The following is an 882,707-nucleotide window of genomic DNA, read 5'->3' as shown; positions in this document are numbered from 1 at the left end:
CGAGTTGTAATTATTTACTAATGTAAATGGTAATCATGACATTGTTCATGCCAACAAGATTAAATTATAAATGAAATTTTTGACAATTATGATGTACGTGAAATTAGTGTAAACTAAATTAATATAGTCCTCAAAATATTCGTTGAGCTGAGAATCAAAGTATCAAGTGATTCTAAACTCTGGAAATAAGATTACTTTCTTCATTTCATGATACGAATGCTAATATAATTAAAATAATTGCTTCAATTAAACCGTAAATTTAAAAAAACAGGTTGCGAATTTTACGCGCACACAAGTCTGTAGTAATATAATCCTAGAAATATGCTTTGTATCGCATGCATATTTTAACAAAAGACTCCACTTAAAAAAGAGATATTTTGCTCTTCCGTTGTTTTCTGCATTTCGAATATGCCTAAAGTGATGTTAAATTCTTCTACTCAAGAAAATTTTATGTATTAATAATCAGAAGATTAAATCTCTATTCCAGAATCCTTTGATGAATCTTCCGTTTAATGTATATTGTATTTATTAACTATGATTTACTAAAATTTGATTCTTTATAAACAACTAGCTGATGATTAAATCGTGTAATGTGCATAAATAAGATCTAATTTGACATTTACGTTTTCATTTATTAGTATAAATTAACATTCATTACGAATCTTAATCATTTGCTGTTGCAGAATTTTTATATTTCCTGAAAATTATATCTAGATGTATATAATAGTAAGAAGACTGCAGTAGTTCACTTATCAATTTATAGAAATTCCCTTAAAAACTGAAATAAATTTTTATTCGATTCTTATCGTGTTAAATATTTAGTTCTTTTTTAAAACATTATAGAGTTGAGTCTGGTAATTTAGAACGAGTTGTAATTATTTACTAATGTAAATGGTAATCATGACATTGTTCATGCCAACAAGATTAAATTATAAATGAAATTTTTGACAATTATGATGTACGTGAAATTAGTGTAAACTAAATTAATATAGTCCTCAAAATATTCGTTGAGCTGAGAATCAAAGTATCAAGTGATTCTAAACTCTGGAGATAAGATTACTTTCTTCATTTCATGATACGAATGCTAATATAATTAAAATGGATGCTTCAATTAAACCGTAAATTTAAAAAAAAAGGTTGCGAATTTTACGCGCACACAAGTCTGTAGTAATATAGTCCTAGAAATATGCTTTGTATCGCATGCATAATTTAACTAAAGACTCCACTTAAAGAAGAGATATTTTGCTCTTCCGTTGTTTTCTGCATTTCGAATATGCATAAAGTGATGTTAAATTCTTCAACTCAAGAAAATTTTATGTATTAATAATCAGAAGATTAAATCTCTATTCCAGAATCCTTTGATGAATCTTCCGTTTAATGTATATTGTATTTATTAACTATGATTTACTAAAATTTGATTCTTTATAAACAACTAGCTAATGATTAAATCGTGTAATGTGCATAAATAAGATCTAATTTGACATTTCGGTTTTCATTTATTAGTATAAATTAACATTCATTACGAATCTTAATCATTTGCTGTAGCAGAATTTTTATATTTCCTGAAAATTATATCTAGATGTATATAATAGTAAGAAGACTGCAGTAGTTCACTTATCAATTTATAGAAATTCCTTTAGAAACTGAAATAAATTTTTATTCGATTCTTATCGTGTTAAATATTTAGTTCTTTTTTAAAACATTATAGAGTTGAGTCTGGTAATTTAGAACGAGTTGTAATTATTTACTAATGTAAACGGTAATCATGACATTGTTCATGCCAACAAGATTAAATTATAAATGAAATTTTTGACAATTATGATGTACGTTAAATTAGTGAAAACTAAATTAATATAGTCCTCAAAATATTCGTTGAGCTGAGAATCAAAGTATCAAGTGATTCTAAACTCTGGAGATAAGATTACTTTCTTCATTTCATGATACGAATGCTAATATAATTAAAATGGTTGCTTCAATTAAACAGTCAATTTAAAAAAAAAGGTTGCGAATTTTACGCGCACACAAGTCTGTAGTAATATAGTCCTAGAAATATGCTTTGTATCGCATGCATAATTTAACTAAAGACTCCACTTAAAGAAGAGATATTTTGCTCTTCCGTTGTTTTCTGCTTTTCGAATATGCCTAAAGTGATGTTAAATTCTTCAACTCAAGAAAATTTTATGTATTAATAATAGAAGATTAACTCTCTATTCCAGAATCCTTTGATGAATCTTCCGTTTAATGTATATTGTATTTATTAACTAAGATTTACTAAAATTTGATTCTTTATAAACAACTAGCTAATGATTAAATCGTGTAATGTGCATAAATAAGATCTAATTGGACATTTACGTTTTCATTTATTAGTATAAATTAACATTCATTTCGAATCTTAATCATTTGCTGTTGCAGAATTTTTATATTTCCTGAAAATTTTATCTAGATGTATATAATAGTAAGAAGACTGCAGTAGTTCACTTATCAATTTATAGAAATTCCCTTAAAAACTAAAATAAATTTTTATTCGATTCTTATCGTGTTAAATATTTAGTTCTTTTTTAAAACATTATAGAGTTGAGTCTGGTAATTTAGAACGAGTTGTAATTATTTACTAATGTAAATGGTAATCATGACATTGTTCATGCCAACAAGATTAAATTATAAATGAAATTTTTGACAATTATGATGTACGTGAAATTAGTGTAAACTAAATTAATATAGTCCTCAAAATATTCGTTGAGCTGAGAATCAAAGTATCAAGTGATTCTAAACTATGGAAATAAGATTACTTTCTTCATTTCATGATACGAATGATAATATAATTAAAATGGTTGCTTCAATTAAAACGTAAATTTAAAAAAAAAAGTTGCGAATTTTACGCGCACACAAGTCTGTAGTAATATAGTCCTAGAAATATGCTTTGTATCGCATGCATAATTTAACTAAAGACTCCACTTAAAAAAGAGATATTTTGCTCTTCCGTTGTTTTCTGCATTTCGAATATGCCTAAAGTGATGTTAAATTCTTCAACTCAAGAAAATTTTATATATTAATAATCAGAAGATTAAATCTCTATTCCAGAATCCTTTGATCAATCTACCGTTTAATGTATATTGTATTTATTAACTATGATTTACTACAATTTGATTCTTTATAAACAACTAGCTGATGATTAAATCGTGTAATGTGCATAAATAAGATCTAATTTGACATTTACTTTTTCATTTATTAGTATAAATTAACATTCATTACGAATATTAATCATTTGCAGTTGCAGAATTTTTATATTTCCTGAAAATTATATCTAGATGTATATAATAGTAAGAAGACTGCAGTAGTTCACTCATCAATTTATAGAAATTCCCTTAAAAAACTGAAATAAATTTTTATTCGATTCTTATCGTGTTAAATATTTAGTTCTTTTTTAAAACATTATAGAGTTGAGTCTGGTAATTTAGAACGAGTTGTAATTATTTACTAATGTAAATGGTAATCATGACATTGTTCATGCCAACAAGATTAAATTATAAATGAAATTTTTGACAATTATGATGTACGTGAAATTAGTGTAAACTAAATTAATATAGTCCTCAAAATATTCGTTGAGCTGAGAATCAAAGTATCAAGTGATTCTAAACTCTGGAGATAAGATTACTTTCTTCATTTCATGATACGAATGCTAATATAATTAAAATGGATGCTTCAATTAAACCGTAAATTTAAAAAAAAAGGTTGCGAATTTTACGCGCACACAAGTCTGTAGTAATATAGTCCTAGAAATATGCTTTGTATCGCATGCATAATTTAACTAAAGACTCCACTTAAAAAAGAGATATTTTGCTCTTCCGTTGTTTTCTGCTTTTCGAATATGCCTAAAGTGATGTTAAATTCTTCAACTCAAGAAAATTTTATGTATTAATAATCAGAAGATTAAATCTCTATTCCAGAATCCTTTGATGAATCTTCCGTTTAATGTATATTGTATTTATTAACTATGATTTACTAAAATTTGATTCTTTATAAACAACTAGCTAATGATTAAATCGTGTAATGTGCATAAATAAGATCTAATTTGACATTTCGGTTTTCATTTATTAGTATAAATTAACATTCATTACGAATCTTAATCATTTGCTGTTGCAGAATTTTTATATTTCCTGAAAATTATATCTAGATGTATATAATAGTAAGAAGACTGCAGTAGTTCACTTATCAATTTATAGAAATTCCTTTAGAAACTGAAATAAATTTTTATTCGATTCTTATCGTGTTAAATATTTAGTTCTTTTTTAAAACATTATAGAGTTGAGTCTGGTAATTTAGAACGAGTTGTAATTATTTACTAATGTAAACGGTAATCATGACATTGTTCATGCCAAGAAGATTAAATTATAAATGAAATTTTTGACAATTATGATGTACGTTAAATTAGTGAAAACTAAATTAATATAGTCCTCAAAATATTCGTTGAGCTGAGAATCAAAGTATCAAGTGATTCTAAACTCTGGAGATAAGATTACTTTCTTCATTTCATGATACGAATGCTAATATAATTAAAATGGTTGCTTCAATTAAACAGTCAATTTAAAAAAAAAGGTTGCGAATTTTACGCGCACACAAGTCTGTAGTAATATAGTCCTAGAAATATGCTTTGTATCGCATGCATAATTTAACTAAAGACTCCACTTAAAGAAGAGATATTTTGCTCTTCCGTTGTTTTCTGCTTTTCGAATATGCCTAAAGTGATGTTAAATTCTTCAACTCAAGAAAATTTTATGTATTAATAATAGAAGATTAACTCTCTATTCCAGAATCCTTTGATGAATCTTCCGTTTAATGTATATTGTATTTATTAACTAAGATTTACTAAAATTTGATTCTTTATAAACAACTAGCTAATGATTAAATCGTGTAATGTGCATAAATAAGATCTAATTGGACATTTACGTTTTCATTTATTAGTATAAATTAACATTCATTTCGAATCTTAATCATTTGCTGTTGCAGAATTTTTATATTTCCTGAAAATTTTATCTAGATGTATATAATAGTAAGAAGACTGCAGTAGTTCACTTATCAATTTATAGAAATTCCCTTAAAAACTAAAATAAATTTTTATTCGATTCTTATCGTGTTAAATATTTAGTTCTTTTTTAAAACATTATAGAGTTGAGTCTGGTAATTTAGAACGAGTTGTAATTATTTACTAATGTAAATGGTAATCATGACATTGTTCATGCCAACAAGATTAAATTATAAATGAAATTTTTGACAATTATGATGTACGTGAAATTAGTGTAAACTAAATTAATATAGTCCTCAAAATATTCGTTGAGCTGAGAATCAAAGTATCAAGTGATTCTAAACTATGGAAATAAGATTACTTTCTTCATTTCATGATACGAATGATAATATAATTAAAATGGTTGCTTCAATTAAAACGTAAATTTAAAAAAAAAAGTTGCGAATTTTACGCGCACACAAGTCTGTAGTAATATAGTCCTAGAAATATGCTTTGTATCGCATGCATAATTTAACTAAAGACTCCACTTAAAAAAGAGATATTTTGCTCTTCCGTTGTTTTCTGCATTTCGAATATGCCTAAAGTGATGTTAAATTCTTCAACTCAAGAAAATTTTATATATTAATAATCAGAAGATTAAATCTCTATTCCAGAATCCTTTGATCAATCTACCGTTTAATGTATATTGTATTTATTAACTATGATTTACTACAATTTGATTCTTTATAAACAACTAGCTGATGATTAAATCGTGTAATGTGCATAAATAAGATCTAATTTGACATTTACTTTTTCATTTATTAGTATAAATTAACATTCATTACGAATATTAATCATTTGCAGTTGCAGAATTTTTATATTTCCTGAAAATTATATCTAGATGTATATAATAGTAAGAAGACTGCAGTAGTTCACTCATCAATTTATAGAAATTCCCTTAAAAAACTGAAATAAATTTTTATTCGATTCTTATCGTGTTAAATATTTAGTTCTTTTTTAAAACATTATAGAGTTGAGTCTGGTAATTTAGAACGAGTTGTAATTATTTACTAATGTAAATGGTAATCATGACATTGTTCATGCCAACAAGATTAAATTATAAATGAAATTTTTGACAATTATGATGTACGTGAAATTACTGTAAACTAAATTAATATAGTCCTCAAAATATTCGTTGAGCTGAGAATCAAAGTATCAAGTGATTCTAAACTCTGGAGATAAGATTACTTTCTTCATTTCATGATACGAATGATAATATAATTAAAATGGTTGCTTCAATTAAAACGTAAATTTAAAAAAAAAGTTGCGAATTTTACGCGCACACAAGTCTGTAGTAATATAGTCCTAGAAATATGCTTTGTATCGCATGCATAATTTAACTAAAGACTCCACTTAAAAAAGAGATATTTTGCTCTTCCGTTGTTTTCTGCATTTCGAATATGCCTAAAGTGATGTTAAATTCTTCTACTCAAGAAAATTTTATGTATTAATAATCAGAAGATTAAATCTCTATTCCAGAATCCTTTGATGAATCTTCCGTTTAATGTATATTGTATTTATTAACTATGATTTACTAAAATTTGATTCTTTATAAACAACTAGCTAATGATTAAATCGTGTAATGTGCATAAATAAGATCTAATTTGACATTTCGGTTTTCATTTATTAGTATAAATTAACATTCATTACGAATCTTAATCATTTGCTGTTGCAGAATTTTTATATTTCCTGAAAATTATATCTAGATGTATATAATAGTAAGAAGACTGCAGTAGTTCACTTATCAATTTATAGAAATTCCTTTAGAAACTGAAATAAATTTTTATTCGATTCTTATCGTGTTAAATATTTAGTTCTTTTTTAAAACATTATAGAGTTGAGTCTGGTAATTTAGAACGAGTTGTAATTATTTACTAATGTAAACGGTAATCATGACATTGTTCATGCCAAGAAGATTAAATTATAAATGAAATTTTTGACAATTATGATGTACGTTAAATTAGTGAAAACTAAATTAATATAGTCCTCAAAATATTCGTTGAGCTGAGAATCAAAGTATCAAGTGATTCTAAACTCTGGAGATAAGATTACTTTCTTCATTTCATGATACGAATGCTAATATAATTAAAATGGTTGCTTCAATTAAACAGTCAATTTAAAAAAAAAGGTTGCGAATTTTACGCGCACACAAGTCTGTAGTAATATAGTCCTAGAAATATGCTTTGTATCGCATGCATAATTTAACTAAAGACTCCACTTAAAGAAGAGATATTTTGCTCTTCCGTTGTTTTCTGCTTTTCGAATATGCCTAAAGTGATGTTAAATTCTTCAACTCAAGAAAATTTTATGTATTAATAATAGAAGATTAACTCTCTATTCCAGAATCCTTTGATGAATCTTCCGTTTAATGTATATTGTATTTATTAACTAAGATTTACTAAAATTTGATTCTTTATAAACAACTAGCTAATGATTAAATCGTGTAATGTGCATAAATAAGATCTAATTGGACATTTACGTTTTCATTTATTAGTATAAATTAACATTCATTTCGAATCTTAATCATTTGCTGTTGCAGAATTTTTATATTTCCTGAAAATTTTATCTAGATGTATATAATAGTAAGAAGACTGCAGTAGTTCACTTATCAATTTATAGAAATTCCCTTAAAAACTAAAATAAATTTTTATTCGATTCTTATCGTGTTAAATATTTAGTTCTTTTTTAAAACATTATAGAGTTGAGTCTGGTAATTTAGAACGAGTTGTAATTATTTACTAATGTAAATGGTAATCATGACATTGTTCATGCCAACAAGATTAAATTATAAATGAAATTTTTGACAATTATGATGTACGTGAAATTAGTGTAAACTAAATTAATATAGTCCTCAAAATATTCGTTGAGCTGAGAATCAAAGTATCAAGTGATTCTAAACTATGGAGATAAGATTACTTTCTTCATTTCATGATACGAATGATAATATAATTAAAATGGTTGCTTCAATTAAAACGTAAATTTAAAAAAAAAAGTTGCGAATTTTACGCGCACACAAGTCTGTAGTAATATAGTCCTAGAAATATGCTTTGTATCGCATGCATAATTTAACTAAAGACTCCACTTAAAAAAGAGTTATTTTGCTCTTCCGTTGTTTTCTGCATTTCGAATATGCCTAAAGTGATGTTAAATTCTTCAACTCAAGAAAATTTTATATATTAATAATCAGAAGATTAAATCTCTATTCCAGAATCCTTTGATCAATCTACCGTTTAATGTATATTGTATTTATTAACTATGATTTACTACAATTTGATTCTTTATAAACAACTAGCTGATGATTAAATCGTGTAATGTGCATAAATAAGATCTAATTTGACATTTACTTTTTCATTTATTAGTATAAATTAACATTCATTACGAATATTAATCATTTGCAGTTGCAGAATTTTTATATTTCCTGAAAATTATATCTAGATGTATATAATAGTAAGAAGACTGCAGTAGTTCACTCATCAATTTATAGAAATTCCCTTAAAAAACTGAAATAAATTTTTATTCGATTCTTATCGTGTTAAATATTTAGTTCTTTTTTAAAACATTATAGAGTTGAGTCTGGTAATTTAGAACGAGTTGTAATTATTTACTAATGTAAATGGTAATCATGACATTGTTCATGCCAACAAGATTAAATTATAAATGAAATTTTTGACAATTATGATGTACGTGAAATTACTGTAAACTAAATTAATATAGTCCTCAAAATATTCGTTGAGCTGAGAATCAAAGTATCAAGTGATTCTAAACTCTGGAGATAAGATTACTTTCTTCATTTCATGATACGAATGCTAATATAATTAAAATGGTTGCTTCAATTAAACCGTAAATTTAAAAAAAAAGGTTGCGAATTTTACGCGCACACAAGTCTGTAGTAATATAGTCCTAGAAATATGCTTTGTATCGCATGCATATTTTAACTAAAGACTCCACTTAAAAAAGAGATATTTTGCTCTTCCGTTGTTTTCTGCATTTCGAATATGCCTAAAGTGATGTTAAATTCTTCTACTCAAGAAAATTTTATGTATTAATAATCAGAAGATTAAATCTCTATTCCAGAATCCTTTGATGAATCTTCCGTTTAATGTATATTGTATTTATTAACTATGATTTACTAAAATTTGATTCTTTATAAACAACTAGCTGATGATTAAATCGTGTAATGTGCATAAATAAGATCTAATTTGACATTTACGTTTTCATTTATTAGTATAAATTAACATTCATTACGAATCTTAATCATTTGCTGTTGCAGAGTTTTTATATTTCCTGAAAATTATATCTAGATGTATACAATAGTAAGAAGACTGCAGTAGTTCACTTATCAATTTATAGAAATTCCCTTAAAAACTAAAATAAATTTTTATTCGATTCTTATCGTGTTAAATATTTAGTTCTTTTTTAAAACATTATAGAGTTGAGTCTGGTAATTTAGAACGAGTTGTAATTATTTACTAATGTAAATGGTAATCATGACATTGTTCATGCCAACAAGATTAAATTATAAATGAAATTTTTGACAATTATGATGTACGTGAAATTAGTGTAAACTAAATTAATATAGTCCTCAAAATATTCGTTGAGCTGAGAATCAAAGTATCAAGTGATTCTAAACTCTGGAGATAAGATTACTTTCTTCATTTCATGATACGAATGCTAATATAATTAAAATGGTTGCTTCAATTAAACCGTAAATTTAAAAAAAAAGTTGCGAATTTTACGCGCACACAAGTCTGTAGTAATATAGTCCTAGAAATATGCTTTGTATCGCATGCATAATTTAACTAAAGACTCCACTTAAAAAAGAGATATTTTGCTCTTCCGTTGTTTTCTGCTTTTCGAATATGCCTAAAGTGATGTTAAATTCTTCAACTCAAGAAAATTTTATGTATTAATAATCAGAAGATTAACTCTCTATTCCAGAATCCTTTGATGAATCTTCCGTTTAATGTATATTGTATTTATTAACTAAGATTTACTAAAATTTGATTCTTTATAAACAACTAGCTGATGATTAAATCGTGTAATGTGCATAAATAAGATCTAATTGGACATTTACGTTTTCATTTATTAGTATAAATTAACATTCATTACGAATCTTAATCATTTGCTGTTGCAGAATTTTTATATTTCCTGAAAATTTTATCTAGATGTATATAATAGTAAGAAGACTGCAGTAGTTCACTTATCAATTTATAGAAATCCCTTAAAAACTAAAATAAATTTTTATTCGATTCTTATCGTGTTAAATATTTAGTTCTTTTTTAAAACATTATAGAGTTGAGTCTGGTAATTTAGAACGAGTTGTAATTATTTACTAATGTAAATGGTAATCATGACATTGTTCATGCCAACAAGATTAAATTATAAATGAAATTTTTGACAATTATGATGTACGTGAAATTAGTGTAAACTAAATTAATATAGTCCTCAAAATATTCGTTGAGCTGAGAATCAAAGTATCAAGTGATTCTAAACTATGGAAATAAGATTACTTTCTTCATTTCATGATACGAATGATAATATAATTAAAATGGTTGCTTCAATTAAAACGTAAATTTAAAAAAAAAAGTTGCGAATTTTACGCGCACACAAGTCTGTAGTAATATAGTCCTAGAAATATGCTTTGTATCGCATGCATAATTTAACTAAAGACTCCACTTAAAAAAGAGATATTTTGCTCTTCCGTTGTTTTCTGCATTTCGAATATGCCTAAAGTGATGTTAAATTCTTCAACTCAAGAAAATTTTATATATTAATAATCAGAAGATTAAATCTCTATTCCAGAATCCTTTGATCAATCTACCGTTTAATGTATATTGTATTTATTAACTATGATTTACTACAATTTGATTCTTTATAAACAACTAGCTGATGATTAAATCGTGTAATGTGCATAAATAAGATCTAATTTGACATTTACTTTTTCATTTATTAGTATAAATTAACATTCATTACGAATATTAATCATTTGCAGTTGCAGAATTTTTATATTTCCTGAAAATTATATCTAGATGTATATAATAGTAAGAAGACTGCAGTAGTTCACTCATCAATTTATAGAAATTCCCTTAAAAAACTGAAATAAATTTTTATTCGATTCTTATCGTGTTAAATATTTAGTTCTTTTTTAAAACATTATAGAGTTGAGTCTGGTAATTTAGAACGAGTTGTAATTATTTACTAATGTAAATGGTAATCATGACATTGTTCATGCCAACAAGATTAAATTATAAATGAAATTTTTGACAATTATGATGTACGTGAAATTACTGTAAACTAAATTAATATAGTCCTCAAAATATTCGTTAAGCTGAGAATCAAAGTATCAAGTGATTCTAAACTATGGAGATAAGATTACTTTCTTCATTTCATGATACGAATGATAATATAATTAAAATGGTTGCTTCAATTAAAACGTAAATTTAAAAAAAAAAGTTGCGAATTTTACGCGCACACAAGCCTGTAGTAATATAGTCCTAGAAATATGCTTTGTATCGCATGCATAATTTAACTAAAGACTCCACTTAAAAAAGAGTTATTTTGCTCTTCCGTTGTTTTCTGCATTTCGAATATGCCTAAAGTGATGTTAAATTCTTCAACTCAAGAAAATTTTATATATTAATAATCAGAAGATTAAATCTCTATTCCAGAATCCTTTGATGAATCTTCCGTTTAATGTATATTGTATTTATTAACTATGATTTACTAAAATTTGATTCTTTATAAACAACTAGCTAATGATTAAATCGTGTAATGTGCATAAATAAGATCTAATTTGACATTTCGGTTTTCATTTATTAGTATAAATTAACATTCATTACGAATCTTAATCATTTGCTGTTGCAGAATTTTTATATTTCCTGAAAATTATATCTAGATGTATATAATAGTAAGAAGACTGCAGTAGTTCACTTATCAATTTATAGAAATTCCTTTAGAAACTGAAATAAATTTTTATTCGATTCTTATCGTGTTAAATATTTAGTTCTTTTTTAAAACATTATAGAGTTGAGTCTGGTAATTTAGAACGAGTTGTAATTATTTACTAATGTAAACGGTAATCATGACATTGTTCATGCCAACAAGATTAAATTATAAATGAAATTTTTGACAATTATGATGTACGTTAAATTAGTGAAAACTAAATTAATATAGTCCTCAAAATATTCGTTGAGCTGAGAATCAAAGTATCAAGTGATTCTAAACTCTGGAGATAAGATTACTTTCTTCATTTCATGATACGAATGCTAATATAATTAAAATGGTTGCTTCAATTAAACAGTCAATTTAAAAAAAAAGGTTGCGAATTTTACGCGCACACAAGTCTGTAGTAATATAGTCCTAGAAATATGCTTTGTATCGCATGCATAATTTAACTAAAGACTCCACTTAAAGAAGAGATATTTTGCTCTTCCGTTGTTTTCTGCTTTTCGAATATGCCTAAAGTGATGTTAAATTCTTCAACTCAAGAAAATTTTATGTATTAATAATCAGAAGATTAACTCTCTATTCCAGAATCCTTTGATGAATCTTCCGTTTAATGTATATTGTATTTATTAACTAAGATTTACTAAAATTTGATTCTTTATAAACAACTAGCTAATGATTAAATCGTGTAATGTGCATAAATAAGATCTAATTGGACATTTACGTTTTCATTTATTAGTATAAATTAACATTCATTTCGAATCTTAATCATTTGCTGTTGCAGAATTTTTATATTTCCTGAAAATTTTATCTAGATGTATATAATAGTAAGAAGACTGCAGTAGTTCACTTATCAATTTATAGAAATTCCCTTAAAAACTAAAATAAATTTTTATTCGATTCTTATCGTGTTAAATATTTAGTTCTTTTTTAAAACATTATAGAGTTGAGTCTGGTAATTTAGAACGAGTTGTAATTATTTACTAATGTAAATGGTAATCATGACATTGTTCATGCCAACAAGATTAAATTATAAATGAAATTTTTGACAATTATGATGTACGTGAAATTAGTGTAAACTAAATTAATATAGTCCTCAAAATATTCGTTGAGCTGAGAATCAAAGTATCAAGTGATTCTAAACTATGGAGATAAGATTACTTTCTTCATTTCATGATACGAATGATAATATAATTAAAATGGTTGCTTCAATTAAAACGTAAATTTAAAAAAAAAAGTTGCGAATTTTACGCGCACACAAGTCTGTAGTAATATAGTCCTAGAAATATGCTTTGTATCGCATGCATAATTTAACTAAAGACTCCACTTAAAAAAGAGTTATTTTGCTCTTCCGTTGTTTTCTGCATTTCGAATATGCCTAAAGTGATGTTAAATTCTTCAACTCAAGAAAATTTTATATATTAATAATCAGAAGATTAAATCTCTATTCCAGAATCCTTTGATCAATCTACCGTTTAATGTATATTGTATTTATTAACTATGATTTACTACAATTTGATTCTTTATAAACAACTAGCTGATGATTAAATCGTGTAATGTGCATAAATAAGATCTAATTTGACATTTACTTTTTCATTTATTAGTATAAATTAACATTCATTACGAATATTAATCATTTGCAGTTGCAGAATTTTTATATTTCCTGAAAATTATATCTAGATGTATATAATAGTAAGAAGACTGCAGTAGTTCACTCATCAATTTATAGAAATTCCCTTAAAAAACTGAAATAAATTTTTATTCGATTCTTATCGTGTTAAATATTTAGTTCTTTTTTAAAACATTATAGAGTTGAGTCTGGTAATTTAGAACGAGTTGTAATTATTTACTAATGTAAATGGTAATCATGACATTGTTCATGCCAACAAGATTAAATTATAAATGAAATTTTTGACAATTATGATGTACGTGAAATTACTGTAAACTAAATTAATATAGTCCTCAAAATATTCGTTGAGCTGAGAATCAAAGTATCAAGTGATTCTAAACTCTGGAGATAAGATTACTTTCTTCATTTCATGATACGAATGCTAATATAATTAAAATGGTTGCTTCAATTAAACCGTAAATTTAAAAAAAAAGGTTGCGAATTTTACGCGCACACAAGTCTGTAGTAATATAGTCCTAGAAATATGCTTTGTATCGCATGCATATTTTAACTAAAGACTCCACTTAAAAAAGAGATATTTTGCTCTTCCGTTGTTTTCTGCATTTCGAATATGCCTAAAGTGATGTTAAATTCTTCTACTCAAGAAAATTTTATGTATTAATAATCAGAAGATTAAATCTCTATTCCAGAATCCTTTGATGAATCTTCCGTTTAATGTATATTGTATTTATTAACTATGATTTACTAAAATTTGATTCTTTATAAACAACTAGCTGATGATTAAATCGTGTAATGTGCATAAATAAGATCTAATTTGACATTTACGTTTTCATTTATTAGTATAAATTAACATTCATTACGAATCTTAATCATTTGCTGTTGCAGAGTTTTTATATTTCCTGAAAATTATATCTAGATGTATACAATAGTAAGAAGACTGCAGTAGTTCACTTATCAATTTATAGAAATTCCCTTAAAAACTAAAATAAATTTTTATTCGATTCTTATCGTGTTAAATATTTAGTTCTTTTTTAAAACATTATAGAGTTGAGTCTGGTAATTTAGAACGAGTTGTAATTAATTACTAATGTAAATGGTAATCATGACATTGTTCATGCCAACAAGATTAAATTATAAATGAAATTTTTGACAATTATGATGTACGTGAAATTAGTGTAAACTAAATTAATATAGTCCTCAAAATATTCGTTGAGCTGAGAATCAAAGTATCAAGTGATTCTAAACTCTGGAGATAAGATTACTTTCTTCATTTCATGATACGAATGCTAATATAATTAAAATGGTTGCTTCAATTAAAACGTAAATTTAAAAAAAAAAGTTGCGAATTTTACGCGCACACAAGTCTGTAGTAATATAGTCCTAGAAATATGCTTTGTATCGCATGCATAATTTAACTAAAGACTCCACTTAAAAAAGAGATATTTTGCTCTTCCGTTGTTTTCTGCTTTTCGAATATGCCTAAAGTGATGTTAAATTCTTCAACTAAAGAAAATTTTATGTATTAATAATCAGAAGATTAACTCTCTATTCCAGAATCCTTTGATGAATCTTCCGTTTAATGTATATTGTATTTATTAACTAAGATTTACTAAAATTTGATTCTTTATAAACAACTAGCTGATGATTAAATCGTGTAATGTGCATAAATAAGATCTAATTGGACATTTACGTTTTCATTTATTAGTATAAATTAACATTCATTACGAATCTTAATCATTTGCTGTTGCAGAATTTTTATATTTCCTGAAAATTTTATCTAGATGTATATAATAGTAAGAAGACTGCAGTAGTTCACTTATCAATTTATAGAAATCCCTTAAAAACTAAAATAAATTTTTATTCGATTCTTATCGTGTTAAATATTTAGTTCTTTTTTAAAACATTATAGAGTTGAGTCTGGTAATTTAGAACGAGTCGTAATTATTTACTAATGTAAATGGTAATCATGACATTGTTCATGCCAACAAGATTAAATTATAAATGAAATTTTTGACAATTATGATGTACGTTAAATTAGTGTAAACTAAATTAATATAGTCCTCAAAATATTCGTTGAGCTGAGAATCAAAGTATCAAGTGATTCTAAACTCTGGAGATAAGATTACTTTCTTCATTTCATGATACGAATGCTAATATAATTAAAATGGTTGCTTCAATTAAAACGTAAATTTAAAAAAAAAGTTGCGAATTTTACGCGCACACAAGTCTGTAGTAATATAGTCCTAGAAATATGCTTTGTATCGCATGCATAATTTAACTAAAGACTCCACTTAAAAAAGAGATATTTTGCTCTTCCGTTGTTTTCTGCTTTTCGAATATTCCTAAAGTGATGTTAAATTCTTCAACTAAAGAAAATTTTATGTATTAATAATCAGAAGATTAACTCTCTATTCCAGAATCCTTTGATGAATCTTCCGTTTAATGTATATTGTATTTATTAACTAAGATTTACTAAAATTTGATTCTTTATAAACAACTAGCTGATGATTAAATCGTGTAATGTGCATAAATAAGATCTAATTGGACATTTACGTTTTCATTTATTAGTATAAATTAACATTCATTACGAATCTTAATCATTTGCTGTTGCAGAATTTTTATATTTCCTGAAAATTTTATCTAGATGTATATAATAGTAAGAAGACTGCAGTAGTTCACTTATCAATTTATAGAAATTCCCTTAACTAAAATAAATTTTTATTCGATTCTTATCGTGTTAAATATTTAGTTCTTTTTTAAAACATTATAGAGTTGAGTCTGGTAATTTAGAACGAGTCGTAATTATTTACTAATGTAAATGGTAATCATGACATTGTTCATGCCAACAAGATTAAATTATAAATGAAATTTTTGACAATTATGATGTACGTTAAATTAGTGTAAACTAATTTAATATAGTCCTCAAAATATTCGTTGAGCTGAGAATCAATGTATCAAGTGATTCTAAACTCTGGAGATAAGATTACTTTCTTCATTTCATGATACGAATGCTAATATAATTAAAATGGTTGCTTCAATTAAAACGTAAATTTAAAAAAAAAAGTTGCGAATTTTACGCGCACACAAGTCTGTAGTAATATAGTCCTAGAAATATGCTTTGTATCCCATGCATAATTTAACTAAAGACTCCACTTAAAAAAGAGATATTTTGCTCTTCCGTTTTTTTCTCCTTTTCGAATATGCCTAAAGTGATGTTAAATTCTTCAACTCAAGAAAATTTTATGTATTAATAATCAGAAGATTAACTCTCTATTCCAGAATCCTGTGATGAATCTTCCGTTTAATGTATATTGTATTTATTAACTAAGATTTACTAAAATTTGATTCTTTATAAACAACTAGCTGATGATTAAATCGTGTAATGTGCATAAATAAGATCTAATTGGACATTTACGTTTTCATTTATTAGTATAAATTAACATTCATTTCGAATCTTAATCATTTGCTGTTGCAGAATTTTTATATTTCCTGAAAATTTTATCTAGATGTATATAATAGTAAGAAGACTGCAGTAGTTCACTTATCAATTCATAGAAATTCCCTTAAAAACTAAAATAAATTTTTATTCGATTCTTATCGTGTTAAATATTTAGTTCTTTTTTAAAACATTATAGAGTTGAGTCTGGTAATTTAGAACGAGTTGTAATTATTTACTAATGTAAATGGTAATCATGACATTGTTCATGCCAACAAGATTAAATTATAAATGAAATTTTTGACAATTATGATGTACGTTAAATTAGTGTAAACTAAATTAATATAGTCCTCAAAATATTCGTTGAGCTGAGAATCAAAGTATCAAGTGATTCTAAACTCTGGAGATAAGATTACTTTCTTCATTTCATGATACGAATGCTAATATAATTAAAATGGTTGCTTCAATTAAACAGTCAATTTAAAAAAAAAGGTTGCGAATTTTACGCGCACACAAGTCTGTAGTAATATAGTCCTAGAAATATGCTTTGTATCGCATGCATAATTTAACTAAAGACTCCACTTAAAAAAGAGATATTTTGCTCTTCCGTTGTTTTCTGCTTTTCGAATATGCCTAAAGTGATGTTAAATTCTTCAACTCAAGAAAATTTTATGTATTAATAATCAGAAGATTAACTCTCTATTCCAGAATCCTGTGATGAATCTTCCGTTTAATGAATATTGTATATATTAACTAAGATTTACTAAAATTTGATTCTTTATAAACAACTAGCTGATGATTAAATCGTGTAATGTGCATAAATAAGATCTAATTGGACATTTACGTTTTCATTTATTAGTATAAATTAACATTCATTTCGAATCTTAATCATTTGCTGTTGCAGAATTTTTATATTTCCTGAAAATTTTATCTAGATGTGTATAATAGTAAGAAGACTGCATTAGTTCACTTATCAATTCATAGAAATTCCCTTAAAAACTAAAATAAATTTTTATTCGATTCTTATCGTGTTAAATATTTAGTTCTTTTTTAAAACATTATAGAGTTGAGTCTGGTAATTTAGAACGAGTTGTAATTATTTACTAATGTAGGGTCAACTGGGGTAAATCCGAACGCTTTTAGTAAGTTTCAACAATAACATAAGTTTTTTCTTTAAAAAAAAAATACTTCCGGTATTCTGGTGCATGAAGTTGTTACTTTACTTCCATAGAACAATTTTATGGGGTAGAAAAAATTTTTGATAAATTACAATCGCAGGAAACTTAGCGTTCGTATTTACCTCGATACTTTGCAACTTTCCTAAAATATGGGGGTAAATACGAACGCCACTGTATTTCAGAAAAATCTTAGGGAAAATAAATTTAAAGTATTGCAATTGTTAAACTTATATAAAAACTCAAAAAAAATACGATAATAAACCTATTATGTAATAATGCATCATATATAAATACAAAAATCAAACAGGTTCAAAATTAAAATGCATTACACAATTAAAACCTTCAATAACTTTATCAAATCATAACGGATTTTTGCAAAACTTGCTACAGAAAGTATTTTGGAGTGATTGAATGTAAATACAAAAATAAAAGTCAAATTTTTTAAATTCAAAATGGCGGACTTTCCTAAAACTTATTTTTAAAAGTGATCAAATTTGCTAACCCTGAAACCCCCCGAGTAACAATTTTCGAGGGAATCCAATGAATTTTTTAATTCTCGTCCGCCATTTTGAATTTTGAAAAACTGACTTCAAATTGGTAATTAGCGACCCCAAAAACCGTAGAATACCAAATTTTATTAAGATCCTGAAAAACTTTTTTCAACAAACCATTTGGCAAAAAAATTGAAACACTCCTTCGAGAGAACAGAGATTAAGTTTCTGCTTATTAATTACTAACGAGGATACGTATAGAAAGAAAAACTTTTTTCTATGTACTTTTATAATGTTAAAATAATAGTGTAATCAAATAAAAACAATTTTGTGTGGCTTTGATGTAAAGAAAAATTATTAAAAATACCGTTCGGATTTACCCCAGTTTTCCAATTTTTTTGGGTAAATACGAACGGTCTGATATTATTAATAAAATTTTACAGAAGGCAAAAATCAAATATAGTTTCTGTTCTAGTATTCATAACAAACAATTATAAATAATAAAATAAATTTTTAGCTTCTTTTTCTTCAAATACGAGACAAAATACTGAAAGAGTGTCATCTTTGATTTTCAATCTTTTTTGCAATACTTGTTATCTTTGTTTATGCTGTTGCTAATTAACAAACAAAAAATGGGATAATACTTAGAATCTCTTCAAGAGGATCTGCGGTAAAAATTCTCATATCGAACTTATTTTTAAAAATTTTAATTAAGCTGAAATAATTAGCGTTCGGATTTACCCCCCGTTCGGATTTACCCCGACTGACCCTAAATGGTAATCATGACATTGTTCATGCCAACAAGATTAAATTATAAATGAAATTTTTGACAATTATGATGTACGTTAAATTAGTGTAAACTAAATTAATATAGTCCTCAAAATATTCGTTGAGCTGAGAATCAAAGTATCAAGTGATTCTAAACTCTGGAGATAAGATTACTTTCTTCATTTCATGATACGAATGCTAATATAATTAAAATGGTTGCTTCAATTAAACAGTCAATTTAAAAAAAAAGGTTGCGAATTTTACGCGCACACAAGTCTGTAGTAATATAGTCCTAGAAATATGCTTTGTATCGCATGCATAATTTAACTAAAGACTCCACTTAAAAAAGAGATATTTTGCTCTTCCGTTTTTTTCTCCTTTTCGAATATGCCTAAAGTGATGTTAAATACTTCAACTCAAGAAAATTTTATGTATTAATAATCAGAAGATTAACTCTCTATTCCAGAATCCTTTGATGAATCTTCCGTTTAATGTATATTGTATTTATTAACTATGATTTACTAAAATTTGATTCTTTATAAACAACTAGCTGATGATTAAATCGTGTAATGTGCATAAATAAGATCTAATTTGACATTTACGTTTTCATTTATTAGTATAAATTAACATTCATTACGAATCTTAATCATTTGCTGTTGCAGAATTTTTATATTTCCTAAAAATTATATCTAGATGTATATAATAGTAAGAAGACTGCAGTAGTTCACTTATCAATTTATAAAAATTCCCTTAAAAACTGAAATAAATTTTTATTCGATTCTTATCGTGTTAAATATTTAGTTCTTTTTAAAACATTATAGAGTTGAGTCTGGTAATTTAGAACGAGTTGTAATTATTTACTAATGTAAATGTTAATCATGACATTGTTCATGTCAACAAGATTAAATTATAAATGAAATTTTTGACAATTATGATGTACGTGAAATTAGTGTAAACTAAATTAATATAGTCCTCAAAATATTCGTTGAGCTGAGAATCAAAGTATCAAGTGATTCTAAACTCTGGAGATAAGATTACTTTCTTCATTTCATGATACGAATGCTAATATAATTAAAATGGTTGCTTCAATTAAACCGTAAATTTAAAAAAAAGGTTGCGAATTTTACGCGCACACAAGTCTGTAGTAATATAGTCCTAGAAATATGCTTTGTATCGCATGCATAATTTAACTAAAGACTCCACTTAAAAAAGAGATATTTTGCTCTTCCGTTGTTTTCTGCATTTCGAATATGCCTAAAGTGATGTTAAATTCTTCTACTCAAGAAAATTTTATGTATTAATAATCAGAAGATTAAATCTCTATTCCAGAATCCTTTGATGAATCTTCCATTTAAGGGGGGAACACCAGTTGTAACTTTCGAAAAATCAATTTTTTTTTTGTGCATTTTCTTAAAGTATACATATTTAGAAATGTGTCTGTAAATTTCAAAGTTGATCCGGTGAAAAATAAATGAGATATACAGAATACTGCATCGGCGCGTCCCGTGGCTTCATACAAGGTGGCCAGCCATAACTGACCCTAACGACAGATGGCCTTTTCCTATGATTTAGAAACGGCAACCACTGCGGAAGAGTTATTATATGGTTCAGGAATCGATGACTCTTTGTTACTTGGAAACAAAATTTCTTCTGAACAAAAAAAAGTAAGTTGAAACTTTGAATGCGTTTTTCTCAAAATGACATTTTCCAAGTCGGTGACCACGATTACTCGATTACCATTAAACCGATTTTTTTAAAATTTAGTGTGCTTCATTTACACATATAAGTCTAGTTCGTGATTGAAGGATTTTTTTTTATGCAAAACTTTTTTTTATATAGCTGAAAATCGACCGTATTTTTTTAACGAAAATCATACTTTTGACTTTGACAGGTCGCCATTTTGTCAAATTTTTTTTTTTTTTTAAATCCTTCGATCACGAACTAGATAATCTTATAATAAATGTAAATCAATTTCATTTTTGTATTTCAGACGAAGTATACTTGCAGAATGCTGGTCACCGCAATTCGCCTTTTTTCTTAAGACGCCACTTCAATGGCTCATATCTCCAAAAGTTTTTGTTAAAAAAATTTTTTTTTTCTTTTAAATTACAGCTTTTTACATGTACTTTTAACTACTAAATAGTATTCATTAAAAAGATTCATTGTTCTTTTGGAAAATATTCTTGAAAAAAGCATTATTTTTTGAGTTACAACTGGTGTTCCCCCCTTAATGTATATTGTATTTATTAACTATGATTTACTAAAATTTGATTCTTTATAAACAACTAGCTGATGATTAAATCGTGTAATGTGCATAAATAAGATCTAATTGGACATTTACGTTTTCATTTATTAGTATAAATTAACATTCATTACGAATCTTAATCATTTGCTGTTGCAGAATTTTTATATTTCCTGAAAATTTTATCTAGATGTATATAATAGTAAGAAGACTGCAGTAGTTCACTTATCAATTTATAGAAATTCCCTTAAAAACTAAAATAAATTTTTATTCGATTCTTATCGTGTTAAATATTTAGTTCTTTTTTAAAACATTATAGAGTTGAGTCTGGTAATTTAGAACGAGTCGTAATTATTTACTAATGTAAATGGTAATCATGACATTGTTCATGCCAACAAGATTAAATTATAAATGAAATTTTTGACAATTATGATGTACGTTAAATTAGTGTAAACTAAATTAATATAGTCCTCAAAATATTCGTTGAGCTGAGAATCAAAGTATCAAGTGATTCTAAACTCTGGAGATAAGATTACTTTCTTCATTTCATGATACGAATGCTAATATAATTAAAATGGTTGCTTTAATTAAACAGTAAATTTAAAAAAAAGGTTGCAAATTTTACGCGCACACAAGTCTGTAGTAATATAGTCCTAGAAATATGCTTTGTATCGCATGCATAATTTAACTAAAGACTCCACTTTAAAAAGAGATATTTTGCTCTTCCGTTGTTTTCTGCATTTCGAATATGCCTTAAGTGATGTTAAATTCTTCAACTCAAGAAAATTTTATGTATTAATAATCAGAAGATTAAATCTCTATTCCAGAATCCTTTGATGAATCTTCCGTTTAATGTATATTGTATTTATTAACTACGATTTACTAAAATTTGATTCTTTATAAACAACTAGCTGATGATTAAATCGTGAAATGTGCATAAATAAGATCTAATTTGACATTTACGTTTTCATTTATTAGTATAAATTAACATTTATTACGAATCTTAATCATTTGCTGTTGCAGAATTTTTATATTTCCTGAAAATTATATCTAGATGTATATAATAGTAAGAAGACTGCAGTAGTTCACTCATCAATTTATAGAAATTCCCTTAAAAAACTGAAATAAATTTTTATTCGATTATTATCGTGGTAAATATTTAGTTCTTTTTTAAAACATTATAGAGTTGAGTCTGGTAATTTAGAACGAGTTGTAATTATTTATTAATGTAAATGGTAATCATGACATTGTTCATGCCAACAAGATTAAATTATAAATGAAATTTTTGACAATTATGATGTACGTGAAATTAGTGTAAACTAAATTAATATAGTCTTCAAAATATTCGTTGAGCTGAGAATCAAAGTATCAAGTGATTCTAAACTCTGGAGATAAGATTACTTTCTTCATTTCATGATACGAATGCTAATATAATTAAAATGGTTGCTTCAATTAAACCGTAAATTTAAAAAAAAGTTTGCGAATTTTACGCGCACACAAGTCTGTAGTAATACAGTCCTAGAAATATGCTTTGTATCGCATGCATAATTTAACTAAAGACTCCACTTAAAAAAGAGATATTTTGCTCTTCCGTTGTTTTCTGCATTTCGAATATGCCTAAAGTGATGTTAAATTCTTCAACTCAAGAAAATTTTATACATTAATAATCAGAAGATTAAATCTCTAATCCAGAATCCTTTGATCAATCTTCCGTTAAATGTATATTGTATTTACTGACTATGATTTACTAAAATTTGATTTTTTATAAACTAGCTGATGATTAAATCGTGTAATGTGCATAAATAAGATCTAATTTGACATTTACTTTTTCATTTATTAGTATAAATTAACATTCATTACGAATATTAACCATTTGCAGTTGCAGAATTTTTATATTTCTTGAAAATTATATCTAGATATATATAATAGTAAGAAGACTGCAGTAGTTCACTTATCAATTTATAGAAATTCCCTTAAAAAACTGAAATAAAATTTTATTCGATTCTTATCGTGGTAAATATTTAGTTCTTTTTTAAAACATTATAGAGTTGAGTCTGGTAATTTAGAACGAGTTGTAATTATTTACTAATGTAAATGGTAATCATGACATTGTTCATGCCAACAAGATTAAATTATAAATGAAATTTTTGACAATTATGATGTACGTGAAATTAGTGTAAACTAAATTAATATAGTCCTCAAAATATTCGTTGAGCTGAGAATCAAAGTATCAAGTGATTCTAAACTCTGGAGATAAGATTACTTTCTTCATTTCATGATACGAATGCTAATATAATTAAAATGGTTGCTTCAATTAAACCGTAAATTTAAAAAAAAGTTTGCGAATTTTACGCGCACACAAGTCTGTAGTAATACAGTCCTAGAAATATGCTTTGTATCGCATGCATAATTTAACTAAAGACTCCACTTAAAAAAGAGATATTTTGCTCTTCCGTTGTTTTCTGCATTTCGAATATGCCTAAAGTGATGTTAAATTCTTCAACTCAAGAAAATTTTATACATTAATAATCAGAAGATTAAATCTCTAATCCAGAATCCTTTGATCAATCTTCCGTTAAATGTATATTGTATTTACTGACTATGATTTACTAAAATTTGATTTTTTATAAACTAGCTGATGATTAAATCGTGTAATGTGCATAAATAAGATCTAATTTGACATTTACTTTTTCATTTATTAGTATAAATTAACATTCATTACGAATATTAACCATTTGCAGTTGCAGAATTTTTATATTTCTTGAAAATTATATCTAGATATATATAATAGTAAGAAGACTGCAGTAGTTCACTTATCAATTTATAGAAATTCCCTTAAAAAACTGAAATAAAATTTTATTCGATTCTTATCGTGGTAAATATTTAGTTCTTTTTTAAAACATTATAGAGTTGAGTCTGGTAATTTAGAACGAGTTGTAATTATTTACTAATGTAAATGGTAATCATGACATTGTTCATGCCAACAAGATTAAATTATAAATGAAATTTTTGACAATTATGATGTACGTGAAATTAGTGTAAACTAAATTAATATAGTCCTCAAAATATTCGTTGAGCTGAGAATCAAAGTATCAAGTGATTCTAAACTCTGGAGATAAGATTACTTTCTTCATTTCATGATACGAATGCTAATATAATTAAAATGGTTGCTTCAATTAAACCGTAAATTTAAAAAAAAGTTTGCGAATTTTACGCGCACACAAGTCTGTAGTAATACAGTCCTAGAAATATGCTTTGTATCGCATGCATAATTTAACTAAAGACTCCACTTAAAAAAGAGATATTTTGCTCTTCCGTTGTTTTCTGCATTTCGAATATGCTTAAGGGGGGCGCCTACTTTAGAATGTAAAAAACTGCGTACATTTCAGGAATTTTTTTCTCAAACACATTTAAATAAATCGATGCGAGATTTAGTGTATGTTTTCTTATATATTTAAATCTTTGAAATATAATTTTTTGATTAAATGAAAATAGAATTTAATAATAAAATAAACGCCATATATGTAACGTCTCGCTGCTGAAATTTTCCCATTGCGTACAACCTAGGGTCCACAATTCTTATCCAAAACAAAAAAACAAAATTTTTTCTTTAAATATACATTATTGCCTTCTGTATGAATTAAAAGATTTCAATAGAAAGTAAAAACTGACATTTTTACATGACTTTTTAAAAAAAAATTTAATTTTCGCCAAAAAAAATCTCATTTTTTCTTTAAAAAAAAGCACTAAATTTAACTCTATCAAAAACAAATTTAATTCATACAGAAGAGACACTTTTTATCTTCAAAACAAGCCCAGGTAGACCTTAATCGGTTGAATAGATTTTTGTCTATCGTGTACGCAAACTACAAAAACAGTGTTTTGAGAAAAACGAGTTTAAAGATTGAAAAACATATAAGTGCTGTTTTTTAAAAACTTACGGCAGTCACAGGCTTCGATGAACGACTATTTTTTTTATGGGTAGCTTTTAGATAAAACGACATTTTACTGATAAATGGTAATTTTAATGGTAGATGTAATAGTAGATAAGCGCAACAAATTATGAAAAGTATTAGAGACCGCGAGTGGATTCGCGCGCCAGGCCACGCGCTTTATTGCGTTCTACAAGCTGTAACTCGAAAAATACTTTGTATTTTGACATAATATTTTAAGAGCATATTCTCTGATAGTTGTACTTTCAGTTAAGACAACTTTTAAAAAATCGATTTTTTTGACCCGATAAAGTAGGCGCCCCCCTTAAAGTGATGTTAAATTCTTCAACTCAAGAAAATTTTATGTATTAATAATCAGAAGATTAAATCTCTATTCCAGAATCCTTTGATCAATCTTCCGTTAAATTTATATTGTATTTACTAACTGTGATTTACTAAAATTTGATTTTTTCTAAACAACTAGCTGATGATTAAATCGTGTAATGTGCATAAATAAGATCTAATTGGACCTTTACTTGTTGATTTATCAGTATAAATTAACTTTTATTATGAATATTAACCATTTGCAGTTGCAGAATTTTTATATTTCTTGAAAATTTTATCTAGATATATATAATAGTAAGAAGACTGCAGTAGTTCACTTATCAATTTATAGAAATTCCCTTAAAAAACTGAAATAAAATTTTATTCGATTCTTATCGTGGTAAATATTTAGTTCTTTTTTAAAACATTATAGAGTTGAGTCTGGTAATTTAGAACGAGTTGTAATTATTTACTAATGTAAATGGTAATCATGACATTGTTCATGCCAACAAGATTAAATTATAAATGAAATTTTTGACAATTATGATGTACGTGAAATTAGTGTAAACTAAATTAATATAGTCCTTAAAATATTCGTTGAGCTGAGAATCAAAGTATCAAGTGATTCTAAACTCTGGAGATAAGATTACTTTCTTCATTTCATGATACGAATGCTAATATAATTAAAATGGTTGCTTCAATTAAACCGTAAATTTAAAAAAAAGGTTGCGAATTTTACGCGCATACAAGTCTGTAGTAATATAGTCCTAGAAATATGCTTTGTATCGCATGCATAATTTAACTAAAGACTCCACTTAAAAAAGAGATATTTTGCTCTTCCGTTGTTTTCTGCATTTCGAATATGCTTAAAGTGATGTTAAATTCTTCAACTCAAGAAAATTTTATGTATTAATAATCAGAAGATTAAATCTCTATTCCAGAATCCTTTGATCAATCTTCCGTTAAATTTATATTGTATTTACTAACTATGATTTACTAAAATTTGATTTTTTCTAAACAACTAGCTGATGATTAAATCGTGTAATGTGCATAAATAAGATCTAATTGGACCTTTACTTGTTGATTTATCAGTATAAATTAACTTTTATTATGAATATTAATCATTTGCAGATAGAGTTAAGTCTGGTAATTTAGATTGAATTATAATTATTTACTAATATAAATGCTTTTCATGACATTATTCATGCCAACAAGAATAAATTATGTTAAATTATAGTAAATTAATTTAAAATAATCCTCATAATATTCGTTGAGCTCAGAATCAAAGCATCAAGTAATTCTAAACAATGGAATTAAGATTAATTTTTTCATTTCATGAAACGAATGATAATATAATGAAAATGGTTGTTTCTATTAACCCGTAAAATTAACCCTATTGAAAATCCCTGTACAAGATCTTGTACAAGAAAATGTACATGTTCAGCTGCTGAACTTGTACCTGTTCTGGTAGGAACATGTACAAGATCTTGTTCAATTTTCGCACCAGAATTTGGAACAAGTTCTTGTATTAGAACTTGTGCAAAAACATGTACAAGAAAATGTACATTTTCTTGTATACAAATATTAAATATATTTACTTGACCAAGATCTTGTACAAGTTCTCGTACAAAAACTTGTTCCAAATTCTGGTGCCGAAATTGTATAAGATCTTGTATATGTTCTTACCAAAAAAGGTACAAGTTCAGCTGCTGAGCATGTACATTTTCTTGTACAAGATATTGTACAGGGTTTGTCAATAATAATAAAACAAGGTTGCATTTATTTATTCTGATTTACTAAAATTGGATACTTTATAAACTATTAGCTGCTGATTGAATCGTGTAATGTGCCGAAATAAGTGCTATTTGGACCGTTACCTTTTCATTTATCAATATAAATTAACTTTCGTTACGAATATTAATCATTTACAGTTGCAGAATTTGCATATTTCCTAAAACTTATTTTGTATAAATGAGTATATAACTATATATAATAGTGCAAGAATCCTTTGATAAATCTTTTTTTTAAATTTTTTTGAATTTATTTATTCTGATTTAAAAAATTGTTTTTTAAAAATTACTAGCTGCTGATTGCATCGTGTAATGTGCCTAAATGAGTGCTATTTAAACTTTCAGTTTAATTTTTACTGTTTTTATTCATTCTTATTCTTTAAAATGGATTATTTATAAACTAAGGGAATAAATTATGAATAAAATCTTTAACAATTATCTTGTACCTGAAATTAATGTACATTTAATTAATATAGTCCTCAGAATATGCGTTGAGTTAAGAATTAAAAAGTCCAGGCATTCTAAACGGTGTTATTAAAATTATATTGTTCTTTTATGAAACGAATGATACTATAATTAAATTATGTTTTAAATGAAACGAAAATATAAAAGGAAATTGTGCAAATTTTGATTCTGCACTGATATGTCGCAATATCTTGTGACATTACTGCGCATAAGTTGGGATTATGTTCCAAAAGTGCGCATGTTTTATTTTTTTAAAACTTTACGGTTTATATGTAGATAACATTCTACCTTACTACGCATGTTTTGATACCTTAGGAATTTATTGTGCAGAGGTAGGTTTTATAAAACACTATTGCGCATGTTTTAATTCTTTATGACATTACAGCGCATAAGTTGGGATTATATTACATATGTGCGCATTTTTTATTATTTGAAAACGTCACGGTTGATATGTATATAACATTTGACATTTCTGCGCATGTTTTAATACCTTAGGAATTTGTTGCGCAGAGGTAGGTTTCATAAAACACTAATGCGCATATTTTAAAGCCTTATGATATTACTGCGCATAGGTTGGGGTTATATTACATTACTGCGCATGTTTTAAATCCTTATGCTATTACTGCGCATAGGTTGGGGTTATATTACATTAGTGCGCATGTTTTAATACCTTAGGAATTTGTTGCGCAGAGGTAGGTTTCATAAAACACTACTGCGCATGTTTTAAAGCCTTATGATATTACTGCGCATAGGTTGGGGTTATATTACATTACTGCGCATGTTTTAAAGCCTTATGATATTACTGCGCATAGGTTGGGGTTATATTACATTAGTGCGCATGTTTTAATACCTTAGGAATTTATTGCGCAGAGGTAGGTTTTATAAAACACTATTGCGCATGTTTTAATTCTTTATGATATTACTGCGCATAAGTTGGGATTATATTACATATGTGCGCATTTTTTATTATTTGAAAACGTCACGGTTGATATGTAGATAACATTTGACATTTCTGCGCATGTTTTAATACCTTAGGAATTTGTTGCACAGAGGTAGGTTTCATAAAACACTACTGCGCATGTTTTAAAGCCTTATGATATTACTGCGCATAGGTTGGGGTTATATTACATTACTGCGCATGTTTAAAGCCTTATGATATTACTGCGCATAGGTTGGAGTTATATTACATTAGTGCGCATGTTTTAATACCTTAGGAATTTATTGCGCAGAGGTAGGTTTTATAAAACACTATTGCGCATGTTTTAATTCTTTATGATATTACTGCGCATAAGTTGGGATTATATTACATATGTGCGCATTTTTTATTATTTGAAAACTTCACGGTTGATATGTAGATAACATTTTACATTTCTGCGCATGTTTTGATACCTTAGGAATTTGTTGCGCAGAGGTAGGTTTCATAAAACACTACTGCGCATGTTTTAAAGCCTTATGATATTACTGCGCATATGTTGGGGTTATATTACATTACTGCGCATGTTTTAATACCTTAGGAATTTACTGCGCAGATGTTTGAGTTATATAACACTATTGCGCATGCGTGGGTATGATAGTTTGTTATTGCTCATGGGTAATTAACATGGAGTATGTGCTTTCTGTTAATGACTTTAATTCGACTTTAATATGCTCAAGGCATTTTTTGGGGACTTTCAGTCCAAATCAAAATCTTCTTCGAAATTGACATTGACCCGCCATCTGTTAGACACGCCAAATCTAGAAAAGTCCCAAAACTATGCTTCTTACGTAAAACCGATGAATAGTCCCCAAACTATGCTTTGGAGTCGTAGATACTTTCGGGCCGTCCCGAAAGTAACAAAAAATCCCTAAAGTATGCTTTGTATAAATGAAAAGTCCCTAAAGTATGCGATGTACATACATATACGTACATATATATTTTATTATACATTAGTCATACTATATTCATGACAAAAAGGAAGAGTTCTTTATCTTATTGCTTTCTATTATATCGATATTTCAATTATAATCTTATGTCCATTAATTATCATACCTTATGATAATAAGTTGAGGCTATTTTAATTAATGTTATTGATGTTATTTTCTTGTTGCCAGAATGTTTTCAATCACAAATAATGTCATTATAATTTTATTTTATGAATAATAATCATGTTATTCAATCTATTTTTGTACCATTATTAATATTATGAAATTACTTGTGCTTGACCACTCTGTTAATCATGTATGCATAACGGTTAATCTGCATTAAGGGGCCTGTAACTTGTAAAATGCACATAAAGTGTAAGAATAATATTAAATTTATTAATTTAAATAAAAGAAAAATTTTAAATGTCGGGATGTAACATTTTTTATTTGATAATTTTTTTTTTCGTTTGAATATCGCGCACCTGCTCCGAGTTCGATAAAAATACCAATCTTGGCCAGTAGAGTGCGCAACGGAGACAAACAGGCTGTTGCAACTCATCTCTGTCGACTCGCAACAAGCTTCATAGTAGACCTACTTCATACTATTTTGATTTTTCTCGTGACCTTTTCGTTTTGTAGCTCGAATTATTTTATTTCGTTTTTAAAACAAATGGGACAAATTATTGTAAAGTGAATTTAAAATCGAATAACCTGATTACTCAAATTGATATTCGATTTTTAGCGTGATAAATTTTGTTGTCTTAATTGTTAAATACTTTGAAAACTATAATGATGATGATGACTCAAATTTATTGGTTATGTTTGCATAACCTGCATCAATCACCAGTAAGTAGTTTATTATTTTGAATAATTATAATTAATAAGTAAATATGAAATTGAAAAAATAAGATTTTAAGAATTTTAAGATATATAAAGTTTTATAAACTTTTAAATTAGGTATATTTTTATGTTGCAGTTATTTAATTAAGTAATAATTTAAAGAATTTTTAACGGGACGTAACAATGTCACAAAAAAAGGGAGTTAAATTTCAAGATAGCTGGCTATCGTTAACCGATTCGAATGGAACTTTAATATCAAAATAGGTTAAGAAAGACTCGTGTGATCAATACTTCTGTATTTGTACTGTTTGCGCAAACACTCGTTTCAGCATTGATAGAGGAGTTGATAGACTCAAACAACATGCCAAAACGAAATAGCTCATTAAGAATTTGAGTATTTTAAATTCGGGACAATTATTATTGTTAAAATCGTTACCAATTGAAGCATCGACGCAATCACCTTCAGAAATAATTTCTAATTCGTCAGCTACAATATCGCCAGATTCATTGCCCCCAGGAACCAACAGCTTGGATGTAGTTAAAAACTCGGTTAAAACTGTTAGACTGTTTGATTCAAGACAAACTGCAATGAGAGCAGAGCTTTTGTGGTGTTTAGAAAATGTTGCAACTTGCAGCTCTGTTGCTTCGTGTCAAGGAAAGAAAGAATTTTTTAGTGCAATGTTTCCAGGTTGTGAACCCGAAACCTTTTCTTTGTCCCCTAGCAAAGCTCAATATTTAATCACTGAAGCTTTAGGGACATATTTTTAAAAACCTTTTGCTTAATGATTTAGATTTGCCTGACGTATTATTTTCTTTACTTTTCGACAAAACTAGTAATGTAAAAAGTAAAAAGGAATTGAAACGTTTTTCATTGGATCTGCAACCGGGGAAATTTTAGTTGAACGATTGATGAAAGCTTTGGATTCTAATAACTTACTATTGGAAAAAATATTGGCTTTAGGTTGTGATGGACCAAATGTAAATAAAAAGGTCATGAATTTAATTGAGGAAAAATTTAAAAAGTCAAAATTGAAGCCTCTAGTCAACTTGGGAACATGCGAGTTGCATATGGTTCATACTTCCTTTCTGAAAGGTTGTGAATGTTTAGATGTGGACATCTCGGATTTCATTATCAAAGTGTACTATTTTTTTCACCACCGGGATGTACGCTGTAAAACTTTTGAATCAATTCAGAAAAAAATGAACCTTCCACAACATGTTTTCATCAAACACGTCAAGCAAAGATGGCTTACTCTCGGCGCATGAGCAGAAAGAATAGAGGAACAGCTTCTTGCATTAGAATATTATTTTCTAAAACACATTCCTCAAAAGGAAAGCTCAACTTTACAAAAGCAAAATTACCAGTATGTGAAATTGCATCTAAAAGATGATCTCCTAAAAATCTCTTTGCAGTTCGCAATTTACACTGCGAAAATTTTCACCACAGAATTCACGTTAGTTATGCAAAAAGAAGAACTGCTAATTCATCTTTTACATTCACAATTGAAGACATTAATTTTGATTTTGCTTTCAAGCATGATCAAGCAATCTGCTTTGGAGTCGATTCGATTTCAGACCAAAGATATTCTGAAGTTATTAGAAGAATCGAAAAATTTTTTGGATCTTGATGAAATCAACGTCGGAGAAAAGGCAAGAAAATCGCTAGCGAAATTGTCAAAACTATTACAGCTCTCGTTCTTAAATCAAGCAAAAAAATTTTACATTGCTACTGTAAAACATCTACTAAGTAGAATTCACTGTTTCAAAACTCTAAAGTATTTTCAGTGCCTTGGTCAGGAAAACATTAAAAATCCTGAAAGTGTAAGATATATTGTAGAAATTGCCAAGTTATTGCCTCTTCGAAATGTGGATACTGATAGACTGGAATGCGAATGCAGACTACTGAGGGTGGATCAGCAGGTCAGATTCACAAAGAATAAAGATGAAAGAATCGATGTTTACTGGAATCACATCTTTAGTCTTCAAAATCATGCAAATAATCCGAAGTACCCGGAAATTAAACGAGTTGTACAGAACGCTCTTGCTTTAAGTCACGGAAATGCCGATTTCGAACGAGGCTTCTCGTTATCTTCAAGGATCTTAACGGAAGACAAAAGTAATATGTCTGAAAGAATTCTGAATTCAAAATTATATATCATTGATGCACTGAAAAAGTATGATAAAATGGTATATAAAGTGCCTATAACACCTGATTTACTTCAACTCGGTAAAGGTGCTTATAAATCTTACCAATTGTATTTGAATGAGCAAAAGATCCTATCTCAACAAGAAGATGAGAAACAACGTTTGAATGCAGAAACAAAAGGGAAAGAAGAAAAACATTTAAAAACACTCGAGAAAGATAAACGGACAATCAAGAAACTAGAAAACGATTTGAAATCTGCAGAAAAAGATTATAAAGCTGCTCTTGAGAATTCCGAATCAATGCAAGAGGCTTTAAAAGAAGCAGTTTAAAAAAATGCTAAAGATGTCGTCATAAAAAAAATGGTAATTAGTCTCGAAAAGTTACGTGAAGCAGAAAAAAACAGTGCTACGAAGAAAAAGAAGCATTAAGAATGGTTCAACTTAACTTTAAATTAAATTCAGATTTTATATATTAAATATTAAGAAACGACACTAAGAAACGATTTTATGTATTTTATAAACATTAAATTTATAATTATATGTTTTGATATTTGAAAATATTTACTTTCTATTAACAAATAAATTGTTAATAAACCTTAAAATGCATGTTTATTCACATTTTACAGTAATCTTTTTGGTACCTATTTGGTACCTATTTTCGAGAAAAATGGTACCTATTCACCTTTTTTGATGATAATAGGTACTGTGATCCCTGTTAACCTAATAATTAAATTTCTAGTGCTTTTGCAAATATCAATCTTTTTTATTACAACTCTTTCTCCATATTTTTTTTTGCTTTGTTTTTGTTGTTTTTAACAGTTGTATATTTTATTTGGCATTTATTATAAATGAAGTATTGTTTAAGGAAGAACTTTGTGTCTTTTATTGTGATTGAGTTAAACTTTAAGAAAGGTCAGTATTTTTATTTTACTAAATTTAAATTTAACTTGTTTTCGCGCGGAATTTTTGGGAGCGTGTCACAGCTCCGCCTGCACGCGCGTCTGTATAGGCCTAATGCTGATTCTACACTCACCTGAAACTAAGTGAGTGGTCCGCTTTTCTGTGACGCTTCCCACATTAAATTATATCTATATATATATATCTATATATAAAAACGTTACGCAAATGCGGACCGCTCGCACAGTTTTAGGTGAGTGTAGAATCAGCATTCAGTCCTAAGCAAAATAGATGCTTGAACGGGAACCCAATCGTAAACGGAAACGTAAGAATGTGTAAGAGAAGGATAGCAAATATCTTTATTCTTCTTTCACCCATTCTTACGTTTTCGTTCACGATTGCGTTCCCGTTCAAGAATCTATTCTGCTTAGGCCTTATTGAGGTTTCCATTGTAATGCTGATTCTACACTCACCTAAAAAGGCGCGAGCGGTCCGCATTTGCGTTACGTAACTTATGGCCTAAGCACAATAGAAACGTAACCGGAATCGTATTCGCAATCGCAAACGGAAGAATTAGTAAGAGAAGAACAACAATATATGACTATTTTTACTCATTCTTTCGTTTACGATTGCGATTACGGTTACGTTTATATTCTGCTCAGGCCTTATCACATTCGTTCGCAAGCACAGTAACGTCATCACAGCATTGATACCAAATAAACAAGAAGTTTGGTTTATGTTCCTCTTATCCCTATTTTTTAACTTTATAATTTTAAATGCAAATGAGAGATTCTTTTTCAATCGCCCCAGCCCAAAAAGTCAATGCTCTGGGATTGGCTTCATACTTTGGTAAATTGTAGTCCTATATGAAAGTAATAAATCCCTAAAATATAAACTCATTAAAAAAATATTTGTAGAAAGTAGAGGGGGTTGAAGTTTTGACGTTAAGGGTAACATTGTCATTTTCAAATCCGTATAACTATGACAAAAGTTAATGGATTTTAATTTATCTATAACGAATTTTAATGCAATTTTCACGTACTTTTCAAAAATGTATACAAAATTTAAAAAAAAAAATTTTTGACCCCTTTTTTATCAAAATCAACCCTTATTTTTCGATTTTCACCCCTTCGGGTTTTTTTTTATTTTTTTTTTATTTTCATTGGAAAGCTGAGGTTTTTTCCCATGAGCTATGTAAATAAGAAAATAGGACAACAATAATTTTGTGAGAAACATAATATTAAATTAGGCGGTGCCTACCTAAATCCTCAAAGATGATCTCCAGGTATACCCCTTATCGGCACCGCCTACTTTAATATTCTGTTTCTCACAAAATTATTGTTGTCCTATTTTCTTATTTACATAGCTCATGGGAAAAAACCTCAGCTTTCCAATGAAAATAAAAAAAAAATAAAAAAAAACCCGAAGGGGTGAAAATCGAAAAATAAGGGTTGATTTTGATAAAAAAGGGGTCAAAAATTTTTTTTTTTAAATTTTGTATACATTTTTGAAAAGTACGTGAAAATTGCATTAAAATTCGTTATAGATAAATTAAAATCCATTAACTTTTGTCATAGTTATACGGATTTGAAAATGACAATGTTACCCTTAACGTCAAAACTTCAACCCCCTCTACTTTCTACAAATATTTTTTTAATGAGTTTATATTTTAGGGATTTATTACTTTCATATAGGACTACAATTTACCAAAGTATGAAGCCAATCCCAGAGCATTGACTTTTTGGGCTGGGGCGATTGAAAAAGAATCTCTCATTTGCATTTAAAATTATAAAGTTAAAAAATAGGGATAAGAGGAACATAAACCAAACTTCTTGTTTATTTGGTATCAATGCTGTGATGACGTCACTGTGCTTGCGAACGAATGTGATAAGGCCTGAGCAGAATATAAACGTAACCGTAATCGCAATCGTAAACGAAAGAATGAGTAAAAATAGTCATATATTGTTGTTCTTCTCTTACTAATTCTTCCGTTTGCGATTGCGAATACGATTCCGGTTACGTTTCTATTGTGCTTAGGCCATAAGTTACGTAACGCAAATGCGGACCGCTCGCGCCTTTTTAGGTGAGTGTAGAATCAGCATTACAATGGAAACCTCAATAAGGCCTAAGCAGAATAGATTCTTGAACGGGAACGCAATCGTGAACGAAAACGTAAGAATGGGTGAAAGAAGAATAAAGATATTTGCTATCCTTCTCTTACACATTCTTACGTTTCCGTTTACGATTGGGTTCCCGTTCAAGCATCTATTTTGCTTAGGACTGAATGCTGATTCTACACTCACCTAAAACTGTGCGAGCGGTCCGCATTTGCGTAACGTTTTTATATATAGATATATATATATATAGATATAATTTAATGTGGGAAGCGTCACAGAAAAGCGGACCACTCACTTAGTTTCAGGTGAGTGTAGAATCAGCATTAGGCCTATACAGACGCGCGTGCAGGCGGAGCTGTGACACGCTCCCAAAAATTCCGCGCGAAAACAAGTTAAATTTAAATTTAGTAAAATAAAAATACTGACCTTTCTTAAAGTTTAACTCAATCACAATAAAAGACACAAAGTTCTTCCTTAAACAATACTTCATTTATAATAAATGCCAAATAAAATATACAACTGTTAAAAACAACAAAAACAAAGCAAAAAAAAATATGGAGAAAGAGTTGTAATAAAAAAGATTGATATTTGCAAAAGCACTAGAAATTTAATTATTAGGTTAACAGGGATCACAGTACCTATTATCATCAAAAAAGGTGAATAGGTACCATTTTTCTCGAAAATAGGTACCAAATAGGTACCAAAAAGATTACTGTAAAATGTGAATAAACATGCATTTTAAGGTTTATTAACAATTTATTTGTTAATAGAAAGTAAATATTTTCAAATATCAAAACATATAATTATAAATTTAATGTTTATAAAATACATAAAATCGTTTCTTAGTGTCGTTTCTTAATATTTAATATATAAAATCTGAATTGATATTCTTCACGATAAATAGGAACACACATGGGATCTTATCCGAGATCTTGTATGAGTTCTTACATAGGTTCTCACATATAAGAAGATTAATAGCAGCTTAATAAGATTTTATATGAAATCTTATTAAGCTGCTATTAATCTTCTTATATGTGAGAACCTATGTAAGAACTCATACAAGATCTCGGATAAGATCCCATGTGTGTTCCTATTTATCGTGTTGTTCATATAGGAACCTACACAGGAAACCTCATGGGATCCTGTTTTATTGCTTTTACAGAGACATAAGATCATGCGCTTGATCTCACGCAAGTTCATCCCAGGAACCTTTTCATACAGGATCTTATGTGTGAACCTGTATGGGAACCCACATAAGAACTCACAAGAGATCCTGGATGGGATCCCATATGTGTTCTCACATAGGAATTTTCAACAGGGCCTCCATTTTGTTTTTTCTACTCTTTCTAATCTATTCATTGAAGAGAGACAAAGAAAGAAAATGGAGGGAGAGAATGGGTCCCCACCAGATGGCGTATTGCAGTTTAGCCGATCCCAATAACGATAAATCAATAGTACACTACAATCATATGATTACACCTTGAATATCTTAAAACAATTATGTGTTCAGCCGAGACTACTTTTAATATTTTTGGAATCCATTATTTTGTGTTTTTTAATTTTAATGATTGAACGAAGTTTATGTTTTTTCTTGCATCATTTGGGTCTCAAAAAGCATACTGACTGTTCAAAAGAAGAAAATTTGTAAATTTAACGGTTTAATAATTTTTTATTTTTAAAAAATTTATGGAATTTTTTAATTTGGTCAAAAGTTAATATTTATTTAATATTTATTTATATTTTTTAATGACTATTTCCATCATTACAAATTGTAATGCCTACCACATTTTTTTGCATTAAAAATTATTTTTTTGTTTATTATTAAAAAACTGATATGTCTTCAAACAAATTTTATAAATACAAAAATTGGATAATAATGAGTTTGCAAAAAAATGAAAAAAACGTGGTAAAAAATTGGTTTCTTATATTTTCTCACAATCCTATTATTATTGTCCAATACTTATAATTATATAGTTTTGCTGGAAAAAGTCACAGCTTTCAAATATAAAATTTTTTTAAGAATATAAAGGTTAAAAATGAAAAATTAGGATTAATTTTGAATAAAAAGGGTGAAAAATAATTTTTTAAAAACAAATTTTAAGCAGAGGAAACCACATGAAAAATTCTGTGAAAAAACCCTGTCTCTAAATGAACATAAGTTTTAGACATGACATTATATGTTCAAAAATACTTGCATTCATGCTTTGGCCTCTTTCCTTTCTTAATGATCCTGTTGCTAGGACCTCTGTCGATTTCGACGCCTCTTTTTCATCACGGATACTTTGATCATCATGCTGCAAAATTAATTATTATAGGAGTGATAATAATTTTAGAGAGTAACATTAGATTACATTAATCTTCAAATTTGCATAACTTCTTAATGTATTTTTGTTGTAGTTTTATATTCAGAAAAAATTAGGGTTAATTTTGAAAAAGTATAGACAAAAATTTTTTTGAAAAAAACTTTTTAGCATAGGAAACTATATGAAAAATTCTTCAAGAATTTTATATTTTTTTGTTGGAAATGCTTTTTTCTGGTTGTTCTGATGATGAATTATCTTGGGCGTTAGTTGATCCTAATGCCTCTTCGGTCTCACGAACAGTTTGATCAGTAATCTGAAAAATTATTTTTAGGATTAATAATAATTGTGAAGAATAACATTTGATTTAAATTACTTACATTCTTCGGGTCTTTCTTGAATTCATAATGTCTGTTAAGAAATTTTCTGGACCAGTATTTTTCTCTGAAATCAATTTTTAGGATTAGTATAAAATTAATTTTGAAATAAACATTCTGCGTTTTTAATTAAAATATACAGAACAATTTTTTTACATGAACTTTTTGCATAAAATTGTTTTTTTAGCTTTATAAATCATTCTATATCCATCCGCTATATTAATTTTTGTTCAAAATATTTGTTTAATAACTTTTGAACAGGGTGTCTACTGTTTTTCAGTCTTTCAATTCCCGGTTTTTTCCCGGATTAAGATATTAAAGTTTTTTTCCACTAAAATATATTATGAAGCAAATAATACCTTTAATATTATTTGAAGTTAGTGACCGTTAAGTATATTTTGGTGATTTAAAAGGCTTTTCGGTCATGTTAAGTATTAAATTTTTATTATTTTCAAAATTATAAAAATTATAAAAATTATAAAAATGTCTTTTTCTTTTTTTCTTTTTCTAAATTTTAAAATTAAAATTTTTTTTTTTCCTTTGTTTTTAGTCTTGAAAATGGGTCGGTGCCGACCCGAAACGTCGACATTTTTATAATTTTTATAATTTTTATAATTTTTATAATTTTTATAATTTTTATAATTTTTATAATTTTTATAATTTTGAAAATAATAAAAATTTAATACTTAACATGACCGAAAAGCCTTTTAATACCTTTAATATTAATATAGAACTGATTTTTCTTTCGTTTCCCGGATTTTTCCCGTTTTTTTCGTTTCCCGGCTATTTCCCGGTTTGTAGACACCCTGTTGAACAAAATATTTTGTTTATATACGCGGTTGGCGAGAACCCACCTAGGATGGGTCAAATGTTTTCTTCTTTTTATATAGCAATAAAAATTTTGAATCATCCATTTTGTTGGATCAATTAGATTTTGATTCTGAAAATAATTTACTCTGAGTAAGTAATCTAAACTTTTGAAAAAGGTTATTTAAATACTGTATAATGATTCAAAGTATAAATATTTTTTTTGTAAACATGAAAGTTTTTAATATTTATAGAGCAATATATAAATTAATGTATTTGTTTATTTCGAATGATCTTATCTAGTAAGACTTATCAGATTAATTATTGATTTTTATTTCGTCGTTACTCGTATGAAATGTTTTTTTTATAAAATTCATAAAAAGTTATTGAAAAAAACGTAAAAAATATAGATCTAGATTAGCTGTCATATGATTAATTGTTAGAGTTTTTATTCAAAGTAAACTTTGAATGAGCTAATTGCATTTATTTCTTAAGTATATTTAATTGAATTCCTATATAGTCGTATTTTTTAATGACTTATTGAATATTATTTTTAAACGTTATAAAATTTAAATTTAATATTATTGTTATTACTAGTTTAATTAGTTTTCGAGTGATATTATATATTTTTTATTTATATTTTTATGAGATGATTTAATAAATTAGTACACCGAAAAAAATATTTATTTGACTCAAATAATCAGTTACCTGACTATTATCAAATAAATATTTACTTGAAACAAATAAGATTTATTTGAATTAAATAATCTGTATTTGAACCAATAATTTCTGTAATTGATATAAATACCATTTAATTGACTCAAATAATAATTATTTGATATAAATAAATATTTATTTGATGATAGTCGAGTAAACGATTATTTGAATCAAAAAAATTTTTTTCAGTATAACATTTGTATTTTATTGAATGTTTATTTGTTTTTTAGCAGTATGCGGCTACCAGTAATAAATTCCATGTTTTGGCAAGTAAAGATGGTCTTATAAGTGAGGACAATCTTTTACAATCGTATCCGACAATCGATATTGAAAGTATTGAAGAGAGCCCGAAATAAATTACAAACTACAGAGATGACGAGGTATCCGAATCTCCTGAAAAACGTTTGAAATCTTTTGAAAATTTTCCAAATTCATTGTTTCCTGGCGTAAGTCTTTCGAATTTGTAAAATTAAAAAGTTAATTCCAATTTATCTATAAATAATTTGTATTTTTAAATTTTTGCACTAAACAAAAAAAACAAAGAACACGTAATTACAGTATTTTTTAATTTAAAATATTTACTTGATCAGGGAACATTGAATTTAAAGTGCTATCTTTTTTGCAGGATTCCCAAAGAAATTTTTCTTCAAGCTAGAGAAGAAATTGTATATACGTTTCCAGGAGAAAATAAAGAAACATACTTTATTCCGTATAAACCTGCAACTAAAATAACTCCACGAACTTTAAATAATGGCAAACTTTGGTGCAGATTTAATAATTGCAAAAAATTTTTAGGTCAAAAGACTGTAAAAGAAGTGGACCAAACGAATGTTATTTCTGAAAATGTAAATATTTCTAATGTAGATAATACAACACTGTTGCAGTTTTTGAAAAGTAATTTGGATTTCTCGTGGGAATGAATGCTGATAGGCTGAATGTGCACCAGCCATCATCCATCTTGGCTTTCCCCCACCCAACTTGAATAACCTTATTGTGGATCTTTTGTAACTCGGGCGAGACTCACCATGTAGACGAAGCGCGACGAACGGACGCGATGACGCGGACGAACAGCCATTTTTGATCACTCTCGTTTTGGCGTTTGACAGGAGTGTCATTGTGAATTTTGTGCTTAAGATTAAATTTGTTTTTTTATAAACGTAGAATGAGACGAGGACTTCTACGTGGACGACGGCGTATATCTGGTGAGTCTCTCATCATTTAAAGTGTCTCAAAGTGAACTTTCGGCGGAGTTGATCGCCAAAATTATTAATAAATAAAAACATTGTTCTACGAAAACTTGTGGTTTGCACAGGTCCCTTCAGGACCTGTTTCAAAATATTAACTTAATTTCTGTGTTTTCACAGGTCCCTTTTGGGCCTGTTTCTTATTATAATTAAAGCGTGGTGTTTAAATTATATTGGTGATTTTCCTTACCCACCCGCTCTCCTTGTTTACAGCTGGGCTAGCATATTAAATTTATTGAATAAATGGTTTGGTTATTTTCCACAAAATAACCTGGCGTCTCGGGCATTAAATTAAAATAAACCAAATATAACGGGTATTTTACTCAAATCCACATTATAAATTAATTAATTAACATTAACAATTGCAGTAAATTCAATTAAATAAATTAATTAATTAAAATACACGTTATAAATGGCGCACAACAGGTTGGGCAAGAAAATCACCATGATTTTCGTAGATCAAAGTTTGAAAAATATATAATAAAGTGAAAATTGTGTAAAATTTAAAATAAAAATAATAAAATTAAATTTTCAAATAGTTGAACCAAGAATTGATAATTCAGTGAAAATAAATTGTGAAAAATATTTTTTGATTTGAGCGTGATTTCGAAAAATAAGAACTCGATCCATAAGGACGAATCAAGTAAACATAAATTGATAAAGTCACAAGGCCAAGTACCTGGCCCTGTGTTATGATTGTGAATTCTTGGTAAAATACTGAATAAGCACAAAATTGAGAATCAATAGTGAAAATTAAATGACTTTTGAAAAAAAAAATTAAATTCATGATTATAAATAAATCTTTAAAAATAATAAATTTTCGAAATTATTAAAAAAAAAAAATAAAATAAATAAATTTTGATAAAATAAAATGGTAACAATATTAGTATAATAATATGACATGAATTTAATTATTATTATGTTTTCTATTGTGGTGGAATAATTATTCAACTGACTTATTTTTTTTATAATATTTTTTTTCAATTCCTTGAAATATTTTCCCGGAATAGTTCAAAAGCTTCGCAGTGTCGGACGAGTTTATTATCAATAAAATTTTATTTTTTTTTGGTTATTTTCATTGTAAAGGAAAAATAATTAAATTATCGATTGTATTATTGTATTTATTCAAAAATACAAAATCACTTAAGAGTAAAATTTTGTGAAAATTCAGCAATGAAAATTGACTAAAATTTTGTTGATTTGGGACATTTAAATTTTAAAAGTGTGGTCCAAACTTTCTGACAGAGCGTCGCGAACGATCATCCTTTCTTGAATCCTTACCGAACAATAAAGAATAATTCCATAAATCATTTGTTAAAATTTTCTAAAATGGCTTCACCGATTAACCATGGGTCAAATTTATTTGACAATTGGTCTCGCGACCAATTAATAATCCATTTAGATTCTCATAAAATTAATTCACATGGAACCCTTGAGATACTCCGAGATCGCGCATCGCGCTATATGCGCCTTTCTGCTGGAGATAATTTAGTCGAGTGGTTACCCTCTGATGAAATCCAAATTCAATTAAGCCCCCCGGGAATTAGTTCAGAGGTAAATATGAATTCAAATTCAGTTGAAAACAGAAGCGAGGTCCCGATTTCTGATAATAATGCAGTAGGTTTTTTAGCTGCATTGCCGTGTTCGCAAAATACACTTTTTCCGACAGTATCAACGACCAGTTCAATTCACTCTTACGTAACAGTTGGATCGTCAGTAGCGAACTCGGTCACTTTTTCGCGAGTTTCGGAAACACCGGGCCCATTGGGACTAACACACCAGGTGACACCCCCATTCGAATTATTTCAATTCTATAAACCGGGGATAATGACGGCAACGATTGAAAAACCAAAATTTGATTTTTCATTGCCAAAATATTCTGACAGTATAATCGCGAAAATAGATAACGCTACAAGGAATATTTCTGAAAATCAATCAGGCGTGAACCTGTTAACCCCTAGTCGACCGGATATAATCAAACCCCCAACCAGTAAATTCTTAGAAGGCAATTCGGCCTTTTCTAAAGTAGGGATATTAGACCCATCGACTGGGACTATAAAAAAAAGGTTGACCAGTGACAGGCCCAATCCTGGCAAATTATCTTGCCAGTATTTAGACGACCTCAAACCTGGCCCAATCAAGGCGCTAGACAGGCCCGGTCAAGGGCCAAGTCTGGCCCAGTTTTCTAACAGGGCTCTATCTAGTTCGAGTCTAATTGAACTAGATTCAGAAAGTCTAATTGATCAAACGATGAACCAGGGCTCATCCAACCTAGATGTTGACTCGCCCATGGATCAATTTAGACTAAAATATAAAGATCACGAAAAATCTAACCTTTTTAGACCGATTCGTTGTCAACGCGCAACAAACGCGGAGTTTAACGCTGAACATGCGCATTTGAAAGAAAATCGGCTCTCAACCAATCGAAATGAGCGAAATGAAATCCGTTGTCAGTTGTCCCCAAACCTCGATCGCGAGCAGGTCGCAGCTTCCTCTAGAAAACCCCTAGATTCAATTGTTCGCAAATGGAATATAAAATTTGCGGGGGATAGTTCGGTTAGTGTTGAGGAGTTTTTGGAACGCGTGGACGATATGTTAGAAATCTCGTCAATCACAAGTGGAGAGGTCCTTCGCGCCGCAGTTCTTTTGCTTGACGGTATAGCACTCCACTGGTACAGGCAGAATAAACATAACTGGTCCACATGGGACCAATTTAAATCAGCATGTCGTGCTAGGTTTGGTGACGTAAATTATCAATGGCGACTTGAAGATCAGGTGACTAATAGAATTCAAGGCGCGGGTGAATCCACTGCCAATTACATTACCTGTATGCGTGGTTTGTATCGAAAATTCAACCGTGCCGTGACGAATACTGATATGTTAGATAGAGTTTACATGAATATGCAACCTGAACTTAAGAAATGCATTAAACGTCGAGAATTTATGAACTTAGAAGAGTTATCTCTCATTGCGGCGGACGTTGAGCGAATGTTATGTTCTCTCACGGTCGAGAGAAAACCACAAAAACCGGAAGACTCGTTTTTCCCCGAATTCGCTTTTGCGGGTAAAATTAAAGAAAAACCGGTGGCTCCAAATAATATTAAGAAAGATTCAGACCCAGCCATCGATAAATTAATTCACATGTTTAGTGCATTGTCCGAAAAGATTGAGAAAATCTCAATAGGTCAACAAAATTCCCCTTCGGATTCAAATACAAAGAGACAAAATAACTCGGGTAAAAAGAATCAAGAGAATAGAAATCCGAATAAAAATAACGGTAAACCTAAGCGTACAGAATTTCGCGAGGAAGTTAAACAACCCCCTTGTTTTAATTGTCAAGGAAAGGACCATTCGTGGAAAGAATGTAATATAACTTGGAAGAAATTCTGCCACATTTGCGGTAAAGCTGGATTTACGAAATTTAACTGCGACTCTGACTATTGTCAGGGAAACTAGTGGAGGAGAGCAGACTTAGGGTCAATGCCCCTTCTTATCCTACACTTTTGACCCTCACTGATCATAAACTAGAAGAAAATTTAAATCTTGACCTAAATTCAACATCATTATCGCCCAATTCAAGTAATTCTCTAATGGAACATGAAAATAACATTTTTAATAATGACTCAAGTAAGAGATTGGTCGAGCCACCAGTAAATCACTCTGAATCGAGCTTAACTGATTCAGAAATAACTTGTAAACTTTTGACTGAAACGGCAGGTGTTTAGGAAAAAGATACAAATAACTTGACCTAAGATTCGGCACACGTAACGTGTCGCGAATCTGGTATTAACCTTGATGAATTGTGTGGAATCGGGCCTCACTCGAGACCATACAGTAAATTGTTAATTGGTGGTGCTGAAGTTCAGGCACTGATTGACAATGGCTCTTCTAAAACTTACTTGAATTCTATTGGTAAATCAATCGTCGAGTTAAATGGTAATAAAATAAAGGAACTTGAATCGGGTCACGTGATGTTGGCTAATGGTCCATAGCAAATTCATAAGGTTAGATTCTGTAAATAATTCAAAAATAAATCTTTAATAATCTGTGAACAAGTTACCGTTATTTTTCTCAAAATGACGGTTATTTATCTTAAATCAATGTAAATTTAGAAAAATGGTCGATAAATTGACCTGATTTACTTAAAGATTAAAAACAATTCAGATTCTGTAAAGATGCTGTGTGGACCAAAGAATTGACCCTGGTCCATAGCCTTCAGGATAACAGGGATTTACTGTTGAGATAAATTAATCCTAAATTATAAGTTAAAGTCTAACTTTCAAATTAATTATAAAACATCCATTCAGATTCTAGACCATAAGCTTAAAAATTTAATAATTCTAAAATAAATTATTAAAATAATCAACTTAACAATAATTTTGATAAAATTTCACATAATTAACTTTCGAATTGGGTAATTCGAGTTTGGTGTAGTTATTGTAAATTAATAAACTATTCTCAAATCGAACTTAACTGATTTGAGAATGGATAACCATCATCCAGATGCCGTAACCACTCGGTAAGGGATGGTACTATGACCAATTGATAATAAACACATTACTTAACCAATTTGGAATTGTAAAATGACATGACAAATTATTAATTAATTCGATTCAATGAGGAGTCACTTCAAAGTATTCTCAAATCGAACTTAACTGATTTGAGAATGGTTAACCATCAACCTGATGCCGTAACCACTCGGTAGGGGATGGTACTTTAACCATCATCCTGATGCCGTAACCACTCGGTAGGGGATGGTACTTTAACCATCATCCTGATGCCGTAACCACTCGGTAGGAGATGGTACTTTGACTGGTCATCCTGGTGCCGTAACCACTCGGTAAAGGATGGCAGTCAAACTTGTATTTCAGATGCCGTAACCACTCGGTAATGGATGACAAGTAATTTTAAGAGGCAAATCATTTTATCCAATTAAACTTAACTATGAAAATTAATTCCCTTTAATTCATAAATAAATATAACTTAAATAACTAAATCATTATTAATAAATAGGCCCAAACCGAATACCACTCGAATCTAAATTCCATTTCATCATTAAAATAAATAATAAACTCTCAAATTAATAAACTAAATTAAACCATCTCATGGTAAAATAAATCTTCAAATAAAATCTAAATTTCAATAATACACACTTCTTGAAGGTAAAATTTAAATTGATTCTCGTATATTGTATCAGTCATAATAATTTTGACTATTCTATTAAAAATAATAGTAATTTGAACTAAATAATGAGCATTGATCAGACGAAGGGTGTGACCCTTGTAAATGGGGCTCACCTATTCGGCCCCTTGGGCCGCATCTTGGCAAGGGGGAGTTGTAACGCGGCATTTTGTCGCGTACAAACGACCTAAAAATAATAAATTTCGGGAGGCCGATAAGGCCCGTCATGGAATCTGTGGAAGTTGTGGCCAGAGTGGTCATGGTTTTCTCTCTTGCCCCGTCACTTTAAATAAATTTACACTTAACAATAATTTAAACAATAAGTAAACTTGACCATTTTCTTTGACCGCGATATTAAACCAAATCCTGCTCCTTTCCTAATTTATACTTTACTTTCAGGTTTTGAACAGTTGAATAATTTAGGAAACTACATCTTGTTCAATTCTAAATAACTTATTTTCGAAGTTCTTATTCGGTCATTTGAAAATTTTTAATTGAACATAAAATTTAAAAACTTAAATGAATATAAAATTTATTCAGAAACAATTTTGGGTGATCAATTATCTGACGGAAGTCTCCTTGAGGAGAGCTCATCGGTTCGCCAGGTCTGTTCCCCCTTGGCTCACTCTTGGCAGGAGGGAGTTGTAACGCGGCATTTTATTGCCTGCGTTCCATATAAATAAAAATAATTAATTTATCGTCAATTGAACGCCAGAGCGGGAATCATACTGTGCTTCACTTCAATTTTGTCACTTTTATTTTACATTTATTTCAATAAATTCCCTAATTTCATTATGGGCGAATCGTCAGATGATTGTTCACCGATTATATAAAAATTAAGAATAACACTAACACTTTTCTGTCTCTTACTTTACATGAAAATAACACTCGGGGTTAAGTTCCCCAATTCCACAATTGTCGGGTTGATCATCGACTTAAATATCCTTGAGGGAGGACATCAAGGGAGGTGTTTTCTGGCATGTATAATTGGATGTGAGTCCCAATTATTCTTCATTGCCAGGAAAACGAAGATTCACTTTCAATAACAGAGACCTGTCAAAACACTGGTCGTCGCCATCTTCCAGACACATGTTATTGTGCAGCGCCCCTATCGGTCATTTATCGAACTTTCTTTCGACCGTCGATAATTAATGAAATTACCATCTGACGCGCATCGATTACCAATTGTGGATCTTTTGTAACTCGGGCGAGACTCACCATGTAGACGAAGCGCGACGAACGGACGCGATGACGCGGACGAACAGCCATTTTTGATCACTCTCGTTTTGGCGTTTGACAGGAGTGTCATTGTGAATTTTGTGCTTAAGATTAAATTTGTTTTTTTATAAACGTAGAATGAGACGAGGACTTCTACGTGGACGACGGCGTATATCTGGTGAGTCTCTCATCATTTAAAGTGTCTCAAAGTGAACTTTCGGCGGAGTTGATCGCCAAAATTATTAATAAATAAAAACATTGTTCTACGAAAACTTGTGGTTTGCACAGGTCCCTTCAGGACCTGTTTCAAAATATTAACTTAATTTCTGTGTTTTCACAGGTCCCTTTTGGGCCTGTTTCTTATTATAATTAAAGTGTGGTGTTTAAATTATATTGGTGATTTTCCTTACCCACCCGCTCTCCTTGTTTACAGCTGGGCTAGCATATTAAATTTATTGAATAAAAGGTTTGGTTATTTTCCACAAAATAACCTGGCGTCTCGGGCATTAAATTAAAATAAACCAAATATAACGGGTATTTTACTCAAATCCACATTATAAATTAATTAATTAACATTAACAATTGCAGTAAATTCAATTAAATAAATAAATTAATTAAAATACACGTTATAGTACTTTCAGATTTAAAACAAGCCGGATTTAATTGGGAGTGTTAAAGACAATTTTTGCTACGCACACAAAGGAAAAGTGATATTAGATTTTATTTTTGTTTAACATAATATATAATAAGATTATGAGAAAAAATATGTATTTATTTATAAAACTAATTAATAATGTTGTGTTTTAAATGGATTTTAAAAATGTATTTTTATGAGTAGAAAACTTCTTCAACAGAATTATCTTTATATTTTATGAGCAGAATTTTAAGTTTGAAAATAATGTGTTCCTTAGTTTGTGATATTAGATTGTTATTTTTATATTCTGCTTAATAAGTATTGAAGAAAAAATAATTTAATCCATGAAAATTATTATTAAAGTTTTTCAAATGCGTTATGAAAATATGTATTTCTATAAGTAGAAAACTTGTGTAAAAGAAGTGCTTTCCTATATACTTTATGTAATTTATAATATTTTCTAAGCGGAATTCTGTTCAAACGTTTAAGCGAACTTATCAAAGTTGACTCAAACAAATAGTTTGGTTGCTTAAACCAAATTTTGGTTGCTCTGACTAAACATTTTTCTCAGCCGTGGCGGATTGGTTCAAGCGTATTTTGAGCGATTTCGCTTAGAAATCGCTTAACATCGCTTAAATTCGCTTAGAGTGAAAATTTATCGATAAATTGTTAAAAAAATGATATAAAAGTGAAAAATAAAGATAAATTAGTGTTTTTGTAGATGATTTGTGGAAAAATTGTTATAAATGTTATAATTACAAAATTAATTTATTAGTTTTCAACAGAAGCTTTTATTGAAAATTAATAAATTAATTTTATAATTTTAAAAAATGATTATTTACTAAAAAAAATTTATCATTTATTCACGTATAATCTAATGAAATGCTGATATCAATAAAGCTATAGGACTAAATTGTGGCCCGACATCTATCGGAACTTTCGCGCGGCAATTGTGTTGCAGATAATATCGATCCCCATTTCACAACACAGCTACATAACCGGTAAAATCACACATTGTAAAATACATTATTTTTAACACTAAATAAGGGCGAAAATTACTACAATTAATATTATAAGTAATAATTTATTTACAAAAATTATCATTTTTATCACATTTCACATATTTTTCTTCAAAATTAATAAAAGAAAACACACTTAAACTGACACTTTATCGACATCACTTTAAACATTAATAACTCTTTATTTAATGTTTAATTTATAACAATTTTTCCACAAATCATCTACAAAAACACTAATTTATCTTTATTTTTCACTTTTATATCATTTTTTGAACAATATATCGATAAATTTTCACTCTATTTCTAAGCGAAATCGCTCAAAATACGCTTGAACCAATCCGCCAGGGAGTGTAGTTAACGATCGAAAGTTTTGCTAACTTCTTTTTTCCGTGTATTCACGGAGAAAAAAGGATAATTAAAATTACCCTGAGGAGTGTAAAACTTGACATATTTTCAGTGTCAACTATAGGACAACACTCTATTATTTTAAAGTTACTATCTTCGCAGGGTCAAAACAAAGAGGATCAATTTTACACTCCAGGAAGGTATAGGGCAATATCTTTTCGATTTATTTGTAGGAAAATTAATTTAATTAGTTACAAATAGTTGTGTAATCAAAATAATAAAGCACAGTAATTTCTCGTATTTAAATATATAAAATATAAAACTCAATTCTCGCTATATATATTTTTGTGGTCAACACTGAAAACATTTTTCAATTATACATCTCAATTCTTAATAATCTTTTAAATAATTAAAATAGTTGCAAAAATTTTCAAGTTTTAATTTTTAATTTTTATCTTTCAACAAATTTTGAAATAAAATTTATAATTCAATAGAATTTATTCAAAATTGTAGAAATAATCAATTGTAAAAATAAAAATAATTGTTCATAAATTACGATTTTTTAAATAAAATATATAATACTTACGAATATTATAAATATTGTAATATTCTAAAAAAAATAAAAAGATTGAATTAAAAAAATTTTTTAAATCATTTATACATTTTTTTAATTTTTCTAAATAAAATAACCTATGATTTATGAAAACTCTTAAAATTATTCTTTTAAAGCATTATTTTATTTAACAATTTAAATACAATTTTCTTTTAGTACAGTGTATTTTTGTAATAAACAAATTGCAATTATATTAATTGTATTCATTCATTTAACAACGAGGTTTTAATTCTACAATTCGCTTTTCGTAACAACAAACTTTTTCTCTGAATATTCACAAAATAACACAGGTGAATAATAAATTAGTTGCGACTGGTTGATTAATGCCAATCTTGAAGTTTTAGTTACTTCATATGCAAAGAAGTGCTCATTAAATGTTGTAGTTCGATAAATATTACAAAAAAACAAAATTTCTATCTTTTCTGGACAAATTAAAATTTCTTGAATTTGCCCAAATACTGGGAATTCATCATTTCTATTAACTTCAATGAAAAAACCAGGACGGTATTGTGTACTCAATTTAAGCAATAATTTCCAATACTTATTCTCCTCAGGAATAATACGACCAAACATAACAGGCAAGTATGTGAAGAACGTTAGCATCTCAGCTGACGACATTTTAATGTGTCTACTCTTTAATTGTTTAAGCGTTATTGGTGGTGGTTTGTTCGACTCAAACTGATAATTAAAATTTTGAATTATAGAATTAAATTTATTGAACTTAATTACTTTATCTACAAGAATTAGACGATGAAATACTACGCCCGCTTCATTTGGTAAAACACCCTCTGGGAGATCATGCATGAGGTCGCCGATAATATTTTGCCAACAATTGTAAAAAGGAATTTTGTTGAAAACACAATTCTCTTTTATACCACTGTCATGAAAATTATTATCTTCTACCAGTGGTGCCAGGCTGCACACCAATTCCACTCCCACCATGCCGCCCGTGCGCCTCCCTCCATACGGCCACCGACACAAGTATAAACCGTGCGCTTACTCTTGTAGGTGTGCCTATTTTTCGTTTTCCTCATATTCGCCCGCTTCAGCTGAGCGATTATGCCTGTTTTTACCGACAGCCGGTTAATTTCACGCGCGAATTTTTGAATTCTTTATAATATAAATATACTTTTATTAATGTTTTTATAGATATTTATTAACAAAAAATTAATAAATATACTATATACTATATATATATATAATGTAATATATAAATAGTACTGAAAATTAAAATTAATGGTAATAATAATTAATATTAAATTAATTATACCTAATTATAATCACTATAAGTAAAAGTATTTCAAATAATATAATATATTAAATTTATCATTTTTCTTCAAAAATTTAATAAAAACTGATCATCAACTCCAATCGCGCTTACATTTTTTCCCTGTATTTTTCACGCAAAAATACAGTTTTACAGCAAATGTGAACAATTTGGGTTGAATATTGTGTGCGCTAGGGAGAATAAATCATTTTTTTCGAAATTTTTGATTTTTCCTTGACAACGCTATGTAAATTGATCGGAATCAAGTTCGCTATATTTTTCCTGTAATTTTCACGTAAAAATACGTAAGTGTACCAAATTTGAGCTCTTTATGTCAAAAGATGTGGCCGCTAGGGGGGGGGGTACACGATTTAAAAAAAAACCGATATTAATAGGGTTCCGAACCGAGTACGGAACCCTAAAAAGATATTTTTTTAAATCATGTAGTAAAAAGACGATTATTATTATTAGTAACTGAAGAATTTTTAACTTCTTTTATAAAATAATTATAAAAATTTATTTTTTAACATTTAAACATATAATTAAATTACACTAAAAAAACAAATTTATTGTTTCAAATAATTGACTACTTGTTTATTATAATGAAAGTGTTTATTTGTATTAAATAATAAATATTATTTTAGCGAATTAAATTGTATTTCTTTCAAACACGGAAATTATTGGCTCAAATACAATTTATTTTATTCTAACAATAATTATAATTATTTTATAAAAAAAGTTAAAAAATTTTTCAGTTACTAATAATAATAACAATCGTCTATTTACTACATTATTATAATCTTATGATTTTAAAAAATATCTTTTTTACTTATAGTGATTATAATTAGGTATAATTAATTTAATATTAATTATTATCACCATTAATTTTAATTTTCAGTACTATTTATATATTACATTATATATATAGTATATAGTATATTTATTAATTTTTTGTTAATAAATATCTATAAAAACATTAATAAAAGTATATTTATATTATAAAGAATTCAAAAATTCGCGCGTGAAATGAACCGGCTGTCGGTAAAAACAGGCATAATCGCTCAGCTGAAGCGGGCGAATATGAGGAAAACGAAAAATAGGCACACCTACAAGCATGGAGAATAGACTACAGGAGACCAATCTCCCATGCATGCGCTTGACTAAAATGGGGCTGGGAGTTGTTGCAAGTTCAGCGGTAGTACTCTGTACGTTCCGACAGGTGGCGAAAGAAACGCATAGTTTCTTTCCACAGTTTATTTAAGTTTATTATCTATCAGTTGTTTGATGAGTGAAACATAACCTGAATTAAATGTATTTTTAAGTTAAGATTTAAAAAGAAAACAAGAGAAAATGCATATATAAAATATATATTGAAATCTTAAATCATATAAAATGTAATTGTGTAAAAATAATTTTCTCTAAATAATCATTGTATGAAAATCTTTATTATTTAAATATATATTTTTAACATTGTAAAGTAATACCTAAAATTTTAATGATTTTGGTATATTTAGTTACTTTTTAAGCTTAAGCTTAAACTTTACCGGGAAATATATTTTTGAACCAAGAAGCATTATTATTTAATAAAATTTTATATTTATTTACCTTGTCATATAAAATTTTAAGATGAGTTGCACGGGGAAAAGGTTAATTTAATAATTAATAATAGATAATAAAAATTAACGATAAATAGTTAACTACATTTGTAAATAAATTTTTATTAATTACATCTTAATATTGAGTAATAATAAATTTTAAAAATAAAATGAAAATTTTAATTTTTAATGTACTTGTATCTTATATCTACTTTTTAATTTTATATATTATAGAAATATGAAAAAAAAATTTACACAAAATATTAAGATTGAGAATTTTTGCTGATTTTAAAGATTAAAAACTTCTTTCGAGAAAAACGAAAAAATTAATTCTTTGTTTTAAAATAATTAAATTAAATCTTCTTTTGCATCCAATATCAAAATTTGTCGTTTAGAAATGAGGTAATTTTTCTATCAATAATTTAATTTAAAAAATCTTATTTAAAAAACAAATTTAAAGGTTAAAATTAAAGTAGAATTGTAAAACTGAAGTTATAATTGTATTTAACAAAGAAATTTATAATTAGACACCAAACTTCAATTTTTACAAAACTATACTTGCAATTTAATAATTAAATTCGTTTTTTTAATCAAATTTTTTAAATTCAATAAACATAAAAAAATTCAGAGGTAAGTTAAAAAATTAATTTTCTCCTTTTTTTTATAAAATAAACAATTTATGTAAATTAGACTATCATTGAGAAATTTTTATCTGTATGTTATTTCCCTACTTTTTTATTAAATTATTACAGCTCAAATTATTTTTTTCGGTGCAACTCATCTTTAAAAATTTATTTCCATATATGAAATTTTATTAAATAATAATTGTCAAAAAAATGAATTTGTACGAATATATAAAAAATAATTATTACGAATAATAAAATTTTTCTAAAACAAAAATAGAGCACAACCATGTGTTGACTCTAATTTAGAGTATAAATTATTATATTTTTCATACAAATGAAAATATGGAAAAAATATTATATTTTCTAAAATAGCACATTGTGAATGTGTTAAAATTTTTCCCGAAGTCGTATTTTTTTATTTATTAATGTATAACATAAATAAAATTTTAGTTCTTTTTTAAAATTGACGTTTATTTTATTTTTTTAATTTTTTTTTGCGAAGCAACTTGAACATACTCGTATTGACGCTATACTATATGCCGATCGAACCAAAGCGTATAGAGTAAAATAAAAAATAAAATAAAAAAAAATGTGAGAGAGAGGGAGAAAACAAGAGAAAATGCATATATAAAATATATATACCTATATATATATATATATTGAAATCTTAAATCATATAAAATGTAATTGTGTAAAAATAATTTTCTCTAAATAATCATTGTATGAAAATCTTTATTATTTAAATATATATTTTTAACATTGTAAAGTAATACCTAAAATTTTAATGATTTTGGTATATTTAGTTACTTTTTAAGCTTAAGCTTAAACTTTACCGGGAAATATATTTTTGAACCAAGAAGCACTTTCATTTTCAAATTAGAAGAAACTATGCGAACGCTGCGCCGCGCGCGACATGTTTCAGAACTAATAGCTTACAACAAGAAAACGCTCATTTCACATACACGAGATTGGTCTCCTGAAGTCTATTCTCCATGCCTACAAGAGTAAGCGCACGGTTTATACTTGTGTGTGTGGCCGTATGGAGGGAGGCGCACGGGCGGCATGGTGGGAGTGGAATTGGTGTGCAGCCTGGCACCACTGTCTTCTACATCTTTTTTGTAATTCATTTCTGTTCTCAAATCGGAATCCTTAATCTCGGTAGCATACCTTGATTCAATTTTATCTAATTCACAAATTCTGCAAAAATAATTAGCTGAAAAACTTCCGCTGAAACCCAAAATTGTATTTAAACCAAGGTTGTCTCCTAAAATTGCTGCAAGAATAAATTTTAAATTAACTTTTTCATTTTTAGTTTCAACATCGATACCTTTTTCAGCTAAATATGTAAATTCTGCAATTAGTTTTTCAAATGCCATTTCATTACCTACATTCTTATGATCGTTATGATTAATTAACATTGCTAGAAACATATTTTCTAATTTTGCTCGAAACTGAGGTGGAATGCAAAGTAGAATAAGATAACATGCACCGAGTTTTTGGATTCCATTATGAGAACCAAGGGCATTCCCCGTTTCGTATTCATCAAAATAAAGTGCCAAAGGGAGATATATGTCTCCTTTAAAAAGCTCTTCATTACGTTTCCAAGCTTCGCCTTGCACGATATTGGAAATAATACTATCCTCACTTTTTAAGGTGGACATGTAATCTAATACTGTATCCAATACACCATCAATTTTCAAAAAAAGATTTTAAAACATCCCTTAATGGAACCGTTACAACATATCTCTGTTTAGGCACTTCTTTTCCACGAATTACTTCAAAATCTTCACAAATTGTATGAGAAGTAGGATCAATGTAGATTCCCTTTTATCTGAGATTTTTGAAACGTAAATGTTCAGTTTTATTTTTTTCTAAAACTTTAGGCAAAATTTTAAACATGAAATCAATTTCATTTTGTTCATTTTGAGGAACACAATTTTTTTCTAGAATCTGCTTAGTTTTTTGATGAATTGCTTTCAATGGAATTGTCACAACATTATTGACTTCATCAACTACACACTGAACAATATTTCTGGGTATTGCTGGTTTGCTGTAAATTCAATTTGCGAAACACTGTCTATGTCACTTGCAGTAAATATTTTGTAAATGTAGCGTTGTATAAAATTCCATACGTGTACACCAGTACTGGGACATTGACCATTTAAAGATTGGTAAATTTTGAAACATACATCTAATGCTTGAGGCAAACTTTCCATGACATATTTCATAGTATCAACCCCCACAGCACCGAAAATTTCCTGAAAATTTCCTAAAGATTTATTTACAAACTTCGGAAACTTTAATTGCAAAGTTTAGAGAAAATTGTATAAAGATTTAAATGTACAAAATGAATAAATGTTTGGCGTAAAACTTGACGGAAGATTTAAGGGGTTTCCTAAATTTTTTTGGTCAAAAAAATCGAATTTTTTTTTTCTTCATTTTTTGATAGGAAAGTATGTTAAGAATGTGTGGTTAAATCATTAGATCGTAATTCGCTCAAAATCTTAAGTTATTTAACAAAATACATATATATATATATATATATGCGTCCACAGATCGTATAATTAACCCTTTCGTGTCCACGATAAACCGAGCGAATGGATTTGCTTGAAATTCGTTACTCGGGGTGTTATTGGGGTCTCTGATTACGAATTTAATGTCAGATTTTAAAAATTCAAAATGGCGGATCCAATATGGCTGACGAGTTTTTAAAAAATGCTTGGATTTGCTTGAAATTTACTACTTGGGGGTTTTTGAGGTCGATGATTACAAATCTGAAGTCATATTTTAAAAATTCAAAATGGCGGATCCAAGATGACGGACAAATTTAAAAAATGCTTGGATTGAATATGATGACAGAATTCGAAAATTCAAATATAAAAAAGGTTTTTTGGTTTGCTGATAATAAACCCGACATGGTCATGGACCCAGTACGGACAATTCATCATATTCATATCATTTCATCATTTTCGAGCAAATCCGATTAGTTTTAAAATTTTTCGTCCGCCATATTGGATCCGCCATTTTGAATTTTTAAATTCTGACATCATATTCGTAATCAGTGACCCCAAAAACCCCCGAGTACCAAGTTTCGAGTAAATGCAATTGATTTTTAACTTTCATGTCCGCCATATTGGATCCGCCATTTTGAATTTTTAAAATCTGACATCATATTCGTAATCAGCGACCAAAAAACCCCTGAGTAAGAATTTTCAAGCTGATTTAGTTACTTCTGCTTGACTAATTATAACCTTTTGATATCAAAACTTTAAACGCTTTTTTCTCAAAACACTATATTTAAAAATGGTAACCAGTAGAACTCAAAAACCGTTTGACCGATTTCAAAAATTCAAGTTGCATTCGATTCAGTGGAAGTTTTTGCAGGCCCTAAACCTCTAATATATTTAAAATATTCAATAATCAGGTTTTTGTGAGTGATTGATTGTCAAAAAATGGTGTTTTTTCAGTTTTTTGGGTTCCAAAGCTTGCCATTTTTTTAATTTTTGATTTTTTTTTAATATCTCGAGGTTTAGGACCTGTATTAGGTCTTAAACTTTAAAATCACGTTTGATTTTTTTATTTTAGATGATTCTGCGATGAGCTACAGTGGTTACCGTAAAGGACTTTGATTTTGACCAGTGTACATAGCGACCTCTGTAGAAGGAGCATAATAATATTTTTTAAGATCACAATTTTTTTTTAAATAGTTCTTGACGTATATAGTAACATGTAAAAACTTTTGATCAATTATATTTTAAAACTTATGAGTACACGATCTTTTAAAAACCTTCTATTTTAGGGCAAAAAAATTTAGGAAACCCCTTAAATTAAATTTTCCAGAAATTTTCGACGCGAAAATTGAGTGAAGATTTAAATTAAAGTTTCGTGAAATGTTTGGCGTAAAAGTTGACTAAAAATTTAAATTACATATTTATTAAAAATTTATACCGAAAGTTGAGTGAAAATGTAATTTAAATATACAGTTAATTTTTGTGACGAACATTTCCTAAAAATTTAAATTAAATTTTCAGAAAATGTTGGACGAAAATATTTGTAAAAAATACAAAAATAATATTTAAGAAATATTAATATTATTATTAATATTAATAATAATAATACATAGATAGATAGATAGATAGATCTTTATTATTATTATTATTATTATCAATAAAAAAAATTTACTATCTAGGATTAAAAATAAAATAAATAATAAACAAACATTGTTGCTCTGCTTTGATTCACATTGAATCAAGCACTGCATGCTTGTTGAGCAAGAACTTTTGAAAACAAATTATGGGGTGCTTGGGATTGAACCTACATTCGCCGCGCGCTAGCTAAAGACCCTAACCACTACACTACAGATATCTGGCTGAAAAAAAAATCTTCCACACACTCTACAACTTACTGATAGACAAGTGATCCTACTTATAGACTCAAAAGTCGATAATATAAAGTTGTAGAGTGTGTGGAAGATTTTTTTTCAGCCAGATATCTGTAGTGTAGTGGTTAGGGTCTTTAGCTAGCGCGCGGCGAATGTAGGTTCAATCCCAAGCACCCCATAATTTGTTTTCAAAAGTTCTTGCTCAACAAGCATGCAGTGCTTGATTCAATGTGAATCAAAGCAGAGCAACAATGTTTGTTTATTATTTATTTTATTTTTAATCCTAGATAGTAAATTTTTTTTATTGATAATAATAATAATAAAGATCTATCTATGTATTATTATTATTAATATTAATAATAATATTAATATTTCTTAAATATTATTTTTGTATATTTTACAAATATTATCGTCCAACATTTTCTGAAAATTTAATTTAAATTTTTAGGAAATGTTCGTCACAAAAATTGACTGAATATTTAAATTACATTTTCACTCAACTTTCGGTATAAATTTTTAATAAATATTTAATTTAAATTTTTAGTCAACTTTTACGCCAAACATTTCACGAAACTTTAATTTAAATCTTCACTCAATTTTCGCGTCGAAAATTTCTGGAAAATTTAATTTAAATCTTCCGTCAAGTTCTATGCCAAACATTTATTCATTTTGGACATTTAAATCTTTATACAATTTTCTCTAAACTTTGCAATTAAAGTTTCCGAAGTTTGCAAATAAATCTTTAGGAAATTTTCAGGAAATTTTCGGTGCTGTGGGGGAACATAAACGTAAATTGAGTGAATATTATCAAGTGTGTTCCCAATAACCAAAATGAAAGGTTGCACAGTATCATTTCTTTCAGCGGCTCTTCGATTAATACGATTGAGTTCTGATTCTAAATCTGTCAAATCCTATATAATAAAGAATTTGAATTTAAATTAAATTATAATAAAATTTTATTTCAAAAAATATAAATTTTTTTACTAAATTAATTTTTTAGTTGTTTCAACTTTTTTAAATTTAAATATTTGAATTTTAATAATAATAATAATAATAATAATATATATTCATATTTAATTATTTACATTCACATGCAGGAAAAAAGTTTCTACCAATTCTGTATTTGATGGCCTGAAGTTTTTTCTAGTTTTCTTGTTACGAATTGTTCCAGCATTGAATTGTTGAGGGAAATAATTTAGTACTACAGCGTCTAAAATCAATATGTCTTTTAAAACAAATTTAATTAAAATAAAACATTTTTTAACTTGATAGAATTTACTATAAATTAATTTAAATTTTATGATAAATTAAACATTTTAATTTTTATAAAAAGTTAAAAAATAAAAAAAATTAAATTAAATTGTCATTTAATATATTGAGGTAAAACTTATTGTGGAAATAGTTTTAACTTTATATTATTTTTAAAAATGTTTAATCCTAATGATTTATCATTTATTTCTTTTAAACCTGTTTCTTCAGACAAGTAATTGTTCTTAATTCCCAATTTTATAATTCCACGTGAAAGGCATTCCCATGCAGAATACAATACAGTTTTGTGTTTAGGATACTTGTCATTAAAATCCTCCAGTAATAGTTGGTAACTGAATTGTACTCGCAAAGCCGGAAATAAGCGAAAATATTCAAAAATGGTATTTGATTCTAGAAATGCTTTTCGTTTGAAAATGCATTCTTGCCAAAAATGTTTAATTTCCTCGAAATTGTCGATATTGCATTTTAAATACTGAAATGCCGCTTCAGAATTTTCTGATGTTTCATTGACAGGTGTAGTTTTTACATTTTCAATTTGAATATCAGTATTATCAGAGGAGCCGCCCAAAGATTTCTGTACATTGTGATACCCATGCCACAATTTTCCAACGTGGAACGTTTTTACGTCATTTTTTGTTTTTGGTTTAGCAGGAACGAAATAGATAGCTGACTTTTCAGTCGGATATGCCTGGATTATTTCTTCTGTGGCTTTTATAAATATTTCTTTTGAAATACTAAAAAAGTTATGAAGTTAAAATATTATTGAACTATAAACTTTTTTATTATATAAAAGTATACTTTTATATATTTATATAAAATTACAATGGAACTGACACATTATTTTTGGAATAATTTCGAAATAAATGTTCGACTACGGAGTGCACTAAATGTTTTCTTGAAGCGAAGTTTAGTGTATTTCCAGATTTTAAAGCAAGACGACCTTCAATTTTAGTTGAAAGATATGCTTTCAGACCCTAAAACATTTGTTAAATTTAATATTTAAACATTTTTAATTTAATTTAATTTTTTATTAATTAATTTTTAATAATTTAATTTAATTGATTACTTAAAATTAATTAATTAATCAAAAATTATTATTTTAATTATTGAATAATTATTTTTCAAAAATTCCAAATGAACACTCTATTGCAAGAAACAATTTTATAATTTTAATACAAACGTTTTCAAACAATGGCTTGTTTTGTTCTGGAGAAATGTTCTCAAAAAATGGGTTGGATTTTCGAGCAACTGCTTCAGAAAGAATTAAATTTGCAGCATTACTGCTTTCATCTACACGAAAATCTATGATGTCATCTCTATTGTCTTGCACAGAAGGTTCAATTCGTTCATTACTTTTTGAATTATTTGTCGCGGGTTCAATTGACTCTGTGATGTTACTTCCAGTTTCGTCAAAATCTATTGTTACAGATCCATCAGATGCGATTGTTGCTCCAACCCCTGTGTACATATAACCAAAAAAGTTAAAAAACTAAATAAATTTAAAATTAAGAACAAGTAATAATTTATTTTAGAGTAACTTACATTTGTCAACTTCTTGTCTTAAATTTTCGCTAACAGGATCTTTGTTTTTATCCTTTAAAAAATAATTAAATTTATTTAATTAATTAATTAATATAAATAATAAATAAATATATAAAGCTTATATAAAAACTACCGAGTCCAAAAATATATTGTAATATTTCAAGAATTTGCTTCTTGGACCAACGAGTTTAATCATATTATTAATATCTTCATGACTTAAAAGAATAAATGATTCATCGTCAATTTCATTTTCTGGAAAATTATTTATTATATATATGAGAGATTCTTTTTCAATCGCCCCAGCCCAAAAAGTCAATGTTCTGGGATTGGCTTTATACTTTGGTAAATTGTTGTCCTATATGATAGTAATAAATCCCTAAAATATAAACTAATTAAAAAAATATTTGTAGAAAGTAGAGGGGGTTGAAGTTTTGACGTTAAGGGTAACATTGTCATATTCAAATCCGTTTAACTATGACAAAAGTTAATGGATTTTAATTTATCTATAATGAATTTTATTGCATTTTTCACGTACTTTTCAAAAATGTTCACGAAATTTAAAAAAAAAAATTTTTAACCCCTTTTTTTCAAAAACAACCCTTATTTTTCGATTTTCACCCCTTCGGGTATTTTTTTTTTTTTTTTTATTTTCATTGGAAAGCTGAGGTTTTTTTCGATGAGCTGTGTAAATATGAAAATGGGACAACAATAATTTTGTGTGAAACAGAATATTAAAGTAGGCGGTGCCGATAAGGGTGCCGTTAAGGGTAACATTGTCATTTTCAAATCTGTATAACTATGACAAAAGTTAATGGATTTTAATTTACCTATAATGAATTTTATTGCATTTTTCACGTACTTTTCAAAAATGTACATGAAATTTAAAAAAAAAATTTTTAACCTCTTTTTTTTCAAAATCAACCCTTATTTTTCGATTTTCACCCCTTCGGGTATTTTTTTTTTTTTTTTTTTATTTTCATTGGAAAGCTGAGGTTTTTTCCCATGAGCTATGTAAATATGAAAATGGGACAACAATAATTTTGTGAGTAACAGAATATTAAAGTAGGCGGTGCCGATAAGGGGTGTACCTGGAGATCATCTTTGAGGATTTAGATAGGCACCGCCTAATTTAATATTATGTTTCTCACAAAATTATTGTTGTCCCATTTTCATATTTACATAGCTCATGGGAAAAAACCTCAGCTTTCCAATGAAAATTAAAAAAAAACAAAAAAAAATTCCCGAAGGGGTGAAAATCGAAAAATAAGGGTTGATTTTGAAAAAAAAGGGGTCAAAAAATTTTTTTTTTAAATTTTGTATACATTTTTGAAAAGTACGTGAAAAATGCAATAAAATTCATTATAGATAAATTAAAATCCATTAATTTTTGTCATAGTTATACAGATTTGAAAATGACAATGTTACCCTTAACGGCACCCTTATCGGCACCGCCTACTTTAATATTCTGTTACTCACAAAATTATTGTTGTCCCATTTTCATATTTACATAGCTCATCGGAAAAAACCTCAGCTTTCCAATGAAAATAAAAAAAAAAAAAAAAAAAATACCCGTGTTACGAACCGAAAAATATTAATTATAAAAATTATTATTCTTTATGTCCTGGAGGCACCAAGCTGCCGAAATTAAAAATTCCGTTTATTTTTATGGGATCGTGTATCCTATTTTAAAAGAAACTGCCAAGTTACGTTATTCGAAAATTGAATTTAAGGGATAAGACACAATGAAACAATTAAGACCCTTTTATACATTTATTTTATAAAAGAAATCTCGACTTTAAAATGTTGAAATAATACAATAAGATAAGAAGATGGAACGATACATGTTTAAAAACTTACTCTACTGCTTATTATACCATCGCAAGCTAACGAGGGCGAGGCTTCGAGCTGCTTTCCGACGGGCGAAAAAAAATACACACACTTATCAAAGCGCGAAAATGTCATTTGGTAGCGCACAAGAATGCACTTACGGGTCCACCGAATTTAAACAGCGCAGGCACCACACGTGCGGACTGGCCGGTCAAAAAGACAAAAATTCAATAATTTGATTTTATTCAAATTATTGGATTTTTATTAAAGACGACTTCCGTTGGACTTCGTCGGCGTGAAGTATTCATTTTAACTTTACGTCCGTCCAATTTTAATCACTATCTATGTAGTGGATTGTAAAAATTGGAAATCCGACTCACGGACGGGCTTAGTCCCGGCGTCTCAAAATCGTTTTTACGCCTCTGAAGAATTTCAGAGCTGACTCGCGAATGAGAGTTGTACAGCAATTAATTGACTTCCGCGATGCTCTTTTATATGAACGTTTAGAGACTTCAGGTGGGAAAATTTTGTGGACTAAGGGTTTTTAACACGTGAATAAGGCGTGAGCTCTGGGCCTGTTACTATGCCAATAATGCTGAGTTTTCGTTTTCTGTTAACAGTTATAGCCAAATATAATAATATGCACTTAATAAAAATCAAGCATAAATTATTATTGAAAGACTTGTTTTTTTTTTCTTTCATTTTTTTTTTGGATTTATATTATGAATTTTCTTTGTTGGAAAATGTTTTGATTTTGGGTATTTTTACCCCTTTTTCATTAGCGACAATTACAATTTGGATGTTGTGTTGTCGTGGGCATGTAAGATTGTTAGGCCCAGAATACGTAATAAAAAGGGGTGAAGTAAGAAAGGATCGGAAACTGAAGAATTACGTTCATGGAAAAAGCTCATCGCGCAGATTTGTTTTAAATATAATTTCCCATAATTCGTGAGAAGTCCAATTTCTAATGTGGTTTCTACGCCTATCTATATTCATTTAAGACCCGCAAGCAATAATAGTGAACCGTACATGAGTAAAACACTTATTGTCGTTATTTGTAATCATTAGCTTCCATATTTTTATCTTGAGAACGTTAGTCTAAGAGAAAAAGATTCGCTGGTACAATGTATCTCCTTTTCTCTTAGAACGGCTGCTAGGTGGAAAGAGACGCACGCTCTATAGTGAATACAAGCGAGAACACTATGCGGTTGAGAGAGAACGCATCAATAATGTATCAGAGAGAGAAAGATTCCTATGTATAGCATATCTTCTTTCTCTCTCGCGCAATGCCGAAGGATGCGCGGGGAGCTGCCACTGAACGCGTTCAGCGGTGGCCCCCACCCGTCGATGCGAAGACATTATTTTAATTTCGAATACTTTAATTTTTTTTTTTTAATTCTCTCAATAATTTTTTTTTTAATTAGGTACTTCTGTATAACAATAATTATACTAGCAGAATATATTTATCTACACACAGATAGCAGCAATAATAATAATAATGCATACATACATACAATTGAGAGAGGAGAAAATGATATAAATTATAATTAAAATATATGTTGAGCATTTCCTGAAAATCATTGAAATCATAATAAAATAATTTTAGGTTGCTGGAATTATATTTTCAGGCAGAAAAAAAATAATTTACTGTCGAGGCCCGAGTTCATTTTCGCGCGATAATCAGCTGCTGACGTACTCATTTTACAGCAGTTTTTTGGTGCCTTTATAATTATAAATATTATAAAAATAAAATGAATGGTATTAATTAATTTTGAATTTCATTTTAGGACTAAAATTTTTTTAAAAAATATGTTACGTACTTGCGTAACAAACCACCGTGGAAATTCCTGTTTTCGTCCCCGAAAACTTGTCGCAATGGAAATGAACTTGGGGTATGACTGAAAATTTCATGTTTTTCAAGAATGCAGAAAAGAATATTATATGTCAAACATTTAATTTGAATTTTAGAAATTATGTTTCGCAGTTTACATATGTATACATTGATTCTTCATAATGATCGGGTTAAATTAAATAAAATAATTATCGTTATATTTGACATATAATTATCTTTATATTTACTATTGAGTCTATAATAATAATATATTTTGTAAATATTTACCATTATACAACCAGTTGGAACTATTAAGTATTCTTGTTTTGAAAGATTTGTCTAAGTATATTTAAAAGTTATTATTATTATTTTAAAGTTTTGGAAAATTTAAAAAAAAGAATTTTTTTTTTTTTTTTTTTTAACAAAATTTTAGAGAAAATGATCAAATCATCCTGTGTCAAGAACTATTTGTGACCAGAATGTTAACCATGCGAGTGCACCTGCACATATGCAATTCGATTCGATACACATATACGCATACATTATAACGTTTAAAAATATAATCGAAATTGAGGGGCTATAAAAGAAGAAAAACGCACTCTAGAATAATTGAGATTAAATAGGCGGTGTTAGTAAGTAGTCGATAATATAAATCGGAAGTAACATTCTGATTATAATCTCATTTTATTTGTAAAATAAATGAGATCATGAATGACTAAAGTTGATCTGCTTGAGGAGCATTGTCAAGTCCTATGAGCTAGTACAAACAATACTCTATTATGTTGATTTAATTTTCTGAGGTTTTCAAATGGGATTAATTTTTGACAGCGGTGACAAACGAATGTTAAGAGAGAGTAATGAGGTTACAACTCATCGGTGTCGATCGCAGTTATTAGTAGATGGAAGTTGACATCAAATTTCCGACGTGGATCTTCTATGGAGCGGTACGTTAACGATTTCGGATATCACAATCGTCCTTGTCGATTTCTGAAATTTGATGATGGCTTTCTGACGGAAGACAAGATGTAGCAGTTTAATGACTTTGATATCTCTTAAAGTCCAATTGCAGGGTATTCCAAAATTGTTGATAACTAGGACCGGTTGCACAAATTTCTGGTTGCTCGATAACTCGTATCGTGGTATGAATGACATTCCACTACAGGCTTCAGAAAAATGGACCATAAGAATGACCCTCGGCTAACCAAATTGGCTGGGTAAGAACGCCATGGCTACGATAGTTAACTCCTCCCTTCAACCTTATTTTATCGGTGAGATGACAGTTGTCTTCAGAAGATCCAGATGTTGGTTGACGTTGAAATTTTGGATGGAGTTCTACTAGTGGTGACATCGTTGTAACATGAGTCCAAAATAACTCTTGCCGTTATGATGTGGCAGGATTGTAGGCTCGCCTAATCAAGGCCGATTTGCGGTTGACTGACCTTGATTTTGGTCGAGGTTAGGTTTGATGACAGTTTAACCTCGATTACCGTATAGGATCGTATAGGATCTAAAATGCAGTTGGTGGCATTTTAGATTATGATGTTGACCCAACAACTTCCTGGAGCCAAGCGAGCCCTTTTCTGAAGACAGAAAACATTCTGCCAGGCTTAACCCTAAGTGTGGCACCCTCAGTCCGACATCATGAGAATTAGCTCCTGGTTCTAAGGTAAAGCATAGGAAATTGGGGGTCATCTCTCAGTGATCTAAAAACAAAGGTATGTTAATTTCAATTTGGTTGAAGACAATGGCTAGGTGCTTAACCATTATCTCATTTTCATGGTGGTAGCGTTACAAACCTTGTATCGCCACCATGGAATATTCCTGCTCATGTTCGGGAATATTGAAATAAAAATTTTGTTTTCAAACAGTAATACATAAATAAATAAAACAATTTAATAATCGAAAAGATCCATTTTATTCAATTGAATACGATAAAATTTTGAAGATAAAATTTTTTTTTTTTTAGTTATAATCTTACTTAACAAAATAAATTTCACACAAAAAAAATGTTTGAATAAACGAGTATTAAGGAAGTTCTCTCGCAAACAGAAATGACGAAGAGTTAATTATCAAACTTGATAAACTGATAGATAATGGTTTAAAGAAGATGTAGTTAAATTTTTAGAGGTCTAGGTGGATTTTGACAAAAGATATAAATAATTTTCTCTTTTCACATTTAACACGGGTTCTTATGGGAAATTGAATTTTTTTGGTCTGAAATCTCAAATTGTGAAAAATCTGACGAAAAGATATTACTGGAACTTTATATACATAAAGTTTAATAGCCAATGTTCACTTACTTTTAATAAAATTGATCAGACCTGGCTTAGGAGACTCACAATTAATTATTTTGTCTAAAAAAACACCGTATTTTGACAATCAGAAATTACTTAGCACAACGCTTGGCAACGTTGCGTCTTGTAGGTTAGGTATAGAAAAAGCGCGAAATTTGAAAGTAATATAAGTAGTATATACATATAATAGTATATTCTTCAAAGATTCATAATAATGAATAATAATTTGAATTTGCTTATAAAAAATTAAGATTTTTAAAATAATAAATTATTATTATTATTATTTAACGAAAATAAATCAAACAATAGCAGACGACACGAAACGGAACGGGGGAAGTATATTCCAACGTTGCCAAGCGTTGAGCTAGTACTACGTGATACAAATGAAAACTTAAATGGGCATTGATTTGACTGACGTTGGAGGGAGAGAACTTTCTTAAAGAATTTTGATATTTCTATTTTTTTTTTTTTTTTTTTTTTTTTTTTTTTTTTTTTTTTTTTTTGAAGAAAATATCTTTATTTATTGATTCATTTATTTATGTTAGGTTGGTAGTCGAAGGAGAAGAAATTAAAATATAGGTTTTAATTTAGTGGATAGGAAGATTGAGAATTCTTAATAAGTGGGACAATCTCAATATAAAAAAAAAATTCCATCCTTCTTAACAATAAAATAAAATTAAACGAAAATAAAAGATTCTGAAAACAATTAGTTAGCAAAAGAACCCTTTCATGTTTGCAAGTTCACAGGAATGATTCATGGTATTCATCGGAGAAACAAAAAATAATTTTGAAACAACAGTTTTGTTTTTATGAAAAATAGTCATTTTATACTTTGCTTTCCACCATACAAAAGGAAACAAAAAGAGGACAGTCTTTTCCTAGAGTCACTCATCCTCCTGTAGGCACACTTGTATTTACGGTACTTTGTGCGGGGATGATTATGATGCAACACCACGTAACCTTTACCTGCCTTCCCGTAAACGTCGCCCAGTTATCAAAATGACCGTCAGGGTGACTGATCCTCGATTGTCCCAACTGCATGATAAATCACAATGCATTTAAAATGAGTAAAATATATACTACTTTTTACGTATGAAAAGTATTGAATTGAAGAGGAAAATTATACGGGAAAAATTTAGAAATTTTGTATTAACAGATTTTAAATTTCTATATAAAAATTTAAAAAAAAGGAAACGAAAGAAATGTCATTATTTTTAATGAATTATTTAAAATTCAAACTGCATAAAACATCTTAAATAATTTTTCCATTTATTCTGCCGCCCTGTGCGATGCTTTACGCAGGGGCGCAGCAAGGAGAAAAAATATTTCGAATGAAAATATTATCTTTATTCAGAGTTCCTCTGTTTTTCTTGCTCAAATTTAAAAATTATATTTTTTTTTTGAATTATTACGCAAAAATAAAATGGTTTGGTTGCTGTAATCAAATAAGTTCGATTGGGATTTTTTTTTTTTTTTTTTTTTTTTTTTTTTTAGACTTAGTAAAAATCTCAGTTCAAATCTTAAATTATGTTTTACTATAGCATATTATAGTAACAAATATTATTACAATAAAATGTAGAGATTAGTTAATATAAAAATTTTACAAATAACCTATAAATAATTCGTTACTAATATTAGTGAATTATAGTAAATTATAATTATAATTCTAATAATATAATAATAATATAAATAAATATATAAATTAATACTATTATTATTAGAATCTAATTAATATGTAATTATATACATTAATAGTAATAGATTATAAATTAATTAAAATTATTAATTTAATTTAATTAATTAAAACAATAGTAATAATAAAGTAATAACATAAAAAAATAAAGTAAAATTAATTTAATTAAGTAAAGGAAATTAATTTACTAATAAACAAATTAAACAATTGTTTATTGATTATTAATTGATAAATTAGATTAGATACATTAATAAATAGGTTTATTAAAATTAACTAATTACAAATACTCATTAGTTTTCTAATTTCTAATTCTAAGTTATTTTATGGAATAAAATAATGGGATAATTTTTGACCGAACCTTTCGATTAAAACAACCAAATCAGCCTAGTTAAAGTTACTAAACTAAATGTAACAATGTTAGAATTTATTGGTAAAAATAAATTTTAATTTTGAAAATAAAGAGTTTAATTATTAATACAAGGTAGTTCAGATACACAAAAGCATTGTCAACAAGACGTCTCTTGAGGAATGCGGAAAGACTCTAATTTCGAAGACATTGACCGTGATTTCATAAACTCGCATTTAATGAGTCAAGGCCACTGATCGTAACCTAATATGCAAGGAAATAACAGAAGACACTCTGAGACAATTTTGCACATATAATTTATGTTCTATTTTAATGTATAAATGCCAGGTGAGAAATTCTTGCATTTCTCTTTAAATAAAAGCATATTGAATTAAATTAAATTATATTATATATTATATCCGCTTTTGAATTTAAGGGAAAACAAAGAAAACGGAGTATTAGATTTTCTTAATTTTGGAAAAGATTGGAAAATTTGAAAAATTATTTCAGAATAAAAATTATTAAAAAGATCTTTAACTTTCAGAATTTAGAAAACAAAGAAAATAGGAAAAAATTTTAGAAAGAAAATTATTTTCTTTACCTTAGAAAAACAAAATTCATTTTAGAAATGATTTTCGCCACCATGGAATATTCCTGCTAACTTGCATGCGAATTTTCCGATGTACAAAATTATGAAGGCGAATGGGGAATAATTTTGGATACAAACTTTTCAGATTCTACACCTAAAACATTGCGCCAATTGTAACGTTCCATAACTAGGGCTCTGTACTAAAAGCTGCGCAACTAGTGTAAAAAAAAATTCGGAAAGATAAGCGATAAAGCTTTCTTTTAAAATTCGAAATTTTCCTCGAGTTTTTCCACTGACAATGAGGAAAATTCCTGTTTGAAAGATATTTTCTTCGATCTTCCACCCTTTTTTTTTTTTTTTTTTTTTTTTTAAATTATTTACGATGATGATGATATGATAACATAAGGATGCACATAAAAATTAGAAAAATGCAATTTTAATTATGAGAAAATAGTCCGCAAAAGTATTACCTTTACATTTTCATTTTAATTCAAAATATTTATTCATTGAACCGAAACTGGGTTTTCTATTGTCTGTCATGTGAATATTTTTGGCGCTCTTCTGCGCGAAGGGCATGTTCGCAGGCCTCTTCTAAGTCCACGGGGTTTCTAGTGTCAACAAAAATTGACATTTCTTCTGGTAGTCCGCGAATGAAAGATTCGAGGGCACAATCTATAATCGGTTGTATCAGGAGTTCACTTTCAGGAAGCACACGAGTACGCGCGTTGGGGACATCGGCTTCGCGAAATCGTCTATTGTACTTTGCTTCGAGGGCATGTTTTGCACCACTTAGAAGTCCGCGCAACCTATCGTTATAGTCCCGCACAGTTTCGGTTTGTTTCATCCTTATTGTCATTATATTTTCGAAATACCATTGGTATTTTTTTGTAGATGCAAATCGTTTATGCAAATGAGCGACAAGCTCGTCCACTCTATTAAAATGTTTATCTCTAACACTTTCCCTAGCTGCGCCCTTTAACTTACTAAGGACTGCTTTAAGGAAACCCGGTTCTGTGGCATCGGTGGTGAATACGACACCATTTGCTACATCTTGTAGAAATTCTCTTAAGGGTGGATTCTTTCCATCAAAGAAAGGGATGTGGTATGTACTCTGTTGTAGGGTCATACATTCGAGGACAGAAGCCATGGCGGCCGTAGTGTCCTGGTTAATTTGTCGAAGTGTTATGTTGGCATGTTCTGTCTCTAATAAAGAGTGATTATTCCCGCCCCTTGCGCCGGGGTTGTCTTCGGGAGGGTCCGGCATTTTTGCCAAAAGGGTCTTAATTGACAAAAGGAATTAAAAAAATTGAATTGTTACAAGGGGTGATGATATGCGTGTTTAAATATACATGCATATATTATATATATATATATACATACATATATATATGCCCACGAACACATACACATATACTTATGTGCCCTTTTTTTTATACGCAAACTTGGCAGTCTCTTCTTTTCGAGAGGGGAACAAACTATCTCTCTTATTTTCTTTTCTCTTACGCCACCGCGGAATATTCCTGCAAACTTGCTTCAAGGAAATTGAGCATGCGGAAAATTATAATCTATCGCGTTGGCTGATTTTGTTTGTGTCGCTAATGATGGTACTTGAGTTGAAATTTTTTTGTTTAATTGAGCATAGTCGATGTAGAATCGGTTATTCGCTTTCTTAAAAAAAAAACCAGTACTGAGGGAATGTTACAAGGCAACGTCGGCGTAGGTGTTAAATCTTTGAGTGTTTTGTCAGTCAGAATAGGTGAAACCATTTTAGAAAAATTATTAATTATTTTCAATCCAAAATCATTACGTCACTGTCATATGCCGTAGTCTCGTCAGAGTCGTTTGAACTATCGTCTAAGTGTTGTTGTAAGAGTTCTATTCTGCGACGAGCCAATTGGACTTGGACTTGGACCTGCTATGGGGAGGACAACTGGGGACAAAGGTTTCACTTTATTAATGGGTTTGATTTTTAATGTCGGTTCGGTAAGGTTATAATAAATTTCCGAACTCGGAACTCTTGTCGCTGGTTGTTTTTCTGTAATTGTGGGTGCACTCTTTTTTCCTGCAATTTTTCCCCACCTTTTTCCTGCTCTTTTTCCTCTAGGGTTTTTATTGAGCAAAAATCCGTTTATACTGGACATTTTAAAGTATTCATTATCGAAAATTTTCCTTTCTTTTCACTGATTTTCATTAATTCCACGTCAGGAATTCGTTACATTTATATCAACTCAGCAAGAAGCTTTCCTCACGGGGAGATCGTACTGAAACCAGCGCTTTTGAATATTACGAGATGCGAAAGAGAATTTGATTTTCTTCCTGTCTCGCTTTTCTTTTCGGAAAATTATTCAAATGCAGCATAGGAATTTCCGATCTCGCGGTGTCGTACTGGCAACAGCGATGGAGAGTAACTGGTTTTATAATCAATTTAATGATTCTAAAACTTCGTTTTGTAACGGTTTTTCTGCATGGATATTAAGGAAATTCTCAGGATTCAGATTTTCTTTTAAGTTTTTCCGTATTAGAGAATTTTCGCAGTGTAACAACTCAGCAAGAAGCTTTCCTCACGGGGAGATCGTACTGAAACCAGCGCTTTTGAATATTACGAGATGCGAAAGAGAATTTGATTTTCTTCCTATCTCGCTTTTCTTTTCGGAAAAGTATTCAAATGCAGCATAGGAATTTCCGATCTCGCGGTGTCGTACCGGCAATAGCGATGTAGAGTAACTAGTTTTATAATTAATTTAATGATTACAAAACTTCGTTTTGCTACAATTCTTTTAAAGGGAAAACCTTAAGTGAAAATTTTTTTTTTTTTTTTAAAGAAAATTTTAAACAGTATTTATAAATTTTGGGATGATAGTAATCCCAATTCAATGGCGCTTTGTCTGCCAATTATTCCCGTTGTAATGTGACAATCTTGTGAGAAGAAAGAGTCCACTACACAAAAACAGATCTCGATTCCATTTACTGGTAGAAAAACAATGCCTAAGATTTCTGCATATTCGTCGTTTATGCAGTCTCCGGACGGGAACCAAGAATCGCGCAGTCTGTCTTAAGTTGTGTCTCACAAATATAATTAAGTTTGGTATCGTTATTGACAAGGATTTCTAACTATTCCAGAGATGTTCCGAATATACTGTCACACTCAAAAAAAAAATTTGTTTGATACAACAAAAACTTGGTTGAATACTTTTATTTGAATCAACCAAATGGGTTATTTCATTTGAAAAAAAAAAGTTTGTTCTTCACAAGAAAAGAAATATGTTTGATTCAAAAAAAAATTGTTTTGTTAAACTTATTTGTTTGGTTTGAATAAATATTTTGGTTGAATTAATTTCTATTCAATGTGATCTATAATATTAAATGTTCTTAATGTATAATAACTGTCATTATGAATTACAAAAATTTTCGTTTGCTGATAATCAAATGAAATCCAAGTATTTATTACAATCAACCAAATATTTATTTGAATCAACAAAACTTTTTTTTTTCTTGATTCAAACAAATTAGGTTAAATATATTGTACTCGAATAGTCATGGTAACTTAATCATGAAAAAAAATATTTGTTTATGATAAAATTATTTTTCCGTTCAGTCTTTTAAACGAGAAACTGACTGATTCTATTCTTCAAACTCTAAGGTCTTGTTTAGTCGTATTAGGCCACGGGGCCTAATTTTATTTGGCCTAATTTGAATAATTCATAACAAAAAAAAATCAATAGTTTTCAATTACTTCTTTAACAGAGTAAAGTGGCCCTTAAACAGAAAAGTTGAAATAAGATTCCTAATAATTCCGTAATTAGAGAGAGCGAAAAGGTGACGATAAGTAACACGAAAGTAAATAAAAGAAAAATTTCTATTAAAGACATGTTAAGTATAGAAGAAAAAAAATAGGTTTCTTTCTTTTGCAATGAGAATTTTTCTTATTTCAAAATGAAACAAATTTTTAGGATTCGCTGTTATGAATTTTGATTAGTCATCATCAACGACATAGTCGGAGAGCCAGAATCAAAAATTGGGAATGAGTCATCATCAATGACCAAGGTCAGAGAGCCAAATTCACAATTTTTCGCAATTCAAACAGGTTGTCACTTAAATCTTTGAATACATTAGGAAATTGAAAATTTTCCTTTTGAAAATTTTTCTCTTCTGAATTCTCAAAGTAAAGTATAAAAAATGGAGGAAAATATTAGGCAGTTAAAGAAAATATCACTTCTTTCTGTTTTTCTCGATGAGAATTTTTTTTTTTTTTTTTTCAAAAGATACAAATTTCCAGAGTTACTGTTATGAATTTCGATTAGTCATCATCAACGACATAGTCGGAGAGCCAAAATCAAAATTGTGAATGAGTCATCATCAACGACCAAGGTCGGAGAGCCAAAATCACAATTTTTCGCAATTCAAACAGGTCGTCATGTACTTTTTGAATGCATTAAGAAATTGAAAATTTTCCTTTCAAAAATTTTCTCTTCTGAATTTTCAAAATAAAGTATAAAGAATGGAGGAAAATATTAGACAGTTAAAGAAAATATTACTTCTTTTGGTTTTCTCGATGAGAATTTTGTCTTTATTTCAAAAGATACAAATTTCCAGAGTTACTGTTATGAATTTCGATTAGTCATCATCAACGACATAGTCGGAGAGCCAAAATCAAAATTGTGAATGAGTCATCATCAACGACCAAGGTCGGAGAGCCAAAATCACAATTTTTCGCAATTCAAACAGGTCGTCATGTACTTTTTGAATGCATTAGAAATTGAAAGGTTTTTCCTCGGAAAAATCCTCCCTTACACAATTCTCAAAAAGAAGTTTGAAATTAGTTGATTAAAGTTTTTAACTATTCTTTTCTTTTAATTGAAAGAATTTTCGGAACCAATGTCTCAGATAATGTCATCATCAACGACCAAGGTCGGAGAGCCAAAATCATAAATTAGGATTGCGTCATCATCAACAACATAAGTTGGAGAGCCATAATCCAGAATTTATTTTTAAGACAAAGTCATTATGTACTTTTCTTTCAATACAAGGAAAAGAAAATCAATCACTCAATAAATTAGAATGATTGATTTTTAGTTTTGAAATGTTAGTAAGGTATAAGTATAAGAATTTTAAATTAAAAGTAGACGTGAAATTTTTTTGTCAAAATTAAATTTTTTGAAAAACTATAAAGTGACAATTGATGAAAATTAATTGTTCCGATAACGTAGCTGGCAGCAACGTAAGGAAAAATCCCACCGCTGCCACCATCAGCTTGTTACGAACCGAAAAATATTAATTATAAAAATTATTATTCTTTATGTCCTGGAGGCACCAAGCTGCCGAAATTAAAAATTCCGTTTATTTTTATGGGATCGTGTATCCTATTTTAAAAGAAACTGCCAAGTTACGTTATTCGAAAATTGAATTTAAGGGATAAGACACAATGAAACAATTAAGACCCTTTTATACATTTATTTTATAAAAGAAATCTCGACTTTAAAATGTTGAAATAATACAATAAGATAAGAAGATGGAACGATACATGTTTAAAAACTTACTCTACTGCTTATTATACCATCGCAAGCTAACGAGGGCGAGGCTTCGAGCTGCTTTCCGACGGGCGAAAAAAAATACACACACTTATCAAAGCGCGAAAATGTCATTTGGTAGCGCACAAGAATGCACTTACGGGTCCACCGAATTTAAACAGCGCAGGCACCACACGTGCGGACTGGCCGGTCAAAAAGACAAAAATTCAATAATTTGATTTTATTCAAATTATTGGATTTTTATTAAAGACGACTTCCGTTGGACTTCGTCGGCGTGAAGTATTCATTTTAACTTTACGTCCGTCCAATTTTAATCACTATCTATGTAGTGGATTGTAAAAATTGGAAATCCGACTCACGGACGGGCTTAGTCCCGGCGTCTCAAAATCGTTTTTACGCCTCTGAAGAATTTCAGAGCTGACTCGCGAATGAGAGTTGTACAGCAATTAATTGACTTCCGCGATGCTCTTTTATATGAACGTTTAGAGACTTCAGGTGGGAAAATTTTGTGGACTAAGGGTTTTTAACACGTGAATAAGGCGTGAGCTCTGGGCCTGTTACTATGCCAATAATGCTGAGTTTTCGTTTTCTGTTAACAGTTATAGCCAAATATAATAATATGCACTTAATAAAAATCAAGCATAAATTATTATTGAAAGACTTGTTTTTTTTTTCTTTCATTTTTTTTTTGGATTTATATTATGAATTTTCTTTGTTGGAAAATGTTTTGATTTTGGGTATTTTTACCCCTTTTTCATTAGCGACAATTACAATTTGGATGTTGTGTTGTCGTGGGCATGTAAGATTGTTAGGCCCAGAATACGTAATAAAAAGGGGTGAAGTAAGAAAGGATCGGAAACTGAAGAATTACGTTCATGGAAAAAGCTCATCGCGCAGATTTGTTTTAAATATAATTTCCCATAATTCGTGAGAAGTCCAATTTCTAATGTGGTTTCTACGCCTATCTATATTCATTTAAGACCCGCAAGCAATAATAGTGAACCGTACATGAGTAAAACACTTATTGTCGTTATTTGTAATCATTAGCTTCCATATTTTTATCTTGAGAACGTTAGTCTAAGAGAAAAAGATTCGCTGGTACAATGTATCTCCTTTTCTCTTAGAACGGCTGCTAGGTGGAAAGAGACGCACGCTCTATAGTGAATACAAGCGAGAACACTATGCGGTTGAGAGAGAACGCATCAATAATGTATCAGAGAGAGAAAGATTCCTATGTATAGCATATCTTCTTTCTCTCTCGCGCAATGCCGAAGGATGCGCGGGGAGCTGCCACTGAACGCGTTCAGCGGTGGCCCCCACCCGTCGATGCGAAGACATTATTTTAATTTCGAATACTTTAATTTTTTTTTTTTAATTCTCTCAATAATTTTTTTTTTAATTAGGTACTTCTGTATAACAATAATTATACTAGCAGAATATATTTATCTACACACAGATAGCAGCAATAATAATAATAATGCATACATACATACAATTGAGAGAGGAGAAAATGATATAAATTATAATTAAAATATATGTTGAGCATTTCCTGAAAATCATTGAAATCATAATAAAATAATTTTAGGTTGCTGGAATTATATTTTCAGGCAGAAAAAAAATAATTTACTGTCGAGGCCCGAGTTCATTTTCGCGCGATAATCAGCTGCTGACGTACTCATTTTACAGCAGTTTTTTGGTGCCTTTATAATTATAAATATTATAAAAATAAAATGAATGGTATTAATTAATTTTGAATTTCATTTTAGGACTAAAATTTTTTTAAAAAATATGTTACGTACTTGCGTAACAACCCGAAGGGGTGAAAATCGAAAAATAAGGGTTGATTTTGAAAAAAAAGGGGTTAAAAATTTTTTTTTTTAAATTTCGTATACATTTTTGAAAAGTACGTGAAAAATGCAATAAAATTCATTATAGATAAATTAAAATCCATTAACTGTTGTCATAGTTATACGGATTTGAAAATGACAATGTTACCCTTAACGTCAAAACTTCAACCCCCTCTACTTTCTACAAATATTTTTTTAATGAGTTTATATTTTAGGGATTTATTTCTATCATATAGGACAACAATTTACCAAAGTATGAAGCCAATCCCAGAACATTGACTTTTTGGGCTGGGGCGATTGAAAAAGAATCTCTCATATTCAAATGATATTTTGATTTTAAAGTTAGCATTTTTTTATTAAAAGGGGCAAAAAGTTGTTGCATAAATTAATTATTGAAAATATTTAAAACATTATTACTAACCTTGAAATATTTTAATAATGGTTTCGCTGACGTTCCAGCTCCTCATGCGATTAATATAAGTGTTGTTACAATTTTCTTCCATTTTACTTAAAAATAATCACAATAACCACAAATAAATGTCACTTTTATTTATCGATTTTCATTTTTCTCTTGCACTCGCGTATAACACAACTGACTATCGAATTAATTAGTTTAAATATCCTGGAGTGTAAAATTAACTATAAAATGTATGTAACATTTACAGAGGGAAAAATATAGTAGAGTGTAAATAATATTATATGGAAGGTCAGATTAACTATAAAAATTTTTAACATTGAAAATTTAACACTCCAGTTTTCTCCGTGTTCCTAGTAGAGGGACCAGTTATCGGACACGTCCCGATTATCGGTCATAATAATATTTTTCATAATTTAAAAATAATGGAACTTACTGTAATATCAGTAATATATGTTCTTGAAAGATTATGACTTTCTTTATAGGCTTCAGAAAAGATATCAAATAAATTTTTTGAAAATTAATTATTTTTTAGAAATTTTTTTTAAATTGTTAGATTTTTATGGAATTTGTTACTTGAGAGTTTTAGGGGCCGCTCATTACGAATTTAAAGTTAGCTTTTCAAAATTCAAAATGGCGGATCGACTTGAAAATTTTTACTCGGGAGTTTTTGAGGTCGCTGATTAAGAATCTGAAGTCAGTTTTTCAAAATTCAAAATGGCGAATCCAATATGGAGGACGAATTTTTAAAAAATTGTTGGATTTTTATGAAACTTGATACCGATTTTTATAATTATAAAAATCTGACTTCAAATTCTCAATCAGCGACCACAATAAACCCTCTGTATCAAGTTTCATAAAAATCTAACAATTTTTTAAAAATTCGTCCTCCATATTGGATCCGGCATTTTGAGTTTTGAAAAACTGACTTCAGATTCTTAATCAGCGACCTCAAAACCCCTAAATACCCAGTATCATGTAAATCCATCAATTTTTAAAAAAATCGTATTCCACCAAAAATGTGAAATGTTTTTTGAGGTTAGGAAGAAACGTACACGTGCAGGAGCAAAACGGACTTCAGATTCGTTTTCAGCGGCCCAAAATACATGGGGATAAGGTACTGTGATCTTCCAACCCCGGCACTTTTTTTGTGTGGCTGTGTAATTCATGCTATTGTAAATATTGTTTTATATCAGATTTGTGAAATTCGAAACAACAGATCCAATACGAAAGACTAGAAAAATAAAATTATTCGGATTTGCATAAAAACTGAGGCGCATGATTCTTCTTCAAATATATATCGATATATATATATATATACTAAATGATCGACATTTAAAATGCTCGAAATTGCAAATAGTCGATACTCTGAATGTTCGAAATTTTAAACGGTTGAAACTTCAAATGGTTGACATTTTAAAGGATTGAAAATTCAAATGGCAAAAACTTCAAATGGTGGAAATATCAAATGGCCGAAATTTAAAGTGGTCGAAATTCTAAATAGTCGACATTTTAAATAATCGACTTTCGAAAAAGTAGAAACTCCAAGTGATAGAAATTCCAAATGGTCTCTTTTACTCCAATGGTATCCCGAGTATACTCGGGATCGGTGAGATATACAAGCGCCTTAACACGTTTAGTTGTAAAGTATTTTAAACCTGTGAAAAATGTTTAATTGTATTGAAAATTTTATATAAAATAAAAATTATGAATATACCCAGATAACAAAGGTCTCCGGTCCGCCCGGCACGCTGCGGCCGAGACACCGAGTGTAAGCTGTGACGCTGCGATTTAACTAGCACTTGCTGGCGCACTTGTTGTAGATCAAGCGGGCTAGCAATGGGCTAGAGAATTCGCTTACACATTATCTAGACCGTGAGCTCGCTGAGAGCCAGCAAATGGCTAGATTTTATTAATCCCAATTTATTAATTAAATTATATGTACTTCCAAATAAAATAAATATATAATAGGAAATAAAGTTAAAATAATAAAATTTCAATGTTCACATAAAAAAGCGTTAGTCAAAGAAATGTTTTGTATTTGTTCTAGCATTTTTATTATAAAAGAATTTTTATCGTTATGTTAATATAAAATTATATTCCTTATGTCCCATCAAAAATTAAAACTTTGTTTTATATTTCACGTACATTTTTAAGTATAAAACACCCAAGAAAAAATCTCACTGAATAAGAAATAGATTATTAACAAAAATTATTTATCTCTAAAATTTTATAATTATTATTAATATTAATAAGTACGCAAATTAGAGGTTTAAGGTTAAACGCTATAATTATGCACAATTTTAAAAAATAAAATTAATTATTATTTTATATTCAAATGTTATTGTATATAATTAAATAATTAATATTGCTATTAAATTTCTTTCTTATTCAGTGGAATTTTTTTTCTCAACGGTTTTATACTTAGAAATGTATGTGAAATATAAAACATTTTTTAAATTTTTGATTGGACATAAAAAACAATTTTTTTTAGTAACATTTTATGAATATAATTTCAAAAATTATTAGAAATAAAAAAATGTTAAAACAAATATTATTTTTGTAAAGTACGTTTTAAGACCAAGAAATTTTTTATTTTCAAATTGATCAACTGGGTTTTGAAATTTTTTTTATTTACGACTGCTAAAAAATTTAAATTGTTATAATAACTTTAATAAAAAAAAATTTTTGGTTCAAAAATTTCAGAAATTTATTCTAATCGCAACAGGATTAAAACAAGGAGGGGGTCCTTTATGTTTATTTCATAAACATTATGCTTCCTCATTGTGTGAAGCAAAAAATTCGCTTCCTCGTGAAGGAAGCAATGAATTTGTCCAATTCAATTGATTGATTTAAAAAATTTCGAGTTAAAAATGTTTTAAATTAATTAAATTTTTTGAAAAATAAAGAAAATTTTAATTAATTTTGAGTGAACATAAACTTTATATATACGAATCGATTCGTTTTAATGCAAGGAATACAATTATTTTATTCATCAACTTGAATTTAAAAAAAACACAAAATTTTTTAGCTAAAATATGAATTTTCGATTTTTCAATTTTTATTAATTCTCAAATTTTAAATCAAATCTATACTTTATATATACCAACCAATTCGTTTCAATGCAGGGAATAAAATTATTTCATATATAAACATGAATTTAAATAAACACATCATTTTTTAGCTAAAATGAGAATTTTTGATTTTTTAACTTTCTTTAATTCTTTAAATTTCAATCAAATCTATACTTTATATATATGAATCGATTCATCTTGACATAAAGAAGACGATTATATTATATATTACCTTAAATTTTTCGATTTAAAAAATTTTTCAATTAAAAAAAAATTTTTGGAAAAAAGACGATAAAATTTTTTTTTTGGGGTATTTTTAAAAATCCTCTCGTCATTTTTGAGAGATTAATGTGTTAAATAAGCCTACCAAATTTTATCCAAATCCATTAAAACCTGTTAAAGATATCGTGTTCACAAAAACGATCCACACACACATACACACACACACACACATACACACACACATACATACATCCGGACAATTGATCAGGATCTCATATAACATGTTTCTATATAGAGGAAAATTTGTTTTCACCATTTTTAAAAAGTTTATAAACGAAAGGACTACATAGCTTCCTCCACGAGGAAGCAAAAAGATTTGACTTTTAAAATTAAAGTATTTTTTTAGGTTATATCCATATTTGAGAAATTTTGATCCAAGAAAAATAAAAATTGAAATCGTGCTGATGGATCGGCCAATCATAGCATTATAATGTCAGTGATTGTCAGGAACTCCCGAAAACGTCCTACAGGTAACTGAAAATAAGTCTGTTTTAAACGGAATTTTTGAAAATTCATAACTCGAAAATATGAGCACTCGCACAGAAATAAAAGAAAAAAAGGAAAACGAATGCATGAAAATGTACGTTGCTAATATAAACATAAACATTTTATAAAAATTAAATTGGTAATCGTTCTCAGTTTTCCGAATGTATTGTGCGTTAACCTTAGGAAGTGTGAATTGGAAAATATTGTGTGCTGACCTTTATTCGTTTTCACGACACGCGCACGCGCCATTGTTCATGGTGTACAAACGGCTCGATGCTTCATCTCCCCTCAGCATTAGTTGAGGGGAGATGGAGCGGTGCTCTTCCTGGTCGTGGTGCGAGGAGCGATTGCCTGTTACTTTCAGACGCCAGTATACTACAATTGGACTCAGATCATGGCAGTATGTACAAACCTTTACGGCTAGTACGTTGCCAACGAGCTCGTGAACCTCACTTCACGACGAATAAGAAGAAGAAGAAGAAACGGCTCGATCAGGTGAAACGCGACCATTGACCAATATCATTGATTGTATCCATTGCTTGCAATGAATGTTTCTGGCCTCGTGGTGGAGTAAAGGTGATAAATATGTGTGTGGATATGTGTGTGTGTCACCAATTCCTTCTTATCAAAATATCTCAAACACGTTTTGAGGGATCAGCCTGAAATTTTGTAGGGTTATTGCACTCACCAATATCTAAAATCAGACACAAGGATTTCCAAAAATATCCATGCAATTTTTTTTATGCCTTTTTCGAAAATCGAAAAATAAATTTTTTTCTTTTGTGCAATCAATTTTTTTTACTGAAAAACGTATTCCTTGCATTGAAACGAATTGATTAACTTATAAAAAGTCCATATTTTACCTAAATCTAGAGATTAAATAATTTTTTTTAATTTTTGAAAAAAATCATTTTTCATATTTTTAAAAATAACTTCTTTCTCGATTAAAATTTTGAGAAATTTTTGTGAAAATTGTATTCCTTGCAGGAAAACGAATCGATTCATGTATAAAAAGTATGTATTTTATCAGAATTTATGAAATTATTTGCTACTTTAATTTTTTTAAAAATCGTTTTTCTTATTTTTTGGAATAAGTTTTTCTTTATAAAATTTTTAATATAATGTTGTCAGAATTGTATTTCTTGCATGAAGTAAAAAATGTTTATGAAATAAACATAATTTTCTGCTTTTTTAATTTTTGAAAAAAATTGTTTTCGTATTTTTCAAAATATTTCTATTGAGATTATTATTTCCATTTATGAATAACGAATTTACGACTGATCAGTGTTTTCTTTGAAACTTTCTTTGAAAAAGAAATAAATTCTTTTGATTACAGATGATAAATATTGTTTTTTTCTCATTTTACCTATTTTCATTTAAAAGAATTATATTTTAATACGTTCGAATAATGTCGACATCAAGGGTGTGCAGCCTGCCGGCACGCGGGTGCCTGTCACACGGGGCGAGCCATATGGCTGACAATGGCGCGCACAAAACGCTGCGTTTTGGCCTACACCCCGGTCCTATCAATCGGACCCCGGGCTAGAGCAGGGCTAGGCATTAGCCTTACATTTTGTTATCTGGGTAGTGTAAGTCCGGGGGAGTTGGCGATAGTTTTTTTTAAAGGCCTGTAAAAATAAAAAGAAAGTGATTTATGTATAAACTTTTATTACTAATTAAACATTTAATATTTAACTTACAAATAATAATAAAAATAAGAAATTTTTTTAATGCAAACAATCTTAAAATTAATATTTCTTGAAAAACGTGTTTGGCCATCTCTCCCGGAATGTACGGGGAATATGACCATAGACGGACGGGAGAGATGACCAATACTTTAAAATCAATCTTTCGCTTTATAAAAATTCTTAATTTAAAGTGATTAATGTCTTCTATTCTTCTTCTGACCACATTTCGAACATTTAAAAAAAGAACTTTAAAGTAAATGAACTTTTAAAGCAGGGTAAGAATTCCTGAAGTGGTCCCCTAAATTTTTTGGGTTGATGGATTTTTTTCATTCTTATATGTTTTGATAGCCTATGATGGTATAATAAAATCCTGTAAATAGTTTTCCGAAATTCAAATATTTGCAAAAGTTATTAAGGGTCGAAGTTTTTTGTAGCGTTTTAGTAAATAGCCATTTACTCGTAATCGGATGAACAGATTTTAATAAAAATTAAATAAGAGCTTAATCAGGAGTCATACTTGAGATAAATGATAAAAAATTTAATTAAAAACTATAATTTGTTTAAATAAATTAATTTTTTAATTTTTGAGGTTAAAAATAATATGTTCTCCATCTATTTCGCAAAATTTTTTTTAAAAATCGAATAGAGAAAACTTTTAAGCTTTTATTTCAACAATAAAAAAGTGGGATTCTCAATAACTTAATGAAATACAATATTTTATAATAAAGTTTGCACATCACTTTTATGTAGCGTTTCAAGCTCTCGTGCGTCTTTTGTTTTTCTGTGTATTGTAACAGGTTTTTACAACATAGTTTGAGTCTTCGGAGTACAACATGCAAATCATTTCATTCTTGTTTAGTGGCGCGTAGAAATGATATTTTCTTGTATTTGTAATCGCTTGCGCATTCGAGTAACTTAGTTTTAAATTATTTTCGTGGAATATATGCTCTTCTTTAGAATAATACACGAATTTATACTGTGCACTACAATTGTCAGACAAATATATAAGTTTTTTAACGTTTTCGCTGCCCATTTTTCGTTTTAAAAATTCAATCAATTTTTTATTAAATAAATGTACAGAGCAATGATCATGCTTCAGATGCTCAGAAACCGTAACGAAACTTAGATGTTTTAATTTATTATTTTTTCTGTAATAAATTACGTAAGGATGTAGAGTAACTTGTGTGTTTGACCAATAACTCGATTGAATTGAATCTTGAATTTTACAAGTAAAGTTTTCAGCAAAATCTAAGCACACAATAAGTTCTCCTTCCTCAATAGTTTCCTTCATTGTTGTTAAATACGAAGTTTGAACTTGGGCTAGAAAATCATGTGTCACCAAACTTTCTAAATCACCAGCTAAATTCTTTGCAAACTCATGTGCTCTTTTCTTTTCAACAGTTAACTGACACCTTCCCCCACAGCAGCAAAATCTTTACTAAAAATTTCGTAAAGATTTCCTTGAAATCTTGGGGATATTTAATTGCAAAGTTTAATAAAAATTGCATAAAGATTTAAATGTCCCACTAAAATAAATGTTTGGCGTAAAAGTTGACTAAAAATTTAAATGAAATTTTCGTCGCAAAAATTAAGTAAAAATTTAAATTAAATTTTCAGGAAATGTTTGGCGTAAACGTTGACTAAAAATTTAAATTAAATATTTATTAAAAATTTATACCGAAAGTTGAGTGAAAATGTAATTTAAATATTCAGTCAAATTTTGTGACGAACATTTCCTAAAAATTTAAATTAAATTTTCAGAAAAGTTTGGACGAAAATATTTGTAAAAAATACAAAAATAATATTTAAGAAGTATTAAAAATATTATTATTAATATTAATAATAATAATATAGATAGATAGATAGATAGATAGATAGATAGATCTTTATTTTTATTATTATTATTATCAATAAAAAAAATTTACTATCTGGGATTAAAAATAAAATAAATAATATACAAACATTGTTGCTCTGCTTTGATTCACATTGAATCAAGCACTGCATGCTTGTTGAGAAAGAACTTTTGAAAACAAATTATGGGGTGCTGGGGATTGAACCTACATTTGTCGCGCGCTAGCTACAGACCCTAACCACTACACTACAGATATCTGGCTGAGAAAAAAAAATCTTCCACAGGCTCTACAACTTGCTGATAGACAAGTAATCCTACTTATCGACCTAAAAGGGCGGGCTCATTTGAAAATGTTTTTCACGGAGATATTTGAATATTTTGAATATTCACATTGCAGGTGAATATAAAAATTAAAAGTGTATCGAAATAATGCTGTAAAACCATGACTGAAGGTCATGTGAAAAGGTTATTATAAAATTAATTATTTTTTAAAATATTATCTATTAATTAAAAATTCACAAATTTGCGAAAATTAATTTTAAAGTTTTTTATTTATTAATAAACAATTATATTAGTATTGTTAAAGACAAGAAAAAGCGTTTTAAAAATAATTAAGAAAATAATTTCAATATATTAAAATAAAAAAAGAAAATGAACATAAAAATTCTTTCTTTTAAACATTTAAATCAAAATTAATATTCAAAAATTATTTATTATAATTAAAAATGTATTAATTAATAAAAAATTAATAATAAGAATAAATTCTGTTGTAAAATTTTTTTTTTAAACGCTTAGATGTGGTAGTGCCCCACATTTATTTCTGTCAAACAGAATTATGTATATTATATGGGCAAATCCACAGAACCGGCCGATTTTTACTTATCAAGATGAAAATTTTCCAAATAGCAAGCACACCTTTTATTTCTTTGTTTTTTTTATATATATTATTTGAAATATGTGCAAAACATTTTAAATAATAAAATATGATAAAATACAAATAATTAATTTTTTAATTATCAAAAATAAATTATTTATATTTTATCATATTTTATTATATATTTTATTTATTAGCATTTAATTTTTTATTTCTGTAAATTCTATTGTTTACTTAATAATTTTGATATTAACTATTTTAACCAACAAACTGACATTATTGACATCGATTTTGATATAACTTTGAAAATAAAACAAATGAAAGGATAATTCATTTTTCACGATTAACTAGTTAAATTTCGATAAATTTTTTTTTATTTTTAATTTTTAGACGTTATAAATTGAAAATATAATTTGGCGTTTGCATACAAGAATTATAATAATGTCTTTATATAATCACACATGTTTTCAACTCATCATATTTTATCCTGTAGTTGTGCTACTGAAAAAAGGCTATGTTGAAAATTGTTCACGCTTAAACATAGAGTGATAATTATTGGAATATTTTCTTTAATTCTGATTGCACTCTATTCTATGATACATACATTTGTTCGTCTGTTCACAAGCAATAAGCTCCAATTTGAAAAATTCAAATCGAATAATCGCCGCAAAATATATTTACAAAAATGTATAGACATTTCATTATTATAAAATAATGAGTAACGCTACTTTCAACGACTATCATTTCTTTTTATTTAAGAGCACATATTTTTTATTACTTCCAAAACATTCTTCAATAAGTAAACTATAATTCACCACAGTTTGGAATTGTTCGGATCTATGCCGAACAAGTTATACCTATAAGAATTAAAATTTATACCTGGAGTAACACCGTAAATTTCATTTTTTAAGTTACTTAATTCGATTTTATTTTTTATAAAAGACTAGAAGGTTCACATTTATTCAATTTTCTTATTTCAATAGGTTCTCAGAGATATTACAAAATGGTTGAAGTATGAAAATAATTAATATAATACTTCTAAAATAGAAAAATATGTGAGTAACATGAAATCGGCCGGTTCTGTGGATTTGCCCATATGTATTTGTTTTTAATTAAATCTTGTAATAAATGTGATTATATTAATTGTTTAATTTACTTATCCTATTTTTAAGTAATATAATTTTTTTGTATTTATTAAATATTTTTTTATTTAAAGTAGGTATTTAAAAAAATTAGATTTTTTTTTAAATAACTGAATTTTCAAAAATAATTAATTTTTGTACAATTTTTAAAAAACGAATTTTTAAAAAATTGTAATTCTACATTTTGAAAATACTTGAATTTTACAAATTGTCACAAATAAATATATTACAAGAATTTTTTTCTGTCTATTTAATCAATTTTATTTTGCATCGAAATATTAATTTTTTAAAAATTTTATTTCAACTTTAAAAACCATTTTGTAAAGGCTATATATTATTATTATTATTATTATTAATAATAATATTTTTAATACTTCTTAAATATTATTTTTGTATTTTTTACAAATATTTTGGTCCAAACTTTTCTGAAAATTTAATTTAAATTTTTAGGAAATGTTCGTCACAAAAATTGACTGAATATTTAAATTACATTTTCACTCAACTTTTGGTATAAATTTTTAATAAATATTTAATTTAAATTGTTAGTCAACTTTTACGCCACCCGGACAGCACCAAAACTTCCCTGAACCTTGACTGAACCTCGCTTGACGAGGTTCGGGAACTTGAGTCGCGAGGTCCAAACGAGGTTGAGTTGATGTTTAAATGTCCGCGCATAATAAAGGTGAGTCACAGAGGTTGGCTGAATATTGGATTTGAAATTCTGTTAAATATTAAAATTAAAGATTTTTGGCATATTGTGAGGGGATATTTAAGGAAATTAAAAATTCAAGATTTGTTAAATGTAATCATTAAATATTCTGGAAATTTAGAAGGAGCATAAATGCGGAAAAATAAAAAGAAAGCAAATGAATTTAAAAACCCAATGGGAAAAATTAATAATTAAATTAAAATAAAAAAATGGTTATCAAAGTATTAGTGAAACTATTTCTTCCAAAAAAGAATTTGTCTCAAATCCAATAAATAGGAGAGACATCGGGCAGAAAAAAAAATTTCGACAAGAAAAAAATTTTCGATCACTGCTTATATACCAATCTAATGGCACCTCAAATGCGAGAAACAACTATGATGTTCGCAGTGCCGGCCCTAGCCTTCCTTGCGCCCTTGGGCAAATTTTTCCAGGCGCCCCTTGTATGGAAAGGAAATTCAGAAAAGTGAACCAATATTTGTTGTTATTAATAGTCCAAAATTTAGCCATTAGTGTATATATTTGATAACGATTTGACAATTATTTTCAGTATAAATTTTAACGAATCATTTGCTATTTCTTATGGGATTTAGAAGCTTTTGTCAATGATTAATTTCCTATTGTATTTCAAAATGAGAAATTAATAAAAGCACTTATGTATTTTTGTAAGAATTCTATTTAAAAAGCATATGGATAATATTAAGTAAGATTCAAAGATTAAATATAACCTCACAGTACAAATTAATTTTTATGTAAAAATTTACATTACGACGAATGTTTAAACAGAAATGGAAAATTTATAAAAATATTGAACTCAGTTTAATTCCTAAAATCAACTTTTCGAGCCTTTTTCTCAGCGAAAGTTTGAATTAGAACAGAGGTATCTAGATTTTCGGCGATATCGTGTTCAATAGATAAAGTTGCTAAATTTGAAAGTTTATTCTGTGACATTGTCGATCTTAGGTACGTTTTAATTAACTTTAATTTCGAGAAACTGCGTTCACCACTTGCTACAGTTACCGGTATTGTTAATAAAATACGCATGGCTATCCATATATTTGGATACAAATCTTGCAAATCATGTTTTTTTATGAAGTTTAATATGATTAGTGGAGTAATTTTGACTTTAGATTTATCGACAAGAAATCCTTTGACACTCAACAATTCATCACAAAGTTGTCCACCTTCAATATCTGATTTTGAATTTATTGTTAATTTAATTTGAAGACTATTACACATTTCTAAAAGTTCGTCTCGATCTGGCAGATTATCAACATTATACAAAAAACCCCAAATTTTTGAAAATTCATTAAGATGTTGAAATCTCTCTTTTATTGATGATAAAACTGTATCCAACAAGGGGTTAAAAAATTCAACTTCTAATTTCTTCTCTGGGCAAGTGATTGGTTCGTCTTTGTTTTTTTCATCAAAGATCCGCTTAACACGTCGTACCCTTTTTATTTCTTTAAAAATTGGTTCAATTTCAAGCTCATCTGCTAGTTCTCTTGCTGTAACAATGGCCTTTTTAAAACCTTCTTTTCTATAGTCTTCTAAAAAGTTGCAGCAGTTCTTTAACATTTCTACGCATTCGGTGATGTCCATATCCTTTGCTTGAAGCGATTTACTGACTATGTTTATTTGGAAAAGAATATCATACCACACAATCAGTGAGACAAGAAAGCTAAAGTCTTTTAATTGTTCGGCTAAAGTAATAGCTTCATGTGCTGTATGACTATCGCCACCTGGAATTTCAGATAAAGCCACTAAAGCGTCATGAATTCCACCGATTTGGTATCGAACTGCTTTCACACTACTGATTTTAGCTTCCCAACGTGTGTCAGATAGTTTTTTTAACGTGTATAGTTCAACGTGATCAGTCAAAATTTTCCACCGATTGACTGAAGCAGAGAATAATGTGAACAATCTCTGAAGTACACCGAAAAGAGTTACTGACTTGACTGAAGATTGTGCAGCATCAGAAATTACGAGGTTTAAATTATGGGATCCACAAGATACAAAATCAGCCAACGGATTTTCATCTAATATTCTTCTTTGCACGCCAACAATTTTTCTTTTCATATTAGATCCGTTATCATATGCTTGACCTCTGCAGTTTTCCGGTTAAAGTCCGAATGTCTCCAACATTTGAAGTATTGATTCAGTAAGACCTGCACCAGTCGTATCATTGACATTAATAAATCCCACAAAATGTTTTTTTATTTCTACCGTATCGACAGTTACATCTACAAATCTAATAGTAAGGGAAAGTTGGTTCTTTTCGCGAAACGTCTGGCGTACAATCAGCAATGATTGAATAATATTTGGCTGATAGAGCATTATTTTTAATTACAACATTTACATTTTCAGCAATTAAATCTATTAATTCATTTTGTATCTTTGGCCCACAATAATGATCAACAATTTTGCCATCCACAGCAAGATTCAAATGATTTTCCATGACAGGATCAAACTTTGCAATCGTTTGCACTAATCCCAGAAATTTACCATTATTAGGCGTAAAAAGTTTATCTGAATTACCTCGGAAAGCCATATTATTTACACCTAAATATAAAACAATATTCAACAGCCGAAACAAAACACTTTGTCATCGCAAACTCTCTTTTTTAATAATTTTTAATTCCTCTTTATCGATAGTTTCTCCTGTTTTTAGCCTCATCTCTGTTTCTATCCACATTCGGTAAGCTTTTTTATGAGAAAGACTGTTCTCATGAATTGAAAGATATTCTGATAAATTTTTCCATTTATTGAATCCATCACCAACGAATTTTGAAATAGATTTGTTGTCAAAAAGTCGACAGCAAAAGCAAAATACGCAATCTCGCGAAAGAGAGTACACTAACCATCGTCTGCAAAGTACTTCGCCATTTGAAAGTTTTCTAGTATAATATGAGTTTGAAAAATGTCGACCTTCTCCATTTTGAGGGTAATTGTCAATTTTAATTTGATTTGGACCTCCTTTAATCAACTCATCGATAAGACTATTATTTCGAATGGTAGGCCAATTTCCACAATCAGACAACTGTAAAATCTCTTGTGAATTGTCAATAATATCCTCGTTTTTCGTATCTTGTACACTATTTAAATCTATTTCTTTATTTTCAATTTCATGTATGTCATTCACTAATTCCGTGGAAACACTTTCGGAAATACTTGATTCAGAAGGAACTTTTATACAGTCTTCAGGGATTACGTCTTTTCCTTTTTGAATTATATATTTTTTAATATCCATAAACTTTTTATCATGTTCTAATTGCTGAATTTTCTCCGCTTTTCGTTTTCTAAATTCAAAACCAGACGGTTTCTTTTTATCACTTGACATCTTGCTAATTTATTAAATCAAAATTATTGCGAATATCCTGTACGTAAAAAAATAAAAAATTATCATTATAAACTATTTCTAGAGTGGCCGACTCGACCCTTTGAACAACAAAATAATTCCTCATTTCTTTCAACTCAATTTTTTTTGCTATTGAGGAGTTTTTATACCAGTGTGACAGTGTGAAATATTTCTGTTAATATAATATATGTAAATAAATATAAAACACGAATAATACTAAGATTTAAATATATAATTGCATATCATGCATAATCGTTATTTTTTACAAATATTAAGCATAAACAAAATAAAAAGTTTTACAACAAAGACAAAACACAAACATAAATATACATTTTCTCGATAAAGATCTTACCAGTGAATAATTTCAGTTAGGGAACTGGAATTTATAGGTTAGAAACTTTATGTTCATTCTTATTTCCTTCTTAACTTTTTGAATACAATTTTTTATCAGCATGTGCATTTGTTTCACTTTAAAACTTTCCTTGGTTTAGTTATTTAATTCTACAAATTAACCATAAATTTATAAAAAGCAATAATTGTGATGTTTATATCACTGAAAATACTTGAATCTATTATTTGCTACCTATTGATAAATAATCAGGGATGGGTGCGTAATATATTTCATATCAGCGTTGGGCAATAACGTGTCTGTGTGCAACTCTGGGACTAACGTTAGGGTGCGGTCACAGCATTTAAAATAGTTCGATATATCGAACTTTTGCATAACTTGATTCGTTGGATCTAACGGAATACTTATCTTACTATTAGATCCAACCGATCATGTTCTGCAAAAGTTCGATATATCGAACTATTTCAATGCTGTGACCGCACCCTTAGTTACTTATTGTCAGGTTGAGTTCACAATAGACGATATTGCTTTTTTATATAATAAATAAGATATATATTTTTAATAATCCTAAAATATTTAAATTAAAATTTCGGAAAGTTATTTTTAAGTTATTGAAAAAAATTTATTTAAGTCAAAATATACATATAAGCAACTTTTTTGGGCGCCCCAAATTACTAGGCGCCCTTGGGCGGCGCCCGACCTTGCGCCCCCCTAAGACCGGCACTGGATGTTCGCCCTGCCTGTGGCATTGAGCGAACTAAAGTCCAGAGCTGAGCCATCAGCGCAGCGCGGGAACATTTGAAAAATTTGATTTTATTAGATATTTTATTTTATTTTAAATATGACAAATAATTAACTTAATAAATAATTAATGTCATAAATAATTATTAATAACATAATGTCATACTTAATAATTCGTTAATTAATTATTTTTAACGAAAATTTGACAAAAAAAAAATTTGCGGTAAAAAAAATATTACCATTAAAAAATAATTTTTTTGTTAAGTATTCGTAATAAAAAAAAATAATTAACTAATTATTAAGCTAATTATTTAATTAATTTTTTTTACAGAGAAATTTTGAAAAAAAAATTATTTTCTCATCGTGATATTTTTTTGGGCCACAAATAATTTTTTTACTGAGAAAATTTAAAAATAAGTTTTGGTAGACCGAACAAAATGATTCAACGAAAAAATTTAGTAGCCCGAACCAAACGGATTAGTTGCACATATATCAAATAAAAAATTTGGTTTGGACAACCAAACTTCAGTAGATGATACCAAACAGTTTTCTCAGTGTGTAGATCATCATAGTTCCACTCTTACGCCGCCAGATGGTGATAATTTTTTTTCTCACAGTTGAGATATATCATGGACATATCAGGGATATGTCAAGAAACTTTAAACAGTGGTTTCTTTTTGTATGGAATAAAAATTGTAATAAGGGGCATCTAAAGTTTTCAGCACTGAGTTTTTCATCACTCAGGCATTCACGCCTTAGAGAGTTTTCGCCTCAGAGGAGTTTCACTGTACTGGGCCACTAATCCCCCACAGCACCGAAACTTTCCTAAAGATTTCCTAAAAATTTATTTGAAATGTTCGGAATATTTAATTGCAATATTTAGTGAAAATTGAGTAAAGATTTAAATGTCACGATTAAATAAATGTTCAGGAAAGTTTCGCGCTAAACATTTATTCAATTAATCTTTACACAATTTTCACTAAACATTGCAATTAAATATTCCGAACATTTCAAATAAATCTTTAGGAAATCTTTAGGAAAGTTTCGGTGCTGTGGGGGGTGGCAGCCAAGATTGGCCCAGTAATTAGCGTCTGATTCTTGGCTGCCGACGTCCAACCGCAGTTAGCACCACAAGATTCGGCCCAGTATTGTCTACCAAGACTTGGTGCCCGATTTGACAATGCTGGGACAATATTGGCCCATGTTGGTTTTCGCACTTTTTCACGAGTTGATATGTTTTAAAACGATTTTTTGAAATGGTATGTTCTTCCACTAACCCGACGATTCCTTTATTACTTATTTAGTTATTGCTATTATTTATTAATTTTTTTTACAATTGAACAAAAGTTAAATTACAATCTTCAGGGTTAGTGCTAAGCTAGTAATAATATTTTAATTTACTAGTAGTGACCAAAACATTTTGTCACATTTTGTGTAACTCTAACCGTTTTTGAGATATAAAAAATGTATTTTTCAAAACGTAAAATTTTTTAATCCTATATGAAATTCCATGTATGATCCCACATGGAAACCCATACGGGATTAAATATGGCTTCTTACACTAAATCCTGTCCGAAATTACGATGTGCTTTTATACATATAAAAAATTTGATGGATTCCCATATAGAATGCAATATAAGTTTTTCCAGAAGTGTATAATTTTTATCACACGTTTTTAAGACCGTTGGTCAAAAGTCAAGATAACGGGAATAATTATTTTATTCATAAAACAAAGCTGACATTTATGTATGAATGAATGGACAGTCTTATCGATTAAAGTAAATTTAAATAAGGATGTATATAAGTATAGTTATGTTAAATTATTTGAATGTGAATACTAAAAAAAATGTTTGGTGAGTACAACCAAAATTTGATTGGGCCAACTGAATTATTTGGTTGGCCTAACCGAAGTTTGGCTGTACTCACCAAACATTTGATTGCTCGGACCACACAATTTTTTCAGTGAAGAGAGGAGAAATAAAAATTTCAAATTTCGAACATAAACAATAGTTTAACCACTTCGCTACAGCTGGCAAGGTATTATATAAAATAATATATATATATATATATATATATATATGGGCGATTCCACGTGAAATTTACCTATGACATTTTAAATTCGGTAAATATATATTATTTCGATCTTTAGAGAAAAAAAAGATTTACGAATTTTTTTATTTTTTTATAAGTGCCCAGATTTTCGAGTTATGAATTTTTAAAAATCTGATTTTTTCGAGTTTTTACAAATACACCTAATTTCAATTACATCCAACTCTAAAAGTATTGAATGTAGAAATTATGACCAACATACAAAAAAGTTTAAATTTTTCATCGACTTTCAAATTATGTTATTGAAAAAAAAATTTGAATTTGTGTAGAAAAAATAAGTTTTTTAAAAACAAATTAAATGTTTTTAAATTTGGGCTCGATTTTAAAAAAAATTTTTTTTATTTTTACACACATTAAAATAATAAGAAAATTTTGTAATAAGTTTTGAAGTAATCCTGATGATCCTTTTGTTTATATAATTTGTTTAAAAAAAATTTTTTCGTTTTTTTTTTATTTTTTGAAATGAAAAGTGTTTTGGGCACTAGGAGCATTTAGTAAACTCATGGAAAAGTAAATTAAAATACATTTTACTTTTAAAAAATAAAAAAAGCGAAAAAAAAGTTAAAATTTTTTTAATACAAATTATATAAACAAAAGGATCATCAGGCCCACTTCAAAACTTATTACAAAATTTTCTTATTATTTTAATGTGTGTAAAAATAAAAAAAAATTTTTTAAAAACCGTGCCCAAATTTAAAAACATTTAATTTGTTTTTAAAAAACCGTTATTTTTTCTACACAAATTCAAAAATTTTTTTCGTTAACATATTTTGAAAGTCAATGAAAAACTTAAACTTTTTTGTCTTGGTAGGCGAGTAATAATGAGTTCCTAGCGTTCATTCTCGAAACAGCGGCGGCGGAGTTGGCGGCGATATCTTTTTGTAATATAGGTAGATATAAAATATTACGATGATATTGATGTTAAAAATCTATCTCTGCAAACGCCCAGAAACTACCATTTTTAAATATTATTATAACACTATATAAATTACCAAAAATTGATCACAAAAATTCTCCATGAGGAAGCAAAATGTTCATGAAATGAACACAAAAAGTTCATACTTCAATTTGGCAGCGGCTTTTATTCGCTTCAATGAACTTTGTTTCGAGTGTACTTCTGACGACGTTAAATTTTGAAAAATTATTACTTCTGTAACTTTTATCAAATAAAGAAATAAAAAATATTTATTTTCTCATTTTTCATAAATATTTCGAAAAAAAGTATCCCAGTAAAAAAATTTGAATTAAAATGTCACATGGAATGCCTCATACACAGCTTTGTATAGAAGGGGTTCGATTATTCAAAATAATTCTTAACAACCAATTTAATAGCAAGGAATACGTGAACACTTTTGTGCACACTGAAAAAAATGTTTGCGTAATAAACAAAAAATAAGTTAAAAAAACATTTTTTTTCTAGCAAAAAATTGTTTTATCTAGAGAAAAATAATTTCAATTTTATAAAAACAAATCTTAAATTAAAAAGATGAATGATTAAATATTATTTTTTAATCTGAATATTCTCAACAAAAGAAAAAAATGGTCTGTTTTTAGATGAATATCCTTAAATTGAAAATGAAATGTAAAATTAATTTTTGAACAGAATATTTTTCTCATTTCGAGATTTTATTTTTTTCAGTGCATATATGTGTATAGCAATAATATACATCTCATGAGGATTACTCATTTCAATTTTAATTACCCCCTCTTTTCCTGGAGCCTCTAAACCATGATACTGTTATAAGTATGATTATTTATGTTTAAATCTCAGATGAAGAAGTTTGTTCGACGCTTATTATTTTTTGAATAAATCTTTAAATATAACTAAGTATATCCTTACAATGGCAGTAGTTTTATTTTTCGTATTATTTTTTATTCATCTATTAGCATCAGAAGGATTTAAAATTTTAGGAATTTGCCCTAGTACAAGTTACAGCCATCAACAACCATTTCAAGCCGTAATGAAGGCCCTTGCAAATAAAGGTCATCAAGTTACTGTTATTTCTCCAATTACACAAAAGGTTAGTTTAAATTATTTAAAATTTCACTGAAAAAAAGTTTAATCAATCTGACTACGACGCAATTAGTCTGTTGCATTTTATAAAAAACATTATTTATAAATCTCCAATTAACTATTCTTTTTTCTCAATTAGTACATTTGTTAATATTCTTGTTAACCTCACCATTCTTTTAAAACCATTTTTTGACTTCTTTAAAAAACTATTTTTTTATGGTTACTAATAAATATTCAACACAATAAAAAATAATTACTTAATTATTTTTTTGTAATTAAATTTTTTTCATTATTAAATTTATTCTCATAAGTATAAATAATAATTTTTAATTAACCACATAAATTATTTGAAATAATATATATTTTAATTTACCCGGCATTTTTTCTGTGAATTTTTATTGATGAAAACATCAAGATTTTATTTATTTTTATGAAAAAATATATATATTCTATAATTTATTGCGTTAACTAAAACCATTATACAATTAAGAATTATTATACAAAATTTTTCGTCCTCATAATGATAATATTACTAAATGCCCACAAATACGAAAATGTGCACAATATTAAAATCCAAAAGTTAGGGACATTAGGGTGGCCCAAAAAAAGCCATGTTGTTGCCCCCTAGAATTGCTCCAAATGTAAAAAAAGCCCTATTTTTTTATTTTACAATCGGTTAATATTTAATGGTGCCACCAGGCCCTTGAAGTTTCCTATGTATTTTATATGGGGATAAGCTGCTTTTTCGTAAAATTGCAATAATTTCGTTAAAACTTAATATTTTTTAATTGGCCAACGATATTTCTCGTCAGGAATGTTCAAATTATGAAGTTCTAATAATTATTTAAAAAAAATTAAATTAACTATTTTTTACAAGGCAGCAAAAAACCCCATAAATGCAAAAAAAGGTAAAATACATGTTTATAAGTGTTTTAAATGATTTTATCGATATTTTTCGCATAAGTTATATTTTTTACTGAGAAAAAATTTGTTAAAACAAAAGTTGTTAAAAAAATTGTTGAAACAAATTATTCTTATTTTTTCAAAATAATGATATAAAGTTGCAGTTTTTTCTGAATATTACAACTTACCTTGTTTACTTCACCATAAAACCAGTAGAAAGTGCACACAAAAAACTAGCATTGGTAAAAATGACTAAAAATGTGTAGTTAAAAAAAGCAGTTAAAAGTACCATATTCAGAACCATTTTAACTAAACTCAGACAGTTGGTGGTACTAAATATTAGTAGTTAATTTCACCTAGTTAAAATTACTAATATTTGTAGTTGAAAAAACTGTCATGTGGTTTTAAATGGCTTTACAACATTTTAATAGTTAAAACTACTGTTAGAAATTGTTATTTTTAGGATTTGTGTAGATGAAAGAAACATTTCTTATTAGTTGCAAAAAAAATTTGATTTACTGTTTTCATGTCTTTAAAATAAGTGTTGAAAATAGTTATTTTTATGATTTATGTAGTTAAAGAAACCATTTTTTCCTAAATGCAGTAAAACCATTAAACTGACTGTTTTATGTAATTAAAATAAGTGTTAAAAATAGTTATTTTTGTAATTTGTATAGTTGAAAGAACCAATTTTTTTATAGTTGCAGAAAAACAACTAGCCTTACTGTTTTTATGTAGTTAAAATAAGTGTTGAAAATAGTTGTTTTTATGTTTTTTATATTTGAAAGAACCATTTCTTCCTAAATCCAGAAAAACAATTAGACTTAATGTTTTCATGTAGTCACTATTAATGTAAAGACTGTCGTCTTTAGTAGTAAATTTGACTACATTGGATAGTAAAATTAACTGCATAGTGACAAGAATGTTCTCAAATATCATGCAAGCCATCTGAAAAAATGGATGTCAATACTAATATTAATTATTAATAATAATAATTTTACTCCTTTGAATAATTTTTTTTATTAAATTTTGCAGTTAATTTTACCGTTTTTTCACAGTTGTCTCAACTACTTTTTGTTAATAGGCGCCTCCTAGAACCATGAAAATTAGTTACTGCAACCTAATGAAACAGTTAATATGACTGACAAAAAATCATTGAAATAACTTCTTCATTTGGTTAAATTTACTGTAAAAGTGGTAATTTTTACTATACTTTACAGTTAATCTGACAATTTTTACATAGTTGTTTCACCTACTGTTTGTTCATAGGCGCCTCCTGGAACTAGGAGAAATAGTTCAAATGTAGTCAAATTTGTCATGAATTTTTGAGTGGGATTGGCAAAAATTAACAATGAGATTTGTTTAAACAAAATATTATTGTTATTTATTAATTTTTTAAAAATAAACTTATGAAATTGGAATTAATTTGTTTTGGTCATGGTAGTCAGCAAAGATTTAACTTTTAGAAAAAACAACTAGTTTTTTAAGTGTTATTTTAGATAATAAATAAATGAAAACAATAATTTGTTTAAACAAATCTTAATGTTAATTTTTGACAATCACTTTTTACTGGTCGTATGGTGAAGTCAACAAGGTAAGTTGTAATATTCAGAAAAAACTGCAACTTTATATCATTATTTTGAAAAAATAAGAATAATTTGTTTCAACAATTTTTTTAACAACTTTTGTTTTAACAAATTTTTTCTCAGTAAAAAATATAACTTATGCGAAAAATATCGATAAAATCATTTAAAACACTTATAAACATGTATTTTACCTTTTTTTGCATTTATGGGGTTTTTTGCTGCCTTGTAAAAAATAGTTAATTTAATTTTTTTTAAATAATTATTAGAACTTCATAATTTGAACATTCCTGACGAGAAATATCGTTGGCCAATTAAAAAGTATTAAGTTTTAACGAAATTATTGCAATTTTATGAAAAAGCAAATTTTCCCCATATAAAATACACGGGTAACTTCAAAGGTCTGGCGGCACCATTAAATATTAACCGATTTTAAAATAAAAAAATAGGGCTTTTTTTCCATTTGGAACAATTCTAGGGGGCGGCACCAAGAAAATTTCTAAAAAATTAATTTTCTTGGGTATTTTTTGGCCACCCTAAGGGACACGGCATATTTTTTATTTTCTGGACATTGTATATAGAATAAATTCTGATTACTAACAGTTAAATTTTCTTTAATATGAAAGTAGTAGTTCAAGAAATTTTTTTTAACTTGTTTCAATAAACTTTTGACATTCTATTCATTTGAACATTGAAAATGGCTTTGAAGACGCATTAAATTTTTGACATTTTTCCTGCATTTTGATCTGTCATAAATCATTTTTGTGTTCTTGCAAGTTGAATAATTATTATTAAAAACTGTTTTTTACGACTTAAGCTTATAAAAATTAAAAATATTTTACTACGAAAGCTGATATTTTGTCCTATAAAATATGTAATTTTCAGGAAGGCGTTTTTTTGTTCTCGAGTAATTAAAAAAAAGATTAAAAAAATGCACCCACTCGGTCGCAAAACTGATGTGGTATCCACTCTTTAAATCTGAATTAGTAGTTTTCTACTAATTAAAGAGTGCGTATTCATTTACCAATTGAATTAGTAACAGTTTTGACTAATTTTTAGTAAAAAAATCTACCAATTTCTTGTAGGAAACTACTAATTCATTAGTAAGTCGTATTTTTTACTATTTCAAATTAATAAGCCGATTTACTCCATGAATTAGTAGTTTTCTACTATCAGTTAGTAGTTTTTTACTAAAAATGAGTCAAAACTGTTACTAATTCCATTGATAAACGAATATGCACTCTTTCATTAGTAGAAAACTACTAATTCAGATTTAGAGAGTACTGTATTTAAGATAAGTTGGGCATTTTTATGAAATATTTGACTATAAAATTTGATTGTTTAACATTCTATATCAGTTTCAAATACTTAAATTTATTTTCTAATAAAGTGTTGTTTTTCGCAAAAAGTCGTATGCGCACTAATTTATATTAAACATGTACATGTGACAGTAAACTTCTTATTCTTCCTCACAGCAGCGAACACATTTTTTTCAATGTGAATAAGCTAAGGCTAAAATTACTGCCAAACAAATTACCTTTGAAAGGTTGATACATTTAATCTAATTACTACTGTCTGTTTCAGGAACCTATTAAAAATTATAGTCATATTGATGTGTCATTCACTTATCGGACGAAAGATTGCACAAAGTTAAGGTTACTACAATAAGTCTAACTACGCTTTCAATTTTAATCAGTCATGGTGGTTCAAGCCAATTTTTAATTTTCTTAGTTCATATAATGTTAATTCTTTAATTAATAGAACATCTTTAAAAAAAGTTTCAAAACTTTCATTTTTAAAAGATTTGGTCTCATGAAGATAAGAGTAATGTAATTAAGGGGTTAGACCACTGTAAAATTTTTAAAAAATCAAAAATTATTTTTGCTAAAAAGGTGCCTTCGGGTGTTAGAAATGAGAAACAATAATCATTATAGACGTAAAATATTTTTAGAAAATTAAATTTTACATCTGGGCAGTGCACTGTTGAAAAAACTTGTACAGGATCGTGTACACGAACTTGCACATGTTCATTCACTAGGTCATGTACAAGAGCAGCAAGTGCACATGTAAAAAGAATTGGAACAACAATCTTGTACAAGAACATGCATACCCACGTGAAAAGGTTCCCGGAATTTTTGCAGAGTGACTCTGGGAGTAGTTCCCAGAACATTCTGAGAACATTCCCGGAATTTTTTTGGTTTTTTCCCAGAATTCATGGAATTTTCGTTTCAATCAAATAATTGATACTCCGGGATGACTCCAACGTACATCCAGATATCCAGGAGTCAATTCGACAACTTCTCCAGGGAATTTTAACTGTAATCAAATAATCGATACTCCAGGATGACTCCAACGTACATCATGATGACTAGGAATCAATTGGAACACTTCTCCAGGGAATTTTAGCTGTAATCAAACAATCGATACTCCAGGATGACTCCAACGTACATCATGATGACTAGGAGTCAATTGGACAATTTCTTCAGGGAATTTTCGTTTTAACCAAATAATCGAGTTTCTATGACAACTCCAACGTACATCCAGATACCCAGGTGTCAATTGGGCAACTTCTCCAGGGAATTTTAACTGTAATCAAACAATCGATAGTCCAGGATCACTCCAAAGTACATTATAATGACTAGGAGTCAGTTGGACAACTTCTTCAGGGAATTTTAGCTGTAATCAAACAATCGATACTCCAGGATGACTCCAACGTACATCATGATGACTAGGAGTCAATTGGACAACTTCTTCAGGGAATTTTCGTTTTAACCAAATAATCGAGTTTCTATGACAACTCCAACGTACATCCAGATACCCAGGTGTCAATTGGGCAACTTCTCCAGGGAATTTTAACTGTAATCAAATAATCGATACTCCAGGATGACTCCAACGTACATCATGATGACTAGGAGTCAATTGGACAACTTCTTCAGGGAATTTTCGTTTTAACCAAATAATCGAGTTTCTATGACAACTCCAACGTACATCCAGATACCCAGGTGTCAATTGGGCAACTTCTCCAGGGAATTTTAACTGTAATCAAACAATCGATAGTCCAGGATCACTCCAAAGTACATTATAATGACTAGGAGTCAGTTGGACAACTTCTTCAGGGAATTTTAGGTGTAATCAAACAATCGATACTCCAGGATGACTCCAACGTACATCATGATGACTAGGAGTCAATTGGACAACTTCTTCAGGGAATTTTCGTTTTAACCAAATAATCGAGTTTCTATGACAACTCCAACGTACATCCAGATACCCAGGTGTCAATTGGGCAACTTCTCCAGGGAATTTTAACTGTAATCAAATAATCGATACTCCAGGATGACTCCAACGTACATCATGATGACTAGGAGTCAATTGGACAACTTCTTCAGGGAATTTTCGTTTTAACCAAATAATCGAGTTTCTATGACAACTCCAACGTACATCCAGATACCCAGGTGTCAATTGGGCAACTTCTCCAGGGAATTTTAACTGTAATCAAACAATCGATAGTCCAGGATCACTCCAAAGTACATTATAATGACTAGGAGTCAGTTGGACAACTTCTTCAGGGAATTTTAGGTGTAATCAAACAATCGATACTCCAGGATGACTCCAACGTACATCATGATGACTAGGAGTCAATTGGACAACTTCTTCAGGGAATTTTCGTTTTAACCAAATAATCGAGTTTCTATGACAACTCCAACGTACATCCAGATACCCAGGTGTCAATTGGGCAACTTCTCCAGGGAATTTTAACTGTAATCAAATAATCGATACTCCAGGATGACTCCAACGTACATTATAATGACTAGGAGTCAGTTGGACAACTTCTTCAGGGAATTTTAGCTGTAATCAAACAATCGATACTCCAGGATGACTCCAACGTACATCATGATGACTAGGAGTCAATTGGACAACTTCTTCAGGGAATTTTCGTTTTAACCAAATAATCGAGTTTCTATGACAACTCCAACGTACATCCAGATACCCAGGTGTCAATTGGGCAACTTCTCCAGGGTATTTTAACTGTAATCAAATAATCGATACTCCAGGATGACTCCAACGTACATCATGATGACTAGGAGTCAATTGGACAACTTTTTCAGGGAATTTTCGTTTCAACCAAATAATCGAGTTTTTAAGACAACTCCAACGTACATCCGGATACCCAGGAGTGTATTGGTCAACTTCTTCAGAGAATTTTACACGGAGAAAATTTAAGTATCACTTTTTGTTAAACTCATATGTATTTTTAGTAAATTGACTACTAAAGTGGGGAAAAAACGAGAAGAAGACTAAATTTCTTATTTAATAGAAGTCTCTTTAACAATATATGACCTCTTTTTTTCAATATTTAGTAGTCAAGTTAAGAAAAATTCGACGTGGACAGTGTCGTAATTTAAAAGGGTTAGATGAAGCCCCGACTTAATCGCAACAATTATTCATTAACTTTTAATTATATCATAAATAATATTAATGAGGCTTTAATGTATAGGTTATTTTTCTTTTTCTGTGTTTAAAATTTCACAATCCTGTTAGATTATACATTGAAAATACATTTTTTATGAAGTTAGGGGCGCTTAAAACATCAAGTACTCTTCTGAGCACATGTGAGCTTGTCTATGAAACCCCCCCAAAAAAATATATCATGTCATGTACATCTCTTATATGAGAGATTCTTTTTCAATCGCCCTAGCCCAAAAAGTCAATGTTCTGGGATTGGCTTCATACTTTGGTAAATTGTTGTCCGATATGATAGTAATAAATCCCTAAAATATAAACACAGTTTTCCTAAAAGTATCAAATTGAGACCAAAAATTGCATCAAATCTTTGCAACGTTTTGATGCACATAAGTTATATCAAAAAGAGATCGTTTTGTGTATCATTTTTAGAAATGCTACACGAAACGGTCTCATTTTTTGATGCAAAAAATTTAATCAATTTATATCAATCATGGCCGAATTGAATCGACTCAAAATTAAAGGAATTTTTTTCAGATATTTTGGTAATAGTACAATTGCGGAGACCATTTCACTATTTAATTTGAAAATGAAAATAACAGAAAATCAAAGACAATGTGCAATTCGATAATTAAAAAGTGACAGCTTATAAACATATAACCTAAAATGCATGAGAAAAAATTTGTCGATAAAATCAATATAGCCGAGCTTTTTAGAAGGTAGATGGCAGCACTCATCTATTTTCTTTTTTTAAATTTTTTCTGAATCGTTTTTATAAAAAGCAAAACTGCCATCTACCTTCTAAAAAGCTTGGCTATATTGATTTTATCGACAAATTTTTTCTCATGCATTTTAGGTTATGTTTATAAGCTGTCACTTTTTAATTATCGAATTGCAAATTGTCTTTGATTTTCTGTTATTTTCATTTTCAAATTAAATAGTGAAATGGTCTCCGCAATTGTACTATTACCAAAATATCTGAAAAAAATTCCTTTAATTTTGAGTCGATTCAATTCGGCCATGATTGATATAAATTGATTAAATTTTTTGCATCAAAAAATGAGACCGTTTCGTGTAGCATTTCTAAAAATGATACACAAAACGATCTCTTTTTGATATAACTTATGTGCATCAAAACGTTGCAAAGATTTGATGCAATTTTTGGTCTCAATTTGATACCTAATATTAAAAAATCATAAATATTAAATCCAAGTTTATAATTCTTTTAATTATTGAGAATCAGTTTGAAACGAAAATTCCCTTAAGAAGTTGTCTAATTGATTCCTAGTCATCATGATGTACGTTGGAGTCATCCTGGAGTATCGATTGTTATATTACAGCTAAAATTTCCTGAAGAAGTTGCCCAATTGACTCCTAGTCATTATGATGTACGTTAGAGTCATCCTGGAGTATTGATTATTTGGTTAAAATGAAAATTCCCTGAAGAAGTTGTCCAAATGACTCCTAGTCATCATGATGTACGTTGGAGTCATCCTGGAGTATCGATTGTTTTATTACAGCTAAAATTCCCTGAAAAAGTTGCCCAATTGACTCCTAGTCATTATGATGTACGTTAGAGTCATCCTGGAGTATTGATTATTTGGTTAAAATGAAAATTCCCTGAAGAAGTAGTCCAAATGACTCCTAGTCATCATGATGTACGTTGGAGTCATCCTGGAGTATCGATTGTTTTATTACAGCTAAAATTCCCTGAAGAAGTTGCCCAATTGACTCCTAGTAATTATGATGTACGTTAGAGTCATCCTGGAGTATTGATTATTTGGTTAAAACGAAAATTCCCTGAAGAAGTTGTCCAATTGACTCCTAGTCATTATGATGTACGTTGGAGTCATCCTAGAGTATCGATTATTTGATTACAGTTAAAATTCCCTGGAGAAGTTGCCCAATTGACACCTGGGTATCTGGATGTACGTTGGAGTTGTCATAGAAACTCGATTATTTGGTTAAAACGAAAATTCCCTGAAGAAGTTGTCCAATTGACTCCTAGTCATCATGATGTACTTTGGAGTCATCCTGGAGTATCGATTGTTTAATTACAGCTAAAATTCTTTGGAGAAGTTGTCCAATTGACTCCTAGTCATCATGATGTTCGTTGGAGTCATCCTGGAGTATCGATTGTTTAATTACAGCTAAAATTCTTTGGAGAAGTTGTCCAATTGACTCCTAGTCATCATGATGTTCGTTGGAGTCATCCTGGAGTATCGATTGTTTTATTACAGCTAAAATTCTTTGGAGAAGTTGTCCAATTGACTCCTAGTCATCATGATGTTCGTTGGAGTCATCCTGGAGTATCGATTGTTTGATTACAGCTAAAATTCCCTGAAGAAGTTGTCCAACTGACTCCTAGTCATTATGATGTACTTTGGAGTGATCCTGGACTATCGATTGTTTGATTAGAGCTAAAATTCCCTGGAGAAGTTGCCTAATTGACATCTGGGTATCTGGATGTACGTTGGAGTTGTCATAGAAACTCGATTATTTGGTTGAAACGAAAATTCCCTGAAGAAGTTGTCCAATTGACTCCTAGTCATCATGATGTACGTTGGAGTCATCCTGGAGTATCGATTATTTGATTACAGTTAAAATTCCCTGGAGAAGTTGCCCAATTGACACCTGGGTATCTGGATGTACGTTGGAGTTGTCATAGAAACTCGATTATTTGGTTAAAACGAAAATTCCCTGAAGAAGTTGTCCAATTGACTCCTAGTCATCATGATGTACGTTGGAGTCATCCTGGAGTATCGATTATTTGATTACAGTTAAAATTCCCTGGAGAAGTTGCCCAATTGACACCTGGGTATCTGGATGTACGTTGGAGTTGTCATAGAAACTCGATTATTTGGTTAAAACGAAAATTCCCTGAAGAAGTTGTCCAATTGACTCCTAGTCATCATGATGTACGTTGGAGTCATCCTGGAGTATCGATTGTTTGATAACAGCTAAAATTCTCTGGAGAAGTGTTCCAATTGATTCCTAGTCATCATGATGAACGTTTGAGTCATCCTGGAGTATTGATGGTTTGATTACAGCTAAACTTTCCTGAAGAAGTTGTCCAATTGACTCCTGGATATCTGGATGTACGTTGGAGTCATCCCGGAGTATCAATTATTTGATTGAAACGAAAATTCCATGAATTCTGGGAAAAAACCAAAAAAATTCCGGGAATGTTCTCAGAATATTCTGGGAACTACTCCCAGAGTCACTCTGCAAAAATTCCGGGAACCTTTTCACGTGGGTATGTTTAATCATGGTAACTAAAGAATAAATCAAGTTCTCGAGTCCATGCTCGTGTACTTGTATAAGATCACTCATCGTGCGTAAGTTCATGAACATGATCTTGTGTTAATTTTTTTATTTTTGAAAAATTTGTGGAAATTTTTAACATTGGTCTTAAAGACACTTTATTCATACATGCGAATAACAACTGCGTAGCTATATACTCCATAGAAAACTACTGCGCAACCATTAAAGATTTTAATAATGAACTGTAAGGGAAAATTCAAGATCTTGTACATGAACTTAAACACGATCTTGTTCGAGTACACCAGCACGGACTCGTATATTGGATTGCATTAGTTGACATAAATATGAACATATGCATGTTCTTGTACAACATCGTTGTTCCAATTTTTTTTTACATGTTTACTTGCTGCTCTTGTACATGACCCGGTGAATGAACATGTGCAAGATCGTGTACACGATCCTGTACAAGTTTTTCGACCGGGTGTATATCACAAAAACGTACCCTTTTTTCTCAAAACCAAGTTTTGCAAACTGGCCGGTAACTTTTCTTGTATAATTTTTAACTAAATTAGTTAAAAATTGGTTTACAGTTTCAAGATAACATTCTTTATAGAAGTAGGTAGGGGTTTTTTTTATCAAAAATTTTTTTTTTATTAACAATTTTGTACCGATTTTTTACCAAAAAACTCCAAATTTTGATTAAAACACGTACCTCGGATTCGTAATCAGCGACCCCGAAAACCCCCGAATAATAAATTTTGGATAAATCCATCAATTATTTTTTGTGTTAATGTGAATTTTCTATACACGATCTTAATTTCCTGGATAAATTGTTTATAAACAACCATAAATTTTGTTATTCTTAATATTTTGTCTGGCCACTTTCAGATATCTTTTTTAATGTCATTAACCTGAAGTTAATGTACTTTTCAGACTTTAAATGAGAAAAAAATGTTGTGTCCATATTTTCTTCATTTTCGTCCTTCGTTTGTAGAATCACCTATACAAATATATCTCATACAAAAATAAATATTTTTAAATATTTTAAATTGCAAATTGTTTAGGAAGATATGAGATTTAAATGCATATCACGAAAACTTCATAAAAAATTTTTGTTCCTTTATAAAACATCAAAAAGTACCCTAAAAATGACATTTTTTTTTATTTTCAAGGTCAATTTTCTTGAAAACCTAGGGTGATAGAGCAATTTTGAGTTTCGATTCGTATTCAGCGTCAAAAAACCTGTAAGAATCACTATATGCGATCGCAGAAATAAAAAAATTTTTAATTCTGTTGCATATATTGTTATGTTCTTGACGAAAAGAATTTGATTGTGAGTTTAAGGCGCTTTCACACCTAACAAATTCTCAGTATACTCAGAATTTGTCAGAGGTTTTACTAATTTTGATTGGCTTTAGGTACTCATAAAGGATTTTGAAATCTTCTAATCTACTGGAAATTTTTTATGAGCAAAGCCATTTAAACAAAGGCCAAATAAAACCATAAACTTGGAAGTCAATCATTTTTTTGTAATTGATTGAAAACTTGTTTGATTTTAAATGAATTAATTGATTTATAAGACAGGAACATATAAATTTTTTTTTCGAATCAGTGAACCGGACCTCAAGTAGAAATGTGCCACTGGCATAGTACTGACCCAACACTATCAGTCAGTATAACATTACTGACTGCCGTACTGGTCTTTCCATTGCAAATTTCATCCTTATAAGCTTATTACTCCCATTTTTACCACGAAAAGGTAATGTGTGGATAATAATAGTTAATTTAATTTAGAATATATAAACTATTATTAATAATAAATAATTAAAATAATAATTATCATTTATGTTAATTAAATTATATTATTTTTAATAAATTAATTTACAAAAAATATTTTTGTGCTGTCATTTTTTTTTTATTCATACTCTTTAATTTTTTTTACTTTGCACTTATAGTTAATTAATTAATTAATTATTTAATAATTAATATTACAGATAAACAAATATTGTACTTATAACACTTAAAACTAAGAATGAAAAATCTCGCACGCATGAGGGATCGAACCCTAAGAACGCAAGTCGGATATGCATACCGCACAGCCGCGCTGGCTTGAAGTGCTGGTTTGAAGTAGTTTACCCTAATGCAAAGGTTTTGATTTTGAAGACCGTATAATCTATTGATCACGGAAATAAAATAAATTTATTCTTGAGTTTTTTTCTCACAAAATTTTTTAATTTTTAGAAAGATTTTATGAAATAAAACTGGATATCAATTTCAGTTAAATATTTTTAATAAATTATTCTTACCGTAAATAATAATATTAAAACAGAAAAAAATAATTGATGAATTACATAATTAAAAATAAGTTAATAAAAGACGACTGTAAAATATGAATGGTAAAAAAATTACATTTGCTTTATTTTTAATTAAACTATTACAAAAAACCCTCAACTTATTGTTATTGAATGCATGATAAATAACTTACTGCACATATTTCAAAGAGTATTAAAATAACTAATAAAAACATAAATATATTTTATATGTATATATAATAATATTAGATTTATTTATATATAGATATACTATATTTTTTGAAAATTACGATAATGAAGTATACTACTTTATCAGCAAAGTGACATCTGTTAGATGTCATTTAAACTCCTTGGTTTAGAGTTAGATGTTTCATTTGATAATTATATCGATATGGTTTGTCGACAAATAATTATCAATTTTTTAAATTAATTTTGATCTGAAAAATTAAGCTGCGTGCTCGAGTACACTGTGCATCTGCGAGGACTCGAACCTTCTTAGTTGCTGCCTAACGCGGGACTTCTGCCGACTAATGCACCAAGCCAACACAGCCTGAACGACCAAAAATTTTGAGAGAAAGTATTGGAAAGAAATTAATAAACATATTTTTTAATAAAAAACCATCGTTTTCTACCTATTGGAATAATTTAAAAACTTTTTCATTTAATGAATAAGAGTTAAATCCTTCCATGTTAAATTGTTGTTGATAAAATTAAATGATCGTGGGAAGGTAAAAAAAAAAATTTTTTTTTTTGAATAAATTCAAAAGTGTATCGTCAATATAGCGACGTTTCGTTGGCTCAAGTTTGCCAACCTCATCAGGCTAGATTTATTAAACACAAAAAAACCTTAATATTTATACATGTCTAAAGCGCTATTTTTAAATATCGATTAAAAATTAAATTAAATAATCCTACCTAATTCGTTAAAAATTAATACACATTTCAACATGTCATTATTAAAAAAATTCCACACATTTTAAAAAAAATTCACAAATATGATTAAAACTTCGATTGAAAATAATTAAAAGTAAGGAAGACATTTCTACACGACAGTTTAGTGTCAACTGAATTAAATTTGAAATTTACTCAAATATACAAGTCAAAAATTATATAAGAGAAAAGTCAATGACCTGGGATGTCAACACCGTTTAACCAAAGGTGCAAAAGGTCTGTTTTTCTTTATAGACACGAGTCCAAACGTCTGAGAAGAGGAAAGAAAGTTTTATTTAGAGTGAATATGTCTTCCTTTCTATTAATTGTGAAATGGTTTGTTTTTATATGAATCATTTCAGATATACGTCTTTTTTTATAATTAGACTCATTGTCCAAAACCCTTGCATTTTCCCAATCAAATTCATGATTATATTCGATGCGATGTCGGTAAACAACAGAATTTTCATTCACTTTTTTGTGTTCTTTTATGCGAGTTATCAAAGATCGTTTTGTCTCGCCTATATATGTCACAGGACAATCCTTACAATTAAACTTATACACGACATTAGTTCTATCCCATTTTTTAGTCACATCCTTACCTAATCGAATGATGGAATTACAGTTTTTATTTATAAGGGGAATTGAAGCAAAATGAAATTCGTTCAGAATACTTGACAATTTAAAAAAAGATTTTTCATTAAACGGTAAAGAAACCTTCGGAATTTGACGATAAATATTAACACTATTTTGATTGTTGTTGTTGTTATTATTTGAAATTTTTGATTTATTCATTCGAATTTTAATATGTTTATTGATAAAGTCTGGAGTATAATTATTGTTTTTTAAGATAGTTTTTATCTTCTTTAAATTGTCAAAATGAAATTTTTTATTGGACAATGAAATCGCCCTGTCAACCAAATTATACACAATATTCTTTTTTTGTTGAATTGGGTGATCTGAAAAATAATTGATGAGTCTATCAGAAGAAGTCGGTTTTTGATACCAGTCTGTGATGATTTTATTATTATATTTAATTAGTTTGAGATCAAGGAATTTTATAGAATTATTTTGTTCTTTCTCTAAAGTAAACTGTAATTTTTTATTATAAGAGTTAAAAGTATCAAAAACGAGTGCGACATGTTCTTTTTTAACAGCTAAAACTGTGTCATCCACATATCGATAATAGAATAGTGGGACACAATTGTGTTCTTCCTTTAAGATTTTTAAAAAATCAGTTTCCAGATCATCCATAACAATATCCGAAACAAAAGCCGAAATTGGAGAACCCATCGGAGTTCCATAGATCTGTCTATAAAATTTGCCATCATGAGAAAAAAACGTGTTTTCAAAAACGAATTTTACACAGTCGATGATATCACAAAAAGGAATCTTACTCTTTTGGTTTATAGAGCGCATACGACGGTCCAAACTCTGAATAACTAAATCGCAAGAGACATTAGTGAACATGGAAGTTACATCAAGTGAAAGAAAAGTATAGCTATCATCCATGGTAACATTACTTAATTTATTTTTTAATTCCAAACTATTAATAATGTGTGAATGTGGTAGAGAAACACAATCTTTTAATGAATTATATAATATTTTGGCGAGAATATGAGTCGGACTATTTATTAAGGAAATAATTGTAAGGAATAAATAATAGAAAGGAAGACATATTCACTCTAAATAAAACTTTCTTTCCTCTTCTCAGACGTTTGGACTCGTGTCTATAAAGAAAAACAGACCTTTTGCACCTTTGGTTAAACGGTGTTGACATCCCAGGTCATTGACTTTTCTCTTATATAATTTTTGACTTGTATATTTGAGTAAATTTCAAATTTAATTCAGTTGACACTAAACTGTCGTGTAGAAATGTCTTCCTTACTTTTAATTATTTTCAATCGAAGTTTTAATCATATTTGTGAATTTTTTTTAAAATGTGTGGAATTTTTTTAATAATGACATGTTGAAATGTGTATTAATTTTTAACGAATTAGGTAGGATTATTTAATTTAATTTTTAATCGATATTTAAAAATAGCGCTTTAGACATGTATAAATATTAAGGTTTTTTTGTGTTTAATAAATCTAGCCTGATGAGGTTGGCAAACTTGAGCCAACGAAACGTCGCTATATTAACGATAAACTTTTGAATTTATTCAAAAAAAATTTTTTTACCTTCCCACGATCATTTAATTTTATCAACAACAAATTTTCATTTAATGTTTTTTTACCATCGACATAGTACTGATTTGGTGTGAATGACAGTGTACTGCCAGTACTGGTTTTAATATTTTTTCACCTCCGATATAGTACTGATTCGGTGTATTAGTCAGTACACTGCCAATACTGAAAGTCAATACCGACGGCCAGTATTGGATCAGTACCATACCGGTGTTTAATTACGGCGAGCTACGGATATTTCTACTTGGGACTATACATTCTCAAAGCATTTTTGGTCGCTAAATCCGAATCCGTTTTTTTCTATCACGATTAGGGTTTTTTTAATAACAATTTTTTAAAAATTTAAACAATTTATCTAAAATTATATAAACAGACCGATTTTTTTATGTTTTACTAATCAGAACACAAATTTGTAGTTTATACACCTCTCAAAAATACACAAGAAATTACTGACAATGACCCAATAACAGATGAATGAAGCATTCAAAGAGCTAAGTCTGAAATGGAAAAATATCTTTTTACTCAGGATGAGTTAAACGACTTAGTTCGAGACTTGGGACTTCCAAAAGAAAGCTTAGAGCTTCTAGCTTCTAGACTGAAAGAAAAAAATTGTTTAACTGCGAAAACAAAAGTCTCATTTTATCGAGATAGAGAGGTTTTATTTAGAAATTTCTTTACTAAAGAAAATGATTTGGTTTTCTGTAGTAATGTTGAGGGGTTAATAAATGAGATTGGAAACATAAGTTATAATGCTTCAGGCTGCAGTCCCATGGCAGCGTTTTGCGTTGCGTTTTGTCACTAGACCCTGAGTGTAAACATAGCAAACATATATCTGCATCTCTTTTACACTCATGGTCTAGTGACAAAACGCAACGCAAAACGCTGCCATGGGACTGCAGCCTCAGACTGGCATCTCTTTATAGATTCGTCCGAGAGAAACTTAAAAGCGGTGTTACTACACAATGGAAACATCTATGCTTCTGTTCCTGTTGCGCATTCAATTCATTTGAAGGAAGAGTAAGTGAACCTGGACTTAGTTTTGAAAAGTTTACAGTTTGATGTTTACAAATGGAAACTATGCGGTGATCTGAAAATTATGACAAATTAATTAGGTCAACAAGCAGATTTTACTAAGTTTCCATGCTTTTAATGCGAATGGGACAGTCGCGCACGTCAGGAGCACTATATTAGAAAAGAGTGGCCTCGCAGAACTTCTTTGGTACCAGATCAAAAAAATGTGATCCGTAAAAGCTTGATACCACCTGAACAAGTTTTACCTCCTCCATTGCATTTAAAACTTGGACCGATAAAGCAGTTTGTAAAAGCATTGAAAGTTAGAGAAAGTGAAGCTTTTACCCCCACAGCACCGAAACTTTCCTAAAGATTTCCTAAAGATTTATTTAAAATGTTCGGAATATTTAATTGCAAAGATTAGTAAAAATTGTGTAAAGATTTAAATGTTCTGATTAAATCAAGAAAGTTTCGCGCTAAAAATTTATTCAAGTCGGCATTTTACTTGCTTTTGTTTTTTTGGTTATTAATGCAATTACAGATACGTCAATCAGTCCTTTTCAGGACTTTTTCTGAGGTTGGTAATTAGATTGAAGCTTTATATAAATATATATATATATATATATATATATATATCTATATGGGGCATTCTTTCTCAACGGGAGACCCCTATCCCCCCAAAATTGGTTTTGACCTAGAGAGTTCTAATAGGGATCAAAATTTAGCTCTTTAAGTCTACTTTTTAATGCAAAGTGGCCAAAAACGAAATTCAAGATGGTCGATTTAATATGGTCGAAAATGTGCTCAGAATTCATTAAATTCATTCTAATTTCGTATGCCAAAGAAATTCCTTTTGACAGAAATTGTTCTATGAGGTCTTAAATTTTAGCTATTTATGTCTACTTTAAAATGCAAAATAAAATATTTAAAAATCCAAAATGGCGGCTCCAATATGGCGGATGATTTTTCAAAACTGCTTAAATTCACTTGAAATTTATTACTCGGGGGTTTTTTGGGTCGCTGATTACGAATTTGGTGCTACTTTTTAAAAATTAAAAATGGCGGATCCAATATGTCAAACAAATTAAAAAAAAACTGATGAATTTTCTTAAAACTCATTATTTATGACTTGTTTCGTTCTAACCACTAAAGATAAGACTAAATTAAAGACCGGACAGTTAAGCCAAGACTAGTTTTGGTCCAACCACTAAACCTAAGACTAGATTAAAGACCGGACAGTTTAGCCAAGACGAGTTTTGGTCCAACCACTAAAGATAAGACTAGATAATAGACCGGATAGTTAAGCCAAGACTAGTTTTGGTCCAACCACTAAACCTAAGACTAGATTAAAGACCGGACAGTTAAGCCAAGACGAGTTTTGGTCCAACCACTAAAGATAAGACTAGATAATAGACCGGACAGTTAAGCCAAGACTAGTTTTGGTCCAACCCCTAAAGATAAGACTAGATTAAAGACCGGACAGTTAAGCCAAGACGAGTTTTTGTCCAACCACTAAAGATAAAACAAGATAATAGACCGGATAGTTAAGCCAAGCCTAGTTTTGGTCCAACCACTAAAGATAAGACTAGATTAAAGACCGGACAGTTAAGCCAAGACTAGTTTTGGACCAACCACTAAAGATAAGACTAGATTAAAGACCGGACAGTTAAGCCAAGACTAGTTTTAGTCCAACCACTAAAGATAAGACTAGATAATAGACCGGATAGTTAAGCCAAGACTAGTTTTGGTCCAACCACTAAAGATAAGACTAGATTAAAGACCGGATAGTTAAGCCAAGACGAGTTTTGGTCCAACCACTAAAGATAAGACAAGATAATAGACCGGATAGTTAAGCCAAGCCTAGTTTTGGTCCAACCATTAAAGATAAGACTAGATTAAAGACCGGACAGTTAAGCCAAGCCTAGTTTTGGTCCAACCACTAAAGATAAGACTAGATAATAGACCGGACAGTTAAGCCAAGACTAGTTTTGGACCAACCACTAAAGATAAGACTAGATTAAAGACCGGACAGTTACGCCAAGACTAGTTTTGGTCCAACCACTAAAGATAAGACTAGATAATAGACCGGACAGTTAAGCCAAGACGAGTTTTGGTCCAACCACTAAAGATAAGACATGATAATAGACCGGATAGTTAAGCCAAGACTAGTTTTGGTCCAACCCCTAAAGATAAGACTAGATAATAGACCGGACAGTTATGCCAAGACTAGTTTTGGTCCAACCCCTAAAGATAAGACTAGATTAAAGACCGGACAGTTATGCCAAGACGAGTTTTTGTCCAACCACTAAAGATAAGACAAGATAATGGACCGGACAGTTATGCCAAGACGAGTTTTGTCCAACCACTAAAGATAAGACTAGATAATTGACCGGACAGTTATGCCAAGACTAGTTTTGGTCCAACCACTAAAGATAAGACTAGATATAAGACCGGACAGTTAAGCCAAGACTAGTTTTGGTCCAACCACTAAAGATAAGACTAGATAATAGACCGGACAGTTATGCCAAGACTAGTTTTGGTCCAACCACTAAAGATAAGACTAGATATAAGTCCGGACAGTTAAGCCAAGACTAGTTTTGGTCCAACCACTAAAGATAAGACTAGATAATAGACCGGACAGTTAAGCCAAGACTAGTTGTGGTCCAACCATCAGTTTACTAAACCTTATAGTTTAGTATAGTGCCAGTCGGAGCATTAGAATATCTTTTTATTAATAATTGCTTATTTTCGCGGACAATAAAACTGTGATTTTTTAATATTTCTGGTACTGCTGGTGCGTCGTTGAATCTTTTTTTGAGAAACCTGTCTACACTCTCATGCATTTTACGACTGTAATAAAATACTTTAATACTTGTAAAATAGTTCTCTCCCCATTTTACAAGTTTTTCATGAGATAAAATTGCTTCGGACGGTTTACATAGAAGACTATTTCGTGCAGCTTCTCTTTTGAATGTCGCTCCAATGCCATCTGAAGCTCCTTTCCCGTGCGCAGTTGCATGGACATGCCATTCAGCTCTAATTCCGAAATCTTCTTCATGATGGACCAAGTTATTCATTTGATATTTGTTTTTAAAATGTTGCTTGGCCCCATCGCTGTAATAAATAACTTTTTTTACATTTATACTTTTCTTTAAATATGGAATTAACATTTTCTGAATTGTGTATACAGCTGCAGTATCATGTCGAGTACTTTCTGATAAAAATACAAGACTCTTGTGTTTAATTTCGTTACCTTCCTTGTAATAAACTACGACGGAAAAGACTGTACATTGCGTGTTGTTAAAATGGAACGCTTGAGAGGCATCTTGAACAATATATTTGTAGTTTTCAGTAAAGTCTAAAATAATTAAAACTTTACCATCATCTAAATTGTTCTTTCTATCAGAAAAGAACTGCGACTGTTGCTTTGCCAAAAATGAGTGTGGTTTTAGAAGTTAAAGCTTATTACTAAATTCTTCTATATATTCTGCTGTAGCGACAATGCGTGTTTGCAAAGTTGATCTGTCTGTGCTAGTCCATACACTAAATTGTACATGTTTAATATTCTGTTCATCCAATAATTGCTGTAAGGATTTTCGCAAGTTATTTGCTTTAAACAATCCTTATAGTTTTTTATTGGACTTTCAGAATGTTGAGTTAGTTTTTCAATATCAATTGCATCTAATAGTAACTTAACATTTTGATGAATGATACATACACAGACAGAATGTGTTCCACTGCCTCTAGCAAGAATTCATTCTTTTGGACAAAGTAGGGCAAATTTGCTAAAACTTACAGGAAAATTTTTATTGGTTTCTTTGTATACACAAAAAGACCCTTTAAATTCAAAAGCAAAAGACGTTTTTGTTTTAGAGAACTTCCGTTTTCATCTTTTACGGAGACTACGTCTTTTTTACCAGCCATTACCCTACTGTTTTCGTCACTAGTATAAAACTTTACTACATTTTCAACAGTTGATGCTGGTAATGCTTTACCAGCCTTCGCTGTAGTTTCTGACAAAATTCCATTAGAAATTCTGAAGTCTATAGCCTTCTTAGCAAACTTCCAACTGCAGCCAAATTCTTCTGAAATTTTGTTAGCAGTCCATTTTTTGGAAGTATAGTAAGAATGCGTAATTTCAATGGATCATTAATTGGCAAACTTACAAATTTTTCTTTTAAATCGGATATCATTTCTTCCAATTCAACTTCTCTTTGGGAACGAAGAATCACTGGATTTTCAGTATCATTCTCCACATCAGTGCTCAAATCCATTGTATTTAATTCATGCACTGACGCTTCAGAGTCTTTTACATGGATTGCAGGCTCATGACTTTTACGTCTGCACTCCCAATAAACCTTACCTGAATCAGGAAGCTCTGGAAATTTTCGCTTCATACTTACCGGTATTTTCCGCAAATCTTTACCTTTGTGGTTAGAAACACCAAAGGCTTCAAAAGGATTGCAACATCGGTCTCTATGAACGATGTTCTTATTTGAGATTTCGATGTTTATTAATATTCAAAGAAAAAAAGAACTAAAAAAACAAAATAAAAAAAAAGTAAAATAATTAAATTAAAATAAATAATAATGTTATTATATTAAAATATTCAGTGTAGACAAGGTGGGAAAAGATAGGAAGAATTTCAGAAACTTCAAAAGTTTACAGAAATTCTTTATGGAAATGTAAGAAGGATATAAAAGGATAGAAACAGTAAGGATGATATTAATAAAAAAGTATAACTTTACTATAATAAAAAGGTTTTCAATTAATAGGAAAGGTTAATTTTGGATAGTTGTCAATGACAAAGTTCGGCTGCTCTAGTTTGCTGTTAGACAAAGAATACACGAAATGAAGATGGATGAAAGCGTATGCCGCTTAGTGGGGTAGTGGGGGTTTGCTGCTTGGTAGGACGAAGCAACTCGCTGATTGGCTCACCTGAATCCATCACCAGACGCAACTGCGCTTGCGCCGTTATAATCCTCATTGGTAAAAATTAGCGGGCTTATCTGAAATGCTATAATATAATAAAATATTTAAAGTATAATAAAAAAAAATAATAGTGTCAAATTTATTGTTCTTATATTTAGTTAAAAGATTTTTTAATCAACATTACTTTTTATAAATTATTTTGAATTTAATTTTCAGTAGGGATATTTATTGTTGACAGTTACAATGGACTTTTCATAAAACTCAACTTTTAAATTAAAATATTTTAATTAATGAATTATAAAAGAATTTTAATTAATTTTATAAATACTAGTAGTAAAAATAATAGTAAATAAACTTATACTTGCATTTATTAAATCTTTTACAATTATTTACACTTAATAATAATAATCTTAAAATAATTGCTAAAACTAAATAATGATTGACAAAACGTTACAAGTAAACATAAAAACAATAAGTGTGTAAATAATTTTAAAAGTCTTAATAATGCAAGTAATAGTTTATTTATTAAGAGTGCAAGAATTATTTATAAATTTAAATTAAATACATTTCCTGGATAATTAATTAATTGACCTACTTTAATTTAAAAGTTAATTTTTAAAAAACGACCATTTTAACTAATAACGAAAGTTATTTAAGAAATTTAATTTTGATTATAAAACACTTCAGTTAAACATAAAACTATAAATTTAGCAATTATTATATTTTTTGGTGTATTCTAAATATTTTATTACATTTGCAATTGCGTCTGTTAACGGTCATTGATACCTTTGTATAATAGCGAACGAAATATGGAAACGACTGTTTTGTTATGTGTCACACAAAATATATTAATTAAAAATTGTTTCAAATTTTTATGGTTTTCTTAGTAGGTCTGAAAATAGTCTTAACTAAACAAGCCCCAAATGATGAGTTTTAAGAAAATTCATAAGTTTTTTTTTTAATTTGTTCGCCATATTGGATCCGCCATTTTTAATTTTTAAAAAGTAGCACCAAATTCGTAATCAGCGACCCAAAAAACCCCCGAGTAATAAATTTCAAGTGAATTTAAGCAGTTTTGAAAAATCATCCGCCATATTGAAGCCGCCATTTTGGATTTTTAAATATTTCATTTTGCATTTTAAAGTAGACATAAATAGCTAAAATTTAAGTCCTCATAGAACAATTTCTGTCAAAAGGAATTTGTTTGGCATACGAAATTAGAATGAATTTAATGAATTCTGAACACATTTTCGGTCATATTAAATCGGCCATCTTGAATTTCGTTTTTGGCCACTTTGCATTAAAAAGTAGACTTAAAGAGCTAAATTTTGATCCCTATTAGAACTCTCTAGGTCAAAACCAATTTTGGGGGGATAGGGGTCTCCCGTTGCAAAAGAATGCCCATATATCATTACTATATTAAAGCATTAAAACTCGCGTACCGACTCGAAAATTTCATATCCCTTTAAGGACCAAATGTACAAAAATTTTACCTGAATTTTGGCAATTTTTTTAACTAACAAAACGCATTAAGAAAAAATTCGCAATATACATTTCTTATGGTCCATGAACCGCTTTTTCAGATGGTGCATCTGAAAAAACCGTAAATTGAAAATTAAACAAATTACAGATAATTGTTTATAAAAAAACACGAATTTTCAAGGTTTTTTTTTTACTTTAGAATTTTTTTGGACCATGTACCATTTTAGAATATCTTCGCCAGGTACAAATAACGCGTCAAAAATGTTCGCCCTTTGACATGGTGGCATAGATTTTAATAAAAAACTAAATGTCAAAAAAATATTGTTAATTAAAGTTGACATTTTAATAACAAAAAGGCAGCTATTGTCAAACAATTTAAAAACTCATCGGATCCTCTCGAAAATTGTTACTCGGGGGTTTTCGGGCTCGCTGATTACGAATCTGAAGTCGATTTTCAAAAATTCAAAATGGCGGATCCAATATGGCGGACGTCAAAATGAAAAACTCATCGGATTCACTCGAAAATTGTTACTCGGGGGTTTTCGGGGTCGCTGATTACGAATCTGAAGTCGATTTTCAAAAATTCAAAATGGCGGATCCAATATGGCGGACGTCAAAATGAAAAACTCATCGGATTCACTCGAAAATTGTTACACGGGGGTTTTCGGTGTCGCTGATTACGAATCTGAAGTCGTTTTTCGAAAATTCAAAATGGCGGATCCAATATGGCGGATGTCAAAACAAAAAACTCATCGGATTCACTCGAAAATCGTTACTCGGGGGTTTTCGGGGTCGCTGAGTACGAATTTGAAGTCAGATTTTCAAAATTTTTATAATTCAAAATGGCGGATCAAATATGGTGGACGAAAAATTAAAAATTCATTGGATTCACTCGAAAATCGTTACTCGGGGGTTTTTGGGGTCGCTGATTACGAATCTGAAGTCGTTTTTCGAAAATTCAAAATGGCGGATCCAATGTGGCTGTAAAATGTTCAAGAATTCATCGCAGACGATTGAATTATTTGTATTTAGTTATTTTTTATTATTTTTTATTTAGTTAATTTTTTTTTAATTTTTTGATTCCCAAAGGGTGTGCTGCAGTTTTCTGAAAAGATTGACTATATTTTTATAAGTTTAAAGAATATTTACTACGTTCTTCAGCCGTCAAATTGTCTAAACGTTATCCGACTCTCACCGCGTGGAGGTAAACGTAGATTGGAGAGCCTTTTTTTAATTTTTTTTTAGATTTTTTAATTTTTTAGATTTTTTTTAGATTTTTTATTTTAAAAATTTTTTTTTATATTTTTTGATTTTTTTTAGATATTTTAATTTTTTAAAAATTTTTAAAAATTGTTTTTTATATATTATTGTCTTTTTTCATTGCAGTCTTTCATTGCTTAGTCTTTGACATTTATTTATTATGCGTTGAAGAAAAGCATTCTTTGCAAAAGTAACCTGTGCACAATTTGCAATATAGAAATGTTCTGATCTCGCAGGTGTCTTGAGAACAATACTTTCTTTTTTGAGTTGTTTCCAGCGAATGGTTTTTGAAATCACCTGATTTTTTTGTTGACAAATAATGTTTGGCAATACTTAGTGCGAAATCTTTCACTGACATTTTTTTTTCTTCTTTGACAACAGCATTCCTTAATAATATAGCATTTGTAAGAGAAGATTGAATCATTCTCAAAAACACTGGCCAGGTCCACCTCTTACTTCGAAAAGTTGGTAACGCTTTACTACAATATTGGTCTTGTAGGTCAACACCTCCCATATATTTATTGTAGTCTTTAAAGGCCTTGGGCATTTTGAAATTGTCCCTAGCTTTTTTTTCTTTAGAATAGCGTTCCACGTCTTTCATTGGTTGAACTCCAGCTGCTGTTGAAAGCAAAGAAACTTCTTTGGAATCCATGATAGCGATGTAGTTTAAACCACTATTTTCTTCGTGCTTAACTATAAATTCACCTCTGGAAGCATTTTTATTTAAAGAAAATTTTTCTTTCACTCGATCTTTTCTAACAACTCCAGTTGCTTTCAAACCGCATTTTTTTAAATGGACAAGCAAATCGGGATTTGTGAAGTAATTATCAAAATAAATGTGATATTCACCTAGCTTCTTTCTGGTAGTTGTTAAAAGCAATTTTTCAGTCATGTTTAAAATCACGCGACTTCCCAAAGCACATTTCGATAATATACCTTCATTGTTTTTCGAATTTTTTCCACAATAAATATCAGATTCGAACAGAAACCCATCGGCACCACACAGTGCCCACATTTTGACGCCGAAACGCACTGGCTTATTACGAATGAATTGCTTAAATTTTAAACGACCATAAAACTTGATCATCATTTCGTCTGCTGAAATCGCTGTTTGAAAAAAACCAAAGCGCTTTATATTAGTTTTAAACAATTCAAAAATTTTTCGTACTCTCCATGCTGGGTCACTTGAATTTTCATCATCCTTTTTCGAGAATTTTAAATTAGTTTTGATTTTTAAAAATCGATTTCGGCTCATAGCTGACTTGACAACGGTACATTCTAAAAAAGGATCCGTTGACCAATAATCTTTTTCAGCTGTTCGTTTATTAAATATTGTTAAAATAATTATGGCGATGAAAGTTTCTAACTCTTGTAATGAAATCTCTAAACCATTTTCGAAAGATGCTTCTATAATATATTCCTTCATTGAAAGTGAAAAAAACATGTCGAAAATTTCAACAGGCGTACTGTTACGAATTGTATTTTTATCTTTATCAGTCAAAAGATATTCATTCAATAACTTATCATTGTATCGCTTTTCGCCGTCAACCCAACTATACTCATGATCTTTTTCTAAATACTTCTGATTTTCAGTATAATTTTCAAAAACTTCTCTGTATGCCTTGTTATTGGTACAGAAAATTTCTTCACCTTCATAATCATCATTTTGACTTTTATAATCATCATTTTCATATTCAGAATCATCTTCAGCATCTGAGGTGTTTGAATTAGGCAGTATAGCGATATCAATTGTTTCGTCATTTTCAAATAATTCTGTACGTGCCACTTCAGATGCTGAATAAGTAGATTGAGCCGATTTTCGACGAGGCATACTACTCACTTCCAAGGAGAAAAAAGTATTTATATTGTAAAAGTTATACAAACCTGCTGTGACGGTCGAAAATAAATTTCGTAATACAAAAAATTTACACTACTACAAGGTACTTATAATATTTGATGTCCGTGTTTCTTGTGAGAAAGTCATCCATCTATCGGAGCTTTTGGGAATTAATTTTAACGGGTTATTTCAAATGCAGTTGTACACTTTCATATAATTTCTTTGATTTTCGGCTGCTAATAATAATAAAGCTAAAATATTATATATCAAAAATAGAGAAAAAATATAAAAAATTATAAAATTTAGAAAATTTTTATCGGATATTCTGAAAATCAACATCAGATTCGTAATCAGCGACCCCGAAAACCCCCGAGTAACAATTTTCGAGTGAATCCGATGAGTTTTTCATTTTGACGTCCGCCATATTGGATCCGCCATTTTGAATTTTTGAAAATCGACTTCAGATTCGTAATCAGCGAGCCCGAAAACCCCCGAGTAACAATTTTCGAGAGGATCCGATGAGTTTTTAAATTGTTTGACAATAGCTGCCTTTTTGTTATTAAAATGTCAACTTTAATTAACAATATTTTTTTGACATTTAGTTTTTTATTAAAATCTATGCCACCATGTCAAAGGGCGAACATTTTTGACGCGTTATTTGTACCTGGCGAAGATATTCTAAAATGGTACATGGTCCAAAAAAATTCTAAAGTAAAAAAAAACCTTGAAAATTCGTGTTTTTTTATAAACAATTATCTGTAATTTGTTTAATTTTCAATTTACGGTTTTTTCAGATGCACCATCTGAAAGAGCGGTTCATGGACCATAAGAAATGTATATTGCGAATTTTTTCTTAATGCGTTTTGTTAGTTAAAAAAATTGCCAAAATTCAGGTAAAATTTTTGTACATTTGGTCCTTAAAGGGATATAATGGACTATCTATATCAAAAACATAGGTTAAAAATTAACATAACATCAATACTCAAGGTCAAATGACAGAATCATAGATTAAAACGAACATAACTTCAAAAATCAAGGACATATATCAAAAACCAGAGTTTTTGATGGATAGAGACGGACATAACCTCAAAATTGTTATCATAGGTCAAGATATGACCCTCCCTTTAAAATTTTAAAGGTCATAGTTCAAAGGACCTCAAAATTTGGTCAAAGTCATAGAAAAAATCTGACATTTTCTCAAAATTAGGGTCATAGATGAGAAAAGGACGTCATCTGTGGTGCATCTTAGAAACAAATTCTTTAAAATGAAATAATATATTTTATTTAAAGAATTTGGGTAAAATTAATCTTTGAAAACATATAAAAACTTATTCCGTTCCTAAATAATTTTTCAATTGCAGAATAGATGAAAATTTAGTTTGCGGATGCAAGTTAAAATATAGTTTATGTTCATATTAAAATATAAATAAATTTCTGCTGTTCAAATTTTAAAACTTTTTATTAAATATAAATTTAATCAAAATAATATTTAATATTTTTAGTAAATGTAAATATGGGTTGGCGTGCGAGGCGCGCAGGGGGGCGAAGCCCCCCTTGAATTTATATCTACACGGAGATTAAATGCGACTGCTCAGTCTCCCCACTTCTTACCAGTTTTTATGTTATGAAAATAGCGGACACTTATATTGTTTGCGACATTTTGACACAAGTGAGTTGATTTTATTCAAAAGATAACTGATGAATATAGAAGATTTATTGTCTAACTGGAACTTTTCCAGTTATGAGAAAAAATTCAAAGGTAAGTTTATTCCATTCTATTAGTAAATTTAAAACATTATACATCATTTAAATATGATCGCCCGCCCAAAGAATCGCTGCATCTCTCTTTTATTTTTAATGTTCTTATTAATTAACTATAATAATTTCCGTATTCATGAATTCATTCCGTCTGTCCACACTTGAAGTTAGTCGTATTTTGTTCCTTTTGTTTTTCTAAAATTTTGACAATTCTTGATTTCGTAATATTTTATGGTTAACACGACGGATATTTTTATTCATCGTCATTAATTAAGTCATATACTAAGTGACAGTTTAAAGTAAAAAAAAATATTGTTCATTGTGTGCAGCACCAGTATATTTCCTACTTGGTATTTATAGAAAAAAAAGTTTCAATTATAATATAATTTTTATTATTATTTATAAATTTATTATATTATATATACATTTTTACATTCTCATCATAAATGAGAAAGTATTCGTTTTGGTTGATTTTGACCAACTTCTAATTCATGTAAATCTCCACGTTTTGAGACCTCCTGATGCCAAAAAAATAGGTTTTGAAAACCTGTCTGTCGTCTGTCGTCTGTAGTCTGTCTGTAGACACTTTTTTGTCCCCACGATAACTTTAACAAATCTTAACGAATCGCTTTGAAATTTGGTATACTCTTTCAACATGTAAAAATGAAGCCTGAGTTCGTCGGACAGACTTATCCGCCCAAAAATTCAAAAATTATTCAAATTTTGAATTTTCAAAAAATTTAATTTTTCTCAAATTTAAAAAAAAAATTTTTTTCTTAATTTTCCATAAAAAAACTACCAAAAATAAACATTTTTTTCCTTCAACACTTTTCGATAGAGATTAAAACAAAAAAGTTATTCAAATTTTGAATTTTGAAAAAATTCAAATTTTTCAATTTTTCTTTTTTTAAATTTTCTACTATTTTTCCCTAAAAATACTCCTAAAAAGACACATTTTTTTTCTTTAACACTTTTCAATAGAGGCTACAATAAAAAAGTTACGAATTTTTTAAGATCAAAAAATACAAAAAATTGAATTTATAGTGAATGAAGCAATGGCAAATAGAAGAAAACATTCAAAAATACAAATCGAATATATTTTTTTCTGACTTAGATACTTATTAGAATAACATCTAAATAACATAAAATAATAAAAATCAACTCAAAATTTTTTTTTTTTAACATTTTTGAAAATTTGTTTTTACATTCTCATCATAAATGAGAAAGTATTCGTTTTGGTTGATTTTGACCAACTTCTAATTCATGTAAATCTCCACGTTTTGAGACCTCCTGATGCCAAAAAAATAGGTTTTGAAAACCTGTCTGTCGTCTGTCGTCTGTCGTCTGTCGTCTGTAGTCTGTCTGTAGACACTTTTTTGTCCCCACGATAACTTTAACAAATCTTAACGAATCGCTTTGAAATTTGGTATACTCTTTCAACATGTAAAAATGAAGCCTGAGTTCGTCGGACAGACTTATCCGCCCAAAAATTCAAAAATTATTCAAATTTTGAATTTTCAAAAAATTTAATTTTTCTCAAATTTAAAAAAAAAAAATTTTTCTTAATTTTCCATAAAAAAACTACCAAAAATAAACATTTTTTTCCTTCAACACTTTTCGATAGAGATTAAAACAAAAAAGTTATTCAAATTTTGAATTTTGAAAAAATTCAAATTTTTCAATTTTTCTTTTTTTAAATTTTCTACTATTTTTCCCTAAAAATACTCCTAAAAAGACACATTTTTTTTCTTTAACACTTTTCAATAGAGGCTACAATAAAAAAGTTACGAATTTTTTAAGATCAAAAAATACAAAAAATTGAATTTATAGTGAATGAAGCAATGGCAAATAGAAGAAAACATTCAAAAATACAAATCGAATATATTTTTTTCTGACTTAGATACTTATTAGAATAACATCTAAATAACATAAAATAATAAAAATCAACTCAAATTTTTTTTTTTTTTATAAGTCTTGACATTTCTTTCCATTTCTTGACGTAAAATGAATTTTGATTTACTTCATTAAATTTTTTGATTGTAGGTAGTTTTTTTTATGTATCATTTGGGTTTTATAACATTGAAAGTAACAATAGTTTTAAATTATTTTCATTCTGTCAGTTCCGTAAAAAACGAAATTAAAGTGTCAGAAATCCCTTTTTTAGCACTTTTTGAAGCACTGTAAATTGGAAACTTTATATAATAAAAATCTCTATGCGGGCTTGAATGAAAGCTTAAATCTTTATCTTTAATTTTTATTGCTGAATGATAATTGCGCGGAAACTTATTTTTCATGTAATCGCTATTTCAAACAGTCAAAATAGCTAGGATAGAGAGCACTTGGTAAAAATCGATTTCTGTAACCGGATATATTTGGATTTTGTCACTTGGAAGTTTATTACGTTTTTATTGACGTATCGAAAGTTGGATTAAAAAAAAATCAAAATGGTGTTCTAAATATTCGAAATTAGATTGAATTTTTTTGCTTCTTGTCCTCAGGAGTTTTCGGTAACACTAGAATTTTTCAGATACGTCAATAGATACGTTATGAACTTCCAAGTGTCAAGTTCCAAATAAATCCAGTTACGGAAAGCGGTTTGTACCAAGTGCTCTCTATCCCAGCTATTTTGACTATTTGAGATAGCGAATACATGATAAACAAGTTTCCGCGCGATTATCATTTCGTTTTCAGTTTTGGATCTTAAAGTTAAATGTTTAAGCTTTCATTTAAGCCCTCGTGAAGATTTTTATCATGTTGCGATTCCATTTTACAGTTCTTCAAAATATGCTGAAAAAGATATTTTTTGACACTTTAATCTCGTTTTTTACGGAACTGACCGAATGAAATTTTTTTTTCGTATATTCTTGTTCAGTTACACCTTAACTTTCAATAAGCACAAAAAATTTAAATAAACGCGACTTGACCATTTTTTGTAACCCAGTGTTATCCATGCAACATTTTTTCTACAATAAAGAAATCATTGCGAAGTGAAACAAAAATGGATTAAATAATAGATATGATGATGATTATAAATGTTTCAGGCAAAATTATAAACAATTATAAATTAACAAAGTATAAAATTTGATATTTTTTTGGACAAAATTCATTTTTGAACAAACTTTTTAGCAAATGAATATTTCTACATTTTGGGTTTTTAAAATTCTTATTACTATTCTTAAGTCAGTTATTAAAAATTCAAAATGGCGGATTTAATAGGGCAGATGAGTTTTTTAAAAATTCATCGGAAACACTTGAAACTCGTTACTCGGCGGTTTTTGAGACATTATACCCAGCAAACACGTTCTATAAATGTTCTATAACAGTGATGTCACAGTTTTACAGAACAGTTGTTACAAAAGAGTGACAGAACTGTTCTATATTATGATAACGTCACAGTTCTATAACAATGTTATGTAACATGTCTATAACACGAAAGTCACAAATGATCTGTAACTGACGTTCCAAGGTAGTTCTAGAACTGTGCTAGAAGAATGTTATGTATCTGTTCTGAAATTTTGTTGCAGTTAAGTTCTAGAAAACATTTGTTATTACAAAATGGAACAATTCTGTAACTATGTTACGTCACAGTTCTATAACACAATAGTCACAAGTGACCTGTAACTGACGTTCTAACGTAGTTCTAGAACTGTGCCAGAACAATGTTATGTAGCTGTTCTGAAATTCTGTTGCTGTTAAGTTCTGGAAGACATTTGTTACTACAATTCGGAACAATTCTGTAACAATGTTACGTAACATTTCTGTAACACGTTAGTCACAAATAATCTGCAAGTGATGTTCCAACGTAGTTCTAGAACTGTGTCGGAACAATGTTATGTAGCTGTCCTTTGTCTTAAATATAAAGTTAAATTTGAACAGTTTAAATTTGACAGTGCCGTATATGTGGTTTTATATCCAAGATAGTAGTTGCTTATCTTAGGTTTTTTCTTTTTCTATTAATTTACATTGAAAATTCTGAAACACTTTCTCCGAACCAAATAATTCATGTTAATGCCATTAAAAGAAAGTGACTCAAAATTAATCAAAATAATAGCTTCATTGTTATTCCACTTCTGCACGTAAATAATTAATTTGATGTTGAATGTGTGATGCATATTTTATACTTGTAAATATATGTGACACAGACAGTTAAAAGAGACCTACGGTCCGAAAAAATCGATTTTCATTTTTTTTATTGATTCTTATAGTAAATAAGCCGCTCTTTCCAACGCATTAAACCGCAGCTTTCTAGCTGCATTAGTTTTTTAACAATTTCACTTCAAAGTTAGGTACCTTGACAAAAAAAAGTACAACAAAATCAAATTTGACAAACTTTTCTAAAATTAGTCAAATTCGCTTGAAACTCGTTACTCAGAGGTTTTCGGGGTCGCTGATTACGAATCCGCTGTTAGTTTTTGAAAATTCAAAATGGCGGATTCAGTATGGCGGATGGCTTTTTTAAAAATTGATCGGATTCGCTTGAAATTCGTTACTCGGGGGTTTTTGGACTCGCTGATTACGAATACGATGTTAGTTTTTAAAAGTTCAAAATGGCGGATCCAATATGGCGGATGATGTTTTTAAAAATTGATCTGATTCGCTTGAAATTCGTTACTCGGGGGTTTTTGGGGTCGCTGATTACGAATCCGATGTTAGTTTTTAAAAATTCAAAATGGCAGATCCAACGAAATCTTTGACTTTTACACAAATTCGAACAAATTTTAAATGTTGTCCTCCATATTGGATCCGCCATTTAAAATTTTTAAAAACTAACATCATATTTGTAATCAGCGACCCCAAAAACCCCTGAGTAACGATTTTCAAGCAAATCCGATCAATTTTTAAAAAAGTCATACGCCATATTGGATCCGCCATTTTGAATTTTTAAAAACTAACATCATATTCGTAATCACTGACCCCAAAAACCCCCGAGTAACGAATTTCAAGCGAATCAGATCAATTTTTAAAAAAGTCATCCGCCATATTGAATCCGCCATTTTGAATTTTCAAAAAATAACATCATAATCGTCATCAGCGACCCCCAAAGCCTCCGAGTAACAAGTTTTAATTCATTAAAACGTTCACAAGCATCAAAACCAACTTGCTAAACTTCAAAGTCGTTTTTCTCGAAATCTTTTTTTCGGATCGTAAGTCCCTTTTAACTGTCCGTGTCACATATATATTTCGCCCTGATGTAAATTTGTAATAAAAAAAATTATTAATTTCATAATAAGACATGTTTTGTGTATTTGATATATAGTTATTTGAATATTAACTTTGTGAGTAACAATAGTAATAAAATTCTATTATATTAACAAGCATAAAGCATTTGTGCATACATTTGTAAGAAAAAAGCAGTATGTCAAATCAAATTAACTCGATATAAACATTTACATTTAATTTTTTAATGACATAAGAATGTGTTAAATATAAATTATATAACCTAATAACAACTTTATTATGCACCACAATAGTACAGGGTGTCCTAAAATTTTAGGGATGTCTGGATATCGCGTAATAATAGCCTTTTTGACAAAAAATTTAAAAATTTGTTCAGAATAGCAAAATATGTTAAAATATGCAATTTGATTTTGTTATTCTGAACAATCTTTCATTTAAGTTTCTTTTTCTCAAAAATAAGATCGTTACAAAATACCCAAATGTCTTGGAAATTTCGGGACAACATGTATAACAACACTAGATCGTTGTTACATTCACAGAAAACTAAAAGGTATTAAAATAAGCTGCAACACTTCTTATTTTAATCAAATGTTTCTTATTTTAATCCATTTTGGTATTAAAATAAGTAAAAATGGATTAAAATAAGAAGCGTTGCAGCTTATTTTAATACCTTTCAATTTTCTGTGTTACTGTTCTTCTCATTTAAAGAACTATGATACATATTCATACTGAAACAATGTTATGTCACAAATATAGATTTTTGTTCCTACACTGTGATACGTTTACGTAACACATATATAATATTTTTTATCCTTGTTACGTAATTTAGTTACGTAACAAATACAGAACTCTGTTCCTTACTGGTTACATTCCTCTTTTCATAGTTGTTACAACACAGTTCTAGAACTGTTACAAATGACTTTGTAACCGCGTTCTAGATTTGTTACATATCTGAACATACCTGCTGAGTACGACGTTTTGCGTAACCAGTGACTCACACGTTCTTAACCAGTTACAGAACATGTTCTCAAGAAATTTGTAACAGTTCTAGAACAGATATATAACAGTGTTTGCTGGGTATATATTTAGACATTATATTTACATTGTTAAGTTATACCATACGAGGCCAAATTAAAAACGCCTTTAAGACGTCCAAAAGACGTCTTTAATCAAAGTCTAAAAGACATCCTTAATCAAAGTCTAAAAGACATCCTTAAAAAGACATCTTCAAGACGTCTTTGGAACAAGTGTGCCCACTGAGAGGTGATCCAATTTATGATAAATTGTATAAAATACAACCTTTTCTAAATCTACTAAATGAAAAATTTAAGAAATACTGGAAACAAAGCAAGTTCCAAAGCATAGACGAATCTATGATTGAATTTAAAGATCGTAGTAGCATAAAGCAATACATGCCAGCAAAACCTATAAAATGCGAGTATAAATGCTGGTATCATAGTTCCACTCTTACGCCGCCAGATGGTGATAATTTTTTTTCTCACAGTTGAGATCAGTCTTGAATACTATAAAAGCTGAGACTCTAACTCAGAAGGTGTATTGCAAAGCACATTTTTTTTCTTTTTTAATGAATTGCAGTAATATTATTTGATTTTTAATTTTTATAAACTGCCGTCTGTCAACTGAAATTCCTATATGAAATCTTATATTGTTTCCTTTATATAATTCTATGTAAAATCTTAAATATAGATATTTCGGAATCTACATGAATATGATTTCTTACGTTCAAATCAGTCCGTGAGGATTTTTAATATGATTTCATGTCAGATTTTTTGTAATAATTATTTATTCAAAAATCAAAAAAAGGTTTGATGTATGGTTTGATATAGGAAAATTTCTGGTTAAGGATTGAGCAATAAATTTTGGTATGTTTTTCAATGAGAAAACACGAAGGAAATTGACATAAGAAATTGAAGGAAAAAATAGGACCAGAAAAAATTGTAGGATTTCACATAGGAATTTACATAATTTATTACCTAAGAATACGTTTATAAGATTTTACAATGAATCCCACTTCAAATTATGTCTCAAGTTCCTATATGATTTTTCATAATATCCTATATTGTTTCTTACATGACACATAGGATTTTATGTGGATTTTAATATATGAATTTATGTGAGATCCAATATAAGATTCTACATGAGAATTTTCAGTAGGGTAGTCCAATCATATACTCCAACCAATCGCTTGACAAAGAAGATGTGCTCATTGCAGCACAAAACAAAATAAAAAACAAAGTTCTTGGGCCTATGAGCCAAAGCAGAATATATTCTTGAACGGGAACGCAATCGTGAATGGAAACGTAAGAATGGGTGAGAGAAGAATAAATATATTTGCTATCCTTCTCTTACTCATTCTTACGTTTCTGTTTACGATTGCGTTCCCGTTCAAGAATCTATTCTGTTTGGCCTTATACCATTTGCTCAGTACTGTTATACCTATTACCTAACCAAAATCACTTCGTCTTATATCATGCATAAAAGATATTTAAAATTCCGCAAATTGACTAATTAATTTATATAACATTATATGTATATTATAGTTACTAAAATTAATAAATTTTAAAAATTAAAAAAAAGGAAAACGAACTAGTAAACGATTTTATGATTGTTATTATGACAACGTGGTTTTGATTTTCATAATTTGAATCATAGATTTGTAATCAGTGATCTTAAAAACCCATAGATACCAAGTTTTAAAATATTCGAGCACTTTTTAAAAAATGTTCCCGCCATATTAGATCTGCCAATATGAAATTTTGAAAACTTACTGATTGTATTCTTTTACTATTTCTGAATCCGCCTTTTTTATTTTTTTAAATACAACTTTAGATTCGTCAATAGAAAAGTTTAAAAGTTAGAAGTTTGAAATAAATCCAGTTATAAAAATCGATTTTTACTAAGTGCTTTCTATCCTATTTTAAATTTTTGAAATAGCGATTACATGATACATAATATCATTCACATTTCAATTTAGAAACAAAAAGTTTCAAGCCTTTCTAATGCCAAAAAATAGGTTTTAAACAAATGTATGTATGTATGTATGTATGTATGTATGTATGTATGTATGTATGTATGTATGTATGTATGTATGTATGTATGTATGTATGTATGTATGTATGTATGTATGTATGTCTGTCTGTAGACAAAAAAGTTTGCTCGACGATAACTCGAACAAATTTTAATGAATCGACTTCAAATTTGGTATACACTTTAAGTGTATCAAAATCTCGCTTGAGTTCGTTGGCCAGATGATTTCGTTGAAAAACAACAAAATTATTCAAATTTGTAGTTTTTAAAAATTTCCAAACGTCGCATTTTTAAAAAAAAAATTTTTTCAATTTTTTTTCGAAAATTGCGAGTAAAAATAAACACTTTTTTCCTTTGAAAATTTTCAATAGCTATTAAAACAAAAAAGTTATATCACTTTTCTTAAAAAAGGACAAAATCGGATGAAAAATGGGTAAAATGCAGAGCAAAATTACTTCATTTTGAAAAACTATGTTCATCTATGTATTATTTCTGTTTAAACCACCTTAAATTAACACAAATAACAGTGACTTACTCATAAAGTTCCGATTCTTTTTTTTTTTTTTTATAAGTCCAACTATTGTTTTCCATTTCCAAACATTGCTATTGTTTTCAAAAAATCCTCTATTTTAGAATACTTTATATTGCGCTGTTTATACTATAATTTCGTATTTTTTCGATTATTTACTTTTGAATTAGTTAAAATTCATGTATTTGTAGATTTGTAAACTTTTTTTTCTTTAACACTTTTCGATACAGATTAAAACAAAAAAGTTAAAAAAGTTATGTTCTATAACGATTAAGGTAACAAAAATTTTAAAATATTTTCGATGTGTTATTTTACTCATTAATTTTTTGCGGACCAGTTTTAACCTATTTTGCCACCTTTTCTTTTAGCAACTTTCCTCTCTAGATTTAAAGTTTTTGAAGCAGTATTCCTAAAACATTTTTTTCACTATAACGAAAGCATTGTGAAGTGAAACAAAAATAATAAGTGTAGCAGGCGAAATTATAAAGAATTATAAATTAACTAAGTATAAACATTGCTATTTTTTAAGAGAAAATTCATTTTCCAACAATCTTTTTAACAAATTTAAATAAATCTTTCTACTCCTTGGTTTTTTAGGTCGCTCATTACGATTCTGAAGTCAGTTTTTAAAAATTCAAAATGGCGTATTGAAACATTTTTGACGCGAGATTTTTAGCATTTAAAGGTATTCTAAAGGGATAAGATTTGAAAAAATTATAAAAACTGAACAAAATTTCTAAAAAAATCTTTTTTTTAATGCTTGTAAATTGTTTATTTAAAATTTTTCGGTTCTTTTAGTACACTATTTGATAGAGCCTCAACGTACCTGTAAAAATTCCGTTAATGGGTTAATGCACGCCTCCTTTTCCTATTGTATCTTTCTAATTTTCGAGCGTGAAACGCGAGTGCCGTGATGAGAATGTTATCCTTAAAGTCAAAGTACTTTAAGAAGATGAAATTTAATTTATAAAAACCAAAAATTTCACTTATATAAATTGTACAAAAAAATTTTTATGAATATGAATAAAAACATGAAAGCGGAACCTCATATAATAAATTTGTTGCTTTAAAAAATGTATTTACTTTAAAGTTCTTTTTTTAGTGTTTTTAAATTTTCAATTAATTTTTTCTTTTACTCAATTGAAATTAGCTCAAAGCGGAATGTCTTATTTTAGTAAATAATTTGGTTTGTCGATTTTCGTTAACTACAAAGACCTGGTCAATCCACGGCGCAATATTAAGGAACTAAGTTTGAACAGCTACAGTGCCGTCATTCTCTTTTTTTTGCCCGATAAAAAATTTATTCTAATACCTTTAAACCTTACCTATTTCTATAATTTAATTTAACGTATTTTAATAAAGACTATGAGTTGTTTCTAATAAATTTTTCAAAACAAGTCGATTATATGAAGATCCCCTTTTAAAATAACTACTTTTTTACTTATTTTAACTCTGTGTGTAATTAATTTTACTCTTTTTAATAAAATTAATAAAGATAATTTCTTTCTTCTTGACATTTTACTTCAAAATTAATTAAATCAACCACAAAGTCTGAAACAACTACAAAATCTCATTCTACCGAATAGATTCTTGGGTCATTCAACTACTTTCTGGTAGTATAATAATTAATACAATTTTTAAATTTAATAGGAAAATTTTTGTATTACAGAGTGTAGTTAAAAAGTAATTAATGCTAATAGGTTTTGAATTGTAATAAACAAACAAAGCGCGCGAAGCGCGTAATAATATCGGACCGCGAAGCGGGACGATCATCCTTCGCGCGCCCCGGGGCGCGCTCAAACTAGCGAGCGAAGCGAGCCCCTACGCGCGAAGCGCGTGATGAGAATGTGGCCGCCCCCGCAGGGGGCTGCCAGATTTTTTTAAATATAATGATTATTACAGATAATTAGAACATTTTAACTTATAATTATTATTTATCTTTCATTATTTTTTCATTATTCATTATTATTTATTATATATTATTATTCATAAATTTATTATTATTAATTATTAAATTGTTATATTTTTTTATCTATAAACAATATAAAAATAGTTTGCTTTTTTAAAAAATTTTCTATTTGATTTTAATTTTTAATTTAAGTTTAAAGTTTAAAACATTACAAATTTTTTTTAGGTTTTATTTTTTCAAAATTTTTAAATATTTTTTAATTGCTTAATACTTTTTAAAATATAATTAATAATTTTCAGTTAATTTAAACTTCTTTTTGATTACATAATTTTTTAATATTTATTAATTATCAGTTAATTAAATTTTTTGAAAAAAAACATAAATTTAAGATTTTCATTTGCAACGAAATATTTAAAGAAAATACAAAAAAATATTTAGCATAATTAATTTTTTGTAATTTAAAAGATTATAAAAAATTCATCGAACATTGACTTTATCAAAAATATTTATTTCTAAAATTTTAATATTTATATTTTAAAATTTTTACTTAAATTTATTTATTTATATAACATCAAACTCATTTTTTTCTGTGTATAAATAAATGATAACGTGAAAATTAGAAATATACCTATTATTAATTTAATACTCCACTGATGCAGAATTATTATTATTATTATTATTAATATTATTATTTTAAAATAACCATTGCAATTAAAGTTGGACGCGCGCTTGCGCGCGTGTAATTTTGCTAGTTAATATAATAATTAATATAATAATAATTAATTAATTATTTTTAAAAATCTTTAAATTTTGATTTCTATAATATTCAATTTAAATCTTAACTGTTCAAAAAATGTTATCAAATAACTATTTTTTATTATCCTTGAAAAACAGTATACATATATTTTAAGTTTATATTCTTAATTAAATTGTTTCAAATTATTTATTAAATTAATTAAAATAAATTATTATACTTCCTTTAATTAATAAAATATTAATTTTATTTATATTAACATTTTTTAATTATAATTAGAAAATAGTGTAATTAATAAATAAATACGATATATACTGAGATTATTCAAATTTACTTATTTCCACAATATAATTCCAATTTCACAAACTGAATTAAATTTTTAGAAATTATTGATACAAGAACTTGTACAAGATCCTGGACCAGAAAACATACCTGTACAAGAAAATGTACATGTTCTTGTACATATTTTTTGTGCAGGTTTCGTGTACAAGTACTTTTACATGAACACATATATGTTCTTGTACAAGAACATTTGTTTAAAAATGTTTTTGAAATAAATTTGAAATTTTAATAAGTTATAATTATTAAGACTTTTCACTTAGGCATGCTATTAATTATTGCGCAGCTGTAAAGGCTTCAGAAAACTACTACGCAGCCTTTAAAGTTTTTAATTTTTACTAAACGAAGACATAAATGAACATGTACGAGAACATGTTCTACATCTTGTAGAAGAAAATGTACATGAAACCTGCACAAAAAAATATGTACAAGAACATGTACATTTTCTTGTTCAAGATCTTGTACAAGTTCTGGTACAAGAACATGTCTCAATTCCGGATGCTGAACTTGTTCAAGAACATTACTTGAATATGTACAAGGAAATGTACAAGTTCATAATGAACATCTACAAGATCATTAATGAACATGTACAAGAACTTGTACATTTTCTTCTACAAGTTTTTTCAGTCAAGAGTAACATCTACTAATTACATTATTTGTAATTGATTTATAAAGCGTAAAACAGAATATTCCCTGGCGGATTGTATGATGCGAATGCTCCACGAAATTTGCGGAGCATTCGTGGAACACGAGATTAAGATTGAAATTCTGTCTAAAATGTATTAAAAAATGATGAAATTGGTAGATTATTTATTAAAATCAATAAATTTATGCATTTTAAGATGATTATTGTTAAATAAGTATAAAAATTTAATGTTGTTATTAATTTTAATCTATTACAGTTTATTATCAACATTTGTTGATAAAATCAAGGAGAGGCTGTTCACTGAAAATCCAATTGAACAATGTTTGAGAATTCATTAAAGATTTTTAAGGATTGCTAGTCATTTGCGTAATTCCTATTTTGAAATTAAGGGAAACAGTGCTTTCATTTTATTTGAAGTAATTGAGAGTTACTTGCAAGAAATATAGATTAATTGTATAATTCGCCGCCGAATTCGCTCGTATGTCTCCGTAACCATTCGTGACTCGCAACAATTCTTACTGCATGACTTAGGATTTTACTGGAATCGACGAGATTCGTTCGGATTTGCATAGTATTCGACAAATTCGAACATCCTTTTCAATAATTGTCGGTAATCTCCACTTAAAATACAATATATTCAGAATCACGAAATTTACATTTTCTTATGTTAATTGATGAATATTCGGAAGATACCTAGTATATTTTCTACATTACAAATCGGGTATTCAAGAGCGAACAGCCCCTTGAAAATCAATACAGCCGCGCTTTTTTTCTCTTTAAATAAATTTCTTTTTTTTTATTAAAAGAAAAACTCTTATTTTTTAACCGGAAATATTGGTAAAAATGTATTATTTTATCAAAAAAATTAAAAAAAAATTTTTTATCAACAAAAGTTAAAAAAATTAATTTTAAACGAAATTATTAGTGAAAAAATGTAAATTATTCTATCAAAAATATTGCTGAAAACGATTAATTTTTTAATCAAAACTATTGCAACAGAAATTAATTTTTTTATCAAAAATATCGTTAATAAAATAAATCATTTTTTCAAAAATATGGCTAAGATTAATTGTTATTCATTTTTTAATACAGTAGTGAATTTTTAAAGGAAATATTCATGAAAAAAAATAATTGTTTTATCAAAAATATTAATTTGTTTAATAAAATAATACATTTTTTTACCAATAATTCCGTTTAAAATTAATTTTCTGCAACTTTTTTTTTGATAAAAAATAGTATATTTCGATACAAGGGGCCAAACGAGCGTTTTGCTCATTACAAATGTAACGGCGTGGCAAGAACTCAATGCGAGGCAAAGCCGAGCTTTGAGTTTGAGCCACGTCGTTACACGAGTAATGGGTATACGCTCGTGAGGCAACGAGTATCGAACCATATTTTTCTTTATAAGTGCAGGCATAACCTCGTTTGACAGCTACTTGCAGCTATTCAAAATGGCCGACTCCCTCATTGTGCGCGCGGACGATGAGCAAAATGTTTTGGCCACCGCTTAACGGTGAGCAAAATACTTTGCTCATCGTCCGCGCGTACAGTGAGGGATTCGACTATTTTGGATAGCTGAAAGTGGTTGCCAAACGAGGTTTTTGCATGCACGTATAAAGAAAATAAATTTTTCGTCACATATTTTTGCCAAAAAAAAATTTTCATCAATTTTTTTGATTAAGGGTATGTCCAACATGTGAAATGTAAACAAACCATGCACATTTTTTCGCACTTCTCATTTGCGTAGAAAATAAAAATTTGTCGTTTTCTTTATGAAAATGGTAAATTAATGTATTAAAGTTGGTTACTATACTTTATTTAACTAATTATATGAAAAAATAAGTACAATTATAATGAAATGAAAAGTACACTGAATTAGCAATTTTTTCAAGAACCCGTGTTCGATCCCCGGTCCCTCAAATTTATTTTCAAAATTAATTTCGTTATTTAATGTCTCTAAAAAATTACTTAATCAAGTATGAGTCCCTAAATTTAAGAAATTATTTTTTTTTCATTTTCGAAAACTAAAATTTCTTAAATCAATTTATTTATTAAACTGATTCAAATTAAAGATATAATTATTTTAATTATATTATTATTATTAATTCAATTAATACTTTAATTAATTTTTAAATCCAGCTATCTGGGTGAACATTTAACGAATATTTTTTTCAAGCTTCAATCAAGGCTCGAGCTGAACCTTTAACGAATATTTAATTTAAAGTTTCACTCAAGTTTCGAGCCGAACCTTTAACGAATATTTAATTTCAAGCTTCACTTAAGGTTCGCGCTAAACATTTGCTCAAGTGCTGACATTTAAATATTTACAGAAGCTTTACTTAACCTTTATTCTAAATACTGCGAACATTGAAAATAAAAATTTAATAAATATTTATTAAATCTTCGGTGCTATATGGGTTATAATCTATGACCCTAATTTTGAGGTAATGTCAGATTTTTAGGGTTTCGTCGCCCATGGCCGAAAGCCTTATAGTTTCACTTTGGCGTCCGTCTGTCTGTCCGTAGTATAAACACCCCCTATAATCCCCACAGATCCCAAATTCGAATTTTGGGCAAACATAGCTTCCAAATTCGAATTTTGGGGCACCACAGATCCCAAATTCAAATTTTGGGGCAACATAGCTCCCAAATCCAAATTTTGGGGCCCCACAGATCCCAAATCTCCATTTACTGAATGGACATTTTCCCGAATGGACATTACATGAATGGACATTACATGTCCCATTAGTTAACATGCCCCTATAATTGACATGTCCCAGTATTTGACCTGTCTCAGTAATTGACATGTCCAAATAGTTGACATATCCCAATAGTTGACATGTCCCTATAGTTGACATGTCCCAGTAGTTGACATGTCCCTATAGTTGACATGTCTCTATAGTTGACATGTCCAAGAGTTGACATGTCTTAATAGTGGACATTATCGAATGGACATTTTACCTAATGTTTTTGTTTGTGAATCAAAAAAGATAAATGATAGAAGAAAGACCTCCACTCCACAGCCACTCTTTCTTTTTTCTTGACATGTCTTAGTTGACATGTCTTAATAGTGGACATTATCGAATGGACATTTTACCTAATGTTTTTGTTTATGAATCAAAAAAGATAAATGATAGAAGAAAGACCTCCACTCCACAGCCACTCTTTCTTTTTTCTTTCATTTACCTTTTTGAATTTTGATTTTGCCAATTTTTGATTTTCTTCGAATGACATTTTTTTAAAATTTTGCGGTAAAGTTTTTGTTTGTCAATCAAAAGATATTAATGGTAGAAGAAAGACCTCCACTCCACAGCCACTCTTTCTTTTTTCTTTCATTTTTTAATTTTTCTTTTCTTTTTTTTTAATTAAAATTTAAAGCGCCACGAAACCCTAGATGTAGGCGCAATTGCGCCTAGTTCTTTTCCTATTTTTTCTATGAATTTGACTAAATTTTGAGGTTATGTTCGCCTCCACGCCTATGACCTTTAACGTAAATTTAAGGTTATGTTCTTCTTTGACCTATGACCTTTAAAATTTTAAAGGGAGGGTCATATCTTGACCTCTGTAACAATTTTGAGGTTATGTCCGTCTCTACTCCATCAAAAACTCTGGTTTTTGATATATGTCCTTGATTTTTGAAGTTATGTTCGTTTTAATCTATGATTCTGTCATTTGACTTTGAGTATTGATGTGATGTTAATTTTTAACCTGTGTTTTTAATAAAGATAGTACAATATCTGAAATTTTCGAGACAAATTCTGAACGGTACGCGAGTTATTAATGCTTCGCGAGTTGAATGGTAGGCGAGTACTCTGAGCTCCCGCGTAGCGTCGAAATTTTCGCCTAGCGTTCATTCGAGACAAATTCTGAATGGTACGCGACTTTGAATGCTATGCGAGTTGAATGGTAGGCGAGTAGTGTGAGCTCACGCGTAGCGTCGAAATTCTCGCCTAGCGTTGATTCTTGAATCAGCGGCAGCGGCGGCAATATCTTTTTATAATATATTAATGATATATATATATAAAAATAAAAAAAAGTTATTGATTAAAAATAAATAAATAAAAATTAATTATTATAATTTCAGTTCTACCCTATTGAAAAACCCCATATAGGATCCTATATAGGATCCGTTAAAACTTCCCAGAAAAAAACTAGATAAAATCCTTGAATTTTATAGGAATTTTTATAGGATCCCATATAAATTCGTGTAGGAAAGTGAAACAGGATTTAATGTAGAAAATGACATAGGAGTTATCATATAAACTTCCATTTGAAAAACCACGTAAATTTCTATGTGATTTCCTCTAAATTTTCTCTTACATTATCTTATGTCAATTCCCCTATGTACATTCCTTATAAATTTCCTATGTAATTTCCTGTATGAAAACATGAAAGTTTATAATAGTAACCTTAATTAAAATATTCTTATGTCAAATCCAATATTGTATCCTAGGTGAAATCTTATTTTCTTTATATGTATATAGATAAAAAATTTCTTTGAAAAATCCTATGTCGAATCTCATATGAAAACCCGTGTAAACATATCACATGGATTTATATAAAGGAAACAATATAGGATTTCATATGGGAATTTTTAGTTGAATACTTTATGCAGACGGCAGTTTTCAAAAATTAAAAATTATTGAATTAAAAATTTAATAATATTACTGCAACTCACCTGCAAAGAAAAAAATCGGTGATTTGCAATACACTGTTTGAGTTAGTCTCAGCTTTTATAGTATTCAAGACTGATCTCAACTGTGAGAGACAAAATATTATCACTATCTGGTAACGTAAATGTGGAACTATAATGATCTGCACCTATATTGAAATTACTCATATAATTTTCTATATATTCATAGGAAATTGTATGGGAAATTATATAGGAAATTATATGGGAAATTAAATAGGTAAATAATTTTAGGTGTAGATCATATTGCCATATAATTTCTTATATAATTTCCTTTATAATTTCTAATATAAATGCTTTAGAAATGTATAGTCCGGTTCACTGAGACAAAAAAAATTTTGTGGTCCTGTGTAATTGATATTTTATAACAGATTAAACAGGACATCATACATCCCAAATAGCACATTATCTTGCTGTATGCTAGCTTGATCAGACATAAAAGATTCGTGAACTTCACAGGTAACTTAAAGAAAAGCTAACAGTAAGAAATAAATGCCGGCATGTGTTCACTTTGTAACGTTGTAAAATTTATAATTTTACAATTCCCTATTGAAAATTCTTGTACAAGATCTTGTAGAAGATAATGTACATGTTCAGCAGCTGAACTCGTACCAGTTCTGATGCGGAAAATGTACATTTTCTTGCACCAGTATTGGGAAATTCTTTTATCAGAACTTGTACAAGATGTTGCACAAGATCTTGTACAAGAAAATTTATTTAATATTTGTATACAAAAAAATGTATGTGTTTTTTACATATTCTTGTGCAGGTTCATGTATATTTTCTTGCACCAGATTTGGTATATCTTTTTGTACATGTTTATTTATGTCTACGTTTAGTAAAAATTAAAAACTTTAAAAGCTACGCAGTAGTTTTATTAAGCTGCGCAATAATTTTTAACATGCATAAGTGAAGAGTTTTAATGATTATAAATTTTTAAAATTGCAAATTTTTTTCTCAAATGTACTTGTACAAGAACAAGAATGATTTCATGTGTGAGTACTTGTATATGAATCTGCACAAGAATATGTACAAGAACATTTACATTTTCTTGTAGAAGTATGTTTTCTTGTACAAGATCTTGTACAACATTTGATACAAGAACTTGTTCCAAATTCTGGTGCAAGAAAATGTACATTTTCCGCACCAGAACTGGTACAAGTTCAGTTAATAAACATGTACATTTTCTTGTACAGGGATTTTCAATAGAGAATTCTATACTCAGATTTGTTTCGATTTTAATTATTTTGTTTAGTTTTTATTTTTTGTTGTCTAAATTGGTTAAATTTAGTTATTAATTCAAAATACAATTTGTCATCATTTTTTTGTTGATTCTATGGTCTGTTGCAATGTAGATATCCAAAATTGTAATTTGTCATCATGATTTCACAAAAATTTGAGATAATATAGATAATTGAAATTAATTTCCAATAATTAACTTATATAAACCCTTTATTATTTCATGTAATGATTTCTGAGTCAACGTTCAGAAAATTTGAAGATTTTTTGAAGATGAAATTATATTTCAATTTTAAGTGAAGACCTATATTATTCACTTTAATTTTCCATATTATGTAAATATAAGATTCAAGTATGATTTTTTGGCTAATCTTGCATCAAAATAACGAAAAACGTTGATTAATTAAAAAAAATAACAATCAAGGACAATAATTTGAAGAATATTAGTTATAGAATATTAATTTCTGACAACCATTATCTTCAAAAATTTAAAGAAGAATTAGATATTTTATCGACCAATCAAAATTATTTAAATTGGGTAAAATTCCTGTAGCGTACTGAGTGAAAAAAAAGTTGATCGGATCAGGTTGTATCTTGCACATAGTTTGGGGTGATTACTTTAACCACGAAGTATTGTTAGGTTTTTTCAAAACTGTAGGAGAGGGAGGGGGTTGAATTTTTTTGAAAAATTAAACAGTGAATTTTTGAAGACTTGTAACTTTTAAACAGAAAGATTAAAAAAATTTTGACCTATATGGTTTCGAAAGGTTTTTTCCTGCTCTTTCGAATGGTGCAAATTTTTTTTTAAATTCAAAATTTGACCCTTTATTTTAAAAATCAAAAATGTTGTTGACTTTTTTTTAAGTTTGGTCATTTTTTGTTTATTTATTTTTTGTTTGAAAGTGAAAAATATTTATTTTCACCACAAAAAATATTGAGATGTCCTTTTTTGTTATTTTCGAGATATTAATTAATTAATTAGGTAATAAAAAAATATATTTCACAAATAAATAAAGTTATTGCAATTCTGAAGCTACCAATTGAAAGCTGATGTAATTCCGCATTCAACGAGCCCTATATGAACTATTTTGGATTAGAGGATTTTTTATAAACAATTACAATGTACTTCATATAGGGCTAGTTAGTTGCGGAATTATGACAACTTTTATTTAGTAACGTCAGAATTACGATTTAAAAAAAAAATAAAAAAAGTCAAAAAATTTTGGGGTCATTTTTTGAAGTTACATCTCCAATTTTTTTTAAAAAAGTACCTTATAATGCCCCCTTTAACGGCTTTTGCATACTTAACTTTCTATGCCTTTAGTGAAATATTTTTTGACTGATTCAAACTGATCAATATCAATGTGTAAAAATGGCTTAGTTCGCAAAACCTAATAAATATTTCAGACACATGAATGCATTTTCAATTCTTCAAATGAATATGGCTGAGTCTAATAAATTATGTGAGGACCAAATAAAGAGTGTGGCAGTGCAAAATCTAATGTAAAGTTGGAAATTATAAAACTCTTGAGACTATAAAATGAGGTGTTGATAGTAATAATTATGGGTTATAATATGAAACTAAAATAAAAGTGTGTTTAAAAATTGTATGCACAGACGAGTTAAAATGTTCTGTTTAATTTATTTATATAGAAAAGACGCAAATACTTTTTTGTAATAATTTTAGGTTTAAAAACTTATATAAATACTAATTTTCGAAAGAGAAGTCTTAAAAAATTATTAAAATTAATGTTTTAATTATTTGAAAGCCGTTATGTCAGTAATTAAAAAAAAACTTTAATCTATAACAGTATAAATAAATCAATACAATATTTTAAATTTTTTAGGTTTTAAATGTGTAAAACCCATTTTTACTACCAACTCCTTAAAAATATAAAAACTTTTCTTACCAATAGGGTAACTAACACTCTCCATAATTGTTTAAAATGACAAATGAATACTAAATGTAAAATTAAAATCCTAAAAAATGAACACTAACTTTACAGTGACAATAAACTATTATGTTAAATTATTTTATAATATTATAAAAATCTTAAAAAATTTTGTAACTTGAAGCAATTACGGATGAGAGCCCATTTGGCTAAGAAATTCTAATAAATACTTCACAATTAAATCATAGACAAATATATTTTTATAGAAACAGCAATAAAACATTTGATGCTATAATCATAGAACAGTTGTGGTTTCAATGTTATTATGCTTTAGTTAAGCGATATAACTTTCCTCTTCTAATCGGTTTCTTGAGTGTTGGAAATTTACCATATGCTATGGATTCTGTGGGTAAGTTAAATATTATACCTGTATAAACCAAAGATGATAAATACATGGACAGAAGTTATAATATTTAATACAATTATCCTTGCGATTAATCATATAAATGATGATTTTAAAGTATTTTTAATTCTCTAGACCCTATTAAAGGTCAGCAAAATCTTAACATACAAAATTTAGATTATTTCATCTGGTTAAAGTTTAAAGATATCCGACTTATGTAAACATATATATGTTTAAATTTTTATCAGAAATTTATTTACTTTCTTAAAACTTATCAAAAGCATGGGATGAAGTAGTTGATATATTAAATGTTGAAAGTCTGTATTTATGAGTTATACGACTAAAATTATAATCACACATATACAATTATTGCAAAGGATACTTGTATTTAAAATCTTTTTAATGAATATTCAAAAGGTAATCCAGATAATCCACTACTGAATGCTGACATGGCATTTGCATTTAATGATAAAATGACATTAAATGAACGTTTATGGAATGTACTATACACTACGTGGACCAGGATATATTTTAAATTTATTCATTTACCACAAGCTCAGATAATAGCAAATAAATATATTCCTGGGACTTCTGTTTTTGAAGTTGAGAACAATTTTAGTTTAGTCATTCTTGGAAACAATCACATATTTGGTTATCCTAAGCCATTGTTACCTAATGTTGTCGAAGTACACAGTCTGCATATAAATGACAATCCTGCTCATTTACCTCAGGTGAATATTTTTACTTATCTTTATATTTAAGTTTTTACCTACACTGTTTATTTAGCATATTATATAATTAATGTACGGGAAAGGGAGAATAATGAGTGGTGACCAATAAACGTGCCGCGATAACTATTTTTACCTATAAATAGTCAATTGCATTGTATTAATTATTTTATCAATTATTATTTAAATATAAAAATTTATTGCAGGACATTCAAGAATTCCTAGATAATGCACCTGATGGAGTAATTTATTTCTCTTTGGGTTCAAATTTGCAATCAGATCAATTATCAAACAATTCATTAACTGCACTTTATGGTGCTTTCAGAACATTAAAGCAAAAAATTTTATGGAAGCATACAGGAATTCCAACAATTGAAATCAAAAACATAAAATTTATAAAATGGGCACCACAGCAAACTGTTTTGGGTATAACTTATTTAATATTTAACCATAGAGTACTCATTATAAATTGCTGAAGTACTGACTCAGTACTAGAAGCACACTGGCATGTCAATTTATTTCACACCTGCATTTGTAAATTATCAAAGGAAGTTAGAGAAAAATTAACCTCAAAAAGTACTTACTATCGAAAAGTTATTAAACGAGACACAAAAACTTATTCGAATGATTTTGGCGAACAATACCCTATTGAAAATCCCCACATGGGAAACCACATGGAATCCTATGTCTAAAACTATGTAAAATCCTACTTCCATTAAGGGGGTGTCCTGAATTAGAAAGCATAAAAAAGCTGTTTTTTGATAATTTTTTTTTAAAGGGAAAAGAAAATCTCAACCTAGTTAAACCTAAGGTACATTTTTATGGATGTTTGAAGAGTGTTAAAAAAATTTTAACCACATGATTCGATGAAATGTTAAGGAGTTAGCAGCCTATTCCGAGAGCGCCTTGAAAATTCAGTATCCAATTGGCGGGAAAGATACAGATCGCAATTCTTGACCAAAAAAAAGAAAAAAATTTTTTTCCAATTTTTACATATGTAGTTTCTAGTTGAACCTATAAAAACACGTAAAAGTCGTGAAATAATAATTTTTATTGAAGTTTGAAAAAAATGTATTTTTTAGAAAAAAAAATCACTTTAAAGTGTTATAAAATCTTCTGAAAAAGGATTTTGAACCATGTTTTAGGTTCAACTAGAAGAGAATATTATACTGAAGAGAATAAGCCTTGAACCGATCCAATCTGTCGATAAATTTTTTTGCTATCTTTCCCGCCAATTAGATACTGCATTTTCAAGGCGCTCTCGGATAACTCTTTAACAGTTCATCGAATCATGTAGTTAAAATTTTTTTTATACTTTTCAAACATCTACAAAAATGCACCTTACCTTTAACTAGGCTGACAGTTTTTATCCCCTTCGAAAAAAAATTCTCAAAAAACAGCTTTTTTATGCTTTCTAATTCAGGACACCCCCTTAAGGAAACCATATGGTTCCCATGTAAATCCCCATGGAAAATTGAGAAAGGATTTCAGGTAGAAAGAAATTCAAAACGATTTCCTATGTCAAATCCAATGTTAAATCCTTTTTCAATTATTAAGTATAATTTTCCCATATCAATCCCCAAATGAAATCCTTTTTCATTTTTTTGAAAAATTTTCCCATATCAAATCCTATATCATTCCAGTGTCAAATCCTCTTTCGCCTTATTGAAAATCCCCATATAGGAAACCTAATAGGAATCCACATGGGAAGTGGAACACGATTTCATGTGCATTCTTACATACGATTACACATAGAATTTTATATGTGAAAATTTTTCAAAAAAATGAAAAGTGGTATTCCTTAGGGATTGATTTAGGAAAATTATAATAAATAATTGAAAAAGGATTCGACATGAGATTTGACATGACATTTGATATGGGATTTGATATGGGTAAAGTTTTCAAAAAAATGATAAAGGGTTTCACTTGAGGATTGATTTGGGAAAATTATGTTGGAAAAGGATTTGACATGGGATTTGATGATATGGAAATATTTTTTAAAAAAATGAAAAAGGATTTCACTTGGGGATTGATATTAAAAAATTATACTAAATAATTGAAAAATGATTAAACATGCGATTTGATATGGAAAATTTTCTCAGAAAAATGAAACAGGATTTCACTTGGGGATTGATTTGAGAAAATTATACTAAATAATTGAGAAAGGATTTCACTTAGGGATTGATTTTGGGAAAATTATACTAAATAATTGAAAAAGGATTTGACATGGGATTTGATATGGGGGTCAGTCCAGCGAAAATCATCTAGAGCCGGTTGCTCGATGATTTTAGAAATGCCTGAAATTGATATATAATATTCTTTTATGCAATTTAATGATCATTTGAGGTTTTATATTGCTAAAGACGTCTTAGTATTTTTTAAAATAGTTTTTAAAAAGATTTGATAAGCTGCACGGGTTTGAATCATCCATTTTACAACGATGCTGTAAAAGTCGTTGTAAAATGAAAAACATCCCTGGCGGATTTGATTAATCTAAATTCGACCCAGCTAGGGCGAATTTAGGTAAATAAAATCCGCCAAAGATATCTAATATGTATTTTTTATAATACATATTCATATAAAATACCTAAATAAATGCCAAGTGCTTGAAAATTACTCACCTAAATACTTAAATCTTGATTTTTCAAACCTTGCAAATTAGGTAAAATTAACCTGTTTTTGACAAGATTTTTGTTTTTTATTATCAGAGTTGAAGTTAACCACTTAAAATTTCCTATTATTACGATTTAATTCAAAAATGTATATGAAAATTAAATTCAAAATTATTAATTTTTTTCAACATTTTATATAATTATATAATTATAATTATTTATATTATTTTTTTATTATTTTTATTATATCATTAATTGTAATTATAATATATAAAAACCAACGTACTTCATTTTGTGATTTGTACATTTTTGTGCTTTGGTGATTCTGATACACGTTTCGTTTTAATATATATTATAATATATTTTATATATTAGGGGAGGATGGGGCAAGGATAGTTAAGGGGTAAGGATAGTTAATTGCTGTTATGTTTAAACGGCTTGTTCAAAATTCGCGTCAGTCATGGTATATTTGCGTCTTAACACCAATAGATGATAGTAAAAATTGGAAGTCAATCTGCCACCATTTGCGAAGTCAGGAGTATATTTTTGTAAAAAGTCTGTTTTGCTAAAATGTCAACATAGTGTTTATCATACTGTTTTCTATATTAGTGCTTCAGAATATTTATTTTCGTAAATGTTTTCCGCAGTGGAATTTCCTGCTGAACACGAATATCGTATTTATTTTTAAATTAATTAACGTCGTTCCTTAAAATTTATAAAAAACTGAAATATGGGCTTATGGGGCAAGGATAGTTAGAGCTATTACGTCTCGATAAAATCCTGCTAATGCGACTGCAAATTATAAAAAAATGTTTAATTGTTCTTTTTATGTTGATATACATAATGGTACGTAATTATATACGGAAAACGAAGCTTATTGACCAAGAAATTGGTGATCATCTGAAGAAAATTGGTTAAACCTCAGACTCTAGTTCAGACGAATTTTGATGCAATAATTGATATTATAAAATGTTTAAAACATGTTGTTAATACTTGATATATCAATATTGAATAGTCTAAATCCAATAAAATAAAGAAACCGAAAATTTACTGATTTTCTATGACAATTTTAGCATTTGGATTCTTCTAACTATCCTTGCCCCGGTACTGGGGCAAGGATAGTTGAGATTTTTTTTTACTTTTTCATTCGTATCTCGTAGGGATTGCACTCTACAGCAAAATAATGTATAGCAAAATTATAGCCAAATAACCAGGCTTTCCAAAAATACTACTCGTTTGCAGATACAAATTCAGGTTTGGTCGCTAGATTCGAAAACGTCTTACCTAACTATTCATGCCCCATCCTCCCCTACAATTACAATTAATGATATAATAAAAATAATAAAAAAATAATATAAATAATTATAATTATATAATTATAAAAAATGTTGAAAAAAATTAATAATTTTGAATTTAATTTTCATATACATTTTTGAATTAAATCGTAATAATAGGAAATTTTAAGTGATTAACTTCAACCCTGATTATAAAAAACAAAAATCTTGTCAAAAACCGGTTAATTTTACCTAATTTTCAAGGTTTAAAAAATTAATAACGGGACAAAACCCCACAAAAATTCCTATTGGTATGTCTTCCTAGTGTTAATATACACTAAATTCAAAAGGTTTTAAAAGTTTTTATTTTTCTCCATAGAAGATATGCGTAAACGAAAACGATGAATATAGCACTGTGCAAACTCGAAAAAATCAAGATTTAAGTATTTAGGTGAGTAATTTTCAAGCACTTGGCATTTATTTAGGTATTTTATATGAATATGTATTATGAAAAATACATATTAGATATGTTTTTCATTTTACAACGACTTTTACAGCATCGTTGTAAAATGGATGATTCATAACCCTGCAGCTTATCAAATCTTTTTAAAAACTATTTTAAAAAAAACTAAGACGTCTTTAGCAATATAAAACCTCAAATGATCATTAAATTGCATAAAAGAATATTATATATCAATTTCAGGCATTTCTAAAATAATCGAGCAACCGGCTCTAGATGATTTTCGCTGGACTGACCCATGGGAAAATTTAAAAAAAAATGAAAAAGAATTTCACTTAGGGATTGATATGGGAAAATTATACTAAATAATTGAAGAGGGATTTAACATTGGATTTGACATAGGAAAACGTTTTGAATTTTTTTCTACCTCAAATCCTTTCTCAATTTTCCATGGGGATTTACATAGGAAGCCATATGCTTTCCTTAATGGAAGTGGGGTTTTACATAGTTTTTGACATAGGATCTCATGCGGTTTCCCATGTGGGGATTTTCAATAGGGTATACTCTATATTAATATTTCATTTATATTTTTAGAAAATGAAACAAAACTATAAAATGTTACAATCATTTTTTAAAAATAATATACTTATTAATTTCAATTTAAATTGTTGAATTAAATCACAGAAAATTAAAAGGCATTAAAATAAGTTGCAACGCTTCTTATTTTAATCCAATTTTGCTTATTTTAATCCATTTTGGTATTAAAATAAGCAAAATTGGATTAAATTAATAAGCGTTGCAGCTTATTTTAATGCCTTTTAATTTTCTGTGATAGTGTCTCACAGATCCCCGGTGTGCTTTTTGCTAGAAAAAATAGGTGTATTCTTCGAGGGCTAATGGTTTAGGTAACATTTTTAAGTCATTTTTATTTATAATACCTTTTTTACAGCACATAAGAATACAAAAGTTTTTATGATGCAAGGTGGACTCCAGTCGTTGCAAGAAGCTGTGTATTACGGGGTTCCCTTAATATCGATACCATTTTTTGGTGATCAGTTGTTTAATACACGAAAAATTATAGATTCAAAAATTGGTCTATCATTGGAAGTTGATGGTATGACCAGCAAATCTATAGTGGAGGTTGTAGAAAAAGTTTTACAAAACTCACAGTAAGTTATAATGTCAGATATTTTGAACCCACAAACTTCAAATGTCTCACCTATGGCACGCTTACTCGGTAATCTTACTGCGCAAGGTTGTAATAACTTTGCAGCGCAAGTTTGCGAAACCCAACATGATGATAATAATTATTCAGTTTTTAGTCGCGCGTGGCGCTGTAGTATACCTCGAAGCGCCGTGTATATAATAAATATGGCTCCCCCCTTGTCGACAGGACGAAAACAATACTGGTCTTCGTCTCCCTGTCACTCTTGAATAATCAGGAATCACTTCCAATTATATGTGTCAGAAAGCTCTTCCCTTTTCTAATTAAAGTCGTCTTAATTGATCCGAACCCCCAAAGCACCGAAACTTTCTTTAAAGATTTCTTGAAGATTTATTTGAAATGTTCAAAATATTTAATTGCAATGTTTAGTGAAAAATTGTGTAAAGATTTAAATGTCCCGATTAAATAAATGTTTAGTGTGAAACTTTGTGAAAATTTCCTGAACATTTATTCAAGTGGGACATTTAAATCTTTACACAATTTTTACTAAACATTGCAATTAAATATTTCGAACATTTCAAATAAATCTTTATGAAATCTTTAGGAAAGTTTCGCTGCTGTAGGGGAATAGTGTACGCAGTTTTGAACATTTGAAACAAAAATTAAACCGAGAGTATTTAAACTTATCAAATAAACAAATTTGTTGTCGATAATCTGAAGAATTAATAACTTTGACCTGCAAGTTAATAAAAAATTACGATTGTAAATCCGGTTTCAAATTCACAGTCGTATTTTGGACCGTATAATTATAATGTATATTTAAAAAAATACAGTACAGCTCAAAAAAAGGTTAATATCTCCTATTACATTAAAATGTTTGTTTTGACGTCTTCGTGAGGTCACTTGGACAAAAATTTTCATTTTTCACATTCTTTTTCAACAATTCATGTACAGATATGATTTAAAATTAAAATTTACACATACATTAAACATATGTTTTAAGAAAAAATTCCTATTTTAATTTTTTGCAACTTTTTTATATTTTTTAGCGATTAAGATGTAAAATGCGTCTTAATTTCAAATCTCACTAACAAATATTTATTTCTTAAAAAGTTATAGTGGTTTCAACAATTTTTTCAAATATCTATTATTATATAAACAAGTTGTAAATTCAGATGTTTATTACATGAACATTTTGCTTCCTCTTTACAATCAGCAAAAAAATTTGCTTCCTCGTGGAGAAAGCATTAACATTGAAATAAACATACAAAAATAATATAATAATATAAACATTTGAGTACCTATAGATTTGGGTTAAATATTTAAAGAATTAATGGAAGTTAAAAAATCAAAAATTCACATTTTAGCTGAAATTTCTGAAAAATAAAGAAAAATAATATATAATTTATAATTATTTACAATTATATCAGTTTGTTTCAATGCAAGGAACACAATTATTTTATATTTAAACTTGAATTTAAATAAATACAAAATTTATCATCTAAAATGGGAATTTTTTTTTTAACTTTCATTAATTTATTAAATTTACCTCAAATGTATACTTTATATATACCAATCGATTCGTTCTCATTCAAGAAATACAATTATTTCATATATAAACTTCAATTTAAAAAATCACAAAATTTCATTGCCAAAATGTGAAATTTTTATTTTTTAACTTTCATAAATTCTTTAAATTTAAATTGAAACTATACTTTATATATTTTATTATATATAACCTTAAATTTTTCTGTTTAAAAATTTTTTCGATTAAAAAAAAATTTTGGAAAAAAGACGATAAAATTTGTTTTTTGTGTATTTTTTAAAATCTTTTGGTCAGATTTGAGATATTAATATGATAAATAAGCCTACCAAATTTTATCTAAATCCATTAAAACCTGTTAAAGTTATCGTCTAAACAAAAAAGGGATCCGCACACACACACATACATACATCCGGACAATTGATCAGGATCTCATATAACATTGTTATATTTGTTGATTTTAATATTAATAAAACACAAATACTATTTTAATTTATTTATTTATGAAAAGTAAGTAGGAATACATTTTAACAGTGGGATCTGTACCAAGGCTGTACATAGACTGCCGTTCCCTAAGTCAACGTAGAAACGCAACAAGTTACGCAATTTATGCAAGTTGACAATAGTGACATCTCGACATCTCCCTTTTTTTTATTAATTATTTAAAAATTAAGAACAATTTATAAAATGATTAAGTTTAGAGAAAATGAAAATATTCAAGTTACAACGAAGTCATTCAGTTGATTCGGAGGTTTAACAATTCTACCGCTTCTCGTAGTTCTATTTTCGTAAGTAACTTTTTTTCTATTATAATTTCGCCTTTGATTGTCTGGATTGACATTTACTTCAGGTGGAGGCATTGGGTTGTTTGGAACGATTTCTGCTCTTTCTCTAACAATTTCTCGAGGAGTTACATTATTCGGAACTGGACTGTCATAATAAACTTCGGGATTAATTACAAAGTTTTGTTTGCGATCAAGTTTTAAAAATCTTCTATTCCTAATAAAAATCCTTCCAGTTTCAGTTACAATTTTATACGATCTCGGATTGTTCGTAAAATCTATAACTTTAGCCTTTTGCCAAGTTTTGTCTTGAAGTTGCAATCTAACATTATCGTTTATTTTCAATTTTGAAAGATTTTTCGATTTTTTATCGTAGTACGCTTTTCCATATTTCTGCCGCTTTTTGAGTTCTTCACTCAATTTTTCGTTTCTTTCAACCGGTTTTTCTAAAAATTCAGGAAATATTCCGCGAACATTTTTTCCGATTAATATTTTATTTGGTGATTGTATTTTGTTTGATATTGGAGTGTTTCTCAACTCTAAAAGCGCCAGGAATGGATCTTTTCCGTTGAACATTGCTTTTTTCATAATTTTCTTGCCCGTTTGGACTTGACGTTCTACAAAACCGTTACTCTGTGGATATCTCGGACTAGATGTGACATGTTCAAAATTCCACTCTTTCGCAAATTCTTTGAACTTTTTGCTACTAAACTGCGGACCATTGTCTGATCGTACTATTTTCGGAATTCCAAATCTCGCAAAAAATGATTTTAGTAAATTTATTGTTGTTTCGCTTGATTCGTCGGTTAACAAATTAAATTCAATATATTTCGAATGATAGTCTACGACGATTATAAAAACTTTTTTATTTATATAAAATAAATCTGTGCCTACTATTTGACACGATGAAGTAGGAATTTCGCTTGACATTAATTCTTCTCTCGTATTGCTTTTCTGATATTTTTGGCAAGTTTCGCAGTTAACAATTTTATCCTCTATTTGTTTTGTCATACCTGGCCAATACAGAATTTCTCGCGCTCTGTTTTTTGTTTTTTCGATGCCTAAATAATAATAGTGTAATTTTTCGAGCATAACTTTTCGGAGTGATCGAGGAACAACTACTCGATTATTGTTATATAGCAATCCTTCGTTTTCGAACATGTTTTCTTTAATCGCGTGATAAGGTTTGGCTTCGTCGGGTACATTTTTTCGATTTTCAGGCCAACCTTCTCTGATCAATTTAACAATTAATTGTAATTCCGCATCTTTTTTCGTTTCCTCAATAAATTCTAACTTTCTTTGTCGCTCATGTAATCGTTTAAATTTTAAATTTAATATTGTCGTGTTAATATCTGGATCTTCGGTTTTTTCATTCAAATGTGCACGCGATAACGTATCAGCTATTAACAATTCTTTTCCCGGTTTGTATTCTAAATTAATATCAAAAGGCTGCAATCTAATTCGCATTTTCTGTAATCGAAGCGGAATGTCATTTAGAGGTTTTTTTATGATCGAAACTAATGGTTTGTGATCGGTTTCTACTTTAATCTCTCTACCGATGATAAATTGTCGATATTTTTCACACCCTGTGACAATTGCATAAAATTCTTTTTCGATTTGTGCCCACGCCTGTTGCGTTGTTGTAAATGCTTTCGATGCATACGCGATTGGATTATCATTTTGCAGAAGAACCGCACCCACCCCTGACTTGCTAGCATCAACACTCAAAGTACAAGGTAAATTCGGATCATAATAATTCAAAATCGGAGCATTTGTTAAACATTCTTTGATTTTTTCGAAAGATTCAGAATGTTTTTCTGACCACGTAAATTCGACATTTTTTTTTCGTGAGTTCGCGTAGGGGTGCTGTGATTTCTGATAAATTCGGGATATACTTTGCTCGGTAGGTTATTACCCCTAATAATCGTTCGTTCTGGCATTTTCAAAATTGCTTCGATACTATCTTTCGTAATGGATATTCCTTCGCTCGAAAATTCATGACCTAGGAATTTCACTTTTGATAAACCGATTTTACTTTTGTCTAAATTAAATTTGACACCCTTTTCTTGCGCGATTTTAAATACCCTTATCAGTGTTTGTTCCATTTCAGATTCATCTTTCGCCCAGAGAAGCATGTCATCAATAAAAATTTCTATGTTCGGAATGTCTTTGAAAATTTCCTTGTAAACCCTATGAAAAATTTCGGGACCCGTTTTAATACCGTGTGGCATTCTAAGAAATCTGAAACGACCGAAAGGTGTTTGAAACGTAGTGCATTTAGAGCTTTCTTCCAAAAATTAGATTTGCCAAAATGCTCTTGAAGCGTCAAGAATTGCAAAGATTTTTGCATTACTTACTTTGCTCGCAATTTCCTCGAAAGATGGAAGTGAAAAATGTTCTCTCATAAGACACGTGTTAAGATGCTGCGGATCTAAAACAATTACCAAATCTTTATTTTCTTTTTTAACAATTGTAAAAGCGTTTACAAATTCTGTCGGCTCCTCAATTTTAGCAATAATTTTATTTTTCTCCATTTTGTCTAACGTATTTTTGAAATCATCCATAATTTTAAATGGAACTTTTCTGCAAGGTTCAATTTTACCGGTATAATCGGGTTTCATTTTGAAGTTATAAACATAGTCGAGTTTACCTATTCCTTCAAACAAAGTTTTATTTTCGTTGATTAACCTTTTTGTTATTTTTGGATCAAAAAATATTTTACTTACTGGTACTTTCACTAATGAAACGCGATGCAAGAGTTGGAGATTTTCGATACTTTTAAGACCTAAAATTGCACTCGTAGTTTCGCACTCGGCTACGAATATTTCAAGATCAATTTTATTTTCGAGAATTTTACATAAAACTTTCATTTTACCCAAAATCGGAATTCTCGAACCATTGTAATTTGTCAATGTCGCGTTTGTTTTTTCAATTTGAATTTGCGGGCACACAATTTTATAATCTCGACAATTCATCACGTTACATCCGGCACCAGTATCTAATTTAAATGAAATTGTTTTATTTGTTTCTAGAAAAGTAACTTTCTCAACCCAACCTACATTCAAATTCGCAATTCCAATTGTTCCCAGAAAATAATTTTCACCACTATTTGAATTGGTACATACCTGTTCTTCGTCGACTAAATTTACGTTTTGTTTGTTTCTACAAACCTGAGCGAAGTGATTCGGTTTTTTACAAATTTTACACATTTTTCCATACGCTGGACAATTCCAGTGGTTTGTGTTGATATCCGCGTCTGCTACACTGCTTTACATTTTCTCTACTTGATTTCTGTTCCTGCCACTGCAACTGTTGGCGCTGATTCGAAGTTCCCTGCTTTACCGATGATTGATGCACTTTTCTCGATTCTGCGTTTCCTCGATTCGCAGCTTTCTGTTGAACTTGATAATTCCTTTGGTTTCTATTTTGAAATTCGTTTTTGTTTCTGTTTTGGAATTTTACTGCTTCCACGTTTCTGCTGTTTGAATCCTTCAGTTTTTGTACTTGTTGGTTTGCAAGTTCTGATGCTCTGCATAGACGCATACATTTCTCCAAATTAAGATTTTCTTCTCTTAGCAGACGATCCTTGAGTACAGTACTTTGGATACCACTGATTATTCTATCTCTTATGAGACTGTCTTTAAGATCCCCGAACGAGGAATCGACACTTAAACGTTTTAAATTTAGGACGAATTCTTCTATGCTTTCGCCATCTTTTTGGACACGCTGGAAAAATACATGTCTACTCACACTCTCGTTCTTCTTCGGTACACAGTAAGTTTCGAATGCTTCTAAAACTGCTGCATATTTGTCTTCTTGATCTTCTGGAATGTCAAAAGTTTCATACACCTCCTGGGCTTCTTCTCTAATGGAATAAAGGAGGATGGCAATCTTTGCTTCGTCGGATTTTCCGAGGTTTTCTGTGGCTTCCATGTAGATTTTGAGTTTCTTTTTCCATTTTTTCCAGTTTTCTGATAAGTTTCCTTCTAGAGAAAGTGGCGGCGGTGGATTCAAGTTTAGTGGATTATTGGAATGCACTAAAACGACATTTTGGTTTTCTGCTTCGTCACCCATCTTGTATTATGTGGCAACACTGTTTGGCGTCTCCTCGTGGCTTACAATTTTATTTTCAATCTTTTATAGATTCTAAAAACACTTCACCGCACTTTTCATAGGCTCATACGACTGCGCCATGTTATATTTGTTGATTTTAATATTAATAAAACACAAATACTATTTTAATTCATTTATTTATGAAAAGTAAGTAGGAATACATTTTAACAGTGGGATCTGTACCAAGGCTGTACATAGACTGCCGTTCCCTAAGTCAACGTAGAAACGCAACAAGTTACGCAATTTATGCAAGTTGACAATAGTGACATCTCGACAAACATGTTTCTATATAGAAAAAAATTTGTTTCCGCCACTTTAAAAATTTTTATAAACGAAAGGACTACAAAGCTTCCTCCAAGAGGAAGCAAAATGTTTGTTATGTCGTCTTCGTGACGTCACTTGGCCAAGAATTTTCATTTTTCACATTTTTTTCAACAATTTATTTACAGATATGATTTAAAATTAAAATTTACAAATACATTAAACATATATTTTAAAAAATTCCTATTTTAATTTTTTGCAATTTTTCAAACTTTTTTATATTTTTGATATCTAAAAATTTTGATTTTGCGATATTCGAGTCACTTGATTCATCATATAAATTATAAGCACCCATCTGATTCATAAATATAAATGTTCGAAATATGTTCAGAAACACCGACGGAATAGCTCAGTTGTTTGGTGCTCCAGGCTTTGCGGCTTTTAATTTAATTTGTTTGTTTTATGTCAGTTGCGTAAATGTTTTTAAAAAAAATGTTTGTAAGGAGTTTAGAGATTTAATCATTTATTGTTAATGGACTCGTATTAATATTATTAAATATTTGTGTTACATTGTAAACTTTTGTAACATATTTATTGTTTGTACCTTATTTTAAAAATAAAATGTTATATAAAACAATTTTTTAAATATTTGTATAAAGTATTAAAAAATATTATTAAAAGTCTAAAATTTAAACAAAATAATGAATTATTTTGTAAAAAATCTCAATTATATTAATAATTAAAAAATTTTTTAAAAATATACATTACATATGAATAACTTTATATATAATACAATTAAATTAAACTATGTGAAGTTAGCCTATATTGATAAATAATTCATGAATTACCCATAAAAAGAATTTTGATTGAAATATTTATGATATCTGTTTCTAAAAATTCAAAATAATTTGCATGAATTAACATGTTTTAAATTTATAGATATTTAAACCGTTTTATAATCATCAAAAAATAAGCCCAAGTAGCACGATATATCAACCAGATGTCACGGTGATATCACCGGGGAATTTCACCGTGACATCAGGAAAATGTCAAAATGTCCGCCTTACGGTGATATCACACGGTGACATCGAGGTGATATCATGGTGACATCCAGGTGATATCACAGTCATATCACGGTGATATCATGGTGATATCACCGTGATATCATGTTGATATTTTACAGGGATTTAAAATTTTTAAAAAATTATTATTTTTTATTATTTATTTCATTTATTATTATTTTTTAAATTATTAAAAATTTTAAATCCCTGTAAAATATCAACATATCACCTTGATGTCACCATGATATCACCTCGATGTCACCGTGTGATATCACCGTAAGGCGGACATTTTGACATTTTCCTGATGTCACGGTGACATTCCCCGGTGATATCACCGTGACATCTCGTTGATATATCGTGCTACTTGGGAGAAGTAACATAATTTCCGAAGATAGTTTAGTGAAAACTAAAATAAATTAATTCTTTGAAACAACTAAAAACATTTGTTAGAATAAATTATTTATTTAGTCAAGAAGTTAGTTGTTTTTGGTAAAAATCCACATTTTATTTTTAAAATTCTTAATTAAATGAACTATCGCCCGTCAACGTCGGGCCTTATCTGATTTAAATACTGAAATTAAATTTATATTTTTTGAGTTTGTTGTAAAATTTTATTAAATTGATAAACATAACCTCAAACTCACCAATATGGATTTCCACTCTCATTTAATAATTTTAAACAAAAAAATAATAAAAAATTGTATTAGAAAAATAATTTTCCCAAAAAGGGAATGCTTCCGTGAAACCAAACATAATTCAAATTATGTGGTATGATGTTTATGTGTCGATATGTGTTCTACCAGACAAGTGTTTCAACGGATACTAATATAAGTTTAAAAGAAATTAAATTTGTTATGAAATTAAATACCTACTTTATCATTTATGGGTATGATTAATGATGTAAAATCTATAATGTTCATATGAGTTGATAACTGAGGGATCTACTATATCACTTTAGTGCGTGTGATTCAAAATTAACTTAAAATAACAATAATAACAATATAAGTAATAATAATTAAACATCAATATTAGCAGCATTAACATTAATTATATTATTAATTATAATACAATCAATGTTGAAATACCATACAACTATATTATCATCATATTATTATATTATAGCTAATATTAATTAGTATTTACAATAATAGAGTGGTATATTTGATTTAAAAATGTGAAGTCAGTATTTTTATTAATTGAATTACAATTTCTTAAAATGTGAAACATCTCTTTAAATAATCTTTTTTTGTGATTCAATTCAGTGCAAATAATTTCAGTATTTTCAAACCGGAAGTTGTGATCTTGGTCATGTGCGTGAATGACCAAAGCAGTACTTCTGTTATCAAGTCCGCAGTCTCTTTTTTGTTCATAGATTCTGTCTTTAATGTAATTATTTGTTTCACCAATATAACAGGCTCCACATTGACATGGAATATTATAAACAACGTGATTCCTGTATTAAAAATTTGTAATATCTTTATTTTTTGAAAAAAATTTAAAGGGATCTTTGTAATAAGAGAAAACGACTTTAACATCATAGTCTCTGTAAATACTTTCAAAAAAAGATTGTTTCTTTGTGAACTCGCGTTCTCTAATTCGAAACCTCCGACTCTTTCGAGTCACTCAATGATTAATATTCTGTTACAATCCTCCGGAGGTAGCGGGGTTGTCACGGGTGTGCAACCGATCCGGTTTCGTATACTCTCGAGATCGCCTCTTCTTGTCAGCGCCTTCAGTAAGGTCCTGATTCGATTGTTGTCGGAGAAGCCTCTGATTGTTCCGAATTCATGATATTATTTGATATGATAGCTAGTGGGCTAGGGATTAAATCGATTTAGAAGATCTCTAACAGAATATAAATCATTGAGTGACTCGAAAGAGTCGGAGGTTTCGAATTAGAGAACGCGACTTCACAAAGAAACAATCTTTTTTTGAAAATATTTACAGAGACTATGATGTTAAAGTCGTTTTCTCTTATTACAAAGATCCCTTTAAAGTTTTTTCAAAAAATAAAGATATTACAAATTTTTAATACAGGAATCACGTTGTTTATAATATTCCATGTCAATGTGGAGCCTGTTATATTGGTGAAACAAGTAATTACATTAAAGACAGAATCTATGAACAAAAAAGAGACTGCAGACTTGATAACAAAAGTACTGCTTTGGTCATTCACGCACATGACCAAGATCACAACTTCCGTTTGGTTTCACGGCAGCATTCCCTTTTTGGGAAAATTATTTTTCTAATACAATTTTTTATTATTTTTTTGTTAAAATTATTAAATGAGAGTGGAAATCCATATTGGTGAGTTTGAGGTTATGTTTATCAATTTAATTAAATTTTATTTTTATAACAATTTCAAAAAATGTAAATTTAATTTCAGTATTTAATTCTGATGAGGCCCGACGTTGACGTGCGAAAGTTCATTTAATTAAAAATTTTAAAAATAAAATGTGGATTTTTACCAAAAACAACTAACATCTTAACTAAATTATGTAAATCCAAAAAAAATTATCATCTTTACTAATTATTTATTTACAAAAAGTATTAAAAATTTTCTTAAAAATATGTTTACTATTACAATGTTCTTTATTATTATAATTTGAACATGTTTTTTATAACGTAGTTTACAGAAAAAGTCAATCATTTTTATATGTTAGAAACATAAGTTATTGGCTATTAGTGTTATAATATAATTTTTTGTAATATAGTTATTATTCGTACTTTATTTACAAACACTAAAATTATATTATTATAAAAATTTAATAATTATAATTATATTATATTTAAAACAATAAAATCAATGAAATTAAACCATGGAAAGTTAGCCTATATTGATAAATAATTCTGTTTGGTTGAATGAGCTCGAGGTAAGAGTGTGTCAGGTGAAGGGCGAATAATCAAAACGTATGAAAATGATGATAACACGAAACTATTTTATTTCAACAATTGAACAATTAAATTGGTAGAAAATACCTAAAATGTGTCCACGTGGTGAGAAAGTACTGGTGTACGTACGTCCTTTTCGTACTAGTGACGAGGCGGAGCAGGAACCAGGTGCAGGTAATGGGTTAGAGCGTCCGTTGGTGCTGCCGGCAGCCGCCCCACAGCAGCAGTCTGACGCCTCCAGAGAGAAGTGTGAGAGAGTGAGTTCGTCCACTGTCAGAAAGAAACTGTGCTCATAAGGCCGCTCTCCCTTCTCCTCGTGAAACACTCCCAGGCCTGTCGGAAACCGAAAAGAGCCGAAGATCCGACTCGGCACCAGGTCCCCCACGAGCACCACAAGCCACGCAAATCAGAAAAAGGAAACAACAAAAAGGATAGAATCAAACAAACAAATTCATTAATTACCCATAAAATGAGTTGTGATTGGAATTGCTCGAATGTTGTTACTTGGGGGTTTTCAGGATCACTAATTTGGAATATGATGTTTGCTTCTAAAAATCCAAAACAGTTTTTAGGAAATAACATTTTTAACATGCTTAGGTGAAGTTCTGAAAGCGTCTCACCTCCGATCTTAATGAAACTTGGTAAACTAACGTATTTTTGTGCCCTGATTACGAAAATGGTAGTGAAAAATGGCGCAAATGTTATTATCATGGAAAAAACCATAAAAAACACCATAAAATCATGGTTTTTTGCAATTATCTCGTAAAAAACGCAAAATTTTGAAAAATGTTTCAAATATAAGTTGTATGTCTCAAAAAACACACATTTTATGTTTTTATACATTTTTTACCAAAAGTCGTTATTTTTCGAGAAAATTCCAAAAAACCATAAACATCATGAAAAATGACGGAAAATACCATGCACATCATAACTAGAGGAAAAATTAAGACTTGTAAGTAAATAACCGCTTCATCAAATTGCGTAAACTGTTACTGTGGATCCCACCGACTTTGTCCGTAGAATACTTTCGGCCATATCCTGCCCCCCTCGCCAAGGTGTTTTTAAAATACGCAAGAAAAGTTTTGTTTTTTTGAATTTTTCTTGAAAAATAACCACATTTGGTAAAAAATGCTTACAACATAAAATGTGTTTTTTGAGACCTACAACTTTTATATGAATCATTTTTCGAAATTTTGCTTTTTTTACGAGATAATCGCAAAACCATGATTTTATGGTGTTTTTTTATGGTTTTCACCATGATAATAAATTTACCGCCAATTTTTACTATCATTTTCGTAATCAGCGCATCAAAATACGTTAATATACTTACAAGTACTAAATTTTCCTCTAGTTATGATGTGCACTGTTTTTTCCATTATTTTTCATGATGTTTTATGGTTTTTTGGTATTTTCTTGAAAAATATCCACTTTTGGTAAAAAAATGCATAGAACATAAAATGTGTGTTTTTACTAAATTAAATTAATTATTTGACACAACTCATTATATTCGTTACAATAAATTATTTATTTATGAAAAGTATTAAAGATTTCTTAAAAATATAAAATTGAAAGATAATAATAAATTTAATATAATAATTTAAAAAATAAAGTAAATACACATGAATCAACTAAAATAAGTAAACAATAATTAATACAATTTCAACCGAGCGAGCGTTAGCGAGAGAGGATATGACGCTAGTTATATATTAAAATACTTAATTATATTTATTATTATTTATATTTATTGTATATATTGTGACGTGGCATTTTGCCACACACAATAATTAATATTATTTAATTATTACCCATCAAAATGGGAATCTTCCTTTTTCCTAAAAATAAATAAAATATAAAATTAGACAAAATATATAATTATTTGAATGTATTAATAAAATTAAAATAAAATAATAGATTAAACCTGCCAACTCTTCGAATCACTCTCGTATAATTTTGATTAATAAAATTTTGTATACTCGCGTCCAAAATGTTTTATGTTATCACGAGGTATTTTCGACATCCATTCCTGGTCGCTCATCCTTATGAAGTCAGCAGGGGAAGTACTTCCTGGTGCATATATTTGGATGAGATTCCTGAATATTCAAGAGCACCAGGAAGTAGAAAGAATATTATTTGTTTTGATCCTGTCAATAATGGGGGCAACCATTTTGGATTAGAGGACACCACTACGCCCTCTGGTCGAGTTGCGATCTACTTTACCAGCAACATCGATGAAATTTATCGACGCGCGATATATTGATTATCGACACATAGAAAGTAATTAATTACTTTCACTGGGACTCACCACCAAAAAGAAAGCGTGAAAGGTGACGCCGACTGAAGTCAAAGTTCAGCCATTTTAATTTATTCATTCTCGTTTTGATGGTGATTCAGGCAGCAGGCCACAAAATTTTGTGTAAAGTAAAAATTAATTTAAAAATCCATGTCTGGACGAGGCGGTATACGGGGTCGGCGTCGTATTAACGGTGAGTCCCAGTAATCTAAAAATTTCATTTCTCGCCAGATTGGCAAAATATAAAAGAAAATAATTAGTGAAAAATAAAATGATGTTTGCTTCTCCGCATGGTAGGCGGAATAATTTTGTAAATTCGGCCTTAGGCCGAATACTTTAACTAAATTTTCAATTGTTTTGTTTGCAGAAAAGTGATAAATTAATATTAATAGAGAAAAGATTAAATTTGAAATTAATAAATTATAGTCAATGTAAAATCAGTGAAGTGATTAATGTGTTTTTCTCCTTACCTCCCCCTCTCCGCGGTTTGCTAGGAAACTTTTCTAGCATTTTCTGAACTAGTCCGGTAAAATTTAAAATAAATCAATAATTAATTTTTGTATATTTTTTATATAAAATATTCTGGCGCTAAAAATTATCCCTTTATAAAATAAAAATTACTTAAAAATATATATTAACCTCAAAGTGTAGATAACATTTTTTTCTAAATAATTTTTAATTATAAATAATTAAAATTATAATAATAATTATTAATAAATTAATAATAAATAAAAATAAAAATAGGCAAAAATGTTATAAATGGCACTCCAACAATAGGGCCCGAGAAAAATACATTAATTTTAAAGCAAACATCATTTTCAAAGATAAGTGAATTAAAATATTGAAGTTTTGTGGTGAGAACTCGTGTTATATTACGCACGACCATATAGTACAATAAATACATGATAATAATCATTTCAATGAGTCAAGGTCGCACACATAAAGAAACACTATTTCTCACAACATCAAGGTTTATTACCATTATCGAGAATCAAAATTATGAAAGTAAATTCGGTGAAAAATAAAATTGATTTTTATTTGAATAAAAATCAGTTTCATTTATTATAAATAATTTAAAGAAGGATTTGGCTGAGTCATCGCCGCCTTCTATTGAATTGAAGTTAATGAATGAAAATAATTGAATTGTGTATTGAGTTCTTAATTGCGAAAAAAAAAAAAATATATTTCAATTGTCTCTTCTCAATATTTTTTTTAGCAACTGATGAAAAAAATAAATAAAATTTTTTTATAATTAAATCAGGAGAGGATATTCTCCCTGATAGATACAAAATAGTAATTTCTCAAATAACAAAATTATTTTTTTTAATTGTTTCAAAATTAATAATAATTAACTTAATTATTTCCTGTCATTATTCCTCCAATGGACATTGAACCGTGATTATTTTTTTTTGTACAAAATCTTTTTTTTTTGACTATATTGTGGACAACAATTTTTCATTTTTTTATACAACAAAATTTTTTTTTTGTAATTGAGGACTGATAGTGTACTTGTTTATTTTGTTTGGTTGACCTTACTCTGACAGTTCGCTATTTTTCCATTGATCCGGTTCCTATTTAAATAAAAGAAAAAGTCCAAAATAAATTTTAAAAATGTCGGAAATTGAAAATTGGTTTGAAAACCCTTTTGTGGATTGGCCCTTGCCAAATCTAAAAATTCACTTGGCTTCGCACAAGGTTAATACTGTCGGGTCACTAGAGGTCCTTCGCGATCGGGCCTATCGCTTTCTTAAATTTTCACAAGGAGATAGACAAATAAAATGGACCCCAACGGATGAATTGCAAATCGCATCATACGTATCTGATTTAGAATCAGTGGTAGATTCACGCGAAGAAAACCCTCCTTCACTGGGAAAAATATCGAATACTCCCACATCAGAAATTTCAATACCTTTTTCGAGTACAGTATACTGTACTCAAAATTCGAATATCCCTGCTATCACAACTAGTAGTTCGACTTATTCATTTGTAACAGTGGGAAATACATTAGCGAATACGGTCTATTATCCTAGAATGAGTTATACAAATGAGTTTAATAAAAATTCGGGTCGTTGTACTCCCTTAAGTGAAAAATTTGAAACTCATAAACCAGGTAAAATGTCAGCGACTATTCAACAGTCAAATCAGGAATTCTCATTACTTGCTTATTATGAGCATTTATCAATTCAAGCTAGTAAGCCCTTAATAGATTTCGATAAAGAAATTTTTGGTAATAATTTTTATGGTTTGGAGTCAACAGAGCAAAATGATTGTCTATTGACACCTAATCGACCGGAACTTGAAAAACCGGTAGCTAGAAAAAGTAATGAGGTTAACTCAGCATTTAAACCAATAAACAACGATAGTTTTGATCGGATAGATACTAGGCAAGACTGTTTTAACCCGAAAACTAAAGAAATTCGGAAAAATTATCCTAATAATAAATTATTTTCGGAAAAACATAAATTCAGTCAACCGTCGGTTAATTCGAGAAAACCATTAGATACAATAGTTCGAAAATGGGGTATTAAATTTTTTGGCGACAAAACCTCGAGCGTTGAGGATTTTTTATCACGAGTAGAGGATGCCATGGAAATCTCATCACTTCCGGGTGAAGATGTCCTTCGTGCAGCACCGTTGCTCTTAGATGGAATTGCGCTCCAGTGGTTTAGGTTAAATAAAAATAATTGGTCCTCATGGGACCAATTCAAAGGGGCGTGTCGAGCTAATTTCGGGGATAAAAATTATCAGTGGAGACTTGAAGAACAAGTTCTAAATCGAGTGCAAGGTCCGGATGAGTGCACTACAAATTATATCATTAGTATGCAAGGACTCTACTCTAAATTCACTCGGCCTGTATCATTAATTGAAGCTTTAGATAGAATATACTTCAATCTCCGCCCTGAAATGAAACGTTCAATAAGTAGGCGCGAATTTAATACCGTAAATGAATTATCGGTTATAGCTGCCGAAGTTGAGCGAATGTTAGAGTCGCTTAAAATTGAAAGAACTCCGGTGAAGCCAGAAAATTCATTTTTTCCAGAATTCGCTTATTCGGGAAATTTTGAATCTAAATCAACCTTAGCTTCGGAAAATAAAGAATCGGTTGTAGTAATGGAAAAGATGACTAAAGTTTTAGATATTTTAGTTAATAAATTAAATTCAAGTTCCGCGAATAAGAAAGAAGCGAAAGTTTCAGGTAATACAAAAAATGCGGATGTTAAGAAAGAAAATAGCGAGAAGTCTTTTGCAAATAAATCAAATTCAAATAAATCACCAAGTAAACAGTCTTCGCAGATAAAGAAAAAGTTCCGTGAACCTAAGCCTGAGCCTCCTTGCTTTAATTGTGGTAAGGATGATCATGCGTGGAGGAAATGCCCAGTAGTGTGGGAAAGATTCTGCCACATATGCGGAGAAAAAGGCGCTACGAAGTATAAATGTGAATCGGCTTATTGTAAGGAAAACTAAAGAAGGAGATCAACCTTAGGGTCGATGATCCTCCTAATTTAGTTTTACAGACCCTTGCTAACAAAATAAAAGATCAATCGGATAAAACTAAAATAACCGCGATTAACGAGGCTCGTGAAAATTACATAGTAGAATCTAGTTCGAAGTTAGAAAATCTAGTTGATAAAAATTTGGATAACAAATTAACGAACCTGATTAGTGCATCGATCATTACGGATCATAAATCGAATAAAGTTTTTGAACAACCTATTAATTGTAAAATTGAATCGGTTGATACTATTCCGCATAATATTAATACTCCCGACTTAGCTTGTCATAGCGGACAAGAGGGAAATGAAATTAATAAATTAGGCGGTGACGGTACCCATTCAAGACCTTATATTAATATTATGATAAGGAATTCAGAAATTAAAGCACTAATAGATACGGGTTCAACTAGAACATATTTAGGTTCGATAGGAGAATCTATAATTAATTCGAATAATTATAAAATTCGTAATAATAAACAAAGCAGCGTTTTATTAGCCAACGGTGCTATAGAGCCAATTATTGGTGAAAGTAGATTACCAATAAGTTTCGCGGATTTAACAAATGAACTTAACGTCCGAATCGTTCCAAAACTAACGGAATCTTGCATATTAGGTATGGATTTTTTGCGAACATTTGGAATAATAATTGATATTAATGATCAAAAATTGTGGGCATCAGATAAACCGATTGTAAGGGTAGATTTTTGTCAAGTCGAATCGAATAATGAGGATTTGTGTGCAGGATTAGTTGAATTAACAAATGAAGAAAGAAATCATCTCGAAAAACTTCTAAGAAACATTATTCCTCCGTTTCCAGAAAAACTACCTCCTGCTAAACTTGTAGAACATGTAATAAATACCGGTGATAGTGCCCCAATTCGTCAGAAAAATTATCGAATGTCGCCTAAAGTATGCGAAGAGTTCATTAAATTAGTTAAAGAACTCATAAAAATAGGAGTTTTAGAAGCATCAAATAGTGATTGGTGTAATGCGGTTGTAATGGCTCGTAAGCCGGATGGTACCTACCGCCTCTGCATTGATTTCAGGAAAGTTAACGCGGTAACAGTTAAAGACTCATATGCGTTACCTTTCATGGCAGAGATTTTGGATAAGCTTAGCTCGGCTAAATATATTTCCAAATTAGATTTGAAATTAGGATACCATCAAATACCGTTGAGCGAAGAGAGTAAAGCAAAAACTGCTTTCTTCGTTCCGGGATTAGGCCTAATGCAGTATAAAAGAATGCCTTTTGGTCTCTGTGGTGCACCAGCCACTTTCCAAAGGCTAATTGATAAAATAATAACTCCTGATATGAAACCTTTTGTATTCGCATACTTAGATGACTTGATAATAGCTACTGAAACATATGAGGAACATCTTATATGGCTCGAACGAGTTATAAATAAATTATCAGAATCAGGCCTTACGCTTAATCCAGATAAATGTAACTTTTGTGTGCCTGAGGCAAAATACTTAGGATTTGTAGTAAATCATAAAGGCTTATCAGTCGATAATGAAAAGGTTCGTCCCATATTAGATTATCCTCGACCGAAAACGTTACGTCAACTTCGTCGGTTCATTGGAATTACCTCGTGGTATAGGAGATTCATTAAAAATTACGCACAAATTTGTGAGCCGTTAACACGTTTAACGAAGAAGAATCAACCGTTTAAATGGACAGACGAGCAAGAGGTCGCGTTTAATGAATTAAAAAAGATCTTAGCTTCTCCCCCTATTATGGGATATCCGGATTTTAAAATCCCTTTTTGCATTCAGACAGATGCTAGTAATTTCGGGATAGGAGCTGTAGTCACTCAAATTCAAGATGGCCAAGAGCGTGTAATCGCTTATGCCAGTCGCATTCTTTCTGATGCGGAGCGTAATTACTCTACAACTGAAAAAGAATGCCTGGCAGTCATCTGGGCAATTAAAAAATTCCGATTCTATTTGGAAGGTTATCACTTTACAGTGATAACCGACCATAGTAGTCTAAGATGGTTAAAAAATCTTAAAAATCCGACCGGAAGATTGGCCCGTTGGTCACTCGAGTTATTAGAGTATGACTTTGAGATATTTCATAGGAAAGGATCGATGCATGATATCCCCGACGCGCTTTCCCGAATGTACGAGGATTCGGAAGAAAATAAAGTCGCGGCTATTGAAGCTATTGACGATGAATGGTATAATAGGCGTCGCGAATCGGTAATTAATGAACCTCACAAATATCACGGGTGGAAAGTAATAAATGATAGGTTATATCGTTACCGACATAATCCTCTGCTCGAAGACCTCATGGATGACCTTAATGCATGGAAGTTGGTAGTTCCGAAGGAAGACCAACTTTTGATTATGCGGGAGGCACATGAAAATCCTCAGGCAGGGCATTTAAGGTGGTCAAAAGACCTATGATAGACTTGCGATAAGATATTTCTGGCCGGGTATGTTCAAAGATGTAGAAAAATTCGTGCGTACTTGCATTACTTGCCAATTAAATAAAACGGAACAATCAAAACCGCGTGGTATAATGGGACAAAGAATAGTACAAGAACCCTGGAGTGTTGTAGCGACTGATATAATGGGTCCGTTCCCCAAGAGTACACGAGGTTTCGAATATTTAATTGTTTTTCAAGATCTATTCACGAAGTGGATAGAAGTAGCACCGCTTCGTACAGCAAATGCTACCACGGTAATAAATTCATTTCGTGAACTGGTAATAAATCGCTGGGGTACACCGCAAGTATTGCATTCGGACAGTGGTACCGAATATCATAATAATGCTATTAAAAGCCTAACTATGGCTTATCAAATACATCATTCATTTAATCCCTTATACCACCCACAGGCGAACCCTGTAGAGAGAACCAATAGGGTTCTCAAAACAATGATACGGTCATTTATCGGCGAAAATCATAGGAACTGGGATATTTTTGTTGGTGATTTTCGTTTCGCTTACAACACGGCGCTGCATAGTACTAATCGCGTAACGCCGGCGTTTCTAAACCTTGGCCGAGAGCCAGTCCCTGTGCGGTCTATGCGTCGTCTTGTGGAGGGGGAAAACGAGTTGCCAGTCGCTGATGTCGCAGAATGGACAACTCGTATGACCAGACTTAATGACTTAAGAGAGAAAATCTGTCAAAATCAGGATCAGGCATTCCTTAAACAAGCGAAATATTATAATCGTAGGCGTCGGGATCTACAGTTCAAAATAGGCGATCTAGTCAAGAAACCTCTACACGTGTTATCTCGGGGGCAGGATAGGTTTGCTAGTAAATTAGCTCCAGCTTTTCATGGTCCGTTTATGATAGTAAAAGTAGTCTCGCTAAATGTATATGAATTGTCCTCGACAGAAGGCAGGTTAGCTGGAAGGTATCATGTTTCCCATCTTCAGCCCTATTATGTGCTTGAGGAGGACATTGAATCGTCTGATTCGGAAGAGGGGCGAATATTAGATCGGGAACTAAACGAAATAATTTGGTCTGATCCTGAACCGGAAATAGAGAATACTGATCAGGAAAATGATCTAGAAGTAGGAAGAGGTCCTGATAGTTCAGGCGAACCCCATCGGCGCAGAAAATTGCGCAATCGTTCATTTTCGTATTAAGTGAAATGAAATTGGCGACCTGTCAGAGGGGTCCATGAGTTAATTCCAGAGAGGATTATAAAATAAATAAAAATGTAAGATGGAGAGAGTTATCAAAAGTTTGACCTTCTAAAACCAAATCTTTGTTGAAATTAGAAAAACTCATAAAAAGATTCTGTAAATAATTTTGTAAATAAAAAAAATATAAATCTTTAATTAAATAACCGTTAATCATCTTAAAAAGACCACTTTTGACCGTTATTTATCTTAATACAATAGAATTGGGAAAACTAGGTCATATTTTTGCTCTACATTACATTGAGATTTTAATCCAGTTAGATTTTGTATAGATGCTGCATGGACCAACTAATTTAATTGGTCCATGACCGCAAAAAAAAATTTAAATGATTAGATGAATTTGTTTTGACATAAATTGAGAATATTAAGTTAACCTCTCTGGATGACTCATGGAAGTTCCATAGTTATAGATGATAAGTGATAATTTGGTCCTTTTTGACAGCTCAAGTAATTCGCCAAGTTATGGGCGAAAGCGAGGAAAATGAGGAGGTGGAATGCCTGGTGGTAGCCAGAAGCTTGTGGCTCAGGGGAAGGGCCCCGTCGGAAGCTTCCGATTTTACGGAGGGAAATTTGGACCAGATGATCCGGCGAATAGCCAGTTCCCCATCGGAGCCATTGTCTTTAGAGGAGGAGGGTCTTCTTCCTAGGCCCGAAAGTCCCCATCAGGCGGAACAGCCTGTACAGGCGGAGCACATTGCTCCTAGTCAAGAAGTTCGGGAGGTTCGGCCCCAGAGATCCAGGGAGTGGTGTATGGAGCAAGTGCGGCAGCAAATTGCTTCAAAAGCCAGGACTCCTGGATACTGGGGCAAGACGGCAGCAAAAGCTGGTCGCTGCGGCTATTGTGTAGGGGAGGGCCATAATTATTTTAATTGCCCGATCCGCATTAACAAAAACAAAAAAAAATAATAATTAATTAAATTGTATAAATTCTTTTTTTTTGTATCACTCTAAACCCTTGTGAGGGAGGGTAAATTACCCCTCACTATTAAATTAATTTTTTTTATAATCCTTTTGTCTTGACGTTATCAACCCGACAAACTGACCAACTCCTCTCCTTCACAATTAAATTATTAAATTAGTTAAACCTAAATCCAAAAAAAAAAAAAAAAAAAAAAAAAAAAAAAAAAAAAAAAAAAAAAAAAAAAAAAAATAGAGAGAAGAAGTAAAAATAATTAATTATTATTAAAATCATTCCATGCCCTCTAAAGTTTGATTCAATGGTTAAAATAGTCGTTCGATGAAAGTTAAATAAAATTTTTTTTTTATTCTCGATGATTAAAACGAACCAAAATTTGAATAATAACAAGTAATACTAGTGAAATTAAAATAAAATAAGAATAAATGATTTTTTTTGAGAGCTGATCTGGCGAGGGGTGGTTCCGAGATCTGGGGCTTACCTGCTCGACCCCATTGGGCCGAGTCTTGGCAGGGGAGAGTTGTGACGTGGCATTTTGCCACACACAATAATTAATATTATTTAATTATTACCCATCAAAATGGGAATCTTCCTTTTTCCTAAAAATAAATAAAATATAAAATTAGACAAAATATATAATTATTTGAATGTATTAATAAAATTAAAATAAAATAATAGATTAAACCTGCCAACTCTTCGAATCACTCTCGTATAATTTTGATTAATAAAATTTTGTATACTCGCGTCCAAAATGTTTTATGTTATCACGAGGTATTTTCGACATCCATTCCTGGTCGCTCATCCTTATGAAGTCAGCAGGGGAAGTACTTCCTGGTGCATATATTTGGATGAGATTCCTGAATATTCAAGAGCACCAGGAAGTCGAAAGAATATTATTTGTTTTGATCCTGTCAATAATGGGGGCAACCATTTTGGATTAGAGGACACCACTACGCCCTCTGGTCGAGTTGCGATCTACTTTACCAGCAACATCGATGAAATTTATCGACGCGCGATATATTGATTATCGACACATAGAAAGTAATTAATTACTTTCACTGGGACTCACCACCAAAAAGAAAGCGTGAAAGGTGACGCCGACTGAAGTCAAAGTTCAGCCATTTTAATTTATTCATTCTCGTTTTGATGGTGATTCAGGCAGCAGGCCACAAAATTTTGTGTAAAGTAAAAATTAATTTAAAAATCCATGTCTGGACGAGGCGGTATACGGGGTCGGCGTCGTATTAACGGTGAGTCCCAGTAATCTAAAAATTTCATTTCTCGCCAGATTGGCAAAATATAAAAGAAAATAATTAGTGAAAAATAAAATGATGTTTGCTTCTCCGCATGGTAGGCGGAATAATTTTGTAAATTCGGCCTTAGGCCGAATACTTTAACTAAATTTTCAATTGTTTTGTTTGCAGAAAAGTGATAAATTAATATTAATAGAGAAAAGATTAAATTTGAAATTAATAAATTATAGTCAATGTAAAATCAGTGAAGTGATTAATGTGTTTTTCTCCTTACCTCCCCCTCTCCGCGGTTTGCTAGGAAACTTTTCTAGCATTTTCTGAACTAGTCCGGTAAAATTTAAAATAAATCAATAATTAATTTTTGTATATTTTTTATATAAAATATTCTGGCGCTAAAAATTATCCCTTTATAAAATAAAAATTACTTAAAAATATATATTAACCTCAAAGTGTAGATAACATTTTTTTCTAAATAATTTTTAATTATAAATAATTAAAATTATAATAATAATTATTAATAAATTAATAATAAATAAAAATAAAAATAGGCAAAAATGTTATAATATATATATATCTTGCAGTAAGCTTACCAGATGATTGCTGCAATGTTAAAAAAAGTTGGCCTAGAAAGTTTGGTGCAAACTTGCAGCAAAGTTACTTGCCATAAGTGAGACATTAGAAGCTTGTGACAATCATGCACGACAAGCTGGAACAGCAAAACATGTGAATATTGCCACCAGCTTGTCGAAAAATTACGTGCTATTTAGGAAGTAAGCTTACATGAGCTCAAAATGAAAAGAAATTTATTTAAATGTTATAATTTTCAACATTTTGTTCTTTTTCAGATATGTTATCAACATAAAGGAGATGTCTGCTATGATAAAGGATGAAATGACTAAACCAATAGATAAAGTAGTATGGAACATAGAACACTTACTTAAATTTCCAAAAGCTCCTTATTTTTCTTATCGAGCAAAAAATATAACTTGGTTAGAATACTATGGCACTATTATAATTATTATTTTCATTACTTTGTCATTATTAACTGTTACATCGTTTGTTAGTGTGAAAATATGCAGACATGTTTTTGCAAAAAAGTTATTGAAGAACATGTTTAAAAAAAAAGTTTTGTAAATCAAATACATATTATGGTACTTTTAATAAGTTATAGGTACTTCATAAATCAATTAACAAATTTTATTTAATCTTTTAATTAAAACGATTAAATATACACTTAAAAATAAAATTTTAACATTGCACTAAAAAATTAAAGAAATCTATTTTATTCAATTATGCATTACCTGTTTATTACATAAAAATTGTTTTTCTCAATTTTAAAAATATTTTAAAAGAACCTTTTTTATGGTATCCACTCATTTTCCCGAAAATATTTACCCGAAAGACATTTTCAGGAAGAGTAAATTTCACGAAAGTCAAAAATCCCTAGCGGATGGGTCCAACGCGTTTTGAACGGAATAGCGTTAGAACACCGTTGGGCACACAACGGTCACTAAAAATGTTAATTAAACAATAAAATATGATAAAGTATTTATTCGTATTTGTAGAAAAAGTGTTTATGAGTAATTTAAGACCTTATTTGTATCAATTTAATACGAAATAAGTGAAATAAAAGATGAAATACAGAGCACTGTTATATTAGGGTATTTTGTCAAATTTTTATGTAATTCAATGAAAAGTGTTTGATATGATTTTTTAATAATAGAAAAACATTGAAAAAGTATTAATTTATTATTTTAAAGCATTTGAAAGGGTTATAAATCACAAAAAAAGATTATTTAAAGAGATGTTTTAAATTTAAGAAATAGTAATTCAATTAATAAAAAAACTGACTTCTAATCTTTAAATCAAATATACCACTCTCTTATTGTAAACACTAATTAATATTGGCTATAATATATTAATATGATGATAATATAGTAGTATGGTATTTCAACATTGATTGTATTATAATTAATAATATAATTGATGTTAATGCTGCTATTATTGATGTTTAATTATTATTATTGATATTGTTATTATTGTTATTTTAATTTAATTTTTAATCACACGCACTGAAGTGATATAGTAGATCCATCAGTTATCAACTCATATGAGCATTATAGATTTTACATCATTAATCATAGCCAGAAATGATAAGGTAGGTTTTTAATTTCTTAACAAATTTAATTTCTATTAAACTTATATTAGTATCCGTTGAAACACTTGACTGGTAGAACACATATCGACACATAAACATCATAACACATAATTTGAATTATGTTTGGTTTCACGGAAGCATTCCCTTTTTGGGAAAATTATTTTTCTAATACAATTTTTTATTATTTTTGCTTCCTCGTGGAGGAAGCTTTGTAGTCCTTTCGTTTATAAAACTTTTCAAAGTGGTGGAAACAAATTTTTTTCTTTATAGAAACATGTTATATGAGATCCTGATCAATTGTCCGGATGTATGTATGTGTGTGTGTATGTGTGTGTGTGTGTATGGATCCCTTTTTTGTTTAGAAGATAACTTTAACAGGTTTTAATGGATTTAGATAAAATTTGGTAGGCTCATTTATCATATTAATATCTCAAATCTGACCACAGGATTTTGAAAAATACCCAAAAAAAAAAATTTTATCGTCTTTTTTCAAAAAATTTTTTTTTAATCGAAAAAATTTTTAAATAGGAAAATTTAAGGTTATATATAATAAAATCGTATTCCTTACGTCAAGACGAATCGATCGATATATATAAAGTATATATTTGAGGTAAATTTAAAGAATTAATGAAAGTTAAAAAATCAAAAATTCACATTTTGGCTATAAAATTTTGTGATTTTTTAAATTGAAGTTTATATATGAAATAATTGTATTTCTTACGTCAAGACGAATCGATCGATATATATAAAGTATACATTTGAGGTAAATTTAAAGAATTAATGAAAGTTAAAAAATCAAAAATTCACATTTTGGCTATAAAATTTTGTGATTTTTTAAATTGAAGTTTATATATGAAATAATTGTATTCCTTACGTCAAGACGAATCGATCGATATATATAAAGTATACATTTGAGGTAAATTTAAAGAATTAATGAAAGTTAAAAAATCAAAAATTCACATTTTGGCAATAAAATTTTGCTTTCTCCACGAGGAAGCAAATTTTTTTGCTGATCGTAAAGAGGAAGCAAAATGTTCATGAAATGAACATCTGAATTTACAACTTGTTTTGTTTAAAATTATTAAATGAGGGTGGAAATCCATATTGGTGAGTTTGAGGTTATGTTTATCAATTTAATAAAATTTTATTTTTATAACAAACTCAAAAAATGTAAATTTAATTTCAGTATTTAATTCTGATGACGCCCGACGTTGACGGGCGAAAGCTCATTTAATTAAGAATTTTAAAAATAAAATGTGGATTTTTACCAAAAACAACTAACATCTTGACTAAATTATGTAAATCCAAAAAAATTATCATCTATACTAATTATTTCTTTATAAAAAGTATTAAAAATTTTCTTAAAAATATGTTTACTATTATAATGTTCTTCATTATTATAATTTAAACATGTTCTTTATAACGTAGTTTACAGAAAAAGTCAATCATTTTTATATGTTAGAAACAGAAGTTACTGGCTATTAGTGTTATATTATAATTTTTTGTAATATAGCTATTATTTGTACTTTATTTACAAACACTAAAACTATATTATTATAATAATTTAATAATTATATTATATTTAAAACAATAAAATCAATGAAATTAAACCATGGAAAGTTAGCCTATATTGATAAATAATTCATTAATTACCCATGAAATGAGTTGTGATTAGAATTGCTCGAATGTTGTTACTTGGGGGTTTTCAGGATCACTGATTAGGAATATGATATTTGCTTCTAAAAATCCAAAACAGTTTTTAGTAAATAACATTTTTAACATGTTTAGGTGAAGTTCTGAAAGCGCTTCACCTCCGATCTTAATGAAACTTGGTACACTAACGTATTTTTGTGCCCTGATTACGAAAATGGTAGTGAAAATTGGCGCAAATGTTATTATCATGGAAAAAAACCATAAAATCATGGTTTTTGCGATTATCTCGTAAAAAACGCAAAATTTCGAAAAATGTTTCAAATAAGAGTTGTATGTCTCAAAAAACACACATTTTATGTTTTTATACATTTTTTACCAAAAGTCGTTATTTTTCGAGAAAATTCCAAAAAACCATAAACATCATGAAAAATTACGGAAAATACCGTGCACATCATAACTAGAGGGAAAATTAAGACTTGTAAGTAAATAACCGCGTCATCAAATTGCGTAAACTACTACTGTGGATCCCACCGACTTTGTCCGCAGAATACTTTCGGCCATATCCTTCCCCCCTCGCTAAGGTGTTTTTAAAATATGCTGACAAGTGAATTCTATTATCAAAGTATGTTATTAAAATTTACGAGAAGTAAATTTCACTACAATACAAGAATAATTAAATTTTTAGGTACAACCGTGACAATAATAATAAATGTTTGATGAAATTATTATCGGAAATTGAGATTTTACTTACAATTAGAGAGATTAATTCATATGCTAAAGCTTTTAAAATGTTGCGAGATTTTGAGATTAAAGAAGAAGAACAAGCTAAATAATCAAATAACTCTGTAAGAAATATTGAAATGTGGATTAAACGCGACCGGTTATTAGATCACAACAAGTTTAATGTTCCATCTTGTAATAAAGTAGCAATTGTATTTGTTAGCAAAGATGGTGAACCTGCTATTGAACGCGATATATGTACACATCCTAAAGATTCCAAAAGTATTCCAATTTCCAGCCTCAGTGCGAATCTTGACACTATGACTTATCCTTTAATGTTTGCTTCAGGTGATCAAGGAGGGACTGTAAACATAAAACAAACTCAAGGCATTCGCAATATTACTGCCTTACAATATTACATGTTTCGTCTTTCATATAGAGGAGCATTTAATCCATGTTTAGCATTAGGGACATTAACTCAGCAATATGTAGTTGATGTCTGGTCGAAAGTAGAGGGCGAGCGTTTAAAATATATTCGTTTACAACAAAAAAAACTTCGAACAGAATTGTATTGTGGATTAATGGATTTTATTAATAATAAATCAAAAGAAGAGAATGTTAGACCAGGAAAAATGATCATTTTACCTTCAACATTTAATGGAAAAATTAAGCAAAATTGGAATATTTCCATCGGCCTTCACACTTCCAACGCCACAAATTTTAAGTTTAGGGGTACGGAACCGTCGGTTTTAATGCGGGTGTAACTCGAACTTATCCGAATTTTTTACTCTAATATACATAAATGTTAATCTTACCCCAATTCCAATGAGTATGTTTGATCTTGCTCCAAAGATCGACGTTACTAACATCATTACATCACAAGGTAAAATGTCTAACAAATTAAGAAATTGCTATAACTCGTATAAAATCAAGCTGCTCAATAAGAAAGTAGCAGCTCGCTTTCATACAAGTACTATACATCCCAATATACTGCTTTTCTTTCTCATTCATAAAATATGCGCGCTGTAGAGCGCATATTTTGCTAGTTATAAATAGAAAATAATAAATATATTCTTTATTCAAAACAGAAAATAATACTTTTCTTTTATATTATAAAATAATTAAAACATTATTAATAACAACTTAATATTTAAAGATAAAAAACAATTAATAATTGAAAATTTTATTAAAATTATTAAATTATTTTAAGATATGGGAAAGGTTTAGAGATGCACGACGAGCGAGACGAGCGAGAAATGTCTATAAACGAGAATAATTCTCGGCTCCTGATAACGATTCTCGTTCGCGACCTAAAAGACGAGATTGTAATATGTCGAGAATCTCGTATTTTCTCGTTCAATTCTCGTTTTTAAAAACTTTATTCTAGTTCTTTAAAAGAGAAAAATTCAAAAACCATAATGAGAAAAATATGCTATTAACTCAATAGCCTTTTCGTCAAAAATACAAAAACTATTGATTCAAATGCATTATATTATTGAAATGGTAAAATATGATATAACTTCTATAGCTTATGCTTTTGAATTAATTATTTTTATAGTTTTAATGGAAGTGCTTTTGATTCAATATCATATTTTTCACTGCAGTAATTAATAAGATTTAGGGTTGAATAGTAAATCCTCAGTAAGAATATTATGAATTTAACAATTAGAAAAAATATTTTTAAATTATGGAACAGTTATTTATATATATCCAGATATTTATTCAATAAAAATATTAAACAAGAAACCAATAAATTACAACTGATCATTCTATATTTTTTTCTTGAATTGAAGCAGCAAGGGAACAAGTAGCCATTAAAAATCTGATAGAGTCATCATGTAATCGATTGCGCCATTTTGTAACAGTTAACGCACTTTGCGAAAATAAACGTTCACAAGACACAGAAGTTGCTTGTATCGATAAATAATCATTTGCCATCTTGGAGAGAATCGGGTAAGTCTTTTGGTGGTTTTTCCACCATTCCAAAATGTCTGTTGTACTGTCAGCTCGTTTCTCCGAAGAATAAATACTAAACTCTGGTTACCAGTCGTTTGTTAGATTTTTATCAGGAGTGTTTTTTTCAAAAAATGCATTTGGATCAATAATATCATCATTTTCATCACTATCCATTGTATTTTCTGACTGATTACTGGATTTGTTAGATTCATCAGTACTTTACAAAGAAATACGTTTAATTAAGAAATTTGTTTTCAAACATTGAAATTGCACTTTAAATTGTAATGCTGTAATTTGTCTGGCGCCCTTCCATACCGGGGATCGTCCATAAGAATAAAAGTTAAATCGCACAGTAACGTTTTGCTTATTTTGTTATTTGATTTTTCTAAGATTTAAAGTAACATAAATTAGGTTTCAGAATCGAGTCATTTTACATTAAAGTTTGAATCCAATTTCGTCCAAGTTAGTAATTTTGATAATTAGAATTATTTGTTGTTTGTTATAATAAAATTTAAACATCAAGTTTGAGAGTAATTTTAGAATCGAGAAAAATACGTTACAATATATTGTAACGCGGCATTTTATTGCCTGCGTTCAAAATAAATAAAAATAATTAATTTAACGTCAATTTAACGCCAGAGCGGGAATCACACTTAATTTCACTTTCAATTCTATCACTTTTACTTTATCTTTATTTACATAAAATTCCATAATTTCGCTAATGGGCGAACCGTCAGATTATTGTTCACCAGTCAGAATAAACTAAGAGTTAAACTAACCCTATTGAAAAAAAACACGTATAATTGTACGTATAATAATACGTATAATTATACGTATTATTATACGTATAATTATACGTATAATTATACGCATAATTATACGTATTATTATACGTATAATTATACGTATTATTATATGTACAATTATACGTATAATAAGACATACGAATTTGAAACAAGAATTATACGTATAATTATACGTATAATAATACGTATAATTAATTATACGTATAATAATACGTATAATTATACGTATTATTATACGTATAATTATAATTCTATTAAAAATAGAATAATAGAATAGAATAATTAGTAGCAAAATTGCGCTGGAAATTTTTAGAAATTTTAAAATGCAAATTAAATTTCACGAAAAAAAATATCGTCGAATGTCAATTCAAGCAGTCACCCATCCAAGTACTAACCGCGTCCAACGTTGCTTAACTTCCGTGATCTGATGAGAACTTGTTCTTTCGCCTTGGTGTTTCCGCTGTCTTGTCTTGATTAATAACTTTGTCGTATAAGTATTGTATCGCACCTCACTTTTAGTGATACTTATACGACAAAGTTATTAATCAAGACAAGACAGCGGAAACACCAAGGCGAAAGAACAAGTTCTCATCAGATCACGGAAGTTAAGCAACGTTGGACGCGGTTAGTACTTGGATGGGTGACTGCTTGAATTGACATTAGACGATATTTTTTTTCGTGAAATTTAATTTGCATTTTAAAATTTCTAAAAATTTTCAGCGCAATTTTGCTACTAATTATTCTATTATTATTCTATTCTATTATTCTATTTTTAATAGAATTATAATTATACGTATAATAATACGTATAATTATACGTATTATTATACGTATTATTATACGTATAATTAATTATACGTATTATTATACGTATAATTAATTATACGTATTATTATACGTATAATTATACGTATAATTCTTGTTTCAAATTCGTATGTCTTATTATACGTATAATTATACGTATAATAATACGTATAATTATACGTATAATAATACGTATAATTATGCGTATAATTATACGTATAATTATACGTATAATAATACGTATAATTATACGTATAATAATACGTATTATTATACGTACAATTATACGTGTTTTTTTTCAATAGGGAACACTTTTCTTTTCTTTACTTTACATAAAATGGCACTCGGGGTTAAGTCCCCGATTTCACAATTCTCGGGTCGATCATCGACTTAAACATCCTTGAAGGAAGACATCAAGGGAAGTATTTTCTGGCATATATAATTGGATGTGAGTCCCAATTATTCAACATTGCCAGGAAAACGAAGATCCACTTTTAATAACAGAGACCTGTCAAAACACTGATCATCGCCATCTTCCAGACACATGTTATTGTGCAGCGCCCCTATCGGTGATTTATCGAACTTTCTTTCGACCGTCGATAATTAATGAAGTTACCATCTGACGCGCATCGATTACCAATTGTGAATATTTTCTAACTCGGGCGAGACTCACCATGGAGACGAAGCGCGACGAACGGACGCGTTGACGCGGACGAACAGCCATTTTTAATCATTCTCCTTTTGGCGTTTGCAACAGAGACAGTAGTCGGTCAATTAATAGTGCAATTAAATTATAAAACAAGTAAAGAAATGAGACGCGGACTGTTACGAGGACGTCGGCGTATCTCCGGTGAGTCTCTCGTCATTTAAAGTGAACTTTCGGCTGATTTGATCGCCTAAAAGATTAAAATAATCAAAACTCTGTTCTACGAAAATTTGTGTGTTTTCACAGGTCCCTTCAGGACCTGTTTCAAATTATGACTAAATTTCTGTGTTTTCACAGGTTCCTTCTGGACCTGTTTCATATTATAATTAAAGTGTGGTTTAAAAATGATATGGGTGATTTTCCTTACCCACCGGCTCTCCTTGATAACAGCTGGGCTAGCATATTAAATTCATTAAATAAATGGTTTGGTTATTTTCCACAAAATAACCTGGCGTCTCTGGCATTAAATTAAAATAAACCAAATATAACGGGTATTTTACTCAAATCCACATTTAAATTAATTAATTAACATTAAAAATTTCAGTAAATTAAATTAAATAAATAAATTAATAAAAATACACGTTATAAATGGCGCACAACTGGTTGGGCAAGAAAATCACCATGATTTTCGTGGAACAAAGTTTGAAAAATATATAATAAAGTGAAAATTGTGACAAAGGCCGTAGCCGGAAATGCAGGGTCCTGCGGCCCCCGCTCAAATTTCGTCGATATTTACAGGATCAATTAGTCTCAGTATGAAACTTTTTTTCGCCAAGTTTCAACTTCTAAAAATAATTTTGAAAAAAGATATGGCATTTTTAAAAAAAAATTAAAAATTGGATTTTCTCTTAAGCGTTTATAGTTTTTTAATCGGGTAAAAAATATGTTATAGGGGAAGCAAAAATGCATCTAACAGAAATTTGGCGACCATTTTTGTGTAGTGGAAGGGGTAAAAAAAAATTTTTTTTTTATTTACTTTTTATATTTTTTAAAAATATTAATTGACTTGGCACAATCACCATATTTTTTTCCTACATTCTTTAACATCCAAGAAGCAACATATTTTTTTGGCAGCTCGATCTGAGGGGTACTTGCCCGTTAAAATTTAAAAAAAACTTATTTTTGGCCCCTAAAATGTATGGTATCTCTTGAAAATGGGAGGCCAACATCACCGGGCAAAGAAAATGTTAAGAAGGAAGCAAAAATCCATCTAACAAAAATTGGGCGACCATTTTTGTGCAGTGGAAGAGGTAAAAAAAATATTTTTTTTAATGTTTATATTTTTTAAAAATATTAATTGACTTGGCACAATCACCATATTTTTTTCCTACATTTTTTAACATCCAAGAAGCAACATATTTTTTTGGCGCCACGATCAGAAAGGTACTTGCCCGTTAAAAATTAATAAAACTGATTTTTGGCCCCTAAAATGCATGGTATCTCATGAAAATGGGGGGCCAACATAACCGAGCAAAAAATATGTTAGAAGGAAAGTGTGACGAAACTATATATAGATATATATTGAACACTGTTAGTATATCTGCTATATATAAGAAACAATAAGTCTTGACTTATACGTCCAATGAATGCACAAAGGGTGTAAAGAGTCAGTAATGACGTAGACATATGTTTTACACCTAGATTAGATATGCTAGATTTATGTATAATGAATGCTCAAGGAGTGTGAATAAAGTAAACAAAATGAAGAGAATCACATAATTTATTTGATATATTATACCTTGCATAATTTCATATACATAGTAATATAAATCCTCCACTGCTAAAACTGTTATAATTGAATCGGATAGATTGGCGGAATACTGTGCATATGGTTGTGCACTAAGAGTGTTGCAGAACTAGTAATAGTAACGAAAAGTACACGAATAATAAATGTTATTGCATTTATGATAAGTTAGATATACTAAACTTATGTTAATATAGTTTTATATAATTATAATATTAATGAAAAAAGTGCCGTGCACTAAAAATACACTTGACTTTTAATAATTGCCTGTTATTTTACTTAATGTTTCACAGTAAAAAGTAAATCTTATATTAAGGTTAATCTTAAATTAAATGATTCTTGGAAATCAACATAGTCTTAATTTAAAGTGAGCATTGTATGAATTTAAGGTACTCATAAATCTGAATTTACAGAGTGTTTGAAATTCAACTTCCTTTGAGCCTTAATTTATAAAAGCTAAGTCTTAAATTCAGCTTGGGGCTGCTGCTTTGACCAAAAAATTGCCTTCAATATAGCACATAAAAAGTTCTGAAAATCAGCTTACATACTCCCTTTTTAAAATCAACAATGCCTGTCTTAAAAATGTTGCGTCTTAAAATAAGACTTAATTCCGCCCTTAAAATAAGATTCTCTTTTTACTGTGTTCAGTTTCACTCATAAAGCTGCCAAAAGAAGGCACACATTTGCATGCAAAAAAGAAGGGAAGAAAAAATAGGGCGATTGTGCCAAGTCAATTAAAAATTTTAAAAGAAAGTAAGAAGTAAAATATATTCTTACACCTCCCACTGCAGAAAATTGAACACCAAATTTTTTTTAAATGCATTTTTGCTGTCCTTTTAACATATTGTTTGCTCGATTATGTTGGCCCCCATTTTCATGAGATACCATGCATTTTAGGGGCCAAAAATCAGTTTTATTAAATTTTAACGGGCAAGTACCTTTCAGATCGTGGCGCCAAAAAAATATGTTGCTTCTTGGATGTTAAAAAATGTAGGAAAAAAATATGGTAATTGTGCCAAGTCAATTAATATTTTAAAAAAATATAAACATTAAAAAAAATATTTTTTTTACCTCTTCCACTCCACAAAAATGGTCGCCCAATTTTTGTTAGATGGATTTTTGCTTCCTTTTAAACATTTTCTTTGCCCGGTGATGTTGGCCTCCCATTTTCAAGAGACACCATACATTTTAGGGGCCAAAAATAAGTTTTTTTAAATTTTAACGGGCAAGTACCCCTCAGATCGAGCTGCCAAAAAAATATGTTGCTTCTTGGATGTTAAAGAATGTAGAAAAAAAATATGGTGATTGTGCCAAGTCAATTAATATTTTTAAAAAATATAAAAAGTAAAAAAAAAATTTTTTTTACCCCTTCCACTACACAAAAATGGTCGCCAAATTTTTGTTAGATGCATTTTTGCTTCCCCTATAACATATTTTTTACCCGATTAAAAAACTATAAACGCTTAAGAGAAAATCCAATTTTTAATTTTTTTTAAAAAATGCCATTTCTTTTTTCAAAATTATTTTTAGAAGTTGAAACTTGGCGAAAAAAAGTTTCATACTGAGACTAATTGATCCTGTAAATATCGACGAAATTTGAGCGGGGGCCGCAGGACCCTGCTTATCCGGCTACGGCCTTTAAAATAAAAATAATAAATTAAAATTTTCAAATATTTGAACCAAGAATTGACAATTCAGTGAAAATAGATTGTGAAAAATATTCTTTGATTTGAGCGTGAGTTCGGAAAATAAGAATTCGATCCATAAGGCCAAGTACCTGGCCCTGTGTTATGATTGTGAATTCTTAGTAAAATACTGAATAAGCACAAAATTGAGAATCAATAGTGAAAAATAGATGACTTTTAAAAAAAAATAAATAATTAATTAAATTCATGATTATAAATAAATCTTCAAAAATAATAAAATTCATGAAAATATTAACCGAAAAAAAATAAAACAAAATAAATAAATTTTGATAAAATAAAATAATAACAATAATAGTATAATAATATGACATGAATTTAATTATTATTATTATGTTTTCTATTGTTGTGAAATAATTATTCAACTGACTTAATTTTTTTTTTCATAATAATAATATTTTTTACCTTAAAATTTATGTCATTTTTGGCGGGAAATACAGAGAAAGATGAGGAAAGGGAGAAGGAGTTTCTGCTTTATTAGGGTCTTAAAACAAACATAACCTCAAAATTTAGGTCATTTTTGGCTGAGGAGGGGAAGTGAGAGGAGGGAGGGGGGACTTGCGGCTATATTCAGAGCCTTGAAACGAACATAACCTCAAAATTTAGGAGGGGGGACCCCCCCTTCCTCTCACGGTATATATATATATTATATTGGAATTATTAAATTATAAATATTCTGTGTGCATTAAGGTTTAGTACAAAATTATCTAATATCAAGAATATTACATAAAATTTATTTTTATAACATTTAAATTATATATGTTTATATTTACTCGGAGAGAATTTCTTCTTCTTGAGTTTGACTATTTTCAGTTTCCTGAACTGTACTCTCATCTAAATTATCAATAGATTCTGTGCTTTTTCTTTTTCTTATCATTTTGCTGTAATAATATTTTATAGCTTAAAATTGTCAATCTATATTGACACTTCAACGAGAATAATTCATTTGAATGAAGTTGAGAAAAGACGAGTATGAACAAATGACTGGAGATGTTCTCGTCCTGAATATATTCTCGTTTATCAGGTAAACCAAAAAAAAACGAGAATTTCTCGCTCGTCGTGCATCTCTAGAAAGGTTATAGAATAAAAAACGTAAAATTTAATATACGCACACTTCATTTTTATTTTATATTTTGAATCGAAGAAGAAACGCTCGCTTAAAAAAAAATTAAAAATAAGTAAATAAATATAGTTTCATTATATATATTCAGAGAGAGAGAGAGAGAGGGGGGGAGAAAAATTGACCAAACGACGTCTCGTAAAATTAAATCTAAAATAAAAAAGGATTAATATAAAGTATAATACTGCCAGCCTCCAAGTCGAAACAAAAGACACAATGACGACGTGAAATGCGATAAATTTTCCAATATACATACAAGCATACACATGAAATATACGTTTAAGAATTTTATTTAATATTACGTGCTGTGCAGGTTTGTACACAATTTTCCAGGTGATTTTCTGTGTTTCGGCCAAGATAATAGAATGCACCTTGAAAACTGTGTAATTTACCATGCCATTTAAAAAAAGATTTTCATCTTTTTTATATTTTTTTTACATTTTTCATAAAGCTGATTAGCAATATAATCGTTTTTCACTAAGTCTTTAGTAAAAAGTTCAGGAAATCAGCAAGGAACCATTATGACACATAAAATACAAAAACATAACACAATACTGACCACACACTTCTGAAGAGACACTTAGTAATTGTGTTGGATTTCATCTGTAGTAGGTACAGTTTAAGCGCAGACAAGTAAGATGTTGAGGAACAAAAGGCGGTAATCCATAGCTGTCAAAGTATGTTCCTGTGCCATTTCGATCGATATGTATGGCGATTCAGTGAGTTCCTGGTTTTGTGTGACCATCTGTATTAACAACAATAGCGCAAGGGAGCATCAATACTGTCGGTATCCGATCCGCTGGGAAAACTCCAATAACGTGTTTTGGAATTTTTGTTGTAAACAAGTCAGAATCTGTAGGCTGTCCATCTTTTGCAGAATCAACCTTCTCTCCAGGAGTAATATCTTTCGATTTTACCTGGGTTGATATGGGTGTTGATGTTTCTTTCTCGAAAACTTCATCAATTCTATCCACCTCATCTAATCGTTGCACAGTGGGGTATTTCGTTAATTTAGCTGGCCAAAATTAATAGATATATTTTTCTTGTAAAAAAATGTTTTAAAATTACTATTATACAATTTTAAATAAAAATAATTGAGAAAAATGGAAAAATTCATCAAAATTTTACATTTATTGAAAAATTAACGCAAATTTTTACACTTAATGCTACTTTCTATTGAATACCTTACTTAATCTAGCATAGTTACTACAAATCTTTATTCTAATCTTCATTCTCGATTAAGTCTGCTAACTCATTATCATGATCATCCGGATATTTATCATCATCATTTGATGAATTGCTGGTAAAAGGTTCAGCAGAAAGCAGCATCTCTTGAGTCTCCTTCGAAAATGGTAATGATTTTTTTTTTGGACATGGTCTCATCCCTGTCAGAAGAGGATCTGAAGTTAGAAGTAATCTATTCATCACGTCTAAGTTGCAGGCAGTTCTAGAGAATTTTCTGGCAAAATTATCACGGTACAGACGGAAATGTTTATTTCTTGCTTCGCCTGCTTCTTCGGATAGTTGACCAATTGGCAATAAAGCCTTTTCGATTACAATTGCACCGTGAATAAGAATCTTATGTACTGTTGGAGACATCGGATACCAGTCATACAGGCCTACATACAGTTGAGCAGTTTCCATAGTGTAATCAGAGAATTTTTTGCAGTCAATTTTATGTCCAGAACATATAGTTTGTAATATAATCTTGAAACGATAGATGAGGTTTTGATCAATAATTAGTATCTCGGACGCAATGACTGGTTCACTAAAAAACCTTCGACTGGTGTTTCCATCATTGGTATTACCAAATCCGTGCTTAGGTACATCAACTAAAAGACCTAGCTTCTTTTTAAAGTCATATTGAATCTGTTGTTTTCTTTGCTTTATAAGTTCTTTTTCCCTTAAAGAAAGTACTGCGTGCCACTTTTTAACAGGCAGTTTATAAGCCACATGTAATAAGTGCTCAAACATACGAATCCTTGCATGTAAAGTCGATAGGCCGAATGACAACGAATCCGAATTAGGCTGTTTTGTTACATTTAACTTATTAAAATCTTTCGAAGTGACACCACAAATATAGCAACGCGAGGTAGAAGCTGTTTCTGTGGCAGCATTACAGACCTTTCCATCAACCATAGTTAGCATTAGCGTGTGTTTCACCGAAAAATCTTGATCAACCAATTTAATTTTTGTTTCCTTTAATATTGCTGCAGAATTCTGAACATGAGATATTTCCGCGGTAATAATATCAACACTTTCTTTAACAAATCTTATTCTTATAGGACGGCAGTACCGAGGTGAGGAGGGAGTTGGATTTTGCCATATTATTTTATTGTTGTGATCACAAATTAATTGTAGTGGGACAAAGGAACTCTGAAATATATTTGCATCGGAATCTTCATCGTTAACAAATGATTGCTTATATTTCTTTTGTTGTGAGCCGTCACAACCCCACTTATAAATCAACCTCAACGTGTTACACTCCTCTTGCTTCAGACCTTGTAGAACGTCTTTTAAATAAATTAAGAAGCGCTTTACCGTGAGGTCCATTAAATCTTGTAATTTAATTTCTGCACACGTTTCGGTCACCAGATAAGACGATTCGTCAGGATATGCTTCTCTTTTTTCTCTTTGTATTATAGTGTAACATGGGTAGTAAGATTTATTAGTACTCCTGACGACTTCATGTTGATTTCTAGTCAGATTGCCTTCAACTATCATAGATAGACTATGCAAGGGTGACAACTGTTTCACATTTGGTTCCATCATTTTTGAGTATGCAATCCTACATTGATTAGCTTTACTAGGAGAACTGGTTAAATCCTTAACTACTTTAGACGCATTTCTTTGACCTTCTTCGTGTAGTTTCATTTTTGTAGCATAAGTCAAAACGTCAAGATCAGTGTTTTTCCTCAAATCTTCTGTTTTTCTTCTTTTACTTCTGTCACTTGACTCACTAAAACTTATAGTAGGTCGACCTGAACGATTTTTACAATTAGCAATTGGTAATGTAAACGATCCCAGAAGCCATTGCTCATTTTTCTTAACAAATAAATCACTTTTCTTTTGTGCCGCTAGCCATCTTCGTTTAAATTCTGACTTCTGATATGAAAACTGGTGTTTTAATTTTTCATTTCTTCTTCTTTATAAATGTCATATTTTAATAAATAATTCTCGGTAAATTCTAACTTTTCGGCAAAACTGGACAAATCTTGTCGTTGCATTATAGTAAATAATTCCAAGCGAGTAAATATCTTCACGCTTGATGAATCTAGAAGAAATAAAATAAAATAGGACCAAAAATAAAAAATTTTCAAATTTTTACAATATCACAGAAACCTTATCAAAACTTCTAAAATCGCGGGTATGCGCGGATATTTGTTATTCAAGAGTCAAGGGTAAATAAAAATCTGTATAGTAGAGTGAAAAAAATTACAGGGAACCACCCTGAAGTATAACAAAAACCTTCGAATTGTCAAAGTTGGTTAAAAATAATATGATATAACCTGACAATTTCAAATGTAGTTCAATTCACTTAAAAACTATCATATTAAAAGATTAAAATATGAATTAAATGCACATTTACCTGATCTAGAACTAGCCATAATTCGTTTTTATAGAAATTAAACAGTTAGGCAAATATATCAGTCCATTATAACTATAACTTATCATAGATAAAAAAACAGCGAATCACCTTTATTTTGTTAATAACTTTTGTTTCTATGTTTTCCTTGGGTGTTGTTTAAGAGGGGTACAGGGGGCTGCATATTGTTTGTGGAACACCTAGAAATACCTGTGCATATTTATTTTAAAAAGTAATAAGTTTTACAAAATCGACTTTTGGCCAGCTAAATTAACGAAATACCTCACTGTGCGTTGGGAATAAAGATCTTCGTAGTTAACTGTACGTGAACTTTCATCCGGTGAATAAATTTGACTGTTCTCTTGATTTATTTGAGAGAACCATTTTTTGATTTTGAATACATTATTCAATGCGCACGAAAAATTCTAATGTTGTTGTAGACCATGATGTAGAGCATATTCTGTGCATGCATCTATTTTATTGAAACTCGGACATGATAGATTTTCCAGATTAACAATCTGACGACTTATAACATCTTGCAGAAGGGAAGATTTTTCTCAACTTCGTGTAAAAATTTGTCCAGCGTTTCTTGCCGATACCACGAAAATAACAAGTCAAATAATTGTTTGTTTTGTAGATGATGTCAAGTCATTAAGGGGTACCGGTGGTGCGATTATCCCATGTCCAATGAAGTTTCCATCTCGACTTAAAACATATACTTCTTTTTCAATGAATGGATCATACACTCCTCGAAATCCTTGGATATCAATTATATAATTCTTTTTTTTGCTTGTATTAATGAAAATTCAGAGTTATAAAATATAGAGAGTAAACGTTTAACGTCCTCACCTTGTGAATGCTATTGGAAAACTGAATGCAATCTTATCCATACACGTATAAATGAAATTAGAATTTCTAACACAATCTTCTCTTATTATGTTTTGATTTTAAAATTAGATAATATTTGATGATTTGAGTGCGAGTAATAAAAAGATTCCAAGAAAAAATGAAAAAAAGTTATCTCAAACTTGATAGATATTGTGCCGATCTATCCTCCAAAATCAACAATGACCTGCCTTGTCGAGTCTATTTCAAGAACATTATCGTATTCTGCGTAAACGATACAGTTTACAGTCTCTGTTAAAGCATTATTAAAGCGTACTTCAATTCTAAGGCTACCGCTTCTTATCAAATTCCAGTGAAATAACAGTTTGCCGACAGATCTGGTGTTAGGTTAAAAGTAAACACAAAATCCATTAGGGTAGCTAGCTCTGTCTTTATCATTTTCATCGTTGAGAAAATGTATTCAGGTTTCAGAAAATAAAGTTTGATAACAATCAATATAAAGAACTTCTTTATTAAAATCAGGTTGTAGAGGTTTACAAGGAATCTGCATACCATCAATATAAAGGGATGAGAAATGAATGTAATAATTTTTTAAATTAAACGGGTTCAAACCTGTATTTTCATTGTATGCTTTATTATCAACAAAGCCAATTATTTACTCTTTTCAGTAGTTGTCCTAAAATGACATTATCTAAAGTTACAGCGTGAACACCCTTATGTAAAGTGAATGTTTTAACCTCAACTCTTGTAATGGGATATGTAACAGCGGTTCCATATGGGAGCAAAATTGCTACGACTGCCTTACCCCTACTGCGCCATCTGACTAATACTTTCCCCTTCTGACGTCACGGAGGGGAAAGCATTAGTTAGATGGCGCAGTAGGGTAAGGCAGTCGCCTCGTCGAGGCGATTTTGCTCCCATGTGGAACCGCTGTAAGGAACACTGGTTTGTAGGATCTAAAAGTGTAAAAGTATTTTTTGAACGTACAAGTCGGAGTCGCATTTCAACACCATTCAAAAGAAATTTGTTTTGATTAAACACATCACAATGTAAATAACCAATCAAATCTACAACCCCATCAGGTTGTAAAAGAGCTCGTCGTGCTCCAAATACTGTTGAATCTCGATTTACATCTTCCATATTTTTATGGTCATCTGTGTACCATAGTGCTGTACTTAAATGACTTCTTTTTACAGCAGGACCGTAATTAAGTATAGTTTCAAGATAAGCTCTATATGCATAGGGGAGATTCCACGTGAGATTTACATATGACATTTTAAATTTGGTAAATATATATTTTTCGATCTTTATAGAAAAGAAAGGTTTACGTATTTTTTCATTTCTTTATAAGTGCTCAAATTTTCGAGTTATGAATTTTTAAACATTTGATTTTTTCGAGTATTTTAAAAATACACCTAATTTCAATGATATCTAACTCTAAAAGCATTGAATTTAGGAATTATGACCAAGATACAAAAAGTTTCAGTTTTTCATCGACTTTCAAAATATGTTAACGAAAAAAAAATTTTAATTTGTTTATAAAAAACAGCGATTTTTTATAAACAAATTAAATTTTTTCGAATTTAGGGGCGATTTAAAATTTTTTTTTTTTATTTTTACACACATGAAAATAAGAGGAAAATTTTGTAATAAGTTTTAGAGTGGGCCTGATGATCCTTTTGTTTATATAATTTGTTTAAAACAAATTTTTTTCGTTTTTTTTTATTTTTCGAAATGAAAAGTGTTTTGGGCACTAGGATCATTTAGTAAACTGATAGAAAACCAAATTAAAATACATTTTATTTTGAAAAATAAAAAAAAGAAACAAAGTGTTTTTTTAAAACAAATTACATAAACAAAAAGATTATTAAGCCCACTCCAAAAGTTATCACAAAATTTTCCTCTTATTTTCATGTGTGCAAAAATAAAAATAATTGACTCTAAATTGAAAAAAATTTAATTTGTTTCATTTAATTCAATTTCATCAATTGAATTTATCATCAACTCAGTTGAATCTTTATTATCATTGTCGTAATCATAGTTATCACTATTGTTATCATCTTTATTACGTAAAGCATAAAAGTATTTCATCGGCATTGCATATTTGTCAAGTAACTGTTTTCCATCATCAATATAATAATCTTCTTTGCTGCGGTTTCTTCCATCTGTATCATTATTTTGTATAATTGACATTAAAGCAATACGATTTTCAAATTTATTAGACTTAAAATTTCTTATGTGTAAAAATGTGCAAGGAAACTGTATTTCTGTTAATGCAACAGCCCAACGACCATGTAAACGAATTTCATGTGGTAGTTGAGTAGTAAAGTGAGTTTTAGTATTTTTTGGAAAATATTTTATACAATATGTTGTTCTTGTTCAAATTTAATAAATTATGACAGAAAGAAAGATCATACGTGTGGCATTTCTTACTGCAAAATTTGTAAAAGTGATCAAAAATTCAATCATGATTGTTATATGTCGAAGGTACGAGATCATGTACCGAGTAAAAATAATAGCGATGCAAGTAATTCTTTTTGCAAAACTCACAATTTTTATTTTTTATGACTTTGAGGCACAGCAAGATGAAATTATCAAAAGTGATAGTAGAATAAATATTCATAAACTAAATCTCTGTGTTGCTCAACAAGTTTGCTCTTGGTACATTAATGAACCAGACATCACAAAACCTTGCAATTAATGTGGGTTGGTTAGAGAATTTGTTTTCACCCTATTGAAAAAAAACACGTATAATTGTACGTATAATAATACGTATAATTATACGTATTATTATACGTATAATTATACGTATAATTATACGCATAATTATACGTATTATTATACGTATTATTATACGTATAATTATACGTATAATAAGACATACGAATTTGAAACAAGAATTATACGTATAATTATACGTATAATAATACGTATAATTATACGTATAATAATACGTATAATTAATTATACGTATAATAATACGTATAATAATACGTATAATTATACGTATTATTATACGTATAATTATAATTCTATTAAAAATAGAATAATAGAATAGAATAATAATAGAATAATTAGTAGCAAAATTGCGCTGAAAATTTTTAGAAATTTTAAAATGCAAATTAAATTTCACGAAAAAAAATATCGTCTAATGTCAATTCAAGCAGTCACCCATCCAAGTACTAACCGCGTCCAACGTTGCTTAACTTCCGTGATCTGATGAGAACTTGTTCTTTCGCCTTGGTGTTTCCGCTGTCTTGTCTTGATTAATAACTTTGTCGTATAAGTATTGTATCGCACCTCACTTTTAGTGATACTTATACGACAAAGTTATTAATCAAGACAAGACAGCGGAAACACCAAGGCGAAGGAACAAGTTCTCATCAGATCACGGAAGTTAAGCAACGTTGGACGCGGTTAGTACTTGGATGGGTGACTGCTTGAATTGACATTAGACGATATTTTTTTTCGTGAAATTTAATTTGCATTTTAAAATTTCTAAAAATTTTCAGCGCAATTTTGCTACTAATTATTCTATTATTATTCTATTCTATTATTCTATTTTTAATAGAATTATAATTATACGTATAATAATACGTATAATTATACGTATTATTATACGTATTATTATACGTATAATTAATTATACGTATTATTATACGTATAATTATACGTATTATTATACGTATAATTATACGTATAATTCTTGTTTCAAATTCGTATGTCTTATTATACGTATAATTATACGTATAATAATACGTATAATAATACGTATAATTGTACGTATAATTATGCGTATAATTATACGTATAATTATACGTATAATAATACGTATTATTATACGTACAATTATACGTGTTTTTTTTCAATAGGGCAAAGGTAGTGATTCAATTCACCAATTTGTCTATTTTACATTACGTCGTACCAAAAAATTTATAAAAATTATTTGCATCGCCCACAAATTACGTAGTTATGATGCTCAATTTATTTTAAATAACCTTGTGAATCATGAAGCTTGTAGGAAAAAAAACCCGAGCTTATTTAAACACAGACAAAAAGCATTTCTATGACTGTAGCTCACACTACTTTCATAGTAAGTCTCAATTACTTCCACTTACCCTTATCAGCTTTACCGGCGTCTTTTGGTATAGTGGGAGTAGGAGAAAAAAGGATACATTTCCTTATTTATTTAATACACCTGAAAATGAAAGCTATTCACGTCCTTTACCAGATATTAAATTTTATTCGCCTAATACAATGTTAGAAAGTAAGCAAAAAGAATTTTGTAAATGGTACAATGATAAAAAAATCAAACCCTGCATATGTTTTTAATTTTTAGGATGAATTAATTTCTTACTGTAAAAACAATGTGGATATTTTACGATGTGCATGTGTTGCATTTCTTAAAATGTTAATTGAGTATGGAAATGTATGTCCTTTTTGTGAGGCTTAAACTACAGCCTCTGCTTGTAATAGATACTACAGAAAAATGTGTTCACAAGAAAACACAATAGGTATTATTCCAAGAAGAGGTTATACTATCGCAATTCGAGATAAAATTAAACGTAACGGGTATAAGGTCATTGAGATTTGGGATTGTCAGTTTGATAGGGAAAAATCAAATAATGCAGTGTTAGAAAATTTTTTTAAAAATCACCCTACTTTAAAAAATAATAAAGTACTAAACCCTCGAGATGCTTTCTACGGAGGTCGTACAGGAAATACCAAATCTTTTTATGAGATTAAAGAAGATGAAAAAATTGAATATAAAGACGTTTGTTCTTTATATCCGTATATGTGTAAAACAGGTAAATTTTCTGTTGGACATCCAAAGTTATACATTGGTGAAGAAGAATGTAAACAACTCACTGGAGCTGAGTATGACATTACCAATGTAGAAGGTTTAGTACTCTGTCAACTTTTACCTCCGCGTGATTTTTACCATCCACTTCTTCCAGATCGACAACATCAAAAACTAATCTTCCCTCTTTGTCGTACATGCTGTGAAACTCTTCAATCGAGTGATTGCACTCATGAAGATGAGTCATCACGTGTACTTGAAGGAACTTTGGTTTCTGAAGAATTAAAAGCATCAGTAAATCTTGGTTACAAAATAGTAAAAAATTATGAAATTTAGCAATACAATATTGTACAATATGATCCAACTACTCGTGAAAGAGATTTGTTTGTTTCTTATATAAATAACTTTTTAAAGATTAAACAAGAAGCCGTCATATTGTACAGATAAACAATCTATACTTGATTATATTCAAAAATATGAACAGGAAGAAGGGATAAAATTGGACTCTATTAAAATTCATAAAAATGCAGGGTTACGTTCTGCTTCAAAACTTTGTCTTAATTCTTTCTGGGGTAAATTCGGTCAACGTGATAATTTACCACAAAATACAATTGTAGAAACACAGGATGAATTATTACGTTTGCTTCATAACCTTGAGGTTGAGATCAATGACATTGTACCTGTAAATGATGATATTGTCTACGTCTGTTGGGTCAAAAGGTCCGAAGCAATAACACCTGCTCCAAACACAAGTGTTTGTTATTGCAGCATACACAGCTGCACAAGCTCGTCTAAAGTTATATAATTACCTGTATAAGTTCCCACATAGCACAATACTATGAAGTAAGGTTATGTTGTGGGCTAATGGTATAGCTTGTAAGATGGACTTAAGGTGAACTCAAAACTTCCGCCATGAAGGTGAGGTTACATGTAAGGGATGTGGTAAGTATATATGATAAGGCCATGGTAACCTTACATGTAAAGGTCATGATAACCTTACACGTAAAGGTTGAGATAACCTTACATGTAAAGGTCATGATAACCTTACACGTAAAGGTTGAGATAACCTTACATGTAAAGGTCATGGTAACCTTACACGTAAAGGTTGAGATAACCTTACATGTACAACTTGAGGTAAGCTTACCTGTAAAACTTAAAATAAGCTTACACGTAAAGGCTGAGGTAAGCTATTTTTTAAATCTGGTAGCGAATAATGCAGCATATTTTAGAAATATTGCAATAAATTATGTTATGATAAAATAATATTATAAGTAAGACAGAGAACTAATTGTAAATATCTTTATTTAAATTAAAACAATTTTATAAAACATAAAATCATTAATAACATGCTAAGTGTAAGATATTCTTGATCTAATAATATATATATATATATATATATTTATATTGCAAGAATTTAATTTAGGAAATCCTTTCAATTATTTTATGTTGTAATTTAAAATTTCAAGAAATTTCAAATTAAATTATTTTTCTAAATTTAGATTAATTTAGATTTATTTTTTAATTATAAGTTAATTAAATAAACGACACTTTTAAATATTTATTAGTGCAATGGAGGTTTCGTCTCTAACTTCAAATTCTAATTCCAAATTTCAAATAAAGATTTAAAAATAATTTGCAAATTCTGAGAATTGATATAATATGCCATTCCTTTCTTCGTATAATGTTTAATATCAGAAAATTTATAAATAACATGTGATTAATGTTTCTAAATTTAGAAAAATGATTTAATTTGAAATTTCTTGAAATTTAAAAATATTTTTCAAAAATATAAAATTTTTAATATAATATTATATATATATATATATATATATATATATATATATATATATATATATATATGGGACGTTTCACGTCAACCGGCCCAAAGTTATGTCCAAAATTCTATGCAATAAAAATAAACATGTAATACATGAAAATACTCGTAAACTCATCCCCTTTCAATTGCAAAGTGGCAGAATTGAAAATTCAAAATGGCGTCCTTACTATGTCAAGTGGAAGCGGCTAACTTCAGAAATAAGTAAATATATTTATTAATTTCTTTTAGAAAATTATGCAAAAATTTTAGGTCACCACATATTTTAATGTTTTCGAGGTCGCTGATTACGAATCTGAAGTCAGTTTTTCAAAATTCAAAATGGCGCATCCAATATGGCGGCTTATTTTTTTAAAATAATTGAATTTGCTTGAAACTTGTTACTCGGAGGTTTTCGAGGTGGCTGATTACGAATCTGAAGTCAGTTTTTCAAAATTCAAAATGGCGGATCCAATATGGCGGATTATTTTTTAAAAATTAATTAAATTTGTTTGAAACTTGTTACTCGGGGATTTTCGAGGTCACTGATTACGAATCTGAAGTCAGTTTTTCAAAATTAAAAATGTCGGATCCAATATGGCGAATTTTTTTTTTAAATTCATTGAATTTGATTGAAACTTGTTACTCGGGGGTTTCCGAGGTCGCTGATTACGAATCTGAAGTCAGTTTTTCAAAATTAAAAATGGCACATCCAATATAATTACTTTGTGGCCTTTAAAAAGGACGATTGTTATAATTATGAACTGTAAGAATGTGGTAGCCTTGAAAAAGGCTGATTGTTGTAATTTTTAAACCATAATTTTTTGGTGGCCTTAAAAAAGGCCGTTTGAATTAAATTTTCAAAATACATCCAAACCAATGTAATTATATTTGAATATTGCATAACTGCAATAGGATGAGGTGTATTTGAATATTTTTAATTGTTTTTGTGATGTTGCAATAAAAGAATGAGCAGATTGAATTTTTGTAACACTAGATGCTCTAGAAAGTCTACTAGCAAGTTTTCGTTTCACTCTCTCGTGTTGTTGCTTGTTGTAAAAGAAAATCTGCGAAGTCTTGATATTTTGCTTAGCCCATTGGTAAAGAGTCTCTGCATTTAAAATGGCTTTGTCTGGTGAGGATTGCAAGCTAGCACGAGTGGCTTCTCTCTTTAAAATAGCTCCTATGCCATCACATGATCCTTTACAGTTGACACACTGAGGGTTTAATAAAAACATTTGAACATCGTGAAAAAAATGACAATCGCTAAAACATATCTTACGAAGTCTGAATAAGCTCTTTTATAATTTAGATATCGTCCATGTTTTTACGATGCTCAAATGTTGTTACTACTTACATGAACATTCATGAAAATAAATTATTATTACAGCCGCATTTAAAAAGTTACTAAAACTCAGTTAATCAGTTAATAATGAAATGTACTGAATCAGCCACATTATTTGATTATTCGTTTTCTTCGTTTCGATTTATACAGTTTCTTTGACTCGCAACAAGGTGAATAATTTTATCTACAAATATTGTACCTAATATCCTTCTAAATCATAGCAGGGAGTAAAGAAAAATTAAGGAAAAGTTGTGTTTGAGGAAGACCTCAGGCATCTCAGAACGCTAGGACTTCAGATTCATAATCAGCGACTTCCAAAACTCCCAAGTAAAAAGTTTCAAGCAAATTCAATCAATTTTTAAAGATTCGTCCGCCATATTAATTCCGCCATTCTGAATTTTGAAAAACTGACTTCAGATTCGTAATCAGCGACCTCGAAAACCCCCAAGTAACAAGTTTCAAGCAAATTCAATGATTTTTTAAAAAATTCGTCCGCCACATTGGATCCGCCATTTTTAATTTTGAAAAACTGACTTCAGATTCGTAATCAGCCACCTCGAAAACTTTCGAGTAACAAGTTTCAAGCAAATTCAATTATTTTAAAAAAATAAGCCGCCATATTGGATGCGCCATTTTGAATTTTGAAAAACTGACTTCAGATTCGTAATCAGCGACCTCGAAAACATTAAAATATGTGGTGACCTAAAATTTTTGCATAATTTTCTAAAAGAAATTAATAAATATATTTACTTATTTCTGAAGTTAGCCGCTTCCACTTGACATAGTAAGGACGCCATTTTGAATTTTCAATTCTGCCACTTTGCAATTGAAAGGGGATGAGTTTACGAGTATTTTCATGTATTACATGTTTATTTTTATTGCATAGAATTTTGGACATAACTTTGGGCCGGTTGACGTGAAACGTCCCATATATATATATATATATATATATATAATATTATAATACAATAATAGAAATATAGAATTAGAATTTAAAGCTGGCGACGAAACTTCCATTGCCTCGATAAATATTTAAAATTGTTGTTCACTTATAATTGGATTCGCACAGGTGCTGACTTTCTGCTGTAAGAAAAAATATATGTAAATAAGTTTTCTGAAATAATAAGTTTTAATATTATGATTATTATTATTATTATTAATATGTCAATTACTTTTCCTTTTCTTTTCTCAAAATACGGCCTTTACAATTTGAAAGCCATGTTCCAATCAAATCATCTCTATTCTTCGTGGTCTCCTCTGGTAAAATATGCAAGAGAGATTCTAAAAATGAAAATAATTTAGAAACATTTTTTAAACAATAATGAAGATGATATCTATAACTTCGAGTCTCGTTAAATAAAACATATGTAATTAGCTTTAAAAATTACAACAGTAACTCAACCAGAATTTAATTATTTTCTACAATATTTAAAAAAATTTCTTCTTTAAATAAATTACTTTTGATAATTTTCTGAAAAATCTTTAAAAATTTAATTTTTTAGAATAATTGTAACTAAATGTTATTTTTTTTAATTATTTCTTTTTTGAGAAGTTATTAAGGTAAATTATTGAACATTTCTAACCAAAAATATTAAAATAATTTATTTTACAAAAATTCTTAAAATTATGTTTTTAAAAATATTTAAAAATAATTTTTTGAAGATAATAGATTTTTTAATTATATTTTAATAGAAAAATTTCCAAATAATAGAAAGATAGTAAAATCTTGTAAAAATAATTTACTTTTTGTAAAATATAAAAAATATAATTATCTTTTTGCATAATAATTTTAATCACAAATGTAAAAGTATATGATTTCTTTAACATTTTAATGATGAATCTAAAACTGTAAATTTTAAAAGAAATTCAATTTACTTTGTTTGAAAATAATTAAATCTTGAAAAAATATATTAAAATAGGTCTGAGAATGAGTATTTTAGAAATATTGCATTGTAAATTATGGAAAATAATTGTATTCATTAAAAGAATTTTTTGACAATTTGAAAGCATATCCATTTTTGAAAAATCATTTTAAAAATTTGGAAAAATTCTAAGAAATTTTAATTAAATTTAAAAAAAAAATAATGAGAGGATTCAAGGAATTACTTTTTCAAAAAAATATTCTAAAACAATTTTATGAAACTAATTTTCAAAATTTGCAATTGAAAATTTCCAAAACTTGTTTTTTATAAATTTTAATGAAATACTTGTAATATATATTCATTTCAATTTTAGAAAATTCAAATTAATCAAAATTTTTCCAATTATATATTTCAAAAATTTAATTGAAACACTGAAGAAATCTGTTATTTTTATTAAAATTTTACGAAATTTAAATTATTTTAAAATTTTTGAATTAAGTATATACATATAGTTATTTAAAAAATTTAATTATCTAAAGAAAATCATACGAAAATAATTTTTGAATGATTTGACTATACTTATAAATCGTATATACGGTAGTTATATAATGTAGAAATCAAAATGTATCAGTTTTCGAAAATATGTCGAAAACAGTCACGTTATCCGAGGCCTGATAAAATCTTTATTAATCGAAATTTAGAAAAATGATTTAATTTGAAATTTCTTAAAATTTTAAATTACAAAATAAAATAATTGAAATACTACTTACGTGAAACAACTTTGTATATAATCGTGTCTCTAAAAACGAACTGATTTTTATTTTTGCCGGTTAAGCAAAATTTATCGCCCATGTTCAGAGTAAAAATTTCCTTCATTACAGCGTTGACAGTTAGACTGGAATTTGAATATTTTCCAACAGCTTTTAAGGCAGTGAACTGCAAAAAGTTAAGAACTTTATTAGTGGTAATAATGGCAAAGTCAAAATATATTTATATTTCAAGTACTTAAAATGAAATTTTAATACACTTTTGTCAATTACGCTGTTAAAGATTTTTTATGCTTTTATTTAGCTTTGCATTCCAAAGGTTTGTTTTTTTATACTTAACATTTATAAACAATATTCTTAATTTTAAAAATGAATTTATAATTTAAAAGTTTTTTTGTGATCATTGTAACAACCTCTCTAATTTTAGATAACACATTGAAAAGGTACAAACATGTACAGAATAAAATAAATTTAATTGGCTTAAATTTTTAAAAAGATAAATGTTACTTTTTGTTAATGCTTACAAAATTGACTAGTTTTTATAAATAAAACTGGCAAACAATTAAATACAAAATTATACTTTAGAATCATATCGCATATTGCAAATATTATTGTTAAAAATAATTCTTAATGAGAATTCTGACATTAGACAACATTTTTTAAATAAAAAATATATTATACCTACCACTTTTGTGAAATACTCTGTTTCTGGAGCAAGTTTTCTATCGACTTTTTTGAAAGTTTCTTCGTCGTCAATTGGAAATATTTGCAAGTCCTTATTTTTATGAGAAAATGAATGAATTGGAAAACCGTTGGCGTTAATTTGAGGTATATTTTGTAATTGGCGACTCATAAGTTCTGTTGTCGTTCCTATTCTATTTAGTTTATTTAATATGACATCTTCATATGGGGTTACTGAAAGTAAGAAAGTTTATTTTTAAGGTCCTCCAGTTTGTTTATTTACTTTGTTATATTTATTATATTTATATGAAAATTTGTGAAAATGAGTTTTTTTTTATTTATAAAACTTTCTGTATCTATTTTGTGATAAAAACATTTTCGTTACATTCATAGAAATATATTATGCTTTCTTTACAACTGATAAAATTTAGCTAACTGACTACCTACTGATAACAATGGTTGAACGAATAAATTAATACCATTCCCTTGAGTTTTCCCTACAAATTTTAATTTTTCTAATTGTCCTGATTTCTCTCAATCCATAATGATAATAAAAATTGCAATATCAACTATTAAGAACGTTTCCCATACAGAGAAAATGAAAAACTTTCCAAATACCTTAGTAATAAAAATATTTCGAAATAAATTTAGTTGAAAAATCAAGTATTAAAGTGTGAAATTCAATCTTTTCAAAATTGTCTAATTATAAAAAATTATAATTGCAACTAATTCGTATTTAAAATATTTTACATATAATTTAGAACCTTTAGTGCTGCTTTTTACATGTTATTGTTACTTTCTGTAAAACCCTATTCAATTTATTAACAGTTATAAAATTAATAACAATATATCAATTAATTTGATAATTTTTTAATAAATTGTAATAAAATTTCAATTAATTTGGTAATTTTTTTCTTAATTTTAACAAATAAATGGAAATTTCTTAGAATCTCAATTTTTTCAGATTTATGAATAGAATTACTTGAAATTTGAATAATTTTTGAAATGAATATATAATAATTATCAATTTCTTCACAGCGATTTAAATTATTAAGAATTTTAGTTTAAAATAAAATTAATTCGATTTAAAAATATTATTTTTCTGACCAATTTAATTTTCTCTTACGTAAATTCCCTGATTCCCCCGACTTGCGGTAACCCTGAAAAAATCTTTGAGCCTAACGCATATGATATATATCAACTTACGTTCTCCTAAATTTTGGTCTAGAGTCGAAAATGCAGTTGCATATGATCTTTTCTGTGTTTTAGTTTTCCCGCTGTTAGATTCCATGTCGCTACCAGGAATTACTTGCTGTTGAGCATTTGATTTACAATTCGTTAATGTCGAGTCATCTGTAGCACTCTCAGGAATAATCGGAACAGTCTTGCCAATTGATTTGTTTGTAACTAATGATGAGTCATCCGTTGATTTGTTAAAATCTGTAACTATATTTTAAACTGTATTCAATAATCAATTAAATCAATACATGAGTATATAAATAACAATTATTACCTTTGTTATTGATTTCTCCATCATTTAATGTAGAGTGAACCACTTCTTCATTATAATCTGTAAATATATTTTATTAAATAAGAAATAAAGAATAGTAATAAAGTAATAAGAAAATTATTACTATTATTTCCACATTTTACTGGAATCGAAGAATTAAATTTTTGTTTAAAAATATAATTCTTTTTTTCTGTGTCTTCTGAATCACTGGTCTCCTTTTTAATATTTCTGCTGTGCCTGGATTTTTTCAATGTTTCCTGATTTTTTTCGTTGTCGATTTCAACATTCGACATTTCATAATGATAGAATTCTAATTTTTCTTCCGCCTCCTGTAGGGTCTCTGAAAATCGGTCTGTAAATAATATTTATGCCAAAACATATTTCGACTTAAGTCTTTGCAGCCAAATTTGACAAAAATAATACTTTTAGAAATTATTCTTGGTGATATCTGGGTAATGAAATAAAATGAATTAAGGATGTTTGACATAAATATAAAAAATTTAAAATTTAATATAAGAATGTTGGAGTGGAAACTCAATGTAATTTGAAGAAAATATTCACAATAAAAATTAGTATTGCAGAATTGCAAAGAATGTCGTACAAAGCAGAATAAGCTATTGTTTAAAAAAAAAAGACAAAGATATCAGATTATTTCGATAATTTCAAGAAAAAATATAAAATGATATTTGATGAATTTGACATTAAATTTTTAACATTTATTTTTTAAATAATGGACAACATTGTATTTTATGATATAAATTTTCTTCTTATTTCATTTCATTATCAAATATAATAATTTATGGAAGTATTAATATCGGACTGGAAGGACTAAGTCGAAGAGTAATGATTATATTATTATATTATATTATAAAAAACTGCCGTACTATGTATTTTCGCCAACAAATTATTAATTTCACTGGCAATGAGAAAACCAAATCACAAGCTAATTGGACTGAAAATAATATTAAACATTTCTTTTGTAATATTAAATATCTTAAAAATACATCGGAATGAAGAAGAAATTAATTGTAAAGATACAATTAGAGTTTAGAAATGCTTATTCTGGCAAAGAAACAAGAAAATTTGCCCGAATCACTAAATTTTGAAAACCGAATTTTATGGAAAGTGTCATTTTAAAATTCTTATTAATTTTAATAAAAATAATACGAACTTTTTGAAAATTAATTTTTTAATTTTACACAAAACATTAATTATTATCATAATATTTTTATCATATTAATTAAATTTTTAAAAAGCAACCAATAATTTTAATTGGATGAAAAATTCTAAAAATTTTATTTGGAAATAAATAACTTGAAAATTTTGGATCAATTTCGAGATAGAAGAAATATTAAAATAAATAAACAAGTCGAATTCTCGAAAAATAGTAAGAAAATGTCAAGAAAGTTATTTAATTGAAAAATTTAAGATTCTGAAACGAATTAACAAAACGTTTTATTGCTTAAGGTGGGATGTACTGTTATACTTAATATTCATAACGAAAAATAATAATTTTATTAAAATTGTTTTCAGATATCAACATTTTATTTCTTAAAATCATTAATTACTGTAAAATTTTCTTGACTACATTTTTATATAATTATAGAAAAAAATTATATTACATATTTATTCTAAAACAAAATTTGTACAAATTAAAATCAGAATATAAAATAATTAAGATATAATTAAAGAAATTTTGTACTGATGCAGATTTAAAGTTTATATGTTAATTAATAGATAAAATTGAGATTAAAACCAACACGTGTTAAACACGCTTCTCGCCGGCCGGCGTTTCTAGATTCCATTATATATAATCATATACTTACACAATTAAATATATAATATAATACACAACTTAAATTATACTTACAAACCAAATAAAAGCTTCATTAACCGTCAATGAACAACTAAAACAGACACTATAAAACAAACACGAGAGCACGAGGCAAAAGCATATTGGAAACATACAACAACAGGAGTCAAATTCCTTTGGCATTTTTCTCTGCCTATTGCGCAACTTTGTCGCGCAGCTATATCGTCTTTGAATTCTATGATATTTAAATTGTTCACTTCATTTATTTTATGTTTCAACGATTAGTTCTCGAAAAATAGAAAATATATTTCCAATCCACGGAGATTTTGCACTTTTATTTGTATAGGGGTTTACAAAATCTTGTTAGTCAGTGCTGTTATTCATACTGCGAAAATCACGTCATTCAATGTGGAAAAATTTTGACGTAATTTCCGCAGTATAAATAGTAGCACTCACTAACAAGATTTAGCTAATCCCTTTACAAATAAAAGTGTAAAATCAGCCTGGATTAGAAATATATTTTCTATTTCTCTTGAATTAACCATTAACACGTAAAATAAATAAAGTGAAAAATTTAAATATTGTAAAATTCCAAGACGATGTAGCTGCGCGTCATAGTTGCGCAACAGACAGAGAAAGATGCAAAAAATTTTCTTTCATATCGCTCATGTGCTATTGCCTCGTGCTCCCATGATTGTTTTATAGTGCCTTTTATCGTTGTTCATTGATAGTTAATGCAGGTGTATTAAGTGAAGTAAAAATATTCGTGATTTCCAAGACAGTATATTATATGAATTATGATGATACTTATGAATCTTCAATTTTGAAAAGTCGGACAGAAAAACAGGCTCATCTGGGTGTTTCTAACCTCAATTTCATCTATTTAAAATTTGTGATTTTTAAAATTTGCAACATTTCATAAGTAAGTATCATCTTTGATTTATGCAGAAAAAATCTTTTGGCCCATTTGATTTACAAAATTATTATTTAATAATACACAAATCTTATTTTCGATTAAAGAATGCATGTTTAGAAATCTATTACATTCATACAATTTTTTGAGAACCAGATAAAAAAATTAATTACAAAATTCCTAAAAGAAAGAAATATTTTTGAATGTAAATCAGTTTAAAAAAAAATATTTATCATGTCTCATCCGGCTGGTCAATTAAACAACATGTATATATTTTATTCTTTGGAATTGTTAAGATTATTAAACATAGACTGAGTAGACACAATTCATCAAGAATTTTTAATTAGATATTCTTTATCAGAAACAGTTGAAATTCAGATTTATAATTATTAAAAAGAATTTCACGAAAGTCGAGTTTTGATTCTGTTACGATATGTGTAAACAAAACAGAATTACTGCGAATATATTTTGATTCTTATTCGATAACGAAACAAGTGTTTCGATTTCCTTACAGAAGCAAAGGTCAAATATAATTTTAATTCTGATTTGGTAACAAATAACGAATAAGTCTAATACAAATTACATTCAATTACCCTTATTTAAATAAAAATGTTAAACAAAAAGTTAAGTTAATCTCATTTTTAATTACACTAATTATAAAATGCGAGTCTTTACTTGATTCAAAATTGATTCTAATCAAATACATAATGGAATAAAATAAGTTTTCATAATAACTTTTAAATTTAATGTTTGAATTACAATAATAATTGAACCAATAGTGGACTTTGCATTCTAACATTATTAGAATAAAAATTAAACAAAATTGACTTTCGAATCTGATAATGAATTTTCAATTTAATTTAACTAAATATTTAAGAGGCCGTCCACAAATTACTTAAAAATTTTTTTTAAATTTCTGACCCCACCCCTCCATCTCTGTAAGATATTTTACATAAATTAGCGCCATTTTATCTATTGAAAGTAAGAAATACTGTATTCCTCCTCAAAGTTTTACGTACTTTATGGACGCCCCCTAACTATAATAATAATAATTATTATTATTATTATATAAAATTCTTTCATTCATTCTGTCTATATTTTGAAGTTAGTCTTTCGTGAATGACTTTTGTTTTTGCTTTCTCGTGGAGAAATTTTGTTGTTTTTTCATTTATAAAATATTTGACAAACTTGTTAAAACAAATTCTTTTCTATATAGAAATATGTTTTATGAGATCCTGATACTTTTCAACATCTCTAAATATGTAATAAGTCCTCACCTGAATTTAAAAGATTGACTATTGAAAATTAGTCGAAAGAACTGAGAACGAAGTTAGTGCAAGATTTTTTAGTTGTTTTTGAAATTTAACTAGGTATTTCAATCAACTGAACTATTATTTTAGTAGTATATAAGAAGTAGTAAAAAAAATTTCGACTAACATTTTTTCAGTGCAAAAAATTTATATTTTTAAATCACAATTTTTTAATAAAATATTAGGTATTTTTTTGAACAATTGAAAATTTTGCATTGTTTTTATTTTTCAATCACGATTCTCTAAAAAATTCTATTTTCCGTAAATAAATGAAAAACTGACAAATTTTGTTTCGGTTTTATAATAAAATTAAAATGTTAATAATGATAATAAAATATCTATTGACATAAAAAATATATAAGCAAAACGCGTAAGATATTTTTGCTTATTGTTTTATTATTTTTCAAAGATATATTTTTTGCTTGAGAGAAAACGTATTAATATTACCACCCTTTATTTTTACATTTTATTTTATTATTTTATTAAATATGTACAGTAGAACCTCGATTATCCGGACCAATGGATGCAGGCATGTGTTCGGATAATCAAAAATCCGGTTAATCGGATAAATGATAAAATAAACGAATTTTCGATTCATAAAGTAATTATTTAAGTATTTATTTACATAAAACTGACTTATACAAAATTAAAACTCTTAAAGTCAATATAAATAAATTTTTTGTTTAAAAATAATTAAAATGATTCACATAAACATTTTTTAAAAATCTTCAAATACATAAAACGACAATATTTCTTATGAATGTAAAATATGAAATTACGTCAATTTATCGTATTGAATGCCTCAAATCTAAAAAAAAAATAACGAAAAATTTGTTCGGATAATCGAAAATCCGGATAATCAAGGTTCTACTGTATTAAGATTACCATTTTTTTTCATTTTATCGAAACATCAATGAAATTCCGATATCTGAATCAAAACTGAATAAAGTTGAATTTTGTTTAAATATCCAAATAAAAACGAAACAATATACAGTTCAGTTTTGCATATCTCAATATTGATTAAAACAAAAGTTTTTTAGCATTTCATTCTCATTCAGTGACGTTTTTTTATTAGACAATAATTTTTAAATCGATGGTGTATAATAAACTTTCATTCTATTCCCTTCTAGAAAAAATCTATTGAAAACAATTGGACAAAAATTTATATTGTCACCAATCGTGTTTCTTAATCGTACTCTTACAATTGGCAACGAGTGACTTTTTAATTTATGCAATCGTTCTCAATCGTGTTCTATCTGTTGCATTGCATACACAATTGTTTGGCGGGAATTTTGAAAATTTCAAATGGTATCAATCGGATTAACTAATTTATCGGTCTAGATAAAAAAATGTTTAAAAGATTATTTTACAGACTGAAAGGAAAACATTATTCAAAGTATTTGTCACTCAGGAAGAAAATTAAATATTTTACCAACAAATTTATTAAATAGCATTTTTTAATTTTTCTATAAGTAAAGCTGCAGAAAACAAAATGTTTATCATTTATAGAAAAAAATTTGGAACGTAATTTTTGACAAATGCATCAATTTTAATTATAGTATGTATTTGAAAATAACCTTGAAAACAAAATTAATTAGGTATATATTATTAGGTTCATATATTACGGGTGTCGTTATACCCATATATAAAGTATTGTGGTAAAAAATTGAAAATTAAAAAAAAATTTTACTTTTTCTGGAAACTCACACAATTATATGTAAATACATATACGATTCACCAGTCGAATGTGACATGATGTGCTCGTAATAAATAAAAAAAATTAATATTGTCTCAAACGCATTTCAGTAATTATGGGGAAAATTACAAAGAAGAGAACAACAATAGGTAACATAACAACTCGCCGTGTGCGACAAATTGTTCAACAACGCTCGCTAAAAGATCGAAAGTTTTTACAATCTAAAATTGATTCATTAAGAGTCCTCGAAAACAGTGATGCAGGAGTCTCAGATGTATCACTGATTCCGTCCAATATGGATTCACATAATTTCAACCATGACCGACCTTCATTAAACATAGTTGGCTTAAGCATCTTCCTCTATGTTCACGTGCAACGAAGAAAATTCAAAGACTTCACATCCTGAAAACAAATCTGTCGAAATCGAGACCAATGCAACTGATAATTACATTCTAAGTGACAATTATTTTGATGATAAATCTTTCAAAATGGAGACTAAAGCAACTAAGGATTACATTTTAACTAACAATTCTTATGATGATGATTCATCTGAATCGGATTTTGAAATTACTTGGAATGAGGACGCGAGAAAGTTGAATGATTTTTTTGATAACGAAGATACGGAGGAAGATGACACTGTAGAAGAAGACACTGAAAGTGCTGATTTCTATTATAACGATAAAACGAATAAAAACAAAAATCAATTTTCAATAAACCTACGTAAATGGGCATTACGATTTCATATAACCTTAATTGCCATTTCTGCTTTATTACTTCTACTCAGAACATATTTCGATGCCACCTTGCCAATGGATGCACGAACTCTACTGGGGACGCTTAGGAAAACTGAAATTGTCGAAATGTGTGGTGGATCATACTATCACTTTGGATTTGAGAGAGCAATTAGCAACATTCTTCTTGAAAAAAGGCGTGAAGGAATTATTGATGATAATTTGAGGTTAGTGTTAAATGTGGATGGCCTTCCAATTTAAAAAAGTGGAACTAACTCTTTTTGGCTGCTTCTTCTTTCTGAAATAAATTCAAAAACTGTTTACCCTGTTGGTGCCTTCTATGGAATGAAGAAACCATTGGATGCTAACGAATTTATTAACCCACTTTTACAAGAAGCAATCGCTATTTGTAATAATGGATTTAAGAATATTAAGGTAACAATAGATGCTGTAGTTTGCGACGCTCCTGCAAAATCCTTCATTTTATATCTAAAAGGTCATACTGGATATAACTGCTGTTCTAAGTGTCAAATAGAGGGAGAATGCTACAGACCACCAGTTTCAAAAACAGGGAAAAAGAAGAAAGGGAAAGTTTGCTTCCCTGGAAAGGGACCTTTTGTGTTAAAAAACGACAAAGACTTTTTGGCAAAAAAATATCAAGATTCTGAATCGTCTAAAGAAACAGTCCATATTAGTAAGTGACAACCACCTTCGTGACCTAAACAACATTGATGCTGCCCATGAAATGTTGCAATTCTTTGTACAAGACTTTGGAACAATTTATGGAATAGAGTTCATTACGTACAATGTACACAATTTGTTGCACATCTGTGACGATGTAAAGCGATACGGGAATTTAGGGAAATTCAGCGCTTTTCGCTTCGAGAATTATATGTCTACGGTGAAAAGAATGCTCAGAAAAGGTGACAAGCCATTGCAACAGATTGCACGTCGATACGCGGAAATGGAGAAACTACAGAATAAATGTTCTTCAGTCAATAATTTCAGTTTAAAGCAGCCTCACAGTGATGGACCCTTGACAGAAAATAATTTATTTGAAGTTCCCGAACAATACTCAGTATTTGAAGATAAAGGATTTTTTATAAACTCTAAGGATGACAAAAATAGATGTGTCTTGCTAAAAGATGGATCGTTCCTAACAATTGAAAATATTATTAAATATGGTGTTGATGACATTAGATTCATAGGTTATAAGCTTTTCTTTAAGAGCAGCTTATACAGCAGTCCCGATTCAAGGCTTATAAATATATATATATATTACACATTCCAGTAACGAAGGTGAACGATATTGTGTACCATTGATTGAAGTTTTATCGAAGGCATGGAGAATTCCTGTTTCTGAAGGTGATGTGGTGATCCCATTACTGCATGCAAAAGAAGAAAAATGAATAGATTGTTTATAGAAAAATTCCCCATTGAGGCATCTAATACATAGTTCTCATTGGCAAAGTTTTGTTCATACAAAAATCAAATTTAAAAAAAAACTAGAAATCTCATCCGTGTGAAGAAACTCATTTCCTGTGATATTAAGAAGGACATAACAGGAATCCTATTCTAATAAATCATGTTAAATAAGATTTGTCCGTTAAAGCTGGAGCTTTATTAAAGTATATGTCAAGACTGGTCGAGCAATGATTGTGTAATAGACCTTCTACAAAAAGAAATTTTACCATAATTTCGATTTAATTATTCCGCTGATTTTTGGGACTTCTCGGCGGAGGTGTTTGACAGAAGTGCGCATAATTGCATTCCCTGATGAGATGACATTAATAAAAGTGACGACAATATATCAAATCTACGATCTCGAGGCAGATTTGGAAAAACTTGCAATCGATGAGAATAATTGAGATAATTTTACTCTTTAACATTCAAAGTATTCGAAAGGACTTCAAAAAATCTTTCTATTCAGCTTGAATTTGCACCAGTATCGAACGAGAGAAGAGTGATAGTGGTTCCGAATTGGTCTCTGTGAGATTTCATATTGGCGCCAAATACTGCGACGCTTTCTACGACTTTTCTGTCAATTTGGAAGGAGATCACCTTCTTTTGCCACAAGGTATTATTTATTTTCATCAATTAATGCAAATTATCAACTTTTGGTTAAAAGTTTTAAATTAAAGTTTTATCAATTTATTTTACAGAAATTTAAATAATTCTTGGGGACTGGATAAGATCGTTGCTTCTGTTGTGGACCGATTTGGAATTAATATTTTGCTCGAAGTGTATCGAATGAAAGTTTTTGTGGTAAGTGTTAGATTTGATAACAAAACCCTTCTTCAACAAAGTATTTCCCAACCCACATTTAAAAACATTAAATTCTTGAGAACCGAAAATATGACGTAAATTTAGTTATGCCTTGATAACCATGAATTAATCATAAACATTTCATGTACCCTTCTACTTGAAGAATTTTTAAAAAATTTATATTATATTCTCAGAGATCAGATTGTGCAATTTTTTCAACTTTTTTTAGTATAAAATTACTTATTTCAAATTTTATAAAGTACAAAAATAATTCATGAATTTCTTTATCATTCAATGTGATTTATAATTATTAATAATTATTTCAAACATCCTTTATTCATTTTATTTCATTACACATATATCACAAAGAATAATTTCTAAAAGCATTATTTTTTTCAAATTCGGCTGCAAAGACTTCAGTCGAAATAGGTTTTGGCATAAATATTATTTAGAGACTGATTTTCAGAGACCCTACAAGAGGTAGCAGAAAAATTAGATTTCTATCATTATGAAATGTCGAATGTTGAAACCGAGAACGAAAAAAATCAAGAAACATTGAATAAATCCAGGCACCCTGGCGGATTCGATTTACCTAAAATCGACCCAGCTGGGTCGAATCTAAGTCGAATCTAAGTCGAATTTAGGTAATTATCAAAAAAAAGCTTTAAATTGATGAAAATTTATAAAAATTAGTATTGTGAGGTAAAATGAACATTCATAGAGTTAATTTTTGTAAGAATTTTAATTATTAACGTGATAAATAATAAATAATTACTTGATATGTGCAAGTGGTAACTGTAGATTTTAACTCGTTGTCAGTTTTCATAATATTTTCAGAAATTAGTGTAAAATGTGTGAAAAAATAATTTATATTTAATAGAAATTGCAAATTTTATTAAATTATTTTATTATTTAACAATCACATTTCATAATAATTGCAATTTAATTAAAAAATAACAGTTTTCTTAAAAGTGACAAGAACTCTATTATACCGACCACACACGGAACAGCGGAACGCGCGCCAAGATTTGAAAAGAGTTACAAATTTTAAACATTCATTAAATAGAAAATATGCAATTTTTTTCTTTATTTATAAAAAAAACTTTAGAATTTTGTTAAAATAATAAAAATTAAGCTGATATATTTTTCTTAAATTTTTACTTATAGGGTCAAACCATTATATTTCAACTAAAGTGGTCGCTGACTAATTTTTAAAAATTATAATACTTTGCAGGAATGATTTTGAAGTTATCAAGATCACGAAATGAAAAGAATTTTATTAAAAATTTAAATATTTATTGTAAAATATGAATTTAAAGTATATGAGGTGCTAAAAACTGTCAATTTTTTAGCCATTAGAAAATATGCAAAAAAACATAGAATTTACCATAAAAATAAAAAAAAATTATTGGAATTTACTAAGAATGAATAAATTTATCATTATCAATTGATATAATTATTTAAAGATGTGCAGTAATATATAAAATATGATTTCCAAGAGCACCTGTCAAATAACCTAATTTTGCGATTTTTATTCATTAATTATAAAAAATAGAAAACATTAAATTAAATAAAAACTTACCAAATATGAAGTTCTTGCCATAAACTTTTAGAATTTCTTTGCACTTTTCTTCTTTTCTATTCATAAGTATGAAAAATTTAAAAAATAAAATAGCTACTTTGTCTATTTTCACTATTTTTGAAAGTCAATAACTTTCTTGGAGAAAAATGAAAAAATATGGGGTTTCGAAAATTATTTAAATACACACTACATATACATTCACTGAAAATTTCGCATTGGTCCCGAAGCTATTTTCGAAGATAAAGTAAATTAAAAATTTCGTATTTTTTAGGCTATATTGACATGGGTTTTAAAGGTATTAAATCAATGTGAAGTTTGTCGTCACCAGTGAACCACCTTCACATTGATTTAAAATCCATGTCAATATCTAAAAAATACGAAATTTTTAATTTACTTTATCTTCGAAAATAGCTTCGGGACCAATGCGAAATTTTCAGTGAATGTATATGTAGTGTGTATTTAAATAATTTTCGAAACCCCATATTTTTTCATTTTTCTCCAACCCTTATGAAAAAAGAGTATTGGAACGAGTATTGGAATTAGTATAGCAAAAAGTATTAGAATAAGTATTAGGATAAGTATAAGGGTAAGTATTAGGATAAGTATTGGAACAAGTATTGACATAAGTATTGGCATAAGTATTCGATAAAGTATTCGATAAAGTATTGGAAATCAAATACTAAATTCGCGATTAGAAGGAAAAAAAATTTTAATATTATTTTTTATTTATATTTAAAAATAATTTATAAATTATTAATGAAATAGATAAATCAATATGATTGAAAAAAATAAATTATTTATTTTGACAAGACCAAGAACAAATAATATACATAATATTTATAAAACTGGCAGAAATTTTTCGGACTAACTTTTACAAAATAATTGTTTTTAATTTTGTACATTTTAAATATCATACCTGAGCTTTGTGAGTATTTTATACGTAAATTTTATTGTTCTAATTAATCAGTCTCAAAGTTGTTCACTAGCGGTACAATATAAAGTTCGTTTTCATTATAACGAATGTTAACGCACTTATTTTTAATTGAAAGAATGGAACAGGCAAACATGTTATCGGTTTCCTTTACAATGTGAGAAAAGTCATTAGAAGAAAGGTTACCTACTTTACACAATATTTTATCTTGTTTTTCTAATTCCTTGCCAAGCAAAACGTGTTTATATTCTTCACTTTCAGTTAATTTTACAATTAAAAGATTAGAAATGCTCATAAAACGACCGTCTACTGTCTCAATAGTTATATTGTTTCTCTTCATTACTCTGGTATCAGCAGACGTGTGGTACAGTATATTTTTACATATAAAACGTGTAAATGATTGAGCTTTAACATCGATTGTTCCTTGAAGTAATTCTTCTATTACAAATTTTTGTGTTAAAGTTAAGTTAACATCTCGCGGAGTTCCAAAAATTCTCAGGAAATCCTCGTAATAAATGCATCTTTTAATTCCACATTCTTTCATCAACTTGCGGAATAATTGTTTCCCCCTCTCGCTACAATTTTCTTTAGAAAATATTTCGGAAGCAGATTTTATATAACTTAAACGGGAATAAAACTTGCAAATTTGCTCGGGTATGTATTGCGTTCCGTGAAATAATTTTTTTAAAATGCCGTTGTAGTGTTCAAAAGGAAAGGTTGACCAAGACCAAAGAGCACCGAAACTGAGAATTGCTTTTGCAATGTGTAACAAAATATGAACATTAAATTTCATATATTCTTTGCCGTAAAGGATTTCAATGTTGCAAACAAACGTCCGAAGTGCTTCTTTAGCTTTAATAAATTCAGCTTCAGTTATTTTTTCCATTATACTGTTTGACATTTTGTATAACGGGACGTGCAACTGAATCTACGGGAGCACATAGACTGTGAACTTTAATTAATATAGGTTCGTTATGAAGAAAAGTTGTTGATATAAAACCATTAACATGTAAATGAGTCAATTCATTTTTAAAAGGGACAAGAAAAAGATTCATTGGTGGTTTCTTATTGCTGAACCACAAACCACATAGAAGCATATTATCTTTTCTTGATCGATAGGGCAATTCGTTTACCATTACTAAAATTGGCCATATAGATCGAATGGACGAATTGGATACACTTACACCATCAGTGTTCCACTGAATCGTTATATCATTTCCGGAAATAACATTTTTTTCGACCAAACGTTTATATTCTTTACTGTTTACAATATCATTTTCGTCGCAATGGTTTCTAAATTGCAAGTAATTTTTACTATTAACTAATTGTTGTAACTGAGGCTCTAATGGTAAATAGAAAAAGTGGTTCCTGTCTTTCTTTAATTTTGACTTTTTGTATTGTTTTTTGCAACTATTACATTCTGCTCGGTTTATATTTGAAAAATCAATAGTAATCTGACATGTTGGACAAAAATAATAAGTTATAACGTTTTGTTCTGGACAAGACTTTAAGAAATTGTATTTGCTCCCATGAACAACATACGGAAGGTGCAAATCTACTAAATTTATAGAGGATTCTAAAGCAACATCTGGTAAATTGTGACGAAGAGCCTGACATAAAATTAGGAGATGAGATTCTTCTTTTGTAAGGTCATTGCCATCGAATATTGGAGATCTGTCCTATAAAAAATATATTATTTATTTATAAAATTTTGTGATATTTTGCAAATACTATAAAGTCTAATTTTATTTATTTAATTTTATTTATGAGTCAGACCATAATGTTTTGAATGAATTCATTGCGGCCTAATTGAAAAAAAGTGATACATTCAGAATGATAATAGTAGAACGAAATAAAATAATTGTTTAATATTTATTATTATTTACTTAAAAATATGAGTAAGAAAGAAGAAGGTAAATAATTAAATGAGTTTTCTGTAATTTTTTGCATTAAATTTTTGAAAAATTCATCTAAAAAATGAAAATTTTCATATAAGCAACATTACAATTGATCAATTTTTATAAAAGTTGTGAGCAATCAAATAAAATTTTCTTTTTAAAAAAGTAAATTTTGAAAAATTCATATCTCGTAAAGGGCTGGATAAAAAAATTTGAAAAAATCATTGAGCCCTTTTTCGTAGAGTACAAAAAGACAGTAAAATTTGAGCCAATGCAATTTAAATGCCGCATTATTCAATTATTAAAAAATTTTTTTTCTCATCTGTAAAATCTCGAACGTAGAAGTACAACTGGGGCAGTTTTTACACCCAACAATTTTTAATTATACACTGCAAGTTAAATTTGACGTAAATAATTGCCGCAATAGTCAAAATCAAGTTAGTTAAATCATTTGAATTACGGTAAGGGCGCTGCGCCTATCACCTGATCAACTTACAAATATAGGGCCGCAGTTTGAATTTCCCTTGGTGTGGTTTATGACCCCAGTTGTACTGTCTAGAGTTAATGAAAGATTTCGCAACAATACTTAGAAATGAATAACATTTTATAACAATAACAATTTTCAACTTTTTTTTAAGTTATGAGAATTAATTTTAATTAAAAAGCACATACCTCGTTATCTGTAGTAAAACTATTAGATGCAGACTGTTGGTAGTTGTTAAAATCATTTTCAGTATTATAAACTTGAAATACTTCATCATCTTCATGGTCACTGCTTTCATGATCAGTTTCTGTTTCCGTATCCGTGTCAAATTCACTTGTACTATGGTCAGTAGACCAATCCTCATCTGATTCTTCAGAAAAGTCAGTACTGGTGTCACATTCTTCACTGGAATTTGTTTCATGTTCCTCTTGTTGACAAATATCTGCTTCCGTAGAATTTTCGGTTTCCATGGCTTCCATATTTTCATCAAAAGTTTTTCCTCTCGTGTCATTGTACTCTTTTGTTTGTGATTCAAAACTGTTATTTAACATAGCAATTCTATCGTCCATTTGCGATTCCAAAATATCTTCTGTTCCGTGCTCTTCCATATTTTCTATACTAGAATTTACATCTTCCTCAATTTGTAAATCTGTAATACTTTCAGTCCCAGAATTTCTATCCTCTTCCATATTTTCTGATGTACCATTTCCATTATTAATTTCCTCCACCTAATTTGAAAATTTAGATTTTCTATATATTAATTTTTTTTAATTTAATTAAATAAAATTGATTTATTTTTTTTATGAATACTTAAAAATAACAAGTATTTAATATTTATTAGGACAAATAATTTTTAACTTATCACAGTGAGAATTAAAAGTCACTTGTATATTTAGAAATGTGTTGGAAATGGTTTTTCAAAGCAATGTTAAAAAGGAAGGTAAAAAAAATTTTTTATATTTACCTTTTCTTGAAAACATATTTCTAGAATGTGTTTAGTAATACAAAATTATATTGGAAACAATTTCATTTTTTTAATAAAAATAAAAAGTACAAAATTTCGAAATGTGTGAAAGGTGATAATTAAAACATAATTTTGAAAAAATTTTTTTAACTTTTTTCGATTATAGATATAGTTATAAGGTAAATAAAAAATGCTTCAAATTTTATAACTTTACAACCCTTTTTATCTAATTTTCTTAATAAGCTAATATTTAAGAGATTTTATAAAGAAATGGTATTTGAATTTTGAAAACTTATAAAAATTGTATAAATATAATACTGATAGTTAATAGAAACGTGATACACTTTAAGAATGCTTTAATAAGTGTAAATATGAAAGTAAAAAATAAATTAACGTATACAACAGTTTATTTTTTAAATGTACTTTTTTGAAATAATGTTGTAGAGCAGAAATTTTATACGTATTTTAAAAATTATTTTTTAAAAATGCAACTAACCTCACTTTCATCAGAATTTACTTGGAATCGTTCTCGTAAAATACGTGTAGACTCTTCACGTGCATAATTCTTCTCTTCTCTGGAGCGTAGAGTAGATTTTGGAATCGTCCCCAAATCTTGATACAAATATTGTTTGTAACCACCTTTATCTTCTTCCATTGTTAATTGAACAACAGTAAAAACACGATGCTGAAAATATCGCAAAGTATTAAGATAATTTTTCGCTTCAAAAACCATTCTTAAATTTTAGTATAATTTTTTAAAGCAAAAACAGACGACCTAAAAATTAAACTGTGTATAAGTAAGGTTATGTTTTTTCCGAAAATGTATTAACTTGAATATTTTAAGAATTTTTACCCTAAATAAAAAAAATTTTCAACAAAAATTAAATTAAGATTTTTAAACAGAAATAATTAACTGAATAGTTGAATACTTACTGTGAATAGTGTCGAAAACTGGAAAACAAATATAAAAACGAACAAAACATTCAACAACAACTTGCTGCCGAAAGCATGGAACTTTCCTGTCCGTTATGGACATTTAACCAGAGTTAATCTTCGATCAATTTTGATTCGTTGGTACTAACCAATCAAAAACAACCACTGTATATAAGCTGTATCGCGCACAAGATCGCGCACATCAGCCTTCTATCTCTTTTTCCCTGGGTGCAAGATATTGCTGCGAGAAAGAAGGTAAGTCGTCCTGCGCACAAAGAAACTTAGGAATTCAAAATTTTACTTTGCGTGCACGTGTTGACAAGTCAAGATAAAATCATGGACGACTCGCAGTGCTTATTATTTGATTTTCCCAATGAAAATCATTTAATCGCAGTTGGGTTTCGTGACTGGCTCCTTACACCTTTAACTGATGATAATTTAATTAATGTAATTGAAAAAAAGGAAGCAGTGGTGATTAAGTGGCCTGGCTGTAATGTGGAACCGGCGTCGAAAATGATAAAAAAAGCTGAAAATTTCCAATGGAAAAAATGTGTTGCTACAATTCTTGCTGCGGGCGGTAAATATATCTATTATTCCTTGCCTTTTTTAAGCATTGTTTGTTAAATGTAGAGTGCGTATTTACTGTCAAATTATTAAGTATTTTTATCTTTTAATAGAACCACGTGGCGAGATATCTCCATAAAATAACTTGTTTGTTTTCTAATAATATTTTGATAGTTATTTTTGAGAAATTTCAATATCATTTGTTTTGAAACAATTATTTATTTCTGTGTTTATTTACTGAAACCGAAATTCAACTATATTGAAAATATAAAATTTTTATTGTCTCTATACTAATAATGAGTACTTGATTAATTAATAATATTTGAGTAATTAATTTACTTTCATTCCAATGATTTGCGTATTAACGATTTAAAATAAAAACTTCTCAATTAGAAACTTGGATTTATAGTAAAAATGTTATTTTGATTATGTACTTTTATAATTATCGTATAATAATTTGATAATATACCAATTTGATAATGTAAAATATTTTTGAAAAATAATTGCAATCGTAATTCAAATCTACTTTACCAAAAAAAGTAATTAGTTAATAAGTTATAGGAGGTTATGAATCAAAATAAAAGTAATTTATAAAGTAATTGGACGTAAGACGATGTCCATGTATCTCAAGTAGAACATATTATTAATTAATATTAATATATTTTATAGATAATATTTAGTTGTATTAAAAAAATTAAAAAAGGTTTTTTAATTAATAAAGACTGTAAATAAACTGCTTACAATACTTATAATTAAAAATAATTTTAAGATTTTTTATATTTTCAAATTCAGAATTAAAAAATACAATTATAATTACATTAATAATTATTTATAAATTATTTTTTCAATGAAATTGTACTTATTCAAATTTAGGCTGGGTTGAACTGAATGAAAAAGCAAGCAATTTGATTAATCTAAATGTTCTCGAGTCAACCAAAAGCACAAGGAAATTGTTGAAAAAGAAAGAAATAAATGATGATTTTCATTCTGGAAAAGAAAATAAAAAAAAAAGGAACAGAAATGAAAAAGGTATGTCAATATAATTTTAAAAAAATAATTATTTATAAAAATTATTTTTTAATTGTTTACGCTTTTCATTTCAGAACTTGCAGAAAGACAAGAGGACTGCGTGTAAACAAATTGAAACTAATAGGCAAATCGATTTTCTTAAAGAATTACAAAAAATACAAGAAAGACACAAAGTATGTACATAATATAAAAATCTTTTTCTTAAAAATAAAATTGACTTATTTGTACGTATTTGAATTTCAAGTGTTACTTCTAAAAAATATTTTTTACTATTTTACTATTTTTACTATCAATACAAGGTGTATGTAATATTAATCATTTTAATAGATAAGTGATGACGAAATCTCCGATTCATCTGACACGTCTGAAACGAGTTTCCAAGAAGATAGGCTTGATTTAATCATGACAAAAATGCGGAAACTAGAAGAAGAGAATGAAAAAATGAAAAAACTTTTAAATAAGGACGATAGTAAGAAATAAAATTCTAGAATTTTTTTCCAATACAAATTGATATCTTCTGATCCAAAAAATAAATAAATTCTTTTTATGCAGATCGAAAAGCAAACAGAAATCCCGAAATTATAGTGTCTCCTTCTACCAGTAACATTTTCGAGTCATGAATTTTTGAAAGTTCGATTTTTTGAAATCAAACCTATTTTCAATGACCTATAACTCGAAAATTATTCATTTTTTCTAAGAGAAAAACAATTGGGTTTTCCTCAAATTTTAATAAAAGTTCTCAGAAAATTTTTTTTTTAAATTTCTGTTTAAAAAATCATAATTTTTTATAAAGAAATTCATTTTTTTCCGATTTTGTCATTTAAATAAATTTTTTTTTATAATTTCTTAGCTTGGAATAATAAGAAAAGTTTGCACATAGTTTAAGAGAGGGCCTGGTAAATCGTACTGTTTAAATAATATGTTTATAAAAAAATTTTTGTTTAATTTTATAGAAAATTTTATAGAAAATTATTATTTTCGAAAATTCAGAACTCGAAAATTTAACCACAAAAAAAAGTTAAAAAATACGTATACTTTTTTTCTTTGATGAAAGGAAATCATAGGTTTGCCTGAATTTAAAATGTGAATTGAAATCTAAAGTGGAATCGCTCATATACGTTTTTAGTTATGTTTAACAAAGTATTTTTTTTCATCATGGGCACACGTTTCAATCTTTTGTTATGAAAATAAATTTTTTAGACGCAATCGATGAATAGTATCTCTAGTAACGACACATTACTATTAGATGAAATTGCTGAGTTGGATGACATTATTGAAAATCATAGAGGGGTATGTATTCGTAATAATGTTATAAATATTCCTTTTAACACAAATTAGAAGGATTAAGTGATATCCAGTTACATTGTAATTTTAATTATTTCATATTAATATTTTACTAGACACAGATTAACAATGGGCCTGGGGAACAAATATTTATTGATCAGAATTTGCCTGTGGTAAATCCACATCAAATTAGACCTGAGGAAATAAGAGTGATTGCTCATAATGCACTTCCTAAACCTCCAGGAAAACGCAAAGTAAATAACGTGCAATTAATATAGAAAATATTTCGTACTTTTTATAATTCTTAAATATGTTTTTATAATTAATTTATTATTAAATTTATTTCGTCCTTACTATAAACTTATAAATATTTTATATTCGCAGGGAAAAATGATAATGATTGGCGGAAAAGAATACAGCTATAGCAGAGTATCTTCTTGCAATCGAAGCAGTGTGTCAAAATGCACCATGGAGCTTGCAGCTATTGTTTTCGACACAAATGAGTTGTCGACAAGCAGCATTTCTGGCAAGGTTTCAAATTTTCACAAGAAGAATCCAAATATTGTTGCAAAAAAGAAACTTTGTCCTGAGAAAGTTCAAGGCATGCTAGGTAAATTCTCTTTTATTTTATATAATTTTGCTTCTTTTCAAATTAAGTTAACATTGTCAATATTGAATGATTATTATAATAATAATTATTATTATTATATTATATATATTATATATTAATAATAATAAAAATAATAATAATTCCATTTGCATAATAAATTATATTCATAATTGATTTTCATTTCCAGATTATATTCTTTCAATATTTGGCGATACAAATGATAATCTGATTTTATTCCATAACGCATTAAGAAAAAAATTAAATAATTCATCTTATCAAGGCAAAAAGCAATCTTCAAAATAAATTTAAATTTGTAATCCTAATATCAGTATACTATTTGTTTTTATGGTCTGTTCAAAATAAAGAATTCATTTTTTTCAATTATATTGATTTATCTATTTCATTAATAATACGTATTTAAAGCTTCCTTATTATTTTAAACAGCTTAAAATTTTTTTTCTTCTAATTGCGAATTTAGTATTGGATTTCGAATACTTTATCGAATACTTATGCCAATACTTATGTCAATACTTGTTCCAATACTTATCCTAATACTTACCCTTATACTTATCCTAATACTTATTCTAATACTTTTTGCTATACTAACTCCAATACTCGTTCCAATACTCTTTTTTCATAAGGGAAGAAAGTTATTGACTTTCAAAAATAGTGAAAATAGACAAAGTAGCTATTTTATTTTTTAAATTTTTCATACTTATGAATAGAAAAGAAGAAAAGTGCAAAGAAATTCTAAAAGTTTATGGCAAGAACTTCATATTTGGTAAGTTTTTATTTAATTTAATGTTTTCTATTTTTTATAATTAATGAATAAAAATCGCAAAATTAGGTTATTTGACAGGTGCACTTGGAAATCATATTTTATATATTACTGCACATCTTTAAATAATTATATCAATTGATAATGATAAATTTATTCATTCTTAGTAAATTCCAATAATTTTTTTTTATTTTTATGGTAAATTCTATGTTTTTTTGCATATTTTCTAATGGCTAAAAAATTGACACTTTTTAGCACCTCATATACTTTAAATTCATATTTTACAATAAATATTTAAATTTTTAATAAAATTCTTTTCATTTCGTGATCTTGATAACTTCAAAATCATTCCTGCAAAGTATTATAATTTTTAAAAATTAGTCAGCGACCACTTTAGTTGAAATATAATGGTTTGACCCTATAACTTTTTAAAAAATTAACTATAATAATCTTTGAATTCATTCCTTCATTCATTCATTCATTCCGTCCGGACCCCTGCTGGGTTTTCGGTGACAGAGAAAAGAACAATTTATGGAGAGAGAAAGATATATCTTTATTTTGCAAATGAGGGTTCCGCTTGACCTGCAATCTTTTAAAGAGGATTAATTAATAACTCTGAGGACCCAGGTAATAATTTCTTTCTCCCTTTATCACGTGAAAAAACTATAAAGAAAGTCTAAAACTGAATAGGTAACGCATACCTTTCTTTTTTACACCAAGGAATATAACATAAGTACTTCTTCGTTTAACATTGCGTTTCTCTATCTAGACAATTCAAAATGGCATAAGATCACTTTTTTTCAATTTTATATATTTTTGTCCACTTTTTGGTATTACCATAAAGTTTGAACTCTTTTCCACATAATGCATATATTCTATTTAAATTATATTGTGATTAAATAGAAAAATTTCAAGTTTTTGGAACTTGATACATTTTTCTTGTTTTCAAGGTTTGTGTTAAACAGTGGGACACCTATTATTAAATAATGAATATTTGTTTCAATAATAATATTCTGCTTCATACTTTATAAATATATATGTTTTGCATTAAATAACGTTAACAAATGTTGCAAAACACTTATATTTTAATAATATTTTACATTTTTATAATACGATGTCAAGTTTCATATAAACAATTGTTATTATTTTTTTTTACGTTTACAGTACTGCTGATCATACGTCATAATTTGGTCATAACATAAAAACAATTTGGAGGAAAATTTGAATAGTCGTTCTCTTATCAAGTGTTATTTTTCAAATGTTGCCGAACAATAATTGTAATAATTATAAATTTTAAATTTTTTAATGTTTTTTAGCATAAAAAAATCACATTTTTAGTCGCTGTGTAAGTATAAATGCGCATGCGTATAGATAGTGTGTTGTCATAAACATGGTTTACATTTAAATTTTGGTCGAGTTTCTTTAGTAGTTTTTCAGAAAATTAAAGTGACCTACTGTTTAAACTGTCCCACTGTTTATCACTCTCCCCTACCTGTATTAGAGCCCCAGAAAATTTTAATAAAAAAATTTAAAAATTATTACCTGGCCCCTCAGAATTAATCTTCATTAACAAAGGCTCTATTGTCCAAGGATTGCTATTGTTTGTGGTAATTGTTCTGAGAGTCTAATACTGGTATATACATATTTTTTTTATTTTGAAAACAGAAAGAAAGAAGAGTAAGATTTTTAGGCGAAGATATTCTTATGTTATTTTGAATCCTCTAGATAGAGAAATGCAATATTAAATGAAAATTATATGTTATATTCCTTGATGTGAGAAAGAAAGATATACATTACCTCTTCAGTTTTTGACTTTTATCTTTATATTTCCTTGTGATAATACACGGAAAAAATTTCGAGACGTCGGACGTGCCGATGTCAATGTAAACCTACTGTACATTTCATTATGTACTCAGAGTTAATCTTCATTAACAAAGGTTCTGTTGGCCAAGGGTTGGTACATCTTTATTTTTCTATATAATAAATGTGAAAAAAGAAATTATTACCTGGGTCCTCAGAGTTAATCCCCATTAACAAAGGTTCTATTGTCCAATGGTTGGTTTTTTGTGGTATTTGTTCCGGGGTTTTAATACAGGTATAAATACGTATATATGTTATTTGTAATGAACTACTGATTACTCATATAAGAGTGTCCTCTTTGCACTTATTGGCTGATCAGTAGTTACTGATTCATAGTTACTCATAGTTCTCTCATTCTTTTGAATATTTGGTAGTTTTATTGGATAAAAGGCAAAATTGGTTATATTGGATTAAAGTAAAAATTGGTTATATTGGATTAAAGGAAAAATTGGTTATATTTAGTAAAAGGTAAAATTAATTGTATTGAATTAAAGGAAAAATTGCTTATTTTTAATAAAAGGTAAAATTGGTTGTATTGAATTAAAGACAAAATTGGTTATATTAGAGAGAGTGAGCAAAAGGGTTAAAGATATTTAGATTTTCATCAATCAAAAATAAAATTAAACGAAGTATACTATGGCCAACATAAAAGAGTATGTTATTTTAAGTGATAAAGATTTAAAAATTATTGAAAATAGAAATAAATTGTTAAATTACATGCATATGTACAAATTTGAAGAATTATTAAGAAAAGATTCCAATTCATTTTTCAATGTGCAAAGTACTTTGCATGTACAAATGCTTGATTTTATTGTCCCAATTAGAGAAGGTGATAAACATATTCAAATACTTTTTAGCGGTAATAACAATTATGGTCACTGAATTTATGTTTATTACGATAGAGTAAGGCTTTATATTTTTGATAGCCTTAATGAGGGGTGTTTAAATGTGCATCAAATAAAATGTTTAATTAGATTGTTCCCTTTTAAACCAACAGTAGTTTTTGAAGCTGTTAATCAACAACTTTTTGGTAGTGTTTAGTGTGGAGTATATGCAATAGCATTTGCAACATCTGTATTATTTAACGTAATGCCAAACCGTGTAAATTATGAAACTGATAATAACAAAATGAGAAACCATTTTAAGTCAATGTTTGAAAATAATCGCTTAAATCATTTTCTGGCAGTAAGAACGTCTCACAATAGGAATTCGATAATAGAGAATAATTAGAACCGTCTTTTCATAAATTGAACTTAGGAACATAAATATTATATTTTAAACTCTTGTTCTGTTTTTAATACTTTGCACAGTAATAATATTAACAGAGTTCTATTAACACAATATTTAAAAATTAAACATTCTCTAAATGACACTAGTGAAAAGAAAATAATTCGTACAACTGATAATAATGTGAACAAAATTTCACCACATGAATATTTAAAAATGAAGAATTTTCTGAGTAAAGAAAATGATAAAAAGATAATTCGACCAATTAAAGAGAAGGGAAGAAAAAGGAAGGCAAGGCGCGAAGTTACATATGAGCAGAAAATAATAAGACAAGAGAATGAGAGATTGAGAAAACGTAATCGTAATAAAACAGAAATAAAAAAGAAAGAGCGCAAAAAAAATTTGACATGCAAAAAAAAAGAAATTATCTATAAAAACTGAAGATGAAAAGAAAATACGCAAGGATAAAAATTTGGCATGTAGGAAAAGCAAAATATCAATGGAAACTCAAGATGAAAAGAAAGTGCGTCAAGAAAATAATTTGTCATGTAAGAAGAAAAAATTTTCTACGGAAACGGAAGATGAAAAGAAAGTGCGTCAAGAAAAGAATTTGGCATGTAAAAACGATAATTGGAATAAAAAAACTGCAGGAGTTGCAATAATGTCTTTTAAAGATTTCAATGAAAGTAAAGTTCCACAGAATTATTTAGGTTTAATAAATGTAGAATGTAAGTTTTGTAATGCGTTACATTTTTTGTGTGAAAGGCCGTCACATAGATCATATAGATACATCACCGAGGAATGTCCCCGTGAAGAGGACATTATGATATCGCCTGAATGTCACAAAAATATTGCCGCTTGATATCAGCTTGACATTCGAGCAATATTCCTTGCTACTTGGGTGGTAGATCCAATATAAAGAAATTTTTTTTACATTTCTAATATTAAATTTTTTTGAAAAAAAATGAATAAAAAATATGGTTAATGCACACTAGTAACGTAGTCGGCCGCTTGCGGACGACAAAGTTGCTAGTTCTTAAATAAAAGATCAAAAAATTTAGTTAAATTTGTATTTTGCCATCATAATTTTTTAACAAAAATATAATTTTTTAGACATAAAAATAAGAAAAATTTACATTAAAACTTATTTAACAATTACATTTTTTTAACAAAATTCTTTTTTTTTTTTTAAAAAAAGTTGCAGATTTTTTATTTCATATTCACAATTCTTTAATGAAATTGTTTTTTAATACAAGTTATAAAAAAATTAATCATTTATTTATACTAATGCTAATAATCACTAATTTTAAGTAATAGGATAGCTGGAAATTTGTGCTCCCTGCATGCTGCTGCCATCTAACGGCGTCTGCAACTAATATAGTTCTTGTCACTTTTAAGAAAACTGTTATTTTTTAATTAAATTGCAATTATTATGAAATGTGATTGTTAAATAATAAAATAATTTAATAAAATTTGCAATTTCTATTAAATATAATTTATTTTTTCACACATTTTACACTAATTTCTGAAAATATTATGAAAACTGACAACGAGTTAAAATCTACAGTTACCACTTGCACATATCAAGTAATTATTTATTATTTATCACGTTAATAATTAAAATTCTTACAAAAATTAACTCTATGAATGTTCATTTAACCTCACAATACTAATTTTTATAAATTTTCATCAATTTAAAGCTTTTTTTTGATAATTACCTAAATTCGACTTAGATTCGACTTAGATTCGACCCAGCTGGGTCGATTTTAGGTAAATCGAATCCGCCAGGGCACAACAGAAATATTAAAGCGGAGACCAGTGATTCAGAAAACACAGAAAAAAAGAATTATATTTTTAAACAAAAATTTAATCCTTCGATTGCAGTAAAATGTGGAGATAATGGCAATAATTTTCTTATTACTTTATTTATTATTATTTATTTCTTATTTAATAAAATACATTTACAGATCCTAATGAAGAAGTGGTTAACTCTACATTATAAACAAATCAATTGGCAAGACTGTTCCGATTATTCCTGTGAGTGCTACAGATGACTCGACATTAACGAATTGTAAATCAAATGCTCAACAGCAAGTAATTCCTGGTAGCGACACGGAATCTAACAGCGGGAAAACTAAAACACAGAAAAGATCATATGCAACTGCATTTTCGACTCTAGACCAAAATTTAGGAGAACGTAAGTTGATATATATCATATGCGTTAGGCTCAAAGATTTTTTCAGGGTTACCGCAAGTCGGGGGAATCAGGGAATTTGCGTAAGAGAAAATTAAATTGGTCAGAAAAATAATATTTTTAAATCGAATTAATTTTATTTTAAACTAAAATTCTTAATAATTTAAATCGCTGTGAAGAAATTGATAATTATTATATATTCATTTCAAAAATTATTCAAATTTCAAGTAATTCTATTCATAAATCTGAAAAAATTGAGATTCTAAGAAATTTCCATTTATTTGTTAAAATTAAGAAAAAAATTACCAAATTAATTGAAATTTTATTACAATTTATTAAAAAATTATCAAATTAATTGATATATTGTTATTAATTTTATAACTGTTAATAAATTGAATAGGGTTTTACAGAAAGTAACAATAACATGTAAAAAGCAGCACTAAAGGTTCTAAATTATATGTAAAATATTTTAAATACGAATTAGTTGCAATTATAATTTTTTATAATTAGACAATTTTGAAAAGATTCAATTTCACACTTTAATACTTGATTTTTCAACTAAATTTATTTCGAAATATTTTTATTACTAAGGTATTTGGAAAGTTTTTCATTTTCTCTGTATGGGAAACGTTCTTAATAGTTGATATTGCAATTTTTATTATCATTATGGATTGAGAGAAATCAGGACAATTAGAAAAATTAAAATTTGTAGGGAAAACTCAAGGGAATGGTATTAATTTATTCGTTCAACCATTGTTATCAGTAGGTAGTCAGTTAGCTAAATTTTATCAGTTGTAAAGAAAGCATAATATATTTCTATGAATGTAACGAAAATGTTTTTATCACAAAATAGATACAGAAAGTTTTATAAATAAAAAAAAACTCATTTTCACAAATTTTCATATAAATATAATAAATATAACAAAGTAAATAAACAAACTGGAGGACCTTAAAAATAAACTTTCTTACTTTCAGTAACCCCATATGAAGATGTCATATTAAATAAACTAAATAGAATAGGAACGACAACAGAACTTATGAGTCGCCAATTACAAAATATACCTCAAATTAACGCCAACGGTTTTCCAATTCATTCATTTTCTCATAAAGATAAGGACTTGCAAATATTTCCAATTGACGACGAAGAAACTTTCAAAAAAGTCGATAGAAAACTTGCTCCAGAAACAGAGTATTTCACAAAAGTGGTAGGTATAATATATTTTTTATTTAAAAAATGTTGTCTAATGTCAGAATTCTCATTAAGAATTATTTTTAACAATAATATTTGCAATATGCGATATGATTCTAAAGTATAATTTTGTATTTAATTGTTTGCCAGTTTTATTTATAAAAACTAGTCAATTTTGTAAGCATTAACAAAAAGTAACATTTATCTTTTTAAAAATTTAAGCCAATTAAATTTATTTTATTCTGTACATGTTTGTACCTTTTCAATGTGTTATCTAAAATTAGAGAGGTTGTTACAATGATCACAAAAAAACTTTTAAATTATAAATTCATTTTTAAAATTAAGAATATTGTTTATAAATGTTATGTATAAAAAAACAAACCTTTGGAATGCAAAGCTAAATAAAAGCATAAAAAATCTTTAACAGCGTAATTGACAAAAGTGTATTAAAATTTCATTTTAAGTACTTGAAATATAAATATATTTTGAATTTGCCATTATTACCACTAATAAAGTTCTTAACTTTTTGCAGTTCACTGCCTTAAAAGCTGTTGGAAAATATTCAAATTCCAGTCTAACTGTCAATGCTGTAATGAAGGAAATTTTTACTCTGAACATGGGCGATAAATTTTGCTTAACCGGCAAAAATAAAAATAAGTTCGTTTTTAGAGACACGATTATATACAAAGTTGTTTCACGTAAGTAGTATTTCAATTATTTTATTTTGTAATTTAAAATTTTAAGAAATTTCAAATTAAATCATTTTTCTAAATTTCGATTAATAAAGATTTTTTCAGGCCTCGGATAACGTGACTGTTTTCGACATATTTTCGAAAACTGATACATTTTGATTTCTATATTATATAACTACCGTATATACGATTTATAAGTATAGTCAAATCATTCAAAAATTATTTTCGTATGATTTTCTTTAGATAATTAAATTTTTTAAATAACTATATGTATATACTTAATTCAAAAATTTTAAAATAATTTAAATTTCGTAAAATTTTAATAAAAATAACAGATTTCTTCAGTGTTTCAATTAAATTTTTGAAATATATAATTGGAAAAATTTTGATTAATTTGAATTTTCTAAAATTGAAATGAATATATATTCCCTCACAACAAAAGGATATTCAGGATATCCTTGGGACGTCCTGGGGATATCGATTTGTTTTCGGCGGTTTGGATTTCCCTGGGATATCTTAGAGATGTCCATGGATATCCAGAGGATATCTTAGGGATATCCGAATCGCCAAAAGCAAATGGATATCCCCAGGACGTCCCAGGGATATCCTGAATATCCTTGTGTTGTGAGGGTTACAAGTATTTCATTAAAATTTATAAAAAACAAGTTTTGGAAATTTTCAATTGCAAATTTTGAAAATTAGTTTCATAAAATTGTTTTAGAATATTTTTTTGAAAAAGTAATTCCTTGAATCCTCTCATTATTTTTTTTTTAAATTTAATTAAAATTTCTTAGAATTTTTCCAAATTTTTAAAATGATTTTTCAAAAATGGATATGCTTTCAAATTGTCAAAAAATTCTTTTAATGAATACAATTATTTTCCATAATTTACAATGCAATATTTCTAAAATACTCATTCTCAGACCTATTTTATTATATTTTTTCAAGATTCAATTATTTTCAAACAAAGTAAATTGAATTTCTTTCAAAATTTACAGTTTTAGATTCATCATTAAAATGTTAAAGAAATCATATACTTTTACATTTGTGATTAAAATTATTATGCAAAAAGATAATTATATTTTTTATATTTTACAAAAAGTAAATTATTTTTACAAGATTTTACTATCTTTCTATTATTTGGAAATTTTTATATTAAAATATAATTAAAAAATCTATTATCTTCAAAAAATTATTTTTAAATATTTTTAAAAAAATAATTTTAAGAATTCTTGTAAAATAAATTATTTTAATATTTTTGGTTAGAAATGTTCAATAATTTACCTTAATAACTTCTCAAAAAAGAAATAATTAAAAAAAAAAACATTTAGTTACAATTATTCTAAAAAATTGAATTTTTAAAGATTTTTCAGAAAATTATCAAAAGTAATTTATTTAAAGAAGAAATTTTTTTAAATATTGTAGAAAATAATTAAATTCTGGTTGAGTTACTGTTGTAATTTTTAAAGCTAATCAAATTTCAGTAGGTTTGGAAAGGAATATTAAATTAAAATGTATTTAAGAAAATTAGTGAAGATTCGAATAATTGAATTTAGAAATCAGTGAATGATCAGAGAAATATTTATAATGAAGGTTTTGACAATACTGAATAAAATAAACGACTTTTCGACTCTTTTGTATCTTTAAACGACTAAAGCGATTATTTTTGTGCCTTAAAGTCGATCCGAGGCCTATTTTTTATAAAATTGAGACAATAAATGTGTTTTAGAGTATTTTTAATTGAAAAAGTATTTTAAAAAATTGAAAACAAAATAAAATTTGTGTGAAAACCCTGTGAAAGTGCTAATACAAAAAATGTAGTAAATAATAATTAAATTTATTAGAAATTTGAGTTAATAAAAATTTAAAAGTTAATTGCCAAAAACGTTAAAAGAGATTATATTTTGATTTCATTACACTGCTGTATTTAATATATATAAAATAATATTATCGATCACTTGAATATGTGATTCAAACAAGAAGAATGGTTTTTTAACATATGTTTTATTTAACGAGACTCGAAGTTATAGATATCATCTTCATTATTGTTTAAAAAATGTTTCTAAATTATTTTCATTTTTAGAATCTCTCTTGCATATTTTACCAGAGGAGACAACGAAGAATAGAGATGATTTGATTGGAACATGGCTTTCAAATTGTAAAGGCCATATTTTGAGAAAAGAAAAGGAAAAGTAATTGACATATTATTAATAATAATAATAATCCTAATATTAAAACTTATCCCGTGTGGGGTTGCTGGTCCCCCATCGGGCGCCTCCCTAGGTGGTGGATAAGGGAAGCCTTCTGTGAGGGGATGTTGCCAAGTGATTGTCTCAGCCCCTCACAGAAGGTGCCGGTTTATCCGGGGTGAACCAAAACCAGCAAAACACGAGTATCATGAGCGAAAGTAAAACCATGGAACACGACCTGGGGGGTAACCAGTCCCTCACTGGTTCCGACCGTCAAGCGCATGGCGTGGGGGCGGTGACCAGTGGCCCTTGGATACAGGCGGGCAACAACGCTTTGTTAGTTCCACGGATCATCGTGGAGAGAATCGATGGAGTACCCCAGACCATCGGGGGTGGAAGTTTGCAGAGAAGAGGAAGTTCTTCTAGCCTCTTGAGTGTGAGCAGTACTGTTAGTGCTGCCAGCATGATCACTTCGGAGATTGACGCGGAGGCCATCGACGAAGAACGCGACAAATGCGTGAAGTCGAGAGCTGAGGAAGCACAAATTCTCAAAAAGATGGGAGAAGAAGTCCAGAAGATGATTCGCTGTTTGGACGTTCAAAAGAACGTCAACCGCACAATAAAGGATGGGTTGAAAAACCTTGAATCCTTTGTTGCGGAGGCAAAAAAGAAGCATCTGGAAGGGGACAAGTGTGACGATAGCCTCAGAGGTTGTCTGGAAAATGCGGAGGAGAACTGTAGGATCAGGAATGAGAAGAGAGTTCGCTTGCAGGATCGCGTAATTAGACGAGCAATCGTGGCGACCAAAAAACGCGAACAAAGCCCAAGTAGTCCAGAGGATACGAAAAGGCAGGAAGAAAAGAAGAAGAAGGAGAGTACTCCTCCGGGAAAGACGGACGTGAAGGCAGAGGAAGCGCCGAAGCTGTCACGTCCTAAGTACCGAAATGCGACAAGGGGATCCACAATGGTGATCCGAGTCGCCAAAGGAAAGACGTATGCTGACGTTCTGGGTAAGCTCCGTATGGAGGTCGACCCGGACGTCAGCCACACGACGGTGGTGGGAGCGAGGCCTACCAAGAGGGACCTTCTGATTAAAATCAGAGGCGACTCCGACAAGGGGGCATTCACCGCCGATGTTGCTAAGGCGGTAGGAAGCATGGGTAAGGTGCAGTCGTCGGATCGAAGGGTTACACTGGAGATCCGCGATTTGGATTGCCTTACCCAGGAAGCAGAAGTCCAGCAAGTGCTGGAAAAGGAGCTCGGGAAGCCAGGAAGCAGGAAGGTGACGGTCCTGGGACCCAACCAGCGAGGGATGAAGCTTGCGGTTGTAGTCACCAACCAAGAAGAGGCGGACAGGCTGGAAGAATTGGGGCGCATAAAGGTGGGTTTTATGTGTTGCCCAATCAGGAAGAGAGTTATGGTCGTGAGGTGCCATCGCTGCCTCGGGTACGGCCATATAGGAAGCAGCTGTAAGGCGACGGACAGATCGGCTGCGTGCTTTAAGTGCGGAGAAGCCGGTCACAAGTTCGGAAATTGCAAAGGAAGCCCAAGTTGTTTCCTATGCAAGGAAAAGTTTGGCGACAAGGCGTCCATCAGCCACATCGCCGGAAGCGGAGCATGCGGAGTCTTCCGAACGGCCCTAGAGGAAGCGAAGAAGGCTCTCGCAAGGACCAAAAATAAACGGGTCAGTAAGTATTGGCACGTCAGGTTCGCGTAAGCGACAATACGGCGACCCCATCCACGAAGACTAAAGCCTGACGGTAGTTCCGTGGGTGGAAAACAACATCATTGGTCGCAGAAATAGGGTTCTTTTAGTGCGGTAACACCTATGGTGAGTCCCACACTACCCAACTTGTAACAGACGAGTTGGGTGTCTATAAAGGATTTTTTGACCCTGTCGTTGGAATTATACGCATAACCTTTATTTTTTATAATCGTTATGTTGATAATTACAATGATGGGGGCCCTGCAGTAAGCAAAAAAAAAAAAAAAAAATATTAAAACTTATTATTTCAGAAAACTTATTTACATATATTTTTTCTTACAGCAGAAAGTCAGCACCTGTGCGAATCCAATTATAAGTGAACAACAATTTTAAATATTTATCGAGGCAATGGAAGTTTCGTCGCCAGCTTCAAATTCTAATTATATATTTCTATTATTGTATTATTATATTATATATATATAGTCAATAGGCCCACGCCCATAACGGCGGGCAATACGCACCATATACTACTGACGGATCCAATATTGAGGACTTTTTAAATTTGGACTTTTTCAAAATTTAAAATGTAGGACAAGAAAAATTAAAAATTTCTCGGATTCGTTTGAAACTGGTTTTAAGTGAATTTAATCAATGGGTTGCAGACATTTATCTCAAAATGAAAACTGCGAAAGATTATTAGGTCGAATTCACAAGTGTCGAATTGACAAATGATCTAACCTCTATTTGCATGAATTGTAAATTGAACGAAATGTTATTGTTTCGAATATTAATATGATCAACTTTCATGCGAAAAAAATTATATTTTGATCTAGTTTATATTTTACATAATTTTAAATTTCTCTAATTTTTATTTATCCTAATCTTTATTTTATCTAATTTTCATGATGTCGAAATATGAAATCTTATAATGTTGATTTAACGTAAATGTAATTTATAATAAATGTAATTTGACATAATTATTATTTATGGTAATGATTTAATGTACGAATTAAAAAGATATCAATTTTTCAAATGTTTGAATTATATTGAAAGCGAAATATTATTTGTTGGAATTATATTTTTACATAATTTTTATTTACACTAATGGATTAATGACAGAATTAAATAATGTCAAATTTGTAATAGACTCTACTCTTAAAGTTGACGAATTTTTATTTCATCAAAATTATTATTTTCCTAATTGTCATTTAATATAATGTGTTTCTTTACGAAATACAAAGTTCTCTAATTGTTATTTATCCGATTTATAAGATAACCTAAATGTCATTTTTCATATTCCTTATTCGTTATAAATAAGATGTGTTCTAATTATTATTTATCATAATTTCTTCATTTTCGAATTGAATGGTGAATTTCGAAAAGGGCACAACTCGAAAAAGCGTAAGTGTCATTTTTGCATAACAATTGATAGTGAAAATGACTCTTAGCCTTTTTAGAGTTGAGCCCTTTTCGAAATTCACCATTCAATTTAATTCTAACCTAAGTGTTAAAAACACTAATTGTAATTTAAAGTAAATAAAATTTCGTCGAATATGTATTTTAACTAATCTTCATAGCATCAAATTATTATTTAAAATAAATTTTACTTGATCGAATTTCAATAACTTATAATTTACATTACATCTAATTTTTATTTAATCGAATTATCGCGCCACATAATTGTCACGTATCCGAATCGTTTATCGTCGAATTATAAAAGTGCGATAATTTGTAGCTCATTGAGTTTCCTATCTATTACATTTATATTTAATATTAGTATAGCCGATAATGTAGATTTAGATGGCGCTTTAGTCATTTTCTTATCTCTAGTTTTCTTGAGCGTCAGTTTTAAATATCGTTTTAAAAAATTTTTCATTTGAAGGCTATTAATTTAAAAAAACTGTTTATAATAACGATGATTTTATAACATTTATAAAGCGTCATATAGTAATTAAATTAATATACATATAAAGTGTAAAATATAAAATATGCTATATATATATAAAGTGTAAACAGTGTGAGTTAGTATTTTCCTCTATAACCCATCCATAATGTGCTGTTATCTGATGGCCATTTTTGATATTCAAATTTTTTTTTTTGAAAATTAAATAATTTCAAATATAGGTATGTACTTTTGGTTTTTAAAAAATTCAGTTTTTTTTATTTAAGGCATTTTGTTTTTCATTAAATTTTATCATATAATTTGGAGAATTTAAAGATTTTTGTAATTTGTTCTAGCAAAGAAAGTAATTAAAATTATAAATAATCTTGGTTAAGTTCAGGTGCTTTTTTAAATTGAAATTTCTTTGTCAACAAATTTTTTTTCTTAAATTCAACAATGACAGTTCGTTTAGTAAAGTTTTAATATGTTATGTTATATCTAAATAATGATAAAATTTGAATTTTTATTAATATTAAATATTTTTTCCTTCCATTATTTTGATATTAGTAATTAAATTTTTTCGATTATTGGAAGAGAGAAATAAAACACCAAATCACTTGTTTAGCAACGTTTCGGTGTTTTGGTTTGACACCATCATCAGGCCACTTTATTAAACAAAATTAAAGTGAGTGATTAATTTATTTTAATTTTGTTTAATAAAGTGGCCTGATGATGGTGTCAAACCAAGATACCGTAATGTTGCCAAGTAAGTGATTTTGTGTTTTATTTCTCATTTCCAATATTCGAAAAAAACTCAATTTCTAATATGAGAATTTTTATTTTTGGTTATTTCTTATTCTTAATAAAAAAACAAGAGTATTATACAATTCTATAGAAAAATATATTTTAGAAATAGTTATACACACGTTATTCGTTGGTATATAATTTTTCTATTATTACAATTTGAAATAGTAAAAATTGGTAGGAATAGAAATTTTTTTATAGAATATTTGCTGTTAATTTTAAATAAACAAGAAGAGCATCGAACTCAAATGTTTAGTGTTTAATATAAATTTTTTTTATAGAACTTAATTTATAATAAATTGTATATGTTTTTGTATATGTTTGTTCATACAAAATGTAAAGTTCTCCCTCTCTTGTAGTAAAACAAAACTATTTTTTAAGATGACAACTTAATATTTTTATTGTCTTAAATATACATAAAACTATTTTAAAAGATTTAATTTAATGTTTTGAAACTTTTGAGAACAAAATATCTTTAAAAAACCTTTTTATTTATGGTTTCAAAAATTTAAACGACCACTTACACAGGCACACAAAAAAAAAGTTGTCTGTTTCTTGAACTAGACATATATTTCCTATAGTATTTTGGGCCGCTGAAACCGAATCTGAGCTCAGAATTGCTCCATCACCCTCAGTTATTTTTTAAATCGACCAAAACCACCCTTAAACGGACAAATTCACACTTCGGAGATAAAAAATAAATCAACTTATTTTTTAAAAAAACCTAATTTTACATCTACGAAACATTGCTCCACTAACTCAAAAACAAAGCCAGCATTGATCCAGCACCCCCTGAATTTTTTTAATCGAAAAAACTACCCCTAATCTGAAGAACCAAATTCAGGAGATAAAACAATAAAATAACTGATTGACAAATTTTATAACCAGATATTTTTACTTCAGCAATGCAGAAACAAAGCCAGAAATGCTCCCTCACCCTCTAAAATTTTTTGAAATCGAAAAACCACCCTTAAATAGACAAATTCAAATTTAAGAAGTAAAACCATATTATATTACCGGCTTTTTTTAAAAACAGAACCTTACATGTATGTAGTTTTGCTCTACTAACTCAAAAAAATAAAGCCAGCATTGATCCATCACCCTCTGAATTTTTTTAAATCGAAAAAACTACCCCTAATCTGAAGAATCAAATTCAGGAGATAAAACAACAAAATAACTGATTGACAAATTTTATAACCAGATATTTTTACTCCAGTAATGCAGAAACGAAGCCAGAAATGCTCCCTCACACTCTAAATTTTTTTTAAATCGAAAAAACCACCCTTAAATAGAAAAATTCAGAGTGTGATGGATCAATGCTGGCTTTTTTTGAGTTAGTAGAGAAAAACTACATACATATAAGGTTCTGTTTTTAAAGAAACCGGTAATTTAATATTTTTTACTTATTAAATTTTAATTTTTCTATTTAAGGGTGTTTCTTTCGATTTAAAAAAAATTTAGAGGGTGAGGGAGTATTTCTGGCTTTGTTTCTGCCTTGCTGGAGTAAAAATACCTAATTATAAAATTTTTTAATCAGTTATTTTATTGTTTTACCTCCTGAATTTTATTCTTCAGATTAGGGGTAGTTTTTTAAATTTAAAAAAATTCAGAGGGTGATGGATCAATGCTGGCTTTATTTTTTTGAGTTAGTAGAGCGAAACTACATACATATAAGGTTCTGTTTTTAAAAAAAGCCGGTAATATAATATGGTTTTACTTCTTAAATTTGAATTTGTCTATTTAAGGGTGGTTTTTCGATTTCAAAAAATTTTAGAGGGTGAGGGAGCATTTCTGGCTTTGTTTCTGCATTGCTGAAGTAAAAATATCTGGTTATAAAATTTGTCAATCAGTTATTTTATTGTTTTATCTCCTGAATTTGGTTCTTCAGATTAGGGGTAGTTTTTTCGATTAAAAAAATTCAGGGGGTGCTGGATCAATGCTGGCTTTGTTTTTGAGTTAGTGGAGCAATGTTTCGTAGATGTAAAATTAGGTTTTTTTAAAAAATAAGTTGATTTATTTTTTATCTCCGAAGTATGAATTTGTCCGTTTAAGGGTGGTTTTGGTCGATTTAAAAAAAACTGAGGGTGATGGAGGAATTCTGAGCTCAGGTTCAGTTTCAGCGGTCTAAAATACTATAAGAAATATATGTCTAGTTCAAGAAACAGACAACTTTTTTTTGTGTGCCTGTGTTATAAAGGGAAAAAATTGAAAAATCATTATTTAAAGTATTTTACTTTTTTTATATGTACTTCTTTTTTAAATAATGGATTAAAGAGAAACAAAGAGTCCAATTATTATGACCAAAGGAATTAAATCGGTTATTGAAAGAAGAAATTTGAGATTGTAATTTTACGCTGTATTAACCGCAACTTCTTTGTATGAACAATTGGTTCTTGAACAAATAAACATATATATATTATATTATATTATATTTTTTTTTTTGCTTAGGGACTATTGGGAAATCTGTATACAGATACCTTGGCTTCCGCATGCTAAGGTTATGTGGGGTTGGTAAAAAAAGGGAACACTAAACAAAATAAGCTGGCGAACTACTACCAGCCCCGACCCACTAAAAACCCGTCAACCCTTCTTGGGAGCCCTTTTATCCACCTTCGGTACTGTCGTGAAAACTTTTGCCTTCGAGGGTTATTAATTTTAAAATAAAACAAAATCAATGTCAAGCGGAATCAACAGCACACCAGAAAAGAAACCAATAAAAAGTAAAATAAACAAAGTCAAAAATAAAATTGTAAAAAGACAGATGAACACACAAAATATAACATAAAACTGTAAAAAGACTAAAATAAATAAACAGAAAATTGTAAAAAGACAATAAAAGACAAACTAAATAATAAAATGAACAAATAAATATAAAATGGAGACTGTCAATTTCGCCTATCGGCGGCCATCGAGATCCTTTCTCATCATAACAGAGATGATAAAGGTCTCGATGAGCCGCCAGTTTTCCAGGGACTGGATCATCAGCGCTACCATGTTCTCCGGTGTAACTGTAGCGTTTACACCGGTGAACATGGCCTGCCTCTCCAAGTCCCATCGACTGCAGGCGAAGAGGGTGTGCTCTGCGTTGTCCACAGGGAACTGGCAATAAGCACACTCCTCGCTATCTATCTTTTTAATGCGCTGCAGGTACGAATTAAAACATCCGTGACCTGTCAGCACTTGTGTCAAATAGTAGGAGACCTCTCCATGGTTCCTACTTAACCAAGTGGCGACTGTCGGTATAGGGCGATAAGTCCATCGACCTTTTACCTCCCCGTCCCATCTTTCTTGCCATTTTTTGACGAGCCTGTGCCTCGCTTCGAAGCGGATGCGGTCCTTGCTAGGTCGATCTTCCTCTTCAGAGGAATTCGCCTTTTTGAGAAAGAGAATAATTTCCTCCCTCTCAAGCGCCAAAAGATCTGCTGACGGGACACTTGCAAGGACCTGCACAGCGCTCGTAGATACTGTCCGATAAGCAGAGGCGATACGTGAAGTAATGCATCTGTGCGCGGACAGCATCTTTTTACAGATGGTTGAACATCTGTTTGTTCTCAGGGAGGGGGCCCACGCTGGTGCTGTGTAAAGCAGTTTAGCGTGGGCGATACTCGCCACCAGTCTCCTTTTCTTCTCACGGAGGCCTCCAACATTTGGCATCACCCGTGCTAAGTTAGCCGCACATTCGATCGCCTTGTTTGACGCCGTAGCCATGTGGTGATGGAAATTTAACCTTCCATCCAGTTCCACACCAAGGTACTTTATCTGTTTCCTCCACTTGACCTCGAATTCGTCTATCACGATTCATGGGGATTTATAACCACGTCTGTCCGTGACCAGCAATGCTTCGGTCTTTTCCAGGGCCATTTGAAGACCTCTGGTTTCCAGCCAGCATTTTGCTAGCCGCAGACATTCGTTCACCAATGTCCCCAGAGCTTCCGCCGAGTCGGCAGCGCACACGATCAACGCGTCGTCCGCAAAGCCGATGACCACCACACCTTCGGGCAGGTCCATTCTCAGGAAGTCATCATAAGAAACTTATCCCATTATCCCATCGATTCCAGGCGCCTTGCCTGTCTTCAATCTTCTGCCTGCTGCTTCCAATTCCAAGAGCCAGACCCCATGGGTCCTTCTCGACGTCCTCGATTAGGTCCTTCCAGCTACGGCGTCGCGACGCGCGGATCTCTTTGCTGAGGTTCTTTTTGGCCTCCTTGTATGCTTCCTTGAGCAATGAATCTCCCTTAGATCGGGTATATGTCCTTCTTGCTCTGAAACATGCCTTTCGCAAGGAGGCCAACCTTTCTGACCACCGGTGCAAGAATCTCTTCTTGGGGAATGTGCCATTGCGACGCGGCATTGACGCATCGCAGGCGGTGATGATTATATTTCTCACCGCTCGCACTTCCCCATCAAGACTGTTCGGCCTCCTTACCCAGCCCAACTCTTGAATTAAGCGGGCTTCTAGAAGCGACTGCCCGAACTTCTCCTTGTCGAGTCTCTTAGTGTTCCACGAGGGGCTTTTTCGACTAGGAGTCTTCTGCCTCCTCGTGTGTCTCCCACTGAGACTGAGAACTCGATGTACTGGTGGTCACTTGCGGTATAACCCTCAGAGACCCGCCAGTCGCATATGAGGCAAAATTCCTGAAATGTCCGAACAAAAAATTGAAAGTTCTCGAATTTAATCCATACTTTTGTAAAATGTTGTTATTGTTGGTGAAAGTCTAAAAATCAATTATTATTGAATTTAATAAAATAGTTTTTGAATTACAACGTTTTTAATTTTTGACTTTTGAAAAAAAAATTTTTTTTCAATGTACAATATTTATAAGTAGAATGCATAAAAGTTAACATATATATAATGATTTTTAAAGCTTTTTTGACGAGCTACACGCTGTTAATAAATTTTTTTTTTTTTAAATAACATTTGACCTTGAAATTCAAGGTCAAATTGTTAATTTACGTTTATCTCAAAATCGGATTTTTTAAAATTATTTTTAACTATCTCAATGGAAAGCTTGACTAATTTTCTACAAAACATGTAATTTTCAGAGTGGGATCTTTTAAAGTTTTTGAGATATTAATTAATTAATTAATTAATGTTTATAACAAATGAAATATTTTACAAACGAATAAAGTTACCGTAATTCTGAAGTTAGTAATTGAAAGTTAACGTAATTCCGCATCCAACGAGCCCTATATGAAGTATTTTGGATAAGTAGATTGTTAATAAACAATTAGTTAACATTGCAATTGTTTATTAACAATCTACTTATCTAAAATACTTCATATAGGGCTCGTTGGATGCGGAATTAGCTTAACTTTCAATTGGTTTGTTTAGATTTACGATAACTTTATTTGTTTGTAAGATATTTCATTTTTTATTGTTATTTAACTAAAATTGAACAAAAATACTTCATATAGGGCTTTTGGATGCTTGTTGTTAGTAAAAAATAAAATATTTTACAAACAAATAAAGTTATCGTAAATCTAAACTAACCAATTGAAAGTTAAGCTAATTCCGCATCCAACGAGCCCTATATGAAGTATTTTAGATAAGTAGATTGTTAATAAACAATTGCAATGTTAACTAATTGTTTATTAACAATCTACTTATCCAAAATACTTCATATAGGGCTCGTTGGATGCGGAATTACGTTAACTTTCAATTACTAACTTCAGAATTACGGTAACTTTATTCGTTTGTAAAATATTTCATTTGTTATAAACAATAATTAATTAATTAATTAATATCTCAAAAACTTTAAAAGATCCCACTCTGAAAATTACATGTTTTGTAGGAAATTAGTCAAGCTTTCCATTGAGATAGTTAAAAATAATTTTAAAAAATCCGATTTTGAGATAAACGTAAATTAACATTTTGACCTTGAATTTCAAGGTCAAATGTTATTTAAAAAAAAAAATTTTTATTAACAGCGTGTAGCTCGTCAAAAAAGCTTTAAAAATCATTATATACATGTTAACTTTTATGCATTCTACTTATAAATATTGTACATTGAAAAAAATTTTTTTTTTCAAAAGTCAAAAATTAAAAACGTTGTAATTCAAAAACTATTTTATTAAATTCAATAATAATTGATTTTTAGACTTTCACCAACAATAACAACATTTTAGAAAAGTATGGATTAAATTCGAGAACTTTTAATTTTTTGTTTGGACATTTCAGGAATTTTGCCTCATATGCGGCTAAATATTTTGGAGGATGCGATCGTTAGATCTATAATGGATCCGATCGCATCTCTCCTAAACGTCCATGTTCTTCCCTAGTTCACAACTACTAGGTCGTTCCTGGAGATCATTTCACCGGTCAGAATTCCTCTTTTATCGAGCCTTGTCTCGCCCCATTCTACACGTGTAATTACACGTGTAGATTTGCCCACATGTAATTACACGTGTAATTTTTACGATAATGTCTCGCGACTACCGACATAAAATATCGTCCGTAGTGGCGAGACACTATCTTAAAATCAGAGTCTTCATCGTTTAAACGTAACAAAAACAAAGGAATCAAAGAGAAAGAGTATAATAATTGATGCCTTTAAATCATAATATTGTTTCATTCAATCATAAAAATACAGGTAAATATTTTTCTGATTGTGAGCCGCTAATCCACGTCACATTTACTAAAAACAAATAAGCTTTTCTTCCTGTTCATCTTTTTCAATTTAAACTATAGTTATGAAAAATATTGTCGACAAAACGTACAAAAATTATATCAAATTCATTAGGACATGTACAATATTATTAGATATAAAAAAGCCACTGCCGACAACAAGTGTCTCGCCAATGCGGAAACAGCATTTTTCGGTAATGACGATGTACAATCCTATGCATCGAACAATAATTCATAGTGCTCTGGAAATTTTGAAGGAAACTTAAATACTAAAGACTCAAAACATTTAACCCTTCTGAAAATTTCGGAAATTTTTATATATTATCACTTATACCGATGGGAAATAAAACTTTCAAAATATCTTGAAACTGTTATTAACAGTATAGCGATATTTCGTACATCAAAAACGTATGTATCATATTGCCAGCACAGTCAGTTCAGCTGTCTGAGATATCCTAATGTCTCGCCACACCGGCTGTCTCGCCACTGCGGACAACGCCCTACTTTGATATTTTTCGAATATTTTTTAAACTTTTACACGTGTAATTTTTTGAAAAATATTCGAAAAATAACAAAGTATAAATTACACGTGTAATTTTTTGAAAAATATTTGAAAAATATCAACGTAGGGGAGGATGGGGCAAGGATAGTTAAGGGGTAAGGATAGTTAGTTGCTGTTATGTTTAGACGGCTTGTTTAAAATTCGCGTCATTCATGGTATATTTGCATCTTAACACCAATAGATGATAGGAAAAATTGGAATTCAATCTGCCACCATTTGCGAAGTCAGGAGTATATTTTTGTAAAAAGTCTGTTTTGCTAAAATGGCAGCGTAGTGTTTATCATACTGTTTTCTATATTAGTGCTTCCGAAAAGTTATTTTCGTAAGTGTTTTCCGGAGTGAAATTTCCTGCTAAACACGAATATCGTATTTATTTTCAAATTAATTAACGTCGTTCCTTAAAATTTAGAAAAAACTGAAATATGGGCTCATGGGGCAAGGATAGTTAGAGCTATTACGGCTCGATAAAATCCTGCTAATGCGACTGCAAATTATTAAAAAATGTTTAATTGTTCTTTTTATGTTGATATACATAATGGTACGTAATTATATACGAAAAAAGAAGCTTATTGACCAAGAAATTGGTTATCATCTGAAGAAAATTGGTTAAACCTCAGATTCTAGTTCAGACGAATTTTAATGCAATAATTGATATTTAGAAAATGTTTAAAACATGTTGTTAATACTTGATATATCAATATTGAATAGTCTAAATCCAATATAATAAAGAAACCGAAAATTTACTGATTTTCTATGACAATTTTAGCATTTGGATTCTTTTAAATATCCTTGCCCCGGTACTGGGGCAAGGATAGTTGAAATTTTTTTTTTACTTTTTCATTCGTATCTCGTAGGGATTGCACTCTACAGCAAAATAATGTATAGCAAAATTATAGCCAAATTACCAGGCTTTCCAAAAATACTACTCGTTTGCAGATACAAATTCAGGTTTGGTCGCTAGATTCGAAAATGTCTTACCTAACTATTCATGCCCCATCCTCCCCTATAAATTACACGTGTAATTTTTTGAAAAATATTTGAATTAAATTATAGCCAAATAACCAGGCTTTCCAAAAATACTACTCGTTTGCAGATACAAATTCAGGTTTGGTCGCTAGATTCGAAAATGTCTTACCTAACTATTCATGCCCCATCCTCCCCTATAAATTACACGTGTAATTTTTTGAAAAATATTTGAATTAAATTATAGCCAAATAACCAGGCTTTCCAAAAATACTACTCGTTTGCAGATACAAATTCAGGTTTGGTCGCTAAATTCGAAAACGTCTTACCTAACTATTCATGACCCATCCTCCCCTATAAATTACACGTGTAATTTTTTGAAAAATATTTGAAATAAATTATTGCCAAATAACCAGGCTTTCCAAAAATACTACTCGTTTGCAGATAAAAATTCAGGTTTGGTCGCTAAATTCGAAAACGTCTTACCTAACTATTCATGACCCATCCTCCCCTATAAATTACACGTGTAATTACACGTGTAATTTTTTTCTAGGGCAGCTTACAATAGAATTAGACATTGACGTAGTTCTCATCAGTGAACAGTATACAAATAATAAAAGCAACTGGTTTACTGATAATTTATCAACAGCAGCAATCTGGATCTCCAACCGAAAAGATATTTTTATCAAAAGCCACGGAGCGGAAAATGGATTTGCCTGGATAAACAACGGAGACATCACAATTGTGAGCTGCTATCTTACACCGAATAAAAGCCTTTCCGAGTTCATGAAGAAATTGAACACTATGAAAGACTTTATTAGAAAAATGGGGGGATCTTTTGTAATAGGCGGAGATTTTGATGCTAAAGCACCGGATTGGGGCATGGACAAATTAGATGCGAGAGGCCTCTGCATTCTGGAAATGGCAGCTAGGACGGGCTTGGTGATCGCAAACCAAGGAAACACTTCGACTTTCCGAAGACCAGGCTATGCTGAAACAATCCCCGATATCACGCTAATAAGTGAAAAACTCTCTGGGGATGTTAAGAACTGGAGTGTAATCGAAAACTATACTGGTAGCGATCACCAGTACATCACCTTCGATGTCAGCAAAATAAAGAACTCTCCGACAAAGGAAGACAATCGAGCCCCTAGATGGAATATTGATAAGCTAAATGAAGAGAAATTCAGGAAAGCCATTATTGATGGCAGTAACGAAATTGCTATCATGGGAAATACAAAAAATTTACAAAAACTGACAAAGGATACAATACATGTTTTACAAAAAGCTTGTAACATTTCTATGCCCAATAAACACGGAAACAAGAGAAGACGCCCAGTATATTGGTGGACTAAGGAGATCACCGATATTAGGAAGAATTGTCTTCGACTCCGCTGCCAGGCAACTCGACAACAAAAGAGAAAACCCGGAGAAACAAGCTTAGAAAAAGCAGAATATAAGAAAGCCAAAAGGCGCTTGTCAAAAGCTATAAAAAGAAGCAAGAAAGACCGGTGGGAAGAGCTTACGCAGGATATAAATAACAATCCTTGAGTGCTAGGCTACAAGATTGTAATGAAGAAACTAAGAATCTTATCGAATAAAGTTGACTTAGACTCAGAAGAGACAAAAAAAATAGTGGACACACTATTTCCAACTCATACAGACAGAGAACAAGATCCGGTCCTGGATGTACCTGAAGATGAGACTCCGATCTCTGACCTGGAGGAGCTAAAGAAGACTGTTACTACGCTGCAAAATAAAAAAGTGCCGGGACCAGATGGAATCCCTGCGGAAGCTTTAAAACTTGCGACCAAAATATGCCCGGAAATATTGTTGAACATGTACAACCACTGTCTAACCAAGGGTATCTTCCCTAACAGATGGAAAATGCAGCGGCTGATTCTAGTCAGTAAGGATAAAGGAGATCCAAAGCTTCCTTCAGCTTATCGACCGCTGTGTATGCTCGACACCGCGGGAAAACTACTGGAAAAACTAATCAAAACGCGATTATCGCGAGCCGTGTAAGACTTAGGCGGTCTGTCAGAGAGACAATACGGCTTCCGAAAAGGACGGTCGACGATCGGCGCAGTCGCAGAAGTTGTTAGAAGATTCGAAGCAGAACAACAAAAGAATCACTATTCCCGCAAGATAATCATGTTAGTCACATTAGACGTTAAGAACGCGTTTAACTCAGCAAGATGGTCTGATATATTAGACGCCCTGAGAAGCAGGTTCATGATCCCACGCTATTTGTAGAGATTAATTCAAAACTATTTCAAAGGTAGAGAACTCTTATATGACACCACAGCTGGACAAGAGATAAAAAAGATAACAGCCGGAGTGACACCAGGCTCTATACTAGGCCCAGACCTATGGAACATCGCCTACGATGACTTCCTTTGTAAGAAGATGCCAAAACACGCTGTCCTGGTTGGATATGCAAAAAGTGGAGGACGAATTAGGCCCTTTAACGCCGGAAAACATGGGCGCCAAAATGATTTCAAATAGTAGAGTTTGGAGCATTATATCTGCATTCGCAGAAGAAGTCCTAAAAAAGAAAAAAGCCGAAGAAACAACATTGAACGATATTTTTATTGTACCTTGATATTTTTTTTTATCCTGTATCGACAATTGTTTATAATAACAAGTAGAATATTTTAAATAATTACAAAAAAAATTTGTTTTTAATGTGTTGTATAGTATTATTTATTTATTTATTCTGTTGGTTACCAAAACGAGAGAAGACATCCAAGCTGGATTTATAGTAATAAGGCCGAGGCACGGCTAAACAAGTCGCCAAAGATCATAATCCCTGACGAAATGCGAAAAGCGGATACCGGTGGCTCATGTTAGGCGAAGAATAGGAGGTTTTTTCACGGGAAGAGTTGTAACGTCCCTATGGTTTTTAGTGGGTATGGGGCCTTTGGAAAAACCAGGATAGCCCGAGTGCCACACCGCGTGCGTAACAGCATTTTCCACGTCTCCTCCTAACCCCCAAAAAGAAAAAAAATTATTATTATTATTATTATAACTTCAATAAAACAAGATTATGTATATCAATTAATTAATCATAATTAACAATAATTAAAAATACAACCTTACATTAATAATTCAGTTAAATTAAAAGTTTATAATAAATTCTAAAAGCTATGTGTACATACAAACATTTCATTAATCACTGAATTTGTGAATTATTTAAATTTTAATGTATTATAGTAAAACAACATACTGTTAAAATCACAATAAAATAAGAATTTCAAAAATAAAATTTTTAATTTTGTAAGAACAAAATTAAAAAACTTTGTCTTCTTTATTAAGTCATTACCATTTGAATGTCCCTTTTAGGTATAAAGGTCATAAATTACCCTTTGACTCGTGAGGGCCTAAGACCGTGTGGAAAGGTAGGAGACGGAAGCGATTGTCATTGGCTATTTTTCCGATAAAAAAATTACGGAAACGCCATTTTTAAGTTTTTTAACGCCCTCAGAGAAAAAAACTGCGCGACCGAGGGCAAACTCTCGATGGACAGATAATATATCTATAATAATGAATAAAAGGGAAACAAAGACTTAAATTAAAACCAAAGAAATTATATTATTCTTATAAATGAAAATGATGAAGAAGGTAAGAATTCTTCATCATTTTCAGGCTCATTGTAGAGGTCTTCGTCGTCGAGATATTCTTCTTCGATTTCATCTGCAATAACATCATCCATATTTTCATTAATATTAAATATTTGATTGTAATCGACAATTCAAAACGTCTACACTCAAAATGATCGAAAGTTTCGATCATTCGAGAGTCAAAATGGAAGAAACATAAAAAAACATAAAAATTCTAACAAGTCTTATTTTTTTTTTATTTTTGTTTACTGCAGGGCCCCCATCATTGTAATTATCAACATAACGATTTTAAAAAAATAAAGGTTATGCGTATAGTTCCAACGACAGGGTCAAAAAATCCTTTATGGACACCCAACTCATCTGTTACAAGTTGGGTAGTGTGGGACTCACCATAGGTGTTACCGCACTAAAAGAACCCTATTTCTGCGACCAATGATGTTGTTTTCCATCCACGGAACTACCGTCAGGCTTTAGTCTTCGTGGATGGGGTCGCCGTATTGTCGCTTACGCGAACCTGACGTGCCTCTACTTACTGACCCGTTTATTTTTGGTCCTTGCGAGAGTCTTCTTCGCTTCCTCTAGGGCCGTTCGGAAGACTCCGCATGCTCCGCTTCCGGCGATGTGGCTGATGGACGCCTTGTCGCCAAACTTTTCCTTGCATAGGAAACAACTTGGGCTTCCTTTGCAATTTCCGAACTTGTGACCGGCTACTCCGCACTTAAAGCACGCAGCCGATCTGTCCGTCGCCTTTCAGCTGCTTCCTATATGGCCGTACCCGAGGCAGCGATGGCACCTCACGACCATAACTCTCTTCCTGATTGGGCAACACATAAAACCCACCTTTATGCGCCCCAATTCTTCCAGCCTGTCCGCCTCTTCTTGGTTGGTGACTACAACCGCAAGCTTCATCCCTCGCTGGTTGGGTCCCAGGACCGTCACCTTCCTGCTTCCTGGCTTCCCGAGCTCCTTTTCCAGCACTTGCTGGACTTCTGCTTCCTGGGTAAGGCAATCCAAATCGCGGATCTCAAGTGTAACCCTTCGATCCGACGACTGCACCTTACCCATGCTTCCTACCGCCTTAGCAACATCGGCGGTGAATGCCCCCTTGTCGGAGTCGCCTCTGATTTTAATCAGAAGGTCCCCCCTCTTGGTAGGCCTCGCTCCCACAACCGTCGTGTGGCTGACGTCCGGGTCGACCTCCATACGGAGCTTACCCAGAACGTCAGCATACGTCATTCCTTTGGCGACTCGGATCACCATTGTGGATCCCCTTGTCGCATTTCGGTACTTAGGACGTGACAGCTTCGGCGCTTCTTCTGCCTTCACGTCCGTCATTCCCGGAGGAGTACTCTCCTTCTTCTTCTTTTCTTCCTGCCTTTTCGTATCCTCTGGACTACTTGGGCTTCGTTCGCGTTTTTTGGTCGCCACGATTGCTCGTCTAATTACGCGATCCTGCACGCGAACTCTCTTCACAATCCTGATCCTACGGTTCTCTTCCGCATTTTCCAGACAACCTCTGAGGCTATCGTCACACTTGTCCCCTTCCAGATGCTTCTTTTTTGCCTCCGCAACAAAGGATTCAAGGTTTTTCAACCCATCCTTTATTGTGCGGTTGACGTTCTTTTGAACGTCCAAACAGCGAATCATCTTCTGGACTTCTTCTCCCATCTTTTCGAGAATTTGTGCTTCCTCAGCTCTCGACTTCACGCATTTGTCGCGTTCTTCGTCGATGGCCTCCGCGTCAGTCTCCGAAGTGATCATGCTGGCAGCACTAACAGTACTGCTCACACTCAAGAGGCTAGAAGAACTTCCTCTTCTCTGCAAACTTCCACCCCCGATGGTCGGGGGTACTCCATCGATTCTCTCCACGATGATCCGTGGAACTAACAAAGCGTTGTTGCCCGCCTGTATCCAAGGGCCACTGGTCACTGCCCCCACGCCATGCGCTTGACGGTCGGAACCAGTGAGGGACTGGTTACCCCCCAGGTCGTGTTCCATGGTTTTACTTTCGCTCATGATACTCGTGTTTTGCTGGTTTTGGTTCATCCCGGATAAACCGGCACCTTCTGTGAGGGGCTGAGACAATCACTTGGCAACATCCCCTCACAGAAGGCTTCCCTTATCCACCACCTAGGGAGGCGCCCGATGGGGGACCAGCAACCCCACACGGGCTAACAAGTCTTATTTGGAAAATATTTATGCACTCTAATAAGTAGTATAAATACCTGTTTCTTCATCATTCACGCTGTTTATATATACATTAAAATATTCAGCAATTGGTTCTCCACTAACATATGAAGTAATGGTTAGGAATTCTTCGACCGTTATTTTATATTTTCCTAATTTCTCCCATAACTTCTTTATTTTGGAGGCAATAGACCCCTTTCCATTTAGTCTCGGTGTTTGTATACCTCTGAAATTATATTCATCAATTTTTTTATGGTCTAAAAGTAAAGTTGTTTGCAAAGAGCGCAATTTACCTGTTTCAATGAAAAACAAATTTGTTTAAATGAAAATGAAAATAAATAATTTAATTAAATAAAAAATTTTGTTTAAAATGTATATTTGGGGACTTATGAATAAACTCTAAAACAAATTTTTTAGAATTCTGATTTGATAGAACCTTATTTAGTAGAATATTAGATTGTTGAATTTTTAATTTTGCAAAGTTTTAATTACACTGATTATTAATGTTGCAGGAATTTTATTGCTTGAAATGAATTGAAAATTAATTTGCCAGAAATTAAATTTTATCGAACCTCAATTTGTGTGACACATTGTCTCACAGAATACAAATTTGTTTAAAATATTTCAGATAATTTAAATGATCGAAAATTAATTTGACAGCAATTATCAGGTGCTCAGTTTAAATTTGAGCAATCAAATTATAAAGAAAATTGTTATTGGTCAAATTTGAACTTCGCACTAAATTATTTCAGTCAAATAATTTTTGGCCATTTTGATTTTTTAAAACATTAATATTCGAACAAATAAATATCTTGCAAAATTAAGATTAAATCTAATTTTTTCAAAAAATGGAGATTCTTTTAAATTAATATTCTACACGATATTCGATAAAATTTAATTTATGGAATATTAATTTTCATTTAAATTAAATTTCTGCAACAATGATAATCGGTTTAATAAAAACTATGCAACATTAATATTTTACAGAATAAGATTAAAGTGTGGTGTAATCAAAATTAAGTTTAATAATATTATGATGAAAATAAAACTTTGTAAAATAACAATTCAGTTTAATGAAAATTTTGTTAAATAACATTCCAATTAAACGTAAGTAATTTTTTTTCAATGTTATTAAAAAATTTTTTTAAAACATATACACAAATCAAATTTTTTTGTTTTAATAATTTTTAATCTGTGTAAATTTTGTCCATAAATACATTGTGTTTTGCATGCTTTCAAATGGAATGCTAATAGTGGACCTTCCATGGCTAAAATTTTTTTTTCATAATTTATGTATAAATTATGTTAAATTTATGAAACTGAAGTACGCAACGTTTATGATAAATGATTTTTAAAAAAATAATTTTCTAAAACTAAAAATTATAATTTTTTGCTAAAAAAATATTTCTTGTAGTTTTCATTAATCAACAAATTATAAAAAAAATATTTTTTGGGCAAAAAATTACAGAATTGTTCGTTTTAAAAAAATATTTCTTTAAAAATCGTTTATCATAAACGATTGCGTACTTCAGCTTCGTTTAAATCTGAATTTTCAGTTATATGAAAATATTATTAGTTAAGCGGATATTAGATTTAGTAAAAATGTACTTAATAAACAATTTTGTTACTTTAAAATTATTATATTATTAAACTTCAGCCACTCGGCGTTTACCAAAATCCAACAAGAAATCTTAAATTTAGGCTTTCTGGCAGTCTACAGGTTTATGGGAATTTTATAAAATTTAAATCCTGCTCAATGTAAATTGTGTTGAAAGAAAATTCGATTAACTATATACACAATTTATATTATATAAAAGTTCAGAAAAATAGAAATTCTAATGTTAAATAAGAATTCACTTAAATAAAAATTCTTCGATTTACAAATTCAATTTTAACGTAAATTTTTCTTTATATAATAAAGTTAATAAAAATAACTCTACTAACTTTATTTATATTATTATTTTATTAATAAAGTTAATTTTATTAATGTTATTTATGTTATTGCTAACATAAATTTTTTCATAATTAACTGGGACTGATAACATTTCAGTTTCATTTTATATAATAAACTGAATTTGTTATTACGAAATCGACGCTGCGAAAATATATCAAACTTGTTTGTGGGTGACCTTCATGCATCCCAATAATTTTTGTAAATGTTTAAAAAAAATTTCTTAATAGTTTGTTTCTGTTCTTCCAGCATATATTATTAATAATATTTTAATATCTTAAATGTGAAATTAATATTTTTTCTAGAGATCTACATTTGTTTTTGTTATATTACCTAAAAATTTCAAGTATTAAAAAAATCAGTTTGTCTATTTGGAAGATGTGGAATTTTTTAAAATGAGAAAAAGAATCCTTCAAGACATATTTTCCGCACGAACATGAATCTTAAACCAATTCACGTGAAACAAGGTTTTGACGATCGGGATAGCGAGTGAGCTCACATAGCTTCCCACACAGCACCAAAATTCTCTGAATCTTGACAGAACCTCAAATGGCGAGGTTAGGAAACTTTAGTGGCAAGGTTCATACAAGTTTGTGTCGATGTTTAAATGTCCACATGAAAAGAATATTCACACAAAACTTTGAGAAAATATTACACATAAATATTCACGTGCAATGTTCAGTCAATGTTGTGTCAATATTGAAATTTCGTTTTCGCCTAGTTATAAAAATTTCATTTATTAATATAATAAGCATAGGTGAATATTGACACAACATTAACTGAACATTGCACGTGAATATTTACAGTGTAATATTCCTTCAAAGTTTCGTGTAAAAATTCTTTTCATGTGGACATTTAAACATCGACACAAACTTGTATGAACCTTGCCACTGAAGTTTTCTAACCTCGCCGTGTGAGGCTCTGTCAAGTTTCAGGGAATTTTGGGTGCTGTGTGGGTTATTCCCGGGACCTTATGTCCTGGTAGTGTAGTTTATTAGCAAATAACAGAAAAATAAATAACAAGTGTCTTCAATTAAATTATAATAGCCGTATTATTCGGCGTTAATCACTGTAAGTAATTAATATTATTTAGAGTAGTAGTCAAGTTTTTGGCTAGTCGATTTTTGTATTTTTCTGGAAATAAAGTGATAGATGTGTTAATATAATCTTGGTTGGTACCGTCCTTCATACCGAGCTATCGCACCCAACATATTCTCCTCTGCCGCTCGAGGAACATAAGAAAAGTAAAATATATCAAAAGGTTTCAATACTTTTTTTCAATTAAGAGCAATATTTCTCTAAATAACTATACCTGATACGTAACAATGTTAAGGGTAAGCCCAAAAGTTGTAAACTGTAATCAAACATGAGGTTGTAAACAATTATTGACAAGCTTATGCATGACTGAACTTTTTTAAATAGAAAATATTTTTTTTCTTTAAAAAATAATTTACCTTACAAAAATTTAATGTAAAAAATAGAGTAATTAAAAATTATCGAAATATAAATTGAATTAAATTTTTAAAAGGGTTGGATAGTTTAAATACTCATTCATAATGAGTATTAAAAAAAATCTCAAAAAACCAGAATGCACATAAGAATGGGTAAATTAATTCTTCTTACTGAAAAGAGAAATGAGAAAATTGCGACTTTTGTCTTTAATTTATCATATCAAAATCGATACTTACAATTCACTGACTCTCTTATAAATTATTCTATTCTTGAATGGCTGCGATATGCGAGCCCGAAATAATGCTTCTCTCAATGCCAGTTCCTCCCCATACCTCTGGTCTACAGCATGGATGTGATTGTTAAATAATATAAATTGTCCAGTTCTGATATTCAAAGTGTCAGTAGACTTACAATTTTTCGAGTTTTTAAATTTGCAGTAATAATACCTGAAAAGATTTTAAATAATAGAAATGATTAAAAACATAAATATTTAATTTATTTTCTCCCTTTGTTTTAACTCAAAAAAGTGGAACTTCCATGGCATATCCCCTAGGGAGTTGAAATTCAACTCCTTTTTTATGTATACGTATTATAGCTAAAAGAGGATTCACAGCACAAAATTTGTTAAAAAAAGGAGAATAGGGGTAATTTTGTTTGAAAAAAGAAAAAAAAATAGGGTCAAATCTAAATGTATATTTCCCAGTATAGTAATTAATTTTTTTTTAAATGTCATTTTCAATATTTTATAAAAATGTAAATTGCATACATCTACTAAATAAACGCTTTTTAATTTTTTAAACTTATTTTTAAAATTATAATTTTTCACAGAATGAAAATTACTTCTAAACTAATTTTTTTCTTGAAAAATCAAATCGAAACCCGTCTTGTAAAATATACAAAACTTGATTTTATTCATATTTTTCAAACTGAAATTTTTAATTTCTTTAATTTAATGTTAAAAATTAATTCTCATTCCAAAAAAACTACAATTTTCCTAATTCAGGTCTCGGATTGACTTCAGAAAGAAAAAGAAGTCATTTTCATTACAAGTCGATATTTTTTATTTTTAATAAATTTTATTAGTTAATAAATATTTTATTATCATTAGCATTAATTATTACAAATTAAATAATTTTTTTTAATTCTATAATAAGAATGTTTCCCAGGAACATTTTCATTAACATTTTTTTAAACTTCAAAATTAAACTATGACAAATTTTGATAAATAATAATTCATAGTAACTTTGAAAGAAGAAAAAATTCCAAGTTATTGTACAAATTATTCAAATTCAAAATTTTGGCAAATGTTTTAAATAATTAAATTTTCAAAGAAATTTTAAACAGTAATTGTATTTTAAACAATTTTTAATAAAAATAATTTGAATTTTTGAAAAATTGAATTAAAATGATTGAAATAATTAAATTAGCCAAAAATTTCAAAGAAAAATTTTGGATGTAATCGAATTTAGAAGATATATAAGTCTGTTTTCTTTGAAATGCAAGATAAAAAAAAAGAAACAGTTTGAGTTTGATTTTCAAGTAAGTAAGTAAGCCAGCCCTATTAAAGAAAGGGGCGGTAAGAAATAGTGATATTCCCTGCCCTCATCTACTGAAAGTCGTTTTCAACAGGTACAAAGAGCAGTCTATTCAATTGAGGGATTAGTCCGAAATTAAAAAAAGAAGGAAAATAACAACTGTACAAGTATGTACTTTATTAAAATTGTTCATGTGTCAAACACTGGATTTAGTAATTATAATTATCCAAATATTTATTGGTGATACAAATGTTATTGACTTTTTCTAATTAACAAATAAATCAATAAGATTTTTTAATTAAATATTCCTTGACCTTTTTAGAAAACATTAAAAAAAGACAACAAATTTTAAAGACATGCCTTAATTCTGAAAAAATTGCTTTCAGAAAATGTTATCTTTGGTTAAAAAATATTTCAGGTATTTTATTTATTATTTAAAACTATATTACACAATTATCATTTTTTTTAGAAAATATTATTTGCTGTTATAAAAAGATTTTTTTAATCATAAAAAATAAGATACCTACAAGACAATGTTTGAAAATGAGATATAAGAAGGTTATTACGTTTTATACACTACAAAAATTATTTCATATATATTTATATTCTATTGATAAATGTTTAGAGAAAATGAACTTACTTATCAGTTACTTTACGAATTAGGAGGGTGTCCTTTATGTTTATTTCATAAACATTTTGCTTCCTCATTGTGTGAAGCAAAAAATTTGCTTCCTCGTGGAGGAAGCTATGAATTTCTCCAATTTGATTGATTGATTTAAAAAATTTCGAGTTGAAAACTGTTTTAAATTAATAAAATTTTTTGAAAAATTAAGAAAATTTTAATTCTTTTTGTGTGTAACATATACTTTATATATACTTATATAGAAGGCGTGGCAACGAGTTTTAGCTAACGATTCCAGTGTAGGTGAAAAAGCTGCTGCTTTAGCTATATCTGGTACAATGAAGGTCAAATCAAAATTAGGTATGGGAATGAGAAGAAAAAAGACATCTAAAAATAAGAAGAAGCAGAAACAAACAGTATTAAGAAAAATTGTTGATGCTTCTAGACATTCCATTATTCTGGGAAATAATACTCAATCTACAATCAAACTGAAGTAGAAAATGCTCGAAAAGCTATTAGAAGAGCAGGTGGTAGAAGTAAAATTTTAACACCTCGCATTCTACCAGTACCTTCAAAAGTTGGTGGTCTCTTACCATTAATTCCAATTTTTGCTGGACTCAGTGCTCTTGAAGCTCTTGCTGGTGGAACAGGAAATATAGCGAAAGCAGTAAACAACGCAAATGCAGCAAAAGAGCAGTTGAAAGAAGCTCATCGTCACAATAGAGTAATGGACGATGTTTCTTTACGTAAAGGTCTTTTCTTGAAACCCTATCGACAGGGATTAGGACTTTATTTGAAACCTTACTCTAAAGGATTAGGTATGAGGCAAAAAAAAGATGTTTAAAAAAAAGTTCTAATAAAACTTCCTTAACGAGCATTAACTAACTATTATTTGCTCAAATACGCTAAAGAGTTAAAAATTCCTCATTTTCGAGGAGTATTCATGCGAAATGAGTTGCCAATAGGAGGACCTCAGAAAAATGAATCTGCCATTATTAATCTCGATAATAAGGATGGTCCCGGAACACATTGGGTTGCTTATAAAAAGCTTCAAGATAGAGCATTGTACTTTGACAGCTTTGGTGACCTTCAACCACCTTTTGAGCTTATTAGTTATTTAGGCTATAATACCATGATACAATATAATCATGACAGTTGTCAAAGTTATGATACTTTTCATTGTGGACACTTTTGTCTTAAATTTCTAAGCGATCAACTTAAATTCTCTAACAAATATAACCTATATAAATACATGTAATCATATGTGAGCAATCAGTCTATAAAAAGTCATCATCATGGATAAATCATTTACACTAACTATTTCAGTTAAATCATCTATACTTGAAGCAGAATATTTTCCACCAATAGAATAATTGCCAAATAAAAATTAGGCTCTTGGTCTTGTTCAACTTCTAACTTTTAATTCAATTTCTAATTTTGATATAGGAAAAAATAAATTTTATCTTGGTAATGATGTGATTACTATACCTACTGGCAGCTATGAAATTGAAGATATTGAAAAATATATTCAAAATTCCATTCAACAAGGATCGCAAATTGTAAGCATTAAATCAAATAATAATACCTTACGTTGTGAAATTATGACTAGATGTGAAATTGATTTTACACATAAAGATTCAATTGGTGAATTATTGGGATTCACAACTGGTGCATATATTAACAATAAAAAGGTACATACACTTCATGAATTTTTTTTAATTGTTCCAGCTGGATATAAGATCGTGGAAGTACTATCTCAAGTCATTTATCTTCCAATCGCCGTGAAGACAATACATAATATTCAAGTGCGAATCGTTGATCAAGAAGGAAATTTAATAAATTTTCGTGGTGAAACTATAACAATTAGATTACACGTAATGGGTATAGTATTTCATAGAAAAACTGGTGGAAGCTATATAAACGAGCTACTATGTCAAAACGCAATCAGTCTTTAATCAGTTCGCAAGAGGCTAACACCTAAGAACATACGTTTCCTAAAGCAGCTCGGTCTACGAGTTTATCAAGAAAACAAACAAAGAAAAGAAAAGCAATCATTAAAATATTTTTCATTTGCTGTTGTTTCTATAAAAGAAATGGAAGATATTCTAAAAATTTTTAGACCATTTAAATATGATGATTCTCTAGCACACTATGAGATTTATTCTCACCAACCTTACAATTCATCAGCATTTAATAATAGTGATGAAATTCGAATTCCAGTTCAAAATCAAGATCAATACATTCTACCCTCAAAAAGTACATTACACGTAACAGGAAGATTAGTAAAAGCTAATAATACTAATGTGACTAACACAAAGTTAATTAGTAATAGCGTTAGTTTTTTATTCAACGAGATTCGTTATGAATTGAGTGGAGTGGAAATTGATCGCTGTAAAAATGTTGGTCTCACAACCACTATGAAAGCCTATGTTTCTCACATACCCAATCAATTAATTTATGATGAAAATGCTTGCTATCTGGAATTCGATGAAAATCTTAGAATAAACAAAGTGAATGGTTATTTTGATGTAAACATACCATTAAACATGATTTTTGGATTTGCCGAAGACTATCGAAAGATTGTTGTTAATGCAAAACATGAACTTATCCTGACAAGATCTCGTACAGACCTTAATGCTATAGTTGATATTACGGCAACTGAAGAGCATGAGCAATTTAAGATTATAATTAATAAAGTGGAATGGTTGATACCATATCTATTCCTTGGAGATTATCTTCCTGAAAGATATCCAAATATTTTTTATAGCTGTAATCTCATAAATGTAAAACTTTTCTTAGATTCACAATACTATCCTTATAGTAATTTAAATTTTAATCAAAATCAATTTTCAATTCTCTATGAAATGTATTGTAATTTTCAATCATCATACTATGGTAAAGATCCTGAGCCTTTACTGTCCAGGAACGAATTTAAAGATTATGCATTATTAGCTGTCGTATATTGTTCCAAGCAAAATGAATTTCTTAAACAAGCTTCTGTGGATGTGAAACTAAAATTTGAATCTAGTGAAAATATCCCAGATAATACAGCAGCTTATTGTTTAATTATTCATGATCGAATTATTCAATACACACCCATCAGTAATGTTGTGAAGAAAGTATCGTAAAGGGTAGGGGTAAAAGTGAGTAGTGGGGGTAATGGTAAGAAAGTGGGGATAAGAGTATAAATACAGCAACTCGTAGAGGCTAAAGTCATTCATCTGTTATAGATACCATGGCGTACGTCGTAGATTTTCAGTGCTTCAAAAGACCTTATAACGAGTTTATCATAAAAGAGCTAGCAATCATCCCACTTCATGAAGATGCTCATCCATTGGTTATTGTAAATAAATGTTTTTTTAAAATAATTAAAATTGTTTATATTTATTTATAAAAATCCTAAAAATTGAACAAAATTTTTCATTTACACACGTCTGGACATGTTTAAACTTGTCTAGACATGTATTCGTGACGTCATAGAATCAAAATTAAACGCGCATGCGTACTATGAAAGTAGGCTTGGTTATTCAAATGATCATGCGCAATTGGATAGAATAGGGTGGGGGCTTTAAGCAATTGCGCATGCGTGAGTAAAATTTTAGGTATAAATGTAGCGTGCATATGGAGTTTTGCTTATTCTGTTTCTATTTTCTCAGATATCGTCTAGTCTGTATAGATGGATCTAACAAGTAACACTACCCAAGTGCCAATCGCCGATTGACTTGAGTCTTTGCGCATTTTTTAGAGGAGCTAAAAATATTTGATACGTACATTTTTATATCGGCAATGAAGATGTTTTAAGGGTTGAAAACAGGGGTTGAAAAGTCATATTTTGAGTGGCAAAATATACATATCATGATCATTAAAGAAAGTTTAATTAAAATCATTATTTCATTATTTAAAAAATGTTTGACACTTCTTTCTTGATTTCCTAAAAGATACTGCTCGGTAGAAATTACCGTTATAAACCTTTTTGAATGGGGTGAGTGAAACCTTTAACCCTTTAAGAACCAAATATACAAAATTTTTGCATGATTTCACAACCAATTTTTCAAAGTGATTTGAATCGCTTGAAACTTGTTACTCGGGGGTTTTCGGGGTCGCTGATTACGAATTCGATGTCAGTTTTTCAAAATTCAAAATGGCGGATCCAATATGGCGGAAGACATTTTGAAAATCAACTGCAATTTGATTGAAACTTGTTACTCGGGGGTTTTCGGGGTCGCTGATTACGAATTCGATTAAAAATTGGAAAATTGAAAATGTCGGATTTAATATGGTGTGCGAAAAATTGGGAAAGGGGTGATTAAAATTTCGTAACGAAACTCATGTAGAATAGATAAAAAATAAATTATCTGTGAATTTTTAAGGTTCCTAATTAGGATTTTAAAACCAATTTTCAAAATTGCAAAATATTCGTAATCAGCGACCCCGAAAACCCCCGAGTAACAAGTTTCAATCAAATTGCAGTTGATTTTCAAAATGTCTTCCGCCATATTGGATCCGCCATTTTGAATTTTGAAAAACTGACATCGAATTCGTAATCAGCAACCCCGAAAACCCCCGAGTAACAAGTTTCAATCAAATTGCAGTTGATTTTCAAAATGTCTTCCGCCATATTAGATCCTCCATTTTGAATTTTGAAAAACTGACATCGAATTCGTAATCAGCGACCCCGAAAACCCCCGAGTAACAAGTTTCAAGCGATTCAAATCACTTTGAAAAATTGGTTGTGAAATCATGCAAAAATTTTGTATATTTGGTTCTTAAAGGGTTAAAGGTTTTACTCACCCCATTCAAAAAGGTTTATAACGGTAATTTCTACCGAGCAGTATCTTTTAGGAAATCAAGAAAGAAGTGTCAAACATTTTTTAAATAATGAAATAAGGATTTTAATTAAACTTTCTTTAATGATCATGATATGTATATTTTGCCACTCAAAATATGACTTTTCAACCCCTGTTTTCAACCCTTACAACATCTTCATTGCCGATATAAAAATGTACGTATCGAATATTTTTAGCTCCTCTAAAAAATGCGCAAAGACTCAAGTCAATCGGCGATTGGCACTTGGGTAGTGTTACTTGTAAGTAAAATAAATGCTGTTGGTCGTATGGAGGGTTTCCTGCCCACGAAACCGCTTTCAGAGTTGACTCCTGGACATAAGTATCCTATTACCAAAATCTAGTTTGTCAACACAAAATATGGAGAAAAGGTAGTCGTTGAAGTGTATGGAAAATTTAATAATTTCTTACCTTCACGATTTGTACCTATGTTTGCTGACAACTCCATATGCTTCGATCAAATACAAGAAGCTATTGATGCTGGACAATTACGCCTCAAGTATATTGGTGGTCCATATAATCATATTGAATTTAAATTAAAACAAGTTTAATTTTGTATAAATTTATGTAATAAAATTTTTCTATAATAAAGAAAATAATCTAATATTTCTGTTATTATTTTTGGTTAAGTTTAGATTTAAGATTACTTTTAGTTTGTAATTTAAGATTAACTATAAAGTTAAGAATAATTGTAATTTTATATTTGAGGTTAGGTTACAATTAATTTTAAAAAACATTTTATGATTAGTTTGAGTTAATTTTTAAGAATATATATATTTTAAAGAAATAAATAAAAACAACTGACTTTAAACATTTTTTATAAAAAAATTAATTTAAAAATACAACAGCTTTAAATAAAAAACTTGTAACTTATATTATAATGACGTGAGCGCCATCTCTTTGGTGGTTAGGGAACTATCTTTAATGTTCGGTCAGTTAAACAGTTTCCTACCTAATCACTCGAGGTAAAATTTATGTCAGATTTCTACATTACCCACTGCTGATAAAGTAGAAATCTTAATTACCGACCAGACAGTTACCATACACGGCTACATGTTATATATTTAAAATAAACAAATATTTAAGAAAATTATTAAAATTATACTGATTGATGAGAACGCCATCTATTGGGTTGTTGGTAAACTAGGTCAATAAAAAAGTTTTAAATTATTTTGAAAAAATATATAATAAAAACAAAGTCGGGGACACAGAAAATGGGTGGAAGGCAAACTAACTTCAGTGTTTGGTCGGTAAAAGAGATTAAGTATCATTGCACATGCGCAGTATACTCTATCTACCTCATTAAGATATTTTCATTATATGACGTCACAAAAACAAGTCTCGACACGTTTAAATAGGTAGGAACATGTTTTTTTCAAAATTTTAAAAATATAATTCTTAAAATATTTTAAATACGCAATCATCCATAGATTACTCTTACTACTCACTTGATTACAACTACACATATTACCATTATTACCTTAGTATTACACTTTTTACAAGTATTACATACTACTACCAAAATATTACTGTATTACAAAGTATTACACATGTATTACTGAGTATTACCCTTTATTACAAAAAATATTACACGTCAAATAGCACTTTCTTATACGTAGAAGAGCAGTATATTGGGATCTGTAGTACTTGTATGAAAGCGAGCTGCTGCTTTCTTATTGAGCAGCTTGATTTTATACGAGTCATAGACACTTCTTAATTTGTTAGACATTTTACCTTGTGATGTAATGATGTTAGTAACGTCGATTTTTGGAGCAAGATCAAACAAACTCATTGGTATTGGGATAAGATTAACATTTATGTATATTAGAGTAAAAAAATCGGACAAATTTGAGTTACACTCGCATTATAACGGAGGGTTCTGTACCCCTAAACCTATAATATGTGGCGTTGAAAGTGTGATGGCCGATGGAAAAATTCCAATTTTGCTTAATTTTTCCAGTAAATGTTGAAGGTAAAATGATCATTTTTCCTGGTCTAACATTCTCTTCTTTTGATTTATTATTAAAAAAATCCATGAATCCATATACAACTTTGCTCGAAGCTTTTTTTGTTGTAAACGAATATATTTTAAAAGCTCGCCCTCTACTTTCGACCAGACATCAACTACATATTGCTGAGTTAATTTCCGTAATGCTAAACATGGATTAAATGCTCCTCTATATGAAAGACGAAACATGTAATATTGAAAGGCAGTAATATTGAGAATGCCTTCCCTGTGGGCAAAAAACCATGTTCGTTCTAAAAACGTTTTAAAAACGTTTTTAGAACGTTTCATGTCCACCAAATAATGTTCTGGAACATTATTTGAACATCCATGTTCTTAAAATGTTCCAGAACATTATTTGGCAGACATGAAACGTCCTTAAAACGTTTTTAGAACGAACATGGTTTTTTGCCCACAGGGTTGAGTTTGTTTTATGTTTACAGTGCATCCTTGATCATCTGAAGGAAACATTAAAGGATAAGTCATAGGGTCAACATTCGCACTGAGTCTGGAAATTGGAATACTTTTGGAATCTTTAGGATGTATACATATATCGCGTTCAATAGGAGATTCACCATCTTCGCTAACAAATACAATTGATACTTCATTACAAGATGGAACATTAAACTTTGTTTGATCTAATAACCTATCGCGTTTAATCCACATTTCAATATTTCTTACAGACTTAGTTGATGATTTAGCTTGTTCTTCTTCTTTAATCTAAAAATCTCGCATCATTTTAAATGCTTTAGCATATGGATTAATATCCCTAAGTAAAATATCAATTTCCAATAATAATTTCATCAAACATATTCGTTATTTAATCTTTCTTTTACAGCTGCATTTGAATCAATTATATACAATTGACCATATTTTCGACTATCGTCATCATTTGGATGAATAGAGTATGTACAATGATATACTTGTCCATGAATGCAGAAAACATACGGACCTTTTCCTTTTGGAACTTCTAATTTCGCTCCCATGCTAGCAAAAGCAAATGAACTGTTATACGAACGAATATTTTCTTTATAATTTTTACCCACAGAGGTAGAGTCACATAATAAATTGGTTAAATACTCAGGATAAGGAGTTAAGTCATTTAACTTTACTTTCTCTTTGTGACGACAGCTATTAAAATTATTATCTAAAGACCTTTCACCCAAATAATTTTAGAAATATTTTTTTCATCAAATTCATTTAAAGATATAATTGCAGTTCCTAATGTTTCTAACTGTTTAGTATTCTTTTTATTTATTTATTGGTTAAATCTTTTTCTTGACGCTCTTTTTTATTAACCTTCGTTTCCAATAAAAATTTAATATTCTTACATACTACATTCCTTTGTTGGCGCTCTTTTTTTTAAACCTCTGTTTCTGTCAAAATTTTTACATTTTTACGCAGTAACTCATTTTCTAGACGCTGCTTTTTTTCGATTTCTGTTTCTAAACGCAATTTTTTATTCTTACTTTCTAATTTTCTTCGTTGGCGCTCTTTTTTTCCACTTTCTGTTTCTGTTATAATTTTATCATATTTTCATTTTAAATCGTTTTCTAGACGCTGCTTTTTTCAATTTCTGTTTCTAATAATTTTTCTTACATAGCAAATTTCTGTTTTGACGCTTTTTCTTTTCTATTTCTGTTTCTTGTCGATTACGTTTTCTCTGCCTATCCTTTTCTTGTGTTTCTTTTTTTTGTTCTATTGTTTCCTGAAACCTAGCCTTTTTTTCTTTCTTTATCTTTGAAAGTATAAGATCTTTTTTGTTTATTTTCTATGTACCGTGGAAATTTTAAAGCTAATTGCTCCATCGTTTTAGGAAAAAGGGTAAAATTCGGATTTTTGATCTTCAATTCTTCGCTGTGGACAATACAAAATCGCTTTCAATAATTAAGTTTCTAGTTTCAGACGTTATTTTTGTAGGAAAAGGAAATAAACAATTCTTTTTAAACATTAAGCTTAAATGCTGCCTCATTCTGCTGTGAACGTAATCAAGAGTATTCGGCATTATATTAAAATATAAAGATGTTGCAAACGCTATTGCAAATATTCCACAATCAACACCATTCGGTTGTTGATGAACTTTTGCAAAAACTACGGTTGGTTTAAAGCGATATAATCTTTCTAAATATTTTATTTGATCCTCATTTAAACAACCTTCATTAAGACTATCATAAATATAAAGTCTTAATCCATCATAATAAGTGCAAATCCAATGACCAAGACTACAAGAGCCACTAAAAAGTATTCAAATATGCTTTTGATTTCTGTTAATCGGAATAACTAAATCAAGAATTTTCAAATAGAAAGAGTTTTGCATATCAAAAACTGATTGTGGTACTCTTTGCAATAGTTGTGCAAATTCATTTTGATTATCACTTAACATTTCTCCTTCAGTATCTATAATGCTAAAATCTAAAGCACTTAAGCAACCTTTTCTTTCTGAATTTGACATTTTTCTTTTATTAAAATAACTTGCATAAAAAATCTTTTCTTAAACCCTGGCGGATTGTGTGGACTGTGTTTGGACCGAGTTCAGTCCCAACTCGGTCTAGTGCGGTCCGAGGCCAAATATAATAAATTAATGAAATATGATGAAATAAATTATTGAAATTGATAAATAAGTATTTAAAAAGTTAATTTGTGGAAAAATTTATTTAAATTAAGCTTTTAATAAACTTTAATTAATAATTATAGAGTGAGTTGTTTGCCTGTCAATGTAGGTGTTATTTTTTTTAATATTGCGATTGTAATAATATTAATAGTTGTAATATAATTATTATTCATAATATTATTATTTATATTAAGTATAGTCATAATTCGTAAACTCAATTATTGCTTAATTACTACTGAAACTAATCAATTGTTATTGTGTTGTATTTCGGGAGTTGTTGTTCGAATTAAAAATGTCAATATTTAAAAATTTTATAATTTTCGTGAAAAACTCATTAAGGGCCAAGAACGCCGCTCAGGATCCCTCGGTGCTTGCGTCCCTCAAGCTCCGAATTTATGTTCCGGCCGGTAGAGTAGGGGTATACAACTTCCCTATAAGGACGCAATCAATGATCGCCCGAAACAACATAAAACGTACCTTGGCTCCTCCCTAAACCAATAGCAAATTCTTACTGTCGAACTGTAACGCCTTTTTTCTTTCTATCTAAGAGTTTAAAGTTTAAATAATACACTTATTCAATGATCTTTATGAAGTAAAACATTGTTAAGTCGACAATTTAATTTTTATTTTAAACGGATGTTTTTAAAAAAATTTTGATTTTTTAAGCGTTGGAAAAAATATGTCATCATAATGAGTAGTTTAGCCATGATATTACACTTCAGAATAGTCCAATTTTTTCTAACTCATTTTTTATATTAATTGGTGTTTGTATGTAGGCGTTTTCTTTATACGGATCTGAACGTGCAAACTGAAACAACAATAGAAACCAAAACGTTAAAAATTAAAATAATGTAATAAATAATGTTGAAAAAAGGATTGAAACTATGCATTACACAGGCACACAAAAAAAGTTGTCTGTTTCTTGAACAATACATACCATTTCTATAGTATTTTGGCACGCAGAAAACGAATTAGAAGCCAGAATTGCTCCATCACCCTCTGATTTTAATTAAGTCGAAAAAAACCACCCTTCACCGGACAATTTCAAACTTGGAAGATAAAAAACTAAATAACAAATTTTTTTATTAAACAGAACATTACACCTACTTATTTTGGCTCCACTAACTCAAAACCAAAGCCAGAACTGATCCAGCACCATCTAAACTTTTTTTAAATAAAATAAACCACCCTTAATAGGACAAATTCAAACTAAGGGGATAAAAAAATTAAATAACAGATTTTATAATAAAAAGAAACTTACACCCACGTATTTTTGCTAGAATAACACAAAAAGAAAACCAGAACTGATACAGCACCCTTTTGATTTTTTTTAATTGGAAAAAGCACCCTTAATCGGACAAATTCAAAATTAAGAGGTAAAAAAATTATATAACAGAATTTTTTAATAAACAGAAGCATACAAATTACTTTAGTTTTGCTCCACTAAATTAAAAATAAAACCAGAACTGATCTTCCACCCTCTGATTTTTATTAAATCGAAAAAACCACCCGTCACCAAACAAATTCAAACTTGGAAGATAAAAAAATAAATAACAGATTTTTTTATCAAACAGAACATTACACCTGCGTATTTTTGCTCCACTAACACAAAAACAAAGCTAGAACTGATCCAGCACCATGTGAATTTTTCTTAAATCGAAAAAACCACCCTTAATGGGACAAATTCAAACTTAGGAAATGAAATTAAATAATAGATTTTTTTAATAAAGAGAACCTTACACATTACCTTATTTTTGCTCCACTAACTCAAAAACAAAGCCAGAACTGATCCAGCACCATCTAAACTTTTTTGAAATAAAATAAACCACCCTTAATCGGACAAATTCAAACTTAGGAGATAAAAAATTAAATAACAAATTTTTTCAATAAACAGAACCTTACACTTACGTATTTTTGCTCCACAAACTCAAAAACAAAATCAGAACTGATCCAGCACCGTAATATTTAAAAAAAACCACCCTTAATCGGTCAAATTCAAACTTTGCTATTTCGTTGGGAAAAAAATCGAAAGCAAGTACAATTTTAAAATTTTTCTGTACCTCTGATATGGAAGAAACTATCATGTTAAAAAGACTGCTATTTTTGTAATACTCCTAAGTTTGAATTTGTTTGGTTACGGGTGGTTTTTTCGATTTAATAAAAATCAGAGGGTGGAAGATGAGCTCTGGTTTCATTTTTAATTTAGTGGAGCAAAACTAAGGTAATTTGTAAGGTTCTGTTTATTAAAAAAATCTGTTATATAATTTTTTAACCCCTTAAGGTTTAAATTGTCCGATTAAGGGTGCTTTTTCCAATTAAAAAAAATCAAAAGGGTTCTGGATCAGTTCTGTCTTTCTTTTTGTGTTATTATAGCAAAAATACGTAGGTGTAAGTTTCTTTTTATTAAAAAATCTGTTATTTAATTTTTTTATCTCCTTAGTTTGAATTTGTCCGGTTAAGGGTGGTTTTTTTCAATTTAAAAAAAATCAGAAAGTGATTGAGCAATTCTGGATTCATATTCGTTTTCAGCGGGCCAAAATACTATAAAAATAGTGTATTTAGTTCAAGAAACATACAACTTTTTTTTGTGTGCCTGTGTTATTGAGGGGGGTACACCAGTTTTAACTTTCGAAAAATCGATTATTTTGGTTTAAATTTTCTTAAACCAAATGTAAATATGAAGTGTGCCTATATATTTTTATGTTGATACAGTAAAAAATGAATGAGTTATACAGCACAATACGGACGTGCGCTAGACAGCAACAGATCAGACGGCAGAAACACATTGCGACAATGACAATAGGGGTTCCTTATTTATCCTCCTCTTCGGAAAAGGAGAATTGAAAAAACCATTAATCCGATTTACTTGAAATTTAATATGCATCATTTACACAAAAAAATCTAATTCCCAATCAAAGAATTTCTTTTTGCATGCAAAACTTTTTTTCTAGAGCTGAAAATCGACTTTGTTTTTCAACAAAAATCATACTCTTATCTTTGACACACCTATCTTTAACGAAGAAAAAGTTGGTCCCCGATGCCGAAAAAAACTCATATATTTTGAATCTCTGAACACTAAATGAACAAAATTTCAAAGATTCAAAATCGTAACCGATCCTCCTACATGAATTTTTATGTATTTATTGTTTTTTTATGCATTATAATAAAAAATATAAAATTTTGAATTATTTAAAGAAAAATTTCTATTCTCATAAGTTTTGATCAGCTTTACTTGCTTTACTGTGATGAAAAAAGTTTCTAAATTACCGTCTTTGCAAAAAATTTTTCTACCACACAAGGCACAAATTTTTTTATATTTCAATCATGACAACAGGCGTGATTTAACTTGTAGTAATAAGTCATTTTTAAATAGATTAAAAATAAATCAACTACATCTACAAAACTTTTAACTAATTTTAGCCAACTTGTTATCATTTATTTTCTTACACGATACAAAAACAAATTCCAATAGCAGTAACTAATGTTGCGTATATTAATAACAATAAGAAGTGATAGAAAATTTGGAAAATCTAATGTTTGCATCTGCGGTGTTCTAGGGAAAATACTCTCTTATTATTTCTGTTGACAGTGCGGATTTAAAATTACAATATTGATCATCCAACCTTTATTCCCAAAAATTATAGTTATGTATTATTATTATTTTTACATTTAATAAGTATAAAAAAATTGCACTAGTAATTTCAACTGATCTGCACATCGTAATGAAGCAATTTTTCATTATAATGCATAAAAAAAACAATAAATACATAAAAAGTCATGCAGGAGGATCGGTTACGATTTTGAATCTTTGAAATTTTGTTCATTTAGTGTCCACAGATTCAAAATATATAAGAGTTTTTTTTCGGCATCGGGGACCAACTTTTTCTTCATTTAAGACAGGTGTGTTGAAGGGTCGACATTTTGTTAAATATGTATATTTTTTTTAATCCTTCGATTGGAAACTAGACAATCTTATAAGAAATGTAAATCAATTTAATTTTTGCATTTTAGATAAATTATACTTGCGGAATTCTGGTCACCGGACTTCATGTTTTACCCGCAGGCGTCACTTCGATGGCTCATCACACATAATGCTGATGATAAACAAAATTTTTTAGTTGTTAATTAAAGTTCTACACATGTACTTTTAGGTAATAAAAAAATTTCTTTTTTACTTTAAGATAACTTTAATAATATCATTATATAATATTATTTTTTTTCCTTCTTCACAACTTTATCTTTAATACCAACACGGACTCGTTTTTTCCAAAATCTTGAAGATCATCCTATATAGCAAAATGCGCTCACAGTGTTAGACATGTATCTCGCACGCGTGTTCTCACAGGACCGAACAGATGCGTTCTCATATGCGATACATGTGAGTTGCACGCGTAAGGGTCGCATGCATGGTGGTAAAATGAGTTTAGATCATATTCAATTTCTAATTTAATTTAAAGCGAATAACAGGCATCTAAGGAAGAGGGAGGGGTGTCTCAGTTGCTTACGCACCATACAAAATTTATATTTTTTCCCATTACAATACACGGTGCGCCAGAAAGAGGTTTAAATAAAAATAACTTGGCTTTTATTGGAGTTGATTATCATAGCGTTTTCAGGGAAAAACTGATAATTTTCTATCTGTGTTTTCATGCTCACATTACAGGAAGAATGAAGCGAAATTGGAATTTTTCCATTGGCCTTCACAGTTTAACCCCCTTAAATTTTAGGTTTAAGGGTACGGAACCCTCGGTTTTAATGCAAGTGTAACTCGTACTTGTCCGATTTTTATATTTATGCATTAAGATGTCGAACGTTATCTAAAATTCTTTGTCAAGAAGAGAGTTTTAATTATCGCTCTGAACGTTAAATAATATTGATTTTAAAATACTTTTATCTCTCTGGTATCGTGAGTAGCCATAAGTTGGCGTTCTAAATGTGAGAACAATGCAGATGATAAGCAGAGCTTCAATCTCGTTCGTATCTTGAATGTATTAACATATAATAAATATTATTTAATTAAATTCATACAAAGCGTATATCTTTTATTTTATATTTTTGTGTCAGAGGTATAACAATTGGCGACGAGGATACAAGATGTAAAGTGTTAAATTTAGCACGGAGCTAGAATCTAAAAAAAGTAAAAATCTAACGAGTTTTCAAAAGCGTGGTCGCGAACAATCATATAATTTCAAAATGTGAATTAGCGTTATTGAAGCTTTTGTGAATTTATCGACTTTTGGACGTATTTATATGGAACAGTGAGTTTTTGAGCAAATTGTTATTTAGAGGCAGTGAGTGTACCTTAAAGAATCGGGAAACATGAAAATACAAAGTTAATGAAAGGACGATTTTTTCTGATCTAAATGCAACCATATTGAATTAAAGCTTTCGTTGAGTTCAATAAAGGGCGTATTTTTAGGTTCCTGTTTCTAAATTAAGGGAATTGTGGAATAGGAACAGTCACAAGAAAACAACATGGCTAACGAAGTTGAAGCAAACGGACAAGGGGGTGCCATGCAGGTAACGATGCATGCACACGTTGATGTATTACCAGAATACAAACTTGGGGAATATTGTCAAATTTACGAAAAACGGATGGACCAGTACTTGACATCAAATTATATCGAGGAAGATAGAAAAGTGTCAATATTGTTAACGGTTATGGGTTCAGATGCGTACAAAATAATTAGGGATTTAACGAATCCAACTTTGCCTAAATATAAAACTTATATGCAGCTGTGTGCAATTTTAAAAGATCAGTTCTCACCGCGTGTATCAACTTTTTGAAAACGAATTGAGTTCTATGAAGCAAAACAGAAACAGAATGAAACGGTTAGTGTCTGGTACGCTCGTATGAAGCTTTCAGCAGATTGTAAGTTTGGTGCACAGTTGAACGAAATTTTAAAGAACAAGTTTGTTTCTAGAATGTATAAAGGAAAAATAAGAGAACGTATGTGTGAAGAAGAAGTTACAAAAAACGGTAGAACAATTGAAAGAAATTGCCTTAAACAGAGAGCTGTCATTGCAAGAAGTACAGGTTAACAAATTTGACATTCATCCAAAATAAACAAGGAGGATCAGCTGCTAACAGAACTCAAAATCGAAATAGAGGGCAGCATAGTCAGGACAAGTCACCAAGAATGTCACAAAAGAACAATCTCAACAAAAAAGAAGCAATGTGTGTGGCTTGTGGTAAAGGAAAGCATGTATTCGCAACATGTAAATATAAAAAATACAAATCCTAGTAGAAACTTATATTATTGACATACAGCCAACGGATGAGGATTTATTTAAATTGTTAGAGAAATACAATGAGATTTTTAGACAGGAACTGTGAAATTATAGATATGAGAGAATCAAGTTAGAAACTAAATCCAATATCAGAACAATTTTTATTAAACCAAAACCGGTAGCGTACGCGTTTAGAGAAAAAGTTGACGAAATAATCGACAAATTAGGAAATAACGGTATGTTAACAAAAGTAAATAACGCAAAATTTGGTACACCATTAGTACCAATTATAAAATCTGATGGTTCAATTCGTTTACGTGCAAATTATAAAATTACGATAAATAAGTACCTAGAAGATGTCAATTATCCGTTACCTAGAGTCGAAGATCTTTTTGCAGCACTTCAGGGTGGAGAGGAATTCACTAAGCTAGACTTTCTTAACGCATTTAATAAGTTAGAATTAGATAAGGAAACGAGTGAATTACTCTCATGGAGTACCTGTAGGGGCATTTACCGCGTCAATAGATTGCCATTTGGCACAAAACCTGCTTCATCGATTTTTCAGAGAATAATTGAAAAAGTTTTACAATGCATAAAAGGGGTAGTACTGTTTATCGATGATGTAGTGATCACGGTAAAAACTCAAAAAGAGCATTTTAAAAATTTGAATGAGGTTTTCAAAAGAATACAAAAAGCAGGGTTTAAATTAAATAAAAAAAATTGTATATTTTTTCCAAAAGAGATTCGATTTTTGGGTCGCATAATTAATAGAGATGGTTTAAAAATTGATAAGGACAAGGTAGAAACTATTATAAAAATGCCCAGGCCAACGAACAAAGCGAAATCAAAACATGCGTGGGTACTGTAAATTATTATGCGAAATTTATTCCGAATGCGGATGAAATATTGTCATCGATGTATGAAATGTGGAAAGAAGGAGTAGACTTTGAATGGAAAAAAATGTGAAATTGCATTTAATACAACGAGACGAAAGATTATATCGAATAGGATATTAGTTCATTTTGATAGAGAAAAACCACACTGTAAAAAATTTTTCTTGTAACATTACTACTTTCTACGTAGGTCCAAAATCTTACCTACTGTGAAAGTGGCATAAGTACATAAAACAGTATAACAGCATCTAGAATGGGGAATTTTACTTTTAGAATTAGTAAATTAACATCACGTAGTGTAAAAGTACACCACATGATAATTTTTAATTTATAATCGTATTAAAAATATTTTAATTAAAATTTATTTTTATATTATAAAATTTTTCCTTTAGATTGCAATAGAAAATATGTGATACAAATAATCAAATTTATATAAACATTTATTTGACACAAATTATTATTACTTGAGTTGCAATATATAATAATAAATTAATATGTGTGTAACAAGATATAAATAAAGGAATAAAATGAGCAAAAAATTTTACGTTACATAACTATTATTTTTAAAGTGACAAATGAGGTAAATTTACTTTTGTATGCAAAAGTGAGAAAAATTGTATCTGTTTCATTTTCAAAGTTGAAAAACTACTATGTTTTTTAAATTTACTATTTTGAGTGCGTTTATTTAATTTTCAAAAATGTAAATTTGCACAAAAAATATAACATCACAATTTTGTGTAGTTGTACATTATAGAGTACTTTTGTCGCTTTCAAAGAGGGTCCATTTTCTGACCTACATAGCAACTCACACAAAAGCAATTTAATCTTGTACTATTACAACGTTTTGTTCTTTAACCTCTGTGAAAGTTATAAAATTACAAGTTCGATTCCATTTCTAAATTTAAAAAGTGTATTAAAATCTCATTAAAAATAGTTAAATTACATAAATTCTAAAGTGTTAATTCACTATTTCATAATGCAAATTTTTTTGTTTTTTACAATGCAAAAATTAACTTGTATTGTGATGCGTCTCAACTAGGTATAGCAGCAGTGTTGACACATGTATTTCCTGATCGAACTGAGAGACCAATTGTGTTTGCGTCGAGAGTCTTGCAAACTGCTGAAAAGAATTATGCAGTGATTCAAAAGGAAACATTGGCAATATATTTTGGAACAAAAAAATTTTATCAGTACTTAATCGGGAATAAGTTTAATTTATTTTCGGATCATAAACCCCTGGAAGCACTTTTTGGCGAAAATAAAAGTTTGCCTGAAATGGAAGCGGGGCGTTTGCAGAGGTGAGCAGTATATGTGTCTGGTTTCAATTTGTGAGACATTAAAATTTTTACAATGGCGTGGATAGGATTTAAAAATGTTCAGACATAAATATTTATCGAAATTTAAGATTGTCTAAAAAATTAATCAAAATGATGTAAAATCTTTCATTATCGCGATTCTTTGGCCAATAAGAATTTCAATGCGATCACCATCGGAATGAATATTCAAGTTCAATAATAAAATACAAAATTCTCAAACTAATAAATAAATTTGTTGGGCGCCAGGTTCATGATAGAACCAACATCAGCATCATCAACAAAAAGAAATTCAAAATCGTTATTTCAATATTCTAATGCCACCTGGCTGAAATAATAAGAATAACTAATAACGTCAAAATTCGTCCAAAGATCGGAAGTTTAAACTCGAAACTCCATTTACCGGAAAAAGTCACAAGTCAAAACTTCAATAAGCTAGCTCCAGATTTCAGAAACATTTAGGTGTGGATTTTTTTGAGAGAGTATTTTCAGCAATAATAAAAAAAAGAACATCCTAAATTTTCATATGAACAATGGGATATATTATATAAATTTCTCTATTCGAATTTACATTGTATGAGAAATATTCCCTAATTCAAAAAGAAAAAAAATATAACATAATAAGATCAGATACTGCGCGACATTTTACGCTATAATTAGTAACGCAAAAAAAAATATATATTTACTATCTCACAATGAAACGCTCCATATTCGTATTTATATTCATTAAAAAAATAAATAACGCAAAATATAATTAGATCAATTTACTCGACTCATTTTATTAAACTATAAAATTTGAAAATTTATAGATTGAAAATGAATTTTAATTAAACCGAAGAATAGAAAAGCGCGACATTTTAATTTTCTCAAATGGGGGGGATCGACACTTTGACACATATTTATTTTAATCTTGAATTTGATCAAGTTCAGTATAATCAAATAATCACAATTAATACATCTTAAAGTTCATAATGAACACCTTTACGCTAATACTCGAAAATTTACATAATGAATTTTATATTATCAATGAAAACACGCGAAGTATTTACTCAATGACCATGCGGTCGATAGTCGCTTCATTATGAATTGAATACAAAAGATTCATATTCTCTACGCTAAAAGATTTCAAACTTCGAGAATATGCATCTTTATGAGATAAGTATCGACTTACCAATAAATGAATCAATAAACAGGAGAGTTTGTCAGTAATGGCTCTCGAGACGGGACAGAACCGCTTCCCTCGTCTTGGGTACAACACACAATATTTGATTTTATTTAAAAGAAAAGAAAATTCGCTATATGAGTCGTTACGCTAATCGGATATATTAGTAGTGAGACAACGTTTTCAGCAAAAGTGCCGGTAGCCTCGAGGCTTCTAAAACTAACCTAATGTGATACGGTCGCGCTCGCCATAGTTTCACGCAAGCGCCGTAGGCCGGCAAAATCATTTAAATTCAAAATTCACAAATCTTTAACGAAATACAAAATAAATTATTAATAAAATATCTAATATCGTAAACGCAATATTTATAATTAAATATAAATTTTAAATTAATTGGTTACTCAGATTAAAGCAAAGTAATAAAATTTAAGTATTAACGCAAAATTCAAAAATATAAAAAAAATTAATAAACTAAAAAAAGATCTCAAACAATTGTAACGCACAAGATGGTCGGGAAAATAACAGGGTATTTTGATGATAAGTAATGAGACGAATTAAAGTTAATTTTAATTAGAACGAAGATTATTGATTTAGAATCGACAAAATTTATGAACAAAAATTTATTATGATTTGATAATGATTAACAAAAATTAACACTGATTAATACAAATCCGTATTTAATATTCTACGTCACCATGTGACATCTAAAGAAAATCTCTGAAAAGGAGCACACTTTGCTCGAAAACAATCCCCAACAAAAGTATCACTGATATGAGCACACTTTGCTCTGAATATTCATCAAAATAAATATATCTCCGAAATGAGCACACTTTGCTCTAAATAATTACAGATATATAAAAAAAACTCTCGATAAAATTCGGAACCTTCTACTCAGGTCATTGAACCCAGACTGGCGTTTTGTAAGGGACGCTCCCCACTTTTCTCTTTCCTTCGCTCGGGCATCTATTCCCCTTCCCTCAACTACGCACACCTTCCTTCTCTTAATATTGTTAGCAACATCCTCCTTCTTTAGTAAGGATGGTCACTAACAATCTTACTACTATTCCTTGGCAGCCAACACAATAACTTTAGCAACCCCACGCGTGAGTATGTTTCCACCCTTTGTTCGAATTCTCACTACCCGAACTCTTCCGTCACTCCCAATGATTGTTTCAACGATGATCCCCTTTTGCCAAGTATTTCTAGGAGGTAGTGGATCCACAATTAACACCACATCACCTGCCTGAAAAGACCTTACATCTAGATGCCATTTTTTTCTGCTTATTAAGTTGAGCAAATATTCTTTCACCCAACGACTCCAGAACATATATGTTAAACGTTGGGCGATCCTCCACTGCTTCTTTGAGTACAGATCATTGACGGTAAATCGTCCTGGTACTGGAAGTGCTGATGAGGTTCCAATCAACAGGGTTAAACTTTCTTCATCGATGTGATTAACTGAGACGTGAGTAAGTGGAGGACTATTCACGATGTGTTCTACTTAGGTTAGCAGCGTCAATAACGTTTCTTTTGTGGGATATCTATTGTTGAGGATAGCTTTCAACGCAACTTTTACACTCCGCACTAAATGTTCCCAACTACCACCCATATGGGGAGTATCAGGAGGTATAAACTTCCACTTTATTCCGCGATTTACAATAAACGTGTTAATGGAACTGAAGTTGATTTCTTTAATACCGTTTTTCAATTCGTTCTTGGCTCCACTAAAATTGGTACCATTATCAGAATATATTTCCAATGGTGACCCACGTCTAGCCATCATTCGTCTTATGCCTATTATTGCGGAATCAGTACTCAAACTCGGAGCCAATTCAAGGTGTATTGCACGCGTGGTTAAAGATGTTGTTAATACTCCCATCGTTTTTCATGTTTTCAGCCCACAGTGACATTCATAAGACTAAAGTAATCGATTCCACTTAAGGTAAAGGGTCGCTTATGGTGAGAAATTCTTGCACGAGGTAAATCTCCCATTTCCGGTATTTCCGGTTCAGCTTTCCTCACTCGGTAATGTTGGCACCTTAACGTCACTGATTTAATAACTGGTCTAATTTTTATTATCCAGTATTTTTGACGTAACTCATTTATAATTACTTCAGATGAACCATGAGATAATCTTTCGTGAAACTGTTTGATCAATAATTTGGTGTAACGATGACTTCCTTCCAGTATGATAGGGGTTTTAGTATCTTGTGGTATGCCTTCTGCTTCCGATATACCTTTTATTCTGAGGATACCATCTTCTCCCAGGAATACTGATAATTTAGATAATTTACTACTCTTCAGCGGTTCTCCTTTCATTAATGACACTATTTCCGATCCGAAAAGTTCTTGTTGTAACTTTATTATCCATAATCGTTCCGCTTGTTCCATTAATTCTGCTGTCAGTTCTACATCGTCTTTATGAAACCATATTTTGTGTACGAGCATCATCCAAACTGTGCTTTTTTATCAATCGCAACCACTTTGAAAATCTTTCAACATCGGGTAAAGGTATTTCTTCATTTTCAGTAATTACCGTTACAAATTCTTTTTTCTTTTCTTCCTCTGGTTCAGGAGACTTGTTTGTTAAAGATTGATCAGGCCAGTCCATCGGATCATCATGGAGGAAGGTTGGTCCCCGTGTCCAATCACTCAATTGATCGCTAAGATTTCTGTTGTCTCGTGTAGCATTATCCGCTGGGTTCAATGTGGATAGGATCCACCTCCATTCATCGACATTCGTTAGCTCATCAATTTCGCCAATTCGATGTGCTACGAATTTTTGGTATTTCCTGGGGTCGTTCTTTATCCATCCTAAGACATTCGTTGAGTCAGTCCCGAAAACTCTTCTATTAACTGAAATTTTGTGCTCGTCCATTATAGTCTTCGCAAGTCTGGAAGCCAGTAGTGCTCCTTACAATTCCATCCTTGGAATAGAAACAGGCTTTAATAAAGCCACTCGACTTTTTCCAACTATAAACGAAAATTCAACTGACTTGTCTTCGTACTCCATTCTCCAATACGCGACAGTTGAATAAGCCCTTTCACTTGCGTCACAGAAGAGGTAGCTCAATCTTGGAGGGGTCTTCTGATCGCGATCTGTACCACCTGGGTATTTGACATTTTTCAGCTTCGAGCATTCCGGGTAACCATGTGAGCCACTTTGATTTTTCCTTCTCCTTCATCCCATCCGATATTGGTCTTCCAAAATTCCTGGAGTAGTATTTTTCTTTTTATGGTATATGGCGATAACATGCCTAGAGGATCATACACGGACATAATTACTCGTAACAATTCTGGCTTGGTAGGATTAACTGAGCCGTCCTTAACGTCTTCCGGTATTTTTTCATTTTCAAATTAAATTGAAATACGTTCTTAACTAGATCCCAGATGAGTCCCAGGGTGCGTTCCACATGTGGTTGGTCCTTATTGAGGTTGAGCTTTTCATTAGTTGCCTTTGCGTTTCGTAGAATATTCATTAATTCTTTACTATTGCTCACCCATCCTGTAATTTCGAATCCTCCGCGAGAGTGTACAAGCGAGGCGTCATTTATCCTTTACCAGGCTTCTTCTTCATCGTCTGCACTGTCTAAATAATCATGATTTTTTCATGATAATTAATCATCATTTACGTAATGATTTTCTAGAATCGCTTGGACTGCATCTGGTTACTGGTCCTTGAATTCTTCTGCGTTTCTGTTTTTTATATATTGAGCAATATGTATAGATGTATAGATATCATAGATGTCATTGCGTACACTTTAGGTTCCGTGTCTCTACTCCATCCTGGCCCAAGAAACAATTGAGAATTTTGATCACGTTCGTTGATCTTAACTTGCGGAAACATTTTATTAATATCTCATGTGAATGCGATTTTGCGAATTCGAAATTTCATGAGAACACCTAGTAATGGTTGAACAAGATCAGACCCGCTCAATATTTGGTCGTTTAGTGATATACCAGAGGTCCTGGCAGCGGCGTCAAACACAAGTCTCATTTTTTCTGGTTTATTAGGAGTTATTACTCCGAAATGAGGCAGGTACCATGTTTTATCACTCTCTTCTAAATGTGTTACTTTTCTTGCATATTACGATTTTAACAGTATCTCCACTTCTTGAATGTATTTTATTCCATAATTAGGATCTTTATCCATTTTCTAGATCTTAATCTCTGGAAAGCATATTTTTTAATATAAAGCATTTTTACATTATCTTTTTCCCACAGCTATCTGGTCTCCCATCTTTGTCCAATTCTCAGAGTATTCTTTGATAATAATTGGTTAACACGTTCATCTTCTGCGTTCCGTTTACGCGTCATTGATACTCTTAAGGCCCCAATATCGAAACTTCCTTTTACCAACGAATTCAATTCCTTGTCTCTTGCTTCCTTTTCGTAGATATAAAGTGTTTCTGTTTGCGCGATGACCGCAGCGCAGTTTGATTGTTTTTTCCTCGTCGAGAAGGAATTCCCATGAATGACCCATCCAAGAGGTGTAAGTGAAGCGACTGGTTCTTTTATGGTAGATGCGCGACTTTCACGTGGAGTAATTATGTGTGAATGATCTTGTCCTATCAAAAGTCTAGGTACTGAGTTTTTATAGAATTTTATATCCAAATCTCGTAAATGTTCGTGATCTTTTATTTGATTTTCACCTAGGCTTTGTGATGAGAGAGTTAGACCTTTTGTTCTTGCTCCCCTTATTTCAAATCTTTCACTTTCAGTCACTTGGATAATCCTGAAATCAACCATTTGACTCGTATTCTCATTGATTTCCAACCCTTTGATTGCTTGTAAGCGTAAAGAAGTTTGAACTCCAAGCGCACCGATTTTGTCAGCAATGTTTTGTTCGATCAACGTCACTGCAGCACCATAATCCAATATTGCAGGAATAATCACACTTCCTTTGCGTCCGAATATTTTTACAGGTGTGATTTTTAACAGAGTCTGTCAAGATCTATAGCTGCCTTCTTCCTGTCCACCCGCACGTATAGCTTCGGTTGCATTCTGTTGACTAATCGAGCGAAAGGCTTCATGAAGCAAATTATGATGGCTTCTTTTACACCCACGATATCCACAGATTACAGTTTTACAATTTCGATTGAAATGATTGGAGTGCAAACACCTGAAGCATAACTTTTCGGACATCACCCACTCTATTTGTTTATCGGCTGGAATTCGAGTTAGTCCTTCACAATCGTTGGTTTTGTGTTCGATGCTACTATTTTGGTTAAAATAGCCATCACGTATGGCTGTATCTATTCCAATTATTTTGTATGGTAAACATACAAATAATTCTAGAAGTATTGAACAGTTATTTCTATTAGTGTATGTGAAATTGAATACAAGTAATTATTTTATCATTTATTACAGTATTCTTTTCCTTACTATGAAACGAGTAGATATGCAAATTATGAAAGAGCAAGGCATTCCTATGTTATTTTCATGGACAAAGGAGATAAGGTTGATTGCGTTAAACTTTTAGACGAAAAGGGACTCATGTTATTTTTTTGATAGAAGAGGAAAAATGTTTTTAAACAAAGACATACTTATGCTATTTTCTTGTGGAAGATAAAGAAAGAAAAGTGTTAATTTTTTGCGTTCGATGACAAAGAGTATCTTATGTATTTTTTCTTAAAATAAAGTGAGGTAGGCAATCCTATTTATCTCTACCTGAGTAAAGAGAGAAAGAGACGGACTTCAGCTTCACTTTCTTTTCCGACAGTAGTATCGTGTAATAATAGAAATATTATTTTAGAGTATAAATGGGAGTGCCTTTTTTTAACCTGAAATGAAAATCTGATATGTACAAGTTTAAACCCTTCTCCTCAATACTGTAAAATAGATAATCATTGTGCGATAAAAGTTATTTGTCAAATGTAAAAGAATTTTTTATTATAGACGGTTAATTAAACTGCAAATGATTTTGATATTATTAACAAAAAAGGAGAAATGCTAAATGATAAACATATTTATGAATTGGCTAAAATCCTTCTTATGAAAAGAGTTGATATGCAAATGAGATGAGAAAAGGAAATTCTACCTGTTTTTCTATAGAGAGATCGAGAAAAAAGCGTTTTCAAAGCAAGACGGATAAACTTTTTTAACAGTTTATAGATAGGGTGAAATAGAAAAGCGTAAACGATAAATATAGCTAGAATAAGAAAAATCTTACCTGTTTGTATATAGAGGGAGCAAGAAGGGAAAACGTTACCGAATTAAAAAGGATAAACTTATTGAAGCAGATTATAGATAGAGTCAAATAAAAAAGTGTAAACGATAGCTATAGCTAGAAAACGAAAAATATTACCTGTTTGTCTATAGAGATTGCGAGAAGATAAAGCGTTACCAAAGCAAAAAGGATAGACTTATTGTAACAGTCTATAGATAGAGTGAAACAGAAAAGCGTAAACTATCAATGTCTTTCCCTTTGGGTAAGTAAAGGAAATTCTAATGAAATTGTTTATAGATAGATTAAGAAGGAAAAGCGTTGTTATTTCAGTAGAGAAGACGAAATTGATTTGTTTCTTCTTCATCAGTGCGAGAAGAAAACTTTTTCTTGATATATATTATTTGAAAAGTCAAATTTTCTCCAAAACAAACCCTCTTTAATACAGTCCTTATTGTTGTAAAGGGTCAATACGGGTGGTGCATGAGAGCTATTGTTAAATTTAATTATATTTAACATTGTGAATTGACGTTTAGGCTGTAATGGTTAGTTGATGTGAATGGAACTTCATGCTCTTGCGTCTGTATGTGTAAACTTTTCTATATCTGCATCTACCATGATTGTGTCGAAATGATTGAAATTTTGTTAAATGCAAAAGTTGTCAGTCGAATCGTACAAAAGGCGCCTTTTTGTACGGGACTTTAATTCTTTTATAACTTGCACATTCTAACCGCAAATAAAATTTTCATAATGAAAATCTATTTTTCGTTCTTTATGCTCACGTACTGCTAAAATTATCATCAGCTATTCCTTACATCTTGGACATCGCTTTTTCAGAATCTGTACTCAAAATTAAACAAAAATAAAAACCAAAAAGTTACTGCCAATTTTTTTGGAAAAAAACGACGTTTTTTGAAATCTTTTTTTCGAAAATGAATTTTTTTCGAATGTATTGAATCCGAAGAAGTTCGTAAAACCTTCAAATATCGCGTCCAAAATGTTCAAGCTTTCAGATAGTGAAGTTTATTTGATTAAAATTCAAGACGGCGGATGAAAAATGTCGACTAAACATCAATTTTTTTATAATATAACAATCTCGTGTAAAAAATTTAAAAAAATGCTCAAATTCAGTTAAAACTATTTATTTGGGGGTTTTTGGGGTCGCTGATTACGAATCTGAAGATAGTTTTCAGAAATTCAAAATGATGTATACGGTTTGAATGCAAAAAATCCACTTAGCTGGGAAAATGCACGAAAATTCGTAATATTTCTATCTCAAAAATTATCTATTCTTATGTACTCTGCAACGCGTCTTGTTAGTGAGAGAAGCGAAATTTTGCCACCTTGCGGACAAACATTAAATTCTAAACTAAGACGCGTGAATTTTTTAAAATGATGAAATCTTTGCAATGAATAGAAGAACGAATTACGTTTAATTAATATAATATAAAATCATTAATTCAACATAATATAAATATTTTCAATTAATTAATTTCCCTCCCAACTGAAAATTGGTCAAATGATCGTTTACATCATAACTTAAAGAAATAAAAATATCAGCTGGGTGTAGCATGGTGGATTATACGTCAGCTGGCCATCCGAACATGTAAAAAAATTGTGTTTTCAGTGATTTGGACATTTATTAATTTTAACGTACTTCAGTAGTGGGATTACGAATAGCAACAGTTCTATGAAGATTTCGCTACGTAGCGATTTAAAGCTACATTCGCTTAAAAAATGTGTTGTTACTGGGTAACTCAAAAAAATTGTATCAGTTTCACAAATTTAGGTTAGCACAACTGTTTCGTTGGTAAAATTCAAAGATAGAAATTATATTATGAGTAGTTTTTGAATCAAGTTAAATTTATTCGAATAATCAAAATGTTTAATCAAATAATTTTTTGTAATTGCTACATAGATAAATTTTTTTAGAAAATTGACATGATTTCTATGTCAAAGGTCTTATTCAGTGGGGTTATGTTTATATTCTCTTTGGAATTACGATCTTGCAGTTTAAGTTTTGAAGAAACTGATAACGCTATTTTATTTTGGACATCATTTAGAACAAATTTTACTAAAAATATGTAAGTTTTGAGAACCCTAAATAGCAAAAGCAATACATAGCGACTATCGATATTCGTAATCCCACTGCAGTTCTTACAAATGAAAATATATTATTTGCTTATAATATTTATTTCAGAACAAATTATCTTTAAAACAACATATTTATCCAAACATATATACACTACCGTCCGAAATTGTGCGAACTCTGCTTTTTCAACAACTATAAAACTGTTCAAATCTTCAAAAATATTTCCAATTTTTATAAAATATCTACAATTTTTTCCTCTTTATTTTATTAAAGTTAATAAAATTCTGAAAGAAATGACACCTTGACAAAGAGAATATGTTAATTTTTAATTAGATATCTAAGAAAAACCCAATTTTCAATGTTTTTACTATTTTTTTTATTTCTCTGGCAAAAATTAATATTTTTAAACGTTCTTAGGCTCATTGAAATCGTATTTTGTTATGCAATTCAAATTATATAAAACAATTCATGTACACATTCTTCCCTAGCGTATGCAAACCGTGAAAGTTGGCTCATAAAATGTCAAAAAATTTAAATTTAATTCTACAATAAAATATAATGTTTAAAAATCAAGTAAATATATCATTCTAAACTTCTCTGATTTATGTAATTAAATTTAAGATTTATACATTTTACTGATCATTTTTTGTCATATAAATATTAATCACAATTTTTTGACATTTTATGAGCCAACTTTCACGGTTTGCATACGCTAGGGAAGAATGTGTACATGAATTGATTTATATAATTTGAATTGCATAACAAAATACGATTTCAATGAGCCTAAGAACGTTTAAAAATATTAATTTTTGCCAGAGAAATAAAAAAAATAGTAAAAACATTGAAAATTGGGTTTTTCTTAGATATCTAATTAAAAATTAACATATTCTCTTTGTCAAGGTGTCATTTCTTTTAGAATTTTATTAACTTTAATAAAATAAAGAGGAAAAAATTTTAGTTTTAATATTTTTGAAGATTTGAACAGTTTTATAGTTGTTGAAAAAGCAAAGTTCGCACAATTTCGGACGGTAGTGTACGCTAAATGCATTTTGAATTAATGAATTAAATAAAACATGATGTTTTATTATTATTTTATGCTCCATTCATATATAACAAACAATTAAGAATGATTTAATGTAAATAGAAAAATCAAGTTATAACCTCCTGCACGTACAAGGAGTTGGATTTCAAACAAATTTGGAGGCGTTATGTTTATCATATAAAAATTCCTGTAATGTTTGTTGATTTATTATATTATTATACATCATATATTATATACTTTATTATATAGACATCATTATCTGCTATTTGTCAGGGAGAAATTTTGTCAATTAACTTCTATGAATAAGCGATAACTGCTTATGCGCGGCTCTTGAAATGCAATGTTCACTGACCCAGCTGACGATGTATCCACCCACTTACAGCCAGCTGACGTTTTTATTTCTTTAAATTGGGATGTAAACAATCATCTATCTAAGTTTCGATTGAGAGGAAATCACTAAAAACATAATTTTTTTTACATGTTCGGATGGTCAGCTGACGTATAATCCTCCTTGCTACACCAAGCTGACGTTTTTATTTCTTTAAGTTATTATGTAAACTATCATCTGACTAATTTTCAGTTGGGAGGAAATGACTGAAAAAATTTTTTTTACGTCATTGGGGGGGTGTAACTTCTTAACCCACCGCCGGTAGGGCAGCTAACGATCACGAGGCTTCACGACACAACTGCCTTAATTATTTCAGAAATTATCTGTCGAGAGGAAATGACCGACCAAAATCTGTCGTGGCTCCCGGGCTATAAGTTGTATGTAGGGTCAGTTAGGATAAATAGGGACAAGAGGTGTTGGAGCATAATTTACAGTTTTAAAATTATGTTAAACGTCTATATTTTAACCTCAGATCACCTACAAGCGGTTCTGAGTATTTTGTATGATTTTTAAGTCTGTTTTTTTTCAAATGCAAGACAAAATACTGAAATAAAAAAAATAAGAAAAATTCAATTGGTTCAACTAATACATATCTACTACAAATTTTTTTCAAGTTTTTTCATCTCTTAATACAGTAATAAACATAAGGAAACTTTTTTCTTAATCCTTTCTTAGAAACTATGCTGTCCCCATTTACCCCAAATTTTAGCAAATTTTCTAAATCTTGGGGTAAATGGGGACAGCCAGTTTCATGAGTTTAAAGCTTATCTAAATTATTTTTCTGCTGCATAAAATTAATCCTGGGAATGTACATAAAAATTTAAAAAAACCGCAAATATTACCTTTTAAAGGAAGAAAATTATGTAATTGTAAAAAATAGGGTATTTGTCCCCATTTACCCCAAATGATCCTAAATACTTTAAGGGGTCTACCCACTTTAGACGCGCTAAAATGAAGGCTGTTTTTAAGAATTTTTCTAATTGGTTTATATTATAAATATTGACATATAAGTTGTTAGACTAAAGAAATACACTTCCGAAATACATGAAAAAATTTTTGTTATTTGTTTTTTTTAAATTTTATATGCATGCAAATGGTAGTTGAAAAAAAATCCCCCAAAAACGATGGGTCCACGCTGTTGATGAAATCTCTGACATGGATTGTCCGAAACCAAAAAATCAAAAAGTTTTGGATTCAGTGTGGTAATAGCTATAGCGCATATCAAGGGATTTTTTATTTTTGCAAAATTGACAAAATGGCGGACATTTTTCGAAAAATTAAAGAAAACCGTGTGTTAGTTTTTTCGAAAAATGTCCGCCATTTTGTCAATTTTGCAAAAATAAAAAATCCCTTGATATGCGCTATAGCTATTACCACACTGAATCCAAAACTTTTTGATTTTTTGGTTTCGGACAATCCATGTCAGAGATTTCATCAACAGCGTGGACCCATCGTTTTTGGGGGATTTTTTTTCAACTACCATTTGCATGCATATAAAATTTAAAAAAAACAAATAACAAAAATTTTTTCATGTATTTCGGAAGTGTATTTCTTTAGTCTAACAACTTATATGTCAATATTTATAATATAAACCAATTAGAAAAATTCTTAAAAACAGCCTTCATTTTAGCGCGTCTAAAGTGGGTAGATCCCTTAAAGTAAGTAAATTAAGTTTTTTGTTTAAATATTTTACGAAATATTTTATACAAAAAAAAATCGGACAAGTGCGAGTTACACTCGCATTAAAACCGAGGGTTCCGTACCCTTAAACCTAAAATTTAAGGGGTTAAAGTGTGAAGGCATGTGGAAAAATTCCAATTTTGCTTAATTTTCCCTGTAATGTGAGCATAAAAACACATAGATAGACACATAGTCACATATAACGAAAATTAGCAGTTTTTCCTTAGAAACGCTATGATTATCAACTCCAATCATGCTCACTATATTTTTCTTGTAATCTACACGTAAAAATGGATAAATTTGAAGCCCTTTAGATAAAATTTTCTTCGTTTTTCGAAGACAATTCATGATTCTAATCGAAAATTATTAGTTTTTCCTTGAAAACGCTATGATAATCAACTCCAATCGTTCACGATATATTTTTTTTGTAATCTTCACGTAAAAATACGTAAAAATTTATAAATTTGAATCCCTTGAGATAAAATTTTCTTCTTTCTTTATTCGAAAAATCCGTGATTTTTTCTAAAAATATCAGTTTTCCTTAAAAACAATATGATCATCAATTCCAATCGTGCTCGCTATATTTTTCCTGTAATCTACACGCAAAAATACGCATGTATACTAAATATGAACTGTCTTGGTCAAATAGTGTCATTAATAGGTTTCCTCCTTTGGGTACAGAACCCTAAAAACGCTATATTGAATCCGCCATTTTCAATTTTTAAAAATTAACTTCAGATTCGTAATTAGCGATCCCAAGAACCCACGAGTAAGAATTATTAGCCGAGACCGATAAAATTCTAAAAAACATTCCGACATTTTCAATTTTTAAAAACTAACTTCAGATTCGTAATCAGCGACCCCAAAAACTCACAGGTAAATAGTTGTAACAGGGTTGCCACAGGTCTGGAAAACCGGGAAAAGTCAGGGAAAACGATGAAAAAACCGGGAATGTTGTGCGTCTTTAGTTAAATTTATTTTTAAATGTAAAAAAATGAGTTTTGAAAATAATTGATATATTTTTAGATCAAATTATACTCAATTTTTCAAATATACTTTTATTTTTAACAACTTTTATTTTAAAATGCCGCGCCATACGATTTCGAGAAATCGATATTACACTATTACGCGTAGAATCGATACATTCGACATCGATTCTCTTTTAACTTCATGATGATGTTGAAGTGATGTTTATTTGATGAGTTACAAGTTAGTTGACAATGTTTATTGCAATTTTTATGTTCGGTGTATACATCTTGTGGTGAGTACAGTTATACATTATTTTAAATGATTACCTAAAGTTATCTGATACATTAATGGAGAACTACATATCAGTCAGCGTTTATTAAATACTTATACTTTTCAGTAAAAATTTTAAGGTTATACTTGTTGACATGTTATTTTGGACTGTTAAAATTTTGTGTTAGTACAGAAAATATAATAAAATTACACAATGTTTTTAGTGTATTAGAGTGATTCTCCAAAAAAATTCATTTCCCACGTATTCAAGATTCACAACCTGAAGTGTCATTCCTCTCATTCACAATAAAAACAATATTATTAGATATAAATTGATCGCAACTTTTTTAGCATAAAGTTATCCTCTACAAACATGACAAGGCATTATAAGTTTGAGAAAAATTATTGATAAATAAATAAAATTAAAAAATCTTAAAATCGTCCTTCCTCTGAATAAAAATTAAAAGTTCATACTCATTGTCGATTGTTTGCAAATTGTCAGTGAAAGTTAACCTAAAAGTTTAAAAAGTAATCATTAATGATTAAAAAAAAATTATTTTGTTAAGTGTTTCAAAATAATAAAAATGAATTATTTATTAATTTAAAGTAACTTGATTTTTTAAATTAAAAAAACTTGACTATTTTGATATTTAAGTCAAATTCGAATCACCGCGAAGTTGTCCTTTATTTGAAAAAAGCACGAGCTATCATTTTAAACCTGTTTTTTTTCTGTTAATTTTAATTTAAAAAATTTAAAAATTAGTATGATCAAATTATAGAGACGTTAAATTTTTCAAAGCTTAATATTATTTAGTGTTTTCAAGTCCAAGTAATTAATTTTCCTTTTTTATCCTAACAAAAATGAGTTTTTCTGGAGAATCACACATTAATAAAAATTTATTATTTAAATATAATATTTGATAAACTTTCTTTTTAAATTCTAAATTTATTTTTTATTTTAAGATTGGAACAATTATGACAAGTTCAAAAAAGACGACATTTAAAGCCGAATGGCTAACAAATCCACAATTTAAGTTTCTGGAATCAGTACCAGAGAATCCCTTTGTTGCTTTCTGCAAATTATGTTTTAAACAAATTGACTTGAGTAGTATGGGTCGTAGAGCTCTCACAAGTCATGTTGAAGGAAAAAAGCATTCTTCAAAAATTCAAGAATCACAGAAATCAAGCTTACTACAGTCCATTCCAAAAGCTCAACATCAGGTAGGTACCAAAATTTTAGAATTAATTTAATTTACATATTACTTAGTAAATCTAATATTCATGTCATTTAAGGAAGAGATAATAGATAATGAGAAGGAAAACTCAGCAGTAAATCCAGACGATTCACTGGTTCCAGATATTGTAATCACTTCAACGCCAACCACAAGTCAATTTGCAAAACAATCAGAAAAATCCTCATTAAATATTACTTCAGTATCAACATCTCAAAGTAAAATGAGTAAACATCTAGAAGATGATCGAATTACTGAAGCGGAAATAATCTGGTGCCTTCAAACAGTGGTTTGTCATTTGTCTTTGTCTGCTGCAGGAAAATGTTCGACATTGTTTTCACGTATGTTTGCGGACAGTGAAGTAGCGGCTCGTTTTAAACTTGGGAGAACGAAAATCTCATATAACATTGTCTATGGTTTAGCTCCTCACTTCCATGATATTCTTTTAAAAGCTGTTACCAATAACGACTGCTTCGTAATTTCATTTGACGAGAGTTTGAACAAGTCTTCTCAAAAGCAGCAGATGGATATCTCTATACGATATTGGGATGACAACAAAAAATCTGTTTGCACTAGATATTTTAGTTCCGCATTTCTGGGTCACGCAAAAGCTAGTGACTTACTGGAAGCATTTTTAGATGCAACTAGAGGTTTAATTCTGAAACGCTTGTTGCAAATATCGATGGATGGGCCGAACGTTAATTTTAAATTTCTGAGAGATCTTGAAAATCATTTACTCTTTGAACAACCGCCTGATACTAGAATATTTTTAGATATGGGTTCATGTGGGCTGCATTCAGCTCATAATAGTTTCAAATTTGGCGAAAAAGGAACAAATTGGAATATTGTACCTTTTATGAGAGTTTGTTACAACGTCTTCAAAGACGTTCCAGCAAGAAGAAGCGATTATCTTCGATATTCCGGTTCCAGTGATATGCCTCTGAAGTTTTGTGCAGTTCGATGGCTTCAAAATGCGGCAGTAGCCGAGAGATGTCTTAAAATTTTGTCAAATTTAAAAAAGTTTGTTGAAGGAGCTAAAAAAGATAAATTGGACATTAAATCAGCCAGTTACAAAACTGTGTGTGAAACGCTAAAAGACAAATTTTTGCCGGCTAAATTAACTTTTTTTGCTAATATTGCTCAAAAAACTGAAGTATTTCTAACTGAATACCAGTCTGATGCACCTTTGGCACCATTTCTTTATTCAGATCTGACAAAATTGATGACGCAATTGATGGAACTCTTTGTAAAACAGGATGTTTTAAATAATGCAACCAGTGTAGAGAAGATTGACTTAAGCAATGAGCAGAATTTAGTTTCGTTGAAAAATGTAAAATTGGGGCACGCAGTTCGTTATGAGCTCAGAAAAATTAAACCTACAAATGCTGAAACGTTAGCGTTCAAACAAGACTGTCGAATAATGTTACAAAGAATGTGCATCAAATTATTAGAAAGAAGTCCGATTAAGTATGGACTTTGCAAAGCAATAACATTTGCTGATCCGGCTCTTATCTTGCCATTTAAAAGGGAAATTTTAGCACGACTTGACTCGACATTGACAATATTTTTGGAAAAAAATTGGCTAACGGGAATTGAGTGTGACAACATTTGTCAAGAATTTAAACTTCTGATTGATAAACCTGTTATACAGTCTCAAATAAAAACGTATAACAGAAAGAAGGACCGTCTTGATACATTTTGGATGACAGCGCTAACCGATTTTTCGTCGTCAAATCTGCTCCAATCTTTTATGAAAAAAATCCTTATTTTGAGTCATGGGAATGCTTTTGTTGAGCGAGGTTTCTCAATTAATAAGGAATTAATAATCGAAAATCAACTTGGTAAATCGCTTGTTGCTCAAAGACAGGTGTATGATAGAGTCCTGTCAGCTGGAGGTTTAAAAAACGAGCAGGTTTGCAAAAACATGATTTCAAGTGTACGCCGATCTCGTTCTGCATACTCTAAGGCGCTTACCGCAGAGAAAAAAGAAAAAAAGAAAAAGAAAAGGAAAATTCTTCAAGAGTCAGAAGCTATTGAGGAAGAAATAGTAAAAGTCAAGTTCAATTAAACGCTGCTGATAGTTAAACTCTTTTAGTATTTAGTCTTTTAGTCTTAAAAACTCCAAAGACTGAACTTTTTTTGATAAAACTTTCATATAAATTATATACTAATATAAATTATTATTAAAGGTTTGTGATACAGAAAATTATTCTCTTTTAAGTATGTGTTACAAAGGTACCAAATACGTTGTCTAAGAAGTGCTTTATAAGTGTTTACCAAAGTTAATATAATTTACTATATTTAATAATTTTTAAGAAAACTTTCAAGTGGTTTAAAATATATTTAAAACTTAGTGAAAATGTATTTTATTCAAAATTATAATAAAATTGATTCAAGCAACATATTTTTTCTTATTTTGTCATGATTTAAAATTCAAACGAACTTGGTTATATTTGTAAGTTCATATTATATAGTTTTTAGTAAAAATAATACAAAATCTTAACGCATTTTCTTTTTTAAAAACATGGGAAATTTTTTTTCTTATTTTCTGATAAAATTATGATTTTTAATAGTAAAATTTCAATAAATTTTTTACTTTATTTTCTGTAATAGAGATTATTAATGTTTGCTATAACGTTTAAAAAGCCTAAATGTTCTACATCTGTTTTATTTTATCTGGAATTTAATATTCTTCTGGTCAGGGAAAAAGTCAATTTTTGACCTGGAAAACCGAGAAAAGTCAGGGAATTTCAAAATCAAAATACTGTGGCAACCCTGTGTAATTAAATTTGAGCATTTTTTTTAAATTTCGTACACGAGATTGTTATAGTATAAAAAAATTGACTTTTGGTCGTCATTTTTCATCCGCCGTCTTGAATTTTAAGCAAATAAACTTCACCATCTGAAAGCTTGAACATTTTGGACGCGATATTTGAAGGTTTTACGAACTTCTTCGTACTCAATACCTTTTGTGGGGATTAGCCCTAAAAATGTGTGAGTTGCCTAGTGTGAAACGGACTGAAGTTCGCCCCTCTTCCCCTTAAAGGAAGAGGAACGAGAATGCGTAGACTATTGCCGGCAGATTCTCTCCCGGCTTGAGCGAGATTGGTAGTACTTGTGTCAGATATAATATAAACTGTGATAAACCATAAATATTAAGATGCAAAATATAATTTATATCAGTGTTAAATAAAACGGGTTTGTGAGTTGGCCCGAAATAAAATATAAAGTATGCAACATTTAATCGCATGATACAAGAACGACTACACTGGTGACCCCGACACACCTCATGATGATAATCAAATTTTAAACGCACATAATTCAAGGGATCCTTGATCATCAAGCAACAAAACCACTAGATATAACACGCAAACAAATCAACAAAGAAATTTTAAGAAATATCAGTAAACAGTTTATAACTACCATAAATATATATGCGCACCTAATAATAAATCGGAGCAGCCAGAGATCTCAACTTCAAGTAAGGACCGCAAAGGAATTGTAAGTCTTTACACAAAAAACTGTGACGTCTTAACATTTTTTTTAATGTTTTGTATTAAAAAAAATAATATTTCTATATTCCTTTTAAAATAATTTGACAAATGAAATATTTTTACTTTATCACAAAAAAAGAAATAATTTATATAGAATAAATTCTCTTTTCGATTGCATAAGAATTGTTTAGCATAATAGTCTGTGTTGTTCTTCCTTTTTTTCTCTGGTCAAAGGATAAAATAAATAATAAATGTCAAATGAGAATGAATGGATTGAGTATGCAATAATAATAACGCGTATCTTTAGGCGAACTATCAGCATATAAAATAACACCAGCAGTGACGATCCCTAATCTTCTTGAAATAATAATTTCATTTTGTATCGCGTGTGTTATAGACGATCAAGAAACAACAAGAAATACTACAACAAATATAAGCATATAAATAAAGTTGTTAATAAATAATGTTAACCCTACATCCTGAATCCAACAAAATCGTACGATGAATTGAGAATTTTCCAAATTAAATAAAAAAAAGAAAACTATATATTCACACATATAATAATAATTCAGAAAATATAACATTTAAAACATATAATAAATTCATCATTCGAAAACAGGCTATCGTCATTGTTGGTCCTAGGTGGATAGATACAACGTTTATATAAACTTGTGAGTGTAAATTTGTCATTAACATTAATCGATATCTTAACCGCACAAATTTATTAACATATACATAGTAGCATAACACGCATATAAATGCCTAAATAACAACAATTGGGGAATTCTCGCTATCATGATCAGATAAATATATACATATAAATATTTCAGAGTTGCCAGTAAAACTTGAAACTCAGGCGCCACTTGGCGTAAAAAAATCGCCAAAAGTCGCCAAAATTTGAATGTCTATAAGAATATAATAAAAAAATTGTAATAACATAAACTAAAAATTTGATACATTAAATCATTTGTTTAATTTGTTATTTAATTATTACATAATAATAAATAATTTTTTTAAATGTGTAAATATACAAATATTTTAAAATTATTAATTACAACCATTTTTATATTTAATTTTGGAAATAGAAATATATGGACTGTAAATTTAGATATTTGGAATTTAACTTACATATGAAATTGTTTTAAACAAGGAGTTTATTATTATAAAATAGAATTTATATTTTTACATTTTTAAACAGTCTTTATAATTAATCGTTTTAAACGCAACGAGGGAACAGAAGTTATTATATATTTTAAAAACGTTTCGTAATATTTTTTTCTGTACAAAACAGAGCTTAACATCCAATAAAACATTTTTGGACTAGATGTATACTTATATACATATTATCTAGGTACGATCTTTCTAAAAATTAAAATTCGGGAATCGAGATGGTTGCATGCTCAATTTCATCGAGCAATTCGAAGATTTCGTTATTGATGGACCATTCATCGTTATTATTTTTGACAGCATAGACCACTTTATAATTAAATTTCTCAAGCATTTTCTTAGTAGGCGAAAATTCAGAGCAACAAGTCTTCGTGGCGTGAAATCTACATCTAACACGTAGTAAAGAATCTAACATTGGAACACCCATTTTATTTCTCAACTTACTTTTTACTGAATTCATCACCGAAAATACTCTTTCAACTACAGCATTGGTAGATGGAAGCGACAATAATGTCAGAGCATACGAAGCTAGATCTCGAAAAATGGATGTGCCACCGGCATCTTCAAATGAATAAACTTTTGGCCAAAATGTTTGAGCTTTCGTCAAAAGTGATTTATCGAAATGATTGCTCCATTGAATAGTTACAAGCTTGTTCCACTGATTTTCCACGAGGCCGAGTTTGTTTTTGTCAATGAATGTATCTATTAATGGTAGATCTTTAAATCGCGGTCGAGTTTGACTCATACAAACATTTGGTGAAAAAGCTTTAAGACCTTCAAAAAGTTGTAAATTTTCGGGTAATCGCTCTCCCATTTCGTGAAATAAACGTTTTAGAAATGTTAATGCTCGATTTTCCAGGTCAATTTTTTGCTCAATTGAAATGGTGCACCTCCCTAAACCTTGATAATATTCAATTCCAAAATCTACTTGATCGCGATTCAAAAATGCTAACTCGTTATCATGAACAGCAAGTAAATCTTTGATTTCGCGATTTAGAAATGTCGGTTTTACAATTTTTCTCGCTATGAATAAGACTAACGCATGGAGATCTTCGACAGCACGTCCCAAATCGACATTGTCAGCTTGAAAAATCTTGTTCAAACGATTCACTTCATACAAAATAGGCCTTAGAAAAACTAAATACAGGAAATTTAAATCATCGTGCAACATTTGGGCAAGCAAGCGAGCAGTGTAACACTTTTCTTTTTCAACGACTGTGCGAAAATGTGTCTGCAGTTCAAACCAGTGCTCGAGAAGGTTGTTGACAACAAAATATTGAACCAAACACCGAGTGCCTGATAATTTCACAAACTCGTGAAAAGGTTTTGGTTTGCCATTTTCATCAAAATTCGTATTCAAGAGTTCATACGTTCTTCGATATTCGATTTTACGAAGAGAATGAGAAAACCATTTGTAAACTTCTCTACACAAAAAATCAATGTTAGCTGGAAATTCGGTGGCTTATTTCGAGGCTACGTTGTCAATTGCATGATTAATGCATTTCAGCAATTGCACTCTATTATATTTTTTTTTCAATAACGCATACAACGAATGATTTTTGCCGCAAAGGTTTGAACCGCCATCTGTGCCAATACCAACCAGGTTTTCTAATTTTAATTTTATATCATCGCAGTAATCTACTACAGCGTTGTACAATGCATCAGCAGTTGCTCTTTCTAAAACAATAATTCCTAAATAATCTGTGATGATCCTGCCTATTTTTTCACTGAAATATTTCACGCATAAACATAAATATTTAAATGTGGACACATCGGTTGACTCATCTACAATCAGTGAAAATGACTTGTCACCAATATCGTCAATTAAATCTGTCAGCATGCAAGGTGAAATTACATTTTTTATCAAGTTACCGCACTTGGTCCGATGCATTTTAAAATTATCAAACAATGTATTTTTGCCTAAATGCACCAAGAGATCGCAAAGGTGATCAACACTATTTATCGAAGTGTGAGTTGCTATGAACGCAGAAATTTTCAAATCTCTAACTTTGTCGAATTCACTGAAGGTGACCTGGACTGTCGATGTCAGTTTACTCTGTTTTCCTTCTGTAATGCTCGCCATTTTACGGACATGAGTTACTGATTTCGTATGTTTTTCCAAGTCCGCTCGATGCGCTCTCAAATCTTTTTCGCATATTTTGCAGTAAGCTTCATTGTAAAATTTTTCGTCTGCTTTGGTTAACCAGCCTGTAAAAAAAACCTAATTTTATAAATTCCAAAAAGCAGAATGACGAAACACTAAGAATAATAACATTAACCTAAAAATATGTATATTAACTAAATGTATAATCCTCTACTTCACTGTTTGGTCCCACGTTCGAATTATTTTGTTCTATATTAACAAAGACTAATCTCTGGATATCAATAATAAAATCAAACAAACCTTTTGCCCAAGGCATGGATTCCCAGTCCCTTCTATAAGTCCGAAGTTTTTCCGCGACTTTTCCCATTTTTCTAAATTTATTCTTCAGTTTTCTTGAACACAACAAATAAATGTTTATTTTGGTAAATCTAAACTGTTTATTATTTTAGTCGCAAATTATTAACAAATACACTTACCATTACAAAAGTTTTCAAATTTAAAATCGTGAATTTTCCCCCGCTGTGTAAACTTTAGAATTCTGTAACAATTCAGTGACTGCAAAAAATGTACGAGGTGATAAAATTTACTTCTGCTGTAGTTAGATGCACAAGACAGGTTAGGCATGAAACGCTTTCAACATTAGGGTTCTAACTCCTTCTTCACTGTGGATGACGCAGACAGGCAAATCATTATAAAGGTGTGACCATAAGTCGCCGGCAGTCAGGCTACATAAGAATGCCAGGCTTATGTCAAGAAATTTGATTGGCTCTGCTTGCACGAAATTCCAAACTACAGCCAATCAAAATGCTAAACAAATGTGTGGAAAAAGGAATAAAAGTAGATAATATTTCTTTTTATCGCCTGTCGCCACAATAGCCAACTGGAATTTAAAAATCGCCAAAAAAAATCGCCACTCGCCAACCCGAAAATCAGTCGCCTTTTACAAAAAAAAATCGCCAGTTTGGCGCCAAATCGCCAATACTGGCAACTCTGAAATATTTTTGTTGTGATACTTAGTCAGTGACACGCTCTGGAGCACAACGCCATGTAATTGGAACAAGAAAACGAATCCGGAAAACTAGAAAAGCCATACCAAACCGACGCAATCGGCAAAAATGGCGAATCTAGACGTCTACATATTCAGGATAAATTGTCACGGTTAAATTTCCTAATAGACACAGGGTCAGATATATCTTTAATTCCAAATACGGAAAAAGATCGATCTCCTTCAGAATTCTCATTGTTCGCAGCAAACAATTCTCGAATTCGGACTTACGGCATAAATTCGCGTGGCAGCGTAAGCACGATCGATCCGTCAATGGAATTCGCAAACATTTTAAATGCATTCCCGGAAGTGACTAACTTGCACGGGCCGATAACATTGCCGAACTGCAACACAGTCCATCATATAGAAACTCGCGGACCACCGTTAGCTCAACCTGCGCGTAGATTATCGCCGGAAAAATTATGCGCCGCGAAGGACCAATTCCACGAAATGGTAAAAACAGGCAGATGCAGACTCTCAAAAGGCGCATGGGCTTCGCCAATATTGATGCGAATGAAAAAGGATGGCACATGGAGAATTGGCAGGGACTACAGGCGTGTAAATTCCGTCACGGAACCAGATAGATATCCAGTGCCTAATTTGCACGACTTCACCACAAACCTCCATGGGAAAACCATTTTTTCAAAAATCGATCTATATAAAGCATATAATCAAATTGTACGAATTACATTTATGCCTTTCGGACTGAAAAACTCAGGAGAAACTTTACAGAGACACATATACAGCGCGTTAGGTGACCTCAAGCACGTTTTTGTTTACATAGACGACATATTAATAGCGTCGAATTCACGAAAAGAACATGAGGATCACATTAGAGAAGTATGTGAACGTTTAAAAAAATACGGTTTGCGTATTAATTCATCAAAATGTCAATTTGGGAAAACGGAAAAAGAATTTCTCGGATATTTAATTACCAGTCAGGGAATTAAACCGATGCCGGAAAAAATAAAGGCAATCACCGAATATCCCAAACCGATAACTCGTGATGAATTGTGTAGATGGCCCAGCATGGAAAATTTTTTACCGCCATAGCCTACCACACGCCACTCATATGCAAACCCCATTGCACGAACATCTTTGTGACTCGCGAAGAAAATACAAAAGAAAGGTCGAATGGAATGAAATATCAAATCAGGCTTTTGAAAAAATTAAAAACGATCTCACGGATTTCATCATTATAGCTTATCCATGTTATGCCTTATCACAAAAAACGGATAAAATATCCGCGAGACAACAAGAACAAATTAACATCATATCGCAGTTCATAAATAAGATACAGTACATAACCGACGAAGAAAACGTGGTCGCGGATGCATTGTTGCGAGTTAATTTCATAGTTTTACCTACTATAATTACCCCAGACGAAATAGCGAAGGAACAAAGCATTGATGACGAAATAGAAATTATTAAAAAATATCAAAAATCATCATCATTGACGATGGCATATGACACGTCTGGATATGTCATACGGCACATCATTCCAAAAAAAATGAGGATGCAAATTTTTCAATTATTTCATCAACCTGCTCATCCTAGCGCTAGAAAAACTTCCGAGTTAATACGAAAATGATACGTTTGGCCAAGCATGAATCGCGACATTAAACAATGGGCAAGGGGTTGTCTTCAATGTCAACGCGCGAAAGTTAGTAGACATATACACCCCGAACCGGCACATTTTCCGACACCCGCAGCACGATTCAGTCATGTCCATATGGATATTATAGGGCCACTCTCCATAGTGGACGGGTACCGCTATTGTCTGACTATGGTGGACCGATTTTCACGTTGGCCGGAAGCCATACCATTAACAAACATTTCCGCACACACAGTTTGTCGAGCTTTTGTGGATGGTTGGGTTACACGTTTTGGTTTCCCTGAAACTTTAACCACTGACCAAGGCTCTCAATTTGAATCGAAATTATTTTCAGAACTAAGACGAGTAATCGGATAGTTGACCACATATATTGTCAACAGTACTACTAGGGCTCAGAATAAATGTAATGGACAACGGGACATCCCCTGCGGAATACCTTTTTGGCATGACATTCAGAATTCCGGGTGAAATGTTGATGCCGGAGAGTGGGGAGACTAAACCGCAAGATTTTTTATCCGAGTTTCGTCGTCATATGAATGAAATAAAAGCCGCACCCGTCAAACACAAAGCGAGGGGAAAAATGTTTGTACATAAAGAAATAGACGATTGCACGCACATATTTTTACGAGCACCACCAAACAAAAGTGTGCTCCAGTGCCCGTATACTGGACCTCATCAAATTGTAAAACGAATATCCAAAAAGATCTTTTAAATTGAAATAAATGGAAAAACAAAAAATGTGTCGGTTGAAAACATTAAACCAGTTCATTTTATTCAATATGAGGAAACAAGTACGATTCGCAAGGGCGGAAGCGAGAATAGAAATGGCGGGAAATTCAATATAAAATACCAAAAAATGTAGAAAAAGAAATCAATAATCCACCGATTTATAACATTGAAAAATATGCATCTAAAAAGAAAACACAACTCGTACATTACACATAAACCGGGATATTGTTAATAACTTCGAAAAAAATTCACAAGATGAAAACAATATGACAACAGGAAATTATATTTTTATGAAAGACAAGACGAATACGCGAACCTTATTCCGAACCTAATAACACAATAAGAAAAATAGGAAATAATGAAAATAAAGTTAAACGTGTATCCTTTCAACAACGAAAGCAACACATAAAAAACAATATTAATGTTAAAGAGAAATCAGGAATTTTTAAAACGACATCAAAGATCGCAGATGACAAAACAAAACGTAAAAAACACATACCGTCGATTCTACGTCATTCACGCAAAAGCAAATAAAAATGACACACACCTAATAAATCACTCGCAACTCGAGCATCGTTTTTTCGTTGTCACTGGGGGGAGTACTGTGGGGATCAGCCCTAAAAATGTGTGAGTAACCTAGTGTGAAAAGGACTGAAGTTCGCCCCTCCTCCCCTTCAGAAAAGAGGAACGAGAATGCGTGAACTATTGCCGGCAGATTCTCTCCAGGCTTGAGCGAGATTGGTAGTACTTGTGTCAGATATAATATAAACTGTAATAAACCATAAATATTAAGATACAAAATATAATTTATATCAGTGTTAAATAAAACAGTGTTATCAATTATTCATCTGATCCCACATCAATGCGTACGGATTTGTGAGTCGGCCTGCAATAAAATATAAAGTATGCAACATTTAATCGCATGATACAAAAACGACTACACTTTCAAAAAAATTCATTTTCGAAAAAAAATCCAAAAAGCATTGTTTTTTTTAAATTGGCGGTAACTTTTTAGTCTTTTTTTAAATTTTAAGTACAGATTCTGAAAGAGCGATGTCCAAGACGTAAAGAACAGCTCTCATGGATTTTTTAAACCCCTGGTCGACGAGAAAATTGCGATTAAAAATTGTCTTTAAAATGTGTCCGTCCCGACCTTAAAGGGTAAATTCGGGTCCTATTGTTGTGAATGATTTGATAAGGGTAGTTTATTGCATTGTTATTTAAAAAAATTTTAGTTACCTTCACTTAAAAATTATTATTTTCAACTATAAACTATATCTATCACCAACCATACATATGGGTCAATCCAATATATTTCGAATGAAGTCGTCGCTGACTAATTTTTAAAAATTATAATACTTTGCAGGAATGATTTTGAAGTTATCAAGATCACGAAATGAAAGGAATTTTATTAAAATTTTAATTATTTATTGCAAAATATGAATTTAAAGTATATGAGGTGATGAAAACTGTCAATTTTTTAGCCATTAGAAAATATGCAAAAAAAAAACAGAATTTACCATAAAAATAAAAAAAAATTGTTGTAATTTACTAAGAATGAATAAATTTATCATTATCAATTGATGTAATTATTTAAATATGTGAAATAATATATAAAATATGATTTTCAAGTTCGCCTGTCAAATAACCTAAATTTGCAAATTTCATCTATTAAATGTGAGAAAGAGAAGTCATTAAATTGAAAAAAACCTTACCAAATATAAAGTACCTGTGACTAACTTTTAGTTTTTCTTAGCACTTTTTTCCTTTTTTCTTCATAAATGTGAAATAAAAAGCAATAAAAATTGGCACTTTGCTTATTTTCACTATTTTCAAATGTAAATAACTTTCTTGGAGAAAACTGAAACATTACAAAACTTGGGCAATATCTAATTGATCACTAAATACACACACTGGAAAAAAATTCGCTTTGGTCCCGACGATACTTTTTGAGATAATTATGTTTAAATTTTTCACAATTTTTATCAGGTTAATACATGTAGTTTTTTAAGGACGAAGTTAGGTTTTATTGGTTAAACATTTTGAACTAACTTCAATTTTATAAAAATCACATGCATTAACCTGATAAAAATTGTGAAAAATTTAAACATAATTATCTCAAAAAGTATCTTCGGGACCAAAGCGAATTTTTTTCCAGTGTGTGTATTTAGTGATCAATTAGATATTGCCCAAGTTTTGTAATTTTTCAGTTTTCTCCAAGAAAGTTATTTACATTTGAAAATAGTGAAAATAAGCAAAGTGCCAATTTTTATTGCTTTTTATTTCACATTTATGAAGAAAAAAGGAAAAAAGTGCTAAGAAAAACTAAAAGTTAGTCACAGGTACTTTATATTTGGTAAGGTTTTTTTCAATTTAATGACTTCTCTTTCTCACATTTAATAGATGAAATTTGCAAATTTAGGTTATTTGACAGGCGAACTTGAAAATCATATTTTATATATTATTTCACATATTTAAATAATTACATCAATTGATAATGATAAATTTATTCATTCTTAGTAAATTACAACAATTTTTTTTTATTTTTATGGTAAATTCTACGTATTTTTACATATTTTCTAATGGCTAAAAAATTGACAGTTTTCAGCACCTCATAAACTTTAAATTCATATTTTGCAATAAATAATTAAAATTTTAATAAAATTCTTTTCATTTCGTGATCTTGATAACTTCAAAATCATTCCTGTAAAGTATTATAATTTTTAAAAATTAGTCAGCGACGACTTCAGTCGAAATATAATGGATTGACCCATATATTTAAATATTTTAATATTTATATATAATCAAAACGGTAAATTTTTTAGAAATGAACATTTTTTAAATAGAAAAAGATATGCTCCTAATCGTGAAATTCTGAAGAATACAAATAGATTAACAATAATTAAAAAATTTTATATTAAAAATTTTAGATTTTTGGTGAAAAACTCATTAATGAGAATAATAAAATTTATTAAACCCGCGAAGGTCAGTCAGGCATCCTGTCTTACTTGAGGTAAGACTATTAGGTCCTTTCACAACATTAAAACGGCTGCTGACTGAGGGCTGATTATTATTTTAGACACAATTAATCACTTTTTTAGACAAAAAAATTACATTTATTGTGTAAAAAATTTTGTGGTTAAAAAACGTATTTTCGAATTTTTGAAAAAGTGACAAAAAAATTATGTGGAAATTTTTCGAAACTCTTGTGTCTGATTTCAGATATTGATAACTGCAATAAGATTATAAAATTTCAGGGCAATCTTATTAGCGTGTTTGAGATCATTTGTACACAAAAATTTGTGACTTTCACACACACGTACACACATACGTACACACGCCACAAATACAAAGTTTAAACTCGAGGCATTTGTAATATTCAAAGATGTTAATCTTTAGCGAGGGGCCGTTCACTCTCGAATCACCTCAATAGTTATTTAGTGATTTCAAAAAAATACTAGCTATTTCAAGTGATTTCTGTTATAAATAAGTTTATTTAACAATCCATACTTTAGTTTGATGATTCCAGAATAAATGTGTATCGAAGAGCGTTTCTACTCTCTGCTTAACACTAATCGCCATAAGTAGCAGTGATTCATATTGATTCGTAGTGATTCACATTGATTCGTAGTGATTCACATTGATTCGCAGTGATTCACTTTTATTCTCAAAGATTCACATTGATTCGCAGTGATTTAAATTGATTCTCAGTAATTCATATCGATTCAGAGTCATTTTATAATAACTTGTGTAGGAATAAATTTTCTTATTTCTTTATTATAATTACCTTATATATTATAACAAACATTATTAATATGTAAATAATTGTTATATTTTATTTATTTATATTTACATATTAGTAACTGTATTATTTATATCAATTTATACATTTTTTTATAATTCCACACATTAATTTTTTAATGTAAAATAAAACTATAAATTAAGGGCAATTTCGCGATTTTATATTATAATTTGAAAAATTTATTAATTTTAGTTAATGATTTTTCTAAATTAAAAATATTACCCAATTGTAAATAATCTTTTAATTTTTTATATTCTGTTAAATTTTATTTATAATTTTCAATTTAAACCAGCAGTCAAAATCTACTTTTTAGTTTGTTTTTCATTTCAAATATTTTAATTGAATAATTATTCCTGTCTTTTAATTCACATAATGAAATAGGAGGATATTAAACAAACACGTTTATATTTATTTAGATATAAATAAAGCATGCTATGTAAGGCTAAGTCCACAATAGATTTCATTGTCGTTTAAGGGTGCAGTCGCATGTGAGCAGAATTACTAAAAGCAGAAAACGCTTTTCTTGAGAGTGTGAAGGATAGCGCTATCTTCTGTCCTTTACACTCTCATGAAAAGCGTTTTCTGCTCACATGGGACTGCACTCTAACGCGTCTATATCTTACATTGGCGATGTGATTACTTTTTGCTTGCCTTGACTCGCTTCGTAAATAAACTGATTCGCTTCAAAACGTGGTGACTCGCACCTTAGTGGCTTGATTCCCAGATTAAACAGCTTGATTCACTTCTTAAGCATACTTAAATTTTCTTCACACAGTGATTCCTTTTTAATCTAAATGATTCTAATATATAAAAATGATTCGCAATCAATTATTCTTATTTCAGAAATAAGAACATGATTTCATTAAAATGTGAATTATGTAGTTATCTAAATGTTGATTTCAAGCATTAAAAACTACTGATTCGAGAGTGAACGGCCCCTCGATCTTTAGTAAAAATATTTTTTTATTTAGTCTAATGTCCTCCGAGGGCAAGGGGGTGAAAGTTTTGGGGTACCAAGAGATTACGGGTTTCTTCTCTGGTGTTAATTCCAAGGTAGGAGAGGGTGCGATGTAAGGAGCACTCTCTAAATCTCGTAAGCGATCCTCCATTGACTGAGTCCAGACGTTGGTGGAGATTGTCCGTGGCGTATAACGTTCCGTACGGACGTACGATGGACTGTACGGCTCGTCTGTCACGGGAAGCTTTGGTTGACTGGCTTCTTGGTTAGCCAATCGTTTTGCTTTCCTTTGTAAAATGAATTTTTCCTTTCAACGTCGTCGGTACTCAAGTCCGGCTTGACTTTTTTGACTTGCAGTGCGACGTTGGCTCATCTACGGAAGGAAATGACATGGTGAAACCTTTGGAGATCACAGGTTACGGTATCCGTTACCAAATTTGCGGAAGTGTATACTTTGTATCGCAGGTCCTGAGTTGGCTGCACCTGGTGGCCACGTCCCGCATCTAAAACGTTAGAAGAGATAACGTCTTTGCGGTAATGGCGCTTTGCGGCTCTTGCACAAAACGTAAACGATCGTAAAGAGGGACTCCCCGTACGTTTACGTTGGCGAGGCGGCACCTGGTGGTCACGTCATGTGACGGCGACGTGGAAGAAAGTACTCGCCGTATTACGGATTAGAGTGAAGGATGGCTCTAGAGGCCTAACGACTCGATAAGAGTGGCTCTCCGTATCGTTAGGCGGGAAGTGAGGTGACGTCACTAGGTGGTCTGTGTCCGTACCCTAGTCCGACTCGTAAAGAATGACTCCACGTATCGGATTAGTGGGCCAGAGGCTCTTTGCGGCTCTACACGTAACGTAAACGCTCGTAAAGAGAGACTCCCTGTATGTTTACGCCAGTGAGGCGGCACCTGGTGGTCACTACACACACCGAAACGACTCGATAAGAGTGGTTCCCCGTATGGTTCGGTGAGGGAAGTTCAAAGATTCAAAAACTTACCGTGGTAAGTCAAGTACTGCTCTGGTCGAGGATGCGTGGCGAACACGTTGTCCCGGGTAGAGGCAGGTTTGAATGAATACTCTGTTGAATATAGTAAAAAGACTTTATTCGATAGAGGAACGAAATGATACAAAGTGCAAGGTATCGATCGACTGATGAGTGCTCTCGCGACTTAGCTTATATATACTTATCACGTCATCTTGACTGGGAGAGAATTAATTCTAACATACATTTTGTTTAAAAAGCACTCGTAGCGTTAAAATTATAAACTAAAATTAATTTTAGAACTTAGAAATAAACGTTCATACTGCTAGTAGTATTCTAATGAAGAATCGCATGCATACATAATTTTATTCTAATTTAATTAACAAATTTTAGTGAAAAATATCACGCGAAAGTAACCGGGGAATAAGATGCGCTAGAAGGTTAGTGATGGGCCTTAGAGGCTTTGACTATGAGGAAAGAGTAGTGGGGTAAAAGGAAAATGGAGGATACTATGCGTGTATTTGAAAACTGAAAAACACAAAGTTGATTTAAGATTTTAGAATTAATATGAACTAAACTGTAATTAAACCGAAAGATATTACAATATCGCATTATTAATCTTATATATACATATTTATAGTATTAGTATTATATTATGTAATATTATTATACTATATACATATATGTAAATAATAATTATTAATAATGTATATTAATAATTTTCATATAAAGGAAAAACTATCATAGGAAATAATTCATTCATAAACTTCATGCACATATACATGTATAAAACCTACATAAAGATAGGATGGAACTTCGAACTATTTAATTAAATGTTTTTTTAATACAAAAATTGCATCAGTTTTTGATGCGGGTCGCAGAAATTGAGAGTAGTGGCATCGGGCCTTGTCGCGTAGGAGAGAAGTAGTGAGAGAAGAGTGGGAGGTGCAAGAATGAAAGAAATGGCCCGCTCGGAGAGAGAGTAGCCAGCGAATAGAAAAGCAGGGAAAAACTGAAAGTGAAAGGGAGGAGCGAGAAAAGGAAAATGGAGGAAAATATACAGCCAGCGCGTGGCCACCCTACCGGAAGGGTGGTACTAGGAAATCGGAACTGAGGGCTCAGTACCAGCTCAGTACGAATTTGGTGCATTTTGGTACTGAAATGGAACTGGGAAATTTACCTGCGAAAAGGGTCGAGTTACCGTTAATACCCTCATAAAAGTGAAAATGACTAGCTTTTTCAATATGTTTAAACTAATACTTTATATTTATTTCAATATTATATTTGTTTTTCATGGATTTATATTATTTGCATACATTATTATGCATATGATATGACCTTTGGCAGCTAAATTCAAAAATGATGTCCATTTTTTTATCAAACTTAAGGTATACGAGATAAATTATAACTTTTTGAAATGTAATTATTTTTTGATAAATTTTAGATATTCATAATCTGAAATTATCAAAGAATCTCAATATATATTTTTTAAAGTTGAGTTATTAAAATTACAAATTTTTCAAGTCATAAAACTCGGGTTAAAATTATAATCCTTCTACAAAGGACGTAGGGGTCTATTGTTCAAGGAGGGATTGCAATATAATTTCTAAACTTAACGGAAATTTTCTACAAACTATTATGTTTTTTTTGCTGTTTTACACGCATATCGTGAGAGAAGTTTTGTTGATCTAATATACCTTTAAAACTATTGTTGAAATATTTTAAAAATGTCTTCTTATGGGTAATCAGGTAGTGGTACTGAAGTGGAACTCAAGCCAAGTCCAATTCAGTACCATACCAGTACCACTCTTTCGGTAGGGCAATGGCTCGACTAAGGACAGGAAAATATAAGTGCAAGCAATACTAAACTTTTATAAAAGTCTAGGTTTGCCGACACCATACTTTTCCGTCACCACTAACAGTGACGTGTATCAAATTAAACCATAGAAATATAAGAATAGAGTGCGTAAGCCTGTACAATTTCCATGTTACGCTGCGATAAACCAATAGAAGAAGACAAATGCAACTAGTGGGCCCTGCCTTCCTTCTTGTTTTACTAACTCGGAAACATCAGTGAAACAAGGATGGGAAAGGGGCCTACAAATTGCATCTGTCTCTTTCTGTCCAACGCATATAATCTGTCGTTTTTTCGAACCTCTTGCGTACTCTATTCTTATATCTCTATGAATTAAACTCCTATTTTTAAATAATTAACTTATTTAAAATGTAGTGTATTTACCTGTCATGGTTTATTCTTTTTTGTGATTTAAAAAAGGAAAATGATAGAAGGGTGTACTTCCGAAAAGGTCCCCCCTTTAAATTTAATAAAACATAGGTATTCTTACGTATTTTGGTGCGTAGATTACGAAAATGATAGTGAAAATTGGCGCAAATTTGATTATCATGGTAAAAACCATAAAAAAACACCATAAAAAAATTGTTTTTTTGCGATTATCTCGTAAAAAACGCAAAATTCGGAAAAAAGTTTTAGACAAAAGTTGTAGATCTCAAAAAAACACACATTTTATGTGGTATACATTTTTTCTCAAAAGTGATTATTTTTCGAGAAAAATCCCAAAAACCAAAAACACCATGATAATGAAAACATATACAACAGTCATGGTTAGACATATTATTTGACTCGTATATAGTATCATATTCACCATTACTCAGCATCCAACGAATTCCGCAAAACACTTTCGGCCATATCCACCCCCTCTTGCCAAGGTTTTTTTAAAAAAAAAAGCAAGCAGTACCTTACGCGGCCGAAGGCCGTGTTTACTATTCTGCGTTTACCGCTGCTGTATAGACTCCACCCCACAATTTCCGCTAATTACATTCGGACCATTTTTCTTGAAAAATAATGACTTTTGGTAAAAAATTCATAAAACATAAAATGTGTGTTTTTTTGAGATCTACAACTTTTGTCTAAAACTTTTTTCGAAATGTTTTGTTTTTTACGAGATAATCGCAAAAAATCATGATTTTATGGTGTCTTTTACGGTTTTTACCATGATAATCAAATTTGCGCCAATTTTCACTACGATTTTCGTAATCTACGCACCAAAATACGTAAGAATACCTATGTTTTATTAAATTTAAAGGGGGGACCTTTTCGGAAGTATATCCAATAATTAAGTATATTATTAATAAAAAATTTTGTTTTTATCTTTATATATGCATATTACCGATGTAATACACGTGTTTATCTATAGATAGCGCTCAAAAACAGTTTGAATTTTTTTCTGTCGTTTTGCGGTTTAAAAAAATGTCAAGGATTCCCTAAATATTTTATAAAATAATTTCTTTAAGACTACAAAAATAATTTTGCTTAAATAAAAAAAAAATTTCTAACAAAAAAAAGTCACGTTTACGTCGTTTTTCAGTTTTTCAATATTTTAAGATTTCTTAGTACAAATGGTACAAATTTTTGAAAAATTTCATTTAGGTAAATAGGGGAGAGTAGTCAGGGTTGGACATTGGTAAGGGTTGAGCCATCGCGTTTATTTTGTTTTATCACACTAGATTCATCTGTCTTTGTATGTAAGTATTTGTTAGCAATGTCAGCGAACTTTTCACATACGTTGTATTGAAGTGTGCGATAATTTTTTTTCACTTTTTAGACCAGCTTCGCGATACAAGCGAAAATCTGAAAATTACATAATAAGAGCTTTATATTTCAATTTCGTGTTTCCTTTACACATTTCTAAGTGTATTTGAATGCCATTCTATCATTTGAAGGTCATTATTTATCATTTATCTGCATATTTCATTGATTTTCTACAGTGGCTCAACCTTGACTACCTAGTTCAACCCTGACTACTTTTTTTTTAATTGACTATAACTCCGAAACTTTTGGTAAAATATTTTTACAATGTTCAGCAAAAACATTACATTTTAGTAGATCTTTCGAACCATATGCAAGAAATCTTAAAATTCGGCTTACAGGGGAAGTTATAGAGAAAAGTCAAAACTATGTCCAACCCCCTACTACACTCCCCTACATAATTATTTTACAAAAGTGTTATTTTTTAATTAAAAAATTAAATTATTAAAATTATAAAGAAAATTAAAAAATATAAAATAAAAATTATATATACCCGTGTGGAAAAATAATGTGGGCCCCCAGTGGGGGCCCTTATGGATTGTTCTCATGCCATGAGGGGTGCATATGGGTAATCGATAGGGGCGCCCTCACGTTTGCCTTAATGTTTTTTAATAAACAATATTGATCCATATGGGCCCCTACGTTAGCCCTCATGGATTCGCCATATGCATCAGCCCTCATGCGCCCCCGCCGGGAGCCCTAAAGTCTTAGGGGCAAGATCGTTTCTTTTTCCACAAGGGAAACTATTAGTTTAAATTATTAGAAATAAATGAATTTCAAAAAATTTTGTTAATTTTCAGAAAATAATAAATTAAATTTTACAGAATTGCAAATAATTCATCAAATAATTTTAAATTAAAAAGTTTTTTAAAAGTAATTGAATTTTCAGTGATTTATAATTCCGATTTTTGAAAGTAATTGAACTTCTAATGATTTTTAATTAAAATTTTTGGCGATTTTTTTAAATGAAAAATTTATTAGAAACTACAAACAAAAATTGAATGTAATAGTTTTTAATTGAAAAATAATTTTAGATAATTGAATTCAATATTTATAGAATATTATATAAAATTCATTAAATAACTTGTGTGAAAGAAAAAATTGTAAAACTTTGTAAAAAGTACACAATGCATGGAGAAATAAATCTTAATCTAAATCTATAAAATTTATTAAAAATAATTGAATTTAGAAAAAATTTCCATCTAAAACTATCTGAAAGCATTTTTCAATTAAAAAATTTTAAAATTCAATTTTTTTATGTGATTACTAATTAATTCTTCATCAACAGAAATCACTAAAAAATTTCTCTTATTATAATTAATGTATGAAATTTAACACAATCTTTTGAAATTTAATTATTTTCCAAAATTTCAATTGAAATTCAATTATATTAAAAAATTTTCATTCAAAATCAACTAAAATTCAATTATTTTTAAAAATTCAATTAAAAAGCTTCTAAAATTTAAATATTTTTAAAATTTTTCATCTAAAATTTTTTGAAAAATAATGTTAATTATAACTCTCCTGCAATTCAATTATTTTAAATGATTTTTATAATATTCTTCGAAAATTCAACTATCTGAAACTATTTTTCACTTAAAAATGGTTTTCAAATTATTGTATTTTTGTCTGCAATTTCTAATAAATATTTTAGTGAAATCATTAAAAATTAAATATCAGTTGAAGTTCAATTAATTTCAAAAATCAAAATTGTAAATCTTTGAAAATTCAATTACTTTTAAAAAATGTTATCTAAAATTATTTGATAAATTATTTTTAGTTCTGGTAAAATTTAATTATTGTCTGAAAATTAACAAAATCTATGTGGGCCCCTACGTTGCCCCTCATTTATCTTGCCATATGTGAGTGTGTTTTTTTCGAAAAAGTGTAAATATATATTTATTAAATACGCGTTTTTCGTTGTTCTGAATCATTGTAAACATTAATTTTTTTGTTGATGAAAAAATATTTGACTTTTGGATTTAGAAAATTTTGCTAAACGATCATGTGGGTGATCCATGCGAGGCCCCTACGTTGGCCATCATGGATTCGCCATATGGATCAGCATTCATGCGCCCCCGCCGGGGGCCCCGAAGTCTTGGGGGCAAGATCGTGGCTTTTTCCACACGAGTAGGTAATTCATTTTTATTTATTTAAAGTAATATACAGGCTTACAAAAAAATGCTTTTCTCAAATTGAGCTGAAAATCTCATGTGTGAAATTGATTGCGTGATAAATTTAACGAATATAATAGAAACGAATCCTTCATTAAACATTATTATTAAAAATAAAGTACAAGTTCTAGAAAATTGTAAACATTTAAAACGTAAAATTAATAATGTTAATCATTATAATGAAAGGGATTATCGATTTAAAATTTTTTTAAAAGTCCTGTTCAAAAAGAATATCGTGAAAAACAGAAGTTGAAAAATATTAACAATAACTTAAACTCTTTGCCTAAAGCATGTTGTGCACTATATCAAAAGGAATATCGTACTAGTCAAAAATTGAAACATCTAAGTACATAATAAATTTAATTCATTGCCTACAAAAACTAATGTAAAATATCAAAAAGAATGCCGAGAAAGATTATTAAAATATAAAAATTTCAATTTATTATCATGATAATATTATACAAAAATATAATTATCCTGAAAATTATCTAGGTGCAATTAATTATTATTGCACACATTGCCGGGAAAAGCATTTTAAACATGAAAAAGTTCAGAATAAAAACAATACTTTTAATGATTGTTGTGATCATGGTGGTGTTGTTATGCCTTCAGTACAGTATCCAGATGAATTAAAAAGGTTGTTGGGTGGGTATCATCTTAAATCAGAAAATTTTCTAAGGAACATAAGAACTTACATTAATTCTTTTTCTTTTGCATCATTGAATGCAAATGCAATGAATGTCATATTCACAATAAATTGAATAACGCTTTATATCCTGAGAAAGGTTAAGATCCATGTTTTGGCTAATTATTTCTTTATGGTCCAGAAGAAGCTATCAATTATAGATTAAAATGTAATGAAAAATTAGATACAGATATTTTACATGCAATAGAAAGACTGATGCCTACAATGAATTTTTTTGATGATGTTTGAAGTAATTTGTATAGAAACTGAATTAGCAAGACAAAATAATGAACAAATTCCAGAGTTACAGTTATTATTTATATTTGAAAAAAGGTTTCGATAAAAGAAGGAATAATATTCAAAGATGTAATGAAGTTTCTGCAATCTTCAATACAAACTCAGAAGGTGAAATACCAGAATCTTATGTTACGGTTTATAATAATTCAAATAAAAAACTAAAATTAGTCAGTGATAGTGAAGATATAAGTAGGAATCATATTATTTCTAGATCTGCTTATGTAAATTACAAAATAGTTATGAGATAATGAATATAATGCATTGTTATACGGACGTAGATTGTTTCAACATTGGATAGTTGATAATTATGCAAAGGCTGAGAAAGGTAGAATAATGTTTTGTATATGAAATCTGATGCAGCTGAGGAGTGAAACATTATTAATCTGCTTCTAATAGGCCTCGTATAGTAACAAATGTTTTTGCTTTAAAAGTTAAACATTTTTTGAAAATTAATGTTGATGATAAGTTATTTGGAAAAACAAAATCTTTTATTTATGTTATTGAATTTAAAAAAAGAGGATTGCCCCATATTCATTTGTTGGTTATATTAAAAGAAAATTTTAACATATTAACATCAGAAAGTGTTAATAATTTTATTTTAGCAGAAATTCCATACAAAAATGTTAATTCAGTATGACATAAAATTGTAATGCAAAATAATATTCATGGTCCATGTGGAGACGAGTGGCTGTTTAGTTGATGGAAAATTTTCAAGAAGAAACGACATTTAAAGATAACTGCTTTGTTCAGTATTGTAGAAGAGATACAGGGAAATCATATGTACGACGAAATGGATATGTTGTTCCTTCTTGTCCTATACTTTTACATATGTTTAATTGACCGTTTACCTATGGGTGATTTCACGTGAGGTTTTAGTCGACCCTTTAAATTCGGCTGAATATATTTCTTTCATGTTTTGTAGTAAAGAAAAAGAGAGACGTACTTTTTTGACAAATTTTGGAGTTATGAATTTTCAAAATTTCAGTTTTGTAAATGTAGACCTATTTTCAATGGTTAATAACACGCAAAAAATGGATTTTTACCATTTTTGCCAAGAGAAGAAAAGTTTCAGTTTTTCTTTCATTTTTCAATAATTCAAACGAAAATTTTGTTTTATTTTTTATTAAAAAAATAACAATTTTTTATAAACAAATTAGGTTTGTTTAAATTTGGATATGATTTTTTTATATTTTTTTTAAAACATGCCTGGAAATACAAAGATGATTTTGCAAACAAATTTAGAGTGGGTCGATAAGTTTTAAAGGTTTAAATAAACATATAAACACCGCGCGCAGCATTGTGCACATTTCTGAAAAGTAAAAAAAAATTGTTAAAAATTATTTTTATTCATTTTTCATGGTAAAATATGATTTCAGGTTCCAAAAAAATTAAAAAAATAATTTTTAACAATTTAACATTTTTTTTTACTTTTCAGAAATGTGCACAATGCTGCGCGCGGTGTTTATATGTTTATTTAAACCTTTAAAACTTATCGACCCACTCTAAATTTGTTTGCAAAATCATCTTAGTATTTCCAGGTATGTTTTAAAAAAAATAGAAAAAATCATATCCAAATTAAAAAAAACTTAATTTGTTTATAAAAAATTGTTATTTTTTTAATAAAAAATGAAAAAATAATTTTTCGTTAAAATGATTGAAAAGTAAAAAAAACTGGAATTTTTCTTCTCTTAGCAAAAATTGAAAAAATCTATTTTTTTCGAGTTATCAGCCATTAAAAATAGGTCTACATTTACAAAAATAAAAGTATATATTTAACCGCATTTAAAGGGTCGACTGAAATCTCACGTCAAATCACCCCTATACATTTACCAAATGAAAAAAAATGTTCTTATTTGCGAAGAAAAAGATTGTTGCTCTCAGTGAAAGGAGCAACTTCATTTGAAAGTTTAAAAATAGTGAATGGTGTAATTCATAAATCTTTTGCATCTGCTTTCTTGTCAATGGGACTTATATGATAATGAGTGGATTAGAAGAATGGAGGAAGCTGTTGGGATGATGCACTATTCACTTCGTCAATTGTTAATAAGAATTTTAATTGATTTTCGTCCTGCAGAGCATGATAAAATATGGGGGCAGTTTAAACAACAAATATCAGAAGATTATAGACAAATGGGAATTACTGAACCAGAGAAAGAGCATATAGAAGTATAAAATTAATACTATTTTTATAACACCTTGCGTCCAAAACTCGACTAAATCGCCGTCTTTTACGCACTAGTGCTTAAAAGGAGGGGAAATCGTACTTTTACGCACACTTTCCCCTTTCATCACAGCAATTTAGTCGAGTTTTTGACGCAAAATGTTATAAAAATTTATGTATGGGACATTGGGCGCAAATAGGGGAATCGAGACTCGCGTGAGTTTGACGCACGAGCGAAGCGAGTGCGACAATCACGCGAGTCTCGATTCCCCTATTTGCGCCCTTACCACATAAATAACTATTCTGCTGTCCAAATTTAAAAAAATGTGTAACTTTTTTGTTCTTACGCTAATCAAAAAATGTTAAATGAAAAAATTTGTTTAATTTTCTCACATTTTTCATAAAAAAATTTTTTTTGGAAAAATAATATTTTTTGAGAATTTAAAATTTGAATAATTTTTTTGTTTTTTGACGAAATTGTCTGCCCAACGAATTCAGGCGAAATTTCGGTACACTTAAAGAGTATACCAAATTTGAGGTCGATTAGTTGAAATTTGCTCAAGTTATCGTTGAGCAACCTTTTTTGTCAACAGACGGACAGACATTTGTTTAAAACCATTTTTTTGGCATCAGGAAGTCTTGAAACGTGAGGATTCACAAGAATTAGAGATTGGTCAAAATCAGGCAAATGTAATACTTTCTCATCCCCCACAGCATCGAAATTTTTCTAATGATTTATTTAAAATGTTTGGAATATTTAATTTCAAAGTTTACTGAAAATTGTGTAAAGATTTAAATGTTCTGATTAAATAAATGTTTAGTGTGAAACTTTCCTGAACATTTATTCAAGTCGGACATTTAAATCTTTACACAATTTTCACTAAACATTGCAATTAAATAATTCGAACATTTCAAATAAATCTTTAGGAAAGTTTCGGTGCTGTGGGGGATTATGATGAGAATGTAAAAAGGTCTAAAACAAAAAAATTACTTTTTTTAATACTCTCGCATCTCTGTACTTTGAGATCTTGCTAGCGTTTTCACGTGAGTTCTTATTTTCGACATAAACATAGATCGTATACGTACGTCTTTCCAGTAGGGATATGCCTTACAAGATGTGCAAATTACGCGGTAATCTTACAGCATGCTTGTCAAATAAACTTGAACCAATAGGACATTTTGTTACTAGCCACATACTTTCCACAACATTGACGTGCAAATTTGCACAGTTTGCAAGGCAAGCTTGCTGCAAGGATGTTGCATGTTTACTGCGTGCTGATCTGGCTACGTGCAATCACGCAAATACATCTATGTCTCAAAACATTCGTGAGATGTTTTGGAATGGTTTTACCTATTAAAATCTAAAAATTTTCACTAAATAAAAACAGATTTCGTTCTAGATTTAGTACAAAACTATTAGAAGTAGACTTCAATAATTTCAAAAGCTTAAAAAAATGATTAAACATATTTACCTCTATTACAATATCCTTGAGAAATTCTGAACGTTTAATTAAATCAGTTACCTTCGAGCTCAGTCTTGTTACATCGGCAGTTATCATAAATTCTGCATCAACATCATCGTGAATCTATAGAATTATTGAATTAAATAAGAGGCAAAATTCGAGAACTTCTAGAAGAAGTATTAAAGTAACACAAAAGGTCCAGCTTCTGGGATAAATTTTTTTTTTAGTTTTGCATTGTCAAATAGTGGTACAATAAGATAAAAATTAGTCATAGGTAGCGATTATGTATTTTGATTTACCTTTGACGTCAAAGTCATTTTCATTTTGACTTCGTAGCCAAATGTCATTTTACATAGTTTTACGTAAAATGATTGTTTTGATTTGTTAAATTGTAATAACCACAATTTTGAAGTATAATTACCTTTTTCCCTTTATTAAAAATTTAAGAATAAAAGTAAGGCATTATTCAAAACAATTATAATATATCCCTGGTTTCAAGATTAAAAAAATACTTACCGTTGACAGATGAAATAATTTTTTATTAAATAATTTTAACCTAATTATTAATCTTTTAAAAATTTCTTAACTATACCGCTTTTTTAACTGTTTGAAATTACTTACTTTACTTTTTTATAATTTAATTCCTAAATAAATTGTGGATATTACAATTTGAAAAATCAAAACAATCATTTTACGTAAAACTACGAAAAATGACATTTGACAAGTTTCCATTTTGGTCAATATCTAGTTGTTATTATAAATAATGATATTAAAGTTATAAATAATTGTTATTATAAATCTGGAAGTATTATTTGCTGGTATCAAGATCACAATTTTCAAAAAATTTGTAAAAGTTATTCAAGATTAAACTTGAGAGCAGGATCACACAGACCTAGTTTGTGCTTCGAGGGTTAAGGTGCCAACTGTAGATGGCTCTTTTGGCAGAGACAAGTGACCAATATCACAAAGAAAATCAGAAATTGTTATTTTTGATTCAAGTGCACGGTGGTCAGGAAGGCGAGAAAAGTTTGCAGACGATAACAACGGAATCGAAATATGTAACACTTTATATGTCCAGGAAACCGAAAATCGCATAAACAAAATCGTAATGGTTCATGTGAATGAAATATTTGCAATTTTGTCATTTTTTATGGGTAATTTTCCATTTATTGCATATTATTAAAAGCTTAACCCTTCGAAATCACACTTTGTTTTTAGATTGCGGAAATGTTTAATTTAATAAATTTAATTTAATTTTTAATAAAAAATTCGTAAATTCACTTTGTGAATCAATGTACATATTGAGCAACAAAATTGCTGAATACAAGGAGTAGCGCATTCAAGTTGGATCCCGCTACTCCCAAAAATTGCAAGTTTGCAAGGGACATATTCATTACAATTTTTCCACCCTTTTCATGAATTAACAAAATCAATTTTAAAGGTGGAAGACACGCAGTTCAGGTGTGGTGTCATGTGAAGACGGTGTGTACAACCCCCAGTTTAAGGTTGGTTGGAGTCTTCATTTTGAAAAAGTTTTCTCAGTAGAGAAATTTTTTTTAGTTTGATTTGAATATTGATTTCATTGATCGAATATTGACTCATTATTGTTTGTTTAATTCAATTTATAAAAATTGGTAAGTCTTATTTGCCTATTTGCCATGGGCAACACCGTCCAAAGTTTGATGACTGTGATGTTAGCAGGCAAAGTGGTCGCTCGGCGAAGATTTTGATCGCCTGCCAGGAAAATATGTATAATATGTAGAATAACATTGAATTATAATCAATTATTAATAAATTATCAATTAAAAAAGTATGTATAAATTATATAAAACATTAATTCATTAATTTCAACAATTGTAATTTTTATGTCGATTTGAAAAAGTTAACAATATATGTGCATATATACTATAGAATATATTTAAATATTTATAAAAAATTTCGTCTTAAATGTTATTTAGTTGAAATATTTTAAATAAAGTTATTTATTATTATTAAATAATAATAATAATTATATAATAATTATTTAATTAAAAATAAAATTAAAAAAAGAAGACTTTTGGAAGGATTTGCAGAAATGAGATGTGGTGATGTTAAGCGAGATATGGGTAAATGGAAAGGAATACGAGGGGGTGAAAAGAAAATTGCCGAGGCGTTTTAAATGATAATTATAGGAAGCAAAACGGATCATATTAAAGGTAAGAGTGCAGGAATAAGTTTTATGGAGGAAATGAAGTAGAATAGATGGAAAGAAAAAGGTGCCATGATGAGAAGAATAAAGATAACAAAGAAAGGGATAGGGATAGTAGGATTATACAGCAGAAGAGGAGAGAATAAAGGATGGAAAATATTGTAAGAGTGGGTGGAGAAAGACAGAAATGAAAAGGTTATAATAGGAGGGGATTTTAATGCTTGGACTGGAGAATTGGGGGGAGGGGAATGAAGTGATGAAGACGAAAAATATGTAAGGACATCAAGGCACAAAAAAGTAAATACAGAAGGAAGAAAACTGTTGAGTATGATTGGGGAAAGAGGATAAGCGATCTGCAATAGCAACATGGAAGGAGATAAGAGGGGGAGTTGACGTTTGCAGGAAAAGGTGACACAGTTATAGATTACCTAATAGCGGATGAAAATTCAAGGGAGGTAATCAAAAGATTGCAGGTAGGGAGGGAATCGGACACGGATTCCACTAATTTTCGAATTAAAAGGGGGAAAAAGAATGCAAGAAGGGAAGTAGGGAGGCACGTGATAAAAGAAAAATATATTAAGATGGGAAAATGGGAGGTGGGTAGGCTAAAGGAATTTAGAAAGCAGATGCAGGAGAGAATGAAATAAAGGAAGAGAAAAGGGGTACTAAAGACAGATTAATAAGTTTAAAAAAGGAAATGGAGGAGGTGATAAAAGAGTTAGGAGAAAAAGAACAAATGCAGTCAAAGAAAGGATGGTGGGACAAGGAATGCGAGAAAAGCAGAGAGAAACTAAGGGATTTTGCGAGAGAATGTCAAAATCTGGTTATAATAAGAGACATAAAGAACATGGGAAACTGGTAAGAAAGAAAAGGGTAGAAGGAAAAGAGAGATTTTTAAAAGAGGTGGAAACAGCAATTAAGTAAGGATGAGAATGGGAGGTAATAAATAGAGAAAGAAAAAGAAAGAAGGGAGTAAGCCAGGACATTTAAATGGAGGAATGGACAAAAGAGTGAAAGGAAAAGAGGAATAGAGATGGAGCAACAAGAAATAAGCAAGGAAGAAGTTAACATGGTAATAGGAAGACTCAAGAGAGTAAAGGTGGCAGGGGCGGATGAAACACAAGAGGAGTGTTTAAAATTTGGGGGTGAGGGGGTGGCAGAAGAATTATCGAAAATTATTAATATGGTATGGAAGGCAGAGGGATGTCCGGACGAATGGAGAACAGGAATGATTTTACCTATTCGCTACGGACATGGCCTTGAACATATACCGGATATGACTATCAGCGCTCCATGTGGCGAAATTAGTCAATTTTCGTTGGACAACGATAATGACAGATCAATAGTAATCAATGTAAATAATATGAATGTTATAATAAAAACGGGGTTTCCTGCAATAAACCATGAAATTGAATTTCGCCCAGAAACAATTAAAAAAGGGAAGGCTTTAGCGATGATTCAGGTTGTCAGGGTGGAAGAATTTAGAGTTGATGGAATCAATGAAGCAATTAAAGCAAGTGTGATTCGTCAAACGTCTGTCAATAATTCTCCTCCTTATTCAGTTAATTTAATGGTAGTTTTTTATTTTAAAAGATAAATATATTGATTTTTAAAATTCCATTTACACATATAAACCAAAATAATTTATTTAAACAAATAATTAACGAGAATGTAGGATATAACATAACCTCAAAATTAAAAAATAATTTTTAGAGCAAACAAAACCTAAATATAACCTATTTTTATAGATTTAGTTATAAAAATTTCGGATAAAATTATGTTAAGTAATTATTTTTTAACATTTGCCATTTTTTCAGAATAAACAAAAGTCGAATTTTTTATCTATTTTTTATAAAGGATTAGTTTAAATTTAGAGAAACTTTCTTTACAATCGGAATATTTTTTTAATTATTAAAAAATTGTAAACAGTTCTAATTTTATTTCATAATTAATATTTTTTACAACATATTTTGAACACTTTAAAAAAATTACGATTGAAGAGAATTGTTTCACTAAATAACAAAAACTTTTATTTCTAAAGTTTGGTTAACACTGCAATTTTTTCAGTTCAGAAAAAAGTTCAAAGTAAATCTTTCAAAATTACCTTAAATTAATTTTAAATAATTTTTTGTTTATGTTAATAGCCATTTTTACCACCCTCCATAAAAAATACAAAATAAAATATTTTTTCCAGATTGACTCAAATCGAAAAGTTACTTTTGTTTCATGTACATCTTAATAGTTTATAAATTTGGTCGCCGTAGTATATCACAAATAGATTTAATCGTCAGAAACAATTTAATGTCACTTTTTTCTAATGTAAACATTTGACAAGTATCCAACGAAAAATGCGCCACATTGCCACTAGAGGCGTCACCGTGTTTCCGTGTCCGCAGCGAATAAGGAAAAAGAGGAAAAGAGAAAAAGTAGAGGAGTACAAGGTAGTATCGTTGTTGTCGGTAGCGTCGCCGCGGCGCTCCCAGCTTCAAAATAGGCCGCCTGTAGCCCACGGCATGTCGTAAAAGGCGACTAAAAGTGGTGCAGAGAGTTGTAACCATCTAGCTAAGTACCGCTTCGATGGAGACGTTGAGATGGGACATTACCGATGATGTACGAACGCTCTACGCCTGCCAGGTGTCCACCATGGGAAATGGGTCCCACACCGTGCAAGGTGGCCGTGGAAGACCAATCTGAGAATTTGTCTTCCCGTATCCCATCGCGTGTCGTACGGGGCGACTAAAGAGGGATTTGAACTCACTACGCCTCCTTGTCTGGAGGCAGGGTGAGATCGGGGTGGTTTCAAACTGCGGTCCGACACTTCGATCTGAGAGCGAAACCTCCGCGTGGTTCCTGCTGGAAGTACAGGATTCTGGTTCTCGCTAACTCACTCCCACTCCTGTTGGAGTGTTATCGGGGCCAAGATGAATGTAACTAACCTCTCCGCCATTTCATTGTGTACCCTCTTCTTGCACTCTAGACATCGTTTATCTTGTGTTCGCAAGAGCACAAGGAATTCTATGTCGTGAGAGGCGTTTTTCCATCCCCGCAGTACCTTGAGGTGAAAGTAGCGTAAAGTGAGTTTTCATGAACATCTGAGATTATAGCCCTCCATGGGCCCAAGCATCCCCAAAGGACTCTGTCCTTTTTCTCGTTAAGAGCATGAGCAACGCTGTTGCCGGTAGCGTACAAAGTGTATGCGGAATAAGTGAGAAGAAGACTGGAGGAGAGAGTGGAGGCTTTAGGCTGCAAACCACACAATGAAACGGGATTCAGAAGAGGAATGGGGACAATTGATAACATTTATGTAATCAATTATGTAATTAATAGAAATTTGAGAAGGAAAAACGGGAAGTTGACTGCTACGTTCGTAATTTTAAGGCTGCTTTTCCTTCGGTACATAGAGAGGTTTTATGAAGGGTCTTATGGGAGAAGGGAATAGAGCAAGAGTTGGTGGAAAGGATAAAGAAGTTCTACGAGGATACAAGAGAAAAAGTTAGGGTAGGGAAAGGGAGGGGTGATTTTAGGAAAGGGAAAGATTTAAAATGTGGCATTTGCGGATGATGTGGCATTGATAGCTGAAAAAGAAAGTGGTATGAGATTGTTGATGAAAGAATTTGAAAAGTATGTGAGAGAGAAAGGTTTATGCGTGAACGTAGAGAAAACGAAAGTGTTAAGATTCAGAAAGAAAGAAATAAAGGATGAGCAGGCATGACAGATAAATGGAAAGAATGTTGAACAAGTTAGTGAATTTAGTTATTTGGAGTATTGGTTTAATTATAATGGAGAGCAGAGTATGAATGTCAGTAGAAGAATAGAGAGAGCTGCAAGAATGATGGGACAGGTTTGGATGATTGGGGAAAGGAGATTCAAGGATGATTGGAAGAAATGAGTGTGGTTGTTTGATGCGTTGGTATGGTCGGTATTAAGTTATGTAGTGGAAGTGTGGGGATGAAGAGAAATAGGAAAATTGGAAAGAATGCATGAAAGGTTGCTGAGATGGGCGGTAGGGAGGGGGGATCTGTCCGGGTTATATGTTATATGTTATAAGGGAGGTGGGGATTTATCCAAATATGAGAAAGGGAGGAAGGAAGCGTTAAGAGAGGGATTGGAATGGGCAAGTAAACGAAGGGATTTACTGGAAGATTGGGGTAAAAAACATAAAGAGAAAAGGTGAAGAAAATAGTTAATTCAAAATATAATTAATGGTATAGGGCGGTGAAGGGGGACGGAAAGCCAAGATATCTGGAGAAAATAAAAAAGTATGCAAGATGGAATAGAGTATGTAAGTTTAGAATGGGCGAGGGGATGAGAGAATGCAGGTATTGGATGGGAGAGGAAGAAAAGGTATGTAGATTGTGTGGATTTGAGAGAGAGGACTGGGAGCATGTGTTAGAGAGGTGTTGGCAAGGAATAGATGAATAGCAAAAAGGAATACAGGAGAGAGTGAGATAGCTTTTAGATGATAGCGGGCAAGGTGAAAGATGGATGAATGAATTAGAGAAAAAGTGACAGAAAAGAATAGAGGGTTTAAAGTAATAAGTAATTAGAGGGTGGGATAGTTTTTATTCGTATTAGTTTTAATGACGAAGCCAAAAAAGGCATAAGAAACTGAAAGCGGAAGCCTGGCACTAGCAGATAGGTAGTTGTTAGTTAGTTTTAAGTTGCGTTTAGTCATAAGGATTTTTTGTAAATATGAGTTTGTAAGGATAATGTATTTGAATCCTCGAACCCTGCGTAAGGCAGGGAGAGTAAATAAAGTTAATAAATAAATAGATATAATAATAGTTTTTTGTATAAAAAATTAATAAATTGTCTTATTGTTTACGAAAATCTAAATTAAATTAGAAATATATGGAATAAGAAACTAATATCCATACATCAATGTTTGAAGTTAAGTCATTTTATTTTATATGACAAAAATTTCTTTTTTATGTGTCACAGAGTTTAGCCATATTTTTCTTCATGGCACTCCTTTTATTTTTTACATTAATCACACTGAAAAACTTTTGGTTCAGCAGCTGTCCCAAACGAAAAATTTCTACATTCAGTTAACTTCACTCATATAAAAACACATGGCAAATATTAAGTATGAAGTTAATTGAATATAGAAATTTTTCATTTGGAGCATCTGCTGCACCAAAATTATTTCAGTGCAGTTGATTTTTGATAAATTCTTTGGATCTAATTTGAAAGAAGTATGTAACTATAAAAGTTATAATTTCCCCTACAATTTCAGGATGTTCCTTACAAGTAAAAGATAATTTTATTTCTATACTTGATAGTTCGGTTGTAAATAATTCGAATGCATGTTGAAAATGACCGAACCGAATGTAAAGAGAAAACTGCCTAAACAATTTGTACACTTTATCCGTTTTTGAATATAATTGCACACATACTCGGTAGTGTAGTAAAATAGATAATCCATAATTTCAGGAATTGCTTAATCATGTTCTACGGCATTAACAAAATCACTGAAGTCTGTATCTTCGTCAACTACAGCAATATTTAATTTTTCTTTAATTTCTAAAAATCTGTTTTTTTCTTTATGTTCATAAATCTCTTTTAATTTAGATATAGGGGAGGATGGGGCCAGGGCCGGGATTACGACAAGCAATACTGCTAAGTTAGCAAACTGCCAGTTGGCAATGTCAGTTATATTCACGCTGGAAAAAAATATTGCTACCGGGTGTTTGATAAAATTCTAATCATTTGACAGATTTAGGTTAACCTATGAATTATTTACAGAAAAATACAGACTTAAAAACTATATTAATTGATAAGAATAGAAACATTTGATTTCATATTAATTAAAAAAAAAAATTTTAAACATTTCATTTCATAAATTTTGTTAATATGATAGTATTAATATAATTATTTTTATTTAATAAATAATCATAATATTTTCGAGAAACATTTCATTATTTATAATTTACTTTTTATTATGGTTTAATATATTTAATTGAATAATTATTTCATTTTGATTCTTTTACGTTTTCATTTAATTATTTATTATTTAATCCTCTATTTTATTGTACATATAATAATTAATATCTTATAAATGATTAACATTGTTCTTGCTACCCTGTATATGATTAAGCAATTGAAATGGCTATGTTGCATGAAATCTTTCAATTGTTTTCGTGCTCACTGCTATCAATCCGAACAATTTGACAAAAATTTGGTGTCAATTTGCTCGTTTTTTAGGTTAACTTGATTTTAATTTCTATTGTATAAGCTTGTACTTAATATTTTTTACCAAATAGCAATAAAATGTGATTGTGGGATAAATTTCCTACAAATCTCATGAAATTTTGTTAAGTTATATTTGCTAATTAGCAATAATTGCTAACTTAGCAGCATTGCTAGTCGTAATCCCGGCCCAGGATAGTTAAGGGGTAAGGATAGTTAGTTGCTGTTATGTTTAGACGGCTTGTTCAAAATTCGCGTCATTCATGGTATATTTGCGTCTTAACACCAATAGATGATAGTAAAAATTGGAAGTCAATCTGCCACCATTTGCGAATTCAGGAGTATATTTTTGTAAAAAGTTTGCTTTGCCAAAATGTCAACGTAGTGTTTAGCATACTGTTTTCTATATTAGTGCTTCCGAATATTTATTTTCGTAAGTGTTTTCCGGAGTGGAATTTCCTGCTGAACACGAATATCGTATTTATTTTCAAATTAATTAACGTCGTTCCTTAAAATTTAGAAAAAACTGAAATATGGGCTCATGGGGCAAGGACAGTTAGAGCTATTACGGCTCGATAAAATCCTGCTAATGCGACTGCAAATTATAAAAAAATGTTTAATTGTTCTTTTTATGTTGATATACATAATGGTACGTAATTACATACGAAAAAAGAAGCTTATTGACCAAGAAATTGGTTATCATCTGAAGAAAATTGGTTAAATGTCAGATTCTAGTTCAGACGAATTTTAATGCAATAATTGATATTTAGAAAATGTTCAAAACATGTTGTTAATACTTGATATATCAATATTGAATAGTCTAAATCCAATAAAATAAAGAAACCGAAAATTTACTGATTTTCTATGACAATTTTAGCATTTGGATTCTTTTAACTATCCTTGCCCCTGTACTGGGGCAAGAATAGTTGAAATTTTTTTTTTACTTTTTCATTCGTATCTCGTAGGGATTGCACTCTACAGCAAAATAATGTATAGCAAAATTATAGCCAAATAACCAGGCTTTCCAAAAATACTACTCGTTTGCAGATACAAATTCATGTTTGGTCACTAGATTCGAAAACGTCTTACCTAACTATTCATGCCCTATCCTCCCCTAGTAATTAGGGGTTTCATACACTCGTCATTTACATTTGACCAATTTCCCAGTTTAGGAGGCTTTAGGAAACTGTACAAAGTCAAAATTTTGTACAGTTGTAAGAAGGTAGGAGTACAGGGATAATCATTCGCACCACCAGCCAAATGCATCGTTCCCAAAAAAACGCTAAATAAAAACAATTAGAATTAGTAAAATAAAATTGATTAAAAATCGAATAAACGTAAGTTGTTAATAAAAAAATAATAATTATTAAATAATTTAAGTGTTACAACTGAAAAATTTTATATTTTTATGTAGATTTAAAATACCAAAATAAAAAAATCAACTAATATTTCTCGATAGTAAACACAATTTTTTTCATGCAGGACAGACACACAGTATTGACATGTAATAAATTTCTTCTCCTTTTTAAAAATCTATATAGGATTCATTCATTTACACCTGTAGAGGAAAAAAATAATTTCATGTTGATTTTTTCTGTCTTCAATGACACGATGACTCGCTTTTATTTTAAAATTGATATATAGGATCTACTTATCACAATTTTCCAGTTAGAAAGTGTAATGATACATATTTTAATATTGGAATTGGATATTGCATACTCCAGTGGCTGTAGGATTTGGTAAAAAGTCACTTTCTAAAATTTCTTAGCTTATAACTCTTCGTTCCCAGTTGTCAAGCCACTGTAGAAATTTACGAAGTACCTATTAAATATATATAACTTTTTACTGTACGTATATGTTGTTCTTATTAAAAATTAAAATGGATTTAATTTTAATTTAATAACTATAATTTGTAGATCCCAGTTGAAGACCTTTTTAAGGTGTAATTTCATTTAAAATATCAAATAAATTGTTTATCCTTCTCACAACCATAAATTAAATCAGAAAAATAAATTTTCATTTGAAGAAGAGCTGTTTACTGATCTGTTTAACCCTCTAAGTTCGGGTGAGACTTGAGCGTCCCATAGATTTAAAAATATTTTTTAACAATTTTAATAAAAAAACAAATATCTAATACTTACAGTAGGTTTTTGTAGGTAAAGAAGAGTGTTTTTGTACCATCAAAAATCGGTATTCAATAGTTTTAACATTAAAAATATTATAATTGTCAATAAATTTCAAGATTAAGTGAATTTTTCAAGTTTGATGCGATAATTTTCGAAAGCAAGTGTTAGTAGTTTTTATGGTAAAATAATTACATATATTTTAAATTGATGATATTACAAATTAAATTTGAGCTTAGTAACTTTTGCTTGATTTTATTTTAAATAATTTATATAATACATAAAGTCCTGATGGCATTTTTAAGTCCTATAACAAAAAACAGTGAATTTACCGTTTTTTTCAATTCCAACAGTTTTCCTCCAAATCCGAAGCATAAATTAGATAAACTAAAGCCTTGAAAAAATTTAATTTAAAATTTAATGTGTTACGGCGTTAATTTGGGACATAATCTTGCATTTATTTTCTTACTGTTACACTCGTACAGAAGTTCTATGTGTTTCCAAGGAATTTGCTTATCCTTGGAAGAAACCTAAAATGTAAAGAAAACGTCCATTTTTACGGAAATATGTATAATTCCATTGTCTCAATAATTGACACAGTTTTTTTAATTACCTGTAAAACTTTGCGGCCCTCAAGAATCAGATGAGGGAACCAGCACTGGACCCTATTCAGTTCTCCGCTTACACCCACCATTGTCCAAAATTTGCGATTTGTGGTCGTTCTATCTGTGACAACTCCTTGTATATGAGATCCTGCTTTTTCCAAAACATAAATGGCTTGAATAATTAATTTTTTTTTATTTACATGAAGTAACAATCCCACGGTAAAAAACAATCAAAGGGCACTACATTGAGAAAATTACAATAAAAATCATAAAACAAATCGTGTACACAACTAACTAAAAAAAAATTATAATTTTGAAAAGAAAAACGGAAAAATATATCTATAACTTAGTATATTAGTATAGATGATATAAATTAGTGAAATATTGAGATTTTTATAAACATTATAAACTTAATTTTGATAAATTTTCGCCAGATATTGTGCCTTTTGAAGTGCATACTGCAATTGACTGAGCGAACGACTTCATTAATGGGTGAACATTAAAACAAGGCTGTGGTCGGCCTGCTCGTTTAAAGTGGTCGTTGAATTATTGTCATGAAAATCAGTTAACCCTAAAAATTCTATCGACTTGGTATTCAATCCAACATTTTTCCGTGTCGATATTTCATCTAAGAGTAAGATTCCATGTCGTAATAATTCAGGTAGTTTTGCTAAGTGCTCCGAAAACCGTGGCAAAAAGTTTGAATCAAATCCACAAGGAGTGTCAACCAAAGATAAATATCTATTTTAAAAAGAAAACGAATTAGTAGAATAAAGTATATAATATTTAAAATAAAATAAATACTAAAATTATAATATCAATTAATTTAATTACTTAAAATTTTAATATATTATAATATTAATTAATTTAATTAATAATTAACATTAATATTAAATAAAATTAAATAATTAATTACTTACGTCCGAATATTACTCGTACAAGGAAAAGGTAATAATTTAGAGTCTCTTAAGATTCTATATGCAGCCGGCGATCGCATATGGAATAAGAGACACTGCAAAATCCATTTTTTTGAGTACCGGTTAGCCTTTTTGTTATCATGTTTTGAAGTTTTTAAAATTTATTTTATGACTAGTCTCTCATTGTCACTTATATTGTGATTTAATAATTTTTCCTCTACTTTTTTATTCGTAAATGAAGACATTTCTTTTTGACATTGACTTAATTCTTATACACAAGCATGATATTTATTGCGATAAATTTTTTTCTTTTGTTGAGCTATATTATACAATTTTCGCATTTTCATACGTTTCTCTTGTTCAGCAGGATTTGACAATTTTAAGTTTAATTGTTTTTGTTGTTTTATTTTTTTCAATCTTATGTATTTATTTGAAAGAACTTTTTGTGTACTTGTACAAAATTTGCAACGCGATGTTTTTTTGCTGTCAGTGATACTCAAAGGGCATTTACAATAACGTAAAACTCCCATACAATCACAAATTGCAACAGACGTCTCAACATTTCTCGTTGTATTTGAATCTGCGCAACACGTGCAAGTTTTCATATTATCTAATTTTCAATATCTTTCACGCTAGAAATATTGTTACTTTCGAGTCCAATTTTATCTATTGAAATGAAACAGGCATTCCGGAAATTTCAATTTGAATTTCTAAGTCAGAAAGTACTATGACATTTTTGGAACTGACAAATTTAATTTTGTCTTCCACTTGGCGACAAATACATTTTGAAATTTCGATGCACTTAAAATTTTGCTTAACTTGTTGGCGATTCCACCCTGTTATATTAATGCTGTTTTTATTAGTAAATATTTAATTAAAAATCCTTTTTCGCTCTATTAATGTTACATCAAGTTTTTAAAAAGTTTCTCAATTTTCGCTTAATTCTGGGTCTCAATTTATTTCAATATCTTCAAATGTTTTTTTAAAATGTTGACAGTTTGAATTGTCTACTTTAACGGCACTATCACAATTTTCCTCAATACAAATGCTGACATTGTCCTCTTCGTTATTTTTTTGTTTCTTCGAGTTTCCACTTAAAGCCGGTCGGTTTTTCAGTATTCTTTTTCCAATAGGTTTTGAAGTTTAAAAAATTTTGATATTAAGAAAACAATGTATGTATAAATGACATATATTTATAAAAAATATTAAAAAAATAATGTAAATAATATAATATTAATTATAATAAATAAATAAATATAATATAAATAAAAAATATACAAATATAAATATGGGGTAAAATTCCTGTAGCGTACTAAGTAAAAAAAAGTTAATTAGATCAGGCTGTAACATGCACATAGTTTAGCCCTAGGGGTGAGTACTTTAACCACGAAGTATTGTTAGGTTTTTTCAAAAACTGGCCGAGAGAGTAGGGATTGACTTTTTTTGAAAAAATAAACAGTGAATTTTTTAAGGCTTGTAACTTTTAAACAGAAAGATTAAAAAAATTTAACCTATATGTTTTCAAAAGGTTTTTTCCTGCTTTTTCGAATAGTGCAAAAATTTTTTAAAAAAATTTACATTTCGAACCTTTTTTTGAAAATTAAAATTTTTATTGTATTTTTTTAAGTTTGGTCTTTTTTATTTTTTTTATTTATTTTTTCTTTGAAAGCTAAAAATTTGTATTTTCAGAACAAAAAATATTGAGATGTCCTTTTTGGTTATTTTCGAGATATTAATTAATTAATTAATTAATGTTAATAAAAAATGAAATATTTCACAAATAAATAAAGTTATTGCAATCCTGAAACTACCAATTGAAACCTGACGTAATTCCCCATCCAACGAGCCCTATATGAACTATTTTGGATTAGAGGATTTTTTAGAAACAATTCCAATGTTAGCCAATTGTTTATTTACAATCCAGTAATCCAAAGTACTTCTTATAGGGCTCGTTGTATGCGGAATTATGTCAACTTTCATTTAGAAACGTTAGAATTGCAATAACTTTATTTGTTTATAAAAAATGATATGTTCCTTTATTTCTACAGAATGAAAGCCCACAAACAATTTTTCAAAATTTTCAAAATTTTTTGAGACATCTCTAATTAAAAATTTATGTCACTTTTTTAAAAAAAACATGTAACTTTTTTTCTTGTTATTCAAATGAGATCAATTTTTTTTCAAATTTCTCACAAAAAATTGCTATTTTAAGAAAAAAATAGTTTATGAAAAAAATTTTTTTTTGCCCGGAAAAAATGCAAAAACAATTTTGAATTCATTTTTTGAACAAACTACCTCTTTGATTTCAAAAATTTTATTTTCTACTTATTGCTTATGATGTTAAGAATAATGAACTTCTCTAATTTTCATAATGGGACAGCAAGAACTTTGCGAGAAAAAAATTATAACTTCCCGTGCGGCGCGACGGGACGCGCGCATCTTAGTTTTCACGTTCATTATATAGTATGGAAACTTGCAAATATCTCGAAAAGTACGAATTTTCGTAAAAAATGTTCAAGACAAAAGTTTTTCCAAACAAAAAGATCTACATCTTTGAAACCAAAAAATTGGGCTCTGTGCCCAATTTGAAAATTAACTTCAAATTTATAATCTTGTGACACCAAAAACCCCCCAAGATAGAATTTTTTAAAATTTATTTATTTTTTGTCAAAAAATGTTGGGCCCAATCCCAGACATCGAAGAGGTAGTTTTTTTAAAAAATGAATTCAAAATTTTTTTTTGCATTTTTTGCGGGCAAAAAAAATTTTTTTTTCATGAACTATTTTTTTCTTAAAACAGCATCTTTTTGTGAGAAATTTGAAAAAAAATTGATCTCATTTCGATAGCAAGAAAAAAAGTTACATGTTTTTTTTTTAAAAAGTGACATAAATTTTTAATTAGAGATATCTCAAAAAATTTTGAAAATTTTGAAAAATTGTTTGTGGGCTTTCATTCTGTACAAATAAAGGAACATATTCACAAGGTTTCAATAAAATTGCTCCAATCATCAAAAATCCTTGTGATCAGATCTCATGGAATTGCTCATTTTCCTTAGCATCTTTAACCTCAGGTTTATAAATTATTTTGTCTTGTAAACAATGTATATAACACACCACTAATACACTTTTTAAAATAAAATATTTTCGAGAAATAGGCTTCTCTCACTTTTTTCTTAATTCTTCGTCCTTTGGGACTGAAAAAAGATTTACAGTCTCTTTACAGGAATCATATCTCGAATTACAGTTCAGAAAAACACATATGTGGCCTTTATATCCTGCAGATAGTGCCATGGATCACTTTATATTTTAAAATACTTAAAACACTTCTAAATATCAACTTATTTAATTTGAGCAACTTTTTCTCGATCTATTAGGATAGTTTACCGCCAAAAAAATATACAGCCATATTATTGTCAAGCATACGAATCGCAGCGCCGCCCTATCGGTCTGATAAGACGCTACACAGCCTTCATCAAACTTTAGTCGGTGATTTTAAACACAGAAATATATGAGTGATGGATTGATTACCTTTGTAATTACTTTTTTACAAAGATAATGAACTGTAATTGCAATAAATTTATTGTTTAATATGACTTCCATAGCACAGAAAAGTAAATTTGAACTTGCGTTTAAAAGTTTTTTTAGTAATAAAGATGTATTGTTGTTCGCTATCTAGTAAAATCTCTGAAAATAAGGAAAACGTTACCACAATACTTAGTTAGCTGATAAGTAATATTCTGAAGTCTTTTCCATGAACTGTTTGATTAAATCAAAAAAACTTTTCTCCTAAATAATAGGCGTTTGACAAAATATGTTAATATAGCTTTACAATTTGTAAAAATAAATTACAGAGGAAAATAAAATTCATTTCAAAAATGTGTCTTTAAAAAATTAAGTTTTGTAATAAAGTTTAATGATTCTAGAGATATGTCACATACATTAACTACATTAATTTATTTACCGCTAATAATACATTAATTATGTGTTTACCTGTTTTGCAGTTTCTTTTACGTTGAGGCGAATAAAATTGAGCGTTTGATACGATTTGTTAATCTAAGAAAAATAAATATTATAGTAAGTCATTAGTTGATATTTTTAATTTTACTTTAGAGTTTTATTGTATATTATGTAGTGTACATAAAAGTTTAAAAAATAAAATTAATCCTAAGAGAATTTTTTAGGAAATCCTTATTTTTATGTGAACATTTTTACGCCATTGAAAATATATTTAAAAAGAAAGGGCCGTCATAAATAGATGTGAATAAAATATGAGTCCAAGTAAATCAAATATGTAACACTCCACGAGAAAGGAGACCTTATATGCCGCGCATGCCGGCGAGAGTCAGTATAAAGAACCAGCCCTACTATTTCCTCTACCACTATACTTCCCGTGTCTGTTAGCCTTATAAACAAACGCAACCATGTAGTAGTTTAGTAGAAAGGAAACTTTTCATAAGCTCCGCCTACGTTCTCAATTTCTCTATTTCTGGCTTTGCTTTAAACACTTCTCCCGTAATATTTGTTTTTCGAGTAAAAGGTCCTGTTTCTTGTGGGCGTCACATATAATATTTAAATAAATAAAAATTATATTTTAAACATTTGACAAAAAGGTACTCGATCTTATATTTTACGTTGAATAGGCTATAAACGTAACATTATTACAAGTTAAAGTTGAATACCGACTTGGGTACTATTTCAGAAAATTCCGTTTTTTGGTTAGGTTTTTGGTATGTGGAATTAATATGCATTTTATGATTAAGGAATTCAGAATATGTGCTGTCTAAACCAAAGTCTAACTTTCGATTAAACTTGACTATTTTAGGGTTTACTTGATTTTATACAGCTTCTGGAGTCAACTAAATTGCGGTTGATAATAACACACACTGTAAAAAATTTTGGTAGATTTTCCTATTATTTCTTGTGTAGAATTACCAATTTTTGTAGGTAAAGTAATTTTCCCCAAGTATTTTTGTAACTTTACCAAATTTGTTCATTTTTACCCAAATTATTTGGAAAATTTTCCAAAACTTTGGGTAATTACTTAGGAAATTTTTCAATTTTTGTTGGTAAAAGAGTTTTCCTAAAAGTTTTGGAAATTCTACAAAAATTGTGTATTATTACCCGAATTATTTCCAATTTTTTTTTTGGTAATTTCTTAGGAAATTTTTCAATTTTACAAGCTAAAGAATTTTTACCAAAATTTTGGTAATTCTACGAAACTTGTGTATTATTACTCCAATAATTACAAACATTTTTTTGGTAATTTCTTAGGAAATTTTTCAATTCTTATAGGTAATGCAATTTTCACAAAAGTTTTAGTAATTGTTCCAAACTTGTGCATTACCACTCTATTTGGAAAACTTTTTTTTTTAAATTTGTTACCCAAAACCTTTAAGAAATTTTTCGAAGAATGCGTATATTTTTATAAACATTTATGGAAAATATATTTAAAAAAATTTTATTATTAATTTAAGTAATGTTCTCTTGTGTTTTTTTATTGCTAAAGTTTTTAGTTGTTAATTTTTCAATTAATTAATGCACTTTTAAAATCTTAATAAATAATTATTGAAGTTTAAAATATACTTATACATCTAAGATAATTAATTAACTAATTATTAAATTTTAAAATATACTTATATACATATTAATATAATATATTTTATATTATTTTTTTCATTTTAAAATTTAACTTAAAAAATATATTTCGAAATAAATATAAAGAATTTATTTATTTCTACAGCAAAGATTTATGATCTTTTAAATATTTTATTTTTTTCTGACAGGATTGTCACATCTGGTTTGGCTTAGGCCGGCCGGCTCTCAGAGTTTCTCGATACGAACGGGTCTATTTTATGCGTTTTAGGTACTCGTTTTTTTCATATAGATTTGTTGATACTGAAACTTTGTGAAAATTTTTGGATAGTACAAAATACAGACTATTCGAAATATTTTCCAGGACATTTTCACAGGAAGGCTTCTCAAGTGTCAGTTGCTCTCTAGCATTTGCGAGAGACGATCTTGAAGGATCTTGAACCGCGCGTGATACGCAAGTGAATTCGGTGACAGTGTAGAAGTGATATTGAAGTTTTTAACATTCCAGGATAATATACACATATTTAGGTAAGTTTTATCAATAAAAATGTCACATTAATAATTAATTAAATAATAGATAAAAAATTAATGAAGAAATTAAGTTTTAAATTAAATTTTAAATTAAGTTTAAATATATATCCCGTATATATCAGTCCTAATACTCATTTATATTATTTATTTTTTTTAGGATCCAGTTTCAACAGAAGATGAAATTAAAAATGCTGCTACAGATTCAAGTCGACCAGCGTTAATTGTGACAGGTACCTTAAATTTATTAATTTTTAGTTAAAAAATACTTATTTCATTTATTCCTTGACTTTAATTTACTTTAATAATATTTTAGGATCATCCTTATATGATGAAGCGTGCACTTGCGACGTCGTAATTGAGGGAAGTATTGTTTTGAAAAGCAATAATGTACTGAAAGGTGTCCTTCTTTTTCTTCTCAGCTACTATGTATAAGGGTACAACTACCCGACTAGGATGGCTGTGTCTTTAGATTTTGTTCAATGGTAAATTATTCATTTTATTATTTTAAAATTCATTATTTACTAAATTACTTTCCTAAATTTTATTACATTAACAATGTTTTTTACAGCATGTTGCTGGATGTTAATCCTCAGAAGGGGCATTAAGGAAAAAAAATTTCAAAGAAGGCACAATTGGTGCACCATCAATAACTGGAATACTTACCCTATATTATTAAATATAAGTTTTACAACAATGTATATAATAATTTTATAATAATATATATATATTAAAAATAAATGTAAAAATTTTATATTCTAACTGCAAAAAGATTTTCAAATAATTTTTAATGAAAAATAAAATATATTTTACATGTATACTCATAAATTTCTATTTTTTTCTAATATTCTATTCATAAATCACATTATTAATAAAGAAAAAAAATTATTTTTCTAAATTTTTGCATGGCAACAATTAAAAAGTTGTGTATCTTTTTTAAACACTTTACTTAAAATTCTTTACAAACTAGAAAATTTTGGGTATTTTTTCAAAATAATTTGGGTACAAATACGAAAAAATAGTGCATTTTTACTTAAAAATTCTTGGGTACTTTTTCAAAATAATTTGGGTAAAAATTCGAAAAAGTTTGTCCATTTTCACATAAAAATTCTTGGGTATATTTTCCAAATAATTTAGGTAGAAACACGAAAAAGTTTGTGCATTTTTACACAAAAATTCTTAGGTATATTTTCCAAATACATTTTGTAAAAATACTAAGAAGATTGTGTATTTTTACCTAAAAATTCTTGGGTTTTTTTACCAAATATATTGTGTAAAAATACCATGAAGATTGTGTATTTTTACCTAAAAATTCTTGGGTTTTTTTGCTTCCAGAATATTTTTGGTAAAATTACCCAAGAAATTTTTTACAGTGCAGGCACACAAAAAAAAAAGTTGTCTGTTTCTTGAACTAGACATATATTTCCTATAGTATTTTGGGCCGCTGAAACCGAATCTGAATTCAGAATTGCTCCATCACCCTCAGTTTTTTTTAAATCGACCAAAACCACCCTTAAACGGACAAATTCACACTTCGGAGATAAAAAATAAATCAACTTATTTTTTAAAAAAACTGAATTTTACATCTACGAAACTTTGCTCCACTAACTCAAAAACAAAGCCAGCATTGATCCAGCACCCCCTGAATTTTTTTAATTGAAAAAACTACCCCTAATCTGAAGAATAAAATTCAGGAGATAAAACAATAAAATAACTGATTGACAAATTTTATAACCAGAAATTTTTACTCCAGCAAGGCAGAAACAAAGCCAGAAATACTCCCTCACCCCTTAAATTTTTTTTAAATCGAAAAACCACCCTTAAATAGTAAAATTCAAATTTAAGAAGTAAAAAAATATTATATTACCAGCTTTTTTTAAATACAGAACCTTACATGTATGTAGTTTTGCTCTACTAACTCAAAAAATAAAGCCAGCATTGATCCATCACCCTCTGAATTTTTTTAAATGGAAAAAACTACCCCTAATCTGAAGAATCAAATTCAGGAGATAAAACAATAAAATAACTGATTGACAAATTTTATAACCAGAAATTTTTACTCCAGCAAGGCAGAAACAAAGCCAGAAATACTCCCTCACCCTCTAAATTTTTTTTAAATCGAAAAAACACCCTTAAATAGTAAAATTCAAATTTAAGAAGTAAAAAAATATTATATTACCGGCTTTTTTTAAATACAGAACCTTACATGTATGTAGTTTTGCTCTACTAACTCAAAAAATAAAGCCAGCATTGATCCATCACCCTCTGAATTTTTTTAAATGGAAAAAACTACCCCTAATCTGAAGAATCAAATTCAGGAGGTAAAACAATAAAATAACTGATTAAAAAAGTTTATAACCAGGTATTTTTACTCCAGCAATGCGAAAACAAAGCCAGAAATGCTCATTGCTGGAGTAAAAATACCTGGTTATAAACTTTTTTAATCAGTTACTTTATTGTTTTACCTCCTAAGTTTGATTCTTCAGATTAAGGGTAGTTTTTTTTATTAAAAAAATTCAGATTGTGATAGATCAATGCTGGCTTTTTTTTGAGTATTTCTGGCTTTGTTTCTGCCTTGCTGGAGTAAAAATACCTTGTTATAAAATTTGTTAATCAGTTATTTTATTGTTTTACCTCCTGAATTTGATTCTTCAGATTTTAGGGGTAGTTTTTTCCATTTAAAAAAATTCAGAGGGTAATGAATCAATGCTGGCTTTATTTTTTGAGTTAGTAGAGCAAAACTACATACATGTTAGGTTCTGTATTTAAAAAAAGCCGGTAATATAATATTTTTTTACTTCTTAAATTTGAATTTTACTATTTAAGGTTGGTTTTTCGATTTAAAAAAAATTTAGAGGGTGAGGGAGCATTTCTGGCTTTGTTTCTGCATTGCTGGAGTAAAAATTTCTGGTTATAAAATTTGTCAATCAGTTATTTTATTGTTTTATCTCCTGAATTTTATTCTTCAGATTAGGGGTAGTTTTTTCAATTAAAAAAATTCAGGGGGTGCTGGATCAATGCTGGCTTTGTTTTTGAGTTAGTGGAGCAAAGTTTCGTAGATGTAAAATTCAGTTTTTTTAAAAAATAAGTTGATTTATTTTTTATCTCCGAAGTGTGAATTTGTCCGTTTAAGGGTGGTTTTGGTCAATTTAAAAAAAAACTGAGGGTGATGGAGCAATTCTGAGCTCAGATTCGGTTTCAGCGGTCCAAAATACTATAGGAAATATATGTCTAGTTCAAGAAACAGACAACTTTTTTTTTTTGTGTGCCTGTGTAATGTGACTAAACCGGAATATTTCTGAATTAATCAGGAAATTTAACTATAGCATTGTCCACTAATAGTAAAAGAAATTTAAATTAAATATTATTTAATTAACTTAATAAAATAATAAATATAAAAAATAATGTAGTTCATTACGAGAAAAAAGAATTCTGTTTTTAGTTGTAGCGTTGTATTCATAAATTTAATTAACATTATATAAGTTTGTAGTCATTGTTAGTATTGAATTTCATAGCTGAAAGAAATTCTTATTCAAGTGATTTATATAAATGTAATAATTCAAAAAATATAAAAAGAAATTAATTTTGGATATATTTCTCATTAACTGTTGTAAGCATAAAACAACAAATTGAAAATTTCCACGATTGAAAAAATTTGGTAGCGCAAGCTTTACTTGGCAGTTTTACTGCTGTGCTGAACCGAGTGTAGCTCCTCTACACGTTTTGTCAGCTAGCAGCAATTCGACGGCAATTCGGATCGCTACTTTCCCTTTTGTCAAAGCAACGCTTCCACAACTAGATAGCAACCTACCTATAGCAGAGAGTTGAAGCGATACGAGATCTGAGAATGCCTCGTGACATAAGAATCCACTATGGCGTGGGCAATACCAAAGAATGTCAATCGGTCTTATGAATGCGCTGATGACATTCCAGCGTTAATTCGACGCTCTTTTTGGGCCAGAGTTTGAGCTATTCGTGTTGGCATACCTGGACGAAACTGAAACCGAAAGCTGGTATAATATGAGGGAATATCAACAAGTTTCTTGCGTAAAAGTCAACTACACATCTAACTTCCTCTCTCCCCACCTACCCGGTTTCCTTCGGTTTAAATTTCATGCGCTCTTCCTTCCGTTCATTGAAATATTAATGCAACGAAAGCTGAAGTATTTCTTATATGGGAACTTTTTCCTGATTTTATCAATATTTAAAATACTTCGCATAGAAATATTTCAAATGTTTCAATGTAATATTTCAGATATATTTAAGAAATATCATGTGCTGTGTCAGTTGGGTGTCTTCGACAACACCATTTGTAGAGACCTTTGTAGAGCCTTGACAACAAAGAGGTATGAAAACTGCTACTTTTAATACAATTTTTTTTGTTAACTGTCCTACTATAAGTGTAATTCCAGTCACGGTGAAGGAATTGTGACGAAGTGAATTTTCACGCCATCTGTTAACAGTTCCTAAACCACCGCCAATACTTGACTGCTCACCAGTAAGGGAGAGAGAGAAGGACCGATGCGGAGAGAGCGGATGGTAGAGAGAAAAAGCGATGTGACAAAGCTGGTGGAACGAGTTAGCCGGCGGGCTTGCAATATATTGACCGACATTATTATATTACATCGATAGTGCGCCTTGTGCATCAGGTCTTGTAATTTAGTAGTTTAGTATGTGGATTATTAAGAGAATGTTTATTAACTAAAATGTTACAGTTCAGTGAAGTTTTAATTATTTCTGTTATCTTAAATTTTTCTCAGAACAAAGCGAAGTATCTCCAGCACAAGAATGGCGATTAAACATCCAGTTCGGAGAAATCAGCACAATCAGGGACAATCGACAACGACGAAGAAAAAATAATCGATTTAAGGGAGATCGCCGACAGGCTTAAAAAAATTTTACACGAATGGAAAAAATTATACAGAACGTATTTATATTAAATACTTTAAAAGGTTACAAAATTCCTGTCACATTGACTCCTCGTCAAGATCACTTATCTGAAAAAATTGCATGCTCCCCCGAGGAAACTGAGTCCTTGAACGAGGAAATTAGTATTCTTTCATCCAAAAAGGTAATTGAAAAATGCAAAAATTGCAAATTTTAATCTTTATCTTCATTTTTCTTAAGAGAAAAATTTGATGGCTCGGATAAATTCATTTTAAACTTGAAATAACTCAATGAATTTATCGACCCAAAACATTTTTAAATGGAGAACATTCGAGTCACAAAAAGTTTGTAAACTCAGTAATCCTTCATTTTTTCAACAGATCTACAATAGGTAATAAAGGTAATAAAAATTACCAAAAATTTTTGAGATTTCATTTTCAGTGTACTTTATAGCAATTCACGTGCTTCCCTTTTCGGTTGTGTCTTTGCCCTTCTATCGTTAGAAAATTAAAGAAACCTATCGTGGATTATAATTATCTTAGATCACGGGGATTTGTATCAGTTATTTATTTAGAAAATATATTGTGTATTGGTAACTCCTACAACATGTGTAAAAAGAAAACTTGCACAGCAGAATTATTGAATGAATTTAAGGTTGGTTCCATGTATAAAATTCAAAGATTCGCTCAATTATTAGGAGTATTAAATGCCTGTTCCTTCGCTATTGCATACAGCCTGATATACTGCGAAAAACTTGAAAGGAAAGAATATCTAGCTCATTTGCTAAATGGTAACGATTATGAAGGCTCAATGATTATCAAAGAGACTCTTAGAGATGACATAGAGTAGATCATCTGCGCAAGAATTCTAAAATGTAGATGAAAAAGTTAATCATATTAACTACTTGGAGCTTCTGGCTGTTTAATTCGTCCTGAAAAATTTTGCAAGCCAATCATTTAACTGCGAAATTTTGTTGAGAATAGACAATACCACTGCCATAGCCTACATTAACCAGGTAGGCGGTCAAAACAAAAAATAGAAGTCAATAAAGCTTTAAGAAACATAAATATTGATATAAAGTGGGAATTGTGCGATGTAGCGTTTAAATAAATTACGCGTAAATAAGGTTCTCTACAAATAGATTTATTCGCAACACGCATTAATACTAATTGTGACATTTTTTGTTCTTGTTTTCCAGACCCTAAAGCTTGCTTGGTCAATACATTCACAATTCAGTGGTGTAATCACTTTTTCTATGCATTTCCGCCCTTCACTCTAATTTTATCTACGCTTAGAAAAATTATTCAAGATCGGGCTAGGGGGATTGCGGTCGTGCCTTTTTGGCCAAAGCCCCTATGGTTTCCTCCATTCCTATCGCTTGTAATAGAACCACTTTGATTCACATCCTGATTACTAATATCTCTTTGCAGGAAAAAACACCCAGAGTCAAATAATCTCTGTCTGATGGCAGCGATATTATGCAAACAGTGTTCTTAAAGAAGGAGATTCCTAAATCAGCGTTAAACTGATTTTTACCATCAATATCTAAAAATACAATATAACGATTATTGAAAAAAATATGTATTCAAATTATTAAGTGAATATGACATGTTTTCAATATTACGCGTGATATTTAAAGACTAAGGTCTTACTTTTAACCTCTGTATAGAAATTTGCAGATTAAGGGGTTAAACTATTGTGCATATTGTATATATTAGTAATTAATAAAATCTAGTTGAAATAATTTGAAGGCGACATATTTGATTTATCCTACGCACTTTTGATTTGGTTTTATAATTATTAACTCATGCTGAGATACCCGGTGAACGGGAATAAGAAAGTCAAATTCTACACATTGGTGACCCTGAATAAGACCCTTTTGTAAATTCCCCTATGAGATCCCGTATAAGATCACTTATGGTTTCTCATATCAGATACTATATGAGATCTTACGAGAATCGTATATGGAAACTCATGAGAAAAATCTCATGAGTGTCCATACCCAATGGGCACAGACATACACTGGATGTCCCAAGGACATCCTTTTTCCAATGTTCTTGGCACATTGTTAAAAAGTCGTTCTAAAGATGTCCTTAGGACAGCTCAAAAATGTATCTTAAAAGGCATCCTATATATGTCAAAAAGAATGAAATAAAGACATTCTAAAGAAGTTCTTTGTCTGGCCTAGAGCAGTTATAAAAATATCTTTAAGAAACCTTATGGATATTTTTGAAAATTATGAAAAAAATTTAATTCTTTTCGGTACATTTATTAGACATGTTGAAGATATTACAAAGTAGTTTGTTGGACAATTTTAGGACCTGTTTAGTACATTCTCAGAACATAATCCTTTTACGGCGAATAAGCCCATAAAGATCAATATATATGACCATTAATCGAGATATACTTTTTTTGTCTATTTGGATCTTCAAGAGCACATCGGTGTTGTGGGTCGTTTGGAGTTTAAGACTTAATTCCCTTTAGATTACGCACTCTTTGGGCTATGGTTTATACATAATTTCAAGGTAATATTCATTTTGGTTATCAAAGATTTTGAAACTTTTTATAGTACATTCATTGGACATTCTCATGATATGGTTGGAACCTTTTTAAGATACTATGAGAAAAATTTAGGAACATTTTTTGACATTTCGGGGATATTTTTAGCACATTCTATGGGGATCTTGTGAAGTCGTATTTAACACATTTTGGGGACAATTTCAGGACGTTCTTAAGACTGTTCAGGGACAGACATAGAATATACTTTGGGCGTCTTTATGTCGTTTTTTTATGTCTTTGGAACATTGATGCAATGTCCTAGGACACTTTGGAATGTTCTAAAATCATCCTAAGATATCTTGGTGCCCACTGGGTATAGAATTCTATATGTGATCTCACATAGGATCCCACATGGGAATATGTAGTGGTTTTTTTTAAATATGAGACATATTTTAGATTTTAAACATAAAATATTTTTGCTTAAAATAAAATGAATTCAAAATTTTGTCCGATTTTGCGTATCTCTTACTGTTTTTGAGATATTCACAAATTTTATTTTTCAAATTTCGACCCCATATGGTATCCCATATGGACACTGATGAGATTCTTCTTACGAGATGTCCTTATAAGATTTCGTATAGAATCTCATAAGAAACCATAAGCGATCTTATAATAAATCTTGTATGGGAATTAACAGTAGGAAAAAAACTTCAAGTAAGAACCACAACAATTTTTGACACCATTTACTACAAAAAGTTTTGTTTTAAAGAAATCACCACGTAAAAAACATAATTTAAAATTTATAAATTCAAGTAATTTACACGTCTTCACTAACCTGGTTAATCAAAATTCTAGGAGGCTCAATAGTAATAATATAGAATACATTATTTCACTCGGAGCTTATCCAGGAAATAATTTAATTAAATAATTGATCTTCGTTGGAGCAGCACCGGAAGTGAATTCCGGCACATTAACTCTTGAGGATGAAAAACAGCATATGTAATAGTTTATTGAGAAGGACCTGTTAAAGTTTTTTTGTTCGATTTCCGTATCCAGACGAGGAAGTACAATTAGTATCGGTAAAAATTTTTCCGAATTATCATCGAGGCAATTTCAACGAGGATTATTGTAATATATGTATCAATATCATCATGAAAGAGGTGTTCATTACGAGTACGAGTAATAATTCTTCTACAGTTCTCTTCAAAATCAACAAAGGTACATTTTAATACAATTTTTAAAAAGAAATATATCATCATCATCTATGGGCAATTTATTCGACGGTGAATGCAAACTTTTATATATGTCAGGGAATTTAACCCAGACCACAAACAAACAATAGAAGTAATATTCCTGTAGCGAACTAAGTGAAAAAAAAGTTGATCGGATCGGGCTGCAACTTGCACATAGTTTAGCCCTAAGGGTGAGTAATTTAACCACGAAGTATTGTTCGGTTTCTTCAAAAACTGTTGGAGAGGGAGGGGGTTAAATTTTTTTAAAAAATTTAAACAGTGAATTTTTGAAAACTTGTAACTTTTAAACAAAAAGAAGAAAAAAATTTGTCCTATATGTTTTTGAAAGGGTTTTTCCTGCTTTTTCGAATGATGCAAAAAAATTCAATTTTTAACCTTTTTTTGAAAATTAAACATTTTTTCGAATACTTTTTTAAATTTGGTTCTTTTTTTTATTATTATTTTTTCAAAGCTACACCCAAAAAAAAGTAATCTTATACTTAGAGGAAAATTCCTCTTCTAATATCCTCTAAATATTTCCTCTTAAAACAAGATTATTCAATTGAAATGTAGAATATTTTTATTCTTCATTTTAATGGAAGAATGACAAAAGGATTCCTTTTGTATTTTCCTCTTTAATTAAGATTTTCCGTTTTAAATTTAGAAGATTTAAAAAAAGGAAACGGAAAAAAATAATGTAATCGTTTGATCCCTTTCCCTGGGTATGATAGTTGTGAAGTTGTTTTTTAACCTTTCAGTTTTAATATTTCTGGTAAAATGTCAACAAAAAGGACAAAAAAATGGATTTGCTTTATTAAAAATACAGAAAATATAGTTAAATTCAAATTAAATGAATATTTTTAACGCTATTTTTAGATTTAAAAAAATTTGGATATTTCTTGTGAAATTTTACTACTCAGGTAAATAGAAATACTATAACCCCATTTTTGAATCTTTCGAATTTTTTAAATCTTTTTATTTACTTTTTTAAAAAAGTTTTAAAACGTTAAATAATTTCATATATGAAATTTTTTTCTGTCCTATAAAAAATGTTAACTTTTAAACATATCATCATGTTTTAAAATTAAAAAATAATTAAAAAACAATTTTTATTATTATATTGAAATGAACTATTATAATTTTACTTAATTTTAATTTAAAAATGTATTTTCTGCAAAGATTTTATTATTTGATTGAAATTATAAATATTTTATTGATGGCTTTGACATTAAAAACAATTTTACGAGGTTTGGATGTCGACATTTAATTTAAGAGGAAAATCCTCTTAAATGAAGAATAATAATTTTGATACCAAAATTAAGAGGAAAATATGCATTTATTTTAGAGGAATCCTCTAGATTGAAAATTACTTTTTTTAGGGTGTAAAACTGTATTTTTACAACAAAAAATATTGAGATATCCTTTCTTGTTATTTTCGAGATATTAATTAATTAATTCATGTTAATAAAAAATGAAATATTTCATAAGTAAATAAATTTATTGCAATCCTGAAGGTACCAATTTAAAGCTCACGTAATTCCGCATCCACACCCAAAAAAAAGTAATCTTAAATTTAGAAAAAAATTCCTCTTCTAAAATCCTCTGAATATTTCCTCTTAAAATACGAATATTCCATTTGACTGTAGAATATTTTTATTCTTTGTTGTAATGGAACAATGACAAAAGGAGTACTTTTGCATTTTCCTCTTCAATTACGATTTTCCTGTTTAAATTTAGTATATTTGAAAAAAGGAAAAGTAAATACATGATATCGATTACATTTTTTTCCTGTTTGACATTTGCGCTTTTGTTTTTCGAAACTGTCAATTTTCGTATTTTATCATAATAGTGTTGTGTTATAAATCGAAAGACCAAAATGGAAAAGAGACTCGAAGATTTACTAAATGATTTAAATCTGGGTGGATATATTGAATGGAGGTATAAATACAGAAAATATAACCTCTCAATGAATCTTCATTTCTTACTAATTTTCTTAAATATTTGCGTCGAACTTCTTTGATATTTGCAACTGGCTATAGCATTTTTTATTATTATTGTAATTAAATCTAATGTATTGATGCTCAGCAAAAAGCAAGAAATTTTTTTCAGAAATGTTTAATTAAAAACCAATTTTTGATTCTTTATTCCAGGAATCTATTATAATTTACCTTTTTTGAATGTAAATAATTAAATCTTATTAAATATTTATTATATTATTCAAATTTAAAAAAATTATTGGTTCTCTTGACATTAATAACACTAGGAATTTTTTTTGTTGAGGTTTTGATATCAACATTTAATTCAATGTGTCAAAACTGTACTTTATTATCAATACATAACCATTATTGTCTAATAATTTATTCAAAACCTGTGTATTACGGTTATTTTCAACTTGTCAAAATATTAGAATATTATTCTTCTTTTAAGAGGATTTTTTCGAGAGGAAATTCCTTCTAAATTAAGATTATTACTTTTGATACCAAAATTAAGAGGAAAATATGCATTACATTTAGAGGAATCCTCTAGAATGAAGATTACTTTTTTTAAGGTGCAACTAGCCCTATATGGACTTTTTTGGATTAGAAGATTTTTTATAAACAATTGCCATGTTAGCCAATTGTTTCTTAAGAATCCACTAACCCAAAGTACTTCTTATAGGGCTCGTTGTATGCGGAATAACGTCAGCTTTCAATTGGTACCTTCAGGATTGCAATAACTTTATTTATTTGTAAAATATTTCAATTTTTATTAACATTAATTAATTAATTAAAAAAAAATTACAATTTCGAGTAAAATTTTACTTCGTTAAATTTTATACTATCAATTTTCTTTTATATGTGTATGTGCGTATGTATGTCTCTTCACGTGGATGCATTTAACATTTTGATTTAATTTCTAATTGATTCGAATCACAATTCTTTTAAATATATTTTATCAATTTACATTCGTTGAATTTTTTGTTAAAATAGTCATAAAAAAAGAGAATTTGTTACAAAAGTGTCAAATAATTTACGATGAGTAAGTAGTGAACTGAAAGATAACGCGACCAGCAAACAGAAATTATAAAATTATATCTTCATTATTACATAATCATAATGTAAATAAATGGAAATCTTAAATTAATTATCAATTAGTCACATTATTTTTCTTTATTCTCTTTTTATGTTTCTTTAAAGTTTATTTAATGTAAGAAGAAATAGTGCCAAACGCACAGCAACAAGTCCCCCTCTACAACCTGATGAAAAGAAAAATGGGGATGAAACAGAATGGAATAAAGTCACTAGCAAACGGATCAAGCACACAACTAGACAGAATGAAGAAGAGAGAAAGGAATCTCAAACTAAGAAAGAGAGCTCTAGAAACGAGGTACCCAAAAGAAAAGGATGAGCCTAATGTCAAAATGTGATCATAAGCTATTTTACTGAGACCTGCAGAAAGCAAATCTTATGCTGAAATTCTTGAAGTAATCAGAAAAACTGTAGATCCAGGAAAGTTTGGTGCAGAGTTTAAAACTATCTGTAGAACAAGAACTGGGGATGTACTCTTAGAACTGAAGAATACATCTGAAGAGTGCAGGAGTAACCTTATAGTGCGGAGATAGGATTTGCTATAGGTAAAGATGGTAGCATTCGAAATCTAGTTCCAAAAGTGACACTAGAGATAAGGGGTATGGATAGCTACACAACAAAAGAGGAAGTTGAAAGCGCTATTAGAGAAAACTTACATGGATATTCAGGAATAGTGGGCATAAGAATGACGAAACCCAACACAATGGAACAATGCATGGCTATTATCACTCTCGAGCAAGAACTAGCATTAAAGATGTTACAAAACAGCCACATAAAGATAGGATGGGTAAACTGTAGAATAAGGCAGCGAACATATGTTCAACGCTGCTTCAAATGTCTAAGCTTCAGGCATGATAAAACGAGCTGTGAAGGGCCGGATAGAAGCAAAATGTGCTACGTGTGGAAGAGAAGATCACAAGGCAGCGGAATGTACATTCGATTCATATTGCTTTCTTTGGGAGTGCTGAACCGGCGGAAAAAAACATATTGCAGGCACTTACTCGTGTAAAATATATAGAAGTTTTATAGAGAAAAAAAAAGCACAGTAAACATCCTACAGAGTAATGTCAACAGTAGCAAAATTTCTCACAACCTTCTAGATCAAATTTGCTACGAAAAGAAAATTGATATAATGATTATCAGTGAGTAGTATCGAAGTAAAAACAAAGGATGGTACTCTGATGTATTGGGCACAGCAGCTATATAGATCTTATATGGATCAACGTATGTCAGTTGCTATTTTACTCCAAACGAAAAGATTGATCAATTTCAGGCAAAGTTGGATGAACTAAAGGATACTATACGAGAGCTGGAGGGAGAGATACTAATAGCAGGAGATTTTAACGCCAGTGCTATGGAATAAGGTGAGAACAGAATCAACTCTAGAGGAAAACGCACGATGAAAATTATTTCCAGAATAGACTTAGTAGTAATGAACAGAGGATCTACACCTACATTTAGAAGACCTGGATACAGACAGACGATTGTTGATATCACAAAACCTTGCTGCACAAGTGAAAAGTTGGACGGAGGCTGAATGGGTTACAGCTAGTAATCATCAATATATAATCCTGAGAATAGAAAAAACAAAAGATATCCATACGGTGATAACGAGAATACCACAAAAAATTAAGTGGAATACCAATCAAATATGCAGAGAAACACTAACTGAATCACTTGAAAAAGGAATATCAACATTAAAACTGGATGTAAAGAAGGTGACAACATCGATAAATGCTGAAGCCATGATAAGGAAAATTATAAAAATGATTCGCACGGCTTGTGAAAAAGCTATTTCAAGAAAAATCGCCAGGACTAGAAGAAAACCTGCATACTGGTGGAGCAGTAACATTGCTTATCTAAGAAAAAACTACTTGCAGTTAAGGAGAATAGCGCAGAGAGCAAAAAAAACAAAATTCAAGAAAAAAAGCGAGAACTATAAGAGAGCAAAGAAGGAACTCAATGGGAGGTTTTTTAGTCCGGTATGAGCGGTTGCAAGAGCACGTCTGACTCAGTCCCACACTCTGTGCTTAAAACATTTCTACCTCCTCCTCTCAAAAAAAATTATTATTATTATTATAATTTTTTAATTTGGTTTACTTTTTTCCCCTTTTTTTTATGATTTTTTGATCAATTCTCCTTATTTCTCATTTCACAAATATCTTCAATTTTTCTTTTTTTTTGTTTTAAATATAACCTGATTGATTTGTCAAGGAAAATTCATAATCTTATAGATTACAATTGTGAATTGAAATTTAATTGAAATTAAAAATGGGTAAATATTAAACAATTATTTATAAAAATTTAAATTAAAAAATTAATAATTAAAAAAATAAAAAAGTATAATAATATATATTTAATTTCAGTTTTTAAATTTATTAAGAAATTTTTTATAATGATAAAAAGAATAAAAATGATGATAAAACTAAAAAAGAGCAAGAAGAATTGAGAATAAATTCAGAGAGAGATGAAAAAAAGATTGAGGATAAAAAAATGCAAAAATATTCTGGGAACAATAAAAACAAAAATTTGAAAAAAGGAAAATAAAAGTTAATTTTTAAGAATTAATTTGTTAATTACAGTAGGACTCCGGTTATCCGAGCTAATGTGGACCGGACCTACCTCGGATAAGGCGAAAACTCGGATAATCCGAATTGTTATTACAATTTAACATTATTATTGTTTAAACAATTATTATTTATTACAAACGGGAAAATAATATTGTATATGTTCTATAATAATTTAAGCAATTTGAATTTACTAAAAATAAACTCATATTTATAAAAAACTAAAATTAAAAATAACTCAGATGACGTAGACTACACTCAGAGATAATACAGAATTTCCTACTGGGACACCACCTCAGATAAAGCGAGCTCGGATAAACGGGGTTTGCTGTAATAATTTTAATTTTTCATTTTAGTATTTTATTTAGAAATGTTAGTTTTAAAATATTTTTTAATTCGGTAATTAATTGCTTTTTTTAAAATTAATTTGCTGTTCTTTTTCTTTATTCTTTTTTCATCTATCTCTGTATTTATGCTAGGTTCTTCTTTCTCTTTTTTAGTTTTAGAATCATTTTCATTTTTTTTAAATATACGTTATTATATTTTTTCTTTTTTTAATTATTAATTTTTTAATTCAAACTTTTATAAATAATTGTTTAATATTTACCCATTTTCAATATTATATCATTATTTTATTTTTAAATAATATTGTTTTATAGATTTTTTAATAATAATTTTTATGGAATTTTTTTTTAAAAAGAATTTTTAATAATTAATTTTTTATTAAAATTTTTTTTTATTTTTTTATATTATTATTCTATTTATGAATATTAATTGTATTAAAATTTATGTAAAAGTAAATTAACAATAATTGGAGCTTTCGTTTCCGGTACCGTTACAGTACAGAAGTGTGTTTTTCGGTTGCTAGCATTTTCGCAAATTTTTAGTGCTTTGTGAGTGAAGGGTGGGTAGAGTGTATGTGGAAAGTGTGTAGTGAATATTCAGGTATAAAGAGAAAGATAGTGTGTGTGTTTAAAAAGAGTAAATAAGGTGGAATAAAAGTTTTAAAAAGTGTGTGGGCTGTGTGTAGGTTAGGTGAGTGAGAGTGCTGTGAGGAGAGATTGAAGGAGAAGTATTTCAAACGCCAAGCAGGGAAACAAGTGATATTATACATTCAAGAACAGACAGCGTACAATTTAAAAAATCACATAATAAAGTCGGAAGGCCGTCGAATTTTGAAAAACTTCAGAGAACGCTGAGCAGTGGCTCATCGGAGATGATGGAGAATTTTACAAAATTTACAGGAGGAAAGGGGGGTGAAGAAAAAAAAGAACTAGGAAAAAAGGAAGACAAAGATAAGGGAAAAGTACAGAAAAGAGGAGGCGAGGGTTTTGACGAGATAATGAAAATGTTAAAGAAAATGGGAGATGAGTCGAATCGTAAATTGGATGGATTAAAAAGGGAGATAAACGAGCATAGGAAGAAGCAGGAGAAGGGATGTAGGAATACGCAAAAGAAAATTGAAGGAGTATGTGCAGAGATGAAAAAAGGGAGGGAGATGTGGACAAAATAAGAAGGGGAATGGAGAAAAGAGAAAGATAACGTATGGGAAAAGTTGAATAGTTTGGAGGAAGGTTTTAAAGAGAGAGAAGAAGAGAGAAAAGAGGATTTTAAAAGGCTGGAAGAAAAAGTGAAAAAGATGAGTTTACTAGAAGATAGGTTAGAGAATTTAGAGAGGCAAAGCGAAGAAAAAAGTAGGGAGGAGGAAGTGGCAGGGGAGAAAGTAGAACTGAAAAAGGAGGTGAAGGAATTGAGAAGATAGGTTGAGAATATGGAGAAGATGAAAGGGAAAAAGAATATAGTGGTAAAAGGTATAAAGGTGGAGAGAAAGGAAGGAAGGAGATTGAGAATTTGACGAAGGAATTGGGTGCGAAGGTGGAATAAGAAGAGTTGGAGGAGAAGAAAATGGAAAACTGAGAGTGTGGGTAGCAGAATTTGCGAGTCACGATGAGAAATGGGAAGTGATGAGGGTTGAAAATAAGTTGAAAAGGAAACAAGTGTGGATCGAGGAAGACAAGACTTATAGAGAGAGAAGAGTACGCCAAGTGCTATTGGATAAATGTTTTAAAGTAAGAAGAGATGGAGGAATAGTGAAATGGGGAAGAGAGTGCCTTTGGATTGATGGAAAAGGTGGGTAGTGGATGAAGAATCTGGTGGAGTGATAGAGGTAGGAGAACAGGTTTTTGCAGAAGAGAAAGAAGAGACAAGGGGGGGAGGGGAAACATAAAGATAGCGTTCTGGAACGTGTCAGGACTCGCAAAAAAAGATGCAGGCTTCTGGAAATCGGTAATGGCATGGGCTGTAATTTTTCTAATGGAAACATGGATAGGTCCTGGAAGAAGATGAAAGTGAAATAAGTATGAAGGAAATAGATAGGGCGATAGGTAGGTTGAAAAGAGGTAAGGTGGAGGGATAGGATGGGATTGAAGCAGAAGGATTAAAATATGGTGGAATGACGCTAAGGAAGGAATTACGGGAAATTATAAACATGGTGTTGAATTTCCAACGTAGCGTTGTTGTTGAAATAGCTCATTTAATTTTAGTGTTCCTGACCTGGGTTAGTTTCCCTAGGATATAAATGTATATTGTACTATGCACTTAAAGGGTCCTGGGTTTTTCCTCAGTATTTTGGATGTTAGTTTATTGGTTTATTGATAAATCTGGTAAGCATCTGCTCAGCTTTCACTTTGACGGTTACTGTCCTTAGTCCTTAATTTAATTGCACTTAGGTACTCGCACCTCTCCGTAATAGTGTGGGTATGCGTCTGTGTGTACCTAGGTATGGTATGGGCTATTGCCAAAACTCGAAATCAGTTAGTTGTCTACGAACCTTCAGCGAGAGGACTGCGTTCCTCAACTATTGTATTTTCTTTTAAATAATAAATATTTTACATTGCATTAAAAACAATCTGCTTGAAATCATTTTGATTTCCAACAGGTTATGGGCCCAGCACGCTTCCACTGCGCCACGTATTATTTTATTAAAGAAAATTAACGTCGATAAATAAAGCATCGACGTCGGTCTCGTACAATTCGCGCGTTACAGTTTTCGCGAGTTATTGCGTTTTTTGTTAAGTGTGTTAAAAGCAACATACAACAGTCTCTCAACATGGATAAAGAAATTGTGGATTTAACAAAACTTGATGGCAAAAATTATCAGATATGGAAATTTGGTGTGAGTTTCGTGCTAAGACCAAAAAAATCTTACCGGTTACATCAATGGCACGGAACAGCAGCCTGACAAAGTAACCAAACCCAACGATTGGGCGAAGTGGGATACAGCAACATCGCAAGCTGCGGTGATTCTACTTAGTTCGGTTGAAAAGTCAATACACCCAAATTTAATAATCTGTACAAATCCAGAACAGATGTGGAATAAATTGAAAGCTTTGTATGGTGATTCCAGCGAAGATGCCAAACATAGTGCCTGGCAACAATTCTACGACTTTCGTGTCAAGGATGGTGAATCAGTGTCCCTACAAATTGAACAGTTCGAGTGCATTTGCAAAAAGCTTGAAAATGCAGATGAAGCCCCCTCGGATTCAGCGAAGGAAACTAAATTGCTAAATAGTTTGCCTCAAAAATTTTCGGCTTTCCGCATGGCATGGGAATGCACTCCCAAAGCAGAGCGGAAATTGGAAACTCTAATTATGAGAATCATACGAGAAGATAAGCGACTTTCTGAAACAGAAGATCATTTAACCTCCCTCGCTCTTCAAATCAATTCTTTTAATTTGAAGAAAAACAATCAAAAGCCTACCAAGAAGGATGATCAAGAAAAAGGCAACGCTCGTACCAGAAGGATAGAAAACCTGAAGAAGAGGACCAGATGCGGTATTTGCAAAGAAAAAGGACATTGGGCGAAGGAATGTCCAACAAAGGATGTCAGTGTAAAAAGTGATAGTGCTCAAATAAGTGAAAGCTTTGTAACAGATTCGTTGTGCTTCAGTGATGTTATTGCATTTTACTCTAACACTACTGACAGTGACGGGGATGTGTGGCTGGCAGATTCGGAAGAGATTTCTTTACCACCCTGGAAACTTTGGATAAAGATCACTTAGTGAGAATTGCTGATGATAAAATTCTGCCTGCAATCGGTGTAGGAACAGTGATCATACAAGAAAAAGTTAATGGTGTACTTCTTGAAAGAGAAATGCAAAATGTTCTCTTTGTGCCGGGTTTAAAACGAAATTTGTTTTCGGTTGGAACTATCAATGATAAAAAATTCTCATATCAGTCGTATAATGATAAATGTGAAATTAGAGATCAAAGCGGTAACATAACAGCGCGTGGAGTACGTCATGGAAAATTATTCAAAATGTTGTTTAAAGTTAAAGTGTTAGCAGAATGTAATGTCGCGAATTCCGAAATTAACAGTACCAATTCTTTAAAGTTATGGCATGAAAGAATGGGTCACGTTAATATTCAGACTTTGAAAAACATGAGTGAAGTGTTAAGTGACAAGAATTTCGAACTTCGCAAAGATGACACGTTATTCTGTGAACCGTGTGTGTTGGGTAAGCAAACCCGAAAGCAGCATGCACCTGTGAAACATGTGAGCAATTTTAAACCAGGAGAGAAAATCCACACCCATGTCTGTGGTCCCATCAGCATTGAATCTCCACGAGGGTCGAAATATTTTATTGTTTTTAAAGATGACTGTACCAGTTTCCGCAAAGTCTATTTTTTGAAACAAAAATCTGAAGCACTTGAAAAATTTAAGGAATTTGAGAATTTGAGAATTTGATAACAAATCAGACAGGAAATAAAATCAAATACCTGAGGTCTGATAATGGAACTGAATATACCTCTGCGGAATTTTGCAAATTTACGAGAGAAAAGGGTATAATTCATGAATTCTCATCTCCTTATATTCACGAGCAAAATGGAAAAGCCGAGCGAGAAATAAGAACCATTACAGAAAGTGCCAGAACAATGCTATTGTGTAGAAATGTAGATAAAAATCTATGGTCAGAAGCAATCAACACAGCATGCTATATATTGAATCGAGTTGTACAACACGGAGAATCAATGTCACAGTTCGAGAAATGGTTTACAAGGAAACCAGACATCAAGCATCTACGTGTATTCGGCTCAACAGCATATTTAAACATCCCAAAAGAAAAGCGCAAGAAATTTGATCCAAAAAGCAAAAAGGTCATTGTCGTAGGCTACGATGGTGATTCGACAAATTACAGACTTTGGGATAAAAGTGTTAATAAAATTTACATCAGCAGCGATGTAGATTTTAACGAAAATGATAACTCGCTCACGGAAACCAGCACAGAGGAATATTATCAACCAATATTAATTTTTGAAAATGATGAACGTCATGAAGCAGAAAATCAACGAAATATTGAAGGAGCAGTTCCTGAGCAAGCAGCAGTTCCTGAGCAAGTAGCTGTTCCTGAACAAGCAGCCGTTCCTGATCCAGCAGCAGTTCCTGACCCAGCAGCAGTACCTCCAGGTAGAGTGTTACGTAATCGAGAACAACTCAAAGCCCCGAATTACTTTGGAAACCCCGTGGCGTACATGGTAGATAATGTACCTATGAGTTTCAATGAAGCAGTGTCCGGTCCAAATTCTGAACAATGGAAAGTTGCCATTCAAGATGAAATGCAAGCCCTGGATAATAATCAAACTTGGAGTTTGGCAAAACTCCCACCAGGCAGAAAAGTTGTAGGTTGCAAATGGATTTTTGCAATTAAAACGGATGCTAGTGGAAAAAGCAACAAATACAAAGCAAGACTAGTGGCGAGAGGTTTTTCACAACGTCACGGTATTGACTATTTTGAAACTTTTTCACCAGTGGTACGTTACGAATCCATTAGAATCTTGCTATCAATCGCAGCAAAAGAAGACTATGAACTTGCACAATTCGACGTCAAGACAGCATTCTTGTATGGTGAACTTGAAGAGGAAATTTACCTGGAGCTACCAGCGGGATATATCAATGAAGACAACAAGGATTTAGTGTGCAAGCTGCACAAAAGTCTTTATGGTTTGAAGCAGTCTCCTCCATGTTGGAACAGAAAATTCGTGCAGTTCTTGGTAAGTTTCAACTTCAAAGCAACGGAGAGTGATAAGTGCGTTTTCGTTGGTGTAGTGAATAATCACACAGTGTACTTGGCATTATATGTCGATGATGGCCTTTTGATATGTGAAAGCCGTGATGCCATCAATAAAGTGCTAAATTATTTGAAAAATAATTTTCAAATAACAATGGGAAGTGCAAGTGATTTCGTCGGAATGGAGATCAAGCGTGATCGTGTAAAAGGAACAATAAAAATTTGTCAGACTGCGAATGTTGATAAAATACTTGACAATTTTGGTATGGTAAATGCAAAAGCATCCAGTGTTCCCGCTGAGCCTGGATTGTATTTACGTAAAAGTGAGAAGAATGAAAAGAATGTTTCTTTCCCTTACAGAGAGGCTGTAGGTTCACTTTTATTTTTGTCTAGAGTATCTCGCCCCGATATCGAATATGCGGTTAATTACGCGAGTCAATTTTTAGAATTCTGTGATCATGAGCATTGGCAAGCTGTCAAGAAAATTCTAAGATATTTAATTGATACTCGTGATTACGGAATTGTGTTTTTGTTAAACAATGGACCACTAACGTGGTCCAGTCAACGTCAAACTTTAGTTTCCTTGTCAACAGCAGAAGCTGAGTACATTGCCTTAGCTCATGGCGCAAAAGAAGCTGTTTAGTTGAAACGTATTTTAAATGAATTAAAAATCAATTGTAATGCAGTTCCGATATACGTTGACAACCAATCAGTAATAAAGCTTGCAAACAATTCTGAATTTCACAAACGCTCGAAACACATCGATGTGAAATTTCATTATGTTCGAGATAATTTAAACCGTCGGGAAATAGTAATAAATTATGTTCCTTCCGAAGAGCAACTCGCAGATGTTTTCACAAAGCCTTTGTCAAAACAGCAGTTTTACAAGTTGAGAAATAAGTTGCAGATAGGGTACAATTAAAATTAAGTGGGAGTGTTGAATTTCCAACGTAGCGTTGTTGTTGAAATAGCTCATTTAATTTTAGTGTTCCTGACCTGGGTTAGTTTCCCTAGGATATAAATGTATATTGTACTATGCACTTAAAGGGTCCTGGGTTTTTCCTCAGTATTTTGGATGTTAGTTTATTGGTTTATTGATTAATCTGGTCAGCATCTGCTCAGCTTTCACTTCGACGGTTACTGTCCTTAGTCCTTAATTTAATTGCACCTAGGTACTCGCACCTCTCTGTAATATTGTGGGTATGCGTCTGTGTGTACCTAGGTATGGTATAGGCTATTGCCAAAACTCGAAATCAGTTAGTTGTCTACGAACCTTCAGCGAGAGGACTGCGTTCCTCAACTATTGTATTTTCTTTTAAATAATAAATATTTTACATTCCATTAAAAACAATCTGCTTGAAATCATTTCGATTTCCAACACATGGTTTGTAAGGGTGAGGGATTTCCAGAGGACTGGAAGACAGGGTTAATTGTTTTAATAGTCAAGAAAGGAGAAGGAAGAAGGTTAGAGGAGTAGATGGGAATTACCTTGATGGCGGTTGGTTATAAGGTGTATGCGGAGATTTTAAGGAACAGGTTAGAGAAAATAGTGGAGGAAACAATGCATACCTCATAACCAAACAAGATTTAGGAGAGATGGGAACGATAGACAACATCTATACGCTGAATTATCTGTCGAACCGGAAGTTAAGAGAGAAAGGAGGAAAGATGGTGTCAACTTTTATTGACTTCAAGGCAGCTTTCCCGTCAGTGAATAGGGGACTTTTATGGAGAGTCCTAAAGGAGAGGGAAGTAGGGAATGGTCTCATTGAGCGGATTAAGGAGTGTTATGCTGATACGAGGGAAAGAGTAAAAGTGGGCGATAAGATGGGAAAGTTTTTTGGTTAGGAAGGGGATTGAAGCAACGATGTCCGCTAAGCCCCATTCTATTCAATTTGCATATAGCTGATTTGGAGGAAAGGTTGAAGAAAAGAGGAAAGGGTGCGGTAATTTTGGGAAAGAGAAGAGTCTACTCACTTGCGTATGTGGATGATGTGGTATTATTGGCTGATGATGAATGTGGAATGGAATTGTTATTAAAGGAGTTTAAGAAATATGTGCGTGAGAAAGATTTGTGTATAAATGTGGAAAAGTCTAATGTGATGCGTGTTAGAAAGAGGAGAAGAAAGAATGAAAAGAAGGAAATTTGGAATTTGATGGGAAGAGTGATGGAAGAAGTAAATGAGTTCTGTTATCTGGGTTTTTGGTTTAAATATAATGGAAGTATGAATCTGAATGTTAAGAGAAGGATTGAAAGAGCTGGGAGAGTGATGAGGAAATTGTGGGGGATTGGTAAAAGGAGATTTGGGAATGATTGGAGAAGGAGAATTTGGTTGTTTGATTTGTTAGTGTAGTCAGTTTTAAGCTATGGAGTGGAAGTATGGGGATGGAAGGAAATTGTGTGTATGGAAAGAATGCGCGAAAGATACTTGAGATGGTCAATGGGAGTGAGTAGACTATGTCCGGGGTATATGTTAAGAGAAGAATTGGGAAGGGAAAAATTGGTATTCAGACAGAGGAAAGGGGCGTTGGGTTTAGAGGAGAAGTTAAAGGAAGGAAGATGCAGTAAATTGGCACAGGAGTGCTGGAGACTGATAAGGAAGGATGAGAAGAAGGGGTTGAGTCAGCTAAAAGGGTGGCAAAAGGAGAGGTTCGTGTGGGTTCAGGAGGAGCCGGTGAAAAATTGTTTGATAAGGAAAGGGTGGAAAAGTGGATAAAGGAGGACATAGAGCAGAGGTGGGAGAAGATAAATGATTCGAAATACAACCCATGGTATAAAATTACTAGAGGTACAGAGTTGCCTGTGTACTTGAGATAAATGAAAAAAGAGAAAAGATGGAATAAGTGTATAAGGTTAAGAATGGGTGAAGGGATGAAAGCATGCAGACATTGGATGAATGGGGAAGAGAATAGTTGCAGAGTGTGTGGTTTTGAGCGAGAGGACTGGAATCATGTGTTGGATAGATGTGAAAGAGGGTCAGAGGAGAGCAAAAGTTTGGGAGACAGAGTGAGTTGGATTTTGAGTGGAAATGGGCAAGGAGAGATATGGATGAAAGAGTTGGAAAGAATGAGAGTGGGAAATATGTAATTGGGTAGGGTTTATTTTTTCGCTGGAGACAATATATGTTATTACTTTTTAATTAAATTTTCTTTGAATTTGACGAAGCCGAAAGGGCTGGAAGGAACAGGAAACGGAAGCCCGGGCACTGTCGGATTTTATTTGATATGGTAGTTTAAGTATAGTTTATAAGCAAGCGGTAGTTTTTTAAAATTTTTGTATTTAGGTTAAGATTGTATGTATTAATTAGGAGTCTCGAACCCTGTTCTGCAGGGAGAGTAAATGAAGAATGAAGAATATTGACAATAATTTTTAATTTCAGAAAATTTTACAATGCTTCTTCCAAAGAAGAATTTCTAAAAAAAAATTTAAGAAGACCTTTGACACCATACGCACATTCAAACAGATACAAACGAGCAGCACAATACCCAACACAATCACCATATACACCTGGTAGAAACTTCACACGTTCACGACCCACACAATACATACCAGACCCATCACAGACACCATTCTTACCACAATCGATCCCATATCCACCACCACCCATGTCATATATACCAATACCGAGACCATATCAATCACTACCTCCACATATACCATACCAACCATTGTATAATCAATATCCAATTAATTTACAGTTTTGAAATTAAGTTCAACGTCAATATTTTAACCTCAGATCACCTGCAAGAGGTTTTGAATATTGTCAAGCTTTTATCTTGACAATTGGCAGCAAGATAATTCAAGTTATCGTTCATTGCATAAAAACTTGAAAATCAAAGTCAAACTGTTGAAACTGTCTCGCATTTGTACAAAAATTTTTTCTTATACCTTATGACTCCTATAACCCTTTCGTGCCTCCGGTACATATATGTACCACTTACAAAATTTGATGTAACTCTTACAAATTTAACCCAATCAGTAATTCCAATGGATAGTTTTATTGAAAATCGTTATTACTATATATTAAAAAATAGAAAACAGTATAATACAGTTATAATTATTTTAAACAATAGGTACAACATTGATAAAAAATTAAAAAAAGTTATATATCAATAATGTTAAGTCATTCATTTAGGCTTCATCCGTTTTTAACAACACATTGACTTTTAATATTAAACAATTTTTTGTATTTTGTTATATGTAAAGCTTACATCGATTTTGAAAATTCGCGAGACTCACATGATAATGAAATTCATCCACCTTGTTAAAATAGGGTTCTTGGCGAAGGTTCAGTGTAAAAAAAACCTAACGCGCCTTATTCGGAACCTCTTAGGTGGTGTGGAAGACCGTCACCGCTGCAAACAATTGATTTGAAAGTGAGAAAAATTTAAAAATTTCTAAAAATTTTTTGAACAAACTCGATCCGTCATTTAGAATTTTGAAAATCTGACTGCAGATTCATAATCAGCGACCCCAAAAACCCCCGAGTGATAAGTTTTAAGTGAAACCGGTGAAATTTTGAAAATTAGTCCGCCATATTAGATCGGCCATTTTGAATTTTGAAAATCTGACTTCAGATTCGTAATCAGCGACCCCAAAAACCCCCGAGTGATGAGTTTTAAGGGGAACAGATAAAATTTTGAAAATTTGTCCGCCATATTGGATCCGCCATTTTGAATTTTGAAAATCTGACTTCAAATTCGAAATCAGCGACCCCAAAAACCCCAGAGTGATGACTTTTAAGGGGAACAGATAAAATTTTGAAAATTTGTCCGCCATATTGGATCCGCCATTTTGAATTTTCAAAATCTGACTTCAGATTCGTAATCAGCGACCCCAAAAACCCCCAAGTGATGAGTTTTAAGGGGAACAGATAAAATTTTGAAAATATGTCCGCCATATTGGATCCGCCATTTTGAATTTTGAAAATCTGACTTCAGATTCGTAATCAGCGACCCCAAAAACCCCCGAGTGATGAGTTTTAAGGGGAACAGATAAAATTTTGAAAATTTGTCCGCCATATTGGATTCGCCATTTTGAATTTTCAAAATCTGACTTCAATTTCGAAATCAGCGACCCCAAAAACCCCCGAGTGACCAGTTTCAACAAAATCTATAAGCTAGGTTGCCCGGGGGCACGAAAGGGATAACAGAAATTCACTTGAATTTTTTATTTTTGTTAATTTGGTTAATAATTACAAGCTGTCCCCATTTACCCTGATTTTTCAATTGGTTTAACTATTATATATCTAATACAAATTTTTTTTAAAGTTTTTTCATCCCACTTTCTTAGAAATTATGCTAAGGAAATATGACAGTTTATTGTTAAATTACACAGGTCTACAATGTATTTTTTTGAGATATCAGAGTGGTTCCCAATGTATTTTTGTGTCCTGAACACGATCCTTGGTTTCAAAATTGCATATCACGTCAGGCTTTTTAGTAAAGTGAAGGTAAAGTCTCCAAAAACCATTTTTTGAGGGTTTTCAGTTTTTTTTCTTTAACCTGACGTGATAGAGACTTCTATATAGGCTTAAATTAAAGCTTATATCTAACACTTTATGACACATAATTATACGCAAGATAAATAAAATTTCAATTTAGAACAAAAATTAGGTTCATGTCACCCAAAAAGATTATTGGGGTCATTACCTCAATTTTTTTTAAATTTTAAAAAAATTTTCATTATGCATCTATGGGACTTAAAATGTACGTTTTAAACATTAATTTAAATTTATATAGGGGCTTTTCATAAACCACGTGGTCTCCATTTTCCAACTTTTTGACCTCTCCCACCCCCCAAGTGGACAAGAGTGGTTTTCCACTGAACCCCCCCTCTTTCCCCTATTGTGACACATGGCTTAAACGTTTAATTTTATTTTATCGCGTCGAGGCACTATACATATACGAATATCAGTATTTAATTTTTTTTATTATAAGGGAAGAGTGCCGGTTGTGTGCACCCCTACGTAATTTTTGACAGCAAATAGATATTGCTGATTTAAATATGTTCAAACTTCTATGTTGACAGTACACTGTTTTTGTATTCATACCGAAGCGATACGCGCATTTTTTTAGAAACAGTGAGCATAATGAAACTATCTTGAAAAAAATGAAGGAAAAAGTGATTTCTACTTTTTTCCAAGTGTGTTAAGTAGATGTAAATTATTGAAAAAAGGTGAATGCATATTTTTTTGTTCACTGTTTACATTATATTTTGTGGTTTAATTTTGAATTTGACCACAAAATCAAAACTACATTTTATAAATTTATAATCGCTGATTATAAATTTTATGTCGAATTGACAATTTGACAGTTGATAGATGTTAATGCAACAGTCGAAGTTTCTAAACAATAATTATAATATAATTATTTTTTAGAAACTTCGACTGTTAAACTTTCGATACAAACTTTCGATTATAAACTTTCAACCCCGAAAATCCATATAACGCCAATTTTGTTAAATATTATTTAACAACATTGATGTTATATGGATTTTCGGGGTCGCTCATTACGATTATGATGTCAAATTGACCGTTGTCAGCTGTCAATTAAACTGTCAACTTTTCTAAAAAGTAATTATTTTTAACGAAAATGTCAATAACAGGGTTTTTAGAGTCGCTGATTACGAATATGATGTCAAATTGACAATTATTTGTCATTTATATTTCATGTTCTAATGTTGGAATATTCTTGTAAGTTCAAAAAATATGATGTAATTAATTTTTTTTTTTCAATAATATTGATGCATTATTCATATTATGATATTTTTATAATTTTTTATTTGCATATTTCCAAAATATTTCAATGGAATATTCTCACAATATTCCAAAGAAATATTCCTGAAGTAATCCTATGAAATATCCAAATATTCTTGCAACATTTCAAAAGAATATTTCAAAAAGTGGTTATTTTTATGCTCCTGGAATGTAAATAGAATATTATTTTTAAATATTTCCAATATTTTAATGAAATATTTCAGGAATGTGATTGGAATATCCCGTGTTATTCAGCAATTATAATTTTTCATTTCAATTACGTTGGTTTTCCTTTATTTTTTTCATTTTTTTTGCGGATTCTCCTAGGGTGCCCACAACCAGGTATTACTTTTTTTCACTAAAAGTGATCACTTCACTAAATTCGTAATAAAATCTTTCCAATTGATGGAATCAATTTAGTTTTTTTACAGTTACCTAAGGCCACTGATACACACAAGTCTCATAATATGCATTTGGTTAAAAGTTATGAGCCATAAACAAAAGGGTGCCCACAACCGGAACTATTCCCTTACTATAGTGAAAAAGAAGGTACTAAAAATTAGATTTCATACAGCTTAAAAGACTGTTTTTTAAATTTTATATTTACTAGCGATATATTCCTCGCTCGCTAACGCTCGCTCGGTTGAAGTTTTACTTTTTTTCCTTTACGTATTGTTGTTTATTCATATGTATATTTATTTTTTGTTTTAAATTATTATTTCATTATAAATTATAATAATTCAATTTTTTTAATTTTCAAATTACTTTTTAAAAAAAATTTAATTTAATGTAATAAAACAAATTTTATATGTCTGTTGACTTAAATTCTGATTTTATTCTACAATATTGATTGTAAATTGTTTCTCTTTTTTTCAATTGCTACTAAATGCTATGTAAGGAAAACTGGTAAGGGCCTTACCACTTTTCCTAACGAATACCCTACTTTTTAATATTATATAGTATTCAAATTTGTAAATCTAAAAATATATTTTTAATTCAATATAATTAATTAGTACTATTAATTGATTATTTAATTAAATATATAATCGAACTGATCTTCGTATTTATCAAAGCCAAAACGCATGTTAAATCGTTTTAGCTATCTCCGTAATCAATGATTTAAAAATCTAAAAGGGTTATATCTTCGGAAGTGTGCATTGATTGAGTGCATTTGTGTAAAATTGGGAGTGACATGAGATGCTTTATTCTTTGTTTTTTAGAAAAATTGTCAAGAATTTATAATTTAAAATTCAAATTTTATAAATATTTTTAAAAAAATTTTATGGTGTTGCTGTTAATGAAAAATTATAATACAATGTAATGAATATAAACATGAAACATCAATTCAAAAAACAAGATTTATTGATTCATTATATTGAAAAAAATAAACATATATCAAATTTTAAATTATTATTGTTAAATAATAATTAAATTCTTAAACCATAAGAAGTCTTATTTGTGTCAAAGTCATTTGCGACGCCATAATTACAGTCATGCATGAAATTATTAACATTTTTTCATTTTCCATTTCCATTTTTTAATATTATATAATAAAGGAACCCAAGCAGCACGGTGTATCCCCTCAACATCCCTTGAATATCACAGTGGAATATTCCAATGATTTTCTAAGAAAACCAAAAAATATATATATATCCAAGCAATATTGAGGGAATATTCCAGTGATATGGATGAAATATTCCACGGTTATATTAAATTAAATTTTTTTTAATCTTCCTGATTATTTAAATAACAATTTATAACACAATTCCATGATTTCAACACATTAATAAAGTGTTTCATTTAATGAAAATATTTAGCTTCTTCATCTTGATTAACAGAACTTATACTATTAGTTTTAAAAAATTAAAAATTTTCATTTTTTGTGAAAAATAATGCCAATTATATTCTGACAAAAATCAATTAAAATGTTTATATAGGAAAAAGTTATTTAAAAAATTCAATTAAAAAATAAGGAGAAATGTAAAAGATATCGAAAAATGAAAAAAAAATTAAGAATGAAGAAATAAAATTACAAAATATTGAAAAATGTAAAGAATATCGAGAAAATTGTAGAAAAAGAAAATTAGAAGCCAATAATAATATTAATTTAAAATGTTTGAAGTTAGCAAATAATATAGTAATTTGGATGTTTTTTGTTAATTTTGTCCAGCTAAGCATTTTCTTTCAGAAATGCCAGAGGATAAAAAGTTTAGTACATGTTGTCATAAAGGCAAAGTTTTGTTAACTGAATATCCATTACCCCCGGTAGAATTAAAGGAAATTGTTTGTGGTCAAACTGCAATTAGTAATCATTATAAAAAATGTATAAGAAGCTACAACAATACAATAGCGTTTGCAAGATTTGGTGCAACATATGCTTCTCTACAAAATAAAGGTCCTCAAGTCTTTAAAATGTGTGGTCAAATTTACCATAACACATATTCATTACATCCCAAAGAAAATGAATTCAGAAAGTATGGTCAACTGTATATAATTGACAATGAATTAGCTACACAAAGTCGTAAAGATATTAATAATAACTGCAGAAATGATATTTTATCTAATTTAGATAAGTTGATCAGAAAAATTAACTATTTGCAAAAAATCGCGCAAAAAAAATTTGGCATTTTTTTTTGAATAGACATGTATGTAAGGCATGTGATTTCAAATTTTGAAGGAAAACTGTAAATAACTTCAAAAAGAAAACGAAAAATTTGTTTTTGGTGTCGGTCGGTGTCGGTCGTTTTAGAACTTAATATAATAAGAAGGATATCATATCAATGCGCATGAGCGCGATTAGTCCGCGTAAATTTGAAAAGATATGTAAAATCTCAAAGGCACGTGTCCCGAAGTGAAACACCTCCCCCCTCTCTCGTGGTCAAGAGTAGCATTTTACTGACACCCCCCTCCCCCTAAATGGTCTATGGAAGACCCCATAGAAGTCTCTTGCACGTCTGGTTAAGAAAGAAAAAATACTGACAACCCTAAAACATTCATTTTTGGGAGTCTTTACCCCAATTTTTTTCAAAAATTTGTTTGACTTGCGTATATAGGTTATAAAGTGTAAGAAATAAGCTTTAATTTAACCCTATATAGAAGTTTATAGCACGTCAGGTTAAGGAGAAAAAAATACTTAAAATACTTACCTTAAAAACACGGTTTTTGGGGTATTAACCCCCAGTTTTTTTAAGTCTATATAGAAGTGTCTATCAAGTCGGGTTAAGAAGAATAAAATTAAAAACACTCAAACACACTGTTTTCGGAGACTTTGCCCACTCTTTACTCAAAATCCTGACGTGATACGCAATTTTGGAACCCGGGATTGTGTTTAGCACATAAAAATACATTGGAAACCACTCTGACAACTAAAAAAAGTCTTCAATCGTAGACCTGTGTTATTTTTGACTTCTTAGTTACTTGCGTAAAGTCAGGTGTACACTAAGCTATAATTAATTATTACGTTGATTTTTATTTTTATCATTATTATATTAATTTACAATTTAAAAATTTAATCTCATTTGGAGTAATTTTTTGGACAACTGAGAGCACTTGCCCTAGAGACATTCCATTGTTATAAATTTATCAACATAAACAATTTATTTAAAAATCAATTTAGAAATTAATTTATACAGATTTTACTAATTTCTATTATTTTTATCAATTTGTTTTTAATTTTTTATATAAAAACTGACTATCACAAGAGATCAAACGCGACGTGTTATGCCACCAAATGAGGGTGAATCTAGGCCTAATCTTGAAGGTGCATTAAATATGAATGCAAATAATAAACATGAGGCTTTAAAAGAACGCGAGCGCATGCTTAATCAACGTATTGCCGATGTTGCTCAACGCGAAAGAGATTTAAGACGCTTGTATACCCCACCGATCCCGAGTATACTTCTGTCGTGTACCATTGGAGTAAAAGAGACAAAAGATATTTCTGTCTCTTTTACTCTAATGGTACACGACAGAAGTAAACTCGGGATTGATGAGGAATACAAGCGGCCTTAGAAACACGTTTAAGAGAACGCTCTATTCAGGTTGCCGCAAATGCATCGACGGAAAATGCGGGTATTTCTAGTGATAGAGAAATATATTCGGAAAACAACCATACAATTAGACTACCAAAATTTTGTGAGAACGATCCCGAGTTACGGTTTATTCAAATTGAATCGATATGTGATAAATTAAGAATTATAACCGAAGAAGCAAGATCACAGATTATAATGTTCCAAGTTGATGTAGAAGTGTTAAACTACGTTAGGCATTTAATCATGGGGAATCCTAGACCTAATGATCCATTTTCGCAAATTAAAAAGAGTTTAACTTCACAGTATTATATATCAAATGAAACGCGTCTGTTTCAATTGATTCAGGGGGATATAGTAAATAGTGGAAGACCATCTCAAATCATTAATAGACTTAGATGCTTAAATGCAGGCAATTGCAATGACGAAGTTTTACGAACAATATTTTTATCAAAGTCGCCTTATCAACATTAGTTGTTATTAACTGACACTATTGATTTATCATTAAATGAAATAGCTGCTAGGGCTGATAAATTGGCAGAGGTTGATAAGATTGCAATTGCGTCAAATGCTGCGGTGTCAAGTGAACCACCCCCAACCCCGAGTCAAGATAAAATCAAGATTTTAGCTACAGAAGTAGCACTTTTAAAAACAAAAATTGAAAAGTCAAACTGTCGCAAATCACGCGATCCACACCGACGTGAACTGGGAAATTTTAATCGTGGAAGAGGTAGAAGCCATCTTTTTAACCGTGGTAGTAATAATTATAGAGGGCGTGGACGCGGTACAAATTTTTATCGTAACAACAGTAATGGAAGAAATTTTAACACGCGTAATAGTGTGCCGTCAAAGTACAGAGACGAACTTTGTCCGGATACAAGATCTGATTTATCAATATTACCCGCAAAATACCTTCGAGGTCGGAAAAAACTGAAGCGTGTTTATACGCAGCCAACAAAACAAGAATATAAACTTTTGACAAACGAATACATTTAAATCTTGGCCTTAGGAGAGATTTATTTTGCTCATTTTGCCTCGCAAATGTCCCCCGACCTATAATTGGTGCAGATTTTCTAACCAATTTTGGATTGATAGTTGATTTGAAGAATCGAAGACTTTTAGATCTGGTATCTGGAATTTTTATCAAGGGTGAATTAGGAGTTCCTTCTATTAGTTATGTTAGCACGATAGATAGGTCTATGCGTTTTAGTAAGTTATTGACAGAGTTTCCGGAAATAACGAGATTGGAACAGGCAATTATTCCACCATCAACGGAGGTATTTCACCATATTCAGACTACAAGACCTCTTGTTGCACAACATGGACGTAGACTTCCACCTGATAAACTGAAGATAGCTAAAAAATAATTTAGTGAAATGGTTAGGTTAGGAATATGTAGACCCTCTGGTAGTCATTGCGTTTCACCTATCATAATAAAGCTAAAAAAAGATGGTTCGTGGCATATTTGCGGTGATTATCAAAGATTGAACGCACAAACCGTTCCAGATAGATACCCAGTACCTGATCTCCATAATTTTTTAGTAAATTTACACAATAAAAATATATTTTCTAAATTAGATTTATATAAAGCGTATCATCATATCCCAATATCACCTGACAATATACCCAAAACAGCTGTTATTACACCGTTTGGTTTATTGGAATATGCAGCGACAACATTTCGATTAAGAAATGCCGAACAAACGTTTCAGCAATATCTACATCAAGCATGAATAAATTAACTTTTTCTATGAGATTGCTGAATAATTGACTCATGTAGAGGAGGTTTTGTCACACGTGCATATTGACATAGTAGGTCACTTGCCCGCGAGCGAAGGTTATTCTTATCTTCTTACAATGAAGGTCGTATCATGAAGAGTTTGGTGGGATTACTTGGTTGCAAAAGGATACGAACCACCGCCTATCACTCCGCATCCAACGGTATAATAGAGCAGTGGCATAGTTCTTTAAAAGCAGCATTGATGTGTCGCACAAACGAATCCTGGTCCCAGAGCTTATCAACAGTCCTATTAGGTTTAAGGACTAATATTATGAAATGTGGTTATTCTCCAGCTGAATACTTCTATGGTACGATGTTTTTATGAAAAATTACATTAAATATATGAATGAATTGAGATCGGTACCAGTTTACCATAACGACAAACGAAAAGTGTTTATTCATCGCGATATGAATGAGTGTACACACGTGTTTATGCCAGAAGGTGGGGTAAAAAAATCGTTGCAAAAACCGTATACCGAACCTTTTAGAATTGTAAACAGAGTTACCGATAAGGCGTTTGAAATCGAAATAAATAGACAAAAATCCATGTTTATTGAAAATCTGAAACCAGTGTATTTTTTGCCTTTAGTTTGTGTTTAACGTTTTGCGGACATTTCTGAATGTTATCTGATGTCGTTGATGTGTATGTATAAGTTTCGGGGTCGCTGATTACGAATCTGAAGTCAGATTTCAAAAATTGTCAAAATTTAAAATTGTGTTTTTCTCGAAATGACATTTTGAAGTCCGTGTTCACGATATCTCAAAATCTACTGAACCAATCGTTCTGAAATTTGGCACAGTTTTTCTTAATTAAATTCCCCAGGTAATTACGAGAGCTTTTTTTAATAATTATTTATTATACAGTAAAAAATAGATCGATTTTTTTTAGCGAAAATCGAGTTTTTGGGTTTCAAGTGCTGCGAAAAATAAAAAAAAAACCTCTCATAGTTACCTCGAAAAACATCTCATTTAACAAAAATTTTTTTTTATTTAGATGGTTCTGTTGCGAGTTATGTTTAACACCGCAAATCCATTTTTTTACGAGGTGACTGAAGAGATTTACTGCCACTCGTTCAATTTACAATATTTTTCAATGAGAATTTAGGAAAATATACTTCAAATATTGTATTAATATGTGGACATTAAGTTAATAAAGTAACACACTTTATATCACCTAAAAATTTTTTAAAAAAGTGCCTTTTTTACACCGAATTAGAAAAACCTTAAGAAAAAATAAATTATTCTTAATTCGTTGACATTCGGAGAGGAGTGTGTGCCCTATTAAAAATCCGCACATGAGAAACCACATGGGATTCTATGTCAAAAACTATGTAAAATCCCACTTTCATTAAGGAAACTATATGGTTTCCCATGTAAATCCCATGTCAAATCCTTTTTCAATTATTTAGTATAATTTTCCCATATCAATCCTTAAGTATAATCCTTTATCATCTTTTTGAAAAATTTTCCCATGTCAAATAACATGTGTAATTATATGTAAGAATGCACATGAAATCGTGTACTATTTCCCATGTGAATTCCCATGTGGGGATTTTCAATAGGGCAAAAGAGGATTTGACATGGGATTTGATATAGGAAAATTTTTCAAAAAAATAATAAAGGATTTCACTTGGGAATTGAGTTGAAAAAAATATTAAATAATTGAAAAAGGATTTGACATGGGAAAATTTTTCAAAATAATGATAAAGGCTTTCACTTGGAGATTGATATAGGAAAACTATACTAAATAATTGAAAAAGGGTTTGACATGGGAAAACATTTTGAATTTTTTCCTTCCTCAAATCCTGTCTTAATTTCCCATGGGGATTTACATGGGAAACCATATGGTTTCTTTAATGGAAGTGGAGTTTTACATAGTTTTTGACATAGGATCCCATGTGGTTTCCTATGTGGTGATTTTCAATAGGGTAGGGATGCGCCTTTACGCCCCCCTCTCTCTCCTCCTTAAGAGTAGTGAGAATGGTCATGTGCTGGTATATGAGAATGATTGTGTATTAGAACTTGTTCAACTGTCGAGCGGTGAGGACGTGTGGTGGTAGCGGGATATCATGGCGGGCTGCCTGCTAATCTATGCATATTTGTGATGAGTAAAATTTTGTTGAAATAAGGTGGAGGCGTGATATTTTATTTATATTACGCACTTCTGGTTTGGTTTCACAATTATTATCTCATGCTGAGATTCCCGGTGAACAGGAATAAGAAAGTCGAATTCTACACACTATTCTAGAATTTTCAAAAAATCAAAAAAAAAACAATTTTCTTTAAAAGATTTAAAAGAAACACTTTTTAAGTGCTTGAATTTGATTCCGATCGTGGTCCCTTGCATCATATATGTATAATAAATAATAAAAGAAATACATATAACCCCAAATTCCAATATCGCCAAATCAATATTCGTAGATGCAAAAAGGATATTTTAATTTTAATCACCCATGTATTATTAAATGTTGAAGTTATATGAAAAATTTGAAATCAAGAAAAGTATATGTATGGATATTAATTGACTTACTATGTTACTCTAATAAATAAATAAATTTACCAAATAGTTTTCTTTTGTTATTTCCTTTAGTAATGTAAAATGAACTCTCATCAATCTATAAAACTGCAAAAAATTTAAAAACATTAATATTAGCACTAAAACGAATTTCACTAAAATATTTATCGTTTATAAATTTAAATAATTTTTGACAGTTATTGAACTTTCTTGAATCTATATATTTATAGGGTTGAAATTTAAATTTATTATGGTTACTGTATTATTATATAATACAAATTAATAACAATATTTTTCTAAAATGTAAGGTTATAATACGTAAAATTTATAAGAGTCTACTTTATGAACCGTTCTCACTTTTTATTATAATTTATAAATAAGGATTGCATATATAATGTAGAAAGTTAAAATTATAATTTAAAACTTAAGTGATAATTATTTAAAACTACTTACTTTTAAAAAAACAGAAAAAGTAAGCACAATATTTGCAAGACCTAATACAATGCTGTTCATCATATCGAATCAATTTTTTTAAATTCTAGTGTATATAAATTTTATATTTCCTAAATATTAATATGGTTTTTTATTTAATTCTTTAAATTATTTTTTTAAATTTAATGTTATATTATTTTTAATAATTTTGTTCGTACTCGTATAAACAAATTTAATACAAACTTCAATTATTGTAGAAATTCAAAAAGCATCCTATAAAACTAACCCATTAGGATGTTCAAGTTGAGTAGGAGAAAATTCAAAATGGCCGATAGCCGTCTAAAAAATTTACATTGGAAGTATATGGGAGAAAATATTTTTTTTAAAATATTTTGATTAAATAAAATTTTTGAACGCATGTACATTGGGATTTTATTTTCTATTTAAAGCAATAAATATTAATAAAAAAATGTAAAACGGGCCATTAATATAAATGTAAAGATAACAATTTAAAACTGGTTTATAATTTTAAAATTGCATTAACCTGAACCTACCATGCCAAATAACCTCCAACTATCTTCGCTTCGAGAGTCTGTTTTTAACCTTTATGGGACTGAGGAAAAAAACACCTTCTATGGGCGGACGAGGTACCCGGGTACCTATATTTAATTTATTGAAGATTTTATATTAAAATAAGCAGTTCAATTAACTTTAAGTTAAGTGGACGTTTCAATGAAAGAAATAATCACATAATATGAACACACTGTAAAAGTAATAATTTTTTCATTAGAAAAAATAAAATTTAATAAAAAAATAAATGTCAAATATAACGCCTTGTTGCTAAAATTTTCCCATTGCGTCCAATCTAGGGTCCACAATTCTTATCAAAAACAAAAATTTTTCTTCGATCGTACATTATTACCTTCTATATGAATTAAAAGATTTCGATAGAACGTAAAAATTAAAAATTTTACATGACTTTAAAAAAAATTTTTTATTTTCGCCAAAAAAACTTACTTTTTCTTAAACCAAAATGTTAATTTTTACTTTAAAAAAAAATTTATTCATACAGAAAGCACTAATGTTTTATTGAAGAAAAAATTTTGTTTTTTTGTTTTTGATAAGAATTGTGGACCCTAAATTGGACCCAATGGGGAAATTTCAGCAGCGAGTATATGACGTTTATTTTATTATTAAACTAGCAACTTTGTCGTCCGCAAGCGGCCGACTACGTTGCTAGTATGCATTAACTATATTTTTTATTCATTTTTTTTCAAAAAAATTTAATATTAGAAATGTAAAAAAAAATTTCTTTATATTGGATCTACCACCCAAGTAGCACGGAATATTCCTTGAATGTCAAGCTGATATCAACCGGGAATATTCTTGTGACATTCAGGCGATATCATGTTGAAAAAGATGCAATTTAGTATTTTGTCATTTGTTTGAATCAGTTTACTGAACAGCCAATGGCGCTGTCGTCGCTAAGTAGTTTCTGTACTACGATTGTTTTATCTATAAAACTGTTTTGTCTCGTGACGAGTGCGCACGGAGAGTATTTTTTTGCTTTTGTACTATTTTTAATGTTTCTAATAATAAACAAGTTTCTTTTCATTTCATTAAAGTGTTTTAATATCTTTTATCAGAATCGCGCTGTCATTATTGGCTCAGATAATTAACATATCATAATGTCCTTTTCACGGGGACATTCCTCCGTGATGTATCTATGTTACGGTCTTTCACACAAAAAATGTAACGCGTTACAAAACTTACATTCTACATTTATTAAACCTAAATAATTCTGTGGTACTTTACTTTCATCTAAATCTTCAAAAGACATTATTGCAACTCCTGCACATTTTTTATTCCGATTATCGTTTTTACATGTCAAATTCTTTTCTTCACACATTCTTTTCATCTTCCGTTGCCGTAGAAAATTTTTTCTTCTTACATGACAAATTATTTTCTTGACGCACTTTCTTTTCATCTTGAGTTTCCATTGATATTTTTCTTTTCCTACATGCCAAATTTTTATCCTTGCGTATTTTCTTTCCATCTTCAGTTTTTATAGATAATTTCTTTTTTTTGCATGTCAAATTTTTTTTGCGCTCTTTCTTTTTTATTTCTGTTTTATTACGATTACGTTTTCTCAATCTCTCATTCTCCTGTCTTATTATTTACTGCTCATATGCAACTTCGCGCCTTGCCTTCCTTTTTCTTCCCTTCTCTTTAATTGCTCGATTTATCTTTTTATCATTTTCTTTACTCAGAAAAGTTTTCATTGTTAAATATTCATGTGGTAAAATTTTGTTCACAGTATTATAAGTTGTACGAATTATTTTCTTTTCACTAGTGTCATTTAAAGAATGTTTAATTTTTAACTCTTGTGTTAATAGAAATCTGTTAATATTATTACTGGGAAAAATATTAAAAACAGAACAATAGTTTAAAATATAATTTTTATGTTCCTGAGTTCAATTTATGAAAAGACGGTTCTAATCATTCTCTATTATCGAATTCCTATTGTGAGACGTTCTTACTGTCGGAAAATGATTTAAGCAATTATTTTCAAACATTGACTTAAAATGGTTTCTCATTTTGTTATTATCAGTTTCATAATTTACACGGTTGGCATTACGTTAAATAATATAGATGTTGCAAATGCTATTGCATGTACTCCACACTCAACACTACCAAAAGGTTGTTGATCAACAGCTTCAAAAACTACTGTTGGTTTAAAAGGGAACAATCTAATTAAATATTTTATTTGCTGCACATTTAAACACCCCTTATTAAGGCTATCAAAAATATAAAGCCTTACTCTATAGTAATAGACATAAATTCAGTGACCATAATTGTTATTACCGCTAAAAAGTATTTAAATATGTTTATCACCGTCTCTAATTGGGACAATAAAATCAAGCATTTGTACATACAAAGCACTTTGCATATTAAAAAAAGAATTGGAATCTTTTCTTAATAAATCTTCAAATTTGTACATATGCATGTAATTTAACAATTTATTTCTATTTTCAATAATTTTTAAATCTTTATCACTTAAAATAACATACTCTTTTATGTTGGCCATATTATACTTCGTTTAATTTTTTTTTTGATGCATGAAAATCTAAATATCTTTAACCGTTTTGCTCACTTTCTCTAATATAACCAATTTTGCCTTTTATTAAATATAACCAATTTTTTGTTTAATTCAATACAACTAATTTTACCTTTTACTAAATATAACTAATTTTTCCTTTAATTCAATATAACCAATTTTTACTTTAATCCAATATAATTAATTTTGCCTTTTATCCAATAAAACTACCAAATATCCAAAAGAATGAGAGAACTATGAGTAACTATGAATCAGTAACTACTGATCAGCCACTAAGTGCAAAAAGGACACTCTTATATGAGTAATCAGTAGTTCATTATAAATGACATATATACGTATTTATACCTGTATTAAAACCCCGGAACAAATACCACAAAAGAACCAACCATTGGACAATAGAACCTTTGTTAATGAGGATTAACTCTGAGGACCCAGGTAATAATTTCTTTTTTCACATTTATTATATACAAAAATAAAGATGTACCAACCCTTGGCCAATAGAACCTTTGTTAATGAAGATTAACTCGGAGTACATAATGAAATGTAATAAAAAATTATAAAAATTTAAAATATTATTAAATTATGAGTGTTTTAAACCATTTGTTAACGTTATTTAATGCAAAACATATATATGTATTTACAAAGTATGAAGCAGAATATTATTATTGAAACAATTATTCATTATTTAATAATTAATAATAGGTGTCCCACTGTTTAACACAAACCTTAAAAACAAGAAAAATGTATCAAGTTCCAAAAACTTGAAATTTTATGGTAGTACCAAAAAGTGTCCAAAAATATATAAAATTGACATATTAATATCTCTTTGAAAAAAAGTGTTCCACTGTTTGTCACTCTCCCCTACATACATATATACATATAAATGAATATTTTTTTTTATTTTTAAAACAAAAATGGAAGAAGATTAAGATTTTAGACGATGATGTTCTTATGCCATTTTCAATCGTCTAGATAGAGAAACGCAATGTTAAACAAAGAAGTACTTATGTTATATTTCTTGGTGTAAGAAAGAAAGGTATGCGTTACCTATTCAGTTTTACACTTTCTTTATAGCTTTTTCACGTGATAAAGGGAGAAAGAAATAATTACCTGGGTCCTCAGAGTTATTAATTAATCCTTCTTAACAGATTGCAGGTCAAGCTAACCCTCATTTGCAAAATAAAGATATACCTTTTTCTCTCCATAACTTGTTCTTTTCTCTGTCACCGAAAACCCAGCAGGGGTCCGGACGGAATGAATGAATGAATGAATGAATGAATACCAAGATTATTATAGTTAATAACTAGCAACTTTGTCGTCCGCAAGCGGCCGACTACGTTGCTAGTGTGCATTAACCATATTTTTTATTCATTTTTTTTTCAAAAAAATTTAATATTAGAAATGTAAAAAAAATTTCTTTATATTGGATCTACCACCCAAGTAGCAAGGAATATTGCTCGAATGTCAAGCTGATATCAAGCGGCAATATTTTTGTGACATTCAGGCGATATCATAATGTCCTCTTCACGGGGACATTCCTCGGTGATGTATCTATATGATCTATGTGACGGCCTTTCACACAAAAAATGTAACGCATTACAAAACTTACATTCTACATTTATTAAACCTAAATAATTCTGTGGAACTTTACTTTCATTGAAATCTTTAAAAGACATTATTGCAACTCCTGCAGTTTTTTTATTCCAATTATCGTTTTTACATGCCAAATTCTTTTCTTGACGCACTTTCTTTTCATCTTCCGTTTCCGTAGAAAATTTTTTCTTCTTACATGACAAATTATTTTCTTGACGCACTTTCTTTTCATCTTGAGTTTCCATTGATATTTTGCTTTTCCTACATGCCAAATTTTTATCCTTGCGTATTTTCTTTTCATCTTCAGTTTTTATAGATAATTTCTTTTTTTTTGCATGTCAAATTTTTTTTGCGCTCTTTCTTTTTTATTTCTGTTTTATTACGATTACGTTTTCTCAATCTCTCATTCTCTTGTCTTATTATTTTCTGCTCATATGTAACTTCGCGCCTTGCCTTCCTTTTTCTTCCTTCTCTTTAATTGGTCGAATTATCTTTTTATCATTTTCTTTACTCAGAAAATTCTTCATTTTTAAATATTCATGTGGTGAAATTTTGTTCACATTATTATCAGTTGTACGAATTATTTTCTTTTCACTAGTGTCATTTAGAGAATGTTTAATTTTTAAATATTGTGTTAATAGAACTCTGTTAATATTATTACTGTGCAAAGTATTAAAAACAGAACAAGAGTTTAAAATATAATATTTATGTTCCTAAGTTCAATTTATGAAAAGACGGTTCTAATTATTCTCTATTATCGAATTCCTATTGTGAGACGTTCTTACTGCCAGAAAATGATTTAAGCGATTATTTTCAAACATTGACTTAAAATGGTTTCTCATTTTGTTATTATCAGTTTCATAATTTACACGGTTTGGCATTACGTTAAATAATACAGATGTTGCAAATGCTATTGCATATACTCCACACTAAACACTACCAAAAAGTTGTTGATTAACAGCTTCAAAAACTACTGTTGGTTTAAAAGGGAACAATCTAATTAAACATTTTATTTGATGCACATTTAAACACCCCTCATTAAGGCTATCAAAAATATAAAGCCTTACTCTATCGTAATAAACATAAATTCAGTGACCATAATTGTTATTACCGCTAAAAAGTATTTGAATATGTTTATCACCTTCTCTAATTGGGACAATAAAATCAAGCATTTGTACATACAAAGTACTTTGCACATTGAAAAATCAATTGGAATCTTTTCTTAATAATTCTTCAAATTTGTACATATGCATGTAATTTAACAATTTATTTCTATTTTCAATAATTTTTAAATCTTTATCACTTAAAATAACATACTCTTTTATGTTGGCCATAGTATACTTCGTTTAATTTTATTTTTGATTGATGAAAATCTAAATATCTTTAACCCTTTTGCTCACTCTCTCTAATATAACCAATTTTGTCTTTAATTCAATACAACCAATTTTACCTTTTATTAAAAATAAGCAATTTTTCCTTTAATTCAATACAATTAATTTTACCTTTTACTAAATATAACCAATTTTTCCTTTAATCCAATATAACCAATTTTTACTTTAATCCAATATAACCAATTTTTCCTTTTATCCAATAAAACTACCAAATATCCAAAAGAATGAGAGAACTATGAGTAACTATGAATCAGTAACTACTGATCAGCCAATAAGTGCAAAGAGGACACTCTTATATGAGTAATCAGTAGTTCATTACAAATAACATATATACGTATTTATACCTGTATTAAAACCCCGGAACAAATACCACAAAAAAACCAACCATTGGACAATAGAACCTTTGTTAATGGGGATTAACTCTGAGGACCCAGGTAATAATTTCTTTTTTCACATTTATTATATAGAAAAATAAAGATGTACCAACCCTTGGCCAATAGAACCTTTGTTAATGAAGATTAACTCTGAGTACATAATGAAATGTACAGTAGGTTTACATTGACATCGGCACGTCCGACGTCTCGAAATTTTTTCCGTGTATTATCACAAGGAAATATAAAGATAAAAGTCAAAAACTGAAGAGGTAATGTATATCTTTCTTTCTCACATCAAGGAATATAACATATAATTTTCATTTAATATTGCATTTCTCTATCTAGAGGATTCAAAATAACATAAGAATATCTTCGCCTAAAAATCTTACTCTTCTTTCTTTCTGTTTTCAAAATAAAAAAAATATGTATATACCAGTATTAGACTCTCAGAACAATTACCACAAACAATACCAATCCTTGGACAATAGAGCCTTTGTTAATGAAGATTAATTCTGAGGGGCCAGGTAATAATTTTTAAATTTTTTTATTAAAATTTTCTGGGGCTCTAATACAGGTAGGGGAGAGTGATAAACAGTGGGACAGTTTAAACAGTAGGTCACTTTAATTTTCTGAAAAACTACTAAAAAAACTCGACCAAAATTTAAATGTGAACCATGTTTATGACAACACACTATCTATACGCATGCGCATTTATACTTACACAGCGACTAGAAATGTGATTTTTTATGCTAAAAAACATTAAAAAATTCAAAATTTATAATTATTACAATTATTGTTCGGCAACATTTGAAAAATAACACTTGATAAGAGAACGACTATTCAAATTTTCCTCCAAATTGTTTTTATGTTATGACGAAATTATGGCGTATGATCAGCAGTACTGTAAACGTAAAAAAAAATAATAACAATTTTTTATATAAAACTTGACATCGTATTATAAAAATGTAAAATATTATTAAAATATAAGTGTTTTGCAACATTTGTTAACGTTATTTAATGCAAAACATATATATTTATAAAGTATGAAGCAGAATATTATTATTGAAACAAATATTCATTATTTAATAATAGGTGTCCCACTGTTTAACACAAACCTTGAAAACAAGAAAAATGTATCAAGTTCCAAAAACTTGAAATTTTTCTATTTAATCACAATATAATTTAAATAGAATATATGCATTATGTGGAAAAGAGTTCAAACTTTATGGTAATACCAAAAAGTGGACAAAAATATATAAAATTGAAAAAAGTGATCTTATGCCATTTTGAATTGTCTAGATAGAGAAACGCAATGTTAAACGAAGAAGTACTTATGTTATATTCCTTGGTGTAAGAAAGAAAGGTATGCGTTACCTATTCAGTTTTAGACTTTCTTTATAGTTTTTTCACGTGATAAAGGGAGAAAGAAATTATTACCTGGGTCCTCAGAGTTATTAATTAATCCTCTTTAAAAGATTGCAGGTCAAGCGAACCCTCATTTGCAAAATAAAGATATATCTTTCTCTCTCCATAACTTGTTCTTTTCTCTGTCACCGAAAACCCAGCAGGGGTCCGGACGGAATGAATGAATGAATGAATGAATGAATACCAAGATTATTATAGTTAATTTTATTTGTTTTCAATAAAAAAAAATTATATTTTGAAGGTTTAAATATATAAGAAAACATCCACAAAAACTCATATCAATTTATTTCAATGCGTTTGAGAAAAAAATTACTGAAATTTACACATTTTTTTACTTTCTATAAAGTAGGCGCCCCCCTTAAGATGCAACATTTTTAAGGCAGTTTTGCTGAATTTACGCAATGCAATTTCCATTACAACTACTAGCGCTGAGTTTAAGACTCATCTTAAAATAAGATTTTCTTTCTGCTAATAAAATTATTATCATTATTAGTTGATTATTAAAAAACTGTCCATTACGTATTAAGTATTTTGTATATATTCAAAACTTCATTGATTTTTCATTGAATAGTATCCGTGTATATAATATTTGCTAGATTGCAAAACAGGTACATATTTAGGCAGATTATTTATGAAATCAAATGTAAAACTGTAAGAAATTTATTTTTTATTATTTAAAATTCATTTTTAACACAAATTAATTCTATTCAAACTTTATTTTTACGGTAATTTTTAAGTTAAGAACTGATGATTTTGTATGAATATTATTATTTAACTATAGTGACTAAATTACATATTTTATAAAAAAAATAATATCCATTACTATAAAAATTACAAAAAATTGTTTAATGTAATTTTTCATAATTTTTTAATAGAAATTTCTACATTTATCTGCATGAAATGTACATAGGTACCCGGGTACCTTGTCCGCCTTTTAAGGGTGAAGAAACTTTGTTTATTATTTCCGAATAAATAAATAAAAAAGGTACATTATAAATAATATTAAAACACTTTATATGGATAAATTTGAAATGTCAAAAAACCTTAAGTCGGTACGATTTTAAAAATTACGAAAAAAACCAATTTGAAAATGCAAAAGGTACCCGGATACCTCGTCAGTCCCATAAAGGTTAAATTTTTTATTAAAATTCGTAAATTGATTTTAAAAAATTTGGACAAGTCCATCTGAAACCGAGGGTTACGTACACCAATTAAATTTTTTTTGTACAGTAGGATGCAAATATGCCTTCCCAGTTGGATCGTGTCGCACTCATATATTTCCATGGAAACATATGAGTGCGACACGATCTAACTAGGAAGGCATATATGCATCCTACTGTACATAAAAAATCATTTTTTCTAAAAAAATTTGATTTCTTTCAATTATAACTCATAACAATGACCTCAAATAGAATTCACTGTATTTTTAGAATTTCATCATATGAGCCGCCGGATATTATATCGACACAAAACATTTCTACTGCGGCATTCGTTGGCCCCTGGCATCTTACAAATAAATTTTATCAAATTACTATTTTCTAGAAAATTTCTTGGCGCATCTTTTTTCTTCTTATAAATTTTTTTGTATTTGTAAACGTTTTTGAGAAAAAAATTTTTTTTTCTTACTCTCTAAATTTAAATCATCGGAATCTCGCTGATTCTCAGCAATAAGTATACCACTGATTCCAATCAGCTTATATGCACTGATGAATTAGTGGAATTTCACTGATTTTTCAGCGTATATCCGCTGATTGGTACCAATGGTTTACTTATCGCTGATTCAAATTTAGAGAGTAAAATAACTCTGAATTAAAATTTTCAATTTAATTTATTCTAAAATGAAAAGTTCTGAATATTTTTGTATACAATTTACAGGATTTATAGTTTAAACTATCCTTTAAATATTCCTTATTAATAATTATTCCTTAAATAAATTATTATGAAAGATTAAAACAACCAAAATTTTCTTTCAGGATTGTATTCTAGGACAAAAAAGAAGATATTCCGAGCAAAAATCAAAATCATTCATCGAGACCTTTTTGAGAAATTTAATATTTTTTACATCGCGTAATTTATCGATTTAAAATAGTTTAATGCAAATAATTATAATAAAAATGCAAGGAGAGGTGTATATATGGTCAAATCCACGAAACTTTTAACTTTTATGATTCTCGAATCAAATACTTAAAAATCTGAATTATTTTAAATTAAAACTGTAAGTATCATTTTTTTTGCTAAATTATACACAAGGGAACATTTATGTACAGTATTAGAACAAAATATTTATTTGACAATTAGTTTTATAAGTTAAAAAGTGAAAAAATGCTTAAATTTCATTTGAATTTCTTAAAAAAGTTTATATTCTTAACGTTTTTATTTTTGCGGCGTGCAAAATATCACTTTAGCTACTACGGAAATATCTAACAGACATATTTTGTCAAAAAATTTTCACTATCCCATTAGTGTGCCACCACTAAAACTAAAAATACAAAGGTTTGATTGAGTGATAGCACTTTTTAAAAAAATTCAATTGAACGTCTTCTTATGAAAATATCTATTACGGCGTTGGATAAAAATAAAAGTTCAATGCATTTCTTAAAAGGTGATGAAAAAAGAAAAATTTTAAGACCTTCTTCAATGATGTGCCTCTAATGAGTAGCTGCGTGCAATAACTCGCCGAGCGCTTGGCCGATCGCTCTAACGCAAGTCAAACGTTCAAAAACGTGAAAAAAATGAAAAATCAAAATTTTGATTGTTGAAAAGTGCAATCTTGTAGGACATAAGATGGCGCATCTTTTTTTCCTTTGAGTTTTTTTTGTAGATCAATAAATTGAGTTAATATATGCAAAACACTTAAAAATTTTATTTCACAAATTTCATTCAATTTTTAAACATAAATCATAGTATCTTTGACAAATTTCAATGAATCTAATTGAAAATAATTATACATACGTATTTAGCTCCATAGAAGACGACAACATAATCAAAAATATTAAAATCATCAATTGTTTATTTATAATTAATTGAAGGGTAGAATGACAAAAGGGGTCAAGCGCCAATTTATCGAAAATGAGGTTTTTGCATAAAAAAATCAAGAAAATTCATTTACACATTTCTGTAGAAGGATTTCCTTTTTTATTGCGTATTAAAATCAGTTTTTAATAAAAATTAAATTAATAAAATAGCATCAAATTTACTTTATTGCAACCTGATTGAAAAACAAAAGAAAGTGGTGAGTCAATAATATTATCAAAATAAAAAAAAATATTATTTTTTTAGGTTTTATTTTAATATTTTATTTTAATTTTATTTTAATTTTATTTTAATAATATTTTAATTAATAAAATTAATAATAATAATAATGTATTTTCAATTTTAAACAATTTTAAAATCATTTTGTTATTAATTTTTAAATATTTTTATGGTTATACTAAATGAACAATTGAATTTAAAGATGAAAGTATTGCTCAATTCCAAAGCAAGCAATTAATTCGTGATTTTCTTGAAAACAAACAATTTTTTAAAGGAATTTTTTTTTCTATTCATTTCGTCGATTCCATAGAAAGAAACTAATTTTCCAGTTTTCCTTTAAACTGTATATTTTTTTTATAATTAATGCTTAAAGAAAATGTGCGCAGTTGATATAACCTCAAGGAACCACAGTTTTTTAATTTTATCGTTAATATGTAGGTTTATTTCAACAAATTGTTGTTTATTTATTAAAACATACTAATATATCGAAACGGTTTTTTCAGTTTTTTTTTAAATGACCTGCAAAATTTTTAAAAATGTTTTTTTTACTCCCTGTAAAAACAGTGAATTGGCGCTTGACCCCTTTTGTCATTCTACCCTTCAATTAATTATAAATAAACAATTGATGATTTTAATATTTTTGATTATGTTGTCGTCTTCTATGGACCTAAATACGTATGTATAATTATTTTCAATTAGATTCATTGAAATTTGTCAAAGATACTATGATTTATGTTTAAAAATTGAATGAAATTTGTGAAATAAAATTTTTAAGTGTTTTGCATATATTAACTCAATTTATTGATCTACAAAAAAACTCAAAGGAAAAAAAGATGCGCCATCTTATGTCCTACAAGATTGCACTTTTCAAAAATCAAAATTTTGATTTTTCATTTTTTTCACGTTTTTGAACGTCTGACTGGCGTTAGAGCGATCGGCCAAGCGCTCGGCGAGTTATTGCCGGTTGCTCGTTTTGATACAGTAAGGATGATAATAAGTGTTGCTGCGCGTGAAGAGTTAAAATTGGCACAATTTGATGTAAAAACTGCGTTTTTATATGGGGTTTTAAAAGAAAACATTTTTATGAAACAGCCTGAAGGATTTAATGATGGAACTTTACGTGTGTGTAAATTAAACAGAAGTTTATACGGGTTGAAACAGGCACCGAGATGTTGGACAGAACGTTTTTCCACGTTTGTGAAAGTTTTTGGTTCAGTTCAGCAGATCCGTGTCTGTACATTTATAAACGTGATGAAAAAAAATGTTTTTGGTAATCTATGTGGATGATGGACTCTTGGCTACCACACATGAAAATCTGATTGATGATTTCTTTCGCGAATTAAATAAAGAATTCAAAACAACGACAACGAAAAATGTCAAGTATTTTCTTGGTCTAGATATTTGTAATTTAGAGAATGGTTCAATTTTTGTGAATCAAGGGAAATACATTAAAAGTATGTTAGACAGGTTTAACATGAAGGATGCGAACAGTGTTTCTACACCCATTGAGACTAGTTGGAACTTGGTAATTTTGAAAAAGAAAAGTGTAATGCGCCTTATAGAGAAGCGGTAGGTAGTCTCATGTATCTGCAGGTAGTGAGTAGACCCGACATCAGTTTTGCTGTTAATATTGTATCCAGAGTTTTAGAACAGCCAACAGCCGCACATTGGCAACTTGTTAAACAAATTTTTCGTTACCTGTAAGGCACAATTGATGTTGGGATACTCTACTGTGGTAAGGATGATGTTTTTGAAGCGTATAGCGATGCAGATTATGCCGGTGACACCGAAACCAGGAAATCGACGACTGGCATTGTTTGTAAGCATGCGGGTGCAGCTATTACTTGGCAGAGTCAAAAACAACAGTGTGTCTCTTTATCGACGACAGAAGCTGAGTATGTTAGTGCAGCTTCTTGTGCAAAAGAAATTGTTTGGTTAAAAAAGGTCTTCTCTGAATGTGAGTTGAGTGTCGAGAGCTTCGATTTGTTTGTTGATAATATGAGTGCCGTGAGATTAATTAAGAATCCAGAATTTCACAAAAGAAGAAAACACATCGATGTAAAATATCATTTTATTCGTGATTTGTATTTGAAAGCGGAAATCGATGTGAAGTATGTAAGAAGCGAAGAACAGGTCGCAGATATTTTTACGAAAGCCTTGCCGAAACCGACATTCATGTATTTAAGAAAAAAATTGGGACTTCGAAGTAAGGGTGAACTCATAAATTTAATTTTAGATAATTAAGACGTCGAGTTTTAGGGTGGGTGTTGAGAAATATTTTTAGAATATTCTAGATTTATTGAAAACTCTTCGTTTCTTAAGCTTAACGTTTCGCACAACCCAGGTACAAACTTTCCCTTTTTATGGAGGGTTGAATATTAGTAATAGTAACTGGCGTCTCTGCGTAGACAAGTCTAGGTGTAGATTTGTATGTACAGGATGAGTCATTGCGATACCTAGGGTAATTAAGGATCGGCTCCGGACCTTCAGTCAGAACTTGTAACTTGAAGAGTAAAGTTGTATTCAAAGATATTTTTCCACTAAATTTTTGTATGTTACAATAAATTGTTTTTACTTTCAATTTTCGTTTTCCGATTATTTCCATATAACCTCAACACAAACAAATAAGAGATCATAAGTATACCGTGAATGAATAAAGTGACATTTTTCATTTTAAAGCAGTGGCAATTATTCTACAAATTTTCATCGGGCCTTAAAAGCATAGAAAATATTCTTACAGAAAATTCATTTAAGTATTTTTTATAATAGCAATTCTTTGAAAAAATTACAGAAAAAACAGATTTTTCTTGACTGCAGTCTATTGTTTATAAGAATTAAAATTGTTATAAAAATTTTTCTGTCTCAGTTACTAGTACTAAGTAACATTACACAGTGTTACAGTGAAAAATTACTTTGAATCAGACCTACCCTAACTTGTTCGTCTTGAAAAACTGAAAAAAATGGTGTATACTAAATCTCTCAAACACCCCCAAAATTAAATTTCAGAGCAAAAAAACCGTTTTTTTTTGTAGTTGTTGTATAAACTAGCTTGTAACTTTAACATTTTTGGTCAAAATTTAATATTTTTTTTTCATTTTAAAGCTGAAGAAAAGAGCTTTTTAACCCTAACAAGTGTTTTTTGTTATATTTAAAAATAAGGTCCAAAAATTTAAAAAAAAGATCAAAAATTCTAAATTTTTAAGTAATTTTTTAACTTAAACACTAATTTACTGTCACAATTTCGTTTAGAATAATTTTTTTCTGTTCATGCTTTTATGGAGTATTTAATTCTGCGTCGAATGAGATTTTTTTGAACAGGATTCGTTAAAAATTATCTGAGTTATTGCAGTTTTTATTTTCATAGTCACACTATTAGGTTTAATCTAGAATTAAATTCTCTTATTTTCTGCTTTCAATTATTACAGGTGTAATTTTGATTTATTTTTAACGACTTTTTTTGTATTTTAGCTATGTAGTGAATTGTTTCTTAGTTTTGCTTGTAGTCCTTTCGTTTATAAAACTTTTCAAAGTGGCGGAAACAAATTTTATTTTCTTTATAGAAACATGTTACATGAGATCCTGATCAATTGTCCGGATGTATGTGTGTGTGGATCCCTTTTTTGTTTAGAAGATAACTTTAACAGGTTTTAATGGATCTGTCAGACCGACATTTTTGAAAAAAAATAAATACCCTACTGTATTTTAATTTTCTTAAAAAAGTTTCTATTCTTCAATGAAAATTATTGAAAAAGCGTATTTTTTGGTCGGGTCAAAGTGGTGTAACCCTTTAACTTCTGAATGTTTATTATTTCTATTTATTTTAATTTTAAAAACTTAAAATTAAAAGTAATTTCTTTTAACTTTGGTCTTTACTTTTTATTTGTAAGATTGATTTTAAAATTTTTTATAAAAGTCTAGAATTAAGGAATTTAAATTTAAATGTATACTTAAATGAAAACATTAATATTTTACGGGAAATGATTTTTGTATATTTTTAATAATGAAAACTTTTAAAAGAAAAGTTCACATAACGGAAAAGTCGTTGAAAATAAATCAAAATTACACCAGTAATAATTGAAAGCAGAAAATAAAAGAATTTAATTCTAGATTAAACCTAATAGTGTGACTATGAAAATAAAAACTGCAATAACTCAGTTAATTTTTAACGAATCCTTTTCAAAAAAATCTCATTCGACGCAGAATTAAATACTCCATAAAAGCATGAACAGAAAAAAATTATTCTAAACGAAATTGTGACAGTAAATTAGTGTTTAAGTTGAAAAATTACTTAAAAATTTAGAATTTTTGATCTTTTTTTTAAATTTTTGGACCTTATTTTTAACTATAACAAAAAACACTTGTTAGGGTTAAAAAGCTCTTTTCTTCAGCTTTAAAATGAAAAAAAAATATTAAATTTTGACCAAAAATGTTAAAGTTACAAGCTAGTTTATACAACAACTACAAAAAAAACGGTTTTTTTACTCTGAAATTAAATTTTGGTGGTGTTTGAGAGATTTAGTATACACCATTTTTTTCAGTTTTTCAAGACGAACAAGTTAGGGTAGATCCGATTTGAAGTAATTTAATTTTTAAATTTTTTGTAACACTGTGTTATCTACTCAGTAACAATCACTGAGTAGAATTATGCAAGACTTGTCCTTCTCTACCCCCCTAGATTTTTTTATAATCGCATTATTTTAAAAAAAGCACTAATTTCTCGCATTTTCCTCAACTGCTAAATATTGTTTATAAGTTTTTAATTAGTTTATATTTTTTTCCTACTTAGAAGCAATCAATGAGGAGAAATATTCAAGACCTGTCGTTTTCTACCACCCTCCATTTTTTAATAACCTTATTTTTTTAAAAAAAGCCCTAATTTCTCGCATTTTCTTCAACTGCTGAATATTGTTTATAATTTTTATATTAGTGTATATTTTTTTCCTACTCAGAAACAATCACTAAGTAGAAATATGCAAAAACTGTTGTTTTCTACCCCCCTAGAATTGTTTATAATCTCAGTTTTTTAAAAAAGCCCAAAATTTCTCGGATTTTGTTTAACTGCTAAGAATTGTTTATAACTTTTTAATTAGTTTTATTTTTTTTCCTACTCAGTAACAAACACTAAGTAGAAATATGCAAAAGCTGTTGTTTTCTACCCCCCTAGATTTTTTGTAAACTCAGATTTTTTAAAAAAGCCCAAATTTCTCAGATTTTGTTTAACTGCTAAGAATTGTTTATAATTTTTTAATTAGTTTTAATTTTTTTCCTACTCAGTAACAAACACTAAGCAGAAATATGCTAAAGCTGTTGTTTTCTACCCCTCTAGATTTTTTGTAAACTCAGATTTTCAAAAAAATGCCCTAATTTCTCGCATTTTCTTAAACTGCTAAATATTGTTTAAAACTTTTAGATTACTTTATATTTTTTGTACTCAGTAAGAATCACTGAGTAGAAATATGCAAGAACTGTTGTCTTCTACTCGCCAAGATTTTTTATAAACTCAGATTTTTAAAAAAGCCCTGATTTGTCGCATTTTCTTCAACTGCTAAATATTGTTTATAACTTTTTTATTACTGTATATTTTTTTTCTACTCAGTAACAATCACTGAGTACAAATATGCAAAAACTGTTGTTTTCTACCTCCCTAGAATTGTTTATAATCTCAGTTTTTTTAAAAAAAGCTCTAATTTCTTGCATTTTCTTTAACTGCTAAATATTGTTTATAACTATTTAAATAGTTTATATTTTTTTCCTACTCAGTAAGAAAGATGTTCCATTTGTTTATACCTACTCTTAATTTCACTCGGTTATTAAAGGGTTAACAAACCTCTCCAAAAAATCACTGACTGCACTTTTCTATTGAAAATTATTTTCTGCATTGTACCAATTTATTGCACAATCTTCTCACGACTGTATTTAGTCATGAAATAATTACCAATTAATACACTCTACTATTTTCTTAGTCCGTATTTGAGACGGTTTAATTTATCAAATTCGATGTTTACATTTTGAAATAATAAAACGTACAGCAACCACTCCACGTTAGGTGCTCTACTGGAGGATGTGTTTTGTTTTTGTTTCGTTTCGCATTATTTTAGAGTGTACGCAGATACATTCAATGCCCTAAATTATTCCAAGAAGTAAGTGTACATATGTAGAAAGAAAAGTGGGAAAAGCGATTAGAAAATTAGTCTATTGCGATCCACTCTTGTGGTAAGATCGCACATGGAAGACAAATGTCTTCAAAATGACTGTAAAAAAGTATAAAAAAATTTGTGATACCTGAACTTAAAGTGCAATTGTTTAATTTATTATTAATTTTTCAATTATTAATTTGTGTCATCATGACTTTTACCGATGAAGAATACATTGAAATGTTTGTTATTTTTTGTAAAAATGGACAAAACGCAAGATTAGCGGTACAAAGTTACGCTCAAATCCATAGGAGTGGTGGCAGAAGATTACCAACCTTTAATACGTTTTTAAGACTGAATTAGCGATTTAGGGAAACTGGATCAGTACTTCTTCGTCCAGTAGAACGCTTTGATCAAAACGAAAGAAGAAATTTACGTATTGAAGATCGAATTCTAGCCAGAGTCAGGCAAGATCCGGGAATCAGTAGTCGGAAGCTTGGAGCCGAAATTAATGTTTCTAAAAGTGCTGTTAATCGGGTGACAAGACGCAACAAGTTGCACCCGTATCATTTTACTAAAGTCCAATTTATTAAAGACGACTACTCCAAAAGAAGAAAATTTTCGCGATGGCTTTTGGACAACGAGGAACAAGTACCATTTATTTTATGGACGGACGAATGCTTCTTCACAAGAGAGGGAATGTTCAATATCCATAATGAACACCATTACAGCGAAGAAAATTCATATGTTTATAGGGAAGGAAAAATTCAAAGGCGCTTTAAAATCAACATTTGGGCTGGTATGATTGGCGACCAAATAATCGGTCCATACATTTTTCCAGAAACACTCAATGCAAGTAGCAAAGAATTTTAGATAATAATTCTGTAAATAATTTAAATTTTGATAGTTTAAATTTTAAAAAATAAGTGAATTACAATATTCTTTAAAAGTGGTATTTTCGTAAGGTTTAATTCTCAAAAATTTAAAAAAAAATTTTGACTATAATTAAATTTTAAAAGATTTTTATTTGAAAATATTAATAATGTTTGAATGTGTAAAAAACTTTAGATAAATTTTAAAAAAAAATTATTTTACTTTTTTTAAAACCATTAACTAATAGTTCATTAAAATTTAAAGGATATTCTAATAAAAATTTTTTTTTAGATAAATGAAATTTTTTAAGAACTTTATTAAAATAACTATAAATAATTAATTTCAGCAAAAAATTTTAGGAAAAATGTTATCGAACATATGTATAGATTCTAAAAATAGATGCAGTCAAAAGTTTTAAAAATAATTATACGTACTTCAGAAAATTAAAAATTTTAATTTTTGTACATTTAAATAGCTAAAGATGCTTGTATGTCTTTGACAGTAGTTGACTTTTAACGACTCTTTAATTGAAGATTTTTTAAAATAGTTTAATTTCTTAAAATCATTATTAAAATTATTAAAAATTATTAATTTGTCAAAATACATAAAATAGTAAGTATATAAAATAAGTAGATAAAATTTGTAAAAATAATTTAATTTAAAAACAGATGTTGTTAGTGTCTTTTAATCAATTGAAATGTTGAGAATTTTTATAATGTATAATTACAATTTTTGGCAAATAATTCTATTTATTTATTTATAATAATTTATAATAATTTATATTTATAATTAAAAAAATTTTCAAATGTCTTTATAATTTATTTTTTACGTTTAACCTTAATGTTTGTAAACAGGGAAACAATTATTTGATTTTTTTGCGCGAATTATTGCCTACACTTATAGAAGATGTTCCTATAGCAATTAGAAGACGGATTGTTTTTATGCACGACGGTTGTCCGGTTCATCGCACGCGACTTGTGGTGAAATATTTAAATGATGTTTTTGTAAGAAATTGGATCGGCTTTAAAGCAGTTACCCGAAACCCCCGAAATCGCCGAAACCGCGCCCGTCACATTCAATGGCCACCGAGGTAGATGTTATTTTTAATCAAATATGCGTAAATTCGTGTACCACTGTAGGATCAACGAAAAAAGTGTTTTTTTTAGAGAAAATTTTCAGGGTTGCTACAGTTCAGGGAAATGTCAGGGAATGTCAAATTGGTCAGAGAAATGAGGGAAAAGTCAGGGAATTTTATCACAAGTACTTGAAAAATTTCAATTCTTTAGAAATGCTAAGAAAATCTTAATTTTTAGTGTTGAGCGACCTTCAAAAATCTTCAAAACATTAAATTCACCTTGAATTATTTTTCACTTTGAAAACTTTAAAATCACCATGAATTTTCAAGCAAAACTTAGAATTTTTTCTTATTTCTGACAATAATTTAATTTTATACGTATTTTAATTGATTTTTTTGAGTAGTTGAATACTCGGAAGAACTTTCTCGAAATTATTAAAAATAATTTATTTAACGAAGAAATTTAGTTCAAAATAGTAAGTAATTAAATTTCGGAAGAGTCAATTACAATTTTGAGAAATAATTAATTTTCAGAATGTTTTAAAATGAATTTTTGTTTTAAAATTTCAATTTCTGTAGAAAAACAATAATATTTTTATAACACCTTGGGTCAAAAACTCTACTAAAGTGCAGTTTTTTAATCACTAGTGAGTAAAAAGTTCTTTTTACGCACGCTAGTGCATAAAAAACTTAACTTTAATCGAGTTTTTGGCGCAAAATGTTATAAAAAATTATGTATGGGGCACGGGCGCAAATAACTCGCGTGATAAACTCACGCGAGTCTCCATTCCCCTACTTTTTGCGCCCTTGCCACATATATAACATTGTTAATTATTTATACAACTGTTGGAAAACTAATGAAAGTATAAATAAACGAAAATACAATTTATACCACTCTTTCCGTTGTTAAATCATTATTATTGAAATAATACATAAGCAAATTTCCACGCCTTTAAATTATAAATTATAAATTATAAATTATAAATACTTTGTACACATTTTGAAAAAGTGATCAAAAGAAGTAGATAAAATTTAAATCCATTTGAACTGATATAGATACGTACTTTTTAGCCAAATGTATGTTTCTAACCATAAACCATAAATTTCCAAGCCATTTCCTATATAAAAATTGTTAGAGCCATAAAGCGAGAACTTTTTTCGGAAAACTTCAATTTTTCAATTTATCGACAGGACCACAATTCACTTATTAAACGAAGTAATTTTCAGCCAAATCAAATTCTTTGCTTGAATCTTATTATAGGAACAAATCTCTTCTAAAAATTTCAGACCCTGGCCACGTAAAAAAAAATTGTGAGAGACAAAAATCGACTACATTTCTCAAAAAACGTCAAGTTTTCCATTTTTTTGGATAGGGTGTCAGAATTCACTTATCGAACGAAGTTTTTTTCGACTTAATCAAATTCTTTACTCTATTTTTATAAGGAAAACAAACCTCTTTTAGAATTTTTAAGGCTTCCCACCTAAATAAAAAAGGTAATAGCAAATAACGACAACTTTTCTAGAAAAGCGTCAATTTTTCAAATTTTTAACAGGGTGTCAGAAATCACTTATCGAAAGAAGTATTTTTCAGCTTAATCAATTTCTTTGCTCGTATCTTCTCAGGAAAACAAACCTCTTTTGGAATTTCTCAGCCTTTTCCAGGTAAATGAAAATTGAGAGAGACAAAAATCGACTTCATCTCTCGAAAAACGTCAAGATTTCCATTTTTCGACAGGGTGTCAGAATTCACTTATAGAACGAAGTATTTTTATCAAATTCTTTCCTATATTCTTTTTTGGAAAACAAACCTTCTTAGGAATTTCCAAGCCTTTTCTACCTAAATAAAAATTGTGCGAAAAGAAATCGACTACATTTATCTAGAATTGTTAAGTTTTCCATTTTTTCGAAAGCGTGTCAGAATTCACTTATCGAACGAATTATTTTTCAGCCAAATCAAATTCTTTCTTTTTCTAGCTCACTTCTTTTTTATTAATTCCTAAATTTAAATGCACTAATTGTTACGTCTTTGAATATTCTGGTAATTGTTAGTAACAAGTAAAACTGTTAATAGTTTTTACAATTCTTGGTAAATTGATGCAAGTGAAATTGTACTAAGAATTTTTTATGCTTTCTAGTATGAAAAAAATTTAGAATGCCTAAAGCTGCTCGAAAATAAAACTTTTTGCTTGTATCATACCTGGGTTTTTTTACGGTGTATCGTGGTAACCATAAGCACCGTAAATAGGCTTAGAATGTATGTGAGAATGTTTTCTAAGCTCCCAATATCCAAAAAAAAATTTAGAATCCTTGCTACTACTCGAAAATAAAATTTGTCACTTTTATCATACTTGAGATATTTTATGGTGTATAGTGATAACAATTTACACCATTAACTTTCTAAGCATGTATCTAGGATTATTTTCTGTGTTTCCTTGACCAAAAAAAATTCAGAATACTTAAAACTACTCAAAAATAAAATTTGACAGTTTTATCATACTTGCAATATTTTATTGATGTATAGTGATAACCACAAACATTATAAGTGTAATAAAAATGTATTTACGAATAATTTCTATGATTTCAGGACCCAAAAATAAATTTGGAATGCTTGAATTTACTCAAAAATTACATTTGTCATTTTTATCATACATGGCGTTTTTCACCGTGTATGGTGATAACCATAAGCACCGGAAATAAACTCAAGATGTATGTAAGAAATTTTTCTATGCTTCCATAAAAAATATTAGAAAACTTTTTACTACTTTAAATTGAAATTTGTCAATTTTATCATACATGGGTTCTGTTACGGTGCATGGTGGTAATCATAAACAACATAAACTTTCCAGAATTTTAATTAAGAATACTTTTATGCTTACTGGACCCCAAAAAAATGTAGATTACTTGAAATTACTCGAAAATAAATTTTGTCTCTTTTATCATACATGAGTTCTTTTATGGTGTATGGTGATAACCGTAAACATCATAAACATCCTTGAATTGTACATACAATCGAAATATGAAACCACCCTATCGAGGGAAATCATCGAATTGAAGTCAGTACCAAACGAATTCCAAAATGAACAATTAAGGGTAAAAATATTTGCAGGTCGTTTAATTTATTTTATATTAGAATGGGTCAAAATAACTTCTGATATAACTATTTTAGATTGGGTTTCGGGTTATAAAATGCCTTTTTCAGAAAAAATGGAACAACTTATTCCTCCAACTGCTCAAATTGAAATCCTATTAGGGGAAGGAGCGATAAAATAGCGCAAACCGCATCCAAAACAATTTTTATCACGAATTTTCATTATTCCAAGATTAGATGGATCAGATAGAGTAATCTTAAATTTAAAAAATTTAAATATGTTTATTAAGACGGTACATTTTAAATTAGAAGACGGACAAACTGTGAGGCAGTTGTTAAATCCAGGCTCTTTTTTAGCTTCATTTGATTTAAATGACGCTTAGCATCTGATTTCAGTCGATTCAGCAGATAGAATTTATTTAAGCTTCAAATTGAAGGTATTTTGTATCAATACACTTGTATCCCTTTTGTGTTTCGTACGGCTCCTTTTGTATTTACTAAATTAATGAAACCAGTTATAACTAAGCTCAGGGAATTAGGTATTATGTTGATTATCTATTTAGATGACATTTTACTCTATCGAAGCTCCTTTTTAGATTGTCAAGATAACGATTTCCGGTTAGGGTATATTTTGTAATAGTAAAAAAATACACGGTTATTGGAGTGAAAAAGCCAATCTAGACGTTTTCTCTCCATTTGTAATAATTTTGCGTGTGCTTAGAAAAATTATTGGTGATTCAGTCAGAGGAATAGTTCTTGTACCACTCTGTCAATTAGTGTTGATCAGAATTTAATTGTCAGGGCCGTACCTATAAATATTGGCACTTCTATTTCAAGAGTTCCAGATAATAAGTAAGAAATTTTCCTTTGTGACTGCTCGAACACGGGCCCACAAAAAATAAATTTTCATAAAAGAAGAATTAAATTTTGCTATGGTTTGAGTTATTTTTTTTGTGTTTTTCGACAATTAAATTTTTCGGACGTTCAAGATGACAGAGGCTATTCTGACATGTTAAACAAAAACTAACTTAAGTAACATTGTCGCTTAGGCTAATTTTGGTGCATTTTACTACTGAAATACCGACTAAAACAACAATGTCACTTACGTAAGTTTTTGATTAACACGGCAGTATTGAACGAATGCACTGTTACAAGGAAAGGATGCGTCACTTGTTCACCATGCTACAAGCGAAAGGATTATGCCAGGTAAACATAGGGATGCCAGTAGGACAAGTGTTAACGAGCCTGTTAGCTAATCAATTATGAATTAGTGGTTCGTTACAAGTTTTGCGAGAGCGACTTTTTCGGGCCGAATTCAAACTCAAGTTTCCCCAGAAGTTATCGTACCCTTTTGCGACGAGTACTATAAAGGAAACTCAGATAAAGATTTTCGGTTTGAGGCTTTCACGGAATCAAATGAAGAGTTATTGACCAATGTTAATCTTAAAAGCGGCGGGAACAGAAATGTTACTTAACAGAAATTTTATCTGACAGAATTTCCATTTAACAGAACATAAGTATAGCAGAACTCTAAGTGGTCATAATTTAACTTTTGCACCATACATTCTCATCCCTGCTATATTTTTAACTTGTCGGTAAAATAGACGTAGAGGTCGGTAGTTGCTATTTCTTTCTCGCGCCAAAGTTTGAATATTAAATAATAAAACTAATATTTTATTTTTTATAATTATTAGGTATTCATTATCAATAATAATGAAATAAAATATTAGTTTTTTTATTTAATATTCAAACTTTGGCGCGAGAAAGAAATATCAACTACTGACCTCTACGTCTACTTTACCGACAAGTTAAAAATATAGCAGGGATGAGAATGTATGATGCAAAAGTTAAATTATGACCAATTAGAGTTCTGCTATACTTATGTTCTGTTGAATGGAAATTCTGTCAGATAAAATTTCTGTTAAGTAACATTTCTGTTCGATAAAAATTCTGTCCAATCAAACGTCTGCCCAATGAAAAGTCTGTTATATGAATCGTCTGCCGTGTAAATATTCTATCCAATGAGAGTTCTGCTATACTTATGTTCTGTTGAATGGAAATTCTGTATGATAAAATTTCTGTTAAGTGACATTTCTGTTCGATAAAAATTAGGTCCAATCAAACGTCTGTCCAATGAAAAGTCTGTTATATGAATTGTCTGCCATGTAAATATTCTGTCTAATAAAATTTCTGTTATATAAATTTTTGTCAAATGGCATTTCTGTTATATGAAGTTTAGGGGATTTTCATGCGTCTCCTTGCGACAATTTATAGCCAGATTTACTTTGAGTCCGGAAATGCAACAGCTGATCCGTATTAACAACCGTTTAATGGCTGCTAGTGTAGGACAGGATGCGGGGGTAATAGCAATTTTCACTGGCCATTCAAAACCCAGTAGAGTTCGCGCCAGGGGAAAGAAAGGGGTTGAGGAGTAAAGAGTGAACCCAGCTAGATACATACCGACAGTAGAGTGAGATCGGAAGTTAGTGACGGATTCTCGATTAGGGAAGGGAATCGTCAAGAACGTAGGGAATCTAGCTGAAGGCATACTTCCCAGGATATTCAACGGATTTATACTAGGAGGACACTCTTCGATAACTCTTCCACTGATAATGAGGCTGACGTTAGCGACAGGACTCAGAGGCGAAGAGATTACCGTGAAGCTTCTCAACGAACTAAAGTCAATATGACCTTAAAAGATTGGGATATTAAATTCTCTGGTGAAGAGCGAGAAGATCACGAAGAATTCCTAGATATAAGTGAAGACTCCTGAGATTGCGCCATGATAAGCGGCGAAGATCTTCTCCAAACACTTCCTGGTATTTTCAAGAGCAGTGCGAGTAGGTGGTTCCGTACAATCCGCCAAGAGATCAGGTCGTGGAGGTCGTTCCAAAAAAACTTTTTGATGGGAGTATTTAACGACCATTGATGACGACGAAGTGATAGATGAGATGAGGAGTAGGACTGAAGTGAAACGAGAGAAAATATCCTCCTACATAACCAGCTTCCGACATATAATGGAGCATCTTAGGAAACCATTTTTGACAAGGGAGCAGGTTAAAATCGCGTATAAGGAACTTGCCCCCACTTATCGGAAACAAGTTGATTCATCGGGGTTAGAAATACTCTCGAAATTAGAGAGAAATTTTCGACATTTCAAAAAGGTTCAAGAACTCGACGACAGGTACGTTCCCTCTTCCCCTAAAAAGAAAATGTGCTTTTCCGCCGCGGCTTATAAAGGTGCGAAAAAGCCATCTTCCTCAAAGGAGATCAAGGAAATAGCTGCCTTAGAGGATGAGACTGCGACGGGGAGCAAGTTAGAGAAGGTGACCGACAAAAAAGAAAAAGGAAAAAAGTCGAAAAAGACCAAGAAGACTGATTCCGAGAAGGGACCACAGAGGTGAATGCAATTAAGCAATCAACACCTCAGATATCCGCGATTCCGGTACAAGCTCCCAACCCAACCCCTACTCTTGCGACAGTGGCCGCTTGAAATCGCAAGCGTCAGTTTTCACCAAAACAAGGAGCTGGAATTGCTGGACAACCAACAGCACAAATTGCGAAGGATGGGCCGAATCCATTTGTGGGGGCATGTTTCACATGTCAGATGGTCGGACATTTCCTTAATTGTCCGAATTGCTTCCAAGTGAGAGCCACATTGGGAAACGGACAATGGACTAGGTCTAGGTGGAAAGAAGTGTAAACCAGGAGGGTTAAATTCATTTCCCGTCAACCAGAGTGCGTCCTGTAGTGAGGAACAGAGTGAGAAGAAACCACTCAAACGGAGTGAAGAGAGAGTAAGTGCCGACGAACTAAATGACGAGAACTCATTTAAATTTGTCACACGGGTATCAAAGAGACAGACGAGTGAAGAGCATTCACTCAAAAACTTGTTGGTGACAGATAGGAATAAAGATACATAAATTGAATCAGTAGAAATAGCCCAGGGAAGGGGAGAGGCTGTGACGGAAACAGCTGACGCAGAACCTTTATTTGACAAAGATGTAGACGGCAGTCGTATGGAAAATCGTTATTTTTTTTTGAATGACCATTGACAAGAAAATCTTATGAGGCACTTTTCGACCCTGGAGCAATGAGTAGCTGAGTCTTATAAAAGCCATATCCAGCCTTGCAATACATCGATCAGAAGTAAGACAAGGTCCTTAGCTCAGTAGTACAAGATATAATTTTGGGTGTAGATTTTTGTAAAGCCTGGAATATGGAGGTACACTTGGGACTGGGGTTATGGAAAGTTTTCAATGGCGACTGGCATGTTTTTGGCATCAAGGATGGGATTGAGGGTGATGAGTCGATCTATGCGGAATACGCTGGAATCTCTGCGTTGACGGACGAACAAAGAGAAATCCTTCAAGAAATCGGAAACCGATTGGTTGTTCCAGAATATGACGTTCTGGGGGTGACAAATCTGACAGAACATCATATAAGAGTAACAGACGAGACACCATTACAGCATCGCCAGAGATACATGTCATCTACCATGATCACGTGGGCTCAAGGAAACGTGGTCCAACTACATGGACAGGGTGTTGAGGAAGGCGCGATCCTTGTCGAAAATCGACTTAAAATTGGCATATCACCAAATTCCAATGGCGAAAGAGAGCAGAAAGTACACGGCCTTTGTCATCCCCGGCTCAGGTGAACAACCGGTGATGTATATCAGCCGTGTTCTGGCAGGGGCAGTACGGAATTATAGCGTCACAATTCCCGGAGCGTTTTCCTGGATGGAAAATCGAGAACGACTATCTTTACCGACATAGGAGTGACCCGTTACTCCTTTTGATTGTTGGCGACGAGGACGGTTGGAAACTGGTGGTACCTGAGGAGTACAGAAAGAGGGTTCTCCAGAACGGCCACGAATTTGCGTTGACAGGTCATTTGGGAGTGGAAAAAACATAGAATCGTGTGGCGAAAAATATTACTGACAAGGAATGTCGAATGATGTCCACCAGTATGTCACTCAATGCTCCCAGTGCAGGTTCAAAAGGCATCACAAGCAGGACCGGCAGGACTAATGGGACAGAGGATATTTGTTTGCGACGGGAGGTAGAAAAACGAGATCAGGTGAAGAGAATTACGCCAGAAGATTTGGTAGACAGGGTTAAGAGGTTAGACGCGTTGCGAAACCTGGTAGCGAAATTCATCGATAAAGAACGTGATCGAAAGACCGAATACTATAACCGTAATCGTCGTGAGGGATTGTTCAACGTGGGTGATTTAGTGTTCCGTAAATCAAACAAATTGTCGAGTAGTACACGGAATTTCGCGACAAAACTCGCACCGAAATATGATGGCACTTTCGAGATCGTGGAGAAACTATCGCCTACAGTTTTGTCTTGTGTGATAACGAGAATCGTCGTATCCCTAAAATTCATATCTCAGGCCTTAAACGATATCTTCCTCCACGAGCTCAGTAATTTTTGCTACTGATAATTTAATTTTAGATTCAAGGAGGAGATTCAAAAAGGGTAATATGAGACAGAGAGACCGAGATCAACCACAATGGCTTTATCGAAAGAGAGACAGAATGTCAGGACTGGGTTTTGGTAGGCGTCAGTAATTCTGCCTCAAAATGGTTACTCGAGGGTTTTCGGGTTCGCTGATTACGAATCTGAAGTCAGTTTTTCAAAATTCAAAATGGCGGATCCAATATGGCGGATTATTTTTTAAAAATTCATTGAATTTGCTTGAAACTTATTACTCGAGGGTTTTCGAGGTCGCTGATTACGAATCCGACGTCAGTTTTTCAAAATTCAAAATGGCGGACGACTTTTGAAAAACTTATTAATTTAAATTAACCTGTTTATCAAAATTATACGTGCAAAAAATTTTTCATTCCATACTTTTTCTTTTTAGAATTACCATATTACGAGTTACAAGCCAGATTTTCAGAATTTGACTATTTTAAAGAAATATCTTAAAAATTGTGGAATTTTAAAAATTTGACTTTAGATTAGTTTTCAATAATTCAAAAACTTCTGGATTTAAAATTTAATAAAAATCTAACACTTTTTTATAAATTCGTTTAATAGATTGAATTCGCACATTTTAAATATGAAAAACTGACGTCGGAATCGTTATCAGCGACCTACAAAGTTACCAAGTAAGTAGTTTCCAGTGATTTTAAATATTTGTCCGCCATATTGGATCCGCCATTTTGAAATTTGAAAAATGGACTTTAGATTCGTAATCAGCGACCTCGATAACCCCCGAGTAATAAGTTTCAAGCAAATTCAATAAATTTTTAAAAAATTTGTCCGCCATATTGGATCCGCCATTATGAATTTTGAAAAACTGACTTCAGATTCGTAATCAGCGACCTCGGAAACCCCCGAGTAATAAGTTTCAAGCAAATTCAATGAATTTTTAAAAAATAATCCGCCATATTGGATCTGCCATTTTGAATTTTGAAAAACTGACTTCAGATTCGTAATCAGCGACCTCGGAAACCCCCGAGTAATAAGTTTCAAGCAAATTCAATGAATTTTCAAAAAATAATCCGCCATATTGGATCCGCCATTTTGAATTTTGAAAAACTGACTTCAGATTTGTAATCAGCCACCCCGAAAACCCCCGAGTAACCATTTTGAGGCAGAATTAATGACTTTTTAACTGTTAGTTCAATATTCTGTTCATATCTACTAAATTGCATTTACTTTTCCGACATTTTGAGTCCTCCATCTTGAAATTAAAGGTTCTCATGAACATAGTTTAAAAGTACAACTATTTTATCCACCAATAGGATAGGTTAGATGTCTTAGAAAAAATGTTTTCGGCTTCAAAAAAAATGTTTAAAAAAAACAATGATTTTTTGGGTTTTTTTTTTATTTTATTCGCCATATTGGATTTTCTGGTCGACCAATCTCTATTTTGACCTCAAAATCTGAAAGAGCGATACCCAATACCCCCTAGAACCCATGGGCATTAAAATATCTGGTCTTTTAATGTTTTAATTCTTTCATTGAAGTTAAGTTAAAAATTATGGACATTTGGGCGTTAATGGGTTAAGATAGCATCGAGGCAAACTTTGAGTCGATGGATTATGAAAGTCCTGAAGGAAAGTGGAATAAATACAGTAGAATAAAATGGTTACAGCACTCGTCATGCCGCGACGTCAGGAGTAAAACGTAAAGGTATTTCTGTGGATTTAATCAAGAAAACGGCTGATTGAACGGAGAAGACGAATATGTTCGCGAGATTTTATAAAAAACCAGTAATTCCAAGAACGGAAGCATTTGGAAATGTTCTTTTGAGTAAAAATTAATTTTTTTGGGGTGTGACGGAAAAATATTTCTTGACATTATTTTGAGAAATAAATAATCAAATATAAGGGTAAGGGAAAAAGGTCATTAGCTCGCCCCTGTGACGTTACATCGATCTAAGCACCAATAGTTCAATATATTTGCGCATTGCAGAAAATCGTCGAGTCCGTTCCTCACACTTTGTACGTACGTCATATGTGTGAAATATTGCCCTTGGCGTAAAATATTATTTCATTATATTATTCGCTCAACATTTTATTGATTAAATTATAGATCTGATATTGTATAAAAGAAAGATATTGGATATTGGAAATTATTGTCGATCTCATTATTGGAAAAGAGTCGATATTTGATCATTATTGATCTTCAAGCAAGTGATTAATGTATATTTGATTTGACCTTTTATAATAAATTTTATATTCCTGGAAGTCGCTCAATATTTTATTTTTATATTTTGTATTTAGGTTCACCAACTTCCTTCCCTGTGATCTAAGTCTTTTGTTAATTTCAATTAATAAATTAACTGGCGTCCGCGTGCAACTTAACTTCTATTATTTTTTATTGTCAAATGGAGCCTCAGCAACTCTAAACCCGGTCGCGCTGGGTGAGGAATAATTTTATAATTCTAACTTTAATTATTTTTTCTCATTTTATTATATTTTCTCTTAATAACAAATTATTCCGTCTCATTTGGCGCCCAACGTGGGGCAACTTTGGATTTTTGTTGTTGTAAATTTTGCCAATAATTTTATCTTAAAATGTGAAAAGTAAAACTATAATTTATTGTGTAAAAATTTTTGAAACTTAGATAGTGCGAGTTTGAACGGGAAGCGATCAGAGTGTTTACATTTCTTTTGTGTGAGCGATCTTTACAGTCTCAGGTCTAAATTTGCCTTATGTATACAACGACATACCAGGAATAACGACGATTTATTTTTATAATTTTTTCTCTTCGATTTTAATTTTATATATCATTTTGTGTAAATTATATTTTTGAATTGTCGAAATATTTTAATTGTGTTTAGTTGGTAATTCTGTTGACAGCTGGACTGAACAATATATTGAACAAATTAATGATTTTGTCGAAATTTTTTTATGAATATTTATTTATTTGAAAGTTTACTTTCTAGGAATTTTGAATATTTTTTTTACAATTGTTTATAACAAAATTTTTATGTGAATTGACAAAAATTTCGTGAATTTTTTTTATTTTTTGAAATTTTATTATTGTGACGTATATTTTAAAGTGTCGGACATAGAGTCATATTTTATTTGTTTTGTTTTGAGTAGATCTTGCTCTGTCGAAATAATATTTTTGATTTGACAGAAATATTCGTTAAATTAACTTTGTGTATGATTTTTTTCGCGATTGTATCTTGCTACGTCAAGAAAATATTTTAATTTAGCAAGAATCTTTGTCTTGTAATTTTTTTAAAAAAAGAGAGAATTTTTTTCATTGTTTGAATTTTCTCGATCCAATATCTTGCTATTGTCGATATATTTGCAAGTTTTTCTCAAAATTGTTAGAATTTCAGCGTCGATCGCGAACTAACTTTTTGAAAATTTTTTTGTGCTTGTCTGAATTGTTGGAAATTTTACGTTGACCGTGAGCCAGCTTTTCGAAATTTTTTTTGAATTGTCAAAGTGTCGGAATTTTACGGCGATCGTGAACCAGCCTTTGAAAATTTTTATGTGTAATATTCAATAGAACTTTGCCGATTCAAGATCTTGCTCTTGTCAATGTTTGTCAGTTTTTTGAATATTGCCATTGGTTTATGTTTTGCAAAGTATTTCTTCTACTTTACATATATGTATTTTGATCAAAATTAATTGTTGGTTTTAATTTTTTGTGTGTTTCCTAAAATATATCTTCTGCTTAACATACATATATTTTGATCAAATATTTTACTTGTCAATAAGATCTTGCTCTGCTGTCAAGTTATCTTTTTAATAAATTTGAAGGACTTTTTTTTCTCTCGCGTTCGGTGCTATTAATTCAAGATCCTGCTCTTGTTAACAATTTTACCGATCGCTTGAAGGAAGATTAAAAAAAAACTAAATGTCAATAATAACATTTTTTTTAAAAATACTATAACTTTAAATTTTTTTTTCGTATTTGGTTCTCCTCATTTTTATTTTAACAGTTCAAGATGTTGTTCATGCTCTCAGACTGATTGTTGAGACAGAATATTTAGATGTTTATAATTTATTTATTTTGCTTTTAATAATTGTTGTTTATAACTTAGAAAATTTTTTTTTGTTAATTGTTAAGTGATTGATTTTACATACATGACAATTATTATTTAGTCAAAGTTCTATTTTTATTGTTTTGAGTGTATTATTGAATATTTATTATTGAACAAAATTCTCTTGTTTATTATTTTTTAACAGGATTGGATAATATACCTCGAAATTTTGTGGAACTTGTCTTTAAAAGCTTTTATAACAGAAATTTTGAATTAAAGCATTATTTTTTTAAAGCTTTTATTTATTTATTAACGAAAAATTTTTTTTTCTTGTTCGGTCATCGACTTGGCATAACATAATTTTTGCTTATAATGACGTCAATGTTTATTTCCCCCCCAAAACGAAATCCAAATAGAAATCAGTTGTTAAGGGAACAAAATAATATAACTGATCATTTAAGATCAACTGAACAAATTTCGAGTGGACATTCGTCAAATCAGGAAATGCAAAATCCTCCTTTAGAGACCCTTACAAACGCAGGCGCGATAAATTTGGGAGAATTATTTGATCCAAATCCGGGAACTTCAAGGCCGTCATCGCAGAATAGTGTAGGGAGTTTTTATGGTTTTTCGATGAAATCGTCCATTGGAAGGGGAAGGGGTAAAACGCCACCTTTTTATATTACGTCAATAATGCATCGAAGAATGGATTCATTGGAACAGGCCTTAGATACGTTGACTGTCAAGTGTAACACCGTAATTGATCTCGCAAATCATCAGGGTAACTTACGCTCCAAAGGGGGAGGGGCGCGAATAAATCAACAATCCTTTTCTTCTGATGCAGAACTGAACGAGTTAAATTCGCGTCAAAATAAACCTCTAGTTACCTCTGAGGTTTTCGATGATCAAAACATAGGTCAAAATCGCGAGAACGGAACTTTGCCTTCTCATGAGACTCAAGTCGGGGATGAGTCCAGACGCGTTCGTTTCAATAGCGATCCTGGTTTGTCGAATGAGATTCAATAATCAGCGGGCAATGAAATTAATAACGGTCGGAATATTCCTTCACGAGCAGGAATAAATAACAATAATAATATCGTTCCTACGCGATTAATAAAAATAATAATCGGCAAACCTCTGGCTGACGGGTCATTGATAGACGAAGAAGTTTAAGTGACTGAAAAAAAGTATTGACAAATGTTAGCATCTTCTCCTGGAGATGTCATGCGGGTCGGTGGTGGCAATTTTAATTCAGGTTACCCACGTAATTTGTATCTGTCCCGAGATAGAGAAAACACAGTAGATCGTGATTAAACTTAGTTTGTTTGATAGTGACTCGGTTAGTTCTTCTGAGTCAGAGAATGAGTTTGATGACTTGGTTTGCGAAGAGTTAGAAAATGAAATTGAGAATTATATTAATCTGTCAACTATTTATTGTGATCAAATAGAAGGTGTTTCTTCAGATGAGATTGATCACGAGGCGATAAGAAATTGGAATCTTTTTGGATTGCCGTCTCACGTGGTGCATCGTCTTGCCCAGAGGAGGGTATATTGCCCTTGCGATTCTCTTTCAGAACCAGTGAAAACTGTCAGGATCCCGGTTGCGGTTTCCATTTTTTGGGAAATAATCTCGGGTATTATAGACAGTTGTAGCGTAAGCTTATTTCTGAACGAAACAGTTTATAATCGCGTGAAGCATTATCAGGTACAGGACTTGACTCCTGATTCTTTTTCTGCGAGGGGAGTTAGGTAAGGTGTTAGATCGGTGGTCAAAACTAAAGGTGGGACATTATTTGTGATTGAAATAGGCGATGTTTATGGACCTCAGTGGTTCAGTATCTTGCCGGGGTTATCAAGTGATTTGATTCTTGGAATAGACCTTTGGTTGAATTTCAAAGGGAAACTTGATCCTTTTGACAAAAGTTGGAGCTTAGCAGGTGGTAAACATGTCTATTCATTATCGCATTGTCGCACAGGTTCCAATTTTCTTCAGAGTCTTTCGACAGATGAATCTGGGAGATTAAAGAATTTTCTTGATGAGGAATTTATAAAATTTGACAAAAAGGATCATAAAAGGAAAGTTTTATTTTTGTTACCTTAATTGTATTTTACGGCGTAAGTTCTTTTCAATAAATAAAGAAAATTTAAAATTGACAAACAATTATTAGGAAACTTCCAGGAATTGTTCTTTTAAAAAAAATAAATTTAGAATCAAACATGACAACTAATCATTTGACAATTTATAATAAATTTTATATTAATTAATTTATTTAAATTAATATTATTTAACATTAATTACGTTAATATACTCTCATTCCTGCCATATTTAAATTTAAACATCTACAAGTTGATCTAGAGGAAGAGGCGCGAAATACAAATAACTGATTAAATGAATTTACCTGAAAGTGAAGTTCTATCAGAATTGTATGTAGCGCCTCTTCCGGATAGATCATTCTCATACGTTATAAACATAATTAAAAAAAATTTATTTTAAAATATGCAGGGGAGGTGTATGCAGGTTGAGACAGATATTATTTTGTATATAACTAGTAATACCAAATTGCCTATTGGCCTTTTTTTTCATTAGTAGCAAACTATTTATATATGACAAAAGCTGTAACTCGTGTTATATGTGTTCGAGCCAGAGCACATCAAAAATGTTCAAGAAAAAAGTCTTTTGAATCATTTTCGTGCCGTGAATAAAGTGTATATTTTATAGTGATAGAAAAAAGTTCCCCACAGCACCGAAACTTTCCTGAAAATTTAGTAAATATTAATTGCAATATTTGGAATATTTAATTGCAATGTTTATTAAAAATTATGTAAAGATTTAAATGTCCCACATGAATAAATGTTTAGCGCGAAACTTTCTTGAACATTTATTTAATCGGGACATTTAAATCTTTCCACAATTTTCACAAAAATTTGCAATTAAATATTGCAAGTAAATATTTACTAAATTTTCAGGAAATTTTCGGTGCTCTGGGGGTGAATATAATATTTATATAGTGGTCTTTAATCTATTTTAACATTCCAATGGAATTTCAAAAATATCTTATCACCGATAAAAAAATTTTTGTCATCAAAATATAGCTGTGACATTTTATGTAGCTGTGACACGTTCGGACATGCAGATTGAGTAGCCGAAAGTCACTCTTCGATAACTTAAAAGTTATTCTAAAACAAAATGTTTTAATAAATTATATAAATACTAGAAATCTCGTAGAATGTATTCCAATTATTATAAATCCCAAAAGCATCAAAATCAACCCTTAACGATCATCCCTTACTAAATATTTCAATAAATTGGCAGTAACTGTGAGACCAATAAAATAAAAAATTTTGTAAGCTCCGAGGACATTAAAAATTTTCAAGAATACTTTCCAATTACTATCAACCCCTAAACGATCAAAATTAACCACTAAGAATCATCCGCTAATGAACATTTAGATAAAATATTAGTAATTTTTAAACTTTTTTATTCTTCAATACCTTCAATACAAATCAATAATAAGAAACTTTCAAAAAAAGACGTTGTTATTAATTTTCTTTTAATCATTTCACAATTACTAGATGTGTCTTAACCTGCATGTCAAATTAATTTTTGAACAAAAATACCATATTCGGAAAATCAGACAAAAAAATTACTACTTTCTTAGGCAATGTTGAAGCTCTAGACTGTACTTTTTGAACGGCATATAAAACCTTTTGTTAAATGTTTTTTTTTTAAATTTCACAAAAAACAAAACCCGTCTCAACCTTCATACATCTCCCCTATAGAAATGAATTTTATTTGGGCAATAAGTCAATCTGGATTAATTGCAAGGTTTTTCATAAAAATTTTTTTAAATAAGAAGTACAAAAACAAGTAAATTAAATTTAAAAAGAAGTATTAACAATTTGCATCTATGTTCAAAGGATAACATAAAAAAAAATATTTCACAAAAACATCCTGAATAGGAAAAATTAAATTTTTTCTTTAAAAGTAGTTAATTGAATTTTCAGATACAAAGTTACATAACATAGAAGTTTTACTTCGCTTTTAAATAAAAAGATTATAAATTATTGTTATATTTATAAGAAATTCATACATATTTATAAAATATAATTCATTTAAACCTTTTGAGATCTTTTCTGATAGTAGAAACATTTTCTAAAACAAAATTATTTTCTTTTACACTCGTGACAAATAAAACATGTATTTTGATCTTTTATATAACATATGTATAACATAAAATATTACTTCATTTTTAATCAAATTAATGATATTTTTAATAATTTTAACAATTATTTTTGAAAAAATTATAAATTTTTGAAATACATACGAGAAATTTTTAAGAATCATTAAAATACTGTGAAAAAAATTTGTCAATGACAATTTATTTAATGTAAATCAAAAAAATTTTTGATTCTTATTAACAAATGTTCAGAGCTTAAAACTTGATATTTGAACTGTTAATATATATCAAAAAAAAAATTTAATTCTTATTAAGAAATTTTTGAGAGCTCAAAACCTGATATTTGAGCTTTTCCAAAAATATTTTTTTAAAGAGATATCACAAAAAACAAAGAGGTTAAAAATTTACTTTGGTGTAACAAAATCAGTTACTTTAATCTATATCATAGAGATATAAGAATAGAGTGCGCAAGAGGCTCGAAAAAACGATAGATTATATGCGTTGGACAGAAAGAGACAGATGCGATTTGTAGGCCCCTTTCCCATCTTTGTTTCACTGATGTTTCAGAGTTAGTAAGACAAGAAGGAAGGCAGGGCCCACTAGTTGCATCTGTCTTCTTCTATTGGTTTGTCGCAGCGTAACATGGAAATTGTACAGGCTTGCGCACTCTATTCTTATATCTCTTTGATCTATATTCCACAATAATGAATGAATATTAATGAAATTTTGTACAAACTTAAAGTTTATCAAGTAAACTTTAACTTCAGTGGAGAGAAAAATTAATTCAACTTACACGGAGAGAAATAGATGGTAAGAAATTATGATCTTAAGATGGTAAAAAGTAGATGGTATCCGGTACAATCTATATGCTACTCGGTACCATCTAGATGTTAAAAAAGTGAGGTTATGTTACCAACTTTACAATCAAGATGGTACTCCGTACAATATGTATAGTATCCCGTACAATCTAGATTCCTGTCCGTATATGTAAGATCAAATATGATACTTGCTACTATCTAGATATTACCCCGTATCATCTATTTCTCTCCGTGTAGAACATATAAGGGGTAAAATTCCTGTAGCGTACAAAGTGAAAAAAAGCTGATCGGATCGGGCTGTAACTTTTAACTTTCAAAAAAAATTAAATAAATAAATAAAAAGAACTATAAAAAAATGTTTTAAAAAATTTTAATTTTCAAAAGAAGTATCAAATTTTGCATTTTTTAAAAAAAAATTTGCACCATTCGAAAGAGCAGGAAAAACCTTTCAAAGACATATAGATCAAATTTTTTCATCTTTCTGTTTAAAAGTTACAAGTTTTCAAAAATTCACTGTTCAAATTTTTCAAAAAATCTACCTCCTTCCTCTCTTACAGTTTTCGAAAAAACCTAACAATACTTCGTGGTTAAAGTACTCACCCCTAGGGCTAAACTATGTGCATGTTACAGCCCGATCCGATCAACTTTTTTTTCACTTAGTACGCTACAGGAATTTTACCCCATATACATATTTGACAATAATTAATTTTTATAATACTTTTTTATAGTTTTTAAAGAGATTTTAATGTAATTGAACAAAGAAATTTGAAATTTACAAAATTTAAATAGTCAAAATTACTTTTCTATAAATGCGCCCAGCGGATAATTATGTTTTTGGTTGTAAAATTTGTATAGGGTGTGAGGCAACAATAAACCACAAAAAAATCTTATATACAAAACACTGTTAATTAAAGTTGCATCTGGGACACCGTGATAGTGCTTCTTTTTTGGTCGATGAGATGATCCAAAATCTTTGGTGTCAGCTCTGTAAAATAATAAAGTTATAAAAAAATATTTTTCCTCAATTTGAGCTTAGTCAATCAACATGAATAAATATTTAAATCTTTATTGATGTTTTGTCCCAATTAATAACACAGGCCAGCATCATTTCGGGAAAATGAATGCGTCTAGGTGTTTCCGAAGGAAATTTTCGCGCTGAACACGAATCGGTGTCCAAAATGCTCCATCAGGTCAAATTTTTGAGAAAAATTTGGTTGAAACCCCTAAAAATAGCATTTTTGGCACTTTTTGAAAAATCGTGGGGCACTCAAAAACACAACCCTTAAATTCAAAATTCTTCCATTACATTTATAGGCAACTAAAAAAAATTAAAACCTTTTTTCTCAAACATTAAGTACCCATAAAATATGTTGGAATATCTTCTTGATTAAAAAGTAACTTTTTATTACCCCCAAAAACAACCCTTAAATTCGAAATTCATCCATTAAGTTTATTATCAATTAAAAAAATTGAAAAATTATTCTTAAACTTTGAGTAACCATAATACAATCTAGAACGACTCTTTGCTCAAAAATAACTGTTAGCCACCCCCCAAAAAAACCCTTAAATTCAACATTTTTTTTATTAAATATGTTTGCAACTAAGCAAAAATTGAATCCTCATCCTCAAACATTGAGCAACCGAAAAACATTTTGGAACATCTTCCTGATTGAAAATAAATATTAACACCCCTGAAAACAACCCTTAATTTTAAAATTCTTCTATAAAAGTTATTCGCAAATGAAAAACATTTAGTCACTGTCAAACACTTGTCAAACGAAATGTTTGAGAAAAAATGTTTAAAATTTTTTTTAGTTGCCTATAAATGTAATGGAAGAATTTTGAATTTAAGGGTTGTTTTTTTGAGGGAGGGGTTAAAAGTTGTTTTCGAAAAATGAGATATTTTATATTGTTTTATGGTTACTCAGTTTACGAGTATTATTAATATAATATTTTTATTGTTTTCTGCAGATGTTCAGTTTTATAAAAAAAATTATTTAAGGGTTGTTAATGAGGAAAATTTTGTGTAGCATGAGATTAAAAGACAATCTTTTTTTTATTTGGATAATAATTTTTTTCATCCACTAGAAGTCAAATACTTACTATTTTGAAGTTGTTTCACCCCTGGATATAAACTTACCCCCTGCTTAAAAGGATTCAGGCTTTAATTTCTGATATTAGCGAAGTTTTTATCACGTCAGGATTTTGCCCCACGATTTTTCAAAAAGTGCCAAAAACGCTGTTTTTAGGGGTTTCAACCCTATTTTGCTAAAAAATTTGACATGATGGAGCATTTTGGACACCGGATTCATGTTCAGCGCGAAAATTCCCTTCGGAAACACCTAGTGGCATTCATTTTTCCGAAAAAAAGTTTAAATTTGCAGGCCTGTGTAATAAATTATAATTTCTTTTAAAATTTTGGCAATTTTTTAGGTCAGGAAAGATATATCAAAAAATACCCTCAACGTTTCGAAACCAATACCGGTTTCGTCATCATACCATCAAACGCTGACAATTTATAAATACAAATTTTCGAGTATGATTGTGCCTAAATCAAATGGAGCAATATAACCTATAACATATGTTTAAAAAAAAACAAATAATTTATAATACTTTAATTTTTAATAATTATTGATTAATAAACTCTGATGATGTAACCGGTACCGGTTTTGAAACGTTAAAGATGTTTTTTAATATACCTTTCCTGTCCTAAAAAATTGCCAAAAATTTAAAAGAAATTATAATTTAATGAATATTGTAAATAATATTTTTAAGTATCTTTAGTTGCAGAGAATAACTCGAGGAATGACTCATAAATGTAATTTTTATTTTTTTCGAGTTTTTACATGGAATTGATGTGGAGAAGTATTACGATAGTAATACAAAGTGACATGTGTTAAAATAAAGTAAAATTTATTTATTATTTAGGCTTAAAAAGAAACTTACTGAATATTTTCCATTTTTTGTACAATAATACCAGAAAAAAATTTTCGCTTTCCTTTATATTATTGCGCAGAAAGTACACTACCGTCGGAAATATTGTGCGACCTGTGCTTTTTCGACGAGTATAAAGTGATTTAAATCCACAAAAATATTAAAACTAAATTTTTTCTTTTTTATTTTATAAAGCCATTGGCACCCAATAATGGACCATTATTGGTAAAGTCATGGGCTGTCCACGCCGATGCCAATGATTGGCAACCATCATTGGCAAATTATTGGCAACCAATAATTATCCAATATTAAAAATTTTAATAATAATTTAAAAAATAGGAAAAGAACTAGGCGCAATTGCGCCTACATCTAGGGTTTCGTGGCGCTTTAAATTTTAATTAAAAAAAAAATAAATCAAAAATAAATAATTTAAAAATAAATAATAAAATTTATTTTATAAATTTTATGTACTATTAAATTTTATTTATTCAGCAAAATTTTTATTATAAATTAATTATAAATTATAAAATATTAATTTCTATAAATTAATTCTCCCCCAGACAGTAAATTATTCAACGTCATCAGAGCTTCATTAATAATTGTGATTTGCTTTTCATTTTGCAACCGGAGTCCAATACTAAAATCATCTGGATATAAAATAATATTTAATTTAATTATCAAATACTAATTGTAAATAAATTATTATATAAATTATTTAATTATTTATGTATATAATAATTTATATAAATAAATAAATAATTTATTAAAATTTAATAATATTTTGAAAGATTTAAAGAACCATTATCTTTTTTGATTCACAAACAAAAACATTAGGTAAAATGTCCATTCGATAATGTCCACTATTAAGACATGTCAACTCTTGGACATGTCAACTATAGAGACATGTCAACTATAGGGACATGTCAACTATTGGGACATGTCAACTATTGGGACATGTCAACTATTGGGACATGTCAATTACTGAGACAGGTCAACTACTGGGACATGTCAATTATAGGGGCATGTTAACTAATGGGACATGTAATGTCCATTCATGTAATGTCCATTCGGGAAAATGTCCACTCAGTAAATGGAGATTTGGGATCTGTGGGGCCCCAAAATTTGAATTTGGGAGCTATGGTGCCCCAAAATTTGAATTTGGGATCTGTGGTGCCCCAAAATTCGAATTTGGAAGCTATGTTTGCCCAAAACTCGAATTTGGGATCTGTGGGGATTATAGGGGGTGTTTATACTACGGACAGACAGACGGACGCCAAAGTGAAACTATAAGGCTTTCGGCCATGGGCCACGAAACCCTAAAAAATCAATAATTTAAAACAAAATTTATTATTTTTTAATAGTTATTATTATTATTTTATTTTTAATAATTAAATTAAAATAAAAAAAATGGTCATCAAGTATTAGTGAAACCATTTCTTCCAAAAAAGAATTTATCTCAAATCCAATAAATAGGAGAGTCATCGGGCAGAAAAAAATTTCGACAAGAAAAAAATTTTCGATCACTGCTTATATACCAATCTAATGGCACCTCAACTGCGAGAAACAGTTATGATGTTCGCCCTCCCTGTGGCGTTGAGCGAACTAAAGTCCAGAGCTGAGCCATCAGCGCAGCGCGGGAACATTTGAAAAATTTGATTTTATTAGATATTTTATTTTAAATATGACAAATAATTAACTTAATAAATAATTAATGTCATAAATAATTATTAATAACATAATGTCATACTTAATAATTCGTTAATTAATTATTTTTAATGAAAATTTGACAAAAAAAAATTTGTGGTCAAAAAAAATATTACGATAAAGAAAATAATTTTTTTGTTAAATTTTCGTTGTAGAAAAAATTAATTAGCTAATTATTAAGCTAATTATTTAATTAATTTTTTTTCAGAGAAAATTTGACAAAAAAATTATTTTCTTATCGTCATAATTTTTTTAGGCCACAAAATATTTTTTTACAGATAAAATTTAAAAATAATTAAATTTCTCATCTTGATATTATTTTTGTGCTACAAATATTTTTTTCTTTCATTTTCGTAGTAAAAAAATTAAGTAACTAATAATTACGTTATTTAGTTAATGAATTTATTTACAAAGAAAATTTAAAAAAAATTATTTTCTCATGGTGAAATTTTTTTTGTGCTACGAGTAATTTTTTTTGTTAATTATATTCTCATCGTAATATTTTTTTTGGCCACAAATTTTTTTTTGTCAAATTTTCATTAAAAATAATTAATTAACGAATTATTAAGTATGACATTATGTTATTAATAATTATTTATGACATTAATTATTTATTAAGTTAATTATTTGTCATATTTAAAATAAAATAAAATATCTAATAAAATCAAATTTTTCAAATGTTCCCGCGCTGCGCTGATGGCTCAGCTCTGAACTTTAGTTCGATCAACGCCACAGGGAGGGCGAACATCGTAACTGTTTCTTGCAGTTGAGGTGCCATTAGATTGGTATATAAGCAGTGATCGAAAATTTTTTTCTGCCCGATGTCTCTCCTATTTATTGGATTTGAGACAAATTCTTTTTTGGAAGAAATGGTTTCACTAATACTTTGATGACCATTTTTTTATTTTAATTTAATTATCTATATTAATAAAATCAAACTTTTGTCTGTACATTGCTCCAAATTAATTTTTTCTTGCATAGTTTATCATTTTAAGAAGTAAAGATAACAAATATGTTATAAATAAAAATTCTGTCTGTCTGTCTATCTGTCTGTCTGTCGTCAATATTTTGTACCGGCACAACTTTAAAACGGCTCAACCGATTGAGGTGAAACTTGGCAGTGCATTCAGTCTTAACGTAACTTAAAATCTTAGCCATATTTGATTAAAAAATATTAACATGAACGAAAGTTATGACATTTTTTCAAAAAATTTAAAAAAATCAAAAAAATGCAAATTTTTTATTTTTTGTCAGATTGATTTGAAACTATTTGTATCTAATTTTTTCACATAAATGCAATCAATTTTTTTATTAAATTAAGTAAATAGTCTGAATTTAAAAGTCTAAATCAAATTTTTGAATTTCCAATTTTTTTAATAACATTGTAATATAAGAATTCGTCATGTTCAACTTTTTATAAGTAAAACAATAATGTTTTTAGTCTGTTGGGTATTAAACGCAATCTTAGCTGCACAAAAATGAAAAATATTAATTTAAACAAAAATATGACACTTTCAAAAAATTTAAAATATTTAACATTTTTTATTTTTTGATAATTCTTTACTAAACGTTCTTTATTTAAAATTTTGTGACCAATTAAGTATGCTTTTAACAAGAAATTTTAAGAATTTTAATTTAAGAATTTTATCAGAATTTTAAAATTAATAATTGCAAATCTGAATATGAAATCAGATATTGTAAAAATAAAAAATCGAAAATTACTTTTTTACTCTTTGAAATTAACAATTATTATATTTAAATTATTATTATTATTATTGAATATTATTATTATTATTATTATTATTATTATTATTATTATTATTATTATAGATACAAATTATTTTTAAATATAATAAAACTAAATAAACTAAATAAACTTAAATATAATATAATAAATATAATAAAATTAAATTATTTTCATTTTATTTAAAAGAAATTTTTCTATTAAAAATTTATTCTTCAAATAATTTTTAAAGTTTTTTAAAATTTTAATTTAAATTGTATTGATTAAAATAATTTTTATTTTCAATACTATAAAATTAAATACAATTTTAAATTATTTTAATTTTATTAAAAGCAGTGAAAAAATTAAATTGAATTGAATAAATAATAATTAAAAATTTATAAAAAGATATTTTAATACAGGAGAACACGCATAGTTGGATGTAATTATAAATTTCAAAATTTATTAAATCTAAATATTATAACCGTCGAAGACGGGTGCGACAGCTAGTTAAATATAAAATAATAATAATAATAACTATTAAAAAATAATAAATTTTTTTTTAAATTATTGATTTTTTAAATTATTATTAAAATTTTTAATATTGGGTAACAAGAACCGAATTTTCAACGTTTTTACTATTTTTTCTATTTCTCTATCAGAAATTAATATTTTTAAACGTTCTTGGGGTTATTGGTATCGTATTTTGTTATACAATTCAAATTATTTAAAACAAATCATGTCCACATTCTTCCCTAGCGTACCTATGCAAACCGTGAGAGTTGGATCAAAAAAAGTCAAAAAATTAAAGTACAGTTTTACAACATAATGTAATGTTTGAAAATCAAGTATATAGAGCATCTTAAACTTCTCTGATTTATGTAAGTAAATTTAAGATTTACATATTTTACTCATCATTTTTTGTCATTTAAATATTAATCATAATTTCTTGACTTTTTTTGAGCCATCTCTCAAGGTTTGCATACGCTAGGGAAGAATGTGGACATGAATTGTTTTAAATAATTTAAATTGTATAACCAAATTCGATTGCAATAAGCCCACGAACGTTTAAAAATATTAATTTTTGCCAGAGAAATAAAAAAAATATTAAAAACATTCAAAATTCGGTTTTTCTTAGATATCTAATTGAAAAATTAACATATTTTCTTTGCCAAGGTGTCATTTCTTTCAGAATTTTATTAGCTTTTATAAAATAAAAAATTTTAGTTTTAATCTTTTTGTAGACTTAAATCACTTTATATTTGTCGAAAAAGCAGAGGTCGCACAATTTCCGACGGTAGTGTACATATATATATATGAGGCAAAATTCCTGAAGTGATCCAACTTTAAAATTGAAGGTTTTTATATCGGGCTGAAATTTGCACAAACTTTAGTACTATGGGTGACTACTTCACCCATAAATTATTATTTAGTTTTATGCGAAACTGTAGAGGGGGAAGTAATTCAAGTTTCTCGTCAAATGTGAACAGTGGATTTTTTAAAAAAATCGTTACTTCTATATAAATAAATGAAAAAAATTTTAACCTCTATGTTTTCGAAAGGTTTTTTTCTGCTCTTTCGAATAGTGAAATTTTTTTTTTAAATTTAAAATTTACCCCATTTTATGAAAATCAAAAATATTTTTGATTTTTTTTCAAAAGGGTACTATTTTTTTCTATTTCTTTACCTTTAAAAGGAAGCTGAAGATGTATATCTTCAGCTTCATTTTACTTTCAATTCCAAAAAAAGTAGATTGACTTTTTTTGTTTTCCAGATATTAATTAATAAATTATATAATGTTTATAACTAATGAAATATTTTACAAACAACTAAAGTTACCGTAATTCTGAAGTGAGCAATTGAAAGTTAACGTAATTCCGCATCCAACGAGCTCTATATAAAGTTATTTGGATAAGTAGATTGTTAATAAACAATTGCAATGTTAACTTCATGTTTATTAACAATCTACTTATCCAAAATACTTCATATAGGGCTCGTTGGATGCGAAATTACGTTAACTTTCAATTGCTCACTTTAGAATTACGGTAACTTTAGTTGTTTGTAAAATATTTCATTTGTTATAAACAATAATTAATTTATTAATTAATATCTTAAAAAAAACATCATTCTAGTTTTCTTGGTATTGAAAGTATATAACTTCAGCTTCATTTAAAGGGTAAAAAAAGAAAAAAAAGTTCCCTTTTGAAAAAAAAATCAAAAAATTTTTGATTTTCGAAAAAGGGGTAAATTTTAAATTAAAAAAAAAATTTCACCATTCGAAAGAGCAGAAAAAAACCTTTCGAAAAAAAATAGGTCAAAATTTTTTTCATTTATTCATATAGAAGTAACGATTTTTTTTAAAAAATCCACTGTTCACATTTGACGAGAAACTTGAATTACTTCCCCCTCTACAGTTTTGCATAAAACTTAATAATAATTTATGGGTGAAGTACACACCCATAGTACTATAGTTTGTGCAAATTTCAGCCCGATATGAAAACCTTAAATTTTAAAGTTGGATCACTTCAGGAATTTTGCCTCATATATATAATATGTATTGAAAAGGTTGAATATAAAACATTTGTTTCTTAATTATTTGTTATTTTATTAACATATAAGTACAAATTTATATTTTATAGTACTGTTCAATTATGTCGGCCTTCAGATGTTTGCATCATCATTACTCCTCAATTATTTTTTACATTATTCATGAAGTATTTTTAATTTATATTTTATTAGTTTTCAAAAAAGGAACTTGTTAATGAAGATCAGTAAATCCATCGCAAATTGGAATTCCAGAGTTTTTTTGCTTCTAAAACAAAAAAGTGATTAAAATTTTTTAATTTTCTTCAGATTAATTAGTTGCGGTTTCATGAAATTTATCACATATACATATTATACAGAAATATAATAATTTTGCATACATGTAAATACGGAATAAATAATTAATTAAAGTGATGAGTTATATGGACTTGAGCAAGAAAATCGAGATATGGGCAAGTCTCTGAAACTTTTAACATTCGTGTCCCTGGTACTTTTTATTTTATAAAATGATAAAAATCATAACTAATGATTATTAAATATTTTTATACTATTAAATAAGGATCACAGATTTTTGTTTGAACCCTGGTATTTATTAATTTGGTGATTTTATCCATATTTTGCTTTAATAAAGCTTACATTACCATGCTTTAGCACGTGTCCCCACACAGCACCGAAAGTTTCCTAAACCTGTATTAAAGCTGTGCGTGCCAAGTTGGAAAAATTTACCGTAAAGCTTAGCACAGGTTGTGTAAATATGTAAATGTCCGCAATTGAGTAAATGTTTAGCGTAAAACTGTACTGAATCTTTAAATTACGTATTTAGTACAGGTTTAGCGTAAAACTGTACTGAATCTTTAAATTACGTATTTAGTACAGGTTTAGCGTAAAACTGTACTGAATCTTTAAATTACATATTTAGTACAGGTTTAGCGCAAAACTGTACTGAATCTTTAAATTACATATTTGGTACCCCTATCGAAAATTCCGATATCGAAACCTATATAGGAAACTATATATAGCTATATATAGCGTCAATAATATAAAAAAAAAAAATTCTTCCGACGTGTTGACTCTGAGACGCGAACCCTCGACCATCATAGCTCTCAACCGCACTGGGAGCGCCTTAACGGGCTCGACCAGGGGAGGCTATGAAATATCTTGAGAAAATGTCTCTTATAACGAAAATACTTTAAACAGATACTTAGGGGAGGATGGGGCAAGGATAGTTAGGTAAGATATTTTTGGATCTAGCGGTGAAATTTAAACTGGCATCGGAAAAAGAATAGTATCGTTCGAAAGCCTGTTTATTTAGCTACAATTTTGCTATACATTGTTTTCTTGTAGATTGCAATGCCTTCGAGATAATATTGGAAAAGTAAAAAAAAAATTTTAACTATCCTTGCCCCACTAGTGGGGCAAAGATAGTTGAAAATTTGTTTTTACTAAGAATGATAAAAAAATCATAAAATTTGATTTTCCATTGTTTCTAGGTATCGAATTATATTTGTCAAGACTTAACAATAAAAATTATTGTTCTAATTAAATCGAATCATGTTTAATACAACTTAACAGTTAAGGATGATAATTTTTATCAAAAAAACATGTTTTTTGTGAATTTTTTGAAAAACAAAAAAATTATTAAATCCTGATCCATAAAAAGCAATTAGCATTTCGTTTGCAATTAAAAAATTGTGTTAGCCAGATATTACCTAGTCATAAGTATTACAACAAGGCACTAACTAGTTTTGCCCCGTGAGCGCTTTTTTCGAATTATCACAAATTTTTAGTACAAAAAAATTTTTTTTTTAAAAAACGAATATGATATTCGTTTTCAGCACAAAATTTTACACAAGAAAACATTTACGCAACCAAATATATTTAATAAATTATATCCGCAAAAATAAGATTGAATAATAAAAATAAGGTGAAAATATTTTAGCAAAACTGAGAATTAACACAAATGGGCACGTAGCTTCTACAAATAGTGTCCCCGCAAGCTCAAATTTTTACTGTCGTCTTTTGGTGTTAAGACGAGTGTACATGATAAATGACCCGTTTTTTTGACGAGCCGTTTCGGTATTAGAGCCACTAACTATCCTTGCCCCTTAACTATCCTTGCCCCACCCTCCCCTATATTATTTTGTAAAGTCATCAAACAGTTTTTCAGATGTTTATTATTACAAAGAGTATATTATTGTATACATATATTTTTTTCCAATGGTATATGCGTTTTAATACCCAATTTTATATTCGGAGTTTATTAACTTCAACATTTTAATTTAGAATGACATGAATTTAAATTTTAATCAAGTGAACTCTGCATAAATTTCAATTTTTTTGGAAATAAATTAAGTAACAATGTTCGTATAGCAAATTTTTTTTAATAAACTAATGTAATTTGTATAATGCTAATACTTAATTACAACTCACTTTAAACCAGAATTTTCTTATATGAAATTAATGTGATCAAACATAAATTATTACATAACTACAATTCAATAATTATTTTTTTTAAACAAGGAAAATAAGTTACATTGACAGAATTCTCAAGTTTTTAAAAGTTCCAAAAAAAAGTTATCAAGCAACAAAAATTTACGCACAATTTTATTATTTTTAAACACTATAATATTAGGGGTACCTCCAATTTTAATAAAACTTGGTATACTAACGTATTTTGGTGCGTTAATTATGAAAATGTTAATGAAAATTGAAGCAAATTTGATTATTATGGTAAAAACCGACGAAATGTTTAATAAAATTGTCATCTGAAAAACTGTTTGATGACTTTACAAAATAATAGAAGTATCTGTTTAAAGTATTTTCGTTATAAGAGACATTTTCTCAAGATATTTCATAGCCTCCCCTGGTCGAGCCCGTTAAGGCGCTCCCAGTGCGGTTGAGAGCTATGATGGTCGAGGGTTCGCGTCTCAGAGTCAACACGTCGGAAGAATTTTTTTTTTTTATATTATTGACGCTATATGGGCAAATCCACAGAACCGGCCGATTTCATGTTACTCACATATTTTTCTATTTTAGAAGTATTATATTAATTATTTTCATACTTCAACCATTTTGTAATATCTCTGAGAACCTATTGAAATAAGAAAATTGAATAAATGTGAACCTTCTAGTCTTTTATAAAAAATAAAATCGAATTAAGTAACTTAAAAAATGAAATTTACGGTGTTACTCCAGGTATAAATTTTAATTCTTATAGGTATAACTTGTTCGGCATAGATCCGAACAATTCCAAACTGTGGTGAATTATAGTTTACTTATTGAAGAATGTTTTGGAAGTAATAAAAAATATGTGCTCTTAAATAAAAAGAAATGATAGTCGTTGAAAGTAGCGTTACTCATTATTTTATAATAATGAAATGTCTATACATTTTTGTAAATATATTTTGCGGCGATTATTCGATTTGAATTTTTCAAATTGGAGCTTATTGCTTGTGAACAGACGAACAAATGTATGTATCATAGAATAGAGTGCAATCAGAATTAAAGAAAATATTCCAATAATTATCACTCTATGTTTAAGCGTGAACAATTTTCAACATAGCCTTTTTTCAGTAGCACAACTACAGGATAAAATATGATGAGTTGAAAACATGTGTGATTATATAAAGACATTATTATAATTCTTGTATGCAAACGCCAAATTATATTTTCAATTTATAACGTCTAAAAATTAAAAATAAAAAAAAATTTATCGAAATTTAACTAGTTAATCGTGAAAAATGAATTATCCTTTCATTTGTTTTATTTTCAAAGTTATATCAAAATCGATGTCAATAATGTCAGTTTGTTGGTTAAAATAGTTAATATCAAAATTATTAAGTAAACAATAGAATTTACAGAAATAAAAAATTAAATGCTAATAAATAAAATATATAATAAAATATGATAAAATATAAATAATTTATTTTTGATAATTAAAAAATTAATTATTTGTATTTTATCATATTTTATTATTTAAAATGTTTTGCACATATTTCAAATAATATATATAAAAAAAACAAAGAAATGCCATTTTTAATTATAATTTCCAGAAGAAAAATAATATTTTCGTTTTTGGCTTTTAACTCAAACGGCATTAAAATAAAATGAATCACGCAAGAAGATAATTGTTCTTGAATATATTTTAAAGAAAGTAAACCATAAATAAAAGGTGTGCTTGCTATTTGGAAAATTTTCATCTTGATAAGTAAAAATCGGCCGGTTCTGTGGATTTGCCCATATATAGCTATATATAGCTTCCTATATAGGAAACTATATGGGAAACAATATAGTTTCCCATATAGTTTCCTATATAGGTTTCGATATCGGAATTTTCGATAGGGGTACCAAATATGTAATTTAAAGATTCAGTACAGTTTTGCGCTAAACCTGTACTAAATATGTAATTTAAAGATTCAGTACAGTTTTACGCTAAACCTGTACTAAATACGTAATTTAAAGATTAAGTACAGTTTTACGCTAAACATTTACTCAATTGCGGACATTTACATATTTACATAACCTGTGCTAAGCTTTACGGTAAATTTTTCCAACTTGGCACGCACAGCTTTAATACAGGTTTAGGAAACTTTCGGTGCTGTGTGGGTCACTTTCGATGTTTTTTAAGTATTTTAATTTTTTTAATTTAGTTTCTTTAAAAAAAATTTTTTATCACTATTATAAACTATTTAAAAATATCTAAACAATTTTATAAACAAAGTAAAAAAGTGTATATTATTGCAATGTAAAAGATATAATGCTTTTAAAAGTGTCCCTCACTTTTTGTGTCGCTAGTCAAATCACCTGGTTTTCTATAAAATAATCATTGAAATACTGAACAAAAAATTTCGAAACTAGAGGCACAGTTAAATTGTACCTCAATTTTCATTACACTGTGTTTTATTTTTATTTTTTCACACATTTTAAAGAAAATATATTGTTTGATATCTGTGTTAATCGAGAAGTACTATAAAAATGTCGCTGGTCAAATCAGCTAGTTTTACGAAGTTTCTTATCGAATCAGCACCAAAATTGTGGCCCATATACTTTTTGATGTACCTAAAACGATGCATATGTTTTTATTTATTTTTATTTTTATTTAATTATTAATTTAACGTGGATATTCAATTTGTCGCTCGTCAAATTGTCTCTTGGTCAAATCAATCTTTTTCTGATCAACCTGAATTTGCGCATTTTTTTGTTTCATGTTTTTTTAACTTTAATGATAAACCAAAACATTGACAAAAATGGATGAAGCAAAAGTAATTAAACGTGAAAAGATGAGAGAAAAGCTAAAAAAGGAAGCAGAAAAACGTGAAAAAAGGAACGAGGGAAGAAGAGAACATCGACTCAAGACACTTAAGTAATATTTATTTATTATTCGTGCGAATTAGTTAAGTAAATGAAAATGTTATTATTTGAGGTTGTGTTGAAAATCTCAGTTTATTTTCTCAAAACAATCGATTTTGTAAAAAGATTTTTTTACTGATTTAAACAATTATATGCAATAAATTTTTTATTATTATTTACAGAAATACAGTTCACAACAGTACCATATTAGTTCCTAATTCTTTTCCTAATCCTGATTCATCAAATATTCAATCAGCAATGGATAAAATCAAAATGTTGGTAACTTAACATTACTACTATTATTATAACTGATTAATTAATTTTATTTTAATTTCTTTATGATTATTATTTTAATATTTATTATATTATTTAATTTTAATTTATTTTATTGTAATTTTGATTACTCATTTTTATTATATAATTAAATATTTATTTTTGTTATTTAAATTCAAAATTTTTTTAGAATTGTAATGATCATAAAATTTAAAAAAAGCGATACTATAATGCGACATATTTTTCACATTTTTTTGCAGAAATCCTGTTCTTGACACTACTGAATTAGATCCTCATTCTCTTCTCAATCCTGATCAATCAATAGATAAAATCAACGCATGCTTGTACCTTAACATTCTTATGTTCATTGCTACTGATTAATTAATTTAATTTTAATTTAATTATTATTTTTTTATTTTCTACAATTTTATGTAAAATTATCGATCCACTAGAAAAAAATTCAATATTTTCATTTTCTGATAATGTATTCAAGCAGGTGACTGAAAAATATAAATTGTATAAAAAGTTTATAATTATTGTTTTCTTATTTCCTTTAATTATATTTATATTATTTTATTAAATCATTTATATAATAAATATATATTTATTGAATTATATGATATTTGTATCATTTTGCTTCCTCGTGGAGGAAGCTTTGTAGTCCTTTCGTTTATAAAACTTTTCAAAGTGGCGGAAACAAATTTTTTTCTTTATAGAAACATGTTATATGAGATCCTGATCAATTGTCCGGATGTATGTATGTGTGTGTGTATGTGTGTGTGTGTGTGGATCCCTTTTTTGTTTAGAAGATAACTTTAACAGGTTTTAATGGATTTAGATAAAATTTGGTAGGCTCATTTATCATATTAATATCTCAAATCTGACCAAAGGATTTTAAAAAATACCCCAAAAAAAAATTTTTATGGTCTTTTTTCCAAAAATTTTTTTTTAATCGAAAAAATTTTTAAATAGAAAAATTTAAGGTTATATATAATAAAATCGTATTCCTTACGTCAAGACGATTCGATCGATATATATGAAGTATACATTTGAGGTAAATTTAAAGAATTAATGAAAGTTAAAAAATCAAAAATTCACATTTTGGCAATAAAATTTTGCTTTCTCCACGAGAAAGCAAATTTTTTTGCTGATCGTAAAGAGGAAGCAAAATATTCATGTAATGAACATCTGAATTTACAACTTGTTTATAATATTTTATAAAACATTTTATGATATTTTATTATATATTTTATATTAATTTATTATATTTATCATATTATATTATACTCCACAATTTATTATAATTTTATCATGTAAAAATACAATTTTTTATATTAATTTCAAATTTCCTATTACATTGGAAATTTAGATAACCTCACAATTTTTCATTTCAGAAAAGTGATATTTTTAAATAGGGGGCAACTGAAAAATGATTGTACTATAATAAAAATGAAATCTATTTCGGTTAAAGATGCAGTACAATAAATATCAAATGTGTGCTCACAAAAAATATTTTTTAAAATTTTAATTCAAATGTAAAAGGTTTTAGAGATTTGCCCATATAAGAACAAACGATCCTATATTCTTTTTGTTTTATAATCTCTTATAGTCTCAAATAATTGACATCATTTTTTCAGTTCTGTGGTTATAATATTGTGACTGTAATTTATTTTTCTTACATGAAGAATAATTAATTAAAAATAGGAGATTCAGCATTTTGTTTTGTAACCTCAATTTTTTGTACTTTTTAAAAAACATTATTATTATTTTAAAAGAGTATATAGGGAGGATGGGGCAAGGATAGTTAAGACGTAAGCATAGTTAGTTGCTGTTATGCTTAGATGGCTTGCTCAAAAATCGCGTCATTTATGGTATATTTTCGTCTTAACACCAATAGATAATAGTAAAAATTGGAAGTCAATCGTCCACCATTTGCGAAGTCAGGAGTTTATTTTTGTAAAAAGTGACACCGGTCACTGTAGAGGGAGCCACCGGGCCAAAGGCCAAATCTCTTTCGCCTTATAACCAATGGGGGGTTTTCAAAAGGTACCAGCGAAATAGTGGCAGAATAACTTTAGTATCATTAAAGTTTAAAAAAAAGAGAGAGAAGAAGAAGCGATTGTTGATAGTTTAATTAGCAAAAGAGAAAAAGTGTATAGATACTCTTATAACGAGAGGAAGACCAGTTCTAAATTAGATTGTTGATAATGCAACCACTCAACAATAAGGTTAGAAGTTGAGTATCGAAAAGGCAACCAAGTCGATACTGTAGTGTTGTATTGGACAGCAACTTGTCCAAAAGGTCAGATAGGTGTAAGTCGTTGGAGTCGGGGGAGAGTGGTGAATGGAAACGACCCACATAGCACCGAAGATTTAATAAATATTTATAAAATATTTATTTTTAATGTTCGCAGTATTTAGAATAAAGGTTAAGTAAAGCTTCTGTAAATATTTAAATGTCCGCACTTCAGTAAAAGTTTAGCGCAAACCTTGAGTGAAGCTTGAAATTAAATATTCGTAAAAGGTTTAATCAGTTTAATGAATAAATTGATTTAAGAAATTTTAGTTTTCAAAAATGAAAGAAAAAATAATAATTTTTTAAATTTAGGGACTCATACTTAATTAAGCAATTTTTTAGAGATTTTAAATAACGAAATTAATTTTAAAAATAAATTTGGGGGACCGGGGATCGAACACGGGTTCGACGAACGCAAACGCAATACCTAACCAACCGAGCCATAAGAGCAACTATGATTGGAAAAAAAATCTTGCTTTTCAGCTACAAGTGATTTTATTGGTTTGCGGAAAACGGCGAGATAATTTAAAACTGGCTTTTTGTTTTGACAGTATATCACCAAACAAAAATTATCTTAACCATCGAAACAATTCGTGCCGTTTTCCGCAACCAATAAAATCACTTGTAGCTTAAGAGCAATATTTTTTTTTCCAATCATAGTTGCTCGTGTAGCTCGGTTGGTTAGGTATTGCGTTTGCGTTCGTCGAACTCGTGTTCGATCCTCGATCCCCCAAATTTATTTTCAAAATTAATTTCTTATTTAAAGTCTCTAAACAATTGCTGAATCAAGTATGAGTCCCTAAATTTAAGAAATTATTGTTTTTTTTCATTTTTGAAGAATAAAATTTCTTAAATCAATTTATTCATTAAACTGATTCAAATTAAAGATATAATTATTTTAATTACATTATTATTATTAATACAATTAATACTTTATGATTAGATAATTTTAAAATCCAGCTATCTGGGCGAACATTTAACGAATATTTTTTTCAAGCTTCAATCAAGGTTCGAGCTGAACCTTTAACGAATATTTAATTTAAAGCTTCACTCAAGTTTCGAGCCGAACCTTTAACGAATATTTAATTTCAAGCTTCACTCAAGGTTCGCGCTAAACATTTGAACACCCGGATCAAATAAGTCGACCGACGCTCGGACGAACGCTCTATTACCAGTCAAGTAGCAGTGACAGCCTGTGGGCGGCTCACTGCTACCCGACTACCATTAGAGCGTGCGTCCGAGCGTCGGTCGAGTTATTTGATCCGGGTATTCATTTGCTCAAGTGCGGACATTTAAATATTTACAGAAGCTTTACTTAACCTTTATTCTAAATACTGCGAACATTGAAAATAAATATTTTATAAATATTTGTTAAATCTTCGGTGCTATGTGGGGAGTCAATGTACAAGTGATCGTATATTTTTCGATAAAGTACAGTTTGTTGAAAAAAAGTCCCACAAGGATAAAATTTTCTAAGTTCATAAATCGAAGAAAAATTCAAAGTCGAATATTCGGAAAAATTACTAAGTATGAATAAATAGAAATTTTTCTAATCCACTAACTCGGAATTTTTCTAAGTAGGAAGCTGTTGCGCAATATAGGGTAGGCTAGGCAGGGAAGGCAGCCAATCCTGAGTGAGCTCTGCAAGAGAACTAATGTTTTGGTCCAGCGCATCATATAATTATCATTCGCGACTTTCCAAACATTGAAGTTGGAGACATCTTCAGAGAGAGGGCAAAAAATCAGCGTCTGCGCTTCTTACTCTTGACGCGAGCTAAATGCACGCACGGTTCACGCGGTTGGCTTGAACCAAGGGCCAAGTCGAGCGTCTTTTCGCGAGATTTGCTCTATCTTAAAAGATTCTCTCACATCCCTGCTTAACCTTTCCTAATTAATCTAATTAATAACTAATTTAACTCATAAGATTGAAAATAATGACAACATTATTATACTAAAATATAGCGTATTAATATAATATACTACAAATATATATATGTATATGCAATATATTACATACCCGCTATATAATAATAATAATATAAAATTATACATATTAATCATTAATTAATAACATTAGAAATTATAGTATAGATGATAATTTTTTAGATTTAAATAATTTAGTCAAGATGTTAGTTGTTTTTGGTGAAAATCCACATTTTATTTTTAAAATTCTTATTAAATGAGCTTTCGCCCGTCAACGTCGGGCCTCATCAGATTTAAATACTGAAATTAAATTTACATTTTTTGAGTTTGTTATAAAATAAAATTTAATTAAATTGTTAATCATAACCTCAAACTCACCAATATGGATTTCCACTCTCATTTAATAATTTTAAATAAAAAAATAATTAAAAATTGTAATAGAAAAATAATTTTTCCAAAAAGGGAGGTGCTTCCGTAAAACCAAACATAATTCAAGTTATGTTGTGTGATGTTTATGTGTTGATATGTGTTCTACAGGACACGTGTTTCAACGGATACTAATATAAGTTTAAAAGAAATTAAATTTGTTAAAAAATTAAAAATCTATTTTATCATTTATGGGTATGATTAATGATGTAAAATCTATAATGTTCACATGAGTTGATAACTGAGTGATCTACTATATCACTTTAGAGCGTGTGATTCAAAATTAAATTAAAATAACAATAATAACAATTTCAATAATAATAATTAAAAATCAATAACAGCAGCATTAACATCAATTATATTATTAATTATAATACAATCAATGTTGAAATAACATACTGTTATATTATGATCATATTATTATATTATAACCAATATTAATTAGTATTTACAATAAGAGAGTGGTATATTTGATTTAAAGATGTTAAGTCAGTTTTTTATTAATTGAATTACTTTAAAGCGATCTTTTTCATAAGAGAAAACGACTTTAACATCATAGTCTCTGTAAATGTTTTCAAAAAAAGATTTTAATTCATTTACAGAAGGTAAAGCAATAATATTACTTGTGACGAACGGTGTTTTTTGTAGTTCAATCGTAAAGAGTTTTTAAAATGTAATATTTATATGTTTTGATAAAAAAGATGAGGGATAATTGTTTTCTTTAACAGTATTAAAAACAAAATTTAAATTTTGTTCGTATCTGGCCGTTTTGCTAGATCAAGTCGTTTGTGGTTTTTAGGGGTGAAAACAACCCCTAAATGAAAAGTGACAAGATATCTTTTAAAAATTATTAATATTTTATAAAACCTGGTACCTGGGGGTTTTCGGGGTCACTGATTACACAGCCCCACAAAAAAAAAAGTGTCGTGCGCGGCAGACCAGACTAGTCATTTCCTATGTATTTTGACGCGCTGAACACGAATCCGAAGTCCGTTTTGCTCCATCACGTCAGGATTTTTTTCTAACCTCCAAAAACCTGTCGGATTTTGAGAGGTAGGCTATTTTTTTAAAAATTGATGGATTTACTTCAAAATTGGTATCTAGGGGTTTTTTGGGTCGCTGATGACGAATTTGAAGTTAGATTTTCAAAATTCAAAATGTCGGCTCCAATATGGCGGACGAATTTTGTAAAAATTGATGGATTTACTTCAAACTTGGTATCTAGGGGTTTTTTGGGTCGCTGATTACGAATCTAAAGTTAGATTTTCAAAACTAGAAATGGAATTTCTTATATACATAAGTAAGGTATTCACGTTTTTTTATGATAGCGCACACTTTTGTCCTCAAAGGATCTGTGTAATGGTTTTCTTTTCAAATTGGTGCCTCCAGGTACAATATCCCTTTTCAGCATCCAACAGTAGTCGGCCATCATATTTATATCCCATCTTCCTTGATAACGACGCTCAAATTCTTTCAGATCTTGATGGAATCGTTCTCCTTGTTCTTCACTGTAATCTCCAAAATTTTCAGGGAATTGATCCCGATGCGTGTCTAAGTAATGCAACTTTATGCTCATTAAGCATCCTAACTTACCAAAGTTTTTAATCATATCACTAACTATTTGCTCCCAATTTTCACTCTTGTGATTACCCAGAAAATTTTTGACAACTGCTTTGAAACTAAGCCTTGCGGCTTTCTCCTTTTTATTCATCTTGGTGATAAATTGCTCATCTTTTAACAATTTGCGAATACGTGGTCCGTCGAAAACACCTTCTTTTAGTTTCGCATCAGAGATTTCTGGAAACTTTTGTTCCAGGTATTTGAAACAGTTTCCTTTTTTATCTAAGGCTTTGACAAACTGTTTAATTGCTCCTAGTTTCGTGTGTAAGGGCGGAATTATCACCTTTGAAGGGTCGATATAATCCGCCATATTGGAGCCGCCATTTTAAATTTTGAAAATCTAACTTTAGATTCGTAATCAACGACCCAAAAAACCCCTAGATACCAAGTTTGAAGTAAATCCATCAATTTTTACAAAATTCGTCCGCCATATTGGAGCCGACATTTTGAATTTTGAAAATCTAACTTCAAATTCGTCATCAGCGACCCAAAAAACCCCTAGATACCAATTTTGAAGTAAATCCATCAATTTTTAAAAAAATAGCCTACCTCTCAAAATCCGACAGGTTTTTGGAGGTTAGAAAAAAATCCTGACGTGATGGAGCAAAACGGACTTCGGATTCGTGTTCAGCGCGTCAAAATACATAGGAAATGACTAGTCTGGTCTGCCGCGCACGACACTTTTTTTTTTTTTGTGGGGCTGTGTTATTATATCATAAATATAACGCAGACAGGAATTAACACTCGTGCCAAACGCCAGTCAGCCTAACAGCCCAGCGCTGAAACATAATTTTTGTTTTATCAATAATTATATGAGCAATTCCACGTGAGATTGAGGGGTCTATCCTCCGATTCCTTCTATACTACGTTTTTGGGTGGAAGTTATGGGTCTAAATAGGTAAAAAAAATTTTGAAAAAAAATATTTATTATTTTTCGTGATATTTGCATTAAAAAATTAGTGCAACTTTTTTTCAATTACTCATAACGGGGTATAATTTAATAATTAATTATAAAAATTATTTAAATAATTAATAACATTTAAAAAAAATGAAGATAAATCGTCAATTCTTTTTTTATTTGGAAGATCATCTAATTCTGTGTCAAAAAAAGAATATTAAGTATTATTAGGGGAGAATGGGGCATGAATAGTTAGGTAAGACGTTTTCGAATCTAGCGGCCAAACCTGAATTTGTATCTGCAAACGAGTAGTATTTTTAGAAAACCTGGTTATTTGGCTATAATTTTGCTATACATTATTTTGCTGTAGAGTGCAATCCCTACGAGATACGAATGAAAAAGTAAAAAAAAAAATTTCAACTATCCTTGCCCCAGTACCGGGGCAAGGATAGTTAAAAGAATCCAAATGCTAAAATTGTCATAGAAAATCAGTAAATTTTCGGTTTCTTTATTTTATTGGATTTAGACTATTCAATATTGATATATCAAGTATTAACAACATGTTTTGAACATTTTCTAAATATCAATTATTGCATTAAAATTCGTCTGAACTAAAATCTGAGGTTTAACCAATTTTCTTCAGATGATCACCAATTTCTTGGTCAATAAGCTTCTTTTTTCGTATATAATTACGTACCATTATGTATATCAACAGAAAAAGAACAATTAAACATTTTTTGTAATTTGCAGTCGCATTAGCAGGATTTTATCGAGCCGTAATAGCTCTAACTATCCTTGCCCTATGAGCCCATATTTCAGTTTTTTCTAAATTTTAAAGAACGACGTTAATTAATTTGAAAATAAATACGATATTCGTGTTCAGCAGGAAATTGCACTCCGGAAAACACTTACGAAAATAAATATTCGGAAGAACTAATATAGAAAACAGTATGATAAACACTACGTTGACATTTTAGCAAAACAGACTTTTTACAAAAATAAACTCCTGACTTCGCAAATGGTGGCAGATTGACTTCCAATTTTTACTATCATCTATTGGTGTTAAGACGCAAATATACCATGAATGACGCGAATTTTGAGCAAGCCGTCTAAACATAACAGCAACTAACTATCCTTACCCCTTAACTATCCTTGCCCCATCCTCCCCTAAGAATCGAAAATGAATTATAAAATGTTATTTAGAGAATGACCGAAAAATACCGTGCCAAGATGGTAGGGAACCTACACCAAGTTGTGGCGTGGGGTGTTTAAAAAGCGATTTTGAATAATCTTCTGTTAATAATTTATATTGTTAAAAATGCCATTTGCAATGGTCTTATTTGACAAATAATTAAAGGATCTTCCAAATAAAAAAAGAATTGACGATTTATCTTTATTTCTTCAAATCTTATTAATTATTTAAATAATAATAATTATTAATTATTCAAATAATAATTATTATTAATTATTTAAATAATAATAATTATTAATTATTAATTTAAAATACGTTCATCCGAAATAGTTCATATAGGGCTCGTTGGATGCGGATTTTGATAAGCATTCTAATGGTGTTTTTAAAATTACTCTAATTTTATTTGCTCGTAAAGTATTTCATTTTTTATTAACTTTTGTTAGTTAATTAATTAATATCTCGAAAACAAAAAACAGGGTATTCGCCAAATTTGGCACATGTCTTTGGCTCATATTAAGGAATGTTCATGAATTTTTTTTAGCTTAAACGGAGCCCGATAACAAGTTTAAAAATTAAAAATAAATTTTATTTTTTAAATAAATAAATTTAAAAAATTTAATTTTTTAAAATTAATTTTTGTTTCTTATACTTTAATATTTTCTGAACAAAAAACGTTTAAGAAACTTTTTGCTAAGACTATAAGTCAAAAAGTTATTAGTAATTAAAAAAAAGTTGCACTAATTTTTTAATGCAAATATCATGAAAAATAATAAATATTTTTTTTCAAATTTTTTTTACTCAATTAGACCCATAACCTCTACCCAAAAACGTAGTATAGAAGGAATCAGAGGATAGACCCCTGAATCTCACGTTGAATTGCTCATATAACAGTTACTAAAGCTTTTTGGAAGGTTAACTAATATTAATGAAAATTATAAGTAAAGTAGGTGATTGAATGTATTACTACCCCAGTTAAAAATGCAACGTTGTTGAAATTGCATGAAAATAAGGAGATGTTAGTTGCAAAATAAACTCTCCCACTACATGAAACGGGTGTAATCATTGTCACCAATTTCATTGCTTAAAGAAGTTTAAATAGATAGATGGTGCTCACTTCAGAGTGTGTTTATAAACTTTTTTACCAAATTAGTTTACCCGCCACCCAATAGATGGCGCTCACTTTAGTCTGTGTTTATTTAGAAATTATTTTTTAATTAAAACTGTTTTACCGACCGAATTAGTTTACCGACCACCCAATATATAGTGCTCACTTCAGTCTGTGGTTTTAAGGGGTTTCCTAAATTTTTTTGCCCTAAAATAGAAGGTTTTTAAAAGATCGTGTACTCATAAGTTTTAAAATATAATTGATCAAAAGTTTTTACATGTTACTATATACGTCAAGAACTATTTAAAAAAAATTGCGATCTTAAAAAATATTATTATGCTCCTTCTACAGAGGTCGCTATGTACACTGGTCAAAATCAAAGTCCTTTACGGTAACCACTGTAGCTCATCGCAGAATCATCTAAAATAAAAAAATCAAACGTGATTTTAAAGTTTAAGACCTAATACAGGTCCGAAACCTCGAGATATTAAAAAAAATCAAAAATTAAAAAAATGGCAAGCTTTGGAACCCAAAAAACTGAAAAAACACCATTTTTTGACAATCAATCACTCACAAAAACCTGATTATTGAATATTTTAAATATATTAGAGGTTTAGGGCCTGCAAAAACTTCCACTGAATCGAATGCAACTTGAATTTTTGAAATCGGTCAAACGGTTTTTGAGTTCTACTGGTTACCATTTTTAAATATAGTGTTTTGAGAAAAAAGCGTTTAAAGTTTTGATATCAAAAGGTTATAATTAGTCAAGCAGAAGTAACTAAATCAGCTTGAAAATTCTTACTCAGGGGTTTTTGGGGTCGCTGATTACGAATATGATGTCAGATTTTAAAAATTCAAAATGGCGGATCCAATATGGCGGACATGAAAGTTAAAAATCAATTGCATTTACTCGAAACTTGGTACTCGGGGGTTTTTGGGGTCACTGATTACGAATATGATGTCAGAATTTAAAAATTCAAAATGGCGGATCCAATATGGCGGACGAAAAATTTTAAAACTAATCGGATTTGCTCGAAAATGATGAAATGATATGAATATGATGAATTGTCCGTACTGGGTCCATGACCATGTCGGGTTTATTATCAGCAAACCAAAAAACCTTTTTTATATTTGAATTTTCGAATTCTGTCATCATATTCAATCCAAGCATTTTTTAAATTTGTCCGTCATCTTGGATCCGCCATTTTGAATTTTTAAAATATGACTTCAGATTTGTAATCATCGACCTCAAAAACCCCCAAGTAGTAAATTTCAAGCAAATCCAAGCATTTTTTAAAAACTCGTCAGCCATATTGGATCCGCCATTTTGAATTTTTAAAATCTGACATTAAATTCGTAATCAGAGACCCCCAATAACACCCCGAGTAACGAATTTCAAGCAAATCCATTCCCTCGGTTTATCGTGGACACGAAAGGGTTAATTATACGATCTGTAGACGCATATATATATATATGTATTTTGTTAAATAACTTAAGATTTTGAGCGAATTACGATATAATGATTTAACCACACATTCTTAACATACTTTCCTATCAAAAAATGAAGAAAAAAAAATTCGATTTTTTTGACCAAAAAAATTTAGGAAACCCCTTAAACCTTTTTACCGAATTAGTTTACCAGACACCCAATAGATGGCGCTCACTTCAGTCTGTGGTTATAAACTTTTTTACCGAATTAGTTTACCAGTCACTCAATAAATGGCGCTCACTTCAGTCTGTGGTTTTAAACTTTTTTACCGAATTAGTTTACCAGTCACTCAATAAATGGCGCTCACTTCAGTCTGTGGTTTTAAACTTTTTTACCGAATTAGTTTACCGACCATTCAATAGATGGCGCTCACTTCAGTCTTTTTTTTTAGAAATTATTTTTTAATTAAAACTGTTTTACCGACCGAGTTAGTTTATCCGATAGGTGGCGCTCACCTTTCTCATCGTCTTTGTATTTTTAGATATTACTTTTTCTTAAAATAATTATTTTAAATTTATTTCCGCGTAACAGTGCTGCGCTCTTTACATCATGGTAAAATTCTCGCTCGGTTGATAATAGGTAACTAGTCTACCGAGCGTGCGAGCTAGTTGTGTACGGTGCCGCGCGAGTAGTACCCCCACCTGGCGGCGGCGCGCGCCTCTCCGTGCCTGCCGTAGGGTACTGCCTATAAGAGTCGGACTGCTTTCGTGGATCCTCATAATCTGTTTTGGATGAACCACGAGAGCAGTCCTATAATGGAAGGTTGCCACTGCTGGCAGTGCCTTGAGAGGCAGTTGAGAAACGTAACTAAATAATAATTACTTATTAAATACAATATTTTATATTATAATCTAATAAGATATAATATAAAATATTATAATATATAATATATAATATAATAGTTTATATAATATAAAATATAATATATTTTTTCAGAGAGAAGAATAGCTTCCAGAAACTCCCCCCAATTCCCCCGCAGAAGGGGGTCTAGAGGTGGATGAAGACCCCGGCTCCTATGAGCTGTCTGCGGGGGAAGATAATGAGGAGCCACCACCGGCAGTAAGTATTATTAATTTTTAAATTTTAAAATTAACTCTTTTTCTTTTTAGTTCGAAACTCCACCTCCAGGGGAAGGGGGAACTCCCATTCCAGAGTCACCTAAGTCCTGGGTGACTCAAATGGAGTTGCCGGTGGTGGTAATTCCGAGGCATCGTCGCCGCCATCGTCGTAGCTTCCTCTACATGCACACTCATCGCCACCACCATCACCTTTCCACCGGTAGGTATATTCTTACCACCAGGACGGTGGTGTTGAGGGTGACGGCGGTCGTGACTACGACGATGGCTTCATAGTTTTTTTGGAAGAAAAAAAAAATTTACTCGACTCATCTTTTTGCGCATGCGCAGTAAGAGTTAGTCCCTATCTACGCATGCGTGAAAAGTTCAGAATATTAAATATATATATGTATATGGGACGTTTCACGTCAACCGGCCCAGAGCTCCATCCAAAATTCTAATCAACGAAAATCAACTTATTACGGCTCAAAATAATCGTCAGCTCATACTGCTTCGAATAAAAAGTGGCGAATTAAAAAATTCAAAATGGCGTCCTTACTGTACCATGTTTTGCAAATTTTTTTACTAACTCAGCAAACAAATGTATTAATTACCTTGAGAAAATAATTGCAACTTGTTGGATAATGGGTCACTCTTATGTTTTTGGGGTCGCTGATTACGAATCTGAAGTCAGATTTTAAAAATTTTCAAAATTCAAGATGGCTGACCGAATATGGCGGCCATTTTTATTAAAAATTGATCAGATTGCCTTGAAACTTGCTACTCGGGGGTTTTTGGGGTCGCTGCTTACGAATATAAAGTCAGATTTTAAAAATTCAAAATGGCGTATCCAATATGGAGACCAAAATTTTTCAAAAATTATCAGATTTGCTTGAAACTTGTTACACGGGGGTTTTTGGGGTCGCTGATTACGAATCTAAAGTCAGATTTTAAAAATTTTCAAAATTCAAAATGGCGGATCCAATATGTCGACCAAATTTTTTTTAAATTATTCAGATTTGCTTGAAACTTGTTACTCGGGGGTTTTTGGAGTCGCTCATTACGAATCTAAAGTCATATTTTAAAAATGTTCAAAATTCAAAATGGTGGATCCAATATGTCGACCAAATTTTTTTTAAAAATTATCAGATTTCCCAGCAAACACTGTTATATATCTGTTCTAGAACTGTTACAAATTTCTTGAGAACATGTTCTGTAACTGGTTAAGAACGTGTGAGTCACTGGTTACGCAAAACGTCGTACTCAGCAGGTATGTTCAGATATGTAACAAATCTAGAACGCGGTTACAAAGTCATTTGTAACAGTTCTAGAACTGTGTTGTAACAACTATGAAAAGTGGTATGTAACCAGTAAGGAACAGAGTTCTGTATTTGTTACATAACTAAATTACGTAACAGGGATAAAAAAATATTATGAGGCATTTTTTGTCAACGCGAACACCCCCCTCTCGCTCAAATTCTTTTCATTTTAAATTCATGTTTAATGGCTTAAATTTTAGCTAAAGGAATATACTTTTGAAATCTGAGTGGCATATTTTCAAATACAAAGGGCTAAAAAGGCCTCAAGCATTACTTTTTGGATTGTTCAAAATGAATTAGAGTAACTTTTTATTGGTAAATTTAAAGAATAACCTTTATATTGGATCCTATATTTTGTTTTTGGATATTTGCCACTCAGATTTCAAAAGTATATTCCTTTAACTAAAATTTAAGCCATTAAACATGAATTTAAAATGAAAAGAATTTGGGCGAGAGGGGTGTCCGCGTTGACAAAGAATGCCTCTATATATGTGTTACGTAAACGTATCACAGTGTAGGAACAAAAATCTATATTTGTGACATAACATTGTTTCAGTATGAATATGTATCATAGTTCTTTAAATGAGAAGAACAGTAACACAGAAAATTAAAAGGTATTAAAATAAGCTGCAACGCTTCTTATTTTAATCCATTTTTACTTATTTTAATACCTTTTGGTTTTCTGTGAATGTAACAACGATCTATTGTTGTTATACATGTTGTCCCGAAATTTCCAAGACATTTGGGTATTTTGTAACGATCTTATTTTTGAGAAAAAGAAACTTAAATGAAAGATTGTTCAGAATAACAAAATCAAATTGCACATTTTAACATATTTTGCTATTCTGAACAAATTTTTAAATTTTTTGTCAAAAAGGCTATTATTACGTGATATCCAGACATCCCTAAAATTTTAGGACACCCTGTACTATTGTGGTGCATAATAAAGTTGTTATTAAGTTATATAATTTATATTTAACACATTCTTATGTCATTAAAAAATTAAATGTAAATGTTTATATCGAGTTAATTTGATTTGACTTTATATATTATTATTATTATTATATTATATACTTTATATATATTTAAGACAAAGGACAGCTACATAACATTGTTCTGACACAGTTCTAGAACTACGTTGGAACATCACTTGCAGATCATTTATGACTGTCGTGTTATAGACATGTTACATAACATTGTTATAGAACTGTGACGTTATCATAATATAGAACAGTTCTGTCACTCTTTTGTAACAATGTTCTAGAATTCAATGACAATGAGGTTATATAACAGATTCGTAACCAACTTGTAACAACTGTTCTGTAAAACTGTGACATCACTGTTATAGAACATTTATAGAACGTGTTTGCTGGGTTGCTTGAAACTTGTTACTCGGGGATTTTTGGGGTCGGTGATTACGAATCTTATGTCTAACTTTTAAAAATCAGGTCACAGAAAAATCAGAAAAATTGGATGGATTCGCTCAAACCTTGTTATTTGGTTTTGAGCTAGTCTACACTCGAGCCCTACTTAAGAAGTCCAAGTTAAGCGGACTCGTTTATTGTTCGCTTCTTATTTTTTGGGAATTTTCGTAGTCCGCTTGAGCGGACGACGCACCAGAACAGTTTGCTTAATAAGCGCTCGAGTGTATGTGTATCATTTGTTTACAATTTAAGCACAACTGAAACTTTCAAATATTCTCAAATTGAATTTCAAAAACTGTCCTTAACTCTAAAAACCTTAACCTCAAAAATCAGCCTCATTTTATGGGACGTTTCACGTCAACCGGCCCAGAGCTCTGTCCAAAAATCTACTAAACGGAAATTGACTTATTATGGCTTAAAATAACCGTTAGCTCATACTCTTTCAAATAAAAAGTGGCGAATTCAAAAATTCAACATGGCGTCCTTACTGTGACAACTTTTTCCAATTTTTTTACTGACTCAGCAAACAAATGTATTAATTATCTTGAACAAATCATTGCTATTAGTTAGAGAATAGGTCACTCTTATGTTTTTGGGGTCGCCGAAAATGAATCTGATGTCAGATTAAAAAAATTTTCAAAATTCAAAATGGCGGATCCAATATGGCAGAAATTTTTTGAAAAATTCAATAAATTTGCTTGAAACTTGTTACTCGGGGGTTTTTGGGGACGCTGATTACGAATCTGAAGTCAGATTTTGAAAATATTAAATTAATTAATTAATTTGACACTTCTAACTCAGGAGTTTTTAGGATGTCTGTTTATAAATCTGCAGTAAATATTAAGGTTTTACTGTTGGGGTTAAGGTTCTCATTAAATGTAAAAACAGAGTTGAATTTCAACTCTCTTGGGGACGCTATAAACGTACACCCTTATGGAATTAAAGCAAAAGGATAGTTAATAATATACGAATTAATTTCATTACTAGGGCGTTAGTTTTAAGGACCCGATAAGAAGCGAATAATTGAAAAGAGTTCAGAGTTCCAATTCTTTTGAATTAGCCAATTTACGCTTTTATTCAATTCCTCGATAAAGCAAAAAAAGTAGAAAAATCTATTCTTCTTAATTGACTTGGTCAAAATTTATACTCTAAATTATACATATAACCTGACGCAGTCAATTGTAAAATATAGAAATGCCTCATTTATTCTCCACATTTTCTATTCCTCTAAATGTGCTCCAAATGTCCTGAGTTATAGTCAATTTATAGAAATAACCACATGTACTTGACTTTTCAAATTTCTTATTCCTTTCATGTAAATTTTGAAGCTGGCGATTGAAAGGAATATACATTTAGAATTTACTCTCTAAACATTTAATTTTTTTCTATTCGCTGCCAAAATGTTTGAAAATAAAGAACTTTGCGCATTTAGATAAATAGAAAGTTTGAATTCTTTTCTATTGACTCATCTGTACTGAGAATAGAAAAGAATTCATTTTTTTGATATTTAGATGTTCACTGGGGAATTGGGTGAAAACGTAAATTCGCCTATTCAGAATTATTGAAAATGATCAAGTTTTGCTTAATATATGCAAAATTTCAATCTTTCTCTATTTCTCGCTTCTTACCGAGGAGTTAATATAATTATTAACTCTCTTTTTGAGTTGATTTTTAACTTGAAAAGTTTAACTTCCACTTTTTATTTGAAAGAGTATGAGCTGACGGTTATTTTAAGCCATAATAAGTCAATTTTCGTTCAGTAGATTTTTGGACAGAGCTCTGGGCCGGTTGACGTGAAACGTCTCATATATATATTTTAAAATGATTGAGTTTACAATGTCTGCTGATGCGTGAATAGTATTCTGGGGGGAGGCCCATGCTATTGCGCGTGCGCGGTTATATTTAGCTATAAATACAAGAATTTCGAGCAGTGAAACTCATTCTATTCTGTGAGCTAGTGCAGCTTAGTCGCAGCAAAGCAAACTGTAATAGAGCGATCTTTTATTTATTGTATTTTTTCTTGCGTTTTGACATTTAATTTTATTTTATAAGTTTTTTTTGTGTGAGATTAGTTATTGTTTATTATGAGATTTAGAGTTTTGTTCGAATCTCAAGCGGTAGAGGGCGGTGGTCTACAAGACCCTAATATTAATAATCGCGTGCGTTGGGCTATGTGTAAGTCAGCGTTTGAGTGCCGATTGTACACATATGTCATTAAATATTGTTAATTAATGTTAATAAATGTAACCCCATGTGTGCGAGTTCATATATCGGTTTACCCCCAAAAATAAGAGCCAAACATGCGTGTATTAATGTAGAAAATGAAAAAGATAATAAGTGTTTTAAATGGGCTATACTTTCCGCTTTACATGACGTGTCACATCCCGAACGTGTATCTAGTTACACTGATATTGTAAATGAATTAAATTTTGATGGTATTGAATTCCCTGTAGCGCTGAAAAGTATACCTAAATTTGAAATGCTCAACAATATCTCGATAAATGTATACGGTCTTACCAAAAGATATGCTAATTTCTCTGTTCACCCTCTTCATCTAACCGCAGAGAAGAGGGATCATCATGTAAACCTGTTACATGTAGTAGATTATTATATAGATGAAAGTGTAAATGAAGATAATGTAAACAATGATTCTAACGATATTGATTTTATGAATTTCCACTATGTACGATGCACACTTTATAATTCATGCTGTATCGACGAGCTTTGAAGGTCGAGTTGACCTCCTCCCCTTGATCAAGGAGAAATATATCTCCTTTACGAAAAATATCAAGGGGAGTGTGGTTAAATTACGCTTCATTGACTCGTTTAGATTCATGGCAGCATCTCTAGAAAAATTAGCGTCATATCTTGACGAATATAAAATTGTTGCATCCGTATTTGCTAGTACGGTGATAGATAGCGAAAAAATTAAATTATTAACGAGAAAAGGTGTCTTCCCTTACGAGTATTTAGACTCGCGAAGTAAGTTGGATGACACCGAATTACCAGCCAAAGAGAGATTCTATAGTACTCTCTATGATGCTGGTATATCCGATGGTGAATATGAGCAGGCGCAAAAAGTCTGGTCTGAATTTAATTGTCAAACCTTTACCGATTACGTTCACCTTTATATGAAAACAGACGTGTTATTACTTGCCGATGTCTTTGAGAACTTTCGCGAACAATGTTTAAACGCGTACAGGTTAGATCCAGCACACTATTATACTACCCCCGGTTTAACTTGGGATGCTATGCTCAAATATACGGGCATAACATTGCAACTTATAACCGATATAGACATGATGATGTTTGAGTCGGGAATCAGAGGTGGTATTAGCAAGTGTTGTAACCGTTACGCTAAAGCGAACAATCCCTATATGGATCAGTTCGATCCTACGCAAGACACCCAATATATTACCCAAGTAGCACGATATATCAACCAGATGTCACGGTGATATCACCGGGGAATGTCACCGTGACATCAGGAAAATGTCAAAATGTCCGCCTTACGGTGATATCACACGGTGACATCGAGGTGATATCATGGTGACATCAAGGTGATATCACAGTCATATCACGGTGATATCATGGTGATATCACCGTGATATCATGTTGATATTTTACAGGGATTTAAAATTTTTTAAAAATTATTATTTTTTACTATTTTTATTATTTTTTTTATTATTTTTATTATTTTTTTTATTTATTATTATTTTTTAAATTATTAAAAATTTTAAGTCCCTGTAAAATATCAACATGATATCACCTTGATGTCACCGTGTGATATCACCGTAAGGCGGTCATTTTGACATTTTCCTGATGTCACGGTGACATTCCCCGGTGATATCACCGTGACATCTGGTTGATATATCGTGCTACTTGGGTATGTATTTTGACGCCAATAATTTATATGGTTGGGCAATGGCACAAGCGCTACCAATTGGTAATTTCGAGTGGATTGCCAACCAAGACGAGACCTTTGACTTCTGTACCTACCTGACGACTCTTCAGTTGGGTACATGTTGGAAGTCGATCTCGAATTTCCTGAGAGCTTTCACGATTCTCATAAAGACATGCCGTTTTGCGCAGTTGATGCAAAACCTCCTATGTCTAAGCAGGAGAAATTACTCACAACTCTCCTGCCTAAAGAGAAGTACGTGATGCATTATCGTGCATTGAAACAGGCTCTCGGGAACAGTCTCAAACTAGTCAAAATACATCGGGTGCTCCAATTCAACCAATCACAATGGTTGAAACCCTATATAGACTATAATACTGCCATGCGAACAACTGCGAAAAATGAATTTGAAAAGAATTTATTTAAATTAATGAATAACGCAGTATATGGTAAGACCATGGAAAATGTTCGCAAGCATGTAGACATTAAATTGGTGGTCACACTGGTTCGGCATATATGGTGCCGAAGCCCTCATCTCTCGGCCCAATTTCCACAGTCGTGCAGTATTCGATGAAGACCTTGTGGCCATCGAATTACGAAACACTGAGGTTCTACTAAATAAACCGATTTATGTGGGTTTAAGTGTGTTGGATGTCTCGAAAACGCTTGTCTATGACTTTCACTACAGTTACATGCTTCCGAAATATGGTGAAGCATGTAAACTGTTGTACACAGACACTGACAGTCTAGTTTACGTAGTGAAATGTCAAGACATATATAAAGATATGAAAGAAGACATCCACAAGTTCGACACATCTGACTATCCGGTAAGCAATGCGTATGGCATTCCGCAAGTCAACAAAAAAGTACTCGGCCTAATGAAGGACGAGTGCAACGGTAAAATTGTTACGGAGTTTGTTGGCTTGCGGAGTAAAATGTATAGCATACGCGTTGAAGGTGAAGATTTCGTTAAGAAAGCTAAATGCATTAAAGCGGGAGTCGTCAAAAAGTCTATTCTTTTTGACGATTACGTTGAATGCTTCCGCGATTTTAAGATTCAGACTAGAACTCAATATAACATTAGGTCACGGTTACATAATATAGAAACAGTTAAACAAGTTAAAGTAGCATTAAGTCCGTATGATGATAAAAGGTACTTGCTTCCGAGAGTACCGGTACTCTACCCTGGGGTCACTACAGGATCCCAGAAATCGAAGAATTGTAAATATTTTTGTAAAATAAAATGTAAGGATTTTCATGTTAAATAAATGTAACAAAAATATAAATTTAATGTATTTTTTTATTAATAAAAACCTTGTATATACATAACGTATAATTAAAATTGATTTAATTTAAATATTAATAAAAAAGTATAAAAATCTGCTTTTTATAATTTTGTTCTAATAATAAACATTGACAATGCCAAATTTTATCAAGAAAACAAACGAAGAAAAGAAAACTAATCATTAAAATATTTTTCATTTGCTATTGTTTCTGTAAAAGAAATGGAAGATATTCTAAACATTCTTAGACCAGTTAATTTTGATGATTCTCTAGCACACTATGAGATTCATTCTCACCAACCCTACAATTCATCAGCATTTAATAATAGTGATGAAATTCGAATTCCAGTTCAAAATCAAGATCAATACTTTCTACCCTCAAAAAGTACATTACACGTAACAGGAAGATTAGTAAAAGCTAATAATACTAATGTGACTAACACAAAGTTCATTAGTAATAGCGTTAGTTTTTTATTCAACGAGATTCGTTATGAATTAAGTGGAGTGGAAATTGATCGCTGTAAAAATATTGGTCTAACAACCACTATGAAAGCCTCTGTTTCTCACACACCTAATCAATTCATTTATGCTGAAAATCTTGAATTGGATGAAGATTTTAGAATAACCAATGCGAATGGTTATTTTGATGTAAACATACCATTAAACAGGATTTTTGGATTTGGCGAAGACTATCGAAAGATTGTTGTTAATGCAAAACATGAACTTATCCTCACAAGATCTCGTACTGACCTTAATGCTATAGTTGATATTATGGCAACTGAAGAGCATGAGCAATTTAAGATTATAATTAATAAAGTGGAATGGTTGATACCATATATATTCTTTGGAGATCGTCAAAAAATTAATTTATTAAATTTATTGTACCCATTGTTACCTACCACTCAAAAACATGTTTGGACTGTAAAAACTTCAACGCAGGTTGAGAAACCTCGATATGTAATCCTTGGATTACAAATAAATCGAAAAGATCATCCTGGAAGATATGCAAATATTTTTCATAGCTGTAATCTCATAAACGTAAAACTTTTCTTAAATTCACAATACTATCCTTATAGTAATTTAAATTTGAATTTTAATCAAAATCAATTTTCAATTCTCTATGAGATGTATTGTAATTTTCAATCATCATACTATTGTAAAGATCCTGAGCCTATACTGTCCAGGAATGAATTTAAAGATTATGCACCATTAGCTGTCATAGATTGCTCCAAGGAAAATGAATTTCTTAAACAATCTTCTGTGGATGTGAAACTAGAATTTAAATCTAGTGATCGAATTATTCAATACACACCCATCAGTAATGTTGTGAAGAAAGTATCGTAAAGAGTGGGGGTAAAAGTGAGTAGTGGAGGTAATGGTAAAAAGTGGGGATAAGAGTATAAATACAGCAACTTTTAGAGGCTAAAGTCATTCATCTGTTATAGACACCATGGCGTACGTCGTAGATTTCCAGTGCTTCAAAAGACCGTATAACGAGTTTATCATAAAAGAGCTAGCAATCATCCCACTTCAAGAAGATGCTCATCCATTGGTGTTCCTCTTCGAGCCGCCATATGCCAGGAGCCGCCTACCGAGAAGATACAAGAGTCAAAATCGATGGACTGCATTTAATTATCATGGTATTGATTGAAATGCTGGTGACAAACCTTATGAAGAATTACAACCAATTCTGAAAGAAATATTAATAGGTACACCTACAGTTTATGTAAAAGGTTTAGAGAAACAAAAATGGTTAGAAAGCTATACACAAAATGTATTAAATTTAGATGATTTGAATTGTCCGTCGTTGAAAAAATTAGCCTTAGATCAATATACTCCATGTACAAATTACACACACAATAATTTCCATTGTTTTGTAAAAAATGTATATAATATTCGAAAATGGTTACTACAACCATTTAATGTACCGACAAATATTCCTTTAGGTCACGCTGAAGTTGATAATAATTCAACATTACAAAATTCTTATAATATAATTGTGACCACTTTTTATTAAGTCCATAAATGTATATTGTCATTGTAAATAACTGTTTTTTAAAAATAATTAAAATTGTTTATATTTATTTATGAAAAATTTGAACAAAATTTTTCATTTACACACGTCTTGACATGTTTAAACTTGTCTAGACATATATTTGTGACGTCATAGAATCAAAATTAAACGCGCATGCGTACTATGAATGTGGGCGTGGTTATTCAAATAATCTTGCGCAATTGGATAGAATAGGGTGGGGGCTTTAAGCAATTGCGCATGCGCTAGTAAAATTTTAGGTACAAATTTAGCATGCATGAGCAGTTTTGCTCATTCTGTTTCTATTTTCTCATATATCGTCCAGTCTCTAAAGATGGATCTAAGTAAAATAAATGCTGTTGGTCGTATGGAGGGTTTCCTGCCGACGAAACCGCTTTCAGAGTTGACTCCTGGACATAAGTATCCTATTACCAAAATCTAGTTTGTCAACACAAAATATGGAAAAAAGGTAGTCGTTGAAGTGTATGGAAAATTTAATAATTTCTTACCTTCACGATTTGTACCTATGTTTGCTGATAACTCCGTATGCTTCGATCAAATGCAAGAAGCTATTGATGCTGAACAATTACGCTTCAAGTATATTGGTGGTCTATATAATCATATTGAATTTAAATTAAAACAAGTTTAATTTTGTATAAATTTTTGTAATTATATTATAATGACGTGAACGCCATCTCTTGGGTGGTTAGTGAACTATCTTTAATGTTTGGTCAGTTAAACAGTTTCCTACCTAATCACTCGAGTTAAAATTTATGTCAGATTCCTACATTACCCACTGCTGATAAAGTAGAAATCTGCATTACCGACCGAGCAGTTACCGACTGCAGGTACTTAGCCGAGATCAGAACCTGGGCCAAAACCCCCCTTGCTCTACTACTCATGTATTAAAGTAAATATATTGGGAATATATTGCAATAAACTGAGTATCAATTAAATTTGACTCCATTTATTTAATTCACTTTGAAATACTTTTGTCTCATGTTTCTTTTTGAAATTTTCTCATTAATACCGTCTATCTGGGTAAATTGAATAAATAATTTACTGAGAGGCAGTCCACTACCTTATCCTAAACATTGTTTAGCGAAGAGCATTTACGCTTTATCTATAAGCGGAATTGCTAATAATAACATTTAAATTTGTAATTTCAATATTATTATTTTTCTAAAATTTTCTTTTGTTAATTAACTTCCGTCTTTAACAGTCACATTACATTGTAGAATATTTTCGATTAAAAAATACAGTTTTACAGTGAATTAATTTTCAATCCACTGAATTAGAATATAAATTTACTCACTATTGTAAGAATGTATGTATGACGAATAATGACGAAGGTGTCCGATTATATTTGTCGAAAATGTACGAAACTGATTGAGGCTGAGTCTTACGCGAACCACGAAAATGAGAAGTCAACTAATAAACTTATATATTGTTAATTAAGTGTTTTAATTAATAATCCTTACACTCATGTGTATATAAAGAGAACTTGGTAGTGAATATTGGTAGTTGTATTGGATAAAATGCAATATTGGTTATATTGGATTAAAGGCCAAATTGGTTACGTTGGATAAAATTAGTTATATTGAATTAAAGGCAAAATTGGTTATATTTAATAACAGGTAAAATTGGTTATATTGAATTAAAGGCAAAATTGGTTATATTTAATAAAAGGCAAAATTGGTTATATTGGAGAGAGTGAGCGAGAGGGTTAAGGATCAAATACTTTTTAGAGGTAATAACAATTATGGTCATAGGATTTGTGTCTATTTCGATGGAGTAAGGCTTTATATTTTTAATAATCTTAATAAGGGGTGTTTAAATGTGCATTAAATGACATATTTAATTAGATTGTTCCCTTTTAAACCAACAATAGTTTTTGTAGCTGTTGATCAACAACCTTTTGGTAGTGTTGAGTGTGGAGTATATGCAATAGCATTTGTAACATCTATATTTTTTAACGTAATGCCAAACAGCGGTAATTATGAAACTGATAGTAACAGAATTATAAACTATTTAAAGTCAATATTTGAAAATAATGGCTTGAATCATTTTCCAGCAGTAAGAACGTCTCACAATTAGAATTCGATAATAGAGAATGATTGGAACCGTCTTTTTATAAATCGAGCTCAGGAACTTAAAAAAATATTTTAAACCCTTGTTCTGTTTTTAATACTTTTGCCAGTAATAATATTAACAGAGTTCTATTAACACAAGATTTAGAAATTAAACATTCTCTGAATGACACTAGTGAAAAGAAAATAATTCGTACAACTAATAATAATGTGAACAAAATTTCACCACTTGAATATTCAGAAATGAAGACTTTTCTGCGTGAAGAAAATGAAAAAAATATAGATTGAGCAATTATGAGAAGGAAAGAAAAAGAAAGGCAAGGCGCGAAGTTACATATGAGCAAAAAATTATTAGACAGGAATATTCCGCTAAATATAACAGGTATATCCCCTCAATATTACGTAATTTTTACGGGAATATTTCCTCAGTATCATACAAATATCACTCGAATTTTACAAGAATATCACAGTTGAATGTCACCATGAAGCGGAAATTAAGTTATCGCCTGAATGTCACAAAAATATTCCCGCTTGATATCACCTTGACTTTCAAGCTATATTCCATGCTACTTAGGTGGTAGATCCAATATAAAAAATTTTTTTTTAAATTTCTAATATTAAATTTTTTTGTTAAAAAAGAAATGAATAAAAGATATGGTTAATGCATACGAGCAACGTATTTGGCCGCTTGCGGACGACAAAGTTGCTACTTTGAGAAATAACTATTATATGTGTCTTCATGAAAAATTAAGTTATTGTTTTATTATTACCACTTGTATACCTCAGCCTTCATAGTTTTATATACAGTACCGTCCAGAAGTATCAGGACGATTACACGCGACTCTCTGATAAAATATGCCATCACTTTGTCAATCATATTTCTGTAACAAAAGGAGATACAAAAAAAACTCAAAAACGGTTAGAAAGCTTATTAAATTTTGAATAAAATAAGCCATGTTTGAAGCCATTCCGTTAATAATTTTCTGAGTTGTAGAGTGAGAAAGATGAAAAAAATATTATCAAATTTTCTAATTTTGGTCTCTTGACTTCAACATTTTCAAAAATCTAGAAAAATTTAGATAAAAAGTTTTTAAAAACACAGAAATCTTCGCTAGAATTTTAGCTTTAAAATAAATTTTAGAAAATTAAAAAATATTAATCCGTCATCGAATTATCATTAAAAATGTGAAGCCGTGTTGCGCCCGATCGATGCTTTGAAAATCAACTGTGACGACTCGATTCCGGCTTCGCGCGGGAGCAAGCGGGAGTGAAAGCAGGGTCGGATTTATGCGGGAACGATGAAATTTCGAGTTTCTTTACATATTCGTCGTGAAACGTCATTATTTATTATTAGATATTTAATACTAATTAATTATTAATTATAATAATTAATCATTCTTCATAAGTATAATAATTATTATACTATACTATAATTATATAGCATTAATTATAATTAATGCTAATATAATTAATAATAATAATTATAATAATAATAATAATGATCAGTAATAATGATTAATTACTAATAATATTTACATATTAATTATTAATATTAATTAATTAAATGCCTAATATATACTGGCCTCAAGCCGAATAATTTATCAATTTACATTATTTATTATTATTATTCAAGATTTTTAAGAACCCTTCTATAAATAAATTAATTAATAAAAGTTAATAAATAAGGAAATATTTTACGCTATAATTAATATTTTTTGTGTTTAATCACCTAACAAATTTCATCCATATATATTTTTCTTATAATAAGTTGTAAAATTATATTTTAAACAAGTTGTAAATTCAGATGTTCATTACATGAACATTTTGCTTTCTCTTTACGATCAGCAAAAAAATTTGCTTCCTCGTGGAGAAAGCAAAATTTTATTGCCAAAATGTGAATTTTTTATTTTTTAACTTTCATTAATTCTTTAAATTTATCTCAAATGTATACTTTATATATATCGATCGATTCGTCTTGACGTAAGGAATACGATTTTATTATATATAACCTTAAATTTTTCTATTTAAAAATTTTTTTGATTAAAAAAAATTTTTTGGAAGAAAGACGATAAAAATTTTTTTTTGGGGTATTTTTTAAAATCCTTTGGTCAGATTTGAGATATTAATTTGATAAATAAGCATACCAAATTTTGTCTAAATCCATTAAAACCTGTTAAAGTTATCTTCTAAACAAAAAAGGGATCCACACACACACACATACATACATCTGGACAATTGATCAGGATCTCATATAACATGTTTCTATGAAGAAAAAAATTTGTTTCCGCCACTTTGAAAAGTTTTATAAACGAAAGGACTACAAAGCTTCCTCCACGAGGAAGCCAAAGTAATATTTTTTTTCAATATTCTTTTTACAGTGGTAACTAATATTGTATCTTCTTTCTTATTTATTTCAGCAGTAATATCTGAAGTCGTCTATTTTATTTTTGCTTAAAAGGACAATATATATTTCTCCTTGTGTAGAAATACACTTCATTCTTCCACTTCTTTTACGATTAAGAAAAATTCAACTTTTTTACAACTTTTTAAAAAAGAGTGGACATTATTTTTAGTAAGATTTCATTTTTTAAGATTTTTACGAATTCTGGAAATAATCAATAAATCAAGTTTCTATATTTCCTTGCAGTTAATAAGCATCAACAACCTTGACATGACCTCAAGGTCGTTAATGTTTACTAACTGCAACCTGGTGCAGTAGCCTGATTTGTTTTGACTGGAAATTCTGTTAACATTAATAATCATTTTGAAATCGTCCGTGTAAGGGTGTAGTAGTTTGCTCTAATAACGTAATTTTTTCACATTTAAAAAAATCTCCAAATTATGTATGTATAATTTCACTTGGTTTTAAAAACAATGGCGCCACGGAAAGAAATTGACATTCAAAAGCGGATAAAAATTGTTACTTTAAAAGAAGAAGGGTATTCGTGTAATGATATTGCGGAAAAATTAAACCTTAGTAAAAGTGGTGTTCATTATATTTTACAAAGACACAAAGAAAGTGGTGATTTTTTTAACCGAAAAGGACGTGGAAGAAGGAAATGTACTTCTGAACGTGAAGAGAAGTATGTTGTCCTTTTAAGCAAAAAAAATAGAAAATAGCATGTTTTTCGCGTGTAATCGTCCTGATACTTCTGGACGGTACTGTATGTATACTTAAAAAAATAAAAAACATTCAAATGTTTATAACTTTAAAAAAAAATAAAACAATGTGCTAATATGGGTTTTAAAGCTTAAGAATAGTTTTATACGATACAATTTCGGAAAATAAAACGTTAGCCACAAAAACTTTTTGAAAATGGCCATTTTTGGCCTTTTAATCTAATGTTACAAAAAATCCTAATGTAATGGGCCATTTTGCATGTCATATTCGGATTCTGCGTAAAAAACTAAAAAATCACATTCACCTTTTTTTAGTAAGAGACTAAAGTGAATTTTTGCAGGCTTGTGAAATTCATAAGATTGATATTTTAGGATTTACAAGGAATTATTTCACGACTTTTATATAATATAATTACGATTTAAAAAGCGTTATTTTAAATCTACAGTTTTTACAATGTTTTTCAGTTTATTTCTGAAATATTTTTTTTACTATGATATTTTAATAATATTTTAAACGAAACCTTTTATTTCTTGTTAATTAAAATGTTAATAGTAGTAGAAAGTGTTAATTTTTATAATTTAATGTTAATATTGATAAAAAATGTAAGTTAATCTAATTAATCAATGTTTTGTTAATTGTGTGTTATCCTTTATTTATTTAAATAATATAAATTTTTATCAGCCCTTATTTTTATTCGATTTGTATTAAATCTGTTTTATACTTGCAAAATTAAGTTTGGTAATTTCGTTTGTATAAAAGATTTACTTATAATATAGGGGAGAGTAGTCAGGGTTGGACAGTGGTCAGGGTTGAGCCATCGCGTTTATTTTGTTTTATCACACTAGATCCATCTGTTTTTGTATGTAAGGATTTGTTAGCAATGTCAGCGAAGTTTTCACATACGTTGCAGTGAAGTGTGCGAAAAATAAAGACGTATTATGCGAGTCACTGCTGTACGATCAACAAAAAACTTTTTTCTTGTTTCAAAAGAAGACAATTAAGTGCATAAAAAATATGCCAAAGGCAAAGTAACTTGACGAAACTTGTTCATTAAGATGTTATATGAAAATGTGGAACGTAATATGGTGTTTGGATCACGCGCTTATTTTTGTGTGTGATATGACGCAGGGCCGTGGAGAGCTGACACGGGCCCTGGGAAAATCAACATTGGCGGGCCCCATAGTAGGATGAGAAATGCTTAAATTATTTTTTTAATAAAGATCGGTATATATTTGAATTTCTTCAGACTTTCATTTTGCAATATAACTCTTTTATTTAGACATTTTAATCAACAAATATAATTCTTTGCTATAAGTATACAAAAAAACTTTAATCATTCTTTAATACACATTTTTTAACTATAAATAAAATAATTTTGCATAAAATAGTTGATTATATTCTTTCAGCTAGAGTAATACTTTCCTGGCTTTAATGCTAGCAAAATGATCAATTACGGCATCAAAATTTATTTGCCTAGCCAAATCGCATTCCATTGTCAATGTACCCAATCCAGATAATCTTATTTGCGTCATTGTTGATCTCATATTGTTTTTAATACGTTTAAGTGTACTAAAAGATCTTTCGGCTTGAGCTACTGTCACTGGTAATGTACAAAATATTCTTAGACTAATACATATGTTTGGAAAAACAGAGCTACGCTTCAGATCGTTAATTTTATTCAAGAGCAAAATAGGACTTAAGTCATTTTTTATATTAGCGTCATGGATAGCTTTCAAATGTAGAACTTCTTCTATAAGATTCTTGGCTTTGTATTTTTCTACAAAATCTTGACCCTTTTTACGTAATTCTTCTTCTTTGTATACGTTATACTTCCAGAGGAAATTAAAAGTGCTATCAATTTCGTTTGCAGCTTCATATCGTCTATTAATGTTTTCTATAACGCTATCGAAAAGCAAATAGTAAACATCTGTTTTAAAAACGTTTTCAGAATTAGAGTCCAATACTTCACCAGAAGTTTCATCAAAAAATCGCTTTCTTATTTTTCGCCTAGTTATGGAAAACTCCTGAGAAATATTAAGGGATTTGGCCACTAACTTACTTTCTTTTAAAATTGATTCCCAATTGTTACGCAGAATCTTTAAGTCATCAACTAAATGTTTGATGTTTGAAACTTCGATATCTAACGTTGCATCTCTTGCTTGCAAAACAACATTGACATAATCAATAGCTGTTAAGACTTTTATCCATGTAGTGAAAATAACAACACATTCAAATGTGTTAATATATGAGACGATTCCATTTATATCAGCACGGCTTTCTGCGGTTAAATTAAAATCTTTTATAGCATCTAATGCTTCTGATATACCAACAAGACATATCGTAAAATAAAAACGTTTTGTTCAATATGGGCGGTATCGGGTGTTGCGTCAACAATTATTGAGAAATATTTACAATCTTTACGCTCATCTAAAATAACTTTTATAACTTCGTTTGCACAACATTGAATAAATTCATTTTGGATATCATTTGACAAATAGTGTGCTTGCATTCGCGTTTGATTTTCTTGTGAAACTTTTACATTTTTAAGATGATTTTTTAGAACAGGATCGTAGTGACTAATGAGTTCGAGAATTCCCAAAAAATTTCCATTCCTTGAGTCACCAATAAGGTGTGTTTCACCTCGAAATGAGAGACCTCGCTCACCCAAAAATAAAATGACGTCTAATATCCTTTTAAGCATTTGTCGCCATGTGTGCATTTCAGTCTGGATGTTTTTTTCAAGAAGCAAATCAATCGAAGTTTCGTTTTTAAGAGATGCTTCCAATTCTCTCCATGATATATAACACTTTTTATGGCTGGTACTAGATTCACGTTGAGGTACTTTGTCATACAGTTTTTTCCAGTTATTTTCTTTAGAATAGCCAGTGGGCAAAGTTAATGAAGACCGTTGAGCATCTGGTAGTTTAGAAAAACGTCGACAGGGTAAACAGTAGAGTGAATCGTTGGTCTCACTCCATACTAGTCAATCTCGTGAAATTTTTTCCCTATTTGCCATTGAGATGTGAAATACAGATTCCGGAAATTTTTGAGAAAATACATCTTTTGGGAAGTTTAAAGGCCTGGGCATATGTCCATAACGAATAAATTTTTCAACTTCGTCAGTAGAACAGAATAACTTTTTGATCAATCCAATGTCATTTACTTCTAAATTATCTGCTTTATTTTGGGATAAATTGGTTGAAACAGAATGATTCATTGCATTAGTCTCATTTTGTATTTTCTCTTTAACAATATCTGCTTTGTCTGGACATAAAATGTAAGGAATTGGTACGAAATTGGTTGTTGCGTCAGTCAGTTTCAATTGGAGACTTTACTTGAACAATGTCTGGTCTATTTTGACTCGAAGCGGATGGAATAGAATTATTTCTGTCAATCAAATTCACCAACTCATCTTCAACCAGAACTTCACCTGCCACTTTATCATGTAATAATTTGTTACCACCTTCCTCATTTAAATTTATAAAAAACCCTAAAGATTCAAATGTTCTTTGACCCTGCTCATCCAATTTTTCTCTTTCAGCTTTCTCTTTTATTCTTTGAGCACCAGATTTGTGACGGTAATCCATAGCTATAATATTATTTGTATTAAAACGTTACCAAATTTTAAATTTAAAAATATATTTTTTTAAAACTTACCTTTTATATGAATTTTTAATAAAAACTAATATTAAAACACAATGACAAAGAATTCCAATTTAAGTTGCGCTCAATGTAAAACTGTAATGTTAAAATTAAACTTTCACAACAACAATGAGGAACATGCATAAATCTGCTCCTGCAAAAATATCAATTAACCTTTAAACACAATTATCATGTTTCCACATAAATAGTATTTTCTCAATTGAAGTACATTATAATTAAATTATAATGCTTTAAGTTCAATAAGAGACTTTTCCTTTTAAGTGCAACATTTTTATTATTAACATATGTGGAACGATATAAAGAAAAGCACTTAAAAAACAAAAAATTTTAGGTTATGTTTGTAATTTTTATATTGAAAATACACAAAAAGTAAAACTAACACAAACATAAAATTAAAATGATTTGATTCTTAGGTCCCTTTCTTTATATCGCGGCAATTATTCTAAATTTCAATCGTTGATCACATTAAATAGGAAATTACACAGGCCTACAAAATTTTGGATTTTGTCAGACCCAGAAATTACTCTATCACGTCAGCATTTTGAGATATTCTAACCTAAAAGCGTGAAAAATGAAGTTTTTGGTAATATTTGACACTCTATAAAATCGACAAAAATTTTTTTAATCATTGGTCCAAATTTCAAAAGAAAGTATTATATTTCTCCTTTCAAAATTTTCTAGGTTCGATCTGATCCAATTTTTTTCTCTGAGATACAACCATTTAAGTTTTACATTACATGAACTAAAATCCCTTTCAAAAAGAAAAATAAATTGCAAAGTACTCATATCACTGAAACTTATTTCACGGGTATTTTTGAGGTCGCTAATTACGAATCTGACGTCAGATTTTTGAATTTCAAAATGTCGAATCCCATATGGCGGACACTTTTTAAAAAATTTACCGAATTCACTTGTCATTAATTACTTGGGGGTTTTTAGGGTCGCTGATTACGAATTAAATGTCAGATTTTTGAATCTGATATCACATTCGTAATTAGCGATTTTAAAACCCCCTGAGTAACAATTTTCAGTGCCATGAGTACTTCGCAATTTATTTTTCTTTTTTAAAGGGATTTTAGTTCATGCAATGTAAAACGCAAATGTTTGTATCTCAGAGAAAAAAAATTGGATCAGATCGAGCCAAGAAAATTTTGAAAGGGGAAATATAATACTTTCTTTTGAAATTTGGACGAATGATTAAACAAAAATTTTGTCGATTTTATAGAGTATCAAATATTGCCAAAAACGGCATTTTTTACACTTTTAGGTTAGAATATCTCAAAATGCTGACGTGATAGAGCAATTTGCTTGTCATTTTTGGATTTAGCGTGATAAATTACATCGGAAATGACTATTCCGGTTTCTGGGTCTAAAATTTGTAGGCCTGTGTTATTTAAGTACACAAGTTACTGTGTTCAAAGATTAATTATTTCTTGTTGTTTCCGCATGAATACATTTCATCAGATGTAACATTAAAAACAGGTGATATCGTTACCAGACTGACAGCAAGCAAGGTTGGATGACTACACTTCGAACCAGAGATGGGTAGTAACGCGTCACTGGTGGATTTTCATGTAAATTGCATGCACGTATTTTACGTAAATTACCTGTCTCGATCAAAATATATTATTGTAAAAATCTCAGGTTATAAAATGGACGATAACTTACTGTTAATAACTATGTAAATTACGTGAGGTAAATTACTTACTCATCTCTTGTTGCGAACCCATTAAAAACGCAGGAAAATACTTATATTTAAACAATAATAATATAATATTAATCCGTATACAGTTAATTTAAATAAAATTTGGTTTTTTTAAATTTTTTCAAACCCGGAGCGGCCGGGCCCCTAAGACTCCAGGATCCGGGGCATTTACCCCTCCTGTCCCCCCCTCTTGTCGGGCCTATTGACGCTAAACGACGCGTGAGTCAGGGTTGAGTCACCCTAAAATTTTGCAATTCTGAAGGATTCTTGCAATGGAAATTTATTTGTCGACTTAAAGAGGTGCCAAAAAATTCATTTTCATTAGACAGAAAGGAAATACAAATATTTGATAATTTTTTTTTCACTTGTCAAACCAGCTTCGCAATGCAAGCGAAAATTTAAAAATTACATAATAAGGGCTTTTTACTTCAATTTCGTAGTTCCTTTACACATTTCCAACACGGTGGTCCTTAACACACTTCAACCCAAAAGTTCTATCACTGTAAAATTTCTTTCATATCTTGAATGTGGACACTTTTCTGAGTATTTTGCAAAAAAATTTAAAATCTGCTCTAGAACCGTTTTTGAGAATATCGATTTTTTAGGTTAAAACATTCAATTTTTCGTTTTCTTTAAGAAACATTATGTAATCTCCCAGTATAAATTTACATAAAACCTAACTTTATAAAGAATAAGTTTTATTCAAGCTGTTCTGATATTTTTTAATTGGGATAATAGTGGTATTGTTTTTTTAATTGTTAGTTCATGAATGGAGTCGTTAGTTAGTAAAGAGAGAACGAAATTCAGCTCCTATTACCACACATCTCTTCCCCTACCATACGCCGCCCTCGCACTAGTCATCGGCGAGTGATTATACCTCGCTCGCTCAGAGTTATTTGTCAGAACGTTCTCCGCTTGTTCTCGAGGCACTTTTCGGAGCTAGTGGATACATCACGCCTGGAATACTCTATTTTCAGTAGACGTACTTCTCTTTGAATACAAGTATACATAAGAGGGCGTACACTGGACTATAGGTACTTCTGTGTGCAGTGAACTTCTCTGTACCAGAGAACCACCTTTCTTAGGTTGTATATTGTAGAGGTATTTCCTCGCCTTCTCAGACTCTTCTACAGGTACTTTTGTTAAAAAGTCATCTTTCATATTCCTTTCCTTGCGACTCGATTACGGATGAGTGCAAGTATCTCCTGTTTAATCTGAACCACAAGATTGATCCTCTATCTCAGGATATTTCCTGGATAGAGGTGAGATCTTATGGAAACATTATTCTCAGTATTTCGTGTCGGGCATGAACTTCAGGTAGCCTCATAATGACTAGTCCTCTGATTGATCCTTGATCAATCTATAGTGTGCACGAAATCTAGATTCGTTCGACGACGTAAAGCCGGAAGTAAATTTTTAGAATAGCTTCGGGGAATAGTCGGAAAAATAAGGCAAAAGGGAATTGAATTATTTTCAAACTAGACTAGGCCTAAAAAAATTAACAAAAAATTGTTAATTTCATTTCACATTTTAAATTCTAGATTCTGTAATATTTTATTGTTTGATCTGCACAGACAGTTTAAAAACGAAAACTACGATAACTTTATTTGTACTCTTTTTACTTTTGTATTGCTTTATTTTATTATTACAATACAAGTTTCTTTCGAAGGTTCAAATAATGTTTTAATATTGACTTTTCCTCTCCTATCAAAATCACAGATAAAAGTAAGGTTCCTAAATAAAATAATGTTTTGATTACTTCAAAATCTAGTAAAATACTTTATTGGAATACTCTGGCTCCATCCGGCGAGCAAATCCTGTGGGCAAAAAATTGTAACAACCCAAGTCGTCTTTTTTTTCTTTCCAATTATATTGGTCATTACTCCCTGACTTCGTTCCTTATGCGAATCATCGCAATTTAAACTTATGCCACTACTCGCGTTAGATGGCGTACCGATCGCTGCTTGTAGCAGACGATTCTCCCATGAATCTGGCGCCTACTCGCCAGATTGATGCGAACCACGGCGTGCTGCGACACGTGACTTTTTCTTTTTGTATATTAACGTGCTACGCGTGTACTTTAATTAAGACCAAAGTAATTAATTATAACACTTTAGTGTGATTGTTTAGTTACTACTTTCTGCGATACCTTGCCTCCAACCCATCTTCCTCGTGGACGATTGAAATTGTTGAGTCGAAGGTCAACCAACCGGTAAGTTCGCACTGTGGCTAACTCTTTTTTTTCACTGGTCCGGAGGACAATGGCTGATTGCTAAGGTGACTGGATTTCTCACTCATTATCATTTGTGTCCTTATCGCGAGTCGTACCCACGTTTTATAAAATATTTAATCTCGCGGTCAGGGTTGTCACAATTTTGGCACCCAACGTGGTATTAATATTTGTATTAACAAAGCCAAAATTGTTTATCACAATTTTGGTGTCCGATTTGTATTAATATTTTTACTAACCTTTTTTTTAAAGTTATAGTGATTTCCGTGCGTGAAACCCCGGCTTAGTCATAAAAATGGCGTCGCCATGTGGTCTCTAAACGCACTGAAAATCGAGTTTCTTTCGGTATTTTCACGATAAAATTATCATTCGCGCTTTACTAAAAATTCCTATTAATTTTTTCCTAATTAAGACGCGGTAAATACCCGAAATTTTTGAGTGAGTATCCATGATCCATGATATTGCATTGCTTTGCATGATTTAGTATAAAATTCTCTTTTCAAAATTATTCTGTCTGCTTTTGGCGCATAAAAACGCTTTTCACTTAATGGCTAATTATATTATACTACGATATTAAAAATTTAAGGGGGGGTATAGTTAATTCGGTGAAAATAATGCATACATTTAAGAATTTTTTTTGGCGATACAAAGAAAGTTAATATATTTATTAAATTTTTATATAATAGTACAACATTTGAACAGTATTTCACCAAATTTTCATTGCAAAATATTGCGAATTGAGCGAGTAAGAGCAAATCTCCTCAGGCGCTTGCAAAAAAAGTTATTTTAGGGTGTACACTCTAACTCGCAACAGAATCATCTAAAACAAAAAAACCAAGATGCATTAGTCAAAGGAGATGTTTCTCGAGGTAACGCTGGGAGGATTTTTTTTTCATTTTTCGATTTTTCGTAACACAAAAAAGCCAAAAAACCGATTTTTTCTATAAAAAATCGACGAATTTGTTATTGTAAAATGAGTAATTTTTTAAAAAACAAAGAAAGCTCCCAGGGTTACCTCGAGAAACATCTCCTTTGACTAATGCATCTTGGTTTTTTTGTTTTAGATGATTCTGTTGCGAGTTAGAGTGTACACCGTAAAATAACTTTTTTTGCAAGCGCCTGAGGAGATTTGCTCTTACTCACTCAATTCGCAATATTTTGCAATGAAAATTTGGTGAAATACTGTTCAAATGTTGTACTATTATATAAAAATTTAATAAATATATTAACTTTCTTTGTATCGCCAAAAAAAATTCTTAAAAGTATGCATTATTTTCACCGAATTAACTATACCCCCCCCTTAAATCTAGTGACTACCAAAGGAGATTGCCAAAAAAAATCGATAATTTTCATACATCTTTGCCTTCTATGCACTCACATAACAGGTGTCCGTTCTCGAGTCGCGACAACGTAAACACAGCTGTGTTACCAATGAGACACCAAATGGTTCTCCCACCCAATCCATTTCCGATAGTCAAAATGATAAACAAATTACACCCATTAACGAAAATACACCTCCACAATTTTCAAATTTACAACGAGGAGAAAGATACACGGGATCGATAAGAAAACAAACAAACCCCTTGCGCCGAAAAACAACTTCTCAGTCACGCGAAAAACAACCAGAATATATATCTCGATTTGAACATGTTACGAACCGAAGAAATTCTTAGTTTTTATAATTAATCATTTAGAACAATTAATTAAATAAACCATGGGCTTTTGAGATCGCCCGAATTTCAGCAGTCCTCGGAGGACCAACTGCCAAGATCCGAAGATCTTGTTTATTCTGTGAGACCGATTTATTCCCTGTTGCTGAGATTTTTAGAAATTAAAAATCTACCTCGTTGACTTGAATTATAGAATTTTGAAAAAGGATAAAGAAAAGGAGAAAAGTAAAGAGAAAAATAGTTAAGTTTAAGTTACAGTTTATTACATTAAATTAAAACAAATACAAAAGAGAAAATCCGCCTCTCTCACGCAATCTCGGTGGAAGGAGGATTTAAAAAAAGGATAAGGTATCAGTCGAAAAGTTCGAAAGGTTCGATACAACCTTACCTTATCGTTGTCTTAAACTACCGTCTGCACACTTGTAGACGGGCGTAATCTCTTCTTACAAACTTCACTTTAAATATTGTCTTTGTTAATTATGCTAGATTTTTCTTGGGACCGTCGCATCGAAAACGGACGCGGGCTCTACACGATTCCGGCCGGTGTCACCACAAAATTATTATCACTGCAAAAAGATCCATTTTGACGATAATATTTTAATTCGACACGATTCCAAGCGGCCCCGTGGACTACGGGTATATAGAATTTTAGTTTACGTCCGACCAACAGTTCTTGGGTAAGCACGCAAGAAAAGTTGTGTCCCTTTTACCGGACGGGCCCGTCTGGATTTTTAATCGATATATCGCGACTAATCTTCGCGATCGCCGAAACCGAACTGAACGTGGAATTATGGGCTGGAAACCCCTTATAGGTATGCTTATGGAAAATAAGTGGGAAAGTTTTGCTGAATTTGAAAAATTGGTTCATTGGTGGAAGAAGCTCAGGTCAAAGACTTGTGTTGCTACGCTAATTTTGTCGATTCTGCATTTGAGAGACAATTGCTCAATGCAGTTATATAGAAAATTAAATTCCGAAATAAAACAGTTTTGTTTTATTTTTAAAACAATGTTAATTTATAATTTTGTTGAATTTTATAGATTGTGAATTTATTGGAAAATGAGTTTTCCTTTAGAGGGAAATTCCAATGGTCACACAATATAAAATAATATGCCATTATATTCTCGTTGCAATTCCGGTATTGGGTTGAAATGATTTTGATTTTAATTCATTCCCAAAATTGGTCCGGAATTGATAAGTTGAAATGAAAATAAATAAACGCATGTGCTTTGATTCCAACAGCACATGTAGCGTAGCTTTTAGACCTGAGAGGAAAGTAGGGAGGCAAGGAAAAGGAACTATGGTCAAGAGAATAAGAATGTAGAGGTGAGGTTGGATATGGCATACAGTGTAGCCGTCTCCAGTCCATGTTGGTATTGGTTCTCGTAGCCTATGTCTTACACGAGCGCGAGAGAGCCAACGTCCAATTTCATTGCGACAGCCATTAAATAGAAAAAGACGCGTAATGGTAGCGAATCTAAGAGAGAACGTCATACGGCTGAGTGAGAGCGCAATCGTAACGAGGTTGAGAGAGAAAGATTCGCAAGTAAAAAGAATCTTGTTTCTCTCTCGCGCAACTCCCAGGGATGCGCGGGGGAGCCTTCACTGAACGCGTTCAGTGGGACCCCCACTCATCGGTGTGGAAAATATTATTTTAATTTCGATGCCGTAATTTTTAATTTCCAAATTTTCGCTCGATTAATTCCAAATTTTGTACCTGTTCTAATTTAGTATACTTATTTGTATATCTAAAATTATAATAATAAAATAGTTAATACAAAGACATATTTTTACAATTTCATGTTCTTGTATTAACTTTATATCCATTCCGCGAGGATGTCTATGGATATCCGATGACCCGCGACGCTGCGTAAGTTATCCGGATTTACTCCGATGTTTATTATTTGGGAACATCGTGACAAGGCTTATTGGATTTTAAATAATTAGTAGAATTAAGATTTCAAAACGGCAATCTTCTCAAAAATGCCGTTCACTAGTTATTCGCTAGTCATTCGCTAGTTTATAGGTTGGGAACCTTACGAAATGGTAATTTGAGCTCGGGAGGACCTTTGGAGTATGAATATTATAATTACATAATTTAATTTTGATTAGTTTCTGAATTATTTATAAAAATTGATAATGAGCTCGCCGCAAGGTTCCTATGGTACTGCGATATTCGGGAGCCTCGTATCAATGTTCCTTTTTAGCAAACAGGTCATTGAATATCAAATATAATTTTAATAATAATAATAATAATGCAGGGTAATGTCAATGACCCATGTTTTTAATTCAAGGGTTAAAAGAAAGAATTTTATTTCGAAATAGAGTTTACTGAATGTTTCGCAATTATAAAAGAACAATAGGTATATAATTCGTTATACCGGGGATGCTGACGCATGAAATTCCATGGCGATAGCGCGGGTCTTGGACTTGCTGTCGGAAATAAAGCGAGTCCAAGACAATTGGAATTTAAAAATAAAAAAAAAGATTAATTTAATATTAATTTAATATTAATAAATTAATTGTAAAGTTACGACGTTACAAACAAACGGTCGAAAAATTGTTTGAACGTTATATGCAACAAACGAATAATTTTATCGAATCCCTCCACGTTCAAAATCGAATTGAAATTAAAGATTTCGAATCGCAGACCAAAGAAATGCTAAATAAATTTCGCGCAGAGACTTCTAAGTCAATTCTTTCGCTCCAATCAGAAATTTCACTTTCAATCCAATCCTCTCGAATAGAAACACAGAAGGCCATCGACGCCCTCTCCCAAAAAGTCACAGCCTTGCAAATTTCTCATGTGCAATCACCCTGGCGCGACTCAAGGTGGGCCTTTGACACAAGCGGGGAACATCTTCCCCCAACAACTGGTCAGCAAGCCTCCCCCCTCGACGACCAAGGCATCCACAGCTATCACAAACGATAGCACTTCGAGACACACGGTAACATCGCCCTCACTCGGCAACATCGCCCTCACACGGCCTTCCCCCACTCGCTCACGCTACCCCTTCAGTGAGAAGCCTCCTTCCCCCGCGCAATTTGCAATTCAACGACATTTATGTTCCTCCCCTCATCTCCTTTTCTGACGGACGGTCGGCAGACGCATCGGTACAAACCACGGTACCCCAACAGGTACCACATCCAGTACTAAGCCCTGCATCCACTGCCCAACCGCAGCCATCTCCCCGCACAGCGGTTCCCAATATTCATAAAATTATTTCTTCTTGGGGACTCAAATTTCCTGGAAAACTCGATGCAAATGATTTCCTCGTCGAATTCGAAAAGAAAATGCTAGCCACTTCGATTAATCCCGATGACGCGGTTAATGCTCTATCTCAAATTCTCAAAGACCATGTGTTTGATTGGTACACTACATTTGACGAAACTTTTACAACCTGGAACCAATTCGCGACAAAATTCCGTCTCGCATTCGGCGAACCGATCGACGACGAATATATTATAAACAAAATTCAACATTTAGTTCAAAAAATCGACGAAACGGGTATCCAATTTGTGATAAGAGTCAGCAAACTCTACAAAAAATTAGAGGAAAAAGTTTCTGAAAAGAAACAATTAGATAGAATTTACAGAGCGCTCCATTCGGAATTAACTAACTTTTTTGATCGCGATTCATTCACAACCTACGACGGCTTAATCAGCAATATTCATAAATATGAAAAGAAAATCGCGACAAACAAACAAACCACTAAAATTCGAGAACAGGAATTCAAGCAACCTCGCCAACAACGCTGGAAAAATCAATTAAATGCAATTGAAAATCAATCACACGCACTCGACGAGACGCAAAACCTAACCACTACAGCAGACAGTAAAACAGAAAATTCACAAAAGCAATCGAAGCAAACTAAAAAGACAAATAAAACAGAAGCGACAGTAGACTTAAATAAAATTGAAATTTACAAACAGCAAATAAAAAAATTACAGGCGAAACTGCCCCAAGAAAGCAAGTCTACAACTGATGCAGAGAAAGCCCCACGGCCTCTCTCTTCTTCCCACGATTCGCGCCACCGCTCTTCTTCTCGTTCTCGCCGCTCCTCACGCTCGCGTTCGTCGCACGGAAAGGGGGGGAGGAACAGATCGTCTTCGCGAAATGATCTTGACAAGAACGACAAACGAGACGGTAACAACAATGACAAAAATAACAGGCGCAATAATAATAATCGTGGAGGGTATCGCGGTCGTGGGCGTGGTCGCGGAAATGGTAGGAACAATTGGAACAACAGTTGTCAAGGTTACAATAACCATAATGGTTACAACCATTCTCACCAACATTCACAATCATGACAACCAAATTCTCAGTGTGGTGCTCAGGCGCACAACTCTTGCGCTCAACAGCATGCACCTCCCCGCCGCCTACACAGCAGTGTAACGGTAACTACAACCGCGAATACTCTAATTCGTTTCAAAAAAACGACAAGGATGCCAGGAGGGATTAATTCTCCCTGGCAAAACATCCAACACAAATGACGCGATTCCTAATAAAAGCGATAATTCAAATCAATTCAATTTTAAAAATCGCGATCTTTCTCAAGACCATGCAATCCCGAGCAATGGCCGCACCACAGACGAGTCAACGCGCGCCCCTGAAAATGCCATAGCGCTTAATCAGGCGTTCGCCACCAGGGACGATGCTAGTGATTCCGACTGTGACTGGGGCGTATTCTATCACACGGAGTCCGAGACAGGAAATGAAGACTCTGAAGAGGAACCCCCCTCTACTGCAGAAGAGGCGCGCATTTCCTCGCTTACGTCAACTTCCCTACTTCCTCCTAGTAACCACTTACTCGCGTTAACGCAGGAAATTCAGGAAACTATTCAAAAAGGGCCCGCATTGCCTTTTCCGTCACAAAATCGGTGTACGATCTTGACAAAAATCAAAATAGGCGATAAAGAATTTACGGGACTTCTTGACACAGGTAGCGACCGCACCTTCATGTCAGGCGAAGCATACGACAAAATTAAAGAATTTACAATCGGCAAACCAGTTCAAGACGCGATAACCCGAGCCGGCGTACAACTCGCACAACGAGATCATGTGGCCGCTCCGCGTTATTCCGCGAAATTTAATATCGGTATCGATAATTGGAACGGCTACATGTGGTTCGCTGTCCTTGACGGACTCACTACCCCAATTATCTTAGGCATGGATCTTATAACTGCCTGGAAAATCGTCATAGACGCTAACTAGGGTTATTGGTCCATTGAAGGTTCGAAAACTCGACACCCTTTGAGTTTCGCGCGTTCAGCAAACGGCTCCCTAAGAAATATGCAAATCACTGAATTAACGGATGAACAGAGAGATAAATTAAATAAATTTATTGAAAAAAAATGTCCGAATTCGCTGATTATACCGGGATAGTTACTGACTTGACCACTCACCTCATCGAACTAACAGACCCGACGCCGTTCAAAACTGAACCGTATCGCAGCAGCCTAGAAGCTGATAAAATAATAAATGAGCAAATTGACAAATATATCGCGCGAGAATTTATAAAACCAAGTAATGGTCAATTTGCTAGTCCCGCAATATTCACTTACCGTAAAGACGGTAAACCAAGAATTTATATTGATTATCGCAAATTAAATAAAAATACAAAGAAATCCGCGTATCCGTTACCCCGCATGGATTCCATACTCGACGCGCTTTATGAGGCTAATATAATCAGCACCATAGACCTTACCGACGCATTTCACTACATACCGATTGACCCTGCATCGCGTGAATACACCGCTTTCATCATACCCGGTCGTGGCCAGTTCGAGTGGGTCAGAATGCCTTTTGGCCTCACGAACGCACCAGCCACTTTTCAGGCTCTTACCGATAGACTAAAACAAAAGTTTATCCATTACATTCGAGAACACGCTCTTCCGAGAAGGTTTATAGACCAAGTCTACGCCTACTTAGACGATTGGATAATTATTTTGCGAACTTTTGACGAACATCTCCAAATTTTAGAAAGTGTTCAAAATTTTGCAAGAAGCAGGATTGTCCATAAATCGCGAAAAATCTTTCTTTGCAAGATCCTCTGTCGAATATCTAGGCTTCATCCTTGACAAAGATGGCCTTAAGGGGGGGGTAAGGTTAATTCCATGAAAAAAATGCATATTTTTACGAATTTTTTTTTGGCTATACAGAAAGAGTTAATATATTTATTAAATTTTTATATAATAGTACAACATTTGAACAGTATTTCACCAAAGTTTCAGTGAAAAATATTGAGAATTGATCGAGTGACAGTACATTTCCTCTGGCTCCCCAAAAAAAAGTTATTTTGCGGTGTTCACTGTAACTCGCAATAGAATCATCTAAAACAAAAGAATCAAAATGGATTTGTTAAAGGAGATGTTTTTCTAGGGATCACTGGGAGGGTTTTTTTTTTATTTTTGAATTTTTTGTGGCACTTTGAAGCCAAAACCCTGCTGATTTTTTATAGAGTAGAATCGATAAAATAGCTGCGTTGCTATCTCGAACTTACCGAGTTCACTGCGGTAACAGACCATTCGAGCCTAGTCTGGCTTTAAAGTATTAAAGATCCCAGAGGCAGACTCGCTAGATGGGCCCTGGAACTGTCTGCGAGCAAGGTAAAAATAGAGCATCGAAATGGAACGTTAAACGAAGCGCCCGATACTCTTTCACGCCTATACGAAACCCCAGCGGAAGACACGCCCCTCTTGGAAATAAACGCAATTGCGAACCAGTCCTGGTACGATACCACGGTGGACAAAGTCAAAAAAGATCCCGCGCGTTACGAAAGATATCGAATTGACAAAAATAACAAACTGCGTTATTTTAAGCCCAATCAAATTAAGGAAACACTTGGCGATAATAACGAGTGGAAAATTGTCCTTAAAGAAGAAGAGATTCTTCCAATCCTAACCGAATTTCACGATTCGCCTCAGTCCGCACATCAAGGCATTAATAAAACGTACCAATCCATTTTAAATTCGTACTATTTGCCTGGTATGCGCGAGGATGTGAAACGTTATGTCAACAAATGCCAAGTTTTGTCTCAAATGCAAACCAGATAATTCTCCACCTCAAGGCTTGATATACCCGCGAAAATTCACTGAACCATGGGAAATAGTATCCCTTGATATCATGGGCCCCCTTCCGCGTTCAAAGGCAGGCAAGCACTATGTTCTCGTGTGTGAAGACGTTTACACCCGGTACATAGAATGTTTCGCGCTCTCGAAGGCGGACGCCCCCAAGATAATAAAATCAGTGACAACACTCGTTAATCGATGGGGTACACCGAAAACGTTCTTGACTGAAAACGGCACGGAGTTTGTTAATAAAAAGGTCACCAAATTCCTCGAAGAAATTGGTTCTTTTCAGCGAACAACTCCCGTTTACCACCCACAGTCAAATCCGGTAGAACGCGTGAATCGTAATTTAAAAACGATGATCGCGAGTCTCCTTGGAGATGATCAGCGTGAGTGGGACATTCCGCTCGAAGATATCCAATTCGCGTATAACAACACTGTACATACATCCTTAGGAGTAACACCCGCGTACATGAATTTTGCCCGTGAACCAAGACGCACTGGTCAACAAATAGACAACAACGCTACTGACAACACGACCGATGAAACGACTAAAGAATGGGTCGATCGAATAAAAAGAATCGACTCTCTTCGCACAAAAATAGAAAAGTTAATGGCCAAAGCCAGCGAGAAACAAAGTAAGACCTTTAACAAAAAACCGAGATAGCGCTCGAGGCCGGAGATTTGGTGTTTTACCCAAATAACACTCTTTCTAACGCCGCGAAAAATTACAGTTCGAAATTGGCCCCGCGCTATAAGGGACCAGTAGTTGTTCAGAAAAAGTTGTCTCCTTTGGTAGTCATTCTCGAAGACGATAAAGGTAAAAAGATAGGCAAATACCATGTCAACGATTTAAAATCATCAAAAAAAGGTCTACGATCGCGAACGAATTTGTAACCCTTTTTCAGATCAAACCAAGGACCAAAACGACAACAACTTCGCACACAAAATAGAAATTAAAGTTCTGAACCAAGAACTTGCCGCGGCTAAATCGAATCAGATCCCCAGCACCACGGATGATGTCGCGGGTCACTACAAGATGCTAGTAGATCTGGTTAAAGAAAAGAAGAGCCTCGCAGAACAGCTACCGAAGTTGAAGGAAGAAAACGACATGTACAAAAATCGAGTGACTAAACTCCAGAGAGACGTAGATTTATACCAGCAAGATTACGACTCACTACTCGAGGATTATAATTACACAGATAAGCTCTGGAAACGTACTCGTAATCTGTTCTCCCATAAAATCGCGGAAGTATACAATATGCAGTCCGAACTACGCGAGATCCGCATCAGGCCCAGAGCTGCACCAGGTTTTCTCAACTGCGACATGATGGGTCACAGCTACAAGAGCTGTACCAAGGCGTACAACGGACGCTTCTGCCAAAAATGCGCCAACCCCGATTTTTGCACAGATGAATGCCCTTGGCCCCATGTACCAGAGAAAAAATTTCAAGTTCCGACCAAAAATAGATGTAAAAGTTGTAACCGCCCCAAAAATCTTCCTCATTACAATTGTGGCGAATGTCGCAAACGCCTGATGGAAAACAATGTTATCAAGCGAAATCAGCTGGCCCAGAAGTTACTAAACCAAGAACCGCAAGTTCAACCACCTCCAGGCCCATCAACAGGTGCTATCCGCAAGAACTCTTCCAGACTCGAGCCACCTCCAGCCCGGGTCGTCATCCCAATCGAAGAGACACTCGAAAAATGTCAAATATCCGATAAGGCAACGTCCTCCCAAGTTATCACACATCCCCAAATCCGCACTTTATCGACCCTCAACCGAGGCCGAGTTGAAAGTACACATCAACTGTTATCGTTGAGAGATTCGGACGAGGAAAATTTCAGACTATGGGAAACACTGGCAGAAGTCTACAAGCTCAACGTCGAGAAGGAAGAAGAAGAAAAGTAAAAAAAATATATCTTTTTGGTTTTCAACGAGTTACTGTTATACCTATTGTTTTCCTCCGAATCAGTTTAACAGACTTTAAGTTTCTTTATTCTCGCTCCTTGGCGCAATCTTCTGTTATAAAACATTCGTTTTCGCGCCATCGCGCATTTTTTATTTTATTATTAGAATAAGACGTTATTTTGCGCCGTTGCGCATTATATTAACAAAAAAAAAAGAGAGAGAGCACGGCTATTGTCCGTCCAAATATTTTTTTTAACTATTGAAATATTCTCATTTTCAGTTATAATTCATTTATGAATCAACAAAACTTTTCCTTCAGTATTAAATAACATTTACATCTAACAGATGTCATATTTCCGGTAAAATATGAAATTACATCTTTCTGTAAATATATTTATTCATTAATTTCATTCATGAACTAATACTTAATAAAAGCAATTCCACTATTACTTGAAGTAAAATATATTAAGACAGTTTGAATAATACCTATTCTTTATGAAGTTAGGTTTTATGTAAATTTTTACCTGTATATTATATAATGTTTCTCAAAGAAAACGAAAAATTGAATTTTTTAACCTAAAAAATCGATTTTCTCATAAACAGCTCTATGAAAGATTTAAAATTTTTGTGCAAAATACTTAGGAAAGTGTTCAGATTCAAGATATGAAAGAAAATTTACAGTGAAAGAACTTTTGGGTTAAAGTGTGTAAAGGAACACCGTAATTATTTTTGTAGGGCTATGTTATCAATGAAAAAATATTAAATTTTATTCTTCTCGAAAAGGGCTCCGGCGATTATTTTATTTTCTGTTTAAAAATACTCTAGAAACCTCAAAGATTCAAAATCCACAAGAAATTTTAGAGTGCAAGCAATTTTCATTTAAATGCCTTTCAGGCGCACGGTACTCAGCTTTTATATTATTTCAGACTGATCTTAACTGTGAGAGGAAATGTCAGAATCTACATGAAATCTTATATGATTTCCTATGCTTAAATCCATTCGTTTTATCATGTGTAAAAATGCACATGAAATCGTGTTCCATTTCCCACATGGTTTCCCATGTGGATTCACATTTGGTTTTCCATATAGTTTCCCATGTTGGGATTTTTAATAGGGCGAAAGAGGATTTGATCCGGGAAAATTAAAAAAAAATGATAAAGGATTTCACTGAGGAAATGACGTGGGGTTTGACATGGGAAAATTTTTCAAAAAAATGATAAAGGATTTCACTTGGAAAATGACATGGGGTTTGCCATGGAAAAATTTTTTAAAAAAATGATAAAGGATTTCACTTGGTATTTAACATAGTATTTAACATGGTATTTGACATGGGAAACAAGGAACCTCGTTTTAATTTTTTTCCTATATCAAATCCTGTCTCAATTTCCCATGAAGATTTTTGTGGGGAGCAATATGGTTTCCTATATAGGAGTAAGGTTTTACATATTTTTTGACATTGGATACCATGTGGTTTCCCATGTGGGAATTATCAATAGGGTTCTTACAAATTACTTTCGCCATATAGGACTAAATTATAGTATAATAATCTTTGTATTCATTCCGTCATTCATTCACATTTTCTTAGTACTTGAATTTTCTCATTATTATTAGATTATATATACATATATATCTTTACTTTGATAATTAGGGTTCTCGAAGGTTTCTACCTGAAATTTTTGTTGTCAAAATCCGAAAAATACCACTAAAAACAAATCCTTAACCCCCTACAACCCCTGGGAGGGGGTTGGAATTTCATTGTTCACGAAAAGTCGAGTACGGTATCTATTCCTATGTTTTTTTGGTCGCTGAAATCAAAAAACACCAACAAAAACACATTCTTTACCCTTTTAACCCCCTACAACCCCTGGAGGGGGTTGGAATTTCATTTTTCACGAAAAGTCGAGTACGGTGTCTAATCTTATGTTTTTTGGGTCGCTGAAACCAAAAAACATCACCAACAATAAAGTTTTCTAGAAAGTTACCTATGATTACACAAATACGCACCTACAAAGTCTTAAGGAAATTTATTTTTCTACACTTAGCGCCGTGAAAAATGATATTCCAACCCCCTCCCAGGGGTTCTAGCGGATTAAGGGGGTAAAGAATTTGTTTTTGGTGGTGTTTTTTGATTTCAGCGCCCCAAGAAACGTAGGATTAGAAACCGAACTTGACTTTTTGTGAAATTTAAAATTTTAACCCCCTCCCATAGGGTTGTACGGGGTTAAGGAAAGAAAGGATTTGTTTTCAATGGTGTTTTTGGGATGAAGCGACCCAAAAAACATTGGAATAGACACCATACTCAATTTTTTTTTAATTTGAAACTCCAACCCCCGTGAGTAGGTGCAAGGGGTGGTTGCGGGAAAATGGGTCGTCAAAAAAATTGTTCATGGTCATATTCGGTTTCAGCGACCCCAAAAACATAGGAATATGGGGTTGTGTTTTTTGGGACCTGAATTTTTTTTTGTGCCTGTGTTATTATTGGAGCAATATATGATCGTAATCGTGAACTTCTGAGGAAAACGAATAAGTCAAAATAAATTAAACAGTGTTTATATTTAAAAATTTTATAATTTTTTTGAAAAACTCATTAAGTGTCATAAAATAATATTGTCATTAAGCCCGAGAACGTCATACAAGCCCCCGCTGTAATTGACTTACTCGAGGTCTGAGCCCGGAACAGGCCGATAGAGTGAGGATATACCACTTCCCTTTTCAGGACCCAATCCGTGATCGCTCGATTCGTCCTAACAGTCTTGGGTTAAGGGAAATTTTTTTATTATTGTATATGCGATATAGATGATAACCGTTTAATCCCAGTGAGTGGAAGTGGTGTATTCATACTTAACTTACCAACACCTATCCCCGAGGACGCCACTCAGGCCTACCGTAATATCTGCCACTCGCGAGAACTTAATATAGGCCCAGATTGGTAGAGTGGGGGTATAACACTTCTCCTCAATGGAGTGAAACGGCTACTGCTGATGTAAGATAAACATAGAGCAACCGACTACCGTTTCAACAACATTGTAGTAGTGTTGCTAAAAAAAGATTCTAATAGTCTCAGGTAACTTAACTTGATTATTATAAAGTTTATAATATTTTTCTGCAATTTGTCGATCAATAACTTACTGCAGGTGTTGAATCTTCTTATATTATATTTGTCTTTTTCATTTTTGTATTGGGCCCAAAAAATATATTCCTATTTTTGTATAGTATTAATCATTATATATGTATTTTGAAGATAAATATGGATATTGCATGATATTGGTATTGAAGATATTTGTTTCTTTTGGTTGTCTTAAATGTTTCATATAAAAAATACTTCAATCCATTTAGTTTTTTTGGTATTAAATAACATTGGCATTAAAGATATTACGATTTTGAGGATAAAGAAAGATATTGGATAACATTAGTATTGAATATATTTTAATAATGCAACAAAAATATTGATTGTTTTATAATAGTGGAAGCTGTCTTTTGGAAAAATTTTTTGGTATTGGGTAATTTTGGCATTAAAGATATTTGGATTTTGAGGATAATAAAATATGATATTGGATAACATTGGCATTGAATATATTTCGATATTGAAAAAAAATTATTGACTGTTTGAGAATAGAGGTAGCTGGCTTTTGGAAAAGTATTTAAATAGATAGAAAGAGGTTAGAATATTGTTTTAAGGGTTAAAGTTGTTTTATGGGTTAAATAATAGTTTGTGAGTTGAATATTGATTTGAATATTAATAAAATGTGCAGAGGAAAATAAGTTCAATAATAATCATTATCGAAAATGATGTAATGTGGAAAAAGATTAAACAACGCTAATTCACGTTCATAAAAGACTATCATTGTTGCATTAGTTAGCTGAATTATAGTTCATGCAATATTTTATAGGTGAAACACATGTAAGTAAATTTTTTAAAGCAATAAACTAAAATAAACGATTTGTTTTGAAAATTGGCTTTATCAACAGTTTGAAAGTTGAAGCAGGATACCATGTCGAACATAGAAGAGTATTTTATTTTAAGTAAAGAAGATTTTAAAATTATTGAAAATGTAAATGAAATGTTAAATGATATGCACATGTATAAATTTGAAGAATTATCAAAAAATGATTCAAATTCTTTTTTCATTATGCAAAGTACTTTGTATTTACAAATGCTTGATTTAATTGTTCCAATTAGAGAAAGAGTTAAACATATTCAAATAGTTTTTAGCGGTAATAACAATTCTGGTCATTGGATTTGTGTTTATTACGATGGAGTAAGACTTTATATTTTTGATAGCCTTAATGCAGGGTGTTTGAATATTCACCAAATAGAATATTTAATTAGATTGTTCCCTTTTAAACCAACAGAATTTTTTGTAGATGTTGATCAACAACCGATTGGTACAGTTAAGTGTAAAGTATAATGCAATAGCATTTGCAACATCTGTATTGGTTAACAGTGTAAATTAAAAGATTAATTTATGAAACTGATAATAATATAATGAGCAAGCATTTGATATCATTTTTTGAAAACAATTAATTAAATAATTTTCCGGCAGTTAGAATGTCTAATATTAGGATTTCGATTTGTAGAGAATGATTGGAATTGTCTTTTCATAAATCGAGCTAAAGAAGTTCAAAATGGAGAACTAAACCGTTCATATTTTTTAAAGACTTTTCCCAGTCAAAATGACAACAGAGTTCTGTCTACTGAAACTGAGAATGAAAAGAAAATACCCAAAGAAAAAAGTTTGTCCTGTAAGATGAAGAAATTATCTACAGAAATTGAAGAGGGATTTACATGTTGATGTAAATTCAGTATGCACAACAGAAAATAATAAGAAAATAATTTCTAGTCTTATTGTTAGGGAAAATTTTGATCCTATGACATATCCTACAATGTTTCCTTATGGTGATCCTGGATGGACTGTTAACCTTAAGCATACTCAAGGTACTTGTAATTTTATTCATTTACAATTTTATATTTATCGTCTTTCATAGAGAAGAAAAAAGCGTGGATTGACACATGTGCGTTTAACTATTTGTTTACGTACACAAATTTGCGATTCAGAAACTTTAAATAAAATGATATGTGCTGAAATCACAGACGAAATAAAGAATCCAGAACTTTTTAACATTGTAAAGCGATTTTAAGTTCATGGGCCTTGTGGTAAACAAAATAGGAATTCACCCTGCATGGATCCTGAGATGGGTCATTTAAATGTATTGCTGACAATTCGACGATCGTAGCATTGTATAATCTTTATTTGAGTACAAAATTTAAAGGTCATATTGACTGGGCAATAATAGGTATTATATTATTATAACACCATAATGTTGAAATAGTAATACAGTAACGATTACAAAAATAATATTATTATTTTTGTGAGATCAAAATTCCAAAAAGTGTCCGTCAAATAAAAATAAATTTTTAATTTTTCATAAAAAATTGCAGATATCTCGCGCGTTTACGCGCGTTTCTTTTAGCTAGTACATATAATATTGTACACGTTTGACATTTATATAATAGGGGGGGGGAATTTTGCTATCCTTACCATTAATTTGTATCTAGACATGCTAATTAGGTAGAAAATTCTATCTACTACTATCAGAGTAATAAAAATATTATTTCATTCCCTTCAACAGAGAGAGATAGAAACTACGCATTATACCTGAATTTTCGATCGTGTACCCTTATTGAGTAAGGTAAGAAGGGTCATTGAAAGTTTTATAACTCTTAATTAATAGGTAATAAAGGATACAAAAAGTTTCCAAAAATCTGTGAAATGCGTTATAATAGACATAGACGCAATAATATATAGACCCTTGTTGTTTAATATACTTTTGTATGGCTGTGTTATTGATTAGTGAGAAATAATAAAGAGTTAAAAATCATCATAATTGTTAAACTTAATTCCTTATACTCACTCTTTCTTCTACGGCAACTTTTCTACTTTTCCAAACAAATTCACCAACAGCAATAACACATGCGACACCCATACCGCCCATCAATACGACAAAAACTCCGCCAACATTTGCTAAACCAAGTTCATTAGCAGCTGAGCTATTCTTTGAAATGTCATCCTGAAATTAATAATAGATAAAAGTTAAAATCAAACCAAATTATTCTATATATTGTGATATGTTTTTTAAATTTCGGACCTTCAAATGACTTACAACTTTATTATACGTAACTGATTTCCAAAATTTATAACTGTCCTGTATCCATCTGTTGAGACTTTCAACAGATGTTTAGAAATTTTATTTTCATCTTTTTGCTTGTCAAAATTTAGTTGTCGCTAATCGTGAGTCTGTCAATATTTAAAAATTAAGTTTATTACTTTATACCAATACTGATATACCTTCTTAAAAATTCGTAGAAGAGATAGATTTTACTATCCTTTAAGATTATATTTATCTATATTGGCTATGTTATAAACCTACAAACTTTGTATATTCAGAATAATCTAGGTACGAACTACTTGTGCTCTTCCCCGTCGCACCATCTGCAAATTGCACTTTAAATGTTATTAAAATTGTACCTCCATTTTGGTTTACTCCCACCACTTTTGTTACCCGTACCATGTATTTTTTGGTCTTCGACACATAACCGATTTTATCAGAATCTCACCAATGGTCGTAGTCTAAGGATATTTTCATTGAAATAAATAATTATTATAAGTTAAATATTTGTCTCAAATTTATTAACCCCTTCGTTGGCAAAAAGAATTCACCAAAAAGTGCCCAAAACGTACAGAAAAATTTGTTTCCTGAAAATTAGTATCCAAGGGTTTTTGGGGTCGATGATTCCGAATCTAAAGTCATATTTTTAAAAATTGGAATATTCAAAATGGTAGATCCAATATGGCGGAATCTAACGTCAGATTCTTAAAATTGGGAAAAATTAAAAAAGGCTGATCAGCTACCCCAAAAACCCTAAGACACCTATTTGCACGACAATCCAATATTTTTTCAAAGAAACCAATATTTTTGTCATAATTCATCCGCCATATTGGATCCGCTAATTTAAATTTTGGAAGTCTGACTTCGGATTTGTAATCAGCGACCCTAAAATCTCATCAGTACTCATTTTTAAGCAAATCCAAACAATTTTTTTGAATATTGTCTGCCATTTTGATTTTTGAAAAACTAACATCGGATTCGTAATCAGCGACCCCAAAAACTCCTAAATACTAATTATTAAGCGAATCCAAACGATCTCTGAAGAAAGTCCGCTATGTAGGGGTCATTAATTAATTACGTTAAGGTCCTCAGGGGGAGGGGAGGTTTCTAAAATCTCTACATGGTCTTACGTCGAGGGTGGGGGGTAGAAGTTACTCTTTCGTAAGAATTTGCCAAGTAATTTCCATTTGTATTGTTGTAATTAATTTTTTAATTACATTAATATTCATAATAATTACGTAATAAGGGGAGGGGGGTCTGAAAAATCTTACGTATCCTTACATGGGGGTAGGTGGGGTCAAAATTAGCCAAAATCGTCCTTACGTAATTACTGAATGGACCCTAGGATCCGCCATTTTGAATTTTGAAAAACTAACATCGAATTCGTAATCAGCGACCCCAAAAACCTCCGAGTAACAATTTTTAAGCAAATTCAAGTAATTTTTGAAAATTTTGTTCTCCATTTTATATTTTGAGAAAATAACAATGGATTCGTAAACTGCGACCCCAAAAACTCCCAAATAGGAAGTTTGAAACAAATCCGTACGGTGGGTTTTGTTGGGGCACAAAAGGGCATATGAAAAAAATAGTTGACGCGTAAACGCGTCAATGCCAACTTCACCTTCTTAAGTTAAATTATTAAGTTGTATTAGTCACAACACCACCTTCTCTCACCATTTTTAGAAATACCGTAAAAAAAAAGTAATAAATATAAAATAAAAAAAATAATATAACAAAATGAAATAACTATCAGCATGGCACAAAAGGATTGGTAGACAGTTTTCCCAATCCGCGTTTCCCAACGACTTTTTTCCCAATGGCCATTTTTCCCAATGAACATATTTCCCAAAAATGGGTCGTTTTTCCCAATGGACATTTTTCACAATAAGAAATTTTCTTGTTAATGATGTTAGATGTTATGTAGTTAGTGTTCATAAAGATGTCTTTATTATGTCTAAAAAACGTCTTTTTCAGATTTTGAAAATAGAAAATTTTTTATAAAAATAACTTTCATTATTTATTTTCCAAGTTCAACGTAAATATCGAAACTGTTTAAAATAAATGTTATACAAATTTCTTAAGTTTGATTCATTACATTGACAAAGAAGTTTGTAAACTTTGTAAAGGATTCTATCTGTCTCCGATGACTTAGATGCTTAAGGCGTAGAGTTTGAACCCGACGTATCGCGGAATCGATCCTAGGTCCGGGTGGAATTTTTTCATTTCTGATTTCTGTATAAACGTGTACAAATAAAACAAAAATCAAAATGAAGTTTCTAAAGAAAAAAACTTCAAAGTCCAAAAGACGTATTTCAGACGTCCTTTCCGAATGTCTTTTAGACGTCCTTTTCAGACGTCTTTTAGACGTCTTCTGGCCAGACATAGAACGTCTTAAAGAAGTACTTTGTATGACTTTATGATGTCTTCGAGACATTATCATCAAAGTCCCAAGATGTCCGCGGAAAAAGACGTCTTTTAGACGCCCGGTGCCCACTGGGCATACAGACTAAGAGATATATTAATAAATCAACTAGCGTCATATCCACTCTCGCTAACGCTCGCTTCGTTGAAATTGTATTTATTATTGTTTACATATTTCAATTCATTCATATGTTTCTAGTTTTATAGAGTTTTTCAAGACGCATCTTTTGATCTATTAGCAAATATCATACTGTTATTTTATCCAGAGTTATTGTCATTTAGAAATTAAAAAATTTTTAAAAACCATCCTTATTTGCCTTATTTATTAAAAAATATTTATGTATCTTTAATATCACTATGAACAATATATTTAATATATTGAATATTATATGAATATTCAAAAACGAATCAATTGACCTATTATTGGACCTTTTATTGTGAAATAGTACAAAGTTTTTGATTTTAAAAATGTATTTCGTAGTGACAATATCTAGTCTGGTTTGATTTTATTCTCAATAGTATTATATTTCATATAATTGGACTAGATATTGTCACTACGCGATAACGTAAATAAAATCATAATATACGGGATCCGCCATTTTGAATTTTGAAAAACTGACATTGTACTAAAAGTGAAAAAGTACTTTGTTCAATAAATCTAGTGTAGAATTGTCGTTTTTTATCCGATCGAGGTCTATAAAGGCTTAAAAGTTTCGTAATTAAATATATTATTAATAAAAATTTTAAAACTTACCTGTTTTTTCATTGTTTGACTTTGAAAAAATTAGCGAAAGTTCGACGAATGTCTAAAAATCATTAAAATTTGCTTGAAATTTGAACTTTGATCGACTGTAACTCTGACAATTTTGAATGGATTTTATTGGTTTGAGAGGTAATTTAATTATCTTTAAAATAGTGATTTATTTTTTACATTTGGATTAACTGCTTTCTCTACCGGTGACTTTATGTGACGACACACCTCGAAAATGCATAATTTGCTGTTACAAAAAAATTGCACGAGGGAAAAAAATTTAAAATATGATTTTCTTACTCAAAAAACACATATTAATTGAAAAAAAAGTTTTCTTCGATTGTCGATTTCACTGTAATCCTGTGATAATATTATAATAAATTTATTATTATCTTAAAATTTTATGTTTTTAAGAAATCCTTAATACTTTTCAGAAATAAATAATTTATTCTAACGGATATAATGAGTTGTGTCAAAGAATTAATTTAATTTAGTATTCACTAAACTGTCTTTGGGAATTATGTTTTGTTCTACTTCAGTCTTTTCGATGACTATAAAACGGTTGAAATATAAAAAAATTTAAAAATGTTAATTTCTTAAAACTATTTTGAATTTTTAAAAACAAATATCATATTCGTAATCAGTGATCCTGAAAAACCTCAAGTAACAACTTTCGAGAAATTCCAATCAGAACTCATTTTATGGGTAATTAATGAATTATTTATTAATATAAGCTATGGTTTAATTCGAGGTTTAATTTAATTGATTTTATTGTTTTAAATATAATGTAATTATAATTATTATATTAGTATTATAATATAATTTTATTGTTTGTAAAAGTAAGAATAATAACTATATTACAGAACAAGAAGGGATGGACATTGTATTACATAAATGTGATGTTCATTTCACGAACATTATGCTTCCTCGCAGAAAATATTTAATTTGATTTACATTTATAAAATTTTTGATAATTTTTATTAAGAAAAAAGAAAAAAAAATTTAAATTTTGTGAAAAAATAAAAATAATGATTTCATCTATAAATTTAGGTAAAATATGAACTTAATATAGGTTAAAAAATTCGTTTTAATGCAAAGAATACGTATTCAAAATAAATAATGTGAAATTTTTATAATAAAAAGCTTTTTTATCAAAAAATGCATTTTTGACTTATTGAAAAAATTGTCCCAAAAAAAATTGTGTGGATATTTTTGAAAATCCTTGCGTTAGATTTTTGGTATTAGTAAGTAGCATTAGCATAAAAACGGAGCGATCCGTCAAGATTTGTTTGAGATAATATGTACACAAGTAGAGGTGCCATACATACACATACATACATCCGGACATTTGTTCCTCATGTCGAAATATAACTATATTAGTAAAAAATTTATTAAAATAATTGATTTCAGGAAGTTCGAAAATTGTCATCACTATACAGCTTCCTACGAGGAAGCAAAATGAACATGCTTACATTATAATAATAAACATATTTTTCAGAAAATTTTTAATACTTTTTATAAATAAATTAATAATTTATACTAACAAATATTTTTAGTTGTTTCAAAGAATTAATTTATTTTAGTTTTCACTAAACTGTTTTCGGAAATTATGCTACCTCTGTTGCTTCCTCATGAGGAAGCTTTGCATTCGTGACGATTCTTGATTTTTTAAAATTGGGTTATATGGATTCATTTTCATCCAGAATTAATATATATGATGTTCTGAGCAAATGTCCAGATGTATGTGTGTATATGTGTGTGTATGTCACAAAATATTGTGAACAAATTATCTCAAAAACGTTTTAACGGATTGTCCTGAAATTTTGTATGTTTATTGTAATAATTAATACCTAAAATCTGACACAAGGATTTCCAAATATATTCACATTTTATTGTTTACAATTTTTTCAAAATTTAAAAAAAAAAAAATTTGCAAAATATTTTTTTCTTTTAAAATTTAATTTTGTTTGGTAAGAAAACTTATTTCTTGCATTAAAACGAGTCGATTAACCTATATAAAGTTCGTATTTTACAGAAATCTATAGATTACATCATTTTTTTGAATTTTTGAATCAACTCTTTTTTAAAAGGGTTGATTTTTGCTTTAATTATGATATTCATATTTTTAAATAATACATTAAAATAATTTTTTCACATGAGATTATTCGTTTAGTTAATTTTGCTTTCTCATGAGGAAGCTTTGCATTCGTGACGATTTTCGATGTTTTAAAATTGGGTTATATGGACTCATTTCTATCTAGAATTTATATATATGAAGTTCTGAGCATATGTCCAGATGTATGTATGTGTATGTGTATTGCAATCATTAATACATAAAATCTGACAAGGATTTCCGAATATATTCACAACATTTTTTTTACAATTTTTTCAAAATACTTTTTTCTTTGTAAATTTAATTTTGTTTGGTAAAAAAACTTATTTCTTGCATTAAAACGAATCGATTAACCTATATAAAGTTTATATTTTACTGAAATCTATAAATTAAATCATTTTTTTGAATTTTTGAAAAAAATTGTTTTTTGCATTTTTTGAAATTACTTTTTTTTATATAAAAATTTTAATTAATTCTTGTCAAAATTGTATTCCTGGCATGGAAACAAATCGATTGATGTATATAAAGTTTACATTTTACCCATAATTATAAAATTTATCGCTATTTTAGTTGTAATCCTTTTTTTAAACTTGAATATGTATATGTGTATCATGATGAGAAAGCTAAATGGTCATGAAATGAACACTTAGTTTTGTATTATTTGAAAAAAATGGTTTTTTGTATTTTTTGAAATAACTTTTTCTTATATAGAAATTTTAATTATTTCTTGTCTAAATTGTATTCCTAGCATGAAAACGAATCGATTGATGTATATAAAGTTTACATTTTACCAGTATTTCTAAAATTGTTTGCTATTTTAGTTGTACCGCTTCTTTTAATCTTGAATATGGGTGATTTTCCACAAACTGTGATTTTTATGTCCCTAACGTATATCAGTTGCGTATTAAAAAATTATCGTTCTGTGTCATATGGACTAAATTTTGGATTCGTTATTCTAAGTGGACCCACATAAGAAAATTGTTTTTGTTAGCGATTATCAGTGTAATCACATAAAACAGTCCTCAAATGTCTGTTTTTATAAAAAAATTATTAAAAAAGCAAAAATCTGCTAATGTAATCTTTAATATGATTAGACTCCCTACATTTAGGTGTATTGGTTTACTTTATATTGTTTATTCATTATTTACAAAACGTCACTAAACTTTGTCCCCAAATTTTCGATATTTTTACATTTACGATTTTTTTGTTTTTATAATCACAATATTAAAAATAATATGTCAACAACAACCAATTTTGTATCAGGGAATGATTATAAATGAACGTTAAAAAAGTAATAAAGGTTTTAAAGAGACATAAAATAAACTGGAAATATCACTACCGTAACACTGACGTGCTAGAACCATCGCTATTGTCAAAAATTGACAATTGATGTTTGCTCTTTAAAATGAGCCAAAAGCTAAATTGATTACATGCACCATTAAAGCATGGGGTGGGTTTATGTCAAGGCGTGCAAGAGAAAAAAAACACATTACGGAGGTCCTTAAAAATTAATCAGATTTACATGAAAATGGTTACTCAGGGGTTTTTGGGGTCGCTGATTACAGATTATTCAGATTTAAAAAAAATTCAAAATGGCGGGCGAAGTTTATAAAAAATTTTATAAACCTCGACCGCCATATTGGATTTGCCATTTTGAAGTAAATCTGACTAATTTATAAGGACCTCCGTAATGTGTTTCTTTTTCTCTTGCACGCCTTGACATAGACCTACCCCTTGCTTTAATGGTGCATGCAATCAATTTAGGTTTTGGCTCATTTTAAAGAGCAAAAATCAATTGTCAATTTTTGTCAATAGCGATGGTTCTAGCACGTCAGTGTTTAGCTCTACAATTTTTAAAAAATGGCCAAAAACGCTATTTTTAGGGGTTTCGACCCCCTTTTTCTCGAAAACCTGACGTGATGAAAAGTTTTTAAACCCAGCTTTGTATTCAAATATAATTTACTATATAATTTCACAATAATATCAGTAGTATAACTATGGTGGTTCTGGGGCAGGTTCTGATCTCGGCTAAGTTACCCCCAGTCGGTAGAGTAGATTCCTACTTTATCAGCAGCTGGTAAGTGAGAGTCGAATTCAAACCCAGTTGGTAAGGTGGAAATCTTTTTTACCGACCGAGTTAGTATACTATCCACCCAATAGATGGCGCCACTAGTAATTAGCTCAATGGGACTATATGAATATTTAAATTTCGCGGGAGAATGTTGGTTGCTTTCCTGTTTAACCGACCGACTTAGTTTACTAGCCACCCAATAGATGGCGCCAATAGTAATTAGTCTAATTGGACTATATGAATATTTAAATTTCCCGGGAGAATGTTGGTTGCTTTCCTGTTTTACTCACTGAGCTACATTGTCAAGCGTAGATGTAAAAAGTCAAAGTAGATGGCGTTGTTAATTTGTCAAATTTATTAATTATTTATTAATAAATATATTTATTAGGAATTATTATCTAAATGTTTATTGCTTATAACTAATTATCAATATGTTTTCTAAGGTAAGTTGTAATTGATTTATTAATATATTTTAATTGTTTATTAAGGTAAGTTTAAAAGATATACACATTTATTAATTAATACTACTTAAAATTTAGGTATATTATTTATTTCTTTAAATTTTTAAAGAAATTTATTAATTAAGGTAAGTTAAACCATTAATTTATTTTATTATTATTTAACGAGCATTTTGAAATTCGAATTTCGCGCTGATTTTCTTTTCAATACTCTCAAATCGATATTCGACTAGCTCTGAAAGAATTGAATGTTCCCATTGGTTGATTTCTTTAATAAAACAATAACCTAACTTTTGTAAAAATCTATTCATTCTCGTAAATATAACTGATAAAATCTAATATATTTAATATCTAACGAAAAAATTCAATTTTTTCTTTCAATTTTCTATACAATAATCTAACTTTTCCAAAAATCTTTTCTTTGCAGTAACGATAACTTGTGAAGACTTTTTTATCGAACAAAATTATTTAACTTTTACAATAATATTTTTATTTGTAATATTCACTTTTTAATTTAGCAATACAATTATTTTACAGACTAAACTGGAAAGAATTTGGGAATACTTAGAAGCAATGTCAAATATAAATTATGACCCATCAGATTCAAAGCTATTTCCGAAACAAAAGTATCGATGTGATCAACTGCCAGAGAATCCAATTGCTGTGCCACAAGGAGATGAACTGCCAGAGAATCCTATCGATTTGCCACAAGGAGATGAACTGCCAGAGAATCTAATCGATTTGACACAAGGAGATGAACTGCTAGAGAGTCTAATCGATATGTTACAAGGAGATGAACTGTCAGAGAATCCAATTGCTGGGCCACAAGGAGATCAACTGCCAGAGAATTCAATCGCTGTGCCACAAGGAGATCAACAGTTAGTTCCAGTGCCATTTCAAGATCCCCCTATAATAAATTTTGCATATGACTACTCAGCGGATTCAAATCCCTGGATTCGAGTTCCAACTCGCCCTACGATGGTGATTCCGCCACCAGTCATGGTGCCACTCGAGGAGGCTGTTGAGGTCCTGCTCAACGAACCGACTCACCAGACACGGTGTCAGTACCGTGTCTACAGCGACCGGCGCACAGTCAAATGCTGCCTCAAGCAGCACCGCGTCAACGACGAGCTGTTCTCATCCCACCTCAGAATTTGAAATTGAGCTCAAGGCAGCGCATTGCTAAGACTATGGAAAAATTCGCCACGGCTGCCACGAAGAAGGGGCGCTAGCTCAGTTATGATTCAATTTCCCAGTAATTGTTCTTAAAATTCCTATTTTTTGTTTGCTTTAATTTCCTTTTTTTCTTAATTTTTATTTAATAAACCTAGCATGCAGTATGCTTTTTATTTTTTTTAAATCAACACATTTTTTTACAGAACCTTTTTTTATCATGTTTATTTCATTTCAAGATTTAATTTTTTTTTCTTAATTTTCATTTCATGGACCTTGCATGCAGTGTGTGTTTATTTTCTAAGTGGCTGAATATGCTTATTTATATATTTTTTAAATTATGATGTATCTACCATTCTTTGCTGAGGTATATGTGTGCTTTATAGATTGTATGTAGGTAAAGAAAAGTGCTTCAGTTTATATTTTGTACCTGTATACATTTAATTATTTGTTTTGTTTTGTATAGTATGTAGGTAAAAAAGTGCTTTAGTTCATATATATATTTGATATATATTTTGTACCTGTATACGTTTAATTATTTGTTTTTTTGTATAGTATGTAGGTAAAGAAAAGTTCTTCAGTTCATATATATATTTGATATATATTTTGTACATGTATACGTTTAATTATTTATATCTTTTGTGAATGTACACATGTAAAAATATTCTCAGTTGGCATATATTTATGATATATACTTTATCCGTATGTACATTTTATAATTATTTAAAAATACATTTAATAATAGCTTCTTGCATTTGGTCCAAGCATATCGAGTCATCACTGAACATTGGTACAAATCTTGAAGGTAGGAATGTATTGAACTTTTTATCTACCTCAGCGACGACCTTGACTCCATACCTGGTGTTGACAACCTGGATCTTCGTTATAGGATACTTATGTCCAGGAGTCAACTTGGAAAGAGGCTTCGTAGGTAGGAAAGCTTCCATGCGACCAATGGCATTGATTTTAGTGAGATCCATTGCTACTGCGAACAAAAGAAAAATGAGCAAAAAATGCTCATGGACCTCTTATTTATACCCAAAAAGTTTTCTCGCGCATGCGCAATAGACTTTTTACCCCTACTCTTCATATTTACCCTCACTCCTTCTTCTACCCATGCGCAGTTCATCTCAATTTTTTCCACACATGTGTGATACCCGCACCACTCAGAAGTTAGCCACACCCACTGTGTGACGTTATAAGACATTTTATACATGCTTAAACTCGTCAAAAATAGCTTAAACATATAATAAAATGGTAAGAATGGGTAAATAAAGGTAAACAGATTTTAATACATTTTTATACATTTATTCACTAAATATAAAATTCTCACAATCATTATAAAAATCTTTTAACGTACAATTGTCAACTTCATCGTGACTTTCTGGAAGATTTCGTAGTACATTGATAGTTGAAGCAACAAATTTCGCAGATTACATACATGTTTAACAGCTCCTCTTTTATAGTTGTATAAGTGATTAGTACATGCTTTTTCATCATCTGTTTCTAAACTCTTTAACGACGGACATTGAAAATCATCCAAATTAAATACATTTAACGTGCATTTTTATAGCCATCTTTGTTTTTCTAAACCTTTAACATAAACAGTAGGTGAACCTGCTAATATTTCTTTTAATACAGAAAGTGAATCTTCATAAGGTATATCACCAGCAGTCCAATCAATACCATGATAATTATTTATAAGCCATCGATTCTCACATTTGTATCTTGCAGGTAATCGGCTCCAGGTATATGGTGGCTCGAAGAAGAAGACCAATGGATGAGCATCTTCTTGCAGTGGTAGAATGATGAAATCGTTGTAAGCTTTCTCGAAGCACTGGAAATCTACGACGAACGCCATATTATCTGTAACAGAGGAATGACCCAAGCTGCATAGAGGTGCTCTTTTTATAGTCACTCCTCCCCACCACTAACACCTTTTCCTCTCTTCTGATTGGCTATTACAACCACCAATCACGTTGCTTTTTTAACAACGCCGCTGATTGGTGTATATTGTATAATACGATCATGAATTATTAAACAGTATGCAGCTGTATTAGGAGGAAAATTATCACTAGCTTCAAATTCCAGGCGTACATCTACAGATGATTGTTTTAAAAATTCGTTTTGTTTTGGCAAATCTATGATAGCTAATGGTGCATAATCTTTAAAGTTATTTCTGTTTAGCAAAGGCTCAGGTTCTTTTCCATAGTATGATGATTGAAAATTACAATACATATCATAAAGAATAGAAAATTGACCTTGATTAAAATTTAAATTTAAACTACCATATGGATAGTATTGTGAATTTAAGTAAAGTTTTACATTGGTTAAATTACAATTATCAAAAATGTTGACATACCCCGTATAGGTGAATCTTTTCCAGTGTATTTTAGTAATTCAATTTTTTGTCGATCACTAACAAATAAATATGGAATCACCCATTCAATTTTATTAATTACAATTTTGAATTCTTCACGCTCTAATCCGTCAATGTTAACAATAGCATTAAGGTCTGTATGAGATCTTGTTAAAATAAGTTCATGTTTTGCATTTACAACAATCTTTCGATAGTCCTCAGCAAATCCAAGAATCATATTTAAAAGTATATTTACATTAAAATATCCATCAGAATTAGATACTCTACTAGCATCATCAAAATCAAGATAACCTGCATTCTCAGCATAAATCATCTGATTAGGTGTTTGAGAAATGTAAGATTTCATGGTTGTTGTTAGACCAACATTTTTACAATGATTAATCTCAACCCCATTTAATTCATAACGAATCTCATTAAACATGTAACAAATACTATTGCTAATTAGTTCTGTTCTTGCTACAGCAGCATTATTAGTTTTAACTAATCTTCCATGTACATGTAATGTACTTTTAGAGGGAAGAATGTATAAATCTTGATGTTGAACTGCAATTCGAATCTCATCACTATCATTAAATGCTGATGAAACATACGGTTGATGAGCATGAATTTCATAGTGTGCTAGAGAATTGTCATATTTTACTGGACTTAGAATATTTAAAGTCTCTTCCATTTTTAATACCCCATCTGCAATAGAATTTTGAATATATTTTTCAATATCTTCAATTTCATAACTACCAGGGGGTATAGTAATTACTTGTTTATCAATATAAAATTTATTTTTACCTTCATCAATATTAGGAATTGAATTGAAAGTTAACAATTCAACTAAGCCAAGTACATATTTTCTATTAGATAATAGCTCTATTGGAGGAAAATATTCAGCCTCCAGAATAGATGAATTGCCAGAGATAGTTAAAGTAAACGATTCATCCATGATGATGACTTTTTATAAACTGATTAGATGTATAGAAATACCATCATTTATATAGAATATATTTTTGAGTGATTTCAAGTTGTCCACATAAAAACTTAAGACATAAATGACCACAATGAAAAGTATCATAATCTTGATAATTTTTATGATTGTATTGTATTAGAGTATTATAACCTAAATAACTGACAAGTTCAAATGGTGGTTGAAGATTACCAAAATTGTCAAAGTATTCACCTTTATTATGAACTTTTTTATATGCAACCCAATGGGTTCCAGAACCATCTTTATCATCTAAATTAATAAAAGCTGATTCATTTTTTCGCGGTCCTGTTGTCGGCAATTCATTTCGCATAAAAACCCCTCTAAGGTTAGAAATTTTCAAGTCTTTAACATACTTGAGCAACTCAAAGTCAGTTAGTGCTCGTTTAGGAAGTATCAAAATTTTTTTTTGAACACTTTTTTATTCCTTGTTCTCTTTGATAAGGTTTTAAATAAAGGCCTGATCCTTTTGAAAACGGTTTTAAATGAAGACCTAATCCCTGTCGATAGGGTTTCAAATGGAGACCTCTACTAAGTGCAATATTTTCCATTGCTTTATTATGGCGGTGAGCTTCTTTTAATTTATCTTTTGCTACACTTGCATTATTTACAGCTTTTGCTACACCTGCTACACCTCCAGTAAGTGTTCCAAGGGCGCTTAATCCAGCAAAAATTGGAGTTAATGGTAGTAAACCACCAATTTTCGAAGGTACAGGCAAGATGCGCGGTGCTAAAATTCTCTTTTTACCACCTGCATTTCTAACAGCTTTCCGAGCAGTTTCAATAGCACTTTTAATTGTTGATTGAGCATCATTACCAGGAATTATGGATCTTCTAGCTGCATCTACAATTTTTCTGAGTGCAGTTAGTTTTTTAGAAGATAACTTTTTTTTCTTCCTTCCACCCAAGCCTAATTTTGATTTTCTCTTTCTCCTAACTCCCATACCTAATTTTGATTTAACTTTCATAGTTCCAGATATAGCTAAAGCAGCAGCTTTTTCACCTAAACTGGAATCGTTTGCTGTAACACGTTCCCACGCCTTCTCAGCTAAAACTCTATCAGCAGTGTTTCTTGCTTCAACGTTTTCTCGATTTTTCGAATATGAGATATCGTGCTCCTTACAAGCGGCGTCCAGAAGATTAAAGGTAATCACCTTTTTGTAGACGTTTTGCTAACTTTATGCCTGGTCCACAATATTGATAACCAGGCAGATGTAATTTAAATGGTAACTTATTTATAAGACTATTGACTAAACCTCTCCCTCGAGAGCGATGATGAATAATCATACCTTACTCTATGAAAGTTTAACATAGAATGACTGAAAGGTTATATAAGTGCTGTAGTGATACCTTTTACAACAGTCTACATCAGGATGCGATTCAAGGAACAATCTAATAAGCTGCCAGTCGTAAATCTGGACTCAATTGTTCAACAACAAGAGAAGAAAGTTAAGCGCGATGGTAGTTTATTATCAGGTAGTATTCGTGCAATCTTCTGTGGACCATCAAATTGTGGTAAAACAAATGTATTACTGTCTCTAATTCTAGATCCAAGTGATCTCAGATTTGACAACATTTACTTATACTCAAAATCATTACAACAACCAAAATATAAGTTTTTGGAACAAGTTGTGAGTAACGTTGATGGAGTTGAATATTTACCATTTAGTAATCATGAAGAAGTAATTGCTCCTAAAGATGCAAAACAAAATTCAATATTTATATTTGACGATATTGCTTGTGAAAAGCAAAACAATGTAAGGACATTCTTTTGTATGGGTAGTTTGAATGAAACTTTTAAGCCAGTAGTTCAACCTTTACAAAAAATTTTTAACTTGACAGATTATAAACATAACAATGTTAAAATTAAAAAAAAGAAGATATTGAAAATAAAGCTGAATCAGATGATGATGATAATGATATATAAATTATATTAGTACTGATGATGGTGAAACACTAAAACCCGGATCTGACATTGATAAATTAGTTAGTAAATATATATTCTTGATAAAACATAATAGAAAACAATGTTTGGATATGATACATGGAATACGCAAAGCTAATTATGGTTCCCTTATGATTGGTAATAAAACCATAATCTTTAAAAATCACATGGTAGATATTGGAGATAAACGTTTTAAAATCACCTCTGGGTTACTACAACTTTTATTTAAAAACAAACCTGAAAAATCATACATTAGTGATCATGATATGAATACTGAAATATTCAGACATTTATCTTATTGAGAAAATTCTCAGGACACGTGGAAACAAAGTTCTTGTCAAGTGGCTTGGTTTTGATAACTCTCACAACACTTGGGAAGACAAAGCAAATGTATAATTTATAGTCAATATTAAACAAATTCTTAACACCTCCAATGCACATAGAAAAAACTATAGTTCTTCTAACTCTATTCATAGAGATAAAAGTTTTAAATACATAAATATTATATCGAAATTATTTCCATCTACAAAAGAATCATCTATAAGTGGTAGTTCACTATCTAAATTTATGATTGCGAATAAAAGTTTTAAACCAGACTATATTTATTGGGATGATCCAAATGAATTGGTTGATCGTCTTCGACTACTTATGGCATCTCAAGGAGCTGGCAATACTAGTCATAATAATTAAATTATGTCAATTATTGAGGAATTATGTGAAGCTAAAATCATATATTAAGGTGTGCTTTGGTAAATGTCATTCATTTCAATAATGAGCATTGATGTGTTCGGACATCCTCTAAGTCAAGGAGGAACAGTAATAGTAAGACGTGGATCTACTGGAGTTGGATTTAAAGTTAATTCAAGTGGACACTTTGATATAGATAATAAAAGACTTTGTAACGTTAAAGACGCTGATGATGCAGTAAATTTAAGACTTGCACAAAACAATGTAAAAAACGAAATAAAAACTATTTTCCAAGTTACGTCATCTTTAAGATCATCTATTGATGACTTGAATCTTTTTATGCAAATTATTGAAGACAGAGTTAACGAAAAACTAAAACAAATTAAATCACAGCAAAATTTATATTTAATGCAGCTAAATTTATTAAAGAATGATGGCTGATAAAAAGTTAATAGTAGTAAATGAACTTCATACACAGGCTAGAAAAAATTTCCATCGCCGTCGCGTAGAAATGTGTGATATTGATGACACCTGTCAAGCAGATTTAGTTGAAATGCTACCTTATTCAAAAATAAACAAAGGTTACAACTATTTACTTACAGTCGTAGATATTTCATCCAAGTATGCTTGGGCTGTTCCTGTAAAAAGTAAAAATGGGAAAGATGTTACTAACGCAATGAAATTGATATTTGAAAAAGGACGTATTCCAAAGAAACTTCATTCCGATAAAGGTAAAGAATTCTACAATTCTCAATTTGAAGCTTTAATGAAAAAGCATAAAATTAATTTTTATTCAACATACAGTAACTTGAAAGCATCTATTGTTGAAAGATTTAATAGAACACTTAAAAGGAAAATGTGGATGCAATTCAGTTTAAGAGGAAATTACAAGTGGTATGATATATTACCTAACCTCATTTCTACTTATAATGACACAAAACATAGAAGAATTGGAATGAAGCCTAAAGATGTTACTGCATAACATGTTGATATATTAAAAGATCGAATCTCCAAGCTCAGAAAAATTCCGTTAAGACGATCTAAATTTAAAATTGGTGACAAAGTGCGAGTTATCAAATATAAAAATATTTTCGAAAAAGGTTATACTCCTAATTGGACTACTGAAATATTTACAATTGATAAAGTGGAATCAACTCAACCTGTGACTTACAAACTCAAGAATTACCAAGATCAACCCATCAGTGGAGGATTCTATGAAGAGGAGCTTCTAAAAGTGAAATATTCAGACATTTATCTTATTGAGAAAATTCTCAGGACACGTGGAAACAAAGTTCTTGTCAAGTGGCTTGGTTTTGATAACTCTCACAACACTTGGGAAGACAAAGCAAATGTATAATTTATAGTATATACATACATTATAGTCAATGTTTATCAATGTTAAATCAATGTTAAATCAATGTTTATCAGTGTTAAATCAATGTTAAATTAATGTTAAATCAATGTTAAATCAATGTTGAAGCAATATTAAATCAATATTAAATCAATGTTGAATCAATATTAAATCAATGTTAAATCAATGTTGAATCAATGTTGAATCAATATTAAATCAATGTTAAATCAATATTAAATCAATGTTACATCAATATCAATATAAGTTTTAGTCATATGTTATAATATATATATGTAAGGAATTTTTAAAGAAAAAACACATGAAATTAAAATACAATTGTTCTATTTATTTCTTTTCTCACAGCCTTTACATTTCCCGACATTTTTTTTCAAGATTGTGAAGCCGCGATCGAATATTATATTGTGTTCCGAGTTTGAATGTCAAAATCTCGCAGACATTTTACATAATCATCAAATTTAATTGTCTTTTTAACAACGCCGGCTTTAACACCTTTAGCTTTTTTAATAAAATCTTTATCTTCGACGCGTACATTGTACATCTTACTCTGCAAGCCAACAAATTCAGTTACAATTCTGTCGTTGCACTCATCTTTCATGAGGCTGAGGACTTTTTTGTTGACTTGCGGAATATCATAGACGTTATTCGCGGGATAATCAGATGTATCAAACTTGTCAATATCTTTTTTCATGTCTTTGTAAATATCTTTACACTTGATTTCGTAAATAAGACTGTCTGTATCGGTATACAGCAGTTTACAAGCATCACCGTATTTTTTCAAAATGTGACCATAATGGAAATCGTAAATTAGCTTCTTAGATATATCAAGCACACTTAACCCTACATAGATGGGTTTGTTGAGCAGTACCTCGACTTTACGCAATTCAATGGCAACCAGATCTTCGTCGAAAATCGCTCGACTTTTGAAATTTGGGCGGGAGATTAGAGCTTTAGCTCCATAGCGGCCTAACCATTTTGTAACGAGTTTAATGTCAACATGTTGGCAGACATTCTCCATCGTCTTGCCGTACACCGCATTGTTCATAAGCTTGAACAAATTCTTTTCGAACTCATTTTTAACATTAGTTCGCATCATTGTGTTATAGTCGATGTACGGTTTAAGCCAGGTTGATTGCTTAAACTGCAAGACACGGTGGATTTTCACAATTTTAATATTGTTTGCCACAACTTGTCTTAGCGTTCGATAATGGATCACATTTTTCTTTGGGTAAGAGAGTGGTCAACAATTTCTCCTATTTTGACAATGGAGGTTTCTTATTATCGGCGCAAAATGGTATATCTTTGTGAGTATCATGAATTTCTTTCGGATACTCCAAATCGACTTCTAGAATGTACCCAACAGGGGAATCGTCAGGTACATGAAAATTAAGAGAGTCGTCAACATTTTTAACCCATTTGAAGCCGCCATAAGGGAGCGATTGAGCCATTGCCCAGCCATACAAATTGTTGGCATCGAAGTACATGAGATAGCTTGTATCTTTGTTTTTGTCGAAATTCTCCATATATGGATTATTAGCTTTTGCATAGCGGTTGCAACATTTACTAATGCCGCCTCGGATACCCAACTCAACAAACATCATCATATCAAAATCGGTTATAAGTTGCAATCCTATGCCAGTATATTTTTGAGCATAGCATCCGAAGTTAAACCTAGAGTCGCATAAGAGTGTGCAGGATCTAACTCGTACGCAATATCACATTGTTCGCGGAAGTTTTCAAAGGCATCGGCAAGTAACAATACATCTGTTTTCATGTACAAGTGGACATAGTCGTAGAGATTTTGACAATCAAATTCGGACCAAACTTTCTGCGCATTCTCATAATTTTCATCAGAAACACCGGCATCATAAAGAGTACTGTAAAATTTCTCTTTCTGAGGCAATTCTGTCTCATCAAGCTTACTTTTTGAGTCAAAGTACTCATAGGGGAAAACACCCTTTCGCGTTAATAACTTAGTTTTATCCATATCAGTCACCGTACTGGCAAAAACGGCGTTTACAATTTTATTCTCGTCCATGTAGGATGCGAGTTTTTCTAGGGATGATGCCATAAGTCGGAAAGAGTCAATGAATCGAAACTTGACCTCACTCCCTTTGAAATGTTTTGTGAAGGCGATATACTTCTCCTTGTTAATAGGGAGAAGATCAATTTTACCTTCAAAGCTCGTTGAAATCACGTGAATTATAAAATGGGCGTCATAGCCACTTAAATTGTGGAACACTACCGGGATCGTTTGACAATCTTGAAAATTTAAATTGCATGACTCATGTGCAATAAAAATATGTGCAATATACTTGCCAGTAAGATGACAATGATGTCGGACTTTTTTATCGCTTGCCGCTATTTTCTGATGACAAATATGGCATATTGTCGCTCGCTTAAAATCGCTGATTTCTTGAGGAGTTAATGCAGTCATTAATATCGGATTTTTAAATACTTCATCAATTTTTTCAGCAATCTGCTTAAACTCCTCTGCAAACCATTTAGCTGGATCAGATTCATGCTTCGGACATGGTACATAAACAGATTGAGATTCGTCGTAGCTACAATTCAAATAATAGCAGATGCTTAATTGCTTATGGCGTTGAAATACTTCCGTCTTACTCAAATTGTTTACATCTTCATCGGCTGGATGAAGTAAACTTTCACAGTCGGCGTAAATCACATACGGTACTTTCTCTCGATTCTTATAGATTTTAAACTTGATAATACTGTCTATCGGCTTCGGCAGCGTTATTTTACACTTATTCACTTTCTTACAATCTTCAACGTGTGCATTGAGTTTTTCTATAGAATGAAAATAGTGTAAGCATCGATTGCAGATATACTTATTACCTCCATGATTTGATAACTGTTTGTATAAAAGGGCAGACAAACTCTTTATCCATACATAATAGAAATTCATGAAATTATCATCACCATTTTCACAATATGCATCACCATCGACGCCTTTATCTACATAGACGTCAGTGACATACAAGAGATTTAGATGTTTATCTCTTTTTTTCGCTGAAAGGTGAAGTGGATGTACAGAGAACTTACCATTATTTTTTATAATCCATATACATTAATTGAAATGTCATTTTGCTTTTCAAATTTCGGAACATTTTTTAGCTCTACTGGGAATTCAATCCCTTCAAAATTTAACTCATCTTTAAAATTTTTTAAATTTTCTACACGTTTAGGATCTGATACTTCTGGATGCATGGCTGAGAGCACCGCCCACTTGAAACATTCATTGTCATCATTGTTTTGCACATTGATACAAGCTTCTTTGTTCCTAATTTGTGGATGTAAACCAATATAAGAGCTTGCACGCATTGGATTGTACTTGCAAAACTCTTCAATGCTGCGCAAGATTGGTTGTTTGAAATTCTCATCGAACCAATCATCTAAGAGAGTGGTGGGGAAAATACTTTTAGCCTTAGAGCCAAAAGGTATAGGCTTAACGACCTCCTCACCATTCTCAACCCTTTTAAAATGTGCGATGAGAACACCATACACCAAAATGACACCATGTTTTATTAGAGCACCTCTAATGTGATCCTGGAAAAGTGTGGACGATCGTCCGAGGACGCACTAATATCGATATAAACTAAATTTAGGATCCAATTAGTTTACAATCTACACGCAAAAGCACTCTCACATTCTTCCCATAGAAGGCGTTTATTAATGTCTGGATTACCGATTCCAGAGCCATCTACAACATGTGACTCAAACAAAGCGCGAAATCTGATGATGGATTGCAGAATGCTCACACATCTCTGCTTTTGATGTGTAAAATACATCTATTTCAAAATGCTTGACAACAGATTTTCATGTCTCGAGCATTCTGCAATCCATCACTGGATAAATACACGTCTTGAGTTGACGTCTCTGAGGAGTGACACCAGGTCCAGAGCTTCCTCGATGAGTGGAATCGTGACGTCACATTCATCGAGGATGGTCTTGTAGTTCGGATACTTACGTGGTCCATCGGTGGTTGTGGCCTTCCGCTTCATCTCTGAAATCACAAGAAACACTTACAAGCTAAAAAACTTAACATAGAAAAAAACAGACTTACAATCTAAACTACTTAACCTAGAAAAGAACACACTTAACCTAAGAAATACAAAAGATAAATACAATAAACACAATAAATATCAAAAAATACAATAAAAATCAAAAAAATATCAAATAATACAATAAATATCAAAAAGATAGTTAGTAAATGGCAAGGGAGACTGCTGCTGCTGAAACACCTGCGAACTGAAGAGAGAATGACTAAATTCGCTCGCGATCCCGAATATATACCTGAAATTTTGCTCGCGCATGCGCACTAGAACTTTTACCCCACTCCTACTTTTTTACACATCCCCACTTGTAATATTTACCCCCACCCATTCACGCATGCGTAAAATAAACATTTAATGATATACGAAATAAACACGTTTATTAAAAAATTAATAAAAATATTTAAAATAATGGCGGCTTGACGGCGTCGACGCCTTCCTCGCTTCCTCCTCTCTGGGCCGGGAGGTGTTGTCGGTGACCTCGGTGGTGGGGGTGTCGGCACTCTAGCCTCCGGTTGAGGAGTTGGCACCCTGGCCTCCTGTGTCCGGACCCTTGGCCTCACGACAGTCACCGGTCTTCTTGGAGCCTCTGGAGATGATGGTGGAGGCCCCAGCTCCACCGAGGATGGTGGCGTTTCTGGCCTGTGCCAGGGATACCTGGACGGAGTCCCCGGTGGCGTCGTCGGGAACGACACCTCATCGTCAGGATTCTGCAACTGAAAATCTTAATAAGCACATTGTGGACTGCTCTGAGCTCTGCTGCTGCGAATGAGCTACTACGGCTGAGCTCGTAGACATTAAGTGTCCTACTCCCACCACACACTCTTACCCCACTGTGCGCTCTGTTCCCACCACTTCGCGCTACACAACTATCGGTGAAAGAGCAGAACTATTATGAGTTCAACTCACTGCCGGTAACGCACGATATTCAATTTGCATTTAAAAGTGTAAAATGATAAATTTAATAAAAAAATTAAATATTTAACTTACCTTTAATTATAAATATTAATAACTAAATAAAATTGCTAGAATAAATTAATTATAAGTATAACTAGTAATAGAATTAATAAAATATATAAATTGTATATATTTTATATTTATTTAAGAAAAAATAAGATATTAATTTAATTGATAATATTAATGCAAAATTATGAAATATCAACTATTTAACAATAATTTATTAACAAATAGTGGCGCCATCTATTGTGAACTTATACCAAAACTCGGCCGGTAATACAGATTCCTACCTTACCAACTGGGTTTGAATTCGGCTCTCACTTACCAGCTGCTGATAAAGTAGGAATCTGTCTTACCGACTGCGGGTAACTTATTTGCACAAAAAAATTCCAAATTTACAGGGCTGTGTTATTATTATAAATCACAGATTTTTTAATAAAAACAAAATAGTTTATATTATTAGGCAGAGCTTCAAATGTAATAGGCGATACATACAATACAAGGAAGAAGTAAGGTGTCATGGCAATCTACATGCATAAGTCGGTTCGTTTGTGTTTGAGCTAATATTTTGCCGAAAATAATTGAAAAATTTGTAAAATTGCTATTGGAAATTATAAATTAATGATTTTTAGTTGATTTATATAATATTATGGGGTTATTAAAGTCATATTAATAAATACTTATAACTTATTCAAAGTGTAGTATATTTACAATAAATATTTTATAAAATAGTTTCTTTTGGGACTACAAAAATAATTTTGATTGGAAACAAAATTTTTAGTTTTAAATAAAGAATACGCTCCATTTCTTTAACTTGGCGCGTATCCCTTTACAACATCCAGCTACTTAATTATTTAATATAAATAAACTCATTTTTTACTTTGTATACTTTCTTAATAAAAGTAATTATTCTATACTTCAATTTATTTAAATTTCAATTTTCATTTCTTTCCTTTTTTGTGATTTTAATAATAAATAATTTTTAGTTATTAATGAAATAATTATTACTAATTAATATAACTTTAATAATAAAGTATCTTGTATGTAGGAAACATCCTCTACTCCATAAATTCAAAATTATAGATTTCGTGTAGAATCATTTTTACTGCTTATTCTACTAAGAAATAGAAGTGAAATAATGTTAATACCCATTGTGTATTTCAAACATATAAAAAAAATTAGAGCCTGAAAAATTATAGTTTGCGGAAAATAATCCATATATGTGTATCATGATAAGGAAGCTAAATAGTCATGAAATGAACACCTTGTTTTCTATAAATGGCTGTGTTTAAATACATGATCAAAGAAAGGGATGATTTCACCGCTTTCCGCACATGAATAGGCTGAATTAGTATGTATTTCTTGTTTCTTATGAAGTAATGAGAGAATTGATATGATAATATGAGGTTCCCTGTTGGGTCGAAAAATCGACAATTTTTAACATTGTCCTTTGATGCTGAACTTAAAACAAAATATTTTAAGTTAGAAAAAAGTTAAAGACTTGTAACTTAGATGGTTGGAAAGATAACAAAATTCTGCGTCTGAATATATATCAAGATAATTTTTTTCTTTTCTTTAGCATTTATAACACCGAAAAGATTTCAAGAAATAATTTTTTCTTGAAATCTTTTCGGTGTTATAAATGCTAAAGAAAAGAAAAATATTCACCCCTTGAAATTTTGAATTTTTTTGACAAATCTGAGAATCATAAAATTTTTCCTAAAACTTTTTTTTTGCCTACTCCCCTGAAAAAAAGGAATTTACAATAATTTTGTTTGCCATAATAATCGTCACTTCTTATATGCTAGTACATATTAAAAACGTCTAAAGACAATTTTTTAAGCCTGCACTGTAACAGTATTAAAAGAATTTTACCTGTTTGAAAGAGGGAACGATTATTATCCACTTTTAATGTGTCACTTTTACTTAAACAAGTGATTGTATCATATTAAAAATGTCAATATTGTTTCATGCATAAAAAAAATTCCCATCTTTTAGATAATTGCCATTTTAAACATGGTAAGTTTACGTTCGGAAATGGGAATTTTTACATCCGCTGTATTTTCTCAGTCATTAATCATTTCGCTACATTAAAAGTAAGTACTCTTATACCTACATTAAATGTGTCAAAATCGCCGGAGATTTGACAATTCCTATATGGAGGATCATACGCCCAAGTAGCACGTAATATTAAAATGTCCGCCTCATGGTAATACTAATGTTTTGAATTACAACAAAACAGATATTATACTCTGAAGCCGATACACGGCATCCTCATGAGAGAAGCTATTGAATATTCGCCTTAACTTTAGTACCAACTGTCTCTTACCCTTAGGTTTTCACTGAAGTACCAACTTCTAAAACACCAGCTGCGCAATAACCTGCGCGTCTAACCTCATAGTAGGTCTCTCATCAGCTAGTTCTCGTATGGATGCCGTGTATCGGCTTCAGAGTATAATATCTGTTTTGTTGTAATTCAAAACATTAGTATTATACTCCTTTGGCCGATACACGGCATCCTCATGAGAGACGTGTTTGTTTTCTGCTGGTGAACTCAATGCTATGTTATGATTATTTTATATAAAAGATTCAGAAATATAAATATATAAAAATAATAGATATTGAGAATTTCTTTATGAACAATTTTTCTTTATTAGAATTCTTTCACAAATAATATAAATCAGTATAATAAGTAATAACGCAGGACGAGAGAATTCCTGTTTTTTTTTTTTTTTTTTTTTTTTTTTTTTTTTTTTTTAAATTAATTATGCCATATAGAAAAAATAAAGAATAATGCTATAATCGAAAAAGAACAATTTCTTAATAATATCTTAAAGATTAATCCTGTCTCTAAATATCTGGATATAAAGAGTCATTGATACAATATTCCTAAACTGGATTAAAGTTATTAAATAATAATTTTTGCGAACCTTGTTTTTCCATTCTTAATTCTTTACAGTAGTGATTGCGGAAGGTCTCTGCACAACGCCAATTACCTCTATCAAGAATTTCTTGAACTGGTAAATTTTCCAGCCAACCCTTTGAAGCCACTGCAGCTCTAACACTACCTGGAGAAGCATCTATAGCTGCCTCTTTTAACACCGATCTGATCCAACCGGAGATAATGGTTCTAGATGCTGGTTTTACTTGCCCCGTGACTGTGATGAATAATTCGTCTAAGCCGCTGCCAATTCTCCTCTCCTCCGATTTTTTCAGCAAAACTCGTATCCAAACAATTGGACATACCCAGATATTTGGGTGTTTGGTCAATTTCCAGCCAGACTGCCTGAAGGTTGCACGATCAGTCTTTGACCCGAACGCTGGCCAAAATACAATTTCTTCACCCCGATTAACCAAAAAATTCTTTGATATTTTAAGTAAGGTTAAATCGTGAATTCTTCTGCCTGAAGCCAGCAAAAGAATCGTTGCAGCTCTTCTAGAAACTTCAAAAAATGATAAGTTATCAGTTTTCCTTAGAAGCCAGTCGAATAAAATTTGGGCATCCCAAATTTGAGCATGTGATTCCTTGGGTCTTGCTACAGATATTGACTTAAGTACTTGTCGGACAAGGAAGTCTGATGACAAATTTTCTGCTCCTCTGCTGGCACAGAATGTAAGGATAGCAGACTTATGAACCAAAATAGTACTATAAGCTAAATTCGCCCCTATATGTAGGTTCGCCAAAAACCTTGCTAATTCCTCACCTTTTGGTTCTGTTGGATTGACGCCTTTATCTTGACACCAATTAATCCATCTTTCGATCGGAGCTTTATACGTGCCTAAAGTTGATTTTCTCCAGCTCCCCTTGACTAGATCCCTCTCTTGTTCTGACCAGTTTCTAACTCTTTCTCCCCACACCCAATTTTCCACGCCTGCAAGATCAGCTGCTCTACTTGTGGGGGAGGAAGGTTTGTTGACAAATCCACAAGAACTTCGTTGAGATTCTTGATCGTTATCGGTTGATGCTTGGTTCGGTTGACCAGATCCGTCATCCAGAATGTTTGGTCCCACTTTGGTGCTATCACAATAAATGTCCCCTTGCTCTTGTTTAACTTGGCTAAAACTCTGGGCATGAGAGTGGGAGGTGGAAAAACCCAAGCTAGCCTGAACTCCCAAGGTTGACTGAATGCATCTGTGAAGCTTGCGGATCGATCTCTGCAGTCGATCGATGCGTACGTCTCCACTACCGCTGACCTTGATGATGCGAAGAGGTCTATTTCCGGTGTACCCCACTTTTCGAAAATTTCTTTTGTCGCTTGATGTAACAGATGCCACTCTGGAAGAGATGATTTCCGAGACAGTCGATCGGCTATCCCGTTGTACCTTCCTGGAAGGTAGAATGCCGACAATGTCAGATTTAATTGATCTATCAGTTCGTACAATTGGAAAGTTAGATCGTACAGATCTATCGATCTCGTGCCTCCTTCCTTTCTGATATACGCAACTACAGTGCGGTTGTCCGACTGCAACAGAATATGGGACTCCTTCAACCTGTGAGATTGCCTTTTGATTGCTGCATAAACTGCATACAATTCCTTCATGTTGGAATGCCATTTTTCTTGTGTCTTGGTCCATGAACCGGACATCTGAATCCCATCGAGTTGAGCTCCCCAACCCGAATCTGCTGCGTCTGTTGTCAGGTAGTGGGATACCGGAATCTTGTGAATGCAACTGCTCGTAGCTGTGGCTCCGAGCCACCACTTTAATTCTCGAATCACATTCTCGTTCAGAAAACGTCTCTCGCGAGGACGATTCTGTGTGAATTGGGTCATGAATCTCTGTAAGTGTCGGTAATGAAGCCGACCTCTGAAAACAACAAAGTCTGCGAAATTTAGATGGCCTAAAAGCTGTTGGAGTTGTTCCAATGTGCAGCTCTTCTTTCTTATGATCTCTTGTATCAAGAGAGTAATTCTTTCGATCTTGTTGTTTGGAAGAATCATGCGGTTTTCCCGGGTATTCCAGAGAATTCCCAGGAATTCCAATGACTTGCACGGCTCGAGGATGCTTTTCTTCTTGTTTATCATCCAACCTAGACCTTCTAACAGATTTATTGCTGTCTGTATCTGAGATTTCAAAGTTTCTCTGCTTTGAGAAGCCAGAAGAAAGTCGTCTAAATATACGATCACCCTCATTCCTCGGGACCGAAGGACCTCCGCGATCCAATTCGATACTGTCTCGAAGATGAAGGGTGCAGCTGAGAGACCGAAGGGTAGACTCGTCAGCTGAAGAAGAGCTCCCTCGTATAAGATACGGAGAAAGCGTCGATGGCACTTCGCTATCGGTATGTGGAAATATGCTTTGGACATGTCCAACCTTACCATCCAATCTCCCTCCTGAAGGAAGTCTGGAACCTTGAAATGTGAGATCAAATGAAACTCCTTCTTTGCAACGAATTGGTTGAGACCCCTGAGGTCTACGATTTCTCTCACTCCTCCGTCCTTCTTCTTTACGAGAAACATTCTCGAAACAAAACTTGGTCCCTGATGCTCCGGATACTCCAAAACACCCTCCTCCAGTAGAGAACTGATTCGAATTGACATCTCTGGAGATGACTCTGTCACAAATTTGGAGGTCTTCCAATCTGCTCTTAAAATTGGATTTGATACAAACGGAATGTGGCAACCGGAAATTATTTTTAAAACTGTAGGAGGAGCCCCCAGTTCTTTCCATTTGTCCCGATAATTGAACAACTGGCCTCCCGAGAAAGTTGTTGGTGCTATATAGTCACTTGTCTGATCTTTTACGAAAAAACTCAGAAGGCTTGGGCTTCGTGAATTCTTTTTTATTATTATTTTTAGGATTAAAGGAGTTACCTGGTGATCTCTGCTCTGTCTTACCCTTGAAGTGCTGTGTTGATCTTGATGGAAGCCTGAATGATTGGTATGGTTTACTTCGAAAAGACTCCTTCTTTTGCGGAAACTTCTTTGTCATTGCATAAGCTGGTGTATTTAACCATGACTGCGTTCCACCTAATGATGTAACCAAAGAAGTTAAATTATCCTTGTTAAATAAAAAATCGTCACTCGGAGGAACTTTTCTTAACGCCACCTGAACATTCTTATTTTGAATTTCTGACAGGAGACGATCTCTTCTAACCTCAATGCACTCCGCTCGTTTTCCACACAAAACTTGCAAAGTTTGCTCCGTATTTTTAAAAATTGGAGAATTTGAGCCAAAATTGAGATCAATAACTTCTTTCATAGTTTCCAAGTCTACGACTCCGCCGTTATCGCGAATCATATCCATAATACCCTGTAAATTTTCTTGTAGCAATTCCCTTTGCTCGAGAACTGCGTTCGTCAAGCCTGCCATAACTCGTTCTGTGGTTATTAGAGGATCTTTATTTTTATCGAGATAGCATAATTCTGGATTTACCTTTAATTCTGTAAAACCTGGATTTGCAACCAAGTTTTTTAAAGAATTAGCATATCTCACCTCCTTCCATTCAGGAGTATTGAATCTCTGTAAATTATTTAAAATTTCTAACCTCTCTTTGCATGCTGGGCGAACAAGTTTTTTCTCATCTATATCAGTCTTAAAATGACCTAAATTAAGAGTATCATCAAATGCAGAAGGTCCTTGAAGGACTGTTTCTGATGTCACTTGAACCGGAATTCCCTGACTTAATAAATGGGTTAAATGATTCACTTTTTCACTTAATTCTTGAATTAGTGTACGATCATCATCGCGTCTTTGCCTCTTTCGTGGATTAAGAGTATCGCCTTCCCCTGCGGAAAAGATTTCATCACTCTCAAGATGGCTGCCCGAGGCGTCACACGAGGCGTCTTGAGACACAACACGAGAATCGCGAGAATTAACCTCATTCCGTAAATCTTCGTCCATTTTGCAAAGCACAAATGAATCTCCACGTCGAAAACACAAAAAATAAACTTGTATTAGCACGAAAGTCTTTAATATTTAGTCCGAAAATAATATCGAAAATTTCAAAGATTTTTTGAACGTCTGTTTGCGGCGAAAATACTCAATGCTATGAGGTTAGACGCGCAGGTTATTGCGCAGCTGGTGTTTTAGAAGTTGGTACTTCAGTGAAAACCTAAGGGTAAGAGACAGTTGGTACTAAAGTTAAGGCGAATATTCAATAGCTTCTCTCATGAGGATGCCGTGTATCGGCCAAAGGAGTATAATATAGTATTATAATATATAATAGTATGATTATATATACATATATATCTTTGCTTTGATAATTAGAGTTCTCGAGGGTTTCTACCTGAAATTTGTTTTGTCAAAACAGCCTTCGGTTGAGGATTCGTAAGATGGTCGATGACCTTTTAAATACTGTCCTGTAAGGCGAAGTTGTATCCCCCACTTTACCAGCCCGGCCCGAACAATCACCATGTGGTTATATGTACTGGACATTAAAAAGCAAGAAGAAAATGTTTGGTACCAGCACCTTTGGGTTAAATCGGTTTAAAACACATCAAGAATTGAACTAAAATTAAAAAACTTTTCAATATTAACATTTATTATTATTGGAGCAATATATGCTCGTAATCGTGAACTTCTGAGGAAAACGAATATGTCAAAATAAAATAAACAATGTTTATTTTTAAAAATTTTATATTTTTTTTGAAAAACTCATTAAGCGTCATAAAATAATATTGTCATTAAGCCCGAGAACGCCACACAGGCCCCCGCTGTAATTGACTTACTCGAGGTCTGAGCCCGGGACAGGCCGATAGAGTGAGGGTATACCACTTACCTTTTCAGGACCCAATCCGGGATCGCTCCATTCGTCCAAACAGCCTTGGGTTGAGGAAAATTTTTTTTATTATTGTATATGCGACATAGATGATAACCGTTTAATCCCCGTAAGTGGAAGTGGTGTATCCATACTTAACTTACCAACACCTATCCCCGAGGACGCCACTCAGGCCTACCGTAATATCTGCCTCACGCGAGAACTTAATATAGGCCCGGGTTGGTAGAGTGGGGGTATAACACTTCTCCTAAATGGAGTGAAACGGCTACTGCTGATGTAAGATAAACATAGAGCAACCGTCTACCGTTGCAACAACATTGTAGTAGTGTCGCTAAAAAAAGCTTCTAATAGTCTCAGGTAACTTAACTTGATTATTATATAGTTTATAATATTTTTCTGCAATTTGTCTATCAATAACTTACTGCATGTGTTGAATCTTCTTATATTATATTTGTCTTTTTCATTTTTGTATTCGGCCCAAAAAATATATTCCTATTTTTGTGTAGTATTAATAATTATATATGTATTTTGAAGATAAAACATTGATTATTATTGAATAATTTTTTATGCATAAAATATGGATGTTGCATAATATTGGTATAGAAGATATTTATTTCTTTTGGTTGTCTTAAATGTTTTATATAAAAAATACTTCAATCCATTAAGTTTTTTTGGTATTGGATAACATTGGCATTAAAGATATTACGATTTTGAGGATAAAGAAAGATATTGGATAACATTAGTATTGAATATATTTTGATAATGCAACAAAAATATTGATTGTTTGATAATAGTGGAAGCTGGCTTTTGGAAAAGTATTTAAATAGATAGAAAGAGGTTTGAATATTGTTTTAAGGGTTGAAGTTGTTTTATGGGTTAAATAATAGTTTGTGAGTTGAATATTGATTTGAATATTAATAAAAAGTGCAGAGGAAAATAAGTTAAATAATAATCATTATCGAAAACAATATAATATGGAAAAAGATTAAACAACGCTAATTCACGTTCATATAAGACTATCATTATTGCACTCGTTAGCTGAATTATAGTTAATGAAATATTGTATAGGTGAAACACATGTAAGTAAATTTTTTAAAGCAATAAACTAAAATAAACGATTTGTTTTGACAATTGGCTTTATCGACAGTTTAAAAGTTGAAGAAGGATATCAGGTCAAACATATAAGAGCATTTTATTTTAAGGAATGATGATTTTAAAATGATTGAAAATGTAAATGAAATGTTAAATGATATGCATATGTATAAATTTCAAGAATTATTATAAAATGATTCAAATTCTTTTTTCATTATGCAAAGTACTTTGTATTTACAAATGATTGATTTAATTGTTCCAATTAGAGAAAGAGATGAACATATTCGAATAGTTTTTAGCAGTAGTAACAATTCTGGTCATTGGATTTGTGTTTATTACGATGGAGTAAGACTTTATATTTTTGGTAGCCCTGATGCATGGTGTTTGAATATTCATCAAATAGAATATTTAATTAGATGTTCTCGGGTCTTTTGCACTGTTTGTTAAGTCACGTGATGAGGAGAGTCTCAAACACTCTAAAAGTCTTGAGATTTATCCTCATATTTTCAAGCATTCACAAGATAAAAGTTATCTATTTTCTAATATACCAATTTTTTATAAAAAAGTATTGTCTCAATGCCGACTTCTCAATAATCATGCACCTAGAATAATTTTTAATAATGTAAAATTTGTTTTTCGTTCTGACACTATCTGTGGTTCATGTTACCTTGAGAAGGAAAGTATGTTTCATATTCTCTCTACCTGTCCGGCCTGTGGACATCTGTTTGATCTTATAAGTATTAATGATGTGAGTAATCTTGATCCGGTGGATAAGTGGCTGAATGTTCTTTCGTCCAATAATCGTTCATTGATTAAAAAATTTGTAAACACGTTTATAAAAGTCATATCTAGTCGTATGTAAATGTAAAACTGTTATGTAATGTATTGTTTATTTCTCTATTCCGTTTTGTTATACACTCATTGAGTTTGCTTACTTTAGGAGTAATTTTGCGTAAACTTCCTTGTAATCACGTAATTGTGTTAATAACAAGTGTAAATAAATAAATAAAATATTTAATTAGATTGTTCCCTTTTAAACCAAAAGAATTTTTTGTAGGTGTTGATCAACAACCGATTGGTACAATTAAGTGTGAAGTATAATGCAATAGCATTTGCAACATCTGTATTGGTTAACAGTGTAAATTAAAAGATTAATTTATGAAACTGATGATAATATAATGAGCAAGCATTTGATACCATTTTTTGAATACAATTAATGAAATCATTTTCCGGCAGTTAGAATGTCAAATATTAGGATTTCGATTTGTAGAGAATGATTGGAATTGTCTTTTCATAAATCGAGCTAAAGAAGTTCAAAATGGAGAACTAAACCGTTCATATTTTTTAAAGACTTTTCCCAGTAAAAATGACAACAGAGTTCTGTCTACTGAAACTGAGAATGAAAAGAAAATACCCAAAGAAAAAAATTTGTCCTGTAAGATGAAGAAATTATCTACAAAAATTGAAGAGGGATTTACATGTTAATGTAAATTCAGTATGCACAACAGAAAATAATTTCTAGTCTTATTGTTAGGGAAAATTTTGATTCCATGACATATCGTACAATGTTTCCTTATGGAATTTAAATGTATTGCTGACAATTCGATGATCGTAGCATATAAACTTTATTTGAGTACAAAATTTAAAGGTCATATTGACTTACAATAATAGGTATTATATTATTATAACACACTTTAATACAATAATAAACTTCTATTCGCTATTTTCATTCAAACAAATGTATTTTTAATGGCGAAAATATGCAATGGGTCCGTTTTCAAAAAATGCTCCACTATTTCTATTTCAAACCGTACCACTTGCAAAAGAATATCGCGTGTAGAACACTTTTCGTATATAATTTATTTTATTTAAGAGGGGGGGTTGTATTTAATTTTTTTTCATTTTTTTTCATTTTTTTTATTTTTTTAATTGAATGTGTAATATTTTAAGAATATTGTGCAAAAATATCAAACCAATCGGAGCAAAATTGATGAAGTTATGAGCATGTGAGCATTCAAGTGTCGGTTGCTCCGCGGGCTGTGTTTTCGTATATTTTGAATTGAGTTTGTGTTTAACATTTTGCGAACATTTCTGAATGTTTTCTGATGTCGTTGATGTGTAATGTATACTTCAAATATTGTATTAATATGTGGAAATTGAGTTAATAAAGTAACACACTTTATATCACCAAAAAAAATATGAACAAGTGCCTTTTTTACACCGAATTAACTATACCCCCCCCCTTTAAAAATATAAATGTAAATAATGCTTTTAATAGAAACTTTCTTAAACTTTCAGATAGTAATAAGCTTTTTTTTAAAAAAAAATTATTTCTTCGTTTAATTTCTATTTAAAAACTTTAAGTAGAGGAGGATGGGGCAAGAATAGTTAGGTTTATTTTCCGTATATAATTACGTACCATTATGTATATCAACATAAAAAGAACAATTAAACATTTTTTTATAATTTGCAGTCGCATTAGCAGGATTTTATCGAGCCGTAATAGCTCTAACTATCCTTGCCCCATAAGCCCATATTTCAGTTTTTTCTAAATTTTAAGGAACGACGTTAATTAATTTAAAAATAAATACGATATTCGTGTTCAGCAGGAAATTTCACTGCTGAAAACACTTACGAAAATAAATATTCTGAAGCACTAATATAGAAAACAGTATGATAAACACTATGTTGACATTTTAGCAAAACAGACTTTTTACAATAATATACTCCTGACTTCACAAATGGTGGCAGATTTACTTCCAATTTTTACTATCATCTATTGGTGTTAAGACGCAAATATACCATGAATGACGCGAATTTTGAACAAACCGTTTAAACATAACAGCAATTAACTATCCTTACCCCTTAACTATCCTTGCCCCATCCTCCCCTATGATAAACACTACGTTGACATTTTAGCAAAACAGATTTTTTACAAAAATAAACTCTTGACATCGCAAATGGTGACAGATTGATATCCAATTTTTACTATCATCTATTGGTGTGAAGACGCAAATTTACCATAAATGACGCAATTTTTGAGCAAGCCGTCTAAGCATAACAGCAACTAACTATCCTTGCCCCATTCTCCCCTACCGATATCTCAAAACATGTCCTCTTCAATTTTGTTGACAATTGTCCAAAAAGAAAGCTTAGATTCTCTTATTTATTCTATCCGAAAATTATAATGGACTTTTCAGTGGATTCAGAGCAAAACAATTAAAACATAAAATCGTTTTTTACTCAATTTGACATAGAAAACGTAACTCTATTGAATTTCACGTCTTATTTATTATTATTCTTATTTCTTATTTATATTATTATTAAAATATTAAAATAAATAAATATTAAAGTTATATTACGTTGCGTATTTAACTAACATACTTCTATTTCTAATTAATTTTTTCAATGTTAAAATAAAGTAACTTTTTTTAACAATATTAAAAAAACAAATGATTTCGAATGTGACGCGAAATTCAATAGGGTTACGTTTCCTATGTCAAATTAAGTAGAAAACGATTTTATATTTTAATTTTTTTCTCTGAATCCACTGAAAAAACCATTTATACTCTCTGGATGGAAGAAACTAGAGAATCCAAGCTTTCTTTTTGGATAATTTTCAACAGAATTGAAGATGACATATTTTGAGATATCAGTACACGCAGAGAAGTTTGAAGGTTTAAACACAGTGCATACTTGAAACATAGTGGAACTGCACCGTCAAGTAAAGTGCCATCTTTTAGGAAGCGAATGTACTCACTGTGAATTATAGTGTTTAGTTTCGAATTGAAAATGTGAGTGTTCTCATCTAGATACTGCCTGCTTAAGGGTTTCAAGTCAATAACACTTAAATTTACTGTGTTATAATAATCATCAACATTTTATAAGACACTGATGTCAAAACCCCATACATTGCATTTTACTTTACCTACTGCTGTTACATAGCAATGCTAATTTTCATAATTCTTTTGTATTACATTAAAAATTAAAAAATTGTTCAAACTGTTAATATTCTTAATATTAATTAATAATAGTTAATAATAATTATTATATATAACAAATGTGTATATTTATATTTTTTTAATTTTTCCAAAAATAGGACCACTTTCCGCAATTTTTGCTTTAATAATTGTACCACATTTGTATGTTACATCATTGATCTCTACATTGGTAATAGTTTTTCGACAATTGAACATCGGATAAGACAAATGGATCAAAGGTCCATTTAGTAAAATCAAACGAATATAATGAATCATCATGTGGAATTTTGCTTTTAAATCGGTTATATAATTTAATGAACATTTTATGATGCTCTTCGATAAAATTTTCTAATTGAATAAGATGTTAATGCGTGAAAGTGGAAGAAGTCAAAATATTGATAATTGATTTAGCGTATTCCAAAGAAATACTGACAGGCACGTTAGACGATTCAAAAGCAAAATCCAATGATTTTAGAGCGTTATTCAAATAATCTATCGTAAAACACTCATCGACTAATATCAAGTGCAACAATATTAAGGCCAAAATGAAATTCGCTACTCCCTCTAAAATGTCGTGCATGATATCTACACTTCCATTGATAATTACATGAAATAAATTTAATACGTTGAAAACGCAAAGTTCCTTGATGCCCGTCGTAGAAAAGTTTTTACATTTTATATCGCTTTCATAATTTTATTTTTATCTCAATAAAGTAACGTTTTCATTCGTCATGACTTTCGTTTCAATTAGAACAGCTTTACAAAGTCGACAAAAATAAGTTAATAAAATGACTCTACAAAACCTAAAATACCGTTTAATCCAAGATTGTTCTCGAGTATAAGACTTATAAATTTTGTATTTCTTCTTATCTAAAATTATTTCTATTCCTGAGGTATTTAGGTCTTGTAATTTTGAAATAAGTTTTCGAAAAATTAACTTATTTCCGAGAGTTTTTCGATCATCGGAGTAGAAAAGGTCTATCACGAGAATATTCTCAAGTTTGGGGGAGAAATTGGATAATAAGCGACAAATAGTGGCATAAACGCATCTAATGTTGTTTTTCCAGCGTGGTGATACCAATCACCGTAGGTGAAGGCGATAGGTGCAAAGGTTGGAGTGAACTATGGTTGCTTTCCTACGTGGAGAGTGTTTTGGTGTCCCTGAGAAGGGCCGATGACTGAAGTCGGTGCCCTGAAAAGTTAGACGTGTAACACACGTACACTCAACAGACTCGTTAGAGCTACTCGATCCACCCTGTAAGTCTGTTAAATGCACGCGTAAAAGTACACGTTCAGGCACACATCAATCCCCGAGGTGGTCGTCTGACCATCGGCGACTGCCATTTTTACCAGAGCCTGACACTTCTGGATCCAATCCTGGTGTTGTCGAACTAGGGGATGGACGCGGTGCAATTTTACTTCCCGTAGAAGCTGGCGGGTGGCGCAGGTAACGTTGCCGGCACCGGACTCGGGGTGACCACAGCGAGATCCAGGTCCAACGTGAGGTTGGTAGTCCGTTTCTGGGTGCTTGTTACCGGGAATAGATTCCGTCGAGCCTGGCAAAATTTGTCCCGAAGGCGACGACGTAATCTGCACACCTTGCGCAGTGGCACGGATCCTGGAGGCAGCCGGGCGTAGCGACCGGGTGGAGTGTTGGCCCCGGGTAAGGCCCTAGTGTTGAAGGCGTCGAGTTCCTTGTCGGCAACGTCCACCAGCAGTACGTGGTAGAAGGGAAGCGTCGACGTCGTGGGGTTCCTGCCTGATACCCCGAGATGCGTCCTTTTCCAGCAGCGGTGCAGCCACAGCTTCCTCACGGCTCTGGCAAGGAAGTCGGCGTTGGCGGGAGTTCTTGGCCATGCAGTGCCGATACTCTCTTACTCAGGGGTAATCTCTCTTTGGAACAGAAGTTCAGAGTGATGGGCCTTAGGTTGCCTCCGATCGATGTTCCCGAAGTGGCCCAGAAGGACTGTGAAGCCTTAGGTTACCGAGAGGTGGTACACTGCGAGACCAAGCCCGTATGTATTTGGTTCCCGAAAGAGCAAGAAAAGAAATTTCCACGTAGGTTTGCCCTGAGAAGGGTAGATCGGTTTTAACAAAGTTGCCCTGAGCAGGGCAGATTAGAGGAAGCGATCTTCCAGGAAGGCAAAGAAAACAAGACGGTACTGCGGTTTAACACCTCTTTATTTCCAAAATTTCCCTAAGTGGAACGACAACGACACTGGTGTGAGTGTGGAGTCGGTTGGAGCGAGACACACGTCTTGACTGTGCAAGGTCCAGGAGAGATCTGCCGACTTCCCGGAAAATGCTCCGTATTTATGTGCTCTGGCTGTGTAGAGAGCGCGAGTCTTCCCCCTCCCGGCCGGTGGGAGCCAATCAGCGAGTAGTAGTACCCCCTCCCGCCGCGCCTGCGCGGTACGGTGGAGAGAACGAGAGCGAGAGTCAGTCGAGCGGGAGCCGTGAACCGTGACGGACGTGTCGAGAGACGCTCTTGCTCAAGCCATGATGACCTCCCACTCACACACATTCGATGCCCATGTATCGTTTCCCGATACATATTCTTCTAATTTTAACCCTAAGGATTAATTATAATAAAATAAAACAAAAAAAATTATATAAAATTTAAATAAATATATGCGTATATATATGTATATATATATACCTTACACCCGGAGGGCAAGTGGACCACCTCTCTCCCTTATAGGATTTTTTTATATATTATATGTAACGACTTTTATCAGTGGGAACCTAAAGCGTTTCCAGTCTCAAGGTCGTCAAAGTAAATAAACAATGGTAGAACTATTATTTGTTCATTAAAATTTTCTTTCGATTTTTTGAAATCTTCTGACTGTTTCTTCCAAAGAGTACCTTGAATGAAATTTCATATAAGAAATTGTTGATTTCAACAACCCGTCCATCTCAACCAGCTTTTTCAATGAATTTTCCAACCGTAAAAGAACCATTGAAGTTGTTTTTGTTGTAAGACGAACTTTATTCCTGTTAGAGTTTTCGATGCTATTAGTAAAACTGTACATTGAGAGTTTAATAGAAAGAAAGTAGGGATGTATATATAGTATTCTGATATATTATATTTTATTGTAAGTATATCTTTGTTTCTGGAATGAGTCAGTTGACCACGAACAACCTGTGTGTAAACACATTTTTCTGTTAGCTACAATAAAGTCTTATATTCAAGTGTAATATCAACAAAAAAACTATTATAAAAAATTATTTCGTCATTTAGTTGATCAGTGATTGATGAATTCTTATATTTTGAATAAAAAATATCAAAATAAAACTCAAGAACATGTAACTTTTATGATGCAAATTGTGATTCAAATTGCACAAACGCATGCAATTAATAAAACTAAAGAAGCATTAATTGGGCGACATAGAATTGAAAGAAGTTTGACAGGAAACAGTACTCCTGCTAGGTTAATCAGCAAACATTTTTATAAATTTGTTCCGCCTACAAAAGGAAAAGAACACCCAACGAGAAAGTGCGTTATCTGTTGCTATAAAGAAAAAGGGGGCAAAAAATTCGCAAAAAATCACGATAATTTTGTAATGAATGTGATGTCGGATTATGCGTAGTTCCTTGTTTTGAAGTTTACCACACACAAGAAGATATTTAATAATTTACACTCAGAAAATTACTTGACAAATATAGCACTTGCAGCATTTCTTGATTAAATTTAGAAATAACATGATTATTTTTAACCAACACTTGTTTATTAGTAACCATGTTACTCGGTTAAATTTAAACAAGGAATATTGCAAGTGGTATATTAATCAAGTTTCGGTTATTTTTAGACAAGAAAAAGTCTCGGTGTAAAAGTAGAAAAGTCCCAATGTCATTTTCATTTACTATATAAAAAATGTATTTAAAAAAATAAAAAAAAATTTAAAAGAATTATAATTTTTGATTGATTTTTCTGATTGTAAAAGGTATAGCAGATCCTATTCGTTAAGAAAAATATATAGAAATATTGTATTCCTCCATTCTAAATTTTCAAAAACCAACTTCAGATTTGTAATCAGCGGACCCAAAAAACCTTAGTTACCAAGTTTCATAAAAATCTATTAATTTATTACAAAAGTCATCCGCCATATTGGATCCGCTATTTTGAATTTTCAAAAACTAACTTCAGATTCGTAATCAGCGACCCCAAAAACCCCTAGTTACCAAGTTTTATATAAATACATCAACTTTTCAAAAAAGTCATCCGCCATACTGGATACGCCATTTTGAATTTTTAAAAACTAACTTTAGATTCGTAATCAGCGACCCTAAAAACCCCTAGTTACCAAGTTTCATATAAATACACCAACTTTTCAAAACAGTCATCCGCCATATTGGATCCGCCTTTTTGAATTTTCAAAACAGAGTTTGGATTCGTAATCAGCGACCCCAAAAAACCCCAGTTACAAAGTTTCAAAGAAATCCATCAATTTTTTGAAAAAGTCACACGCCATATTGGATCGGCCATTTTGAATTTTCAAAAACTGACTTCTGATTCGTAATCAGCGACCTCAAAAACCATTAGATACTAATTTGTATAAATATCAATTTTTTTTAATGGAATTTATCTACTCTAGAGATAATGATTTTTATAACATGTATTTTGTATTTTTTACATTATTTTATAGTCATTATTTATAAATAAATAATAAATTTCTGAAGTTTCTAATAATTTTATCTCAATCCTTGAATCATCAGGAACATTTTGCAATTTTACCGGTGTATTTACGTTAATTTAAACATTAGTTATTAATGAAAATGTTTGGACGAATATATTCGTCCTTCTGGATACGGTAACACTTCAGTTTGGACGAATATATTCGGCCCTATACGCAGGAGGGTTAAAGTTGTGCGATAGTTTATTGTTTTTTTGTAAACATTAATCAGTGAAAAGAGCTTTTTTTCTTTAAAAAAATGGACTCTGTGCACTATAAAATTGAAAAACTTCGCGACAAAGATAACTGGCATCAGTGGCGATTTGTAATTCGCAATTTGTTAGAAGATGATGAAGATTTATTGGCGGTGTGTGGAGGTAGATCTGTGCGGCCGATTCCTGGTTCGTTACAGTATGATGAAAATATTCAGAAATTTGAGAAAGGTGATAGAGCGTCGAGAAAATTAATAGTTACAACAGTTGAGATCTTCTTCTAAGCTGTCATTCACACTGTTTTATGTGGGCCAATGTAGCAAGAATCAATAGGGAGAAAAAGTATATACTTATTTTTAAAGATGAATTTTCAGGGTTTAGAAAAGTTTATTTTATTCGTAAAAAATCTGAAGTACTTGATGAATTAAAGATTTTTTGTTTGGAAATTGAAAACACATTCGGTAAAAATGTAAAAGTAATTCACAGCGATGGTGGTAAGGAATATGTAAATAAAGGTGTTAAAAGTTTTTAGAAAATAAGGGGATAAGACATACGGTAACTGTTGCTTATACTCCCCGACAGAATGGAGAATCGAATTTTTGTCGAAGCGGCTCGTTCTATGATTTATTCAAAATCTCAATTACCTTTGAATTTATGGGCTGAGGCAATAAATCCGCAGCATATATAATTAATAGAACGGGTCTGAGTAAACAATCGGGTAAAACTCCTTTTGATATATGGTTTGGAAAAACGAGTAACATTGATAATTTAAAAGTTTTCGGCACAGAATGTTTCGTGCACATACCGGGCGAAAAAAGACAAAAATTAGATAAAAAATCCGTGAAAGGGTTTTTGGTCGGGTATATTGAAAATGGTAAGGGTTTTCAAGTTTACGTACCAAGTGTCAAAGATGTTTACAGTGGTCCTTAACACACTTTAACTTAAAAGTTCTTTCACTGTAAATTTTCTTTCATATCTTGAATCTGAACACTTTCCTGAGTATTTTGCAAAAAAATTTAAAATCTTAAATTTTTTTTCCGACTATTCTCCGAAGCTAGTCTAGAAATTTACTTCCGGATTTACGTCGTCGAACGAATCTAGATTTCGTGCACACTATAGATTGATCAAGGATCAATCAGAGGACTAGTCATCATGAGACTACCTGATGTTCATGTCCGACGCGAAATACTGAGAATAATGTTTCCACAAGATCTCACCTTTATCCAGGAAATATCCTGAGATAGAGGATCAATCTTGTGGTTCAGATGAAACAGGAGATACCTGCACTCATCCGGAATCGAGTCGCAAGGAAAGGAATATGAAAGATGACTTCTTAACAAAAGTACCTGTAGATGAGTCTGAAAAGGCGAGGATGATTGGCACTAGGTTTACAAGATGTTCACTAGACACAGAAGTACCTATAGTCTAGTGTACGATCTTCTCTAGGAACCTATATACTGAGAGAAATACCTCTACAATATACATAGATACAAACTAGATACATACAAAATAGAGTATTCCAGGCGTGAGGCCGCATCCACTTGCTCCGAAAAGTGCCTCGAGAACAAGCGGAAAACGTTCTGACAAATAACTCTGAGCGAGCGAGGTATAATCACTCGCCGAGGACTAGTGGGAGGGCGGCGTGTGGTAGAGGAAGAAATGTGTGGCAATAGGAGCTGATTGTCGTTCTCTCTTTACTAACTAACGACTCCATTCATGAACTAACTTTTAAAAAAACAATACCACTATTATCCCAAGTAAAAAATATCAGGACAGCTTGAATAAAACTTATTCTTTATAAAGTTCGGTTTTAAGTAAATTTTTACTGGGAGATTACATAATGTTTCTTAATGAAAACAAAAAATTGAATGTTTTAACATAAAAAATCGATTTTCTCAAAAACGGCTTGATGAGAGATTTAAAATTTTTTTGCAAAATACTCAGGAAAGTGTCCACATTCAAGATATGAAAAAAATTTTACAGTGAATGAACGTTTGGGTTAAAGTGTGTTAAGGACCACCTTTTGAAACGTGCCACTTAAACCTGAAAAAATTTATTTTTTGTTGAAATGTTATTTTTCTTATAGTATTTTATCTGCACAATCACCCCCTAAAACGATTTTGCAAAGAAAATGGTTAAATTATAAGCAATATTTTACTTGTTTACAAGAAACTCAAAAATCGGCCCCGTTCAAGTATAAAAACGATTAAAAAAAATTTCGACTTTTTTGGATCAAATTTCAAATTTTTTTTCAACTATATAACACTTCGAAAAGATATGTTTTTTTGAACAATTAAAATTTTATTAAGATCCAATTATTTGTTTCAGAAATATTAATGTTTAAAAAATAATTGTCAAAAATTTCAAAAAGGCGTCACATTTACAATTTTTATTATTTTCAAAAATCCTTTGGGACTTCCATTTCTTAAATCCAATACTACAATTTTACAAAATTATAGACAATTCAAAGACCCCTTGCAAATCCAGATATTTCTGACGGAGTCTTACCCAATAATAAAATTAATAATAAATTTTAAATCAAATTTGAAACATTTTTTTTGAAACAACAATTGAAAATTATAATTTAATAATAAAATTAATTTTTTCACAGACATTGTAGAATAGAATACCTACATTAGAGTTCTAGCGGAACGTTGCGCGGCGCCTGTCACTCACTACGTACTACATGTGCCATGCGCGCTGTCAAAAATGTTTATATAAACCAATTGTCGAATGCGTGCCATTTTTTTCTCGACGGAATATTAATCAGAAGGGTTTTAAGTATATGAAGTTATTTTTTTCATTTTGAAATTCGATTGTTTTCATGAGTTTTTACTATTTGTTTATAAATAAACAATTTTTTTTGCAATAAAAATCAATATTTTTGCACCAAAAAAATATCAATAAAACTGTCGTTTAAGACAAGAAGATTGCTGTTTAGATCACTAAAATCGATCAATAAATATCTTTGAAATTAATTTTTTTAAAAAAAGGGTCAAAAATATTAAATTCTTAATAACAAAAAATTTTTTTTTGCAAAATCGTTTTAGAGGGTGATTGTGCATATAAAATACTATAAGAAAAATAACATTTCAACAAAAAATAAATTTTTTCAGGTTTAGGTGGCACTTTTCAGAAATTCTTACTCATATACAAACACAAGCAAAACTGCTGCAAACTCTAAAGCAATACTAATAAATATTTCATTGTATATGTTAGTAGAAATGTGAAAGACAAAGGTCTAGTTAAAAAAATTATTTTTTTTATTTATTTTATGTTAATTCTTGTCCCTAGTTCTTGCGTCATAGTACGGTCTTTATCACACAAACGCGTGTATTATTTAGTGAGAATAAAATTATGAATATTTTGTTCGGTCCACCACGGATATTTCATTCTTGACCACTAACCTTAAAATTGTAAGTAAATTTTTTATAAAATAACAATAACTAAATTGTGCGCTACGCGGAGAATCACCCATAATTTAATATAATTAGGGTATCATTTACTTTGATACAATCATCAGTACAAGTACCTAGATCATAGATCTTTCACTCTACATACTCTGTCGTCGTTTCTCACTACTATAGGTATCGACTTCATTCATAATAAAATCAGAACCACATATAATTGCACTTCATCTGATATGTGGATTTAATTTTTTTGATCAGGTTTTATATATATGTAGCTTTAAATTAATATTACAATTCAATATATGTTTTAAAAGTGGACACGAAGAAAATAGAAATAAAGTTTGTGCCCCGTGTGGAAAAAACTTGTCTGGAAGAAATTCTTCTGAATTTAAAATTTTAAAAAGGTACGAAGACCTTGTTAAAAAATTGTTAAATGGAAATTTGGCATTTTTGGGACTTGCCGTCAAAATATTAATTGATTTAGTTGCAAATGAATTTAAAACATTAAAATCGTCACTTTTTTAATTGTTAATTAAATCCGAAAATAATCAATAAATAATTGTAATACTTTGTGAAAGTATGCCACTTATGACCCTTAATAAGCATACAAAATTTGTTCAAAAAAAATAAGTAGTTTTTGAAAAATTCCCTTTGTTTTGAAAAAAACATGGTTTTTTGCAACGGAATTTGTTCATTACTGGCCGAATGAAAATGAATTTTCTTGGTCTTATTTTATTCAGGAAGAGCCAATCTATCATTTATGCATTGCGGTTAATTGTTTATTTACTAAAAAAGCGCTCTAAAGGAGGAAGGTATTTTATGCTTATAAACAATTGCAAATAACAATTATAAATTAAAGTTTGACAATTTGGCATAAAAGACATTCGATTAAGTATATTTTTTTGCAAATTTAAAAAAAAAGAAAGTTGAAATTGCTCTAAGGTGAGGGGAGATAATTTTTTTTTTCAAAAAAATTCTAAACGTGTGTTTTTAAATATTTTTATTTGGTTTTTTATGATTTATTTAGTTCATTAGTTACACTAATGGATAAAAAATATATTTAAGCTTTAGTAAAGGGTTTCTTATAAAAAAATAAGGTTAAATTAGGGGTAAGAATAATTCTCACCACAAGCAGTTGAGTGGGGAAAGCTCGCCAGTTACGACAGGCGCTTGCGCCAGAATTGATTTTGAGCTTTCAAATTCACAAAAGATGTTATAACTTGGAGACATATTGATAGATTTTGATCTTTCTTTTTTTAAACTAAGCTAACTTTATTTAACTGATTTAAATATGTGATTCTTTTATTTACAAAGTTGTAAATCATATTAAAAAATTTATAATAATTTTTTTTTATTTTTGATAAAATTAATTTTTATGTGAGAAATTTAATTGATAAGTATAAATTTTAGTACCAATAATGTTCGAGGTAAAAATATATAGTCAAAAATAAATTTTTCTGGAAAAATAAAAACTTAAAAAAAATTAATATAAATTTTTAATTATCGTAGATACGATGGTAAATAGGTTTCTCCTATTAAGTATTTCATTAACCTAATCATATCTGACAAGGTAGACATTTTTATTGACCAACAGTCAAATTTGTATGTACGAAACTCGTACAAATATTTTCGTATTTTTTCAGAAACCATGCAGAAAAATATTTGTACGAGTTTCGTACATACAAATTTGACTGTTGGTCAATAAAAATTTCTACCTTATCAGATATGATTAGGTTAATGAAATACTTAATAGAAGAAACCTATTTACCATCGTAACTACAATATTAAAATTTAAAATAAAATTACCATCCTCACTAGATATTTTCTAAAGTTGTTAATATTGACGTTGAAAAGTCGTGTGCATGGTTTCTGAATTTGAGTGGAATTGGGTCTCTGTAGCTTAATTGGTAGAGCATCTTACCGGCAATAAGAAGGTTCTGCAGCGAGAGGCGATCCACTTTTTTCAGAAACCATGCACGAAAATATTTGTACGAGTTTCGTACATACAAATTTGACTGTTGGTCAATAAAAATTTCAACCTTATCAGATATGATTAGGTTAATGAAATACTTAATAGGAGAAACCTATTTACCATCGTAACTACAATATTAAAATTCAAAACAAAATTACCATCCTCACTAGATATTTTTTAATTATCATTTTTTAATTTAGGCCAGAAATCCAAATTTTAAAATTAAAGATTAGAAAAAATTCCTTTTTTCAATCATATTTATTAATTAATTATCTCGACGTTTCGATGGTAGCCACCATCCTTTTCAAGAGATTACAAAATCCAAAAAATAATTTTTATTATAATTTATAAATAACATGTGACATGTTTTGAAATCTTTTTTAATAGAAAAAGAAAAAGAAACGTGAGAAAATACATACGTGGTAAAGCATGTTTTTATAATTTAGGAGTTGAAACACAACTCCCCACGACCACCATTACATGATTATTTTTAATTTGTTTTAATTATTATTTAAATAAAAGTCATGACAGAATCATGACGCTTACTAGAAATGATATATATTATAAGAAATAAATTTCTATAAATTTTAAAAGCGGTTTTCAAAATGTTAGTAAAATTTACCAAGGTTTTCTTAATAATTTAACTTAACAGATTTTCTATAAATCAAATTCAAATTCAGAAAGATTTGAATTTTCTTTTAATAATTCTTTTTCTTTTTTGAAATGCCCTTTTCGACTTTTAATAAAACTCGACTTTATAACAATACTTAAGAAGACAAACTGAAGACTCTCAGGACTTTATAATCTATGACGAATATCTTCTGATTTCACTTCACAGGGAAAACAAAGTGTTATTTTAACACCAGAATTAGTGTTAAAATAACACGCAACAAATTTTACCCTAAAGCTCGGGTTAAATCTTATAGGTTTTAGCATTGGAGAAAATTACCCGCAACAAAAATAACACCAGCTTTTTTCTGTGTTTGAAAGACTATGTCATGATTCTGTCATGATTATTCATGACTTTTATTTAAATAATAATTAAAACAAATTAAAATTAACCATGTAATGGTGGTGAGGAGTTGTGTTTCAACTCCTAAATTATAATAATATGATTTACCACGTATGTATTTTCTCACGTTTCTTTTTCTTTTTCTATTAAAAAAGATTTCAAAACATGTAACATGTCATTTTAATTATAATAAAAATTATTTTTTAGATTTTGTAATCTCTTGAAAAGGATGGTGGTTACCATCAAATCGTCGAGATAATTAATTAATAAATATGATTGAAAAAAGGAATTTTTTCTAATCTTTAATTTCAAAATTTGAATTTCAGTCCTAAACTAAAAAATGATAATATATATCTAAATCCAAAAAACAAAATTTCTTCAAAATAAATTTTGTAATATTATTTACAACTTTATAAACAAAAGAATCACATATTTAAATTAGTTAAATAAAGTTAGTCCAGTTCAAAAAAAGAAAGATCAAAATCTATCAATATTTCGCCAACTTATAACATCTTTTGTGAATTTGAAAGCTCGAAATCAATTCTGTAATTGAAAAACTGGAAATGTATCAATTGTTATCACCGCTTCTAATGGTCTTAATAGTATTTTAACACATCAAAATTTGTCAGAAAACGTTGAAAAAATTAATAATAGCAGTAGTTCAGCTATTAAAGTTTGTGACAAATGTTATCAAACATTGGGTAAAGGTATACGACATGTTTGCAATGTAGTAAAAGCTTGTGACAATGTAATGCAAAAAGTTGAAAGACTCATGTAGTGGTCCTTCAAGTACGCAGAATGTGTCAATTGATTTAAGTACACCAGGTCGAAAATTGCGAATAACCGGTAATCCGGAAGAAAAAAAAGAAATTCTTTTTAAAACTGAAAATTTAGATAACTATAGACTACTATCCGCGAGAAAATTTAAGGCCCCTGAAAAATGACAGACTTTCACTTTAAATAAGTCTGTCAAAAAAATTGCTGGAAAAAAATGAAAACAATGTTTGGAAAGCTTGAAAACTCAAAAGCTTGTATACGGAAGGTGGTTTCTTAAAAAAAAATTTTCTTCCTAACATACGCAAAAATAAAGCAAATTGCACCCAATATTTGGCCACTTTGAAAATTAACTGAATTTGTATGACACTTTTATATGAAAATCTTTGTTGAAAAAATTTAAAAAATGTATTATTTATTCCTTAAATCCTTGGGAATAAAGTTGTTTTTAAATTTTTAAAAAATATTAATAATTATTGTTTTTATTATGAAAAAACATCATGTTATCTCTGGATCTATTGGGCCGATTTTAATGAATCGAATTTCTCAGCATAAATATTGAACCCAGTAATTAATTTAGTTTATTGAAAAAAGTGTAATTATCGTTATTCTTATGATTTTGGTCATTTCTTTGGACAGTTTTTTTCAAGCAACAGGTGAAAAAGGGTAGCGGCATGCCATTTTTTCTTGAATGGAACTGCTAAGGCTGCCATAAATTAGATCTCATCCAACTCCTTCTGGACTTAGAATTTTTTTCACGAAAAATTATCAGGGCTGTATATATATGGTGATGCAGGGCCCAAAAGGAATAATTTGTACATCACGTATAAATGACATCTTTTTTTTCAGACAACGTTATCTTTTTAGTTAAAATAAATAAATTTTTTTAAAAGTTTTTATATAAGTTTTGTGTAGTAAATGTAATGTGTAAATCTATTTAAGAACTTTATTATTACAAATAATATTTACGTTTACGTTTAAATAGTATCTATTTTGAATCGTAAACTGAACATATTTTGTATATTTTCTCGTTTTTAAGTAATAGCAAGGTTATAGAAGTTGTAAAATTATGTTGTAAAACCCTCTGATGGAGATGCCCATTAGCGCAGACTCTCGCGCTGTAATTCCTAGGTCCCAAGTATACTTTAGATATTATTGCAATAAGTTTAAGGGTATTAAGTAATAAAATTCTAAAATTCTTTTGAAGCAAATAAGTAAACTTACTACTAAAAATATGAAATTTTCTTTATTTGACAGTTGGCGTGGTAAAAATTGTCAGTGCAAACTGAAACTCGGTAAAGTTCAGACGTATTAGAATTTCGAGTTTTCAGCTGTCACAGTTTTAAAGCTTTAATTTTTTCAAAAATGATCGTGGTTGACGAAAAAAATTATACAATCGTTAATTGTGGTGGTGGTGATTGCTTATTTAAATGTATTGCAACACAACTTGGAAGAAAAGAACACACTGAAATTCACAAAGACATTGTGAATTTTATAACAGAGAATTGGAATAATGTTGGGAAAGGTTACCCGATAATTAAATTTAAACATTTAGTTGAAAACGTCTTAGAAATAAGAAATCGTAGTCATTATGCGAAACATATGAAACATAATGGTATATTTGCAACCGAAGTCGAATGTATTGCTGCATCTTATTTATACGATGTTCATATTGTCATCGTGAAAAAAATCGAAACGAATAATCAACTGATCATACCTTTAAGAACTGATAATGTGGTAATTAGTCGGACAATTTATTTATTATTTACTGGACAAACTGAAAATGGGCATTTTCAATTGTTAAAAGAAGGCACAAATTTTAATGACATGAACTCTAATCATTTTCATGATCTTATAGAAATAGATTTAAATATTGATAATGCTCAATTCGACAGTCTAAATTTTGAAAATATTGAACTGAGTGGTGCTTCTTTAAATTTTGAAATTAGTGAAGTGAATTGTGCTCGATATAATGCAATAATTACTAGGATGAGTAGGTCATCCGGAGATCTCGAGTGACTCGACAGCACCGCCCTCTACCGTATTGTTCTGGCCAGTTTCTTTTCTGAAATGATACAAAGTACCCTTAATAATCGCGATCGCGTTCACCAGGAGTTAATCCCGTATAAATCCAAAATGTAAGTTAAGCAATTCACGGCAAACGTAAACTAGAACGTGCACTCTGAGATAATCGTTTCCAGAGAAAACTAGAAGGGAAATGATTGGGTTGAAGAATCAGGTATGTACCTGATACTCTTGCCTGACGTGAACTAGGAACATTGAGGAACATCTCTGGGCAATATCTTAGACCAGGGGGCACCCTGAGTTAAAGATACGGCCCTGAGCTTCGCATCCAGGTGATAGAGATTGCCCCTCTACTCACCTGGGGCGGTGAACGAGAAAGGAAGTACCTATCTCTACGTCCTCTCGCGGGAGCACCCACAGAGAAGTCGCGAAGACGATACTCTAGGTTTTTGGTAGTGACGTCATACTCGTATCTTCTCGCAGGAGCACCTACAGAGAAGTCGCAAGGATGACGTTCTAGGTACATGAAGGTATCTTCTCGGTCTCTCGTAGGAGCACCTACAGAGAGTCCAAGTTGATAAGGAACAAGGAGGTAAAGTAAGGTTCACTTGACACGGAAGCACCCATAGTCAAGTGTACCATACCTTGCATTACCTGAATTCAATGAGGAGCGCCTCAATTGAGTCCAGGTAGCCAGGAACTAGGAGTGAGATCGCTTCCATCTAGCCAGAGGTGCACCTCAAAGCCAGTCGGAAGACGAACTGAGGAAAAAGGTGCGAGCCGCCAGGTATATACTCTCGCTAGGTAGCCAGAGGCGTTAGCGCGAGGTGGGGGAAGAGAGAGACGCTGCTACTTACGCCGTCTACTTTCTCTCTCTTCGCCGGGCGAGTATTCTTACGATACGCCTATCGTTACATCCCCCCCACTTTCAAAGCGAATTTTAATGAGCGTAAGAATGTTCAAAAGGGGAGATTTCGTACCCAGAAAAAGAAATAAAAAAATGAAAAAAAAAATATATAGTGACCACTTACAAATAAGTCTTCTTGGCATGACGTATTTTGCCATTCCTCTGGTCCAACCTCAACGCCCACTTGCAGCCATTTACCACGAGGCGGTAACGTTCCATGCCAATTGGAACCTGAATCCACGGTCCTCCGGGGAGTTTAGCGATTACGAATTGATAATTAAATAATTTATCGGGGAGAATAATTGGGGTATCGCTGAGAGTTGAATGACCTCCGGTAAGCGTTCTAATTTCACGATCGGTTTTGTTTTAAGAATCTTATTTAAGTTTTTGGTTTTTTCGATAATATCTAGTTCATTATTATTAATGTCTATTAGCATTGTCGCGAAATCAGTTTTGTTTAACGAGGGTATTTCTGGTTTTTTAGTTTCCACCTGGAAACTGGGTTTTTTGGGCGCGGGGTCAACGACACGCGTAAGAGTATGGTTCCGAGACAAAGCTTTGATGAAATTGTCGTTTAAATCCGGCGCAGCCTCCGATATTCTGGGCTCGGAAATAAACGCGATTTGAAAAGCGTTGTCTAATTCTGGGTCCTCCAGATTTAAATGAGCCATATCTATTGCCATTTCTTTAAGTCGACGTCTTTCAGCCTGTGCTTCTTCTTTCGATAATGCCATGATTGCTTCTAGGAAGTAACTATTTATTTCCAGGAATTCGGAAGTATTTAAAGAGGCTTGTCTAAGTGCTTCCGTAGTGGGGAGAACAGTAGTGGGAAGTCGGAAGTGGGGGAACTATGGTGGGGATCCCTCGTCTACGCTAGACTGCTCGTCTCTGAAATTCTTGATATCTTTTAGATGCACGTGGCGATAAATTTTTCCCTTTTCGTCAATTAAATCATATATAACAGGAGAAATCTTTTTTTTAACTGTAAAAGGGCCACTAAATTTTTCTAAAAGTTTAGCACTTTTTTTATTTGCTTTATTTGAAAGATGAAAGTTACGTTTTAAAACTTTTTCATTAATAAGTGGATGCCATTCCCTTTTTCTTAAATTATATTTAGATTGTTGAATTTTAAAACTCTTTGCTAAATTTAGTCTAACTAATTCTAATGCATTATGCAATTTTTTTATACGTAGTGATGAAGCCGTGTTGGTAAAACAATTAATTCGAGAATCTTGGAAACCGGGAGGTAAGAATTCACGACCGGTGGTAAGGTAGGCAGGTGTAAAGCCGGTTGACGTATGTTTAGCGGTATTATAAGCGAACTGTAACTCCGTAAGATGGCGGTCCCAGTCAGGTTTCTTTTCGTCAATGTACTGTCGAATCATTGTCTTGACTACCTTATTTACTCTTTCCACTGGATTACACTGTGGTGAATACGGTGGTGTTAAACGATGTGAAATCCCGAAGTCCTCTAAAAATGTTTTAAATTCGTTGCTTATAAATTGCCTTCCATTATCAGAGACAATTTTTTTGGGGCAACCATAACGATAAAAAATGTCTTTTAATGTTGAAATTACTAATACACTAGTTGCCTTACGCAAAGGTTTAAATTCAACCCATTTTGAAAATCTATCTTGCACAACACATAAAATTGTATTTCCGGAAGTGGTTCTTGGTAGCGGTCCTACAAAGTCTACCGATACCATTTCCCAGGGGTTCTCAACAAACGTTGAATGCATTTGGTTTGGTTGGGCTTGTTGTGAACTTTTATTCTTTTGACAATTAGCACAATTTCGAACATATTCGGTACCGTCGCGTAGCATACCGGGCCAGAAAAAAAATTCTCCGAGTCCAGAGAGAGTTTTGGCTACTCCGAGGTGACCGGAAGTGGGATCATCATGAACTTTTTTAAGGATTTCTTGACGATTATCTTTTGGGATACATAGTTTCCACTGTTCTTCATAAGGTGTATCCTTGTAGTCCAAAGAGTGAAGAACATGATGATATAATTTTCCTTCTTCAATGCGAAAATCTGGATTTCTTTCTGGATTTTCCTTGGTTGATTTCCACTGACGTTGGTACCAGGGGCAAGAAGGTACAGTATTAACCTCGCTGATTGGTAAAGGTACACGAGAGAGATAGTCGGGTAGCCTATTTTCGATACCTTTCTTATAATGAACCTCAAAATCCCATTGTGCTAACTCCATTATCCAGCGTGCCAGACGTCCTGAGGGTGTTTCTATGCTATCTAACCATTTTAGTGCTTGGTGGTCAGTGATAACGACGAAGTGGTATCCTTCAAGATAATGACGCATCTTCCAGATACCCCACTTTACTGCTAAACACTCTAATTCTGTTGCTGAATAATTTTTTCCGCAGGATTCAATGTTCTACTTGCATAGGCTATAATGACTTCTGACTCTCCTAGCTTCTGAGTCAACACTACTCCGAGACCGTCTAAGCTAGCGTCAGTCTGTAAGTAGAAAGTTTTTGTCCAATCAGGGCAAGCCAACACTGGAGCCTCTGTGAGCTTACGTTTTAAATTTTCGAAAGCTAATTGATGATCTTTGTTCCATTGCCAAACTATATCCTTTTTTAACAATTTTATTAATGGGGCAATAGATTGAGAGATATCTTTCACAAAGCGTCTGTACCAGGATATCATGCCTAGGAATTTCCGCAATTCCTTAATATTGGTAGGAGGGGGAAGTTTTAATATGGCGTCCACTTTATCCGGGTCTGGATGAAGTCCATCACGATCCACAAGATGGCCGAGGTAAGTAAGTTGGGTCCTTGCGAAGAAACATTTTTCCCAATTAGGCACCAACTTTGCCTCACGGAGTCTGGAAAACACTTCTTTTATAAGCTGCATATGTTCTTCAAACGTTTCTGAGGTGATAACTATGTCGTCTAGATAAGAGAATACTCTCGGTGCGAGTTCCGCAGGAATGACAAGGTCAATTAAACGCTGAAAAGTTGCAGGTGCTGAATGAAGTCCAAAGGGCATGACCATGAACTCAAATAGTCCCATGCCAGGTACTGTAAAGGCTGTGAGTGCAGTACTTTCCTCCGTTAGTCCAACTTGCCAATAACCATTTTTCAAATCAATAGTAGAAAGATATTTAGCGCCTTTGAGCTGATCCAATATACAATTTATTCGGGGTAGCGGATAAGCATCTTTTTTAGTCACTTTGTTTAACCGTCTAAAATCTATGCAAAATCTTAGTTTACCATTTTTTCTTTTTATTAGAACTACTGGCGAACTCCACGCACTACGCGATTTTCTAATTATTTTCTTTTTTAACATTTGTAGGGCTTCTTCTCTCATTAGTTCTTGAGTTACCGGGTTTCTAGGTTGATAACGTTGTTTAATAGGGGATGGGTTTTCTAAACGAATTTCATGTTTTAATAAGGGCGTACACCCTTGAATGTCTTGAAATAAAACTTTTTCTTCACTTAACACATTGTTTAACATTTCTTCTTGTGACGGTTCTAGGGATGTTAAACCTGAATGTCCTATTTCACACACTTCTATTTTAAATGAATTTTTCACCAATTGTATGTCTTTATTGTCTAGCATTAATGAAAAATTAAACTTTTTTAATAAATCCATTCCGATTAACATAGGATGAGAGAGACCGGGCAAAACAAGGAATTTATGCTTCACGAATGTTGATCCTGCAGCGATCTTCATCTGGAAGCTAGTATCGATCCTATACTCTGTACCATTAGCTAGAGCAACCATTACATCCACCAGTTGTGTGACTCCACCTAATTCCGCCAGTTGATTCGCGGTGGCGACATCTATGAAGGAGCAGACCGCGCCTGTATCGATTAATGCTGGGATCGATAAATTTCCACACCTACAATTTATGAAAATTCTGGAGTCTGCTGAAGTCAAGGTCGAACTTACTCCTGTTGTTCGACCTTGCGGCCGTTTCCCGATGGATGACACTTACAGTCCTTTGTAGCAATTCCATCTTTACCACAATAGGAACAGAACTTTTTAGGTCTGCTGCGACAAACAGGACGGCGATGACCTTTCTTTCCGCATCTCCAGCAGTGAGTTTTTGAATTGTAAGGCTCATCTGCAGCTGCTACTTCATTGACTTGAAGTTTCTTGCTTGGTTTTTCTTCATTTGCCATCACTTGTAAGATTTCTGTCACTTCCTCAACTCGTTGTATGAGGTCGTTGACATCATCAATCTCCATTCTTCTTACGTGAAGTCGAAACACTGGTAGCATGTTCCAATAAAGGGTATCAATCTCGCGTTGCTTATTATAGCCTCCGTGCCTTCTCATTAAGGTACGAAGCGCATTGCAAAACACACGGATTGTTTCGGTTTTTCCCTGATGCTTACTTGAGATCTGGGATTCCAAATTCCGCAATTCTGATGGTGATAGGTAGTATCGTCTTAAAGAAGAAGTTAGCTCCTTCGAAATGTCTTCTTCTTCTTTATAATCTTCAGGGTCTGTCGTTTTGTTAAAAAGTTCCGGGGTCGATTTAACAAACGCTACTAACCGCTGACGAAGTTCTGACACGGTACCCGATGAATCGATTTGGTGGCTCTCTAACTCGGCAATTAGTTGGGCCTTGTTCAGGGTATATATCCATTTTACACCCATAATGTAAAAGAGGAAAAAATAAATAAATAAGAGAAACTTTGCGAAACGCTGAGGTTGTTTTAGTGTAAGATATTACAATAAACTGTGAGTTCTCTCATGGTGTAGTTCCTTAAATACTGGTTAACCCCTCCACTTTACTAATTTAGGTGATAGTGGGGGTAATAAAAAAAATGGCGACTAAAGAAAAAAAAAAAAATTCCGACTTTTCCGAAAACTTTCCGATATCAATTTAGTTAGGGCAGTGGTGCATAAAGAAAAAAAAAATAAAGCTTTCTTTTAGAGTAATTTTTGTTACACTTATCTATAGGTTGAATGACTGCAAGTTTCTGTTGAGTTGGTGCTGTCTTCTTTCTTGCATAACAGTTTTCTTGAATTTTGTGGCACTATTCGCAAGATATATATATAAAAAAAAATATAATTTTTACCAATCTCTTTCTTTTTTCCTTTTCTTTTCTTAAAAAAAAATGATACTCCGATTTAAAAAAAAAAATCTTACTCTGAGTTTACTCATTCGTCTAGAGGGCGGCGGTTACACTCTTCCCTAAATCATAGTTCGTTCCATTCTAAATGAGAAAAAAAAAATCTTTTTTATTAAAAAAAATTTTTTCTTAAATTTTAGTGAAAGAGTCCCTGTTCGGGCGCCATGTAATGATCTATATTTGTGTTGCCAAAGGATTCGCTCGCCGGATGGGGACCGAGTCCTTGTGTTCACTTAATTTTTACTTGTGGCGTGAAGCGCCATCTATTTTATTCTTATGGAACTATTTTGCGTACTATGATTAAGAGGAGAGGTATAGTCAATAACGAGTCTTTATTTAAAACCTTCGAAAGATTGATATATTGTAACAAAAGGAAGTTTAATGAAGGTACAAAGAATATGTGTATATAAAGAATATAAAACAATATATAAAAATAATAAATAAACAAATGGCTCAATATAATGCAATAATTACTAGGATGAGTAGGTCATCCGGAGATCTCGAGTAACTCGACAGCACCGCCCTCTACCGTATTGTTCTGGCCAGTTTCTTTTCTGAAATGATACAAAGTACCCTTAATAATCGCGATCGCGTTCACCAGGAGTTAATCCCGTATAAATCCAAAATGTAAGTTAAGCAATTCACGGCAAACGTAAACTAGAACGTGCACTCTGAGATAATCGTTTCCAGAGAAAACTAGAAGGGAAATGATTGGGTTGAAGAATCAGGTATGTACCTGATACTCTTGCCTGACGTGAACTAGGAACATTGAGGAACATCTCTGGGCAATATCTTAGACCAGGGGGCACTCTGAGTTAAAGATACGGCCCTGAGCTTCGCATCCAGGTGATAGAGATTGCCCCTCTACTCACCTGGGGCGGTGAACGAGAAAGGAAGTACCTATCTCTACGTCCTCTCGCGGGAGCACCCACAGAGAAGTCGCGAAGACGATACTCTAGGTTTTTGGTAGTGACGTCATACTCGTATCTTCTCGCAGGAGCACCTACAGAGAAGTCGCAAGGATGACGTTCTAGGTACATGAAGGTATCTTCTCGGTCTCTCGTAGGAGCACCTACAGAGAGTCCAAGTTGATAAGGAACAAGGAGGTAAAGTAAGGTTCACTTGACACGGAAGCACCCATAGTCAAGTGTACCATACCTTGCATTACCTGAATTCAATGAGGAGCGCCTCAATTGAGTCCAGGTAGCCAGGAACTAGGAGTGAGATCGCTTCCATCTAGCCAGAGGTGCACCTCAAAGCCAGTCGGAAGACGAACTGAGGAAAAAGGTGCGAGCCGCCAGGTATATATTCTCGCTAGGTAGCCAGAGGCGTTAGCGCGAGGTGGGGGAAGAGAGAGACGCTGCTACTTACGCCGTCTACTTTCTCTCTCTTCGCCGGGCGAGTATTCTTACGATACGCCTATCGTTACACAATAAACGTAAAACACGTTGTTCGTAGGACAGCCGAATGCTTGAAAATAAGTGAAAGAAGTGTGAAACGAATAATGCAGGAGGAAAAATTAAGTTGTGGTACAGTTCTAGATCCTTTTAATTTTAATGCTGATAGAAAACCTATTGTGTTTGACGAACATTTGCAAGGAATTGTGAGACGTAAAATTTTTAATACGTATTTAAATAAAGAATACCCAACAGTGTCAAAGTTATTGAGTGACTTAAAAACTAACGTTTCAGATTTTCCTGATATAAGCGACTTTACTTTGAGAAAATTGTTAAAAACTATGAATTTTAGCTACAGAAAATTGCAGAATCGTTCTGTTCTAATGGAAAGTTCCTCAACATCCGGGAAAAGAGCAGAATTTCTTCGCATGAGAGAACAATATAGAAAAATGGTTTTCACATTTTCTATACGGATAAAACGTGGTGTGGAGCGAATCATCATTTACAATATGGTTGGGTAGAAAAAATTATAGAAAGAGACAGAAGCAGTTACGACCATTATCGCTCTGGGGTTCAAGAAATTAACGGATATAGAGGGGGCTTTGTTTGTTCTTCTGGTGCTGGAAAAAGAGTGAAAAGACTTCATATAGGAAGCAAAGACGGATTCCTGGATGGCTGTATGAAATGCTTCATCGGGAAAAAAGGAAGTCAAGATTATCACGATGAGATGAATGCGGAGCATTTCGAAGAATGGTTTAGAGAAGTTTTATATAAATTACCACCAAATTCAGCTATCGTTATCGACAGACCGCCCTACCATACAATGCTGGATCCAGAAAAACGCAATCCAACATCTTCCTGGCTAAAAGAAAAAATAATTGATTGGCTAATAAAAAGCAGTGTGCCAATACCTTCTGGAGCCAATTCATTTGCAGATTTAACTAAAGTAAACCTTCTGCATATAAGCAAACCATACAGGTATCCCAAATGTTGTTTACTTGAAAAATAACAAAAGAAATAAGAGGCGAAGAAGTAAAACTGCTGTGACAGTCTGTGGCCCATTGTGAGTTTAATGCTATTGAGCTTATATGGGCTTATGTTAAAAAAAAGATTGCAGCAAATAATAAAAATTTTGAAAGTAATGACGTGCATGAACTGTGTAAAAGTGTTATGAACTTGGTGCCACCAACGCTTTGGGAAAATTCAGTTCGACATGTTGAGGAAGTAGAAAAAACCTATAGACTGACAGGCAATCACATTGAACGAGAAATTGAACCGTTTATTATATCGTTGAATGAAGATGATTCTTCCGATGAAAGTAGTGATCCAGACGATATATAAAACTTTTCGTGTTTGTTTATATAATTAATATTGTTTACTTTTTGTAAATTTTAAAACTAACTTGAACTTTTTACTTGGACTTTTTTAAAACTAATCTTTTTTTCTCAATTTTTTTCATAAATATGCTTAAAAAATAATGATTGAATTCAATTTTCTCGCAAATCCATTTGCGTATGCACTGTTGAAATTAACTTAAATAAAAAATTAATGTTATTAATCTTTAATTAATCTGTCTTTTTAGAGAAGATTTTTTCCTCTGTATAATGGAACTGAAACATTTTTTTATTTAAATCCTCACCATTAAACATTTATTTATATTAATTTTTTAAAAGTATAATAATTAGTAATTTTTTAAATAATAAATGTAATTTGATTATAAAATAATAGTAATGTGAAAATCAATTTTTTTAAATAATCAAATATTTTTCAATAGACATTTTTAAAAGAAAAAATTTTTTATTGCTAATGTAATAAATTTATTTATTTATATTTTATAAGTACCAATTAATTTGGAAATTAAATTATTTGTGTTTATAAAAAAAATTTATTTAGTTTAAATAAAAAAATAACGTTGTCTTTAAAAAAAGATGTCATTTATACGTGATGTACAAATTATTCCTTTGGGCCTTGCATCACCATATATATACATCCCTGATAATTTTTCGTGAAAAAAATTCTGAGTCCAGGCGAAGGAGTTGGATGGGATCTAATTTATGGCAGCCTTAGCAGTTCCATTCAAGAAAAAATGGCATGCCACTACCCTTTTTCACCTGTTCCTTGAAAAAAACTGTCCAAAGAAATGACCAAAATCATAAGAATAACGATAATTACACTTTTTTCAATAAACTAAATTAATTACTGGGTTCAATATTTATGCTGAAAAATTCGATTCATTAAAATCAGCCCAATAAATCCAGAGATAACATGATCTTTTTTTCATAATAAAAACAATAATTATTAATATTTTTTAAAAATTTAAAAACAACTTTATTCCCAAGGATTTAAGGAATAATTAATACATTTTTTAAATTTTTTCAACAAAGATTTTCATATAAAAGTGTCATACAAATTCAGTTAATTTTCAAAGTGGCCAAATATTGGGTGCAATTTGCTTTATTTTTGCTTATGTTAGGAAGAAAAAATTTTTTTAAGAAACCACCTTCCGTATACAAGCTTTTGAGTTTTCAAGCTTTCCAAACATTGTTTTCATTTTTTTCCAGCAATTTTTTTGACAGACTTATTTAAAGTGAAAGTCTGTCATTTTTCAGGGGCTTTGAATTTTCTCGCGGATAGTAAGCACAGTAGCATCAGTAAATGATATGAACAAATTGACTAATTTTTTAAGGGCTAACACTGGCAAAAATTGCGTTCCACTTTTTTATCGCGATCATACTTCGAAGCAGTCAAAACTCTTAGAAAATATGTATTAAAATGCTGCTCAGAAGTTTGATACTGAGAAAAAATTTAAGGAAAATAGACCGGTTGTATAGGCTGATACTGTATAATTATTTGAAGCTGTAATGGAAAAACGTAATATTACAGGAGTAGTTTATGTTAATCATGAACGGCCAACAAACAGCTTCAGCAAGGTATCCTTGCGAGAATTTTATAAAACTTGGTGGAATTAAAAAAGACGCTAAGAATTTTCACAGCACAGTAAATCTTCTTCTCATAGAAGAAGAAAATCATGTTATCGTTATTAAGAAATGTGTCGTACCTGAACTTCATGTCCTTCAAGGATTTGTGAACCACCTATTTTGCAATGGGTTGGTTCCTCTTGTTGGAAGAAATAAAGCATTAGTTTGGCCAAAAAAGTTTAAAGTAATCCCTAAAAATTATCATTAAGAAATATTTGAGGGAAATGCTAGCCGAAAAATGTTAAAAAATGCTGATGCTCTTCTTGATTCCGAGATCTATGTAGATGTGGGTTACTTTGCACTGATTCTCTGTGTATCTGCTTGCAAAACAATGGACAAGGTGGTCAATTGTTGCTTTTCAACAGAAAAAGTAAAACTGAATCTAAATGAGTATCTCGATGAACTTAAGAAAGCTTTTGAAAGCACTGGGTTGTCAAACCCATTGAAGAGTCAGGTAATTTTTGAACATTTAAAACATTCCATACATCCTTTAAAGAATATGGGATTGGGCTTGTGGTCTGAGCAAGCAGGCGAATCATTTCCATCGAGAATTTTTAAACACATGGAAAAACTATACAATTAATTTGATAGACGATCCTGCATATGCAGAAAGATTGCAAAAGGCCGACGTAGAATTTTCCTCTTTACGCATTTGAAATCAAATTTCATTGAGATTTGTCAAATTTAGATTATTTCAATTGTATCAATAATTTATTAACAATTTGAAAAAGTACCTAATAAAAACAAAACAAAGAAAGCAAAAATAAAAAAAACTTTAAAAAAATTAAAATGGAGCTAAATAGTACTCTCTACGTCCACGTCGTTAGCTCTGAGTAATGCCGAAGGAGAGTATATATCCTGTTAATAAAGTGTTTAAAGGGTTTTTGAATTATCTTGAAAACACGAACAGGTAGGATTTTGGTACTATTTTAGTACTTTTTTTACAGTGTACGCAGGGAATCACTGATATATATTATTAGAAAAAAGATTTACCTTGTTTTTAATGCTGGGAGTTACTGAGTGGTAAATTTAAAAAATATCAATAAAATAAATATATTAGATCATTCGATGAAATAATTATTAGTATCTCTTTAGAGTTTGCAGCAGTTTTGTTTGTCTATGTGTGTACGTATATGAATATGAAATATATGTGTAGGTGTGAGTATGTGTGTTTACTCATTTAAACTATTATACTGGATTAATTGCTTAAAATGATTTTTAATTTTAATTATTTCTTATGTATCTTTAAAACGCGATCAGGTAGGATTTCAATCAAAAATGATTCTTACAATTTAAAACACACAGAAAAAGATGTCACTAGCAGATTTCTTTGACATTTTTGTCAAACTTGTTTGCCGCTGAGGAACACTGTGAGCGGACTCATGCGCAGAAAATCACGACGATTTTGAAGTCAACACTGTTCGATGAAAAATTACTCCTATCTACTTTTCTTCACTATATCTCGTAAATGGTCCTTTCCATAATTATCTATTCCTATTCTAGTTAAACATTCGCATTGTGGCATCATTTGTTGAAAGAAATACACAATGGATTCAACCGACAAATATCTGTTTGAGCCCGTATTAGAAAAGGCACTAAAAAGATCATTTTTTGACACTTCTTATTCCAATCTAATGCGGTAAAGATATGGACATCTTTTTCGTAAGTAATGAATGTATCGTTCCATACGAATATAACCTAACATGTGAAACGTGAGTAATCTAATATGAAAATAAAGATTGTTCTGAGTTTGATGATTGAACTGTTAATGTTTAGAAGTTGTTAACAAGATAAATTAAGAACTTTGCATTTATATATTCATTAATATATCCACCAATCCATCTGTAAAGACATCTATCCAATATCCAAATATATTCATCCACCTATTAATCCATCTATTTAACCATCTATCCATCCGTTTAGGTATGCCGTATTTATGCCTTATAAAATCCCCTGCCCAGCAAGTTTTAACGACATTTTTGTTATTTGTTTAAAAATTCGTCGGACATATTGGATACGCCATTTTGTTTTTTTGGTTTTCCTTACCTAAAAACCTTCAGGTATCAAGCAACAACTATTTTTGACTGATTTATTACAATTTTTTATTATTTGTTTAAAAATTCGTCGGACATATTGATTTTCCAGATTTTAATGTTTTTCATACGTAAATTGTTAATTAGATTTTGCAGAACTATTAATTATCTGTTGACGATCTTTTTTAACTGTATTTTTCTTAATGTGTTTTCAAGAATAAACTATTGCCTTGTAATAATTTACATATTTCTTGTTGTAAATTAATATGTGATAATTTGAAATAATAAATATGTTAAATTAAGCTACTTTTACTTATTTTTCTTTTAACTGGAAGACAAACCGTAGGAGAGGGATAACCGATCCCATATTTTTAAACCGATTGTTTTTCGTATCTTTTGACTTTTGGGCTTTGAAGAGGGAAATTTAATTACATAATTTTCTAAAACATAACACAAAAACCTCTGAGGAATGAATTTCAACTGAAACACCTAAATTTTTAATAAATTTATTTACCCGCCATATTCAAGTAGAGAGTTTCAAGCGAATTCGAAAATTTTTTTTAAAAAAGTCCACTGTATTTGATCCGCCATTTTAAATTTTGAAAAACTGATTTGTAAATAACAACCCCCAATTCAGCGTACCCAAATTAGGTTAATACAGTATATGTTTAGTTTGATTCCAAAAAATGTACCTTTTTCGAGTACAGTATAATTTTTTTAATTTTTACGTTATTACCAAATTTTGATATTATAATATGTTGAAAATGTTTTGATAGAAAACAGTTTGGTAGCATAATAATTAAATTTTAAGTTAGTAAAATATAAAATTTTGTCAAAAGTTCGTTTTGTGTATGGAACCCTATGTTTCAGTGAGAATATATAATCCGCACTTAAAAGATATTTTATTCTCATTTGAAAAATTGTTAGTTAAACTAAAAATAAAAACAAAGAGCGTAATTAAGTCAAAGATTAAAAATAAATCTTAATTATTAAAACGAGGCGTTAACCACCAGATTTAAAAATTTCATTACTTACTTTGCAAGCACCACCTCCCCTTCTTTCCTTCCACCATCTTGTTTTTAACGTATGTAGTGTTCCTTCTTCCTGAAGCTTTAATATTGCACCACTTATAGCAGTCCTGTATGGCGAATCTACAATTTAAAATTATAAAGAATATTAAGTCAGATTTATAAAGTACAAAACTGTTGGTATATACAATGAGGCACAAAATTTTCAAGAATTTAAACGAACACTATTAAAACATGTTATTTAAAAAAGATTTGTGAGCAATATAATGATCGTTTATTTTAAAGGTACAATTTTTTGACAAATGATTTTCTCGACAGATGGAGCATAAGTTAGACTTTAAATAAGAAACGAAAATCTAATTTGTATTAATAAAATCAGACTTTTGTCGATACATTGCTCAGAAGCCGAAATTTTTGACATAGTTTGTCTTTTTGAACAACAAACAGTCCAAAAATGTCCATAAAAAAGTTATATCTGTATGTATGTATGTCTGCAATATTTTGTTCCAGCATCACGAATGTAAGAATGATATGACCGTTTGAAGTTAAACTTTCCAGTCTCTTAGGTATTAGCCCATCTTAAAATCTTAGCAATACCCGATTAAAAAATATTGATTTTATTACAATCCATATAAATAATGATACGATAACCTTACTGAAATATGTTGTGTTATGTATGTAGTCTTTTCATTGTTTTAAAAATAAAATTAATACATTGGTATCGAACGTTAAATATTATTTAAAAAATTTTTAAAATAATATTCAGAGAGTTTCTTAGAGTAAGAAATTAATTCAATTGAGGCCTTGTAAAAATAAGAAAAAATTTGTTTTAACCCATATATAGACCACCCTAATCGATACGGTTTGAGAAAAAATATTTAAAATTTTTTTAACATACTTGGGGGCATGGCAATGCCATATCCTTTTGAGTCCAACAATCCCCCAACTTGCGTCAGTTCACAGTTTCTCTCAATTACGTATTCTATTGATGTGGATTCCATTAAAAAAGCGTAACTTCCCTTTTCTTTCACAACTTTGTTAACACCTTCTACATTACTTGTAGTAAATACAGATGCTGAATCCATAAAGGACCACATTCGTTGGTACGTTGAAAAATTGGAATCCTGAATAATATGTATTATTTAGTGTGAAGTACTATTTTAAAATGGGGTAGATATGCTTTTTATGTTTATAAATTGACATAAGGTATTAAGGTAGGAAGTGTTATCACTCATTTTAACATTTTTAAATTCAATATATTGAAAACCTAGGGTATTATTTGAAACCTTGTATCATATTAAATAATTTTGTACAGTAAAGTTTTTGTTCTGCACTGAGCATAAAGAATTTGTAAATCATTTTCTGATAGATGTTTTCTTTGCCTTTTCGAGGTTTAAACATTAAAAAATATCAAAACTAAAATTTTTCCTTTTTATTTCTACAAAATAAAATTTTTTAACAGAAATGTCACCTTGAGAAAGAGAATACGTTCACTTTCCAATTAGATATCTAAGAAAACCCGTAATTTTCTGTGTTTTTACTATTTTTGTATTTCAATAGCAAAAATTAATATTTTTTAACGTTCTTGGGTTCATTGAAATGGTATTATGTTATACAATTCAAATTATTTAAAATAATTAATATTCACATCCCTACTGTTAATTCCCATATGAGATTCTTTATAAAATCGCTTATGGTTTCTTATATAAGATTCTATGCGAAATCTTATAAGAACATCTCGTAAGAAGAATCTCATCAGTGTTCATATCGGATTAAATATAGGATCCCATTTGTGGTCGAAATTTGAAAAATAAAATTTGTGAATATCTCAAAAATGGTAAGAGATACGCAAAATCTGACAAAATTTTGAGTTCCTTTTATATGAAACAAAAATATTTTATGTTTAAAACCTAAAATATGTCTCATATTTAAAAAAAAAATAACCACTACATATTCCCATGTGGGACACTATATAAGATCTCCTATAGAATCCTATAAGGACACTCATGAGATTTTTCTCATAAGTGTCCATATAGGATTCTCGTAAGATCACATGTAGTATCTCATATGGGAAACCATAAGTGATCTTATACGGGCTCTCATATGGGAATTTACAATAGGGATCCTTCTTCACGTATATAGTGAAAAATGGATCAAAAAGAGTTTAAAAAATTATGATTAATATTTAAATGACAGACAATGATCAGTAAAGTGTGTAAATCTTAAATTTAATTATGGGATAAAATTTCTGTAGCGTACTATGTGAAAAAAGTTGGTCAGATGGGACTGTAACTTGCACATAGTTTAGCCCTACGGGTGAGTACATAAATAAACTTTTACAAGAACATGTAAATTTTCTTGTATACAAATATTAAATATATTTATTTGTACAAAATCTTGTGTAAGATCTTGTAAAAGATCTAATACATGTTCTTACCAGAACAGACACAACTTTAGCTGCTAAACATGTACATTTTCTTGTACAAGATCTTGTACAGAGATTTTTAATAGAGTTTAAAACCTCTTAAAATAAGTATTTCTTTTTAAAAATGTTTAAATAGGCAATATACCTTTATTTGGTAGAAGAAAATTATATATAATCGAAAAAAAACTTTGACTATTAATATAAAACATTTAATTTTAAATATAATATAAATATATTATATATTATATTATAATCTTATATTTTTATTCAAAGTTATTCTTTTGATTATACTTGCTGTATATGTTTACAGCGTGTTTTTATTAAAAATAATTAAATAATCTTCATTTATTATTTTGAAAAACAATTTTTTCTTGAATTTTTTAAATTTTAAACATATACAATACATGTTATTCATTACAGTGAAAGTGACCTTAGCTCTAAACAAATTTTGAGTTATGTTGAGTAAGTGTGTTACCTTGACTAAACGTTTATTTTAATAATTATGTTAAATCAAAATTAGTTTTTATTGAATATTTTTGATATAATAAAAATTTGAACATTAGTGCTGAATTACGTCACACTGTAAGGGGAAGGGGGGTCAGTAAATTTGTGACAACCATAAAAAAAATGGCGCTAATGTACGCAATAGTGTGTGACATGGGGTGGGGGGATTAAAAAGGGTTAAAAATGTGTGACGTAATTTATGGACGAACCCTCATTTTAAACAAACACAACAAATCTAACAACAGTTTGTTACCTAATTAAAATATAATGTCTATTAAAAAATTCTAAAGAAGAATTACATATTTTAAGAGGCATTAAATTAAAATAAAGTAACTTTAAACGTAAAGGAGACCCATTTTTCATTTAATGTCATTTAAATCAAATCTATACTTTATATTTACCAATCGATTCGTTTCAATGAAAGGAATGTTACGTACGTTGTTCTCAACAGTTATTTTTAAATTAAAGTATGAAAGGTTCAGAAGGTAAGACAGAAATTAATCTCAATTTAATTTATATATGTTACTGCATTGATTGCTTTTAATAAATACAAATTTAGTATCTAAATTTTATGTATAATGATTAAAATTGTGATTAGTTGTTTTTCTTTTAAATTTTTCATTTGGTAACATGTATATTTTAAAAATAATTAAGGGGAAAGAGCGAAAGTAATCCCGTTTTTGTTTTGCCTTCCTGGGCGTCTTCTGTCGATTAGACCTTGCGGCAATGTTCTCAACAAAATATTAACGGATGTAGCGATTGATAGCATTGAAAATGTTACAGATGCCACGAGAAACATTGCGTCAATGTTCAAAATCTATACTCTGTAACGTTGCAATTATGATCAACTATTAGCTTCCTCGGCCATGGTGGAGAAACGTGAAGCCCCCTTTATAAAATATATTGTAATCAAATAAAAAGGGGAATAAAACAATATATTGTAAACTATCTTAAACTCAAATTAGCAAAATATTACAGATAAATACCTCAAGGATCCAAGAGTAACTCTTATATTTGATAGAAGAACTTTGACTGCCGAGATTAATTTATTTTCAGCTTGACTGATGCAGCCACATTGGCGCTCATAGGCAAACCAATAAACTCTCAGAAGGAGCGAGTAGAGTTTTAAAAGCGGTTTGAGGATCGAGATGCAGCCGAATCCATAATCTTTAGATCCATCATAAAATTATGTTATTATATAATTTTATCTATTTAATTACTATATTTTGCACTGCTCCAATAGGCACATCTTCTAATTGTTCCAAGATTAACCGCGCTGCATTGTAAACGGCGCCGGCAAGATCGCAACCCGATCCGATACCTGATAGATTCTTGATCTCACACTTATCGACGGGGTCGCTATTGCGCATTCCAGTGTCGAGTCAGGAAGAAGACCGAGCAATTAGCAATTGATCGACCTTCACGTTTTAGACGCCGTGGTTTGCGAAGGTTAATAGAAATATATAATTACATACTATAATAATTTCAGGTGGCTGTCTGTCCCACATGTTCTATATATATTTTGTCTGTCCGCATGTATTACTATATAAAATTCTTTCTCACCGCATTTGAAGTGTGTGATATGTATCCCTTCCTTATGGTGTCAACTAGAAAGAGAGAGAGAGAGAGAGAGAGAGAGAGAGAGAGAGAGAGAGAGGAAGAAAAAGAGTGGGAGAAGCGGAAACCATTTTGTCAGCCCACATTTGAAGAGTGGGATATTTAGCTCTCCTTTATGGTGTCAACAAAAGAGACAAAAGTAAGAGAGAGATAGAGAAAGAGAAGTGTAAACCAATAAAATTTTTAAATTCTCCCTTCTCTCTACTTCAATATACAAACAAAAAGGAAAATGATTTTCTTATTGGTTTACATAGCGCATGTCCAATTCATTTTCAATATTTTTACTTGATAATAATTAGTTAGAAATAATTTTATTCAGTTTAATAATTATTAATTAAAAAAAGTGTGCATTTATTTAATATGCGGTAGTGTTCAAGTGATTATAAGAAGAAAAAACTTATTTTCATCTGTAAAAGTAAGTACTCTTTTTTTATCAAACTATTTAAGGAAAAAGAAGCATAATAAGACAAAAAACTTTGAAATATAATAAATATATTGCTTAAGAAATTCTTTTCTTTATAATCGCATGAATCCATCTATTTTTATAATTTAAATATTAAAAAATGTCCTCCATATGGTAATATTGACCACTGTCATAGCAACAGTTGCTTTAGAAATCAACTATTGCCATAGCAACTATTGCCATAGCAACTATTGCCATAGCAACTATTGCCATAGCAACTATTGCCATAGCAACTATTGCCATAGCAACTATTGCCATACCAACTATTGCCATACCAACTATTGCCATACCAACTATTGCCATACCAACTATTGCCATACCAACTATTGCCATAGCAACTATTGCCATAGCAACTATTGCCATACCAACTATTGCCATAGCAACTATTGCCATAGCAACTATTGCCATAGCAACTATTGCCATAGCAACTATTGCCATAGCGACTATTGCCATAGCGACTATTGGCATAGCAACTATTGCCATAGCAACTATTGCCATAGCGACTATTGCCATAGCGACTATTGCCATAGCAACTATTGCCATAGCGACTATTGCCATAGCGACTATTGCCATAGCGACTATTGCCATAGCGACTATTGCCATAGCGACTATTGCCATAGCGACTATTGCCATAGCGACTATTGCCATAGCGACTATTGCCATAGCGACTATTGCCATAGCGACTATTGCCATAGCGACTATTGCCATAGCGACTATTGCCATAGCGACTATTGCCATAGCGACTATTGCCATAGCGACTATTGCCATAGCGACTATTGCCATAGCGACTATTGCCATAGCGACTATTGCCATAGCGACTATTGCCATAGCAACTATTGCCATAGCAACTATTGCCATAGCAACTATTGCCATAGCAACTATTGCCATAGCAACTATTGCCATAGCAACTATTGCCATAGCAACTATTGCCATAGCAACTATTGCCATAGCAACTATTGCCATAGCAACTATTGCCATAGCAACTATTGCCAAAGCAACTATTGCCATAGCAACTATTGCCATAGCAACTATTGCCATAGCAACTATTGCCATAGCAACTATTGCCATAGCAACTATTGCCATAGCAACTATTGCCATAGCAACTATTGCCATAGCAACTATTGCCATAGCAACTATTGCCATAGCAACTATTGCCATAGCAACTATTGCCATAGCAACTATTGCCATAGCAACTATTGCCATAGCAACTATTGCCATAGCAACTATTGCCATAGCAACTATTGCCATAGCAACTATTGCCATAGCAACTATTGCCATAGCAACTATTGCCATAGCAACTATTGCCATAGCAACTATTGCCATAGCAACTATTGCCATAGCAACTATTGCCATAGCGACTATTGCCATAGCGACTATTGCCATAGCAACTATTGCCATAGCAACTATTGCCATAGCAACTATTGCCATAGCAACTATTGCCATAGCAACTATTGCCATAGCAACTATTGCCATAGCAACTATTGCCATAGCAACTATTGCCATAGCAACTATTGCCATAGCAACTATTGCCATAGCAACTATTGCCATACCAACTATTGCCCAACCAACTATTGCCATACCAACTATTGCCATACCAACTATTGCCATACCAACTATTGCCATACCAACTATTGCCATACCAACTATTGCCATAGCAACTATTGCCATAGCAACTATTGCCATAGCAACTATTGCCATAGCAACTATTGCCATAGCAACTATTGCCATAGCAACTATTGCCATAGCAACTATTGCCATAGCAACTATTGCCATACCAACTATTGCCATACCAACTATTGCCATACCAACTATTGCCATAGCAACTATTGCCATACCAACTATTGCCATACCAACTATTGCCATGCCAACTATTGCCATACCAACTATTGCCATACCAACTATTGCCATAGCAACTATTGCCATACCAACTATTGCCATACCAACTATTGCCATACCAACTATTGCCATACCAAATATTGTCATACCAAATATTGCCATACCAACTATTGCCATACCAAATATTGCCATACCAACTATTGCCATACCAACTTTTGCCATACCAACTATTGCCATACCAACTATTGCCATAGTAACTGTTGCCATAGTAACTTTTGCTATGCTAACTATTGTCATAGTAAGTAACTATTGCCATGGAAGCGGTTATTTCTTTTATTTCTTATATTTATTTTTATATTTTTATTATTTTGAACCTTGATCACTTAACGTGTGATCGCCCAATACCATTTGGATATTCAAGATATCTTAGGAATGTCCTGGGAATCACCGGAAAGTTTAACATCCCTAGGATGTCTCAGGTATATCCGTAGATATCTTAAGGACATCCTTCAGATATACAAATTTCCGGATGCGGGTAGGACGTCTATAGGATATTATTAAAATCCCTTTGCTGTTAGGGGGTAATAAAAAATTCTTAGATTAAATGTCTTTCAAACCACATAAGAATTATGTCAAGATAATGACGAATAAGAATCAGATTACATAACATAAGGCTATTTAAAATATCAATAAATTTAAGCACCATTAAATTAAAATATTTTAAAATTTGTAATACTATTTTAGGGTGAATTATACAGAAGAGGGTTTTTGTGGGGTAAGTTGTCAAAGTTACATCTGTAAATTGCATTAAGAAAATCATGTTACAAAAAGAAAGTTATATTAATTTAAGTGACGCAGATTTTAAAATTATTGATGAAGAAGGAGAAATTCTAAATGATAATCATATTTATGAATTTGAAAAATTGTTGAGAAGAGAATCTAATTCTATTTTCAACATGCAAAGTATCTTGTATTTAAATATGCTTGTTCAAATTTGTTCTATTAAAAAAAATCAAAAGCATATTCAATAATACTTTTTAGTAGTTCTTGTGTTGCTGGTCATTGGATATGGACTTATTACAATGGAGCAAGACTTTATATTTATGATAGTCTTAATTTAGGTTGTTTAAATGAGGATCAAAATATGAAATATTTAAGTAGATTATATCCTTAACAACCTCCAGTAGTTTTTGCAACAGTGCATCAACAACCGAATGGTATTGATTGTCGTTTATTTGCAATAGCAATTGCAACATGTATATTCTTCAATTTAGATCCAAATAATCTTGATTTCGTTCTCAGTCAAATGAGAAATCATTTAGTTTTTATGTTTAGAAGTAATCATTTAAGTCCCTTTCCTTCTATAAAGACATTAGATAATAGGCATTTATTTGTTGAATATGATTGGAATTGTCTTTATAAAAATCGAGTAAATGAACTCCGTTATGACAAAACAAATTCTTCTAATTTTTCTAATATTAACAATGATGATATAGATGAGAGTAAAAATATTAATAAATAATATTAAGCTATTATTGCTGTTAATGAATTTAATGAAAATATAATTTCACAAAATTATTTAGGTTTGATGAACGTTAAATGTAAGCATTGTAATTTCGTTAAACTTCTTGTGTGAACAGCCGTCAGATAAAGAATTTAGTAATTGTTGTCATAAGGGTAAAGTAAAGTTAGATGATTTAACTGCTTATCCTGATGAATTAATTAAATCGTTCTATGACTCCACCTGTGAAAGCAAAAACTTTAAAGAGAATATACGTTCGTATAATAACGCGTTAGCTTTTGCGAGTATGGGAGCTCAATTAGATGTTCCAAAAGGGAAGTCACCTTATGTTTTTTCGTATACACGGTCAGATCTATCATAATACATATTCTCTTCATCCAAATCAAGATGATAGACGTAGATTCGGTCAGTTGTATATAATTGATACACGTGAAGTTGTTCAGGAAAGGTTAAATAATAAATATAATAATAAATGTTTGCCAAAATTATTTTCGAAATTAGATATTTTACTTCGAAAAATTAATCCATATGCTGAAGCATTTAGAATGATGCGATCTTTTGAGATTGAAGAAGAAAAGTGAGCGGCTTTAATAGAGACGCCTGTAAGAGATATTGAAATGTGGATTAAACGTGATAAATTATTAAATAATAAAACCTTAAATATTCCGCATTGTAATGAAGTAGCTGCTGTATTTGTTAGCGAAGATGGCGAACCTCCCATGAAACGTGATATATGTATACATCCAAAAAATTCCAAAAGTATTCGAATTATAATTATTCAGTACAATTATGTATTTTTGTATTTTAAAAGAAAAAGATAACTGCCCAATGAACACATTCCACAATTATATTATAATAATCTTTGTATTCATTCCTTTATTCATTCACATTTTCTTAGCACTTGATATTTCTCGTTCTTATTAGATTATATACATATACATCTTTGCTTTGATAATGAGGGTTCTCGAGGGTTTCTACCTACAATTTGTTTCGTCGAAAACAGCCTTCGGTTCAGGGTTTATTTAAGATGGGCGATGATCGTTTAATTACTGTCCTGTAAGGGGAAGTGGTGTCCCTCATCTTACCAGCCGCGTCCGAGCTGTAACCATGTCGTTATATTGGAGAATCAAAATCAAGAAGAAAATCTTTGGTGTCAGCACCTTTGGGTTAAATTGGTTTAAAACACATCGTATAGGTTTATTGTACCAAAATTATAAAACTTTTGAATATTAACATTTACAGGAAAATTATTTTATTTAAACATATATAAATATTTAAATAATCGAGAACGGAACCCTAGGAAAGCGAGTGTACCTCGCACTTATAAAATTTTTTTGAAATTTTCCTTTAGTCATTAGTCCTTTTTGAGAGAATCACCCAAATAAATTTTCTAAAGCAGGAAACTGAAATGGAAGATTTGTTTTGAAAAGTGACTTTACCAGGAGCTTGAAATTTGAAGAAGGTTACCATGTCACACATAAAAGAGTATTTTATTTTAAGTAATAAAGATTTTAAAATTATTTAGTATGTAAATGAAAATTTAAATTATATGCATAGGTATAAATTTTAAAAATGATTGAGAAAAGATACAAATTATTTTTTCATTATGAAAAGTACTTTGAATTTACAAATAGTTCATTTAATTTTTTCAATTAAAGAAGAAGTTAAACATATTCAAATAGTTGTTAGTGGTAATACAATTTTGGTTATTGGATTTGTATCTATTACGATGGAATAAAACTTTATATTTTTGAAAGTCTTGCAGCGTGTTTGAATGTTCTTCCATGTATAATATTTAATTACATTGTTCCCTTTTCAACCAACAGTAGTTTTTGAAGCTCTTGATCAACAACCGATTGGTACAGTTAATTGTTCTGTACATGAAATAGCATTTGCAACATCTGTATTGGTTAACAGTGTAAATTAAAAGATTAATTTATGAAACTGATAATAATATAATGAGCAAGCATTTGATAATATTTTTTGAAAACAATTAATTAAATCATTTTCCGGCAGTTGGAATGTCTAATATTAGGATTCCGATTTGTAGAGAATGATTGGAATTGTCTTTCCATAAATCGAGCTAAAGAACTTCAAAATGGTGGTCGAAACCTTTCATATTTTTGTAAGACTTTTGCCAGTAAAAATGACAACAGAGTTCTGTCTACTGAAACTGAGAATGAAAAGTAAATACCCAAAGAAAAAAATTTGTCATGTAAGATAAAGAAATTATCTACAGAAATTGAGGAGGTATTTACATGTTGATATAAATTCAGTATGCACAACAGAAAATAATGAGAAAATAATTTCGAGTCTTATTGTTATTGAAAATTTTGATACCATGACATATCCTACAATGTTTCCTTATGGTGATCCTGGATGGACTGTTAACCTTAAGCATACTCAAGGTAATTGTAATTTTATTCATTTACAATTTTATATGTATAGTCTTTCATAGAGAAGAAAAAAGCGGGGATTGACACATATGCGTTTAATTATATTTTTACGTGCACAAATTTGCGATTCAAAAACTTTAAATAAAATGATATGTGCTGAAATCACAGACGAAATGAAGAATCCAGTACTTTTTAACATTATAAAGCGATTTTAAGTTCATGGGCCTTGTGGTAAACAAAATAGGAATTCACCCTGCATGGATCCTGAGATGGGTCAATTAAATATATTGCTAACAATTCGACGATCGTAGCATATAATCTTTATTTAAGTACAAAATTTAAAGGTCATATTGATTGTGCAATAATAGGTATTATATTATTATAACACCATAATGTTGAAATAGTAATACAGTAACGATTTCAAAAATAACATTATTAATTTTGTGAGATCAAAATTCCAATAACTTTTCGTCAAATAAAAATAAGTTTTTAATTTATCATAAAAAATTACAGATACCACGCGCGTTTACGCGCGTTTCTTTTAGCTAGTTATTTTATAATATGAAAAGAACATAGTTCTAGAATATTTGTACCAATAAAGTTATGCAACTATTCTAAAACAAAGGAGTAACAGAGTTCTAGAACGTTACAATTATGTTACAGAAAAGTTCTGAAATTTTGTTCTGGAATTTTTCTGTAACAAATGTTCTGTAATTATTTTAGAATATTTTAATCGCAAAGATTACAGAACTTTGTCTTCGTTTAGTTCTAGATCTGTGTTGTTACTCTGTTAGGTAACATATCTAAAACGATATTCTACAATCATTATAGAAAAATTCGTTTTATATAATTAATTCAGAATACGAAAGTTGAAAATGTTTTCGAAATTTTGTTCTCTTTTTATTGTATACCTAACAATTTTAAGTAATGTTTACATACTTTTTTAAAATTCTGTCTTGTTTAACAATTGTTTTTTAAATTATAAATTTATTCTAAATTTTTTCAAATAAAAACAAGAAAAATTCTTTACAGTTTTTGTAGAAATTACAAATATGTGACATGAAATGAATTCAAACTTTGAAAATATGAATGTTTCAATGAAATTTTTTACTATATTACTATTTATTTATTAATTTCTATATTCACACAATTTTACTTTAACAATTATTGTAAAGAATGTTTTATTATTAAATTTACGCGCGCGTAGACAGCTAGTATAATAATAATTGAAATATATTAAGATAAACATAATGTTATCCAAACTGTTGACAACTATTATTAAATAAAATAGTAAAAGGATTAAAAATATCTTACTTATTAAAATGGCGGTGAGTCAATTATGTCATTGATTTTCTAATTCAAAATAAAATATAAATAAACTCTTAAATTCTTCAGCGATTCTTGCTAAAGAACAACAATGTATAAAATCTTTTTTTACTTTAATAAATTTTATTGTGTGAAATGTTAACTATTGTTTGTTTAATAAATGTCAACTCTCGAACTCATTCCCTACAGAATTAATATTATTTAATATTATTAAATGTAATTCCTCAATAATTATGGCTTCAGGTAAACTCTTTTCTCTGCCGATGCCAGGCGCTCAAAATAATTAAAATAAAATAAATCTGATCGCCTTTGTAATCTGTCATCTATTGAGTTTTCCCGGACTCGATCAAGATCTTAATAAATATTTATTTTAAATCTAAATGACAAGTTATAACTTTTAAAAACCTTGTACAAAATGCATGAGCAACCATTGTGGCAGAGTTTCGAATATAACAAATTTTGAACCGATGATATTTTTCCGAATTTAAAAGATAAATATTGTTATTAAAAAATATTAAATTGTTAAGGAAAATTTTCACAAATAATAATAATTAATAAGAATTAAAGGAAAAAAAGAGGAAGAAAGACAGAACCTTAATAAAATATCTCGCGCTGTGGGTACAGCATGTGTTGGATAGCTACGGTTACACACACACATATAAGGATTTTCGTGCCTATGAGTACGAACAACCATGTGTTTCTCGCGCTACGGGCATAAATATAGCGCTTGTACGTAACGTGTTAAAGATATCGTGTTCACAAAAAAACCACACGCACATACACACATATACATATGGACAGTTGATCAGGATCTCACATAACATGTTTCTATAAAGAAGACAATTTGTTTTCATCATTTTTAAAAATTTTATAAACGAAAGGACTACAAAGCTTCCTCCACGAGGAAGCAAAATGTGAAAAAAATCTAACATATTTTGTGGGTCAAGAGGATTCTAAATTCGGGTTAAGGGTTAAGAAAATCGAAAAAAAAGTTTTCGGTGAAACGTCCTAATATTCATCTATTACTAGAAAATATTTGGTTTTTAGGGTTCCGATCACACAATGGACCGTGATGGAACCCTTATGGTTTCACTCATGTTCGTCCTCAAAATCATGTCCCCCCTAAAACCTAGCAATTTGAACCGATGGAGCTCAAACTTGGTACACATATTTAATTTCACGTGGAAATTTCACGAAAAATATAGCCAACACCTTTGAAATTGACTTAAATATTGTTTAGCTACAAAAACTCGAAATTCCTTAAAAAAACAGTATGTGTCCTCTTAATCTTTAAAGTTTTAGAGCTAGTGAGCTAGAAATGAGTATAATTATGTAATTTCACTAGTAGAGTTATAGAAAAATATAGCAAATTGCACTAAAATTAGTTTAAATATGAGGTTATTGAAAAAACTCAAAATGCGTTGAAATATCGTGTTTTTTCATTAAACTTACACATTTAAAAATTAAAAAATTGATCATCACTTGACTAATTTTTTATGAAGCAGTCATTAGATCTGCCGCCCCAACAAGAATGCTAATCTACTGCTACTCTTGTTAGGACGGCAGACATATCGTGACTACCGCAAAATCACTTATTTTAGAAGAGGTCTCAAAAACCTGTTGTCATTGGCTTAATTTCTAATATTTATTAACAAAAATTTTATAACTTACTTATTTTATAGTGTACTTTAATGTAACTAAGTGCTTAAATAAAATTATTTATTATATGAAACAAAATTATAAAAATACATACATTTTTTGTCCTTTTTGACCTATGTAAATCCCTTAATTGTACGGCCTTAGAATCTCAAACTATTAATTGTAAGAGTAATTCTAATATTGGAGGAGTATTAGGACTACCATTTTCATTTGACATTATTAACGAATAAATAAATAAAATTTTTAATCATTACTCTAGTTTATAGATACTTTTGATGTCAGGGGCCAAGGCCGCTCTGGAAGATAAATATGGAGCCGATAGATCAAATGCTATGATGAAACCTTTAGTTGATTGTACATTAAAAGCATTCACCCGAGGTTTACTAGATGGTATATCTAGTATGATAGAAGCTAGAAATTCTAAAATAATTAAAAAAGCATTAAAAATTGCTTTGGAATTTGAAGCCCGACATCAGTATCATAAAACTGGATGCGTAACATTATTCGAGAAATTCTCATTCAACCATTTACTAATTAGCAACAATCATATTTTCAACACTTAAATCATTATCCTCCAAATGCATATGTCTCTTATAATTCATACCCTTATGTTCATCATTCTTCCTAATAACAGTTTTTTGGAACTACACTAGAGTCTCCGAAGAGAGGACAGGAAGAGTCTTGGACCTCTCTACGGAATTCGTCCTTGACGCCGAAAATTGTAAACACTCCAGGGCCGTATATCGTATCACAGAGATGTGTTTTTTTAACAGAATACATTCTATTATATACATAAAACACTGCGCGAGAAAGGTACACTAAAAACAAACGCTCCTGAGTTCACGTTCCTCTTTCTGATCCCGCCCATCTCTTCCCCCCTCACTCCTTACCGCGCCGCGTCACTACTTAGTCCTCTCTTCAGAAGTCCTCTCTTGGGAGACTCCAGTGTAACAGCATCATTGTTAGTAGATACTGGAGCAGATTTAATTTTATTTAAATTATACGTGCGTAAAGTCCGTAAAGTCCGTTTTTAAAAATTTAAAATGGCGGACGACAATTTTAAAAATCAAACCAATTTACATGAAAATCGTTACTCAGGGGTTTTTGGGGTCGCTGATTACAAATCTGGAATCAGTTTTAAAAAATTCAAAATGGCGGATACAATACGGCGGACGATTTTTTTAAAAAATAATTTAATTGATTTAAAAGTTGTTACTCGGGGGTTTTTAGGGTCGCAGATTACAAATCTAAAGTCAGTTTTTTAAAATGCAATTGTTTAAAATTTTACTTTAAATTATTATTAATAAATTGATGGCTTTAAAGGGTTAAGTAATTGACTCTATATTAAAACAAGTATTAAGTACATGTACATTACTAATTCCAAACAAAGAATATTATGATGAACTAAATATTTACTCGGAAAAATGTAGCAGTACTTCCTCCTTGAACAGCACCATACTTTATCTTTGTTTGCTTTGCAAGATCATCTGCACTTTCAATTGGAGAATCCATCCTTTCAACTGTAAGAAATGCTGCTAAGTTTGCAGTATAAGATGATATCATTATTAATGTGAAGAACCACCACATTCCAGCAACCATTCTCGTTGACATAGCTCTGTAAAAGGTATTAAATGCTGCGGATCAATTCGAACAACTAGGTAATTTAAATTGAGGTTTAGTCATGGAACTATAAATTATAAAATTAAATAAACGTAAAAGCCAGACGTGTTATGTGAATGAAATTGGTGTTAGTGGACTAAAGACAAACTCAATAATACTTATTTTTCTTCAGATAAATGACAATTATCATGAGCCTAAAAAATTATAGGAAACTAGCGTCATATCCTCTCTCGCTAACGCTCGCTCGGTTGAAATTGTACTCATTATTATTTACTTATTTCAGTTCATTCATATGTATTTACTCTATTTCTTAAATTAATATTATAATAAATTTATTATTAATTTTAAGTTTTATATTTTTAAGAAATCTTTAATACTTTTCATAAATAAATAATCTATTTTTATCAATATAATGATTTGTGTTTTGTTCTACATTAGTTTTTTTTATGACTATAAAACGGTTGAAATATAACAAAATTTTAAAAATTTTATTTCCTATTACAATTTCGATGAAAGTTCAAAATGAAAATAGACATAAAATATGAACTACTTTTACAGAGGAAAGAAATATATTAAAAAGATCTGAAAAAAAATTGTTGAAAAAGAATGTGAAAAACGAAAATTCTTGGCCCAGTGACGTCACGAAGACGACAAAACAAACATTTTAATATAATAGAAGATTTGTGAAAAATTTTGAAATAACGATAACTTTAAAAAAAATAAATATTTTTTGATGAGATTTGAAATTGGGATGCATTTTACATGTGAATTACTGAAAAATAACAAAAAAGTTGCAAAATTTGCAAAAAAATATTTTTTGCAAAAAGTTGCAAAAAAAAAAATTCAGATTTTTTTCTAATTCATATGTTTAATTTATGTTTAAATTCTAATTTTGAATCATATCTGAACAAAAATTGTTGAAAAAGAATGTGAAAAACAAAAATTCTTGGCCCAGTGACGTCACGAAGACGACAAAACAAACATTTTAATATAATAGAAGATTTGTGAAAAATTTTGAAATAACGATAACTTTAAAAAAAATAAATATTTTTTGATGAGATTTGAAATTGGGATGCATTTTACATGTGAATTACTGAAAAATAACAAAAAGTTGCAAAATTTGCAAAAAAATATTTTTTGCAAAAAGTTGCAAAAAAAAAAAAATTCAGATTTTTTTCTAATTCATATGTTTAATTTATGTTTAAATTCTAATTTTGAATCATATCTGAACAAAAATTGTTGAAAAAGAATGTGAAAAACGAAAATTCTTGGCCCAGTGACGTCACGAAGACGACAAAACAAACATTTTAATATAATAGAAGATTTGTGAAAAATTTTGAAATAACGATAACTTTAAAAAAAATAAATATTTTTTGATGAGATTTGAAATTGGGATGCATTTTACATGTGAATTACTGAAAAATAACAAAAAGTTGCAAAATTTGCAAAAAAATATTTTTTGCAAAAAGTTGCAAAAAAAAAAAATTCAGATTTTTTTCTAATTCATATGTTTAATTTATGTTTAAATTCTAATTTTGAATCATATCTGAACAAAAATTGTTGAAAAAGAATGTGAAAAACGAAAATTCTTGGCCCAGTGACGTCACGAAGACGACAAAACAAACATTTTAATATAATAGAAGATTTGTGAAAAATTTTGAAATAACGATAACTTTAAAAAAAATAAATATTTTTTGATGAGATTTGAAATTGGGATGCATTTTACATGTGAATTACTGAAAAATAACAAAAAGTTGCAAAATTTGAAACAAAATATTTTTTGCAAAAAGTTGCAAAAAAAAAAAATTCAGATTTTTTTCTAATTCATATGTTTAATTTATGTTTAAATTCTAATTTTGAATCATATCCGAACAAAAATTGTTGAAAAAGAATGTGAAAAACGAAAATTCTTGGCCCAGTGACGTCACGAAGACGACAAAACAAACATTTTAATATAATAGAAGATTTGTGAAAAATTTTGAAATAACGATAACTTTAAAAAAAATAAATATTTTTTGATGAGATTTGAAATTGGGATGCATTTTACATGTGAATTACTGAAAAATAACAAAAAGTTGTAAAATTTGCAAAAAAATATTTTTTGCAAAAAGTTGCAAAAAAAAAAAATTCAGATTTTTTTCTAATTCATATGTTTAATTTATGTTTAAATTCTAATTTTAAATCATATCTGAACAAAAATTGTTGAAAAAGAATGTGAAAAACGAAAATTCTTGGCCCAGTGACGTCACGAAGACGACAAAACAAACATTTTAATATAATAGAAGATTTGTGAAAAATTTTGAAATAACGATAACTTTAAAAAAAATAAATATTTTTTGATGAGATTTGAAATTGGGATGCATTTTACATGTGAATTACTGAAAAATAACAAAAAGTTGCAAAATTTGCAAAAAAATATTTTTTGCAAAAAGTTGCAAAAAAAAAAAATTCAGATTTTTTTCTAATTCATATGTTTAATTTATGTTTAAATTCTAATTTTGAATCATATCCGAACAAAAATTGTTGAAAAAGAATGTGAAAAACGAAAATTCTTGGCCCAGTGACGTCACGAAGACGACAAAACAAACATTTTAATATAATAGAAGATTTGTGAAAAATTTTGAAATAACGATAACTTTAAAAAAAATAAATATTTTTTGATGAGATTTGAAATTGGGATGCATTTTACATGTGAATTACTGAAAAATAACAAAAAGTTGTAAAATTTGCAAAAAAATATTTTTTGCAAAAAGTTGCAAAAAAAAAAAATTCAGATTTTTTTCTAATTCATATGTTTAATTTATGTTTAAATTCTAATTTTAAATCATATCTGAACAAAAATTGTTGAAAAAGAATGTGAAAAACGAAAATTCTTGGCCCAGTGACGTCACGAAGACGACAAAACAAACATTTTAATATAATAGAAGATTTGTGAAAAATTTTGAAATAACGATAACTTTAAAAAAAATAAATATTTTTTGATGAGATTTGAAATTGGGATGCATTTTACATGTGAATTACTGAAAAATAACAAAAAGTTGCAAAATTTGCAAAAAAATATTTTTTGCAAAAAGTTGCAAAAAAAAAAAATTCAGATTTTTTTCTAATTCATATGTTTAATTTATGTTTAAATTCTAATTTTGAATCATATCTGAACAAAAATTGTTGAAAAAGAATGTGAAAAACGAAAATTCTTGGCCCAGTGACGTCACGAAGACGACAAAACAAACATTTTAATATAATAGAAGATTTGTGAAAAATTTTGAAATAACGATAACTTTAAAAAAAATAAATATTTTTTGATGAGATTTGAAATTGGGATGCATTTTACATGTGAATTACTGAAAAATAACAAAAAGTTGCAAAATTTGCAAAAAAATATTTTTTGCAAAAAGTTGCAAAAAAAAAAAATTCAGATTTTTTTCTAATTCATATGTTTAATTTATGTTTAAATTCTAATTTTGAATCATATCTGAACAAAAATTGTTGAAAAAGAATGTGAAAAACGAAAATTCTTGGCCCAGTGACGTCACGAAGACGACAAAACAAACATTTTAATATAATAGAAGATTTGTGAAAAATTTTGAAATAACGATAACTTTAAAAAAAATAAATATTTTTTGATGAGATTTGAAATTGGGATGCATTTTACATGTGAATTACTGAAAAATAACAAAAAAGTTGCAAAATTTGCAAAAAAATATTTTTTGCAAAAAGTTGCAAAAAAAAAAAATTCAGATTTTTTTCTAATTCATATGTTTAATTTATGTTTAAATTCTAATTTTGAATCATATCTGAACAAAAATTGTTGAAAAAGAATGTGAAAAACGAAAATTCTTGGCCCAGTGACGTCACGAAGACGACAAAACAAACATTTTAATATAATAGAAGATTTGTGAAAAATTTTGAAATAACGATAACTTTAAAAAAAATAAATATTTTTTGATGAGATTTGAAATTGGGATGCATTTTACATGTGAATTACTGAAAAATAACAAAAAGTTGCAAAATTTGCAAAAAAATATTTTTTGCAAAAAGTTGCAAAAAACAAAATTCAGATTTTTTTCTAATTCATATGTTTAATTTATGTTTAAATTCTAATTTTGAATCATATCTGAACAAAAATTGTTGAAAAAGAATGTGAAAAACGAAAATTCTTGGCCCAGTGACGTCACGAAGACGACAAAACAAACATTTTAATATAATAGAAGATTTGTGAAAAATTTTGAAATAACGATAACTTTAAAAAAAATAAATATTTTTTGATGAGATTTGAAATTGGGATGCATTTTACATGTGAATTACTGAAAAATAACAAAAAGTTGTAAAATTTGCAAAAAAATATTTTTTGCAAAAAGTTGCAAAAAAAAAAAATTCAGATTTTTTTCTAATTCATATGTTTAATTTATGTTTAAATTCTAATTTTAAATCATATCTGAACAAAAATTGTTGAAAAAGAATGTGAAAAACGAAAATTCTTGGCCCAGTGACGTCACGAAGACGACAAAACAAACATTTTAATATAATAGAAGATTTGTGAAAAATTTTGAAATAACGATAACTTTAAAAAAAATAAATATTTTTTGATGAGATTTGAAATTGGGATGCATTTTACATGTGAATTACTGAAAAATAACAAAAAGTTGCAAAATTTGCAAAAAAATATTTTTTGCAAAAAGTTGCAAAAAAAAAAAATTCAGATTTTTTTCTAATTCATATGTTTAATTTATGTTTAAATTCTAATTTTGAATCATATCTGAACAAAAATTGTTGAAAAAGAATGTGAAAAACGAAAATTCTTGGCCCAGTGACGTCACGAAGACGACAAAACAAACATTTTAATATAATAGAAGATTTGTGAAAAATTTTAAAATAACGATAACTTTAAAAAAAATAAATATTTTTTGATGAGATTTGAAATTGGGATGCATTTTACATGTGAATTACTGAAAAATAACAAAAAGTTGCAAAATTTGCAAAAAAATATTTTTTGCAAAAAGTTGCAAAAAAAAAAAATTCAGATTTTTTTCTAATTCATATGTTTAATTTATGTTTAAATTCTAATTTTGAATCATATCTGAACAAAAATTGTTGAAAAAGAATGTGAAAAACGAAAATTCTTGGCCCAGTGACGTCACGAAGACGACAAAACAAACATTTTAATATAATAGAAGATTTGTGAAAAATTTTGAAATAACGATAACTTTAAAAAAAATAAATATTTTTTGATGAGATTTGAAATTGGGATGCATTTTACATGTGAATTACTGAAAAATAACAAAAAGTTGCAAAATTTGCAAAAAAATATTTTTTGCAAAAAGTTGCAAAAAAAAAAAATTCAGATTTTTTTCTAATTCATATGTTTAATTTATGTTTAAATTCTAATTTTGAATCATATCTGAACAAAAATTGTTGAAAAAGAATGTGAAAAACGAAAATTCTTGGCCCAGTGACGTCACGAAGACGACAAAACAAACATTTTAATATAATAGAAGATTTGTGAAAAATTTTGAAATAACGATAACTTTAAAAAAAATAAATATTTTTTGATGAGATTTGAAATTGGGATGCATTTTACATGTGAATTACTGAAAAATAACAAAAAGTTGCAAAATTTGCAAAAAAATATTTTTTGCAAAAAGTTGCAAAAAAAAAAAATTCAGATTTTTTTCTAATTCATATGTTTAATTTATGTTTAAATTCTAATTTTGAATCATATCTGAACAAAAATTGTTGAAAAAGAATGTGAAAAACGAAAATTCTTGGCCCAGTGACGTCACGAAGACGACAAAACAAACATTTTAATATAATAGAAGATTTGTGAAAAATTTTGAAATAACGATAACTTTAAAAAAAATAAATATTTTTTGATGAGATTTGAAATTGGGATGCATTTTACATGTGAATTACTGAAAAATAACAAAAAGTTGCAAAATTTGCAAAAAAATATTTTTTGCAAAAAGTTGCAAAAAAAAAAAATTCAGATTTTTTTCTAATTCATATGTTTAATTTATGTTTAAATTCTAATTTTGAATCATATCTGAACAAAAATTGTTGAAAAAGAATGTGAAAAACGAAAATTCTTGGCCCAGTGACGTCACGAAGACGACAAAACAAACATTTTAATATAATAGAAGAGAAGATTTGTGAAAAATTTTGAAATAACGATAACTTTAAAAAAAATAAATATTTTTTGATGAGATTTGAAATTGGGATGCATTTTACATGTGAATTACTGAAAAATAACAAAAAGTTGCAAAATTTGCAAAAAAATATTTTTTGCAAAAAGTTGCAAAAAAAAAAAATTCAGATTTTTTTCTAATTCATATGTTTAATTTATGTTTAAATTCTAATTTTGAATCATATCTGAACAAAAATTGTTGAAAAAGAATGTGAAAAACGAAAATTCTTGGCCCAGTGACGTCACGAAGACGACAAAACAAACATTTTAATATAATAGAAGATTTGTGAAAAATTTTGAAATAACGATAACTTTAAAAAAAATAAATATTTTTTGATGAGATTTGAAATTGGGATGCATTTTACATGTGAATTACTGAAAAATAACAAAAAGTTGCAAAATTTGCAAAAAAATATTTTTTGCAAAAAGTTGCAAAAAAAAAAAATTCAGATTTTTTTCTAATTCATATGTTTAATTTATGTTTAAATTCTAATTTTGAATCATATCTGAACAAAAATTGTTGAAAAAGAATGTGAAAAACGAAAATTCTTGGCCCAGTGACGTCACGAAGACGACAAAACAAATATTTTAATATAATAGAAGATTTGTGAAAAATTTTGAAATAACGATAACTTTAAAAAAAATAAATATTTTTTGATGAGATTTGAAATTGGGATGCATTTTACATGTGAATTACTGAAAAATAACAAAAAGTTGCAAAATTTGCAAAAAAATATTTTTTGCAAAAAGTTGCAAAAAACAAAATTCAGATTTTTTTCTAATTCATATGTTTAATTTATGTTTAAATTCTAATTTTGAATCATATCTGAACAAAAATTGTTGAAAAAGAATGTGAAAAACGAAAATTCTTGGCCCAGTGACGTCACGAAGACGACAAAACAAACATTTTAATATAATAGAAGATTTGTGAAAAATTTTGAAATAACGATAACTTTAAAAAAAATAAATATTTTTTGATGAGATTTGAAATTGGGATGCATTTTACATGTGAATTACTGAAAAATAACAAAAAGTTGTAAAATTTGCAAAAAAATATTTTTTGCAAAAAGTTGCAAAAAAAAAAATTCAGATTTTTTTCTAATTCATATGTTTAATTTATGTTTAAATTCTAATTTTAAATCATATCTGAACAAAAATTGTTGAAAAAGAATGTGAAAAACGAAAATTCTTGGCCCAGTGACGTCACGAAGACGACAAAACAAACATTTTAATATAATAGAAGATTTGTGAAAAATTTTGAAATAACGATAACTTTAAAAAAAATAAATATTTTTTGATGAGATTTGAAATTGGGATGCATTTTACATGTGAATTACTGAAAAATAACAAAAAGTTGCAAAATTTGCAAAAAAATATTTTTTGCAAAAAGTTGCAAAAAAAAAAAATTCAGATTTTTTTCTAATTCATATGTTTAATTTATGTTTAAATTCTAATTTTGAATCATATCTGAACAAAAATTGTTGAAAAAGAATGTGAAAAACGAAAATTCTTGGCCCAGTGACGTCACGAAGACGACAAAACAAACATTTTAATATAATAGAAGATTTGTGAAAAATTTTAAAATAACGATAACTTTAAAAAAAATAAATATTTTTTGATGAGATTTGAAATTGGGATGCATTTTACATGTGAATTACTGAAAAATAACAAAAAGTTGCAAAATTTGCAAAAAAATATTTTTTGCAAAAAGTTGCAAAAAAAAAAAATTCAGATTTTTTTCTAATTCATATGTTTAATTTATGTTTAAATTCTAATTTTGAATCATATCTGAACAAAAATTGTTGAAAAAGAATGTGAAAAACGAAAATTCTTGGCCCAGTGACGTCACGAAGACGACAAAACAAACATTTTAATATAATAGAAGATTTGTGAAAAATTTTGAAATAACGATAACTTTAAAAAAAATAAATATTTTTTGATGAGATTTGAAATTGGGATGCATTTTACATGTGAATTACTGAAAAATAACAAAAAGTTGCAAAATTTGCAAAAAAATATTTTTTGCAAAAAGTTGCAAAAAAAAAAAATTCAGATTTTTTTCTAATTCATATGTTTAATTTATGTTTAAATTCTAATTTTGAATCATATCTGAACAAAAATTGTTGAAAAAGAATGTGAAAAACGAAAATTCTTGGCCCAGTGACGTCACGAAGACGACAAAACAAACATTTTAATATAATAGAAGATTTGTGAAAAATTTTGAAATAACGATAACTTTAAAAAAAATAAATATTTTTTGATGAGATTTGAAATTGGGATGCATTTTACATGTGAATTACTGAAAAATAACAAAAAGTTGCAAAATTTGCAAAAAAATATTTTTTGCAAAAAGTTGCAAAAAAAAAAAATTCAGATTTTTTTCTAATTCATATGTTTAATTTATGTTTAAATTCTAATTTTGAATCATATCTGAACAAAAATTGTTGAAAAAGAATGTGAAAAACGAAAATTCTTGGCCCAGTGACGTCACGAAGACGACAAAACAAACATTTTAATATAATAGAAGAGAAGATTTGTGAAAAATTTTGAAATAACGATAACTTTAAAAAAAATAAATATTTTTTGATGAGATTTGAAATTGGGATGCATTTTACATGTGAATTACTGAAAAATAACAAAAAGTTGCAAAATTTGCAAAAAAATATTTTTTGCAAAAAGTTGCAAAAAAAAAAATTCAGATTTTTTTCTAATTCATATGTTTAATTTATGTTTAAATTCTAATTTTGAATCATATCTGAACAAAAATTGTTGAAAAAGAATGTGAAAAACGAAAATTCTTGGCCCAGTGACGTCACGAAGACGACAAAACAAACATTTTAATATAATAGAAGATTTGTGAAAAATTTTGAAATAACGATAACTTTAAAAAAAATAAATATTTTTTGATGAGATTTGAAATTGGGATGCATTTTACATGTGAATTACTGAAAAATAACAAAAAAGTTGCAAAATTTGCAAAAAAATATTTTTTGCAAAAAGTTGCAAAAAACAAAATTCAGATTTTTTTCTAATTCATATGTTTAATTTATGTTTAAATTCTAATTTTGAATCATATCTGAACAAAAATTGTTGAAAAAGAATGTGAAAAACGAAAATTCTTGGCCCAGTGACGTCACGAAGACGACAAAACAAACATTTTAATATAATAATAGAAGAAGAAGATTTGTGAAAAATTTTGAAATAACGATAATTTTAAAAAAAATAAATATTTTTTGATGAGATTTGAAATTGGGATGCATTTTACATGTGAATTACTGAAAAATAACAAAAAGTTGCAAAATTTGCAAAAAAATATTTTTTGCAAAAAGTTGCAAAAAAAAAAAATTCAGATTTTTTTCTAATTCATATGTTTAATTTATGTTTAAATTCTAATTTTGAATCATATCTGAACAAAAATTGTTGAAAAAGAATGTGAAAAACGAAATTTCTTGGCCCAGTGACGTCACGAAGACGACAAAACAAACATTTTAATATAATAGAAGATTTGTGAAAAATTTTGAAATAACGATAACTTTAAAAAAATAAATATTTTTTGATGAGATTTGAAATTGGGATGCATTTTACATGTGAATTACTGAAAAATAACAAAAAGTTGCAAAATTTGCAAAAAAATATTTTTTGCAAAAAGTTGCAAAAAAAAAAAATTCAGATTTTTTTCTAATTCATATGTTTAATTTATATTTAAATTCTAATTTTGAATCATATCTGAACAAAAATTGTTGAAAAAGAATGTGAAAAACGAAAATTCTTGGCCCAGTGACGTCACGAAGACGACAAAACAAACATTTTAATATAATAGAAGATTTGTGAAAAATTTTGAAATAACGATAACTTTAAAAAAAATAAATATTTTTTGATGAGATTTGAAATTGGGATGCATTTTACATGTGAATTACTGAAAAATAACAAAAAGTTGCAAAATTTGCAAAAAAATATTTTTTGCAAAAAGTTGCAAAAAAACAAAATTCAGATTTTTTTCTAATTCATATGTTTAATTTATGTTTAAATTCTAATTTTGAATCATATCTGAACAAAAATTGTTGAAAAAGAATGTGAAAAACGAAAATTCTTGACCCAGTGACGTCACGAAGACGACAAAACAAACATTTTAATATAATAGAAGATTTGTGAAAAATTTTGAAATAACGATAACTTTAAAAAAAATAAATATTTTTTGATGAGATTTGAAATTGGGATGCATTTTACATGTGAATTACTGAAAAATAACAAAAAAGTTGCAAAATTTGCAAAAAAATATTTTTTGCAAAAAGTTGCAAAAAAAAAAATTCAGATTTTTTTCTAATTCATATGTTTAATTTATGTTTAAATTCTAATTTTGAATCATATCTGAACAAAAATTGTTGAAAAAGAATGTGAAAAACGAAAATTCTTGGCCCAGTGACGTCACGAAGACGACAAAACAAACATTTTAATATAATAGAAGATTTGTGAAAAATTTTGAAATAACGATAACTTTAAAAAAAATAAATATTTTTTGATGAGATTTGAAATTGGGATGCATTTTACATGTGAATTACTGAAAAATAACAAAAAAGTTGCAAAATTTGCAAAAAAATATTTTTTGCAAAAAGTTGCAAAAAAAAAAATTCAGATTTTTTTCTAATTCATATGTTTAATTTATGTTTAAATTCTAATTTTGAATCATATCTGAACAAAAATTGTTGAAAAAGAATGTGAAAAACGAAAATTCTTGGCCCAGTGACGTCACGAAGACGACAAAACAAACATTTTAATATAATAGAAGATTTGTGAAAAATTTTGAAATAACGATAACTTTAAAAAAAATAAATATTTTTTGATGAGATTTGAAATTGGGATGCATTTTACATGTGAATTACTGAAAAATAACAAAAAAGTTGCAAAATTTGCAAAAAAATATTTTTTGCAAAAAGTTGCAAAAAAAAAAATTCAGATTTTTTTCTAATTCATATGTTTAATTTATGTTTAAATTCTAATTTTGAATCATATCTGAACAAAAATTGTTGAAAAAGAATGTGAAAAACGAAAATTCTTGGCCCAGTGACGTCACGAAGACGACAAAACAAACATTTTAATATAATAGAAGATTTGTGAAAAATTTTGAAATAACGATAACTTTAAAAAAAATAAATATTTTTTGATGAGATTTGAAATTGGGATGCATTTTACATGTGAATTACTGAAAAATAACAAAAAAGTTGCAAAATTTGCAAAAAAATATTTTTTGCAAAATTTGCAAAAAAATATTTTTTGCAAAAAGTTGCAAAAAAAAAAATTCAGATTTTTTTCTAATTCATATGTTTAATTTATGTTTAAATTCTAATTTTGAATCATATCTGAACAAAAATTGTTGAAAAAGAATGTGAAAAACGAAAATTCTTGGCCCAGTGACGTCACGAAGACGACAAAACAAACATTTTAATATAATAGAAGATTTGTGAAAAATTTTGAAATAACGATAACTTTAAAAAAAATAAATATTTTTTGATGAGATTTGAAATTGGGATGCATTTTACATGTGAATTACTGAAAAATAACAAAAAAGTTGCAAAATTTGCAAAAAAATATTTTTTGCAAAAAGTTGCAAAAAAAAAAATTCAGATTTTTTTCTAATTCATATGTTTAATTTATGTTTAAATTCTAATTTTGAATCATATCTGAACAAAAATTGTTGAAAAAGAATGTGAAAAACGAAAATTCTTGGCCCAGTAACGTCACGAAGACGACAAAACAAACATTTTAATATAATAGAAGATTTGTGAAAAATTTTGAAATAACGATAACTTTAAAAAAAATAATTATTTTTTGATGAGATTTGAAATTGGGATGCATTTTACATGTGAATTACTGAAAAATAACAAAAAAGTTGCAAAATTTGCAAAAAAATATTTTTTGCAAAAAGTTGCAAAAAAAAAAATTCAGATTTTTTTCTAATTCATATGTTTAATTTATGTTTAAATTCTAATTTTGAATCATATCTGAACAAAAATTGTTGAAAAAGAATGTGAAAAACGAAAATTCTTGGCCCAGTGACGTCACGAAGACGACAAAACAAACATTTTAATATAATAGAAGATTTGTGAAAAATTTTGAAATAACGATAACTTTAAAAAAAATAAATATTTTTTGATGAGATTTGAAATTGGGATGCATTTTACATGTGAATTACTGAAAAATAACAAAAAAGTTGCAAAATTTGCAAAAAAATATTTTTTGCAAAAAGTTGCAAAAAAAAAAATTCAGATTTTTTTCTAATTCATATGTTTAATTTATGTTTAAATTCTAATTTTGAATCATATCTGAACAAAAATTGTTGAAAAAGAATGTGAAAAACGAAAATTCTTGGCCCAGTGACGTCACGAAGACGACAAAACAAACATTTTAATATAATAGAAGATTTGTGAAAAATTTTGAAATAACGATAACTTTAAAAAAAATAAATATTTTTTGATGAGATTTGAAATTGGGATGCATTTTACATGTGAATTACTGAAAAATAACAAAAAAGTTGCAAAATTTGCAAAAAAATATTTTTTGCAAAAAGTTGCAAAAAAAAAAATTCAGATTTTTTTCTAATTCATATGTTTAATTTATGTTTAAATTCTAATTTTGAATCATATCTGAACAAAAATTGTTGAAAAAGAATGTGAAAAACGAAAATTCTTGGCCCAGTGACGTCACGAAGACGACAAAACAAACATTTTAATATAATAGAAGATTTGTGAAAAATTTTGAAATAACGATAACTTTAAAAAAAATAAATATTTTTTGATGAGATTTGAAATTGGGATGCATTTTACATGTGAATTACTGAAAAATAACAAAAAAGTTGCAAAATTTGCAAAAAAATATTTTTTGCAAAAAGTTGCAAAAAAAAAAATTCAGATTTTTTTCTAATTCATATGTTTAATTTATGTTTAAATTCTAATTTTGAATCATATCTGAACAAAAATTGTTGAAAAAGAATGTGAAAAACGAAAATTCTTGGCCCAGTGACGTCACGAAGACGACAAAACAAACATTTTAATATAATAGAAGAAGATTTGTGAAAAATTTTGAAATAACGATAACTTTAAAAAAAATAAATATTTTTTGATGAGATTTGAAATTGGGATGCATTTTACATGTGAATTACTGAAAAATAACAAAAAAGTTGCAAAATTTGCAAAAAAATATTTTTTGCAAAATTTGCAAAAAAATATTTTTTGCAAAAAGTTGCAAAAAAAAAAATTCAGATTTTTTTCTAATTCATATGTTTAATTTATGTTTAAATTCTAATTTTGAATCATATCTGAACAAAAATTGTTGAAAAAGAATGTGAAAAACGAAAATTCTTGGCCCAGTGACGTCACGAAGACGACAAAACAAACATTTTAATATAATAGAAGATTTGTGAAAAATTTTGAAATAACGATAACTTTAAAAAAAATAAATATTTTTTGATGAGATTTGAAATTGGGATGCATTTTACATGTGAATTACTGAAAAATAACAAAAAAGTTGCAAAATTTGCAAAAAAATATTTTTTGCAAAAAGTTGCAAAAAAAAAAATTCAGATTTTTTTCTAATTCATATGTTTAATTTATGTTTAAATTCTAATTTTGAATCATATCTGAACAAAAATTGTTGAAAAAGAATGTGAAAAACGAAAATTCTTGGCCCAGTAACGTCACGAAGACGACAAAACAAACATTTTAATATAATAGAAGATTTGTGAAAAATTTTGAAATAACGATAACTTTAAAAAAAATAAATATTTTTTGATGAGATTTGAAATTGGGATGCATTTTACATGTGAATTACTGAAAAATAACAAAAAAGTTGCAAAATTTGCAAAAAAATATTTTTTGCAAAAAGTTGCAAAAAAAAAAATTCAGATTTTTTTCTAATTCATATGTTTAATTTATGTTTAAATTCTAATTTTGAATCATATCTGAACAAAAATTGTTGAAAAAGAATGTGAAAAACGAAAATTCTTGGCCCAGTGACGTCACGAAGACGACAAAACAAACATTTTAATATAATAGAAGATTTGTGAAAAATTTTGAAATAACGATAACTTTAAAAAAAATAAATATTTTTTGATGAGATTTGAAATTGGGATGCATTTTACATGTGAATTACTGAAAAATAACAAAAAAGTTGCAAAATTTGCAAAAAAATATTTTTTGCAAAAAGTTGCAAAAAAAAAAATTCAGATTTTTTTCTAATTCATATGTTTAATTTATGTTTAAATTCTAATTTTGAATCATATCTGAACAAAAATTGTTGAAAAAGAATGTGAAAAACGAAAATTCTTGGCCCAGTGACGTCACGAAGACGACAAAACAAACATTTTAATATAATAGAAGATTTGTGAAAAATTTTGAAATAACGATAACTTTAAAAAAAATAAATATTTTTTGATGAGATTTGAAATTGGGATGCATTTTACATGTGAATTACTGAAAAATAACAAAAAGTTGCAAAATTTGCAAAAAAATATTTTTTGCAAAAAGTTGCAAAAAACAAAATTCAGATTTTTTTCTAATTCATATGTTTAATTTATGTTTAAATTCTAATTTTGAATCATATCTGAACAAAAATTGTTGAAAAAGAATGTGAAAAACGAAAATTCTTGGCCCAGTGACGTCACGAAGACGACAAAACAAACATTTTAATATAATAGAAGATTTGTGAAAAATTTTGAAATAACGATAACTTTAAAAAAAATAAATATTTTTTGATGAGATTTGAAATTGGGATGCATTTTACATGTGAATTACTGAAAAATAACAAAAAGTTGTAAAATTTGCAAAAAAATATTTTTTGCAAAAAGTTGCAAAAAAAAAAAATTCAGATTTTTTTCTAATTCATATGTTTAATTTATGTTTAAATTCTAATTTTAAATCATATCTGAACAAAAATTGTTGAAAAAGAATGTGAAAAACGAAAATTCTTGGCCCAGTGACGTCACGAAGACGACAAAACAAACATTTTAATATAATAGAAGATTTGTGAAAAATTTTGAAATAACGATAACTTTAAAAAAAATAAATATTTTTTGATGAGATTTGAAATTGGGATGCATTTTACATGTGAATTACTGAAAAATAACAAAAAGTTGCAAAATTTGCAAAAAAATATTTTTTGCAAAAAGTTGCAAAAAAAAAATTCAGATTTTTTTCTAATTCATATGTTTAATTTATGTTTAAATTCTAATTTTGAATCATATCTGAACAAAAATTGTTGAAAAAGAATGTGAAAAACGAAAATTCTTGGCCCAGTGACGTCACGAAGACGACAAAACAAACATTTTAATATAATAGAAGATATGGTTACAAGTTGCACTATTGTTTTACCTCTTTTATTAGTTATAATATGGTATAAGAGATGATCTCGCCCTATCGATCAATTGAATTAGCGATTCAGTTAGCTCTTGTTTTCAAATTTAAATAGGGAGTATGTGATGAGTCAAAAAAATCGAATCTAATTCCTGTGAATCTCCACGTTTTAAGACTTTTTAATGTCAAAAAATAGGTTTTACGAAAGTATATGGCTCAAAATTTCTAAAATGAGCTACTAATTTTTCGATGGCGAGATTTTTATATGTTATATCAATAATTTTATAATATTTTCGAATCAAAATAAGATTCTTAAGTTGTTTGGCAAAATTTTAATTTTTTTAAGAGTTATTGATTAAACAATTTTTAAGCATCCAATTAGTAAAAAAAGCTTTTCTACGGTTCTACTTGATGAAATTAGCTAAAATTTAGTATGAGTAATATACAATAATCATGCTTTCAAACAAAAAAAATTGGTTTGATCCTGTCCATAATTTTTTTAAAATAACAACAATTATTATAAACAAATAAAATAAACTTCTGCGCCTAATTTCGTATTTTTTTTCAATTATGATTCCCTACTTTATCCCGAGTATTTCAAAAAAAAGAAAAGTCAGTATATTACATTTGGTCAAAAGTTATTAATATATTTGTGATTGCGCTCCGCCAACTACGTGCTACGCCGCCACAGTGGGGATTAACACGGCCGTGGACAAATTAACATAGAGCCTACAAATTTCAAACGATTTTGACGTTCTTGGTCTTGTTTTAAAGATCATAAAATTCTACATTACGTCTTTGATTTTATTTTTTGAAAAAAAAATTTTAATTGTTTATTTAATGTTAAAGTTGAAAAAGTTTTTTTCCTCCTCCTCCTAGTTAATAAATATACTCTTTAAATCTGATACCGAAAAAGGTCATTCACGTTAAATATGAAATGCATAGGTTTAATCTCGCGAAAAACGAAACCACGAAGAAAATGTTTTTTACACATTTCGCGGGTTCTTCATTATTTTTGTGTAATACTAATCCGAAATTTTCAAGCAACACAACTGTCAACCTAAGTTGACGCACGTTTCCCCTTCTACTACTTTTGCGGGTAACCGGAATCGGAAGTGATGAAAAAATATGATTTACTATTGGTCAAAATGAGCGGAATCTTTTAAAACGCTTTTAATAAATCCATTTTAAACAACCGCGCTCATTTCAAACCAATCAAATAAATTTTGGATTAAATTCAGTTCCAGTCACCCTTTACCAATCACAGTTCAGCTCGACTTGCGTCAACTCTCCCTTGAGGATTTTTACGAAACAGGGTGTCGATTATGTAATTTGATTTGATGCTGACGTCAAAGTCAAATTTAATTCGAGAAATTCATTTTTTGATTTGATTTTGACGTCAAATTCAAATTTATTTCGACGTCAAAATCAAATCAAAAATAAATTTGAATTTGACATCAAAATCAAATTAACAAATGAATTTCTCGAAATAAATTTGACTTTAAAATACTTTTTCCCAAAACACGGACACTTTTTACAAAATCGGCAAAAACACCAAGGATCCTTATTTTATAAATTTCCATAATCCGAAAGATTGTGCAAATCCATAAAGAAAACGCGATTGTAAAACGAAAAGTAGCAAAGTAATATAATGACAGCTTCATTACGTTCTGCCGCCATTAGATGGCAGAAGCATCGAAGTATGATAAGCTAGAGTCCTAGACGTTTTTCTCTCGTGTAGAGCAAGAAGAATCGACAGCGATTTTTCTCTCACATAGCGCGTTAGAAAGAGAATGTTCGCGCGCGTAACAGGCTTATGGATCACGCATATTTGATATGCTAAATAAATTAAATTTACTGAGTGTGAAATATTGTTGTTATTAACCCTTATTTATGTGAAGACAACCCTGTAGTGATTTCTTCTGGAATATTTTAACCCTTTCGTTCCCATGGGACATATATGTCCCACCTACAAAAACCTCAATAACTCTGAACAAAATTAATATTTCTAAGTCTGCTTTGAGGCATTTTCTTCAGGAAGAATAGTGCTTTCAAAATTTCTAGACCAGATGATGTCTAAAAATTTCTATTGTTTAAAAAAATATATAAATAATTATTAAAAATGACCAATTTTTAAAATCGTTCAGATTCGCCTGAAATTTGTTACTCGGGGGTTTTTGGGGTCGCTGATGACGAATCCGGTGTTAGTTTTTGAAAATTCAAAATGGCGGATCCATTGAACATGTTAAAGACGTCCTTTGGATGCCTTTTTGATGTATTTGAGACATTATCATCAAAGTCCCCAGGATGTCCGCGGACAAAAAAGACGTCTTTTAGACGTCTCAGTGCCCACTGGGTTGGGTTTTTAAAATTTTTAATTTTTGACCATAAATTCGGATTCAGCGTTTAAAATACCTTAAATAATGTCAGTGTTATGTATATCTGTTATTTTTGGTTTTTTTAAGTTTTTTATAACTACGTGTATAGACGTATCTCACAGTGAGAGCCCACCTTACAAAAGTACGTCTATAGACGTACCTCACAGTCAAGAGGTTAAGAACGGTCAGTACATTGGCAATAATAAGATTTTTCATCGACTTAAAAATGCTACACAAAAATCTTATGACATAATGCTTTTAGATAAAAAAATTTAAACAAAATGTTAAACAAAATGAAATTACATTAATTTTCTTCAAATACAGGGAACTTAAATTGGGTGAAGATCATTGAAATCCAATTTTTTTACGGAAACATATTAACTAAAGTTAAATTACTTATTCTTTATAAAGTTCAGTTTTATACAAATATTTAAATATTTGTGATATTACACAACGTTTCCCTTAAAAAACGAAAAATTCAATTGAGTCAAAATTCGTTAAGTGGACAACTGATTTGTCGATGGTCAAGCTTTTCTTATAAAATTAATATTTTTCTGTTTGTAACAATAAATAAAAAATACAAGCACAATAGTTTTGCAAATTTATAATTTTTGTTGGACATATTTATTTATTTTTGTACAAAGGTAAACACGCGGTCCTATTGGACCATTTGTGGGAAACCATTTCTAAATTAAATATAAAAAAAACATACCAGTACAGTAGATTCATAATGTTATAAGGTGGCATGTGATGGATATCTCGTTTTTTTATTTAATTTTTATCGGAAAGCTGAGATTTTTTCCCACAAAATACTTTATTTTTAAAAAACTGGTTTTTTTCCGAGAAATTAAATATTGAAAGTCGCGCGAAGCCACTCTGCCTCGCGCCACTTATCCAGTCAAATTAGTCAAAAAACAAGGCATATCATGTTTTAACTCAGAACCTCAATTTTCTTTGCTCAAATCCTTCATTTTAGGGTAAAAATAAAGTATATAAATTTGGTGCTTCAAATTCATACCGGAACCTAAAATTATTTTAAGAAATATGTGCAAAAAGTCAGTTTTTTCAAATTGCCGCATTCTATGACATTTTAGTATAAAAATAGTTATTATAAAAGAGAAAGTGTATACAATAAAATAATCAACTGTTTCTATTTACCCCTAAAGAGCAAAGTTGAAAAATTTAGAGGTAAATAGAAACAGTTGATTATTGCGATTTAATGATACCCATATTTTCTATTACCACATAAAATTGTTCCACAGAAGTTATATAATAACTAAGTACACAAAAAACCGAAAGTATTGCGATTTGAAAAAATATGTTATTAGTGAAACTTAGCAAATCTGTCTCTATTTACCCCAACTGACCTTAATAGCTCTAACAATTTCCGAGATATAGTCTTTCAAAGTTGACCCTTTTGAGTATTTACATAGAATCTCTTTTTAATTCCATTGTATTAGTATATAGAATCTCATTTTAATACCATTGTATTAGTACATAGAATCTCATTTTAATACCATTGTATTAGTACATAGAATCTCATTTTAATACCATTGTATTAGTATATAGAATCTCATTTTAATACCATTATATTAGTACATAGAATTTCATTTTAATACCATTGTATTAGGACATAGAATCTCATTTTAATACCATTGTATTTAAAATCTCAATACGGTCAACTTTGAGAGACTGTATCTCAGAACCCTCACAACACAAGGATATTCAGGATATCCCTGGGACGTCCTGGGGATATCCATTTGCTTTTGGCGATTCGGATATCCCTAAGATATCCTCTGGAAATCCATGGACATCTCTAAGATATCCCAGGGATATCCAAACCGCCGAAAACAAATCGATATCCCCAGGACGTCCCAAGGATATCCTGAATATCCTTTTGTTGTGAGGGAAACTATTAAAGCTATTACATTGTTTTTTTTGCAAATTGTCAGGAATTTAGTCAGCTTTAACTTCTCTGTTGGTCATTTTTTCAAAAAATCATTTGGTTCAAAGCTATATTGGAAAAACAGAAAAATACCGGATTTTGACTAAAATCTTGAAAAAATAGGATTTTTTTTGAGCTACAGGGTTCATTTTCTTATCAAATTACTCAGAATTTTATACACTTTCTTTTTTATAATAACTATTTTTATACCAAAATGTCATGGAATGCGTCAATTTTAAGAAAACTGATTTTTTGCACATATTTCTTAAAAAAAATTTATGTTCCGGTATGAATTTGAAGTACCAAATTTAGATACTTTAATTTTACCCTAAAATGAAGAGTTTAAGCAAAAAAATTAAGGTTTTGAGTTAAGGGGGGAAACTCGTGTAAATGCATGTTTTTTCAGGAATTTTTTTTAAAAAACTGGTCAAATTTATTGAAACAAAGTAAAAGCATACCTTAAAGTACACAATATGAGCTTTATAAAAAAAATTTTTATTAAAAAATATTACAAAATGGCGGTGTTAAAGGCGTTTGAAGTTGCATCCTTGATTTTGCGCCGTGGAATGTAACTCAGCCAATTTTTAACCGATTTTAATCATACTTACCACAAATCTTCTTTATCTTACTGGCTATTGCATGACGAGCTTTTTTTTAACAAAAATTTTTTAACAATTGTTTTTTACAATGTTTATAAAAGAAAAAAGTGATTTTTTTTCAAAATGGTCCCAAATTTCCCAAAAAAATTTTTTTTTAGTTTTCTCTTCGTCATGCAAAGCGTATTTGCGTATTTTAACGGTAAAAATTTTGATTTTTAATTTTAGTTGAGATTTGTGACATGTAGGCTGCACGGCGCAAAATCAAGGATGCAACTTCAAACGCCTTTAACACCGCCATTTTGTAATATTTTTTAATAAAAATTTTTTTTATAAAGCTCATATTGTGTACTTTAAGGTATGCTTTTAATTTGTTTCAATAAATTTGACCAGTTTTTTAAAAAAAATTCCTGAAAAAACATGTATTATAGTATACATGTAGAAACAAAAAGTAAAACGAAGATATAAATTTAATTGTGTAGTGCTTATTTTAAACTAAGTATATATTAATCAACTGTTTTAAGGAAAGAAGAAATATTACAGAAAAAGAGATCGAAATTAGGGTTGAGGTTATTATATATTTCATTTAAATGATGTCACTGTAAGTAAATGGGAACCATAGAAAGTCTTGAAATACGTAACACGAGTACATGAAAGGGCGCATATGATCTGGATGATACTCGAGGTATTTTAAAATTTATTTGACTTAAAAGGTATGGACTAAGTTTAGAATTTATAATTTTGAATAAGATAACTAAAAATAACATATTTTGTCTTTCTGCTAGAGTGAAAAAATTAAATCGTCGACATAATTGTTAGTAGTCAGAGCCACGCTGTGGATATACGCCATCGATCTTAAATGCTAAATACTTAAAAAAAACGCTTTTAGATATAATCGATGTCGTTAGAATGATAAACAAAATAGGGATTCGAAATTTCATTAGCATATTCGAATTTTGAACGAACTAAAGAGTAGAACAGCATAAATAAAATGTTCCGGTTTGTAAAATCACGAGTAGCACGAAATAGGAAGCCCAAGGCCCTCGACGCCCTCGCCCCTAGACTTATTGTTAAACAAATTTTTAAGCACGAGTTTAGCAATTATTTTCTTCCTATGAACTAATGAATGAATCTTGGTAATTTTTGGTATGGTTATGTTAAGAAATATTTACTTTGTCATTAATTTTATTAATTTTACTAGATTAAAAAAATAATTTTTCAATTACATTCGATTCTAAAATATTTTTAAAGTGTTTTAATATTTTTTTACAACTAAGAAAAACAAGGTACGCCTAAAAAAATTTATCAAAAAACAGAACACTTCAAATTTTCCTTTGGATTTTGAAAGTACTATGTTCGTAAATTAAAAAATCGGTGAACCAAAATATTCCATCGAGAGCTTTTTGAGAAAAATTTCATTAAAATTTCTTTTCTTGAAATATTTTTTTAACATATAAGTCTTGTATATATTGCAACGCGACTTCTAGCAATAAGGGAAAATTCCCTATAAAAGAAACGCTACAAAAATGGCGGATGTTCCGGTCAAAATAATCCACAAGTTCCACACTTCGAACTCGTGGAAATACCCGCGACGATCCGTTTATTTATTCGGGGAGCTTCCCCGGGCGCCAGGTGGACAACTACCCGGACCTCCGCGACACTTTATTCTTCGAGAGCACGCCGGTCTAGCTCTTATTCCGAGCTCTCGAGGATGTTTCGAGCATGACTCTTTTTAACTGTGGATTCTCGATGCCGAGAGAGGAGAAAACGACACAACACTCACTGAAATAAATGATAAGTTTCTCTATTTTTACTATAAGAGAAGTTGGCATTTATTATTAATGATTTTACTGAATTTTCTAATCTTTTACACCAAACAAAACTAACACTGAATTTAAAGTCCTTTTAGAAATAACCACACTTCCGGTGTATCGTAGATGAAAACGTGACTGGCCGGCGATGGCGTCGACGATTGCTTTACTCTTGGTGAACCAGGTATAAATTGCCAACGAGAATGTGGATGAGGTCGGCACTAACCTCGGATACGTTGCAGCATTTCTCTATATTCCGCGGGACGATCCATTTGACGTCTTTTTCTTTAAAATAACTAATATTAAAAAAGAGCACCAGTGACGCGGGTTTCTTTCGTTGCGTTCTCGCGGCTAGCCAAGCTCGCACTGAATTTTGGAAACTTGGCAATTAGGCGATTAGACGCCTATTTTCCACTGGAATAATTTGCCCCTGCAGGGTGGCAACGGTAGTCCCATCAGTCCCTTGAAGCTGGGGTGGTTGCCCGTGACCAAAAATGATTTGTTCCGGGCACAAAGTGTCAAATGTAAGAGTTGAATAGAGCCTCCAATGCATCCTTGCATACTGCAGTTGCATCTTCTTCTTTTGACCAATCAACGTTTTCTTATAATATCTAATTCTTTAAATTATTTACAATAATTGAAAGAAGTGTGGTTTCTCCTATAAATTTATACTAAATTGAACAATGCAAATTATAGTACTTCTCAGATCAACAACAATATCAATAACAAATAACAACAAATAATATTATAAATAATTGGCGAGTTCGGGCTTGGCCAGCATTCTTTCAATTTAATTAAATAATTTGGCTTGATAATTCGTAATAAATAATATTAGATTTTTCTGCGAGACTTTTACGGCTTTGTACGTGATTATTTAAACGTACGTGAAAAAAAAGTTGATCGGATCGTGCTGTAACTTGTACATAGTTTAGACCTAAAGGAAAGTAATTTAACCAAGAAGTATTGTTTGGTTTTTTCAAATACTGTCGAAGAGGGAACATTTTTTTGAATTTTTTTTAAGTTCGGTCCTTTTTTGTTATTTTTGAGATATTAATTAATTAATAAATGAATGAAATGAAATATTTTACAAATAAATAAAGTTATTGCAAACCTGAAGGTACCAATTGAAAGCTGACGTTATTCCTCATCCAACGAGCTCGTTGGGTGAGGAATTATGTAAACTTTTATTAAGGCTCTAAATTTGAATTTTTTTTGCACCATTTGAAAGAGCAGGAAAAAACCTTTCAAGAACATATAGGACAAATTTTTCTTCTTCTTTCTGTTTAAAAGTTACAAGTCTTCAAATATTCACTATTTAAATTTTTCAAAAAAATCCAACCCCCTCCCTCTTCGACAGTTTTTGAAAAAACCTAACAATACTCCGTGGTTAGATTACTTTACCCTAGGTCTAAACTATGTGCCAGTTACAGCCCGATCCGCTCAACTTTTTTTTTACTCAGTTCGCTACACGAATTTTACCCCATATATATATATCACGGTGGTCCTTAACACACATTAACCCAAAAGTTCTTTCACTGTAAAATTTCTTTCATATCTTGAATGTGGACACTTTCCTGAGTATTTTGCAAAAAAATTTAAATTCTTTCATCGATCCGTTTTTGAGAAAATCGATTTTTTAGGTTAAAACATTCAATTTTTTTTCTTTAAGAAACATTATGTAATCTCCCAGTAAAAATTTACATAAAACCTATCTTTATAAAGAATAAGTTTTATTCAATCTGTTCTGATATTTTATACTTGGGATAATAGTGGTATTGTTTTTTTAATTGTTAGTTCATGAATGGAGTCTTTAGTTAGTAAAGAGAGAACGACAATCAGCTCCTATTACCACACATCTCTTCCCATACCATACCACACGCCGGCCTCCCACTTGTTCTCGGCGAGTGATTATACCTCGTTCGCTCAGAGTTATTTGTCAGAACGTTCTCCGCTTGTTCTCGAGGCACTTTTCGGAGCTAGTGGATGCGGCCTCACGTCTGGAATACTCTAATTTCATTAGACGTACTTCTCTTTGAATACAAGTATACATAAGAGGGCGTACACTTGACTATAAGTACTTATATGTGTGCAGTGAACCACCTTCCTTAGGCTGTATATTGTAGAGGTATTTCTCTCAGTATATAGATTTCTAGAGAAGATCGTACACTAGACTATAGGTATTTCTGTGTCTAATGAACATCTTGGAAACCTAGTGCCAATCATCCTCGTCTTCTCAGACTCTTCTACAGGTACTTTTGTTAAAAAGTCATCTTTCATTTTCCTTTCCTTGCGACTCGATTCCGGATGAGTACAGGTACCTCCTGTTTCATCTGAACCACAAGATTGATCCTCTATCTCAGAATATTTCCTGGATAGAGGTGAGATCTTGTGGAAACATTATTTTCAGTATTTCGCGTCGGGCGTGAACATCAGGTAGCCTCATAGCCTGACTAGTCCTCTGATTGATCCTTGATCAATCTATAGTGTGCACGAAATCTAGATTCGTTCGACGACGTAAATCCGGAAGTAAATTTTTAGAATAGCTTCGGAGAATAGTCGGAAAAATAAGACAAAAGGGAATTGAATTATTCTCAAACTAGACTAGGCCTAAAAAAATTAACAAAAAATTGTTAATTTCAATTCACATTTTAAATTCTAGATTCTGTTATATTTTTTTGTTTGATCTGCACCGACAGTTTCAAAACGAAAACTACGATAACTTTATTTGTACTTTTTTTACTTTTGTATTGCTTTTTTTATTATTACAATACAAGTTTCTTTCTAAGGTACAAACAATGTTTTATTAATGACTTTTCCTCTCCTATCAAAATCACAGATAAAAGTAAGGTTCCTAAATAAAATAATGTTTTGATTACTTTAAAATCTAGTAATATACTTTATTGGAATACTCTGGCTCCATCCGGCGAGCAAATCCTATGGGCTATAAATATACGATCATTACAAGTTGAAATAATATCTAACAGATGTCATATTTCCGGTAATATGTGAAATTTCATCTTTCTGTAAATATATTTATTCATTCATTTCATTCATGAACTAATAATTAAAAAAAGCAATTCCACTATTATTCCAAGTAAAATATATCAAGACAGTTTGAGTAATACTTATTCTTTATGAAGTTAGGTTTTATGTAAATTTTTACCGTTATATTACATAATGTTTCTCAAAGAAAACAAAAAATTGAATTCTTTAACCTAAAAAATCGGTTTTCTGAAAAACCGAAAGATTTTTAATTTTCTTGCAAAATGCTCAGGAAAGTATATACATATATACACCTGTATTAAAATCCCGGAACAATTACCACAAAAAACCAACCCTAGGACAAAAGAACCTTTGTTAATCAATGAGGATTAACTCTGAGGACCTAGGTAATAATTTGTTTTTTCTCATTTATTACATGGAAAAATAAAGATGTAACAACCCTTGGACAATAGAACCATTGTTAATGAGGATTAACTCTGAGAACCCAGGTAATAATTTCGGGCAGTAGCCGTTTCACTTCCGTAAGGGGAAGTGGTATACCCCCACTTTACCGGCCGGGCCATAAACACGGAGCTCGAGGGAGCGAAGCTCCGCGGGGGGCCTGAGTGGCGTTCTCGTCCCTAATGACACTTATAGTTTATGGCTCTTAATAAGTTTTTCAAAAAAAATATAAAATTTTTAATTATAAACATTTTTAATTCTTTCTTAACATATTCACATTCCTCAGAATTTCACGATCCAATTAAAAATGTTATAGTTTTTGATGTATTACTAAATATAATTACTAAAGAAAATTTAAGTTTCCAAAAAATCAGAATATAAAATACACATATTAACATTTTTTTGTATTTTTAATTTAAACCACTCTTATTATACATTTTTTTTGCCTTCTTTTCGAAAATATGATTTTTTTCGAGTTATTTAAATAAAAAACGACTTTTCGTTCATTTTATTTTCAAATTTTTTCTTTTTTAAGGGGACTTTCTGGTTTAAAATTTCAAAAAAATCGATTTTTTTTTTAGCTTAAAAATGTTCCATAGTATCATAGAATTACTGTCCCAAAACGTTTTTTAAAAAATATGTACAAAAACAAAAGTTATAACAATATTTATGACGGTATGTATTTCAACAACAATCTACAGTTATCTTATTTACATATTTGGTGTTCCTCTTTTATTGATATTAGCTTGAAACATGTTACTCGAGGGTTTTTGGGGTCGCTGATTACGAATTTGATGTCAGTTTTTGAAAATACAAAATGGCGGATCCAATATGGCGGACGAAAAAATAAAAATTCAAGCGGATTTGCTTAAAACTTGTTACTCGGGGGTTTTTGGGGTCGCTGATTACGAATTTGATGTCAGTTTTTGAAAATACAAAATGGCGGATCCAATATGGCGGACGAAAAAATAAAAATTCAACCGGATTTGCTTAAAACTTGTTACTCGGGGGTTTTTGGGGTCGCTGATTACGAATTTGATGGCAGTTTTTGAAAATACAAAATGGCGGATCTAATATGGCGGACAAAGATTAAGAAATTAATTAAATTTAGTTGAAAATGGTAACTTGTGGCCTTTTGAGATTGCTAGTTATGAATATAGGCACAAAACATTAACGTTCTAGGAACGTTTTAAATACATATACACTGAAAAAAAATGCTATAGAATCTAAAGATATGCTATTGCGGGCTGCCAAAAGCAGATATTGTTGAATGAATAGCATATGTTCAAAATTTTAAAGCATTGCGTTTGAATCAAATACTTCATTATCAATTTTGAAAGTAATACTGTCGAATTGTTCATATATGCTATTAGTTTAACATTATCTTCAAAAACCCCCGAGTAACAAGTTTTAAGCAAATTCGGTTGATTTTTTATTTTTTCGTCCGCCATATTGGATCCGCCATTTTGAATTTTCAAAAACGGACATCAAATTCGTAATCAGCGACCCCAAAAACCCCCGAGTAGCAAGTTTTAAGCAAATCCGGTTGAATTTTTTTTTTTCGTCCGCCATATTGGATCCGCCATTTTGAATTTTCCAAAACGGACATCAAATTTGTAATCAGCGACCCTAAAAACAGCGGGATACGAAGTTCTGTTGTAATAAAAAGTTGTTTGATATTCATGACTCAATGAAATATGTTATGAAAACTTTGAACGCGTTTTTCTCGAAAACTCATTTTTCAAACTGGTACAGAGTTTTTCTCGAAATCTACCGAACCGATTTTGATTTGGTTATTTTATTTGGTTATTAATTTATTACGTACGCTAAAGTGTAAATTTATTATTTTATTTTAACCCGATGCATCACAGCGCTGATGGTAAACGCCCACGCCTGCAAATTTTGGAAATGTTCTGTTCAAGTCGCCCCGCCTACCGGCCCACTGAGCTTGCACGGCCAATCACAACGCGTAATTTTTAAATTTTCAATTGCAATTTACGCAAAAACTATAAAAAATTTTAAAAAACTGTAAAGGACTTTTCGTCTTATTTTTTTCTGAAGAATATGTCCCTTTAATATGTACACGCTCGACTGGGACACCCTGTATGTATATACCTGTGTTAGACCCTTAGAACAATTAACACAAACAATACCAAACCTTAGACAATAGAGCCTTTGTTAATGAAGATTAACTCTGAAGAGGCAGGTAATAATTTTTAAATTTTTATATTAAAATTTTTAGGGGCTTTAATACAGGTATATACATATATACAGATATATGTATATTTGTGACGCTCCACGAGAGAAGGGACCTATCTCCGAAATAATATTAGGCTTAGTTTTCATGTACGGTGCACGGAAAACTGAGCCTAATGTTATTTCGGGGATAGGTCCCTTCTCTCCTGGAGCGTCACATTTATTTTTATTTCCAAATCAAAAAGGAAGAAGATTAAGATTTTAGATAAAGATATTCTTATGCCATTTTGAATTGTCTAGATAGAGAAACGTAATGTTAAACGAAGAAGTACTTATGCTATATTCCTTGGTGTAGAAAGAAAGAAGTTTTTACCTAGGTCCTCAGAGTTATTAATTAATCCTCTTTAACAGATTGCAGGTCAAGCGAACCCTCATTTGCAAAATAAAGATACATATTTCTCTCTCCATAACTTGTTCTTCTCTCTGTCGCCGAAAACACAGCACGGGTGCGGACGAAATGAATGAAGGAACTGGCAAATTATTATAAGTAATAATAATTATATATAATTTGAATGATAAATAATAATATAAAAACATCTTTTCTCTCTTAAATAACGAATGTTATTAGATATTGAATTAATTTTATTAATTCTGTAATGAGAATAATTCTATAAAAATATCATCAAAAAATTTATTTATTTCGAATATTTAAGAATCGAACTAATTGTAAGACAAAATTTTATTTAAGTAGGGCGAATATCTAAAATAAATTCTAAAAGTTTCATTTTTCTAATTTTTTAAGTTCTGATTTAAGCAATATATTCAAATTCAAATTTTTGTCGCAGTTTTTAGTTTTGATGGTCAAGAAAATTTCAGGCAATACTTAATCAAGTTTTACAGATATTTAATAAAAGTTTTTATTAAATAATTTTGAAAGAGTTAAAGTTGAAATTTTTAGAAATAATTGAATTTCAAAATATTTTGTTAATTTTCAGACAGTACATAATACAATAATTTGAAAACTCTTTAGGCGAAAAATGGTTTCAGATAGTTGAATTTTTGAAGAATATTATAAAAATCATTAAAAATAATTGAACTGTAGGAGAGTTATAATTGAAATTTTTAAATTTCAAAAAATTTTAGAGGGAAAATTTTAGAAATAATAAAATTTTTTAAGCTTTTAAATTGAAATTTTTAAAAATAACTGAATTTTAAAAGATTGTGCTTAATTTAGACAATAATTATAATAAGAGAAATTTTTAGTTTTTTCTGTGAATGAAGAATTTATTAGAAATCACATAAAAAAATTGAATTCCAAAAGATTTTAATCAAAAAATGCTTTCAGATAATTTAATTTTCGAAGAATGTTATAAAAATCATTTAAAATAATTGAAGTTTTTGCAAATAATTAAATTTCAAGTGATTTTGAAGAAAAATTTTTTGGTAATTTTATTTGCTTATTTTCTTTAAAATTACAATTTTAGTTAAAAATTTGTTATATAATTGAAATAAAGACACATACTCTTCTGCTATACTATTGCTCTATATATACTTGCGCAGTAAACAATTTTTGGTTACCGCACGAACTACCTATGTATATAAAATCTTCCTTCATTGCCCTCATTTTCTACTACATCCACTTGTAATTACAAGTGTATTTGATACTTTAAAACTTTTTTCAAAAATTTTATGAACTTCTTACACGTGTAAATACACGTGTAATCGATCCTTTGATTTAAATTTTTTTCTGAAACTTCACGAGTCTATTACACGTGTAATTTATACGGTAATGTATTCATGAGTGGACCGCCAAAGCTTTTTTTTCGAAAAATTTCTTTAAGAAAGCAAATTAATAGTAGTTTTCTATTCCAAGCTTTAGTTTAGATCCACCTCTCTAAGGATCTAAACTAAAGCTTGAATAGAAAACTGACATGCACCCCCCTATCCCAAACTTTATAAGCAAGAATTATCATATTACAGAATTTCATTTTTTATAATTTATTTTTTTCGAATATTGTTAGAAGGTAATTGTATTTTATAATAATTTTAATTTGTTTTAATTATGAATTGAAGAAAAAATTATTTAAGATAAGTAAATTTATTATTATTAAAATATTTAATATTAATAGTTTAAAATTTTATTATTTATCTATTTTTTTGCTTTATTTTTTAAGTAAGATAAATTTACTTTTAATGAATTATGATATTTCTTAATGTTCATTTTTCATCATTTTTATAAGCCACAATATATTTAAGCATAAACTAATGTAGTTATGAATACGTGTTTAATTGAAATTTGAGAATACAGAATTTTCATATTTCCGAATTTTCTCTGTAGGTAAGAAAATTTTTTGTTTGAGCTTCCGCTCTCTGTTCTCGTATATATACAGAACAGAGAGAGAAAATTCAAACCTACAGACTACTTACCTACAGAGAAAATTCGGAAATATGAAAATTCTGTATTCTCAGATTTCAATTAAACACGTTGTTACATTCCGGTAACAAGTTTCCCTAATTTTCCTTAAAATCATCATTAAAATAAGACATTTCATATAATTCTATGATAATTTTACTATATTAAAACTATATGTCTTATTTTAATGTATTTATTTATGTATATATTGATAGGATAGAGCGTGGAAACGAAATCGATTTCAAAAGAGATATGACGTTCGTTTTCACCATAAAAGTTCAGAGAGTTAAGAAGCTAATAATAAGATATATGTTAGCAAAATCTGAAACAAGTTCGAGCTTGTTTGTTTATACGCGTGAAGAATGTGAAGATTGTGAGGATCCAAGTGTAATCTGATCTTTAAAAACCCATTGTCAGCATATAAAAGAGAGAATTCAGAAAGAAGGAGACTCAATGTCATATATGCGATGTAGATCATTACCATATAAGGAAAGCGATTCTATTTATAGATCACCCCTTCCTCAATAATATGACATTTTTTCCACTAATAAGCATAATCGACTAGTATATAAACAAGAGCTTTTTCCATAAAGCTTGTCAAAAGTTCCGGTGCAATCTCTAACATTGTAGAGCGACCCTTCAGTTTACTTTCGCCATAATGATTGTATTCTTTCCTGATAGCTAATAGGTTCAAGTTAATTTGACTTTTCACTTAGAACATAGTTCTTTCCTGATAGCCAATATGTGCAAGAGAAACAAATTAACACTTAGGATCAATAATTTAATAGAAATAACTGTCGCATTTATAACTATAAATACTAAAGAAATCTTGCATTACCTCTTTTTCTAAGTTTATCAATTTAGTATATGTTGCTTCTCTTACACCTGCAATAAAATTCATTCCTGTCAAAGGTGTGAGTGACGAGAATAACAATAAAGAATATTGTAATTCTTTAAATATAAAACAATCAAAGTCGTTAAAGTTACACAAGTGCAACAAAACGAACTATTTCAAATCAAATCAAAACCAATTTATAACGACTAAGCTATAATCATCAATTTATCCGACTTCATTGCTAAAAGTAAGTAAAAGAATTGTAAACTTGTATCATTATTGGATAATCATTACTATATAATTATTATTTAATCAACAAATGTTATAAAAGAGAATATTTAACTTGTTATTGTAACGCAAAACCCGTAGTTTTGACAAGTGACCATGATCCTACATAAAAATAAATATCAGGCTTTACCAACCTGATTAATCAGCCTTATTACCTTCATGTAAATAAAATTCATTTTATTTAAAAACCACGCCTAGTTCGGAATGTAACACACGTATTCATAACTACATTAGTTTATGTTTAAAAAAGTTGTGGCTTATAAAAATGATGAAAAATGAACATTAAGAAATATCCTAATTCATTAAAAGTAAATTTATCTTACATAAAAAATAAAGTAAAAAATAGATAAATATTAAAATTTTAAACTATTAATATTAATTATTATAATAATAAAATACAACAAAAATAATCATAAAATTAATTTAGATAAATAAAAATTTATACCTAAAATAGAAATTAAAAGTAATAAAATTTGCGTATAATAATTATTAAATATTATAAAAAATTTAGTCATCGACAAATAAATTGAACAGAAATTTCAAAATATAAATTGTAAATTTAATGCAAATTGATTTTAAAAAAAAAATGAATTATAGAAAGATATCAAGGAATAAAAATGTTAATAATTACAAAAAATAATATATTACAATAATTCTAATAAATGAAGAAGTATGTAAATAAAAATCCATACTAAAAACATTCCATCAATAAAAAAATTCTTCATTCCATTTTACTTAACCTTCAAAAATATTATTAATAAACATTTTAAAAATTTAAACTTCTACAATTTTAGAATTCAGCAAAGTAAAAATTATTAATTATTATTTATCTAGTAAAATGTACTTATCTTAAATACTTTTTTCTTCAATTCATAATTAAAACAAATCAAAATTATTGCAAAATACAATAACCTTCCAACAATATTCGAAAAAAATAAATTATAAAAAATGAAATTCTGTAATATGATAATTCTTGCTTATAAAGTTTGGGATTGGGGGAGTGCAAGTCAGAAAACTACGATTAATTTGCCTTCATAAAGAAATTTTTCTAAAAAAAGTTTAGGCAGTCCACTCAAGGTGACAATACCCAAATTTGATATTTGTTAAAAATTTTGTGAAGTTCTTACACGTGTAAAAAGGTCATAAAGTTTTCGAGAAAGATGAAAGTATCAAATATACGTGAGTAACTCCAGGTCAACCGTGTTAACAAATTTTCATTGATTTTTTTAAATGTTAAAACTTGTATGAAAATCTGTAGTTTATAATAAAACAAAAAAGTGCTTTTAACCGTTTTTTGAAATTTTAAATTTTTGTTAGTTTTTTTTGCACAAACAAAATTTTACAACATTTTAAAGAAAAAATAATAACTCAACAACCGTTTGCAATAAATTAATGAAACTTATACTGATTATATAAAAAATTGCTTGAGCTTGATGCGCGAAAAGAAGTGGTTTACATTTTTTGTCTATTAATAAAAATTCTACTACCGTTTCTTAGTTGAATACACCTGTTTTAACCCTCACGTGCCTGAGTACATTTTTTGACGTTCATACCTGAGCTGAGTCCGAGGGACCCAGCTGCTTGAATTCCATAAAAAACAAAATTTAATAGCAGGATATTCAATAATTTAATTCTAAATTGTAATATTTTGTAAATATAATTGCAAAGAATATTATTTTAATCTTTTGACTCTCTAGGGTACATAAATAGCCCACAAAAAGTCCTTTTGTGGCACCTTTTTCGACAGAGCGAATTTGAGTGTACAGAAAAAAAGTAATTAATTTAATTTAAGCATTACTGCAGTTATACTTAAAAAAATTTTACGGTATTCTTAGGTTTTTGGGGTCGCTGATTACAAATTAGGCTTCAGATTTGGAAAATTTAAAATGGCGGACGAATTTTCAAAAGTTAAACACATTTCCTTGAAAATTGTTACTCGGAGGTTTTTAGGGTCGCTGATAAAGAATCCAGTGTCCGTTTTTCAAAATTAAAAATGGCGGATCCAGTATAGCGGACGATTTTTTAATAATCGTTCGGATTCGCTTGAAAATCGTTACTGGGGGGTTTTCGGGGTCGCTGATTTCGAATCTGATGTAAGTTTTTTAAAATTTAAAATGTCGGATCCAATATGTCGGACTGAAAAATTAAAAATAAATACAATTTACTAATATCAGATTCGTAATCAGCGACCTTAAAACGCCTGAATAATGAGTTTCAAGCATAACCGTCAAATTTAAAAAAATATATCCGCCATTTTCAATTTTGAAAAACGGACACCGGATTTTTAAATTTTAAATATATATTATTAGCTTCATTTTCTTTAGATTCCTTGAAGCCTAAGTGCAGCGTAGGTTGTAGCAACCCTTCTTATTGTTAGAGTGATATGGCGCGGCGGTTGGTGCGTATCACAATAAAAAATTCGTTTAATACTCTTCTAGTGGAAAATACAAATTTTTTCTTTTTGGAACTTAAAGAGGAGACTGCCATGTACACTTCATTTAACTTTTATCATAACACAGCCCCACAAAAAAAAAAGTGTCGTGCGCGGCAGACCAGACTAGTCATTTCCCATGTATTTTGACGCGCTGAACACGAATCCGAAGTCCGTTTTGCTCCATCACGTCAGGATTTTTTTCTAACCTCCAAAAACCTGTCGGATTTTGAGAGGTAGGCTATTTTTTTAAAAAATTGATGGATTTACTTCAAAATTGGTATCTAGGGGTTTTTTGGGTCGCTGATGACGAATTTGAAGTTAGATTTTCAAAATTCAAAATGGCGGCTCCAATATGGCGGACGAATTTTGTAAAAAGTGATGGATTTACTTCAAACTTGGTATCTAGGGGTTTTTTGGGTCGCTGATTACGAATCTAAAGTTAGATTTTCAAAATTTAAAATGGCGGCTCCAATATGGCGGACGATATCGACCCTTCAAAGGTGATAATTCCGCCCTTACACACGAAACTAGGAGCAATTAAACAGTTTGTCAAAGCCTTAGATAAAAAAGGAAACTGTTTCAAATACCTGGAACAAAAGTTTCCAGAAATCTCTGATGCGAAACTAAAAGAAGGGGTTTTCGACGGACCACGTATTCGCAAATTGTTAAAAGATGAGCAATTTATCACCAAGATGAATAAAAAGGAGAAAGCCGCATAACTTAGTTTTAAAGCAGTTGTCGAAAATTTTCTGGGTAATCACAAGAGTGAAAATTGGGAGCAAATAGTTAGTGATATGATTAAAAACTTTGGTAAGTTAGGATGCTTAATGAGCATAAAGTTGCATTACTTAGACTCGCATCGGGATTAATTCCCTGAAAATTTGGGAGATTACAGTGAAGAACAAGTACCTGGAGGCACCAATTTAAAAAGAAAACCATTACACAAATCCTTTGAGGACAAAAGAGTGCGCTACCATAAAAAGACGTGAATACCTTACTTATGTATATAAGAATTTTCATTTCTAGTTTTGAAAATCTAACTTCAGATTCGTAATCAGCGATCCAAAAAACCCCTAGGTACCAAGTTTGAAGTAAATCCATCAACTTTTACAAAATTCGTCCGCCATATTGGAGCCGCCATTTTGAATTTTGAAAATCTAACTTCAAATTCGTCATCAGCGACCCAAAAAACCCCTAGATACCAATTTTGAAGTAAATCCATCAATTTTTAAAAAAAATAGCCTACCTCTCAAAATCCGACAGGTTTTTGGAGGTTAAAAAAAAATCCTGACGTGATGGAGCAAAACGGACTTCGGATTCGTGTTCAGCGCGTCAAAATACATGGGAAATGACTAGTCTGGTCTGCCGCGCACGACACTTTTTTTTTTTGTGGGGCTGTGTAATTAGAGGGGTAGAACACATAAATAATGTAAATTGTTTATAAAATTGTTATTAAAAATATCGCATTTTTAGGTTTACAATTTTGCAATTATATTCATTGAAAAGAGGGCAATTTTTTATATAATCAGTATCAGTTTCATTAACACCGGCACACAAAAAAAAAAAATTTCGAGTGCGAAGACCGCCACATGGTAGGTTCTCTTCCAGATGTAACTAAAGAGAAAATCCTAGTCCGACCTCGAGTTTGGTTCTTGTTTCATTTTTACAGGCCTGGTGGGGGGTGTAGTTTGAGAAATTAACATATATGGGAATTTAATTTCTTTTATCAACTGAAAGTGAATGTTTGCTTATTCTAACTGTGGATTTTGATTCAGTGGCTCTAATTACATGAAAATTTAATAAATACAAAAATTTAAAAATGGCGGATCCAATATGGCGGACCTAAAATGGTGGATTTTTTGAAAAATTTGCTTGGATTTCCTTGAAACTTGTTACTAGGGGGTTTTTCGGGTCGTTGATTACGAATTTGATGTCAAATTTTATAAATTCAATATGGCGGATCCAATATGGCGGACCTAAAATGGTGGATTTTTGAAAAATTTGTTTGGATTTCCTTGAAACTTGTTACTAGGGGGTTTTTGGGGTCGCTGATTACGAATTTGATGTTAGTTTTTCAAAATTCAAAATGGCGGATCTAATATGGCGGACCTAAAATGGTGGATTTTTGAAAAATTTGTTTGGATTTCCTTGAAACTTGTTACTAGGGGGTTTTTGGGGTCGCTGATTACGAATTTGATGTTAGTTTTTTGAAATTCAAAATGGCGGATCCAATATGGCTGAAAATTTTCGAAAAATTGTTTGGTTTTTGTCAAAAATTGTTATTTTGGGCTGTTTAGGTTGCTGAATATGATTTTAATGTCAACTTTAATACATTAAAAATAGCGTATTTGAAATGCCGAGTAACGGTCGACTTATTTCGAATTTAATTTGAATTTGTTTAAAACATTAAGACTTATTAAAAACACTTCTTTTGAAATGGGCCGAATTTGCGATTTTCGTTTCATAGTTTAAATTAGCAAAGTAGTAGGTGCGAAATTTTTTCAATCTTAACTTATGTTGCTTAGAAGTGTCAGAATCTTATTCAGCAACCTAAACAGCCCAAAATAGAAATTTTTTACAAAAACCAAACAATTTTTCGAAAATTTTCAGCCATATTAGATCCGCCATTTTGAATTTCAAAAAACTAACATCAAATTCGTAATCAGCGACCCCAAAAACCCCCTAGTAACAAGTTTCAAGAAAATCCAAACAAATTTTTCAAAAATCCACCATTTTAGGTCCGCCATATTAGATCCGCCATTTTGAATTTTGAAAAACTAACATCAAATTCGTAATCAGCGACCCCAAAAACTCCCTAGTAACAAGTTTCAAGGAAATCCAAGCAAATTTTTCAAAAAATCCACCATTTTAGGTCCGCCATATTGGATCCGCCATTTTTAAATTTGTGTATTTATTAAATTTTCATGTAATTAGAGCCACTGAATCAAAATCCACAGTTAGAATAAGCAAACATTCACTTTCAGTTGATAAAAGAAATTAAATTCCCATATATGTTAATTTCTCAAACTACACCCCCCCCCCCCCCGCCAGGCCTGTAAAAATGAAACAAGAACCAAACTCGAGGTCGGACTAGGATTTTCTCTTTAGATACATCTTAAGGAAGAGAACCTACCATGTGGCGGTCAAAAAACGGTTAAAAGTGTTTTTTTGTTTTATTATAAACTATAGATTTTCATAAAAGTTTTAACATTTTAGAAAATCAATGAAAATTTGTTGACACGGTTGACACGGAGTTACTCACGTGTAATTACAAGTGTAAAAATTTCATTAAATTTTCCAGAATTGTAAAGGTACTTTTGAACAAAAGTAGTGATTTTATGTGTAGTTACACATGTAAAAAGTGCATTATATTTTCGAGAAATGTCAAAGTATCAAATTCACGTGGAGTTTCAAGAAAAAATCTAAATTTGAATCAAAGTATCGATTATACGTGTAGTTACACGTGTAAAAAGTTCATAAAATTTTCGAAAAATATCAAAGTATCGATTACAAATGTATTTCTACGTGTAATAATTCTTGAAATTTCGAAAAAGCTTTAATGTATCAAAAACATGTGTAATTACACGTGGAGTTTATTGAAAAAAAGACTTTCAAATTCCAAGTATAAATTACACATGTGGCCAAATCTACACGAGTATTTTTTCAATAGAGAATGCGACAGTAGTGATCACAAAGTGAATTAAAAAAGCATAGTCGCCGTGGGCGGTTATTTAATTATTTCTAGTCGAATCGTCAAACTTCTATGAGTACAATGAAGTTAACAATGAATGTTTGAATGTTGAAACATGAGAACATGTTTAAGTATATCGTAGAGTTTAGTCAATATTCTTCAAAACATCTTTAAAGGAAAAGAATTTACATAACATATAGAAAAAACGTGCAAAATTAAAAACTGTAGCGAAATGTCGAACTCATCATTGAAGCTACCTAAATGCTCTAAGGTACTGTAATTTCACATGAGACGTATTAATTTTACAAATGTTTATGTTTTTCATAACTCGCATAAGTCATCAGACTTTGCAGTTTTCTCTCTCGGTAACAAAAGTAAGTTGTAAATTTTAGCAGCAAGACATAGATATAGCAACCATTGTACACAGAGTTATTTAATATTTACGAATTATTTTCTTCTTGATACACGATGTTTTTTTAAAAAAAGAATTTGTTTTTTGTTAAACTGTTTCTATTAAACATGTAATATAAAACCATATTTTACAATTAAAATGAGCTTTTACATTATATATATATTTTATTAAATACTTACACTATATGAAAAAAATTAATAATTGACAGTAAGAGTAAACTTACTTTGGTGCTATATCAGAACCTTGCTGCATAAGAGAGCCTATGGTGAACCAGAGAGAGTTAAGGAGAGTGAAATCGTTTCCTACGACATCCGTTTTACTGCTGCAAGGATGCGGATTTTCCCATTCATAAGGACTGAACCTGCAGACAATGGAATGAAAAATTAAAATGTTTATGTGGAAAGTTAAATATACCGAAGCGTCGTTATTTGTAACCATTTCGTCGGTTTTTATAACAAAAAATTCATATCGTCGAACTACATAAATGCAAACAAACAAGCAGTTTTTAGAAATTCCGACAACTTTTACTGGATTACCATCTGACGAAAGTCTGAAAGGACTCTGCAGATATTCTGCTGAAATTCGGGTTACTTAGAAAGAAAATGAAAATCACGCATGTAAAGTCCAGTAAAATTGACCCGCATTGATATTCCTATATTCTCGGATACTTTCCTAAAGTAGAAAAATTTTCGTGATCTTTTTGAATCGCTTATTTTGTCTAATAATAATCAACATGACACTTGAAAACTACTATTTTACATAGAGTTTAGAAGGTAGTGCTGCTGAGTTTATAAAATATTTGAATATTACTGAAACAAATTTCTTATCTGCCTTGGACATTTTGAATAAGAGGTAAAAAAATAAATGGTTGATTATTAATACCTATTTAAATACATCAATTTAGGACTAGATATAGATAACACAGGCTTGCAAATTTAATCTATTTTTCCGAAAAATGAGTGCGACTAGGTGTTTTCTAAGGGAATTTTCGCCCTGAACAAGAATTCGGTATCCAAAATGCTTCATGACGTAACATTTTTGAGAAAAATCGTGTTGAAACTATAAAAACAGCATTTTTGCTACTTTTTGAAAAATCGTGGAGCAAAATCCTGACGCGATAAAAACTTCTCTATTATCAGAAACTAAAGCTGGAATCATGATCTTTGAAATGAGTCCATAGCCGACTTATTTTCTTCAACCCTTAACCTATCTCCCCTCTTAGAAGAAGAATCAAGAGTCAAGTCCTGTATCTGATAGTGTATTAGCGTTTAGCTAATAGTGTTTAGCTCAAAAATGATCATTCACTACCACAGCCTATAATACCCGTGATTTTTTCCCGAAAAATGGAGACCTTAACCAAAATCCTGACAGTTTTTGGCATAGTAAAGTTGGTTGTATTATTTTCTATTGCAACGTTTTGATGCACATAAGTTATATCAAAATGAGAGCGTTTTGTAAATCATTTTTAGAAATGATACCCGAAACGGTCTGATTGTTTGATGCAAAAAATTCAATCAACTTATATTAATCATGTCCGAAATGAATCGACTGAAGAATAAACGATTTATTTTCAGGTATTTTCGTATGTAATTGCGGAGACTATTTCACTATTTAATTTGAAAATGAGTATAACAGAAAAACAAAGACAATGTGCAATTCGATAATTAAATAGTGACAGCTTATAAACATACCTAAAATGCATGAAAAAAAATTTGTCGATAAAATCAATATAGCCGAGTTTTTAAAAGGTAGGTGGCAGCACTCATCTTTTTTCTTTCTTTAAATTTTTCTGAATCGTTTTTATAAAAAGCAAAACTTTTACTTGAAATATTGGTCAAAAAGATGTATTATGTTATCAAAAAAAGTAATATTGTAATCAATAACATTGATTTAAATAAGATATTTATTATTTTCAACAACAATAAAATAATTCATTATTTTTTGCAATATATTTAATGAAAGAATTCATTTTTTCACAAATATTTTCGATCAAGTAATAAATATTTTTTACCAATTTTTCCGTTCAAAATTAATATTTTTCACCTTTTCTTTGATAAAAAAATTAATTTTTTCACCATTATTTTTGATATAAAAATTAATTTATTTCACCAATATTTTGACTTAAAAATTTTTTTTTTCATGAAAATTTCCTTTAAAAATGTATCTTTTCTTTCTATAAAGAGGAGGTAAAATCCTAATTTTTATTGGCAAAAAAATCTCCATTTTTTATTAAGGGGATGAGACTAAATATTGACAAATAAAAAAATTTAATTTTTTCTCCATTTTTAATTTTTGACGCCATAAATAGAAATCTTTCTTAATAGAGAGTAGGAGTTTAAATCTTAATTTTTATTGGCAAAAAATCTTTATTTTTTATTAATGAAATGGGACTAAATATTGTTAATTTAAAAATTTTAATTTTTTCTCCTCTCAAGATTTCTACTCGTTGCGTCAAAAATTAAAAATGGAGAAAAAATTAAATTTTTTTATTTGTCAATATTTAGTCTCATCCCCTTAATAAAAAATGGAGATTTTTTGCCAATAAAAATTAGGATTTTACCCCCTCCACTTGACAGAAAGAAAAATACATTTTTAAAGGAAATTTTCATGAAAAAAAAAATTTTTTAATTAAAAATATTGGTGAAATAAATTAATTTTTATATCAAAAATAATGGTGAAAAAATTAATTTTTTTATCAAAGAAAAGGTGAAAATTATTAATTTTGAACGGAAACATTGGTGAAAAGTATTTATTATTTGATCAAAAATATTTGTGAAAAAATTAATTTTTTTATTAAAAAAATTGCAAAAAATAATTAATTATTTTATTACAAATATTGTTGAAAATAATTAATATCTTATTTAAATCAATATTATTGATTACAATATTACTTTTTTTGATAACATAATACATCTTTTTGACCAATATAAATCAACTCATTTTTTAAAAAACCGAATTTTACATCTACGAAACTTTGCTCCACTAACTCAAAAATAAAGCCAGCATTGATCCATCACCCTCTGAATTTTTTTAAATCGAAAAAACTACCCCTAATCTGAAGAATAAAATTCAGGAGGCAAGACAATAAAATAACTGATTAAAAAATTTTATAACCAGGTATTTTTACTCCAGCAAAGCAGAAACAAAGCCAGAAATGCTCCCTCACCCTCTAAATTTTTTTTAAATCGAAAAAACCACCCTTAAATAGAAAAATTCAAATTTAATAAGTAAAAAATATTAAATTACCTGTTTTTTTAAAAACAGAACCTTACAAGTATGTAGTTTTGCTCTTCTAACTCAAAAAAATAAAGCCAGCATTGATCCATCACCCTCTGAATTTTTTTAAATCGAAAAAACTACCTTTAATCTGAAGAATCAAATTCAGGAGGTAAAACAATAAAATAACTGATTAAAAAATTTTATAACCAGGTATTTTTACTCCAGCAAGGCAGAAACAAAGCCAGACATGCTCCCTCACCTTATAATTTATTTTTAAATCGAAAAAACCACTCTTAAATCAAACTTAGGAGGTAATACAATATAATTATATTGTATTACCTCCAAAGTTTGATTCATTGATTGTTTTTTTTATTTAAAAAAATGTTAGAGGGTGAGGGAGCATTTCTGGCTTGGTTTTCGCATTGCTGGAGTAAAAATACATGGTTATTAAATTTTATAATCAGTTATTTTATTGTTTTACCTCCTGAATATGATTCTTCAGATTAGGGGTAGTTTTTTCGATTTAAAAAAATTCAGCGGGTGATGGATCAATGCTGGCTATATTTTTTTGAGTTAGAAGAGCAAAACTACATACATGTAAGGTTCTGTTTTTAAAAAAAGCCGGTAATTTAATATTTTTTTACTTCTTAAATTTGAATTTTTCTATTTAAGGGTAGTTTTTTCGATTTAAAAAAAATTTAGAGGGTGAGGGAGCATTTCTGGCTTTGTTTCTGCTTTGCTGGAGTAAAAATACCTGGTTATAAAATTTTTTAATCAGTTATTTTATTGTCTTGCCTCCTGAATTTTATTCTTCAGATTAGGGGTAGTTTTTCGATTTAAAAAAATTCAGAGGGTGATGGATCAATGCTGGCTTTATTTTTTTGAGTTAGAAGAGCAAAACTACATACATGTAAGGTTCTGTTTTAAAAAAAAACAGGTAATTTAATATTTTTTTACTTCTTAAATTTGAATTTTTCTATTTAAGGGTGGTTTTATCGATTTGAAAAAAATTTAGAGGGTGAGGGAGCATTAATGGCTTTGTTTCTGCCTTGCTGGAGTAAAAATACCTGGTTATAAAATTTTTTAATCAGTTATTTTATTGTTATGCCTCCTGAATTTGATTCTTCAGATTAGGGGTAGTTTTTTCGATTTAAAAAAATTCAGAGGGTGATGGATCAATGCTGGCTTTATTTTTTTGAGTTAGAAGAGCAAAACTACATACATGTAAGGTTCTGTTTTTAAAAAAAGCCGGTAATTTAATATTTTTTTACTTCTTAAATTTGAATTTTTCTATTTAAGGGTAGTTTTTTCGATTTAAAAAAAATTTAGAGGGTGAGGGAGCATTTCTGGCTTTGTTTCTGCTTTGCTGGAGTAAAAATACCTGGTTATAAAATTTTTTAATCAGTTATTTTATTGTCTTGCCTCCTGAATTTTATTCTTCAGATTAGGGGTAGTTTTTTCGATTTAAAAAATTCAGAGGGTGATGGATCAATGCTGGCTTTATTTTTTTGAGTGGATAGAGCAAAACTACATACATGTAAGGTTCTGTTTTTAAAAAAAGCCGGTAATTTAATATTTTTTTACCTCTTAAATTTGAATTTTTCTATTTAAGGGTAGTTTTTTCTATTTAAAAAAAATTCAGAGGGTGAGGGAGCATTTCTGGCTTTGTTTCTGCCTTGCTGGAGTAAAAATACATGGTTATAAAATTTTTTAATCAGTTATTTTATTGTCTTGCCTCCTGAATTTTATTCTTCAGATTAGGGGTAGTTTTTCGATTTAAAAAAATTCAGGGGGTGCTGGATCAATGCTGGCTTTATTTTTTTGAGTTGATAGAGCAAAACTACATACATGTAAGGTTCTGTTTTTAAAAAAAGCCGGTAATTTAATTTTTTTTTACTTCTTAAATTTGAATTTTTCTATTTAAGGGTGGTTTTTTCGATTTAAAAAAAATTTAGAGGGTGAGGGAGCATTTCTGGCTTTGTTTCTGCTTTGCTGGAGTAAAAATACCTGGTTATAAAATTTTTTAATCAGTTATTTTATATTTTTACCTCCTGAATTTGATTCTTCAGATTACAGGTAGGGCAATACACCTTTTTCTATTTGATCACAATGAATAGCAGTTGACAGATTTATAAAATTCTCTATTTCATTTTCTAACTCTTTGGAAACCAAGTTGTCAAACTGATTTTCAGACTCAGAAGCATTAACCGATTCAGTGTCATACCAACCAAGCTTAATCACAGCCGTCAATAGAGAATGAATTCCATAAGTCGTGTCATCAAAATCTCAGGTAGGTTCAAGACTCGTCGAAAAACAACAAGTCCTATCAAGATCCTTGGTCCGACCACTATTAGATGAATTAATTTTTTTATTTTCCTCAACTACACCCTTTGATTGAATAATTACAAGCTTGCATCAATTAGGAAAGATGAATGCGACTAGGTGAAATCTCTTTGAAATGTGACCTTAGCCGACTCATTTCCTTTAACTCTTAAAGCAAGGGGTGAATTTTTTTATATTTTTTAAATTTTTTTTAGAAAGTTTAAAACGTATTCTTTCAACACAAAGAATATGGAAATATCTTTTTTCGTTGTTTTCGAGATATTTATTAATTAATTAATTAATGTTAATAAAAAGTGATATATTTTATAAACACATAAAGTTATCGTAATTCTGATGTTAATAAATGAAAGTTGACATAATTCCGCATACAACGAGCCCTACATGAAGTATTTTGGATCAGTGGATTGTTAATAAACCATTCGCTAACATTGCAATTGTTCATAAAAAATCCTCTAATTCAAAATAGTTTATATATGGCTCGTTGGATGAGGAATTACGGCAGCTTACAAATGGTAGCTTCAGAATTGCAATAACTTTATTCATTTGTAAAATTTGTAAAATACACTAGAACGTCAATCGAGAACACGTCAGTCGAGAACAGAGCAAGGGAACACTTGAAGGGAAGTGGGGAAGCGGGTAGAATTTAGGTTATGACTGACGCCAAAGTCGTACTTGTGATTTTTAAATTTAAGGTGGATTCAGTGCCCCACTAGTGAAAATCCCCTAGATAGAATTCACATTGTTGCGTAAGGCCCTTCATACGGCCCTGAGTGTTTTTATTTTCGAGCGATAAAAATCGCGTCAATCGAGAACAGCACTGCACATTCGTCTGTTCTCGATTGACGTTTTAGTGTATTTCATTTTTTATTAACATTATTTAATTAATTAATTAATATCTCAAAAATAACAAAAAAGGACATCTCAATTTTTTTGTGGTGAAAATACACAGTTTTAACTTTCAAAAAAAAAATAAAACAAGTGGTAAATTCAGATGTTCATTACATAAACATTTTGCTTTCTCTTTACGATCAGCAAAAAAATTTTGCTTCCTCGTGGAGAAAGCATTAATATTGAAATAAACATACATAAATAATATAATAATATGAACATTTGAGAATACAAATTTTTTCAGCTAAAATGTGAATTTTGGATTTTTTAACTTTTATTAATTCTTTAAATTAAAATCAAATGTATACTTTATATATACTAATCGATTCGTTTTCATGTAAGGAACAAAATTATTTCATATATATACACTTCAATTTAAAAAAACACAAAATTTTATAGCTAAAATGTGAATTTTTGATTTTTTAACTTTCATTAATTCTTTAAATTTAAATAAAATCTATAATTTATATATACTAATCGATTCGTGTTGACGTAAGAAATACGATTTTATTACATATCACCTTAAATTTTGCTATTTAAAAATTTTTTTTGAAAAAAGACGATAAAATTTTTTTTTGGGTATTTTTTAAAATCCTTTCGTCCATTTTGAGATATTAGTGTGATAAATAAGCCTACCCAATTTTACCAAAAACCATTAAAACCTGTTAAACGTATCGTGTTCACAAAAAAGGGGTCCACACATACATACACATACATACATCCGAACAATTAATCAGGATCTCATATAACATGTTTCTATATTGAGAAAAATTTGTTTTCGCTATTTTGAAAATTTTTATAAACGAATGGACTGCAAAGCTTCCTCCACGAGGAAGCAAAAAAACTGAACTTAAAAACAAAGTCAAAAAAATTTGGATTTTCAAAAAAAAGGGTCAAATTATATGAGCAATTCCATGTGAGATTGAGGGTTCTATCTTCCAATTTCTTCCATGGTACATTTTTGGGTAGAGGTTATGGGTTTAATTGAGCAAAAAAATTTTGAGAAAAAATATTTATTATTTTTCGAGATATTTGCATTAAAAAATTAGTGCAACTTTTTTTCAATTACTCATAACTTTTTCACTTTTAGTCCTGGAAAAAATTTCTTTAACATTTTTTTCTCAAAAAATATTGAAATTTAAGAAAAAAAATTAAAATTTTTTAAATTATTTATTTAAAAAATAAAATTTATTTTTAATTATTAAACTTGTTATCAGGCTCCGATTAAGCTGAAAAAATTCATGAATATTCCTTATTTTGAGCCAAAAGACAGGTAACAAATTTGGCGAATACCTTATTTTTTGTTTTCGAGGTATTAATTAATTAATTAATTAATTAAATTTAACAAAAAATGAAATATTTTACGAACAAATAAAATTAGAATAATTTTAAAAACACCATTCGAATGCTTATCAAAATCCGCATCATATGAGATGTATATAAACTGTTTCGGATGAACGGATTTTATATTAATAATTAATAATTATTATTATTTCAATAATTAATAACATCTGAAGGAGTGAAGATAAACAGTTAATTCTTTTTTAAGGGTATCGTGGCCCACGGCCAAAAGCCTTATAGTTTCGCTTTGGCGTCCGTCCGTCGTCCGTAAGGCTGCTCGCACAAGAAAAGACGGAGCAGTGTACAGGATGTGTTTCAAATAAGATAGAAAAAGACAGGAATATCGCTCTTTCCTTTTCTTACTCATTTGAAACACATCCTGTACACTGCTCCGTCTTTTCTTGTGCGAACGCCCTAACAGTTAACATAGCAACCGTTACCATGACAACCGTTTGCATAGCGTTAAACGGAGCCCGATAACAAGTTTAATAATTAAAAATAAATTTTATTTTTAAATTAAATAAATTAAAAAATTTTAATTTTTAAAAATTAATTTTTTTTTCTTAAACTTCAGTATTTTGTGATCAAAAAATGATAAAGAAATTTTTTTCAAGGAGTAAAAGTGAGAAAGTTATCAGTAATAGAAAAAAAAGTTGCACTAATATTTTAACGCAAATATCTCAAAAAATAATAAATATTTTTTTCAAAATTTTTTTTACTTAATAAAACCATAACCTCTACCCAAAAACGTAGTATGGAAGAAATCGGAAGATAGACACCTTAATCTCACATGGAATTGCTCATATAAAAAACTTAATCAAAGTTTTACCAATAGAAATGTCTCCTACACGTTTGAGCTTCACACAATGCGCTCTCTAAGATTAAATAGTCATTTACTTTGCAAAATGTGAAAAGGGGCAAAAGTGTGCAGGATTTTCTCAAAGTATATACTCAAAGGAGTAATATGATACCTTAAATTTATTGATATCGAGTGCAGTCTCAGGGAGTCTGCAAACGAAAGTTTGCACTTATAACAAAATATTCAAATATTTTAATTAAAAACATTTCTGTAAAAAAATTATTAATTTTTCAAACCTGTTTCTGTCATAATTACTTTCTTTTAGATCCATTATAAGATTTAAATAAATTTTTTTTTCAATTTTTATGAATTTCCTAACGTTTTTTACATTTTGGTAAAATTTAAGAAAAAAAATTTTAAACTTTGTAAATTGACGTTTCACCACGTTCTGTATCAAACGGATAGTTCCAAATGATCTGAGATTTTACTTTTACTTACGTTTTCACATACACATACTCGAAAAAAACCGTAAGCCACTTGTCAATGTAGAAAAACTTAATTTTACTTCAAGACCACCGTGAACGGTCTCTGAAATTCTTTGGCAAAGAATCATCCTCATAAAAAAACGGCACGTAATGTGAAAATGATAAACATTGATTTTAAAATACTTTTTTCTCAGTTCAGTGCCCTTTTTAGACGGCGATAATAAAATATTCAAATCACTTATTTTATTGAGAAATAAACACACTTATTACACTTATTTTATGAATTTTAATTTGTATTAGTTAAACTAAAGAGTTTAAACTGTTTCCCTTGGTCCAACATATTAAGATCTTTAACTGCTGTGAAATTTCAATATTGGGATCTCTTCCACTGCCATACGCTATCTAGTGAGATTTTTTTGAACTATGTGAGAAGAGGTCACTTTAACCAGCTTCAGCTGTCAAAATCAACAAAGGCATTTTGTTTTAGCAGTTTTACTTTGAAAATATCATAATTGTATGTAATATATTTAATTAATGCATTAATTTTTAATTTATTATAATATAATTAATTCGCTGATATAACCATGGAGTTTCCTGAACCAAAAAAAAGTGCACATATATTTCTCCAATAGAACATTAATGTGCATGTATTTGTTACGATTTTCGAAATCTTAATTTGTCTCTTTTGAAAGATTCACGAAATGTTTTTTTGAAATCGGCCGCCAAAAGATAACTGCTGAATCTGACGCTAGGTGCGTTCTTTCTCATAAGAGACATTAAGCAAGATCATTATAAATACTACCTATCGATTTCTAAGATTTTACTCTTGCTTACTTAGGTAAAATTTACGCAGGTTGGTACATTTGGTTGTTTCTTGTGATACGTCTATGTTCTTTATTATTTTTTTTTACTTCATTATTCATTAATTTATTTTTTTTTACTTTTTATTTATTTTTTTCTTTTACTGATTTGTTTGTTTATTTCTAACCAACATCGGTAACTTTTTATCTATTTTTTAAAGGATTGTTTATCAGTTTTAAGTAACTTTGTTTTGGTTTTAATTTATTTATTTATGAATTTTGGCTAAGTTAAGTTCGTTTTTTCGTTTGTCTTTTCTATTAAATCAAATACGTTTTTTTTATTTATTCGCTATGCCTAAATTACGTACCGATCGTTGTTGTAATCCTTACAGAAAAACTGTACATATAGGAAAAAATTTAAGAGATGTCTCGGAAAATATGAAAAAGCGATTCCCACTCTGGCCTCTTGATCATAAAATTTGTCGTAGTTGCAGAATATTTGGTAGTAAAAGCGAAAATAATTTCTCTACTTCCGAATCAACTGAAAATTACTCATTAGATAGAAATATAAGCACTAATAAAAGTTCCACTGTATCCTTAAATTCTTTAGGTATTGATAATACGAATAAGCAAATAAAATCGGAAAGAGATCGAATTAGAAGGTACGTTAGATGCATTAAAAGAGAAGTTTTCAAGTTTCGATGTAAGTGATCCAAGAAAGTTGTCAATTCTGACAATACATCCTGCCACATGGAGTATAAGAAAATTATCAAAAAAATTTCAGTGTTCCAGGCAAATGGCAAAGAAAGCTAAAGAAATGAGAGCATCAGAGGGCATTTTAGCAAGTACCAAAGAAAAGATTGGAAATAAATCTTTTAATTGAAAAAGTAAATGAATTTTATAACAGCGACTATAATAGTAGAATAATTACAGGGTTGAAAGACGTGCTTTCTGTAAAAATTGATGGTGTTCGAAAACTTATGCAAAAACGTTTACTTCTTTTCGATTTAAAAGGATTGTTTCTTAAATATACAGAGGAGAATAAGGATTTGTCTCTAAGTTTTAGCAAATTTGCTCAATTACGACCTAAATACTGCATACTTGCAGGTGCTGCTGGCACACATTGCGTTTGTGTATGCACAATACATGAAAATTGCAAGCTGATGCTAGACGCCATTAAAGTAACAAAATTACAGCAACAAATGGAAAGCCCCATAGAAGATTATAAAAACTGTTTGAAACGAATTATGTGCAAAACAGTAGATCCAAATTGTCAGCTAAATAAATGTATCAAATGTCCAGGAGTTTCCGAATTTCAAGAATCATCCTGCAACAGCTCTATGATAATAATATATTCAAAGTCACATTTAGCACTTGGACTTCAAAAGATAGATAGTTTTTGCAAACACAAATTCTTAACTAAGAGGAATTTGTTCAAGAATTGTGTAATAAATTAATGATTTTGAAACCCCACTCTTTTATATCAAAACAACAGGCACAATAATTTTAGAGTAAGAAACAAAACCTTTCTGCTGGTGAAGTATTAGTTACCTTAGACTTCGCAGAAAAATACAAATATGTAGTGCAAGACGCAACACAAGCCTTTCACTTTAACAACGACCAGTGCACTGTACTCACTGTTGTATACTACTTTTTAGAGGATTTAAAAGTAAGACACAGAAGCTTTGTATTTCTATCAGACAGCACCACTCATGATACAGCAGCTGTATACATTATGCAGCAACTATTGTTACCTGAAATTATAAAAGTTGAAAAAGTAATTTATTTCAGCGATGGTGCAAAACAGCATTTTAAAAATCGCTATCAAATGAGCAATTTGATAAACCATGAACGTGATTTCGGTGTTACAGCAGAATAGAATTGTCATGCCACGGCGCATGGAAAAAGCGCTTGTTATGGAGTAGGTGCAGTTTTTAAAAGAGAAGCAGCACGTGAATGCCTTTTGGCTAAGTCTACAGAGGCTATACAGAATAACACCTTATAATTAGCACTTTATAATCAGAGTTGAAAATGACCCTACCTAAACGCAACTGCGCTTGCGCCACGACAACTCTTTTATAGGTCGAAAAAAGTGCGCTTATATAAAATACTTAATAATATGAAAACGTAAGAAAGTAATAAAAAAACATTTTCACTATTGAATTTATTATTTTTTTGTTAATTATATTGTTTTCTAATAAAAAATATTAATTTTCTCAATGTACTGAAGTATATAAAAATATTAATAATAATAATAATTTTATTATATTTATATCATTATTGTCATTATTTTTTTTATAAAATATAGAGTCAGTTGGGGTAAATGGGTCAAAATGGCTATTTTCACAAATTACGTAAGTTTCTTCCTTTAAAAGGTAATATTTGCGGATTTATTTTTTTTAAGTTGTTATTTACGTTCCCAGGATTAATTTTATGCATCAGAAAAGAATTTAGATAAGCTTTAAACGCATGAAACTGACTGTCCCCATTTACCCCAAAATTTAGAAAATTTCATAAAATTCAGGGTAAATGGGGACAGCATAGTTTCTAAGAAAGTTTTAAGAAAAAAGTTTCCTTAATTATATTACTGTATTAAGGAAAGAATAAACATGCTAAAAAATTGTAGTAGATATATAATAGTTGAACCAATTGAAATTTTTTTATTTTTTTATATTTCAGTATTTTGTCTCGCATTTGAAAAAAAACAGACTTAAACATCATACCAAATTTTTTTCTTATTCCTTATGACTCCCATAACAGAAATTCACTTGAATTTTTGATTTTTGTTAATTTGGTAAATAATGACAAGCTGTCCTCATTTACCCCAAAAATTTGAAAACTCAGGGTAAATGGGGACAGCTTGTCATTATTAACCAAATGGATAAATTTAATTATAAATTAATTATCTGTGATATATGAGGCATTTCATATGAGAATACGGGGTCATGTCTCGGATTTTTCTCAAAATTTGGTAAATTGTAGTGATAGTGGTGCTAAATAAGTGTACAAATTTTGAATTTGAAATTTTTAATATTTTTCGAGATATTTACAATAACAAATTTAAGCAATACTTTTTTAATTTACTTATAACTTTTTTCCTACTAAAAATAGAGAAAAATGTTGCAAATGATTTTTACGCAGAAGACCTTAAGGGGACTTTCTGGTTTATAATTTCAAAAAAATCGATTTTTTTTTGCTTAAAAATGTTCCATAGTATCATAGAATTACTGTCCCAAAACGTTTTTTAAAAAATATGTACAAAAACAAAAGTTATAACAATATTTATGACGGTATGTATTTCAACAACAATCTACAGTTATCTTATTTACATATTTGGTGTTCCTCTTTTATTGATATTAGCTTGAAACATGTTACTCGAGGGTTTTTGGGGTCGCTGATTACGAATTTGATGTCAGTTTTTGAAAATACAAAATGGCGGATCCAATATGGCGGACGAAAAAATAAAAATTCAAGCGGATTTGCTTAAAACTTGTTACTCGGGGGTTTTTGGGGTAGCTGATTACGAATTTGATGTCAGTTTTTGAAAATATAAAATGTCGGATCTAATATGGCGGACAAAGATTAAGAAATTAATTAAATTTAGTTGAAAATGGTTACTTGTGGCCTTTTGAGATTGCTAGTTATGAATATAGGCACAAAACATTAACGTTCTAGGAACGTTTTAATTAATTAAAAAAGTTAATTTTTTATTTTGTAGTCCGCCATATTGGATCCGCCATTTTGAATTTTCAAAAACTGACATCAAATTCATAATCAGCGACCCCAAAAACCCCCGAGTAACAAGTTTTAAGCAAATTCGGTTGATTTTTTATTTTTTCGTCCGCCATATTGGATCCGCCATTTTGAATTTTCAAAAACTGACATCAAATTCATAATCAGCGACCCCAAAAACCCCCGAGTAACAAGTTTTAAGCAAATTCGGTTCAATTTTTATTTTTTTGTCCGCCATATTAGATCCGCCATTTTGTATTTTCAAAAACTGACAGCAAATTCGTAATCAGCGACCCCAAAAACCCCCGAGTAACAAGTTTTAAGCAAATTCGGTTGATTTTTTATTTTTTCGTCCGACATATTGGATCCGCCATTTTGAATTTTCCAAAACGGACATCAAATTCGTAATCAGCGACCCTAAAAACAGCGGGATACGAAGTTCTGTTGTAATAAAAAGTTGTTTGATATTCATGACTCAATGAACTATGTTATGAAAACTTTGAACGCGTTTTTCTCGAAAACTCATTTTTCAAACTGGTACAGAGCTTTTCTCGAAATCTACCGAACCGATTTTGAAATCCCAAAAATTTTTCGATTCTTTATTTAAAAAACTGGGGCCTAAACCTCTAAAAACTCATATTTCTACCCCCTGTGTTTTTATATGGAGGTAAATTGACCCAAAAACACGGCGTTTTTGCGAGTTTTTGAGAAAAATGTACATAAAAAATAAAAAAACCTTTAAAAAAAATCGTTTTTGAGGTTTAGGCCCCAGAATAAATCCTTATGAAGAGATTCCCGTTTGGAACTTGAATTTATGTATTACAGGTTGCCCGGAAACTAACGTACCAAAAAAAAGGTATCTTTTGGAAGACGCCACCTACAGCTATGAAATTGAACTAAATACATTCAAACATATTTTTTAAATTTTCTCTACGCAATGTGCTACAATGTCCAAAAATAGTTTTTACAATTTCTTTAATACTGTTCTTACAATAAAAGTTTTAAAACCTTCCTTTTTTGTCAATTCTAAACCAGAAAGTCCCCTTAAATTTTTAGAAAAAAATTATTTTTTTAAAAAAATATTAATTTTTAAACAATTTGTTTAAAAAATAAAATTTGTTTATAACTATTAAACATGTTCTCCCTCATTTAGAAGCGCGAAAAAAATCATGAATATTGTTTAAGTCATAATAAATCGATAGTTAAATTTTTGAAATGGCATTATTTTTTGTTTTCGAGATATTAATTAATTAACTAACAAAAGTTAGTAAAAAATGAAATATTTTACTAACAAATAAAATTAGAGTAATTTTAAAAACACTATTAGAATGCTTATCAAAATCCGCATCCAACGAGTTCTATTTGAACTATTTTGGATAAGCGGGTGTTAAATTAATAATTAATAATAAAAATTATTTAAATAATTAATAACATTTGATGAAATGAATATAAATCGTCAATTCTTTTTTTATTTGGAAGATCATCTAATTCTGTGTCAAAAAAAGAATATTAAGTATTACCAAGAATCAAAAATTCATTATAAAATGTTATTTAGAAAAAGACTGAAAAATACCATGCCGATCAGGTAGACAGTCTCCTCCAAGTTGTGTCGTGGGGTGCATTAACATCGATTTTTAATAATCATCTGTTAATAATTTAAATTTGTTAAAAATGTTATTTACACTTGTTTTATTTAACACATAATTAGATGATCTTCCAAATAAAAAAAGAATTGACGATTTATATTCATTTCATAAAATGTTATTAATTATTTAAATAATTTTTATTATTAATTATTAATTTAACACCCGCTAATCCAAAATAGTTCAAATAGAACTCGTTGGATGCGGATTTTGATAAGCATTCTAATAGTGTTTTTAAAATTACTCTAATTTTATTTGTTAGTAAAATATTTCATTTTTTATTAACTTTTGTTAGTTAAATTAATATCTCGAAAACAAAAAATAATGCCATCTCAAAAATTTAACTGTCGATTTATTATGACAAACAATATTCATGATTTTTTTCTTCTGCGTAAAAAACATTTGCAATATTTTTCTCTATTTTTAGTAGAAAAAAAGTTATAAGTAAATTAAAAAAATATTGCTTAAATTTGTTATTGTAAATTTCTCGAAAAATATTAAAAATTTCAAATTCAAAATTTGTACACTTATTTAGCACCACTATCACTACAATTTACCTAATTTTGAGAAAAATCCAAGACATGACCCCGTATTCTCATATGAAATGCCTCATATACATATATATAAATATAATAATAATAATAATAATAATAAAGCGATATTCAGATGCTCCAAATGCCATAATATTTCCAGAATAATTAGTTATGCCTTTATTGGCTGGACTGTCAATTGAATCTTGCCTTTGTTGGATGGATTGTCAATTCAATCTTGCCTTTGTTGGCTGTATTGTCAATTCAATCTTTCCTTTGTTGGCTGGATTGTCAAATTTATACTCTGTCGTTTAGAAAACTTTTAAATTACATTTTTCAAGTCACTCAGATAAATTTTTCTAAATTTATCAGCCATATTGAATTTACTTCAAACTATCCGCCATTTTGAATTTGGAAAATTGATTATCATATTTGTATACAGCTACCTCGAAAACCCCCAAGTGCCATGTTTCATGCGAATTCGAGAAATTTTCTTAAAACTATCCGCCCTATTGAAACCGCCCTTTTGAGTTTAGAAAATTCATTATCATATTCGTATGGGCTTCCGTTTCCAGTTACGGTTTAGTACGGACGTTTCTGTGTTTCTTGGTCTTTTGACAAAGTTTTTTTTCTGGTATTTTTTGAGGGTAGGGTAGTATAAAGTGGTGAATTGTGTAGTGAGTGGTTTTGTGTGTATGAGAGTGATAAAAAAGTCGTGCGAAGTGTAATAGTGTGGCTGTAAAAAGTGGGTAAATGTGTGTGAGGTTTTAGAAGGTTAGGTTGAGAGTGAGAGAGTGAGTGACAGAGTTAGAGAGAGTAAGGAGGTTTGAGTGAAGGCAGGTTCTCATGGCGCTAGTAGAGAGGTCGCCGAAAAAAGGCGGTAGACGGCAGGAGAATGCTGGTGACAGAGGGCACGAGAATACTGGTAGTCAGGGGGACATAAGTCAGTGGGAGAAGTGGAAGGAAGGGATCGAGACAGGTAGTGTGCGAAGTGAGACTGAGCATCCAGGGACGGATAGTGAAAAAGAAGAGGAGGTTTTTAGTACCCCTAAGGTATTGAGAAAGTTGTCATCGTCTTCATTGCCGGACTACGCGTTATTTAGTGCTAGAAGAAGAGGTAGACCTAAGGGAGTGTCAAGTTTTGCCAGGATAACAAGGAAAGATATAGGGTTGTGGCAAAAGCAGGTGAGGGATAGAAGGAAGGCTAAGGGGGGAAATGATCAGGACGAGGAGGGTAATGAGGGGGAGAATAACGAGAGAGAGGAAGAGTTGAAAGAGTATGGGGATGTATTGTCAGGAATGGGGGAGATGGGAATGGAGTGGGTAGGAGCCAGGGAAGAGGACGGGGTGAATGAAAGAGTAGAAAGGATGGTTGGTTTCCTAGAAAAGGTCAAGGTTAAGATGTCAAAGGAAGGAGGAAAGGATAGAGTAAAGAGGGGATGGTGGGACAATGAGTGTGAAAGAAGTATGGAGGAAATGAGAGTTAGCATTAAAAGGTGGAGGAAAGGATGTATAAACAGAAGAGAGTATAAGAGACGACAAAAGGTGCATGAGAAAATGCTGGAGCGGAAAAAAGAAGAGGAAAAGAGAAGATTTATGGAAGAGATGGAGAGGGCAGTGAGGGGGGGGTGGGAATGAGAAATTATAAATAAAGAGAGAAGCAGAAAAGGTGGGGTAGATAGAAGCATAGAAATGAGGGAATGGACCACATATTTTAAGGAACTTAGCGGGGGCTAGATGGAAGAGTTGTGGGGGGGAAAAGAGTACTGATAGAGGAAGAAGGGATGGGAGGAATAAGTGAGGAAGAGGTAGACAGAGCAATTGTAAGACTGAAAAGGAATAAAGCATCTGGTTTAGATGGCATGGAGTGATTGTGCCGCTGGTTAAAAAAGGGGAAGGTAAAAGAGTAGAAGAGTATAGGGGAATAACTTTAATACCGGTGGGTATAAGGTTTACGCGGAGATTTTGAGGCGAAGGGTAGAGGAGTGTGTGGATAGAGGGGGTGGAATTCCACAAAACCAGGCGGGATTTAGAAGGGGGATAGGTACCTTGGATCACATTTATTCCTTAAATTATTTAGTGGGGAAAAGGTTGGGGCAGAAGAGGGGGAAGCTGGTGACGTTGTTTGTTGAATTTAAGGCGGCGTTTCCGTCAGTCAACAGGAGGAACAGGTTCGGGGACATTTTTTGGATGGGAAGAGGGTTAATGCAAGGTTGCCCGTTGACTCCATTGCTTTTTAGTCTATTGATGGCAGACCTAGAGGAGAAGCTGAGGGGAAGAGGTAAAGGGGGGGTGGTGCTGGGAAAAGGTAGGATTTACTCGTTAGCATATGCGGATGATGAGTGTGAGAGTGGGATGAGACTGATGATGAGAGAGTTTGAAAAGTATGTGTTGGGTAAGGATCTGTTGGTGAATGTAGAGAAAACGAAGGTTTTAAGATTTAGGACTAGGAAAGGAGGTAAGGAAGAAGTATGGAAGTTAAATGGAAAGAGTGTAGAAGAGGTGGATGAGTTTTTCTATTTGGGTTATTGGTTTAAATCGAATGGGAGTCAGGAATTGAATGTGTGTAGAAGGTTGGAAAAAGCAAGTAAGATTTTGGGGCACGTATGGGGAATTGGAAAAAGGAGGTTTAAGAATGACTGGAGAAGAAGGATGTGGTTGTTTGATGTGCTGGTGTGGTCGGTAATATGTTACGGTGTGGAAATTTGGGGATGGAAGGAAAGAAAGAGAGTGGAGAGTATGACCTGGGTAGGCAAAAATTGTTGGTCTTTTTAATGGAGATGAAAAGACTCAAAGTGAAGAAACTCAGGTAAATAAATTTTAAATTAATGTCAACCGGGGTTGTTATTTTTTAAAAATTAAATAGTATTTTAAATAAATTAACATTTCTAAAAAATTATAGAAACTGATGTAAGTAATGAAAAACTTCAAGACGAGAATATTAAGTATGTCGATGAACAACAAAATGAAGAAATTGAAGTGAATGTAAGTAAGGGAAGCGAAAATTTTGATAAACCTCTCGTAGAAAATCCCGTTATTTATGTTCAAGAAACTTCTAATGTTGGGGTTCAAGTTCAAACTGATTTTCTCGTACCACAATTTATAAATTTCATTTCAACTGATCAGGAATTAAGTACACTGACCGGAATTTGTGATTTCAAATTATTGGCAACACTTGAAAAGTTGGTAAAGAGTGTTAAAGCAAATAACACAGGTTTACAGTGAAATTGTCACTCGAACAAAACATTTTTTTTCGATTAATATGTGTTTTTTGAGTAAGAAAATCATATTTTAATTTTTTTTCCCTCGTGCAATTTTTTTGGAACAGCAAATTATGCATTTTCGAGGTGTGACGTTATATAAAGTCACCGGTAGAGTTAATCCAAATGTATAAAATAAATCACCATTTGAAAGATAATTAAATTACCTCTCAAACCATTGGTCAACCAATAAAATCCATTCAAAATTGTCAGAGTTACAGTCGATCAAAGTTCAAATTTTAAGCAAATTTTAATGATTTTTAGACATTCGTCTAAAAAAAAAAATTACAATTCTACACTAGATTTATTGAACAAAGTACTTTTTCACTTTTAGTATATTTTCAAGTGATTTCGATCTATATCAGTTTTGTATAAAACTAAGTTAAGCGAAGCTGACCAAAATGAGTACTCGGGGGTTTTCGAGGTCGCTGATTACGAATTTGAGGTCAGTTTTTGAAAATTCAAAATGGCGGATCCAATATGGACTAAATTTTAACCCTTTAATGGCCGAGTTTTTTGTCGCTACTTTAGGCTTATAATGTATATTAGATTTAATTACTAAAGTATTCAGTATGAGAAAAAAATTTTTTTTAACATGTCTCACCCCTTAAAACCACCCCCACGGTACATTACTACCCCAAAAAACTGATATTTAACCAAATTGATGAATTAAATATTTTTCAGCTCTTATCTACTTTTTATTTATTTATAAACATTGCCTGGTTGCTTAAAAATTGAAAAGGATCAATAACCCCTTGAAAACACCCTTAAAGTCAAATAATCATTCCTTGACGGTGAAAGTTTTTGTAAATGATTAAAAAAAATCTATAGATTCTAATTGCTTCTAAATTATAAACAATTATTTGAAAGTTACACAGACATAGATAATAATAATAATAATAAACTCACCCCCTACCCTTGAAGCCCACCCCTAATTCATAACTATTCTCAGTTTGGAACAATCAAAAAAATAATTTTCACTGATTTTCGAAAATATGAAAAAAAAAATTTTCTATGATAACTAAGTATTAATACTGAATATAAACAACCCCTGAAAAACAACCCTTAAGTCAAATAACCACCCCTTAATGATAAATGTTTTTGTGAATAAATGAAAAAAATTATATGGATTCTAAGTGCTTCTGAATTGTAAAAAAGTATTTCAATGTTTCACAGATATGGATAATAATAATAAACTCACCCCCTACCCTTGAAATCCACCCCTAATTTATAAGTTATAAGATACTGAATTCAGTTTTCAACAATCAAAAAAATAATTTTCACTGATTATTATCATATTGAGAAATGCATTGAGTACATACTCAATGCACTCCCCTCCACGATGGCGTAGAGGGGAGTGCATTGGGTAAATGAAAGGGGGGGGGTACGACAGTAGCAAAGAAGCTCCCATGTGGAACTGCTGTTATAAGGCAATCAGCGCGTCGTTTCGTTTTCTCTGTGTAGCGTTCTCCCACTACCTCACCGATTGAGCCTGGGTCTGTAATTTTCATTTTCATACTAAACTCCTAACAACAGGCACTAAAAGCTACAAAATTAATAGGCAATAATGACACCAGCATTATTTTGCAATTTTAAAAACTGACATCATATTCGTAATTATCGACCCCGAAAACCCCTGAGTAATAAGTTTCAGATGAATCTAATGAAAGTTAATCATTTCGTCCGCCATATTGGATCCGCCATTTTCAATTTTCTAAATCTGATATCGGATTCGTAATCAGCGACCCCGAAAACCCCGCAAGTGACAAGTTTCACATGAATCTAGTGAATTTTTATATTTATCGGTCGCCATATTGGATCCGCCATTTTGAATTCTTAAAGACGGACATCGGATTCGTAATCAGCCACCCCGAAAACCCCCGAGTGATAAGTTTCACGCGAATGTAGTAAATTTTTATAATTATCGGTCGCCATTTTGGTTCCGCCATTTTGGTTCCGCCATTTTGAATTTTTGAAAACGGACATCGGATTCGTAATCAGCGACCCCGAAAACCCCCGAGTGATAAGTTTCACGGGAATCTAGTAAATTTTTATAATTATCGGTCGCCATTTTGGATCCGCCATTTTGAATTTTTGAAAACGGACATCGGATTCGTAATCAGCGACCCCGAAAACCCCCAAGTAACAATTTTCAAGCGAATTTATTAATTTTTAAAGGTTTTGGTTTTTAGGGGTAGTTTTAGTTATTTTTCTGCACCCTCGGGTTGAATTTTTAATATTAATTTTTTTTTACAAAGGTTGCAATATTTTTAAACATATGTTACTATGAAAGCCTGAAAAAAAAATTTCTTCTGAAATTTATACCTGTTTTTTCATTTTTCTCATTTTTCGGGTTTTTTGAAGGGGTGTATTTCAAAGAGGGTAGTTTTTTAAAAAAAATACATGTATTTACATTTGTTACTCTATCCCTCCCCTTCAAAATGAGATCTTAGTGGAGTTAATCGATTAAGTTTTAAGAAAGTTATGATTTTTTGAAGTAGGTGGGACGTATGTGTCCCACTGGCCATGAAAGGGTTAAATGGCAGTTTTAAAATGCGATGACTTATAGTGACATTTTTAGAAACTTTTGCTAAAACTTGGAATTGAAGTGTGGAACATCGTTGAGAACGAATACGTTATATGAGATTGTAAACACCAGCGACGTTTCAATCTTCCTCATCATCTGACAATATAACATCATCGAACATTCTTAATGTTTCAGAGAGTCCACTATCGTCGATTTCTTCCTCATTGTCTTTGTCAAATGATTCAGCTTCGTTGAATTCAACTTCTGGTATATTTAGCAAATTTCGCACTTCTTTAGGAATTGATAAAAACTTTTTTTGTTTTAGTCGCATTTTGAGACCTAAACTTGATATTTTTATATCAGATGTGTCCATCGCTCTATAAAAGACATCTTCAAGATTAGATTCCCTGCTATGCTTTCTACTGTGATTCAGTCTGAAATTCTTGTAATCTTTATTACGAGCTTCAGAGACTTCTTCAGCTAAAACTCCAACAGGTAGTATACTCGTACTAATAATATCAGCACCATGCAGAAGCAATTTATGCAATGTTGACGGCATAGGGTACCAAGGATAAAGACTTACATATTTCTTGGCAGCAGAATCACAAACACTTTAAAATTTCATAGGATCCACTGGAAGATGAATTGAAATTGCAATTAAGCTTGTCTTTATTTCCTTTAACAATTCAATGTCAATTCCAAGAATTTCAACCAAGATTTCTAGGTTTTCAAATGCTTTACGAGCAGTGTTACCGTCAATGGTATTTCCAGAACCTCCTGCTTTTGGCATGTCTACTAGAAGTCCTAATTTAGCCCTAAACATTTCTTGAATTTGTTTCCTTCTTTCAGCAAACACTGATTTTTGATTAACAGTACGAAATTGCCATACTTTAAGATCCTGCTTATATGAGATTTTTTAAAAACAGCCAAAAACGTTAATCCATGCATGTAATGGGCTAATTCCACGCATAAGAGATTTCGAATCTGGTAAAAAAACTCCATTTTGCTTATTCGAAAGATCATTAAATAATTTAGGCGTGGCATGGCAGATAGGACAAGTTTGCATACTTTTAGTACCTGTAATGATGTTCAGCACTTTGCCATCTATGAGAGTCAGGAACAAAGAAAAATGGATTAATATTTTTGAACATCATCTAAGGCAACTTGAAAGCTTTCTAACTTGTCGATTTGATCCTCTATGTGCTTTTTCTGTTTTAAGATGACTTCCGCTTATTCTGTAACATATTCAAGGGTTAAAGGTCGACAAAATCTCACTGATTGTGGTGATCTTTTATTCCACAAAACGACATTATCTTCGCTTAACAATCGTTGTGGAATGAGCGTAGTGGCAAATAAATTTTTATAAATTGGCTTCGAAAGATTTTCGTTTGGAATAGACTTATAAGACTGTTTATAAGCTGAATGACCAGAACTGCCGTCAAATCCCCATGAACATATTAAAACGGCATTAACTTCCATCGCGTCTTTGGTCATTAGGTCATGTAATATAATTAATATCTTTTAATTCTTCAATCTGCTGAAGAATTTCTCTCTTAGTGAACTCTTCCATATTTACCTGTATATGTAATTGAAAGAAATGAAAACACAAATAAAAGGAAAAATTAAAACAACTCGAAAAATCTGAGACAAATTAACAAGAGAATGTATCTCGGTTTTGTCTTTAAGACTTTATTATTCTGCAACTTGGAAAACTAAAAATTAACCATCAATTCTCCATACGTTTTTACAAATAAAAGCAAAGGAACGAATAAAGCAAAAGCGAATCAACTTGCACAATTCAGAGTATCATGTTGTGGAAGATAATATTTATAGAAAAAAATGGAAAGAGGTTGCTTCAACTTTAACTGTATTAAAATAGAATATGAAAATATATGAGCGAAAATGAGCAAATTTAACTTAAAGTGCATTTAATAGAGAAGAGATTCCATGTTTAAATTTTGTGATATGAGATGGTAATCAGGAATAATGTCGAACGACAGCGATCACAATTCAAAAATTTTAACGTTTGGGTCAATAAAATATGCTTAATTTTTTTAAACAAAGACAATTTTGAATTCTCCTTTACTCTTTTTTAATGTACTACACTTTGTTAACAAGAAACAGAAGGCAAAAGTGAAATATGTATTACTTTTTTGTTAGAAAATTTAAATTCTATTATACACCAGACTTATGAATTTCAAATATAATTCTTTTAACAAAAATGAAATTAAGGCCTTAATATATAAGCAATTGCTATAATATTTTATTAAAAGATACCCTAACTACTATACATTTGGACTATAAATATAAAAATTCATTATTCTAAAGTTGACTTTTGGCCGTTTTTGAATGCCTTCTGGCCCACTGCGCGATGTCGGTTTTTTAAAATTCAAAATGGCGGATCCAATATGGCGGACGAATGTGTAAAAATTCATAGAATTCTTTTGAAACTTATTACTCGGGGGTTTTCGAAGTCGCTGATTACGAATCTGAAGTCAGTTTATTAAAATTCGAAATTTCGGATCCAATATGGCGGACGATTTTTTAAAAATTCATTGTGGAGGTGGACGAACCTGAAAGTTTTTTTTTTATTTACTTTTCTATTTTTACTTTTTTTTCATTTTATTTTATTATTTTTTTTTACTTTTTTTATTAATTTTTTGTGAATTTGGCAACAGGAGAAAAAATGTTAGTAAGCTTAAGGTATGGTATGAATGTCGCGCGAACAATAAGATTTTATATTCATTTTAGTATGTATTAAACCAAGTCCACTTCAGGGCCGAAGGGCTGAAGCTTAATAAATAATAATAATAATAATAATATTAATTTTTTCTGGTTTTTTTAATTGTTTTGCATTGTGAAAAACGTCAAAACAGCACTTACAAAAATACTGTTGACAAGAAGTACAAAACTTCTGTGTTCTTATTTAGCATTTTTCTGAAGAACAAACCTTTTTCTTTTCTTGTTAGCAGACTTCGTGCTTTCCTTTTCGTTTTAAATTTTCTCTCCCCTTTTCATAGTAATTTTTACTTATATCGAGCGCAAATTCTTTTGAGGACATTTTCTTACCTTCATTTGTAGCTGCATTGTAGAATACCGTCGCATTCACAAAGGAGGTTTGAATTAATCGTAGGAAAACGACCCAAGTCCACTTTTTCGAACGTATCGATGGCTGCAAATTGTTGCAATGAGCATCGTGGAGATCAACTCCACAAGTAACCATCTGATGTACATAAAGATCAAAATTTGAGGCCAAATCTTATGGGTGTACCCTTTATAAATTGTTTCAGTGATATGATCAAAAAAGCAAGTCATAAGTTAATTGATATTCATTTGTTTTTTGACGATCGTTCATTTGTTTTTCTATAAGAGATAAATACTTATATTCACTTGTTTTTAGACGATAGTTCATTTGTTTTTCTATAAGAAATAAACACTTATATTCACTTGTTTTTAGACGATAGTTCATTTTTTCTATAAGAGATAAATACTTATATTCTTTTGTTTTTAGACGATAGTTCAATTGTTTTTCTATAGCAGGGAAATACTTGTGTCGTTCGTTATCATAATTTATTTTCTGTATAGCTATCGTATGACTTCGATTTTTATACTTAATTAGTGATAATTCGCGTTCGTTATTGTCAATTATTTGTTTTTTGTCAATTGTTGATTTCTTTAGCAGAAGTGGTAGGTATTTATATTTATTTGACATTTATTTGTATTTGTATTTCTTTTAATAATGCCCAGAAGAAAGAATAGTAATGCTCCAGAATTTCCTCTTTCAAGTAAAAAAAAGAAAAGGTCTAAATCAAGTATCATTGAATGTAAAATTGATAATGAAAATGATACTTATGATGATATTATTGTCCTTCCTGATCCTGATGATTCTGGTGAATCTGATACTGATTCTATGGATGGTGCGAATGACTTAATAAATGATAATGAGAATGAAGCTTTTCGGAATGTTTCTTATAGAAAAATCATGGAGAGCTATCATGAAGGACAAGATAAACTAGAAAGTCAACACACATACAAATGGTCTCATGGCGAAAAAATATATTGTTACGATGTTGAAGATTTATTGCTCCTTACAGAACTGCAAAAGAAGAATATTTGCAATTGTTCTCCGGTTGAACTCTTTGAGCTTTTTTTCAATGATGAAATGAAAATTCATATTTTAGAGGCAACTGAGGAGAATAATTACAAATTATCAATACTAGAACTGAATACCTTTATAGGTATCTTGATATTCAGTTCATTTAATAAGAGAAAATCTCAAAGAGATTAATAAGGTCTTCAGATCCTTATTTATCGTCTGAGGTTGTCAAATCTTCAATGTCGCGAAATAATTTCGAGACTATAAAGTCAAAAATTAAATATTCAAAATCATCTGATTGTAATAGGGAAGACAAAGGTTGGAGAGTAAGATTTCTATTAAACACATTTCGACATAATATTCAACAATTTAATTATTTTAGAACAGGGCTTTCAATAGACAAATCGATGGTAAAATCTTTTGCACGGACATCACTGAAACAATTTATGAAGGGTAAACCCATAAGATTTGGCCTCAAATTTTGGTCTTTATGTACATCAGATGGTTACTTGTTAAATCTAGATTTATATTGCGGAAAAAACACTGCAGTTGGAATAAACGAAAGAAATAAAATTGCTTTAGGATCTCGTGTTGTAATAAATAACTCAAAGATTTGCTTCTTACAGTAGCGACGAACAAATTAAAACGTTATCACTTGTACTTCGATAACTATTTTACGAATGTAAATCTAATGGTTCATTTGAAAAAAAATTGGAATTCGTGCGACAGGTACAATACGAGAAAATAGGTTAAATGTTACAAATGTAATCGATAAAAAAGCTGCCCGAGGTACTTTGGCTGGGCAACACGAAGAAAATAGTGGATTGAATTTTATAAGTTTAATGGACTCCAAAAAAGTCTCCTTAGTATCTACTACCGCTGGGGTATCTTCACTATTGCCTTCGAAACGCTACAGCACAGAGCAAAAATCAAAAATTGAAATTCTATTTCCAATTGCATTTAATCTCTATAATAAATTTATGGGTGGAGTTGATCTCCACGATGCTCATTGCAACAATTTGCAGCCATCGATACGTGCGAAAAAATGGACTTGGGTCGTTTTCCTACGATTAATTCAAGCCTCCATTGTGAATGCGACTGTAATTTACAATGCAGCACAAAATGAAGGTAAGAAAATGTCCTCAAAAGAATTTGCGCTCGATATAAGTAAAAATTACTACGAAAAGGCGAGAGAAAATTTAAAGCGAAACGGAAAGCACGAAGTCTGCTATCAAGAAAAAAAAGGTTTGCTCTTCAGAAAAATGCCAAATAAGAACACAGAAGTTTTGTACTTCTTGTCAACAGTATTTTTGTAAGAGCTGTTTTGACGTTTTTCACAATGCAAAAAAATAAAAAGAAACCACAAGAAATTAATATTATTATTATTATTTATTAAGTTTCAGCCTTTCGGCCCAGAAGATTAATTACATTTTCTTCTTCTGTTGCCAAATTCACAAAAAATTAATAAAAAAGTAAAAAAAAAAAAGAAAAGTAAATAAAAAAAGACTTTCAGGTTCGTCCACCTCCACGTGGTGAAAGTTGGGTAACGTCAAATAAAAATGACGGGTAAGTGACGTAATTAACGCCTTCATACAACATTCTATGCCAATTCGATCAATTTATCAATTTTCACATCGCGTTTTTGAATTCGTCATTTTGAATTTTGAAAAATGGACTTCAGATTTGTAATCAGCGACCCCGAAAACCCCCGAGTAATCATTTTGAGGCAGATTTAATGACTTTTTAACTGTTAGTTCAATATTCTGTTCATATCTACTAAATTGCAGTTACTTTTCCGCCGTTTTGAGTCCGCCATCTTGAAATTGAAGGTTCTCATGATCATAGTTTAAAAGTAAAACTATTTTATTCACCAATAGGATAGGTTAGATGTATTAGAAAAAATGTTTTCGGTTTCAAAAAAAATATTTAAAAAAACAGTGATTTTTTGGGTTTTTTTTATTTTATTCGCCATATTGGATTTCTCGGTGGACCAATCTCTATTTTGACCTCAAAATCTGAAAGAGCGATACCCAATACCCCCTAGAACCCATGGGCATTAAAATATCTGGTATTTAAATATTTTAATTCTTTCATTAAAGTTAAGTTAAAAATTGTGGACATTTGGGCGTTAATGGGTTAAATAAATAAATGCATTTTTACTCCTTTCCGTTTCATTTATGCATTTGAAATTTCATTCTGACAAACTTAATGAATTTTAGTATTGAAGTAAGTTTTGTTTTAATTTATTTAGTAAATTTGTGGCATAGATAATAGCACATAAAATACGGCAATAGCAAATCTGAGCAAAAAATTTTTATTTTTTAAAAAGTTAGGACGATTTTCATTTTTCCTCATATCCTTCTTATTATATTGCTTTTAGGTGCAGCCGCGATTTTCCAGCACAGCTATTTCATATTTATATTTATTTGTAAAGCGAAGCCTTTTATTTTTTATTAAAATTCTTGCTAAAATTGCAGGCTTTAATGTTAAGAGCATTTTATTATTATTTTGAATTATTAATTTTCTTTATAGTTGAAATTATTAATTAATTTATAATTTTTATACATATGTTATATCCCCTTTCTAAATTAGTATTTCTTAAAAGTATTACAATACTTCCAATTTTCAGTTGGAACTTATGAAGTCGAAGTCCATTTGGAGTTAAGCTGTTTAAAACTTCAGTTGGTACTATTGTATTTAATGTGTCACTTCACCACATTTCCATAAATTTCAGTAATTATATCTTCATTATAAATTATTTCATTTGGTAACTTTGTTGTATGATTATATTCTATATATATATATATTATTAAATTCTCCATTTCCTTCATATAACAACCATTTGTTAAAAATTATATCAATATTTGATAATCTTAGATTTTCAGTTAATGTTAAACATTCAAAATTTGGCCACAATTCACTTTTTTTAACACAGTTATTTACAGTCTGCGTTCTACCTCCATGTTTAACAATTGGTAATGTTTGTCTAAAAGCTCCAGAAACAATAATTATTTTGTTTCTAAAATTTTTATTTTTATCACATAAATCTTTTAATAATTTATTTACTGCTTCAAATGCATATTTTGAGGTCATCGTTATTTCATCCCAAAGTATGACACTACAATTCTTAATTTTATTGCCGTCCAGTGAATTTGGTTTTATATTGCACGTTACTTCCTCATTCATTGTTAACAGTAGTTTGAATGTTGTGTATACAGTTTTACCATTTATTAATAAATTTGCTGCTATTCCTGTCCATGATACATCAAGAATAGGAATTTTATTCATATTGAAGTATTCAATTAATACATTAAATAAGTAACTTTTACCACAACCTGCAGCAGCATTAATATAAAAATTTCTATTTGCATTATTATTATAAATGGCATCTATGATAGAATCAAATATATATTTTTGATTTTTTGTTAAAGTATTTATATTACACAGGCACACAAAAAGTAAAATGTGGTTTGGCCGAGACACTACACTAGTCTATTTCCATGTATTTTTTCACGCTGAATCCGAATCCGAAGTCAGAATTATCAGATTGGCTTATATTTTTGAGATAAACTCAAAAAACTGTTCAGAAAGAAAAATAAAATCAAAAAGTTAAAAAAATTTTTGAATGAGTAATGCCATAGTGTAATTCCATGTATTTTTTGTTGCTGAATCCGAATCCAAAGTCAGAATTGTTAGATTCGCTCAAATTTTTTAAATAATTGCAAAAGAACGCAAGTAACAAAAAACTCAAAATACTCAAAATCAGTTTTTTGGAATTATCTTCAAAATTTGAGCTAATCTGTCAATTCTGACTTCGAATTCGGATTCAGCGTGAAAAAATACATGAAAATGCACTATCGTAGTGTTTCGGCAAAAAAAATTATCTGTGCCCCTAATTTAGAATTTTTATCAGTTTTTGGCGATTTTAGCTCAACGAAATTTTTTTTTGCCGAAACATTACGATAGTGCATTTTTATGTATTTTTTCACGCTGAATCCGAATTCAAAGTCAGAATTGACAGATTGGCTCAAATTTTGAAGATAATTCCAAAAAACTGATTTTGAGTATTTTGAGTTTTTTGTTACTTGCGTTTTTTTGCAATTATCTCAAAAATTTGAGCAAATCTAACAATTCTGACTTTAGATTCGGATTCAGCGACAAAAAATACATGGAATTACACTATCGCAGTGACATTCAAAATTTTTTTAACTTTTTGATTTTATTTTTCTTTCTGAGCAGTTTTTTTGAGTTTATCTCAAAAATAAAAGCTAATCTGATAATTCTGACTTCGGATTCGGATTCAGCGTGAAAAAATACATGGAATTAGACTGGTGTAGTGTCTCGGCCAAACAGCTTTTTATTTTTTGTGTGCCTGTGTTATTAATAGATGAATGTAAGTTACAATTTGAAATAGACTCTTGAAAATGTATTTCATTATCTAATGTTGGTAAATCAAAATCTTGTAGAGAAAAACTATTCATAGTTAAAATGTTATTGATTATTTGTAGAGCCCATATTTCTCCTTGTTCAGGTTGCATTTTAAGAAAATAAAAATGCATTTTATATTTATCGTATAATTCGCGGGCATTAATTGGATTATGATATACACATATGTAGGCAAAAAGTTCGCATATTGCTATTGGATATTGTATTTCAGAAGCTTCTTTGAGACATTTATCCCATTTATCATCAGTTGCAATTAGTTGCCTCTCTTTCGCAGCTTTAAAGAATATCGGAAACACATCATTAACTTTTCTTATATCTTGAAAAGATGTAGCACCTTCTACATGCAATAGTAATAATCTTAAAAGAAATTTTTCACGTTGACGTAGACTAACTACATACATTCTACTTATGATAGGCTTTTTAGACACCTTTCTTTTATTCCATGTCTTACTGCTTTTGTTAAAGACATCATGTTGTGGAATTTCCAAATAGAATAATCTTTTGCCTCGTATATATGTCTTACTTAAAGCTAACCATGAAGTCAGTGTCGTATTTACATTCATATTTAAACAAATTTCTTCTAAACCTTCTTTGAAATATACATTTTGTTTATTTTCATTGTGAACAGATAATCTGTAAATCGTATGTGACATGTCGTGCAATTTAAATTCAAATATTCTATACATTGCTTCAGGAGGACATACATATCTTGTGTTCACATATTGTTTTATTTCATCATACTCCATATTATTTATGTCACTATTAACATGATTGCATTCTTTATTTTCGACTGTAATTTTATTATTAGAAATAGATTTCATTTTAATTAAAGCACAATCATGTCCTTTATAACAATATATAAATAAGTACTTAATTGAATATAAAAATTTTTAGGTTAAAGCCAATATATTTCAATTAAAAGATGTTTTTTTTCATTTTGGCCTAAATGGCTTTTAGTTTATTGCAAGAATTGACATAAAAATGTGACGCGTTTCGACACAGAATTCTGTGTCCTCATCAGATGCATTTCTGCAAAGATAAATTTTTTTTAGAATTTTTTTTTTTGGTATGTCGGTATGTATTCTTCGAAAGAAAAAAAGAACTTTAATCTTCGTTTAAAAAAAATTCTAAAAAAAATTTATCTTTGCAGAAATGCATCTGATGAGGACACAGAATTCTGTGTCGAAACGCGTCACATTTTTATGTCAATTCTTGCAATAAACTAAAAGCCATTTAGGCCAAAATGAAAAAAAACATCTTTTAATTGAATATAACGATGAACATATTGATTTAACATTAATGTGGGCATTCATTCTTAAAAAGTAAATACGGATTGTACGGCACAACTAAACTATTATCAGAAATTTTGCTTTTTGAGAATATTATTTTTTTTGCCACATGGTCCATGAATCATAAATTGCTTTATTAAATTAAATAAACGTGGATTACTTATTTCATCAGGTATTTCTGCTGAAATAAAGTTGTCGACATCGTCTGGTGTTCTTATTTTGTCATCTTTATGTAAATATAGTAATAAGTGAATATGCGGTAAGCCTCTCTTCTGAAATTCTATTACATATGTGTAAGCAATACAAGTACCAAATATTTCTTTCACAGTAATTTCATAAAGCCTTTAAAGTTTTTAATTTTTACTAAACGAAGACATAAATGAACCTGTACAAGAACATGTACATTTTCTTGTATACAAATAATAAATATATTTAATTGTACAAAATCTTGTGTAAGATCTTGTACAAGTTCTCGTACAAGAACTTGTTCTATTCTGGTTTCAAAATTGTACAAGATCTTGTACATGTTCTCACCAGAACAGGTACAAGTTCAGCTGCTGAACATGTACATTTTCTTGTACAGGGATTTTCAATAGGAAGAATACAGCAAAACTGCAACCGCATGTTTGCAAGCACTACTCTAACCTGCTTTACAGGAACACACCATTGATAATATTTCTCCTTTTTGTGTAATTTTCCCCTTAATTTCATGAGAACTATCTTTTAAACTTGACGTTTGCAGACAAAAAGACAAAATATTATATATGTATAAATATATTGTCACCGGCACTGCCCGATACTTTTCCGCAATGTATAAGATGTTCTGCATTAAGGAGACTTTCTCCCCCAATAACACTTTTGCAACTTGGTTGCGTGTTTGCAATTTTTTCGCACACAAACCTTCATTTCTATTTAAATGTATTAATTGAAAATTAAAAATACTAAAAACTATAAACCATGTGTGGACTGAGTAACTTCCTCTCACATAGTTATATTTTTTACCGCAAGGGTACGGAAATAAGCCACGCCCCCAGAAGAAATCCTAATATGATACGTTACTTATCACCGCACATTATCCTACATTAGAGCGCTCGCACAAGAAAAGACGGAGCAGTGTACAGGATGTGTTTCAAATGAGGTACAAAAGGAAGGAGCGATAGTTCTGTCCTTTTCTAACTCATTGGAATCATATCCTGCAAACTGCTCCGTCTTTTCTTGTGTGAGCGCTCTTAAGGGGTTAGGCCACTGTAGAATGTTCATATAATCGAAAAATTTTTATTGGTTTAAAAATATTTTTTTATTTGTAGAATAAAAGGAAGAAGGTTTCATCTCAATGTGTAGGGCAAGGTTTTATTAAATAACGACTCTAATGTAATTAATAAATATAATTCAGTCTTTATTGAGTGTGAATCGTTTCGTTTCCCGGTAAGGACTGATTCCTTCACTCTTCACGGAGAGAAAAAAAAAGTTCTAACTACTTTCCTTCAAGTCGTCATTCTGATCATATAAAGTCAAGTAGTTACAACCGGGGAGCCAGGCCGTTTTGACTTGGCTCTTTCATTGTTACTACTGTGTTCTCAGGCAATACCGACCAAGCGATTGGCCTATTGCTTTGACTTGCCGCTTGGCGTTTGCTTCTACCCGTCTTCACACATGTGACTCGCGTGGCGATATTTTGTTTATTTGCATTTCGCAAGATTGTTTTTTATTTATATATAAAGATATAAATAAATATAGTGAGTGGAAAAATTTGAACATGGATGAATTTGTCCAAAACATCCTCAAGGAATGGAAACTAGAGAGTTTCATCGATCGATTTTCAAGTAAGTGCATAAACCTAACCTATAAATTGAAAAAAAATTAACACTTTTTCAGACGTAAATATATATATATATATATATATACATATATAAACAATTGTCTTCATATTTAGGTAGAATTTTTTTTGTTTTTGAAGAAATTATAATACTTGGAAATACGTCTTTTTATAGAAGCGGGTATTGATGAGGAAATTTTCGGTAAAATCGACGACAGTTTAATTGATGAACTTTTTGAAAGATTAGAGTGCGGGTTTAAAAAAAAATTTAAGAACAAATTCGATGAGTGGAAAAATTTGGTAGTATTGGAAGGAGAAGAGAAAGACGTGCCACAGTCAAAAACTGTTGAAATCTTGTCCACTAATTCGCAAAATTCAAATTTTGTACAAAATTTGCTTGCGGGATCATTTTCTTTCCATGTGCCGGAAATCGTTAATGATAACTCAATTGCTAGTATTGCAGAAATAGGTTATTTACGTAGGTTTTTTAAATTCATTTTTATTTTCATTTTAAGAGTCGATTATTTAATTTTTATGTTTATGTCACATTTTTTTAAATTTCATAACAATACATTTGTGTTTGAATTTTTCGTTTAAATTGTAATAGCCGAACCAAAGAAAAGAGTTAGAGAGTTATTTGAGTTCACAACACAAGGGAAGCTTATCTTTCAAATGTTTAACAAGGAAAATATTATCGACACAAGATTAATTAGTAATTTATTAATAAATTATGAATTTGATTTTACTCGGTTATATAGGTAATTATTAAATCGTAGTGCAAAGGTAAATGTTTGTAAATACGTATTAATTTGTTTGAAGTTTAAAAGATAATTATCATTCATAAATAAAATTTTAAATTAACAGAATCTTCCTTTTAACAGAATCTCCAAGGAAAGGTTTACTCAGCTGTCAGACGAATTAGGTGCGATTTTTTCGAGTAATCCCGAAAAAGCTGCTGAAATAGCAAAACTTTTTTATCATCCGTTTGTCAAAAGTACGAAAAGTCGAAAATCGGTCAATGCTGGTGGGGCCTTATATGAGAAATATTTAAATTATAGGCAAAAATTAATTGCCTATGGAATTGCCAAAAGAATAGATCATGACCAAGAAAGTTCGTATAATTATATTTTATAACTTTAATTTAGAACTTTTTAATTTTTGACTAAATTTTTTGAGAGTATTTAGAGTCAGATTAATTAAGAATAACCATATTTCTTTGTTCTAAAAAATTTTTTAAAATTGTTTTTGTCCATAACTTGAAAAAATTTATTAATAGATATAGATAATTGTCTTCAATTTTTTAGAAATTTGTAAGACGCATTTTTTGAGCTATTCACAAGCATTCTACATTTATTCTATTTAAAGTTATTGATATTTTAAAAATCATTGAAAATAGATTTTTTCCATAACTTAAAAAAATTTACAGATATCTATAGATAATTGTCTTTACTTTTGTAGAGTTTTTCAAGTCGCGTCTTTTGAGCTATTTGCGAACATTCTATATTAATTCCATTCAAAGTTATTAATATTTTTAAATTTTGAGAAACTTGACTTTTTTGCATCTTTATTAGTCATTTTTATTAAATTGATAAATTTAATATTTTATACTTTTTTGATCACATTTTCATGAGGAAGCAAAGTGTTCATGTCATGAACACAATTTTTCCTTCGTGGGGAAGCAATTTACTTATTTTATAAAGAAGGACACCCCTTCATGTTATTTATATGATTCGTTTATTTACTATAACACTATAACAATTATTTTTATAGTCGATTTCCTTTCTGATGAATCTGTCATTAAGTGGCTTCAAGAAAACGATGGTCCAGAAAATGAAGTAATTCAGAAATGGGAAAATTCATTTGCGTACCGAGACCGCTGCAAGAATTGCGCAAATTACTTGGCCGGATATAAATGTTTATGTTCTTCTTTCGGGCATATTTTATTAGAACTAGATTTCAATGCAACTTATCAGACGGCTGGATCGATTAATTTGGAAAATGAATGGAAAACCATTGCTCCATTGATAATTTCCATTGCGAAGGAAAGGAAGAAATTGCTCGATATCGAAAATAAATTAATGAATGCAGGTATATTCTCTTTTGATGTGTATTTGTATACATATTCATATGCACCGTATATATTTAATTTTGATATTATGTTATTTCAGGTCGAACAGATATTGCTGAACTTCTTTGTCTCCCACGACTTTTAGGAGTTTTAATTCGAAAGAGGAAAAATTGCGAAACCTATTTCGGCACTTCTGTTCAAGACGTGACAGACTCTTTTATTCTTATGGTCAAGGTAATTTATCATTCACATATTCTTATTAAATCAAAACTGCTCAATTTTTATTAATTGAAACGTCTTTTTAAAAATAATAATTTTAGAATCATATACCTTTATTTTTCTTGAAAAGGAATAAATAAAAAACTAAAAAAGTGATAAATTATTTTAATCATTTTTCTTAATAGATTTTTTTTAAAGTAAGGTTAGAATTATTTTTTAAACCGACTTTTAACGTTTTTGACGATTTTAACTTTTTAAAGTGTTTTGAGTAATTTTGTTCTCCCCTTTTAGTTACATTTTTTTCGAAAATTATTCACCTTTTTCCCTATTTGAAGAAAAAAAGGTAGTGTGATCCCTGTTATTAAGAATTTTAATATGTACAGTTATTTTGAGTTATAATTATATGTATTTAACAATTTTTGTAGTCAAAGGAAGAATTTATCAATTTTAAGACTAAGCGAGAAGAATGTAGCTCATCCACGGGGAGTAAAATTTTACCATACGTAGCTTTTGTAGGAGATCTAGAAAAAGAAGGCGAAGTCGAATCGGAAAATGAAATTGAAGAAAATGTTAAATCAGAAACTTTCGTGATTGTCAATGAATTTACTTACAAGATAAAATCGAACAAAATTATTGATGCTGTTTCCGCTTGTTTCAAATGCATGTTTTCATTGAATTTGGATTTTCCAAATGAGTGTAAGCATGTATGGACCTTTATGCAAAGATGCATATACAAAATTGAGTTGAACAATTTAAAACCCTATACTTCCGTCACTAAACTTATTTCAGATATAGATTCATTAAAAGACAAAGAAACTGTTGCATACCTTGCGAACTAAGAAAAGTTTGACCATTTTAAACTCGAAATGTTTATATATGTCTAAAACTCCAAATGTGATTGAAATTTAACTTTATTTATAAAACTTGGTTCCCAGATGTGATCTGATTAAAAAGAAAGTATAAATATTTCTATAAATTTATGTACTGAATCAAGTATATATTATAGTGTAAGCAGTCCTAATAAAATATTTGTTATTTCATAATTTTGAGAAAAATTGTTTTTATGCCTCTTTTAAATTCATTAAAAAATATCCTTAACAAATTCTATTATACTAAAACTGTTAAATTTGATTTAAATTTATTATTACTTTAATAATTAACATCAGAAAGGTTCACTTCCCGCAAATACTCCTTATATATACTGGATAAAAACGGATGTCGAGGTACTTAATTTTTTCATCTAGTTCATAATTTTAAAAAATAACGCGAATTTTGACGTTAAAAGAATTATAATTTATCAGTCTATATGAGCAGTTACATAACCACTTATTAATTTCTGTTTCAGGTTATAATTTTCTTTAATACTTTCAAAGGTGAGACGTCATTCTCAATATCACAGCAGCATTCTTAAATCCGCATTATAATCGATCATTACTTTCTATTTTAGCCTAAAATTAAAATGGCGTCAATTATTGATTTAGAGTATCAAATGCTATTGTTAACATTAAGTTTGTATGATAATCCTGCTTTACCTCGAAACATTGTACAAATTTTTGTCGATAACATAATTAATTTTACAAACGTTACGTTTAGAAATTATGTGAATCAACAATTGAATTCTTCTAGTAAAATTGATAAACGAATTGTTTATCAGATTGAATCTATTTTCGACGCCTCAAAAGCAATTTTCGATAAATTTGCAACAGAGCATCAACGATTTTCTTTGTTTGAAGAAAAAGGACTCATGATACAACCAATTGAATGCGAAATAGGATATCGATTCACAAATAAAGTCGTCGATAAAGTAGTGTCACGTGTAAGGGAAAAAGTAGTTTTAGATTATATTCCATTAAAGTGGAGTTTAAAATTGCTATTAGAATTACCAGGAATGTTTGAATTGTTAAAGAATTATATGAATGATTTAGAATCGGACACAGATATCATGAGTAACTTTATACAAGGAAAGCTCTGGAAACAAATGCGTGAAAAATTCGAGAAAGGTAAATTCTTCGTACCACTGATAATTTATTATGATGAAATTGAAACAGGGAACGCACTTGGCTCCCATGCGGGAAAACAAAAATTAGGAGCAGTATATTGCCAAATACCATGTTTTCCGCCCTATATTAATGCACTATTAAAGAGCATTTTATTAGTGGCCTTGTTCTATGCAAGCGATCGAAAGACATATGGGAATGTTGTGTTTCATAAACTTATCTCCGAATTAAATGAATTATATCTTAATGGTATTGAGATAACTATTGGTGGCCAAGTATTCAAAGTTTATTTCCAATTAGTTCTTATTACGGGTGACAACTTAGGATTGAATGAAATATTAGGCTTTACTTGTACTTTTAATTCGGGATGTCCTTGTCGTATATGTCCTGCTACCATTGAACAAATTCAAAATCTAACAAAACAAAATGATAAATTATTGAGAACAATTGAATCTTATGACAAAGACTGCGATTTGAAAAACCCATCCGTTACTGGCATCGCTGAACGTTGTGTTTTTAATCGAGTAATTGGTTTCCATGTTATCCTTTGTAAAATTTTAGATATTATGCACGACATCCTGGAAGGAGTTGCTAATTATGCAATGGTAAACATTTTTAATGATTTAATTTACAATCAAAAATTATTTTCTCTAGATTTTTTGAATGAAAGAATTGAATGCTTTCAGTATGGGTCTCTCGAAAGTTCCAATAAAATTCCAATGATTAAAAAAGAACACATTCAAACAAAGAAAAAATTAAAAATGTCAGCTTCCGAAATGCTCTGTTTCGTTAGATATTTTTCTTTGTTTGTTGGGGACAAAGTAAAAGAAAATAATTCTGCTTGGTCTTTGTACATTTTACTTCGGAAGATTGTAGCCATTATAACTTCACCACGAATGGTAGCAGGACATATATATCAATTAGATATTATAATTCCCGAGTTTCTTTGTTCGTATAAAAAGGCCTACGGTCCGTTGAAATATAAATTTCATAATATGACTCATCTTCGAGACGTACTGGTTTGGAATGGACCTGCAGTTCATTATTGGACCATGAGATTCGAGTCAAAAAACAGACAAAATAAATTAGCTGCAGTTAGCTCAAGCAATAAAATAAATATTTTAAAAACTGTAAGCATTAAAAGCCAACTGCAACTAGCATATTCGAAAGCAGCTAACAATTTTAAATTTGATAAATTAGTTTGCGACAACTACGAAAATATTGATGAACGAAGTAGGAGAATGTATTTTCCGAATTGTCATCCAAATGAAAAAATCAGCTCAACAGAACATGCTCATGCTAAAGGTGTAGATTATAAAATTGATATGGTTTTCGTAATGGAAATGGGAGATAATGATTTGCTTCAGTTTGGTAAAGTTACAGAAATATTTGTAAAAGACGATGAGATTTATTTACTTATCCAACCTTTAATTTCTGTATCTTTCAATGAGCATTTTTATGCGTATGAGGTTGAACCGCGCAATTTATTAAGATTAAAAAAAAGCTTCAGAATTACCAGATATACACCCCTGTTTACTAGTTAAAATCGATAAATGTGTATTTGTAGCTACAAGGTACATCTTATAAAAAGTACATTTTCATTTATTGTATTAATTTCGATTTTTTGGTGAAATTTATTTGTTCAATAATTATTAATTAATTAATAAATTGAATAATTGAAAATTTTATACTCTACTATTTATTGAGAAATACCCTATTTAATGTAATTATCATACCTATTTTTTTAGAATTTTTAAATTTATTATATGAAAATTACGTACTTATATTTTAAGAAATTAATATTAAAAAAATATTTCTAGCAAATTATTATTTTTTTTTTACGTGGGCATTTAATAATATATAATTATATATATATATATATATAAATATAATAAAATAATGATAATTAAATAATAATTTAAGTAATAGCTTAGTTATTAAAATTAAATTCATTTTTATATATTAGTATCATGCGTTAAGAATTGTTTTTTATAAATTCTTCACTATTTAATTATATATGGGTGATTCTACCAAAAGTAAGAAATTACTTTTTCACGGTTTTTTGTTCAAAAACAACATAATTTATTTAAATTATTAATTATTTTGCTAGCCATTAAATAAGAATATATACAATTTTTAATCAGAGCACTAAAAATAACATTTAATAAAAAGTCAAATAACTGAAATATTTAATAAAATATGTAACAGAATGGAGTCACGCAATGGAATTTTAACACCAAATTTCATTCAATATTTCATTTATTTGACTATTTATTATTGAATTTTTCTTTAAAGATTTAAAAGAAATTGTTAAATCTCATCACATGGCTGGTAGAATTTTTAAAATTTTAATTTAATTGCACTATTCTTTAACAAAAACACCGTCTGATATCGTGCAAAAATAATTTGTCCTTTTTGAAAGAATCACCCATATATATATAGATATATACTCCAGTAAAAAAATTGATATTAAATAAAATGAAAAACTTTCACACAATTTATTATTCATGTAAACAAAGAAACTGTTTATAATTTTATTAGCGAATTCTTGCATTTCTGCATTTATTAAATTGCTTTTCTGCCATCTGTAAATATTGCTTGTGACATAAGCAAACTCAACTGTTTAAATGCGCATAAACTTGACTTTTTCCTGTTCAATTGATACTACTTGGGACAGCCAGGCCAAAACTGCCTGGCAGCCAAATTGTGCTGACTTGTGTATCGTTACTTGTGCTCACGCATGCGTCGGTCAAGTAGTTTCAACCGGGGTCTCCGGTTGCTGTAACCCAACTTTTCTCTCCGTGTTCTTATCATATATGAAATAAACATAAAGGACCCCCTTCTTGTTTTGAAAATCAAAAATATTTTTTACTTTTTTTTTAAGTTCGGTCTTTTTAGGGTTCCGTTCATGCAGTGAACCGAAACGGAACCCTTATGGTTTCCCGTCCACAAAATCCTGTCCACCCCTCTAAAATCTAGCCATTTTAACCGATTGGGCTCAAATTTGGTATACATACGTCCCCCACAGCACCGAAAATTTCCTGAAAATTTCCTAAAGATTTATTTGCAAACTTCGGAAACTTTAATTGCAAAGTTTAGAGAAATTTGTATAAAGATTTAAATGTCCAAAATGAATAAATGTTTGGCGTAAATCTTGACGGAAGATTTAAATTAAATTTTCCAGAAATTTTCGACGCGAAAATTGAAAGAAGATTTAAATTAAAGTTTCGTGAAATGTTTGGCGTAAGAGTTGACTAAAAATTTAAATTAAATATTTATTAAAAATTTATACCGAAAGTAGAGTGAAAATGTAATTTAAATATTCAGTCAATTTTTGTGACGAACATTTCCTAAAAATTTAAATTAAATTTTCAGAAAAGGTTGGACGAAAATATTTGTAAAAAATACAAAAATAATATTTAAGAAGTATTAATATTATTATTAATATTAATAATAATAATAATAATACATAGATAGATAGATAGATAGATAGATAAATAGATAAATAGATCTTTATTATTATTATTATTAATAAAAAAATTTACTATCTGGGATTAAAAATAAAATAAATAGTATACAAACATTGTTGCTCTGCTTTGATTCACATTGAATCAAGCACTGCATGCTTGTTGAGCAAGAACTTTTGAAAACAAATTATGGGGTGCTGGGGATTGAACCTACATTCGCCGCGCGCTAGCTAAAGACCCTAACCACTACACTACAGATATCTGGCTGAAAAAAAAATCTTCCACACACTCTACAACTTACTGTTAGACAAGTGATCCTACTTATCGACTCAAAAGTCGATAATATAAAGTTGTAGAGTGTGTGGAAGATTTTTTTTCAGCCAGATATCTGTAGTGTAGTGGTTAGGGTCTTTAGCTAGCGCGCGGCGAATGTAGGTTCAATCCCCAGCACCCCATAATTTGTTTTTAAAAGTTCTTGCTCAACAAGCATGCAGTGCTTGATTCAATGTGAATCAAAGCAGAGCAACAATGTTTGTATATTATTTATTTTATTTTTAATCCCAGATAGTAAATTTTTTTTATTGATAATAATAATAATAATAATAATAATAATAATAATAATAATAAAGATCTATCTATCTATCTATCTATGTATTATTATTATCGTCTCAATCACACCGTTATCCACCGTGGTTTACAAACATTATTATAAATAATATTCGCGCTTAAAAAAACTTATTAAAAAAACGTAAAAATGCATCTGAGTACTATGATTCACAAATTAAATTGTTATCAACTGTAAGTCATATGGATATAAAAAAAGAATATCGTCACTACATTTTAAAGATTGAAAATGATATTAATATTAATCCTAGAGCTTTCTGGTCGTATGTGAATGACACAAAAAGAAAACCGAAAATTCCTGACAATATGATTTACAATGGAAGATCTTTAAATTTCCCTCAGGATATTGTTGATGCTTTCTCTGATATGTTTGCAAAGGTCAATTGTGGTAATAGGTCGGATGTTTTAACAACTAATGTTAGTTCTATGAAAAGAGATAAGTACTGTTCTATTTTTCAATTTTCACCCAATCAAATCCACAAAGCTTTGAAATTGTTAAAACCATCTTTAACATCCGGATTGGATGGCGTTCCGAGCTTTCTAGTTAAAGATTGTTCCTCAGTGCTTAAAATACCCTTGACATTAATTTTTAATTTGGCTGTAAAAAATGCTAAGTTTCCAAGTATTTGATAGATAGATAGATCTTTATTATTATTATTATTATTATTATTATTATTATTATTATTATTATTATTATTATTATTATTATTATTATTATTATTATTATCAATAAAAAAAATTTACTATCTGGGATTAAAAATAAAATAAATAATATACAAACATTGTTGCTCTGCTTTGATTCACATTGAATCAAGCACTGCATGCTTGTTGAGCAAGAACTTTTAAAAACAAATTATGGGGTGCTGGGGATTGAACCTACATTCGCCGCGCGCTAGCTAAAGACCCTAACCACTACACTACAGATATCTGGCTGAAAAAAAATCTTCCACACACTCTACAACTTTATATTATCGACTTTTGAGTCGATAAGTAGGATCACTTGTCTAACAGTAAGTTGTAGAGTGTGTGGAAGATTTTTTTTTCAGCCAGATATCTGTAGTGTAGTGGTTAGGGTCTTTAGCTAGCGCGCGGCGAATGTAGGTTCAATCCCCAGCACCCCATAATTTGTTTTCAAAATGTATTGCTCAACAAGCATGCAGTGCTTGATTCAATGTGAATCAAAGCAGAGCAACAATGTTTGTATATTATTTATTTTATTTTTAATCCCAGATAGTAAATTTTTTTATTAATAATAATAATAATAATAATAATAATAAAGATCTATCTATCTATCTATCTATCTATCTATCTATCTATGTATTATTATTATTATTATTATTAATATTAATAATAATATTAATACTTCTTAAATATTATTTTTGTATTTTTTACAAATATTTTCGTCCAACCTTTTCTGAAAATTTAATTTAAATTTTTAGGAAATGTTCGTCACAAAAATTGACTGAATATTTAAATTACATTTTCACTCTACTTTCGGTATAAATTTTTAATAAATATTTAATTTAAATTTTTAGTCAACTTTTACGCCAAACATTTCACGAAACTTTAATTTAAATCTTCTTTCAATTTTCGCGTCGAAAATTTCTGGAAAATTTAATTTAAATCTTCCGTCAAGATTTACGCCAAACATTTATTCATTTTGGACATTTAAATCTTTATACAATTTTCTCTAAACTTTGCAATTAAAGTTTCCGAAGTTTGCAAATAAATCTTTAGGAAGTTTTCAGGAAATTTTCGGTGCTGTGGGGGTATTTTTGGGAGTAGGTTAAAGGAAAATTATATTGAACCCGATTGGAATTGAATTTAATATAATTATAGTACAAAAACACAAGATTTCGGAAAAAAGCGTGTCCCCCACTTAACTTTCACAGTTTTGGTTGCTACGATGCTCAAATTTGGTATACATACGTATTTTCCCAAGTAGATTAACGGAGAATTATAGCGAACCCGATTGGAATTGAATTTAATATAGTTATAGTACAAAAACTTGAAATTTTAAAAAAAACGTATCCTTCCGCGCTATAACATTTACAGTGTTTGAGCTAAGAAGCTGCAACTTGGTACACATATTTAATTTCATGTGGAGATTTCACATAAAACATAGCCAACTCCTTTAAAATATTATATTTAAATATTTTAAATTTAAATAATCGTGAACGGAACCCTAGGTAAGCGAGTGTAACTCGTACTTGACGAATTTTTATTTATTTATTTTTTTTAAAGTTAAAAATGTGTATCTTCACCACAAAAAATATTGAGATATTAGCCAATTGTTTATTAACAATCCACTAATCCAAAATATTTCACATAGGGCTTGTTGGATGCGGAATTATGTCAACTTTTATTTAGTAACGTCAGAATTACGATAACTTTATTTGTTTATAAAATACTACTTTCTTTATTAACATCAATTAATTAATTAATTAATATCTCGAAAATAACAAAAAATAACTTCTCAATATTTTTTGTGGTGAGATACACATTTTTAACTTAAAAAAAAATAAATAAAAAAAGACCAAATTTAAAGAAAGTCAAAAATATTTTTGATTTTCAAAAAAGGGTCAAATTTTAAATTTTTGGAAAAATTTTTTCAACCATTTGAAAGAGCAGAAAAAAGCCTTTCGAAAACATACAGGTCAAATTTTTTTTAATCTTTCTGTTTAAAAGTTACAAGACTAAAAATTCACTGTTTAAATTTCTCAAAAAAATTCAACCCCCTTCCTCTCCTACAGTTTTTGAAAAAACCTAACAATACTTCGTGGATAAAGTATTCACCCTTAGGGCTAAACTATGTGCAAGATGAAACCCCATCCGATCAACTTTTTTTGACTTAGTACGCTACAGGAATTATACCACATGGTATATTTTACCCAGAAAACGAAAAAAGCTTTTTTTCTTTTTATGGTTTTTACCAGAAAAATCAAATTTCAGGTATTGTCACTATGATTTTTGTAATCTGCGCATAAAAATACGTAAAACTACGTAAAATAAAAAAAAATTTGAAATATTTTTAAAAAATTAAATTTTTTGAAAATATTAAAAAATTTTGAAAAAGTTGTTTTCATCACACATGTACGAATTTTCTTACATATTGCAACCGTAAAGCAAGAAGAAAGTGGCGTTTTGCAACTCGAAAGAGTATAAGGGGCCGTTTGTATACCACGTGGATAATTTTTTGACCCTCCCCGAATGTAGCAGAAAATTTAAAAATTGATTTGATTTTTAAAAATTAGTTACTCGGATGTTTTTGGAGTTGATGAATCCAAATTTGAGGTCTGCTTTAAAAAATTCAAAATTTGGATTCATAGACCCATAAAAACCCTAAGTAACAAATTTTGAAAAATCGAATCGAATTTTACCATTTAGGCTTCATTTACCAAACATCCTGACGTGATGGAGCATTTTGAAGGTCAGATTCTTTTTCAGCACAGAAAGATCTACAAGAATCACCTAAAACTATTTTGTATACTCACTGTCGCAGAACTGTGAAATATATGTACCCATTCTTTCTTCCAGCCTAAGCACAACAGAGCCGGGTACGTAAGTCGGATACAGGATATGTAAGTTCCTGCCACCGTCTTTAATTGGTTCCGCCAATGTTTCGCGCGACTGTTTTTCAACGCACAATTAAATACGGTTGCTGGAACTTATATATCCCGTATCCGACTTGCGTACCCAACTCAGTTGTGCTTAGGCCATTCCCTTGGCTTGGACAAGGTAAAAAATACTTTCTGTTTGCTGATGTGATTGTTTTTTCGCGTTGAAGAGCGCCATCTGTCGCATAACGTGATTAACTATTTCCTCAATAATATATATGTACCTATATCTAAGTTGTTTGTCAGTCCGACACAAAAGAATAAAAAATATATATGTTTTTTAAACTGGGAGATCCTAAAATTCCAGCACATTTAGTAGAAGAAGCCAATCTGGCTAATAAAGATTCTGTGCCCGGCAAATTCAAAGCGAATTATGACGCAACTTATGCAATATTTTATCAGTGTCAAAAAGAACAAGAAACTTTTTCCATCAATTGGTAGAAAAATATAAACCTCTATTTATTCAATGCTGAAAACCACTATGATAAATGGTCATTTTGTCAACTTTTAATATTTTTTAAATATCCTAACTCATTATACGCACAATATCTTTTAGTCTAAATAGACAGGACATAAGTTCATACCATGTAGCTATTTATGCTTGAAAAAACAATTTTATTTTTGATTTATACTAAAATATATTAGGAAAATGTAAAAGGTGGTTAAATCGCATGAGCAAAATCATAGCGGTTCAGGTGAATGAAATAGATTCAACTGCATATATGAATTTGAATCTATTTCATTCATTACATAACGTGCACACTAGGATATACGTTACGTTATATATACGTTACGTTATGTAACTGTTCTAGAACAAAAAGTGTAACTTGTTCTAGAACAAGGGTTACAATTTTGTTATAGAACAGTTCTGGAAATGTGTTATAGAACTGTTCTGCAACAGTTGTTCTGCCTCTGTTCTATAAGGAAGATGTAACATTTGTTCTAGAACATTTGTGCTTTATTAGTTCTAGAATTTTTAAGTAACGTTGTTAATGCAGCGTTCTAGAACAGTGTTACAAAAATGTAACATAATAGATCTATCACTGTATTTTAGATTTGTTCTCTATCTGTTCTGAAACAAATATGTAACGAAAAGATGTGTTATAAATGTGGTACTACTAGAGTTTATATGACATACCGTGCTATTTGGGAACGGTTTCATTTTTTAAGTCAGGGAAATTTTACTCAAATAAACTACAAATTACAAATCACGATTTTACATTTATTAAACTTATACAAAAAAAGTTCTGTAATTCTAGAATATTGTTATAGATCGGTAAAACAATTGTTATAGAATTAAAAATTTAAAAAATTTATTTTGTTACATCAAATTGTTATATATTTGTCCTAGATTTGTTACAGATCCTGTTACTATTTGTGCCCCAGGGGGACGACATTTTTACTGACCTGTTCCTCACCAGTTCTAGAACTTGTTCTTTTTTGTTCTAAAATAGTTACATAACTGTTCTGTAACTTTGCACACTGTGATGGTGTTCTTTCGCTTTGAACACATTTTAAAAAGTCTCGACACTTCTATAGAAATGTTTATTCTGTGATGTATGACGTAAGTAATGTAAATAACAAAGCAAAGCTGTCAAATTGAGATCTAACCTTCAGGTAAAGTTAGTAAGAGTATTTTTATAGAAATAATAATAAAAAGAGTAAGAATTTTAAATATTATTCTTTTTTGCTATTATTAATATGCAAATCGTAATTGTCCGTTCCAGAGGAAATGTACTTTCAGGATTTCACCGTATTTTTAAAACGTGTAAGACGTTTTTTTTACTGATTTTAACGAAAAAGGTAATTTTTTTTATTTCTAGAATTCGTTTTAATTTATTACACTTTTCTCCAATTGTTATTTTCTTCGGTGAATTAAAATTAATTATTTATTTTCATTTTTGTAATCGATTTATTTTAAATTTTTGATCGTTTCTAATTGTTTACTATGTTTAATCTTTTCTTTACCTTTTTGTATAATTTTAGTTCTTATTTATTTAGGTATAAAGAAAAGATATATTTTTATTATTTAATATTATGTAATAAATATTTTATAAGTTAAATTTTGAATAATAAATGTTAAATATTATCCTATTTCTTATTACATTCGTTTAATTTTTTTTACTCATGTACATATTTATATCATGATTGGAAATTGAGTTGCAAGTGGGGGTTGACCGTCTTCCTCATAAGCAGAGAAACACTGTCTCAAGGACAACTTCCACTAGAATCTTCAAACCAGTTCCTGTAAAGCTGATTATTACTCAAAGCTTCCATGAAATTTAAGAAAAATATCGTGCTGTTTGGGATATATAATTTTTGCTTCCTCATGAGAAAGCTTTGCATTCGTGACGATTTTCAATTTTTGAAAAGAAGGTTAAATGGAATCATTCTCATCTAGAATTAATATATTTGAAGTTCTGAGCAAATTTCCAGATGTATGTGTGTGTATGTCACAAAATATTGTGTACAAATTATCTCAGAAACGTTTTGACGGATTGTCCTGAAATTTTGTATGCTTAATGCAGTCATTAATACCTTAAATCTGACACAAGGTTTCCTAAATATATTAGCAACATTTTTTTACATTTTTTTCAAAATTAAAAAAAAATTTTTGTAAATTTTTTTCATTGCTTTAATTTTGTTTGATAAAAAAACTTATTTCTTGCATTAAAACGAATAAATTAACCTATATAAAATTCATATTTTACTGAAATCTATAGATTAAATCATTTTTTTGTATTTTTTTAAATAACTTTTTCTTATATAGAAATTTTAATTAATTCTTGTCATAATTGTATTCCTGTTGTAAGGATAGAGTATCGTAGTATAGTGGCGTAGCGAAAAGAGAGAAAGTAGACAGCGTAAGTAGTAGTGTCACTTTCTTCCCCCACCACTCGCTGTCACCTAGCTGCTAGTGTTATACCTTTCGTCTCGCACCTTTTTCGTCAGTCTTCTTCCGACTCGCCTAGAGGTGCTTCTCTGACGATTGGGAGCGATTCACTCCTGGCTACCTGGTGCTCAGTAGAGGTGCGTCTCTCTGAACACCAGAGCCTTCCTCACTTCCTAGAAGGAGCTGTACTTGTTCCTGTAGGTGCTTCTGCGGAACAGTAACACCCTTCGCCCTCCTTCTACCTGGTGAACCGGACTTCCTATGGGTGCTTCCGTGGAAGACTGGTGAACCAGGTTACCCACTCACTTCCAACAGGACCATCCTTGTCAAGTAGAGGCGCTCCTCTCTTGACAAAGATGATGCACTAGGCCGATTCCCCATCTCGAGGCGCTTCTCGGGTGGAGGAGACACCTAGTGATTATTACTTCGCACTAGCTTCGCGTCGGGCATGAATATTGGAACCGAATCCAATATCTAGCTTCTTCCCGATTACGAATAATAATCGGCCTAGCGTGCACGACCCTAGTATCCGTCCGTACCGTCGTCTAGGGGGTAAAATTCTAGAAAGTACCCCACGCGAAAATAATATGCGTCGTCCTGACCAACATCTTAGCGAACGTGGTAAATATGTTTAAATCGGAGCTCAACGAATGCTCCTCTAGAATAGCTAGTTCTTTTATCATTATGTTTTCTAGAGTTTAGTATTTTATTTGCATTGTATAGATTCTTTCGTTCTTATATTATTTTATGTAATAATTCATTTTTTTGTATATTTTATTATTCTTTTATTTAAACAATATATTCTCTTTCGAAGGTTTAAATAAAGTCTCGTCAATGACTACACCTCTCCTCTACATCATAGTAAGAAATAGTTCCGAAATTAATCGAAATATAGATGGCGCTTCACGCCATCTACCGAGATTTAAAGTAACTAGTCAAAATAGGTACCCGGACTCCATCCGGCGAGCAAATCCTTTGGCAATTTAAAAAGTCATATCATTACACTGTCATGAAAACGAATCGATTGATGTATATAAAGTTTAAATTTTATCAATATTTATAAAATTGTTCGCTATTTTAGTTGTACTCCTTCTTTTAATCTTGAATATATGTAAGTGTATCATGATGAGGAAGCCAAGTGGTCATGAAATGAACACCTTGTTTAAATTAATTTATTCAAATTAACAAATTGACTGAATAAAACAATTAATTTCAAACAATTATTTATTACAAACATTCGACATATCCACAGTTTATTGTTTTTTTATTTTAATTATTATTACTAACAAAATAGAAGGTCAGTTTAGCCTCAGAGATAAGCAGGTAATGTTTTTCTTATTTCTTATAAGACACCTACAGTAATAATTTGGCTATACTTTTTGAAAATGCTTCCTCTGGGGTGCTATTCTGAAATTTCACTTCACTTTCACTTCATTTAGGCACTTGCTATTTTAGATAGACTATAATGTCGTACTCCGTAGGTATGAATTTTATGCTTTTAAAGTACGTAATTATGTAGAAAGACGCTTCTTTAGAAATTTGAATCCTGTCCTCCCATTTAACCTTTTAATGGCCGAGTTTTTTGTCGTTATTTTAGAGACATGATGTAGATTAAATTTAATTATTGCAGTATTCAATATGAATAAAACATTTTTTTAACACGTTTCACCCCTTAAAACCACCCCTACGTTCAATAATACCCCGAAATATTGATAATTCATCTAAAGGATTAATAAAATTTTTTCAGCTCTTACATACTTTATAATTATTTCTAAATATTTTCTGGTTGTTTTAAAATTGGAAATGAAAATCAACAACCCCTTGACAACCACCTTTAAAGTCAAAAACCACCCCTTAATGATAAAAAGTTTTGTAAATGATTAAAAAAAGTTTGTGAATTCTTAGTGCATGTAAATTATAAAAAAGTATGTGTTTGGAAAAATTAAAAAAATAATTTTGACTGATTCTGTACGTTTCAAAATTATGAAAAAATATTTCCATGAAACGGCCAATTAATGGTCTTGACTTGAACGCTAACATATATGGATATCAGTGTGAACCAATCAGCGCGCGTCGCTTTAGTTGCTGCCATATATGAGGCATTTTACGTATAATGTCCTAAGTTGAAAAATTGATTTCTCGAAAAATAGTGAAAATATGGGAAATTGTTGTCCTACCTGATATTTACTTATTTTTTAACAATGCTGACAATATTTGTAAACAACTGTAATAGTTAAAACTAAAAAAAAATTTTTTATAGAATTTATACTGTTTTTTCAAATTTTGTGATTTTTCGCCTTTTGTGAAGGAGTGTATTTCAAAAGGGATATTTTTTTTTGATAATGGCATTCATATGGGCGATTCCACGTCACATTTACCTATGAACTTTTAAATTCGTCTAAATATATTTTTTTCTTATTCTTTGCAGAAAAAAGAGGTTTACGTATTTTTTTATAAGTGCTCAAATTTTTGAGTTATGAATTTTTAAAAATCTTATTTTTTCAAGTTTTTTCGAAATGCACGTAATTTCAATGACATGTAACTCTAAAAGTATTGAATTTAGGAATTATGATTAAGATACAAAAAAGATTCAGTTTTTTATCGACTTTCAAAGTACGTTAACGAAAAAAAAATTTTGAATTTGTTTATAAAACAGCGATTTTTCATAAACAAATTAAATTTTAGTATAAGATGTTTATTTTTTTATTCTTTAAATTAATCCACTTTTTATTATTAAAAATCTCTTAGTACATAAGCTTTCGCCCAACGACGTCGGGCCTCTTCAGATGAGAATAAACTACAAAAAATATAAAACATGAGGTTCTCTTTTCTATAAGTAATTTTTCTGTTTTTTTTTTTTTTTTTTTTTTTTTTATACCTAGTTTAATGATTAATATCCATGAATTCATTTATGATGCTCAAGTGGTTGAAAACTTTTTGTTTTTACAAAAAACAACTTTTGGTAATTATGAGAGACATCTTATTAATCAATCTGTTTCAAAATTTAACTGGCTAAATAAAAAATATTATGATTTTACATTTGATAAAAAGTAAACTAAAAATGGGTAAGAAACTTGTCGAAAAAGGACATCCCTCAAGATATTCTTTATTTTTTAAGCCTGGGTGAAAAATATTATGTCAACCCGTCCGTCAAACCTAGGGTCGTTGAAGAGACGCTGTCTTTAATTGAAGATAAAATCGCATTCATCCCAGAATCTAATGTCAATGAATTTAGAAGTAAAGTATCAAGTTGTTTACAAAACTACCTACAAAATAATCACAATATTGTTGATAATTCTCTTATCAACAGTATTGGATTAAAAACACATAATTTTTTAAAACAAAATAAAGACATTGTTGTATGCAAGGCCGATAAGGGTAATGTAACCGTAATTCTTGATAAGAATGAATACAAAGATAAATGTTTAGTATTTTTAGAAGACAAAAAAGTTTACCAAAAATTAATTTCTGACCCTACTTAAAAAATACAGAGAGACCTAAATAACAGAGTACAATCTCTTTTGATTAAAAATTACATCAACTGTCCTATGTCAAAACACTTACACTCTTATAATTCAGTACCCCCAAAATTTTACGGTTTACCAAAAATCCATAAAGATCAGTCTCCTATGAGACCAGTAACATCTTTTTGCGGCTCACCTACTTACAACTTATCAAAATTTATTAGTATTCCGATTCAAAAAGTAATTAATAAAACAGAAGCTCACATAAAAAATAGTTTTGATTTTGTTGCACAAATTAATAACATTAGTATTCCCCCTAACTTTAAATTCGTTTCATTAGATGCAAAATCTCTTTTTACGAACATACCTAAGACACTTGTTTTGAAATGTGCTAAACTAAAGTGGAGAGAGATTAAAGAACACACCAAACTCCTTGACAGTGCTTTTTTAGAGATCCTTGAGTTTTGCATAGATAACGCCTACTGTTCTTTTAATGGTAGTTTTTATAAACAAGTTTTTGGTACTCCAATGGGTTCACCATTGTCAGGCATAATAGCTGACCTTGTTATGGAGAAATTAGAGCAAGACGTTTTGAAAAAACTGAAATTTCCTTTTTATTTTTATCGCAGATATGTCGATGATATTTTCATAATTGTTGAAGAAAAAAATATCGACATGTTACTCGCGGCATTTAATAGTTATGATAATAATATTCAGTTTACCGTCGAAATCGAAGTAAATAATTCGATCAGAATGACTATCCGCCTTCATTTTTATCACAACATATAAATTTTAGATTTCAGAAACTTTTTTCTCCAGATAATACACATACACAATCTTTTGATGTTAATAGTACTGTAGTCTACCTTTTGTTAACGAGTTAAAATATTTTTTTGACAACCTTTATCGGAATTATGGTGTCAAAGTTGTTTTCTCTTACAAAAGGGATCCTTTTAAAGCTTTTTCTAAAAATAAAGATATCACAGAATTTCAATATAGAAATCACGTGGTCTATCACATCCCTTGTCAGTGCGGGGCCTGTTACATTGGTGAAACCAGTAACTATATTAAAGATAGAATTTACCAACATAAGAGAGACTGTAGACTTGATAAGAGAGAAACTGCTCTTGTTTGTCACGTGCATGACAATGATCATGTCTTCCAGTTCCAAAATACTAGAATCATTTGCACAGAAAGAAACGCTTATTTAGAGAAATGCTTCATATTTTGAAAAACAGTAATGCTATCAACAAAAAAACAGATATAACTTCTCTTAGTAGAATTTACCATTCTCTTATTACTAAAACTAATTAAAATATATTTACATCTTACGCCTTTAAGTTTAATGATATAATAATATTCTACTTTATCAACCTATATTGGTAAAAATTCGATTCTCCATCTTATGAAATCAGTAGTTGCTACATATCAAACAAACACCACGAGGTTTTTGTTTATGTTTCGCCGTCAACATGCGATTATTATGTGGCATCGTGAATTTTTACTCTTTTTTAATAAAATTATCCTCACGCCAAAAATGCGCTTTCATTGTAATTTTTAATTTTTGATTTCACATATTATGAGAAGGAAATAATCCACTATGGTGAGTTTGAGGTTATGTCTATAAAATACATGCCCTTTTGTTCTTTCATTTTCTAAAAAAAACTCTAACATTTTTTCTACAAAAGGTTTTAACTCTTAAATGAAGTTTATAATTTTTTATTATCTTTTATTCTCAACAGAAAAATTACTTATAGAAAAGAGAACCTCATGTTTTATATTTTTTGTAGTTTATTCTCATCTGAAGAGGCCCGACGTCGTTGGGCGAAAGCTTATGTACTAAGAGATTTGTAATAATAAAAAGTGGATTAATTTAAAAAATAAAAAAATAAACATCTTATACTACAATTTTTACAATCCAAAAAACTTTTACATCTATTACTACAAATTAAATTTTTTTAAATTTAGGCGCGATTTTTTTTTATTTTTTAAAATTTTTACACACATGAAAATAAAAAGAAAATTTTGTAATAAGTTTTGGAGTGGGCCTGATGATACTTTTTTTTATATAATTTGTTTTAAAAAAAAATTTTACTTTTTTTTAATTTTTCAAAATGAAAAGTGTTTTTGATACTAGGATCTACTAGTAAACTCATAGAAAAGCAAATTAAAATACATTTTATTTTGAAAAATAAAAAAAAACAAGTTGTAAATTCAGATGTTCATTACATAAACATTTTGCTTCCTCTTTACGATCAGCAAAAAAATTTGTTTCCTCGTGGAGAAAGCAAAATTTTATTGCCAAAGTGTGAATTTTTGATTTTTTAACTTTTATTAATTCTTTAAATTTACCTATAATGTATACTTTATATATATCGATCGATTCGTCTTGACGTAAGGAATACGATTTTATTATATATAACCTTAAATTTTTCTATTTAAAAAATTTTTCGATTAAAAAAAAATTTTTGGAAAAAAGACGATAAAATTTTTTTTGGGTATTTTTTAAAATCCTTTGGTCAGATTTGAGATATTATTTTGATAAATGAGCCTACCAAATTTTGTCTAAATCCATTAAAACCTGTTAAAGTTATCTTCTAAACAAAAAAGGGATCCACACACACACACACATACATACATCCGGACAATTGATCAGGATCTCATATAACATGTTTCTATAAAAAAAAAATTTGTTTCCCCCACTTTGAAAAGTTTTATAAACGAATGGACTACAAAGCTTCCTCCACGAGGAAGCAAAAGTAAAATTTTCTTTTAAAACAAATCTTAATCATAATTCCTAAATTCAATAGTTTTAGAGTTACATGTCATTGAAATTAGGTGTATTTCAAAAAAACTTGAAAAAATCAGATTTTTAAAAATTCATAAGTCGAAAATTTGAGCACTTATAAAACAATGCGTAAACCTTTTTTCTGCAAAGAATAAGAAAAAAATATATTTAGACGAATTTAAAAGGTCATAGGTTAATCTCACGTAGAATTGTCCATATGTATTTGTTACTCTTGATCAGCCCTTTAAAATAAGACCAAAGCGAAGTTAATATGTTAAGATTTAAGAAATTTATGTTTTTTTGAAGTAGGTGGGACATGTATGTCTCACTGGCCATTAAAGGATTACAACATTTTTGTATACATTAGCGCCATTTTTTGCCGCGTGTATCAAATAAGGCCTAAGAAGAATAGATTCTTGAACGGGAACGCAATCGTAAACGAAAACGTAAGTATGAGTAAGAGAAGGATAACAAATATACTTATTCTTCTCTCACTGATTCTTCCTTTTCGTTCACGATTGCGTTCCCCTTTGACCCTGGGTGTCGATTCCGTAACTTACTCATTTTCCACTTCCCACTTCATACTTCTCACATCTCACTTCCTACTTTTCACTTTCTACTTCCAACTTCTCACTTCGATTTTTTTCGAATCGATTTTTTTTCTCCTGAACCCGACGTGCTAGACATTTCTATATAGGTTTAAATTAAAGCTTATATCTCATATAACTTATATATACAATATGTGTATTCGACGGTAACACGCTTCGCTCTGCTTTTTTTCTATTTCCACCGGATTACGACAAAAAACGACTCTGTTTCTAATTCAATGCCGATGTTGATTGCTTGGGAAAGCGTTCCCCAGAGTTCCGCGTTGTTATCATCAGAGTCCAGTGGAGATATCGCTGATCTTGGAGATTCCTTTGGGATCTTTTTAGCAAGGACCTCAGCCTTAAGTGTCTTTGATGCAAGTGGAATATCCGATTTGCCTGATAGTTTTGGATCCGCGGTTTTTGGAATGAGCTGTTTCTTGGACGGAGCTGGTGGCGCGTTTTGTTTTTTAATAGCACCTTGACTACTGGACGGTTGTGGCCTGTTATGGACTGTTGAGACTGGTTGTCTCTCTTGTTCCTGGATAGCCTTGTTTCGTGAGTAGAAGTTTCATGCAATCATTCGCCTCCGGCACTCGTAACAGTTAGTGTATGGTAAGTTACGCGGTCTCCAGCAGTGTTTGCATCGATTGCATTCTGGCACTTGGTACTTGACCATGGCGTAATGGGGTCATGGGCAGTCTGCAGTGCGGAATCCCTCGATGGCACATTTCTGGCAGTATCTTCCCGTGTACTGTTGCTTACAAAGTCTAAAACTGTGTCTTGATTGACCGTAGCTTATGCATCCTTCAGATGCTTTCGGGCGTAATCTTGGTTCTCGTAGTTCTTCCTGGGCAAGGAATACCTCCGCCATTTTCGCGGTGAAGAGCTCTTTAATTTTCTTGTTGAGCCTTTCCAACGCGGAGTAGTCTCTAGTTAGACTATTGTAATCATAATCGTATTACTCAAGTTCAGCCTTCAAGGATTTGTTATCAGCTTTGCAACGGGCCATTTCATTCTGGGCTGTCACTAAGGACTTAGAGGCTTCTTGTTCCTTGTGGATGGTATCTAACAATTGGTTGTAGAGGTCAGTAATGTCACTCGGTGTGCTACTTGGCTTCATCGGCGTCGATTTGCTGGCGTAAAAGCTTAATTGTTTCAGTCTGTTCCGCGACTTTCTTAGCTAGAGCACGTTGGTTTGCGAGTAGTCCTTCAAATTGCTCTCGCTTCATGGCTACCAAGCCTGAGGTCTCTACCGAAATGTCCCATAATGAATCTCCAATGACGACTACCATAGGTGATAACTTTTCTATTACCTTGGCTGGCCCTCTGTAACGTGGTGCCAGTTTAGAGCTAAAATTTCGCGCAGCATTAGATAAAACATTATTAGGGTAAAATACGAAATCTCCAAGTTTGAAGTCTAACGGGGTTTTTCGGTTTTTATTATTAACCTTGCGGTGTCTCTTATCAGCTTTGGTCATTTCCAACTCTATTTTTGCATGAAGTGCATCTATGTGTTTTGCTCGTTCAAGCCAAATATTCGAGGTTTCGTATGTAGTCGTTGGGTTGTCAATGACGTCAGATGATTGTTTACCGGTGCGTCTCGACTCACGCAGGTGGTTAAAATACGCGGGTGACACATCTAAGGAAGAGTGTGTGGTGTTATTGTATGCAAACTGAATTTCTTCTAAGAGTACGTCCCATTCGCGGTGATCAGTACCTAGTAGACTGGCGATCATCGTTTTTAGATTACGGTTTACGCGTTCTACTGGGTTCGCTTGTGGATGATATACTGGTGTTGTACGTTGTTCGGAACCGACTCTACGCATGAAATTCGTGATGTTACGGTTGACAAATTCCGTTCTATTATCGGTAATAAAAATCCTCGGGGTTCCCATCGATTTACGAGGCTGTTAAGAGCTCTGACAATTTTTAGTCCATAAGCTTTAGACAAAGGAAAGCAATCTATAAACCGAGTATATGTATCTTCGCAGACTAATATATATCGCTTACTGGATTTTGACCGCGGAAGAGGGCCCACGATGTCGAGGGACACGTTTTCCCAAGGTTCTTTCAGTTTCCGTGGATACATTAGACCTTGTGGAGGAGTATTCTTGGGTTTGCATTTGAGACAAGTCTCACACTCGTTAATATAACGTTTTACGTCTTCACGCATACCAGGCCAATAATATAGGTTAAGTATTGCGTGATAGGTTTTATTAATACCTTGGTGTGCCGATTGTGGTGAATCGTGATGTTCTTTTATTGTAGGGATAATCTCGTCTTCTGTTAACACCTTTTTCCAGGCGTTATTATCGCCGATACATTCTTTAATATGATTAGGCTTAAAATAATACAACTTATCCTCGGAAACTCAGTGACTTCAAGGCAGCAACGGAGCTTTCAGATCGCAAAAATCACTGCCAAACATTCCTTTTCGGTGGTGGTATAATTTAATTCCGCACCTCTTAAAGGTCTGCTTACTTAGGTGATAAAATGTTCGCGGTCTCCATCTTTTTGAATCAAGATTGCACCGATACCGGTATCGCTCGCATCCGTATAGAGAAGATAAGGTAGCCCAGGACGCGGAGCAACGAGGGTTAAAGCATTTCATAAAGATTCTTTAACCTCCATGAAGGATTTTTCATGTTCCGCGGTCCAATTCCATTGTACTTTAGGGCTGGCTAACTTGTTGAGCGGTCCCTGCACTCGCGCGATATTCCGTAAGTGTCGATGGTACCAATTGACCAAACCGTTGAATTGTCTTAATTCCTTCCCGCTTCCGCGGAGTTGACCGTTCTAGAATCGGTTCGATTCGTTTAGGGTTTGGCTTGAGGCCATCCTTATCTAAGAGACATCCTAAGTACTCTACTGAGGACTTAGCGAAATGAGATTTTTCTCTATTAATAGAAAGTCCTGCTTCCTGCAATATTGTTAATATAATATCTAGTAGTAGAATGTGCTCTTCAAAAGTTCGCGAGATGATTATCCAATCATCAAGATATGCATAAACTTGATCAGTAAATCTTTCCGGTAGATTGTTATCGCCCACGTATTTAACGAACTTTTCATTCAGGCGATCGGTTAACGCCTGAAAGGTTGCTGGTGCGTTAGTGAGACCAAAGGGCATCCGTACCCATTCGAATTGTCCTCGTCCAAGTACTACGAAGGCAGCGTATTCCCGTGAATTTGGATCTATTGGAATGTGGTGGAATGCATCCGTGAGGTCAATGGTGCTGATAACATTTTCCTCGGAGAGCGCGTCTAGAATTGTATCCATCCGCGGTAATGGATATGCCGATTTTTGGGTATTTTTATTTAATTTTCGGTAATCCATACATACTCTCGGTCTACAGTCTTTTCGATAAGTTAACATGACTGGGCTACAATAACGGCCATGACTTTTTACTATAAATTTCTTTTCTAAGTACTTATCGATTTGCGGCCCCTTACCGTTTTCACAATTTTATTACCTGAAACAAGCCAACTAGTTTCTACCGACATTCTACGGTCACTTAGACTTTTCTTCTCATTTTTCATTTCCCGTTTTAAAATTAAAATTGCTCCACCGAGTACAAAAAAACTCATAGCCCAGCAAGAGGTGCGAGCCGCTGAGATTACCCGCATTCATGACCGATTTAAAGCAGCTAATGTAAATGATTTGACTATTGGTATTGTTAACAAAAGGATCAAGACAAGTGAAACAAGTTGGGATGAATCTCGGGAAGCTCACGCGGAAATTATTGCTAGGGACAACGCAGCGGATGATCCCTACGTTACGAGCAATGTTTTCGCGCTCATGGATGTCGCTTATGAATCACTACAAGATTCTCTTCTGAAAGTTTTGGGTGAACTTGAAACTTCTTCAACCGTGAAAAGACGTGCGGCTGAAATTGACGATTCTGACACCGGTCACAGAATGGCTAAACTTCCTAAGTTAGATCTTCCAAAATTTTCCGGTCGGTATGAAGATTGGGATAACTATTGTTATGCGCGAAGGATCGCCAAGCCTTGTCAAGAGCTTTGAATTAGGCTCAAATCTCAGTCGTACCGAACGTTTCGCCAGTTTTGATGAGCTTGTTGAAATCCTTGATCAACGTTACAATGCGCTCTGTATGATAGCTTCTGAATCGAAATTCAATAAAAGCTCCCCTTCTCAGTCTCAATCTTCCGGCAATTCCAAACGTTCATTTCACACAAGCGCGAACTCAAAATCGCAGGGTTCCAAGGGATTTACTCGGAAATATTCGTTGTGTTCTGGGGAACATTATATCGGAGAATGTTCAAAATTCCTTGAAAAATCAACCTCTGAGCGTCGTAACGAAGCACGTCGCTTACACCTATGCTTTAACTGTTTTGGTGCCCTTCACGCCAAAAAATGCAAATCAAAACGGAGGTGTTTCACTAACAGGTGTGGGTGCATCAGATGCTGGAACCGCATGCTCCACTGCTCAAATCTCTTTACGTTCCATTCACAACTCATCCTTCCATTTGGAGACTGACGCTTTAGTTCTCCCACGTCTCACGTCGCATCTTCCCTCTAGAAAACTCCTTAAACTTGACATTAATCAATTTGAGGGACTATCATTAGCTGATTCTCATTTTTTCATACCCGACTCAATTGATTTAATTCTAGAGTCAAATTTTGCGTTCCGGTTTTAAACGTTTTTCCACCACTTTGTTAATAGCCCAAGATACTACCCTAGGATGGGTTGTTTCTGGGTCGATAAATAACAGCCTGTCACGGCGGGCGGATCTTGCTTCGCCAAATCAATCTGCAGCTGTGCATTTTGTTCAAAATGATGACATTCAAAACTCGCTTGAGAAATTCTAGAGTTTAGAGGAAATTTCAGACACCTCCCCTAAAGCGGAACCGGATGTTTTTATTTGTGAGCAATTCTATGCTGACAATTTCACTCGTCTCCCTCTAAATTCCGATCCGCCTAAAGGTTCATCAGAAACTCGCCAAATAGCCCTGAGTACTCTTTCCAGTTTGCATCGTCGTTTCGACAAAGATCGTCAACTCACGGATGCATACTGCGATTTCATGAGAGTTTACGAGCAATTGGGTCACATGGAAAAAGTTCCCAAACTTCAAATTAACAATCCACGTACTTGGTATATACCTCATCACGCAGTGGTTCAGAGAGATCCTTAGAAATTCCGTGACGTGTTTAATGCGTCCCGACGTACAAAGGAAAACGTAAGTTTAAATGAATTTCTCATGTCAGGTCCTCCTCTTCAAGGCGATATATCTCTGATTCTCTTACAATGGCGAATATATTGTTTTGTATTCACTGCTGACATTGTCAAAATGTTCCGTCAAATACGTGTGTATTCAGAAGATCAGGACTTACAAAGAATGCTTTGGTCTCCCAGTCCCAATGATCTACCTGTCGAATATCGTTTAACCACGGTCACTTACGGAACAGCATGTGCACCGTTCTTAGCTATCCGCACTCTCATGCAATTAACGCAAGATGAAAAACATACATTTCCTCTTGGTGCTCACAGTCTTGAGAATAACGCCTATGTTGACGAATTTTTCGATGGAGCACACGAACTTGAGCTGGCCGTACAAAAACGCGATGAACTTTGTAACATCTTGCGCTCTGCCGGAATAGAATTAGATAAATGGTCGGCTAACTGTCCCGAACTTCTTCCGTCTCCCGCACAGACTGGGACTCCTGAACACGACAAACAGATCGCTCGAACAGAATCCATTAAGACTTTAGGACTGCATTGGAATCCAACGAAAGACGTTTTTGAATTCAGTTTTAATAAAATGCATTCCCAGTCCAATACACCTACCCAACGGTCTGTTTTGTCAATTATTTCTCAACTGTTTGATCCGTTAGGATGGCTTGCTCCTATTATTGTTACGGCAAAAATTTTAATGTAAGACTTATGGATCTTAAAATGCGATTGGGACGCCCCCTTACCCCTTGAAATTGTAAGACGTTGGCAAGAATATGGCAACGCCATGTCCGCCGTCTTGACTATTCCAATAGACCGTTGGTTAGGAATCTTACCAACAGTGGGATGTCATATTCATGGGTTCGCAGACGCTTCTTCTCGCGCATGTGCAGCTGTAGTTTGTCTCAGGGTCTCCTTGGGGAATGAAAAATTTCACACCTCGCTTTTAACTGCAAAAACCAAGATCAGTCCTGTAAAAACAATAAGCATCCCGAATCTTGAATTAAACGCTGCTGCTCTTCTTGTTAAATTAATTTGTCATGTGAAAAAATTAATCGCCTTCAAGGATCTTCCCGTCTTCGCATGGTCTGACAGCCAAGTTGTTCTCTCTTGGTTACGAAAACATCCTTGTCACTGGAAAACCTTTGTTGCCAACAGGGTGGCCTTTATTCAGACTGACTTGCCCTCAGCCGAATGGAGGGACGTTCCAACCAATACCAATACATTAGAAACCACTCTGATATCTCAAAAAAATACATTGTTGATGTTCTTAGAACAATTGTTACTCTGTAGGCGTCGATGAGACATTCCGAATCTTAAACAATCATATGTTCTTATGGTACATCAAGAACATCTCAGGGATATCCTAATTTTCGTTTCACGTAATATCCACGTAATATAGTAGTTTCATAAATTTTCAAGTCAAAGTCAATATCAAATAGAAAGTCAAAGTGAAATTACAAAATCGCACCTAAATTTCAAAAATTGTCAAAATTTAAAATTGCGTTTTTCAAGAAATCTCAAAATCTATTGAACCAATCGTTTTAAGATTTGGATAAATACTTCTTCCTTTAATTCCCCAGGTAACTACGAGAGTTTTTCTCTTTTTTTAATCATTATTAATTATACAGTAAAAAATAGATCGATTTTTTCAGCGAAAATTGGGTTTTTGGGTTTCAAGTGCTGCAAAAAATAAAAAAAATCCTCTCGTAGTTACCTCGAAAAACATCTCCTTTAACACTTTATATCACCGAAAAAATTATTAAAATGCCTTTTTTACACCGAATTAACCATACCCCCCCTTAATACTACAACAAAAATCAACTTTGATTTTTTCATTTTGCAAAATTTAATTAAAAGTAGGAGACTATCTATTTACCCCTAAAAACTGGAAATTCGGGGTAAATAGAAACAGAAATTTCAACAGTATTTCTTATATTAGAGAAAAAGAGAAAATTGTTTTTATCAACTACAACACTATTTTTACCATTATAAAACTGCATTGAAAATAGTATTCATCTATATGGGTGATTTTCCGCAAACTGTGATTTTTCAGGCTCTAATTTTTGTTATATATAATTTTAGAATAATCAATGGGTATTAACATTATTTCACTTCTATTTCTTATTAGAATAAGGAATAAAAATGATTCTACACAAAACTTAAAATTCACAAAGTAATTCTAGAAATAGTAAAATAGTGCTGCCACGGTAGTGACATAAAATCCACGTTAGTAATAATACAATGTGTAGAGAAAAATCGCGTATAAAATTTTTAATTTATGGAGTAGATAATGTTTTCTACATACTAACTTAGGAGATAAAAAATTAAACATATATTTTTAATAAACAGAACCTTACACCTACGTATTTTTGCTCCACTAACTTAAAAACAAAACCCGAACTGATCCAGCACTGTCAAATTTAAAAAAACACCCTTAACCGGACAAATTCAAACTTAGCTATTTCACCAGGAGAAAAATCGAAAACAAGTACAATTATTAAAATTTTTTGTACCTATGATATGGAAGAAACTATCATGCTAAAAAGATTGCTATTTTTGTAATACTCCTAAGATTGAATTTGTCTGATATAGGGTGGTTTTTTCGATTTAAAAAAAATTCAGAGGATGCTGGATCAGTTCTGGCTTTGTTTTTGAGTTAGTGGAGCCAAAATACGTAGGTGAAATATTCTGTTTAATGAAAAAAATCTGTTATTTATTTTTTTATACCCTAAGTTTGAATTTGTCCGGTTAAGGGTGGTTTTTTCGATTTAAAAAAAATTCAGAGGATGCTGGATCAGTTCTGGCTTTGTTTTTGAGTTAGTGGAGCCAAAATACGTAGGTGAAATATTCTGTTTAATAAAAAAAATCTGTTATTTATTTTTTTATCCCCTAAGTTTGAATTTGTCCGGTTAAGGGTGGTTTTTTCGATTTAAAAAAAATCAGAGGGTGATGGAGCAATTCTGGATTCATATTCGTTTTCAGCGGTCCAAAATACTATAGAAATGGTATATGTGGTTCAAGAAATAGACAACTTTTTTTTGTGTGTCTGTGTTATGATTATAGAAACATAAGAAAATCGTGAATGAAAAAATATCGAAAATTTGGGAGCAAAGTTTAGAGATGATTTGTAAACAATAAATACACAATATAGAATAAACCAATAGACATAAATGTAGGGAGTCTAATCATATTAAAGACTACATTAGCAGATTGTTGCTTTTTTAATAATTGTTTTATAAAAACAGATAAAAAGGTACAAAAACTGCGTTGGGGACATGCCATGGTAGTGACATTTGAGGACTGTTTTATGTGATTACATTAATAATCGTTAAAATAAACAACTTTCTTATGTGGGTCCTCTTAGAATAACGAGTCCAAAATATAGTCTATATGATGCAGAACGTTAATTTATTAATACGCAGCTGATATATGTTAGGGACATAAAAATCACTGTTTGTGGAAAATCAGCCATATTCTCATCAGAAAATAGTATTTAACAAGTATAAACTTGTTTTATAAGTATTTTATAGCACATAGACGCAAGAACATTGTTTGTTGCATGGCACGGAGAATGAAACATTTCTTCAGGATTTGTGAACATAACAACGGTAAGTATAATGAAGGACGAGAGAAATTGAGAGAGAATAAAAGAAAATGAGAGAGAATAAAAGTGAACGAGAGAGAATAAGAGAGAATGAGAAAAAATAATAGAGAATAAGAGAGAACGGGAGAGAATTAGAGAAGACAATAGAGAATAAGTCCGTGTAGACATTTACAGTGGAAGTGTATGAAAAACTGTCTAGATGTGCTAGATTCAAACATAGCATCTAGATGGAAAAACAGGCTTGAACGTGGGATGTTCAGGTCTTCTGTCTAGTCCTTGTCTAGTAAAATAAAGTGATTCTAGCCAATTCCACGATAATAAAAAAGCAGTTTCTACCTACATAGAATAATTGATATTTATAAATATAAAAGAATAGTTTTCAATTTTACTCTTTCGTTAGTTTAACATAAATTAAATTACAATAGTACATTGTCTGGAAAGGGCGGAAAGTAATCAATTCCTGACCGAGTGTTGCACACGATGTTTTTTGTCCAATTGCACGATAAACAAGACGCCAAAGGACTGGAGTAAAACAAAGACCAAATATTGAATGTTAAAGATGATGGATATATTTTTTATTATGTTTGAGGGAAATTTATATTATTATATTTTATAACATTATTTAAAAATATTAAAAATTTGGTGAACTAATTATTTAAAAATACTCAACTTGAAAAATGTGTCTTAAATAACCCAGAAAATTACTTTTCTAGAGTAGCGGACGGAAAAAATTTTTGCCTCCCTGTGACGTCACTGAGCAGGCGGCAAAAACTTTTTCCGCCCGCTATTGGTGGCTGGGCGTGCAAAAGCCTACTTTCCGCCGGCTGTACCTGCACGGAAAGTCGCGTTTATCGTGCATGTAGAACAAAAAAATATTTTTTAAAAACACAATTCCATTTACAATTATTTTTAAAATTAATTGTAATACATTCTGTTAAATTTGATTTTTTCTTTAAAACAGAAACACATTCACTACAAAAATCGTACTTGTATATTGATAACTAATTACATATATTCTTGCAATCACAAAAAATTTACTTAAAATTATCAAGTTTTATAATTTACTATGTAAAGATTGTATATTTTGAGACTATCAAAACTTTAAAATAAATCGACTGAAAAAATGAAAATAAATAATTAATTTGAATTCACTGAAGAAAATAGCAATTGGAGAAAAAAGAAATAATTTAAAATGAATTCTAGAAATAAAAAAGATTACCTTTTTCGTTAAAAACAGTAAATAAAACGTCTTACACGTCTTAAGAATACAGTATATACTTTTGAAATGTACTTAAAAGTAAATTTCCTCTGAAAAGGACGATTACGATTTGCATATTAATAAAAGCAAAAAATAATATTTAAAATTCTTACTATTTTTATTACTATTTCTATAAAAATACTCTTATTTACTTCACCTGAAGGATAGATCTAAATTTGACAACCATGCTTCGTTATTTACATTATTTACGTCATACTTCACAGAATACACATTTCTATTGAAGTTTCGCGACTTTTTAAAATGTGTCCAAAGCGAAAGGACACCATACATGCAGTTGAGTGTATTTGCAATTTTGTCATTTTTTTTTGAGTAATTTTCCATTTATCGCATATTATTATGAGCTTGACATTTATATCATAATCAATTGATGTGAATTTTGATATTAATTCAACACATTATCTTTATATATATATACATATATATGGGGTAAAATTCTTGTAGCGAACTAATTGTAAGTAAAAAAATGTTGATCAGATCGGGCTATAACTTGCACATAGTTTAGCTCTAGGGGTGGGTAATTTAACCAAGAAGTATTGTTAGGTTTTTTCAAAAACTGTCGAAGAGGGAGGGGGTTGAATTTTTTTTTTAAATTTAAACAGTGAATATTTGAAGACTTGTAACTTTTAAACAGAAAGAAGAAGAAAAATTTGTCCTGTATGTTTTCGAAAGATTTTTCCTGCTCTTTCAAATGGTGCAATAAAATTTTCAAAAAATTCAAATTTTGACCCTTTTTTGAAAATAAAACATTTTTTCGAATTTTTGTTGAAGTTTAGTCCTTTTTATTTTTTTTATTTATTTTTTTTTTTTTTGAAAGCAAAAAATGTATATTTTCACCAAAAAAATATTCAGATGTCCTTTTTTGTTATTTTCAAGATATTAATTAATTAATTAATTAATGTTAATAAAAAAGAAATATTTCACAAATAAATAAAGTTATTGCAATCCTGAGGGTACCAATTGAAAGCTGACGTTATTCCGCATCCAACGAGCCCTATATGGACTATTTTGGATTAGAGGATTTTCTATAAACAATTGCTATGTTAGCCAATTGTTTATTAACAATGCACTAACCCAAAGTACTTCATATAGGGCTCGTTGGATGCGGAATTATGTCAACTTTTATTAAGTAACGTCAGAATTACGATAACTTTATTTGTTTATAAAATATATAAATTTTTATTGACATTAATTAATTAATTAACTAATATCTCGAAAATAACAAATTGATGTTCTCTCGAGAGTATCAGTGGTGCGTGACCTGGGAGTTACACTAGACTCAGAATTGGATTTTGGAAAACATATTTTAAATGTTGTCAATAACGCGACTAGAGTATTGGGCTTTGTCACTGGAAAAGCATCGCGGTTTAAGAATATAGTAGCGTTAAAGGCCTAATATTTTTCATTAGTTAGACCAATAATTGAATTTGCTTCATTGATTTGGTCACCTTACCAAGAATACTTATTAATGGAACTGGAACGGGTGCAAAATAAATTTATGCGTTTTGTTGCTAGACATACGGGGATACCATTTGATAGATTTAGTCATGACTATACTGAACTGAGAAGGATTCTGGGTATTCCTCTATTAAGAAACAGATTCTTATTTACTGATTTACTATTCACGTTTAAAATTATTAACGGCAGTATTAACTGCCCTTCACTCTTATCTTTGCTAAATTTTGCTGTTCCTTTTAGACCAACCAGAAATCCAACTTTGTTCAGACAGTCTTTTCAAAGAACAAACTATGGAATTAATTCTGTTATAAATAGGATAACAAGAGAAGCTAATGAGTACCACAACAACCTTGATTTTTATGGTATTTCTCTAAGTAAATTTGTATGTAAGCTGCGCTCTGAAATTTTTGATACTGTTTGAGAAATAACAAAACATTGTTTCGCACTGTCATTTTTCTTATGTTCTTTTTTTTATACTTTAGTACACTTGTACAAAAGGACATTGCCCATATGTAAATAAATAAATAAATAAGGACATCTCAATATTTTTTGAGGTAAAAATGCACGTTTTTAACTTTCAAAAAAAAAATAAAAATAAATTTAAAAAAAAGACCAAACTTAAAAAAAAAGTCAAAAAAATTTTTGATTTTCAGAAAAAAGAGTCAAATTTTGAATTTTTTTTACCAATCGCAAGAGCACAAAAAAAATTTGGAAAACATATAGGTGAAAATGTTTTTTTACTTACATAATATTTAAAGATTTTAGTTAATTAATTAACTATTAAGGTTAATAAAAAATGATATATTTTTCAAACAAATAAAGTTATCGTAATTCTGACGTTACTTAATAAAAGTTGACATAATTCCGCATCCAACGAGCCCTATATGAAGTACTTTGGGTTAGTGCATTGTTAATAAACAATTGGCTAACATAGCAATTGTTTATAGAAAATCCTCTAATCCAAAATAGTCCATATAGGGCTCGTTGGATGCGGAATAACGTCAGCTTTCAATTGGTACCTTCAGGATTGCAATAACTTTATTTATTTGTGAAATATTTCTTTTTTATTAACATTAATTAATATATGCACTTTCAGACAAGATGCTCGTCTGTCTCGAACATTTCAGGTACAAAATACGTCATTTTTTACACACTAAGTTGCTTAGATGTTCTTCTGTAATTTCTCGTCTTGTTTTTGTGTTTTTATTTCAACCGGTGCAGCTAAGTTTCGAAGTTAAAATAAACACATGAATGATGTGTATCGCGAGGTAATAAGTTCAATGTATTAGTAACAGACAAAAATTTTTACAAAACCTTAAAAAATAATAAAATTTTATTCATTAAAGTTCCGTTCATGAAATGTACCGCGACGAAACTTTATTGGTTTTGCTTTGTCTCTCTAAGTAATCCAGTTTCCCTTCTGGAGGACACAATTTTTGACATACACAGCTAAAATTTCTTTACGTATTTATTTTAACGTGTAGATTACAGAAAAAATATTGCGAACGCGATTAGAGCTGCTGATCATAGCGTTGAAGAGAAATAACTGAAAATTTTAAAAAAATACCTATTATTTTTTTGTACGGAGATAACAGGAGCTAAGTTTGCAGTAAAAATTCGAAAAATTTACTTCACATAAATAAATATTACAATTTATTTACTATATTATCTTATATATAATATTAATATAATATATAAATATAATATTATATATAATTTTTAAATTAAGAAAAATAATAAAGAAAAGTGTATTATTTAAGGGCGTAAAATCGGATTTTTATTTTTTTTTATTGATTTTTTAACTTTCATTAATTCTTTAAATTTAAATTAAAACTATACTTTATATACACTGATCGATTTGTCATAACGTAAGGAATACGATTTTATTATATATAAACTTAAATTTTTCTATTTAAAAATTTTTTCGATTAAAAAAAATTTTTGGAAAAAAGACGATAACATTTTTTTTTTTTTTGATATTTTTTAAAATCCTTTGGTCAGATTTGATATATTAATAGGATAAATGAGCCTACCAAATTTTATCTAAATCCATTAAAACCTGTTAGAGTTATCTTCTAAACAAAAAAGGGATCCACACACACACATACATACATCTGGACAATTGATCAGGATTTCATATAACATGTTTCTATATAGAGAAAAATTTGTTTCCGACACTTTGAAACTTTTTACAAACGAAAGAACTACAAAGCTTCCTCCGCGAAGCAAAATTAGTTGAGTTTGGTTAAAACTTCTTACTCGAAGGTTTTTTGAGGGCGCTGATTACGAATTTGACATCATATTTTTAAAATTCAAAATGGCAGATCCAATATGACAAACAAAATTTTAAAAATTGATCGGATTTACTTGAAACACGTTACTTGGAGGTTTTTGAAGTCGTCAATGACGAATCTGGCATTATATTTTGAAAATTCAAAATGGCGAATCCAATTTGTCGTTTGACAAAATTAAAAATTAATTGGACTTGCTTAAAACTTGTTACTCGGGGGATTTTTGAGTTTGATGATTATTAATTTTACATTAGATTTTTAAACAAGTTTTAACCAAATCCGATCAATTTTTAATCAAATCTATCCAAGTAATTTTCCTTCCTCGTGGAGAAAGCTTTGTAGTCTTTTCGTTTATAAAATTTTTAAAAATGGTAAAAACAAATTTTCCTCTATATAGAAACATGTTATATGAGACCTGATCAATTGTCCGGATGTATGTATGTGTGTGTGGATCGTTTTTGTGCACACGATATCTTTAATAGATTTTAATGGTTTTGAATAAAATTTTGTAGGGTTATTTAACACAGTAATGTCTCAAAAATGACGAGAGGATTTTTAAAAATACCCCAAAAAAAAAATTTTATCGTCTTTTTTCCAAAAATTTTTTTTTAATTGAAAAAATTTTTAAATCGAAAAATTTAAGGTAATATATAATATAGTCGTCTTCCTTCTGTCAAGATGAATCGATTGATATATATAAAGTATAGATTTGAGCGAAATTTAAAGAATTAATGAAAGTTAAAAAATCTAAAATTCACATTATACTAAAAAATGTTGTGTTTATTTAAATTCATGTTTATATATGAAATAATTTTATTCCCTGCATTGAAACGAATTGGTTGGTATATATAAAGTCTAGATTTGATTTAAAATTTGAGAATTAATAAAAATTGAAAAATCAAAAATTCACATTTTAGATAAAAAAAATTGGTGTTTTTTTAAAATTCAAGTTAATAAATATAATAATTGTATTCCTTGCATTGAAACGAATCGATATGCATATATAAAGTATATGTTACACCCAAAATTAATTAAAATTTTCTTAATTTTTCAAAAAATTTAATTAATTTAAAACAGTTTTTAACTCGAAATTTTTTAAATCAATCAATCGAATTGGAGAAATTCATAGCTTCCTCCACGAGGAAGCAAATTTTTTCCTTCACACAATGAGGAAGCAAAATGTTTATGAAATAAACATAAAGGACCCCCTCCTTGTTTATTTTTGTCATCCGCCATTTTTAACATCTAATGCCAGATTCGTAATCAGCGACCTCAAAAACCCCCGAGTAACAAGTTTCAAGCAAATTTGATCAATTTTTAAATTTTGTCCGCCATATTGGATCCGCCATTTTGAATTTTCAAAAACAGATTTTAGATACGTAATCAGGGACCCCGAAAACCCTCGAGTAACAAGTTTTATTTAAATTTGTTAAACTTACAAAATGTTTGAAGCGAATCCAAAGGATTTTTTCATTTTTTGGGTGCCATATTGGACGTAAGATCCCTTTTAACTGTCCAAGTCACATATATTGTTTTTATAAAAATATGTTTAGCCAATTTGGAGAAAATCTAAAATAATAATAATAAAATAATAATAATAATAATAATAATATAATAATAAAAATAAATAAATAATAAATAAAAATACTAATAATAATAATCTAAAATATTACTAGCGACATCTAACGTGACTTGAACGAACTGCGTGATTAAAGTTTTAACTCTGAGTGTGCTCACCCTAATTCACGAAAACGACCATAGTGTTGCTTAGTACAAAAAATAGTGTTGACAGTTTTGTTCTAGTTTTACGTTTTAATTTTTGTGACAAGATGGACTTTGATATCAATGACGATATTAGTGATTTAATAGATAATTTAACTCCACATGAAGTACAAAACGAGGCTCTTAATGCGGAAAAGGATCTTATTTCGGAAAAGTCGCGTGGAATTTTTCCTAATTAATAAAAATGCATTTCCTCGCGAGGCGTTGGAGAAAACGTCGTGTGCGACACGTGGGAAAGAATGATTTTTCGAGAGTGATTGCTCTTCTCGCTGCCCTCGAGCAGCAAACTTCACTCTTGAAAAATCAACCACTTTACCCACTAGTTGCACAATGTACTATTTTTGAATTGAATCTTGGTGTAAATAAGTTTTACGATAGGACAAAATTGTTCCCCAAATATGAAACTAATTCATACGAGGGCACTTTATTATCCTTATTTTTCTATAGCCTTTCAAATAAACGTTTTTTACAAATATTTTGAATAAAGTGTTCTTTTTTTGAAAATGATTTGCCAAAATTGTACTTAATATCTTTCATCGATAAAAAGTTATGCGGTTTGAAAGAAAAAATGTTAAAATTTTTCTGAGTTGAATATCTCTGATATTTATTAATATTTTTCAAAAAAAAATTTTGTAGTTATATTCAAGTAAATAAATTTACATAATTTCATTTAAATCTCATACCAAAATGGAATTTTCATGATGAGTTACCATTGAATTGTTCTTTAATTACATGCAATATATCCTTCTCACAACTTGCATAAATTTTAGTCATAATTATTTGTATCCTAAAAATTATATATAACATTCAATTGATATTATTAACTTTTGTGCAATCTTACTTGGGTAAAACATCGCAACCCTGACGCATTAAGGATCCAATAGTAAACCACATACAGTTCAATAGTTTAAATCGATTCTCCAGATTTTGCGGATACTTGTTGCATACATGAGGATTATACCATTCATATGGTGTAAACCTAAATATAATTATTAATGAAACTTACTATATTTACAATGAAACGTGTTCCTTTATTTATATGTAGGATTCCATATGAGAATCCATGGAGGATCTTACATAAGATCCTACATAAGATCCTACATAATGGATCTCATGTAATAGTTCACTTTATAGAAATCTATATAGGATGTCATGTGTGGACTTCATTGATTTAGTTATCCACATAAAAAAGAAAGTAGAAATGTTATATGGGAAATGTTAATCTAGATGAAGATCATCATAGTTCCACACTTACACCGCTAGATGATGAGAATTATATCTCATACAGTTAAGATCAGTCTTCAATACTATAAGAGCTTAGACCATAACTCAGCAAATATAATCTTAAGCCCAAATTTCTTTTGTTTTCAGATGAATTACAGTTATATTATTAGATTTTTAATTAAATAATTTTTAATTTTTGTCCAATGTTTGTCCTACATAGGTTCCTATGTAGAAACACAAACGCAAATTCCCACATGAATTCATAATCAAAATCTTGTCCCAATTTTACATACGGTTTATTATGGATTCCTATAATCAATCTCGAATTTCATATAAATTTTCATATAGGAATCCATATTAGATCCTATGTAGGATCTCATATGGAAATTTTCAGTAGGGAGAAAGAAATTGAAAAATAATTTTTAAACGAAACTTTTGTCGACATAAGTATCTTATCTTATAAAACGTTATTTAAATTCGCTATTAATTATCAATTCATATTTGAATAATTTTATGTTACTTCCTGCTATAATAAATGAGATAGCTAAAAACTTAAAAAATTTACGGGATAAATAATCTGAGGCTGTACTTCTAAATTGTTAGGTTGAAATATTGAAAGTTATCTTCGTCTTTGTTATTTCGCAAATAATAATAGAATTTTTTTAATTGAATCGAAGAAGGTTCTCTCTGACAAAAACGAATACCCAACTTAGGAAAAAGTTTATTGTTTTTAGCAATCCGTATTGATTTGGTACCGTAAAATGGGGTAAAGTTGGCGTTTGGGGGTAAAGTCGGCCGGCGCTTTAAATCATTTTAAAGTTTAACTATTACTTTTTTCCAGAAGAAATCCGAGTTTTATTAAAAATGTAGTTAGAATTAATGTAAATTAATAAATAAAATCCAATATTTAAGTGTTTAAAGCGCCGGCCGACTTTACCTGCAAACGCCGACTTTACCCCATTTTACGGTAAATATTTGAATGAGATAATTTTAAAAAATTGTCTTTTTAAATATTTTAATTAAATTTAAATTACTCCTAAAATAATACAAGCTTTTTACTGTAAAATTTGATAAAATTTTTTTAACCGAAAAATTGTCTTGTAAAATGTATAAGACGTAAAATTATTTCAATTTTGTAAGGAAATTGAATAAAATAAATAGCTCTGAATTTTAAAAATTATTTTTCTATTAAAAAAATTGTATCAAATTTTTTGGTGCAACTTTGATGGCTTGCATTTTATCAGAAAAAATTACACGTAATACTTAGTGGTAATTTTTATTCCTTAGAAAATCACATTTAAAGTAAGCCCAAGAACATTAAAAAGCGTTTATTATTTTAGGAGTACTTCAAATTTTATTAAAACATTGAAAAAGACAAGTTTTTAAAAACATCTCATTCCAATATTTAACAAATTATTTACTTCAGGTCTTATGTTTCTCATACTTTTAGCTCCATCTAAGATACAAAGAAAAAATTGTAATCTTTATAAATTTTATACTTTAAGATATTTTTCATTTATCAAAAATGGGATGGTGTAATAAGCCCTTAGATCAGGTGTAAGTCCTTTTTGCTCTGAAACATGCGTTTCGCAAGGAGGCCAGCCTTTCTAACCATCAGTGCCGTCAAAGTCAAATTTATTTTTTGATTGCAATACGTCAAATTGCTTTTAAAAAATAAATATGAATGCGACGTTAAATTAAAATAAAAAATTAAATTAAATTTTTTCCTCGTGTGTCTCCCACTGAAACTTTGAACTTGATGTACTGGTGGTCACTTGCGGTATATTCCTCAAAGACCCGCCAGTTGCTTATGCGGCTAACCAAGTGAGACGATGCGATCGTGAGATTTATATTTGATCCGATCGTGTCTCTTCTGAAAGTCCACGACTTTCCTTGATTGACAATTATTAACTTGTTCCTGGAGACCATTTCTGCTATCATTATACCTCTTCTATCGAACCTTGTCTCTCCCCACTCTGGAGACTTGACATTAAAGTCACCTGTGACGAGGACATACAGTCTAGATTCTCTAAGGTTCGATTCTAAGTTCTCAATTTCTGCTTCGAAGTCCGACAGTGGATCGTTCGGAGAGAAATAGTAGCTGTACATTCGTATTTCCGCCACCTCAACCGAAACAAATCCACTGTTCGTCTCCAGGAAGTTGTCAATCCGTAATGCAGGATTGCACACCTGCACGGCTGCGCTGCCAGACCTATGCTGGTACTATCCTGGAACACATAAAATATAATATAAAACTGTAAAAAGACTAAAATAAATAAACAGAAAATAAAATAAACATAAAATTGTAAAAAGACAATAAAACACAAAGTAAATAATAAGATTAGCAAATAAATAAATAAATAGAAAGTGGAGACTGTCAATTACGCCTTCCTGCGGCCATCGAGATCCTTTCTCATCATAACCGAGATGATAAAGGTCACGATGAACCGCCAGTTTTCCAGGAACTGGATCATAAGCGCTACCATGTTCTCCGGTGCAACTGTAGCGTTTACACCGGTGAACATGGCCTGCCTCTCCAAGTCCGATCTACTACAGGCAAAGAGGGTGTGTTGTGCGTTGTCCACAGGGAACTGGCAGTAAGCACACTCCTCAGTCTCCCTCTTCTTAAAGCGCTGCAGGTACGAATTAAAACATGCGTGACCTGTCAGCGCTTGTGTCAAGTAGTAGGAGACCTCTCCATTGTTCCTACCTAACCAAGTGGCGAGAGTCGGTATAAGGCGATCAGTCCATCGACCATTTACCTCCCCATCCCATCTTTCCTGCCATTTTTCGACGAGCCTGTGCCTCGCTTCGAAGCGGATACGGTTCTTGCTGGGTCGATCTTTCTCTTCCGAGGAATTCGCCTCTTTGAGAAGGAGGATAATTTCCTCTCTCTCAAGCGCCAAAAGATCTGCTGGCGGGACACTTGCAAGAACCTGTACAGCGCTCGTAGATACTGTCCAATAAGCAGAGACGACACGCGAAGTAATGCATCTCTGCGCGGACAGCATCTTCTTGCAGATGGTAGAACATCTTTTCGCCATGTGGTGATGAAAATTTAACCTTCCATCCAGTTCCACACCAAGGTACTTAATCTGTCTCCTCCACTTGACCTCGAATTCGTCCATCACGATTCGTGGGACTTTATAACCATGTCTGTCTGTGACCAGCAATGCTTCGGACTTTTCCAGGGCCATTTGAAGACCTTTGGTTTCCAGCCAGCATTTTGCTAGCAGCAGACATTCGTTCACCAATGTCCCCAGAGCTTCCGCCGAGTCGGCAGCGCACACGATCAACGCGTAGTCCGCAAAGCCGACGATCACCGAACCTTCGTGCAGGTCCATTCTCAGGAAGTCATCATACGATACATTCCATAAAAATGGTCCTACTCTCAAGCCTTGAGGGACCCCACGCTGCATCTCTTCCTTGAGAATGCAGGTGTCTCCCTCGTAAATAACCCACCTGTCGCTAAAATAATTATCCATTATCCGCAACAGGTAAGGCGGTATACCCTTCTGCATCATCGACTCGATGAGATCTTCCCATCTCGCGCAATTAAACGCGTTCCGTATGTCTATTGCTACCAACGCGCAGAAGCTCTTCTTCTTATCTGGACCCAATTTGTATTTCCCTTCTCTGGCGAGGTCCACAACTGCCTTTATGGCATCAAATGTGGACCAACCTTTGCGGAATCCAAATTGGTAATCGGATAGACTATTCTCTCCGGTCAAGTGAGATTGCATTCTCTGCAGAACTATGTCCTCTAAAAGTTTGCCCATTGTATCCAACAGGCATATAGGCCTGTAAGATGAGACCTTATCTAGAGGTTTATCACCCTTTCTTAGGAGGACCACCCTTTGCCCCTTCCAGTCTGGAAAGAACTCTCCTCTCTCTAGGCAGGGATTGAAGATGTCTAACAAAATCAGGGGGAAAGCAACAATCACCTCTTTTAGGATCTTGTTGCTTATCCCATCGATTCAAGGCGCCTTGCCTGTCTTCAATTTTCTACCTGCTGCCTCCAATTCTTCAAGAGTAAAGAGTTCTTCCTCTGTCACTATACAAGAACTCCAGTTCTTCCTAAGCCATGGCTCTGCTGAAGGAAACAGGGCTTTTATTACGTTTCTAACAAAATCGGGAGTGTCCAGGCCGGGGGTCTTTTGCCTCGTTACTAATTTCTTAGTAACGATTTTAAAAGAAAGACCCCATGGGACCCTCTCGACGTCCTCGCTTAGGTCCTTCCAGATACGGCGTCGCGACGCGCGGAGATGTTTGCTGAGGTTCTTTTTGGCCACCTTGTATGCTTCCTTGAGCAAAGGATCTCCATTAGATTGGGTATAAGTTATTCTTGCTCTGAAACATGGCTTTCGCAAGGAGGCTAACCTTTCTGACCATCAGTGCAAGGATTTCCTTTTGTAAGAGGTGCCTTTGCAACGCGGCATTGTTGCATCGCAAGCGTTGATGATAATGTTCCTTACCGCTCGCACCTCTTTCTCCAGATTGTTATATTATATTATATTATATGTGACACGGACAGTTAAAAGGGACCTACGGTCCGAAAAAATCAATTTTCATTTTTTTATTGATTCTTATAGTAAATAAGCCGCTCTTTCCAACGCATTAAACCGCAGCTTTCTAGCTGCATTATTTTTTTTTAACAATTTCACTTCAAAGTTTGGTACTTTGACAAAAAAAAGTACAACAAAATCAAATTTGACAAACTTTTCTAAAATTAATCAAATTCGCTTGAAACTCGTTACTCAGGGGTTTTCGGGGTCGCTGATTACGAATCCACTGTTAGTTTTTGAAAATTCAAAATGGCGGATCCAGTATGGCGGATGACTTTTTTAAAAATTAATCAAATTCGCTTGAAACTCATTACTCAGGGGTTTTCGGGGTCGCTGATTACGAATCCGATGTTAGTTTTTAAAAATTCAAAATAGCAGATCCAATATGGCGGATGAGTTATTTACAAATTATACGGATTTGCTTTTCAGAATTTTTAAATGTATGATTTTAATACAAATAGGTATATTATGGTCTTTTAAATGAGCAAACAGAATATTCATAACTTTATTATTTATTTTACAAATTTACTTTAATGAAGAACACAATAAATAAACGCGAGACAATGAAAATCACAATAAAGAACTTAAGATTAAGAATTTAAAAGATTATAAACTTAAAAAACTCACAAATTTATAATGATTAAAAACTTTGTTTTTTAAAATTAATTAATTAATTCTGTCAACGAAATTTTTGAGTTTTACACAAATTCGAACAAATTTTAAATGTTGTCCTCCATATTGGATCCGCCATTTAAATTTTTTAAAAACTAACATCATATTTGTAATCAGCGACCCCAAAAACCCCTGAGTAACGATTTTCAAGCGAATCCGAGCAATTTTTAAAAAAGTCATCCGCCATATTGGATCCGCCATTTTGAATTTTTAAAAACTAACATCATATTCGTAATCACTGACCCCAAAAACACCTGAGTAACGAATTTCAAGCGAGTCAGATCAATTTTTAAACAAGTCATCCGCCATATTGGATCCGCCATTTAAAATTTTTAAAAACTAACATCATAATCGTCATCAGCGACCCCAAGAACCCCCTAGTAACAAGTTTCAATTCATTAAAACGTTCACAAGCATCAAAATCAACTTGTTAAACTTCAAAGTCGTTTTTCTCGAAATCTTTTTTTCGGATCGTAGGCCCCTTTTAACTGTCCGTGTCACATAATATATTACACAGGCACACACAAAAACAAAGCTAGAACTGATCCAGTACGCTGTGAATTTTTTTTAAATCAAAGAAACCACCCTTTATTGGACAAACTCAAACTTAGGAGATAAAAAAATTAAATAACAAATTTTTTTAAGAAACAGAACCTTACACCTATGTATTTTTACTTCACTAACTCAAAAACGACATCAGAACTTATCCAGCACGCTCAGATTTTTTTAAAACAAAAAATCCAGTCTTAACCGGACAAATTCAAACTTAGCTATTTCGGTAGGAGAAAAATCGAAAGCAAGTGCAATTAAAATTTTCTGTATCTATGATATGGAAGAAACCATCATGCCAAAAAGATTGCTACTTTTGTAATACTCCTAAGTTTGAATTTGTCCGACGAAGGGTGGTTTATTCGATTTAAATAAAATTGAGAGGGTGCTGGATCAGTTCTGGCTTTGTTTTTGTATTAGTGGATCCAAAATACGTAGGTGTAACATTCTGTTTAATAAAAAAATCTGTTATTTATTTTTTTTATCCTCTAAGTTTAAATTTGTCCGGTTAAGGGTGATTTTTTTTCTATTTAAAAAAAATCAGAGGGTGATGGAGCAATTCTGACTTCATATTCGTTTTCAGCGAGACAAAATAATTTAGAAATGGTATGTCTAGTTCAAGAAACAGAAAACTTTTTTTTGTGTGCCTGTGTTATATTATATTATACTAGCTAAAAGAAACGCGCGTGATATATATAGTTTTTTTTAGCAAAATTTAAAATTTATTTTTATTTGACGGAAAGTTATTGGAAGTTTGATCTCTCAAAATAATTAATGTTATTTTTGAGATCGTTATTGTACGACTATTTCAACATTATGGTGTTATAGTATAATATAATAGTTTAGTTAATTTGTAAATGTAATCTGTGTATAGCTGCTGCTGGACATACCTTACGTGTGTTTAAATAATGTTCTATTTCATCATATTGCATTTCCTGATTATCATCTTTATAACATATTAATGCACAGTCAATATAACCTTCAAATTTTGTATTCAAATAAAGATTATATGCTAGGATCATCAAATTATCGCCAATACATTCAAGTGACCCATCTTAAGGTCCGTGGAAGGTGAATTCCTATTTTGATTACCGCAAGGCCCATGAACTTGAAATCGCTTTACAATGTTAAAAAGTTCTGGATTCTTTATTTCGTCTGGGATTTCAGCACATATCATTTTATTCAAAATTTCTGCATTGCAAATTTGTGTACGTAAAAATATAATTAAACTCACATGTAGCAATCCACGCCTTTTTCATCTCTATGAAAGACGATACATATAAAATTGTAAAGGAATAAAATTACAAGTACCTTCAGTATGTTTAAAGTTAACAGTCCATCCAGGATCACTATAAAGAAACATTTGAGGATATGTCTAGGGATCAACATTTTGAGTAACAATAAGACTAGAAATTTGAATACTTTTACAATCTTTGGGTGTATACATATATCGCGTTTCATAGGATGTTTACTATTTTCGCTAACAAATACAAGTGCTACTTTAATACAAGATAGAACATTAAATTTGTTTTGACACAATGATCTGTCGCGTTTAATCCACATTTGAACATTCCCTACTGAAAATCCCTGTATAAGATCTTGTACAATTTCCTGTACAGGATCAGCAACTGAACTTGTACAAGTTCTGACCAGTTTCTGTACAGGAAAATGCATACGAATTTGCAACAAGTTCATGTGTGAGATCTTGTACAAGATCTGGTGCAAGATCTTGTACAAGAAAGATATTTGTACAAGAAAATGTACATGATCTTGTACAATTTCATGTATAAGTACTTGTACATGAACACGTTCATGTTCTTGCACATGTATAGTTGTAAATTTTTTTTTTTTTTAATAAAATTTGAGATTTTAATAATTTTTAACCACTAAGATTCGTAACTCATGCATGCTAAAAACTATTGCGCAGCTGTAAAGGTTAATGTAAACTATTGCGCAGCCTTTGAAGTTTTTAATTTTTAGTAAAGAAAAACACGAATTAACATGTGCAAGAACATGTACATTTTCTTGTACAAGTATCCTTCTTGTACACACAGAAAAAACTTGGACTCATTTTTGTTGCAACTCATTTTCTTTTGGGTATCGAAATGAGTATGGGACAAACTTCATGTTATTCAAAATGATATTGGCTGGAATTTCAGATTTCTAAGTTGGCATCATAAGCAGAGTAATTTTGTATTTCAATTATTGTTTCTAATATTTCAACAACACCAGAAAGATTATTTTGACCAGTACGAATATTTAGAAGTTTTTAAATAAAAATTATTTATTATTATTTACGTAGATAATAATTAATTTCATAAGTTTTTAAATTTACCGCTATTATTTAAGTTGGCAGTACCGTTCCTGTTGTCAAAACACATGTTTTCATTTTTCTAACCTAAAAACATATTTCCTTTATTATTTTATTACGCGATTACAAGCAATTTTTAATCAAATATATTAAGTCTAGCGTGTTATTTACTTCTTTGTAATTATTATATTTCATGTTTTTGTGCAAAATTATTCGTTATTTCACAATATTTTTCCATTTTTCTTTTTCTCAAAATGAAACTTGCCTGTTTCATTTTGATACTTTTACCTTAGAACTCGAAATGAGACAACTAGTTTCATTTTTGTTGCGAATCAAATTGAGTATAGAATCTATACTCAATTTGAATTCAGGTTTTTTCTGTGCAAGATCTTCCACCAGATCTTGTACAAGATCTCACACATGAACTTGTTCCAAATTCGTATGCATTTTCCTGTACAGGAACTGGTCAGAACTTGTACAAGTTCAGTTGCTGATCCTGTACAGGAAATTGTACAAGATCTTGTACAGGGATTTTCAGTAGGGTTCCTTATAGGCTCATTTTTAGATTTTAATAGTGTTCTTCTTCTAATTCTACTTCTCTTTTCATTTTAAAAACTTTAGCAGAAGGATTAATTTGCCTTAATAATTTATCAATTTTATCCATTAATGATGATAACCATTTCTTATTAAATTTATTCATTAATCGTACAAGTACGGCTTCATTAGTATCATGAATGTACAACTGACCATAGTTTCGGTTATCATCATTATCAAGATGAAGAGCATATGTATTATGTTACACTTGTCCGTGTACATGAAAAACATAAGAACCATATTCTTTAGGAATGTCTGATTTTACTCCCATGCTGGCAAAGACTAATGAATCAAAGCTTAAGTCAAATAACATATTTTTGAAATGAAACGGATAAGCATGTAAAACTTTTAACTTTACTTTTCTCTTTTGACAGCAGCTATTAAATAATCTATCTAACCGACTTTCATACAAAAAATGTAACGAACTACTAAACTTACATTAAACATTAATCGAACCTAAATAATTCTGTGGAACTTTATTTTCATCGAAATCTTCAAGGGATTTAATTGCAACTTCCAGTGTCTAACATTTTTCATTTTTTTAACGTTTTTACATGTCAAATTCACTTCTTGACTAACTTTCTTTTCATCTTCCATTTCTATAGATAATTTCTTTCTCTTACATGACAAACTGTTTTCTATATGTATTTTATTTTCATTATCAGGTTGGATTTACATGTTGATGTAAATACAGAATGCAAAATCGAAAATAATAAGAGTGAAAGGGATAGTGACATATCCCTGTCCATTTCACCATCATTATTTTCTGTTGTGCATTCTGAAATTACATCAACGTGTAAATCTCTCCTAAATTTCTGTAGATAATTTCCTCATCTTACACGGAAAAATTTTTCTTTACGTATTTTCTGTTCATTCTCAGTTTCTGTAGACAGAACTCTGTTGCCATTTTTACTGCGAAGATTCTTACAAAAATATGAAAGATTTAGTCCACCATTTTGAAGTTCTTTAGCTCGATTTATGAAAAGATAATTCCAATCAATCTGTACAATCGAATTTCTAATATTAGACATTATAACTGCAGAAAAATTATTTAACCAATTGTTTTCAAAAAATTATTTTAAATGCTTGCTCATTATGTTATTATTAGTTTCACAAATTAAACTTTTAATTTACACTGTTAACCAATACAGTTGTAGCAAATGCTACCCTATTGAAAATTCCTGTGAAGGAACACACATAGGATCCTACTTCGAGTTCCTTTGTAAGTTCCCTCGTATGTTCATATATGGTTTAGCACACAGGATCTTTTACAAAAGGATCCTGTAAGGAACTTGTGTCTGAACTATCACGGTTTCCCACATGTTGAAAATAATTACAACAGGGGATCTCACGATTTTTCCTGTGTAAGATCATGTACAAGTTCTTTTATAAACAACTTTTAATGTAAGATCCTACGTAGGATCCTACAAAGGATTGTGTTTATGTTGGTGTATAGGGTCTTTAGCTAGCGCGCGTCAAACCCGGGTTCAATCCCCAGTCCCTCCAAATTTATTTTTAAATATTTCTCCAGAATACCAGAAATTGAAAAACAAGCAAGGCAACAATGACATCAATAAAAAAAATAATAAAATTTTTTTTTAATTTTTATTTTTTGTGACATCCTTTGTAGGATCCTATGTAGGAAACTATGTAATCTATATCCCAATAGATTTGTTTTAAAGGATCACATGTGGGAAACTAAATAGGAATTTTCAAAAGGGTCAACATACTAAGGATCACACGTAGGAATATATACTAGTAACGATGTAGAACGAACTCGTTAAGGAAACTTTAAAAGTTTTTACGTAGGAACACATGTTATTTACCAGGAGTAAGGTACGTAGGAACTTGTGAAAGATACTTCAAAAGATACCACATAGTAGCACACTAATAAAGAGTGGGGGAGACCGGGGCTGAAATTGCGGATTTTGAGGAAACTAAATAAAATGTTAGTAAAATGAGAACTTTTTGTTTTAATATATAGTCTACTATTTAAAAATTTAATGTAGTTTTTAAATCCATTATAATTTTTTAATAATTTTGAACAGTTTTTTTGTAAAAAATGATTTTGTGCAGCGAGGCAACACGGCACGTTGAATTCCGCGCTGGGGAGTGCCGCTCAGATTTTTTAGTTGTTTCAGTTGTAGCAAATGATTTTACGCGTAAGAAATAAAATAATTATTCCAAATATATGATTTACCATTGTTTATTAATCATTTGTTATAATCTTTTAAAGGTTTTTAGGAACAATCTTAAGATTTCTAGATTTTAGTAAGTACAAATAAACATTTTCTAACTTATATTTTATAAATGCATATTTAGTCAGTCACTTAAAATATAGTTTTCGTAATAAGTATTTTTATTATAAACCTTCAAAAGATTTTTTTCAACAATCGTAACATTTACAGATTTTTGTAAATAAATAAACATTTCTGACTTAAATTTTTCAATTACATAATTAGTCAGTCTTTGAAAATATTTTTTGAAATAATTACTTGTATCGTTAATTAATTGTAAAAACTCTACTTTCTGACTAATAAATAAATTTTAAGACATGAATACTTATTCCGAATGCGATTTATTGAAATTACAATTGACACACATATAACTGACTCTTTTTTTACCCTTTACACATTTTAAATGTGCCCAGTTTTTGCAAACCATGCATTGAATCAACTTTTCTCTTGATTTCGGGTTGGAATAACTATTCAAATATTAAAAAACTAGATAAATTAAATGTTAAGATCAATACATCATTGAATCCCTCGATAAATTTGGATCGTTTAAAAAAAATACCTATCGATAACGTTAAAAATGCAAAAAATAGACCAAAAAGTGTAAACATGAAAACTTGCACGTAAGTGACGCCAAAGCACCAAATTACTAACAGCTAATTATTCCGTGAAGCAAACAAAATCAAAATAGTTGCCAAAGATGCGCATAATTAAAATAATAATTCTCTCACTTCCACTTTTCAAAAAAAAAATTGTTTTTGAGATATTCCTATGGGCACAACTTACCCCCGGCACTTTCAGCCCCGGTCTCCCCTACTGTAGGTACGAACTAGTGAAGGAAACTTTAAAAGATATCTTGTAGGAACACATACAACTTACCAAGAGGAAGGTACCTACGAACTTGTGAAAGAAACTTCAAAGGATACCACGTAGGAACACTCATTATTTAGCAACAAAAAGGTACGTACTAATTTGTAAATAATCTTATTAAGGTTACCATGTAGGAACCTATTTAGGAACACTTTAAGGGTACTGTGGAGGAACACTTTTATACAACATTTTGTAAAAAGGATACCGTGAAGAAACATACGCAAGATCATCTATCGGATCCTATGTAGGATCTTACATTAAAAGTTGTTTATAAAAGAACTTGTACATGATCTTACACAGGAAAAATCGTGAGATCCCCTGTTGTAATTATTTTCAACATGTGGGAAACCATGATAGTTCACACACAAGTTCCTTAAAGGATCCTTTTGTAAAAGATCCTGTGTGCTAAACCACATATGAACATACGAGGAAACTTACAAACGAACTCGAAGTAGGATCCTATGTGTGTTAAAAAGAAAGGAAGGAAGGAAGGAACCTTCACAAGAATTTTCAATAGGGTATTGCACATACTCCACACTTAACTCTACCAATCGGTTGTTGATCAGGAGCTGCAAAAACTACTGATGGTTGAAAAGGGAAAAATCAAATAAATATTCTATTTGAAGAACATTCAAACACCCTGCATTAAGAGTTTCAAAAAAAAAAGTTTTATTCTATCATAGTAGACAAAAATCTAATAACCAAAATTGCATTAACACTAAAATCTATTTGAATATGTTTAACTTCTTCTCTAATTGGAAAAATTAAATGAAGCATTTGTAAATACAAAGTACTTTACATAATGAAAAAATAATTTATATCTTTTCTCAATCATTCTTGAAATTTATAAATATGCATATCATTTACAATTTCATTTACATTTTCAATAATTTAAAAATCTTTATTACTTAAAATAAAAACTCATTTATGTTTAATACGGTATCCTCCTTCAAATTTCAAGTTGCTGATAAAGTCACTTTTCAAAACAAATTTTTTATTTCAGTTACCTGCTTTAAAAAATTTATTTAGGTGATTCTCTCAAAAAGTACTAATTACGCTTTCACTGTAATCTGTTCAAAAATAATAAAACTGATTGATTTTATTAAAAATTCTGTTACCAATATGTTAAGATTTAACAATATTCAATCGAATCACTAAAGAAAAATCTAAAAAAGGACAAATAACTGAAATATTGAATAAAATCGGATGTTACAGTGGGAAGTTTTAATACTACTTTTCATTCAATAAATTTGTTATTTGACCTGTTTTTGAAATTTTCATTAGTTATCCGATTTAAATTGTTAAATCTTATCGTATGGCTGGCAGAATTTTTATTAAGGGGAGGTTCCACTGGTTTTTTTTTTTTTAAATCGAAAAATTTTTTTTTTCATTTTTGATTAGTATACATACCTAAGAATACGGTAAAAATAGTCTAATGCACAAAACTCGCCCTTAAGAGTACTTATGATAGCGAAAACGCTATCCCCTTCATGCGAAGCGAGGTACAGTAGAAAAAAAGTGAAATTTTTGTTTTGAAATTCTATCGAAGCGGCAAATGTTAACCGATTTTAATGTATCTTTTTGCAAAACTATCATGAAGAATTTCTTTTTAAAATAAGCTGCCGCTACTATGAAATTACAAAATGGCGGATCCAATATGACGTTAAAATGTTTTTAAAAAAAGTTTAAAGTGACCAATTACGGTGGAAAATTTTTATTTGGGGTTTTTTAGGGTCGTTAAAGAAGAATTTGACATCAGATCTTCAAAATTCAAAATGGCAGTTCCAATATGGCGGATAAATTAAAACAATTAAAAAATGGGCAAACTGGCTCGAAACTTGTTACTCGGGGGTTTTTGGGGTCGCTGATTACGAATCTGAAGACCGATTTAAATAATTCAAAATGGCGGATCCAATATGGCGGACAAATGTTTTTAAAAATTGTCGAATTTATCTGAATCATGGTATCTAGGGGATTCTGGGGTCGCTGATTACGAACCTGAAGCCATTTTTCAAGAATTCTTTCACCATAGTCGATCCTCCATTTTTATTTTCATAAATCTTGATAATATGACTTCAAATTCCTACTCAGTGACCATAAAAACTCCTAAATACCATGTTTCAGATAAATTGGACAATTTCTAAAAAGTAACATTAAATTCGTAATCAGCGACCCCAAAAACCCCCGAGTGACGAGTTTAAAGTATATCCGATAAATTTTTGTAAAACTCGTCCGCCATATTGGATCCGCCATTTAAAATTTTTAAAAAGTAACATTAAATTCGTGATCAGCGACCCCAAAAACCCCCAATTGACGACTTTCAAGTAAATCCGATGAATTTTTGTAAAACTCGTCCGCCATATTGGATCCGCCATTTTGAATTTCTAAAAAGTAACATTAAATTCGTAATCAGCGTCCCCAAAAACCCCCGAGTAACAAAATTCAAGTGAATTCATTGAGTTTTTGTCAACTTGAAAAATATTATCCAAAATTTTTATATAAAAACTTTAAACGCGTTTTTCTCGAAACCACATATTTTCAACTGGTTCACACTCGCATTTTAACAATACTTAATTAATTAACTTGATTTTTGGACAGCATGTTCCTTGAATGTGTAGTTTTCGTGTGGACTAGGATTTTGAAAATTCATTAATATTTAAAAAAGTTATAAACAATTTAAGTTGCAAAATTATGATAAAAAAATTCAAAAGTCTGTCCTTCGGTTATTTTTTAATAAAAAATTCTTATTCTAGTCAACACGATAGCCAAAATGGTACAGATTAAGAAACTATTTACTTTTTTCATTTTAGATTAACCGTTCCAGAGAAAAAGTGTGAACCACTTTTAGAGGTCAGGACCACTTTTGGCAGCCATTTTCTAAGACGCCATTTTGAAAAAAAAATAATAATAATTTTCGATTATCTTAAGACATGTATTTTGAGATAAAAAAATTTTAAGTAACAAATATTTTTTTTACTATAAAAAAAAATCTTTGAAAAAAACATCAAAACTAGTGGTACCTCCCCTTAATTGAAAATAATTTTATTATTTTTTTACAAAAGCACCGTCTAAAATCAAGCAATATTCAGCTCATAAATTATTATTTAAACCAGAAAACAATTTTTAGCAGTAAAACAATATTCAGTCCGCTTTTTTTCTATTTAATTAATTTTCCAAACTCCAGCATCCACTATTAACAAACAATCAATATTTTTTTCCAATATCAAAATAAATATTCAAAACTAATTTTATGCACTATCATATTTTATCCTCAAATTCCTAATATCCTTAATGCCAATGTTATCCATTATAAAAAAACTAAATGGAAAGAAGTGTTTTTTTATATTTGTGTATCCCGTGACTATTACAAGTTTTCTTTAGTAGCCGTTCTACTCCTGTGAGGAGAAGTAATATACCCTTACTCTACCGGTCCACAATTGGAGGAAAATGGAATTTATTGTTCAAAAAAGTTATTTGTTTATATTAATTTGTTTATTGCAAAGTTTAACAAAAGTAGCAAATTTTAAGGAAAAGCGATCTCCTGAAATAATAAGTGAGTGCCACAGGGTAAACACTGTTTAAAAACAATGCTGTGGTACTTCCTAAATGGTAAAAAATTACTCAAGTCAAAATTTACATGTTATAAACAAATTATTGTAAACAAATAATGAAGGTTACAACAAAATAATTTATTTCATTAAAGGCTTTGTTAAATTTTTGATGAAATTGTTTACTCGGGGGTTTTTGGGGTCGCTGATAACGAATCCGATGTCAGTTTTTGAAAATTCAAAATGTCGGATCCAATATAGTGGACATTTTTTTAAAATTTAGTCAAATTCGCCTAAACCTTGTTACTCTGGGGTTTTTGGGGTCGCTGATTAAGAATCGGATGTTAGATCTACTGTTATCATAGGCGAATGGCACATATAAAATTACTACTAAAATATTCTTAAATTTATCAATAAATATTATATTTTTTTGCATTTCAATTATACAAAAAAGAAATCATTTTATAACAAAATTGTATTATTAAAATTTTTTATTATATTCGACATTGTGCATCTATATTTAGCACTAGTTCTCATTACTGATCAGTATTTCGCGGTAAAAGTATGAGCTTCTTATCTTTGCCACTAGGTGGCTAGAAGGTTTTTCACCTACAAGTGAGAACGATCTAGTTATTCTTAAAAGAGTACGGACATTTTTTCTACTGTATACTATAGACTTTGTCTATGCTGTATGTAAGTTTTCAATTCCATTTTGGATTTTTATTGAGATATTTTTCTGTAGATGTATGGAGATTTATTTATTTTTTTATTTTAATATCATATTTATATTTCATTGTGGTTTTAATTAATATCAAAAAATTTTTAAATATTTTTTTACTGATTTCTCCATTTGTTTATAAAAAATAAATGCAACAATACATTTTTTTAACATTTTTATGATTAATATAAGAAGTTGAGGGTTGTAAAAAGTACGACGTTAATGATTCACATATACAGACGGAAGGTGCCGAAAAAACGTTTACTGACGAAGAGTTAAAAACTGATATCAGATGTGTAATCAGCGGCCCAAAAAATCCTTGTGTAACAAGTTTCAAACGAATTTGAGTAAATTTAAAAAAATATCCGCCATATTGGATCTACCCTTTTTGAATTTTTAAAAACTGACATCAAATTCGCAATCAGCGATCCCAAAAACCCCCGAGTAAACTTTATTATTTTTTAACAATAATTTGTTAATAACATGTAAATTTTAAATTGTGTAATTTTTTACCGTTTAGGGAGTACTTCAGCAATATAGTTAAACAGTTTTTACCCTGTAGCACTCACATATTGTTTCAGGAAATCGCTTTTTCTTAAAAATTGCTACTTTTTTTAAACCTTTCAATAAACAAATTAATATAAACAAATTAAAAATCGGGCTCGAGACATTCTTCGGGTATACTTCCGAAGTAGGGGTACCTCCAATTTTAATCAAACTTGGTATACTAGCGTATTTTGGTGCACTGATTGCGAAAATGAGAGTGAAAATTGGCGCAAATTTGATAATCATGGTAAAAACCATAAAAAACATCATATAGTCATGGTTTTTGTGATTATCTCGTAAAAATAGCAGCAGTTCACGCAACACGATGTACGCGGCCTTAGGCTGTGTCAACTTCTATTCTGCGTTTTAAAGAAACTTTGGCGGGGGAAGCACATACAATGACTGTGATTGGTATATTATGTATTAGTTTTCATGGTTTTTTGTATTTTTCTCGAAAAATTATCACTTTTAGTAAAAAAATTATAGGATATAAAATGTGTGTTTGTTTAAGGTCTACAACTTTTGTCTAAAACAATTTTAAAAATTTTCCATTTTTTAAGAGATAATCGCAAAAAACCATGATTTTATGGTGTTTTTTATGTCTTTTACCATGATAATTAAAATTGCGCCAATTTTTACCATGATTTTCGTAACCAGCAAACTAAAATACGGTAATATACCAAGTTTTATTAAAATCAGAGTTACCCCTACTTCGGAAGTACATCCCTCTCTTCTGTATTTATAATCTTTCATTTAAAGAAAATTTAATTAAATCGGTTAAAAAATGAAGTCTTTGGACTTTTTTAAACAGTAAATTCAATTTTCCTCCCACTTTTCGGCACAAGCCTATTTTAGGACCTCGCGTAAGACAGACATTACGGTAGGACTAAGTGGCGTTATCGGGCATAGCCATTGGTAATATGCATTCAACACTTCCACTTACAGGAATTAAACGGTCATCACCTATGTCACGTATACAATAATAAAAAACAAATTTCCTTTAACACGAGGCTGTGTGGACAAAACGGACGATCACGGATTGCGTCCTGTAAAGGAAAGTGGTGCTCTCCCACTCAACAGGCCTGGCCTGAGCTCGGACCTCAAGTAAGTCAATTACAGCGGGGGGCATGTGTGGCGTTCTCGGGCATAAAGACAATATTATTTTATAACAATTAATGAGTTTTTCATCAAAATTATAAAATTTTTAAGTATAAACATTGTTTAATTTATTTTGACATATTCGTATTTCTTAGAATTTCAAGATTACGAGCATATGTTGTTCTAATAATAAATATTAATATTCAAAAGTTTTATAATTTTGGTACAATAATCCTATATGATGTGTTTTAAACCAATTTTACCCAAAGGTGCTGGCACCAAAGATTTTCTTCTTGATTTTGATTCTATAATTTAACCACATGGTTACAGCTCGGGCGCGGCTGGTAAGATGAGGAACACCACTTCCTCTTACAGGACAGTAATTAAACAGTCATCGATCATCTTATATCAACAATAATAAAAAATAAGCCTTCAACCGAAGGCTGTTTTGACGAAACAAACTTCAGGTAGAAACCCTCTAGAACCCTCATTATCAAAGCAAACATATATATGAGAGATTCTTTTTCAATCGCCCCAGCCCAAAAAGTCAATGTTCTGGGATTGGCTTCATACTTTGGTAAATTGTTCTCCTATATGATAGTAATAAATCCCTAAAATATAAACTCATTAAAAAAATATTTGTAGAAAGTAGAGGGGGTTGAAGTTTTGACGTTAAGGGTAACATTGTCATTTTCAAATCCGTTTAACTATGACAAAAGTTAATGGATTTTAATTTATCTATAATGAATTTTATTGCATTTTTCACGTACTTTTTAAAAATGTATACGAAATTTAAAAAAAAAAAATTTTAACCCCTTTTTTTTCAAAATCAACCCTTATTTTTCGATTTTCACCCCTTCGGGTATTTATTTTTTTTTTTTATTTTCATTGGAAAGCTGAGGTTTTTTCCCATGAGCTATGTAAATATGAAAATGGGACAACAATAATTTTGTGAGTAACAAAATATTAAAGTAGGCGGTGCCGATAAGGGGTGTACCTGGAGATCATCTTTGAGGATTTAGATAGGCACCGCCTAATTTAATATTATGTTTCTCACAAAATTATTGTTGTCCCATTTTCATATTTACATAGCTCATGGGAAAAAACCTCAGCTTTCCAATGAAAATAAAAAAAAAACGAAAAAAAATTCCCGAAGGGGTGAAAATCGAAAAATAAGGGTTGATTTTGAAAAAAAGGGGGTCAAAATTTTTTTTTTTTAATTTTGTATACATTTTTGAAAAGTACGTGAAAAATGCAATAAAATTCACTATAGATAAATTAAAATCCATTAACTTTTGTCAAAGTTATACAGATTTGAAAATTACAATGTTACCCTTAACGGCACCCTTATCGGCACCGCCTACTTTAATATTTTGTTACTCACAAAATTATTGTTGTCCCATTTTCATATTTACATAGCTCATGGGAAAAAACCTCAGCTTTCCAATGAAAATAAAAAAAAAAAAAAAAATACCCGAAGGGGTGAAAATCGAAAAATAAGGGTTGATTTTGAAAAAAAAAGGGGTTAAAATTTTTTTTTTTTTAAATTTCGTATACATTTTTGAAAAGTACGTGAAAAATGCAATAAAATTCATTATAGATAAATTAAAATCCATTAACTTTTGTCATAGTTAAACGGATTTGAAAATGACAATGTTACCCTTAACGTCAAAACTTCAACCCCCTCTACTTTCTACAAATATTTTTTTAATGAGTTTATATTTTAGGGATTTATTACTATCATATAGGAGAACAATTTACCAAAGTATGAAGCCAATCCCAGAACATTGACTTTTTGGGCTGGGGCGATTGAAAAAGAATCTCTCATATGTATATCTAATCCATTAATAACACAGGCACACAAAAAAAAAGTTGTCTGTTTCATGAACTAGAAATATATTTCCTATAGTATTTTGGCCCGTTGAAACCGAATCTGAGCTCATAATTGCTCCATCACCCTCAGTTTTTTTAAATCGACCAAAACCACCCTTAAACGGACAAATTTACACTTCGGAGATAAAAAATAAATCAACTTATTTTTTTAAAAAACCTAATTTTACATCTACGAAACATTGCTCCACTAACTCAAAAACAAAGCCAGCATTGATCCAGCACCCCCTGGATTTTTTTAAATCGAAAAAACTACCCCTAATCTGAAGAATAAAATTCAGGAGGTAAAACAATAAAATAACTGATTAAAAAATTATATAACCAGGAATTTTTACTCCAGCAAAGCAGAAACAAAGACAGAAATGCTCCCTCACCCTCTAAATTTTTTTTAAATCGAAGACTTCCCTTAAATAGAAAAATTCAAATTTAATAAGTAAAAAATATTAAATTACCGTTTTTTTTAAAAACAGAACCATACATGTATGTAGTTTTGCTCTCCTAACTCAAAAAAATAAAGCCAGCATTGATCCATCACCCTCTGAATTTTTTTAATCAAAAAAAGTACCCTTAATCGGAAGAATCAAATTTAGGAGGTAATTCTATTACCTCCTTAGTTTGATTCTTTGGTGGTTTTATCGATTTAAAAAAAATTTAGAGGGTGAAGAAGCATTTCTGGCTTTGTTTCTGCTTTGATGGAGTAAAAATTCCTGGTTATAAAATTTTTTAATCAGTTATTTTATTGTTTTACCTCCTGAATTTGATTCTTCAGAATGGGGGTATTTTTTTCGATTTGAAAAAATTCAGAGGGTGATGGATCAATGCTGACTTTATTTTTTTGAGTTAGAAGAGCAAAACTACATACAAGTAAGGTTCTGTTTTTAAAAAAACCGGTAATTTAATATTTTTAACTTATTAAATTTGAATTTTTCTATTTAAGGGTGGTTTTTTCGATTTAAAAAAAATTTAGAGGGTGAAGTAGCATTTCTGGCTTTGTTTCTGCTTTGCTGGAGTAAAAATTCCTGGTTATAAAATTTTTTAATCAGTTTTTTTATTGTTTTACCTCCTGAATTTGATTCTTCAGATTAGGGGTATTTTTTTGGATTTAAAAAAATTCAGAGGGTGATGGATCAATGCTGGCTTTATGTTTTTGAGTTAGTGGAGCAATGTTTCGTAGATGTAAAATTAGGTTTTTTAAAAAAATGAGTTGATTTATTTTTTATCTCCGAAGTGTGAATTTGTCCGTTTAAGGGTGGTTTTGGTCGATTAGAAAAAAAACTGAGGGTGATGGAACAATTCTGAGCTCAGATTCGGTTTCAGCGGGCCAAAATACTATAGGAAATATATGTCTAGTTCAAGAAACAGACAACTTTTTTTTTGTGTGCCTGTGTAATGAGAAAATTTAAGTGCTAAGAAAATGTGAATGAATTAAGGTAGGAAGGAATGAATACAAAGATTACTACATGGTAATTAATAATTAATTTTTCTTTGCTTATGGACTTTTGGGAAATCTATATACAAATACCTTGGCGTTTGCATGCCAAGGTTATGTAGGGTTGGTAAAAAAAAGGATAGTAAACAAAATAAACTGTCGACCTACTACCAGCCCTGACCGACTAAAACCCGTCAACCCTTCTTGGGACGTCTTTATCCACCCTCGGAAATGTCTGAAAGACTTTTGCCTTCGAGGGTGACGATCCAACTCTGTCGCAAAGGCGACTTTGTCCATTTATGCAGATATCCTGCATGAATATTCAAAAGCGGAATTTACTAAACAACAAATTAATAGGAAGAAAAAAGTAAATTACAGTATGAAGAATAAAATAAATATCAAGAGATAAAATTGTAAAAAGACAATATCAAAAGAAAGGCATAAAATAAATTTAAAATTGTAAAGAGACAATAAAGACACAAAATAAATAATACAAAATAATACAATACAAAGACAAAACAGAAATAAATAAAAAAATAAATAGCAATAATACAAAAATAAGAATAATTAAAGCACGCAACCGATCTGTCCTCTGCTTTGCATTTTCCTCCCATATGGCCGTACCCAAGGCATCGGTCACACATCACAACCATTATACTCTTTTTATTAGTCAGTACATTAAACTTCAGTGCTCCCTTGCCGCTATGACTTTCGTGTGGCTGACGTCCGGGTCAACCTCCTTGCGAAGCTTACCTAAAACTTCAGCATACCTCGATCCCTGTGCGACTCGGACCAGCACAGTCGATGATCTTGTCGATGTTCTTTCAATTCGAAGACCCTTTGGCATCGTTACCTCCGACGCTATTAGTTGCGTTGCCAATGGGGGTGCTTCCCCTTCTGCCGTTTGGGTGTCAGGGTTCTAGTCTCCTCTGAACTGTCTTCCTGTCTTCTGCTTTTTTGTGCATCCATGACAGCGCTTCTGATTTGGCGCTCTCTTTTTTCTTTTCGATCAGAGCGATTCACCTCGGCGCTGCTCAGAATACATTCCAGATCGAAATCCGACGCGTCTACAATAGCATGCCTCACTTTCGCCTCATCGATCAGGACCTGAAGAACCTTTAGTCCTTCCTTCACAATCTTATTTACGTCCTTTTTGACGTCGCAAGTCTTGATCATCTTTGTGACCTCAATCTTGATCTTTCTAATCTACTCAGTCTCCTCCTTTCTGAGCTTTGAAGACTCCTCGCGACCCACTTCTATCGCCTCTTCGTCCAATTCAGAAGGAATAGCGGACCTTCCTCTGCTTCCACTCATCACGCTTAGGAAGCTAGATGTACTGCCCTTTCGATCCTCCAATCCACCATCCACGGTAATCCGTGGAACCGCAAGAAATTGGACACTCCCACAATCCGATGTGTGTCCATGAGCACCACCCCTAGGGATGGAGCTAAGATTCTCCGTTTCTGGTTTGCTCACATGGAAACCATTTCTCGATTTATCAGAAATCATTCTTGCTTTATTTTGGTTTATTTGGTCTGGGAACTACCCTGGTTATTAGTTGTCCTGGACAGTTAAAAGGAACCTTATGTCCGAAAAAATCGATTTTCACTTTTTTGTTGATTCTTAAAAAAAAAGGATGTGCTCTTTTCAATGCAACAAACCGCACATCTCCAGCTTCATTAGTCTTTTTACAAATGCGCTTCAAAGATGGACACAACTGGTTAAAAAAATCGTAAAAAATTTAGGTAGAAAATAGGTGAATAAAAATTGATCAAATTAGTGTAAAACTCTTTAGTCGGGAGTTTATGGGATCGCTGATTACGAATCCGATATTAGATTTTTAAAATTCAAAATGGCGGATGACAAAATTAAACAAGGTGTTTAATTCATAACCATTTAGCTTCCTCATAATGATACACTTATATTCAAGATTAAAAGAAGGAATACAACTAAAATAGCGATCCATTTTACAAATATTGGTAAAATGTAAACTTTATATACATCAATCGATTTGTTTTCATGCAAGGAATACAGTATTGACTAAATTTATTAAAAATTTTCATAAAAAAAGTTATTTCAAAAAATACAAAAAAAAATTTTTTTCAAAAATTAAAAAATGATATAATTTATAGATTTTAAGAAAAATATAGACTTTATGAAGATTGAATTTTATGAAGAATTTATTTGTTTTAACGCGAGAAATCAGTTTTTGTATAAACAAATTATATTTACAGTGTAAAAAAATTTTTATTTAAAAAACGTATTTTGACATACACACACACACATACATCCAGACATTTGTTTAAAATTTCAAATATATGCATTCTAGATAAAAATAAGTCCATATAACCCATTTTTAAAAAATCGAAAATCGTCACGAATACAATGCTTCCTCGTGAGGAGAGGAAGCAATTAGTTAAATTTTGTTAAATCCGATCAATTTTGCTTCCTCATTAGGAAGCTTTGCATTCGTGACGATTTTCGATGTTTTAAAATTGGGTTATATGGACTTATTTTTATTTATAATTAATATATATGAAGTTCTGAGCAAATGTCCAGATGTATGTGTGTGTATGTCACAAAATATTGTGTACAAATTATCTCAGAAACGTTTTAATGGATTGTCCTGAAATTTTATATGCTTATTGTAATCATTAATACCTAAAATTTGACACAAGGATTTTCGAATATATTCACAACATTTTTTAAAATAATTTTTTCAAAATTAAAAAATTTTTTTAAAAAATATTTTAATCTTTGTTAATTTAATTTTGTTTGGTAAAAAGACTTATTTCTTGTATTAAAACGAATCGATTAATCTATATTAAGTTAATATTTCACTAAAATCTATAGATTAAATCATTTTTTGACGAAAATATTTTTTTTTATTTTTGAAATAACTTTTTCTTATATAGAAATTTTAATTAGTTCTTCTCAAAATTGTATTTCTGACAAGAAAACGAATCGATTGATGTCATGTTTAATGTTCAAAAACGGATTTCAGATTCGTAATCAGGGACCCCGAAAACCTCGAGTATCAAGTTTCATTTAAATTTGTTAAACTTACAATATGTTTGAAGCGAATCCATATAATTCTTTAATTTTTTGGGTACCATATTGGATTCGACATTTTGAAAATCTGATGGCATATTCGAAATCAGCGACCCAAAAGCTCCCGAGTAAATAGTTTGAAGCCATTTCAAATATCGAGTATCGGTAATAAAATATACTTTTATCTGCAGAATCACATGTACAGTAACCAAAAAAAAATTTAATAAAATTCGTCGTTTTTGACAATTACAGATTCTTTTATAGTTTATTTATCAATATTTATCCATTTTTATTAATTTTTTCCAAGTCTTAAATAAAGTTAAGTCAATTTTTTCTTTGCGTAGCTTCTAAATATGTGTAGGTTGATTATTGGATGATTGAGCATGCAGTCTAATTGTCCAGATGTCGTTTGGACAATTGAGCACACGGCTTGCTCGATTTCCGAACGGCTTGCTCAATAATTCCTTTTTTCCTAGGTTGATGTGTTTCTCTTTTCGAGTCTACAGTCACTTTTATGTTGTGTAATTCTATCTTTAATATATTGAATAGTCTGTCCAAGATCGGAAGCCTAACATTGACAAGGTATACTATAAACGATTTTTGATATCAGTGGAAAAGAAGCTTTGTCCTTATTTTAAAAAAAATATTAATTATAGATTTCAAAAACTTTTCTCTGACGAAAATAATGTTGACGAACCTTTTGACTGTAGTACTTGCATCGTTTTCCTGTTTACAAATGAATAACAATATTTTTTTAAAAATTTCTGCCGTGATTTTAACATTAAATGTATTTTTACATACAAAAGAGATTCTTTTCAGATTTTTTCTAAAAATAAGGACAAACTTCTTTTCCACTAATAGCAAAAATCGTTTACAGTATACCTTGTCAATGTGGGGCTTCCTATATCAGAAAGACTATTCAATATATTAAAGATAGAATTACACACTATAAAAGTGATTGTAGACTCGAAAAGAGGAACACAACACTAGTTACTCATTCTCATGAAAATAATCACATTTTTAAATTTGAAAATACTAATATTGTTTGTTTAGAATCTAATTATAAACGCAGATTATTTAAAGAAATGTTTCACATTTTAAAGTGCATTAATTCAGTAAATAAAAAACTGAAATTAAAGATGGTAAAAGTAAAAGTTTGTTAAAATACAAAAGTTGGATTTTCTCAATTTGCTCCAAATGTAAGAGTCCCCAAACATGGACCCCATAGAACAATACACTAATTGACAAGCTGTCAAAAATTTTGGTGTACGAGTTCCAAGAGTCCGCACCCAAAGAGAAAATAGATCTTAGGATCCCTCCAATTGCAGAACGGGCACCAGTTGCTGCTTTAGCAGCATGCTGCGAAAAAGAAGTTGAATTTGAAAAAAATGACTGCTAGATAATTATACTCTTTCATCACTTCAATAGCCTCCTCTCCATACTTAAAAGAACTAAATTTCTTCGCCAGAGACCTCCCAGACTTCGTAAAAATTACAATTTTAGTTTTGCTGGTATTGACAATCAATTCATTTTCAGCACAGTAAGATCGTGGCGCCTCCAATTTCTAACCTAATTCCATTGGGGAGTCAAAAAGCATAACATAATCGTCAGCATAACCTTGTATTAAAATTTCGGTAAGATGGTTGATTGAAATACCCTTACAACCGCTCTTAATTAAATAATCTTCTAGATCGCTGATAAATAATAAGAAAAGTAAGGGGCTAAGAGTCTGGCCTTGCAACACTCCCTGTGTAACCTTCACAAAATCGGTAACACCATTAGCACATTTTATGCAGATGAATGCTTGTGAATAAAAACTTCTCAATATATTAATTAATTTTGAACTTAGGCCAAGGCTGGTTAATTTTTTTCATAATAGAGGGTGTGAAACGGATGGAAAAGCTCCTTTGAAATCGATGAAAACGGCATATAATACTGTGTTTGGTTTACTTAGGTGAATATGAATGATTGAAAGAAGCGTAAAAAGATTATTTGAACAGCTTCTGCCTTTACGAAACCTTGATTGAGATTCACCCCAGCATTTAGGAACCATTTCCTTGCTTAAAATAGAATTAAAGAAATATGTCGTGTAAAGGATCCAATTCTGAGGTAGGTTCTTATAAAATTCATTACTAATTCCATCAATCCCGGGAGCCTTTCCATTTTTACAATGCTGTATACTTTTTACAACCACTTCATAAGTAATTTCTACATCAAGGAAGGGATGTAAGGGACTCAACATTTGAGTTTCAGAAAAGATACTGTTCAAAGAAGGCTCAGGGTAGCACGTGTGCAGATATTTTAACCACGTAGAAAGATCTATATACGATTCATGACAACGTCTTTTTCTTGTTGAATTAACAATTTTCCAAAAAACGCTTGAATTATTACAATTGGCAAGTAAATTAATTTAAGCCCTCGATAATTAATCTTTTTTGATTTTAGAATCATTTTTGAGTTCTGTATCGAAACCATTTTTCTTAACTTCCCTCAATGCTAAACGTAAACGCCCCTTGGCCTCTCTACATTCCCTATCAAACCATGGCTTGTTACTATTCTCCGTCAGAAAACGCCTGGGAGGGTAGCCCATACTCAATTCCGCAGTAACAAGACTTACAGTCGAGGTAAGCTTCTCATTCAATGCATCCACATCCCCGCTCAAGCTTGACACCTCCCCCTCCACTTCATCATAGAAGTGAAGTCATTTGCTTTAGACCTATCAAAACGAATTACCTCTTTCAAGCGAGGCGTAGACAAATTTACATTACTGTAGGTATCCGACAAAGTTAATACGACTGGAAAATGATCTGATAGAGTGGGGAGATGCAAAACTGGAAGATCCAAATATTCTTGCAACATTTCAAAAGAATATTTCAAAAAGTGGTTATTTTTATGCTCCTGGAATGTAAGCGGAATATTATTTTAAAATATTCCCAATATTCTATTGAAATATTCCAGGAATGTTATGAGTCATAAACAAAAGGGTGCCCACAACCGGAACTATTCTCTTACTCTAGTGAAAAAGAAGGATACTAAAAATTAGATTTCATAAAGCTTAAAAGACTATTTTTTAATTTTATATTTATATCATATCAATGCACATAAGCGCGATTAGTCCGCGTAAATTCGAAAAGAAATGTAAAATCTCAAAGCCACGTGTCCCGAAGTGAAACCCTTCCCTTCTCGTGGTCAAGAGTAGCATTTTACTGACACCCCCCTTCCCCTAAATGGGCCACGTGGTTTATGAAAGACCCCTTACCAGTTTTGCAATTAGCGAAAATATTTTATAAGTTTACCAAGTTTTAAATGAGTTGCCAGTTACCTATTATTTCTCATATTAATGTATCCTTTTATTATTCTTGCAGTTGTGTCCAGTTACTACAGTACTTGTTACAGCAAGATAATTTACGATAAGATTCTTTTATTACTGCAAGTTGACGTTATCAACTGTCAGTGCCATAACTTTCGGAACGATGAGGGCGCAAAGTTGAGTACAATTATCTTATTTATTTGTATTACAAATATAATAGAATTAAAAGTAATTAAAATATGAATAAATTTCTCACTGTAGAAAGAAAGAAAGACAAGGACGGATAAAAAGGACACTAAAGTTGTTGACTTCCTTGTACACAATAATTAAAAATTATATATGATTAAAATAAAATGGAAATCTGATTGTGATACAATTGAAAAGATGAAATGTAAAATGGTATATACGCTCTGCCCTTAAAGTTTCTCATGCATTTTATATAGGAAAAAGTAGTTTTTCGTAAAAGTTATATAAAATGCTAAAAATAAATATTTTCCAATCGGCAAAGGATATTTATCTTCAAAAATGTCCAAACTATGGAATTCTAATGAATCTGACATCAAATTTTGAAAATACAAAATAATGGATCCAATATGTCGACCAAAATTTTTAGAAATCATCAAATTCTCTTAAAACTCGTTAGTCAGGGGTTTTCGGGGTCGCTGATTATAAATTTGACATCATATTCGTTGTAAGGAAGAAATGGTTAACAAAATATAAATAAAGTTAAACTTTTCTAATATATTTAAAAAAATTAATCAGCAGTGAGATAATTTGTTAATCTAAAGTATATGTTGCTCTTAATTAGTGTTTATTTACAGAATCATAAAGTAAGGTAAGTTGAAAAATTTAGAAACATTATAATGTGTCATTCGGTTTATTTTTTCCATTTATGAAATTTAAAAAATCCACAATGGCGTATCCGACATGGCATTAGTTTTAAAAACTTTGATATATTAATCCGCCATATTGTCTTTTCAAAATATGATGTTAGATTCATAAACAGCGAGCCTTATAACCCCCGAGTAACGAGTTTCAAGCAAATATGATGATTTTTTTTTAAATTTTGGTCGCCATATGGGATTCTTTGCCGATTGGGAAATATTAATTTACAGCGATTTTATATAACTTTTAGGAAAAAACGACTTTTTCCCATATAAAACACTTGGCAAACTTCAAGAACAGAGCGGCGCCATTAAATATCAACCGATTTAAAAAAAAGAATACGTGTCTCTTTATTTTCAATAAAGAATAATTCTGGGGCTGTCCTATTAAATTTTCAATACTTTGAAATTTTTGTGGACCACCCTAATACGCATATCCCTAAAAATCTGTGGTGGTGTATATGGATTTTACCGTAATGAACAGTGAGGAGTATGAAATTTTCACGACTCTTGTAGTAATGCGACAAGACTCGATTGGTATCATTATTATTTCTATTAATTAATCAGCTAATCTTAATATATTATCAACTTGATCAGGAATTTACTTGTCGCTATAGTTTATAATCTAGATTTGACAAGATTTTTTTCGATATAGAGTAAGTGAGTTCCCTCTCGTTGTGTTTCGTTGTGTTTCGAGTCTCCTAGTAATCAGGGAGGCAGCAACAAATTTTTGGAACCAATTTTTTCCGGCCGATAATTCGTGAATTAATTGGGGCAGTTGTTTCATGAATCCTCGTGATTGTCAGCTGCGCTACAAGTGATGAAATGGGGAGCTATACCCCCCGCCCACAATGACGTAAAAAATATATTTTCCGTCATTTCTTTCTGACTGGAAATTTGTCAGATAATAGTTTACATCATAATTTAATGAAATAAAAACATCAGCCCGTTACTCGATCATGTAAAAAATAGTACTTTACGATACAAGTTCGAGATGAGTGTCGTAAAAGCATTGCTTTTCTATAAAATCGGCTTTCGAGAAAGAGTATAATATACTATTTTATATAATAAGTGCATAAAAAGTCCAAAGTAAATATCAATAGATTATTAATTCAGAACCACTATCAAGTCTACATGAAAGTTCATACACGAAAGTGGGGGGGTTACCCACCGAAAGAATCAGGGGTAGGAGCCCCGACTACAAAATCCGACTCAAAAGATATTAAAACATATTATGTATATATGTATATTATGCATGAAACTTAGCACACATTTAGAACTCGGAAAAATAAGATACGTATTTTTTATATCGGCAAAAACCAATGTTTAGGGGGTGATACGCCCCCCCCCCCAAGATACCAAGTTTTATAAAGATCAAACAATTTTTTAAAAACTCAATTCGACATTTTGAATTTTGCAAATCAGACCTGTTTCGTAATCAGCGACCTTGGAAACCCTTAGATACCATGTTCTATGGAAAGTTTTTACTTATTTATATGCGACTGGATATTATTAGGCGTTTTTTGGATCTGGGAAGGGTTTACTTTGTGACGAAGTAATTCGTCACAATGCCATTTTCGAGTTGGGTTGGTTTTCGCACGTTCGGCAGTTCAGAGGGCAGGCCGAGATAGGAGTCCGGGACGTGGCGCCATCACGGCGGCCATTATCGGAACGTGTGGAAAAGAAGACGACGAGGATCCAGAGAGAAGCCGGATCAATATGGCGAGAGCGGGCACGTGAAAAGTAAAGAGTAGGAGAGAGTTTTTGAGTGTAAAAATAAAGAAAGAGTAAAAAGAGTGTAGTGTGTAATTCTTTGATGTACATCCCAAAAATACCTGAGGTCCATCAGAATATTCCAAAAAGGGGTTATCGTTTCGTCTTTACATTGGAATAATCTCGAGGGGAAGGCGTTCAATGGGACTTGGACGGATCACCAGAGGGTCTTTTGTGAATTTTTCGTCGTAAGTAAGCCCAATTTTGTTGTATTGTGTCTCAAGGGTCGTGTCCCTTTTCTCGACTTGTGCTCTCGACAGAATCTCCTCTGAGATTTATTTTGTTGATTTTGAGTTTTGGGCTTATTTTGTGTTTTCTCGGATTTGTCAATTCCTTCCAAAAATTGGCTGACGTCTGACAATTTTCACGTTGGGTTATCTTTTTGTAACTTTAAAAAGGGATTCTTAATTAGCAATATTAATTAATTTAATAATTTCGTTATAAAAAATTGGCGCCCAACGTGGGGCCTCGTTGGGAAACTTTGAGACACGACAAAAATTTTGTGACTTTCTCGACTTGATTTTTTCGACAGAAAATATTTTGTTGCTTGTAGTAATTTTTCATGTATTGAATTTATTATGTTCCTGCTGAGAAATTTATAATTTGCGACATGGTTGAGGAGTTGTGTTCGGGCGAATAAAGTGAGACAATTTCGCGAGTGTTCCCATGTAAAATTTAATATGCATAGCGGCCGCCATAGTCACGTGTAAATTATTCAACGACTAATTACTCAGACATTTCTCGACAGATTTTGATGAATCGATTTTTTTCGGTATCAGTGAATTTTTCTGGATTTTTGTGCGTGATTACATTTTCAAAAAATTATTTATTATTAATAATTGCTTCCCATGTGGCGACGGTCATCCTAAAAAAATTTCTTTAATTATAATTGGAAATTTTAGTGAGTAAAATTTCCTTAACGACAAGTCAAGTAATTGTTTAATTTCTTTTTGTTTACCAGGGCCGTGTCAACGGACCGACGGGCCCTATCAAAAATTAATTGACATTTTACGTGAGAATTTTTAAAGGGAAAAATTCTCTTAATGACGATCCGGTTATAAAATTGAATTTTTACGAGTGACCAGTGCCGCGACTAATAGAGAGCGGGCCCCAAAAATTATAATTTTTACCAAATTTAATTTTTGCGACAGGTTAATTTTAGCGACAATTTGTTTTGCGAAAAATTAAGTGGTGCTAATTTGAATTTAATTGTCAGGGCGGTACCTATACAATTGGCACCCCTATTTCTAGAATTCCAAAATAAGTGAAAAATTTTAGGTAGTAAAATTTTCCTTTGCGACTAGTCAAGCAAGTGTATAAAATTTATTGACCAGGGCCGTGTCGACGGGCCCTTCAAAAATTAATTTACAATTTTGCGTGAAAACTTTTAAGGGAGAAAAATTTTCTTTGTGGCGACTCGATTATTTAGTGGAATTTTTTTTTGTGTTTCTCGACAATTAAATTTTTCGAGCGTTCAAGATGGCAGAGGCTATTGAACGAATGCATTTCTACAAAGAAAGGATGCGTCACTTGTTCACAATTCCACAGGCGAAGGAATTGTGGCAAGTGATTTTAGGAATGCCGGTAGGACAAGTGGTAACAAGTCTATTGACTAATCAATTATGTATTAGTGGCTCATTACAAGTTTTGCGAGAACGACTGTTTCGGGCAGAATTGAAACTCGCGCTTCCCCCAGAAACTGACGTATCCTTTTGCGACGAGTACGATAAAGGGAATTCAGTTAAAGTTTTTCAGTTTGAGGCATTCACGGAAGAAAAATTATTGCCCAATGTAAATCTTGAAGGAGGAAGCGAGTTTTATTCGAGTAGCGACGAGGAGAAAAATTCATGGCCGATTCGTGACTTGGGAGTTTTAGGAGATCAGCAAAGTCAAGGGGCCATATGAAAAAGGTGGGGAGATAAATCATCGCACAGCAGACCAAGTCCGACCACCGATAACTTTTTGTCCCCTCCACCGCCCCTTCCACAATCACCACCGGTGATGTCCACATTTAATGGCTGCTAGTATGGGTCAGAATGTGGGGGATAATAACAATTTTCACCGGCCATCTCAAAACCCAGTAGAATTTGCGACAGGGGTAGGCGATGAAATAACTTCTCACGGTGCTCTTGAACGAAATCAAATAAAAAGTTGCAACACCTAGAATTTTCATCCAGATTCTAAAAATATATTGTTCCTAGATCATATTAATCAAAAAATTGAAATCTTTTATCCAGGGCTTTTTGAGAAAAGTGATTTTTAAAATTTAGTACTATAAAAATTGATTTATTTTGAATAAAACATAATTTTACTTAAATCCGTATTTATAAACACGTATTATTCTAATATGTATTCTATATTTGTAGCAATTCCCTAACAGAGCGCGTTCTTTATATACATAAATGACCCTTAAGGGGTTTCCTAAATTTTTTTGCCCTAAAATAGAAGGTTTATAAAAGATCGTGTACTCATAAGTTTTAAAATATAATTGATCAAAAGTTTTTACATGTTACTATATACGTCAAGAACTATTTAAAAAAAAATTGCGATCTTAAAAAATATTATTATGCTCCTTCTACAGAGGTCGCTATGTACACTGGTCAAAATCAAAGTCCTTTACGGTAACCACTGTAGCTCATCGCAGAATCATCTAAAATAAAAAAATCAAACGTGATTTTAAAGTTTAAGACCTAATACAGGTCCTAAACCTCGAGATATTAAAAAAAATCAAAAATTAAAAAAATGGCAAGCTTTGGAACCCAAAAAACTGAAAAAACACCATTTTTTTGACAATCAATCACTCACAAAAACCTGATTATTGAATATTTTAAATATATTAGAGGTTTAGGGCCTGCAAAAACTTCCACTGAATCGAATGCAACTTGAATTTTTGAAATCGGTCAAACGGTTTTTGAGTTCTACTGGTTACCATTTTTAAATATAGTGTTTTGAGAAAAAAGCGTTTAAAGTTTTGATATCAAAAGGTTATAATTAGTCAAGCAGAAGTAACTAAATCAGCTTGAAAATTCTTACTCAGGGGTTTTTGGGGTCGCTGATTACGAATATGATGTCAGTTTTTAAAAATTCGAAATGGCGGATCCAATATGGCGGACATGAAAGTTAAAAATCAATTGCATTTACTCGAAACTTGGTACTCGGGGGTTTTTGGGGTCGCTGATTACGAATATGATGTCAGAATTTAAAAATTCAAAATGGCGGATCCAATATGACGGACGAAAAATTTTAAAACTAATCGGATTTGCTCGAAAATGATGAAATGATATGAATATGATGAATTGTCCGTACTGGGTCCATGACCATGTCGGGTTTATTATCAGCAAACCAAAAAACCTTTTTTATATTTGAATTTTCGAATTCTGTCATCATATTCAATCCAAGCATTTTTTAAATTTGTCCGACATCTTGGATCCGCCATTTTGAATTTTTAAAATATGACTTCAGATTTGTAATCATCGACCTCAAAAACCCCCAAGTAGTAAATTTCAAGCAAATCCAAGCATTTTTTAAAAACTCGTCCGCCATATTGGATCCGCCATTTTGAAATTTGAAAAATGGACACCGGATTCGTAATCAGCGACCCCATAAACCCCCGAGTAGGACATTTCGAGCCAATCTAAACACTTTTTAAAAAACTTGTCAGCCATATTGGATCCGCCATTTTGAATTTTTAAAATCTGACATTAAATTCGTAATCAGAGACCCCAATAACACCCCGAGTAACGAATTTCAAGCAAATCCATTCGCTCGGTTTATCGTGGACACGAAAGGGTTAATTATACGATCTGTAGACGCATATATATATATGTATTTTGTTAAATAACTTAAGATTTTGAGCGAATTACGATCTAATGATTTAACCACACATTCTTAACATACTTTCCTATCAAAAAATGAAGAAAAATAAATTCGATTTTTTTGACCACAAAAATTTAGGAAACCCCTTAATGTAAACTTAAAGGGCAAAATCATGCATTTCACACTGTGATGTTAGTTGTTCGAGTTGTATTTGAAGGAGCTTGTAATGTCTTTTCTTTTGAGTGATCTGTAATGTTTTTCATAGTATAAAATGCCGCACAAAACTCTCAGTCACAATGAAAATCGACACAAGGTGTGTTTTTTGTGTTTTCGAAAACAAAAGGTAATGACTGTTATAAAAGATCAATTGAAAAGTGATATGACTAGTATTATTACTAATTACGTCGATGGAGATAATTTGCCTGCGGCTCTGTGTTATACCTGTAAAAGACGTGTATATCATGCTAAAACCAGCAAAACTCAACTTGAATCTCCAGATTTATCAATGTTCCCAATACTAAAAAAAGTAACACGATCACGAAACGTATGTGAATGTAAAGTTTGTTAAATAGCGCGCACAAATGTTCAAACTGCCCCTGCATCGTGGAAAAATAAAATTTTCAATGCACCTCTTTAAGCGGATAGAAACTAACGTATAAAATGCCAAAAAAATGATCTATTTATTTAATACTTCCTAGGAGTTTTATTTTTCCACGATGCAGGGGCAGTTTGAACATTTGTGCGCGCTATTTCACAAACTTTAAATTCACATATGTTTCGTGATCGTGTTACTTTTTTTAGTATTGGGAACATTGATAAATCTGGAGATTCGAGTTGAGTTCTGCTGGTTTTAGCATGATATACACGTCTTTTACAGGTATAACACAGAGCCGCAGGCAAATTATCTCCATTGACGTAATTAGTAATAATACTAGTCATATCACTTTTCAATTGATCTTTTATAACAGTCATTACCTTTTGTTTTCGAAAACACAAAAAACACACCTTGTGTCGATTTTCATTGTGACTGAGAGTTTTGTGCTGCATTTTATACTATGAAAAACATTACAGATCACTCAAAAGAAAAGACATTACAAGCTCCTTCAAATACAACTCGAACAACTAACATCACAGTGTGAAATGCATGATTTTGACCTTTAAGTTTACATTAAGGGTCATTTATGTATATAAAGAACGCGCTCTGTTAGGGAATTGCTACAAATATAGAATACATATTAGAATAATACGTGTTTATAAATACGGATTTAAGTAAAATTATGTTTTATTCAAAATAAATCAATTTTTATAGTACTAAATTTTAAAAATCACTTTTCTCAAAAAGCCCTGGATAAAAGATTTCAATTTTTTGATTAATATGATCTAGGAACAATATATTTTCAGAATCTGGAAGAAAATTCTAGGTGTTGCAACTTTTTATTTGATTTCGTTCAAGAGCACCGTGTTCTGTTAATCAGGAGGAGAGAGTCCCAACACCATCCCTAACCCAACCCCCCGGCCAAAACAGGAATAGGAGTGGAAAAGTATGTGACAGTAGGCGCACATACATAAAGAGAAAAAGGGGTTCTGGAGTAAAGAGCGAACCCAGTGAGATACATAGCGACAGTAGAGTGAGACCGCAAGTTAGTGACGGATTCTCGACTAGGGAAGGGGATCGTCAAGAACGTAGGGATTCCAGCCGAAGGCTTACTTCTCGGAATACTCAACGGATTGATGCTAGGAGGACACTCTTTGATAATTCTTCCACTGACAATGAGACTGACGTTAGCGACAGGACTCAGAGGCGAAGATATTATCGTGTAGCTTCTCTATTAACTAAAGCCAATAAGACCTTAAAAAATTGGGATATTAAATTCTCTGGTGACGAGCGAGAAGATCCTGAAGAATTCCCGGAGAGAATTGAAGACTGTCGAGATTGCGCCATGATAAGAGACGAAGATCTTCTCCAAACACTTCCTAGTATTTTCAAGGGCAGTGCAAGTAGATGGTTTTGAACAATCCGCCAAGAAATCAGTTCGTGGAGGTCATTTAAAAAAGCTTTTCGATGGGGGTATTTAACTACCATTGATGATGACGAAGTGATAGATGAGATGAGGAGTAGAACTCAAGCGAAAGGGGAGAAAATATCCTCCTACATAACCAGTTTGCGACTTATAATGGGGCATCTTAGGAAACCATTGTCGACCAGGGAACAGGTTAAAATCGCGTAAAAGGGACTAACCCCCACTTATGGAAAACAAGTTGATTCATCGGGGTTAGAATCACTCTCGAAACTAGAGAGAAATTTGCGACAGTTCGAAAAGGTTCAAGATCTCGACGACAGATACGTTCCCCCACCCCCTAAAGAGAAAATGCGTTTTCCCGACGCGGCTTATAAGGGTGCGAAAAAGGACGAGAAAAAGCCATCTTCCTCAAAAGAGACCAAGAAGATAGCGGCCTTAGAGGATGAGTCAGCGACGGGTAGCAAGGTAGAGAAGGTGGTCGACAAGAAGATTAAGGGGAAAAAGTCGAAGAAGACAAAGAAGACTGATTCTAAGAAGGGGACTACAGAGGTGAATGCAATTAAGCAATCAAGTCCTCAGCCATCCGCGACTCTGATACGGGCTTCTAACCCTACTCCTATTTTTGCGATAGTGGCCGCTGGGAAAGGCAAGCGCCAATTTCCACCAAAACAAGGAGCTGGAAATACTGGACATTCAGCACAAATTGCGAAGGGTGGCCCGAAGCCATTTGTGAATTTCCTTAATTGTTTGAATTGCGTCCAAGTAAGAGCCGCTTTGGGTTACGGACAATGGGGAGCACAGAGCGGGTCTGTACCCCACTCCAACCCACTGAAGAATCCTTAAAACCGATTCTTAACGACAATCTTATGAGGCACTTTTCGACCCTGGAGCGATGATCTTGGTGATTAGTGACAGAGTCAACCGTTTAGCGTCAAGGTCCTTAGTTCAGTAGTACAAGACATAATTTTAGATGTGGATTTCTGTAAAGCCTGGAATATGGAGGTACAATTGGGACTGGGGTTATGGAGAGTTTTCAATGGCGACTGGCATGTTTTTGGTGTCAAGGATGGGCTTGAGAGTGATGAGTCGATCTACGCTGAATGCGCTGGAATCTCTGTGTTGACGGACAAACAAAGAGAGATCATTCAAGAAGTGGTGAACCGATTGGTTCTTACAGAATCTGACGTACTGGGGGTGACAAATCTGACAGAACATAATATAAGGGTTACAGATGAGACACCAGTACAGCATCGACAGAGACGCATGTCACCTATTATGATCATCTAGGCCCAAGGAAACATGATTCAACTACATGGGCAAGGCGTGATCGAACTATCAAGTAGCGACTGGAGGAGTGCACCTGTGATTGCCAGAAAAGGAAATGGAGATTTTCGAATGTGTATCGAATATAGGGATGTCAACAAGGTTACCGTCAAGGACGCCTATTTAATTCCGACGATAGACTCCATACTCGACAAGTTGAGGAAGGCGCGATACTTGTCGAAGATTGATTTAAAATTGGCTTATCACCAAATTCCAATGGCAGAATAAAGCAGAAAGTACACAGACTTTACCATCCCCGGCTCAGGACTGTGGCAATATCGACGAATGCCATTCTGCTTGACTAACGCGCCGATGACTTTTCAACGATAATTGATGCTCTTTTCGGACCGGAATTCGAACCTCATGTGTTTGGTTATCTCAACGATATAATAATTGTGACGGATACTTTTGACGAACACGTGAAATGGCTGGAGATAGTTTTGAAGAAGTTGTCAGACGCGGGATTTGTGGTTAACCCAGAGAAATATGAGTTTGGGTGCTCTAGGGTTACCTACTTGAGGTATCTTCTCGACAATGAAGGATTGCGACCAGACCCCGAAAAAACCGAGCCAGTAAGGAACTATCCAGCGCCAAAGAACTTTAAACAACTCCGGAGATTTTTGGGCATGGTGGGGTGGTATTCGAGATTTATCAAGAACGATAGTGAAATCAAGATACCTCTTCTTAAATTGCTCAAGAAGAGTCGAGACTGGGAATGGGGCGAGGAGCAACAAGAGGCTTTCGACAAGTTGAAGGACACACTTACGACAGCGCCAGTGTTGGCCTGTTCTGACTTTAGTAAGACATTCACTATCCAATGTGATGCGAGTAGTTTTGCTATTGGAGCTGTTTTTGACTCAGGAGTTTGACGACGGTGAACATCTGGTGATGTTTATTAGCCGTGTTCTGACTGGGGCAGAACGGAATTATAGCGTCACGGGGAAGGAGTGTTTAGCTCTGCTGTGGGCGATTAAGAAGTTGCGACCGTATATCGAGGGATACAAGTTTAAGGTGATCACAGATCACAGTGCCCTAAAGTGGCTTAGAAACTTGAAAGACCCGAGTGGTCGACTAGCGAGATGGGCCCTGGAAATACAGGTGTGGGATTTTGAAATCATTCACAGGAGAGGTGCATTGAACCAAGTCCCAGATGCATTGTCTAGGATGAGTGAGGATGACGAAGAGATGATCGATGCCTTTGATGCCATTATGCACCAATGGTATCTTAAGCGACGAGATTTGGTTCGACTATTCCCGGAGCGTTTTCCTGGATTGAAAATTGAGAACGTTCATCTTTATCGACATAGGAGAGACCCGTTACTCCTTCTGATTGTTGGCGACAAAGATGGTTGGAAACTGGTGGTACCTGAGGAGTACAGAGGGAGAGTTCTCCACGACTGCCATGGATTGGCGTCGGCAGGTCATTTGGGGGTGGAGAAAACTTATAATCGAGTGGCGAGAGAATATTACTGGCAAGGAATCTCGAACGATGTCCACCAGTATGTCACTGGATGTCCCCAGTGCCAGCTTCACAAGGCATCACAAGCAGGACCGGCAGGACTAATAGGACAGAGGATAGTTGAGCGACCTTGTGCAGTAGTGGCAACGGACACGATGGAATTTCCACCAAGTAAGAGTAGGTGTAAATATCTCGTTGTGAAGCCGTTGCGATCAGCTGATGGAAAGTCGGTGGCCAAAGTATTTGAAGAATTGGTCCTCTTTCGCTGGGAAACCCCTGACTTTTTATTAACTGACAATGGGAAGGAGTTTGACAACAAGTTCGTCAAGGAAACGCTTCAGGAATATGGTGTCAAACAAATCACCACACCACCCTACCACCCGCAAGCTAATCCTGTGTAGAGGAGTAACCGCACATTGAAGACCATGATTGCGACTTTCATAGGGAATGATCATCGCGACTAGGATCTTTATGTTCACAAGTTTCGCCATGCTATGAACACTGCGACACAGGTGGGAGGGTGAATGTATCAGGGTTTTACGCTACACTGTGTGCTTTAATAATTTTTTTTCTTAAATATCAAAATAAAAATGTTTTCTCTATATCATTTTCGAAAGCTTTTTTGATTCTCTTTCCATGCATTTTTGAAAAAAAAGTTTTGACAAGGAAAATGAAACTCAAAAATAAATTTGACTTTTTCGGGGTTAAAAGTACAATTTTTTTAAATCGAAAGCTAAAATTTTTTCCTACAAAAATGTATAGTTGAAAAATGGGCCAAGAATGTTTAAATATTAAAAAATAGTAAAAAATAATTAAAAATCGGACAAGTGCGAGTTACACTCGCACTGAAATCGAGGGTTCCGTACTCGAAGCGAACTTATTTGGTATAAAAACAAATGTTTAAAAAATATGTGTTGCATGACAACTAATATAAGTGATACGAAGAGGAACAATTTTCTTGAATTTTACAAAATTGTTCCTTTTTGTATCACTTATATTAGTTGTCATACAACACATATTTTTTAAACATTTGTTTTTATACCAAATAAGTTCGCTTCGAGTACGGAACCCTCGATTTCAGTGCGAGTGTAACTCGCACTTGTCCGATTTTATTTGTTTTAGAGTTGTAACGACTGAAGAAATAAACTCAATCATGTTTATTAAATTATTTCTATAATCTACACATAAAAATACGTAAAAATAGTAAATTTGAAGCCCTTTAGAAAAAATTTTTTCCTTTATTGGGAGAAAATTTATGATTTTTTCTAAAATTATCAGTTTTTTCTTGACAGCCCCAGAAAAATCAACTCCAATCATCCTCGCTATATTTTTTTTGTAATCTACACGTAAAAATACGTAAAAATATATAAATTTGAATCACTTTAGATCAACTTTTTTGCGGAAAAATACATTTTTTTCTTAAATTTATCATTTTTCTTCAAAAATTTGATAAAAATTGATCATCAACTCCAATCGTGCTTACATTTTATCCCTGTATTTTTCACGCAAAAATACAGTTTTACAGCAAGTATGAACAGTCTGGATTGAATATTGTGTGCGCTGGGGAGAATAAATCATTTTTTTCGAAATTTTTGATTTTTCCTTGACAACGCTATGTAAATTAATCCGAATCAAGTTCGCTATAATTTTCCTGTAATTTTCACGTAAAAATACGTAAGTGTGTCAAATTTGAGCTCTTTATGTCAAAAGATGTGGCCGCTAGGGGGGGGTACATAGTCATTTTTAGGTATTTTTCGTAAAAATTCATGGTTTTTCCTTGACAACGCTATGTTAATCAATTCCAATCAAGTTCGCTATATTTTTTTTGTAATCTACACAAAAAAATACGTTAAAATATATAAATTTAATTTCCTTTAAATAAAATTTTGTTCGTTTTTGGTGGAAAAATACATTTTTTTCCTAAAATTGTCATTTTTTCTTGAAAAACTTGATAAAAAGTTAATCATCAACTCTAATCGTGACCGCTTTTTTTCCCCTGTATTTTTCCCGTAAAAATACATTTGTATACTAAATATGAATTGTCTGGGTTGAATATTGTGTGCGCTAGGGAGAATAAATAATTTTTTTCGAAATATTTGATTTTTCCTTGACAACGCTATGTAAATTGATCCGAATCAAGTTCGCTATAATTTTCCTGTAATTTTCACGTAAAAATACGTAAGTGTGTCAAATTTGAGCTCTTTATGTCAAAAGATGTGGCCGCTAGGGGGGGGGTACATAGTCATTTTTAGGCATTTTTCGTAAAAATTCATGGTTTTTCCTTGACAACGCTATGTTAATCAATTCCAATCAAGTTCGCTATAATTTTCCTGTAATCTACACGCGAAAATACATATGTGTACTAATTGTCAGCCCTCCAGATAAATTTGTGTGGCCGCTAGGGGGGGGGTACACGATTTCAAAAAAACCGATATTAATAGGGTTCCGAACCGAGTACGGAACCCTAAAAATGGTCAATAAAGGCAAAAAAATTTTAATTATGAATATTTAAACATTCTTGACCCATTTTTCCAACTATATATTTTTGTAGGCAAAAACCTCAGCTTTCGATTGAAAAAAAGAACACCCCAAAAAGGTCAAATTTATTTTTGAGTTTAATTTTTTTTTGTCAAGAAATTTGTTTTCAAAAATACATATTACCAATCGAAAGACCTTATATTCAAAAAAAAATTTTCTTTATATTTAAGAAAAAAAGAGTGGACATTTATATTACATTAATGTAATGTTTATTTCATGAACATTATACTTCCTCGAGGAAAATATTTAATTTAATTTACATTAAAAAAAAAATTTTTAATACTTTTAATTTAATTTATTTCAATTTCGTTATTCTTATATTCAAATTTTTTTTTTATATTTAAGAAAAAAGGGGTGGACATTTATATTACATTATTGTGATGTTCATTTGACGAACATTATGCTTCCTCGAAGAAAATATTTAATTTAATTTAAATTAAAAAAAAAATTAATACTTTTAATTTAATTTATTTCAATTTCGATTTTGCATTTCCTGAAGAAGTTTTTGTGAATTCTTAAATTTTTCTTTTTCTTAAGTTCTTTCAAATAATGTATATCGAATGTATTAACGTTTTGTTGACGTTAAAAATAACGATTAATTTTATAAAAGGTAAAATATATAGATCAATCAATTAGTTTCTATATAAGGAATGCAATTTTGCGTAAAATTTGGAGTAAAATTTTTGAAAATTTTTATTAAGAAAAAAGAAAAAAAATATCTAATAAAAACAAAAAATTTAAATTTTTTGAAAAAATAAAAATAATGATTTCATCTATAAATTTAGGTAAAATATGAACTTAATATAGGTTAGAAAATTCGTTTTAACGCAAAGAATACATTTTTAAAATAAATAATGTGAAATTTTAAAATAAAAAGCTTTTTTATTAAAAAATATATTTTTAACTTTTTGAAAAAGTGGTCCCAAAAAAAATTGTGTGGATATTTTTGGAAATCCTGGTGTCTGATTTTTGGTATTAGTAAGTAGAATTAGCATGCAAAATTTCAGGGCGATCCGTCAACATTTATTCGAGATAATTTGTACACAAAAAACGGTGCCATACACACACATCCACACACATACATCTGGACATTTGTTCCTCATGTCAAAATATAACTATATTAGTTAAAATTTATTAAAATAATTGATTTTACGAAGTTCGAAAATTGTCATCACTATGAAGCTTTCTACGAGGAAGCAAAAAATTATTAAAACATGCGGTGTAGCGTAAAACCCCAAAACATTCACCCTCTCCTCTTTGGTAAATATTGGACTAAATGAAAAAAGATATTTGCCAAAGATTAACATCTATGAGTACTACAATTACTTATCACTTCACGTGTGATCCCCAAACAGATAAAAAAACTCGATAGAGTTATCACAAGGTCCTCATTAGCTAAAAATAAAATTTTGGGTTTTTAATTTCAGATGATCCAGTTTCGACTTACGATGAACAAGGCAAAACAGTTATTTTTTAGAGGCGTCTTCGAAAATCACGTGCCAATCCGTTCTTTCTTCATATATTACTTAGAAATTTTATCAAAATATTCTTTAAACGAGTCAGTATTTATGAAAGGAGCCACACAAAACCTTATTTTCTTTTTCGTTATAAAGTGTGTTTTTAATAGTTTAGTAAAAAATCTATTGTTTATTTATAAGACGTTAATAAGAAAGTGTTCTGTATGATATTTCCAATCTGAGAAAACCACTTGTTCTTTAAACATTTCTGAAAAATATTCCGTTGAGAAAAGAAATGGCACGAAGTTTTTAATTTTAATTATTCATACCGCAGTGTATCGGACTTGCGACTCTGACTTACAATGTGTCATATAGGTCAAGCAGTAGAAACATTAAGAAAATTAATGATACAATAAAGGCATAATGGCAAAATATAATTCTTATAAGACATCAGTTTTTAAAGTTCTTAAGGAACAATTTTTTAAACAATAATGGTTAAACAACAATTATAAGATAAGAAATATTATTTTGTTTAAAAACAATTTTTTAATTTTTAAAAAAATAATTGTTTACAGAATTGTTGTTAGAAAAAAAATTTTACTTGTTTTTAAAACAAAATAATATTCTTATGTTACATTTAATTTATTTGGTTAGACGGTTGAACTCACGATAAGTTCGATTGGGCCTTGCGGATATGCGATAATTTCTGAATAGGTACTAAGCTGGCAGTCACGGTTGAGCTTACGATAAGTTCGACTGGAACTTGTGAATATGATATACTTTATGAGTATATGTTTAGCAGGCAGTCACGGTTGAGCTGACGGTAAGTTCGACTGTGGCTTGCATATATGCGATAATTAGTGAGTAAATATTGAGCCATGTTATTTATTGAGACACGTGATCATACGAAACAATATTTTTGGCAAAAAATTGTAACACAAGTTTCACATTGAGTGAAAGTATCAAAAATAAAAGTTATACAAAGTAGATATTTAAATGTGTTTCTTTATTTATATATCTTTATTTATTTATATAACAAAGAGTTTATTATTGTTGGTGTACGGAACCGTTGAATTAGTGCGAGTGTAACTCGCACTTGTCCGATTTTTTATTTGAAATTATTAAATGAGGGTGGAAGTTCATATTGTTTTTAAATCTGATGAGGCCCGACGTTGACGGGCAAAAGCTCATTTAATTACGAATTTTAAAAATAAAATGTGGATTCAACCAAAAAAACAATTAACATCTTTACTACATTATAGAAATCCAAAAAAATTTTCTATACTAATTATTTTTTTCTTTAATGACGAAGGAAGCACGCTACGCGGAAAGTTACAGTAAAACATTTTATCTCTTTTTAAGTACATATACGTATTACAGTCTTTTATAGTTCAAAAGACTGTGTAATATTTTTTTCGTACGAAATTGTACTTCACAATGTATAAAAGAGCAAGGATCTATAGTAATACATGCCTGGCTAGTATAAACAGTAGTACAGAAACTCCAAGATATGCTGTTGCCATATAAATCCAAACGTCTAAACTTAGAGGGCTGAGAAATGAAAATAGGTTTGGCGGTTGCTTTATTGGTTTCCTATATAGTATGCTTATTCCTGAAAATATATCATAAAGTTTACAAATGTAATTTTTTAAAAATTTTACTATTAAATTTAAACTATTACATACAAATTTCAGTTTATGAAAATTAAATATTGTTCTATTGGGATCAGAAATCAATGAGAATCATGAGAGAAATGAGCCATATGTGATTATACATAAATATTCATGTGGATTCTCATGTAATTACTTACACTTTTTCTTATCAATTTCCCATATAAATTTTCTTCATAATTATCCACATTACATCTTACAAAAAATATCAGGGGAAATCCTCAAGATTTCGTTATATAAAATTTTACATAAATGAGTAAAATATAATAGTTTAGGAGCCAGCGACAGATTTTGGTCGGTCATTTCCTCCTAGACGATAATTCGTAAAACAATTGGGGCAGTTGTCTCATAAAGACTCGTGATCTGCAGCAGCGCTACGGGCTGTGGTATGGGGAGCTATACCCCACCCCAATGACGTAAAATAATATATTTTCAGTAATTTCCTTCCGACTGAAAATTTGTCAGATGATAGTTTACATCATAATTTGAAGAAATAAAAATGTCAGCTGGCTGTAACATGGTGGATTGTACGTCAGTCGGTTACTCGAACATGTAAAAAAATTATGTTTTCAGTAATTTCCTTTAAATCGAAACTTAGCTAGATTGTTGTTTATATTCAAATTTAAAGAAATAAAAACTTCAGCTAACTGTATGCGGGTGGAAAGATCGTGAGCTGGGTCAGTGTTTGTATTATTCATTTTTTCAAATCCGATGTACCTCAAAAGCCAATTTTAAATTATAAAATTCCGCCAATTGTCGGGATTTTTTTGCCCAGATTTCAGTACGCTCTGGTGACTGAAGAAACACAGCAAACAATTTCTTTCCTTGAAAAATTATTGGCCTATAATGTTATGGAAAAGATTTTGTTTCTTTAAAGCAACTTTTTATCGAACACAAAACTGTTATTTGTAACGTATTTTACTGTTTAAACTGTATTTAAAGTCATAATTCAAAGTGTCTATTTTAATTTAAAATAAAGGATCTCAATATTCAATTAAAACTCGCAATTCTATTTGAATTTCAAGTAATAAATTTAATTTAATATGGTGTTATTGCCTGGTTCCTAGCGCACATACCATTCACTGATCCAGCTGACGATTTTTCCACTTATATATAGCCATTTGACGTTTTTAATTCTTTAAATTGGAATGTAAACAATAATCTGGCTACGTTTTGATTGAGAGAAAATCTCACTTTTTTCTTTAAATTATGATGTAACCTATTATCTAACAAATTTTCAGTCGGGAGGAAATAACTGAAAATATATTTTCTTTACGTCATTGAGGGATAGCTCTTTATCCCACCGCCGGTAGCGCAGTCGACGATGAAGAAGCTTCATGACACAACTGCTCCAATTATTTCTTGAATTATCGGCTGAGAGGAAATTGGTCCCCAAAATCTGTCGCTGGCTCCCGTACTATAAGATACCATATAGGATTTCATGTGGGTACTTAAATATGAACCAAAAATTTCACATGGATTTATATAAAGGAACCAATATACCATTTCATATGGGAATTTCTAGAAGAATGCGTTATGCAGGCGGCAATTTACAAAAATTTAAAATTATTTAATTCTCAATTTAATTAAAAATCAAATAATATTATTACAATCCATCTAAACAGATCAGCATTTGTGGCTTACAATATACTTTCTAAGTTAGTGTCTCAGCTCTTATAGTATTCAAGTCTGATCTTAACTGTGAGAGAAAAATCTCACTATTTTGCGGTGTTACAGTAAAACTATGATGATTCTATGTAGAAATGTATATAAGAACTTAAAATTCACCACATATGATCCATATGGAATTATGTTATTTATTATGTTATTTGTGGACTTCACTGTTTTAGTTGTCTAGATAAGATACTAAGTTGGAAATTATATGGGAAATTTCAATAGAGATATATATCATATTTACTCTCTTACGCCGTTAGATAATATTGAATAATATAAAAGCTGAGACTCTATCTTCTTATTATTTGTTAAATATGTCGTTACTATTCGTCCGTCATGTATAGTATCATTACTTATGTACTATTTCAACTACTATTTAAACATTCCCGCGTAAATAATATAGTAAGCGCCCTTAGTAGTCGACCGAGCAAACAACAATACTGCCTAAAAATACATATATGAGGCAAAGATCCTGAAATGACCGATCAAAAAATTAAAAGTTCTCGAATTTAATCCATACTTTTCTAAAATGTTGTAATTGTTAGTAAAAGTTTAAAAATCAATAATTATTGAATTTAATAAAATAGTTTTTGAATTACATTTTTAATTTTTGACTTTTAAAAAAAAATTTCAATGTACAATATTTATAAGTAGAATGCATAAAAGTAAACAAATACATATAACGATTTTTAGAGCTTTTTTGACGGGCTACACGATGATGATAAAATATTTTTTTAAATAAAATTTGACCTTGAAATTCAAGGTCAAAATGTTAATTTACGTATATCTCAAAATCGGATTTAAAAATTTTTTTTTTAACTATCTCTATGGAGATAGTTTTTTGAGATAGAGACAATTGATCACACGCCCGCACTCTAACCGCGCGAGTAGTAGGGCTGTGCCGGTTCTAAAACAGTTTGACCTTGAAACCCTTTTTACAACCCTCTTGGCCCCACACCACCCCAATAATTTGCATATTAACCCTTTTATTCACCACCCACCACCCCACTAATTTGCATTTTAACTCTTTTGATCACCGCCACCACCCCTTACCACCCACTTTCAACCCTGTTGGCCACCCACCTTTTGAATTTTAACCCTTTTGATCACCTCCCACCACCCCTTACCCCACCTTCTTTCAACCCTCTTGGCCACCTACCCCCCCCTAATTTTCATATGTATTTTTAAACTTTCACCCTTTTAGTCGCCCATCCACCATAATTTGCATAACCCTTTTCAGTATAAACATATACTGTCCCAAAAATTCAAAAATCATATTTAGAACCTCGAGGAACAAAGGGTTCACGAGATACCGCGCGGGACTGTGGGTGGTTGGGAGTGGGTGGCTGTGGGTGGCGCACAGTGGATGATTCAAAAGTGAAAGGTGCGCGGGAGATTTGAGTGTACGGTCACCGGGGCCCGTTGGTAGTCCATGCGTCAAGTGGGAGTGGAGTTCAGTGGTGGGATGTTGTGTATGGTGGGGACTACATGTACCTCAGGCGATTCCCGTGGCAAGGAAAGCCTTTTTGTTCTAGCTTCCAGAATCAGCAACATCAGACCTCTGGCACTAGTCATATATCTACAGCAATCCTCTTCAGAGGTACATTGTAAGTTTACTCAATTTACATGTCTTTTACAAACATTTATCTTAATATGCATCAAATTGATTGTAATTTTGTTTCTGTTTCAGTTATACTTAAACGAGCAAAGTGAAGCTTCGCAACATCGTATTCGGCAGACATCTTTAAAAAGCAGTTGTCATCGAGGACTATACCCCACCCCACTCCCTTCACTACCACTACTTCTTTTCCAACTTATTCCAAATTCTCTTCATTAGGTTTACAGATTTTTTAGGTTATTTTCAGCGTTCTTTTCAGATTTTTCAGCTTTTTCCTTATACAATGCTTTTCAGAATTTAAAAAAAATGGCTAATCGTAGAAATATCGAAACATCTAAACCATACACCTCTATTGATAGTTTCAATGAGATTTGTGAAGCCTTAGACAATTTAATTGATGCTGCCAATATAGAGTTATGCTCTAGAAAAACCGATGATGATCGACTCATCGCGTTTCAATGGCATCACAAGTCTATACAAAATTATACAATTTTAATTAAATTTTTAGAAAATATATCTTCTCAGTTTCTCAAAAACATAGGATCTTAACGTTATTACATCATATAAATTACTTGAAATGCCACTTTGATTCGCTGATGAAGTGCGGTGCAGGACTTAACCAATCAAATGAAAAAATTAAATGGGCTCTAACTGATTCGGCTTTTAATAATCGATTACAAACCGGCACTGTCATTAATTGAAGTCACTTAGATGTTAATGAATTCTTAGATGATGCCTTTGTTCCTTTAGAAAACATATTAGAACTTGTTTAGACACATTCGGTCCATTGAAAGTATATACAGTATTCAATGCTAAATATAAAAAGCTTTTACCTGACGGTAGTACAGAATTCGATATAAAATATTTCATTAATAAGTCAGAGTTAATTTTCCCTTCAACTGAATTACGCGATTGGTATAATGATTATGTAATGCAGAAAACACTTAAAGAAATTGAAGATTTTCAAGATAAAGAATCAAATTGGCAACTCTATTCAATCCATAAATTAGATGTCAATATTAACAAATACAATCCTTTGCGTGTTGGTTCTTTCATTGATCTACCGCCACCTATTAAAGCTAAACGTGCCTGTGTCAATGTTAGAAATGAAAAGGATAATGAATGCTTCAAGTGGGCAATATTATCAGCATTGTATGAAGCTTCTTCAAACCCATCTCGTTTGCAAAACTATGAATATATTTAACATCATTTAAATTTCACTAATATTAAATTCTCCGTAGCACTCAATGACGTTGCAAGATTTGAAGTGCTTAACAATATTTTAGTAAACGTTTATTGTCTTGTTAAACGAAAGGGGAAATTCACAGTCTCGCCAATAAACCTAACCTCACAGAAACGGTCCAAACATGTTAATCTTTTACGTGTTGATGATCACTACATTGATGAGGATGATGATAAAGAAGAAAAAGAAGATTCCTTAATTTCCAACAAATACCACTATGTTTGGATAAAATCTTTATCGCGACTAATAAACAACCAAGTATCCACAAATGAGCACAAGTTATTTATTTGCGATCGTTGTCTTCACTATTTCAGAAGCAACGAAAAACTTACTGAGCACACTGAGGATTGCCTGAAAATGAATAACACCAAAATCATCTTACCTAAACCTGGATCTAACAGTCTTCAATTCAAGAACTTTAGTAATAAAGAAAAAGTACCATTCATCATATATGCAGATTGCGAGAGTCTACTGGTTCCAGGGGAGAATTCTTCATCTATGGGATGTCACACAGAAGTAGTTCAACAACATCAACTTCTCAGCATGGTATTCTATTTAAAGAGTTATGATGACTCTTTAAATGAATACAGGGCATCACCCAGGAATGAAGAAGATCCGGCGAGATGGTTTGCAAAAGAGTTGAAAAAGTTGGCGGAAGAAATTGAACCTACATTTATGGTAAATATTTCAATGGATACTCTAAATGCAGATCAAAAAGCCGCATTTAAAGTAGCTAATATCACAGCCCCACAAAAAAAAGTGTTATGTACTTTTGACCGGAATACCCTAACCCTATGTATTTTGACGCGCTGAACACGAATCCGAAGTCCGTTTTGCACCATCACGTCAGGATTTTTTTCGAACCTCAAAAAACATGTCGGATTTTGAGAAGTAGGCGATTTTTTTTAAAAATTGATGTATTAACTTCAAACTTGGTATCTGGGGGTTTTTTGTGTCGCTGATTACGAATCTGAAGTTAGATTTTCAAAATCCAAAATGGCGGATCCAATATGGCTGACGAATTTTGAAAAAATTTTAAGATTTACTTCAAACTTGGTATCTATGGGTTTTGTCAACAATTTGACACGTATGTTTTGTTTTTCCCCTAAAGCTGATTTATGGGGGGAACTACCCCTTGAATTTTTTTTTGGTAGGGGGACATTATTTTACGAAATTTTTTAAAAATTAATGTGCAATAGTGTATCTGGGGGTTTTTTGGGTCGCTGATTACGAATCTGATGTTAGTTTTCAAAAATTGATAATGGCGTATCTATAATATGGCTGATAGAAGTCCATGTTGGATATGCCATTTTGAATTTTTGAAATCTGACATCAGATTCGTAATCAGCGACCCAAAAAACCCCCAGATACACTATTGCACATTAATTTTTAAAAAATTTCGTAAAATAATGTCCACCTACCAAAAAAAATTCAAGGGGTAGTTCCCCCCCCATAAATCAGCTTTTGGTGAAAAACAAAACATATATGTCAAATTGTTTTCAAAAAACTACAAAACTGACAAGTTTCAGAAAAATCGGCGTATGGCACTTCCCTAGTGTTACTTGTCAGCAACTTAGAAAAACTGTAGATACCAAATTTCGTAATAATCTGACAATTTTTTAAAAATAATTCCTTAATTTTGAATCAGGCATATCGAATTTCGGAAATCTGACATCAGATTCGTAATCAGCGACCCAAAAAACCCCTAGATACCAAGTTTGAAATAAATCTTATAATTTTTTCAAAATTCATCAGCCATATTGTATCCGCCATTTTGGATTTTGGAAATCTAACTTCAGATTCATAATCATCGACACAAAAAACCCCCAGACACCAAGTTTGAAGTTAATACATCAATTTTTAAAAAAATCGCCTACTTCTCAAAATCCGACATGTTTTTTGAGGTTCGAAAAAAATCCTGACGTGATGGTGCAAAACGGACTTCGGATTCGTGTTCAGCGCGTCAAAATACATAGGGTTAGGGTATTCCGGTCAAATGTACATGACACTTTTTTTTGTGGGGCTGTGTATTTGGCATATTTGTATGAAAACTAACAAGCATGGAGAACTAAAAGTTAGAGATCATTGCCATCTAACTGGGGTGTATCGAGGTGCAGCCCATCAAGATTGTAATGTCAATTATCAAGATTCCCGAATAGTTCCTGTAGTCTTTCATAATTTAAGTGGTTATGATGCACATTTTATTATTAAAGCAATCGCGAATGAGTTTGAAGGTAAAGTTGACGTTCTTCCCATTAATAAAGAAAAATATATTAGTTTTACAAAACATGTTGAAGCAAGTCTCATTAAATTCAGATTCATTGATTCATTTAGATTTATGGCATCATCTATAGATAAATTAGCATCATATTTAAACGAATACAAAATTGTTAATTCAAACTTTTTAACCTATAGCGATAATAAAGTTAATTTGTTAACCCGAAAAGGAGTTTTTCCTTACGAGTATCTCGACTCTAAGGAATAACTCGAAGAAACTCAGTTACCCCATAAAGAACATTTTTATAGTACATTGAATGATTCAAATATATCAGATCAAGAATATTTACATGCTCAGCAAGTATAGTCAGAATTTAAATGTAAAAGTCTTAGTGATTATGTTTATTTATATATGAAAACTGACATCTTGCTGCTTGCTGATGTATTTGAAAATTTCCGTGAACAATACTTAAAAGCATACGGGTTAGATCCTGCACACTATTACACGACACCGGGTTTTACTTGGGATGCTATGTTAAAATATACAAATGTAAAACTAGAACTGCTCACTGACATTGATATGATAATGTTTATTGAACGTGGAATAAGAGGGGGCATAAGTCAATGTACAAATCGTTATGCCAAAGCAAATAATCAATATATGAAAGAGCACAATGTCAATGAGGAGACTTCTTAAATTGTATATTTAGACGCTAATAATCTGTATGGTTGGGCCATGGTACAGTCTCTTCCCTATGGTGATTTCAAGTGGGTTTTAAAATTTGACAATAGCTTTAATTATAACGTTGCAGATGATGCAACTATAGATTATATTTTGGAAGTTGATTTAGATTATCCTTCAGAACTACATAATATGCATAATGATTTCCCATTTTATCCTGAACACTTGAAACCACCAGGGTCAAAGCAAGAAAAGCTTCTAACTATACTCTCCAACCTAAACGAAAATACATTCTCCATTATCGTGCACTTAAACAAGCATTAGCCAATGGGCTTAAATTGATTCACATCCACCGCATTTTACAATTTAAACAGTCAACTTAGCTTAAAGATTATGTTGATTTCAATACTAGTCAACGAACAAAGGCTAGTAATGAATTCGGGAAAAACTTGTTTAAATTAATGAATAATGCAGTGTATGGTAAGAGAATGGAGAATGTACGTAATCACATAAACGTAAAACTCGTGACAAAGTGGGAGGGTAGGTACGGGGCAGAAGCTTTAATTGCTAAACCAAACTTCCACACGAGAGCTATCTATAGTGAAAATTTGATAGCTGTGGAACTTAGGAAAACTGTGGTGTACATAAATAAGCCGATTTATATAGGTCTTAGCGTTTTAGATATTTCGAAAACTCTGATGTATGATTTCCATTATGATTATATGAGGAAAAAGTATGGAAACAACTGTAAACTACTTTATATTGACACGGACAGCCTTATATATAATATCAAATGTGAGGATGTCTATTCTGATATAAAAGCAGACATTTTCAAATTTGATACTTCTGATTATCCCATGAATAATGTATATGGCATTCCGCAAGCCAACAAAAAAGTGTTAGGTCTTATGATAGACGAATGCAATGGAAGCATTGTCACTGAATTTGTTGGTTTGCGTAGTAAAATGTATAGTTTACGTGTAGATAATCAACATTTCTTAAAAAAGGCAAAAGGTGTAAAGTCTAATGTAGTTAAGAAACATATAACTTTTAATGATTACATTTATTGTTTAAAAAATATTAAAATCCAATCTCGAACTCAATATTCCATTCGCTCCAAACTCCACAAGGTCCTTACTTTATAACAGAAAAAATAGCCCTAAGTCCCTACGATGACAAAAGATTTTTATTGAAACACAACACTGACACTCTTGCATGGGGTCATTATATTATAGAAAGAGATAAAGTCATAGAAAACGATGTAGAAATGATAGAATTATAAAATAGAATTTAAGTATTTATTGCAATAGAATATAAATATTATATTGTAAATAGAAAAGAAAAATGTAATTTTATCTATATTTTTGAATATTTATTGATGTTATTCATTATATTGATCAATATTTTATAAATGTTGTTATACACATTGGTTTTTAAATAAATGGAAAATTTTTTTTATATACTCTGAAACTTTGTCTACCTTTAATTAATAGAACCTTAATATAGTTTAACAATTAGGAAAAAAAAGAAATTCACTAAATAGTTGACATTTTATACAAATTTTATTTAAAAATAACTTCAATATAAATACAATACATTATTACATTTTAGGTTAACATTACTTCAAAGTCAGTTCAACTTTTCTTTAACTTTTTCAAAAGTTAACTTTAACTTTTTCAAAAGTTAACTTTAACTTTTTCAAAAGTTAACTTTAACTTTTTCAAAAGTTAACTTTAACTTTTTCAAAAGTTAACTTTAACTTTTCAAATAGTTAACTTTAACTTTCTTAAAATTTACATGCTTTTTACATATAACTTTTCAAAAAGTTAACTTTAACTTTTAGAAAATTTTAAGTTTCTGATTTTATCCAACTATTGTGAGAATTATCGAATCCAAGCCATTTTATATAGACTTTATTATGACGATTTTTGAGAACTTTCTCTACAAGATAAACATCTGAATATTTGACTTTGGAAATTTCTTCTTCATAGAAACCACCTTCGATGGGTTGATCTGGATAATCCTTCAGCTTGTATGTTACCGGCTTTGTTGATTTTACTTGAGTGATGGTGAATATTTCAGTTGTCCAGTTGGGTGTGTATCCTTTTTCGAAAACATTCTTCTACTTGCTCACTCGCACTCGAACTGATACCCCGACTGATACCAATAGCCTTGGTTATAAAATTAAATGTATAGATATCTACTCATACATGAAGGTAAATATTTGCAAATTTGATACATTGGATTAATCAGCTAATAATGTATATGACATTCTGCAACCTAACAAAAAAGTCTTAAGTCTCATGAAAGATGAGTGCAGTGGGAAAATCGTAACAGAGTTTGTTGGATTGCGGATTAAAATGTACAGTCTTCGCGTTGAAGGTCAAGATTTTATAAAAAATAAAAAAGTTAAAAGTATCAAGATAATACTTGTGAAAAAAACTATTACTTTTAGTGATTGTCTATTCATCTTAAAAAACGTTCAAATTCAATCTTGCTTAATCGCTTTCAGTATATTAAAAACACCTTCTTTTAACTTTTCAAATAGTTAACTTTAACTTTTCAAAAATTTACATGCTTTTTACATATAAGTTTTCCCAAAGTTAATTTTAACTTTTCAAATAATTAAGTTTATCTTTTGTAAAAGTAAACTTTAAGTTTTAAATTGTTAACTTTATCTTTTCAAATAGTTCACTTTATCTTTTGTAATAGTTAACTTTAATTTTTCAAATTTTACATTTCTGATTTTTTTTTATCCAAATATTGTGAGAATTATCAAGTCCATGCCAATTTCCCTAAACTTCATTACGACGATTTTTGAAGACTTTTTTCCACCAAATTTCACTTTGGGAATTTTTTCTTGATCGAAGCCGCTTTTGGTGGGTTGATCTTAATAATCCTTCAATTTGTAAGTTACTGGATTCATTGATTTAACTTGAATAATGGTGAATATTTCAGTTTTCAAGTTAAATGTGTATCCATTAACACGTTCATTCACAATGTCTAGATTCAATAGCTTCAGAAACATCTTTTCCACATTTATTTTTTACAGGAAGAGCCCATGCATACTTAGAACATATAGGTAATAAACATGTAAATATTTAAAAAGTTAAAGTTAACTATTTGAAAAGTTAAAGTTAACAATTTGAAAAGTTAAATTTACCTATTTGAAAAGTTAAAGTTAACTATTTGAAAAGTTAAAGTTAAATTTCTGAAAAGTTAAAAGAATGTGCTTTTATTATACTGAATGCGATTAAGCAAGTTTAGACAAGTTCCAACTTCATTGTTGGAGGAAGCACAAAAAAGTCGTTATAATCTACAAAAAAAAAATTTATGCTTTTCACAGACTAGACGTGTTTCAACTTGTCTTTTTTGAAAGGGAACAAAGAAAAAATGTATGCTTTTTACAGACTAGACATGTTTCAACTTGTATTTTCGAAAAAAACAAAGGATATTTTATCCAAAAATGATGCCATTAATCTGAAGGAATCTATAAATTTAGATTTCATATCATTTTTTTGAACATGTTTAGTAAAACTTATGTACTTTTCTTTATTTATTGGAAGAAGACTAAGTTCTCTTGAAACACAGTCGCGACAGCTTTTATAATGAAATGAGCATCATAACCTCTAAAGTTATGAAAAAACTACAGGAATAGTTTTTGAAACCTGATATTTAAGATTGCAGACGAAATTCGTTATGAATTGAATGGTATTGAGATTGACCGTTGCAAGTATGTTGGACATACAACTACTATGAAAAGCTTGGTTTCCTTAACACCACCTCAACTTAACCGCGCTGCAAATGCAGGAGTTTTGAATGTGGAATTGAATACAAGAATGTCATTACAAGATGGATATTTTGATGTATCAATATCACTTGGTATGATTTTTGGTTTTGCTGAAGATTATAAAAAAATTGTTATGAATGCTAAACATGAACTGATTTTAATAAGAGCACGTAGTGATTTAAATTCTATTATTCAAATGGGCGAAGGTGCAGATGAACAGTTGAAAGTGCAAATTAATAAAGTGGAATGGTTAGTGCCATATGTTTTACCATCTGATAATAATAAAATCAAATTATTGAAATTTATCGAGAAAGATCCACTAATTTCAATGAGTTTTCGATCGTGGGAAATGTATGAATATCCTTTAATTCCGTCAAGTACAAGAGTCATGTGACAAATAAAATCGTCAACACAAGTAGAGAAGCCTCGATATGTAATTGTGGATTCTAAACAAGAAGAAAAGATAAACATAAAAAGTCTGCCAGTTATTTTGATCACTGCGATATTACGAATGTAAAACTCTTTTTGAATTCACAATCATATCCTTATGGAAATTTTAATTTTAATTTTAATCAAAATCAACATTCTATACTTTATGATATGTATGCTAATTTTTAATCTTCCTACTATGGAAGAGATTCTGAACCCATATTGAAGTTTGACACTTTTAAATCATTGGCTTCTCTAATTGTTATTGATTGTTCAAAACAAAATGAGTTTCTCAAACAAACGTCAGTTGATGTACGTTTGGAATTTGAAGCTAGAAATAATATACCTGCTGAAACAACTGCTTATTGCCTCATCATACATGATCGCATTGTACAGTATAAACCAATCAGCGGTATAGTTAAGAAGATGTAAAGCAGTGGAGGGGGTAAAATGAAAGTAGTGGGGGTTTGAACGTTATAAAAGTGAAAATCTCTGGCTAACAAACAATTATCATGGAATCCACTGGATGTCTGGAGATGTATCTTATGATGAACTGCGAACTATTATACAAGAAACATTACGAGGTGCAAAAACTATCTACACCAAAGGTGTTGAAAAAAAGCAGTGGTTAGAAAAATATTTGTTAAATGTACAAAATTTAGAAGATATAGACTGTCCAGCGATAAAAAATATTAAAACTGAATCATTGTTAACTACATGTACGCATCATATTACTCAAACTAATCATTGTGCTGTAAACATTGTTATGATTCTTCGAAATTGGTTTCTGAATCTATCGAATGAATTGAGAAATTTATCAGATGGCGTCGATGAAGTGGATTGTACTTATACTACTTTAAAATCTTTTTATCAAAATTCTGAATCTTATGTATAATAAATTTTAAATACTTTATCTGAATAAATTAATTTATTAGTTTTTAAAAAATAAAAAAACGCCTATTTATTTCTTGAACCTATACCTTTAGTATTAAGACTAATAATGAAGGTAAAATAAGAAAAGAAACCATTTTTATGTAAATTAATACATTTATTTTTCTCACATTATGAATATTTACAATTTTATATTACAATTATTTTTTTATTTTATATTATAATAATTTTTTAATATTACTTATATTCAAATTCGATTACATTAAATTTTCCGCCGATATATTTTAATTGTAATTATATATTTTAATTTTAATATAAAAATCAAAATTAAGCTAAGAGGGGAGTGGGTTAAAAAAAGGAGTTAAAGTAGAATATATACCTTATAGAAGATGGAGTAGTGATGCTAATGCTGTGGCTGATGTTGATGTTGTTGCTTCAGTATATCTGTAACAGTAATGCTATCTCTAAGCTTGTGTTCTGCATTATATCCTATCAACCCCACTCTTCTTTTTCTCCCACTTCTTTTCACTCCCACTTAAAAAAAATAAACTGAGCACGCAACTCACCATATACTATGTATCCCTACTCTTTTATAATAATGCGCACGCAAGTTGATGAAAAGAGAGAGAGTGAGAGAGAAAGGGGGGGCATGCAGCTCAACATATACTCTAAACCCCACTCTAGATGTCAAGAGGGTGGAAAGTGGGAGGGTAGCTAAAAAAAATAAGCAAATGAGTGGGTTGTAGTGGGTGACCAAGTGGGAGGAAAGTGGGTAGAATTTTTAAAAAATGCCTATGCAAAGAGGTTCAAAAATTCTTTCGAGAAACAGCGCCATCTTGCGACAACAGTCGGTAACATCGAGCTATGATAAAGTAGAGTTACCATAGAAAAATTGGGACTTACCATGGAAAAAAGAAGTTTTAAAAAGTGCCGCCTTCTTCTAAAAAAAGCATTAGTATATGGTAAAATAGTTATATACCATGAAAAATATAATCGGCATGCAAATTAGTGGGTGGAAAGTGGGAGGGAAGCATAAAATGACGTGAGTGGGTGGTAGATGGTGACCAAGTGGGAGGAATGTGGGTTGGATTCTCTATTTTAATTCTACTGCTGTGAGTGCTGATGGTCTGCCGCTGCTGATTCTGGAAGCTAGAACAGAATGACTTTCCTTGCCACGGAAGTCGCCTGAGGTACATGTAGTCCCCTCCATACACAACATCCCACCACTGAACTCCATCCCCACTTGACGCATGGACTACCAACGGGCCCTGGTGACCGTACGCGCAAATCTGCCGCGCACCTTTCTCTTTTGACTCATCCACTGTGCGCCACCCACAGCCACCCACTCCCAACCACCCACAGACCCGGGCGGTATCTCGTGAACCCTTTGTTCCTCGAGGTTCTAATTATGATTTTTGAATTTTTTAAACCGTATATGTTTATACTGAAAAGTGTTATGCAAATTAGGGTCGACGGTCGACCAAAAGGGTGAAAGTTTAAAAATACATATGAAAATTAGGGGGGGGGTAGGTGGCCAAGAGGGGTGAAAGAAGGTGGGGTATAGGGTGGTGGGAGGTGATCAAAGGTTTTAAAATTCAAAAGGTGTGTGGCCAACAGGGTTGAAAGTGGGTGGTAAGGGGTGGTGGGGGTGATCAAAAGAGTTAAAATGCAAATTAGTGGGGTGGTGGGTGGTGAATAAAAGTGTTAATATGCAAATTAGGGGGTGGTGGGTGGTTAACAAAAGGGTTAATATGCAAATTAGGGGGTGGTGGGGGGCCAAGAGGGTTGAAAAAAGGGTTTCAAGGTCAAACTGTTTTAGAACTGGCACAGCCCTACTACTCGCGCGTCACGCAGCGCCAAGTGGTATATGTAATACACATGAGCAATTCGATGTTAGATTAAGGGGACGATCTTCCCATTTCTTCCATACTAAGTTTTTGGGTAGAGGTTATAGGTCCAATGGAGTAAAAAAAATGTTGAAAAAAATACTTATTTTTTTTCGAGATAATTGCATTAAAAAATTGGTCCAACTTTTTTTTCAATTACTTATAAATTTTTCACTTTTAGTCCTAGAAAAAAATTTCTTAAATGTTTTTGTTCAGAAAATAATGAAGTTTAAGAAAAAGAAATTAATTTTGAAAAATTAATATTTTTTAATTTATTTATTTTAAAAATAAAATTTATTTTTAATTTTTAAACTTGTTATCGAACTCCGTTTAAGCTGAAAAAATTCATAAACATTCCTTAATACAAGCCAAAGACATGTGCCAAATTTGGCGAATCTCGTATTTTTTGTTTTCGGGATAATGGAATTAATGAATTAATTAATTAATAAAAATTAATTAAAAATGAAATATTTTAGGAACAAATAAAATTAGAATAATTTAAAATACCATTCCAATGCTTATCGCAATACGTACCTAACGAGCCCTATTAATTAATAGTGAAAAAAAGGATTAAGTATTACTAAGAATCGAAAATTAGTTACAAAATATTATTTAAAAATAGACTAAAAAATACCATGCTGAGTATGTAAGAATCCTTTGCCAAGTTGTGTCATGATGGGTGCAGGAACAGATTTCAATAATCATTTATTAATACTTTAGATTGTTAAAAATGCTATTTGTATTGGCCTTGTTTGACACATAATTAAATGATCTTTGAAATAAAAAAAAGAATGAACTGTTTATTTTCATTCCTTCAGATGTTATTAATTATTTAAATAATTATTATTATTAATTATTAATTTAAAGTCCATTCATCCGAAATAGTTCATATAAGGTTCGTTGGATGCTGATTGCGATAAAATATTACATTTTTAATTAATTAATTAATATCTCGACAACAAAAAATAAGATATTTGCCAAATTTGGCACATGTATTTGGCTTACATTAAGGAATATTCTTGGCGCTTGAGTTTGACTCGAGAATTGAGTTTGGATCGAGGCTAGGCTTTGGCTCGAGGCTCATGTTTGGCTCAAGGCTCAGGTTTGGCTCGAGGCTCACGTATGGCTCAAGGCTTAAGTTAGGCTCGAGGCTCACGTTAGGCTTAGGCTTCAGTTTGGATCGAGGATTGGCTTTGGCTCGAGGCTCACGTTAAGCTCATGGCTCATGTATGGCTCAAGGCTTAAGTTTGGCTCAAGGCTTGGCTTTGGCTCGAGGCTCACGTTAGGCTCAAGGCTTGAGTTTGGCTCGAGGCTTGGCTTTGGCTCGTGGCTCACGTTAGGCTCAAGGCTTGAGGCTTGGCTTTGGCTCGTGGCTCACGTTAGGCTCAAGGCTTGAGTTTGGCTCGAGGCTTATATATGGCTTAAGGCTTGAGTTTGGCTCGAGGCTCATATATGGCTCAAGGCTTAAGTTTAGCTCGAGGCTTGGCTTTGGCTCGAAGCTCAAGTTAGGCCTCAAGGCTTGAGTTTGGCTCCAGGCTTGGCTTTGGCTTGTGGCTCATGTTAGGCTCAAGGCTTGAGTTTGGCTTGAGGCTTGGCTTTGGCTCGTGGCTCACGTTTGGCTCGAGGCTCACGTTAGGCTCAAGGCTTAAGATTGGCTCGAGGCTCACGTTAGGCTCAAGGCTTGAGTTTGGCTCGAGGCTCATATAAGGCTCAAGGCTTAAGTTTGACTCGAGGCTTGAGTTTGGCACGAGGCTCACGTTAAGCTCAAGGCTCATGTATGGCTCAAGGCTTAAGTTTGGCTCAAGGCTTGGCTTTGGCTCGAGGATCACGTTAGGCTCAAGGCTTGAGTTTGGCTCGAGGCTTGGCTTTGGCTCGAGGCTCACGTTAGGCTGAAGGCTTGAGTTTGGCTCGAGGCTTGGCTTTGGCTCGAAGCTCAAGTTAGGCTCAAGGCTTGAGTTTGGCTTGAGGATTGGCTTTGGCTCGTGGCTCACGTTAGGCTCAAGGCTTGAGTTTGGCTTGAGGATTGGCTATGGCTCGTGGCTCACGTTTTGCTCGAGGCTCATATATGGCTCAAGGCATAAGTTTGGCTCGAGGCTTGGCTTTGGCTCGAAGCTCACGTTATGCTCAAGGCTTGAGTTGAGCTCGATGCTTATATATGGCTCAAGCCTTGAGTTTGGCTCGAGGCTCATATATGGCTCAAGGCTTGAGTTTGGCTTGAGGATCACGTTAGGCTCAAGGCTTAAGATTGGCTCGAGGCTCACGTTAGGCTCAAGGCTTGAGTTTGGCTCGAGGCTCATATAAGGCTCAAGGCTTAAGTTTGACTCGAGGCTTGGCTTTGGCTCGAGGCTCACGTTAGGCCCAAGGCTTGAGTTTGTCTCGAGGCTTGGCTTTGGCTCGTTGCTCACGTTAGGCTTAAGGCTTGAGTTTGGCTTGAGGATCACGTTAGGCTCAAGGCTTAAGATTGGCTCGAGGCTCACGTTAAGCTTTCAACATGCTCAGAAGGATTTGATTCTTGGAGGTTTTGACTTGAATATTTTTTGTTCAGGAGGTGATAATTTATAAAACTGCAAAGTTTAAAAAAATTTGACCGAAAATTTTTTTTCCTTATAGCATGTGCGGGGTCCTTAGTCTAGCTTTCCATTGAGATCGTTAAAAAAAACATAAAATAATCTGATTTTGAGATATACGTAAATTAACATTTTGACCTTGGATTTCAAGGTCAAATTTTATTACCATCGTGTAGCCCGTCAAAAAAGCTTTAAAATTATATTAAGAAAAATTTAATTTTTCTATATTTTAAGTTTTAAAATTTTTTTGCATATATATACATATCACAAAAAACTATTTACAAATTTACTTTTTTTGGTTGAGAAGAGTCTTCTTCCTCTGGATATGTATCTCTAAATATTTCAATGTGAAATTTACGAAGATGACGTTTCAACCCGGTTGTATTACTATTTGTCATTTTTATAACAGATGGGCCTTCTATATTTGAATCTAGGGGACACAATTTGCACCGGCCCATTTTAGATTCATCTCCTTGAAAAAAATCGAAAGATTCTGTCAAAGATTTCTCGTTATGTTTTCTTCTTTTGCTTCGAAATTTTTTCTTTTTATCACTAAATATTTAAGTAGAAATAATGTTAATATGAAGAGTTTGAAATGACTACTAGAAAAAGTAATTAATTAATGAAATCACTTATTTAATTGGGTTTAAATAAAGAAATTAATACAAAAAGTGGCTTAGGTGAATTGATAACAAAAATTTAATCAATGAAAGCTAACCCAATATAAATAGTGCACCTTTTATTTAGTTAATTTAAATTTTTATAAGAGTTTTTTATTTTTTATTTCACATTATTCGTTTAAATTTAATACCTTTGAGAAGTTTGATCAGTTTCATTTGCTTCTTCTGGGACATTTTCCTCAGGATTTTTTCTTTTTGTTGACATTTTTATTTTCGAAGTAAACTCATCAAAATCACGAGCAGTTTGACATATAAACAAGACAGTCGAATTATGTAATGATCGATAACTTCATATTGACAAATCTTTCAATTGTCAAGCGTAATCAATCAATAACAATCAATTCTTGGTTCGATATGCATCACTATAAGTTAAAAAAAAGTCGATTGGATCAAGCTTTAACTTGCATTGTTAGGTTTTTTCAAAAACTGTCAGAGAAGGAGGGGGTTGAAATTTTTTGAAAAATTTAAACATTGAATATTTGAAGACTTGTAACTTTTAAACAGAAAGATGCAAAAAAATTTGACCTATATGTTTTCGAAAGGGTTTTTCCTGCTCTTTCGAATGGTGCAAAAAAAATTTCAAAAAATTAAAAATTTGACCCTTTTTTGAAAATCAAAAATTTTTTTGACTTTTTTTTTAATTAAAAGTCTTTGCACATGAAAATTTCTTCTTGATTTTGAATCAGTAGTGTTACCTGATTAAAATAATATAAAAACTAAAATAATGCGCGGAGGGTTTTTCGAGAAAAATGACTTTGAATATTTCCATATACGTAATGTATAGAGAAATTCAAATAAATGATATTGATTTATCGAATTTTGTCATTTTCACTGCGCAAAAAATAAATTAAAACGTATGAAAATAAAATTTTATTTTTGGAAATGATTATGATTATTTCAATTGATTTAGTTATTTGAATTCATGAATTCGAACATGTAAGCTATTATATATCTACAAACAGAACGCAAAAGGTTAAATCAATTTAATTAATTGAAATAATTATAATCATTTTCAAAAATAAAATGTTATTTTCTTACGTTTTAGTTTATTTTTTGCGCAGTGAGAATAACAAAATTCTATACAGGCAATCCCCGCAACCTGACTATTTTTCAGAATTTTTCCCCCTTCTCAAATTCGCAACCTGACCAGCTTCCTCCACTACTAGATATCAGTGATTTTAGGGCTGAACACTTTGACTACATATAGATCATGGGAAATAATACACTGAGAAAAATGTCTAGAAAAAAATTTTTCTGTAAATTTTAATTAATGTTAATAATAAATGAATTACGTCAGCATTTAATTGATAGCTTTAGAATTACAATAACTTTATTTATTTATAAAATATTTCATTTTTTACACATTAATTAATTAATTAATATCTCGAAAATAACAAAAAAGGATATCTCAATATCTTTTGTGGTGAAAATACAAATTTTTAACTTTTAAGAAAAAAATAAATAAAAAAAGACCGAATTAAAAAAGTGATTATTTAGCAAACTTGCAGTAACCTTACCACGCAAGTTTTCGGTCAGGTGGGACAATTGACGCAAGGTTGTTGCAAGCTTACGTTCTATCTGGGCAGGCAAAAGAACTGGGCGCGCATAGCACGCTAATTGTGTACTTGCAATTAATTATTAATGATCAGATAGATAAATATTTGGAAAAAAAATTTACTATCAAAAGCAATGGTCGATTTGCAAGTCCAATAGTATTAACTTATAGGAAAGATTATAGAAAATTAAATAAAAATGCGAAAAAATCCTATTGACCCAAAATCACGTGAGTACACTGCCTTCGTAGTACCCGGTCGTGGTCAATTCGAATAGGTCAGAATGCCTTTTGGTCTCACAAATGCGCCAAAGACTTTCCAGGACCTAACTGATCTACTATTTAGTTCACTAGATATAGTATTCGATATACTACATGAGGCTGGCTTGTCAATCAATTAAGAAAAGTCTTACTTCGCCAAATCTTCGGTCGAGTATCTTGGCTTCCTGCTCGATAAAGACGGTCTTAAGCCCAACCAGAAACGCGTAGAACCAATTCTGGAACGTCCTACTTCCCGTAACTGCAAATAATTACGTCAATTCTACGGTTCCATAAATTGCGAGCGACACAGGCATAAGCGCGATTCTTACACAAAAAGTCGAAGAACGAGAATATTTAATTACATGAATATACAAACCTTTGCAAGGTGCGGAGTTAAACTACACTACCACCGAGGATTTATGTTTAGCAGTAATCTTCGCGTTAAAAGAGCTCCGCTGTTATCTCGAAGCTACAGAGCTTACGGTTATCAACAATCACTCAAGTTTAGTTTGGTTAGAACGCTCGCACAAGAGAAGACAGAGCAGTGTACAGGATGTGTTTCAAATGAGGTAGAAAAGAAAGGAGCGATATTTCTGTCCTTTTCTAACTCATGTGAATCATATCCTGCACATTGCTCCGTCTTTTCTTGTGCGAGCAGCCTTACAAGAGATGAAAGATCTGCGAGGAAGTCTCGCGCGATGGGCATTAGAGTTGTTCGCGAACCTAGCCGAAATCAAACATCGTATAGGTACGACCAATGAGGCTATAGACACTCTCTCCTGCCTTTATAAGACCGCCTCTAAAGACACGCCCCGCGCTATTATTACTTACAAGTAACCAAACATGGTACGGAAAAATTATAGAACGAGTACGAGTTTCTCCCTCGCGTTATGAACGATATAGGCACGATGCGAATGATACATTATTATTATTATAAGCCTAACCATTTAAAAGAAATCATAGGCGATTACAACGCCTATAAAAAGGTATTAACAGAAAGCGAAATTATTTCAGTAAATAAGAAATATCATGACGCTCCCCAATCCGCACACCAAGGGATAAATAAAACTTAATTATCAATATTCAGTCATTATTATTGGCCTGGTATGCAGGAGGATTGTACACTTTTTTATCGACTCTTTTAAATCAAAATTTAAATAAAAAAAGAAAAATCATTTTCGAACGAAAACATAAAGAAAAAAAGTAGAATTAAAAGTACACTTTGTACATTTTCGAGGAAATGTTCTATTGTTAACAAATCTTTCAAATTAAAAATAAAATATACTTATCATTTTCTTAATGAATGCTTTAAGCTAAAAACTAAATAATGAAGAAATAAACTTTTCTAAGCACGAAACAAATAATGAACCTTCTTTTATAATTAGTTTAAAAACGTCAAATTATTTATTTATTTATTACTTGCTTACAGCACATAAATGTGCATACAAGAGAGTATCGCAAAAAAAAATTAAATACAAAATATGATCATATCCGACTCTGCAGTACAGATATATAATTTTAACAATTTACACAGACTCATACGGCACAGAACAAATATCAATAAAAAACATAAAGTAATATCAAAACAAAAGCTACAGCACAACATAAAATATAATTAAAAAATTAGGCAAATTTAATTCTCAAGAGACTGTCATGCTCATGTTAATCATTGGTCAATTCTTCTAAAATTTTAATTAGTACATTTATCAACCTCTTAATTTCATTTTCCGTTTTTGGAGTCAAAGAGAATCAGCCAACCCTCCATTAGGAAGTCTCTATTATTTACATTTTTAACTAAATCTTCTAATAAATGTTTATTCGCTGGACAATCCAGAAGAATGTGAAATAGGCTCTCTTGTTCCAATTTACAGGCTTTACATAAAGATTCCGGGCGAAATGCAATACACTATCTATCGAAGACAATTCTGCATACGTGGTTGTTAAGTAACCTAATTTGAGCTAATATTTTCTTGTATCGCAGAGGTAAATTTAGGCAAAGATAGTTACACGAGTCATCAAGGGGGACTTCGCCCCCAAGCTAGGGACTTCGCTGTACAATTGTAGCGCACTAGTACCTCGTCAGTATAAATCAAAAGGCTTTTTGACATGTTCACACACGATTTATCTTGGTCGTCTATAAATTTCGCGTAGCTTTTAAGGATAATTTGACTATTGGAATCAAAAAACTCTAATTCCAAGTTCTTCCATCACTCCCTCAAACCACATGGATCTAAAAAAGCTATTTTGAAACGATTATCCGATCTCCCTCTCGCCAACCTCGGCAAGCTCATCGCACACTGCCTGGGGTACCGAGAAACATTTATTCGTGAAATTTTAGTTAGCCAGGACAGTGTGAGTTTAAGAACGCTAGCAGCTAGGTGAGGAGAGGCCGTTTCCAATCTTACCGCGTAATTGGGGGTGCAAGATGGAAGACTTAGTAACTTTTTATAGAAAGCAAGTTTAACTTTTTCCAAATCATCCAAGAAGTCGAAACCCCAAATCTGGCATGCATACAATAGAACACTAATCGCTAGACTTTGAAAAAGTCTTCAGCACGAATCCCAAGAATTTATTTTAGTAGAATAGATTGTTCCCAGGACAGCCCACCGCGATGTTCGCTGAGTCTATAAATTTTCTCGTGGCCGGGGCAAAAGAGCACGATTTATGAAATGGGACCCCTAGATAAATATATTCATCAATCACTTCAATATTTGTATTACCATATTTAAAAGATTTGAACTCTTTGCTCTCGAGTAAAGTATTTAGTAAACGATTTAGTAAAAATAACGACTTTAGTTTTTTCGATATTCACAATAAGCTTGTTTAGTTCGCAATAGGAATAAAGTGCATCTAAATTCTTAGACAGTTCCAAAGGAGAGTCAGCCAACAAAACATAATCGTCCGCGTATCCTAGCATACGGATTTCTATTTTGCTGTTTATCGAGATCCCTCTACAATAAAATGTATAGTTTTTGACATAATAAATCGTGCGAAATTGATGGAAAAGACCCCTTAAAGTCAATGAAGGCCGCGTAAACGGCAACTCTCTCATTATTTAAAAGAATCTGAATAACTGAAGAGAGGGTAAATAAATTATCTAGGCAGCTTCCGCCCTTTCTAAACCCCCCTTAAGATTCCGGAATCAGATTCAATGTATCAGCCCAGGTTATGATTCGTGAGCATAAGATTTGCGTAAAAATTTTAGGCAGCGAATTAACCAAAGATATGGGTCTATAATTTCCTGGATACCTAGGGTTTCATAGTTATTTCTCTTTGTTTTTAATAATTTTAGATAAAGTCTTTTTTCCTTATACTATAATTTAGAATTTGCGCAAGAAAACCCCCCTGCCCTGCAAAGCAAAAAATATGAAATTTTCGTTTCACTTATCGTTCTATCATTAATTAAATAAAATTCATTATTTTCAAAATTACTTATGATTATTTTACCTCTTTTATTTAAAATACTATCGTTAGATTTTCTTTTAGGATTTAAAAATAATTTCTCTGGTGAAAATGGACATCTGAATTTGCTAAAATTTTTAGAAATTTTCAATTTTTTAAGGTATAAAATTTAATTTTTTTGATAATTAGACACACCTGGAGCCCATAATTATTGGCCGATTCGCATAAAACGTCAAATTATAAGTTATGAAATCAGTGACTGTCTTAACTGAAACACCTTGAACAAAATTACTTATTTGCGAATTTAATCGTTACTTGACAGTTGCTTAAATTTAGATCAATGCATATTCTTTTTGATTGACATTAGATTTTTTTGACAAAACATTGCCAAAATTCATGCAGCATTAGGTGTTTCTTTCTGGTACAATGTCAGCAGACTCTGAATGGGAAGACCTGGATGGTTGAAGGTTAATAGAACCGCTTATTTGTTTGGAAATTTTTTTTACTACACATTGAATTTTCCATGTATCCCATGGCGACTTTATCCGACTTCTACGAACTGTGGCGTTTTAAAGTCATCAAATCGGCTCCAGATTCTGCCAATATCGTTGCCAATGTTTGGCGAAAAGAGTATCCTGTATATCTTTCAGGTTCTTCAAGTTTTAAATATTCGGCTATCACCATGCCAATTATTTGTTGCGTGCAAGTTCCGTTTCTCAGGAATAAAAAAAATCGATCGTTGACACAATTTGCCAGTCGCAATGCTTTATATTTCTTGAAAACTTCATAAAATTCTCCTTCCACTACAAATTTTTTTTAAACATCGGTCTTTGTTTTCAGAATTGTGATGAGCGCCATATTTTAGTGATGTTTGATGTCTTGAAATGTCAAATTTTTTAATTTTTTTTTCTGTATGCTCCAGTGATTTCAAGAATTACCGCCACCTAAAATTATATAATTATAAATGCATTTAAATTAAATTTTCTATTTATACTATTTGCGATTAATTGGTTAGGTTTATACTAAAAATTGTATTCTTATTATATACAATTTAGAGGTTCTGTTATAACTAAAATTTAATTTTTTTATTATAATAATATAGTAGAAATATGTAAAATACATACCTTTATTGCAAAATAGTGATTCTCCGGGGATTCTCGTAAAAATTTTTCTAAAAATTTTCTCAATCCGGTTGTAGAGTCTTTGATTTTTGCTTTCAAATCCTTTGCCGTTTTTTGATAGAAAAGCAGCCAACTGTTTGTATTGACTAATGTCGATATAGTGAATATTCAAAACGGAGCATCTTAACATGGAATATTCCGAACAAACACTCGATGGTTTGAAGTTTTTTTTGTCAATTCTTCGAAATAAACGAGCATTGTTTTCTCTGAAAGCGAAGTAGTATTTTTTTCTATTTGTCACAATATATGAATTACTTGAAGACTGCTACTACTGTTCCTTTGATTTCTTAGGCAGTAAATTTTCTGTAATTTATCTCGCTGATTCACGTATAGCCAATGTAATTAGATTTTTTAAAAGTATGAAAAATCAGTAAAATGACGAAATTTAGAGTAAAAAGATACATAAAGTACTTTCCGGGTTGTTATCACTAATGTATCTTTTTACTCTGTAAAGAAGCTGGTGAGTGAGCTGAGTTTACAAAATTGAGAAAGCGAGTGTCGCTTAAGTATTTTCTTCCTCGGTAGAATACCTTAGGCGTGAGTTAAGCATACAAACTAAAAGAAGCAATTGTCTTACTGCGCAAACTCTGCGTTACTGTGTCTGTCTAGCAAATGTGTTATTGTGCTGCTACGATTTAAACTGTCCCAAAATCAAAAAATATAAAAAATTTACAAAAAATTAATAAATAATTAATTAATGTAAGTAACATCAACTGTGAAAATGCGTGTTAGTATTTTAAAAATGCCAATTGTTTGTCCTACTAAATATTTATAAGAAGACTATTTTCCAATATACAGTTTGCTGGCATAATTAAACAGCAATAAACAAATGTGAGTCAAGCCTTAATAATAAATACTCATTAAGTAATCTAAAAATGCAAATTTTTTATGATATTAAAAATTTATTAAGAGACTATTTTCCACTATGAAAAATTCTTGTAATAATTCAACAGCAATCAACAAATGTAATTCTAGTTTTAATAATGAATACTCGTTTTGTCAGTTAAAAAGTACGAATTGTTTGTCCTACTTAATATTTATTAAGATATTATATTCCAACAAAAACACTTTTGCATTAATTTAACAGCAATCGACAATTGCAATTTCAGTTATTTGATTAATAAAATCTCGTTAAGCTCAATTATAAAAATGTATTCTTTACTCCTACTGTTCTCATTTTAATCTTTTCATTAAATCGTTAATTTTTTTATTTAATGAATAGAATACATAGGGAACTTATGTATCTTTTTTCTCTGGACGGTACGGTTGCCCTCGAGACAGTTTACAAAGAAATAAAACATAAGCGACTTTTTGCTTCTTTTTGTCTGTATTTATCACTACTAGGAACCCGTATGTCCATTTTACAATAGAAATTATTTAAAAAATAACTTTTTTTGCATAATAAAAAGTAAAATGTTCAGATCTAATGTCACTTCCGATCTTTTTAATCTGTACGGCAGAATGGAGTTGTATTTAAATTATTTTCATTCATTTTTAGATAAATAAACAATGAAAACAGAAACAGAAGAAGTATGAAAATTTTTTACACACTTAGAACGACTAAGAAAATGGCGTGTGACAATGACTATTCCGAAAATACGTATGCGGCGTTCGAATTCATTTTCTTTCTACCAGATAATGTATTAATACCCAGCTAAAAATTACTGTACAGGATCCTTAAAGGTTTCCTAGAGGTTCTTACATTAGTTACCTAAGGTTCCTTTACAGGTTCCGTTGTCTGAAAGATTAAAACAAATTTTTAAATAAAAATTCCTGTACATGAACCTCCACAGGATCCCATCCTGGAACCTTTGTTCCTGAATGTTAACAACTTTACTTGTTGCGCAGTATGTTTCTATGGCTCTAACATCTGCGCAAAGATTTTTTTTAATAAATGTGTCAATAATTAAATTCATCACAAAATTAAAATTTTTTTATTGTATTTTTGAAAAAATCCACCTTATATCCTATGTGGAATTTTCTTATGGTTCCTACAAATGTTGCTTAGCATAAAAAGAAAGTGAAATATTTTCCTTTACAGGATCATGCGAGTGTTCCTGTGTAGGAAACATAGCATAAAATTATTTTTATACATTTTCTTGTACAGGAATCTGCAAAGTAACCTTAGTAACTAATGTTCCTGCACAGGATTTTGTACTGGATCCCTGTTCCAATATCCTGCAATGGATCATAGTGGGATCCCGCGTAGGATTTTTAACATATTTTCGGATCCAATATGTCGGACTTTTCTTTAAAAGTCGTTCAGATTCGCTTGAAACTCTTTACTCGTGGGTTTTCGGGGTCGCTGATTACGAATTCGATGTTAGTTTTTCAAAATTCAAAATGGCGGATTCAATATTGCGGACTTTTTTGTCAAAATTGATCATATTTGCTTGAAACTAATTACTTGGGGGTTTTCGGGGTCGCTGATTATGAATCCGATGTTAGTTTTTTAAAATTTTAATGTTAGATACAGTATGGCGGACGTTTTTAAAAAAAATCAATTTTTTTTTTCATAAAAAATAGGTATTCTTGGGGTTTCTTTTAGAAAAAAAGGGTTTCTGAGGATTTTTGAGACCGCGGATTACTAATCTAAAATCAGATTCTTATTATTTTAAAAAATTAAAAATGGCTGATAAGCCACCTCAAAAACCCTAAGATACTCATTTGTACGAAAATCCAATATTTTTTCAAAAAAACCAATATTTTTATCATAATTCATCCGCCATATTAGATACTTTTATTTAAATTTTAAAAAACTAACATCAAATTCGTAATCAGCGATTGCAAAAATCCCCGAGTAGTCAGTTTCAATCAAATATGATCAATTTTGAAAAAAGACCCCCATATTGGATCCGCCATTTTGAATTTTAAAAAACTAATAACGGATTCGTAATCACCGACCCCAAAAACCCCCGAGTACCAATTTTTAAGCAAATTTAAACAATTTTTAAAACCTTGAACGAAAAGCGTTGAAATGTTTAACAAATTTTTTTAAAAATTCGGCTCCAGAGAACTCTTCCAAATATACAGATTATTAAAAAAAAATTGAAATCGGTTAAAAATTGTAGGCTGCAGGGGTTTTTGAGACAACTAATGTCATTTGGCCCTATTGTGCCAAATGTGTAGATGTCGCGGCTACACAGCGGGAACGTGCCTAAATTGCGGCAACCTATGGAAGGCAATGGGGTTATATTAAGCTATATTTTTATTGAATACTTAGAGGAAGAGGGAGAAATGATTAAAAATCATAGCACAAATAATAAAAAATTGTACGGACTCACGGAGGAAAAAGAAGGGTTATCCTATATTCTGCCGTACGAAGTAAAAACTTAGTTAACTCATATTTTGGCGAAAAATGAGTTTTTGGTATCAATGGATTCGTAATAAAAAAACGCGTCTGATGGTATTATTAAAAAATTTTTATTTAATTATTTATTGCAAAAAAATAATTATAAAAAATTGTCGAAAACCCAGAAAATGAAGAAATACTACATAAAAAGTATGCTAACTCGAGTTAAGGAGTCCGAAAGTCGTAGCTCGAGCATGATATAAGAAACAAAAACTCAGTCAACTCGAGTTGAGTATTTTTGCTGTCAAAAACGTAGTCGAATTTCATGCATAGTTTCGAAACGAAAACCTTAACTCGAGTTAAGTGAGTATTTATTTCGAAAAGTGGCGTGAGCTAGACCCTGTGTTTCGAAAGCAAACTCCTCAACTCAACATCGTTTAACTTCGGTTTCTCGTCGGGTTGGTTCGGAATCTCGCGTGCTATGATCATGCCGGTTTGTTATTCTTGCAAATAATGCACCGGCTTTTTAGAAAAAGTTTACTTTAGAAAAAAATAAATAAGTGAATAAGTGAAAAAAAAAACGAAAAAAATACAAAATTTTCTTTGATTTTTTTTACTTTTAAAAAGTTTAATTAATAGTTTTTTACTGTTGATTATTATATAAAGACTGTTGTAGTAATTATAAACAGCTGTTGTAAGTTATTTGAATATTATAAGCAAATATAATCAATGTTTTTCCACTAATAACGCCGTTTTTTCATACAATCCTTCTACACATTTTTAATTGTAATAAATTTTATACTGAAACATGTTGATTAAAATTTAATTTTTAAAAAAATATTAATAAATAATAAAATAATAAAAAAATATATAAATTAAAAATAATAAAAATAATCTTTGTTAATCACAATCAGAATAAAATTTAACTCAAAAACAAATTTTTTATAATGTGTATTTATTCCCCCACCTCGCGTGCTAGCTTGAGTTAGGTGAGTTTTTACTTCTGAGCGGCGGCTCGAACTCGCCTACCTTTTCGGAAAGCACTCCTTAACTCGAGTTAACTAAGTTTTGCTTGTGTAAAAAAACACTTATCTCAATTATTTAATATAATTTGTTTAAATAATCAATTTTTGACAACGGATTTAGAAAGAACTCTATTTATTTACCTAGAAAGTGAAGTTAGATTAAAGAATTATTTATATTATATTAGGTTTTTTAAGACAAACAGTCTTTCATCATTTTCTCGGTTTCACGAAAATATGAGTTAAGTAAGTTTTTATTTCGTACGGCAGTATTGTAGTTTATTTATATTGGAATTATTTCATATTACAACTATTTTATATTGCAGTTACTTTACATTGCAGTTATTTTAATCTTCCTTTTTAATAAAGCTTAGATTCACCAAACATTATGAACCTACTAATTGTAGCATCTCTTGTATGTCCTTCTTATTCGACAGAGGTCCGTTTTCCAAATTAACCTCTTCATTTTCAGCAGAACCCACTAATTGTAGCTTCATCTGGATGTCCTTTTATTTGAAATAGGTCCCTCGCACATTTCACCTTCTCACTTTTTTACTCCGTTATAATTAACGAAACAAACTTATCAGGATCAAGTAAAACAGTAAAGTCTTTTCAAGCATTATCATGGGAGCACCCATAGACAATCCCTACAAGACATTACCAGGTGGAGAGAAGAGATTAAAGAAGAGACCCTCTATTAATCCCTTCCATCAATAGTCCTTATAGTTCACCTTAAACACTGTGGTCCTTAACACAATTTAACCCAAAAGTTTTTTCACTGTAAAATTTCTTTCATATCTTGAATGTGGACACTTTTCTTAGTATTTTGCAAAAAAATTTTAAATCTTTGATCGAGCCGTTTTTGAGAAAATCTATTTTTTAGGTTAAAACATTCAATTTTTCGTTTTCTTTAAGAAACATTATGTAATCTCCTAGTAAAAATTCACATAAAACCTAACTTTATAAAGAATAAGTTTTATTCAAGCTGTCCTGATATTTTTTACTTGGGATAATAGTGATATTGTTTTTTTAATTGTTAGTTCATGAATGGAGTCGTTAGTTAGTATAGAGATAACGACAATCAGAGTTGCCAGTATTGGCGATTTGGCGCCAAACTGGCGATTTTTTTTTGTAAAAGGCGACTGATTTTCAGGTTGGCGAGTGGCGATTTTTTTGGCGATTTTTAAATTCCAGTTGGCTATTGTGGCGACAGGCCATAAAAAGAAATATTATCTACTTTTATTCCTTTTTCCACACATTTGTTTAGCATTTTGATTGGCTGTAGTTTGGAATTTCGTGCAAGCAGAGCCAATCAAATTTCTTGACATAAGCCTGGCATTCTTATGTAGCCTGACTGCCGGCGACTTATGGTCACACCTTTATAATGATTTGCCTGTCTGCGTCATCCACAGTGAAGAAGGAGTTAGAACCCTAATGTTGAAAGCGTTTCATGTCTAACCTGTCTTGTGCATCTAACTACAGCAGAAGTAAATTTTATCACCTCGTACATTTTTTGCAGTCACTGAATTGTTACAGAATTCTAAAGTTTACACAGCGGAGGAAAATTCACGATTTTAAATTTGAAAACTTTTGTAATGGTAAGTGTATTTGTTAATAATTTGCGACTAAAATAATAAACAGTTTAGATTTACCAAAATAAACATTTATTTGTTGTGTTCAAGAAAACTGAAGAATAAATTTAGAAAAATGGGAAAAGTCGCGGAAAAACTTCGGACTTATAGAAAGGACTGGGAATCCATGCCTTGGGCAAAAGGTTTGTTTGATTTTATTATTGATATCCAGAGATTAGTCTTTGTTAATATAGAACAAAATAATTCGAACGTGGGACCAAACAGTGAAGTAGAGGATTATACATTTAGTTAATATACATATTTTTAGGTTAATGTTATTATTCTTAGTGTTTCGTCATTCTGCTTTTTGGAATTTATAAAATTAGGTTTTTTTACAGGCTGGTTAACCAAAGCAGACGAAAAATTTTACAATGAAGCTTACTGCAAAATATGCGAAAAAGATTTGAGAGCGCATCGAGCGGACTTGGAAAAACATACGAAATCAGTAACTCATGTCCGTAAAATGGCGAGCATTACAGAAGGAAAACAGAGTAAACTGTCATCGACAGTCCAGGTCACCTTCAGTGAATTCGACAAAGTTAGAGATTTGAAAATTTCTGCGTTCATAGCAACTCACACTTCGATAAATAGTGTTGATCACCTTTGCGATCTCTTGGTGCATTTAGGCAAAAATACATTGTTTGATAATTTTAAAATGCATCGGACCAAGTGCGGTAACTTGATAAAAAATGTAATTTCACCTTGCATGCTGATAGATTTAATTGACGATATTGGCGACAAGTCATTTTCACTGATTGTAGATGAGTCAACCGATGTGTCCACATTTAAATATTTATGTTTATGCGTGAAATATTTCAGTGAAAAAATAGGCAGGATCATCACAGATTATTTAGGAATTATTGTTTTAGAAAGAGCAACTGCTGATGCATTGTACAACGCTGTAGTAGATTACTGCGATGATATAAAATTAAAATTAGAAAACCTGGTCGGTATTGGCACAGATGGCGGTTCAAACCTTTGCGGCAAAAATCATTCGTTGTATGCGTTATTGAAAAAAAAATATAATAGAGTGCAACTGCTGAAATGCATTAATCATGCAATTGACAACGTAGCCTCGAAATCAGCCACCGAATTTCCAGCTAACATTGATTTTTTGTGTAGAGAAGTTTACAAATGGTTTTCTCATTCTTCTCTTCGTAAAATCGAATATCGAAGAACGTATGAACTCTAGAATACGAATTTTGATGAAAATGGCAAACCAAATCCTTTTCACGAGTTTGTGAAATTATCAGACACTCGGTGGTTGGTTCAATATTTTGTTGTCAACAACCTTCTCGAGCACTGGTTTGAACTGCAGACATATTTTCGCACAGTCGTTGAAAAAGAAAAGTGTTACACTGCTCGCTTGCTTGCCCAAATGTTGCACGATGATTTAAATTTCCTGTATTTAGTTTTTCTAAGGCCTATTTTGTATGAAGTGAATCGTTTGAACAAGATTTTTCAAGCTGACAATGTCGATTTGGGACGTGCTGTCGAAGATCTCCATGCGTTAGTCTTATTCATAGCGAGAAAAATTGTAAAACCGACATTTCTAAATCGCGAAATCAAAGATTTACTTGCTGTTCATGATAACGAGTTAGCATTTTTGAATCGCGATCAAGTAGATTTTGGAATTGAATATTATCAAGGTTTAGGGAGGTGCACCATTTCAATTGAGCAAAAAATTGACCTGGAAAATCGAGCATTAACATTTCTAAAACGTTTATTTCACGAAATGGGAGAGCGATTACCCGAAAATTTACAACTTTTTGAAGGTCTTAAAGCTTTTTCACCAAATGTTTGTTTGAGTCAAACTCGACCGCGATTTAAAGATCTACCATTAATAGATACATTCATTGACAAAAACAAACTCGGCCTCGTGGAAAATCAGTGGAACAAGCTTGTAACTATTCAATGGAGCAATCATTTGGATAAATCACTTTTGACGAAAGCTCAAACATTTTGGCCAAAAGTTTATTCTTTTGAAGATGCCGCTGGCACATCCATTTTTCGAGATCTAGCTTCGTATGCTCTGACATTATTGTCGCTTCCATCTACCAATGCTGTAGTTGAAAGAGTATTTTTGGTGATGAATTCAGTAAAAAGTAAGTTGAGAAATAAAATGGGTGTTCCAATGTTAGATTCTTTACTACGTGTTAGATGTAGATTTCACGCCACGAAGACTTGTTGCTCTGAATTTTCGCCTACTAAGAAAATGCTTGAGAAATTTAATTATAAAGTGGTCTATGCTGTCAAAAATAATAACGATGAAGGGCCCATCAATAACGAAATCTTCGAATTGCTCGATGAAATTGAGCATGCAACCATCTCGATTCCCGAATTTTAATTTTTAGAAAGATCGTACCTAGATAATATGTATATAAGTATACATCTAGTCCAAAAATGTTTTATTGGATGTTAAGCTCTGTTTTGTACAGAAAAAAATATTACGAAACGTTTTTAAAATATATAATAACTTCTGTTCCCTCGTTGCGTTTAAAACGATTAATTATAAAGACTGTTTAAAAATTTAAAAATATAAATTCTATTTTATAATAATTAACTCCTTGTTTAAAACAATTTCATATGTAAGTTAAATTCCAAATATCTAAATTTACAGTCCATATATTTCTATTTCCAAAATTAAATATAAAAATGATTGTAATTAATAATTTTAAAATATTTGTATATTTACACATTTAAAAAAATTATTTATTATTATGTAATAATTAAATAACAAATTAAACAAATGATTTAATGCATCAAATTTTTAGTTTATGTTATTACAATTTTTTTTATTATATTCTTATAGACATTCAAATTTTGGCGACTTTTGGCGATTTTTTTACGCCAGGTGGCGCCTGAGTTTCAAGTTTTACTGGCAACTCTGACGACAATCAGCTTCTATTACCACACATCTCTTCTCCTACCACATGTCGCCCACCCACTTGTCCTCGGCGAGTGATTATACCTCGCTAGCTCAGAGTTATTTGTCAGAAGGTTCTCCGCTTGTTCTCGAGGCACTTTTCGGAGCTAGTGGATGCGGCCTCACGCCTGGAATACCCTATTTTCAGTAGACGTACTTCTCTTTGTATACAAGTATACATAAGAGGGCGTACACTGGACTATAGGTACTTCTGTGTGCAGTAAACTTCTCTGTACCAGAGAACCACCTTTCTTAGACTGTATATTGTAGAGGTATTTCTCTCAGTATATAGGTTCCTATAGAAGATCGTACACTAGACTATAAGTACTTCTGTGTCTAGTGAACATCTTGGAAACCTAGTGCCAATCATCCTCGCCTTCTCAGACTCATCTATAGGTAGATTTGTTACGAAATCATCTTTCATATTCCTTTCCTTGCGACTCGATTCCGGATGAGTGCAGGTATCTCCTGTTTCATCTGAACCACAAGATTGATCCTTTATCTCAGGATATTTCCTGGATGGAGGTGAGTTCTTGTGGTAACATTATTCTCAGTATTTCGCGTCGGGCATGAACATCAGGTAGCCTCATGATGACTACTCCTCTGATTGATCCTTGATCAATCTATAGTGTGCACAAAATCTAGATTCGTTCGACGACGTAAATCCGGAAGTAAATTTCTAGAATAGCTTCGGAGAATAGTCGGAAAAATAAGGCAAAAGGGAATTGAATTATTTTCAAACTAGACTAGGCCTAAAAAAATTAACAAAAAATTGTTAATTTTATTTCACATTTTAAATTCTAGATTCTGTTATATTTTTTTGTTTGATCTGCACCGACAGTTTAAAAACGAAAACTACGATAACTTTATTTGTACTTTTTTTACTTTTGTATTGCTTTATTTTATTATTACAAAACAAGTTTCTTTCGAAGTTTCAAATAATGTTTTATAATTGACTTTTCCTCTCCTATCAAAATCACAGGTAAAAGTAAGGTTCCTAAATAAAATAATGTTTTGATTTCTTTAAAATCTAGTAAAATACTTAATTGGAATACTCTTGCTCCATCCGGCGAGCAAATCCTATGGGCTAAAAATATACGATCATTACAAGTTGAAATGACTTCTAACAAATATCGTATTTTCGGTAAAATGTGAAATTACATCTTTCTGTAAATATATTTATTCATTCATTTCATTCATGAACTAATAATTAAAAAAAGCAATTCCACTACTATCCCATGTAAAATATATCAAGACAGTTTGAAAATACTTATTCTTTATGAAGTTAGGTTTTATGTAAATTTTTACCGGTATATTGCATAATGTTTCTCAAAGAAAACGAAAAATTGAATTTTTTAACCTAAAAAATCGATTTTCTCAAAAACAGCTCTATGAAAGATTTAAAATTTTTTTGCAAAATACTCAGGAAAGTGTTCCGATTCAAGGTATGAAAATAAATTTACAGTAAAAGAACTTTTGGGTTAAAGTGTGTTAAGGACCACCGTATAAAGGTTCCTGATTTTTAGGAGGCTCTGGTTTGAGGGCAGGACACCTACATCCCACTCTAGAACACTCCCACTGGCTACGTTACAACCTTAGAGTGACTGGTACCAGGGAAATGACCTTTGACAGGAGCACCAATACTATTAATGACAGAAAAGGAAAAGAATTGGGTGGGATCAATAGGACTGGTACCCCCCTCCCTCCGTCTAGCGGCCTATCTCCAACTATGATAGCGAGTTGCCTGCTTTCTCCCGAAAGTCGCTAGACTTGTAGCATTGGTTTACAGAGTTTTCATTTTGTTGATCTTATTGTAGTTGTCATTAGGTTTTTCGAAATATCGTTTTTTATGTTTGTGAGAATAACGATTTTTATCTCCAGAGCACTAGCTTGGTATCGGGAGCGCAGTTTGTGTAATAATTATTGTTAATAGTTTATGAGAAATGTTCAGGTATTTTATATTTTTTTAAAAGTTCAGTTTAGTTAGTGTCCCGATTTTAGAGAAATAAAGTAACTTATAATACTTTTTTATCTTCAGTAATCTTTTTGGGTTGAGGCGAGTTGTGACATTATTTTTCGTGATTAGCGTCACAATAGCACCAATCCTTGTCGAAAAAATGTGAATATTTGTTTTTTGAATTTTGGAATTAATAACGATTTAATATTCATTGCGTTTTTGAGAATTTCCTACATTTAACACATGTACAGTTGAAATACTGGCGCTCAATTTTTAAGGAATTTTGCATAAACTTAGTTTAGGTTATTGTAAAGTTGGCATGCCTTGTTTATTTAACAAAGAAGTTATTTATTTAGGTAATTGACAGGTTTCAATGTTCAAGATAACGCGAGCTTGACATTGGAAATGTCGCTTAGTTGATATTAGTAATTCAAAATTCTGGGAGAAGAAGGTAGAAAAATGCATCTGATTGGTTAAGATTAAAGAAATTAAATTTATAAATCAAACATGTACTTTATGCCATTAGTAAATGAAAAAGTTATATCTTTAACAGTTTAGTAAAAAAATTCCATTAAAATCGTAAAAATTTTTTTGCGTTCAGGGTGGCGTAACTTTTTAAAACTGCGAGTAACTCTTATGGTTATGGTCTTCTGGTTTTTTTGGAAGCAGACTGGCGAAAGCTCTTCGATATTTTAAGAATTTTAATATTCAATATAATATTAAAACCGTGGAATTATGACTTACCTAAATTCATGAATGGCATAGTGAAGTCAACTGCTTGTTCTCGATCATATGTTATAGTCAAATCAGCAATAGCTAAGTCAGCTTTTTGTTCCAAAAGTTCTTTTATCATGCCATCCCATTCCTTCGTCACTTTGTTTAAGGAGCCATAGCGATTATCTTGCACAAGATGAATAGTGTAATTAAATCCTAAAATACGGGATATATCTCGAATCAAATCCACGCTATATCCTTCAAACTGAGCATTTCCAACAAGCGTCAAACTAGAATCTTTTCTCATGCAATATGGAGCACTCTGAGAAAAAAAAGATAATATTTTAATTTAGACAATATTTGAAGGTTTAAGAATTTAATTAAATTTACTATTAAGTATTGCGGAATAGAACATATTTTAAACAAAAGGAGATACCATTTTCTATATAGACTTAAATTATTGCTTAAAACGTATACTTTAAGACCCATATGCTCAAGATAAAAAAAAATTGGAAATTTTGAAAAAAATTAGGATCAAGACACCCAAAAAGTTGATTGAGAGAAACCCCATTTTTAAAAATTCAAAATGTATTCATATGCATGTGGCACTCCATGTGAAGTGATCGGGGTCAAAAGTTGAATTGTCTGGGATCACGTTAAAAGTTTGCTCAAACTGTAGTCCTATTAGATACAATTACAAATACCAAATATTATTAATTTATTTAAACAAATATAAAAACTAGAGGGGGTCAAATTTTGGACTTTTTGTCTCGCATGGCATATTTAAAAAATTTATAGTTCCTATAAAACAAAACGAAAAAATGTTTGCAATATATGAATTTTGTAGCTCTTTTTACGCACTTTTTAATTGTAAAAACAATTATCAAAAATGAAAAATTTTTGAATTTGAAAAATGCCAATAAAAAATAAAATTGCACTTTCTATAAAATAGACATTTTTTATTTATTTTTTTCATAAAGTTCAGGTTTTTTCCTAAAAAAATTTATAGGTCAAAAATGGGAAAAGCAGATTTTACTTGTCGAATTGAGCATTTACTTCTGTAGTGCGCTATTGGCGATTCAAACAGCTACACTAGCGCCACAGTTGAACTAATTTAGGCGTGACTCGCTCTGTAGCACTCCATGTGTTTTAAATTATTTTTTTTTATTTAACGCTTAAAAATAATTTTACAAACGCAATAAAAATATCAGAATAATTAAATAATTTGAAATAAACTGTCAAAACAGAGACTGCTTTAGAGCGAGTCACGCCTAAATTAGTTCAACTGTGGCGCTAGTGTAGCTGTTTGAATCGCCAATCCATGCGCATCGTAATGCTGTATTATTAATAAAGTTTCAAAGAACTATGTAATACGTAATACTTAATGTAAGCATAATACAGCCCTAAGACTCGCATGAATGGCGCATTGCAGAAGTAAATGCTTAATTTGACAAGTAAAATCTGCTTTTCCTACTTTTTGACCTATAAATTTTTTTTGTAAAAAAAGTCCAAATTTTACCCCTTCTAGTTTTTATATTTGTTTAAATAAATTAATAATATTTGGTATTTGTAATTGTATCTAATAGAGTCTTGTCGACACATATTTCAAAATTTTATTTGAATATAATCGGCCTTCAATCCATTAGCATTTGTTTACTTCTCGCTTACTTGTTCTAAAGTGAAAAATAAGAATTATCTATTATTATCGTAGTTGTACGCTCAGTAAAAGCAACGAAAACAGTACATAGATTTCTTCAAAGTTCGTCAAATATAGATTTTTCTCTTTTTAACAAAATTTATGCGCTTCAGAAGGAAATTGAAAATATTAAAACAAGAAAACAAACAAAAATTACCGGTTTTCTCAAACGTAAATAAATAATACATGTGGCGTAATAATAATAAAATAATAAACCATTCTTAGTCAAATATTAGATATTATATTATTTTAAAAAAACATTAATTCATAAACCTCTATAAGTGAGAAAAATCGATCTCAGACCTCTGTAAATGAAAAACTGAATAAGGGAGAAACCTCTTTAAGAGAAAGAAAATTGCCAGTCCCTTGTACTCTCTTTTATACAGGTTCGACTGTATATCCAACATTACCGCTAACCGTAATTATTGAAGATATCATGTTTATGTACTTTAAATGACAAAATGGAAAGAACTAAACCCTATTGAAAATCGCTGTACAAGATCTTGTACAAGAAAATGTACATGTTCAGAAGCTGAACTTGTACCTGTTCTTGCGAGAACATGCACAAGGTCTTGTACAATTTCGGCACCAGAATTTGGAACAAGTTCTTGTACAAGATCTTGCACAAGATTTTGTACAATTAAATAAATTTAATATTTGTATACAAGAAAATGTACATGTTCTTGTACAGGTTTATTTATGTCTTTGTTTAGTAAAAATTAAAAACTTTAAAAGGTGCGCAGTAAGTTTCATATGACTTTACAGCTGCGCAATAATTGTAGCATGCATAAGTAAAGGTTTTAATGATTCTAAATTATTAAAATCTCAAATTTAAAAAAAAAATTTAGATGAACTTGTACAAAATTTTGTGCAAGACCTTGTACAAGTTCTGATACAAGAAATTGTTCCAAATTCTGGTGCCTAAATTGTACAAGATCTTGTATATGTTCTCACCAGAACAGGTACAATTTCAACTGTTGAACATGTACATTTTCTTGTACCAGATCTTGTACCGAGATTTTCAATAGATAAGTTAACGAAATTTTAATAAAAGCTTGCGAAGTAGCTCGAAAGAAAATTGTGAAACACTATAGTGTTTTCTGGAGGGTATCAAAATGAAACCATAAATTGGTTCAATCCATGCAACGTTTTGATGCCCATAATTGATATCAAATTGATACCAGTTATGTGGATCATTTTGAAAAATGATGTATAAAACGGTCACATACAATGTTTATTGAATATCGCGTAGGACATAAAAACAAATAATTTGTATACAATAATTTAAAAGTGTAAATAAAACATTATAGTTAAAGCACGTCTCATTATCACAGTACATTCATGACTGTCACAACATATGCTTAAAGGCAAGTTCATTTTTATGGTAATATTGAATAATAATGTAGTAAGGATGGTAATTTTGTTTGGGTTTTAATATTGTAGTTACGATGGTAAATAGGTTTTCTTCTATTAAGTATTTCATTAATCTAATCATATCTGATATAGAAATTTTATTGACCAACAGTCAAATTTGTATGTACGAAACTCGTACAAATATTTTCGTACATGGTTTCTGAAAAAAGTGGATCGCCTCTCGCTGCTGGGGTATGATCCCAGAACCTTCTTATTGCCGGTAAGATGCTCTACCAATTGAGCTACAGAGAGACCCGATTCCACTCAATTCAGGAACCATGCACACGACTTTTCAACGTCAATATTAGGAACTTTAGAAAATATCTAGTAAGGATGGTAATTTTGTTTGGGTTAATAATAATGTTTTTAAAACTAAAACACATTTTTCTCATACAGGTGATTATTAAAATTACTGTCAAGAAAGAAATAGATCATTTTTGATCTATTAAACTTAAAACTCTTGCAAGCAGTAAAGATGTAGCATTGGTGACGTCATACGTTTAAAAATGCTTGTAGGTTCGTATTGGAGACGCACCATTAGGGCCTAAGCACAACTGAGTCGGGTACGCAAGTCGGATACGGGATATGTAAGTTCCCGCAACCGACTTGCGTATCTGACTCAATTAGACTCTGTCACTTGTGACGTCAGAGTCGATTCGAGGTGTGACGTCAGAGGCCTGGAGAGACAACAAACAGACGACACAATGTTATTCTTACGGGGAAGAAAATTAGTTTGCACTTTCATCAACTTTATTCATACTTTAAATATGGAAAACGCTTGTTGACATATAATAAAATTAAAATGTGTGTTGATAATTAATTTTGTTATATATTTCATTCAATTGCATTTATAGATTCTCTTAATTCGTGATAAAATATAAATTTTGAGGTTAGCGGTGTTTGTTTACTAACTCGAAATTTTTTACTGCTGCGATAATTCCCACTTAAGATATATATTTTATATCTTTTTAATAACATGCATACTGGATATTGTTTAATAATGTTGTTAAAATGTAAAATGTGATTAGTAAACAAACACCCCTAACCTCAAAATTTATATTTTATCACGAATTCAGAGAATCTATCAATGCAAATGAATCAAATATATAACAAAATTAATTATCAACACACATTTTAATTTTATTATATTTCAACAAGCGTTTTCCATGTTTAAAGTATAAATAAAATTGATGAAAGTGGAAACAAATTTTCTTCCTCATAAGAATACCATTGTGTCGTCTGTTTGTTGTCCCTTCAGGCCTCTGACGTCATATCTTGAACTCGAAATATCTCGATGAACTGATACAGCCTAATTGTGCTTAAGCCTTTAGTTTTCACAAAAAAATGACGATTGCGAACTAGTTCTTCGAGTTTATTCTTTTTTGGCCTTTACGCTTTATGAAAAATTATGTTCTGCTATTTTGAATTAAAGTATTAAAAACATAACATTCTGTAATAAATTGTACACTGTCTGTTTATCACACTGTAAACTATACCTGTCTCATAAATTGTTAAATATTAAGCAGTCTGATATATGTGTATATTTTCAAAAAGCTCTCGGGGACAAAAGTCCAACAAACAAAACCAACGAACCTTTTTTCAAAAATATTTCAATCGTAGTGTTATGGTAAGCTATCAAACTATTTCTTTATAATTTTTGCGCTTTTAAGTATAAATTCGAACATATGAAATTTTCAAAGAAAAAGCGTTGCGTAATTAAAGTATGGCCTCTAAGTAGAAATTCTGTCAAACGAATTTTTAATTATATAACATTTCTGTAATCTAAAAAAGGTTTGAATTCAAAATTAAACAAATAATTCTTAAAGTTTATATTCATGCATTCCACATAAACTAGCTGTGCTAGATGTTATTATAAATAAATAAACTATCTTAACTTACTGTTTTTAAATAATTAAAATTAAAAATATTTGACGCAATCCAAAAAAGGATTGTTTCGTAGAACCAAATCATTTTAATAGTATGTTTGCTGTAGTTTTACCGCGATTCAAAATTCTCCTTTGAATATGTTTAATTTACAGCAATTACTATTGAATATTGTGAACACCCATCGAACACCGTTAATAACTAGTTTACAATTGTAAATTATTGATAGTAAAAAGTTCACAATTTCGCACATTTATTTTATTACAGAAATTGATGTCATCATATTTTGTTTGAAAAAATAACATCAACTCAACAAAAACGCTTTTGTGGAAAAATGAATCCTCCCTATTACGAGTGTTGCTTCTGTAATCAACAATTTGAATTACTGCGAGAATTTCAAGAGCATCTTCAAAATTAACATCATTTGGAACGGAATCAAGGAGAAAGATGTGGTATCAATGACTGCGCAGCGGTTTTTCGAAATCCGCAATCGCTACGATCTCACAGGTCACGAGTCCATGGGCCAAGAAGAATAGCTGATCAAAATGTTCCAAATATTGATGTACGTAACGAGCATGAAGGTGGAAATTTGAATAATATCGATGTTCATAATCACTTAACTCAAAACAATTTGCGAAATAAAATTAACAATGAAGAAGAGCCAGACGAAGAAATAATAATTGATGAAGTTGATTCTGAACCAAATTCAAACATTGAAACAGATGATGATGATGATGATGATGATAGGTTAGGCTCGAAAGCATCAGGACACCAAAAATTATTAATGATTTATGCTTCATTTACAGACATTGATCCAATTTATCAATCATTGTTACTCTTCAATTTCTTAGTGGCAATAGTAAAGTCAGAAAATGTAAAGCTGTATGGAATGATGAAAATTTTGAGGCCTATTGTCGATGACATAAAGTTATTCGACGAAGGCATTGATGGTCTAAATGGTACAATACAAAAAGCAGGATTGTATGCAACAGTAGGAGACAATTTGGCTCAAACTTCAATGTGTGGATTGCCAGAATCCTTTGTCAGGACTTTACACCCATGTCGGTTTTGCCTCGCAAACCGCAACGAAATTCATACATTAACCGAAGAAAATGAACAACTTTTTCAGAATCCTGTGGATCACGACAGGCCTACTCCATTAAAGCCACAACATTTAGTACCAGGAGCAAATATTAGACAGAATGCTTGGTAAATGATGACTTTGGCATATATCATTCCTTACATTGTCCGTGATGTGATGGAGCCTGACTGCCCATATTTTTACAATTACAGGAATCTGTTAGAAATAAATGCCATTGTTTTTGGTTACTCAATTAGCTCAGATATAGTGGAGTTTTTAAGAGACAGCATTGCAGAATATTTAAATGATTTTGCAATTTTATACGGCAATGATGATGGCAATGTACCAAAAATGGCATTTCTTTGTTTTTTTATATATTATTTGAAATATGTGCAAAACATTTTGAATAATAAAATATGATAAAATACAAATAATTAATTTTTTAATTATCAAAAATAAATTATTTATATTTTATCATATTTTATTATATATTTTATTTATTAGCATTTAATTTTTTATTTCTGTAAATTAAATTGTTTACTTACTAATTTTGATATTAACTATTTTAACCAACAAACTGACATTATTGACATCGATTTTTGAAATAACTTTGAAAATAAAACAAATGAAAGGATAATTCATTTTTCACGATTAACTAGTTAAATTTCGATAAATTTTTTTTATTTTTAATTTTTAGACGTTATAAATTGAAAATATAATTTGGCGTTTGCAAAAAAGAATTATAATAATGTCTTTATATATTCACACATGTTTTCAACTCATCATACTTTATCCTGTAGTTGTGCTACTGAAAAAAGGCTAAGTTGAAAATGGTTCACGCTTAAACATAGAGTGATAATTATTGGAATATTTTCTTTAATTCTGATTGCACTCTATTCTATGATACATACATTTGTTCGTCTGTTCACAAGCAATAAGCTCCAATTTGAAAAATTCAAATCGAATAATCGCCGCAAAAGATATTTACAAAAATGTATAGACATTTCATTATTATAAAATAATGAGTAACGCTACTTTCAACGACTATCATTTCTTTTTATTTAAGAGCACATATTTTTTATTACTTTCAAAACATTCTTCAATAAGTAAACTATAATTCACCACAGTTTGGAATTTTTCGGATCTATGCCGAACAAGTTATACCTATAAGAATTAAAATTTATACCTGGAGTAACACCGTAAATTTCATTTTTGAAGTTACTTAATTCGATTTTATTTTTTATAAAAGACTAGAAGGTTCACATTTATTCAATTTTCTTATTTCAATAGGTTCTCAGAGATATTACAAAATGGTTGAAGTATGAAAATAATTAATATAATACTTCTAAAATAGAAAAATATGTGAGTAACATGAAATCGTCCGGTTCTGTGGATTTGCCCATATGTAAAACCGTCCAAACAGTTACATATAATTTAGAATTGGTGGCATATGAAGTGATTATTGACGATGAATTCGCTTCTTTCAATCTAGATCAATTAGTAAATCATGAAATTTTTCACACCCGGAAGTTGAAAAATAAATTGTTCGTTACAGTTAAGCAATGTTTCGGAGATTTATATTAGATGATAAATGAACACTTCGATGATTACTTTCGGTACTTTAAATATATTAAATTAATTACTTTTGACTTTTGAAAAATATAGGTTTTTTTCTTAAAGTGTATTTGTGTCTAAAATTAAATTATTATTTTCAAATTTTTAATTGAAAGCAAAAATTTATTTTAAGTATAATTTAAGAACATAGTAACTTGATAGTAAAATTGTAAGACTCCTTGACTACTTATTGATTTAAATAAGTTTTTTTTAAAAGTATATTTCGATGTTTGAGTAAACAAATCTTACTGATAAACTAAAACATCTTACATCAATACTACTTTTACATTCTTTTAACATGAACAATTCTACTTTACTGTAAAACATGAATTGTAAAGGAAAAATTACTTTGTGAAGTAAAACATTAATAAATATGTTAGGAAAATTAAATCTGATTAAGTATCATGCTTCGCTGACGAATTTGGTATCCTGAATGTTTAACAAGATAGGTAAACATGAAAAAATATGCAATATCCTGGAATGATAGGTTTATTTTATACAATAAACGGACATCTTTAAGTTGTCCTGTTAAACTTTTCAATCTGACTACGGAACATAATCTTAATATTATACACTCAGTAAGTTGTCAATAGTATAACTAAATTTAACAACCTTTTTTATGAACAAAATAAAAACTTAAAAAGGTAACTACAATAAACTCTTTATTATTTTATATACGCATTCCTAATATTATGCAAAAATGGGATTGTATCCCATAAAATCCTAACATCCGTTTAAAATCTTTGAATATTCATATTAAAATTATTAAAAAGTTTATCAAAAACAACATCGTACACTCAATAAGTTACCGTTAATAAAGCCAAATTAAACAATCATTTTTTAAGAACGAAAAAAAATTTAAATTCAACAACAGTAAGTTTTTGAGCATACATGTTATACATTTGCCTTCAAAAGTAAGTTATTTACAGATAGAGATTGAATTCCAAATGGTTCCAATATCCGTTCCGCATCCTTTCCGAACATTATCATACATAATAGTATTAATTGAGTTTCGAAGTGTTTATCGAAATTTATATCGAATACCCAATATGTCGCAATTAATAAAATTATGGCATTATATGGCGTCTCAATAAATAAAGGTTCAGAGTTCACGTGGCATTTTACGTTTCTTTCATTATCTCCACAGATACTCAAAAATGGTGCTTTATCCGACTCTGGTGTCTCTGACTCATTTTCTTCACTAGTTGACTTTAAACAACAAAAAATATTAATAAAATAATTATCAATAATTATTTGTCATTTAATAAGAAAAAAGAAGTAAACAATGAAAAAATTAAAATAAAATTACAAAAAATGAATCAAAATTTAGCTTTATACCTTTAAATTAAATATTTTTTGCTAATCAAAAAAGGGGTTCTGATATTTGTGGACAGACTTACACTACCGTCCGAAATTGTGCGAACTCTGCTTTTTCAACAACTATAAAACTGTTCAAATCTTCAAAAATATTAAAACTAAAATTTTTTCCTCTTTATTTTATTAAAGCTAATAAAATTCTGAAAGACATGACACCTTGACGAAGAGAATATGTTAATTTTTCAATTATATATCTAAGAAAAACCCAATATTCAATGTTTGTACTATTTTTTTTATTTCTCTGTCAATAATTAATATTTTTAAACGTTCTTAGGCTCATTGAAATCGTATTTTGTTATGCAATTCAAATTATATAAAACAATTCATGTACACATTCTTCCCTAGCGTATGCAAACCGTGAAAGTTGGCTCATAAAATGTCAAAAAATTTAAATTTAATTCTACAATAAAATATAATGTTTAAAAATGAAGTAAATATATCATTCTAAACTTCTCTGATTTATGTAAGTAAATTTATGATTTATACATTTTACTGATCATTTTTTGTCATATAAATATTAATCACAATTTTTTGACATTTTATAAGCCAACTTTCACGGTTTGCATACGCTAGGGAAGAATGTGTACATGAATTGTTTTATATAATTTGAATTGCATAACAAAATACGATTTCAATGAGCCTAAGAACGTTTAAAAATATTAATTTTTGCCAGAGAAATAAAAAAAATAGTAAAAACATTGAAAATTGGGTTTTTCTTAGATATCTAATTGAAAAATTAACATATTCTCTTTGTCAAGGTGTCATTTCTTTCAGAATTTTATTAGCTTTAATAAAATAAAGAGGAAAAAATTTTAGTTTTAATATTTTTGAAGATTTGAACAGTTTTATAGTTGTTGAAAAAGCAGAGTTCGCACAATTTCGGACGGTAGTGTACTAATAATTTTTTTGAGAATTCCTTAAAGATATTCTATATTAGTATACTATACAGGGTAATTTGTTATTAATAATAATTATTATTTATTATTGCTAATTAATTCATTGTATTATTTATAAGAATAATTCAAACAATTCAATTAATTATCTAACAATAATAAATTATTATTATTCATAACAGAATATCCTATATATGATTTTATATTGGACAATTTTTTAATTTTATGTAGAATTCATTAGAGGAATCCTTTAAGAAATTTACAGTTGGAAGTACTGTATTTTGAATATCAGAACTCATTAATTAAAAAACAGACAGATTAAAAGTCAAAAAAAAAATTACTCCAACTGTATATTTTTTATTTTTAAAAAAGGGACAATTTAAATTTAAAAACTGTTTTGTAGGAAGGGTAAAGTACTTTATTTTAAACTATCAGAAATTGCATATAAATAAAAATAACACTATTTTTTAGAAGAAATAATTTAGGAAACATAATATAATAATACGGAAACGTTTCTCATAAAAAATTGTAATTTTTATTTAAATACAATTTATAATCGTTTGAAATATTAAAAGTTAATTTGTTTACTCTTTTGTGTTTATAACTAAAAAAATTGACTAATTAACTTGGAAATTGAAACATAACTTCTGGAATATATTTTTGAGAGAGTGAAGTAGGATTTTTTTAATCACACAGGCACACAAAAAGTAAAATGTGGTTTGGCTGAGACACTATACACTCGTCTATTTTCATGTATTTTTTCACGCTGAATCCGAATCCGAAGTCAAAATTATTAGATTAGCTTTTATTTTTCAGATAAACTCAAAAATCTGCTCAGAAAGAAAAATAAAATCAAAAAGTTAAAAAATTTTTGAATGTCACTACGATAGTACATTTTCATGTATTTTTTCAGGCTGAATCCGAATCCGAAGTCAAAATTATTAGATTAGCTTTTATTTTTCAGATAAACTCAAAAATCTGCTCAGAAAGAAAAATAAAATCAAAAAGTTAAAAAATTTTTGAATGTCACTACGATAGTACATTTTCATGTATTTTTTCACGCTGAATCCGAATTCGAAGTCAGAATTGACAGATTAGCTCAAATTTTGAAGATAATTCCAAAAAACTGATTTTGAGTTTTTTGTTACTTGCGTTTTTTTGCAATTATCTCAAAAATTTGAGCGAATCTAACAATTCTGACTTTGGATTCGGATTCAGCGACAAAAAATACATGGAATTACACTATCGCAGTGACATTCAAAAATTTTTTAACTTTTTGATTTTATTTTTCTTTCTGACCAGTTTTTTGAGTTTATCTCAAAAATAAAAGACAATCTGATAATTCTGACTTCGAATTCGGATTCAGCGTGAAAAAATACATCGAAATAGACTAGTGTAGTGTCTCGGCCAAACAGCTTTTTATTTTTTGTGTGCCTGTGTCATTTAATTTAAACAAGTTTTATCAACATTTTTAACTGACATCTTCAATTTTAAAAATAAAATTTCCTTTTAAATAGCTCCTATTTGCATAAAAAATATTTTGATAAAAACGGAAACATCACTCAATAGAGAATATATATATAGATTTCTCAAGGTTTTTCTTAATATCTTTAGTTGACATTCCAACTAGTTCTCTAAATTCCCAAAGAAGCTACAAAAGAAAATTATTAGTTTTATTCAACAAAAAAATATGCAACGTATCTATTAAATAAATGAACCTGTCCAGAATTATGGTAAACACTACTTATCTGGTCTTCCGTGTACATAACAATCTTCGAACCGGCGGAGGTTAAAAGTGTTTTTTTCAAGTTTTTGAAAATGGAAACAAATATTTAAAAAATAACACCTGAACAAATAGGTTTTATTAATTATTCTGTTACAATGAAATGTGAATTTTTCATGTTTTATTCCCTATTAGTAAAAATAATGAAACATTTATAACACATAAACTGAATTTTGTATATTCCAAAAATCAGAAAAAATATGCAAAAATGTACGTTTTCTTATATAACTATCCTAGAAATGAAGGTAACATATATTTTTTTAGGAGTCATTTTTTGATTAGTATATTCAGTTTTCAGAAAATAAGAGAAAATTTTTTATTTTTTTTACTTTCTAGATTAAATTTTATTTGTCTATATGAATAAGAAAAGTAGTATTCTACTTAATTTGAATCGCATTGTAAAAATAATTGAATTTGGCATACTTACAAAATTAGTAACATCCAAACAGGGATACTTTTCTAAGATCTGTTTCGCCGCAAGAGATTTACATAAATACCATACTGAAATACATCTTGAGAATAAAATTTGCCAATTTAAGAGTTAAAAAATCGAATTACCCTACCATAAATACTCGAAGCGTTATTATCTAATAGATTATCATCTTCTTCAGATTTGTCACCATCTTCTTCAAATATGCCATCATCTTCTTCAATTTCTTCATTCATTAAAACTTCCTGGTTAAACGCAATCTCATTTGGAATTTCTTTATCTGTTAATTACAATGCCAAATGAATAAAATGTAAATGTCAATAAATAGCTTAAATGTATTTCATATTATTAATCATAATTACCTAACTTAACATGCTTTACCGGTAAGCAACCACAATATGAACACTCGACTTTCGGAGGAATTGCAAAGAATTTGTCACACTCCTTACAATTGCAGCATCCTCGTTTTACTCTCTTGCAGTCAACGTTGGACATTTTCTAATTAATTTATGTTTTATTATTAGTTTAGTTTATCTTCACTTCCAACCATATTTCTTCCTCAATATATTATGATTAATAATTGACTTACAACTTTAACTTTAATTAATTAGTTCTGGATGCATACCTGATCTTCTTCTTCCCAATTTATATTTCACTTCTTTTATTTAATAAAATGTAAATTATAAAATTAATAGATATTAAATACAAATGCAAACAGATCAGTAAGAGCATGAGTGAAACTTTCGAAATGTGTTACTTTACAGTCGGAGATAAGGGTCAATTCAAAATATATTCTTCAAGGCCTAAACACAATTGAGTTGGGTATGTGAGTCGGTTATACGAGATGAACATTAGCGACTGTCGCCAAAAATTCCCGCAACCGTTTTTTCAACGCAAAATAAAGACGGTTTCGGGAATTTACATATCTCGCATTCGCCTTACGTACCCGACTCAATTGTGCTTAAGCCTTAAACGATTGCGTTTCCGTTTACGTTCCCGATTAAGAATATTTTCTGCTTAGGCCTTTAAGCTGCTTTTAAAAACACTTTTTTCACTTGTTTACAATGACATGTTGAAGATATGAACCAAATTTAAATGTAAAAACATGTGTGCGCATCATGGGACGGAGACAAACGTATATATCTTAATTTCTTTTTACTCATGGTTTTATTATAAAAGAACACAATCTGCATATATGTAAAGCATGGTCGTATAAACACTCGTGGCCATATATGCCTACACTTTTTTGTCCTTTTCTAATGCACGTGTTGCCATGGCAACATTTGCGTTAGAAAAGGACAAAAAAGTGTAGGATTACAGTTACGTTTCCATTCAGAGATCTTGATTTTTTCCTTTCTTTCTTGAACGGAATAAAAAATGTCCAATACAACGGGGTCGACACTAGATGGCATTTCACAGTATTTCAGATAACTACTGTATAGGCGATACTTCAAAAAACTGCCACGACATGGCATTAGTATCGAGTAGTACAGGGTTTTAACCTTGAAAAACAATTCAGCACAGCAAAGGTGGTGAGCATTTTGTATTAATATTGAAACAGAAACAAGAGATATTATTTGTTTATTTATTAATCACAACGATTTAGAGGTAGGAGACATTATTTTGTCTACGTTTGATCCATACACTACTGGATTTTTACGCCCTCGTTTTTATTGCAGACTGTACGAGAAACTTTTTATCACGCTATCTGACGTTCGTTCTATGTAGAAAAGTTTCAATTCCTGCAAATAGGCAAAGCAGACAACAACAGTTTCACAAACATGGTCAGTAAGATAGAAAAGGGCACAAGGACATCTTTGCTCTTTTCTAACTCAGGTTTTACGTCCACGAAATTCTTTATAACGAAGTATTTGGAACCGAAGTACAGCGATACGACATCTGGTGTCGACTTTGTTGTAGTAGCCATTTTTCGTTCTATCGAAGAATAAGGTTGAAGTCCCATGGCATTGTTTTGTCACTAGACCATGAGTGTGACAGAGATGCAAATATACGTTTGCTATACACTCATGGCCTAGTTATAAAACGCTGATATTGGACTGCAACCTAAGTCATGACTATATGAATACCGGCTTCGGGCTTAGATTGCAGTCCCATGAAGGTGTGATTACAGAATGCAAAGCAAAAACCCTTGAGTGCAAAAGAGACTGAAAGATATAGCTATCCTCTTCACTCTCATGATTTTATGCTTTGAATTCTGCATTCGTGTTGTCATGGGACTGAGGCCTTAGGGTACGGTTACACTATCTCATGCATGCAGAAACATTTGGTCGTTCAAGGCCTGAGCAGTATAGATACGTAACCGGAATCGTAATCGCAAACGCAACCGAAGGAATGAGATAGAGAAGGACAAACAATATGTCTATCGTTCTCTAACTAATTCTTCCGGTTACGTTTCTATTTTGCTCAGGCCTTTACACTTCAAAAAAGTCTAGTGAATGTTTAGTAACTTTCCAGTAACTTTCAAAAAACTTCGGTTGTAACTAGAGAGTTACTAAATATTCACTAGATTTTGTTGAAGTGTGACCGGCTAAATGTTTCTGAATGCATGAGATAGTATACAACGGAGTACTATAACAGCGTTTTAATAGTGTAAATGTATTTTTTAAACGTCCCCTTTGCTATGTTTACACTTCATTCTAGTTAAGAAGCTGACATGTGATTTCACCCTTATATGACGTAGTGCTGCACAACATGTTGTAGTACCTTTACTGGTCGCTAGAGTTTAAAGGCTTACATATATTGAACAAAAATGATCTCTTTCTTTCTTGACAGTAATTTTAATAATAACCTGTATTAGAAAAATGTGTTTTAGTTTTAAAAACATTATTATTCAAAATTACCATAAAAACGAACTTGCCTTTAAGCATATGTTGTGACAGTCATGAATGTACTGTGATAGTGAAACGTGCTTTAACTATAATGTTTTATTTACGCTTTTAAATTATTTTATACAAATTATTTGTTTTTATTTCCTACGTAATTTTCAATAAACATTGTATGTGAAAAGCCAAAAGTGCACTGTTATCGTCTACATAATTCATCAAATTACGAGTAAGTACCCGTCGGCCATGTTAAACATACATTGATACCTTTTGTGAGTATCAAAAAATGAGACCGTTTTATACATCATTTTTCAAAATGATCCACATAACTGGTATCAATTTGATATCAATTATGGACATCAAAACGTTGCACACCATATTGATACCCTCAGAAAAACAGTGTATCAAAAAACAAATTGGATTCACTGTGCTGCTTTAGTTATAGATCCTCGGCACAAAGTAGAAACTGTCGCTTCTACAAAGTGGGGCAGGGAATTTGAAAGAAGTTGAAATTAATTTTTTTAAGGGAATTTATGATAAACTTCCGAAACCCCCCCCCTTCCGATTTTAATGAAACTTGGTATACTTACGTAATTTGATGCGCTGATCACGAAAATGATAGTGAAAATTACCGCAAATTTCACTTTTATGGTGAAAATCATAAAAAACACCATAAAATTATGGTTTTTTGCGTTTAACTCGTAAAAAACGCAAAATTAAAAAAAATCGTTCTTACAAAAGTTGTAGAGCTTCTAAAAATGAATATTTTATGTCCTATACATTTTTTACCAAAAGTCATTAGTTTTCGAGAAAAATGCAAAATATTTAAAAACGGTGAAAATCACCAACTTCTAGCTATTATCCACAAGAGGCAGATGTCTTATGTGACGGACAATATCTTTTAATAAAAAACCTTCTACTCTTTGCTGTGCCGGGCTATTTCCAAAAGAACTTTTAGGGGAAGACATGTTGGAGAAGGGGGGTCGGGGTGGGTTCCGTACCTTCCAGTACCATTAAGAATGTGAATTTGACTGTCTGTCTGTTTTGAAAGAGAGCAACGATACTAGGGAAGGCGGGCTTCGGCCGCCTCTGCATTCTTTGCTGTGCAGGGCTACTTCCATAAGACCTTTTAGGGGAAGACATCTTGGAGGAGGGGGGGTCGGGGTGGGTTCCGTACCTTCCAGTACCATTAAGAATGTGAATTTGACTGTCTGTCTGTTTTGAAAGAGAGCAACGATACTAGGGAAGGCGGGCTTTGCCCGCCTCTGCATTCTTTGCTGTGCAGGGCTACTTCCATAAGACCTTTTAGGGGAAGACATCTTGGAGGAGGGGGGTCGGGGTGGGTTCCGTACCTTCCAGTTTTAATTTTTTTTAATTTTGCGTTTTTTACGAGTTAAACGCAAAAAACCATAATTTTATGGTGTTTTTTATGGTTTTCACCATAAAAATGAAATTTGCGGTAATTTTCACTATCATTTTCGTGATCAGCGCATCAAATTACGTAAGTATACCAAGTTTCATTAAAATCGGAAGGGGGGGGGGGTTTTCGGAAGTGCACCCAAAATAATTATGTAATGTTATTTCTAAAAAGTAACAAAATGTCGATGCACGAAATACAGAAAAAAACAATGAAAGTCTTTTTGAATGCGAAACTATCAATCTGAAATCTATTTTAAATTCTATTTGGCACAAAAAAGAATACATAAAATCAAAACATTTTAGAATGGTGGAAAGGAAAAGACCAATAAATAAACATTTATATTCTGTGAATATATATATATAGGGTGTCCCAGTCATGGGTATACATATTAAAGGTTTTTACAATAATATATGAAAAAAATTAAGTGTGTAAAAGCAATAATAAAAAAATGTTTAATTTTTTTTTCATATGTATATATATGAGACAAATTTGTATATTAAGAATATATGTGTATATGTAATTAAAAAATTTAATATATGAACTGAAATATGTTTTTTTTAAATTTTTAGACGTCTCAATATTTAAAAAGAAAAAAATAGTGGGACAAAAAAAATACAATAAAAATTTATTTTTATGTGAAATACTAGAAAAAATATTTATAAATGTTGTTTTTCATACCTCCCTCTTTTATGGTCTATCGTCCCTTGACAGAAATTTGTTATTTTATTATATTTTTTTATTGGGTGCGATGAATAATCGTAATATTTTGTGAGGAAGAGAAAAAAATTTTCAAAATATTCTTTAAATATATTTTTTTAGGAGTCTATTGAAAATGCCCCCATGGTATGTTGCTCCTGTTCGGGAGTATGTTGGTCACTGTTGGTCTGTGGATTCTGAAGCTATGCTTCAGTGTCCACTACCCGACGAACCGGTTGAAACTTCCATAGGTTGTCTCAATGTCAACTCCGAAGTTTTGTAAGTATTTATTTCTTTTCTTTTGTATATATTATCTTTTCCTCTTTTATTTCTCTTTTTTTATTTAATCTTGATTAATTAATTTTTTTTAGATCTAGTGGCGACATGCTCCCTATTCCCGGTGAAATAGGATACCGTGTTTTAGATGAAGGGTTACAGGTAGTGTTCGTTCAGCGGTTTTCTCTAGAGTGGGATGAGTACGTTCGTCATGATCCGTTTTGGAAAAAGGTAAAAAAATTGTAATTTTCTTTTTTTTATGAACTCTCTTTTTTTAAAAAAACAATGTGAAAGTTAATTATTTTTTGAATTATTTACTAATGATTTTGTTAGAATTTATATAAATAGTGTAAAAAAATGGGAAGGGGAAGAAAAAAATTAATTAATTTGTCCTTTTTTTTGTTCTAGCGATGGAATTTTCCTTTAGACGAGGTGTGGACGGATTGCTGATTGTGTTCTTTTTTTATATGTCTATATACAAATACTTTTCCATTGTTATCTTATTTATTTCTTTTTTTATGATTTTTTTTTTACTTTTATAATGAGACATTAGTCTTAGAAATTTATAAAGTTCACTAATTTTAGTTTTTATAATAAATATTATATATTCCGTATGTCTTCCTTTTATTTTGTGTTATTCCCTTTAGATTTAATTTATGGGTTTTGTGATTGGCGTATTTTAAACTAAAATGAAGAGGAGAGAAAAAAATGATGCTTATTAAAATGAGAAAAAACTTTGTTTCAATCTAAAAAAATGTAATGTTGTGAACAACAATATAAATAATATATAAGCATAGAAATAACGAACCAATAATATAAATTATTAGGTATTACATGTATTGAAAAAAAAGAAAAAGAATTGACAGTTTGATAATATTGTAAATATTATTAACTAATTTATTATTTCGTTTTCTTGGTTAATTTTCTTTTGTTATTATTCTATTATTATTTAGATTTTTGATATATGTATTTGTATCAAGGTGTATAGAGTCTTCCTTGAGGTTTGCATATTTTGTATAAGTGTCCACATCTTTCGGTTCCGCGGTATACTGTTTTCCTTTCGTGATTCCTCCCGCGCTCCTGTTTGACGTTCATTCATTAGTTTTATTACCGCGAGCGTCTCATTTTTTTTCACCGTGTAATTGTTTTTAGTTTGTGCTAAATATTATTATTCTTTTTTGTTTTGTTTAGTGTAGTGTTCCGGTGTAGTTTTCGGTATGTGTGTTTTTTTAAAATTATTGGATCATTGTTTCTCTTTGGAGGAGATAGAGAAAAAAAACTTAAGTGTTCTAGGTATGTTATTTACATTTTTAGTATTTTTAATTCTCCTTTTTTATTTATTTTTGTTTGTGGTATTTATTATTTTTTTGCATTAATTTCTATAAATTTAATTTTTAAATTGAATATATAAAAAAATATTACCTTTCCATTCTAAATGTCAGACTTGCGAGTATAGTCTTTTATTTTCATTGATGAATTGTATTAATATTTTAACACATTTATCATTATTATAATTTTGTATTGTTTAATTGTCAGAAAGAAAATATTTATTTGTATATGTAAGAAAAATTACATAAATAAATAATTTATAGATAACAAGTAAATTAATTGTAATGTTAATGATTATAATAATTCTAACGCTAATATAGTAGTTATATTTATAAAATGTTTTTTTTCAATTAAAGAAAATTTTATAGTGTTTATTTTATACTTTGTGAGTTACTTTTTTTTATTTATTTTTTTTAAATGTAATATACCACTTTTCCATATCAAAAAAAGTGGTATATTACCTTTTTTTTTTTGGTATACACCTTTTTAAAATAAAGCCCTTTTTGTATGAAAAATGTTGGTTTTTCCGTTTAGTCTTCCAGTGTTATATGATTTTTATGCTGAGTTTTCTTTCCTTGTTATTTTTATTGTTTTTTACTGTATTTTTCTAAATAAAACCCTTTTTGTAGGAAAAGTATTGGAATTTCTCGTTTAGTCTTCCAGTGTTATATGATTTTTATGGTGAGTTTTCTTTCCGTGTTATTTTTATTGTTTTTTTTCTTACTGTATTTTTTTTAAATAAAACCCTTTTTGTAGGAAAAATGTTGCAGTGTTCAGCGACTGGCTTGTTCTCGTTTTTATATTATTAAAAGTAAGTTTTCTTTTCATGTTCTTTTTTATGATAAAATTACAAAAGAAATAAAATTTCTTTTGTAATTTTGTCTAAATAATGCCCTTTTTGTAGGTGAATATTATAGGATTTGAGTGGGCCCATATGTATCCTGAGTGTCAACTTTTTAATTTCATTATGACAACAACGACTGAGGATCAAACAATCACAACAAAAAAATCTATATATTAGACGTTGTACCTATTAGGGGTACTTCCGTCTTTGTTTATTTTTTAGATTAGTCCGGGTTCTACTACTGCTAATCGTTACCATCTACTTAGGTATTCCTGTACAGTATTGTTGTATGTGTATATTTAAGTACATGTGTTTAACGATTAGTTTAAATTGGGGAATTTTTAAATGTATAATATATTTTTATTTTAAACTTAGTTCCGCGTTATTTTGAATTTCTCTTTTTTCAATGTATATCTATATCTTGTCTTAATACTCCTCTCGATTTATTCTTGTTGTAGAAGATTTTTGTTTCCGTCGATGGATTTCCTAGACTTGCATTTCCTTCCGTTTCGTTATTTATGGTGTTTATGTTTTGAACAGTGTTAGAAAGGGTATTTCGTAATTTTCTTCAATATTTTTTGTTGATTTCTTTTTCCTTTTGGACATATTGCTGTTGTCATGAATGCTTTTTTTCCTCTTTGTACAAATTATTATTTGACCTATTATTATGATTATAGTTAGTGTAATGCACACTGGGAGTTGATTATGTAATTTGATTTGACTTCGACGTCAAATTTATTTTTTGATTGCAATACGTCAAATTGCTATCAAAAAATAAATTTGAATGCGACGTTAAATTGAAATAAAAAATTAACTTCTAATTTAATGTCTAAGTTAAATAAAACAATGAATTTGTTGAATTAAATTTGACATTGACGTTAAAATGAATTTGATTTTGACGTCAAATCAAATTACATAATCGACACCCTGCTAATATAGAATTCGAATAATAATTGTGTTCTAATTGTACTAGTGTGTGTAGGCTTTGTGTTTTTAATTCTTTTTCCAGTTCTTTTAGTTTTTCGTCCGTTTCCATTTTTCTCCAATACGGGTGTAATTTATCCTTTTCGTCGTTGATTCTTTGTGGATTTAATTTCCTTGTTATGGGTGATATGTATTCTAGTTTTAGTTCTAATTTTAGTTTATATATGTATTGGTGTGAATTTTCACTTATCGCTAATATTGGCAACTGTACCGAGTTAATTGTTAGTATGCATTTTGTATTTATATGAATTATTCTTATTCCTCTTATTTGGTAGGTTTCATGTTCCTTGTCTTTACATTTTAGATATAGTGTTTCATTCTTAACTAGTGATTAAAGCTAATAAACGCTACAATGGTTGGTGATAAAATAAATCGAAATTAAGATTTTCAAAATTCAAAATTGCCGATCCAATATGTCGGAAAAATTATAACCAAAATTATAAGATTTTCATGAAAATTGATTTCTAGGGGTTTTTGAGGTAGCTGCTAACGTTGATGTCAATACAAAAACTTTTGTTGCTAAAAGATGTTGAACCGTACGGTGATGTTGTAAGTATGAAAAGAAGGGAATGTGTTGTACATGTTAAAAAGCGTGTATACAAAAGATCAACAGAGGTAAAAAAACGGATTACACAATTGTGAAAGTCAAAAAAACCTTTAGAACCTGCCGAACGAGAGTCTTCTAAATCAGAAAGTAAGAAAACATCTAAGAAAGCAACTGTAGTTTCGACCAAAATAAAATCGATCGTAACGAAAAAGAATTTGAAAAAGACTGAAGTAAAACATAAAGTAAAAACTGTTGCATTTACGAATAAAGTTATGAAAAAATTATCTACGTATTATGAATTAGTTGTACGTCGAAATCCTAATTCTATTGATGATATGAGAAATGCTATATGGGCAACCTACTATCACAAAATCTCGACCGACGATAATCCTCAACATTCAAAATGTCTAAAAGGTACTGAATCTTGGTGTAAATATCGTGTAGCAGAAACAACGAAAAAATTAAAAGATTTTAAACATCCTCTAGCGTTGTCAGAAGAAGTTCAACCTTTTTTAAAAAGTGTTTATCAAGATCTCACAAAGAACGATTTACTGCAAAGATGCTTAGGAGCAAGCACTCAAAATAACAACGACAAGACAAAGCGCGAATTGAATCAGCGAATCGTCGTAGCTCTAAAACTACCAAAGAACGCAGAATGGAAATTAGAAACGAGAGGTTGCAAGAACATGATACATATGAAGAAGCTGAGGGAATAATGTATGGAGCAGGCATCGCTGATTGAAAGTAAGACAATTTTTTAAATATTTTCTATAAAGGAGATCTTTGTAGGTTGGATGGCCTGTAACGTTTCAACTTAACAATTTTACTGTTGTTTATTATTATCATTCACTTTTACAATCAACCTTGAATACCTCTAAAAACTGAGTTTCGTTAATTTTGTCAGAAATTTTGATATTTTATCTACCATATTACATCCGCCATTTTGAATTTTGAAAATCTGACACCTGATTTGAATTCAGCCTACTCAAAAACACTGAAGAAATAAAATTCAAGCGAATCAAATGAATTTTAAAAAAATTGTCCGAATTTTGGATCCGCCATTTTGAATTTTGAAAATCCGACATCAGATTTGAATTTAGAGAACCCAAAAACCTTCGAGTAATAAAATTCAAGCGAATCCAATGAATTAAAAAAAATCGTCCGCCATATTGGATCAACTATTTGAATTTTGTAAATCTGACATCAGATTTGAAATCAGCGACCTTAAAAACCTTTATATACTGAGTTTTATTAATTTTTGTCAAAAAGGTAAAATTTGATCCAACCTATAAAACAGGCTCCTTCATTTCTGCGAACAAAACTTTAAACGCCTTTTTCTCAAAACAACGATTTTCAATCTGGTGGGCACGATTTAAAAAAAACGATTAGACCGATTGAGCTCAAATTTTCAGGGATTCTTCTATGATTAACCCTCTGTGGTCAGAACTACAAACATTAATATTCATTAATATTTAACCTTATTTTTAAACAATTTTAGTTGCAAAAACACGTTAAAAAAGAAACTTCCCCCATTTTGTTAATTTTTGTCGGGGGTAAAAGTTTTTAGTTTGGAACTACAGTTCTAATTTTTAAGAAAATGCTTCGTTTTTTGTTTTCAGATTATCCAAACTCCAGTTTCCATGCGTACAAGGAATCTGCAGAGGTTTCTTCAAACCAATGTCTCTCCAAAAAAAAATATTAAAATTGAAAAAAAATTGTATTTATCACGTTTAAACATGTACTTTTACGTTTTAAAAAAACTTAGATGTAGAAATAAATTTTAATATTTAAATTAAATTCTAGAAAATGTGTATAATAAACCCCTACTGCCCCCTTAAGAGGTCACTTGTAAACGATCTGCCTTGATCAGCGAGTATACATTTTGGTGCTCCGTATACTGAGGATAGATTAGTGGCTATTGCATGTGCGATCGTGGTAGCGCTAATATCAGGTATTGCTACGAAAATACTATATTAGCTGAGCTGATCTTGCATTGTTAGAACGTTACAGTTGTTATCTGCTGTAGTTGGTAATTTTACAACGGTGTCAAGAGATACTTTATCCCATGCGTCTAGGGGCGTATCTGTAATTATCATGTTTTCTTTATTTCGATTCCTTACTATTTTCTTTTGTGCACAGCTTCTTCATTTTCTTATGTACTCAGTGATATCTTGTCTTAAGCCTGGTCACGTATATTTTTCTCTAATCCCGTGATAAGTTTTATTTACTCCTTCGTGACCCGCAATTAGACTATCATGATATGTAGCAATTATTTTAGTCCTGTATTCTTTTGAAGGTATCATTATCTCTCCGAAATACACTTGAATTTGTATATCAACATTCTACTATTTTATTGACCCACGATGGTTCGAAATCGTCTAGTGTTACTATGTGTCGTTGAATTCGAATTGATTTGACATTTTCTCTCAACAGTACTCTTCTGAGATTTAATTACCGACTTCTTTATTCTTTCAGTAAATTTTTGTGATTCTTCTGTTCGATTTTTTCTTTTTTCTGAATTGTTGTTTTTTCTAAATCTTTATTTAATTTTTGTAATTCTGCAATTATCTCATCTATTGTTCTAACTTTTTCTTGTTGTCCTTCTTGAATTTCTGGTTCTTTTTGTCTTTCTGTTATTTCATGATCCCAAAAATATGACAGATGTTCTGCAATGCTCATATCGAACCACTTTATAGATTCCCTGATATCTTCTAATATTTCTTTTTCTATTACTTTATTTTCTTTCCTTTCATTTTCTACATTATTTTCTTTGTTCACTTCATTTTCATTTTCTGTTTGAATTTGTTCTTCTTGAAGTTTATCTATTTCATGTACTTCATTATTATTCACAACTAACTCTTCATCTGAACTGCTTATGGGGGGACTAACTTGTATCATTATTTCATCTTCTTGAAGTCTTCTTGTTGGACTTTTATTATAAAATACTTCATCTTCCTTAGAGGATGTAGTTTCTTCCAAATCTTCCCTTACTTTACTTAGTGAGGGTAATACACTATAACTTTGTCGTAGTATAGGTATTTCTTTATTTTCTTGTATTGACTCTTCCGTTTCAGATTCTTCACTATCCTTTTCTAATTCAATGTAATTTTGTTGTGTCAATGTTTGATAAGAAATTGGAAACCTTTTGGATTGCCGTCTCACGTGGTGCATCGTCTTTCCCACAGGAGGGTATATTGCCCTGGCGATTCTCTTTCAGAACCGGTGAAAACTGTCAGGATCCCGGTTGCGGTTTCCATTTTTTGGGAAATGATCTCGGGTATTATAGACAGTGGTAGCGTAAGCTCATTTCTGAACGAAACAGTTTATAATCGCGTGAAGCATTATCAGGTACAGGACTTGACTCCTGATTCTGTTTCTGAGAGGGGAGTTAGGTAAGGTGATAGATTGGTGGTCAAAACTAAAGGTGGGATATTATTTGTGATTGCAATAGGCGATGTTTATGGACCTCAGTGGTTCAGTATCTTGTCGGGGTTATCAAGTGATTTGATTTTTGGAATGGACTTTTGGTTGAATTTCAAAGGCAAACTTGTTCCTTTTGACAAAAGTTGGAGCTTAGCAGGTGGTAAACATGTCTATTCATTATCGCATCGTCGCACAGGTTCCAGTTTTCTTCAGAGTCTTTCGACAGATGAATCTGGGAGATTAAAGAATTTTCTTGATGAGGAATTTATAAAATTTGACAGAGAAAGTACTAGTTTAATTGATTTGGTTGAACACGTAATTGAATTGGAAGACAGTATTCCACATCGCTCCGAAAGCCAATGTTGGATTGAGGTTTCGTATTAATTATCAACCCCTCAATCGTAAAACCAAAAAGCCTGCTTATTCTTTGCATAATATGATATCAATCCTTTCGCAATTCAGGTTCAGGTATTTACCTATCTTGACGATTGGATCATTGTGACTGAGACTTTCGACGATCATCTCGAAATTTTGTCTCTTCTCTTCGATGTTTTTCGCGAGGCTAAATTGCAAATCAATCGAGAGAAAAGCAGTTTTGCCTGTAAAGAGGTCAAGTTTCTCGGATATATTGTTGACGAGTTGGGAATGAGACCCAATCTTGAGAAGATAGAACCAATCATTGATTTTCCTGTTCCAACAGATAGGACTAAGTTGCGTCAGTTTAACGGTCTAGTTCATTGGTATCATAGGCATTTAAAGAATATCGCTAGAATACAGGGTCCATGAAATATGCTTACTAGCGTCAAGGTTCAATGGAGATGGACAGAAGTTGAAAAAAAATGTTTTAACGAAGTAAAGAAGGTTTTGATCGATGCTCCTTGTCTTTATGTTCCTATACCAGGACAGCTATTTATTTTATATACCGATGCTAGTGCTTTTGGTCTAGATGCGATCCTTGTTCAAAAAGATCCTGATTCTGGAAGGGAAATATTGATAGAGGTTTTGAGTGGTCTATTAAGAGGTGCAGAACTTCACTATACGACCACGGAAAAAGAGAGCTTAGCAGTTGTTTGGGCTGTTGAGAAACATAGGTGTTATTTGGAAGGCATACCATTTACCGTCATCACAGATCACCAAGCTTTGCAATGGTTGCATGGACTCAAAACTTCTGTAGGTCGTCTAGCTATATGGGCAATCTTTTATATGAGCAGGATATGACTGTCGAACATCGTAAGGGCACTTTAAATGAGGCGCCAGATGCTCTCTCGCATATGTTTGACATAGATGTAGATCCGTCTGGTTGGGAAAAAGTTGTGAAAGATGCTGTACAGGGTCGAATTCAGTTAGCTTCGATTTGCGATCAGAATTGGTATAAAACCAAATTTGACTTGGTTAAGAATCATCCCAGTCGATTTGATGATTGAAAAATTGAAAATGACGAATTATTCAATTTTCGTCCAGATTTCGAAAAGGCTGTGATCGATGATAAGAATCCTTGAAAGAAAGTAGTAAAGCCTTCAAATATATTGATAGTACTTCGTAAGAATCATGATTTAATCAAAACCCTATTAAAGCTAGGTTAACTACGCGATCCTTTCGGTTACCGTGGGCTCAATTATCGATTGATACAATAGTGTCTCAAACTCGAACTAAGAAGAGAAATTCTGATATTATTGTCGTTCATGATTTATATACAAAGTTTATTAAACTGTTCGCGGTCCGACACCGAACGGGTAAAATTGTTGTCAATATACTTGACACCGTTTTTGATTATTGAAGAACACCGGAGTCTATCGTGACAGATAACGGGAAAGAATTTATAAATAAAGATGTCAAAGCGTACTTATTAGCCAGAGTCGTTAGGCATATCTCTACCCCGTTAGCTCATCCTTAGTGTAATCCGGTAGAGCGAGTATATCAATAAAACCTATAATTTCCGCTTATTTAAATGAAGATCATAGAGAATGGGACGAAATAAAATAAATTTAGAATCAAACATGACAACTAATCATTTCTTTTCAGACATTAATCACTTTTACTTATTATTTTATTTTTTTGCTTCCTCGTGGATGAAGCTTTGTAGTCCTTTCATTTATAAAACTTTTCAAAGTGGCGGAAACAAATTTTTTTCTTTATAGAAACATGTTATATGAGATCCTGATCAATTGTCCGGATGTATGTATGTGTGTGTGTGTGTGTGGATCCCTTTTTTGTTTAGAAGATAACTTTAACAGGTTTTAATGGATTTAGATAAAATTTGGTAGGCTCATTTATCATATTAATATCTCAAATACTATTTCATTACATTATCCGCTCAACATTTTATTGATCAAATTATAGATCTGATATTGTATGAAAGAAAGATATTGGAAATTATTGTCTATCTCATTATTGTCAAAGAGTCGGTATTTGATCATTATTGATCTTCAAGTAAGTGTTTAATGTATATTTAATTTGATCTTTTGTAATAAATTTTATATTCCTGGAAGTCGCTTAATATTTTATTTTTATATTTTGTATTTGGGTTCACCAACTTCCCTCCCTGTGATCTAAGTCTTTTGTTAATTTTAATTAATAAATTAACTGGCGTCCGCATGCAACTTAACTTATTTTATTTTTTATTGTCAAATAGAGCCCCAGCAAATCTGAACCCGGTCGCGCTGGGTGAGGAATAATTTTATAATTCTAACTTTGATCATTTATTCTCATTTTATTATATTTTTTCTTAATAACAAATTATTCCGTCTCAGTTTACATTTTACCGGATTTTTGTCGGATGTTGGAATGTAATGTTTACCTAATGGTGTAACTGGAAATTTATCTCCTGGCAATAAAAATCTATCTTGTCCTAACCTAACCTATTTTTCTACATATCGCTGTTCTTCTGGATTTAAGGAATGTAGTTCCATCTTTTCCAGTATTAATTTAGTGCAATTTTCTGGTTTTATATTTTCTTGTTCGCTATTAGATTCAGCATACTGAAAAGCTAATAATTCTTGAGGTGTAACTTATATTTTGATATCTTTATCCGTAGTGTTAATTGACATTATTTTACATTTATTCCCTTTTTGTTTTACTAAAGCTTCTCCTAAATAAACCCCTTGTCTTGTTTCTATTATGGGCAATTAACTTTCTTGTAGATCAGTATTTTGCAATGGTATTTTTACTCTCTGATGCGACCTAGCTTTGATTCTAAATAAACGTGGTACCTGGTTTACCTTGTCTTTCATTTCGTTATTTGATGCTCTTGACTCGATATCAATAAAAAGTATCGGTTCCGTCGGTTTCGATTCTGTGGCTATCATATTATAAAAAAATCTAATTTCGCTCTTTCTTCTCTCAAATAAGGTCTTCCTAGGACTCTATCTGCTGCTGTCGGGAAATCATCTTCTACCACATCAAAAATGTGTTTATTTTTCAAAAGTAATATATCCATTGTCCCAATAGTATATACTTTATCAGAGGTGATACCGGTTATGTGCGATTTCCATTTACTATGGCTTCACTTTTCAATGCTGAACCTTTAATTACGTTGATACCTGCTCCAGTATCAATGAAAAATTTAGTTTTTTTCTTGATTAATTGATCCTCTTCTAACTCTGTTGCTGGAGATTCTTCTAGAAATTTATTCATCGTTTAGATTGTGTATTCTCTAGAGTACTCACATCGCCTGAACGCGTTTGATGGCTCAACTTCGTCGCCGCGCCTTCCCGACGAATTGGACTCCAGTTTAAAGCTCCCGATTCGTTACATCTTCCAGTCTATCTAAATTCGTTTTGATGAAAATTTTGAAACCCATTATTTTGATACTGTCCTTGATATTGTCCTGTCCAATAGTCTCTATTTCTATCGTTAAAGTTTTGACTACTATTTCTATTAAAATCTGGTGGAAATCGGTTAGGTGCAGGGTTATAATTATTATATCTATCACTAAAGTTTTTGCCGTTACCTACATTCCTATATCTTTGTTGAAAATTTTGTACGGGTGTATTAAAATTGCCCTGATTGTTATAATTGTGATGATTTCTGTCTCTATTCTCCTGATATCTGTTTGGGTTCTGTCTAAAATTATCACCGTTGTGATTAGCGCGATAGTAAGTGTAACCATTTTTATTTGATCTGTTGTTTTTTTCTTGCTCTCGTTTAGCATATACTATTACTTCTTCCATGTTTTGAGGATCTTTATCATCTACCTTAGATGAAATATCATCAGGTAGCGCTTGTAAAAAGGATTTTAATGCAATTATAGGATTTGCTATATTGCTAGCATATTTGGTTTGTAGTGCTGATCTAGATCCTCCTTTGTAACTTTGTCATCTATCATTTAATTCTTCTATATTCTTTCCTCTATGCATTCGTAATTCCATAATTAACATGAGATAATGACAGTAGGGTAGACCTGGGGCAAATCTTTTTTTTAAAAGATCTAACAAATCTGTCAACTTCCTGAATTGCTTATTTCTAGTACAATCTCGCGCACTATTTGATAGTTTAGCAATCATTGCAACTGTAAATGCTGTTTCTGATGGTCCTGTGATACAAGCGGATCCATTAACTACATCTTGTATAAAGTCTATAACAGACAAATTTTTACCGTCAAACATAAGGACATTTGCTATTGCTTGTTGAATAGTTAATGATTGTGCTAAGGCTTGATGCATTATGGAAGCGTTTTCCACTCTTGTTACCTGCATATTTCTAGGATTTGCTAATATCGCTGAATATCCTAAATCTGTACGGTTACTGTATATTTCAGCTAAAGTTGTACCGTTTAAATTTTCTGTTTATTTTGCTTTATTTTTCTAGATAAATTTATAAATAGAAACTAGCAAAATACGCGTGTATTAAAGGGTGATTTAGCCAACCTTTTCCACCTGCTGTTTTCCACCCTATGATCGCCAACTTTAATTTTTCTACTGTAGGGTAAACTGGTTCGACCACGTCGAAATAAACTTCCTGACCTTCTACTTATATTTCAATTCCTCCGACACATAAAAATTCTTCTTCTAGGAGATATACCGTTTCTCTATCACACTCTAAATAATCGACATTCAATAATTCCGACGAAATGTAATTATATTTAGTTTCAGCAGTCAATGTAAATTCCACTTGTCCGTCGATTAAATCCTGGCTTGTGAAATTTACTTTCTACGTTTCTTGTACTACTGTAGAGATAATTTCATTTAAAATTAAAGAAGACATTGAAAAACAAAATAAGATGTCTAAACAATTTTAATTTTTAACGGAATTAGACTGGCATTCCTTTAGCGTATGTTAACTACTGATCGAATAACCTGCATTGTAAGCTGAACACGTACTCGATTACACATATGTCTAGTTCAGAGACTGTTTCGCAATATCTGTCATCAATTTAATTCGCGAAATTATTTCTTTTTAATTGATTCTCTTTCCACAATTTATTTTATGCAACGAAAAACAAAATTTTATCAACGATTAAAATTCCCCAAATTTGTTGACCGTAATTCTTCCCTCGCGGGCTTTTTTTAATCCTCTTACTTGTCCAAGTGGCTACACACTTCCGGTGAGGTTATTCTAGGAAATTTCACGTTTTATTAAAGAAACCAGAGATTTACGGCACGCAAAGATAGTTACTTTGCCTTATGATCGACGTTAGCGAACACAAAAAAAATCTACCTGATATACCCGCACTTGTAGATAAACATGTTTTTAAATAAACCATGTATTCATATTAATTCACATAACAATCATTTGTGTAAATGTTTTGTGTAAAATTTATGTGTAAAAAAAATTTTCTTTCCGAAACAAATTATTCTCAAAAATATAAGGAAAGAATCCCACCGCTGCCACCAGTTTGTTAAAGATGAATTTTGAAAAATAGTTTTTATAAATATCAATCAAAGATTGATGTTTTCAAAAACTTGAAAAGATCTTGGTACTTTAACATACGTTGCCCTTCGGACAAATTATATTGTATAGGTAGTGGATCCCCTTCTTACCTTACTATTATTCAGTGAGTTGGTTGAGATTCTATATTAATAGAACAATTGGTTTAGGAATATTTAAAAGACAAGGTTAAACAAATATTTAAATAGTTGTATATAAATATATATTGTGTAAAAACCCAAGTAATACAATAGTACAGTATTCTGTATTCAAATACAATTTTACGTGTGAATGTAATGTATGTGTAAGGATGTTGAATGTATAATTTGTTAAGAGTCTCTTGACTCTTTCGTATATTTACCTTTGGAATTCCTCAGAATTGAATCTTCCAATATACTCGACGTAAGTCAATTCAAAGGTTAAATCAATTCTCCAAGTTATTATAGTTATTTAATATTCTCTTTATCTCAATCAATTATGTAAAACAATCTCAATTTAAAATTTTGTAGATAGAAATCACTTTATAGTCGTCGAAAAAGCATATGTCGCACAATTTCCGACAGTAGTGTAGATACTTTGATATTTCTCAAAAATTTTATGAATTTTTTACATAAAATTTTCATTTTCACAAAATTTTTGGGAAATATCAGAGTATCTATTACACGTGTAAAAATTTAATAAATTTTCGAGAAATATCAAATTATCGATTACACGTCTAGTTACACGTGTAACAATTCTTGAAATTTCGAAAAAGTTTTAAATATAGGTTTGCATAAAGCACATAGCTCGATCGAGATTTTTCAAGCTTCTCGTTTTTTGAGCCGAGCCGAGTTCTATTAATTCGAACTCCAGCCGAGCTGTATAAAAAACTTCAAAAATTTGAGTACTCTATTTCTCTAGTCAATCTCGGGCTCAAGTCGGCTCGGACATTCAAGCACACACCTATAGTTTTCATGTATCAAATATACGTCTAAGTACACGTGAAGTTTCAGTGAAAAAATTACTTTCAAGTTGAAATTATGAATTACACGAGTAATTACATGCGGCCAAATTTACACGTGTAATTACACGTGGAATACACGTATATTTTTTCAATAGAGTTAGTGTCAAGACTTTTTATTATTGTCTGGCATATTTTCTATGGAAGAAACTAGGCAACAATTCGCATTCGATTGCTGATCGCATGGCGTGTGACAACATCATTGTATTTTTGCAGACTGATCATCTTAGTCTTACCAAAAGTGTGGATTTTCAAATAGACTCAAGCGTACAAATTTAATCAATAAAGAAATTGTGCTCTATTAAAGAAAAATCAATATTTTGATTAAATTCTTATAGTCTTATAGTCAATAAAATAAAAGTTGTTTTTCCTATAATAGTTTACCATACTGATTTTGATCTCTGCGGATTTTAGCTTAAAAGTGATAAAAGAATCACCCTAATCAATAAAATTTTGGATGCAGTTAAACTTTTTGATGGTTTAGGCATAATATGTTTTATTCCAATGGATTATAAAATTTGCAAAACGTCTAAGTTATTACGGCAGTATTTAAACTTACTAAAATTGTAGTAACGATGAAGGTTTTATTTTGAAGACTTTCAACAATTTCTGTATATACTTCACCGTAGCTACGTGTAAAATTAACACCTTTCGTACTGTTCCAGGTTCCAATTTTTTTCATACCATGCTTAGTATTTAGTTCAATGATGTCAAGGACAAAGTCTGACCTAAATCCCTGGTGGTCAAACTTAATAATTCCTGACAATCCTGTCATTTCAACCTAAAAAATATAAGTATTTATTATATTATTGATTGATTTTTGATCATCTGTCAATAATCAACATTTTTCGTTCTGTTCATATTATATCATTATAAATATTTTTACGCAACCTAATGCTAAGATACATATACATTTTTAGGCTATCAAAATATAAGCCTCTTATTTTCAAAAAAATATTTTTTGCAACACTAACATCTAAAGTTAAATTCTACGCTATGGTAAGCTTTGACTAATTTCAACCCAAAAGTTATTGCTCATCCAATTTTTTTTCTAATATCGTTTCAGTAATGCCACGCGATATTTTTAAGACCAAAACATGTCTCCAGAAGACATAATAGACAGCTAATAAGAAATTCCATCTTTATTCCTAAGAATGTCCGGAAAAATTCTTAAGTGCATATGACTACACACGGGACAGTTAATCAGTATATGAAATAAACTTTTTCCTTCGCTACACTTTATTGAAAAACCCTGTACAAGATCTTGTACAAGAAAATGTACATGTTCAGTAGCTGAACTTATACCTGTTCTGGTGAGAACATATACAAGATATTGTACAATTTCGGTACCAGAATTTGGAAAAATTTCTTGTATCAGAACTTATACAAGATCTTGCACAATATCTCGTACAAAAAAATATATTTAATATTTGTATACAAGAAAATGAACATGTTATTGTACATATTCTTGTGTAGATTCATGTACAAGTACTTCCACATGAAACCGTTCATGTTCTTGTACAAATTCATTTAACAAAATTTTTTCAGCAAAATTTGATATTGTTAAATTTTTCGAACTGTGTTATGAATTTACTAATAATTTTTGGAGGCTTTTCACAGTTATGATGTTTGTTTATTGATACAGTTTATACTTTAAAATTTACTACATGTTTCGGCTATTTAGCCCTCAACAGGTTAATACAATGATCACAAGTTAAAATTTCGATATAAGAAATACGTGAATAAAATAAAATAATAAACACATAAGATCGCGTGTTCGATCACATGTAAAATTCATTTTTTACAATATTTTTCATTTTACGACTTTACGACTTTAGAATTAAGATGTTCTACGTCTCTAGATCGTAGGAACTGTTCATAATCTTTTAGAATAATCGCTTTGTTCGCGGATACGTTGTCCAGAGATAGGGAAAGCCACTGGTCTAACCTTTCTCCAATCCCGAAAAACACCTTCAGTTGCGAGAACTCGCTAACACTCGTAGTTTTATAAAACACTGCCTGCGATACCTAGAATTATCCATTAAAGAAATCTTACAAATCCAGGATACTGTTAAAGATAAGATCTTGTAAACAAAATGAGTTAACCCAGTTTCCAGTCTAACTGCTTAATTCGGCGTTATTGTATACACTTTTATCAAATTAACGTCTACAAATTTCAGTTTGGCTACAGATCTTTCTATTGCCATCGAGGAAGATGTTCCATGATAAAAAATGCTGATAACTACTTTACAATTTTACAAAATTCCAAAATAGACGTAAAAAATAGTCGTTTATCATCAATCTTTCAAAAATTTCTCAAATGTGATCAATTTTACACTAAAATAATGCAAAGAGGAATCAAATATTTAAAATTCTGAGTAAAATAAAAAAAATATATCTGGTTTATCTTGCATAGTTTTAAAGAGACGATCATTTAACTCCTTGCGTCACGGAAGAATCATCCTGATTTTTCACTGTCTTGTTTATAATTCTAAAATTGATAAACAAATAAACATATGAAAATAATTTTTAATTTATCTAATTTTTATATGTTTATTAATCTTAGAATTATAAACAAGACACTGAAAAATCAAGATGGTTCTTCCGTGGCGTAAGGAGTTAACCTTTAAGCTGCGGGATTGGTCTATATATCGACCATTAAAGAAGCACCAAAAATTTAATGTTTCTAGACAAAATTCGATGTCTCAATACTTAAAAAATAGCTTTCGAATTCCTCGAAACATCGTTGACATTAAAATTTGGTAATCCAAGGTCAAATTCTATTTTCTTTTAGAAGCGAGGATTTCCGAATGTTTCACAGTTTAGAAATTTTTGAAAAATTGATGATTAAGACTATTTTGGAATTTTGTAAGGTTTAACAGTAACCAGCTGTTTAACGCGCGCTGAAGCGCGCATTCATCTTCTTTCAATTACGAGACAACTTTAAGGCAAGCTATATTGTGGGGGAGGGAAGTCCTCTTTTTGTGTTAGAAAAAATCGATTTCTCTTTTTTTGCATAGTTCTACGCTAGAGGTTATTAAACATGTGCTCCCTTAAATGAAATTGAGGAATCCATTTAGTTGATGAGTAATTGAAGCGCCAATATGATCGTGTGTTCGATTCTTCCACCAGCTTCTGAAGTGGGTGGTAGCGTTACCATTCTTTTCAGTAAATTATTTTATTATTCCATGCTTTTTTAACTGGTCACAAGTGACCAAGTCATAAGTTTCTCCCATCATGTTTTATTCAATTATTTATGTTTAATTGCGTTTTTCCAAAACTCGTATTTTTCAAAAATTTGCTATGACTTCGATTACAAGTTTTTGGTCTATAATTTTTTGTTTTAGTTTGGTTACAAATACTACCAACATTTATAAACTCAAAAAAATAATCAAAAGTCAATTACTTTAGGAAGAAGCTTGTTAAAATGAGATATTTGAAATATTTTAAGCAGCTCGTGTCTATCAGATTGTAATAACACATAAAATCATATTCAATTTTTTTGATTCAGACAATTTAAATTGAAAAAGTTTTACCAAAAACTTGGTAGCAAAATTATTGCAGGCTCGTGCTCAAGAACGGTTTAAGGTCGCGTGTGTGAATATTAATATTAATTAAAGCAATATTTTTAGAGTCTAATTGTTAGAATAAATGGCAACAAATCGTATGTATCGTTAACGAACAAATGGAAAGTAAAAAACAATTTACACAAATGTAAATTACAAATGTAATAAAATATTAACCGAAGTCATCTGTTTACTAAGTGTTATTTAGTGTCTATCGAGCAGTTGCTAAAAAGGTACATTTTCTTGTACAATATCTTTACAGGGATTTTTAATAGGGCGTTTTTAAAATTATAATATACTACACTGAAAAAAAATTTATTTGATTCAAATACTTCAAATTATTTGAAAAATATTTAATTGGTTCAAATACGCCATTGTGCATGAACAAAGCGGAAGCAACAGGTGCACGTGGCTCAAACGTTTCGGTCCTTTTTATCGTGTCCTTTGAATTAAAATTGCTTCAATCGAAATCTTTCAAATTAATTCAAATTCGGTTTAATGTCGTGTGTTCTAAAGTGTTAATATATAAAAATGGCTGACGAGTTTGTCAAAGAACTTTTAATAAAATGGGGTCTACCCGAAAGCATCGTGGTATTTGAAGGTTAGTATATATTATACGTATATAATTTGTTTTTACTTTTGTTTCGTTTTTGCCCCTAGAAACCCGCCCAACAAGAATGACTTCTTGATAAAAAATATTTTCTTCCAGAAAATCATGTTTTAATAATATAATTTTTCCATAGAGCATAAAATCACAAAAGAAACCATACCGCTTCTGACGATAGAGTCAATTAATAAACTTATTCCACTAGTCGGACCACAAGCAATTTTTCTAAAAGAATGGAAAAAAATGTTCGAAATTTCATCACAGTCGGCAAATGGTCATAATGATAATTCAGTGAGTTTTTTTTTGTTTTTTGTAAAGTATAATATTTATATAACCTATAAACGTGATATAAATATAATTTCATTTCTTACACTTTATAAAACGTCAATTTACAACATATCAGGTTCGAAATTTTTTGTTTCTGACATTAATATTCAAGGAAATATTTTATAAAAACAAAAAAGTTTCATTGAACTGTAGTCTTTTTAAAGTTTTTTACTTTTTCATTCTCATAGCACAAAATAATTGAAATAATTTTTAAATTAAAAAAATTTTTGAAAAAAAGTCAATCTAAAAAATTATTCCAAATTTTAACCCGTTTAAAGTTCAATTATAAATTTTATTATTTTTAATTGAAAAAATTTATTTATTCCAAATTTTAACCAATTATTTTCAGTAATTTAAAATTTTTAAATTTGAAAGAATTGAATTATAATTCGATTAGAATTTTTGTAATTGGATTTGTAATTGAGTAGAATGTAATATAACTTAATTTATAATTAATTAAAATTTGGAATATTTGAATTTTTTATTAATTGGAATTTCCAATCATTTACTTTTTAATTGAATATAATTAAGTCATATTTTACTTTGATTTTCTCACAGCTTTTAAAATTTGAATTTTTTTATTACATTTTTGTATTGTGTCAAAGCCAGTTATTGTAGACTCCGTAAGACAGCAGTTTAATATTCGATTTCTTCCATCTGTGGAAACTATACTAAGAAAAAACGTACAAACCTCGACTATTTTAGCAACGTACAAGAAAAGTTCGAATCCAAGGTTCTATGACGGGATGTCCAGATATCAGGAAAGTCAATTTCTGATATTTTATATTTCAACCAATTAAAAATTTATCACATTTTTCGAAAAAGTGCACAAAGTTTTCGCATATCTGTCAAAATTTGAAAATTTATCACGATTTTCGAAAAATTGTAAAAGATACAAAAATAATTCTAATATTTATTAAAATTTAAAAATTTATCACGATTTTCGAAAAATTCTACAAAATTCCAAAATATTCGTTTAATTGAAATTTCGTTGAATCATTAGTTTAAGATAATATTTGGAAATTTTGCTGAATTTAATTTATGAAAAACTAATGTTTATTTAATTTGTAATATTAATAATTAATAAAAAATTTATTTGATACTTCTAAATTTCAAGATCAGAGAAAAGTCAGGGAATTTTTTACTTGATTATCCCTGGACACCCTGTATAAGAAGTAAATAAAATTCGATGCACTCAAAATATGTTGAATATGAATGAATGAATGAATATTCTTTTTAATTTTTAATTTATAGAATTAAAATTACTGATTTGGTCTACTTGGGAGAGGAAATTGTAAAAGTTTTTGAGACAGAGGTAGTCAGCACGTATTATGTAGTGCCAGTAAAAAAGAATGAATCGCGGAACAACATTTCGATACCAGCTCGAGGAAAACTTGTTAACAAATACAAAAATTTATTATCCGAATTGGAAAAATTAGACGAATCCTTACAAAGCGAAGCGGACACAGAAAGCGAACCGGATGGTAATAAAAAATTTGTTTAATTAAAGAAAAATAAATTTTTTAAAAATAATAAAAATTTTATTTTAAACACTTTTATATAGCTGATAGAGACGCGTGTGCAAGCAAAACTTGGCTTGAAACAAATATTTCTCCGTGGAACGTGGTATTGCAACATTGGGCAATTTCTTTTCCTCTGCGACGACAAGAAGCATTGGCAGCTGGATCTGTTAACATTTGCGAATTTTTTAAGCAGTGGATACTATTAAAACATCCGAATGGATACGAGTTAATAAATGAGGACTTTTTATCGATCGGATTAACCTAAAAAACTGTTATCGTGAATGATTGGAACTTATTTTGCAAGGTCATTTTGAACGAATGTGAATTGCAAGCCAAGGACTTTAATGATTAAAATTACAATCGCATCTATCAGAAGAAATTCAAAGTAGACTGAATAAAGGTGTGCATATTATGATTTTTATTGCTGCATTCCCTATTGAAAAAAAACACGTATAATTATACGTATAATAATACGTATAATTATACGTATAATAAGACATACGAATTTGAAACAAGAATTATACGTATAATAATACGTATAATTAATTATACGTATAATAATACGTATAATAATACGTATAATAATACGTATAATTATACGTATTATTATACGTATAATTATAATTCTATTAAAAATAGAATAATAGAATAGAATAGATTAATTAGTAGCAAAATTGCGCTGAAAATTTTTAGAAATTTTAAAATGCAAATTAAATTTCACGAAAAAAAATATCGGCGAATATCAATTCAAGCAGTCACCCATCCAAGTACTAACCGCGTCCAACGTTGCTTAACTTCTGTGATCTGATGAGAACTTGTTCCTTCGCCTTGGTGTTTCCGCTGTCTTGTCTTGATTAATAACTTTGTCGTATAAGTATCACTAAAAGTGAGGTTAGGTGCGATACAATACTTATACGACAAAGTTATTAATCAAGACAAGACAGCGGAAACACCAAGGCGAAGGAACAAGTTCTCATCAGATCACGGAAGTTAAGCAACGTTGGACGCGGTTAGTACTTGGATGGGTGACTGCTTGAATTGACATTCGACGATATTTTTTTTCGTGAAATTTAATTTGCATTTTAAAATTTCTAAAAATTTTCAGCGCAATTTTGCTACTAATTAATCTATTCTATTCTATTATTCTAGTTTTAATAGAATTATAATTATACGTATAATAATACGTATAATTATACGTATTATTATACGTACAATTATACGTGTTTTTTTTCAATAGGGATTGTTTATTTTTTATTTATTATATTTATTATTTATTGTTGTAAAAAACGTTTTTTATATTGTGATTTTTATTTTTTTAGACTCAAAAACAGCAATTCAAATGCTGTTATTGACACATTAGATTCCGCTTTAAAATTTTCTTAAAATTAGCAAAAAGAAGACGTGGAGACCAAGTATAGCAAATGCGAAAGACAGTTTGTTACTGCACGTGAAAGTAAGTAAATATGAATTTTTAATAAATTAGGATCTGTTAATTAATTTACATTTTTGTGTTAAAAAGTTCAAATTTTTAGGAATTTGTCAAATGTTTTACCTATTTTCAAAATTGTTTAAAGATGTTTAAAGATGCCTCGTATTTTACTTTATAATTTTTTCTTCCATCTACTTTCATAAAATACTGCTTAAGAAATAATTTCAGATTCATGACAAATTACTGTCATTAAATTTTACTTTTTTAACTGTGCATATTTATGTTATTTCAGCTATCATATGATGTAACTGATGCCCGAGACGAACGAATCAAATATTTGAAGACACAAGGCTTATCCTTTCAGCCGCAAATTATCGTCGTTAGGTCTGAAATCACCAATATCACTGAGTCTTACGTTTGTTTTGACAATCTGATCTACAAAGTAAAGTCAACCTTCGAAGCAATAGACATTTGCTTCAAAGTGTTCCACGTCATCAATGCGCAATATTCTCTCGAGAGTGAGCATCTGTGGCTCTTGATACAAAAAAGATTGTACAATTTTTCCACCCGCTGGGACAAAACTATTTCATACACTGCCAGACTATTAAAAGTCATAACTGATCAAAACGAAAAAGTACCGCAAGAAAATCAAGCTGATCAAATTTACGACCAATCAGATGCTGTTGCTGATAAAAAGTAAACATTATTAAAGTTTATGTGGGTTACCTGTTAATTTTTATATTTTTAATGACAATGCGTTACGCTAATGTTTTTATAAAAAAATCTGAGATTCAATCTTCATCAACAGCACTGCCCTTTAAAAACTATACAAAAAAATTCGAATTTATGTATAAAGGCATCCCGAAGTCGATGCCCCCTTAAAATTTTCCACTATCTTCAGTAAATTATTATTATTAAAAATTTATCCTTGTCCGTTCTGCAAATTAACTTTAATAGACCAAGCGAATTTTTTTAGACATGTCAAATTAAAGCATAAAACCGAAATTTTTATGCAGTGTGAATGCCCATATTCGTGTCCAGGTAAATTTAATAGCATTTATTCTTATAAAAAACATTTGGTTGCTAAACATATTCATTCACAAAGTTGTTTAAATAATAACACGGTGCTACAAAAAAAAGAAGTTTTAATATACTTCTTATAAGACCTATTGGAGGTTGTAGGTCATAAAAAACTAAGAAGAATGATGTATTTAAATTTCCCAAACACCCCCAAATTTTCATTTAAGAGCCAAAAAACCATTTTTTCGCATGTTTATGTATAAAAACCTTTGTAACTTCCTTATTTCTGCACCGATTTAAAATTTTTTTATTCATTTTGAAGCTGAGAAACAGAGCTTTTTAACCCATATTTGCCTTTTTTGTTAAAATTAATATTTACATGAGAAAAATGCCAAAAATATTTAGAAAATGTCATTTTTATCGCAATTTTTCAAATTTAACTGATGTTTTTGTCATCAATTTTATATTAATCATTTTTCTTCTTCTGGCACTATTCAAGCTCATTAAATTCTGCGTCCAACGAGCCCTATTTGAACAGATTTTGTAAAAAATTGACTGAATTACTGCAGTTTTTCTTTTTGCATGTCTAGCAGCCGATTTAAGAACATGACAGTTTTCTTTTCTTTTGCATGCTTAATTGTTCATGTACAGTATTTGTCAAGTTCTGACAGTTTTCATTGCATGTTGGTCATGCTAACAATCAGTTTTTTCTGCGAATATTAATTTTCAAAATGAGCTGGAAACGAGCATGCCAGGATAAAAACTCTCCAAGTTAGGAAAGTTTTACTATTTTTTTGTCAATTTTTATATTTTTAGAAGGAAAACAAATTTCTCTTCAACAAGTTAAAACTTATTATATTTGAATCACATTACATTTTAATTTAAAAAAACATAAGTTTGAAATTAAAATTAAACATTAGGTCAAAAAAATTCAATCAACCATAACAACAAATTCAACAAATAAAAAAATCAAAAAGTTTTAACATTCCGCTTGCGTTTATATGAAGCTGGATCGGTTTCTCTTTTTAACGACCAGCAGTAATCAGAGAGCATGCTTATTTTATTTTTTCCGAGGAACCGATTTTCCATGGCTAAAATCTCCTGATGGAACCGTTCACCCTGTTCATCAGAAAATTGGCCCAAATTTTCTGGAAAAAAATCTGGATGCGAGTTCAAAAAATGAACTTTAATGGACATATTTCATCCCATTTCCATGTAGGATGTCAAAAATTCTTTTATCAGGCTGATATAGTTTTTACTTCGATGATTTCATAAAAAGTTTTCACACAAATTGACAAAACCGTCCCATGCTCTTCTTTCGACTGGTTTTAATTTACTTCTAAATTCGTTGGTTTTTATAAGAGTTCTAATTTGTGGACCAATAAAAATTCCTAAAATAAATTAATAATTACATTAATTGAATTCTAATTTGAAATGAAATTTCTAAGAAACAGTTTCTCTCTTTTGCTCTGATTAAAATTTAATGTTTACAAGTGAGACTTGGTAGAATCCTTATTGATGCTAAAGCATTGAAGAAATGATATATACAAAACAGGTAAACTTCATAGTGGCGATAGTCAGACTTACAGGTAAACAGATGTTTAAATGGTAAAGTTTAGTAATGACATTTATAGTTACCTTCTTTTATTTTAGCTTCACTTAGACCTGGAAATATTGCTTTCAACTAATTGAATGCTTCGCTGTTTGGGTCTAACTTTTTTACAAACTGTTTTATATAACCAAGTTTCAGGTGCAAAGGTGGCAAAATGATATCTTCGGGGCTGACTAATGGGATATTTATAATATTTTTTTTACCAATCTGAAATGCACTTCGCTGCGGCCATTCCTTACGCGTATATTGATTGATTTTTGCTCGACTGTCCCATTCGCATAGATAACATGGATGTTTAGTGTAACCACCTTGCATCCCAAATAAAATAGTTAAAACTTTTAAATCAGCCACAATTTTCCACTTATAGATGGCGTAATCAATAACGTGAAGAATGCGTTTTAAAATTTCATATTTTTCTTTTAATTTCGTCGCATATGCTATGGGAACTGAAGGCAGCTTATTCTCATTGTGCAAAAGCACAGCCTTTAAACCTAGATAAGTTAAATAAATAAATTTTTTTAAATAAGTTTCTACATCAAGTCTTATGTCACGGAGAGAAATTGTTTTATAATTTAATGAATTTTTTATAAAGTTTTACAGTTCAGTTTTTGAAATTCGTTTATTCTGACACAAGAAAGTCTGCTTACCAGTAACTTCTGGTAACCGGCATTGTAGTTACTTTAAGCAAAAAATATTTAACATTACGTGATATCGACTGTTTTATATTTATTTTAACTAAAAAAATATAATACTAACTTTTATTGGAGTCGTCGATAAACAAACGCCAATGTTTTGGGATATGATCGCATCCAAAAGCAGTAAATAACTCTGTGATATTTGAACAGTGTACCAGGTCTTCGTATGCATTGTCCTTTTTAAAAACTTTTTCAAACACCTTTCTATAATTGTGATCTCTAGCAAATGTGATCTTAAAATCTGGTGCGACTAACTTAAACTCTTTCAGACGAGAAGCAAGAAGTTCAGTTTGTCTCCATGTAAGGGTCAAATCTCTCACTAAATCTAAATATTTTTCATTTGAAATTAATTCTGGCTTTTGATATGTTGATGGAGTTTCGAAACTCATATCTTGATCTGATTGAGATGCATCTGTAGACTCTGATGATGTTGAAATCCGAAGTTTATTGAAGGCAATATTGACATCAGTAATTTCATTGATTATCGGCTCCTTTATTGTCGGTAATTCAGCATTGTCAATTAAAATCGGTTTTGTTATTGTCGAAACGTCAGCATATTTTATAAACTTTCGCGTTTTAAAGTGATGCCCTGTAATATCAGTCTGACATAAATAACACAATCGCCTATTATGCTTTGTCACAGGCTTCCACATCATAGGTACTGAAAACTGAAAATGCGTTCTGCCTTTTCCACTTTTCCATCCTTTTAGGATCATCGCACAAACGGAACAAACGAATTCTGGTTCATACGATTTACTTATAGTATAGTTTAGTTTAAAAAGTTCATTGTATGCTTGAATTACTGATTTATTTGTATCGAATCTAATTTGATGTTTTATGTCAACAAAAAAACCACAGACGTAACAAAACTTATTCCGCTTATCGCACATTTTATTATTTTAATTAGAGAAAAACATTAACGATGTTTCGATTTTTTACTTCCGATCTGTCAATTAGATAAACAACTTCAATCATATCATTTATTTGTTACTATGGTGAATCTAAAATACATTATTTAACTTTTGTAAATCAAAGAAATAAAACGTGCAACAATGAAAATAAGACTTGCTGTGTTATTGTCTTACGAAAATGTAAATTCGTCAGTTCCTATAGAAATATTTATTTATTTAGAAATATTTCTGTTAATACAATATGAGAACTCGACAATTATAATAATTTACACTTCATATTATATAGAAAGAACTTTTCAGTTTCCGTTTAAACGTTTTTAATTCATATAACTGCGCCAGAATTTAAAATCTCATTTGCTCTAAGCCGTGATCAAAAAAGTTATTTGAACCAGATTTTGAAAATAAATGTATAAAAGTATAAATTTTACAAACTAAAATCCTCAATTGTTTAGATAAACGAGCCACGCATAGTTTCCTTAATAAAAAAATAGTGAAACGTTTACAAAGAAAATTTTAGTTATTCTTTTAATAAAAACGTAAAGCGATTCAAATATAATATGTTTTAACTTGTTGAAGAGGAATTTGTTTTCCTTCTAAAAATATAAAAATTGACAAAAAAATTGTAAAACTTTCCTAACTTGGAGAGTTTTTATCCTGGCATGCTCGTTTCCAGCTCATTTTGAAAATTAATATTCGCAGAAAAAACTGATTGTTAGCATGACCAACATGCAATGAAAACTGTCAGAACTTGACAAATACTGTACATGAACAATTAAGCATGAAAAAGAAAAGAAAACTGTCATGTTCTTAAATCGGCTGCTAGACATGCAAAGAGAAAAACTGCAGTAATTCAGTCAATTTTTTACAAAATCCGTTCAAATAGGGCTCGTTGGACGCAGAATTTAATGAGCTTGAATAGTGCCAGAAGAAGAAAAATGATTAATATAAAATTGATGACAAAAACATCAGTTAAATTTGAAAAATTGCGATAAAAATGACATTTTCTAAATATTTTTGGCATTTTTCTCATGTAAATATTAATTTTAACAAAAAAGGCAAATATGGGTTAAAAAGCTCTGTTTCTCAGCTTCAAAATGAAAAAAAATTTTAATCGGTGCAGAAATAAGGAAGTTACAAAGGTTTTTATACATAAACATGCGTAAAAATGGTTTTTTGGCTCTAAAATGAAAATTTGGACAGATAATGCAAATCCTGAAAGTAGTGCAGATTTGCCTTCTAATGAAGTTGATTCTTTGCCTTTACTTCCAAATTCGGGATAATGTAGACGTCATTCCAAATCCATTTGAAAATCAAGTCGATAACCCCAATGTAAGTCTTTCTAGAAATTCGGTTAATTTACAGGAATTTGAAAATTCTCTTGCGTACTGTGCTCGTTAGTGAACTTTATTCAAATAGTAATATTCCCAGAGCTCATGTCAATAAGATCATTACTTCTGTTAGTAATTTTTACAGCTCATCTACTATTGAAGTAGTAAAGGAAACATTGTAGAGAAACAACGATTCCGCGAGTGAAAATGATAGTTGAGCCGTCCAATTCCTTGCATTCCTTACGAATATTCTAGTATGCTTGCAAATATTTTTCTTTGGCAACTGCACAATACAGTTGACCATGAAAGTCTTGAGAATAAAATAATTTTTAGTCATGTTATAGAAATGATTCTTAAATTGTAAAAAGAAGGTATTAAAGTGGTAATTAACGGTGAGGAAAAGACAGTTTACTTTGTAGTGTCTGCGATATTGGGAGATAATCTGGGGCTTAACACAATTCTTGGGTTTTCGAAGTCTTTTATTGACAAATATTTTTGTAGAATATGTTTAGCAACCAATCAAGATTGCAAGAAATTAGTTAAAGAAAATAGTAAATTGTTAAGAACGGATGAAAATTATAATAAAAACAGTTCTGATCAAAGTTCGGGTGTAAAAGAAGAATGTATTTTTAATACTCTGCCTTCTTTTAAAGTAACAAAGAATGTCACCGTTGACCCTATGCACGATTTGCTTCTAGGTCTATGTAGGGATGAAGTTCCGAAATGTCTAAAAGAGTTGATATTTAAAGAAAAATGATTTACGATTGACATATTAAATTCAAGATTAGCGTACATAAATCATAGAAAACCCGATATTAATTGTCCATCTTCAATGGATAAAGAATCTATAAAAAATGAACATTTAATTTTAACAGCATCTGAAATGTTTTTTATTGTTCACAATTTGGGTTTACTAATTGGTGATAAAGTGCTTTCTAGTAGCAAAGCTTGAACAGTATTTACGTTGCTGAGAAAAATCGTTTCAATTGCTGTGGCTCCCGCGATAACTAAAGAAATTATTGAATACTTTTCCGAATTAGATGAAAATCATCACTCGTAATATATTGAAGTTTTTAATACTCATTTAAAACCTAACGCATTATGTTAGAATTATGCTTTTACAAGGTCCGACAAAATATCTTTCTTGCATGCGATTTGAAGCAAAGAATAAGGAACTTAAAGAATTCGCTGAAGCTGTTCCAAATAGAAAAAATCCGGGAATGACTGTTGCAATAAAACACCAATTGCGCGTATGTAACAGACTATTATCAAAAACCGGATTTCCCAAACGTTTAGAGAAGGGTGTTTGCACTGCATTCCATTTAAGTGGTAGGCCTTTTTATTTTCACTTTGAAAAATCTCTTCCGCCGAATTTTACAGACGCGCAAACTAGTGTATCCTGGGTAAGAGTCAATGGAACATTTTACGCACCTAACATGGTCGTTGCAGTAGATGATAACTGCCTTTTACCCAAATTCGGAAAAATTCAACATATAATTGTGACTGAATTGAATGATGTATTTTTTATATTTACAAAGTTGAATACAGTTTCATCGAATGATCATCTTCAAGCATTCCAAATATTTAAAACCAACACCTGGGGTCGATTACGTAACTTTCCCACTTCCTACATCCCACATCTCACTTCCCACATTTTACATCCCACATCTCACTTCCCACATTTTACATCCCACTTCCCAAATCCCACATCTCACTTCCTACATTTTACATCCCACTTCCCACATTTTACATCCCACTTCCCACATCTCACATCCCATATTTCACATCTCACTTCTCACTTCCCATATTTCATATCCCACTTCCCATATTTCACATCTCACTTCTTACTTCCCATATTTCATATCCCACTTTCCGTATTTCACATACCACATCCCACTTCCCACATCCCATATTTCACATTCCACATCTCACTTCCCACATTTCACTTTTCACACTTCACATCTCACATTGTACATTACACTTTTCTTATCACGCTTCCCACCTTTTATATCCCACTTCTCACATCTCTCCCATTTCCAACAAGATGTTGGATGTGGGAAGTGGTATGTAAAATGTGGAAAGTGAGAAGTGGGATGTAAAATATGGGAAGTGAGATGTGGGAAATGGGATGTGGGAATTGAGAAGTGGGATGTAAAATGTGGGAAGTGGGATGTAAAATGTAGGATGTGGGAAGTGGGATGTAAAATGTGGGATGTGGGAAGTGGGATGTAAAATGTGGGAAGTGAGAAGTGGGATGTAAAATGTGGGAAGTGAGATGTGGGATGTGGGAAGTGGGAAAGTTACGTAATCGACCCCCTGGGGAATTATATCTCAAAAATACATAATAGATTATTCACCGTGCGTCATACATTCATTACTCGATAGTAAAAAGTTCATTCCTCATTTCTAAAATTTATATTAAAATTTTAAAATGAATAATTTTAATACACTGAAAAAAATTTATTTGGTTAAAAGAACCAATTAGTTGTCTATTATTAAATAAATATTTAAATTATATTTAGATTCAAATTAAATTTTATTTAAATCAAATCAATTTTTTTCTATATACTAAAGTTTGATTCTTACAACTCAGAATTTCGTTTAATTTGATTTACTCAACAATGTTTCGTTATTATTATTGAACCCTACTCAAATCTTAAACTTATCATTTTACGAAATTTTAAAGTAGCTAAACAATTTAAGCTACAATGATTGAATCTCAGATTAAAATAAGTAAAACAAGAAACATTTTAATATTATTACATTATTCTAAAAACCTTGTTCATATTCATAAATCTTGTGATTACTTTAGTGTCTAAGCTTCGAAAACTGTAATTTTGTTTTTTCGCTTTATTTAATTCATCTTAATTCTATTATCGAAATAGAACGTAATAGCTGATAATTTAAGACTGAACTAGTTAATACTTTTCTAGTCGTTTATATAAGTTTTTCTTTCTCTTAGAGAAAGCTTCGTTTTTTGTCAGTTATAATAAAATTAGAGATTGTTGACTTGTAATTGCAATTTCGTACCTGATGAATAAAAATATTTAAATTATAAATAATCATATTATTATTTCCCTTTTCAGTATTTTCGAAAACACGTATTTATCACAATATTTAGTAATTATTACTTGTATTTTCAATACAATTAAAGCTAGTATACTACCTTTAATTGTATTAAATAATAGGCTAAAATATATTTCAGACCATTAAATTGATACTTAAAAAAAGTAAATTGTTTACTTAAATTAAATAATTACTTATTAGTTTCAAATAATTCATTTATTATATACAATAAAAAATATTATTTCAGTCAATTAAATAGGTATTTGAATGAAATTATTTGGATCAAATAAAATAATAATTGCCGCAATTAAAGAGGTTTTTGTTTCAATTTAAACAATTACTTATGATAAATAATCGAATATTTGATTCAAGTAAATTTTTATTCCATTCAAAAAAATATTTTATTTATGCAAATAAATATTTATTTGAATCAAAAAACATGCAGTATTGAATCAAATAATTTTCATAATTGATTCAAATAATTATTTATTGGCTTCAAATATTCCATGTATTTGATTTGAATACTTTGTATTTGATTCAAATAACTATTTATTTGATACGATAAAATAAAATACTTAGGTTTAGTAAATATGTATTTTGTTCAAATACATATTTATTGGATAATAGACAAGTAAATAATGTATTTGGATCAAATTCTTTTTTATTTGATCCAAATAAATATTTTTTTCAGTGTACTTCTTGAACTTCTTATTTTGACGCAATACGTTTATTCATATCTAGCACTTCAGAGTTAGTTAAAGGACGAATAAATGTTGAGTATACTAATACATTATTTGAATACATTGATATCTTCATTAATGTCTGGCCCCAATTAATAATAAATTATAATTTCTTTAAAATTTGGGCAATTTTTAGGGCAGGAAAGATATATAAAAAACATCTTTAACGTTTCGAAACCAGTACATACCGTCAAATTCTGACAAATTAAAAAAATTTAAAGTATGATTGTGATTAAATCCAATGGATCAATATAACCTAAAAGAAATTATATTTATGTATATATAAATATGATTCGTCAATTAAATTTCCATCGAAAATCAGATTCTGTGGAAGCCACTGTCATTTTATTACAAATAATTTTGGTACTTCTCAAATTTTCAGCGTGTTTTGACATTCCACTTATATTGCATGTCAAATTTTTATTTATTGATATAGGAAATTTAAAAATTGAAATTGAAATAAAAATCTTCTTCTTAGAAGATTAGCTGCTCTACCATTCCATGCAACTTCTAAAAATATCAATTCTTAAGTTTTAAGAGTAGTAATAATCAAAGACATAGAAGAGAGCAAAGAGTTCTACAGTATTCAACTTCTCAATTTTCAGTGTGCCATTACATCATATTAAATTTTTTCACCCGATTTCGATTAATTGCAACTTTAGAATCTCAACATTTAAATCGAATTATGTCGATATTTCTTCATTTTTAACTTAAATTTTACCTGTGTTGCACATCACCTAAAATAATTTTGAAAATGACATACTGCAAGATGTTGACATTAGACAAATTGAATAACAAATTCAAGTTTACTTCGCATCTGGAGTTTACCTACTTCTGACAACGATTTTCTTTTATCGACTTTCTTTAATTAACACCATAGAAAGAGAAATAAAAACCAAAATGTCTGATGAAGTAGGTAAAAGTCACTAGACCATCAATCTCAATTTGAATTAAAAAATTTAGATAATTTTACTAACTGAAATAAAAATGACTTTGTTATATTATCAAGTACATATCAAAACTAAGTACTTTGCATATTAAATGTTGAATTTGAAACTCTTTTCAACAATTTTTCAAATTCGTACATGTGGTCATCAGTTAACCATCTTTTCTCATCCTCGATGTGTATGTATAAGTTTTAGGGTCGCAGATTACGAATCTGAAGTCAGATTTTAAAAATTGTCAAAATTAAAAATAGCGTTTATCTCGAAATGACATTCTTGAAGTTCGTGTTCATGATATCTCAAAATTTACGGAACCAATCGTTCTGAAATTTGGCACAGTTCTTCTTGATTAAATTCCCCAGGTAACTACGAGAGCTTTTTTTAATAATTATTATAATTAATATTTATTATACAGTAAAAAATAGATCGATTTTTTCAGCGAAAATCGAGTTTTTGGGTTTTAAGTGCTACGAAAAAACGAACAATAAAAAAACCCTCTCGTAGTTACCTCGAAAAACATCTCCTTTAACAAAAAATTTTTTTTTTATTTAGATGATTCTGTTGCGAGTTACGTCGAACACTGCAAATCCATTTTTTACGAGGTGCCTGAAGAGATTTACTGCCACTCGTTCGATTTGCAATATTTTTCAATGAGAATTTAAGAAAATATACTTCAAATATTGTATTAATATGTGGAAATTAATTTAATAAATTAACACACTTTATATCACCGAAAAAAATTATTAAAAAAGTGTCTTTTTTACACCGAATTAACCATACCCCCCACCCCTTAAAGTGACATACCTTTCTCTGTTCGCCATGATTTCTCAATTCTTAAATCTCATATAATTCATGAAATCATAAACATATGTAGATAATTTTATATAAATTATAAAATATCTGTTACCTGCTTTAAAAAAACAATTTTAATCCAGAAAAAAAATCTCTTTAACAACAAAAAATTAATTATTAAAAAAAGATAAATAAGTAAATTCACTTTGTAAAATAAACAACACTTTAAATAAAAAATTTTCAACAAAAAATTAGGAAAAAGAAATAAATTTTCTTTATAACACGAACTGCACTTCAAAAAAAATATTCACACAAAATAATCATTTACAGTTGAAAATCCTACTTTTCTTTACACAAAATACGCTTAAACGATTAATGCGTTTTTGCGCATGCAAAGAATTTGCGGCTGCAAGAGGGGACAATAAAAATCGTGCCTGTTCCCTTATACCATTGAATACCTTTATGATTAAATATATTGCATTGAGAAATTAATACTAATATTTTTTTTCTTTAATTAAAAATATAATAAATAAATTAATCAATTATATTAAATCAGGAACAAGAAAAACAAATAATTTAATAATAATTATTATTATTTTTGTGCTCTTCTTGAGGGGCTATTCACTGAGATCCAATAGATCCAACCGGCTTAAGGGGTTATATACATTTATCCTTTTTTTCAAAAAATTTGTTTTAAAACGAAGTTTATTTTATCGAATAGTACATATTTCGATGTACTAGTATAGAAATTGTTATAAAAAAATATTAATAATTGTGCAAACTGTAGACCTTACACCTGTAGATAGGTCCGTAATGCCATTTATTGTTAATCCATTCTAAAATGGCTTCTTAATTTAGCCCTAGGTCTAAAATGCGAGTCAATAATAGAAATCCCTGTCAAAAATAAATATATTTTAATACACAGATTATTGTCTGACTAACGTAGTATCTTACTATGTCTTAGTCGAGAAACATAGAATAGTTAATACATTTGCAAATCCTATTATGAAACGAGTAATTATGCAAATTAGGTAGAGAAAGACATTCTTATGTTATATTCCTTGGTGTGAGAAGGAAAGGTATGTGTTACCTGAGGCGATACCTTTTCAATTTTAGATTTTCTCTACAGCTTTCCATATGATAAAGGGCGACAGAAATTATAACCTGGGTCCTCAGAGTAAATCCTCACTAACAAAGGGACTATTCTCCAAGGGTTGGTATTCTTCTTCTTCTTCTTCTTAAATGACTTTAGGCCTAGCCGAGTGTCAGAACTATATACATGTGAGAGAAGAAAAAGTTTGTCATTTGTGTTCAAATTTCACATAGGTGCATGACTCGAAATGTGTCACGGAGAGTCCACAGAGCTGCGGGCACAGTGCACACTTCTATAGGTGGAAGTAATGGTCCGTTCACCCGTTGCAAATCTTGTCGAACAGGAGAGAGAACAGGGACAAAAGTGCAAGTTTGCCAATATAAGGCGGCCCCAACGATGAGCATGCATCGGTCCCAAACAATCGAGGCATCTTTCCGAATCCTTGACGTTCTAGAATAAACGTCAGCGGATTACAAAATAGAGTCTCGGCAGACCAAATGCATAACCATGCGTTGCCGCTCGCCTAAAGCCTTCGCACCTGCATCAGGCGAACTGACCATCGAAGCAAAGATAACCCCCAAGCTCTCTCACCACTTCCACATTCGGGTTCCAAATCAGGTCGTCAATTGGTGCCGCTTCGGGTTCCAGGTCCGGAAATCTTCCGCGCAAAAAGTTCAAAAATCTCGGTCGCGCCTGCGCGTACAGGGCACAAGAAAACAAAATATGCGTTAAAGACCTTAAATCCGCTCCGCACCGGCAACCCGTGTCCACGTCCCAGCGCATTCTCTGAAAGTGTTCGGCGGTACAAACATGACCCGTACGCAATCTGGTGATCTGATTGACCCAACTCCGCGGCAACGTAATATCGTCAAACCAGGGTCTGACATCACTAAAGCCAACCCGAGAAAAGTATCTATGACCCAAGAGGTCTCTATCAGAAAAAGGACACTGATAAGACAGCCAGGCCAGTCTGTCCGGTTCGAAAATCAAGTAACGTATATCGGACACAGAATTCAAGATGTGCACTCTATTACCTTCTCTATTAACCACCTTACAAATGCGATCAACTCGCTCATTTCCCTTTATGCCAGAGTGCGAGGGAACCCATAGAAACCGTATACCAGTGGGGCAAGTTATTGGAAATACCATGGGGATAGTTTCTAGTATACGATAGACTAGATCAGGTCCCTTCTTAAAGAGTAAGCAATTAGAAATGCGTTTGATGGCTGACAGTGAGTCGGAGATGATAAGCGGATTTGGTAAAGAGTGCCTAATAGAATATTGTATTGCTCTGAGAATAGCATATAATTCAGCTGTGAGGATGGAAACGTTGGGCTGTAAAGGGATGCCCATAAAAAAGTTGTTCGATTCCACATAAAATGCCGAAGCTGCCAAGCCACTGGAGGGATCATAAGTACCATCAGTGTAAATCAGCGAAGAGTTGGGATATGTATTTCCGATCAATTCACGAAAGGCCCCCTCGGGATTAGGGTGGACAGACGCCTCAAGACCCAACGTGGTATCACAATGAGGAAAAGATGTTAAAACACCCCAAGACCAATCAAAATATGACGGTCTACGCGTTCTGAAGCAATCCTTGATGACCGGATAGACTCTCAAGAAGGCATTTAAGAGCGAGAGTCTTGACACATTCAACTTGAAGTTGGACCTGGTGGAATAGCCCCACTGTAAGAGGAGCTTCGGAATCAGAGGATTATGCGACCAGCAGTAATTCCTAAGTATAAAGGCATTAGAAAGAAAGACTCTCCTGAACGAGAGTGGGGGTTCGCCAGACTCTGACAGAAGAACGATAACCGGAGTAGTTCTCATGCAACCTAATGCTGCTCTCAAAGCTGAATGCTGCCTTAAGAGCATGTAGGACAGCCGGTTTTACATTGTTAAAAGCTCCCTTAATATCAATAGCAATAGCTAACGTATTAAGCGAGCGAGCAAAACCATTGGTAACATCCGTAACAAAAGCAGCTACACAATCAATGGCAGACCTGTTCTTACGGAAACCATATTGGTGCATAGGGATTATTCTCCTCCTTTCTATCTCATGCTCAAGTCTAAACTGTATCAAGCGCTCAAAAAATTTACAAAAAACCGAAGTAAGAGCAATGGGCCTAAAGCCCTTGCCCCCAGGTTTAGGAATAAAGCTAACTTGTGTTCTCTGCCAAGATTCCGGAAACGACGAGTACAAAAACATGCGATTAAACAATATCAGCAAAAACTCCAGCGCCACTGGACCTAGGCCTTTAATAATTTCGCCAGTGATACCGTCAAGGCCGGGGGCAGTCCCAGACTTACAATGCTCTAGAGCAGCACAAAATTCCTGTTTCGAGAACGGAGGGAAAAGTTCAGTGTCAAAGGTCAACGGAGTTTCCAAAAAAGGAATCTGCACCGGTGGAATATCTTCTCGGATAAGCTCGTCCTTGAGCCTAGCCATTTGAGAAGTGGAACTATCCGAGGAGATATCAGTATTAAGTCGAGCAGAGCGTGATGAGAGCGCTCTGATTGTACGCCAATGCGTTGATGTTCCCGTTGTCGGAGAGATGCCCTCACAAAATTTTCTAAAACCCAGCATCTTCTGCTTTCTGAGAAAGTGTATAATTTCGCTGTTCATTCTTTTAAATTCCGCTCGATTAGCTGCAGTTTGATTACTATGGTACCAGGCATAGTTCGCCCGTCTTCTTTTTAACGCGTCCTCGCATTCCTCATTCCACCAGAGTGGTTTGGAGAATGGCTTTAAAGAATCCTTGCAAGGAATGAAGGCGCCACTGTCCCGCAAATGAGTTCCGATGGAATCTAAAAATGAATTGTAGATGTCAGAAGGGAGTGTGCCACCACAAAGCTGCGTCGTCAACTCAAGAACTGATTGTTCCAGAAGGTTATGGAAACTGGACCAGTCAAGATGTTTAAGACAGAATCTGTTATTGGTCGAGGACGCGCGACTCGGAACGATGTCAGCCAGAAGCAGGACAGGGAGATGATCGGAAGAGAAAATATCTTGAATTACCGTGGTGACTGAAGCTTGCAACACAGCAGGCGAGCAGAAGATGAGATCTAGATTACTTCCCAGAACATTTGCATCCTGAAATCTAGTAGGAGAAGAATCATTCGAAGCAAAAAGATCAGACTGGAGTGAAAAGGTGAGTAGGGAAGACCCTCTCACGTTAGAAGAAACATCACCCCAACAAGTGTGGTGAGAATTAAAATCACCACAGAAGATGTGATTGTTTGCCCTTGGGAGACGCTCAAATATATCAGACCACTGTTCAGCTGTAACATCTCCTCCAGGAGGTGCATAAAGACATGTAATTTGTGTCTTACCAAAAAGGGAACCAATCGAGACTGAAGCAACGTCTATCTGCAGGTTACGAGTTGAATAACAAAAAGCGCAAGAGATCTGAAACGCTATCTCTCTACGTATAAGAATGAGCACACCGCCACCCCTACCAGCGGGTCTGTCCTGTCGTACACTAATATAATTAGGGACCTCAAAGACGTTGGAACTTGAGAGCCAAGACTCCGTTACACAAAGAATGTCCGGGTTATGTTTCCACAAAATCAAGTCCACCTCGGTTCTTTTGGGAATGATGCTGCGAGCATTCCACAAAATCAAAACTAGCGATTTATGAACTGTACTAGATCTCTGCATAATTGGAAACAACGGGAAACCCCGGAAGAAAGAAAAACTCCAAACAAATAGAGACAACGAGACCACAATACAGATCCAAATACGTGGACAGCACTTAGAAATTATGTGAGCTAGACGTAAAACCAACCGAATAAACCACACGTACAGGTAAAACGTAAAATAAATAGTTGACAGCTGTTCTCTGTAGTACAAATAGGTTAAAACAACAGATTAAAATTCACTAGATAAAATATTTAAAACAAAAAGACTAAAAAGAGGTTAAAATATATGTTACCAAGTAACTAGTTTGTTTATAAATGTAAAACACAATATAAGTTAATAAATAAATAAAAGGAGATAAATGGGAGACGTATAACAGAAAATAAAACTAAGTAGAAAATTAGCCCTCATTTAGAGTCTCCACAAGGTGGCCAGAACCACCAAGCGGTTGAAGCGTATCAATATCGGTACGAGTATCCATTGGACCAGAAGAGGATTGCGAAGTCTGAGAAGTATTTTTAGACGAAGATATTTTTATGTCATTTTGAATTCTCTAGATATAGAAATGCAATATTAAACGAAAAAGTTTATATGTTATATTCCTTGATGTGAGAAAGAGAGATATGCATTACCTCTTCAGTTTTTGACTTTCATCTTTATTTTCGCTTATAATAATAGGAAGAAACAAATGATTACCTGGCTCCTCCGAGTAATTAATTAATTAATTTTTTTTTTGAATTGGAGGATTTTTCATAAACAAATGGCCATGTTAGAAATTGTTTATTAACAGTCCACTAACCCAAAGTATTTCATATAGGGCTCGTTGAATGCGGAATTTTGTCAACTTTCATTTAGTAATGTCAGAAATACGATACCTTTATTCGCTTATGAAATATATAAATTTTTATTAACATTAATTAATTAACTACCGTAAAATGAGGTAAAGTCGGCCGGCGCTTTAAACACTTAAATATTGTATTTCATTTATTAATTTACATTAATTCTAACTACATTTTTAATAAAACTCGGATTTCTTCTGGAAAAAAGTAATAGTTAAACTTTAAAATGATTTAAAGCGCCGGCCGACTTTACCCCATTTTTTGGTAATATCTCGAAAATAACAAAAAAGGACATCTCAATATTTTTTGAGGTAAAAATGCACATTTTTAGCTTATAAAAAAATAAATAAATTTTAAAAAAAGACCGAAATTAAAAAAAAGAATCAAAAATTTTTTAATTTTCAGAAAAGAGGGTCAAATTTTTAATTCAAAAAATTTTTTTTACCAATCGAAAAGCACAAAAAAACATTTGGAAAACATACATGTCAAATTTTTTTTATTTACTTATATAATATTTACAATTTTTAGTTAATTAATTAACTATTAAGGTTAGTAAAAAATTATGTATTTTATAGACAAATAAAGTTAATTCTGTCGTTACTAAATGAAAGTTGACATAATTCCGCATCTAACGAGCCCTATTGTTACATTCCAATGTAAATTTAATTTTATATTTACATTAATTTAATTAAATATTCAATCAAGTAATCTATCTTAATTTTACGAATTTCAAAACTATGCTATTCTATCTTAAAAAATACTATAATCAAGTATTAATAATTAGTCCATCGATATGATAAATGGCTATGTATAGATTCCTATACTTGTCTATCAAAATTAAGGAGAAATACGCATGTCATAGAATTCTTAGAAATTTCGACCGAATAATAATGAGAACTCCACAGACAATCAATATCGCATACCAAGAGGTAATATGATATATCGATAATATAATTTATCTATTATAGACCGTCCTAGTTATGCTGAGATTATGATATTCGCCGAATTCCGCGAATAATAAGTACAATGCCCTATACCTAGCCGATTCTTATAAGCTTAACGCATGTCCTAATTATGGCATATGTACTATTGCGCAAGTAGGATCTATCGACCCCCACCATCAATATCTTACGGTATATAAACACTACCCCATAAATAACAAGCAATCCTTTTGCTGGTTTAGACAATTATTTGTAAAACTACATCTTTATATTAGAACCGCGAATTGATCCTTCAGTTCTTAATTGTTTATTACTACTTAGTTTCTTGTAAAAGATATATGTTATCCAAAGATAACATAAATAATAAGATTTTAAATAATAAGATTCTGTCAAATTAGTCCGACGTTTACATTTATATGTATACTATAAGCCGAATTCTGTTGCCAAATTATACCGAATGTTGGAAAAATAGCATAGTTTTCGTGCTCCCTTGTAAACCAAGGAACTAAGTGAGTTTCATCACAAATAACACAGGTTTACAAATTTCTTTTTGTCACTCGAACAAAACATTTTTTTCGATTAATATGTGTTTTTTGAGTAAGAACATCATATTTTCAATTTTCTTCCCTCCTGCAATTTTTTTGTAACAGCAAATTATGCATTTTCGAGGTGTGACGTCACATAAAGTCACCGGTAGATAAAGCAGTTAATCCAAATGTAAAAAATAAATCACCATTTGAAAGATAATTAATGAGTACTCGGAGGTTTTCGGGGTCACTGATTATGAATCCAAGGTCAGTTTTTGAAAATTCAAAATAGCGGATTCAATATGGCGGACAAAATTTTAGTAATTAGAGCTAAGTACACCAAAATGAGTACTCGGGAGTTTTCGTGGTCGCTGATTACGAATCTGAGGTCAGTTTTTCAAAATTCATAATGGCGGATCTCGTATATTATAATTTTATTTACGTTATCGCGTATTGACAATATCTAGTATGGTTTGATTTTATTTGCAATAGTAGTATATTTCATATAATTGGACTAGATATTGTCACTATGCAATAGCGTAAATAAAATTATAATATACGGGAGTCGCCATTATGAATTTTGAAAAACTGACCTCAGATTCGTAATCAGCGACCACTAAAACCCCCAAGTACTCATTTTGGAGTACTTAGCTCTAATTATTATTAAAATTTTGTCTGACATTTTGAATTTTCAAAAACTGACCTCGGATTCGTAATCAGCGACCCCAAAAACCACCTAGTACTCATTTTGGTGAGCTTCACTTAACTTACGGAGCATTTACACCTTTGGTAAAAAAATTTTTTATTTTTGAATTTTCCGAAATACACAAACCTGATTGGTTGTTCACAATCTGATTGATAATGGACAACCAAGCAGATCATTGCATTTCCGAAAATCAAAATAAAAATTTTTTTTTACCAAAGGTGTAAATGCTCCATTAGTTTTATACAAAACTTATATAAATCAAAATCACTTGAAAATATACTAAAAGTGAAAAGGTACTTTGTTTAATAAATCTAGTGTAGAATTGTCATTTTTTATCCGATCGAGGTCTATAAAGGCTTAAAAGTTTCGTAATTAAATATCCCAGTCGAAAATCCTACGCTATGTTAAGCTGAACAAAAAGTTGTTTTGAAGTATTGAGATAACCATTAGAGAATTGTGAGACAGTAGATAACTAGCTATAGAAAACTTTCAGGAAGCCTGTTATGGCCGATTTTTCGCTTCCACGGAAAGCTTGAAAATAACAAATTTTGTACGTTTTAAACAAAGCATTCAAGTAGCTTTGAGAGAGTTATCAAAGAGTTGCAGGATTTTGCATATATAAAAAGAAAGCGTTCAGGTGGCGAAAATTAAGTGAAGCGTCATGGATGTTTCAGGAAACAGCGGAAAAATGACAATGATCAAAAATTAAATTTAACCTTTCTTTCCATCTTTATTTATCTCGTAAAAATATTATGTATTAGATTATTATATTTAAATATTGAAGAATTAAAGAAAAATTATTTACGTCAGACTCGGTATTTTAACTTTTAGTACATTGTTGTCAACCAAAATTTGTAAATAAAAATACGCTGTTAAATTCATTTTCATAAATTATGAAATTCTAAAAGAATAAAGAATATATTATTTATAAAAAATATTCATAAATATCAAGTATAAAAATAATAATCTTTTTTTTTAAATATTAAATATTTTGTCTTTTTTTTAAGAAATTGTATTCATTATTCAATATAAAAGGTTTTCACCGTGTTCGTATTCCTAACCCCAAATTTTGCTCAAGTTATATATAATCTTTTTCGTATATAATTTAAGTGTTTAAAAATAAACGTTTTCTTTGAAAAGTAATTTTTATATAATATATAAAGAATAATTATTAATTGTATAAAACGGATTTACAAATTACTATAGAATTTTTATAATTTTTCGATTTAGTTTAATTTAATGAAATTATTCTAGTTTTCAGGAAGTGTAAAAAAGGTAATTAAATTACATATTAATTTGCAACTTGTGAAAAGCAAATAGAATTGCTTTCTTACACATTAAACCAGGCATTAGGAAAGCATTCACCAAGCAAACTGGTAGACCTGTTGCTAGAAGCTGTCCACAGATATTCAACAAGCTGTAGAAAAAGCTTCCCGTTAAGAAATCAGAAAGCAAATATCACAGAATTTTAGGTCTAATGTATAAATAGTTGCCATGAAGCTTTTGAAACCTTCATAACAGTTACCTGAAGGCCATGTGAACCCTTCAGGGAAACTTACGATTTTCGACTGGGATATTATTAATAAAAAATTTAAAACTTGCCTTTTTTTGATTGTTTGACTTTGAAAAAATTAGCGAAAATTAGACGAATGTCTAAAAATCATTAAAATTTGCTGGAAATTTGAACTTTGATCGACTGTAACTCTGACAATTTGGAATGGATTTTATTGGTTGACCAATGGTTTAAAAGGTATTTTAATTATCTTTCAAATGGTGATTTATTTTTTACATTTGGATTAACTGCTTTCTCTACCGGTGACTTTATGTGACGTCACATGAAGCAAATTTTCTTGTAGATCATACATTATCAATAAACATAATCAAAGAATCAGAAATCTCATCATTTGTAAGTATTGATAAAAGTAGTCTTATTACAACACGTCAAGGTGCAATTCGTACAAAAGGGGAAGTAATAATACAATTTTTTGATTTTTCATTAAAATTCGGTGTTGTCAACTATCAAAGTGATTCACAAATTATTGGGATTTTAGGAGCACAATTTCTCTACCAAATATTTGAAACTAGTTACTTCTACCAAGTAGCAATAGAATACGAGAAAACACTTCAAAGAAGCGAATTTTCTATCAAAAAACGTATTATAACTCGTTTCTCAAAAATTCTGCGATTTTGCTGTATTCAAAGGTTTTCTTAACTTTATTATGCCCTTAACTGATCATTCTAATAATATTACTTTCAATAAAGAAATTTATCCTACTATTTACATATCTTCCGAAGGTTTAAAAAACCCAAGAGGTCTTTTTTTAATAAATCCTTCTATAGATGTTAATTTAATTAAAGAAAATCAGTTAAATAAAAGCATAATAATAGATAGAACCGAAAAAATATATTTATTTATTAAACGTTCCTAGGGCTAAAAAGCCCACAAAGGAACAGATTACATGATACAAAACGTGTATTATTAATTAATATAATATAAAGAAAAAGTAAAAAAGAAGAGAAATAATCGAAGATTACAATATAGACTGAGCTGAGTATTATTATTTAAATAATAATGTAAATTCAGTGCTTAATATAATAGACTTTGAATTCAAAAAGGAAAGAGTTAACAATCGTGATAAATTATAATTAAATTTCAATATACTAATTTACTTTCACCAATAAGTTATGTCCCATACTGCATTTCTATCAAATAAAAATTTGAAAAATAATTTTTTAAATATTAACTGTTCTGATACATTTCTAATTTGAGCACGCAGTTTATTCCACAAACGTGGAGCCCTTACAATAAATGATTTTTGCATTTTGCAAGTTCTATGAATTGGTATTTTTAGTGCAGTATCCCTATTTCATAGCCTATTATTAATGGTATTATTAACGTCTCTAAATTCAAAGAAATCATACAAATACGATGGAACTCTATTTTTGAATATTGAAAAAAGCAAATTACCCATGAAGAATTGTCTCCTGGCAGCAACATTCAACAAGCCAGTCTTATCTCTATACTCTGATATATGTTCATGCTTAGGTACATTATAAATAAATCGAATACATGCGTTTAAGGATCTTTCCAATTTTGTGTTTAAATCATCAGTGATATCATCATAAACCACACAACATTATCATATAATGGAAGAACAAGAGCTTTAATAAGGAGAATACGCGTAGAGGTTGGAAGAGAGTCCCTATTTCTATATAATTGTTGAAGTACAATGAATGTCTTCCCAGAAATCTCATAAACATGATCTCTCCAGGACAAACTTCTATCTAGTATTAAACCAAGGTCTTTTACTTTTTCGGTAAATAGAATGGGGATTCCCTGAACCAAAATATCAGGACGAGCTCTTAATGACTCTAGGAAAAGATTTTTAGAAGTAGATAATATCATTGGTTGAGTCTTATTAGGATTAAGTTTGAGTCCATTATCTTTCGACCAAGCAACAACATAATCTATATCTATCTGGATTTTTGCAATAAGTTCATGGATTGATGCCAATGGACCTGAAATGTATAATTTGAAATTATCAGCATATTTATGGTATTTAGAATGCTTTAATACCTTGCCAAGATCAAAGATAAAAAGATTAAATAACATTGAAGAAAGGGCTGCTCCCTGTGGAACACTACATTTAAGTTAATCCCAATACGATCCATCGTCATTATCATCCACTTCCCTCTGTAATCTATGACTAAGGTATGATTTAAACCAGGCGCAGACTGTTCCAGACATTCCAAATGCACTCAGTTTATCAACTAACAAATTATGGTCAAATGATGGGAAGGCATTTGACCTTAATTTCATAATACTTTTAAGGAAAGTGTCTAATGATATGTCAGAGAAAAAAAACTTGTTGGCATACAAAATAATATGATTATTATTATCTGCTGGATCATTTGAATTTGTATCAAGAATAGGATTAACATTAAAGGTTTCTAAAAAATCATTAACAGGAAAGGAATTATTATTGGAGATCATTTTACTGGATAAGTTCAATTTTCTCAAGGTATGCCATATATTTTCAGATTTACTTCTGTTTTTAATGAGATTATAATTATACTTATTGAATGCATCTCATATTTTAGTTCGAACTAAATTACGAGTTACTTTAAAATTCCTAAGGTCCTTATGAGACATAGTTCTTCTAGCTTTAGCACGCAGTTTATTCCTGGTCTTGATGAGCGCTCTTAGTTCCTTTGTATCACATTTTGGAAAATTCAATATTACTGGATCAGTGTATATTATAATTGCTAGTAGACCAATCAAGTTTTATACTTTTATTGGCAATAATCAACCAGAAGTAAAAGGAATTTTGAGATTATCATTTCTTAACACAAATCCTAACGAATTTAATTTCTAAATTATTATCCTTTAATTATCAGAGCTAATGTATTGTTTTGTATTGACTGTAATTTTGTTTATTGTCGTGTTTCTTTCAATATTTTTATGGAAAAAGGATGTAGCATTCATTCTAAATTTTAATTCTCAAATTTCTAAAAGAAATTTACAATTAAACTTGTCATTTTTAATAATTCCTTCTAGGTAATTATTTTTCCTTTATAGAAAAATATAAAGATCTGTATCAAAATATCCTTGTAAAATCTCGGTTCTTTAAAACTTTGAAGGAAGATTCATTATAGATCCGTCATTATCAATAAACCTTATAAAAGAGAAAGAATTAGTATCTTTACTAGGAATAGATCGATCAAAGAGATATGAGGCAGTCCAACTTGTGACGTAGCGTGACGTCACTTTTCAAAATGGTGGCTGGTTGGAAGACATGCAATGCATTGAAGTCAATGGAGCGAATCAGTTTTTTTAACATAACTTTTGAAAAATTAATTTTTGATCCTAAGTGTAATTGTAAAATATTTTTTATTTATCGAGATCTATTTTTTAAAATAATAAAATCAAAAAATTAATTTTTATTATTTTAAAAAATAGATCTCGATAAATAAAAAATATTTATTTATTTATTACACTTGGGTTCAAAAATTAATTTTTCAAAAGTTATGTTAAAAAAACTGATTCGCTCCATTGACATCAATGCATTGCATGTCTTCCAACCAGCCACCATTTGGAAAAGTGACGTCACGCTACGTCAGAACTTGGACTGCCTTATACATTTAGAGATGGTACCATTGAAACAACAGGGCAAGCTAGCGTTTGTATTAATTATTCTGTTGTAAAATATTAATTAATTGCATGCGAATGATTTTCTGACATAATTGGTATTTTAGGGTTGCCATTTTCCATTGATATTGTTAACGAATATAATAATTTTTCTTAAATAAAATAAATAAAATTTGAAAATCAATGAAAATTGGTCCTTCGCAAATCACAATGTCTACTGATAATTTAACTGGTAATATCAATCGAACACTCAATGTTACCATGGTAACATCAATGGCTAAGTGTTTCGCTTTACAACAAGGTGTGAATCATATTTCTTTTTACGATGGGAAAAATACTCCTGTAAGAGATTTTATTCAGGATATAGTTAACGGTGAGTCTAATATTCCCTAAAATTGCGAAATCCAATTTATAAGAGCAGTATTATCTAAATTAAAAGGAGCTGTTCGTGATAGCACTCATGGTAAAACTTTTGACACTATTGATAGTTTTATACAGCATTTAAAGCAACGATTTGCGCCTCGCAAGTCTTATTCATGGTATCCTATTCGTATGGGTCGTGGTGAAAGTGTAAGCGAGTTTTATGCCAAATTGACCCTGTTAGAAGCCGGAGCTAGGGCTGCCCCTGAAAATAAATACGAAGCAAATAAAGTCAAAACAATGTTAGAGCCTTTAACCGACTGTGCTCTAGAAGCCTTTATTACAGGATTACCAGATGGAATTTCAAGTATGATTGAAGCGAGAAGCCCTAACTCTATTGAAGAAGCCTTAAAATTTGCATTAGAATATGAATCGAGTCATCAGCATCAGTTACCTACTTATAGCAATAATTACCATATTTCTCGACATCCACAAATGAATGAGTATGTAGCTAGAGATAGAAGCCCTAGTTCGAGGGTACGTTTTGCTCCACTGGAAGAGCAACAAAAATTGCGTCATGAGATCCTTATTCCTGCGGGAATTTTGAAACAGCCATATCCATCACCAGGGCCGGCGAAACAGGTCTGAGTGGAGTGTGGAGTTCGGATCACTGGTGAACGGGGGGGGGGTGGTGACAAGGGAAGATCAGTAATTTTCAATATTAATATATTATATTAATTCTTTTTAGATTTATTATTAATACATTATTTGTAAACTTTATTTAAACTCTTTTTGCAAAAACTGCACTTCTCTTTGTCGTTCGCAAAATGAACTCATCAATTAACGGCTCTAAATCAAGATTTTCAACATAATCATCGTATATGTTCAAAATAGCAACGCTATTTAATCTTGATTGACCCATAGTGGAACGAACATAACTTTTTAAACGTTTCAATGCCGAAAAACTTCGTTCGTTACTGCACGATGAGCCAGGAATTGTCATGCATAAACGAATAAATTTGACATACTCGGGAACTAAATTTCTCGACCAATCATTTTCGCGCAAAAAATTCACTGCATCTTGCAAACTTTTTATTTCTTTTGAAGATCTTTGAGCAAGATTTAAAAAAAAATCTCGTTCTCTGACGAGATCATCCTTTACAAAATCATTTTCGTAAAACTCGACTATCTTGTCCACGATTTTTGATCCATCTGAATCGACATCTTGCCCAACAGCAAAATACTCCAACAATTTACAAAATTTTGATGAATCTGAGTCAAATCTTTCTTGCAAAGATTTCAGCATTTGATCAAAAATTTCGAAAAAAATTTGTCGATACATTTGTTCTGGGTTTTCGAAATGATGATTTTCAGTGTTAGACGGATTAAATCGTTTCGGAATTTTTCTCTTTCTTGGAAGACTAGGCTCTTCTAAATCAAGTCTCTCAACATCTTCCAATGTTTTTGACCAAGCTGTTGTGAATTTCAATTCTCGAGAAATTTTCAAAACATCAGCGACCGCTTCAACTTTCTTCAATGAATTGATTACGCACAAGTCAGAGTTTTGCAAATCTCTATTTAAATTTTAAATAGAGTAAAAAATTTCAATCATCGTATTCAAAAGAAACACAAATTCGAATGATTCCATTTGCTTGTAAAAACCGGATGCCTTTGCAGTAATTGAATTATTTATCACAGGATTCATTGATGTTTGAAGAAAGAAATCCATCAAAGATGAATAATTCGCATCTACAGTTTTAAGTGATTTAATTCTCATGGTCCACCTGTAAAATTTGAAAAAAGGAAATAAAATTTAGTTAATTTAAAAAATTTTGAAAAGCTGTTATTTTTGTCTATTTTTAAAGAATCTTAACCTTGTTGGACAATACGCGGCTAAAGCTGGTTTTTTTTCATCTTTTTCATTATTCTCTTGAATTTCTTGGAATTCGGCAACACGTTTAGGCGAATCACGCACGAAATTAATTAAATCCTTTACAAGACCAATGAATTTTCTGGCAACAAACACTAATTCTAAAGCGTCTTGGACGCATAGATTCAAATTGTGAGATTTGCAGTGGACGAAAAGAGCTCGTTTTTCAATTTCTCTTATACGCGTTTGCAGTCCTGACAAATTTCCGGCAACATTTGATGCCCCATCATAACACTGGCCTCGCAATTTTTCTATTGGCAAATTAAAACGCAAGAGCACATCTTTCACCAGGGAACATAGTGCTTCAGCAGTGGTGCTGGCCGTGGCGTAGAAACCCAGGAAATATTCTGAAGAAACGAGATCTTCTGACACGATTCGAAAACACACGGAAACTTGCTCCATTCTAGAATAATCTGAAGTTTCATCCAGTAAAATTGCATAGAAATCTGCATTCCTGATTTCTGATAAGTGATCAGAAATCACTTTTGTAGCTATGAGATCCCGTATTTCGTCTTGTATATCATGGTGGAGCCATTTGTGGCCAGTTCTTTGCAACCATGTTTTCAATACATCAACGTTTTCTGCTTGAGAGTTCAAAATTCGCATAAAGTTTGATTTATCGTCATTTCCGTGCCCCCTTAAGGCTAATCCTTGCTGCCCTAGCAATTTAATTGTATTAAAAATTTGTCGCAGAGCTAAACGGTTATCCATCATTTGTTTTTTTACACTGTCGCTCACATGTTGATAAACGTTAACTTTACTCAAGTTGCTAAGTGCTTCGGCACTTTCTCGATGAAGACTACTTCTTGAGTGATTGTTAATTCTAGTTTTAGCGTTCTTCCATGTGCCAAATCCTACTTTAACCCAAGATGACAAAGATGCCTGACTTTGTGGATCGTTCAGGACCACCAAATTTTTAGAAAAAGCTTCAGTACAAATCATACAAATCGCTAGGTTGTTTTCGTTTAAATTAAGCCAAGAGTTTTCTCCTTTCCAAGTTTTAAATGCAATTGGGACATCGGATCCTACACAAATATTTAATAATTGAAAATTTGTCTTTATTAATTCACGGATTTTCTAAAAAAAAGCAATTTTTATTTTAAATATATTTGATTTTTGACATATTAATTAATTTCTTTAAATTAAATGTACCGTTTCAATTTACCATTGGGGCATTCTTTCTCAACTTTACCACCATGCTGCCCATCATCAGTTTCAACGAAATTGAATGAAATACCGCTTAAAATTTTCAGAAAAATGTCAACTTTTAAATGCCGAGTGGCAAAATTGTCCGTTTTTGATTGGTTCATTCTAAAAATGACAAAATGGAAAAAAATAAAGAAAATAATTTTTTATGGGTCAAGTTCCAAATAGCACCCACCCCTGATTTCATTGAAACTTGGCATATTTACGTGATTTGGTGCGCTGATTACGAAAATCGTAGTGGAAATTGGCGCAAATTTGATTTTCATGGTGAAAACCATTAAAAACACTATAAAATCATGGTTTTTTGCGATTAAATCGTAAAAGTCGCAAAATTTCGAAAAATATTTTCAACAAAAGTTATGGATCACAAAAAAACACACATTTTATGTCGTATTCATTTTTTCCCAAAAGTGATTATTTTTCAAGAAAAATCCAAAAAACCGTCAAAAACATCAAAATTGATGGAGAAATCATAAATAGAGAGTAATTTTGTACTTTTAAGTATACTAACATATTTTATTGCGCTCATTACGAGAATGATAGTAAAAATTGCGATGTGCTTTCCTCAGCAACATTATTCTCAACAACGTAATATAATATTGTGAATACTTTTTTCCCCCATTAGTTTTTTAACATAATTTTGTAATTTACAAATATCAGGGCATTTTTTACATTCAGTCAAATGACAATTTTCATCAGGATTTTTACATAAAATTTGACTTAGACATTCTTTATAATCATCCAAAATTATCTCGGAATCTTTAGAACGAGTTTTTAAATTTATCGAATCAATCATCAATTTGCAATTTTGATGAATAGTGCAGACGCAAACCAAATGTGTACCACTTGCACCAGCGATTCAAATCCTTTAATTCTCTAGCTTTCTGTGCAAAATACCTGGAACATTTGAATTCTCGAGCAACTTGTCTTATCGTCCATGTACTTGGCACTATAGTCAAAATCGTCAACCTTAAAGGATCAGTGATGTCGAGACTATAAAACTTGTTTTTCAATGCCCAAGCAGCACGTAATATAACCCAAAAGTGGAGGGAATATTCCATGGTATATTTGAAATATTCCGTGGAATATTCCAGAGATAATGTAGCAATATTAAAATGTCCGCCTCAAGGAAATATTCCAAGATGAAATTGAGGGAATGTTCCACGAGAATGTTCAAGGAATATTCCCAGGGAATATAGAGGGAATATTGAGGGAATATTCCCCGGTGATATTCGGAAAATTGAAAAAGTGTTAAAACAACTCGGTAATATTAAAAGCGTGCAGATTGCAATAAGTTGTATTTTTAATGAAAAAAAAACTTAATTTTAATTTTCCGAATATCACCGTGGAATATTCCCTCTATATTCCCTGGGAATATTCCTTGAACATTCTCGTGGAACATTCCCTCAATTTCATCTTGGAATATTTCCTTGAGGCGGACATTTTAATATTGCTATATTATCTCTGGAATATTCCACGGAATATTTCAAATATACCATGGAATATTCCCTCCACTTTTGGGTTATATTACGTGCTGCTTGGGCATTGAAAAACAAGTTTTATAGTCTCGACATCACTGATCCTTTAAGGTTGACGATTTTGACTATAGTGCCAAGTACATGGACGATAAGACAAGTTGCTCGAGAATTCAAATGTTCCAGGTATTTTGCACAGAAAGCTAGAGAATTAAAGGATTTGAATCGCTGGTGCAAGTGGTTGGAAATATTTTTTGAAATTTTGCGACTTTTACGATTTAATCGCAAAAAACCATGATTTTATAGTGTTTTTAATGGGTTTCACCATGAAAATCAAATTTGCGCCAATTTCCACTACGATTTTCGTAATCAGCGCACCAAATCACGTAAATATGCCAAGTTTCAATGAAATCGGGGGTGGGTGCTATTTGGAACTTGACCCATAAAAAATTATTTTCTTTATTTTTTTCCATTTTGTCATTTTTAGAATGAACCAATCAAAAACGGACAATTTTGCCACTCGGCATTCAAAAGTTGACATTTTTCTGAAAATTTTAAGCGGTATTTCATTCAATTTCGTTGAAACTGATGATGGGCAGCATGGTGGTAAAGTTGAGAAAGAATGCCCCCATTGTATTATTTTACATTTAATATTACTTTATGTTTTGTTTATATAAACATATTTTATTTTTTTGTAATGTCACAATTTATATTAAATTAAATTTAAAGCTCGTTGAATGCGTAAAAAAATATTTTACCTAATTGCAGGCCTGCACAAGTCATAATAATTTACTTACGCTTTGCATTCGCGTTTACTTTCCCCTCACTTGCACTCTTTTCATCAATTTCGACGGGATTTTCGGAATCAGAATCAAAAATATCGTCGTTTTCCTGGTTATCTTTTATGTTGTCCAATCTTCTTTGCTTTTCAAAGGGTTGCGAATCATTTGAATGGTCATCACTCACTCTTTTTCCTCTTATTACAAATCTATCCATTTTTTAAAAACTTTTTATCTTAGAATTTATGACATAGGCACAAATGCCGGTACAACAACACTGAGAAACACGTGTTTACCTGTCAGCCAAGGCAGACATAACCATGGTGCGAGCAAAGTCGTATATAATTTCGTTTGTCAGTTGATTACGGCGCACGCGCAACTTTTTGATAGAGCGCGGGAACATCAAAATTTTCAAAATATTTAATAAAATTGTTCAACAACTCGCATTATAAGCTTCTGAGTGTTGTTGTTTATAATAAAAATAAAAATAAAAAAATAAGTTAATACAAAATTTGGGGTGTCGAAATCCACACCCCAGTGAATCTGGGGTGTGGAGTTCTCCACATGGTCCACACATGTTTCGCCGCCCCTGTCCATCACAACAACCAACTACTAGTTATTTTCCATCTTATCCTTTCTATCCTAACCCTTACAATCAAAACTCTTATGTACCCTTCTATCCATATCCGTATTATCCACTACAACTTCCAAATCCTGAAAACAATAAACCATATGAAGGAACTAGAACGCCCCCACGTGCTCAATCTCCTAGTCCCTCTAATGACAAAAATTTAAACTCCAATCAAGCTCGACGGACAGGCGCGACGACGAGTCACGAATCACAAGAGCGTCAAGCAAATGTCATGATACTAAGACAATAGGAATTGTCCTGCAAGCTAGAGTCAACAAAGAATAGCCAGTAATAAGATTAGAATCACCAGATTTCCTAGAATAACTCCCATAAACATGTCAGCATTAGGAACTGTGGAAATATTAATAAACAAAATACCAGTAACTTTTCAAATCGTACCATCCGATTTTCCAATAGAATCCGACGGAATTCTAGATAGAGAATATCTTAGACAAGAAAAGGTAGAAATTTCCTTCTGGCATAACTATATAGTTACTCATTCTGATCCTATAAAACCAATATTTTTCGTAGATAACGAATCTATTCAATCCAAAGAAAAGTAAGTAGAAAATAAAGCAAATAAACCAAAAAATGTAAAGATACAAATAATACCGATAGATGTTTTAAACAATGAACTAACTGAAGGCTATTTACCATTAATAAAAACTGTTGAAAGATTATTGATATGAGAAGGAGTCGTCACAAACATTAAGGGGTTTCCTAAATTTTTTTGGTCAAAAAAATCGAATTTTTTTTTCTTCATTTTTTGATAGGAAAGTATGTTAAGAATGTGTGGTTAAATCATTAGATCGTAATTCGCTCATAATCTTAAGTTATTTAACAAAATACATATATATATATATATATATATATATATATATATATGCATCTACAGATCGTATAATTAACCCTTTCGTGTCCACGATAAACCGAGCGAATGGATTTGCTTGAAATTCGTTACTCAGGGGGTTATTGGGGTCTCTGATTACGAATTTAATGTCAGATTTTAAAAATTCAAAATGGCGGATCCAATATGGCTGACAAGTTTTTTAAAAAGTGTTTAGATTGGCTCGAAATGTCCTACTCGGGGGTTTATGGGGTCGCTGATTACGAATCCGGTGTCCATTTTTCAAATTTCAAAATGGCGGATCCAATATTCTGACATCATATCGTAATCAGCGACCCCAAAAACCCCCGAGTACCAAGTTTCGAGTAAATGCAATTGATTTTTAACTTTCATGTCCGCCATATTGGATCCGCCATTTTGAATTTTTAAAATCTGACATCATATTCGTAATCAGCGACCCCAAAAACCCCTGAGTAAGAATTTTCAAGCTGATTTAGTTACTTCTGCTTGACTAATTATAACCTTTTGATATCAAAACTTTAAGCGCTTTTTTCTCAAAACACTATATTTAAAAATGGTAACCAGTAGAACTCAAAAACCGTTTGACCGATTTCAAAAATTCAAGTTGCATTCGATTCAGTGGAAGTTTTTGCAGGTCCTAAACCTCTAATTTATTTAAAATATTCAATAATCATGTTTCTGTGAGTGATTGATTGTCAAAAAATGGTATTTTTTCAGTTTTTTGGGTTCCAAAGCTTGCCATTTTTATTTTTTGATTTTTTTTAATATCTCGAGGTTTAGGACCAGTATTAGGTCTTAAACTTTAAAATCACGTTTGATTTTTTTATTTTAGATGATTCTGCGATGAGCTACAGTGGTTACCGTAAAGGGCTTTGATTTTGACCAGTGTACATAGCGACCTCTGTAGAAGGAGCATAATAATATTTTTTAAGATCGCAATTTTTTTTAAATAGTTCTTGACGTATATAGTAACATGTAAAAACTTTTGATCAATTATATTTTAAAACTTATGAGTACACGATCTTTTAAAAACCTTCTATTTTAGGGCAAAAAAATTTAGGAAACCCCTTAATGGAGTTTGTCATGTTCTTGATATAAACACTACTATTGACGATTTAGAAATAGAAATTACTCAAGAATTTCCGGAAAATTTCTGCCTCCCAAGACAATCACTAAGATCAACACTACTAGTAAAACATAAAATTACAACAATCGATGAAATTCCGATTCTCCCCCTCTCAAAAAGGCGAAATTGATAAAGTAATAGACAGAATAATGTCCGAAGGAGCTATAGGTCCATCCTCATCACCATATAACTCTCCGTTTCTTATAATTCTTAAAAATATTGATGGTATTGAAAAGAAAAAGTGGAGAATAGTCATATACTTCAGAGCCCTTAATGACAAGACAAGCGGTGACTTTTACCCTCTCCCTCACATAACCAGCATAATCGATTGCTTGGGCCAAGCCCAATACTTTTCAATTTTTGATTTAGCTTGTGGATTTCATCAAATAGAGCTAGATCCACTAGATAGACCAAAAGCCATATTCACGGACAGAGGCACCAGTTTTATTAGCAAGCTAATGAGAAAGTTGTCAAAAATATTTGGAGTCCAACAAGTAATGACATCTGGATATAGACCCCAAACTAATCGAGCGTTAGAAAGAAATCATGCAGTATTAACATAATCTATAAAACAATACTCTGAAGAATTGGATGACTGAGATAAATTATTGCCCTTCGCCATGTTTGCGTACAATACTTCAGTACACGAAGCAACTAATTTCACACCTTTTGAATTAATTTTTCGGAAAACAGCACGCACCCCTAGTTCTTTCCCACCAATTGAAAAATTAGAAACTTATGGATCTTATCTAACTGAATTAATCACTAGGCTAAACGAAATAAAATTAATGGCAGCTAAAAAGTTATAAAACTCAAAGTTAAAATCCAAAGAACAATATGACAGAAAAATGAAACCATTTTTAGAACAAATTGGAGACGAAGCTTATGTATTAAGAGAGGTTAAAAGAAATAAATTTGAGCCTTATTATCATGGTACATACGAAATTGTGGACATATTAGAAAAACATACTGCAATTTTAATAACAAAAGATGGTCAGCAATTTCAAAAGCATGTAGATAAATTAAAACTTGCCTATGAATAAAAAGATTAACGAAATTTTAATTTTACTGATGGCAGAATTAGTTCTTCGCACCCTTCCCCTTCAAGCAGAAGAAATCAAAACAAACATTTTTCTGAAAGGAAATATTATCGAAATTTCTCATCCTAAAGGCATTTTAGAAGAATTAATAGCAGAATATGATTTAGAAAAACCTAAATATTTTATTGAAAACGTAAAAGGCCCTCCACATAGCAGACGATACGACGTTAAATGCACAGTAAAAGACTTAGCAAATGGCAATATTTTTGTAGCTATAGGGAAGGGTGAAAGAAAAATTAAAGACGCTGAACATGTTGCAGCCCGAAAATTATTGAAGATGATAGACAAAACTTACTATTTCAGTGAGTAAGAAAATGAATCAAATTCAAAACAATTAATTTATGTTATGTGTCAAGAAGAACCTAATATTTTAAAAATTAAGCTTCTTCAATGGGGAAATTGCTGTGAATTGTGCTATTTGAGGGGCCATACAAGAAATAATTGTTATGGTGTAATAAGAAATAAAAGGTTTACACGACGCAGTGACTCTGAAAAAATAGATGATGATGAATTTTGGAATATTCTGGGAATTTTAACACCATAATAATTGTTTAACAATTATCAACTAACTTAAATTATAATAACATTTTCTTGTAGGGTCAACTTGGGTAAATCCGAACGCTTTTAGTAAGTTTCAACAATAACATAAGTTTTTTCTTTTAAAAGACAATACTTCCGGTATTCTGGTGCATGAAGTTGTTACTTTACTTCCATAGAACAATTTTATGGGGTAGAAAAATTTTTTGATAAATTACAATCGCAGGAAACTTAGCGTTCGTATTTACCTCGATACTTTGCAACTTTCCTAAAATATGGGGGTAAATACGAACGCCACTGTATTTCAGAAAAATCTTAGGGAAAATAAATTTAAAGTATTGCAATTGTTAAACTTATATAAAAACTCAAAAAAAATACGATAATAAACCTATTATGTAATAATGCATCATATATAAATACAAAAATCAAACAGGTTAAAAATTAAAATGAATTACACAATTAAAACCTTCAATAACTTTATCAAATCATAACGGATTTTTGCAAAACTTGGTACAGAAAGTATTTTGGAGTGATTGAATGTAAATACAAAAATAAAAGTCAAATTTTTTAAATTCAAAATGGCGTACTTTCCTAAAACTTATTTTTAAAAATGATCAAATTTGCTAACCCTGAAACCCCCCGAGTAACAATTTTCGAGCGAATCCAATGAATTTTTTAATTCTCGTCCGCCATTTTGAATTTTGAAAAACTGACTTCAAATTGGTAATTAGCGACCCCAAAAACCGTAGAATACCAAATTTTATTAAGATCCTGAAAAACTTTTTTCAACAAACCATTTGGCAAAAAAATTAAAACACTCCTTCGAGAGAACAGAGATTAAGTTTCTGCTTATTAATTACTAACGAGGATACGTATAGAAAGAAAAACTTTTTTCTATGTACTTTTATAATGTTAAAATAATAGTGTAATGAAATAAAAACAATTTTGTGTGGCTCTGATGTAAAAAAAATTATTAAAAATACCGTTCGGATTTACCCCAGTTTTCCAATTTTCTTGGGTAAATACGAACGGTCTGATATTATTAATAAAATTTTACAGAAGGCAAAAATCAAATATAGTTTCTGTTCTAGTATTCATAACAAACAATTATAAATAATAAAATGAATTTTTAGCTTCTTTTTCTTGAAATACGAGACAAAATACTGAAAGAGTGTCATCTTTGATTTTCAATCTTTTTTGCAATACTTGTTATCTTTGTTTATGCTGTTGCTAATTAACAAACAAAAAATGGGATAATACTTAGAATCTCTTCAAGAGGATCTGAGGTAAAAATTCTCATATCGAACTTATTTTTAAAAATTTTAATTAAGCTGAAATAATTAGCGTTCGGATTTACCCCCCGTTCGGATTTACCCCGACTGACCCTACATATTATTAAGTATAATTAATTTTCCTTAATTATACAAATAGAATTAATAATAAAATGTCTACTAAAAAATTACTGTAATTAATTATCATTGTATTAAAAATATTGTGATTATTAATATTACTAGTAGCATTGAAATACCTTTATACATGCTACAAAGTAAGATTTAAAAGACGTTAACAAGCCGTCAATAATAGTATAACATAAAATTCTTCTTTTTACTAATACACCAGAAAGTCATTGAGGACAATGACAATATTCTAAAGAGGGAGGGCAGGACTCAAAAATTTGACAAAATACTCCAATTTTTAAGTCTATTTAACTAGCATCTATACCAGGCAATTAAGACAAAAGAGTAGCATACACAACATTAGAAGAGGAGTGAGTGACACGCCTCACACACGCCTCATTATCAACAGTCACACTAAGCATAATGAACTATAGGTCACTGCTCCAATATGTTTATTATGATGGCGAGTACATCAATGGCGAATGAAGAGAAACAGATAGATGAGAAGAACCATGTATGAATCCAGCAGCCAACGCGACCCACACAGCACTGAAAGTTTCGTAAACATTTATTAAAGCTTTAACTGCAATGTTCGGAATGTTTAATTGCAAACTTGAGTAAAGGTTGCATAAATATTAAAATGTCCACCATGAATAAATGTTTATCAGAAAAGTTAAGTAAACATTTAAATTAAATATTCGTTAAATGTTTATTAGGAAAGCTGAGTAAATAATTAAATTAAGCATTTGTTTAAGTTTTATCGCAAAAGTGGACTGAAAATTTTATTTAAATATTCAGGCAATTTTTATTTATTTACTTTAATATATTGAAATTATTTCCTTAATTATTTTTAAAAAGCCTTTTTTGGCTATAAAAAAAATAAAAATTTTGAAATTAATTTCCACCAATTTGTAAATTTTTAATTAGTAAATAATATTTAAAAAATTAATTAATTTTATAATAACCCTTTCATATGACCTTCAGTTATATAAAAATATTTTACAGTATTATTTCGATACACCCCCACAGCAGCCAATCTTTACTAAAAATTTCGTAAAGATTTCCTTGAAATCATGGGAATATTTAATTGAAAAGTTTAATGAAAATTGCATAAAGATTTAAATGTCCCACCAAAATAAATATTTGGCGTAAAAGTTGACTAAAAATGTAAATGAAATTTTCAGGAAATGTTCGTCGCGAAAATTGAGTAAAAATTTAAATGAAATTTTTATGAAATGTTTGTCGCAAAAATTGAGTAAAAGTTTCAATGAAATTTTCAGGAAATGTTCGTCGCGAAAATTGAGTAAAGATTTAAATGAAATTTTCAGGAAATGTTCGTCGCAAAAATTGAAATGAAATTTTTAGGAAATGTTGGACGGAAATATCTGTAAAAAATACAAAATAATATTAATAATAATAATAATAATAAATAGATAGATAGAGCTTTATTATTATTATCAACAAAAAAAATTTACTATCTGGGAATAAAAATAAAATAAATAATATACAAACATTGTTGCTCTGCTTTAATGCTTTGTTTCACATTGAATCAAGCACTGCATACTTGATTGAGCAAGAACTTTTGAAAACAAATTTTGGGGTGCTGGGGATTGAACTTACGTTCGCTGCGCGCTAGCTAAAGACCCTAACCACTACACTACAGATATCTGGCTGAGAAAAAAAAAATCTTCCACAGACTCTACAACCTGCTGATAGACAAGTAATCCCAATTTGTATCGACCTAAAAGGGCGGGCTCATTTGAAAAAGTTTTTCACGGAGATATTTGAATATTCTGAATATTCACATTACAGGTGAATATAAAAATTAAAAGTGTATCGAAATAATGCTGTAAAACCATGACTGAAGGTCATGTGAAAAGGTTATAATAAAATTAATTATTTTTTTAAATATTATCTATTAATTAAAAATTCACAAATTTGCGAAAATTAATTTAAAATTTTTTTATTTATTAATAAACTATTATATTAGTATTGTTAAAGACAAGAAGAAACGTTTTAAAAATAATTAAGAAAATAATTTCAATATATTAAAATAAAAAAAGAAAGTGAACACAAAAATTCTATTTTTTAAACATTTAAATCAAAATTATTATTCAAAAATTATTTATTATAATTAAAAACGTATTAATTAATGAAAAATTAATTTTTAAATATTTTATTTTTTGTAAAAGATTGTGGCCTTTACAAAATGCTTTTTAAAGTTGAAATAAAATTTTTTTTAAATAATTATTTCGATTCGAAATAAAATTGACTAAATAGTCAGAAAAAAATGTTTGTAATATATTTATTTGTGACAATTTGTAAAATTTAATTATTTTCAAAATGTTGAATTACAATTCTTTAAAAATTCGTTTTTTTTTAAATTTTACTAAAATTAATTAAAAATTAATTATTTTTGAAAATTTAATTATTTTGAAAAGAATTGAATTAAAATATTTTTTAAAATCTTATTTTTTTTAATACACACTTTAAATAAAAAAATTTTAAATACACACAAAAAATTATATTAATTAGAAAAAGGATAAGTTAATTAAACAATTAATATAAACACATTTATTACAAAATTTAAGTAAACACAAAAACATATAATAAAATTCTGTTTGACAGAAATAAATGATATCTCAAGTTCAGGTCACCAGAAAAATAAAATTCGACCAGATTATTAAAAAATAAGCTTGTCTTTATTGATTTGAGCTAGAATTTTGTACATAGGATAAAAATAAAAAAAAAGTCTGACTTTTCATTTTTGACATTTTTTAAAAATATTTATAGTTAAAAAAGTAGACGAAATGTTAAGAAATAATTGTCTACTTTTTTTAGCACTAAATACATATTTTTAAAAAATGTCAAAAATGAAAAAAGTAAGGCTTTTTTTTATTTTTATCATATGTACAAAATTCTAATTAATAACAATAGAGACAAGCTTAATTCTTAATAATCTGGTCGAATTTTATTTTTCTGATGTCCTGAACATAAGATATTATGTCCACTAGTTTCAAGTAGGGATAATTTTCGTCGGCCATTATTCCATCGAAAAAAAAATGAAATGGTTTTTAATAGTTTAAAACCTCTTCTTTTAAATGTGAAACATTTATTTCTGTCAAACAGAATTTTATTATATGTTTTTGTGTTTACTTAAATTTTGTAATAAATGTGTTTATATTAATTGTTTAATTAACTTATCCTTTTTCTAATTAATATAATTTTTTGTGTGTATTTAAAATTTTTTTATTTAAAGTGTGTATTAAAAAAAATAAGATTTTAAAAAATATTTTAATTCAATTCTTTTCAAAATAATTAAATTTTCAAAAATAATTAATTTTTAATTAATTTTAGTAAAATTTAAAAAAAACGAATTTTTAAAGAATTGTAATTCAACATTTTGAAAATAATTAAATTTTACAAATTGTCACAAATAAATATATTACAAACATTTTTTTCTGACTATTTAGTCAATTTTATTTCGAATCGAAATAATTATTTTTAAAAAATTTTATTTCAACTTTAAAAAGCATTTTGTAAAGGCCACAATCTTTTACAAAAAATAAAATATTTAAAAATTAATTTTTCATTAATTAATACGTTTTTAATTATAATAAATAATTTTTGAATAATAATTTTGATTTAAATGTTTAAAAAATAGAATTTTTGTGTTCACTTTCTTTTTTTATTTTAATATATTGAAATTATTTTCTTAATTATTTTTAAAACGTTTTTTCTTGTCTTTAACAATACTAATATAATAGTTTATTAATAAATAAAAAATTTTTAAATTAATTTTCGCAAATTTGTGAATTTTTAATTAATAGATAATATTTAAAAAAATAATTAATTTTATTATAACCTTTTCACATGACCTTCAGTCATGGTTTTACAGCATTATTTCGATACACTTTTAATTTTTATATTCACCTGTAATGTGAATATTCAGAATATTCAAATATCTCCGTGAAAAACTTTTTCAAATGAGCCCGCCCTTTTAGGTCGATACAAATTGGGATTACTTGTCTATCAGCAGGTTGTAGAGTCTGTGGAAGATTTTTTTTTCTCAGCCAGATATCTGTAGTGTAGTGGTTAGGGTCTTTAGCTAGCGCGCAGCGAACGTAGGTTCAATCCCCAGCACCCCAAAATTTGTTTTCAAAAGTTCTTGCTGAATCAAGTATGCAGTGCTTGATTCAATGTGAAACAAAGCATTAAAGCAGAGCAACAATGTTTGTATATTATTTATTTTATTTTTATTCCCAGATAGTAAATTTTTTTTATTGATTATAATAATAAAGATCTATCTATCTATTTATTATTATTATTATTATAATTATTAATATTATTTTTATTTTTTTCACAGATATTTCCGTCCAACATTTCCTGAAAATTTGATTTTAATTTTCGCGACGAACATTTCCTGAAAATTTCATTTGAATTTTTAGTCAACTTTTACGCCAAATATTTATTTTGGTGGGACATTTAAATCTTTATGCAATTTTCATTAAACTTTTCAATTAAATATTCCCAAGATTTCAAGGAAATCTTTACGAAATTTTTAGTAAAGATTGGCTGCCGTGGGGGCACTTTCAAATTTTATATTCATCTACAATGTAAATATTTGGAATATTGAAATATCTCCGTGAAAACCTTTTTAAATTAGCCCGCCCTTTTTGCCGATAAGTAGGATCACTTGTCTATCAGTAAGTTGTAGAGTGTGTGGAAGATTTTTTTTTCAGCCAGATATCTGTAGTGTAGTGGTTAGGGTCTTTAGCTAGCGCGCGGCGAACGTAGGTTCAATCCCCAGCAAACCCAAATTTGTTTTCAAAAATTGTTTTTTATCAAGCATGCAATACTTGATTCAATGTGAAACAAAGCACCAAAGCAGAGCAACGATGTCAAAACTTATTTATTTTATTTTTATTCCCAAAAAATAAATTTTTTTTATTGTCCTCCGATAATTAATAACTAATAATTAATAATAATAATTAATAACTATTAATATAAATTAATACAACAATAATAATAATGATCTATTATTATTATTATTTTTTTTTTTTTGCTTAGGGACTATTGGGAAATCTGTATACAGATACCTTGGCTTCCGCATGCCAAGATTATGTGGGGTTGGTAAAAAAAAGAGGACACTAAACAAAATAAGCTGGCGAACTACTACCAGCCCCGACCCACTAAAATCCCGTCAACCCTTCTTGGGAGCCCTTTTATCCACCCTCGGTACTGTCGTGAAGACTTTTGCCTTCGAGGGTGGCGCTCCAACTCTGTCGCAAAAGCGACTTCGTCCATTCCTGCGGACATCCTGCGTTATCAATTTTAAAATTAAACCAAAATCAATGTCAAGCGGAATCAACAGCACACCAGAAAAGAAAACAATAAAAAGTCAAGAAATAAAATAAAAAGTAAATTAAACAAAGTCAAAGATAAAATTGTAAAAAGACAGATGAACAAACAAAATATAACATAAAACTGTAAAAAGACTAAAATAAATAAACAGAAAATTGTAAAAAGACAATAGAAGGACAAAATAAATACTAAAATGAACAAATAAATAAATAAAAACTATATGCTGTTAATTACGCCTTTCTGCGGCCATCGAGATCCTTCCTCATCATAACAGAGATGATAAAGGTCTCGATGAGCCGCCAGTTTTCCTGGGACTGGATCATCAGCGCTACCATGTTCTCCGGTGTAACTGTAGCGTTTACACCGGTAAACATGGCCTGCCTCTCCAAGTCCCATTGACTGCAGGCAAAGAGGGTGTGCTCTGCGTTGTCCACAGGCAACTGGCAGTAAGCACACGCCTCACTCTTTCTCTTCTTAAAGCGCTGCAGGTACGAATTAAAACATCCGTGACCTGTCAGCGCTTGTGTCAAGTAGTAGGAGACCTCTCCATGGTTCCTACTTAACCAAGTGGCGAGTGTCGGTATAAGGCGATAAGTCCATCGACCTTTTACCTCCCCGTCCCATCTTTGTTGCCATTTTTCGACGAGCCTGTGCCTCGCTTCGAAGCGGATGCGGTCCTTGCTGGGTCGATCTTCCTCTTCAGAGGAATTCGCCTCTTTGAGAAGGAGGATAATTTCCTCCCTTTCAAGCGCCAAAAGATCTGCTAGCAGGACACTTGCAAGGACCTGCACAGCGCTCGTAGATACTGTCCGATAAGCAGAGGCGATACGTGAAGTAATGCACCTCTGCGCAGACAGCATCTTTTTACAGATGGTTGAACATCTGTTTGTTCTCAGGGAGGGGGCCCACGCTGGCGCTGCGTAAAGGAGCTTAGCGCGGGCGACACTCGCCACCAGTCTCCTTTTCTTCTCACGGGGGCCTCCAACATTTGGCTTCACCCGTGCTAAATTAGCCGCACATTCGATCGCCTTGTTCGACGCCGTAGCCATGTGGTGATGGAAGTTTAACCTTCCATCCAGTTCCACACCAAGGTACTTTATCTGTCTCCTCCACTTGACCTCGAATTCGTCTATCACGATTGGTGGGGATTTATAACCACGTCTGTCTGTGACCAGCAATGCTTCGGTCTTTTCCAGGGTCATTTGAAGACCTCTGGTTTCCAGCCAGCATTTTGCTAGCAGCAGACATTCGTTCACCAATGTCCCCAGAGCTTCCGCCGAGTCGGCAGCGCACACGATCAACGCGTAATCCGCAAAGCCGACGATCACCGAACCTTCATGCAGGTCCATTCTCAGGAAGTCATCGTACGATACATTCCATAAAAATGGTCTTACCCTCGAGCCTTGAGGGGCCCCACGCTGCATCTCTTCTTTGAGAATGCAGGTGTCTCCCTCGTAAATAACCCACCTGTCGCTAAGATAATTATCCATTATCCGCAACAGGTAGGGCGGTATACCCTTCTGTATCATCGACTCGATGAGATCTTCCCATCTCGCGGAATTGAACGCGTTCCGTATATCTATTGCTACCAACGCACTCTAGGCAGCGATTGAAGCATCGCATTGACGCATCGCAGGCGGTGACGATTATATTTCTCACCGCCCGCACTTCCCCATCAAGACTGTTCGGCCTCATTACCCAGCCCAACTCTTGAATTAAGCGGGCTTCTAGAAGGGACTGTCCGAACTTCTCCTTGTCGAGTCTCTTAGAGTTCCACGAGGGGCTTTTTCGACTAGGAGCTTCCTGTCTTCTGCCTCCTCGTGTGTCTCCCACTGAGACTGAGAACTCGATGTACTGGTGGTCACTTACGGTATAATCCTCAGAGACCCGCCAGTCGCATATGCGGCTAAAAATTTTGGAGGATGCGATCGTTAGATCTATAATGGATCCGATCGCATCTCTCCTAGACGTCCATGTTTTCCCCCGGTTTACAACTACTAGGTCGTTCCTGGAGATCATTTCGCCGGTCAGAATTCCTCTTTTATCGAGCCTCGTCTCGCCCCACTCTGGAGACTTTGCATTAAAGTCGCCAGTGACGAGAACATCCAACTTGGAATCTCGTAGGCTCGATTCGAGGTCCTGTAATTCGGATTCGAAGTCTGTCAGTGGATTATTCGGCGAGAAGTAGCAACTATACATACGTATGTTAGCCACCTCCACCCAAACAAATCCACTGCTCGTCTCCAGGAACTTGTCAACCCGCAATTCTGGGTTGCACACCTTGATGGCGGCTCTCTTCGCCTTGTCCTGATACCAGGGAGCGAGATCGCTTCCTCGATACTGCTCACTGCAGAACAGGATATCGATCTCATTTTCCCTGGCTGTTTGCATCAGGAGGACCTGTGCATCCTTACTTGTATGCAGGTTGAACTGAAGAAGCTTTAAGGATTTGCCCTTTTAAGCCTCTCCAGTTCCTCCCTGTAAACCGGGAAAGAAATTTTTCCACTTACATGGTCCGTTTCGGTCTTCTCCAAGTCGGCACATGTCAAGCACTTGGGATGTTGCACCGGACAGCTCTTCGCGAAATGGTCCTCCCCACCGCACTTTCGACAGTTATTAGTCCTGTCGCGGCCTTTGCAGGTTCGGGTTGCGTGTCCATAGACAAGGCACCTGTGACACCTTGTCACTTTCAGATGCGTACGAATTGGTGCGTTTATCCAGCCAATTCGTACTTTTCCCATCTTCAAAAGAGCATCAGTATCCGCCTCAGCAAGACGGACCAGTGCTACCTTTGTTCCACTAAAACGTGGCAAAAGTCGACACGTCATTTCCAGGTCGGACTTGCCTAACTCCTTTTTCAAGGCTAAAAACACGTCATCCTCGGACGTGAATTCGTTGAAATCCTTTATCTCGATGGTCCTTCTATTGACAAGAGCCGTAACCTCAGCCTTGTCGAGCAAAGCAGAGGACAGAGCTCCCGCAAACTTGGAGGTCTTTCCTCCTTTCTTAAGTACTAGAAGAACCTCCTTCTTTAGAGTTCTTCTAATCCTCAGGACCTCGGTACCAGTCTCTTCTGCCTTTACCGCAGTTTTCATTATAGTAAGGATTTCGGCGTAGGACTCTGGGTTCCTCGCCGATATCTTCACTGCCTCCGTGGTCCTGAGCCTAGAAGGGCGACACTGAAGCTCTTTGTTTCTTTCTTTTTTAGAAGCCTTTCTCTTTTTTGCCTCCTTTTTTTTATTTGTGACGACCCTGAAGTCGTCACCCTTCGCCGGGACTTTACCTGAGGCTACATCAACGGATGTTCGTTTAGGAGCCACCTCCAATTGCACCTCATTAGTACCATCCAGCAATTGAGGAGTTTGCGCAGGAGCCTCCTTACGCTTAACCCTCTTTTCTGTTGGAGTCACCGGCTGGGGACTTTCATCTGGGCCAGTTCCATCTCTGCGACGTTTTTTACCGTCCCTTTGATCATGCAGATCCTTTGCTGCACTGACCTTCAGTACGGGCGTTCCAGAATTTGAATTTCGCAGCTCCGGGACTATGAAGGGCTCGGGAATAAAACGCAAGTTATTGCGAATTATATCGAACGCCTTCCTCAATGCAGCCATTCCTTCTTGAACGCCCTTACTAATGTTTTTTTGCTTCTTACAAGCCTGGCGCATACTCTCCAAGACTTGTGGAATGATCTGAAACTTTTCAGCAACATTCACTTCGAAGCTACTCGACAACTCTTCGTTCCGTCCTTGTTTTTGGCCCCCCCCCAAAAAATCCGTGGAGCCTGCACCGGCTACCGAGGCTTTCACCCGATCAGAACCAGTGGCGGGATTACCCTCTTCCAAGGTACCCACTTGGAGTAAATTATTAATATTCGAAAATTCCATATTTTTTTTCTATTTGGTTTATTTGGTCAGGGGACCACCCTGGTTACTGGTTGTCCTTTAGTGAAAAGCCCCACCACCACGACAAGGTCTACCAAGAATATCGATAATATCCATGATTCTTGGTAGCGGACAACCATCGGCAGGGCATTATTATTATTATTATTATTATTATTATTATTATTATTATTATTATTATTATTCTAGGACAAAATGTAAATGTTCGATGCGTTGAACCAATGACGTCACTGTAAATCAAAGATCTTGATAGCCTCACGACAGCTGAAGAAGTTGAAATGGCACTAAGCAAGGTGCTGCAAGAGGACAGTTTTAAATATAAAGTTTATATTACCAAAGCAAATAGCTGGAACCAAAGGATGGCGATAGTGGAGATACCTGAAAAAAAGCAGAAGTCCTTCTAATGACATCCAGGATTATTATTGGTCTTGTGAACTGCCGAATTGGACGCAGAGTGGTAGTGACTAGATGTTTCAAGTGTTTTGGGTATGGACATCGACAAGCGGAATGCCAAGGAATTGATAGGAAAGAATCAGGCATATATATCTAATGTGGAGAAAAAGGACACATTAAAAAAGAGTGTACGAAGAGTTTCGAAATGTTGCCTATGTCTGAAACGAAACTTGGAAGCAGATCAAACAAACCATCTTCCTGGAAGTGGACTCTGTCGAGTATTCAGAGAGGCACTATTGAGAGCGAAAAAGGCTTTGAAAAATTGAAGATTCTACAGGGTAACTTACATAGAAGTCGACTTCCTGATGAAATCCTCAGGCAGCTGGTGATAGATTATCGGGCTGATATTGTCCTTATTAGTGAACAGTATACCGAGAGAAAGTCAGCAGGATGGTACACGGATAAACTCGGTACAGCAGCGATTTGGACTATTGGTTTAATAGGAAGACAGTTAGAAGATAAAGGAGAGGGAAGAGGATTCGTGTGGATTAGACTTAAGGGCACTACCTACGTCAGCTCCTATTTTACGCCTAATGAAAGCATAAACGATTTCCAAATGAAACTTGATCTACTAGAAGAAGAGGTTAGAGACATGAATGGAAACCTAATAATTGGAGGAGACTTTAATGCTAGGGCTGTAGATTGGGGAATGCCAAAAGCGGATTCCAGAGGCAGAAGAATAGTGGAAATGGCTGCAAGACTGGGATTAATAATTGCAAATGAAGGAAGTACCCCTACTTTTAGAAGATCGGGTCAGAAAGGCACAATACCTGACATAACTTTGATTAGGGATAAAACCTTTCCAAAAGTGTCAAACTGGAAAGTCATAGAGGACTTTACTGGCAGTGATCACCAGTATATTGTGTTTGACCTAGTAGAATGCTTTACTTCGTCTTCAGAAAGGGGATGGTTAAAATGGAACACAGACAAGCTTCAGAAGGAACGATTCATTTCACTAATCAGGAAAGTCTGTCTGGGACGGAGACGTAAAGTGATCAGGGGTAATCATAAAGGAGGAGTAGAAGTAGTACTAGCTCAGGTTGATTATAAAAAAGCCAAAAAAAACTTGCGAAATTTAATAAAAAAGAGCAAGCATCAGTGCTGGAAAGCCCTGCAGAAAGACGTAGATGTGGACCCCTGGGGACTTGGGTATAAGATTGTCCTAAAGAAGCTGGGAAACATGACACCCTATCCAATCCAAGTGCCTCCTTTATGAAGAGAGTTGTTGATACTCTCTTTCCAACGCATCCCATAGCTAAAGATTTTACACTGGATTTAAAAGAAGAGGTACCAAAGTTCACAGAAGAGGACCTTAAAATAGCAATAAATTCAATGAAGAACAAAAAGGCACCTGGTCCAGATGGAATCCCAGTTATTGCTCTTAAATTGGTGGCTGAAAACAATACAGATCTATTGTTGAACATTTTTAATTGTTGTCTTAAAGAAGGTATTTTCCCCAAAACATGGAAGGAGCAAAGGCTTGTCCTGATTAGTAAGGGTAAAGGAGATAGTTCTTCACCATCAGCTTACAGACCACTCTGCATGCTAAATACGGCTGGGAAACTTCTAGAGCGATTAATAAAACCGAGACTGACAGAAGCAGTAAAAAGGGCCGGAGATTTGTCTCATAGGCAATACGGCTTTAGAAAAGGTCGTTCAACAATTGATGCAGTACAAGAGGTCATCAAAACCTTTGAGAGGGCCCAAATGGGGAATCATTTTTCAAGGAAGATTGTTTTGTTAGCTACTTTTGATGTTAGAAACGCTTTTAACTCAGCGAGATGGTCAGATAGGAGAAAAGCTTTAAGAGAAGACTTCAAGATACCGGAGTATCTTTTGAATATACTCAACAGCTACCTGAAGGATAGAGTCCTACTCTATGACACCACTGATGGAAAATGCAGGAAAAGAGTTACGGCAGGGGCAGCTCAGGGATCGATGGATGATGGATGTTTAAGAATGGAGACACCAGAAGATACAGTTCTTGTTGGATACGCAGATGATATTGCGGCGTTTATAACGGCTCGGGATGTTGAAACGATTAAGGTGAAGCTGGGACAACTCATGAGGAGACTTCTTCCTTGGATAGAGGATCACGGTTTCAGTCTCGCTATGCAGAAGACTGAAATCGTTCTCCTCACAAGAAAGCGGATACCACTGGAAATTCCGTTCAGAGTAGGTGAAGAGGAAATCGTTGGCGGCAGAGAGGTTAAGTATTTGGGCATAAGTCTGGACAACAAAATGACGTTTTGGGATCACATAGTTGCAGTAACGAACAAAGCGACAAAGCGGCTACTTTAAAGAGTATCTGCACAAGATGGGGAAAGTCGAAAAACCAGACTGTATGTATGGGGATAGTGAAAGAGATGACGCGGAGCATACTTTTTTCCACTGCACGAAATGGATAGAGGAGAGAAAAATATTGGAAAAAGTTGTAGGAGGCTTAACGACGGATAGTTTGGTATCAGAGATGCTTAAAAATGAAGCAAATTGGAATGAGGTAGGTTTGTTTGTGGAAACGATTCTCCGTAAAAAGAAGAAAGACCTAGATAACTGATAGGTCATACTAAAAAAAGAAAAAAAAGTAGAAATCCAAGCTGGTAACGAAAAAAGTGAGCCGAAGCACGGCTAAGAGTCGCCGATAATCCTGATCCCTGATGAAATGCGAAAGCGGTACCGGGGGTCTTGATTGGCGTGAATGGGGGGTTTTTTAGTGCGGTATGAGCGGATGCAAGAGCACGTCCGACTCAGTCCCACACTCTGTGCTTAAAGCATTTTTACCTCCCCCTCTAAAAAAAAGAAAAAAAAATTATTATTATTATTATTATTATTATTATTAATACTTCTTAAATATTATTTATTTTTATTTTCTGAAAATGTAATTTAAATTTTCAGGAAATGATCGTCGCAAAAATTTACTGAATATTTAAATTAAATTTTCAGTCCACTTTTGCGATAAAACTTAAACGAATGTTTAATTTAATTATTTAGTCAACTTACCTGCTAAAAATTTAACGAACATTTAATTTCAATGTTTATTCAACTTTCCCGATGAACATTTAAGGAATATTTAATTTAAATGTTTTCTCAGCTTTCCTGATAAACATTTAACGAATATTTAATTTAAATGTTTACTTAACTTTTCTGATAAACATTTATTCATGGCGGCCATTTTAATATTTATGCAACCTTTACTCAAGTTTGCAATTAAACATTCCGAACATTGCAGTTAAAGCTTTAATAAATGTTTACTAAACTTTCAGTGCTGTGTGGGGAGCGATTTAAGTATTACACCTTCTTATGTTACCCTAACAGAAATTATTAAAAATCGAATAACAAAAGTTAAACTTATCTTATATAATTTGAAAAATTTGATAAATAATGCAAATGTTAAATATTCGAATGCTATTTAGCATACAAAAAAATCAATTATGTAATTATAGAATAATTACTTAGATTATATTAAAAATTAAATTATTAATTATTTAAATTTAGGTAAATATTTAATTGATAAATTATATATTGACTTTATTATTGATTTGTGGGAGCAGAAAATAAAACTCTCAGGTTTATTGAACGTAAATCAAATCTTTATTTGGTAAAATCGTAAACGCACGGTCGTTCGTTTTTAGAGATTCCGTTCAAGTGAGAACCGGAAGAAGAAGCAAAAGTGTCGCCGTCTAGCGGCCGGAAATAAAGAGTCAAGCGAGTACTTTTGTAAAAGGCGCTAAATTTAAACTTATATTCAATACTCCCTCCCGAGATTGACTCCATTACAAACTTTTTCATCATATTAAATTCAACGTTATATTACAGTTTCCAAAGTACACTCGAAAGTCACCTACAATTCGCAACTTTATGAAAACAAGTAAACAATTAAACAGTAGTATTAATTTCTAAATAATAAAAAAAATTTGATATAATATTTCACTTAAATGTAAATCATATAAGCCCATAGAAAAACTCCAGTCACTAGTTTCCTAGAATCAGAAGCAATATTCTATTAGTACATAAATTTATATCAAATTTGTAATAAAATCGTTTTATTTAATCGGAAAACAGTCGTTATTTGGAAAATCAAAAACCATCAATATTTAAAATCTTGTCTCGTAAGACAGTGTGAGATTCGTAACTCAGAGGTTTCATCATAATATCAGCCACTTGCTTTTTCGAAGGAACCCACTCACTAAGTACGTTCACAGCGAAAGCAATGTCTGGACGAGTAGCACCAGCCAAGTACAGAAGACTTCCAACAGCCTCTTGGTATGGAATGTTTAAAGTACTCTCGTCAATGTTTTCATTGTCGTTTTCACGTTCTCGTCTTTCGCGATTTGCAACTTGACGTGTGATCATTGGAGTATTTTGTGGAAAGTCGTTTTCAAAACCAAATTTAATCAGGATTTTGTCAATGAATTTTTCCTGATTAATTGTCATGACTCTCGTTTTTCTGTCTCCTTGTATGTTCATACCTAAGAAACATTTTGGTTCTCCTAGATCCGTCATCTCGAAAGCGTTCATCAATTTCATTTTAATTTCATAGAGTAATTTTCTATCGTTGCTTGCCAATAATATGTCATCGACATATATTAACAAAATAACCTTCGTTTCGCCAGAATTGTATGTGAAGAGACAAGGATCATATTGATCGTTTGTAAATCCCATAGAATTCGCAACTTCGATAAATTTCTCATTCCATCGTTTAGGACTAATCCTCAAACCATAAAGAGCTCTATGAATCTTGCACACTTTCGTCTTTCGTATTTCCTCTGACACTTCCATCCCTTCAGGAATCTCCATGTAAACTTCGTCTTCGATTATTCCGTTAAGGAAAGCAGTCTTAACGTCGAGTTGGCGAACTTCTAAATCGTAAAAATTAATCATTGCCAAAACCGATCGAACAAGAGTTAGTCTGGAAACAGGTGCATAAGTTTCCTTCAAATCATACAAATTTGTGTCTTTAAACCCTCGTATGACTAATCTTGCTTTGAACTTCGTAACACTGCTGCCGTCCTCTTTTTGTTTAAACACCCATTTTGAGTCAATGATGTTAGGTTTCTTACCATTCTTTCCAACCTTAGGACGATCTATTAGAGTCCATACTTTATTCTTTTTCAAGGAATTTAACTCATCGTCAATTGCTTGAAGCCATTCGTTTTTGTGTTTTGACTCAGAGGCTTGTTTAAACGTCAGAGAATCGTCGTTTATCTTTGCGTGCATACAATGAGAAATTTCGTCACAACCGTTGTCTTTCGTGCTCGGAAACTCTTCATTGACTGAAGGAAACTCGTATTTTTTCCGAAATAGGAGAAACGCCAACAAAATTTGAAAAACTCGTATCAACGATTTTTCGGCTGCGAGTGTTATAAGGTTCTTTGACTGTCGTTGGATCTACTTTTTGTTGCTTCTTCGTTTCGTTAACATTTTCTCCCTCCGTTTCTAACAGTCGTTTGCGTGGTCTACCATTTTTTCTTTTCAACTCTCCCTCCGAACCTGAAAACTGGCAGTCGTTTGCTGGCTTTGCTACATCGTCCTCCTCGAATTTCAGAAACCACTCGTTTTTTGAGCTTAAATTTTCTGTGTCAGGCCAGTTTCGAATCGGCTCTTTTCCATATTTGTCTCCATAGACCAATTTTTCGTTAAACCTGACATTTCTCGATTCGAAAAACTTGCCCGACTCAGGATTCAGAAAAATGTAACCAGAAGCAGTGTATCCCACCAAAACTCCCCTGACAGCTCTTGCGGAAAATTTTGAATCAGGTTTCCTTTGGATGGCCCAATAAGCCAAACATCCAAAGCGTTTAATTTGATTTATGTCATAATGCACTTTGGGTGCAAAAATCTCAAGAGGTGTCTCAAAATCATTTGATCGATGAGGATGGGTGGAGGGTGAAATAAAATCATCTTCTAACAAATCAACTGATGGTAATTCATCTAGATTTGTTATTTTTCTATGTGTGAGTTGTGTATCAAAATCAGTAAAAGAGTATTGGTCACTTAAATTTTTTTCGTTTACGGTCGTTTTACACTCGTTATCAACTGGATCATTGGTATCAATTTTCACAGTCTTTAAATTGCTGTCAATTTCTGCACTCGACTTTTCATCAATATTACTATCAAGTAAATTGATTTTGTCATCGTTATTAACTGTCATTTCAATATCATTTCATATCGACACCATAGCATTGACTTCCAAACACATTCTTGAACTAATTATAACAATTACTATGAATTATAATGTTCAGAATGAAAATAATTTTGCATTGTCAACCAGTAACAAATTATATACGAAAAACATAAATTTATGTATATAATTATATTGTGTATTTATAATATACACAACTAACTAATAAGCATAATATTAATTGTAAAAGTATCAATTATTGTCGTTATTGTCAACTATAATTAAAAATTATTATTATTTAAATAATAATTTGTAGTAAAAATAATAAAAATAGCAAAAGCTATGTATCAAATACTACGATAATAATATTTCCAAAATTTAAATTAATAAACATAAAAATACAAATGCATATATACATACAATTTTCATATATCTTTATAAAAAAACGTAGTAATTAAAACATGATTAATAAATGCATAATATAAAACCAAAAGGGAGATTACTTGCAAGATTTCACAATTTTAAGGAAATAATGAGCATAGAATATGTTTAATGTTACGGTAATTTTAATTATTTTCCTGAAAATTAGAATTGAAAAATACAACAATAATTGTTTAATTTCTTAAATTTCATCGAGGACGATGAATGTTTTAAGGAGGGAGGACTGTTACATCCCAGTGTAAATTTAATTTTATATTTACATTAATTTTATTAAATATTCAATCAAGTAATCTATCTTAATTTTACGAATTTCAAAACTATGCTATTCTATCTTAAAAAATACTATAATCAAGTATTACTAATTAGTCCATCGATAAGATAAATGGCAATGTATAGATTCCTATACTTGTCTATCAAAATTAAGGAGAAATACACATGTCATAGAATTCCTAGAAATTTCGACCGAATAATAATGAGAACTCCACAGACAATCAATATCGCATACCTAGAGGTAATATGATATATCGATAAGATAATTTATCTATTATAGACCGTCCTAGTTATGCTGAGATTATGATATTCGCCAAATTCCACGAATAATAAGTACAATGCCCTATAAGTAGCCGATTCTTATAAGCTTATCGCATGTCCTAATTATAGCATATGTACTATTGCGGAAGTAGGATCTATCGACCCCCCATCAATATCTTACGGTATATAAACACTACCCCATAAATAAAAAGCCAATCCTTCTGCTGGTTTAGACAATTGTTTGTAAAACTACATCTTTATATTAGAACCGCGAATTGATCCTTCAGTTCTTAATTGTTTACTACTACTTAGTTTTTTGGAAAAAATATATGTTATCCAAGGATAACATAAGTAATAAGTTTTTAAATAATAAGATTCTGTGGAATTAGTCCATCGTTTACATTTATATAATATAAGCCGAATTCTGTTGCGAAATTATACCGAATGTTGGAAAAATAGCATAGTTTTCATGCTCCTTTGTATACCAAAGAACTAACAAGTAACACTACCCAAGTGCCAATCGCCGATTGACTTGAGTCTTTGCGCATTTTTTAGAGGAGCTAAAAATATTTGATACGTACATTTTTATATCGGCAATGAAGATGTTGTAAGGGTTGAAAACAGGGGTTGAAAAGTCATATTTTGAGTGGCAAAATATACATATCATGATCATTAAAGAAAGTTTAATTAAAATCATTATTTCATTATTTAAAAAATGTTTGACACTTCTTTCTTGATTTCCTAAAAGATACTGCTCGGTAGAAATTACCGTTATAAACTTTTTTGAATGGGGTGAGTAAAACCTTTAACCCTTTAAGAACCAAATATACAAAATTTTTGCATGATTTCACAACCAATTTTTCAAAGTGATTTGAATCGCTTGAAACTTGTTACTCGGGGGTATTCGGGGTCGCTGATTACGAATTCGATGTCAGTTTTTCAAAATTCAAAATGGCGGATCTAATATGGCGGAAGACATTTTGAAAATCAACTGCAATTTGATTGAAACTTGTTACTCGGGGGTTTTCGGGGTCGCTGATTACGAATTCGATGTCAGTTTTTCAAAATTCAAAATGGCGGATCCAATATGGCGGAAGACATTTTGAAAATCAACTGCAATTTGATTGAAACTTGTTACTCGGGGGTTTTCGGGGTCGCTGATTACGAATATTTTGCAATTTTGAAAATTGGTTTTAGAATCCTAATTAGGAACCTTAAAAATCCAGATACTTTATTTTTTATCTATTCTACATGAGTTTCGTTACTAAATTTTAATCACCCCTTTCCCAATTTTTCGCCCACCATATTAAATCCGACATTTTCAATATTCCAATTTTTATTCGAATTCGTAATCAGCGACCCCGAAAACCCCCGAGTAACAAGTTTCAATCAAATTGCAGTTGATTTTCAAAATGTCTTCCGCCATATTGGATCCGCCATTTTGAATTTTGAAAAACTGACATCGAATTGGTAATCAGCGACCCCGAAAACCCCCGAGTAACAAGTTTCAAGCGATTCAAATCACTTTGAAAAATTGGTTGTGAAATCATGCAAAAATTTTGTATACCGTGGATGGCCCAGTTACTGGCCAGTACCCAGATTCTGGACACTTTTGTATATTTTCTTATACATCAAAACAAATAATTTTTTATATGACATTTGAATATTGTTACCATAATTTATAATATCTTGAGCTCTGTTTAATTAATTATAAATATCATTTTAATATTAAAATCCTATCGAAAAAAATTCGAAAAGTCCGCTAGTGCCGTCCAGCGCCTTCTCGCGAGCAAATCTGGTGAATAACACAAGCAGAAAGCTGAGAGATATTTTATCATATTTCGATCATGTAAGTAAAAAATCTGATTAAAAGCATATTTATCAACAAATTAGGTATTAAATTATTTATTTACTTCAACATTGTTAATGAAAAAAATTGATTTAGTGGTTTAATTAGCTGGCCAATCACTGGGTTACAGTAATTTAACACTGTCATAGTTTCTGGCCATTGCCTCTATACAAATTTCTAACACGAAAGTAAATTAATAAAAAAATAAAAACAAGTGTTTAGGACTGAATGTAGTGCTCAAATTACGTTATAATAATTGATATATATATATATATATTATAGTTCTGTTCTCGTAAATTAAGTATTTGGGTTAGAATATATCAATATAAATAAACATAACCTCAATTTTTTTCATGACATCAGGAAAACTTATAAATACATTTTCTTTTTTCATTATTCTTACCTACATTAACCATTTTTTACTGTTTCTAAAATTTCTGAATAAATTTTTAAATTTTACAGGGGTAAAACTAAGAAAAGTGAAAAAGGCTACACCAATAATGATCTACAAAACGCTTTGGATGAAGTAGGAAAAGGACGATCCCTTCGTCAAATTAGCAGAAAATACAAAATTCCTAAAACGACTCTACAATATAAAAATTCTGGGATTTTAAAGCCAATTGTGGAAAAACAAGGACCTGACTGCATTTTGGGCGCAGAAAACGAAAATAAATTAGTGGATTGGATTATTCACGTCAGTGATAATGGCTTTCCTGTCACCAAATTGCAATTGATTAATAGCGTCCATTTGTTATTAAAAAAAGCAAAGAAGAAAACGAAATTTAAAAATAATCGACCAGGAAGACATTGGTACAGTGCATTTTTAACACGTCACCCCGAATTAAGTGAGAAACTTTCACAAAATCTGCTGTGCACACGTGCATCTGTCACTGAAGAAGGTATTCGAGGATGGTTTAGCGGAGTCAAAGATCATTTGGAATCTAATAACCTTCTCGACATTGATGGTTCACGAATTTTCAACTGCGACGAGTCGGCTTTTTATCTATCTCCACAGGGAGATAAGGTTTTGGTGAAACGAGGGGATAAAGTAGCTTACACTTTTGTCAACAACGACGAAAAAGAGTGTATAACCACTCTTTTCTGTGGGAATGCTGCTGGCGATTTGATTCCTCCCATGATAATGTTAAACTACGTAAAAATTCCTCAAAGTGTTTCAACTTTAATGCCAAAAGGATGGAGCATTGGACGTTCTGAAAGTGGTTGGGAAACAGCCGAATCATTCTTTGAATGGGTTGCGAATATTTTTTATCCATGGGTGTTAAAAAAACAAATTGAATTACCAGTAATTTTATACGTTGACGGACATTCATCCCATTTAACCTTGGAGTTGAGCAACTTTTGTAAGAAAAAGGGCATTGTTTTAGTTGCGCTGCACCCAAATGCGACTCATATTTTACAACCCATGGACGTCGCACTTTTCCGCCCTCTAAAAAAATCGTGGAAAGAGACTGTTCGAGATTGGAGGTTGGAGAACAATGGTGAACGTTTGTCAAGGGAGTTGTTTGAAGGTTTGCTTAAGTTGTCTCTTGAGAAAATTGAAATAAAATCGATTTTGGAAAATGGATTTCGCGCAACTGGTCTGCATCCATTTTCGGCAGACGCAGTAAATTACGAGAAATATTTTAAAGTTTCAACAAAAGATCCACGTTCAGAAATTCCAGTTGTACAAAATCCGTCGGAAATGACTCGTTATATAGAGTTCATTGAGGAAAACATCGATCCAGAAACGCTTCAGTCATTTAAGAATATTGGTGCCAATTCTGAATGGACTGGACCGGAGAATGCGGGATTACTTTTCGATTTTTGGAAAAAATCATGTGCGAAATTTCAGGACGCGGTGACAGAGTTGGACAATAATGTCGACGAAAACTTGAGAGAAGCTGTATCAGTACGTTGTGAACAGATCATTTAGTTTGTTTATGTATAATTTAAACCAAATTTTTTTACACTTTTTACACATTTTTTTTACATTTAATTATCGCTCTTTTTAACGACTAATTCAATTGATTTAAAAGATAATTTTTATTTTTAATAAGATTATACACAATTCAGATTTATTTATCGCTTATTCGATTACTAATTAATTAATTTTTTAATTAATCTTTATTTTTAAATAATTACAATAAATTGAAATATATTTATTATTTACTCGAAAGCCATTTTTTAATTATAAACTCTTGATAATTTACATTTATTTTATTATTCCTAGTTTAGTTTCGTGTTTACTTTTTATATTTTAGGATGAAACGCATAGTGACCATACTTTTGTAAATGCCAATGTAGATAACTTTTCGATTGCTCATTCATCCGATAACATCTTGGATACGGGAAACAATTTAGTTTTCAAAGTTACTGATAGCGGCGAATTAGAATTAACACAGGAAACAGTCGATCAATTTATTCATGAAAATCATCAACTTCACCTTCAAAATTTAATGTCGGAATCTCAATTAGAGTCAAATACTGAGCGAGAAATTATCGATACACTGTCGCGTGAAAATCATGGTCTTCAACCTGATCTTCAAAATTCAATTGATAACAGTAATCATAACGAGGAAATGAATCATGATTTAGGCTCGGTCACTGAAGATAAAGTTGATGTCCCACTTCCGTTTAAAGATGTTTTGTTTTGGCCTACCGCAAAAAAAGCGAAAGAAACGGGAAGAAAATCGAGAAACACTCCTAAATTGCCATCCGTTCTTACGTCCGAAGCTTGGAATGATTACCATAAATTCAAAGCAGACGAGAAATTAAAGATTGAAAATGAAAAAATTAGAAAAAAAGAAGAAAGACAAAGAAGAAAAGATTTGAAACTTCAGGAAGTTGAGATAAGAAAAACGGCACGAAGGATAAAGAAAGAAAAGCAAGAGGAGGAAAAAAAGAAAAAAATTCCGAAAAAAGTCACAGGAAAAAAAAAATAAAAAAAATAAAAATTAGATACCTACTCTACGAAACTTTTATATGTCGTTGATTACATATTTTTATTTTATCTTCATAACTTTATTAATAATTTTGAAAATTTTTTATAATATATTTTGTATATGTAAAAGTATTTCTATTGTTTAAATAAATGTAAAGATGTTTTAATTCAAATTTTGAGTTTATACTTCCTTACAATATGTCTAATATATCCCTGGCCAGAATCTGAACCCTGCATGGCCAGAATCTAGGCCACGCAGATTTTAGTGGCCAGAATCTAGTACATAAAAACTATAGTTTTAATAATTATATAATAATTCACTTTTTGAACATTTTAAAGAATTAATAATTTTAAATAATAAAAGAGAGTGTAAATTTACATTTTCAAAAAAAATTTTTTGATTCTATACAGAAAAATCAATTATATCAACTTTTTTGTGAACTTTTTTCCCTTAAGTGGCCAGAAACTGGGCCATCCACGGTATTTGGTTCTTAAAAGATTAAAGGTTTCACTCACCCCATTCAAAAAGGTTTATAACGGTAATTTCTACCGAGCAGTATCTTTTAGGAAATCAAGAATGAAGTGTCAAACATTTTTTAAATAATGAAATAATGATTTTAATTAAACTTTCTTTAATGATCATGATATGTATATTCTGCCACTCAAAATATGACTTTTCAACCCTTAAAACATCTTCATTGCCGATATAAAAATGTACGTATCAAATATTTTTAGCTCCTCTAAAAAATGCGCAATGACTCAAGTCAATCGGCGATTGGAACTTGGGTAGTGTTACTTGTAAGTGAGTTTCAACACAAATAAAGTGCCTATACAAGACATAAAATCCCTGTAAGATTTCGTCGCTCTCAAACTAAGGCAAAAGGGTATCTATCGACAAAATAAAACCAATTTCTGTCCTTTCAATCAAAAGGTAATGTATGTTAAAAATTATGATTATTTCTTTACTGTATACTAACTAATGGTACAATATATTGTAAAAAGGAAAAACCATTTATTGTTTAATTGATTTTTATGAAATGAAATTGATAAGTAAAAACGATCCTACAAAAATAATATTAATCAGACCTTAACAACCTGATTTATCAGCTACTCTTGCCTCTCAATATTTGTATTAAAATCTACAAATTACAACGCATATAAATAATAGCTCGGCACGTAACACCTATATGAAGTACTTTGGATTAATAAATTGTTAATAAACAATTGGCTAACATGGCAATTGTTTATAAAAAAATCCTCCAATTCAAAATAGTCCATATAGAGCTCGTTGGATGCGGAATTACGTCAGCTTTCAATTGGTACCTTCAGGATTGAAATAACTTTATTTATTTGTGAAATATTTAATTTTTTATTAACATTACCGTAAAATGAGGTAAAGTCGGCGTTTGCGGGTAAAGTCGGCCGGCGCTTTAAACACTTAAATATTGTATTTCATTTATTAATTTACATTAATTCTAACTACATTTTTAATAAAACTCGTATTTCTTCTGGAAAAAAGTAATAGTTAAACTTTAAAATGATTTAAAGCGCCGGCCGACTTTACCCTCAAACGCCGACTTTACTCCATTTTATGGTAATTAATTAATTAATATATATCTTAAAAATATCAAAAAAAACATCTCAATATTTTTTGTGGTGAAAATACACATTTTTAGCTTTCAAAAAAAATAAGATAAAAAAAATAAAAGGACCAAAATTGAAAAAAAATTTGACAAAATTTTAATTTTCAAAAAAAGGGTCAAAATTTGAATTATTTGAAACTTTTTTTGCACTATTCGAAAGAGCAGGAAAAAACCATCCAAAAACATATAGGCTACATTGTTTTTCTTCTTTCTGTTTAAAAGTTACAAGTGTTCCAAAATTTACTGTTTAAATTTAAAAAAAAATTCAACCCCCTCCCTCTCCGACAGTTTTTGAAAAAACCTAACAATACTTTGTGGTTAAATTACTTACCCCTAGGGCTAAACTATGTGCAAGTTACAGCCCGATCCGAACAACTTTTTTTCTCACTTAGTACGCTACAGGAATTTTCCCCATATATATTTATTTTATTTTGAAAACAGAAAGAAAGAAGAGTATGATTTTTAGACGAAGATATTTTTGTGTCGTTTTGAATTCTCTAGATAAAAATGCAATTTTAAACGAAGAAGTTCTTAATTGTTATATTCCTTGGTGTGAAAAAGAGAGATATGCATTTTCCCTTTAGTTTTAGACTTCCATCTTTATTTTTCCATGTGATAAGGTGGTCAGGTGGGACATTTGAAGCTTGCAGTAGACTTGTGGTAAGTTTGCCGTGCAAGGTTGGCAATATTTCGCGGCAAGCTTGGCGCAAGGTTGCTGCAAGCGTACATGCTATTTGGGTAAGCAAAAGAATTGGCCGCGCATAGCGCGCGAATTATGTACTAGTCCTATATTAAAAACAAGACATATAATTGCCTAACTTCAAGTGTAGACACCTCTTCTTATTGGTAGAATTCAAAATTATGAATTGTGATTTGTCAAAACTGACAACATATTTTCTTCAGATACTTGCAGCTAACTTCAAATGTAGACACCTTTCTTTATAGAAGAAGATAAATAAATTTGTAAATTGCTGTGATTCGCTTTTGTCAAGGTTGGGTAGCTAACTTTTTTTAAATATTTTCTTTCAGGTGTGCTTTTACCATTGTTTGTTCATATCATGTTAATTCAATTATAGTTTGGTTATATAATCACGAAAGATAAAAAGAAATAATTTTATACAACACATGCATAAATTATATTTTTTGAAGGTCATTTGTATGAAAATAACATTTTTTTTAATTGAAAAATTTGTAGAAATAAAGGTGCATAAATAGAATAAACATAACTGAAATATTTGTGTATTTTTGTGTCAGTTTGTTATTAATTGTTAGTGGTTACAGTGTTTTCAGTATTCAGGATAATTTTTTGTGGTGAGAAAAAATGAAGAATTTAGTTTGTAATTAATTGTTAGTGATTACAGTGTAATAAAATAAATATCAACAAACAAATAATTAGAAAATTAAATTGATCAGTAAATAAACGAGGATTTTATTTAAAATAATTAAGAATCCCAAAAAAAACATCTTCGATGCAAAAAAGCAAGCAAAAATTATCTTAACCATCAAAACAATTTGTGAAATAAATGTTAGACAAGTAAATGTCAGGATTATGTTAAGTTTTAATCAACTTTTTAATATAAATAATTAATTTTAAAAATGGTAAATTATACAAATTATAATTTTATAATATGCGTGCTACGTAGAAAAAAAGAAAATTTTTATTCCAAATATGAATTAGAGTTAATAATTATCAAAATAATTAATTCAAATCAATTTTTTGATTACAAAAAAAATTTCTTCCGTACGCGCAGTTATGAAAACTTGGTGTAAATTATTTTTTTACATATACTACTGCAAGTAGATAAACGAAAAATTAATGAAGGATATAAATATTAAATAATAAATATTAATATTAAATACTTAAAAATAATTTACACCAAGTTTTCATAACTGCGCGTACGAAAGAAATTTTTTTTAATCAAAAAATTGATTTGAATTCATTATTTTGATAATTATTAACTCTAATTCATATTTAGACCAAAAATATACTTCTTTTCTATATAGCACGCATATTTTAAAATTATAATTTGTATAATTTCCCATTTTTAAATTAAATTATTTATGTTAAAAAAATTATCATAAAAAATTAAAAAATTTTTTAAGTGTATTTAAATATCTGCAATTATATATCGAGATTTTAACCTAACTGATATTACTGGTAAGTTTCATGCGAATCGGACAAGAATTATGGGCTCCAGGTGTGTCTAATTACTAAAAATCAAATTTTTATCAAAAAAAATCAGGAAGAGAAGCTGGGGCAAAGAGCCTACATCTAAGGTTTCGTGGCGTTTTAAATTCAGATCTAAAGTTATTTGTATGTAATAAATAATTTATAATTACATTATTTGTGAATTGCTATGGTTGCTATGCAAACGGTTACAATGGAAACATTAGCCATGGTAATGGTTGCTATGAAAAACGGTTGCCATCGTAACTGTTGATATAGAAACGGTTACCATGGAAACAGTTGTCATGGTAACGGCTGCCGTGGAAACCATACTACTGTACGACGGACAGACAGACGGATGACGGACGGATAGACGATTGCTATGATATCTGTTTCCATGAGAACCATTCAAGTGTACGACGGACAGACGGACGCCAAAGCGAAACTATAAGGCTTTCGGTCCTGAGCCACGAAACCCTAAAAAATGAAAATTAAAAATTTTTTGAGTGTATTTAAATATCCACAATTATAATTAATTATATTGGTAAGTTTTATGCGAATCGGACAAAAATTATGGGCTCCAGGTGTGTCTAATTATTAAACAAATCAATTTTTTATAGTAAAAAATTGAAAATTTCAAAAATTGTTGAGCAAATTCAGATGTCATTGATTATATATCGAGATTTTAACATAATTAATACTAGCGATATATTCCTCGCTCGCTAACGCTCGCTCGGTTGAAGTTTTACTTTTTTTCCTTTACGTATTGTTGTTTATTCATATGTATATTTATTTTTTGTTTTAAATTATTATTTCATTATAAATTATAATAATTCAATTTTTTTAATTTTCAAATTACTTTTTAAAAAAAATTTAATTGAATGTAATAAAACAAATTTTATATGTCTGTTGACTTAAATTCTGATTTTATTCTACAATATTGATTGTAAATTGTTTCTCTTTTTTTCAATTGCTACTAAATGCTATGTAAGGAAAACTGGTAAGGGCCTTACCACTTTTCCTAACGAATACCCTACTTTTTAATATTATATAGTATTCAAATTTGTAAATCTAAAAATATATTTTAAATTCAATATAATTAATTAGTACTATTAATTGATTATTTAATTAAATATATAATCTAACTGATCTTCGTATATATCAAAGCCAAAACGCATGTTGAATCGTTTTAGCTATCTCCGTAATCAATGATTTAAAAATCTAAAAGGGTTATATCTTCGGAAGTGTGCATTGATTGAGTGCATTTGTGTAAAATTGGGAGTGACATGAGATGCTTTATTCTTTGTTTTTTAGAAAAATTGTCAAGAATTTATAATTTAAAATTCAAATTTTATAAATATTTTTAAAAAAATTTTTTGGTGTTGCTGTTAATGAAAAATTATAATACAATGTAATGAATATAAACATGAAACATCAATTCAAAAAACAAGATTTATTGATTCATTATATCGAAAAAAATAAACATATATCAAATTTTAAATTATTATTGTTAAATAATAATTAAATTCTTAAACCATAAGAAGTCTTATTTGTGTCAAAGTCATTTGCGACGCCATAATTACAGTCATGCATGAAATTATTAACATTTTTTCATTTTCCATTTCCATTTTTTAATATTATATAATAAAGGAACCCAAGCAGCACGGTGTATCCCCTCAACATCCCTTGAATATCACCGTGGAATATTCCAATGATTTTCTAAGAAAACCAAAAAATATATATATATCCAAGCAATATTGAGGGAATATTCCAGTGATATGGATGAAATATTCCACGGTTATATTAAATTAAATTTTTTTTAATCTTCCTGATTATTTAAATAACAATTTATAACACAATTCCATGATTTCAACACATTAATAAAGTGGTTCATTTAATGAAAATATTTAGCTTCTTCATCTTGATTAACAGAACTTATACTATTAGTTTTAAAAAATTAAAAATTTTCATTTTTTGTGAAAAATAATGCCAGCAATTATATTCTGACAAAAATCAATTAAAATGTTTATATAGGAAAAAGTTATTTAAAAAATTCAATTAAAAAATAAGGAGAAATGTAAAAGATATCGAAAAATGAAAAAAAAATTAAGAATGAAGAAATAAAATTACAAAATATTGAAAAATGTAAAGAATATCGAGAAAATTGTAGAAAAAGAAAATTAGAAGCCAATAATAATATTAATTTAAAATGTTTGAAGTTAGCAAATAATATAGTAATTTGGATGTTTTTTGTTAATTTTGTCCAGCAAAGCATTTTCTTTCAGAAATGCCAGAGGATAAAAAGTTTAGTACATGTTGTCATAAAGGCAAAGTTTTGTTAACTGAATATCCATTACCCCCGGTAGAATTAAAGGAAATTGTTTGTGGTCAAACTGCAATTAGTAATCATTATAAAAAATGTATAAGAAGCTACAACAATACAATAGCGTTTGCAAGATTTGGTGCAACATATGCTTCTCTACAAAATAAAGGTCCTCAAGTCTTTAAAATGTGTGGTCAAATTTACCATAACACATATTCATTACATCCCAAAGAAAATGAATTCAGAAAGTATGGTCAACTGTATATAATTGACAATGAATTAGCTACACAAAGTCGTAAAGATATTAATAATAACTGCAGAAATGATATTTTATCTAATTTAGATAAGTTGATCAGAAAAATTAACCCTTATGCTAAAGCGTACAAAATGATGTACGAAGTAGAAAAAGAAGGACAAGAATTTGTTACTAATAATAATAATCTACCTCGAGAAATTAAAATGATTATGAAAAGAGATATTAATTTAGATAAAAACCGATATAACTCTCCTGTTACAAATGAAGTTGCTGTTGTATTTGTTGATGAAAATGATGAACCTCCAATAAAACGCGATTTTTGTGTATATTCTAAATTTGATAAACCAATTAGCATCCCTGCAATAAGTAGATATGTAGATCCAATGACATATCCATTAATATATCCTGCAGGAGGTAGTGGTTGGATGCCGAAATTATTATCAAAAGATCAAAGAAACAATATAACAGCTTTACAGTTTTACTCATTTAAAATTAGTGTTAGAGATGAGTTTAGTCCATTTCTTAATTTAGGTAAATTAAGCCAACAATTTATTGTCGATGCTTTTGTAAAAATTGAAGGTGCAAGATTATATTTTATAAAGAAACAACAACATATCTTGAGAACTGAATTATACTCTGGATTAATGGATTATTTACATAAGAGAAAAGAAGAGAAGAAAATTGTTCAAATTCGTAAAATGTTTATATTGCCATCTAGTTTTGTTGGAAGCTCTAGAGCATTACAACAAACTTTTAGTGATGCAATTTGTTTAGTTCAAAAATATGGTAAACCTGATTTGTTTATAACTATGACATGTAATCCTAAATGGAAAGAAATTACTGATAATATTAAAAAAATGAAGATGTAATAAATAGGCCAGATATAGTTGCAAGAGTATTTAAACAGAAAGTAAAAGAATAGCTTCATAAAATTACTGTGAAGAAATATTTGGTACTTGTATTGCTTACACATATGTAATAGAATTTCAGAAGAGAGGATTACCGCATATTTACTTATTACTATATTTACATATAGATGACAAAATAAGAACAACATACGATGTCGACAACTTTATTTCAGCAGAAATACCTGGTGAAATAACTAATCCACGTTTATTTAATTTAGTAAAGCAATTTATGATTCATGGACCATGTGGAAAACAGAACTTAACTTCTCCTTGTTTCAACATAAATACAAACAAGTGCACTAAAAATTATTCTAAACAATTTAATGATAATACAGAATTTAATAATAAAAGGCTGCGCTAGAAATTATCGGCTGCGCCTTTCAAAAGTTAAAAAAATACAAAGCTACGCTAAACAAGAGCGGCTGCACCTTTTAAAAATTTTAATAAAAAATAAATGGTTGCGCTCAGAAACATCGGCTGCGCTTTACAAACAAATATACATATAAAATGGCTGCGCTGGAAAATCGCAGCTGCGCCTAAAATCAATGTCGTAAAAAACACTTAAATATTAATTTTTCTAGGCAGGTTACTTTTAGTTAATTAATTACTTTTCATAATACCATTATGTAAATTTTTTATACTAATAAAAAAACAGTTTCTAAATGAAATTAATAATTAGTACTTTTACTTCATTAATTAGTGTTCATACATTTATTGTTTTTTTTTAATAATAAAACCACAATATTTAAATGAATTTCATAAATAGTATTTATTTTATACCTTTTCAATCCGAAGACAAAAAAGACAGAAAATGATGTAATATTAAATACAAGTTTCATAATAGAAATTTTTGCAAAATTCATGCAAATAACTTAAAAAAAAAAAAAAAAAAAATTTGGCATTTTTTTTTGAATAGACATGTATGTAAGGCATGTGATTTCAAATTTTGAAGGAAAACTGTAAATAACTTCAAAAAGAAAACGAAAAATTTGTTTTTGGTGTCGGTCGGTGTCGGTCGTTTTAGAACTTAATATAATAAGAAGGATATGAGGGAAATTGAATATCGCCATAAATTTGTAAAAAAATTTTTTTTTTAGCTGAGATTTAAAATAGTGACGTATTTTATGTTTTATTATCGTAAAAAAAATAAAAAATTGCAAAAAATTTTTTTTGCAAAAAATCGCGCAAAAAAAATTTGGCATTTTTTTTTGAATAGACATGTATGTAAGGCATGTGATTTCAAATTTTGAAGGAAAACTGTAAATAACTTCAAAAAGAAAACGAAAAATTTGTTTTTGGTGTCGGTCGGTGTCGGTCGTTTTAGAACTTAATATAATAAGAAGGATATGAGGGAAATTGAATATCGCCATAACTTTGTGAAAAAAATTTTTTTTTAGCTGAGATTTAAAATAGTGACGTATTTTATGTTTTATTATCGTAAAAAAATAAAAAAGTGCAAAAAATTGCAAAAAATTTTTTTTGCAAAAAATCGCGCAAAAAAAATTTGGCATTTTTTTTGAATAGACATGTATGTAAGGCATGTGATTTCAAATTTTGAAGGAAAACTGTAAATAACTTCAAAAAGAAAACGAAAAATTTGTTTTTGGTGTCGGTCGGTGTCGGTCGTTTTAGAACTTAATATAATAAGAAGGATTATCTGTAAGTTTGATGCGAATCCGTTAAACTGTGTAGGATCCAAGCGTGGCTAAAAATCATAAATTTTTCAGTTTTTTAGGCCTAATTTTCATAATTCTTTGGGAATCCTTTCATTTTCACCACAGAAATGATTTTTTTTACATTTTTTACCTGGCAAAAAAAGTTTAAACGAAATCGGTAAAGAACTTTTTGAGATATTCAATTTTCGTCGAAAAATGCCAATATTTTGAGAAAATATATTCGGGGAAATTTTTTTTTACTTGGCGTCGATTCTCTACCGCCAATCTTGATAATGTAAAGATCCTGAATTTCGGCAGTCAATTTGTCGTTTGGTTGATTGAGCCCCCAAGATTACATATAATTCCAATACATTGATAATAAAGCGCGCTTTGAGATTGGAACTGCAGTGATTAAACTCACGCTCAACTCTTCGTTGACGTTGGTACCATTTCACGTTTAGCCTCACAGGAATCTTGTGTCACTTCTATGATCCGCTCATCATACAAAAAACGCCACTCTGATAATAAAATTTATTATAAATAAGATTTTTTTTATTACTTAACAATTAATCACGCCTATTTCACAGTAACTATTTTTATCTATATACCTATAAGCTCTCGGCGAGATATATAGAGACGGTGGAAAAAAACAGCAGCAATCACGGAACACCTTTATAAAGTGAATTATCATTGTCAAAAAGGTAATCCCCACCCTACATTTACATGAGAATCGAATGAATGCTTTGAGGAAATACGTCAAAATTCAGAAAATAGTAGAGATGTTTCTCTTAATCGCTAATTTCAAGACTTTATCGCCTTTTCGTAGTTATCACACACACACTCAAGCAAATTCGTTTATCAGCCTTTAACCTTTTTACAAAAAAAATTGAACGAAGTAATATTAAAATGGAAATTAATTCTTACAACAGTGATTTCACTATTAAAAATAATTTTTTGTATTTTTACAGTGATTTCAGTTTTTGTGTTAAAGAAGTTATGAACTAGGCTACAAAAATGTATTAAGTATTGTATTATTTTTCTTTGTGAATGTGATATTTAACTAAATTATCTGTTTTCTAATTTGATAAGCCACCTTTTGAGATGATTGACTTGATCTACGCAAAGATGTATTTAATCATGGTCAATTATATGTTGCATTTTCACTAATTCGATCTTGGGAATCTCTCAAATCTTTCTTGGAAGTCAACGAACATAAAATATTGTTAAAAATTATATATATATATATATATCTATATACAAAATTATTCATTTAAAATTAATAAATAAATTTTGTGATTCGTTTAAAATTTTATGTTTCTAATTATATATTATTTATTAAAAAATCTTTATGTACTTTTAAAAATATTATGAACAACTTGAAGAATATTTAAAAACGACTCAATTAACATATTATTGAACCTTTTATTGTAAAATATTACGAAGTTATTGATGTTGAAAATCTATCTCTGCAAACACTCAAAAAATACAACTTTACACCGTTTTAAAATTAATATAATACTAAATAAGTTACCATAAATTGATCACAAAAAATCTCCATGTGGAAGCAAAGTGTTCATACCTCAACTTAGCAGCGGTTTTTCTATTCTGCGCATGTCAATATGCGCGACACACTTGTACCTAACCTCAACACAATTGCAAATGGCTACCTTCTCGAGCGTTCTCGAAACTTTACAATATTAACTATAGTCATACAGTGTTTGGCCTTTTTAACAGTTTAAAATTTAATTATCAATACTTCTTGCTTATTTCAAATCATTATCACAAAAATATAAACCTACTACTTCGTGATGTGTTCATTCTCAACTAAAATTTATGATTCAACTACGGAAAAAAATGTGGACAATTTTGTTGAAGTGATATCTTTCCTGAAGAAGAAATCTACAGAATACATTCCAAAAAAAGGACCCGTATTTTCTTCTGAGGAAATCAACCCTTTTTAAATACTGCGCCTGATGATCAACATTTATGTGAGAAGGTAAAAATAATAATTTTTAAGATAGAACAGTTCTTCATTTTTTAACGAAATTTTTTTAAAAATAACTTATTAAAAATAAATATTTTAATATTATGTAAATAAATTTCATTTTTAATTTATTAGAATGTTTATTAACTATAACTATATATAAAATTTAAAATAATTAAATTTGTTATAAATAAACTTGATTAAAATTATAAACAAGTTGAGGAATGAACTTTTTGTGTTCATGAAATGAACACTTTACTTCCTCATGGATATCTTTTGTGATCAGTTTATGGTGACGAGTTCAGGGTCGTCACAAATAAAAAAAGGAGGCATAAAAGAAAAAAGCTTCGAAAAAAGAAAAAAATACAGAGCTTTAGGGTCGCCCTTCTGGGCTCAGGATCACGGAGGCAGTGAAGATATCAGCGAGAAACACAGAGTCCTACGCCGAAATCCTTACTATAATGAAAACTGCAGTTAAGACAGAAGAGACTGGTACCGAAGTCCTGAGGATAAGAAGAACTCTAAAGAAAAAGGTTCTTCTAGTAGTTAAAAAAGGAGGAAAGACCTCCAAGTTTGCAAGAGCTCTGACCTCTGCTTTGCTCGACAAGGCTGAGGTAACGGCTCTTGTAAATAAAAGGACCATCGAGATAAAGGATCTCGACGAATCCACGTCCGAGGATGACGTGTTTTCAGTCTTGAAAAAGGAGTTAGGCAAGTCTGACCTGGAAATGACGTGTCGACTTTTGCCACGTTTTAGTGGAACAAAGGTGGCACTGGTCCGTTTTGCTGAGGCGGATACTGATGCTATTTTAAAGATGGAAAAAGTACAAATTGTCTGGATTAACGTGCCAATTCGTACTCATCTGGAAGTGACAAGGTGTCACAGGTGCCTTGTCTACGGACACGCAACCCAAACCTGCGTTGTATGTATGTATAGCTGTTACTTTTCGCCAAATGATCCACTGACAGACTTCGAATCCGAATTACAGGACCTCCAATCGAGCCTTCGACAATCCAAGTTGGATGTTCTCGTCACTGGCGACTTTAATGCAAAGTCTCCAGAGTGTGGCGAAACAAGGCTCTATAAAAGAGGACTTCTGACCGGAGAAATGATCTCCAGGAACGACGTAGTAGTTGTAAACCGGGGGAAAATATGGACGTTTAGGAGAGATGCGATCGGATCCATTATTGATCTAACGGTCGCATCCTTCAAAATAATTAGCCGCATATGCGACTAGCGGGTCTCTGAGGAATATACCGCAAGTGACCACCGTACATCGAGTTCTCAGTCTCAGTGGGAGACACATGAGGAGGCAGAAGACAGGAAGTCCCTAGTCGAAAAAGCTTCTCGTGGAACACTAAGAGACTCGACAAGGAGAAGTTCGTCCGGTCACCTGAAGAAGCCTCTAGATAAGGTCTCATCTTACAGGCCTATATGCCTGTTGGATACGGTGGGCAAACTTCTAGAGGACATGGTTCTGCAGAGAATGCAATCTCACTTAACCGGAGAGAATAGTCTATCCGATTACCAATTTGGATTCCGCAAAGGTCGGTCCACAGTTGATGCCATAAAGGCAGTTCTGTAACTCGCCATAGAAGGGAAGAACAAATTGGGTCCAGATAAGAAGAAGAGTTTCTGCGCGTTGGTAGCAATAGACATACGGAACGCGTTCAATTTCGCGAGATGGGAAGATCTCATCGAGTCGATGATACAGAAGGGTATGCCGCCTTACCTGTTGCGGATAATGGATAATTATCTCAGCGACAGGTGAATTATTTACGAGGGAGACACCTGCATTCTCAAGGAAAAGATGCAGCATAGGGCCCCTTAAGGCTCGAGGGTAGGACCATTTTTATGGAATGTATCGTACGATGACTTCCTGAGAATGGACCTGCCTAAAGGTGCGGTGATCGTCGGCTTTGCGGACGACGCGTTGATCGTGTGCGCTGCTGACTCGGCGAAAGCTCTTGGGACATTGGTGAACGAATGTCTGCGGCTAGCAAAATGATGGCTGGAAACCAGAGGTCTTTAAATGGCCCTGAAAAAGACGGAAGCATTGCTGGTCACAGACAGACGTGGTCATAAAGCCCCACGAATCGTGATGGACGAATTCGAGGTCAAGTTGAGGAGACAGATTAAGTACCTTGGTGTTGAACTGGATTGAAGGTTACACTTCCATTACCACATGATGGTGATGCCAAATATTGGAGGCCCTCGTGAGAAGAAAAGGAGACTGATGGCGAGTGTCGCCCACGCTAAGTTGCTTTATGCAGCACCAGCGTGGGCCCCGTCCCTGAGAACGAAAAGATGTTCTACCATCTGCAAAAAGATGCTGTCCGCGCAGAGATGCATTACTTCGCGTATCGTCTCTGCTTATTGGACAGATCTTTTGGCGCTTGAGAGGGAGGTAATTATCCTCCTTCCTCTGAAGAGGAAGATCGACCCAGCGAGGACTGCATCCGCTTCGAAGCGAGGCACAGGCTCGTCGAAAAATGGCAGGAAAGATAGGATGGGGAGGTACAAGGTCGATAGACCTATCGCCTTATACCGACACTCGCCACTTGGTTAGATAGGAACCATGGATAGATCTCCTACTACTTGACAGAAGCGCTGACAGGTCACGGATGTTTTAATTCGTACCTGCAGCGCTTTAAGAAGAGAGAGAGTGAGAACTGTGCTTACTGACAGTTCCCTGTGGACAAAGCAGAGCACACTCTCTCTGCCTGCAGTAGATGGGACTTGGAAAGGCAGGCCATGTTTACCGGTGTAAACGCTACAGTTGCACCGCAGAACATGGTAGCGCTGATGATCCAGTCCCTGGAAAACTGGCGGTTCATAGCGACCTTTATCATCACGGTAATGATAAGAATGGATCTCGATGACCGCAGGAAGGCGTAATTGGCAGTCTCCACTTTCTATTTATTTATTTGTTCATCTTATTATTTATTTTATCTTTTATTGTCTTTTTACCATTTTATTTTTGACTTTGTTTATTCTACTTTTTATTTTATTTATTGACTTTATTATTATTCTATTATGTCTTCTTTGGAAAACATGTATGTCAAAATTTTTTTCATCTACTTATATAATTGTTACAATTTTTAGTTTATTCATTAACTATTAAGGTTAATAAAAAATAATGTATTTTACAAACGAATAAAGTTATCGTAACTCTGACGTTACTAAATGAAAGTTGACATAATTCCGCATCCAACGAGCCCTATATGGAATATTTTGGATTAGAGGATTTTCTATAAACTATAGCCATGTTAGCCAATTGTGTATTAACAATCCACTAACCCAAAGTAGGGTCAACCGGGGTAAATCCGAACGCTTTTAGTAAGTTTCAACAATAACATAAGTTTTTTCTTTAAAAAAAAATACTTCCGGTATTCTGGTGCATGAAGTTGTTACTTTACTTCCATAGTACAATTTTATGGGGTAGAAAATTTTTTTGATAAATTACAATCGCAGGAAACTTAGCGTTCGTATTAAATTACACAATTAAAACCTTCAATAACTTTATCAAATCATAACGGATTTTTGCAAAACTTGGTACAGAAAGTATTTTGGAGTGATTGAATGTAAATACAAAAATAAAAGTCAAATTTTTTAAATTCAAAATGGCGTACTTTCCTAAAACTTATTTTTAAAAATGATCAAATTTGCTAACCCTGAAACCCCCCGAGTAACAATTTTCGAGCGAATCCAATGAATTTTTTAATTCTCGTCAGCCATTTTGAATTTTGAAAAACTGACTTGAAATTGGTAATTAGCGACCCCAAAAACCGTAGAATACCAAATTTTATTAAGATCCTGAAAAACTTTTTTCAACAAACCATTTGGCAAAAAAATTAAAACACTCCTTCGAGAGAACAGAGATTAAGTTTCTGCTTATTAATTACTAACGAGGATACGTATAGAAAGAAAAACTTTTTTCTATGTACTTTTATAATGTTAAAATAATAGTGTAATGAAATAAAAACAATTTTGTGTGGCTCTGATGTAAAAAAAAATTATTGAAAATACCGTTCGGATTTACCCCGGTTTTCCAATTTTCCTGGGTAAATACAAACGGTCTGATATTATTAATAAAATTTTACAGAAGGCAAAAATGAAAAATAGTTTCTGTTCTAGTATTCATAACAAACAATTATAAATAATAAAATGAATTTTTAGCTTCTTTTTCTTCAAATACGAGACAAAATACTGAAAGAGTGTCATCTTTGATTTTCAATCTTTTTTGCAATACTCGTTATCTTTGTTTATGCTGTTGCTAATTAACAAACGAAAAATGGGATAATACTTAGCATCTCTTGAAGAGGATCTGAGGTAAAAATTCTCATATCGAACTTATTTTTAAAAATTTTAATTAAGCTGAAATAATTAGCGTTCGGATTTACCCCCCGTTCGGATTTACCCCGGCTGACCCTACTTCATATAGGGTTCGTTGGATGCGGAATAACGTCAGCTTTCAATTGGTACCTTCAGGATTGCAATAACTATATTTGTTTGTAAAATATTTCATTTTTTATTAACATTAATTAATAAATATATCGAAAATAACAAAAAACTACATCTCAATATTTTTTGTGGTGAAAATACACATTTTTTTACTTTCAAAAAAAAAATAAATAAAAAAATAAAAAGGACCGAACTTCAAAAAAAATTCGAAAAAATGTTTAATTTTCGAAAAAAGGGTCAAAATTAGAATTTTTTGAAAATTTTATTGCACCATTTGAAAGAGCATGAAAAAACCTTTCGAAATCATATAGGCTACATTGTTTTTCTTCTTTCTGTTTAAAAGTTACAAGTGTTCCAAAATTTACTGTTTAAATTTAAAACAAAATTCAACCCCCTCCCTCTCCGACAGTTTTTGAAAAAACCTAACAATACTTCGTGGTTAAATTACTCACCCCTAGGGCTAAACTATGTGCAAGTTACAGCCCGATCCGATCAACTTTTTTTCACTTAATTCGTTACAGGAATTTTACCCCATATATGTATATATATATTAATATTTATTATATATATATATATATATGCATAAATTCAATTAAATTTGATACTCTACGCAATTTAATGAAATTATTCAAATAAATTCTTTCTACAGAAAAAAATATTTTGAAAAAACTATTTCTCAATTTTATTGAATACTAATTCTTTATTTTTTGACTAAAAAACATTAACATTAGCGTTAACATTTTCTCTTCGTTATAAAGAGATAATTCTTACAGAAGTTTATCATTTTGTAGAAAATAAAAATATTTCAGTTCTTATATTTTTTAAATCTAAAGTTGTTTTATAATGATAAAAAAAGAGGTCTCAATATTTCCGCCCATAGTGGATACTGCATGTTATTGATTTTTTTAAAAGTATTAAGGAAAGAAATATTTATGTAACTTACGATTTTCATGTAATTAATTAAAGAATATCCGTGGTCCCACGTAACAGTTGACTCACATGATAGTGGTTTGACGTCAATTTGTTGAGATGCATCTAAGACGTGAAGTGCTTTTGCAAATAAATAGACAGCATCATACATTAGAGCAGTTTCGGTCTGAAAAACATAACTTTTTTATTTATAATGCGTTAAAAGTGATATATTCTATATAATATATTTGCTCAGGTTGGAAAAGTTCCCAGTAGAGTCTACCGGTTGTCACTGCTTGTATCGGTTACCGGCAGTAACTACTAGAAGTGACTACCGGTAGTGACTGGACAGGTAGTGGTAGGGGAGAATGGGGAGTTGAAAATACTGATTTTATGACTTTTCAAAAAAAGTTAGGAGTTGTACTCTATCATTGAAAATTGAAGAAAAAAACATATTTTTAGACTATTCCCTACTGAAAATTCTCATATACGATCTCATATAAATTCATATATTAAAATCCACATAAAATCCTATGTGTCATGTATGAAACTATATAGGATCCTATGAAAAATCATATAGGAAATTGAGACATGATTTGAAGTAGGATTCGATGTAAATTTTTATAAACGTATTCTTAGGTAATAAATTATGTAAATTCCTATGTGAAATCCTACAATTTTTTCTGGTCACATTTTTTCCTTCAATTTCTTATGTCAATTTCCTTCGTGTTTTCTCACTAAAAAACATACCAAAATTCATTGCTCAATCCTTAACCAGAAATTTTCCTATATCAAATCATACATCAAATCTTTTTTCGATTCTTGAATAAAAAATTATTACAAATAATCTGACATGAAATCATATTGAAAATCCTCACGTGAGATCATATATATGATTGATTTGAACATAATAAATCATATAGGATTTCATGTAGATTCTGAAATATTTATATTTAAGATTTCACATAGAATTATATAAAGGAAACAATATAGGATTTCATATAGGAATTTTCAGTTGGCAGACGGCAGTTTATCAAAATTAAAAATTATTTAATTAAAAATCAAATAACATTACTGTAATTCATCTGAAAAGAAAAGAAATTGTGCTTTGCAATACACCTTCTGAGTTAGAGTATCAGCTTCTATAGTATTCAAGACCGATCTCAACTGTGAGAAAAAAAATTAGCACCATCTGGCGGCGTAAAAGTAGAACTATGATGATATACATCTATATTTGAATTTCCCATATAATTTCCTATATAATTTCCGACATAATTTCTCAGATAATTTCCGACTTGGTATCTTAGATGGACAATTAAAACAATGAAATCCACACATGACATCCCACATAAATTCCTATGTGATGAATTCTTACATGAAATCCTATATAGGATCCTATATAGTATTTTATGTAGGATATATATATATATATATCTTAAATATAAATATTTCAGAATCTACATGAAATCCTATATGATTTCTTATGTTCAAATCAATCATATATATGATCTCACGTGAGGATTTTCAATATGATTTCATGTCAGATTATTTGTAATAATTTTTTATTCAAGAATCGAAAAAAGATTTGATGTATGATTTGATATAGGAAAATTTCTGGTTAAGGATTGAGCAATGAATTTTGGTATGTTTTTTAGTGAGAAAACACGAAGGAAATTGACATAAGAAATTGAAGGAAAAAATGTGACCAGAAAAAATTGTAGGATTTCACATAGGAATTTACGTAATTTATTACCTAAGAATACGTTTATAAAAATTTACATCGAATCCTACTTCAAATCATGTCTCAATTTCCTATATGATTTTTCATAGGATCCTATATAGTTTCTTACATGACACATAGGATTTTATGTGGATTTTAATATATGAATTTATATGAGATCGTATATAACGATGGCTGGGAGTAAAAACATGATACATCGAATTGGCGTTGAAAAACATGATACGTCGGATTAGCGTTGGAAAACATGATACATCGTCGTTTGATTTGAAGAACATGACACGTCGAAAACAAAATTTTTTTTTTCAAATTTCTGTTTGTACCACTGACCGTGAAATTTAAAATGTGTCAAATCTTTGAAACTGTTTTATGAAACAAATGATTTTGCTTCATAATATCAGTTCAAAGAAAAATTAGGTTAGGGAGCGTTCAAAAATTACGTAACATTTTTTGGGGGAGGGGGGGTCAAGCACTTTGTTACAGACAGCAGAAAAAATGGCGCTAATGTATGCAATAACGTGTTACATGGGGAGGGGGGGGGTCAAAATTAAAAAAAACGTTACGTAATTTGTGAACGCTCCCTTAAATAGCTTTTTATAAAGTTTATATTTAGATTGATAAAATCTGTGATTTTATAAATAATTCTATTATATTATAAATATTTATATTGTAAATATTTTGTTACAATTGGTGTTGTTTAAATATTTGTTTAAAGAGTCAATCATGGAGAGTAAGTAAAGTATATTTTTTAAAACACAATTATTAAATAAATTAAATTAACTTAGGTAAATTTTTTATAGTAAACCCTCCAATTATTCATTTCCTTGAGGATTTACCACCCATGACGTTACCTCATACAGCTGTAAAAGTAATTAATAATACTGACGACCATTTAAATACAGTATTGTAATCCCGTTGATTTAAAACGAATTTCATGTAAAATATTCAAAATTATATGTGTATAGTGCAAGATTTTACTTCTATTATTTTAATATCATCATATATTCTTAAAAAATGTAATATATAACAAACCATTTTAAATTTCGCGGTCAGTAGTACCAAAAGAAATTTGAAAAGAAAAATTTCGTTTTCGACGTGTCATGTTCTTCAAATCAAACGACGATATGTCATGTTCTCCAACGATCCTATATGAGAATTTTCAGTAGGGTTCTTTATTTAAATTATGAAATGTGATAAATTAAGATAATTTACATAAAATAAAGTAATAGATAAGATAATAAAAGATTAATTTTAGATAACAATTTTAAATTCTCATTACAGGACTTTCCAGGACCGATTTCTTATCTTTCCAGGACATTCAATTCATTAATTTTACTTTTTTATTTCACTTAACATTTATATTTTAAAACAGAATTTGAACTAAAAGAAGAAAAATTCTGATGCTCTTCTAGGAATAATAAAATAAATGTAACCACACGGAAAAGTTTTTGGGTGAGCTGATTTACTAGATTTAGTAACGTTGCGCTACACTAACTATAGTAACCTTGCAGAACCAATGTGAGAAGGCTGCTCTCCTATTGTGGGGCATCAACTATCTCACAATAGTGGTGTAAAGTCACCAGAGACATCTGTTGTACGCCTGTAGGGTATCAGTGCTTTCACATCGAGAATAGCAGTTCTCTCAAATTGAAGTAAATTGCATCAATCTGTCAATTTTAGAGAAAAAATCACCTGCCGAAGAGAGCAGCTCAATCAAAAATTTTACCGTGTAAGTATATTCGATTGGCACGCTATTTGAACCAAATTATTAAAATCTTAAAAATTTTAAGACCAGAAATTAAAATTCCAGGATATATTTTAGGATTCCAGGACTTTTGCATTTTGCAGTAAATTAATTAATTAAAATTTGCTTACCTTAATAAATGTGAAATTATTCTGTATATCAGTAAGCGTGAAATGAAAAAAAATACTTTTAAGTTTTTAAATACTTCCACAGATAGATTTATAATTTTATTATACCAGTCAAGTTAATGAAAACAATGAAAAATCCGTTTTCACTTCAAACCTGAAATTTTATTACAAGTATGACAAAAATTTTTTTCTTTTTCTTAAACTTCAATATTTTCTGCGCAAAAAGCGTTTAAGAAATTTTTTTCTAGGTCTAAAAGTTAACAGTTTTATAAGTAATTGAAAAAAAGTTGGACTAATTTTTTAATGCAAATATCTCGAAAAATAATGATTTTTTTTACTGAATTAGACCCATAACCTCTACCCAAAAACTTAGTATGGAAGAAATCGGAGGATAGACCCCTTAATCTCACATCGAATTGCTCATGTGTATTACATATACCACTTGGCGCTGCGTGACGGCGCGCGGTTAGAGTGCGCGCGTGTGATCAATTGTCTCTATCTCAGAAACATTAAAAGATCCCACTCTGAAACTTACATGTTTTGTAGGAAATTAGTCAAGCTTTCCATTGAGATAGTTAAAAAAAATATTAAAAAATCCGATTTTGAGATATACGTAAATTAACATTTTGATCTTGAATTTGAATGTCAAATTTTATTTAAAAAATATATGTTAACTTTTGTGCATTCTACTTATAAATATTATACATTGAAATTTTTTTTTTTTAAGTCAAAAATTAAAAATGTAATTCAAAAACTATTTTATCAAATTCAATGATAATTAATTATTAGACTTTCACCAACAATGACAACATTTTAGAAAATTATAGATTAAATTCGAGAACTTTTAATTTTTTGTTTGGACATTTCAGGAATTTTGCCTCATATCAATCTTACAGTTATAATGCACTCAGGACGGGGCTCTGGCTATCGGCTTGGTTATGTCCATGTTCTCTGCTCCCCTCCGGGATATTGGTCTACAAACTTTTGCACCAAAATAGAAGCACGTGAAATTATCATGTGGAACAAAAACAGCAATTGAAAAAAAATAGTATTACTATTTTCTAACATAATTCAAGGTGTCATATGTACACACATTCTGTGAAGTGAAATTCTTCTTGGAAGTTGTAAATTAATTAAAACAGTAAAACAAGATGTATTTGCTGTTTCTTTTATTATTAAAAAGAAAAATTTTAATAATAATAACAACAACAACAATTTTACAAATAAATAATATTTTCAACTATAACTTATGAATTTAGTTATAATAATTTCTTGTTCCAGGGAGGTGTTAAGTTGCATCTGGACGGTTTCCATTCTCACGTTCGCGGCGTGAGATCCAAAACGTCAGAAAAAATACAACTAACCAATAAGCTTGAGGAAACTGTCCCTTTTACTAAAATTTAGAATCCCAACTATCCCACTTAACCCATTAACGCCCAAAAACTGAAAATTCTTTGTACACATTCAGGCTACGTTATTTTAAGTAAATCGGTCAACATTTTCTACGAGAGGTACATTTCCTATAGGTCTTGAGTGTGCTCTTTCCGATTCCGGTGTCAAAAATTAATTTCGTCTAAGCCTAAATTAAATATGTCGGTTTAAATGTCAAAAAACACGAAAAAAGTTTCATTTCTTTAAGTTTGACATTTTTTTTCAATTGGAAAAAATGTAAGAATAAAATTAAATTGTCAACCATAGGTGCATAAAAGTTGTGTACTTTCGAGAAACGTAAAGTAGAATAAAAAATTTCAAGATGGCGGACCAAAATGGCGTCAAATTCATTGTAAAATGTGAAAATTTTGTGCAATATTGGTCAAATTGACAAAATGTAACTGGATTTGCCTGAATTTTGTTACTCGGGGGTTTATGGGGTCGCTGATTAAGAATCTGAACTCGGTTTTCAAAAATGCAAAAAACCCCCGAGTAACTGATTTCATGTAAATACGATGAATTGTTTTTTTCAAATTCGTAATCAGCAACCCCGAAAACCTTCGAGTATGAAAATTCAGACCAAATGAATGCATTTTTAAAATTTTCATCCGCCATATTGGATCCGCCATTTTGAATTTTTGAAAACCGACTTCAGATTCTTAATCTGCAACCCCGAAAACCCCCGAGTATGAAAATTCAGACCATTTGAATGCATTTTTAAAATTTCATCCGCCATATTGGATCCGCCATTTTGCATTTTTGAAAACCGACTTCAGATTCTTAATCAGCGACCCCATAAACCCCCGAGTAACAAAATTCAGGCAAATCCAGTTACATTTTGTCAATTTGACCAATATTGCACAAAATTTTCACATTTTACAATGAATTTGACGCCATTTTGGTCCGCCATCTTGAAATTTTTTATTCTACTTTACGTTTCTCGAAAGTACACAACTTTTATGCACCTATGGTTGACAATTTAATTTTATTCTTACATTTTTTCCAATTGAAAAAAAATGTCAAACTTAAAGAAATGAAACTTTTTTTGTGTTTTTTGACATTTAAACCGCCATATTTAATTTAGGCTTAGACGAAATTAATTTTTGACACCGGAATCGGAAAGAGCACACTCAAGACCTATAGGAAATGTACCTCTCGTAGAAAATGTTGACCGATTTACTTAAAATAACGTAGCCTGAATGTGTACAAAGAATTTTCAGTTTTTGGGCGTTAATGGGTTAAATTCTGAGGCGATGGATAGAGGCCGATCTGAGAGCAAAAATCAGAGCAGTACAACTTTCTTAATCTTGGAATTAAGACCTTTCCTGGTTCTGGCCTGACAAATGCTAATTTCTATAAGGATTTAAAAACGCCACGTCTAAGCTCGACGGCGAGTCGTATCCCGAATTACAAATTCGCACAAAGTTGCAAGTAAATTCTGGCGGACGAGAAAATAAAATAAAACTTCATCCGACAAAGTTATGTAGAACCGATTTGGGAAAATTGTCATTGTTAAATTTTTTTATTAGCAATTTGTTGCCAATCGCCTGGTTGCATAGATTTTGTCCACGCCGTTTCGATATCGTGCAGACACACAAAATTCTCGCGTTTTAGCACTACCAAATTTTCTTTTGTCCGCCAGAAGAGCTCTGAGTAGCAACGACTTCTGACGGTAATTCTAAGCCGTAGAGGTAAGGAATAAAACTTTTACGTGTCGTTCCATACAATTATTTTCTTTTCTTTCTATCGATTTCCATTAATTTAGTTTTAAGTAAACGACAATTTTTGTTTGCATCTTTTAACGTAACTGTAATTTTTAAACTTTTATTAAGTTCCTTTCAATTAAATAAAAATTTTGTAAGGGATAATTTTTGTTTTATTGTGTGATGTACTTAAAAAAATTCTTATCAAAAATTAAAATGATAATAGTGATGATAGTGGCTTGGCAGAAACGTTTTTAAAATAGGATAAATGATCCCGCAAAATAATAAACAAAATTCTAGAGTCTTTTAAAGTAACACGTTTTAATTCTTTGAATTTTGGCAGCTTGGTGCCTCCCAATAATTCAGAAATTGATAATTTATTTTCCGGTTTGTAACAAATTGTTATTAAAAAAATTGAAAAACTAAAATTCAAAAATGGGTTGGAGAGATGGATAGAGAATTTAATTACGAAGATGTAGAAAAAAAGTACAGTCATTTTGATAAAAAATTGTGACCTGTGGAGTGATTTGAAACGAAAAAGTACACTTTTCGCCACTGTGCGGTGGTCACGATTTCTCAAAAACTAATTGACAGATCTTTCTTAAATTTGGCCCACTTCTTTTAGATAATGGTGACTAGTGATTGAACGAAGGATTTTAAAAAATATTGAAATCTGAAATTTTGGCAGTGTTGTTTGTCAATACTTACGAATTTTTTAACCATTTGGACCATGTAAAATCAATTGTAATCAACGGAAAAATTCTTCGTTCAATCACTAGTCAATACTATATAGAAGAAGCGTGCCAAATTTGAGAAAGATCTCTCCATTAGTTTTTGAGAAATCTTGATCACTGCAATTTTGGAAGACGTCTCAAACAACCAGTGGTCGTAAGCTCAATTTTTAATATTTCTTAACAAAAATTTTACAAATTGTTCTTTTGATACTGTACTTTAAGGTGTTCAATCGATCGAATAAAATAACTTATTTATTAAATGAAAAAAAAATTATAAAAATGTATACGATTTTTTGCCTTCTAGACGCATGTAACCCCTTAAGATGTTAATAGACGAACAAAAATAAAAAGAAGAAAATTTGAAATGCAATAGATGCTTTTGATTGTCCGTTAGTAATTCTCGTCCACCAAAATGTCACAAAATTTTCTGTTCAGTTTAACAAAACTAACAAAACGGAGTAAAGTCGATTTCAAACTAATTTTTAATGAATACAATAATTGGATTTAGAAGAATTTGTGTACAGTTAAACATTGATAAATATAATTAAAATATTTCATATTCATTAAAAGAGGTTAGAATTATTCAAGAGGATCAATAAGAGATACATTTATAATAAATACTATATGCATAAAATATGAATGCCGAAAATTTGTCAGATTTTAAAGCCGTGCTTAAAATAAAATGTCAGAAAAAAGATATGTGCGTTCACGTTGCTGGGTGAGAGAATACTTATCCTCGTCTCGATCTGTGGTAGATTGCTGTGCGTTTATCTCAGATCAGAGATACAATACAGCTTCCATTTCTCAAAAATTTAACATTAAATTAAGAGTATACCTGGTTTTCTTTTAGAATTATTAAAGAATATACAAAATAACTTTTTACCACTCAATATCTCTAAATGTCATATTTTAACTTTCACTAGGTCAAAGGTACCTTTTCTTAACAACTATGTTTTAAATAATATAACATTGGAGAGAGTTTTTTCATTATGTGACCTTGGCGTTACTTTTGACTGTCGATTGAATTTTAATGACCATATATCAAAATTAGTAACAGTTACTTCCAGATCTTTGGGTTACCTCTTAAGATCAACTAAACATTTTTATAACATTAAGACTTTAAAGTTACTTTTTTTCTCATTAATTAGATCGAAAATTGAATTTTCTTCTTTTATTGCTATTCCTCAATTTGAAAAGTATAATAATTATTTAGAATATATTCAGAAAAGGTTCCCCAAATATCTGGTATTTAAAGTTGATAAAAAATATCCGCCTCGTGGCCAGGATCATAATGAATTGTGTATGCGATTCGGCTTCGTCACAATAGCGCAACGTAGAATTTTCTATGCTTGTTTGTTTATTTTTAAAATTTTGTCTTCCCAAATCTACGCTCCAGATATATTATATAGTTTACCATTAAGAGTGCCTAGAATCAACTCTCGTAATGCTATGCCATTTACTTTGCCATGTTTGAGTAGAGAATTTGGTAAAATTTCTCCTATTTATTTTGCGTGTTACCATTTAAATGATTTTTTTTATTAATATTCAACCAAATCTTGATTTATTTTGCTCTTCGGTAAGTGATTTTATAAAATGTTTAAATAATTACTTACATATTATAGAATAAATGTAAATTTTTTTTGTAGTTGCCCATTTATGGTCTTTCTAGGACTGCGGGCGGTGGAGTATCAATAAATAAATAAATAAAAATGAATTTTTGTGAAAATAAAGGAAATCTCATTTTAATCCCGCAGAAAATGACCGAAAAAACGGGTCTCCATTTTCGAAATTCAAAAATAAATATAATCCCCTCGTGGAATACGACTTGGAAAAATGGATCGAAGAAAGGTTAGACGACAAATTAGATGACAACCACGATGAAAAATTTGATGACAAAGTGATATTAATTCAGAGTTTATTTTCTTTACAGCAAAATGAAATGAAAAAAATTAAAGGGGCACTTCAGTAATTATCAAAAATGAACTCATACAAACATCAGCCTTAAGTGTTATTATTCAACATGAATATAAACAATTAACCAGATAACAATACGATTGCGTGAGCAGACTAAGCAGCTCTTTAAAAGCAATAGAGAAGGTGATGGATAAAGCAAAACGAATGATGACAAAAATGGTTGATGTGTCTCTATACACTTTAGAGGCAGACCGTCTTCGACTTAGATTTTTAGAGGTAACAAAAACTGATAAAAATCCAAAAAAAATTCTTAGAGATTAACTCAGAAAAACAAGATAAAAATTATAAAAGACAAAAGTTAGATATTCTGATTCGTAATAAAATACTACACTTTTTTGACCAATATTTCCGTTTAACAAATAAGAGTTTTGCTTTTGACACAAAAAAAGGAAAAATTTAAAGAAAGGAAAAAAATAGTGCTGCCACCTACCGTCTAAAAAGCTCGGCTATGTTAATTTTATCGACAAATGTTAATATCACATTGAAATTAAGGGACGCATGATTATGACCTAAAAATCATTAGTTAGAATTTTCATTTTATACAATTTCAATTGTCAAAATTATTTTTGAGCCGAATTTTTATTGGTTCGAATGAAAAATTCTATCAATTAGAAATTCTGTTAAATGATTTTTCGGTTAAGTAAACATTCTGGAGTATAAAAAATCGGTTACATGGTAAATATATCAAAAAATAATTCGAACAAATAAAAATTCATTTAAAGAAAATTCTACAAAATAAAAATTCTTTAAAATGCCTATTACTTTAAATGAAAATTGAAGCAAATAAAAATTCTGACGAATAAAAATTTGAACAAATAAAAATTCTGTGAAGTGAATTTTAGGTTATATAAAAATTGCGTAATATAGAAAATCGTTTCGATGAAAATTGTGCAAAATACTAATTGAAACAAATGAAAATTCAACATTAAAAGTAATTATCACAAATGAAATTCCATAAAATGAAAATTTTAACTAATGGTTTTTAGAATATAATCATTGTAATGTCACAACTGTTTCCTTTCGTAACTCGCGAAAATTCCGTGCATGTTAGCAGCAATTTTCCGCGGTAGCAAAAAGGCAAAGAGGTAACATTATTTTATGTGTCCCCCCATGTGTTCTGACTCACTCTTGTCATGACCAAGATTATGGATGTTCAAACACATTCGGTCACATCAAAACGGAAATAATGTTTAACCCTAGTTACCATTATTTCTCATAAAAAACCGATAATTAAAGATTTTGAAAATTGTAAAATTTTAATTTCGATTTATTTAAGGTTCCGTTTTTGCAAAATTCTCCTTGTAGATAATAATTCGAATATGCATTAATTGGAAACATTAAAATAATGACATTTCATTCTTTTCTTGTTCTAAAAATTTGTATAATTAATTTTTCTCGTATAATTTTCCCCTTTCTATTCATTACATATAGTATATATGAGGCATTCTTCGACAACGGGACCCCCCTGCTCTCCAAAAATGGTTTACGTTTAAATTATCGGACATAGGCTTAAAATTTACGTAAAAAGGAATACTTTTAAATGCCGAAAGGCACTTTTTGAAAATTCAAAATGGCGGCTGAAATACGGCGGGCGAATTTTAAAAAATTAATTTAATTCGCTTAAAACTTGTTGCTTCAGGGTTTTTGGGGTCGCTGATTACGAATCTGAAGTCAGAATTTCAAAATTCATTATGACGTATCCAATGTGGCGGACGAATTTTTAAAAAGTTCTTGGATTCGCTTACAACTTGATTCTCGGAAAATTCCCTAGAAACTCCCGGACAAGTATATGAAAAATGGATTCCCGAGAAATTTTTTGTAATTTTCGTGAAGTTTCCTACAAATATTTTTATATAGAATTGAATTTCACAAATATTACTTTTCTGATTTTTCATATACTGAATTTACTGATTTGTAATAATGAATATCATTTTAAATTTGCAAGCTTATGCCATAATTCTTCAAAAAGATTTTAGATTAAATTAAGTATTTTAATCAATTTACATCAACTTTAAATGAAAATTACACAAGATATTATTCTGCTATTAATGTCGCTTTCAAAATATTCAATACAATTTTATACTGTTGCATTCGTTGATTATTGTCAGTTCTTAGTATAATTTTCGCTAAAACACTTTTACAGTATTCATTTACTTTGCTTTTCGAATGATATAGAATTATAGAAACAAGTTTTAAGCAAATCCAATCGCTTTTTAGAAATTCGTCCGCCATATTGGATACGCAATAATGAATTTTTGAAAATCTTATTTTAGATTCGTAATCAGCGACCTCAAAAACTTCCGAATAACAAGTTTTCAGCCAATCCAATCTCTTTTTAAAAACATATCCGCCATATTGGATACGCCATATCGAATTTTTTAAAAATCTGACTTTAGATTCGTAATCAGCGACCAAAAAAACCTCCAAGTAACAAGTTTAAAGCAAATCCAATCATGTTTTAAAAATTTGTCCGCCATATTGGATACGTCATATAGAATTTTTTAAAAATCTGACTTCAGATTCGTAATCAGCGACCACAAAAACCTCCGATGAGTAACAAGTTTAAAGGAAATCCAATCTCTTTTTAAAAACATATCCGCCATATTGGATACGCCATAATGAATTTTTGAAAATCTTATTTGAGATTCGTAATCAACGACCTCAAAAACCTTCAAATAGCAAGTTTTAAACATATCCAATCATTTTTTAAACAAGTAGTAAATTAAGATGTTCATTACATGAACATTTTGCTTCCTCTTTACGATCAGCAAAAAAATTTGCTTCCTCGTAGAGAAAGCAAAATTTTATTGCCAAAATGTCAATTTTTGATTTTTTAACTTTCATTAATTCTTTAAATTTACCTCAAATGTATACTGTATATATATCGATCGATTCGTCTTGACGTAAGGAATACGATTTTATTATATATAACCTTAAATTTTTCTATTTAAAAATTTTTTCGATTAAAAAAACATTTTTGGAAAAAAGGATATAAAAAATTTTTTTGTGGGATTTTTAAAATCCTTTGGTACACGGAGAGAAAAATCTGCCTTTTATAGTATGAAATAGATTGCTGCTATTTTTCTTTAAACTTTTCATACTAATAGAGCAAAGATTTGAGAATTTTTAGGATAGTATTTGTCCGTACTAAAAAAGCATAGTATATATGCTTCTATAGTACAAAACATGTAGTTTAATAGCAACAACGCCATGCGAAGATCGCACATAACATCATCCTACTATGTTTGCATAAGTTCTATGCTTTTTCGGGGATAGACTCTTGCAACTGGCGATTAGGCCACGCCCACCTTTACTGAATTGGAAGTAACTGTGTGAATACTCACAAAAATGCCTAATCGCCAGTTGCAAGAGTCTATCCCCGAAAAAGCATAGAACTTATGCAAACATAGTAGGATGATGTTATGTGCGATCTTCGCATGGCGTCGTTGGATTAAAAGTATAATAAGTATGTAATAAGAGGCTATATGACAAACTTTATTAGCATAGACAAGTTTCATGCTAAAAAGACATACGATTGTACTATAATTACTCAAATTTCATGTCTATATAGCATAGAAAATTTCTGTGCATTAAATGTAAACCTTTCTATACTATAAAAGGCAGATTTTTCTCTCCGTGTAGATGTGAGATATTAATATGATAAATGAGACTACCAAATATTATCTAAATCCATTAAAACCTGTTAAAGTTATCTTCTAAACAAAAAAGGGATCCACACACACACACACACATACATACATCCGGACAGTTGATCAGGATCTCATATAACATGTTTCTATAAAGAAAAAAATTTGTTTCCGCCACTTTGTAAAGTTTTATAAACGAAAGAAATACAAAGCTTCCTCCACGAGGAAGCAAAATTCGTCCGCCATATTGGATACGCCACATCGAATTTTTTAAAATCTTATTTTAGATTCGTAATCAGCGAAATCAAAAACCTTCAAATAACAAGTTTTAAACAAATATAATCATTTTTTAAAAATTCGTCCACCTTATTAATACGCCATAATGAATTTTTAAAATATTATTTTAGATTCGTAATCAGCGAACTCAAAAACCTCCGAATAACAAGTTTTAAACAAATCCAATCATTTTTTAAATATTCATCCGCTATATTGGGTATACCATATCGAATTTTTTTTAAATCTGACTTTAGATTCTTAATCAATGCCTCCAAAAACCTCCGAGGAACAAGTTTTAAGCAAATCTAATCATTTTTTAAAAATTCATCCGCCATATTGAATACGTCATTATGAATTTTTGAAAATCTGATTTTATATTCGTAAACAGCGACCTCAAAAACCTGCAAAAAACAAGTTTTAAACAAATCCAATCATTTTTTAAAAATTCGTCGCCATATTGGATACGCCATAATGAATTTTTGAAAATCTGATTTTAGATTCGTAACCAGCAAACTCAAAAACCTGCAAATAACAAGTTTTAAACAAATCCAATCATTTTTTAAAAATTCGTCGGCATATTAGATACGCCATAATGAATTTTGAAAATATTATTTTAGATTCGTAATCAGCGAACTCAAAAACCTCCAAATAACAAGTTTTCAGCAAATGCAATCATTTTTTAAAAATTCATCCGCCATATTGGATACGCCATATCGAATTTTTTAAAAATCTGACTTTAGATTCATAATCAATGATTTCAAAAATCTCCGAGTAACAAGTTTTAAGCAAATCTAATCATTTTTTAAAAATTCATCCGCCATATTGGATACGCCATAATGAATTTTTGAAAATCTGATTTTAGATTCGTAACCAGCAAACTCAAAAACCTGCAAAAAACAAGTTTTAAACAAATCCAATCATTTTTTAAAAATTCGTCGCCATATTGGATACGCCATAATGAATTTTGAAAATATTATTTTAGATTCGTAATCAGCGAACCCAAAACCTCCGAATAACAAGTTTTCAGAAAATACAATCATTTTTTAAAAATTCATCCGCCATATTGGATACGCCATAATGAATTTTTGAAAATCTGATTTTAGATTCGTAACCAGCAAACTCAAAAACCTGCAAATAACAAGTTTTAAACAAATCCAATCATTTTTTAAAAATTCGTCGCCATATTAGATACGCCATAATGAATTTTAAAAATATTATTTTAGATTCGTAATCAGCGAACTCAAAAACCTCCGAATAACAAGTTTTCAGCAAATGCAATCATTTTTTAAAAATTCATCCGCCATATTGGATACGCCATATCGAATTTTTTAAAAATCTGACTTTAGATTCATAATCAATGATTTCAAAAATCTCCGAGTAACAAGTTTTAAGCAAATCTAATCATTTTTTAAAAATTCATCCGCCATATTGGATACGTCATTATGAATTTTTGAAAATCTGATTTTATATTCGTAAACAGCGACCTCAAAAACCTCCAAATAACAAGTTTTAAACAAATCGAATCATTTTTTAAAAATTCGTCGCCATATTGGATACGCCATAATGAATTTTGAAAATATTATTTTAGATTCGTAATCAGCGAACCCAAAACCTCCGAATAACAAGTTTTAAACAAATCCAATCATTTTTTAAAAATTCGTCGCCATATTAGATACGCCATAATGAATTTTGAAAATATTATTTTAGATTCGTAATCAGCGAACTCAAAAACCTCCGAATAACAAGTTTTCAGCAAATGCAATCATTTTTTAAAAATTCATCCGCCATATTGGATAAGCCATATCGAATTTTTTAAAAATCTGACTTTAGATTCATAATCAATGATTTCAAAAATCTCCGAGTAACAAGTTTTAAGCAAATCTAATCATTTTTTAAAAATTCATCCGCCATATTGGATACGTCATTATGAATTTTTGAAAATCTGATTTTATATTCGTAAACAGCGACCTCAAAAACCTCCAAATAACAAGTTTTAAACAAATCGAATCATTTTTTAAAAATTCGTCGCCATATTGGATACGCCATAATGAATTTTGAAAATATTATTTTAGATTCGTAATCAGCGAACCCAAAACCTCCGAATAACAAGTTTTCAGAAAATACAATCATTTTTTAAAAATTCATCCGCCATATTGGATACGCCATAATGAATTTTTGAAAATCTGATTTTAGATTCGTAACCAGCAAACTCAAAAACCTGCAAATAACAAGTTTTAAACAAATCCAATCATTTTTTAAAAATTCGTCGCCATATTAGATACGCCATAATGAATTTTGAAAATATTATTTTAGATTCGTAATCAGCGAACTCAAAAACCTCCGAATAACAAGTTTTCAGCAAATGCAATCATTTTTTAAAAATTCATCCGCCATATTGGATAAGCCATATCGAATTTTTTAAAAATCTGACTTTAGATTCATAATCAATGATTCCAAAAACCTCCGAGTAACAAGTTTTAAGCAAATCCAATCTCTTTTTAAAAACATATCCGCCATATTGGAAACGTTATAATGAATTTTTGAAAATCTTATTTTAGATTCGTAACCAGCGACCTCAAAAACCTTCAAATAACAAGTTTTAAACAAATCCAATTATTTTTTAAAAATTTGTCCGCCATATTAAATACGCCATATCGAATTTTTTAAAAATCCGAATTTAGATTCTTAATCAATGATTCCAAAAACCTCAGGGGAAACAAGTTTTAAGCAACTCCAATCTCTTTTTAAAAACATATCCGCCATATTGGAAACGTCATAATGAATTTTTGAAAATCTTATTTTAGATTCGTATTCAGCGACCTCAAAAACCTTCAAATAACAAGTTTTAAACAAATCCAATCATATTTCAAAAATTCGTCCGCCATATTGGATACGCCATAATGAATTTTGAAAATATTATTTTAGATTCGTAATCAGCGAACCCAAAACCTCCGAATAACAAGTTTTCAGCAAATCCAATCATTTTTTAAAAATTCATCCGCCATATTGGATACGCCATAATGAATTTTTAAAAATCTGATTTTAGATTCGTAACCAGCAAACTCAAAAACCTGCAAATAACCAGTTTTAAACAAATCCAATCATTTTTTAAAAATTCGTCGCCATATTAGATACGCTATAATGAATTTTGAAAATATTATTTTAGATTCGTAATCAGCGAACACAAAAACCTCCGAATAACATGTTTTCAGCAAATGCAATCATTTTTTAAAAATTCATCCGCCATATTGGATACGCCATATCGAATTTTTTAAAAATCTGACTTTAGATTCTTAATCAATGATTCCAAAAACCTCCAAGTAACAAGTTTAAAGCAAATCCAATCATTTTTTAAAAATTCATCCGCCATATTGGATACGCCATAATGAATTTTTGAAAATCTGATTTTAGATTCGTAACCAGCAAACTCAAAAACCTGCAAAAAACAAGTTTTAAACAAATCCAATCATTTTTTAAAAATTCGTCGCCATATTGGATACGCCATAATGAATTTTGAAAATATTATTTTAGATTCGTAATCAGCGAACCCAAAACCTCCGAATAACAAGTTTTCAGCAAATCCAATCATTTTTTAAAAATTTATCCGCCATATTGGATACGCCATAATGAATTTTTAAAAATCTGATTTTAGATTCGTAACCAGCAAACTCAAAAACCTGCAAATAACCAGTTTTAAACAAATCCAATCATTTTTTAAAAATTCGTCGCCATATTAGATACGCCATAATGAATTTTGAAAATATTATTTTAGATTCGTAATCAGCGAACACAAAAACCTCCGAATAACATGTTTTCAGCAAATGCAATCATTTTTTAAAAATTCATCCGCCATATTGGATACGCCATATCGAATTTTTTAAAAATCTGACTTTAGATTCTTAATTAATGATTCCAAAAACCTCCAAGTAACAAGTTTTAAGCAAATCCCATCTCTTTTTAAAAACATATCCGCCATATTGGATAAGCCGTATCGAATTTTTTAAAAATCTGACTTTAGATTTTTAACCAGCAACCATAAAAACCTCCAAATAACAAGTTTTAAGCAAATCCAATCATTTTTTAAAAATTCGTCGCCATATTGGATACGCCATTTCGAATTTTTTAAAAATCTGACTTTAGATTCGTAATTAGCGACCAAAAAAACCTCCGAGTAACAAGTTTAAAGAAAATCCAATCTCATTTTAAAAACATATCCGCCATATTGGATACGTCATAATGAATTTTTGAAAATCTTATTTTAGATTCGTAATCAGCGACCTCAAAAACCTTCAAATAACAAGTTTTAAACAAATCCAATCGTTTTTTAAAAATTCGTCCGCCATATTAAATACGCCATATCGAATTTTTTAAAAATCTGACTTTAGATTCTTAATCAATGATTCCAAAAACCTCAGGGGAAACAAGTTTTAAGCAAATCCAATCTCTTTTTAAAAACATATCCGACATATTGGAAACGTCATAATGAATTTTTGAAAATCTTATTTTAGGTTCGTAATCAGCGACCCCAAAAATCTTCAAATAACAAGTTTTAAACAAATCCAATCATTTTTTAAATATTCGTCCGCTATATTGGATACGCCATATCGAATTTTTAAAATCTTATTTTAGATTCGTAATCAGCGACCTCAAATTCTCCGAATAACAAGTATAAAGCAAATCCAATCTCTTTTTACTAACATATCCGCCATATTGGATACGTCATAATGATTTTTTGAAAATCTTATTTTAGATTCGTATTCAGCGGCCTCAAAAACCTTCAAATAACAAGTTTTAAGCAAATACAATAATTTTTAAAAAATTCGTCCGCCATATTGTATACGCCATAGCGAATTTTTTAAAAATCTGACTTTAGATTCGTAATCAATGACTCCAAAAACCTCCGAGTAACAAGTTTTAAGCAAATCCAATTTCTTTTTAAAAACATATCCGCCATGTTGGATACGTTATAATGAATTTTTGATAATCTTATTTTAGATTCGTATTTAGCGACCTCAAAAACCTTTAAATAACAAGTTTTAAACAAATCCAATCTTTTTTTAAAAATTCGTCCGCCATATTGGAAACGCTATATAGAATTTTTTAAAAATCTGACTTTTGATTCTTAATCAATGACTCCAAAAACCTCTGAGTAACAAGTTTCAAGCAAATCCAATTTCTTTTTAAAAACATATCCACCATATTGGATACGTTATAATGAATTTTTAAAAATCTTATTTTAGATTCGTATTCAGCGACCTCAAAAACCTTCAAATAACAAGTTTTAAATAAATCCAATCATTTTTTTAAAATTCGTCCGCCATATTGTATACGCCATATAGAATTTTTTAAAAATCTGTCTTTAGATTTGTAATCAGCTATAATAATTTCATTTCTTTATTTTTAAATGTTGTTAAATATACATATATTCGAGGGGAAATACACTTCAGAAATCAGTATTTCCTGATTTTAGAATTAAAGGTTTTGTTTAAGAAATTTTCGAAATCTATAGAAATCGCGGGAAGTCTCATTTGAAATCTCAGGAAATCTTAGTAGAAATCGCTGGGAGTCTCGACACAGTAGTCGGCTCGGCAGCCATCTGCCGAACGCGACCGAGCAAGCCCGAAGTATTTATCGACTAATGATCACATCTATTTATAGTGTAGTTACCACATGCCGAGACACTTTTTCTAAAATTATGACGAGTTTGATTTTTAGAAATAACTGCGTACAAGCAATTTTCAAAATTTAATTATTGCATTCACAAAAAATTGATTTGTAGTAAAATAAGATGCAAAACTTTTTTAATTACCATCGAACAACTCTTAATTGAAAATTAGGACGTTACATTATATTTAAATCGAACACAATTTTTATTATAGTGTTTGTAGCTATTCGAGTCAATAGATTATAATTTATTTTTAAAACAATTAATAGAGCAAAATATATTTTTAAAAACTTAATGCATAATTCATCTAAATGAGAAGTTTTCAATAATATGATTGAATATATATTTCAAAAACAATTCATTCCCATATTTAGTGACAAATAATATTTTCATTTAAATTGTTGTATTTATTGATTACTAGCGATGTATTCCTCGCTGGCTCGGTTATAGTTGTACTTATTGTTGTTTACTTATTGTAGTTTATTGTATATTATATATATAATTTATGTTTTAAATTAATATCTTATTAATATTGTATAAAATTTATCTTAATTTTGATTAGTATCATTGAAGGATGAAATGACAATTGTTAAATATTAGATGTTTTTTTTTATTATAATTATGACAACAATATTTATTATATTATATTATAATATATTATATTATAATATATTATATTATATAATAATATATCATATTATATTATATTATATTATATTGCTGTAAATTGCCCCACAAACACATGGAGATTTTGCAAATTTTTTAGAAAAATGTTCGTAATAAATCGAAAAACCGTTTAAAATATCGGTTTTTATTTTTATTATCCAGAGCAAACCTTTATAAAGAGATTCTTGTTTGATTTTACATATATTACTTGTTGTCCGGAATTAAGTGCACCAAAAAAGGTTCCTTTTGGAAGACGTCACCTACACCTACAAAATTAAACGAAATACTCTCCAACAGTTTTATAAAAAAATTTCTACATAATTTGCAACAATATTTAAAAGAATTTTTTATTTTTTTGGCACAATTACAATATGACAGATGATTGTAGTCAATGTAAAAGCGATAATTGTGCTATGTGATACAGGATGCAGGTGTCCATCTATGTTTTGAGAATAATTTCAATTCTATGAAACAAAATAGAAAAGCAGATAATAGATTTGTTGTGCCGTATAATCCTTATTTGCTATTACTTATAGAGGGTCACATTAACATTGAACCAGTATCTTCATCCATGCATTCAGTCAAATATTTACATAAATATTTTTTTAAAGGACATGACTGTGCTTTAATTGAAATGAAAACTGTGGATAATGATATTATAAGTGAAAATATTGAATCAACTACAGATTCAAATGATGTAAAAATTAATAAAGAATATAATGTAATAAAACAATATGAGAATACAAGATATGTATGTCCTCCTGAAGCAATGTTTAGATTGCTTGAATTTAAAATAAATGAAATGTCACATACAATTTATAGATTAGCTGTTCATATTGAAAATGAACAAAACGTATATTTTAAAGAAGGTTCAGAAGAAAAGTTCTTAAAGAGAAATAATAACACTACACTTACTGCATGGTTTGAATTAAATAAGGTAGATTCAGAAGCACGACTATATGTTAATATTCCGCAACATTATGTTTTTTGTAAAATAAAAAAGTTTGGAATAAAAGAATTAAAATAAAGATACCTATTTTAAGTAAAATGTATATAGTAAGTCCACGTTATCGTGAAAAATTTCATCTTAGATTATTGCTCTTACATGTAAAAGGTGCTACGTCATTCAATGATTTAAAAACATTTAATAATATAATATTGCCAACATTTTTTCATGCCGCCAAAGAAAGACAACTAATTTCATCAGATGACGAATGGGACAAATGTCTTAATGAAGCTTGTGAAACGCAATTTCCAAGAGCAATATGTGAATTATTCGATTACATATGTATATATCATAATCCAATTAATGCTTGTGAATTATTTGAAAAATATAAAATGCACTTCTATCATCCAAAAATAAATCCTGAGCAAGGAGAAATTTGGGCTTTAAGAATAATAAGGAATATTCTAATAATGAATAGTTTATCGTTAAAAGATTTTAATTTACCAACAAATATTGAATTATCTTTCCCCATTTGTTACTGAGAACCATCCATTGATAGTGAAATTAAACCTAGAGAAAATAAAGTAATTGTTAACACTTTAACAAAAATTCAAAGATACATATTTGAATTATCTTTCCCCATTTGTTACTGAGAACCATCCATTGATAGTGAAATTAAACCTAGAGAAAATAAAGTAATTGTTAACACTTTAACAAAAATTCAAAGATACATATTTGTATATTTATATTTATATTGTATATACATATTTATATTGTTGATGTATTTTACAATAAAATTGAAAATAGAAATATCTTCATTGATGGTCCTGGAGGCAGTGGTAAAAGTTATTTACTGAATGCACTTATTGAATTCTTCAATGAAAATGAAATTTCAATAATGTCAGTGGCATGGACAGGGATAGCAGCAAATTTATTGATAAATGACAAAATTGAACACACAACGTTTAAATTACCATTGACGATAAATGAACAAACAATATGCAATATAAATCCTAATACAATTAATGGCAAAAAAATTAAAGAATGTCAAGTAATAATTTGCGATGAAATAACAATGACTTCAATGTTACGAACCATTTGGGTACCGTAATGATTTTCATTTTAAGCCCATACTTTGGAAATTCGGATCCCCATTAATTTTTGCGTGAATACTTGCGTACACGTATTTGCACTCATTTCTGTAAATATATATATATGTATATATATCACGTAATTATCAACCCCATTCATGTTATAAAAAGTGCTGTTTTCAGAAAGTGTTGAAACAAGTTTTTCGACTATTGCCAATTTGTGATTTCGAAATAAGGATGAGAAGAGTTATTGCGTCAACATTTCCTTTTTGTTGAATGGTCTTTTATTTTTAAAAAAAAAGCATTTCGCAAGTTCTTTCAAAAATACAGGTTCAGCATTATTAATTAGTCCAAATTATTATTAATTAATTCCTGATAAAATCATTGCAATTTTATTCCAGAAATAGTATTAAATTTTTATGAATATTAAATTATAACGGTAAGAATCTAGCATACGGTTCGACAAATGCAGTTGCATTGTGTTCGCGTTGGTTTTACTACATTCATAGAGTATTATCCCTTTCCTATTATTCCCTATTGATTCGAATCATTCATTACAATAGAATCATTTCAAAAATGATGAATTAAAAGAGAATTAAAAGAATGCTCATAAATTAGCTTGATAATAGAAGCTTCAAGACTCTTATTGCGTCAATGACCAAATATGAGTTTGTTGAAGGAAATAAGAAACGTCAACGTTTCTGTAAAAATATTACTTATAAAAGTCAAGTTGCCAATCCAACCTGGTAACTAAAATGATGAGCTAAGCTCTGTTGCACTGTAACAGAGTTCAATAGCATTAAGGAAATTCTGGGATTCATCAGAAATGATTGAGAAATTATAATTCATTTCTTCATTTTTCGATTCCACCTCTTCCAATTTTACCACACCCCGACCTCAATGGTTTGTATTAAAACTTGTGTGAACCGATGACATTTTGCTTCTTCGCGGTAGTTCTTCGTGCTAATCGGTTCATCGCGAAGTCGACCGTCTGTGAGATTCGGCCGATTCAAAAGGGTTCGCCACGGGCAACTAGATTTGGGCAGACGTTAAATATAAGAGATGATTACCTTAATTATCTCTGATACCGATTTAAGAAATTCCTTTTACTTAATTCAAATTCAAATTGTTATTATTTTACCAGGAATTTCCGTGTCTTTTATGATCGAGGTGTTTTCGTTAACGCGTAACTATATTCGAATATTTCACATAAAGGTACCAAGGTGTCGTGGGAGTTGACTTCGATATAGTTGTTGACGAATTAAGTAACCAATCGTGATTTAAAGAACACAACCCGAAAGTGAATAATTTCCATGCGTAGAATTATAATAATGCATTATAATCGAAGGGAATTGTATCACGTCGTGTTGTTCGATACACAGACACAACACAGATAACAGAGAGGACAAATATAGTTCTCCAATAAACAATCATCTACTAAAAGCCCGTTCTGATAGGAAGGAAAAAGACCAGATGACTTTTCTCTACTCCTTCAGTGCGGTAGGAATTAAGGCGGTTACGTAAGTAAAATTGTATCGTTTCAATGAACAACTGAACAAAAATTATCATTCATGAAACTTCATAAAATAAAGTCGAGCCTTGACTTGAGTTAACATTTTTAAATGCATTGTAGTTGGTTGTGTGAAAGATTAAAAGTCGAGTAAATAAACATATTGTTACCAAATTAACTAGTAATCGGAATAAGAAGACTTATTCATTTTGCTACCCTTTGTTTAAATCCCTTGTTCCTGATGAGATATACCGATTGGAGAGGAATACCGTCCCATAAAATTATAAACTAAATGATATTATTATCATTTGGGTTGTTGCGAGAGAAACTCCGAAGAGCAGATTAATAATGTTTAAATATCCCAATTTAACAAACTCTTTTACATCGTAACATCAAAGCATGCTTTTGAAGCAGTAGATAGATTGTTAAGAGATTTATGTATAAGTACAGAAAGTTTTGGTAATAAAATTATTATTGCATCTGGCGAATTGAGACAAACTTTACCAATTGTTAGACATGGAAATAGAACATTGACAGTAAATAATTGTGTTAAAAAAAGTGAATTATGGTCAAATTTTAAATGTTTCACATTAACTGAAAACCAAAGGGTATCTAATAATGAAAAAGAATTCAAAACTTGGCTTCTACAAATAGGAAATAGAAAATTTAACAATACATTTGAAGAAAATAATGAAGTAGTAAAATTACATAATGAAATAATATGTAATGATGATCTAATTACTGAAATTTATGGAAAATCCATAGATTCAAATGAATGTGATATTCAAGAAAAAGTAATATTAGCACCAAGAAATAATGATGCATTTGAATTAAATAATGATGTTGTTAAACGAATGACAGATGAACCTAGAGAATATTTAAGTATAGATTCATCCGGAGAAGATGAAAAGTGTGACACAATAACTAACTTAATACCAATTGAAGTATTAAATACTTTAACTCCAAATGAACTTCCTCCTCACAAATTAATGTTAAAGATTGGTACAATTGTGATAATTTTAAGGAATATTAATTTAGAAAGAGATCTTTATAATGGAACAAGACTAAAAGTTATTAAAATGGGTAGTTTTTCTATTCATGCACAAGTACTAACGGGAAATTATAAAAATGAGATTGTAATTTTGCCACGAATTACATTGTCACCGTCTAACGAAGAAATACCATTTCAAATGTCAAGAAAGCAATTTCCAATAAGGCTTGGATTTGCTTTAACAATAAACAAATCTCAAGGCTAATCTTTCCAAAAAGTAGGCGTATACATGTTGGCTTGGATTTGCTTTAACAATAAACAAATCTCAAGGCCAATCTTTCCAAAAAGTAGGCGTATCACATGTTTTTAGTCAGGGACAATTATATGTTGCTTTATCAAGAGTAACTTCAAAATATAATCTTAAAGTATTATTAAATAAAAATTCAAGTATTACACATAGCAAAAAACGAATAAAAAAAAGATAGGCAATGAAAAAGAAATTTATGTAAGAAACATTGTTTACCAAGAAGTATTAAAATAATATTTAACACATGTTTTAAAAAAATTCGAGTACGAGGAAATCTAATAACTCTACTTTATAAATAAATTATATCATTGAATTGGAAATGGATACGCTGAACAGTAACGGCAGCGCCATAAAAAAATATTATAATTAATATTATACTGATCATATCTCATAGAAAGGAGTAAAAAACCATTTAAAAGAAAAAAATATATAAAATATGCTCCCTCATTAACAAAAATATATAAAATATAATCAAGAAATAACAAAAAATGGAAACTGGCTGCGCTATGAGAAATAAATATATATATATATATATATATGTCGAACGCATGATATGGGGACATTTCATGAAAGAAACGCATGTTTTGGGGACTTTTTGTTAGTTTGGGGACGTCCCCAAACTAACTACAGACGCAACGCATGGTTTGGGGACATTTTCAAAATTTTAAATAAAAATGTATAATTTGGGGACATTGTAGTTCGTAAATAACTAAGAGATGGCAGGTAGATGTCGGTTTAAGTGCCAATTTCGATGTTCACATGACGACCCCAAAATATGCTTTTCATAAATAATGAGTATATAAAAGAGTTTTACAAATGTATGTTTCCACTAACACCAAAGAACAGTAGAGAACGTTGATGTAATAACAAGCCAGTGCCCGTTAAAATTAAACGCACTATGGCTAGTTCTTGCATCAAGGTGTTTAATTATATGGTTAAACATTCTAAGTATGCGCAGTAGAATTATTATTAACCAATTTATGCGCAGTAGTGTTAAACAACAAAAACATCAGTACTAAATAGGTAAATAGCAACAACAGATGCGCAGTAGAGTAAAATGTCTACAAAATATGCGCAACAGAATTATTTACGTTAAATAGATACTTTTTAACTTAGAATAGTCAAATACATGCGCAGAGGTTACATTTTCAACTAAATCATGCGCAGTTGTTAATATCGACAAAATGACTTAAGCAGATATAAAAAATATGCGCAGTACAATTATTATCAGTAAAATTATGCGCAGTAGTTTTAATCGGACAATTCATTGGTACCAAACACTTAAATAGTAACTATAGATGCGCAGTAGAGTAAAATGTTAATGAAATATGCGCAAAAGTATTATTCACGGCAAATAGATTCTTTTTAACTTAGAATAGAAAAATACATGCGCAGAGGTTACATTTTCAACTAAATCATGCGCAGTTGTTAATGTCGACAAAATGACCGAAGCAGATATCAAAAATATGCGCAGTACAAATATTATCAATAAAGTTATGCGCAGTAGTATTAATCGACAAAATCATTTGTACCAAACACTTAAATAGTAACTATAGATGCGCAGTAGAGTAAAATGGTAATAAATTATGCGCAAAAGTGTTATTCACGTTAAATAGATTCTTTTCAACTTAGAATTGGAAAATACATGCGCAGAGGTTACATTCTGAACTAAATCATACACAGTTGTTAATTTCGACAAAATGACCGAAGCAGATATAAAAAATATGCGCAGTACAAATATTATCAATAAAATTATGCGCAGTAGTAATTATCGACCAAATCATTTGTACTAAACACTTAAATAGTAACTATAGATGCGCAGTAGAGTAAAATGTTAATAAATTATGCGCAAAAGTGTTATTCACGTTAAATAGATTCTTTTCAACTTAGAATTGGAAAATACATGCGCAGAGGTTACATTCTCAACTAAATCATGCGCAGTTGTTAATTTCGACAAAATGACCGAAGCAGATATCAAAAATATGCGCAGTACAAATATTATCAATAAAGTTATGCGCAGTAGTATTAATCGACCAAATCATTTGTACTAAACACTTAAATAGTAACTATAGATGCGCAGTAGAGTAAAATGTTAATAAAATATGCACAAAAGTTTTATTCTTGTTAAATAGATTGTTTTGAACTTATACATGCGCAGAGGTTACATTTTCAACTAAATCATGCGCAGTTGTTAATTTCGACAAAATGACCGAAGCAGATATCAAAAATATGCGCAGTACAAATATTATCATATAAATAGATTCTTTTCAACTTATACATGCGCAGAGGTTACATTTTCAACTAAATCATGCGCAGTTGTTAATTTCGACAAAATGACCGACGCTGATATCAAAAATATGCGCAGTACAAATATTATCAATAAAATTATGCGCAGTAGTAATTATCGACCAAATCATTTGTACCAAACACTTAAATAGTAACTATAGATGCGCAGTAGAGTAAAATGTTAATAAATTATGCGCAAAAGTGTTATTCACGTTAAATAGATTCTTTTCAACTTAGAATTGGAAAATACATGCGCAGAGGTTACATTCTCAACTAAATCATGCGCAGTTGTTAATTTCGACAAAATGACCGAAGCAGATATCAAAAATATGCGCAGTACAAATATTATCAATAAAGTTATGCGCAGTAGTATTAATCGACCAAATCATTTGTACTAAACACTTAAATAGTAACTATAGATGCGCAGTAGAGTAAAATGTTAATAAAATATGCGCAAAAGTTTTATTCTTGTTAAATAGATTCTTTTCAACTTAGAATTGGAAAATACATGCGCAGAGGTTACATTCTGAACTAAATCATACACAGTTGTTAATTTCGACAAAATGACCGAAGCAGATATAAAAAATATGCGCAGTACAAATATTATCAATAAAATTATGCGCAGTAGTAATTATCGACCAAATCATTTGTACTAAACACTTAAATAGTAACTATAGATGCGCAGTAGAGTAAAATGTTAATAAATTATGCGCAAAAGTGTTATTCACGTTAAATAGATTCTTTTCAACTTAGAATTGGAAAATACATGCGCAGAGGTTACATTCTCAACTAAATCATGCGCAGTTGTTAATTTCGACAAAATGACCGAAGCAGATATCAAAAATATGCGCAGTACAAATATTATCAATAAAGTTATGCGCAGTAGTATTAATCGACCAAATCATTTGTACTAAACACTTAAATAGTAACTATAGATGCGCAGTAGAGTAAAATGTTAATAAAATATGCACAAAAGTTTTATTCTTGTTAAATAGATTGTTTTGAACTTATACATGCGCAGAGGTTACATTTTCAACTAAATCATGCGCAGTTGTTAATTTCGACAAAATGACCGAAGCAGATATCAAAAATATGCGCAGTACAAATATTATCATATAAATAGATTCTTTTCAACTTATACATGCGCAGAGGTTACATTTTCAACTAAATCATGCGCAGTTGTTAATTTCGACAAAATGACCGACGCTGATATCAAAAATATGCGCAGTACAAATATTATCAATAAAATTATGCGCAGTAGTAATTATCGACCAAATCATTTGTACCAAACACTTAAATAGTAACTATAGATGCGCAGTAGAGTAAAATGTTAATAAATTATGCGCAAAAGTGTTATTCACGTTAAATAGATTCTTTTCAACTTAGAATTGGAAAATACATGCGCAGAGGTTACATTCTCAACTAAATCATGCGCAGTTGTTAATTTCGACAAAATGACCGAAGCAGATATCAAAAATATGCGCAGTACAAATATTATCAATAAAGTTATGCGCAGTAGTATTAATCGACCAAATCATTTGTACTAAACACTTAAATAGTAACTATAGATGCGCAGTAGAGTAAAATGTTAATAAAATATGCGCAAAAGTTTTATTCTTGTTAAATAGATTGTTTTGAACTTATACATGCGCAGAGGTTACATTTTCAACTAAATCATGCGCAGTTGTTAATTTCGACAAAATGACCGAAGCAGATATCAAAAATATGCGCAGTACAAATATTATCATATAAATAGATTCTTTTCAACTTATACATGCGCAGAGGTTACATTTTCAACTAAATCATGCGCAGTTGTTAATTTCGACAAAATGACCGACGCTGATATCAAAAATATGCGCAGTACAAATATTATCAATAAAATTATGCGCAGTAGTAATTATCGACCAAATCATTTGTACCAAACACTTAAATAGTAACTATAGATGCGCAGTAGAGTAAAATGTTAATAATATATGCGCAAAAGTTTTATTCATGTTAAATGATTGTTTTGAACATTGAATGGGAAAATACATGCGCAAAGGTTACATTTTCAACCAAATCATGCGCAGTTGTTAATATCGACAAAATGACCGAAGCAGATATCAAAAATATGCGCAGTACAAATATTATCAATAAAGTTATGCGCAGTAGTATTAATCGACCAAATCATTTTGTACCAAACACTTAAATAGTAACTATAGATGCGCAGTAGAGTAAAATGTTAATAAATTATGCGCAAAAGTGTTATTCACGTTAAATAGATTCTTTTCAACTTAGAATAGGAAAGTACATGCGCAGAGGTTACATTCTCAACAAAATCATGCGCAGTTGTTAATATCGACGAAGTGACCTAAACAGGTATTAAAAATATGCGCAATACAATTATTATCAATAAAATCATGGGCAGTAGTATTAATCGGCTAAATCATTTTTAGTTAACACTTAAATAGTAACTATAGATGCGAAGTACAGTAAAATGTTAATAAATTATGCCCAAAAGTATTATTCACGTTAATTTATACGCAATAGTATTAATCGAAAATAACAACTTTACTAAAGAGTTAAGTATACGCAATTTATAACACTTCAATTTCAGAGTGAAAGTGAAGCACCTTTAAAATCACAAACAATTATTTAAAAAGCATTTGTATATTTAAATGTTAAATACATGAATATGAGTGATCTAAAATGTCAATGAATCTCGTTGATAAATCATTCAAAAAATATACAATCATTATTTGTTATCAATCAACACACTGACCGACATACTTTAAGTTCAGGTGAGGTTAAGGTGAGCGAAGATACGAATTACTAAAACTATTAACGATTACTAAAACTGGAGACATTTCAAAGTAAATTCAAGCGTGTGAAATCAAACCGACAGTTAATAAATTATATGAATCAGCCTTTTTAAAGGCTACAAAATAATTATATTGGATCCGCCGTTCTGTATTTTAAAAATCTAATTTCAGTTTCCTGATCAGCGACCCCAAATACCCCCGAGTAACATGTTTCAAGCGAATTCAATGAATTTTTAATAAATTCGTCCGCCATTTTGAATTTTAAAAATCTAACTTCATTTTCGTAATCAGCGACCCCAAAATCCCCTGAGTAACCAGTTTCCAGCTCAAAAAAATATCATGATAAGAAAGTAAATTTTTGTCAAATTTTCTCTGTAAAAAAATTAATTAACTAAAAGACGTAATTATTAGCGACTTAATTTTTTTTACTTCGAAAATTTAACAAAAAATTTATACGTAGCACAAAAAAAATTTTCACCATGAGAAAATAAATTTTTATTCAAATTTTCTTTGTAAACAAATTATTCGTAGCCCAAAAAAATATTACAATGAAAAAATAATTTTTAGTCAAATTTTCTGTGTAAATAAATTAATTAACTAAATAACGTAATTATTATTTACTTTTTTTTTCTCCTAAAATGTAACAAAAAAATTATTCGTAGCACAAAAATAAAATCACGATGAGAAACTTAATTATTTTTAAATTTTCTCTGTTAAAAAAATATTTTGTGGCCTAAAAAAATTATCACGATTATAGGGCCATTAATACGCTAATGGTATTTTTCCCATTGGATATAAGCCACATGTTAAACTATAATAATAAATATTATTTATTAATATTTAACTATTTTTTCACACCAGATGATATATATTATGATGTAAGATATACAACCCTAGCGGGAATAGTTGATTAAAATCAACTACATAGATGTAAAAGTTATAATAAACTACTGCGCATTAATAATTGTTTAATTTAATTATTAACTAAACTAAAATGTCACTGAATTTCTTTTAAAAATTAAAAAAAATATATAATGACAATTTGTCATGAATTGACATATTGACCAACATCATACTTAGGTTC

General features: G+C 30.5%; 10 protein-coding genes across 17 annotated transcripts; 5 read left to right on the top strand and 5 right to left on the bottom strand.

Annotated features, from left to right (window-relative positions):
• Positions 1–88,592: 88,592 nt before the first annotated feature.
• Positions 88,593–90,324, bottom strand: LOC127276938 (52 kDa repressor of the inhibitor of the protein kinase-like). Its single transcript, XM_051297692.1, has 2 exons — positions 90,178–90,324; positions 88,593–89,672 (listed from the first exon to the last, which is right to left on the bottom strand). Exons 1-2 carry the CDS (start codon positions 90,322–90,324, stop codon positions 88,593–88,595), a joined length of 1,227 nt encoding a protein of 408 aa, XP_051153649.1.
• A 54-nt stretch (positions 90,325–90,378) lies between these two features.
• Positions 90,379–91,113, bottom strand: LOC127276937 (zinc finger MYM-type protein 5-like). Its single transcript, XM_051297691.1, has one exon. The coding sequence runs from the start codon at positions 91,111–91,113 to the stop codon at positions 90,379–90,381; it is 735 nt and encodes a 244-aa protein (XP_051153648.1).
• A 4,981-nt stretch (positions 91,114–96,094) lies between these two features.
• On the top strand, positions 96,095–174,607 carry LOC127276929 (UDP-glycosyltransferase UGT5-like). Of its 2 annotated transcripts, XM_051297680.1 has the most exons (8): positions 96,095–96,351; positions 100,415–100,485; positions 144,003–144,098; positions 144,754–144,896; positions 145,308–145,621; positions 145,825–146,044; positions 150,914–151,133; positions 174,238–174,607. In XM_051297680.1, exons 1-8 carry the CDS (start codon positions 96,172–96,174, stop codon positions 174,524–174,526), a joined length of 1,533 nt encoding a protein of 510 aa, XP_051153637.1. In that variant the 5' UTR covers positions 96,095–96,171; the 3' UTR covers positions 174,527–174,607. The 2 variants fall into 2 exon arrangements, with proteins under 2 accessions (XP_051153637.1, XP_051153638.1); XM_051297681.1 differs by lacking the exon at positions 144,003–144,098.
• A 25,493-nt stretch (positions 174,608–200,100) lies between these two features.
• Positions 200,101–204,894, bottom strand: LOC127276928 (uncharacterized). Its single transcript, XM_051297679.1, has 8 exons — positions 204,857–204,894; positions 204,097–204,312; positions 203,976–204,032; positions 203,669–203,908; positions 202,467–202,696; positions 201,785–201,950; positions 200,325–200,433; positions 200,101–200,235 (listed from the first exon to the last, which is right to left on the bottom strand). The coding sequence occupies exons 2-8, from the start codon at positions 204,263–204,265 to the stop codon at positions 200,202–200,204; spliced, it is 1,005 nt and encodes a 334-aa protein (XP_051153636.1). The 5' UTR covers positions 204,266–204,312; positions 204,857–204,894; the 3' UTR covers positions 200,101–200,201.
• Positions 204,895–211,120: 6,226 nt separating this feature from the next.
• On the top strand, positions 211,121–235,684 carry LOC127276930 (uncharacterized). Of its 5 annotated transcripts, none has more exons than XR_007842283.1 (6): positions 211,121–212,512; positions 212,598–212,700; positions 228,812–229,041; positions 230,014–230,247; positions 230,760–230,925; positions 235,159–235,684. XR_007842283.1 is itself a non-coding variant. In XM_051297682.1 (2 exons), the coding sequence occupies exon 1, from the start codon at positions 233,317–233,319 to the stop codon at positions 234,823–234,825; it is 1,509 nt and encodes a 502-aa protein (XP_051153639.1). In that variant the 5' UTR covers positions 233,178–233,316; the 3' UTR covers positions 234,826–234,939; positions 235,156–235,684. The 5 variants fall into 5 exon arrangements, 1 of the variants encoding a protein (XP_051153639.1); XR_007842282.1 differs by having other exon boundaries at positions 235,156–235,684; XR_007842284.1 differs by lacking the exon at positions 235,159–235,684 and adding an exon at positions 231,025–231,100.
• Positions 235,685–246,474: 10,790 nt separating this feature from the next.
• Positions 246,475–247,200, top strand: LOC127276936 (uncharacterized). Its single transcript, XM_051297690.1, has one exon. The coding sequence runs from the start codon at positions 246,475–246,477 to the stop codon at positions 247,198–247,200; it is 726 nt and encodes a 241-aa protein (XP_051153647.1).
• Positions 247,201–267,111: 19,911 nt separating this feature from the next.
• On the bottom strand, positions 267,112–855,655 carry LOC127276932 (glutamate receptor ionotropic, kainate 2-like). Of its 2 annotated transcripts, XM_051297684.1 has the most exons (14): positions 855,599–855,655; positions 852,020–852,172; positions 771,772–771,993; positions 739,845–740,136; positions 704,003–704,141; positions 659,491–659,628; positions 588,325–588,462; positions 549,930–550,128; positions 535,664–535,889; positions 534,773–534,888; positions 472,821–472,976; positions 332,212–332,274; positions 316,210–316,323; positions 267,112–267,287 (listed from the first exon to the last, which is right to left on the bottom strand). In XM_051297684.1, the coding sequence occupies exons 2-14, from the start codon at positions 852,155–852,157 to the stop codon at positions 267,198–267,200; spliced, it is 2,031 nt and encodes a 676-aa protein (XP_051153641.1). In that variant the 5' UTR covers positions 852,158–852,172; positions 855,599–855,655; the 3' UTR covers positions 267,112–267,197. The 2 variants fall into 2 exon arrangements, with proteins under 2 accessions (XP_051153641.1, XP_051153642.1); XM_051297685.1 differs by lacking the exons at positions 267,112–267,287; positions 316,210–316,323; positions 332,212–332,274 and adding an exon at positions 415,902–416,133.
• On the bottom strand, positions 327,695–328,764 carry LOC127276935 (uncharacterized). The gene is made up of 2 exons (XM_051297688.1): positions 328,226–328,764; positions 327,695–328,046 (listed from the first exon to the last, which is right to left on the bottom strand). Exons 1-2 carry the CDS (start codon positions 328,300–328,302, stop codon positions 327,791–327,793), a joined length of 333 nt encoding a protein of 110 aa, XP_051153645.1. The 5' UTR covers positions 328,303–328,764; the 3' UTR covers positions 327,695–327,790.
• On the top strand, positions 733,767–736,694 carry LOC127276934 (uncharacterized). Of its 2 annotated transcripts, none has more exons than XM_051297686.1 (2): positions 733,767–734,360; positions 734,556–736,694. In XM_051297686.1, the coding sequence occupies exon 2, from the start codon at positions 735,596–735,598 to the stop codon at positions 736,562–736,564; it is 969 nt and encodes a 322-aa protein (XP_051153643.1). In that variant the 5' UTR covers positions 733,767–734,360; positions 734,556–735,595; the 3' UTR covers positions 736,565–736,694. Both variants share the same exon structure in this region, with proteins under 2 accessions (XP_051153643.1, XP_051153644.1).
• A 20,437-nt stretch (positions 855,656–876,092) lies between the features above and the next one.
• Positions 876,093–876,494, top strand: LOC127276931 (ATP-dependent DNA helicase PIF1-like). Its single transcript, XM_051297683.1, has one exon. It carries the CDS (start codon positions 876,093–876,095, stop codon positions 876,492–876,494), a length of 402 nt encoding a protein of 133 aa, XP_051153640.1.
• The last annotated feature ends 6,213 nt before the right edge of the window (positions 876,495–882,707 follow it).

The sequence above is a fragment of the Leptopilina boulardi genome, unplaced genomic scaffold, assembly GCF_019393585.1.
Source record: "Leptopilina boulardi isolate dan_hultmark-lab unplaced genomic scaffold, ZJU_Lbou_2.1 LbouV2_156, whole genome shotgun sequence".
In the NCBI taxonomy this organism is placed as follows: Eukaryota; Metazoa; Arthropoda; class Insecta; order Hymenoptera; family Figitidae; genus Leptopilina; species Leptopilina boulardi.
The sequence above is the reverse complement of the archived record's forward strand: the minus strand, read 5'-3'. Positions and strand labels throughout refer to the sequence as shown.

Coding starts and splice junctions, on each gene's coding strand:
- LOC127276938 (XM_051297692.1), bottom strand. CDS start 90,324: ATGGCTTTCCGAGGTAATTCAGATAAACTTTTTACGCCTAATAATGGT. Junction 89,673..90,177: donor AAATTGTTGATCATTATTGT/GGGCCAAAGATA, acceptor TTCTCTGCTTCA/GTCAATCGGTGGAAAATTTT.
- LOC127276934 (XM_051297686.1), top strand. CDS start 735,596: ATGTTGCACGATGATTTAAATTTCCTGTATTTAGTTTTTCTAAGGCCT.
- LOC127276935 (XM_051297688.1), bottom strand. CDS start 328,302: ATGCGATCGCCGGCTGCATATAGAATCTTAAGAGACTCTAAATTATTA. Junction 328,047..328,225: donor TGTACGAGTAATATTCGGAC/GTAAGTAATTAA, acceptor TTTTTAAAATAG/ATATTTATCTTTGGTTGACA.
- LOC127276932 (XM_051297684.1), bottom strand. CDS start 852,157: ATGTATGATGCTGTCTATTTATTTGCAAAAGCACTTCACGTCTTAGAT. Junction 704,142..739,844: donor TATGCCATTCATGAATTTAG/GTAAGTCATAAT, acceptor ATATATTTTCAG/GAATAAGCATACTATATAGG. Junction 659,629..704,002: donor CTACTGTTTATACTAGCCAG/GCATGTATTACT, acceptor AATTATATTTAG/GTTTACACCATATGAATGGT.
- LOC127276931 (XM_051297683.1), top strand. CDS start 876,093: ATGACAGATGAACCTAGAGAATATTTAAGTATAGATTCATCCGGAGAA.
- LOC127276929 (XM_051297680.1), top strand. CDS start 96,172: ATGGCAGTAGTTTTATTTTTCGTATTATTTTTTATTCATCTATTAGCA. Junction 144,099..144,753: donor GTGGCAGTGCAAAATCTAAT/GTAAAGTTGGAA, acceptor ATATTTTTATAG/AAACAGCAATAAAACATTTG. Junction 144,897..145,307: donor ATATGCTATGGATTCTGTGG/GTAAGTTAAATA, acceptor AATATTCAAAAG/GTAATCCAGATAATCCACTA.
- LOC127276928 (XM_051297679.1), bottom strand. CDS start 204,265: ATGTCGAATGTTGAAATCGACAACGAAAAAAATCAGGAAACATTGAAA. Junction 202,697..203,668: donor AGACCAAAATTTAGGAGAAC/GTAAGTTGATAT, acceptor TCTTACTTTCAG/TAACCCCATATGAAGATGTC. Junction 201,951..202,466: donor CAGAGTATTTCACAAAAGTG/GTAGGTATAATA, acceptor AACTTTTTGCAG/TTCACTGCCTTAAAAGCTGT.
- LOC127276937 (XM_051297691.1), bottom strand. CDS start 91,113: ATGTCAAGTGATAAAAAGAAACCGTCTGGTTTTGAATTTAGAAAACGA.
- LOC127276930 (XM_051297682.1), top strand. CDS start 233,317: ATGAGCGAAAGTAAAACCATGGAACACGACCTGGGGGGTAACCAGTCC.
- LOC127276936 (XM_051297690.1), top strand. CDS start 246,475: ATGGGGGGATCTTTTGTAATAGGCGGAGATTTTGATGCTAAAGCACCG.